The sequence below is a fragment of the Mastigoproctus giganteus genome, chromosome 9 (assembly GCF_048544385.1).
Source record: "Mastigoproctus giganteus isolate SK-2022 chromosome 9, ASM4854438v1, whole genome shotgun sequence".
Lineage (NCBI taxonomy): Eukaryota > Metazoa > Arthropoda > Arachnida > Uropygi > Thelyphonidae > Mastigoproctus > Mastigoproctus giganteus.
Window position 1 is genome coordinate 172,547,918 of NC_143583.1, and position 880,868 is coordinate 173,428,785.

The following is an 880,868-nucleotide window of genomic DNA, read 5'->3' on the forward strand; positions in this document are numbered from 1 at the left end:
TTTATAACTTTTTGGTTGGGAAGAAGGGGCTGTTCCCCCTATGGTCACAGTGTGTTGACATTGACAGACCTGTCATATACCTTGCTTATGCAACACAGTTATATACATTTCACACCTACATTTCAGATCAGACTACTTGGATGAATTTTCAGTATTTGCTGGATTCTGATTCATTTATATATTTCTACATACGGGGCTAAGCACTTTAAATTTTTGAAAATTTTTAATACTGCAATTTAGTTGCAATTACTTTTATCAAGTATACTTTTGAATTACATTATCAGTTCAACCTAAATATATATCTAGTCATTGTTGCATAAGATTTCAGAATTGTCTTTGAAACTTTTTTTTTGTTGGGGAGAAATGACTGTTTTCTTACAGTCAGTGTGTTGATGTGGACAGATCTCTCATACCTTGCTTATGTGTGCTGCACCTTTATGTGCATCTAGTATATCTTCAAACTTTATTCTGCAGAAATGTTAATAACAGATGAAAAAGTGTATAAGTGGTGTTCAACTGAGAGATTGCAAAAATGTTAACATTTGAGCTCATTCAATTATGGACATATCTTGCATAGACTATGAGACAGATCACAGATATATTAAATGTAACTGTAAAATATAAAGTCACAGGCAAAAAAATTTGCACACCAATGCCCTACAAAATTATACAATTTGTTGGGAGGGGTGAGGAGTGATAGATACTAGTTTCTAACTGAAGAGAAAAGTCACACTTCAGTGTCTTCTCTGCTACATGAGCGAAGTAGTAATGTAGTACTTTACTACGAAGTAAAGATGAAACTATTAACTGGCCATAAATAGGATATCACACAGATTATCAAAAAACGTGGTATCACCTAATATTTACATGAATATAATGGCAGTCATTTTATAAAAGCCGTGACATAGCTCTGATGCTCAAAGCTTATCTCTGTGACAAATTTTTGTGCTAAGACAAATTTATACAAGTAGACAGTAGAATCTCAGTATGGCGGGGCTAATTTTCCCTCATGTATTGATAATCTTGTAAAGTAGGTGGTTATATTAAAAAAATATAAATATGATTACATGATCTTATTAAGTAAATAAAAAAAATTTCCTTTTTTTTTTTTTTTTGTTGACATGTGGTATTTCAATTAAAAAAAAAAGTATTGGGATTCATCTTGCTTATTTTTGTTTAGGCTCTTTGTTGTCTGGACCCATTTTATGGCATATTTCAGCCGAAAATTTTGAATTTGATGTTGGACTAGAGCTGTTACCATTTATATTTTATGATTTATGGTATTTATTGTGAGTGGTCTATGTCCAAAAAAACTTTTTGAAATGGTATGCAACTTCTAAAGCATATTCATATTTTGCACATCACTAAATGCCTCTCCATTGTAAGGCTAATGAAATTTCACCTACACTCGCTGGTCAAGACAGGACAGAAAACTTTTATTCAGAAACCTTCATTCAGTAGTTAGTTCCGCCACACTTCTGCTAGCATTACAACCTCAGCATGGATTCCATTAGGTATCTGTGGAAGTCTAGGTCTAGATTTCACTCTTCCATCAGGAGAGTTATCACCTGTGTTATGGGGGAGAACTGCAAGGCCAAACTGTATTTTCCTACATATCCCAGACACACTCAGTTGGATTCAGATCTTGAGAATTATGCAGTGACAGTAGATGTTAAAAAATTTGGGAATGTGCCTGAATCATTTGGACAATTTGTGCATTGTGGATAATTGCTCTATCATCTTGAAAGAATCCATCGCAACACTGGTAAAAAATGAAGCATTTCAGGGTGAAACTCATCAGATATGACAGATATTCTTAGGTTGCACAAGCTTCTAAGAAGTTTGTTTTTCCTCCAATAAATATAATACCAGGTCTGTACAACAGAACATACTCCAATTTCCCATGATACCACCTCCAGCCACTTGAATGGTGGACATGAGACAGTCCAGATACATTGCTTGGTGAGGGTTCTTACCACACTTTCACCCTGTGAAAGTTCAAAAAAAGGCAAATCAATGCTGGTCAGACTAAGTCTTTTCCACAGCCAAATGTTTGGCATGTGTAGACATTGTATCGTGTAGAGAAGCTCCTGAAGGTTAGTTCAATTCCACTTCAGTACACTGTTACAACAGAACTCTGTTAAATGGCCAGAAATGAGAGTAGTGCTGTTTTTGTGCAGTATGTTGTTTAGCTGTTTCTGGCCACTTGGCACCAAGAAGCAGCAAGTACTGGGGTAGCAGCTTTACATTATCCGATCACGCCGCGAGGAGACAGGCCACAACTATATGCATACGATCTTACGGGTAGAACGTGTAGTTGTAGGGAAATAATATACGAGGGGTGATCATTTAATTTGCAGACTGGTGTAATATTTCATGTTTACCATGCGAACTTTCCATAATTGCTACTAGAGGTGCTTTCACTGATCGCTGGTGTTGCGTGGAGTATTTTTTAGCCGTGTATCACTGATGATCCTTTTAAAGCACGTATCATGTCAGACATGTGGAATTGAATCAACATTCGGGAGATTCGCTACACAAAAACACGTCTACACATGCCAACATTTGGCCATGGAATTGTGGACGTGGAATTGAACTAACACTCAGGAACTTTGCTACACAAAACACTGTCTGCACATGCCAACATTTGGCCAAAAAAAAAGGGTCGAATTGATTGATAAAGCCCTCATCGTATACTCACTCTTATCGTGTCTGCAGAATTGCAATCCTTTGAAATTTTGCCACATCTAGTTCTCCCCCCCCCCCCACAATTGCCCTGTTAACAGGGAAGAGAACGAGATTTATAAATTGATATATGTTTGCATTTTCTCTATATGATATTGCCTATATAGTTTGACATCGAGATTATTATTTTTTTTAAGTATTACTGTAATGTGTGCAAGTTTAGATTTTCGATATTAAAATTGTGTTAAACGAACATTAACGTGTGAGAAAATACTTTTGATAGGTCACCTAAATGAGAATGAACTTATTTTTGATAATTATATATTTTTTATTAGTTTTTAATGGTAGCATGTCCCCTGGTGCGAGTGAGAATGATGGATGCATGTTAAAACAATCAAAAAAAGGTATATATGTAACGTATGAAATGCCTAAAGTGAATAAATGTAGTAAAATTACAAAATTCAAGAAAAAAAGCAAAACTTGTAAAAATATAAAGGTATGAGAGATATGTGCGTGAATTACATTGTGTATCACAGAAGTCCTCAGTATAGACTAAAACTGATGGTCATCGGAGTCCTCAAAGGCCCATCATGTTACCATGCTTGTTTCTAGCTGGCTTGGTGTGGGATACTGATTTTAAACTTTGGTTTCAAACCTAGCATGGGAGTCAGAGAGGCCCCCCATAGAGGTGGTCTCTGCTCCATAGGGCACCCTACCACTTAGTCACTATTTCTGCCTCACCTCTAGGGTAGCATCCTCCCATCCCCAAAATAAACTTTATTTTACCCCTCTGCGTGGATGGGTTTTCCTACCAACTGGGTACTTCTGTTTTATCCCCTCCGGATTTTTCCATATGTATAGGTTAACAATTAACTGCTACAGGGCTCAGTTCTCACTTTTGGAATTTAGGATTGTATGAATTCCTTCATATGGAGCTGGCTTATGCAGATGGTATCCTTCTAATCAAAGCTGATTCTAGAGCTCAAGCAAATTGTCTTCCCTGCCTTAACGTCCAAAATTGGCCAGTCAACCACAAGTTAGTCATTTCTGGAGAAAAAAGGAAGGCTATCCTCTTCAGACAATCCTTGCATGCAAGAAGACAACCGCAAATTAAAATCTTTGGGCAGAAATTGCAATTCAAAATGGAACTGAAATATCTAGGAATAACCTTTGACTCCAGGTAAACATTCTTACCTCATCATGATCGTTGAACGGGATTGAAGAGGACCCTCATGCTGCTATACAAAACCATCTTACCAGCTGTGTGCTATGGAGCAGGCATATGGTTCCCTTGTGCCATCATGCCCATAATAAAGCAAAGTTGCATACAGTGCAATGTCCTTGCTGTGACCAGAGCATGCATGGTGTCAGTAATCCATCGTGGCCTTGCATATCACATAAAGAGGAATTCCCACCATCTTTAACATAACGCTTGATTCAACTAACCCAAAAAACGAAGCTCTCCCAACATTGGCAGCGATCTTGGGATCAAACACCCAAAGGTGAAACAACTAAAATATTTCTTCCACAAGTTATAATCACTGCTGTGGTTCTGAGCCAAGCTGCATACCCTGGATCTCATGGATTCCTCTCGCCCTTGTGGCAACAGTGAAGACTGGAGTCACTTCATGCCTGACTGCCCTCTTGACGGTGTACCTAGAAATCTGATCACCAAAACTAGAAATGTACCCTGCCAGCAGGAACATCTCTATGTCATTGAAGAAAGTAACTACAAAGCCTTCACCACTTTTGCTCAGACTATTTGAAATGTGCAAGCCCAACTACAGCAAGCTATACAGAGTATCCCCATCTTATAATGGACCTGTCCCAACAGGATACTGGTGAACCCTGCTACAACAGGAATCTATCTATGTTCATCAAGGAAATACTCTTACAGACCCCCCCCCCCCCACGGAAGGACTTCCCTGTGTGGGAAACAAGAACCCCAAGCAATTCTCGAGTTTCAATAATTTATGTGCCTCCACACATTCTCTAATACATTGAGAACATACTCATATTTTGCTGAGTGAATAGCATTGCTCACTTCCCTCAAATTGCACATAGCTGACGATTTAATTGCTGACACACTTGCCTAGTATGGGAGCCACTCACTGCTGGTGTTTACTTTTGAGGTGTGGGATAATATCTCTTAACCTTATCAGGGTAGGATATGCTTACCTGAATGCTCCAGATATTGTGGCCATTGGGCTTTGACAAATGGGGGATCATGACACTAGGCGACCTGACTTCTCAATCTTTTCTGAGGCTGGGTGGGCTCCACCATCTCAGGAACCCCATATTTCTTTTCCTTAATCAGGGGGTGCCTTCTTTCCTCATCTCCCCCACCCTTATACTTTTCACTCCATCTATCCCTCCCACCTCTTCTGTCAGAGTACTCTCCTGCATGCTTTTTTCACCATTACCGTTACTCATACGGGTTGTCTCCCCTTACTCTTTCAATTTTTTTATTTTACTTTTTTTTTTTTATGGGTGCTTCCTGGGAAGCTCAGGCTACTCGCGGGATCTTCCAGAGTTCTCTTCCTACTGCCCTGGGCCCCTCTCGTGCCAGTAATGGTAACTTAGCAGTCTGGTGCTTCACTGATTCTAGGCTAAGCGGACACACTAAGTAAACACGAACATACACTATCTGCCCTTGACAAAGTACTGGTTTGCTTCACAAGAAATCCAGAGTTCAGGGAAACTACCAATGCCGCTTTTCAAGTAACACCGTGTATATTCCAATCAGTCATCACCCTTTCCAGGACAGTCCAACATTGTATAGGGATTCTAGTTGCTGTAGCTAATCTGCAAGGCCATAATTTTTGCCATTTGTAACCCAGTTTGCGAATTTCTAAGTGCAAAGGGATCTTTAGTTTGAGTATTTTCATTTCCTTTATTAATTTGGCCTTCCTTTTTGCCCGTTGCACTTGCTGTGTGGGGGGGATTCAGAGACAGATATAGTTTCCCTCTTAGGGTCTTCACCTATTCGCAGAACTTTGGTCACACTCTTCATTGTCTATAATTGTGGCCTGGGAATCTGTCCGAACTATTCTTAAAAGCGACGTCACATATGGCTGGAGATCTCGATCCTTTGTTATGAATATTAATTCTTTTCAGAATCCAAACATTTTTAGACGCTATTCATTTCTGGTATACAGAGAGTTATTACTAATATTAGTATCTGTTAGAACTCATTCTAACCTATCCAGAAATGTGTTCAGAAAATCAGAATTATGGTAGTTCAAATTTTGATAGTCGAGGGGATAGGGTGGGAATTTCTAGATCTCCCGAACATGAGACAAAGAAACTAGTTCAAAATTTGAATATTTCTTCTGGAAATCGATAACGATACTAACGTTTCTTTCCTAAATAACGTTAATTTCCATTACTAAACTTATATATTTCAGTACGTGAGAATTTGCATAAATTTTCACGTACTGAGTACATAAATTTGCCAAGAGCTAAAAAAAAAAATGACCATTTTGCCAGCGCTATGTTGGCGACGGCCGTAGCAATAATATAGAGATCTAAAACTCCCATAAATAAACAAATACCGAAGTAGAAGTAACAAAAATATACTCGCCAGGTAGCCTGTAGAAACCTTCATTGTCTTACCTTTTATGGGTAAATTCAGTAAAAAAAAAAAATTTTCCAAAACTTAAAAGGGATCCTCTTCAACGCGATCGCACGCTTGGGAACTCTATCAACATGGACTGTGCGTCGGGCATTAATTCTATCGACACCAAGGCTGTAGCGGTCGACGGCTGTCATGGTTGCTCACTGTCACACAAGAAGCTGCCTTGCATAGGCCAACCAACAGGAGGAAATCTGTCGCTTGGTCTGATGAATTCTGTTTCCCACTTTATCATGCTGATTAGCATATCCTAATTTCGAGTAAGCAACATATGGCCATGGTAACTAGATCCACTATTCTTTTTCGGAAATATAGTCGTTAAGGTTTTGGGACTCTTTTTGTGGCATTTACTTGGTTTTCCGACCACGGTTTCCATCGACGCCAAGCCTTTATGATGACAGTGTATCCAGAAAACTCAGGTGTCTAACAACAATGCACCATGCCGGAAAGCAGGTTGCTAACTGTTTTCAGGACCATAACGACTTCACCATCCCATGGCTGCCCAAGTCATCTGTTCTCAACGAGAATGTATTGGACCTACTGAAAGTGCATTAGATGCTACGACCTGATAGTGTGTTCTCATTACTGAACACCTAAGTATTTTTATTTAAATATACACTACACATCGTTTCATTCCCCCTGGTGTATGAGAAAAAAATGAATGAGTGAGTGAAAAAAAATATATATATACAAAAAAGTAAAAATAGAATGCAAATAGAGTGAGAATGCAGATTAGGAATGAAGTAAATGTCGCTCCCACCCCTTTCGTGGGTTCCCCACTGCCAGCTTACATGTCCCACCTCCAGAGCAGGATGGGCAGTTTGACCTTCCTACCGGATTCGACACTACATGGACATGACAACCATCAACGACGAAGACATACTGCAGCTTTGCTGATCTGAACTGGATACTCTAACCCGGTTCCCTTTAAAACCCCATCCGAGGGGAGGGAGGAGACAGGTGTCTGTCACCTCACCTCCCTGCCTCAGACATTTCACAAGCCTCTTCCCTGGTACCCACCTGGATTGCAAGCAACCTTTTTATTAACAGGATATGGATTATTCCAGCAAAAACGCAACTCTATGGGCATCGAACCCTGCCATTGTGGAGATGAGGAGTCCTGGCCCCACGTTATGTATCTGTGCCCTCCTATGAAAACAACTAAAGTAACTGAGGAACTTCACGCAATCAGGACCAAGATCTAAATGACGGAGATAAATATATTGCGTTCACTCGAATTGTCTAGACTGTCTTCACCACAAGGTGTGCCAACCTCACCACTGCTAGGACAGTCCAGAATTCTCCCCATTCCCCGCTAACCCCTTCTAGGGTAGGATAAATATAAATCTGTGTTACAGAAACTACTGCAAATCCTTTATGGGTAGGATTCGTGCTGGCACCCAATTTAGGGTACGGGTCAACTGCTGGCACTCAACTCTGGTGCTAGACACATGGGCACCTGTTCCTGCAACTTTTAATCCCCTTCCTTACCCCTACTTCGCCTAAATCCATCGTGGACTGCCTTCACTATTAGTCCAACTTTCTTTCACCCCATGGCCTGACCTCTCTTATTCCCTGTAAACTCTTCATTTTTTTTTTTTTTTTTTTTTTTTTTTTTGTGGCCTGGAAGCTCAAGCGACCGTGGCAGAGGTTAGCCAGAGTATGATGGGCAGACAGGCTCACCTCCCAGTGCTGGTGGTGGGCAACGTAGGGGCCCATGGGGTCAGGAAGCCAGAAAAAAAAAAACCCAACACAATACTATACACATACAAAATGTCACACATTTCTGGCTTTTACAGACTCCTGTTTACATCATCACAAGAGTACAGATGTTGCAGTTTGGGAGACCAAACCGCCTTACCCTAAACACTATGCCTCCTCTGTATTTCGGGCCCCATAAGGTGACATGCCTCGTCGCTGGCACAGTTGGAAGAACCACCGTCCTTCCACACATCCGGTGGAAAAGACGTGGATTCGAGTTCAGTCTATGATGAGAGGAATTTTTATTGGCATTTTTCTTGGCTTAAGAACACCATGGCTTTTTCATCCGGAAACTGGGGTTTTCCCTCCAGAAAAGAAAGCACACCAACCGCAGAACATTCGCAATTTAGATATATTATCTGCGGTGCATATGGTCTTAGTCGCTAATGCTCCTAAAATAAACCCCAGGGGCTCACATCTGGTGAGTATGGGCTTGGCACACCCAGGGTCCTGAGCTGGATATCATCATTCTTCTCTTCCTTTGTGATCTTATTTCTCTCTCTGTCTCTTGGGGCAGTTCAGAAATTTTTTTTTTTTTTTTTTTTTGACTGCAGCATAAGCCTTAGGCTTCCTTGCACCATATGGCTAATAATAAATGCAACAACTACAACCTGGTAATAGTAGGGTTATGAATGCAAATCCAACTCTGGGTACTTCTTATATTCTTTGTAAAGAATATAAGAAATATACAATGTTCATAAAACATTGTATATAATAATTTGTAAGGTTTTAATTATAGGTTATAATATATAATAAAAACATTATCATTATATAAAAAAAAAATATACATACGGTGTTTCAAAAGTCCTTTCTCATAGGTAAAAATTTGCCATTTCTTTCGGCAGTATTTAAGGCACTTTTTATGAGCCATTTCAGGTAACTGCAGTTAGAGAATCTCTCCTTGAGTGATTCTATTTCCTGTTTACAGTCACCCTGTACTATACCTTTTTTTTTTCTTTTGTAGTTGTTGGCGCATGGGCTTCTGTGGCCATAATGCACCTCCTAAGGTTTTGGCAGTACTTTAATCCAAGCCCCAGGCGGGAATCGAACCCGTGACCTTTGGGTTGCCAGGCGCTATACCCACCCGGCTATGTACTGTACTGTACTGAATATTTGAACGCATTGCTGAAACTGGGCTATTAAGATTGATTTTTTGTGAGAAAGGGTCTGTGGCTGTCAAAAGGTAAATAATTTCCCTTATTTATCACAAACCTACAAATAAGGGAAATTATTTACATTTTGACAGCTCCGGACCCCTTTCTGACAAAAAAAAAAAAATCAATCTTAATAGTCGAGTTCAGCAATGAGTTCAAATATTCAGTACAGTACAGGATGATTGTAAACAGGAAATAGAATCACTCAAAAACATATTCTCCAACCGCGGTTACCGGAAACGGCTCATAAACTGTGCCTTAAATACTGCCAAAGAAATAGCAAAAACAATAACAAGATAATGAAAAAACACTGGATAGGCCTCCCATACGTTGAAATTTACCAACAACTTTTGAAAAAAAAATTCTCAACTGTTCTCAAAGATATAAGTCTGCTCTGGGTGTGTGTGTCATCCCAGGCGGACTTAGTCTAAATTAGTTACCGGGGAAAACTTGTAGCGGCCTCGTACTAGTGTTTATAGCCATATCATTCCAGAGGCTCACATTTGGTGAGCTTGGCACACACACACACTCTCATGGTAATTCAGAATTTTTTTTTATTATTTTTTATTCTATTATTTCTATTTCTATTTTAATTCTGTTATTTCTATTTCTATTTTATTTCTATTATTTTTTTATAATAATAATAATAATAGCCCAGAAAGGAGGAAGGGGCCTGATAGACCTCATTGAGCAACAGAAGATAGTTAACTTGAAGGATTACTTCCGAAATTTGACTTGGCACATTATAGCCTTAGATGCTAATGCGCCATAAAATTCTTAAACAACCAACTTCCAGAACACACACAGCAGCACTCCAGCAAGCCATAAGGAAGATAGACAAACGGTAAACCCTACTCAACCTAAGCGAGGAGTCTCCCCCTAACCAGGAGGCACAAGCGAAGCTAGAAAGATGAGCAGAGAAGACACTCCATGGCAGACACTACAATGATCTCCATCAATATTAATGTTATTAAATTTCATTGTCAATTGAATTGTACTTTTTTAACTAAATAAATACAGCGACCTAGTTATTACAAACGTAACATCATAAATTAATACATATATGTTGACAGGGGATAAGAAAGTCATATAACGTAACTCGGAGATAATATTCGATACCGAAATACATATAAAGGGTGATTCACTACCAGTGCGACAAACTTGGAGGTGTAGGGGGGTACAAAGACGAATCGGAATCACATAGCATTGCAGGATCCGAAATTCCTTCGTCATGCGGTAGAGGACGTTGAACGGGAGGTCGCGTTAACAGCAATCCCGCTGGAAGTCAGCATTTGCGAACCGTTTCTGTTGAAGAAACCAAGTAGCAAAAGTCCTCCGGAGTGGATAATCCAATGATTGGACACGTTGCAGATGGTATGAACTCATTTGGTTTGTTGACAGTATGCTCCATACAGTGGATTGGGAAATACCCAATCGTTGGCCTATCGTTCGAGTACTCGTACTCGGATTGCCTTCTGCAAGACGTAGGATATTCTCCTCATTGTCTGGCATCCTCGTCGTTGGTTCTCGATTCATGGTACCTCTCGTGAAACAACCAGTCTAACGTAACCTTCTGTGCACACGTGCAAAAATCGTATGATGAGGAGCACGCCTGTGCGAGAAACGTTCCTGGTACAGGCGCAGAGCGGCGAGCCCATTACAGTCCGCAGCTCCATACGCGTGTGCATGTCGGCCAGTTCAACGTTTGAATACTCGTCCATCCTACTGCCTCGGGAACCGGTTCGCAAATGCTGATTTCCAGCGAGATCGCTGTTCACAAGACCTCCCATTCAACGTCCTGTACCGCAAGGCATTTCGGACCCTGCATTCGTACACGGACTAATAGATTAACAGTAGCCACTGACAGAGGTAAAATTGATTATTTCTATACTTCTATTGAAGTGCAATTGAGCAGCAGCCTGGAAAGCAAAGCAATAGGAATTTCCAGGACTGCTGGAACTCATAGTAGAACAAGTAAATACATGGGCTCTTTTAGGGTAACTAAGAGTAGAAACAGGTGCATGTATACTTGCATGAACACCAATGCTAGGAGTATAGTTAATAAATTCGACGAGCTAGAGGTGCTAGTCAAGACATCGAAGGCAGATATTGTTGGGATATCAGAGACATGGTGTCACACAGACATAAGCAGTGCGGAACTGGAATTTGTGGAATACAACAGAAAGGATCGACAGGACAGGAAGGAAGGAAGAGTTATGCTGTTAGTTAAGAAACACAAAATCAAAGGAAGTGCATACAATTGATGTTGGTGGACAATGCAATGTTGAGTCTGTTTGGTGTGACATAAGCATTTGGAAAGGAAAAATGAGAGTAGGTGTGTGTTATAGGCCTAATGAATCTGAAGAGTATAATGAGCAATCGTGCAGAGAAATAGAGTGGGCCAGTAAATTAGAGTGTCTTATAATGGGGGATTTTAATTTCCCGGATGTGGACTAGAATTTGTGGGTTGGACACTCACACACTAGTATGGCTTTTGTGGAATTATTAGATCATTGTTTTCTACAGCAGCATGTTCGAGAGGCAACTAGAGGGAGTACTACTCTTGATCTGATTATCAGTAATGATTTTTCATGCACGAAGAATCTGCAGATAAAGGAACCACAATGTGCCAGAGATCACAGTGTGCTGAAATGGGATTTACTCAAAGAGGTAACTACCATCAAGGGTAAAGGGAAGGGTTTTTGCTTTCGTAAAGGTGACTACGGTGGTTTGTGACAGTATTTAAATTCTATACGGTGGAACCAACTGATGATGTTACCAACAGCAAATTCAAAATGGGAAGCATTCAACGAATTAATCTTGGAAGCTACTAGGTTTTCCATACCAACAAAGAAATATTTTTTAAAATTTAGGCCTAAATGGATGTCAGATGAACTAATTACACATGTGACAGAGAAGAAAAATGCATGGGATACATATAAATTAACATGTGACACAGAAGCCTATGATAGATATAAGCTGGTCTGTAACTAAGTTACAAAGGGGGTTAGGCAGGCGAAGGCAGATTACGAGAAATCTTTTGCAAAGGATGCAAAGAAAAACAGCAAAGAGTTCTTTACTTATGTAAACACTAGAAGGAAGGGGATGAATCAGATTGGTCCACTTAATATCGATGATGACTCTGCTCAGGTAGCTAACAAACTAAATGAATATTTTCCATCCACATTCACACATGAGGAGTTATTCAGGAAGGGGAATGCCCGAGGTGTGTCCAACTGTGGCAGTAAGCTGGATAATCTTGTAATAACTGAGATTAAAGTGGTGGAGAAATTGTTGACGATAAACACAAGAAAGGCACCTGGGGGTGGATGGAGTCTATCCAGTTATATTAAAGGAAGTAAGCAAACCCTTAGCCATAATTATGAGAGCTTCCCTAAACTCAGGAAAGGTACCCATGGACTGGAGATGTCCAAATATAATCCCAACACACAAAGGAGGTTCAAAGGGAGACACAGATAATTGCAGATCTGTTAGTTTAATTTCTATTCCAGGGAAATTAATGGAGGCATTGGTTAAAAAAAACATTGCAGGATCATCTAGACAAGACTGCACTTATAGCTCGGACACAGCATGGGTTTGTTAAGGGGAAATCTTGTCTGATTAATTTGATTGGATACTATGATGTTCACAAAAGAACTGGATGCAAAGTATAACTTTGATATATATTTGGATTTTAGAATAGCCATTGATACTGTTGCACATGGAGGACTGCTGCACAAATTGGAGCAGTGTGGCATTGGAGACAAATTGCTGCTATGGATAAAGGGATGGTTGAGTGGGAGAAGACCGAGAATGGTAATCAATGGACACTGCTCATTGTGGACTAATATTATTAGTGGAGTCCTTCAAGGTTCGGTGTTTGGTCTATTGCTGTTTTCTGCATTTATAAATGATATTGATGATGGTATAGCCCGCTTAATGTCCACGTTTTTCGGACCATACAAAGGTTGGCAGGGTTGTTAATGATACTAATTACAATAATGATGCAGCAACAGGATCTAGAAAAGTTGAGGAGATGGGATGAGCGGTGGCAAATGAAGTTTAACATTGAGAAAAGTAAAATACTCCATATGGGTAGCGGTAATCCCAGAGTAACGTATCACGTCTGTGGTACCACACTCACAGAGGTAGAGAATGAGAAGGACCTGGGGGTAATTGTGCATGCAAGGATGAAGTTTTCTGTGCAGTGCAGACGGTCTGCAAGAGTAGCTCATGGTGTTTTGTCAATTATATACAGGAATTCTTCTAATAGGGATAAAGAGGTGATTGTTCCCTTGTATAAGGCAGTGGTCTGACCCCACTTTGAGTACTGTATACAGGTCGGGAGGCCTCATTTCAAGAAGGATGTAGAGCTGCTGGAACGAGTACAGAGAAAGACAACAAGATTAGTGAATGGAACAAAGGTTTGTTCTTACGAAGAAAGGCTTAAATTTTGCAAATAACAGTGTCTGCAGACTAGGCTCCTGCGAGGTGATCTGATTGAGGTATATAAAGCCTTGAATGGTTTGAGCATGCTCAATTTTATTGGGATTCTTCCTCTTGCTCAGAATAATCGCTTGAGAGGGCATAATTGAAATTGAGGAAAGACAGTTTTAGGATAGATGTGCGGAAGTTTGCTTTTAGCCAGCGGGTGGTTGATTGCTGAAACAAACTTTCTTCTGTCGTTTTAGAAATTGATTGCTTGAATAGATTCTAGGCAGAATTTGACAAACATTTGTAGCGAGTGGATAGATGAAATAAGGGTGGGGTTTTTTTTTGCTGATGGTATGTAGGCTTGCTTTCTTGCATCATCTGCCTTTGGTAATGCTAATGATAATGTTAAAGCTATAATGCTGGGATCACATAGATAAAATTGCTTTCAATGCATGGCTCTCGAGCGGAACACTCTACCCCGAGACTGAAGGTTCATGCTCGCCATCCAAGAACAGGTAATCAACACCAGGGACTATAGAAAATACATTGCCAAGGAGACTGGTCTGTTCGATGACATATGTCGACGATGTCACCTGGCCTCAGAAACAATCCAACATATCACCGCGGGATGCTAGGTGATCACTCAGACTGAGTACACTATAGTCACGACCAGGTAGCCAGGATAATACATCAGAATCTAGCAAGGAAATACCAGTTGATCGAAGAAAGTGTACCGTAATACAAGTACGAACCTAGGCAGTACTAAAGTCCTGAACCCACAAGCTGTACTGGGATCGCGCCATAATAACGGATAGGACAATCCCGCGCAACAGACCGGACCTAACCTTTGAGGAAAAATCTACATATCTGATTGATATAGCCGTATCCAACACTGGCAACCTGCAGAAAACTCATGGGGAAAAAATTAGGAAGTATACCAACCTAAGACAGCAGATCAAAGAGATGTGGTATATGCAACAAGTAGCGACCATCCCGATCATCCTTGCAACCACAGGTATGGTGCTAAAGATCCTTCTTAACAGCCTAGCAGCAATAGGTCTCCCAGCGAACACCTACAAGGAACTCCTGAAAGTCGCAATCCCAAGTACCTGTAGGATAGTCTGAGAATTCCTCCACCAACAGTAACACCAGACATAACAACAACCACCTGCCTTAAAAACAACCACAACTCTAGTACTGCCTGGGATTCGTACTTGGTAGCAATACCTATCACGAGGTGGAACCCTCAACCAGGGAGAAATAATATATAAACGCAATACTTTGCTGATTTATGGAGCTTCTAAATGTACCATTATGTAATCGATTAAATAAGTTATTATAAGAGCAGTAATAATAATAATACCTCTGAAGCTAGCGAGGAAGTACCAGTTGACCTAAGAAAGTGTTCCATACTGCAAGTACGAATCCCAGGCAGTACTAGAGACCCCAACCCACAAGCTGTACTGGGACCGCGCCATAATAACGTATAAGACCATTTCGCATAATAGATCGGACATAACCATTGTGGAAAAGATGGAGAACGCTACCTACCTGGTTGACATAGTGGTGGCTAACACTAGCAATGTTCAGAAAACCCATGAGGATAAAATTAAGGAGTACACGGACCTGAGACATGAGGTCAAGAAGCTGTGGCATATTCTAGAAGTAATGACCATCCTGATCATCGTGTCGACCACCGGTATGGTGCCAAAGACCATAGATAGCAGCCTAGCAGCAATAGATCTCCCAGAGAACACCTATAAGGAACTCCAGAAATCGCAATTCTGAACACCTGTAGGACAGTCAAAGAGTTCCTCGACCAACAATAACACCAGACATTTCAACCACCCTGTGTACTTGGTAGCAGTACCCGTCACGGAGTGGAATCCCCCAATCAGGGAGAAATATTATAAGAACAAAAACAATAATAATAATAATATTGTTTATGGCTAAAATGACACCAACCTCCAGCCCACAGTGATTTCCCCAGTAATTCAAGGCAATGACACCCACTGCCTCTGGGTGTCATTGCCTTGAACAATGGAATAATGATTTCCTTTTCCCTGTTAGCTGAATTCCTGTATATTATCAACAAAATGATGCACAGAAATGAGCTATCCTGATCATGAAACTGCGCTGCTCAGAGAACTTTATATGTGACTACACAATTACTCCACGTATTTTTCACTTTCTACTACTTTGAGTGTGGAACTACACATTTGGTAAGTTAACCTGTGATTACTGCTACCCGACCGAATGCAGCACATTGCATTTGTTAGTGATAAACTTCAATTGTTATTTTTCACCCTCTCTCTTAAACATTTTCTAGATGTTACTGTGCTGTCTTTAGACATTTTCGTGACATCTAGAAACTGTCGTTACAGTACTATTTTATACGTTATTTCTAGATGTTACATTACGTACTCTTGTTGCAGTACTATCGTTAACCCCCTTTGCCGACCTTTGTATCATCTGCAACCTTGGACATTTAATCTGATATAACTTCATCCGTATCATTAATGAATATAGAAAACAACAATAGAACCAGCATTGAACTTTGGGGAATCTGATAACATTAGTACATAAAGGTCAGTGATCATTGATAACCACTCTCTCCAGTCTCTACTCAACCACTTTATCCATTTCAGTGATTTTGCCTCAGGGGCTCACATCTGGTGAGTATGGGCTTGCAAACCCCGGGTCCTGAGCTGGACATCATCATTTTTCTCTTTCTTGCCTTAATTCCCTTTTACTCTCTCTCTCTCTCTCTCTCTCTCTCTCTCTCTCTCTCTCTCTCTCTCTCTCTCTCTCTCTCTCTCTCTCTCTCTCAGGGGTAACATGGGAATTTTTTTTTTTTGGCTAGTGCAGCATAAGCCTCAGGCTTCCTTGCGCCATATGGCTAATAATAATAATAATAATAATAATAATAATAATAATAATAATAATAATAATTTTCCACACTGCTGCAATTTTTACAGCAGTCTTTTGTATGCAATGCTATCAAAAGCTTTTCTGAAATCCAAGTATATGATATCAAAATTATTTTTTTCCAGGAACGTTCCTAGGGTATGTGGCGCCCGGGTGTCAATTGAAATTTTGCGCCCCCTTTAAAATTTTCTTCACATGTGTATGTAAGTTTCAGGTGTCACTTGAATGTTGGCACCCGAATGCAAAGAACCCTCGGGATGACCCACAGTAGGAACTGATTTTTCGCATTCGCTTCCTTTGTTACTGCATCATAGTGTCCAATCAAATCTGTCAGTCAAGATCGCATTTTAAGAAATCCATGTTGACATTAATTTCTTCTGTTTTCTGAAAGAACGTTTCTTCCCATTTGTTATCTGGAAAATACCATAAACAGAAACACAGCTTTAATCAGAGGAGTTCCTAGGGAATGTTGTGCCCGGGTGAAAATAGCAATTTGGCGCTCCCTTTAAAATTTTCTTCATATGTTTATGTAAGTTTCAGGTGCCACTAGAACGTTAATGCCCGGGTACACTACACCTGTTTTCTGAAAGAACTTTTCTTCACATTTGTTATCTGGAAAATACCATAAACAGAAACAGAGCTTTAATCAGAGGAGTTCCTAGGGAATGTTGTGCCCGGGTGAAAATAGCAATTTGGCGCTCCCTTTAAAATTTTCTTCATATGTTTATGTAAGTTTCAGGTGCCACTACAACGTTAATGGCCGGGTGCACTACACCTGGGCATTAACGTTTTGCACTGCACCTCTAGCTCTCTTGGGACGGCTCTCCCATCGGTTTAATGTCAACTAGTATCATCAATTTTCTGTCTTTCATTCACAGCAAGGGCTTATCCAGGGGTAGCAGGAGCGGATTAAGGTCGGTTGAGGCCCCGGGCGCCGAAGAAAATATTGGGCCCCTTAAAAAAAAGAGAGAGACAGGAAAAATAAAAATACATGTTAACCATTTTTTTAAATAAATAAAAAATATTATGTACTATTAATGTTTTATTTCCAATAAAATTTGAATATAATATATGTATAATATAATTAATAATAGCATAATAATAATCACAAAGTTTTGAACTAATAGTTGAACATATTAGTTTAACTATTAGTTGAACTAATATGTTAACTAATTTGTTGGGGTTTTCGTGGGCCCTTCAGAAGTCGGGGCCCAGGGCGCGCGCCCGGTGCGCCCGCCGTTAAATCCGCCTCTGAGGGGTGGGCAAAGAGGGCATATGCCCCCCTAACCAAAATTTTGAAATTAAAGAAACAAAACGCAGGAGCCGTTCTGAAAAAAAAAAAAAAAAAATCGAAACCCTTGTCGCCATGCTCCCCCCCTTCCTTATGATGATACCTGGATACGCCACGGATTCACGGTATAACACAGAGAAGTAAGGTATGTTACTACTCTGTGCGGTATAATGAGTAGTTCGGTTCTGATACTTTTCGTGTTTAGGTTTTCATTAAAAAATAATAAATAAAAGAAATTAAAAGTCAGTGAAAAATAAATCTACGGATTGTTGATTTTTGTGAGATGATGGGAAGTTGCCTTGGAAATGGAACTTTCTGCATGATAGAGAAACTAAACTGGAACTGTTTCTTCAAGCGAATTCTTTTACTTTGAATCGCTTCGGAACTAGGTATAATGTTGAAACACATTGAGATATTAAGGTATACAGTACTGTGGACAGAGTAGTAACAGTATTATGATGTTGTCCTGTGCTATGCGGTGTGTGTGAGGGTTATTAAGAGATTATTGCGTAATTACTTCGAAGTTTTAACATTTCATAATTAACCAAAACAAGAGCTACTTTTTATTGAGAACCACTTTATCGAAGAAGCGTTGCTACCCCTGTTGAGACACATGTGATATGCGAAGAAAAGCAATAAATGTATACAAATTTGTTTCGTAATGGTACAGATGGTTGGGTCAAGTTATTCTTGAAGGTAATAAGATTTTCAATCCCGTTTTGGTATTTTATATTTTTATGGAGGTATATAGTATACTATACTATATCGGCTTATTCATTGAACTGTTTCTTCATGTACCAAAAAGTAATTTTACTGTCAGGGGAGGGAGAGAGAGAGAGAGAGAGAGAGATGGAGTTTTGAATACCCTTCGATGTGGGTCTGGAAGAATATGGGAGAATGTTAGAATTTTAAAAATAAGTTGGAGTTTTAAAGGAAATGGAAAAAAATTCTCATAAGTTAGGAAGGATGCGTGCAGTGGCGCAGTGTAAGACCCGAATAGTTTCATAAATATCGAAGAAAATAAAGCACGTATTACTGGACTGAAATATAAAATATCGTAATATCGTTATTTCTGCCGGTGGTGATACCAGAAGAGGCCACATACGGGCCTGCCCATCCTCGCTTTGTCTAATTCTTCTTTGAATATATTCAAAACTATCCACTTCCGCAATATCATATGGCAGTTTGTTCTAGTGATAGTTATAATCAAATAATCCGTATTCGATTATTTCAATAAGCAAATGATTTCCATAATAAAAAAAAAAAAAAAAAGCCAGTGAATGAAATCAAACTAAAGATGAAGCTCTGCAGTGCCTTATGACACACTTCTCTCCCCCATCCTCACGTGTTTCCTCAGCATTAGGCATATTTCTAATTATCATAAATCTATAATTGATTGTGCTCATCACTAGTTGGTTCTAGTGATCAACTATTTCCCCCTCCCCCAGACTGAAGGCAAACAAGGTTGTTAGTTATTTGGTTTTTAGGAGCATTAGCAACTAAGGCCATATTGCTCCAGGATATGCGGTGGTCATTCCCTGACCTTTCCGCATCCTCCGTATTTGGTGGCAATCAAGGCCTACAGACTTGTATGCAGTACTCGAGAGGTGGCCTAACCATAGCCTTATATGGAATAATCACCTCCCTATCCTTGCTGGTCAAATTCCTCTATATCATTGACAAAACCTCTGAGCTGACCTATCAGCCCATTTGTACTGCTCAGAGAATTGATGCTTGGCTGTGCAATTATCACAGCTCTTTTTCATTCTTCACTACTTTCAGTGTCGGACAGTATAGTTGGTTTGATATTCTGGGATTACTGCTACCCATATGCAGTACCTTGGCGTTTACTAATGTTGCACTTCAATTGCCACCTCTCAGCCCATCTACCTAATCTTTCTAGATCTTTATTATTAGCTATATGGTGCAAGGAAACCTGAGGCTTATGCTGCACCAGCCAAAAAAAATTACCCTGAGAGAAAGAAGTGAATGAGTCAGAAGTAAAAGGGAATCACCAAGAAAGAGAAGAATGATGATATCCAGCTCAGGACCCTGGGTGTGCCAAGCCCATACTCACCAGGTGTGAGCCCATCCCTGATTTTTGACAACCCTGCCAACCTTCATATCATTTGAAAATTTATACCCTAAGCCTTCAATGATATTTTTAATAAATATAGAAAACAGCAATGAGCCCAACACTGAACCCTGGGGAAACTCCACTAATAACAGTGGTCCAAGAATAGCAGTGCCCACTGATAACTACTCTGCCTTCTCCAACTCAACCATCTCTTTATATATAGCAGTAACTTGCCTCTAATGCCACACTGTTCCAATTTTTGTAGCAGTCTTTTATGTGGAACCGTTTCAAAAGCTTTTCTGAAGTTTAAGTATGTGATGTTAAAATTATTTTTTCCCTGTAGTTCGTAGTTGGGGAGTTAGGTGCAATGTGCCCGAAGTTGCCATTGTGTCAAAACACTTCAATCAAACAATGACAGCAACAGCCTAGTTGGGGGTAGAAACTAGACATCTGAGAGGTGATCTAATTGAAGCATTAAATGGGTTAAATAATCTTTACCTTTTCTCAGATGAAACATACAAGTGGACAAATGTCAATTGGATAAATATGACTTTAGACAGAGGCACGATTTTTTGCACCTCTGGCAACATATCAGAAATGCCCTTTGATTTTCATTAATTTTTACTAAATTATTTAGTAACCAAATTCATTTTATTATTATTATCAGATTTGTTTATTACGTGTAAGATGCAGTCCAAAAACATCCATCTGGTTAGTAAGGCTTTACAAATATAGGATGTAATTATACAGAATATCATAATAAGCACAGAATATGAATATAAAGCCTGTAAATATAATTACATATCGTATTGTTACCTAATTGCAAAATTACATATGTTAATATTGTAATATGTTTAATATATATGTATATATAAATATAAAATATATAGTGACTGGATTTGAATTTCACATGGCTATTAAATATGGTATTGTTCTATCTATCTCTGTCTTGTGAGCTCTTGTGGTTAAATGGAAAATTTAAATACACTGAGTTGGCTTTGCATTAGCAACATCCCATTATGTAGGAAAGGACTGGTTTGTGACACTGGTGGAGGCTGAAAGTGGGGAATGGCTGTTATAAGATCGTAATTTTCGCATGACAGTCACTTTTGAGTGACTGTGAGGAAGAGTGGGTTGGTATTGAGATCTTTCAGGTTTTCATTGTGGAATTATTATGGGTGCAAGATGTGTGGATACCAGTATCTCAATAACAGCCTTGGCTAAAGGCTCCTGTTTTGTGGTGTCATAAGTCATTAGTATTAGTAGTGGTAAATGATGAAAGAAAGCAAGCATCAGCAAAAAAAGAAACCCAGCAATTGTCATTTCATATATCCATTCCCTCCAAGCTGGCTAAAGGCAAACTTCCAGACATCTTATTCTGCAACCGTCCTTCAATTTGAATTTATACCTCCTAATGCAGTGGCAAGTTATAACGTGCCACTGCATTATGGAATTTGGGGCCCATCTTCATACTTTCATGAAGCCTAAGGCAAAATGGAATTTGGGGGGGGGGGCTCATCTAAAGAAAAAACTAATAAAGAACATTTTAAACTTCATTTTATTGTGACAACAAAACAAACAAATTATATGACATAAGAACTAAATATAGAATTTCATCAAAATTGGTAAAACCATTTTTGGAAAAAAACTTTAATTTTCAAATTAATCTTCAAATAAAGTTCATTGGCAGGTAGAAAGTTCAGTTTCTGATAGAAATCACTTAAGTATAAGTAAAAAACAGCAATGAGTTTTTGAAACAGTGATTTTGGACCCCCCCCCTCTGATTGGGACTCCTAGGCAGATGTCTTTTTTGCCTGTAGGATAACATGCCAATGCCCTAATGTGTTTAGTCTGAGCAAGAGGAAGAATCCCATCAGCATTCAAAGTCTTGCTCAATCCATTCAAACTCTTAAACACTCAATCAAATCACCTCACAGGTGCCTAGTCCCCAGATGCTGCAATTTGCAGAACTCAAGCCTTTCTTGGTAAGAGCTCCTCTTCGTTACCCTCACCAATCTTGTTGCCATCCTCTGTACTCATTCCAGCAGCTCTACTTCCTTCCTAAAATGAGGCTTCCAGACCTGTATGTAGTATTCAAGGTGTGGCCTGACCATTGCTGTATACAAAGGGATGATCACCTCCTTATCCCTGCTAGCAAAGTTCCTGTATATCATTGACAATACCCCATGAACTGCTTTGGCAGCCTGTCTGCACTGCTCCAAAAATTTCAAATCTGATGGTACAATTACCCCCAGGTCTTTTTCATTCTCTACCACCCTGTGTGTAGTTCTACACAGTTGGTACATTTCTCTTGAGTTATTGCTACCCATATGCAGCACTTTGCATTTGTCAATGCTAAACTTCAGTTGCCACTTCTCAACCCATCTGCTAAACTTTTCTAGATCCTGTTGTAGTAGCACACTGTTATTACTATAATATGTAAAAATCACAATTATGTAAAATGCAAAAACAATAGAATAGGATGAACTGCACCTGAAGACTGACAGTGTTGATGCACAGTGCTAATCACACCCCTTCTATTAACTCCCCCCTCACCTAGATGATGTAATACCCCCCCAGCCCAACACCAGATGCATGATAAGATAATGCTGACTCATTGACCCAACCTTTTAGCGTGCTCTGTTCACAAATAAAAAAAAAAAAAAGGTTCTAAATTTTTCCTTTAGAACAGAAATTTGTTTGTTAAAGCCGAAGTCCATTAAATCAGGGTCCATTAAATCAAGGGCCTACTGTATATGATATCAAAATTATTTTTTGCATCCAGTTCCTTTGTGACCACATCATAGTATCCAATAAAATTGGTCAGATAAGACTTTCCCTTAACAAACCCATGCTGTGTCTGAACTGTAACTGTGGTAGAAGATCCTACAATGCATCTTTAACCAGTGACTCCATTATTTTACCCGGAACAGAAGTTAAACTAACAGGCTTGTAATTACCCGTGTCACCCTTTGAAACCCCTTTGTGAATTGCGGACACATTTGCACATTTCTAGTCTGTGGGGACCTCCCCTGACTCTAAGGATGCTATGATAATTATGGCTAAGGGTTTGTTTACTTCTTTTTCTGCCTCCTTTAATATAACTGGATAGACCCCCCCCCCACACCCCAGGTGGCTTTCTTATGTTTAACTTCAACAATTTCTCTTCCACTTTACTCTCAGTTATTACAAAATCATTTACCTTCCTGTTAGAGTTTAATAAGCTTCTGGCCTCCACTTCTCTACTGAATTCATCATGTGTGAATGTAGATGCAGAATACTTGTTCAGCTATCTGAGCAGGATCATCAACAATCGAACCATTGATATCTTGATATCAATCAGATGAATCAGATTGGTCCACTTGATATCAATGGTTTGGGAACCCCCCCTGGAAAGTGTTCCAGGGGTTTGCACTAAAAATTCTATAATGGCATCTGCTTATTTACATAGGTATATTATTGTAAGCTACAAAATATAACTAATAATAAACAATAAAGTAAAATCAAATTAAATAAGAAGTAAAGAATTGCCAAAGAAAGAAATCACAATTCCTTATAATTAGTTTACTATCTTACAGTATATCATGTTAAATAAATATGTTTTTCATACCAATTTTTTTTTTTTTTTTTTTGATTCTCAAGGACCATTGCTATATACAGGTATTTTTTTAAAATTTTTTAGAATCTATAGTACTTAGTACTGTGCATGGGTTGAAGGTTGAACAGTTGAAAGAAGATACTTGTTGACATTAGACTTGAACTTCTGTTGATTGTAATTTTCAGGAAATACGTATGAAGGAAGGTTGTTTTAGAAAATGGAAATTGAATGAATAAATGAGGAAGATGAAAAGTTGGTTCTGTGAGTTTGAACTTGGACAGTAAAAGGATGTTGACTGGTTGCGGCATGTGTTCGGATTGCTTTGAAAGAGCGAGTGGGAATTATAGAAGCCAATTCGGAAGAACAGTGCCCATGGAAGTATCTATACAAAGGTCTATGAGACAGAGAGTGGAGAGACTCTGTTAGATATGAGACTGTTGTGTGGTAGCACAGTGGTATCATCACCATCCTCCCCACACTGTGTGAAAAATGCCCAGGTTTGAATCCGTCGATGATGCGAGGAATTTTAATGGGCTATTTTCACTCCCTGGATGAGTTAGTCGGTTTCAGACACAATAAATATATGGGTAGAGGTAATCATTTATGGGTGACCCTAATATCATAATTTTTTTTTTTGTTAAAGATGAGACAGGCATTTAATTAACCTGAATGCCCTCTTTTGAATGGAATCTAGAAGCTTGAGAGGTTTGGGGGCACTGCCCTAGATGTGGGAACAGTATTACATGGTAGGCCGGATTTGCGATTTTTACCGCGTCAGCAACCATTTGGAAGAAAAGTAACGCCAAGAGAAAAAAGAGAAAAACAAGTTTTTTTTAGATGTAGAGGAAGCAATATTTGTAATGTACTTTGTGCCAGGAGAGATTAGAAGTCAGGGTAATCCCCAAGATCTTGCCTAGAAATTAGAACATCATTGAAGATAAACATAGGAGCAGAAGAATCCTTTTTGCGAGATATAAGACAGGACTGAGTTGGATTGAAATTAAGTTATCTTTGCCCCACTGGAGATCAGCATTTAAGGAAATGGTAGTGGATATTTTAGAAGTTGAAGCTGTTTGAGCAGGGCAAGGTTCCTCAAACTGGAAAGTGGAATGCAATGTGCTATCATTGGCAAAACTATGGATAGGATTTCCAGTCAATGGAAGAAGGTAATTAATGTACAAGATGAAAAGAGTGGGAGAAAGAACTGAACCTTGGGAGGACACCAGCATTAGTGGAGAAGTTAGAAGACCTAGAGCCATTTACCATTAACCAGTGAGCAGTCAGAGATAAAACTGGATACTCAATTACAAAAAACAGCTGGCAAACCATAGGATGGAAGCTTATTTAGAAGACCTTTATGACAAACACGATCGAAAGCCTTTGAAATGTCAAGAACAACTGCTTGCGTTTCACCGAACGTTTACACTGAATTTGTCAACAAATGGCAACATAGGCCAGAATATCACCAGCGGATCGACACTGACGGAATCCATACTGGCAATCGTTGATCAGATGGAAGGTTTCTGGATAGTTTAAAAGTTGCCAGTTAATTGATTTCTCCATTACTTTAGAAAGAGTAGAAGTAATTGCAAAGGGACGATAATTGGATGAGAGGGATTTGTCACCCTTTTTGGGAACTGGCTGGATATGAGCAAATTTCCAAGCCGAAGGAAAAACACTTTTGGAATAAGAAAGTGAAAAAAGTTGGCAAATAACAGAAGTAAGTTCAGGAGCTCAGGTTTTGAGAACAAGTGGAGAAATACTATCAGGACCTGGAGCTTTCTTAGCATCAGATTCATTAAATTCCTTCTGACATCCTTTTGAATGAAGGCCAAAGAGACATTGGATGTCTGGGAATGGTTTTGAGGTGATTTAAAAAGATCATCAGTACATGAGTTGGAAGAAAAATAGGATGCCAGCAGGTCAGCTTTATCTTTAGCTGATGTGGCAACAGAATCATTTGGTTTTGACAGAAGTGGGAACAGAGATGGGCAAAAATTTCAGCCAGTAGTTTTGCCAAGAGACCAGAATGGTCAGCTACCATTGGACAAGAAGCAAGTTTTCTACTTTTAGCCTGTTCAAAATCTAGTGTGGACTGATTAATAACTGCTTTACAAAGTATAAATGATACTTAAGAATAAAAATTATTATTATGCTATGTTGCTTATAAAAATGTAGTACAATATTTTGTAATAAAAATCCAGAAATATTATACGATTTCATAGAATATAGGCTTAGTGGTTCGCATTAAAAAATATTTTCTTGAAAGGGGTTCACAAGTCAAAAAAGGTTGGGAACCGCTGTTCTAGAGTTTATATAAGTAAAGAAGTCTTTGCATCCTTTGCCAAAGATTTCTCATAATCTGCCTTCACTTGCCTAACCTCCTTTGTGACTTGATTACAGACTAGCTTATATCTACCATAGGCTTCTGTGTCACCTGATAATTTATATGCATCCCATGCATTTTTTTTCTCTGTCACAAGTATCATTAGTTCATATGACAATCATTTGGGCCTAAACTTTGAACAGTGTTTCTTAGTTGGTATGAAAAATCTAGTAGCTTCCAAGGTTAATTATTTACTTGTTCATGCACCTGTGCTTACTCTTAGTTATCCTAACACAGCCCATGTATTTACTTGTTCCATGATGACTCTTACCAGTCCTAGAAGTAATTATGAAGGGGAGGGAGATACACAGGCAGCCAAGGGATGCAACCAGGCTGAATAATATTAACTGGTTGCATGGGGATGCAATGTAGAATGAAAGAAGGCGAGTGAAATGAAAAATGGAATAAATGCTAGTTTTGGTGAAAAAGAGTGGCCTAGTAAGGGAGCAAGAGAGAGTAAATAAGTGTTATGGTAAATGGTAGTGAGTGAAGGAATGAATGTAATTGGCTGAATGAATACACAGTTAAAGTTATTTAGTTTAAACATACTAACTCAAATTGAACTCTGTACTAACAATGCCAACATGCACACACTGTGTGTGTTGGCGTTGTTAGTATTGAGTAACTAACAGCTAACAAATCTTAGCTAATTATTATAAATTCCTAGTTTCGCAGAAGTCCTTTTTTTACATTTCAAAAAAAATCATGGGGGGGGATATGGTGACCGAACATTTACCCAGAGGGGTGTTTGCTGAGAGATCTGTCTGAGAATCATTGTATTCAATTATGTTTTCATTACAATGCTTATGGCAAGTACAATGGGAAAGAAATAATTTTTTTTTTCTCTCAAATTATGTTTTTGTGGTACATTTTTCATGGAAGGTGAATATTTACCCTCTTTTAATTGTTAATATGTCTGGTAATAATGGGTATAATATATCCACTCTGACATCTAGAAGTGGCCTGCATTAAAAAAAAAAAAAAAGTTCTTGTTTATACTTTTCCATGACCACTAGGTCAGTAGAGTTTACAGTTAATTATATTGACAGTGGATAAAGTCATTAGTAATTACAGACCTGTTAGTTTGACTTCTGTTCCAGGGAAAATAATGGAGTCACTAGTTAAAGAAGCATTGCAGGATCATCTAGACAAGACAAAAGTAATAATTCAGACACAGCATGGAATTGGATACTTATGATATGGTCACAAAGGAACTGGATGCAAAAAGTAATTTTGATATCATATACTTGGATTTCAGGAAAGCTTTTGATACTGTTGCACATGGAAGACTATGGCACCTCCGTAGCCAGGTGGGCAGGAGCAGTAGTGTGTGTAGCACACACTTCTTGATTAGACCGGGGTTCGAACCCGTGACCACCAAATACGGAGGATGTGTAAAGGTCAGGGAATGACCACCGCATATCCCAGGAGCAATATGACCTTAGTTGCTAATGCTCCTAAAAACCAACAATGGAAGACTACTGTACGAATTGGAGGAGTATGGCATTAAGGGCAAGTTGTTACAATGGATAAAAGAGTGGTTGAGTGGTGGAAGACAGAGAATGGTATTCAGGTGGTAGATGACTTTCATCAACCGGTGAAATACCACCACTTTGCTTATTGGAGGCTTGAAGTGGTGAAACCCATGTTTAGTCTCTAGAGCAAAGTTTCCGGCATCCCCCTCCTCTCTCCCCATACTTCTCCTTCAACCCATGCACGGTACTAAGTACTATAGGTTTTGATACCTTTCGTGTTTGGGGTTCTCATAAAAAAAAAAAAAAAAAAAAAAATCAATGGATACTGCTCTGTGGACTAATATTATTAGTGGTGTCCCTCAGTGTTTGGTGTTGGGCCCATTGTTGTTTTGTATATTTATCAGTGATATCGATGAAGGTATATCAAGCTTAATGTCAAAGTTTTGAGATGATACAAAGGTTGGCAGGATTGTTAATAACAGTAATGACAATATGCTGCTGCTGCAACAAGATCTGGAAAAGTTGGGCTCATGGCCTGAGAAGTGGCAACTGAAGTGTAACATTGACAAATGCAAAGTACTGTTTATGGATAGCAGTAACCTCAGAGAAATATACCAACAGGGTGGTGTTACACTCAGGGTAGCGGAGAATGAAATAGACCTGGGGTAATTGTGCAGTCAGATATGAAGTTTTCTGAGTGCAGACAGGCTGCCAGAGGAGGCCATGGAGTCTAGTCAATGATATATAAGAATTTTGCGAGCAGTAATAAGAAGGGATTATCCCCTTGTATAAGGCAATGGTCAGGCCACACCTTGAGTACTGCGTACAGGTCTGAAAGCCTCATTTTAGGAAGGATGTAGACTTGCTAGAATGAGTAGAGAGAAGGGCAACAAGACTAGTGAGGGGAACAAATGGGTGCTCTTAGAAAGAAAGGCTTAAGTTCTGCAAATTGCAGCTTCTGGAGACTAGGCACCTGCAAGGCCATCTGAAAGGGGTGTATAAGGCCTGGAATGGATTGGGTAGGCTCAGTGCTGATGGGATTCTTCCTCTTGCTCAGATTACAAACCTGAGGAAAGACAGTTGTAGAATAGATGTGTGGAGATTTGCATTTAGCCAGTGGGTAGTTGATTGCTGGAACAAACTTCCATCTGTTGTGGATGTTGAAAGCGTAAATAAATTCAAAGCAGAACTAGACAAACAATTGGAATGAATGAATGGATGGGTGAAATGGGAAGGGTTTTTTTTTTTTTTGGGTGATGCTGTATAAGCTTGCTTTCTTGCATCATATGTTTCTAATCATATGTTTCATATGTTTGCATCATAATTTAACTTTAAATAAACTATTTTAATATAAAGATTTTCTGGTTTGTATTTGATTCACATCGTTAACAATCTATATAAATGATTGTGTTAACAACACACAAGTTAACACTTGGGTTTGTTTCTAGAGACTGAAAATCTCAGTTGTCACTAATTTTATTAAGTCTGTTGCATAGGTTTTTGCAGGAAAGTGACAGAAATTTTTGAATTATGTATATATTAATATGAATAAGTAGTTCACATCTGAGTTTAGCAAAGCCAGAAGAAATTTTTGGATGCCTTCTATTTATTACTTAAACTTCTTAAAGTGGCCCCTCGCATTTCACCCTCCGGCACATTTCGCACCCAGTAGATAATGAGTAGGTTACAAAAATGTAAATACAGTCAATTCTCGGTTGTATTCATTAGAACTTGCATTGGAAAATTTTAAAATTAAAAACATTTGAGGTGTTATGCTCAAAAGTCCCTGTAAAAACTTTTGTCAACTTTTTATTACTTTATTGGTTTAAGCTTATAATGGAAGCCCATCAAGTGAAACATTTTACTTGCCAGTTCGAGTTTTCAGCCAGGGCTTTAGTCTCTCACTTTTTCTCTTACCCCCCCCCCCCCCCCTTCCAGATGCAATGTTATCAGGACAGATATTCAACAGAGCAGGGCAGATATTCAAAATATTTAAAAACTGATACAGTAATATTTTAAAAAAAATTAGTTGGCTTCATTTTATTAATTTTTATTCACTTCAGTCCATGGAGCTCCAGAAATGTTATTTGGCCAAGTTTCAGGATTCAATAAATTGAAAAAACACATGCTTATTATATTTTTCACTTTTGTTATCAAAGAACAAACGCATTTTTTTTATACTTCATTAGCCAGTCCAGTAGTTTTTCTGTTGGAATACTTTGTTTTGTTTTAAATGGTATTGTTAAAGGATGCAAAGAAAAACAGCATGGATTTCTTTACATATATAAACTCTAGAAGGATGGTGATGAATCAGATTGGTTCACTTGATATCGATGGTTCGGCTGTTGATGATCCTGCTCAGATAGCCTGATAATTGAATGAGTATTTTTCATCTACATTCACACATGAGGAGTTATTAAGGGAGGAAAATGCTAGAAGTTTAGCAAACTGTAACAGGATGCTTAATGATTTTTAATAACTGAGAGCAAAGTAGAGGAGAAATTGCTGAAATTAAACATAAGAAAAGCACCTGGGGGATTTTGCCACCACCTTTAATTTAACTGGATAGATCCCAAGTATGGGATCTATCCAGTTATATTAAAGGAGGTAGCAAAATAAGTAAGTAAACCCTTGGCCATAATTATGAGAGCGTCCTTGGACTCAGGGGAAGTTCCCATGGACTGGAGATGTGAAAATGTATCTCCAATTCACAAAGGGGGGGGGGATCTAAGCGTGACACTAGTAATTATAGACCTGTTAGTTTTAACTTCTGTTCCAGGGAAAATGATTGAGTTAAAGATGGTTAAAGATGCATTGCAGGATCATCTAGACAAGACTGCAGTAATAGTTCAGACACAGCATGGGTTTGTTAAGGGAAAGTCTTGTCTGAAAAATTTGATTGAATACTATGATGTGGTTACTAAGGAACTGTATACAAAAAATAATTTTGATATCATATATACTTGGATTTCAGGAAAGCTTTTGACACTGTTGCACATGGAAGACAACTGTACAAATTGGAGCAATATGGTATTGAGCAATATGGTATTAACTGCTCTTAGGACTAATGTTATTAGTGGAGTCCCCCAGGGTTCGCTGTTGGGCCTACTGTTGTTTTGTATATTTATCAATGATATTGATGAAGGTATATATCAGGCTTAATGTTAAAGTTTCCAGATGATACAAAGGTTGGCAGGGCTATTAATGACAGTGTGCTACTGCAACAGGATCTAAAAAATTTGGGCAGGTAGGCTGAGAAGTGGCAACTGAAGTTTAACATTGACAAATGAAAAGTACTGCATATGGGTAGAAGTAATGGCAGAGAAATGTACCAACTGCAGGGGCTTACATCTGATGAGTGTGGGCTTGGCACACCCAAGGTCCTGAGCTGGATATCATCATTCTTCTCTTCCTTGGTGATTCCCTTCTACTTCTGACTCCTGTTCTCTCTCTCTCAAGGTAACTCAGAATTTTTTTTTTTTGGCTGGTGCAGCAAAAGCCTCAGGCTTCCTTGCACCATATGGCTGATGATGATGATGATGAACTCGAATTTTTATTGAAGTCCCAGTCCCTTTAGTGGAGATTCAGTGTTAAACTCTCTCGATTACTCGAACTGAACTTCCAATAACTCTAACTTTTCCGAACAAATTTTCAAAATTACATTCATGTACAAATTTTCATGTAGCCTTTAAACTAATATCTCCCCTTTTGTATGTCTTCAGGGTTCTCTTTCCGTTGTGAAAGGATTAACTGGAACTGTTAATCCTTTCACAATGGAAAGAATATATACTCGACCAAGGGCGATAGTTACGTGGTTAGTGACGGATATGGGGGGAAGGAACAGTGACTAATCTTATAGGAGTCTTTTCAGTAACAAGTGAATCTTGTTCCGATTTGTCTAAATTCAAACAATAAAAGTTCCTGCATCTGGCTCTCCTCACATTTCCTGGCGCAGTGGACAGCACGCGTTTGCTGTTTTCGCTGCCTCATTATCGGCAGTGCATCGCGTGAACAAGCTGAGCGTCGCAGGCAGTGCAATATCTGCATATTATTTTTGCATCTTGATTGATTAATCCTGTGTGTACAATGGCAAAAAGTGTTTCGTCTATAAGAGGCAAAATAAAATTGGTAGATGATGACAACCACATTTACATGTTTTCAAAGAGAACTCTAGATGAAAAACATGGAATCTGGGTTTGTGAAAAACATTCCGCCTGCAAAGGGTGTGTTTGGACAGAGGATTTGGAAGACCCAGTTGTGAAAGTCGTAACTAAACATAACCATGCAGCTCAAGCTGCAAGGTCGGAAGCATTGCAATTGATTGGTCAAATATGGCAACATGCAACAACCACGAACGAATGGCCACAGCAAATTGTTGCATCAGTAATTGCAGAGGTTCATGCCACTGTCACGGCATTACTTCCTAAAAAGGATTCACTTAAACGAACCATTCGTCATGTTTGATGTAACAATGGTACTCCTGCTTTACCAAGCAATCTCCTGGACCTAGTAATTCCACAAAATTATCAATAAATTATCATCGATGGCAATGTACAACAGTTTTTGATGTATGATTCTCAGGACGAACTGCTCCCGGGTCGCATGCTTATTTTTTCCACTAGTAACAATCTTCAGTTATTGGCATGTAGCCAGGAGTGGTTTTCTGATGGAACTTTTAGCACAGTACCCACGCATTTCTAGCAGCTTTATACCATTCATGTGATTCAATTCAATGCAGTTATTCCAGTGGTCTACGTGTTTCTGCCAAACAAAACTCGTGCCACATACGTCAAGTTGCTTCAAGAAGTTAAAAATCTATAATCGGGTCTCCAATCCCAGCGACTTATTACAGATTTTGAACAAAGTGCAATGCAAGCCTTCCAACAAGAATTTCCTGGTATTGTAAATACCAGTTGTTTTTTTTTATCTTTCCCAAAGCGTTTGGCGAAAGGTACAGAATGAAGGTTTAAAAGCCCGATATGAACAACACCGTGAATTTGCTCGTTGGATCCGAATGATTCAGGCATTGGCATTTATTTCTCCTGCTAACGTTATTCAAGCATTTGAAGATTTAGTTGAAGCTATGGTGATTGCAAACTACTTTGAAGATAGATATATTGGAAGAAGACAGCGGAGATGCCGGCAGTTTCCCATTTTTGCCATCGAATTGTGGAATGTTTACACATGAACACTGAATGATCAGCAACGCGAACACTGAATGTCACGGCATTACTTCCTAAAAAGGATTCACTTAAACGAACCATTCGTCATGTTCGATGTAACAATGGTACTCCTGCTTTACCAAGCAATCTCCTGGACCTAGTAATTCCACAAAATTATCAATAAATTATCATTGATTGTAATGTACAGCAGCTTTTGATGTATGATTCTCAGGACGAACTGCTCCCGGGACGAACCAACAACAGCGTGGAGGGGTGGCACAGGGGATTTCAGGAAACTTGTGCTACTTTATTCCTATATATTTACCGATTCATTGATTGTTTAAAGAAACAACAAGGGCTACACAATTTCGAAATTACACAACTAATTTTCGGTAATTCAGGTAATCAAAGAAACAAGAAGTACACTGCAATTTCTGCTAGAATCAAAAGAATAGTCCAAGATTTTCAAAATCGTTAAGTGATTGATTACCTTAGAGGCATTGCATACAATTTCGAGTTTTAAACAATAATATAATGTTCATTTATTCTATTAAAACAAAATAAATTAGAATTATTAAAAAATTAGGTGTATCATTTACATTTCTGTTGCTTACTCAATATCTACAGGAGGCGAAATGTGCTGGGGGCGAAATGTGGGAAGCGAAATGCGAGGGGCCACTTTTCTGGATCCTGTTCTACCTGTGTAGGAGAAAAAAAAAGTTAATGTAAAATGGATCTAGAAAAATATATATGTTATTGGCAAAGTGTAGAAACCAGGTACTGTATTGTATAGAATGCCTGCCAAAGTATGAAATAAACTTCTTTATTGTCCTGTGATATTATTATTAAAGAGGACCTATTATGGGCAAAGTAGAACCATATTTATGTTAAAAAATTTGAGAAGTAGGGATAATATGGATGTAAAAATTTATTGCAAAATTTTTACAAAAATATTACGATAAATACAATAAATTTCAAAAAATACTGTATAAAAATAATCAATATACAGTATAAATATACAAAAAGATGAAAAGTTCAAAAAAATTCAATATGTTAGGAACATGGTAGTGGAAAATGCATTTAATAAACGTAAATTGGATGGAAAATCTCCCAAGTTTTCATGTTATAAAAATTTTTTTTATATTATGTTTAGTACTTATGACAGGTATATATTCATTTTAACAGTGAGATATGAGGAGCATTATTCACTCCTTCCCTCAGTATAAAAGTTGGAACTGTGATTCACATAATAATGGTATCATAGGATGATAAAGGAAAGCTTATTTTATACATTGCTAGGCATTTTATATAATGCTTGAATTCTACAATTTTCTGGTAAAATATATACCTATATAAAAAATTTCAAACAATGCTTATCTCGGTTAAATAACGATGTTTATTTGTTTGGTATCCTAATTAGGCTTGTGGGGCACTTCTGCGTTAATTCCTTACAGAATCCTCTGCTTTTATTGTTTCCTGCTCATTAATCCAAGAAGTAGTCTTTGCAAAATAGAATAAATAGGTGTTTTGAAAGGTTTCCAGGAAATTTAGACACCCGTTTTCTTGCATCTATGTAAATTGCACAGATTATGTCACTAAGTGGTCAGCAAAGGTCTAATAGTAATCTATGTAAATTGCATAGATCAGATTCAAGAAGATCAAATTTATTCTGTAAATTGTACAGATTATGGCAATGCCAAATAAAAATAAAAGAGAACTTGAATATCAAAAAAGACAAAATTTATTCCATTTAATATTATTCTATGGATATACTACTTATATTTTTATAAGTATATGTAAAATAATAAGAGAAGTTTACCTCACTATAGTACATAGAACACTTCCGTATGGTACTCTCCATAAATTTCTGGAAAGTATCATATGGAAGTGTTCTACGTACTATATTGAGGTAAACGTCTCTTATTATTTTACAAATATTGATATCAACGTAGAACATATTGAGCATTATAGCTCTGGTTCATACTATATAAGTATATGTATATATTCATAGGTATACACATAATAATATTAATAGCACACCCCTCCAACCTGGTGTTGGGGCAGTAGTATAAATAAGAACTTTTTTTTTTAATGCATTGCTTTTCCTTCCAGAAGTAAAGTAGATTAACCATTATTACATTATTATTGGGCATATTAACAATTGAAAGAATATTCAATTTTTGCATCATGAAAAATGGCATCACACAAATATAATTTGATAGAAAAAAATGATTTCCTTCCCTTCAGTTGAACTTGTCATAAGCATTGTAATAACAACATGCTCTAATAAATATAACTTTTATAACACTGCTGATAAATATTCATGTGAAATAATATCACTCTCCTTTAGGTAAAACTGTTTCACACATTAAATGTGTGAAAGGAGAGTTTAGTCTTACTGGCACTTTTGAGAGCTTAGTATTACTGGCATACCCCTCCTTGAGCAAAGATAATTTGGAGGTAGTTGTTCCAAAGTAATTTTCGTTATAATGTAGGACACCTGCTGGACAGTGTTTAATATGAATAACGAGATTCCCTGGCAGGTTTCCAACACTAAAATGAGAAACCAGAAAGATTGGGATTTATATGAGCGTCTAGCAGTTCATTCAAGACAAAATCCTGTGTTCTTAGATTTGCTCTGAGCGATAACGAGCAAACTGCAACATCAAGAGGCATTGTGTTTTTCACCCAGAAGTACCTCTTAGATAAGGGGCCCCCAGGGTGACCGCAATTAATGGTTCTTTTAAATAACTTAAATGAATATAATCAAACGTGTATATTAGAGAATAGTCCTGAAGAAAGAGTGATGAACAAACAAAGTATAGTTTATTGCACGTATATGGACATGTATATCTATTTACAAAAAAAAAACATTAAGTAATGTAAGAAATTAAGATTATGTTATGTTATAGGTAGTAGCTTTACTCAGAATAGTTTTACATTTAACTAGCCAATGGGTAGTGGTAACATGGCATATTTTTGCCATTCTGTCTACATTCTTCATGTGGCTTTCGGTAAACAATTGTTGTTAGTACACAATAGATCGAAGAGCTTCCAGCTATTCGAGTTTATAGGCAAATGTGTAAGGTTGACATATAGTTTCCTTTGTCGCTACTGGAACGCAGTATCCAGTAGTCGGTACAATTGATGACACATTCTGGATTAATACAGAAAATGGACGTATATCTGCGTGTTTATCTGGGAGAAGAGAGAGGTTAGTATGTGATATTAGGTAGGGGATATAGTAGTAGATGTGGTTGTTCAGTAATTCCAGATAACCGGTCGTTAAACTAAAAGGCAAACTTACCCAAAGAGCTCTTTGGCAACTTGCTGGGCACTACCTGCTCTTTAACATCAGCCATAGAGGAAATCTTATGCAAGTTAGCTTTCCAATAAACTCACCAACAACTCCTTGTTTTTCCCCTATTCCCAATATATAAATGTCCCTCTCCCCTTTTGATGGCCCTCTTTTGATTGGTTAGCAGCCTATTTCTGTGGGGAAAAGCAAATCTAGGATCACCTGTCCTTGTAATTAGACATGTTTAATTTGAGAAATCTATCGAGAGAAAGGAGCAAATTATTAATTAATATGCGGTGATATTTCCGGGTTATACCAAGGTATTCTCTTCATTCAAAGTCTGTTCACCTCTATCCATTTTCTGACAAGTGTCAACTCGCAGTAATCAGTTCGAATTTCACTCAAGAGTACCTTCCTGATTCCGATTTACTCACTGGCACCCACAGATTTTTGCCACTGTATACCTGAGTTATACTACTGCGACACTAGTTAGCTGACGTTATTGAGTGTCGGCTTCATGCAGTGGATTGACCGAAACTATGGGAGTGAGATGGAAATTCGATTGCTGCTTTTCTAAGAATAGAATCGGACAAAACAACTTTCAACCCGGCCTTATTACTTCACACATATAGTGACTAGCAAAAGTAATGTATGGCTATTTATGAGAATATTTTACGATGTAAAAATGTTCACATTTTTATATAGTTTTAATAATACTGTTTTATCTGGACTAGAGCAAATACAGTACATATAAGTTATTTATTAATATACAAGGTGTTTGGAAAATCACCTGTATGACATCAATGTATAAAATGATATGAGTCACTGTGCATGATTGTGTGGTGTGATATGAGACCCCCATGTACCCCTAGTGGATGTATCAGGGTCATGCTTAATTTTATAACTTTAATAACCGTTCCCAACAAGTGTAAAATACTGTAACATAAACATAAAAATTCAAATGTTTTTAATTTATTATAATTGTCATTTATTATTTCTTATTATTATTGCTGAGTGTTTATTTGTTTTTTGAGAGTATTTTTTTGGATGGTATTTTATCCAGGGGTATTTCTTCCAACCACCACTTTTAAATAATGGCATCATAAGTACTATTTGACATTTCAAATTACAAAAGTATAATAAAAATGATTTATTTAATAGGTATTATTTAGTTATTATTCAAAATATGGTTATAAAGATTTCCACAGTAAAATCAGTTTATTATATTTCTTATTGCAATTTCTTTCTTTACTCTTTATGGTAGGGCTGTAGATTTATTAAGCATTGTGATTGTCAAACGTCTCAGTAGATCAGTTCATAAAATCAAGCTGTGCATCTAGCTTAACCCCACACACACACACACACACACACACACACACACACACACACACACAGTGTACCAACGTTACGTTCATCTTCAACAATTCCTCTTTAATTTCCTTTCAGTTATCACAAAGTTATTTATGCTCCTCATAGCTTGATAAACTTCTGGCAACCTGTCCCCTAAAGAATTCCTCGTGCATGAATTTTAGATGCAAAATACCTATTCAATTTGTTAGCAACCTGAGCAGGGTCATCAACAGTTAACCCATTGACATCAAGTGGCCCAATGTGATTCAATTCTTTCCTTCTACTGTTAATATAATGTTAAGTGAAGTGAAACAATTATTTTTGTATATTTTTAGTTAATCAATTAGTTATTTAATTTTCACTTCTATTAATCTCAGAAAAAGAAAAAATTCGATTAATTTAAGAAATAAGAATATTCTATACCTGTAGTGTAATTCACTACTTTTATTAACTAACTTGTTTTTCTTTTAGCAGCATGAATTTTTCTACCAACTGTCATCATTTATCCTAAACTTTCTCTGAAATCTTCCATACCAATTATTGACAATCCTTTTGCCATTCACATCAAAAGGACTAAATCGGTTCGTTCCTTTCTTTCTAGTGTTATCATTCTTTTGTTACTTGTTTTTGTACTCTTAGCTAGTCTTTTCTTAATCTGCCTTAGCTCATTTCTTTCTTTTCTTTCACTAAGGTTATCAGTTCATCCGACATCTTGGCCCAAAATACCCCCAGGGGCTCATATCTGGTGAGTAATGGCTTTGCACACCCAGGGTTCTGAGCTGGATATCATCATTCTTCTCTTCTCTTTCTTGGTGGTTCCCTTCTACTTCTCTCTCTCTCAGGGTAACTCGGAAATTTTTTTTGGCTGGTGCAACATAACCTCAGGCTTCCTTGCACTTTGTGACTAGTAATTATTATATTAGTGTTGCACAGGTTGTTGACAGTTTGCTAGATCCTGAAACTATTTGGTTTCCATTAATTCCTTACATTGCTTAATTAAAGTGTATATTGCTCTTTTTTTTTTTTTCATAAATGCTATTATGCATATTTCACTAAAATCAGAGTATAGTGGTATTATGTTATTGAATGGTTGACTAAGCAATGTATCTGCTAATCAGCTTATTATTCCAAAATGTTTCAGTGGTCTGGCACCAAGATTACTGAATTTCATTTTCCTATATAATCCAGCCTTATAATCAATCCTTTAGACATAAGAGTAACTTAAATTTGCATAGAAATTAATTTTTTGTTTTTACAAATAATTTTTTGGTTTACAGATTCACAATGAATAAAGTGATGTCATTGACATATGCTACTTTAGCTACTTTAGTGACTGAAGGAGATGTTGTAACATTACGTAATTGTTTGGAAAACAGAAGTCCTGATGAGAGTGATGAAGTAGGTGTAATTTTTATATATACTTAAATATATATATATATATATATATATATGATTAGGATTAATATTTATATCCTTGTCTAAACAAAAGTGATCAAAGGAAGCTTAAAAAAGCATAACTGTTACTTGTGATTTGAGTAGAGAACATTCTCTATCCATATCACTAATCAGTTTTACAAAACTGGGGTCTCAGCAGATGCAGTGAAAAGATCATTATCAGCATCTTTCTAGCTTTCATGCATTTGGTAAATGGAGAAGATGCACATTCAGTCAGTTTTATATTGGCAGGATGTTTCCTTCTGTGTGCATGGTAAATAGAGAATGTGTGATCAGTCAGCAACTCCAGTATCTACCATAGCAAAATGCAGACATAAATGTATGCTCTTGGTCAGCAGGAACAGCAGCATAACATTCCACATTGATTGGGATGTTGTAATGTTGGTAACAACATTACTGCTTGCTTGTACAGAATTCAAATGTACTTACTAACTGGCCATTTTTCAAAATTCTTTAATCTATTTTAAGTCTTGGTACCCTCAGTTGTAACACGTGGGATGTGTTATAATCGAGGATCTGACAGGATTGCCTATTCCTTTTTAATTTCTAAAATATGTTTAGTATTTTAAAATTCTGTTTGTTGGGGAAGGGTGTAAGAACTGTGCCAAAAGTCAGATTGCTGTTAAACTCAAAAGATATACATATAGTTACTGAAGTTGCTGGAATGTTACGAAAAAATCAGAAGCATAATATTCACGACGAATGGGATATTGTAATATTGGTAGAAACAAAACTGCTTGTTTGTACAGAATCCAAATGTATTTACTGATTGGACATTTTGTAAATTTCTGTAATCCATTTTAACTGAGCAGCATTGGTGCCCTCAGTCATAACATGCACCATGGCAGGCCCATCCACTAAATCTGATGTCTGTTAAACTTGAAAAAAATACATATGGATGAAGTTGCTAGAATGTTATTTTCTGTGTTTTATTATGAATTAAAAAAAAACAATGTTTTTTTTATTGCACTTATTGTGTGGAGTGTAAGAGCTTGAAATTTTGCTGGATTTTATAGTGCCAGTGAAAGCTGACTAAAGCTTATGTCTGAAGTGCTCATGAGTACCTTTGCTGGGGGGGGGGTTCAGATGACTCCCTCCTGATGTCTGCCATGTTGTGCAGGCTTATGGAAGGTGACAGTGAGGAAAATCCTGGCTCTTCTTGGCGCTCTACTTTATTGAGAAAATATTTTAGCCAGTGATAAATACCATTAGACTGGCATGTATGTCACCTGGGCCTTACAGATGAAAAGCCTTTTTCAGTACAAGCCATCCATTATTTTCCAAGTCAATTTAAATTGAGGGATCCATTAGTGTTTGCTATATATGTAATTATTTATTTTTTAAATATATTTTTTTATTTATTATTAATTATTTATTTTTTAAATAAAAAAATTAATTTAAAATGTATTTTTTATATTTATTTACCGAAAATCTAAAGTTTTATTAATTTTGTTGAGAAAAAACAAACACATGTTCATAAAATATGAACATGAAATTTATTATTCACTTCCATTTTTAAGTTCATAAAACTGTTAAAGGATGCGAAAATTAACACTACATGAGCATCTAATGGAAACAGTGTGCTATTAGACTTGCTGATAGTTTTAATTGACTCTTCATTTGCCAGGTTTCTTCTTTTAAAATAAAAAAAATTGTTAGTCAATCTTATTGCTATTCTTTACAGCCTACTTTTCACATTATGCTTGGAATGGAGTGTTTTCTGGTCTGCATACATTATTTTGAGGTGCAGCCTAACCATTTCTTTATATATAAAATAATTGTTTAAATATTGTTTAAATATTGTTTAATTGTTTAAATAAAATAATCTTGCTTAGTTACAGCAAATTTGTTATAACACTCCAATTTACAGCTGTCTTGCTTTTAGCATTCTTTTCTTCTGGTCTTATGATCAATCTTGTGATGTTGGTGGTGGGGGGGGGATCCTACTTATAGCACTCATTGGTGGGACTGGTTCCTTCAAAAGTGCAGTAATGAAAGATATATTAATTTCCAAGTCTTTTCATTATTAAAAAAGCTTAACTATGTTTGCATCTCAAAGATTTTGTAATTCTAGGTCTTTTGGAGGCCGATCTCAGATTATTATCATCCAGATACAAAAGGCAGTCACCAATTGCAAATAATCTTCATTTTCCAGTCTGCTTAAATGATTTATGCATGTTTTCTTGGCGCCTCCGTAGCCAGGTGGGAAGGAGCAGCAGTGCGTAGCACACGCTTCTCGATTAGACCGGGGTTCGAGCCCGTCACCACCAAATACGGAGGATGCGGAAAGGTCAGGGAATGACCACCGCATATTCCCGATCAATATGGCCTTAGTTGCTAATGCTCCTAAAAACCAAAATAACAAAAACAGCATGTTTTCTTTTTAAGCAGCATACTTTGGTTATGTTCTTAACTATTCTCTAAGCCTTTGTACTGCTGATAAAACAACTTCAAACATCATACCTTCATTAATATTATTTGTGAATATCAGAAATAATAGGAGATCCAGTAAGATCTCACTCGTGACTCATAAAATCAGCAATAACCATTTATAACCACATTTTGTCTTCCTTTATTTAGACATTTTTTTTATCCACTTATGTCAGCAGTGGAAGTAGCTACAGTGGATAAAAGAATGGTTAAATAAAGACTGTTCTTATGGGACTGTATCATATGCACACACCTGAGCATGTTATATGAGCATGTTAGACATCAAAGCCAAAGGGAATCTTGGATCTGCTTCAAATCTTCTGTGACTTGGTTGATCAATTCCATGTATGTCACCTGTAAAATATATATTCTTCATCAGTCCTGAAACATAGCAAATGTATAATTGCAGACCAACTGTAATTGCCAACACTCTAGGGCAGTGTTTCCCAAACTTAAAATAATTGCATACCTCTTTTGAGAGTTTAGTCTTACTGGCATACCCCTCCTTGAGCAAAGATAATTTGGAGGTAGTTTTAATAATACTGTTTTATCTGGACTAGAGCAAATACGGTACAATATAAGTTATTTATTGATATACAAGGTGTTTGGAAAATCACCTGTATGACAGCAATGTATAAAATGATATGAGTCACTGTGCATCTTTGTGTGGTGTGATATGAGACCCCATGTATCCCTAGTGGATGTATCAGGGCCAGTTGGTTGTGAGAAAGCTATTGTGGCAGTTGATTGTGAAGTGGGTTAATGATGGTTTTGTCATTGGAGAGGCGTATTTTTTTGGTTGGGTATGTTTTTAGGACAACATTTAGTGGAGTTTTGTAAAGAAGAGAGACTAATGGTTGCAAATATGTGGTTTAAGGCTCCGCTATGCAGAAGATATACATGGAAGAATCCTGGCGACTCACGAAGGTATCAATCAAATAGATTACATTTTAGTAAAGCAGAGATACTGTAACCAGGTGAAGAAAACAATATCCTCTCCAAGAGCGGATGGCAATTCAAACCAATCATTTGTAATAACTGAGAGCAAAGTGGAGGAGAAATTGTTGAAGTTAAACATAAGAAAGGCACCTGGGGTGGATGGGATCTATCCAGTTATATTAAAGGAGGAGGCAAAGCAACTAAGCAAAGGCCATAATTATGAGAGCATCCTTGAACTCACGGGAGGACCCACGGACTGGAGATTTGCAAATGTATCCCCCAATTCACAAAGGGGGATCGAAGGGTGACACGAGTAATTACAGACCGGTTAGTTTAACTTCTGTTCCGGGTAAAATAATGGAGTCACTGGTTAAAGATGTATTGCAGGATCATCTAGATAAGACTGCAGCAATAATTCAGACACAGCATGGGTTTGTTAAGGGAAAGTCTTGTCTGACAAATTTGATAGGATATTATGATGTGGTTACAAAGGAACTGGATGCAAAAAATAATTTTGATATCATATATTTGGATTTCAGGAAAGCTTTTGACACTTGCGCATGGAAGACTATTGTACGAGTTGGAGCAGAATGGTATTAAGTGTAAGTTGCTACAATGGATAAAAGGATGGTTAAATTGGAGAAGACAGAGAGTGGTAATCAATGGGTGCTGCTCTTCGTGGACTAATGTTATTAGTGGAGTCCCACAGGGTTCGGTGTTGGTCCACTGTTGTTTTGTATATTTCTCATTGATGTTGATGAAGGTATATCAGGCTTAGTGTCGAAGTTTGCAGATGATACAAAGGTTGGCAGGGTTGTTAATGACAGTAATGGCAGTGTGCTACTGCAACAGGACCTAGAAAATTTGGGCAGATGGGCTAAGAAGTGGCAATTGAAGTTTAACCTTAACAAATGCAAAGTACTGCATATGGGTAGAAGTAACCCCAGAGAAACGTACCAACTGTGTGGTACTACACTTTAAGGTGGTAGAAAATGAAAAAGACCTGGGAGTAATTGTGCAGTCAGATATGAAGTTTTCTGAGCAATGCAGACAGGCTGCCAGGGCAGGTCATGGGGTTTTGTCAGTGATATATAGGAATTTTTCTAGCAGGGAAAAGGAGGTGATTGTCCCTCTGTATAAGGCAATGGTCAGGCCACGCCTTGAGTACTGCGAACAGGTCTGTAGGCCTCATTTTAGGAAGGATATCGATTTGCTTGAGTGTGTATAGAGAAGGGCAACAAGATTGGTTAGGGGAATGAAGGGAACCTCTTACCAAGAGAGGCATTAAGTTCTGCAAAATGCAGAGACTAGGCACCTGCACGGTGATCTGATTGAGGTGTATAAGGCCTTGAATGGGTTCAGCACGCTGAATTCTGATGGGATCCTTCCACTTGTTCAGATTACGAACCTAAGGGGGCATAAATTCAAATTAAGAAATGACAGATGTAGAATAGATGTGTGGAAATTTGCCTTTAGCCAGCAGGTGGTTAATTGCTGGAACAAACTTCCATTTGTCATTGTAGAAGTTGATAGGTTAAATGCCGACTGGGCTAGCTGGGTGGGTAAAGTGCCTGCCTGGCAACCCAAAGGTCGTGGGTTCGAGTCCCGCCTCGGGCTTGGATCAAAGTATGGCAAAAAACCTTGGGAGGCACATTATGGCCACAAAAGCCTATGCACCAACAAGTACAAAAAAAAAAAAAAAAAAAAAAAAGATAGGTTAAATAAATTTAAGGAGGAACTGGACAGGCATTTGGAGGGAATGGTATGATTTCTTTTTTTGGCTGCATAAGCTCATACACTTGCTTTCTTGCATCACATGCCACCACCACCACCACTACTACTACTATATAACCGGCCAGTCACGCAAATTGGACCTTGAGTGGACCAAAAACCACCAACATCAAGACAACCTCACTGGCTGGCACCTCCGTAGCCAGGTGGGCAGGAGCAGCAGTGTGTTGCACACGCTTCTTGATTAGACCGGGGTTCGAGCCTGTGCCCACCAAATACGGAGAATGCGGAGAGGTCAGGAAATGACCGCCACATATCCCTGGAGCAATATGGTCTTAGTTGCTAATGCTCCTAAAAACCAAATAATAACAATAACAACCTCACTGGACGGAGCTTTCCCCATGAATGACTCCAGCCGACGTCCGACAACTGATATGGACTCTAACACTGATTGTGAAAACTCCCAGCTATGCTGGCGCCATTGGCAATCTGTACCTTATTCTCTTGTGAGGTGCGCCTATCTCTCCCCTTCCTCGGCAGTGGGGAAGTGGCATGCTCTCCCTTCCTCACCACCCACGCTTTGTTTGATGAGGCTTGAGCCTGCGTCACTGATACTCTGGAGCCATCTTTCCTATTGTCCCCATATGTCTGTCTCTCACCCCCCCCCCCAGTTTTCCGTTTTCCCTTCTCTCTCTAGCTATCTCACTACTAGTGTTTGATCCTTGTCAAAACTACACAAGCCCCACACTCAAAATTTTTAACTCTACCCAGCATAACTTACACTGACGAGCCAAAACATCCTACCTAATATTATATTGGTCCTCGTGCAGCCAAAACAGCTCGTACCCAGCAAGGCATGGATGCTACAAGGTTTCTATCTCTTGTGGTATCTGGTACCAACACGTAACCAGTAGATCCTTTAACTCCTGTAAGGTCCGTGGTTGAGACGCCGTAGATCGGAGTTGCTGTTCCAACACAAACCACATATGCTCGATGGAATTGATGACTGGGGAATTTTGGGGCCAGGGCAATACCTGGAAGTCTTCATCGTGTTTTGTGAACCAGTCTTGAACAATCCGGTTGGCGTGGCATGGCGCATTATCCTGCTGAAAGACTGCACCGCCAGAGGAGAAGACCGTTGCCACGAAAGGGTGTACCTGGTCAGCAATGATGTTTAGGTAGGTGATAGACATCAGAGTGCCCGGCACATGGACGACTGGATCCAGGGTATCCCAGCAGAACATCGCCCAAAGCATGACACTGCCTTGTTTTCATTTCACCAGGCGCCGTCACTTCCCCAGGTAAACGACGCAAACGTACCCAGCCGTCTACATGGTGCAACAGGAAACGTGATTCATTGGACCAGATGACCTTCTTCCGATCACTCAAGGTCCAGTTTTGATGCTCTCGTGCCCATTGTAGGCGCTGTCACCGGTGAACTGTGGTTGGCATGTGTACTTGGAGCAACCTGCTGCTCTGCAGCTCCATTTTCAGTAGGGTTCGATGTACTGAGTGTTGTGACACATATTATCCATCACCAGCATTTCAATAATTGGTGAGTTGCGCCCCAGTCGCCCTTCTGTTGCCACGTACCATCCTGGAGAGCCTTTGCTCACCTCGAGCATCGATGAGCTGTGCTCGTCCAACACCTTGCCAGTGGTTCATGGGTTCCCCCTCCTTGGACCACTTTTGTTAGTTACTAACCACGGGGCTGACCGTAGGCATCCCACCAGCCGTGCCGTTTCGGATATGCTCTGACCCAGTCATCTGGCTATTACAATTTGGCCATTGTCAAACTCACTTAAGTCTGCTGCCTGTCCTATTTGAAGAACAAGAGTAGCACTGATTACCTGTAGTTGCTTCGACGATTTGCATAACGATTTGCTGGTCATAATGTTTTGGCTCATCAGTGTATATCTCTTTTGGCCTGACCTAATTTCTAGCATTTCTTTCCCCCCCCATTTTTTTCTTTTTAGGTCCTAGCCACTGAAATCTCAGGAAATTAGGTGGCAGGACCTGCCAGAATAAATATCTAAAATATTGGTGTATGTGGTCTGCCTCCACAGGCTTAGTGTGGGCAACGGTGGGTCTCATTAAGGGCCCAATGGCTAAAAGGCCAAATGAATAACACTACAAAACATTATAAAGCACAATATCCATACACTTTTAAACTTCTACAGTATTCTGTATCACACCACAAAGTATACTATGCAGAGATGGGGGAAACCCCTAGTGCCATTACACCCTAAACACACTAAACAGTTTTAGTATTTAAGTATTTAATCTTTTGCTGGCGGTAGATGACTTTCATCAACCGGTGAAATACCACCACTTTGCTTATTGGAGGCTTGAAGTGGTGAAACCCATGTTTAGTCTCTAGAGCAAAGTTTCCGGCATTCCCCTCCCCCCATACTTCTCCTTCAACCCATGCACGGTACTAAGTACTATAGGTTTTGATACCTTTTGTGTTTGGGGTTTTCATAAAAAAAAAAAAAAAAAAAAAAGCCAGCAAAAGATTATATCAAGACCTCTAGTGTTTTTATTTTGACGAAACTATACCCAGCCCTTCTGTTGCCACGTGCTATTCAGGAGAGCCTTTGCTCACCTCGAGCATCGATGAGCTGTGGTCGTCCAACACCTTGCTGGCGGTTCGTGGGTTCCCCCTCCTCAGACCACTTTCGGTTTTCGGTGTATTGTGAAGTGCCTTTCTAAAGTTCCTTTTTTGGGTATGGCCATGAAAGCATTGCATTAACATTAGTAGAGGCATATGATGCAAGAAAGCAAGCTTATGCAGCATCAACCAAAAAAAAAAAAAACACTTCCATTTCACCCCTCTTCGTTCGAAATACCTGTCCAGCTGAGCCTTAAATTTATTTAGGCTATCAACTTCCACAACAGGGGATGGAAGTCTGTTCCACCAACCAATTACCTGCTGGCTAAAGGCAAATTTACCCACATCTATCCTACATCTGTCTTTCCTCAATCTGATTTGCCCTTTCAGGTGATTATTCTGAGCAAGAGGAAGAATCCCATCAGCATTGAGCATGCTCAAACCATTCAAGGCTTTATACACCTCTATCAGATCACCTCGTCAGTGCCTAGTCTCCAGACACTGTAATTTGCAAAACTTAAGCCTTTCTTCTTAAGAGCAACCCTTTGTTCCATTCACTAATCTTGTTGCCCTTCTCTGTACTCGATCCAGCAGCTCTACATCCTTGAAATAAGGCCTCCCGACCTGTATACAGTACTCAAGGTGTGACCTGACCATTGCCTTATACAAGGGAATAATCACCTTATCCCTGCTAGAAAAATTACTGTATATCATTGCCAAGACACCATGAGCTACTCTTGCAGCCCATCTGCACTGCTCAGAGAAATTCATATCTACCTGCCCAATTACCCCCAGGTCATTTTCATTCTCTACCACTGTCAGTGGTAGAGAATGAAACAACATTTTTCTTTTATTATTACAAAAAAGTATTCTAGTTCCCACCCGTGATGAAAATGATATGTTTTACTCATTTTCGTAGCATTCATTTTAAATCAAAAGGTATTAAATTAATGTATAAATACTGTCCAGTTATTAATCTTCTCTAGTGGCAGAATCAGCAAAACCCAGACGAATAAAAATGAGCAATTGAGCTGTATCACGGACGTCTGTAGATGCATCCAGTTGTAAAGAAAAGGACACACAATTAGCAATATGAGCATGCAATTGTTCGCTCACATATCTACTCATTTTTTCGATGCGTTGCATCACAGTATTTAGAGATAATTTCAGATCTTGAAGAGCACTTTTAATTTCGTTTTTGTTCTAAAAATTTTCAAAAAGAGAATCTGTTATTTCTAAAAATACGTCTTTGATGAATTGATCATCAGAAAATGGTTTGCTTTTTTTTTGCAAGAAGATGACTTACTTTAAATGATGCAACAGTTACTGCTTTGGATTGTGAATTAGGTGTCACTAAGAAATTTTGTTGTGCAAATAATCTGGATTTAAGTTCTTTTAATTTATTTTTTCTAAGGTCATTATTAGGCAGAAAATCTGATTAGTATTTACCATGGAGTACATTGAAGTGCCATTCTAAATTTCCGTTTTTTGGTATGGCCACGGAAGCATTGCAAATCAAACAACATTTTTTATCATTACAAAACAGTATTCTAGTTCCCACCCGTGATGAAAATGATAATCATTTTTGTAGTATTCATTTTAAATCAAAGGTATTAAATTAACAGTATAAGTACTGATCAGTTATTAATATTAAGTAAGCAAAATAAGAATTCGACATGTACACTATGCTCTCCACAACGTAACTGTGTAAATTTTCGCTAGACAAGTGTAGTGTGGCATTGGAGGCAAATTGCTGCTATGGATAAAGGGGTGGTTGAGGGGGAGAAGACAGAGAGTGGTAATCAATGGACACTGCTCATCGTGGACTAATGTCATTAGTGGAGTCCCTCAGGGTTCAATATTGGGTCCATTATTGTTTTCTGTATTTATAAATGATATTGGTGGTATATCAAGCTTAATGTCCAAGTTTGCAGACGATATGAAGGTTGGTAGAGCTGTCAAGGACACTACTGACACCATGCTACTGCAACAGGATCTGGAAACGTTGAGCAGATGGGCTGAGAGCCGGCAAATGAAGTTTAACATTGACAAATGTAAAGTACTATATATGGGAAACAGCAACCCCAGAGCAACGTATTAACTCTGTGGTACTATACTGACAGTGGTACAGTGGTAGAGAATGAAAGGGACCTGGGGTGGTTGTGCAGGCAGATATGAAGTTTTCTGAGCAGTGCAGACGGGCTGCAAGAGTAGCTCATGGTGTATTGTCGATGATTTTTCTAGCAGGGATAAGGAGGTGATTATTCCCTTGTATAAGGCAATGGTCAGGCCACACCTAGAGTACTGTATGCAGGTCTGGAGGCCTCATTTCAAGAAGGATGTAGAGATGCTGGAACGAGTACAGAGAAGGGCAACAAGATAAGAGAATGGAAGAAAGGGTTGCTCTTACGAAGAAAGGCTTAAGTTTTGCAAATTACAGTGTCTTGAGACTAGGCACCTGCGAGCTGATCTGATTGAGGTGTATAAAGCCTTGAATGGTTTGAGCATGCTCAATGCTGATGGGATTCTTCCTCTTGCTCAGAATAATCACCTGAGAGGGCATAAATTCAAATTGAGGAAAGACGGATGTAGGATGGATGTGAGGAAATTTGCCTTTAGCCAGCGGGTGGTTGGTTGGTGGAACAGACTTCCATCCCTTGTCGTGGAAGTTGATAGCTTAAATAAGTTTAAGGCCCAGCTGGACAGTTATTTCGAACGAACAGAGGGGTGAAGTGGAAGTGGTTATTTTTTATTTATTTATTTATTTATTTTTGGCTGATGCTGCATAAGCTTGCTTTCTTGCATCAAATGCCTCTACTAATGCAAATGATACTCATTTTCGTAGTATTCATTTTAAATCAAAGGGTATTAAATTAACAGTATAAGTACTGATCAGTTATTAATATTAAGCAAGCAAAATAAGAATTCGACATGTACACTATGCTCTCCACAACGTAACTGTGTAAATTTTCACTAGACAAGTGTAGCGGCTGTGCGGAGACAAGAGTAGGCAAGGGGTTCATGGAATTGTAATAAGCGTATGCAGTAGAGCACATAATAACATTTAGATTTTGACTAAGCTATTGTAAAGAAAAGGACACACAGCAATATGAGCATGCAATTGTTCGCTCACATTTTTACAAATTTTTTTGATGCGTCGCATCACTGTCGAGGCAGTGTTAGGTGGGTCGGAAAACTGCTAGCTGGGGGGGGATACATGGACTAATAGATTAACAGTAGCTGCTGGCAGAGGTGAAAGTAATTCTTGCACTGCTTCTATTGGAATGAGCAGCAGCCTGGAAAACAAGATGCAGGGGTTTTCAGAGATTGCTGGGAGTCATTGTGGTACAAGTAAACACATGGGCTGTGTTAGGGTAGCTAAGAATAGGAAAAGGTGCATGTATACTTGTGTGTACACCAATGCTAGGAGTTTGGTAAATAAATTTGAGGTGCTGGTCAAAACATCAAAGACAGTTATTGTATGGATATTAGAGACGTGGTGTCACACAGATATAAGGAATGCAGAAATGGAATTTGGGGAGTACAATGTGTACTCCCTTCCTGTCCTGTCTAGGAAGGATAGACAGGAGATGAAGGGAGGAGGGATTATGCTATTAGTTAAGAAACACATAAAATCCAAGGAAGTACAGCCAGCCGACTTGGTTGGACAGTGCAGTGTTGAGTCAGTTTGGTGTGACATAAGCACTGGAAAATCAAAATTGAGAATAGAAGTGTTATACGCCTAATGACTCTGATGAATATAATAAACAACTGTACAGGGAAATAGAGTGGGCCAGTAAATCAGTCTTATAATGAGGGATTTTAATTTCCCAGATATTGACTGGAATTTGTGGGTTGGTCACTCACCCACTAGCAAGGCTTTTGTGCATTTATTGGATGATTGATTTTCTACATCAGCATGTTTGGGAGGCAAGTAGAGGGAGTAATACTCTTGATCTGATTATCAGTACTGATTCTTCATGCATTAAGAATCTGCAGATAAATAAACTACTAGGTGGCTGTGATCACAGTGTGCTGAAGTGGGATTTATTCAAAGAAGTAACTACCATCAGGGGTAAAGGCAGTGGTGAGCTATAGTGGGCTCGCGAGAGCCCATTGTTATTTTTTTTGAAAATTTGTGAGCCCATTGTTGAGACGATCATTTATTTTACAAATGAAATCCTAAATGTGCAATTATTGAGTATCCAGAGCCGAAACTACAGTGGGGCGAAAGGGGACCCATTCCCAGCATTTTAATGGCACAATCGATCGGTTATATATTTTAAAATTGCTTCATTTTTGATTTAATTACAGTCTGATCTCTGTTTAACCAACTTCTTTATACAGAATTTTTTTAAATTCCCCTTGGTAATTACATTTAAAATAAAGTAGTTTCCATAGAACGAAAATTATTTCCATGTAACGAACAGATTAGAAGAGACAACTTTTTATGCATTGTTATCACCTCTGGCCTTTAGGTAATTAGAAAGAGCGAATTAAGGGTGAAAGGGATTACCATTCAACAACGTTAGTGGTGTACGTAAAACTTATGCAGCCACTTTCCGAGAAATCGTGCTAATCAATATGCTTTCCATAGCCAGTCAGAGGATTAAGAAGATACCTGACATGGATAATAGCCTCTGGTCAACCTGTGTTGTGGTTCCCCTTTACTCCGACAAATGGGCGTATGTTTTTTGTTGAAGTGCCTTCCAGTAAATTTCTCCTGTCTATGTTTACGTGGTCACAGTAGCTGAATATCTGAGTGATTCTGATATTTTGTACAGTATTCAAAGAACTAGTGACAGTAGCAACGTGGGGGGGGGGGATTGAGGAAACTAAGATATTATATAAACTTTAAGAAGATGAAATGTTGACAGATTTTGACACTTTGTAGAGTCTTTCACTGCGTAGAAAATGTTCTGAAATATAATGGCATACAGACAATAATTAAAAAAAAAAAAACTATTACCAATCTCCAAGAAACTAGCGCGAATTAAGGATGATTGCTAAAGAACTTGATGTGGAATCTACAAAGATCGGTCATGTGTTCGGGCTACGAAGAGCAGTTGTAGCTTGCAAATGGTAATTGCGGGTTAAGGGAATTATCCTGCATTGTGCAAACATTTTGGATCAGATGCCGCCGTAGCCCAGTGGTCAGGCGCGTGAGTGCATAAGTACACGTGCCTTGAGTGACTTGGGTTCAAGCACCCTGACTGCTGAATACGGGCTGTTTCTTGTATTCTCTCTACCTTGTGAACTCCTCTGATGGTATGGTCACCCTGGAGTATAAACAGAAAATTTTATTTTTATTTGGGATTGTTAAAGTGACTTTTAAATCTGGAATTTCTTAACCATTTAGCACTAATGATCGACATCCTGCAGGAGCTCTCTTACATTTCAGATGCTTTACAGATTCACTATGGCAAAAGGAAATAAATTAATTATTCGAACTATCAATGCTATTGCTAATTTGAAAAATTCTGAAGGAAAATATGAAGCTAAAATTGAGAGCATGTTGAAATGGAAAGAATTTGAAGGAATCAAAATAGAAAGTAAGAACAGTAAAATTACCTCGTGCAAGTTATTAAATGCATTGTTTTATCCGTAAAGGATGAGTTATTAATTCAACAGGGTGATTTTAAATTAAATAAAGAAAATAATCATACCATTGAAAGAATTTTTAAAAATATTCTACCGGGAATCGTGGAATTTAAAAGAACTTTCGTCTTGGTGGCAAGACTGTGAAAACCGAGTAAGAAATTTGTTTTTTGATAAAATATGAAATAAAAATTAGTGATTTTGTCGAAGACAGTTTATCTTTAAAATCAAGTGAAATTCCCTTTACAATTAAAGCCAGAAATATCTTTGAAACCATTGCGATTTGTAGTGCTGAAACTGAGCGAGCTTTCAACGTAATGAATAATATCGTGTGAATGAATGAATAAATGAATGAATAATATTGAAAATTAAACACATTGCAGATTATGATGACCATATATCTAAATGGAAAACCATTGATTCAATTTGATCCGGATCGTTATGTCAATATTAATAAAGAAGCAAATTTCATATGGCAATTTTTAAAAGAAAATTTTCTTTAATATTTGTGCAATATTTTTTTTATGTAATCTGTGATTTTTGTGTACCTTTTCTATAACAGTTTGTTTTTTGTAATATTTGTTTTTATATTCTAGAATGTTTTGTGATAATTCGTTATTTGTAATATGGGAAATATTTTTGATAATTTTTATTTGCAATATTAAAATTTTATCATGAAAAAATGTATCCATTATATTTCCCTAGTTGTAAAAAAAAGAATAAAAAAGTTGCGCATCTGCTGAGCACGAGCGGTAGATGGTTTTAGGTGAAACATCCTTCGCGTCACTATGTGACGTCATACTATTCAAAATTTCCAAACAGTTAGAACTCGAGATATCGTACTGGTCACGAAAAATGCGTCATGTGCTGTAATCTAATCATACTTACTAGTGAGTGCCCCACACAGACTAGTTGTCTGAGCGTGGGAAGCACCTCTCGTAGACGCCGCGGGTGATGTCACTTCTGTGACCGATCAGATTTACTCGGTAGGTACATCCCCCTCCAAAAGGATGTTTCACATCAAAAAGTCGGCAAAAGTGCGAGCTCATTGTTAAAATATTCACAGTTCACCACTGGGTAAAGGGAAGGGTTTTTGCTTTTGTAAAGGTGACTACGGAGGTCTGAGACAATATTTAAATTCTATACAGTGGGACCAACTGATGATGTTGCCAACAGAAAATTCAAAATGGGAAGCATTCAAAGAATTAATCTTGGAAGCTAATAGGCTTTTCATACCAACTAAGAAATATTTTTCAAGGTTTAGGCCTAAATGGATGTCGGATGAACTAACAAGACATGTGGCAGAGAAGAAAAATTCCAGGGATACATATAAACTAATCTGTAACCAAGACACAAAGGAGGTTAGGCAGGCAAAGCAGATTACGAGAAATCTTTGACAAACGATGCAAAGAAAAACAGCAAAGAGTTCTTTACTTATGTAGACTCTAGAGGGAAGGGGATGAATCAGATTGGTCCACTGGATATCGATGGTTCAACTGTTGATGATCCTACCTGAGCAGGATCATCAACTGTTGATGATCCTGCTCAGGTAGCTAACAAACTAAATGAGTATTTTGCATCTACATTCACATATGAAGAGTTATTCAGGGAGGGGAATGCCAGAGGTGAGGAAAACTCTGGCAGTGAGCTAAATGATTTTGTAATAACTAAGAGCAAAGTGGAGCAGAAACTGGTTAAAGAAGCACTGCATGATCATCTAAACAAGACTTCAGTAATAGCTCAGATGCATCACGGTTTTGTTAAGGGGAAGTCTTTTCCGACCAATTCGATTGGATACTATGATGTGGTCACAAAGGAACTGGATGCAGGGAATAACTTTAATATCATATATTTGGATCTTAGAAGGTTTTTGATACTGTTTCACATAGAAGACTGCTGCAAAAATTGGAGCAGTGTAGCATTGGAGGCAAATTGCTGCTTGGATAAAGGAATGGTTGAGTGGAAGAAATCAGAGTGGTAATCAGTGGACACTGCTCTTCATGGACTAATGTTATTAGTGAAGTCCCTCAGGGTTCAGTGTTGGGTCCATTGTTGTTTTCTGTATTTATTAATGATATTGATGATTGTATATCAGGCTTAATGTCCAAGTTTGCAGACAATGCGAAAGTTGGCAGGGTTGTTAATGACAGTATGCTGATGCAACAGGATCTAGAAAAGTTGAGCAGATGGGCTAAGAGGTGGGAACTGAAGTTTAACATTGACAAATGTAAAGTACTGCACATGAGAAGCAGTAACCATAGAGTAACGTATCAACTGTGTGGTACTACACTGACAGTGGTAGAGAGTGAAAAGGACCTGGGTTTAATTGGGAAGGCAGATATGAAGTTTTCTGAGCAGTGCAGATGGTCTGCAAGAGTAGCTCATGGTGTCTTGTCAATGATAAACAGGAATTTTTCTAGCAGGGATAAGGAGGTGATTATCCTCTTGTAAAAGGCAATGTTCAGGCCACACCTTGAGTACTGTATACAGGTCTGGAGGCATCATTTTAGGAAGGATGTAGAGCTGCTGGAGTGAGTGCAGAGAAGGGCAACAAGATTAGTGAATGGAAAAAAGGGTTTCTCTTACAAAGAAAGGATTAAGTTTTACAAATTACAGTGTCTGGAGACTAGGCACCTGCGAGGTGATCTGATTGAGGTGTATAAAGCCTTGAATGGTTTGAGCATGCTCAATGCTGATGGTATTCTTACTCCTTCTCAGAATAATCGCCTGAGAGGTCATAAATTCAAATTGAGGAAAGACAGTTGCAGGATAGATGTGCTGAAGTTTTCCTTTAGCCAGCATGTGGTTGATTGCTGGAACAAACTTCCATCTGTCATTGTAGAAGTTAATAGCTTAAATAGATTCAAAGCAGAACTAGACAAACATTTGAAGCAAGTGTATGTATGGGTGAAATGAAGAGAGTTTTTTTTTTTTTTTTTTTTTTTTAAATTTTATTTTGGCTGATGCTATATAAGCGTGCTTTCTTGCATCATGTGCATTTACTAATGCTAATGCTATTATTTATATAATTTAAAATTCCTCGTGATTGACCGAAATTAATGCTGTGATTGACTGGTAGTTTGCGATTGACTTGTTGGCCACCCGTGCTATAGAACATCACAATGCTGAATATATACGAAAAAACTATTATAAAAAGAATAGGAGATTTATGAATGGATATTACAAACTGCATAGGACAAAGTTATGACAATGCTTCAAATATGCCAGTCCAAGCCAGATTGAAGCAACATAGTTCTACTGCATTTTATTTTACCATGTACCAGCCACTCTCTAAATTTAATTGGAACTAATGCAGCTGAATGTTGTTATTCTACTGCAGACCATAATTTTTTTCTTCTTCACCAAGAAGATGGAATGTCTTAAATCAATATTTAGGAAGAAATTCACTAACACTGAAAAATTTAAGCAATACAAATGGTCTGCTAGGGCTGATGCTGTCTCAGCTATTCGAAATGGTTAGTATTAGTATTAGAAATGGCTGCATGGTGCAAGAAAGCCTATGACTTATGCTGCACTAGCCAAAAAAATAAAAAATAAAAAAAAAACCTAATAATTAATAAAAGAAAAGGAAATTAAACCTATCATCCTATTCATTTCCCTCACCCAAAGGTACTATCCAGATGACCTTTGAATTTCCCTAAACTGTCAGCCGCTACCACCTATGTAGGCAACTTATTCCAGTAATTTATAACTCGCTGGCTAAAATAAAACTTCCTGCAGTCCAGTCTAAACACCTTCCCCCCTGTAACTTGAATTTATGTCCCCTAGTTCTAGCATCATTTATAATCTTGAAAATTTCATCACCATTCATTTTACTGATGCATCTCAGAGCCTTAAACACCTCAATCAAATCTCCTCTGAGGTGTCTAGTTTCCAAACTGCAACCCACATATTCAGTCTTTCTTCATAAGGAAGCCCTTTTTCCGATCTCACCAGGCGAGTTACCCGTCTTTGCACCCTTTCAACAAGATCGATATCTTTCTTTAGGTGCCGTCTTCATACTTGAACACAGTATTCCAAGAATACTGTGTTCAAGTATGAAGTTTTGTTAGAACACAGGTCTAACAAAAGCCTTATATAATGGGAATATCACATCCCTATCTCTACTTGCAAAAGTTCGATAGATCATCGATAGGACACCATGGGCCTTCCTTGCAACCTGTTTACAATGCTCAGAGAATTTCATGTCTGATTGTATCGTAACACCCAAGTCCCTTTCCTCCAGTACTGGGTTTAGTTGAACTCCACCAAGTGAATAAGTTATTTTTGGATTATTGTTTCCCAGGTGTAATACCTTACACTTTATTGGATTAAAGCATAGCTGCCATTTTTCTGATCATTCCTGAAGTCTATCTAGGTATCTCTGAAGAAGCTCAGCTTGACAGTGATCATTAACTACTCTACCAATTTTAACATCATCTGCAAATTTAGACATCATGCCCTCTATCCCTTCATGAATGTCTTCATCATCGATATTCAATTCATGAATATCCTAGACCTCATCATCACGCATGAATCAGATGACATAACAGGGCTGACAGTAGAGGAACCAGTAGCAGGAAGTGATCACGGAGTTCTATGGTGGATGATGATGAGAGAGGTAGCAGAAGTAAAAGGCAAAGGAATGGGTTTTAATTTCAGAAAAGGAAATTACGATGCCTTAAGGTACTATATGGCCTCTATTAACTGGGTAGATATCGTGCAGAAAATGAATACATTTGAACTGTGGTACACTTTTAAAACATTAATTACAGATGCCTTGAATGTGTATATACCATTAAAAAAATACTCCATGAGGAGGGTTCCAAGTTGGGTGAATAGTGAAGTTGCCACATTACTTGAGCAGAAAAAGGGGGCATGGAAAGGATACAGAGCAATAAAAAGTACTGAAGCCTATAACAGCTACAAGGTGATGTGTAATAGAACCACAGAAAAAGTTCGACAGGCAAAGGCAGTTTATGAGAAATCACTAGCAAACAGAGCAAAGAGGGGGGGGGGATAAAGAATTCTTCACATATATAAATGCCAAGAAGAGCAGGACAAACCAGATCGGACCTTTACGTAAGGGAAAGGGGATAGTAATTAATACACCAGCTGCCATTGCAGATGAACTCAACAGTTATTTTGCATCGATATTTACAAATGAAAAACCTTTTGTGGCAATGGGAAATTGTGGGAGCGAAGTTAAAAAATATGTAATTAATGATATTGAAATTTTGCAAGATTATTTAATGAAAAAACTTTCAAGCCTACAGGCCAGTAAGGCTCCTGGAGTTGATGGAATATACCCTATAATCTTAAGGGAGGCGGCAAGCAAGTGCATTGAACCATTGAGGCTAATTATGCGAGCATCACTAGACTCTGGGGAGATTCCTTTGGATTGGAAAAGTGCAAATGTATCTTCCATACATAAGGGTGGCTCTAAAAGTGAAGTTAGAAATTATCGACCTGTCAGTCTGACTTCAGTAGTAGGGAAAATCATGGAGGCAATGATCAAGGGTGAAATTCAGGATCATTTGGATCGAATTGAAATTCTCAAGGATACTCAGCATGGTTTTCCCTTTGTAAAGGGAAAATCATGTTTAACAAATCTGGTTTGCTATTTCGAAAGGGTCACTCACAAGCTGGATTTAGGGAATAATTTCAACATTGTTTATTTAGATTTCAGCAAAGCTTTTGACCCAGTCCCACATGAGCGGTTGCTTTATAAGCTGGAACAGGTTGGAATCACTGGGAAAATCCTTAGATGGATAGAAGGATGGCTTCAGGGCAGGAGGCAGAGAGTTGTGATAAATGGCTATTCCTCAGATTGGATTGATGTAAGAAGTGGGGTTCCCCAAGGATCAGTATTAGGACCACTGTTGTTTTTAATTTTCATAAACGACATTGATGAAGGGATAGAGGGCGTGATGTCTAAATTTGCAGATGATGTTAAAATTGGTAGAGTAGTTAATGATCACTGTCAAGCTGAGCTTCTTCAGAGATACCTAGATAGACTTCAGGAATGGTCAGAAAAATGGCAGCTATGCTTTAATCCAACAAAGTGTAAGGTATTACACCTGGGAAAGAGTAATCCCAAAATAACTTATTCACTTGGTGGAATTCAACTAAACCCAGTACTGGAGTAAAGGGACTTGGGTGTTACGATACGGTCAGACATGAAATTCTCTGAGCATTGTAAACAGGTTGCAAGGAAGGCCCATGGTGTCCTATCGATGATCTATTGAACTTTTGCAAGTAGAGATAGGGACATGATGATCCCATTATATAAGGCTTATGTTAGACCACACTTGGAATACTGTGTTCAAGTATGGAGACCACACCTAAAGAAAGAAAGACATCGAGCTTCTTGAAAGGGTGCAAAGACGGGTGACTCGCCTGGTGAGATCGGCAAAAGGGCGTCCTTATGAAGAAAGACTTCGAATATGTGGGTTGCAGAGTTTGGAAACTAGATACCTTAGAGGAGATTTGATTGAGGTGTTTAAGGCTCTGAGAGGCATCAGTAAAATGAATGAGGACGAAATTTTCAAGATTATAAATGATGCTAGAACCAGGGGACATAAATTAAAGTTACGGGGGGGAAATGTTTAGATTGGACTGCAGGAAGTTTTATTTTAGCCAGCGAGTTATAAATTACTGGAATAAGTTGCCTTCATGGGTGGTAGAGGCCGACAGTTTGGGGAAATTTAAAGGTCATCTGGATAATACTTTCGGGTAAGGGAAGCGCCTAGGCTGATAGGTTTAGTTTCCTTTTTTTTATTGATTATTATTATTTATTTTATTTTTTGTTTTTATCATTGTTTTGTTCGAATTTTTTTTTTTTTTTGGCTGGTGCAGCATAAGCCATAGGCTTTCTTGCACCATGCAGCCATTACTAATACTAATGTTTATGAAAACTAAAAACAACAGTGGTCCTAATACTGATCCTTGGGGATCCCCACTTCTTACATCAACCCAGTCCGAGCAATAGCCATTTATCACAACCCTCTGCCTCCTGCCCTGAAGCACCCTGATATCCATCTGATTTTCCCAGTGATTTCAACCTGTTCCAGCTTATAAAGCAACCGCTCATGTGGGACTGCGTCAAAAGCTTTGTTGAAATCTAAATAAACAATGTCGAAATTATTCCCTGAATCCAGCTCACGAGTGACCCTTTCAAAATCGTGAACCAGATTTGTTAAACATGATTTTCCCTTTACAAAACTATGCTGAGTATCCATGAGAATTTCAATTCTATCCAAATGATCCTGAATTCCACCTTTGATCATTGCCTCCATGATTTTCCCTACCACTGAAGTCGGACTGACAAGTCGATAATTTCCCACTTCACTCTTAGAACCACCCTTATGTCTGGGAGATACATTGGCACTTTTCCAATCCAACGGAATCTCCCCAGAGTCTAGTGATGCTCACATAATTAGCCTCAATGGTTCAATGCACTCACTTGCCACCTCCCTTAAGATTATAGGGTATATTCCATCAACTCCAGGACGCTTACTGGCCTGTAGGCTCGAAAGTTTTTTCTTTAAATAATCTTGCGAAATTTCAATATCATTAATTTCATATTTTTCAACTTCGCTCCCACAGTTTCCCATTTCCCCAAAAGGTTTTTCTTCTGTAAATATCGATGCAAAGTAACTGTTGAATTCATCTGCAACGGCAGCTGGTATATTTCATACTATCTCCTTTCTCTTACGTAAAGGTCCGATCTGGTTTGTCCTGCTCTTCTTAGCATTTATATATGTGAAGAATTTTTTTATTCCGCGCCCCCCCCCCACTTTGCTCTGTTTGCTTGCGATTTCTCATAAACTGCCTTTGCCTGTCGAACCTTTTCTGTGGCTATATTACAGATCATCTTGTAGGTGTTATAGGCTTCAGTACTTTTTATTGCTCTGTAACTTTTCCATGCCACCTTTTTTTAAGTAATGTGGCAACTTCACTATTCGTGCAACTTGGAACCCTCCTTGTGGAGTATTTTTTTTTAATGGTAAATATGCATTCAAGGCATCTGTGATTAATGTTTTAAAAGCATACCACAGTTCAATTGTATTCGTTCTCTGTGCGATATCTACCCAGTTAATAGAGGCCATGTAGCACCTTAAGGCATCGTAATTTCCTTTTCTGAAATTATAACCCATTCCTTTGCCTTTTACTACTGTTACCTCTCTCTCTCTCTCTCTCTTCATCATCCCCCATAGAACTCAGTGATCACTTCCTGCTAATGGTTCTACTTTCAGCCCTGTTATGTCATCTGATTCATGGGTGATGATGAGGTCTAGGATATTCTTTTCTCTAGTACTTCCCTGACATGTTGATACAAATAACAGTCATCTAGTTGATTTAAAAATTTTGTTTCCCATGTCGAGTTTCCTTCCCATTTGCTCCAATCAATTAGAGGTAAATTGAAATCACCCATAATAAGACATTGACGCTTACTTGCCCTATGGAGTGCCTCCATAGCAGAGTGGTCAGGGGTGGGAGTGCAGTAGCACATGCTCTTTGAGTAGACCGGGGTTCAAGCTCCTGACTGCTGAATATACGGTCGATCTGCCAACCTGCACTGGACCAGTGTGGCAGATTATGGTCTATTTCCCTCAGCATGAATTTTTGAGGAGGCTTCCATCCTGCAGTGGGTTGATAATGAATATGGTTCAATAACACATGACATGTAGAGGCTTTCGTCATAATCTTCACAATCGCCTGGTCTGTAGATGACTCCTACTCACATTATACCTTTGTTTCCAACTATCTCACACTATACTAGCACGTGAAGCGTCTGAATTCGGGAAAGCTATCGTCGCACACAGGCTGCTTCTGATAAGAAGCATTATCCCACCACCCCTTCTATCTACCCTATCCTTCCTAAATACATTATACAAGCTGTACTGAAACTCATCATCCCCTATTTCCGGGTGGCACCACATTTCCGTATGCCCTATTATGTCCGTGTTACTTGTTTTAACCAGCAGTTCGAATTCGCTCATTTTATTGATAACACTTCTAACATTACTATATGAACAATTACGACTTACTATTCTTGTATATTTAACAACCCTAACACAACCCTTGAAGTTCTTTAGTCTCTCTTCCCTGACATTAGCTACCCGCTCACTTGAAACGTTTCTGCCCCCAGAACATCTAGATAATATGTCCAGTTGGGGAAACAGATAAGAACTCTTGATATATGTGCAAGAGTTACTTTGACCAATATTATCAGATAAATATTATCAGTGTGTCAGTATTACCCACATTCCCCCTAACTAGCAGTTTCCCTGAACCTTTAAGGTATCCTCAATAAAACTGGCAAAAACCTTTGCACCACCTTTGTTTAAGTGTATCCCGTCTCTACAAAACAAATTCCTTCTACCTATAAGTGTGGGCCAGGCTGATAGAAATTTCCCCCCAAAAGCCTTGCAGAGTTCAAGTCTTGAGTTAATCCACAAGGCTTTTAACATGTAATCCCTCCTATTGTGTCTGGGCAGAATTGCAGACACATAGACATTGTGGCCTAGCTCGTGGCATTTCCTCAGCATGGTCCTGTATTTTTCTAACAGATCGTCAGATTGTGTACGTTTAATGTCATTAGTCCCCACATGAATAATAATATTCTCTTTACCCCCCCCCCCCCTTAACTGACGACAATCTGTTGGTGACATCATTAATAGTTGCTCCCGTTTGACATACCCTGGTTCTATTCCACCTATCCTTATTATAAAAAAATATTCCCCATTTCCTTGACAACAGAGTCTCGGGAGTCCTGAGTCTGTGATGAGCTGCCAGATGCATTATTCTCGAGGGCAAGCACCCATTTTTTCAATGACTCAAATTGTTCCATCAGTGCACCAAATTGTAATTTAAGATCAGTGCACTCGTTACATCGATCACAAAGAAAAGAATCCCCGGGTGAGCTATGATTAGTCATCAGGTCGACCTTGGAAAACATTCCACAGGTTCCACTATGGATTAAATCAAGACTCACACTTAAATTGCCATTGGCTATTTCTGTGTGAGTCACGATACCCTGTGACGTGTTTAAGGCAGATCTCGTAATTACCATTATAAAATTAGCTAAATATCAATGAAAATTAACTTTAAAAAATGATATCTATAATATTATAAAAATCAAACTGTTACAGGGAAGCCTATAATAAAATAATCCAACAATATACTAAATAAATCAAATATTTAAAAAGCAATAAACCTCTACTCTGCCAGATAGTGACTGGACTCCCTCCAGTCACTACTCTGCCAGATAGTGACTGGAGGGAGTCCGAGTAGTGTGTATGCGGGGAGCATTGTCGAGGCCACGTTATGTCAAGGATCTGGGTATATTCTTACCACATGTATGCCATATCCAAAAATTTCATTACTTCATACAGCATGTCCCACCCACTTTTTCTTACTATTGAATACACCATGAATTGTCAAAATAATAGAGCAAGCTTATCTGCGAAAAGATCTAAACCTCCCAAGGACTTCCTAATTCATTTCACAAATATACGTGGTCTCAATTCTAATCTCAACGATGTCCATTTCCACTTGCAGTCTTCCAAACCCCATGTACTTTTTCTGACTGAATCTCAGTTATCAGTTGATTCAACTACTGCTCATCTCAGATGTCCAAATTATTTGCTGTATGATTCCTTTCGCCTCAAAGGTGGTACTTGTGCATATGTCCGTTCTGATATTCCCTGTCAGAGACTTGGCAATTTGGAATCTCCTCTCTTTGATCTTCTCTGGCTTAAAATCTCTCTACCTCATTGTCTAAAATTCATCTGTTGTCTCTACCATTCTCCCAACTCCACTAATCACTTGGAGCTCTTTGACTTCCTCTCTTTGCAACTTGACTTTCTCCAGTCCAACTTTCCTAACAGTGAGGTAATTTTCCTTGGTGATTTTAACGTTCAAAACTCCAGCTGGCTTCCGTTTTCTAGTCACACCGACCCAGCAGGTCGAGATGCTGAGGCTTTTGCAATTACTAATGACCTAGCACAGATTGTACATTTACCTACAAGAATACCGGACAATCTTAATCATACAGCCAATACACTTGATCTTTTTCTCACAAATAACCCTTCTAAGTACAAGGTTGAAGTGAGAGGTCCTTTAGGCACTTCAGATCACAACTTGGTGATTGTCTCTTCTCCAATGGAACCTTTATCTCATGGCTATTCCCAACCTCGTATTGTTTGGCATTACAAGAATGCAAAATGGGATGACCTGCGAGACTTCTTTTCTTCTTTTCCTTGGTCTGATTACTGTTTCAAAACTTCTGATGTCAATGTTTGCTCAGATCGTGTCAGTGAAATTATTCTTGCAGGAATGGAATCCTTTATCCCACACTCCACTTTAAAATCTTGTCCTTTATCTAAACCTTGGTTTTCCAATAAATGTGCTAAGGCTGTCCAAGAGAAGAACGTTGCATATCGTAATTGGCTTGTTTCTAATTCTTCAGTTTCATTTTCTGCCTACACCAAAGCTCGCAACAATTGTAAAGCAGTTATTAATCAGTCCAAACTAGAGTTTGAACAGGCTAAGAGTAGAAAACTTGCTTCTTGCCCTAATGGTAGCCGAGCATTCTGGTCTCTTGCCAAAGCTATTGGCCGCAACTTTTTGCCCATCTCTGCTCCCACCTCTGTCCAAACCAGATGGTTCTGTTGTCACTTCAGCCAAGGATAAAGCTGACCTGCTAGCATCCCATTTTTCTTTGAGCTCATGTATTAATGATCTTGGTAAAACACCTCCCACCATTCCTAACACACTCCATTCAATGCCTCTTGTGGTCTTCCGTCAAAAGGATATCAAAAGGATTTTGATGAATCTTGATGCTAAGAAAGCTCCAGGTCCTGATGGTATTTCTCCACTTGTTCTCAAAACCTGTGCTCCTGAACTTACTCCTATTCTTTGCCGCCTTTTTTTTCACTTTCTTATTCCAAAGGTGTTTTTCCTTCTGCTTGGAAATTTGCTCATATCCAGCCAGTTCCTAAAAAGGGTGACGTATCCCTCCCATCCAATTATCGTCCCATTGCAATTACTTCTACTCTTTCTAAAGTAATGGAGAAATCAATTAACCGCCAACTCTTAAACTACCTAGAAACCTTCTGTCTGATCAACGATCGCCAGTATGGATTCCGTCAGTGTCGATTCACTGGTGATATTCTGGCTTATGTTACCCATTTATGGACTAATTCACTGGAAAGGTTCGGTGAAACACAAGTAGTTGCTCTTGACATCTCAAAGGCTTTTGATCGTGTTTGGCATAAAGGTCTTCTAAACAAGCTTCCATCTTATGGTTTGCCAACTGTTTTTAGTAATTGGTTATCCAGTTTTCTCTCTGATCGCTCACTGAGGGTGATGGTAGATGGCTCTCTGTCTTCTAACTTCTCCACTAATGCCGGTGTCCCCCAAGGTTCAGTTCTTTCCTCCACTCTTTTCCTCTTGTATATCAATGACCTTCTTCCATTGACTGGAAATCCTATCCATAGTTTTGCCGATGATAGCACATTGCATTCAACTTTCCATTTTGAGAAACCTTGTCCAGCTCAATCAGCTTCAAGTTCTCGAAAATCTGCTGCCGATTCCTTAAATGCCGATCTTCAGGTAATTCTCCAGTGGGGCAAAGACAACTTAGTTGATTTCAACCCTTCTAAAACTCAATCTTGTCTTATATCTCGCAAAAAGGATTCTTCTGCTCCTATGCTTATCTTTAGTGACACTCCAATTTCTAGGCAAAATGATATATCTCTTTTGGGGATTACCCTGACTTCTAATCTCTCTTGGCACAAGCACATTACAAATATTGCTTCCTTTGCATCTAAAAAACTTGGCTTTCTCTTTCGCTCTCAACGTTACTTTTCTCCCAAACAGCTGCTCACTCTGTATAAATCGCAAATCCGCCATGGAATATTGTTCCCACATCTGGGGTGGTGCCCCCAAAACCTCTCTCAGGCTTCTTGATTCCATTCAGAAGAGGGCAGTTAGGTTAATTAATGATTCATCTCTAACAGAGTCTCTTCACTCGCTTTCTCGTAGACGCACTGTTTCTGCTGCATGCCTCTTGTACAGATACTTCCATGGGCACTGTTCTTCTGAATTGGCTTCTATAATTCCCGCTCTCTCTTTCAAAACAGTCCGAACACGTGCCGCCACCAGCCAACATCCATTTACTGTCCGACTTCAAACCCACAGAACCAACTTTTCATCTTCCTCATTTATTCATTCAACTGCCGTTTTCTGGAACAACCTTCCTTCATACATATTTCCTGAAAATGACAATCTACAGAAGTTCAAGTCCAATATCAACAAATATCTTCTTTCGTCTTCTCAACCTCCAACCCAAGCACGGTACTAAGTACTATAGGTTATAATACCTCTCGTGTTTGGGGTTCTCATAAAAAAAAAAAAAAAATCAACAGTTATCCAATCCACTAAACCAGGGGTCGGCAAACTTTTTTTGGAAAGGGCCAGATCATAAAATTTTTAGGCTCGGCGGGCCAGGTAGCAAGCTCGAAGATTTAGTTTTGTTGCATTATCCATATACATGGATAATGCAACAAAACTAAAACAGGTTCAAAATCTTTTTATTAGGAAGTGATATTTTACATAATATTTATACACATGCTGACACTTACAAAAAAATGAATAAAATATTTCCATTTATTAATAAATGTATTATAGAACTGGTTAAATTTTGTACTAATGCGATGATTGTAATTGTTTTTTCTGAGATAATATTTCATCATACTGGAGTTCGAAGTTAGTACTTCCTATCATTAAAGTTGTTTGCAAATGGTCATCCGTTAATAATGATCTGTATTGCGATTTTACGTATTTCATTTTCGGAAATGTCTTTTCGCATTGGTAAGTACTCCCAAATACAGATATAAATCCCCATGCATATGATTTTAATTGACCGTATTTATCTTCCGAAAGATATTTATAGAATTGGGTTAGATCCATTTCTTTAAACCTAACCTTTAGCATATCATCATTTTTCAGATCAGTCGCTTCCATTTGAAGGTCTGATGGAAGCTCCTCAATTGTACAGCCAAATGGATTTTGAAATATGGAAATGTCTTTTGCACTTGCATCAAAATTCAAAAAACGCTGATGTAACTGTAATTTAAGTTCAGAAAATATATCTGCCGCAAATATTTTTGGGAATGGGGATTTCGCTAATATTTCAAATTTTTTACAGCATGGAAAATGGTCAAACTTGGTTAATGTGATTTGTGTTTCAAACAATGCAAATTTTTGACGATATGACTTTAAGATAGAATACATTTCACATATCAGCATTATTTTCCCCTGTAATTAAGTTAAATTCGTTAAGATATCCCACGATGTCTGTAGCAAATGCTAATTTCCATAGCCATTCATTGTTAGATAATAGTGGTTGTGTGCAGTTTTTCTCATTTAGAAAAATTTCTATTGCTTCTCTGAGTTCAAAAAATCTCAGTAAAACTTTTGCTGAGCCATCGAACTGCTGTATGGTAGGGCAAATCAGGATATTCGGCTTCAATCTCTAATAAAAAATCACAAAACTGACAATGAGAGCGAATAAAGTTAATCGCTGACACAACTGGTTCAATAACACATGACAAATTGAGGTGTTTCCCACAAAGAGTCTGCTGGTGAATAATACAATGAATTACCAGAGGTTTTGAACATTTAGCTTCTTCACAAGCTTTAAAAATTTGTCCAACTAATCCTTTCCCCGTTCCACACATATTTTTACCACCATCAGTTGTGACACATTTTAACTGATTCCATTGCGAATTGTACTGTATTAGCGTTTTCTCGACTTCCTTGAAGATATCTTCGCCTGTAGTTGTTCCATGCAGACTATCCATTGAAGCTAATTCTTCAGTAACCTCAAACTCAGTATTGACTCCTCGAATAAACAGCAACAATTGGGCAGTATCAGTAATGTCTGTAGACTCATCAAGAGCCAACGAAAACCACTTGAAATTTTTTGCCTTGTCTTTTAATTGACTCTTGACGTGGCTCCCGATGTCCTCAACTCTTCTAACAGTTGTTCCCGCCAGAAGACTGACAGATCGAAACAGATCCATTTTCTCTGGACACATTTCTTTGGCTGCCAGAAGAAAACATGATTTAATTAATTCACCATCGGTAAATAGTTTCCCTTTCTTGGCTAATAAATGAGCTATTCGTAAGCTTACTTTAGTTACTGCTTCATTATCATTTTTTATTTTAACGAATAAATTGCGTTGTGATGATGCATTACGTTTTAGTTCCGTTGATTTTCTGTGAGTTTTGAATATTGTGCCGTGTGCTTAGTTTGGTAATGACGACGTATATATTGTAATCTTTTCGCACAGCTATTGTGTCATTACATAATAAACATGATACTTTGTCATTTATTTCTATGACAAAATAATTCACACTCCAGCTTTAAAAGCATGACATTCGAAGTCCACTTTTCTCTTAATATTTGGTCTTGAGGGAAATGGTGGGTAATAAATAAAAGGGAAAAAAAAGATTGCAGAGCGCCGTGACAGACAATACCACGTGTGCTGCGAAAGCAAAATTGAGAGAAATACTGGCAATACTTGTTCTACGGTAGACAACAGAATGCGAATAGTCGACGCCAGTAGCGCCAATAAAAAAAAAAAAAAAAATTGAGTATGAAACTGCATTACTTACTCTGGGATAAAATATTAAATATCTTAAATAAAACTATCTCTGGAGGCTCACATTTGGTGAATATGGGCTTGGCACACCCAGGGTCCTGAGCTGGATATCATCATTCTTCTCTTTCTTGGTGATTCCCTTCTACTTCTCTCTCTCTCTCTCTCTCTCTCTCTCTCTCTCTCTCTCTCTCTCTCTCTCTCTCTCAGGGTAACTTGGGAATTTTTTTGGCTGGTGCAGCATAAGCCTCAGTCTTCCTTGCACCATATAGCTAATAATAATAATAAGTAAATCATTACAAGATCCTGCATAAATTTACTGCACGGTTCTGATCTTTTGAAATCATTATAGATATTTTTTGCATATTAGAAATGATTTTAATATTATTGAAAGAGAAGGTGAATTATTAACTGACAAATGGCAATACAAAGATGAAAAAAAAGTTGAATTAAAAAAAAATCTATTGTGATGAAACGAGAGATAATGAAGTAATTTTAGAATGGAAAGAGCTGTTTATTATCGATATATTCAATGTTGTTTGTGATAGATTAATTGCTGAAATAAATAGACGAACAGAAGTATACACCATATTTTAGATACTTTTAAAATGTTTATAGATTTAGATGAAACTGAATTCAACACTAATATCGATAAATTAATAAGTATATATAAAAATGACATCAATTCGGAAAAGTTTAAAGATGAAGTTATCCAATTTTACTGTTTATTAAAGGTGAAAATATTGGCAACAATATTTTCTCCTTTAATAAACAGTAAAATTGGAGAAACAATATTAAAAATATTTTTAATAATGCCAGTTAGTAACACAAGCAGGGAACAGTCATTTTCTGTTCTCAAACAAGTAAAACACTATTTTTTTTTGAAATAGTTTAATTCAAGATAAAATGAGAAATTTTTCATTGTTATTTATTGAATCTGAACTGGTAAATATCATTAATTATGATGATTTAATCGATATTTTTGCCAAGAAAAATTCAAGGAAAAAATATTTATGCAAATAAATTGTATGAACTTATAATTTAGCCATTACATTGCTATTTTATAATGTACTTGCTATTATTTACTGCTGATTAACAAGATGTGAATGTTTTTATATTTTTGTAACAGAAATTTTGATATTGTTTTTGTAATAAAATTAGTAATTGCACTTTATTGTTGTTAGGCTCCCCCATAGCTCGGTGCAGGCAGCCCAGGTTCGATTCCAGTGGGGGGCCCAAATTTATGGTGTGTACTCAGCATCGTGATGTGAAAGGTTAGCTTACGCTGGTTACAAAACACCACGATGGTTGTCAATTCAATGACCATGTGATGACCCGCCAAAGCTGTGTGGCTGGTCATCATACCCTCACAGGCTGTTGCGACACAGTTTAGTTCAGTGCTGTTCTTTATATTTTGCAGTATTACAATGTTTATGTTTAAACAGATTGGTAAAAATAATTTTTTTTCTGATTATATTTATATAATTTTTTTTTTTTTAGTGCAATTTTTTTTTTTAAGACTCTGGTATCTTGAAAGTGGATTCCACAAGAGCTTAGTGCCTCAGAACCCGAGAAGTGCAAGTACGGCCCTGGCTGCAGTAGTTCTTCCCAATACCATAACCCCTGTATTGTCCTAAATTGCCTCCACTTGAAACATGCACATGACCCCCTCCCCCCCAGATGTATCAATTAGCTAACAGCTATACTGATTGCACTGAATTGTACTGAGAATACGTCACCTGACTCATCCAATATTTGATAAAATAAAAACCCAGCTGATACGACTTAAAGATAAATACAGTAAGCTGTTGGTTCTCTTATTGAATTGTGCACATGTTTACATACACACATACACTTGCTTGCTATCTGACTACTTACTTTAGCTGGTATGGTACGGACATGCAACCATCTCAGTGTATATTTTTCATTTCAGTAATTATATGTTAAGTGAATAGAATATCCCAGTCTTAGATTGGTGTTTGTGGTTTTTGGTTTTGATTATTCCTGTGTAATATACAGGAGGTGTGACCAAAAGGTTTCTGTACTAGCCTCAGGTTATACAGAGTGTTTCTCATAAAACCGGTCCGAGTCAATGGCAAAATAATTAGAGAAATATAGACAGGAGTAAAATTAGATAAACACAGAAAAACTCAGTCAAAAGTAACTTTATTTATTCTCTCTGAATGTACACACAAACTGAAATTCATTCTTTGAACAACTTTGCATGGGAGTTGTTCAAAAATGACTATCACACCAGTATGAGGTGGGTCTGTTTTATGTGGAACACTCTGTATTACAAAATTCATCTGCTGGTGATTTCTAATTTATTTCAGAACTGTTGCACTCAGAGTAATACATTAAGTATGGTTGTGTATAGTGCTCTCTTTAGGGAAAAAAAAATAAGTGACTTGAAAACACAGTGTGCGTGCGTGCGTGCGCGTTGAAGCTTTTTGAAGAAGAGAAAATGACCAGAACTCTAACATGTGAGTGGTTTTCAAACCTCAAAAAGTGGACTGACTTTTTTTGATGACACTGATCATTCATTTTGATTGAAGACATCCCTCCTCAATCAAACTGGATGAAAAAGTGATATGAATTAGAGGCCTTGTTTACAAAAGTAGGTGCACAAATCATTGTTAGCAAGATTTGGTTAATTAGGTGGGAATTTTATTTGGTTCTTTTAAATGGCTAGTCCTACGGTTAGTCCATCCATAGATGGACTAGCCTTAGAACATTTGCAGTTAAGAAACAAAATATGCACACGTGAAGACTGAAATTATGAAATTAATTTGTAATTGATGAAGTGCACAAATTTTTTTTTTTGTCTTGTAATATAATTAATCTTTGTATTATTTTTAAGAAATATCACAAATGATAGCTTTTTTTTATATCTAGCATAAATAATATTATTTTAAAATGGTCAATATTTCTATCTATCATTAGAATGGACAAACTCTCTTGATGTTGGCTTGTCAAAATGGCAATATTGCAATAATTGAAGAGCTTTTGCAACAAGGAGCAGATGTTAATGCTGAAGATAATGTAAATTTTCGATTTATTAATTAAAAAGATAATTTTGAATTGCTTATTTTACTTCTATGAGATTTCTGTCTATTTAATTAACATCAGATTTTATTATAACTATAATTCAGAACATGAAATGTTTTATCAACAGTATAATTGTTTTGGATACCTGCCGTCATGCTTGCGTGATGTATGGCTTTTTGTCTCTACAAATAATAACTTTTTTTCACTGTATTTTATTTCATCACACTTGATTCAGATTTTATTTCACTATGCATGCACTTTTATTATATTATTATTATTTTTTTTGTTTATACTTTGGGGTGGCCACAGAAGATCAGAGGAGTTAGCACTTGGTGTTTCAAATACTCCTAGCAACTACTCAAGTGTGGATTGTCTTAGCTAAGTTAGCAGTTGCATGGAAGTCGTGTTCTTAATAGTGACAAATGATGTAAGAAAGCGAGCTTATACAGCATCAGCCAAAAAAAAAAAAAAAAAAAATTCCATTTCACCTATCCATCTGCTCCAATAGTTTGTCTAGTTCTTCCTTGAGTTTATTCAAACTATCCACTTCAACAACAATAGATGGAAGCTTTTTCCAGCAATCAACCACCTGTTGGCTGAGGTAAACTTCTGCACATCTATTCTGCAACCATCCTTCCTCAATTTCAATTTGTTTCCTCATGTGCATAGTCTGAGCAAGAGGAAGTATCCCATCAGCATGGAGTTTGCTCAAGACATTCAAAGCTTTAAAACACTACAATCATTTGAATTGGAGAAGTGCCAACTTAATGGCAATACATAAATGCAGTTCTATGACTGAAGTCTGGTTAGTCTGATTTAAGTTGTAGTGAAGAACAATTTCAGCCTAGTTTATGTGATTTTTGGTTAGGAAATTAACTCAGTCCCCTCATGAGAGGTTACTGTACAAGCTGGAACATGTGGGATTACTGTAAAGATATTAAGATGGATTGCAGGGTAGCTGCAGGGCAGAAGGCAGAGGGTTGTGATTAACTTATATTCTTCAGATTGGGGTAATGTCAGAAGTGGGGTCTCTTGAGGGTCAGTTCTTGGACAACTGTTGTTTCTGATTTTCTTAAATGACATTGACAAAAGGATAAAGGGTGTGATGTTAATATTTGCACACGACGTAAAGATTGGTAGAGTCATCAGTGATCATTGCCAAGCAGTGCTCTTTCAAGATGACTTGAACCAGTTTCAAGAATGGTCAGAAAAGTGGCAGCAGTGTCTTAATTCAGCAAAATGCAATATCTGTACTTAGGGAATAGCAAACCCAAAATAACTTATGAACTTCATCTACTTAGAAACAGTAGATGAAGAAAGGGATCTGTGAGTTCTGATATAAGCAGATGTGAAGTTTTCTGAGTAGTGTAAATAGGTGGCCAGGAAAGCCCATGGTATCCTAAAGATAATTTTTTGAACAACATCTTATAGAAAGAGGGTGGTCATAATTTCACTGTATAAGGCAATTGTAAGACTGTATTTGGAATACTGTGTCCAAGCATGGGGACCTCATTAGAAAAGAGACTTTCTTGAAAAGTGTCTGAAGGTGGGCAACATGTTGTGAAATCGGCAAAAGGGCAACTGTATGAAGAAAGACTATGTGGGCTACAGAGCTTGGTAATCTAGCAGCTTAGAAGGGATCTGATTGAGGTTTATAGGGCTCTGAGAGGGGTAAAATGAATGAAGGCAGAAATTTCATGGTTATAAAAAATTACAGAACAAGGGCCATAAATTCAAATTACAGGAGAAGAGGTTTAGACTAGATTGTAGGAAGTTTTCTTTTAGCCAGTGAATTGTTGATTACCAGAATGGGTTGCCTCTGTAGGTAGTTAAAGCTAACAGTTTGAAAAAAAATTTAAAGGTCATTTAGATTGTTACCTACATGAGGAGGGAAGTGCATAATTTTTTTTTTTTTTTTTTCTAATCTACTTTTTTTTTTTCCTTTTTTTGTTTTTGTTTTTTTTTTTTTTTTTGCAGGTGCAGCAAAAGCTTGTGGCTTGCTTGCACTGTATAGCTAATACTAATACTAAAATGTTCACATGTCCTTTTGAAAAAAGCTAACTCTTTTATTGTAGTCTTAATTAAAATAATAATAATATAAGACTGGATCAAATTTTGTAAAAATAAAATACGCTGATTGTACAATAAAATAATAGATAAAAATAAAATATAGAAATTACACTATATGGAATTAAAAGCGATAAAAACAACCATAGCTCTAAGAGTTGACCCCTCCTTTATCAACAGTAAGACTTAACTTGTCACAGTACATCCTTAAATAACTGCAGGATCACAACTCGCAGCACCTGTTATCATAGGAGCATGAGCAACATCCTCCACGTGTGCACAGAAACTGGAAATGGTTTAGGTGCGTGCCAGGTGGAACAGTTCATCCCCATCTAAGAATTATGGTTTCTGAGAGGGGATGAATACAGATTCTCCTGTCTCTATTAATGGTATTATTAGAAGAACAAATCTGCAAGCTCTCAAGCCCATTTGCAGTTCTAATATCCGTGCAAATGATCAACTATGATGGCATCAGCAGGCGAAATTTGGTGGTTCTCCTCCCAGAAATGTTCGGCCACAGTAGATTTTCCATAATCCATGGCCTTTATTGCATTAATATGCTTTATGGGATTATGGGAAATCTGCTGTAGCCGAACATTTTTGGGAGGAGAACCACCAAATTTCGCCTGGCAATGCTGTCATAGTTGAACATTGACACAGATACTGGAACCGCAAATGGCTCGAGAGCTTGCGGGTTTGCTCTTCTAAGCATAATACCATTAATAGAGACAGGGGCATCTGTATTCATCTCCTCTTTGAAACCATAATTCTTGGACAGGATGAATGGTTCTACCTGGCATGCTCCTTAGCCATTTCCAGTTTTTGTGCATGTGTGGAGGATACTGCTCGTGCTCCTACGATAACATATGCTGCGAGCTGTGATCCTGCAGTTGTTTAAGGATGTACCTTGACAAGTTAAGTCTTACTGTTGATAAAGCAGGCGGTCGCCTCTGAAAGCTATTGTTGTTTTTATTGCTTTTAATTCTGTATAGTGTAATTTCTATATTTTATTTTTATCTATTATTTTATCGCTTTTATTGTACAATCAGTGTATTTTATTTTATCATTTTATTTTTACAACATTTTATCTGGTCTATTATTATTTTAATAAAGTTTCAGTTATACCTTTGGTGTGTTGCACTGTAGTTATTATGAGTCAGAACTTTCCCAAACCCAGAGGCCTATTTGAAGAACAAAAAAGACAGTTGTTGAATTAAATGCAGAGTTAGCTGTAATTCCAAGGACCCCTCCAAATGCAATCATTGGACATCTCAGTTAATAAATTCTTTAAAGTATTCATGTGTGAGGTTTTCCACACTTCACACATGAATACTTTAAAGTTTCTGCTAATCAGTGATTATGAGAAACAAATGGATGGGGCATGAAATCAAGATAGTAATAGAATTATGGTTTCAAAGAGGGGATGAATATGGATTCCCCTGTCTCTATTAATGGTATTATGCTTAGAAGAGCAATCACGATAGTAGTAAACAAATGGATGGGGCATGAAATCACGATTTGATGTCAGCAGGATGAGTGAAGCAACCAACCATTTTCCAGGTTGAAAATGGGTGAAAAATTAGTGGGCATTAATGAAACAGAAGGGAAAATGAAAATTGCAAACTAAATACAGGCAGTTCACGTTTTACAAGTTTCCTGATTTATGAGCTCTTTTTTTCAAATATCAAGTAGCAACAGAATCGAAAATATGAACATTAATTGCAATAAATAAATGCTAAACATTCATAAGTACAGGCAACCCTCGTATAACACGGTAGTTTTATAACGTGGTTTTGCTCTAACATGATTGATAAATTGCACAATCCTTGCACAACGCAGTAAAGTCAGTCTTCGTATAACACGTGTTTACACTACACGAATTCGATCATACACGATTTATAAATAGGGGACCGATATCTTATATAACATGAACCGAATTCGCTTATGCACGATTCGCCTTTGTGTTTACAAGAAATGGCAGTCGAATGCAGAATCGCCCCAACCGAACGCAACACGATAGGAATGAAGAGAAGATTCTGAAAATGTATTTACGTTTTTTCTATCAGTGAAGGGGAAACAGATTTCACCATAATAACGTAAAAACAAACACAATTCCAGCTATCGGTATAATCGCAAATGCAATTAGATCGAGTTTACTAACAGTTTATAACAGATTCCACTAGCAGAAACGCAACTGGAAATTATTTTTATGGTAGTAACCCCCTAGAAATGTGCTTTAGTAAAATGTGAGGTGTTAATAGTGTATCTCTGCCTTTACGGTGTTGTTTATTCAGTTGCTACATGTGCCCAGATTTGTTTATGTGTATTAAGCGTGCCTCCTAGTTTTGTAATTGTGCTTTATTCCCTAAAAATGAGTAAAATACTTAAAAGGTGTGAAAAGGAAGCGTCCTGGAGAAGACACTGCAGATTCAGAGAGAAAAAGAAAAGCAATATCGATAAACAGAGGCAGACTGGGTCAAAAATTCTTACCCGGGAAAATTTATAGTGGCCTCATACTATGGTTTATAGCCAAAATCACACCGGCCTCCGGCCCACCGGGGTTTCCCCGGTATGGCTTATGGCCAGTCCGCCTCTGTCGATAGAGAAAAAATACGAAATTGTGAAACGCTTTGAGCAAAATGAAAGACCATGTGATATTGCACGTGCTACAGACCTAAATGAGGCAATGCCGATAATTACAAAGAATATAGAGAAAATAAAAACAACTTTCATAGCAGGAACAACTCAAAGTGTAATTAAAATCCATTAGATTAAGACACAAAGAATTGGAAGAGATGGAACGGCTGTCATCTGTTTGGATAGAAAATCAAACAAAAACAAGTTTGCTTACGATAGAAGCAAAAGCATTAGCAATATTTTATGACGTAATAGTCGTAATAAAATACATAAGTGTTTTATTACGATTATTTATTGTGTTTGGTAATGTTTTGGTTCCAAATGTGTGTTCAATCTTGGGTGGTCGGCACCTAACCCTACTTTTCCCATAGGGCCTGTTGTTTATATTGCACGATTTTGCATTTTGGTTTCTAGGAACAGAACTATCGTGCTATACGAGGACTGACTGTACTTATATAACATGGTTTCGCTCTAACACGGTTTAGAGAATTGCGATAAACTTTCATAACATGGTAATTTTGAGATTTTGTGGAGGGAAACTGTGCTATTATGTTGGATGTTGTTTTTAAACATTTCCATTCTTTTTTGTGAATCCACAATATTGACTTGCTAGTTGTTATGCAAAAAAATTTTTTTGGGAAATCCCTGTATTTTATTTTGTTGGGAAATTCCTGTGTTTGGTTCTGTGCTATTTAACTCATGCTTGTTTGAGACCATAAAAAATTGTGACTTTGAAGTGTGTAGTTCATGACTTTTAAGGTTTTTGTAAGGTTATTTTTGTTTTTATTTGATCGTTTATAAATTTTTCTGGGTATGTATTACTAAACTTTGTTCTTAAGAACCGTATTGGAAGTAAAAAAATCACTGCTCAAAAGAAACTTTATTTCTCTAGAATCAAAGATAAATAAAAAAGTTTAAATTTAAATGAAGCAACAATCCAGACCATAAAGAAAATTGAACAGAAAATTAGAACTGCTGTTGCAGGATCTTTCCACAAATATGACAGCTCGTCCCCAAGCGCCAATAATTGAGAAAATGGAAAAAAGCATTTAAGATTTGGTGGAAATGGCATTGGATGTAAACCAAATCAATTCAGAGGATGATAGCGCAGATGAAAGTTTTAAATTCCAAATTTTAAAATTCTTATTCTTTGAATGCAGATCCTTTGACAGAAAAATGCATAAAGTTAAAAAGAGAGCTTCAAAAATACTTAGCTCCATACCATGAAATTTAAAAGATCTATCAAGCAAAAGCAAACAAACCCAGATTACTGATTTTTTTAAAGAGAGCAGAAGATACACAAAATATAGATACTGCAGAAAAAAGTTCAGAAGGTGAAGATTTTCTGCAATAGAGAAAACGTTCTGACTTACAGCTCAGCAGAAGAAATTTATAGCTTATTTACAGCACTCAGTTGACCGCTTAAGAATGACTGCTCGTATGTTAAATGTTAAAAACAGGGGTTGCATTCTCAATTTCAGTTTCAGTTATTGAAATTTGACCATTGTCAAATTTCAGTTAAATAAAGGTCAACAAAACAATAGTTATGCTCAATTATCTTGATTTTAAAACATAGCTTTTAAAATCAAGAAAATTATAATAATAAAGAAATTATTTGTCATACAAATGTTAAAGAATGTTTATTCTTCATCATCATTGACTAAATGCACACTCATTGATGGTTCTTCACTCATTGTTGGCTCGGCACTCGTTGGTTTGTTGGAAGCACAAGGAGTCGTTTTCTTCTTTTTCAGAAATGCTTCAAGAGTCATGTGTTTCCTAGACAGTCTTCTCTTTTCTTTAGAAATTTCACAATAGCATGCATAAGCATTTTTTTTTTAAATCTATAGCAACTTTTCTAGTATGCTCGAAATTTCAACCTTGTGACTCAAAAATTTCAGTTGCTTTTTCTATGCCTTGAAAAGCTTCATCAAGCCTCTTGAGAGTAAAGGAAAGAACAGGAGTTTAATTTTTTAAATCTTCTTTTTCCTTAGCTTCACATTTTGCCATTTCAAGGATGTCGTGATTTGTGAGCTCTCCATTGTGTGTTTGAAGCAGATCAGTGACATTAGTTGTAGAAACCTCAAGCTGCAATTGGTTAGCAATAAATTAACAATCGCTTCTATTTTATTTTGTATGATCTCTGCTGGTTAGCATTAGCATTAGTAGAGGCATATGATGCAAGAAAGCAAGCTTAAGCAGAATTAGCCCAAAAAAAAAAAAACTTCCATTTCACCCCTCCTTTCGTTCGAAATACCTGTCCAGCTGAGCCTTAAATTTATTTAGGCTATCAATTTCCAAAACATGGGATGGAAGTCTGTTCCACCAACCAACTACCCGCTGGCTAAAGGCAAATTTCCGCACATCTATCCTCCATCTGTCTTTCTTCAATCTGAATTTATGCCCTCTCAGCTGATTATTCTAAGCAAGAGGAAGAATCCCATCAGCATTGAGCATGCTCAAACCATTCAAGGCTTTATACACCTCTATCAGATCACCTTGCCGGTGCCTAGTCTCCAGACACTGTAATTTGCAAAACTTTAGCCTTTCTTCGTAAGAGCAACTCTTTGTTCCATTCACTAATCTGGTTGCCCTTCTCTGTACTTGTTCCAACAGCTCTACATCCCTCTTAAAATGAGGCCTCCAGTGCTGTATACAGTATTGTTACTAACTGTAGTAACAATAGTGCTGTAAACAGTATTGTTACTATGTGTTACTAACTGTATACAGTTAGTAACACATACGACTTACCAGATATCCTTCCTGATGAGGTAGAACATGCGTTGAAGAAAATGAAGAATCAGAAAACCCTGGGGGAAAATGAAGTTACTGTAGAGTTGTTAAAATTTGTAGGGAGACATGACACAGAAACTGGCAAGGCTCTTCGCAAAATGCATTACAAAAGGCGTGATGCCTAAGGAGTGGAATAATGCAATCATAGTATTGCTGCATAAGAAAGGAGATAAATTGGAAATTGTAGACCAGTTAGCTTATTAGTCCACATCTACAAGTTGTAACAGATTAGAAAGAATACTTGATGAAAATCAACCAAAGAGCGAGCTGGCTCTAGGTTCATAGTTGAGAATCACCTTCACGTAATATCACAGCTAACGGAGAAAGCAAATGAATATAAAACACCATTATGCCGACATTTGTGAATTATGAAAAGGCATTTGACTCCAAACAGCATAAGGCAATGTTTTAGGCACTGTAAAGACAAGGCATAGATACCTCATAGCACTGATAGTTGGTACCAAAACTGTTCATTGTTAAGTGAAACTGTGCTTATTGAGGTATAATTATAATGGGTTTTAGTTGAATGCATACCAGCGAAATAGTCTTTAAACAAATTATAATAAATCTATAAACAATTTGCACTTGATAGCCAATTAAAAGGATTTGAAAAAGAATGTATATTGCAAAAATTTTATTAATGAAAAGGTAACATCATGAGAGATGAGAAAAAAGCTTTATTGTTTATTTAGGTATTTCAATTATAAAGTCTGGTGAAGTCATCTCTTCTTTTTCTCTGAGTACAAGTCTTTGTAGCATCGAATCCTATCCTGTAAAATTGCCATATCTTGATGCTGCTTTTAACATCCAGATTTCCATTCATAATTGCCTCGCAGATCACGTCAAAATCCCCGAAAAACTTTCTACAATTCTTCTGTTAAATTCAGGCGCCTCTGTAGCCAGGTGGGAAGGAGCAGCAGGCGTAGCACACGCTTCTTGATTACACCGGGTTTCGAGCCCCTCACCACCAAATACGAAGGATGCGGAAAGGTCAGGGATTGACCACCGCATATTCTCGGAGCAATATGGCCTTAGTTGCTAATGCTCCTAAAAACCAAACAACAACAACAACATCTGTTAAATTCTTTGGTGCCACATCAGTGTTATCCACTTCAGAATTGTTTTCCTCTTCTTCCTATGTGGTTTGCTTTTCAATTTAAAGGAGAGTTGCATTATCTAAGTCACTTGCATGTGAGTCAATGCAGTCACATACATTGGCATTGTCCAAAGTTTCGAATCCCAAGTCTTTTCCGATCTTCGCAATGTGGCGCCTCCGTAGCCAGGTGGGCAGGAGTAGCAACGCATAGCACACGCTTCTTGATTAGACCGGGGTTTGAACCCGTGCCCACCAAATACGGAGGATGTGGAAAGGTCAGGAAATGACCACCGCATATCCCCGGAGCAATATGGCCTTAGTTGCTAATGCTCCTAAAAACCAAATAATAACAATCTTCGCAATGTCTTCAGTAATTGTCTGAATTGCAATTCAAAACTAGTGAAATCATTTGCCAAATGGGGCAAAACATGCTGCCAAACAGAACGCATGTTGTTGGCAGCGATTTCTAGCCAAGATGCAAATATATTTTAAATCATGTTTAAAGGAGTAAAAAAATAAATTGTGAAATGAAAAGTTTGAAAAGCTATCACGTCATCTCACCAGGATTGAATTAAAAATACTGCACACTGTTGCACATTGCTATTGCCTCATGTGCATGTGAGACAGTAGAGTTGGCACCGCAGCATATATGTATGCATGCCCAGGCTACGACAACTCAGCATATATGTATGCGTACCTCATCATCATCATCATCAGCCATTTTCAATCCACTGCAGGATGAAGGCCTCTCCAGCAACTTTCCAGTTCCTTCTGTTTTGAGCACTGGCCATCCATTTACTACTCAAAAACTCATGAATTTCATCTATCCATCTCCGCCTTTGTCTTCCAGGTTTTCTTCTAGCTCCTCTTGGGTACCATTCTGTTATTTTCTTAGTCCATCTGTCATCATGTCTTCGAGCTATGTGTCCTGCCCAAGACGATTTTAGTTCTTTAGTTTTGATAAGAATGTCCTTTACTTGAGTTTGCTGCCTAATCCATGTGTTTCTCTTCTTATCTAACAGTCTGATTCCCAATATAATTCGTTCCATTCTTCGCTGTGTAGTTCTTAGCTTCTCTTCCATTCTTTTGGTGAGTGCCCAAGTTTCACTTCCATAAGTCATGGTGGGGAGTATACATTGGTTCATTATTTTACGTTTCAGACAAACTGGGATATTGCTCTTCAGTATGTGACTATATTTCCTGAATGCTATCCATCCAAAATTTATTCTTCTCTTGACTTCCAGCCATTTATCATTATTACAGCTAATAACTTGTCCCAGATAAGTATATGACTCCACCTTTTCAATTACTGCTCCTTCAATCATTATTTCCCTTTCCGTGGCATACTTGTTCATCATTACTTTTGTTTTAGCCATATTCATCTTTAGTCCAAAATCCTTACTAACTGTGCATAACTGATTAAGATTTTCCTCTAATTCTTTGGGATCGTGGCTTATGACCACAATGTCATCTGCAAATCGTAAATGGTTTAGGTACTCTCCATTCACATTGACTCCTTTCTGCGACCAGTCTAATCTTCTGAAAGCTTCCTCAAGGGCAGCAGTAAACAGCTTCGGAGATATTGTGTCTCCTTGTCGAACTCCTTTCTCGATTTTAAATTTCCTACTGTCTTTGTCTAGTCTAATAAAGGATGTAGCACTCTCATATATTTTCTTCAAAATCATAATATATGGAGTATCTATGCCTTGTCTTTCCAGTGCCCGAAACATTGCCTTATGCTGTATAGAGTCAAATGCCTTTTCATAATCCACAAATGCCAGGCATAATGGTGTTTTATATTCACTTGCTTTCTCCATTAGCTGTGATATTACGTGAAGGTGATCCATAGTTGAGAATCCTGTCCTAAAGCCAGCTTGCTCTTTCGGTTGATTGTCATCAAGTATTCTTTCTAATCTGTTAGTAATGACCCTTGTGAACAACTTGTAGATATGGGATAACAAGCTAATTGGTCTATAATTTCCAATTTCTGATTTATCTCCTTTCTTATGCAGCAAAACTATGATTGCATTATTCCACTGCTTAGGCATCACACCTTTTCTAACGCACTTTGTGAAGAGCCTTGCCAGTTTTTGTGTTATGTCTCTTCCTCCCAATTTTAACAACTCTACAGTAACTTCATCTTCCCCCGGGGCTTTCCGATTCTTCATTTTCTTCAATGCATGTTCTACCTCATCAGGAAGAATATCGGCTATGTCGTATGTGTTGCTACTTTGCAATCCATCTTCCCCACTGCTGGTATCATTCCCTCGTTCCTTGTATAATTCTCTATAGTAGTCTTCTGCTATTTGAATTATGCCTTCTCTGCTGTTTATAAGTACACCTTCGCTATTCTTCAGTTTCAGTATCATTTGTCTTTCTGTATTACTGCTCATGGCTGCTGATTTAAATCCTTTGTTTTCCCTTAATGCTTGTTCTACTTTTCTTGTGTTAAATCTTCTTATGTCCTCTCTGAGTCTCTTTCTAATGGCTTTGCATAACTCAGTATACTCAATTTTCTCTCTGTCAGTGTTTTTCTTGCTCTTCATTTGTCGTCTTTGGTTCATCATGACAAGTGTTTCTTGACTAATTTTTTCTTCTTTGGATTTCTGTTTCCCTATAGGTTTCTTGGGCTTTATCACTTTCAGAAAGTTGTAATATTCCTCGTCGATATCTTGGTCCTGAGCAGTCTGCAGAAGCTCAAACTTGTTCTTCAGTTCCAGTACATACTGCTTTTTCTCCTCCTCTGTTATTTCAAAGACCTTTGTATTATTTACTCGAGTCAGTTTTTTCCTTTCCTACATCTATATCAAGTGTACATCTTACCATTCTGTGATCACTTCCAACATTTACCTTATTCAGGACGGTAACATCATTCACAATATATCTTCTGCTAGTGAGGATGAAGTCGATTTCATTAGTTGTTAATCCATTTGGACTCTTCCATGTCCACTTTCTGTTCACCCTTTTCTTGAAAAAAGTGTTCATTACTGACATTCCTTGAGATTCTGCAAATTCCACAAGTCTTTCACCTCTTTTATTTCTTTCACCAATTCCAAAATTTCCTATAGTTCCTCTTTCTGCGCTGTTTTGCCTTTTTCCAACCTTAGCATTGAAGTCCCCCATAATAATAGTGTAGTGGGTTTTCTGCTCATCTAGAAGACTCTCAATTTCAGTGTACATTTCTTCAACCTCTTCATCATCATGGTTCGATGTTGGTGCATAAATCATTATCTTTAGCTTGTACCTCTTAGAAATCTTGAGTATTAGTCTTGACACCCTTGGTATGCGTACCTAGGCTACAACAACACAGCATATATGTAGAGTATGTGTTTAGGCTATTGAATGAGTTTTAACATATACAGTAAATTTTTGACTTTTTGGAGATAGTGTCTCCTCTTAAAATTGAGAAATTTAAAATTTCTCAATTTTAAGAGGAGACTATATCTCCAAAGTTGTTTACTACTGCCCTTGAGAAAGCTTTCAGAAAATTAGACTGGTCGCAGAAAGGAGTCAATGTGAATGGAGAATACCTAAACCATTTACGATTTTCAGATGACATTGTGATCATAAGCCACCATCCCAAAGAATTAGAGGAAAATCTTAATCAGTTATGCACAGTTAGTAAGGATTTTGGACTAAAGATGAATATGGCTAAAACAAAAGTAATGATGAACAAGTATGCCACAGAAAGGGATATAATCATTGAAGGAGCAGTAATTAAAAAGGTGGATTCATATACTTATCTGGGTCAAGTCATTAGCTGTAATAATGATAAATGGCTGGAAGTCAAGAGAATAATAAATTTTGGATGGATAGCATTCAGGAAATATAGTCGCATACTGAGGAGCAATATCCCAATTTGTCTGAAACGTAAAATAATGAACCAATGTATACTCCCCACCACGACTTATGGAAATTAAACTTAGGCACTCACCAAAAGAATGGAAGAGAAGTTGAGAACTACACAGTGAAGAATGGAACAAATTATATTAGGAATCAGACTATTAGATAAGAAGAGAAACACATGGATTAGGCAGCAAACCCAAGTAAAGGACATTCTTATCAAAGCTAAAGAACTGAAATGGACTTGGGCAGGACACATAGCTCAAAGATGTGATTACAGAAGGACTAAGAAAATAACACAATGGTACCCAACAGGAGCAAGAAGAAAATCTGGAAGACAACATGGAGATGGACAGATGAAATTCATGAGTTTGTGGGTAGTAAATGGATGGCCATTGCACCAAACAGAAGGAACTGGAAAGTTGCTGGAGAGGCCTTCATCCTGCAGTGGATTGAAAATGGCTGATGATGATGATGTATCACTTTTCTTGGTTGTTTCAATTATTTATCAAAATTTAAGAAATTTTTGCTACACATAAAACTTCAGGTTATGACACATTAGTTTAAAAGCTACATAAACATTTTGGTCTAAATTTTTAAATTTTTACGTTCCAACGGTTATGATTTTAGTTTCTGTTTACATAGTAATTTATAGATGACAACCTTGGGAATGGGTGGTGCACTTCTTCTTCTTCCTCTGGGCCTAACCTAAATTAAATTACCAATTTATCTTAATCTTTCTGCTTTTAATTAATTTTTGCTTTTTAATGTCTTCACCTTCAAAAACTTCAATGTAATTAACATGGATGAATGAGGTAAGTACCCGAAAAATAAGATTTTGCTAGAATATTGATTTTAGCAATTGATTTTATTATAATTATCAGTGGGAGGTGTTAATTAATTTCTTTATTAATACTTTTCAATGTTTTAGTAAATATTTGAAATATTTGAGATCTTTTTTCTTGAAGGCATTGAAGAAATGGGACATAGTCTGTTTTAACAGAATTTCTCCTTTCATTTCAGGATAATTGGACAGCTTTATTAAATGCTGCTAAAGAAGGGTTAGTGGAAATTGTAACACTTTTGCTTGATCAAGGTGCTAATATTGAGCATAGAGATATGGTTAGTAAAATTATTTTTTATTAATTAAAGAATATAAATCTAATAAATAGTGAATTTTTTGCCAACAAGGTAGATACACTATTCTGCATTTTGAAAAAAAAAAAATTCACTGATGTTTTTTCAGAAAAGGATGTTTCTGAATCATTTATAATGCTCATTTCAAAAATGACTTCCGTTTGTTTCGAACATGACAGATTTCTTCAAAAATCACATAAGAAAATTTTATTTTTCACAAATTTTTATTAATTTTTCAGAACTTGTGCACTGAAATTATAACAAAATTCTAGCATTACCAGACTTTTGTATTTAAATGCATTTGAAAACACTATTAAAAAGGGCAGTGCAGTACAAAGGCCACTAAACACACCTCTCATTTTAAAAACTGATCTATGATTGATTAGATTTTTGTTTCTTTGATTTTCTTGCAGATCCTTCTTCTTTATAGTCCTTCTTCAGCATCCTGCAATTGTCAGCCATCATGTTGACATTCCACCTCCCCTAGTACCTCATCTCCATGTCTTTAATAGCCTAGTGAAACCTCTTACTCTGTTCTTCACTAACATTTCCTAGATTTTCTGAGAGATGTGCTAGTGTAAAAAATATACCTTGACTTTCATGCTGCAGCGCACCTTCTTGAAGTTTGCCAACATATTTTCAATTGTATTCTTGTAGTCTGGATCCTTATTGTTCCCTTATTGTTCTCTGTTGCAAATTTGAAGCCCAACAAAAATTCCTTGATTTAGCTTCTCCTAGTGATCAGTGGGAATTTATTACAAAGATACTTGAAGCAGGGACCTTCCTGAGGTAAAACTTTCACAAACTGTTTCATTAAACTCATCATGATATGCAAGGGTGGGAGAAGGACAGATTTGGGATCTACTGGTGGTTTATGAACTCTGATCCAGAAAAAAAACTGTCCCTCTTTGGCCAGACCTTGACATCCTAGTGCTTACTCCTTATCCGACTGTCTTGCTCACACAAAAAGCAAGGCATTTTTGTGTAGCCAGATTGCTGTCCAAGTAACGTGCTTATCACTTTTAAGTAAGCATAGACCAACCAGCCATGTCTTTATACTTAATATTTTTCAACAACTTCAAGTTCTCATATGTTTATTTAAAATGCACAGTGCAAGCTACCTGAATGGACCCATATTTATTTCCATTGTAGAGCAATGCACCTTTGAGATCCCTCTTTGAGTCAATAAAACGCCTCCACTGTGTAGGATCGTAACTAATTTCTAAATAGTCATTAAGTAATTTATATTACTGCAAAAAACCATGGAATTTTCCTCAGAAAAGTAAGGAACTAATAGTTCTTGTTCTCTGTGTCTGTGCCATAAGAAAAATGGCATGTGCCAGAAGATTTTTTGACAAAATTTACCAAAGATTCCTGTGGTAAATTTAAATCACTTACCAGATCATTGAGTTCATGCACTGAAAACTGGACTCTGTCTCCAGGCATGTAGACTTCAGTTTCATCTTCAGAATCTTCACTTTTCAAGCACTCTCTACATTCCCTAATATAAGTTGGAGGAGGGGAGCATATGAGACTGGTCAAATGGCAAATGTAATATTAGGATACACAATGCCCTTACTCTTTGCATTGTATACATCTACATTAAGCAGAAGTAACTGTTATCACAGTACTTTGTAGGCGCCCACCAAATTATGGGAATTGCAAATGGCATAACCTTCTTTTTACCATTTTTCCACAATCTCAAAGCTTCAACACAGGTTTGGCAAACTTTATCTGGAGCCCATTTTTTTTTTTTTTTTTTTTTTTTATATATCTTGGTCACTGAGTTTCACTCCAAAATAAGCACATTCTGTAATATCTTGTCTTTGCTTGAGAACTACATAACTTCCACAAATATAACAAAATAAGTTCAGATTGTTCAAATGGTTATGTGAAGACATATTACACACATATGCACAAGTTTTACATGATACTCTCAAAAATAAACTGAACTCACGTGGATAAACACTGCTGCATGAAGCTCTAATGGTCAAGAAACAAATGACTGAAGGCAGTGTTGCCAGTGTGAAAATTTAGTTTACAAATTTCCAGCATTTACCTTAACTTAATACATTCAGTAATACAACTCATGACACCAACTTATTTTTCACAAATCACATATGTGATTTGTGAAAAATTGGCATGTGATTGAAAAAAACAAATAACATTTTCTGAAATCAGCATAAAATACTGAGTTAAAAACAGCTATTAGTTTACAAACCTTAAAAACCATGCAAAGTGGTATTATTAACATCAGGGTTGATTGAATATGTTTATTTACAACAAATTAAAGGTTCATGACTTATGCACAGAGAATTACTGTTTTCTTTCGTCAGAGGATTATTTCAGTTGGAAAGTAATTAGATTTTGCCATTCTGTTATTTGAAACTCGCCTGTGCATTTTCTGCGGCATTGACATAAAAACAATTAACTTTGTACTGTTTTTGCTTTATGTACTTGGCAGTTTTATGCTTTCCTGATGTTAAGGCATCTTTTGAGTAGCACTATAAAAGTAAGACCTTTCTCCCTTCCATGCAGGACTGTGTATAACTGGAGTATGTGTTTAATGCTTTCTTAGGTATAGCTTGTTACACTAAAAATTTTTCACTTAATACTACACATTCCACTTCCATACTTTTACATTATCTGAATTAGTGTATCATAAAAACTAATAGAACCAACTAAATGAAACACAGAACCAAAACCCTCAAAATCTTATTTATTTATTTCAGAAATATGCATGGTCTTTAATTTATTGAAAATTTCAGACATTTTGTTAGTTATCATACAAACAGAAAAAAACACTGAATCTGATAAGTGAAGAGCTATTATGCCTAACTGTTCCGATATTCCCTGTCAGAGATTTGGTAATTTGGAATCTTCTCTGGCTTAAAATCTCTGTACCTCATTGTGTCAAATTCATCTGTTGTCTCTAATGTTCTCCCAACTCTACTAATCACTTGGAGCTCTTTGACTTCCTCTCTTTGCAACTTGACTTTCTCCAGTCCAACTTTCCTAACAGCGTAATTGGCTTGTTTCCAGTTCTTCAGTCTCATTTTCTGCCTACACGAAAGCTCACAACAATTGTAAAGCAGTTATTAATCAGTCCAAACTAGATTTTGAACAGGCTAAGAGTAGAAAACTTGCTTCTTGCCCCAATGGTAGCTGAGCATTCTGGTCTCTTGCCTAAGCTATTGGCTGCAACTTTTGCCCATCTTTGCTCCCACCTCTGTCAAAACCAGACGGTTCTGTTGTCACTTCAGCCAAGGATAAAGCTGACCTGCTAGCATCCCATTTTTCTTCCAACTCATGTATTAATGATCTTGGTAAAACACCTCCCACCATTCCCAACACATTCCATTCAATGCCTCCTATGGTCTTCCGTTAAAAGGATGTCAGAAGGATTTTGACGAATCTTGTTGCTAAGAAAGCTCCAGGTCCTGATGGTATTTCTCCACTTGTTCTCAAAACCTGTGCTCCTGAACTTACTCCTGTTCTTTGCTGCCTTTTTTCACTTTCTTATTCCAAAGGTGTTTTTCCTTCTGCTTGGAAATTTGCTCATATCCAGCCAGTTCCTAAAAAGGATGACAAATCCATCCCATTCAATTATCGTTCCATTGCAATTACTTCTAATCTTTCTAAAGTAATGAAGAAATCAATTAACCGCCAACTCTTAAACTACCTAGAAACCTTCCGTCTGATCAACAATCACCAGTATGGATTCTGTCAGTGTCAATCCACTGGTGATATTCTGGCTTATGTTACCCATTTATGGACAGATTCAATTGAAAAGTTTGGGGAAACACAAGCAGTTGCTGGCGCCTCCGTAGCCAGGTAGGCAGGAGCAGCAGTGCGTAGCACACGCTTCTTGATTAGACCGGGGTTCGAGCCATTGACCACCAAATACGGAGGATGCGGAAAAGTCAGGTAATGACCACTGCATATCCACGGAGCAATATGACCTTAGTTGCTATTGCTCCTAAAAAAAAAAAAATAACAAATAACAAACAAGCAGTTGCTCTTGACATCTCAAAGGCTTTTGATCGTGTTTGGCATAAAGGTCTTCTAAACAAGCTTCCATCTTATGGTTTGCCAACTGTTTTTTGTAATTGGTTATCCAGTTTTCTCTGATCGCTCACTGAGGATGATGGTAGATGGCTTTCTGTCTTCCAACTTCTCCACTAATGCTGGTGTACCCCAAGGTTCAGTTCTTTACTCCTCTCTTTTCCCCTTGTATATTAATGACCTTCTTCCATTGACTGGAAATCCTATCCATAGTTTTTCTGATGATAGCACATTATATTCCACTTTCCTTTTTGAGAAACCTTACCCTGCTCAATCAGCTTCAATCTCTTGGATATCTGCTACCAATTCCTTAAATACCGATCTCCAGGTAATTCTCCAGTGGGGCAAAGACAACTAAGTTGATTTCAATCCTTCTAAAACTCAGTCTTGTGTTATATCTCGCAAAAAAGAATTATTCTGCTCCTATGCTTACCTTTGATGATGCTCCGATTTCTAGGCAAAATGATATATCTCTTTTGGGGATTATCCTGACTTCTAATCTCTCTTGGCACAAGCACATTACAAATATTGCTTCCTCTGCATCTAAAAAACTTGGGTGTCTCTTTCGCTCTCAGCATTGCTTTTCTTCAAAACAGCTGTTCACTCTGTACAAATCGCAAATCTGCCCTACCATGGAATATTGTTCCCACATCTCGGGTTGTGCCCCCAAAACCTCTCTCAGGCTTCTAGATTCCATTCAGAAGAGGGCAGTTAGGTTAATTAATGACTCCTCTCTAACAGAGTCTCTTCACTCTGTCTCATAGATGTACTGTTTCTGCTGCATGCCTTTTCTACAGATATTTCCATGGGCACTGTTCTTCTGAATTGGCTTCTATTATTCCTGCTCTCTCTCTTCAAAACGGTCCGAACATGTGCTGCCACTAGCCAACATCCATTTACTGTCCAACTTCAAACTCACAGAACCAACTTTTTGTCTTCCTCCTTTGTTCATTCAACTACTGTTTTCTGGAACAACCTTCCTTCGTACGTATTTCCTGAAAATTACAGTCTATAGAAGTTCAAGTCTAATGTCAACAAATATCTTCTTCTTTTGTCTTCTCAACCTCCAATCCAATCATGGTACCAAGTACTATAGGTTCTAATACCTCTTGTGTTTGGGGTTTTCATAAAAAAAAAAACTGTTTATTTGCATGCAGAGAAAAACGAGTGTGCTCCCTTCGTGTGGAATTGTTTTTGAAAAAAACCAATATATACATGTTATTTCTTATTTTGTTTTTTGCTACTACAGTGAACTAACCTGTTAATTTTTAAGTTTGTTTTGACTTTCTGAATTATAGCCCCGATGCTAATGTGCCATAAAACCTCTAAAAAAAATCTTTAAACAATCAATCAACCTAATCATATTAGGTTCTGTTTTTAAGTTGCAGTTGCATTTATAACAAGGATGAATGCATTTCAGGCATTAAGGTGCTGAGTAACAATTTAGTGTGTTAGCGGTAACTAGTTTGCCTATGTTTTTATGAGTTAAATGTTAATACAGTTGTGCCCCCATATCAGCTGATTCAGTTACCCGTGGTTAACCACGGAAAAAAAAACCAAAAAAACTTAACACCTGCTACTTTCATGTCCAACGCGATGCTTCCCTTTATTTTTTAAAATGTAGATTTTAAATTGAATAGCTTCCCTTTATTTTTTACAATGTCACGTATGGTTTGGTCACCAACATTGCATCCATGTAATGCATCCATGTAAAACAGTGCATCCATTACATGGATGTACTGTTTTAAAACTTTTGAATAATTTCAAGTATTCAAGCACAACACTTACATTTACCCATAATTTTCACGATTTCTAAACAAAAAAAAAAAAAAAAAAAAAAATCCGACATCCCTGACATAAATAACGAAACAAAATTTGTCCTTTTGTGGTGCAGCGGAACACAACGCACTAAATGAAACTAAACATTTGGTCTCTTTTTTTTTTTTTTTTTTTTTATTGTTTTGAGCAGTAAGTGTGAAGACAGCAGGGGTTGCAAGATAATAGGTACACTAATCTCCCAATTACGACTTATAATGCCGGTTCTTGTCGCTTATTTATGACTTGCAAAATATCTGTTTATACCTATTCTAGTTATTACTTGAATTTTATGATTTCCGGTTGATTTTTTTCTTCTTCTTTTTTTTAATTTGGGGTCTTGAAGTGTCCCTGTTAATCCAATCCGAGTAAGTCGAGAGTCTGCTGTACTTTATTATTACCGTATTTAATGTTGTAATGTCTTACTGTGTGTTTAATTTATCAATTAAACTTTATTATACGTATGTATGTATGTATGTATAAGAAAATCATGTTATGTATGGGATCAGCAGATGTTTGCTTATATCTGTGATTTCAGCCATCCACGGTAGGTCTTGGAACGTATCCCCCACGGATATGGGGGTCTTACTATATATATAATCTTATAGCTAAAAACTATGGTTAAAAGCAATATAAAGAAAATAAAAGAGATAAAAACGTAATAATAGGGCAAAGTGAAAAGGAATAGAAAAGGGGTTAAAAGAGGAAATGGAAAAATAAATTCATCCTTCCACTACTTCATCAGGGGCTTTGAATGGGCAGATAACCATACAAAATGAATGTCTCAGGCATGCCCATTTCTGTAGTCTCAATAACCAGTTTTACTACTTTTACTTATATGTTTTCGCTTTTAGCTAGCCAAAATAATGTTTATTTGTCCTATATAATATAATATATTATTTTTCTGATCTAATGCCCATTGGATAAATAATGTGTATTTATCTGATGTGTATTTGTCCTATTATAAGGCCAAATACACATCCTAGAAAAGTACCGTAGTAATGTTGTTTTCAAAAAACATTTATGTGAGTAACACAAACTTCTATTTTTATCAACTGCACAATGTGGTGTTTTCTATTTGGCACCAGTTTTTTATATTTATAATGTGGCTTCTAACTGATGAAACTCTGTTAGGAAATGCAAAATACACTAAATAAAAATACACTAAAAAAGCTAAAGTCTTGTTATAGGACAAATATACAAATACACAGCAAACTGGGATTGGAATCCAAAGACCAATGGATATGCATCAGATAAAGTACTGTAGTATAATTTAATAAAATACACTACTTGAAATCTTCCAAAAAAAATCCGAAAAACACATTATGGTTGCTTGTCGGTAGGAGAAGAGAAGGGGCACTGCCTGGCCAATTTGCAAGCCTGCTTTAGTCTGGCAGTTAGAATAATTAATTTACCTAAATCTAAGTTTTCACTACTCTAATTTAATGTATTTGTTTGTTGAATGGCAACTTTTTAATAGAATATTTGTTTGATATTAATGGATAATTTTGAAAATATTAATATAATTGTAATTTTTGATAAGATAAAGATTAAAGGCAAATATAGGAAGGAATAAGAAATAGGATGTTACGTGATTAATTCCCTAAACAATGTAATATTAATACTAACTTATAATGTTATTCTTTAGACAAGGACTGGTATAGCCTTTCTACAGTATAACAGTAAACAGTATGCCCAGTGGGATAACTACACACACACACACACACACACACACACACACACACACACACACACACACACACACACACACACACACACAACCTCCCAACAAGATGATTTTTCTAGCCCTATGGTACATTAAAAACTAATTTCTGACCTTTGGGAAAACATACAATTATATATATACACACATGCACACATTCTTTTTTAGTGTATTTTGCATTTTCTAACAGAGTTTCAAGGAAATTCATCTGTTATAACACATTATGAATTTAAAATACTGGGACAAATAGAAAACACCACATTGCACAGTTGATAAAAATAGAAGTTTGTGTTACTCACATAAATGTGTTTTGAAAACAACATTACTACGATACCTTTCTTAGGATGTGTATTTGGCCTGGTAATAGGACAAATACACATTAAATAGGATATTTTAGTATTGCAAACTAGGTAATCTAATTGATCAGAAGGGAGAGAAAAATCAGTGAGAAATTTTCATAAAAGTTGACATTAGTGAGTGTTTTATAACACTAGCCAACAAAAAATATTTTTTGTCTTACCTCCTCAAGGAAAATATGTGATTCTGAAGAAAATAAATGTGCTGATTCCGAAAATCACCATAAAAAGTCTATCACATCTACATCAAAAGATGTAGTTAAAACGTTTAATGTTAAAATAAATGGATATATACAAGTAATTCTCATCTTTACGAGTTAATTCGTTCCTAGCGCGTGCGCTCGTAAAGCGGGGATTTATTTCCCATAGACATAAATGTTAAAAATAGGGGTTACGTTATCAACAATGAAATTAGTTAGCTAATTAGTTTATGTTTAAACAATGATTGATTTATCCAAAGAAATGAAAATGTAGTCTGTAAAATCAAGCAAATTATAATAATAGAGAAATTATTTATGACTTACAAATGTTCAAGAATGTTCATTCTTCATCATCATCATCAACTAAATGCACATTCGTTGATCACTCATTATTGGGTCGACACTTGTTGGTTTGGCACCTCCGTAGCCAGGTGGGCAGGAGCAGCAGTGCGCAGTACATGCTTCTTGATTAGACCAGGGTTCGAGCCCGTGAGCCACCAAATACGGAGAAGGCAGAAGGGTCAGGGAATGACCACTGCATATCTCCGGAGCAATATGGTCTTAGTTGCTAATGCTCCTAAAAACCAAACAACAACAACAACTTGTTGGTTTGTTGCACAAGGAGTCGTCTTTTTCAAAAATGCTTCAAGAGGCATTCGTTTCCAAGATAATCTTCTCTTTTCTTTATAAATTTCAATAGCATGCATAAGCATTTTTTAACGAAATGCACAAATTGCAACTAACACGATTTGCACGGAGTAACGAGTTTGCAAAGCTTTAAAAAAGGAATGAAGAGAAGATTCTGAAAATTTATTTATATTTTTATACGATTGAAGATTTCAGTAAAGGGCAAACACATTTCACCATAATAATGTAAAAAAACATACAATTCCAGCTATCAGTATTTTCACAAATGCAATAACATCGAGGTTACTACCCGTTTATAATTGCTTGCAGTAACAGAAAAGCCCAATAAACCGGTAAGTTCAAATTGTTTTTATTTTTTTATGGTCGGGACTTCCAGAAATGTGCTTTAGAAAAATATCACAAAGCCATTCAAAATTGGTTCTTATAACCTATGATAACGATGAAAGTGTAGTGCGTTTAACGATTTGAATTGGTAACTAATACAATTTACACTATAAAAACAACCTTTTAGTGAGTCATATAGTAAAAATTTTAACATCTGAGGTCGTGGAATGAATTGCCAAAAAACAGTGTTATTGGGTTCACATCATGATATTTTCGCCATTAGCATTAGTAGAGGCATTTGATGCAAGAAAACAAGCTTATGCAGCATCAGCCAAAAAAAAAAAAACCCACTTCCACTTCACCCCTCTGTTCGTTCGAAATACCTGTCCAGCTGAGCCTTAAACTTATTTAGGCTATCAACTTCCACGACAAGGAATGGAAGTCTGTTCCACCAACCTACCAACCACCCGCTGGCTAAAGGCAAATTTTCGCACGTCTACCCTACATCTGTCTTTCCTCAATTTGAATTTATGCCCTCTCAGGTGATTATTCTGAGCAAGAGGAAGAATCCCATCAGCATTGAGCATGCTCAAACCATTCAAGGCTTTATACACCTCTATCAGATCACCTCGCTGGTGCCTAGTTTTCAGACACTGTAATTTGCAAAACTTAAGGCTTTCTTTGTAAGAGCACCCCTTTGTTCCATTCACTAATCTTGTTGCCCTTCTCTGTACTCCTTCCGGCAGCTCTACATCCTTCTTGAAATGAGGCCTCCAGACCTGTATACAGTACTCTAGGTGGGGCCTGACCATTGCCTTATACAAGGGAATAATCACCTCCTTATCCCTGCTAGAAAAATTCCTATATATCATTGACAATAGTAGTAGTAGTAGTAGTGGCATGTGATGCAAGAAAGCATGTGTATGAGCTTATGCATCATCAGCCAAAAAAAAAAAAAAAAAAAAATCACACCATTCCCTCCAAATGCCTGTCCAGTTCCTCCTTAAATTTATTCAACCTATCAACTTCCACAATGACAGATGGAAGCTTGTTCCAGCAATTAACCACCCGCTGGCTAAAGGCAAATTTCCGCACATCTATTCTACACCTGTCTTTTCTTAATTTGAATTTATGCCCCCTTAGGTTTGTAATCTGAACAAGTGGAAGGATCCCATCAGAATTCAGTGTGCTCAACCCATTCAAGGCCTTATATACCTCAATCAGATCACCGTGCAGGTGCCTAGTCTCCAGCCACTGCAGTTTTCAGAACTTAAGCCTCTCTTGGTAAGAGGATCCCTTCATTACCCTCACCAATCTTGTTACCCTTCTCTGTACACGCTCAAGTAAACCTACATCCTTCCTAAGGCCTCCAGACTTGTACGCAGTACTCAAGGCGTGGCCTGACCATTGCCTTATACAGAGGGATAATCACCTCCTTTTCCCTGCTAGCAAAATTCCTATATATCATTGACAAAACGCCATGACCTGCCCTGGCAGCCTGTCTGCATTGCTCAGAAAACTTCATATCTCCCTGCACAATTACTTCCAGGTCTTTTTCATTTTCTACCACTTTAAGTGTAGTACCACACAGTTGGTACGTTTCTTTAGGGGTTACTTCTACCCATATGCAGTACTTTGGATTTGTCAAGGTTAAACTTCAGTTGCCACTTCTTAGCCCATCTGCCCAAATTATCTAGATCCTGTTGCAGTGTAGGCGCCTCCGTAGCCAGGTGGGAAGGAGCAGCAGTGCGTAGCACACGCTTCTTGATTAGACCGGGGTTCGAGCCCGTCACCACCAAATATGGAGAATGCGGAAAGGTCATGGAATGACCACCGTATATCCCGGAGCAATATGGCCTTAGTTGCTAATGCTCCTAAAAACCAAACAACAAACAACAACATCCTGTTGCAGTAGCACACTGCCATTACTGTCATTAACAACCCTGCCAACCTTTGTATCATCTGCAAACTTCGACATTAAGCCTGATATACCTTCATCAATATCATTGATAAATATACAAAACAACAGTGTACCCAACACCGAACCCTGTGGGACTCCACTAATAAGATTAGTCCACAAAGACCAGCACCCATTGATTACCACCCTCTGTCTACTCCCACTTAACCATCCTTTTATCCATTGTAGCAACTTACCCTTAATACCATTCTGCTCCAATTTGTACAATAGTCTTACATGCGCAACAGTGTCAAAAGCTGTCCTGAAATCCAAATAGATGATATCAAAATTATTTTTTGCATCCAGTTCCTTTGTAACCACATCATAATATCCTATCAAATTTGTCAGACAAGACTTTCCCTTAACAAACCAATGCTGTGTCTGAATTATTGCTGCAGTCTTGTCTAGATGATCCTGCAATGCATCTTTAACCAGTGACTCCATTATTTTACCCAGAGCAGAAGTTAAACTAACTGGTCTGTAATTACTCGTGTCACTCTTCGATCCCCCTTTGTGAATTGGGGATACATTTGCACATCTCCAGTCCGTGGGAACCTTCCCTGAGTCTAAGGATGCTCTCATAATTATGGCCAAGGGTTTGCTTAATTGCTTTGCAAACTAAGCAAATAACAACAACAACTGCCTCCTTTAATATAACTGGATAGATCCCATCCACCCCAGGTGCTTTTTTTATGTTTAACTTCAACAATTTCTCCTTCAATTTGCTCTCAGTTATTACAAAATCATTAAGTATCCTGCTACAATTTGATAACCTTCTGCCATTTCCAAACCTTAATAACTCCTCGTGTGTGAATGTAGATGCAAAATACTCATTCAGTTTGTTTGCTATCTGGGCAGGATCATCAACAGTTGATCCATCGATATCAAGTGGACCAATCAGATTCATCCCCTTACTTTTAGAGTTTATATAAGAAAAGAAATCCTTGCTGTTTTTCTTAGCATCTTTTGCCAGGGATTTCTCGTAATCTGCCTTCGCCTGCCTAACCTCCTTTATGACCTGATTACAGACTAGCTTATATCTGCCATAGGCTTCTGAGTCGCTTGATAATTTATATGCATCCCATGCATTTTTCTTCTCTGTTACGAGTCTCATTAGTTCATTTGATAACCATTTAGGCCTAAACCTTGAACAATATTTCTTAATAGGTATGAAACTTTTAGTAGCTTCCACGATTAATTCCTTGAATGCTTCCCACTTAGAATTTACTGTTGGTAACATTGTCAGTTTATCCCACTGTACAGAATTTAAAAACTTTCTGAGACCACTCTACTCACCTTTACGGAAGCAAAAATCCTTTCCTTTACCCCTGATGGTAATTATATCTTTAAGTAAATCCCACATCAGTACACTGTGATCACTGCCACCTAGTGGTTCCTTCTTCAAGAGGAGTTTTTCCATTTACAATGGGTTTCCTCAGCCTACAAGTTATTTCTTGTTAGGAATTTTTTTCCGCCATAAAGTGCGGTTCAAGGTGTCTTGGTCGGTTAAGCCTCGGGCTGTCATGCACTCCCGTACTCCATCCATCCATGTCCTCCTAGGTGTTCCTCTTCTCCTTCTTCCAGGAGCTATCCATTCCAGGATAGCCTTTGGATATCTGTTTTCTTGATCCGTTTTACATGTCCATATCATTTTAGGCGCTTTTCTTTGATGGTGTCAATAATAGTCTTTCTCACTTCCATTTTTTTCCCTTATGTCTTCATTCCGTTTTCTGTCTCTTCTAGAAGTTCCTGCTGAGCATCTCCAAAAATCCACATCTGTGGAGAGCAATTTGTTTTCCGCTCGCCTATTCATTGTCCAGGTTTCCGCTCCATACAATAGAAGACTTTGTACAATCGTTTGAAATATAAGTTTCCCTGCAATATTTAGAACGTGTCCTGGCCCTGAAGACAACATTTCCGTCTTGCTAAAATTGATTTTTAGACCCCATTGTTTATATTCCTCAAACAATTGACTACATGCATACTTTGCATCTTCTAAGTCTTGTGCTATCACCACCTGATCATCTGCAAAAAGTAAATTGTGAATATAGGTGTTCTTATTAATCGGCAATCCCATTTTATTACATTTTTTTGACCAGGATCTTAGGCAGATGTCAATGTAAATTTTGAAAAGTGTTGGCGATATGCAACAACCTTGTAATAAGCCTTTTGAAGTGTGGAATTCAGGTGACAAAGCTGATCCCACTTTAATTCTGCATCTATTATTCCTGTAAATTGCCTTAATAATGTTAATCAGTTGTCTATCAATATTTGCCTCTTTCAGTGCTTCCCATAAGAGTTTTCTTGGAACACTGTCATATGCCTTTTCAAGGTCAATGAAAATCATAAAGTTTTTTTTTTTTTCCTTTTGATTGGCATTTTTCAAGAATCTGTCGTACTGTTGTGATATGATATATACGTGACCTCTCAGCTGAAAAACCACTTTGTTCTTCTGATACCTCGATTCGGGCTTCTAAATGGTTCCTGATCCATTTTCCAAGGATCTTTAACAGCGGGTTCAGGACACATATTCCTCTGTAATTTGAATAGCTTTTCCGATCACCCTTCTTATAAATTGATGTAATATATCCTGTTAGCATTTCTTTCGGTATTTCTTCTCCTCTCAGTATACTATTTAACAGTTTTTGTATCAGAACAGCCACTCCTCTTCCTCCATATTTCAGAAGTTCCATGTAAACTCCTCCAGGTCCAGGTGATTTGCCATTCCTTCCTTCCTTGAGCAGGAGTTCCACTTCCCTAACAGAAACTTTTTAGCCCAAGTCTTCTACACCAAAATCCTCCATCTTCTTGAACTCTTCCCGGTCTTCTTTTAAAAGTCCTTCATAGTACTCCGTCCAGTCTTTCAAAGTTATTAATTGCAGATAAAGTGGTTCCTTTATCTGCAAATTCTTAATACACGAGTGATCACTGCTGATAACCAGATCAAGAGTATTACTCTCTCTGGTTGCCTCTCGAACATGCTGCTGCAGAAAACAATCATCCAATAAATCCACAAAAGTCTGACTAGTATGTGAGTGACCAACCCACAAGTTCCAGTCAATATCTGGGAAGTTAAAATCCCCCATTATAAGACATTCTGATTTACTGGCCCACTCTATTTCTCTGTATAATTGTTCATTGTACTCATTCGAGTCACACCAAACTGACTGAACAGTGGACTGTTCATCTGTATCAACTGGGTGCACTTCTTTTGATTTTATGTTTTTCTTAATTAACAGCATAACACCTCCTCCCTTTCTATCCTGTCTATCCTTTCTGTACACATTGTACTCCCCAAATTCCAGTTCTGCATTCCATATATCTGTGTGTGACACCACGTCGCTGCTATCCCAACAATATCCGCCTTTGATGTCTTGACCAACACTTCAAATTCATCAATTTTATTTACTATACTTCTAGCATTGGTATACATGCAAGCATACATGCTCCTATTCCTAGTTACTAGTTACCATGAGCTACTCTTGCAGCCCGTCTGCACTGCTCAGAGAACTTCATATCTGCCTGCACAACCTCCCCCAGGTCCCTTTCATTCTCTAGCACTGTCAGTGTAGTACCACAGAATTGATACGTTGCTCTGGGGTTGCTGTTTCCCATATGTAGTTCTTTACATTTGTCAATGTTAAACTTCATTTGCCACCTCTCAGCCCATCTGCTCAACCTTTCCAGATCCTGTTGCAGCAGCATAGTGTCAGTAGTGTCCTTGACAACCCAGCCAACCTTTGTATCGTGTGCAAACTTGGACATTAAGCTTGAAATACCATCGTCAATATCATTTATCAATACAGAAAACAATAATGGACCCAACACTGAACCCTGAGGGACTCCACTAATAACATTAGTCCACGATGAGCAGTGTCCATTGATTACCACTCTCTGTCTTCTCCCCCTCAACCACCCCTTTATCCATAGCAGCAATTTGCCTCCAATGCCACACCGCTCCAATTTGTGCAGCAGTCTTCCATGTGCAACAGTATCAAAAGCCTTTCTAAGATCCAAGGATATAATATCAAAGTTATTTCCTGCATCCAGTTCTTTTGTGACTGCATCATAGTATCCAATCAAATTGGTCAGGCAAGACTTCCCCTTAACAAAACCATGCTGCATCCGAGCTATAACTGAAGTCTTGTCTAGGATCCTGCAGTGCTTCTTTAACCAGTGCCTCCATTAATTTTCCTGGAACAGAAATTAAACTCACAGGTCTATAATTACTTGTGTCAACCTTTGATCCTCCTTTGTGAACTGGGGTCACATTTTCACATCTCCAGTCTGTGGGTACCTCCCCTCAGGCCAAGGAAGCTCTCATAATTATGGCTAAGGGTTTGCTTACTTCCTTTGCTGCCTCCTTTAATATAACTGGATAGATCCCATCCACCCCAGATGCCTTTCTTGTGTTTATCTTCAACAATTTCTCCTCCACGTTACTCTCAGTTATTACAAGATTCTCTAGCTTACTGCCCAGAGTTGAATCTGGCATTCCCCTCGCTGAATAACTCCTTATATGTGAATGTTGATGCAAAATATTCATTTAGTTTGTTAGCTACCTGAGCAGGATTATCTACAGTTCACCCATTGATATCAAGTGGACCAATCTGATTCATCCCCTTCCTTCTAGAATTTACATAAATAAAGAACTCTTTGCTGTTTTTCTTTGCATCCCTTGCCAAAGATTTCTCGTAATATGCCTTCGCCTGCCTAACCTCCTTTGTAACTTGGTTACAGATCAACTTGTATCTATCATAGGCTTCTGTGTCACATGTTAATTTGTATGTATCCCATGCATTTTTCTTCTCTGCCATATGTCTCATTAGTTCATCTGACATCCATTTAGGCCTAAATCTTGAACAATATTTCTTAGTTGGTATGTAAAGCCTCGTAGCTTCCAAGATAAGTTCTTTGAATGCTTCCCATTTTCAATTTGCTGTTGGTAACATCATCATTTGGTCCCACTGTATATAATTTAAGTATTATCTCAGACCATCGTAGTTGCCTTTACAAAAGCAATAACCCTTCCCTTTACCCTTAATGGTAGTTACCTCTTTGAGTAAATCCAACTTCAGCACACTGTGATCACTGCCACCTAGTGGTTCGTTTATCTGCAGATTCTTAATGCATGAAGAATCACTACTGATAATCAAATCAAGAGTATTACTCCCTGTGGTTTCTTCCCGAACATGCTGATGTAGAAAACAATCATCCAATAAATCCACAAAAGCCTTGCTAATGTGTGAGTGACCAGCCCACAAATTCCAGTCAATATCTGGGAAATTAAAAACCCCCATTGTAAGACTCTCTGATGTACTGGCTCACTCTATTTCCCCTGTACAGTTTCTTATTATACTCATCAGAGTCATTAGGCCTATAGCACACTACTACTCTCAATTTTGATCTCCCAATGCTTATGTCACACCAAACTGACTCGACACTGCATTGTCCATCGATGTCAACTGGTTTCACTTCCTTGGATTTTATGTGTTTCTTAACTAATAGCATAACCTCTCCTCCCTTCCTATCCTGTCTATCCACATTGTACTCCCCAAATTCCATTTCTGCATTCCTTATATCTGTGTGACACCGCGTCTCTGATACCGCAACAATATCTGCCTTTGATGTTTTGAGCAATACCTCAAATTCATCAAATTTATTTATTAAACTCCTAGCATTGGAGTTTAATAAATACATGCAAGTATACATGCACCTGTTTCTATTCTTAGCTACCCTAACACAACCCACGTGTTTACTTGTACCGCAATTACTCCCAGCAGTCTCTGAAATAGCCTGCATCTTGTTTTTCAGGCTTCTGCGCATTCCAATAGAAGCAGTACAAGAAGCACTTTCACCTCTGCCAGTGGCTACTGTTAATCTATTAGTTTTATACGTTACGATCCGATGGTAACGGATTAATATTGTAAAGCGGGGTACACTGTATTGTATACTACGCGCGTGGGTTGAAATGCGGTATTTATGAATGTTTAACATTCATTTTTTGCAATTAATGTTCATATTTTCGATTTTGTTGATACTTGATGCTTAAAAAAAAAAAAAACTTGTAAATCCGGGAACTCGTAAAGCGAGAACTGCCAGTATGTATGTTTCATGTGTAAAAAAATATTATACATTCTCTATAATTCATTTAACTTCGGAAACATTATCATAAATCATAGTGAAATTGTTATTTTCAATATTATATAATCATCTTACCTGTAATTGTCCTTAAAAATGTTTGCTACTAAGGGATTTTCTCTTGTTTTCCTGCTTACTCTCCCTCACAAGGAACTGGCAGTAATCCCTCATCATTACACGATTCCAGTGATCTTGGTTCTGCTTTTAATGGAAATATCTTGATGAAACCGCTCCTCTTGTTTATCACTCACATCTCCCAGATTTTTCAGGAAAAATTTGAGATGGAAATGAAGAAAATGAATTTTCAGTGATATTCGACAGCACCTGTTTTTGTAGCATTCGAGTAAATTAAACACCAACATTTCATAGTTTTCTTCTTACCTGTTACCCTAAAAATCATGTACTACTGCCCTTAAATGATTGCCGAGCTGCCAATTCAACCTCCTTTAATCGGGTTTCAAACACATCGGCTTTCAGGAGTTTGCTAATTTGCAGTCCTACAACAATTCCTTCCTTAAGTTTGGCTTATATATGTTAAATTAGGAAACACACTTCTCAAGTATGCAAATCTGTTACCTTCTTTATCTAGTCCCTTCATGAAATTTTTCAAAACTACTTTAGTGTAATCAAATTTTTTTTGATTGCACTAAAGGAATATATTTTACATTACATTTTCCTGGTATGAACTTATTCCACTTGTCCCAGTGTTGCACAGCATAATGTTCTTCTGTTGCATGGCTGTCCCACAAACACAAAAAACAACATTTTATGAAACCTGCAAACCAACAAGCAAACCTTTAGATACTGCATACATTCCAACCATAATCCTGGTATTTTATAGCATGTAGAACCTTAGACATGCTTTCACGACTTTCTTTAAGTCACACTTCTCAAGTATGACTTTCTTTAAGTCATGAAACACAGAAACTGAATGAAACACTGGAACTGATGGAAATTTGTTGCCATTATGGAGCAAAACTGCTTTTAAACTTAATTTTGAAGCATATATGAATAGATGCCATTCATCTGACTTATGCACGACACCTAGTTCTTTCAGAAGTCCAATAATGTCTTTGCAAAAGCACATACTGTCCTCCATAGCAAAATGTTTTGAAAACTTTTCATGTCTTTTTCAAAACACTGAAATCTTTGTTCCTGCTGCAAGTATATTCCTCTGCTGTAACCTAACAGTTCAGCTCGTTCTTTCGGAAAATTAAGTCTCGAACCAAATCATCCAACTCATCTTATTTGATTAAATGCACCTCACTACCTGAAAAGTTACTGGCTGATAGTTGACATCTTGTGAAGCGGAGGCTTCTGGCGAATTCTCAACTTCAACTTGATCACTATTATCTTCCCCACCTGTCATCCCAAGTTTTGGGAGGGGCACTGGTACTGTCAAATAATCACTGTTGGAATAGGCTGAATTGCAGAAGGTATATTTGGATATATTATAGCATTCTTGCTTTTTTTAGACATATCAAATATATAGCAGGCCCCCGTTATAATGCGGTTCGCTATACGCTGATTCGCTATAACGCTGTTATTATATTATAACCCGTGTCTGACTATAACGCTGTCACAGATCACTATAACGCTCTTTTACAGATTACATTTTTGACATATTTAACGAAATCGTTTCATTTGATGGAGTCGATAGCTTGAAAATGAATAGCAAAACAGCATTAAAACGTTTCCCACGCCGACTTGAGAAATTTTCCCATGCTCAGTGAAATTTTCTCGCACGCTAATTTAATTTCAGTACAGTGACTTGTTACGTAGTTCCTAGATCAACATTTTAAAAAATGACGAAGTATATTGCTTGTAATATTTGCGTTATATGCATTTATCCGAAGTCTAGTCATCACTCAGTACCGTATTAGACAACGTGCGAAATGGACAGTTTACTTGAACATTGTATCATAATTAATGCAACCAATGCAGTTACATTTTCGAAGAATGAAAAAAGAATGAAAAATCAACAACGTCTGAAAATTAGACTTTTTGAAGCGAATCGATTCCGGTCAACGACAAGCGGATGTGTGCCATAATTTAGGACTTGCAAGTTTAACTGTAAGAACAATTATAAAAAAATAAAGAATTAATTTTTGCAGCGGGAAAGGTAGCTGTTCCACTGCAAGCAATTAGGACTAGGCCGGCTATTAGGATTGAAATGGAAAGACTTTAATTTTATTGAAGATAATGTCCAATGCAGAATTCAGTTAAGTTAAATATTAACAAAAAAAAAAAAAAAAAAAGAGAGAGAGAGAGAGATTAGCCAATATGATGATCTGAAGAAAACTCTCCTAAAAAAAAAAAAAATGTGGAACCATTTAAAACTGGTAAGGGCTGGTAGAATAGATTTAGAATCCAGGGAGTGCAGATCAAGGAGCCGAAACTTTCAAAAAAGAACTTGTTAAAATTATTGAAGAGGGGTATTATGTGTTGTACTTCTCAACAAGTTTTTAACATAGATGAAGCAGGACTTTTGTGGAAACGAATGCCTAAAAGAAGTTTCATATTGAAAGAAGAAAAAACATGCCAAGTTTCAAAGCGGCGAAGGATCAGTTGACGTTATTGTTGGGTGGTAACGCTGCGGGCCATTTAAAATTAATACCCCTTTTAGTTTATTTGTAAGAGGGCCAAAGTTCAACTCAAAATCCACACATTTTTCATGATTAAATTCATCCATTAAATTAAATCAATTAAATTCATTATTTTAATTGGAATTTTAAGTTTACTTTTGATACGCAAGTAGTTACCACATAATTATACGTATGTAATGCAGAATATTTTATATGTGCAAATATTTGAATATTAAATATTTTGACCGACATTTGTGCATCTTTTCATTACCGTTTATTATTGATTAGGAAATATCCTATGGCACCGACCGCAGCTCACAAATACATATGTTACCTTATGGGAAAGCGGCGCTCGCTTAGCGTGTATTCACTTAGCGCTATGTTTTTCCGGAACGAATGATCAGCGTTAAGCGGGGGTCACCTGTACAGGGTGTTTATAAATGGTGGAAACACTTTCAGTGATTTATTGCACAAAGACTAGGACAGATACCAGTGTCATATACATATCTTGTGAAATAGAAAATGTCAAAGTTTTTTTTTACATGACATCACAACGATTCAATGTGGAAACCACATGTAACATGGCAAATGTCCACACAGTAATTGAACTCTTGACATACCTTGTACAGCATATCGTGTGTGACCGTGGTGGTAGCTTCTTCAATTCTCTGTTTTAGTTCCTGGACGTCATGTAGCAAAGATGGTACATAAACACGATCCTTTATGTAGCCCCACAAAAAGAAATCACACGGATTTAAGTCCAGTGATCTCGGCGGCCATTTCAAGAAACATTCGTCATTATATCTACTCCAAATCACCCATTCTAAAAGCTCTGTGAATATTACTGTCATACATTACGGTCTGTGTGACAAATTATTAAAAACACGTAAGTAGAGCTATAATTATAGTTTATAATCCTCTGCTGATACTGATTACATGCTACAAGTTACGTAGAAACTTCTAGTATTTGCTATATCGATACGAAAACAATGGCAACATAATTTGAGTACTGCTACATTGCCGGCAGAATTAGAGCACTACTATCGCTACAATGACTGCACAAGTCAACTGTGATTTTCTATGCAATTACAAGGCTGAGTAAAGAATAAACACACCAGATTAATCAGAAAATCACAAAATAATACTATACTACTAAATTTAAATCAAAAGTTATAGAAAAACAATAATTTCAAATCAATAAAATAAAAAAATAGCTACTTATGGGGAAATAGTCAAGAAAGTTATATAATTGCCTTAATTTTCAAGTTTTATCCCAACTCTCATTAAAAAGGATAAATATTCCCTATATGTCCATTCTTGATTAATTTTAATAGATTATTTTATTGGCTAGTTTGATGTCTCATCTCATTAAGATTGACATTGTTTTATCTTTAGTGGGTGGGGGGGAGAGAGAGAGAGAGAGAGAGAGAGAGAGAGAGAGGGAGAGAGAGAGAGAGAGAGAGAGGGAGGGGGGTGATCGCAGTAAATAATCTAACTAGTATTTTCCCAAACTGTAAATACCTTATATTGAGATGGGAGTAAGAAATACAGAATATAGGAATCCAGAAGGGAAATTACATTAATCATTTATTGCTAAATTATTTATCGCCATCTTGGTCTTTACTTCAGAGGTTGTAAGGATTTTAGTACAGTATAGTGGATTTGTTAGTTGGTACAGGAGGAGACTGGGTATGACTCCTATTTGGAACTGGAGAAATTGTATTTCAGGCTCTTTGGCCTGAACAACGTGCATATTTGGCCCATGAACATACATTTGATCAGCCATAATTTGATCAGCCGTGATATAAAGATCATTTTAAGCCCCCATATGAATTTGTTGTCTAAGCACGTTATGACCAGAGCAGTTTATGTGTCAAGAACGAACTCCCATAAATAACTAACTCTAGTACTGGTTATAAGAAGATTAGTCACTAATGACCTACAGTATCTTCCAAAAAGTATCTGGACACTCCTGTTTTCATGCATAGTCTGTTGGACCTTTTTGGATAAACAGGTGGCTTAGACCAGTATATAAGGAAGGTATATGATCCACACAAGTGTTACTCTCATCATATCACATAGATCCAAGCTGATTGATTTCAAGAGGAGTATTATTGTCGGATTTTACAATGCTGGATTGTCAGTTGCATGCAATTGCTGTCTGCCTACACCATCCAAAGTCAACTGTTGATGATTTTGTCATGAAATGGAAGTGTACCATACTGCCACCATCCAGCAATATACAGGAAGAACACAGGAGCTCACTCCATGTGACCAGAGGGTATTTGGAAGGTAGTACAATTTTGAAGGGCATCTCTGCAAAAACATCAATCGAGAGTTTAAGGACGAGGGGTCAACAGGGGTCGAGGTTTGTATGAACCTTGGTTTTCTGGGAGAATGGTGGTGCATAAGCTAAACATCACCGGTTTCACCTTACATGGTGCACGAATGCTGTAATTGGTCTAGAGGGCAGAGAAAATGGGTTCTGTGCAGTGATAAATCTGACACCATGTTATTCTGATTGGATGGGCAGCTGTGTGAGGGTGCCGGGAAAACATCTGCTGTCAGTGTGCATTGTGTAAATAGTGAAATTTAGAGGTGGAGAAATTATGTGCGGAGCTGTTTATCATGGTATGGCCTAGGATCCTTAGTGATTGTGTAGGAAACCATGAAAGCTGACACCTACTTTTGGACAATTATAGGCTTCTCTGTAATATTGCAGTTCCAAATTATGCTACAAAACAATGTTTGTTTCAACAGGATTGCCTCACATTTGTAGCTCAACTGGTTACTGTCTTCTGCATTCACTGATAGAAAGCCTGCATTGGAGGGTGGAGTGTGTCAAAATGGCCAGGGAAGGGTGGAAGAAACTGTGTATGGTTACTTTTTGGAAGGCAATACAATAGTAGTAATGGCAAAAAATGTAATGATGTAAGAAAGCAAGCTTATAGCACAGCAAAAAAAAAAAAAAAAAAAAAAAGCCTACACAGTTCACCCCCCCCCGTGCCCTTAAAGATTTGTCTAGTTCTTCCTTGAATTTATTCAACCCATCCACATCCACAAAAAAAATGGTAGCCTATTCCGACAATCAACCACCAGATGGCTGAAGGCAAACTTCTGCTCATCTATCCTGCAACTGTCCTACCTCAATTTGAATTTATGTCCCCTAGTGTGTAGTCTCAGCAAATGGAAAATCACCATTAACATTCACCCCCCTGTGCCCTTAAAGATTTGTCTAGTTCTTCCTTGAATTTATTCAACCCATCCACTTCCACAAAAAAAAATGGTAGCCTATTCCGACAATCAACCACCAGATGGCTGAAGGCAAACTTCTGCAACCTTCTCTGCACCCATTACACCAAATCTCTATTCTTCCTAAATTGAGGCCTCCAGACCTTTATACAGTACTCAAGCTGCAGCCTTATGCATTGCCTTATACAAAGAGAAAATCACATCCTTATCCCTGCTAGCAAAGTTTCTGTATATCATTGACAAAACCCTGTGAGTTGTCCTGGCAGCCTTGCACTGTTCAGAGAATTTCATGTCTGACTGCACAATTACTCCTAGGCCTTTTTCATTCTCCACTATTCTGAGTGTAGTATCACACAGTTGATAAATTACTCTGGGGTTACTGCTACTTATATGCAGTACCCTGCATTTGTCAATTTTGAACTTCAACTGCCATTTCCCACCCCATCACCCGAATATTTCTACATCTTGTTGCAGTAGCTCACCCTGATGACTGTTGGTAACCACACTGCCAACCTTCATCAGTATCATTGTTAAATATTGAAAACAACAGTGGGCCCAGCACTGAACCCTGGAGATATCCACTAATATCATTAGTCCATGTAGAGCAGTGCCCACTGATAACTACTGTCTTCTTACACTTATTCATCCCTTTATCCATAGCAGCAACTTGCCACCTTAATGCCACATTGCTCCAGTTTGTACAGCAGTGTTTTATGTGCAAAAGAATCAAAAGCTTTCCTGAAATCCAATTATATGATGTCAAATTATTTTTTGCATTCAGTTTCTTGGTCACTGCATCATAGTAAAATATCAGATTGGTTAGACAAGACCACCCTATAACATGCTGTGACTGCAGTATAATTGCATTCCTGTCCAGATGGTCCTACATTACTTCTTTAACCAGTGATTCCATTATTTTTCCTGGAACAGACTTTAAGCTAACAGGTCTATAATTACCTGTTGTGATCCCCCTTTAGGAATTGGGGATACATTTGCACATCTCCGTCCCATAGGGACCCTCCCTGAATCCAAGGATGCTCTGATAATTATGGCTAAGGGTTTGCTTACCTCCTTTGCTGCCTCCCTTAATATCATTGAAGCCTTTGCTGTTTTTCTTTGCAATAGCTTGCCTAACTTACTTTGTGACTCGATTACAGACTAATTTATATCTACCATAGGTTTCTGTATCACCTGATACTTTATGTGCATCTTATGTACTTTTTTTCTCTACCACATGTCTCAGTAGTTGATCTGATATCCATTTAGGTTTCAGCCTTGAACAGTATTTCTTTGTTAGTATGAAATGCCTAGTAGCTTCTTTTAATTGCTTCCCTAGATAATTCCCATTTAGAATTGGTTCTACTGCACAGAATTTAAAAACTGTCCAAGACCAATGTAGTCACCCTTATGGAAGCAAAAGGCTTTCCCTTTATCCTTGGCATTAGCATTAGTCGAAGCATATTTTGCAAGAAAGCAAGTTTATACAGCATCAACAAAAAAAAAAACCTTCCCATTTCACCCATCCGGTCACTCCAAATGTTTGTCTATTTCAGCCTTAAATTTACTTAAGCTATCAACTTCCACAACAACAGATGGAAGTCTGTTCCAGCAATCAACCACCCGCTGGCTAAAGGAAAACTTCCGCACATCTATTCTACAACTGTCTTTCCTCAATTTGAATCTATGCCCCCTCAGGTTCTTAATCTGAGCAAGCGGAAATATCCCATCAGCATTGAGCCCGATCAAACCATTCAAGGCCTTATGCACCTCGATCAGAGGCGCCTCAGTAGCCAGGTGGGCAGGAGCAGCAGTGCATAGCACAGGGTTCGAGCCCATGACCACCAAATATGGAGGATGCGGAAAGGTCAGGGAATGATCACCGCATATCCCTGCTAATGCTCCTAAAAACCAAATAACAAACCAACACAACCTCGATCAGATCACCTAGCAGGTGCCTAGTCTCCAGATATTGCAACTTGCAGAACTTGAGCCTTCCTTCATAAGTGCACCCCTTTGTTCTTCTCACCAATCTTGTTGCCCTTCTCTGTACTATCTTGTCTATCCTTCCTCTATACATTGTACTCCTAACATTCAAATTCAGCATCAGTTGTGTCTGAGTGACACCATGTTTCCACTATTTTAGAATTGTATGCATTTGATGCCTTAATCAGCACTTCAAATTCATTAAATTTATTTACAGTGCTCCTAGCATTAGTGTACATGTTCTTATTCTTAGTTACCCTAACATAGCCCATGTATTTATTTGTTCCATCGTGGCTCATAGCAGGGCTTGAAGTCCCAGACATCTTGCTCTCCAGGTTGCTGTATATACTAATAGTAGCAGTGCAAGAATCATTTTCACCTCTGCTTGTGGCTCTAGTTAAGCTTTTAGTCTGTGTATCCCTCAAGCTAGCAGTTTTCTGACACACCTGAATTGATTGATAAGGCTCTCAACCTTTACTCCCTCCTATCGTGTCTCGCTGGAATTGCAGACACTTTCAAATTCAATCCTAACTCGCAACTTTTTCCCAACATTTTCTTGTACTTGTTAAGTAAGTCCTCAGATCTCCTTGGTCCTTGAGGCTGTCACAGATATTCTCTCAGATATGCCAGACAAGCTGTGCTTGCTACCTGGGAGTCTAAAATGCTGATGGAACTGATATTCAGGCGGTACTCAAGTTAAATTGACCAAATTTCAGCAAGTCTGGACGGTCTGTGACAACCAAATCCTCTTCTTGCACCTTCACGATGGTGGGACTGTTAGTAATCCTGGGTATAAACCCCCATTTGCAGGCACAGTGTTGGTGACCACCCAGGTGTGAACCAATGTAAGCAGGGGTCGAGGTGTATGCCTACAACACACTGACGAATGCTGCCACTCTGTGTTACCAGGCAATATTAGGTGGTAGATGACTCTCATCAACCAGTTTAATACCACCACTTTGCTCATTGGAGGCTTGAATTGGCAGAACCCATGTTTAGTTACTAGGGCTGAGTTCCAGTCAACCCTTTTCCATCTCTTCCATCATGCACAGCTCTAAAATGGTGTTCGCAGGCTGGCTGCTAGTTACTACACCAGACTGAATCTATTGGTAACTCTCTAGGAGGCTTCCAGATCAGATAGTGTATAATTGCAAATCCGCCCTACCCGGAGCAATATGGCCTTAGTTGCTAATGCTCCTAAAAACCAAATAACAAACAAACAAACATGTGCCACCACCAGCCAACATCCATTTACACTCCAACTTCAAACTCACAGAACCAACTTTTCATCTTCCTCATTTGTTCTTCAACTACCATTTTCTGGAACAACCTTCCTTCATATGTATTTCCTGAAAATTACGGTCTACAGAAGTTCAAGTCTAATATCAACAAATCTTCTTTCATCTTCTCAACCTTCAACCTATGCATGGTACTAAGTGCTGTAGATTCTAATACCTGTCTTGTTTGGGGTTTTCACAAAAGAAAAAAAAAATCTGCTACTCTTAATATCATTAGTGCTGGCCTGTACAACAGTATCATCCTTTGTGCCCTTAAAAGGTGATATCTGCTCTACAGCATTATCTACTTTTGCCTCTGGCAAACATACCCTGGTTCTCTTCTACCTATCTTTCTTATATCCAAATTTCCTATATCCCTGACAATAACGTCACTGACAATAATGACCTCCTATTGGACTTTTACATTCTGTCTTGGAGATTGCTGCTGTGTTGTCTGATGCAAAAGTGTGAGCTTGTGAGAAGTTGGGCAGCTTAGAGCTTGATGGGCTCCCATTTTAATTCTTTAGGGCATCTACCCTACTCTGCAATCTCTCATAAATGCCTGTCAGAACTCTAAATTGTCACCTAATTTCTTCACACACTCTGCACCTAGCATACACAAGGACAACCTCCCCTTGGATGGATCATGTCATGTCCTGTTCCAGAAAGTCTGCAAACACTTCACAAGTTGCACATTTTTTTAGGCTGTGATACATTGGAGAATCATCCTCTTCAGTTCTCCCCCAAACCACAGCACTCCTGCTACTTTTTTGTCTGTTGCTTTGTTGCTCCAGTCTTGGGCATTGTTTCAGTTTAAATTCAATTTAATTGGTTAACAATGAAAATTAATAAATCTAATTGATTAATTGACAATACTACACTAAGCTAATAGCATTCCTAAATGCAGTGATACGTATTTACATTATGCCTTATGCTATGAAATTCAGGATGTATGTTACTCTATACTGTTACGATCACAGTGTTAAATTAGTTGTATCCTTACTAAAAAGTAAAATTCCTCAGCTATACTCAAAAAGATATATGCCCAACAAGTGATTAGAACCTTCGAGATGCTTTTTGTCACAATTAAAATGCTACTATTCCACTGCATTACTTGTTATTATGTGCTATGATATTCGTGCCAAAACACCGATACAATAGCAGTACAAATAGTGAGTTGTAACTTACAAATCACTAGCTTAATTTAAAATTAAGGTAATGAATGTGACTATATTATTCAAAACAGAATTTAATATGTTAATTAATCAAAAAGATGGTAAAAATTTCCAAAAACGTATTATCCATGAGCACGAGATCAAAATTCTACATCCTGGCACTTATTTTTTTTGTATTTAGTCTCACTCGTATGTTTAATTCACTATGGTTGTGTTAAAACTATAATGAATAAAAACATAGATCAACAATTACAAATCAGAAATACAATCAAGGAATGCTGGGAGCAGTAGCTTTTATATTAGCAAAGGTATTATGTGTAAGGTTTGAAAACTTGTAGTACCACTCCTCAAACAATGTTCTATCCCCCCGCCAAAGGTATCAATTCATGGTGATTTTCTTTACAGTATAAAGCCCAGAAGCCTATGATCTGCTAAGTAATTTGCATTATTAATTTTTATCCTGTTTTGTTTATTTGTGTAGGGAAGTTGGACAGCTTTGATGTGGGCATGCTACAAAGGCCATACACAGACAGCTAATTTATTGTTAGAAAGAGGAGCTACGGCAAATGTATATGATAAAAATCATGCATCATGCTTAGTCTGGGCAGCTGGAAGAGGTCATAAAGACATAGTACATAATCTTCTAAGCTGTGGTGCTAAAGTTAATTCTGGAGATAAAGTAAGTATTTATGTGCACAGTCCTATACTGAAAAAACATGTGTTTAAAATTTAGTACATTGAGGGTTACCTTTTATTTGTATACACTATCTAGTCAAAACATTATGCCTCCGCTTTAGCAATCAGTTGTTCCTTCTGCCTAGTGGTATGTGTCATGGTGAGAACTGGTTAATGTGATACTGCAGGTTTATGGCATGTGGTCTGTACACGATCAACATGGGCAAGCAACACAACCCAATGTTTTTCGAAAAAGAGATGATTGTCAGGTAGTACTAGTTTAAGGTTGGCAGTATTACAGAAACTGTAGACTACAAATCTGGCGTCTGTTAAGGTATTCCAAGAGTGGATGGATAATGGATAGAGCAGCAGTTGTTGCTCTATCTATTATCCATCCATTATCACATTTATCCACATTCACTACAACCATCGATGAGGTGTCAACACCTCATCGATGGTTGTAGTGAATTAGATCGTCCCATCCTGTGTGAGCTGATAGATGGAAAATGGTGGAAGGACTGACCATGGACTTTAACTAGGGGGATGATCAACAGTGTTTCCAAGACCATGATCCAATGGCCCTACCTCCCCACAGGAGTAGGTGCTCTTTCTTACGGCTACTCATCATCAATGATGTTTCAAGTTTGTATCTAAACGTCTTTGAAGAAGAAGAACTCTTTATTGTATAAACAAGGCACGTGCTGTATACAAGCTAGGGGTTGGTTTGGACCATTGATGACTGGAAATTTTTTTTTTTTTTTTTTTTTGTGAATAGTGTTTCCTGCTATGCCATGTAGATGATAGATGGAGGGTACAGTAAAAAAATGCAGAGAGGAATCAATCGGATGGCCTGATCCAACAGAAACAGGCAGGTGGTGGTAATGTTTTGATGTGGGATGTTTTCCTGGGAATCTCTTGGAACTCTCATATCCCCCCCCTAACTAAAAACCAACTAAAAACTACCTATCAATTGTGGCTAATCAGATACACCCCCTTCATGCTGACTCTTTGTGGAGATGGCATTGGTGTATTCCAGCAGGATAATGCACCCTGCCATGTTTCTGGTCTTGTTTGAGAATGGTTTGCTAAACATGAAAGTGACTTCCAGGTGCTACTTTGGCTGCTGAATTCACCAGATATGAATTCCTAGAATATCTCTGGGATTACATGGATCAGTAGATATGGCATTTGGATCCTCTACCACAAACTGTCACAGATCTATGGCACATGTATTTCTGAAGCATTCAGAGGCCTTATAGTGCACCATGGCTACCTGTGTAGTGGTGGGTGGCAAGAGAAGGATATAACATACCTCAGGACAAAAATAATAGGTTTCATTGCTCTGCTATATCATCTGCCATGACTGGGGCCACAAGCATGCTCTTCATCTCATCTACAAAGCAGCATTTATTTCTGTTATTGTATATGGAGTGAGTATTTGGTACTGCAGGACAAGTATTCTCACATTTCAAAGCCAAATAGTCTCAAAGGACAAATCATGAAACAGTTTCTTCCCGAGGTAAGATACATATACCTTACAAGGTTAAAATGGTTCCACCCTCAGAAACAACTTATCTATTAACAGGACATGGATTCATAAAAGAAAAAACTCTAGTCTTGACCTTGCTCCAAATGTGTCCTGTCTCTGTGGCTAAGAAGATTGACACCACTTTCTCCATTTCTGTACTGTCTACCTGAACTCAGAAATTGACCCCTTACAGATCTCAGCTTACCTCATCTCCAACCTATTCATACTCTAGTCAGTACACCAGATACCTTCAAAGTCTTTTCCAGTTTCACCACAGTTCTATTTAGGAGGACGTGATTGCTCAACAACTCTCAAGTGCAACTTTTTGTCATTAAAGACCCAACTTAACTACTTGGTTCCTCCTCAAGATCTAAAGATACGTCCTAATTGCTCAGAAACCTCTGTTACCAATTGACGACCCTGCTCTTCATGATTAGGTTGAATCTTATGCTAGTAGCACATCCTTCAGAAAAGTCTGAAGTTTAGAAAAAGGCTTTTTTCTCAGGTTGGGACCCTGAACTTAGCTTTGCAAACCTGGTCTCCCCAGGTACCTAATTTTGCAGATGGTGCAGTCGTCGCATAGTGGGATAATCTTTTAAAGGCCTCTTCTCACTACCCTGTTGTTGGCATATCTTTCAATCCACCTTACCTCTCTAGTGATACTTCTAAAGAGAAACTACAGTTGGTTCAAAACTCCTCCAGATGAACTTATTTACTTACGTTTCTTGCTTACATTTTGCTGAAGACCTTTTAATCCAAGTGACGGTGTCATTACCTTTTGGCGACACACTTCACACATTTGCTCAACTCTGTTTTCCCTCCCCATGCTCTTTTCAAGGCCCCATAGCCTACTAAAAGTTCCATATCTCCCTTTCTACCTTGGATACTCCCAACTTCTGATTTATTTGGGCTTGCTCCATTCCTGTTGTGACTGGAATGAGGCGGTCCATTGAATATTCTTTTAGCCTTCTCTGCCTTTGACTTTGCAAGGCTTCAATGACTTCCTATGCTCTCCTCTGCTGTCCTAGCTGACTCCCCTTTCCCATGGACAAATGCTGAGGTTCTTTCCCTGGTGATCATGCCCCCTAGTAACTAAATGGCCAGGTGAACAACATACACAACTTACAATACCTGACACATTTGGCACACCAATTGGCTTTTGCAAAGTTCTTCAATTGCCACAATGATACAAATAGTGGTTTTGTCGGTGACCACTGAATACAAGAACACAAATAAAAAAAAAATAATTAAATGAAATTCCCACTATTAGGTGAGTGGTCATAATGCTTTGACTGGACAGTGTATGTTTGTCATACACTGTCCAGTCAGATTTTGACTCACATTTAAGCCTTCTCTGTTATATTGAGTTGAAAACTTGTTTCCCATGCCTACACAGGTTCAATCTGAATTTTGTAAATTCCAACAGTGATTTTTTAGTTATTATAGTTATTATTTGCTGAGTCCATAAAAAAATTGATTACAGTTTTAAGATTTTTGTAAATAGCTGTTTATTTGCAAACGGTAGTGTTTACAATTACAGTTTTGATAACAAACATTTAGTCAATATGATAAACACTTCTAAGCAATATAATGGTGCACCTTTACTTTTTATTGTTATTTGTCAGTATGAGTCTTCATTTTTTTCAGCTTATCTTTAAAAATTATATACAAATTGTTACCTTTGTTCCACTGGCCAGTTCAGTACAGCAAAATATGTATATGTGTAGATCGAATTTCATTTTTTTTCTATTCAGAATTTAATTTTTATTTTTTAGAAAAATATATCTTTGATCCACAGTATTTTTTTTTTTTCTTGCATTTACTGATTCCAATTTTGTGCATTTGCTGAATCTAATATAAACATCAAAAATATATACTACCTTACCAACATTTCCATAACAACTGACTTCCACAGTTCCTTTTTTTAAGAGTTCTCTCATCCATGTTAACTTCCTTAGAGACATGATTATATACATATAATGTACCATATGTTGTATGGAATAGAGAAGTCTTATAATTTCCATTATTCATTGAAGCATCCAGTTTAATCACTCACAGGAAATATAGGTATAGTGGGCCCCCAACGTCCGATGGTAATTCGTTCTGCAAAACCCATTGCATATTGAAAATATTGTAAGTTGAAACCAATAATACATTGATTTCCTGTAATTCGTTCTGAACTCTTGACAGGTGACTCCAACAGCACATAAAATAGGTATTTCTTACATGTTATATTTCATTTTTACATTAAAAATGAATGTTTTATAAAGATTATTTAATTAATAGTCATAAAACATCTTAAAATAAAAAAACAAACAAATTAGCATTTACCTTAGACTTGAAGTGCAGAGCTGATGAAATCAATGGTGTTAATGGTGGTGGTACTGTCTTTTGCTGCTGCTACTGGCAAAGAAACTTCCCAAAGTATACCGTTTTTAACAACTTTTTTGTAGTTTCCTGAAGTAAGAAATTATTTGTCTTCCATTTTGCACATTGAGTTCAGTGCTTTCAATGTTGGGGCATTTTTTTTACCACTTCTCTGAAATGCTTCCAACAAGAAATGGCAGCCTTCAGCTCTTCAGTTGACGCTGTTTGGGTGTCGTCTTCTTCCTCTCCAGTGTCACTCTCCATAATTTACTCCAACTCTTGTTGCACTTCTGTTGTTAGCTCACACCCATGAGCGTCAATAAAGTCCTCCACATTCTCTTCGTCAACCTCCAGACCCATTGGTTTACCAAGAGCGACAATATCATTTGTCAAAGCACCATCATCTTCAAATCCGTCAACCTTATGGATAATTAAAGGCCATATGTTTTTCCGGGCTGAATTTAAGCACCTGGTGGAAACATCATTCCAAGATGTTTCCACCAGGCGCTTAAATGCTGAGCTGGACCGGCATTTGGAATGAATGGAGGGATAAAATGGGAGGGGTTTTTTTTTTTTTTTTTTTGCTGATGCAGCATCAGCCATTAGTTCTTAGCATTAATGCTAATGCTAAGAACAGCCTCACACAGTTCAGGATGTTGAACTTCAACCTCCAAAAATCGTTGAGGGTGATAGCATTTTCAACAGAAGTTGCTGCAAAGCAACTTGAGAACATTTTCTTGGTGTTGATTTTCTTGAAGTTTGCTATCACTTGCTGGTCCATTTGTTGCAGAAGAGGAGTGGTGTTGGGTGGCAAAAAATTGACTTGAACAAAGTCAAATTGTGCCTCAATTGGGGTTAAGGTCAAGGTCTGGGGCATTATCCAGCAGGAGCAGTGCCTTCACAGGAAGCTTATTTTTCTCAAGATAATTCTTCACTGAAAGACAGAAAACTTCAAGCACCCATTCGTTGAAGACATATCTTACTGCACCAAAACACTCCCAGTATGCTTTTGTTGTTTAAATACTCTGGGCGTGTTAGAGTGATACACAAGGCTTCAGCTTGAAATCTCCAGAGGCATTGGCATCCAACAGGAGAGTGAGCCTCATTAGCCTGTTAAGCTAGCCTAGTTAAGCTAGCCTCATCCTTAGTGATGTATGCTCTCCTGGCCATTCACTTCCAGAAGAGGTCGGTTTCATCAATGTTAAAAACCTACTATGGAAGATAACCCTCCTGACCAACAAACCCTTGGAATCCAATTTTAAAGGCCTCAGCTGCTTTTTTTTTTTTTTTTTTTTTTTTTATCAGCACTGGCTGCCTCTCCATGCCTTTCAACACTTGATATTCGCCTTTTTTTTTTTTTTTTTTTTGAAGCACTCAAACCAGCCTCTGCTAGCCTTAAAGTCTTCAAAGTGTACAGCACTGCCACTAGTTGATTGAGTTTTAAGTTTCAGATTGTCACAGATCTGTTTAGCCTGTTTGCAGATAAATTGTCTAGGCACTGTGTCACCCTTCATCTTTCTCTAATCCATATCAACAAAAGCCATTCCATTTCCACAATAAAGTCTCTTCTGTTATTTACTGACGTGAAATCATCACTAACTTTAACACTCTTTAGAATATCCTTTTGTTTGAGTATTGTAGAAATGGTCGATCGAGGAAACCATACTCTCATACTAATGCACTAATTTTTGCTCTTTCATGTTTTTTATCATCTCTTGCTTCACTTTAATAGAAATGTTATTCTTAACTTGCACTTTAGGAGTCATGGTTATTTAATTTCAATTTATTTAATTAATAAAATCAAAAATAACCACAATTAAATTACTGTAATTACGTATAATTAACAAAAACACACTGCTTATACACTGAACAAGTGCATCAAACAGAACATAAACTTTCCAAAGTACTTTAACAAGTGGCAATGTTTGTTGAACAATAATGAAGACACTAATTGGTTGAGAACAATCGTACACTGCACGCACCTTTCAGCAAAATCCATGGACCTTCTGCTCTTCCAGTTCAACAGAATCTTTCTTGAAGAGTAATTTCCAGATACCTGGTGGAAAGAAACTATTCTTGCTTTTGCAAAACAAGGAAAGAATCCTAAATCTCCAAAAACTATCGTCCTATTGCTCTGACTAGCTGCCTGTGCAAAACATTTGGAGAGAATGGTCAATTTGGAGAGAATCGTCTCTTATGGTACTTACAGTCGAATGACCTCTCCCGCTTTCAGTGTGGCTTCCGAAGAAACTGTTCGACACTGGACCACTTAATTTGACTGGAAACATCTATCCAAGATGCTTTCCTAAAAAAAAAAAAAAAAAAAAAAAATTGATGTCGATCTTCTTTGACATGGAAAAAGCGTACAACACAACTTGGAGATTTGGTATTTTAAATGACCTTTATAACCTCAGTCTAAGGGGTCACCTTCCTGTTTTTATTAAAAATTTTTTATCCCGCCATTATTTCCAAGTTCAAGTAGGATCCACCCTTCCCAGCCCTTTTGCCAAGAGGTGGGGGTACCATCTGTCTTAAGTGTCACCCTTTTTGCCATTAAAATAAACTCCATTACTGAAAACTTAGCATTAGCATTAATTGAAGCATATGATGTAAGAAAGCAAGCTTATATCAACCAAGGCGCCTCTGTAGCCAGGTGGGAAGGAGCAGTAGTGTGTATCATATGCTTCTTGATTAGACCGGGGTTCAAGCCCGTCACCACCAAATACGGAAGATGCGGAAAGGTCAGGGAATGACCACCGCATATCCCGGAGCAATATGGCCTTAGTTGCTAATGCTCCTAAAAACCAAAAAAAAACAACAAACAACATATATCAACCGGGGGAGGAAAAAAAAAAACCCTTCCCATTTCATCCATCTGGTCACTCCAAGTGTTAGTCTAATTCAGCCTTAAATTTATTTAACCTAACTTCCACAACAACAGATGGAAATCTGTTCCAGCAGTCAACTACCCACTGGCTAAAGGCAAACTTCCACACATCTATTCAAGATGGTTTGAGCAGGCTCAAACCATTCAAGGCCTTATACACCTTGATCAGGTCATCTCGCATGTGCCTAGTCTCAAGATGCTGGAACTTGTAGAACTTCAGCCTTTCTTTGTAAACACACCCCTTTGTTCCTCTCACCAATCTTGTTGCCCTTATTTGTACTCGTTCTAGCAACTCTACATCCTATGTAAAATGAGGCCTCCAGACCTCTATTCAGTACTCGAGGTGCAGCCTGGCCATTGCCTTATACAAAGGAATAATCACCTCCTTGTCTCTGCTAGAAAAATTCCTATATATCATTGACAAAACTCCATGACCTGCTTTGGCAGCTCGTCTGTACTGCTCACTTCATATCTGACTGCACAATTACCCCCCAGGTGTTTTTCATTCTCCCCCTCCCTGAGTGTAGTACCACAGAGTTGATACATTTCTCTTGGGTTACTGCTACCCATATGAAGTACTTTGTATTTGTCAATGTTAAACTTCAGTTGCCACTTCTCAGCCCCATCTGCCTAACTTTTCTAGATCCTGTTGCAGCAGCATAATGTCTTTACTGTCATTAACAACCCTGCCAACCTTTGTATCATCTTCAAACTTGGACATTAAGTCTGATATACCTTCATCGATATCATTGATAAATACACAAAATAACAATGTGCCCAGCACTGAACTCTGGGGGACTCCGCTAATAACATTAGTCACATAGAGCAGTGTCCATTTATTACCACTCTCTGCCGTCTCCCTCTCAACCATCCCTTTATCCATTGCAGTAACTTGCGCTTAATCCCCTAGCATTGTCGCTGTTGTGGGTATTATTGCATTAGGCAATCATGTAACCAATCACTGCCTGCAATAAAGATATATTAATACCACTCCAAATCAGATCAAAGTGACTACACCAATTGAAACCTGGGACATTGTATCTGTCTGTGGAGAGAATGGAATGTCAAAGAAGCAGAATTGATTTTTGGTGTAATGAATTCAAGAAGGGATGCGTGAATATTTCTGATGAACAAAAGAGTGGTAGATCTTCAACAAGCCAAGCAAATATTGGCTTGTGAATATTCAAACAGCTCAGCAGAAGGTTGGCTTGTGCAAGTGACCTGTGTATGAGACAGTAGCTTGGATTCTGTAAAGTGTATTCAGTCGGGATGGCCAAGCAAGTTGTGAGAGAAGAGTATAAGATATCACATGTGGGTTGAGCATGCAGTTCTGTACTAATTACTGTGACTAAAGTAAGAAGTTATCAAACAGGATTCTGACTGGATATGAGATATTTATCCTGGATCCTCTGTAGCCAAAAAATTCAAGACTACATTGACCATAAGGAAAGTCATGGCAAGTGTGCTTTTAGATTCTTTTGATTGTCTCATGAATCTGAGTTCAGAATTAGTGCTGCCAAATACTTATTAAAATGTTGAATTGGAATATTAGTTCAGTTCAACATTTACTAAGTGTTGTATATTTTAAACATGTTTTTGATATCAATGACTTTTAATGATTCTGTAAGACCTATATCATGCTTTCTATTTTTTTTTCCAAAATTGAACTCAAAGTTTAAAATATAGCACATAGCTTGTTGTCTCATTAGACATTCTAGAACTCCTTGATCTATAGGCTGGATAAAGTAGTTCTAAAATTTTTTAGAGATTCAAAGAAGTTCAAAAACTTCGTTGAATAATCAGAGTCCATCCATGCTGATTTTTTATGAACTGGCAGTGATAAACAATTCACATTTTAAAAAATCTCTAGGATTAGTTGATTTACCAACAATAAAAAGTGGCAATTTTTGAGTTCCATTTACATTGCTGTAGGCATGATCTCTCCTTTGGATTTTTTGTATTCTTGCATGGTAGGCTTCAACTTTTTAGGCATTATCTTATAATTTAGTCCATATTGTACAGTTCTTCTTAAGTCAGTTTTACTCTTTTGATAAATTATCTTATCTCCTCTATAAATTTTTGAGCAGCAGGCTGATCAAAAGATAATCTCCCTCAGCTAATACTTAATACATGAATATCATGACATTTTTTCTAACATTCAAGCCATCTGTTGTTTGCTATAAAACTTTCTCCAGCATCAGTATTCTGATGGAAGAAGGCAGACTTCTTGTTTCAGCTCTTATAAATCACTGGAGTTCTGTTGTCCATCTTTCTTGCATAGGCCACAGCCATAATGCATTGTCTATTATCCCTAAGTTTTGTTTGTAGTAGAGAGAGAACTTAATGACCCTATTGAAACAAACTGAGTGAAAAATTCTATTTTTTTTTCATCTTTTGCAGTTGTTTCGCCTACACCTAATTCAACAGCAATTATTTTTAGAGACTAATCTTTATTGAGTCTTTCTAATGCATTCAACTTGTTTTTCACTGAAACCACAATTCTTTATTTTCTCTCACCCATATTTCATTAATTTATGTAATAATTAATTAAATTATATTGTAATTACAATAACATAATTTTACTGGTGCAAACGTGGCTTTAAACAAATACACAATTGTCCTCTCAGGAAGCCTACAACCCACAAGTGTGTAATAGCTGCAAAGCATACTGGACCAGTAACTATGTTACACAGTGTGCAGTGGCATCAGGCATCCTTTTAAAGAAGTGTGTGGGAGGCATCAGATATGCCATATTTTCATATGGTGTGTGTGTGTGTGTGTGTGTGTGTGTGTGTGTGTGTGTGTGTGTGTGTGTGTTTATATATAAAATATATATATAAATAAATAAATAAAGCAGATGCCAGCAGCACAGAAAACACCAGTATAGTAAATTATACCCATACATAATGAAATAAAAAGAGGGATGAAGATAAGGATATTGTAGAAGGAACGCTCCAAAATGATTTAGAAAAGGTCGAAACATACAGTACCAAATAACAAGAATTTTTAGGAAATGCCAATTCAAAGAAATTTAGTGGAGCCCGGACTGCACCTGGTCCGAATTATGTGAAATGTCACTATACTGAAGCAAAAACCAAGCTACAACATGTGACCAACTAGAAAAAAGAAATAGACTGACCATTATGTCCCATCTTTACAAAATACCACAAGGCCAATAATGGGCAGGGAATCACTGCATTTCGAACATTAGGCAAATCCAAGCATTATCTAACCGATGCATCAGTCGAACCAAAAATGCGATGGATTTGAATAATAGTGGCCCTTATGCAGTGAAAAATCATAATAGAACAGATCCTAGCACTCCTTTGGCAACACTACACCACTGAAAAAGGACTGTTAAACTAGAATATATAAACTAAAAACCAGGATATATATATATATATATATATATATATATATAGGGTGTCTCAAAAATATTGGTACAAATGTTTAGGGGAGGTAGGTAGGTAACATCTAAAGGAATATGAATTGCAAAGGAACACATAACCGGAAACGTCACCATAAGTCGGTAGACGGTGCTGTTCATCAGTTCTCGAGAGGGAAAATTTCTGGTTTACTAATTCAAGCAGTAGTTGCCGCACAAAGAGCATGCATCGATATACGAACTGTGAGCTGGCAGACATGCACCTAGCATATGGATTAGCAGAGGGTAATGGACGAGCCGCTCAGTGAATTTATGGAGAACGCTTCCCAGACAGACATGTACCAGACCACAGTTTGTTTGCGCGTGTTCATCAAAATTTGTGCGATTATGGGTCATTTAGAGGTAACAGGAATAGTGCGGGCAGACCACGTTCAACGCGAACTCCCGCCATGGAAGAAAGTGTGTTGAATGCCTTCCAGAATAATCCTACTACCAGCACACGTGCCATTGCCTCTGCCTTATGAGTGTCTCGTTGCAGTGTACAGCATGTCTGCCACAACGATTCCTTACACCCCTTTCATCTTCAAAGGGTTCAGTTACTGCTCCCCCCAAGATCATCCTGCACGTGTGGCTTTTGCGCAGTGGTTTCTCCAAGAAAGTTTTCAAGACTTGAATTTTCCAGCCTTTGTTTTGTTCATGGATGAGGCTTATTTCACTCGGGAAGGCTTATTCAATCAGCACAATGCTCATGTGTGGGCTCATGACAACCCACACGGTGTGTGCCCCCATGCGGCACAACATCGATTTGCAATAAATGTGTGGGCAGGTATGGTCAGTAACTGCTTAGTCGGCCCATACCTGTTACCATCCCGCATGAACTCCACTAAATATCCGATCTTTCTTGAACAAGTTCTACCAGGGTTACTTGACGATCTTCCAGCAAATGTGAAATTCAACATTTGGTTTCAACATGACAGGGCGCCTGCCCATTATGGAAGGTGTGTTCGTGACCATTTGAACAGGCGTTTTGGCCTTCTATGGATTGGCCGTGGTGCACCCGTTGCCTGGCCCCTACGCTCACCTGATTTATCGAGCCTTGATTTCTTTCTGTGGGGGCCCTCAAATCTATCGTGTATGAATCGCCTGTTGAGACGGAAATGGATCTTGTGGCGAGACTTATCTGCACTGCTTATTCTGTCAAAGAAACTCTAGGTGTGTTCGACCTTGTCCGCCAATCCATGCTGTGTCGGTGTCACGCATGCATCGCGTCTCATGGTGAAACCTTTGAGCATCTGTTGTAACATCATGAAATGCATCCATCTCGTACTCCATTGTTAATATTATGTCAAATAAATGTTTGCCACTAATTACTGTCTTGTGTCATTTCTGCTTCTTGTGCCTCTGCTACTACTTTCCCACGACGTTTCCGGTTATGGGTTGCTATGCGATTCACATTCCTTTAGATGTTCCCTATCTCCCCTAAACGTTTGTACCAATATTTTTGAGACACCCTGTATATATGGCAGTATGAGCGCTGCATTAGCATAACATCTCACTACATTAAAATGAATTAAAAACTTAAACCAAATATTATAGTAAGATAAAAGAATAGAAAAATAGAAATAAAATTAGTATAGCAGGCATTAGTGGCTGGAATATATTATCCACTACATGCTGCTTATAATAAAATATAAATAAATAAATAAAGCAGATTCCAGCAGCATGGCATACCAGTAAAAAAAATAGTAAATTAAACCCATACATAATAAAATAAAAAGGGGGATGAAGATAAGGATATTGTAGAAGGAATGCTCCAAAATAATTTAGAAAAGACCGGAACATACAGTACCAAATAACAAGAATGTTTAGGAAATGCCAATTCAGAGAAATTTAGTGGTGCCCAGACTGCATGTCTGAATTATGTGAAATTAGCATTAGTAGAGGCATATGATGCAAGAAAGCAAGCTTATGCAGCATCAGCTAAAAAAAAAAAACCCCACTCCCATTTCACCCTTCCATTCATTCAAAATACCAGTCCAGCTGAGTCTTAAATTTATTTAGGCTATCAGCTTCCACAACAAAGATGGAATAAATAAATAAAGCAGATTCCAGCAGCATGGCAAACCAGTAAAAAAAATATTAAATTAAACCCATACATAATAAAATAAAAAGGGGGATGAGGATAAGGATATTGAAGAAGGAACGCTCCAAAATAATTTAGAAAAGATCAGAACATACAGTACCAAATAACAAGAATGTTTAGGAAATGCGAATTCAAAGAAATTTAGTGGTGCCCAGACTGCACGTCTGAATTACGTGAAATTAGCATTAGTAGAGGCATATGATGCAAGAAAGCAAACTTATGCAGCATCAGCCAAAAAAAAAAAAAAAAAAAAAACCCCCCACTCCCATTTCACCCTTCCGTTCATTTGAAATACCAATTCAGCTGAACCTTAAATTTATTTAGGCTATCAACTTCCACAACAAAGATGGAAGCCTGTTCCACCAACCAACTACCCGCTGGCTAAAGGCAAATTTGCGCACATCTATCCTACATCTGTCTTTTCTCAATTTGAATTTATGCCCTCTCAGGTGATTATTCTGAGCAGGAAGAAGAATTCCATCAGCATTGTGCATGCTCAAACCATTCAAAACTTTCTACACCTCTATCAGATCACCTCACCGGTGCCTAGTCTCCAGGCAGTGTAATTTGCAAAACTTAAGCCTTTCTTCTTAAGAGCAACCCTTTGATCAATTCACTAATCTTGTTGCCCTTCTCTATACTCATTCCAGCAGCTCTACATCCTTCTTGAAATGAGGCCTCCAGACCTGTATACAGTACTCAAGGTGTGGCCTGACCGTTGCCTTATACAAGGGAATAATCACCTCCTTATCCCTGCTAGAAAAATTTCTGTATATCATTGACAAGACACCATGAGCTACTCTTGCAGCTTGTCTGCACTGATCAGAAAACTTCATATCTGCCTGCACAATTACCACCAAGTGCTTTTCGTTCTCTATCACTGTCAGTGTAGTACCACAGAGTTGATACGTTGCTCAGGAGTTACTGTTTCCCATATGTAGTTACTTTACATTTGTCAATGTTAAACTTCATTTGCCACCTCTCAGCCCATCTGTTCAACCTTTCCAGATCCTGCTGCAGCAGCATACTGTCAGTAGTGTCCTTAACAACCCTGCTAACCTTTGTATCGTCTGCAAACTTGGACATTAAGCTTGATATACCATCAATATCATTTATAAATACAGAATACAACAATGAACCCAACACTGAATCCTGAGGGACTCCACTAATAACATTAGTCCACGATGAGCAGTATCCATCGATTACCACTCTCCGTCTTCTCCCCCTCAACCATCCCTTTATCTATAGCAGCAATTTGCCTCCAATGCCACACTGCTCCAATTTGTGCAGCAGTCTTCCATGTGCAACAGTATTAAAAGCCTTTCTAAGATCCAAATATATAATATCAAAGTTATTCCCTGCATCCAGTTCTTTTGTGACTACATCATACTATCCAATCAAATTGGTCAGGCAAGACTTTCCCTTAACAAAACCATGCTGTGTCCGAGCTATAACTGAAGTGTTGTCTAGATGATTCTGCAGTGCCTCTCTAACCAGTGCCTCCATTAATTTTCCTGGAACAGAAGTTAAACTCACAGGTCTGTAATTACTTGTGTCAGCCCTGGCAACCCAAAGGTTGCGGGTTCGAATCCTGTCTCGGGCTTGGATCAAAGTACTGCAAAAACCTTGAGAGGTGCACTATGGCCACAGAAGCCGATGCGCCAACAACGACAAAAAAAAAAAACTTGTCTCAGCCTTTGATTCTCCTTTGTGAATTGGGGTCACATTTGCACATCTCCAGTTTATGGGCACCTCCCCTGAGTCCAAAAAAGCTCTCATAATTATGGCTAAGAGTTCACTTACTTGCTTTGCTGCCTTCTTTAATATAACTGGATAGATCCCATCCACCCCGGGTGCCTATTTTATGTTTATCCTCAACAATTTCTGCTCCACTTTCTCTCAGTTATTACAAAATCATCTAGCTCACTGCCAGAGGCATTCCCCATCTAGCTCACTTCACCTCTGGCATTCCCCTTCCTGAATAACTCCTCATGTGCAAATGTAGATGCAAAATACTTGTTTAGTTTGTTAGCCACCTGAGCAGGATCCTCAACTGTTGAACCATCAATATCCAGTGTACCAATCTGATTCATCCCTTTCCTTCTAGAATTTACATAGGTAAAGAACTCTTTTCTATTTTTCTTTGCATCCTTTGCCAAGGATTTCTCACAATCTGCCTTTGCCTGCCTAATCTCCTTTGTGACTTGGTTACAGACTAGCATATATCTGTCATAGGCTTCCATGTACCCATTAATTTATATGGATTCCATGCATTTTTCTTCTCTGCCATATGTTTCAATAGTTCATCTGACATCCATTTAGGCCTAAACCTTGAACAATATTTCTTAGTTGGTATGTAAAGCCTAGTAGCTTCCAAGATAAGTTCTTTGAATGCTTCCCATTTTGAATTTGCTGTTGGTAACATCATCAGTTGGTCCCACTGTATAGAATTTAAATACTGTCTCAGACTATTGTAGTCGCCTTTACAAAAGCAAAACCCCTTCCCTTTACCCCCCCCCCCCCGATGGTAGTTACCCTTTGAGTAAATCCTACTTCAGCACACTGTGATCATTGCCACCTTGTGGTTCCTTTATCTGCAGATTCTTAATGCATGAAGAATCACTACTGATAATCAGATCAAGGGTATTATTCCTTCTAGTTGACTCCCGAACATGCTGATGTAGAAAACGATCATCCAATAAATCCACAAAAGCCTTGCTTTTGAGACACCCTCCAGTCAATATCTGGGAAATTAAAATCCCCCATTATAAGACTCTCTGATTTACTGGCCCACTATATTTCCCTGTACAGTTTCTTATTATACTCATCAGAGTTTTTAGGCCAGTAAATCAGAGAGTCTTATAATGGGGGATTTTAATTTCCCAGATATTGATTGGAGGGTGTCTCAAAAGCAAGGCTTTTGTGGATTTATTGGATGATTGTTTTCTACATCAGCATGTTCGGGTGACAACTAGAGGGAATAATACCCTTGATCTGATTATCAGTAGTGATTCTTCATGCATTAAGAATCTGCAGATAAAGGAACCACTAAGTGGCAGTGATCACACTGCACTGTACAGCGATGTCGACTGGCTTCACTTCGTTGGATTTTATGTGTTTCTTAACTAATAGCATAACCCCTCCTCCCTGTCTATCCGTTCTGTACACGTTGTACTCCCCAAATTCCAGTTCTTCATTCCTTATATCTGTGTGACACCAGGTCTCTGATATCCCAACAATATCTGCCTTTGATGTTTTGAGCAATACCTCAAATTTATTTACCAAACTCCTAGCATTGGTGTACATGTAAGTATACATGCACCTGTTCCTATTCTTAGCTACCCTAACACAACCCATGTGTTTACTTGTACTGCAATGACTCCCAGCAGTCTCTGAAATATCGTGCATCTTGGTTTCCAGGCTGCTGCTCATTCCAGTAGAAGCAATGCAAGAATCACTTTCACCTCTGCCAGTTGCTACTTTTAATCTATTAGTCCTTGTATTCCCCTAGGCTAGCAGTTTCCGACACACCTAACACTGCCTCGATAGCATCAGCAAATATTCTTGCACCCTTTCTATTTAAGTGTATCCCATCCCTGTAGAAGCAGTCTCTCCTGCTAACAAGTACAGACCAGGCTGAAAAAAATCCTACCACTTGAGCCTTGCACAATCTTACCAGGGCCGAATTAATAGACAAGGCTCTCATCATATACTTCCCTAATTCATATACCCTAATTCATGGCTTTTTTTCAACAGTAACCTGTACTTGTTAAGTATTTCCGCCGGTCTCCTACTCTTATTATCATTAGTGCCAACTAATGATATTAAGAGTAGGAGGCCTAATTAATACCAACGTGTACAATTATATCACCTTTTGTGCCCTTAAAAGATGATATCCGCTCTACGTCATCAACCTTTGCCCCTGGCAGACATACCCTGGTCCTGTTCCACCTATCCTTTTTACAAAGCATGTTCCCCATTTCCCTGACATTAGAGTCACCAACAACTACTAGTTCCTGTGGGACCAGCGCATTCTGCCTTGGGCGTTGCCGCTGTGTTGCATGATGACCAAGTGCAAGCTCTGGCGTTGATGCGGGCAGATGAGTGCTTGATAGGCCCACAATTTAGATCCTTCGAGGGCATCCACCCTGTCCTTCAAGCTTTCATATAGGTCCATAACAATGCTGAGTTGTCGCCTGATTTCCTTACACTCCTTACATTGCACACACACACACAGACCTCCCCCATGGCAATGTCATTTCCCGTACCAGATTGTTCCACAAACATCAAGCAAGCAGTGCATTTTAAAAGGCTGTGATTCAGAGGACAATGCCCCTCCTCAGTTCTCCCCTGAGCCGCAGCACTCCCATTAGTTTGAGCCTTTTGCTTTGCTGCTCTGGTGTGAGTCATGATTTCGATTTAATTTCAATTTCAGTCCAAAATTATAACCCTATTCATGTATCCCAACACAGTTATAACGCTATATATATTTTTCAGTATCGAGTATTATATACGAGTTCCGTTTATATAACTTCCGTATTAAGTTATGTATTAATTAATTATGTTACATTTGTAATCTAAGTCGTTATATGTATTTAGTTAAAAAGTACAATTTAATTGACAATGAAGTTTAACAAGATTAATAGATTTTACTGATTAATTGACAATATTATATTGTATACTATACCAACGCTATCTAGTTCGGAATATAACGTATTGTGTAACAATGGCGGCAAGTTTTGAACGGTAAATCTACGGAAACTTAAGTATTAATTTACTTCCAAATCTCACTGTATCAATTCAGAATAAACTATATTGAAACTATAGTATAGTGATATTTCACTATACTTCAGTATAGTGAAATATTACTATACTGAAGCGAAAACCAAACTACAACATATGACTAACTAAAAAATATATATATATATATATATATATATATATATAAAAATATATTGACCATTATGCCCCATCTCGATGGAAGACCACAAGGCCAGTAATGGTCAGGAAATTTTCTTTTTTCTTACTTTCTTTTATCTTACTATATATTTGGTTGAAGTTTTTAATTTATTTTACATGTCAGTAATGAGATTTTATGCTAATTCAGCACTTGTACTGCCATCTATATCCTGGTTTTTTCTCTATATATTCTAGTTTAACAGTGGTTTTGTTAGTGGTATGGTGTTTGCCAAAGGAGTGTTAGGATCTGTTCTGTTATGATGTTTCACTGCATAAAGGCCAGCATTATTCAAACCCATTGTATTTTCGGTTCAGTAATGCTTGGATTTATCTAATGTTCGAAATGCAGTGATTCCCTGACTGTTACTGGCCTTGTGGTCCTCCATTGAGATGGGAAATAATGATCAATCTATTTCATATTTTATTTTTAGTTGATCATATGTTGTAGTTTGGTTTTTGCTTCAGTATAGTGATATTTCACATAATTCAGATCAGGTGCATTCCGGGCACCACTAAATTTCTTTGAATTGGCATTTCCTAAAAATTCTTCTTATTTTATCTAAATTATTTTGGAACATTCCTTCTTCAATATCCATATTTTCACGCCCCCTTTTTATTTTATTATGTATGTGTTTAATTTACTATTCACTCTACTGGTTTTCCATGCTGCTGGCATCTGCTTTATTTATTTATTTATATTTTATTATAAGCAGCATAGTGGATAATATATTCCAGCCACTAATGCTTGCCATACTAATTTTCTTTCTTTTTTTCTTTCTATTTTTCTATTCTTTTATCTTACTATATGTTTGGTTGAAGTTTTTATTATATTGTATATATATACTTTTAGCAAGAACATAAGATTCTTTTCACAAAATGTGTTATACATTTTTTTTTTTTTTTTTTTTTGCCAAGTACAAGATTACAAGATTCTAATGACTGTCTGGATAATTTTCTGTTAATTGGAATATTTAGTGCTAGTCCATGCTGGCTTCATCAGTCTTCTTCCTTTATTCAGTTCCCAGGGAGGAACTGCTTCCCTCTGATGGTGAAACTATTTACTGCCATTTATTTTAAGTGGTAGTGCATAGTTTCACCATTGTTTTGGTACTGTTGTGGGGCAATATGGAATTATGTAAGATTGATTTCATATAGATTAATAAGATGTATTAGCCCACCACACTGACTATAATGCTTGATGTTTGATCTCTTTATCTCTATAATTTTCAGACCCCAGGAAAGATAATTACTTTTAAAAATGTAAAAGTAAAAATCTTTGTGTGAAATTTTTATTAGGCAGAAGCTTAAGGCTTAGTCATATTTTAGCAGCTGATCTCCTATTTATATATGTGTATAATTATTAGAATTACTTTTCTTTCATATATATTTATTTTTCATGGTAAGCATTTTTTTAAGAACTAATTTATAAGTATGTTTTTATGTTGTTTATTGTGTTATATATTATTTAAGGGTTAGGAATATTTGCTTACTTCAGTTGAAAAAGAGGAATTTTAATAAAAGCAACTTCTGATTATTTTAAATAATATATCTGAATTAAATGTACATTTATTTATACAATGACCATGTAATCTGTTGTTTAGTACGGCACTACTCCTCTTGTATGGGCTTGTCGTAAAGGTTACCTCGAAATTGCTCAGCATCTCCTTCTTGCTGGAAGTAATGTAGATACTGCAGGAATGGTAAGAAACAAGATATAATTTGTCTTGCTTATCCTGATCCTTTTATTTCTTTTGCAGGTTTATTTGGTTAAAAAAATGGTGATATGTGATTTTAGGCATAATCATAGAGAATATCTGAACAAAGGTGTCTGATTTTAAAAAAAGAAAAACCAAGTTAATATTTATTGAAATGTATCCACTTTGTATTCCTACTTATTAAAGTTAATGTATGGCAACTTTATTTTCAAATTAGGAAGGTGTTTTGTAAAATCATTTTAATTTGTTAAATACCTTTTACCTTTAAAAATTAAGATAAAGGCTGAATGTGTCACGGTTCCCAAAAAAAAAAAAAAAAAAAATCCGGCCGTGTCAATTGCCTATACAAAACTTTTTTTATTTTCGAGTTAAATTTGTGTTCCTTTTTACCTCCATAAACAGGTTCTAGCTTTCTCAGTTACTTTTCAATATGCCACACTGTTAAATTCATAAGTGTGCTGATGTTCCATGAAGTATCGAAATCAATTGTTCTGTTGTCAGCTTATCAATAGGTCTCATTCCTCTAATGTACCATTCCTAAAAGTGGAATTATTTTTCTGAAGTATTCTAACTGAAGATTTACTTCAGTTAGGATACAAAGGACAACTTCCCCAATTTATAGAGCAATTCCTTACTGCCAGAACATTCCAGGTTCGTATAAAGGCTGTCTATCTACAATACACATACAAAAGGAAGGAGTTCCCCCTCAAGGCTCAATATTAAGTGCAACCCTGTTTGTCCTTAGGGTGAACAATATCACAAAGGTTATACCATGTTCGCTGGAAATCTATATGTATGCAGATGATCTTTCCATTTCATTTCAATCACAAAGCATGAACACAATTGAACGACAGCTCCAATTATCCATAAATAAAATAGAACCATGGACAAAAAATAACGGATACAGAATAGCTGAAAAAAAATCAGCTGTTATACATTTCTGTAAAATCCGTGGTCTTCACTTGGAACTGGTTTTATATTTAAATAATTTTTCTCTGCCTGTTCAAAATTTCTCCTTTTTAGGCTTAACATTAGATAGAAAACTAAATTTTCACGAACATATATTGAGACTTGGAACTAGCTGCCTCTCAAAACTTAACATTTTGCGCACAGTATCTTCATTGGCCTGGGGAGCCAACAGGTACACATTACTACAATTATATAAAACTTTGATTAGATCTCAATTGGATTATGTATCTCCTGTATATGCTTCAGGAAGACTGAACACTCCGCATAGCACTAGGAGCCTTTAGGAACTTCAATTTACAGCTTATATGCAGATGCATCAGAACCTCTGTTGCATCTTTGACAAGATTACTTACTCTTTACTCTGCATGTATGCGGCAAAAATATACAGTCAGTCATCACATCCAAACTGGTCCATTATTCATGATCCATTATGGACAATTAATTATGATTGCAAACCAAATGAAAATAAGCCAGTAGGACCGCATCTCAGACACTTGCGGTGTCTGGACTATTATATAAAATAACATAATTCTTATTTTATATTGTACTTAATACGTAGTCTTATAGTTTTAATTATGCTGGTTATTTTTATTTTAATTTATATAAACAGTTTTTGTAGATATACGTAATACTTTATAAAACCGTTATTCGTTCGAATATTGCAGGCATTGTTTTTGTATATAGTGATAGGGAATTCAAATTTTTAATTGAGGTAGCTAGGTAGCTATAACGTATAATTATAGAAACAGTAATACGCTTCACTGTTTCTATTAGATAGCGTAGTATTGACATTTAATTAATTTAATTTATTGATTTTATTAATTTAAAGTATCATGCCCCAAACTAGAGCAGCAAAGCAACGGGCACAGAGTGGCAGGAGTGCTGTGACTCGGGAGAACTGAGGGGGGCAATTCTCCAACGCATCACAGCCTAAAAAAATGTGCAACTTGTGAAATGTTTGCCGAACTATCTGGAACGGAACATGATATTGCCATGGGGGATGTTTTTGTGTGTGCGCGATGTAAGGAGTGTAAGAAAATCAGGCTACAACTCAGCGTTGTTATGGGTCTATATGAGAGTTTGAAGGACAGGGTGGATGCCCTCGAAAGATCTAAATTGAGGGGCCCATCGGGCTCTCAGCTGCCCACATCAGCGCCAGAGCTTGCACTTGGTCAGCACGCAACACAGCGGCAACCCCCAAGGCAGAATGCGCTGGTCCCTCAGGAACTAGTAGTTGTTGGCGACTCTATTGTCAGGGAAACGGGGAACATGCTTTGTAAAAAGTATAGGTGGAACAGGACCAGGGTATGTCTGCCAGGGGCAAAGGTTGATGACGTTGTAGAGCAGATATCATCTTTTAAGGGCACAAAAGGTGATATAGTTGTACACGTTGGCACTAACGATATCAAGAGTAGGAGACCGGCAGAATTGCTTAACAAGTACAGGTCACTGTTGAAAAAAAGCCGTGAAATAGGGTTGAATTTGAAAGTGTCTGCAATTCTGCCCAGACACGATAGGAGGGAGTATATGATGAGAGCCTTGTCGATCAATTCGGCACTGGAAAGATTGTGCAAGGCTCAAGGGATAGAATTTTTTTCAGCCTGGACTTTACTTGTTAACAGGAGAGACTGCTTCTACAGGGATGGGATACACTTAAATAGAAAGGGTGCAAGAATATTTGCTGATGCTATCGAGGCAGTGTTAGGTGGGTCGGAAAACTGATAGCTTGAGGGGATACAAGGACTAATAGTTTAACAGTAGCTGTAGGCAGAAGAGAAGGTGATTCTTGCACAACTTCTATTAGAATAAGTAGCGACCTGGAGCGTGGGGTGTTGGGGGTTTCAGGGACGGGTGGTGGTCATCGTGGAACGGGTGGGTATATGGGATGTGTTAGGGTAACAAAGAATAGGAGTAGGAGCATGTATACAAATGCTAGAAGTATAGTAAATAAATTTGATGAATTTGAAGTGTTGGTCAAGACATCAAAGGCGGATATTGTTGGAATATCAGAGACATGGTGTCACACTTATATAAGGAATGCCGAACTGGAATTTGGGGAGTACAAAGTACAATGTGTACAGAAAGGATAGACAGGATAGGAAGGGAGGAGGTGTTATGCTGTTAATTAAGAAAAACATAAAATCAAAAGAGGTGCATCCAGGTGATATAGATGAACAGTGCACTGTTGAGTCAGTTTGGTGTGACATAAGCACTGCGAAAGCAAAAATAAGAGTGGGAGTGTGTTATAGGCCTAATGACTCGAATGAGTACAATGAACAATTGTACAGAGAAATAGAGTGGGCTAGTAAATCGGAATGTCTTATAATGGGGGATTTCAACTTCCCAGATATTGACTGGAACTTGTGGGTTGGTCACTTACACACTAGTCAGACTTTTGTGGATTTATTGGATGATTGTTTTCTGCAGCAGCATGTTTGAGAGGCAACCAGAGAAAGTAATACGCTTGATCTGGTTATCAGCAGTGATCATTCATGTATTAGGAATTTGCAGATAAAAGAACCACTAGGTGGCAGTGATCACAGTGTACTGACGTGGGATTTACTTAAAGATTTAATTACCATCAGGGGTAAAGGAAAGGGTTTTTGCTTTCGTAAAGGCGAGTACAGTGGTCTCCGACAGTTTTTAAATTCTGTACAGTGGGATCAACTGACGATGTTACCAACAGTAAATTCTAAGTGGGAGGCATTCAAGGAATTAATCATGGATGCTACTAAAAGTTTCATACCTATTAAGAAATATTGTTCAAGATTTAGGCCTAAATGGTTGTCAGATGAACTAATGAGACTCGTAACAGAGAAGAAAAATGCATGGGATGCATACAAATTAACACGTGACACAGAAGCCTATGATAGTTACAAAGGAGATTAGGCAGGCGAAGGCAGATTACGAGAAATCCTTGGCAAAAGATGCTAAGAAAAACAGCAAGGATTTCTTTACTTATATAAACTCTAAAAGGAAGGGGATGAATCTGATTGGTCCACTTGACATCAATGGTTCGACTGTTGATGATGCTGCTCAGATAGCAAACAAACTGAATGAGTATTTTGCATCTACATTCACACGTGAGGAATTATTAAGGTTTGAAAATGGCAGAAGGTTATCAAATTGTAGCAGGATACTTAATGATTTTGTAACAACTGAGAGCAAAGTGGAAGAGAAATTGTTGAAGTTAAATGTAAGAAAAGCACCTGGGGTGGATGGGATCTATCCAGTTATATTAAAGGAGGTGGCAAAGCAACTAAGCAAACCGTTAGCCATAATTATGAGAGCATCCTTCGACTCAGGGGAGGTTCCCACGGACTGGAGATGTGCAAATGTATCCCCAATTCACAAAGGGGGATCGAAGGGTGACACGGGTAATTACAGACCAGTTAGTTTAACTTCTATTCCGGGTAAAATAATGGAGTCGCTGGTTAAAGATGCATTGCAGGATCATCTAGACAAGACTGCAGCAATAATTCAGACACAGCATGGGTTTGTTAAGGGAAAGTCTTGTCTGACAAATTTGATAGGATATTATGATGTGGTTACAAAGGAACTGGATGCAAAAAATAATTTTGATATCATATATTTGGATTTCAGGAAAGCTTTTGACACTGTTGCGCATGGAAGACTATTGTACGAGTTGGAGCAGAATGGTATTAAGTGTAAGTTGCTACAATGGATAAAAGGATGGTTAAATTGGAGAAGACAGAGAGTGGTAATCAATGGGTGCTGCTCTTCGTGGACTAATGTTATTAGTGCAGTCCCACAGGGTTCGGTGTTCGGACCACTGTTGTTTTGTATATTTATCAATGATATTGATGAAGGAATATCAGGCTTAGTGTCGAAGTTTGCAGATGATACAAAGTTGGCAGGGTTGTTAATGACAGTAATGGCAGTGTGCTACTGCAACAGGATCTAGATAAATTGGCCAGATGGGCTAAGAAGTGGCAACTGAAGTTTAACCTTGACAAATGCAAAGTACTGCATATGGGTAGAAGTAACCCCAGAGAAATGTACAAACTGTGTGGTACTACACTTAAGGTGGTAGAAAATGAAAAAGACCTGGGGGTAATTGTGCAGGCAGATATGAAGTTTTCTGAGCAATGCAGACAGGCTGCCAGGGCAGGTCATGGGGTTTTGTCAATGATATATAGGAATTTTGCTAGCAGGGAAAAGGAGATGATTATCCCTCTGTATAAGGCAATGGTCAGGCCACGCCTTGAGTACTGCGTACAGGTCTGGAGGCCTCATTTTAGGAAGGCTGTAGATTTACTTGAGCGTGTACAGAGAAGGGCAACAAGATTAGTGAGGGGAATGAAGGGATCCTCTTATCAAGAGAGGCTTAAGTTCTGCAAATTGCAGTGGCTGAAGACTAGGCACCTGCGCGATGATCTGATTGAGGTGTATAAGGCCTTGAATGGGTTGAGCACGCTGAATTCTGATGGGATCCTTCCACTTGTTCAGATTACGAACCTAAGGGGGCATAAATTCAAATTAAGAAAAGACAGATGTAGATTGGATGTGCGGAAATTTGCCTTTAGCCAGCGGGTGGTTAATTGCTGGAACAAACTTCCATCTGTCATTGTGGAAGTTGATAGGTTGAATAAATTTAAGGAGGAACTGGACGGGCATTTGGAGGGAATGGTGTGGTATTTTTTTTTTTTTTTTTTTTTTTTTTGGCTGATGCTGCATAAGCTCATTTGCTTTCTTGCATCACATGCCACTACTACTACTACTTAGTTCAAGTTTGGGAAATACATTTCCATCACATTTCTACAGTAGATACAAATTCAGAACCTACTTGGCTGTCGACTACACCTTTGTCCATATCATATCTTACAAACTGGAAGAAAAAGGACATATCTCCAATCATTCTGCAGAAGCTCCATGGGCTGCACAGTTTTGAAAACAGAAGAAAACATCAGAGTTACATGGATGGATAAAAATCGAGCAACTCAGTAGGTGCGGCAGTAATTTTCCAGCTGTACACTACACCCGTCTCCTTGCCTCATGTTTGCAGTATTTTCACAGCAGAACTCTATGTTATTAAACTATCACTGGATGGTATCATTGAGCACCAACTTCTTCCTGGCCTAATATATACTGACTCCCTTAATGCAATAGTAGCACTACAAAATAGCAAATATTCCTCAAACAACTAGATTAAACATCTCAAAAAACAACTTGGAGATTTCCTAAAAGCAAGAAAACAAGTTTCTATCTGTTGGATCCCCAGCCATGTTGGAATCCCAGGAAATAAACATGCAAACTGAGCTGCAAAAAATCCAGATCTTTATACACATGATAACCTTCAGTTTGTACCTTATACAGATTATAGCAATGTCTTTCGTGCAAAGTATATTTTCATTTGGAGACAACTTTGGAGAGAACAACCATGCAATAAACTTTGCAGAATAAAAAAGATCTATGTTTATGGCATTACAGTTCACATACAAGTAGACGGAAATAAGTTATATTTGACCAGACTGCATATTGGGCTAATCTTCCTCACACACAAATATTTGCTTCTAGGAGAAGATCCAAATGAAAATAGTGACTCTGACAGATGCATCTTGGCCATAGTTGCCCTTGTGTCATGAAACCTACATAGCAACAACATAAATTCACTAGGGATAATTTCAAACTAGGCAAACTATATTATAACTTAGCTTTGATCCTCTTGTTTATTATTTTGTGTTGAAAAATTCATTACTGTTAGATGTGTGTGATGGACAACAATGTATTTTTCAACAATGAGATGGTGGAATTTTGCTTGATGAAATCAAACAGGCAACATAATTATAATTAACAATAAACCAGTATGGTAAGTATTACAACATATTGATATTCAGACGACAGTCAATATAGTTTATACACTCTAATATCAATTCATGCATCATGACAACAAGCATCAAGCAAAATATGATATATAAAAAAGAAATACAGTTTGACTCAAAAAAATTCCAGGAGATAAACTTTCTATGTAAACTTCCTCCCCAAAAATTAAAGTTTTTGCAAAAAAATTTTAAATTAATAATAAATAACAATTCCTATTTTTTATTTTGTAATTCAACTACTATACTAAATAAGTTTATTCGAGTTACATCTAACAGACCAATTTCTACATACACAAAGTTACAAGTCTTTTATGTTTTATTTGTTTGCAGTCTCATATGGCATATGAATTTTTGGTACAGAGAATTTTTGGTACAGTGGACTCGCCTTGAGAGGATTCTCTTTAAGAACAAACCAATAGGAGTATCGTGAACAGAAAAATTCTTCTCAGTCACAGGAACAATAATATAAGATTCTTCTGTTTGTGAAGACTACTGCCTTCACAACATTGTGGGGTGAACTCTTCATAGATACATGAGATAAATGAATCTCTTCACTCCAAAGTTTTTCTGGTGCTGAAATTCAAACAACACAACAGCTGTTGATGCTATCTTAACTGATTTGAAATCAATCACCAAATTAATTTTGATGTTGGGCATAACTCATGAATTTGTTGCACAATTCATCATCTTCACAAAACTTTAATTGTTGTTCTTGAGAATGAAATTCTTATGATGAGAGTTGCAAACTCTTTATTATTCAGCAAGGAGACTTCAGCAAACTCTTTATTCAGCAAGGAGAAATGATCCTTACTTAAGACAGCATTGCTTATATCTGTCATGATGACTTCACCTTTTCCTATGTAGTATTTCCTTAGGTTGTGAATGTGAGCAACTCAGGTTGCATAAGGGTATCTCACATCCCTTTATTTGGAGTGAACCTTCAATACTCTTTCTATAACCCTAAAAGGCCCTCTTGCCATTGTACGTGTCTTATTCCGACAACCTTCACTTCAGTATTGATTTAAGTGTCACCAAGTCACCAGTTTAATTGGTTTGGTCTTGTTTGAGCTATACTTGTCTCACCAGATTTTTTTTATATATTCTCAGGGACTGTTGTTTGAATGCAAACTTGCAATATATTTTCCACGTTGAAATCTATATCACAGATCCTTGTGTCATAATTCAAAGAATAAATATTGATTGGTAAAATAGGATCATATTCATAGAGATTATAAATTGGCTTTTTCTTTAATACTAATATGTACAGCAGTATTATAATCAAAAAGGGCACTTGGCTAAGCCCAGAATTCCTCTGAGATGTTTTCTCTCCATTTTAGCCAAAATCTCTTTAGGCATCTTGTTTACACACTTTGCCATTTCACTAGTTTGCAGGTGAAACGAGGTAGTAAATAGTCTCCTAAATTACTCTAGGACTCCAAAGTTAAATTTGGACATCTATCAGACAATATTGTTTGCAGTGTTCCAAACTGACAATACCATCTATGAGAATTTGAATGATGGTATGAGATTCCTAATCAGATGTGCTTCAGTTCACCTTAAGAATATATAGCCACTACGATAAATCAATTTCCTTTGGATGAAAGAGAGCAAAGGTCCAATGACATCAATGACAGTGTTTTGAAAACTTCTATTAGGAAAGAGCACAGGTTGAAGAGGTGCCTCTCCCTAAACATGCTTCTGACTTGGCACTCATGTCATTCCTTAACAAAGTCAGTGACATCTTGAAAATTTTACCAAAATTATCTCTCCATCACCTAGCTAGAGTTTTATTTATGCTACATATGAAATAAACATTTCATATAAACATAGGGTTATGTAATCTGATTACCTATGTTCATTTGTCTTTATGCTGTCCTCATGTCTTTGTGTGTAGCACAGTGGTTTTAATCACCATCCTCTTCACACTGAGTGGAAAAGACCTGGATTTGAATTCCATCAATGAGGTGAGACATTTTTATGGGCTTTTTTCACACCATGGCTGAGATAGTTGGTCTTAGACAAATTGTTGTTTTATTTATCTCTGTCACAATGTTGTTAAGTAATGCACATTTGCAACAATAGTTTATGAATTGATGATTTCATTTTTCTGAGTGAAGTCAAAACAGAAAATCTGTTTACCAATCCATAATAGCCCCTAGATATCACATATCATACATTATTACTAAATTTGACACCAAATATGCTAATTTATAGATTTAGTTAATTGTGCATTTACTTAAAAAGTAACAGTATAAATATTAAATATGTAATGCTGAGAATATTTTTATTAAAAACAAAACTTATTATTATTGAATATTATTTCACTTTGCCCATTCCTATAACAACCTTCTCTGAATATCAATGTGTGATGATTCCAAATACTGGAGATTCTCATTTGGATTTAACAAGGTCTTTGTAACTAATAACCAAAGGTGTACCTACTTTATATGTTTTTGTATAATGGCTAATTAGGATGATCAAAAAATTTCACGAAAATGTGTTGGCTACAACTTGCCTTTTTATTTTTCAAACTCTTTAGCTTTATCTCCATTTTTTAAATCTCTTTTCTTAATCTTTTAAAATTTTGCTTGCCTCCATCAGTGACTGGAGGTGGCGCTGACCAAGTACTGGTCAGTTGCATGAATTTGGTGCTGTGATATTTTGTGTCTTCAAAGTGGTTCAAAATCTTCTCTTTGGATTAAAATTGTGCCCATGAAGTTCTCTAGGTGTTGGTGAGTCTGTTGATGGTTTATTTGTGCCCAACTTCTAAGGCATTTCGAAAATATGAGTAATTTTAATTTTGGGCTGTGCGTCATTGCTTTCAACAACAGAACATAGCGCTGAAATGCCATATAGGTTTGGCTGTTGTTAACATTGCAATTTTCTGTTGTGGATCACCTTGATATTGCTTATTTTAAAACTTGAGTGGTGCAGTGAACTATTCTTGAATAGCAATAGTGATTCATGTTATTATTTAGATGATTGGCTCACTACAAACTAGTTTTTGCGTAGCTGTAAATTTCGTGTCCTATAATTATGTACCTATGGAGGCAGCCATTGCTTCTCCCCTGTGGTAGTAAACAAAGGCCTTTGTTTGCCATCGTTGATCACGGGACCACCACGACTGTCTCTGATTGGTGACACCAGCCTTGATGCAGTAAGCCACTTTATTACTAACTCTAATCTCAAATAACAATTGGATACAATATTGTTGTGATCTAACTGATGGTGTCATAAATATAATAATTATAGCATAAATGCAATTAAATGTTATATAATTGGAATGAGCTGTATTATGTCTATTGAAGATGTTTTAAGAGTTGTCTAACTTATGTATAATTATTGTACATCTCAATAACTTTAATAACTATGTCTGACGAAAATTGCTCATCTTCCATGCCAGGGGATTTGACCATGCCCCGGAACTGGCGGATTTCCAGGACCCTTCTATCAATATTGTTGATATTTTAGGGCAACATTTTCCTCCACTTGCACTGGTCCAAGAAAGGACAAAAGTAACTGATAATGGTCATAATAATGAGACAGTTCATTTAGATGACTCTGCTGTTCTTGATTACATTTTTGCTCTGAAGAATAGTTTATTTGACTTTCTTAAGAATGGGACTAAGGTTACCTCTTCCATCATTGCCGAGGTTGGCAAGGTATGGAATTCCATGGAACGCATGTTACTTGAACTAACCATTGAGAATGGAAAGCTAAAAACTGAGATTACATGTAAAACATTGCCTGCTCAAATTTCAGCAGCTAGCTATGCTGGTATAGCTGCTTATGGTGTAGGAAAACAGTTTAATGTGAGTGCGATCTCCTCCGGGACACAAACCCAGACATGCAGTATTAGTGCGTGCTGATGACAAAAGTGAACTCAAAACAAGTGACGAGATAAAACAAATGGTGACAAAGGAGTTTAAATCAGAATTGAAGAGAATTAAGATAAAATCATTAAGAAAGGTTAGAGATAGAGGTATTGTAATTGAGGCTGCCTCTAATAATGATCTTGAGAAACTAAAGAAGTGTAGTAAGTTTAAGGATCACAATTTAAATGTGGATCTTCCTAAGAAATTGAATCCGACTCTTATAATATATGATGTTAATAAAGAGATCACTGATAATGATCTTCTTGAGGATTTATACGATAAGAACCTTGCTGATTATAGTATAACTGGTGACGAATTCAAAAAATGTGTCAAGGTTAGATTTAAAATTAAGAATAACTTTCACTGGGTCATTGAAACCCCCTGCCAACATTAAGAAAATTCTATTAAATACTGGTAATCATGTATATATTGGATGGGCATCACATGGAGTAAAGGATTTTATTATAGCATCACGATGCTTTAAATGCCTCAGTTACGGGCACTCTGCACGTAATTGCCATCAACCTGAATATATTTGTGGGCACTGTGGCAATCAGGGGCATCAGATTGAGTCTTGTTCTGACAAGGCTTCTCCTGCAACTTGTCCCAACCGTAAAATGCGCAAGAAGAAAGCAGATCATTCCTACCGTGACAACGGCTGTCCTGACCAAGGCTCGTACTAATTACAGTAAACCCCTACTATTCGCGGTATCTGTATTCGCGGCTTCGCATATTCACAATTGCTAATTTAATATAAAATGAAACCTAAAAAATGTGAATTTTAAAGCGCCGTGAATATTTTCTGCCATAAAAAAACATGGCCGTGGCTAAAATTATCTTTCCTGGTCAAAACAGCGCTCAGTTGGTGGGGGGAGAGGGGTGACAAAATCACGAGCGTGGATGTTTCTCGCTAATCCTTGTTCAGTATGTGTTATGCGCTTGTCATGGAAGGTTTCGTTGTTTGCTTTTAATTTATATGCTTATAAATTGAATAAATTTATCAATTTATAAATTGATATGCTTACAAAAGTGATAAATCTACCGTTTTGCAGTGTAAAACAGACTTTTTCGAGTGTGTTAACGGAAGAAAGTGACTTTCTTCGGAAGAAAGTGAAAACAACCTAATGCTTAAAACAATTTTAGATGACCGGCCAAATATAACCGAAGTTTTCTCCTTCCTTAAGTTAACTGGATACTTTCAAAATATAAAATTAATAGTACACCTTTTATTGAGAAACTACACAAATATATATAGCAAAGTCTTGGTTCTGCCATAAACTACAAGTAAAGTGAAAAAATGCTGATATACAAAACTCTCCTACCGAGGCTAGACGCATTATAGCCTAAGCTGCTCTTGCGCCAATAGCTTTCAAATAACAACAACAACAACTGCCTCCTTTAATATAACTGGATAGATCCCATCCACCCCAGGTGCTTTTCTTACGTTTAACTTCAACAGTTTCTCTTCCACTTTGCTCTCAGTTATTACAAAATCATTAAGTACCCTGCTACAATTTGATAATCTTCTGCCATTTTCAAACCTTAATAATTCCTCACGTGTGAATGTAGATGCAAAATACTCATTCAGTTTGTTTGCTATCTGAGCAGGATCATTAACAGTCGAACCATTGATGTCAAGTGGACCAATCAGATTCATCCCCTTCCTTTTAGAGTTTATATAAGTAAAGAAATCCTTGCTGTTTTTCTTAGCATCTTTTGCCAAGGATTTCTCGTAATCTGCCTTCGCCTGCCTAACCTCCTTTGTAACTTGGTTACAGATCAACTTGTAGCTATCATAGGCTTCTGTGTCATGTGTTAATTTGTATGCATCCCATGCATTTTTCTTCTCTGTTACGAGTCTCATTAGTTCATTTGACAACCATTTAGGCCTAAACCTTGAACAATATTTCTTAATAGGTATGAAACTTTTAGTAGCATCCACGATTAATTCCTTGAATGCTTCCCACTTAGAATTTACTGTTGGTAACATCATCAGTTGATCCCACTGTACAGAATTTAAAAACTGTCGGAGACCACTGTACTTGCCTTTACGGAAGCAAAAACCTTTTCCTTTACCCCTGATGGAAATTAAATCTTTAAGTAAATCCCACGTGAGTACACTGTGATCACTGCCACCTAGTGGCTCTTTTATCTGCAAATTCCTAATACATAAATGATCACTGCTGATAACCAGATCAAGAGTATTACTTTCTCTGGTTGCCTCTCGAACATGCTGCTGCAGAAAACAATCATCCAATAAATCCACAAAAGTCTGACTAGTGTGTGAGTGACCAACCCACAAATTCCAGTCAATATCTGGGAAGTTCAAATCCCCCATTATAAGACATTCCGATTTACTAGCCCACTCTATTTCTCTGTACAATTGTTCATTGTACTCATTCGAGTCATTAGGCCTATAACACACTCCTACTCTTATTTTTGCTTTCGCAGCTTATGTCACACAAAACTGACTCAACAGTGCACTGTTCATCTATCTTAACTGGATGCACTTCTTTTGATTTTATGTTTTTCTTAATTAACAGCATAACACCTCCTCCCTTTCTATCCTGTCTATCCTTTCTGTACACATTGTACTCCTCAAATTCCAGTTCTGCATTCCTTATATCTGTGTGACACCACGTCTCTGCTATCCCAACAATATCCGCCTTTGATGTCTTGACCAACACTTCAAATTCATCAAATTTATTTACTATACTTCTAGCATTGGTATACATGCAAGCATACATGCTCCTTCTATTCTTTGTTACCCTAACACATCCCATATACCTACCCGTTCCACGATGACCGCCACCCGTCCCTGAAACCCCCAACACCCCACGCTCCAGGTCGCTACTTATTCTAATAGAAGTTGTGCAAGAATCACCTTCACCTCTGCCTACGGCTACTGTTAAACTATTAGTCCTTGAATCCCCCAAGCTATCAGTTTTCCGACCCACCCAACACTGCCTCGATAGCATCAGCAAATATTCTTGCACCCTTTCTATTTAAGTGTATCCCATCCCTGTAGAAGCAGTCTCTCCTGTTAACAAGTACAGTCCAGGCTGAAACAAATTCTACCCCTTGAGCCTTGCACAATCTTTTCAGGGCCGAATTGATCGACAAGGCTCTCATCATATACTCCCTTCTATCGTGTCTGGGCAGAATTGCAGACACTTTCAAATTCAACACAATTTCACGGCTTTTTTTTCAACAGTGACCTGTACTTGTTAAGCAATTCTGCCGGTCTCCTACTAATGATATCATTAATGCCAACTATATCACCTTTTGTGCCCTTAAAAGATGATATCTGCTCTACAACGTCATCAACCTTTGCCCCTGGCAGACATACCCTGGTCCTGTTCCACCTATCCTTTTTACACAATATATTCCCTGTCTCCCTGACAATAGAGTCACCAACTACTACTAGTTCCTGTGGGACCAGCACATTATGCCTTGGGGGTTGCCGCTGTGTTGCGTGATGACCAAGTGCAAGCTCTGGCGTTGATGTGGGCAGCTGAGAGCCTGATGGGCCCCTCAATTTAGATATTTCGAGGGCATCCACCCTGTCCTTCAAACTCTCATATAGGCCCATAACAACACTGGGTTGTCGCCTGATTTCCTTACACTCTTTGCATGGCGCGCACACACACACAAAGACTTCCCCCATGGCAATATCATGTTCCGTTCCAGATAGTTCGGCAAACATTTCACAAGCTGCACATTTTTTTTAGGCTGTGATGCGTTGGAGAATTGCCCCCATCAGTTCTCCCCCGAGTCACAGTACTCCTGCCACTTTGTGCCCGTTGCTTTGCTGCTCTAGTTTGGGGCATGATACTTTAAATTAATAAAATCAATAAATTAAATTAATTAAATGTCAATACTATGCTATCTAATAGAAACAGTGAAGCGTATTACTGTTTCTATAATTATACGTTAGATCTACCTAGCTACCTCAATTAAAAATTTGAATTCCCTACCACTATATACAAAAACAATGCCTGCAATATTCGAACGAAATAACGGTTTTATAAAGTATTACGTATATCTACAAAAACTGTTTATATAAATAAAAATAAAAATAACCAGCGTAATTAAAACTATAAGACTACGTATTAAGTACAATATAAAATAACGATTATGTAAATAAAAAGCAAACACTTATCGTTTTCTTCAGAGCCTGTAACTCGCAGCTGTATTTTCTAAAGAGATTCAGCGCCTTCCCTTACGTACTTTATAGATGCTATAAAGTACGTAATGGATTCGGTCTCAAATGCGGATTCCAAGTATGTCCTCAGCCTCTTTGTGGACTTCAAAGGGGCCTTTGACACCTTATAATGGCAAAGTGTCCCGGCGAGGTTCCGGGAGGCCGAGGTGTCTGCTCCCCTTTATCGTCTAGTTTCTGATTATTTCCATGGTCGTGGCCTAGTGGTGTATTCTGGTGGCTGTTCGCTTACTCGTGCTGTTACTCGGGGTTGTCCTCAGGGATCAGTCCTAGGACTGGTCTGCTGGAATTTCGTTCTTGATGGGTGGCTCGGGATACAGTACGACCAAATTTTGAAGGTGGCATATGCAGACGACTTGACCATATTGGTTTTTGGAGAATCTCGTAAGGAACTTGAAGAACGTACTAATCAAATCTTGGGAGACCTTGATGGTTGGTGTAGTGTGCACAAACTACAGATTTCTATTGACAAAACTAAACAAATGCTTTTGAAAGGTTATTTGAGCCTGAATAGACCCCCCATTGTAAAAATTAATAATCAATCCATTAATATTGTAAGAACGTATAAATATCTTGGAATAACGATGGACGATAGATTTAGTTTTGTAGCCCACACAAAAAATGTGCTGAAAAAAATAAGTCTTAACTGGTAAAATCATTAAAATAACTAAAAATGTCTGGGGAATTAAACCCGCAATTTTAAAATTATACTACGAGTGTATTTTTATACCAATAATTTATTATGCTGCAGGTGCATGGGGTTATCGTGTTAATAACTGTTTAGTCTTGAAGTATTTGACTCAAGCACAATGTTTCTTTCTTCTTGCAATCACAAGAAATTGCAGAACAGTGTCGACAATGGCACTCCAAGTATTGAGTGGAAAACTTCCTATTCAATATGAAGTTATGTACCACTACTTACAATATTATCGTCGGAAAGTTCTGCCTGCAAGGGTGAGCAACTATTCAATTAATTTAGACTTGCCAACTAAGGATGATAATTGTAGAATTAGAAAAGAGTTGTTAATAGTTGGCAATTAACTTGGTCCAATGCAGAAGTTGGTAGAGTTACTTTTAGTTATCTTCCTAACATATTAGAATTTACCAAGCAACGGTTGGCCTGGTTTTTCTCAGGTCTGAATGTATCTTTTCTTCTAACAGGGCATGGCAGCTTGAACTCCAAATTGTTCACTCTGGGGTTGGCTGCCTCTCCATTATGTAAGTGTGGTGCTCCTGAGACCATGGAGCATTTAATATTTGACTGCTATCTCTATACAGACTTAAGAAATAATCTACAGCTTCTTACAGAAGTGTACAATGAAGATGACCTACCATGTTTTGTCAATGATAAAGAAAATTTCCTAGCTTTTTTTGTAATTTTGCAGATAAATTGTTTGCATGTAGAAAGAGACTAATTGGAGTTGATCTGTAAAGAGTGATGCCAAGTAATCCAGAGTTTGTGTTCAAGGACAAGAACTATTATGCTTTTTTTGTCCATTAAATAAGTCCTGAGTTTTCTCTTCTTAAATAAATATGTTGGTTCCACGATGGCAATGATAATTGTGTTTTGTAGATTATTTGCTATAAATATAAAATTGGATTTAGTAGAATTAACAGAGTTTGTCTGTTGGTTGTGTTAGTGGTTCTTGAGCAGAGTGTGGTTTCTGTCAAAATGTGACCTGTAAAGACTATCATGACATTAAAAGCGATTTTTTGTACAGAGGAAAAGTTGGCAATGCATGTTGTAAATATGATATTGAATTGTAAAATGCTGACAGGGTGCTTTTTTTTTTTTTTTTTTTTTATGTAAACCCCAAACACGAGCGGTATTAGAACCTATAGTACTTAGTACCATGCTTGGGTTGGAGGTTGAGAAGACGAAAGAAGATATTTGTTGACATTGGACTTGAACTTTTGTAGACCGTAATTTTCAGGAAATACGTATGAAGGAAGGTTGTTCCAGAAAATGGCAGTTGAGTGAATAAACGAGGAAGATGAAAAGTTGGTTCTGTGGGTTTGAAGTTGGACAGTAAATGGATGTTGGCTGGTGGCGGCACGTGTTCGGACTGTTTTGAAAGAGAGAGCGGGAATTATAGAAGCCAATTCAGAAGAACAGTGCCCATGAAAGTATCTGTAGAAAAAGCATGCAGCAGAAACAGAACGTCTATGAGACAGAGAGTGAGAGTGGAGAGACTGTTAGAGAGGAGTCATTAATTAACCTAATTACCCTCTTCTGAATGGAATCTAGAAGCCTGAGAGAGGTTTTGGGGACACTGCTCCAGATGTGGGAACAATATTTCCATGGTAGGGCAGATTTGCGATTTGTACAGAGAGAACAGCTGTTTGGAAGAAAAGTAACGCCGACAGCGAAAGAGAAAATGAAGTTTTTTAGATGCAGAGGAAGCAATATTTTAATGTGCTTGTGCCAAGAGAGATTAGAAGTCAGGGTAATCCCCAAAAGAGATATATCATTTTGCCTAGAAATCGGAGTGTCACTAAACATAAGCATAGCAGCAGAAGAATCCTTTTTGCGAGATATAAGACAAGACTGAGTTTTAGAAGGGTTGAAATCAACTAAGTTGTCTTTGCCCCACTGGAGAATTACCTGAAGATCGGCATTTAAGGAATTGGTAGCAGATTTTCGAGAAGTTTAAGCTGATTGAGCAGGACAAGGTTTCTCAAAATGGAAAAGTGGAATGCAATGTGCTATCAACAGTAAAACTATGGATAAGATTTCCAGTCAATGGAAGAAGGTCATTAATATACAAGAGGAAATGAGTGGGGGAAAGAACTGAACCTTGGGGGACACCAGCATTAGTGGAGAAATTAGAAAACAGAGAACCATCTACCATCACCCTCAGTGAGCGATCAGAGAGAAAACTGGATAACCAATTACTAAAAACAGTTGGCAAACCATAAGATGGAAGCTTGTTTAGAAGACCTTTATGCCAGACACGATCGAAAGCCTTTGAGATGTCAAGAGCAACTACTTGTGTTTCCCCAAACCTTTCCATTGAATTAGTCCATAAATGGGTAACATAAGCCAGAATATCACCAGTGGATCGACACTGACGGAATCCATACTGGCAATCGTTGATCAGATGGAAGGTTTCTAGGTAGTTTAATAGTTGGCGGTTAATTGATTTCTCCATTACTTTAGAAAGAGTAGAAGTAATTGCAATAGGACGATAATTGGATGGGAGGGATTTGTCACCCTTTTTAGGAACTGGCTGGATGTGAGCAAATTTCCAAGTGAAGAAAAAACACCTTTGGAACATGAAAGTGAAAAAAGGCGGCAAAGAATAGGAGTAAGTTCAGGAGCACAGGTTTTGAGAACAAGTGGAGGAATACCATTGGGACCTGGAGCTTTCTTAGTCATCAAAATCCTTCTGACATCCTTTTGATGGAAGACCACAGGAGGCATTGAATGGAGTGTGTTGGGAATGGTGGGAGGTGTTTTACCAAGATCATTAATACATGAGTTGGAAGAAAAATGGGATGCTACTTATGTTTGTACCTGGATAGTGCTTTGCCATTTGCCTTCTGAGTCTAATGCTGAAATCTGGTAGTGTCTGATCAGATAATCATAGCATCAGAAAAAAAAAAAAAGAAAGAGAGAGAGAAGGAGGAAAAAAAAAAAGTTGAGGCAAAGTGGTTGAGTCCTGTACAATGATTGGACAAGTGTGTCTGGTTGCTGTGGGCTAATAGTAATACTTTTGAAATGGTGTTAATTAATGTAATGAATTATTTATAGTTTTGTTTTCTGATTAAGTCCCCCAGGAGTGGTCATCATACTCACTTAGCTAATAGTAAACATTCTATATAGGTACTTTTTTTAAAATTTATTTATTATTATTATTTTTTTATTTATTTATTCTTTTTTTTGTTATATTTTATTTTTTTTGTATATTTTTTATTTTATTTTATTTTTTATTTTATTTATATTTATTTTTATTTATTTTTGTTTTATTTTATTTTATTATTTATTATTATTATTTTTTATTATATAATAAATATCATTTAATTTTAGCTATTTGCAGTTTGCGTGTGGCTACTTTTAAATGCAATCCCCACTCTTCCTCTTCGTTTTTTATATATTTTATGTATATCATTTAATTTTAGCTATCTGCAGCTTTGCGTATGGATAATTTTTAATGTGATCCCCACTCTTCCCCCCTCCTTTCTTCACCCCTTCTATATTTCCTCCTTTCTCAGACCCAGATCTTTTTAACAGATCTTTTTAATCCTTTAGATGGATTCGTTGCTAACATAACTTGCCATATTTAATTTTACCCTCTTTTTCATGCACAGTGTCACTTTGAATAATACAGCAAGTCAGCACTGTGTTTCCCCTAGTTCGGCTAGAAAACGTGTTGCACTACATCCCACTCCTGAGGATGTAATGTTAAATACTAAACAGGAGAATCATTCCCTTAACCCTAACCAACTTGATTCCAATTCCATATACAATATGCATATTTTGAACAAAAATTTATTTTTTCAAAAATGTTTAGATAAACGATGTCTTACTTGTCCCATGATGGATAACTCCAAATCCTATGCTAATTCCGAATCTAACTCTGTTTATCCTCCTTTTTGTAAAACTAAAAACGTCATATATTTGCTCACATATAATATTTGCAATACTAAATACTTTGGCCAAACCACAAATTCTCTTAATATCAGAATTAACGGACACAGATCCAAAAGTAAAAATCTTTTACTTGACACCATTTTGGATACTGAAATAGAACTCTTCCACTTTCACCATCATGGCTTCAATAACGTTAAAATTAAAATACTTTCCATCATCAACGACAACGTTCTTCGTGACTATTATGAGAATTTATTTATGTGTACTTATAAGTCTTTATATCCCTATGGCTTAAACAATAGATTTTTTAACAAAATTCTTTTAAGCAATGGTTGTTTAAACACCAGCCACTGTATTTACAATCTATTCCATCTCAGCCATTTCTTCAATAACAATAAGCGTAGATACAAACGTGAAAATAAATTAAATCGTCATCACAGGCATATTCAGCACAATTTTTGTAATATTATTAGCTCCTGGGACAACACCATTCTTGATGTACATAGCATTTCTCTTTTTCTCTTTAATATCAAAAACTCTATACTAAAAGCCTTAACTCTATTTGCAATTTTAAGTGTAAAAATATTCAACTTAAGCATATTATTTTAGATATCTCTCTCTTTAGATTAGGTCGTATCACTACATACAGTAATGAATATTGTACTATTAAATTCACACATAGCTGGTTTGATAAAATTCCTCATCGTCATTTACTAAATAACCGTAATAATTTTCTCCCACTTTATAACAATTTCAAGTTCAAGATCCATCACTGCTTCAGCTATGAATCTCCTATTGGACTTAAAATTTGTAATTATAAAACTTTAGCTACTAATTTAGGCAAATTGCAAGCTTCAGATCTTCCATGTCATTGTAATAATCTCATATATACTCCTTACGTTGATCAGCATCATAGACATATTATTACTGGCAACCTGGAAATTAACAACATTCCACTAAAGTCTGCCATGGAAAAAGGATTCAAATTCAGACCTGTCCATAAGGCCAACCTCAATAATATATATAAAGATTTATATCTTAATATCTTAAAACTTTTGCAATAAGTTGGCTTATAAGTATACAATACTCCACGAAGCTTTTTATAATTGGATAAACGTTATATATCAAGACATTAAAAAAAATTATTTCTAAGACTTACAACCTTTATAATAATTCACATATCAGGTACTCTAACCTCAAAAAAGCCATCTTAGATTTACAACAAAAATTTATTATCACCCCTGTAGATAAAGCTTCCAATAACTTTGCAATCTTCTGCATGCAGTTTTATTATACAACCCTCAAAAATTAAGTCGAAAGCAGTTCCACTTTTCTACGCTGTAATCTCGGCATTAATACAATCATCAAAAAAATTATAGCCCTGCATAAAAAATTACATACCAAAATTCGCAATTCCACTTTGCCTTTCTTATATATGATAACCAAATTCCATAAACATCCAGTTGGCTTTAGATTCATCACTAGTACCAAAAAAAGTGGCTGTTATCAACCAGGTAAACAATTTTTCAAATTATTAACTGCTATTCTTATTAATATTCGTTCCACTTGGATCATCAACAATAACCATAGTATCATTAAAATTTTCAATTCCAATTCCTATTCCTGCATATTTAGTATTGAAACTTATGACTTCATCAATTTATTTACTTGCTTACCACATCATTTGATTGTCAGTGTACTTAATCAATTGTTTCTTAAATACAAAAACGTTATACCATCAGATGAGGTTACTTGGAATACCTATATCAACCTTTGTATTTTAAATAATTATATTTACGATGGTAAATACACTTATAAACAATCTGTAGGAGTTCCCATGGGTTGACAAATTTCTAGTATGGTATCCAATTTATTTCTTCATTACTACGAAGATCTCTATATTCATAACAACCCGAACCTTAATTTTTTTGCATTCTGCTATGTTGATGACATTCTTATTCTCAATATTCATTTTGAAAATATTGCAAAATCCATATATCCTGTGGAACTCACTCATAATAAAGAAAATATTGGTAACCAACATGCAAATTTTCTTGATTTAAATATTACTTTAAACAGTCCCCCTCTTCGTCATAATTTACAAATATTTGACAAAAGAAGCAAATTTAATTTTAATATTATTTATTTAACGAATTGGAATTCTGACATTTCTATTAAGGTTCATAAAAACATAATCCACTCGCAAATTATCCGTCTTGCAAATATTAGCAGCAATCAATCACTTTTCGTTGGTGCTTTAAATGATCTGTATACCAAACTTTGTATTAATGACATCCCAATTAATTTCATAAATTTTATTATAAAAAATCTCTCTGATTTTATTAAACAAAAATTCGGATTCACCATGTTCCACCTTGATTAGGGTTAATTTGATACTTGTACAGTTGTATAGTTGTAAATTCGAATGGTGGTATTTCCACTACTTGAAAAGTGATTACACCTTTCTAAATACATGACTTCTATTGGAACGATGTTCATGTTATTTTACTCTAAGTTATTCTTTTCATTTTTTAATTTGTTCTATTTTATTTATTAATATTACCAGTAATTACTTATAATCAATCCTACTTTCTCTATTTTACTTTGACTACAGAAGGCTTCTGTTGTTCTTCTCTTCTGAGCAACTCCACCATCGTTGTCATAGTTCTCCCTCTGTTTACATTCCATTCTTTTTAATCATGTTCGCATAATTGTATCTTCATTTCTTAATTTTATTATATTCTACCCATTTTGATGCTGCTAAATACTATAGGTATTTAATTTTTCTTCCTTTTCATTAGTCTTTCTCCCGATATTTTATATCATATATTTTATACATCTAACACTCAAAATATACACTACAAGCTAGCGGTATTAATTTCCTCTTGTACTAACACTCTCACAGCCAAGGCCCTCTCTACAAGGTTGGATACTTACACACCTAGCTCGCCTAGTATCCTTAGCACACGCTCTTTGAGTAGACCGGGGTTCAAGCCCCTGACTGCTGAATACGGTCGATCTGCCAACCCGCACTGGACCAGCGTGGCAGATTATGGTCCATTTCCCTCAACATGAATTGTTGAGGAGGCTTCCATCCTGCAGTGGGTTGATAATGGCTGCACTTTACTTTTTTTACTTTTACTTTCTGCTCCTCTTTCTTCCGTCCGTTGAACTATTAGTACAATACGAGGGTGATTCGGACATTCTCACTATCTTTGCCTCTACATTTTTAATATCTTTTCCCTCCCTTTCCTTGCATTACTTCCTTTTTCTATGCCACTACCTTGTTTTACTTTTAACTTACATGCTTTCCTTTTTTTTTTTTTTACATACTTTTTAACTTACATACTTTCGACTTAATTTATTAATCTAAACACACTGTGTTGGGGCTACCTTACTCATGTTTCTGGAGATCAATTTTTTATCCACCTTACCCAATTTTTATTTATTTTTTATTTTTTTAATAGTTTCTCCATCAACATGGGTTTGCATAGAAACACAGTATTTGGTACCTGATCAGGTGTAGCCCCCTGATGACATACCTGATCTATGTACCAGTTTTTTAATTTTTAAAATTTTCAATTTAATTTTTATTTGTATCTTTATTACCTTCCTCTCACTTTCAGTCGTTTCCTTTTCAGCCTTTGTACATATGATTTGCCTGTTAATTCAGCATTAATTCAGCCTTAATTTTACTTGATGTTTTTTTTTTAGGTTCTTTAACATTCTTTCTCTCTTATTTTCTTCATCTAGGCCTGGCATTTTGTGGTTTTAACTTCTCCATCTATACATGTATTTTCTTCTATTTCATTTTACTTTTATTTGTAATACTTATATATATATTTTTCACTCTATACACTATTGTAAACTTCTCTCTTCTGTTTCATGGGAGGTCTATCTCTTCCCCTTATCTTCTATCCAACCTCCCCATCCCTTCCAATCAGTTCCATACTTCAATTCTTATCCCCACTTCCTTTCCCTTGGGGCTCCCAGGCTTGCCTGATAGCGGCAGAGAAGTCTCAGCTAGAAAGTGGACCCTGGCCCGCCTCCTCGTGGCCAAGGTCGGAAGTCAGGGGACCAAGTGTCCCCTGCCCCCTGGCTGCAAAGTCGACAGTGCCGGCACTCAACATAACAAGACACATACTTACACACCTACATACATACTCTTGCCGGCACTCAACATAACAAGACACATACTTACACACCTACATACATACACTTGCCGGCCTTCACCTTTTCAGATGCTACAGCGGCATATAGGGGAAACCCTGGAGACTGCAATTGAAACAAACACACCTTGACCTTGCCTCCATCAATGCATGGGTAGCACGGTGATTATAATTACCATCCTCTCCATGCTGGGTGGAAAAGGTTTGGGTTCTAATCTTGTAAATGATGCAAGGAACTTTTATGTACTTGTTTCACTGATGGCTGAGTTAGTCAGTCTCAGGCATGGATAGCAAGGTTCCCCCCCCCCTACCCAGAAGCTGAGGTATTTTGTCCAGCAAAACAGGTACCAAATGTTCTACTAGCACATTAGCCTGATAGGATTTTGTGATCCAAGGCCTCATTATTTGTGTAGCTACAATTGGATCAAGGGTTCTTACTTCATCAGTTCTTTATCTCATAAAATTGTTCAAATTTAGATACAAGTGTATATCGATTGTCCCATTCTTAACTGAGGATAAAATTCACTTATTTTGGGATCCTTGTTCTGTTCCTCAGCAACAGCTAAGCTATCCCCAACCACTTTCACAAAGTGTAACCTAAACATAGCATATCATAACCAAAGGAGTTCACTACTCTTAGATAGCTTTCTTGTTTGTTTGGGCAGTTTGTATAGATTGCCAGTCATATTGAGTAAGTCTAGGCACATCAAGAGCGATGATACCTGGGCATGTGCCTGCTAAGAAATCACATTGCTAGCTGTGAATAAATTCAACAATTTTGGAATCCTTACTCTGTTCTTCGGTACTAGCTAAGATATCAAAACAATACAAAACATTAATACATTTTACGGAAGACGAGGAAAAGTAAGAAAATGTAGTAATGAAAATCATCAAATGAAGGGGCGTACTATTGTTTCTTTCTGTGTATTGACCTCCATCTCTCTCTATATATTAATAAAAATAAAATACATGACGACATGATAAGAATAAGCAAAAATACATATAAAAGTCAAATGGGGAAAAAAAAATGCTACATTAACAAAAAGTGAAATCTCACTGAAGTGCTTGGTTTTTTATATTTTCCTACTTAAAAGTATTTTTGGACTATCTCCATTGAAAATTATCATTCGCAAATCTCTTCAAATTACTTAGAAATTTTTGATTTCCTTTCATTGAAACTGTTCTTTCTCCAGCCTAACTTTGTAAACGCTGAAGTAATTTTCCTTGATGATTTTTGCTCACAACTCTACCTGGCTTCAGTATACAGGAACTCGCCGACTTACGTAATACTTGACTTACGTAAATCGGCTTTACGTAAGTTTTTTCCAGCCAGTGCAAACTGAAAAAAATATGGAAATGTATTTTGCATCTGTAGGGATAAATGGAGGTATTGTGAAAATATCATAATGTCAACCCAATAACACATTGCTTTTTTTTCTTTTTTTTTTTGTAATTCGTTCCAAGTTCTTGGAAGTTGAAAATTTCACTATATTACTAAGCTATTTATCTCTCCAAAAGGTCATATTTATAATGGAAATTGCACTACCCTTTCATCCTTTTCCTTGAATGGTCATTAGACTCAGGGGCACTCACTTCTGAATCTGATTTTCCATCCTTATTATTAACAGCAGTTCCATCGTAGAATCCTTAGCACCTGAACACTGTTTTGTGATCACTGTTGATCTTAAGTCCATTGATCCTTTGACACGTTCTTTTATACATGCAATGTCCTTTAAAATAGTATTCACCGTTGAAGAGCGAGACCTAATTCCCTTGCAATAGATGACAAACTTTGTCCTGCTTCGTACTTCTTAATCATATGTTATCATATGTTCCCGTTATAAGAATCAATTTTGGATGCCCTTGTGATATTTTTTTAAAGCATGTTTCTGAAGGTCACAACCATAAAACAATAAAAACAATTTGCACTTTCCAGTTTATTGGGCTTTTCTGTTAGTGCATCTAATTATAAGCAGGTAATAAACTTGATCTTATTGCATTTGCGATAATACCGATAACTGCAGTTGTGTGGGTTTTTACGTTATTATGGTGAAATGTGTTTCCCCTTCACTGAAATCTTCAATTATATAAAAAAACAAATTTTCAGAAACTTCTCTTCATTCCTATTTACGTATTACAATGAAGAAGGGAAAGTGACCAACGGAAAGTGCAATTGGTGGTAGTGCCAGGAAAAAACAAAATTGATTTAGAAATGAAGATGAAAATGATTAAGAAGTACGAAGCAGGACAAAGTTTGTCATCTATTGCAAGGGAATTAGGTCTCGCTCTTCAACGGTGAATACTATTTTAAAGGACAGTGCATGTATAAAAGAACGTGTCAAAGGATCAATGGACTTAAGATCAACAGTGATCACAAAACAGTGTTCAGGTGCTAAGGATTCTACGATGGAACTGCTGTTAATAATAAGGATGGAAAATCAGATTCAGAAGTGAGTGCCCCTGAGTCTAATGACCATTCAAGGAAAAGCAAGAAGTATTTATGAAGACATTAAGGATAAGTACGATGAACCCCAAGCCAAGTTCATGGCAAGCAATGGGTGGTTTAATAGGTTCAAGCATTGCACTGGTTTCCACAATGTTCAAGTATGCGGTGCAGTCGCCAGTGCCGATTCTGCAGCTGCAGAGAAATTTTGTGATGTGTTGGATAAAACTTATTGTTGAAGATGGCTATTCAACGCAGCAAATTTTTAACATTGACGAGACTGCTCTGTATTTGAAAAAAATGCTGGATCGAACATACATTGCCAAAGAGGAAAAGAAAGACAATGCCAGGTTTCAACGCTTCAAAAGATAGGGGCCACGCTCTTGCTTGGGGCTAATGCAGCGGGGGGGGGATTACAGATTAAAACCACTGCTTGTGTATCATTCTGGAAATCCTCGTGCATTTAAGGGCATCAATAAAGCCACCCTACCCATGCATTTCCAATCGAACCAGAGAGCATGGATAACAATATCTCTCTTTGCGGGTTGGTTTAAATGCTGCTTCATTCACGAGGTTGAAAAATATTGTAAAGACAATGACCCTCTTGCAGTTACTAATGACCTTACACAACTTGTCCATTTACCTATTAGAATACCATATAATCCTACCTACATAACACCATCCAATCCTTGAAATTTTCCTTCCCAACGACACTTCAAAGTACACAAGGAATGTTAGTGGTTCTTTAGATATCATGATTCACAACTTGATGGTCTCGGCTCCCCCCTCCCCAAGATAAAGGCAATTCGTGGCCAAATGGACCAAACGCATATAGTGCCTCTGGGCTGCTGAACTCAACCCTAATGACAAGAAGGAAAGTTGATACCAAAGGTATTGAATCAGCCAAGACAGAAAACTGATTTAGATACATATCCAGTTCAACCAACTTAAAACACTTCAGTAGGTAAATTATCACTATTTGAGATACTAAAAGAACTTCAAGTATTGCTGGATCCTCAAAGAATACATGTCTCAAATCAGATGATATACTCATTTAAACTGCTAATCCAAAACACTCAGAGAGGTTGTTAAACACTGTCTAGTTTGGAAGGCTGCAAGTTAACAATAATCCCACACACACACACCACACCACTGAATATGTCAAAAGGAATAGTTTCACATTAGGATCTCCTAGATTTCTCAGAAGAGGAAATGCTTAGTGAACTAAAAGAACAAGGAGTGATTATATTTTATTGTATTAGTTAAGAGAATCTCAGTTAAGTAAGCTGTTAACCTTCTTCCAACTCACCACAGCATCCCACATCCATCAAAGCTGGATATTTAAAATGCAATATGACTATTCCAAAAAAATCGCCCATCATACTCCAAGATTTGTGACTGAAAATTGAAAAATCTATACAGAAACATGAAGTCAATATAATGTCTCCTGCCAAGAGCCTAATTGAAGTATCATTTCAAATAATACCAGCAGACCAACCAATGCACCAAATTATCCTTAAATATCAATCAGCAGAAATCCAAACCTATTTTTAACTCTACTACCACCAAATGAATCCTTTTCCAGCAATCTTTGACACTTGCTCTCTTCACAATCAAAGTGAGAACAAGCAATCAATACACTGATTACATTCCTAACTAAAAATCTTCCTCCCTCTGATCAAGAAGGTAGGGAAAAGAATGGCACTACTCATCTACACAGTTAATGTTGAAATAAATATCGATATCAAAAAATCACCAGCAGAAGAAAAAGAGGCACATCGAGGGAGAGGATATGGAATAGAAGTTTCTCTAAAAAAAAAAAAAAAAATAGAACTAGGACAAGAATAATGTTGCAGTCCTTTGAAAGAAATCTAAAGGCACAGATATAAATAATAGATTTATTTCTCATGGTTTCTGAACCAACATTGATGACATTTATGAACTCATTGCTCAGTATGTACCATTATGTGTCTACCTCCAAGAACTTATTTAAAACCACGAGATGCTCCAAAAATAGCATTAGCATTAGTAGAGACATAAGTTGCAAGAATTGCTTGATGGTAAGCCCTGTTACGTCACTTAGGTGGCAACGAACGTGTAGAGTGATTCTCTTCAAGACGCCTGGTCAGCGTGAAGAGGAAAAGACCAAACCCTCCAGCATATGACAGCACAACAAAGCAAATGGCCCTCAGTCCCCAGCAGCTTTCACTCTCCCTCTTACGGCAGCGAGAGGATCAGAGTGGAAGCAGAGGGTGCTAAGAATCTCTGGGTACGACCAGGCTGCCATGCACGGAAACTGAACTTGGCCTGTTATAACATAAGATCACTCGTCGGTGAAGACAGGATATTAGAGCTGGAAAAGGAATTAGAAAATGTGAATTGGAATATCATCGGTTTGGCTGAAACAAGAAGAAGAAATGAATCACTTAAAAGTTTATCAAGTGGAAATCTGCTGTACACCAATGGAAACAGTGAAAGGAGTGAAGGGTGGAGTTGGGTTTCTGGTCCATAAAGATTTTAAAAACAACATTTTGGAATTCAAAAGCACATCACCAAGGGTGTCAAGACTAATACTCAAGATTTCTAAGAGGTACAAGCTAAAGGTTATAATGATTTATGCACCAACATCGAGCCATGATGATGAAGAGGTTGAAGAAATGTACACCAAAATTGAGAGTCTTCTAGATGAGCAGAAAACCCACTACACTATTATTATGGGGGACTTCAATGCTAAGGTTGGAAAAAGGCAAAACAGCGCAGAAAGAGGAACTATAGGAAATTTTGGAATTGGTGAAAGAAATAAAAGAGGTGAAAGACTTGTGGAATTTGCAGAATCTCAAGGACTGTCAGTAATGAACACTTTTTTCAAGAAAAGGGTGAACAGAAAGTGGACAGAAGAGTCCAAATGGATTAACAACTAATGAAATCGACTTCATCCTCACTAACAGAAGATATATTGTGAATGATGTTACTGTCCTGATAAATGTTGGAAGTGATTACAGAATGGTAAGATGTACACTTCATATAGATGTAGGAAAGGAAAGGAAAAAACTGACTCGAGTAAATAATACAAAGGTCTTTGAGATAACGGAGGAGGAGAAAAAGCAGTATGTACTGGAACTTAAGAACAAGTTTGAGCTTCTGCAGACTGCTCAGGACCAAGATATCGACGAGGAATATTACAACTTTCTGAAAGTGATAAAGCCCAAGAAACCTATAGGGAAAAGGAAATCTAAAGAAGAAAAAATTAGCCAAGAAACACTTGTCATGATGAACCGAAGACGACAAATGAAGAGCAAGAAACACACTGACAGGGAGAAAATTGAGTATACTGAGTTATGCAAAGCCATTAGAAAGAGACTCAGAGAGGACATAAGAAGATTTAACACAAGAAAAGTAGAACAAGCATTAAGAGAAAACAAAGCATTTAAATCAGCAGCCATGAGCAGTAATACAGAAAGACAAATGATACTGAAACTGAAGAATAGCGATGGTGTACTTACAAACAGCAGAGAAGGCATAATTCAAATAGCAGAAGACTACTGTAGAGAATTATACAAGGAGCGAGGGAATGATGCCAGCAGTGGGGAAGATGGATTGCAAAGTAGCAACACATACGACATACCCGATATTCTTCCTGATGAGGTAGAACATGCATTGAAGAAAATGAGGAATCAGAAAGCCCCGGGGGAAGATGAAGTTACTGTAGAGTTGTTAAAATTGGGAGGAAGAGACATAATACAAAAACTGGCAAGGCTCTTCACAAAGTGCATTAGAAAAGGTGTGACGCCTAAGTAGTGGAATAATGCAATCATAGTTTTGCTGCATAAGAAAGGAGATAAATTGGAAATTATAGACCAATTAGCTTGTTATCCCACATCTACAAGTTGTTCACAAGGGTCATTACTAACAGATTAGAAAGAATACTTGATGAGAATCAACCGAAAGAGCAAGCTGGCTTTAGGACACGATTCTCAACTATGGATCACCTACACGTAATATCACAGCTAATGGAGAAAGCAAATGAATATAAAACACCATTATGCCTGGCATTTGTGGATTATGAAAAGACATTTGACTCCATACAGCATAAGACAATGTTTCGGGCACTGGAAAGACAAGGCATAGATACCCCATATATTATGATTTTGAAGAAAATATATGAGAGTGCTACCTCCTTTATTAGACTAGACAAAGACAGTAGGAAATTTAAAATCGAGAAAGGAGTTCGACAAGGAGACACTATCTCCGAAGCTGTTTACTGCTGCCCTTGAGGAAGCTTTCAGAAGATCAGACTGGTCGCAGAAAGGAGTCAATGTGAACGGAGAGTACCTAAACCATTTACGATTTGCAGATGACATTGTGGTCATAAGCCACGATCCCAAAGAATTAGAGTGAAATCTTAATCAGTTATGCACAGTTAGTAAGGATTTTGGACTAAAGATGAATATGGCTAAAACAAAAGTAATGATGAACAAGTATGCCACAGAAAGGGAAATAATGATTGAAGGAGCAGTAATTGAAAAGGTGGAGTCATATACTTATCTGGGACAAGTTATTAGCTGTAATAATGATAAATGGCTGGAAGTCAAGAGAAGAATAAATTTTGGATGGATAGCATTGAGGAAATATAGTCACATACTGAAGAGCAATATCCCAGTTTGTCTGAAATGTAAAATAATGAACCAATGTATACTCCCCACCATGACATATGGAAGTGAAACTTGAGCACTCACCAAAAGAATGGAAGAGAAGCTGAGAACTACACAGCGAAGAATGGAACGAATTATATTGGGAATCAAACTGTTAGATAAGAAGAGAAACACATGGATTAGGCAGCAAACTCAAGTAAAGGACATTCTTATCAAAACTAAAGAACTAAAATGGTCTTGGGCAGGACACTTAGCTCGAAGACATGATGACAGATTGACTAAGAAAATAACAGAATGGTACCCAAGAGGAGCTAGAAGAAAACCGGGAAGACAAAGGCGGAGATGGATAGATGAAATTCATGAGTTTTTGGGTAGTAAATGGATGGCCAGTGCTCAAAACAGAAGGAACTGGAAAGGCCTTCATCCTGCAGTGGATTGAAAATGGCTGATGATGAAGTTGCAAGAAAGCAAGCTTATACAGAATCGGCCAAAAAAAAGAGAGAGAGAGAGAAAAAAAAAAAAAAAACTCTTCCCATTTCACCCATCTATTTACTCCAAATGTTTGTCTAGTTCTGCCTTGAATTTATTTCAGCTGTCCACTTCCACAATGACAGCTGGAGGTTTATTCCGGCAATCAACATCCGGCTGGCTAAAGGCAAACTTCTGTATATCTGTTATACAACTGCCTCTCCTCAATTTGAATTTATGTCCCCTCAAGTGCATTTCGAGGATACAGCTCTAAAACGGTGTTCGCAGGCCGGCCGCTAGTTAGTACACCGGACCGAACCTATTGGTAACTCTCTAGGAGGCTTCCGTTTCAGCTAGCGTATAATCTTGCTACCTCTACTCTACCAGATAGTGACTGGAGGAAGTCAGAGTAGTGTGTATGCGGGGAGCATTGTCGAGGCCATGTTATATCAAGGATCTGGGTATATTCTTACCACATGTACGCCATATCCAAAAATTTCATTACTTCATACAGCATGTCCCACTCACTTTTTCTTACTATTGAATATACCATGAATTGTCAAAATAATAGAGCAAGCTTATCTGCGAAAAGATCTAAACCTCCCAAGGACTTCCTAATTCATTTCACAAATATACGTGGTCTCAATTCTAATCTCAACGATGTCCATTTCCACTTGCAGTCTGCCAAACCCCATGTACTTTTTCTGAGAGAATCTCAGTTATCGGTTGATTCAACTACTGCTCATCTCAGATGCCCAAATTATTCCCTGTATGATTCTTTTCGCCTCAATGGTGGTACTTGTGCATATGTCCGTTCTGATATTCCCTGTCAGAGACTTGGCAATTTGGAATCTCCTCTCTTTGATCTTCTCTGGCTTAATCTCTCTACCTCATTGTGTCAAATTCATCTGTTGGCTCTACCATTCTCCCAACTCCACTAATCACTTGGAGCTCTTTGACTTCCTCTCTTTGCAACTTGACTTTCTCCAGTCCAACTTTCCTAACAGTGAGGTAATTTTCCTTGGCGATTTTAATGTTCACAACTCCAGCTGGCTTCTGTTTTCTAGTCACACCGACCCAGCAGGTCGAGATGCTGAGGCTTTTACAATTACTAATGATCTAGCACAGATTTTTCATTTACCTACAAGAATACTGGACAATCCTAATCATACAGCCAATACGCTTGATCTTTTTCTCACAAACAAGCCTTCTAAGTACACGGTCAAAGTGAGAGGTCCTTTAGGCACTTCAGATCACAACTTGGTGATTGTCTCTTCTCCAATGGAACCTTTATCTCATGGCTATTCCCAACCTCGTGTTGTTTGGCATTAAAGAATGTAAAATGGGATGACCCACGAGACTTCTTTTCTTCTTTTCCTTGGTCGGATTACTGTTTAAAAACTTCTGATGTCAACGTCTGCTCAGATCGTGTCAGTGAAATTATTCTTGCAGGAATGGAATCCTTTATCCCACACTCCACTTTAAAATCTCGTCCTTTATCCAAACCTTGGTTTTCCAATAAATGTGCTAAGGCTGTCCAAGAGAAGAATGTTGCATATCGTAATTGGCTTGGCTTGTTTCTAATTCTTCAGTTTCATTTTCTGCCTACACCAAAGCTCGCAACAATTGTAAAGCAGTTATTAATCAGTCCAAACTAGAGTTTGAACAGGCTAAGAGTAGAAAACTTGCTTCTTGCCCTAATGGTAGCCGAGCATTCTGGTCTCTTGCCAAAGCTATTGGCCGCAACTTTTGCCCATCTCTGCTCCCACCTCTGTCCAAACCAGATAGTTCTGTTGTCACTTCAGCCAAGGATAAAGTTGATCTGCTAGCATCCCATTTTTCTTCCAGCTCATGTATTAATGAACTTGGTAAAACACCTCCCACCATTCCCAACACGCTCCATTCAATGCCTCCTGTGGTCTTCCGTCAAAAGGATATCAGAAGGATTTTGATGAATCTTGATGCTAAGAAAGCTCCAGGTCCTGATGGTATTTCTCCACTTTTCTAAAAACCTGTGCTCCCGGATTTACTCCTATTCTTTGCTGCCTTTTTTCACTTTCTTATTCCAAAGGTGTTTTTCCTTCTGGTTGGAAATTTGCTCATATCCAGCCAGTTGCTAAAAAGGGTGACAAATCCCTCCCATCCAATTATCATCCCATTGCAATTACTTCTACTCTTTCTAAAGTGATGGAGAAATCAATTAACCGCCAACTCTTAAACTACCTAGAAACCTTCCGTCTGATCAACGATCGCCAGTATGGATTCCGTCAGTGTCGATCCACTGGTGATATTCTGGCTTATGTTACCCATTTATGGACTAATTCAATGGAAAGGTTCGGTGAAACACAAGTAGTTGCTCTTGACAGCTCAAAGGCTTTTGATCGTGTTTGGTATAAAGGTCTTCTAAACAAGCTTCCATCTTATGGTTTGCCAACTGTTTTTAGTAATTGGTTATCCAGTTTTCTCTCTGATCGCTCACTGAGGGTAGGGTGATGGTAGATGGCTCTCTGTCTTCTAACTTCTCCACTAATGCCGGTGTCCCCCAAGGTTCAGTTTTTTCCCCCACTCTTTTCCTCTTGTATATCAATGACCTTCTTCCATTGACTGGAAATCCTATCCATAGTTTTTCCGATGATAGCACATTGCATTCCACTTTCCATTTTGAGAAACCTTGTTCTGCTCAATCAGCTTCAACTTCTCGAAATCTGCTACCAATTCCTTAAATGCCAATCTTCAGGTAATTCTCCAGTGGGGCAAAGACAACTTAGTTGATTTCAACCCTTCTAAAACTCAGTCTTGTCTTATATCTCGCAAAAAGGATTCTTCTGCTGCTATGCTTATGTTTAGTGACACTCCGATTTCTAGGCAAAATGATCTCTTTTGGGGATTACCCTGACTTCTAATCTCTCTTGGCACAAGCACATTACAAATATTGCTTCCTCTGCATCTAAAAAACTTGGTTTTCTCTTTCGCTCCCGGCGTTACTTTTCTTCTAAACAGCTGCTCACTCTGTATAAATCGCATATCCGCCCTGCCATGGAATATTGTTCCCACATCTGGGGTGGTGCCCCCAAAAACTCTCTCAGGCTTCTTGATTCCATTCAGAAGAGGGCAGTTAGGTTAATTAATGATTCATCTCTAACAGAGTCTCTCCACTCTCTGTCTCATAGATGCACTGTTTCTGCTGCATTCCTGTTCTACACATACTTCCATGGGCACAGTTCTTCTGAATTGGCTTCTATAATTCCCGCTCTCTCTTTCAAAACAGTCTGAACACGTGCCCCCACCAGCCAACATCCATTTACTGTCCAACTTCAAACCCACAGAACCAACTTTTCATCTTCCTCATTTTTTCATTCAACTGCTGTTTTCTGGAACAACCTTCCTTCATACGTATTTCCTGAAAATTATAATCTACAGAAGTTCAAGTCCAATGTCAACAAATTTTCTTTCGTCTTCTCAACCTCCAACCCAAGCACGGTACTGAGTACTATAGGTTCTAATACCTCTCGTGTTTGGGGTTCACATAAAAAAAAAAAAAAAAATAGATCACCTTGCAGGTGTCTAGTTTTTCCAGACACTGCAATTTGCAGAACTTAAGCCTTTCTTGGTAAGAGCAACCTTTTGTTCCGCCCACTAATCTTGTTTCCCCTCTCTGTACTCATTCCAGGCCACCAGACCTGTGTACAGTACTCAAGGTGTACCCTGACCATTGCCTTATACAATGAGATAATCACCTTCTTGTCCCTCCTATATCAGTAACAAGATACCATGAACTACTCTTGCAGCCTGTCTGCAGTGCTCAGAAAAGTTCTTATCTGACTGCACAATTACCCACAGGTCTTTTCTTACTCTCAATTACCCTGAGTGTAGAACCGAACTGTTCATACATTACTCTGGGATTACTGCTACCCGTATGCAGCACTTTGCATTTGTCAATGTTAAACTTCAGTTGCCACCTCTCAGCCCATCTGCCCAACTTTTCTTGATCCCGTTGCAGTAGTGCACTGTCATTACTCTCATAACCCTACCAACCTTCGTATCGTCTGCAAATTTGGACATTAAGCCTGATATACCTTCGTCAGTATCATTGATAAATATAGATACAACATGGAGCCAACACCGAACCGTGGGGACTCCACTAATAACATTAGTCCACGAAGAGCAGTGTACACTGATTATCATTCTCTGTCTTCTCCCACTCAGTCATTCCTTTATCGATAACAGCAACTTCTCCTTAATGCCATACTACTCCAATTTGTACAGTAGTCTTCCATTTGCAACAATATAAAAAGCTTTACCAAGGTCCAATTGGTATATTATATATAAAATTATTTTTTGTATCCAGTTCCTTTGTGAACACATCTGATAGTATCCAATCAGATTTGTCAGACAAGACTTCCCCTTTAAGAAACCCATGCTGTGACTGAACTATCATTGCAGTCTTATCTATTTTACAAGTGATTTTAACCAGTGACTCCATTATTTTTTGGAACAGAAGTTAAACTAACAGGTGTAACTCTCATCTCCTTCCAATGAGTAATTACTCATATCACTCTTTAATCCCTCTTTGTGAATTGGGGATACATTTGTATGTATCCCCAATTCACAGGTTTATGAGTTTCCCCCCCCCCCTCAAGTATCAAGTATCAACAAAATTGAAAATATGAACATTAATTGCAAAAAACGAATGTTAGACATTCATAAATACTGCATTTCAAACCATGCGTGTAGCTATACAATACAGTGTACCCCGCTTTACAATTTCAATCTATTACCATCGTGTCGTGAAAATATCGTGATGTGAACCCAATAACACATTATTTTTCGGTAATTCATTCCATGACCTCGCAAGTTCAAATTTTCGCTATATAACTCCCTAAAAGGTCATTTTTATAGTGTAAATTATATTAGTTACCAATTCAAATCATTAAACGCACTACACTTTCATCATTATCATTTGGCCTAAATCGATGTCAGATGAACTAATGAGACATGGCAGAGAAGAAAAATGCATGAGATACCTATAAATTAATGGGTGACATGGAAGCCTATGATAGATATAAGCTGGTCTGTAACCAAGTCACAAAGAATATTAGGCAGGCAAAGGCAAATTATGAGAAATCTTTGGCAAAGGATGCAAAGAAACACAGCAAAGAGTTCTTTACCTATGTAAACTCTAGGAGGAAAGGAATGAATCAGATTGGCCCACTGGATATTGGTGGTGCAACTGTTGATGGTCCTGCTCAGGTGGCTAACAAACTAAATGAGTATTTTGCATCTACATTCACACATGAGGAGTTATTCGGGGAGGGGAATGCCAGAGGTGAATTAAACTCTGGCAGTGTGAGCTAGATCATTTTGTAATAACTGAGAGGAAAGTGGAGGAGAAATTGTTGAAGATAAACATAAAAAAGAAGAATGATTGGCTTCTATGATGTGGCTTCTATGATTGTAGAAGCCAATTTGATTGGCTTCTATGATTGTAGAAGCCAATTTGATTGGCTTCTATGATGTGGTCACAAAGGAACTGGATCTTAGAGAGGCTTTTGATAATGTTGCACATGGAAGACTGCTGCACAAGTTGGAGCAGTGTGGCATTGGAGACAAATTGCTGCTATGGATAAAGGGATGGTTGAATGGGAGAAGGCAGAGTGGTAATCAATGGACACTGCTCTTTGCTGACTATTTTATTAGTGGAGCCCCTCAGGGTTCAAGTGTTAGGTCCATTGTTGTTTTCTGTATTTGTAAATGATATTGGTGATGGTATATCAGGCTTAATGTCCAAGTTTTCAGACAATACGAAGGTTGGCAGGGTTGTTAAGGATACTAATGACAGTACGCTGCCACAACAGGATCTAGAAAAGTTGAGCAGATGGGCTGAGAATTGGCAAATGAAGTTTAACATTGACAAATGTAAAGTACTACATATGGGAAGCAGTAACCCCAGAGTAACGTTTCAACTCTGTGGCACTACACTCATAGTGGTAAAGAATGAAAAGGACCTGGGAGTAATTGTGCAGGCAGATATCAAGTTTTCTTAGTAGTGCAGGCGGTTTGCAAGAGTAGCTCATGGTGTCCTGTCAATGATATACAGGATTTTTTCTAGCAGGGATAAGGAAGTGATTATCCCCTTGTATAAGGCAATGGTCAGGCCACACCATGAGTACTGTCTACAGGCCTAGAGGCCTTATTTTAAGAAGGATGTAGAGCTGCTGGAATGAGTACAGAGAAGGGCAACAAGATTAGTGAATGGAACGAAGGGTTGCTCTTACGAAGAAAGGATTAAGTTGTGCAGATTACAATGTCTGCAGACTAGGCACCTGGAAGGTGATCTGATTGAGGTGTATAAAGCCTTGAATGGTTTGAGCATGCTCAATGCTGATGGAAATCTTCCTCTTGCTCAGAATAATCAGTTGAGATGGCATAAATTCAAATTGGGGAAAGGCAGTTGAGGATAGATCTGCAGAAGTTTGCCTTTAGCCAGCAGGTAGTTGATTGATGGAACAGACTTCCATCTTTTGTTGTGGAAGTTGATAGCCTAAATAAATTTAAGGCTGAGCTGGACAGGTATTTGGAACGAATGGAGGGGTGAAATGGGAGCGTTTTTTTTTTTTTTTTTTTTTTTGGGCTGATGCTGCATAAGCTTGCTTTCTTGCATCATATGCCTCTACTAATGCTAAAAAAAAAAAAAGTTCCATTATAAGAACCAATTTTGAACGGCTTTGTGATATTTGTCTAAAGAACATTTCTGGAAGTCATGATCATAAAACAATTTGCACTTCCGGTTTATTGGGCTTTTCTGTTACTGCAAGCAATTATAAATGGGTAGTAAACTCGATGTTATTGCATTTGTGAAAATACTGATAGCTGGAATTGTGTGGGTTTTTACATTATAATGGTGAAATGTGTTTGCCTTTTACTGAAATCTTTAATCGTATAAAAAACATAAATAAATTTTCAAAATCTTCTCTTAATTTTTTATTTATTTATTTTTTTTTGAAGCTTTGTAAACTTGTTACCCTGCCCAAATCGTGTTAGTTGCAATTTGTGCATTCCGTTAAAAAATACTTATGAATGCTATTGAAATTTATAAAGAAAAGAGAAGATTATCTTGGAAATAAATGCCTCTTGAAGCATATTTGAAGAAGATGACTCCTTGTACAACAAACTAACGAGGGCCGAGCCAATAATGAGTGATCAACCAGTGTGCATTTAGTCGATGATGATGAAGAATAAACATTCTTTAACATTTGAAAGTCATAAATAATTTTATATTATTATAATTTGCTTGATTTTACAGGCTATGTTTTCATATCTTTGGATAAATCAATAATTGTTTAAACATAAACTAATTAGCTAACTAATTTCATTGTTGATAATGTAACCCCTATTTTTAACATTATGTCTATGGGAAATAAATTCCTGCTTTACGAGCGTGTGCTAGGAACAAATTAACTCAAAGTCGAGAACTACCTGTAATTGGATTTTAGGAAAGCTTTTGATACTGTTGCACATGGAAGACTATCGTACAAGTTGGAGCAGTATGCCATTAAGGGCAAGTTGCTGATATGGATAAAGGGATGGTTGAGTTGGAGAAGACAAGAGAGTGGTAATCAATGGACACCGCTCTTCGTGCACTAATGTTATTAGTGGTGTCCGCCAGGGTTCTGTATTGAGACCGTTGCTATTTTCTGTATTTATCGATGATAGTGATAAAAGTATATCAGGCTTAATGTCCAAGTTTACAGATGATACAACGTTTGCTAGGGTTGTTAATGACAGTAAGGACAGTATTCTACTGTATCTGGAAAAGTTGAGCAGATGGGCTGATGAGAGGCAGCAACTGAAGTTTAACTTTGACAAATGCAAAGTGCTGCATATGGGTACCAGTAACCCTAGAGTAAAATATCAACCATGTGATACTACGCTCAGGTAGTGAAGAATGAAAAAGACCTGGGGTAATTGTGTTGTCAGATAAGAAGTTTTCTGAGCAGTGCAAAAAAGACCCCCACCCCTTACATTTCTCCTTCCATGATCATTCTTAGCCTTGTTTGCTTTGGCATTACAAGAATGTGAAGTGGGATGAACTGCTTGATTTTCTGATTAATCTTTTCCTTGAATTTCTATTTTTAAGTCTTCTAATCCTAAAGTTTTTGTAGATCATGTCAGTCTTGTAGGGACTGATTCTTTTATCTCTCATCTCCCTGCCCTCATCTAAAACCTTCTGTAAAAATTATTGTTTTTCAGAAAATATGCTGAGATTGTTCAAGGTAAGAACTGATATTGCATTCGGCTTTCATCTAAATTTCCAGTTTGATTCTCTGCATTATACTAAAGAATTACTGCTGAGAATTCTTTGCTAACTGTACTAAAGCTCGAAACAGTTTGAAGAAAAAGTTAATCATTCCAAACTCAATTTTGAACTGACTAAGATTGGAAAACATGAATCTTGTTGAAATGGTAGTTGAGCCTTCTGGTCTCTGGCCAAGCCTATTGACTCCAGCTTCTTTTCATACATACTTAACCTCTGTTGCATACCTAGCTAAGGTAAAGCTGACCTATTTGCATTATACTCTTACCTAGATTTACCTAGATTAATGATCTAGGTCAGGCCTGGGCAAACTTTTTGGCTGAAGGGCCACATTAGGAATTCAAAAAGAAGGCGGGCCTCACTTAAAATACTATTTTTAGATATATATTATTTGTTATCATGAAGAAGAAATATAACATAAAAAAATTATTCTCTAACAACCAAGAATTTAATAAGATGAATGGAACTGTTAAAAGATGAAAAGATGAACTGAAAAAAAATGTTAAAAGATGTAAAAATCTTTTAACATTTTTTTTTTTTTTTTTTTAATTTCGGGTGTTAATTTTGTAGTTGAGATTCTTAAAACTGCTTTTAAATGTTCATCGGTGATGCTTGATCATAAAGAATTTTAATTTAGATTCATGATGGAAAATGTTTGTTCGCATACATAGGTTGATCCAAAAATAACCAACATTTTTCTGGCAAAATCTTTATAAGTTCGTCGAATTTGTCCGAATTAAGAATATTGTAAAATTACAGATTTCCTCACAACGGTGCAATTCTCTTAAATTGGTATCACACTGCAGATCTATAATCTGAAGCTGTAGTTCACTCGGTGCACTATCAATTTCTGTTGAAAATGGGTCGTGTACTATTGCCAAACTTGGCTCAATTTTTCGGAAGTCGCCAAATCTTCGTGAAAAGTCGTCATTCAAAGCGTTGATAATTTCACAATATTTTTCAAATTTATTTTCTGGAATCTTCAGCAACTTCATGGTTGGAAAGTGGTCTGCCTTGTTAATCAATAAATGTCGAAGGAACAACTGGAGTTTTAATTGAAATCCATTCAAACTTTTTACCATATCATGGGCGTATAACTTTTTCCCTTGTAACACAGTGTTGAAAGTATTTAAGTGTATCATGATGTTCAGGGTAAACGCAAAATCACAAATCCAGTTATTAATTCGGGAAAGTCCATAATATTTTTCAGTTTTAAAAATAGAATGATGCCATCTTTAAGATCCCATACTTGCCGAAGAACTTTTCCTAAGCTAAGCCATCGAATTTGGCTATGATAAGGAATATCTGTGTACTCGAATTCAATATCTTGAAGAAAATTAATGAATTGTCTGTGTTCCAGGCCCCTCGATCGTATTAAATTTACTAGTTTAGTAATACAAGATGTGATATGTTCAAATTTTACCACATTTTTACATAATACTTGTCGATATATAATACAATGAATTGTAATTAAATTATAATCAGCATAATTTTCACAAGTTTTATCCTGAATTTTCTTTAACGCTCCAACATTTTTAACTGTCGAACTTGGTGCTCCGTCAGTTGTTACGCTTACCATTTTGTTCCATTGTAAATTATATCTTGTTAAGCATTTTTCAAATATATCAACTACCATTGTTTGGTCTTTAAGAGATTCCATTGAAAGCTCTTCAATAATTTCAAAATTAGAGGTACAACCCCGTATGAAAATTAATAACTGCGCAGTATTCTTTTGGTTGTTACTTTCGTCGAGAGCTATTGAGTACCATGTTATGGATTCTACCGATAATTGCTCATTCAAATTTGTATCGATACATTCAATTCTTACTATGGTTCGCCGAGATAAACTTATATTCTCAAATTTGTGTTTAATTCCACAAGCTTCAGTCATACATTCTTCAGTATAGTCTCCATCAGAAAAAGGCTCGTTGCTTTTTGCAATTATATGAGAAATAACAAAACTTGCCTCTACAGTAGCTTCTTGTTCCTTAGTTAGCCACGTAAACACATTTTGTTGTCTAGATAAATTTTGAATCAATCCATCAGCAGTTTTCTTTCTTGCTTCCGGAGTTAAATTGGCACCATATTCGGAATGTTTAGTAATGAAATGTATTTTAATATTGTACTCTTTCAACACTGAGACACTCTCCCGGCAGATGAGGCAAATAGTCTCGTTATTTATGTTAGCAAAAAAATATTTTGTGTTCCACTCTTCATTGAAGACACGATGCTCTTGTTGAATTTTTCCTTTTTTTATTCATTTTTAAATATTATTTTTATCGCTACTGGCACCAAGATAATAACCGAAGATAACTAACTGCGGGATGACCGTCAGAGAAAACAGATTGGAACTGCGGCCAGTCAGCAGTCCTATCCTATTACTCCACCACCGCAGCAAAGTCGTTGTCGACATCACCAGGTGTCTGTTACCGTAGTTTCGCGCGGTTAGTTTATAATTGCAAATTATACATTTATAAATCGCCCGTTGGCTCGCTCCGGTTCGCGCACAATTTCAAATTCTATCCCAATTTGAACAATACAGAGATGATAAAACAATTTAAAAGTCGACAAATTCTATAATGTATTACATATACAAATTTATTTCTCAAAAAGGCGTCGCAAAAGGCATAAAATTAGTAAACTTTTTTCGAAAATACAATTAAAGCTCGCGGGCCGCACAAAAATGTGCAGTGGGCTGCTTGCGGCCCGTGGGCCATAGTTTGCCCAGGCCTGATCTAGGTAAATCATCTACCAAATCAGACATGTTCTACTCAATACTTCCTGTGGTCATTTGGCAGAAGACATTAGAAGAATTCTGAACAATTTTAATATCAAGAAATTTCCAGCCCCTATAGCATAGCTCCACTTGTTTTTAAAATCTGTGTGAAGCTGGCTGCTTTTCATTAGCATTAGTAGAGGCATTTGATGCAAGAAAGCAAGCTTATGCAGCATCAGCCAGAAAAAAAAAAAAAAAAACACTTCCACTTCACCCCTCTGTTCATTCAAAATACCTGTCCAGCTGAGCCTTAAACTTATTTAGGCTATCAACCTCCACCACAAGGGATGGAAGTCTGTTCCACCAACCAACCACCCGCTGGCTAAAGGCAAATTTCCGCACGTCTGTCCTACATCTGTCTTTCCTCAATTTGAATTTATGCCCTCTCAGGTGATTTTTCTGAGCTAGAGGAAGAATCCCATCAGCATTGAGCATGCTTAAACCATTCAAGGCTTTATACACCTCTATCAGATCACCTCGCTGGTGCCTAGTCTCCAGACACTGTAATTTGCAAAACTTAAGCCTTTCTTCGTAAGAGCACCCCTTTGTTCCATTCACTAATCTTGTTGCCCTTCTCTGTACTCGTTCCAGCAGCTCTACATCCTTCTTGAAATGAGGCCTCCAGCCCTGTATACAGTACTCTAGGTGTGGCCTGACCATTGCCTTATACAATGGAATAATCACCTCCTTATCCCTGCTGGAAAAATTCCTGTATATCATTGACAATACTCCATGAGCTACTCTTGCAGCCTGTCTGCACTGCTCAGAGAACTTCATATCTGCCTGCACAACCACCCCCAAGTCCCTTTCATTCTCTACCACTGTCAGTGTAGTACCACAGAGTTGATACGTTGCTCTGGGGTTGCTGTTTCCCATGTGTAGTACTTTACATTTGTCAATGTTAAACTTCATTTGCCACCTCTCAGCCCATCTGCTCAACCTTTCCAGATCCTGTTGCAGCAGCATAGTGTCAGTAGTGTCCTTGACAACCGTGCCAACCTTTGTATCGTCTGCAAACTTGGACATTAAGCTTGATATACCATCATCAATATCATTTATAAATACAGAAAACAATAATGGATCCAACACTGAGCCCTGAGGGACTCCACTAATAACATTAGTCCACGATGAGCAGTGTCCATTGATTACCACTCTGTCTTCTTCCCCTCAACCACCCCTTTTTCCATAGCAGCAATTTGCCTCCAATGTCACACTGCTCCAATTTGTGTAGCAGTCTTCCATGTGCAACAGTATCAAAAGCCTTTCTAAGATCCAAGTATATAATATCAAAGTTATTCCCTGCATCCAGTTCTTTTGTGACTGCATCATAGTATCCAATCAAGTTGGTCAGGCAAGACTTCCCCTTAACAAAACCATGCTGTGTCTGAGCTATAACTGAAGTCTTGTCTAAATGATCCTGCAGTGCTTCTTTAACCAGTGCCTCCATTAATTTTCCTGGAACAGAAGTTAAGCTCACAGGTCTATAATTACTTGTGTCAGCCTTTGATCCTCCTTTGTGAATTGGGGTCACATTTGCACATTTCCAGTCTATGGGTACCTCCCCTGAGTCCAAGGAAGCTCTCATAATTATGGCTAAGGGTTTGCTTACTTCCTTTGCTGCCTCCTTTAATATAACTGGATAGATCCCATCCACCCCGGGTGCCTTTCTTGTGTTTATCTTCAACAGTTTCTCCTCCACTTTACTCACAGTTATTTCAAAATTCATTCTGTTACCTTTTTACACACTTGTGTTTCACTATCTTCTGCATGGGTTTGTTCATATGCAGCTAATTCCTGTAAATGGTGATAATGTCTTCCTTCTATTTATCATACCATTGCACTTAACCCTTCACAAAATAATGGAGAAATCTATTAACTGCTCACTATTCAGGGACGAATGGCATGAATTGTGTATTACAGGAATCAAGTGTTGCGGCCTGTTACTGGGTGTAATATTTATTAATGAAATTTGACTTACTTATTTCAAGTTTGATGTATAAGTTGCTGTAGATGCAGGCACAGTAGTGCCAATAATCAAAGTATATTCTACATCAAGAAGATCTAGATAAAATAAGCGAATGGGCTGACCAGAGAGTAATAATGATACACGGGAAACATTTGACAGCAGGGATAAAGAGGTGGTTATCCCATTGGAAAAAGTAATGATTAGGTCACACCTGGAATAATGCATCCAGGTGTGGAAACCTTAGTTTAGGAAAGACATAGGTCTGTTGAAAAGAGTGCAGAGAAAGACAATAAGAGTATGGTTTTATGTTTTTCCTCTTTCTGTGAGGTCCTCTACAAAATGTATTGGGGGAGTTGTATGTATTTCTATATCTATGGCAATAAAGCGATTTTATATATATGTATAGTTGGACACAATGATGTTTACTCCAAAAAAGGCTGGAGTACTATAAATTGTCTCTGGAAACTAGGCATGGCATCTCTGTGGTGACCTAACTGAAGTGTTTAAGACTTTGAAAGGATTAAATAAACTAAATGTTGATTGCATCTTTATTATTTTTTAGGTGACACACACACAAATGGATTTAAGTTGAAACATGAGGGGAATGAGGGGTTGCAGAATAGGTGTGCAGAAATTAGTATTCAGCCAAAGATTATTTATTCGATTAAATTTACAATATTGCAGAGGTGAGTAGTTCACACGAATTTAAAGAAAGAAAGAGAGAGGGAATGGGCAAACAAAATTTTTTTTTTTTTTTAAAATAACTCATGTTGTGTAAGCTTTGCTTCCTTCCATTATGTTGATAATATTGATGTTGAAGGTTGGTGCTGCTTTAATTGCCAGGTTGAAGGACAACTTGAAGATCGATTGGCAGAAAAGCCTGATGATGCCACTGCAATCAAATACTTTCCAGTCATTCTTTTCCAAGCATTTTGATTGAAAACTTTCTTTTATTTACTATAGAAAATTGTTTTTTTCATATCACAATGACATTAAAATTGCAGAATTTTCAAGCAAATTGATTTAAAGCTTTACTCAACATAGGAAGTTTTTAAGAGATAAAATGATTACTATTAAATTGCTTTACCATATATTATCATTCGCCTTTCTTACTAGGCATGTTTGAGGAACATTTAATGTAAATAACCAATTGATTTTAATGCCTTCTTTCATTTATAAAATGCCATTAACTAATATTACATGATAGCAAATTAATTTAAAACTTTCTTTCACTTAACTTCTTAAATGAGCAAAGTAACAGTCATGGTGCCTTCTTTTGGTTAACATTTAATTAATAAAAATCATTAATTGTACTAATTAGATGTTAATTAATCAATAATAGTGCTAATTTGAAATGAGAAATTTTAATAACTCATAGAAAGAATTTAATGGGGTTAAAAAAATTAACAAGGTGCACACCCTCTGGGATTCCCTTGTTTGCTTGCAAAGTTTCAGGTTTCTACATTTCACAGGCATTGAGCTATAGTACTGACACATAAGCAAATAAACTTTTATATTATATCATCTGTCATCCCATGCCATATTTTCATTGCCTTCTTGTGCCACTAGTCTGCCCATTAACCCTAGAATAAACAGATTTACTTAGGTGTGTATATATTTTGCTATTGTATTGTATTGAATAGTAACACCTTTTATTTCATTTACAGTATTCATGGACAGCTTTACTGGTTGCTACCAAAGGAAATCATGCTAGTGCTGTGAATTTGCTCTTAGAATACAAACCAAATGTGAATGCTGTAGATATGGTGAGTTGTAAAACACAAAAATATTTATTTAAATAAACCACACTCTCTTCATTCTTGAATGAAAAATTCTGTTTTCACACTGAAAAAAATCATAGTTTCTTAACCCTGCAGCCATGGTGCTACATTTTCGAGGTGTAACTCAAATAACAAACCCACAATAATTGTTGGCTGAAGATAAAAATCTGTGATTTTCTTTACCTTCCTAAATATGGGCAAATTTTTATTTGGTATAGTTTTTGGATTTTTATGATGTTACCAGAGTTAAAGCATGATTGCAACCAGCAGGTATATCTTCACTATTTTTATTCTACTTTTAACTTTTACTAAAATTGCCGTGCAAAACTGACTATTTAACTGAAAAAGCTTAGAATTATGTGTTTGTTTCTAGATGAATTTATAAAACTTGGTCACATGATGTGACAATTATTAAAATTTTTTAATGGTGTTCTAAACGACAATCTTTTTGAAATTCATTCAAAATGTTCATTATTATTTTTGAATAATTAACGTGGATATATGGAAAGCGATAATAACTCACAATAGGGAGTTAGCAATATGCATAATGTTCAAATTTCGAGTAGCATTAGCATTAGTAGAGGAATATGATACAAGAAAGCAAGTTTATATAGCATCAGCCAAAAAAAAAAAAAAAAAAAGAAACCGTCCTATTTCACTCATCCATTCTCTCCAAATGTTTGTCTAGTGCCGCCTTGAATTTATTTAAGCTGTCAACTACTCCAAATTGAAGTTTGTTCTAGGAATTAACCAAGTGCTGGCTAAACACATATTTTTGCACATCTATTCTACAATTGTCTTTCCTCAATTTGAATTTGTCCCCTCAGGCGATTAATCTGGGTAAGAGGAACAATCCCATCAGCATTGAGCTTGCTCAAAACATACGAGGACTTCTACAACTCAATCAGATCAGATTGCAGTTGCCTAGTCTCCAGACACTGCAATTTGCAGAATTTAAGCCTTTCTTTGTAAGAGCAACCGTTTATTATTTCATTCACCAATCTCGTTGCCCTTCTCTGTACTGGTTCCAGCAGCTCTACATCCTTCCTAAAATGAGGCCTCCAGACATGTATAAAGTACTCAAGGTGTGGCCTGACAATAGTCTTATACAAGGGGATAATCACCTCCTTATCCCTGCTAGAAAAATTCCTGTATATCATTGACAAGACACCATGAGCTACTCTTGCAGATTGTCTGCACTGCTCAGTAAACTTCATATCTGACTGCACAATTATCTCCAGGTATTTTTCATTCTCCACTACCCTGAATGTAGGATATTCAGTTGGTATGTTACTCTGGGGTTAGTGCTACCCATATGCAGTACTTTACGTTTGTCAATGTTGAACTTCAGTTGCCACCTCTCAGCCCATCTGCTCAGGTTTTCTAGATCCTGCTGCAGTAGTGCATTGTCATTAGTGTCATTAACAACCATGCCAACCTTTGTAACATCTGCAAACTTGGACATTAAGCCTGATATACCTTCATCAATATCATTAATAAATACAGAAAACAACAATGGGCTCAACACGGAATCCTGGGGGACTCCACTAATAACATTAGTCCACGAAGAGCAGTGTCCATTGATTACCACTCTCTGTTTTCTCCCACTCAATCATCCCTTTATCCATTGCAGCAATTTGCCCTTAATGCCATACTGCTCCAATTTGTACAATAGTCTTCCATGTGCAACACTATCAAAAGCTTTACTAAAATCCAAGTATATGATATCAGTTATATTTTTTCATCCAGTTCCTTTGTGATCACATCATAGTATCACCCTCAAAGATATCCTAGGAAATAGTGGACACATTAAGTGTATTTAGTTTCCTGAAGACAGTCAGTATTTATCACATACTGTAAATAATACAGATGTCTATAGAACTGATATTTAACTATCATAAAAGTGGATCAAGATATGGTTCTTGAGGTTGTCACAGACATTCTATCAGATATGCCAGACAAGCTGTACTTGCTAATTGGGAGTGTAAAATGCTGATGGAATGGATATTCGGGTGACATTCAAATCAAGTGGACCCAATTTTGGCGAAGTCAGGACGGTCTGTGACTGCCAAATCCTCTGCTTGCACTTCATGATGGTGGGACTGTTAGTAACCCTGGGTATAACCTCCATGCACATGCACACTGTGGGTTACCACCCAGGTGTAGCGCCCACACCACATGGAGGAATGCCACCAGTCTGTGTTACCAGGCAATACTAGGTGATAGATGACTCTCATCAACCGGTGAAATACTACCACTTTGCTTATTGGAGGCTTGAAATGGTGGAACCCATGTTTAGTCTCCAGAGCTAAGTTCCAGTCAACCCTTCCCCATCTTTTCCATCATGCACTGTAATTGATGACTTTTGAGGTTATGATGAACATCGTGGCAAGACCCAGTCTTCTTTACATTTCGAGGGTACAACTCTAAAATGGTATTCGCAGGTCGGCCGCTAGTTAGTATACAGGACCGAACCTATTGGTAACTCTTTAGGAGGCTTCCGAATCAGCTAGTGTATAATCTTTCTACCTCTACTCTGCCAAATAGTGACTGGAGGGAGTCCGAGTAGCGTGTATGCGGGGGGCATTGTCGAGGCCACATTATGTCAATGATCTGGGTATATTCTTACCATGTATACGCCATATCCAAAATTTTCATTACTTCATACAGCATGCTCCACCCCCACTTTTTCTTACTATCGAATATGCCATGAATTGTCAAACTAATAGAGTAAGCTTATCTGCGAAAAGATCTAAACCTTCCAAACACTTCCTAGTTCATTTCACAAATATATGTGGTCTCAATTCTAATCTCAATGATGTCCATTTCCAACCGCAGTCTGCCAAACCCCATGTACTTTTTCTGACAAAATCTCAGTTATCGGTTGATTCGACCACTGCTCATCTCAGTTGCCCAAATTATTCGCTGTATGATTCCTTTCACCTCAAAGGTGGTATTTGTGCATATGTCCGTTCCGATATTCCCTGTGAGAGACTTGGTAATTTGGAATCTCCTCATTTCAATCTTCCCTGGCTTAAAATCTCTCTACCTCATTGTGTCAAATTCATCTGTTGTCTCTGCCGTTCTCCCAACTCCACTAATCGCTTGGAGCTCTTTGACTTCCTCTCTTTGCAACTTGACTTTCTCCAGTCCAACTTTTCAACACTCCACTTTGAAATCTCGTCCTTTATCTAAACCTTGATTTTCCAATAAATGTGCTAAGGCTGTTCAAGAGAAGAAGGTTGCATTTCGTAATTGGCTTGTTTCGAAGTCTTCAGATTCATTTTCTGCCTTCACCAAAGCTCGCAACAATTGTAAAGCAGTTATTAATTAGTCCAAACTAGATTTTGAACAGGCTAAGAGTAGAAAAGTTGGTTCTTGCCCTAATGTTAGCCGAGCATTCTGGTCTTTTGCCAAAGCTATTGGCCACAACTTTTGCCCTTCTCTGCTCCCACTTCTGTAAAAAACCAGATGGTTCTGTTCTCACTTCAGCCAAGGATAAAGCTGACTTACTAGCATCCCATTTTTAGCATTTAGCATTAGCAGAGGCATTTGATGCAAGAAAGCAAGCTTATGCAGCATCAGCCAAAAAAAAAAAAAAAAAAAAAAAAAAAAAAGTAACATAAATAAATAAAAATAACCACTTCCACTTCACCCCTCTGTTCGTTCGAAATACCTGTCCAGCTGAGCCTTAAACTTATTTAGGCTATCAACTTCCACGACAAGGGATGGAAGTCTGTTCCACCCACCAACCACCCGCTGGCTAAAGGCAAATTTCCGCACATCTATCCTACATCTGTCTTTCCTCAATTTGAATTTATGCCCTCTCAGGTGATTTTTCTGAGCTAGAGGAAGAATCCCACCAGCATTGAGCATGCTCAAACCATTCAAGGCTTTGTACACCTCTATCAGATCACCCCGCTGGTGCCTAGTTTCCAGACACTGTAATTTGCAAAACTTAAGCCTTTCTTCGTAAGAGAACCCCTTTGTCCCATTCACCAATCTAGTTGCCCTTCTCTGTACTCGTTCCAGCAGCTCTACATCCTTCCTGAAATGAGGCCTCCAGGCCTGTATACAGTACTCTAGGTGTGGCCTGACCATTGCCTTATACAAGGGAATAATCACCTCCTTATCCCTGCTAGAAAAATTCCTATATATCATTGACAATACACCATGAGCTACTCTTGCAGCTCGTCTGCACTGCTCAGAGAACTTCATATCTGCCTGCACCACCACCCCCAGGTCCCTTTCATTCTCTACCACTGTCAGTGTAGTACCACAGAGTTGATACGTTGCTCTGGGGTTGCTGTTTCCCATATGTAGTACTTTACATTTGTCAATGTTAAACTTCATTTGCCACCTCAAAGCCCATCTGCTCAACCTTTCCAAATCCTGTTGCAGCAGCATAGTGTCAGTAGTGTCCTTGACAACCCTGCCAACCTTCGTATCGTCTGCAAACTTGGACATTAAGCCTGATATACCATCATCAATATCATTTATAAATACAGAAAACAATAAAGGCCCCAATACTGAACCCTGAGGGACTCCACTAATAACATTAGTCCACAATGAGCAGTGTCCATTGATTACCACTCTCTGTCTTCTCCCCCTCAACCACCCCTTTATCCATAGCAGCAACTTGCCTCCAATGCCACACTGCTCCAATTTGTGCAGCAGTCTTCCATGTGCAACAGTATCAAAAGCCTTTCTAAGATCCAAGTATATAATATCAAAGTTATTCCCTGCATCCAGTTCTTTTGTGACTGCATCATAGTATCCAATCAAATTGGTCAGGCAAGACTTCCCCTTAACAAAACCATGCTGTGTGCTAGCTATAACTGAAGTCTTGTCTAGATGATCCTGCAGTGCTTCTTTCACCAGTGCCTCCATTAATTTTCCGGGAACAGAAGTTAAACTCACAGGTCTATAATTACTTGTGTCAGCCTTTGATCCCCCTTTGTGAATTGGGGTCACATTTGCACATCTCCAGTCAATGGGTACCTCCCCTGAGTCCAAGGAAGCTCTCATAATTATGGCTAAGGGTTTGCTTACCTCCTTTGCTGCCTCCTTTAATATAACTGGATAGATCCCATCCACCCCAGGTGCCTTTCTTGTGTTTATCTTCAACAGTTTCTCCTCCACTTTGCTCTCAGTTATTACAAGATTCTCTAGCTTACTGCTAGAGTTGAATACACCTCTGGCATTCCCCTCGCTGAATAACTCCTCATGTGTGAATGTCGATGCAAAATATTCATTTAGTTTGTTAGCTACCCGAGCAGGGTCATCAACAGTTGACCCATCGATCTCAAGTGGACCAATCTGATTCATCCCCTTCCTTCTAGAGTTTACATAAGTAAAGAACTCTTTGCTGTTTTTCTTCGCATCCCTTGCCAAGGATCTCTCGTAATCTGCCTTAGCCTGCCTAACCTCCTTTGTAACTTGGTTACAGATCAACTTGTATCTATCATAGGCGTCTGTGTCACGTGTTAATTTGTATGTATCCCATGCATTTTTCTTCTCTGCCATATGCCTCATTAGTTCATCTGACTTTTCTTCTTCTTCCAACTTTTTTCTTCCAACTCCTGTATCAATGATCTTGGTAAAACACCTCCCACCATTTCCAACTCGCTCCATTCAATGCCTCTTGTGGTCTTCCATCAAAAGGATGTCAGAAGGATTTTGACGACTTTTGATGCTAAGAAAGCTCCAGGTTCGGATGGTATTTCTCCAATTCTTCTCAAAATTATCAGGCGCCACAGAAGCCTATGCCAGATATAAGCTAGTCTCTAATCAAATCACGAAGGAGGTTAGGCAGGCGAAGGCAGATTACGAGAAATCTTTGGCAAAGGATTCTAAGAAAAACAGGAAGGATTTCTTTACTTATATAAACTTTGAACGGAAGTGAATGAATCGGATTGGTCCACTTGATATCGATGGTTCGACTGTTGATGATCCTGCTCAGATCGCAAACAAACTGAATGAGTATTTTGCCTCTACATTCACACATGAGGAATTATTAAGGTTTGAAAATGGCAGAAGGTTATCAAATTGTAGCAGGGTGCTTAATGATTTTTTAATAACTGAGAACAAAGTGAAGGAGAAATTGTTGAAGTTAAACGTAAGGAAGGCACCCGGGGTGGATGGGATCTATCCAGTTATATTAAAGGAGGCGGCAAAGCGACTAAGCAAACTCTTAGCCATAATTATGAGAGCATCCTTGGACTCCGGGGAGGTCCCCATGGACTGGAGACATTCAAATGTATCCCCAATTCACAAAGGGTGATACGGGTAATTACAGACCAGTTAGTTTAACTTCTGTTCCGGTAAAATAATGGAGTCACTGGTTAAAGATGCATTGCAGGATCATCTAGACAAGACTGCAGCAATAATTCAGACACAGCATGGGTTTGTTAAGGGAAAGTCTTGTCTAACAAATTTGATTGGTTATTATGATGTGGTTACAAAGGAACTGGATGCAAAAAATAATTTTGATATCATAGACTTGGATGTCAGAAAAGCCTTTAACACTGTTGCACATGGATGGCTACTGTGCAAATTGGAGCAGAATGGTATTAAGGGTAAGTTGCTACAATGGATAAAAGGATGGTTAAGTGGGAGAGGACAGAGGGTGGTAATCAATGGGTGCTGCTCTTCGTGGACTAATGTTATTAGTTGTGTCCCACAGGGTTCGGTGTTAGGTTCACTGTTGTTTTGTATATTTATCAATGATATTGATGAAGGTATATCAGGCTTAATGTCGAAGTTTGCAGATGATATGGCATACATGTGGTAAGAATATACCCAGATCCTTGACATAACGTGGCCTCGACAATGCTCCCCGCATACACACTACTCGGACTCCCTCCAGTCACTATCTGGCAGAGTAGAGGTAGCAAGATTATACACTAGCTGATCCGGAAGCCTCCTAGAGAGTTACCAATAGGTTTGGTCCGGTGTACTATCTAGCGGCTGACCTGCGAACACCGTTTTAGAGCTGTACCCTCGAAATGTAAGGAATATTGGATCTCGCCACGACATTCATCATAACCTCAAAAATCATCAATCATACTGCATGATGGAAGAAATAGGGAAGGGTTGGCCGGAACTTAGCTCTAGAGACTAAACATGGGTTCCACCACTTCAAGCCTCCAATAAGCAAAGTGATGGTATTTCACCGGTTGATGAGAGTCATCTACCACCTAGTACTGCCTGGTAACAGAGGGATGGCGTTCCTCCATGTGGTATGGGCGCCACACCTCGACCCCTGCTTACGTTGGTTCACACCTGGGTGGTCACCCATCATGTACTTGTGCATGACGGTTATACCCAGGATTACTAACAGTCGCACCATCGTGAAGGTGCAAGCAGAGGACTTGGCTGTCATAGACCGTCCTGACTTCGCCGAAATTGGGTCCACTTGACTTGAGTGTCACCCGAATATCAGTTCCATCAGCGTTTTAGACTCCCAGGTAGCAAGAACAGCTTGTCTGGCATATCTGGGAGAATGTCTGTGACAACCTCAAGGACCAAAATTACTGTTGGTGACTATTGTCAAGGAAACGGGAAATATATTGTGCAAAAAGGATAGGTGGAATAGGACCAGTGTATGTCTGCCAGGGGCAAAAGTTGATGATAAAGTTGATGATGGCAAAAAGATATCATCTTTTAAGAGCACAAAGGGTGATATTGTTGTACACTAATTGCACTAATTGGCACTAATGATATTAAGAGTAGGAGATCTGCGGACTTACTTAACAAATACAGCTCAATGTTGAAAAACTTCCGTTAAAGAGTCGCGAGTTAGGGTTAAATTTGAGTGTCTGCAATTCTGCTCAGACACGATATGAAGGAGTATTTGATGAGAGCCTTGTCAATCAATTTGGCCCTGGAGATTTTGTGCAAGGCTCCTGGGGTAGAATTTTTCTCTGCTTGTTAACAGGAGAAATTGTTTCTACAGGGATGGAATATACTTAAATAGAAAGGGAGCAAGGAAATTTGCTGATGCTATTGAGGCAATGTTAAGTGTGTTGGAAAACTGCTAGCTCGGGGAGGGGGGATTCACAGATGAATTGATTAACAGTAGCAACAGGCAGAGGTGAAAGTGATTCTTGCATCTTGCACTGCTTCTATTAGAACAAGCAGCAGCCTGGAAAGCAAGGGCAAGGTACTGGGGATTTCAAGGGCTGCTAGGAGTCATCATGGAACAAGTAAATACATGGGTTGTGTTAGAGTAACCAAGAGTAAGAATAGGCGTATGTATACTGGCATTTACAACAGTGCTAGGAGTATAGTAATTAAATTTGATGAATTTGAAGTGCTGGTCAAGACATCAAAAGCAGATATTGTCGGGATATCAGAGATGTGGTGCCACAAAGATAAGGAATGCAGAATTAGAATTTGGGGTGTACAATGTGTAGAGGAAGGATAGACAGGGGAGGATGGGTGATGCTGTTACTTAAGAAACACATCTGACGAAATGCATCCAGTTCACATGGGTGGAGGGTGCTGTGTTGAGTCGGTTTGGTGTGACATAAGAACTGGGAAAATCAAGTTGAGAGTAGGAGTGTGTTATTGACCTAATGACTCTGATGAGTACAACGAACAGCTTTACAGAGAAATAGTGGGCCTGTAAATCAGATTGTCTTATAATGAGAGATTTTAACTTCCCAGATATAGACTGGAACTTGTGGGTTGGTCACTCACACACTAGCAAGGCTTTTGTGGATTTAATCTATAATTATTTTCTATAGTAGCATGTTCGAGTGGTAACCAGAGGGAGTAATACTCTTGATCTGATTATCAGCAGTGATTCTTCATGCATTAAGAATCTGCAGATAAAGGAACTGCTAGATAGCAGTGATCACAGTGTACTGATATGGGATTTACTTAGATGTAACTACCATCAGGGTTAAAGGGGAGGGTTTTTGCCTTTGTAAAGGTGACTACGGTGGTTTCAGGGAATTTTTAAATTCTATTCAATGGGGCCAACTAATGATGTTACCAACAGCAAATTCAAAATGGGAAGCATTCAAGGAATTTATCTTGGAAGCTACTAGGTTTTTCATACCAATTAAGAAATACTGTTCAAGGTTTAGGCCTAAATGGATATCAGATGACCAGTGGCGACTCATGACTCTGATGTATGGGGGTGTTGCTTCTTAAAGTTACATTAAATTGGCTTGGTTATAAGTCATGTAGACATAGATGGCAATAATAATTAGCAAGTTAAAAATATATACTACAAAACATTAACTGGACACTTACCATTAACAGACTTGGGTAATCTCAAAATTTTATTTAAAAATAAAATCCATTCTTCAGTTTTTATTTATTGAAAATAAATTAATAACTTTTTCATTCAAGTTTGGTGCACTGTTCAGATCGGCACTGCTTGCTCCGTAGTTCCTTTGCCTCATTTTATCACCTCTAAAAAATGTGTATTGGCAACCTGCCAACTAGGCATTGACTGAACCACTGGAGCCAAAATGTGGAACTGTGTAGCACCTAGTTCCACCTATGGTTAAACTTCAATGTTGAAAACAATTTCGTGTTTTTATTTGTTTATTATTGAAATGATTATTGGAAATAGAGGATGACTATACTATATGCAGGACCTGTTAATAAAATTATTTATTGTATTGCACTGTTCTTCACAAAATTTCATATAACTGCGTTGACTGTATATTTAGAAAAAAAAAATTGGGGGTGTTGCAGTTCCGCAGTGCCTACCAATGAGCCGCCCCTGCAGATGACCTAATGAGACACGTGGCAGGGAAGAAAAATGCATGGTTGCATATAAATTATTGGGAGACACAGATGCCTCTGGTAGATATAAGATAGTATGTAATCAAGTCACTAAGGACATTAGGCAAGCAAAGACAGATTACAAGAAATCTTTGGCAAACAATGCAAAGAAAAACAGTAAAGACTGTACTTATGTGAACTCTAGAAGGAGGGAGATGAATCAAATTAGTCCACTTGACATTGAAATTTGGATTGTTGATGAACATGCTCGGTTAGCTGACAAACTGAATGAGGTTTTTGCATCTACATTCACACGTGAGGATGTCAGTAGTGAAGCGGAGGCCAGAAGCTTAACAAACTCTGGCAGGGAGCTAGATGATTTTGTAATAAATGAGAGCAAAATGAATTAGAAATTGTTAAAATTGAACATAAGAATATATGTTCAGTACATAAGAATAACTGGATAGATCCCATCCACCAGGGGTGGATGGGATCTATCCAGTTATATTAAAGGAAGCAGCAAAGGAAGTAATAGCCATAATTATGAAAGCTTCCTTTGTATGCAAATGTGTCCCCAATTCACAAAGAAGGATCAATGGGTGACATGGGTAATTACAGACCTGTTAGTCTAATTTCTGTTTCAAGGAAAATAATGGAGTTACTGGTTAAGGAAGTGATGCAGGATCATCTGGACAAGACTGCAGTTATAGTTCAGACACAGCATGGGTTTGTTAAGGGGAAGTCTTGTCTGAAAAGTTTTATTGGAACTGGATGCAAAGAATAAAATTTGTATCATATACTTGGATTTTAGGAAAACCTTTGATACTGTGGCACATGGATGACTACAATTTGGAGCAGTATATATTAAGGGCAACTTGCTACAATGGATAAAAGTTGAGTGGGAGAAGACTGTGGTTATTAATGGTTACTGCTCTTCATGGATAAATGTTTCTCGTAGATTCCCCTAGGATTCGGCGTTAGGTCCATTTTTGTTTTCGGTATTTATCAATGATATTGATGAAGGTATATCGGGGATGATATACCTTCAGATTGCAGATGATGCGAAGGTTGACAGGATTGTTAATGACAGTAATGATAGTGCGCTACTGCAACAGGATCTGGAGAAGTTGAGCAGATGGGCTCAGAGATAGCAACTGAAGTTCAACATTGAAAAATGTGAAGTATAGCAGGCCCCCGTTATAACTTGGTTTGCTTTACGCTGATACGCTATAACGCTGTTCTTATATTATAACCCGTATCTGACTATAACGCTGTCACAGATCACTATAACGCTCTTTTACAGATTGCATTTTTGGCATATTTAACGAAATCATTTCATTTGATGGAGTCGATAGCTTGAAAATGAATAGCAAAATAGCATTAAAACATTTCCCACGCCAATTTGGGAAATTTTCCCACGCTCAGTGAAATTTTCTTGCACGTTAATTTAATTGCAGTACAGTAACTTGTTACGTAGTTCCGAGATCAACATTAAAAAAAAATGATCAAGTATATTGCTTTGTAATATTTGTGTTATATGCATTTATCCGAAGTCTAGTCATCACTCAGTACAGTATTAGACATCGTGCGTAACGGACAGTTTACTTGAACATTGTATCATAATTAATGCAACCAATGCAGTTACATTTTAGAAGAGTTAATAATGGCCGCTAAGAATGAAAAAGCAATGTCTGAGCGCAGTACGAAGACTATAAATGTAAGAAAAAGACTTTGAAAATTAAATTAGACGTTTTGAAGCGAATCGATTCCTGTCAATGACAAGTGGATGTGTGCCATAATTTAGGACTTGCAAGTTTAACTGTAAGAACAATTATAAAAAAATAAAGAATTAATTTTAACAGTGGGAAAGATAGCTGTTCCACTGCAAGCAACTAGGACTAGGCTGACTATTAGGATTTAAATGGAAAAGACTTTAACTAATTTTATTGAAGATAAAGTTCAATGCAGAATTCAGTTAAGTTAAATATTATAAAAAAAAAAAAAAAAAAAAGAGAGAGAGAGAGAGAGATATTAGCCAATATGATGATTTGAAGAAAACTCACCTAAAAAAAAAAAAAAAATAATGTGGAACCATTTAAAACTGGTAAGGGCAGATCAAGGAGCTGAAACTTTCAAAAAAGAACTTGTTAAAATTATTGAAGAGGGATATTATGTGTTATACTTCTCAACAAGTTTATAACATAGATGAAGCAGGACTTTTGTGGAAACGAATGCCTAAAAGACGTTTCATATTGAAAGAAGCAAAAAACATGCCAGGTTTCAATGCGGCAAAAGATCGGGTGACTTTATTGTTGGGTGGAAACGCTGCGGGGGATTTAAAATTAATAGTTCTGCCTTGAACTTATTTAAGTTGCTGACCTCCACTACAACAGATGGAAGTTTGTTCCAAGTATCAACCACCCACTAAAGGCTAAATACCCCTTTTAGTTTCTTTAGAAGAGGGCCAAAGTTCAACCCAAAATCGACACATTTTTCATGATTAAATTCATCAATTAAATTAAATCAATCAAAATCAATTTAGATCAATTAAATTCATGATTTTAATTGGAATTTTAAGTTTAAAATTTCTCGTTCTCTCATTTCTCTCATTTAAAATTTTAAAATCTCTCATTTTTCGTTCCAGAATTTTAAGTTTAATTTTGATATGTAAATAGTTACCACATAATTATATACATATGTAATGCAGAATATTTTATATGTATAAATATTTGAATATTAAATATTTTGACCGAAATTTGTGCATCTTTTCACTACCATTTATTATTGATTAGGAAATATCCTATGGCATCAACTGCAACTTACAAATACATATGTTACCTTATGGGAATGCGGAGCTCGCTTAGCGCGGATTCACTTAGCACTCTATTTTTCCGGAACGAATTATCAGCATTAAGCGGGGGTCACCAGTACTGCGTATGGGTAGCAGTAACTGCAGAATAACATATCAACTGGGTGGTACTACACTCAGGGTAATAGATAATTAAAAGGACCTGGGGGGTAATTGTGCAGTCAGATAAGAAGTTTTCTGATCAGTGCAATAAGGCTGCAAGAGTAGCTCATGGTGTCTTGTCAATGATATACGGGAATTTTGCTAGCAGGGATAAGGGGGTGATTGTCCCCTTGTATATGGCAATGGTCGGGCTGCACCTTGAGTACTGTATACATGTCTGGAGGCCTCATTTTAGGAAATATGTCGAGCTGCTGGAATGAGTACAGAGTGGAACAAAGGGTTGGTGTTAGCAAGAAAGGCTTAAGTTCTGTAAATTGCAGCTTCTGTAGACTAGGCACCTGCGAGGGAATCTAATTGAGGTGTATAAGGCCGTGAATGGATTGAGAAAGCTCGGTGCTTATGGGACTCTTCCTCTTGCTCAGATTACTCACCTGAGAGGACATAAATTTAAATTGAGGAAAGACAATTGTGGAATAGATGTGTGGAAATTCGCCTTTAGCCTTTAGTGGGTGGTTGATAGTTGGAACAAACTTCCATCTGTTGTAGTGGAGGTCAGCAACTTAAATAAGTTCAAGGCAGAACTAGACAAACATTTGGAGTGAATGGATGGGTGAAATGGGAAGAGTTTTTTTTATTTGGTTGAAGCTTACTTTCTTGCACCTTATGCCTCTACTAATGCTAATTGTTTGGGGGAGAGGGATTTGCTCCTCTAAGTTGATTCAGTGCTTTCCTTTAGCCACTGAGATTCGGGAGTGAGGAATCTTAGCTGTGATGACAAGTTGCTTTTCATTAGTGAGAAAGGAATTCCTAGAGCCTTGGACATCACAGTGGTATGGACCGCAGTGGTATTCCATGTTTGTGGGTTGTCCACTTGTTGTTGTTGTTGTTAAATTTGTTGGTGCATCAGCAACTCAGGCTATAATGCACTGATTACTGTCTAATATCTTCTTAGTTTGTCTTACACGTGATATGGTTCATATATTGTGATATTTATTTATCAGTTTTAGAAAGAGAAAAATGTCATTCATGTCCTCACGATCTCCTAGAACACTCTGTAATGATAACTGACTGGAGTTACGAAAATGAGAGAAGAAAGCAGATTTCCGTTCTTGCAGATATAGCAGGCATTCCAGGATGATATGTTTACTGTTAGTGAACATAAGCAGTTGCTGCATTGTGGAGGATCATCGTTTGTTAGTAGGTAGCTATGTGTGAGGAATGTATGACCAATGCGTAATCTGGCTAGGATGGTTTCTTCCTTTCTGTTTCGTCTCAGACTGGATTGCCATTGCTTGGGTTCTCTCTTGATTTCAAGAAGTTTATTATTTGCTTGACCTTGCCACATGCGTGTCCACTGTTGTTTATACATCTGTTTGATAATGGATTTATGGTCAATATAAGGAGTCCTGAAATTAGATGGTATCACATTTGTAGCACATTTAGCAGCTAAATCTGCCTGCTCGTTTCCTAGTATTCCAGCGTGTCCAGGGATCCAACAAAATATTACTAGCTGTCCATGTCCGTGAAGTTCTAGTAGCTGTGCCCAAATTTTTTGTACCAGCGGATGACTAGGGAAGAATTGACGCTGTAGAGAATTAACAGCACTCAATGAGTCCGTATATATGATGGATTTGGTATACGACTCTTCTTTGATATTCTCTAGAGCTAGAACAATGCCGTATAGTTCTGAGGTATAAGTACTGCATTCAGGCGGAAGCTGTCTGGAGATGGTGATATTTGGTAATACTACAGCGGTACCAACTTTACTACCAATTTTGGATCCATCTGTATATATTTGAATGAAAGTGCTAAACTCAGAGGAGTGGGTCTTATGAATTTGTCTAATGTTGGAATCTGGGAGGTTATTCTTTCCCCATTGCTGAAAGTGTCGGGGGCATTTGCCATGGCTGGGTTTCCATGCTAGTGTCCTGAAGAATGTTAGTAAAATTCAGGTCCCAGCTTGTGATGAGAGCTTGAAGCCTAATGCCAGATGGTTTATTGAGCCGTGGTTTACTTTCATAAAGTTTACTCCATTTGGGTATAAAGAGATATTGCCATATGGGATGATGTGGAAGACTGCTGATTTTGGCTGCGTAATTTAGTAACAGAACTTGTCGTCGAAGATGTAGCGGTGGCTCATAGGCTTCGGTATATAGACTTAAGATTGGTGAAGTACGAAAAGCCCCCAGTGCAACTCGTAGGGCACTATGATGTACAGGATCGAGCCATTTAAGTGCACTCGGTCTGGCCGAGTCATATGCAGGAGACCCATAGTCTAACCTGGATCTAATCAGCGATCGATATAGCTGTAGCAACACGTAGCGATCTGCGCCCCGTGACATGGAGGAAATTACTCTCAGAAGATTTAGTTTTCTAAGGCAATTTGTACGGATATGTTTTATATGCTCCAGAAAGTTTAATTTTTTATCAAAAATTACACCAAGGAATCTAATACTAGGCTGGAAAGTAATACGATGAGAATCTAACTGTAGGTCTGGATCAGGATGTAAAGAACATTTGCGACAGAAGTGTGCGGCTGTTGTTTTTGGTTTAGAAAGTCGATATCTGTTGTTTTTGGCCCAAGAGACTATTTTGTTAATGGTACCTTGTAGTTGTCTTTCAATTAGTCGCATATTTTGAGAGTGACATGAGATGGCAAAATCGTCAGCATATAGGTATGCGTCAACTGTATTAGGTATACACTTGGTTATGGCATCAATCCTAATGGCAAAGAGTGTGGCGCTCAACACTGAACCTTGGGGAACTCCCTCTTCTTGTACATATGCTCGAGACAGTGATGAATGGAATCGGACTTGAAATGATCTATTGCCTAGAAAGTTTTTAATGAATATCGGCAGATGACCCCGAAGTCCACATTTATGTAAGTCCTGAAGAATCTCATATCGCCAAGTTGTATCGAAGGCTTTCTCTATGTCAACGCATATCATGACTAGGTGCTCGTTTCTGAGGAAAGCGTTCCGGATATTTGTTTCTGCTTTGATAATGAGATCAAGTGTAGATCTTCTTCTCCAGAAGCCATGCTGGTTTGGACTTAGAATGTTTTCTGTTTCTAGAAACCATGTCAATCTAGCGTTAACTATTTTTTCTAATGTTTTTCCCAGACAACTGGTTAGAGAAATAGGGCGGTAGTTTCTGGGATCTGTGTGGTCTTTTCCTGGTTTCGGGAAAGCCAGCACATAAGAATGGCACCAGCTAGCAGGGTAATACTCCTCTAGAAAAATTCTGTTATACAGTTGTAATAGAGCAGTTAATGAATCCTCACTTAAATGAAAGATCATGGTGTAAAAAATTCCATCGGGGCCTGGAGCACTATTCTTTAATCGGGAAAGTGCACTGCGCAATTCAATCATGGTCAGAGGTAGGTTATACGAATATGGGACGGCAGTATTAAATTTTAGTTTGTATTTTTCTGTCTGGGATTTTAACAATTGAAATACTGGTTCATATGTGGCAACAGCTGAAAGTGTTTCAAATGAATTACCTAAGATATTGGCAATCTCCAGAGGTTCAGAAATTTCCTTCCCTCTTACAAGTAGAATAGGAGAAATTGTTTGTGAGTATTTGCCATTAATTTGTTTGATTTTTTTTTTTTTTTTTTCCCCATATTTTAGAAGCATCTGTTTATGGTGGAAGCGAAACGTGCCCGTGCTTCTTTTTTACTCTCTCGTCTTATATGACGAGCTTTAGCTCTGGCTCTCTTAAACTGTAGGAGGTTGGCTGTAGTTGGATATTTTCGAAACAGATTCCAGTACTTATTTCTTTCTTTTTTAGCATTGTTACATGCTTCATTCCACCACATTTTTGGATGAAGCCTGATTTTGGATGAAGATTTTGGAATAGCAGCCTCCGATGCTTTCATTATTTTTCATGTAGTATACCTGACTGCAGAATCAATTGTGAGGGTTGTTATGACGGCAGTATCTATTCGAGCTATTTCCTGGTATTTAGTCCAGTTAGCCTTTTCAAATTTCCAGCTTGTCCTAATTTCTCTCTGGGGAGGAGAACTTGAGCTGAAAGTACAGATGATAGGAAAGTGATCGCTACCACAAGGGTTATCAGTAACAGTCCAGTCTATGATAGGAAATATTGTTGGGGAGCATATTGAAAGATCAATAGCTGAACTTGAACCAGATGGAAAGTGTATGTATGTGTGATCACCACTGTTTAGAATAGTTAGATTATGTTTATCTAAAAATTTTTCTATTATCTGTCCTCTAGAGTCAAGATGTTGGGAACCCCATAGGGGTGATGGCCATTCCAGTCTCCCATAATACAAAAGGGAACAGGTATTTGCTTAACTATATCATCTAAATCATCAAGGCTGTATGTATGGTTTGACGATAGATACAACGAAACTAATGTTACTGTTATACCAATGGTGACATGAACTGCAACTGCCTCTAAAGATGTTTGCATGGGGATAGGTCTACAGGGAACTACAGAGTTCACTATGACTGCTACTCCTCCATGAGCTGAATTAGAGGAACTTCTATCTTTTCTATATATAGTATAATGCTTAATTGTCATAGACACTGTATTTGTGAGATTGGTTTCTTGAATGCACACTGCAACAGGCTTATATTTACTTAATAGATCGTAAAAGTCATCTACGTTACCACGGAGCCCACAGCAATTCCACTGAATAACTGTACTCATTATTTGGTTTTAACTGGTGTCTGCTAACATCCGTGAAGTAGTCTGCTTACGCCTGTCTAGTTTTCCCTTTTCCTTCTTTGAGAAGACTGGTCTGCCTGTGTCGATGTCATCTTCTGGATGAATTTCAAGAATTGTATCGTCATCGCCTGCTTTTTCATCGATGTCCATGGTATCAGATCTGAGTTTGTATTTATCACTTCTTTCAGAGCTCTTGATTTGTTCTTTCTGTTGCTGTTTGGGATTCTTATCTGGAGGAACTGTTACTGGTGTATTTACTTCTTTTGTTACATATCTGGAGGGAGAGTGTTCCTTTGATGAAGAAAGTACTGATTTAGCCCAACCAGATATAGAGATATTTGGAGGGACTGAGCAGTCAGTTTGAGTTGATATTGAGCGTAGTCGTTGAGTAATTGATGCATACGTAGATGATTTGACAGGAGTTGTAAATTGTTTTTTTGCCTCTTGATATGACACCTTATGCTCTATTTTATATTTCTGAATATTCTTCTCTCGTTTCCATTGATCGCAGTCCTTAGAGAAGGCAGAATGATTTCCATGGCAATTAGGACAGTTTTGAGTTTCCTTGTTACAATCGGTATTTGTATGTTCTTTAGAACCACAAGCAGCACAAGTGACTACACCTCTGCATACCGTTTGCGAATGACCAAATTTTTGGCACTTGAAGCACCGCACCGGATTGGGAATGTATGGTCTAACATGACATCTGAGGTATCCAGCCTTTATAGTTGTGGGGAGAATTGGTGTTTTAAAAGTCAGTATAACTGTCCGAATAGGGACAAGCTCTCCATCTCTTTTGATCAAAATTCTTTTGGCGTGGATTACATTTTGGTTGTTTAATTCCTGGACAAGTTCATCTTCCGATACATTTAGGAGATCCCATTCTGATATTACCCCTTTAGAGGAGTTCAAGGTGGCATGTGGGGTAACCTTTGTGGAAATTCCACCAAAGGTAGAAATTTTCAGGAGTCTTTCTGCATGTCTATGTTCATTCCTCTCCACTAGTAAATCTCCAGATCTTAATCGACGAACCATTTTTGGAGGGCCAACCACATTTTCGAGACATTTCTGAATCAAAAATGGAGATAACTTACTCAGTGGTTAGTCTGTGGAGGAATGCAATATTAAAAAGAGAGGAGCAGAATAATCTGTCCCTTCTTTTTTTTGTCTTTTGGCATGGGATGGGTTTAAGTCATGATCTAGGTCATGCCTATCTAGATCTGGATCAGTAGATCCGCAGCTGGACTGTTTTGTGTTTTCCATTACTGCACCTTTTAGCCCTGGGAGAGTGGATTTCTTCTCCCAGACTTCCAGCCCCGCCACGTGGAGGCGGGAGCGGTGCCACCAGTGACCAAGCGATAAAGAGATTAGTTGTTAGTGTGTTAATAAGTTATTCCTATATATAAAAAGAAAGGTGTCTTGCCTTTCTGTCAAGTGAGCTAACTTCTTTACTTCAGAAGTGCAAAATTAAATAACTTCAGAAAAATAACACTATTCTATAATCAACCGCTCTTTTAAGTAAATCGCTTTCAAAATCGCTTAGAAATCGCTATAGTCACTTGAGAAGCCAGAACTCTGCTTCAAAAATCTGTTCAGTTATTGCTGTTTATGCCCAGATTCTCTACTGTGTATTGTGGTTGGGGGTGCACACATGATGATCTTAATGTATTTTGCTGTTGTCTTATCTGAGACAATGTAGGAGCAATGCACTCCACTCAGACTTCACTGGGTTAATATTGAGGCCAAATTGTTAGAGGTAAATGGCAATTGAGTGGAGTATATTGCTGATTTTTTCTGTAATCATGGTGGGTCCCCATTTGTAAGGGTGTCAGGATTTTCAAGTTTTCAGCAAATAACATTGTATCTGGTCTTTTGCTGTTAAATGGAGAGTTGATGGCAGCAAAGAGGAGGCTGGGAATACTCATACTTTGTTGGATTAATATCAAAAGCCAAATTGTTTAAGTTATTTGAGAAATGAGAAGAGTACACTGTTGATTTCTTCTGTGATCTTAGCGGGCCTCCATTTGTATGGGTGTCAGGATTTTTAAGTTATTAGCAAATGAAAATGTATCTTGTCTTTGACTTATAAATGGCAATAGGATTACATTGAAGCAGTGGCAAAATGGACACCTTGTGAGACTTCTGTTGATATTAGTAGTGGTAAAAGGTGGAAGAAAGCAAACTTATAAAGCGTTAGCCAAAAATAAAAAAAAAAAACCTTCCTGCATTATCCGTCCATCCCTTTTAATAGTTTGTGTAGTTCTTCCGTGAGTTTATTCAAGCTATCCATTTCTACAACACCAGATGGAAGCTTTTTCCAACAATCAGCCACCTGCTGTCTGAAGGCAAAATCCTGCATGTCCATCCTGCAACCATCCTTCCATAATTTGAATTGATGCCTCATGTGTGTAGTCTAAGCAACAGGAAGAATGCCATCAGCATTGAGCTTGCCCAATCCATTCAAAATCTTAAATACTTCAATCAGATCACCTTGCAGGTGTCTCTTCTCCAGATGTAGCAGTCTTGTTGCCATTCTCTGTACCCATTACACCCGATCTACATCCTTCCTAAGAGGCCTCCAGACCTATATATATACACAGTACTCAAGATGGAATCTAACCTTTGCCTTGTAGAATGAGATAATCACCTCCTTATCCCTGGTTGTGGTGCTTGTTCAGTTTTATGCTAGTAAAGCAGAAATCAAATCAGTCATCCTTATTCCTGCTATCAAAATTCCTGTAGATCATTGACAAAATCCCATGAGCTGTCCTACCAGCCTGTCTGCACTGCCCAGAGAACTTAGCATCTATCTGCACAACTACCTTGGAGTCTTTTTCATTTTCCATTAATCTGGGATTACTGCTACCCATGTATATTAATTACCTTGAATTTGTCAATGTTAAACTCAAACTGCTATTTCTCAGCATCTGCCTAATTTTTCTAGATCTTGTTAGTATTAGTAATGGCCGCATGGTGCAAGAAAGCCTATGGCTTATGCTGCACCAGCCAGAAAAAAAAAAAAAAAAAAAACCCTGAATAAAACAATGATAAAATAAATAAATAAATAATAATTAATAAAAGAAAATGAAATTAAACCTATCATCCTATGCGCTTCCCTTACCCGAAGGTACTATCCAGATGACCTTTGAATTTCCCCAAACTGTCAGCCTCTACCACCCATGTAGGCAACTTATTTCAGTAATTTATAACTCGGTGGCTAAAATAAAACTTCCTGCAGTCCAATCTAAATATTTCCCCCCATAACTTGAATTTATGTCCCATAGTTCTAGCATCATTTATAATCTTGAAAATTTCGTCCTCATTCATTTTACTGATGCCTCTCAGAGCCTTAAACACCTCAATCAAATCTCCTCTAAGGTGCCTAGTTTCCAAACTCTGCAACCTACATATTCGAAGTCTTTCTTCATAAGGACGCCCTTTTGCCGATCTAACCAGGCGAGTTACCCGTCTTTCACCCTTTCAAGAAGCTCAATGTCTTTCTTTAGATGCGGTCTCCATACTTGAACACAGTATTCCAAGTGTGGTCTAACAAAAGCCTTATATAATGGGATTATCAAGTCCCTATCTCTACTTGCAAAAGTTCGATAGATCATCGATAGGACACCATGGGCCTTCCTTGCAACCTGTTTACAATGCTCAGAGAATTTCATGTCTGACCGTATCGTAATACCCGAGTCCCTTTCCTCCAGTACTGGGTTTAGTTACGGTCAGTGTAAGGTATTACGGTGTAATACCTTACACTTTTTTGGATTAAAGCATAGCTGCCATTTTTCTGACCATTCCTGAAGTCTATCTAGGTCTCTCTGAAGAAGCTCAACTTGACAGTGATCATTAACTACTCTACCAATTTTAACATCATCTGCAAATTTAGACATCACGCCCTCTATCCCTTCATCCACGTCTTTTATGAAAATTAAAAACAACAGTGGTCCTAATACTGATCCTTGGGGAACCCCACTTCTTACATCAACCCAATCTGAGGAATAGCCATTTATCACAACCCTCTGCCTCCTGCCCTGAAGCTATCTATCCTACTATCTATCTAAAGATTTTCCCAGTGATTCCAACCTGTTCCAGCTTATAAAGCAACTGCTCATGTAGGACTGAGTCAAAAGCTTTGCTGAAATCTAAATAAACAATGTCAAAATTTTTCCCTAAATCCAGCTCGTGAGTGACCCTTTCAAAATAGCAAACCAGATTTGTTAAACATTATTTTCCCATTACAAAACCATGCTGAGTATTCTTGAGAATTTCATTTCTATCCAGATGATCCTGAATTCCACCCTTGATCATTGCTTAGATGATTTTCCCTACCACTGAAGTCAGACTGACAGGTCGATAATTTCCCATTTCACTCTTGTTGCAGTAGTGTATCTTGATTACTAATAAATATCTTTATTGCAGGCAGTGATTGGTTACATGATTACTTGATGCAATAATACCCACAACAGCAACAATGCTAGGGGTTTAACATTAAATAGCTTATACAAGAAAAATTACTTAAGACATATATTAGGTCATATAACATATAATTACATATTTTACATATAAAATTAATATTAACATGTGAAATGAAGACACATGAAAAGCAATGAAAGGACGATGGTAGTCAATCGGTTGAAGACGAAAGCTGGTCCCTGATGATGCATCTTTTGTACAATTTGTCCTCTATGAACTTTTTGTAGTCCACATCTATCTCCTGGACCTTGTGGAGCCTCTCCATGGCCAGGAATCTATCCCCTATTCTGAGCCTCCACACCACAGACTGCAGAGAGGGGAGGGCTCTTAAGGGTTTTGGTGGGATCCTCCAATTACACATCTGCCAAAAATTTGGTGTATTGACTTCTCCCGCTATCATTTTAATTTACACAAGCAAGCGGAGGGCAAATATCCGTTTAGAGACTTTTCTGTAATTTAGAAGTTCGGTGATATCTGAAGTATGTATGAGTGGTGGCAGTTTATGCTTGAAGAGGACCCACCGAAGAAGCCAGTACTCATAGATGTTAGCATTAGTAGAGGCATTTGATGCAAGAAAGCAAGCTTATGCAGCATCAGCCAAAAAAAATAGAGTAAAATAATTAAATAAAAAATAACCACTTCCACTTCACCCCTCTGTTCGTTCGAAATACCTATCCAGCTGAGCCTTAAACTTATTTAGGCTATCAACTTCCACGACAAGGGATGGAAGTCTGTTCCACCTACCAACCACCTGCTGGCTAAAGGCAAATTTCTGCACATCTATCCTACATCTGTCTTTCCTCAATTTGAATTTATGCCCTCTCAGGTGATTATTCTGAGCAAGAGGAAGAATCCCATCAGCATTGAGCATGCTGAACCCATTCAAGGCTTTGTACACCTCTATCAGATCACCTCGCTGGTGCCTAGTCTCCAGACACTGTAATTCGCAAAACTTAAGCCTTTCTTCGTAAGGGCACCCCTTTGTTCCATTCACTAATCTTGTTGCCCATCTCTGTACTCGTTCCAGCAGCTCTACATCCTTCTTGAAATGAGGCCTCCAGGCCTGTAAACAATACTCTAGGTGTGGCCTGACCATTGCCTTATACAAGGGAATAATCACCTCCTTATCCCTGCTAGAAAAATTCCTATATATCATTGACAATACACCATGAGCTGCTCTTGCAGCCCGTCTGCACTGCTCAGAGAACTTCATATCTGCCTGCACAACCACCCCCAGGTCCCTTTCATTCTCTACCACTGTCAGTGTAGTACCACAGAGTTGATACGTTGCTCTGGGGTTGCTGTTTCCCATAAGTAGTACTTTACGTTTGTCAATGTTAAACTTCATTTGCCACCTCTCAGCCCATCTGCTCAACCTTTCCAGATCCTGTTGCCGCAGCATAGTGTCAGTAGTGTCCTTGACAACCCTGCTAACCTTCGTATCGTCTGCAAACTTGGACATTAAGCTTGATATACCATCATCAATATCATTTATAAATACAGAAAACAATAAAGGACCCAATACTGAACCTGAGGGACTCCACTAATAACATTAGTCCATGATGAGCAGTGTCCATTGATTACCACTCTCTGTCTTCTCCCCCTCAACCACCCCTTTATCCATAGCAGCAATTTGCCTCCAATGCCACACTGCTCCAATTTGTGCAGCAGTCTTCCATGTGCAACAGTATCAAAAGCCTTTCTAAGATCCAAGTATATAATATCAAAGTTATTCCCTGCATCCAGTTCTTTTGTGACTGCATCATAGTATCCAATCAAATTGGTCAGGCAAGACTTCCCCTTAAGAAAACCATGCTGTGTCCGAGCAGTGCTTCTTTAACCAGTGCCTCCATTAATTTGTCGGGAACAGAAGTTAAACTCGCAGGTCTATAATTACTTGTGTCAGCCTTTGATCCTCCTTTGTGAATTGGGGTCACATTGGCACATCTCCAGTCCATGGGTACCTCTCCTGAGTCCAAGGAAGCTCTCATAAGTATGGCTAAGGGTTTGCTTACTTCCTTTGCTGCCTCCTTTAGTATACTTGGATAGATCCCATCCACCCCAGGTGCCTTTCTTGTGTTTATCTTCAACAATTTCTCCTCCACTTTACTCTCAGTTATTACAAGATTCTCTAGCTTACTGCCAGAGTTGAATACACCTCTGGCATTCCCTTCGCTGAATAACTCCTCATGTGTGAATGTCGTTGCAAAATATTCATTTAGTTTGTTAGCTACCTGAGCAGGATCATCAACAGTTGACCCATCGATATCCAGTGGACCAATCTGATTCATTCCCTTCCTTCTAGAGTTTACATAAGTAAAGAACTCTTTGCTGTTTTTCTTCGCATCCCTTGCCAAGGATTTCTCATAATCTGCCTTCGCCTGCCTAACCTCCTTTGTAACTTGGTTACAGATCAACTTGTATGTATCATAGGCTTCTGTGTCACGTGTTAATTTGTATGTATCCCATGCATTTTTCTTCTCTGCCATATGCCTCATTAGTTCATCTGACATCCATTTAGGCCTAAACCTTGAACAATATTTCTTAGTTGGCATGTAAAGCCTAGTAGCTTCCAAGATAAGTTCTTTGAATGCTTCCCATTTTGAATTTGCTGTTGGTAACATCATCCGTTGATCCCACTGTATAGAATTTAAATACTGTCTCAGTCCAACGTAGTCGCCTTTACAAAAGCAATACCCCTTCCCTTTACCCCTAATGGTAGTTACCTCTTTGAGTAAATCCCACTTCAGAACACTGTGATCACTGCCGCCTAGTGGTTCATTTATCTGCAGATTCTTAATGCATGAAGAATCACTACTGATAATCAAATCAAGAGTATTACTCCCTCTAGTTGCCTCCCGAACATGCTGATGTAGAAAACAATCATCCAATAAATCCACAAAAGCCTTGCTAGTGTGTGAGTGGCCAACCCCCAAATTCCAGTCAATATCTGGGAAATTAAAATCCCCCATTATAAGACTCTCTGATTTACTGGCCCACTCTATTTCTCTGTACAGTTTCTTATTATACTCATCAGAGTCATTAGGCCTATAGCACACTCCTACTCTCAATTTTGATCTCCCAATGTTTGTCACACCAAACTGACTCGACACTGCACTGTCCAGCGATGTTGACTGGCTTCACTTCCTTGGATTTTATGTGTTTCTTAACTAATAGCATAACCCCTCCTCCCTTCCTATCCTGTCTATTTTTTCTATAGACATTGTACTCCCCAAATTCCAGTTCTGCTTTCCTTATATCTGTGTGACACCACGTCTGTGAAATCCCAACAATATCTGCCTTTGATGTTTTGAGCAATACCTCAAATTCATCAAATTTATTTACTAAACTCCTAGCATTGGTGTACACGCAAGTATACATGCATCTGCTCTTCCTCTTAGCCACCCTAACACAACCCATGTGTTTACTTGTACCCCCATGATTCCCAGCAGTCTTTGAAATAACCTGCATCTTATTTTCCAGGCTGCTGCTCATTCCAATAGAAGCAGTGCAAGAATAACTTTCTCTTCTGCCAATCTATTAATCTATTAGTCCTTGTATCCCCCCAATCTAGCAGTTTTCCGACCCACCTAACACTGCCTCGATATCATCAGCAAACATTCTTGCACCCTTTCTATTTAAGTGTATCCCATCTCTGTAGAAGCAGTCTCTCCTGTTAACAAGTACAATAATATGATGAAGTACAGTGATAAGGTGTAATGGTTTTTAGCGTGCTTTTCATTGCTGACGCCCAGATTTCTGACCCGTAGGTGATGGCTGGCACTGCAGAAACCGGTATATGTATTGGAGCGTGTACTCAGGCTCTGTGACTTGAAGGAGGTGTTGTTTGGCAAGCGATCTTGCTCTGCAGACCTTGTTGTGAATGTCCGCAACATGGTGTTTGAAACTGAGTTTAGGGTCGAATATAACGCCGAGATCTTTGTGCTTGATGACTGAGGTGATGGGAGTTCCGTGGATTTCCAGGTTTAGTTGCGTGGGGTTTGATTTGAGGAAAAATACCATTTGTGCAGATTTTTTTGGATTTATCTTAAGAGAAAACTGTGCCAAGTATGTAATTAGATTCTTGAGGCTGTTGATAATGGTTTCAGAAACAGAATCAGGTCGGGCGGTCCCATTGATCCGATAGGAGCTTCATGTCGTCTGCATAACTGATAAATTCTGTTTGCTGACACAGGAATGGGTGGGTGGCAGCCGTAAAGAAGAGCCCTGAGAGAACTCCGCCCTTGTGAAAGATGTTTTATTCACAGTCAAGTGAAGGACTCTGGTCGTAAGTAGCGATTTCAAGAATTCCAGTATATTGCCTTTTATCTGGTGTCCATCCTCACAAAGTTGCAGGAGGGGCTGGATGTCTATGCTGTCGAATGCAGACTGGATATCCAGATAAACAATTGCCATCTCAGCCCTATCTTGTAGAGCCCCCAGATTGGTGTTGGTGGTTTTCAATAGGTTGGTAATGGTGGACCTGCGTTTCAAGGCATAGTGAATGTATGGTGATTCACATGGCAGAACCTGGTTGGTTAGGATGGGAAGAAGGCACTACTGTCATTAATCAACCTTTCTATAATCTGCATATCTTTTAGTATCAATTTTCTCAGCAGCAGCATGGATTATGATTGTGCAATTATGGAGTAGGAATGAGAGGAGGAGCAATGTTGGTGGACTCCAAGCAATCAGAGAAGTGGAGGTAAATTAATGCTATAAAATACCACTTAATATATTGAGATGTTGTGAGTTTTTTTCTTTCAAACGCTGCAATGATGCCTTGGGTGGTGGCAAGAAGATTAGTAGTATTTGACCAGTTTGGTAATGAGGAATGAATTTGATGCTTTGCCTCAAATGAATTTGAGTCAGAGCATCCGGAAATATCTGAGTTGTGAGAATAGGAAGGATCCTTTTTAGTAATTTTAGAAGACGAATTGGAAATAGGTTTGAAGTGTTTTTCTAATGTTGCTGTTCTGGTTTTTGGATGAAACATATCTTTCCCCATCATTGTATTGGTGAGGAAAGATGTGTTGAGCGTGAGTACTGTACTGAAAATTTTGACGAGAAGATCAACCCATCTGCTCAATTTTTCTAGATCCTGTTGCAGTAGTGTACTGTCATTATTAACAACCCTTCCAACCTTTGTATCTGCAAACTTAGACATTAAGCCTGATATATCTTCATCAATATCATTAATAAATACAGAAAACAACAATGCACCCAACACTGAACCCTGGGGAATCCACTAATAACATTAGTCCAAGAAGAGCAGTGTCCATTGATTACCACTCTGTCTTCTCCCGCTCAACCATCCTTTTATCCATAGCAATAACTTTCCCTTAATGCCATATGCTCCAATTTGTACAGTAGTCTTTCATGTGCAACAGTATCAAAAGCTTTCCTATAATCCAAGTATATGATATCAAATTATTTTTTGCACCCAGTTCCTTTGTGACCACATCATAGTATCCATTCAAGACTTCCCCCTTAACAAACCCATTCTGTGTCTGAACTATAACTGTCTTGTTAGAGGATCCTACAGTGCTTCTTTACAGCCTGTTAGTTTAACAGAAGTTAAACTAACAGGCCTGTAATTGCCCATGTCACCCTTTGAAATCCCTTTGAGAATTGGGGATACATTTGCACATTTCCAGTCTGTGAGGACCTCCCATGAGTCCAAGGGTGCTCTCATAATCATGGCTAAGTGTTTGCTTACATCCTTTTCTGCCTCCTTTAATATAACTGGATAGATCCCATTTACCCCAGTGCCTTTCTTATGTTTAACTTCAACAATTGCACCAGTAAAAAAAAAAATAAATAAAAATCTCCTTGATTTGCCCATTTGTTCTAATAATTTGACCAGAATTTGTTTAAATTTATCCAAATTTATCACTTTAACAACACAGGTGGAAGTTTATTCCATCATTCACTCTCTGGTTGAATACAAATTTCTGCACATCTATTCTGAAACCATCCTTTTAAAATTTAAATTTATGTCACCTTTGTGTTGTTGGCTAGTTTCCAGAGACTGCAATTGTTTTCTTGTCTTCTGTCTCTTCCTTCTGAAAACTGCCTTCTTCTATTCTCTGTAATTAAAATTATAGAGAATAAGAAAGCAAGATTAAAAATGCAATATGGATAATGGTATGCACTTTAAATAAATATCAATATATATCCCCATTGGAGCAGTATTTCTTATTTGGAGTAGTGCAGTAATAAGCCAACTTGTGGTGAAATGCCTTCATGGTATGAGGTCGATGCACTAAGTATCAAACCTAGTTTGCTCATTGCTGTGTATAAAATGAGGCTATGCTTTGTTTGTGCAATAATGTTAAACTAATACCTAATGTGTGTACTACAATGTGTTCATTTTAAAAGTAAACCAAAAAATGATTGAATTAAAATGCAATTTATAATCAGAATAATTAATAAATAGCATTTTATAAAAAAAATGCTGGAAGTGCCCTTTATTGTTAGTAATTCATAAATTCACTGTTTTCATCATGTTGCAACTAATGCAACAAAGAGTTTGTGCTCATACACTTGTGACAGTGTTTTTAATTATCGCTTTGAGCTGTCGAATGCCTTGTGGGTTTGTAAACTTTCTGCTAAAGTTCTCGTGTTGTTATTTGATCCCAAAAAACTTGCATCATTTAAGTGGTTAAGCTTGTAGTATAGTAGATTGTCCTGTCTTGTTTGATCCAGATGTCTCATTCATTCTAAAAATGCAATAAACAACCTGCATTATGATGCTCTGGAAAACATCAGAGGCTATGGTTTGTTCAAAAAATGTGGGCATAACTATCCTCCTTTTTGATATACTACTTGATATACTTTTTGATATAATTTATGGTCTAAGGGGATTTTGCAAAAAAAAAAAAAAAAAAAGTGTGGATTTTCAGTGCTTTGTGTTCTCCAGTTTTGACTCTTGATGTAGTGAATAAGGTGAAACCATGCTATCGGTGAAATAAAATTTATCTGAAATTTCAATACTTCACAGTGAAGTAAACTTTTAATCTTTACATCATCATTTTACATTATCCTGAAATTGAAGCTCATGCTTGCTTTGAATTCAGTATCAAAAAAGCATTGGATACAGTATTGAAAAGGTTTTGCAGCAAAATGGGCTAAAACAAGTGATATTTCCTTTTGAATGTTGAGTTTCCATAAAATTTGTTTAGGGATTGTAAAATTTTTTTATGTAATAGCATCTAAAATGTTGTGTAAGAACTTCTTTCATGTTCCTTATTTCCATCTGATTCACAGTCTTGATACTTCTCTATTATTGTGAAAATTGTAGTTTTGTATGTTAGTGCTAGAGAATTTTTGAAACAATTTTTGTTGACATTCACTGTAAGACTTAGTTTTCAATAATATTTCACTAAAAAAGCATTTCTTGTTGGTATATGGAATGACATATACCATCAGGAAATAATGATAACCAGCAATAACATGTGCATCTTCAAACATGGATTGTGACAAACCAAAGATTTGAAATGCAAAATTGTTACTTTCTCTAATTACGTAATATCCTTCACTAGCACCCTTACACAATTACACCAACAATCTTTACTTAGTAGCATTGTACTTAATACATATAACATGGATTTCATTTTTAAAAATTAACATGTATATTGGTATTATTTAGTACAAAAGGAATGACTGGTAGGGTTTTAGTTTCAGCTTCACAAGTAGGCACAGTCACCTGTCTATAAAAATCTACTGCACTTATCACTAAGATTAGGACAGCTTATAAAGAGGAAGTTGCCTTTAGGCTTGAAATTGAATAATAGCTGATATACTGTAAAACTATATAAATTATATAGTTTTATTTAGTTGTATAGTTTTTCCATTGTTATAAAACTATAGAAAAACTTGCATTTGTTGAATTGAGTCTGTTATGGCTGTAAATAGGATTCAGAAAAAGAGCCTGGATGGTTAATAGAGGACAGTTAATGAGTCCTGGTGGCTTGCTGTGATTGCATTCTGCAGATAGAATGCAGTCACATCACTGGTACTTCTGGGCATAATAATTCAGCCTCAACTTATTTGGGTGGAATACTAAAAGCATTTGTGTGTACTAAGTATAGGGAGAGTGTAGGAGCTGAAGTTAAAACTGTGTATCAGTAGAAAAGAAATTGGATCAATGAGAATGCTAATGCATACTCTCAGTTTAGTGACCGCTACTTTAACCAAATCATTAAATTAACTGGTGTGGTCCTAGAAAAAAAAAAATGCAAGACAATTTCTGTATAGCAGCAGCCAAAAAAAAAAAAAAAAAAAAAAAAAACGTAAAAAAAAAATTACACTTCCTATTTTACCTATTAATTCCCTCCAATAATTTGTCTAGTTCTTCCTTGAATTTAAGATATCAATTTCCACAACAACAATAGATGTAATTTTGTTCCAACATTCAACCTCCTGCTGGCTAAAAGCAAACTTCTGCACATCTGTTGTGCAACTGTCCTCCTTTAATTTGAATTTGTGCCCCATGAGTAGTGCAAGATGAAGGATCCCATCAGCAAATCCAATCCATTCAGAGCCTTAAACACCTCAACTTTTGCCTAGTCTCCAGATGCTGCAATTTGCAGAACTGAAACCCTTCTTGGTAAGAGTACCCCCCCTTTGTTTCCCGCACCAATCTCATTGCCATTCTCTGCCCTCACCCCCCTTTGTTTCCATGCCAATCTCATTGCCATTCTCTGCACTCAACCCCCCTTTGTTTCCCGCACCAATCTCATTGCCATTCTCTACACTCGTTCATCAGCTCTACTCCTTTCTGAAATGGGGCCTCCAGATCTGTAGGCAGTGCTCAAAATGTGGCCTGACCATTATCTTATACAATGGCATAATCATCTCTTTAGCCCTGCTAGCAAAATTCCTGTATATCACTGACAAAACCCTGTGAGCTGTCCTGGCAGCCTGCTTACATTGCTCATAGAACTTCATATCCAACAGCATAATTACCTCAGGCCTTTTTCATTTTTCACTACGCTGAGTTTAGTACCACACATTTGGCATTTTACTCTGGGATTATTATTACCCATATGCAGTACTTTGCATTTGTTAGTATTAAACTTCAATTGACATTTCTCAGTCCATCTACCTAACTTTTCTAGATCCTGTTGCAGTAGCATACTGTCATTCCTATCATTAACTACCCTGCCAACCTTTGTATCAACTGCAGACTTGGACATTAAACCTAATGCTGCCATAAATATTATTGATAAATATAGAAAACAACAACAACAAATATCTCGAAGGTTAAAATTCCCCATTATAAGCCATATGACAAATGTAAAGTACTACATATGGGAAACAGCAACCCCAGAGCAATGTATCAACTCTGTGGTACTACACTGACAGTGGTAGAGAATGAAAAGGACCTGGGGGTAATTGTGCAGGCAGATATGAAGTTCTCTGAACAGTGCAGACAAGCTGCAAGAGTAGCTCATGGTGTCTTATCAATGATATACAGGAATTTTTCTAGCAGGGACAGGGAGGTGATTATTCCCTTGTATAAGGCAATGGTCAGGCCGCACCTTGAGCTGTATACAGGTTTGGAGGCCTCATTTCAAGAAGGATGTAGAGCTGCTGGAACGAGTACAGAGAAGGGCAGCAAGATTAGTGAACGGAACAAAGGGTTGCTCTTACGAAGAAAGGCTTAAGTTTTGCAAATTACAGTGTCTGGAGACTAGGCACCGGCGAGGCGATCTGATAGAGGTGTACAAAGCCTTGAATGGTTTCAGCCTGCTCAATGCTGATGGGATACTGCCTCTTGCTCAGAATAATCACCTGAGAGGGCATAAATTCAAATTGAGGAAAGACAGATGTAGGATAGATGTGTGAAAATTTGCCTTTAGCCAGCGGGTAGTTGGTTGGTGGAACAGACTTCCATCCCTTGTTGTGGATGTTGATAGCCTAAATAAATTTATGGCTCAGCTGGACAGGTATTTCGAATGAACAGAGGGGTGAAGTGAAAGGTTTTTTTTTTGGCTGATGCTACATAAGCTTGCTTTCTTGCATCATATGCCTCTACTAATGCTAAAGCCATTTTGATTTACTAGCCCCTCTATTTCTCTGTACTGCAGTTAGTTTTTCTACTCATTTGCATCATTAGCTTCTGTCAGAGCCCAACTCTGGGGGTCTCCACTAATAACATTAGTCTACAAAGAAGACAGTCAGTCCTCATATAGCATGATAGTTGTGTTCCTAGAAACTCTCGTGCAATGCAAAATTGTGCAATATAAATAACAGGCTCTATGGGAAAAATAGGGTTATGTGCCGACCACCCAAGATTGAACACACATTTGTAACCAAATCATTACCAAACACAATAAATCTTCGTAAAAAAATACGTATTTTATTACGACTATTATGTAATAAAATATTTCTAATGCTTTTGTTTCTATTGTAAGCAAATTTGTTCTTTGTTTGATTTTCTAACCAACCAGATGACAGCCGTTCCACATCTCTTCTAATTCTTTGTGTCTTGATCTAATGGATTTTATTACACTTTGAGTTGTTCCTGCTATGAAAGTTGTTTTTATTTTCTCTGCATTCTTTCTAATTCTCGGCATTGCCTCATTTAGGCCTGTAGCATGTGCAATATCACATGTTCTTTCATTTTGCTCAAAGTATTTCACAATTTCATATTTTTTCTCTAACAGAGGCGGACTGGCCATAAGCCTTACCGGGGAAACCCCAGTGGGCCCGGACGTCAGAAGTGTGATTTTGGCCATAAACGTTGAGGCTGCTACAAATTTTCTTGGATAAGAATTTTTGACCCAGTCCACCTCTGTCTATCAATATTGGTTTTCTTTTTCTCTCTGAACCTGTAGTGTCCAGGACGCTTCCTTTTCACACCTTTTTAAGTATTTTACTCATTTTTAGGGAATATAGCACAATTACAAAATGAGGAGGCACTTGATACACATAAACAAAGCTGCGCACGTGTAGCAACTGAATAAAGAACACCATAAAGTCAGAGACACAGTATTAATGCCTCACTAGTTCACATTTTACTAAAGCGCATTTCTGTGGGTTACTACCATAAAACAATAAAAACAATTTCCAGTTGCGTTTCTGCTAGTGGAATCTGTTATAAACTCGATCTAATTGCATTTGTGATAATACCGATAGTTGGAATTTTGTGGGTTTTTATGATATTATGGCGAAATGTGTTTGCCCTTCACTGATATAAAAAACATAAATACATTTTCAGAATCTTCTCTTCATTGCTATTGTGTTGCATTCAGTTGGGGTGAGTTCGCATTCGACTGCCATTTCTTGTAAACACAAAGGCGAGTCATGCATAAGTGAATTTGGTTTGTGTTATATACGATATCGTTCCCTTATTTATAAGTCATGTATGATCGAATTCGTGTAGTGTAAACATGTGTTATACGAGGGCCGACTGTACTGCCCTTTGATTACCACTCTGTGTCTCTTCTCACTCAGTTATTCCTTTATTCATAGCAGCAACTTCCCCTTAATGCCATGCTGCTCCAATTTCTACAGCAGTCTTTTATGTGCAACAGTATCTAAAGCTTTCCTGAAATCAGAGTTGTGATATCAAAAAAAAAAATTTTTTTTTTTTGATTCAGTTCCTTTTCGCTGCATCATACTGTCCAATCAGATTGGTTAGTCAAGATCTCCCCTTAACAAATCCATGCTCTGACTTAAGTATAACTTCACTCCTGTTAGATGGCCCTACATTACTTCTTTAACCAGTGACTCCATTATTTTCCCTGGAACAGAGGTTAAGCTAACAGGTGTGTAATTACTCCAGGTTTACCCTTCAATCCCATTTTGGAAAAACTTTTGCACATCTCCAGTTAATAGGGACTTCCCCTGAATCCAAAAATGTTCTCATAATTATGACTACGGGTTTGCTTACCTCCATTTCTGCTTTCCTTAATATAATTGGATAGATCCCATCTGTACCAGGTGTCTTTTTTATGTTTAACTTCAACAGTTTCTCTTCCTCTTTCCTCTCAGTTGTCACAAAATCATTCAGCATCCTGGTAGAGTTCATTAATTTCTGGTATCCACTTCCCTAAAGAATTCTTCTTGCATGAATGTAAATGCCAAATATTCATTCAGTTTGTCAGCAAAATGAGCAGGATCATCAATCGAGCTGAGCCATCGATGTCAAGTGGACCACTTTGATTTCATCCCCTTCCTTCTAGTGTTTTCATAAATAAAGAAGGCTTTGCTGTGTTTCTTTGCATCCTTTGCCTAAGATTGCTCATCTGCCTTTGCTTGCCTAATTAGGTGCCTCCGTAGCCAGGTGGGAAGGAGCAGCAGTGCGTAGCACATTGATTAGACCGGGGTTCGACCTGTCACCACCAAATACGGAGGATGCGGAAAGGTCAGGGAATGACCACCGCATATCCCGGAGCAATATGGCCTTAGTTGCTAATGCTCCTAAAAACTAATAACTAACAAACAAAACAAGCTTGCCTAATCTCCTTTGTGACTAGATTACAGACTAGTTTATATCTACCATAGACTTCTGTGTCGCCATAATTTATATGCATCCCATTCATTTTTCTAATCTGCCATGAGTCTTAACAGTTAATCTGACATCCATTGGCTTAAACCTTGAAGAATATTTCTTAGTTGGTATCAAAAGCTTATAAGTCTCTGACTAATTCCTTGAATGCTTCCCATTTAGAATTTGATGATGGTAACATCATCGGTTGATCACTGGATAGAATTTAAAAACTCTCCGAGACCACTGTAACGACCTTTATGAAAGCAAAAATCCTTCCCTTTACCTTTGATGGTAGTTAAACTACATCTTTAAATAAATCCCAAATCAATATGCTGTTGATCACTGCCACGTAGTGGGTCTTTTATCTGCAGGTTCTTAATGCATAAAGAATTACTGCTGATAATCAGATGAAGAGTATTAGTCCCACTTGTTGCCTCTTTAACATGAAGCTCTGGAAAACAGTCATCCAATAAATCCACAAAAGTTTTGCTTTTCTGTGCGTGACCAACCCCCAAGTACCACTCAATATCTGGAAAGTTAAAATCCCGCATTATAAGACATTTTTATTTACTAGCCCACTCTATTTCTCTGTATAGCAGTTGATTGGTCTTCTCATCGGAGTCATTAGGCTTATAACACATTTATACTCTCATTTTTGCTTGCTCATTGGTTATGTCACACCAAACTGACTCAGTATTGCACTGGCCACTCATGTCAACTGGATGCATTGGCCTTAGATTTTATGTGCTTCTTTACTAAGAACATAACCCCACTCTCTTCTGTCATGTCTGTCCTTTCTGTATACATTGTACTTCTCATTTTCAAAATCTGCATCCCTTATGTCTGAGTGACACCATGTTTCTGATATCCAAGCAGTGTCTGCATTTGATGTCTTGACCAACACTTCAAATTCATAAAATTTATTTACTGTGCTCCTAGTATTAGTGAGTACAGGTGCATGTATACATGATACTTGCACTTGTTCTTATTCTTAGCGACCCTAACGTAGCCCATGTATTTACTTGTTTCACCGTGACTCCCAGCAGTCCATGAAATCCCCAGCATCTTGCTATCAAGGCTGCTGCTCATTCCAGTAGAAACAGTGCAAGAATCACTTTCGCCTGTGCACATGACTATTATTAATGTTAATGCTGCTATTGTTGATTGCCTCACAAAATATTCTTGCTGATGTCGCAACGTGTACAGCAATATCACTTTTGTGCTCTCAGAAGATGTTATCCACTCTACAACGTCATCAACAGGCACCTCCATAGCCAGGTGGGAAGGAGCAGCAGTGTGTAGCACACGCTTTTCGATTAGACCGGGGTTCGAGCCCGTCACCACCAAATATGGAGGATGCGAAAAGGTCAGGGAATGACCACCACATATCCCGGAGCAATATGGCCTTAGTTGCTAATGCTCCTAAAAAAAAAAAAACCAAACCAAATAACGTCATCAACTTTTGCACCTTGTGGACATACCCTGGTCCTGTTCTATCCATCCTTTTTATACAATATATTTCCCTTTTCCTTAATGATATACACACAAAGAAATCCCTCTTGGCAATATCATGTCCTGTTCCTGATAGTTCTGAACATCAAACATACCTTTCGTAAGGCTGTGATTCGGAGAACAATCACCTCCCCTCCCATTCACCCCAGAGCCACAGCACTTCTATTAGCTTGAGCTCTTTGCTTTGGTGCTCTGAGACATGATTTTCATTCAAATTCAATGTAATTAAAAACACTACACTAAACAAATATACCTAATGCAGAAATAACACTATGCACTGGTTATGCTATGATATTTACATTATGAGAACAGTAAACTTTTCTCACATCTAAGTACGAGGGCGGTATCAAAATTTCTTGCCCTTACCTAGTAATAATAGCCCTGGAAAGGTGAAACTTCACAGGAACTTTAATTCTTTTCTGTGTACTCTCCATATATAGCAATACATTTCTTCATCTGTGTATCAGTTGTTTAATGCCTTGATCATAGAAATGTGCAGTTTTTGCCTGAAACCACGATTCCACTTCATTAATGACTTCCTGAAACGAATCAAAGTAGGATCCATGCAATGGCTTCTTCATTTCTCAAAACAAGAAGTCTGACGGTGCTATGTCAGGAGAATAGGGTGGGTGCTGCAGTAGTTCAAAGCCACACTGGGCAACAAAGTTGGTGGTGGCAATGGCTGTGTGAGCCAGTGCATTGTTTGACAGAAGATGGACACCTTTGGTTAACATTCCATGCCTTTCCACCTTCAAAGCATCGTGTAACTTTTTTATAAGATTTCTGTAGTATTCTTCTGTAATTGTGGAACCATGAGATAGGTAATCTGTCAGGTTAACCCCTTTTCTGTCCCAAAACATGGACAACATCACTTTCTTCGCGGATGGAGTGGTGTCTGCCTTTTTTGGGAGGTGAGGAGGAGGAGGTATGCTTCCACTGCTTTGACATGTCTTTAGTGTCTGGATCATACTGGTACACTCAACATTCATCATTTGTCACCAACCAATCAAAAAAGTCTCAACATCCATGTTACACAAATTCAACAGTTGGTGAGAACATCACATTCAACATTGCTTCTGCAAAGGCATCAGCAATCTTGGAACCCATTGTACGGAGACCTTAGACATGTGCAGATGGTCATGTAAAATGCTGTGGGTAGACCCATAACTAATTCCCACTGCATCTGCAATGAAATGAATTGTCACATGTCTGTCATTCAGGACCAGCTGCTCAACCTTTGCAACCGTCTCACTGTCTGTGAATGATAATGACCTTCCATCTCTTGGCTCATCAAAGACACTTGTATGATAGCACTGGAACTCCTATTTCCACTTTTTTACACTGTCAAAGGATGGACTATTCTGCCCATACACCGCTTTCATTTCTTTCTCAATTTCCTGAGCTTTTTTGCTCTGCAAATGCAGGAACTTGAATACTGCTCGATTCTCCACTTTATCAACCATAGCATCTTTCCTCAGATTCCGGGCTCCACCTATGGTGTACAATCACCTATGGGAATGAAATTTCACATCTTGGTTATTGAATATGTAGACAACTTTTATTAAAAATGGCATCTTCCTACTGATGTTTTATCTAGGTCAGGGTACGAATATTTTGATACCCCCTCTTATATGTTAATATGAATTAATATTAATACAAGAAAATGAAATAAATCACTACATTGTTTTGTAAGATATGATGGTGCAAGCTTTAGAAGGTGCATTTGTTGTAAGATTAAGGTTTGTTTTGAATCTACATTGTCCCTTAGAATTATTGGCCCTAATTTATTATTGTGGTTGTTTATTGAGTGTTTCAGGTGGGCTGTTCCTGGGAAATGTCTTTCTGCTTACTTAGAAGTTAATGTAATTTTTTACGGGGACTATTAATAAAAGCAGGTTACATTTTCTTCAAATCTGTCACTATGCATATTTAGTTAGTTTTTCTACACTGTGATAGCATGTAATAAATTTTGTTGCTTTTTATTACACTTCTAATGTAAGATGGCTTACCTTTATAATTTTTATCTTTTTTATTTAGTAATTTAACAATGCTTGTACAATAATTTTGGTCCTTAAATATCCAAAATTAAGGTTTCATGGTGATTTAAAAATTCTTTTAGGATGGTTGTACTGCATTAAGTTTGGCTTGTAAAGAAGGATACACAGAAATTGCCATTTCTTTGCTTAATGTTGGAGCTTATATTAATCTTCAAGATAGAAATGGTGATACCAATCTTATACATGCAACAAAAGCTGGGCATTTTACTATAGTTGATGCTCTTCTGAAGAAATATGCTGATGTGGATGTTCAAGGAATGGTAAGTATGTAGTATTATGTAGAAATGGTGATTACAACTTGAAACTTGATAAATGTAAACACAACATTTCACACTGTCCTTTAAAATCCTTCACTTATTTAAGGAAGCAGATATGTTTCGTATCTATTCTAGTCATGTGACCTCATGAAACAAAGAATTCTGCATCAAACTGTTTATGTCATCCTCATGATCTACCCACACGTCCCATCTGGATTCTATATGAAATTTATAGAGAATCACAGATCAACTGTACTCCCATATTTCTTGCCTTCATATATAACTTATCATCACTGCATATCTTTACAAGTATAATTTAAGTACTTAGAATATGAACTATTTGAATATTCCTCATGAATTCTTTTAATTATATTTTTTTATTTGCCTTGATTGCCCACTATTAAAGTAAATTATTGTCAAAAATGGGGGGGGAAAAAGTTGTGGGACAGTATTCTTTCTGTTGATGGTTTATCCAACTGATGTATTGATTGTGAGGTACTGTATACAGTGCAAATTATCACAAAGCATGCATTTATTTAAGCAGACTGCTTAAATATATACTTTATGATAATTTATTTTGGATTATCCAATAAAGGGAAAGTAATAGAATCTCTGCTGGATGCCCATTGCCCAACAGTTCTAAATTCTGGAGCATAATTGCTTACAGGAACCATAATTGCCATTTTTATCTTTCAGTTTGTTTTTCTTGTTCTGTATTGCCCAACTTTGAAACTTTGAAAGTTTGGTACTTGATAACATCCTTAACAGTACTTTATAATCATCAGCAAGCTTCAAATATAGATATACTTTTCTCACAAACTGTATTACTTGGAAATTGGACAAGGCAATCTGGAATAAATATTCTACCTGCATAAGACTTGATGGAATAATTTTTATTCTACCTGCATCAAGTAACTTAGGTGAACTAGTTCACCTAAGTGAGTTCAGCTAGTTCACCGCACAGCTTGTAGATGATAACAATGAATGTGTTACCTCAGAGATATTAATCTTTTGCCTGGAAAATGTATACACAATAATTAATGGAATCAAGACTGAATGCTTGCTAAACAAGAAAAACATGAAGCTTGACATGTTTTGTAAACTATATACAATACACCTCTGCCTTTTTTTTTTTTTTTTTTTCCCAACAACGTTTCCGCTCATCGGTGTAGACAAGAGTATTTATCATATCACCTAACGGCAGATATAGATGTGCGGATGTTTGCCTTCAGCTAACTGGTGGTTGATTGCTGGAACAAGCTTCCATTCAGGGATGGGATACACTTAAATAGAAAGGGTGCAAGAATATTTGCTGATGCTTTCGAGGCAGTGTTAGGTGGGTTGAAAATTGCTAGCTTATTAACAGTAGCCACTGGCAGAGGTGAAAGTGATTCTTGCACTGCTTCTATTGGAATGAGCAGCAGCCTGGAAAACAAGATACAGGATATTTCAGAGACTGCTGGGAGTAAATTGTGGTACAAGTAAACACGTGGGTTGTGTTAGGGTAGCTAAGAATAGAAATAGGTGCATGTATACTTGCGTGTACACCAATGCTAGGAGTTTAGTAAATAAATTTGATGAATTTGAGGTATTGCTCAAAACATCAAAGGCAGATATTGTTGGAATATCAGAGACATGATACAGGATATTTCAGAGACTGCTGGGAGTAAATTGTGGTACAAGTAAACACGTGGGTTGTGTTAGGGTAGCTAAGAATAGAAATAGGTGCATGTATACTTGCGTGTACACCAATGCTAGGAGTTTAGTAAATAAATTTGATGAATTTGAGGTATTGCTCAAAACATCAAAGGCAGATATTGTTGGAATATCAGAGACATGGTGTCACACAGATATAAGGAATGCAGAACTGGAATTTGGGGAGTACAATGTGTACAGAAAGGATAGATAGGATAGGAAGGGAGGAGGGGTTATGCTATTATTATTCAGAAACACATAAAATCCAAGGAAGTGAAGCCAGTCGACATTGCTGGACAGTGCAGTGTCGAGTCAGTTTGGTGTGACATAAGCATTGGGAGATCAAAATTGAGAGTAGGAGTGTGCTATAGGCCTAATGACTCTGATGAGTGTAATAAGAAACTGTACAGGGAAATAGAGTGAGCCAGTAAATCTTTTTTTTTTTTTTTTTTGCTTTGGTAGTTGTTGGCGCATCGGCTTCTGTGGCCATATTGCACCTCCCAAGGTTTTTTTTTTTTTTTGCAGTACTTTGATCCAAGCCCGAGGCGGGAATCGAACCCGCGACCTTTGGGTTGCCGGGCAGGTACTTTACCCACTCGGCTAGCCCGGTCGGCACCAGTAAATCAGAGAGTCTTATAGTGGGGGATTTTAATTTCCCAGATATTGACTGGAATTTGTGGGTTGGTCACTTACACACTAGCAAGGCTTTTGTGAATTTATTGGATGATTGTTTTCTACATCAGCATGTTCGGGAGGCAACTAGAGGGAGTAATACTCTTGATTTGATTATCAGTAGTGATTCTTCATGCATTAAGAATCTGCAGATAAAGGAACCACTAGGTGGCAGTGATCACAGTGTGCTGAAGTGGGATTTACTCAAAGAGGTAACTACCATCAGGGGTAAAGGGAAGGGTTTTTGCTTTCGTAAAGGCGACTATGATGGTCTGAGACGTATTTAAATTCTATACAGTGGGACCAACAGCAAATTCAAAATGGGAAGCATTCAAAGAACTTATCTTGGAAGCTACTAGGTTTTATATACCAACTAAGAAATATTATTCAAGGTTTAGGCCTAAATAGATGTAAGATGAACTATTGAGACATATTTTTGTTATTTGGTTTTTTTTTTTAGGAGTATTAGCAACTACAGGGATATGCGGTGGTTATTCCCTGACCTTTCCACATCCTCCGTATTTGGTGGTCATGGGCCTCAAACTCCAGTCTAATCAAGAAGCGTGTGCTACACACTGCTGCTCCTGCCCACCTGGCTATGGAGGCGCCCTTGAGACATATGGCAGAGAAGAAAAATGCATGGGATTCTTATAAATTAATGGGTTACATAGAAGCCTATGATAGATATAAGTTGGTCTGTAACCAAGTCACAAAGGAGATTAGGCAGGCAAAGGCAGATTATGAGAAATCCTTGGCAAAGGATGCAAAGAAAAACAGAAAAGAGTTCAATGTAAACTCTAGAAGGAAAGGGATGAATCAGATTAGTCCGCTGGATATTGATGGTTCAACAGTTGAGGATCCTGCTCAGGTGGCTAACAAACTAAACGAGTATTTTGCATCTACATTTACACATGAGGAGTTATTCAGGAAGGGGAATGCCAGAGGTGAAGTAAACTTCGCAGTGAGCTAGATGATTTTGTAATAACTGAGAGGAAAGTGGAGGAGAAATTGTTTAAGATAAACATAAAAAAAGGCACCGGGGTGGATGCAATCTATCCAGTTATATTAAAGGTGTCAGCAAAGGAAGTAAGCAAACCCTTAGCCATAATTATGAGAGCTTCTTTGGACTCTGGGGAGGTACTCATAGACTGGAGATGTGCAAATGTGACCCCAATTCACAAAGGAGGATCAAAGGCTGACACAAGTAATTATAGACCTGTGAGTTTAACTTCTGTTCCAGGAAAATTAATGGAGGCACTGGTTAAAGAAGCACTGCAGGATCATCTAGACAAGACTTCAGTTATAGCTTGGACACAGCATGGTTTTGTTAAGGGAAAGTCTTGCCTGGCCAATTTGTTTGGATACTATGATGCAATCACAAAAGAACTGGATGCAGGGAATAACTTTGATATTATATATTTGGATCTTAGAAAGGCTTTTGATACTGTTACACATGGAAGACTGCTGCACAAATTGGAGCAATGTGGCATTGGAGGCAAATTGCTGCTATGGATAAAGGGATGGTTGAGTGGGAGAAGACAGAGTGGTAATCAATGGACACTGCTCATCGTGGACTAATGTTATTAGTGGAGTCCCTCAGGGTTCAGTGTTGGGTATTTCAGTTTCTGTATTTATAAATGATGTTGATGATGGTATATCAAGCTTAATGTCGAAGTTTGCAGACGATACAAAGGTTGGCAGGGTTGTTAAGGACACTACTGATGCTATGCTGCTGCAACAGGATCTGGAAAGGTTGAGCAGATGGGCTGAGAGGTGGCAAATGAAGTTTAACATTGACAAATGTAAAGTACTACATATGGGAAACAGTAACCCCAGCGCAACGTATCAATCTGTGGTACTACACTGACAGTGGTAGAGAAAGTCGATCCCTAGCAGCGAATTATATAGTTATGTTGTGTTTGTGAAGCTCCTCAAAAGTTCGTTCAAATTCTGGATTACTTTTGGAATTAGCGATTTTAAAGTAGTGTCGTCGACTCCATATTAGTTGGTGAGTTGGTGCATGTATTTTTGTGGCTAAATTTTAAGTGAGTGAGAAGATATTAACGTTTTTCTAATTTGGCATTGTACAGACATGCTACCTCGTTGTTGTATGTAATGGCCGCTCCCACTGTAGTTCTGCCTATGGTATGTCTTGTAATGATTTCTATAGTGTCAGTTATTACTGTTCCTGCTGCTTGTTAGTTTGATTAACTGTACTTTTGGAACGCTGGGGAAATTGTTATTATTTCTATATAATTTATACTCACTACCAAGAAGACTATGGGGTTCTTAGTATTGTTGCCACATTTAGCGATAAATTAATTAGCAAATAGTCGGCCATTGCTTCTTCCGGGAACAAGTCACGTGAACAGTGCTTTCTCCTGTGATTGGTTGCTGGAATTCCTGCATTTGAAAACTGCCATGAACCTATATTTTAATTATGCTGCTGCTTATTTTCTTAAATTTATAATCCACATTATTTCATAATGTGTTATACAGTATAATGAGTGGAATTAATTCAATTGTCTCCACAATCATTATAGTTAATTAGTTCTTTGGAAACTTGATCAAAACCTTCAGATTGTAACAGCGCGCTATTCGCAGTGCCACCTAGCAACTTGCTGCGAACTTGCTCCTCAAGTGCAAATTAAAAATTATCTCCTCAGACAGCCCAACCTCCAGCTCAACAAGCTGCTGGTTTTTGTCAATTCTACACTTCATCGCTACACTTGTGCTTTGCTTTTCATCCTGCACTCCCTTCACCTGACATGAGCGGGAGGGAAAGTTCCAGTTCTGCTAGTGAGGAGGTGCCTGAAACAGTTCCGGAGAATCCCCCTCCAACTAGTACCCCGCCAAAGACCCAGCTCAAAAGTGGATATCTCTCAATGAAAAAAGAAAAGAAAAAGAAGAAGGCCAACAAGAAAACTAAGGAGACCATGGAGACATGGGCTGCTTTCCTCTGCTCGGAATTTGTGACCCAAGATGAGGGACAACCACTGGCATTGGCCCCTGACCAAAGCCCTGTTGCTGAACCCACTGATGCTGCTCCTCCTCCTGGGGCAATGGCCTCCACCCATACAGAAATTAAAAGCATCTCCCAAACTATCACACCGACAGCCCTTGCCAACGCTATCGCAGCTGGGTTAAAACCCTCTCCTAGACTGGGGATACCTCCTCCATCTAGTGTCCCAGAAGGTGAATCCACTCCAGAGCCAGATACCCTTCAGCAAACAATCTCTCGACTTCGTAGGCAGTTGATCGCATTCCTAAACCACGACTCCAGTCGCTTCACCAGAAGTGCAGGTAACCGTGTGCAGGAGTTGTGGTCCACCCTTGAGTCAATTACAACTGAGCTCCTCATTGACAATGAGAGGCTCAAAGCTGTGAATGAAGAACTTCGATCCAAAACTGATGTCCTGGAAAAGGTCATTGATGCTATTGGCAGGCCCCAAAATTGTACTAATGCTGACCCTGACTATATTGAGACTCCGTGCCCCCCCGGGCCTGCTGCAGATGTCACTTCCTATGCTGATGCAGTGAAGTCGGGACAAGAGCCCCTTGCCCATGGCATTATACAAACTCTCCATGTGCACCACCCAGAGAAGAAGCCACAGCATCTACTATTGTTGAGAGCAAGTGATACCTCAGAGCTCAAGACTAGCCACGACGTCAAAGATCTGGTGCAAAGCACTATAAGGGCTGATTGTAAGAATCTAAAAGTGAAATCCCTGAGACCCATTAGGAACAAAGGAGTCCTACTGGAGACCGCAATAAAAGAAGACCTAACAAGTATTGCCACATGTGGTACTCTCACAAATGCAGGAGTGGTCATAGCGCCTCCTAAAAAGTCAAATCCGTCAATCATAGTGTACGATGTTCCAAAGCACAGTTCGAACGACGAATTACTTGAAGATCTGTTCCACAGAAACCTACAGGACCGGGGATTCTCCTGGGAGGAAGTTAAGGCTGAGACCACTTTTAGGTTTGCAACAAAATCAAAATCCAACTCTACAGAACACAAAGTAATCAGCTTCTCTCCACGGATTTATAGAACTGTCCTCTCTACAGATAGATTATTCCTTGATTGCAGTGCACACCGATTTCGCCCGTTTACAATTGTCACAAGGTGTTTCCTATGTCTGGGATATGGGCATACCTCCCAACGCTGCTCCCACAAATCTCCATCCTGCGGGCATTGTGCCAGGAGTGGGCATGTCCAAGCAGAATGTCCCTACATTGACGAAGAGCCCTCTTGTGTGAATTGTAAAAGGAACAGGCGAGCACATAATAATTCCCTCCGGGATATTTTATGCCCAGAATACCAAAGGGCTCTGGAACTTATAAGACTAAGGACCGCTGATGCCTAAACCAACAAGAAATACCAGTTGTGTCCCCGCTCCAGTCCTGCCCACTCTTTCTGGAAGCCTAAGAGGAGTCTCTGTATCTCAAACTAAATACTTGCGAATGATGCAAATAAATGGGCAAAGGTCCCGCACAGTTGCGGATGAAATACGCCAGGCCACTGAGGAGCATTCAATTGATGTTGTTCTGATTCAAGAGCCGTATGCTGCAAGAATATAACCTCATCCAACCTCTAAAATTACTGGCTTTTCCATACACACGCGAGTCATTCAACCTGTCCCAGTGGACCCAAAAACATGTATAGCAGTCATAAATAGGGATCTCGATGTCCTGGTTGTCCAGGGCCTCTGTAATCAGTTCTCCACCTGTATCCAGATTACATGTACAGATCAATTACATGTACATTACAATACCTGATGTCACTCTACAGCCCTCCCTCAAGTAACATCAATGAAGCACTTAACTTTTTGGAATTTGCCCTGAATTTTATTGGCTCCAAACAACTCCTGGTTGCATCTGACTTGAACACAAAATCTCCCGTCTGGCACAGTGCAGTTGCCAATGGCCATGGCCATGGCCAGCTTCTTGAGGACTTCATCCTCAGCCAAAATCTTATTATCCATAACCAGCCTAGCCAGTTCACTACTTACTCTAGCTCCACCGGTGAATCTAATATTGACTTAACCCTCTCTACAAAAGACCTACGCCAGTCAGTTAGTTGCTGGGAGGTAACTCCGGATCTGACTGTTAGCGACCATAGAGCCATACTGTTCCATCTTGACTTGGTTCCACCGAGAAACGACAACAGAGCAAGGCCAACTGACTTCATTAGATTCTCTTCGAGAAACGTCAGTTGGGAAGCATATGACAGCTCCATAGAACTGGACTTTCCAAATCCAGACCCATCACAGATGGACTCGCTAAATGCACAGGACTTGACCACCTTTATCCAGCACTCCATACTCAGAGCCTCATACTGGTCCTCAAGGAAGAAGGTGTTCCGCCCAGCAATCTGCCCATGGTGGACCCGGGAACTTGCCATCCTTCGTAAGGCAGTCCACTCTGCGCTCAGGAACTACCAGCGACACCGTGATTGGCCATCTCCTGATGTCGAACGCCTTCATAGGGATTATATCGCCAAAAAGAATGAGTATACCAAGGCAATTGCAGCCAGAAAGAGAGAAACTTGGGCAAATTTCGTAAAAGAAACCAACCGTACAAATCCATGGGGCCTGGCATATAAGATTTTGAGAGAGAAAACCTTCTCCCCAGAAATATTCAACACTGTTTCAGTAGATGCTAAGGAAACTAAGTGTTGGCAAGATTCTGCCAACCTTATTCTAGACAAACTGTTTCCACCTGATGACATCTCTGAGGATCATCCAGAACATTCAGCAATTAGAGCTGCCAACAGCAATTATATAGCAAAAGAGCAAGCCAGCCCCCATTCACACTAGAAGAACTGGGAGCAGTCCTTAAAAATATTAATGCCAAAAAGTGTCCAGGCCTTGACCTAATAGAATACATCTTCATCATCCGCTTTCACACACTGCGGTCGCACCATCTACTCTTTCTCTTCAATAAATGCTTGGAAGAAGGATGCCTCCCAAAAGAATGGAAGTTTGCCCTCATTTGCCTCATCAAGAAACCTCACAAACCACCAACAGACCCCTCAGCTTCCGGCCTATTGCCCTGCTGGCTAACCTTGGTAAGGTCCTTGGGCGAATCATGGCTCTCAGGGTTGTCTTCATGCTACAAATGCATGATTTGGTCTCACCATGCCAGTATGGCTTCACCCGTGGAAGGTCGTATGAAGAAGCTCTGTTCGATTTGGTGTTACATATTGAAAGTTCTGAAGAAAAATTCGAATTGGCCATCTTCATAGACTTCGAGGGAGCCTTCGACACCGTCTGGTGGGATAGTGCCTTGGCACGCCTTCGAACTGCTGCTTGCCTCCAGCAATTATACAGCCTCTTCCAGAATTATTTTTCCGACCGGGCAGTTATTCTCAAGTCAAAATTCCAGCAAGTCACCAGATCAGTAAATCGAGGTTGTCCCCAAGGGTCAGTCCTGGGACCCCTCATTTGGAACATAGTCCTCCAAGACTGGCTCTCCTGCGCCTTCAGGAATACAAAAATTGTGGCCTTTGCTGATGATCTCACAGTTGTGGTGTCAGGGCATTCGCGGAAGGCCATTGAAGAAAATGCAAACCACGTCCTCGACGATCTCTCAACTTGGGCCGCAATTAATAAGTTGCGTATCAACCCAACAAAAACTAAAATGATGCTATTCAAGAATAGACTGGATCTCAGGCGCCCACCGCAGGTAAAGATATGTAATGCTCAACTGCCAATCGTCACCAAAACCAAGTACTTGGAGTGATTATTGACCACAAACTCAGCTTTCTTCCACATCTTGTTAATTTAAGAAACAAAGTTAAGAGATTCTCAGGAACCATCATACGCATCTCTAAGAATGATTGGGGACTCTTCAAAAGGTCCCTGCGGTTGTATTACAACGTAGTATTTTTACCAGTTGTGACCTATGCAGCTGGAGCCTGGTTCCATCGGGTAACTCTTGTAAAGATGCGAGACAAGCTCGGAACCATCCAGAGATCAATGTTAATGGCAATCTGCCGAGTGTGTAGAATGGTCTCCACTCCTGCCATTCAGGTCATTGCGGGAGCACTTCCGCTCGATCTACATGTCATCTTCCAAGGGTTGTGCTTCCGAATTAAGAAAAATATCCCAACAAGGATCCTCGACATTGAGGTTAATCTGGATTCTTCAACATTTGGCAAACTCGATGGCATAATTCAACACTGGGTATTGTCACAAAAAGATTCCTACCTGATGTAACCTACACTGCTACTAAATCTGTACAGTCTTGGTTCACCCCTTCACTAGAAACATCATACCTAATTACCGGACACGGATCCATGAATGAAAAATTACACCATCCAGGTCTCCACCCAACAGATCTCTGCCATTGTGGAGCCAAAGAGAACTGGTGGCATGTACTGTTCGAGTGCATTGCGTATGCTGATCTGAGACACAACCTTGTCAGCTGTACACAGATCTCTGGCGAGCATCTAGAGCTCTTCCTGCAGAACCATAACAACCTCCCTGCACTGCAAACCTACTCAGCTGAAGTCTTTAGGCACAGAAGAAGGATTAACAGACCACCAGTGGCAAACATCGATGACCCAGCAGTGAACTGAAACCGACCATGTATTTCTCCCCCCCCCATCCTGCTGCATGGGCTGTGGAGCTTGTTTCTGCGGCCTGTGCTCAGGAAGGAAAACATCTCTCTTTTTCTCCCCCCCCCCTTTTTTATAGATATATGTGTGTGTGTGTGTGTGTGTGTGTGTGTGTGTATATATATATATATATATATATAAATTTTTTTTTTTTTTTCTCGCGTTCTACAGTCACATGGTTTTTTTTTTTTTATTTATTTTATTTTATTATTTTATTAATTATTTATTTAATTTATTCTATTTATTTAATTATTATTATTTTTTTTTTTCTCTTCGTGTTCTACAATCAGTCACATGGTTGGTTTTTTTTTTTGCGTTTTACAGTGATATCATTTTTTTTTTTTTTTTTCCTTTCTTTTGCACCACGGGAAAATCTAAATAAATATATATGTTTTTTTTTTTTTTTTTTTTTTTCTTTCTTCTTCTCTCCTCTGGAGTGGGCCCCTAGAGGAATCTGCCCCACCTTTTGGCAACATCAGGTGGATCAGAGTCTTGTATTGAGACAGTACGTGATTAGCTGAGACTGGCCCACCTTCCCGTGGTGTGGACGAGTACCCAGAATCATCTGTCCAGGTGACTGATGCTTCTGGGTAGCCAAGCGGCCAGAACAGAACAACAGAACAAACATAATACACACAAACCTTCGTCACACACACATATCTGGCCCATTTGTAGTGATACTATTCTTCACAGAGATACGAGGCAGAGTTGAACTAACGTTCTAGGAGCCGCCAATTACAAAAACACATGTCCACATGACAGTGGTAGAGAATGAAAAGGACCTGGGGATAATTGTGCAGGTAGATATGAAGTTCTCTGAGCAGTGCAGACAGGCTGCAAGAGTAGCTCATGGTGTCTTGTCAATGATATACAGGAATTTTTCTATCAGGGATAAGGTGATTATTCCCTTGTATAAGGCAATGGTCAGGTCACAACTTGAGTACTGTATACAGACCTGTATACAGGTCTGGAGGCCTCATTTCAAGAAGGATGTAGTAGAGCCGCTGGAACGAGTACAGAGAAGGGTAACAAGATTAGTGCATGTAAAAAAAAATTGCTTTTACGAAGAAAGGCTTAAGTTTTGCAAATTACAGTGTCTGGAGACTAGGCACCGGTGAGGTGATCTGATAGAGGTATATAAAGCCTTGAATGGTTTGAGCATGCTCAATGCCGAAGGCATACTTCCTCTTGCTCATAATCACCTGAGAGGGCATAAATTCTAATTGAGGAAAAGACAGATGTAGGATAGATGTGCGTAAATTTGTCTTTAGCCAGCAGGTAGTTGGTTGGTGGAACAGACTTCCATCCCTTGTTGTGGAAGTTGATAGCCTAAATAAATTTAAGGCTCAGCTGGACAGGTATGTCGAACGAACGGAGGGGTGAAATCGGAGTGGTTTCTTTTCTTTTTTTTTTTTTTTTTGGCCGATGCTGCATAAGCTTGCTTTCTTGCATCATATGCCTCTGCTAATGCTAATTATTGTGGAAGCGGGTGGTTTGAATAAATTCAAGTAAGAACTAGACAAACTACTAGAGTGGATGGATAGGATGAAATGGGATTTTTTTTTTTAATGCAATAATGCAAGAAAGGAAAGCTTTTACAGCATGTATAAACTTGCTTTCTTGCATCATTTGTCACTATTAATACTAATATGTTTTTCAAACATCATATTACGACTAATCTCATCTGTTATAAAATACTCAAAGAAAATTATTAATATCATTAAATTATTAAAGATAAATTAGAAGGAAACTAAAGTGAAATCTTTGAATCACTTTTTCATTGATCATTAATAAAAACACACACAGAGAAGTGTTTAGCGATGGTGATACTAGAAGTATACCTAATTCTAACTAGAATCTAAATGATTTTATGAAAAATGAGAGGATAGTGGAAAAGAAATTGTTAGAGCTAATACATATAAGACACACAAGACTCATACGGAGAAAATTCAATCACCTAATGGCAAATACTTTCAGGCTGTAGTCATGATATGAAATTGCAAAGGATCCAGTGTCCTAGTGAGTCATTTGCAAAGATATCTACTGTGACCTCAAACAACCTATCCTTTCAACAAATCATAGAATGTGCAAAATGTCATAAAATCAACTTTTCTACTCATGAATTTCTCCCATATTATAATCAGACTTTCAAATTAGTAGAATTCCTAGGATACCTAATTAAAATATCTAGTTGTGCTGCTAGATCAGATAGGGACTAGTCTAGATAGAAGCAGGACCACTACTACATTGTGAATAAAACAGCTTTATTAAATATTTAACTGTTTCATCTCTAAACAAAAAATCACATGCTATGATGTTAAAGGTCTATAACCAGATTTTTTTTTTTTTTTAAATACAGTATTTATACAGTACTATTTTGTCTTAGTCTTTCCAAAGCCAGAAATGGATCACTTGCTTCCATATAATTATAAGCCAGTTTAATTTATTTATCAGCTGTTTAGACAAAATCTTAGAGAAAATGGTCCACAGGCCATATGGGGTTTTTGGATATAAAAAATTTAATGAAGAACAATCAGTATGAATTTTAGTGGAATCAATCTACATTAGATGTGATGATTAAAGCAGAGGTAAACATCTGTAATGCTTTCATGACAAGACAACACCTGATTATGTTTAATTTGGGTATAGAAAAAAACTTTTGAAACTACTTGGCAATATGGAGTCCTTTAAGGTCTTCATTCTTTTATGTTTGAGGGGCCAATTACATCACTTTATAGGAAGATTCTTTTACCAAATAACATATCAAGTCCACTGTAAGAATATTTTATCTAAATGTTTTGTTCGCAAAGAGGATGTTCCCTCCAGGTTACTTTCTTCCTGTTGGTGCATCATGGCCTATGTTGGTCATGTGCCATAAAAATGAAAACAAACAGACAAACCAACCTTCTTGAACATAAGGTCCAGTCTCACACTGTGAATACTGTTGAAAGGCAACTCCAAATTTGAAGGACTCTAAAGAATGGTTATCATATAGTAGAACAAAAATCTACAGCTAGTCAATTAGCATTAGTAGAGGCATTTGATGCAAGAAAGCAAGCTTATGCAGCATCAGCCAAAAAAAAATAAAAAATAAATAAATAAAAAAATAATAAATAAATTAAAAATAACCACTTCCACTTCACCCCTCTGTTCGTTCGAAATACCTGTCCAGCTGAGCCTTAAACTTATTTAGGCTATCAACTTCCACGACAAGGGATGGAAGTTTATTCCACCAACCAACCACCCGCTGGCTAAAGGCAAATTTCCTCACGTCTATCCTACATCTGTCTTTTCTCAATTTGAATTTATGCCCTCTCAGGTGATTATTCTGAGCAAGAGGAAGAATCCCATCAGCATTGAGCATGCTCAAACCATTCAAGGCTTTATACACTTCTATCAGATCACCTCGCCGGTCCCTAGTCTCCACACTGTAATTTGCAAAACTTAAGCCTTTCTTCGTAAGAGCATCCCCTTTGTTCCACTCACTAATCTTGTTGCCCTTCTCTGTACTCGTTCCAGCATCTCTACATCCTTCTTGAAATGAGGCCTCCAGACCTGTATACAGTACTCTAGGTGTGGTCTGACCATTGCCTTATACAATGGAATAATCACCTCCTTATCCCTGCTAGAAAAATTCCTATATATCATCGACAATACACCATGAGCTACTTTTGCAGCCCGTCGGCACTGCTCAGAAAACTTCATATCTGCCTGCACAACCACCCCAGGTCGCTTTCATTCTCTACCACTGTCAGTGTAGTACCACAGAGTTTATACGTTGCTCTGGGGTTGCTGTTTCCCATATGTAGTACTTTACATTTGTCAAAGTTAAACTTCATTTGCCATCTCTCAGCCCATCTGCTCAACCTTTCCAGATCCTGTTGCAGTAGCATAGTGTCAGTAGTGTCCTTGACAACCCTGCCAAACTTCGTATCGTCGGCAAACTTGGACATTAAGCTTGATATACCATCATCAATATCATTTATAAATACAGAAAACAATAATGGACCCAATACTGAAGGACTCCTGAGGGACTCCACTAATAACATTAGTCCACGATGAGCAGTGTCCATTGATTACCACTCTCTGTCTTCTCCCCCTCAACCACCCCTTTATCCACAGTAGCAATTTGCCACCAATGCCACACTTCTCCAATTTGTGCAGTAGTCTTTCATGTGCAACAGTATCAAAAGCCTTTCTAAGATCCAAGTATATAATATCCAAGTTATTCCCTGCATCCAGTTCTTTTGTGACTGCATCATAGTATCCAATCAAATTGGTCAGGCAAGACTTCCCCTTAACAAAACCATGCTCTGTCTGAGCTATGACTGAAGTCTTGTCTAGATGATCTTGCAGTGCTTCTTTAACCAGTGCCTCCATTAATTTTCCAGGAACAGAAGTTAAACTAACAGGTCTATAATTATTTGTGTCGCCCTTTGATCCTCCTTTGTGAATTGGGGTTACATTTGCACATCTCCAGTCCATGGGTACCCAAGGAAGCTCTCATAATTATGGCTAAGGGTTTGCTTACTTCCTTTGCTGCTTGCTTTAATATAACTGGATAGATCCCATCCACTCCATGTGCCTTTCTTGTATTTATTTTCAACAATTTCTCCTCCACTTTACTCTCAGTTATTACAAGATTCTCTAGCTTACTGCCAGAGTTGAATGGCAGAATACACCTGTGGCATCCAACTCGCTGAATAACTCCTCATGTGTGAATGTCGATGCAAAATGTTCATTCAGTTTGCTAGCTACCTGAGCAGGATCATCAACAGTTGACCCATCGATATCAAGTGGACCAATCTGATTCATCCCGTTCCTTCTAGTTTACATAAGTAAAGAACTCTTTGCTGTTTTTCTTTGCATCCCTTGCCAAAGATTTCTCGTAATCTGCCTTCGCCTGCCTAACCTCCTTTGTAACTTGGTTACAGATCAACTTGTATCTGTCATAAGCTTCTGTGTCACGTGTTAATTTTTATGTATCCCATGCATTTTTCTTCTCTGCCATATGTCTCATTAGTTCATCTGACATCCACTTAGGCCTAAACCTTGAACAATATTTCTTAGTTGGTATGTAAAGCCTAATAGCTTCCAAGATAAGTTCTTTGAATGCTTCCAATTTTGAATTTGCTGTTGGTAACAACATCAGTTGGTCCCACTGTATAGAATTTAAATACTGTCTCAGTCCATCGTAGTCACCTTTACGAAAGCAATAACCCTTCCCTTTACCCCTAATGGTAGTTATCTCTTTGAGTAAATCCCACTTCAGCACACTGTGATCACTGCCACCTAGTGGTTCATTTACCTGCAGATTCTTAATGCATGAAGAATCGCTACTGATAATCAAATCAAGAGTATTACTCTCTCTAGTTGCCTCCCGAACATGCTGATGTAGAAAACAATCACCCAATAAATCCATAAAAGCCTTGCTAGTGTGTGAGTGACCAGCCCCCAAATTCCAGTCAATATCTGGGAAATTAAAATCCCCCATTATAAGACTCTCTGATTTACTGGCCCACTCTATTTCCCTGTACAGTTTCTTATTATACTCATCAGAGTCATTAGGCCTATAGCACACTCCTACTCTCAATTTTGATCTCCCAATGCTTATGTCACACCAAACTGACTCGACACTGCACTGTCCAGCAATGTTGACTGACTTCACTTCCTTGGATTTTATGCATTTGTTAACTAATAGCATAACCCCTCCTCCCTTCCTATCCTGTCTATCCTTTCTGTAGACATTGTACTCCCCAAATTCCAGTTCTGCATTCCTTATATCTGTGTGACACCACGTCTCTGAAATCCCCACAATATCTGCCTTTGATGTTTTGAACAATATCTCAAATTCATCAAATTTATTTACTAAACTCCTAGCATTGGTGTACACGCAAGTATACATGCATCTGTTCTTTTTCTTAGCTACCCTAACACAACCCATATGTTTACTTGTACCGCAATGATTCTCAGCAGTCTCTGAACTATCCTGCATCTTATTTTCCAGGCTGCGGCTCATTCCAATGGAAGCAGTGCAAGAATCACTTTCACCTCTGTCAGTGGCTACTGTTAATGTATTAGTCCTTGTATCCCCCCAATCTAGCAGTTTTCCGACCCACCTAACACTGCCTCGATAGCATCAGCAAACATTCTTGCACCCTTTCTATTTAAGTGTATCCCATCCCTGTAGAAGCAGTCTCTCCTGTTAACAAGTACAGACCAGGCTGAAAAAAATTCTACCCCTTGAGCCTTGTACAATCCTTCCAGGGCTGAATTGGTCGACAGGGCTCTCATCATATACTCCCTCCTATCGTGTCTGGGCAGAATTGCAGACACTTTCAAATTCAACCCTAATTCTCGGCTTTTGTTCAACAGTGACCTGTACTTGTTAAGAAATTCTGCCAGGCTCCTACTCTTAATATCATTAGTGCCAACGTGTACAACTATATCACCTTTTGTGCCCTTAAAAGATGATATCCACTCTACAACGTCATCAGCCTTTGCCACTGGCAGACATACCCTGGTCCTGTTCCACCTATCCTTTTTACAAAGCATGTTTCCCGTTTCCCTGACAATAGAGTCACCAACAACTACTAGTTCCTTTGGGACCAGCGCATTCTGCCTTGGGGCTGCCGCTGTGTTGCGCGATGACCAAGTGCAAGCTCTGGCATTGGTGTGGGCAGCTGAGTGCTTGATGGGCCCCTCACTTTTAATGCTTAGAGGGCATCCACCCTGTCCTTCAAACTCTGATATAGGCCCATAACAATGCTGAGTTGTCGTCTGATTTCCTTACACTCCTTGAATCGCGCACACACAAAGACATCCCCCATGGCAGTATAATGTCCCGTACCTGACTGCTCCACAAACATCAAGCAATTAGTGCATTTTAATAGGCTGTGATTCAGAGGGCAACTGCCCCCCCTCAGTTCTCCCCTGAGCCACAGCACTCCCATTAGCTTGAGCCTTTTGCTTTGCTGCTCTGGTCAGAGTCAATTCTGTTAACAATGCAGACTACATACAGGGACAGAATTATATTTGAAAAACATCTACTACCACTTACACCCACAATAAATGGAATTCTACAGTACATATTGTGTATATTCAGACTGTTAGCCTGAAGAGCTAAAAGTAATCTCTGCCAAGATCTGGGGTGCTGATAGAAAATCTGTTATATCTATACAGAGCCTTAATTTGATCCTGTTTGGACCATGGATCAGCATCTAAGACTGTGTCAGGAAGAGTTCTTTACTACAACTGTAATATGGGAATATTCTAAATGCTCCTAGAGTATTTAGAACATCCCTATATCACAGCACAGCATATACACTGGTGTTCAAAGAAAGTGCATTACCTAGGAATTTCACATTTCTAACCCTTTTTTGCAATGGTATGCTACATAATGACTAGCATCACAAATAGAAATATAAACAAAAGATATTTATTAATAGTTAAGGCAAAGCTAAGTAATATTTGACAGGTGCTCTCAAAATATTCCAAAACGAGCATTTGCAACCTTTATATAATGCAGTTTTGGTAAACACAACAATTATGGCTGAAATGTTATCAGAAGCCCTCAGTTTGCTTCATTTTATCATTTTAAAAAGAAAACAATATGAAAAGTTCACCAGGTGCAAAGTAATATTTAGTTGAACCATTTCTGGCCCTGATGATGGCAGCACACCGTCAAGGCATTGACAAGATCAATTTCTGAAGATAATCAACTAATAGTTCATGGTTCCAAACACGAATTATCCTTAAGTTCATGAAGGGTCTTTGGTTTCTTTCAGGCAACTGCAGATTCCACATGATGCGAACAGTTTCTATAGGATTTAGGTTGGGGCTGTTTTCTGGCCAGCTAAGAGTTGTAATGGACCATTCTTCCAACCATTTTTTCACCTGTAACAAATATAAACACATTACTGTCAAACCTCTTATGCAGAAATGAAGCTAAAGTAACTACAGAAATGCCTACTTACACTTTTTGCCCGATGACAAGGAGCAGAGTAATCCTGAAAGATGCAGTCCCAGGTTGAAATGGTCTCTAATGGTTGGCAGCAATTTTCCTTCCAATATAGCCAGGTATGCATTGGCATTTACGGAACCTTTTATAAACTACAGGTGACCTACTGTGTGATACGAAATGCACAAAATTGTGACATGGTACATTAATGTTAGTAACGAAACTGGTTGTTACTTGCAACCTGTCAGACTACAGGACAATCTCTTTATCACCATCTGTTGGAGGAAGTTTGAACTGCAACATACTACTTCTGTTTATTTTCATATTTTCAAACTCATTGAACATGATCACAGCAGCATTAGTTCAGGAACTTTATTGCCAAACTTCTTATTTTTTATTTTATTTTTTTTTATGAAAACCCCAAACACGAAAGGTATTAGAACCTATAGTACTTAGTACCATGCTTGGGTTGGAGGTTTAGAAGACGATAGAGGATACTTGTTGACATTAGACCTGAACTTCTTTAGACTGTAATTTTCAGGAAATACGTATGAAGGAAGGCTGTTCCAGGAAACGGCAGTTGAATGAATAAACGAGGAAGATGACAAATTTGGTTCTGTGAGTTTGAAGTTGAACAGTAAATGGATGTTGGCTGGTGGCGGCACGTGTTCGGATTGTTTTGAAAGAGAGAGCAAGAATTGTAGAAGCCAATTCTGAAGAACAGTGCCCATGAAAGTATCGGTAGAAAAGGCATGCAGCAGAAACAGAATGTCTATGAGACAGAGTGGAGAGACTCTGTTAGAGGGGAGTCATTAATTAACCTAACTGCCCTCTTCTGAATGGAATCTAGAAACCTGAGAGAGGTTTTGGGGGCACCGCCCTAGGAACAATGTTCCATGGTAGAGCGGATTTGTGATTTGTACAGAGTGAACAGCTGTTTGGAAGAAATGTAACGTCGAGAGCGAAAGAAAAAACCAAGTTTTTTAGATGCAGAGGAAGCAATATTTGTAATGTGCTTGTGCCAAGAGAGATTAGAAGTCAGGGTAATCCCCAAAAGAGATATTTCATTTTGCCTAGAAATCGGAGTGTCACCAAAGATAAGCATAGGAGCAGAAGAATCCTTTTTGTGAGATAAGACAAGGCTGAGTTTTAGAAGGATTGAAATCAACTAAGTTGTCTTTGCCCCCACTGGAGAATTACCTGAAGATCAGCATTTAAAGAATTGGTAGTATATTCGAGAAGTTGAAGCTGATTGAGCAGGGAAAGGTTTCTCAAAATGGAAAGTGGAATAAATTTAGAAAAGGTTTAGATAAAGTACATGATTTCAAAGTGGAGTGTGGAATAAAGGATTCCATTCCTACAAGAATAATTTCACTGACATGATCTGAACAAACATTGACATCAGAAGTTTTGAAACAGTAATCTGACCAAGGAAATGAGGGCAAGAAATCTCGAAGGTCATTCCGTTTTGTATTCTTGTAATGCCAAACAATATGAGGTGGGGAACAGCCATGAGATAAAGGCTCCATTGGAGAAGAGACAATCACCAAGTTGTGATCTGAGGTGCCTAAAGGACCACTCACTTCGACCGTGTATTTAGAAGGGTTGTTTGTGAGAAAAAGATCAAGCGTGTTGGCTGTGTGGTTAGGATTGTCCCAGTATTCTTGTAGGTAAATGAACAATCTGTGCAAGGTCATTAGTAATTGCAAAAGCCTTAGCATCTCAACCAGTTGGGTCGGTGTGACTAGAAAATGGAAGCCAGCTGGAATTGTGAACATTAAAATCACCTAGGAAAATTACCTCACTGTTAGGAAAGTTGGACAGAAGAAAGTCAAGTTGTAAAGAGAGGAAGTAAAAGAGCTCCAAGCGATGTGGAGTTAGGAGAACGGTAGAGGCAACAGATGAATTTGACACAATGAGGTAGAGAGAATGCCATTGACAAACTATATGAAAACAAAGACAGCTCTTAAAAAAGAAAAGGGTGTATATAGACAGGTTTTAACAGCAAACACAAGACAAGAAAATAATTATCATTTAAAAGATTGCCTTAAAGTTAAGTATTGCTTTAGATTGGTGGTCTCCAAATTCTTAATGTCTAATTTAACAACCAGTTAAATTATTACAATGCATTTTAAAATGCAATATTAAGCAAAAATTAAAAGATTAAAAGAACATTGCACTTTTAATAAAAGTACAATGTTCTTCTTATCTGAAAATTAATGACACTGCTTTGGCTGATCATATCTGTAATGAGTCTGATACTACTTCTAATATTTCCTACGTGAACAACTTGTTCTTTCTAGGGAGGAGTAACAGCAACAGTTTTATACATGGCCTTGAATGGGTTGAGCACGCTAATTCTGATGGGATCCTTCCACTTGTTCAGATTACGAACCTAAGGGGACATAAATTCAAATTAAGAAAGGATAGATGTGCGGAAATTTGCCTTTAGCCAGCGGGTGGTTAATTGCTGGAACAAACCTCCATCAGTCGTTGTGGAAGTTGATAGTTTGAATAAATTTAAGGAGGAACTGGACAGGCATTTGGAGGGAATGGTGTGATTTTTTTTTTTTTTTTTTTTTTTTTTCCCCTTGGCTGATACTGCATAAGCTCATACACTTGCTTTCTTGCATCACATGCCACTACTACTACTACATGTCAAATTCCAGTATAACAAACTCTGAAAAAAAAAAAAAAAAAAAAAGAAATTTTCAGAGTAGCAAACAATTTGGGCTTAATAAAATATATTAAACAAAATATATAAATTAAATAAAAATATATTTTATTTAATTTATATAAAAATATATAAATTAAATAAAATATATTAAACAAAATAAAATATATTATAACAAAATCATAGTTTCAGTATAATGAATACTTATTGCCGATAAAAAATAAAATGAATTCCATACGTGCGCAAAAAACAAACTCGATTACATTAATCTTTGCTGTAGATAGGTACGGTGTACCTATTTTGTCTAGTTTTTTGCTTAATGGCATTGGCAAACAATGTCTGTCGCCCAAAGTTTAGCACAATAGTCCATTATGAAATGAACAAATGGATTGTAGGAAATAAAATTTTAATTATTTGCCATATTTTTGCATTATTCAGAGTTCTTCTGTATTTCAAGTATCATTGATACTTTATTTACATTATCCAGAGTTATTCTATATGTGGAGTTGTTCAGCCTTCTGTTCTTGACAGTAATATATACTGTAACGTGTGTAGTTAGAATTATTGCAGATTACAAAATAGTTTAATTAATTTTTATTTGGGTGACCATTAAAATGTACAAAAAGAGTGAAAAACGATGACAATTCACATTAAAGAAAAATTATCAAGTTTTGAAAAAATAGACTCTGCGAAGAAGAAACGTGAAATTGCAAAAGAATTTTAATTGCTCCTTTGACGTTGTCTACAATTTTAAAAGATTGTAAAAAGATTGAAGACAATGTTTGTTCAAGAAATATCTCAATTAGTGGTCCAATAATACGCTAAAAGGCATTGGATTTTGGGAAACTTGTAGGACCCGATAATTTTCAAGCAAGTATTGGCTTCTGGGACAGTATTGAGTAGCTTCTGGGACAATATGTGGAGAAGAGAATGACGTACCACAGGATTGACTTAGGGAATGGCGTGATAGTGAAATTAAAAGGATAATCACAGAATACGATATCAAGGATATGTTTAATGCAGATGAGATGGGATATTCTATCAGTTACTTCCACATCGTACACCCACTATTAAGAGAGATATATGCAGAGAAGGGAAGAAGTCAAAACATTTCACTGTTTTGTTGCAACACTTCTGGGACAGAAAAGCTGAACCATTGATCATCAGGAGATATGCAAATCTTCTTTGTGCCATTGAAATGACATGTGATTTCTGGTGGCTTGGTTAAAATCTTTATATTTTATAAATGAGTTTTTATAAATGCACCTTGTTTTTTGAAATCATAGTCCGTCCTTGTTAGGAAAATAAGTATTATAAAGGATTTCAAATTTTAAAGTTGGTGTTATAGCAGAAACTCCAACGTAAGAACCAATATCATATTCTCATAAATTATTTGATGAAATTAACTCGACAGAGTCATTTTGAATCGATGTTCCAGGAATCGGATCAACTTGTGTATCCGAAGGCACACATTTTTCCTGCTCAATTTCTATTTTACACAAATAAGAAAGTCTTTTTAGAATAAAACTATAAATACATTATTTTTATTTTACATCGATTTTAATGATCTTGGAATTAAAAGAATATTCTTGGAAAAAAAAATATTTGGAATTAATACAGTTTTTAACACAATTTCATATATAAAAAAATTGACCGGCATATTTAATTAAAAATCAACTAATTAATTAATCACAAAACCCTAAATTAAATTATTTCAGTTTAAAAATTTAAAAAATCATAAAACTAACAAGTAAAATAATATTAAATTACATACACTTACCTTTTAAAAATGTATTTTTCTTTTTAAATTTGTTTCGCTATAAATTTACAATTCACACTTCACTCAGTGACTCACTAGATACAGAGGGCAAATGAACTGGTTGCTGTTCACAACAGTAATGAGCATTTTTTTCACAAATCAGAAAAAGATAAACAAAAAACAGGAACACATGTTTTATTGCTGCAATAAACCAAAAACAGGAAAATGTGTTTTATTGCTGCAATAAATGAAACACGTGTTCTATGGTTACCCAGCCCCAGGCCGAAACCGGCCAACCCGTAATTAAATTTTAAGGCAGACAAAGCGTCCCATGGTCAATGTTGTTGTTATTTAGGAGCATTAGCAACTAAGGCCATATTGCTCTGGGATATGCGGTGGTCACCCCTGACCTTTTCGCATCCTCGGTATTTGGTGGTGACGGGCTCGAACCCCGGTCTAATCAAGAAGCGTGTGCTACGCACTGCTGCTCCTTTCCACCTGGCTACAGAGGCGCCCGCCCATGGTCGACGGTGTAAGGTTACATATCTCAATCACTTTTATGATTATAATTTGTGGAATTTTTTTACTCGATCCCAGGGGGGGAAGTGCCCCATTTGCCCCTCTCTGCGGACGCTCATGCAGAGAAGGGCAACAAGATTGGTGAGAGGAACAAAGGGATGCTCATACGAAGAAAGGCTTAAGTTCTGCAAGTTGCTGCATCTGGAGACTAGGCACCTGCGAGGTGATCTGATCGAGGTGTATAAGGCCTTGAATGGTTTGAGCAGGCTGAATGATGAAGGGATACTTCTATTTGCTCAGATTAAGAACCTGAGGGGGCATAGATTCATATTGAGGAAAGACAGTTGTAGAATAGATGTACTGAAGTTTGCCTTTGCCTTTAGCCAGCGGGTAGTTGATTGCTGCAACAGACTTCCATCTGTTGTTGTGGAAGTTGATAGCTTTAATAAATTTAAGGCTGGAACTAGACAAACCTTTGGAGTGACCAGATGGGTGAAATGTTTTTTTTTTTTTTTTTTTTTTTTGGATGATGCTGTATAAGCTTGCTTTCTTGCATCATATGCCTCAACTAATACTAAAATGTCTCTCCTGTTAACAAGTAGACCACGCTGAGAAAAATTCATTCATTCCCATGAGCTTTGTATAGTCTCTTCAGGGGCTGAATTGATTGATAAAGCTTTTGTAGTGTTCTTCTTATTGTGTCTCAGTCAAATTTCCAACATTTTCAAAATTATTTGTGACTTGTGGCTCTTTCTCAGTGTTGTCCTGTTCTGTTCAGAAAATCCTCAGCTTGCCTATTTTTAATATCATTCATACCACTGTGTTCTACATCTTCTCTCTCTCTCTCTGCCAGAGTTATCCTGGTCCCATCCCACCCATTCTGATTTTCACTATGTATTTGCTATTTCTCTGATCCTGTGTCATCAATTAGCCACTGATCTAATAATGGTAGCTTCGTTAGTACTATCAACATTTTCCCATTTATCAGTCAACAGATTTTGATAAGATTTTAAATAAATAAAATTGCTTATACTCCAGTGGGTACATGAGTTTTAAACTATAGTTAATTACAGTCATTTCATCTTATTGAATTGAACATGTGGCATATATAATTCTTTATACACTCCTCTGTGGCTACAGCTCTGACTTTGTGCAGTTCTGCCTTTACTGTGTTCTGTAAATTAAAGGAAAAATCATTTTTATAAATTGCACGTCGAAATTATTGCTCTAGCCTAAAATTTAATAGGTAATTTGGCTTCCATTTCTAAAAGAAGAATTGATACAATATACCAGAAGGGATTATTTTCAATGTCTGGGAAAAAGTAGAAGTGGGCTATCTCTGTCCCTATTGTTGAGGAACAGAATATAAATCAGTACAAGTGATTACGAAGTGTATCATTCAAATGAAAACCCATTCTTGATGATCTAACTAACAGAACACATAACTGTTTGTTCTTGAAGAAGTGGTCAAGCCAACCGAGAACAACTAATTTTAAAATTAGTTGATCTCAGGTTCTTATAGATGTTTGTTAGAAATGTAGCTTGAATAAAGATGTTAGCATTTTTTTGTTGTACGTATGCATTTTATTAAAGTGTTATTATTCTCATAGATGTTTGTTGGAAACAGCTTGATAACAATGTTAGCATTTATTAATTGTACATATACATTTTATTAAAAGTGTTATTCTTATTTATTATTGGTATTTTTTTAATGTAGGATGGCAAAACAGCTCTCTATTTAGCCGTTGAAAAAGGATTTGTGGACATTGTTCGTATTATATTGAATGCTAATCCAAATTTAGAAATTCCTACCAAGGTGAGCAAGTCTGTCCTCATTTTATTTTATTATCTCCGATAAAATTTGAAATACAGGTGACCCCCCCCTTGATGTCTGTCGAAATTTGTAAAAAAAAGCAATGTATATATAGCATTAGATTCTTATGTTATTACAATAATTGATTTCATGAAAGTCATAAATTTCAGTACTAAATTGATTTTTTGGATAAATAAATATCAGTAAAAACTTACTGTTAATGAAAATATTATTAATTTAAACACACACACACACACACACTGCATATTTGTTTACTCCTTGAAGGAAAAAGCACCCTCTCTGCTTGCAAGAAACTTAAAATATGGAGGTCGAGGGCTGTGGATTCCTGGGGTACGATAACTCCAGGAAACCACAATTGGATACTCTTCTAAATGCCTTGTCATTGCTTTTCAATGCTTGAAGAAATCAATCAGTGTCAGGCTTTAGTTTCTTCTCCATCTCTTCATCATGTTTAATTCACTGTGTTCAGTTTTTCAGTTTGACACCAATACTTCAAAATCACAGGATTATTATTATTAGTGATATTTAATACAAGAAAGCAAGCTTATAAGGCATCAGCAAAAAAAAAAAAAAAACCCACATCGCCAGTGCATCCACTTATTTAGTTCCTCCTAGAATTTATCAAAATACCCAATTCCACAATAATAGATGGAATTTTGTTCCAGCAATTACCCTCTTGCTGGCTGAAGATATTCCTGCAACCATCCTTCCTCAGTTTGAATTTATGCCCCATAATGTATATAGTCTGAGTAAGATGAAGAATGCCATCATCATTGAGTTTGCCCAATCCATTCAAAGATTTAAAACTCCTCAATCAGATCACCTATCAGGTGCCTAGTTTTCTGATGTTGCAAAATCTACATCCTTCCTAAAATGAGAACATGTATGCAGTATTCAATACATGACCTAACCATTGTCTTATACAATGACACAATCACCTCCTTGTCCATGCTAGCAAATTTCCTGTACATCATATGAAACCCCGTTAGCTGTCCTGGCAGTCTGTCTGCACTGCTCAGAGAAATTCATATCAGACTATACAATTACCCCCAGGTTTTTCTCATTTTCCACTACCCTGAGTTTAGTACCACACAGTCGGTACTTTATTCTGGGGTAACTCAAAAATTTCTCTTCCTCTTTCCTCTCAGTTATCACAGAATCATTCAGCACCACCACGTTAGATGTCCATAAACTTCTGGCAGCCCCTTCTCTATAGAATTTCTCATGTGAATATAGATTCAAAATACCTATTCAGCCTGTCAGCAAGCTGAGCAGGATCAACACTTAAACCGTTGACATCAAGTGGACCAATGTGAATCAACACCTTCCTTTTACTGTTAATATAAATAAGGAAATCTTTACTGCTTTTCTTGGTGTTCTTTGCCAGAGACTTCATGTAATCTGCCTTGGACTGCTTAACCTCCTTTTTGATTTGATTGTAGACTAGTTTATATCTACCATATGCTTCTGTATCACCTAATAATTTATATGCATCTCATGCATTTTTATTCTCTGCCACATGTCTCAGTAGTTTATCTGACATCCATTTAGGTCTAAGCCACAAACATTTCTTAATTGGTATGGAAAGCCTGGCAGCTTCTATAATTATTTTCCTGGTTGCTTCCCATTTAGAATTTGTTGTTGGTAATATCATTAGTTGGTCCCATTGTATAGGATTTAAAAACCAAGACCGCTGTAGTCTCGTTAATGAAAGCAAAAACTCTTCCCTTTACCCATGGTGGGTAGTTACAGGTTTAAGTAAATCCCACATCAATACACTGATCATTGCTACCTGAGAGTTATTTTATCTGCTGATTCTTAGTACATGAAGAATCACTGCTGATAATTAGATCAAGAGTGTTGCTCTCTCTTTTGTTGCCTCTCTGATATGCTGCTAGAGAAAAGTCATCCAATAAATCCATAAAATCCTTGCTATTCTGTAAGTGACTAACTGAATAGTTTTAGTCAATATCTGGTCAGTTAAAATCATCCATTATAAGACATTCTGGTTTGCTGGCCCACTCTGTTTCTCTGTAGAGTTGTTCATTTTATTCCTCACAGTTATTTAGCCTATAATGTGCTCCTACTCCAATTTTTGTTTTCCCACTAAACTGATTCACCATTGTGCTAGCCACCCGTGTCAACTTGATACACTGCCTTAGATTTTATGTGCTTCTTAACTAAGAGAATAAACCTTCCTCCCCCCCTCTTGTACTGTCTCTCCTTTCTGTATACATTTTGATTGTACTTCCCATTTTCAAATGCTACATCCTTTATATCTGAATGACTCTACATCTTTGATATTCCCACAATGTCTGCATTTGATGAGTTGAACAGCACATTACATTCATTATATTATTTCCTATGCTCTTGGCATTGATGTGCATCAAGTATATATGCACCTCATAGTTACCCTAACACAGCCCATTTATTTCCTTGTTCTATAATGACCCAAGCATTTGTATAAAAGCATTTGTATTGTTGCTCGCTCGGTAAACAGATGGTGGGTGTTATTAAAAAGGTCATTATTGGTCATTATTGTTATTATTGGTCTGGAGTAGAAGTTGAATCCCATGCGAGATTGAAACTCTCCCGAAGTGGGGGGGGGGGGGTAACCTGACCTTTTTTTTTTCTTTAGAATCACTAATTGAATCACGAACAGAGTCATGTTGGAAGTTCTGGCGTTGTAAAAAAATGTTCGTAATGTAGTTTCACTGGATAAATTTCACTGTAGTAAACTTTTTCGAAAATTGGCGTGCTTCTCTTGTGGATGTCCTTTGCCTTTTTTTTTTTTTCTTTTCTTTTCTTAAAAAACAATTTATCCACTAGTCCACCATTGATTCTAAAGAAAAAGGGTCAGGTTACCCCCTCCACTTTGTTGAGGGTTTCAATCTCCCACGGGATTCAATTTCTACTCCTGACCGATAACACCCACCATCTGTTTACCGAGCGAGGAACAATACAAATGCCGTTACGGCAAAGTACTTTTACCAGTAAATTTGATCGAACTTTTGCGTGCTTCTCGTGCAGGCTTTCTTTAGCTTAGCCAGAAAAAAAAAAAAAAAAAAAAAATATATATATATATATATACATACAGTCTGACCTCTCTTTAACAAACTTCCTTTTTAGCGAATGTTTTTGATTTTCCCTTGGTCATTACATTGAAAACAGTTTCTGTATAGCAAAGAAAATTTCCAAATAACGAAATGATTTCGAGAGAGAGCTGGGTATGCTCTCTCTCTCGAAAGTATGGCAAAGTACTTTTACTGGTAAATTTCATCAAACTTTTACATGCTTCTCATGCAGGCTTTCTTTACCTTCGCCATTTTTTTTTTTTTTTTTTTTTTTTAAATGTGTACCGGGCTTGTATTTGGTTTTTGCATTTTCAAGGTTCTCATGTTGCCCCTAAATAGAAGCCCATGGGCTTCTTAACGGAAACAGGTTTATTTTGAAATAATATTCATTTGATTAATGAAAGGCTATTTTTATTTTAAATATTGCAACAATAGAACAGTATGAAATTAAAAATTATTCTTATTATCTTAAAAAAATATAAATATATAAGACAAATAATAATTGCAAGAAGAGAATTATTTATATTAGTAATTTTCATTCAGAACCTGTTGTATCAGAGCAATCCGAGTTAGTAGTGGAAGAATTGTTGTTTTCGTCTTCATCCAATTCCATTAATTCTTCATCACTTCCATCACTATCAGCCAGATCATCAGATTCAATTTCAAGTCCGTGATTGTTTTCAAGCATAATTTGCAATTTTTGATTTGATATATTGGTCGCTGGTACTTCTTGTCCATTTGCAGCAATGCCGCAACATTCAAATGCTCTTTGAATTGATTTTGATTGGATTGTATTACAAGCAGAAATAACCATTTCAACAATCTTTTGGTAAGATGGTCTTTTTCAAAAACATTTTGGAGTAAATTTAGCAGTTTTTTCTCTTACCCAATTATCCCATTCCTTTCTCATAGCAGCTTTGAAACTGTAATTTATGGCAACATCTAGGGGCTGCGTGTAGTGCGTTGTCTTTCCTGGAATTATTACTGCCTTTGAGCCATAATTTTTAAAAAGATATTTTAAAATTTCTTCTTTCTTATGAGTTCCATAAGAATCCCAAATAATTACTGATGGAGTGTTACTAAAATAAGATCCTCTCTTGCAGAAAACAGTATCCATCCACATCTTCAGTAGATTTGTGTCCATTGATCTGCTTTTGTTTACAGCAACAACTGCTTTACCACTGGGGATTGCTACTTTGGGAATTTTCTTTAAGCCACGAAAAATAATCATAGGTGGAAGTATGCATCTATCCAATGATATTGTCAAACAGACAGTGTACCGATTTTTTTCTGAACCCTGTATTCGTACTATCAACATTTTTGCTCCCAACAAAGTGAAGAGTGAAATCTCTTGCCGTGTCAAAGTAACATGGAGTTTCATCCATATTAAAAACACGATCACTTGTCATTCCTGCTGTAGCGTTATTTACTTGAATTAAGTATCGCTTTACTTGTTCCTGCATTTCCTTTGGATCGCGATTATCTGGTTGTCCATGATGAGTTATTTTACGTGATCTAATCCGATGTCTCCTGGTCCATCCAAATAAGAACTTGTTGCTTACTTTAAAAGCAGGTGGTATTTTAAGGCCAAATTCTGGTGAGAAAATATAGTTTCGCAATGTGTTATAGTTAACTGATCAGTGGTTATTTCGTTCATTTTTGAAAAATTCAAATAGTTTTTTCTCAATTTCGGGATAAAACGCCTTCCTTCCTGCGCCCTCAAGATGTTTGTGTTTACATTTTTTTAACCAGCTTCAATAATTCTGCTTCTTGTTGCAACCAACGGCGAAGATTTTTCCTGTCAATGCCTGTTTGTTGCGATATCGAATTTTGACTTTCCCCCACTTTTAAACGTGTCACAAACTGTAGTTTTTCCTGGATAGTATATGATTTTTGTTTACTAGACTTTTTATTTTCCATTTTTAGGGTTAAATATTCTGACAACGAGTAAAGACGCGCAGTTCACATCTATTGCAATGACATCTCGGGCATGCGCATAGCCCCAATATACGGTACGTTACGAGAAAGCGCGTTATTATTTGTCCCCAATAAAAGCCCATGGGCTTCTATTTGGAAAACAAAATCGTAATATAGGCCCAGATGGGTCTATATTTGGGTGGGCCTCTTAACGGAAAAACCCGGTACCATCATCATCATCGGCCATTCTCAATCCAATGCTGGATGAATGCTTCTCTAGCAATTTTCAATTTCTTTCTCTTTTGTGCAATGGCCATCTATTTTACTGCCCATGAACTCTTAACTTTCATCTGGTCTTACAGGTTTTCTTTTAGCACGTCTTGGGTACCATTCTGTTATTTTCTTAGTACATCTGTCACCATGTTTTCGAGCTACGTATCCTGATCAAGTCCATTTCAGCTCTTTAATTTTGATAATAATGTCTTTTATTTAAGTTCGCTGCCTAATCCACATGTTTCTCTTCTTATCCAGCAGTCTAATTCCTAATGTAATTTGTTCCATTCTTCGTTGTGTAGTTTTCAGCTTCTCTTTGGTCAGTGCCCAAGTTTCACTTGTGTGTCCAGGTCTTGTGTCCAGGTCACTGTGGGGAGTCTACATTGTTTCATTATTTTACGTTTAAGACAAATTGTGATATTCCTCCTCAGTATGTGACTATACTTCCTGGATGCTATCCATCCATAATTTATTCTTCTCTTGACTTCCAGCCATTTATCATTATTACAGCTAATGACTTGTCCAAGATAAGTATGAATCCACGTTTCCAATTTCTGCTCCATCAAAGATTATATCATTTTCTGTGGCATACTTTTTCATCATTACTTTTGTTTTAACCATATTCGTCTTTAGTCCAAAATCCTTACTAACTGTGCATAACTGATTAAGATTTTCCTCTAATTCTTTGGGATCATGGCTTATAATCACAATGTCAACTGCAAATCGTAAATGTTTTCGGTACTCTCCATTCACATTGACTCCTTTCTGCCACCAGTCCAGTATTCTAAAAGTTTCTTCAAGGGGAGCAGTAAACAACTTCAGAGATATTGTTCCTTATTGAACTCCTTTCTCAATTTTAAATTTGCTACTGTCTTTGTCTAGTCCAGTGGTTTTCAACTGGGTTGCCGCAACGACATTCTTGGGGTGCCATGTAATTTGGGTTTAAGTTACTTAAAGTTATTATTATATATTTTTTTAAATTTATGTATTTATTTCATTATAAAAAGGTGTACGGTATTCATTGTACCGTATCTTTTTAATTTTGTTGTGATTTTTATTTAGTACCCCTTTATAAAGACCAAATTATTATATAGGTATACAGGGTGATCCAAAAGTCAGTAAACAATTAAAGAATTGTAATTTCAGTGAAATTTTGACATATGGTAGCGAGATTAGCGCAGAAAACAGAATTACGTGGGTTTTTTTCCGAAAGAATGTCACAATTAGTTGCAGATATGTTCACCAGGTGGTGCTGTACTACGAATGATGTTGTGCAAGTGTCTGCTATAAAGGCACTGCAAGAACAACAGCTAAGCAGTTTAGTGAACATCTACAAAAGAAAAAGAAAAGAAGCTAAGCAGTCATGTTATCATTACCGGATAAAGCACTGTTGGTGAAATGGTATTACCTTAATGATGAATCTTCAACTGCAGCTTTGTGATCTTTCTGTCAGCTGAAGGGTATGCGACGTGGTAAAGGACCAATGACTGTTACAGGATGAAAGATGATGATTAAGAAATTTGAGACAACTGGTTCGTTACAAGATCATCCACGAAGTGGGAGACCATCAACATGTGCTACAACTGCAACTGCAGTTGTGAATACTCTAATGGCATCATCATCATGTGGAGAAGCAAGCTCTTGTGAAGTTTCACGTCGAACTGGCATCCCATATGGGAGTGTGTAGAGAGCACTAAGAGTAGTCCTCCGTAGATATCTGTACAAAATTCAACACCTTCAAGAACTTAGGTGTCCCGATTTTGCAAAGCGGGAAGCATTTGTGTTATGGTTCTTTCAGCCAATTGAAGAACATGACAACTGGCTGTCAAATGTTTTGTGGATGGATGAAGCCCATTTCACTCTCAATGGCACTGTAAACACACACAGTTGCAGAATTTGGGTGACGGAAAACCAACGAGCTTACACGGAAACTCCATTGTATCAGTCAAAAGTAACAGTGTGGTGTGGATTCACCACTTCTTTTGTTATAGGTTAATTTTTCTTTCAGGAAATCAGTGGCTCTGGTTTTGAAATTGTCACAGGTCAGCATAATGGGGGAAAGGCAAGCTTTGGATTTTGTGACATTCATGCAGGGTGGAGCACCACCTGTATTGCTTCTCCTGTGAAACAACTGTTACTCTCAGCGTTAGGAGAGAATCGAGTGATAAGCCATCACTTTCAGCATAAATGGCCACCAATGTCTCCAGACATTGCGATTTTTGGTTATGGGGCTACCTGAAGTCACAGATTACAGAGATCACCCACCGTCATTGGCAATGCTAAAAGACTATACAACGGCAGGTATCAATGATACCTCCAGAAATGCTGTTTCATGCTGTCCATAACGTCTTTACTCGTCGTCAGGCAGTGCTCCACAACGAAGGCCGCCACATTGAACATTTACTATAATGAGGTGCTTTGTGGTGTTACAGATCAAGCGTAGCCGACAGGGCTAGCCGGGTGGGTAAAGTGCCCTCTTGGCAACCCAAAGGTTGCGGGTTTGAATCCTGCCTCAGGGCTTGGATCAAAGTACAGTCGGTCCTCGTATAACACGTGTTTGCATTACACGAATTCGATCATACACGATTTATAAATAGGGGAACGTTATCTTATATAACACGAACCGAATTCGCTTATACACAATTCGCCTTTGTGTTTACAAGAAATTGCAGTCGAACGCGGAATCACCCCAACTGAAAGCAACACGATAGGAATGAAGAAGATTCTGAAAATGTATTTATGTGTTTTATATCAGTGAAGGGGAAACACATTTCACCATAATAACGTAAAAACCAACACAATTCCAGCTATCGATATAATCGCAAATGCAATTAGATGGAGTTTACTACCAGTTTATAACAGATTCCACTAGCAGAAACGCAACTGGAAATTGTTTTTATTGTTTTATGGTAGTAACCCCCAAAAATGTGCTTTAGTAAAATGTGAGGTGTTAATAATGTATCTCGGCCTTTACGGTGTTATTTATTCAGTTGCTACACGCGCGCAGCTTTGTTTATGTGTATCAAGCGTGCCACCTCGTTTTGTAATTGTGCTTTATTCTCTAAAAATTAGTAAAATACTTAAAAGGTGTGAAAAGGAAGCATCCTGGCTAAGACACTGCAGATTCAGAGAGAAAAAAAAATAAGCAATACCGATAAACAGAGGCGGACTGGGTCAAAAATTCTTACCCGGGAAAATTTATAGTGGCCTCGTACTACGGTTTATGGCCAAAATCACACCGGCCTCCGGCCCACCGTGGCTTCCCCCGTAAGGCTTATGGCCAGTCGGCCTCTGTTGATAGAGAAAAAATATGAAATTGTGAAACGCTTTGAGCGAAATGAAAGACCATGTGATATTGCACGTGCTACAGACCTAAATGAGGCAACGCCGAGAATTACAAAGAATGCAGAGAAAATAAAAACAACTTTCATAGCGGGAACAACTCAAAGTGTAATTAAAATTAGATTAAGACAAAAAATTGGAAGAGATGGAACGGCTGTCATCTCTTTGGATAGAAAATCAAACAAAAAGCAAGTTTGCTTACGATAGAAGCAAAAGCATTAGCAATATTTTATTATGACTTACGTATTATAATTTATACTTACGCATTATAAAATACGTAAGTATTTTATTACGACTATTTTATTTAATATAATAAATTTTTTACGAATAAAATGCGTATTTTATTCGTAAAAAATACTTTTTTAGTATTAAAAAATACTAAAAATACTTTATTATAATATAATATTATTTTTATTACGTATTTTAATCGTTATAAAATACGTAAGTATTTTATAACGATTAAAATTACCCGATTATTTATTGTGTTTGGTAATGTTTTGGTTCCAAATGTGTGTTCAATCTTGGGTGGTCGGCACCTAACCCTACTTTTCCCATAGGGCCTGTTGTTTATATTGCACGATTTTGCATTGCACGAGGGTTTCTAGGAATGCAACTATCGTGCTATACGAGGACAGACTGTACTGCAAAAACCTTGGGAGGTCCATTATGGCCACAGAAGGCGATGTGCCAAAAACTACCAAAAAAAAAAACAAAAAAAAAAAGGTCAAGCCCCACCTGGTGGACATATCTGGAAATAATTTTGACATGCTTTCTGAAAAAAAACCACGTAATTCTATGCATTTCAGCACTAATCTTATTCATCATCATCAGCCATTTTAAATCCACTGCAGGATGAAGGCTTCTCCAGCAACTTTCCAATTCCTTCTGTTTTGTGCAATGGCCACAAACAAATCAATTTCATCAAGCCACAAACACACAAACTCATGAATTTCATCTGTCCATCTCTGTTGTTGTCTTCCAGGTTTTCTCTTAGCTCCTCTTGGGAACCAGTCTGTTATTTTCTTAGTCCATCTGTCATCACGTCTTCGAGCTATGTGTCCTACCCAAGACCATTTTAGTTCTTTAGTTTTGATAAGAATGTCCTTTACTTGAGTTTGCTGCCTAATCCATGACAGTCTGATTCCCAATATAATTCATTCCATTCTTTGCTGTGTAGTTCTCCGCTTCTCTTCCACTCTTTTGGTGAGTGCCCAAGTTTCACTTCCATAAGTCACGGTATGGAGTTGGTTCATTATTTTACGTTTCAGACAAATTGGGATATTGCTACTCAGTATGTGACTATATTTCCTGAATGCTATCCATCCAAAATTTATTCTTCTCTTGACTTCCATCCATTTATTATTATTACAGCTAATGACTTGTCCCCAGATAAGTATACGACTCCACCTTTTCAATTACTGCTCCTTCAATCATTATATCCCTTTCTGTGGCATACTTGCTCATCATTACTTTTGTTCTAGCCATATTCATCTTTAGTCCAAAATCCTTACTAACTCTGCATAACTGATTAAGATTTTCCTCCTTGATTAAGATTTCCTCTAATTCTTTGGGATTGTAGCTTATGACTACAATGTCATCTGCAAATCGTAAATGGTTTAGGTACTCTCCATTCACATTGACTCCTTTCTGTGACCAGTCTAATCTTCTGAAAGCTTCCTGAAGGGCAGCAGTAAACAACTTCGGAGATATTGTGTCTCCTTGTCGAACTCCTTTCTCAATTTTAAATTTATTATTGTCTTTGTCTAGTCTAATAAAGGAGGTAGCATTCTCATATTTTCTTCAAAATCATAATATATGGGGTATCTATGCCTTGTCTTTCCAGTGCGCAAAACATTCATTTGCTTTCTCCATTAGCTGTGATATTACGTGAAGGTGATCCATAGTTGAGAATTCTGTCCTAAAGCCAGCTTGCTCTTTCGGTTGATTCTGATCAATCTTTCTAATCTGTTGGAAATGACCCTTTTGAACAACTTGTAGATGTGGGATAACAAGCTAATTGGTCTATAATTTCCAATTTCTGATTTATCTCCTTTCTTATGCAGCAAAACTATTTATTTATTTCGTATGTTGTGATCAATACACGAAGGAACCAGTTTTTTCTTGCTTCCTTCGTGTATCGTGGCCGGGATATCCAACCAACTGGTTGGTTCGGCACCATCGTGATATCCAGCCTGAGGCAGGAATCGAATCCGTGACCTTTGGGTTGCCAGGCAAGCACTTTATCTACCTGGCTAGCACAGTCAGCAGCAAAACTATGATTGAATTATTCCACTCCTTAGGTGCCACACCTTTTCTAATGTATTTTTTGATGAGTCTTGCCAGTTTTTGTGTCATGTCTCTTCCTCCCAATTTTAACAACTCTACAGTAACTTCATCTTCCCCCGGAGCTTTCTGATTCTTTATTTTCTTCAATGCATGTTCTACCTCATCAGGAAGGATATCAGGTATGTTGTATGTGTTACTAATTTGCGATAGATATTGGTCCTGAACAGGCTGCAGAAGCTGAAACTTGTTATGTTCCAGTCTGTTTTTTTTTTTCCTCTTTGGTTATCTCAAAGACCTTTGTATTATTTACTCGAGTCAGTTTTTTCCTTTCTTTTCTTACATCTATATCAAGTGTGCATCTTACCATTCTGTGATCACTTCTAACATTTACCTTGTTCAGGACAGTAACATCATTCACGATATATCTTCTGTTAGTGAGGATGAAGTCGATTTCATTAGTTGTTAATCCATTTGGGCTCTTCCATGTGCACTTTCTGTTCACACTTTTCTTGAAAAAAGTATTCATTACTGACATTCCTCTAGATTCTGCAAATCCCACAAATCTTTCACCAATTCCAAAATTTCCTATAGTTTCCCCTTTCTGCACTGTTTTGTCCTTTTCCAACCTTAAATCCCCCATAATGATAGTGTAGTGAGTTTTCTGTTCATCTAGAAGACTCAATTTTAGCATTAGCATTAGCATTTTAGCATTAGCAGAGGCATATGATGCAAGAAAGCAAGCTTATTCAGCATCAGCCAAAAAAAAAAAAAAAAAAAAACCCACTCCCATTTCACCCCTCCGTTCGTTCGAAATACCTGTCCAGTTGAGCTTTAAATTTGTTTAGGCTATCAACTTCAACAAGTGATGGAAGTCGGTTCCACCAACCAACCACCCGCTGGCCAAAGGCAAATTTCCGCACATCTATCCGACATCCGTCCTTCCTCAATTTGAATTTATGCCCTCTCAGGTGATTATTCTGAGAAAGATGAAGAATCCCATTGGCATTGAGCATGCTCAAACCATTCAAAGCCTTATACACCTCTATCAGATCACCTCGCCGGTGCCTAGTCTCCAAACTCTGTAATTTGCAAAACTTAAGCCTTTCTTCGTAAGAGCAACCCTTTGTTCCATTTACTAATCTTGTTGCCCTTCTCTGTACCCGTTCCAGCAGCTCTACATCCTTCTTGAAATGAGGCCTCCAGACCTGTATACAGTACTCAAGATGTGGCCTAACCATTGCCTTATACAAGGGAATAATCACCTCCTTATCCCTGCTAGAAAAATTCCTGTATATCATTGACAAGACACCATGAGCTACTCTTGCAGCTCGTCTGCACTGCTCAGAGAACTTCATATCTGCCTGCACAATTACCCCCAGGTCCTTTTCATTCTCCACCACTGTCAGTGTAGTACCGCAGAGTTGATACGTTGCTCTGCGGTTACTGTTTCCCATATGCAGCACTTTATCATTTGTCGAGGTTAAACCTCATTTGCCACCTCTCAGCCCATCTGTTCAACCTTTCCAGATCCTGTTGCAGCAGCATAGCGTCAGTATTGTCCTTAACAACCCTGCCAACCTTTGTATCAACCTCTGCAAACTTGGACATTAAACTTGATATCCCATCATCAATATCATTCATAAACACCGAACACAACAACGGACCCAACACTGAACCTTGAGGAACTCCACTAATAACATTAGTCCACGTTGAGCAGTGTCCATTGATTACCACTCTCTGTCTTCTGCCACTCAACCATCCCCTTATCCATAGCAGCAATTTGCCTCCAATGCCACACTGCTCCAATTTGTGCAGCAGTCTTCCATGTGCAACAGTATCAAAAGCCTTTCTAAGATCCAAATATATAATATCAAAGTTATTCCCTGCATCCAGTTCTTTTGTGACTACATCATAGTATCCAATCAAATTGGTCAGGCAAGACCTGCCCTTAACAAAACCATGCTGCGTCTGAGCTATAACTGAATTCTTGTCTAGATGATCCTGCAGTGCTTCTTTAACCAGTGCCTCCATTAATTTACCTGGAACAGAAGTTAAACTAACAGGTCTATAATTACTTGTGTCAGCCTTTGATCCTCCTTTGTGAATTGGGGTTACATTTGCACATCTCCAGTCTATGGGTACCTCCCCTGAGTCCAAAGAAGCTCTCATAATTATGGCTAGGGGTTTGCATACTTCCTTTGCTACCTCCTTTAATATAACTGGATAGATCCCATCCGCCCCAGGTGCCTTTTTTATGTTTATCCTCAACAATCTCTCCTCCACTTTCCTCTCAGTTATTACAAAATCATCCAGCTCACTGCCAGTGTTTACTTTACCTACATCATTCTCCTTCCTGAATAACTCCTCATGCGTGAATGTAGATGCAAAATACTCGTTTAGATTGTTAGCCACCTGAGCAGGATCCTCAACTGTTGAACCATCAATATCCAGTGGACCAATCTGATTCATCCCTTTCCTTTTCGAGTTCAATTATGTAAAGAACTCTTTTCTGTTTTTCTTTGCATCCTTTGCCAAGGATTTTTCATAGTCTGCCTTTGCCTGCCTAATCTCCTTTGTGACTTGGTTACAGACCAACTTATATCTATCATAGGCTTCCATGTCACCCATTAATTTGTATGTATCCCATGCATTTTTCTTCTCTGCCACATGTCTCATTAGTTCATCTGACAACCATTTAAGCCTAAACCTTGAACAATATTTCTTAGTTGGTATGTAAAGCCTGGTAGCCTCCAAGATTAGTTCCTTGAATGCTTCCCATTTTGAGTTTGCTGTTGGTAACATCATCAGTTGGTCCCACCGTATAGAATTTAAATACTGTCTCAGACCATCATAGTCGCCTTTACGAAAACAAAAACCCTTCCCTTTACCTCTGATGGTAGTTACCTCCTTGAGTAAATCCCACTTCAACACACTGTGATCACTGCCACCTAGTGGTTCATTTATCTGCAGGTTCTTAATGCATGAAGAATCACTACTGATAATCAGATCAAGAGTATTGCTCCCTCTTGTTGCCTCACTAACATGCTGATGTAGAAAACAATCATCCAATAAATCCACAAAAGCCTTGCTAGTGTGCGAGTGACCAAACCACAAATTCCAGTCAATATCTGGGAAATTAAAGTCCCCCATTATAAGACTCTCTGATTTACTGGCCCACTCTATTTCCTTGTACAATATCTTATTATACTCATCAGAGTCATTAGGCCTATAGCACACTCCTACTCTCAATTTTGATTTCCCTATGCTTATGTCACACCAAACTGACTCGACACTGCCCTGTCCATCGATGTCGACTGGCTTCACTTCCTTGGACTTTATGTGTTTCTTAATTAATAGCATAACCCCTCCTCCCCTCCTGTCCTGTCTATCCTTTCTATACACATTGTATTCCCCAAATTCCAGTTCCGCATTACTTATATCTGTGTGACACCACGTCTCTGATATCCCAACAATATCTGCCTTTGATGTTTTGAGCAATACCTCAAATTCATCAAATTTATTTACCAAACTCCTAGCATTGGTGTACACGCAGGTATACATGCACCTGTTTCTATTCTTAGCTACCCTAACACAACCCATGTGTTTACTTGTACCGCAATGACTACCAGCAGTCTCTGAAATATCCTGCATCTTGTTTTTCAGACTTCTGCTCATTTCAATAGAAGCAGTGCAAGAATCACTTCCACCTCTGCCACTGGCTACTGTTAATCTATTAGTCCTTGTATCCCCCCCCAACTAGCAGTTTTCCGACCCACCTAACACTGCCTCGACAGCATCAGCAAAAATTCTTGCACCCTTTCTATTTAAGTGTATCCCATCCCTGTAGAAGCAATCTCTCCTGTTAACAAGTACAGTCCAGGCTGAAAAAAATTCTACCCCTTGAGCCTTGCACAATCCCTCCAGGGCCGAATTGATCGACAAGGCTCTCATCATATACTCCCTCCTATCGTGTCTGGGCAGAATTGCAGACACTTTCAAGTTCAACCCTAATTCACGGCTTTTTTTCAACAGTGACCTGTACTTGCTAAGTAATTCCGCCGGTCTCCTACTCTTAATATCATTAGTGCCAACGTGTACAACTATATCACCTTTTGTGCCCTTAAAAGATGATATCCGCTCTACAACCTCAAACGTTGTAGAGACGTCAACGTCAAACGTGATATCCGCTCTACAACGTTTTGGTGTACATTTCTTCAACCTCTTCATCATCATGGCTCGATGTTGGTGTATAAATCATTATAACCTTTAGCTTATACCTCTAAACTTGCTAATCTCGTTAACATACGTCAAAAATTCACCGAAATACTGATTCTTTAATTGTTTACTGACTTTTGGATCACCCTGTATATTAAAAAGTCGAAAACTACTATGTTAGGTATTTCTTTTGGCCTAGGGGTGCCGTGAACCGAGAAAGTTTGGGAACCTCTGGTCTTATGTAATAAAGGAAGTAGTGTTCTCATATATCATCTTTTAAGTCTCATATATCATCTTTTAAGGCCACAAAAGGTGATATAGTTGGTGATATAAAAGTCGTGAATTAGGGTTGAATTTGACGGTGTCTGCAATTCTGCCCAGACACGATAGGAGGGAGTATATGATGAGAGCCTTGTAGATCAATTCGGCCCTGGAAAGATTGTGCAAGGCTCAAGGGGTAGAATTTTTTTTTCAGCCTGGTCTGTACTTGTTAACAGGAGAGACTGCTTCTGTAGGGTGGGATACACTTAAATAGGAAGGGTGCAAGAATATTTGCTGTTGCTATCGAGGCAGTGTTAAGTATGTCGGAAAACTGCTAGCTTGGGGGGGTGGGATACAAGGACTAACAGATTAAAAGTAGCCACTGGCAGAGGTGAAAGTGATTCTTCCACTGCTTCTATTGGAATGAGCAGAAGCCTGGAAAACAAGAGGCAGGATATTTCAGAGACTGCTGGGAGTCATTGCAGTACAAGTAAACACATGGGTTGTGTTAAGGTAGCTAAGAATAGGAACAGGTGCATGTATACGTGCATGTACACCAATGCTAGGAATTTGGTAAATAAATTTGATGAATTTGTGGTATTGCTCAAAGCATCAAAGGCGATTATTGTTGGGATATCAGAGATGTGGTGTCACACAGATATAAGGAATGCAGAACTGGAATTTGGGGAGTACAACGTCTACAGAAAGGATAGACAGGATAGGAATGGAGGAGAGGTTCTCACTGGACAGTGCAGTGTTGAGTCAGTTTGGTGTGACATAAGCATTGGGAGATCAAAATTGAGAGTTGGAGTGTGCTATAGGCCTAATGAATCTGATGAGTATAATAAGAAACTGTACAGGGAAATAGAGTGGGCAGTAAATCAGAGAGTCTTATAATGGGGGATTTTAATTTCCCAGATATCGACTTGAATTTGCGGTTTGGTCATTCACACACTAGCAAGGCTTTTGTGGATTTATTGGATGATTGTTTTCTACATCAGCATGTTTGGGAGTCAACTAGAGGAAGTAATACTCTTGATTTTATTATCAGTAGTGATTCTTCATGCATTAAGAATCTACAGATAAAGGAACCACTAGGTGGCAGTGATCACAGTGTGCTAAAGTGAGATTTACTCAAAGAGGAAACTACCATCAGGGGTAAAGAGAAGGGTTATTGCTTTCGTAAAGGTGACTATGATGGTCTGAGATAGTATTTAAATTCTATACAGCGGGACCAACTGATGATGTTACCAACAGGAAATTCAAAATGGGAAGCATTCAAAGAACTTATCTTGGAAGCTGCTATATTTACATACCAACTAAGAAATATAGTTCAAGGTTTAGGCCTAAATGGATGTCAGATGAACTAATGAGACATATGGCAGAGAAGAAAAATGCATGGGATACATAAAAATTAAAATGTGACACAGAACCCTATGATAGATATAAGTTGATCTGTAACCAAGTTACAAAGGAGGTTAGGCAGGCGAAGGCAGATTATGAGAAATCTTTGACTAGGGATGCAAAGAAAAACAGCAGAGTTCTTTACTTCTGTAAACTCTAGAAGGAAGGGGATGAATCAGATTGGTCCACTTGATATCGATGCTTCAACTGTTGAACATCCTGCTCTGGTAGCTAACAAACTAAATGAATATTTTACATCGACATTCACACATGAGGAGTTATTCAGCAAGGGGAATGCCAGAAGTGTAATCAACTCTGGTAGTAAGCTAGATAATCTTGTAATAACTCAGAGTAAAGTGGAGGAGAAATTGTTGAAGATAAACACAAGAAAGGCACCTGGGGTGGATGAGATCTATCCAGTTATATTAAAGCAAGTAAGCAAACCCTTAGCCATAATTATGAGAGCTTCTTTGGACTCAGGGGAGGTACCCATAGAATGGAGATGTGCAAATGTGACCCCAATTCACAAAGGAGTATCAAAGGCTGACACAAGTAATTATAGACCTGTTAGTTTAACTTCTGTTCCAGGAAAATTAATGGAGGCACTCATTTAAGAAGCACTGCAGGATCATCTAGACAAGGCTTCAGTTATAGCTCGGCCACAGCATGGTTTTATTAAGGGGAAGTCTTGCCTGACCAATTTCATTGGATACTATGACGCAGTCTCAAAAGAACTGGATGCAGAGAATAACTTTGATATTATATACTTGGATTTTAGAAAGGCTTTTGATACTGTTTCACATGGCAGAAGACTTCTGCACAAATTGGTGCAGTGTGGCATTGGAGGCAAATTGCTGCTATGGATAAAGAGGTGGTTGAGGGGGGAAAGACAGAGAATGGTAATCAATGGACACTGCTCATCGTGGATTAATGCTATTAGTTGGGTCCCTCAAGGGTTCAGTTTTGGGTCCATTATTGTTTTCTGTATTTATAAATAATATTGATGATGGTAAATCAAGGTTAATGTCCAAGTTTGCAGACAATACAAAGGTTGACAGGGTTGCTAAGGACACTACTGATGCTATGCTGCTGCAACAGGATCTGGAAAGGTCGAACAGATGGGCTGAGTGGTGGCAAATGAAGTTTAACATTGACAAATGTAAAGGGAAACAGCAACCTCAGAGCAACTCTGTGGTATTAGACTGACAGTGATAGAGAATGAAAAGGACCTGGGGGTAATTGTGCAGGCAGATATGAAGTTCTCTGAGCAGTGCAGATGGGCTGCAAGAGTAGCTCATGGTGTCTTGTCAATGATATACAGGAATTTTTCTAGCAGGGATAAGGAGGTGATTATTCCATTGTATAAGGCATTGGTCAGGCCACACCTTGAGTACTATATACAAGTCTGGAGGCCTCATTTCAAGTATAGCTGCTGGAATGAGTACAGAGAAGGGCAACAAGGTTAGTGAATAAAACAAAGGGTTGCTCTTACGAAGAAAGGCTTAAGTTTTGCAAATTACAGTGTCTGGAGACTAGGCACCGGCGAGGTGATCTGATAGAGGTGTATAAAGCCTTGAATGGTTTGAGCATGCTCAATGCCAATGGGATTCTTTCTCTTGCTCAGAATAATCACCTGAGAGGGCATAAAGACAGATCTAGGATAGATGTGCGGATATTGGCCTTTAGCAGGGTAGTTGGTTGGTGGAACAGACTTCCATCCCTTGTTGTGTAAGTTGATAGCCTAAATCAATTTATGGCTCAGCTGGACAGGTATTTCGAACGAATGGAGGGGTGAAGGGAAGGTTTTTTTTTTTTTTTTTTTTTTGGCTGATGCTGCATAAGCTTGTTTTCTTGCATCATATGCCTCTACTAATGCTAATATTTTCTTCAAAATCATAATGTATGGAATGTCTATGCCTTGGTTTTTTCCAGTGCCCGAAACATTGCCTTATGCTGTATGGAGTCAAATGCATTTTCATGATCCACAAATGCCAGGCATAATAGTATCTTCAATTCATTTGCTTTCTGCATTAGCTATAATATTATGTGAAGGTCATTCATAGTTGAGAGTCCTGTTTCATTCTCTACCACTGTATCAGTCGTAGAGAATGAAAAGGACCTGGGGATAATTGTGCAGGTAGATATAAAGTTTTCTGAGCAGTGCAGACAGTCTGCAAGAGTAGCTCATGGTAGGGCTTACAATACCGAGATTCTGGGATCTCGAATACCAGGATCCCGGTCATTTTTTTTCTGGTATTGATACAAAAATAGCGGTTTTTCAGTACTGATTTAAAAAAAAAATTATCTATTATTTATTCACATAAAAGTTATAAAATCGACCGCAGTAAATCATTAATACTGCTGAATTTGAATGAGGGATTGTTATACACAATACAAATGCAACGGAATCCTGAAAACATCATGAAACTGTAAGTCATAAATCTTACAAATATATTTCTCTTAGTAAGTATGGTGTGTGTGTGTGGAAGTAAAGCACTTAAGGAATAACGAAAACATCATTACGGAAATATTTCCATTAGTGGCAGTAGACCTGGTAGGACAGTTAAGGAATATGGTGAACAATAGTATGTCAAGTGCGGAAGGGTTAAAATTAAAAGTTTAATCTTTCTATTACACCTCTACTAGAGGATGCAACAAGCAACATTTAGTGCATTTTGGGAAAGGGTGTCGGTATGGAGCAGTTCAAAGGTATTGTGAACAGGTGATCTAGAGGTAAAAGATGAAAGGGTTTTGTTGTGTGGGAAAAATTTTCTGTTTTTCCTGTTTTTCCCACAAAAGGAAGAAGAGTGAGTTTAAAGAATAACACTGTGATTGGGTCAGGTTTAAATTAGATAGGGGGAAGATACGTAAATGAATGCAAATCCCTCTGGGTTTGCACGCATTTACGTATCTTCTTTATATGCACTACTTTTATATGTACTACTATTATGTATCTTCTTTTATATGTACTATGTACTACTTTTTTATATGCAAGTTTATGTGCAAACTCCTATGGGGTTTGCACATAAACTTGCATATAAAAAAGTAGTACAAAGGGTGATTGCAACTTGCAATCAATTCAATAAATAAATAAATGAGAAGGAAATAAATAAGGTGCTCACACCAAAAGAGGGGTTTGTGGTTGTTGTTCGGAGGGGTTGCAGACTTCCAGTAGTTCTGGGTCCAGTTCTGGAAGTGTCCAGCTATATTGTGAAGGGTTCCGCCGGGCATGTTCCTGTGCTAGAAGTTAATCTGAAAGTTGAATAACAAGCCAGTCAGATAGTGCCCTGGCTTCTACTACTGCTATGGTAATTTCCTTCAGTATTAACAGAGAACTGTTCTCGGAATCCTGAAATAAGACAGTATACTGGAAGAGCTATACAGCAGAGATCAACTAAGAAAAGAGAGAGACATCACTGCACCCCATGGAAGGAACCCGCACAAAGGAATCCCACCGTGAAAGAGAAGGAAGGTAAGTCCTCTGAACTGTGTTGTTTTGGAAATGGTACTTAAATAAAATGAGAGATTATTTTAGAGTAAGACTTGAAGTCGAAGAACACGAGAAATAAGGAAATGTTTAGTTTTGAGTTGGTTTATTGGTTGAAGTTGTAAAGAAAATTGATAATGTTAAATTAAGAGAGAGAGATTACATGGAATTGTTAGCATTAAGTCAGCGACTTATGGATTTCTGTTGTGAAGGGAATTGATATTGGTGATTAAGAGAAATATGAGGAAGTGATTAAGATTGAATTAGTTTAGTGTTTGAAGCTGTAGAGAGAGGAGTTGAGATTGTTAATTGAGAGAAATTTTATGGAAATGATAGCATGTATTAACAGATTAAATTTAAAAAATGAATAGATTAGATGTAAATGAACACCAGTTATGTATTGTAAGTAGATTTGTATGATAAATGACTTTTGTTTTATAATTGTGTCATTGCTCTTGAGAAACTGACAGCTCACATATAATATATGATATATAATATCGTATATATATAGTATGGCAAATGCGGAAGGGTTAAAATTAAAAGTTTAATCTTTCTATTACACCTCTACTAGAGGATGCTACAAGCAACATTTAGTGCATATTGGGAAAGGGTGTCAGTATGGAGCAGTTCAATGGTGGGGGGGGGGGATATCCCTCAGCTCCTGGAAATTCTCATTTTTTAATGCAGTGTGGGGCTTAGTTCTTGAGGGGAGATGCTGTACGAAAATCATAACAATGGCCACTGACGGCAATACTAAGGTACAGTGAAATAAATATTAATAAACCCCCCCCTCCCACAACTTAAGATTTGGTTTCCTCAGAAAGCTTAAACGTCAGTCCCTTTCTTTCGTTAATACGGATATAGTGCCATAAAAAGTCAAAAAGGAAATATTTTTTATTTTTGATAAAAAGGAAATAAGATTTTTTGAAGATGAGGGAATAAGAGGGGGTTAAACTGTAACTTGTCTACGACTATCTCAGTACAAAGCACCAACCTTAATTCATAAATTAAGGAGGTGATTACCTCTTTTTATAAGGCAATGGTCAGGCCACACCTTGAGTACTATATACAGGTCTGGAGGCCTCATTTCAAGAAGGCTGTAGAGCTGTTGAATCCAAAAGGAGTTTTCTGCTGCTAATTAAATATGTACCAAAATTAGATCCAGTTTAAACCATAACACTATTGACTTTCTTAAGAACTCTCTTTATTCCGACAGGTAGTGTGAATGCTTATTTTTATGTTTTTAGAATAACTGTATGTTAATTCTTTTTGCTAGAATATTTATTATTGTAATAAAAGTTTGATTTAAAATGTGAATTCAAGCTATTACTTGTTTTTTTCCTTATTTTATTGCACCTAATTGTCATCAAAATTTATTGACAAATGTTTTTTTTTGGAATACCGGTATCCCGGTTTCATAAATTAAAAAATACCAGTATTAAGATTTTAACCGGTATTGTGAGCCCTAGCTCATGGTGTATTGTCAATGAATGATATGCAGGAATTTTTCTAGCAGAGATAAGGAGGTGATTACCTCTTTTTATAAGGCAATGGTCAGGCCACACCTTGAGTACTATATACAGGTCTGGAGGCCTCATTTCAAGAAGGCTGTAGAGCTGTTGGAACGAGTACAGAGAAGGGCAACAAGATTAGTGAATTGAACATAGGGTTGCTCTTATGAAGAAAGTCTTAAGTTTTGCAAATTACAGTGTTTGGAGACCAGGCACTTGCAAGGTGACCTGATTGAGGTGCATAAAGCCTTGAATGGTTTGAGTATACTTGATGCTGATGGGATTCTTCCTCTCGCTCAGAATAATCGACTGAGAGTGCATAAATTCAAATTGAGGAAAGACAGTTGTAGGACAGATGTGCGGAAGTTTGTGGTTGATTGTTAACAAACTTCCATCTGTCGTTGTAGACATTGATAACTTAAATAGATTCAAGGCAGAACTAGACAGACATTTGGGAGTGGATGGGTGAAATGAGAAGGGTGTCCTTTTTTTTTTTTTTTTGCTGATGCTGTATAAGCTTGCTTTCTTGCCTCATGTGCCTTTACTAATGCAAATTTATTGTTTCAAATAATTAATATGCAAATTCTCATAAATCAGAATAACTGTCCAAATCATAGGTATTCTGACAATAAGAATTTGAAATTTATAATTTGAAAGTTTTTGATACAGTAAATGCATTTTATTTATTTTATATAATGTAGCTCTCTATTTTAATGTCACCTGGCACTAACTAGCCTATATGCATTAACCATTTTATCTTAGAAAAGAAATAAACATTTCTTTATTAAAAATTTGACTTAATTGAAAATTAATTTTAGAATACTCCATGATGTTAACATAATCTGTCTACTAAATTCATGAAGACATATTTTGATTACAGTTGTAAGGAATATGCATGTATCAGTTTGTTTTTAAGAATTTAAAAAATTGGCTTCAGAAGAATTTCAGTACTTCTGGTCCTTTTGTTTTTTTGCAAACATTTATTGGGTATATGTCAAACATCAGGTATAATTCATACGTGTCTTAGATGTTCCGGGTTATTCACACCTGCTCTCTCTCTCTCTCTCTCTCTCTCTCTCTCTCTCTCTCTCTCTCTCTCTCTCTCTCTCTCTCTCTCTCTCTCTCTCTCTCTCTCTCTGTGTGTGTGTGTGTCAAAAGGCTGATATGAGTTAGTCCATTTGTTGTCTTTGTAATCACTCATGAAGTGGTAAAAATACACCACGAAGCATTAAATTCCAATCTTCATCTAATTTATAAATGGAAATAAACTGTCTAATGTAGACAGTTTTATTCCTCTTTTGACAAGTTTTACTTACAGTAAGCATTCAAGGTCTTTAATTGTTACTTGAGTGTAAACATTTAAAGACCTTTAACAGGATATCTGTGTTATGTGCCAAGCCCCTTTAATGCATAATAATAAAAAAAACAGAACTGCAACAGTTTTTACTACTTAAATATCAACCTTATTATACTTTGAAAAATTTTTTTGAACCAAACTGTAGTATACAGTTAAATGGAATATGTTAAGTTGTAATGAAAGCAAAACTAAAATTTTTCTTTTTGGGTTTTTGCTATTCAGGATGGGGATACACCTCTCATGAAGGCTACTAGAAGCAGAAATATAGAAAATGTCCAGATGTTGGTGGATAAGAAGGCAAAGGTTTCTGCAACAGATAAGGTGTTTTAATTTTATTATTTTGACTATTATGCAGGATAGTTTTCTTACATTCAAGTCTAGCATTTCTGTATTACGTTTAAAAGCAGTACAGAAATTAAAATATACAAAAAGTTAGTGAAAATCTTTCTGAATATAACTTACCTTTTCCTGATTAAATATTTGATATATATTTTTTTATTTTTATTGTATAATAGACCTCTTTATTCTATAATATTGCTGTATCTACAGCATATAGAATGTAGTATTATGTTTATTTGATTCCTGGATCATATGCATCGAACTATTGAGTACAAATCTTTGGTTTGATTTTCTCTTTCTAGAGGATTTCTCATTTTTTTTAATACCTATAACTTAAAGATATATATATATATATATATATATATATATATATATATATATACCACAGACAAATTGCCCTAATACAACAATGTAAAAACATGGGACATTGGCTAATAGTTAGTTACCATAATCATAATTTAAATACAGCAACAATTAAATTCAGTTCCATTGGAATTTTTTACATACTGTTTACACATGTGCTTGAATTGGGTATATTGTCCTTGAAAAAATGTCCTTGAAAAGGTCAAGGACATTTTTGAGGAGTTTTTTTTTTTTTTCTCTCTCAACCTGTAGAACCACCCAGAATCAATGTCATAATCTTATTCGTCCAGATAATAATATAACTGAACTAGCTAAACTTTTAATTATGTTGACTGAATTAGCTAATTGAATTTTTTTTAATTAACAACAATCAGGTAATCAACTATGATTATTTACTAATTTACTATATTTACTATATTTCATGCTTATTGATAATTTTGGTTTTACTAATAACTGCCTGGTATTTAGTAGAGGCCTGGCCTGCCTGCCTGCCTGTAACAGGAATTGAAACTTGCAGTGACTCTGGATGACTTTTCTTATTATGATAGGCTAGTAAGATGACAGTGATGCGGTCTGGAGTGATGGTTACATGCCACTAATGATTAGTTTAGTAAAAACACAGAACTACAAGGCTCAATAACTTTTATGTTGTTACAATATATTTAAAAGAGTAAGAGATTACCTCAGTCTTTTGCGTAGAATGCTTCCAGTCAATACTCTCCAAATGTAATGAATAAAATAAAATAAAATAAAATAAACGGATAAAATTATTTAATGAATTCTGTCACTCATAGAGAGATGGCCGATTTGTCGCGCAACGGATTTGAAAGCTGCGAGCCCCCATCCGATATTAACACTCAAATTAAACGAGGAAGGGAAAAGTTTTGAATTTCATTTAATTTTTGTCTTCATCCAAATTTTTAATCGTGATTTTAAATTTTAATTGTGGTTTTAATTATTTATTATCTTAAGCAGTTTTCCGATTTTAATTATTTATTCTGACACAATGTCTTTGCACACTCATGGTCTTGCTTTTTTTGAGGTTGATCTTGCTTTTTTTTTTTGTTGGTTTGATGTGCTTCAGGGTCGGATAGGGGCTCTCAGTTTTCGATTCCGTTGCATGTTGAATCGGTCATATCTCTATGAGTAATAGAATTCAATAAATTATTTTATATGTTTATTTTATTTTATTTTATTTTATTCATTACATTTGGAGAGCATTGATTGGAAGCATTTTATGCAAAAGATTGAGGTAATCTGTTTTAACTAATGTTTAGTAAACTGATGTGATTGCATGTTGAGTTGACTACTGTGATGTATTAATAATTGGTTGTATGGTGCTTAGTGTTATGATTGCTTTATGAATTTGGGAATTTTCGCCTTAAAAAATGAAAATGCCAAATGCTTCTTTGGTTTCATGATAAATTTATGGGACAAGTCCCCTCCCAGTGCCAAGTGATACTAATGATCACAGTGCCTTATCATAATGATTATCTAGTATGCTTAACTGTAAATAAATTTCTCCTGAGTTTTGTAAGTCTGTTAACTCATAAGTATGAATTAATAAGGCTATACCATTTTAACCTCCATTCGCCAAATCCGCTCCCTAGGCCGTGGCCTATCCACGGTAAAATCAGAGAATGGGATTTTTCCTAACTTTTAGAATTCAATTTTGTTAGTATAAATAAATAAATAATAATAACCAAACAAATAATTCCTATCTGGCCACTTAGCCTCATGCAAGGAGAATCAACTTTGATTTTCTATCATTGATCCTAATTGGATGAGTTGACATCCCTGCCACTTGGAGGCGTGCCTCTACTACCCAGCAATCTAAATCTCCTTTTAAATACTTCCGAAACGTACTTATTAAAATTAGTAAATAGTCTTTTATCAGTGAACATGACATGGAGTCTCTCCTTCTCCAGATAGCCAATTGATAGTTCCAATTCCGTTCTGAAGTCAACATAATAATTGCAGTCAAGCATAACATGCTCAGATGTCTCAAGCTCTCCACATTTACATAACCCATTTTCTTTAAGTCCAAGCTGAAAGAGTCTCAATGCCAATCCATGTCCAGTTAACAGAAACATAGAACAAAGACCAAACTGTTGCCAAGTCTTTCTTTTAGTATCAATTATATTTATTTTCGGCAAAAACATAAAGGTCTGTCGTCCTTTTTCAGATGTTTCCCATTCTATTTGCCATCTTATTTTAACTTCTTCTAAAACTCTATTCTTTTCACTTTTAACATCTGCTCTTGTATAAATTTTATCTGGTTCTGGACAAGTTCTTATTCTTACTATCGTCTTCCTAATATTCCGTTTAGTAAGATATCCTACTCCAGCTATTAACACTACATACTGGACTGGCAACCTACCTGATATTACCTGCAAGGCTTCTGTGGACACCGTCCGACATGCCCGAGTAATCCCTAGTAATGCAAATCTTTGTGCTTGTACTAGGTGTTTTTGAATAATCTTATTCCCAATCCTATGAACCCAAGCCCCGGCAGCATAACACATTATAGGTGAAAACAAACAATCGTATAACAGATTGAGGCCTCTACCTTTTATGCCCCAATCTCTTCTAATCACCCTCCGGAGCTTGGCATATAAGGTTTTAATTTTGACTTTTAAATACTTAACGTGTTCTGTAAAAAACAAACGTTCTTCAATCATTAAACCAAGATATTTCGTTACTCGTGCATATCGAACGGCACTCCCCATCAGCCGTACAGTAGGAGCTCTATTCATGCTTAGTCTTCCCTTAAGCAACATCTGAACCGTCTTTTTCTTTGAAACCTGCAATTTATGTTTCTTTGTCCATATTTCCAATGTAGTCAAAGCTTCTTCTGCTTTACTTTCTATGGAAGATCTGGAATTTCCTTGAACCATCATTACCAAGTCGTCAGCATAAGCTATTTTTGTGACTCCAGCCATTTCTTCATTTAAATATTCATCAAAGACCATGTTCCACGCAAAGGGGCCTATCACCGAGCCTTGTGGACATCCTTTAACAACTTTCCTAATTATCTCTGTATATCTAGTTTTAACTACTACAACCCTATTGGAAAAGTAGTTTCTAAACACTTTATATAATTTTGTCTTACATACTTCTTTAATTCTCGACATGATGCCATCCCAGCATAAGTGGTCGAAAGCACCTTTAAAATCAATAAATATACCTAAACAATACCGTTCCTCACTGTCCTCCACCGCTTGAAGCAATCTATATACCGCATCTTCAGTTGATGAGTCTTTCTTAAAACCATATTGGTTTTGTGATAACATATTTCTTGTTTCATATCTCATCATAAGACTAATAAGGCTAATCACATATTATAACTGAGGAAAGAAAACCACTTTTCATTAACCCGTTTTATTTTTAGTAAACTAACGTCTTTTTCTTCACTTAGGCCACTAGGTAGCACTGCTCTTGACTCTGTGTCTGGACTGATAACTTGGGAGAAAGACAGTCTCCCAGGGCAAAAAAAGAACAAAACATGAATGACTTGCACTAACTTATCTGAGCTGCCAGTTGCAGCCCAGGCATCTGAGAAAAAAGATGTCCAGAAAACTGACACTGAAGCCTACCCAGCTTTCTTGATCAATCTTTTGAATATTGAAAATGTGATTGGCACACTACCCCTTTTAGAGTTCAAAAGGAATTAGAAAGTATAGCTTAATGTATCTTCAGAATCTGTTAAAAAAGAATTAAAAAGTAAAGTATATGTCTCCTAAATCTGTTAAAAGTCTCAGGTTAAGAGAACTTCATTGAGACCGATATTATACATTCCGTGTGCCTCTTGAATATTAATCTCTTTTTCTGGATTACCAATAATGGTAATGCCTCAAAGGTTATTGAATATCCACCTGTAAAGAGTGATTTTGGACTGGGATCTGTTAGATGTGTCTGAAGCAGAGATCTTAGAAGAACTTAAAGAACGGGTAGTAATCCAAGTGAAGGGAATCTCCCCGATCTTATCTTGACCTTCAACCTACCTCAGCATTCAACTTCCATTATTTAAACCGCTCTATGAATTTATTATGTCATGCTACAACATCTTCATGACAAAGCTTTGCGCCGTCTCCTGGTCTTTTACAATCGAATATTTTTAGAAAATGTTTTTCCAGCTTCTTGGCATCACTCAACAATTTTGGCATTCCTGAAGCCTGGAAAAGATCCATCCAACCCCAATAGCTATAGACCCATATCTCTCTCAAGCTGCCTCAGCAAAATTCTTGAGAAAATTATCCACAGAAGACTCGTCTGGATCGTTGAGTCGGAACAGCCAATGAGCCATAGTCAATATGGCTTTTGTCAAAGCAGGTCATGCTTAGATCTTATGGTCAAGGCTGAATTTGCCATCCATAATGCTTTTGTCAAACATGAACATCTAGTAATGGTTTCAATAGACATAGAGAAGGCTTTTGATACCACCTGGCGGTATGGTATACTTAGTGACCTTTACCTTCTTGGACTATGTGGCAACCTTCCTATATTTGTTCAGAACTTCTTACATACTAGATCATTTCAAGTTCGATACCAACATGCCCTTTCCGCAACTTTCATCCAGGAAGAAGGTGTTCCACAGGGATCAGTACTGAGTGCCACTCTTTTCTCTGAGAATAGATTCTATCACTAAGCAGCTTCCAACTACAGTTGAGACATACCTTTATGCAGATGACTTTTCCATCTCCTGTCATTCTCAAAACATGAGGTCTATTGAAAGACAGCTTCAGATATCACTTAATAAAATTCAACAATGGGCGAGCCTCAACGGCTATCGGCTCTCGCAGCAGAAAACAGTTGCTATCCATTTCTGTAGACAACGCAAACTTCATCCAGATCCTGAACTTCTAATGTCTTTGTCCCGGTCACCAACAACATCAGAGTTCTAGGATTAATCCTTGACAAGTTAAATTTCCTAGATCATATTAAAAATGTACGGACTTCATGTCTAAAAAAGTTAAACATACTCAGAGCTTTATCTGCCCAAACGTGGGGTGCAGACCGTACCTCCCTTCTTCGGTTATACAGGGCATTAATCAGATCCCGTCTCGATTATGGTGCTCCAATCTATGATTCTGCCAGAAAGAGTGCATTACACTGGCTTGATCCTATTCAACACAGTGCTTTGAGAATTGCAATTTGTGCGTTCAGAACGTTCAGAAACCATCAGATTATGCACATAGTCTCTACATTGATGCTCACGAGCCCCCACTAACATTACGCAGGAAAACACTGTTTCTGAAATATGGTGTCAAGATACAAAGTTGTGCCTCTCATCCCGTTCAATCATACCTTTTCAACCCACCGTTAGAAATCCTATACAGAAACAAACCTAGTATAGTAAAACGAGCTGGTCTTCGCCTTCTTGAAGAGCCGACCGGGCTAGCCAGGTGGGTAAAGTGCCTGCCTGGCAACCCAAAGGTCGCGGGTTCGATTCCCGCCTCGGGCTTGGATCAAAGTATTGCAAAAACCTTGGGAGGTGCACTATGGCCACAGAAGCCGATGCGCCAACAACTACCAAACCAAAAAAAAAAAAAAAGCCTTCTTGAACTGGTGCAAGTTTGGAATATTTCCATCCATTCCGTAAAGCAGGTAGCAACCTATACTCAACCACCATGGGCTCCTCCTCTTCCAACCTGTGACACTTACCTCTGTCAATGGAGAAAGAATACTTTGTAAGCATCAAATGTCAACCAAATTCATGCAGTTCACACTCAAAGATATACTGATTTCTCCCCAATTTATACAGATGGCTCTAAATCTAATTCAAATGTTGGAGCAGCTCCAGTGTTTCCGAATACAATTGTATCAGTTTCCCTTCCACCAGAATTTAGTATATTTTCTGCTGAATTATATGCAATTAAACTAGCTCTAGAACATCTCTATTCTGACTATTCCTTAAAATCAGTTATTTACACTGATTCCCTCAGCTCAATAATGTCGTTATGTAATTCCTCAGATAACGTTCACCCTGTTCTAAATGAAATCAGAAGCTTATTACTGCAAATTAAAGAGCGCAACCAACTGGTCACTTTTTGCTGGATTCCAGCCCATTCCAGTATTTTAGGCAATGAACTGGCCGATAAAGCTGCAAAAAATCCAACTACCTTAGATTTAACCAATATCCCTGTTCCAGCATCAGATTATGCACTAACCGATCATGCTGCTTGCCTATCACAATGGACAGCACTCTGGCACTCTCAGACTAATAATAAACTCTTTCAGTTTAAACAAGACCCAAAAATTTGGCGCTCCGGTGTCCGTACATCAAGACAAGAAGTCCTTTCAAGGGCAAGAATAGGACATACCCATCTGACCCACCTTCATTTACTCACAGGAAATGATCCACCACAATGTACACATTGTTCTAACAATTTGACTGTAAAACATATTCTTATTGGCTGCCTCTATTATAAACAAGGCAGAACTTCATTCTTGATCTCACTGGTTAATCTTCATAAACCGATAACTCTTGAAAATCTAATTGGTGATAAGGCAAATATTTCTGAATTTTTTTACTTTCTCAGGCAAACTGGACTTTTTAATTATTTTTGATTTTGGATTTTCTTCTGATTTATGGAAAACTCATGTTTTAATATAACAAGTGAATAGGCACATTATAGCCTTAGCAGCTTATGTGCCATTAAGCCTCCATAACAACAACAACTTCCATTAAGACTGGACATCTAATATGCAAGGTCTGGCCATATATACCAAACTTGTTACTGTTTCCAATTTCAGAAATACGGTCATTCCCAGACACCTTGTCAGGAACTCCTGCTTGTGCTAAATGCAGGTCATTTAATCACAGCTGATAAGCCTGCACTATTCCACAACTAATTTGTACAAATTGCAAAAAAACTACCCTGCCTATGACAGAACATGTGACCACCAGAAAAGTGAAAAATTGATCCAAAAATACATTGAAAAAGCCTTTCTTTCACCCCAATCATAATGTTTCTTATAGGAGGCAAAACAAATTATCTCACCACCAATCCATATTATTATAATTATTATTATTAGCAGCCATATGGTTCAAGGAACCCTGAGGCTTATGCTTCACCAGCCAAAAAAAATTTCTGAGTTACCCTGAGAGAGAGAGAGAGAGAGAGAGAGAGAGAGAGAGAGAGAGAGAGAGAGAGAGAGAGAGAGAGAGAGAGAGAGAAGTAGAAGGGAATCACCAAGAAAGAGAAGAATGATGATATCCAGCTCAGGATCCTGGGAGTGCCAAGCCCATACTCACCAGATGTGAGCCCCTGGGGTTAAACAGACTTGTGTATTCCCATATGAACAGACCTATGTATTCCCCAAATGGGAGAACTACTAATTGGCTGAATCAGAGACTGAGCTAAAAATATCTCCAAAAGAGTCTTTCTCGAAGTATGTAACAACCATGGTGAGTGCAACACAACCCATGCCACTTCAACCAAGGATGCAGGGAAAAATAAAAGAAAACTGCAAATCATCAACAGTACACTGAAGATAAAAAAACTTCAGGTGATCCTGTACTACAAATTTTTGTCAAAGTAGATGTGGATATAGGTAAGCCTTTTTTCTTCTTCTCTTCCCAAGATAAAAAAAGAGTGAAAAGTACAAATCATCAGCACCTTAGAAACACTCTAAAAGTTGAACAAGAAATAAATAATGAATATACTGCTTCAGTGGAATTGTCATAGTTTCCAAGCCACAGCAATTCCACTGAAAGTTTCAAGCCAGTATTGATTATCTATATTATCTTATCACTTGAGTACACATCTCTGCCTCTAAAAATATATTTGAAACCAATTTAATACATACAACAGAGGACAGAACCCATCACAACGCCACACATGGTAGTGTAGCAGTTCTAACAAATCCACATGTCCTAGTCAAAAAAATTTCATTGAACTGTTCTCTAGAGGCAGCAGCAGCAGCAATCTGAGCAGCCATTATGATAAGCTCCTTGTATATCCCACCAAATTATCCTCCAACAAAACAAGCTAGATAATCTCATAGCTTAATTGCCCACACCTTTCTGCATCCTGGGGATTAAATGGTCACCAACACTACTAAGTAATTGATCAAAGAGGAACATATATTGCACAATTTCTGGACATTAACAACCTTCTTGATGGGTCACTTATGTATCTCCTTCAGGCACAAATACTGCAATAGATTTGACCATCTGTCAAATGCCCCCGAGTGCCAAGTGAGTGACTAGCGATTTCTGAGTGATTTCCAACCGATTTCCCTAAAGAGTGGCTGATAATTGGTGTTATTCTTCTTTTTTTTTCTAAAGTGAAGAAGCAAGCGTACCTAACAGAAAGGAAATACACCCTTGTACATAGGACTAACTAATGCACTAACAAATAACCTTCCATTATCACTTGGTCACTGGTGGCACCACTCCTGGCACGACATGGTGGGGCTGGAAACCTGGGAGAAGAAAGCCACCCTCCCAGGCCTAAAAAGAGCAAAGATGGGCAAAAGTAAACAGTCCACTTATGGATCTTTTGATTCAGATCATAATGACACAACTTCCCATGCTAAGAGACAAAAAAAAAAAAAGAAGGAACACATAATACCGTACCTCTCTTTTTAATACTACACTCCTCCACAGACCAACCATTGAGTAAGCTTTCCCCACTCTTGAAAATGCGGCTGGATCTCCAAAATTGGTTAGAAAATTAAGATCCGGAGATTTATTAGTTGAAATGACTGAACGTAGACATGCTGAGAGATTATTAAAAGTATCTACCTTTGGTGTGGAATTCCTATAAAGGTTACCCCACATACCACCTTAAATTCCTCTAAAGGGGTAATATCAGAATGGGCTCTGTTAAACATATCGAAGGATGAACTTGTCCACGAACTATGCGATCAAAATATGTTACACGCCAAAAGAATCATCATCAAAAAAGATGGAGAGAGCCTGTCCCTACTCGAACAGTGATACTCACATTTAAAACACCAAATCTACCTACCACCATAAAAGCTGGTTACTTTAGATGTCAGGTAATACCTTACGTTCTGAACTCAGTTCAGTGATTTAAGTGCCAAAAATTTGGAAACTGTCTGCAGAGATGTAGCCACCTATGCTTCTTGCAGTTCTAAAGAACACACACACACATACACACTGTAACACTGAAATGAAAAGTTGTCACAACAAACATTCTGCTTTCTCAAAAGAATGCCTCCAATGGAAATGAGAAAAGAATATTTAAAAATATAAGATAGAGCAGAAAATGTCATACCAAGAAGCAAAGAAACATTTTGTTTCTACTTAGTCATCTATATTTGTTTCTGTTACACAATGGCTACACTCAGTAGCAACTCAGACTGACTGCTCAGTCCCTCCAAATATATTGAAATCCAATTGGGCTAAATCACTCCTTTCCTCATCAAAGGAACAATCTGCCTCCAGATATGCTACTCAAGAAGCTAATACACCTGTAACAATACCTAACGAGCAACCAACAGAATGAACCAAGCGCTCTGAAAGAAGCAACACTTATAAATTAATATCTAATACAATGGACATTGATGGAAAGGTAAATGAAGATGATGCAGTTCTTGAGATTCATGCAGGGGGCAACATTGACATGGGAAGGCCAACCTTCCCAAAGAAAGAAAAGGCAAAAGTAGACAGGTGCAAATAAAAATATCTTCCGGAAGTAACCAACATACCAGTTAAAACCAAACAATGCACACAGTGATTCAGTGGAATTGTCGTGGACTTCATGCTAATTTAGATGATGTATTTTATCTCATAAGTGAATATAAGCCTGCAGTAGCATACAAGAAACAAACCTGACGAAAGCAATTTCTATAACAAAAACATTTCACCATGTATAGAAAAGATAGAAACTGCTCTAATGCAGCTCATGGAGGAGTAGCGCTCTTAGTAAACTCTTTAATTCCTTCTAGACCTGTTCCCCTACAAACACCATTGGAGGCAGTTGCCACCTGCATAACCATTGGCATAATGATAACTTTAGTCTCATTGTATCTGTCGCCAAACCACACTTATGCTCTTGCTGATTTAGATGACGTATTAAGACAAATACCCACTCCTTTCTGTATTCTAGGTTACTGGAATGGCCATCATCCCCTATGGGGCTCTCAACATCTTGACTGCAGAGGAAAAATAATTGAAAAGTTCTTAAATAAACAAAACCTAACTATTTTAAATACCGGTGATCACACATACATGGATTTACCATTTGGCTCAAGCTCTTCTATTGATCTGTTAGTACTTTCTCCAAATATTTCCTCTCATAGACTGGACAGTTACTGACAACCCACGTGGTAGTGACCATTTTCCGATCATCTGTAATTTCTATACAAGTTCTCCTCCGCAGAGTAACATTAGAAAAATTTGACAAGGCCAACTGGATTAAATATGAAGAAATAGCTCATTTAGATTTCTCCATCATTACAACTATCAAGGTTGATTCTGCAGTTAGCTATATTACACAACAAATAATGATAGCAGCTGAATCTGCCATCCCGAAATCGTCATCTAAAATCCAGCTCCATCCTAAAATCCAGTGGAATGAAGCATGTAGCAGTGCTAAAAGAGAAAGGAATAAATTCTGGAATCAGTTTTGAAAAAATCCAACCACAGCCTACCTCCTACAGTTTAAGAGAGCAAGGGCTAAGGCTCATCATGTGAGATGAATGAGTAAAAAAGAAGCATGGACACATTATGCTGCCACCATAAACAGATCCACAGATACTGCTGCTACAGTCTGGGAAAAAAATCAAACGAATGAATAGCAAAAAAGATGGAGAGAGCAAAGATGGAGAGAATCTGAGAAAGATGGAGAGAGAGAGAAAAAAAGATGGAGAGAATCTGAGAAGTTGCAAGCAAATACTCGCTTGCAACTTCTCAGATTCTTTTTCTGAAAGGGAAGGAAATTTCCAACTCTGTGGAAATTGCTAATGCATTTGGCTCATCTTTTTGAAACACACTCAGTTGTTTCCACATATGATCCAGCTTTTCAGTCGCTAAAATCCAGGACAGAAAAATATAAACTAAAATTCAATGCTGCTCTCCAACATTCACATAATCTGCCATTGACCCTGACTGAATTGCACAATGCACTCACATAGTGAAGAACAGTGTTCCAGGTCCTGATGGAATTTATTACACAAGGATTCCCCATTTTAGTGAAAGATCATTAAGTGCTCTCTTATGACTCTATAATAGAATTTTCTTAGAGGAATATTATCCCACTAGCTGGTGCCATTCTTATGTGCTAGCCTTCCCGAAACCAAGAAAAGACCACACAGATTCCGGTAAACTGTCGGCCTATCTCCTTACAGTTGCTTGGGAAAAACATTGGAAAAAATAGTTAGTAGTAACAGTAGTAGTAGTGGCATGTGATGCAAGAAAGCAAGTGTATGAGCTTATGCAACATCAGCCAAAAAAAAAAATCACACCATTCCCTCCAAATGCCTGTCCAGTTCCTCCTTAAATTTATTTAACCTATCAACTTCCACAACGACAGATGGAAGTTTATTCCAGCAATTAACTGCCCGTTGGCTAAAGGCAAATTTCCGCACATCTATTCTACATCTGTCTTTTCTTAATTTGAATTTATGCCCCCTTACATTTGTAATCTGAACAAGTGGAAGGATCCCATCAGAATTCAGCATGCTCAACCCATTCAAGGCCTTATACACCTCAATCAGATCACCGCGCAGGTCCTCCGTAGCCAGGTGGGAAGGAGCAGCAGTGCGTAGCACACGCTTCTTGATTAGCCGGGGTTCGAGCCCGTCACCACCAAATACGGAAGATGCGGAAAGGTCAGGGAATGACCACCGCATATCCCGGAGCAATATGGCCTTAGTTGCTAATGCTCCTAAAAACCAAATAACAAACAACAAACAACCGCGCAGGTGCCTAGTCTCCAGCCACTGCAATTTGCAGAACTTAAGTCTCCCTTGGTAAGAGGATCCCTTCATTCCCCTCACCAATTTTGTTGCCCTTCTCTGTACATGCTTAATGCCTGACTAACATGGTTCCTGGAAATTCAGAACATTCTGAGTCCAAGACAGTATGGCTTTCAAAGAAGTAGATCAATGCTTGATCTCATTATCAAAGCGGAAGGAAATATTTGGAATGCTTTTCTAAGAAATGAACACTTGTCATGATGTGTTGACATCGAAAAAGCCTTTGATACAACTTGGCAATATGGGATTCTTCAGGACTTAGATAAATCTGGTCTTCAGGGGTCATTTGCTGAAATTTATTCAAAACTTCCTAGCTGTATATGTATACCTGTCTCACAGTGGCCCCAGAACTGTTTGTCCGTCTCCACCAATTGTCATGTAGGAAAAAAAAAAAAAAAAAAACTCTTAATCACATCGGCCTGAAGTGTAAATGTGTATTTACCAGGCCTCTCTGCCATCAGGTGGCAGCCACCAACATGGGCAAATACCACTCGATGCTCGCCCTAGCATAAGGAGCCAAACCTGGGTCTACTCCTATGTCAGTGCTAACATAGCACCAGAAAATCCCGCACCCACCAGTGGCTGTGCAAAACTGGCAGGTGCCTGCAAAATCCTGCTCCCAGGTTGCCCACACCCGAGAGCCAGCAAAAAAAAAACTTCCTAGCTAACAGATCCTTCATTCTTCACTTTCGGGAACATACGTACAAGAAGAGGGTTCCCCAGAGCTCATTGCTGAGCACCACACTCTTTACCATCAGGATCGATTCTATAACCAAGTGTATACTTGACACAGTTGATGCATACCTGTATGCTAATGATCTTGCCATTTTGTGTCATATTCAAAATATGTGACTTATTGAGAGACAACTAGAAGGCACCATTAATAGAATAGTCTCTTGGGCCAAAAAAAATGGTTACAGAATTTCTAAATCGAAAACAACTGCAGTACACTTCTGTTGTAAATGTACATTACATCCTGATCCAGACCTTCAGTTAGACTCTCATTGTATACATTTCAGCTCAGTACTCGATTTCTTGGTATGATACTTGATAAAAAACTAAACTTCCTTGAAAATTTTAAATATATTCGTACCAGCTGTCTTAAGAAACTAAATATTCTCAGGGTAATCTCTATATCATGGGGGTGCGGATCATTACATGTTGCTATATTTATACCGCTCATTAATTAGATCATGCTTAGACTATGCATCTCCTGCATGTGCCTCAGCCAGGCCAAGTGTGCTGAAATGGCTTGATCCCATACATCGTGGTGCACTACAAGTTGCGGGGTCTTTCGCACATCTCCCATTTTAAGTCTATATATGGAAGCCCATGAACTGCCGCCACACCTCTGATGACATATTCTTCTCCTAAATTATGCCGTTAAAATCAGCAGCCTTCCACATCACCCCATATGGTAATATCTCTTCAGACCAAAACTAAACCACGTCTCAACAAACCATCTGGCATTAGGCGTCAGACTTGAAACAGAAGCTGGGGCCTCAACATTATTATTATTACTAGCCACATAGTGCAAGGAAACCTGAGACTTATGCTGCACCAGCTAAAAAAAAAAAATTCAGATTACCCTGAGAAAGAGAGAGAGAGAGAGAGAGAGAGAGAGAGAGAGAGAGAGAGAGAGAGAGAGAGAGAGAGAGAGAGAGGAAGGAAGGAAGGAAGGAAGGAAGGAAGGAAGGAATCATCAAGAAAGAGAAGAATGATGATATGCAGTTCAGGACCCTGGGTGTGCCAAGCCCATACTCACCAGATGTGAGCCAATGGGGTTTAACATGAATAGTATACTGCAGCATATTAGCATGGATACCCAGCCATGGCAAATACCCACAATACATATTGACAAATACTATCAGAAATGGGGAAAGAATAATCTTCCAGATATTAACATCAGACAATTACATCTCACTCATTCCACTCAGTTTAGAAGTTACGTATAGCTATATACAGATGGATCTAAGACTGCCAGTAAAGTTGGTACAGCTGTAGTCCTGCTGGATGTTATCATCACCAATCAGCTCCCCTCAGAATGTAGTAATTATACCACTGAGTTGTATGGTATCCTGTTAGCCCTGGAGAAAATAAAAGAAGCCTCATATACTCAATCCATCATTTATACTGATTCATTAAGTGCTGTGAATTGTATACAATGTAAACATTCCAACAGTCGTCCTCTGGTACAGCAAATCTGGACTCAGTTAATGGAAATTCATACACGTGGTCACCACATAATTTTTTGTTGGATTCCTGGACACTGGAATCCCAGGAAACGAACAGGCAGATTTAGCTACCAAAAATGCTTCAAATCCCATCTCACCCAATTTCAGGGTGAGATGGGATATCAAATTCACATGCTATCTTTTAACTCCTCCATCACTTGATGCTATTTTAAATTGTAAGGATTGCAAAATTATGTTGACTATAAATGCATTATACAACGGACCTCTAAAGAACAGTGGAAACGTATATGGGAAAAAGAAACAAATAATAAATTTTTTGAAATAAAGAGAGCACCCAAACAGTGGCGGTCCAGTCTGAGAGAAAATAGAAAAGAAGAAACTGTACTAGCACGACTGCACATTGGTCACACATACCTCACTCACAGTTACCTTTAAGAAAGGAAGATGCCCCACAATGCTGTAACTGTTCATGCTCACTCACTGTAAAGCATGTCGTCATAGAATGCCCACTACAGTAAACCCTCGATTTAACGAACTAATAGGGGAGAAGAGGTGTCCGTTAATGCCGGTGTCCGTTAATGCCGAAAGTCCATTAAGTCGAATGTAACCTGGGGGGGACATTTTTTATTGTTCTTAATGTAAAAAAAAAAGCTTTAATACAGTACTGTATAATATAAAATTATGTTACAAATTTAGTCTTTGATTTACGGATATCAGAAACAGTTTGTTTTTTTACGCTGTAAATTTCACAAACACATGCAACTGAGATACCTTGTTCTAATTTCTCAATTAGCTATAATTTCCGTGCCACATTTAAGTTCACATGCTTTCTTTTAACTCCTCCATCACTTGATGCTATTTTAAATTGTAAGGATTGCAAAATTATTTAATAAATAAAGTCACAATTCAGAAATCACAGAAACACTTTGTACACAACTTGACCGCACAATAGTTTGAGGCCGACTGAGACTGAAACAAAGCAAGTCGGTAGATCTGCAGTTTAGTGTCCCGAGTCACATTCATCTCATAAGTCACTGCCTGCTCTTATCTGTTATCTGTAATCTGGGAAAACAGCTATTTGAACAAGTTTTCAGAAAGAATAAAAAACAATTTCCTGAATTTTATTATAAAAATAAAAGTAGATAATTATCAAAACAATAATGGAAATAGGTTATTATTAATTTTTAATTAATAATAACGCTGAAGTTTTTTATAACCTAAACAAAATAATATGGTCGAGATTAATATGTACGTTACTGTATTATTATTTGCCCGGTCCGTTAAATCAAGGGTAATCAAAATGATAAATATCACTTTGTGATATTTATCATTTGTGATATCAAATATCACCTTGTGATATTTATCAAATATCAGAAGGTTGCGTGTTCGTGTCACATCCGGCTCACACTGCCATGCAGTTTTTTGGTCCTTGAGGTTATCACAGACATTCTCTCAGATATGCCAGACAAGCTGTTCTTGCTACCTGGGAGTCTAAAACGCTGATGGAACTGATATTCGGGTGACACTCAAGTCAAAGTGGACCCAATTTCGGCGAAGTCTGGACGGTTTATGACAGCCAAATCCTCTGCTTGCACCTTCACGATGGTGGGACTGTTAGTAATCCTGGGTATAACCTTCATGCACAAGTGCATGGTGGGTGACCACCCAGGTGTGAACCAACGTAAGCAGGGGTCGAGGTGTGGCGCCCACACCACATGGAGGAACGCCGCCCCTCTATGTTACCAGGCAGTACTAGGTGGTAGATGACTCTCATCAACCGGTGAAATACCACCACTTTGCTTATTGGAGGCTTGAAGTTGTGGAACCCGTGTTTAGTCTCTAGAGCTAAGTTCCGGCCAACCCTTCCCTATCTCTTCCATCATGCAGTATGATTGATGATTTTTGAGGTTATGATGAATGTCGTGGCGAGATCCAATATTCCTTACATTTCGAGGGTACAGCTCTAAAACGGTGTTCGCAGGCCAGCCGCTAGTTAGTACACCGGACTGAACCTATTGGTAACTCTCTAGGAAGCTTCTGGATCAGCTAGTGTATAATCTTGCTACCTCTACTCTGCCAGATAGTGACTGGAGGGAGTCCGAGTAGTGTGTATGCGGGGAGCATTGTCGAGGCCACGTTATGTCAAGGATCTGGGTATATTCTTACCACATGTACGCCATATCCAAAAATTTCATTACTTCATACAGCATGTCCCACCCACTTTTTCTTACTATTGAATACACCATGAATTGTCAAAATAATAGAGCAAGCTTATCTGCGAAAAGATCTAAACCTCCCAAGGACTTCCTAATTCATTTCACAAATATACGTGGTCTCAATTCTAATCTCAACGATGTCCATTTCCACTTGCAGTCTTCCAAACTCCATGTACTTTTTCTGAGTGAATCTCAGCTATCAGTTGATTCAACTACTGCTCATCTCAGATGTCCAAATTATTTGCTGTATGATTCCTTTCGCCTCAAAGGTGGTACTTGTGCATATGTCCATTCTGATATTCCCAGTCAGAGACTTGGCAATTTGGAATCTCCTCTCTTTGATCTTCTCTGGCTTAAAATCTCTCTACCTCATTGTGTAAAATTCATCTGTTGTCTCTACCATTCTCCCAACTCCACTAATCACTTGGAGCTCTTTGACTTCCTCTCTTTGCAACGTGATTTTAACGTTCACAACTCCAGCTGGCTTCCGTTTTCTAGTCACACCGACCCAGCAGGTCGAGATGCTGAGGCTTTTGCAATTACTAATGACCTAGCACAGATTGTTCATTTACCTACAAGAATACCGGACAATCCTAATCATACAGCCAATACGCTTGATCTTTTTCTCACAAACAACCCTTCTAAGTACAAATGTTGAAGTGAGAGGTCCTTTAGGCACTTCAGATCACAACTTGGTGATTGCCTCTTCTCCAATGGAACCTTTATCTCACGGCTATTCCCAACCTCGTATTGTTTGTCATTACAAGAATGCAAAATGGGATGACCTGCGAGACTTCTTTTCTTCTTTTCCTTGGTCTGATTACTGTTTCAAAACTTCTGATGTCAACGTTTGCTCAGATCGTGTCAATGAAATTATTCTTGCAGGAATGGAATCCTTTATCCCACACTCCACTTTAAAATCTCGTCCTTTATCTAAACCTTGGTTTTCCAATAAATGTGCTAAGGCTGTCCAAGAGAAGAATGTTGCATATCGTAATTGGCTTGTTTCTAATTCTTCAGTTTCATTTTCTGCCTACACCAAAGCTCGCAACAATTGTAAAGCAGTTATTAATCAGTCCAAACTAGAGTTTGAACAGGCTAAGAGTAGAAAACTTGCTTCTTGCCCTAATGGTAGCCGAGCATTCTGGTCTCTTACCAAAGCTATTGGCCGCAACATTTGCCCATCTCTGCTCCCGCCTCTGTCCAAACCAGATGGTTCTGTTGTCACTTCAGCCAAGGATAAAGCTGACCTGCTAGCATCCCATTTTTCTTTGAGCTCATGTATTAATGATCTTGGTAAAACACCTCCCACCATTCCTAACACGCTCAATTCAATGCCTCCTGTGGTCTTCCGTCAAAAGGATATCAGAAGGATTTTGATGAATCTTGATGCTAAGAAAGCTCCAGGTCCTGATGGTATTTCTCCACTTGTTCTCAAAACCTGTGCTCCTGAACTTACTCCTATTCTTTGTCGCCTTTTTTTCACTTTCTTATTCCAAAGGTGTTTTTCCTTCTGCTTGGAAATTTGCTCATATCCAGCCAGTTCCTAAAAAGGGTGACAAATCCCTCCCATCCAATTATCGTCCCATTGCAATTACTTCTACTCTTTCTAAAGTAATGGATAAATCAATTAACCGCCAACTCTTAAACTACCTAGAAACCTTCCGTCTGATCAACGATCGCCAGTATGGATTCCGTCAGTATCGATCCACTGGTGATATTCTGGCTTATGTTACCCATTTATGGACTAATTCAATGGAAAGGTTCGGTGAAACACAAGTAGTTGCTCTTGACATCTCAAAGGCTTTTGATCGTGTTTGGCATAAAGGTCTTCTAAACAAGCTTCCATCTTATGGTTTGCCAACTGTTTTTAGTAATTGGTTATCCAGTTTTCTCTCTGATCGCTCACTGAGGGTGATGGTAGATGGCTCTCTGTCTTCTAACTTCTCCACTAATGCCGGTGTCCCCCAAGGTTCAGTTCTTTCCCCCACTCTTTTCCTCTTGTATATCAATGACCTTCTTCCATTGACTGGAAATCCTATCCACAGTTTTGCCGATGATAGCACATTGCATTCAACTTTCCATTTTGAGAAACCTTGTCCAGCTCAATCAGCTTCAAGTTCTCGAAAATCTGCTGCCAATTCCTTAAATGCCGATCTTCAGGTAATTCTCCAGTGGGGCAAAGACAACTTAGTTGATTTCAACCCTTCTAAAACTCAGTCTTGTCTTATATCTCGCAAAAAGGATTCTTCTGCTCCTATGCTTATGTTTAGTGACACTCCGATTTCTAGGCAAAATGATATATCTCTTTTGGGGATTACCCTGACTTCTAATCTCTCTTGGCACAAGCACATTACAAATATTGCTTCCTCTGCATCTAAAAAACTTGGTTTTCTCTTTCGCTCTCGGCGTTACTTTTCGCCCAAACAGCTGCTCACTCTGTATAAATCGCAAATCCGCCCTGCCATGGAATATTGTTCCCACATCTGGGGTGGTGCCCCCAAAACCTCTCTCAGGCTTCTTGATTCCATTCAGAAGAGGGCAGTTAGGTTAATTAATGATTCATCTCTAACAGAGTCTCTCCACTCGCTTTCTCATAGACGCATTGTTTCTGCTGCATGCCTCTTCTACAGATACTTCCATGGGCACTGTTCTTCTGAATTGGCTTCTATAATTCCCGCTCTCTCTTTCAAAACAGTCCGAACACGTGCCGCCACCAGCCAACATCCATTTACTGTCCAACTTCAAACCCACAGAACCAACTTTTCATCTTCCTCATTTATTCGTTCAACTGCCGTTTTCTGGAACAACCTTCCTTCATACGTATTTCCTGAAAATTACAATCTACAGAAGTTCAAGTCCAATATCAACAAATATCTTCTTTCGGCTTCTCAACCTCCAACCCAAGCACGGTACTAAGTACTATAGGTTATAATACCTCTCGTGTTTGGGGTTCTCATAAAAAAAAAAAAAAAAAAAAAATTTTTATATTTGATATAAAAATCAAAACCAACACGAAAGATATACTAGTCAAAAATCAGTGCATTATAGCCACAGTTGCTGATGCACCAACAAACCCAACAACAACAGCATCTGTCAAATCTATTGCAGTATTTATTTCTGTATGACTCATTGTGTATAATAAATGAATTACTCAACAAGCCCTCTATTTGGCATGGTAGAAATCTGCAGTGCTCACTGAGAAAAGAGATTGGCAAACCTATAAAAAATTAGTGACACTTGACCCACAAATAATTCAACAATCTTCAACTGATGAAGCAGTTGAGTATGTCACTCAAAAAATGTTGCATGCAGCTGAAAGTCCCATACCAAAATTATCCTCAAAACTGCCAGTATACCTAAAAATCTGGAAGAGCACTAAAATGTCACACAGTTAAAAAAAAAAACAAAAAACAAAATGAAGCTCGGAATAACTTTAACTTTTGTTACAGTCCAACTGCAACTAATATTATTAAAATAAATATGCTCAAGCAAGATGGAGCCCATACTCATATGGAACTATAGCAAGGAATATTTAGGAGAGTTCCACACCGACATAAACAAATATACACCAGAATATTAGCCTGAACCGCAGACCTCTGTAGCCAGGTGGCCAGGAGCAGCAGTGCAATAGCACATGCTCTTTGAATAGACCAGGGTTCAAGCACCTGACTGCTAAAATACATTTGATCTGCCAACCCACACTGGACCAGCATGGCAGATTATGGCCCATTTCCCTCAACATGAATTGTTGAGGAGGCTTCCGTTCTGCAGTGGATTGATAATAGTTGCTGCTTACCTTTTTTTTTTATTAGCTTGAACCATGAATGGGAAGAAAACAACACCTTACTCTTTGTGGATGTGCTTAGAAGAAAGTTTTAATAATAGAAAGGACTTACCTTGCTTATTTTTTTCAGAGTGCTGATAAATATAAAGCACACAATTAAAATGTCGTTAATGGTATTATGACTTTTAGCCTCGAGGACAAATAGCATATCAGTTTAACCAAAAAATGGCACCCTATTGTCCTGTACATTGAGAATAGAATGTAATACTAATGCCAACAATAAAAGAAAAGCTAAGGGATATGTACTAAAGTTTTTAAATTTTACTTGTTTTTTAGCATCTCATGTTGGTATTAGTATTACCCTGTGTTTTGAAGTTTGTGATAATATGGTGCTAAAATTAATAATTGTAAGAAATTTTAATTAGTTGTTTTATATTTAAAAAAAAAACAAGGAGATGGATCCTTTCTATTATTAAAAGTATTGCACTTCAAGGTACATTAGATCCCGTTGTCTTTTTATTAAATACTTGCAAAGAAAGATAAAATTGGAATCGCCAGACGTGGGAGAGTAATGTATCATTCCATTCCATACTGAAATTCAAAATCACAGCAACAGTTTTAAACTTCCATTCTATCACCCACCAGCATACCCCCCACCACCATCAAGGCTGAAACAGTGAAGGGATCTGACCCTGAGGGCCATGTTATTCTCCTACTCATATGTGCTGTGGCCCAGTTTGTTGGCAACATTTTTCTCAAATGGAATCACAGCAACGAATATTTAGTAGAGTTCCACCTTTATATAAGCAGTGTATTCCTGAACATTAACAAACCTTGAACTGGAAGAAAAGAACACCCTCCTCTTCTTGGATGTGCATGTGAAGAAAGATGAATTTGGAATAACCACCAAATCTGCTGGCACAGAAAGGCTGACATAATGGAGGAGCTGAGGGCCCTACAGAGGTGAGCTGCAGCCCTCAGAAGCCAGGATCAGAGCTGTACTGGTTAAAAATACCTTCCAGAGAACAATTTCAGAAACATTTTTTACATTGAAAAAAATTCCCAACTTCCTCTTCCCCCCCCCCCCTCTGGTGACATGCAAACAGAAGAAACCTGTCCCTTTCTTTTCTTCTTCCCTAGAGGTCTAAAACACCAGGTACTGAATAGTTTGCCATTACCTTAAGCACTATTATGTAGTCTTACCTTTAGCTCAAAGTCAGGCCAAGGAACATTTCAGTGAGGAGAGATCTAGGATTTGATGAATTTGAGGTATTGCTCAAAACATCAAAGGCAGATATTGTGGGGATTTCAGAGACGTGGTGTCACACAGATATAAGGAATGCAGAACTGGAATTTGGGGAGTACAATGTGTACAGAAAGGATAGACAGGGTAGGAAGGGAGGAGGGGTTATACTATTAGTAAAGAAAAGCATAAAATCCAAGGAAGTGAAGCCAATTGACATCGCTGGACAGTGCAGTGTCGAGTCAGTTTGGTGTGACATAAGCATTGGGAGATCAAATTGAGAGTAGGAGTGTACTATAGGCCTAATGACTCTGATGAGTATAATAAGAAACTGTACGGGGAAATAGAGTGGGCCAGTAAATCAGAGAGTCTTATAATGGGGGATTTTAATTTCCCTGATATTGACTGGAATTTGGGGGCTGGTCACTCACACACTAGCAAGGCTTTTGTGGATTTATTGGATGATTGTTTTCTACATCAGCATGTTCGGTAGGCAACTAGAGAGAGTAATACTCTTGATTTGATTATCAGTAGTGATTCTTCATGCATTAAGAATCTGCAGATAAATGAACCACTAGGTGGCAGTGATCACAGTGTTCTGAAGTGGGAGTTACTCAAAGAGGTAACTACCATCAGGGGTAAAGGGAAGGGGTATTGCTTTCGTAAAAGCGACTACGATGGACTGAGACAGTATTTAAATTCTATACAGTGGGATCAACTGATGATGTTACCAACAGCAAATTCAAAATGGGAAGCATTCAAAGAACTTATCTTGAAAGCTACTAGGCTTTACATACCAACTAAGAAATATTGTTCAAGGTTTAGGCCTAAGTGGATGTCAGATGAACTAATGAGACAAATGGCAGAGAAGAAAAATGCATGGGATACATACAAATTAACACGTGACACCGAAGCCTATGATAGATATAAGTTGATCTGTAACCAAGTTACAAAGGAGGTTAGGCAGGCGAAGGCAGATTACGAGAAATCTTTGGCAAGGGATGCAAAGAAAAACAGCAAAGAGTTCTTTACTTATGTAAACTCTAGAAGGAAGGGGACGAATCAGATTGGTCCACTTGATATCGATGCTGCAACTGTTGATGATCCTGCTCAGGTAGTTAACAAACTAAATGAATATTTTGCATCGACAAATGAGGAGTTATTCAGCGAGGGGAATGCCAGAGGTGTATTCAACTCTGGCAGTAAGCTAGATATTCTTGTAATAACTGAGAGTAAAGTGGAGGAGAAATTGTTGAAGATAAACACAAGAAAGGCACCTGGGGTGGATGGTATCTATCCAGTTATATTAAAGGAGGCAGCAATGGAAGTAAGCAAAACCCCTAGCCATAATTATGAGAGCTTCTTTGGACTCAGGGGAGGTACCCATAGAATGGAGATGTGCAAATGTGACCCCAATTCACAAAGGAGGATCAAAGGCTGACACAAGTAATTATAGACCAGTGAGCTTAACTTCTGTTCCAGGAAAATTAATGGAGACACTGGCTAAAGAAGCACTACAGGATCATCTAGACAAGACTTCAGTTATAGCTCGGACACAGCATGGTTTCGTTAAGGGGAAGTCTTCCTGACCAATTTGATTGGATACTATGATGCAGTCACAAAAGAACTGGATGCAGGGAATAACTTTGATATTATATACTTGGATCTTAGAAAGGCTTTTGATACTGTTGCACATGGAAGACTGCTGCACAAATTGGAGCAGTGTGGCATTGGAGGCAAATTGCTGCTGTGGATAAAGGGGTGGTTGAGAGGAAGAAGACAGTGGTAATCAGTGGACACTGCTCATTGTGGACTAATGTTATTAGTGGAGTCCCTCAGGGTTCAGTATTGGGTCCATTATTGTTTTCTGTATTTATAAATAATATTGATGATGGTATATCAAGCGTAATGTCCAAGTTTGCCGACGATACGAAGGTTGGTAGGGTTGTCAAGGACACTACTGACACTATGCTACTGCAACAGGATCTGGAAAGGTTGAACAGATGGGCTGAGAGGTGGCAAATGAAGTTTAACATTGACAAATGTAAAGTAACTACATATGGGAAACAGTAACTCCTGAGCAACATATCAACTCTGTGGTAGTACCCTGACAGTGATAGAGAACGAAAAGCACCTGGTGGTAAGTGTGCAGGCAGATATGAAGTTTTCTGATCAGTGCAGACAAGCGGCAAGAGTAGCTCATGGTGTCTTGTCAATGATATACAGAAATTTTTCTAGCAGGGATAAGGAGGTGACTATTCCTTTGTATAAGGCAATGGTCAGGCCACACCTTGAGTACTGTATACAGGTCTGGAGGCCTCATTTCAAGAAGGATGTAGAGCTGCTGGAATGAGTACAGAGAAAGGCAACAAGATTAGTGAATGGAACAAAGGGTTGCTCTTACGAAGAAAGGCTTAAGTTTTGCAAATTACAGTGTCTGGAGACTAGGCACCGGCCAATTAGCATTAGTAGGGGCATATGATGCAAGAAAGCAAGCTTATGCAGCATCAGCCAAAAAAAAAAAAAACACTCCCATTTCACCCCTCCGTTCGTTCGAAATACTTGTCCAGCTGAGCCTTAAATTTATTTAGGCTATCAACTTCCACAACAAGGGATGGAAGTCTGTTCCACCAACCAACTACCTGCTGGCTAAAGGCAAATTTACGCACATCTATCTTACATCTGTCTTTCCTCAATTTGAATTTAGGTCCTCTCAGGTGATTATTCTGAGCAAGAGGAAGAATCCCATCAGCATTGAGCATGCTCAAACCATTCAAGGCTTTATACACCTCTATCAGATCACCTTGCCGGTGCCTAGTCTCCAGACAATGTAACACTGCCTCGATAGCATCAGCAAATATTCTTGCACCCTTTCTATTTAAGTGTATTCCATCCCTGTAGAAGCAGTCTCTCCTGTTGACAGGTACAGACCAGGCAGAAAAAAATTCTACCCCTTGAGCCTTGCACAATTTTTCTAGGCTCAATTGATTGACAAGGCTCTCAGCATATAGTCAGTTCTCATATAACACGTGTTTACACTACACGAATTCGATCATACACAATTTATAAATAGCGGAACGATATCTATATATAACACAAAATGAATTTACTTATGCATGATTCGCCTTTGTGTTTACAAGAAATGGCAGTCAAACGCAGAATCACCCTAACTGAACGCAACACGATAGGAATGAAGAGAAGATTCTGAAAATGTATTTGTTTTTTATATCAGTGAAGGGGAAACACATTTCACCATAATAACGTAAAAACCAACATAATTTCAGCTATCGGTATAATCGCAAATGCAATTAGTTCGAGTTACTACCAGTTTATAACAGATTCCACTAGCAGAAACGCAACTGGAAATTGTTTTTATTGTTTTATGGTAATAATCCCCAGAAATGTGCTTTAGTAAAATGTGAGGTGTTAATCTCTGTCTTTACAGTGTTGTTTATTCAGTTCCTACACGCGCGCAGCTTTGTTTATGTGTATCAAGAATGCCTCCTCGTTTTGTAATTGTGCTTTATTCCCTAAAAATGAGTAAAATACTTAATTAAAAGGTGTGAAAAGGAAGCGTCCTGGTGAAGACACTGCAGATTCAGAGAGAAAAAGAAAAGCAATATCGATAAACAGAGGCGGACTGGATCAAAAATTCTTACCCGGGAAAATTTACAGTGGCCTCATACTATGGTTTAAGGCCAAAATCACACCAGCCACCGGGGTTTCTCCAGTAAGGCTTATGGCCAGTCCGCCTCTGTCGATAGAGAAAAAATATGAAATTGTGAAGTGCTTTGAGCGAAATGAAAGACCATGTGATATTGCACGTGCTACAGGCCTAAATGAGGCAACGCCGAGAATTACAAAGAATGCAGAGAAAATAAAAAACTTTCATAGCAGGAACAACTCAAAGTGTAATTAAAATCCATTAGGTTAAGACACAAAGAAATGGAAAAGATGGAATGGCTGTCATCTGTTTGGATAGAAAATCGAACAAAAAACAAGTTTAGTTACGATAGAAGCAAAAGCATATGCAATATTTTATTATGTAATAGTCGTAATTAAATACTTATATATTTTATTATGATTATTTATTGTATTTGGTTACAAACGTGTGTTCAACCTTGGGTGGTCGGCACCTAACCCTATTTTTCGCATAAGGCCTGTTGTTTATATTGCACAATTTTGCATTGCACGAGGGTTCTAGGAACACAACTATCGTGCTATATGATGACTGACTGTACTCGCTCCTATCATGACTGGGCAGAATTGCCGACACTTTCGAATCAACCCTAATTCACTGCTTTTTTTCAACAATGACCTGTACTTGTTAAGTAATTCTGCTGGTCTCCTACTCTTAATATCATTAGTGCCAACGTGTACAACTATATCACCTTTTGTACCCTTAAAAGATGATATCCGCTCTACAACGTCATCAACCTTTGCCTCTGGCAGATATACCCTGGTCCTGTTCCACCTATCCTTTTTACAAAGCATGTTCCCTGTTTCCCTGATGAGTCACCAACAACTATTAGTTCCTGTGGGACCAGCACATTCTGCCTTGGGGGTTGCCGCTGTGTTGCTTGATGACCAAGTGCAAGCTCTGGCATTGATGTGGGCAGCTGAGATCTTGATGGGCCCCTCAATTTAGATCCTTCGAGGGATCTCCTCCTTCAAGTTCTCATATAGGCCCATAACAACGCTGAGTTTTCGCCTGATTTTGCTACACTCCTTGCATCGCGCGCGCGCACACACACACACACACAAAGACATCCCCGATGGCAATATCATGTCCCGTACCCGATTGCTCCACAAACATCATGCAAGCAGTGCATTTTAAAAGGCTGTGATTCAGAGGACAACTCTCCCCCCCCCCCCCTCAGTTCTCCTCTGAGCCACAGCACTCCCATTAGTTTGAGCCTGTTGCTCTGGTCTGAGTCATGATTTTGATATAATTTTAATAAAATTTCAATTTCAGTACAAAAGAATAACCCTCAACTTGTATCCCAACACAATTATAGCGCTATATATATTTTTCAGTATCAAATATTTTCTACGAGTTCCGTTTATATGACTTCCGTATCAAGTTATGTATTAATTAATTATGTTACGTTTGTAAACTAAGTCGTTATATGTATTTAGTTAAAAGTACAATTTAATATTGACAACGAAGTTTAACAAAATTAATATATTTTACTGATTAATTGACAATATTATATTATATACTGTACTATACTTACTAACGCTATCTAGTTTGGGATATAACGTATCGTATAACAAAGGTGGCAAGTTACGAACGGTAAATCTACGGACACTTAAAGTATTAATTAACTTCCAAATCTCCCTGTCTCAATTTAGAATAGACTAACGATCCCGACTAGGTCTATAAGCTACTTATAGAAAATAATTTTATGTAACAATTGGTCAATACCCGGGAAATATGGCTTAAAAACTTCTCGTTCAGCAGAGATGCAACTTGTAACACGTGAATTTTGATACCCTTACCGATACTTTTATGCAATTACAAGGCCGAGTAAAGAATAAATACACCAGATTAATCAGAAAATCACAAAATAATGCTATACTACTAAATTTAAATCAAAAGTTTTAGAAAAACAATTTCAAATCAATAAATAAGAAAATCCACTTAGCTGCTTTGAACACATCTGGCTCCCACTATCCTCGTCAACAGACCCCATCTATATGTTTTTATAGATATTCTGTGACAATAACTTAGAGTAATATAAGTGACAAAGTAGAAGATATGTGATTATTTGATCAACAAGTCAGCTGCTGATTAGATTGCTAAAAACGTGTCGTGCTATTTCTTAAAAGCAAAAAGAAAATAATCATACAAGGCAAAGGTGCTTGACAATTCGCTATTGAACTGGCAGTGATACTTCACAATATTTTATTCGTAGTGAACTACAAAGTAGTATAATGAATGGCATCGATTTAATTGTGTCTCATATTGTGACTACCTTCACAATGAGTTACCATGATTTTGCAATACCTCGAATAAGTAACGCTTCACTAATAGAGAAGACTATTATTACTTACTCTCAGCAGATACCGCCACCCAGACGGTACAATTTCAAGGTTTATTGGACTATCATCGGTGGTACATTATTGGTGGTACCTACCTGCTCATTGACATATCCACTGTTCTTGACCTTATAAAATAGCTACTGTTATTTTGATTTTTTTTAAATTATGAAAAGAAGGAGGAGAGGGAGGACTATCATTTCCTTTTGTGAGTTTGAACTAGCAGAATTGAAACTGTACAGTAAATTTTTTGGTCCTTCAGGCTGTCACAGACATTCTCTCAGATATGCCAGACAAGCTGTGCTTGCTATCTGGGAGTCTAAAATGCTGATGGAACTGATATTTGGGTGATACTCAAGCCAAGTGGATCCAATTTTGGCGAAGTCCGGAAGGCTGAGACAGCCAATTCCTCTGCTTGCACCTTTATGATGGTGGGACTGTTAGTAATCCTGGGTATAACCCCTATGCACAAGCACATTGTGGGTGACCACTCAGGTGTGAACCAACGTAAGCAGGGGTCAAGGTGCGTGCCCACACCACACGGAGGAATGCCACCCCTCTGTGTTACCAGGCAGTACTAGGTGGTAGATGACTCTCATCAACTGGTGCAGTACCACCACTTTGCTTATTGGAGGCTTTAAGTGGTGGAAACCACATTTAGTCTCCAGGCTAAGTTCCGGTCAACCCTCCTCCATATATTCCATCATGCAGTATGATATGTCTTTTGAGTTTGTGATGAACACCATGGCAAGATTCAAACTTCCTTACATTTTGAGGGTACAGCTCTAAAACGGTGTTTGCAGGGCGGCTGCTAGTTAGTACACCAGACCGAACCTATTGGTAACGCTCTAGGAAGACATGATGACAGATGGACTAAGAAAATAATAGAATGGTACCCAAGAGGAGCTAGAAGAAAACCTGGAAGACAAAGTCGGAGATGGATAGATGAAATTCATGAGTTTTTGGGTAGTAAATGGATGGCCAGTGCTCAAAACAGAAGGAACTGGAAAGTTGCTGGAGAGGCCTTCATCCTGCAGTGGATTGAAAATGGCTGATGATGATGATGATGACCTCTTTTGTTTGGGGTTTTCTTAAAAAAAAAATGCAGTTAATTTTCATAGCAGAAAGAACTGCCCATTTACTTGGGTTTATTTTGCTATTACACTATTTCTAAAAAGTGGCAAAAGATTAACTCCATTTTTAAACTTTGGATACCTGAAGGATACCTGACTGATTAGGAGGAGATACATCAAACATTGTGTTATTACCTTAGTGTCACATTCTGTTAATTAAGTCTGTCAGACCATCAGGTGGTTTTTATTGTTACTTTTAATATTTGAATGGTTTTACATTTTGAGCATTCTAGTGTGATCTGTTTTTAGAGATATGCTGCTAAGGTGGTTGATAAACTACAACTTGCCAGATCTTTAAAATTATCCAGTATCCACCACACCATTGCTGAATGATTATAGGGAAAGTTGAGGAGAAAGAGGTAGTGCATAGAACCAAGGGACTGTCAGCAGTGGTGTATTCGGGCCGGAATGCACTGGAACAACATTCCGGTATTTTTTTCAAAATGACATAATAGAAAATGTCATAATAGATAATAGAAAATCATGAAATTTATACATCTAATATTATGAAACAATGGAATAACCAAAGGAGAGGGAGAAATATCTATTTATTTAAGCTTTATTTGCTACTAAAAATATATATTAATAGTAATCTTTAAAAATAATAGATTCCTTTAAAAAGTTATTTAAAAACAAAAATATAAATTTCGCAATGAAACTTGAACATTTCTTACTAAAGTACAATGTGTTAGATAAAGCGATCCATCAAATGAGATATACTGTGATTTGTGCGAATGCTGCATTTTGATTCACCATGAATTAAATGCTAGAACTGGTTGTTCTATGAACCATGAGTATGAAGTCTGATTCAGTTAGTGTACAGTCGATGTGGCGTTATCATGTGGTCTTCTGGAGAACGAGCGTTCCGGTACTATTTTTTTTTTAGCAATACACCTCCGTCTGTCAGAATTTCTGGAACATGTTGTTAACAGAGGTAATAATTGTGGTATAACCGTGTTTTAATTTGCAATTATTTCTTAATGAAATAACTTCAAAGGAAATGACTCTTTTAAAGTTAATCAAATATCCTTTTAAGTATCCCCTGAACATGCAAAAGTGAGCTTTATTTTAGCTACGTTTCAAAAATATATCACCTTTTGTTGAAACACTACTTTAAATGCAAATATTAGAGTTGATTACAGCAATAAAATTTATATAGCATTAGCATTAGTAGAGGCATTTGATGCAAGAAAGCAAGCTTATGCAGCATCAGCCAAAAAAAAAAAAAAAAAAACCCACTGCTACTTCACCCCTCTGTTCGTTCAAAATACCTGTCCAGCTGAGCCTTCAACTTATTTAGGCTATCAACCTCCACTACAAGGGATGGAAGTCTGTTCCACCAACCAACCACCCGCTGGCTAAAGGCAAATTTCCGCATGTCTATCCTACATCTGTCTTTCCTCAATTTGAATTTATGCCCTCTCAGGTGATTATTCTGAGCAAGAGGCAAAGTGCCATCAGCATTGAGCATGCTCAAACCATTCAAGGCTTTATACACCTCTATCAGATCACCTCGCCGGTGCCTAGTCTCCAGACACTGTAATTTGCAAAACTTAAGCCTTTCTTCGTAAGAGCACCCCTTTGTTCCATTCACTAATCTTGTTGCCCTTCTCTGTACTCATTCCAGCAGCTCTACATCCTTCTGAAATGAGGCCTCCAGACCTGTATACAGTACTCTAGGTGTGGCCTGACCATTGCCTTATACAATGGAATAATCACCTCCTTATCCCTGCTGGAAAAATTCCTGTATATCATTGACAATACTCCATGAGCTACTCTTGCAGCCCGTCTGCACTGCTCAGAGAACTTCATGTGTGCCTGCACAACCACCCCCAAGTCCCTTTCATTCTCTACCACTGTCAGTGTAGTACCACAGAGCATTATTCATGTGCAGTTACTCATAGGTTTATTGCTCATGTAGTACAGGGGAAAAAAAAAACTTTGTTGATTTTGTAATCTTATCTCACATTTAATGATTCCACAGATTTCTGAATTATTTATTTTTAAAGCAAGTATGATGATTCTTTTTCAGACTATTTTGATATCTTTTTTAAAGTTACCTTGGTTAGTGATTTTAAATACTGCTTATGTTTATGAAAATAACATATCTATATAGTGGTAACACATTTATTTTGTTATTATTAGAAGGGTGATACAGCACTTCATATAGCTATGAGGGCAAGAAGTAAAGCTATTGTGGAAATTCTTTTAAGGAACCCCAAAAATAGTCAGTTGCTATATAGACCAAACAGAGCTGGGGAAACTCCATATAACATTGATACAAGTCATCAAAAGAGCATTTTAGCCCAAATATTTGGAGCCCGTAAGTATCTTAAAGGGTTGTATGCAAATAACTATTTATTATTTTTTACACTTGCATTTTTTTTTTACATCCATCTTGAGTGGACAGATTTTCATGAAATTACTTTTAGAAAGATTTATCATGCTGTCCCAAATTTTGTTAAAATTGGATCAATATTAATTCGGCAGTTGCTATTATTATTTTATTCATGTATTATCACACATAGATTATCCATATAGTAAAGCTGAAATGCTGGACTTATTTTGTTTCAGTGGTGCTGATTGGAGGACTTAATGAATGTGCAATATGGTGGATGCACAGAAAGAAAGAAAAATGCTTTATTTAAACACTACACATATAACGCAATTGCTTTTTGAAGAGTGTGATTTTTTTGTTATTAGTCTGAATTATTATGTGTTAGCTGCCAGTATAACAAATATTGTTATAATGAAATTATTAGTCTAATGAATTTTTTTCTAATATTTTGCAAAATATTTATAATAATTGAATAAAATGAATTTCAATAAAATGAATTTCAACAAACTAAATAAAATTTCAGTATAAGAAACATCTGGATTGCCTTCCATAAACTTTTTTACTTGTAATGAAAAATTGTCTGAGAAATAATATTGTATAGACAAACTCAGTGCAATGGATTGATGCTCAAAAATGATGGCAGAATCATAATTTGTTAATCAAAGTATGTATCAATGTACTTTGATAAACTTTAACTTTGTTCGAATTGCTAATGTGTGATTAGCAGTGAACATACTGCTTTGGTTGTTTTTCTTGAAAGAAATTGTGCGAACTATCATGAAAGTTGGATTCCTTTAATTACTGTTTTTTGCCATTATTTTAACAAACTTCTTTTTGTTTTGAATGTTGTTTAGAAGATTTCTGTGTAAGTACTCTACTGTGTGAATGAGAGAAATGCCAACAATTTTGATTGGAAAGAAAATAATCGAGAAACCTTAGGTCTGGAAAGGAAAAAAACAAAATTGCAAGGAAGTTCAGAATCACTTCTTCAAATTTATTAACAGTCGTAAAAGAACACAACAAAATTAATGACAAAATAAAAGATGATACCTTGGAACCAAAATGAATAAAAAAATTATGATCCCACTATACTGGAAATCTTCAAAACAAGGCTTTTCTTTGTTGGCTTCGAGATTTTTATCCAAGAAATATCCCTGTCGGTGGTCTAATAATCAATCAAAAAGCTCTGAATCCAGCAAAATTGATTGACACAATAAGTGAAGCAAGAAAGCAAACATCGATCATACGAGTTAGTGCCATTGCATCATTTTAATATGCAGCAGCCTACTAAAATAGTACATAATTGGCATCACTTAAGTATATCTCATATTGTGAATACCTTTGCAATGAGTTGCCATGATATTGCACTACCTTGAATAAGTAAATGCTTCTCCAATGGAGAAGACTATTGTTACTTATTCTCAGCAGATACCACCACCCAGACGGCACCATTTTGAAGCTTGTTGGCTTCTACCCAGTGGGTGGGTGGGCAGGTACCCACCCACTGAGGTGATAACCAGTCTGATAACTAGTTGCACACCATCAGGCATTTCTCATATTGTGGAGTTATACTTCACAACTGGGTTGTCATCATTGCAATACCAGGGTACCTGCCCACCCACCGAAGAGAAACCAACAAGCTTTGAAACGGTGCCATCTGTGTGGTGGTGGTATCTGCTGAGAATAAATAACAATAGTCTTCTCCACTGGTGAAGTGTTATTTATTTGAGGTAGTACAATACCATGGCAACTCGTTATGAAGGCAGTCACAATATGAGATGTAACCAAAACAATACCAGTTTAATTAATTAATTTAGGTAGATAGCTATGTTAAAATGATGCAGTTCCACTAACCTACATATTAGTCATTCTACCTCGTAGCATGAGGCCTTTGCCCTTAAATACTTTATAAATTTCATTAATTATTAAATTCTATAAACAAAATCATGACCCAGACTAGAGCAGAAAAGCAATGAGCACAAAGTAACGGTAGTACAGTGGCTCAAGGGGGAATTGAAGGGGTGATTCTTCAATGCATCACAGTCCAAAAAAATGTGCAAATGTGAAATGTTTACATGATCTAGCCAAAGAGGATGTTTTTGTGTGTGCTAGGTGCAGAGACTGAAGAAATTAGGCGGCAACTCAGTGTTCTAATGGATATCTGAGAGTTTTAAGGTGTAGGATAATGCCCTTGAAGAAATTAATATGGCGGGCCCATCAAGCTCTCAGCTGCCCAACTCAATGCCAGAGCTCACTCCTATGTATCAGGCATCACAGCGGTAATCTGGAAGGCAGAATGTGCTGGTCTCACATGAGCTAGTTATTGTCAGTAACTCTATTGACAGGACATATATTATGCAAAAAGGATAGGTGGAACAGGACCAGGGTATATCTGCCAGGGTAAAAGTTGATGACGTTGTAGAGCAGATATCTTTTAAGGACACAAAAGATCATATTGTTGTACATGTTGGCACTAATGACCTTAAGAGTAAGAGATTTGTAGATTTACTTAACAAGTACAGGTCAATGTTGAAAAAAAGTTGCGAGTTAGGGGGGTTAAATTTGAAAGTGTGTGCAATTCTGCCCAGACACGATAGGAGGAGTATATGATGAGAGCCTTGTCAATCAATTTGGCCCTGGAGAGATTCTGCAAGGCTCACAGCATAGAATTTTTTTCCAGCATGGTCTGTGCTTGCTAACAAGAGAGACTGCTTCGACAGAGATGGGGTACACTTAAATAAAAAGGGTGCAAAAATATTTGCTGATGGTATCCAGGCGGGTCAGAAAACTGCTTAGATGGGTCAGAAAACTACTAGCTTGGAGGGTTCACAGACCAAAAGATTAACATTAGCCGCAAGCAGAGGAGAAAGCAATTCTTGCACTGGGGATTTCAAGAGCTGTTGTGAGTCATCATAGAGAATGCTAGAAGTATAGTAAATAAATTTGATGAATTTGAAGTGCTGATCAAGACATCAAAGGCAGATATTGTTGGGATATCAGAGACACGGTGCCACACAAATATAAGCAGTGCAGAATTGGAATTTGGGAAGTACTGTGTGTGTGTGTGTGTGTGTGTGTGTGTGTGTGTGTGTACAGAAAGGATAGACTGGATAGGAATAGAGGAGGGGTTATGCTGTAAGTTAAGAAACATAAAATCTAAAGAAGTGCATCCAGTTGATATGGGTGGACAGAGCTATGTTGAGTCAGTTTGGTTGACATAAGCACTGGTAAAGAGAAAATGAGAGTAGGAGTGTGTTATAGGTCTAATGACTCTGATGAGTATAACAAACAGTTGAGCAGAGAAATAGATTGAGCCAGTAAATTAGTCTTGTAATGGGGGATTTTAACTTTCCAGATATTGACTGGAACTTATGGGTTGATCACTCCCATGCTAGCAAGACCTTTGCGGATTTATTGGAGGATTGTTTTCTACAGCAACATGATCGAGGGGGCAACCAGAGGGAATAACATTCTTGATCTGTATTATTAGAAGTGATTATTCATGCCTTTAGAATTTGCAGATAAAGGAACCAACTAGGTGATAGTGATCACAGCATACTGATGTGGGTTTACTTAAAAATGTTACTACCATCAAGGGTAAAGGGAAGGATTTTTGTTTTCATAAAGATGACTACAGTAGTCTCGTACAGTTTTTAAACTCTGCACTGTGGGATCAACTGATGATGTCTAGAACAGCGAAATCTAAATGGCAAGCCTTCAAGGAATTCATCTCGGAAGCTACTAGGCTTTTCATACAAATTAAGAAATACTGTTGAAGATTTAGACCTAAATGGATGTCAGATGAACTAATGAGGCTTGTGGCAGAGAATAAAAATGTGTGGGATGCATAAAAATTATCCGGTGACACAGAAGCCTATAGCAGATATAAGGTAGTCTGTAATCAAGTCAAAAAGGAGATTAGGCAAGCGAAGGCTGATTACGAGAAATCCTTGGCAAAGCATACAAAGAAAAACGTCTTCTTAACTTATGTAAATTCTAGAAGAAAGGGGATGAATCAGATTGATCCACTTGATGTTGGTGGTTTGACTGTTGATGATCCTACTGAGATAGCTGATATAAACTGAATCAGTATTTTGCAACTACATTCAGACATGAGGAATTCTGTAAGGAAAGAGAGGACAGAAGTTTACTAAACTCTAACAGGCAGCTTAATGATTTTGTAATAACAGATTAGTGGAGGAGAAATTGTTGAAGGTAAACATAAAAAAAAAAAAAAAAAAATGGCACTTAGGTCAAACGGAATCTATCCAGTTATATTGATGGAGGCAGAGAGGGAAGTTAGCAAACCCTTAGCCATAATTATGAGAACATCCTTAGACTCAGGGGAGGTCCCCATGGACTGGATATGTGCAAATATATCCCCAATTCGCAAAGGGCATTTGAAGGGTGACACAAATAATTATAGATCTGTTAGTTTAACTTCTGTTCCGGGGAAAATAAAGGAATCACTGGTTAAAGAAGTGATGCAAGATCACCTTGACAAGACTGCAGTAATAGTTTAGACAGAGCATGGGTTTGTTAAGGGAAAGTCTTGTCTAACTAATTTGATTGGATACTATGATGTAGTCACAAAAGAACTGGATGCAAAAAATAATTTTGATATCATATACTTGGATTTAAGGAAAGCTTTTGATTCTGTTGCTGATGGAAGACTGCTTAACAAATTGGAGCAGTATGGCATTAAGAGCAGATTGCTGCAATGGATAAAGGGATTTAAAATTGAGTGGGAGACAAGAAGAGAGTGGTAATAAATGGACACTGCTCTACATGGACTAATGTTATTAGAGGAGTTTCCCAGGGTTCGTTGATCTGCCTATTGTTGTTTTGTGTGTTTATCAATGATATCGATGAAGGTGTATTAGGCTTAATGTACAAGTTTGCAGATGATACAAAGGTTGGCAGGGTTGTTAATGACAGTAAAGACAGTATGCTATTGTAACAGGATCTAGAAACGTTAGGCAAATGTGCAAAGAAGTGGTAACTAAAATTTAACGACAAATGCAAAGTACTGCATATGGGTAGCAGTAACCCAAGAGAAATGTACCAACTGTGTGGTACTACACTGAGGGAGGTGGAGAATGAAAAAGAACTGGGGGTTATTGTGCAGTAAGATCTCTGAGCAGTGCAGACGGGCTGCCAGAGAAGGTCACGGAGTTTTGTCAATGATATATAGGAATTTTGCTAGCAGAAACAAGGAGATGATTATTCCCTTTTTTAAGGCAACACTTTGAGTGCTGCATACAGGTCTGGAGGCCTTATTTTAGGAAGGATGTGGAGTTGTTAGAACGAGTGCAGAGAAGGGCTACAAGATGTTTTTTTTTTTTTTTTTTTTTTTTTTTATGTGAATCTCAAACACGAGAGGTATTAGAACCTATAGTACTTAGTACCATGCTTGGGTTGGAGGTTGAGAAGATGAAAGAAGATATTTGTTGACATTGCACTTAAACTTCTGTAGATTGTAATTTTCAGGAAATACGTATGAAGGAAGGTTGTTCCAGAAAACGGCAGTTGAATGAATAAATGAGGAAGATGAAAAGTTGGTTCTGTGGGTTTGAAGTTGGACAGTAAATGGATGTTGGCTGGTGGCGGCACGTATTCGGACTGTTTTGAAAGAGAGAGAGGGAATTATAGAAGCCAATCCAGAAGAACAGTGCCCATGGAAGTATCTGTAGAAGCGGCATGCAGCAGAAACAGTACATCTATGAGAAAGCGAGTGGAGAGAGAGACTCTGTTAGAGATGAATCATTAATTAACCTAACTGCCCTCTTCTGAATGGAACCAAGAGGCCTGAGAGAGGTTTTGGGGGCACCACCCCAGATGTGGGAACAATATTCCATGGCAGGTCGGATTTGCGATTTATACAGAGTGAGCAGCTGTTTGGAAGAAAAGTAACGCCGAGAGCAAAAGAGAAAACCAAGTTTTTTAGATGCAGAGGAAGCAATATTTGTAATGTGCTTGTGCCAAGAGAGATTAGAAGTCAGGGTAATCCCCAAAAGAGATATATCATTTTGCCTAGAAATCGGAGTGTCACTAAACATAAGCATAGGAGCAGAAGAATCCTTTTTGCGAGATATAAGACAAGACTGAGTTTTAGAAGGGTTGAAATCAACTAAGTTGTCTTTGCCCCACTGGTGAATTACCTGAAGATCAGCATTTAAGGAATTGGTAGCAGATTTTCGAGAAGTTGAAGCTGATTGAGCAGGACAAGGTTTCTCAAAATGGAAAGTGGAATGCGATGTGCTATCATCACCAAAACTATGGATAGGATTTCCAGTCAATGGAAGAAGGTCATTAATATACAAGAGGAAAAGAGTGGGGGAAGGAACTGAACCTTGGGGGACACCGGCATTAGTGGAGAAGTTAGAAGACAGAGAGCCATCTACCATCACCCTCAGTGAACGATCAGAGAGAAAACTGGATAACCAATTACTAAAAACAGTTGGCAAACCATAAGATGGAAGCTTGTTTAGAAGACCTTTATGCCAAACATGATCAAAAGTCTTTGAGATGTCAAGAGCAACTACTTGTGTTTCACCGAACCTTTCCATTGAATTAGTCCATAAATGGGTAACATAAGCCAGAATATCACTAGTGGATCAACAATGACGGAATCCATACTGGTGATCATTGATCAGATGGAAGGTTTCTAGGTAGTTTGAGTTGGCGGTTAATTGATTTCTCCATTACTTTAGAAAGAGTAGGAGTAATGGCAATGGGACGATAATTGGATGGGAGGGATTTGTCACCCTTTTTAGAAACTGGCTGGATATGAGCAAATTTTCAACAGAAGGAAAAACACCTTTGGAATAAGAAAGTGAAAAAAGGCGACAAAGAATAGGAGTAAGTTCAGGAGCACAGGTTTTGAGAACAAGTGGAGAAATACCATCAGGACCTGGAGCTTCCTTAGCATCGAGATTCATCAAAATCCTTCTGATATCCTTTTGACGGAAGACCACAGGAGGCATTGAATGGAGCATGTTGGGAATGGTGGGAGGTGTTTTACCAAGATCATTAATGCATCGGCTGGAAGAAAAATGGGATGTTAGCAGGTCAGCTTTATCCTTGGCTGAAGTGACAACAGAACCATCTGGTTTGGACAGAGGTGGGAGCAGAGATGGGCAAAAGTTGCAGCCAATAGCTTTGGCAAGAGATCAGAATTCTCGGCTACCATTAGGGCAAGAAGCAAGTTTTCTACTCTTAGCCTGTTCAAACTCTAGTTTGGACTGATTAATAACTGCTTTACAATTGTTGCGAGCTTTGGTGTGTAGGCAGAAAATGAAACTGAAGACTTAGAAACAAGCCAATTACGATATGCAACATTCTTCTCTTGAACAGCCTTAGCACATTTATTGAAAAAACATGGGTTTAGATAAAAGACGAGATTTTAAAGTGGAGTGTGGGATAAAGGATTCCATTCCTGCAAGAATAATTTCACTGACACGATCTGAGAAAACGTTGACATCAGAAGTTTTGAAACAGTAATCCGAAAAAGGAAAAAAAGAAAAGAAGTCTTGCAGGTCATCCCATTTTCATTCTTGTAATGCCAAACAACATGAATTTGGGAATAGCCATGAGATAAAGCTTCCATTGGAGAAGCGCCAATCACCAAGTTGTGATCTGAAGTGCCTAAAGGACCTCTCACTGCGACCGTGTACTTAGAAGGGTTGTTTATGAGAAAGAGATCAAGCGTATTGGCTGTATGATTAGGATTGTCCGGTATTCTTGTAGGTAAATGAACATTCTGTGCTAAGTCATTAGTAATTGCAAAAGCTTTAGCATCTCGACCTGCTGGGTCGGTGTGACTAGAAAACGGAAGCCAGCTGGAGTTCTGAAAATTAAAATCGCCAAGGAAAATTACCTCGCTGTTAGGAAAGTTGGACTGGAGAAAGTCAAGTTGCAAAGAGAGGAAGTCAAAGAGCTCCGAGTGATTAGTGGAGTTGGGAGAACGGTAGAGACAACAGATGAATTTGACACAATGAGGTAGAGAGATTTTGAGCCAGAGAAGCTCAAAGAGAGGAGATTCCAAATTGCCAAGTCTCTGACAGGTAATATCAGAACGAACATATGCACAAGTACCACCTTTGAGGTGAAGGAGTTATACAGCAAATAATTTGGGCATCTCAGATGAGCAGTAGTTGAATCAACCGATAACTGAGATTCTGTCAGAAAAAGTACATGGGGTTTGGCAGACTGCAAGTGGAAATGGACATCATTGAGATTAGAATTGAGACTATGTATATTTGTGAAATGAATTAGGAAGTCCTTGGGAGGTTTAGATCTTTTCACTGATAAGCTTGCTCTATTATTTTGACAATTCATGGTGTATTAAATAGTAAGAAAAAGTGGGTGGGACATGCTGTATGAAGTAATGAAATTTTTGGACATGGCGTACACGTGGTAAGAATATGCTGAGATCCTTGACATAACGTGGCCTCGACAATGCTCACCGCATACACACTACTCGGACGCCTTCCAGTCAGTATCTGGCTGAGTAGAGGTAGCAAGATTATACACTAGCTGATCCGGAAGCCTCCTAGAGAGTTACCAATAGGTTCGGTCCGGTGTACTAACTAGTGGCTGGCCTGCGAACACCGTTTTTGAGCTGTACCCTCGAAATGTAAGGAATATTGGATCTCGCCACAATGTTCATCATAACCTCAAAAGTCATCAATCATACTGCATGATGGAAGAGATAGGAAAGGGTTGACCGGAACTTAGCTCTAGAGACTAAACATGGGTTCAACCACTTCAAGCCTCCAATAAGCAAAGTGGTGGTATTTCACCGGTTGATAATAGTCATCTACCACTTAGTACTGCCTGGTAACATAGAGGGGCAGCATTCCTCCATGTGGTGTGGGCGCCACACCTCGACCCCTGCTTACGTTGGTTCACACCTGGGTAGTCACCCACCATGTATTTGTGTATGGAGGTTATACTCAGGATTACTAACAGTCCCACCATCGTGAAGGTGCAAGCAGAGGGTTTGGCTGTCACAGATTGGCGCTCTTGCCAAGAGCGGCTTAAGTTCTTCAAGTTGCAGCATCTGATAGGCACCTGTGAGGTGATCTGATTGAGGTGTACAAGGCCTTGAATGGTTTGATCAGTCTCAATGCTGATGGGACTTCTGCTTGCTCAGATTAAGAACTTAAGTGGGCATAGATTCAAATTGAGGAAAGCCAGTTGTAGAATAGATGTATGGAAGTTTGCCTTCAGCCAGCGGGTAGTTATTGCTGGAACGTAGTTCCATCCGTGTTGTTGTGGAAGTTGATAGCTTAAATAAATTTAAGGCTGAATTAGAGAAACATTTGGAGTGACCAGGTGGGTGAAATGTGAAGGTGCTTTTTTTTTTTTTTTTTTTGTGTGTTTGGTGCTATATAATTTTTCTCTCTTGCATTATGCTTCAACTAATGCTAATGGTTATATTTTACAGCCACTGCTTCAGTGACTGTTAAGACAGCATAACTGGTAAATTCTAGGGACTTCATTTACATAGTGTTGTTAATGATTACAAATTTCTTACCTTTAATAATTAGCCTTTAGTAGTAGTAGTAGTAGTGGCATGTGATGCAAGAAAGCAAATGTATGAGCTTATGCAGCATCAGCCAAAAAAAAAAAAAAAAAAAAAAAATCATATCAATTATATATGTGTAATAGATCCCGAGTTAGTTAACAGATTGCTATTAATAGATATCAATGAAAACTTACATTCCTGTAATGTTGTCTTTATGACACCACCAGCATCACATACCAAGACGGTGACTTATAAATAATTATATTTATATGTTCCATTCTAGTGAATGGGTTAGTACCAATGCACCATGTTTTGTTCATAGTGAACTGCTGAACTAGACAATTAGCATAATTTTAATTGTATCTCATATTGTGAATATACCTTCACAACGTGTTAGCATTAGTAGAGCATATAATGCAAGCAAGCAAGCTTATATATATATATATATATATATATATATATATATATTTATATATATAAATAAAAAAAAAACCCTTCCCATTTCACCCATCCATTCACTCCAAAAGTTTGCCTAGGTCAGCCTTGAATTTATTTAAGCTGTCAACTTCCACAATGACAGATAGAAGTTTGTTCCAGCGATCTGGCCAAAGGCAAATTTCTGCACATCTATTCTTCAACTGTCTTTCCTCAACTTGAATTTATGACCACTCAGATGCAGAATCTGAGCAAGAAGAAGACTCCCATCAGCGTTGGGCTTGCTAAAACTATTCCAGGCCTTATACACCTCAATCGAATCACCTTGCAGTTGCCTCTTCTCCAGACTCTGCAATTAGCAGAACTTAAGCCTTTCTTGGTAAGAGCAAACTTTTGTTCCAATCACTAATCTCATTGCCCTTCTCTGTACTTGTTCCAGCAGCTCTGCATCTCTCCTAAAATGAGGCCTCCAGACTTGTATGCAGTGCTCAAGGTGTGACCATTGGCTTATACAAGGGGAAAATTACCTCTTTATTCCTGCTACCAAAATTCCTATATATCATTGACAAGACCCCATGAGCTACTCTTGCAGCCTTTTTTGCACTGCTCAGAAAACTTCATATCTGACTGCACAAATCCCCCCCAGGTCTTTTTTATTCTCCACTACCCTGAGTGTCTGGGTAGTTGTATCCACCGAGAATAAGTAACATTAGTCTTCTCCATTGGTGAAGCGTTACTTATTAAAGGTAGTGCAATACAATCGAAACTCGTTGTGAAGGTATTCACAATATGAGATATACTAAAATTATGTGAATTCTTAGCTTCTTAATAGTTTGCTGCCTACTAAAATAATACATTTGCACCAACCTGTATGTAAATTAACATTTAATTACATTTTGATAACTGGTTTTAATTTGGATTAAACTGGCGTGTTTTAGTCCAGTTGTTTAAGTGAGTTGTCTAGTTTGGATTTTTTTCCTCTTCTAAAATGAATCTGTAACTGCTCACCAGATCATCCAATTTTGTTTTTAACCCACAGCTCTTTTCAGTGTCCCTGTCCATGTCGGAAACCATTTTTGCCAAAACTTTAATATTCCGTTTTTTATTTCTATATTTAATGCATTTTCAGCAGTCATTCTGGAGAATACTCAGATGAGCATCCTGGGTATTCTCCAGATGAGCTTTACAGAATCCATATCCTATATGCAGAATATCACTCTACAAAAAAAAATTAACCCCTGGGGCTCACATCTGGTGAGTATGGACTTGGCACACCCAGGGTCCTGAACTGGATATCATCATCATTCTTCTCTTTCTTGGCGATTCCTTTCTACTTCTGACTCTCTCTCTCTCTCTCTCTCTCTCTCTCTCTCTCTCTCTCCTCCCTCCCTCTCCAGGTGAATCAGAGGTTTTTTTTTTTTTTTTTTTTTTTTTGGCTGGTGCAGTACTTGCCTCAGGCTTCCTTGCACTATATGGCTAATGATAATAATAAATGCGGCATGGATTCATCTGTGGGAAATATAGTAACCTACTCTCAAAGTCCATTCCATATATTCGTGGGCTACTTTCTGCCATTTTTTTTAAATGACAAAGTGGGTCCATGAATATGTGGAATAAGTGAGTTACATTAGTATTAGTAGTAGCAAATGATGCAAGAATGCAAGCTTATACAGCATCAGCCGAAAAACATTTCTTGGATCTATTATACATGACACTTATACAAGGATCTATTGTACATCACACTTATACAACTGACTAGTACCAGTCAGTTGTGGTTCATAAACAGCCAGATCCTTGTCTTCTCATCATGGTAGAGTGTCAGTGAATTGTTTCCATAGCCAATGTACAGAGTGGTTATGATAAAAGTGAATTATGATTTTCACCATCTGTAGATGGCCATCCATAAATTGCTCAAAGATTTGAAGTAGTTTTTGGAATAGACTGTATTTAGGCAATGCAGAGATAAAAACACAAAGCAATGGAAAAACAAAAGTTACAGAAACTGAAACCAAGGTACATTTATCTGTTATATATATATCTACATGGTGAGAACAAATATAATTTATCTCATCAGGTTACAATATGGAAGGTTATGAAGGTAAAATTTCTCCACATCCCTTTTTATTACATATGTGCTAAAAGTTCAGTACAGCACCCCATGGCATACTTTAGTGAACTCTGTTAGCAATTGACCTTGTGCTTTCCTTCATTTATTCCCTTGTATAAGGCAATGGTTAGGCCACATCTTGAGTACTGTATACAGGTCTGGAGGCCTCATTTCAAGAAGGATGTAGAGCTGCTGGAACGGGTACAGCGAAGGGCAACAAGATTAGTGAATGGAACAAAGGGTTGCTCTTACGAAGAAAGGCTTAAGTTTTGCAAATTACAGAGTCTGGAGACTAGGCACCGGCGAGGTGATCTGATAGAGGTGTATAAGGCTTTGAATGGTTTGAGCATGCTCAATGCCAATGGGATTCTTCATCTTGCTCAGAATAATCAGCTCAGAGGGCATAAATTCAAATTGAGGAAGGACGGATGTCGGATAGATGTGTGGAAATTTGCCTTTGGCCAGCGGGTGGTTGGTTGGTGGAACCGACTTCCATCACTTGTTGTTGAAGTTGATAGCCTAAACAAATTTAAGGCTCAACTGGACAGGTATTTCGAGCGAACGGAGGGGTGAAATGGGAGTGGTTTTTTTTTTTTTTTTTTTTTTGGCTGATGCTGAATAAGCTTGCTTTCTTGCATCATATGCCTCTACTAATGCTAATGTCAGATGGAGACTGAAAATTGACTCGAAAAATCTTGTCCTTGAGATCCTCATAATGAGGGATCACAAGGAATAAGGTATGAACATTATCCTAGTACAATATTACACACCGTATTCATGCATTGGCAAAATGACAACTGTTAATATAGACAGCGTGATCAGAACATCTGGGGATTGAACTAATATTTGGAAAATTAAGAAACTTACCAGCTATTTAAATTGATCTCCTTTCAAGTAGCCTCCTTGACCCTTTACACCAATTCCAATACTTCTGCAATTTCTGAAATCATACCTGATAAGTTTCTTTTGAAATTTCTAATGGTTTCTGTGTTGCATTCTATATGAATCTGTGTTGACTGTATATGAACTTGTAAGGGGACTTTAAGTTGGAAAAGTCAAGGGGGGTGGTGCTAAACCTACTGAGTACAATTGATTTGGGAAACACAGTGATGGAGTTCTTTGTAAGTATTTCTTGAATGGAAAGTACAGAGTGTGTAGCGATATTGTCACCATACAAGTTGATAGCCTAAACCTCAGAAGCACCAATTCTCAGAAACTCCTTTTTTAACCAATTTTCTCTGAATCATATTCACACAATTACCATAGAACTATTTTCTATTATTTCTAGTTTCACTGTTTTGCTATGTGGGACAAATTCATAATGATCAATATCAAAAATTGGCTTGCTTTTTTTTTTTTTTTTTTGGCCTTAGAGAATGTGGACTCTTTCATTCAGAGGACTGAGCCTTTGTGTTTGGCTCATAGCCATACCCAAAATTCATCATCAGTAATGACGGAAGAACTCTGTGTGGATCAGCAGCATGTTGGCAAAAATCTTGATGTGAGAACTCTTCACTGTCTATGATCATCAGTGAGGATGTGAGGCACAAACTTGGATGAACTAAAATTGATTGACATGCTTTAAGCAACAAAGTTCACTGTTGCCTAATCTGTCAGTTTATGTGCATGATTTTTGATGATAATTATATTCAGTAAAATGGAAATTATATTCATACACACGTGAATTGATTTTAACATACTCTTCATCTTAATAAATTGTGTAAAGGCTCATGGGTGATAATTTTGAATAAAATTGTTGAATTTTGTTCACTAATGTATCAGTTAGAAATATTCCTAATATTTGTAATAATATTAAAAATATTAGGAATTTTTTTTATAATTTAATTTTTATATATGTATTTTTATGATTCACATAAATATCAAAATTCACTACAGATTCTTAGACAATTTAGAGAATAACAATCTTTGTTTCTATCCAAGTAGTAAACCATAATAATAACATTGTACTCATATGTGCATTTCGTTGATGGTAAGCTACCTTAAACAAAGGTTTGCTTTTGAAAAGGCAGTCTTTTATGTTGTATTGAAATTCTAAATTAGGAGGCTCTTTATTCTGATGGCTTTCTAGTTTGAGAAATCATACAGTGCAAATTGTCATTGAATTTTTTATTTACATTTTTTTTCCTTCTCCCCCCCCCCCAATTCTTATGTGAATGTCATCCTTTTAGTGAAATGTTTATAATTCACCAATTCCAGGACGTCTTAACACCAATGAAGATAGTGAAAATTTGCTTGGCTATGATTTATACAGTAGTGCCTTGGCTGATATTCTTAGTGAGCCATCTCTCTCTATGCCCATATCTGTCGGTTTATATGCAAAATGGGGAAGTGGAAAATCCTTTCTTTTAAATAAATTAGAAGGTATGGTATGTAAAAAAAAAAAAAAAAAAAAAAACCTCACGAATTGTTGCTTCTTTTCACATGATATTCAATCCAAAATGAATCCATCTATCAATTTTTAAGTTCTATTAGTATGTGTAATTATTTAAGAACTTAAAAACTCAGCTTGTCTATAGAATTCCTTTAAAATTAGCTTTAATAATTACATTAATATTATACTACATAAATGAGAGCTTACATATGCTCAATTTTTCCTACGTTGTATTAATATTTTGGAAATAAACAAGGAGTTACCTTTTATTCAGTCCGTAGGATTTCTTCTTTCCCAAATCTCCTTATACGAATAAATTACGAAATGAAACTTAAAACAAAATTACATAATAAAAATCATTTAAAACTCGTAATGTATTCCTCACTATTGACACATGGACAGTCCAACACCCCAAGATCACAGCGGTGAACCCCACCCCGACCCCAGAAATATTAAACCCCCCATGCAACTTCTAATGAAGGAAGGCATTTTATCACAAATGCGAAATTGGAATACGAATAAATTACTATTAAAATGCGATAAAACAAAGGAATTAAAGGATTCCACCCTTAAGCGGACTAAAAATTTGACTACTGTCATGTTCACAAGTTGGAATGAAACTGCTGAAACAGGTGTATGTTGGGAATCTTATAAATAGGAGATTAGTCTTTGGTACTCATGCGTTCAAAAGTCCAGGAATCAGATATGAGAAATGGACGACGAATGTTAGAGTTTTTTTGTATTTTCATTTCTAAAGTCTCGGCAATCAATAACTTAGTATAATTGTGTTGTATACTTAAAATTTTGGCTTTGTTAAACAGGAATATGTGGTTTTCATTTATTGCATGGAATGCTAGTTCCGATGCGTTCGCCTGTGATGCCCGAACTGATGCTTCATGTTGCCTAACCCTCGAGTTTAAAATGCATCTGGTAGATCCAATGTAAGATGAATCACAATCCTTACAAGAAATGTGGTAGAAGAGATCATGTTTGTCCAGAAGTAGATAGTACCGTGTGATTTTTGAGTGTAGCATATAATTTGTGGACCGGCTTTGGTACTATTTGCATTTCTGTATCTCTAAAGAGGTTGATCATTTGTCTATACCAGTGTTCAACATACAGCATTGAAATAAAATATTTTTTAATCAATCCTGTCATTATGTTTGTTATTGATTATTTTGTCATCCACTTCTAATTTAATGCTATTGATAGAGGTAATCAAGGTATCCTCTATAATAAGGTATTGTGTGGAAGAATATTTGAATGCATTTAAGAACTGGTTTAGCATGATTGACCTTTTATATGAGTATGGGTGATAGCTACTATAGTGTAAGAACATCCCCGTATTCGTGGGCTTACGATAAATACTGAAATTAATATTTTCACCCTCCCTCTTAAGTGTAAAGTTTAGAAAATTTATGGACTTTGTTTCTTCTTGTTCTATCTCCAGAGTAAATTTTAACCTAATGTGCATATTATTAAAAGTTTGCAAAACTTCATTTGTAGCGTCATTATCCGTTATAATGAGGATGTCGTCGAGGTATCTTCCATAAAATGTGATTTTTGGTAAAAACTGTGTTAAATGTATATTTTCCAATCTATCTAAATACAACTCCGATATTAGGTCGCTCAAGTCTAAACCCATAGGCAAACCGAAAATCTGTCTATAAATCTTACTTTCAAATAAAATATAATTAGCCTCAACCAGTAACTTAATTAGCTCAAATATCTCTTTTTTGGGCAACTTCGTACTGTTAATACTAATAGTGCTATTATTTATTAAATCCCAAATTACATCCAGTGCATATATTACATTAACATTAATGTATAATGAAACTATGTCAAGGAAAAATAATTTAACTCCTCCCCCAATTTTACATTCTTTTAAATTTGAATTTTTTACTAATTCTTATTTGTATATAAGGTATCATAATTCTTTGTACTATATTTTAATACATGCCGAAAATGTTTTATTATCCAATATAAATGTGTTGCCAAAGCGGAAAAAGCATAATTTTTGTATGATACTATAGGCCAAATAGGGTGTACGGGTTTGTGTAGTTTCTCTTGTCCAAAGAGAATAGGTTCATTATTTGTTCTGGCTTTTAGTTGCTTTAGTTGTGCCATTGAAATGTAATCCTTTTTATGAAATGAGGTAAGGAATTTGTTGTATTGATTAACCTCATTATCAAACACAGGAGAGTATGCCTTTTGGTATATAGAACTATCTGATATAATTACCTGTAATTTTTTATTATAATCCGCTTTATTTAAAATGACTTCAGTATCCCCCTTATCAGCTTTGTGAATTACAATATCTCTATTTTCCCTTAATTCCCGTAAAGCAATAACTTTATTTCTATTTAATCTCGTTACACCTGACTTTCTAGGATTTGTTTATGATCTGATTAACCTGTTAGATTGAAACATCTTTTTGGGGGGGATGTTGCTAAGACTAAATTCAAGGTCTACTACTAACTGTTTCTTTCTCACACACTCGCAAAGAAACAGTTAGTAGTAGACCTTGTATTTAGTAATTATATCAGGTATCCACATACCAAGAGGTAGACTCTCCCGTGTTTGATAATGAGGTTAATCGATACAACAAATTACTTACCTTATTTCACAAAAAGGATTACATTTCAATGGCACAACTAAAGCAACTAAAAGCCAGAACAAATAATGTATCCATTCTCTTTGGACAAGTAAAACTACACAAATCCGGACACCCTATTCGGCCTATAGTATCATACAAAAATTCTGCTTTTTCTGCCTTGGCAACACATTTTGGATTATAGAACCTTTTCAGCAGGTATTAAAAAATATAGTATAAAGAATTATGATACCTTATATACAAATTTAAAAGACTAAAATTGAGGGAGGAGTTAAATTATTTTCCCTTGACGTAGTTTCATTATACCTAATGTTAATGTAATGTATGCACTGGATGTAATTTGGGTGTAAATAACGGTATGAAGTTGCCCAAAAAGAGATATTTGAGCTAATTAAGTTATACTGGTTGAGGCTAATTATATTTTATTTGAAAGTAAAATTTATATACAGATTTTTGGTTTGCCTATGGGTTTAAACTTGAGCGGCCTAATATCGGAGTTGTATTTAGATAGATTGGAAAATATACATTTAACACAGTTTTTACCAAAAATCACATTTTATGGAAGATACCTCGACGACATCCTCATTATAACGGATAATGACGCTACAAATGAAGTTTTGCAAACTTTTAATGATATGCACATTAGGTTAAAATTTACTCTGGAGATAGAACAAGAAGAAACAAAGTCCATAAATTTTCTAAACTTTACACTTAAGAGGGAGGGTGAAAATATTAATTTCAGTATTTATCGTAAGCCCACGAATACGGGGATGTTCTTACACTATAGTAGCTATCACCCATACTCATATAAAAGGTCAATCATGCTAAACCAGTTCTTAAATGCATTCAAATATTCTTCCACACAATACCTTATTATAGAGGATACCTTGATTACCTCTATCAATAGCATTAAATTAGAAGTGGATGACAAAATAATCAATAACAAACATAATGACAGGATTGATTAAAAAATATTTTATTTCAATGCTGTATGTTGAACACTGGTATAAACAAATGATCAACCTCTTTAGAGATACAGAAATGCAAATAGTACCAAAGCCGGTCCGCAAATTATATGCTACACTCAAAAATCACACGGTACTATCTACTTCTGGACAAACATGATCTCGTCTACCACATTTCTTGTAAGGATTGTGATTCATCTTACATTGGATCTACCAGATGCATTTTAAACTCGAGGGTTAGGCAACATGAAGCATCAGTTCGGGCATCACAGGCGAATGCATCGGAACTAGCATTCCATGCAATAAATGAAAACCACACATTCCTGTTTAACAAAGCCAAAATTTTAAGTATTCAACACAATTATACTAAGTTATTGATTGCCGAGACTTTAGAAATGAAAATACAAAAAAACTCTTAACATTCGTCGTCCATTTCTCATATCTGATTCCTGGACCTTTGAACGCATGCGTACCAAAGACTAATCTCCTATTTATAAGATTCCCAACATACACCTGTTTCAGCAGTTTCATTCCACCTTGTGAACATGGCAGTAGTCAAAGTTTTAGTCCGCTTAAGGGTGGAATCCTTTAATTCCTTTGTTTTATCGCATTTTTATAGTAATTTATTCGTATTCCAGTGAGGAAATTTTTAATTGCATGGTTTTATCGTACTTTTATCGCATTTTAATAGTACTTTATTTGTATTCCAATTTCGCATTTGTGATAAAATGTCTTCCTTCATTAGAAGTTGCATGGGGGGTTTAATATTTCTGGGGTCGGGGTTCACCGCTGTGATCCTGGGGTGTTGGACTGTCCATGTGTCAGTAGTGAGGAATGCATTATGAGTTTTAAATTATTTTAATTATGTAATTTTGTTTTAAGTTTCATTTCGTAATTTATTCGTATAAGGAGATTTGGGAAAGAAGAAATCCTACGGACTGAATAAAAGGTAACTCCTTGTTTATTTCCAAAATATTAATATTATAAGAAGTTCATTCTTATGAATTTCATAAGGCCTGATATAGCCAAGTGGTCAGAAGTGAGAGCAGTAGTACATGCTCTTTGAGTGGACTGCTGAACATGATTAATGATTGTATTCATGATTTATTGTAAACTCCTCTGACCTAGTGGTCATGCCGCAGTATAAAGATCCTTTGTGAATGGACCAAAAAATTGAAGGAATTGCTTTCTCTGAAAATAAGCATTGTATATAATTCACTCTTAATTTTGTATAAAATATTTTAATTTTAATCATTTGCAGAATGCACTGTAGTTGTTTTTATGTAAAAATGCGTGATTTATGTCAGAAAAAATTCATTTTTATTTATGATGAATTCACTGTCCATTTTTAAGGAATATGCCTGAATATACCACAGAGGTTTACATTTTTTATTTGAAGTAAAGGAAAATAAGTTTTAGTATAGTTATTTACAGAATTAAATTTTCACATGTTTTTCTTTAATATAAATATTTTAATTGTCACATAAATTAGAGTTTGCAATATGTATATATATATATATATATATATATATATATATATATATATATATATATATATATATAATATCCTTTGAAATTCCAGTAGATATCTAGGAATTTGAATATGAAAATTCCTAATAACACAATCAGATCAAAAACACATAGCTCTTCAGTTATTGCATTCTCCTCTGCTCTGTAGTATTTATACTCAAATTTTATGATCAATCATTTTTGAAGTGGTGAAAAAATGACCCACCTACGCTCAACTTCCAACAGCTATATGCAGCTCACCATTCCCAGTTTTCTTATATAGCTGTGTTTACACTGCTTACTCAAAACCTGAAACTTTAGCAGGAGCAGCAGGCAGTCTTTCTGGACATAACTCTGCCAAGTAGACATTGTAGAATACAGCATATATGTGGCTGTATTCTATGCAATACAGCTAGCTTTTGAATATCTGAAGGCTAAACATCAAAAGTACTTTATATATACAAATTTCTTGTGTCTGTGCTGTAAGCTCTACAAAGTGAAAAAAAAAGCATTCTCATTCAAATTTTTGCAAGAAACACAGTTTACTGTTTATCTCTGCTCAAAGAAAATTACGATATCTATTTTTGTTGGATCCCAGTTCATGTCAGGATTGTAGGAAAAGAATTTTGCTGATCAAGCAACAAAATCACCACAAAATCAGGACTCTTTTGTCCACTATACACAGTTCAGTGCTGTTACTATTTATAATGGCAAACTTGTTGCAATGAGTAATTTTAAAATAAACTACAGAGTATCCATGCATACATGAATCTTTTGTGTGAGGAACCAATAGCGTATGAATGTGTATGTACAAAGCTAGTTCAAAAATTTTTTTATTCTAACACACATACAGGAAAGCTATACCATTATGATTCCCTTTTTATTTTTCAACGTAGACCCTGGCCACTGCAATGCATTGCTTCCACCAATGCTCTAGTATAGTGGTTTTCAACTGGAATGCTGCAACAACATTTCAGGGGTGCCATGTAATTTGGGTTTAAGTTACTTAAACTTATTTTTTTTTTAAATTTATATATTTATTTCATTATAAAAAGGTGTATGGTATCTTTTTAATTTTGTGATGATCTATAATTGTTTATTTAGTACTTCTATATAAAGAATAAAATTATTATATGTATATGTATAATGATATAAAGCTGTTGATCTGTGTCTTACGCTCTGAAAAAATTGTACCCATGGTTGTTTTATGGGAAGGAATATTTTTTTTTTTTGTCCAGAGGTTGATTATGTCCACAATGCTTTTAATGGAGAATACCATTTCCGTAATTGCATATGACAGTAGAGGGAGCTTTGAACTTTCTTTCACTTCATGCAGCAGATTGGGTCTATCCACATTTTGTTTGCTCTTCTCTGATGTATTTGTAAAATTTTGCTTTGTTCAGATGTATTGGTTAATTTTGCTTTGTTCTGTAAGTTCAGCTTGCTCTTCTATTATTATGGCCTTTAACTTTAACCTTAATTCTATTTTAGAATACTTTAATCTTAATTGGATTAGTACAAGTTACTTTACACAACGAATTACCAGGAACCCTGCTAAGGGATGGGGATTTACACCCCCTATAATTTTCCGAAGTAGTTTGCTGTCTTTACCTCTACTTTTATCTTTATGCTATCTAACTCTTGTATCTTATGCCTCAAAATCTATTAGAGTAATTCGAGGGAGATTGAGGTATTATTGCTATATTTGTTGCCTATTCCTTTCGCCTATTTTTTGGGCTTATGCTCTCACAATTATTATTTTTTTTTTTTCATCCTGTCCATTTTGCTATGGAAACAGAAATACTTGTGTAAATATTCCATTAATGTTTGAGGTTGGCTATTTTTAGGGCTAGCAGTTATATTTTGCCAGTCTGCCATTCAAATTTTGTATTATGAATTTCATATTTATTTTGGTTACATTAGCTCATTTAGCTACTTAAATTTAAACTTAAATTTAATCTTAATGCTATTATGTATACTTTATTTAGTATGTATGAATATGGAGAGGCTGGCATGTAACTAGCAGAAACAGATAGCTCATGTTGTTATTGATGGCATATATTGAGATGTGCTAGCCCCCTTTGACTTGCTTTCGATGTAGGCCTTATTCAATAATGACTTTATGGTAATATTGATTGTTTATTTTGTTAATATTGGAATTAGTATGACTTATCTATATATTGAAATAGTTAGAGCCCTTTGTAGGTTATGGTTATACCTTTTCTTAAGCTTTATAGTTTGATATAAAAATAAATATCTCATATATACAGGGTGTCTCAAAAATATTGGTACAAACGTTTAGGGGAGGTAGGTAACATCTAAAGGAATATGAATCGCATAGGAACCCATAACTGAAAACGTCACTGTAAGTCGGTAGACGGTGAGGTAGACGCCGCACGAAGAGCATGCATCGATGTACGAACTGTGAGCTGGCAGACATGCACCTAGTGTATGGATTAGCAGAGGGCAATGGACGAGCCGCTCAACGAATTTATGGAGAATGCTTCCCAGACAGAAATGTACTGGACCATCGTTTGTTTGCACATGTGCATCAAAATTTGTGCTATTATGGGTCATTTAGAGGTAACAGGAGTAGTGCGGGCAGGCCACGTTCGACGTGAACTCCAGCCATGGAAGAAAGTGTGTTCAATGCCGTCCAGAATAATCCTACTACCAGCACACGTGCCATTGCCTCTCCTTTAGGAGTGTCTCGTTGCAGTGTTACAGCGTGTCTGGCACGACGATTCCTTACACACCTTTCATCTCCAAAGGGTTCAGTTACTGCTTCCCCCCCCCACAAGATCATCCTGCACGTGTCGCTTTTGTGCAGTGGTTTCTCCAAGAAAGTGTTCAAGACTTGAATTTTCCAGCCTATGTTTTGTTCACGGATGAGGCTTATTTCACTCGGGAGGGCTTATTCAATCAGCACAACGCTCATGTGTGGGCTCACGACAACAACCCACACAGTGTGCACCCCCATGTGGCACAACATTGCTTTGCAGTAGATATGTGGACAGGTATGGTCGGTGACTTCTTAGTCGGTCCATACCTGTTACCATCCCGCACGATCTCCGCTAAATATTGGATCTTTCTTGAACAAGTTCTACCAAGGTTACTTGACGATGTTCCAGCAAATGTTAGACGCAACATTTGGTTTCAACATGACTGGCGCCTGCCCATTATGGAAGGTGTTCGTGACCATTTGAACAGGCATTTTGGGCATCGATGGATTGGCCATGGTGGACCCGTTGCCTGGCCCCCACGCTCACCTGATTTATCGAGTCTTGATTTCTTTCTGTGGGGGGGCCCTTAAATCTATCGTGTATGAATTGCCTGTGGAGATGGAAATGGATCTCGTGGCAAGACTCGTCTGCGCTGCTGCTACTTTCAAAGAAACTCCAGGTGTGTTCGACTGTGTCCGCCAATCCATGCTGCATCGGTGTCAAGCATGTATCGTGTCTCATGGTGGAACCTTCGAGCATCTGTTGTAACATCATGAAATGCATCCTTCTCGTACTCCATTGTTAATATTATCTCAAATAAATGTTTGCCACTAATTACTGTCTTGTGTCATTTCTGCTTCTTGTGCCTCTGCTACTACTTTCCCGTGACGTTTCAAGTTATGGGCTCCTATGCGATTCACATTCCTTTAGATGTTGCCTACCTCCCCTAAATGTTTGTACCAATATTTTTGAGACACCCTGTGTGTGTGTGTGTGTGTGTGTGTGTGTGTGTGTGTGTGTGTGTGTGTGTGTGTGGAGTGAGAGAGAGAGAGAGAGAGAGAGAATCCGATCTAACAGGCAGAAAATTGAGTAGGGGGTGCCACAAAATAAAATAAATTACTCAGGGATGCCGTTATTAAAAAGAGGGCAAAAACCACTGCTCTAGTACTTTGATCCCATTGGGGTGGGGGAAATCTTTATCCTGATTCCCCCCTAACCATGCTCCCACAGCTACAATCACTGGAAAGTCAGAAACATCTCTTCCCACTGATGTTATCCTTCAGCTTGCGGATCCTTCTCTGAACAATCTGATTAACTACTATGATGCAGTAATAAAGGAACTGGATGCAAATAATATTTTGACATCACATATTTAGATTTAAGGAAAGATTTTAACACTGTTCCAAATGAAAGACTGCTGTACAAATTGGAACACTGCAGAATTAGGGGCAAGTTACTTTAGCATTAGTAGAAGCATATGATGCAAGAAAGCAAGTTTATACAGCATCAGTCAAAAAAAAAAAAAAAAAAAAAAAACACTTCCAATTTCAACCATCCATTCGCTCCCAAAGTTTATCCAGTTTTTCCTTGAATTTATTTAAGTATAAACTTCCACAACAACAGTTGCAAGTCTCTTACAGAAATTAACTACCTGCTAGCTAAAGGCAAACTTCTGCATATATCTTTTCTACAACTGTCTTTTCTCGGTTTGAGTTTATGTCCCCTCAGGTTCATAATCTGAGCAAGAGGAAGAAGCCCATCAGCAGTGAGCCTGCTCAAACCATTCAAGACCTTATACATCTCAGTCAGATCACCTTGCAGGTGACTAGTCTCCAGATGCTGCAATTTGCAGAACTTAAGTCTTTCTTGATAAGGGCACCCCTTTGTTCCCCTCACCATCTTGTTGTTCTTCTCTGTACTTGCTCTAGAAACTCTACGTCCTTCCTAAAATGAGCCCTCCAGACCTGTATGCAGTACTCAAACTTTGGCCTGACCATTGCCTTATACAAAAGATTATCACTTCCCTATCCCTGCAATAAAATTCCTGTATATCATTGACAAGACCCCATGAGCTGCTCCGGCAGCCTACCTGCACTTCACAGAAAACTTCATATCTGATTATACAATTATCCCCAGATCTTTTTCATTTTCCACTACCCTGAGCATAGTACCACACAGTTGGTATATTTCTCTGGGGTTACTGCTACCCATATGCAGTACTCTGCATTTGTCCATGTTAAAAGTTCAGTTGCCACTTCTTAGCCCATCTGCCCAACTTTTCTAGACCCTGTTGCAGTAGCATACTGTCAATAACAACCCTTTAACCAGTGACTCCATTATTTTCCTTCCACAGAACAGAAGTTAAACTACAGTTCTGTAATTAATCGTGTCAACCTTTGATCTCCCTTTGTGAATTGGGAATACAATTGCACATCTCCAGTCCATGGGGACTTCCTCTGAGTCGAAGGATGCTCTCATAATTATGGCTAAGGGTTTGTTTATTTCCTTTGCCACCTTCTTTAATATCACTGGATAGATCTCATCCACCCCAGGTGCCTTTCTTAATTTTAACTTCAATTTCTCCTCCACTTTGCTCTCAGTTATTACAAAATCATTTAGCTCCCTTTTTGAGTTTAATAAGCTTCTGTTCTCAACTTCCCTACAGAATTCATCATGTGTGAATGTAGATGCAAAATACTTACTCAATTTGTCAGCTGTCTGAGCAGGATCATCAAGAAACCATCGATATTGCAGGTCATGGGGTTTTGTCAATGATATATAAGAATTTTGCTAGCAGGGAAAAGGTGGTGATTGTCCCTCTGTATAAGGCAATGGTCAGGCCACACCTTGAGTACTGTGTACAGGTCTGGAGGCCTCATTTTAGGAAGGATGTAGATTTACTTGAGCATGTACATAGAAGGGCAACAAGATTGGTGAGGGGAATGAAGGGATCCTCTTACCAAGAGAGGCTTAAGTTCTGCAAATTGCAGTGGCTGGAGACTAGGCACCTGCATGGTGATCTGATTGAGGTGTATAAGGCCTTGAATGGGTTGAGCACGCTGAATTCTGATGGGATCCTTCCACTTGTTCAGATTACGAACCTAAGGGGGCACAAATTCAAATTAAGAAAGGACAGATGTAGAATAGATGTGTGGAAATTTGCCTTTAGCCAGCGGGTGGTTAATTGCTGGAACAAACTTCCATCTGTCGTTGTGGAGGTTGATAGGTTGAATAAATTTAAGGAGGAACACTGGACAGGCATTTGGAGGGAATGGTGTGATTTTTTTTTTTTTTTTTGGCTGATGCTGCATAAGCTCATACACTTGCTTTCTTGCATCACATGCCACTGCTGCTGCTGCTACTACTACTATATCAAGTGGATTCATCTCCTTCCTTCCTTCTAGAGTTTTCATACGTAAAGAAGTCTTTGCTGTTTTTCTTTGCATCGTTTTCCAAAGATTTCTCCCCTAACTTGCCTTTCCTTGCCTAATCTCCTTTGTGATTTTATTATAGACTAGCTTATATCTACCATATGCTTCTGTGTCGCCTGATAATTTGTATGCAGCCCATGCATTTTTCTTCTCTGCCACAAGTCTCATCAGTTCTATGCATAATGGGATGGATGTTATTAGTGGACACTATTAGGGTTCAGTGCTTTGCCCCTTGTGCTTTCATTATTTATTTGACAAAGGTTGTCAAGATGGTTAATGACAGAAATCAAGACATACTTTAGTAAGACTCAAATACATTAGTCAGATGGACTGAGAAGTGGCTTGTCAGTGTTAAATGCAAGATACTGCCATATGTGCAGCAGCAGTCTTAGAATAACATACCAGTTTGGTGGTACCACACTCAAGTAGGTGGAGAATTAATGAGACATAGGGGTAATTGTACAGTCTGACATGAAGTTCTCCAAGCAGTGTGAATAGGTTTCTAGAACAGCTCATGGGGATACTGTTAAGATATACAGGAATTTTGCAAGAAGGGAGAAGGTGATTATTTCATTGCATAAAGCAATAGTTAGGCGACATCTTCAGTATTGCATACAGGTCTGGAAGCCTCATTTTAAGAAAGATATGGATCTCTTTGGAATTGGTGCAAATAAGAGCAATCAATTAGTCAGTAATACAAAGGGCACTCTTACCATAAAAGCAAATCTCGTTTCTGCAAATTGCAGCCCTTGGAAACTCTACACTTGCAAGGAGACCTCATTGAAGTGTTTAATGCTTTAAATTTTAATTGATAAAATTTTATGATATGGCATTTTAACTCTCACTCAGACAACACTAACAAGAGGATATAAACTTAAATTGAAAAAAGGATAACTGCAAAATAGATGTGTTAAAATTTGCTTTCAGCCAGAATGTAATTGATTGTCGGAACACAGTATGTGTTGTGTTGTGAAAGTGGATGTCTATTCAGAGAAAGAATTTATTACAGGGGGTAGACCGATGGGACTGGTGGGTGTTTTTTTTTTTTTTTTGTGCTGATGCTCAGATTCACTTCCTTGCTTCATTTTACAGTACTATTAATATTAATAATTATAAACTATAAAAGGAAACCTCATACCTTTATGTAGGATCAGAATTCTTTCAACAATCATGTTGGAAGGATTATGTGATTATATAATTATATTAATAAATGTCCCATATTTAATATTAAATAAAATCAATTATTAAAATTACATTAAAATTATATAAATAAATACTTGTTAAAAGATTGTCATGCATTCAATTCTCATCTCCAACATAACGCATCAGGAAAAGCCAGAAGAAGTCGACAGTCATCAACACCCCCAAAACAACCAAGACCAATACTGCATGTTGACATGATAACTGAAAACAATTGTCGGATATATCCTTAAAAAAAAAAAAAAAAAAACCCCAGATTAAAATATCTAAAATCATAAAATTGTCCAAACTTCTTATAAGGGACCAAACCTATTTGGGTACACTCCGTCCTCACAAGAAGTAAAGTGTTTTTTGCGAATGAAACTTGCCCTTTTTTAATATTTAAACCTATCGACTACCTGATACAAGATTATTTTTACTAAACCAATGTGTGAATTACCATTCACAAATGTGTGTGAAAGTCCACAAGTCCGAGATAGTATATGGCCTATGAACATTTATGGAATTTGCGTTTAACCTCATTTCAAGAGTTTCAGCGATCAATAATTTAATATATTCATGTTGCCCATTTAAAACTTTTGCTTCATTAAAAAGAAAAACAGCTATCATTGATAGCATGAAAAGCAGGTTCCAAGGCGCATGTCCTTCTTGCCTTGACTGATGCCGCATGTTGTTGTATCCTCATTGAAAGACAATTCTGTGTTGAACCAATATACAAGGAATTACATTCGCCACAAGTAATATTGTAAACTACATTATGTGAATCCTGGTTGAAACGGAGTCCACCGTTCTACATTTCAAAACAATGTGGAGTTTACTAATCGTCAACTATCTTAAATTCTGTGTTTTTAAAGATATTAACAAAATGTATGTACCAGTACTGTACATATGGAACTTTAATAAACTATTTCTGTTCAGGCCTATTGTTCATTTTACCAGTCTCTAGTTTATATTTTGCTTGTTGTCTTATCTTCATAATGGTACCAAATGTGTAACCCCTATTTAGAAATATTTTCACAAGTTCCATAAGTTCATCTAGTAATAACTCCTGAGTAGAGCTATATTTATATGCATTATAAAACTGATTAAAAATAATACTCCGTTTATATGTGAACGGATGATAGCTAGAACTGTGTAAGAATTTGCCAATATTTGTTGGTTTCCTATAAATTTTAAAATATATTCTCATTAACCCTAGATAAAGTAAAATTTAGGAATTTTATAGATTTTTTCTGTGGATTTTCCATTTCTAAAGTAAAATGAAGTCGTATGTATCTTATTAAATAAATCCAAAACCTTATTTACTGTATCATCCTTCATAATGATTAAGATATCATCCGAGTATCTACCATAAAATGTTAGACTTGGAAGAAACGGTCTTAAATATAACTGTTCAATTTTATTAAGATGAACTTTGGCAACAAGTCCGCTCAGGCTAAGACCCATCAGTAATCCAAATATTTGTCTATAAATTTTGGATTTGAAATGAATATAATTGGCTTGAGCAAGAAACTTGATTAGGTGAAATGTTTCAGTTTTTGGTAAATTAGTCTTATTTAAAATTATAGAATCATCATTAATTAGATCCCACATTGTGTCTAAAGCATATTCGACATGTACATTCACGTACAAAGAAACTACATCTAGGGGAAAATAATTTATCATCTGTATTTAACTTTTTCTCTTTTAACTGATTGAACAGCATATTCGAATTCTATATATACTAAATGCTAGTGTCAGACGTAAAGGTTTAATAATCCCATATAAAAATATGTCACAAGTGATGAAAAAGCTGAATTTTTATAGGAGACAATGGGTCTAATTGATTGTTCCATTTTGTGCAACTTTACCTTCCCAAAACGAGTGAGTACATTATTAGTTCTAGATTTAAAATTTTTTAACAGTACCATCGAAATATAATCTTTTTTCCTGTATTCAGTTAACATTCTATTAAACTGTTTAATTAAGTTGTCAAACACTTTTTTTCTGCCAATTGGTAAATGAATCTATTGGATACAGTATTCATGAGTTTGTCATCTTTATTTAAAACAACTAATGTATCTCATTTATCTGCTTTCTGTATGATTATATTGTTATTCTGTCTTAATTTCCATAACCCAATACGCTCTTTAGATAATTTAGGTATATAAGATTGATTGTTTAGGTATATATAGCTATAATTTAGGTATATAAGATTATATACCTAAATTATAAGTATATAATTTAGGTATATATAAGTGCCCTAGATTGATTGATAACCCCATTAATCTGCTGCATTAGGCCCTCCCTATATTTTGCATTTCTTAACCCATATTCAAATTCAATAACCTTTTGTTTTGTGTGAAGTTGCTTAGGAGGTAAATTGTAATTAAGACTTTTACTTAAAAGATTTATCTGAGATATAGACAAATCATATGAAGATAAATTAACAACATTGCGCTCAGTAATGTTATCCTGAGTGTGTGCCTCTTTAAATTTAGTAGTTTTATCTTGTGTTACTATATCCGAAAATATCTGTTGTGTATTACTGTATCAACCCTTCAACTTGCCTCATTCCACTACTTTTAGCAAAACCTGCTTGCAACATAGTCTCCATAATTCATCTGTTTTTCGTAAGGAGTAAGCGGTGTATTTTGTTTGTGTGTTGGTATTTATTTCATTTGAAAGTGCTTGCTTCCTAATTTCAATGGCTGATTTTAAATGACCCCAATCGTTACCCTGTAGGTACCTCTTTACCTTATTGCGTAAGCGTTGTAATTTACTAAAATACCTTTTCTTTTTACCAACCCTAAAATCTAAGGTCATCCTAACTATTTTCGAACAATTTCCATAAATGTTCATAGGCCGTATACTATTTCATTAATTAGCAATGAAAATTAATAAGGTTAATTAATTTAATTGAACAGGTCTGCAAACATTTCACAAGCTACATATTTCTTTAGGCTGTGATGCGTTGGAGAATTGCCTCCTTTTCGGTTTTCCCCCAAACCACAGCACTCTAGCTAATTTGTGTACATTGCTTTGCTGCTCTAGTCTGTGGCATGAATTCCGTTTAAATACAATTTAATTAATTAACAGTAAAAATTAATAAGGTTAATTAATTTACCATACTATACTTGACTATACAATATAATACTTTACTATACAATACTAAGTGGCCCCCGGTGCCAAGCGAATTATGACCAGGCGATTATCTGTGCGATCTTTCAGTAAGTGATCTTCATATAGCGACTAGTAGTTCTTTTTAAGTTCCTGCATTTTCAAAAAATTGTTTATTTCATAGAAGCTCTTCTGCCAAAAAGTTTTTGTAGAGAGTAGGGAAGGAAATCCACCTTTCTTTTATATTTTTCTTTCCTTATCCTTACTAACTTCCGCTTGGTCACACCAGGCACTGCTCTTGCCTCCCTGTGGTGGGGCCGGAAACCTTGGCAGAAAAGTTGAACTGCCAAGGGCTAAAAGGAGCAAATATGGAGCAAAATATGTTTCCACTGTTAGAGCCGACAAGCTCTCGGCCACAAAATGAAACTGATTAGGACATATCACAACCCAAGAGGTTGAAAACAAATTCTCCAACAACAGAGTGTCCTGCATTTCTAATTTTGCATTCACTTACAGAACAACCTCTCAGTAAATTATCTCCTTTCCTCATCCAGAAACACCTGGAAAGTATTGCAGGATCTCCTAAGACTGTGAAATGGCTACAATCTGGAGGCCAACTATAGCAAACCGTAGACATTCTAAGAACCTCTTACTAATTTCAAATTTTGCTGGGATACCAGTTAAAGTAACTCCTCATGCTACCCTAAATACATCTAAGGGTGTTATATGCAGCTGGGATCTGTTGAACGTGACGGAGACAGAAATAACTCAAGAGCTCCTAGATCAAAATGTTATTGCAGCGAAAAGAATAATGATTAGAAAAGACGATAACCTTACCTACAAAGAATATTATCCTTACGTTTAATTCCCCAAACCTACCGTTATCAGTAAAAGCTGGTTATCTACTTTGTAGTGTTCATCCCTATGTACCCAATCCCTTGAGATGTTACAAGTGCCAAAAGTATGGCCACTCTCAGACGACATGCAGAGGAAATCCAGTTTGGCCCAACTGTGGATCTTCTGATCATACTCAATCTGAATGTTTGGTGACAGAGAAAACTTGTCCCAACTGCAAGAGCAACCATCCTGTCTATTCCAAAATGTGTGACAGATGGAAAATTGAGAAAAAAATTGTTAAATATAAGGTTGAGAACAAGGTAAGCTATCAAGAAGCCAGGAAAATAATTGCTCCTACTATGCCCAGATTGCTCCTACTATGCAAGTATTACACAAAAACAACAATGTCCACCCAAACTGATATTACCATCCCCTCAAACATATCAATCTCCGATTGGGCTCGAGCTGGTCTCTCTGAGCAACAGTCCAATATTCCTAAGCACTCAGAACAGGCATTTAACACTCCTCTTACAATACCAGTGACATCTCCTTCCCCACCAGTGATTGCTACTGCATCACATAGTAAAAGTTCCAATTCAAAAAAAAAAATATCCAAAACACCTCCATGGATACTAATTACTCATCCAACCAGGAAGACCCAATTTTAGAAATATATGTGGAGGAAGAAATGGACACTAGTCGGCCTATATTTCCAAAAAAAAAAAAAAGACAAACCGAAGTCTGACCGACATAAAACTGCCATACTGAAAAAGCAGTCAGATACAGCTCATCTCAAATAATGCCTTATATTTTATGGTGGAATTGTAGAGGACTTCCCAGCAATATCGACGATATCCATGACCTTATTCATCGCTACTCTCCAGTCGGTTTCTGCTTGCAAGAAACCTATTTAACTTCCCAAATTTCCACCTCCATAAAGAACTACTCTATATATCGAAAAGATCAAATGCATCAAATGCTGCCCATGGTGATGTGGCCATCCTGATAAACTTGCAGATCCCAGCAAAGCAAATTGTTCTTCAAACAGAAATTGAAGCTGTTGTGGTACGTTTCATTACTCAGATTGCGATAACACTAGTTTCAATCTATCTTCCACCAAATCATAACTTCTCTTACGAAGATCTGGAAAACATTCTACTGCAGTTACCTTCCCCCTGTCTGTCGATTGGGGGATTTCAATGGTCACCACCCTTTATGGGGATCTTCTAAATTAGATACACATGGCCGACTGATTGAAACCTTTCTGGATAGGCAAAATCTTACCATTCTTAATACAGGTGAGCGTACGCACATACAATTGACAACTGGACAAACTTCTGCAATTGACCTAACAATATACTCTCCAGTACTGTTTTCAGTCATGGAATGGTCTGTTATGAATGATTTCATGGGCAGCGATCATTTCCCAATTATTTGTAATATGCTCACTGCACAACCGCCATTAGCTGAACCCTGCCGGAAATGGAAATTCTCTCATGCCAACTGGGTTAAATTTCAGTCAGCTATCACCCTGGATAAGGAAATTATACGGTTATAGCCCATTGATGAAGTAACGGAATATATCACATCCCACTTGTTATCAGCAGCTAAAACCTCTATTCCATTGACGCATCCTATGCCCTGGTGCCATTTTAACTACTAGTGGAATGAAGAATGCACAAAAGCAAAGAGGGAAAAAAAATGAAGCGTGGAATTTATTTTGACGATCACCAACAGTTAATTTCATTAACTATAAGAAACTAAGGGCAAGAGCGCGTCTCATTCAAAAACAGGCCAAGAAGGATTCCTGGACTCTGCTTGTGTCCACTGTAAATAGAAACACTGATTGCAAATTAATATGGAAGAAAATTAGACAGCTTACTGGAAAGTTTCCGACCATCCCTTCTATAATCCTTTCCTGGAATGGGCAAGAACTCTCTGCTCCTCTGACTATAGCAAATGCCTTGGGCAAAACTTTTGCTAAAGTCTCAGTGGAATCAAGCTGTTCCCCGGAATTCCAAAAAATCAAGAACATCACTGTTCTTGATTTTTTGGTATCTATATAGTGACCCATAAACTTTCGCACCTCTCTTACCATATAACCAGCCTCTTCAGTATTTGGAACTTCTACAAGCCATTAGAACAGTATGCAACAGTGCAGCAGGGCCCGATGGAATATATTATATCAGGTTACAGCACCTTGATGACAAACAATTGCAGCTGCTGCTATTATTTTATAATCGAATATTTCTGGAAAACATCTATCCTACGTCTTGGCACCATGCCACAGTTTTGATCTTTTTGAAACCGGTAAAGATCCCTCCAGTCCTTTGAGTTACCGGCCAATTTCCTTTTCCAGTTGCCTCAGTAAAATCCTTGAGAAAATGATCCACAGAAGACTCGTTTGGATAATTGAAGACCAAAATCTAATGAGTAATAGTCAATGTGGCTTTTTCCAAAACAGGTCTGCCTTGGATATCGTGATCAAGGCCGAGTCCGCAATTCGCAATGCCTTTGTGAGAAATGAACACCTTGTTATGGTCTTCATTGACATCGAGAAGGCATTTGATACTACCTGGCATCACAGCATTCTTAGAGACCTGCATGCCCTTGGTCTATGAGGCAACCTGCCTATATTCATTAAGAACTTTTTATTGAGTTGTTCTTATCAAGTATGATATTTTAACTCCCTTTCTACGACCTTCTTGCGGGAAGGAGTTCCGCAAGGGTCTTTTGTCGCAAGCGTAATCTTCATCCTGAACCTGAATTAAGGCTCGGACAAAATGCAATTCCGGTAGCAGCGAACACAAAATTCTTGGGACTCATATTCGATAAAAAACTGACCTTCTTGGATCATATTCGTCAACTCCGCACAAAGTGCACACGCGGGCTTAATATTCTCCGCTCGCTCTCCTCTACATCTTGGGGAGCCGACAGATGCACCCTTCTTCTGCTTTACCGTGCACTTGTGCGATCCAAAATAGACTATGGGTCCCAGGTATACTCCTCAGCCCGAGACAGTGCCCTTCGATGGTTGGACCCTGTCCACCATCAGGCTATTCGTATCGCTACTGGAGCATTTCGAACATCTCCTGTCCAGAGCTTATACGTCGAAGCAAACGAACCATCGTTATCGCTTCGACGTAAGCAGTTGTCTCTAAAGTACGCTTTAAAACTGAAATCCCTGCCAGACCACCCAACGTGGCCCTTCGTTTTTGAGCCACGATGGGAAAACTTGTACAATACCCGTAAGACTGCCAATCGTCCTTTTGGTATTCGTCTCCAAGGGCTACTCAATGAACTTAATATCAAGGTAGACAAGGTTGCCCAAACATCACAGCAACCCTTTCCACCCTGGCATGCTCGTGTTCCGGCATGCGACTTGTCGCTTAGAATCTGGGCAAAGTCGGACACTCCATCATGTGTCTACCTGCAGCTTCATTCAGCACACCGAACTGAATATTCCGACTTCGCGCCAGTCTACACAGACGGTTCGAAGTCAGAATCATATGTGGGATCTGCTGCTGTCTTTACAGACAGGACTATATCAGAGCAGATTCCCTCTGAATGCAGCATATTTACTGCAGAGCTGCACGCTGTAGAGTTAGCCTTGGATCACATTAGTGAATGCCAATATCAACGGTTCATTTTATATACCGACTCTCTTAGCATGTTACAGGCTTTAATATCCTTGAGATATAATCCTCATCCAGTTCTGTCTAGCATTCAGCAGAAGATTCACGTTCTCCATGAACGCGAATATGACATCCGCTTCCGCTGGATTCCGAGCCACATTGGGATTAGGGGAAATGATTTGGCTGACGCCGCAGCCAAATCAGCAATTCCCAATAATAATCGCTGCCTGTTAGTCCCCTATACAGACTACAGGCAAATAATACACGAGAAAATACATTCCCAATGGCAGGATTCGTGGAATAGACAGACTGCGAATAAATTATATCAAATAAAGCCTGTAATTGAACCGTGGCAGTCTAGTCTGCGCAGGAATCGCAAGGAGGAAGTTGTTCTAGCTCGTCTCCGCATAGGACACGGTCATCTTACACATTCTTTTTTGCTGAGGGCAGATGACTGTCCTATGTACGAGAACTGTGGCACAGTTTTATCCATGAGACACATTTTAATTGATTGTCCACATTTTAGAAATATCCGTTTTACCGCTTTTAATTATCTGACTGAGCCATGTACACTCAGTCAGATTTTATCCGACAATGGCAATGTGTCTGCAGTTTTTAGGTTTTTAAAATCAATAAATATTTTTAATCGAATATAAAATTTACATTTTCCCTTTATATATTTGTTATACCTTTGGACATAGTGACCTAGTAATTAGGTCACTGAAAGTTTAAATTTTTTTATAACTGACATGGTCTTGGCGCATTATAGCCATAGAAGCTAATGCGCCAAAAAAAAAAACCAAAACCAAACCAAACCAAACCAAACCGCAAGGGTCTGTACTGAATGCAACCCTTTTTGCCTTTAGAATTGACTCCATTACAAAAGAACTTCCAAATACTGTTGAGGCTTTCCTTTATGCTGACGATCTCTCTCTCTCTTTCTTGCCATTCTCAGAACACTAGATCTATTGAACGTCAATTGCAGATATCACTAAATAAAATACAAAAGTGGGCAGTGCTCAATGGTTATCGTCTTTCACAATAGAAAACTGTTGCTATACATTTTTGCAATCAATGAAAATTACATACAGATCCCAAACTTCACATATCGGACTTTACCATTCTGATTGGCAACAACATCAGATTCTTGGGATTAACCCTTGAGAAGAAGTTAAACTTCCTCGAACCCTTGGGGAGCAGATCGTATTTGGGGAGCAGATCTCATTGGGAAGCAGATCTCATTGCTTCGACTAAATAGAGCATTGATTAGGTCACGTTTGGATTATAGTGCTCCAGTCTACGATTCTGCCCGAAAGTGTACTAAGCTGGCTGGATCCTATACATCATAGTGCATTACGGATTGCACTTGGAGCCTTCAAGATAATCTCCAACTCACAGTCTATATATTGAAGCTCATGAGAACCCCCTTTGCACCTCCACAGAAAAATGTTACTACTGAAGTATGCAGCCAAAATAAAAAGTTGCTGTTTGCATCCTATTCACCTATACCTCTTCAATCCTCAACTAACTAATCTATACAGAAATAAACCTAATAAAATAACGCCAGCAGGCCTACAGATTTTTGAAATAGCACAGAGTTGGAAAGTTCCTCTTCACAGTAGTCAACAAATGATGAATTACTTTCGTTCACCTTGGACTCCCCCACCTCAATTGAACTTTGATACTTATTTTCTTCAATGGGGTAAGAATCTTCTACCGACTCTCAACCTGAAACAACTCCATGCAAGTCATATTCAGAGCTATGTTGGTTTCCTGCCAATATATACCGATGGGTCCAAATCTCAATCAGCCGTTGGATCAGCAGCAGTGTTTCCCTCCGCTATTATTTCAGCTTCCCTTCAACGTGAGTATAGCAAATTTTCTGCAGAACCACATGGAATAAAATTAGCTCTAGAAAATTTGAATCTTTATCCATCTTCAAAATATTTAATTTACACAGACTCTCTCAGCTCAATTAGAGCAATGCAAAATCCCTCCTATACTAATCACTCTGTTTTAAACCAAATCAGGAAGTTTCTCTTGAAAATTGAACAACGTGAACAATTAGTGAACTTTTGTTGGATACCAGCACAGGGATAAAGGGGAATGAACTGGCGGATATATCGGCAAAAAATCCTTCCACATTAGATTTGACCTCTGACCATGATATCATCATAAAAGCAGCTTGCCTTGAACAGTGGAAAGAGCTATGGCACACCCAGACTAATAACGAACTTTTCCAGTTGAAACAAGAACCAAAATTTTGGCACTCGAGCATCCAAACAACTAGAAGGGAAGAAGTGGTACTTTCACGAGCAAGAATAGGACATGCTAATCTGACCCACCTCCATCTACTCACAGGTGATGATCCTCCTCAGTGTCCACACTGCTCAGTACATTTAACAGTCAAGCATATTCTTATTGACTGTCCTCAATATCAAGAGGACAGAACATCAGTTCTGCTTTCTCTGACTAAACTGCAAGAACCAATATCACTAGAGCATATTATTGGTGACCAGGCAAACATTAATGAACTTTTCTGTTTTCTGAAAAAAATTGGAATATATCATCGATTCTGAATAGTTTCTAAAATGAAATTGAAATGCCTTCAATTCTGAACTATTTCTTAACACATCTCTATGGACAGGCGCACTATATCCAGTGTAGCTTATGTGCCATTAAGCACCCATAACACACACAATACTAAGCAAATGAAGTAATACGTATTCCGCTATATAGTTTTACGTTATACATTAGCTATCAAGTTCGAGATATACACCGATGAGCCAAAACATTATGACCAGTGAGTCATTATGCAAATCGAAGCAACGAAGCAACTACAGGTGAACTACAGTGCATGCATGGGTCAGGACATGGTATAAAAAATACCTGATACTGAGCTCTGTTAATCAGTGTTTCTCTTGTTCTTCAGATGGGAAAGGCAGTGGACTTAAGCGAGTTTGACAAAGGCCAAATTGTAATGGCCAGATGACTGGATCAGAGCATATCCGAAACAGCACAGTTGGTGGGGTGCTCACAGTCAACCGTGGTTAGTACCTACTGAAAGTGGTCTGAGGAGGGGAACCGTCAGTGAGGTGTTGGATGACCACGGCTCATCGATGCTCGAGGTGAATGAAGGCCTCCCAGATGGTGTGTGGCAACAGAAGGGCGACTGTGCCACAACTCACCAGTAATTGGAATGCTGGTGATAGGAGTAATGTGTCACAACACACAGTACATCGAACCCTGCTGAAAATGAGGCTGCATATCCGCAGACTGCTCAGAGTGCCCATGCTAACCACAGTTCACCAGCTACAGCACCTACAATGGGCACGCAAGCATTGGAACTGGACCTTGAGTGATTGGAAGAAGGTCACCTGGTCCGATGAATCATGTTTCCTGTTGCACCATGTGGACGGTACGTGTGCATCATTTACCTGGGGAAGTGATGCTACCTGGAAGCACCGTGGGATGAAAACAAGCTGGTGGCAGCAGTGTCATGCTTTGGGAGATGTTCTGCCTGGGATACCCTGTGTCCAGTCATCCATGTGCCAGGCACTCTGAAATCTACCACCTACCTAAACATCATTGCTGACCAGGTTCACCCTTTCATGGCAACGGTCTTCCCCTCTGACAGGTGCCGTCTTTCAGCAGGATAATGCACCATGCCACACTGTCCAAATTGTATGAGACTGGTTCGTGGAACATGAGGAAGACTTCTAGGTATTGCCCTGGCCTCCAAATTCCCCAGACATCAATCCCATCAAGCAGCTGTGGTTTGTATTGGAACAGCAACTGTGATCTGCGGCATCTCAACCATGGACTTTACAGTTAAAGGATCTGCTGGTTACATGTTGGTACCAGATACCACAAGACACATTTAGAAATCTTGTAGCATCCATGCCTCACTGGGTACAAGCTGTTTTTGCTGCACATGGAGGACCAACATCATATTAGGTGGTCATAATGTTTTGGCTCATTTGGGAGCCAAAGTTATTAAGTTACACTATACAGTAACGATCACAAAGTTAAATTAGTTATATCCTTAGCTAAATACAAAAAGTTATATTTAGGATATAATTAGTTATACCCTTAGCTAAATGACCAAAAAGTGATTAAAATGTTTAAAATACTTATTTATTACAATTAAAACCCTATTCTTCTGCACTCCTGGTTATGGTATAATATTCCAACCAAAACACCAGTATGAGTAGTGAGTTGTAACTTACAAATTCACTAACAAAATTTAAAAAATAAGCTAACGAATGCTACCAAGCTTATTTAATCTATTTGTGAAACACAAATTAATATGTTAACTAATCAAAAATAACTGATAAAATACAAAAGATATATGCCCAAAAGGTGATTAAAACCTTCAAGATGCTTATTTATTACAATTTAAGCCCTACTATTCTACTCATACCGCTAACGCAGTATGAGTAGCGAGTTGTAACTTACAAAATCACTAGCTAACTTTAAAAAATAAGTTAACGAACGCTACTAAGCCTATTTAATTAATTTGTAAAACACAAATTAATACGTTAACTAATCAAAAATATGATAAAATTTCAAGGAAAACTTATCTGTTTGAAGCAGCTACAGAAGAAGTCTACCTCTTCACTACTTATGACTGATCTTTGCACCACTTATGACTGATCTTAAGAACTAGTCTCAAATTAGCAAACTCTTTATTTCATCTGACAAAACCACACACCTCTCTGTGAAAGGAAATCTTAATATCTCGTGCATCGTCTAATAACATCTGATTGATGTCTTGCCATGGTTGCTTTAGGCGCCTCCGTAGCCAGGTGGGAAGGAGCAGCAGTGCGTAGCACACGCTTCTTGATTAGACCGGGGTTCGAGCCCGTCACCACCAAATACGAAGGATGCGGAAAGGTCACGAAATGACCACCGCATATCCCGGAGCAATATGGCCTTAGTTGCTAATGCTCCTAAAAATCAAATAACAAATAAATAATAACCATGGTTGCTTTAAATATTTCGGGATTGTATTGGGCCATATGATGAGCTTCCAAAAGCAGGCCATACATATTTTTGACAATACAAAAGTCAAATACACATCAGTGCTTTTATGTCTGTTTAAGTAATCTTGTGGAATCAATCACTTAACCCTTCCTTACTATAGAGAGTTGTCTTTCTTCCTCTTTATATCTGTGGTGCTGGTGCCTGGTTCTGGTACTCTAAAAAAGTTTTCTTAAATGAGTCTATTCAGTGCCATATGCTGCTTGCTATGCACTGTGTTGTTGCATGGTTTCAACTTCTGCTCTTCAGGCTTTCAATGGATGCCTGCCACTTGATCTCCATCTTGCCTACTGGGATTTTTTGTTTCTTTATTCACCATGGAATTTCAATCAGGTTTCTTGGAATTACAGTAGACCTTCACTCTGATTGCAAAACTGAAAAGACACGGTGTCAGAATTTATTAACACTGTTGTGGAAAGCTTGTTAGTCTTCGTCCACTGAAAGCATTATTATTCAAAAATTTATCCCTTCTGTCACTTTTGCTACAAAAAATCCATTTCTATTGGTTTTTTCCAAGTCTTTACACATCTTTTTACTGAACATGGATTTCTTCAAGTTAGACTGATTACATTTAATCTAGCAGATTCTCCTCTCTTTTTACTGGACATGGATTTCTTAAAGTTAAACTTACTACATTTAATCTAGCAGATTCTCCTCTCCTCTCCGTATTTGTAGCCTTTCTAAGGAATCTGAACATGTGCTTTTTTTTTTCTTTTTTTTTTACTGTACATATAATATTATTCTGATCTTAAGTTACACTATACTCTTCACACTGTTTATCATCTGGCCATGAATACTCAATTTTAGACTCCGAAGAAAAGTTTGCACTACTTCAAGATTTTTCTCAGAGGCCTTCCATCCGAAGACTACCACTCCTTTCATTTTCTGCTCCTGCACCTGGGTATACTTCAAATCCTGTTTGTATTTCTGTTCCAGCATGCTTCAGTCCTTGCTCCAGTTCCTGATTCAGAATAGTTTCTCCTTCATCATAGCTTTCTCCTGACCTCAAGTCCGCTTATTGATTTTATATATAGTTCCTGACTTTCCGTACCCTCCTTTGCTTTTTTTGTTGCCATCAGAATTGATGGGTTCTGATATTGGGTTCTTCTCACCGGCATAGTCCTTACCTACACAGAATTTTCTCCCTCTCTTTTTTGCTATTATTTCTCACTTCTTTTATATCTTATCGGATGAGATCGAAAGTGTGCAGGCACCAGATTTCCTGATGTGGGATATGTGTACAGTAGAGGCTCACTTCTTTATGGCAAGAATGGCAGCCTAGGAGGGGCTTCCCTGGTAGTTCTCTTTCTGACTTCTAAATGGCCAGTCAGCAGTGCTACAACAGAACACAAACTTTACATTACAAAATACCACATTAACTACACAGTTGGCGTGCAGCTTTTTCACAGGTTAAACACAGTGTAGCTGAACTTGCATTCTACTGCTGCCCTACCTTAGATACTACATATATAAATATCCAGAAATACTGTTAAATAACCAAATGTAAATCAAACTGTTCTAATATGAACAGAGTGCACAAGTCAGAAATTCAGTTTCCTGTGCATTTATAATTTTTTGTGAGTGAGTGACCTCAAAAAATAAAATGCAAACCCATTCATTGAGAGCTTTGACTTTTTTTTTTTTTTTACCAATTATCAAACATTTTCAGTGTAACAGTTTTTCATCCTGAGCAAACAAGGCAAAGTATTCTCATTTCGTGTAGGAGGGAAATTAATCAAATTAAATCCCACCTAATGTTATGGAACTATTTACAAAAGCAAAAAACATCACTAGTCTAATGTGGTGTTTCATCCCAAAATTATATAATTAATAATCTCACTATCAAAATGATAATAAAGTTCACATAGCCAACAGGCTAAAACTATAAGGTAAATTAAATTCCTCGCAACAATGTTTCTTTTTTAATTTAGATATTGCCATCTTCCTTTCTTCTGAAAATAAAATTCTCAGATTGAAAACTTGTTTTCTTGCAATTAAGAAATTCCATATAATATTATTCCTTTTTCATGCGAATCTTTCCTGAAAAAAAAAAAGTTCCTTTCTTTTTTTCCTTGTAGTTTCAATATTTCCTATTTTTTGTTTACTAGCTTTCCAAAGTTTAGCGAAGTTTTTTTGTATTTTCTTCTAAGCATTAGTAAGGCTGCAGTTCTATAATGTCTAATGTTTTTTTTAATGAACACCCTAAACACAAAAGGTATCAAAACCTATAGTACTTAGTACCTTGCAAGGATTGAAGGAGATGGGGAGGGAGGGAGGGAGGGAGGGAGGGAGGGAGGGGACGCCGGAAACTTTGCTCTGGTGGCTAAACAAGATTTTCACCACTTTAAGCCTCCAAAAAGCGAAGTGGTGGTATTGCACTGGTTGATGAGAGCCATCTACCACTTAGTGTTAGTATTATATTATAGTATTATATTATAAATGCTATTTTATGTTAATATTAATACTAGTAGTACTGAACATGGGTTGAGGGAGGCCTAATGCGAAACTACAAATAGTGATAATAATGACTGCTGATGTGTTATCCGTAGATGTTCTCGGTCTACCCTTTCATATTGGTCTCAAAGGTTTCATCAAGGCGACACCAGTGTGGCCTTGATGAAACCTTTGAGACCAATATGAAATCTTGCCACTATCTACTTCTGACTCATCACACACTTTCTGCAACAATTCATAAATTTGTGTCAGTGCTTCACCATATAAAGTTTTAATTTTGATAACAGATCTTTTATCTGAAACTGTAATCTGACCTGAAGCAATATCACCATCCATTTTTAAAAGCCTCCACACAAAGATGCATCAGAGGAACTGTTTCAAGCATACTGGTGTTAAGGTTAAACTTCAAATTATCCTGATAAATGTATGGAGTTAGGAACAAGAGTAAAAATAAACAATTTAAAAGTTAATGTTTTAACAGGAGTAGGTTGAGGTTTTCCCTAGACAATTGGACGTAGAAAATATTCCAAACGATTATATGTTTGAAACGCAATCATTTTCAAGCTCTATTAGAACTAGATGACGATATTCTGCTTGAGGAAATGTGGGAAAATACAAAAAAGCATTACAGTCAGTCCTCGTATATAGCACAATAGTTGTGTTCCTAGAAACCCTCGTGCAATGCAAAATCGTGCAATATAAACAACAGGCCTTATGGGAAAAATAGGGTTAGGTGCCGACCACCCAAGATTGAACACACATTTGTAACCAAAACATTACCAAACACAATAAATAGTCATAATAAAATACGTAAGTATTTTATTACGACTATTAAGTAATAAAATATTGCTAGTGCTTTTACTTCTATCTTCTATCGTAAGCAAACTTGTTTTTCGTTTGATTTTCTATCGAAACAGATGACAACCATTCCATTTCTTCTAATTCTTTGTGCCTTAATCTAATGGATTTTAATTACACTTTGAGTTGTTCCTGCTATGAAAGTTGTTTTTATTTTCTCTGCATTCTTAGTAATTCTCGGCGTTGCCTCATTTAGCTCTGCAGCACGTGCAATATCACATGGTCTTTCATTTCGCTCAGAACGCTTCACAATTTCATATTTTTTCTCTATCCGCAGAGGCGGACTGGCCATAAGCCTTACTGGGGGAAACCTTGGTGGGCCGGAGGTCAGTGTGATTTTGGCCATAAACCATAGTATGAGGCCACTATAAATTTTCTCGGGTAAGAATTTTTGATCCAGTCCGCCTCTGTTTATCGATATTGCTGCTTATGGAGGAGTCACAATCCTCGTCGGCAACCAGATCCCATTTCAGCCTTTGCAGCTTACAACTAGCAGTGAGGCTGTAACAATTCGTGTTACAGTAGGATTCTTATTAACTGTCTGCTCTGTTTGTTTTCCACCTGGGATTTACATCCCCCCCACAAAGATCTTGATGATCTTATCATGCAATTGCCTTCCCCTTGTTTAATTCTTGGGGATTTCAATGGACATAACACTCTCTGTGGGGTAGTGCTAACATCAATGGAAGGGGACGAGTCATAGAGCATATGCTCACTGACAATGACTCTCTCTTCTAAATGTGGGAACAAACACCTTCTTCCACATGCTTACCTGTACATTCTCTGCCATTGATCTTTCTATCTGCTACCTTTTCTCCTTCCTTCACTTACTTGGGAGATGGAAGAAAACCCATATGGAAGCGATCACTTCCCCGTGATCGCTTCCATATGGCATCATAACCACCCTAACCAGTGGTAGACCGTGTCTACCATTTAGTTTACCACGGTGGAAGATTGATCGGGCTGACTGGAATACCTTTTTAACAAATGGCAAATCTTGACATCGCTACAGTCAGTCAGGAGCTAATCAATGATGCGGTAACGTATGTCACAGAAATAATTATCCAAGCAGCTGCAATTGGAATCCAAAATTCATTTGGATCCAATTGCCGGTTCCAATTATTTCCCAAACTTTGGTGGAATTCAGAATGCATAGCAGCAAAAAAGCACAAAACAAAGCCTGGAGGATATTCTGCTGATATCTAAAATTTAATATCATTTAAATGTTTACATGCAAAAGCATGTTAACAACGTCAGAGCCAAAGGAAATCTTGGATTCATTTTACATCATCCATAACTCAGGCTGCTAGCTCAAAAGTAGTCTGGAATAAGATCCAGAAAATGAAGGGAAAACATCCACCATACACTTTGGTGATCCTCAAGCACAATGGATGTCCAATTGCAGATCGAAATGCAGTTGCAAACACTCTAGGGGAAACTTTTATAAAAACCTGTGCAATAACATTCCCCCACAGTTTTTGGCCTGAAATATTTCTCACATTTCAGAAATATGAGAAATATCCATGAAAATTCTCTTCAAAAGGGCTAGAACCATATAACAAGCCCTTTACGCAGGGAGCACTATTCTATTAAATTCAGCAGTATTGGGCCAGATGACATGATAAAATTCATTGGGCCACTATGAATTGATAAAACACCTCTCGCCACAATCTAAGGATCACCTTTTAATTTTATTTAATAGAATTTTTCTTAATACGCACTTCCCGGATTCCTGGCGAAAGGCAATCGTTCTTGCCTTCCCAAAACCAGGAAAGGATCCTAGAAATCCAAGTAACTATCGTCCTCTTTCTCTGACAAGCTGTTTGTGCAAGGTCCTGGAAAGAATGGTTAATTCTCATCTTATATGGTATTTAGAAACAAATGGTGTGCATTCCAGGACACAGTGCAGCTTCTGAAGAAACAGATCCACTTTGGATCACTTAATCCGACTTGAAACTTACATTCGTGACCCCTTTATTAAATCCGAGCATCTGGTAGCAGTTTTCTTTGATATTGAAAAAGCGTACAACACAGCCTGGTGATTTGGCATATCAAAAGACCTCTATAACTTTGGTCTTAGGGGTAACCTACCTCTTTTTATTAAAAACTTTCTCTCAAATCGCAATTTCAGGTCCGTTTAGGATCACTCTCTCGAGTATTTTGTCAGGAGGAGGGAGTCCAACAAGGATCCGTCCTAAGTGTCACGCTTTCCGCAATCAAACTCTATTACGGAACAACTTCCACCCATGGTAAACAATGCCCTCTATGTTGACGATTTTTCTTTATTTTGTCATTCATGCAATATGAGGGACATTGAAAGGCAACTGCAAAAAACTGTTGATCACCTTACATCTTGGTCATTGGCTAATGGGTTCAGATTTTCATCACAAAAGACCGTTTATGTACACTTCTGTCACAAACGTGATCTTCAACCTGGCCCAGAATGAAGGCTTGAGCAAAACAACATTCTGGTTGTAGCAGAAGTCAAATTCCTTGGACTTATTTTCGACAAGAAGCTGACATTTCAACATGTTCGTCAGCTTAGGACAAGATGTGCTAAGGGGCTTAACATCCTTCTTGCCCTTTCGTCAACTTCTCATGTGGTGCAGATAGTTCTACCCTTCTTCGTCTCTACCGACCCCTTGTCCATTCTATACTTGATTATGGGTCTTAGGTTTATGGTTCTGCTAGAGATAGTGTACTTGGGTGGTTAGATCCAGTCCACCCTCAGCCCATTCGGACAGCCATTGGAGCTTTTCGCACATCTCCCGTCCAAAGTCTTTATGTTTAAGCAAATGAACCATCTCTGTCTGTTCGGCATAAGCAGTTTTCTTTACAATATGCCTTTAAATTAAAATCCCTGTGTGATCATCCCATGTGGGCATTCGTTTTTGAGCCACATTGGGAAAATCTCTACAACACTTGTCGACAACACCCAACGGACCTTTTGGTATTTGCATCCAAGGATTGTTAAATGAACTAAACATAATGGTAGACAATGTTGCCAAGTCACCAAGGCAATTCTTTCCACCCTGGCATGCCTATATTCCAACTTATGACTTCTCCCTTAAGATCTGGGAGAAGACTACTATGCCGTCGTCTGTTTACCAGCAACTCTTTGCATCACATAGACAGCAGTATTCTGATTTTCTGCCAGTCTATACAGATGGCTCGAAGTCAGAATGTTATGTAGGATCTGCTGTTGTGTTTCTTCACAAACATTGTCTAATAAGATCCCACAGGAAACTAGTATTTATACTGCAGCGTTGCATGCGATAGAAACACCCTTGATCACATTAAAAATAGTGATTACCAAAAGTATATGATATATAGTGACTCATCGAGTGTGTTGCAGGCTTTGTTATCCATGAGGCATAACCCTCACCCGTCCCTGTCCTGGATCAAGCAGATGCTTTTTTCTCTCTTTGAATCAGAATTTGACATTCATTTCCCCGGATCCCAATGTTTGGGATCCGGGGAAATGAATTAGCTGATACCGCTGCCAAGTCAGCCATTTCCCTGGATAATCATTGCCTGTCAGTCCCCTATACAGACTTCAGGCAAATAATACATTCTAAATTATATTCACAATGGCAAGATTCCTTGCATGAAAAAGCCACAAATAAACTACATCACATTAAGCCTGTGATCATGCAGTGGCAGGCTACTCAGGGTTTGAAGAGAGGAAGTTGTTCTTGCTCGCCTCCGCATAGGTCATAGTCATCTAACACATTCCTTTTTGCCGAGGGCAGATGACCCACCTACGTGTGAGATGTGGAACACTATTTTAACTATTTGTCACGTTTTTATAGTGTCCTGTTTTTATAGAACCACAACATTTGTTTTTTAGGGATTTTAATAATCTGGCTGAACCATCTACACTCAGTCAGATTTTAGGTGACAGAGACAACATGTCTGATGTTTTTAACTTTTTACACTCAATCAATTTGTATAGAAAGATTTAAGTTTATATTTTTTATTTACATTTATACCGGCGTATATCATGTTTACCTTCTTGATGTGGTAGCCAGTTTATAGGCTACCAAATTTTTTGTATCAGCTTTAATTTTGACGCCATATTATGGCCTTAGTTGCCAATGTGCCATTAAACACTAAATCAACCATTCTGTTTAAGTGTTTTCAATTTATTCGTTATTTATTTTTATTTTTTTTTAAATTTTGTGTCAACATACAGAAAAACTTTATTGATTTCATATATTCACAAATCATATGAATATTTTATCTCTACAGATGAAATGAGAAGCTTTGCATACCAGTGGATAGAACCTACATTTGAGTTTAGTTGGTTGGTGTTTCTTTTGATTCTTTTTGCATCTTTGATATGTGGGCTTGTACTTGCTCTGGCATCACACCTATGGATATTAGGCCTCACTGTAGGAGTTGGAATTGTCATTATATCTTATGTATGTCTTGGTAAGTTTCATTCATTTGAAAGAAGAGCAACATGTAAGTAAAAGTAAAAAATTATATTTGTTAAAATTAATTTTAGAAGTTGATGGACTGAATCATACTTAATTTAATAAAATTAGGAGTAATGAATTGGCTTATTCATTATGGTTGCACATTGGAACTTGTTTAGCTTATGTGGAGATTAAGAAATGATTACATGTTTTATTTTATTTTTCATGTAAATAACTAACAGCTGAAATTAATTAAAAAACAGAGAATAAGTATTAATGATATAAAGAAGTAATCATAAAACATTATTAAATGTAACAGAATGATAACTTATACAAAAAAATGAATAGGATCAGAAGTCTCATTTGTTAGAGTATGCATTGAGTCTATTGTGGCAATGATATGTCTGCAATGGATTTTTATTATTATTTTTTTAAAATTTTTTATTTATTTATTTTTTTTATGAAAACCCTAAACACAAAAGGTACTCTAGAACCAGTAGTACTTTTTACTGTGTGTGTATTGAAGGTTGAGAAGATGAAAGAAGATATTTGTGGACATTAGACTTGAATTTCTGCAGATTGTTTTAGGAAATACATGTGAAGGGAGGTTGTTCAGAAGAAGGAAGATTGAAGAAATAAATGAAAAGTTGGGGCTGTGAGTTTGAAATTGGACAGTAAAAGGATGCTGACTGGAATTATAGAAATCAATTGGAAGAACTATAGAACAATTTAGAATTATTGAAGCCAATTCAGAAGAAAATTTTCCATCGAATTTTGTATCTATACAAAAATCATGCAGCAGAAACAATGTTTATGAGACAGATGGAGATTTTGTAAGAGATGGGTATTAATTAACCTAACTGCCCTCTTATGAATGGAGTCAAGAAGCCTGAGAGAGGTTATGGGGTCACTGCCCCAGATGTAGGAACAATATTTCATGGTAGGGCAGATTAAAGATTTGTACAGAGTGAGTAGCTGTTTAGAAGAACATGGAGAGTGAAAGAGAAAACTCAGTTTTTTATATGCACAGGAAGCAATATCTGTGTTGTGCTTATGCCAAGAGAAGTTACAAATGATGGGTAACATAAGCCAGTGTATCCCAGTGAACTGACACTGATGGAATCCATACTGATGATCATTGGTCAGCTGGAAGGTTTCTAAATAGTATAGGAGTTGGCTGTTAATAGATTTCTCCATTACTTTAGAAAGAGTAGAAGTAAGTGCAATGAGACAATAATTGGATGGGAGGGAATGATACCATTGCAGCCAATCAATTGGTTAGGAAATTTTTTATTGTGGAAATCCATGCACATACAGGCTGCAGTGTGGTGGTGCCCCATCTTGCTGATAGAAAACATGTGGCTGCTGATAGAAAATATTGTGGACATTAGACTTGAATTTCTGTGGATTGTAATTTTTAGGAAATACATGTGAAGGGAGGTTGTTTAGGGAGGTTATCTCCTAGCTGAGATGCAGCATTCAGTTCATGCATATGTAGGTAATTTGTGGAGTTTACAGTGTTTATGCAGAAGAAAAATTGCCCAATCATCTGGCTGCAGGACAGTGCATTACCTCATTGATTTTTCCTTAGGTGGATCGTTTTTGAATTTCCGTTGGAAATGTCTCTTAACAGTCATTGGATATTTTATATCCCATAGTCACAATACACACACTACTTTCTCATGCACTATCACTATTTTAATACTGTACTGCCACAATGATTGCTGGGATCAAGTCTGCCAGCTGCATGGGAAAAACTTGATTTGTTTTGTTAACTGCAGAAAACCATTTTAGGATACCCATTGCAATAAAATTTTAATCGAGCTTTGTGATCAGGTGAATAATTTATAGACACCTTCTATATCTTAATTGCTATATAAAGCCTAGGTAGCTTCCATGATTGATTACATCCCTGCATACTTTCTGTTGGCATCATCATGAGTTAGTTCCACTGCACAGAATTTCAAAACTGTCTGAGTCCACTCCACTATAGTCATCTTTATGAAAGCAAAAGCCTTGCCCTTGACATTAATTACATCTCTAAGTAAATCCCACATTAATACATTATAACAATTTCCACCTAGTGGTTCTTTTATCTACAAATTCTTAATACATGAAGAGTCTGTTAATAATCAGATCAAGGATATTGCTTTTGCCTTTTGCTTCTCTGACATTCTGGTATAGAAACCAATTATTCAGTAAATCCACAAAAGTCTTGTCGCTCTGTGATTGACCAACTCACATGGTCCAGTCATTATCTTGAAAGTTGAAATCCCCATTATAAAACATTCTGACTTACTGGCCCTGTCTATCTGTCTTGACAGTTGTTTGTAATGCTCATCACAGTCATTAGTCCTGTAACATACTCCTACTCTCATTTTTGTTTACCAGTTCATATCCCACCAATTCACTCAACATTGCATTGGCCACCCATGTTCTTAGCTTTTATGTGCTTCCTAACTAAAAGCACAACTCTTCCCCTCCACTGTCTCCCTCTTCCCACCCTTTCTGCACACAGGTGCATATGTTGGTTCTGATCTGTGGTGCTGTAATATATTTTTGCTCTTTTAACACATTCGCTGCCTTTTATATTGTGAGGATCCTTTATGTGCTCCTGGGGTGGTTCTTTGGGGCACTTCTCATGGGGTGCTTCTCTGGAGTGCTGAAACAAGCAGATACTGCTTTTTACTAAATGGAAGGGATTTTATTTGTGAAGAATCATCACTCCAAGTATCTCTTGTAACAAATGCATTTGAATGAGATTCAGAATCCACATCACTTGAATTCTATTTCAGTATCAGATGACTTATTATAAAGAGCTGATTCAGTGTAACCTAATCACTTTACTAACCTAATTACTTCATCTGCCAATCTCTCTCTCTCTCTCTCTCCGTCTCTATTCCTTTTCAGTTCTGATGTCCCAAGCTGTGGATCCAGTATAACAACCCTTTAGAGTGAAATTTTATAGGAAAACACTTTAAACAAAATTTTATCGGTAGACACACACTAAGGATGATGTTTTACTTTTCACAAACTAAAGAATTAAAGTTCAGCAAACCTAATCTTTAAAACATTTTACCCTTTTTTCTTGTGGAAAATATTAAACTAGATAAAATAATTTCAGCGTAAGAAAAGAACACATGAAACTCTGAACCAGGTATATAGCTTTTATAGCACTCTCTAGACAGTGAAATTGATACCAAGCAAAATCTCAGCTGTAATGGAGTAGCCCATGGTTCAATCAGTGTGCCAATATCACTCAGTTCATTTCATGTGCCTTTCCTTTCTTTTTATGGTGCTCATCTCTTGAATGCAATTGAATGAATGCATATGTGCATTAAGGGACAAAAATTAGTTTGTTTTTATGCAAATTTGCATGTGACAGTGAACATGTGTTAATAAGTAAAATTTATATGATTTTTCATGTATTTTATATGTTTGTTTCATATAAAATTTATATGTTAAATTTATATGTTTTGTTTCATGTGAAAATAAGAGAAATATATGTGAAGCCTAATTCAGGAAATTTTCCACTACTAGTGAGTAATACATTTATATACAAGGTATATAAATGTATTCAAAAAGTTCAAAAAATTGTACTATAAAACATTGAGTGAACAGTTGGGCTTACTAACCTAATCACCTTCAAATTACCTTCCTACGTTTCTTCTGTGTGCACGCGCGTGCAAACACACACACACCATCCTCCTAAGCTTTGAAACATTTTTTAAAATCATATTTTTTTTTAGCACCACCTTAGGGCCACCTTCAGCATTTCCTTTGATGTCATTCACTTTAGCAAAACTATGGCCATGAAGCCCCATTTTCGGTTTAGGGAACAGTCAGAAGTCAGATGGTGCAAGGGAGAAAGGGAGGCTACTGTATCATTAATTTTTTTTTTTTTTTTTTTTTTGCAGCCATTGCCATGGTGTAGGATCTATTCATCTTTCCATTTTTGAGATAGATCTGAGGTTTTGATACGTTTGCATGTGAGCTTGAGGTCTTCACCTTGCATTCTCATACAAACGTGTCAAAACATCAATGTAGTAAGCAGCAGTAATGTTTCTCCTCCTAATCACAAATTCATGCACTATACTCTTATTGTTGAAAAAAATGAGCATCTTGAATTTGATGTTAGATTTTGTTACATGAGACTTCTTGGGCTATGGAGACATTTTTGTGTGCCATTCAGATGATTCCGTATTGTTTAGGGATTGTAGTTGAACACCCAACTACAGTGACCACTTTTCTTAGGGAGCTCAAATCCTGTGTTGATTTTGTGAACAAATCACAGTTCATTTGATTGTCCTACAGCAAGCAGGGAAAAACTTTGCACCATGCAACACATCCCTAAATCTTGCATCACAATTGTGTTTACTGAGTCTACAGGAAAATTCATGAGCAACCTCATCAGTAGTCATTCATCTGCCATTTCACAGGAGTTCCTTCACTTTCATAACATTTTTTTTCATTTTTGTCATGGAAGACATTCGAAAGGCATCCATCCACTGCTAGATTCATCTTCCAATGTTTCCTGTCTGTTTTTAAATCAATTAAACCACTCGTAAACTGCTGTTTTCTTTAATGCATCATCTCCATAAACTTTCTGTAATGCTTCCAGTGTCTCTGTAGCACTTTTCCTATGTTTAAAGAACTTGATGTTAGCACACACTGTTCAAACTGGGACATTCTGCAATCAGTCAGCTGTGACACACAAGTGTAGTGATCAAGCCAGTTCCCATGGCATGCATTTGCACCAAGATCACTGTCAATGTCCCACAAAACCTTATGGCCATGGTGAAAACCATTTAAATACTAGCACGCGATTCTGGGAAAAATTTACTATGTATGTTTTTCTTAGATTTCAGTACTTTTACTTGAATTAGTGGTTTGACAGTTACGAGATTCTAAATAATTTCTGCAACTAATAGCTGCCCATAGCTTAGCATTATAAGTTCAAAAAACAAACTGAGGAGCTCAAGATATTTTAAATATCTTTAAAGTCAAAGATAATTTAAATATTGTTAAGGCTTGGATAGGGTATAATTGCAGCAATGTAGGACAAAAGGATGGTTATTTGCTGATTAAAAACTGAGTAAAGAATGTCAACACTAAAGAGTATTGATTTTTAAAGTAATTTCAATTACTGGTTTCTGGTTTGTTTCTGGGGTTATGGCAGTTTTTACCATGATTGGATTGTAGCACCTTCTCAGGGGTTGATACTGTTACAACGAAATAGACATTAATTAGGATGTTTTTATCATAAGCTGTCTCATAGGCTATAATCTCAATATTGCAAGTATTTTTCTTTTCTAGAATCTAAGGCCAGTTCTGATCCAATTTAAATTCATCTTCATTCTGCCTTTAGATGGTTGCAGATCTCTTAAATACAATTGGCTATAGAATAAAGAAAACTGGTATTGTAGCACAAATGTACTATAATTACATTTGTGCTATAATACCCGTTATAATACCCTTAACACTTTTATAAACACAAAAAAAAATTACTCTTCCCTAAAAATACATCTTCCTTAAAATTTCACTTAGCTAAAATAATTTACAAAAATCAAAAAATTTAAGTTATTTGTATTTTTAAGGAAAATAACATAATGTTGGTTTAAGAAAAAAAATGACAAAAAAAGATTCCATTTTAATCAGTTTATTTTTTAATATTTTCTGCTTTGAGATCAATTACATGAACTTTATTCTCCCACTTTTTCCATTACTTTATGAATAAGTTTCATTTTTATGTTATTGTAATTTTCAATATTTGTATGTGTTATTTCTCTGTTTTATTTATCTGGTAAAAATACTTTAAATTCATTTATGTGAACAACTTACAAGTTGGTGCAAATGCATCAGATCTGCTCACATCTAACTACTAAATAGTTATAAGATTGGCATCATTATATATATCTCATATTGTGGATGCCTTCTCAATGAGTTGCCATGCACTACCTTGAATAAGTAACTCTTCACCATAGGAGAAGACTATTGTTACTTATTCTCAGCGGATGCCCTCTTTGGTCGGTGGGCAATGATGGCAAGGCAGTTGCGAAGTATAACTCCACAATATGAGAGATGCCCGATGGTGTATAGTAATTTGAATTACGTCGCATTTTAGGGCAAAAAGCCTCAGGTTGCATAGTGAGTTAACATGCTTACAAGTTAGTACAAATGCATCAGATCTACTCGCAGCTAACTACTAAATAGTTATAAGATTGGCATCATTATGTATATCTCGTATTGTACTTTGCAACTGCCTTGCCATCATTGCAACACCGGGGTGCCTGCCGACCCACCAAAGAGGAGCCAATCAGCTCCAAAACAGTGCCATTTGGATGGTGGCATCTGCTGAAAATAAGTAACAATAATCTTCTTCTATGGTGAAGAGTTACTTATTTGAGATAGTGTAATATCATGGCAACTCATTGCGAAGGTATTCACAACATGATATATACATAATGATGCCAATCTTATAACTATTTAGTAGTTAACTGAGAGCAGATCTAATGCATTTGCACTAACTTGTAAACATATTAACTCACTATGCAACTTGAGGCTTTTGCCCTAAAATGCAACATAATGTGAACAACTACTTAAACTTTCTTGTAAAGTAAGTACTGTAAACTTACTACTGTACTTACTTGTAAAGTAAGTACAGGAACTCCCCAACTTAAGTAATACTCGACCTACACAAATTCGGCTTTACTTAAGTTTTTTCCGGCCGGTGCAAACTTAAAAAAATCGTGGAAACGTATTTTGCATCCTGTAGGAATTAATGGAGGTATCATGAAAATATCATAATGGGAACCTAATAACACATTGGTTTTTTTTTTTGTTTTTTTGTTTTTTTTGGCAATTCATTCCAAGACCTTGGAAGTTGAAATTTTCGCCATATAACTAAGCTATTTATCTCTCTAAAAGGTCATTTTTATAGTGGAAATTGTGCTACACTTTCATCATTATCATATACTCCGTTATAAGAATCAGTTTTGAATGCCTTTGTGATATTTTTCTAAAACACATTTCTGGAGCTCACTACCATAAAACAATAAAAACAATTTGTAAGAAGTCAAGTTTCAAAGAGTTCCAAGTTATAGTAGAATTGGGAGAATGATAGAGGCAACAGATGAATTTGACAGAATGTAGTGGAAAGATTTTAAGCCAGTGAAGGTTGAAAAGAGGAGATTCCAAATTACTAAGTCTCTGAATATTAGAATGGACATATGCACAAGTAACACCTTTGAAGCAAAAGGAATCATACAGTGAATAATTCAGACAACTGAGATGAGCAGTGGTTGAATCAACCAAATAACTGGGATTCTGTCAGAAAAAGTACATGGGGTTTAGCAGACTGTAAGTGGAAAGGGACATTTATTTGTGAAATGATCAAGGACGTGTTTGGAGGTTTAGATCTTTTCTAAACCTAACTGTTTTTGTAATGATCATAATTATGAGAGTTTCATGTACCTGTACTGTTAGTACGTAATTACTGGAAATTTGGATATAATTAAGTTCTGGGAATTAAGGGAAGTAACGTACAGTTTTAAGTTTAGTTCTAATGTTACCATTAAATTAAATCTAAAACAGAGTTATTTGGATTTGTTTTAGTTCTGTGTAAAATTATCATAAAAGTATAAAATTCCTATTGAAGCTATTAGTATGTACATTACTCTTGTCTTATGTTAACATTAGAGCTACTATTGAATGACCTAATATTAGTAATTTAGATTTCAAGACTTTTTAACATGAATATACTAAAAAAAAAAACAAAAAACAAAAAAAAAATTAAAAAAAAAAACCAACAATTAAAGCAATTGCATGAAAATTTCAACCTACAAAGTTCCAACAAACACAGCCATGAAGAACTGTAGTATCATATGCAAAAGCTTTCATTGCAAAAAACTTAATAATGAATTGTATAATAGCAATACATACTAGGTCATTAGTAGCAATCCAAATAGTATCATTAAGCAGTTAATGGAAAAACAAAAAATTTAATATTAAAAGTAATAATGGAAAATTCTTATATGTATGTCTAATACCAAAATTTCATAAGATCCTGGTGGGGCTTAGATACACTTTATGCAAGGACAGTTATGTAAAAATCCCAGTAAATTATTGGATAATTTGCTTCAAATAATCATTGACAGTTTAGAAAAACCAGCTGGATCTGTGTGGCTAGAAAATGGAAGTTTTCTAGTCACATGAATGAGGCTGGAGTTGTGAACATTAAAATCGCTAAGGAAAATTACCTCACTGTTAGGAAAGCTGGACTGGAGAAAGTCAAAGAGTTCCAAGTGATTAGTGGAGTTGGAAGAACAATTTAGGCAACAGATGAATTTGACAGAATGTGGTAGAGAGATTTTAAGCTAGAGAAGATCAAAAAGAGGAGGTTCTAAATTACTAAGTCTTCAGTGGGACTACCTGTTGAAGTTACCAGTAGCAAATTCTAAATGGGAAGTGTTCAGGGAAATACTATATACCAGAGAAGAGATACTACTCAAGTATCATAATTATGAGAGTTTCATGTACCTGTACTGTTAGTACGTAATTACTGGAAATTTGGATATAATTAAGTTATATCCAAATTAAGTATCAAAATTCAAAATTAAGTATCAAATATTGTTGGGATATCAGAGACGTGGTGTCACACAGATATAAGGGATGCAGAACTGCAATTTGGGGAGTACAATGTCTACAGAAAGGATAGACAGGATAGGAAGGGAGGAGGGGTTATGCTATTAGTTAAGAAACACATAAAATCCAAGGAAGTGAAGCCAGTCGACATCGCTGGACAGCGCAGTGTCGAGTCAGTTTGGTGTGACAAAAGCATTGGGAGATCAAAATTGAGAGTAGGAGTGTGCTATAGGCCTAATGACTCTGGTGAGTATAATAAGAAACTGTACAGAGAAATAGTGGGCCAGTAAATCAGAGAGTCTTATAATGGGGGATTTTAATTTCCCAGATATTGACTGGAATTTGGGGGCTGGTCACTCACACACTAGCAAGGCTTTTGTGGATTTATTGGATGATTGTTTTCTACATCAGCATGTTCGGAAGGCAACTAGAGGGGGTAATACTCTTGATTTGATTATCAGTAGTGATTCTTCGTGCATTAAGAATCTGCAGATAAATGAACCACTAGGTGGCAGTGATCACAGTGTTCTGAAGTGGGAGTTACTTAAAGAGGTAACTACCATTAGGGGTAAAGGGAAGGGGTATTGCTTTCGTAAAGGCGACTACGATGGACTGAGACAGTATTTAAATTCTATACAGTGGGATCAACTGATGATGTTACCAACAGCAAATTCAAAATGGGAAGCATTCAAAGAACTTATCTTGCAAGCTACTAGGCTTTGCATACCAACTAAGAAATATTGTTCAAGGTTTAGGCCTAAATGGATGTCAGATAAACTAATGAGGCATATGGCAGAGAAGAAAAATGCATGGGATACATACAAATTAACACGTGACACAGAAGCCTATGACAGATACAAGTTGATCTGTAACCAAGTTACAAAGGAGGTTAGGCAGGCTAAGGCAGATTACGAGAGATCCTTGGCAAGGGATGCGAAGAAAAACAGCAAAGAGTTCTTTACTTATGTAAACTCTAGAAGGAAGGGGATGAATCAGATTGGTCCACTTGATATCGATGGGTAAACTGTTGATGACCCTGCTCAGGTAGCTAACAAACTAAATGAATATTTTGCATCAACTTTCACACATGAGGGGTTATTCAGCGAGGGGAATGCCAGAGATGTATTCAACTCTAGCAGTAAGCTAGAGAATCTTGTAATAACTGAGAGTAAAGTGGAGGACAAATTGTTGAAGATAAACACAAGAAAGGCACCTGGGGTGGGTGGGATCTATCCAGTTATATTAAAGGAGGCAGCAAAGGAAGTAAGCAAACCCTTAGCCATAATTATGAGAGCTTCCTTGGACTCAGGGGAGGTACCCAGGGACTGGAGATGTGCAAATGTGACCCCAATTCACAAAGGAGAATCAAAGGCTGACACAAGTAATTATAGACCTGTGAGTTTAACTTCTGTTCCCGGAAAATTAATGGAGGCACTGGTTAAAGAAGCACTGCAGGATCATCTAGATAAGACTTCAGTTATAGCTCGGACACAGCATGGTTTTGTTAAGGGGAAGTCTTGCCTGACCAATTTGATTGGATACTATGATGCAGTCACAAAAGAACTGGATACAGGGAATAACTTTGATATTATATACTTGGATCTTAGGAAGGCTTTTGATACTGTTGCACATGGAAGACTGCTGCACAAATTGGAGCAGTGTGGCATTGGAGGCAAATTGCTGCTATGGATAAAGGGGTGTTTGAGGGGGAGAAGACAGAGAGTGGTAATCAATGGATACTGCTCATTGTGGACTAATGTTATTAGTGGTGTCCCTCAGGGTTCAGTATTGGGTCCTTTATTGTTCTCTGTATTTATAAATGATATTGATGATGGTATATCAAGCTTAATGTCCAAGTTTGCAGACGATACGAAGGTTGGCAGGGTTGTCAAGGACACTACTGACACTATGCTGCTGCAACAGGATCTGGAAAGGTTGAGCAGATGGGCTTCGAGGTGGCAAATGAAGTTTAACATTGACAAATGTAAAGTACTACATATGGGAAACAGCAACCTCAGAGCAACGTATCAACTCTGTGGTACTACACTTACAGTTGTAGAGAATGAAAGGGACCTGGGGGTGGTTGTGCAGGCAAATAAGAAGTTCTCTAAGTAGTGCAGATGGGCTGCAAGAGTAGCTCATGGTGTATTGTCAATGATAAATAGGAATTTTTCTAGCAGGGATAAGGAGGTGATTATTCCCTTGTATAAGGCAATGGTCAGGCCACACCTGGAGTACTGTATACAGGCCTGGAGGCCTCATTTCAGGAAGGATGTAGAGCTGCTGGAACGAGTACAGAGAAGAGCAACAAGATTAGTGAATGGAACAAAGGGGTGCTCTTATGAAGGAAGGCTTAAGTTTTGCAAATTACAGTGTCTGGAGACTAGGCACCAGTGAGGTGATCTGATAGAGGTGTACAAAGCCTTGAATGGTTTGAGCATGCTCAATGCTGATGGGATTCTTCCTCTTTGCTCAGAATAATCACCTGAGAGGGCATAAGTTCAAATTGAGGAAAGACAGATGTAGGATAGATGTGTGGAAATTTGCCTTTTGCCAGCGGGCGGTTGGTAGGTGGAACAGACTTCCATCCCTTGTCGTGGAAGTTGATAGCCTAAATAAGTTTAAGGCTCAGCTGGACAGGTATTTCGAACGAACAGAGGGGTGAAGTGGAAGTAGTTATTTTTTATTTTTTTTTTTACTTTATTTTTTGGCTGATGCTGCATAAGCTTGCTTTCTTGCATCAAATGCCTCTGCTAATGCTATGTAACCCAAATACCCAAAGTTGAAACCAAGCAGTTGTAACCCCATAAGTAACTTGTATAACTTTCATTATTTAACATAATTAGATTAATAGAATTTTGTAAAACCTTCTAGAAAATTCTAACCCCACAAGCCGGAGAAGGGGAAACAGTGAGTTCCCAAAATGTAGCCATAATTGTTTAATTGTTTGAAATTGAGGTGTTTCAGCCATTCAAATTGTAGCATTTCAATAATAATAAATTACTTAAATCTACCACATGATACAATAGTATAATCTCAATTAATTAATTATCTTACAGTTTTAAAACTATTAATAATTAAAACATAAAATTGCTTGTGTGGCTAAAAATTTGTTGTGATGGTGTTATTGCACATCATTTGGCTTCATTAAATAAATATTAAAATTTTTTATCTTTGTCTAAATAAAAATTAAGGCAGTTAAATAATCTCATATCTTTTTTTAATTTTCAGGTATAATTATTTATGTAAGCCAACGACATGACTGGACTTGGGCTAGTAACATTAATACTCTTCTTGCAACTCAGTTGAATTCCTTAAGAACATTACTTTTAGTTGTATTTTGTAGTCCCCCTTCTGTAAGAAGAGACCTTCACACACATCCAGTGCGGTAAGTATTGTGGAATTCTTTTGTATTACTGTAGTGCATTACATAAATATATACACTCCTCCTTGACAGTATAGTGATTTCTCCAATTGTAGGGAGAAATATGGTTTTAAATCCTTTCAGAGAATGGAGAAGGGTTTTCCATGAGTTATTTCAGTTTTTCAGCCCCACAACATGCATATTAGCCTGTGAATAGAATTATGTACATATAATGCATTCTGACAATTGGCCTAAAAAGTTTTTTTTGCATTTGAATGCCTTGGCTAAACCCTTTTTTTCAGATTGTTATGATTTATCATTCCAGTGAATCAAAGAAGCATAAAAAAAAAATAATACATTTTTTATATATACAGGGTGTTTCAGTTAAACGTTTCAGAACTTCTAAGAGGGGTAGGGTACATCCTGACAACTCGAAATCATATAGCAATGTGGGGTCGGAAATGCTTTCCTGAAGCGGTGTTGTACACAGAAGCACCATAAAGAAAAGAGACCGTAAGTGAGAAATCGTTTTAATAATACATGAAAAGAAGCAAAAGGTACATGGATTAAAGTAAGTGTTCGAAGTTTCTTCCACGGGCTACAATGCACGCCTCACATCTCCGACGCATGGACATCCGAACATTCTGGAATACTCCAGGCGAATTTCGAATTTCTTCGGCAGCTACTGCGATTCTTGCAACCAGCTCCTCAGCATTGTCAACAGGGGTGTCATAAACTAGCGATTTCATATGACCCCAGAAATAAAAATCAAGACATGATAGGTCGGGTGACCGAGCAGGCCAACGCACGGGACCACCACGTCCGATCCACTGTTGACCAAATGTGACATCCAGGTAGTTACGAACATCTCCGCTATAATGGGCAGGGGCTCCATCGTGTTGGAACCACATTGTCTGTTGCGTCGATGCAGAAATCTGTTCATCTCTCAAAAGTTGTGGCAATACTTGCTGCAGAAAGATCAAGTAGATAGGTCCGGTTAGACGACACGGTAACAGGTAAGGTCCGATGAGGTGATCTCCCATAATACCGGCCCATACATTGACCGAAAATCGAATCTGTGCTGCACGACGTCGTATTGCATGCGGGTTCTCGACCGCCCAGATATGGTCGTTATGCGTGTTGAAAATTCCTTCCCTTGTGAAGGATGCCTCATCAGAAAATAACACTTCAGCAGGAAAAAGGGGATTTGTAGCACATTTTCCAAGGTACCACTGTGCGAAAGCAATACGAGGTTGAAGAAACTTCGAACACTTACTTTAATCCATGTTACTTTTGCTTCTTTTCATGTATTATTAAAACGATTTCTCACTTACGGTCTCTTTTCTTTTTATGGTGCTTCTGTGTACAACACCGCTTCAGGAAAGCATTTCCGACCCCACATTGCTATATGATTTCGAGTTGTCAGGATGTACCCTACCCCTCTTAGAGGTTCTGAAACGTTTAACTGAAACACCCTGTATATATGTTATCATTAGTATAGGAATGTGATGCAAGAAAATTAGCTTATACAGCATCAGCGGCGGAAAAAAACTCTTCCCATTTCATGTATTTATTCGCTCTGAAATTTTTTTTTTTTAAGCTAACAACTTTTACAATGACAGATGGAAGTTTGTTCCAGCAAACAGTCACCTGCTGGCTAAAGGCATATTTCTGCACATCTATTCTGCAATGGCCTTTCCTCAGTTTGAATTTATGCCTCCTCAAGTACATAATCTGAGCAAGAGGAAGAATCCCAGGATTGAGCTTGTTCAAACCATTCAAGGATTTCTACACATCAATCAGATCACCTCGTAAGTGCCTAGTCTCAGATGTTGCAGTTTGCCTTTCTTGGTATGAGCAACTCTTTGTTCCCCTCACTGCATACAGGTCTGAAGGCAGTACTCAAGGTGTGGCCTGATGATTGCCTTATACAAAGGGATAATCGCCTTCTTATCCCTGCTAGCAAAGTTCCTATATATCATTGACAAGACCCTCATGAGCTTCTCTGGCAGTCTGGCTGCAACACTCAGAAAACTTAATATCTGACTGCACAATTACCCCCAGGTAATTTTTTCATTTTCCACTACCCTGAGTATAGTAGCACACAATTGGTATGTTACTTCTGGGGTTATTTCTACCCATATGCAGTACTTTGCATTTGTCAATGTTACTTCTAGGGTTATTTCTACCCATATGCAGTACTTTGCATTTGTCAATGTTAAACTTCAGTTGCCACCTCTCAGCCCATCTTCCAGCTTTTCTAGATCCTCTTGCAGTAGTGTACTGTCATTAACAATCCTGCCAACCTTTGTATCATCTGTAAACTTGGACATTAAGCCTGATATACCTTCATCAATATCATTGATAAATACAGAAAACAACAATGGGCCCAACATGGAATCCCTGGGGGACACCACTAATAAAGTTTTTCCATGAAGAGCAGTGTCCATTGATAACCACTCTGTCTTTTCTCACTCAACCATCCCTTTATCCATAGCAGCAACTTTCCCTTAATGCTATACTGCTCGAATTTGTGGCACCTCCGTAGCCAGGTGGGCAGGAGCAGCAGTGCATAGCACTCACTTCTTGATTAGACCGGGGTTCGAGCCCATGCCCACCAAATACGGAGGATGCGGAAAGGTCAGGGAATGACCTCCGCATTTCCCCGGAGCAATATGGCCTTAGTTGCTAATGCTCCTAAAAACCAAATAACAAATAACAAACAAAGCTCCAATTTGTACAGCAGTCTTCCATGTGCAACAGTATCAAAAGCTTTCCTGAACTCCAAGTATATGATATCAAATTTATTTTTTGCATCCAGTTCCTTTGTGACCACATCATAGTATCCAATAAAATGGGTCAGAGAAGAGTTCCCCTTAACAAACCCACGCTATGTCTGAACTATTACTGCAGTCTTGTCTAAGTGATCGAGCCGACCGGGCTAGCCAGGTGGGTAGCCTGGTAGTGCCTGCCTGGCAACCCAAAGGTCGCGGGTTCGAATCCCGCCTCAGGCTTGGATCAAAGTACTGCAAAAACCTTGGGAGGTGCATTATGGCCACAGAAGCCGATGCGCCAACAACTACCAAAAAAAAAAAAAAAAAAGTCTAGTTGATCCTGTATCACCTCTTTAACCAGTGACTCCATTATTTTCCCCAGAACAGAAATTAAACTAACAGGTCTGTAATTACTCATGGTACCCTTTGATCCCCCTTTGTGAATTGGGAATACATTTGTACATCATCAAGTCTGTGGGGGCCCCCCCTGAATCCATGGATGCTGTCATAATAATTCCCGAGGTTTCTTTCTTATGTTTAACTTTAACAATCTCTCCTCCACTTTGCTCTCAGTTATTACAAAAAAAATATTTAGCTGCCTGTTAAAGTTTGATAAATGTCTGGCCTCCAACTACCTACAGAATTCCTCATGTGTGAATGTAGATGCAAAATACTCATTCAGTTTGTCAGCTAATACAAGTTATTCCTTTTTTTTTTTTTATAATCAGTGCTAACACTAGGCAAGTGCAGGGAATAATGTGGCAAGGAACAAATTCAGTAAACATCCAGCAATGCCATTGGTGCGGGCGGGAATGTATTACCTCATGTTAAAACAACTAAACATTCTACAGTCAAATATTTTGTGAGAATTATTATACTACTTCCTGGCAACATGCATTTATCCTAGCTGTTCCAATACGAGGGGATGCCCATTCATCTCTTTATAACTACAAGCCCATTTTTCTCACCAGTTGCTTAGAAAAATTTTGAAAGGAAAAGTACATAAGTGTCCCACCTAATTTCTTGACTCTGACACTATTGAATCAAAACTAGTACTGCTTTTGATAAAATAGATTCTCACTCTAACACATTTGACAAAATGAATATGCATTTCACATGACATGCAATAGCCAATAATGACAAAAAGAGGGATCATGTGCTAATCAATTAGTTCAGTCATGACAAGTTTCTGATTTCCATTTGCTTATTGTGATTTATTAAATAATAACCTTATGTAATTAAATCAGATTAAATATCATTAGCTTTATATAGCATCAGCTTTGGCTGATGCTATATAAGCTTGCTTTCTTGCATCATATGCCTCTACTAATGCTAATATGAAAAATAGTTTAACCTGTTGACATCTACAGACTGGAGTTTGTATATATCATTGAAATAAGTAATTAAAATGATTTTTTAAAAATTATTTTTCTGAAAAAGCATCTTGATTTAGCAAGAGATGTATTTGCCATTACTTCTACCCATGCAGTTATGTGCCATACTGTTGATACAGAAGTGCTTGTTATTTCAGGTTTTCAAATCAGTGAAACTTTCTGAATCTCCTGCTTTTAAATAGTGCAGGTTTCCCTCATATACCAAAATTATTAGGTATACACTCATATATTTCAGCTGTCTGTCACGGTGACATTACTATTTCTTATCCATAATTAGCTTATGCATGTTTGCCCTTATGCATAATTGTAAGTGATCAGCTTTTCCCACATGAGGAATGTTGATCAATTTCAGCTTTTGGCAAACAGTACATAGACGTTAAAGTTGAAAAAACATTCATACAAGTATAATGCATTTGTTAGGAATGAAAATTTAGCCATGGTAAGCCTGTACATAAAAAAGGCCTGTGCACGACATAAAATAGTACTATATTCTCTAAGATCTTCATTACCTATGGCTGTGTGATAATATAACTCTTCTAATCCAAAGTTTCATTTCGTTTAGAACATTAAAGTCACTATCTAAACGTTCTTTCTCATACTAATATTTAGGTTGAAGGTATTCCCCAAGGATGAGTATTGAGATACCACACTCTTTGCAATCAAAATAAATAACATGATACAAAATATTCCAATCATTTATATGCTGATGATCAGGCTATTTCTGTCATTTACATATTATGAATATTGTTGAAAAGCATCTTCAGCTCTCAATAAGCAAAATAGAACTCTGGATATCGAATAAATGGTATTGTCTTTCTGAGTAAAAGACTTCCATTATCTACCTTAAAAAAAAAATGTTTGCTTTATCCAAAAAAAAAAACATTCAAATTTTATTTAAAATTGACATCATTCCTCTTTCTAATGATATATTTTTTCTGGGGCTAAAATAGAAAAAAGTAGTAGTAGTAGTAGTGGAGGCATGTGATGCAGGAAAGCAAGCTTATGTAGCATCAGCCAAAAAAACAAAACAAAACCATCTATTCTACAACTGTCTTTACTCGATTTGAATTTATATCCCCTCAGGTTCGTAATCTGAGTAAGAGGAAGAATCCCATCCGAATTGAGCCTGCTCAACCCATTCAAGGCCTTATACCTCAATCAGATCATCTTGCAGGTGCCTACTCTCCACACACTGCAATTTGCAGAACTTGAGCCTTTCTTCGTAAGAGGACCCCTCGTTCCCCTCACGAATCTTGTTGCCCTCTGTACTCACTCAAGCAACTCTACATCCTTCCTAAAATGAGGCCTCCAGACCTGTGCAGTACTCAAGGCATAGCCTGAATTGCCTTAGCTGACTGGGCTAGCCAGGTGAGTAAAGTGCCTGCCTGCCAATCCAAAGGTCGGGGGTTCGATTTCCGCCTCGGGCTTGGATCAGAGTAAAATGCAAAAACTTTGGGAGGTGCATTATGGCCACAGAAGCTGATGTGCCAATAACTGACAAAAAAAAAGAAGACAATTGCCTTATACCAAGGGATAATCGCCTCCTTTTCCCTACTAGCAAAATTTCTGTATATCATTGACCATACCCCCATGACCTGCTCTAGCCGCCTGTCTGCACTGCCCAGAAAACTTCTTATCTGACTGCACAATTACTACCAGGTCTTTTTCAGTTTCTACCACCCTAAGTGTAGTATCACACAGTTGGTGCATTTTGCTGGGGTTACTTCTACCATATGTAAACTAACCTTCCAGGAACACATAACTTGCAAACTATGTATTTTAAAAAACTGACTCTACTTAGAGCTACATCTTCAACAGTTTTTCAACAGTATATGATATCAAAATTATGTTGAGAATTTTTATAATGTCTCTAATCCAAGCTTATATATAAAATAGATGAACTTGCACCCCATTCCAAAGAAAAATGCTATTGCTCAACTATGCAACAAAATTTCAGTCTTCCTCCTTATTCTATCTGGCCATGCTTCTTTGGAAATGGGTTGAATAACAATTATGTAAGGTAATCAAATGAAAATAAGGCTACTAGACTTGGATTATGAAAATTAACACATTCACTGCTGCTTAAATTTTTGAGGGTCCTTTCTGTGTGCTTTGGAGTGTTTCTGTGTGGGCACTGAAACAAGTAAGCACTACTTTTTAGTAAATGAAAAGGATTTCATCTGTGAAGCATCATCACTACAAACACTGGCATTTGTTGTTTGTAGCAGTCTAACATCAATACATGCATTTGAATGAGATTCAGAATCTGCATTGTGTGAATAGAATTCTGCCTTAGTATCATATGATATATTATAAAGAGCTGATTCGATGTTATTGGCTTCAACAAACTGTCCATCCCTGTTCCTTTTCAGTCCTGATGTCTCAGGCTGTGGGTCCTTTATAACAATCTTTTAGGGTAAAATTTTATAGTAGACACACTCGTTAAGGATGATGTTTTGTTTTTTCACAAACTAAAGAACTAAATTCAGCAAGCATAACTTCCAGAACTTTTACCATTTAGAATTTTTGTGGAAAATACTAAACTAGATAAAATAACTTCAACGTAAGCAGTGAACATATAACTGTGAACCAAAGTATACAGCTTTTATGTTGATCTCTAAACAGTTTAATTAACGGCAAGCAAAATCTCAGCCATAATGAAAATAGCCAATGGGTCCGTTAGCATTCCACTATTGAACAGTTGTTCATTTTGTGTGCTTTTCCTGTTACAGTGCTCAATTATTGATCACAATTGAACAGACACAAAGTTGCATCAAGGCACAAAAAATTGTGATTTATTTTGATGCAAGTTTGCATTTCAGCAGTGAACATGTTAAGGAGTATTTGGGATTTAAAAAAAAAAAGAGATAGCTAAGTAAAAAAAACTTCAGGAGACAATGTACCTGTTCTGTGTGGTTGAGATATAACTTCTCTATGATAACTGTTTTCAGTAGTGATGAAAGAACTTTTTATCAAATAAAACTTTCAGGCAGCCCATTCCTTTATAAATGTTTAGTATTATCAAATATACATAGAGGGTTCAAAGATGGAAGTACCAGTACTATCTCCTGAAATCTCCGCCTTTGTTTCTTTCCCAACTGATTTATTTACCCACCCAAACTATATGCAATCTAGATAGAATTGGAAAACATTATCTCTAACAATTAACCCATAAGTCATGATATTTACAGATTACAGAAGTGCACTATCTGCACTACAAAATAAATCCATATCATATCATCCTATTAAAAAGAACAATAAACTCTGTCAATCCCAAATAAATAATTAAATAATTTCTTCAGTTTAAGCAAGAACCTCAACTGGGGAGCAGAAAAAGCAGGCAAGAAGTCGTACTTACAAGACACACAAACAGTAAGGAACATTCTACTGGAATATAATCATTATCAACTAACTAGGACCTCAACATTTAAATCTCTCTCTCTCTCTCTCTCTCTCTCTCTCTCTCTCTCTCTCTCTCTCTCTCTCTCTCTCTCACTGACATGGCAGTCCTTATTCCATTAAACATCCATAAGAACAAGAGTGATCATTCAACAGTAAACAGTTCATTCACAACAACAGTGAGTACTGTTGTAACAAATGGTTTAAAGTGAAGCTGGATGAGGATGCAAGAGTTTCAGATAGGATTGTTTGGTTGAATAAGGTAGTGTTAAACCTCAGTGGTATACCAAACAGATATAATTGTGAGTATTGGTTTCCTGTTATTTCATGTAAAAAAGGCAGTGAATTTACCAGGAGTTACAGCTGTTATAATGTCTCATCCAGCAAAATTGTGCTACATTTTTAAAGAAGCATTTATCTGCAATATGTAGCAACAGTAGAGGCAAGAAAACAAGCTTATATAATATCAACAAAAAAAAAAAAAAAAAATACATACTTCAACCGTCTGTATTCTCCAAGAATTTGTCTAGTTTTTTCTTGAATTTATTCTTCAAACCATCCATTTCAACAATAACAGATGGAACGCAGTTCCAACAATCAACCAGCAGCTGACTGAAGGCAAACTTCTGCACATCTAGCCTGCAACCATCCTTCCTCAACTTGAATTTATGCCCACTCATGTTTGCACTCTCAGCTAGAGGAAGAATGCCATTTACCCCACTCAATCTTTTCAAGGCTTTAAACACTACATTCAGTTCTCCCCCATAGGTGCTTAGTTTCCAGACACTGCAATTTGCAGACCTGAAGCCTTTCAATAAGAGAACAAAAGAGCACCCTTTTGTTCACCTTCACCAATCTGATATTGACCTTCTCTGCACCCATTGCACCAGTTTGTACATCTTTCTTAAAGTAAAGCCTAATTTTGTACACCTTTCTTAAAGTACTCAAGATGGGCTTAATCATGGCCTTTATACTTCAGAATACTGGCGGAATTACTTAACAAGTACAGGTCACTGTTGAAAAAAAGCCGTGAATTAGGGTTGAATTTGAAAGTGTCTGCAATTCTGCTCAGACATGATAGGAGGGAGTATATGATGAGAGCCTTGTCGATCAATTCAGCCCTGAAAAGATTGTGCAAGGCTCAAGGGGTAAAAACTTCTTCAGCCTGATCTGTACTTGTTAACAGGAGAGATTGCTTCTACAGGGAAGAGATACATTTAAATAGAAAGGGTGCAAAGAATATTTGCTGATGCTATCGAGGCAGTGTTAGATGGGTTGGAAAACTGCTAGCTTGGGGAGATACGAGGACTAATAGATTAACAGTAGCTACTGGCAGAGGTGAAAGTAATTCTTGCACTGCTTCTATTGGAATGAGCAGCAGCCTGGAAACCAAGATGCAGCATATTTCAGAGACTGCTGGAAGTCATTGTGGTACAAGTAAACACATTACACATCCTCTGGGGAATACCAGAGGTGGGTTGTAATATGGCAGATAAGAATAGGAACAGACGCATGCATATTTGCACTTACACCAATGCTAGGAGTTTGGTAAATGAATTTGAGGTATTGCTCAAAACATCAAAGGCAGATATTGTTGGGATATCAGAGACGTGGTGTCACACAGATATAAGGAATGCAGAATTGGAATTTGAAGAGTACAATGTGTACAGAAAGGATAGACAGGATAGGAAGGGAGGAGGGGTTATGCTATTAGTTAAGAAACACATAAAATCCAATGAAGTGAAGCCAGCCGACATCGCTGGACAGTGCAGTGTCGAGTCAGTTTGGTGTGACATAAGCATTTGGAGATCAAAACTGAGAGTAGGAGTGAGCTATAGGCCTAATGACTCTGATGAGTATAATAAGAAACTGTACAGGGAAATAAAGTGGGCCAGTAAATCAGAGAGTTTTATAATGGGGGGATTTTAATTTCCCAGATATTGACTGGAATTTGTGGGTTGGTAACTCACACACTAGCAAGTCTTTTGTGGATTTATTGGATGATTGTTTTCTACATCAGCATGTTCAGGAGGCAACTAGAGGGAGTAATACTTTTTATCTGATTATCAGTAGTGATTCTTCATGCATTAAGAATCTGCAGATAACGGAACCACTAGGTGGCAGTGATCACATTGTGCTGAAGTGGAATTTACTCAAAGGGGTAAAGGGAAGGGTTTTTACGTTCGTAAAGGCGACTACGATGGTCTGAGACAGTATTTAAATTCTATACAGTGGGACCAACTGATGATGTTACCAACAGCAAATTCAAATGGGAAGCATTCAAATAACTTATCTTGGAAGCTACTAGGCTTTACAAACCAACTAAGAAATATTGTTCAAGATTTAGGCCTAAATGGATGTCAGATGAACTAATGAGACATATGGCAGAGAAAAAAATTCAAGGATACATATAAATTAATGGGTGACATGGAAGCCTATGATATAAGCAAAGGAGATTAGGCAGGCAAAGGCATATTATGAGAAATCCTTGGCAAAGGATGCAAAAAAAAAAAAAAAAAAAAAAAAAACAGAAAAGAGTTCTTTACCTATGTAAACTCTAGAAGGAAAGGGATGAATCAGATTGGTCCACTGGATATTGATGATTCAACTGTTGATGATCCTGCTCAGGTGGCTAACAAACTAAATGAGTATTTTGCATCTACATTCACACATGAGGAGTTATTCAGGAAGGAGAATACCAGAGGTGAAGTAAACTCTGGCAGTGAGCTAGATGATTTTGTAATAACTGAGAGGAAAGTGGAGGAGAAATTGTTGAAGATAAACATAAAAAAGGCACCTGCGGCGGATGGGATCTATCCAGTTATATTAAAGGAGGCATCAAAGGAAGTAAGCAAACCCTTAGCCATAATTATGAGAGCTTCTTTGGACTCAGGGGAGGTACCCATATACTGGAGATGTGCAAATGTGACCCCAGATCACAAAGGAGGATCAAAGACTGACACAAGTAATTATAGACCTGTGAGTTTAACTTCTGTTCCAGGAAAATCAATGGAGGCACTTGTTAAAGAAGAACTGCAGGATAATCTGGACAAGACTTCAGTTATAGCTCGGATACAGCATGGTTTTGTTAAGGGAAAGTCTTGCATGACCAATTTGATTGGATACTATGATGCAGTCACAAAAGAACTGGATGCAGGGAATAACTTTGATATTATATATTTGGATCTTAGAAAGGCTTTTGATACTGTTGCACATGGAAGACTGCTGCACAAATTGGAGCAATGTGGCATTGGAGGCAAATTGCTGCTATGGATAATGGGATGGTTGAGTGGCAGAAGACAGAGAGTGGTAATCAATGGACACTGCTCGTCGTGGACCAATGTTATTAGTGGAGTCCCTCAGGGTTCAGTGTTCGGTCCATTGTTGTTTTCTGTATTTATAAATAATATTGATGATGGTATATCAAGCTTAATGTCCAAGTTTGCAGACGATACAAAGATTGGCAGCGTTGCTAAGAACACTACTCACAGTATGCTGATGCAACTGGATCTGGAAAGGTTGAGCATATGAGTTGAGAGGTGGCAACTGAAGTTTACATTGACAAATGTAAAGTAGTACATATGGGAAACAGTAACCCCAGAGCAACGTATCAACTCTGTGGTACTACACTGACAGTGGTAGAGAATGAAAAGGACCTGGGGGTATTTGTGCAGGCAGATATGAAGTTCTCTGAGCAGTACAGACGGGCTGCAAGAGTAGCTCATGGTGTCTTGTCAATGATATACAGGAATTTTTCTAGCAGGGATAAGGAAGTGATTATTCCCTTGTATAAGGCAATGGTTAGGCCACACCTTGAGTACTGTATACAGGTCTGGAGAACTCATTTCAAGAAGGATGTAGAGCTGCTGGAACAAGTACAGAGAAGGGCAACAAGATTAGTGAATGGAACAAAGGGTTGCTCTTACGAAGAAAGGCTTACATTTTGCAAATTACAGTGTCTGGAGACTAGGCACCGACGAGGTGATCTGATAGAGGTGTGTAAAGCCTTGAATGGTTTGAGGATGCTCAATGCTAATGGGATTCTTCCTCTTGCTCAGATGGCACATTAGAGCCTTAGTTGCTAATATGCCAATAAAAATCAAAACTAAACCAAACCTTGCTCAGAATAATCGCCTGAGAGGGCATAAATTCAAATTGAAGAAAGACAGATGTAGGATAGATGTGCGGAAATTTGCCTTTAGCCAGTGGGTAGTTGGTTGGTGGAACAGACTTCCATCCCTTGTTGTGGAAGTTGATAGCCTAAATAAATTTAAGGCTCAGCTGGACAGATATTTCGAACAAATGGAGGAGTGAAATGGGAGTGGTTTTTTTTTTTTTTTTGGTTTGGCTTATGCTGCATAAGCTTGCTTTCTTGCATCATATTCCTCTACTAATGCTAATGCATTCTTTAAAATGTATGAAATGTGTTTGTTTTCAGTGAAATTTAATTTCTAGTGCACTGTGAACTTTACAAAATGATCCTTTTTTTTTAGGAAAATATCTCTTTTTTTTTTAACGAATTCCTGCTTACAATTGCCTCATCTTTAGATTTTTGGAATTCAAAAGGTAGCATTAGTAGTGGCATATGATGCAAAAAAAAAAAAAAAAAACCCTCTCATTTCATCCATCCACTCACTCCAAATGTCTGTCTTTTTCTGCTTTGAATCTATTTAAGCTATCAACTTCTACCACGGCAGGTGGAAATTTCTTCCAGCAATCAATCACACGCTGGTTAAAGGCAAACTTCCACACATCTATCCTACAATTGTCTTTCCTCAATTTGAATTTGTGCCCTCGTAGGCGATTATTCTGAATAAGAGGAAGGATCCCATCAGCATTGAGCATTTAAGGCTTTGTACACCTCAATCAGATCACACTTTAAGGCTTTCTTCACCTCATTCAAATTACCTCATAGGTGCCTAGTTTCCAGACATTGTAATTTTCAAAACTTAAGCGTTTCTTTGTAAGAGCACCCCTTTGTTCCATTCACTAATCTTGTTGCCCTTCTCTGTACCCGTTCCAGCAGCTCTACATCCTTCTTGAAATGAGGCCTCCAGACCTATATACAGTACTCTAGGTGGGGCCTGACCAGTGCCTTATACAAGGGAATAATCACCTCCTTATCCCTGCTAGAAAAATTCCTATATATTATTGACAATACACCATGAGCTACTCTCGCAGCCCGTCTGCACTGCTCAGAGAACTTCATATCTGCCTGCACAACCACCTTCAGGTCCCTTTCATTCTCTACCACTGTCAGTGTAGTACCACAGAGTTGATACGTTGCTCTGGGGTTGCTGTTTCCCATATGTAGTACTTTACATTTGTCAATGTTAAACTTCATTTGCCACCTCTCAGCCCATCTGCTCAACCTTTCCAGATCCTGTTGCAGCAGCATAGTGTCAGTAGTGTCTTTGACAACCCTGCCAACCTTCGTATTGTCTGTAAACTTGGACATTAGCTTGATATACCATCATCAATAACATTTATAAATACAGAAAACAATAATGGACCCAACACTGAACCCTGAGGGACTCCACTAATAACATTAGTCCACAATGAGCAGTGTCCATTGATTACCACTCTCTGTCCTTTCCCCCTCAACCACCCTTTTATCCATAGCAGCAACTTGCCTCCAATGCCACACTGCTCCAATTTGTGCAGCAGTCTTCCATGTGCAACAGTATCAAAAGCCTTTCTAAGATCCAAGTATATAATATCAAAGTTATTCCCTGTATCCAGTTCTTTTGTGACTGCATCATAGTATCCAATCAGATTGGTCAGGCAAGACTTCACTCCCCTTAACAAAACCATGCTGTGTCCGAATTATAACTGAAGTCTTGTCTAGATGATCCTGCAGTGCTTCTTTAACGAGTGCCTCCATTAATTTTCCTGGAACAGAAGTTAAACTCACAGGTCTATAATTACTTGTGTCAGCCTTTGATCCTCCTCTGTGAATTGGGGTCACATTTGCACATCTCCAGTCTGTGGGTACCTGTCTCCAGTCTGTGGATCTCTCATAATTATGGCTAAGGGTTTGCTTACTTCCTTTGCTGCCTCCTTTAATATAACTCGATAGATCCCATCCACCCCAGGTGCCTTTCTTGTGTTTATCTTCAACAATTTCTCCTCCACTTTACTCTCAGTTATTACAAGATTCTCTAGCTTACTGCCAGAGTTGAATACACCTCTGGCATTCCCCTCGCTGAATAACTCCTCATGTGTGAATGTCGATGCAAAATATTCATTTAGTTTGTTAGCTACCTGAGCAGGATCATCAACAGTTGACCCATCAATGTCAAGTGGACCAATCTGATTCATCCCCTTTCTTCTAGATTTTACATAAGTAAAGAACTCTTTGTTGTTTTCTTTGCATCCCTTGCCAAAAATTTCTCGTAATCTGCCTTCGCCTGCCTAACCTCCTTTGTAACTTGGTTACAGATCAACTTGTATCTATCATAGTCGTCTGTGTCACGTTATAATTTGTATGTGTCCTATGCATTTTTCTTCTCTGCCATATGTCTCATTAGTTCATCTGACATCCATTTAGGCCAAACCTTGAACAATATTTCCTAGTTGGTATGTAAAGCCTAGTAGCTTCCAAGATAAGTTCTTTGAATGCTTCCCATTTTGAATTTGCTGTTGGTAACATCATCAGTTGATCCCACTGTATAGAATTTAAATACTGTGTCAGTCCATCGAAGTCGCCTTTACGAAAGCAATACCCATTCCCTTTACCCCTAATGGTAGTTACCTCTTTGAGTAAATCCCACTTCAGCACACTATGATCACTGCCACCTAGTGGTTCATTTATCTGCAGATTCTTAATGCATGAAGAATCACAACTGATAATCAAATCAAGAATATTACTCCCTCTAGTTGCCTCCCGAACATGCTGTTGTAGAAAACAATCATCCAATAAATCCACAAAAGCCTTGCTAGTGTGTGAGTGACCAGCCCCCAAATTCCAGTCAATATGTGGGAAATTAAAATCCCCCATTATAAGACTCTCTGATTTACTGGCCCACTCTATTTCTCTATTTCTAAGAAACTACAGTTTCTTTTTATACTCATCAGAGTCATTAGGCCTATAGCACACTCCTACTCTCAATTTTGATCTCCCAATGCTTATGTCACACCAAACTGAATCGACACTGCACTGTCCAGCGATGTCGACTGGCTTCACATTGTTGGATTTTGTGTTTCTTAACTAATAGCATAACCCCCTCCTCCCTTCCTATCCTGTCTATCCTTTCTGTAGACATTGTACTCCCCAAAATTCCAGTTCTGCATTCCTTATATCTGTTTGACACCACGTCTCTGAAATCCCAACAATATCTGCCTTTGATGTTTTGAGCAATACCTCAAATTCATCAAATTTATTTACCAAACTCCTAGCATTGGTGTATACGCAAGTATACATGCACCTGTTTCTATTCTTAGCTACCCTAACACAACCCATGTGTTTACTTGTACCGCAATGACTCTCAGCAGTCTCTGAAATATCCTGCATCTTGTTTTTCAGGCTTCTGCTCATTCCAATAGAAGCAGTGCAAGAATCTCTTTCACCTCTGCCAGGCCGACCGGGCTAGCCGAGTGGGTAAAGTACCTGCCTGGCAACCCAAAGGTCGCGGGTTCGATTCCCGCCTCGGGCTTGGATCAAAGTACGGCAAAAACCTTGAGAGGTGCAATATGGCCACAGAAGCCGATGTGCCAACAACTACCAAATCAAATCACCTCTGCCAGTGGCTGCTGTTAATCTATTAGTCTTTGTCTCTCCCCAGGCTGGTGCCTCGGTAGCCAGGTGGGAAGGAGCAGCAATGCGTAGCACACGCTTCTTGATTAGACCGGGGTTTGAGCCCGTCACCACCAAATACGGAGAACGCGGAAAGGTCAGGGAATGACCACCGCATATCCCGGAGCAATATGGCCTTAGTTGCTAATGCTCCTAAAAATCCAAATAACAAACAAATAACAAACAATCTCCCCAGGCTAGCAGTTTTCCGACCCACCTAACCTGCCTCGATAGCATCAGCAAATATTCTTCCACCCTTTCTATTTAAATGTATCTCTTCCCTGTTGAAGCAGTCTTTCCTGTTAACAAGTACAGTCCAGGCTGAAAAAAATTCTGCCCCTTGAACCTTGCACAATCTTTCCAGGGCCGAATTGATCGACAAGGCTCTAATCATATACTCCCTCCTATCGTGTCTGGGCAGAATTGCAGACACTTTCAAATTCAACCCTAATTCACGGCTTTTTTTCAACAGTGACCTGTACTTGTTAAGTAATTCTGCCAGTCTCCTACTCTTGATATCATTAGTGCCAACGTGTACAACTATATCACCTTTTGTGCCCTTAAAAGATGATATCCGCTCTACAACGTCATCAACCTTTTCTCCTGGCAGACATACCCTGGTCCTGTTCCATCTATCCTTTTTACAAAGCATGTTCCCCGTTTCCCTGACAATAGAGTCACCAAATACTAGTTCCTGTGGGACCAGCGCATTCTGCCTTGGGGGTTGCTGCCGTGTTGCGTGATGACCAAGTGCAAGCTCTGGCATTGATGTGGGCAGCTGAGAGCTTGATGGGCCCCTCAGTTTATTTCCTTCTAGGGCATCCACCCTGTCCTTCAAGCTCTCATATAGGCCCATAACAACGCTGATTTGTTGCCTGATTTCGATACACTCCTTGCATCGCGCACACACAAAGACATCCCTAATGGCAATATGTCCCCTGAATGCTCCACAAACATCATGCAAGCAGTGCATTTTAAAAGGCTGTGATTCAGAAGGCAACTGCCCCCCCTCAGTTCTCCTCTGAGCCACAGTACTTCCATTAGCTTGAGCCTTTTGCTTTGCTGCTCTGGTCTGAGTCAGGATTTCTATTAATTTCAATAAAATTTCAATTTCAGTTCAAAATTATAACCCTAAACTTGTATTATTTTTCAGTGTGAAGTATTATTATCTACGAGTTCCCTTTATATAACTTCCGTATCAGTTATGTATTAATTAATTATGTTACGTTTGTAATCTAAGTCGTTATATGTATTTAGTTAAAAGTACAATTTAATTGACAACGAAGTTCAACAAGTTTAATAGATTCTACCGATCAACTGACAATGTTATAGCCCAGGCCCGGGGAAACTATGGCCCGTGGGCCGCCGCATATTTTTTGTGCGGCCCGCGAGCTTTAATTGCATTTACGAAAAAAGTCTACTTATTTTATGCCTTTTGAGACCTCTTTTTTAAAAATAAATTTGTATATGTAATATATTATAGAATTTGTCGACTTGTAAATTGTTTTATCATCTCCATTTTGTTCAAATTGAGATAATTTGAAATTGTGCGCGAACCGGAGCGAGCCAACAGGCACTTTTATAATGGTATAATTTACGATTATAAACTAACTGCGCGAAACTACAGTAACAGAGAACCGGTAATGGTGACAACAGCTTTGCTGTGGTGGCGGAGTAATAGGATAGGACTGCTGACCGGCCACAGTTCCAATCTGTTTTCTCTGACGGTCATCCCGCAGTTATTTTTTTTTGCGCTATCTTCGGTTATCATCTTGGTGCCAGTAGCGATATAAATAATATTTACGCTCTTTTAAAAATGAATAAAAAACGAAAAATTGAACAAGAGCATCGTGTCTTCAACGAACAGTGGAACAGAAAATATTATTTTTGCTAACATAAATAACGAGACTGTTTGTCTCCTCTGCCGGGAGAGTGTCTCGGTGTTGAAAGAGTACAATATTAAAAGACATTTCACTACTAAACAATCCGAATATGGTGCCAATTTAACTTCGGAAGCGAGAAAGAAAACTGCTGATGGATTGATTCAACCCCAGGGGCTCCCATCTGGTGAGTATGGGCTTGGCACACCCAGGTTCCTAAGCTGGATATCATCATTCTTCTCTTTCTTGGTGATTCCCTTCTACTTCTCCCTCTCTCTGGGTAAATCGGTTTTTTTTTTTTTGCTTATGCAGCAAAAACTTCAGCTGCCTTGCACCATATAGCTAATAATAATAATAATAAAAATTTATCTAGACAACAAAACCTCTACAGAATGTGTTTACACATTCTGTAGAGGCAAGCCTTTTTCTGATGGAGATAATTAAAAATTGATTATAATTAAAGACTATATTAAAGAATGTATGACTGAAGCTTGTGGAATTATATGTCCTGGCATTAAACAAATTTGAGAATATAAGTTTATCTTGGCGAACCGTAATAAGAAGAATTGAGTGCATCGATACAAATTTGAATGAGCAATTATTATCAGTATTAGAATCCATAACATGGTACTCGATAGCTCTCGACGAAAGTAACAACCAAAAGAATACCGCGCAGTTATTACTTTTCATATGTGGATGTACCTCTAATTTTGAAATTATTGAAGAGCTTCTTTCACTGGAATCTCTTAAAGACCAAACAACGGGAGCGGATATATTTGAAAAAGTTTAAAAATGCTTAACAAGATATAATTTACAATGGAACAAAATGGTAAGCGTAACAACTGACGGAGCACCAAGTTTGACAGGTAAAAATGTTGGAGCATTAAAGAAAATTCGGGATAAAATTTTTGAAAATTATCCTGATTATAATTTAATTACAGTTCATTGTATTATACATCGACAAGTATTATGTAAAAATGTGTTAAAAGTTGAACATGTCACATCTTGTATTATTAAACTAGTAAATTTAATACGATCGAGGGGCCTGAAACACAGACAATTCGTTAATTTTCTTCAAGATATTGAATCTGAGTACACAGATATTCCTTACATAGCCAAATTCAATGGCTTAGCTTAGGAAAAGTTATTCGGCGAGTATGGGATCTTAAAGATGACATCATTCTATTTTTAAAACTGAAAAATATTATGGACTTTCCCAAATTAAATGATAATAACTGGATTTGTGATTTTGCGTTTACCGTGGACATCGTGACACACTTAAATATGTACTTTCAACACCATGTTACAAGGGAAAAATTTATATGCCCATGATATGGTAAAACGTTTGAATGGATTTAAATTAAAACTCCAGTTGTTCCTTCGACATTTATTAATTAACAAGGTAGACTACTTTCCAACCATGAAGTTGCTGAAGATTCCAGAAAATAAATTTGAAAAATATTGTGAAATTATCAACGCTTTGAATGACTACTTTTCATGAAGATTTGTTGACTTCCGAAAAATTGAGACAAGTTTGGCAATAGTGCGCGACCCACATTTTCAATAGAAATTGATAGTGCACCGAGTGAACTACAACTTCAGATTATAGATCTGCAGTGCGATACCGATTTAAGGGAATCGCACCGTCGTGAGGAAATCTGTAAATTTTACAATATTCTTAATTCAGACAAATTCGACAAACTTAAAGATTTTGCCTGAAAAATGTTGGATATTTTTGGATCAACCTACATATGCGAACAAACATTTTCCATCATGAATCTAAATAAAAATTCTTTACGATCAATCATCACCGATGAACATTTACAAGCAGTTTTAAGAATCTCACCTACAAAATTAACACCCGAAAATTAAAAAAAAATGGTAAAAGATGTAAAACAGTTCCATTCATCTCATTAAATTCTTGGTTGTTAGAGAATAATTTTTTTATGTTATATTTCTTCTTCATGATAACAAATAATATATATCTAAAAATAGTATTTTACGTGCGGCCCTAATGTGGCTCTTCAGCCAAAAAGTTTGCCCAGGCCTGTTATAGCCTGTACTATACTAACGCTGTCTGTGACAAAGGCGACAAGTTACGAACAGTAAATCTACAGACACTTAAGTATTAATTAACTTTCAAATCTCGCTGTCTCAATTCAGAATAAACTAACGATCCTTACTAGGTCTATAAGCTACTTACAGAAAATAATTTGATGTAAAAAATATTCAATAAAGTGGCTAAATCTGGCTAAAAAACTTCTCGTTCAGCGGAATTGCAACTTGTAACACGTGGATTTGATATCCTTACCGATACTCTTATGCAGTTACAAGGCCGAGTAAAGAATAAATACACCAGCTTAATCAGAAAATCACAAAATAATGCTATACTACTAAATTTAAATCAGAAGTTTTAGAAAAACAATAATTTCAAATCAATAAATAAGAAAAATCCAATTAGTGGCTTTGAACACGTCTGGTTCCTACTAGCCTCGTCAGCAGCCTTTCTTTATAAGAGTAACCCTTTCAATAATCTTGTTGCCCTTCTCTGTACTCATTCCAGCAGCTTTATATCCTTCTTAAAATGAGGCCCCCAGACCTGTATACAGTACTCAGTTTGGCCTGACCGTTGCCTTATACAAAGGGATAATCACCTCCTTTATTTCTGCTAGAAAAATTTCTGTATATCATTGACAAGACACGATGAGCTACTCTTGCAGATGGTCTGCACTGCTCAGATCTTGAGCCTTTCTTGGTAACAGCAACCCTTTGTTCCACTCACTAATGACAGCTATGGTAACAATAAAATAAATTCATGCAGTAAATAACCTGATCATTTGCATATGTGATATTCTTGCTAATGCCAACCAAACTGGAAGGAAATCAAGCTTGAAAATTTTGAATAATTTTTCTCAGTCTTCCCATCTAGTTTCCTATAAGCATTATCTAAAATGTTCCTAATCTTGAATGGACACAAGCATGTTACAAACTCTGAAAAATTAAAAATGAACCACGACTATGGATTTCTAGTACCTGCTGAATCTGATGAGAAGAACTTGTACTGGGACATTCATGCTTTGCCCACTGATTTCTTAACTGTCTCCAGTTACTGATGGACAAAAGTCCTCCACAAGACTTTTGTCCATAAATACAACATGTGAAATATGACATGTCCGGGCTAGAGATATCGAAAAATACACACATATATCTCAACATCTATAAGGTGTATTAAAATAGTTTTTTTGTTATTATACAAAGTAACTCACCAAGTTTTTATGAAGGTTAGTAAAGTTCAATGTGGGCACTTTTTGTAGCTCGACATATGTCAAAACAATACTCAAGCTCTTGCCAAGTGTTTTCAATCATCTGAGGCATTATTAGAGCAACTGCTTCAACGAACGCTGTTTCAAATCATCCAAATCCCGAACTTTTCTGTGGTACACACAGTCTTTAATAAAGCCCCATGCAAAAAAACGCCAATGGAGTCATATCCGGAGATCTTGGCAGCCAGGCAGTTGGGCCTCATCTTCCAATCCAACGTCCAGGAAAAGTGTTGTTCAAAAACATGATAACTTCTCGATGGAAGTGTGGTGGAGCACCATCTTGCTAAACCTGAAACCTAGGGGAATTTCTGGAACAGCAAAGATCTGCAGCATGTCAAGGTGTGTCCTGTCACTGTGGGCTCTATGAAAAAAATGGATCAATAATGCCATTTTTGTGCACTCTTAACCAGACATTGACTTTTGGTGTGTCCCTTTCATTTTCGATCACTTGGTGAATATTCTCCATTTCCCAAATGCCCCTCGACGTGAGCACATGTACATGGTGAGGGGGACCTCCCAGTGATGCTGCTGGTCCTCCAGACTAGCGTCACTGGGATACAATGCCCACATCCCTTTAACAGGCTAACATCAATGGAATCTGGCGTGTTTACCGTGCACTACAACCTGTGGAAATTCGGAAAGGGGATCCTGGTGGTTGAGGGGCCCAGCTTCAATACACCACTTGGCCCCAGCTTTGACAAGACGGGGTGGTCCTGTAAGGCCCGACTAGGATCAATCGGCTAGTAGGTCTGCCTGCGAGGGTCAGCTGTGCTAATGCTATGCCTCTACCCTCATGGTCCGAGGGACAGGATTCAGCCTGGTGGCAGTGCAGGTATGGTGTCTGAGTAGCCCTGTCGTCCCACTCCTGAGTGCATTTATTGTTTACTGGGTAGTGGGCATCCCTTTGGGCTCCATGGTGGGTGGGGAGCCCGGGCACTGAACCAATACAAAAACTCTCTGAATCCTGATAAAATAATTTCTTCTGGGGGGCCCCAACCCGGTCCTTAACTGAAAATGAAACCGATGAAAGAGACAAAGCCAATGCAGCAAAGAGAGCATGAACTGAAGAACCGTCAGGTCCCACACCAAGATTTTTGATTATCCATTTCCGAACTGAGAAACCCATTGGGAAAATGTTGCCCTTCTTTATACAGAAGGGTTTAGAGTGGTTAACAGGTTCCCCTAAATCAGTTAAGATGCTTCGTTCTGGAGACCTTAATTGAAACAAAAAGCTGCAGGCACTCTGAGCAGCTACTCCGTTCAACATCAATCAGAGGCATACCGATAACAGTGACACCACAGAACACTAAACTCATTGAGAGGCGTCATCTCTGTGTGGGACCACCTTGAGGTCACTGAAGAGGAAATCTGTACTGAACTAAAACCACAGGGAGTGGTAGCTGTGAAAAGAATTTCCATGCGTAAGGATGGAAAGTTGATACCAATTAGAAACATCCTTACGTTTAACTCTCCTTACATTTACGTTTAATCTGTACGCACCCTGCTTACTTTTATCTCCTGACGAGATAAAAGCTGGGTACATCAACTGTAATGTCAAGGTATACATTCCAAACCCACTGCAATGTTTTAAATGCCAAAAGTATGGGCATTCACAGATGGCCTGTCGTGGAGTGATTGCTTGTCCTCGTTGCAGTGCAAAAGACCATGAAAGTACTGCATGTACAGCCACCAAGCCCACTTGCGTCAACTGTCGAGGTGAGCACCCTGCTTACTCCAGGGCATGCCAGCAGTGGAAAGAAGAGGAGATACAAAGGAAAAGTGTTGTTCAAAAACGTGATAACTTCTCGATGGAAGTGTGGTGGAGCACCATCTTGCTGAAACCTGAAACATAGGGGAATCTCTAGAACAGCAAAGATCTGCAGCATGTAAAGGCTCAAGGCACAGCTGAACATATCCTACCAGGAGGCAAGGAATGCAGTCAAGCCAGTACATAGCAAAATGCCTACATATGTGAAGAAAGTTGCAGGGAAACATTCCATTGCAACAAAAACTGATATATCTATCCCACCAAAGCAGTCATTGACTCCTATTGTGCACTATTTATTAAACTCTCAAAAACCTACACAAAAAACCCAGTCAGCTGCCACTCCAATATCAATACCTCCTAGCGCTCCACCACTACCGAAACCAAGTGGGAAAGAAAAGCCACAAAAACCTGAAGCGCCACCAACAACACAAGGAAATGGATATTGAAAACAAGGAGATACCTGATGATTCAGTCCTGGAATTCTTTGCGGAAGAAGAAATGGATGCAGGTCAACGCCCAGTCTTTCCAAAGGGAGAAAAATCCAGGACCGAGAAAATAAAGCCCTCAGCCCTTTAGAAGCCACCAGACGGACCACCAAAATCTAAATAATGGCTATACTAAAATTTTTACAGTGGAATTGCCGTGGATTCCGTCGGAATTGTGATATCAAGGCCCTCCTTTCCCTCTTTCATGAGCCAACATGCTTTTTCCTACAGGAGACTTATTTAAAGGCAAATGAGGACCCTCACTTGCGTAACTGCTCTGTTATTCATAAAGACAAAGCTGGGATTGAACTTGCCCATGGAGGAGTTGCTATCCTTGAGGGCCTCCCTTCCAAACCATACTACTTACGTTCTCCTAAGAAGCCGTGTCAGTTCGTATTATGGTAGGGTTCCTCCCAGGATGCCCTTGATGATCTCATTAAACAACTGCCACCCCCTTTTTTAATATTAGGGGATTTTAATGGACGCAGTACTTTGTGTCCATTAAAATCTCCGGGGTAGCTCTGATATCAGTAAGAGGGGCAGATTATTGAGCATATGCTTGAAGACAATGATTTGATGCTCCTAAATGTGGGTTCTAATACCTTCTTCCATTACTTCGATAGATCTCTCTATATGCTCCCTGTCACTCCTTCCTCTTTTATATGGGAGGTGGATGATAACATTTACAGTAGCAATCACTCTCCCGTGTTATCTACCCTTTCAAATGGGAGACAATGCCACCCGTCTAGGATACCATTGTGGAAGCTCAATCACGCTGATTGGATTGCCTTAGACATCTGGCAACATTTATACCATCACAGTTAGCCAGAAGCCAATTAGTGTCGCAGTTATGTACATCACAGAAAGAATCGTCCAAGCAGTGGCAATTGCAATTCCAAAGCCTTCAACATGGTTCCCACGATTTCCAAAACCATGGTGGAATGGAGATTGCACAGCAGCATGAAAGGCTCAAAACAAAGCATGGGGTATATTTTGCCATTCCCCCCCCCACAAATAGCCTAATAGCCTTCAAACATGCACAAGCTAAAGCACATTATATTAGACGTCAGAGTCAGAAGGAATCTTGGATCTGCTTCACTTCTTCTATCTCCCAGATAACGTCACCAAAAGTTGTCTGGGATTAAGTCCAGAAAATGAAGGGCAGATACGCGCCGTACAATACATCGATCCTAGAACATAATGGATGCACAATTGCAGAACCAACTGCAATTGCAAACACTCTAGGGGAGGCATCTTCCAAAACATCATACCCCCCCCCCGAGTTTCTGGCCCTAAAACAAAAAACTGAAAGTTTGCCATTGAAGTTATCCTCAAAAAACTCTGATTCCTACAACCAACCATTTACAGAACTTGAACTGAAAGTGCCACTATCTCAGTCCAAAGCGAGCTGTTGAACCAGATGATATCCATTATGAGATGGTTAAAACATCTTTTATCTCATTCTGTGGATTGGCTGCTCTTTCTTTACAACAGAATCTATCTTGATGACCAATTTCCAGACTCCTGGCATAAGGCAATCATTCTTGCCTTTCCCAAGCCAGGAAAGGATCCAAAAATTTCGAACAACTACTGTCCTATTGCTCTGACAGCTGCACGTGCAAGATCCTGGAAAGGATGTTCAATGCACGGCTCATGTGGTATTTAGAAGCAAATGATCTCCTTTCCAAAGTACAATGTGGCTTCCGAAGCAGGTCAACTCGACCACCTAATAAGATTGAAAACATCCATTCGAGATGCTTTCCTGAAACGTGAGCACCAGGTGTCAATTTTCTTTAATATGATAAAAGCGTATGACATGGCTTGGAGATTTGGAATTTTAAAGGATATCTATAATCTTGGCCTTTGGGGTTATCTAGCTCTCTTTATTAAGAACTTTTTATTAAACCGCACATTTCAAGTTTATGTTGTGTCCGTTCCCTCACTCGCTCTTTTTGCCAAGAAGAGGGAGTCCCACAAGGGTTAGTTTTGAGTGTTACGCTTTTTGCTATCAAAGTTAATTTTATTACTGAACAACTTCCTCAAACTGTAAACAGTGCCCTCATCGTCGATGACTTTACCATCTTTTCACACTCATGTAATATGAGGGTTATTGAAAGGCAATTGCAACACGCCATTGACCACGTCAACTCTTGGGCAATGGCTAATGGTTTCAGATTCTCTCCTTAGAAGACAAAAAATTGAAAGTTTGCCATTGAAGTTATCTTTCAAAAAACTCAGAGGCCTGCAACCAACCATTTACAGAACTTGAACTGAAAGTGCCACTATCTCAGTCCAAAGCGATATGGAAACGTTCCAGGTAAAGGTCACAAACGGAACCTTTACCCAGAACCTGAAATCAAGCTTGAACAAAATATCATTCCAGTAGCACCATAGACAAAATTCTTGGGGCTCATATTCAATAATAAGTTGACATTTCTACCACATATCCATCAACTGCGGACAAAGTGCGCAAGGGGATTGAACCTCCTATGAGCCATTTCATCCAATAATTGGGGAGCAGACTGCTTCACCTTACTGCACCTCTATCATGCACTTGTCCATTCAAAGTTAGATTACAGGTTCAGTATACACATCAGCAAGAAACAGTGTACTACGATATTAGACCCAGTCAATCATCAAGCCATCCACGTTGCTACTGGAGCTTTTAGAACATCCCCAGTCTAGAGTTTATATGCTGAAGCAGATGCACCATCACTGTCCTTGCGACAAAAGCAATTGTCACTAACATCTTGAATCAGAATCTATCTTTTAAACTGAAATCCCTGCCAGACAACCTTACATGGACATCTGTTTTCAAACCATTATGGGAAAAGCTCTATAACACCTTTCAGACTGCCAACCGTCCCTTTGGTATTTGCATTCAAGAGATGCTTAGAGAACTTCACATTACGGTAGACAGTGTTGCCCAGTCACCGAGTCAACATTTTCCACCATAGCATGCCCACTCTCCACCATGAAAAATTTCCCTTAATATCAGGAAAAAGACAAGCACTTCATCTGTCTACCTACAACTCTATGCTGCCCATAAATCTACCTACTCTGATTTCCTGCCTGTCTTTACTGATGGCTTGAAATCAGAGTCATCTGTAGGATCTGCTGCTGTCTTCCCAGATAGCACGGTTTCTCAAAAAAATCCTCAGGAGTGCAGTATATACACAGCACAGTTGTACACTATAGAGCTAACCTTGGACCACATTAAAAGTAATAATTAGGTATATGGTTTATACTGATTCTTTAAGCACATTACAGGCCTTATCCACAATCAGATATAATTCCAATCCAGTCCTATCCAGGGTCTGGCAGAAGTTGTTTACCCTTTGTGAATCTACATTTGATATCTGCTTCTGCTGGATCACAAGCCACATCAGGATCAAAGGAAATGATCTGGCAGACACTGGAGCCAGATCAGCACAATCTCACAGCAGTCACAGCCTGCTCATCCCCTATACAGACTATGGGCAAGTGATAAGAAATGCATTACGTACCCAGTGGCAACAATTATGGCACGGACAGTCCACAAACAAGTTGTATCAAATCAAGCTTGTTATCCAAAGATAGTAGTCTAGTCTGCACAGGAGTCATAGAGAGGAAGTTGTTCTAGCTCGCCTCTGCATAGGACATAGTTGTCTGATGCACTCTTTTCTGTGGCGCCTCCGTAGTTAGGTGGGAAGGAGCAGCAGTGCCTAGTACACGCTTCTTGATTAGACCGGGGTTCGAACCCGTCACCACCAAATACGGGGGATCCGGAAAGGTCAGGGAATGACCACTGCATATCCCGGAGCAATATGGCCTTAATTGCTAATGCTCCTAAAAACCAAATAACAAACAAACATAACAAACACTCTTTTCTGCTGAGGGCCGACAATTCTCTTATGTGTGAGTATTGATAACATTGACACCATTTTAACCCTTAGACACAATTTAACCGAATGTCCATGTTTTAGACATGAACGACTTGACTGAGCCCTGTATACTCAGTCAGATACCCTGACAATGACCACGTGTCAGCTGTTTTTTAACTATTTAAAACTGATAAACCCCAGGGGCTCACATCTGGTGAGTATGGGCTTGGCACACCCAGGGTCCTGAGCTGGATTTCATCATTCTTCTCTTTCTTGGTGATTCCCTTCTACTTTTGACACTCACTCTCTGAGGTGCCTCTGTAGCCAGGTGGGCAGGAGCAGCAGACGCTTCTTGATTAGACCTTGGTTCGAGCCCATTACCACCAATACGGAGGATGCGGAAAGGTCAGGGAATGACCACCGCATATCCCCGGAGCAGTATGGCCTTAGTTGCTAATGCTCCTAAAATCCAAATAACAAACAAACTCTCTCTCTCTCTCTATAAGCCTTAGGCTTCCTTGAACCATGTAGCTAATAATAATAATAATAAACTTATTTACATCTTTTTAACATATACTCTTTTGTTAACTAGATAGTATGAATCAGAGCTGTAATGCTCAAAACTCTTTTGTTAACATATACTTTTATTACATTTTATATATCGTTTATATCTTGTTGACTGCTCTTATACATATTTTTGCAAATCTTTTTCCGATATAGTGACCAATCACTGATTTTTAATATTAGACCCAATTGCAGAGGAAGGAAAACAACTTTTTCAGTGTATTCTCCTTGATGCTGTTTAGGCAATTTTGATAATGGATATTCTGTGTAGTAGATATTTTCAACACTGATTGTTGCTTCTGTTACTCCCAGTCTTTCATCCTCTTAGGGTTCTTCATTTTTGGGATATCATAAAGATGGTGGGAAGTAGTCTGTGCAATTTTTGACTTTTAGTTATTAATTTCTTTTGGTTAATGTTGAATATTATAATACAATATGAACTGTTGTAAAATTTATCTATCCCAGATTAATAATAATATAGAAAAGAATATTCTTTTAGGTTCTTGTTCACTGATCAAACAAAAATAAGTAGCTCTGGAGGTGACATGTCTGTAGCACAAATAATAATCTCTCTTCATTCTGCAGTTGAAGAAGAATATGGATTTATGACAACTCGTCTCTATAGAGTACTGCGTCCTAAGCCAGGTGGGTTTTCTTCATCTTTATGTAAAAAAGATCAGCTGAAGGCTGCCTAGTAAAAACTTAAAAAAATACTTTAAAGAATATTACACTGGTCGGCAAAAAAACCATTTTTTTTTTCACTCCCTGTTAAAATTCAGGGTGATTCTTGTAGATTATCATATTGCTGTAATACCCACCAATTTTAAGGGAGAAGGGATTAAAGTCAAAAACAAGTTTCTATTAAAAAAATATTTCATATATTTTAAGAAAACGTTACATACAGTACCAAATATTGAACAATGTGTCTATTTGCAAAAATGTTTATCTGATAACAAAGACACTTATTTTGTAATTTTTTTTGCCTTTTATAATCATCCATTGTTGTCTCCCATATGTAGGGGAGACAACAATGGATGATTATAAAATCATCCATTCTTTCCATTTGAGAATTATCTTGGTGAAACTTTTCACCATGTTCATCGGAAACTACTCCTAGTTTTCAGAAAAAAAGTCTAAATGGGAATGTAGGAAATGAAGTTTTAATAACATGTTGCATCCCAGCTCTCCATATGCTAAAATTAGCTCATCCACAATTTCACTTTAATTTTGTGATTTCTCATTGCCTAAAAAGTTGTGGCAGATGTTTTTAAAAGCCTTCCAGGCTCTTATTCCTGTAGCATTTAATTTTTTAGTGAATTCCTCATCTTGGAATAGCAGTTTGATTTGAAGACCCACAGAAATTCCCTCTTTTATCTTGCCCTCACTAATTTGAGGAAACCTTTGCCTCAAACAGGAAAATACTTTTTTTTTTTAATCAATTTCACAGATATTCTTACAAATCTGTCTTGATATGCAGTGGAGATAAATAGATTTTTGACTTGTCCACCAAAGGAGGATATGATACATTTTTCTGGCCTGGTGTAGTTTCTGAATGGTTTGGTCATTTTTTTTTAACCCTGTAGTGGCAATCCTTCGCTCGGTTGTCCTGCTTGCATAAAAAGCAGCAGTATTTAATGTATCCACATTTCAACTCAGTCAGCAAAGCTACCACTTTTAGGTTGGCACTGATATTCCATTAGTATTTTTGATAGCATATTTTTTGCAAAAGAACTGGTAGGTTCTCGTATATTTCCCTCATGTGAACTGCATGGGCCAATGGTATAGATGGATGCTTACTTCCATTATGGAGTAAAACTGCTTTCAAACTGACCTTGGATGAATCAGTGAAAAGCCTCCACTGTTCGGGGATGTGCTCCAGGTGTGACTCTTTCATTAATTTGTGGACACTGTTACAATAAACCAAAGCACCATCCATGGAATAATTGGTCATTATGTTAGATTGCCTCTTCCTATGAAACATACCTTGACTCCATTTTCATGAAGATTCCACTGCTGAAGCTGTGATCCTAGTAATTGAGCCTTGGTTTCGGAGAGGCCCAAATCTCTAACCAAACCGTTCAATTCTGCCTGAGCGATTAACTGCAGCTTTACAGTATCAAGAGTTGAAAAGTCTGGATCTGTACTTGTTTCAGGTTACTTGTTTTTAATCCTGAATCAGAATCAAGTCCATATGTTTCTGGTGGCTTTGGAACTGGCATTGTATTATTGTGAGGAACCGGCTTTAGAGCAGAAGGTATGTTGCGATACTCTACTTTATACTTGGATTTCCCAGAAAAACCAGAAATATTAGTCATGAAAAAGTAACAATCGTTTATGTGATCTCGAGGGTCCATCAGAACAGCAAAAGTCATTGTTTTGTGTCTACCTCTAAGCCAGCCTGTTAATGTCCTTGAACATGAGCTATGGGAAATATTTGGAGCCCATACATTTTCTTGATCTCTCACCTTACATCGAAAATTAAATTCATAGGCTTTTCCCACAAATTGTAACAGTGGAGAAGTGGCATAATTTTATGCCACTTCTCCACAAATGTAGCAAAAGCTTTCAGGCTTATTTTGGCAAGAACACAACATATTTCATGTACGGCTGAAATATATGCATATAAGAACACAATTGAGAAATTATAGATTTTTATTTCTAATTTAAACACAGTTCATGGTTTACACTTATGCACAACACTTGGTTACAAACACTAATTCACTAAAACACTTCGCTTTGTTCGCCACTCGCTCTGAAACACATGCACTTTTTTTTAAAATACGAAACTGCTTGCTTGATGCGGAACACTCGTATATATACCTACAGAGAAGTTTCTAAAACACCCACAATGTTTCTAGAGAACACCATGGAAAGTTCTAGAACCTTCCAGAAATATCGCAACCTTTCTTCTGCACATAAAAATATTCTAAAATGCTCCAGAACATTCTCAAATATTATAGAAAGCTCCTGAACGCTCTAGAAATCTCCCAAATGTTCTTAAAAAAAATAGATAAAACAGGTGGAAAAGATGGTTAAACCAACTATAGGTCTTGGTTTTTGATCATTAATATTTGAAAACTGAGGGTGATGAGAAATTTTGAAGCACACATCCTAGTTTTTGAAGATCTTTCTTACAACAATCTGTCAATTATTTCAGGGAGGTAATTGATGCTGACCAGTGTTATATAGAAAATTATGATCTGAGGCTCCATTTTTTACTAATTGATGCTGACCAGTGTTATATAGAAAATTATGATCTGAGGCTCCATTTTTTACTAAACAGCTGGGAGGCACACAAACTCATAGGTGCATGAAATAACCCTTTTCACAGCTTTGTAGAATTTTAATAGAGAAAGAAAGAAAAAATACTTATCCTGTAAAGTATTATGACTGACTGAACAGAATGAATGTGTTTTAGTGCACAAACAGCTTTAATAAACATGGTAATCAAAATAACCAGTTCAGCTGCCAGTGGACTAATCAAACTTAAGAACACACATTACAGAAACAGAAATCTATTTATGTGCTACTTTTATTTTTTAGAATTTCTAACATAATTGTTAGCATAATATTCTTTTAAACATAATAATAATCTTTACACTATTTAACATCTGTTGCAAACAGTATTCTGTCTTCTTGTACTGACTGTACTTTTCCCTGGTTCTTCATTCTTTTTCCTATTTTGCAAGTCTTTACTATTAGTCTATCCTTTTTCTCTTCATTCTGCATGTTCCGCCCAATATAGTCTTTATGTCATTTTTTTTGTATGTTGTGTATTACATTGTTTTCTGATTTCTGAGGGTCTTATTTTATCCAGTTTAGTTTCCCCCCCTATAATTTTTCTTTTAAGTGTCATATTTGCATCATTTGTTTGTTTGTTTGTTTGTTTAGCCTCTTGTTTCCACTGCATGGGAGGGAATAATATTAATTTATCCATATTCCTAAGTATTTAAAGCTTTTCACTTGTAATTTTATTTCTTAATTGTAATTTACATCTGGCAGAAGAGTGTGCTGTTGTCATAGATTTTGTCTTTGGTAGTGAGACCATATTAAATTTTATTAGTAACATTGCTGATTTATTTTATTTTTTTTTTATGAGAACCCCAAACACGAGAGGTATTAGAACCTATAGTACTTAGTACCGTGCTTGGGTTGGAGGTTGAGAAGACGAAAGAAGATATTTGTGCACATTGGACTTGAACTTCTGTAGATTGTAATTTTCAGGAAATACATATGAAGGAAGGTTGTTCCAGAAAACGGCAGTTGAATGAATAAATGAGGAAGATGAAAAGTTGGTTCTGTGGGTTTGAAGTTGGACAGTAAGTGGATGTTGGCTGGTGGCGGCACATGTTCAGACTGTTTTGAAAGTGAGAGCGGGAATTATAGAAGCCAATTCAGAAGAACAGTGCCCATGGAAGTATCTGTAGAAGAGGCATGCAGCAGAAACAGTACGTCTATGAGAAAGCAAGTGGACAGACTCTGTTAGAGATGAATCATTAATTAACCTAGCTGCCATCTTCTGAATGGAATCAAGAAGCCTGAGAGAGGTTTTGGGGGCACCACCCCAGATGTGGGAACAATATTCCATGGCAGGGCAGATTTGCGATTTATACAGAGTGAGCAGCTGTTTGGAAGAAAAGTAACGCCGAGAGCGAAAGAGAAAACCAAGTTTTTTAGATGCAGAGGAAGCAATATTTGTAATGTGCTTGTGCCAAGAGAGATTAGAAGTCAGGGTAATCCCCAAAAGAGATATATCATTTTGCCTATAAATCGGAGTGTCACTAAAGATAAGCATAGGAGCAGAAGAATCCTTTTTGCGAGAAATAAGACAAGACTGAGTTTTAGAAGGGTTGAAATCAACTAAGTTGTCTTTGCCCCACTGGAGAATTACCTGAAGATCGGCATTTAAGGAATTGGCAGCAGATTTTCGAGAACTTGAAGCTGATTGAGCAGGACAAGGTTTCTCAAAATAGAAAGTTGAATGCAATGTGCTATCATCGGCAAAACTATGGATAGGATTTCCAGTCAATGGAAGAAGGTCATTGATATACAAGAGGAAAAGAGTGGGGGAAAGAACTGAACCTTGGGGGACACCAGCATTAGTGGAGAAGTTAGAAGACAGAGAGCCATCTACCATCACCCTCAGTGAGCGATCAGAGAGAAAACTGGATAACCAATTACTAAAAACAGTTGGCAAACCATAAGATGGAAGCTTGTTTAGAAGACCTTTATGCCAAACACGATCAAAAGCCTTTGAGATGTCAAGAGCAACTACTTGTGTTTCACCGAACCTTTCCATTGAATTAGTCCATAAATGGGTAACATAAGCCAGAATATCACCAGTGGATCGACACTGACGGAATCCATACTGGCAATCGTTGATCAGACGGAAGGTTTCTAGGTAGTTTAAGAGTTGCCGGTTAATTGATTTCTCCATTACTTTAGAAAGAGTAGAAGTAATTGCAATGGGACGATAATTGGATGGGAGGGATTTGTCACCCTTTTTAGGAACTGGCTGGATATGAGCAAATTTCCAAGCAGAAGGAAAAACACCTTTGGAATAAGAAAGTGAAAAAAGGCGGCAAAGAATAGGAGTAAATTCGGGAGCACAGGTTTTTAGAAAAGAGGAGAAATACCATCAGGACCTGGAGCTTTCTTAGCATCAAGATTCATCAAAATCCTTCTGATATCCTTTTGACGGAAGACCACAGGAGGCATTGAATGGAGCGTGTTGGGAATGGTGGGAGGTGTTTTACCAAGTTCATTAATACATGAGCTGGAAGAAAAATGGGATGCTAGCAGATCAACTTTATCCTTGGCTGAAGTGACAACAGAACTATCTGGTTTGGACAGAGGTGGGAGCAGAGATGGGCAAAAGTTGCGGCCAATAGCTTTGGCAAGAGACCAGAATGCTCGGCTACCATTAGGGCAAGAAGCAAGTTTTCTACTCTTAGCCTGTTCAAACTCTAGTTTGGACTGATTAATAACTGCTTTACAATTGTTGCGAGCTTTGGTGTAGGCAGACATTCTTATGCAACATTCAACAACATCGATATGCAACATTCTTCTCTTGGACAGCCTTAGCACATTTGTTGGAGAACCAAGGTTTAGATAAAGGACGAGATTTTAAAGTGGAGTGTGGGATAAAGGATTCCATTCCTGCAAGAATAATTTCATTGACACGATCTGAGCAAACGTTGACATCAGATGTTTTGAAACAGTAATCAGACCAAGGAAAAGAAGAAAAGAAGTCTCGCAGGTTGGGAATAGCCATGAGATAAAGGTTCTTGGAGAAGAGACAATCACCAAGTTGTGATCTGAAGAGCCTAAAGGACCTCTCACTTCGACCTTGTACTTAGAAGGGTTGTTTGTGAGAAAAAGATCAAGCGTATTGGCTGTATGATTAGGATTGTCCGGTATTCTTGTAGGTAAATGAACAATCTGTGCTAGGTCATTGGTAATTGCAAAAGCCTCAGCATCTCGACCTGCTGGGTCGGTGTAACTAGAAAACGGAAGCCAGCTGGAGTTGTGAAAGTTAAAATCACCAAGGAAAATTACCTCACTGTTAGGAAAGTTGGACTGGAGAAAGTCAAGTTGCAAGGAGAGGAAGTCAAAGAGCTCCAAGTGATTAGTGGAGTTGGGAGAACGGTAGAGACAACAGATGAATTTGACACAATGAGGTAGAGAGATTTTAAGCCAGAGAAGATCAAAGAGAGGAGATTCCAAATTGCCAAGTCTCTGACAAGGAATATCAGAACGGACATATGCACAAGTACCACCTTTGAGGCGAAAGGAATCATACAGCAAATAATTTGGACATCTGAGATGAGCAGTAGTTGAATCAACTGATAACTGTGATTCAGTTATCAGTTCCCAAGACAAAATTCGTGGGATGGTTCATATTTAATAATAAGTAGACATTTCTACCACATATTCGTCAGCTGCATACAAAGTGCACAAGGGGATTGAACTTTCTGCGTGCAATCTCCTCCAATAAATGAAGAGCAGATCACTGCACTCTACTCTGCCTTTATCATTCACTTGTCTGATCTAAATTAGATTATGGATCTCAAGTGTATGCAGCAGTTAGAAACAGTGTACTACAATGGCTAGCCCAGTTCATGGGTATAGCCATCATAGCCATCCACATTGCTACTGGAGCATTTAGAACATCCCCTGTCAAGAATTTATGCATCAAAGAATTTATGCATCAAACCACCACTATTGCTTCAATGAAAGCAATTGTCATTAAAATATACTTTTAAACTGAAATCCCTACATGGATATTCATTTTTGAGCCACTGTGGGGAAACTGTAACATGCATCGGACTTCCAACATCACAGTAGACATCAAAACATAGAGCTTAATGTCATGGTAGACAATGTTGCCAAGGCATCGACTTTCACCCAGCATGTTCACATACCATCATACAATTTCTTTATTAAAAATTGAGGTAAGGCCACCATCCCATCTTCTAATGCAGCATGTATACAGCTGAGTTGTATACTATAGAGTTAGCCTTGGACCACATTAAAACTCACAAGTACCAAAGGTGTATGGCGTATACTGACTCATTTAGTATATGACAGGCTTTATTGGGGATGCAATATAATCCTCCTCCACACCTGACCTGGGTCCAGAAGGGACTCCATTCTTTTTCAGAACTTTCCTTCGAAATCTGTTTCCACTGGATCCCAAGCCACATTGGGATCAAGAGTAATGAACTGCAGGATGGAAGTCTCAATGATTCATGTTGAGGGAAATGGAAACCATAATCTGCCACACTGGTCCAGTGCAGGTTGCCAGATCGACCATATTTAGCAGTTAGGGGCTTGACCTGACTGCTAAATATTGACCCTGGCCTACTCAAAGAGCGTGTGCTACTGCACTCCCACTTATGACCACTCGGTTACAGGCGGGTAATACCCTCTAAATTACTTTCCCAATGGCAGCAATCTGGGCATGAGTAGATAAAGACTGTTATCCAACACTGGTATAGTGGCATAGTATTTGGGGTAAGGTGTCATTGCAGATCTGTTGATGTAAATGAAACCACCGGTGGTTTCATTTACTATATTGAACACATCTGCACCATAAATACTCTTGTGAAGAAATACAATGCTCTGTAAAAGCCAGAATTGAGTATAGTGTGTGGTTTATGTTAGAGTTGTGTTATGTAACACTGGCAGTCTAGTCTGCGCAGGAACCGCACAGAGAGGAAGTTGTTCTAGCTCGCCTCTGCATAGGACATAGCCATCTTACACATGCGTAAGATGACTTTGAATAAAAAATTTTATTTATTTTAATAATTTTTAATTTTTTTTATTTTATTCAAATTTTTTGAATAAAATTTGACATTGAAGAAAATAAAAATATTTAAATATTTATAGACCTTATGGATATACAAACTCATATTAAATAGAATTGGATATTGCATAAAACCTTATATTTTATAGCTGGATATATGAAAGTTTACTGTAATTCCCAGGGTAGGCCAAATTACTGAGTATGCTTGCCGTGAGCTGCATATGGCATGCATACTCATTTCACAGCTTTTCTCATTCTTCATGATTATTATTATTATTATTATTATTAGTAGTAGTAGTAGTAATGGTATATGATGCAAGACACCAAACTTATAAAACGTTAGGGGGGAGGAAACACTACACATCAACTGCCCATCCCTGCCAATAACTTGTCTGGTCCTTCCTGGAATTTATTCAAACCCACTTCTATAACACCAGATAGAAGTTTGTTCCAACAACCAACCATCCACTGGCTGAAGAATTGAACTGGCTGAATTGATGAATGGCTGCATTTATCATGCAGCCATTCATCAATTTGAATTTTTGTCCCCTCAATCAGATATCCTCGCAGGTGTCAAGTCTCCAGATGCCTCAATTTGCAGAACTGAAGTCTTTCTTGGTAAAAGCTATCCATTCCCTTCATCTTGTTGCCCTTATCTGCACCCATTCCACAGAGACAGGCAGTGAGGTTAGAGTACATCTTTTCTAAATGGAAGCCTCCAGATTTGTATGCAGTACTCAAGAAGTGGCCTAACCATTGCCTTGTATAGTGGGATAATCACTTACTTATTCCTATTAGTAACGTTCCTGTATATCATAGACAAAGCTGCATGATCTGCCCCAGCAGCTTGTCTGCACTGCTCATAGAACTTCATATCTGACTGCATAATTACCCCATGGTCTTTTTCATTTTCCACTACCCTGAATTCCAGATTAATGTACCCCACAGTTCGTAATTTAATCTGGAATTACTGGTACCCATATGCAGCCCCTTGCATTTGTCAATGTTAAACTTCAACCTGCTATTTCTCAGCCCCTCTGCCTAATTTTTCTAAATCTTGTTGCAATAGTGTATGGTTACTGTCATTAACCACCATGCCAACCTTTGTATCATCTGCAAATTGAGACATTGAGTGATATACATGGTACTCAAATAAAATTGTATCACCTCATTTTTTAGTTTGTTTGTCATACTGGCAACTGATCTTTTAAAAATAGCTGGAAGAACATAAGTAGTAACAATATACATATGAAACTATTAATTGTAGAAAAATTTACTTTTATGAGGTCGGCAACCTGCAGCTCTTTTAACATGTGACTGCAGCTCTTTAACTTTTAGCCCACATTTACAAGCTATGTATTTCCACGAGTAAATATTTTCGAACATGAACTATATTAAAAATAAATCAAGAAACAGTCTAAACAATGCATGTCTCTCAGCATGTTTAAAGACGAAAATTACAGCATACTCGCCTAATGTTGAGAAACTTACTCAAGTTCAAGCCTCTGGGGGTATTTTTGCTGTGTGCAAAAATACCCCCCAGAGGCTCACATTTGGTGAGTATGGGCTTGGCATACCCAGGGTCCTGAGCTAGATATTATCATTCTTCTCTTTCTTGGTGATTTCCTTCCCTTCTCTTTCTCTCTCTCTCTCTCTCTCTCTCTCTCTCTCTCTCTCTCTCTCTCTCTCTCTCTCTCTCTCTCTCTCTCTCTGGGTAATTCAGAAATTTTTTTTTTTTTTTTGGCTGATGCAGCATAAGCTTCAGGCTTTTTTCCACCATGAAATTAGCCAAGTGGTGAGGAGCAAGAGTGCATAGCACGCGTTCCTTGAGTGGACCGGTGACTACTGAATACAATAAGTATTTGTATTGATGATTTATTGTAAACTCTACTGACTTGGTTGTCATGCAGGAGTATAAACAGAAATTTAATAATAATAATAATATAAAAGTCACATTAATTCGTACCTAATTGGTTGTTTGTTACGTTTTTTTCAGTATTAATAAATAATATTTCCAAAAATATATTTTTTTAATAAAACACCTTCCCACCCTTTCCATTTCTTAAAAAATTCCCCCCTCCATCCCCTCATCCCAGCTTGAGCTGAGGTGCAGCTCTTCTGATTTTTTTTAATTAAATCAAAAATGGCTCTTCGCTCAAAAAAGGTTGCCAACCCCTGCTTACGGGGAAATATACAATGAAATAAGTACTCTTCTCCAAAATAACAGCATGTTACTTATGGTTCATATAATAACAAAAATTATATGACGGTGATTTTTTTTTTCCCCCCATTATGCATTTCAACTCGTACTATGATGACAGGCAGCTATATAACCAAAAAAAAAAAAAAAAAAAAAACCACAACAAAATGCACACTGATATCTGGCCCACCCTTTCCTTTGATGATTGTTGCACATTGTCATGGCATCGACTGGATAAGGTTCTGAATGTATTCCTGGGAAATCTTATGGTACCAAACACAGATTAAAGTCTCCTGTAGCTCTCTAAGTATTTTTGGTTTCTTTTGCATTCCTGAAACACCCATAATTTTCAATTGTATTGAGGTCTGTATTGTTCCCAGGCCATATTATTCTGTTAATTGATTTATCATTTTTTTTTTTTTTTTTTAACCATTTTTTTCACCTGTGGACAGTAAAGACAGCAAACTAAATTACAATTATTTAAGCAAGAGGGTGACATTTCATAAATTTAAAACTTGTGCTAATTTTATGAAGAAGTACTTATGGTTTTGGCTCTACAACATGGGGCAGAGTCGTCCTGAAAAATGCAATGGACAACATCCCCATAGTGATCTCTAATTGCAGGAAGTAATTTTGTCTCAAGAATGTCTTTTACACCACAGCATTCACTGTACCCATCACAAATTCTCCTATATATGAAATACAGTACCATATTATTTGAGATGCAGAATGTTTCACTGTGAAGATAGTACAGTCAGAATGAAATTCTTCTCCTCTTCTTTGTCTAACTGGCTGTTTGAACCATGCAAGTTGAATTTTGATTCATCAAAGAAAATAACACTGACCCTCAAGTCAACTAGCATGCTGTTTTGCCCACATCTGAGATGCTGGGCTTTCATCTTATGCATCAAAATTGCCATTTTTCTTTTTTTTCTACTAATCTCAATAAGAAGAAATGTCTATGTAGCAGTACTTGCCTTTACTGCTGTATCCTCCTCCCATGCTTTTTTGAGATCTGTCGATGAGGATCTTCTTTTTTGGAGACTAGAAATCTGTCCTGCACTGCAGAAGATATTCATGCATGTCCACTTCCTTTCTTGCTGTTTAGACTGACAGTTTCTGATAATTTTTGTAATAAACATGCCACTGTTGACTGATTACAGCGAATCCTTTTAGCTATTTCATGCAGAGAAGTCCCTCTGCATTAAACGCAGTAGTACTGTCTTTCCTACGTTGTGTTAATTGTGAAAACTTAGCCATTGCAATAGCACAGAATACCAGGCTTGTGGCATATGTAATGTATTTATACTGCTTCTAGGGTGATGCAATCATGTATGGCATGTGACATCATCTAAGAGAGCTTCTTAGAGATGGATGATGCAATAGGGTAATGCTATTACAAAACATATATGATATCCTGCTAAATTTCATAGAAATTTAGTGAATTTTATAAGTGATGCAATTTATTTTAGCACCGCTGTAACTTTATCGATAATAAATATAGAAAACAACAACAATAATGGGCCCAGTTCTGAAACCTGTGACTCAAATAATAACATTAGTCCATGAAGAGCAGTTTGCATTAATAACCACTATCCACCTTCTCCCACTCAGTCATCCCTTTATCTAGAGCAGTAACCTGCCCTTAATGTCACTACTCAATTTTTTACAGCAATCTTTTATGTGCATCAGTATCAAGAGCTTTTCTGAAATCCAACTATATGATATCAAAATCATTTTTTCCCTCCAGTTCCATTATTACTGCATTATATTATCCAATCAGATTGGTCAGACAAGAAGAGACATCTTAACAAATCCATGCTGTCACTGCAGAATTTAAATGCTTTCCTGTCTAGATGGTCCTGCATTATTTCTTTAACCAGTAATTCCGTTATTTTCCCTGGAAAATAAGTTAGGCTAACAGTGCTATAATTACTCATATTGCCTTTTGATCCTCCTTTGGGGATACAATTGCTCCTGAATCCAAAGATGCTCTCATTATTATGGCTAAAGGTTTGCTTACCTTTGTTGCTGCATCCCTTAATATAATTTGATAGATTCCATCTACCCCAAACACCTTTTTTATGTTAAGCTTTAACAATTTCTCTTCCACTTTCCTGTCAGTTATCACAAAATCATTAACTTTTGATAGATTTTGATGAACTTCTGGGATTCTCCCTACAGAATGCAGAATGCCTCCTGCATGAATGTAGATGCAGAATATGTATTCAGTTTGTCAGCAACCTGAGCAGGATCACAAGCTGCTAAATCACTGGTATCAACTGGACCAATGTGATTCAACACTTCCCTTCTACTATTAATGCAAGTAAAGAAGTCTTTACTTGCATTAATAGTAGAAGGCATTCTTTGCAAGAGATTTCTCATAATCTACCTCAGCTTGCCTAACCTCCTTTGTTACTTGATTATATAGTTTATATCTACAATAGGCTTCTGTATCACCTGATAACTTATATGCAACCCTCACATTTTTGTTCTCTGCCACAATTCTTCTTTGTTCATGTGACATCCATTTAGGTCTAAGCCTTGAACATTATTTCTTAGTTGCTATGAAAAGCTTAGCAGCTTTTATGATTATTTCCCTAAATGCTTTCTATTTAGAATGTTACTTACATAGGTAACATCAGATGGTTCTACTGTATATAATTTAAAAACTGCCTGAGACCACTGTAGTCATCGTTAAAGTCAAAGATAAAATCGCCTTTACCTTTGACAGTAGTTATGTCTTTAAGTAAATCTCACATATCTTTTTATATAGAGAAGGGTACCCCCTCACTCCTTAGAACTCTGATGGAACATTTAATACAAGAATTTTAGGGATTATCTCAGTATGGAGGAATATGCTAAAGAAATATAAGATGCACGACAATGGATCACTATCTTTCCTAAATTGTGCATTTAAAATCTCCTCCCTTGACCTCCCAACATCGAAACAGATAAAATCTCACTGCATAAAGGAATATTATATTGTCATAAAATGTTTCAATTGCCAAAGGTTCAGTCACATCTCACACCTGCTCGCAAAAGGGTAGCTCATGGGGGCACTGTGCTGTCATAGGTCATACTCATATTAGCTGTGAGACAAGAAACTCCCAGCTAAAGTGTTTTACCTGCAATGCTGCATACCTCAGTTTTAACCATTCTATCAGAGACTCTAACTGTCCTGTTCACCAATGTTGTTATTAAACAGTATCAGCCTAGGATAAATAATGGATAATCACTGTAACCACATGGTACTGAAGTTCCTCCAATTAAATGCAAAAAGTGCTTGTGCTGTAATTGACCAAGTGAAACGTAAAATGGAAGAAAAAATTATAGATATACTCACTGTCCAGGTACCATACACTCATGGGGGGGGGGTATGGTCAGAGGTTAACTTCCAATCATTCAGAGTGGTGCAAACCACCTCTGACACAAACTGGGTGGCTGTAATAATTAAATATACTACACTCACTCTGTGACAAAAGTAAATTCACTCTTTATGCATGTGCACTTTTACTCAGCATGTACACAAATTACTAGTCACCTTGGCTCTCTTCATGTTATCTTAGTCTACAGCAGGCCAGGAGAAGACATCACTCCTACTATTCACTATCTGCAAACAGCTCTTGCAACATTACCAGGTCAGAGAATACTGATGGCAGCGGATGCTAATTGCCAATCCAGACTTTGGCACAGCCTGGCCAGCAGAGACCATGACAGAACTCGTAATAACCAGAAATTGGAGGACTTCATTGTTATTATGATTTTTGTGGTTCTGAACAGACCTCACAACCTGCCCACCTTTAGTTCTACCCTATGAAATTGAATATTGACATTATGCTTGCTACACCCTCCATATCCCATAAAATAATAGACTAGTATGGCCAGGAAGCTTGGACAACATGATCACATAGCTGTCAGATTCAGATTTGTATGACAATTGGAGGCACCCTCCTATTTTGACATTACAATATATAACATCAAAAAAGCAAACTGGGACTTATCCCAGGAAACAGTAACACAAGAAATTCAGAGAATCCCATCAGATGCACTCATGCACTGCCCCCCAGGGTCAGTTTGAAAATATTATGGAGGTAATTCTATGTATAAAAAGAGGTAAATCTACAGGACTCTCAGGAACAACTACACAACTCTCATAAGGCACATTAAAACAGCTGGCAACAGCTGGTTGGTACACCTGGGAATGCCAATGCTTGAGGAGGTGTATACTGCATTACTGAAAAGCTTCTACCAGGAAAAGTGGTAAACAATACACAGCAGGCACCCCTACAACAATACAGCCTATAACCCACCCTGGCAATCTTTTAAACTTGTTGCCTTTCCCAAAAGCATTCCCCACTTCATGAAAGCAGGCACTATTGAGGGTTATCCTAAAAAATCTGGAAAAGCCACCTACCGACCCTTGATCCTATGGGCCTATACCACTCCCTGTGCTTGGTAAGCTCTTAGAGAGACTCTTATTAACCTAGCTACTGGACCACTACCAGAGAGAAGCTCTGCAGCCAGACAAACAGTTTGGCTTCAAGCCAGGCAATAGTACTGAAGATGCCACACAACTAATAAATACAGCAAAGAATACTGAAGATAAATATATGTTAGCCATCTCTGTTGATTTTGCTGGTGTCTTTGACACTCCGTGGTGGGCGAGCATCCTCAAAAGGCTACACCAAGACAATGTGTCCCATAACCTTCACAAAATACTGTAGCTATCTGGAAAATAGAAAAGTAAAAGCCAGGACTAGATTTCAGGAAACAAACAGAATAGTAAAGGAAGGATGCCCTCAGTGCTGGGTCCATTCTTTTGGACCATAGTGCTAGATGAACTCCTAAACATGGATCTTGCCCCTGCAGATGCCTTTGCCTTTGTGGATGACCTTGTTATCACTGCAAAGCTGAATGCCCATGCAGGTCTGGAAACCTAGGCTAAAATTTCAACAGTAGATACTCCTTCATAGCTTAAAAATATCTCCAGAAAAAGCAAACCAAAATAACTTTGCTGAAAGGCCAGCTATAGTCACCCCTTATTAAAATTATATATTGAACATATGGCTAAGAAAAGAAGAAATTATGCAGCTATGATCTCCAGAATTACTAGATCTGATTGAGGGACTCAAAAAGAAAAACTCACTAATTTATAAAGCATTATCATTCCAGTCATAACTTATAGGGCTGGAATTTGGTATACTTGAACAACAACAGGCAGGAATAAGTGCAAATTGGAAAGCATATAGAGAAACATCTTACTGGCTATAACCAGAGCATGCTGTACCTGAGTATCCTCCCCCCCCCACAAGTCTTGGCAGGTACTCTCCCCCCCTGGATTTGGAAACGGTACATAAAGGCCTGTATTATAGACTCAGAAAAGCCATGTTCTGAACATCTTGATCTGGTAGTGGATCCCAAAAGGGAAAGAAAAAGAATTGCCACTGAGCTGCAGTGCTGATCCCAAGAAAACTGTGAACAGTCCACAAAGGGTGAGGAGGTTTACACCCGCTGTCGTATCCCACAAATCACCTCCCTGGTTTTACCCTAGGCTGTATATGACCTTCCTATTAAGTGGACATGGGTCTTTCAAGGCCAACTTGACTGATGACCCATACTGCACCTGTAGTGCACCCAAAGATTGGAGACACATTATGAGTGTCCAGTCTATGATGACCAAAGAAGCTTACTTATTTCTATGATTGGCTCCCCTCCCAGTTGACCAAGAACACCTGTTTATTACTAATGAGGGATAGTGGCAAGTAATTTTGGGTTAGGGGCCACCTGTGGTTTCCCACATTATGTACTCTGTAACAGAATGCAGAACTACTGCATAATCCAGAAAAAAGTGTAGTGTCTGGTTTATGCAGTATTGTGTTATGTTCTGTTGTTGTGTCTCTGGTTACTTGGCCGAAGGGCTCCTAGTGGGACCCTACGTTGCACACCACCACCACTGGGAGGTGAGCCAGGCTGCCCTCATACTCTGGCTGATCTCCACCAAGGTTGCCTGAGCTTTCTGGACAGAGACCAAATAAATTAAAATATATATATATAAATATAAAAGGGGGAAGATAGTACAAGTGGTGGAGTCAAAATAGGCAAAAGGAGGAGGATGAGGAAAGAAGGCATCCTCCAGCAGAAAGAAGAAGTAGGAATCACCCCTGGTCTGGGAGCCCACCGAAGGCCAGGGAAAGGAAGACAGCTTGCAGAACAAGGGAGGTTTGCAAAGTTGGGTAGGTACAATGAGAAGTGTGTGAGTTGAATTGCTATCAATTCAGTGCTGTCATTCCCACAAGGAAGATGTCTGATTGGGTGTTCATTTAGTTGTGATAGTGGCTGGTGATTGAGGGAAGAGCAGGTATGAGGAGAGATCATAGCTGTTTCAGGAATGTCTGGATGTCTGTGTTGTGGGATCAGACATGGAGAGATGATACCAATGCCTTTTGAAGACTGCTGAGGCATACCTGCTAAAGCTAAAAACACTCCTTTTGATTTTAACAGGTTGCTCTCCAGACTAAGTGTGGTTAAATTTAGATCCAGTAACAGTTGATTACGTGATGCCAGTCCTCCAGTTCTCCACATTCACAGTGGGCATCGTTTACAAGCCCAAAGTCCTGAAGTCTCTTTTTGAAACACCCATCTCCTGTCAGAAGAAAGGTAGTATGTAACTTAGGGAAGAACTAGCCAAGTCTTTGTTTGTTGAGGTAAGAGACACTAGGCGGAAATAACTTGGTAGTAGTGCCTTTGGTGGAATCATCCCAACAGATTTGCCAGAGGGAAACAAGTTCCTGCCAAGTACACCGGAGTTCTTGTTTCGGATCTGCATCGACAATAGTTTCAATCACCAGGAATCATCAGTTTCTTTGTTCTTTCTGATAGCATGGGAAAGCCCTGTGAAGGCTGCTTGGAAATCAAGAGGGATACAGCCTGTTAATACTTGTAGTGATTCTGTTGATGTCGTTCTACAAGTCAGAGTCATTTTTAATAACATCAACCGTTGTCTGCAGGATAACGTTCCTAGTGCTGATAATGGACAAACGATGGAACCATACATCAGCGCCATGTTACAAATGGTACAAAAACAGCTGAATAAAGAAGGTGGAGTGCAGGTCCCTTAAGACCCCAGTCTTTGCGGGTGAAGTGAACAAGCATATTGATATAATTTTTGGCCTTCTCTTTCATGGACTTTACATGTAGCATGAAAGTTCTGCAATCATCTAGGGTAACACTAAATATTTGAATGAATGTTGATTCTTGAGTGCAAGTCCTTTATAACGAATGGTTGGTGGTCTGTTGATGTCAAGACATCCTTTGAGAAGTAGGGTTCTACTTTTATCTGTAGAAATTTCCAGCTTATTCTCCTCAGCCCAAACTGACAGGGCATTCAAGATAACCAGGTCACCTGCATATGAGAGCTGTGTGGTATGGGGGAATTCCTGCAGGAGCCATTCATCCAGAATCATATTCCAAACAGCTGGCCTCAGAACAGAGCTCTGCGAGCAGCCTCTGGTGAATTGGTGGGTGATTCCATGAAATTTTGTTTTCATGGTAACTTTTCTGTTAGAGAAGTAATTTGTAAGACATTTGAAGTTGTTGAAGGAGCAGCCAGATATTCTGGCTCGCCGCAGAATCCCTGGCCACCAGACAGTGTCAAAAACTCACTTAAAATCTATAAAAAGTGCCAGTATGTAACGGGCATCAGAATTATTTGCTAGCTGAGTGGTTTTTAGTAGTGCATCAATAGTTGAGCACCCCTGTTTGAAGCCAAACTGGAGTGTGGAGGTGAGTTCTTTGGTTTCATAGACATACGGAAGATGGGTGAGAAGTAATCTCAAATACTTTACCTAATATTGGTAGTAGAGCAATTGGATGGTATGTGTTAGCTGTACCAGTGGGATGATTTGGATCTTTGGGTCAAAGTCTGAGGTTGGTATATTTCCAACATGTAGGAAAGGAGCCTTCATTAAGACACATGTTGAATAGTTGTACTAGAACATCGGGTGCAACAGACCAAAGATGTTTGTCGGACTCTCCCCTCGATGAGATCCAGTTCGGAAGCTTTTCTATTTTTGATTTTATTTATTACTAATTTTGTGTCGAAAGTAGCCATGATTCTCAGTGATGACGTTTCTGTGTATTTTGGTGTTACAATCACGATCTACCAAGACAATCTTGATTGTCTTGGTAGATTATTCCATCTAGAATTTATTTATTGTCTTCCTTCCCAGGAAAGCGTTTCCGAGGAACCCTCAGAATTCGATAGAATTTATAATATCTGTGGACCCTACTTTGTTCCTTATGAGCTTGTGTACCAAATCCCAAGGGTTTTTATTGCTTTCCATCTCCACCAGGGCATGCCAGGAACTTTGTTTGGCATGATAAATTTTGTACGTGTATTCTCTCTGGATTGCATTGTAGCTTTCCTTGTATTGTGCTACTGTTTAGGGTGAATGTGCCCTTCGTTTTCTTTGTAACTCTTTCCTTGTACGCTGGAGAGAGATGTCGAGATCTGTTAATTCTTCTGACCACCAAGGAACTGATTTTGGATGTTGGGTACATTTTTTCATTGAGGCACGTGATGCTTTATGGAGTCTTGTAGGAAATTAGTTTTCTGGTGGCTATTCATGGTTCGAAAGTACTCAGCTGAATGGTTGTGAAGAGCATCTCGGATAATGTTGTCAAAGGTGTCCCATTTGGCAGTTGTAGTCCCACCCCCAGAGCCCGATGGGCAGTTTGATCTACCTACCGGATTCAAAACTACATGGACATGACAACCATCACCAACAAAGACATACTGGGTACTCTAACCCGGTTCCCTTTAAAACCCCATTCCCAGGCAGGGGAGGGAGGAGACAGGTCTCTGTCTCCTCCCTTCCCTGCCTCCCCCCCATACTTTGCCTGGTGGGGCTCGTCTCAACTGACCTCTTTGGAGCCTACTCTATCGTCCCTATTCTTATATCTGTTTTCCCCCAGCCTTCAGTCTCCCCCCTCTCTTACTAAACCAACCGAATACACCCGTTAACAATGCCACCAAATTCTAATCAATGTCTAAATTCTACCGCTTTCTTGTAAATCTCTTTCAGCCAAATTCCAGTGTTCACCCGATTTTTTTTTTTTTTTTTTTTTTTTTTAAGGCCTTGCCACTGAAATCCTTGGAAATTAGGTGGTGGAGCCTGCCAGAGTACTGAAATAATCTATTGGGTGCCTTGCCTCCTCATGGCTAAGTGTGAGCAACGGTGGGTCCCAACGGCTAAATGGTCAGAGAAACAACAGGACATAACGTTACACAACAGACCACTTCCCACACACTTTTTAGATCTCTGGCCTCCACAGAGTTCTGTGTCACTCACAAAGAATACAATGCAGAGATGGGGGAAACCCCTGGTGCTGTCAGACAACTGACACACTTTACACTTTACTTTGGCAGTTCTAGTGGAGATTCTAATGGTATCGTGAACATACATGACGAGTAGAGGTACTGCTTTCAATGCTGTATGGTATTAGTTGGTGATCACTGGTGGTGGCAGTGTTGTGTACTTGCCAGTGCGTTAGTCTGTTGATAAGAGAGGGGTTAATAGCATGATATCCAGATTTGATATCATGCTATTAACCCCATTTCCCGAGCTATAAGTAGGTTGGCTGTCCGAGTAAGTTGGCTATTACAAGTCCACGAGAGGTGACGAATTCTGCTAGTAGGTCTCCTCTGGCATTATGCCATTTGGTTGATCGAGCATTTAAGTCAGCAGCTATGATAACATCTGCATTTCCAAGGAGGTCAAGGGTTTGCTCAAGACAAGCAATATGTGGCTGTATATCGGTGCCAAATTGGAAATACGATCTGAGAAATGTGATGCGGCCCAAGTTTCCCTCAACAGTTGCCCCAGCCAGATGTGGGCAGCAAAGGGAATCAATTCTAGTGATGGCTAGATCCGGATTGCAGACAGTGATGGCTGCGAGACAGTGCTGTTGTGTGGTTTGAATTTTTCTGTACGTTAGCAGATAACCAGAAACCCTGCCACATATGCAGTAGGCTCTTGGAGAAGGAGAAAAAACAAGATTTAATTACTCCATGAGGAGATGGAGCTTAGATGCCACTGAAGTTGATTTTTGTGTGTTTATTTGGCCTGTTTGAAGTCTGGATGTTGGTAAGTATGTTCTCCTACTTTCCATAATTGGTGTTATTGCGTATTATTTGCCCATTGTGCATAATCCATCTCTCAGAGTGGCCACTAGATTTGTTGATGGCTTTACAATTGGTGCATTTCCATGGTGAAATTTTATTGGGGCATTCTTTGTAAAGGTGGCTGGCTTCTGCAAAGTGGCCGCATACCTGTTTTTGCTTCAGACATTTGTGGCTTACGTGTGTCTGTATCCTAAACAGTTATAACATTTAAGGACTGGTACAAAATCCCTTATCCTATGTGAGCATCAGCCTAGAAAGACTCTTTCTTGAATAATTAATTGTTTTCTGATTCTGGGAGATACTTCTATGATCCCATTTCGTCGATCATGTGCCCTGGTTTTAGTGGAGTATTTGATCTTAATTTCACTGTAAGCATCCTCCTTCTCTATTGTCTCAAAGATTCCTATTGTAGATTTCATTAATTAAGTCATCCTTCTGAATGGAGCTTTCTACATCAAATACTATCAAGCTGGGCCCCTGAAGCTTGGGGGTCTCAAAGACAAGACTAGTATCCACTTCTGTCCCACAGGATTTTTTCTTTTCTAAATCAGATTTCATGGCTGTTTCAAGAATGATTCCTTTTTCTCTGATCTTGCAGATACTTTTGATCTTGACATTACCTAGCTTTGGTTTCATAGTCTGAAGAATTTTGTTTTTCACTCCATCACTGTCAGCAGTGTCACAGCCCTCTCCAGCTTTAATGATGAGCATGTGTTTATGTTCAGGGGTAGTTATTTTGGGCATTTTTTTCACAGCTACATATGATAATTGTTGGGAGGAGGGATATTACAAAGCCCTTCACACAGTATGCACAATCCATATTTGGCATCAGAAGGAACAATAACAGGCAAAATACATATCACACCTCTCAGCCACCTTAAATTGTTAATAATATTTACACCATATTGTACACGCTTCTCATTACATTAGGCTGATCCATTCTCCCCGACATGACTTCACTGAATTTCTAAGTTTAATCTGCTTGACCTTGGGTCACTGTTTAGTGTGAATGTTGTGTGCTGCCCAAAATGAGATTGCATGGCTGAGCTTGATGAGAAACTGATCATGAATAAATGTGTGTGTGTGTGTGTGTGTGTGTGTGTGTGTGTGTGTGTGTGTGTGTGTGTGTGTGTGTGTGTGTGTGTGTGTGTGTGTGTGTGTGTGTGCATCACTTGTGGAACAGCAAGAGGTGTGAGGCTGATTTATCTCCTCTCTAAGAGGAGCTATCTAAATTATTGTTAATCCTCCTCTCTTTTGCATCCTCTGGCCCATATTAATATATGGCTACCTGTTGGGGAGGTCCTGGTTAAGTATGTCTCCAAAACACACTTAAACCCCAGAAGAGGGGTTAATGTGTGTATTTAGATGCTACATCACCCCCACCCTCTTCCCCACAGATAGTGTTTCTAGTTCCATATTAATATATGGTTATGCTGGACGGCTGTCCTTACCTGTGCTTTGATGGGTTGGTACTGGTGAACTTCCTAAACATACAAGGATAAACCTACCTCTACTCTTGACTAAATCTGAATTCAAAAATAAGGTTAACATCCCTCTCCTACCCACAGTAGCTACAGGTTCCCTCATGCCCCTTTGACTTCCCAGATGCCTTGCCAGGCTGAGGAAGTTAATGACAGTAATGATAGTATGCTACTGCAACAGGATCTGGAAAAGTTGAGCAGATGGGCTGAGAGGTTGCAACTTAAGTTTAACCTTGACAAATGTAAAGTACTGCATATGGGTAGCAGCAACCCCAGAGTAACATATCAACTGGGTGGTACTACACTCAGGGTAGTGGACAATGAAAAGGCACTCGGGGTAATTTTGCAGTCAGATATGGTTTTCTGAGCATTACAGATAGGCGGCAAGAGTAGCTCATGGTGTCTTGTCAGTGATATACAGGAATTTTGCTAGCACGGATATGGCTGTGATTGTCCCCTTGTATAAGGTCAGACCACACCTTCAGTACTGTATACAGTGCTGAAGGCCTCATTTTAGGAAAGATGTGGAGCTGCTGGAACTAGTACAAAGAAGAGCAATGAGATTGGTGAGTGGAACAAAGGGTTGCTGGTATGAAGAAAGGCTTAAGTTCTGCAAATTGCAGCTTCTGGAGATTAGGCACCTGTGGGGTGATCTAAATGAAGTTTATAAGGCCTTGAATGGTTTGAGCAAGCTCAATGCTGATGGGATTCTTCTTCTTCTTGTGCAGATTACTCACCTGAGGAACATAAATTCAAGTTGAGGAAAGACAGTTGTATAATAGATGTGTGAAAATTTGCCTTTAGCGAGCAGGTAGTTGATAGTTAGAACAAATTTCCATCTGTTGTAGTGGAGGTTGACAACTTATTTAAGTTCAAAGCAGAACTGGACAAACTTTTAGAGTGATTGAATGGGTAAAATAGGATGGGTTTTTATTGGCTGATGCTATATAAGCTTTGTTTCCTTGTATCGTATGCTTCTGCTAATGCTAATAATAACTGAGAGCAAAGTGGAGAAGAAATTGTTGAAGTTAAACATAAAGAAGGCACCTTGGGTGGATGGGATCTATCCAGTTATGTTCAACGAGGCAGTAAAGGAAGTAAGTTGGTCCTTAGCCATGATTATGAAGGCATCCTTGGGACTCAGGGGAGGTCCCACAGACTGGAGATGTACAAATGTATCCCCAGTTCACAAAAAAGGGGGATCAAAAGGTGACGGCCCTGGGTGCCAAGAGTTCCGTTGTCAAGCGATTTCAGTACATTCATTAAAGCGAACCCTCTAAAGAGCTTTTGACAGATATAGATTCTTTTTTTGTTTTGAACACTGTTTTCCTCATTTTTCTATTAAAGTAGCTCTTTCGCGCTACAGGAAGTAGGCAAAGACATAGAAAGGAAAGTCACCTTTCTGTTTCTTTTTCTTCTCTCACTAACACAACTAACAGCCACTTGGTCACCTCGTGGCACTGCTCCTGTCTCCCCGTGGCGGGGCTGGAAACCTGGAAGGAAAATTTATCCTTCCAGGGTCAAAAGGAGCAAATATGGAAACCAAAAATTTTCCACCTCTCAGGACTGTAAATCCTGCTTCTATGGATTTGGAACAAAATGATTCTGACAATCAAATCCGGAAGAGGATGAAAACAGATGTACCTCAAATGGAATATCCATCATTCCTCATACTGCATTCGCTAATGAATCAGTAATTGGGTACTTTGTCTCCTTTTTATATACAAAAATGTTTAGTAAGTGTAGCTGGATCACCAAAAATGGTAAGATTGAAATCTGGTGACCTATTATTCAAAACCACTGGCCATAAACATTCTGAATCTCTTCTCAAACTTACATCATTTGGTGGAGTCCCTACTAAGGTATCTCCTCATGCTACCCTTAATAATTCCAAAGGAGTAATTTTCGAATGGATCTCTTGAACGTCAAGGGGGAGGAGATTGTTCAAGAACTCCAAGACCAGAAAGTTACTGAAGCAAGACGAATAATGCTAAAGAAAGATGGAAAAATTGTTCCTACTCGTAGCATCATTCTTACTTTTTCTACACCAAACCTTCCTTCAGCAGTAAAAAGCAGGATACCTAAACTGCTGCATCCATCCTTATATCCCCAATCCTATTTGATGCTACAAGTGTCAAAAGTTTGGGCATTCCCAAACTGTCTGCCGAGGAGATTCAGTTTGCTCAAACTGCGGATCAAAGGAACATGTCCATACCGATTGTAATGCCGAATCATCACAGTGTCCAAACTGCCAAAGCAACCATTCAGCCTTTTCTAGATCCTGTGAGCAATGGAAGCTGGAGAAAAAATCCAGAAATACAAAGTGGAGAACAAGGTCACGTACCCTGAAGCCAGAAAGCACCTACTACAAAACATGCCTAAACGTACATATGCTGAAGCATCCAAAAGAAACAAAACAGTTTCAATGCAAACAGATATATCATTTCCACCAAAAGTGTCAATTTCTGAATGGGCTCGATCATTGCTATCATCTGCATCACAGTCAACAAAACACCAAACAGTAGATAGGACAAACAATATCCCAATCTCAATACCATCTACTGCTAAATCAGATCAAAAGGAAAATTCAGTTCATGTTAGAAAGAAATTATGTGATAACAGAGCTATGGATATTGCAGAAAATAATACTTATAACGACCCCATTCTAGATCTTTATGCAGAAGACGACACATGTCCATTCTTCTCAAAAAAAGGACAAAATAAAAATTGACCATCACAAGCAGAGCAACATTAAAAAACAGACATTCGACTTCTAATTCAAAGCTTGCACAATGAACAACAACATAGTTCAATGGAATTGCAGAGGCTTTCGCAGCAACATAGATGATATATATGAATTAATTGACCGTTATCATCCCGTAGGCATATGCCTTCAAGAAACAAATCTAACACCTCAAGTGTCCATGTCAGTTAACTATTACACTGTATTTCGACAAGACAGGACAAACAGTGCTCATGGTGGAGTGGCCATACATATAGACTTAAGGGTTCCTTGTAAGAAGGAACTCTTAGAATCTGTTGCGGCTCATGTAATGATTGGCATTGCTTTAATGATCATTTCAATATATCTCTCTCTCCCAATCAGCAATGTACGACTCATGAACTAGAAAACCTTGTGCTGCAATTACCGCCACCAGTCTGCTTATTAGGAGACTTTAATGGACACCATCCTTTGTGGGGATCTCCCGTCTCAGACAGATGCGGAGAACTCATTGAAATACTACTAGACAGACAGAATTTAACATTACTGAACACAGGCTTACCCACATTCATTTTCCTACTGGAGCATCATCTGCAATAGCTCTCTCAATCTGCTCTCCGATCCTCTTCCCAAGTGTCAAATGGACAACACTTGATAATCCTCTCACCAGCGATCACTATCCAGTAATATTCAGAATTCAAATCACCAATTCCAAAACAACTGATACACAAATTTTCTAAAGCAGACTGGACAAAATATAAAAGTCATGTCTCTTTTAATGATCACATCATTGAGTCTTCTATCAATACCGTCACCAAGCATATCACAATGCAGATATTATCAGCTGCAAAAGTTGCCATTCCACAGTCTCAATTAAGAAACCATAAACATACCGATCACTGGTGGAACGATGATTGTAACAAGGTGAAAAGAGAAAAGAATGCAGCATGGAACTTGTTCCGAAAATACCCTACCACTGCCAAAAGAAACTTAGAGCCAAGGCACGGTACATCAGGCAAAAGGCTAAAAAGGACTCTTGGATAAAATTTGCTTCATCAATCAATAAAGATACCAAAGCCAGAATAATATGGAAAAAAAATAAGGCAGCTAAATGGTAAATACCTTACATTACCTGCACCTATTCTTAACTGGAATGGGAAGGAGATCTCTAATCCTGAAGATATTGCAAATGCCTTAGGAACTGTGTTCTCTGAATTGTCCACCTCCATTGCATATCATCCATCATTCCAAAAAATTAAAGTCTATGCTGAGAAATTCAAACTAAACTTCATAACTACTCGCCGTTTACCCTATAATCAACTGCTTACACTATCAGAATTGAAAGAATCTATAAATAGCTCCTGCAGCAGCACCCCTGGCCCTGACGGAATTTATTATGTAATGCTTAAACATCTAAATCAGCAATCGTTATCATCACTGCTAAAAATTTTACAATTGGATATTTTATGAACATACATTCTCAGGCTCCTGGCAATATTCATATGTAATTGCTATCCCTAAACCAGGAAAAGACCATTTGACTCCTAACAACTATAGACCGATCTCTCTAACCAGCTGCTTAAGTAAAACTTTAGAAAAACCATTGATTAATGTGGTGCCTTTGCACCACGTGCACCATTGATTAATGTGGTACCTTGAGTATAGAAACGTAATCAGCAACAATCAGTTTTGGCTTTCGGAAGAATAGATCATCCTTAGATCTCATGATAAAGGCTGAATCAAACATAAGAAACACTTTTATCAGGAATATAGAAAAAGAAAAAGTCTCAATATAGAAAAAGCTTTCGATACCACATGGTGTTATGGAATCCTAAAGGATCATTCTATAGATGTGAAAGGACATTTACCATATTTTATTCAAAACTTCCTTTGCCACAGGACCTTCCAAGTTTGATACCAGCAGGCTCTGTCTCAAACATACAGACAAGGAGTCCCACAAGGCTCTGTCCTCAATGCCACTCTTTTTATTTGGTTTTTAGAAGCATTAGCAACTAAAGACATATTGCTCTAGGGATATGCGGTGGTCATTCCCTGACCTTTCTGCATCCTCCGTATTTGGTGGTCATGGGCTCGAACCCTGGTCTAATCAAGAAGTGTGTGCTACGCACTGCTGCTCCTGCCCATGGAGGCACTGGTGCCACTCTATTTGTTATATGAATTAACAGTATCACAAATGGCATTCCAAACACTGTTGACGCGTATATTTATGCTGATGATCTTGCCTTAGCCTGTCATTCTCAGAATATAAATTATATTGAGAAGCAATTACAAATATAAATAAATAACATTGAACTATGGATGACACAAAATGAATACAGACTTGGTCAAACCTACAGCCATGCATGTCTGCAACAAGTGCAAAATGCATCCAGAACTCGAGTTACACTTGGTCAATCATCCTCTTCCAATCGTGAACAGTATTCGTCTCCTAGGGCTAATTTTTGATAAAAATTTTAAATTTTCAGGAGCATGTTAAACACCTACGAACCCACCTGCCTTAAGAAAATGAACATACTCCGGATCGTCTCTAGTACATCCTGGAGTGCAGACCGTTATACGCTGCTCCACTTGTATAGGTCTCTAATAAGATCTCGGCTAGATTATGGAGCACCTGTTTATGACTGCTAGAGAGAGAGAGAGAGAGAGAGAGAGAGAGAGAGAGAGAGAGAGAGAGAGAGAGAGAGAGAGAGAGAGAGAGAGAGTACTTTGGCGTGTCTTGCTGTTATACAACATTCTGCCTTTAGGATTGTCCTGGGTGCATACAGAACATTACCAGTTCAAAGTCTGTATGTTGAGGCTCACAAACCTCTACTCAGTATCAGAAGAAAGATGCTATTTTTGAACTACTCAGCTAAAATTAAAATCTTCCCCACTCATCCTATTTGGCCACTACTGTTTGATTTGCAGTGGAGAACACACTATGGAAACAAACCCAGAACAATCCGACCTACCGGTATCAGATTACAGAACCTATTAGAATGCTGGAATTTTTACTTTCATAATATCTGTACCGTAACATAAAAACCCACAGAATTCCAGTTATGCAGATGCAATAAGATTGAGTTTACTACCCATTTTTGGCCCCGGGTGCCAAGCGTTTTTCGAGGCCAAGCGACATTACTGCGACTTATAGTGCTCTAGAAAAGTGAATAACGTTATTTTTAATTTCCTGTCTTTCTCCCAACAGTTTCATTTTACCAGTTCAAACTACAAGTCAGAACGCAGAAAGGAAATTCACCTTTCTTTTCCTTTATCATATATTTTTAAGCAACACTAAACAACTAACACTAACCGCTTGGCCTCCTACCGGCACTGCTCCTGCCTCCCCGTGGCGGGGCCGGAAATCTTGGCGGAAAAGTCCTCCAGCCAAGGGCCAAAAGGAGCAAACATGGCAAACACAGACCATGTTTCTGCTACACAAACTAGCAGAAAACTAGATCAAATGGATTCATGTACAGCAAAGAGACAAAGGACAGAGGATCTTCCTCTAGTCGCACCACTGTTTCTAGTTATTCATTAAAAGAATGAACAACCGATCGGAAGTTTGTCACCTTTCAGAATTCAAAAAACTCTTGAAAGCATAGCTAGTTCCCCTAAAACAGTCAGAAGACTAAAATTAGGCGATCTACTAGTAGAGATGACAAATCAAAAACAAGCAGAGCATCTAATAAAAGCGAGATATTTCGGAGAAATTCCAATAACAGTTACTCCTCATTCCACCTTGAATACATCGAAAGGAGTAATTACAGAGTGGGATCTTCTCAATGTTCCCGAAGATGAAATGAAAGAAGAGTTGAAAGACCAAGGAGTTATTCAAGTGAAAAGAATAACAATTAAAAGAGAAGGAGAAATTATCCCAACGAGGAATATAATTCTGACTTTCAACACTCCAAAATCACCAAAAACAGTTAAAGCTGGATATCTAAACTGCCCACTGAGACCATATATCCCAAACCCTGTCCGATGTTTTAAATGTTTTAAGACGTCCGTACGTCTGTACGGACACTCTCAAGCAGTATGTAGAGGCTTTTCTGTCTGCACCAAATGTGGATCACGAGAGCATACACAACACGACTGCACAGCACAGAATTCAAGATGCCCAAATTGCAGAGGAGAACATGATGCCTACTCAAAAGAATGTGAAGAATGGAAGAGAGAAAAAAGAATACAGAAATATAAGGTAGAAAACAATGTAACATACCAAGAAGCAAAAAAAACAATACAACCACAACAAACAAATAGACCAACGTATGCACAAGTAACGCAGACTTATAGGACAATAGAAACACAGACAGATGTAACGATCCCACCAAAAAAATCCATGTCAGAATGGGCACGTTCTCTTCTTATTGAACCAAAAGAAAAACCTGATCAGGCAATAAACACGCCCATCACGATACCACCAACTAGAGAAACCGCCAAATCTACAAAACAAGTCAGAACCACTGAAGCAAACAGAAATAAAATGGAAGTAGAAGAAAAGGATCAGACAGATGAAACAATACTAGAAATTTTTGCAGAAGAAGAAGAGATGGATACCGGAAAGCCACACTTCCCTAAAAAAAGGAAGACAAAAAACAGAGAACTCAAAGGCAACAACCTCAAGAAAACAAGCTGAAAGTACTAACAAAACCAAATAATGAATAAATTTTTACACTGGAACTGTAGAGGATTCCGCAGCAATTTCGAAGATATCCACGATCTCATATCGGAGTACAATCCGATTAGTCTATATATCTTAAGCCCCAAAATAAAATAACACTAAAACATTACAATATATATAGAAAAGACAGAATTACAGGCAGTACAGCACATGGTGGAGTAGCAATCCTAGTAAATTCCGGTATACCAACTAAACAGATCCATTTGCAGACTAATCTAGAGGTTATAGCAGTACGGATTGCAGTAAACTTTCATGTGACAGTTGCTTCCATCTACCTACCACCAAATGAAGAAATAACCTATACAGAACTAGAAGACCTGGTAGTTCAATTACCAACTCCTTTATATATCATGGGAGATATGAATGGCCATCATCCTCTATGGGGAAATGAAAATATAGATAAAAGAGGTCAAATTCTAGAGAAACTACTTGATAAGCTAAACCTAATACTCTTGAATGACGGGACACCCACATATATACGTCTAACCACAGGAACTAGCACAGCTATAGACCTTTCCATATGCTCTCCATCAATATACCCTCTACTGTGGGCAGTTCATAACGATCCCCTGAGTAGTGATCATTATCCAATAAGGATTACTTTAAAAGAACCTACCACTTGTCAACCACAAAGAGCTCCAAAGTGGAGATTAGATAAGGCAAACTGGGCAAGATACAAGCAGCTGGCAGTATTAGAACAGCAACAAATCCAACAGGTATCAATTGACTCTGCAGTTAAATATGTGACTGACAAACTCCTCCAGGTTGCAAAATTAACAATACCAAAAACTTCATTAAAATTTCCCATACATCCAAAGCCGTGGTGGAACGATGCATGTTCCCTAGGAAAACGCGAGAAAACCAAAGCATGGAATATTTTCCGAAGACACCCTACCACAACCAACTTGATAATTTTCAAAAAGGCAAGGGCGAATGTGAGACGCATTACTAAGATTAGTAAGAAAAAATGTTGGATCTGTTTTGCATCTACAATTACTAGGAAAACAGACAGCCGGAAAGTTTGGGACAAAATAAATAAAATGAACAACAAATATCAAAGAATTTCTCCTCCTTTTATAAAATGGAATGGACAAGATATAGCTAAACCTAAAGACATAGCAAATGCTCTTGGTAGAACCTTTGAAAAAATATCAGATAGTAACTCCTATAAGGCAGCTTTCCAAAAACATAAAGCCCATGCAGAAACATATAAATTGAATTTCTCTAGTAAAAACAAAGAATGCTATAACCAATCTTTCACCCTCAGAGAACTTTATAAAGCCATTTCACAGACGAAGCAAAGTGCAGCAGGTCCAGATGAAATAGTATACATGATGGTACAAAAATTAGAAGAGAAATCATTGAGATCGTTGCTTCTCTTATATAACAGAATATATCTGGAAAATTCCTTTCCGAATCAATGGCGCCACGCAATAGTCTTAGCCTTCCCAAAACCAGATAAAGATCCCACAAATCCAAATCACTATCGCCCAATAGCCTTAACTAGCTGCCTTGGAAAAATACTTGAAAAAATGGCAAATGCCCGACTAATGTGGTTTTTAGAAACCCATAACTTACTAAATACAGCTCAATGTGGTTTCAGAAAGAACAGGTGCACTCTAGACTTAATGATAAAAGCAGAAAACAACATAAGAAATGCCTTCTTAAGAAAACAGCACTTAGTAATGATATTTTTCGATATTGAAAAGGCGTATGACACAGCATGGCGATATGGAATACTTAGAGACATTTTTAACTTTGGAATGAGAGGACATCTACCAATGTATATCCAAAATTTTTTACAACAACGAACTTTCCAAGTTAAGATATTAGCCACATTATCGGAAGTCTTTGTGCAGCAAGAGGGAGTACCACAGGGATCGGTACTCAGTGCTACCCTGTTCGCCATAAAAATCAACTCAATAGCTAAACAAGTACCAAATACTATAGATGCAGCACTTTATGTTGATGATTTTAGCATTTCTTATCAATCACAAAACATGCGAACAATAGAACGTCAATTACAAACAGCAATTAATAAAATAACTGCATGGACTCAAAACAATGGCTTTAAAATCTCTAAACAAAAGACAGTAGGAATACACTTTTGTCGGAAAAGAAACTTGCACCCAGACCCAGAATTAAAGCTAGAAGAAGAAGTAATCCCAATAACATCCAGCACAAATTTTCTCGGATTAACCCTAGATAAGAAACTGACCTTTTTAGATCACATAAAGCGCCTTAGGATAAACTGTCTAAAGAAATTAAATATTCTTAGAGTCATATCTGCAACAAATTGGGGAGCAGACAGGTACACCTTATTACATCTATATAGAAGCTTGATAAGATCCAAAATCGATTATGGGGCACCTGTTTACAGCTCTGCAAAACCAAGTGCATTAAGATGGTTAGACCCTGTACACCACAGTGCACTCCGCATAGCCTTGGGAGCATTCCGTACTTCTCCAGTTCAAAGTCTCTATGCTGAGGCTTATGAACCACCACTTCACCTCAGAAGACAAGAACTGCTATCTTATGCAGCTAAAATAAAGTGTTTTCCAAACCATCCTGTGTTCAAAACATTATATACACCAATATGGGAAAATATGTACAGAATACACCCAACAGTTAACAAACCAGCAAACATACGCATCAAAGAGCTACTTCCAATTTGGTCTCTTGATTTCAACAAACTAGCTATTATACGAAACGCACCAAAACCCCCTTGGGAAATAACATCACCAAACTATGATACCTACTTTCAATCTTGGGGAAGACATTCCCTACCAGGAAGCAGCTTTCAACAACTACATGCTGCATATCTAGAGAAATATCCACAATATGCACAAATCTATACAGATGGATTGAAAACCGATACAAAAGTAAGCACGGTAGCAGTTTTCTCTGATACTACAATAATCCAAGTCCTCCCAACAGAATGTGGCATCTTCACAGCTGAATTGCAAGCAGTGAAGTTAGCAATAGACCAAATATGGAAGAAAAAGCTACCCCATAGTCTGATCTTCACAGATTCCCTCAGTACGATGCAAGCAATACAATGTGACACAAAGAATTTCCATCCAACTCTAAGACAAATCCAAATTACCCTAAACAAAATTCTTAAAAGAAAACAAGACGTCACTTTTTGTTGGATTCCTGGACATATGGGAATTAAAGGAAATGAACAAGCAGACCATGCAGCAAAAATGGCAACCGGCACCCTTTCTTCAACCACCAAAGTCCCATTTACAGACTACAGACATAGTATCAAAGTGAACAGCAAAAAACAGTGGCAAAGAATATGGAGCGAGCAAACACATAATAAACTTTTTCAAATTAAACCAGTTTTAAATCAGTGGAAATCCAGTGAAAGAGATGTCCGAAGAGAAGAAGTAACCCTTGCCAGGTTACGAGTAGGGCACACATATCTAACCCATTCCTATCTACTTAAATCCGAAGAACCACCTCAATGCAGTCAGTGCCGTGTACAACAAACAGTAAAACATTTACTACTAGATTGTCCAGCCTTTATAAATGAAAGAAAAATAGCCTTTAATTCTGTAACTAAAAATCAAGATGCTCTAGTTTTGGAAAACATTCTAAGTGAAGAAAATAAGGTAAGAGAAGTTTTTCACTACCTAAAATCAATAGGCTTATATAATCAGATTTAAAACACAAAAATCACCACATGTCAATGAATCCATTTGAACTCCATCTCTTCATAAAGTCAGGTATTACTTAAATCCAAAATTTGAAAGAAAGCAGACTAGGAAATCAAAACTGAGATAGGTGCATTATGGCCACAGAAGCCGATGCACCAACAACTAATAAACAACAACAACTACCCATTTTTAATAGATTGCACTAACAGCCTATAAACCAGAAACCTATAAACCTAAAGCCCAATAAACCAGAAAATGCAAATTGTTTTGATTGTTTTATGGTAGTGACCTCGAGAAATGTGTTTTAGAAAAATATCACAAAGGCATTCAAAACTGATTCTTATAATGGAACATATGATAACGATGAAAGTGTAGGTTAATTTCATTATAAAAATGACTTTTTAGAGAGATAAATAGCTTAGTAATATAGCGAAAATTTCAACTTCCAAGGTCTTGGAACGAATTACCAAAAAAAAAAAAAAAAAAAAACGTGTTATTGGTTTCTCATTATGATATTTTCACGATACCTCCATTTATTCCTATGGGATGCAAAATACGTTTCCAGGATTTTTTAAAGTGTGCACGGGCCAGCAAAAACTCCAGTAAAGTCAAATTTTTGTAAGTCGAATATTACGTAAACCAGGGAGTGCCTGTACTTATAAAAACTATTTAAATAAAAAATTCTCATTATTATTAACTACTTGTAAATATTGTCTATAATAACATATTTGGTGAACAAAGGAATTTTTGCCATGTTTTACTATTAAACCATAACTGTTTAACTAACTGCAACTCAAAGCAAATCCTACTTGTTGGCCACGATTGTTAGCATAATTGCAAGTGTGTGTGTGTGTGTGTGTGTATAAAGTTCACAGTAAAGATTGATTTTTAATTTAATTTAGAAATATGTAGTTGGTAGAAATTGGTAGTTGTCTTCGAACGGGGAACAAGACTAGCTGCATGCGGGTGAAGTTTTTACGGCTCCAGCTAATAAAGAAGTTTTTCTTAAATTTTTATTGTTTTATTAACTTAAATTGGCATGTTAATCTATTTCTAGAAGTAGCCTTATATTCCTAGTAACGATACTAAGTTTAATTTGAACTTAGAGATTTTGTAGGTTTTTACTTAGTATCAGTAAGGGTATCCAGTCTGTATGTTGGACAAGATTTTGCACCTCCGGCAAATGCTAAGTTTTGAATTATATTTAGCCATTTTATTGACTTATTGTTATATTAAATTATTTTCTATAAGTAGCTTATAGACCTAGTCAAGCTCCTTGGTTTATTTTGAATTTAGATAGCGATTTCGAAAGTTAATTAAATACTGACAATCAAGGTGTCTGTAGATTTACCATTCATAACTTACCACCATTGTTATACGATACAACATATGTGTTGAACTAGATAGCGTAAGGTTTAACGTAAAACTAGATAATGAAACACATAGCATTGTATTAGAAATCTGTTAGCTTAATATAGTATAGTATTATCAATTATTCAGTAAAATTTATTAATCTTATTAAATTTCATTGTCAATTAAATTGTACTTTTTTAACTAAATACATATAACGACCTAGATTTTACAAATGTAACATTATAAATTAATACATATATATCTTGAAAGGAAATACGAAAGTCATATAATGTAATCGAAGATAATACTCGATACTGATATATATATATGTATAATGTTATAACTGCATTGGGATTTAAGTTTAGGGTTATATTTTTGTATTGAAATTGAAATTTTATTTGAAATTGAATAAAAATCATGATTCAGAAAAGAGCAGCAAAGCAAAAGGCTCAAGCTAATGGTAGTGTTGTCACTCAGATGAGAAGTGAGAGAGTAAGTTGTGCTCTAAATCACAGCCTTTTAAAATGTACTGTTTGTTTGATATTTGCGGACAATCAGGAACGGGACATGATATTGCCAAGGGGAATGTCTTTGTGTGTACACGATGTAAGGAGGGTGAGGAAATCATGTGCCAACTCAGCGTTGTTATGGGCCTATATGAGAGCTTGAAGGAAAGAGTGGATGCTCTCGAAGGATTTAAATTGAGGGGACCCATCAAGCCCTCGGCTGCCCACATCGTCAGAGCTTGCACTTGAACATCAAGCAATGCAATGGCAACCCCCAATCCAGAATGCATTGCTATGAAAGGAACTAATTGTTGATGACTCCATTGTCAGGGAAACGGGGAACATATTGTGCAAAAAAGGATAGATAGAACAGGGCCAGGGGCAAAGTTGATGACGTTGTAGAGAAGATATCATAATATCATTTTAAGGGCACAAAAGGTGATATTGTTGTACACATTGGCACTAATGATATTAAGAGTAGAAAACCAGCAGAATTACTTAACAAGTATAGGTCAATGTTGAAAAAAAAAGTTGAGTTAGGGTTGATTTTGAAAGCGTCATAATTCTGCTCAGACACGATAGGAGGGAGTATGTGATAAGAAGCCTTGTCGATCAATTCGGCCCTGGAGAGATTGTGCAAGGTTCAAGGAGTAGAATTTTTCTCAGCCTGGTCTATGCTTGTTAACAGGAGAGACTGCTTCTACAGAGATGGAATAGACTTAAATAGAAAGGGTGCAAGAATATTTGCTGATGATATTGAGACAGTGTTAGGTGGGTCGGAAAACTGCTAGCCTGGGGGGATACACGGACTAATAGATTAACAGTAGCTGCTGGCAGAGGTGAAGTTGATTCTTGCACTGCTTCTATTTGAATGAGCAGCACCCTGGAAAACAAAGTACTGGGGATTTCAAGGGCTGCTGGGAGTCATGAGGGAACAACTAAATACATGGCAGAATGCGCCATGTATTTAGTTGTGCCCCAAGGCAGAATGCGCTGGTCGAAAAGGAACTAGTAGTTGTTGGTGACTCTATTGTCAGGGAAATGGAGAACATGCTTTGTAAAAAGGATAGGTGGAACAGGACGAGGGTATGTCTGCCAGGGCAAAGGGTGATGACGTTGTAGAGCAGATATCATCTTTTAAGAGCACAAAAGGTGATATAGCTGTACACGTTGGCACTAATGATATCAAGAGTAGGAGACCGGCAGAATTGCTTAACAAGTACAGGTCACTGTTGAAAAAAAGCCGGGAAATAGGGTTGAATTTGAAAGTGTCTGCAATTCTGCCCAGACACGGGATCAATTCGGCACTGGAAAGATTGTGCAAGGCTCAAGGGGTAGAATTTTTTTCGGCCTGGACTATACTTGTTAACAGGAGAGATTGCTTCTACAGCGATGGGATACACTTAAATAGAAAGGGTGCAAGAATATTTGCTGATGCTATTGAGGCAGTGTTAGGTGGGTCGGAAAACTGCTAGCTTGGGGGGAGACAAAGACGAATAGATTAACAGTAGCCACTGGCAGAGGTGAAAGACATTCTTACACTGCTTCTATTGGAATGAGCAGAAGCCTGAAACACAAGATGCAGGATATTTCAGAGACTGCCGGGAATCATTGCCGTACAAGTAAACACATGGGTTGTGTTAGGGTAGCTAAGAATAGAAATAGGTGCATGTATACTTGCGTGTACACCAATGCTAGGAGTTTAGTAAATAAATTTGATGAATTTGAGGTATTGCTCAAAACATCAAAGGCAGATATTGTTGGGATATCAGAGACGTGGTGTCACACAGATATAAGGAATGCAGAACTGGAATTTGGGGAGTACAACGTCTACAGAAAGAATAGACAGGATAGGAAGGGAGGAGGGGTTATGCTATTAGTTAAGAAACACATAAAATCCAACAATGTGAAGCCAGTCAACATCGCTGGACAGTGCAGTGTCGAGTCAGTTTGGTGTGACATAAGCATTGGGAGATCAAAATTGAGAGTAGGAGTGTGCTATAGGCCTAATGACTGTGATGAGTATAATAAGAAAATGTACAGGGAAATAGAGTGGACCAGTAATTCAGAGAGTCTTATAATGGGAGATTTTAATTTCCCACATATTGACTGGAATTTGAGGGCTGGTCACTCACACACTAGCAAGGCTTTTGTGGATTTATTGGATGATTGTTTTCTACATCAGCATGTTAGTGAGGCAACAAGAGGGAGGAATACTCTTGATTTGATTATCAGCAGTGATTCTTCATGCATTAAGAATCTGCAGATAAATGAACCACTAGGTGGCAGTGATCACAGTGTGCTGAAGTGGGATTTACTCAAAGAGGTAACTACCATTAGGGGTAAAGGGAAGGGTTATTGCTTTCGTAAAGGCGATTATGATGGACTGAGACAGTATTTAAATTCTATACAGTGGGACGAACTGATGATGTTACCAACAGCAAATGCAAAATGGGAAGCATTCAAAGAACTTATCTTGGAAGCTACTAGGCTTTACATACCAACTAAGAAATATTGTTCAAGGTTTTGGCCTAAATGGATGTCAGATGAACTAATGAGGCATATGGAGAAGAAACATGCATGGGATACATACAGATTAACACATGAGTACTAAGTTACTAAGGAGGTTAGGCAGGTGAAGGTAGATTACGAGAAATCCTTGGCAAGGGATGCAAAGAAAAACAGCAAAGAGTTCTTTACATATGTAAACTCTAGAAGGAAGGGGATGAATCAGATTGGTCCACTTGATATCGATGGGTCAACTGTTGATGATCCTGCTCAGGTAGCTAACAAATTAAATGAATATTTTGCATCGACATTCACATATGAGGAGTTATTTAGTGAGGGGAAAGTCAGAGGTGTATTCAGCTCTAGCAGTAAGCTAGAGAATCTTGTAATAACTGAGAGTAAAGTGGAGGAGAAATTGTTGAAGATAAGCACAAGAAAGGTAGATGGGATCTATCCGCGGTGGATGGGATCTATCCAGTTATATTAAAGGAGGCAGCAAAGGAAGTAAGCAAACCCTTAGCCATAATTATGAGAACTTCCTTGGACTCAGCGGAGGTACCCACAGACTGGAGATGTGAAAATGTCACCCCAATGCACAAAGGAGGATCAAAGGCTGACACAAGTAATTATAGACCTGTGATTTTAACTTCTGTTCCAGGAAAATTAATGGAGGCACTAGTTAAAGAAGCACTGCAGGATCATTTAGACAAGACTTCAGCTATAGCTCGGACGCAGAATGGTTTTGTTAAGGGGAAGTCATGCCTGACCAATTTGATTGGATACTATGATGCAGTCACAAAGGAACTGGATGCAGGGAATAACTTTGATATTATATACTTGGATCTTAGAAAGGCTTTTGATACTGTTGCACATGGAAGACTGCTGCACAAATTGGAGCAGTGTGGCATTGGAGGCAAATTGCTGCTGTGGATAAAGGGGTGGCTGAGGGGGAGAAGACAGAGAGTGGTAATCAATGGACACTGCTCATCGTGGACTAATGTTATTAGTGGAGTCCCTCAGGGCTCAGTGTTGGGTCCATTATTGTTTTCTGTATTCATAAATGATATTGATGAGGGTATATCAAGCTTAATGTCGAAGTTTGCAGACGATACAAAGGTAGGCAGGGTTGTCAAGGACACTACTGACACTATGCTGCTGCAACAGGATCTGGAAAGGTTGAGCAGATGGGCTGAGAGGTGGCAAATGAAGTTTAACATTGACAAATGTAAAGTACTACACATGGGAAACAGCAATCCCAGAGCAACGTATCAACTCTGTGGTACTACACTGACGTAGAGAATGAAAGCAGTGTGGCATTGGAGGCAGATATGAAGTTCTCTGAGCAGTGCAGACGGGCTGCAAGAGTAGCTCGTGGTGTATTGTCAGTGATATATAGGAATTTTTCTAGCAGGGATAAGGAGGTGATTATTCACTTGTATAAGGCAATGGTCAGGCCACACCTTGAGTTCTGTATACAGGTCTGGAGGCCTCATTTCAAGAAAGATGTAGAGCTCTGTACCCTGATGGTAACTACCATCAGGGTACAGAGAAGGGCAACAAGATTAGTGAATGGAACAAAGGGGTGCTCTTACGAAGAAAGGCTTAAGTTTTGCAAATTACAGTGTCTGGAGGCTAGGCACCAGCCTAGCCTCCAGACACTGTAATTAGAGACACTGCAATATAGAGGTGTATAAGGCCTTGAATGGTTTGAGCATGCTCAGTGCTGATGGGATTCTTCCTCTCGCTCAGAATAATCACCTGAGAGGGCATAAATTCAAATTGAGGAAAGACAGATGTAGGATAGGCGTGCGGAAATTTGCCTTTAGCCGGCGGGTGGTTGGTTGGTGGAACAGACTTCCATCCCGTGTCATGGAAGTTGATAGCCTAAATATGTTTAAGGCTAAGCTGGACAGGTATTTTGAACGAACAGAGGGGTGAAGTGGAAGTGGGGGTTTTTTTTTTTTTTTTTTGGCTGATGCTGCATAAGCTTGCTTTCTTGCATCAAATGCCTCTACTAATGCTAATGGGTTGTTTTAGAGATACTAAGAGTAAGAATAGGTGTATGTATGTATACTTGCATGTACACCAATGCTAAGAGTATAATAAATAAATTTGATGAATTTGAAGTTCTAGTCAAGATATCAAAAGCAGATATTGTTGGGTTATCAGAGAGGTGGTGCCAAACAGAGATAAGGAATGCAGAATTGGAATTTGGGGCATACAATGTTTAGAGGAAGGGTACAAAGGGAGGAGGGGTGATGCTGTTAGTTAAGAAACACACAAAATCCAAGGAAGTACAGCCAATCAACCATGGCTGGACAGTGCAGTGTCGAGTCAGTTTGGTGTGACATAAGCACTGGGAAAGCAAAATTGAGAGTAGGAGTATGATATAGGCCTAATGACTCTGATGAATATAATAAACAGCTGTACAGAGAAATAGAGTGGGACACTAAATCAGTGTCTTATAATGGGGGATTTTAATTTCCCAGATATTAATTGAAATTTGTGGGTTGGTCACTCACACACTAGCAAGGCTTTTGTGAATTTACCGGATGATTGTTTTCTACAGTAGCATATTCGGGAGGCAGCTAGAGGGAGCAATACTCGTGATCTGATTATCAGTAGTGATTCTTCATGCATCAAGAATCTGCAGATAAAGGAACCACTAAGTGGCAGTGATCACAATGTGCTGAAGTGGGATTTTCTCAAAGAGGTAACTACCATCAGGGGTAAAGGGAAGGGTTTTTGCTTTCATAAAGGTGACTATGGTGGTGTGAGATAGTAATTAAATTCTATACGGTGGGAACAACTGATGATGTTACCAGCAGCAAATTAAAAATGGGAAGCATTCAATTAATTAATTAATCTTGGAAGCTACTAGGCTTTTCATACCAACTAAGAAATATTGCGTGGTGCCTCCATAGCCAGGTGGGCAGGAGCAGCAGTGTGTTGCATACGCTTCTTGATTAGACCGGGGTTCGAGCCCGTGACCATCAAATACAGAGGATGCAGAAAGGTCAGGGAGTGACCACAGCATATCTCTGGAGCAATATGGCCTTGGTTGCTAATGCTCCTAAAAACAAAATAACAACAAGAAATATTTTTCAAAGTTTAGACCTAAATAAATGTCAGATGAACTAATGAGTCATGTGGCAGAGAAGAAAAATTCATGGAATACATATAAATTAACAGGTGACACGGAAGCCATGATAGATATAAGCTGATCTGTAACCAAGTTACGAAGGAGATTATGCAGGCAAAGGCAGATTGCGAGAAATCTTTTGCAAAGGATGCAAAGAAAAACAGCAAAGAGTTTTTTACTTATGTAAACTCTAGGAGAAAGGAGATGAATCAAATTGGTCCACTTGATATCGAGAGTTCAACTGTTAATGACGTGATCAGGTAGCTAACAAACTAAACGAGTATTTTGCATCTATATTCACACATGAGGAGTTATTCAGGGAGGGGAATGCCAGAGGTGAATTAAACTCTGGCAGTGAGCTAGATGATTTTGTAATAACTGAGAGCAAAGTGGAGAAGAAATCGTTGAATATAAACATAAGAAAGGCATCTGGGGTGGATGGATCTATCCAGTTATATTAAAGGGGGCTGCAAGTAAACTCTTAATCATAATTATGAGAGCTGCTTTGGATGCAGGGGATGTACCCATGGACTGGAGATGTGAAAATATGACCCCAATTCACAAAGAAGAATCAAAGTGCAACATAAGTAATTACAGACCTTTTAGTTTAACTACTGTTCCAGGAAAATTAATGGAGGCACTGGTTAAAGAAGTACTGCCGGTTCATCTAGAGAAGGCTTCAGTTATAGCTCGGACACAACATGGGTTTGTTAAGGGGAAGACTTGTCTGACCAATTTAATCCCAGGGGCTCACATCTAGTGAGTTATGGGCTTGGCACACCCAGGGTCCTGAGTTGCATATCATCATTCTTCCCTTTCTTCTTCATTCCCTTTTACTTTTCTCTCTCTCACTCAGGGTAACTCGGGAACGTTTTTTTTCCTGGTGCTGGATAAGCCTCCGCCTTCTTTGCACCATGTGGCTATTAATAATAATAATAATAATTTGATTCGATACTGTGATGTGGTCACAAAGGAACTGGTTGCAAAGAATAATTTTGATATCATATATTTGGATCTTAAAAAAGCTTTTGGTACTGTTGCACATGTAAGATAGCTGCAAAAGTGGAGCAGTGTGGCATTGGAGGCAAATTGAATTGCTATCGATAAAGGGATGGTTGAGTGGGAAAAGACAGAGAATGGTAATCAGTAGACACTGCTGTTCGTGGACTAATGTTATTAGTGGCGTCCCCCAGGGTTCAGTTTTGGATCCATTGTTGTTTTCTGTATTTGTTAATAATATTGATGATGGTATATCAGGCTTAATGTCTTAGATTGCAGATGCTATGAAGGTCGGTAGTGTTGTTAATGACTCTGATGACAGTATGCTGCTGCAACAGGATCTAAAAAAAATGGAGTAGATGGGCTGAGAGGTGGTAACTGAAGTTTAACATTGACTAATGTAAAGTATTTCATATGGGAAGCAGTAACCCCAGAGTAATGTATCAACTGTGTGGTACTATACTCATAGTGGTAAAGAATTAAAAAAGGACCTGGTGGTAATTGTGCAGGCAGATATGAAGTTTTCTGAGCAGTGTAGATGGTCTCCAAGAGTTGCTCATGGTATCTTGTCAGTGTTATACAAGAATTTTTCTAGCAGGGATAAGGAAGTGATTATCACCTTGTATAAGGCAATTGTCAGGCCACACCTTGAGTATTGTATACAGGTCTGGAGGCCTCATTTTAAGAAGGATGTAGAGCTGCTGGAATGAGTACAGAGGAGGGCAAAATGAATTGTGAATGGAACAAAGGGTTGCTCTTACAAAAAAAGGCTTAAATTTTGCAAATTACAGTGTCTGGAGACTAGGCACCTGCGAGGTGATCTGATTGAGGTGTATAAAGCCTTGAATGGTTTGAGCATACTCAATACTGATGGGATCCTTCCTCTTGCTCAGAATAATTGCCCGAGAGGGCATAAATTCAAATTGAGGAAAGACAGTTTTAGGATAGATGTGTGAAAGTTTGCCTTTAACCAGCGGGTTGATTGTCGGAACAAATTTCCATCTGTCGTTGTAGAAGTTGATAGTTTATGTAGATTCAAGGCAGAACTAGACAGACATTTGGAGCGAATGGATGGGTAAAATGAGATGTTTTTTTTTTTTTTGGCTGATGCTATAAGCTTGCTTTCTTGCATCACGTGCCTTTACTAATGCTAATATAAGTTGCTATCTTAAAATCACAATAAAACAAATTATTTAGGAGTACAGGTGATGGATCCAAAGAACTGTTCTTCAAAACTGAAGATAGCAGCCCTTATGTTTCCCATTGTTTATTTATTATGGAACAGATTTGTAAATTGATTAAATTTATTTCATGCAATGTTTCTTTTCACAGTACTTAATACTCTTTAATTTATTTGAATTATAGTATCTGCCCAGAAATGGAAATGGAGACGATTATGCTGCATCCCAAACTTTATCATTGCATTGGTAGTAGTAGTCTGTGTTTTAGTTGGGCTCATTCTGCTGATTGTGTCAGAAGTAGATGAAAGATATCCTAGAGAAGTTGAAAAGAGCACTGTTATTCGCCCTGTTCTCATTGCAATGGCATGCATAGTTGGTGTAGTATTCTTATCAAATTTTTACACTTGGGTGCGCATGGTTGTGGCATTAGTGGTTTCACATCATCGACGTGTGCAACATAATTTGGTTCACATTGATGCAACACATACGATGGGATATCTCCAGGCTCTACAATCTGAAGTGGAAACACTTTCATCTATGGTAAGTTGTATAAAATATTTACAAATTTAATATTAGTATTTGTAATGTAATACAATGAAGCAAAACTTACACAGCATCCAGCAAAAATAAATAAATAAATAAATATATAAATAATTTGTTTGTTCCTGCTGATAATTTGGCCAAATATTTCAATTTATACAAATTGCCCTTTCACACATTAGGTAGAAACTTATTCCAACAATCACTCACTCTCTGGGTGATTGCAAGTTTCCATATATCTGTTTTGCAACAATCCTTATATAATTTAAATTGATGCTTCCCTTTATGTTTTTCATCCAAGAAAGAGTACAGTTGATAAAGTTAATTTACTGAATCCTGTTATATACATTTCAGTTAAGTCATCATACAGATGCCTAGTTTTCAGAGCTCACAGTATATAAAATCCCAGTCTGTCTTAGTAAGAATATCCTTTTGTATCATCAAACAATCTTGTTGCTTTTTCTCTGCATCTTTCCACCAGATCTATGTCCACTTAAAACGAGGTTTCCAAACCTGTGAATATTGTGTACAGTATTCTAACTGTGGCCTAACCATTGACTTATACATTAGGATTAATTACCCCTTTATCCCTAATGGCAAAGTTCCTGTATATAATTCCAGAAGTTTGTTTTAACTGCTCAGAGAACTTCATCTTAGACTGCTCATTTACCTCAGTTCTTGTTCTTTATAAGTAGTTGATAAATCAACCACTACCTCATGTTTGTTGTTACTCAAATTGTATGTTCTTCCAAGATTGCTGTTACCTAAATGCAATACCTTGCATTTATCTTTGACCTGCCTTCTATTTGGGCTGTGGTGGTTACTGTTGCTGTGCTTTCTTCTGCAGTTTTCCTGTAAAGATTGAAAGATGCAATAAAGGATTTAACCTTTCACATTCCAGAATTATTTTCATTGTCTTCCCTTTGGATTTGCATTAGCTAATATATAAAACTGCATGATAAGGCATTTTATAAACTCTCTAGACATCTTAAATGTTAATTATATGAATCTAGTGTGTAGTATTTTTTGAAACTTTCAAAATACTATAATCTCTGTTTTCAGGAGTATGTCTCACAATACCGAATTTCTTTTCTCCCACTTCTGTCACTATGTACCGTACAGTCCTTATTTGATTCTCATCTTTCTTACAAGATGAGGACAGATGTTGAATCTGTCTTCTGCATCTGATCTCTGAGTCCTTTTTTTATGAAGAATGTTCTCATTTTGGACATCTCCTACTAGTTGAACAAGCAACTTATTTAGAAACTGCTTGTGATAAAGGTTCTTTTGAGATGAATCTGCCACTTTCCATCAAGGGGAAACATTTCATAGTTGAGTCCTCTAAAGTTAGAAAATCAACCTTCTCTGCCATTTCGTTGATTTCTCTCCCAAATGAATAACTAACGTTTAACAGATCCCTTGAGGTGACGTCAAGCCTGGTCTTATCAAGTCATAGTAGGCTTTCCAAAATATGACATAATAGCCGACACATAACTTGTTTATAGTCAGTTAAAATAAACATACAGAAGTCCACTTTTGTTGGCTATTTAGGGTTATAACATTTGAATGAAATTCTCTCTTTGAAACAACAATGATTTCATCTAATACAATAATTCTTCCCAGAACAAAATATTCACGAAAGTTGGCATTCAGATCATCAAAAATATTTTAAATTTAGATCCCCTGTTTTGAATTCCTTTTTGTTTTCTGTTTTATTAGGGGGGGGGGGGTCAGAGATATAACATCTTTAGAAATCTCTTCCTACCCAGTCCATTCTTAAAAAATATTACCCCTCTTAAGACTAGTATTCCTGTATATATTAGTTTTTTCATTTAGTCCCATCCCATGTTAACACCAGAAAATGCTTTTAGTTCAGTCAAATTCTAAATCATAAAGTTTTAACAGGTTCTCAGTTTCTCCATCTGAAAGGCTTCTATGAGATGATGATATCATGCCTAACTACTTCTTCCAATACAGAGTACAGGCGGGCCTCGATTAACGCGATTAATTCGTCTCGCGAGCGCATCGCGCAAAACGGAAACGCGTTAATCGAATATCATAACCAATAGGAAAAATTATAATTGGTACTTGACCTTCTGGAATGTCCATAAAGAATTTTAAATAACTTTTAAATAATACCTTTTAAATAACTTTTTAACTGCATGCCATGTAAAAGATAATAAAAATTATAGAATTAAATGTTTATTGTTCAAATTATATAATGGAGAAACTAACTATTTGCTACAGAAATATTTGAACACAGTCGTTTGAACAGTTTTGGCTTTTTTTTTCATCATACAATTTCCGATAGCCGACAACAAGCTTCTCTAGGCCCTGGCGAAATAACATGCTTCTTTCGATGTTAGGATCAACATCCATTACCTTTTGTTTAAGGTTCTCTGCGATACGAAAGATTTCGCCTAGTTCTTTTACCATTTTTACCGTTATCTCCTTTGAGGTAACATTTTCATCTGGCTCACACTCTTTTTCTTCAGCTTCTTCGTGCGCACGCTGTTGCTCTATTTGAAGGAGATCATTGTCACTTAGCTGTTCTAAATGCGAATTCAGTGATTCTCGAACGTTAGCCGCATCCAAGCCTTTGAAACCAAGTTCATTACCAATATTAGTTATGTCTTCAATAACTTTTTGAACTGCATCTTTGAAGCAAGTAAAATCGTTTGCGCGGGGTAAAAGATGCTTCCAAACTGCTCTCATATTGCTGGCTGTCACTTCTTCCCATGCTGCATGAATGTTTTCAATGGCCAATCGTATGTTATATTTTTTCCAAAATTCTGGTACAGAAATTGCATTATCTCCTGTTATAGCTTCAAGTGCCTGTGCAAAGGTTCTGCGGAGATAGTAAGTCTTGAAAGTTGCAATCGTCCCCTGGTCCATGGGTTGCAATAACGAAGTCGTATTCGCCGGTAAAAAAACAACTTTCACATTTTCATTTAAGTCACCAAGTGCAGAAGGATGTCTAGGTGCCTTATCTAAAAGCAACAGAGCTTTAAAAGTAAGATTATTTTTCTTGCAATAGGCTTCAACTGTTGGACAGAAATAAGACGTAAACCAGTCTTCAAATAGGGGTTTGGTCATCCATGCTTTTTTATTTGAACGAAAAAGGACTGGAAGAGTGCGATGGCTGTATCCTTTTAAAGCCCTAGGATTTTGTGCACGGTACACAAGCATGGGTTTCAATTTAAAATCACCTTCAGCATTACCACCTAATAAAAGTGTTAGTCGATCTTTTGAGACTTTATACCCAGGTTGTGATGCTTCATTTGCAGCCAAATAAGTTTTAGTTGGCATCCGTTTCCAAAATACGCCCGTTTCGTCTACATTAAATATTTGCCGATCGTCGTATTCAGCATCCTGAATGATTTTTTGCAATTCTGCAGGAAATTTGGCTGCAGCATCTTCATCAGCACTAGCAGCTTCCCCTGTTACTTTAACATTATGCAGTCGTGCTCGATTTTTGAAACGTCCAAACCTCCCTGAACTAGCAACAAACATTTCAGTCTCCCCTTGATATTTTGTTTCTTTGAGCTTAATAAAAAGGTTAATAGCTTTGCTCTGAATATTGTCCTTAGATAATGGAATTCTTTTTTGATTGCAATCTTCTATCCAAATTGATAAAAGACTTTCCATTTCAATCATTATTAGAGTTCTGTTTCTGGTATTTTGTAAGACAAAAGAAGATGATGAAACTTTACCTTTCTCTTTATATTCGTTCTTACAGCTCAAGATAGTTCATACGGTAGACTCACTGTATCCTAGATCTCTTATGATTTTCGCATGGTTTGCACCACGTTCATGTTTTTTAATAACTTCAAGTTTATCAGCTAAAGTAATAACTTTTCGTTTTTTTTTTTATTACAATCACGTTGTTTTTCACTCTTTCTTTTATCCATAATTAACAGGGGTAGAAATTTAGAATTTTTAAATACGTCTGCACGTGACTTTATTAGGTGGAAACAAACGAGTAACACTTCTACTTAGTTGATGGAACACACTGAGGCGGGAAGCGGACAAACGCTTGTTTATTGGCAGTCAGACATTTAGTGCGCGATTCGAATCTTTTTCAACTATCAGAAATAAAAGATTGCGTTAACTGGAAATTTGAATCACGTAAAGTAAAAAGTGGTATCATTTTTTCTAATCGCGGTAACTGAAAACCGTGTTAATCGAACTCGCGTTAAGCGAGGCCTGCCTGTATAAGATACAGTGTGACTTATAAAATGAAGAAAAACAACTTGCACCTGCTGAATTAGTCTAGTTTTCCGTATTGCTGATATGAAGTGTAAATAGATAGTATTATAATAATTATACCAGCACAGTGGGAAAAAAAATTTCATAATTGGCCAGCAACCATCATGGTTGGCGTGACAAGAGATGGGAAGTGGAATTTTATGATGTTGTGGCAACAAAGGGTTACACTTCATGTGCGATTTTTCAGCCCCCCATCAGTCTATTTGATTTTCCATTTAGGAAATCCATACCATTAGCATTAGCTAATGAGGCATATGATGCAAGAAAGCAAGCTTATACAGTATCAGCCAAAAAAAAATAAAACCTTTCCCATTTTACCCATCCGGTCGCTCCAAATGTTTAGCTAGTTCAGCCTTAAATTTATTTAAGCTATCAACTTCCACAACAACAGGTGAAAGTCTGTTTCAGCAATCAACTACCCGCTGGCTAAAGGCAAACTTCCGCACAGCTATTCTACAACTGTCTTTCTTCAATTTGAATCTGTGCTCCCTCAGGTTCTTAATCTGAGCAAGCGGAAGTATCCTGTCAACATTGCGCCTGCTCAAACCATTCGAGGCCTTATACACCTTGATCAGATCACCTCGCCGGTGCCTAGTCTCCAGATGCTGCAACTTGCAGAACTTAAACTTTTCTTCATAAACACACCCCTTTGTTCCTCTCACCAGTCCTGTTGCCCTTCTCTGCACCCGTTCTTGCAACTCTACATTCTTCCTAAAATGAGGCCTCCAGACCTGTATACAGTACTCAAGGTGTGGCCTGACCATTGCCTTATACAAAGGGATAATCATGTCCTTGTCTCTGCTAGCAAAATTCCTATATATATCATCAATAAAACTGCATGACCTGCTCTGGCAACCAGTCTGCACTGCTCAGAGAACTTAATATCTGACTGCACAATTACCCTCAGGTCTTTTCATTCTCCACCTCCCTGAGTGTATTAACACATAGTTGGTATGTTTCTCTTGGGTTACTGCTACCCATATGGAGTAATTTGCATTTTTCAATGTTAAACTTCAGTTGCCACTTCTCAGCCCATCTGCCTAGCTTTTCTAGATCCTATTACCAACCTTTGTATCACGTGCAAACTTAGTCTGATATACCTTCATTGATATCATTGATAAATACACAAAACAACAATGGGCCCAACACCGAACCCTTTGGGACTCTGCTAATAACATTAGTCCACATAGAGCAGTGTCCATTTATTACCATTCTCTGCCATTTCCCACTCAACCATCCCTTTATCCATTGCAGTAACTTACCCTTAATGCCATACTGCTCCAATTTGTACAGCAGTCTTCCATGTGCAACAGTATCAAAAGCTTTCCTGAAATCCAAGTATATATCAAAATTATTTTTTGCATCCAGTTCCTTTGGGACCATATCGTAGTATCTAATCAAATTGGTCAGACAAGACTTCCCCTTAACAAACCCATGCTGTGTCTGAGCTATTACTGCTGTCTTGTCTAGGTGATCCTGTATCACCTCTTTAACCAGTGAATCCATTATTTTCTCTGGAACAGAAGTTAAACTAACAGGTCTATACTTATTTATATCACCCTTTGAATCCCCTTTGTGAATTGGGGATACATTTTCACATCTCCATATCAGGGGAGGTCCCCATGACAACACATTCTGCTTTGGAGGTTGCTGTTGTGTTTCCTGATGCACAGGAGTGTGCTCTGGTGTTGAGTTGATCAGCTTGATGGGCCTCTCATATTAATTTCTTCAAGGACATTTATCCTACACCTGAAACTTGCATCATAGATCCCCATCAGAACACTGAGTTGGCGCCTAATTTCTTCACAGTCTCTGCACCTAGCACACACACACAAAGACATTCTCCTTGACTCGATCATGTCATGTCATGTCATGTTCTAGACAGGTCTGCAAACATTTCATATTTTGCGCATTGTTTTAAATTGTGATGTGTTGGAGAATTCACCCCCTTCGGTTCTCCCGCAAGCCACAGCACTCTGGCTATTCTTGAATGCTGCTTTGCTGCTCTAGTCTAGGTCATGATTCCGTTAAGTATAATTTAATTAACAGTGAACTTTACTAAGATTAATAAATTTTACTGATTAATTGATAATACTATACTAATCTAACATAGATCTCTTCCGTATCGTATAACAATGGTGGCAAGTTATGAATGTAAAATCTACGGACACTAAGTATTAACTTTCAGAATTGCTATCTAAATTCAAAAATAAACCACAGAGCTTGGCTAGAACTATAAAGCTACTTATAGAAAATAATTTAGTATAACAATTAAGTCAATAAAATGACTAAATATAAATGAAAACTTGGCATTCGCCGGAGCTGCAAAAATCTTGGTATATGTGGTGATGACCTCCTTTATTGCTCAATGATTGCCTTGTGGCTCAACTTCAGTCAAGGTGATTAGTATTAGTATTAGTAACAGCCGCATGGTGCAAGAAAGCCTATGGCTTATGCTGCACCAGCCAAAAAAAAAAAAATCCGAACAAAACAATGATAAAAACAAAAAAAAATAAATAAAAAAAAATAAATAAATAAAATAAATAACTAAATAATAATGATTAATAAATTTAAAAAAATAAAATAAAAAATAAATAAAAAGGAAATTAAACCTATCATCCTATGCACTTCCCTTACACGAAAGTACTATCCAGATGACCTTTGAATTTTCCCAAACTGTTGGCCTCTACCACCCATGAAGGCAACTTATTCCAGTAATTTATAACTCGCTGGCTAAAATAAAACTTCCTGCAGTCCAATCTAAACATTCCCCCCCCCCGTAACTTGAATTTATGTCCCCTAGTTCTAGCATCATTTATAATCTTGAAAATTTTGTACTCATTCATTTTACTGATGCCTCTCAGAGCCTTAGCATTAGCATTAGCATTAGTAGAGGCATACGATGCAAGAAAGCAAGCTTATTCAGCATCAGCCCAAAAAAAAAAAAAAAAAAAAAACCCTCTCCCATTTCACCCCTCCATTCGTTCGAAATACCTGTCCAGTTGAGCTTTAAATTTGTTTAGGCTATCAACTTCAACAACAAGTGATGGAAGTCGGTTCCACCAACCAACCACCCGCTGGCCAAAGGCAAATTTCCGCACATCTATCCGACATCCGTCCTTCCTCAATTTGAATTTATGCCCTCTGAGGTGATTATTCTGAGAAAGATGAAGAATCCCATTGGCATTGAGCATGCTCAAACCATTCAAGGCCTTATACACCTCTATCAGATCACCTCGCCGGTGCCTAGTCTCCAGACTCTGTAATTTGCAAAACTTAAGCCTTTCTTCGTAAGAGCAACCCTTTGTTCCATTTACTAATCTTGTTGCCCTTCTCTGTACCCGTTCCAGCAGCTCTACATCCTTCTTGAAATGAGGCCTCCAGACCTGTATACAGTACTCAAGATGTGGCCTAACCATTGCCTTATACAAGGGAATAATCACCTCCTTATCCCTGCTAGAAAAATTCCTGTATATCATTGACAAGACACCATGAGCTACTCTTGCAGCTCGTCTGCACTGCTCAGAGAACTTCATATCTCCCTGCACAATTACCCCCAGGTCCTTTTCATTCTCCACCACTGTCAGTGTGGTACCGCAGAGTTGATACGTTGCTCTGGAGTTACTGTTTCCCATATGCAGTACTTTACATTTGTCAATGTTAAACTTCATTTGCCACCTCTCAGCCCATCTGTTCAACCTTTCCAGATCCTGTTGCAGCAGCATAGCGTCAGTAGTGTCCTTGACGACCCTGCCAACCTTTGTATCATCTGCAAACTTCGACATTAAACTTGATATCCCATCATCAATATCATTCATAAACACCGAAAACAACAACGGACCCAACACTGAACCTTGAGGAACTCCACTAATAACATTAGTCCACGTTGAGCAGTGTCCATTGATTACCACTCTCTGTCTTCTGCCACTCAACCATCCCCTTATCCATAGCAGCAATTTGCCTCCAATGCCACACTGCTCCAATTTGTGCAGCAGTCTTCCATGTGCAACAGTATCAAAAGCCTTTCTAAGATCCAAATATATAATATCAAAGTTATTCCCTGCATCCAGTTCTTTTGTGACTACATCATAGTATCCAATCAAATTGGTCAGGCAAGACCTGCCCTTAACAAAACCATGCTGCGTCTGAGCTATAACTGAATTCTTGTCTAGATGATCCTGCAGTGCTTCTTTAACCAGTGCCTCCATTAATTTACCTGGAACAGAAGTTAAACTAACAGGTCTATAATTACTTGTGTCAGCCTTTGATCCTCCTTTGTGAATTGGGGTTACATTTGCACATCTCCAGTCTATGGGTACCTCCCCTGAGTCCAAAGAAGCTCTCATAATTATGGCTAGGGGTTTGCATACTTCCTTTGCTGCCTCCTTTAATATAACTGGATAGATCCCATCCACCCCAGGTGCCTTTTTTATGTTTATCCTCAACAATCTCTCCTCCACTTTCCTCTCAGTTATTACAAAATCATCCAGCTCACTGCCAATGTTTACTTTACCTACATCATTCTCCTTCCTGAATAACTCCTCATGCGTGAATGTAGATGCAAAATACTCGTTTAGATTGTTAGCCACCTGAGCAGGATCCTCAACTGTTGAACCATCAATATCCAGTGGACCAATCTGATTCATCCCTTTCCTTCTCGAGTTCAAGTATGTAAAGAACTCTTTTCTGTTTTTCTTTGCATCCTTTGCCAAGGATTTTTCGTAGTCTGCCTTTGCCTGCCTAATCTCCTTTGTGACTTGGTTACAGACCAACTTATATCTATCATAGGCTTCCATGTCACCCATTAATTTATATGTATCCCATGCATTTTTCTTCTCTGCCACATGTCTCATTAGTTCATCTGACAACCATTTAGGCCTAAACCTTGAACAATATTTCTTAGTTGGTATGTAAAGCCTGGTAGCCTCCAAGATTAGTTCCTTGAATGCTTCCCATTTTGAGTTTGCTGTTGGTAACATCATCAGTTGGTCCCACTGTATAGAATTTAAATACTGTCTCAGACCATCATAGTCGCCTTTACGAAAACAAAAACCCTTCCCTTTACCTCTGATGGTAGTTACCTCCTTGAGTAAATCCCACTTCAACACACTGTGATCACTGCCACCTAGTGGTTCATTTATCTGCAGGTTCTTAATGCATGAAGAGTCACTACTGATAATCAGATCAAGAGTATTGCTCCCTCTTGTTGCCTCACGAACATGCTGGTGTAGAAAACAATCATCCAATAAATCCACAAAAGCCTTGCTAGTGTGCGAGTGACCAACCCACAAATTCCAGTCAATATCTGGGAAATTAAAATCCCCCATTATAAGACTCTCTGATTTACTGGCCCACTCTATTTCCCTGTACAATATCTTATTATACTCATCAGAGTCATTAGGCCTATAGCACACTCCTACTCTCAATTTTGATTTCCCTATGCTTATGTCACACCAAACTGATTCGGCACTGCCCTGTCCATCGATGTCGACTGGCTTCACTTCCTTGGACTTTATGTGTTTCTTAATTAATAGCATAACCCCTCCTCCCCTCCTGTCCTGTCTATCCTTTCTATACACATTGTATTCCCCAAATTCCAGTTCCGCATTACTTATATCTGTGTGACACCACGTCTCTGATATCCCAACAATATCTGCCTTTGATGTTTTGAGCAATACCTCAAATTCATCAAATTTATTTACCAAACTCCTAGCATTGGTGTACACGCAGGTATACATGCACCTGTTTCTATTCTTAGCTACCCTAACACAACCCATGTGTTTACTTGTAACGCAATGACTACCAGCAGTCTCTGAAATATCCTGCATCTTGTTTTTCAGACTTCTGCTCATTTCAATAGAAGCAGTGCAAGAATCACTTCCACCTCTGCCAGTGGCTACTGTTAATCTATTAGTCCTTGTATCCCCCCCCAACTAGCAGTTTTCCGACCCAACTAACACTGCCTCGACAGCATCAGCAAAAATTCTTGCACCCTTTCTATTTAAGTGTATCCCATCCCTGTAGAAGCAATCTCTCCTGTTAACAAGTACAGTCCAGGCTGAAAAAAATTCTACCCCTTGAGCCTTGCACAATCCCTCCAGGGCCGAATTGATCGACAAGGCTCTCATCATATACTCCCTCCTATCGTGTCTGGGCAGAATTGCAGACACTTTCAAGTTCAACCCTAATTCACGGCTTTTTTTCAGCAGTGACCTGTACTTGCTAAGTAATTCCGCCGGTCTCCTACTCTTAATATCATTCGTGCCAACGTGTACAACTATATCACCTTTTGTGCCCTTAAAAGATGATATCCGCTCTACAATGTCATCAACCTTTGCCCCTGGCAGACATACCCTGGTCCTATTCCACCTATCCTTTTTACAAAGCATGTTCCCCGTTTCCCTGACAATAGAGTCACCAACAACTACTAGTTCCTGTGGGACCAGCGCATTCTGCCTAGGGGGCTGCTTCTGTGTTGCCTGATGACCAAGTGCAAGCTCTGGCGTTGATGTGGGCAGCTGAGAGCTTGATGGGCCCCTCAATTTATTTCCTTCGAGGGCATCCACCCTGTCCTTCAAGCTCTCATAAAGGCCCATAACAACGCTGAGTTGTCGCCTGATTTCCTTGCACTCCTTACATCGTGCACACACAAAGACATCCCCCTTGGCAGTATCATGTCCCGTACCCAACTGCTCCGCAAACATCAAGCAAACAGTGCATTTTAATAGACTGTGATTCAGAGGGCAACTGGCCCCCTCAGTTCTCCCCTGAACCACAGCACTCCCATTAGCTTGAGCCTTTTGCTTTGCTGCTCTGGTTAGAGTCATGATTCCAATGTAATTCAATAAAATTTAAAACAAAAATTAAATCCTTAAGTTATATTATATATATATATATATATATGGATATAGAAAATTATTTTAATGTTATGTGCAAATCTTTAATTTAACTTATGCTAATAATGAAAATACCGTGTACCCTGGGAGCGATGTATGTTGAATAAAGGGGGGGAAGAACGGAAAAGAGTAACGTTATAAACAAAGTGCGAATTTTGAAAAATGTAAAATTTGAAAAGAACGAAAATAGAAATAGCAGATTATTGAAAAGAACGACCAAAGTAGAAATAGCATTGCAGTATCTTTCATAATTTCTGTGTCATCTTCAGAGGTCATCCACCTAAATTATGAAAAAGAACAGCAATACTCTTACTTCTGTTTCTGACATGTTCTGTATGTCAAAAAAAAAAAAAAAAAAAAACACGTGTACGCGGACACGTTGTAAAAAATAATTTAGAATATAAATTTTGAAAAAATAAAATACAAGTTAAGCAAAAATATTATTCCAAAGTATAACATACAGAACATGGATGACCTTACAGAAGTAAGTAACCCGCCAAAAAGAGAAGACAAAGGAAGCGAGTGTCCGATTGACAAGAATGACAAGAATGTCAATAACTTACCGCTACGTGACCGGTCGACAAAAAAGAAAGAGCCGGAGGCTAAACAGTGTATATATGTGAAGAAACGCTAGCGGCACCTAGCGTTAGACGAATTTTGGTGTATGTATATTTTGTAATTTACGTAAGCGGTGGAGCTACGCTAGGTTCAAGTTAAGTACATGATACTCAAACTTTCGGGATAGCAAAGAAATATAATTGCTTACAAAGTAGCAGTAGAGTAGCTAAACTTTGTTAAGGCGAAAAATTATGATTTGGTATAGTGAGAAAAATAGTACTCTGATATTGCTTTCGTTACACTAATCGCTCACAGAGTATAAAATGTAGAATTTAGTAAAGCAAAAAGATGATGAAATTAGGGATATAAAGTTGGGCTAGGGTAGTTCGGGGTTGCAAACCCGTTCCTATAGTTAGGACCCTGAACGACTGTCCGAGAGTAGGTGCACCATGTACTTAAGTCAGTTGTGTTAAAGTGTAAGATATATATAAGTTACAATTAACAAATAAATAGATAAATAAATCAAGATATAATCAAAATTAATTACAAGATAATTACAAGGTAATACACTATGTTAGACCAATCGGTGGGTACAAGTTTTCCAGACCGTAAGACACCAAAGAGGCCTAGTGTATTGTATTTACACTATTTACAAACTTGATGCGTATGGGAGTAATTATTAGTTATAAACTAATAATGCTGTTTATATTGATATCTATTAAGTTTTTGTGCCTTAATATGTTAAGGGCTTTATTGATATGATGACGCAGGTATTTAATAGGAAAAAGATTTCTGGTCAGTTTACTGTACAATGATCTGATGTTATCAATAACTGTTGTTTTGTCGCTGCATATCGTTGCAATTCTGATGCATTGTGCTAAGATAACGTTAGCATGTACCTGTTTGGAAATATTGGAATTCCATTGTGTATAGTTTACTATGCTAAAGTTGAAAGCTTCACGTTTGTTGTACAAATTGATGGAGGCTATACCATTTTTTATATTGATGTCTAGATCCAAAAATTGGGCTGCTGTGTCAGAATTGTTAGTTCTTTCTAGTACAAGTTCGCTAGGGTATAGATGTGCATAATCCTGGATGAAATTCGGGCAGTTAATTACTATGAGGTCATCTATATATCTAAATAGTATTAGTTCCTGTGGAAATGAGGTTTCTGACCAGTATAGATATAGGTTGGCTATTATGCATGAGGCTGGGCTGCCCATAGGTGTTCCATTGGTTTGGTGATATACTGTATCGCCATCATATATGAAATTATTGGAAATACATAAATTAAGTATGTTGTTCCAGTAATAGGTGTTGCAGGAAATAAAATTCTTATGTTTATCATATATATCTTTGAGTACCAATTTGAGATTGGTTTGATTGATACTGGTAAATAGGCTATGGAAATCAAAGGTTTGAATATTATTGACTGTATTACTTTGCAAAAATTTTAATACAGGTTGGTTGTTGCCTATGATTTTGCTGTTATGTATCTTATTCATCAGTGGTTGCAGTAGTCGTTCAAGTGTTTTTCCTGATTTGTGTACATAACTATTTTTGCATGAGGTTATGAATCTGAAGCCTGTTGGTTTTTTATGAAATTTAGGAATGAAGTAGATGTAAGGTAAGCAGTAATTATTTAAGTTGAGCTTTAGTTTTTTGTTGAAGGCCATTAGTTTTTTTGTAATGATATTACATGTACTGGAAATAGGTTTGTAGGTATTGCTTGAGTTAAGTTCATTAGTTAAAGTATATGTATAAAAATATTTGCAAATGAATGCAAAATTATTGGCTGCTTTATCTACCGGTGTGATTACGAAGTTTTTGTGAAAATCTAGCAGTTTTTGTTTTAATGCAGTCAAGTTATAGTATGTGCCCTGATAATATAAATTTGAACTCTGTAATGCATATTTATGTTTGAATAGGGCGAATGTATGGCTAATCCACATATGGTATGCTTCTATAGGCGTGTTATTTTTGTAGGCTAGATGGAAGCAGTAGTTTAACAGGTCTTGATATAGCTGCTTATTGAAGTTGGTTATGTTTATTTTGGTGGGCGGCCTGAATTTGAATCCTTGTGATAGTACATGTCTTAGCATTGGGTCCGTAACTATGTTTAGATTTCCTGTAATGATGTGTCCATAGTCTGGATCAATATATTGCTGCATGTTGGTTTGTTGACAAACGCAGTTATTGGTGTCTGTTATATGTGATGTTAAACTGGTAGCTATAGATTTGTAGTTGCAAGCTAATAATCCAAAGGGTTTATTATACTTATATCTTACTTTAATATGACTGGGACTAGTATTTGGAAGTAGATGATTATGCTGATTTACAATTTTACTGATATTTATGTTATCCATGATATGGTTGTTGAAGTTCAAAATAATAATAGAATCTTTATCATGTGTTGTCGAGCTTATGTTTTTAAGATTAAATTTACAAATATCATTTATTATATGAAAGAGATGTTTGGATTCGAATTTGAAAGTGCGTATGAATTTGTGCAATGCTTTCAGTATACTGTGTTTAGTACTGAAAAGTAAATTATGTATATCATTTACATTTATAATGTTCTTATCCCAGTTTTTAAGTGTGACTTCGAAATCACCTAAAATATTACTGTGTTTGTTGCTAGTATTTTTAGATTTATGAGTACGTTTGCGAGGGTTCCTATGGAACTTTATTATATTAAATTTGTCATATATACAACAATCTGCTAAGTTATTGGTAATAATTTTATGGTTGAATTTATTATTTAGACCATATGGGTATAATGTTTTTAATTTTAACATAAATATTTCCTCTTGTTTAGTTCTAATATTAGCGTTATTAATCTGTGCTAATATGGATATGTATATATTGTTGAAGTTGTGAGATTGAAAATGCATATATTCTATTTCTTGTTCTATATTGTTAATATTTCTTTTTAAGTAGTTATTGATGTCAGATCTATGCTGATTAATTCTTACGTGTAGCTTATTGCTGGTTTGTCCGACGTATTTTATATTACATGTTTTGCAGGTTATGAGGTATATAACATTACTAGTTTTACAAAAAGTAGGTTTTGATGCATCATTTGTAATATGTTGCGGGTGTATGCAGGGACAGGTTAAACAAAGTTTATTCTTGCAGGTGTTAAATTTAAGTATATGGATCCCATATTTATCTAAGTTAGAAGCATTATATGCTGATGTGCTCTGACTTGTGTGTGTTAAATGTGTATGTTCAGAGTTACATTCGTGTTTCGGAGTACAGTACAGAGCATGTGTACCCGGGGTCAAGTTTATCCTACTCTGCCCATGTAGTATTTTGTCAAAGTTACCTGATTCCATTCATATAAATTGCATAAAAATTACATTAAAATTAAAATTTTAAGTTACAATAATAATTAAAAGGACAACAAAATAAATAAAGTGTATGCGCAACCAGAAGTAAACTGTATTTTCAATATCGGGATAAGAAGGTGAATATATTGCAAGTGAAAATCGAATAGAAATATAAAAAATGTAAGTGAAGGTGTATATAAGCTGTTCTAGGCGGCGTGAGCTGTTCTAGGCGGCGTGAGCTCAACATATTAAGGCACAAAAACTTAATAGATATCAATATAAACAGCATTATTAGTTTATAACTAATAATTACTCCCATACGCATCAAGTTTGTAAATAGTGTAAATACAATACACTAGGCCTCTTTGGTGTCTTACGGTCTGGAAAACTTGTACCCACCGATTGGTCTAACATAGTGTATTACCTTGTAATTATCTTGTAATTAATTTTGATTATATCTTGATTTATTTATCTATTTATTTGTTAATTGTAACTTATATATATCTTACACTTTAACACAACTGACTTAAGTACATGGTGCACCTACTCTCGGACAGTCGTTCAGGGTCCTAACTATAGGAACGGGTTTGCAACCCCGAACTACCCTAGCCCAACTTTATATCCCTAATTTCATCATCTTTTTGCTTTACTAAATTCTACATTTTATACTCTGTGAGCGATTAGTGTAACGAAAGCAATATCAGAGTACTATTTTTCTCACTATACCAAATCATAATTTTTCGCCTTAACAAAGTTTAGCTACTCTACTGCTACTTTGTAAGCAATTATATTTCTTTGCTATCCCGAAAGTTTGAGTATCATGTACTTAACTTGAACCTAGCGTAGCTCCACCGCTTACGTAAATTACAAAATATACATACACCAAAATTCGTCTAACGCTAGGTGCCGCTAGCGTTTCTTCACATATATACACTGTTTAGCCTCCGGCTCTTTCTTTTTTGTCGACCGGTCACGTAGCGGTAAGTTATTGACATTCTTGTCATTCTTGTCAATCGGACACTCGCTTCCTTTGTCTTCTCTTTTTGGCGGGTTACTTACTTCTGTAAGGTCATCCATGTTCTGTATGTTATACTTTGGAATAATATTTTTGCTTAACTTGTATTTTATTTTTTCAAAATTTATATTCTAAATTATTTTTTACAACGTGTCCGCGTACACGTGTTTTTTTTTTTTTTTGACATACAGAACATGTCAGAAACAGAAGTAAGAGTATTGCTGTTCTTTTTCATAATTTAGGTGGATGACCTCTGAAGATGACACAGAAATTATGAAAGATACTGCAATGCTATTTCTACTTTGGTCGTTCTTTTCAATAATCTGCTATTTCTATTTTCGTTCTTTTCAAATTTTACATTTTTCAAAATTCGCACTTTGTTTATAACGTTACTCTTTTCCGTTCTTCCCCCCCTTTATTCAACATACATCGCTCCCAGGGTACACGGTATTTTCATTATTAGCATAAGTTAAATTAAAGATTTGCACATAACATTAAAATAATTTTCTATATATACATTATGGTTGTAGGGTACCTTTGCTCTTGCAGTGTCCCTGATCCATAATTCATATTATTGATATTCCATTTTATCTCTATTCAAATTCAAATCCATTTTCTTTCTTTACTTAATTTTAATTTTTATTCATAATTATTATATATATGGATATATATATTGTTTTTTTTTTTTTTTTTTTTTTTTTTCGGTATCTAGTGTTCCCTTTATACAACTTCCGTATCACGTGTACCACTATAGTTATGTATTAATTATTTGTTACGATTAAGTCGTTATATATATTTATAGAGTTAAAAATACAATTTAATTGACAATAAAGTTTATCAAGATTAATAGATTTACTGAATAATTGACAATATTATATTATGCACTATACTACACTAAGCTTATGCTATCGTGTAAAAATGGCGGGAATTCACGAACGAGTATCAAGTATGTATTAATTATTTGTTATATGTATTAATTATATAATCTTGAAAATTTTGTACTCATTCATTTTACTGATGCCTCTCAGAGCCTTAAACACCTCAATCAAATCTCCTCTAAGGTGTCTAGTTTCCAAACTCTGCAACCCACATATTCGAAGTCTTTCTTCATAAGGATGCCCTTTTGCCGATCTCACCAAGCGAGTTACCCTTCTTTGCACCCTTTCAAGAAGCTCGATGTCTTTCTTTAGGTGCGGTCTCCATACTTGAACACAGTATTCCAAGTGTGGTCTAACATAAGCCTTATATAATGGGATTATCACGTCCCTATCTCTACTTGCAAAAGTTCGATAGATCATCCATAGGACACCATGGGCCTTCCTTGCAACCTGTTTACAATGCTCAGAGAATTTCATGTCTGACCGTATCGTAACACCCAAGTCCCTTTCCTCCAGTACTGGGTTTAGTTGAACTCCACCAAGTGAATAAGTTTTTTTGGGATTACTGTTTCCCAGGTGTAATACCTTACACTTTGTTGGATTAAAGCACAGCTGCCATTTTTCTGACCATTCCTGAAGTCTATCTAGGTCTCTCAGAAGAAGCTCAGCTTGACAGTGATCATTAACTACTCTACCAATTTTAACATCATCTGCAAATTTAGACATCACGCCCTCTATCCCTTCATCAATGTCGTTTATGAAAATTAAAAACAACAGTGGTCCTAATACTGATCCATGGGGAACCCCACTTCTTACATCAACCCAATCTGAGGAATAGCCATTTATCACAACCCTCTGCCTCCTGCCCTGAAGCCATCCTTCTATCCATCTAAGGATTTTCCCAGTGATTCCAACCTGTTCCAGCTTATAAAGCAACCGCTCATGTGGGACTGGGTCAAAAGCTTTGCTGAAATCTAAATAAACAATGTCGAAATTATTCCCTAAATCCAGCTCGTGAGTGACCCTTTCAAAATAGTGAACCAGATTTGTTAAACATGATTTTCCCTTTACAAGACCGTGCTGAGTATCCTTGAGAATTTCAATTCGATCCAAATGATCCTGAATTCCACCCTTGATCATTGCCTCCATGATTTTCCCTACTACTGAAGTCAGACTGACAGGTCGATAATTTCCAACTTCACTTTTAGAGCCACCCTTATGTATGGGAGATACATTTGCACTTTTCCCATCCAAGGGAATCTCCCCAGAGTCTAGTTATACCCGCATAATTAGCCTCAATGGTTTAATGCACTCGCTTGCCGCCTCTCTTAAGATTATAGGGTATATTCCATCAACTCCAGGAGCCTTACTGGTCTTGTAGGCTTGAAAGTTTTTTCATTAAATAATCTTGTAAAATTTCAATATCATTAATTACATATTTTTTAACTTCGCTCGCACAATTTCCTATTGCCACAAAAGGCTTTTTATTTGTAAATATCGATGCAAAATAACTGTTGAGTTCATCTGCAACGGCAGCTGGTGTATTTATTACTATCCCCTTTCCCTTACGTAAAGGTGCGATCTGGTTTGTCCTGCTCTTCTTGGCATTTATATATATGAAGAATTCTTTATCGCCCCCCCCCTCTTTGCTCTGTTTGCTAGTGATTTCTCATAAACTGCCTTTGTCTGTCGAACCTTTTCTGTGGCTCTATTACACATCACCTTGTAGCTGTTATAGGCTTCAGTACTTTTTATTGCTCTGTAACCTTTCCATGCCACCTTTTTCTGCTCAAGTAATGCGGCAACTTCACTATTCATCCAACTTGGAACCCTTCTCGTGGAGTATTTTTTTAATGGTATATACGCATTCAAGGCATCTGTGATTAATGTTTTAAAAGCGTACAGTTCTATTGTATTCATTCTCTGTGCGATATCTACCCAGTTAATAGAGGCCATGTAGTACCTTAAGGCATCGTCATTTCCTTTTCTGAAATTAAAACCCATTCCTTTGCCTTTTACTTCTGCTACCTCTCTCGTCATCATCCACCGTAGAACTCCGTGATCACTTCCTGCTACTGGTTCCTCTACTGTCAGCCCTGTTATGTCATCTGATTCATGTGTGATGATGAGGTCTAGGATATTCTTTTCTCTAGTACTTTCCCTGACATGTTGATACAAATAACAGTCATCTAGTTGATTTAAAAATTTTGTTCCCCATGTCGAGTTTCCTTCCCATTTACTCCAATCAATTAGAGGCAAATTGAAATCACCCATAATAAGGCATTGACGCTTACTTGCCCATTCCATTTGCATGTAGAGGCTTTTGTCATAATCTTCACAATCACCTGGTCTGTAGATTACTCCTACTCGCATTGTACCTTTGTTTCCAACTATCTCACACCATACAGACTCTATACTAGCATGTGAAATGTCTGAATCCGGGAAAGCTATCGTCGCACCCAGGCTGCTTCTGATAAGAAGCATTACCCCACCACCCCTTCTATCTACTCTATCCTTCCTAAATACATTATACAAGCCGTACTGAAACTCATCATCTCCAATTTCCGGGTGGCACCACGTCTCTGTAAGCCCTATTATGTCGGCGTTACTTGTTTTAACCAGCAGTTCGAATTCGCTCATTTTATTGACGACACTTCTAACGTTACTGTATAAACAATTAAGATTTACTGTTCTTGTATATTTAACAACCCTAACACAACCCTTGAAGTTTTTTAGGCTCTCTTCCCTGATATTAGCTACCCGCTCACGTGAAACATCTTTGCCCCCAGAACATCTAGATAATATGTCCAGTTGGGGTAACAGATAAGAACTCTTAAGGTATGTGCAAGAGTTACATTGACCAATATTATCAGATAAACGCGTGTCAGTATTACCCACATCCCCTCTAACTAGCAGTTTCCCCGAACCTTTAAGGTATCCTCAATAATACTGGCAAAAACTTTTGCACCACCTTTGTTTCCCGTCTCTGCAAAACAGATTCCTTCTACCTACAAGTGTGGGCCATGCTGATAGAAATTTACCCTCTAAAGCCTTGCAGATTCCTTCAAGTCTTGAGTTAATCCACAAGGCTCTTAACATATAATCCCTCCTATCGTGTCTGGGCAGAATTGCAGACACATAGACATTATGGCCTAGCTCGCGACATTTCCTCAGCATGGTCCTGTATTTTTCCAACAAATCGTCAGATCATGTACGTTTAATATCATTTGTCCCCAAAACTTAGTGATCTTGCATTACTACCTTGATTTCATTATTTTCCTTGGCACAGAGGATAGACTTACAGACCTATAAGTTTGATCTCTTATGGCTAAAGGTTTGATTACTACTTTTGCAGCATCTTTTAATATAATTAGAGATTCCATCAGCATTTGTGTTTTGTTTGCTTTTTGTTGCAGAAATTTCTCTTCCACCTTCTTTTCAGATATAAAATTATTTCCTAATCAGTATTAGATAGAACTCTGCTCACCATCCCTAAAAACTTCATCATGCATGAATATAGATCTAAACTAGGCAAACCATCGCCAGTAGGTATGCCATTCTTATCCAGTGGACCAATGAAAAGTTCATCCTCTTTCCTTCTAGTTTTAACATAATAAAGAATTCCTTACTATGTTTCTTTGCACTCTTAGCCAATCTATTGGCTAAGAGTGCAAAGATTGGCTTTGCACTCTTAGCCAATTGAATTCTACTAACTTGCCTTAACCTGTCTAATACTTGAGTTAATTGATTAGAGTAATTTGTCCTTACTGTAAGAGTCTACCTTCCCTGACAATTTATAATCATTGCATACATTTTTATTCTCTGTCAGAAAGTTCGTTAGTTCATGTGACATTAATTTTGGTTTCATCCTTGAACAGGTACCTGCGAGGTGATCTGATTGAAGTGTATAAGGCCTTGAATGGTTTGAGCAGGCTCAATGCTGATGGAATTTCTTCCTTTTGCTCAGATTAAAAACCTGAGAGGGCATAAATTCGAATTGAGGAAAGGCAGTTGTAGAATAGATGTGCGGAAACTTGCCTTTAGCCAGTGAGTAGTTGATTACTTCAACAAACTTCCATCTGTTATTGTGGAAGTTGACAGCTTAAATAAATTCAAGGAAGAACTGGACAAACTTTTAGAGCGAATGGATGGATGGATGAAATGGGTGGATGAAATTTTTTTTTTTTTAGCTGCTGTTGCTGTATAAGCTTGTTTTCTTGCATCATATGTCTCTGCTAATACTAAAATCTCATAATTGTTATGAAATGTTTATAAAATGCTTATCTCCTTGAACCTTCCATATGGAATTTACATTTTCTTACAGCATCAGATGGTTCCACTGAAAAGAGTTTAAAAAATATTGTGTATGCCCATTATAATTGCTCTTGTGAAAGCAAAATCTCTGTTTTTTTTTTTTTTTTTTTTATCCTAGACCCCCTCATACCAATAGGTATGAGGGGGTTTTGATAAGTTTATGGCCTCAGAAAGAAAACATGGCACTAGTGGCAAATGAATGTCATTTTATTCAACATAGTTCCCTTCCAGGTTGATACAATGTTCCTGCAGAAATTCTATTCCATGGTAATGGAAGTCTTTGTCTGCAAACCATCCCTCTGCTGCTGCTGATATAACGTCTCTTGTGTCCCTAAATGTAGTACCTTTTTTGGTGCATTTTGAGGTTGGGGAACAGATAATAGTCCGAGGGGGCAAGGTCTGGGGAATAAGGAGGATATTCAATGATTTCATACTGAAAGTCATGAATTTTCTCCATTGCAATTCTGGCCTTGTGGCAGGGAGCATTGTCTTGGAGGAAAAGGATGCATTTTGACAACTTTCCCTGCCTCTTTTCCTTCAAAGCAGCATGCAATTTGTCCAATATGATCATGTTCAGCATTCAAGGTGATGCCTTTTTCCAGGTATTTGCTGAGTATTATCCCCTCACAATCCCAAAATATTACACCCATCACTTTCCCTGCAGATTTCTGCCTGCGAAATTTTTTGGGTCATGGTGATCCATCATGGTACCACTGCATGGATTGGTTTTTGGTCTCAGGATCATACACGTACAATGGTGTTTCATCAACTGTCACTATTCGTTGAATAACATTGCTTGCACTACTTGAAAAGCGGTCCAAAAGTGCCTTCGCACTGTTGCTTCTTTTCCTCCTGTCATCAGCTGTCAAGAGTTTGGGAACCCACTTGCAGATAGTTTTCTCATACACAATTCTTCATGTACAATGTAATGCACCTGCTCCAAACTGATGCCTAGGGTGTCTGTTACACATTGCAGACCCGTCCTCCTGTCTGCAAGGATCGGGTCGTGGACACTATCGACAATTTCCAGTTACTACGGTCCTGGGTCTTCCTGGTCTTTCCTCATCTTCTGTGCTTGTTCTCTCCTTCCTGAAATCTGCACCCATGATTTCGCTGTGCTGTATGAAGGGCACTCCTTGGCCATTGTTTGTTTCAATTCATCATTAATTTCTTTGGCTCCCATTTTCTTGGATAAGAGGTACTTGATGATGGCTCTCTTCTCAACTTTGGAAAAACTCACACTTTGCATCGCCATGGTCACTTCATACCTGTAAAAAAAAAATACTACTATCAGGAAATGTATGAAATTTTGCACATGTTATTGAGACATTGGGTAACTAAAAGGATTTTCATCTATTCAAATTTTTTCCTTGTCAGGCCGGAAACTTATCAAAACCCCCTCATATCTTTGGATAAATCCCACATTGACATGTTACTCTCACATTAATATACTTGAAGTTTCTTAATAATGGTAAATCACTGCTGATAACCAGATTGAAAATATTGCTTTTCTAATATGTTGGCTTAGCAAGCTGTTATCTGGTAAATCCAGAAATGTTCTCTGACGTGTGTAAGCTGCCAGGCCACGAGTTCTAGTTGATATAATGGAAGGTTAAAATCCCCACGACAAGACATTCTGATTTGCTGGCTCATTCTGTTTGTCTATGTATGTGTAAATGTTCCTTATACTAATCACAGTCATTTTACCTAACTCCCCTTCCCCTCCTGCCATGTTTGTCCTTTCTAAATGCATTAAAATCACAGTATCCAAATTTTGCATTCCCAGAATCAGTGTACACCATGTTTCTCTGCATACCCCACACTTTCGGAACCTCCCTCTGATTTAGGTATTATATTTAATTTGTTAACAAATGTAATTATAAATAAAATTATGTTTTAATAAAAAAAAAAAAAAAAAAAAAATTTTTTTTGTCTAATAGTTTTGTATACATCATAGAAATCATTCCCAGTCCAAATGACATTTATTTCCTATTTAATGTGAACCTTTGAAGGTAGATGGGCTGCTCTTTCCAGTATCTAGCCTTTCCAGAATTCATCTTGAATTACAGTTTTCTTGGTTTTTTTAAATTCTACATTTTTTTCTTTGCTTTTCTATAATTAGTATCTTTTGTGCATCTTCTATCAGTGAATTTCACTAATGGCAGCATTATTGTTATGTTAATACTATGTTTATCACATTTATTCAGTAATACTGAAGATATGATTAGTGTTATTTCATAAAATCTTTTTAAAGAATTCCCTGCAATGTGCAGTTCTGTAATGTAACCTTTGAGATATATCAAATGTTTATATCTATATAAATTTAAAAATTTTTATTACAAAAGATCAGAAAATCCTGATTGAAAAACAAAAAAAAACATTTTTAGGTTAATATTTTAATTAAAAAATCGCCATTGTTTAAAAGTTGATTGTATTAGATCTATTTACATTGTCAGCTTGCTGTTTACACTGGAGTGAAGAGCAACTCTCAAGACTTTTCCTTCTATCTGCCTATAGCATCTTAACTTTGTTTCCCTTACCTTTGATTAAATGTTAGTTACCCCAAGATTTTTTCTGATTAACTCATTTGTAATATGATCTTGCCATTTACTTTTGTCTATTAGTTCCATTTATTTTCCTTAACTCAGCAGTAGTAGCAACAAACTTAAACAGGTGACCTTGAAAATAACATTCCTTCGTTAACTGTTAATCAGTGATTAAAAATCTGTAATTTTTTATACTTTTCTAATTATAGTCAAACCTTTACTGCAATAGTGAGATGACCCACCACCACCACCTTCACAACTATCTAAGTTTTTGCCTAAAAAGAATAGTATGGTACCAGACAAGTGCAATGCTGTGTTTGTTTTCTTCTCTCACTAATTCAATAAACATCTAGTCTTACACTAGTTTATATTGATAGATTTATTATTTTTTTCACTTAGTAAAGACAGAAACATGAAACTCAGTATTCTCCCAAGATGGCTGCTATACTGCAAGAAGCAAGAAACTTTGTTTCAAATTTACCACACTGTGAAGTCTATCAAATTTTAAATAAATTTTGAAATAAACCTGAAAACAGAAGTTATCCAATATATATATATGATATATATATATATATATATTTTTTTTTTTACTTTTTTAATAATATTTATTTGTAAAATAATAAGAGGAGTTTACCTCAATATAGTACGTAGAACACTTCCGTATGATACCCTCCAGAAATTAAAACAAAAAAATCGACAACTTACCGGTACATTAGAGTAAAATATAAATAATTAAATAATTAAAAAACCAATTTAACGCAATTCGAATCAATTTAAAACAATTAAAAAAACAAATTAACACAATTAAAAGAATCTAATGAAAATCGATTCAAAGCGATTTTCCTTCCTTAAGGAAGGAAAATCGCTTTGAATTGATTTTTGTTTTGGCTTGATTTCTCTTTTACTCATTTTGGCTTGATTTCTCTTTTACTCCAAATTAATTTGTTTAACTGGCTTCCTAGAATTACTGCTTTACTTCTGTTGTTTATTGTCATGTCTGATCTTTCATTTTCATTAACGACTGACTTCTGTCAGCTTTTGGTTATTAAAAATCTACACTGAATTTTCCTTGTCACTCCTAACTTCATAACTTTTGTTTTTGCATAAACTTACGTTTATGCCAACTTGTATACATTCATTATCTAATATATTTCAGAAATTCTTGAAAATCATACAGGCTACTATTTAATAGCACAATATTATCACATTTAATAATGTTTCGATTTTTAAATCTTCCACAATAACTTTGTCGGTAACTTATATTCTTTAAGTGCTCCATAAAAATTATAAAAAGAAGCAGTTGCGATAAGCCACAGCTCTGCATGGCCCTGTTTAACCCTAAACCATTTTTATGTTTCTCTCAGTCCTCACTGCAGAGTTTCCATTTTTATATGACTTATCTTTCCCTTAAAATATGATATTTGATATCATATTTTTCTATAATTTCAATAAGTAGATTTCTAGGCACTATCATATGCTTTTATGGGATCTGAAAATAGGTGAAATACATGTTTTTTCTGTATATCATGTAAGTTTTTCTATAATTTTTCTTACTACAAATGTCCTAGAATACCCTGTTTCAAAATCATGACTTCTTCAGAAGGGTTATATTCAGCAGTACTTCTGATTTTGTTTCTTTCATGTTCTTCCATAGATTTTATCTGGTACTCTAGGGAGTGAAATTCCTCTGTCATTTTCACAATCAACATTATTTCTCTTATTATATATTGGTACAATTGTGTATTCGATGTAACTGCTGTAACAGGCTTTTCATCCAGTTTTCAGAATTTGAGGTTGTATTTTATCCACTCCTGCTGCCTTTTCATTTTTGATATTTTCTATGTCCTTTCCTACCTCAATAATAGAAATAGTGTCCATAATTTCCTCCATTTCATGATATCTTGAGTTTCTTAAAGCAAACCATTGCAGTCTTTTAATGCCAATTTTCTAAAAGATGGCCATGGGACAGAGGCTTGATTGGAGAAGAGGCCATCACCAAGTTGTGATTTTAGGTGGTGGTTATTGTTGCTCTGAATTTTACAGTGCATCAGAATCTTAGGATTCATCAGAATTCACAGGAAAAATTGAATGTTGTGTAGGCTAGAAAACTCTAATAACTTTTGGGGAAAATACTACCCTTGCTCCCAAAATCATCTAATTACAGCCCTTTAAGAATTCCTCTAGTCTCCAATTGGATTCAAACCCAGACTCTTGAAATGAGCAACAGCGATGGTGTCTGCATTCTTACCCAGACATGATAGGAGGGAGTACATGTTGAGAGCCTTGTAAATCAGCCTCAGGAAGAGAGAATGCACAAGGCTCATGGGGTAGAATTTTTCTCAGCGTGTTCTGTACTTGTTAACAGGAAGACTGTTTTTATAGGGATGGGAAACACAAATAGAAGCGGTTCAACAATATTTGCTGATGCTATCGAGACAGTGATATGTGGGTCAGAAAACTGGTAGATTGGGGAGATACACAGATTAATAGATTAACTACAGCTCTTCTTGTGACTGAAAGTGATTTTTGCACTGCTTCTATTGAAACATGCAGATGCCTGGAAAGCAAGGGGTTGGGGATTTCAAACCATGCTTTGGGTCTTCGTGAAACAAGCATATGCATTGGCTGTGTTAGGGAAACTAAATGTATAAGAAGAGGTGCATGTATACTTGCATGTACACTAATGCTAGGAGCATAGTAAATAAATTTGATGAATTTGAACTGCTGATGTCATCAAATGCAGACATTGTAGGGATATCAGGGGCATGGTGTCACTCAGATATGAAATGCAGAATTTGAATATGGGAAGTACAATGTACACAGAAAGGATATAGTGTATAGTTTTGATTCTCAAATGGCACCAGGGATCCCCTCCAACTCCACATTTGTATACTCTGGTCCTTTCTATACACTTTGCAAACTCTGTAATAATGACAGTAGGAGTGTGTTATAGGCCTAATAACTGTGATCAGTATAACAAACAACTATACAGAGAGATTAGGTGAGCCAGTAAATCACGATGTCTTATAATGGGGAATTTTAACTTTCCAGATATTGACTGGAACTTATGGGTCGGTCACTCACACACACACACTAGCAACACTTTTCCTTGAGTTTTCAGTCATTTCTATCTAGAATCTTGCAAATCTACACCTGTAGATTTGCAAGCAGTGTTAAAGGCTAATGTATTATTTGTTTGGATTAAGTTTTAATTTGGCTTAATTTTTACTTTTACTTTTATTTAATATATTTAAATTTAATTTTGATAAAAGCTGTAATATTTCTCTGATATTTTGTAAATTTAATGATGGGGATTACTACATCAACATTGAATACCTCATTGTGACTCAGGCAGAAATGGCTGCAAGCCATTCCCACGTGAGTCATGATTTCATCACTTATATTGCTTGTGGCATGTATTCAAGGGTTGATCTAGTTGCTAACCATAGCTTAAGTGATGATTCTATTCTTTGTGCCTAAGGAACTCCACTAAGTGTATAAATTATTTTGGGGTTGCCAGGTGTAAGACCTTGCATTTTGCTGAATTAAAGCATAGCTGCCACTTTTCTGACCATCCTGGAAGGTCTATCTTGGTCACTCTGAAGAAGCTCTGCTTGGTGGCGATCATTAACTACTCTCTACTGATCTTTACATCATCTGCAAGTTTAAACCTCACGCCCTCCATCCCTTCATAGATGTCATTTAAGATAATCAAAAACAACAGTGGTCCCAATACTGATCCTTGGGGAACCCCACTACTTACAATACATTAACCCAATCTGAGGAATAACCATTTATCACAACCCTCTGTCTGGTGCCCTCAAGCCATTGTGCTATCCATTTAAGGATTTTCCCTATGATTCCAGCCTGCTCCAACTTATAAAGTAACCACTGATGTAAGTCTGAATCAAAGGCTTTGCTGAAATCCAAATAAACAATGTCGAAATTATTCCCTAAATCCAGCTCATGAGTGACCTGTCAAAATGGCTAACCAGATTTTTAAACATGATTTTCCCTTTACAAAAAACCATGCTGTGTATCCTACAGAATTCCATTTCTATCTAAATGATCCTGAATTCCACCCTTGATCATTGCCTCCATGATTTTCGCTGCTACTGAAGTTAGACTGACCATTCAGTGATTGATTGTTTGATTGATTGTTTTGTTGTTTATTGGTGCATTGACAACGGAGATCATAGTGCGCCGCCATTCAGTAATTTCCTGTTACACTCCTAGAACCACCTTTATGTTCCAATTTACACCAATCCAACGGAATCTCTCCTGAGTCCAGTGATGCTTTCATAACTAGCCTTAATGGTTAAATGCACTCACTTGCCGCCTCCTTTAATAATATAGGGTATATGCCATCAACCACAGGAACCTTACTTGCCTGTAGGTGCGAAAGTTCTCATTAAATAATCATTTGAAATTTCAACATCATTAATTACATTTTTTGCAACTTCACTTCCATAATATCTCATTGACACAAAGGTTTTTTTTTTATGTAAATATCGATGCGAAGTAACTGTTGAGTTCATCTGCAATTTCAACTATGTTATCTAATACTATCTCATGTCCATTACATAATGGTCCAATCTGTTTTGTCCTTCTGTTCTTTCCATTTATATATGTAAAGAATTCCTTAACTGCACTCTTTGCTCTCTTCTTTATTCCTTATCCCCACTCTTTGCTCTCTGCCAGACTCAGTAAAGATACTATAGTGAAAATTATACTTCACTTAATAAAACATCTTTCTCCTTCAGAAAATGGTGAATATAATTCAACCATGGAAGACAAACATCAAATAGAACATCAGTGTTCTGCAAATTCTTTCCAAAATAAGAAATTACTTGACTCCAATGAGATTTTAAAAGATGAACTTGAGTCAGAAATTAATGAAATACTTTTAACTATTTTTGCTAAAAAAGTTCAAAGCCTAGAAAATAATGGACTGAGATCGTCTACAATTATCTCAGTACAATAGTAACAGAATAGAATCCGAAAGGGCGGTTTCTGCCGCTAATCAAATATTGGTAGTGTATGTACCAAAATTAGATCCATTTTAAATGATCATACTATTGATTGCTTATGTTTCTTAAGAGCTCACTTTATTCGGACAGGTAGTGTGGATGCTTAAACATAACTAAACTTTGCAGTAACAATATGTATTTTTTGTTTTTAGAATAACTGTATTTTAATGATTTTTTTTCAGAATATTTATTATTGCAATAAAAGTTTATTTAAAACATGAATTCAAGTAATTACAGTACTTGCTTTTTTTCCTTACTTTACTGCACCTAATTGTCATCAAAATTTATTGAGAAAAATATTTGTTTTTGGAATTACCGGTATTGTAAGCCCTATATGTGCCTGTTAGCAGTAGCATTAGTAGAGGCATTTGATGCAAGAAAGCAAGCTTATGCAGCATCAGCCAAAAAAAAAAAAAAAAAAAACCACTTCCACTTCACCCCTCTGTTCGTTTGAAATACCTGTCCAGCTGAGCCTTAAACTTATTTAGTCTATCAACTTGCACAACAAGGGATGGAAGTCTGTTCCACCAACCAACCACCTTCTGGCTAAAGGCAAATTTCCGCACGTCTATCCTACATCTGCCTTTCCTCAATTTGAATTTATGCCCTCTCAGGTGATTATTCTGAGCAAGAGGAAGAATCCCATCAGCATTGAGCATGCTCAAACCATTCAAGACTTTATACACCTCTATCAGATCACCTCGCTGGTGCCTAGTCTCCAGACACTGTAATTTGCAAAACTTAAGCCTTTCTTCGTAACCCCTTTGTTCCCTTCACTAATCTTGTTGCCCTTCTCTGTACTCATTCCAGCAGCTCTACATCTTGAAATGAGGCCTCCAGACCTGTATACAGTACTCTAGGTGTGCCTGACCATTGCCTTATACAAGGGAATAATCACCTCCTTGTCCCTGCTAGAAAAATTCCTATATATCATTGACAATACACCATGAGCTACTCTTGCAGCCCATCTGCACTGCTCAGAGAACTTCATATCTGCCTGCACAATCAACCCAGGTCCCTTTCATTCTCTACCACTGTCAGTGTAGTACCACGGAGTTGATACGTTGCTCTGGGGGTTGCTGTTTCCCATATGTAGTACTTTACATTTATCAATGTTAAACTTCATTTGCCACCTCTCAACTCATATGCTCAACCTTTCCAGATCCTGTTGCAGCAGCATAGTGTCAGTAGTGTCCTTGACAACCCTGCCAACCTTCGTATCGTCTGCAAACTTGGACATTAAGCTTGATATACCATCATCAATATCATTTATAAATACAGAAAACAATAATGGACCCAACGCTGAACCTTGAGGGACTCCACTAATAACATTAGTCCATGATGAGCAGTGTCCATTGATTACCATTCTCTGTCTTCTCCCCCTCAACCACCCCTTTATCCATAGCAGCAATTTGCCTCCAATGCCACACTGCTCCAATTTGTGCAGCAGTCTTCCATGTGTAATAGTATCAAAAGCCTTTCTAAGATCCAAATATATAATATCAAAGTTATTCCCTGCATCCAGTTCTTTTGTGGCTGCATCATAATATCCAATCAGATTGGTCAGGCAAGACTTCCCCTTAACAAAACCATGCTGTGTCCGAGCTATAACTGAAGTCTTGTCTAGATGATCCTGCAGTGCTTCTTTAACCAGTGCCTCCATTAATTTTCCTGGAACAGAAGTTAATCTCACAGGTCTATAATTACGTGTATCAGCCTTTGATCCTCCTTTGTGAATTGGGATCACATTTGCACATCTCCAGTCTATGGGTACCTCCCCTGAGTCCAAGGAAGCTCTCATAATTATGGCTAAGGGTTTGCTGCCTCCTTTAATATAACTGGATAGATCCCATCCACCCCAGGTGCCTTTCTTGTGTTTATCTTCAACAATTTCTCCTCCACTCAGTTATTACAAGCAGTCTCTAGCTTACTGCCAGAGATGAATTTACCACTGGCATTCCCCTCGCTGAATAACTCCTCATGTGTGAATGTCAATGCAAAATATTCATTTAGTTTGTTAGCTACCTGAGCAGGATCATCAACAGTTGACCCATCGATATCAAGTGGACCAATCTGATTCATCTCCTTCCTTCTAGAGTTTACATAAGTAAAGAACTCTTTGCTGTTTTTCTTTGCATCCCTTCCCAAAGATTTCTCATAATCTGCCTTTGCCTGCCTAACCTCCTTTGTAACTTGGTTACAGATCAACTTGTATCTATCATAGGCTTCTGTGTCATGTGTTAATTTATATGTATCCCATTCATTTTTCTTCTCTGTCATATGTCTCATTAGTTCATCTGACATCCATTCGGCCTAAACCTTGAACAATATTTCTTAGTTGGTTTGTAAAGCCTAGTAGCTTCCAAGATAAGTTCTTTGAATGCTTCCCATTTTGAATTTGCTGTTGGTAACATCATCAGTTGGTCCCACTGTATAGAATTTAAATACTGTCTCGTCCATCGTAGTCGCCTTTACGAAAGCAATACCCCTTCCCTTTACCCCTAATGGTAGTTACCTCTTTGAGTAAATCCCACTTCAGCACACTGTGATCACTGCCACCTAGTGGTTCATTTATCTGCAGATTCTTAATGCATGAAGAATCACTACTGATAATTAAATCAAGAATATTACTCCCTCTAGTTGCCTCCCGAACATGCTGATGTATCCAATTTATGCCCTCTCAGGGCATAAATTGGATACATCAGGGCATAAAACAATCATGCAATAAATCCCCAAAAGCCTTGCTAGTGTGTGTGAGTGACCAGCCCCCAAATTCCAGTCAATATCTGGGAAATTAAAATCCCCCATTATAAGACTCTGATTTACTGGCCCACTCTATTTCCCTGTGCATTTTCTTATTATACTCATCACAGTCATTAGGCCTATAGCACACTCCTACTCTCAATTTTGATCTCCCAGTGCTTATGTCACACCAAACTGACTCGACACTGCACTGTCCAGCGATGTTGACTGGCTTCACATTGTGGATTTTATGTGTTTCTTAACTAATAGCATAACCCCTCCTCCCTTCCTATCCTGTCTATTCTTTCTGTAGACGTTGTACTCCCCAAATTCCAGTTTTGCATTCCTTATATCTGTGTGACACCACGTCTCTGATATCCCAACAATATCTGCCTTTGATGTTTTGAGCAATACCTCAAATTCATCAAATTTATTTACTAAACTTCTAGCATTGGTGTACACGCAAGTATACCTGCACCTGTTTCTATTCTTAGCTACCCTAACACAACCCATGTGTTTACTTGTACTGCAATGACTCCTAGCAGTCTCTGAAATATCCTGCATCTTGTTTTTCAGGCTTCTGCCCATTCCAATAGAAGCAGTGCAAGAATCTCTTTTACCTCTGCCAGTGACTACTGTTAATCTAATAGTCTTTGTCTCCCCCCAAGCTAGCAGTTTTCCGACCCACCTAACACTGCCTCGATTGCATCAGCAAATATTCTTGCACCCTTTCTATTTAAGTGTATCCCATCCCTGTAGAAGCAGTCTCTCCTGTTAACAAGTCCAGTCCAGGCTGTAAAAATTCTACCCCTTGAACCTGGCACAATCTTTCCAGTGCCGAATTGGTCGACAAGGCTCTCGTCATATACTCCTTCCTATCGTGTCTGGGCAGAATTGCAGACACTTTCAAATTCAACCCTAATTCACGGCTTTTTTTCAACAGTAACCTGTACTTGTTAAGTAATTCTGCCAGTCTCCTACTCTTGATATCATTAGTACCAACTTGTACAACTATATCACCTTTTGTGCCCTTAAAAGATGATATCCGCTCTACAACTTGAGGCCTCCATAGCCGAGTGGTCAGGAGCGGGAGTTCAATAGTGCACGCTCTTTGAGTAGACCGGGGTTCAAGCCCCTGACTGCTGAATACGGTCGATCTGCCAACCCGCACTTGACCAACGTGGCAGATTATGGTCCATTTCCCTCAGCATGAATTGTTGAGGAGGCTTCCATCCTGCAGTGGGTTGATAATGGCTGCACTTTACTTTTTTTTTTTTTTACTACAACGCCATCAACCTTTGCCCCTGGCAGACATACCCTGGTCCTGTTCAACCTATCCTTTTTACAAAACATGTTCCCCGTTTCCCTGACAATAGAGTCACCAACAACTACTAGTTCCTGTGGGACCAGCGCATTCTGCCTTGGGGGTTGCCACTGTGTTGCGTGATGACCAAGTGCAAGCTCTGGCGTTGATGTGGACAGCTGAGAGCTTGATGGGCCCCTCAATTTAGTTCCTTCGAGGGCATCCACCCTGTCCTTCAAGCTCTCATATAAACCCATAACAACGCTGAGTTGTTACCTGATTTCGACACACTCCTTGCATTGCGCGCACACACAAGACATCCCCCATGGCAATATCATGTCCCTTACCTGAATGCTCCACAAACATAATGCAAGCAGTGCATTTTAAAAGGCTGTTATTCAGAAGTCAACTGCCCCCCTCAGTTCTCCTCTGAGCCACAGTACTTCCATTAGCTTGAGTCTTTTGCTTTGCTGCTCTGGTCTGAGTCATGATTTCTATCAATTTCAGTTCAAAATTATAACCCTAAACTTGTATCCCACAGTTATAACGGTATATATATTTTTCAGTGTCAAGTATTAATTATCTATGAGTTCCCTCTATATAATTCCGTATCAGTTATGTATTAATTAATTATGTTACGTTTGTAATCTAAGTCGTTATATGTATTTAATTAAAAGTACAATTTAATTGACAATGAAGTTCAGAAAAGTTTAATAGATTCTACCGATCAACTGACAATATTATAACCTATACTATACTAACGCTATCTAGTTCCATATATAACATATCATAGGACAAAGGTGGCAAGTTACGAATAGTAAATCTACAGACACTTAAGTATTAATTAACTTTCAAATCTCGCTGTCTCAATTCAGAATAAACTAACGATCCTTACTAGGTCTATAAGCTACTTACAGAAAATAATTTGATGTAAAAAATATTCAATAAAGCGGCTAAATATGGCTAAAAAACTTCTCGTTCAGCGGAGTTGCAACTTGTAACATGTGGATTTGATACCCTTACCAATACTTTTATGCAGTTACAAGGCCGAGTAAAGAATAAATACATCAGATTAATCAGAAAATCACAAAATAATGCTATACTACTAAATTTAAATCAAAAGTTTTAGAAAAACAATAATTTCAAATCAATAAATAAGAAAAATCCACTTAGCGGCTTTGAACACGTCTGGCTCCTACTAGCCTCGTCAGCAGACTCTATTGCAATGACTGTTGCAAGGAGTTTACCAATATAAAACTAAACTTGGTGCATTGCTAGATGAATTTGAGTCACTGAAGAAATAGGTGATTGCCCCGGTGAAAAAATAGGAATTTGGATTTCTTCGGCGACTCGAGGTTCTAGTAATTTGCCAAATGATGCAACCCCCCCCCCCCCCCCCGTTCAAATCTGAGATCATAATAATCGAGTGAAGACAGCTGTGGTTCAAAAGGAATTAGTTCTAGTGGAAGAATCCATTATCAGGGAAATGGGTAACAATTTTTGTAATAACAATAGGTGGTCTATAATCAGAGTGTAATATTTTATTACACTAATTTTTGAAGTTCCCTTTTGAAGTTTGTGTTCCTCTCAGTCAGTCCAAGGCTCTATATTCAGAAAATAAGATTCTAGTTGATCGGCTAAGTTTATGCCTTCCCATATGCTTTTAGTGTAAAATTTGGAACTTCAGAATTTTAATCTGTGCTGTCATCCTCTGAATTGATTTGGTTTACCTCCAGTGCCATTTCCACCAAATCCCCTTCACTAGCCTCTTTTCTACCAGTAATTCTTGAACATCTTCTGTAGTCATATCATCAAACCTTCGTAGCAATATCTACTATCGCACAGATTCCGTTTTCTGCCAGTTCCACCATATATTCTGAATGAACTGACCGTTCTATTTGCCTTACATAACAATTAGAAATCATTCTTTTAATAAATCAGCATTTACCCAAATTATGCCTAAATTCCTTAGGCATAATTTAGGGCTGGAATTTAATTTCCAACAAAGAAATTATTCTAATACAGTTGTTCTTAAGAACAAAGTTTAGTAATGCTTTGAAATTAATTTTTTTTTTTTTTTTTTTTTTTTTTTTTGTGGTCTCAAACAAGCACAGGTTCAATAGCACAAAACCTAACATGGGGATTTCCAAACAAAATAAAATACGGGGATTTCCCAATAATTTCTTTTGCACAACGACTAATAAGTCAACAAGAGGGGGGTTCACAAAAAAGAATGGAAATGTTGAAAAATTGCATCCAACATAATAATAGTAGGGTTTGCTCCCCATAAATGCTCAAAAATACCGTTCTTTCCGAGGTTTGTTCGAAATTCTGTAAGTACCATGTTGTGCAAAGATTGCCACAATTTATCAGTCATGTAGAGCTAAACAGTGTTGTAGAAGTACCGTGTTATACGTGAGTTGCTTGTATATCACATAAAAATCCCTAAGATTGGAGAAAGAACTGAAACTAATTTAAAAACACTTTAAAGTATAAATAAAGGTTTATCTATGTTAGTGAGTATTAAAAAAGTTATAAATAAATATACTTAAAGTATATATATGATGAATAAAATGAAATTGAAAACAATTAAAGTTTGAAGTTGGAAAATAACTACAGTGCATGAGAAAATATATAGTAAATATAAAATAGATAAAGCACAGTGATAGATATTAAATATAAAAAATACATGACAAATCTAAGAAATAATAAGGAAAGTAATTAAAACTCAAATGAGATGTTAAATGGAATAAAGGAAAATCATTTAAAAAAAAACTTTTTTTTATCCTTCTCTCCTTCACTCTCTTATCCTGTTTCTCTATTTTAATGATAAATAAATATCTATTTCATTTTTGCAGTTACTATGTTCTAAGATGATATGAGTATTAGAAACATTTAAAAAATTAAAAGTTCTGTTTGCCGTACAACCTTCCATACATTGATGCATTTTTTCTCTCATCCACAATTTTATTTCATTGCCTAAATTTTTGATTGGAATTGATTTATGCATTTACAAATTATTTATAATGTTGACATTAATTTTCTTGATTTTGGCTAGCAAGAAACATTTTATGGTCCAGATTAGTTCCTTTTTTTTTAAATAATAATGAATTTATTTTGGAGATGGTATAAGATGGTATCACATTAACAGATCATAAAAATTAACAGCATGCATCATAAAAGTTAATAAAGTTTTAGGAAATATACTGGTTTATTGTTGCTCTCGTGATATTTATAGTATTTAGATAAATAATAATTTAATGATGCACATAATTCTTCTGTAATTATTTTACTTACTTTTCATTATTGTGTATTTTAGGTTCAGTGTTTGGATGCTTTTGTGGAACAGCAGACTCGTTTAGTAGTAATTGTAGATGGATTAGATAGTTGTGAACAGGAAAAAGTTTTACGTGTTCTTGATGGTGTGCATTTACTGTTTTCTGATCCTGGGGGTCCTTTCGTGACTATTCTTGCTATTGATCCTCATATAATTATAACAGTAAGTAGTTTTTATCCTTTTATATATTCAGTGGAGTTCATTAAAACACCATCCTAGTGTTATGTAAAAATATGCTTTTCTTCCAGAATGACAACAGTTGCCTTGATACAGACTCTTCGAGATAATTCATCCATTATATTCAGACACTCAGAATTGAAAGTATCTCTCAATTTGGATGGAAGGTGATTCCTCATAGTTTAAATCCTTTTCATTTTATTTCATCCTGTTTTCTATATAATATTGGTGTAGATACACCATAGTTTACCCATAAATTTAACTATACACGTAGTGTGAAGGCATAGTTTAATTTTATCTCATATTGTAGCTGCCTTCACAACGAGATACCAGGTATTGCACTACTTCGAATAAATAATGCTCCTCTGATAGAGGAGACTACTGTTATTTATTCTCGGTGGGCGCCACCACCCAGATGGCCGTTTTGAAGCTAGTTGGCTTCATCATTGGTGGGCGGGCAGGTACCCTGATAATGCAAACATTCCATCACAGTTGCGAAGTTGTTCCACAATATGAGAGATGCCAAATGGGGTACAGAACGATACAGTATTTGAAGATTAGATGCACAAGGCATAATATAATATGGGTCTAAATTAACTATATAATATGGGTGTAGATACACCATAGTTTGCCCATAAATTTAACTATGTACGTAGTGTAAAGGTATTGTTTAATAGGCGCCTCCGTAGCCAGGTGGGAAGGAGCAGCAGTGCGTAGCACACGCTTCTTGATTAGACCGGGGTTCGAGCCCGTCACCACCAAATACGGAAGATGCGGAAAGGTCAGGGAATGACCACCGCACCGGAGCAATATGGCCTTAGTTGCTAATGCTCCTAAAAACCAAATAACAACAACAACAACAGCATTGTTTAATTTTATCTCATATTGTGGCTGCCTTCACAACAAGATATCAGGTATTGCCCACTCACCGACGATGAAACCAACTAGCTTTGAAACGGCCATCTGGGTGGTGGTGCCCGCTGAGAATAAATAACAGTCATCTCCTTTACTAGAGGAGTGTTATTTATTCATCGTAGTGCAATACCTGGTATCTTGTTGTGAAGGCAGCCACAGTATGAGATAAAATTTAAATGATGCCTTTACACTACCTATGTAGTTAAAATTATGGGTAAACTATGGTGTATCTACACCGATATTATATAGCTAATTTAAACCCATATCATATTATGCCTTGTGCATTTAATCTTCAACTCCTGTTCTCTGCACTTAAATTTAACTGAGATTTGAATGTTGTGTTGGCCAATGAATGGGGAATGGTCACTGTCTTATCCCATAACTACTCATATTATACAACTGGAACTTAAATTAATCTTTTCTTGTCCTGCATTTCATAAGGTTCACAGACCCGTTTCATGTGCAGATAGAATGTGCAAATCATTTGGAAAACGTTTTCCAGTACTGTAATCTGACTTTAAGTAGTTCTTGACATAGTTCACACTGTTCAAAGTGGACTAGAATAATTACTAATTAGAAATCATGGGATGTTGATGTGTTGGCTTCTGTTTCAAAAATGGGTTATCCCAAATATAGAAGTTTGAGAAGACAGGTAGTTTGTCTGTGCCATAGCATTGGAAATCTACAAATTTCTGAGTGCTGTTGATTAAATTCCTGTTGCAGTGAGTGAAAGCTTCGCCCACAATTTGCATTCATTCCCTGGTGGTAGAGTTGCTACACAATGGAACTGGTTTCAGTTAAATATGAAAGGTTCTTTGAAAATTCCCATACACTGCCATTGTAGCATTCTGAGAAACATGGAGTTTGTTCTTAAGTTTATAGTTGTGATGGAAGAGGAAAGTGAAAGTAGCTGATTTCAGCACCCTTCATGTCCATATTCTACTGTGTGTATGGAATTTCACTGCTACATTCATTAGACGACAAGCATTCTTTGAGGAGGTTCAAACCTCCTCATCCCATGCTGCATACTGTGAATGATGGACAGTGTCCTTGGCTCCTTCTAGTGATTCTCAAACCTTCAAGCAATGTTTTCTGAAGACTGGATAATATTCTGCATGTGTATGTGTTCCCAATTGCTTAGTTGCCTTGCTCACCCCACCTCATCCGTGCAGTTTTTGGTTGTATGGATATTTGAAAGGAAGCATATGCAGAGACAACATTGAAGTCCTGGCAGACATAAAAGATGGAGAATTCCAAAGGAAATATTACAGATAACAGTTTGATAATATGGTTTTGCATATTTAGTATATTTATGGCATCTGCAGGTATTGCATATGTGTTGTGATGTAAACAGTTTGACAAGTTGTTCATTCCTGTGTAAAATATACAGTACCATATCCCTCCCCCCCACCATGGCTTGTTATGAAATGTTTTTTTTTTTTTTTAGAATGTTTCTTTCTGCTTTGCCTGCTATGTATTATCTATTCTGAATTTCAGCTCAATGGGATATTTTCAGGAAATACGTATAAAGGAAGGTTGTTCCAGAAAATGGCAGTTGAATGAATAAAAAAAGGAAGATGAAAAGTTGGTTCTGTGAGTTTGAAGTTGGACAGTAAATGGATGTTGGCTGGTGGTGGCATATGTTCGGACTATTTTGAAAGAGAGAGCGGGAATTATACAAGTCAATTCAGAAGTGCCCATGGAAGTATCTGTAGAAAATGCATGCAGCAGAAACAGTACGTCTGTGATACAGCGAATGGAGAGACTCTGTTAGAGAGGAGTCATTAATTAACCTAACTGTCCTCTTCTGAATGGAATCTAGAAGCCTGACAGAGGTTTTGGGAGCACCACCCCAGATATGGGAACAATATTCCATGGTAGGAAAGATGTGCGATTTGTACAGAGTGAACAGCTGTTTCAAAGAAAAGTCAAGCTGAGAACGAAAGAGAAAACCAAGTTTTTTTAGATGCAGAGGAAGCAATATTTGTAGTGTGCTTTTGCCAAGAGAGATTAGAAATCAGGGTAATCCCCAAAAGAAATATATCATATTGCCTAGAAATCGGAGTGTCACCAAAGATAAGCATTGAAGCAGAAGAATCCTTTTTGCGAGATATAAGACAAGACTGAGTTTTAGAAGAATTGAAATCAACTAAGTTGTCTTTGCCCCAATGGAGAATTACATGGAGATCAGCATTTAAGGAATTGGTAGTGGATATTTGAGAAGTTGAAGCTGATTGAGCAGGGTAAGGTTTCTCAAAATGGAAAGTGGAATGCAATGTGCTATCATCGACAAAACTATGGATAGGATTTCCAGTCAATGGAAGGTCATTAAGATACAAGAGAAATAGAGTGGGGGAAAGAACTGAACCTTGGGGGGGACACCAGTGTTAGTGGAGAAGTTAGAAGACAGAGCCATCTACCATCACCTTCAGTGGGCAATCAGAGAGAAAACTGGATAACCAATTACAAAAACAGTTGGCAAACCATAAGATGGAAGCTTGTTTAGAAGACATTTATGCCAAACATGATCAAAAGCCTTTGAGGTGTCAAGAGCAACTGCTTGTGTTTCACCTAACTTTTCCATTGAATTTGTTCATAAATGAGTAACATAAGCCAGAATATCACCAGTGGATCGAAACTGACGGAATCCATACTAGCGATTGTTGCTCAGACGGAAGGTTTCTAGGTAGTTTAAGAGTTGGCAGTTAATTGATTTCTCCATTAATTTATAAAGAGTAAAAGTAATTGCAATAGGACGATAATTGGATGGGAGGGATTTGTCACCCTTTTTAGGAACTTGATAGATATGAGCAAATTTCCAAGCAGAAGGAAAAACACCTTTGGAATAAGAAAGTGAAAACAGGAGTAAATTCAGGAACACAGGTTTTGAGAACAAGTGGAGAAATACCATCAGGACCTGGAGTTTTCTTTGCGTCAATATTCGTTAAAATCCTTCTGACAACTTTTGACAGAAGACCACAGAAGGCATTGAATGGAGCGTGTTGGGAATGGTGGGAGGTGTTTTACCAAGGTCATTAACACATGAGTTGGAAGAAAAATGGGATACTAACAGGTCAGCTTTATCCCTGGCTGAAGTGACAACAGAACCATCCGGTCTAGATAGAAGTGGGAGCAGAAATGGGCAAAAGTTGTGGCCAATAGCTTTGGCCACAACTTTTGCAAGTCTGTTCAAAATATAGTTTGGACTGATTAATAACTGCTTTACAATTATTGCGAGCTTTGGTGTAGCCAGAAAATGAAAGTGAAGAATTGGAAACAAGCTAATTATGATATGCAACATTCTTCTCTTGAACAGCCTTAGCTCATTTATTGGAAAACCAAGGTTTAGATAAAGGACAAGATTTTAAAGTGGAGTGTGGAATAAAGGATTCCATTCCTACAAGAATAATTTGATATTAGAAGTTTTGAAACAGTAATCCGACCAAGGAAAAGAAGAAAAGAAATCTCGCAGGTCATCCCATTTTTGCTTTCTTGTAATGCCAAAAAATATGAGGCTGGGAATAGCCATGAGATAAAGGCTCCATTGGAGAAGAGACAATTGTTATGATTTGAGGTGCCCAAAGGACCACTCACTTCGACCGTGTACTTAGAAGGGTTGTTTGTGAGAAAAAGATCAATCGTGTTGGCTGTATGTTTAGGATTGTCCGGTATCCTTGTAGGTAAATGAACAATCTGTGCAAGGTCATTAGTAAATTGCAAAAGTCTCACATCTTGACCAACTGCGTCGGTGTGACTAGAAAACGGAAGCCAGCTGGAGTTGTGAACTTTAAAATCACCAAGGAAAATTACATTCCTGTTAGGAAAGTTGGACTAGAGAAAATCAAGCTGCAAAGAGAGGAAGTCAAAGACCTCCAAGTGATTAGTGGAGTTGGGAGAATGGTAGAGACAACAGATGAATGTGACACAATGAGGTAGAGATTTTAAGCAGGAGAATATAGAAAAGAGGATATTCCAAATTACCAAGTCTCTGACAGGGAATATCAGAATGGACATATGCACAAGTACCACCTTTGAGGCGAAAGGAATCATACAGAGAATAATTTGGGCAAGTGAGATGAGCAGTAGTTGAATCAACCGATAACTGAGATTCTGTCAGAAAAAGTACATGGGGTTTGGCAGACTGCAAGTGGAAATGGACATCGTTGAGATTAGAATTGAGACCACTTATATTTGTGAAATGAATTTAAAGCCTCCAATAAGCAAAGTGGTGGTATGGCACTGGTTGATGAGAGTCATCTACCACCTAGTATTGCCTGGTAGCACAGAGGCGGCATTCCTCCATATGGTGTAGGCACCACACCTCGACCCCTGCTTATGTTGGTTCATACCCTGGGGTGGTCACCCACAGTGGGCTTGTGCATGGAGGTTATACCCAGGATTATTAACAGTCCCACCATCGTGAAGGTGCAAGCAGAGGATTTGGCTGTCACACACCATCCGGAATTGAGTCCACTTGACTTGACTTGAATGTGATCCGAATATCAGTTTCATCGACATTTTTGACTCCAAGGGAACAAGTACAGCTTGTCTGACATATGAGAGAATGTCTGTGACAACCTCAAGGACCATTAGATACCTCCACCTCCTCTAACTTTCCTCTCTTTGCAACTTGACTTTCTCTGTCCAACTTTCCTAACAGTAAGGTAATTTTGCTTGGTGATTGTAATGTTCACAACTCCAGTTACCTTCCGTTTTCTAGTCACACCGACCCAGCTAGTCGAGATGCTGAAGTTTTTGCAATTACTAATGACCTTACACAGATTGTTCATTTACCTACAAGAATGCCGGACAATCCTAACCATACAGCCAACACTTCTTTTTCTCACAAACAACCCTTCTAAGTACACGTTCAAAGTAAGTGGTCCTTTAGTAACCTCAAATCACAACTTGGTGATTGTCTCTTGACATTGGTGATTCTCTTTAACCTTGACAAATGCAGTACTTTGCATTTGTCAAGGTTAAAGTGTGGCATGTCACCCCTTTCTCGGGGTGCGCCTGTGATTTCTGTACTTCTCAAGGTGTTCAAACTGTTAGGATAAAAATCTTTGTCCTTGGCAACCAAGGATTCGTTAATCCCTGATCAATGCAGTTCTGGATCGTGTTGTGTTTTGTAATGAAATGATCACTTGATGTCATTTCATCCCACATAACCCTTTCATCTCTTGTTTCTTCTGGCTTGTTTTAAGATATTGACAGAGAGCGAGACATGGGATAACACCTAACAACATTTGTTGAGTGAAGAAAGTCGTGTACACAATATACATGCATCCTGAATTAGTACAATGATTAAAGTATATATTGCTTCCAAGTTCCAACTTACAATGACTACCACAATTTAATTAAAGTTGTAAGATCATATAGTCGAGTACCTTCATAGTATTCTACTTTCTACTTTCTAGACATATACATTCCTTAACTTCATCACTCACTAAATAACGATAAGTTGGATTAACTATGATGTATGTAAAACACCTTTGTAGTCTACATATCTTTAAAGTAAATGGGAAACATTTTTGTGATCGCACTATGTCACCTTTTATCAGATATTCTCATTATACTTAAAGGAGTAGTATCTCTCCATGTTTGGTTATTTCTACTCCTTTTTTTTGACATTTAGTTTGCTAGGAAAACCTTTCAGGTACTTTCGACAATCATAGTTATTCCACACATTATTGAATTGAAACAGATTTTTAGTACTTACGAAGAAAGCATTTTGTTTAACGTAATTTTGCTGTTTCAGACATTTCCATTCACACATAAGAAACTGTATTCCAGGTTAGTTGTTATTGTCGAAAGCCGATGGTTTGACTTCCCTTCTTCCAGTCAGACGCTAGGGCATTGTCCCAGGCTTGAGGACTCTTTCTCTGCATTGTTCTTCCACTTCTGCTGCTTCATTCAGATCGGATGATGCGGACAATGTCTGAAGAGGCTTCGGCAAGACGCTGATGATCACTCCGACAGCAGCCACAGCATCGACAACTGCAGGAAACAACCACACGATGATGAACTGACAGAGCCTCTGACAACGATGACCACCCTTTCATTTCTGTTTGGGTCCTTTTTATATTTTGTACTCTCCTTTGTCTTCTAAGGCAAAACTCTCTTGTTGGCCACTGGAAGTCACAAGTTTCTTTTGCAGGATGGTCTACGGTGACTCACAACCCCAAAAGGGTTCCCCCGTTTTTGCGTGTTTTATTTGTGCGATGGTGTCAGAGAGAGTAATAAAATGTGCCCACCTACTTTCCCAGGCTGTTTTTCGTTCTTCCAAAACCTCCCACGCCATCCAGTCCATTTCCCTGGCTCTTTCCCCAGTTGTAAAAATCTTTTAAGTATCATGGATTCATTTCTAGAACTGGTAGGGACCAGGGAAACTTTGCCTTACTACTTATCAGATATGGAGAGAAATTCGTATAACCTAGTTAGAGCAAAAGGTTTTTCACGTTCCCTGAGATCCAGACTTTTGCGAGTTACTTTGGGAATATTTTCTCCATCCTTCCATCTGACGCTGGGTTCCCAATTGCAACACGATTCAGGTTCGATGTTGCTCTGTTACAATATCGACAACTGAGTATTAGATGGATCACAGGGAAGGTAAAACTCTCGGTCTAACAGACACTATTTTAACTATCTGGCATAATTTATCCAAATGCCTATTTTTACTAAAGAACGCAGTTTATCTTTTACTTCTTTTAGACACCTGACTTAGCCCTATACACTCAGATTTTATCTGTCAATGATAAGCTCATTCATTTACGTCTAAACCTCGAACACTACTTCTGTCTTTCTTGTAAAAAGCTCAGTAGATTTTATGACTACTTTGCTGAATGCTTTCCATTTAGAATTTTTTATTATTAACATCATCAGTTAATCCCACTGAAAAGAATGTAAAAACTATTAGACCATTACAGTCACCTTTACAAAAGCAAAATATCTTATATCTAAGCAAATCCATCTCTAAGTAAATCCCTACCAACTAGTGGTTCCTTTATCTAGAGATTTGTAATGCAAGAAGAGTCACTGCTGATAATCAAATTAAGAATATTGCTTTCTCATGTTTCCTGTCTAACATGTTGCTATAGAAAGCATTCATCCATTATATTTAGAAAGGTTCTGCTACTGTGTGAGGGACTAACTTGCAACTTCCATTCAGACATTCTGATTTACTGGCCAATTCTGTTTGTCTGTATAGTTCATTATACTTCTCAATATCATTTCGCTTAGAACATACTCCTACTCTTATTTTTGTTTTCCCATTGCTTACGTCATGCCAAACTGGCTCAGCATTATCCAGGCTGCTCACGTCAGCAAGGTGCACTGCATTACCAAGAATATTACCCTCCCATCCTGTCCTTTCTCTATACATTGTATTCCCATATTCAAAATTTACATCCCCCCATATTTGAGTAGCACCATGTTTCTTATATTCCTGTAATGTCTACATTTGATGTCAACCTACTTCAAATTCATCAAATTTATTTACTGTGCTCCTAGCATTACTGCACAAGCAATATGGTGTGCTTTTGCTCTCAGTAACTGTAACTGAGAGTAACTTATCTCGTGAGAATCCATGGCTGATCTTGTAAATCCCCATATCTTTCTTTTCACACTGCTGCTGCATACATAACAATAGATGCAGCACAATGATGTTTCACCTGTGCTTGTGGCTGCCATTAGTCTGTGTGAACCCCCATCCCCTGCAGACTAGCAGATATTTCTGCATCCGATCTAATTAAATGCAGCTCATCCATGTAAAAGAAACAGTTTCTCTTGTTAACAAGCACATGCCATGCTGAATAAAATTCTACCAGTCGAGCCTTGCACATGCTGATTTGATTGACAAGGTTCTCTTCCTGTTCTCCTTCCTATCATGTCCAGGAAAAATTCTTGTTTTCTGGAATATTGCCCAGACATGATAGGAGAATTTAGAAATTTTCTCATCCTTGACCATATACCTGTTAATTGAATCCTCAGATCTCCTGTTCTTAATATCTTTAGTACCAACATATACAACAATATCTTTGATATTTGTTGCCCATAAAAAGGTTACTATTGTATACCATAATTAACTTTTGACCTCGACAGAGATACTCTGGTCCTCTTCCTTTTTGCACAATATATTTCCATGACAATAGAGTCACTAACGATGGCCACTTCCTCTGGGACCAGTGCCTTCCACCCTTGGAAGTCCCAATCTGCTGCCTGATGCATAATTGTATGTTTTAGCATTGAATTGGGCAGCTGAGTGCCTTGATATTTTAATTTCTTCAGGGACAGTACCCCTGTCCTCCAAGCTCTGATATTTGCTCCTCAGAATGCTGGATTTTTGCTTAATATCCTTGCATTCTTTGCATTGAAACACAAAGACATTCCCTTTGGCTGTATTATGTCCCATTGCAGATGGACATGTTACAAATAGGGCATATTATTTGACAGTTCTATCCTGAGTAAAAGCATTTTGACTACTCAGAGTTCTTTGCTTTACTACTTTATTCTGAGGAATGATTTTAGCTCAATTTTAAGTAAACACACACACACACATACACACATGCACGCGCGCGCGCTAGGAGAATATTTGCTGATGCTATCGAGGCAGTGTTAGGTGGGTCGGAAAACTGCTAGCTTGGGGGGAGACAAAGACCAATAGATTGACAGTAGCCACTGGCAGAGGTGAAAGAGATTCTTGCACTGCTTCTATTAGAATGAGCAGAAGCCTGAAAAACAAGGTGCATGGTATTTCAGAGACTGCTGGGAGCCATTGCCGGTCAAGTAAATACATGGGTTGTGTTAGGGTAGCTAAGAATAGAAACAGGTGCAGGTATACTTGTGAGTACACCAATGCTAGGAGTTTAGTAAATAAATTTGATGAATTTGAGGTATTGCTCAAAACATCAAAGGCAGATATTGTTGGGATATCAGAGACGTGGTGTCACACAGATATAAGGGATGCAGAACTGCAATTTGGGGAGTACAACGTCTACAGAAAGGATAGACAGGATAGGAAGGGGGGAGGGGTTATGCTATTAGTTAAGAAACACATAAAAACCAAGGAAGTGAAGCCAGTCGACATCGCTGGACAGTGCAGTGTTGAGTCAGTTTGGTGTGACATAAGCATTGGGAGATCAAAATTGAGAGTAGGAGTGTGCTATAGGCCTAATGACTCTGATGAGTATAATAAGGAACTGTACAGGGAAATAGAGTGGGCCAGTAAATCAGAGAGTCTTATAATGGGAGATTTTAATTTCCCAGATATTGACTGGAATTTGGGGGCTGGTTACTCACGCACTAGCAGGGCTTTTGTGGATTTATTGGATGATTGTTTTCTACATCAGCATGTTCGGGAGGCAACTAGAGGGAGTAACACTCTTGATTTGATTATCAGCAGTGATTCTTCATGCATTAAGAATCTGCAGATAAATGAACCACTAGGTGGCAGTGATCACAGTGTGCTGAAGTGGGATTTACTCAAAGAGGTAACTACCATTAGGGGTAAAGGGAAGGGTTATTGCTTCCGTAAAGGCGACTACGATGGACTGAGACAGTATTTAAATTCTATACAGTGGGACCAACTGATGCTGTTACCAACAGCAAATTCAAAATGGGAAGCATTCAAAGAACTTATCTTGGAAGCTACTAGGCTTTACATACCAACTAAGAAATATTGTTCAAGGTTTAGGCCAAAATGGATGTCAGATGAACTAATGAGGCATATGGCAGAGAAGAAAAATGCATGGGATACTTACAAATTCACACATGACACTGAAGCCTATGATAGATACAAGTTGATATGCAACCAAGTTACAAAGGAGGTTAGGCAGGCGAAGGCAGATTACGAGAAATCCTTGGCAAGGGATGCAAAGAAAAACAGCAAAGAGTTCTTTACTTATGTAAACTCTAGAAGGAAGGGGGTGAATCAGATTGGTCCACTTGATATTGATGGGTCAACTGTTGATGATCCTGCTCAGGTAGCTAACAAACTAAATGAATATTTTGCATCGACATTCACACATGAGGAGTTATTCAGCAAGGGGAATGCCAGAGATGTATTCAACTCTAGCAGTAAGCTACAGAATCTTGAAATAACTGGGAGTAAAGTGGAGGAGAAACTGTTGAAGATAAACACAAGAAAGGCACCTGGGGTGGATGGGATCTATCCAGTTATATTAAAGGAGGCAGCAAAGGAAGTAAGCAAACCCTTAGCCATAATTATGAGAGCTTCCTTGGACTCAGGGAAGGTACCCATAGACTGGAAATGTGCAAATGTGACCCCAATTCACAAAGGAGGATCAAAGGCTGACACAAGTAATTATAGACCTGTGAGCTTAACTTCTGTTCCAGGAAAATTAATGGAGGCACTGGTTAAAGAAGCACTGCAGGATCATTTAGACAAGACTTCAGTTATAGCTCAGACACAGCATGGTTTTGTTAAGGGGAAGTCTTGCCTGACCAACTTGATTGGATACTATGATGCAGTCACCAAAGAACTGGATGCAGGGAATAACTTTGATATTATATACTTGGATCTTAGAAAGGCTTTTGATACTGTTGCACATGGAAGACTGCTACACAAATTGGAGCAGTGTGACATTGGAGGCAAATTGCTGCTATGGATAAAGGGTTGGTTGAGGGGGAGAAGACAGAGAGTGGTAATCAATGGACACTGCTCATCGTGGACTAATGTTATTAGTGGAGTCCCTCAGGGCTCAGTGTTGGGTCCATTATTGTTTTCTGTATTTATAAATGATATTGATGATGGTATATCAAGCTTAATGTCCAAGTTTGCAGATGATACAAAGGTTGGCAGGGTTGTCGAGGACACTACTGACACCATGCTGCTGCAACAGGATCTGGAAAGGTTGAGCAGATGGGCTGAGAGGTGGCAAATGAAGTTTAACATTGACAAATGTAAAGTACTACACATGGGAAACAGCAACCCCAGAGCAACGTATCAACTCTGTGGTACTACACTGACAGTGGTTGAGAATGAAAGGGACTTGGGGGTGGCTGTGCAGGCAGATATGAAGTTCTCTGAGCAGTGCAGATGGGCTGCAAGAGTAGCTCATGGAGTATTGTCAATGATATACAGGAATTTTTCCAGCAGGGATAAGGAGGTGATTATTCCATTGTATAAGGCAATGGTCAGGCCACACCTAGAGTACTGTATACAGGTCTGGAGGCCTCATTTCAAGAAGGATGTAGAGCTGCTGGAACGAGTACAGAGAAGGGCAACAAGATTAGTGAATGGAACAAAGGGGTGCTCTTACGAAGAAAGGCTTAAGTTTTGCAAATTACAGTGTCTGGAGACTAGGCACCAGCGAGGTGATCTGATAGAGGTGTATAAAGCCTTGAATGGTTTAAGCATGCTCAATGATGATGGGATTCTTCCTCTAGCTCAGAAAAATCACCTGAGAGGGCATAAATTCAAATTGAGGAAAGACAGATGTAGGATAGTCGTGCGGAAATTTGCCTTTAGCCAGCGGGTGGTTGGTTGGTGGAACAGACTTCCATCCCTTGTGGTGGAGGTTGATAGCCTAAATAAGTTTAAGGCTCCGCTGGACAGGTATTTTGAACGAACAGAGGGGTGAAGTGGAAGTGGGTTTTTTTTTTTTTTTTTGGCTGATGCTGCATAAGCTTGCTTTCTTGCATCAAATGCCTCTACTAATGCTAATATATGAGCACATACTAGAACATGCATTAGTGCTATACTGTTTCCAAGTTATGTGACAGTAGTCATTTGGCTTAGAACATACTCCTACTCCTTATTTTTGATTTTCCTTTACTTACTTCACACCAAACTGGCTCAGCATTATTATAACTAACAAATAACAATTTCCTTTTTATTTTTAAAAATAAAATGAAGCAGAGTTCCAGCAGAACTTAAATGTTAGTATTAAGTTCTGGTTTTACTTCTTGCAGCTGTCAATACTTATTTATAATCTTTAGTGGGGCCACAGAATCCTAAGGTAGTGTTTTTCATTCTTTTGGAGTCACAAAACTACTCTTGAACCTCAGGTTTTCCACAGAATCCCAACATCCCAAGTACTAATAATTTGTAGAAGTGGGGGGGGGGGGAGGTTGTAAAAAAAAAAATTGGCAACAGGATAATAACAGAATGTAAACTTATTATGATTATTGATTGCATTTCTTTAGTATAATTTCTGTCCTCCTTTTCCTCTATATATGCATTGACAAGTACCATCCAGGTGCAGAAAGGTTTTCAGCAGTATCTACAAGAAACTAAGTCTGTGACATCTCTGTTGTTGTAATTTCAAAATTCTGGCCCAGGGAAAGGGCAGCTTTTTTCATTTTAGAGAAATCAGTAATTTCAATGACTCATAGCAGGAGTATATGTTCAATATACTCCTGCTATGATATACTTTATAGTTTGTTTGTTTGTTTTTTTGTTTTCCAGTTTCTCTAAATAAAGGATTAGTATTATATTTCAAAGCAGACATTGTAATATGATATATATATAATTACTACTGTAAGAGTGTAATTTGTACCATATAGGTGCTCAAAGTGAGTCTACAGGCCCAAAAGAGCAGATGTATGATAAAACTTTAGCATCAAAGTACTGTAGAATGTCGGTTATCCGGAACATCAGTTATCCAGAATAATTTGAAAGGCTGATCTTTCTTCTTTTTTTTTATTAATGCTAGTACAGTAAGCTCTGGTTATAGTGATCATGTTTGCAAATTGAATTGTGGGTTAAGCTGGTAAAGATTCCCCTCCTTACTGCTATTTTAATAGGGGAATTGTTTTCCCCTATTAAAACAGCGGTAAGGTGGGGGATAAACACCCTAACTAAGATTAACGTATTGCGGGCTAGGCATATCACTTACTACTACTTGCAACGATCAGCTGGAAGTGAAGCAGCTTGCAAACTTTAATCAAATTTTGATAATAATAAGGGAAAGATCAAGTTTACCACCTGTTTTTTGTTTATACAATTGAATGAAAACTACAAATTTTTTTTTTATTGTTTTACGGTTGTGAATTCTTGTGAATTCTAAATTAGAAATGTCCTTTAGAAAAATATCACAGAGAACCAGGTTTTATTGGAAACCATGAGTGAATTTCAGATTAGTTTAGCTCCAGATTCGGTAAGAATAATATCAGCCCGAATCTGTGCCATTTATTATTTTTCTCAATTTTTTACGGTAAAAGGTGAATGAAAAGAAAACGTGTAGTTTTAACATGTCAACAAAAAATGGAAATTATTAATAGAATTAGAAAAGGTGAAAATTTAGGAAATCTCTTCAAAGGGTTTAATGTGGGGACTTCAACAATTTACAAGAAAAATTCCAATGCTATTACAAAATTTGTGTCAATTATGGATAGTGAAGGAGGCTCTAGCAGGAAAAAGGCAGTGTCGAAACTTGAAAATGCCGTTTTAGAGAGTGCACTTTATTTGTGGTTTCTTCAGAAGCAAAGTTAAGGTGAACCAGTGTCTGGCTCAATATTGTGTGAAAAAGCATTGGATTTTAATCGTCAAAAATTAAAAGATAATGAAGCTTTTAAGGCAAGCACAGGCTGGTTGAAAAACTTTAAACTGAGACACAGTATATGTGAACTAGATATTCAAGGCGAGGAACTTTCTGAAGACGAATCGGCAGCGGTGTGCTTTAAAAGTAAGTTCGGTTCGGTTATAGCAAATTATGAGAAAGAAAATGTTTTTTTCTTTCTCATAATTTGACGGGCTTATTATGGAATGCATTACTGAGAAAAACCCTAGCCACTAAAAGAAAAATGCCTGCACCAGGTTTTAAGATGAGAAAAGAATGAGTTACGATTGCTTGTGCAAATGCCACTGGGATGCACAAATTGTCTGTACTTGTTATCGGTAAGTTGAAAAAACTGAGAGTACAGTCAGTCCTCGTATAACATGTGTTTACACTACATGAATTCGATCATACACGATTTATAAACAGGGGAACGCAACACGTTCAGTTGGGAACTGAATGAAGAGAAGATTCTGAAAATGTATTTATGTTTTTTATATCATTGAAGGGGAAACACAATTCAACAAAATAACATAAAAACCCACACAATTCCAACTATCGGGGCCACGAGTGCCAAGCGATTTTCTTACTGCGATAATATAGTGCTCTCTCTCAAGTGATTTAGTATTATTTCTTTCTAGTGTGCTTATTCTTTTGTTTACTTGAAGTGGTTCTGCACTTAGAGATCAAAAGTAAGAACCAAGAAAGGAAATCCACCTTTCTTTTCTTAGTCTTTATATTTATTATTAACAAACTCTACTAATTTAAAAAACCGCTTGGTCACTAGTGGCACCGCTCCTGCCTCCACATGGCAGGGCCGGTAACCTGGGGGATAAGACAATCGCCGGGGCTAAAAGGAGCAGAGATGGAAACAAGTGATTTCCCACGCTTACCGCCAAAGAGCTCTCAACCAAATGGCACACATGACACTGACCATGACTTCTCTATCTCAAAGAGAATGAAGAAAGACACTGGCAGACAGGAATTACCAGCATTCCTGATTATACATTCTCTGTTAACACAACCTATCGGCAAGCTCTCTCCCTTCATCATTCAGAGATGCCTCGAACATGCTGCGGGTTCACCAAAAATGGTGAAACATCTTCAATCCGAAGATTTGTTAATAGAGACCACCAATTCTAGACACTCTAAACTACTACTACTACGGCTGACATCCTTGAGTGGAATCCCAGTTCAAATCACACCACATACCATCCTCAATTCTTCAAAGGGAGTGATTACTGAATGGGATTTATTGAACATCCCCAAAGACAAAATAGTTCAAGAACTTAAAGAACAAAATGTCACTCAAGCAAAAAGGATCATGATCCGAAAAGATGGCAATTTAGTCCCTACCTGGAATATAATTTTAACTTTCAGTTCTCCAAGCCTACCAACTTCAATCAAGGCAGGATATTTAAACTGTCGCGTTCGGGCCTAAATCCCGAACCAAAGACAACCATCCGGCATATTCCAAAGACTGCGACTTCTGGAAGTTGAGGAAAAAAATTCGAAAATATAAAATTGAAAATAAGGTTTCCTATCAAGAGGCAAGAAAACAAGTAAAATTAAGTAAGCCAAAACACACCTATGCTTCTGCTACTCACAGTCACCAATCAGTAGCATGTCAGACGGAAGTGACCATTCCTCCAGACACATCGATCTCCAACTGGGCTCGATCAGTCCTCTCAGTCGAACATCCATCTCCACCAAACGTAGTAGACCAATGCAATAATACACCACTAACAGTTCCATCCCAGAGACCACCCCACTGTCAGGCAGTCGATAATTTGCAGAAATCAGATCCTGTTGAGGTGAAGCAATCTCATCTATCAAGTATGGACACAGATGACATAACCAACCAAGATCTGCTTGAAATACATGCAGATGGTGATATGGAAGAAAGCAATGACTCAGAACACCCTAATTTTTCAAGAAAAGAAAAATCAAAACTTGAAAGATGTAAACAAGCCACCCACAAAAAACAGACAGACTCAACTTCCACCCACAAAACTAAATAATGGAACAAATCATACAGTGGAATTGCAGAGGTTTTCACAGCAATATTTACGATATCTATGAATTAATTCACCATTTCAAACCTGCTGCCATGTGCCTACAAGAAACGAATTTAACACAAAAAATCTCCGTTTCAGTCAAAAATTATACCATCTTTAGAAAAGATCGATCTGAAACTAACAGCCCTCATGGAGGAGTAGCTGTACTTGTGGAATCACGAGTCCCTTCCAGGCGCATTCCTTTGAAAACACCATTAGAAGCTGTTGCTACACATAGTTATCGGTATCACATTGATAGTGGTCTCTATATCTTCCGCCAAACCATCCATGCACATTTCAGGATCTGGAAAACCTTATTTCTCAATTACCATCTCTGATCTGTCTATTAGGCGATTTTAATGGATGTAAGTGAGTAAGCCAGTGTTCAACAGTGTCAGATTCTCTCTATCAAGCAGCATTTCGATAAGTTCACCACGTCCATCTGAGACCAGAGAACCCCACAATGGATGATGTTCTCTGGTCTCAGATGGACGTGGTGAACTTATCGAAATGCTGCTTGATAGAGAGAATCTGACACTGTTGAACACTGGCTTACTCACTTACATCCATTTTCATACTGGATTAAGCAATGCTATCGATCTCTCAATCTGCTCTCCGATCCTGTTCCCAACCATAGAGTGGACAGTACACGACAACCTCTAAACAGCGATCATTTTCCGCTGATTTGCAGCATTCAAACCACCCATTCCAAACAAGCAGAAACAAAAATTAAATGGAAATTTTCCAAAGCAAACTGATAAAATTCACCGATCATGTATCTTTTGATGAGGATATCATTATATCTTCTGCTATTGACACTGCCACCGAATATATTACAAAGCAGATACTAACAGCTGCAACAGCCGCCATCCCACAGTCTCAAATAAGAAACAATCGGTATACCAATCACTGGTGGAATGGTGATTGCAATAAAGCAAAAAAGGGAAAAAATACAGCATGGAATACCTTCCGCAAATATCCCACCACTGCCAACCTTATTACCTTCAAGAGAATGAGAGCCAAAGCTCGTTTCATCCGGCGAAAGGCCAAAAAAGATTTATGGGTAAAATTCGCCTCCTCAATCAACAAAGATACCGATACCCGAATTATCTGGGAAAAAATAAAGAAGCTAAGTGGAAAATATCATGTATCACCTTCTCCTATTATTAACTGGAATGGGAAGGAGATCTCCTCTCGTGGAGAGATTGCCAATGCCTTAGGAACTGTATTCTGTGAATTGTCCGCCTCAAGCGCATATCAACAGTCTTTCCAAAAAATTGAAGCCAAAATTGAGAAAAGGAAACTGAACTTCAAAGCTACATGCCATTTACCCTATAACCAACCATTAACAATATCTGAACTGAAAGAATCTATATATACCTCAAGAAACAGTGCTCCTGGCCTTGACGGAATTTACTATATAATGCTTCAACATCTCAATCAGAAATCACTATCTTCATTGCTTAAACTTTACAATCAGATATTCTCAGAACATATATTCACGACTTCCTGGCAACATTCTTATATAATAGCTATACCAAAACCTGGAAAAGATCATTCGATTCCACACAATTATAGACCAATCTCTCTAACCAGCTGCTTGAGTAAGACTTTGTAAAAAATGCTTCACCATCGTCTCACCTGGTATCTTGAACCCAAAACATAATCAGTAATAATCAGTTTGGTTTTCAAACGAATAGATCTTCCCTAGACTTCATGACAAAAGCGGAATCAATCATAAGGAACGCATTCATCAGAAATTAACATCTCATCATGATATGCCTTGATATAGAGAAGGCTTTTGATACCACATGGCGATACGGCATCCTAAGCGATATGAGAGGGCATTTACCATATTTTATTCAAAGCTTTCTTCGACACAGATCTTTCCAAGTTAAGTACCGGCAGGTTTTATCTCAAACATATATACAAGAAGGAGGAGTCCTACAGGGCTCTGTTCTTAGTGCCACTCTGTTCTCACTATGAATAAACAATATCACAAACTGCATTCCAAACACCATTGACTCATATCTCTATGCGGATGACCTTACCATATCCCGCCATTCCCAGAATATGAACTATATCGAGAGGCATCTACAAATATCCATAAACAACATTGAATTATGGATGGCACAGAATGGATACAGACTGTCAAGCCACAAATCTACAGCCATACATTTCTGCACAAAGCACAGAATGCATCCTGAACCTGAGTTGCACTTGGCCAATCACCTTCTACCAATCATGAACAGTATTCATCTCCTAGGGCTAATTTTCAATAAGAAATTAAACTTACAGGAGCACATAATATCTCAGAACCACTTGCGCAAAGAAAATGAATATACTCAGGGTAATCTCTAGTACATCTTGGGGTGCAGATCGTTATACCCTGCTCCACTTATATAAGTCCCTAATTAGATCTCGGCTAGACTACGGAGCACCTGTTTATGACTCAGCTAGGGAAAGCACCTTAGCTCGTCTTGCGCCCATCCAACATTTCTCTCTTAGGATAGCCCTAGGTGCATACAAAACATCACCAATTCAAAGTCTTTACATTGAGGCTCATGAACCTCCACTTAGCATCAGAAGAAAGATGTTGTTGATGAATTACTCAGCAAAAATTAAAAGCCTGCCTACTCATCCTGCTTGGCTACTCCTGCATAATCCACAGTGTAAAACACACTTTGCAAATAAACCCAGAACAATTCGGCCTGCTGGTATCAGATTGCAGATTCTAGCAGAAAGCTGGAACATCCAATTTGATAATATCCTCAGAGAATCAAAATATCCAGATCCCCCGTGGACTACCTTCACACTTTCTTCTAATGAATACTTTGAGCAGTGGGGTAAAGGTTCCATAGCAAAGTTTAACATCCAACAACTACATTATGCTCATACACAAAAGGTTGCGGATTCGAATCCCACCTTGGGCTTGGATCAAAGTACTGAAAAAACCTTGGGAGGTGCACTATGGCCACAGAAGCCGATGCACCAACATCTACCAAAAAAAAAAATTACACAAAAGTACCCCGAATTCACCAAGATCTATACGGATGGTTCAAAGTCTGACAATCAAGTGGGTGCAGCTGCTATCTTCCCTAATTCAACTATCTCGTTTTCACTTCCAGCCAAATGTAGCAGTTATATTGCTGAGCTTCATGCCATTAAGCTTTCTCTGAAAAATATCTCACTGCTGTCAATAAATAAAAGTATAATATATAATGATTCACAAAGCGCTATTTTAGCTTTGAATGGCACTTCCTCACCTAACAATCCTTTATTAAAACTCATAAGACATACGCTGATGCAGCTTCATGAGCATCAGCAAACTGTCATCTTTTCTTGGATCCCTGGCCACAGTGATATTCCAGGAAATGAATGTGCAGATGATGCTGCAAAGCACCCTTCCAATATAGCCTCAAACAAATTATCTAGTCCCATATCGTGATTATAGACACAAAATACTGAGAATATGCATGGAACAATGGACACTTCTGTGGAAAATGAAAAAACAAAGCTATTTTCAAATAAAACAAGCTATTTCAAATAAAACCCGAACCACAATTATGGACTTCTAGCCTTCGTAAAAATAGAAAAGAAGAAGTAATCTTAGCCAGAATTCAAATAGGTCACACTCACCTCACCCATCTATATCTGCTTACAGGGAATGATCCTCCTCAGTGTGCGCACTGCTCGCAACCATTTACAGTAAAACATATACTCCTGGAATGTAGCTTGTTTAACAACACCCGACGAATGGCTTTTAGTTTCATCTCAGATCTGCAACAACCTCTGTCTCTCAATAGCATCATAGGTAAAGAAGCAAATCTCTCTGAATTCTTTCTCTATTTAAAGCAAATTCAAATGTATGACTGTTTATAACTGCTGTACAAGCAGTTCCTGTATGTAAAGTCCATTGATTTGGGAGGTGCAATATGGCCTAAGTTGCCCTTGCACCAGAAAACACCACCACCACAACAACCAACTATCGGTATTATCGCAAATGCAATTCGATAGTTTACTACCCATTATAACAGATTTCACTAGCAGAAACGCAACTGGAAATTGTTTTTATTGTTTTATGGTAATAACCTCCAGAAATGTGTTTTAGTAAAATGTGAGCTGGTGAGGTGTTAATAGTGTCTCTGCCTTTACAGTGTTGTTTATTCAGTTGCTGCATGCACGCAGCTTTGTTTATGTGTATCAAGCGTGCCTCCTCATTTTGTAATTGTGCTTTATTCCCTAAAAATGAGAAAAATACTTAAAAGGTGTGAAAAGAAGCGTCCTGGTGAAGACACTACAGATTCGAGAGAAAAAGAAAAGCAATATTGATAAACAGATGCGGACTGGGTCAAAAATTCTTACCTGGGAAAATTTGTAGTGGCCTCATACTAGCATTTATGGCCAAAATCACACTGGGCTCTGGCGTACTGGGGTTTCCTCAGTAAGGCTTATGGCCAGTCCGCCTCTGTCGACAGAGAAAAAATATGAAATTGTGAAGCGTTCTGAGCGAAATGAAAGACCATGTGATATTGCACGTGCTACAGGCCTAAATGAGGCAATGCTGAGAATTAGAAAGAATACAGAGAAAATAAACACAACTTTCATATCAGGAACAACTCAAAGTGTAATTAAAATCCATTAGATTAAGGCACAAAGAATTGGAAGAGATGGAATAGCTGTCATCTGTTTCTATAGAAAATCAAACAAAGAACAAGTTTGCTTACGATAGAAGCAAAAGAATTAGCAATATTTTATTACATAATAAAATATGTAAGTATTTTATTACGATTATTTATTGTGTTTGGTAATGTTTTGGTTACAAATGTGTGTTCAGTGGTCGGCGCCTAACCCTATTTTTCCCATAGGGCCTGTTGTTTATATTGCACAAAGGTTTCTAGGAACACAACTATCATGCTATAGTTGTGTATGCAGGACTGACTGTATTTAAAAATCATTCTAATTTTCCTGTTTTGTATAAAAATCATAAAAATGCCTAGATGAATGTTTGTTTTCCCGAGATTGATTTATAATTTTTTTTTTGTTTAATTAATCTTATTTAATTTAATCGTAAGGTAAGATATTAAATTTATTTAATCTTACAGGAAAAATTTACTGTTCGACTATCCGGAAAATTTGGGTATCCAGAAGAGGTCTGACATCAGTTATTCTGGTTAACTGACACTCTACTGTATAAGAGTGCAAAGCGAGCCATTAGGCATAAAAAACGTATAAAGACTAATATAGCCTGTGCTGATTTACTTCATTATACCCTTAAATAAACATATAATGGCCCGCTTTGCACTCTTATACAGTAAAGTGTCAGTTAATAAAATATAAAATAGAATAAAGTAAAATAATGATTATGTGGCTAATTATTGATAATAAATCTTTGTTTCAAAGCTATCTATTAGGCTAGCTGTTATCTTACCTGTTTGCTGTTAAATTTAAGTATAAATTGCCTTAATGTTTATTATTTGGACTTAGTTAAACAGATAGCCTTGCTAATTATTGATTGGATATATTGAATGGCACAAGCCCTCGAAAAAGTGCCATTCAAAGGTATCCTATTATCAATAATTAGCCACATAATCATTATTTTATTTTATATTTTATTATTTTATTGCTGATTATATGTTTAATTATAGGGTATAATGAAGTAAACTAGCACAGGCTATCTTAGTCTTTATAGGTTCTTTTTGCCTAATTGCCCACTTTGTACTTTTTATACTTTTATGCTAAAGTTTTATCGTGCATCTGCTCTTTTGGGTCTGCAGACTCATTTTGAGCACCTATATGGTACTAATTATACATTTTACCACTCTTCCTTTTACTACCTTTCCATTATTTCATAATAAATTAAATATATATATTCACACACACATGTGCGTGCGCGCGCACACACTTTTCTGCATTATATTTTTCTATCTTTCTTGTCTTCTAAAAGTTTGTTCCTTAGTTTTTGATTTGTACCATCATTACTTTAGAAATTTTGGACTTTAAAAGTGGACTTATGCTCGATTTTGAAACATCATTTTCAATGAGTTGACTTACTAATATTCTTTTTAATTAAATTACATTGTCAAGGTATGGATTTTTTTGTTCATTAGAAACCTGGGAACACTCTGACCAGTTTCAGAGCCTACTTTCTCCTCATCAGCATCAAGTGGTACTAATTAGCATCTCATTTAGCATCTGTGGAAAAAAATGGACAATATATCAAATCTAAATGAGCAGACAAGACAAGCATTGTGCAGAAGAAAAACTTCTGATTGCAGGTATTTAACTGACAAGCTGAATGAGCATTTTGCATCTACATTCACACATGAGGAATTCTGTAGGAAAGTGGAGGCCAGAAGCTTATCAAACTCTAATAGGAAGTTTAATGATTTTGTAATAACTGAGAGCAAAGTGGAGGAGAAATTGTTGAAGTTAAACATAAGAAAAGCAGCAAAGGAAGTAAGCAGGCCCTTAGCCATGATATGAGGGCATCCTTGGACTCAGGAGAGCTCCCCACAGACTGGATGTGCAAATGTATCCACAATTTAGAAAGGGGGATCAAAAGGGAAAATAACGGAGTTACTGGTTTCTAGATGATCCTGCAAATTAGGATTTGCAGGATCATCTAGACAAGACTGCAGCTATAGTTCAGACACAGCATGGGTTTGTTAAGGGAAAGTCTTGTCTGACCAATTTGATTGGATACTATGATTGGTCACAAAGGAATTGGATGCAAAAAATAATTTGAATATCATATACTTGGATTTTAGGAAAGCTTTTGATATTGTTCCACAGTAGGAGACTACTGTACAAGTTGTAGCAGTATGGCATTTAGGACAAGTTGCTACTATGGATAATGGGATGGTTGAGTGGGAGAAGACAAAGTGGTAATCAATGGACACTGCTCTTCATGGACTATGTAATTAGTAGTGTTCCCCAGGAGTCCATGTTAGGCCCATTCTTGTTTTCTGTATATTATCAATGATATTGATGAAGGTATATCAGGCTTAGTGGCCAAGTTTGCAGATGGTACGAAGGTTAGTAGGGTTATTAATGACAGTAAGGAGGGTGCGCTACTGCAACAGGATCTGTATAAATTGCGCAGATGGGCTCAGAGATGGCAACTGAAATTTAACATTGACAAATGCAAAGTTCTGCATATGGGTAAGAAGAACCCCAGAGTAACATACCAACTGTGCGGTGCTACCACTCAGGGTAGTGGAGAATGAAAAATATGTGGGGGTAATTGTGTAATGAGATAACAAGTTTTCTGAGCAGTGCAAACAAAATGCAAGAGTATCTCGTGGGGTCTTGTCAGTGATATATAGGAATTTTTCTAGCAGAGATAGCATTAGCATTAGTAGAGGCATATGAGGCAAGAGAGCAAGCTTATGCAGCGTCAGCCAAAAAAAAAAAAAAAAACCACTCCCATTTCACCCCTCCGTTCCTTTGAAATACCTGTCCGGCTGAGCCTTAAATTTATTTAGGCAATCAACTTCCACAACAAGGGGTGGAAGTCTGTTCCACCAACTACCCGCTGGCTAAAGGCAAATTTCCGCACATCTATCCTGCATCTGTCTTTCCACAATTTGAATTTATGCCCTCTCAGGTGATTATTCTAGGCAAGAGGAAAAATCCCATCAGCATTGAGCATGCTCAAACCATTCAAGGCTTTATACACCTCTATCAGATCACCTCGCTGGTGCCTAGCCTTCAGACCCCGTAATTTGCGAAACTTAAGCCTTTCTTCGTAAGAGCAACCCTTTGTTCCATTCACTAATCTTGTTGCCCTTCTCTGAACTAGTTCCAGCAGCTCTACATCTTTCTTGAAATGAGGCCTCCAGACCTGTATACAGTACTCAAGGTGTGGCCTGACCATTGCCTTATACAAGGGAATAAACACCTCCTTATCCCTGCTAGAAAAATTCCTGTATATCATTGACAAGACACCATGAGCTACTCTTGCAGCCCATCTGCACTACTTAGAGAACTTCTTATTTGCCTGCACAATTACCCCCAGGTCCTTTTCATTCTTTACCACTGTTAGTGTAGTACCACAAAGTTGATACGTTGCTCTGCGGTTACTATTTCCCATATGTAGTACTTTACATTTGTCAATGTTAAACTTCATTTGCCACCTCTCAGCCCATCTGCTCAACCTTTCCAGAACCTGCTCCCGCAGCATAGCGTCAGTAGTGTCCTTAACAACCTGCCAACCTTTGTATCGTCTGCAAACTTGGACATTAAGCTTGATATACCATCTTCAATATCATTGATAAATATACAAAACAATAGAGTACCCAACACTGAACCCTGAGGGACTCAACTAATAACATTAGTCCACGATGAGCAGTGTCCGTTGATTACCACTCTCTGGTAATCAATGCAATATTAGCAATCCAATATTCCTTACATTTCGAGGGTACAGCTCTAAAACGGTGTTCGCAGGCCGGCCGTTGGTAGGTACACCGGACCGAAACTATTGGTAACTCTCTAGGAGGCTTCTGGATCAGCTAGTGTATAATCTTGCTACCTCTACTCTGCCAGATAGTGACTGGAGGGAATCCGAGTAGTGTGTATGCGGGGAGCATTGTCGAGGCCACGTTATGTCAAGGATCTGGGTTTATTCTTACCCAGATCCTTTGGATACGCTCTATCCAAAAATTTCATTACTTCATACAGCATGTCCCACTCACTTTTTCTTACTATTGAATATACCATGAATTGTCAAACTAAGAGACTAAGCTTATCTGCGAAACGATCTAAACCTCCAAAACACTTCCTAGTTAATTTCAAAAATTTACGTGGTCTCAATTCTAATCTCAACGATGTCCATTTCCACTTGCAGTCTGCCAAACCCCATGTACTTTTTCTGACAGAATCTCAGTTATCGGTTGATTCAACTACTGCTCATCTCAGATGCCCAAATTATTTGTTGTATGATTCCTTTCTCCTCAAAGGTGGTACTTGTGCATATGTCCGTTCTGATATTCCCTCTCAGAGACTTGGCAATTTCGAATCTCCTCTCTTTGATCTTCTCTGGCTTAAAATCTCTCTACCTCATTGTGTCAAATTCATCTGTTGTCTCTACCGTTCTCAAACTCCACTAATCACTTGGAGCTCTTTGAATTCCTCTCTTTGCAACTTGACTTTCTCCAGTCCAACTTTCTTAACAGTGAGGTAATTTTTCTTGGTGACTTTAATGTTCACAACTCCAGCTGGCTTCCGTTTTCTAGTCACACCAAACCAGCAGTTCGAGATAGTATTAGTATTAGTAACGGCCGTATGGTGCAAGAAAGCCTATGGCTTATGCTGCACCAGCCAAAAAAAAAAAAAAAAAATCCGAACAAAACAATGATAAAAACAAAAAATAAATAACTAAATAATAATAATTAATAAATAAAAAAAAATAAAAAAAAATAATAAAATGAAATAAAAAATAAATAAAAAGGAAATTAATCCTATCATCCTATGCGCTTCCCTTACCCAAAAGTACTATCCAGATGACCTTTGAATTTCCCCAAACTGTCGGCCTCTACCACCCATGAAGGCAACTTATTCCAGTAATTTATAACTCGCTGGCTAAAATAAAACTTCCTGCAGTCCAATCTAAACATTTCCCCCCGTAACTTGAATTTATGTCCCCTAGTTCTAGCATCATTTATAATCTTGAAAATTTTGTCCTCATTCATTTTACTGATGCCTCTCAAAGCCTTAAACACCTCAATCAAATCTCCTCTAAGGTGTCTAGTTTCCAAACTCCGCAACCCACATATTCGAAGTCTTTCTTCATAAGGACGCCCTTTTGCCGATCTCACCAGGCGAGTTACCCTTCTTTGCACCCTTTCAAGAAGTTCGATGTCTTTCTTTAGGTGCGGTCTCCATACTTGAACACAGTATTCCAAGTGTGGTCTAACATAAGCCTTATATAATGGGATTATCACGTCCCTATCTCTACTTGCAAAAGTTCGATAGATCATCGATAGGACACCATGGGCCTTCCTTGCAACCTGTTTACAATGCTCAGAGAATTTCATGTCTGACCGTATCGTAACACCCAAGTCCCTTTCCTCCAGTACTGGGTTTAGTTGAACTCCACCAAGTGAATACGTTATTTTAGGATTACTGTTTCCCAGGTGTAATACCTTACACTTTGTTGGATTAAAGCACAGCTGCCATTTTTCTGACCATTCTTGAAGTCTATCTAGGTCTCTCTGAAGAAGCTCAGCTTGACAGTGATCATTAACTACTCTACCAATTTTAACATCATCTGCAAATTTAGACATCACGCCCTCTATCCCTTCATCAATGTCGTTTATGAAAATTAAAAACAACAGTGGTCCTAATACTGATCCTTGGGGAACCCCACTTCTTACTTCAACCCAATCTGAGGAATAGCCATTTATCACAACCCTCTGCCTCCTGCCCTGAAGCCATCCTTCTATCCATCTAAGGATTTTCCCAGTGATTCCAACCTGTTCCAGCTTATAAAGCAACCGCTCATGTGGGACTGAGTCAAAAGCTTTGCTGAAATCTAAATAAACAATGTCGAAATTATTCCCTAAATCCAGCTCGTGAGTGACCCTTTCGAAATAGCGAACCAGATTTGTTAAACATGATTTTCCCTTTACAAAACCATGCTGAGTATCCTTGAGAATTTCAATTCGATCCAAATGATCCTGAATTCCACCCTTGATCATTGCCTCCATGATTTTCCCTACTACTGAAGTCAGACTGACAGGTCGATAATTTCCCACTTCACTTTTAGAGCCACCCTTATGTATGGGAGATACATTTGCACTTTTCCAATCCAAGGGAATCTCCCCAGAGTCTAGTGATGCTCGCATAATTAGCCTCAGTGGTTCAATGCACTCGCTTGCCGCCTCTCTTAAGATTATAGGGTATATTCCATCAACTCCAGGAGCCTTACTGGTCTGTAGGCTCGAAAGTTTTTTCATTAAATAATCTTGCGAAATTTCAATATCATTAATTACATATTTTTTAACTTCGCTCCTACAATTTCCCATTGCTACAAAAGGCTTTTCGTTTGTAAATATCGATGCAAAATAACTGTTGAGTTCATCTGCAACGGCAGCTGGTGTATTTATTACTATCCCCTTTCCCTTACGTAAAGGTCCGATCTGGTTTGTCCTGCTCTTCTTGGCATTTATACAAAGGGTACTAGGAAAATTTTGCAATACAGCTTTGTTTATTTAATTTTTTCAAAGTAATTTCCTCTACATTCAATACACCTCTCCATCCTCCGAAACCAATCTTTAAACCAGTTCTGCCAAGTTTCACTAGGGAGTAAAGCACACTCGTTGTCCCAAGCCCGTAGAAGGTCTTCATCACTGGAAAACCGCCTCCCTTTTAGCTTCATTTTCACATGCGGGAACAGTGCAAAGTCGCAGGGAGCAAGGTCTGGCCTGTAGGGAGGGTGCTCGACAAGTTTCAGTCCTGTCGTGGTCAAATATTCGGTGCAGGCTTTGGCACAGTGAGCTGCAGCATTATCGTGATGGAGGTACCAGGTGTCCATTCTTGACTTTGGCCGCAGGTTCTTCATAGATCCAATGACTTTAGGCAGGCATTGTTCAGTATACCACTTAGCTGTGACTGTCTTCTGCGTGTCCAAAACGACACGTTCCACAATTCCACTCGATTTGAAAAATACAGCTATCATTTTCTTCTTTACAGATCGGGATTTTCTGACAATTACGGGTGTGTCGTCATCATCAAAGACCCAAACTTTGTTTTGAGCCTTGGTCGGCAGATCGTAATAGTACAGCCAAGTCTCGTCACCTGTCACGATGTTGTTCACATACCGAGATTGTCCCTTATCAAACTTTTTTAACATCTCCCGGCACCAAGTCACACGTCGTGTCATCTGCTCTTCAGTCAGTTGATGCGGCACCCAGAGAGAACAAAGTTTCTTCTCGTGCAAATGATCTTGCAGAATCGAACGAATTGCTGGTGCATTTAGGCCCAAAGTATCCTCTATCTGTTGGTAGGTCAATCGCCTGTTTTCGTCAAGCATTTTCCTCACAGCAGTAACGTTTTCCTCCGTAACTGACGTTCGTGGCCTTCCCGGCCCCTCAGAATCCTCCAGAGTGAAATTTCCTCTTTGGAACTCTCTATACCACCTGAATATCGTTGTACGATGTGGGCAATCATCATCTAGTGCAAGAGTCATTTCTTCTAAGCACTGGTCTATGGTTAAACCACGCACGAAATTATACCGCAAAACTGTCCTTATCTCATTTCGTGACCACGATGCCATCGCAAGCACTTTACACTCTCACTACTAATGAATAACTAAGCCCATCGACTTGGCGCGGCGGCTACTATGCACGTATGAACATGTCTCAACATGCAGCAACAAGCAGCTTCCTGTGATTCATCGTTGTGTCATATTGCAAAACTTTCCTAGTACCCTTTGTATATGTGAAGAATTCTTTATCCCCCCTCTTTGCTCTGTTTGCTAGTGATTTCTCATAAACTGCCTTTGCCTGTCGAACCTTTTCTGTGGCTCTATTACACATCACCTTGTAGCTGTTATAGGTTTCAGTTCTTTTTATTGCTCTGTAACGTTTCCATGCCACCTTTTTCTGCTCAAGTAATGTGGCAACTTCACTATTCATCCAACTTGGAACCCTTCTCGTGGAGTATTTTTTTAATGGTATATACGCATTCAAGGCATCTGTGATTAATGTTTTAAAAGCGTACCACAGTTCAGTTGTATTCATTCTCTGCGCGATATCTACCCAGTTAATAGAGGCCATGTAGTACCTTAAGGCATCGTAATTTCCTTTTCTGAAATTAAAACCCATTCCTTTGCCTTTTACTTCTGCTTCCTCTCTCGTCATCATCCACCGTAGAACTCCGTGATCACTTCCTGCTACTGGTTCCTCTACTGTCAGCCCTGTTATGTCATCTGATTCATGTGTGATGATGAGGTCTAGGATATTCTTTTCTCTAGTACTTTCCCTGACATGTTGATACAAATAACAGTCATCTAGTTGATTTAAAAATTTTGTTCCCCATGTCGAGTTTCCTTCCCTTTTACTCCAATCAATTAGAGGCAAATTGAAATCACCCATAATAAGGCATTGACGCTTACTTGCCCATTCCATTTGCATGTAGAGGCTTTTGTCATAATCTTCACAATCACCTGGTCTGTAGATTACTCCTACTCGCATTGTACCTTTGTTTCCAACTATCTCACACCATACAGACTCTATACTAGCATGTGAAATGTCTGAATCCGGGAAAGCTATCGTCGCACCCAGGCTGCTTCTGATAAGAAGCATTACCCCACCACCCCTTCTATCTACTCTATCCTTCCTAAATACATTATACAAGCCGTACTGAAACTCATCATCTCCAATTTCCGGGTGGCACCACATCTCTGTAAGCCCTATTATGTCGGCGTTACTTGTTTTAACCAGCAGTTCGAATTCGCTCATTTTATTGACGACACTTCTAACGTTACTGTATAAACAATTAAGATTTACTGTTCTTGTATATTTAACAACCCTAACACAACCCTTGAAGTTTTTTAGGCTCTCTTCCCTGATATTAGCTACCCGCTCACGTGAAACGTCTTTGGCCCCAGAACATCTAGATAATACGTCCAGTTGGGGTAACAGATAAGAACTCTTAAGGTATGTGCAAGAGTTACATTGACCAATATTATCTGATAAACGCGTGTCAGTATTACCCACATCCCCCCTAACTAGCAGTTTCCCTGAGCCTTTAAGGTATCCTCAATAATACTGGCAAAAACCTTTGCACCACCTTTGTTTAAGTGTATCCCGTCTCTACAAAACAAATTCCTTCTACCTACAAGTGTGGGCCATGCTGATAGAAATTTACCCCCTAAAGCCTTGCAGATTCCTTCAAGTCTTGAGTTAATCCACAAGGCTCTTAACATATAATCCCTCCTATCGTGTCTGGGCAGAATTGCAGACACATAGACATTATGGCCTAGCTCGCGACATTTCCTCAGCATGGTCCTGTATTTTTCCAACAAATCGACAGATCGTGTACGTTTAATATCGTTTGTCCCCACATGAATAATAATATTTTCTTTACCCCCTTTAAAATCTGACAGTCTGTTGGTGACATCATCAATAGTTGCTCCCGGCAGACATACCCTGGTTCTGCTCCACCTATCTTTATTACAAAATATATTCCCCGTTTCCCTGACAATGGAGTCTCCTAATAAAACAATGTCCTTTTTAACCAGGGTAGTTTGCACTTGGTTTTTCTGTTTTGAGGCTCGAATCGGGTGTGCATCACTTGGTAGATTGCTGGAGTTTTGAGTCCCTGACGAGCTCCCAGAAGCATTATTTTCGAGGGCAAGCACTCGTTTTTTCAGGGACTCAAATTGTTCCATCAGTGCACCAAATTGTAATTTAAGATCGGTGCACTCCTTACATCGATCACAAAGAAAAGAATCCCCAGGTGAGGTAGGATTAGTCACCAGGTCGACCTTGGAAAACATACCACAGGTTCCACAACGGATTAAATCATGACTCACCCGTAAATCGCCATCTGCTATTTCCGTGTGAGTCACGATACACTGTGACGTGTTTAAGGCAGATCTCGTAACTACCATTATAAAATTAAATAAATATCAATGAAAGTAACTTTAAAAAATTATATCTACAATATTATTAAAATCAAACAGTTACAGGAAAACCTATAACAAAATAATCCAACAATATCTAAATAAATCAATTATTTAAAAGCACTATCCAAAAGTAAACCACTTAACTGAGGAGCCCTGTCTAAGCGCGTCCGCTCACCTCGAATGCCAACGTACGAATCCAAGATGCTGAGGCTTTTGCAATTACTAATGATCTTGCACAGATTGTTCATTTACCTACAAAAATACCGGACAATTCTAATCATACATCTAACACGCTTGATCTTTTTCTCACAAACAACCCTTCTAAGTACACGGTCGAAGTGAGAGGTCCATTAGGCACTAGAGATCACAACTTGGTGATTGTCTCTTCTCCAATGGAACCTTTATCTCATGGCTATTCCCAACCTCGTGTTGTTTTGCATTACAAGAATGCAAAATGGGATGACCTGTGAGACTTCTTTTCTTGTTTTCCTTGGTCGGATTACTGTTTCAAAACTTCTGATGTCAACGTTTGCTCAGATCGTGTCAGTGAAATTATTCTTGCAGGAATGGAATCCTTTATCCCACACTCCACTTTAAAATCTCGTCCTTTATCTAAACCTTGGTTTTCCAATAAATGTGCTAAGGCTGTTCAAGAGAAGAACGTTGCATATCGTAATTGGCTTGTTTCTAATTCTTCAGTTTAATTTTCTACCTACATCGAAGCCCTCACAACAATTGTAAAGCAGTTATTAATCAGTCCAAACTAGAGTTTGAACAGGCTAAGAGTAGAAAACTTGCTTCTTGCCCTAATCGTAGCCGAGCATTCTGGTCTCTTGCCAAAGCTATTGGCCACAGCCTTCGCCCATCTCTGCTCCGACGTCTGTCCAAACCAGATGGTTCTGTTGTCACTTCAGCCAAGGATAAAGCTGACCTGCTACCATTCCATTTTTCTTCCAGCTCATCTATTAATGATCTTGGTAAAACACCTCCCACTATTCCCAATATGCTCCATTCAATGCCTCCTGTGGTCTTACGTCAAAAGGATATCAGAAGGATTTTGATGAATCTTGATGCTAAGAAAGCTCCAGGTCCTGATGGTATTTCTCCACTTGTTCTCAAAACCTGTGCTCCTGAACTTACTCCTATTCTTTGCCGCATTTTTTCACTTTCTTATTTAAAAAGGTGTTTTTCCTTCTGTTTGGAAATTTGCTCATATCCAGCCAGTTCCTAAAAAGGGTAACAAATCCGTCCCATCCAATTATCTTCCCATTGCAATTACTTCTACTCTTTCTAAAGTAATGGAGAAATCAATTAACCGCCAACTCTTAAACTACCTAGAAACCTTCTGTCTGATCAACGATCACCAGTATGGATTTCGTCAGTGTCAATTCAATGGAAAGGTTCGGTGAAACACAAGTAGTTGCTCTTGACATCTCAAAGGCTTTTGATCGTGTTTGGCATAAAGGTCTTCTAAACAAGCTTCCATCTTATGGTTTGCCAACTGTTTTTAGTAATTGGTTATCCAGTTTTCTCTCTGATTGCTCACTGAGGGTGATGGTAGATGGCTCTCTGTCTTCTAACTTCTCCACTAATGCCGGTGTCTCCCAAGATTCAGTTCTTTCCCCCACTCTTTTCCTCTTGTATATTAATGACCTTCTTCCATTGACTGGAAATCCTATACATAGTTTTGCCGATGATAGCATATTGCATTCCACTTTCCATTTTGAGAAACCTTGTCCTGCTCAATCAGCTTCAACTTCTCGAATATTTGCTACCAATTCCTTAAATGCCAATCTTCAGGTAATTCTCCAGTGGGGCATAGACAACTTAGTTGATTTCAATCCTTCTAAAACTCAGTCTTGTCTTATATCTTGCAAAAAGGATTCTTCTGCTCCTATGCTTATCTTTAATGACACTCCGATTTCTAGGCAAAATGATATATCTCTTTTACGGATTACCCTGACTTCTAATCTCTCTTGGCACAAGCACATTACAAATATTGCTTCCTCTGCATCTAAAAAACTTGGTTTTCTCTTTCGCTCTCGCCGTTACCTTTCTTCCAAACAGCTGCTCACTCTGTATAATTCGCAAATCCGCCCTGCCATGGAATATTGTTCCGACATCTGGGGTGGTCCCCCCAAAACCTCTCTCAGGCTTCTTGATTCCATTCAGAAGAGGAAAGTTAGGTTAATTAATGATTCATCTCTAACAGAGTCTCTCCACTCGCTTTCTCATAGACGTACTGTTTCTGCTGCATGCCTCTTCTACAGATACTTCCATGGGCACTGTTCTTCTGAATTGGCTTCTATAATTCCCACTCTCTCTTTCAAAACAGTCCAAACACGTGCCGCCAACATCCATTTACTGTCCAACTTCAAACCCACAGAACTAACTTTTCATCTTCCTCATTTATTCATTCAACTGCCGTTTTCTGGAACAACCTTCCTTCATACGTAATTTCCTGAAAAGTACAATCTATAGAAGTTCAAGTCCAATGTCAACAAATATCTTCTTTCGTTTTCTCAACCTCCAACCCAAGCACGGTACTAAGTACTATAGGTTCTAATACCTCTCGTGTTTGGGGTTCACATAAAAAAAAAAAAAAAAAAAAAAAAAAATTTGCCTCCAGTGCCACACTGCTCAAATTTATGCAGCAGGCTTCCATGTGCAACAGTATCAAAAGCCTTTCTAAGATCCAAATATATAATATCGAAGTTATTGACTGCATCCAGTTCTTTTGTCACTGCATCAGAATATCCAATCAAATTGGTCAGGCAAGACTTTCCTTAACAAAACCATGATGTGTCCGAGCTATAACTGAAATCTTGTCTAGATGATCCTGCAGTGCTTCTTTAACCAGTGCCTCCATTAATTTTCCTGGAACAGAAGTTTAACTCATAATTACTTCTTTCAGCCTTTGATCCTCCTTTGTGAATTTGTGTCACATTTGCACAATTCCAGTCTATGGGTACCTCTTCTGAGTCGAAAGAAGCTCTCATAATCATGGCTAAGGGTTTGCTTACTTCCTTTGCTGCCTCCTTTAATATAACTGGATAGATTCCATCCACCCCGGGTGCCTTTTTTGTGTTTATCTTCAACAATTTCTCCTCCACTTTCCTCTCAGTTATTACAAAATCATCTAGCTCACTGCCAGAGAGTTTACTTCACCTCTGGCTTTCCCCTTCCTGAATAACTTGTCCCTATATCTGTGTGACACCATGTCTCTGATATCCCAGCAATATCTGCCTTTGATGTTTTGAGCAATACCTCAAATTCATCAAATTTATTTACAAAACTCCTACCTTGTATAAGTGAATGTAGATGCAAAATACCTGCCTAATCTCTTTTGTGACTTGGTTACAAACCATCTTATATCATAGGCTTCCATGTCACCCATTAATTTATATGTATCCCTTGCATTTTTCTTCTCTGCCATATGTCTCATTAGTTCATGTGACGTCAATTTAGGCCTGAATCTTGAACAATATTTCTTGGTTGGTATGTAAAGCCTAGTAGCTTCCAAGATAAGTTCTTTGAATGCTTCCCATTTTGAATTTGCTGTTGGTAACATCATCAGTTCGTCCCACTGTATAGAATTTAAATACTGTCTCAGATCATCGTAGTCGTCTTTACAAAAGCAAAAACCCTTCCCTTTACTCCTGGTGGTAGTTACCTCTTGAGTAAATCTCACTTCAGCACACTGTGATCACTGCCACCTAGAGGTTCCTTTATCTGCAGATTCTTAATGCATGAAGAATCACTACTGATAATCAGATCAAGACTGCAAGAATGTTTGCTGATGCTATCGAGGCAGTGTGAGGTGGGTCGGAAAACTGCTAGATTGGGGGGATACAAAGACTAATAGATTAACAGTAGCCAATGGCAGAGGTGAAAGTGATTCTTGCACTGCTTCTATTGGAATGAGCAGCAGCAGCCTGAAAATAAGATGCAGGATATTTCAGAGACTGCTGGGAGTCATTGGGGTACAAGTAAACACATGGTTGTGTTAGGATAGCTATGAAAAAAAACAGGTGCATGTGTACTTGTTTGTACACCAATGCTACGAGTTTGGTAAATAAATTTGATGAATTTGAGGTATTGCTCAAAGCATCAAAGGCGGATATTGTTGGGATATCAGAGACATGGTGTGACACAGATATAAGTAATGCAGAACTGCAATTTGGGAAGTACAATGTGTGCAGAAAGGATAGACAGGATAGGAAGGGAGGAGGGGTTATGCTATTAGTTAAGAAACACATAAAATCCAAGGAAGTGAAGCCAGTCGACATCGCTGGACAGTACAGTGTCGAGTCAGTTTGGTGTAGCCTAAGCATTGGGAGATCAAAATTGAGAGTAGGAGTTGCTATAGGCCTAATTACTCTGAAGTGTATAATAAGAAACTGTACAGGGAAATAGAGTGGGCCACTAAATCAGAGAGTCTTATAATGGGCGATTTTAATTTCCCAGATATTGACTGGAATTTGTGGGTTGGTCACTCACACACTAGCAAGGCTTTTGTGGTTTTATTAGATGATTGTTTTCTAAATCAGCATGTTCGGTAATTAAACGGAGTAATTAAAGGGAGTAATACTCTTGATTTGATTATCAGTAGTGATTCTTCATGCATTAAGAATCTGCAGATACAGGAACCACTAGGTGGCAGTAATCACAGTGTGCTTAAGTGGGATTTACTCAAGGAGGTAACTATCATCAGGGGTAAAGCGAAGGGTTATTGCTTTCGTAAAGGCGACTACGATGGACTGAGACAGTATTTAAATTCTATACAGTGGGACCAACTGATGATGTTACCAACAGCAAACTCAAAATGGAAAGCATTCAAAGAACTTATCTTGGAAGCTACTAGGCTTTACATACCAACTAAGAAATATTGTTCAAGGTTCAGGCCTAAATGCATGTCAGATGAACTAATGAGACATATGGCAGGGAAGAAAAATGCATGGGATACATATAAATTAACATGTGACACAGAAGCCTATAATAGATATAAGTTGATCTGTAACCAAGTTACAAAGGAGGTTAGGCAGGCAAAGGCAGATTATGAGAAATCTTTGGCAAGGGATGCAAAGAAAAACAGTAAGGAGTTCTTTACTTATGTAAACTCTAGAAGGAAGGGGATGAATCAGAGTGGTCCACTTGATATCGATGGTTCAACTGTTCATGATCCTGCTCAGGTAGCTAACAAACTAAATCAATATTTTGCATCTCCATTCACACATGAGGAGTTATTCAGGAAGGGGAATGCCATAGATGAAGTAAACACTGACAGTAATCTTGATGATCTTGTAATAATTGAGAGTAAAGTGGAGGAGAAATTGTTGAAGATAAATACAAGAAAGGCACCTGGGGTAGATGGGATCTATCCAGTTATATTAAACGAGGCAGCAAAGGAAGTAAGCAATCCGTTATCCGTAATTATGAGAGCTTACTTGGACTCACGGATATAACCCCAATTCACAAAGGAGGATCAAGTAATTAAAGACCTGTGAGTTTAATTTCTGTTCCAGGAAAATTAATGGAAGCACTGGTTAAAGAAGCACTGCAGGATCACCTTGACAAGAATTCAGTTATAGCTCAGACACAGCATGGTTTTGTTAAGGGAAGCTCTTGCCTGACCAATTTGATTTAGATACTATGATGTAGTCACAAAAGAATATAATGCAGGGAATAACTTTGATATTATATATTTGGATCTTAGAAAGGCTTTTGATACTGTTGCACATGGAAGACTGCTGCACAAATTGGAACAGTGTGCCATTGGTGGCAAATTGTTGCTATGGATAAAGGGATGGTTGAGTGGCAGCAGACAGAGAGTGGTAATTAATGGACACTGCTCATCGTGGACTAATGTTATTAGTGGAGTCCCTCAGGATTCAGTGTTGGGTCCATTATTGTTTTCTGTATTTATAAATAATACTGATGATGGTATATGAAGCTTAATGTCGAAGTTTGCAGATGATACAAAGGTTGGCAGGGTTGTTAACGACGCTACTGACACTATGCTGCTGCAACAGGATCTGGAAAAGTTGAGCAGATGGGCTGAGAGGTGGCAAATGAAGTTTAATATTGACAAATGTAAAGTACTACATATGGGAAACAGCAACCCCAGAGCAAAATATCAACTCTGTGGTACTACGCTGACAGTGGTAGAGAATGAAAAGGACCTGGGGGTAATTGTGCAGGCAGATATGAAGTTCTCTGAGCAGTGCAGACGGGCTGCAAGAGTAGCTCATGGTGTCTTGTCAATGATATACAGGAATTTTTCTAGCAGGGATAAGGAGGTGATTATTCCCTTGTATAAGGCACTGGTTAGGCCACACCTTGAGTACTGTATACAGGTCTGGAGGCCATTTCAAGAGGGATGTAGAGCTGCTAGAACATGTACAGAGAAAGGCAACAAGGTTAGTGAATGGAACGAAGGGTTGCTCTTATGAAGAAAGGCTTAAGTTTTGCAAATTACAGTGTCTGGAGACTAGGCACCGGCGAGGTGATCTGATAGAGGTGTACAAAGCCTTGAATGGGTTGAGCGTGCTCAATGCTGATGGGATACTGCCTCTTGCTCAGAATAATCACCTGAGAGGGCATAAATTCAAATTGAGGAAAGACAGATGTAGGATAGATGTGGAAATTTGCCTTTAGCCAGTGGATAGTTGGTTGGTGGAACAGACCTCCATCCCTTGTTGTCGAAGTTGATAGCCTAAATAAATTTAAGGCTCAGTTGGACAGGTATTTCGAATGAACGGAGGGATGAAGTGGAAGGTTTTTTTTTTTTTTTTTGTTTTGGCTGATGCTACATAAGCTTGCTTTCTTGCATCATATGCCTCTACTAATGCTAATGCTAATTATTGCCTCTAGTTGCCTCCCGAACATGCTGATGTAGAAAACATTCATCCAATAAATCCGAAAAAGCCCTGCTAGTGTGTGAGTGACCAACCCACAAATTCCAGTCAATATCTGGGAAATTAAAATCCCCCATTATAAGACTTCCTAGCTCACTCTATTTCCCTATACAGTTTCTTATTATACTCATCAGAGTCATTAGGCGTATAGCACACTCCTACTCTCACTTTTGATCTCCTAATGCTTAGGCCACACCAAAGTGACTCGACATTGCTCTGTCCAGCGATGTGGAATGGCTTCACTTTCTTGGATTTTATGTGTTTCTTAACTAATAGCATAACCCTTCCTCCCTTCTTATCCTGTCTATCCTTTCTGTACACATTGTACTCCCCAAATTCCAGGTCTGCATTCCTTATATCTGTGTGACACCATGTCTCTAATATCCCAACAATATCTGCCTTTGATGTTTTGAGCAATACCTCAAATTCATCAAATTTATTTACCAAACTCCTAGCACTGGTGTACACACAAGTTTACATGCACCTGTTCCAATTCTTAGCTACCCTAACACAACCCATGTGTTTACTTGTACTGCAATGACTCCCAGCAGTCTCTGAAATATCCTGCATCTTGTTTTCCAGACTGCTGCTCATTCCAACAGAAGCAATGCAAGAATCACTTTCACCTTTGATTGGTGAGGGGAATGAAGGGATCCTCTTACCATGAGAGGCTTAAGTGCTGCAAATTGCAGTGGCTGGAGACTAGGCACCTGCGTGGTGATCTGATTGAGGTATATAAGGCCTTGAATGGGTTGAGCACACTGAATTCTGATGGGATCCTTCCACTTGTTCAGATTACGAATCTAAGGGGGCATAAATTCAAATTAAGAAAAGACAGATGTAGAATAGATGTGCGGAAATTTTCCTTTAGCCAGCGGGTGGTTAATTGCTGGAACAAACTTCCATCTGTCGTTGTGGAAGTTGATAGGTTGAATAAATTTAAGGAGCAACTGGACAGGCATTTGGAGGGAATGGTGTGATTTTTTTTTTTTTTTTTTTTTTTTTTTTGGCTGATGCTCCATAAGCTCATACATTTGCATTCTTGCATCACATGCCACTACTACCTCTGCCAGTGGCTACTGTTAATCTATTAGTCCTTGTATCCCCCCCAAGCTTGCAGTTTTCTGACCCACCTAACACTGCGTCGATAGCATCAGCAAATATTCTTGCACCCTTTCTATTTAAGTGTATTCAATCCCTGTAGAAGCAGTCTCTCCTGTTAACAAGTACAGACCAGGCTGAAAAAAATTCTTCCCCTTGAGCCTTGCACAATCTTTCCAGGGCCGAATTGATCGACAAGTGTCTCATCATATACTCTCTCCTATCGTGTCTGGGCAGAATTGCAGACCCTTTCAAATTCAACCCTAATTCAAGGTTTTTTTTCAACAATGACCTGTACTTGTTAAGTAATTCCACCGGTCTTCTACTTTTAATATCATTAGTGCCAACGTGTACAACTATATCACCTTTCGTGCCCTTAAAAGCTGATATGCGCTCCACAACGTCATCAACCTTTACCCCTGGCAGACATACCCTGGTCCTGTTCCACCTATCCTTTTTTTTAAGCATGTTCCCCATTTCCCTGACAATAGACTCACCAACAACTTTCAACAAAGGGATAATCACCTCCTAGTTCCTGTGGGAACTAGGAGGTGATTATCCCTTTGTATAAGGCAATGGTCAGGCCACGCCTTGAGCACTGTACACAGGTCTGGAGTCCTCATCTTAGGAAGGATGTAGAGCTGCTGAAACGAGTACAGAAAAGGGCACCAAGATTAGTGAATTGAACAAAGGGTTGCTCTTACAAAGAAAGGCTTAAACTTTGTAAATTGCAGTATGTGGGGACTGAGCATCTGCAAAATGATCTGATTGAGGTTTATTTGGCCTTGAATGGTTTGAGCAAGCTCAATGCCAATGGAATTCTCCTTCGTTTTGCCCAGATTAATCACCTGAAGTTTATAAATTCAAATTGAGGAAAGACGGTTGTCGAATAGATGTGTAGAAGTTTGCCTTTAGCCAGCAGATGATTGATTGCTCGAACAAACTTCCATCTTTCGTTGTGGAAGTTGACAGCTTAAATAAATTCAAGGCTGAACTAGAAAGTAGACAAACTTTTGGAGTGAATGCATGAGTGAAACGGGAAGATTTGTTTTTTGGCTGATGCATATATTTTTTGCATAATATCCCTCTGCTAATTCTAATGCAAAGAAGCAGTTATTGTATTATTTAAACACTTACAAAATATTTCCAAGTATATGATATGAAAATATGCAATTGGAGACATTGTTTCTTCCTCATGCCACTCGATTGCTCGTTTAGATATGATACATTATTTAGTTTGGCACAAGATTGCTAATTGAGACAACATACTATCTCCGACACTGATAGCAGTTGTCTTTTGAGTCTTTTATGAATAACAGATTTGCTTTCTTGGTAATGTTATTTTATTGAAAATGATACTAATTTTAAATCACCTCATGGATAATGATGTGTTTCTAACGTGAAGATACTCAAGTCTGTTGCTCTTGCTGGAGGGAACAAAGCTTCCCAAAGACAGTAAAACAGAAAAAAAAAAAGTATTCAGAAATGCACTTATCATATTAACATGTACTGCCCCATAGAAATTGTGCATTGGTCATGGATAGTAGACAAAGTGCCTAATAAATACACTACCCAACATTATTTTACCTCCACCAAATCAATGATTGTTTCTGGTAATGTTTTATATAGAATTTAAAATCAATCATAAAAAATTTCTATCACATCTCAGTTTTAAGATAGAGATAGATAAGTGGATTCTGTACAAAGATATCATTACTGTTTGAAATACAATTTTTAAACTTATTAACTTTTGGTTGGTTTTGTTTATTGGGCTAAAAGTTAAGCAAGGGCATCATTACTGTTTTTGCAATATTTTATATTTTGATGCACTTTCCATAAAAGTCAGTATTTTTATTAATTTTATTACACCATCCAACTGTTCAATTTATAGTGTATGATAAACTATGCTAGAAGAGTTCATCATCCGTTCAAATTTACCAATTGCTTTTATTGTTTTTAGGTTAATGCATTGTTAAAATTGTATTCAAGATAGTGAAGATAAAGATACAAAGAGCATTATTTAAATTAAACCAAATAACAGAAGAATATAAAGTTAAAATATCAACAATGAAAACTAGAACAATGGCTTTTAAGGGGAAAAATACAGCAAGAACAAAAATAGTTATAGACAATAAAATATTAGAACAAGTAAAACATTTTAAATATCTAGGATGTGATATAACATATGATGTCAACCAGAAATTGGCGAAATTTCAAAATATATGTGGAACAATAAAAAGAACTCTGGCTAAGAAAACAAGGAAAGAAACACAATTGAAATTTTACAAAGTAATGGCGACGCTAATAGAATACAAGCTGCAGAAATGAAATTTTTAAGATATGTTAAAAGGATGTACAAAATTAGATAAAATACAAAACGTAAATATTAGAAAGGAATTAAAGATTTACTCAATTAATGAAAAAATTATAGAATGTAGACAAAGGTAGAAAGAATGGAAGATAATAGATTCCCTAAATTAGCTTACACATATAGAGCAAAAGGAAAAAGAGACAGAGGTTGACCAAAGAAAAGATTATGATTATTAATTATTATTGGCCATATAGTGCAAGGAAGTCTGTGGCTTATGCTGCATCACCCAAAAAAAAAAAAAAAAAAAAAATTTCCAAGTTACCCTGAGAGAGAGAGAGAGAGAGAGAGAGAGAGAGAGAGAGAGAGAGAGAGTGGGGGGGGGGATCACCAAGAAATAGAAGAATGATAATGTCCAGCTCAGAACCTCTGGGTGTGCCAAGCCCATGGGGGTGGGCAGACCTCTTTGAGATCGGAACAGGCAGATCACCTAATCCGTGAGGAAGATAAGATAAGCATTGTTAAAATGGAGAAGACAAAGCACAGAACTTGCATCAATCACCCAGACAACTTCTGCTATGTTTGTGAACACTTAACCCCAAAAAACTCAGAGATAAAAATACAATGTCACAAAAGTTGCATATTCATTGTACTTCGGCTGCAAGATCGTTGACCAAGAAAAAAATTGGGCTCCACATATCTGTTCTATTACTTGTACAATGAGCTTAAGGCTGTGGTTATATGGCAAACTGAGAGCATTACCTTTTGCCATCCCTATGGTGTGGTGCGAGACCAAGAATCATTTCAACGACTGCTATTTCTACGTGACAAAAATAAAAGATATTTCCAAAAAGGGCAAGCACTACATCAAATATCCAAATATCCCATCAGCAATTAGGCCAGTGCCACATGGTAAAGAACTGCCAGTACCTGTGCCACCAAAATCGTTGGGTATTGGAAGTAGTGATAAAGGTATAGAAGGAATCGTTTTACCAGATGTTGCGGAACCGTGTACTTCGCATGATTTGGACTAAGAGCCAGAAAAAGAAAAGGTCCCACACTACATTGAACAAGAAGAATTAAGTGACTTGATCAGAGACTTGGGTTTAGCCAAAGAGAAGGCTTAATTACTCAGATCCAGACTACAACAGTGGAACTTACTTACCAAAGGTACAAACATTACAATATACTGTAAGCAAAATGAAGAGTTTTCAAGATATTTTGCAATGGAAAACAACGTGTGTCTGCAAAGACATCGTTGGTCTTATGCACGAACTGAACATTGATCACAATACCTCTGAATGATGTTTGTTCATTGATGCGTCAAAGCTAAGTTTGATAGCAGTATTGCTTCATAATGGAAATACTTTACCATCAAATCCTCTTGTTCGTACTGTTGGCCTGAAAGGAACTTACAATAGTATGTTCCACATTCTTGCTGCTATACGTTACAATGACTATGGTTGGAATATTTTTGGTGATCTCAAAGTAATTGGACTGCTTGTTGGGTTGCAAGGTGGTTTCACTAAGTACTGTTGTTTCCTGTGTTTGTGGGATAGTCATGCAACAGCCAAACATTACATCATACAACACTTGGACAAGAGAGATTAATACATTTCAGCAAAAGCAATGTAAAGTAGGTTCCATTGGTTGATCCACAAAAGGTTTTTCTTCTCCCTTTACACATCAATCTTGACTGACTAAGAATTTAACTAAGGCACTGGATAAAGAAAGCAGAGGATTCACATATTTCCTGAAAATGTTTCCAAATTTATCTTGTGCAAAGCTGAAGGAAGGAATTTTCATAGGTCCTCAAATAAGAAAGCATCTAAAAGATGAATAATTTCAAAGAAACCTGAATGATGTTGAACTGGCTGCATGGAGATCTTTCAAGGCTGTGGTACACGGATTCCTCAGAAAGATGAAAGAAGAGAACTATGTGCAACTGGTGACAAACTTGCTGAAATGTTACAAGAACATGAGGTGCTGAATTCCACTGAAAATGCATTTCCTTCATTCCCATCTGGATTTCTTTCCTGAAAACTTAGCAGATGTCAGTGATGAACAAGGAGAGCGCTTCCACCAGGATGTAACTGCAATGGAAAAATGATACCAAGGTTGCTGGGACTCTGCCATGATGGGAGATTACTGTTGGTTCCTTAAACGGGAAAGCAATCTGGACTATAAAAGGAAATCATTGAGTCGGAAACACATCTAAGTAACATATATTGTGTGTAATAATTGCAACCATTTTTGCTGATCTGTAGCCGAGTGGTCAGGAGCGGGAGTGCAGTAGCACACGCTCTTTGAGTAGACCGGGGTTCAAGCCCCTGACTGCTGAATACGGTCGATGTGTCAACCCGCACTGGACCAGTGTGACAGATTATGGTCCATTTCCCTCAGCATGAATTGTTGAGGAGGCTTCCATCGTGCAGTGGGTTGATAATGGGTGCACTTTACCTTTTTTTTTTTATGCTGATATTGTATAAAAACAAAGAATTTAAAAAATGCGTATATCTTTTGATGTAGACGACAGAAGTAAAAGATTGATATTTTTCATAATCAGGACATTAATTTCATTCAGAATAACCTTCCCTTGCAGAGGTATGACGGAAAAAAAAAATTGTTGGAGGTAGTGAGAAAAATATCAGAGGTAGTGATATTTATAATTTCATGTATAGCCCTAAAGGAACGATGGTACTGCGCATGTCATACTGATGATTGGTACCTTCACAGTTGTAAGCATTGATTAACATCACTTTAACTTCGCTTTATACTTTCCAGAGTTATTTCATTCCAAGAAATACAATAGAACTACTCATTGCTTTGACATTTGACCTCTCTCTCTCTTTTGATGCAGTGATGCAACTTAAATATCTGATTTGATAAATTCCTGTTCTAGTTTTAGGTGAATGTGGTTGTGGTTGCTTTCTTTTCAGTACCTAACTTCACACACGCTGCACTGCTAATACTGACAAATTTCATGTCTAATATGACTGTTGCAAACAGTACCAGTTGTGCTGAAATATGGATATCTGACATCACTGCCATTACATTGCCACTATTTTTTTCATAAGGTTATATGAAATGTAGGCTGAAAGCAACCCTAAGAAACCCATGCCAGGTTTCTGAGGTTATGATATCAGAACAGGAAAGGATTCCTTAGAAGAAAATTGCCAGGTCTGGTGTGATAAATTGCATTTGACTATGTTACTAATAGATGAGGCAGGAGGATATGTTTCAATTGTCTGTTTAAGTACCGGTTGGTTATAAAATAAGTTTCCTTGTTCAGGAGAGAGACCCTAGTGTCAAAACAGTTAGAGTTAGCGCTGGGAAAATCAGTGGGTATGTCATTTAGGGTATGGGGAAGCGATTTATAGAATTAGAAAAATTAGTTCAAACTTCTGCCACCAGAGGAAAAGTGGTGCTGCACATATGTAAAAGTCATTTACTTCAAGACACGCTGCTTAAGCAAATGACATCCTGTTAGATAAAAGCAGAAAGGCCAACATCACCATCAATAACCATTATGGCTCTTACAAAAAAGGAACCTGCTCTTTTAGTAAAACTTACCAGAATAATAGTAATACTAATGCAGCACTATGTGAATATCAGAAACTTAAAGGTTTGCGTAAAGGACCTTTGACATCAGTGGGGCTTTGAAAACTAATAAAGAAATTTGAAATGATCAAGGAGTTAGGTGTAATTCCAAGCAGGGGCAACCAAAAATTGGAATGGAGGTAGTGGATGTAATGGCGGTTGCGATGGCCTACAAGTCACAATGCGAAACACTACCAGCCAATTGTGCCAGAGGTGTGTCAAGAGACTCGAACCTTCCTTGGTCTACTGTACGTAAAGTGCTTCAAATAATTTACCCTGGTTCCTGTACAAGATTCACGTAGTGCAAGAACTAAAGTCACGTGATCAGCACCAATGAGTAGACTTTGCTCTACGATTTCTGGCTCATACGGAACTTGATGATACATGGGCTCGAATGATCTTGTTGTCTGATGAGGCACATTTTACTCTTCGTGGGGCTGTAAATGCACAAAACTGCTGAATATGGGGAACTTCTCTTCTGTCTGCTTTGCATGAAAGACCATGACAAAGTCCATATGTTACAGTATGGTGTGGATTCACAGCAGAGTTTATAATCGATACATTTTTCTTTGAATAGTCTACACCTCATGGCCCTGTAAGGTGTACAGTAATTAGTGCACACACTCTTCTAAGAGATTACATTATTCCCCTCTCTGCAAGAAAGGCAATGCTTGGAGACCGTAGAGTTCATGCAAGATGGTGCCCCCTCCCATGTTGGTCGACAAGTGAAGGAACTGCTCTGTTCAACATTCAGAAATGATTTCATAATTTCTAGAGACTTTCCGCAGTTCTGGCCAGTCCAATCAGCAGATCTCAATCCCTGTGATTTCTGGTTATGGGAATATCTGAAAGACGGAGTTTACTGTGCCAGCATACAGACACTTGTCAATTTGAAAGCAAGCATTAAACAGCATGTAGCCAACATCCCCAATGAGATGCTATGCGAAACTGTGTCGCACACAGTCCTCCGTTTTCAGAATGTCATCTCAAGTGAAGGAAAGCATGCAGAATAATATCTGTAGATTTCTAAAGTTCTGATATTAAAATCTAATCCCAAGTTAAGTATTCCACCTCATGTTTACAGTGCCAATTTCTCCAATGGTGGTGGAAATTTGAACTATTTTTTTTTTTCCCTTCTTCTTCTACAAATCTTCTTCAAATCACTTCCCCATACCCTAAATGACATACCCACCGATTTTCACAGCACTATCTCTAACCGTTTTGACACTAGGGTCTCCTGAATGGGGAATCGTATTTTATAACCACCCGGTATGATAGTTTAATTCAAGATGAAAGGCATTTCAATCCATCTGACCTTTATTAATCAGCATTAGTTGAATTTATTAATCAGCAAAAAATTGAATTTTCTCATCTGTTGTTGTAGCTGTTACATTCTACAATTGTGCAAATTTTTTTTTTCTCCCTAGGCAATTGAATCAAATATTCACAGAGTCTTCCATAATTCTAGTATTAGTGGTCATGAATATCTTCGCAATATTGTTCATTTGCCATTTTACTTGCAAAATAGTGGTTTGCGGAGAGTGAAAGCAGCACAGCATGCGGCAGTTCAGGGTACTAAGAGATCTACAAGTTATTGGAATGAAGATAAAGAATGTGACCGAGCAATCAATGCAATGGTTGGTGTTTTTTATTTTTTTTATTTTGCATATTCCCTTAAGGGTAATAATTGGTCAATACTAGTATTAAATGAACTTGCATAGTATAGTGTATTAAAAAAAACACCAAAAACACCACTATGGCTCAAGATATTGTAGATACCTTGATCTATATTAGTTTTGTAGTGTTATTCTTGTCACTTCTGTTAGAATAAAATTTAATTTTGAAAAGGAATCAAAATTAAAGTAAAATCAAAAAACATTGATTTGTAAATCAGTGTTTTTTGATTATACTTTAATTAAAGTAATTTACTTTACTTTAATATAATTTATAATAGTTATTATTGATATAATGTTAATGTTTTAAATATATTTCACCATACATATGAGGAGTGTTTGAAAAGTTCATGGCCATGAATATGTAAGGGTAGGGTATAGTGTTAAAAATTTCTGTTCTTAATGTATAACACTTCAAATAGTAACCCACCAAGTTTTATGCAGTTCAGTAAGGTCTTTTTTAAATTACAGGGCCTGAAGTCAACAAAGTTATGAGAATGAGGAAAGATGGACAAAATCTGCCACTGTGCATTCATCCAATATTTGGGGGAAGAAGGGATGAACACTAAAGGAAATTCATGAGGATATGGTTACAACTTAGGGGAGGATGCCCCTTCGTATTTCATGAACAGCAGTATTTATACAAGGAAGGGAGTGCCTGGAAAATGACCCATTCTCTGGAAGACCTGAAGCATCCATCACTCCAGAAGTTGACAATGTACACTATATGGTGATGAACGATCAGTGAGCAATAGTTCGATACATTGCCAGAATCTTGAGCTAGCATCTTGTAATCTTGAGCTGGCATTTTGTTCAATACATTGCCAGAATCTTGAGCTGGAATCATAATAAGAGAGATTCCCATTATGGTACTCACTATCACATAAACTCAGTAAGTGAGTCTTGTTCCACCGAGACAGTGCACCTGCCCTCAAGTTTGTCATTGCCATGGCTGCACTTCATGAGTATAGCTTTGAAATCTTGGACCATCTCCAATATTCATCAGATCTAGCACCATTGGACTTTCACCTGTTTCCTAATTTAAAAAAATGCCTGGCTGGCATCTATTTTACTACTGACAGTGATGCTATTGCTGCAGTGGATGCATTCCTGCATGCCCCAAGAGAAAACTTTCTTTATAGCTGAAATCAATGCATTGCAGCATGTGTGGCAAAAGTGTGTTGACTCCAATGGGGACTGTGTTGAAAAGGACCATGTTACTAATTCCTCAGGTGAACCTTTCACACTACAGCCATGAACTTTTCAAACGTCCCTCATAGACAGAGTGAATCAAAGTATTGAAAACAGTGACCAAAGTGTTAAAAGTGCATTAATCGAATGCTAATAAACTAAGCTTGCACGTTTTTTAGAGGTTCTTAATTATAAAGAGAACCTTAATACAGTTAGACCCCCGTATCCACAGGGGATACATTCCAAGACCTACCGTGGATGACTGAAACTGCCGATATAAGCGAACACCTGCTGACCCCATATATAACGTGATTATCTTGTACATACAATAAAGTTTAATTGATAAATTAAACACACAGTAAGACATTATCAACATTAAATACGGTAATAATAAAGTACAGCAGACTCTCAATTTACCGGGATTGGATTAACCAGGACACTTCAAGACACCAAATTAAAAAAAATACCAGAAATCATCATAAAATTCAAGTAATAACTAGAAGAGGTATAAACAGATATTTTGCAAGTCGTAAATAAGCGACAAGAACCGGCATTATAAGTTGTCATTGGGAGATTAGTGTACCTATTATCTTGCAATCCCCACTGTCTTCACACCTACTGCTCAAAATAAAAAAAATAAATAATAAAAAAAAAGAGACCAAATGTTTAGTTTGATTTAGTGCATCGCATTGATTGTTGTGTTCCGTCGAACCGCAAAACGACAAATTTCTGTTACATATGGCGACAGTTTACAACAAAATCTGTTGGTGTTTCAAATATGTTGAACCATCCACTTCAACAGATTTGGAATACCAACCAGAAAATTATAATGCACAGCACTTTCAACCAAGAAGAGTTGAATTTTGAATGGCTTAATCCGTGGTTTAAATTTATTTGAAGAGCAAGCAAAACTCTTTGGTTCTATGTTAAGTAGTGGAAATTGCTTGAAGGCAAGAGGTAAACTACAGTACGTCAAAGTGTCTCAAAGTTTTCATCACAAATTGTTTTCAAACTATTTTGTTGTTTATTCTTCTAAAGAACTAGGAATTGACCACAATTCTAATGATTGGTGTATATTTATTGGTGCCCCAAAATTAATTTTAAACAGCAGTTTTACTACACAGTGGAAATGCATTCCTCTAATTCATGAAAGAAACATGAATGTGTCCTATCCTGAGTGCAGTCAAGTACCATGGATTGCTCTAGTTTACAGGGAGGTTTCACAAATTACTGTTATCTTCTGTGGTTGTGGAACAGTTGTATAGCAGTGGGAAATGAAAGAGGAATTTTTACCAGGGAGAAGTAATATAAAGAACTTTCATTGGGCTTCAAATAAAGAAACTGCTCAAAGATATTGAGCAGTTTAGGATAATGAACTAGCTTCTTGGCAATCGATTAAAGCAGTTGTGCATAGAATTCTTGGAAGAAGGGAAAAAGATAATTATGAATCTCTGGTGTCAATTACTGCAATTATATAAAGATATGGGCTGCCAGATGTGTTTGAAAATTCTTTTCATTCATTCCCATTACTGAAAATTTTGAAAGTTTATGGAGGATTAAGGGAAATTTTGATCATCAGGGCTTTCATCAGGAGATATTCATGATACAAAAGTGGTCCCAAGGGCAATGAATTACTGCCATGATGAGAGATTACTGCTGGTTTCTTAACAGGAAAAGCAAAATGAAATATAAGAAGGAAAAAAAACCTCTGGTAAACATTTCTAAGGAAATAGAATATATGTTTGATTAGAGTATTTTAAGACAATAAAACTTATTTTTCAGATAGTATAGGTCACTCATTAAACATTTAGATGCTGACTCTCTTTAAAAATTACAGCTGTGAATTACAGGCTCCGAAAAAGCGATGTGTTTACCATTTTATTTACCCAATTGTTATTTTATATTAAACTTTATAAGTAGCCATATAGTTCTAGATATGTTGGTTATTTTTATTTTTAATTTAGATAAGAGTTTTTGTAGATTACTACTTAATATACGTAAAACCATTGTTTCGCTCGAATCTTGCAGCTATTGTTTTTGTATAGAGTGGTAGGGAATTCAAATTTTTAATTGTTAGGTAGCTCTTAATGTAAAATTATATAGCGCAATTCGCATCCCTGCATTTAGTATTCTATTAGATAGTGTAGTATTCACAATTAATTAATTAAATTTATTGATCTTATTAATTTAAAATATCATGCCCCAGACTAGAGCAGAAAAAGCAACTGGCACAAAGTGATAGGAGTGTTGTGAGTTGGGGGAGAACTGAGGGGGGGGGGCAGTTCTCCAATGCATCACAGCCTAAAAATTAAGCAACTAGTGAAATGTTTGCCGCACTCTCTGGAACGGAACATGATCTAGCCAAGGAGGATGTCTTTGTGTGTGCCAGGTGCAGTGTGTGTCTAGAAATTAGATGTCAGCTCAGCGTTCTGATGGGCATCTATGAGAGCTTGAGGTGTAGGGTAGATGCCCTCGAAGAAATTAATATGAGGGGCCCGTTAAGCTCTCAGCTGCCCAACTCAACACCAGAGCTCACTCCTGGGCATTAGGCAACACAGCGGCAACCTCCAAGGCAGAATGCACTGGTCCCACAGGAGTTAGTTATCGTCAGTGACTCTATTGTCAGGGAGACGGGGAATATATTGTGTAAAAAGGATTGATGGAATAGGACCAGGGTATGTCTGCCAGGGACAAAAGTTGATACGTTGTAAAGCAATATCATCTTTTAAGGGCATAAAGGGTGATACTGTTGTACAAGTTGACACCAATGACATTAAGAATAGGAGATCTGCAGATTTACTTAACAAGTACAGGTCAATGTTGCAAAAAAGTTGTGAATTGGGGTTAAATTTGAAAGTGTCCGCAATTCTGCCCAGAAACGATAGGAGGGAGTACATGATGAGAGCCCTGTCAACCAATTCGGCCCTGGAGGAAATGTGCAAAGCTCAAGGGGAAAATTTTTTTCAGCCTGGTCTGTGCTTGTTAACAAGAGAGACTACTTTTACAGGGATGGGATACACTTAAATAGAAAGGGTGCAAGAATATTTGCTGATGCTGAGGCAGTGTTAGGCGGGTCGGAAAACTGCTAGCTTGGGGGGGATTCACAGACGAAAAGGTTTAAAGTAGCTGCAGGCAGAGGTGAAGGTGGTTCTAGCACTACTTCTATTAGAATAAGCAGTGGCCTGGAGCGAGGGGTGTTGGGAGTTTTCAGGGACTGATGGCAGTCATCGTGATTTCAGAAAAGCTTTTGACAGTGTTGCGCATGGAAGTCTACTGTTCAAATTGGAGCAGAATGGTATTAATGGTAAGTTGCTACAAGGGATAAAAGAATGGTTGAGTGGGAGAAAACAGAGGGTGGTAATCAATGGGTGCTGCTCTTCTTGGACTAATGTTATTAGTGGAGTCCCACAGGGTTCGGTGTTGGGTCCACTGTTGTTTTATATATATAGCAATGATATTAATGAAGGTATATCAGGCTTAGTATCGAAGTTTGCAGATGATACAACGGTTTGCAGGCTTGTTAATGACAGTAATGACAGTGTGTTACTGCAACAGGATCTAGAAAATTTGGGCAGATGGGCTGAGAAGTGGCAACTGAAGTTTAACATTGAAAAATGCAAAGTACTGCATATGGATAGAAGTAACCCCAGAGAAACATACCAACTATGTGGTACTACACTTAAGGAGGTAGAAAATGAAAAAGACCTGGGAGTAATTGTGCAGTCAGATATGAAGTTTTCTTAGCAATGCAGACAGGCTGCCAGGGCAGGTCATGGGGTGTTGTCAATGATATACAGGAATTTTGTTAGCAGGGAAAAGGTGATTGTCCCTCTGTATAAGGCAATGGTCAAGCCACGCTGTGAGTACTGTGTGCAGGTCTGGAGGCCTCGTTTTAGGAAGGATGTAGATTTGCTTGAACGTGTACAGAGAAAGGCAACAAGATTGGTGAGGGGAATGAAGGGATCCTCTTACCAGGATAGGCTTAAGTTCTGCAAATTGCAGCAGCTGGAGACTAGGCACCTGCGAGATGATCTGATGGAGGTCTATAAGGCATTGAATGGGTTGAGCACGCTGAATTCTGATGGGATTCTTCCACTTGTTCACATTACACTCCTAAGGGGGCATAAATTGAAATTGAAGAAAGACAAATGTAGAATAGATGTGCAGAACTTTGCCTTTAGCCAGCAGGTGGTTAATTGCTGGAACAAACTTCTATCTGTCGTTGTGGAAGTTGATAGGTTAAATAAATTTAAGGAGGAACTGGACAAATATTTAGAGGACTTGTTTTGTAATTTTATTTTATTTATTTATTTTTTTTTGGCTGATGCTGCATAAGCTCATATGCTTGCTTTCTTGCATCACATGCCACTTCTACTACTACTTTTATGCCAAACACTATCAAAAGCCTTAGAAATATCAAGAGCAACTGCCTGAGTTTCACCACCAATTTTTCCAAAGATGAGATTTAACCCCAGGGGGCTCGCATCTGGTGAGTATGGGCTTGGCACATTCAGGGTCCTGAGCTGGATATCATCATCCTTCTCTTTCTTTCATGGTGATTCCTTTCTGCTTCTGTCTCTCTCTCTCTCTCTCTCTCTCTCTCTCTCTCTCTCTCTCTCTCTCTCTCTCTCTCGGTAATTCAGAATTTTTTTTTTTTTTTGGCTGATGCAGCATAAGCCTCAGGCTTCCTTGCACCATATAGCTAATAATAATAATTTCAGGTCGCAAATGGAATAATTTTAGAGCTCATCAAAATGGACCAGTTTTTTTGAAAAATTTTGCCACATTTTATTTAATTAACATACTGAATTGTGTTCAATAACAAATTGTTTTAATAGTCCTAATCATGTTTGCTAATATATTTTTAAATTCATATAAGGATTTAGTATGTTAAAACTTAATATTCATAGAGCCTGTGTTATTAAGTAATTTCAGCATGAATATTTTATCTTGTAATTAGTAACTGTAGGGCAGTGCATCATAGTAGTAATTACAGTTTTTTAATTGTGGTAAATAAATAGATTGAATCTGATCACATAGGTATTTTTTTTATTTTTAGCAAAGAAATTAGAAAGGCAGTAGCATTAAGGGCACAAAAGGTGATGGGGCGCCTCCGTAGCCAGGTGGACAGGAGCAGCAGTGCGAAGCACATGCTTCTTGATTAGACTCGGGTTCGAGCCCGTGCCCACCAAATACGGAGGATGCAGAAAGGTCAGGGAATGACCACTGCATATCCCCGGAGCAATATGGCCTTAGTTGCTAATGCGCCTAAAAACCAAATAACAAACAAACAAAAGGTGATATTGTTGTACCCGTTGGCACTAATGACATTAAGAGTAGGAGATCTGCAGACTAACTGAACAAGTACAGGGCAATGAAAAAAAAGTCACGAGTTAGGGTTAAATTTTAAAGTGTTTGCAATTCTGACCAGATACAATAAGAGGGGGTATATGATGAGAGCTTTGTCAATCATTTCATCCCTGCAGAGTTTGTGCAAGGCTCATGGGATAGAATTTTTCTCACCTTAATCTTGCTTGTTAACAAGAGAGAGACAGCTTCTACAGGGATAGGATACACTTAAATAGAAAGGGTGCAAGAATATTTCTGATGCTATCGAAACAGTGTTAGGTGGATCAGAAAACTGCTAGCTTGGGGACGGAGGGATACACAGGCTAACAGATTAAAAATACCTGCAGGCAGAGATGAAAGTGATTCTTGTATTGCTGTTATTAGTATATTCAGCCTGTACCAATAATAGCAAGTGATGCCTGGAAAGCAAGGTGTCTGGGATTTCGGGCACTGCTGTGAGTCATCATGGAACAAATGAATACGTGGGCTGCGTTAGGGTAACTAAGAGCAAGAACACATGCATGAATACTTGCATATTCACTAATGCTAGGAGCCTTGTGAATAAATTTGATGAATTTGAAGTACTGATTGAGTCATCAAATGCAGACACTAAGGATAGCAGAGACGTGGTGTCACTTAGACATAAGTGATGCTGAATTTAAAAATGTGGATACAATGTATGCAGAAAGGACAGGAGGGGAATGGTTTATGCTCTCTCAGTTAAGAAGCACATAAAATCTATGCATCCAGTTGATATGGGTGGGCAGTGAAATGTTGAGTCTGTTTGGCATGACACTGGGAGAACAAAAATGATAGTAGGAGTGTGTTATAGGTATAATGACTGATGAATACAGTGAACAGCTGTACAGAGAATAGAGTGGGCCAATAAATCAAAAACCAATCTTATAATGGGGGATTTTAACTTCCAAATGTTGACCGGAATTTGTGGGTTGGTCACTCACGGGCTTGCAAGACTTTAGTGGATTTATTGGATGACTTTTCTGCAGCAGCATGTTAGGGAGGCAACAAAAGGGAGTAATACTCTTGATTGGATTATCAACAGTGAATTCAGAACCTGCAGTTAAAAGAACCACTAGGTTGCAGTATTCACAGTGCATTGATTTGGGATTTACTTAAAGATGGAACGACCATCAAGGGTAAAGGGTAGGGTTTTTGCTTTCATAAAGATGACTACAGTGGTCTCAGACAGTTTAAGGCCACAAGGTGCCAAGCGTTTCTGTGACCAAGCGATCTGCGACTTCCTAGAGTGATTTTTCTAGAGTGACTGAGTTTTACTTCATTTTATAAGTCCTTTTGTTAATTAGATCTACTTTTTAAAAGTATAAAATGAGAGCCAGGAAAAGGAAAGTACCTTTTCTTTACTATTTATTAGTTTACTAACTCCTACGCTTGGTCACAAGCGGCACTGCTCCTGCTTCCCCATGGCAGGGCTGATAACCTGGGTGGAAAAGCTAATCCCCCCAGGGCAAAAAGGAACCAACATGGATAAAGAAAATTATCCAGCACTAGAGCCGCCAAGCTCAAATACCACAGATTGGTTTAACTCGGATCAAGGAAATGTGCAAAATAAGTGCCTAAAAAAATACAACCAACAATCGGAGTATCCATCGTTCCTAATAATTCATTCCTTAAGTAGTCAACCAGTGAGCAAACTCTCCCCATTTATGATACAGATATTTCTAGAAAATGCCGCTGGATCTCCTAAATTGGTCAAAAGATTACAATCAGATTTACTTGTTAAAACAACACAGTCCACTCAGAATTGTTTGGTTACAACATTTGGGGGAATCCCGTTAAAATCTTTCCCCACACAACCCTAAATAGTTCCCAAGGTGTTATTACTGAGTGGGATCCGTTGAAAGTAATGGAAGAGGAGCTTGTGAAAGAACTTCAAGATCAAAAGGTCATTCAAACTAAGAGAATTCTGACCCGTAGGGATGGCAATCTCATTCCAACACGCAGCATAATACCCACTTTTAATACTCCAAACTTGCCAAATACTGTTAAAGCTGGTTATTTAAATTGTCATATCCGACCCTATATTCCAAATCCAATAAGCTGTTATAAGTGCCAGAAATTCTGCCACTCTCAGACATGTCGAGGAAACCAAGTATGCCCAAAATGTGGTTCCCAAGAACACGTTCGAACAGATTGTACTGCAGCATCTCCAGTTTGCCCACGTTGCAAGGGGGATCATCCTGCATTTTCGAAAAACTGTGATTTATGGAAGCTTGGGAAAAAAATACAAAAATATAAAGTCGAACATAAAGTGACTTATCAAGAAGCCAGAAAACAAATAGTGAAAGATAATCCAGCATGTACATATGCTAATGTTATAAATAAATATCACACAGTTGCAACTCAAACCAATGACTCAATTCTACCTGACAAATTGTTTTCTGAATGGGCTAGATCTCTGCTTTCAGTTCCTCAGTTGTCTGTGAAGCAAAGTAATAAAGATCAGGCATGTAATGCCCTCATTTCCATCCTCTCCACTGGCGACATCAAGTCCCAAAGTGAGACCAGGGTTTCAAAAGCTGAATCCTCTGCTAAGAACCAAACTAATGCTACAGTAATGGACAGAGATGAAACATCACAAGAAGAACCTAATTGGAAATTTATGCTGAAGAAGATATGGACACTGGGCATCCTACCTTTCCAAAAAAAGATCGCCACAAGACTACTGCCTCTAAAAAGCAACCAGAGCATCCTACCACTAAGACTAAATAATGCAGTGCATTTTACAGTGGAATTGTCGAGGACTACCTACAGACGCGTTTACCTTTCCCGTAGGCAAATACCGCAGGCATTTGCCTATGGGAAACTTTTTTAACTCCACAAGTGACACCATCAATAAAAAAATATACTTTGTACAGACGGGATAGGAATGGATCAACTGCAGCGCCTGGAGGTGTAGCGGTTTTAGTATCTGTTAGTACTCCATCTAGGCAAATTCCCTTGCAAACTAATTTAGAAGTTGTTGCTGTATGCGTAGAACTTGGAATAATTTTATCACTTGTTTCTATTTACCTTCCACTGAATCAAACATTTATACTCAGATTTTGATGACCTCCTTGCCAAGATACCACCTCCTATTCGTTTGATGGGCGACTTTAATGGACACCACCCTTTGTGGAGAAGTCTACATATGGATAAAACAGGGCAGCTAATAGAAACATTACTGGATACACACAATATAACTCTGCTGAACACAGGTGCACATACTCGTGTGCATTTTCCCACAGGAAATACTTCTGCCATAGATTTATCTATCTGCTCCCCTCGCTCTGTACCCAAATGTACGTTGGGCAGTATTGGAAAATCCACATAATAGTGATCATCTCCCAATTACTTGCAAATTTCAAACTATCTCAAACTGTCCGGAATTCGTAGAAGATGGAAATTCTCAAAGGCAAACTGGATAACATTATCCTTAAGCACCACTTTAGATAAACACTTCATTCAGAATCAATCAATAGATGAATCTACTGATCATATCACAAAACAGATACTAGCAGCAGCTGGTATAGCTATTCCACAGTCGTCTATGCAGGCACAAAAATTGTTGGTGCAATGAAGAATGCAATAAAGCAAAAAAGGAAAAGAATAAAACTTGGAATATTTTCCGCAAGCATCCCGCTACTATTAACCTTATAAACTATAAGAAACTCTATATGTTAAAGCAAGGCAAATAAAAAGAAAGGCCAAACAAGATTTGTGGATGCAGTTCGCTTTGACTATCACAAAAAACACCAATACTAGATTAATCTAAAAGAAAATCCAACTTCTGAATGGTAAATATCCATTGTCAACATCTCATTTACAATGTATTAGATCATCATCATCATCAGCCATTTTCAATCCACTGCAGGATGAAGGCCTCTCCAGCAACTTTCCAGTTCCTTCTGTTTTGAGCACTGGCCATCAATTTACTACCCAAAAACTCACGAATTTCATCTATCCATCTCCGCCTTTGTCTTCCAGGTTTTCTTCTAGCTCCTCTTGGGTACCATTCTGTTATTTTCTTAGTCCATCTGTCATCATGTCTTCGAGCTATGTGTCCTGCCCAAGACCATTTTAGTTCTTTAGTTTTGATAAGAATGTCCTTTACTTGAGTTTGCTGCCTAATCCATGTGTTTCTCTTCTTATCTAACAGTCTGATTCCCAGTATAATTCGTTCCATTCTTCGCTGTGTAGTTCTCAGCTTCTCTTCCATTCTTTTGGTGAGTGCCCAAGTTTCACTTCCATAAGTCATGGTGGGGAGTATACATTGATTCATTATTTTACGTTTCAGACAAACTGGGATATTGCTCTTCAGTATGTGACTATATTTCCTGAATGCTATCCATCCAAAATTTATTCTTCTCTTGACTTCCAGCCATTTATCATTATTACAGCTAATAACTTGTCCCAGATAAGTATATGACTCCACCTTTTCAATTACTGCTCCTTCAATCATTATTTCCCTTTCAGTGGCATACTTGTTCATCATTACTTTTGTTTTAGCCATATTCATCTTTAGTCCAAAATCCTTACTAACTGTGCATAACTGATTAAGATTTACCTCCAATTCTTTGGGATCGTGGCTTATGACCACAATGTCATCTGCAAATCGTAAATGGTTTAGGTACTCTCCGTTCACATTGACTCCTTTCTGCGACCAGTCTAATCTTCTGAAAGCTTCCTCAAGGGCAGCAGTAAACAGCTTCGGAGATATTGTGTCTCCTTGTCGAACTCCTTTCTTGATTTTAAATTTCCTACTGTCTTTGTCTAGTCTAATAAAGGAGGTAGCATTCTCATATATTTTCTTCAAAATCATAATATATGGGGTATCTATGCCTTGTCTTTCCAGTGCCCGAAACATTGCCTTATGCTGTATGGAGTCAAATGCCTTTTCATAATCCACAAATGCTAGGCATAATGGTGTTTTATATTCATTTGCTTTCTCCATTAGCTGTGATATTATGTGAAGGTGATCCATAGTTGAGAATCCTGTTCTAAAGCCAGCTTGCTCTTTCGGTTGATTCTCATCAAGTATTCTTTCAAACTCTACTAATATTCTTTAACAGAATTTTTCAGGAAAATGTTTATCCTCATTCTTGGAGACATTCACTTGTATTAGTCATCCCTAAACCAGGAAAAGATCTCTCTAATCCGGTTAACTATTGTCCAATTTCCTTAACTAGTTGTTTATGGAAAACACTGGAAAATTGGTTCTCAAACGGATCACCTGGTTTTTAGAGTCATGTAACATCCTGCATAAAAATCAGCGTGACTTTCGACAAAACAGATCTGCTTTTGATATGATGACTAAAGCAGAATCAAACATCAGAAATGGTTTTGTCAGAAATGACCACCTAGTTATGGTAAGTCTGGATTTAGAAAAGGCTTTTGATACAACGTGGTGTTTCGGTATTCTACGGAATCTTCACACCTTTGGACTACGAGGCAGGCTTCCCTTGTTTATTCAAAGCTTTCTCCAGGGCAGATCCTTTCAGGTTCGTTATCTAAATGTTCTTTCTAAAATCCGTATACAGGAGAAAGGCATTCCTCAGGGATCTATTTTGAGTCCTACTCTATTTTTAATTAAAATAAATGACCTCATGATTTCGTGCCAAGGGAAAAATATGAATTCTATCGAGAGACAGCTTCAGATGTCAATTAACAAAATAGAGCTGTGGATGTCTCGCAATGGCTACCGCTTATCAGCACAAAAATCAAACTGTATTCATTTCTGTTAAAAGTGTAAGATCCATCCCGAGCCTGAATTACAACTTAAAAATCTCACCATACCTCTTTCCCATAGTATCAGTTTTCTTGGTCTAATCTTGGACAATAAATTAAACTTCATACAGCACTTCACATATCTGAGAACCATTTGCTTAAAAAAATTAAATATCCTCAGAGTACTATCTTCATCAACGTGGGGTGCTGACCAATACACTCTGCTTCGATTATATCAGGTTTTAATTAGATCTCGCTTGGATTACGTAGCTGCAATCTATGACTCAGCCAGGAAAAGTTCACTACTTCGGCTAGACACTATCCATCACAGTGCTCTAAGGATTGCTTTAGGAGCATTCAGAATGTCCCCTGTACATAGTCTGTATATAGTGGCACACGAACCTCCACTCCATCTTTGGAGGGAAATGTTGCTACTCAACTATTCAGCAAAAATTCGGAGTCTTCCCTTTCATACTTATTCGAGCCCCAGCGGACTACCTTTAATGCCAATAAACCTAATGAAAACAAGCCATTTGGAATAAGGCTACTATAGTTAATAGAATGCTGGAATTTACATATGGATAATCTTTCAGGACACAAGCACTTATGAACCTCCATGGTCTAGTTATATACCGGTCTGTGATCTCTCTTTCCAACAATGGGGGAAAAAATAAGCAGCAGATCTCACCATCAGGAAACTCCATGCTGCACATGTAGCAAAAAATTCTCAGTGTTTTCATATATATATATATATATATATATATATATATATATATACTGATGGCTCAAAAACAAGTACAACAGTAGGTGCAGTGCCAGTGGATACAAACTTCTGTGACATGCTGACATGCTGCCAGTACAGCTCATGAAGTTTTGTCAATGATAATCAGGAATTTTACTAGCAATGATAAGGAGATAATTATTCCATTGTATAAGGCAATGGTCAGGCCACATCTTGAGGCCTCATTTTAGAAAGAATCTGGAACTGCTGGAATGAGAACAGAGAAGCACAAAAAGATTGGTGGGCATCACAAAGGGGTGCTGTTACCAAGAAAGGCTTCAGTTCTGTAAATTGCAGTGTCTGGAAACTAGGCACCTGCGAGGTCAGTATGATCGAGGTGTTCAAGTCTTTGAACGGTTTGAGCAAGCTCAATGCTGATGGAATTTTTCCTCTTCTTTCTCAGACCACACACATGAGACTGCTCAGATTCAAATTGAGGAAGGACAGTTGCAGAATAGATGTGCGGAAGTTTGCATTTAGCCAGCAAGTGGTTGATTGCTGGAACAGATTTCCATGTGTTGTTGTGGAAGTTGATAGGTTAAATAAATTCAAGAAAGAACTAGACACAGTGTTAGAGCTAATGGATAAGTGAAATGGGAGGTGTCATTGGGTTTTTTTTTTTTTTTTTGTTTTCTGCTGATGCTGTATAAGCTTGCTTTCTTGCATCATTTGCCACTGCTAATGCCAATTATTTAGAAACATAATAGCATAACATGTAATAAATAACATAATCTAGTAATGTAATCACCCGTGTTGTTACTCTTTCCCCTTAGTTCTTGCAGTAATTTTCATTTTTAAACTCGTGACTCAAACAAGAATAGCATAGCAAAAAAGCTCAAAGTTGTGGAAATGCTTTGGATCAGGAGAAAGAACCATCAGTGGTGGATCTATTGAAAATCATAGCAATATTCATTGCACTATTTGTGGCATTTTTGCAGAATTATCCTTAATGGTACATGATATGGATGGGGCTGGGATGTCTTTGTGGGCTTTCATTCTAGAGAGTGTAACGATCTTAAGTGCCAAGCATTTTGGGCTTGAGAAACAGGGTGGATGCCCTCGAAAAAATTAAAAAAACAAACCCTTGAAGCACTGACACACCCAGCACAACACTGGAGACTACACTCAGGCAACATAAGATAAAACAAGATCCTCCATGGCAGAGTGTGCTGATCCCACAGGGGGTTGCTGTTGTTGGTGATTGTATTAGCAGGCAAATGGGAAATATACTTTGTAAAAAGAATAGGTGGAATAGGACTAGCATATGTCTGTCTGCAGCAAAAGTTAATGAAGTAGAGCTATCATCTTTTAAGGTCTCTCCTAAGATATATATGGCATGTTTAGAAAAATGGCCCTGGAAAAAAAGTGCAAGGCTTATGGTGTAGAATTTTCACAGCATGATATGTGCTTGTTAACAGGAGAGCTTGTTACTAGGATGGCATACACTTAAATAGAAGGGATGCAAGAATATTTGCTGATGTTATCGAGGAAGTGTTAATGGGTCAGAAAACTGCTATCTTTTGTGTGGGGGGAGAAATACATAGACTAATGGCAGGTTTAACAGCAGGTAGAGGTGCAGGAGGTGATTCTTGCACTGCTTTTATTGGAACATGCAGAAGGAAAGCAAGGTGTTAGGGATTTCTAGGTGTGCTGAGGATCCTCATGGAAAAAAAACAGTGTTAAGGTTACTAAGAGTAAAAACAGTTGTATATATACTTTGTGTACACTAATGCTAGGAGCATAGTAAATACAAGTAAATATTTGGATTTGTAGTACTGTTTAAGGCATCATATTTTGACATTGTAGGGATATTGGAGACATGGTCTCACTCAGACATAAGGGATGCAGAATTTGAATATGGAAAGTATAATGTGTACAGAAAAGGAAGACAGGACAGGAGGGGCGGAAGAGGAGTTATGCCATTGGTTTTCAACCGGGGTGCTGCAACAACATTCCAGGGGTACCAAGTAATTTGGGTTTAATTTACTTAAACTTTTTTTTTTTAATTTATATATTTATTTTGTTATAAAAAGGGACATCCTTATTATTATGTTCCATAAACCACAATGACAGTATTTACATATGTCAACTGATCATTCTATTTACAATACCAAAATAAAAAAAATTACAAAATCCTCACATTATAAAAGATAGCAGCTTCATTACACACAAAATTACGTTACGGTTAACCTTTTATGCTCCCTTGTTGAGTGGCACTCGACATAACACAAACACATGCCTCAGGAATTATGTATCGAAATAAGCTTGATGGTATCATATAACATATTTTTTTAATATTACACACACACACACACACACACAGAATCAGATCTAACAGGCAGAAAACTGAGTAGGGGTGCCACAAAATAAAATAAATTACTTAAGGGTGCCATTATTAAAAAGAGGGTTGAAAACCACTGAACTAGTAGAATAAATAAAATCTTGATTTCTCGCTTCATGTTATAATGAAAAACCACAATTACTACTGGTTGGAGAAGAGGAGGGGGGAGGGACCAAAATCTGAAAAGTTGCTAAAGGGTGCCGCAAATATAAAAAAGTTGGGAAATGCTCAGTTATGCTCTTAATTGAGAAGCACATAAATTTAAGGCAGTGCATCTAGTTGACAAGGGTATTCAGTGCAATATAGAATCAGTTCGATATGACTTAAGCACTGGGAAAATAAAATGAGAGGAGTGTATTATAGGCCTAATGATGAGTATAATGAAGTGGAGCAGTAAATCAGAATTTTGTATAATTGACATTTTAAACTTTCCAGGTATTGACTGGAACTTGTGGATTAGTCACTCACACAGTAGCAAGACTTTTCTACACCAGTATGTTAAAGAGGCAACAGGAGAAAACAGTACTCGTGATCTGATTGACTCTTAAATATATTAAAAATGTAATGATAAAAGAACTTCTAGGTGGCCATGATCATGGTGTATGGTTGTGGGATTTACTTAACCCCTCTAGCTGGTACATACCTGAAAGTCCCACCATCTATTACGTGTCCTCAATTGATGCCATGAAAACGTTTGGAATAAAGGCAATAAATCCTTTAATATTGGGCACTTTTTAATGTTTTCATTATTTTGAGAGTATAATGGATATAAAAAAATATAATTGTTAATTATTATTTTAATTTATTTATATTTTTATAAATTAACGTTAAACCAGGTTTAAAAATCACCACAATAGCTAATGGATATTTTCATAAGCATATAAATGCACCTAGTATTTAGGGCCAAGTGGCACTGGTGGTTTCACACAACTCCACAATTAGTTCTCTTGTGTTGAATACAGTACCCTAAAAATGCCAGATAATGTGAGTGATGTGTGGGTTATGTAGTGTTATGTTGTTCATCTGGCCTTTTAGTCTAGGAACCTGTGGAGAACCACCGACCCTAGTTACCAGACCACATGAGAGGAACTGGACCAGGTAGTAGGGATTAGAGAGTAGGCATGGTGGGAGATCCTGTGGAATATTTTTTAAGCCTATCTGGCAGTAGTCCATTAGAAATTGCTGTATTTGGCATGCTGTGCTATGTTAGCTGAACACTAGCACTAAAACCAATGGCAAGAAGACTTATTCTTATTCTGATTTTTAAATTAAAATATATGAAACCACTCTAGCACCCATACCTCCTGATAATACTATGGCATCAACCGTTGTTGTTGTTGTTATTTGGTTTTTAGGAGCATTAGCAACTAAGGCCATATTGCTGCGGAGATATGCGGCGGTCATTCCCTGACCTTTCCGCATCCTCCGTATTTGGTGGTAATGGGCTCGAACCCTGGGCTAATCAAGAAGCGTGTGCTATACACTGCTGCTACTCCTGGCTACGGAGGCGCCACATCAACCATTAAGAGACTGCTGATAACCTGCATTCAGCAGTTAAATTTTGCATACTTGTATTGTGTTAAGCAGTGCTTAGTGTTTAATTATCAACATCAATTTAAGCACATTATTGACATTGAATTTTTTTTTTTATGAAAACTCCAAGCATGGTAATTTGACATACATTGATATATGCTTCAACATTCAAACGTTTCATTTGACTGTATACATAACCAAATTTACATCAGATTAATGAAATAATGATTTAAAAAATTGAACACAGTTTGTACCATATAAAAGAATTGTTGAAGAACAGTTTTTACATCAGAACTGGAGTATAGCATTAAAAGGACTTAAAACCATTTATTGTACTCAATAATTAACTGGCTTGAAATAAAATAAATAGCCAATACTGAAAACACCTTTGATATAAAAACAAATGTTCTTCTGTATTTAGAAGTGTTCATAGGTGAACCTTGCAGATCACAGTTTTGCCATTTATTTGTTCTCAGAAAAATTTTCGAGACCCTATTTTCCATTTCATGGACAGCTACTTTTCCTGTTCATGGCTCACACTTTAATTACTTTACTCATCAGGTCATGCACTCAGCCATTCACTGAGTCTAACCTTATTTACCAGTTACCTATTAGCACTGGCTTAGTCTTTTTTTTTTTTTTAGTCCGTTCTGATATTCCCTGTCAGAGACTTGGCAATTTGGAATCTCCTCTCGTTGATCTTCTCTGGCTTAAAATCTCTCTACCTCATTGTGTCAAATTCATCTGTTGTCTCTACCGTTCTCCCAATTCGACTAATCACTTGGAGCTCGTTGACTTCCTCTCGTTGCAACTTGACTTTCTCCAGTCCAACTCTCCTAACAGTGAGGTAATTTTCCTTGGTGATTTTAATGTTCACAACCCCAGCTGGCTTCCGTTTTCTAGTCACACCGACCCAGCAGGTCGAGATGCTGAGGCTTTTGCAATTACTAATGACCTAGCACAGATTGTTCATTTACCTACAAGAATACCGGACAATCCTAATCATACAGCCAATACGCTTGATCTTTTTCTCACAAACAACCCTTCTAAGTACACGGTCGAAGTGAGAGGTCCTTTAGGCACTTCAGATCACAACTTGGTGATTGTCTCTTCTCCAATGAAACCTTTATCTCATGGTTATTCCCAACCTCGTGTTGTTTGGCATTACAAGAATGCAAAATGGGATGACCTGCGAAACTTCTTTTCTTCTTTTCCTTGGTCAGATTACTGTTTCAAAAGTTCTGATGTCAACGTTTGCTCAGATCGTGTCAGTGAAATTATTCTTGCAGGAATGGAATCCTTTATCCCAAACTCCACTTTAAAATCTCGTCCTTTATCTAAACCTTGGTTTTCCAATAAATGTGCTAAGGCTGTCCAAGAGAAGAATGTTGCATATCGTAATTGGCTTGTTTCTAATTCTTCAGTTTCATTTTCTGCCTACACCAAAGCTCGCAACAATTGTAAAGCAGTTATTAATCAGTCCAAACTAGAGTTTGAACAGGCTAAGAGTAGAAAACTTGCTTCTTGCCCTAATGGTAGCCGAGCATTCTGGTCTCTTGCCAAAGCTATTGGCCGCAGCTTTTGCCCATCTCTGCTCCCACCTCTGTCCAAACCAGATGGTTCTGTTGTCACTTCAGCCAAGGATAAAGCTGACCTGCTAGCATCCCATTTTTCTTTCAGCTCATGTATTAATGATCTTGGTAAAACACCTCCCACCATTCCCAACACACTCCATTCAATGCCTCCTGTGGTCTTCCGTCAAAAGGATATCAGAAGGATTTTGATGAATCTCGATGCTAAGAAAGCTCCAGGTCCTGATGGTATTTCTCCACTTGTTCTCAAAACCTGTGCTCCTGAACTTACTCCTATTCTTTGCCGCCTTTTTTCACTTTCTTATTCTAAAGGTGTTTTTCCTTCTGCTTGGAAATTTGCTCATATCCAGCCAGTTCCTAAAAAGGGTGACAAATCCCTCCCATCCAATTATCGTCCCATTGCAATTACTTCTACTCTTTCTAAAGTAATGGAGAAATCAATTAACCGCCAACTCTTAAACTACCTAGAAACCTTCCGTCTGATCAACGATCACCAGTATGGATTCCGTCAGTGTCGATCCACTGGTGATATTCTGGCTTATGTTACCCATTTATGGACTAATTCAATGGAAAGGTTCGGTGAAACACAAGTAGTTGCTCTTGACATCTCAAAGGCTTTTGATCGTGTTTGGCATAAAGGTCTTCTAAACAAGCTTCCATCTTATGGTTTGCCAACTGTTTTTAGTAATTGGTTATCCAGTTTTCTCTCTGATCGCTCACTGAGGGTGATGGTTCTCTGTCTTCTAACTTCTCCACTAATGCCGGTGTCCCCCAAGGTTCAGTTCTTTCCCCCACTCTTTTCCTCTTGTATATCAATGACCTTCTTCCATTGACTGGAAATCCTATCCATAGTTTTGCCGATGATAGTACATTGCATTCAACTTTCCATTTTGAGAAACCTTGTCCTGCTCAATCAGCTTCAACCTCTCGAAAATCTGCTACCAATTCCTTAAATGCCGATCTTCAGGTAATTCTCCAGTGGGGCAAAGACAACTTAGTTGATTTCAACCCTTCTAAAACTCAGTCTTGTCTTATATCTCGCAAAAAGGATTCTTCTGCTCCTATGCTTATCTTTAGTGACACTCCAATTTCTAGGCAAAAGGATATATCTCTTTTGGGGATTACCCTGACTTCTAATCTCTCTTGGCACAAGCACATTACAAATATTGCTTCCTCTGCATCTAAAAAACTTGATTTTCTCTTTCGCTCTCGGCGTTACTTTTCTTCCAAACAGCTGCTCACTCTGTATAAATCGCAAATCTGCCCAGCCATGGAATATTGTTCCCACATCTGGGGTGGTGCCCCCAAAACCTCTCTCAGGCTTCTTGATTCCATTCAGAAGAGGGCAGTTAGGTTTATTAATGATTCATCTCTAACAGAGTCTCTCCACTCGCTTTCTCATAGACGTACTGTTTCTGCTGCATGCCTCTTCTACAGATACTTCCATGGGCACTGTTCTTCTGAATTAGCTTCTATAATTCCCGCTCTCTCTTTCAAAACAGTCCGAACACGTGCCGCCACCAGCCAACATCCATTTACTGTCCAACTTCAAACCCACAGAACCAACTTTTCATCTTCCTCATTTATTCATTCAACTGCCGTTTTCTGGAACAACTTTCCTTCATATGTATTTCCTGAAAATTACAATCTACAGAAGTTCAAGTCCAATGTCAATAAATATCTTCTTTCGTCTTCTCAATCTCCAACCCAAGCACGGTACTAAGTACTATAGGTTCTAATACCTCTCGTGTTTGGGGTTCACATAAAAAAAAAAAAATAAAAAAAAAATAATAATAATAAAAATAAAAAATCTACACACTTCACCAGTATATACTCACCAAGAATTTGTCCAGTTCTTCATGGAATTTATTAAAACCACCTGCTAGCTGAAAGCAAATTTCCGCACTTCTGTTCTGCGACCTTTCTTCCTCAACTTGAATATGTGCTCCCTCATGTGTATAGTCTTAGCAAGGAAAAATGTCATCAACATTTAGCATACCTATTCAAACACCTCAATCATAGCTCCCTACAGGTGCCTAGTTTCCAGATGCTGCAATTTGCAGAACTGAAGCCTTTCCTGGTAAGAGCCCCCTTTTGTTCCCTTCACCATGGTTGCACTTCATATACAGTACTCTAGATGCAGACTAACCATGGCCTTGTACAAAGAGAGAATCACCTCCTTATCCCCACTAGCAATGTTTCTGTATATCATTGACCAAGGTGTGTGTGTGTGTGTGTGTGTGTGTGTGTGTGTGTGTGTGTGTGTGTGTGTGTGTGTGTGTGTGTGTTCCACCCACAAATAGCAGTCAACATCTGGAAAGTTAAAATCTCCCTTTCTAAAACATTCTGATATACTTGGTCCACTCTGTATAGTTGTATGGTATACTGATCACAGTCATTAGCCCTATAATCATCATCATCAGCAATTTACAATCCACTGCAGGATGAAGGCCTCTCAAGACACTTTCCAGTTCCTTCTGTTTTGTGCAATGGCCATCCATTTACTGCCCACAAATTTGTGAATTTCATTTGTCCATATCCATCGTAGTCTTCCAAGTTTTCTTCTAGCTCTTCTTGGGTACCATTCAGTTATTTTCTTAATCCATCTGTCATCATGTATTCGAGCTATGTGTCCTGCCCAAGGCCATTTTAGTTCTTTAGTTTTGATAAGAATGTCCTTTACTTGAGTTTGCTACCTAATCCATATATTTATTTTTATTAGTATTAGTATTAGTAACGGCCGCATGGTGCAAGAAAGCCTATGGCTTATGCTGCACCAGCCAAAAAAAAAAAAAAAAAAAAAAATCCGAACAAAACAATGATAAAAACAAAAAAAAATAAATAAATAAATAACAAAATAATAATAATTAATAAATAAAAAAAATAATAATAAAATAAAAAATAAATAAAAAGGAAATTAAACCTATCATCCTATGCGCTTTGCTTCCCCCGAAAGTACTATCCAGATGACCTTTGAATTTCCCCAAACTGTCGGCCTCTACCACCCATGAAGGCAACTTATTCCAGTAATTTATAATTCGCTGGCTAAAATAGAACTTCCTGCAGTCCAATCTAAACATTTCCCCCCGTAACTTGAATTTATGTCCCCTAGTTCTAGCATCATTTATAATCTTGAAAATTTCGTCCTCATTCATTTTACTGATGCCTCTCAGAGCCTTAAACACCTCAATCAAATCTCCTCTAAGGTGTCTAGTTTCCAAACTCTGCAACCCACATATTCGAAGTCTTTCTTCATAAGGACGCCCTTTTGCCGATCTCACCAGGCGAGTTACCCTTCTTTGCACCCTTTCAAGAAGCTCGATGTCTTTCTTCAGGTGCGGTCTCCATACTTGAACACAGTATTCCAAGTGTGGTCTAACATAAGCCTTATATAATGGGATTATCACGTCCCTATCTCTACTTGCAAAAGTTCGATAGATCATCGATAGGACACCATGGGCCTTCCTTGCAACCTGTTTACAATGCTCAGAGAATTTCATGTCTGACCGTATCGTAACACCCAAGTCCCTTTCCTCCAGTACTGGGTTTAGTTGAACTCCACCAAGTGAATACGTTTTTTTGGGATTACTGTTTCCCAGGTGTAATACCTTACACTTTGTTGGATTAAAGCACAGCTGCCATTTTTCTGACCATTCCTGAAGTCTATCTAGGTCTCTCTGAAGAAGCTCAGCTTGACAGTGATCATTAACTACTCTTCCAATTTTAACATCATCTGCAAATTTAGACATCACTCCCTCTATCCCTTCATCAATGTCGTTTATGAAAATTAAAAACAACAGTGGTCCTAATACTGATCCTTGGGGAACCCCACTTCTTACCTCAACCCAATCTGAGGAATTGCCATTTATCACAACCCTCTGCCTCCTGCCCTGAAGCCATCCTTCTATCCATCTAAGGATTTTCCCAGTGATTCCAACCTGTTCCAGCTTATAAAGCAACCGCTCATGTGGGACTGAGTCAAAAGCTTTGCTGAAATCTAAATAAACAATGTCGAAATTATTCCCTAAATCCAGCTCGTGAGTGACCCTTTCGAAATAGCGAACCAGATTTGTTAAACATGATTTTCCCTTTACGAAACCATGCTGAGTATCCTTGAGAATTTCAGTTCGATCCAAATGATCCTGAATTCCACCCTTGATCATTGCCTCCATGATTTTCCCTACTACTGAAGTCAGACTGACAGGTCGATAATTTCCAACTTCACTTTTAGAGCCACCCTTATGTATGGGAGATACATTTGCACTTTTCCAATCCAAGGGAATCTCCCCAGAGTCTAATGATGCTCCCATAATTAGCCTCAATGGTTCAATGCACTCGCTTGCCGCCTCTCTTAAGATTATAGGGTATATTCCATCAACTCCAGGAGCTTTACTGGTCTGTAGGCTCGAAAGTTTTTTCATTAAATAATCTTGCGAAATTTCAATATCATTAATTACATATTTTTTAACTTCGCTCCCACAATTTCCCTTTGCCACAAAAGGCTTTTCATTTGTAAATATCGATGCAAAATAACTGTTGAGTTCATCTGCAACGGCAGCTGGTGTATTTATTACTATCCCCTTTCCCTTACGTAAAGGTCCGATCTGGTTTGTCCTGCTCTTCTTGGCATTTATATATGTGAAGAATTCTTTATCCCCCCTCTTTGCTCTGTTTGCTAGTGATTTCTCATAAACTGCCTTTGCCTGTCGAACCTTTTCTGTGGCTCTATTACACATCACCTTGTAGCTGTTATAGGCTTCAGTACTTTTTATTGTTCTGTAACCTTTCCATGCCACCTTTTTCTGCTCAAGTAATGCGGCAACTTCACTAGTCATCCAACTTGGAACCCTCCTCGTGGAGTATTTTTTTAGATATATACGCATTCAAGGCATCTGTGATTAATGTTTTAAAAGCGTACCACAGTTCAATTGTATTCATTCTCTGCGCGATATCTACCCAGTTAATAGAGGCCATGTAGTACCTGAAGGCATCGTAATTTCCTTTTCTGAAATTAAAACCCATTCCTTTGCCTTTTACTTCTGCTACCTCTCTCATCATCATCCACCGTAGAACTCCGTGATCACTTCCTGCTACTGGTTCCTCTACTGTCAGCCCTGTTATGTCATCTGATTCATGTGTGATGATGAGGTCTAGGATATTCTTTTCTCTAGTACTTTCCCTGACATGTTGATACAAATAACAGTCATCTAGTTGATTTAAAAATTTCTCATCTTATCTAAAAATTCTGATTCCTAATATAAATTGTTCCATTCTTTGCTGTGTAGTTCTCAGCTTCTCTTCCATTCTTTTTGTGTGCCCAAGTTTCACTTCCATAAGTCATGGTGGGGAGTATACATTGGTTCATTATTTTACATTTCAGACAAATTGGGATATTGCACCTCAGTATGTGACCATACACCGATAAGCCAAAACATTATGACCACCTACCTAATATGATGTTGGTCCTCCATGTGCGTGCAGCCAAAATAGCTCATACCCAGCGAGGCATGGATGCCACAAGATTTCTAAATGTGTCTTGTGGTATATAGTACCAACACATAACCAGAAGATCCTTTAACTTCTGTAAAGTGTTAAAGGATCTCTGATCTGCGGCGTGGTTGAGACGCCGCACCTCAGAGTTGCTGTTCCAACACAAACCACAGATGCTTGATGGGATTAATGACTGGAGAATTTGGGCACCAGGGCAATACCTGGAAGTCTTCCTCGTGTTCTGCGAACCAGTCTCGAACAATCTGGGTGGTGTGGCATGGTGCAATATCCTCCTGAAAGACGGCACCACCAGAGGGGAAGACGGTTACCATGAAAGGGTGTATTTGGTCAGCAATGATGTTTAGGTAGGTGGTAGACATCAGAGTGCCCGGCATGGATGACTGGACCCAGGGTATCCCAGCAGAACATCGCCCAAAACATGACACTGCCACCACTGCCTTGTTTTCATTTGACGGTGCGTCCAGGTGCCATCATTTCCCCAGGTAAATGTACATGGCACAACAGGAAACATGATTCATTGGACCAGATGACCTTCTTCCAATCACTCAAGGTCCAGTTTCGATGCTTGCGTGCCCATTGTAGGTGCTGTCGCTGGTGAACCGTGGTTGGCATGGGCACTTGGAGTGACCTGCAGCTATGCAGCCCCGTTTTCAGCAGCGTTCGATGTACTGTGGGTTGTGACTTACTCCGTCACCAGAATTCCAATTACCGGTGAGTTGCACCACAGTCAATTTTCTGTTGCCACGTACCATCCGGGAAAGCCTTTGCTCATCTCGAGCATCGATGAGCTGTGGTCGTCCAACACCTCACCGGTGGTTCGTGGATTTCCTCTCCTCAGACCACTTTCGGTAGGTACTAACCAGCTGACCATGAGCACCCCACCAGCCGTGCCATTTCGGATATGCTCTGACCCTTTGGCTTTTGTCAAATTGTAATGTCCCAACCCGTGCACTACGGTGTGTCGCGGGTCGGGACACTGATTAACGAAGCTTAGTATCAGGTATTTTTTATACCATGTCCCAACCCATGTACACACCGTAGTTCACCTGCAGTTGCTTTGATTTGCATAACGACTCGCTGGTCATAATGTTTTGGCTCATCGGTGTATTTTCTGAATGCTGTCCATCCAAAATTTGTTCTTCTCTTACTTCCAGCCATTTATCATTAATACAACTAATGACTTGTACATGAATCCACCTTTTCAATTACTACTTGTTCATCATTACTTTTGTTTTAACCATGTTCATCTTTAGTCTAAAATCCTTACTAACTGCATAACTGATTAAGATTTTCCTTTAATTCTTTGGGGGCTTATGATCACAATGTCATCTGCAAATCATAAAAGCCCTAAAATACACTTCTCATTTTTGTTTACCCAATGGTTATGAAAGGACAGTTGAGGTGGGAGTTTTATGCTCTTAGCAAAATTCCCCACCTCATACAGCACGCTCATACAGTTTGATGTAAGTGTGCTACTAACCCACATCCAGATCCAGTTTGTGACTCAAAAGTTTTGAAAGGAAACAAATTAATGAGCTTCCCATGAAAAACAATTTTTGAATTGCAATACTGGTGAAAACAATCCATAGGGCCCTGGGTGCCAAGAGTTATAGCGATCAAGCGATTTCCGAGTGATTCATTAAGTGTTTACTCAAAGCCACAGTTCTTCTGCAGTTTGAAAAGTCTTTTTACATTCTTGTTAATCAATAACAAACTTAGTCTTATGAATTGTAAACAAGTTTAAGAAAGGAAAACCACCTTTCTTTCTTTTGACATGAATAATGACATGGATGTGGGTTGCAGAGTTTGGAAACTAGACACCTTAGAGGAGATTTGATTGAGGTGTTTAAGGCTCTGAGAGGCATCAGTAAAATGAATGAGGACAAAATTTTCAAGATTATAAATGATGCTAGAACTAGGGGACATAAATTCAAGTTACGGGGGGAAATGTTTAGATTGGACTGCAGGAAGTTTTATTTTAGCCAGCGAGTTATAAATTACTGGAATAAGTTGCCTTCATGGGTGGTAGAGGCCGACAGTTTGGGGAAATTCAAAGGTCATCTGGATAGTACTTTCGGGTAAGGGAAGCGCATAGGATGATAGGTTTAATTTCCTTTTTATTTATTTTTTATTTTATTTTTTTTTATTTATTAATTATTATTATTTAGTTATTTATTTATTTTTTGTTTTTATCATTGTTTTGTTCGGATTTTTTTTTTTTTTTTTTTTTGGCTGGTGCAGCATAAGCCATAGGCTTTCTTGCACCATGCGGCCGTTACTAATACTAATACTAATGTCTATGCTTGGGGTACCCTACGGTGCTCAGGCTGTCATGTAAAGTGAAACGTCTAACTGCTGTTATGTCTCTGAAAGTAATAGACAGTAGTATAAACAATTTATACTTATTTTGTCGCATATATAATGCTGTCGACGAATATACAAGAAAAAATTAGAAATTTTGATATTTAATGTCATTTTTTTCGAAAAAACTAAAAAGTTCACATTTTGGTCATTTCCCATTGCGCCTTGGTTACTTTAACTCTCAATAACTTCTAAACTATGATAGATAGACATAAACAGTAAGTGACAAAATTATTCAGTAAGAAACATAGTTTTTACATCTATAAATAGTTTTGATGTAGTAGCTCTTATGGTTCCCGAATAATAGCTATGCAAAGTTGAGAGAGTTGAAAAATTTGAGCATTTTCAAGTTTGTTTTCGCAATATCTTGAAAACTATAAATGTTAGACAAAATAGTAAGCAACAAAATTGTTGCCCTTTGAGAGCTCTACAAGGATATATAACTAGATTTCAGAATGGGTTTTTAGTTTTCAAGAGTTGAACAACTCATTAAAGTAACTACTTTGTTCAGTTACTTCACATTTATCGAACAGTGCGGTTGTGTTTAATTTAGTTAAGTTGTGATGATGCCGAAAGTTACATAAACTAAATATGTTCAAAGATTTCGACAAAATCACAAATCTAACGTTGGAAAGCAAGCACCAAAGTCGGCGGCAGCGGAACGCGAGAGAGAGAGAGAGAGAGAGAGAGAGTTGTAAACACAAACAAGATCAATTAGAGGCAGATGTCCGGTCATCAACATCAAAAAGAACGGTGCAATCAGCGAATGAAAATCGTCAAGAGTGTTATACATTAGCTTCAAAAGAATTTAAGAGAACGTGTTTGAACAACTCGTTCGGATATGTCTACAGTGTTTGCAACAGACTGTGGTTTCAGAATGATTTGAGATTACCAAAGCCAAACCATATACAAACTCTTGAAGATGAAATTCCAGAAGCAGAGAATGTGGCATCATTTATGTTTGCAATAAATGCTTCACAAGCTTAGAATTGGGAAATGTACCGTTGTTATCCAAGTCCAATAGCTTCATATATCATCCGTCTCCATTGAATTTACCACCGCTCGATTGTATAAGCAAACAGTTGGTTTTGGCTAGATTGCCGTTCATGCAGATTCAACGTTTGCGATATGAAGCTGGCAATTATGGTATCGTTGGACAAGTCATAAATGTTCTATTGAACGTGAGTAATATGGTTAGAGTTGCCTTGTGCTTTAGACGATGATTATGCATTCAACGTTCACATCAAGAAGCATTTATTTCTTAAATCGAATTACTTGCAAGGATATGTGAGAAAGAAATGGTCCAATTGTGGCTAAGGTATTTAATCAATACTCCTCTGTACAAACGTTATAACATCAGTCAATCGTCAGTTGCTTGCTACAGTTTTATTGAGAGTTACCAATAGTGAACAAGTGGACAATGTAGAGAAGATCGCGTCGTCTGAAAGTGACATTGAATTACTTATGGCACAGCAACACACTTTACTTTGGAACGAAGACAGATATCTTGCAATTGCTCCTGTACAACACAATCAACCAATGTTGATGATTTACAATAAACATGCTGAGGAACTGTCGTTTCCAGTGATGTACTTAGGCCATGCACATAAATTTAAAGATGGAGTACATGTTACTCCGTTTATGATGGCAACTAGCGAAATAAATAAGACAAAAAGATCGCTGAGGAGTAACAACACATCATATTCTATACATGGCGATGAAAATTTTATGTTTGAGAATAACCAGTTTATATTCCACTTTCAAATATGTCGGAGAAACTTCCAACATAACAAAACGTATGATAAAAGACCAAAGATTTGTTGAAGAATGTATCGAACGTAACTTGTCGTTTCTCAGATCCATTCCAAATCCTGTACACTACTAGTCTCAATGCAAAAAAGGTGTCTTTGTTATGATCAGACAACTTGGTAAACCGACCATGTTTCTGACATTGAGTGCGACGGAAATATGCTGGTCACATCTCTTGAAAATACTTCACAGACTAAACAGTAGCGAAGATACAGAAGTTGACGATCTAATGAAAGAATTGACAGTATTGCAACATACGAAGCTAGTCAACGAGGATCCAGTCACATGTGTAATATACTTCAATAAGCTAGTTCACATTATAATGCATATACTGCAATCGAAAAGCTACAATCCTTTTGGGAAATTCAAAGTAATCAATTTCTTCAAGCGTATAGAGTTCCAGCATTGTGGCAGTCTGCATGCTCACATTTTGCTGTGGCTACAAAACGATCCTAAATAATTGGTTTCCGAAGGTATGCCAAAGACTAGAAATAATTGATGAATTGTGCAGTGTCAATGCTTCGGATCTTCCGACTCGTCTTACTCAAATCGAGTGCACAAGCATACATTTACTACATTTACTTGTTTCAAGAAGAATGAAGATCGATGCAGATTCAATATTCCATATTGGCCTATGGATCAAACTCAAGTTTTAATACCGATTAACACATAAAACGATTCACGTTCAAGTTTCAAATGGCACTTTCAACAATATAAGAAAGATCTTGAAGAGAAACATTACGATAAACTCGAGCAGTTTCTAGAAGAGCACAAGTTGGATATAAAAACTTACTTGGATGTTATTCAATCAGGATTTGACAAGACCTACCATTCTAATGAAAAGAAATATGACACAACTTTGGACGAATACCTTCAATCCTTGGATAGCTGGTATATTAAATTTGAACATGGATTTACAGTTCATACTCGAGGAACATTCATGTGCATCATACATTATAAAATGTTAGCAAAATCAACAGGCATAAGCCATTTGCATCAAGAGTTGATCAAATTGCAAGAAGAGTATCCAGATCAAGACTACACCAACTTGTTAAAACGCGTTAGCATTAAAATGTTGAACAGCGTTGAAATGAGCTCGCAAGAGGCAGCTTGGTATTTGCTTTGCCAGCCAATGTCTGAGGCTACTAGAGAAGTTGTGTACATTCCAACTACTTGACCTCACAAGCATCAGAAAAGTAAGAAGAGCAAGAAGCGAATGGCTGAAGAAAATCTCGGTGGTGATTCTACCGACATATGGAATGAAAATATTATACAGAAATATGAGAAAAGACCAAAAGATGGAGAGCTCGATCAGCTTTGCTTGGCTGATTTTGCAGAGAAATACAGTGTTGTGAAGGTAGTAGTAGTAGTAGTAGTAGTGGCACTTGATGCAAGAAAGCAAGTGTAGGAGCTTATGCAGCATCAGCCAAAAAAAAAAAAAAAAAAAAAAAAATCACACCATACCCTCCAATTGCCTGTCCAGTTCCTCCTTAAATTTATTTAACCTATCAACTTCCACAACGACAGATGGAAGTTTGTTCCAGCAATTAACCACCCGCTGGCTAAAGGCAAATTTCCGCACATCTATTCTACATCTGTCCTTTCTTAATTTGAACTTATGTCCCCGTAGGTTCGTATTCTGAACAAGTGGGAGGATCCCATCAGAATTCAGCGTGCTCAACCCATTCAAGGCCTTATAGACCTCAATCAGATCACCGCGCAGGTGCCTAGTCTCCAGCCACTGCAATTTGCAGAACTTAAGCCTCTCTTGGTAAGAGGATCCCTTCATTCCCCTCACCAATCTTGTTGCCCTTCTCTGTACACGCTCAAGCAAATCTACATCCTTCCTAAAATGAGGCCTCCAGACCTGTACACAGTACTCAAGGCGTGGCCTGACCATTGCCTTATACAGAGGGACAATCACCTCCTTTTCCCTGCTAGCAAAATTCCTATATATCATTGACAAAACCCCATGACCTGCCCTGGCAGCCTGTCTGCATTGCTCAGAAAACTTCATATCTGACTGCACAATTACTCCCAGGTCTTTTTCATTTTCTACCACCTTAAGTGTAGTACCACACAGTTGGTACGTTTCTCTGGGGTTACTTCTACCCATATGCAGTACTTTGCATTTGTCAAGGTTAAACTTCAGTTGCCACTTCTTAGCCCATCTGCCCAAATTATCTAGATCCTGTTGCAGTAGCACACTGCCATTACTGTCATTAACAACCCTGCCAACCTTCGTGTCATCTGCAAACTTCGACATTAAGCCTGATATACCTTCATCAATATCATTGATAAATATACAAAACAACAGTGGACCCAACACCGAACCCTGTGGGACTCCACTAATAACATTAGTCCACGAAGAGCAGCACCCATTGATTACCACCCTCTGTCTTCTCCCACTTAACCATCCTTTTATCCATTGTAGCAACTTACCCTTAATACCATTCTGCTCCAATTTGTACAGTAGTCTTCCATGCGCAACAGTGTCAAAAGCTTTCCTGAAATCCAAGTATATGATATCAAAATTATTTTTTGCATCCAGTTCCTTTGTGACCACATCATAATAACCAATCAAATTTGTCAGACAAGACTTTCCCTTAACAAACCCATGCTGTGTCTGAATTATTGCTGCAGTCTTGTCTAGATGATCCTGCAATGCATCTTTAACCAGTGACTCCATTATTTTACCCGGAACAGAAGTTAAACTAACTGGTCTGTAATTATTCGTGTCACCCTTCGATCCCCCTTTGTGAATTGGGGATACATTTGCACATCTCCAGTCCGTGGGAACCTCCCCTGAATCCAAGGATGCTCTCATAATTATGGCTAAGGGTTTGCTTAGTTGCTTTGCCGCCTCCTTTAATATAACTGGATAGATCCCATCCGCCCCAGGTGCCTTTCTTATGTTTAACTTCAACAATTTCTCCTCCACTTTGCTCTCAGTTATTACAAAATCATTAAGCACACTGCTACAATTTGATAACCTTCTTCCATTTTCAAACTGTAATGATTCCTCACGTGTGAATGTAGATGCAAAATACTCATTCAGTTTGTTTGCTATCTGAGCAGGATCATCAACAGTCGAACCATCGATGTCAAGTGGACCAATCATATTCAGCCCCTTCCTTTTAGAGTTTATATAAGTAAAGAAATCCTTGCTGTTTTTCTTAGCATCTTTTGCCAAGGATTTCTCGTAATCTGCCTTCGCCTGCCTAACCTCCTTTGTCACTTGATTACAGACTAGCTTATATCTGCCATAAGCTTCTGAGTCGCTTGATAATTTATATGTATCCCATGTATTTTTCTTCTCTATTACAAGTCTCATTAGTTCATTAGATAACCATTTAGGCCTAAACCTTGAACAATATTTCTTCATCGGTATGAAAAGTCTAGTAGCTTCCACGATTAATTCCTTGAATGCTTCCCACTTTGAATTTACTGTTTGTAACATCGTCAGTCGATCCCACTGTACAGAATTTAAAAACTGTCTGAGACCACTGTACTCCCCTTTACGGAAGCAAAAACCCTTTCCTTTACCCCTGACGGTAGTTACCTCTTTGAGTAAATCCCACTTCAGCACACTGTGATCACTGCCACCTAGTGGTTCCTTTATCTGCAAATTCTTAATACACGAATGATCACTGCTGATAACCAGATCAAGAGTGTTACTTTCTCTGGTTGCCTCTCGAACATGCTGCTGCAGAAAACAATCATCCAATAAATCCACAAAAGTCTGACTAGTGTGTGAGTGACCAACCCACAAGTTCCAGTCAATATCTGGGAAGTTAAAAATCCCCCATTATAAGACATTCTGATTTACTGGCCCACTCTATTTCTCTGTACAATTGTTCATTGTACTCATTCGAGTCATTAGGCCTATAACACACTCCTACTCTTATCTTTGCTTTTGCAGTGCTTATGTCACACCAAACTGACTCAACAGTGCACTGTCCATCTATATCAACTGGATGCACTTCTTTTGATTTTATGTTTTTCTTAATTAACAGCATAACACCTCCTCCCTTTCTGTCCTGTCTATCCTTTCTGTACACATTGTACTCCCCAAATTCCAGTTCTGCATTCCTTATATCTTTGTGACACCACGTCTCTGCTATCCCAACAATATCCGCCTTTGATGTCTTGACCAACACTTCAAATTCATCAAATTTATTTACTATACTTCTAGCATTGGTATACATGCAAGCATACATGCTCCTATGCCTATTCCTTGTTACCCTAACACATCCCATATACCCAACTATTCCAGGATGACTGCCATCCGTCCCTGAAACCCCCAACACCCCTCGCTCCAGGTCGCTTCTTATTCTAATAGAAGTTGTGCAAGAATCACCTTCACCTCTGCCTGCGGTTACTGTTAAACTATTAGTCTTTGTATCCCCCCAAGCTAGCAGTTTTCCGACCCACCTAACACTGCCTCGATAGCATCAGCAAATATTCTTGCACCCTTTCTATTTAAGTGTATCCCATCCCTGTAGAAGCAATCTCTCCTGTTAACAAGTACAGTCCAGGCTGAAAAAAATTCTACCCCTTGAGCCTTGCACAATCTTTCCAGGGCCGAATTGATCGACAAGGCTCTCATCATATACTCCCTCCTATCGTGTCTGGGCAGAATTGCAGACACTTTCAAATGCAACCCTAATTCTCGGCTTTTTTTCAACAGTGACCTGTACTTGTTGAGTAATTCTGCCGGTCTCCTACTCTTAATATCATTAGTGCCAACGTGTACAACTATATCACCTTTTGTGCCCTTGAAAGATGATATCCGCTCTACAACGTCATCAACCTTTGCCCCTGGCAGACATACCCTGGTTCTGTTCCACCTATCCTTTTTACATAGCATGTTCCCCGTTTCCCTGACAATAGAGTCACCAACAACTAATATTTCCTGTGGGACCAGCGCATTCTGCCTTGGGGGTTGCCGCTGTGTTGCGTGATGACCAAGTGCAAGCTCTGGCGTTGATGTGGCCAGCTGAGAGCTTGATGGGCCCTCAATTTATTTCCTTCGAGGTCATCCACCCTGTCCTTCAAACTCTCATATAGGCCCATAACAACGCTGAGTTGTCGCCTGATTTCCTTACACTCCTTACATCGCGCACACACAAAGACATCCCCCATGGCAATATCATGTTCCGTTCCAGAGAGTTCGGCAAACATTTCACAAGTTGCACATTTTTTTAGGCTGTGACGCGTTGGAGAATCGCCCCCCTCAGTTCTCCCCCGAGTCACAACACTCCTGCCACTTTGTGCCCGTTGCTTTGCTGCTCTAGTTCGGGGCATGGTAGTTTAAATTAATAAAATCAATAAATTAAATGTCAGTAGTATTTGAATAGAAACTATGAAAGGGACAAAATAAACCTAGTAAACAGATGTTTCATAAGGTCTCGCCACTGCTAAATGTCTGATTTGCTTTAGTATAAACATGAGAAGGTTTTACTTTACTGGCCTTTCGAAAATGATATAGTTGATATCTTAGTTTCAAACAAATTTCTTTAGATATATGATGAAAATGAAGAGTACTTTATGAATTTCCGCAAATGGTATGTCGGACATTGATATAAAAAACAAAGTATTGTAGAAAACTTTGCATCGAAATGGACGATAAAGAGGATGCTCAAGCGAAATGCAAGGAATATGTTCAGAGTCGAATCGCAGAGGATGCTAGTAACAGACTTCAAGAGAACAATGATGATATTGAAATGATTTCGGCAAACTCACCGTGGTTCATCGACAAGATAACGTCATGACCAGCGACAATTACTGCAAGTTTGTTTGAATGAGGAATAGAGAACAACACGAGTTAATTCTTGAAGTTATAGATCGAATAACAGATCGAGCTAACACAACACCACTTCAAACATCCTTTACTGGACCAGCCGGCTGTGGCAAGACGTTTACCTTGAAAATTATGATGGACTTACAATCGCCTAAGTCAGGCTCTCAATTCGCTTAACAGCACATTTGTCGCCTGCGCAATGATGGGGAAGGCAGCCGTAGCGATCATTGGTACTACAGTTCATTCGCCGTTCAAAGTTGGTATGACATGAATACATGGTGGTCTTGCTCGAGTAACTTTGCACCTCTATCATAACTCATTTCAAAATGATCAAGCAGTATTCATTGATGAAGTTAGCATGTTTGTTTGTATTTGGTTTTTAGGAGCATTAGCAACTAAGGCCATATTGTTCTGGGGGATATGTGGTGGTCATTCCCTGACCACATCCTCCGTATTTGGTGGTCACGGGCTCGAACCCCGGTCTAATTAAGAAGTGTGTGCTACGCACTACTGCTCCTGCCCACATGGCTACGGAGGCGCCCGAAGTTAGCATGATTGGAGCCGACATTTTGCATATGATCAATGCCATACTGCAACAGAATTCCATCAAGAGTTTGGTGGTTTAGATATCAATATTTGCAGAGATTTGAGTCAGTTGCCACCAGTGAATGCACAGCAAATATTCAAGCCTCATAAGAATTCCGTGGGTGGTGCAATTTTGTGGCAGTCTCTCAGTTTCTTTCCACTGGTTCAAGTGATGAGACAGAGTGATGTTGTATTCTCTAGCATATTAACTAAAATCGGAAACGGTGAAATGTTAGACACTGAAGAAAAGAAGTTAATCGAAAGTCAATTTAGAACACAAGGCTTTTCATGGAACAAGTACCAAATGCTGTTTTTGGTTTCATCGTAACAATGATGTTGTTGAATATAACGTTCAAGCATTGGAAGGAAACACCACCATCGATTGTACAACCAACGATCACTTCACGGATTACACGGGTCACGAACAGTTGACTAGAATGCGAACAAAACTGCATCAAATGAGAGTAGCAGAGACCAGAGGTTTGCCATACATATTGCATCTATCGACTGGAAAACCTTACACGATCACTACAAACATCGATGTTGAAGATGGTTTGGTCAGTGGAGCGATCAGAACTTTACAGCACATTGAGATGGAAGAAGCAGAAATCAAACGATTGTGGTTACATTTCAAAGTAAGAATGTTGCAACTAAAAGTCGCTTCAAGTCTTGCCTGCACATATTGTTGCATCGTGGCATATTAAAATATGGCTGGACTCCAATTACGAGACGTTCTGCCACAGTATCTTTCAAAATAAAAATGCTTAAATGCATAAGAATCTAATTTCCTTTGGTTGAAGCTTGTGCCATGATGGTTCATAAATTGCAGGTTGGAACTGTCAAAGAAATCGTATTCGATTACGATAAGAGTCTTGAACAGCAATTGGTATATGTTGTATTGTCGAGAGTAAGAAGCATCGATGTCCTATACATCAGAAATCAGAAAGATGACTTTACATTCTACCATGCTCGCAGTTGTAAAGCGTTTAAGATGCAAGATCTTTGAACTGAATTGAAATGTTTGAATAACCATCATTTAGAAACACTCTACAACCTCATTACATTTTTGGGATCCAGTTGATTCATCGAGTTTCGGAATAGTATTGTTGAATTCACCGAGTTTGAAACTTCATAGCGAAGACATTGCGACCGATCCAATTCTCAAGGAGTCTAATATCTTGGCATTAAATGAAACACGGCTTGAAAACAATGAAAATGTTGATGTTTGAGGATAAAAACGTATCACACAATTCAAAAGACCTTCTGTGCGTCTGGTGGTGTTATGATATCCAATAAAGTTGAATCGACAATATGTACGCCACATATTCTCATTACCGTGAATGCAGACTCGCTACGGCAAATGAATGATACAGATAATTGTGACGACATTTGTGCAGCTGAAGTTGAAATAAATGGACAGAAGACTTTGCTTGTAACATCCTAAATCAACATTGACCTAATTCAACATTGGAGCAGATTAAAGTTTTCTTAATATCCAATCTAGCGATTTATATGCCAGTTTGGAGACATACCTAAAGTTGTAGGGAAATTCAACTTTCAAGAGATCCCAATAATTTTAGTGGGCGAGTTCAACATTGACGTTAAGAAACCTGAAAATGCTCCATTCCTCGACTTCGTGGAATCAACATTCGACCTTAAACTCGCATCAGATCTTATAAAATTTACTATGCGTGGTCAATCATGTATTGACTTGGTCTTCAATCGCAATGTTAAAAGTTTGAATTGTTTCAACTATGTATCCTACTTTAGTTACCACAAACCTTTATTGTTGATTGTAAATGAAAATACTAAATAAAATAAAACTGATTTTATTAATCTTAAATTGTATTTTTTCATTTCACATGACGTTATTCACGGATCCACCTTTGGCTCCATCGAGCCAACGTCGATTTTTTCCTTTAGACAACACAACTTTTATACCACTTAGTCACTCTAGTGCACTGCTCCTGCCTCCCGATGACGGAGCCATTAACCTGGAAGAAGAAATCCACTCTCTCAGGGCTGAAAGGTAAAGATGAATAACAATATGGTTTCACCTTTAGAGCTGTTGAGCTCAAGAGTAGAGACAGATCACACAGATAATGACTTTTCACAACCGAAGAGGTTGAAAACAACACCTAAAGAGGAGATATCAGCCTCTGAGCAAATTATCGCCCTTACTAGTGCAGAAATGCATCAAGTCTGTTGTTGATTCACCTAAATCAGTAAGGCGACTTCAGTCGGGTGATCTTCTATGAAGGAGTACATCCAATAAAAGTTACTCCTCATGCCACCTTAAACTCCTCTGAGGGATTAGAAACAGAATGGGACTTACTACTTGTATCAAAGGAGGAAATTGTCCAAGAATTACACAATCAAAATGTCGTCCAAGCAAAAGAATCATGACCTGAAAAGATGGTACTCTGGTTCCAATAAGGAGCATAAGTCTTACTTTTAACACTCCTAACTTACCAACATCTGTAAAAGCAGGCTACCTACATTGCAGTGTCCGACCATACATTCCGAATCCCATCAGGTGCTACAAATGCCAAATATATGGACACTCCCAGACTGCATGTCCAGGTGAGGCAATATGTCCTAACTGCGGGCCAAAAGATCACAACCAATCTGATTTTGCCGCTACCACTCCACATTGCCCAAATTGTAAGTGTAACCACCCGGCTTTCTCAAAAACATGTGAATTATGAAAGCAAGGGAAAAAAATTCAGAAATATAAAGTAGAGAACAAAGTGACATACTCAAAGGCAAGAAGACAGATAATCAAAATAGAGACAAAGCGAACGTATGACACAGCAGCTCAACATTTGCAGTCCGTAGGGATCCAGACTGAAGTATCCATTCCTCCGAATATCAATTGCAAACTGGGCATGTTCATTGCTCTCTATTTCAAAACAGTGAGCAGTGTAGTAATACTAATTCTAAAAACAAGTGAGCAGTGTAGTAATACCCCAATTACCATACCAACGGATGTTTCCTCAACAATAAAATCAAAAGTGACAGAAACCATGAAACTGCAATCATCACCCACCACCGGAATGAACATCGAACGTCATGATTCAGATGATGGCATCTTAGAATTACATGCAACTGATGAGATGAACGTGACTCGCCCCATCTTTCCTAAGAAAGAAAAAACAAAAATAGATTGATACAAGCAAGCTACAACTAAAAAACTGTCAGAGCCGAAAGCAACACACAAAATCACACAATAGAAAAATCCTTCAATGGAATTTCAGAAGCTTTCCGAACACAAAAGACGATTTGTAGGAACTAATCAATCAGTATAACCAGCTGGCATAGCCTTACAGGAAACTCTTTTAAATTTACGAGTGTGCCCTTCTGTCAAAAATTATACCATCTTTAGACGAAATAGGAGTGTTGACATGCCAGCTCATGGAAGTGTAGCTATTATTGTCAGAAATAACATTCCATCCAATCATGTTTCTCTTCTGACTCCTTTTGAAGTAGTGGCAGTGAAAATTGTAATTGGTATCACCCTTACAATAGCTTCTATATATCTTCCTCCTAATTTCTCTTTCTCCTCAGATGACTTAGAAAACCTAGTAGATCAGCTGCCATCTCCATTCTGCTTACTGGTTGACTTCAATGCTCATCATCCATTATGGGATCTCCAAAAATTGACTAAAGGGGTAAAATAATAAAATCGCTGCTTGTTGCTCATAACCTTACCCTGTTAAACTCTGGTGAACCCAACTATGTCCATTTTTCTATAGGATCCATGATGCAGTAGACCTTTCAATGTACTTTCCCTCCATATATGCCAATATGGAGTGGTCAATTCTTGATACCCCCCACTAAACAGTGATCATCTACCGATTCTTTGCAATATTCAAATACAAGTAAACTTGTCCCCATTTCAGCAATCTACTTGGAAATTCCGTTAGGCAAACTGGCATCAATATGCCTCCCTAATCCAGTTTGATGATAAGATAGTCCAATCCCAGCCCATAGATATTGTCACTCATCATATAACAAATCAGATATTACAAGCTGCAAATTCTGCAATACCTAAATCTTTGCCTGGGAAATGCAAACACAGTAGTTACTGGTATATCTGGGTATATCAGGAATGCACACATGCTAAACAGACAAAAAATCGAGTTTAGAATTTGTTTCGCAAATTTCCTACAACTGCTAATCTTATTAACTTTAAAAGACTCAAGGCCAAATTCCACCAAATAAGAAGAAAAGCAAAGAAAGATGCCTAGATAAGTTTTGCTTCCACCATAAATAAGGACACGAACAACAGACTCATCTGGAAGAAAATCCAAGCACTTAATGGTAAATATGTGCAGTCTCCAGCCTCAATTCTAAACTGGAAAGGACAGGAATTGTCCAGTCCAACAGAAATAGCAAACAAATTAGTTGAGTCATTCGCCGCTATATCAGCAGTATTCACATACAGCCAAATCTTCCAAAAAATTAAGGCATCTGCAGAACAACATAAAATAAACTTTTCTGCTAAGTTATTTCACCCATACAATCAGCCATTCACTTTATAGGAACTTTTGGAGTCTCTCAATAAAACATCTTGTACTGTTGCCGGTCCAGTTGGAGTTTGCTATATAATGTTAAAAAAGTTAAATAACAAAGCAATAAGTTCCCTGTTGAAATTCTACAACCGAATATATTTAGAAAATACTTATCCACATTCCTGCCATTACTCAATTGTACTGGCTTTTCCAAAGCCAGGTAAGGATTTTACCATACCACATAATTACAGGCCGATATCACTGACTAGCTATTTAGGCAAAGTCTTATAAAAAATGGTCCATAGGTGGTTAACTTGGCTTCTGGAAACAATCTGCTAAACAGAAACCAATATGGATTTCAGAAAAACGCTCAACGTTGGATGTGATGATTAAAGCAGAAGAAAACATCCGCAATGCTTTCAAGGCGCCTCCGTAGCCAGATGGGCAGGAGTAGCAGTGCGTAGCACATGCTTCTTGGTTAGATCAAGGTTCGAGCCTGTGACCACCAAATATGGAGGATACGGAAAGGTCAGGGAATGACTACTGCATATCCCCAGAGCAATATGGCCTTAGTTGCTAATGCTCCTAAAAACCAAATAACAAACAACCGACAGCAATGCTTTTGTAAGAAGACAACATGGTTAACCTCGATATCGAGAAAGCCTTCGATACCACTTGTCAATATGGTATCCTCCAGGACCTTCGTTCTTTTGGTTTGAGGGGGCAGTTACCCTAATTTATACAAAACTTCCTACACCACAGAACATTTCAGGTCAGATATAGGAACAGTGTATCCAAATCGTTGAAACAAGAGGAGGGTGTACCGCAGAGTTCCATCCTGAGTGCAATGTTATTCACAACAAGAATTACAAATATGACACGAGACATGCCAAAAACAGTTGAATCATACATGTTTATTGACGACCTCATTATTCTTGTCAGTCATAAACTATGAATGCCATTGAAAGACAACTTCAACTATCCATAGCCAGAATAGAATCGTGGGTACAACTGAATGGCTATTCCTTAGTAGAAAATATATTGACTGCAGCTCATTTCTGTAAAATACGAAAATTACATCCAGATCCGGAAATATATTTAAAAAACAACCTGATTCCTCTTACCAATAATTTTCATTTATTGGTCTATATCTAGACAATGAACTTAGTTTTTCCAATCATATAGCATACCTTAGAACAGCTTGTCTAAAGAAAATAAACATCTTGAGAACTGTCTCCTCTTACTCCTGGAGTGCTGATAGATACTCCCTCTCACATATTTATAAAACTTTAATCCAGTCCCACTTAGATTATGGATCACCTGTCTATCAAGAAACAGCCGTAAGGATAGCCACTGGAGCCTTCAAAATGTCTCCAGTCCACAGCCTGTATATTGAGGCAAATGAATCCCCATTGCACCTCAAACGAAAATCCTTACTATGTAGCTATGCTGCAAAAATTAAGTGTTCCATCTCATCCTAGCTGGGAATACCTATTTGACCCTCAGTATATAATGCTATACCATAATAAACCTAATGAAAGCTGCCCTGCAGGTATTAGATTGCAAGAACTGATGCTTGGTTGGAATATTAACTTACAGCATATCCTCGAAGACATTGCTCCTCCTGAGCATCCCTGAATTCAATACTCACCTCCTTGTGATAATTTGTTTCTGAGATGGAGAAAAGGCAAACAACAACTTCCAGTAGCTACATGAAGCCCACACCTTATAAAACTTAGAGAAACTTCATATTTATACAGATAGCTCCAAAACAGATGAAGCAGTAGGTGCCAGCAATTTGTTCTGCCTTTTCAATAGCCATGTATCTTCCTACAAATGCAGTATCTATACCCCAGAATTGTATGGAATTAAACTAGCCCTAGATAATATAACCAAGCAGCAATTCAAGCGAGCTCTTATATACATAGACTCCTTAAGTGCAGTCACTGCTATTCAATATACTACTTCTTCCCAACATTCCATTCTGAAACAGATACCTCAGTTATACCAATAACTAACATCCAACCAGCTGGTCACCTTCTGCTAGAACCCTGGTCATGTCAGCATCCCAGGTAATGAAAGTGTGGATTGTGCTTCTAAACATCCTAACAGTGGATCATTCTGCCATCTGAAAGTCGCATACACTGATTATAAATCAACTGTTAAAGCAGCATGTAGGATTCAATGGTCTGAACTGTGGCAAACATAAGTCAATAATAAACTATTTCAGATTAAAAAAGAACCTCAGCTGTGGACTTCCAGTTTCAGGAAAAGCAGGCGAGAAGTCATTTTGGCAAGACTCTGTATTGCCAAAATGAATTATACAACTCATTTGTTCTTGCTTATGGGAGAAAATCCACCTCATTGTCCCTTCTGTCAGACTCAGCTAACAATCAAACACATCCTAATAGAATGCCCTAAATACTTAAGTAACCAGAAATCCAGTTTTTATTCTCTATCTAATTTGCAGGAGCCTTTAACTTTACTACACATAATTGGCAATAATGCAAATTTTGAAGCACTGTTTAAATACTTGATAAGCCTAAATATATATATAATCATCTCTGATCACCATATTATTAAAGACTCAGACATAAGTTAATAATGAAAAGGCACAATATGACCCAGGAGGCTCTTATGCCAAAAAAACCACAACAACAATCCATAGGCCAAGCAAGTTGATAATTCAAGGTATATTATGAGGGTGGTTCAATAAAGAATTGTCCTGACCTAGCTGCAGAGGCGCTAGCCTGTTGATCCTTGGCACAGGTTTTAGTCCTTCTCTACATAGCCACCATGCAGATTTACACATTTTTCCCATCGATGAATGAGGCTACGGATTCAGTTTTTGTAGAAGTGGTGAAATTGGTCTTTGACTCTGTTGCAGAAATGAGTGTCTCATCGTCAGGGAAGTGGGTCCCCTGAAAAAATGATTTGAGGGAAGGAAACGAAGTTTGATGGTGCAAGATCGGGTGAGTAAGCTGGATGGGGAAGTATTTCATATCCACAAGTGGCCGCTTGTGTTGTTGTTTCAGAAGTGTGAACTGAGCATTGTCTTGAAGCATTCTCACACCTTTGGACAGCATGCCACGCTTACATGTTTTGATTTTCTCCTGTAATTTTGTAACTTGGCATAATAGGCACCTGTAATTGTTCTACCTTTCGGCAGGTAATCAGTCATTATTACGCCTTTCTCATCCCAAAATACTGTCGGCAAGACCTTTCCTGCTGAAGCTTGGACCCTTGCATTCTTGGGGGGGGGGGAACATTATGTCGCCATTCCATGGACGAAATGGAATGGCGACATGATGGTCATTTACTTTCAGGGTCGAAATGGTGTATCCAACTTTCATCCTGAGTGATTAGACGAGATAAAAAGTCTTCCTCATTTTTTTGGCACAGGGCTAACAACTCTTGTGATTTCTGTTGTCGATCAGCCTTCTGGAAACCAGTTAATAATCGAGGAATCCATCTTGCACTCAATTTCCGTAAATGGCGTTGGTCATGAATGACTGTTTCAACAGAGTCCACTAATCTTCACCTCCTGGGACAATTCATGCACAGATATCTGGCAATCTTCCATAATTAACGACTCTACTTTTCTGATCGTGCTTTCATCAATGGTTGAATGGGGACGACCTGGAATGGGCTCAGATTCTACCGCTGTCCAACCACACCTAAACTGTCTATGCCAGTGCTTCACAATGCCATAGGATGGGGCTTCATCCTTATATACAGCAGTCATCTCCTCGTCGATTTCTTTAGGAGATTTCCCCTTCAAGAACAGATACCAGATTACCGCTCTGGCTTCAACTTTGTCCATGATGCTACTTCGTCACATGTTCAGCTCTGTAAGAGAAAAACAAATTAAGACAGGGTTGAAATTTTACACCTTTAGTACAGAGATATGTATGATGCTACACACAAAATATCATGACTCTTCGATATGTGGAAGTAGGTGAGGGCGAATCTTTATTGAACCACCCTCATATCTTCACTCATGCAGAAGGTCTGTTTATATTCTTCTCTGTTGGCTTGATTAAAGCAGTTTTCTGGTTTTTAAATGCTATGCCAACATTTGTAAAGACAAGTGTAGTTCTTCAATCCAGTATACCTCACATCTATATACTGAAGTCATAATCCTTTGCTGTGCTGAAGAATGTTTATTTTTTGCAATATAGCTGTATAGTTTTCAAATTTTCCATTCTTATTTTTTTGAAGTTGATTACCATAGCAGACTAAACATGGTGACACTCATTTGGGACCACGTTTGGGTGAACAGGTGACCCAAATGACAGACACATATTTAATATTTTTTCAGTTATCCCATCACTTATTCAGCTAATGGAGGACTACCTATATTGCAAGTACTTCTACTGAATCGTCTAATGCCTAAGATGGCCTATTATAAAACTTTTAGTTTAGCAGTTAGGAAAACTGCAGGATTTCTAATATAGTTTCAGTTGTATAGTAGCATTTCTAACTGATAGAGCAGCATTGGATTCGACAACAACAAAAAAAAAAAAAAACTCTGCAGATGCAGCCCAGAAGGCACAATTTTGTAATATTTTAATTAAAAAGGAATTGCCATCCTTTGATACTGATCATCACATGATATAAGAGCTGAATAAAAGCCATTTTGTTTCATCTAAAATGCATAGAAAATTTTTCCAATTTTTTTTTTAATGTAATCATCATGTAAAACTCAGTTGGATTGTTTAAATTTGAAGGTCTGAAAATAATTCATTGTACAGTTTTGCACAAAATAATTCATTGCATAGAAATTTAGAATCAGCAAAGTATTCTCTGAAAATAGTGGAATTGTTAGTGAGATATAAAACTTTTGAACTGAAAGCACACAGAGTTGTTGAACTTTTTTATTTAAAAAAATTGTGCCTTCACATGATAACTGTTCAGAAAAGTTGTATGAGAAAACTAACATATTACAAAACAGTAATATGCATCATCTTGCCACTGACCTTTTCCACATACACTTTTTTCTATTTATATTTTTCTTGTTTTTTTTTTTTTTTTTTTTTTTTTTTGACCCAGTGCAAGCTATTAGTCTGCACATTCCTATGGATTTTGCATTTGAGAACATTCCTTTATATGAAAATGACACCTTCAAAATTTGAAATTCATGTCTATTGTTACTATCCCTGAGAATGCTACCCTTCACTTCCCATAGGGTGTTAGATGATGCTTTCCAAATTATTGAATATAGCATTGTGCTGCTTCTCACTGGCACTAAGCAGTACTGATGTAGACTATTGATGTAAGCAGCCTACAATAATATGATAATAATTGTGATTCCATTACACATGACTTTTTTTCTCTATTTACGACTATTGTCTTTATATCTCTCTATTTATTTTTTATTACTATTATATATATTTTTCTTCATTGCATGCACCTTTCTTCTCACCTTAATTTTTAGTTTTTCATTTCCCTCCCTCCCTCCCTCTCTCTCTCTGTCCTCATCATTACAGTTTTTGAGGTAAGTACCATAAATGCATAAAGAATTTGTTAAATATACAAGGCTTGACCACAAAAAGTTCAGCGGATGATCTTATTTGCTGAATGCAATAGCTAAAAAAAATTGAGTGGGCTGACAATCACATTGTTTGAGTATGCATACCCCAAGGTTTAACAAGCCAGTCTAGCAGAAAGCTGCTTTGAGTGAATATAACTTGTTTTGAATATAACTTGGGAAACACTTGAATCACAAAATAAATACAGCAAATTAATTAATGCCGACAGTAAGGCAAGATGTTATTCTGCTACTATGAACCTAACCACCCTTATATCAAAGTGAAAATAAACATAAAACTAAAATTAAGAATAGAAAAGAGAAAGACCAAAGCAACATTCACCTCCATAGAGCGAATGAACAGCTCCTCACTCAAAGAGTAACATGCCCACACCCCCCCGAGGATGAGCACTACCTATTTGGAAATGAGGAAAAACTTATTTTTTTCCTTATTTGTCACTTGTACAAAAAAGTATTAATTTGAATAGGCATGCAAAAATTAAATTATTGACTAGCAAAAATCCACTGATTCAGCACCATATGACTTTGGCCATTTCTAAAATTACAACAGAACATGAAAGGGAAAAAAAATACAGTAAATTCCTCCGGGTGAATGACAAACCTCCTAAAAACATTCACAGATTTCCAAAAATGTTTTCATCAGTGGCAGGCATGATGGAATGGTTATCTGGTTACAGATAGAGATTATATTGAAGAATATTACCAATGTAGAATATTATTCAATGATATGTTTTATCATTGAATAAAATTAATTTTTTGCACCATTCACACAACCCTTTGATCAAACCTTGTATTGTTGTACTAATTTTGCTTCAACATTAACAGCAGTCACTGTATAAATTACTTTCACTGTGTAAATATGATTCTCCTGTAACAATAAACAAATATGCTATTATCGTTATTTTTAACTTTTTTAAATTATTTTTTTATCAGCCTTCTAATAGAAAAGCATCGAATTCCAGCATATCTATTCCAGAAGTATTCCGTAAAGGCCGCAAAGGTAATCAGAAGTTGAAAACAAGTGAAAGTATGGCTAGTAGCATTAGTAATTTGCATCGAATTGTTACTGGTGCACAAGATCTCACAAAGGTTCTGTTAACTGATGACTATTTTAGTGATGTAAATCCACGATCAATGAGAAGATTAATGAACATTGTGTATATTACAGGTAATTAATGAGCAATTCCAATTATATAAGTCAAAAAATATTGTAACTATTCTTTTACTATAAAACTTAAAATGTAATATACAGGGTGCTTCACTACCAGTGCGACAAACTTGCAGGAGGTGTAGGGGGCACAAAGACAAATCGGAATCACATAGCATTGCAGGGTCCGAAATGCCTTCGTCATGCGGTACAGGACGTTGAATGGGAGGTCGCATGAACAGCGATCCCGCTGGAAGTCGGCATTTGCGAACTGGTTCCCGAGGCAGTAGGATGGACGAGTATTCAAACGTTGAACTGGCCGACATGCACCTCGCGTATGGAACTGTGGACTGTAACGGGCGCGCCGCTCTGCGCTTGTACCAGGAACGTTTCCCGCGCAGGCGTGCTCCTCATCATATGATTTTCGCATGTATGCACAGAAGGTTACATGAGACTGGTTGTTTCACGAGAGGTACCATGAATCGAGAGCGAACGACGAGGATGCCAGACAATGAGGAGAATGTCCTACGTCTTGCAGAAGGCAATCCGAGAACGAGTACCCGAGCGATAGGCCAACGATTGGGTATTTCCCAATCCACTGTATGGAGGATACTGTCAACAAACCAAATGAATTCATACCATCTGCAACGCGTCCAATCATTGGAGCCTGCAGATTATCCACTCTGGAGGACTTTTGCTACTTGGTTTCTTCAACAGAAACGGTTCACAAATGCTGACTTCCAGCAGGATCGCTGTCCACGCGACCTCCCATTCAACGTCCTCTACCACATGATGAAGGCATTTCGGACCCTGCAATGCTATGTGATTCCGATTCATCTTTGTGCCCCCTACACCTCCTGCAAGTTTGTCGCACTGGTAGTGAATTACCCTATATATGACCTATTCAAATATTGGAATCCAGTGAGAAAGTGGTATAATATTTAAAATCATTCAAGTAATGTTTCTAATATTAACATGGACTTATACCATTTTTTAATAAAGTTTTTAACTGAAATAAGTTTGATCTGCCATCTATCATGTTTTTATATATTTTATATTAACAGCATCAGTTATTAAAATTCATTTTTTTTTTTTATACAGAAATGGCATCCCCATAAACACAGTAAAGCACATAAATTTTATTTGATTTCGCCTATTGCATTGAGATATCCTCCCTTCAGGTCCTATAATATTAGGCAAATGCATCCCAGTTTTTGGCTGCATTTAAACACAATAGTTCCATTTAACATTAAGTCTGTTTAAATATATAACAGTTATAATAAACTTCTTTATTGCTACTAAGTACGGTACAAGTACTAGAAACAATAGTTCTCATCACGGCAACATGGCCAGGAGTTTTACTTTAAGGAATGATACATGTGATTAAATTAGTAAAATTAATAGTTACATGGGATATTATAAGTTACCCAAAATTAAAACATGTAAATTGAAATTATAATAAATAGGAAAATATAACAGAAACAGAACTGAATTTCGTAACACAATTTGGAAGAATTTATCCCAGTTCAACAGATTCAATCCACTCAAGGAGAATGAGGCAGTATTTGTAGCCGGTAACCATTTTCTGCAGGCTAATTCCAAGACAGAGCAGTGCCTGAACTTTGGGGAATGTCTGGACAGGTAGAAAACAATTACACAGTTTCAGCCGGTTGTATTTGAGGATTAGTGTGGTCTCTGACCTCACGGATGGCAAAGGATTGTGCCACTGACAGAAATCCCAGATGTTTGGGGCGTTTATCGCTCCTATGTACATTTTTACTGTAGTCATTAAACGCCTGCTGTCAATTAACTTAGGGAGCCAGGGTACATTTAGCTGCTCAGCCATGTCAGTTGTTCTCAATTGAGGGGGTCAGCGATGCTTATTTGTGGCCCATTTCAGGGTCCAGTATTCACACGCAAACACCAGTTTTTGAAGTGAGGCCGACGCAGATGCCCAAATTTCAGCAGCATATAAAATAACCAGATAAACAGTGGTTTGAAGCTATCTAGTAGTGGTTGCAGCATCGATAGAATGAATTAAGTGTTGCTTCGCTCTCCAGCATAGCGTGTTAAATCACTTCCAGAGGTATTCTATGTGTGCATCGAATCTCAACTTTGGATCAAAATTGACACAGAGTTCCTTATAGCAGGTAACCACTGGGATGAGAGTGCCAGAAACTGATGGTTGAATTACTGTTGGTTGCTGTTTCAATGAGTAAATCATTATTGAAGATTTTGAAGGGTTAGGGTTTAACCCAAACATCCTCAAATAAGTTGAAAGAGTTTTTTTTTTTTTTTATTTGGTAGTTTTTGGCGCATCGGCTTCTGTGGCCATAATGCACTTCCCAAGGTTTTTGCAGTACTTTGATCCAAGCCCGAGGCGGGATTCGAACCCGCGACCTTTGGGTTGCTAGGCAGGCACTTTACTCACCTGGCTAGCCCGGTCGGCAAAAGAGTGGTCAAGTTCTCAGTGATTGAAGACATAATTGCCTATGGGTTTGCAGATGGTGCGATTAAGGTAAGGGGACACATAAATCGAATTAGAATGGCTGAGAAAAGAAGGCCAGACAGAATGCCACATTGTGGGACTCCTGCATTGATTTTCCTTGTAAAGTGGGTCTTCTTCATTGTGAGGTAGACACTTCTATTCCTTAATAAAGCGGTGAAGAAAGCTAGTAGATCTTCCTTTATCCTGAAGAATTGCAGAAGGCTAAGAAGGGCTGTGATGTCTAAGCTGTCAAAAGCAGCTTCAATATCAGCGTGAACAATAGCTAATTCGGATTTAGTTTCAAAGGCCTGAAGAATTGATGTTTGTGCTGTCATGAGGTTTGTTATCGTGGATCTATTTGCGACTGTGAAGTGGAACTGTTTCGGTTTCTGTGGCATCAGCTGTTTGTTCAATGCTGGAAGGAGTACCTTTTCAAGGAGTTTGAGGAGGGTGCAAGACGTTGAGATTGGTCTGAAATCGTTTGGGCTTGTTGGCACTTGAACATTAGAGGCAGTGGACTCACAGAGTATTCATTCCATTGAGCAGGGAAAACTCGTGTGGAAAGAACCAAGTTGTAGATCAAGAGCAATGCATCTAGGATGTAGGGGCTAAGGCACTTAATTATGAAATGAGGTATTTTATCTTGGCCTGCTATACTGGATGGCCTGCTATACTAGGGAGTTTATAGCATTTATCAGTTGCTGTCTTGTGATGGAGATGATGGAGAGGTCATCAGTAGGAGCAAATTGAGAGTTTTGGAGAGGAATTTCTGCAGAAGTGGAATTGGCTTTGAATCTTGAAATGTAGTCCATCCAGTTATCTAGATCAAGATTGGGATTAATGACACTATGTCTGGATGAGTATGGCGCTTTTCCTTTAGACAAGGTAGCATCGGTGTATCTCTTTATGGCTGATGCCTTGAGTCGGTTGAAAATTGCTCTTGCTCTGGAAAACAGGATCCAATCTTGGGTTGTGCCAGAGATTTTCTATTGTCTGTGAAGGTACTGCTTATTGTGGAAACTGTGTGCAAAATCTTTGGTCTACCAAGCTCAAATCCTCAGAGAAATGCATACCGTTTTGGCTGACGCATAGAGGGTGACTGTATCTTGTTAGGTCAACTGTGAGGTCAACTTGCTGTCTCGAGGCACTTTTTGGAATTAAGAAAATTCTGAGAAAGTATGATTTTCTTTTCCACAGTATTATGGCAATTAAAGCTTGGCATAGGTAGTACAAGAAGTAATGCAATTGGGTCATGATCTGATTTGAAAGACATTTCTGGTGGAATATCGACTCTGCAAGTTCCACAACATAGAATCAGGTCGAGACGATTAGTGCCTTTCGTTGGCTCCTCATTGATAATTGTAAACTTTAATGGACAGAGATTGTTCATTAGTTGTTGAAGGAGAGGGCTCAGATGCAGCGGAAGTTTAAAATCGCCACAGAGAATGTGAGTAGCAAAGGGTGTAACTTATTATCCGGCAGGTAGCATCGTCAATTGTTGAAATATCTGGAACTGGGGGGGGGGGGTATATTGCCGCTAAATTGATTAAACAGGCATTAAACTTCACAGTCACGACTATTGCTTCATAAAACTAGGAGTTGCTATTGTCTAAGCTATTAAAAAAAAACTATGTATATGATGCTCTTGTTTTATTTCCGTATGAATTCATCTGTAAACAGTTAATTTTTTTAAAGCACTGCAGCTTTAAGCATTGTATTGGTCTAGTAAGAGAGTTTTGCTGCCAAAAGAAATTTTTCTAGGGAAGAAAAGCACCTCTTCATGAAAGGTGAAGCAACAGACACTTCATCAATGCATCTAAAGTTAACCCAGTCTTTTTTAGTTGTTATAAGCTTTTATCCCATAAATAGCTGTATTAATATAGGAAAAAAAAAAAAAAAAAATAGATAGATTCAAAAATCACACTGAACTTCTAACAGAATTAGTCACCTAATATTGGTGGAAAAGTTGGAAGATTATTATGATGGGACACTAATTTAAGTGAAATTAAATATTTTTAAGAAACCTAATTTTAAAAATCTCTCTCTCTGCAGGGGTTGTACGCGCGCGCGCACACACACACACACACAATAGTGGGCAATTTTTTGTCCACTATTATATATTTAACAACATATTTTTATGAAATATATTTGTGAAAAATAATTTTAAATTAAAAGGTAAGTAGTTTGTTCTAAAATTAAAACAAACATTTCCAGATATTTTATTCATTTTCAATATATATATTTTTAATTTCTTTTATTAACTTCTTTTCTGAATGTTTTATCCCTCACTGTACTTGTAAATAGTTCTTAACATCATTAATATATTTTGTTTTCTTCCCTCGTGTAGGTAGGTTGTTAAAGGCATTCAACATTGATTTTAACTGGTATCACTTAGCCTCTTGGGTGAACATTACAGAGCAGTGGCCTTACCGAACATCCTGGGTTATTTTATATTACGAATTTCATGAAAATGATTTAGATGATTCAACTTCTCTGAAAACTGTTTATGAAAAGTAAGGAAAGTATATATATGTATACCTTGTTTTTTTTTCCCCTAAAACATATATACAATAAAGATTGAATTCGGTGGGACAACTTATGATGTTACCAGCAGCAAATTCAAAATGGGAAGCATTCAAAGAATTAATCTTGGAAGCTACTAGGCTTTTCATACCAACTAAGAAATATTGTTCAAGATTTAAGCCTAAATAGATGTCAGATGAACTAATTAGACATGTGGCAGAGAAGAAAAATGCATGGGATACATATAAATGAACAGGTGACACAGGAAGCTATGAATAGCATTAGTAGAGGCATTTGATGCAAGAAAGCAAGCTTATGCAGCATCAGCAAAAAAATAAAAATAAATAAATAAAAAATAACCCCTTCCACTTCACCCCTCTGTTCGTTCGAAATACCTGTCCAGCTGAGCCTTAAACTTATTTAGACTATTAACTTCCACGACAAGGGATGGAAGTCTGTTCCACCAACCAACCACCCTCGGCTAATGGCATATTTCCGTACGTCTATCCTACATCTGTCTTTCCTCAATTTGAATTTATGCCCTCTCAGGCGATTATTCTGAGCAAGAGGAAGAATCCCATCAGCATTGAGCATGCTCAAACCATTCAAGGCTTTATACACCTCTATCAGATTACCTCGCTGGTGCCTAGTCTCCAGACACTGCAATTTGCAAAACTTAAGCCTTTCTTCGTAAGAGCACCCCTTTGTTCCATTCACTAATCTTGTTGCCCTTCTCTGTACTCGTTCCAGCAGCTCTACATCCTTCTTGAAATGAGGCCTCCAGGCCTGTATATAGTACACTAGGTGTGGCCTGACCATTGCCTTATACAAGGGAATAATCACCTCCTTATCCCTGCTAGAAAAATTCCTCTATATCATTGACAATACACCATGAGCTACTCTTGCAGCCCGTCTGCACTGCTCAGAGAACTTCATATCTGCCTGCACAACCACCCCCAGGTACCTTTCATTCTCTACCACTGTCAGTGTAGTACCACAGAGTTGATACGTTGCTCTGGGGTTGCTGTTTCCTATATGTAGTACTTTATATTTGTCAATGTTAAACTTCATTTGCCACCTCTCAGCCCATCTGCTCAACCTTTCCAGATCCTGTTGCAGCAGCATAGTGTCAATAGTGTCCTTGACAACCCTGCCAACCTTCATATCGTCTGCAAACTTGGACATTAAGCTTGATATACCATCATCAATATCATTTATAAATACAGAAAACAATAATGGACCCAATACTGACCCCTGAGGGACTCCACTAATAACATTAGTCCACGATGAGCAGTGTCCATTGATTACCACTCTCTGTCTTCTCCTCCTCAACCACCCCTTTATCCATAGGAGCAATTTGCCTCCAATGCTACACTGCTCCAATTTGTGCAGCAGTCTTCCATGTGCAACAGTATCAAAAGCATTTCTAAGATCCAAGTATATAATATCAAAGTTATTCCCTGCATCCAATTCTTTTCTGACTGCATCATAGTATCCAATAAAATTGGTCAGGCAAGACTTCCCCTTAACAAAACCATGCTGTGTCCGAGCTATAACTGAAGTCTTGTCTAGATGATCCTGCAGTCCTTCTTTAACCAGTGCCTCCATTAATTTTCCGGGAACAGAAGTTAAATTCACAGGTCTATATTTATTTGTGTCAGTCTTTGATCCTCCTTTGTGAATTGGGGTCACATTTGCACATCTCCAGTCCATGGGTACTTCCCCTGAGTTCAAGGAAGCTCTCATAATTATGGCTAAGGGTTTGCTTACTTCCTTTGCTGCCTCCTTTAATATAACTGGATAGATCCCATCCACCCCAGGTGCCTTTCTTGTGTTTATCTTCAACAATTTCTCTTCCACTTTACTCTCAGTTATTACAAGATTCTCTAGCTTACTGCCAGAGTTGAATACGCCTCTGGCATTCCCCTTCCTGAATAACTCCTCATGTGTGAATGTCGATGCAAAATATTCATTTAGTTTGTTAGCTACCTGAGCAGGATCATCATGAACAGTTGACTCATCAATATCAAGTGGACCAATCTGATTCATCCCCTTCCTTCTAGAGTTTACATAAGTAAAGAACTCTTTGCTGTTTTTCTTTGCATCCCTTGCCAAAGATTTCTCGTAATCTGCCTTCGCCTGCCTAACCTCCTTTCTAACTTGGTTACAGGTCAACTTTCGTCTATCATAGGTTTCTGTGTCACGTGTTAATTTGTATGTATCCCATGCATTTTTCTTCTCTGCCATATGTCTCATTAGTCCATTTGACATCCATTTAGGCTTAAACCTTGAAAAATATTTCTTAGTTCGTATGTAAAGCCTAGTAGCTTCCAAGATAAGTTCTTTGAATGCTTCCCACTTTGAATTTGCTGTTGGTAACATCATCATTTGGTCCCACTGTATAGAATTTAAATACTGTCTCAGTCCATTGTAGTCGCCTTTACGAAAGCAATAACCCTTCCCTTTACCCCTAATGGTAGTTACCTCTTCAAGTAAATCCCACTTCAGCACACTGTGATCACTGCCACCTAGTGGTTCATTTATCTGCAGATTCTTAATGCATGAAGAATCACTACTGATAATCAAATCAAGAGTATTACTCCCTTAGTTGCCTTCCGAACGTGCTGATGTAGAAAACAATCATCCAATAAATCCACAAAAGCCTTGCTAGTGTGTGAGTGACCAGCTCCCAAATTCCAGTCAATATCTGGGAAATTAAAATCCCCCATTAAAAGACTCTCTGATTTACTGGCCCACTCTATTTCCCTGTACAGTTTCTTATTATACTCATCAGAGTAATTAGGCCTATAGCACACTCCTACTCTCAATTTTGATCTCCCAATGCTTATGTCACACTAAACCAAACTAACTCGACACTGTACTGTCCAGCGATGTTGACTAGCTTCACTTCCTTGGATTTTATGTATTTCTTAACTAATAGCATAACTCCTCCTCCCTTCCTATCCTGTCTATCCTTTCTGTAGACATTGTACTCCCCAAATTCCAGTTCTGCATTCCTTATATCTGTGTGACACCATGTCTCTGAAATCCCAACAATATCTGCCTTTGATGTTTTAAGCAATACCTCAAATTCATCAAATTTATTATATGATAGATATAAACTGGTCTGTAACCAAGAGTCAAAGAAGGTTAGGCAGGCAAAGGCAGATTATGAGAAATCTTGGGCAGAGGATGCAAAGAAAAACAGCAAAGAGTTCTTTACTTATGTAAACTCTAGAAGTAAGGGGATGAATCAGATTGGTCACATGATATCGATGGTTCCACTGTTGATGATCCTGCTCATGTAGCTAACAAACTAAATGAATATTTTGCATCTACGTTCACACGTGAAGAGTTATTCGGGAAGGGGAATGCCAGACGTGTATTAAACTCTGGCAGTAAGCTAGATAATCTTTTAATAACTGAGAGTAAAGTGGAGTCATAATTGTTGAAGGTAAACATAAGAAAGGCACCTGGGATGGATGGAATCTATCCAGTTAAATTAAAGGAGGCAGCAAAGGAAGTAAGCAAACCCTTAGCCATAATTATGAGAGCTTCCTTAGACTCAGGGGCGGTACCCATGGACTGGAGATGTGTAAATGTGACCCCAATCCATAAAGGAAGATCAAAGTGAGACACAAGTAATTACAGACCTGTAAGTTTCACTTCTGTTCCAGGGAAATTAATGGAAGCACTGGTTAAAGATGCATTGCAGGATCATCTAGACAAGACTTCGGTTATAGCTCGGACACAGCATGGGTTTGTTAAGAGAAAGTCTTGTCTGACTAATTTGATTGGATACTATGATGTAGTCACAAAGGAACTGGATGCAAAGAATAATTTTGATATCATATATTTGGATCTTAGAAAGGCTTTTGATACTGTTGCAGATGGAAGATAAATTGGAGCAGTGTGGCATTGGAGGCAAATTGCTGCTATGGATAATGGGATGGTTGAGTGGGAGAAGACAGAGTGGTAATCAATGGACTCTTCGTGGACTAATGTTATAAATGGAGTCCCCCAGGGTTCAGTGTTAGTTCCATTGTTATTTTCTGTATTCATTAATGATATTGATGATGATATATCAGGCTTAATGTCCAAGTTTGCAGACGATATGAAGGTCGGCAGGTTTGTTAATGACTCTAATGACAGTATGCTGCTGAAATAGGATCTAGAAAAGTTGAGCAGATGGGCTGAGAGATGGCAACTGAAGTTTAGCATTGGCAAATGTAAAGTACTGCATATGGGAAGCAGTAACCCCACATAACGTATCAACTGTGTGGTACTACACTGACAGTGGTAGAGAATGAAAAGGACCTGGGGGTAGTTGTGCAGGCAGATATGAAGTTTTCTGAGCAGTGCAGCAGTCTGCAAGAGTAGCTCATGGTGTCTTGTCAATGATATACAGGAATTTTTCTAGCAGGGATAAGGAGGTGATTATCCCCTTGTTATAAGGCAATGGTCAGGCCACAACTTGAGTACTGTATGCAGGTCTGGAGGCCTCATTTTAAGAAGGGTATAGAGGTGTTGGAATGAGTACAGAGGGGGGAAACAAGATTAGTGAATGGAACAAAGGGTTGCTATTACGAAGAAAGGCTTAAGTTTTGCAAATTACAGTGTCTGGAGACTAGGCACCTGCGAGGTGATCTGATTGAGGTGTATAAAGCCTTGAATAGTTTGAGCAAACTCAATGCTGATGGGATTCTTCCTCTTGCTCAGAATAACCGCCTGAGAGGGTAAATTCAAATTGAGGAAAGACAGTTGTAGGATAGATGTACGGAAGTTTGTCTTTAGCCAGTGGGTGGTTGATTGCTGGAAGATACTTCCATCTGTCTTTGTAGAAGTTGATAGGTTAAATAGATTCAAGGCAAACCTAGAGAAACATTTGGAGCGAGTGGATGTGTGAAATTAGAAGTTTTTTTTTTTTTTTTTTTGGGTGATGCTAAATAAGCTTGCTATCTTGTAACATAAGGTGCCGAAGCTAATAGAAGAAGGAAAGTAAATTAAAGGAAAGAATTTTAAGAACCTAAAAGATTTATTAAATTATATGAAATTAAAGGCTGAATCAAAGAGTCAATTAGGAGTAGAGAAGCTGAAAGGGAAAGTAAAATATATGATAAGTAAAGAAAAATAGGGAGCATCAAATTGAGGGTGGGAAGATAATAAAATAACTAAGGGAAAGAAAAAGTTTAATGCAAACTAAAGAAGGCTGGTGCATAAGGCTATTTTATTATCATCCAACCTCAGTTTGATGCTCACTATTTTTCTTTACTTATTAATCATATATTTTACTTTCCCTTTCAGCTTCTCTACTTCTCTTATGAGGAAAATTATCATTTGGATGGGGTGGGAGGACTGTAGCTAAAATTGCATTCAGAGAATTCACTCTTGAAAGATTGAGTTATTTTGCTCCAGAGACATGACCTAAATACCACTGTAAGCCCCCTTGACGTGGGCACCTGTATGTGGTGAGGGGACCTCCCAGTGATGCTGCTGGCCTTCCAGATTAGCATCACTGGGATCTAATGGCCAGATGTCTGTTCCAGGGTTACATCATTGGAATCTGGCGTGTGCAGCCGTGTGCCACGACCCGTGGAAACTTGGAAAGGGGAATCCTGGTGGTTGAGGGGCTCAGCCTTAATACACCACTTCAGCCCCTGCTTCGACAAGATGGGTGATCATGGACCGGCCCGACTGGGATCAATCGGCGGGTGGTTCTTACTGCTAGGGTCAACTGTGTTCCAATAAGTCTCCCTCCCTTTGGTCCTGGGATGGGATCAAGGCTTACTGGAAACGAAGGTATGGTGCTCCTAAGCGAACATGGTGTCCCATTCGTGTACACAGTACCTGCTAGTTCACGAGTGGGTGTCCCCTTGTAGGGCTCTGTAGTTGGTGAGGTACTTAGGGCATTTAAAATTTTTATCTTACTCCTATGAGTAATATAAATCCTACTTTGTCTTGTGCCCCAACAAGGCCCCTACCTAATCGATCACCAAATGATAATGACACCAATTCTGTTAAAAGAGCCAGAACTGAGGAGAAAACACCATCTGTGACACCTCTTTTCCTCATTCTCCATTCCACTGTAGAGCAGCCAATTGGAAAAATGTCACCCTTTTTTATCCAGAAAGGATGGCAGGATCACCTAAATCCATAAAACAACTGTGTTCTGGAGATATTTTAGTCGAAGCATCAAATACAATGCATGCGGAAAAAGTTTTGAAAGCCACATCTATCGGAGGAATACCCATCATCGTAACCCCCCTCACAAAGCCGACCGGGCTAGCCGGGTGGGTAAAGTGCCTGCCTGGCAACCCAAAGGTCGAGGGTTCGAATCCTGATTCGGCCTTGGATCAGAGTACTACAAAAACCTTGGGAGGTGCATTATGGCCACAGAAGCTGATGCACCAAAAAAAAAACACCCCTCACAAAACTCTGAACTCATCATGAGGTGTCATATCAGAGTGGAATCTTCACATTTCTGAAGAAGAGATCTGCTCTGAATTAAAAGAACAAGGAGTGACAGCTGTAAAGCAAATATCCATGCGAAAGGCTAGGAATCTTGTCCCTACCTGAGTTCTCATCCTAACATTTAACACCCCCACTGCCTCCAAGTTCCATCAAGGCAGGGTACTTAAACTGCCCAGTGAGGATTTACGTTCCAAACTCCCTGAGGTGTTTTAAATGTCAAAGGTACGGCCACTCACAGTTTGTCCTGGTAACCCTGCCTGCGCTCCATGTGGTGCTAAAGATCACGAGAGCAAGGAATGTCTAGCTCCTAAGCCTAATTGTACTAACTGCCAAGGAGAGCACCCTGCATACTCTTGAGCATGCCAGCGGTGGAAGGATGAAAAGGAGATTCAAAAATTAAAAACGGAGCTGAATACCTCCTACCCAGAGGCCAGAAAACGCATCCAACCAATAAATAGCAGGAATCCTTCATATGCCTAGAAAGTTTCTGGTAAGAGTACCATCAGGACCCAAACTAATATGACTGTTCCCCCAAGGGACTCTTTCACTCTCATTGCTCGCTGTTTATTGAATTCACTAAAGCCCACCCAAAAATCACAGTCAGCTGCCACTCCAATATCGGTACCTCCAATACTCCAGCATTATCAACAGCGAGCACTAAATTAACATCACAGAAAACTGAAAATCACAGAAAACATCACAGAAAACTTCAGGGCAAGAAATGGATGTCGAAACCAAGGAGGTACATGATGAGTTAGTCTTGGAACTCTTTGCGGAGGAAGAAATGGACACGGGACAGCATCTATACTTCCCCAGGAAAGAAGTCCAAGACTGACAAAATTAAGCCCTCAGCACCTCGGAAGCCGCCTGATGGACCCACCAAGCCCAAATGAGGGCTAAATTCCTACAGTGGAATTGCCGTGGATTCCAGCAAAATATTGATGACATCAAGGCACTCCTGCAAAAGCACAAACCAGCTTGCTTTTGCATACAGGAGACTTATTTAAAGGCAAATGATGACCACGCCATGCATAATATTACCATCATTCTTAAGGATAGAATTGTGGATGGCCCTGCTCATGGAGGAGTCACAATCCACGTCGGCAACCAGATCCCATTTCAGCCTTTGCAGCTTACAACTACCATTGAGGCTATAGCAATTCGTGTTATGGTGGGGTTCTTATTAACTGTCTGCTCTGTTTGTTTGCCACCTGGGATTAACATCCCCCCAGAAAGACCTTGATGATCTTATCATGCGATTGCCTTCCCCTTGTTTAATTCTTGGGGATTCAATGGACATAACACTCTGTGGGGTAGTGCTAACATCAATGGAAGGGGACGAGTCATAGAGCATATGCTCACTGACAATGACCTCTCTCTCTTCTAAATGTGGGAACAAACACCTTCTTCCACATGCCTACCCGTACATTCTTTGCCATTGATCTTTCTATCTGCTCCCCCTTCTCTCCTTTCTTCACTTACTTGGGAGGGGGAAGAAAACCCATATGGAAGTGATCACTTCCCCGTGATAACCACCCTAACTAGTGGTAGACCGTGTCTGCCATTTAGTTTACTGCGGTGGAAGATTGATCAGGCTGACTGGAATGCCTTTTAACAAATGGCAAATCTTGACATCGCTACAGTCAGTCAGGAGCTAATCAATGATGCAGTAATGTATGTCACAGAAATGATTTTCCAAGCAGCTGCAATTGCAATCCCAAAATCATCCAGCCGGTTCCCACTATTTCCCAAACCTTGGTGGAATTCAGAATGCACAGCAGCAAAAAAAAAAAAAAAAATACAAAGCCTGGAGGATATTCTGCCGATATCCCACAACTGGAAATTTAATATCATTTAAACATTCACGTGTGAAAGCACGTTATGTACGACATCAGAGCCAATGGAAATCTTGGATCCATTTTACATCATCCATAACTCAGGCTGCTAGCTCAAAAGTAGTCTGGGATAAGATCCAGAAAATGAAGGGAAAATATCCACCATGCCCTTCTGTGATCCCCGAGCACAATGGATGTCTAATTGCAGATTGAACTGCAGTTGCAAATACTCTAGGGGAAAGATTTGCAAAAATCTCTGCAATAACATCTTTTCCTGCAGAGTTTTTGGCCCTGAAAAAACTTCTATTCAAAACGGCTTGAACCATATAACAAGCCCTTTTCACAGGAAGAGTTAAATGCAGCACTCTTTCTCACACATGAAAGTGTTGTGGGGCCCGATGACGTCCACTATAAAATGTTAAAACACCTCTCACCACAATCTAAGGATCACCTTTTAATTTTGGTGACTCTGTAGCCAGGTGGGAAGGAGCAGCAGTGCATAGCACACGCTTCTTGATTAGACCGGAGTTTGAGCCCGTCACCACCAAATATGGAGGATGCGGTAAAGTCAGGGAATGACCACCGCATATCCCGTAGCAATATGGCCTTAGTTGCTAATGCTCCTAAAAACCAAACAACAAACAATCTTTTAATTTTGTTTAACAGAATTTTTCTTAACAAACAATTTCCGGATTCCTGGCGAAAGGCTATTGTTCTTTCTTTCCCAAAACCAGGAAAGGATCCTAGAAATCCAAGTAACTCTCGTCCTATCACTCTGACAAGCTGTTTGTTCAAAGGCTTGGAAAGAATGGTTAATGCACGCCTTGTATGGTATTTGGAAATAAATGGTTAGCTTTCCAGGACTCAGTGCAGCTTCCAAAGAAATAGACCCACTCTTGGATCATTTAATCCAATTGGAAACGTGCATTTGTGATGCTTTTTTTAAATCCAAGCATCTGGTAGCAGTTTTGTTTGATCTTGAAAAAGCATACGACACAGCCTGGTGATTTTGAATATTACAAGATCTCCTCTATAACTGTGGTTTCAGGGGTAACCTCCCTCACTTTATTAAAAACTTTCTTTCGAATCACCGATTTCAAGTCCATTTAGGATCCACCCCTCTGACGAGTGTTCTCTCAGGAAGAGGGAGTCCTGCAAGGATCAATTCTAAGTGTCACGCTTTTCGCAATCAAAATAAACTATCACAGAACGACTTCCACACACAGGGAAAAATGCACTCTACGTTGATGATTTTACTGTATTTTGTCATTCATGCAAGACGAGGGTCATTGAAAGGCAACTGCAGAAAACCATTGATCAGCTTACAGCTTGGTCTTTGGCTAATGGGTTCAGATTTTCATCTCAGAAGACTGTTTGTGTACACTTCTGTTGCAAACGCAATCTCCATCCTGACCCCAGAATTAAGGCTCGGGCAAAACAACATCCCAGTTATAGCAGAATTCAAATTCCTTGGACTTATTTTCGACAAGAAGCTGACATTTCTACAACATATTTGTCAGCTTAGGACAAGGTGCGTTAAAGGGCTTAATATCCTTCGTGCCCTTTCCTCAACTTCGTGGGGCGCAGATCCTACTACCCTTCTTCATCTCTACCTAGCAGTTGTCCATTCCAAACTTGATGATGGGTCTCAGGTTTATGGTTCTGCTAGAGATAGTGTACTTCAGTGGTTAGATCCAGTGCACCCTCGGGTCATCCAGATAGCCACTGGAGTATTTCACACATCTCCTGTCCAAAGCCTTTTCGTCGAAGCAAATGAACCATCTCTGTCTTTTCAACATAAGCAGTTATCCTTGCAGTACACCTTTAAATTGAAATCCCTGCCCAATCATCCCACGTGGACATCCGTTTTTGCCCCACGTTGGGAAAACCTCTACAACAAACCTTTTGGTATTCGGATCCAAGGGCTCTTGAATGAACTAGACATGAGAGTCGACAATGTTGCCCAGTCACCGATGCAATTTCTTCCACCCTGGCATGCCTATTTTCCAATTTGTGACTTCTCCCTTAAGAACTGGGAGAAGGCTACTACACTGTCATCTGTCTACCAACAACTCTTTGCATCACATAGACAGCAGTATTTTGACTTCTGCCAGTCTATACAGACGGCTCAAAATCAGAATGTCATGTGGGATCTGCTGTTGTGTTTCCTCACAAAATATTATCCAATAAGATCCCACAAGAAACTAGTATTTATACTGCAGAGTTGCGTGCAATAGAAACAGCCCTAAATCACATTAAAATTAGCGATTACCAAAGATATATGATTTATAATGATTCATTGAGACTTTTACAGGCTCTAGTATGGATGAGGTATAACCCTCATCCGATCCTGTCCCGGATCTGGTAGACCCTTTTTTCTCTCATGGAATTAGAATTTGACATTCGCTTTTGCTGGATCCCAAGCCACATTGAGATCCAGGGAAACTAATTAGCTGATACCGCTGTCAAATCAGCCATTTCCCTGGATAATCATTGCCTGTCAGTCCCCTTTACAGACTACAGGTAAATAATATGCTCTAAAAGAATCTTGCCATTGGGAATGGCAAGATTCTTTTAGAATCTTCTTATATAATGTCCTGTTTTTATAGAAGCACGACGCTTATGCCACTTTTAATAATCTGACTGAACCATTTACATTCAGTTAGATTATAGGTGACAACAACATGTCTGACATTTTTAACTTTTACATTCTATTAATTTATATACAAAGATTTAAGTTTTATATTTTGTATGGGTTTACTTAACTTTATACCTTTTTTACATAATAGCTTGTCATGGTAGCCTAGGTATAGGCTTTCAAAATGTTTAGCATTCCGTTTAAATTTGACTTGGCGCATTATGACCTTAGCTGCCAGTGCACCATATCAAAAAACCAAATCAAACTACTGTAAGCACAGTACTCTTGCCATTATGACCCACTTCTAAGTATGTAGTCACTTATATATTTAACCTTACCTTAAAAGTAGTATGCATGGTCAAACCTACTTATGCGGATAATCACTTCCATGTATAAGAAGAGAAACTGTTTCAATACATTGCCTCTGTAGTTCCACTTCTTGCATGAAAATGCTTTCAGTATGGCACATATTAAATATAAACTAAAGTAGGAGTTTTTCTAGTGAACACGCTGACTTTTAAATATACCCATACGAAAATCATAACCCCAAGTACCAACCACTTAGCAAGATTAAGAATCAGACATACAAACATTACACACCATTATTTTCTTAGGTCAGAAGACCCTGCACTCTGCACAATGCTACACTAACAATCAAGCATATTCTAATAAAATGACCAATTGTACAAGGGAACAAAAGGTCACCTTCTAACTGCCACCTACATTATATGAACCGCTCACACTTATCACAATATTAGGACACAAATATAATGTCACAGACGTTTTACACTTTTTAAAACACATAAATGTATGCCATCTTATATAGCCTAAAGAAAATGCAAAAGTGAATAAACTAAAGCAAGAAACTAAATAAAAACAAACTAATGCCAAAAGAAAAGAGAAGAAAAAAACAGAGGTCACTTAACACATGAAAAGCAAAATGAATTTGTATATTAAAAATAAAAAATTATAACAATTTTTTGGTCCTTGAGGTTGTCACAGACATTCTCTCAGATAGGCCAGACAAGCTGTACTTGCTACCTGGGAATCTAAAACGTTGATGGAACTGATATTCGAGTGACATTCAAGTCAAGTAGACACAATTTCGGGGAAGTCCAGATGGTCTGTGACAGTCAAAAATCCTCTACTTGTACCTTCACGATGGTGGGACTGTTAGTAATCCTGGGTATAACCTCAATGCACAAGCATACTGTGGGTGACCACCCAAGTGTGAACCAACATATGCAGAGGTTGAGGTGTGGCACCCACACCACATGGAGGAATGCCGCCCCTCTGTGTTACCAGGCAATACTAGGTGGTAGATGACTCTCATCAACTGGTGCAATACCACCGCTTTGCTTATTGAAGGCTTGAAGTGGTGGAACCCATGTTTAGTCTCCAGAGCTAGGTTCCGGTCAACTCTTCCCCATTTCTTCCACCATGCAGTATTACTGATGGCGAGGTTATGACGAACATCATGGCGAGATCCAATCTTCCTTACATTTCGAGGGTACAGCTCTAAAACGGTATTTGTAGGCTGCTAGTTAGTATACACCAGACTGAACCTATAGGTAACTCTTTAGGAGGCTTCCGGATCAGCTATTGTATATAATCTTGCTAACTTTTCCTCTACTCTGGCAGATAGTGACTGGAGGGAGTCCGAATAGTGTGTGTATGCAGGGGGCATTGTCGAGGCCATGTTCTGTCAAGGATCTGGGTATATTCTTACCATGTGTATACGCCGTATTCAAAAATTTCATTACTTCATACAGCATTAACCCCCCCCACCCACTTTTTCTTACTATTTAATACACCATGAATTGTCAAACTAATAGAGTAAGCTTATCTGCGAAAAGATCTAAACCTCCAAAACACTTCCTAGTTAATTTCAAAAATTTATGTGGTCTCAATTCTAATCTCAACGATGTCCATTTCCACTTGCAGTCTGCCAAACCCCATGTACTTTTTCTGACAGAATCTCAGTTATCGGTTGATTCAACTACTGCTCATCTCAGAAGCCCAAATTATTCACTGTATGATTCCTTTCGCCTCAAAGGTGGTACTTGTGCATATGTCCGTTCTGATATTCCCTGTCAGAGACTTGGCAATTTCGAATCTCCTCTCTTTGATCTTCTCTGGCTTAAAATCTCTCTACCTCATTGTGTAAAATTCATCTGTTGTCTCTACCGTTCTCCCAACTTCACTAATCACTTGGAGCTCTTTGACTTTCTCCAGTCCAACTTTCTTAACAGTGAGGTAATTTTTCTTGGTGACTTTAATGTTCACAACTCCAGCTGGCTTCCATTTTCTAGTCACACCAACCCAACTGGTCGGGATGCTGAGGCTTTTGCAATTACTAATGATTTTGCACAGATTATTCATTTACCTACAAGAATACCGGACAATTCTAATCATACAGCCAACAAGCTTGATCTTTTTCTCACAAACTACCCTTCTAAGTACACGGTTGAAGTTAGTAGTCCTTTAGGCACCTCAGATCACAACTTGGTGATTGTCTCTTCTCCAATGGAGCTTTGATCTTTTTCTCACAAACAACCCTTCTAAGTACACGGTCGAAGTGAGTGGTCTTTTAGGCACCTCAGATCACAACTTGGTGATTGTCTCTTCTCCAGTGGAGCCTTTTCCCAACTTCGTATTGTTTGCCATTACAAGAATGCAAAATGGGATGACCTGCGAGATTTCTTTTCGCTAACCAGATTACTGTTTCAGAACTTCTGATGTCAACGTTTGCTCAGATCGTGTCAGTGAAATTATTCTGGTAGGAATGGAATCCTTTATTCCACACTCCACTTTAAAATCTCGTCCTTTATCTAAACCTTGGTTTTCCAATAAATGTGCTAAGGCTGTTCAAGAGAAGAATGTTGCATATTGTAATTGGCTTGTTTCCTATTCTTCAGTTTCATTTTCTGCCTACACCAAAGCTTGCAACAATTGTAAAGCAGTTATTAATCAGTCCAATCTAGATTTTGAACAGGCTAAGAGTAGAAAACTTGCTTCTTGCCCTAATGGTAGCCGAGCATTCTGGTCTCTTGCCAAAGCTATTGGCCGCAACTTTTACCCATCTCTGTCAAAATCAGATGGTTCTATTGTCACTGCAGTACTTTAGGATGCTAGCAGGTGAGAATAAAGCTCACCTGATAGCATCCTATTTTTCTTCCAACTCCTGTATTAATGATCTTGGTAAAACACCTCCCACCATTCCCAACACGCTCCATTCAATGCAGCCCGTCACCCCCAAATACAGAGGATGCGGAAAGGTCAGGGAATGACCACCGCATATACCCGGAGCAATATGGCCTTAGTTGCTAATGCTCCTAAAAAGCAAATAACAAACAAACCATTCAATGCCTCCTGTGGTCTTCCATCAAAAGGATGTCAGAAGGATTTTGATGAATCGATGCTAAGGAAGCTCCAGGTCCTGATGGTATTTCTCCACTTGTTCTCAAAACCTGTGCTCCTGAACTTACTCCTGTTATTTGCTTCCTTTTTTCACTTTCTTATTCCAAAGCTGTTTTTCCTTCTGCTTGGAAATTTGCTGATATCCAGCCAGTTCCTAAAAAGGGTGACAAATCCCTCCCATCCAATTATTGTCCCATTGCAATTACTTCTACTCTTTCTAAAGTAATGGAGAAATCAATAAACCGCCAACTCTTAAACTACCTAGAAACCTTCCATCTGATCATTTGGGTATGTAGCCAAATGTAAAAATTATGTTTTCTGTGGCCATCCCTACAAAGAGTGTTTTTTATTGGATGAGACTCCTTGATATAGTAGTAGTAGAAGAAGAAGCATGTGATGCAAGAAAGCAAGCTTATGTAGCATCAGTCAAAAAAAAAACAATTTCTCACATCCATTCCCTCTAAAAGTTTGTCCAGCTCCTCCTTGAATTTTCTTAAGCTATCAACTTCCACAACTACAGATGGAAGTTTATTTCAGCAGTCAACTACCTGCTGGCTAAAGCCAAATTTCTACACATTTGTTCTACAGCTGTCTTTCCTCAAGGTGAATTTATGCCCCCTCAGATTCGTAATCTGAGCAAGAGGAAGAATCCCATCAGAATTGAGCCTGCTTAAACTGTTCAAGACCTTATACACGTCAATCAGATCACCTCGCAGGTGCCAAGTTTCCAGATGCTGCAATTTACAGAATTTAAGCCTTTCTTGGTAAGAGGACCTCTTTGTCAACCTCACCAATCTTTTAGCCCTTCTCTGTACTTGCTCAAGTAACTCTACATCCTTCTTAAAATGAGGCTTACAGACCTGTACATAGTACTCAAGGTATGGCCTGATCATTGCCTTATACAAAGGGATAATCACCTTCTTTTCCCTACTAGCAAAATTCCTGTACATTATTGATAAGACCCCCATGAGCTACTTTTGCAGTCTGTTTGCAGTGCTCAGAAAACTTCCCATCTCATTGCACAATTACCACTAAGACTTTTTCATTCTCCACTACCCTGAGTATAGTATTGCACAGTTGGTATGTTACTCTGTGGTTACTGCTACCCTTATGCAGCACTTTGCATTTGTCAATGTTAAACATCAGTTGCCACTTCTCTGCCCAACTTTTATAGATCCTTTTGCAGTAGCACACTGCCATTATTGTCATTAACAACCCTGCCAACCTTAGTATCATCTGCAAACTTCGATATTAAGCCTGATATACCTTCATCAGTATTATTGATAAATATACAAAACAACAGTGAACTGCTGGTAGAGAAAACTTCCTCTGACAACACTGCAATTAATGAAGATTATTCTGAATATTAGAAAGCTATAGAATTTTCTAAATGCAAAATAAATTGACAAATTTAAACATCTGAACAAACATAAGATACTCTCTACAGAAACAAAAAGAAAATAAGAGCCTTCAAAGTCTTATGCAAATGTGGCCTTCGAAATAGGTTGAAGACTTAAAAAAGTCAACCAAGTAAGCTTAAATTTTGCAAATTAATATTCAGACAGAAGTCTACCACAACAGTTGACAAAAATAATAGAGGAAATGGATTTGGATCTCTTTCTGGTCCAGAAGCCCTATGCTGTTGGCATAAAATTTGTGGATATCCTTGAATTCTAGTGAAATACAGGCTGCAATGATAATTAGAAACTCAGAACTATATCTGTATGTTGTCAGTTTAACATTCTTATTTAGCTAGTATTTTGTGTGGGTGGACAAACAAATGAGGTATAATAAGGTGATGCATCTTATAATGGATTCAAATGCTCACTCTGTGCTCTGGGGTGGAGGGTGATGATAGAGGAATGGACCTTCTGGAGTTTCTTTCTGCTTTAAATTTGTGTGAATCCAACATTGATGTAACTGTTGTTGCAGATTTGTTGTAAGAAATATCAGGAACTGGCAAGTCCATGAAGGATGGGCTACAAGTAACCATATTTAATCCCAGGGGCTCACATCTGGTGAGTATGGGCTTGGCACACCCAGGGTCCTGAGCTGGATATCATCATTCTTCTCTTTCTTGGTGATTCCCTTCTATTTCTCTCTCTCACAGGGTAATTCAGAATTTTTTTTTTTTTTTTTGTTTTTTGGCTGGTGCAGCAAAAGCCTCATTTGGTGCAGGGAAGCCTCAGGCTTCCTTGCACCATATGGCTAATAATAATAATAATAAATGCATAAAACATTTGAAGTTTGTGTCACTGTGATAAATAGATTATGGCTTGAGATAATAAGGCTTTAGCTTAAATCTCTGAACTAGCTATATTTGTGACTCATAATAGCATTTGTTGGTAATATGCTAATAAAAATGTAAACTGCTAGTCTATATTTGATGCTTATATTAGTGATTAGGCTGGATAGTTGGGACTCTTGTATAGCAGAAGAGAAAGTGAAGTATATTAGTGATATATACAGGGTGATTCACTACCAGTGCGACAAACTTGCAGGAGGTGTAGGGGCCACAAAGACGAAACAGAATCACATAGCATTGCAGGGTCCGAAATGCCTTCTTCATGCGGTAGAGGACATTGAACGTAGAGGACATTGAGGTCGCGTGAACAGCGATCCCGCTGGAAGTCGGCATTTGCGAACCAGTTCCCAAGGCAGTAGGATGGACGAGTATTCAAACGTTGAACTGGCCGACGTGCACCTCGCGTATGGAGCTGCGGACTGTAACGGGCACGCCACTCTGCACTTGAATTGAACATTCAAATTGAACATTATGTTGGTTCAAATATGAACCAACATAATGTGTACAATAATACAATGGAATTTTCAAGGTTTCCGCAGTAACATTGATGATATTCGTGACTTGATTGACAAATATCATCCAATAGGTATCTGCCTTCAAGAAACAAACCTAACTCCACAAGTAAACATAGCAGTGAATCATTACAGTATGTACAGACAAGACCGATTCCCTTTCAGTGGACCACATGGCAGAGTGGCTATTTTAATTTATGCCAGAAAATGCCTCCACGTAAACGGCTCCAACTGCAAACATCTTTGGAAGCAGTTGCAGTACGAGTCTTGACCTTGGACTGAGTACAAAATGCACTGGGAAAAGACAAGTGACAATATATTGTCTAACCACAAGAGTCATGATTACTGCCAATGGAAGCGAAAAAACACCTTTAAATAGTTGTGACATCAGAACAAAGGGACACTGCCCCAAGACCTTGCAGCATAGACCCACTACATAGTGGGTCTGTGCAAACATCACGGAAGTGATAAAACCCCATAATGACAGCCAGTAGACTTGATTGTGACCCCCAAAATAATGACCAGAAAATAGGACCCAGACCACATGCAGTCTGGAAGGATGACATCTCAGATTTAACCCCTTATTAGTGTCCCACCTAGATGAGACTCAATGGCCAGCTTTTTAGGGCCTGCAAACTGATGGAGACGACATACGGTGGCACTCTCCCGCCGGAACAGCCTATTGGCGACCCAAATCAGCCTATTGGCGCCTCGCACTCTCTTGAGCGGATCTTTCTTTCCAAACTCCTGGGGAGGAGAGGCTTGCCTCCCCAATTTTCTCACTCTGTTGGGGCATGGGCATGTCTCACTACCTGCAGGGGCCATCTACTCTGTCGGCCCCTTATTTCCAATTTCTTCCCCCCCCCAGTCTTCATCCCCCCAAACGTTTGTCTTGCATAGCGTTTAGCCCTACATTTCAAAATCAAAATTCTTGCCTGAACCTATTTGGTTTTTAAAACTCACTTTCACCGCACAGCCCCACGTTGCATACTATTAATACTAACTTGTTAAGTATCACTAATATCAACCTCGATTTATTTATTTATTTTTATTTATTTATTTTTTTTTGGTCTTAGCCACTGAAATCCCAGGAAAGTAAGTGGCAAGACCAGCCAGAGTACAAATATTGGTAACACCCAGCCGGCCTCCTTGTGGCGGGTATTGGTAACGTCGGGTCTCACTAGGGGCCCAGCGGCCAACAGGCCGGATGAACAATGGGCACAACAAACTACATAGTACATATTCCACACACTTTTAAATCTCTGGCTTGTCCGATACGCGGAGATGGGAGAAATCCCAGGTGCCGGCAGACCCCAAACATACCTAATACCTAATACAGTTTACATTCTCACTGGTCTCACTTTACCTTCCACCAAATCAAGAGTATGCATTTGCAGATCTTGAAGCATTAGTAACTCAGCTACCACCTCTGGTCGTTATCGTGGGAAACATAAATGGGCACCATCCTCTATGGGGGTCTCAACTCCAAGACAAAAGTGGAAGATTGATCGAGAAAATATTGGAAGAGCAGAATCTCTCACTCCTTAACACTGGAGTAGCGACATACATCCATTTATCCACAAGAACAACCTCAGCTAGTAAACATTTCCATATGTTCACCAGTCCTATACCCACTTTTTGAGTGGTTGATCTTGAACAATCCACTTAACAGCTACCATCTCCCTGTGGTCTGCAAAATATTAACAAATGACATTACACATTATGATGGCCAAAAAAGATTTCACAAAGCTGACTGGACAAAAAAATACAACTCTTGCGACAATAGATGAATAAATAATCACTACTCAGCCAATAGACAATGCTATAACTCATGTCACAAACCAGATATTAATGGCAGCTGAAGCTACAATCCCTCGGTCTTCTGGCAAGTATCATAAACATGCCACAACGTGGTGGACTGATGAATGCAGTTTGGCCAAGAGAGAGAAGAACAAGGCTTGGAATCTTTTCCAAAAGTATCCCACTTCCTTCAATCTCATAAATTTTAAAAAAGCTAGAGCTAGAGCCAGATATATCCACTGTAGGGGTAGAAAGGATTCATGGATACATTTTTCCTCCACATTTAATGGAAATACAGATACCCATGTTATATGGAACAAAATCAGAAAACTTAATGGGAAATTTCTTTCAGTACCAACTCCACTTATAAACTTGAATGGACAGGAGATCACTAACTCCAAGGAAATCTCAAACATACTTGCAGCTACTTTTGCAAATATGTCAGCATATATACCATCCTTTCAGAAAATGAAAGCTGTAGCAGAAAAATACAAACTAAACTTCAATACTAGTGAACATCTCCCATACAACCAGCCTTCAATATAGAAGAAATGCAGATAGCTCTGGCTAAGTCAAGGAGGAGTGCAGCAGGACCCGATGGTGTTCACTATCAAATGATACAGCAATTTGGTCAAAAATCTCTAAATACGTTACTTAAATTATACAATAGAATTTATATTGAAAACTATTATCCAAACTCCTGGCATCACTCCCTTGTAATTGCTTTCCCTAAACCTGGCAGAGATCATACAATCCCCACAAACTATCGATCAATAGCTCTAACAAGTTGCCTCGGGAAAACCCTGGAGAAAATGGTGAATAACCAACTTACCTGGTTCTTGGAAAAATATAAAACTGACTGAACACAAATCAGTATGGCTTCCGCAAAAAAAAGAGCATCTCTGGACCCCATGATAAAAGCAGAGGCAAATATTTGCCATGCTTTTCTAAGGAATGAGCATCTGATCATGATCAATCTGGACATAGAAAAGGCCTTCGATGCTACCTGGCAATAGATAATTCTGAATGACCTCCACAACATTGGTTTGCGGGAACACCTACCAATTTTAATACAAAATTTTCTGAAGCTCAGAACCTTCCAAGTGAAATACCAAAACAAGCTGTCACAAACATATTTCAGGAAGGAGTTCCTCAGGGTTCAGTGCTGAATGCAACTTTGTTTACAATAAAAATAAATTCTATGACAAAAGTCATACCGAAAACAGCTGAAACATTCCTTTATGCAGATGGCATTACCATTTCATGCCATTCACAAAACATGAACATGATTGAAAGGCAGTTACAAAGCGCAGTTAAAAAAAATAGAATTGTGGACTAAAAACAATGACTGCAGAATATCACAACAAAAAACAATGGCCATATATTTCTGTAGAAAGCAAAAAATGCAACCAGATCCAGAAATAAGACTAGAAAACCATCTGATACCTCTAGCAAATGGTATACATTTCCTTGGCTTGCTTCTCGATAAAAAACTTAAATTTTTGGAACATATCAAATGCCTCCAAACAACCTGTCTAAAAAAAAACAATATTCTCAGAGTTCTTTCTGCAATGAAGTGGGGGCTGTTCGGTTCACGCTACTTCACCTATACTGTGCGATAATCAGATCAAGACTAGACTATGGAGCCCCTGTGTATAGCTCATGTAGACCAAGTGTCATTAAATGGCTTGATTCCATACATCATAGTACCTTACGAATTTCCTTAGGGGCATACAGAACATCGCCTGTACAAAGCTTATATGCGGAGACCCATGAGCCTTCACTATATCTCTGGAGGCAACTGCTGCTATTAAACTATGCTATTAAAATCCGAAGTCTTCCTCATCATCCTACTTGGCAGTATCTCTTCAGTCCACAGTGGGAGAACCTCTACAGCAATAAACCCACAATAAATAAACCAGATGGAATACGACTAAAAGTTTCAAAATGAGGCCTAAGCTTTGACAACGTACATGAGGATAATAGCATAAGTATTCCACCCTGGCACACTTTCGTGCCTAACTGTTACACTTATTTCAACAGTGGGGAAAAAGCACTCTGGCAATTGTCAACATAAAACAGATGCATGCAGCTCACTCATCACAGTTCTCTGAATATCTTCAAATATACACAGACAGCTCTAAAACAGATACCCAAGTTGATGCTGCAGTGGTCCTTCCACACTGTTATCTCACAGCAACTCCCAAACCAATGCAGTAGCCATTCTGCTGAGCTATTTGCCCTACTCATGGCCTTAAAATACATTGCATCCTCTCCTCTTCTGAAACATCTCATATACACAGATTCATTGAGTACAATGCATGCTCTCCAACAAAAGCAGACTCCATCACATCCTATCCTTCACCAGATAAAAGCTCATCTTGTGAAGCTCAAAAGCAAAAGAAGGCAAGTAAATTTCTGTTGGATCCCAGGACATGCAAGCATTGAATGTAATGAAAGTGCTGTTTGAGCAGCAAAGAATCCTACAAATACAAACTTAAGACTTTACAAAGTTCCACTTTCCAATTACAGACCTATCATAAAACAGATTCTTCACACTCAGTGGTCACAAATGTGGCAAAATTAACCAAAAAATAAACTGTTTCAAATAAAACATGAACTTCAGCCATGAAATTCGAGTCTCCGTAAGAATCAGCACGAACAAGTCATTTTAACCAGACTGCGCATTAGACACACACTTGTACTTACTCACGAAAGCAAATTCTCCAGAATGTCTTCACTGTTCTTGTCACCTCACTGTAAAGCATTTCCTTATAGAATGTTCACAATACCACATGGCACAACATCAGCCTTCCACCTCCCTATAAATATTCAGGATTCCCTGACTTTATCACAAATCCTAGGCAATAATTCCAACGTTGAAAATATATTTAATTATTTAAAACTAATAGGATATTTTAGCCAAATATAAACCATAATTAAGAAACGTCGTCATTGTCACATAATACTAATAGATAGGCGCAATATGGCCAAAGTTGCTTTTACGCCAAAAAAAAAATCCAACAACCGATTACATAGACTTCTAAATAGAGCTTTGCTGCTTTCTCTCTGGGTTGAAATGATGAAGCAATCTCATCCTCCATGCAAACTTGTTGCTCAGGTGAGTAGTCTTGGAACCTAGCATGCACAGACACAGATATTCTCAACTGATATTCTCAACATAACCCCAGGGGCTCATATCTAGTGAGTATGGCTTGGCACACCCAGGATCCTAAGCTGGATATCATCATTCTTCCCTTTCTTGATGATTCCCTTTTACTTCTGACTTTCTCTCTCTCTCTCTCTCTCTCTCTCTCTCTCTCTCTCTCTCTCTCTCTCTCTCTCTCTCTCTCTCTCTCTCTCAGGATAACTCAGGAATGTTTGTTTTTTTTTTTTTTTTTTTTGGCTGGTGCAGCAAAAGCCTCATGCTTCCTTGCACCATACGGCTAATAATAATCTCTGCCAGTTGCTTTTCTTTTATATGATTATTTTCTTTCATGATTACAGAAGCAGTGTTTATGGTTTCTGCAGCAGTGGTTGGAGCTCCAGGACCACTGATTTTTGTGATTGAATCACATCCATCTTTAAACATTCTAAACCACCTGCGAACTGTGCTATATGGAAGCATAGATTCACCATAAGCTTCTTTTAACATTTTATATGCTTCAGCTGATGTTTTCTTGAGACAGAAACAAAATTTGAGAGCAGTATACTGTCCTTACATGTCACATTCATTATTATGTGAGCAAAACTGAACAGGCATAAAATGACCAATTGCCAAGGTCTCACCATGCATATAAGTCATCTGCACAGTTGCTATGTGATGTAGCTTGATTCCATCTTCAATTCCATAGCTCAGCTAGAAATAGCAAGCAGTACAGTTGTCCATGAAAAATTATGATCATTCTTTATTGAACATCCCTGGTATTTTTATTTTGCAATATCAATTAATTAATATAACTTTATGGAAAAAAACGTATTTAATGTTACAACTAATGTAGTTTTAGTTCTCAAAGACCAAGTTGGGTAAATGTAATCTCATTTTACTGTACAGCTTTCTAATATTCTGAAAAATTTCCTTCATAATCAATGATGGAAATTTTTTCATCATTGATGTAACAACTTTTAATCAATTGCTCTGATTTCTTGTGGAATCTTTTCTTTTAATTCAACAATATTCAAAGGACAATCATGAAAAACTCTTTCCTTCAGATGTTCCCATCATGCCAGTCCCACTCTCAGAAAAGTCATACCAAGTGAACTGCACAAAAAAATTATTGCACAATATGAATGTCTTTGAATGTGGTGCAGTGCAGAGTTGCAAATCTCTTACTATAGGACCATATCTTTTCAAGGAAGACTTGGGTTTGTTTTTTTAGGAGCATTAGCAACTAAGGCCATATTGCTCTGGGATATGCAGTGGTCATTCCCTGACCTTTCTGCATCCTCCGCATTTGGTGGTGACAGGCTCGAACCCCAGTCTAATCAAGAAGCGTGTGCTAGGCACTGCTGCTCCTCCTTCCCACCTGGCAAGGAAGAAAACAAAATGGTAAAAGTGAATACAGAATGGCACATTCATTTGTTGCAGAAGTTTTTACAAAATGAGCTTTACCACTGGAAATAGACTATAACAGCATTTATTTCTAACAAGCTGGCATAATGCTTCTGTTCCGTCATGCGTATTTACCTGAAATGTATCCCAGTTGTTGTTTCAAAATTTATGACATAGCGTGACCTCACTGACCTCAGTGAAAATTAAGTTTTCTTGTGAGAATATTTGAAGAAATGCATTTTTCATGATTTTCCTTAAAATTTTATTGAATTTAAAGAATGTTTAAATTCAATAAAATTGGCAAAAATGTGTTATACTGGATCATGGAAAATTTTCAGCATAGATTACAAAGCTACATAGCAAAATGAGAAGGAATATTTCCATAGCTTAGCCTTTGAAAACTAAAACTACATTATTTATGCCATTAAGTAAAGCTTATTTTTGCAACATTATGTCAATTTCTTCAACTGATATTTCAAAACAAAAACCTCTAGTTTGCAGTGCAACATCCAGTAAGTGATGCAAGATGTGATGCTTATGATGTGATAGTTCATCATAATATTGCTATCAATCCACAGCAGATTGATACAGGCACAGTTATAATAATATGACACTTCTCTGTAGGCTGTAGAGTACCTGCAGGTGCAACAGTCTTGAGAAATTCTTCTAGTAGCTCTTAATTAATCTGTCATCCGAATACTTAAAATCAGACAACAACCCAGATTATAAGGCACAGCATAAACACACATTAGAGACAGAAACCAAAACTCACATAATTCAGCAGAATCATAGCTATTAATAACCAAAATTAAAAGATGGAAACATTAAATGAGCAAGAAATGGTTTTTTTTCATGATAGTGCACTTCCTCCATAGGCCAAAACTGCAAAACTTCTGTGCAGCTTGAAATAACACAGGAATAGCATTGATTATGCGTCTCCAAAAAAAAAAAATTAACATTGAAATAAAAGTATTGCTTAGTATATGGAAACCTTTGAGTCATGTTTCACCCCTCACATAACAGTAACTCACATATAACTGTGAGTTACTGTTATGTGAGTTACAGTAACTCACATATAACTGTATTCCACAAAATTATAAGACATGGACTTTACAAAAGTGGGGAGTGAAATAACTTCTCTCCAACAAGATGGCAATTAACTGACAACAGCCAAAGGACACTAATTGTGCTATGACAGTGATCTGTCTTCAAGGCATAGAGCCATTTCACAAAACATTAAGCTGCAAAATCATGAAAAACATAATAACTTGCATTCACCTTTTCAAATTGAGATACCAAAAAAAGAAACCTCATGAGACTTGTTTAAAAAGTACCAATACTTTTTAATAACTCTTCTCTAAATATTAAGCTAACTTAAATTGCAGCACCCTTAAAGAAAGCCCATAACCAGCACAAAACAACTATCTTCCAGTTCCACAAAAAAATAATAATAAATAAAATAATAATAAAAAACTGAGTGCAGTCTCTCTCTCTCTCTCTCTCTCTCTCTCTCTCTCTCTCTCTCTCTCTCTCTCTCTCTCTCTCTCTCTCTCAGTGCTCTTACTTCAATTTTCTGTCCAAAAAACCCATTGCACAGTGATGGAGTTACATAGTATTATGTATGGTGAATGCAAAAGATAAAAGATATAGTGGTCTTTGAATGACATTGACTGAGGAGGAAAAAAATGTCGACACCAAACCATGATAAGCTAAAATTAATACATATATCAGCCACTTATATTTTTATAGAAATAACAAGGTGAATAAACAGCATGCAAATAATCCATGACAGCATACAGAAAGAGGAGGAAAAAAATGTCGACACCAAACCATGATAAGCTAAAATTAATACATATATCAGCCACTTATATTTTTATAGAAATAACAAGGTGAATAAACAGCATGCAAATAATCCATGACAGCATACAGAAAGAAACCATATTGGATGAATGTTCCTAGTTGTTCTGATCTCCTGCCTCCCAAGTGTCTTGGTAGCCTATGGCTTGAAACAGATCCCCCTCACACTATGTGCTTAGACTTTAGCCCCCACACCCATGCAAGGGTTTTGTATCAGATAAACAAACAAAAAACATTTTTTTTGTTTGTTTTGCTTGCGTTTACCAATATTTCTTCTTTTCTTAATAGATTTCAGTACTTAATGTATGTAATTTTTAATAAAATATTTGAATATTTTAAAATGCTATTTATATTTTTAAATTAATTCTGCTGAAAATGAAAAACAAAGATACAGTCATAAAATACAAACATAAAACTAATAATCACTTTCATTTTCCAGTTCGGAGAACTGTTAACAGTGCAAAATATCAAATTTACATTTGCATACATATATGTGTCTTGTCAAACAAATAAACAGGTAATAATCATAGCAATTGAAGCAAAAAACATTTTACATCAACAATAATAATCAATACAAAAACAAAGAGGAACTACTTTCTGCCACAAGCCAGCAATGCACCAGTTTCAAACAACGTATAAGCAGTATGCTGTTTATGAGATGTTGAAAGTAAAACTGGAATGTTGAAGCAAAAGGTAGAAACAGTAAATAGTCATGTGGGATCTGATGTGCTCTTTGCATTTTTAATTCCAAATAAATAATTTTTTATTTCTGGAACATTTTAAATAAAAGTTTAGGATTTTAGGTTAAATTTGGGATAAATAAATAAAAAAAAAAAAAAAAAGTAAATCATTAAATAAATTTAGGGAGGCAGAAAAAAAATTGAGATATTTAATCATTAATTAACAATTAATGCATAACAGCTATTTTTGGAGGTCATCTGTCATGACTGCTACCTGATTAAATCCGCCATCCACAAAAACAGAAGAGAGGACAAGAAAATCCTACTTTTCATAATTTGAAAAAAAAGGTAGAATAGCATTGGCAATTTTCTAATCTGAAAGTTTTAAAGTGTATCTTTTTTCTTATTATTTCAATGAAGAATGCCACATTAGTTTACAGACATGAAATTTTCATGTTAAAATACCTTGTTTCTGATAAATTCTATTTGCTCATAATCGTGTTAAATCTGTGCTCATTATGATCAAGAAGCATTAAATTATAACACTTTTTTCCTTAACAATTTAATTAATACTCTTCGTTTGCACATGGGTTAATACTCTTCATTAACACAGTGGGGTTTCAAAGTGTGAAAGGGTTAGCTTCCTGGTACACCCACACAGGTGAGAATTTACATAAGCTTGGGGTTTTCCCATGCTGAAAGCTTCTGTACTAAGGTAAAACTCTAGTTTTACTAGTTTTACCTTAGTACAGAAGTATACCTGACTGTTTTTAAAGGGATGGTATACACTTAAATAGAAATGGTGCAAGAATATGTGCTGATGGTATCAAGGCAGTGTTAAGTGAGTCAGAAAACAGATTAATAGATAAGATCAATTAAAGTAAAACTCTAGTTTAATCTTAGGATACCTTAGTCTCCCTACAAACCATGTATATCTATGTCTACATTAGTACATCTACAAACCATATATACATCACTTTTTATAAATTAATGTACATAAATTTTAAATAAAGTACAGTCGGGTGAGTCTATCCCCATAACAGGTGCACCTTTAGGGGAGCCTGTGTTTAGGCTATGGGACATATTATTGTCCTTATTAATCCATAAGGTATCAACTAGTTCAAGTATGGAATTCTGATTTGTCTGAATGAAAAGCTAATATTACTATGATGTTGACCTTCCTCTTTCCATTCCTTCCTTTCCCAGCTTATGTATCACCACTTGCCATTGTAAAATGAGCAAGCTATAACTATCAATGCCGACCAGGCTAGCCGGGTGGGTAAAGTGCCTGCCTGGCAACCCAAAGGTCGAGGGTTCGAATCCCACCTCGGGCTTGGATCAGAGTAGAAAATGCAAACACCTTGAGAGGTGCAATATGGCCACAGAAACCGATGCGCCAACAACTAACAAAAAAAAAAAATAATAATAAAATAACTGTCATTCTCAAATATAACTTTGAATCAGTCTCATACAAGTGGAGTGGCTTGTTCTGAGTCTGCCTACTTTGAGACCTTACTTTATCTCCTTTCTCTGAGTCTAGAGTTACTAGAAGAGCATATTGGATGTGATAGTCCTAGATATTCATCTTGTAATGTCAGTTTAAATTTATTATTAAGCCTATATTTAATAATTGTCCATTTTTGTTCTTCAAATAGAGGTTATATTTCTTATAGGGCTTAACTAAATCCTTTTATAGGACTTGATACATCGGTTATATAAGCCTTTATGTGTTGGTTCAAATCAAACCATCCAAAACTTGTATGGTTTGAGAGCTTAACCATTAACTCCACCATTGCATAAAGGTGCATTGCAAAAATTGCATTCTAAAAACCCATTTTTTTTTTTTTTTTTTTTTTAATTCATTGTAAATTGGCTACTAAATGGGTTTTCAGATAGCTTTATTGTGTTTCATGTTTCTGAAACATTTTTGTATTTCCTTAAATTTTTTTTAGTATAATGAAAAAATCATACAATTTCAATATAAAAATTTAAAAAAAAAAAAAAAGAAACAAAAATATCTTAAAAGCAGTTTAATAGTACATATAAGGCTTTTAAATTTTTAGGGTCAAAAGTTACGTTCCTGTTTGCAAGGAGGAGGAACCTATGCTCGATTTGGATCGAGATGAAAGAAAGTTTGAAGTATTTTTGTCATTTCATTCTACCACTCTGCTAGTAAATGATCTCAAAGTGTTTTTGCCTTTTACAATCAATTTGGATCCTTATATACGAAAAGCTATACAAGGTAACTTCATTTCTTGCTTCAAAAATAAGAAAAAATTTTACAACCTTTTCAGTTATTAATTTTTAAATTTCTGATAATTACATAATTTCCTGTAATTTTTGTTAAATTATTTGCATGGTATCTGGTCAGAAAAAAATGAGCATCTATATGCATCCATTATATCTTTGGTTTTATAGATCTCAATTTACAAAATATTGGATTTTCTGGGTAGTGAACTTAATTTTTGTAGGGAGGAGGGTTTAGATAATTATTGCAACTAATATTAAGTAACTTCCATTAGAGAACATTAGCATTAGCATACGATGCATGAAACCAAGCTTATGCAGCATCAGCCAAATTAAAAAAAAAAGTAACCCTCCCATTTCAACCCCTCCATTCATTCCAAATGCCTCTTCAGTTCAGCCTTAAATTTATTTAGGCTATTAGCTTCCACAACAAAAGATGGAAGCCTGTTCCACCAATCAATTACCTGCTGGCTAAAGGCAAATTTCCACACATCTATTCTGCAACTATCTTTCCTCAGTTTGAAACTGCACCCTCTCAGGTGATTATTCTGAGCAAGAGGAAGAATCCCATCAGCATTGAGCATGCTCAAACCATTCAAGGCTTTATACACCTCTATCAAATCACCTCGCAGGTGCCAAATCTCCAGGCACTGCAATTTGCAAAACTTAAGCCTTTCTTCGTTAGAGCAACCCTTTGTTCCATTCACTAATCTTGTTGCCCTTCTCTGTACTCGTTCCAGCAGCTCTACATGCTTCTTGAAATGAGGCCTCCAGACCTGTACTCAAGGTGTGGCCTGACCATTGCCTTATACAAGGGAATAATCACCTCCTTATCCCCGCTAGAAAAATTCCAGTATATCATTGACAAGACACCATGAGCTACTCTTGAAGCCCGTCTGCTCAGAGAACTTCATATCTGCCTGCACAATTACTGCCAGGTTCTTTTCATTCTCTACCACTGTCAGTGTAGTACCACAGAGTTGATACGTTGCTCTGGGGTTACTGTTTCCCATATGTAGTACTTTACATTTGTCAATGTTAAACTTCATTTGCCACCTCTCAGCCCATCTGCTCAATCTTTCCAGATCCTGTTGCAGCAGCATAGTGTTAGTAGTATCCTTAACAGCCCTGCCAACCTCTGTATCGTCTGCAAACTTGGACATTACGCTTGATATACCATCATCAATATCATTTATAAATACAGAAAACAATAATGGACCCAACACTGAACCCTGAGGGACTCCATTAATAACATTAGTCCACGATGAGAAGTGTCCATCGATTACCACTCTCTGTCTTCTCCCCCTCAACCATCCCTTTATCCCTAGCAGCAATTTGCCTGCAATGCCACATTGCTCCAATTTGTGAAGCAGTCTTCCATGTGCAACAGTATCAAAAGCCTTTCTAAGATCCAAATATATAATATCAAAATTATTCCCTGCATCCAGTTCTTTTGTGACTGCATCATATTATCCAATCAAATTAGTCAGACAAGACTCTCCCTTAACAAAACCATGCTGTGTCCAAGCTATAACTGAAGTCTTGTCTAGATGATCCTGCAGTGCTTCTTTAACCAGTGCCTCCATTAATTTTCCTGGAACAGAAGTTAAGCTCACAGGTCTATAATTACTTGTGTCAGCCTTTGATCCTCCTTTGTGAATTGGGGTCACATTTGCACATTTCCAGTCTATGGGTACCTCCCCTGAGTTCAAGGAAGCTCTCATAATTATGGCTAAGGGTTTGCTTACTTCCTTTGCTGCCTCCTTTAATATAACTGGATAGATCCCATCCACCCCGGGTGCCTTTCTTGTGTTTATCTTCAACAGTTTCTCCTCCACTTTACTCCCAGTTATTTCAAGATTCTGTAGCTTACTGCTAGAGTTGAATACACCTCTGGCATTCCCCTCGCTGAATAACTCCTCATGTGTGAATGTCGATGCAAAATTTTCATTTAGTTTGTTAGCTACCTGAGCAGGATCATCAACAGTTGACCCATCGATATCAAGTGGACCAATCTGATTCATCCCCTTCCTTCTAGAGTTTACATAAGTAAAGAACTCTTTGCTGTTTTTCTTTGCATCCCTTGCCAAGGATTTCTCGTAATCTGCCTTCGCCTGCCTAACCTCCTTTGTAACTTGGTTGCATATCAACTTGTATCTACCATAGGCTTCTGTGTCATGTGTTAATTTGTAAGTATCCCATGCATTTTTCTTCTCTGCCATATGCCTCATTAGTTCATCTGACATCCATTTTGGCCTAAACCTTGAACAATATTTCTTAGTTGGTATGAAAAGCCTAGTAGCTTCCAAGATAAGTTCTTTGAATGCTTCCCATTTTGAATTTGCTGTTGGTAACATCATCAGTTGGTCCCACTGTATAGAATTTAAATACTGTCTCAATCCATCGTAGTCGCCTTTACAAAAGCAATAACCCTTCCCTTTACCCCTGATGGTAGTTACCTCTTTGAGTAAATCCCACTTCAGCACACTGTGATCACTGCCACCTAGTGGTTCATTTATCTGCAGATTCTTAATGCATGAAGGATCACTGCTGATAATCAAATCAAGAGTATTACTCCCTCTAGTTGCCTCCCGAACATGCTGATGTAGAAAACAATCATCCAATAAATCCACAAAAGCCCTGCTAGTGTGTGAGTGACCAGCCCAAAAATTCCAGTCAATATCTGGGAAATTAAAATCTCCCATTATAAGACTCTCTGATTTACTGGCCCACTCTATTTCCCTGTACAGTTTCTTATTATACTCATTAGAGTCATTAGGCCTATAGCACACTCCTACTCTCAATTTTGATCTCCCAATGCTTATGTCACACCAAACTGACTCAACACTGCACTGTCCAGCGATGTCGACTGGCTTCACTTCCTTGGATTTTATGTGTTTCTTAACTAATAGCATAACCCTTCCTATCCTGTCTATCCTTTCTGTAGACGTTGTACTCCACAAATTCCAGTTCTGCATCCCTTATATCTGTGTGACACCACGTCTCTGATATCCCAACAATATCTGCCTTTGATGTTTTGAGCAATACCTCAAATTCATCAAATTTATTTACTAAACTCCTAGCATTGGTGTACACGCAAGTATACCTGCACCTGTTTCTATTCTTAGCTACCCTAACACAACCCATGTGTTTACTTGTACCGCAATGGCTCCCAGCAGTCTCTGAAATATCATGAATCTTGTTTTTCAGGCCTCTGCTCATTCTAATAGAAGCAGTGCAAGAATCTCTTTCACCTCTGCCAGTGGCTACTGTCAATCTATTGGTCTTTGTCTCCCCCCAAGCTAGCAGTTTTCCGACCCACCTAACACTGCCTCGATAGCATCAGCAAATATTCTTGCACCCTTTCTATTTAAGTGTATCCCATCCCTGTATAAGCAATCTCTCCTTTTAACAAGTACAGTCCAGGCTAAAAAAAATTCTACCCCTTGAGCCTTGCACAATCTTTCCAGGGCCGAATTGATCGACAAGGCTCTCATCATATACTCCCTCCTATCGTGTCTGGGCAGAATTGCAGACACTTTCAAATTCAACCCTAATTCTCGACTTTTTCTGTTTTCTTTTGAGTTTCTATAAGCGCTGATTCCACTTATGACACTCCTAAGCAGAAATCCACTACATCCTCGTGGAGTTCTGTTATTTATTTGGTTTTTAGGAGCATTAGCAACTAAGGCCATATTGCGCCGGGGATATGTGGTGGTCATTCCCTGACCTTTCCGCATCCTCCGTATTTGGCGGTCATGCGCTCGAACTCCGGTCTAATAAAGAAGCATGTGCACCGCACTGCTCCTGCCCACCTGGCTACGGAGGCGCCCATGGAGTTCTGATCCCACCATTTCTTCTGAAAGTAGAGTTTCCAAAAAGGTCCCACCTATACCTCTTGTTCATTTTCCACCTAAGCAAGCTGCAGAACTATTATGTAAGGAACTTGAGGATTATTTGTTTAAAGAATCCAACAAAGTGACTAAACAAGTGTCCAAAAATGTTCTTTGGTACTTGGCTGGCCTTGAACATGCTTTAAATAAACTTCTCTTAGAGAATGCAAAGATTCTGACTAAACTGGAAGAAAATGATAAACATGTCTCTCTTCCTACACCTGCTGATTCCTCCACCTTGACTTATGCTCAAGTAATACATGGTTCACCTTGTTCCCCAGCACCTAAACTAAAGATAATCTCTTCCTCAGCGACCACTGTTGCAACTAAGCCAGCTTCGGCTGCTCCTCAACAGAATATTATTATTCTAAAGGCAGAAGAAAACTCTAATCTGGGTAAAAGCCAAGCTGTCAAATCAGAAGTGACAAAGGCATTGAACGAAAATGCAAAGGACATTAAAATAAAAACTATGGGGTTTACTCGTTATAAGGGGGTTGTTATAAAAACTGACTCTAAGGCTAATGCAACAAAGATTGCATCCTTATCAGCCTTGTCTAAAGTGGGGATCTCCTCATCACCCCCTAAAAAATCTGACCCATCCATGCATATTTTTGACGTGGAGAAGGACTTATCCAAAGAAGATTTTCTTGAAGACCTTTACTTCAAAAATCTGCAAGACTTCGATATTACACTTGAGGATCTTACCAAGAACCATGATGTGTCGACAGGAGTCAACCACTTGTATTCATTGAAGCAAAGCGAGGCCATGTGTTTAGCAAATGCTCAAGTAAACCTGAACCTCCAGTATGTGCAAATTGCAAATCTAGAAAGGACTCCAGAAACTCTGTTCGAGATTCACCCTGCCCATAGTTTATAAGAGCTAAAGAACTGATAAGATTAAAAACCAACTGAGTAATGCATCTTATAACCAGTCTGCTACTGCAGACAGCGCTATCACTTCTGACTTGTGTATCCTTCAACTTAATGCACACAAGTCTCATCTAGTTGCAGATGAAGTTCAGCAATATCTGGATGTTCACCAATTTGAACCCACTGGTGGCTCTTCAAGATAATATGGTTCTTGAATGGCCATACTGGCCCTTCAGGAACCATATTATCATCAAGGCAAAGTTTCTGGCTACCCTCTGTCCATCCGTGTTGTTCATCCCAATCATGTGAGCCACGCTCTGTGTTTGTTATCACAAACACTAATCTGAATGTTGTCAAAATCAATACCCTTACCACACAACATGCTGTTTGCATTTGTGTTTTGACCTTTAGCACTTCTTATTTGATAGTTTCTTTATTCTGATATTCGGGTGACATACAAGTCAAGTAGACCCAATTTTGGCAAAGTCTGGACAGTCTATGACAGCCAAATCCTCTGCTTGCACCTTCATGATGGTGGGACTGTTAGTAATCCTGGGTATAACCTCCATGCACACTGTGGGTTACCACCCAGGTATGAACCAACATAAGCAGGGATCGAGGTGTGGCGCCAAAACCACACTGAGGATTACCACCCCTCTGTGTTACCAGGCAATACTAGGGGGGTAGATGACTCATCAACCAGTGCAATACCACCACTTTGCTTATTGGAGGCTTGAAGTGGCAGAACCCATGTTTATTCTCCAGAGCTAAGTTCCGGTCAACACTTCCCCATCTCTTCCATCATGCAGTATGACTGATGATTTTTGAGGTTATGATGAACATCACGGCGAGATCAAATCTTCCTTACATTTCAAGGGTATAGCTCTAAAACGGTGTTCGTAGGCAGGCTGCTAGTTAGTACACCGAAAGAACCTATTGGCAACTCTTTAGAAGGCTTCCAGATCAGATAATGACTGGAGGGAATCCGAGTAGTGTGTATGCAGGGGGCATTGTCGAGGCCACGTTATGTCAATGATCTGGGTATATTCTTACCATGTGTACACCATATCCAAACATTTCATTACTTCATACAGCATATCCCCCCCAACTTTTTCTTACTATTGAATACACCATGAATTGTCAAACTAATACAGTAAGCTTATCTGCGAAAAGATCTAAACCTCCCAAACACTTCCTAGTTCATTTCACAAATATATGTGGTCTCAATTCTAATCTCAACAATGTCCATTTCCACTTGCAGTCTGCCAATCCCCATGTACTTTTTCTGACACAATCCCAGTTATCGGTTAATTCAACTACTGCTCATCTCAGCTGCATAAATTATTCACTGTATGATTCCTTTCGCTTCAAAGGTGGTACTTGAGCATATGTCCGTCCGATATTCCCTGTCAAAGAACTGGTAATTTGGAATCTTCTCTGGCTTAAAATCTCTATCTCGTTGTGTCAAATTCATCTGTTGTCTCTACCATTCTCCCAACTCCACTAATCACTTGCAGCTGTTTGACTTCCTTTAGTCCAACTTCCCTAACAGTGAGGTAATTTTCCTTGGTGATTTTAATGTTCACAACTCAAGCTGACCTCCGTTTTCTAGTCACACCGACCCAGCTGGTCAAGATGCTGAGGCTTTTGCAATTTCTAATGACCTTGCACAGATTGTTCATTTACCTACAAGAATACCAGACAATCCTAACCATACAGCAAACATGCTTGATCTTTTTCTCTCAAACAACCCTTCTAAGTACTCGGTCAAAGTGAGCAGTCCTTTGGGAACCTCAGATCACAAGTTGGTGATTGTCTCTTCTCCAATGGAGCCTTTATCTCATGGCTGTTCTAAACCTCGTATTGTTTGGCATTACAAGAATACAAAATGGGATGACCCGCAAGATTTCTTTTCTTCTTTTCCTTGGTCGGACAGCTGTTTCAAAACTTCTGATGTCAACGTTTGCTCAGATCGTGTCAGTGAAATTATTCTTGCAGGAATGGAATCCTTTATCCCACACTCCACTTTAAAATCTTGTCCTTTATCTAAACCTTGGTTTTCCAATAAATGTGCTAAGGCTGTCCAAGAGAAGAATGTTGCATATCGTAATTGGCTTGTTTCTAATTCTTCAGTTTCATTTTCTGCCTACACCAAAGCTCGCAACAATTGTAAAGCAGTTATTAATCAGTCCAAACTAGAGTTTGAACAGGCTAAGAGTAGAAAACTTGCTTCTTGCCCTAATGGTAGCCGAGCATTCTGGTCTCTTGCCAAAGCTATTGGCCGCAACTTTTGCCCATCTCTGCTCCCACCTCTGTCCAAACCAGATGGTTCTGTTGTCACTTCAGCCAAGGATAAAGCTGACCTGCTAGCATCCCATTTTTCTTCCAGCTCATGTATTAATGATCTTGGTAAAACACCTCCCACCATTCCTAACACGCTCCATTCAATGCCTCCTGTGATTTTCCCTCAAAAGGATCTTAGAAGGATTTTGACGAATCTAGATTCTAAGAAAGCTCCAGGTCCTGATGGTATGTCTCCACTTGTTCTCAAAACCTGTGCTCCTGAACTTACTCCTGTTTTTTGCTGCCTTTTTTTTCACTTACTTATTCCGAAGGTGTTTTTCCTTCTGCTTGTAACTACCTAGTAACCTTCTGTCCGATCAACTATCGCCAGTATGGATTCTGTCAGTGTCGATCCACTGGTGATATTTTGTCTTATGTTACCCATTTATGGACAAATTCAGTGGAAAAGTTTGATGAAACACAAGCAGTTGCTCTTGACACTTCAAAGGCTTTCAATCGTGTTTGGTATAAAGGTCTTCTAAACAAGCTTCCATCTTATGGTTTGCCAACTGTTTTTTGTAATTGGTTATCCAGTTTTCTTTCTGATCGCTCACTGAGGGTGATGGTAGATAGCTCTGTCTTCTAACTTCTCCACCAATGCTGGTGTCCCTCAAGGTTCAGTTCTTTCCCCCACTCTTTTCCTCTTGTATATTAATGACCTTCTTCCATTGACTGAAAATTCTATTCATAGTTTTTGCTGATGATAGCACATCACATTCCACTTTTCCATTTTGAAAAACCTTGCCCTGCTCAATCGGCTTCAAATTCTTGAATATCCACTACCAATTTCTTAAATGCCGATCTCCAGGTAATTCTCCAGTGGGGCAAAGACAACTTATTTGATTTCAATCCTTCTAAAACTCAGTCTTGTCTTATATCTTGCAAAATGAATTCTTCCGCTCCTATGCTTATCTTTGGTGACACTCCAATTTTTAGGCAAAATGATATATCTCTTTTCGTGATTACCCTGACTTCTAATCTCTCTTGGCACAAGCACATTACAAATATTGCTTCCTCTACATCTGAAAAACTTGGTTTTCGCTTTCACTCTCGGCGTTACTTTTCTTCCAAACAGCTGTTCTTTCTGTGCAAATCGCAAATCTTCCCTACCATGAAATATTGTTCCCACATCTGGGGCAGTGCCCCCAAAACCTCTCTCAGGCTTCTTGATTCCATTCAGAAGAGGGCAGTTAGGGTAATTAATGATTCATCTCTAACAGAGTCTCTCCAGTCGCTTTCTCATAGACGCACTGTTTCTGCTGCATGCCTCTTCTAAAGATACTTCCATGGGCACTGTTCTTCTGAATTGGCTTCTATAATTCCCGCTCTCACTTTCAAAACAGTCCGAACACGTGCCGCCACCAGCCAACATCCATTTACTGTCCAACTTCAAACCCACAGAACCAACTTTTCATCTTCCTCATTTATTCATTCAACTGCCGTTTTCTGGAACAACCTTCCTTCATACGTATTTCCTGAAAATTACAGTCTACAGAAGTTAAAGCCCAATATCAACAAATATCTTCTTTCGTCTTGTCAACCTCCAACCCAAGCACGGTACTAAGTACTATAGGTTCTAATACCTCTCGTGTTTGGGATTTTCATAAAAAAAAAAAAAAAAAAAAAATATATATTGTCCACCTACTTCTGATATCACTGTTTATCTTCAATACCTTGATAATGTTATTGCTACTGTTGGTTCCATACACCTTTTCATCATGTTAGATGCCAATGAAGAGTGTCTACTCTGGTTCTCACCTTCCTCTGACACTAAAGGCAGAATTATCGAAGAATTACTCTCTCATCACCTTGTTACTCTCAACCAGCCTGACAGACTTCCATCCCTTGTCGTGGACGTTGATAGCCTAAATAAGTTTAAGGCTCAGCTGGACAGGTATTTCGAACAAACAGAGGGGCGAAGGTGAAGTGGTTATTTTTTTATTTATTTATTATTTTTTTTTTTTTTTTGGCTGATGCTGCATAAGCTTGCTTTCTTGCATCAAATGCCTCTGCTAATGCTAATTTCTGATTGGTCTGTTAACTGTGGCATTTGCTCTAGTGATCACAGCTATTACCTTTGTGATTAAATCTTCCTATTCGGGCACTTCTTTTTCTTTGCAGGACCTTCACTGCTTTTCCCTTAAACATATATTATGGTCTCGTTTTTTTGTTGCTCTTCAGTTCTCATTCATGGACTCTGTGATGAAACTATTGCTAATTATTCTGCATATGACTATGCAATGTATGTCCAGGATGCTTTGTTGAAGGCTTGCTCTCGTGTTGGCAAGGGAAAAGTGCTGCTTGCTCTCGTGTTGGCAAGAGAAAAGTGCTGCTTTCCTCTTAGCAACACAAGAACGAATGTTTAGGAAAGTTCCTAAACATCCAACACCATGGTGGAGTCACAACTTTAACCTCTTATGCCATCATGTGTTTTGTGCTCTCCAGTCCTTCCAATGACATCATACGAGCTGGCGAACCGCAGATGTTGAGTAGCTTAAAAATTAATATTGCAACCTCAAAAGGCAACATGCCAAGCCCTTAAAGGACAGTAAAAGATCCACTTGGAGAACATTTGTTTTAACTTCAGGTAATTCTGACCCTTGGCGTCTGGTTCATTGTCTCTCTAGAAACAAGGTTCACCCTCCAGGAATTTACCGGTCTGTTGACTCTCACAATGCTAAAACTGTCTTGGACTAACACTGTCAATGCCATACTTGATGCACTTCTTCCCACAGATGATCCCTGCTGTGATCTTCCTATTCACCAACAAATTAGATCTCTCAACAGTGCCTATCTTATTTCTGAATCCACTCCTTGCTTCAGCTAGGCAGAGGTTAATTTGGCAATCTCCAAAATCAATAATAATTGTTGTCCTAGACTTGATAACCTCGAGGCCATTTTTTTTTTAAGTGACTACACAAACTCTATCCAATCTGTCGTTATTGCACTGTTTAATAAATGTTTGAATGATGCAACTTTTCCTGTCCTTTGGCAGATGGCATTGTTAAAATTAATTCCCAAACCTGGTACTCCTATTTCTGCTAAGGCCTATCATCCTATTGCATTATTGTTCAACTTGTGTAAAATTCTTGAGCGACTTATTGCTGCCCATCTAGATGGTCTATTTATTGAATGCTCATTAAAGTCCTCTGACCAGTTTCGTTTTTGTCCAGGCCATGGAACTGAGGAGGCCTTGGTTGAACTTCTCTCCAGAGTAAACAACTGCTTGTTTAAATATTCTATGGCTATTTTCGTAGATTTCTCTGGAGCCTTTGACTCCCTTTGGTGGGACAGCTTCTTTGCTCGCCTAAGGGCTGCTCAATGCTCCTCACAACTCTACAGCTTACCCTGCAACTACTTTCTCCACCGTTCTGTACAAGTCATTTCTGGAACTCACCAACTCAGTCGCTCTGTCTCTCAAAGATGCCCACAAGGTTCAGTGCTTGGTCCGCTCATCGGGGATTTGGTTCTAGATGTGTGGCTTCTCTGTTTATCTCCCAATGCTTCTAAAATAGCATATGCCGATGATCTAATCATTCTCGTCCTTTGTAATTCTTGTGCTTCTTTGCAAAGTACTGCCAGTAACATTATGATCTGTGTTCTTGGTCCATTATTAATAAATTTACCAATTCTCCTAACAAGACTAAACTTCTTTATCTTAAGGGCAACCTTAACATTTTCAGGTCTCCAACTGTTAAACTTTTTGGCGTTCTCTCTCCATGGTTGACTCACATAAATTTTTGGCTATTATTCTAGATCGTAAGTTAAACTTCCAGAAACATATCTTGCACCTTCATGATAAAATAGCCAAGTATACATATATACTTATTCATCTTTCGCATCAATCCTGGGGTATTAACCATCGCACCCTTCGTCTTTTGTACAAAGTGGTATTTGTTCTGATTTGTACCTATGGTGCTGGCGCCTGGTTTTGGTATACTAAGAAGATTGCCATCCAAGAGAAACTCTCCTCTATCCAAGGACCGTATGCTCTTAATGATGAGTCGTCTCAACAGCTGCGCTCTAGGTTTTAAGCAGTTGCCTACCTCTGGACCTCCAAATTGCTTATTGAGGTTTTTGCTATTACCTTAGCCATGCCATTCCAGTTGACTTTTTAGACTTGACTGTTAATATCCACTGCAATCCTAAAACCGAAAAAAAAACTCATCTGGAACTATCTGATTCAACTCTGGCTAGATCGATGGTCTTCTTCTTCCAAAGGTATGGTCACAAGAAAGTTTATTCCATCTGTGTCCTTTGCCTTACAAAAGTCTATTCTAAAATGGTTCAGTACGAGTCTCCACACTCTTTCTTCTAACTGACCATGGTTCCCTTTGTGCTAAACTTGCTAGGTTTAACCTCTCTGATTCTCCCCTCTGTAACTGTGGCAACCCAGAAGACTGGCAGCATGTTCTTTTCACCTGTCCATGTTACTTGGCTCTACATCAGCCTCTGTCTGCTATGTGTCAACCATTTTTTCCAGGCAATGAGTTGTCTCTCTTAGACTCCAAAGAAAAATTTCATCTTCTACAAGATTTTGCACATAAAGCCTTTGCCAAATGTAGACAACTCATCAGTAGTGCCCCAATTTCAGCAACTACTCCTATTCCATTTTTACCTCTAGTCCAGACCAGCATCTTGTGATACCTCCACCATCGTCACTACCACAATTTTTTAGCTCAAGTACCATCTTCACCACCACCTTCGACTTGGACAGTTGGTAATCATACTTGTACAAAGTCAAATGATATCGCTGTCTTCTTGACTTCTATCTCCTGCTGGCCTCAGGCTGGACCCAAGACGGGATCATCTTCTGGCACCACCTTGCACTGGTGCAGGATTTTTATTCATTTTATTAACCTTTTTTCATCTTTATTTATTTTTTTTTTTAATTTTATTTTTATTTTATTTACTTATTTTTATCTTTTAATTTTTCTGATTATTTAAAAAATAATAATAATTTCTTTAACTTTTAATTCCTTTTATTTTTATAATTTTTATTAATTTACTGTTTTATTTTATTTGCTCATATTTTGAATGGTTTGGACATTTAGTACATGACACTTGAGGTTTTCTGCGGTTCGCGTTCAGTTGTGGCCCACCTCTTCGCGGCATCAACGGTCATGAGGATGCACCTCCCTGGTGCTTGTCACTTGCTGATAGCAAAGTGGCCAGAATTTCAATAAGGGGAGGAGATATGGTTCGAGTGGATTGCAGGAATTTTAGCCAACAAGTTATAAATTACTGGAATAAGTTTCCTACATGGGTGGTAGAGGCTGACAGTTTGGGAAAATTCAAAGATCAGCTGAGAGGAGGGAAACACATAGGTTGTCTATTTCTTTTTCTCTTATTAATTATTTATTATTTTTTTATTTTATTTTATTTATTTATTTTTGGCTAGTGCAGCATAAGTCAAAGGCTTCTTTGCACCACGTGACCATTGCTAATACTAATACTAACCACCCCTTAAAGAAGAAAAAGTTTATAATAATAATAATAATAATAAACTACAGTTAGCATTTTAATATTTGTGCCATCAGTCTAAGTCATTTTGGAGAAAAATGACCTGGTTCTGGTCATTTAACCACCCTTCTTTCCTTTAAATCATCAGGAAACTTTGACAACTGATATAAATAATTTGACTGTTGATGATGCTGCTTAGGTTGCTATCAAACAGAATGACTATTTTACATCTACATTCACACATGAGGAATTCTTTAGATAGGGGATGCCAGAAGTTTATCAAACTCCAACAGAGAGCTAAATGATTTTGTAATAACTGAGAGGAAAGTGGAAGAGAAATGTTGATGTTAAACATAAGAAAGGTGCCTGGGGTGGATGAGATCTATCCATTTCTATTAAGGGAGGCAGCGAAGGAGGTAAGCAAACCCTCAGCCATAATTACGAGAGAATCCTTGGATTCTCTCATAATTATGAGACACAAATTCAAATTGAGGAAGATTGGTTGCAGAATATATATGTGGAAGTTTTCCTTTAGCCAGTGGGTGGTTGATTGCTGGAACAGACTTCCATCTGTTTTTTTTGGAAGTTAATAGCTTAAATAAATTCAAGGAAGAACTAGACAAATTATTGGAGCAAAAGCATGTTGTGTTATTTTTTCATTATTTCTATACTGATCTCTGAGGAACTCTACTTACTACACTGGCCCTCATTGAGGAATGTCCATTTATGACTAGTCTCTGTTTACTGTCTTTTAGCCAGCCTTTATCCAATGAAAGATCTTTCCTGTAATCTTAGTTTGCTCCAGTTGATATAACAGCCTTTTGTGTGGAACCTTATGAAAGGCTTTACTGAAGTCAAGGTAAATAACGTGAACTGTATAAGTTATATTAATTATATATAAAATTCATTATATAATTAAATATATAACTAAGGTAAATTATAAAAATAAATAATGACAAATAGATGCCGTTATAGAAGATAACATATTTTGTGGATTGTTCAAGAAACAAACTATTTCAATACTTTATAAGCAATAAATATTTTATTGAATGAGCAACACATGCCAGACCCTTCACCAGGTTCTTGTTCACACATAGAACTCCTAAGACCTTGTAAATACTTTGTAATGATGCTTATTTATTCAAATCTTTATCATGGTGTTTAAAATTTTGGAATAATTTATTTGTTGTTGGCTAACAATCATCTAGAAAATGTCTTTATTTAAATAGATGATTATCGTTTATTTCAAAATGTCAGAGAAAGTTCAAGAAGCTCTAATATCCTTGACCTACTTCTTTCTAAACATCCAAACTGCATCCTGAATTTGACAGTCCAGGAACCAATAGCAGGCAGTGACTATAATGTCATAAAATACGTAGCATCCATAGAAATTGGACACTACCCATTTTATGACACTATCCATGTAGTCACAGGAAAAGGTGTAGGATTCAATTTTAAGAGAGGGAGACTATGCACAAGAAATTAATGGTTTAATTTACACAGTTACAGACTATCATGAACACACCAATTTATAGTATGTGTAATAAAACAGCTTTCTGCAGGATGAAAGCTTTGAAAAATGCCTCAATATATTAGAACTAAACTAAAAGCATTGACAGGCTTTCAAATGGCTTTGTGAGAACTTTTTGGGTAAGAGTTGGTCTCCTGTATACAAAGATGGAGTTCAGCAACTGCTGAGAGCATATAAAGAAATGGATGTTGTGTCCCTGAAAACCTTGACATAGTGAGTGATGAGCAAGGGGACAAATTGCATCAAGACGTTGTCAAAGGACAATTGCTACCAAGATTTATAGAATGAATGTATATTTGGCAGACTACTGACATTGTGGACAAAGATTACCAAAACAGTTTTAAATTGTACAAATCATTTTTATAATAGTGTACTGTATTATTTTAACTATGTGTATAATGGTGTATTGGTTTTAACTGTAAAAGTGATAAAAATGTAATTGTAACAAGTTTCATGTTTTGTAATGAAATTGCCTTAATTAACTTGTGCTGATGTTATCAACAGTTGTATTATTAAAGCCTACTAGGGAAAAAAATGAGAACATTTTTGAAATCAGTGCACAAAACATCAGAAAGGTATGTTTACAGCTTGGAGAGAAAAACAGTTTCATTTTGTTGACCAGTGTTATTATTGCATTTTATTCACTGAATGCTCTTGTAAAGTATGGCAATTGTAAATGATATACTACATGGTCATGGGAAACCTGATGAAGTAGCATACAAATTGAACATCTTTTCTTCAGGCTTGCATATATTCTTTGAAGAAATGTTAATTAAAGGTCAGAAATCCATATTGAAAATTACCATTTCTAATTATAAGTCCCAACTGAAACTAAAAGTTTTCTGAATAATGAGTTTGAGATAATTAGTGTACAAAATGATGCATACCACTCGATTTATAGCAGAAAGTATATTGCTTTGGAATGCTGCTTCATGTTTCTGGGGGTGTATGTAATTATTTGCAACTGTAATTTGAACCACAAGCATGAATTGTGATTGAATCACACCTCATAATCATGATTTAAATTGCAATTGCAAATAATTACATATATGCCCCAGAAAATGCCTCCAAATCATGGAGTATAGAAAGGCCCCCCCCACCTTAAGCAAGATTGATTTTTTAATTTAGTATCATAGCGATGAAGTTTTACAGGTGGTTCCTAGATTTATAACAAATTTATTAACTCCTAATATTAATTTTCCTACATTCATGTATGATGGCCTTCCAACTATTAGTTGTGGTAACCTCATTATAAGCTATTGCTAATTTTCAAACCTAAAGATAGTCTTTTAGTGATTGTTGACTTATCTTGAAGATTCTGAATGGGTAATACATTTACATCCTCAAAAAGAATTTGTCCGTAAGTTTACTTCATCATAATCCACATTTATGAAAAACTGTTCCCTAGCAAAAACTTACTTCTTTCCATTCAAAAAAACTTACTATTTGCTTATTTCTTAAAATTCAATATATTTTAAGTGGGAACAGTTTCAGATGAAATGCAATTGTATCTAATTAACTGATTCTGCCTTTGCTAAATAAAAATACACTTATGTTTGTGCCTTTTGATTCTTGTGAAACTCCATGAGTGGCATTCAACTTGTGGACAGTGGCACAAGATGGATTTTGCATAAGTTAGAAACTTTTTGAACCTGACTTGTTAACTTTCACTTCAGATCTTGTTTGTTTTGAACCCGGTTATATTTTCATTCTCTTTACAGAAGACCATCAGCAGTTGTCAGAAATAATGAAATTGGATAGTAAACTTGGCCATCCATCACCTCTGCATTCACATTTCCCGAACCACAGTATAATTAATAAAAAAGGAAGCAATGGTTATTCTAAGCACTTTTTTGATTATTGGCAAAATCATCCTAATTGGAAACCTAGAGATCAAGAAGAATATCAAACCTCAAGATCATTAGCAACTCCAGTTGTGCCTTTCTTTTCTCCACAGGCAGCCTGGTGGAGTTACAGACCAGAAAATGTGCCACTAATTTTTTCAGGAATAACAGCTGTTAAGCCTCCTGTAAGTATGTTAAAAAGATGTACAGTAGAATGTTAGTTATCCGGAAGTCAATTATCTGGAACGTCAGTTATCCAGAATAATTTGAAAGGCCGATATTTCTTCTTTTTTTTTATTATTATTAACAGTAGTACAGTAAGTGACAGTTATAATGATCACATTTGCAAATTGAATTTTGATTATAATAAGCGGAAGATCGAGTTTACTACCTGTTTATAACAGATTGTACAAACAAAAAGCCCAATAAACCAAAAACTGCAAATTGTTTTTATTGTTTTATGATTGTGACCTCTAGAATTCTATGTGGCCTTCAGAAATGTGTTTTAGAAAAATATCACAGAGACTACTGTGTTTTCTCGGAAAGCACGAGTGAATTTCAGATTAGTTCAGCTCCAGATTCGTTAAGAATAATATCAGCCCGAAACTGTGCAATTTATTATTTTTCTCAATTTTTTACAGTAAAATGTGAACGAAAAGAAAATGAATGCGTAGTTTTAACATTGCAACAAATAACGGAAATTGTTCATAGAATTAGAAAAGATTAAAATTTAGGAAATCTCTCCAAAGAGTTTAATGTGGGAACTTCAAAAAATTTACGACAACAAGAAAAATTCCAGTGCTATAACAGAATTTGGGTCAATTATGGTGAAGGGAGGATCGAGCAGGAAAAAGACGGTGTTGAAACCTGAAAATGCCACTTTGGAGAGTACTTTATTTGTGGTTTCTTCAGAAGCGAAATTTAGGCGAACCAGTGTCTGGCCCAACATTGCATGAAAAAGCATTTGATTTTAATCGAAAATTAAGAGTTAATGAAGATTTTAAGGCAAGCACACGTTGGCTGAAAAACTTTAAACTGAGACACGGTATACGTGACTCAGTTTAAAGGCACTTTTGCAGACTAATCTGTAGCGGTGTCCTTTGAAAGTAAATTTGCTTCAGTTATAGCAAATTAAGAGACAGAAAAGGTTTATAATGTTGATGAGATGGGCTTATTATGGAAAGCATTACCAAGAAAAACCCTAGCCACTAAAAGAGAAATACCTGCACCAGGTTTTAAGATGAGAAAAGAGCGAGTTACAATTGCTATGTGTGCAAATGCTACTGGGATGCACAGTTTGTCTGTGTTCGTTATCAGTAAGTCAAAAAAAAGGGGGAGCATTTAAAAATCTTTCTAATTTTCCTGTTTTGTATAAAAATAATAAAAATACCTGGATGGATATTTTCTGAGATTGTTTTTTTAATTAATTAATCTTTAATTATTTAATTTAATCATAAGGTAAGATTAAATTTATTTAGATTTATTTATTTATTTATTATTAATTAATTATTATTTATTAATTTACAAGTTAGTGCAACTGCATCATATTAGTACACAGCCAATTCTAGATTAGCAAATTATTTGCAAAAGCGGCATTGTTTAAGTCATATCTCATATTGTGAACACCTTCACGACGAGTTGCCATGACATTGCACTACTTCGAATAAGTAACGCTTCACCTAAAGGAGAAGACTATTGTTACTTATTCTCAGTGGATACCACCACCCATCTCTCATATTGTGGAATTATACTTCATAACTGTTTTGCCATCATTACATCACTTGGGTACCTACCCACCCACCGGAGAAGGGCCAAATAGCCCTGAAACGATGCCATCTGGGTGGTGGTATCCACTGAGAATAAATAACAACAGTCTTCTCCTAAAGGAGAAGACTGTTGCTTATTCAAAGTTGCGTTACTTATTCGAAGTAGTGCAATGTCATGGCAACTCGTCGTTAAGGTGTTCACAATATGAGATATGATTTAAATGATGGCTTTTGCAAATAATTTGCTAATCTAGAATTGGCTGTGTACTAATATGATGCACCAACTTGTACATGGTCTAACTCCCTCACAGCCTGAGACATAAGCCCTTAATGCATTATAGTATTTATTAATTATTAATGTTAATTAAGTATTTTATTTTATTTTTTAATTAATTATTTAGATTTATTTATTTATTTATTTAACCTTACCTTATGATTCCACATTTATGCGTTAAATTTATTTAGTCTTACTTCTTACTCTACTTTTGACTATTCGGAAGAGTTTTTAAAAGATAAACTGTAATTCATAACTTCTGATACTTTTTTCCATTATAATTTTGTTTATTATTATTATTATTATTATTACTAGCTATATGGCACAAGGAAGCCTGAGGCTTATGCTGCACCAGCCAAAAAAATTCCCAAGTTACCCTGAGAGAGAGAGAGAGAGAGAGAGAGAGAGAATCACCAAGAAAGAGAAGAATGATGATATCCAGCTCAGGACCCTGGGTGTGCCAAGCCCATACTCACCAGATGTGAGCCCACTGGGGTTAAACCTTACTGTTTTTTTTTTAAATTCTATCGCTTCAGTATTATTGTATTTTACATGATAGAGTTTAAATGTTTGATTGAAATATCATATTAGGTCCTGTACGAAATTAATGCCTCCTAATTTTTTGCTTTCAAATGTGGTGCCATGAGTGCAGCACACAAATAGTTCAAAATGGTGGATGTTACAGATATACGTATCAAGAAAAGAGTGATTGTATTTCTTACCAAGGAAGAAGTGACGCCTATCAAAATTCGTACTCATCCCAAAAATGTTTATGGTGACAATACTGTAGATGTGAGTACAGTTAGACATTGGGTGGGTAAAGTAGCATTATAGTTTTTTTTTAATATATATATATATATATATAGTGTTTTGTGGAAAGTGCTACCGGTGGTTTCCCACATCTATGCTATGGGGGAAGTGACATAGTGTTATTGTTATGCAGTTCCCCACAAATCTACGTTAAGTACTCTGTGGTGCTGCAAAACTTTGCAAAGCCAGTCGATGTGGGTTGTGTGAGTAATGTGTTGTTTGAGTGGCCTCTTTGTTACTGGGAAGTGCGATCACTGGAAAAGAACCTCCCAGCATCCATCCACTGGCAAGAGGAGCCAGGCTAGGGAGTAGAAAAACAACTGACGGGCCATCCACACTCTTGCAGGAGCAAGAGTGAGGAGAGGCCAAGGAAAAAGCAGATAAGAGACAGGGAAGACAGCAGGGGATGGCAGAGTGTAGGCATCCTCCCAGGCAAAAAGGAGCAAGAAGAGTGCTAGGTGCAGTTGGGAGAGTCCTGGAGGACTGTGGGTAGGGAGAAGAGAACAAGTAAAGTTCTCTTAATTAAACAGTTAGAATTAAACAGTTAGAGATTGCCACAATGGTGAACCATGGAGCAGTGTCGACAGGGCACCTAGTTGGTGGCCCTAAGGATCATCCTGCTCAGGAGTGCACCCTGGGCCAGCAGGGTGGGTTAGGAGTCTAATTTGCAATTTCATGACTGTGAGTTTCCGGTGCTGGGTATCAGTTGCTGTGAGGAGGTGGTGGTGGTCCAAGAGTAGTGTTAGGAAGTTGCAGATGATGCCAGCAATGACGAAATTGCTGGCATCATTTGATCAGTTATGCCAATGACTTCATTGGCATAACTGATCAGGGTGCAAAAGGCATCATTAGACTTCGGTAACTTGGTTTCTAGCTGAAGTGATGTAGTATGAAGGTCTAGGAGTAGTACGGTTCTTAGATCTAAGTATATGTTGCATGAGTGCATCACATGCTCCCAGTCTTCAGATTCTCTGCAGGTACAGAGGTCATCTTCGACTAGGCTGAACTCTAGAAGGCATCTCTTGAAGTACCATGGCCAGTTAATCGAAAGGAAGATAGATCTTAGGGAAGAACTAAGTGGGATGTTGTTTGTTGATGTAGGTTACTTCAGGGAGGAAAAGTTTAGTAGTTGCACCAGTTGTGGAATTATTCCAGTGAGTTTGCCACCAGTTAATCAGTTCTAGCCACACACATACATTTGTGTTCCTGTTGGTTATTGGTACGGATTTGAATAGTGAGAAATTCTGCTTCCTTATTCTTCTTAATGGCATATGAGAGTCCAATAAAAGCAACCTGGAGGTCCAAGGGGAGGTAACCTGTTAGTACCTATAGGGCGGTAGTTGCATGTCATTATACATGCATGGGTCATTTGTAGTAGCATAAGTTGTTGAATTTGCTAAATTTGACGTTGTGCATGTACTATAGTCACTTGGAAGTACCATACTACAGCTCCATATGTGACAAGAGTCAGTCCTTTTAAACCCTAGTCCTTGCAGTAATGTAATTTTTTATATTTTCTTTGATAGCTTGGAGATGGGAGTGAAAGTTCTCCGGTCATCCAAACTTACTCCTAGGTACTTCACCGATTGGTAATTTTTCAGTGGGCAGCCATTAAAACATATGGTAGGAGGTCTGGAGAAGTCCAGTTTGCCTTTCAATAGGAGGGTTCTGTTCTTCTCAGTGGAGACTGTATTTTTTTTTTTCCTGATGATAACCATATCATTGGCATATAAGAAAGCTGAGTAGTGTGTGGGCTCCAACCTGTCCCCAGGATGGAGCCCTGGGAACAGCCTGTGGTTAGATGTCGCGTGATCAGTGATATTTTGTTTTGGTGCTGACCTTGTGGTTAGAAAAGTAGCTTTTGAGGCAGTGGTAGAAATTCCAGGTACAGTCAGACACTCTGGCCCACTGGAGAATGCCTGGCCACCACACTTTGTCAAAAGTTCCTTTGAAGTCAATGAAGATTGCCAGTACATAAGTTGCATCCGACTGTTCTGCCACTTTGAGGGTTTAGATAGGAAATTGATTGTGAGCACCCTGATTTGAATCTAAATTGAAAAGGAGATGCCAAATCATTGGCTTCCTATTGTGGTTGGAAGCAGAAGAGCAGCAGTCTCTCAAAAACCTTGCTGAGAATGTGCTGACCATGTGGTTAGAAAAGTAGCTTTTGAGGCAGTAGTAGAAATTTCAGGTACAGTCAGAGACTCTGGCCCACTGGAGAATGCCCGGCCACCACACTTTGTCAAAAGTTTCTTTGAAGTCAATGAAGATTGCCAGTACATAAGTTGCATCTGACTGTTCTGCCACTTTGAGGGTTTTAGATAGGAAATCGATTGTGAGCATCCTGATTTGAATCTAAATTGAAAAGGAGATGCCAAATCATTGGCTTCATATTGTGGATGGAAGCAGAAGAGCAGCAGTCTCTCAAAAACCTTGCTGAGAATGGGAAGCAGTGCAATGGGGTGGTATGCCTTGGAGGTACCTGTGGGATCCTTGGGTAAGAGCCTCAGGTTAGCATGCTTCCATAGTGATGAAAAGTTGCCCTCGCTCAGACAGGTGTTGAAGAGCTGAAGAAGGAGCTATGGCACAGAGATGCTACACAGTCTCGCCCTCTGTAAAATCTAGACTAGGAGCTTTGCTTTTTTTGATTTTATTGATTGCCACATCCATTTTCTCCTATGTGAATGGTTCCTCCATAGCATCTGGTTGGAAGCTTCTGCTGCAATCTTTGTGTAGATGTCAGAGTTGATGTTGTCCTGATATATTAGTTCATTCAAAATCCAGTTGATTGTGTCTTCCCAGTATGTAGTCTCTTATGAGGGTTTTAGATAGGAAATCGATTGTGAACACCCTGATTTGATTTGAGTCATCAGTGCGAACAGAGTTTATGACCTCCGTGGATCCCAGCTTATTCCTCATGAGTTTGTAGACTAAACACACATGGAATCCAATTCCCCCAAAGTCTTGAAAAGGCAATGCCAGGAACTCTGTTTGGCTTGATAAATTTTGTTAGTATATTCAGGGCAGACTGCTTTAAATTGGTCTCTGTACTGTTCTACAATGTGAGCAGATTCAGTCCTTTGCTTGCATTGGTATTCATTGCGAGCATGCATCAGAGAATTGTGCAGGTTAGTGAGCTCCTGCGACTCCCATGGTACAGATCTCAGGTTGCTGGAACATTTTTTTCATGGAAGCCTCTGAAGCTTTGAGAAGCAGACTCTGCACAAAGTCTGTTTTCTGCACACTTTTCATTGATTAGTAGGAGTTGCTAGCTGGGTCTTGAAGAACTCCTTGAATTACATTGTTAAACTGGTCCCAATTCGCTGTTTTTGTGGAGAATCTTTTAATATCCTGGGTAGATACTTGATGAGAGATGGCAGAATCAGTGATGCTGTAGACGATGAGGCAGTAATGGCAGTGTGATGTCCAGGTTAGGTGGTTGGTTATCCTAGTCTATTGATGATTTAAAAGCTGCGTGAGGCAACGAATTCATCTAACCTGTCTCCTCTTGTGGAAGTAGAGGTGTTGAACCATTGTGTTGACCAGGCATTCGAATCTGCTGCTATAATGACATCAGTCTTCTCCAGGAGGTCAAGAGTTTGTCCCAGTCGAGCTATGTGCAGGAGGATGTCAGTACCAAATTGGAAGTAGGCTGTTAAGACTACAATACAGCCAAGCTGCCTTCTATTGTATCCCCAGCTAGGTGGGGAGTGCAAAGTGATTCTGTCTGTGTTACTACTAGGCCTGGATTGCGGATGCTGATTGCAGCAAGACCCAGTTAGTTTGTGGTCTGGATTTTCCTGAAAGCAAGAGGGTAATCACCAGAGACCCTTCCACGAACACAGTACGGTACCTGAAAGAGAAGAATATCTAGATTTAACCAGTCCATTAGATGGATTTTTTGACATTGATCTGGGCTATACAAAGTCTGGACATGGGGGTTTGAACATCCTATTTTCCATAGTCATATTGCATACTACATCTGCTGCTCTTCTATATACAAGACAAACTCCATCCTGCACGGAGTGATTGTATGATTTGTTAATTGCTTTGCAATTTGAGCATTTATGAGGTGAGGCCTTGTTGGACCAATCCTTGTAGAGATGCCCTGCCTCAGCACAATGCCCACATATTGGCTGTTTTTTTAGGACACTTCAGCTATGCCACAAGACTTGATCTGTTCTAGATATGACTTAGTGGCTGCTTCCAATATTATTCCTTAGTCGCAAATTTTGCGAATGCTTTTGATTTCAAGGTTGTCTAGTTTTGGTGTTATCATCTTTAGGAAGGTGTCCTTTGCTCCATTGTTGTCTGGAATGTCGCGCCCTTCTCTAACCTTTATAATCAGCGTGTGCTTGTTCTGTGTGGTGGGGATCAGAGATAATTTCAGCATGGCAACATAAGCCAACTGGTGCTGGGTCCTTTCATCAGAAGCTTGGGAGGAGGGGGGTATTCAGAGCTCCTATAGTTGGATTCTTGGTTACTTCAGATAGGGTTTTATTAGTTTGTTGGAGTTGGGCATTGGCGGCCTTCAGTGCTTTTTTTTTTTTTTTTTTAAGAAAACCCAAACACAATAGGTATTAGAACCTATAGTACTTAGTACTGTGCTTGGGATGGAGGTTGTGAAGATGAAACAAGATATTTGTTGACATTAGACTTGAACTTCTGTAGACTGTAATTTTCAGGAAATACGTATGAAGGAAAGCTGTTCCAGAAAATAGCAGTTGAATGAATAAACAAGGAAGATGAAAAGTTGGTTCTGTGAGTTTGAAGTTGGACAGTAAATGGATGTTGGCTGGTGGCAGCATGTGTTCAGATTGTTTTGAAAGAGAGACCGGGAATTATAGAAGCCAATTCAGATCAGAGAGAAAACTAGATAACCAATTACAAAAAACAGTTGGCAAACCATAAGATGGAAGCTTGTTTAGAAGACCTTTATGCCAAACACAATCAAAAGCCTTCAAGATGTCAAAAGCAACTTTTCCATTGAATTTGTCCATAAATGGGTAACATAAGCCTGAATATCACCGTGGATCGACAATGACAGAATCCATACTGGCGATCGTTCATCAGATGGCAGGTTTCTAGCTAGTTTAAGAGTTGGCGGTTAATTGATTTCTCCATTACTTTAGAAGGAGTAGAAGTAATTGTAATGGGACGATAATTGGATGGGATTGATTTGTCACCCTTGTCCTAACAAGGGTGACACTGGCTGGATATGAGCAAATTTCCAAGCAGAAGGAAAAACACCTTCAGAATAAGAAAGTGAAAAAAAAGGCAGCAAAAAACAGGAGTAAGTTCAGGAGCACAGGCTTTGAGAACAAGTGGAGAAATACCATCAGAACCTGCAGTTTTCTTAGCGTCAAGATTTGTCAAAATCCTTCTGACATCCTTTGGGCAGAAGACCACAGGAGACATTGAATGGAGCATGTTGGGAATGGTGGGAGATGTTTTACCAAGATCATTAATACATGAGTTGGAAGGGAAATGGGATGCTAGCAGGTCAGCTTTATCCTTGGCTAAAGTGACAACAGAACCATCTGGTTTTGACAAAGGTGGGAGTAGAGATGGGCAAAAGTTGCAGCCAATATCTTTCGCAAGAGATCAGAATGCTCAGCTACCATTAGGACAAAAAGAAAGTTTTCTAATCTTAGCCTGTTCAAAATCTAGATTGGACTGATTAATAACTGCTTTACAATTGTTGCGAGCTTTGGTGTAGGCAAAAAATGAAACTGAAGAATTGGAAACAAGCCAATTACGATATGCAATGTTCTTCTCTTGAGCAGCCTTAGCACATATATTAGAAAACCAAGGTTTAGTTAAAGGATGAGATTTTAAAGTGGAGTGTGGGGTAAATGATTCCATTCCTACAAGAATAACTTCACTGACATATTCTGAGCAAACATTGACATCAGAAGTTTTGAAACAGTAACCCAATCAGGGAAAAGAAATCTCGCAGGTCATCCCATTTTGCATTCTTGTAATGCAAAATGGGATGAAAACAACACAAGGTTGGGAATAGCCATGAGATAAAGGCTCCATTGGAGAAGAGACACTCACCAAGTTGTGATCTGGGGTTTCTAAAGGACAACTAACTTCCACCGTGTATTTAGAAGAGTTGTTTGTGAGAAAAAGGTGAAGAGTGTTGGCTGTATGGTTAGGATTTTCTGGTATTATTGTAGGTAAATTAATGATTTGTGCAAGGTCATTAGTAATTGCAAAAGCTTCAGCATCTTGACCAGCTGGGTCTGTGTGACCAGAAAACAAGCCAGCTGGAGTTATGAACATTAAAATCACCAAGGAAAATTACCTCACTGTTAGGAAAGTTGAACTGGAGAAAGTCAAGTCGCAAAGAGAGGAAGTCAAAGAGCTCCAAGTGAGTAGTGGAGTTGGGAGAACGGTAGAGACGACAAATGAATTTGACACAATGAGGTAGAGAGATTTTAAGCCAGAGAAGATCGAAAAGAGGAGATTCCAAATTACCAAGTCTCTGACAGGGAATATCAGAACAGACATAAGCACAAGTACCACCTTTGAGGCGAAAGGAATCATTCAGCGAATAATTTGGGCAACTGAGATGAGGAATAGTTGAATAAACCGATACCTGAGATTCTGTCAGAAAAAGTACATGGGGTTTGGCAGACTGCAAGTAGAAATGGACATCGTTGAGATTAGAATTGAGACCATGTATATTTGTGAAATGAACTAGGAAGTGTTTGGGAGGTTTAGATCTTTTCGCAGATAAGCTTACTCTATTAGTTTGACTATTCATGGCGTATTCAATAGTAAGAAAAAGTGTGGGGGGAAATGCTGTATGTAGTAATGAAATTTTTGGATATGGCATACACATGGTAAGAATATACCTTGACATAACGTGGCCTCGACAATTCCTCCCGCATAACCACTACTCTGACTCCCTCCAGTCACTATCTGGCAGAGTAGAGGTAGCAAGATTATACACTAGCTGATCCGGAGGCCTCCTAGAGAGTTACCAATAGGTTCTGTCCAGTGTACTAACTAGTGGCCAGTCTGTGAACACCGTTTTAGAGATGAACCCTCGAAATGTAAGGAATATTGGATCTCGCCGTGATGTTCATCATAACCTCAAAAGTCATCAGTCATACTGCATGATGGAAGAGATGGGTAAGGGTTGACCGGAACTTAGCTCTTGGAGACTAAACAACGGGTTCTGCCACTTCAAGCCTCCGATAAGCAAAGTGGTGGTATTGCACCGGTTGATGAGAGTCATCTATCCCCTAGTATTGCCTGGTAACACATAGGGGCGGCATTCCTCATTGTGGTTTTGGCGCCACACCTCAACCCCTGCTTACGTTGGTTCATACCTGGGTAGTCACCCACAGTGTGCTTGTGCATGGAGGTTATACCCATGATTGCTAACAGTCCCACCATCATCAAAGTGCAAGCAGAGGATTTGGCTGTCAAAGACTGTCCGGACTTTGCCAAAATTGGGTCTACTTGACTTGAATGTCACCCGAATGTCAATTCCAGCAGCGTTTTAGACTCCCAGATAGCAAGTACAGCTTTTCTGGCATATCTGTGACAACCTCAAGGACCAGATCTTTTCACAAATACGCTTATTCTACTAGTTTGGCTATTCATGGTGTATTCAATAGTAAGAAAAAGTGGGGGGGGGGGGGACATGCTGTATGAAGTAATGAAATTTTTGGATATGGCATACACATTGTAACAATACACCCAGATCCTTGAGATAACATGGCCTAACAGTGTGCATTTCCTTCTTCAGCCATTATGCAGAGCTATAGCAGCAGCTGTTCATTTTCTATAATGACCTCATATAACTTCTTAAAAGAGCCTGAGTAGTATGAAATTCATAACGATGCGGGCCCTGGTGACTTTGTTTTTGCTATGAAGGCAGCATTCCATTTTCCACCTCAGTTTCGGTATAATTTTAAGTTGGAGAATATCTTTGCTGAATAAATTTGGCATTTTGTCCCATTCCTCTTCATCGCTCCCATTGTTTAGGGGGAGTGAGCCAGACACTTTGAGTGTTTTGAGAACCTTTTTCTTGAGGGGAGGAAGTTTCTTTGTGGATTCTGGGGAGCACAATCATTGACAGCATTAGTATTAGTAGAGGCATACGATGCAAGAAAGCAAGCTTATGCAGCATCAGCCAAAAAAAAAAAAAAAACCCACTTCCATTTCACCCCTCCATTCGTTCTAAATATCTGTCCAGCTGAGCCTTAAATTTATTTAGGCTATCAACTTCCACAACAAGGGATGGAAGTCTCTTCCACCAACCAACTACCTGCTGGCTAAAGGCAAACTTCCGCACATCTATCCTACATCTGTCTTTCCTCAATTTGAATTTATGTCCTCTCAGGTGATTATTCTGAACAAGAGGAAGAATCCCATCAGCATTGAGCATGCTCAAACCATTCAAGGCTTTATACACCTCTATCAGATCACCTCGCCGCTGCCTGGTCTCCAGGCACTGTAATTTGCAAAACTTAAGCCTTTCTTCGTAAGAGCAGCCCTTTGTTCCATTCACTAATCTTGTTGCCCTTCTCTGTACTCGTTCCAGCAGCTCTACATCCTTCTTGAAATGAGGCCTCCAGACCTGTATACAGTACTCAAGGTGTGGCCTGACCATTGCCTTATACAAGGGAATAATCTCCTCCTTATCCCTGCTAGAAAAATTCCTGTATATCATTGACAAGACACCATAAGCTACTCTTGCAGCCCGTCTGCACTGCTCAGAGAACTTCATATTTGACTGCAATTACCCTCAGGTCCTTTTCCCCCATTACAATTGGGAGAGTTATCCACAAAAGGTATGTGTCATGTTCATTTTTTATGGATGATGTTTTTTTTTTGTGGTCTGAATTCTGTTTTTAGTCATCAGGATTGAGGAGGGAACCCCCTTCTGAATTTTCTTCCCCCGAAAACTGGTGCTGTTGCCTGCAGGAGCACAGCAAAACCCTATAGTGTGCATTTTCTTCATCAACCATTATGCAGAGCTATAGCAGCAGATGCCAATTTAAACATACATTGGGAAGGGGCAGTTAGTTTACTGTTCTGCGGTAGAGTCTGAGGGAGAACAGTAGAGTTTAAGTCTAATGAGATAAATACAGGTGGTTGCGAACTGGCAACCACTGCCGAAGGCAGTGTAGTGTGACTAAAAAGCGCTCTTCTCAACAGTGACCTTCAGCTGGTCAGACAATAGCAGCAGTTTGCTTTGGCTTTAACAAGATCATTCATAAACAAATTAAAAATTAAAGTTACTTATCTAGTATAGGTTTGGTGCCTCCAGAACCCCATATGATTGGAAAGCTTTTGCTGTCCATTACACGATGATGTTCATCAGATTGGGTAACAAACTAGATGTATCACTAAATTTAAATCACTTTAGGGAGCACAATTGATCATCAACTCGTACTACTGCCACATGGCGGTGATCTGGAAAAAGTGACATTGTTAACAATCACCCCCCTCGACGTGGGCACCTGTACATGGTGAGGGGACCTCCCAGTGATGCTGTGGACTTCCAGACTAGCATCACTGGGATCCAACGCCCACAGCTCAGGTTCCAAGCTTACATCAATGGAATCCGGCGTGTTTGCCGTGCGCTGCGACCTGTGGAAATTCGGAAAGGGGGATCCTAGTGGTTGAGGGGCCCAGCTTCAATACACCACTTTGGCCCCTGCTTCGACAAGACGGGTGGTCTGGAAGGCCCGGCTAGGATCAATCGGTTAGTAGGCTCGCCTGCGAGGGTCAACTGTGTCAGTGCCACGCCCCTGCCCTCATGGTCCGAGGGACAGGATTCAGGCTGGCGGCAGTGCGGGTATAGTGTCTGGGTAGCCCTGGCGTTCCACTCCCGAGCGCATTTATTGCATGCCGGGTAGTGGGCGTCCCTTTGGGCTCCGTGGTGGGTGGGGAGCCCGGGCACTGAACAATTTAAAAAACTCCATGAATCCTGATAAACTTATTTCTTCAGGGACCCCAACCCGGTCTCTATCTGAAAATATAGTCACTGACAGCACTATTGCTTCAAAGAGGCAGCGGACTGAACTACCATCAGGGCCTATCCCACGGTTCTTAATCATGCACTCCACCAATGAAAAACTGATTGGTAAAATGTCACCTTTCTTTATACAGAAAGGGTTAGATGGGTTAGCTGGTTCACCCAAATCAGTTAAGAGGCTCCGTTCTGGGGATCTCTTGATTGAAACTAAAAATGACAGGCAATCTGAACATCTACTCCGAGTAACATCAATCGGAGGAATCCCTGTAACCGTGACACCGGTTTTAACCAATGTTAAGGTAGTATCAGTTCGCCCTATTAGAAATAAAAGGGTTATGATCGAAACTGCTTCTGAACTTGATGTTAAGAAAATTGAAGAGTGCACGGAGGTGCAAAAGCTTGGGATGGAGGTAGAAAGGCCCCTTCGTCGGCTGCCAAGGCTAGTCATTTTCGACGTTAGTTCAGATGTAGATCGTGAGTCCTTTAATAATGAATTGTGGGAAAGGAACTTGGTGGACGGATTTGTCAATAAAGACCAAGTTCTTTCCGAAATAAAAATACTAGCAAAGAATAAAGCAAGGAATTCCTCGGGATATGATGTAGTAGTGGAGGTTTCCCCACGCATACGAAGAAACTTGTTGAAATATTCTAGAGTATTTTTAAATTGGAGTTCGCACCGTGTTCGGGAGTTGTGGACCCCGACACAATGTTATAAATGTATGGCGTATGGCCATGTGACGCGGGCGAGTTCTGCAGTCACTGTGCTGGGAGTGGACATACATTCAAGTCTTGTACACAAAGAGCAGAGGCTCCAAAATGTGTAAATTGCTGGAGGAGGAGGATGCCTTCTGATCATGATGCTAATAATCGAATATGTCCAGAATATCTAAGGGCGGTTGATACCTTAAAGAGACACACAGAACAGGATTAGTTGGTATCATGTGAGGGTATCCCCTCTTCCAGTAATTGTAAAAGACCTCCTGGTGGTGACTGGGGGTCGTCGGTCACAGTAACGTCTGTGTTGGGGTTCGCAGGGACCAGACTGGTGTGAGTATGTACTAAATGTATGATCAATTTTGTGTATGATCAAATTGTATGATCAATTTTGTGTATGATCAAATTGTATGATCAATGTATGATCAATTTTGTATTTTGAAAGATCAATTCTATTATTATTAGTCTGAGAGGTGTCAGACAATGTTTTACTAGATAGGGCAACCTACCTCCTCGTGGTGGGGACAGAAACTCGTGGTGGGGCGGAGACGCCGTCTCTGCCGCGAGGCTAAAGGTTGTGCTTTCTTTTAATTTATAGTCATAAGTCAAGTTAGACTTTGTAATTGTTGTTTTGTTAAGGTTGTTTGACCAAGGAATTGTAACAAATAAAACAGTTATGAAATATTGGCAGATGGGCAAAATTGCCCAGGTGGCCAGTTAGGAATAGCTTGACATATGACAAATGTAACAGTGACACCACACAGAACACTAAATTCATCGAGAGGTATAATTTCAGAGTGGGACCTTCTCGACGTTACCGAGGAGGAAATCTGCTCGGAATTGAAGTCCCAGGGAGTTATTGCCATCAAATGAATTAATGCGCGTAGGGATGGGAAATTGGTTAAAACCAGAAACATTATCCTGACATTCAATTCACCTAAATCTCCTGATGAGATTAAAGCTGGATACATAAACTGCCCCGTGCGTCCATATGTTCCGAACCCTTTACGGTGTTTCAAATGCCAGAAATATGTACACTCGCAAATGGCCTGCCGTGGTTCCCTTGCATGCGCTCGATGTGGTGCAAAGGACCACGAAATAACTGGATGTTCAGCTACAAAAGCCGCATGTATTAACTGCAATGGAAAACACCCTGCATATTCAAGAGCTTGCCAGCGGTGGAAGGAAGAAAAGGAAATACAACGACTAAAGGTAGAACTTAACATCTCATACCAAGAGGCCAGGAAAGCAGTTAAACCAGTAAGTAGCGGCAAAGCAACATACGCTGAAAAGGTATCCAGTAAATGCTCGATTGGCACCCAAACGGATATGACTGTGCCACCAAAAGAGTCACGCCCATCACCCGCTATCTATTAAGTTCAGTAAAACCAGCACAGAAATCTCAGTCAGCTGCCACTCCAATATCGGTACCTCCCAGTGCTCAAGCACTACCAAAAGCGAGCACTAAAGTAACAGTACAAAAAAATCAAGAGCCCATGCCAGGACAAGAAAAAATGGATGTCGAAACCAAGGAGGTACATGACGATTCAGTCTTGGAACTCTTTACGGAGGAAGAGATGGACACAGGACAGCGCCCTTTCTTCCCCAAAAAAGACAAATCCAAGACTGATAAAAGTAAGCCCTCAGCACCTCGGAAGCTGCCTGATGGACCCACCAAGCCAAAATAATGGCTAAAATCCTACAGTGGAACTGTCGTGGATTCCGACGAAACATTAATGACATCAAGGCACTTCTGCAAAAGTACAAGCCATTGTGCTTTTGTGTACAGGAAACCTATTTAAAGGCGAATGATGACCCACCATACGTAATATTATGATCATTCATAAAGACAGAATTGGGGACAGTCCTGCTCATGGAGGAGTTGCAATCCTCGTGAGCAACCAGATTCCCTTTCAGCCTTTGCAACTTACAACCAACGTAGAGGCTGTAGAAATTCGCCTTAAAGTGGGGTTCTTATTGACTTGTTTGCTCTCTTTATTTACCACCTGGTATTGACATCCTCCAGGAAGACCTTGATGATCTCGTCATGCAATTGCCTCCCCCTTTATTATTTCTTGGGGACTTTAATGGACATACTACTCTGTGGGGTAGTACTAACATTAATGGAAGGGGACGAGTCATAGAGTGTATGCTCACTGATAATGATCTCTCCCTTCTCAATGTGGGAACACACACTTTCTTCCACATGCCTACCCGTACTTTTTCTGCCATTGATCTTTCTATCTGCTCCCCTTCTCTCCTTCCTTCAGCTATATGGGAGGTGGAAGAAAACCCATATGGAAGTGATCACTTCCCCGTGATAACCACCTTAACTAGTGGTAGACCGTGTCAGCCATTTAGTTTACCACGGTGGAAGATTGATCAGGCTGACTGGATTGCCTTTCGACATCTGGCAAATCTTGACATTGCTACAGTCAGTCGGGAACATATCAATGATGCAGTCGCATATGTTACAGAAAGTTTTGTCCAATCAACTACAATTGCAATCCCAAAAACATCCAGCCGGTTTCCTCAATTTCCTAAACCTTGGTGGAATTCAGAGTGTACAACAGCAAAAAAGGCAAAAACAAAGCCTGGGGGATATTTCGTCGATATCCCACGACCGATAATCTAATATCATTTAAACGTGCACGTGCAAAAGCACGTTATATCCAACGTCAGAGCCAACGGAAATCTTGGATCCGTTTTACATCATCCATAACCCAGACTGCCAGCTCAAAAGTAGTCTGGGGCAAGATCCGGAAAATGAAGGGAAAATACCCACCGTTCGGTGATTCTCGAGCACAATGGATGTCTAATTGCAGACCGAACTGCAGTTGTAAACACTCTAGGGGAAACTTTTGCCAAAATATCTGCGATAACATCATTCCCTCCAGAGTTTTTGGTCTTGAAAGAGAAATGTGAGAAACAGCCATTAAACTTCTCTTCAAAAGGGCTTGAACCATATAACAAGCCCTTTACACAGGAAGAGTTAAATGCAGCACTCTTTCTTACGCATGCAAGTGCTGTCGGGCCCGATGACATCCACTACGAAATGATAAAACATCTCTCACCACATTCTAAAAATCACCTATTAATTTTGTTTAACAGAATTTTTCTTAATAAACAATTTCCGGATTCCTGGCGGAAAGCAATCATTCTTGCTTTCCCAAAACCAGGAAAGGATCCTAGATATCCAAATAACTATTGCCCTATTGCTCTGACAAGCTGTTTGTGCAAGGTCCTGGAAAGAATGGTTAATGCCCACCTTGTGTGGTATTTGGAATCAAATGATCTGCTTTCCAGGACACAGTGCGGCTTCCGGAGAGACAGAACCACTTTGGATCATTTAATCCGACTTGAAACATACATTCGTGACTCTTTTATTAAATCCAAGCATCTGGTAGCAGTTTTCTTTGATATTGAAAAAGCGTACGACACAGCCTGGCGATTTGGAATATTAAAAGACCTCTACAACTTTGGTCTTAGGGGTAACCTTCCTCTTTTTATCAAAAACTTCCTTTCGAATCGTCATTTTCAAGTGCGCTTAGGATCCACTCTCTCGAGAGAGTTCTGTCAGGGAGAGGGAGTCCCACAAGGGTCCGTTCTAAGTGTCACGCTTTTTGCAATCAAAATAAACTCTATCATGGAACAACTTCCGCCCACGATAAACAATGCCCTCTATGTTGACGACTTTACTATATTTTGTCATTCATGCAATATTAGGGTCATTGAAAGGCAACTGCAGAAAACCATTGATCACCTTACATCTTGGTCATTGGCTAATGGGTTCAGATTTTCATCACAGAAGACCGTTTGTGTACACTTCTGTCGCAAACGTAATCTTCATCCTGAACCAGATTTAAGGCTTGGACAAAATAACATCCCAGTCGTAGCAGAAGTCAAATTCCTTGGACTTATTTTCGACAAAAAGTTGACATTTCTTCAACATATTCGTCAGCTCAGGACAAGGTGTGTTAAAGGGCTTAACATCCTTCGTGCCCTCTCGTCAACTTCATGGGGCACAGTTCGCTCTACCCTTCTTCGTCTCTACCGAGCCCTTGTCCGTTCTAAACTCGATTATGGATCCCAGGTATATGGATCTGCTAGAGAGAATGTACTTCGGTGGTTAGATCCAGTTCACCATCAGGCCATTCGGACAGCCACAGGAGCATTTCTCACATCTCCAGTCCAAAGCCTCTACGTTGAAGCAAATGAACCATCCCTATCTTTTCGACGTAAGCAGTTGTCTTTACATTACGCCTTTAAATTGAAAGCCCTGCCTGATCATCCCACGTGGGCATCAGTTTTTGAGCCACGTTGGGAAAATCTCTATAACGCCCGTCGGACTGCCAACAGACCTTTTGGTATTCCGATTCAAGGGCTATTAAATGAACTAAACATGACGGTAGACAACGTTGCCCAGTCACCAAGGCAACTCCTTCCACCCTGGTATGCACATTTGCCAAAGTGTGACTTCTCCCTCAAGATCATGGAGAAGGCTAATACACCGGCGGCCGTCTATCAACAACTCTTCGCATCACATAGAGAGCAGTACTCTGACTTTCTGCCAGTCTATACAGATGGCTCAAAGTCAGAATCTTATGTGGGATCTGCTGTCGTATTTCCTCAAAAGACGCTATCTTTCAAGATCCCGCAAGAAGCTAGCATTTATGCTGCAGAGTTGCATGTTGAGTTCATTATAAATAGTGATTACCAAAGGTATATGATTTACTGTGATTCATTGAGCGTGTTACAGGCTCTTGTATCGATGAGGTACAACTCTCATCCGGTCCCATCCCGGATCCGGCAGATGCTTTGTTCTGCCTTTGAAACAGAATTTGACATTCGCTTCTGCTGGATCCCAAGCCACATTGGGATCCGGGGAAATGAATTAGCTGATACTGCTGCCAAATCAGCCATTTCCCTGGATAGTCATTGTCTGTCAGTCCCCTATACAGACTACAGGCAAATAATACGGTCTAAATTATATTCCCAATGGCAAGACTCTTGGCACGGACAGACCGCGAATAAACTACATCACATTAAGCCTGTAATCATGCAATGGAAGTCCAGTCTACGCAGGGTCCGAAGAGAGGAAGTTGGTCTTGCTCAGCTCCGCATAGGTCATAGCCATCTAACACACTCCTTTTTGCTGAGGCCGGATGGCCCACCTATGTGTGAGACTTGTAACGTTATTTTAACTGTTTCTCATGTTTTTATTGAATGTCCTGTTTTTAGACAATCTTTTTCTAGAACTTTTAATAATCTGGCTGAACCCTTTACACTCGGTCAGATTTTAGGTGACAGAGACAACATGTCTGACGTTTCTAATTTTTTACACTCGATTAATTTATACACAAAGATTTAAGTTTATATTTTTTACATTTTTGACACGGTAGCCTGTTCTAAGGCTGACCAATATTTTTGTGTTAGTTTTATTTTTGATTTGGCGCATTATGGCCACAGCTGCAAATGCGCCATTAAAAACCAAACCAAGCCAAAGTTAACAATCACCAAAGTGGTCAGCCAGTAATGTCAGTGAAAACAGACAAGAGCTGGATCAACACACTGATCAAAGAGGACCGCTGATCACAATATGCAAATTGTGCGATACAGTAGGTATAGGGAAACCTGCTGTGAGAACCATCATAAAGCAACTGGACTACAGCAAGGTTTGCACCCTGTGGGTCCTGAAAATGCTAACACATGAGCACAAAAAAGCCCAGACAGTCAACTGTACAGAACTTCTCTAGTTACCACAAAAGTGAAGGAGAGGTTTTTCTTTCACGCATAGTCACAGGTGACAAAACGCGGGTCCATTATGATTGTGAAATGAAGAGACGGTTGATGGAGTGGCACCATCAAAATTCACCATGCAAGAAGTTGAAAAGATAGCCTTCTGTCGGTAAAGTCATGGCAATAGTGTTTTGGGACAAAGATGGGGGCCTTGCTTGTGGACTTCTTGGAGCATGGCACCAATCAAATCAGATCAATATGTGAAAAAGTTGAAAGCCCACATCCGTAGAGTTTGACCAGACCAAAATCTTAATGAGGTTCTTTTCCATGATAACACACGACCCCACACCAGTCTGTGCACGATAGAGGCCATTGAAAAAAGGGGGAGGTGCCCTGTTCTTCCTTTCCCCTCTCATGGCCTGGATCTTGCACCCTCTGTGACTATCACCTCTTCGTCCTGCTGAAGGATGCACTCTGTGAAACCCCATTTTGCAGACAACAACCAGCTCAAGCACAGTGTTTACAAAGCCCTCTGGAGCAAGAGTAAGGACTTTCAGAGGATCAGAATACTGACTCAGAGATGGTGGAAGTGCATAGAAAATGATGGTGACTTTGTGGAAAAATAACAGTGTTTATTAATGATTGAGAATTAATTAATGTAAAAGGCATAGTTGTAGGAATTAATTTTTTTGAGGAAAAAAATAGGAGGCATTGCTTTTGCATCGCTCCACGTACTTAGCTCTTTTTGTTAGTATAGTATTAATGAAGTTTGTGATGTTGGCTGTTATATGGCATGGATATTTATTTGGCAAAATAAATGAAATGAAAAATTATTTCTTTATTTCAATTTCTGGATTTGAATTTCTCTATATAGTAATTTTGATGGGATGAGGAAGAGGCCTGTGAGGGTTCTGTTAGTTTCCTGAGTTCAGAATTGAACAGTGAATGGATGTTGACTGGTTTAGCAGGGTGGTGGGGATTGCAGATGCCAGTTCAGAAGAACAAAGCCATTGGAAATATATTTAGAAAAAGCATGCAACAGAAACTGAACATCTGTGTGATAGAGCCCTTCAGCATGGGCACCTGTATGTGATGAGGGGAACTACCAAGTGATGCCACTGGTCCTACAGATTAGCATAACTGGGATCCACTGCCCATAGCCTAGGTTCCAGGTTAACACCGTAGAAATCTAGTATGTTTGCCATGTGCTGTGGGCTGTGGAAACTTGAAAAGGAGGATTCTTGTGGTTCAGGGCCCAACTTCAATACACTACTTCAGCCCCTGTTTGGCAACACAGGTGGTCCTGGGATGAACTGCCCAGAATTAATCTACTAGTGGTTTTGCCCGAAAGGGTCAACCATGGCGGTGCCATTCCTTTTACCCTCATAATCCATGGACAGGATTCAGGCTGGCAATAGTGCAATATTGGTGTCCAGACAGCCCTGGCATCCCACTCCCAAGTGTATTTATTGCTTTTCAGGTGGAGGCCATCCCCCTTTGTTAGTGTTCAGTGGGTGAAGAGCCTGAGCACTAACAAAATAGTCTTCTTAAATCCTAATAAACTGAATTATTCTAGGACACCCAACACAGTTCCTATCAGACCACATGGACTGATAGGGACTGTGTTGGGTGTTCTTGAATGTCCAACTGGATGGAATCTATCCAGTTATTATAGAATTATTAATGGAGGCACTGGTTAAAGAAGCATTGCAGGATCATATTGACAAGATTTCAGTTATAGCTCGGACACAGCATGGGTTTGTTAAGGGGAAGTCTTGTCTGACTAATTTGATTGGATACTATGATGTAGTCACAAAGGATGTAGTCACAGTGATTTATGCACCAACATCGAGCCATGATGATGAAGAGGTTAAAGAAATGTACACCGAAATTGAGAGTGTTCTAGATAAGCAGAAAACCCACTACACTATTATTATGGGGAACTTCAATGCTAAAGTTGGAAAAAGGCAAAACAGTCCAGAAAGAGGAACTATAGGAAATTTTGGAATTGGTGAAAGAAATAAAAGAGATGAAAGACTTGTGGAATTTGTAGAATCTCAAGGACTGTCAGTAATGAACACTTTTTTCAAGAAAAGGGTGAACAGAAAGTGGACATGGAAGAGTCCAAATGGATTAACAACTAATGAAATTGACTTCATCCTCACTAACAGAAGATATATTGTGAATGATGTTACCATCCTGAATAAGGTAAATGTTGGAAGTGATCACAGAATGGTAAGATGTACACTTGATATAGATGTAGGAAAGGAAAAAACTGACTCAAGTAAATAATACAAAGGTCTTTGAGATAACAGAGGAGGAGAAAAAGCAGTATGTACTGGAACTTAAGAACAAGTTTGAGCTTCTGCAGACTGCTCAGGACCAAGATATCGACGAGGAATATTACAACTTTCTGAAAGTGATAAAGCCCAAGAAACCTATAGGGAAAAAGAAATCCAAAGAAGGAAAAATTAGTCAAGAAACACTTGTCATGATGAACCGAAGATGACAAATGAAGAGCAAGAAAAACACTGACAGGGAGAAAATTGAGTATACTGAGTTATGCAAAGCCATTAGAAAGAGACTCAGAGAGGACATAAGAAGATTTAACACAAGAAAAGTAGAACAAGCATTAAAGGAAAACAAAGGATTTAAATCAGCAGCCATGAGCAGTAATACAGAAAGACAAATGATACTGAAACTGAAGAATAGCGATGGTGTACTTATAAACAGCAGAGAAAGCATAGTTCAAATAGCAGAATACTACTATAGAGAATTATACAAGGAGCGAGGGAATGATGCCAGCAGTGGGGAAGATGGATTGCAAAGTAGCAACACATACAACATACCCGATATTCTTCCTGATGAGGTAGAACATGCATTGAAGAAAATGAAGAATCAGAAAGCCCCGAGGGAAGACGAAGTTACTGTAGAGTTGTTAAAATTGGGAGGAAGAGACATAACACAAAAACTGGCAAGGCTCTTCACAAAGTGCATTATCAAAGGTGTGATGCCTAAGAAGTGGAATAATGCAATCATAGTTTTGCTGCATAAGAAAGAAGATAAATCAGAAATTGGAAATTATAGACCAATTAGCTTATTCTCCCACATCTACAAGTTGTTCACAAGGGTCATTACTAACAGATTAGAAAGAATACTTGATGAGAATCAACCGAAAGAGCAAGCTGGCTTTAGGACAGGATTCTCAACTATGGATCACCTTCACGTAATATCACAGCTAATGGAGAAAGCAAATGAATATAAAACGCCGTTATGCCTGGCATTTGTGGATTATGAAAAGGCATTTGACTCCATACAGCATAAGGTAATGTTTCGGGCACTGCAAAGACAAGGCATAGATACCCCATATATTATGTTTTTGAAGAAAATATATGAGAATGCTACATCCTTTATTAGACTAGACAAAGACAGTAGGAAATTTAAAATCGAGAAAAGAGTTCGACAAGGAGACACAATATCTCTGAAGCTGTTTACTGCTGCCCTTGAGGAAGCTTTCAGAAGATTAGACTGGTTGCAGAAAGGAGTCCATGTGAACGGAGAGTACCTAAACCATTTATGATTTGCAGATGATATTGTGGTCATAAGCCACGATCCCAAAGAATTAGAGGAAAATCTTAATCAGTTATGCAGAGTTAGTAAGGATTTTGTACTAAAGATGAATATGGCTAAAACAAAAGTAATGATGAACAAGTATGCCACAGAAAGGGAAATAATGATTGAAGGAGCAGTAATTGAAAAGGTGGAGTCATATACTTATCTGGGACAAGTTATTAGCTGTAATAATGATAAATGGCTGGAAGTCAAGAGAAGAATAAATTTTGGATGGATAGCATTCAGTAAATATAGTCACATACTGAAGAGCAATATCCCAATTTGTCTGACACGTAAAATAATGAACCAATGTATACTTCCCACCATGACATATGGAAGTGAAACTTGGGCACTCACCAAAAGAATGGAAGAGAAGTTGAGAACTACATAGCGAAGAATGGAATGAATTATATTGGGAATCAGACTGTTAGATAAGAAGAGAAATACATGGATTAGGCAGCAAACTGAAGTAAAGGACATTCTTATCAAAACTAAAGAACTAAAATGGTCTTGGGCAGGACACATAGCTCGAAGACATGATGACCGATGGACTAAGAAAATAACAGAATGGTACCCAAGAGGAGCTAGAAGAAAACCTGGAAGACAAGGGCAGAGATGGATAGATGAAATTCATGAGTTTTTGGGTAGGAAATGGATGGCTAGTGCTCAAAACAGAAGGAACTGGAAAGTTGCTGGAGAGGCCTTCATCCTGCAGTGGATTGAAAATGGCTGATGATGATGATGATGAGTCACAAAGGAACTGGATGCAAAGAATAACTTTGATATTATATATTTGGATCTTAGCAAGGCCTTTTATACTATTGCACATGAAAGACTGCTGCACAAATTGGAGCAGTGTGGCATTGGAGGCAAATTGTTGCTATGGATAATGGGATGGTTGAGTGGGAAAAGACAGAGAGTGGTAATCGATGCCACTGCTCTTCGTGGACTAATGTTATTAGTGGAGTCCCTCAGGGTTCAGTGTTGGGTCCATTGTTGTTTTCTGTATTTATAAATGATATTGATTGTGGTATATCAAGCTTAATGTCCAAGTTTGTAGATGATACGAAGGTTGGCAGGATTGTTAATGACACTAATGACAGTACACTGCTACAGCAGAATCTAGAAAAGTTGAGCAGATGGGCTGAGAGGTGCCAAATGAAGTTTAACATTGACGAATGTTATGTAAAGTACTACGTATGGGAAGCAGTAATCCCAGAGTAACGTATCAACTCTGTGGTACCACACTGACAGTGGTAGAGAATGAAAAGGACCTGGGGGTAATTGTGCAGGCAGATATGAAGTTTTCTGAGCAGTGCAGATGATCTGCAAGAGTAGCTCATGGTGTCTTGTCAATGATATACAGGAATTTTTCTAGCATGGATAAGGAGGTGATTATCCACTTGTATAAGGCCACACCTTGTGTATTGTATACAGGTCTGGAGGCCTCACTTTAAGAAGGATGTAGAGCTGTTGGAAAGAGTACAGAGAAGGGCAACAAGATTAGTGAACAGAACAAAGAGTTGCTCTTATGAAGAAAGGTTTAAGTTTTGCAAATTACAGTGTCTGGAGACTAGGCACCTGCGGGGTGATCTGATTGAGGTGTATAAAGCCTTGAATGGTTTGAGCATGCTCAACGGTGATGGGATTTTTCCTCTTGCTCAGAATAATCATCTGAGAGGGCATAGATTCAAATTGAGGAAAGACGGTTGTAGGATAGATGTGCGGAAGTTTGCCTTTAGCCAGCGGGTGGTTGATTGCTGGAACAAACTTCCATCTGTCGTTGATAGCTTAAATGGATTCAAGGCATAACTTGACAAACATTTGGAGCAAGGGGATGGGTGGAATAAGGAGGTTTTTTTTTTTTTTTTTTTCTTTTTGGCTGATGCTATATAAGCTTGCTTGCTTGCTTTCTTGCATCATGTGCTCTGGCTAATATTAATTCCAACATAAACAAAAAGAGATAATCACCATCAGGAAGATGGTCCAGAATGGAGGAAATATTAGGAGTTACACCACACTTCCAGATAATGTATTCCACCAGCAAAAAGTCCATAAGAAAATATCACTGTTATTTATTCAGAATATTTTGGTAGGGTTGGCATGGTCTCCTAAATAGGCGCCTCCGTAGCCAGGTGGGAAGGAGCAGCAGTGTGTAACGCACACTTCTTGATTAGACCGGGGTTCAAGCCCGTCACCACCAAATACGGAGGATGCAGAAAGGTCAGGGAATGACCACTGCATATTCCCGGAGCAATATGGCCTTAGTTGCTAATGCTCCTAAAAACCAAATAACAAACAAACATCTCCTAAATACCTGCAACATCCGTCATTCCAGAAGTTGATGATGAGTGATCAATAAGCAATAGTTCATTGTACATTGCTAGCATCTTGGACATCTCATCTGAATGTGTTCACCACATAACAGAGGTTCTCACTATGAAAAAGGTATCAGCACGACAAGTCCCAAAGTTGTTGACACCAGATCAAAAATGTACAAGAGTGTCAAGTGAAGATTTGCATTGTTTTCAGGCAGATCCTGCAAATTTCCTTGTAAAGTTTGTAACCATGGGTGACATGTGAGTTTATTACTTTCAGCCAGAAAAAATAGAACAGTCCCCAACAGTGCAAACATAGCTTCCCCTTCCCCAAAGAAGACAAGACCAAGTTGATTTTTTCTTCTGCTGGCAAAGTGATGGCATCAGTTTTTTTGGGATGCTGATAGGGTTTTGCTAATGAATTACCTTTAGAAAGGCCTGACAGTCACAGGGGCATATTATGCAGATCTTGTAAGGCATTTGTGTGAATGCCTTACAAGACAAATGTCAAGGAAAACTCAGCAAAGGATTCTTGTTCCACTAGAACATTGCACTTGCTCACAAGTTTGTCATTGCCATGGCTGCACTGCATGAGTGTAGCTTTGAAATCTTGGACCATCCCCCATATTCATCAGATCTAGCACCATCTGACTTTCATCTGTTTCCTGATTTGAAAAAATATCTGGCTGGCACACATTTTTTCCACCAACAGTGATGTCATTGCTGCATCCTGGAGGCCAAAGAGAACTTTCTTCGCAGCTGGAATCAACGCATTGCAGCATCAGTGGCAAAAATGTATTGTCTCCAAAGGGGGCTGTGTTGGAAAGTAACATGTTACCAGACTCCTCAAATAAACCCTTCATACTCAGGCTATGAACTTTTCGAATACGTCTTATAGTTAGCATTTCTGCTGCTAAAGTTTAGAGTCTAAAACAAGAGGATAAGTTCCTGTTCTTTTGCTCAACAAGGAAATGCTTTATGGTTGCATATGACTTCATGGTGCACACAATTTTCATTGAAAAATTATAAAGGTCTAAAAATTCCATTAAAATAATCTTGAAAGAAAGCTCTGAATAGTTTGCAAATTATCAGCAAACAATTACAGTACATTACATTAAAGTCAAATCACACTCTTCTGTCCAAGACTCTGAATGAGTAATGATCTTATGTAATACTCATTAGACAATAAATTTACCAAAGCTGGAATCTTATTCTTTAAACTTCATACATTCTGATAGAACATAGGCAGGTTAACCTCTTGACAGTGATGAATTACATACACAGCCCTCCACCTCTACAGTTAAAGCTGCACAAGTATTTTTTTTTTTATATAATTAAAAATCATGTTCATTTGCACATTTATCTTATCTCCTCCTTCACAAAATATGTCAAAGTTTCAGCCTAAGAATAAGAACTGGTTCCAGTGGACAAGGAAGCCAAAACCATGATGTCATTGCAGCCTTTGAATAAACAAACATGATAAAATACCTCATAACACAGTGAAGAGCCAAACACTAGTGTGACAGATAGACAAAGCACATGCCTGCTGCATATGCATTGTGCTACCAGTCAAAATTCACACTCTTTACAACGAAAATACATAAAAGTCTGTATGCCCCTTTGTTTGTATCATGTCCAGCTACAGATACCTTTGCAAATATGCAACAAGTATTAAGTTTCCTGTGCACCATGGCTGTATACTACATTGAATAAAGCTATGGCTCAGCAGTACCTCCCATCCCCCACAAGCCAAAGCATTCTCACTATTGCTTTAGTCTGAGGCATGATTTTAGCTGAAATTTAAATTAAAATAATCACAGTAAACTAAGAGACATGCAGTACAGTAACAACACTACTGTATTTCCAAGTTATGTAAGTAGTAAATACTATGCTACAAAATATATGTTAAAAGTTATCACATAAAGTAACATTGGTTATGAATAGTCAGTTATATTATAAATCATGTTCATGCTGTTATGTAGTTTATGGACTTAATAAAGACACTTCTAATATTAATTATACTCCTATGGAATTTCATAAAAGAATATAAAGAATATTAAATATTCTCTCTCTCTCTCTCTCTCTCTCTCTCTCTCTCTCTCTCTCCCCCCCCCCTCCCCCGGGTAACTCGGAAATTTTTTTTTTTTGGCCAGTGCAGCATAAGCCTCGGACTTCCTTGCAGCATATGGCTAATAAGAATAAGAAAGAATTAATCTACTTTATCAGATAAATGCAAATAATATCTGCACTACTAATTTAAAACAAAAAGGTTACAAAAACCAGTAATTTTTAAATAATTAAAAAAAAAGTCTACTTAGCAGCTTTTGAGTTCAGGTTCATGCTCAGTTCAATCCTTAAAAGCATTTGACATTTAAGTGTTAATTTTTAACACCTTCATACGTGCTTGTTTCTCTGCAACCATTGAAGTAAAAGTAATTACATGAAAGGTAAAGTACCAATTAGAAACTAATTCTTTCTATAAGTTTTGCCTTTTTTCAATAATTTTGACTGAGGGGGAAAATATAACTTGTCATTACTTTTTATCAGCCCTCAAAAATTAACTGGTTTCATTGCTATAAAAATATTATTTTGAATTAAAGGTAAAATAATAGCAGTTTTTTAACTTGAGTTGATAATTTTATTAAAATGTAGTATTATATTTTGATATCTCTTTTCACCATAGTAGTATTTTTTGTTGCTGTTTTGTTTACTTTTAGTCAACTTATACTCAGAAGCTCAGTTCCTTATCAGTGGAAGGGGTTATGTGTCTTCTGTCTTCCTTAGAAGGAATAAATAAAGTAAAAGTAGGAGAATACCATACAGTTCTAGGACAAAATAATATAACAGGACAAGTACTACTTACATGTGACCTCAGTGAACTGAAAACTGTTCTGAATATGTCTTTTGGAGACTGGGAGCTCTTTAGAACTGTTATAATGTCTTTAAGAGAAAAGGAGATCCATGAGATAATGACAAATGGCTATTCAAGTTTCGATGCCTCGGGAAAACATGGTGCACCAGCCTCTTCAGAAAACATTAAATCTCAATCACATGGAACAACATCAGCAGGGGCTGACCTTACTGACCAGAAATTTAAGGATTTATCTTCAAGTAGTTTATCTCGAAGTTCAACAAGTGAAGAAAGTCGCGGCCATTCTAGAAGCAGAAGTAGCACAGTTCTTGAAAAGCAGGTATGGATTTAATTGATATTGATAAATGCAATTTGACTTTTTCATACAAATGAAAATAGAGCATATTACATAACAGCTAACTCTTCAGATTTATGAAGGCTAATCCACCTTAGCATTAGCATTAGTAGAGGCATATGATGCAAGAAAGAAAGCTTTATTCAGCATCAGCCAAAAAAAAAAAAAAAAAAAAAAAATACACACACACCACTCCCATTTCACCCCTCCGTTCGTTCGAAATACCTGTCCAGTTGATCTTTAAAATTGTTTAGGCTATCAACTTCAACAACAAGTGATGGAAGTCGGTTCCACCAACCAACCACCCGCCGGCCAAAGGCAAATTTCCGCACATCTATCCGACATCCGTCCTTCCTCAATTTGAATTTATGCCCTCTGAGGTGATTATTCTGAGCAAGATGAAGAATCCCATTGGCATTGAGCATGCTCAAACCATTCAAAGCCTTATACACCTCTATCAGATCACCTCGCCGGTGCCTAGTCTCCAGACTCTGTAATTTGCAAAACTTAAGCCTTTCTTCGTAAGAGCAACCCTTTGTTCCATACACTAATCTTGTTACCCTTCTCTGTACCCATTCCAACAGCTCTACATCCTTCTTGAAATGAGGCCTCCAGACCTGTATACAGTACTCAAGATGTGGCCTAACCATTGCCTTATACAAGGGAATAATCACCTCCTTATCCCTGCTGGAAAAATTCCTGTATATCATTGACAATACTCCATGGGCTACTCTTGCAGCCCGTCTGCACTGCTCAGAGAACTTCATATCTGCCTGCACAACCACCCCCAAGTCCTTTTCATTCTCCACCACTGTCAGTGTAGTACCGCAGAGTTGATACGTTGCTCTGGGGTTACTGTTTCCCATATGTAGTACTTTACATTTGTCAGTGTTAAACTTCATTTGCCACCCCTCAGCCCATCTGTTCAACCTTTCCAGATCCTGTTGCAGCAGCATAGTGTCAGTAGTGTCCTTAACAACCCTACCAACCTTTGTATCATCTGCAAACTTGGACATTAAACTTGATATCCCATCATCTATATCATTCATAAACACCGAAAACAACAACGGACCCAACACTGAACCCTGAGGAACTCCACTAATAACATTAGTCCACGTTGAGCAGTGTCCATTGATTACCACTCTCTGTCTTCTACCACTCAACCATCCCCTTATCCATAGCAGCAATTTGCCTCCAGTGCCACACTGCTCCAATTTGTGCAGCAGTCTTCCATGTGCAACAGTATCAAAAGCCTTTCTAAGATCCAAATATATAATATCAAAGTTATTCCCTGCTTCCAGTTCTTTTGTGACGACATCATAGTATCCAATCAGATTGGTCAGGCAAGACCTGCCCTTAACAAAACCATGCTGCATCTGAGCTATAACTGAATTCTTGTCTTTTTTTTTACATTTTCTTTATTAATGTTTGACATCTCCCTCTCACCATTGTAATAAAGTTGGTTACAATGAATTTCTCAAGTTTTTGCAAAAACAGCTTTTATATCCTTTTCTTTCTCAGAAAAATAGTAATTGTGTAAAATTTTGATTGTTTAAAAATTCTGCAAACTTCTACTTTCTTCTCTGTAAATTAGCACATTACAAAATAGAAGCATCAGATAATGGCCTTGCTGTCTTTAATGTGTAGTAGTAGTAACGGCAAATGATGCAAGAAAGCAAGTTTATATATCATCAGCCAAAAAAAAAAAAAAAAAACCCACACTTCACCCATCCATAACCTCCAAGAATTTGTAGAGTTCTCCGTTTAATTTATTCAACCCATTCACTTCCACAACAACAGATAGAAGCCTGTTCCAATAATCTATCCTTGAGGTTGTCACAGACATTCTCTCAGATATTCCAGACAAACTGTACTTGCTACATGGGAGTCTAAAATGCTGATGGACTTTATATATTTGGGTGACACTCAAATCAAGTGAACCCAATTTCAGCAAAGTCCGGACGGTCTGTGACAGCCTAATCCTCTGCTTGTATCTTCATGATAGTGGCACTGTTAGTAATCCTGGGTATAACCCCCATGCACAAGCACACTGGGTGACCACACAGGTGTGAACCTATGTAAGCAGGGGTCGACGTGTGCGCCCACACTACATGGAGGAATGCCACTCCTCTGTGTTAGCGGGAAATATTGGTAACACAGAGGAGTGGCAATAGGTGGTAGATGACTCTCATCAACCGGTGCAATACCACCATTTTGCTTATTGGAGGCTTGAAGTGGTGGAACCCATGTTTAGTCTCCAGAGCTAAGTTCAGGTCAACCCTTCCCCATCTCTTCCATCATGCAATATGTCTGATGACTTTTGAGGTTATGATGGACATCATGGCGAGATCCAATATTCCTTACATTTCGAGGTTACATCTCTAAAACGGTGTTCACAGACTGGCCACTAGTTAGTACACTGGACAGAACCTATTGGTAACTCTCTAGGAGGCCTCCGGATCAGCTAGTGTATAATCTTGCTACCTCTACTCTGCCAGATAGTGACTGGAGGGAGTCCGAGTATTGTGTATATGGGGGGAGGCATTGTCGAGGCCACTTTATACCAAAGGACCTGAGTATATTCTTACCATGTGTACACATATCCAAAAATTTCATTACTTCATACAGCATGACCCCCCCCCCCCCACTTTTTCTTACTATTGAATACACCACGAATTGCCAAACTAATAGAGCAAGCTTATCTGCGAAAAGATCTAAACCTCCCAAACACTTCCTACTTTGTTTCACAAATATACGTGGTCTCAGTTCTAGTCTCAACGATGTCCATTTCCACTTGCAGTCTGCCAAACCCCATGTACTTTTTCTGACAGAATTTCAGTTATCAGTTGATTCAACTACTGCTCATCTTAGTTGCCCAAATTATTCGCTGTGTGATTCCTTTCACCTCAGAGGTGTTACTTGTGCATATGTCTGTTCTGATATTCTCTGTCAGAGACTTGGTAATTTGGAATCTCCTCTTTTTGATCTTCTCTGGCTTAAAATCTCTCTACCTCATTCTGTCAAATTCATATGTTGTCTCTACCATTCTTCCAACTCCACTACTCACTTGAAACTTTTTGTGATTTGACTTTCTCCAGTCCAACTTTCCTAACAGTGAGGTAATTTTCCTTGGTGATTTTCATGTTCATAACTCCAGCTGGCTTCTGTTTTCTGGTCACACAGATCCAGATGGTCGAGATGCTGAGGCTTCTGCAAATACTAATGACCTTGCACAGACTGTTCATTTAGATACAAGCAGTGCTATTTTTTGAAAAAACATAAGTGCTCGTACTGATTCTTTGCTATCAGGAAAAACTGAAAATTAAAAGGATATGAAAAGTACTCTAAAATTTTTTTTTTTCCTGATATTGTTACTTTAGTAGAAATGTTTTTAGAATAAGCACAACAAATTAAGTATATTAGTTTATTAAGCATAAATTTATTATTCAAGTATATAAAAAAATGAGTAAAATGTGAATAAAATAAGTAAAAATCCTTGAGGTTGTCACAGAGATGGTCCTTGACGTTGTCACAGACATTCTCTCAGATATGCCAGACAAGCTGTACTTGCTACCTGGGAGTCTAAAACGCTAATGGAACTGATATTCGGGTGACGCTCAAGTCAAGTGGATCCAATTTTGGCAAAGTCTGGACGGTCTGTGACAGCCAAATCCTCTGCTTGCACCTTCACGATAGTGGGACTATTAGTAATCCTGGGTATAACCTCCATGCACAAGTACATCTTGGGTGGTCACCCACCACAGGGTCGAGGTGTGGTGCCCACACAACATGGAGTAATGCCGCCCCTCTATGTTACCAGGCAGTACTAGGTGGTAGATGACTCTCATCAACTGGTACAATACCACCACTTTGCTTATTGGAGGCCTGAAGTGGTGGAACTCATGTTTAGTCTCTAGAGCTAAGTTCCGGACAACCCTTCCCCATCTCTTCCATCATGCAGTATGATTGATGACTTTTGAGGTTATGATGAACATCATGGCGAGATCCATTATTCCTTACATTTCGAGGGTACAGCTCTAAAACGGTGTTCGCAGGCCGGCCGCTAGTTAGTACACAAGACTGAACCTATTGTTAACTCTCTAGGAGGCTTCCGGATCAGCTAGTGTATAATCTTGCTACCTCTACTCTGCCAGATAGTGACTGGAGGGAGTCCAAGTAGTGTGTGCGCGGGGGGGGGGGGCATTGTCAAGGCCATGTTATGTCAAGGATCTGGGTATATTCTTACCATGTGTACGCCATATCCAAAAATTTCATTACTTCATACAGCATGACCCCCCCCCCACTTTTCTTACTATTGAATACACCACGAATTGCCAAACAAATAGAGGGGGGGGCATTGTCAAGGCCATGTTATGTCAAGGATCTGGGTATATTCTTACCATGTGTACGCCATATCCAAAAATTTCATTACTTCATACAGCATGACCCCCCCCCCACTTTTCTTACTATTGAATACACCACGAATTGCCAAACAAATAGAGTGAGCTTATCTGCGAAAAGATCTAAACCTCCCAAACACTTCCTAATTCATTTCACAAATATACATGGTCTCAATTCTAATCTCAACAATGTCCATTTCCACTTGCCGTCTGCCAAACCCCATGTACTTTTTCTGACAGAATCTCAGTTATCGGTTGATTCAACTACTGCTCATCTCAGAAGCCCAATGTGGAGAGGTCGGGGGGGGGGGGGGCATTGTCAAGGCCATGTTATGTCAAGGATCTGGGTATATTCTTACCATGTGTACGCCATATCCAAAAATTTCATTACTTCATACAGCATGACCCCCCCCCCACTTTTCTTACTATTGAATACACCACGAATTGCCAAACGAATAGAGTGAGCTTATCTGCGAAAAGATCTAAACCTCCCAAACACTTCCTAATTCATTTCACAAATATACGTGGTCTCAATTCTAATCTCAACAATGTCCATTTCCACTTGCCGTCTGCCAAACCCCATGTACTTTTTCTGACAGAATCTCAGTTATCGGTTGATTCAACTACTGCTCATCTCAGAAGCCCAAATTATTCACTGTATGATTCCTTTCGCCTCAAAGGTGGTACTTGTGCATATGTCCACTCTGATATTCCCTGTCAGAGACTTGGCAATTTGGAATCTCCTCTCTTTGATCTTCTCTGGCTTGAAATCTCTCTACATCATTGTGTCAAATTCATCTGTTGTCTCTACTGTTCTCCCAACTCCACCAATCACTTGAAGCTCTTTGACTTCCTCTCTTTGCAACCTGACTCTCTCCAGTCCAACTTTTCTAACAGTGAGGTAATTTTCCTTGGTGATTTTAATGTTCACAACTCCAGCTGGCTTCTGTTTTCTAGTCACACCGACCCAGCTGATCGAGATGCTGAGGCTTTTGCAATTACTAATGACCTTGCATAGATTGTTCATTTACCTACAAGAGTACCAGACAATCCTAATCATACAGCCAACATGCTTGATCTTTTTCTCACAAACAACCTTTCTAAGTACCCGATCGAAGTGAGAGGTCCTAAAGGCACTTAAGATCACAACTTGGTGATTGTCTCTTCTCCAATGGAGCCTTTATCTCATGACTATTCCCAACCTCGTGTTGTTTGGCATTACAAGAATGCAAAATGGGATGACCTGCAATTTCTTTTCCTTGGTCAGATTACTGTTTCAAAACTTCTGATGTCAACGTTTGCTCAGATTGTGTCACTGAAATTATTCTTGCAGGAATGGAATCCTTTATCCCACATGCCACTTTAAAATCTCGTCCTTTATCTAAACCTTGGGTTTCCAATAAATGTGCTAAGGCCGTTCAAGACAAGAATGTTGCATATCGTAATTGGCTTGTTTCTAATTCTTCAGTTTCATTTTCTGCCTACACCAAAGCTCGCAACAATTGTAAAGCAGTTATTAATCAGTCCGAACTTGAACAGGCTAAGAGTAGAAAACTTGCTTCTTGCCCTAATGGTAGCCGAGAATTCAATTCTCTTACCAAAGCTATTGGCCGCAACTTTTGCTGATCTCTGCTCCCATCTCTGTCCAAACCAGATGGTTCAGTTGTCACTTCAGCCGAGGATAAAGCTGACCTGCTAGCATCCCATTTTTCTTTCAGCTCATGTATTAATGATCTTGGTAAAACACCTCCCTCCATTCCCAACACTCTCCATTCAATGCCTCCTGTGTCTTCCGTCAAAAGGATGTCAGAAGGATTTTTACGAATCTTGATGCTAAAAAAAGCTCCAGGTCCCGTTGGTATTTCTCCACTTGTTCTCAAAACCTGTGCTCCTGAACTTACTCCTATTCTTTGCTGCTTTTTTTCACTTTCTTATTCCAAAGGTTTTTTTTCCTTCTGCTTGGAAATTTGCTCATATCCAGCCAGTTCCTAAAAATGATACAAATCCCTCTCATCCAATTAATGTCCCATTGCAATTACTTCTACTCTTTCTAAAGTAATAGAGAAATCCATTAACTCTTAAACTACCTAGAAACCTTCCGTCTGATCTACAATCGCCAGTGTGAATTCCATCAGTGTCGATCCACTAGTGATATTCTGGCTGATGTGGGTGCCTCCGTAGCCAGGTGGGAAGGAGCAGCAGTGCGTAGCACATGCTTCTTGATTAGACCGGGGTTCAAGCCCGTCACCACCAAATACAGAGGATGTGGAGAGGTCAGGGAATGACCACTGCATATCCCGGAGCAAAATAGCCTTAGTTGCTAATGCTCCTAAAAACCAAATAACTAACAAACAATCTGGCCCATTTATGGACTAATTCAGTAGAAAGGTTCGGTGAAACACAAGTAGTTGCTCTTGATATCTCAAAGGCTTTCAATCGTGTTTGGCATAAAGGTCTTCTAAACAAACTTTCATCTTATGGTTTGCCATCTGTTTTTTGTGATTGGTTATCCAGTTTTTTCTCTGATCGCTCACTGAGGGTGATGGAAGATGGCTCTCTGTCTTCTAACTTCTCCACTAATGTTGGTATCCCTTCAAGGTTCGGGTCTTTTCCCCACACTTTTCCTCCTGTTCTTCCATTGATTTGAAATCCTATTCATAGTTTTGCCGATGATAGCACATTGCATTCCACTTTCCATTTTGAGAAATCTTGCCCTGCTCAATAAGCTTCAACTTCTGGAAAATCTGCTACCAGTTCCTTAAATGCAGATCTTCAGGTAATTCTCCAGTGGGGCAAAGACAATGTAGTTGATTTCAATCCTTCTAAAACTTAGTCTTATCTTATATCTCCAAAAAGGATTCTTCTGCTCCTATGCTTATCTTTGGTGACACTCTGATTTCTAGGCAATATGATATAACTCTTTTGGGGATTACCCTGACTTCTAATCTCTCTTGGCACAAGCACATTACAAATATTGCTTCCTCTGCATCTAAAAAACTTGGTTTTCTCTTTTGCTCTCGGCGTTACTTTTCTTCCAAACAGCTGTTCACTCTGTACAAATCGCAAATCCGCCCTACCATGGAATATTGTTCCCACATCTGGGGTGGTGCCCCCCCAAACCTCTCTCAGGCTTCTTGATTCCATTCAGAATAGGGCAGTTAGGTTAATTAATGATTCATCTCTAACAGAGTCTCTCCACCCGCTGTCTCATAGACATATTGTTTCTGCTGCATGCCTCTTCTACTGATATTTCCATGGGCACTGTTCTTCTGAATTGGCTTCTATAATTCCTGCTCTCTCTTTCAAAACAGTCCAAACACGTGCAGCCACAAGCCAACATCCATTTACTGTCCAACTTCAAATTCACAGAACCAACTTTTCATCTTCCTCATTTATTCATTCAACTGCTGTTTTTTGGAACAACCGTCCTTCATACGTATTACCTGAAAATTAGTCTACAGAAGTTAAAGCCCAGTATCAACAAATATCTTCTTTCATCTTCTCAACCTCCAACCCAAGCATGGTACTAAGTATTATTGGTTCTAATACCTCTCGTGTTTGGGGTTTACATAAAAAAATAATAATTTGTATTGTAATTGTGTATTGTACTTAATAAAAGTTTTGAATATTTTCAATTTTAATTTTACATGCAACAAGATATGGACAATGTAACACACTAAAGAAATCTATCTTTGTATTTTTTTGAATATGGCCACTGTACGGGAAAAGGTTGGACACTACTGCATTAGAAGGTGCGGAAGAGCCCATTGGGAATACATCTTGAACTGCTCATTCTTGACCAGCACGACCTCTCCGTATATGTGGGACAGGTAGTTGGATAGGTATTACCAGGTACCACCAAGTTGTAGAATGGTAATCCCTTTAGCTCTCTTAATTCGTGCAGCAGCACTAACAGCCTAAATGCCAGAAATGCGAACATTGCATACCGAGTTAATTCTCTCCTAATCCGTTTGCTATATGAAAATTTTCTTCACTCAATGGAAACTATTTTAAATGTAACTTTCAAGGGGAATTCAAAATAATTCACAATAAAAGGACTTCGCTATAAAAAGAGGTCCGACTGAGTAATTTAGAATTATAAAAATGGTTATACAGTTTTATATAGCCGACCAGGCTAGCTGGGTGGGTAAAGTGCCTGCCTGGCAACCCAACGGTTGCGGGTTCGATTCCTGCCTTGGGCTTGGATCAAAGGACTGCAAAAATCTTGGGAGGTGCATTATGGCCACAGAAGCCTATGCGCCAACAACTACCAAAAAAAAAAAAAAAGTTTTATATAGTAAATATCTTAACAATAGACAGTAAAAAATGCAAATTTAGTTTAAAAAATTTATGGAATACAGTATTCCAAATGTCACACGTCACTGTTAATAAAGGTGCCGGTACGCCGTACTGTTGCGTACCGTCCCAAAAAAAGCACTGGTAGGAACACCTGACAATCCTAACCATACAGCCAACATACTTGATCGTTTTCTCACAAACAACCCTTCTAAGTACACATTCGAAATGAGTGGTCCTGTAGGCACCTCAGATCACAACTTGGTGATTGCGTCTTCTTCAATGGAGCCTTTATCTCATGGCTATTCCCAACCTTGTGTTGTTTGGCATTACAAGAATGCAAAATGTGATTACCTGCGATATCTCTTTTCTCTGATCTGATTACTGTTTCAAAACTTCTGATGTCAACGTTTGCTCAGATCATGTCAGTGAAATTATTCTTGTAGGAATGGAATCCATTATACCACACTCCACTTTAAAATCTTGTCCTTTATCTAAACCTTGGTTTTTCAATAAATGTGTGCTAAGGCTGTGCAAGAGAAGAATGTTGCATATCGTGATTGGCTTGTTTCTAATTCTTCAGTTTCATTGTCTGCCTACACCAAAGCTCGTAGCAATTGTTAAGCATTATTAATCAGTCCAAACTATATTTTGAACAATCTAAGAGAATAAACTTGCTTCTTGCCCTAATTGTAGCCAAGCATTCTGGTCTCTTGCCAAAGCTATTGGCCACAACTTTTGCCCATCTCTGCTCCCACCTCTGTTAAAACCAGATGGTTCTGTTGTCACTTCAGTCAAGGATAAAGCTGACATGCTAGCATCCCATTTTTCTTCAAACTCGTGTATTAATGATCTTGGAAAAACACCTAACGCCATTCCCAAAGCGTTCCATTCAATGCCTGATGTGGTCTTCCGTCAAAAGGATGTCCGAAGGATTTTGACAAAACTTGATGATAAGAAAGCTCCAGGTCCTGATGGTATTTCTCCACATGTTCTCAAAACCTGTGCTCCTGAACTTACTCCTGTTCTTTGCTGCCTGTTTTCACTTTCTTATTCTAAAGGTGTTTTTCCTTCTTTCAAATTTGCTCATATCCAGCCAGTTCCTAAAAAGGGTGACAAATCCCTCCCATCCATTTATTGTCCCATTGCAATTACTTCTACTCTTTCTAAAGTAATGGAAAAATCAACTAACTGCCAACTCTTAAACTACATAGAAATCTGCAGTCTGATCAACGATTGCCAGTATGGATTCCATGGTGTTGATCCACTGGTGATATTCCAGCTTATGTTACCCATTTATAGACAAATTTGAGGGAAAAGTTTGGTGTAACACAAGCAGTTGCTTTTAACATCTTTCATTTGATCATGTTTGGTATAAAATTCTTCTAAACAAGCTTCATTCTTATAGTTTGCCAACTGTTTTTTTGTAATTGGTTATCCAGTTTTCTCTCTGATCACTCACTGATGGTAGATGGCTCTCTTTCTAACTTCTCCACTAATGCTAGTGTCCCCAAGGTTCAGTTTCCCCCCCACTCTTTTCCTCTTTGTGTATTAGTGACCTTCTTCCATTGACTGTAAATCCTATCCATAGTTTTACTGTTGATAGCACATTGCAGTCCACTTTTCCATTTTGAGAAACCTTGCCCTGCTCAATCAGCTTAAACTTCTCAAATATCCACTACCAATTCCTTAAGGCGCCTCCGTAGCCAGGTAGGCAGGAGCAGCAGTGCGTAGCACACGATTCTTGATTAGACCGGGGTTTGAGCCCATGACCACCAAATACAGAGGATGCGGAAAGGTCAGGGAATGACCACTGCATATCCCCGGAGCAATATGGCCTTAGTTGCTAATGCTCCTAAAAATCAAAAAAAAAAATAATAAAAATAATAAAAAAATAACCAATTCCTTAAATGCCGATCTCCAGGTAATTTTCCACTGGGGCAAAGACAATTTAGTCGATTTCAATCCTTCTAAAACTCAGTCTTGTGTTATATCTTGCAAAAAGGATTTTTCTGCTTTCCCATGAGCTGTCCTGGCAGCATGTCTGCACAATTACCCCCAGGTCTTTTTCATTCTCCACTTCTCTGAGTATAGTACCAGACATTTGATAAGTTACTCTGGAATTACTGCTGCCCATATGCAGTACCTTGCATTTGTCAATGTTAAACTTCAACACTATCATTTCTGAGCCCATGAATCCAATTTTCTTAGATTTTGTTGTAGTTGCTTGCCCTGCCAACTTTTGTATCATCTGCAAACTTAGACCCATGAGTTCTCAATGGGGGCGATATTGCCCCCAAGGAGACAAAAATTGGTGTTTGGGGGGGGCTAAAAAACCATGGGTATTACAATGGTCTGTGGCCCACCGAAGTTCAACCCTACCCAATGACATCTTATTCATTAATATTTAATTTCTCTCATTGGGTTTTCTTTCCTCTGAGGCAACTGATTTTTAATATATAAGTATATTATATTTGGAGTGAGTGAGAAATTTTGATTAAAGGGAGATAGTTGGTGATAGTTGGTGTCATTTAATTCAACCACCTTTGCTTTTTATAGGCATTAAATGCCTAAGTGCTTTTTCAGAGGTAATATCTGCAACCTTTGGCATTTGCACCTTTCCGACAGCTGCAACCTTGGCGGCAGCGTGATGGGCATGGTTTATTTATGTATTCTTTTGTTTCATGTGAGGCATGGATGGGATGAGAAAATGTTTCAGTGTATTGTTTCTACTTTTTAAGCCACAATTAGTATTGATTGATTGTTCTCTTGTGAAAGTTGTTTATTTTTGATCCACAATGCTTTTGTGAGTGACATGGGCTATGAAAGTTAAATAAAAATGGTTTTTATTTTATTATTTAATTCTTTGCATTTATTCAACCCAATAGCAATCATGTCATGCTGAAAAGAAAAAGTGTCGACAGTATCTGGATGAATATCTAGCTTATGGTTTTATTGAAAGCCCATTCGACTCAAGACCCACGTGTTTTATGTGTAATAGTTCTTTCTCAGATGAGGCTATGAAACCATCAAGCCTTTTAGATCACTTAAAAAGGAAACATCCTGATAAAGTTGGTAAACATCTCGAATATTTTAAAAATTTAAAACAGAATTTTGAACAACATAACATTGTTACTTCCTTATTTATTTATCACATACAAACAAATTACGATGGAATGATTGCGTCTTTTAAAATTTCTGAAATCATTGCAAAAACTGGTAGTGTTCATACAGTTGCTGAGACTGTTATACGACTCCTATTAGAGACTGTAATTTTAACAGTGATGCATCAAAATCCTTCCAGTATTTTAAAAGCATTGCCATTGAGCAATGATTCAATTCAAAGACAAATCAATGAGATGTCAATTAACATTGAAGAGCAGCTAATTGACAAACTAAAAACGAGAAAATTTTCTATTCAGATTGATTAATCAATAGTTACTGACAATAACACCCTTCTAATGACATACGTTCGTCATTTCGATGATTTAAATTGCAAGAAGAGATGTTTGGAAAATCTATAGAAACTGACTGTACTGGAGCATCCATTTTTGCTGCTGTAAAAAACATGGTTTGATGAAAACCAAGTACCATCGGAAAATTTGGTATCCTGTGCCATTGATGGTGCTAACTCCATCGTTGGAAGACAAAGGTTTTATTGCCCACATAAAGGAAATATGTCCCAAAGTTCTTGCAGTACACTGCATTGTGCCCCGACATCATCTGGTTGCAAAAAATATTAGTCCAGTTCTTTATCAATCTTTCAGTATATTTTTTAAAACCATCAATAAAATAAAGTCACAGCAAATATGATCGTCTTTTCAGAAAATTTTGTGTTGATAATGAAGAATAGTATGTGAGGCTTCATTTATATACAGAAGTCAGATGGCTTTGTAAAGGAAACTGTCTAACAAGATTTGTAAAACCTTTTTTGATACGATAATTAGGTTTTTTTAGAAAGCAAAGGGGACACAAATTTAGCAAAGGAGATCAGCAAACACAAAAACATCATATACTATATGGCTTGGATTTTTCAAAAATTTAATGAAGTATCATTTCAACTTCAGGGGAATTAATTATGGTGATAGACTGCAAATGTATATTAAAATCCTTCACTGAAATACTGGAACTATTTGAAAGCAATTTAATGAGAAAACAATTTCATGGTATCCAAAGAGTTGGCTGAAATCAGTGAATTTCTCACCGAGAATGATCTTAAGAATTAAATGCGATGCCAGGTCTGCTAGTGAAGAAATTCAAGAAGAACTCATTGAATTAAAATGTAATGAATAATGCAAATATAAATTCGAAAAAGTGGAATGGCTGAGTTGTGGGGATCAACTCTGTTTTCTAACGTCTTTGTTTTCCAACATCTTATATGGTATGGTTGTAAGTGGTTTTAGTTCAGTAAATAAAATTTTAAAAAAAGTAAAGAAACAATTTATATATGTTCAAGAGGAGACATTAAAATTAAATTTACTTATATCATACCAAACGTTGAACTTTTAGCTAAGAAGCATCAGGCTCAGAGATTCCATTGAATAAAAAGAGTTAATATATAGTATTTTCTTGTTTAAAATTTCATGGTGGGGCAATTAGAAAAAAAATTGTCCAAAAAAGCCCTTTAGGAGGCAATAATTAAAAAAGGTTGAGAAACACTGCCTTAACCTGATATATATATACCTTCATCAGTATCATTGATAAATATTGAAAACAACAATGGACCCAGCACTTGAGCCCAGTGGAACTCCACTAATAACATTAGTCCATGAAGAGGAGTGCCCATTGGTTACCATTCTCTCTCTCTCTCTCTCCTTCTCCATCTCTTTATCCATAGCAGTAACTTTTCCTTAATGCCACATTGCTCCAGTTTGTACAGCAGTCTTTTACGTGTAACAGTATCAAAAGCTTTCCTGAAATCTATATGATGTCAAAATTTTTTTGCATGCAGTTCCTTGGCCACTGCATCACAGTAACCTATCAGATTGGTTAGACAGAACCATCCCTTGTCAAATCCATTCTGTGATTGTAGTATAATTGTATGCCTGCCCAAATGGTTCTGCATTACTTCTATTTCATTACCACTGATTCCATTATTTTCCCTGGAATGAACATTAAGCTGATAGGTCTGTAACACCTCGTGTCTGTGACAACTCGTGTTGCCTTTCAATCCTCTTTTATGAATTGAGGATATATTCACACTTCCCCAGTCCATAAGGACCTCCCCTGAATCCAAGAATGCTCTCATAATTATGGCTAAGGGTTTGCTTAATTCCTTTGCTACCTTAATATAATTGAATAGTTCTACCCACCCCAGGTGCCTTTTTTTTTTTATGTCCATCCTCTACAATTTCTCCTTCACTTTCCTTTCAGTTATCACAAAATCATTTAGCTTCTCATTAGAGTTTGATAAACTTATGGAATACCCTACCCTAAGGAATTCCTCATATGTGAATATGGATACAAAATACCTATTCAAATTTGTCTGCAACCTGAACAGGACCATCAACAGTTAGCCCATAAATATCAAGTAGCCTAATGTGATTAAACAACTTCCTTCTACTGGTAGTATAAGCATAGAAGTCTTTGCTGTTTTTCTTTGCCAGATCTGCCTTAGCTTGCCTAATCTCCTTTGTGATTTGATTACAGACTAATTTATATCTGGCATAGGCATCTGTATCACCTGATAATTTATGCATCCGATGCACTTTTCTTCTCTGCCACACGTCTCAGTAGTTCATCTGACAGGGGCGCCTCCCTAGCCAGGTGGGAAGGAGCAGCAGAGCGTAGCACACGCTTCTTGATTAGACCGGGGTTCGAGCCCATCACCACTAAATACGGAGAATGCGGAAAGGTCAGGGAATGACCACCGCATATCCCGGAGCAATATGGCCTTAGTTGCTAATGCTCCTAAAAACCAAACAAACAAACAAACAAGTTCATCTGACATCCATTTAGGTCTAAGCATTGAACAGTATTTCTTTGTTGGTATGAAAAGCCTAATAGCTTCTTTGATTACTTCCCATTTAGAATTAGCTGTTGGTAACATTATCAGTTGGTCCCACTGCACACAATTTAATAAAAACTGTGTGAGACCTCTGTAGTCACCCTTACTAAATTAGCATTAATAGGGCATGTGATACAAGAAAGCAAGCTCATATAGCATCAGCCAAAAAAGAAAGAAAACACCCTTCCCATTTCAACCATCCATTCACTCCAAATTTTTTGTCTAGTTCTGCCTTGAACTTATTTAAGTTGCTGACCTCTGCTACAACAGATGGAAGTTTGTTCCAACTATCATCCACCCGCTGGCTAAAGGCGAATTTCTGCACATCTGTTCTACAATCGTCTTTCCTCAATTTGAATTTATGCCCCCCCTCAGGTGAGTAATTTGAGCAATTGTTCAAGCAATTTAAGCAAGAGGAAGAATCCATTAGCATTGAGCTTGCTCAATCCAATCAAGGCCTTATACACTTGAATTAGATCACCTCACAGGTGACTAGTCTCCAGAAGCTATAATTCGTAGAATTTAAGCCTTTCTTGGTAACACCAACCCTTTGTTCCACTTGCCAATCTCATTGGTCTTCTGTTCCAGTCTGTTCCAGCAGCTCTACATCTTTCCTAAAATGAGGCCTCCAGACCAGTACTCAAATCAAAAGCCTTTCTCTTTACCCTTGACAGTATCATTATTAAATTCCACATTAGTACATTGTGAAATGTGCAACCATTACTTCACATCACATCATACATGTGTGATGTGAAGCTAATTAAGGATGTCTTTCAGTAAAATTCCAAAGAAGTATGATGTAAAATTACAGGAGACAGTGCTAGGTTTTTCATATATTGTAAAATTTGAAATTGGTAACCCATTTGCCTTACATAATGCATTTCATAGTGTTGATGTTATTTGTGCTGAATGTTTATTTCCATCTTTTGCTGCAGAACATAATTCCACTGAGTTGTACTGATCATGTAGATGCATTAGTCAGAATGTTTCCCAATAGTGAAATAGAGAGGAAAAAAAAAAAAAAAAAAAACCAGTTGTGGAAGAACAAAAAGAATAGGCTTGAATAGGAAAAGGAGAGGTAGTGAAGGCTGTGAAAAATGGGTATTTTTCAGTTGCTACGTTTTTTGTGTATGCGAGCAGTTCCAGCCATACTAATGACAATGCCATCGTGTAGTACCTTTATTTTTCTGATAAAGGCCAATCAATGTAGTGGTATATATCTTGTAGTGTAATGTTAGGGCTGGGGTCCCCAAACTTTTAGAGGAGTGGGCCACATATGAATTTTTGGAATATTTGGCGGGCTGGAGAAAATTCCTAATTACTGAATACTACATGCTCTGCATAACTAATGTTATGCAGAGAATGTAGCATTTTTGCAACATGGAAAACGTGAAAAATTATTCTGAAGTAGTTGACTTTTAAATAACTCCAGTTTTGTTTCAAATGCTTTGACATTATAATACAATTCATTGACAAGTTTGTCTCGCTCTTGTAGTTTCATATTAAGAAAATTCAGGTGTTCACATATTATTATTATTATTATTATTATTAATATCCATATGATGCAAGGAAGCCTGAGGCTTATGCTGCACCAGGAAAAAAAAAAAAAAGTTCCCGAGTAACCCTGAGAGAGAGAGAGAGAGAGAGAGAGAGAGAGAGAGAGAGAGAGAGAGAGAGAGAGAGAGTCAAAAGTAGAAGGGAATCACCAAGAAAGAGAAGAATGATGATATCCAGCTCAGGACCCTGGGTGTGCCAAGCCCATACTCACCAGATGTGAGCCCCCGGGGTTAAATATATATCTGTTAAAAAGGTAAGGTTCCACAACCATTTGGGATGTGACAGTTCTGGAACAGGTTTCAATTTTTCATTCATAAATAGATCTATTTCGATCCTAAGTTTAAAAAATCACTTTCAACCACTTTACCACGACTCAACCATTGTATTTGAGCGTAGTACAACAAATCACCATATTCAGCCTCAATAGTTTCAAGAAAATGTTTGAATTGCCAATGTGAATCATTGTTGTGAATTAAATTTACTGTTGATATTAACAGTTGACATGACTGAATCTACGCCAAAAAAAAAAAATTTTCTGCACAAAGATAGATGCTGGCAAATTATACAGTGAAATTGAATTGATGTTTTAATTTGTTTACTCTCAAGATATTTATGAAGCTGACCTATGAACCCAATTTTAGTACTGACCATATTTTTAGTGTCATCCGTTGTAACCGCTGATAGCAAATCCCAATTCAATTTGAGGCCATCGATTGCTTCTGACACACTCAAAAATATATTTTCACCTGTTGTTGTATCTTTCAAGCTTTTTAATGCAACTACTAGCTCTTCAGTTACTTCAAAATTTTGATTTACACCTCGGATATAAATTAGTAATTGAACTGTATGGCTTGTATCTTCACCCTCATCAATTGCTATTGAAAAATGTGTGATTCACAAACTTTTTCTATTAATTGATTTTGAACATCGACTCATAAATCTTCAATTCTTCTCACTACAGTTGATGAAGATAAACTTCTTCGGCAATGATTTGGGAAGCTCGGAAACTAGACTAACTGCAGATAAATTTTGATCAGTAAAAGTTCTAACCTTCTGTTGTTAACTTTGAAAAGTTTGGGTTAGTTCTTGTAGTTTTTCCTGCCGCAAAGTTCCTCAAAATTTATCGTAATTTGAGGCATGTTTTGTGGTGTAGTGAAGTTTCAAATTATTATATTCCTTGAACACTGACAAGGCTTCATTGCAAAAATTAATGAGCAGTGGCCAATTTTTAATTGGCCACTGCTCATTAAAAATGCGACACTCGGCATCAACTTTTCTTTTTTTTTGACATCAAATTTGGCATGATTTTTATGGGGTCACTGGAATAAAAAAAAAATACTCCTGAATATTGACGTAAGCAAGCACTAACGTGTCTTAAACTTTTATGAAAAATTTTAACGTAAAGGTTATTATTATTCCTATCACTCTCATATCACGTGAAATTAATAATATAGTTTATTAGGTTGTTTGCTTATACTATTAATTATAATATAGTTTAATAAGGTTACGTTTTGGTTATCTTACCAATACCCATCATCAGAACATGCTGTGGGGAGAACAGAAAGGGCTACAAACTTGAATATTTTAGGATATTACAGTTACAATTACCAATAATACAATTTGAAAATTACAATTCTAAAGTATTAAGTTTTGAATTGCTGTTACTATTCATACCTGCTGACAGCCTCCTCTTGCCAATGCTACCAGAAACCTTACGTGCATGCAGGCTGCCAGCAGTTAATTTATAGCAGAGGGATTAATTCCATTAACCAATAGGATGTTGTCATGTTATTCTGGATCTGGGGTTCTTGTATAGCAAGCCAGGGGTGACCTTTGTTCTCATACTCTAAACATCAGGGTTCACGTGCAGGCTGGTTCAGGATCTTACCGATACCAGTCATCAGACCATGCTGCTGGTGCCAGGTTTTATCTTGGATCTGGGATTCTTGTGTAGTGGAAGCCTAGGGTGGGTGATCTTTGCTTCCATACTCTGGACATCTGGGTTGGTGTGCAGGCCATCAAGGGATTAGGAAATTCTTAATTACTATCTCTAATGCTTGTTGCTATTTAATGACAGGGTCAAGATTAATGGATTATTTTAATGATGTTTCAAAGAATAGCACTGAGTGGAAATAACAGAATTAATATCAAACAAGACTAAGCTGACGACACAGAGACGTCAACACTATTAATCAACTGACGAATGTTAAAATAATTAATAAAATATGTTTTTCATAAATTTTATTGTGATCTAATATAAACATAATTTTTATGATCTAATTGAAATATCCACAGGCCAGATCTGGATCCGGCCTGTGGGCCATAGTTTGGGGACCCCTGTGTTAGAGTATATTGTTAATGTAGTGTGACTGGCCACTTCACTCAGCTGACCGACAGGGGCACCTGTACCTGGGCTTCCAAATTAGCATCACCCAGATCCAATACCATTTTACCTTTGTTCCAAGGTGACATTGCTGGAATCTGTCATTTGCAGTCATGTGACACAACCTGTGGAAATTATGAAAATGGGATATTGGTGGGTGAGGGGGTGCAGCCCAACTTGGGATCTTTCAGTGGGTGGTTCTTACTACTAGGATCAACTGCATTCCAGTAGGTCTCCTTCTCTTTGGTCCTAGGATAAAGTCAAGACATTTCTGGAAATGTGGATATACTCTAAAATGTGGGTAATACTCTAAACGAACTTGGCATCCTATTCATGTATGCAGTACTTGCTAGTTTGCATACAAGTGAGCATCCCTTTGCAGGGCTCTGTGGATGAGGTACTTAAGCACCAGAAATTTTTTTACTCCTATGAGTAATCTAAATCTCTCATCTTCTGGGGACCTACCTAACTGATCAGACAACACTGATAATACCTCTGCAGAAAGTCTCAAAGCAGATGATTCAACATCATTGTTACCACTTTTCCTCATTTTTCATTCCATCAAAGTGCAGGCAATTTGGAAAATGTCACCCTTCATCCAGATAGGATTAGAAGGGTTGGCAGGATCCACAAAAGCTGTGAAAGGTCTAGTCAATCAGGAGCCTATCAATGATGCAGTGATGTACATCACAGAAAATATTGTTCATGCAGCTGAAACTGCCATTCCAAATACATATGCTGGTTTCTGCCTTTTCCCAAACCATGTTGGAATGCAAAATGCACAGCAGCAAAAAAGGCTCAAAACAAAGTTTGGAAGGGTATTTATTCTGATGATATCCTATCATGGCCAATCTAATAGCCTTTAAAAATGCCTGAGCCAAAACATGCTACATTTGCCATTAGAGGCAAAAGGAATTTTGGTTCTGTTTCACATCATCTGTTCCCCTCAACCAGCACTAAAGTGGTCTGGGATAAAATTTCGAAAATGAAGGAAAAATCATCTCACCCTTCATCAATCCTATAGTATAATTGATGCACTATTGCAAAGCCAACTGCAATAACCAGTGCTTTTGGGAAAACAGTTTGTAATACCTCTGCAATGCCATCTTATTCTCCAGAGTTCCTGACCTTGAAATAAAAGAATGAAAAACAGGCTATTAGTTTCAGAATGGGCTGTTAACTATACAAGAGCTAAAAAAAGCTTTAACTTACATGGCAAGTGCTGTTGGACCAGATGATATCCGTTATGAAATGATTAAGCACATTTCACTAAAATCTGTGGATCAGCTGCTTTTTCTGTATAATAGAAAATTTCTTGAAGAGCAGTTTCCAAATGCCTGGTGTAAGGCAACTGTTCTTGCTTTTGCTAAGTCAGGAAAGGATCCTAAAATTTCTACCAACTATCAGTCTATCACTCTGACTAGTTGTTTTTGTGCAAAGTCCTGCAGAGAATGGTCAATTCTTGTTGCTTATGCAGTAGCGGATTAAGGTTGGTTGAGGCCCCGGGCGTAGAATAAAATATTGGGCCCTTAAAAAAAGAGAGAGAGACAGGGAAAATAAAAATACATGTTAACCATTTTTTTAAATAAATAAAAAATATGTTCTATTAATGTTTTATTTCCAATAAAATTTGAATATAATATATGTATAATATAATTAATAATAGCATAATAATAATCACCAAGTTTTGAACTAATAGTTGAACATATTAGTTCAACTAATTTGTTGGGGTTTTGCATGGGCCCTTCAGAAGTCGGGGCCCAGGGCGCGCGTCTGGTGTGCCCACCGTTAAATCCGCCTCTGTGCTTATGGTATTTAAAATCAAATGACTGCTCTCCAGCAGGCAATGCTGCTTCCAAAGAAACAGGTCCTCTCTGAACTAACTGGACTGGAAACATCCATCCTGGATGCTTTCCTTAAACAAGACCATTTAGTGTCTATGTTTTTGATATGGAAAAAGTCTATAATGCAACTTGGAAATTTGTCATTTTAAAAGATCTGTATAGCCCCATCTTAGAGGTCACCTCAAAGTTTTTATTAAAAACTTTTTATCCAATCAATCTTTCCAAGTTCGTTTAGGATCTCCCTTCTCTCATACATTTTGCCAAGTGGAGCCACATGGATCAGTTTTGAGTGTTACTCTTTTTGCCATCAAAGTAAATACCATCACAGAACAACTTCCTCCAACTGTAAATAGTGCCATCTGTGTTGATGACTTTAGCATATTTTCTTGGTCATATAACATGTGGGTTATTGAAAGACAAGTGCAACAGGCTCAAGTGCCAAGCGATTTTCTTGAGTGACATATAGAATGATATTTCTGAGTTGATTTAGTTCTGTTTTATTTTTAGCACCTTTCTTATCCTTATTTCATTGTAAATGGTTCTGTACTTGGCAGATCCTGAATATGAACCCAGGAAGGAAATCCACCTTTCTTTTCTTAGTATTTTTTTCACTAACAAACTAACTTCTCCAGCCACTTGGTCATTAGATAGCACTGCTTCTGCTTTCCCATTGGGTCAGAAATATCTGCAGCAAATATTGCAATACCAAAGACAACTAATTGGTACCATAAACATTATAAACAGTGGTAGAATGAAGAATGTTTGGAAGCAAAGAAAGAGAAAAATAAAGCTTGGAATCAATTCAGAAAATTCCCCACCACCATAAAATAAAATATAAGAAAGCTAGAAAAAAAGCACATTATATAAATCACAAATCTCAGGAGGAGTCCTGGATATATTTTACTAGCAAAATTAATAGAAATAAAAACACTAGAATCATCTGGAATAAAATTAGGCAAATCTCAGGCAAATATTCAACAGCCCCTAAAACAATAATGAGCTGGAAAGGTCATGGCATAACTGATCCAGAAAAAATTATAAACTTACTAGGAGAAACCTTTGAGGAATTTTTTTATTATTATTATTATTATTATTATTATTATTAGCCAATATGGTGCACGGAAGCCTGAGGCTTATGCTGCATCAGCCAAAAAAAAAAATTTCTGAATCACCAAGATGATATCCAGTTCAAGACCCTGGGTATGCCAAGCCCATACTCACCAGTGGTTAAAATTGTCAGCAACATCATCATATAGACCAAACTTTTGAAAATATGAAGCTCAAATCGAAAAATACAAAATTAATTTTCACACAACTCATGAAATTCCATACAACCAGCTCCTTACTATAAAGAATTGTATAAAGCCTTAGCCGGATCAAAACAAAGTGCAGTGGATCTGGATGGAATCCATTACCAAATGATTAAATATCTCACCAAAAATTCCTTATGCATGCTCCTGCTGCTTTATAATAGGATATACCCTGAGGACACATATCCACTCTTGGCAGCATTCTTTTTTGCTGGCTTTTCCAAAACCAGGGAAGGACCACTGAAATCCAAATAATTATCTCCCTATTGCTCTCAATAGAAAAAATTTCAGAATTTAAAAAAAATTCTGAATGAGCAGTTAACATGGTTTCTTGACACACAATCTCCTTAATCTGAGCCAGTATGGCTTTTGTAGAAACAGATCAACAATAGACATAGTGATAAAAGCCAAAATATATATACAGTCCATTCCGGTTAATTGGGACACATCGGGACTAGTGCATTTTGGCCCGATTAAGCGGCTGCCCTTTACAATTGGTTCACTGTTCAATCAAATCACGTTACGATGGAGTCACCATTGTAAAGTACCGTTCACTATACGATGTATAATAAGCGCCAGTCATTGTGATCACGTTTGTGAATTGAATTTTAATTCTATTAAACAGCGATTCTAATTAGTAAAAATTGGAGCAATATTATCCAGAGGCTATAAAAGTAAAGATATATTAAGTACAAATTTACCCTTTATTACCTTACCAATTAAATGATATGTGAAATTCAGAAGAATATACGATATAATCGGAAGAATTAATACGTACTGTAATATGTACATACTAACTAAACTAGTTGACATTTCTGTTCACTGTCATTTGTGGGTGAGGGTTAAAATTTAAAACAGTAAAAAGATAAGCAATCAATAACAAAGAACACCGCACACACACACACAAATTGCAAGTAACACGATACGCGCAAGTGAGAACGGAGTAACAAATTACGAAGCTTTAAAAATAGGAATGAAGAGAAGATTATGAAAATTATTTTTTTATATGATTGAAGATTTCATGGAAGTGTAAACACATTTTACCATAATAACCCACAGAATTCCAGCTGTCGGTATTATCGCAAATTCAATAAGATCGAGTTTACTATCAGTTTATGACAGATTTCACTAACACAAAAGCCCAATAAACAGGTGACTGCTAATTGTTTTTATTGTTTTATGGTTGTGACCTCCAGAAATCCGACCGAACCACGTGGTACGGTCGGAGACAATCGTAGGGTAATCTCCAGTGCTGAGGTCTCCTGCCCCGATTAAACGGCATTTTGTCCCAATTAAGCGAAGTAAACCCTGGCTATTTTCGCGATTAGTTTCTGTTTTTTAAGATTTGCCCCAAATAAACGGCTGCCCCGATTAACCGGTGGCCCAAATAACCGGAATCCACTGTATATACATAGTGCTTTTCTCCAAACGAACACCTTGTTATGATATGTCTTAACATTTGAAAAGGCTTTCGATACTACCTAGAGATATGGTATCCTACACTAATTGCACAAATTAGGACTGCAAGGCCATCTACCAAGGTTCATCATATTCTGTCTGAAATCTATAATCAGGAACAGGGAGTAGTACCCCGAGGCTCAGTCCTTAGTGCAACTCTGTTTGCAATCAGAATCAGTCCTTCATAGAAGTTATGCCAGAAACAGTATAAACATATCTATATGCCGATGACATTACCATTTAATGTCACTTGCAGAATATACAGGCATTTGAGAGACAGATCCAGTGTGCTATAAATAAAATAGCTGTGGTCCATCTATAATGGATATCGCCTCTCAGTACAAAAGACAGCTGCAATACATTTCTGCAGAAAACAAAGGATGCATCCTGATCCAGAAATAAGAAATCAACAATTCCCACTCAAACATAGACTTCTAGGACTAATCATGGATGAAAAATTAAATTTTCTAGAACACAAAATATCTACATACGGTGTGTGTGTGTGTGTAAACAAATTAAAAATTCTCTGAGCAGTATCTACCATGGCATGGGGAGCTGATTGTTATTCACTTTTACACATCTATTGCGCAATGATATGATCTAGATTAGACCAGTTCTCCCATCTACTACTCAGCTAAGAAAAGTGGCTTAAATTGGTTAGATCCTATTCATCATATTGCATTACATGTTGTTTCCAGAGCATTTTATACCTCACCTGTGTACAGTTTATACATAGAGATCCATGAACTCCCACTTGGTCTTTATAGACAAGTTCTTCTGCTGAACTATGCTGCAAAAATTCAAAGCCTTCCCAGACATCCATCATGGCAATATCTCTGTAATCTGAAATGGGAAACCTGGCACATGCGAACCAGCGGGTATCTAACTAAAAAAAATTACTTTCTCAATGAAACTAAAGTATAGATAAAATATATGAAGATACCCCCCCACATCCCTTCCACCATGAGAAATTAGTTCAGTCAACTGTGATCTTGGACAAAATGGAAACAAAATTACATCCCGAATCAATATACGAAACAGCTAAGTTTTTATGAAAATGTTTTCATTTCTAGCCCTTTCGCTTGCCCATAAGAAGTATTCTGTGCCTCATGACGTCCTATACTTTTGTCACAGCCTTTATATTTGGGATTTCATCACTCCCTCAGAGATAGCTGCGTTTCGCTTTAGTTTTCGCCCATGCAATCAACATCGCCCCAGGGAATGCAGCTGTTGAAACACTATACCACCGTTAAGTGTCCAGTCAATTAGTGACGTCAGGTCATTCTCCCGATTGTAACAGGCAAGCATCGAACGCATAATATCTCCAAGAATGGTGAAGGCAGAAGGCGACTATTGTCAGAAGTAGGAAAATTAGCAGAACAAGAGACATGATTTCTTGCCTAATCAGAATCCTATAAACACATTAACTGTCATTTCGACATTCCGTGCGTGGTAGTGAATCAATTTATGTCTGACAACCCCCTTAAAACGACAGAAACTGCCCTATACAAATATCGGATCTTCTTTCTCCACATAACATATTATTTTTAGTAGTGTCTAGTTGCAATAGGCGACAGGTCTTAAGGTTTGTTCTTTGCCCCACGTGGTTAATCTGTGAAACCAGAACAGGTCAATGGAAACACAGGAAGGGGGCACAGAGGTATATATATGAAAAGGGGATAGCAAGAAGGGAGATAACTTTTTGGGTGAGACTTGATAGAAAGGAGAGATCAGTGAGAGATTTGGGAGATTTTTTGAGGGTTTGAGAGCTAAGAAGAGAAGAAGGGAAAAATCAAAAGGGTGAAGATAGAAGAGAATTCACAATGAACCTCTGGTCTAGAACTACGGCCCCCAAGGCAGTGCGGAGTTATTCGGGTAAGTCAACCTCTGTTGCTTAATAACAAACTGTACTAAATTGCCCAAAGTCGAACCTACCCTCCTCTTGTTTTATTCGCATTTAAAGACATCTCTCCTCATGGACACACCCAGACAATTGTTGTATCAATTCTTAGTACTCAGGTTTTAACAGATAATGTGACTTATCAGCCTAGTTGACAAAATACTAATTATGACTGTGAAGTTGACATATTTTCCTATTCTAGCATTAGAACAGTTGTATGTTATCACAGACACCAATCGTTTTGGATACTTGTGAGAGCAATGAGGAAAGAGCTCACATGAAGAACACTGTTCATTTATTACACTAACAGCAGTAATATTTTAACCTGCTATCTAGTTTGTACCCAAGCAGTCTTATACAAGTGTTACCCAAATCATGACCAATTCTTTAATGATTAATTGTACAATTTAGTATGTTTAATAAACCTTGTTTTGTTATTGACTTTGCCTTGTGACAATTCTCTGCTACACATAACTCACTGAACAAAGTGTTGAAGAAAAACCATAGTTATGCGGTGTTTTGGAGCCCAATCACATAGAAAGGAGCCCAAAGTATAGACACAATGCAAATCTTCGATGCTGCAAGCTTGCTCTCAGTGTCAATCTGAGTGAGTCTTGAGGGCACAGGATTTATTGTCCTAATATAAATTGCTAGACGATCATATGAAACCCAGGTTTTCTGGATGCAAATATTAGTGTCTGATCTTGACGGAAGCCGAATGGTTCACAGAGAACGTTGATTGGCAAGCACACACTATAACAGAAACAACTGTGGAACATTTTTCTTATGTAATGCAATTCTCTGATTATTGTCATCTGTACTCTGATAGCTTCAAAATAGACACCCATGTTGGTGCAGCAGTTGTCCTGCCAAGCAGCATAATATCTCAGTCTCTTCCAATAGAATGCAATATATATTTATAATGCTAAATTGTTTTCAATAAGTCTCGCATTAGATCACGTTGACAAAACTTCCATCATAAAAGTGTATCGTTTTTTACAGACTCAAATGCAATACATGCCTTACAGCTAGATCATCTGCCCCTTCCAATAAAATGCAGTGTATATATATAGTGCTAAATTGTTTGCAATAAAAAAAAAAGTTTTGCATTAGATGACGTTGACAAAACTTTCATTATAGAGAGTATCATTTTTACAGACTCATTAAGTGCAATATATGCCTTACAGCTAGAAGATTGTCTGCCCCATCGATATCGAAAAAAAAATTTTCCTGCTTATCACAAAAAAACAAAGAGTTAGATTCACTTGGATTCCTGGACTTTCTAGAATACTGGGCAATGAACGTGAAGATCAAGCCACAAAACATCCATCAAATGAAAATTCTCACGTGCATAAAGTTTCACACGACTTTACCCCTGTCATTCGAAAAGCCTCTGAAAATATATGGACCCAAACCTGGCAATCTTAAAAGCAACAAATTATGCCAGATCAAACTTTTTATCAAATTATACCAGAGCAACCAAAATCTTGGAAATCAAGTTTTCAGTCAAACAGACATGAAGAGGTTATCCTCACCTGGCTTTGCATTGGACACACACACACACACACACACACACACACATACACACACACACACACACATTTAATGCACTCTTATCTTCTAATGAAAGATGATTCTCCACAATGCCCTCAGTGTCTGACTGTACTCACAGTAAAGCACATTATCATAGAATGTCCACATTACCAAATTGCCTGCCAGTCAGCTTTCATATCACATGCAAATGAACCATTAACCTTTCAACTTATTATAGGAGATCAATCAGAACATAAATGAACTCTTTACCCTCCTCAGTCTAATTAATCTTACCAACCGCAACTAATATGCCAACATCAGTAACAGCATAATCAGTAATAACAAAACTTGAACAGGCACAATAGCTGAAGCAGCCTTTGCGCCATAAAACAACAACAATAACAACTGCAGCAAGTCATTGGTCACCTTAACTTCTGGACACCGGCTAATAGATTCAGGTTCTTGCTGCAAAATGCAATTTGCATTCTTTTTTTTTTTTTTGTAAGTGTAATCTTCATCCTAAACTTGAATTGAGGCAAGACAAAATACTATTCCAGTAGTGCTATACGCAAAATTCTTGGGGCTCGTGCAGTCTTCATGCTCTATCCTCTACATCTTGGGATGTGAACTGATGGATCTTCACATCTGCCATGTACTTGTGCAATCTAAACTAGACTATGGTCCCAAGTATATGCAGCAGCCAAAAACAGTGTACTTTTCAGAGCATTTTGAACATCTCCTGTCCAGAGCCTATGTATGGAAGCAAATTAAACCGTTCTTGCTTCGACATAAACAGTTGTCTCTAAAATATGCTTTAAAACTGAAATCCCTGATAGACCATGGACATCCATTTTTGAGCCACAATGAGAAAACTTGAAAATGCCTGTCAGACTGCCAGTCCTCCTTTTGGTGTTCATGTCCAAGCACTACTCTAAGATATACATATCGTGATAGACAAGGTTGCCCAAACACCAAAGCAGACTGAAAGAGAATGGGCCTGTGGCACTGGTTTCCATGGTTTAGAAGAAGAGAATACAGCAGAGCCAGTGGAAGCAGTAACTAAAATAAATTTAATTAGTTTTAATACGACAAGTAGCTTTCAGGGTAATGAACCCCCTTCCTCAGCAAGAAAGGTACATGCATGCAGAAATGCAAACATAACATAAAACATTAGGAATGGAACAAATTATACTAATATGTTGCATGATCAGATGACTGGGAGAGCGTGTACACGAGCATGAGAGTGTTCAGTCATTCACTAGGCCAGATCAGGCGATTGTTGTTGGTGAACCAGCATTTATTGTGTTTCAAAACTACTGACTCCAAAATTGGGTGTAGTCTTGTAACTCTACTGCGATTTAAAACTTTGTGACAGCTGGATATATTTAGGAACTCTAACCATAGGCGGTGATAGTAGTGTTGAGATTGATCAATCACCTCACTATCGTGCCTGGGGTTGAGGTCATGATGAGTTGACCAAAAATGTTCTGCAATTGCAGAACATTTTTGTCATCCAGAGTCACCCAGGTCCATCTGCCTGGATGACTCTGAACCTAGGGGAAAGCTCCAGATGTCTTCGGGACTGCCTCACAGTCCCGAAGACATCTGGAGCTTTCCCCTACATAGCAGCTGCCACAATCATGGCGAATAATCCGGTATACAATACCGCTGTGTAAGAGAGGGGCGATGGGCATTTTTAATCTTGAGACCAGAGATTGTAGACTCCTACCAGGAAGTTGTATGCATTTCATGTGGTACTCACACAGGATCTTAGAAATCTGGTCTGAGATGCCCGGGTAATACGGAATACAAGCAGTAGGTACACTATCATTGTCGCAAGGGGACGAGGGCCTCGGATGAGTTGCAAGCTCTTGTGCTTGTAGTAAGCACCGTTCTAATACATGGGCTGGGTATCCACAATTGGTAAAGTCAGCTTTTACTCTAGAAACCTTGGTGTGCCTGGCTTCTTCTGAGCTGGAATGGCTCCAATCTCAAGAGAGTAGAGCGCGTGCAGTGCTGTTTAGATGACAAGGGGCATGGGCTGACCTGTAGTTTGCGAACTGCCCGCAGCACATTGGTTTCCGGTATACCAAGGTTTCCAGGCAAGAGCCCCCACTCACCTCACCAAAACATCTAGGAAAGGAAGTATCCCGTTTGCTTCCAATTCCAAAGTGAACTGGACAAAGGGCGATAGGGAGTTAAGGTACTCTAACAGTGGCACATCTGAACCTTTGGGGATGATGGTGAAAATATCATCCATATACCTGCACGTGGTGATTGGTACTGGCAGGTTCAGGAATATGCATTCCTCTAATTCCTCCATTGCAATGTTGGCAATGACAGAGTTGACAGGGTTGACAGAGTTGACAAGGGCATACCATGTATCTGTTTGTAGAGAGAATCACCAAATGTGATGACACTGCCTGACAAACACAGGTTAAGGGAAAAACAGATATCTTCCATAGATAGTGACGTTCTATCCGATAAGCTGGGGACATTCCCTAAAAGCTGTCTGGCACATACAACGGTCTGTTGGACTGGAATGGAGGTAAATAGGGAGACAACATCAAAGGACGCCATGATCTCGTCGTCGGGAACTGTAAGGTGTTTGATAAGGTGAAGGAACTCCTCGCTGTTGAAGACAGTGTTTACTTGTTTGTTTGTTTGTTGTTGTTATTGTTATTTGGATTTTAGAAGCATTAGCAACTAAGGCCATATTGCTCCGGGGATATGCTGTGGTCATTCCCTGACCTTTCCACATCCTCCGTATTTGGTGATCACAGGCTTGAATCCCGGTCTAATCAAGAAGCGTGTGCTATGCACTACTTCTCCTTCGCACCTGGCTACGGAGGCACTTAACAGTGTTTGATTCTGTATGTATGTATGTATGTATTTTTCTTGCTGAGGAAGGGGTTCTACCTGCAGCTCTATTTGGCATACTGAGCTGAACCGTCTGACTTCTTGCCAGTTTACACAGACAGTTCAAAGTTGGAATCATGTGTAGGACCTGCTGAGATCTTTTCAGTCACTGCTTTATCCAAGCAGATTCTCTCAGAATGCAGCATATACGCTGTAGATCTGCTATAAAGATAACCTTGGATCACATCATAACTTACCAGTACTAATTATATATTCAAATTCTTTGAACATATTACAGACTTTATTAGCATTAGTAGAGGCATATGATGCAAGAAAGCGAGCTAATTTATCATCAGTCCAAAAAAAAAAAAAAAAAAAAAAAAAAACCTTCCCGTTTCCCCATCCATTCACTCCAAAAGTTTGTGTCTAGTTCAACCTTGAATTTATTTAAGCTATCAACCACTTGCTGACTAAAAACAAATTTCCTCACTTCGAATTTATACCCCTCAGGTGCAGAATCTGAGCAAGAGGAAGAATCCCATCAGCATTGAGCTTGCTCAAACCATTCAAGGCCTTTTACACCTCAGTCAGATCACCTTGCAGGTGCCTAGTATCAAGATGCTGCAATTTGCAGAACGTACGCCTATCTTCGTAACAGCAACCCTTTGTTCCTCTCACTAATCTCATTTCCCTTCTCTGTACTCGTTGTAGTAGCTTAACATCTTTCCTAAAATGAGGCCTCCAAACCTGTATGCAGTACTCAAGGTGTGGCCTGACCATTACCTTATACAAGAGGATAATCACCTCCTTATCCCTGCTAGCAAAATTCCTACATATCATTGACAAGACCCCATGAGCTACTCTTGCAGCCTCTGCACTACGCATATCTGACTTTACAGTTACCCCCAGATCTTTTCATTCTCCACAAATCTGGGGTTACTGCTACCCATGTGGAGTACTTTGCATTCGTCAATGTTAAACTTCAGTTGCCACTTCTCAGCCCATCTTCTTAACTTTTCTAGATCCTGTTGTAGTAGAATACTGTCTTTACTGTCATTAACAACCCTGCCAACCTTTGTAAATATCTGCTAACTTGGACAATAAGCCTGATATACCTTCACTGATATCATTGATAAATACACAAAACAACAATGGACCCAGAACCGAACCCTGGGGGGGGGATCTTCACTAATAATATTAGTCCACATAGAGCACCATCCATTGATTAGCACTCTGTCTTCTCCCACTCAACCATCCTTTTATCCATTGTAGCAACTTGCCCTTAATGCCTTACTGCTCCAACTTGTACAATAGTCTTCCATGTGCAACAGAATGAAAAGCTTTCCTAAAATCCAAATATATAGTATCAAAATTATTTTTTGCATCCAGTTCCTTTGCGACCATATCATAGTATCCAATCAAATAGGTCAGACAGGACTTCCCCTTAACAAACCCATGCTGTGTCTGAACTATAATTGCAGTCTTCTCTAGATGATCCTGCAACGCTTCTGTAACCAGCGACTCCATTATTTTATCCCATAACAGAAGTTAAACTAACAGGTCTATAACTATTTTTGTCACCTTTTGAACTCTCTTTTTGAACTGGGGATACATTTGCACACCTCCAGTCCATGTGGACCTCCCATGAATCTAAGGGTGCCTCCGTAGCCAGGTGGGCAGGAGCAGCAGTGCGTAGCACACGCTTCTTGATTAGACCAAGGTTCAAGCCTGTGAACACCAAATACGGAGGATGCGAAAAGTTCAGGGAATGACCACCGCATATCCCCAGAGCAATATGGCCTTAGTTGATAATGCTCCTAGATAGCCACATTAAATTAAAAAATGAAATGAAAAAATGGGAGGGGAACAACAACAATGAATCTAAGGATGCTCTCGTAATTATGGCTAAGGTTTGCTTACTTCCTTTGCTGCCTCCTTCAGTATAACTTGATAGATCCCAGGTGCCTTCCTTATGTTTAACTTCAGCAACTTCACCTCCACTTTGCTCTCAGTTATTACAAAATCATTTAACTCCCTGCCAGAGTTTGATAAACTTCTGGCATTCCTCTCCCTGAATGAATTCCCCTCCCATTTTTTCATTTCATTTTTTAGTCAATGTATACTGCCTTTTACTCTATATTATATTTTTTGACGTGGTATCTCTTATTAGCATTAAGATACAGTTCTCATCCAGTCCTGTCCCTGGTTCATCAGATTATATAGTCTCTCGCTGAATGTGAATTCTGTGTCCCCTTCTGCTGGATCCCTTGCCACATTGGAATTAAGGGAAATGGTTTGGCTGATTTGGCCGATATCACAGCCCAAATCAGCAATTCCCATGAATAATCATGGTCTGTCAGTCTTCTACACAGATTATGCAAGTATTACACTGTGCAAGTTATACACAACATATGGGCTTGAATGGGTTGAGCATGCTGAATTCTGATGGGATCCTTCCACTTGTTCAGATTTCAAACCTAAGAGGGCATAAATTCAAATTAAGAAAAGACAGATGTAGAATAAATGTGCGGATATTTGCCTTTAGCCAGCGGGTGGTTAATTGCTGGAACAAACTTCCATCTGTCGTAGAAGTTGATAGGTTAAATAAATTTAAGGAGGAACTGGACAGGCATTTGGAGGGAATGGTGTGATTTTTTTTTTTTTTTTTTCTTTGGCTGATGCTGCATAAGCTCATACACTTGCTTTCTTGCATCACATGCCACTACTACTATATATACTCTGAATGGCAAGATTCATTGAAAGAACAGACAACAAATAAATTATATCAGGCACCTGAGGAGGATGGGATCTATCCAGCTATATTAAAGGAGGTGGCAAAGGAACTAAGCAAACCCTTAGCCATAATTATGAGAGCATCCTTGGACTCAGGGGAAGTTCCCATGGACTGGAGATGTGCAAATGTATCCCCAATTCAAAAAGGGGAGATCGAAGGGTGACACGAGTAATTACAGACAAGTTAGTTTAACCTCTGTTCCAGATAAAATGATGGAGTCACTAGTTAAAGATGCATTGCAGGATCATCTAGACAAGACTGCAGCAATAATTCAGACACAGCATGGGTTTGTTAAGGGAAAGTCTTGTCTTGTCTGACAAATTTGATTGGATACTATGATGTGGTTACAAAGGAACTGGATGCAAAAAATAATTTTGATGTCATATACTTAGATTTCAGGAAAGCTTTTGACACTGTTGCACATAGAAGACTACTGTACAAATTGGAGCAGATGGTATTAAGGGTAAGTTGCTACAATGGATAAAAGGGTGGTTGAGAGGGAGAAGACAGAGGGTGGTAATCAATGGGTACTGCTCTTCTGGAACTAATGTTATTAGTGAATTTCCACTGGGTTCGGTGTTGGGCCTACTGTTGTTTTGTATATTTATCAACGATATTGATGAAGGTATATCAGGCTTAGTGTTGAAGTTTGCAGATGATACAAAGGTTGGCAGGGTTGTTAATGACAGTAATGGCAGTGTGCTACTGCAACAGGATCTAGAAAATTTGACAGATGGGCCGAGAAGTGGCAACTGAAGTTTAACATTGACAAATGCAAAGTACTGCATATGGGTAGAAGTAACCCCAGAGGAATGTACAAACTGTGTGGTACTACACTTAGGGTGGTAGAAAATGAAAAAGACCTGGGAATAATTGTGCAGTCAGATATGAAGTTTTCGGAGCAATGCAAACAGACTGCAAGAGCAGGTCATGGGGTTTTGTCAATGATATACAGGAATTTTTCTAGCAGGGAAAAGGAGGTGATTATCCCTTTGTATAAGGCAATGGTAAGGCCTCGCCTTGAGTACTGCGTACAGGTCTGGAGTTCTCATTTTAGAAAGAATGTAGATTTGCTTGAGCTTGTACAGAGAAGGGCAACAAGATTGGTGAGGGGAATGAAGGGATCCTCTTACCAAGAGAGGCTTAAGTTCTGCAAATTTCAGTGGCTGGAGACTAGGCACCTCTGAGATCAGGGCCAGATTTCCCATTAGGCACTATAGGCACTGTGCCTATGGCCTACAAAGGAAGGGAAAAAAATAGGGAGGAAATTTTTTCAGATTTAAAAATAATGCAACTATAAAACTTCAACATTATACTTGAAACTAAAAGGAAATAAAATCTACAATATCGTCAATATCTAGATTACTTAACATTTCTTAAGATTACAAAAGTTTCTTGCATTGGCTTCTCATTGTAGCAAAATCTTTAATAACATCCTCGAAGTCCATATGATGAGTAATATCGTTCTCGATACATAGAAGTGCCAAAGACGATAAGCAGTCTTGGCTCATAGTTGAGCGTACACAGTTCTTGATCTGCTTAAGTTTCGAAAATGAGCTCTCTCCTTCAGCATTCGATGCATTTATGGATAGATAAATTCTTAAAGCTATGTGCATGTTTGGGAAACTGGTAATCAGTTTATTTTTCATTTGCACCTTTATTAATTCTACCACAGACGTTTTGTCCTAAGTCGTACAAGTAGGTGTTGACTAAAGCTGTGGTTTTGGATCGAATTTCTTCTTTTGACATAGATTTATCTATAAGAAAACTGAAGGTATCACACGATGTATTGTATGCAGCACGTTGTTTTGTCATTTCTGTGACTAGTACATCTACAATATGATAAAAAACTTGAATTCAAAATGTATCTTTTGCACTCAGTTCTGCTGGTTTCAATTCCTCTGGTGTTTCATCAAATGGTTTCGTCCTTTTCCACTTTCATTCTTCATATTGTCTGTAATCAGAATTTGGAACGGATTCTTTTGTCATTTTTTCAGAATCATCAAATTTGTCTTCGTCTCAAACATCAATCAAATAATCCAGAAGAGCATCATATAATTTCACAATTACGCATAACTCCAGGTTTTTGAATTGCTTTATTCACTTTATGTTTTTTAGATCTTCCCAAATGACAAGCATTAATGCAATTTCTAACCTATTCAGTTTATTTATCAAAGCTTTTGCATTCTGAGACATCAACGAGTGCTGCATGAATTTTACTGCAATTTTTTTTTCAATGATCTCGCAGCATCGTAACGTGATGACCATCTTGTGTGTGATAGATTTTTGACCGAGATTGTATTGTCCATCGTACTTGATTTAGATCATCTTTGTGGTGAGGCTGCAAAGAATGTGTAGAGCGACTGTAAAATGCTGAAAAAATTAACGGCAGCCAAATGGCACCACATCTGCTTTCTGCAGATGTGGTGCCTATTAAATTAAGACTGTGTGAAGCACATGGAACTCATACTGCTAGTTTGTTGACTTCCTTGAATCTGACTTGGACTCCAGAATACATCCCACTCATATTAGCAGCATTGTCATATGACTGAGATCTGCAATTTGCATCTATTCCATGTTTATCAAGAAAAGATGCTACCGTGTCAAAAAGATATTTTGTATCATGCTTTTCAATGAGAACAAACATCAAGAAATGCTTATGTACTTCTCCATCTTTTGATACATAACAAATAATGACTGAAAACCTATTCTGTGTGACTTATATCAGTAGTTGAATCTTTATTTTACCCAAAGCTTTTTCTTTTTTCATAACCAGATTCGTGTTTTTGCATATATTCATCAGACATTTTAAATCACATCAAACACAGTTAACACAATAAATTATTCTAGGATCAGAATATCAAAAACTGAATACAGCTCACCAGTCTTCTTTTAAAATTCACACTATTTTCTTAAAATGTCACACCACAAACTTATTCCACTATTTACTCCAGCTCTCTTTACATATAACTCACATGTACATATTTATAGAGAACATGCACTTCTTTTGTACAGAACTCTATAAAAGAAGTCAGTTTTAACAAGATAAGCATGAGACAACAATCCTAGATGTTTATACATGTGCTGATCAACTGCTCGTACTTGAATTACGTCAAAAGATGTAATTCACAGTCAGCGTGTTAATATAGTATAAATTATTATAAGAAATATTTTACTCCTCTTATCCCACTTTTCAGAATAAAAGTGCCTAGAGCCTACAAATATTAAAATCCGGCCCTGTGCAAGGTGATCTGATTGAGGTGTATAAGGCCTTGAATGCTGAATTCTGATGGGATTCTTCCACTTGCTCAGATTACGAACCTAAGGGGGCATAAATTCAAATTGAGGAAAGACAGTTGTAGAATATATGTGCAGAAGTTTGCCTTTAGCCAGTGGGTTGTTAATTGCTGGAACAAACTTCCATCTGTCGTTGTGGAGGTTGATAGCTTAAATAAATTCAAGGAGGAACTGGACAAACATTTAGCGGCAATGGTTGTGCGAATTTTTTTTTTTTTGGCTGTTGTTACGTAAGCTCATACACTTGCTTTCTTGCATGATATGCCTCTATTACTATTACTAAAGCCTATAATTGAAACATGGCAGTATAGTATTTGTGAAAAACAGAGCAAGGAAGTTGTTCTTGCTCAACTCCACATAGGACACAGTTATCTTATATGCTCTTTCCTGTTGAGGGTTGATAACCCTCCTATGTTTAAATCTCGTGACACTGTTTTAACTGTTAAACATATTTTAATTGACTGTGATAATTCTACTGGTGCACAAAATGTTTTATCACTTTTACCAGTCTGACTGGGCTTTATGCACTCAGTTAGATTTTATTAGACAATGACCACGTCAGATGTTTTTAAATTTTTACAAATATATATTATATCGAGCATTTTTAGTCCATGTGTACTGCCTTTTACTTTATATTATGCAAAGGGTACTAGGAAAGTTTTGCAATATGACGCAACAATGAATCACAGGAAGCTGCTTGTTGCTGCATGTTGAGACATGTTCATACATGCATAGTAGCCGCCGCGCCAAGTCGATGGGCTCAGTTATTCATTAGTAGTGAGAGTGTAAAGTGCTTGCGATGGCATCGTGGTCACAAAATGAGATAAGGACAGTTTTGCGGTATAATTTCGTGCGTGGTTTAACCATAGACCAGTGCTTAGAAGAAATGACTCTTGCACTAGATGATGATTGTCCACATCGTACAACGATATTCAGGTGGTATAGAGAATTCCAAAGGGGAAATTTCACTCTGGAGGATTCTGAGAGGCTGGGAAGGCCACGAACGTCAGTTACAGAGGAAAACGTTACTGCTGTGAGGAAAATGCTTGACGAAAACAGGCGAGTGACCTACCAACAGATAGAGGATACTTTGGGCCTAAATGCACCAGCAATTCGTTCGATTCTGCAAGATCATTTGCACGTGAAGAAACTTTGTTCTCTCTGGGTACCGCATCAACTGACTGAAGAGCAGATGACACGACGTGTGACTTGGTGCCGGGAGATGTTAAAAAAGTTTGATAAGGGACAATCTCGGTATGTGAACAACATTGTGACAGGTGACGAGACTTGGCTGTACTATTACGATCTGCTGACCAAGGCTCAAAACAAAGTTTGGGTCTTTGATGATGACGACACGCCCGTAATTGTCAGAAAATCCCGATCTGTAAAGAAGAAAATGATAGCTGTATTTTTCAAATCGAGTGGAATTGTGGAACGTGTCGTTTTGGACATGCAGAAGACAGTCACAGCTAAGTGGTATACTGAACAATGCCTGCCTAAAGTCATTGGATCTATGAAGAACCTGCGGCCAAAGTCAAGAATGGACACCTGGTACCTCCATCATGATAATGCTCCAGCTCACCGCGCCAAAGCCTGCACCGAATATTTGACCATGACAGGACTGAAACTTCTCGAGCACCCTCCCTACAGTTCAGACCTTGCTCCCTGCGACTTTGCACTGTTTCCGCATGTGAAAATGAAGCTAAAAGGGAGGCGGTTTTCCAGTTATGAGGACCTTCTACGGGCTTGGGACAACGAGTGTGCTTTACTCCCTGGTGAAACTTGGCAGAACTGGTTTAAAGATTGGTTTCGGAGGATGGAGAGGTGTATTGAATGTAGAGGAAATTACTTTGAAAAAATTAAATAAACAAAGCTGTATTGCAAAACTTTCCTAGTACCCTTTGTATTTGTATCTATTTTTTAACATGGTAACCCTTCTAAAAGGTTACTGAAAACTTGTTTTCTTTTATATATTTTATGGCGTGGTTGTGGTGCACTATAGCCACAGTTGCTTTTTCACCAGTAAAACAGAAATCAAATCAACTAGTTGTCTTGTAGGGACAACCAGTTACCATACCTGGCATATGGAGCTAGGCTAGGGACTGCTGTCTAGCTTGTAAACTTCATTATTTTAACACTCTTTCTGTTACCCTCCCACATATAACTGCCCAAATACTAGTGGTGGGTGAAAAAAGTCACTAAGACCAGGTTGTTAGAAATGTTGCAAGTCCAGGTTTTAAAAAATGCCATAAAACTTCAGTAGTAAATGGCAGTAATCAAAGTAAGATATATCCCATTTTGATTATCTTTCTGAGTAAAAAAAATCGTAAAATTGAAAGCAGCTGCTTGCTCAGTTTCAGTGCCACCAATGGAAGGTGATGAAGGCTACAACATTTTGCATCTATTTCTGAAAGTATGTGGAGTTCCTTAAACTGTCCGACACTTACTGTTGATGATTTGCCTGTTATAGCAGGTCTGGAGTAGCAAGGTGATTAAAAGAGGAGATTGAGCACTTAGTGGTAATACTGTCCTTGTCGCCTTATTAAACAATGTGCTGAAAAGGGAACTGATGCTTCCTGTGAAAGTAAATGAATATTTGGTGGACATTTACTACTATCTAGAGGGAAGTGCTAATAGAAAGTTTAAACAGTTTCAAACATTTAAACTTAAACAGTTTCAGGATTTTTAGCATATTGTGTAGAACATTTTTCTAATAACCCTACCAAATATAATTTCATTATGACTTAGTTTAGTGTTATTTTTCCTTAATTCCCAGGACTTATATAACAATTACATATAACACTGAATATAAAACTTCTTTTATGGTTGTAGAATTTTCTTAGAGATTTCATGGTGCTGATTACAAAAGAAATATGAAATTCCTATATCACATGGTTATGAAAAAAACAAAGTGCTGTTTTCCTTTTTTTTAATAAAATGGCTTAGTTTGTAAAAAAGAAAACATAATTTCTGGGCATCATACTTATGTAATTACTAAAAGACTGCTGTATAAATGGTACGGCATCATTTATAAAGCACATCTGATGCTTCTCTATTCTAATGTTCAATACTAATTACTCAGAATATTAGGACTTCTCTCATCTTGATAATCAGTTTGGATTAAGTATGGAGAATAAGATGATTCCCATACTTAAATCTCCCATGTTTGCTGGGAAAAACTACAAATATAAGGGGCCAAAAAATGTGTTTGTTATACTCAGGAAATGTTTATTGCAACATAATCTTTATGTGATATGTAGCTGTGAAGTGGGATTGATGTAAAATTTCTTTGGATATGGGAGGCAGGAAGTATATGGGAAATGGGTTAATTTCTGTGCTGATATGTTGGTGGATCATACAACCAATTTCAAATATTTAATATAATCATAGCAGGAGCTGTATAACTTTATGAATAAATTTTGGACTTAATTTGGTAGCCAGCCAGCTGATTTTCTGTTGCAAGTTCCGAAGCACAAAGCATGTTTCCTTATAGAAGTCGAAAGTCTGCTGGCTCCAAACAGAATTCGTAGATAGAAACTTGCCAACTAAATTTTCAGAAGTATTATATTAAATATTGTTTATGACCATTATGTCAAACATGACCAGTGATCTTAAAAATGATGAGAACAAGTGCTTGAATTTCTACAACTTTTCTCTGGAATTTTTCCAAAGATGAGCAACATAAACCAAGGTATTTCAAATAGATCCATATTGGAATATTTCAACCATTAATCAGATGGAAGGTGTTAAGATAGTGTTAGAGTTTCTGGTAGATAGATTTCTGCATTGCTTTAGAAAAGGCTGAAGGAAATTGCAGTGGAACAGTAACTGGAAGGAGAGAGAGAGAAAGAGAGAGAGAGAGATTGTCACTATTTTTAGGAATTGTGTAGATATGAACAAACTTAGGGACCTGGTTTCAGAGGAGTTCCCTATGGACTGGAGATGTGGAAAGTATCCCCATTTCACAAAAGGGAATCAAAAGATGACGTGAGTAATTACAGACCTGTTAGTTTAATATCTGTTCCCAGGAAAATAATGGCATCATATAATGGAAAATACAGGATCAGCTAGACAGGAATGCGGTATACTGCAGTCACAGCATGGATTTGTTAAGAGGTCTTGTCTGACTAATCTGATTGGATACTCTGATGCATTGACCAAGGAACTGGGTGAAAAAAATAATTTTGATATCATATACAGTAAGTCCCTGACTTACGTAACTTCGGACTTACATAAAATTTTTTTCACTTAATTTTTTTTTTTTTTATGGATTGTAAAATTAGAAACAGTAAAAAAAATAAATAAATAAATAAGCAATCAATAGCAACGAACACAGCATGCACAAATGAAATACATACGGAGTAACCATCTAAAAAAATTGGAATGAAGAGAAGACCCTGTGTATTTAATTTGTCAGTTGACAAAGAGACACGCTTCTCAAAAGCTACTGATTTTTGTTTGTATATACAGTAAATCCCCGCTATTCGCGGGGGTTACGTTCCTGAGAAATGTCGAGAATACCGAAAACGCGAATACTGAGTTATGGCTCCCATAGTAATAAAGGGGTTCCGTTCCAAAGTATGAAATATATAAGAAAAACTAGTCTAAAATTTTGCCTATGTATGTATTATATGTACCTTCATAATATGACTTGTACATAGACAGTACATAGTGAAATGCAAGCATATGGCATCAGAATGAAAATAAGAAACAATTTAATATTAAATGTAATATTTATTAGAAATTTCAAACAAATCTTTCAAACCAGCGCCTTTGCTAGCAAAAAAACTTATCCCGCCAGTGCTATCACCAGTTTCGCTAAAGTGTTGATAAAGGAGTTTTGCCTTTTCACGAATGATGAGTGAACTTAAGGGAATTTTATTTTGAGTTCGGTCTTCTATCCACAGATTTAAAGCTTTTTCCATTTTTTCTAATTTAACATCACGGGTTACAGAGCAAATTTTTGAAGCAATTAGCGCGTTTTCACGGACACTACGGCAGATTTTTTTTTCCGATTTCTTGATTGATCGTACTGTTGACTCATTGATTTTATAATGTTTTGCCACTGAGGAGACACTTTCACCATTAGAAATTTTGTCTAATAACTCAATTTTATTCGCTAATGTCATCACCTTCTTTGATCTTTTCACATTTCTATTTTTATTCGTAGCCATATTTTTGTAGGGGTTAGAAAGAACTTGTCCACAATAAAGTCACTTTCTTCCGTTAACACACTCGAAAAAGTCTGTTTTACACTGCAAAACGGTAGATTCATCATTTTTGTAAGCATATCAATTTATAAATTGATAAATTTATTCAATTTATAAACATATAAATTAAAAGCAAACGACGAAACCTTCCATGACAAATGCATAACACATACTGAACAAGGATTAGCGAGAAACATCCACGCTCGCGATTTTGTCACCCCTCTCCCCCCACCCACTGAGCGCTGTTTTGACCGGGAAAGATAATTTTAGCCACGCCCATGTTTTTTATGGCGGAAAATATTTACGGCACTTTAAAATTCACATTTTTTTAGGTTTCATTTTATATTAAATCGGCGATCGCGAATACGCGAAACCGCGAATACAGATACCGCGAATAGCGGGGGTTTACTGTTTGTTTTGTTTGTTATTTGGTTTTTAGGAGCATTAGCAACTAAGGCCATATTGCTCCGGGATATGCGGTGGCCATTCCCTGACCTTTCCGCATCCTCCGTATTTGGTGGTGACGGGCTCGAACTCCGGTCTAATCAAGAAGCGTGTGCTACGCACTGCTGCTCCTTCCCACCTGGCTAGGGGGTTTACTGTATTTGTATTAAACTGGATTATAACTAACTTACATGTATATTATAAACTATGGACCCCAGTACTCCAGGCCCATTCGTTACTATTAATTTACTTACCAATGAAACTGATAATGTGATACTCAAATACTCTGCAATCTTAAAAAATTATGGATTTGAACATTTGTTGCCTAGTTATTCCTCATTTGGAATAACTAGGCAACAAAGGATGGAGAGTGATAGAACAGTAAGCTCTTGTTTAGATCACCTTATAACAAATATAAAGTTGAAGTATGCTAATTCTTACATACTATTAAATCAATTTTCAGATCACAGAACATGTATACTAATAGTGGATATGTACTCAAAACAACGTCCATGTGAAGATATAAAATTAACAAATGTTATCAAAAAGGTAGTCTTCCTCAAATAGTGAACTCTTGTGTAGTCTTAACTCCACAATATACTGAGATTCTTAAGATTATAGAACAGTTGAAGAACAAGAAATCTTATGGACTGGACTGTATTACAGTGACTGAAGTGAAGAGAAATAAAGAACAGTTTTCTGTTCTTGTGGTGGAGCTTATAGCACGGACGTTTGAGTCAGGAAGCTATCCTACTAGTTTACTTTCATTTAAGGTAATTCCAATATATAAAAAGGGATCACCAGATGACTTTTGCAATTATAGACCAATAACAATACAGTCAGTTATAAATAAGATAATAGAAAATTATATTTTTTCCCATATTAGCAAATACTTAAATCAATATGCACTGCTAAACAACTCTCTATTCTCATATCAGAAGGGTAAGAGCACACAGACATTATTAGAGAATTTAGTAGATTCTTTTAAGTTTGGGCTTGGCACACCCAGGATCCTGAGCTGGATATCATCATCCTTCCCTTTCTTGGTGATTCTCTCTCTCTCTCTCTCTCTCTCTCTCTCAGGGTAACTTGGGGTTTTTTTTTTTTTTTTTTTGGCTGGTGCAGCATAAGCCTCAGACCTCCTTGCACCATATAGCTAATAATAATAATAATAACTTACATTTAAATAACAATAACTTCGTAATGATTTTATTTATAGATTTGACTGAAGCATATGACTTAATTGATATCCCAATATTGCAACAAAATACTGAAATATGGTATTAGGGGAAGAATCAATCAACTCTTAGCATGTTCTTTAACCAAAAGAAAAATAACAGTTGAAGTAGAAAATACAAAGGGAAAATCATATAATGTAAAGAGAGGAGTACGTCAGGGCACTCATGCAGGGCCAATCATGTTCAATAGCTATATAAATGACATATTCAAAGTAATTAAGAACTCCTTTATAAAAATTTATGCAGATGATATAATCTTATATACAATTGGAAAGAACTTAACAAAAATGACTAAAGATTTACAGCAGGATGTAATACATTTACAAACTTGGTTGCATGATAATAAATTAGCACTCAGCTTTGAAAAAAAAACAAAATTTTTGGTAATTCGACCTCCTCATCAAATCTTGGATAGTCATCCTTCTATTAAATTACATAAACATGAATGCCTGCATGATCAGAATTTCCAGAATTGCAAATGTCAAACTGTGGTAGAAGTTTCAAATCATTGTTACATTGGGTTATGGATTGACTACAGTCTAAGTTGGGCAATTCATATAACAAATTTGTACAAAAAAATAAGATTTTGTGTGTATATTTTTTTACTACATTAAGAATCAGTTAAATCTTAGAACAAAAGTTACCTTATTATGCATTAGTGGACTCCCAACTCAATTATTTAGTAAATGTATGGGAACTAGCAAATATAACTGAAATAAGGGTGATAAACAACTTAACAGGATTTTTGAGACTTTTAATGGGGATGAACTTTTGGAAGACCTGAATAAGAGAAGGCGATTTTTGTTGAAATATAAAATACTTTATCCAGTTCAAAAACTGAAATTAAATTTAATCTTGAAAAATCTTAACACTATTTTTGAAGAGTTGAATCTGCAAAGGAATTTCTCAGGAACCCAAAGCAATTGTTTTGCCTCACCTTAGGGTACTCAATAGATTTGGAGATAGGCATACAATGAATATAATAAACAACTTGTATGGCTAGTGTTGATTTCAGGCTCAGGAGAAGTTATCCTATCTCCAAATTAAAATTCCTAATAAGAAAATTTTTGATACTCAATGATACAGTAGATTAGAATTGCTATGCAGATAAATTACTATCTGTTTGCAGTGTGGAATGTACTATGTGTTGTGATTTCATTATCTTTTCTGTTAGATAACAAATTTGTATGGAAAAACTGTTGTATATGAAGAATTACAACTTTGTTGTTAAATTTACTTTTCTTAACAAGTTCATTTATTGTAAACAAATTCTTTTGATGAAAATAAATTGTATTGTATTATTATTATTATCTGTATGGTGCAAGGAAGCCTGAGACTTTTGCTGCACCAGCCAAAAAAATTTCTGAATTACCCTGAGAGAGAAAGGGAGGGAGAGAGAACAAGAGTCAGTAGTAGAATGGAATCACCAAGAAAGAGAAGAATGATGATATCCAGCTCAAGTCCCTGGGTGAACCCCTGGGGTTGATGGCATTCTTCCTCTTTCTGAGACTACGTACATGAGAGGGCATAAATTTAATCAGAGGAAAGATGGTTGTTAGGATAGATGTGCAGAAGTTCCCTCAATCAGCAGGCGGTTGATTGTTGGAACAAATTTTCATCTGTTGTTGTGGAAGTGGGCAGTTTGAATAAATTCAAGGAAGAACAAGACAAATTCTTAGAGATATGGATGGGTGAAGTGTGTAGGGTTTTTTTTTTTTTTTACTGAAGCTTTATGAGCTTGCTTTATTTTCTTGCATCATTTGCCACCACTAATAGTAAAATATGATAAGCTTTTAACTTGTTTTGTCATTTTCAATCTTATATGATTCCATGGAAGGTATGTTTAAATGCTGCAGTCCTTGTAGTGCTTTGATATATTTATGTTTGTGTTTGTATTGTTGCTATGCAACTTACCTTGAAGACAAATTTGTTCATTCATTAATCAATTTTATAGGTATTTGTAATGTTGCTAGGTGAGTAGACTAATTGTTTAAAGAGTAGTTGGATTTTGTATTCTGATGGAAAGGTTTTATCTACTATATTTTAAATAATGTGCAATATAACAGATAGGATATATGAATAAGTAGGGTGTAATTTAATCATTTTAATCAAAACTTAAAATTTCCAGAGAATGGTTTACTTTGAGGGGAAAAAAATATATATTTTATGGACAAATATCGTACTTCCCAGATATATTTCCAATATGGAGAGGCTTCAGTATGAAACTGTAAACATTTTATTTATTTTAATTCTGAAATTTATTCAGGTAACAATGGAAGAGTCCATGATTGTTGGTGCACTGGAAACTTTAAATGAAGAAGCTCAAGAAGATGCACTAGAAGAACGATTGTCTCTAGGAAGAGGAGGTGGAGAGTTGGTAACTTGCAGTATTGTTTCCAATCCTCTCAGTCCTATCTTGTCTGATCCTGAGGAACATGTTTTGGAAGATCATACAGATGTTACTCATATTGCAAACACAATAATTGGGAGTTTTGCTAGTCCTCCTGAAGTAGATGTCCTGTATCTAAGGAGTCCTAGGGATTCTCCATTACTTCATATAAGGTATGTAATAATAATCATTCAGAATAGAGTTTTCAATATTGTAGAGTTGAGAAAATATTCAAGTTTTTGTGATTCCTTGAAAATCAGGGGTGGGGAGAATTGATTGCTGTTATAACCTGATCCAGGGTTATACATTTATTTTATGAAAAAAAATGAATGATTTGGGAATTTGTTTCACATAAAGAATCAATGATTTGTAAAAATATTTAAAAATATAAATTTTAATGAAATATAGGTTTAAATAAAAATAGCATTTTCTGTAAATCACTGAAGACTTGCAATAATAATAAATCGTTTAACCTGCTGATGCAGGCATGGGGATAAGTTTTCATAAGTTTTGATCAAAAAATGCCCCTATCCAGTCCATCTTGGCATGCTCACATTCCACCATGCAACTTTTCCCAGGCGCCTCCGTAGCCAGGTGGGAAGGAGCAGCAGTGCGTAGCACACGCTTCTTGATTAGACCGGGGTTCGAGCCTGTCACCACCAAATACGGAGGATGCGGAAAGGTCATTCAGGGAATGACCACCGCATATCCCGGAGCAATATGGCCTTAGTTGCTAATGCTCTTAAAAAACCAACAAGCAACTTTTCCATTCGTAATGGCGGGGGGGATATAGGATGCAAATTCTCGAACGTCCATTTATCCATAAATGATTGAAAAAAATTTGGATTATCGATAAATTTTCTAATTAAATTAGCTGTCTCATTAATAAAAGAAAAACGCAAAATTATAAGAACAGATTTTAATGAGCTCATTCCACATTGTGTTACAGCCATAGCTATTTAAACATTATTTAAACAGATTTTAGTTTTTTATCCTTATTAAGGAAGTAACATTTCAAAAAAGCATAAGGCATTAATAGTGGCTGGAGAGAGACTGCATCGAATCTTCGTTATGAAAATTCCCGCTGAAGAAAATGTACGCTCTGTTCACAGCTTGTAGGCTTGATGGTCCTTAATGCATTGTACATTGATCTAGATTTTCGCTTCTCTTTTTCTTTACTTCATACTTTGCAAATTCACTGCCTGAATTGAACATAGAGGACTTACTTAAGGACTCGAAGTTTTTGATTCCAATTTGCTCATCTCGTGATAGAGGCATTTTTTGAAATCCTCCTCTTCGTCGTCTTCATTTACGTTGCCCTCATCTGGCGTTTCTTCTGCACTGCTTATATCCATAAGAGGGTTCAGGAAGCAGTCATAAATATATAGAAGTGGCATATTTCTTTAAAGAAACTGGAGAAGACATCTTGAAAGTGTCAGAAATTTGTTCATTTATAGCTTTAGAATCATGAAGATATCGCAAAAGGGAAACAGTATTTTGAACTCTTCTTGATTCATACCGTTGCTTCAGAGAAAGATTCATTTGACGAGCTATTCCGCTATTTTTCTTTGCCAACTTTTTTAGAAGAAGCATCATAGATTTGTCTGCTTTCAATAAGTTTGCATCTTTTCGAGCACAAAGAAGTTAATACTATTTCAACTGGCCTTAAAGTGTGACATATAGACTCTTGACTGCAGTCCAATTTTTTCATAAAATTCTTCAAAGCAGCAGATTTCTAAAGCTTGTGTGATGCAGGATTTCAGTTTATAAAACCTTTCGCACATTTCAAGTAAACTGTTCCAGTGAGTTCTGACATCAAGGATTAATTGTAGCTCATTTCCATGTTCTGATTTCACAAATCCTTGGAGAATTTCATTCCTTAAAGGGGAATTTTTGAACATTTTGCAAACTTTCCACAGTTTCCTGATCAAACCAAAATAATCGTCTTTAAGTGCCAATCACTGAATATTGTCTTCTTTGCTGTCTTCATGAACATCACATTCATAAGTCTCTTGATCTACTTCATCTTCCTCTTCTTCATCAATGACATTTTCCCAGGGGCTCACATCTGGTGAATATGGGCTTGGCACACCCAGGGTCCTGAGCTGGATATCATCATTCTTCTCTTTCTTGGTGATTCCTTTCTGCTTCTCTCTCTCTCTCTCTCTCTCTCTCTCTCAGGGTAACATGGGAATTTTTTTTGGCTGGTGCAGCATAAGCCTCAAGCTTCCTTGCACCATATGGCTAATAATAATAATAATAATAATAATAATAAAGGATATCCAATACAGCAAGATGAATGCCATGCGCCAAACATTCTTGGTGGTTCTGGGAGTATTTCGTGGCCAGATTTGACCATGATAGATGCACTGTCGGTTGTAAAAGCCGTGATGTGCTCATTCATGTCAAATCCAAATTCTTTTAATTTGATATTGACCAGCTCCTTACATTTAGTGCTATTTAGTGATCCTCTGATTAATATCATTCTCAAAGACCAATGCTCATTTGCATCATGAACATTTATGTTCATAAATATTTTATTTTGAAGAGATGTATATTCATGTAGAGTGAGGGAAAATCGTTGATCATTTTTAACTTTCTCTTTGAATAAGTCAGTTAATTCCTTTTTCTTTTCCTCATAAAATGAAATTACCATATTATATTTTTGACTGTATTAAGACAAGTTGGTGGAGGATTATCATATTCATCCCTTTGTGTTTTTAAACTATTTTGTATAAAGTCACTTTTTGCAATATGTTTAAAACTGAAACCATCAACACTAGCCATTTTGGAGACTACTTCTTTCATTGAAATTAGGATTTCAATGAAAGAAGTTGCCACTTCTGCATCATCACTCAAATCAATATGGTGAACATTCTTTATGTGAAAGGCTAATCCTGTTGTTGTACTTCCAGCACATTTTAATGTTTTATTGCATTACACTTAGCTTCAACACTACTAGATTTGGTAAAATAGTTCCAAACATTTGACTTCCTTGGAATTATTAGGCCTATATATAAAAAAAAAAGTAATTTAATTATATACTGTGTGAAGAAAATGTTTTGAGTGAAAAATAACACGCACCCAAACTACACTGCATATGTTTCCACATTATGAATAATTAAATTTTATGCTTTTTACAGAATCAGTAAACTGAGAACATGCCTCTACGTAATATTGAAGGGCTGCAGCATTCCTGGTGCACTTATAGTGCAGAACTGAAATCAAATAGATAAATGACAGAAATTGAAACAAAATTGCAGAATTGAAATCAATTAGATAAATGATAATAAACAAATCACTTCATGGGACGTAAGTAACATGAGTAACTGATAGTTAGAGGCCCTGTAGAGGGCAAAACAAAACATTTTCTATTACTAATAAATCTCATTTGCAAGAGAAAAGTTGTTTATTTAGCGTAAACTTAAAAGAATCAGTAAGTGATCTGAAATTATTGATAAATTTGCTCAATAATTATACGATATTTGACTTTCATTTATCGATAATATTTTATCAATTGTATACACTAGGGGGATAGGAAAGCCAGCACTTCACCATCTGTCTACTTCCAACTCTGTGCTTCCCATCGATCTGTTTACTCTGATTTCCTGCCTATCTTCGCTGATGGCTTGAAATCAGAATCATCCGTGGGATCCACTGAAGTCTTTCCAGACAGTAATTATCTGAGAAGAATCTCCACAAGTGCAGTATATACATCGCAGAGTTGTATGCTATAGAGCTAGACTTGGACCACATAATAAAAGTAATAAATATCAAATGTAACAAATCTGTAGTATACACAGATTTGTTCGGTGCCTCCGTAGCCAGGTGAGAAGGAGCAGCAGTGCGTAGCACACGCTTCTTGATTAGACAGGGGTTCGAGCCCATCACCACCAAATATGGAGGATGCGGAAAGGTCAGGGAATGACCACCGCATATCCCGGAGCAATATGGCCTTAGTTGCTAATGCTCCTAAAAACCAAATAACAAACAAACACAGATTTGTTAACTACATTACAGGCTCTGTCAGTGATAAGATATAATCCTCATCCAGTCCATCCCAGGGTTCAGCAGAAGTTATACTTTTTTTATGAGTTTAGTTTCAACATCCAGTTCTGCTGGATTCCAAGATTTGGCAGATGTCACAGCCAGATCATTAGCATTAGTAGAGGCATATGATGCAAAAAAGCAAGCTTATACAGTATCAAAAAAAAAAAAAAAAAAACCTTCCTATTTCACCTATCCATTCGCTTTTATTCACCTGATTGAGCCTTATACATTGTTGTCAGATTTTCACAGTCATTAGAATCTTAGAACAGTTATAGCCTGTTAGTACCCTATACAGACTACAGGCATATGATACACTCCAAATTATTCTCCTAGTGGTAACAAACTTGGCATGGGCAGGTCACAAACAAATTCCATCAGATAAAGAGCGCAATCCAACACTGGCAGTCAAGTCTGTGCAGGAACCGTAGGGAGAAAGTTGTTCTTGCTCACCTATAAATGAGAATTTTGAAAATGTTTTAACCATTCAGCATAATTTAACTGAGTGTCCACATTACAGACATAAATGTGCTTTATATTTTACCACTTTTAGTCATCTGATTGAACCTTGCACATTCAGTCAGATTTTATCTGACAATGACCACAATGTCAGCCATTTTTAATTAATTGAAGTCTTTCACATTTTTAGTCTTATTTAAAAATATATCTTTTACACTGATGATATACCTTTATTGTTATACCATTTGACATAGTGGCCTAATTTTTTAGGTAACTGAAATATTTTAAATAATCTTTTCCATGACTTGGTTTTGGCACATTATATCACAATCAGGTGAAAACCTATATCCATTTCCTTTAACTACCTCGTATTAGCTAATCAAATTGGTTAGAAAGTATCTCCCACCTGAACAAAGAAAATTCTCTGATTTTTATATACAGTAAACCCTCGATATAACAAATTTAATGGATTGGACAAATAATAATACAGTAATGTACATATTAATCTCCAGCATATTATTTTTTTTAGGTTATACAAAACTTCAGTGTTATTATTAATTAAAAATTAATAATAATTACCTATTTCCATTATTGTTTTGATAATTACTTACTTTTATTTTTATAATTAAATTCAGGAAATTGTTATTTTTTTTTCTGAAAACGTGTTCAAATAACTGTTTTCCCAGATTACAGATAATAGGTAGGAGCAGGCGGTGACTTGCGAGCTGAACGCGACTCGTGACACTAAACTGCAGGTCTACCGACTCACTTTGTTTCGGTCTCAGTCTGCCTCAGACTATCGTGCGGTCAGGTTGTATACAGAGTGTTTCTGTGATTCCTGAATTGTGACTTTATTTATTAAATAATTTTGCAATCCTTACAATTTAAAATGGCATCGTGTTAGAGGAGTTAAAAGAAAGCATGTGAACTTAAATTGGCACAGAAATTAGAGCTAATTGAGAAATTAGAACAAAGCGTCTCAGCACGTGTTTTTGAAATTTATGGCATAAAAAAAAAAACCTGTTTCTGATATCCGTAAATCAAAGTCCAAATTGCAACCTGATTCTTTAAAATACAGTGTTGATAGCTCTAAATGTGGTCCTACAGAGGGGAGTAGAAAATACATGAAAGTTGCGCAAGATAAAAACTTAGAAGCTGTGTATAAGTGGTATGTTCAAGAGAGAGAGAGAGATCTAGTGGTGTTAATGTTCAAAGTTTTGAGTTGAAATCTGCATGTGAAACTGTTGGAAAACACATGGGACTTAATGTTAAGGCAAGCGATGGGTAGCTATGGTGTTTTAGAAAAAGGCATGGCACTGTGAACAAGAAAACCTGTGGTGAATCTTTAAGTGCAGACACTTCACAAGTTGAGCCATTTAGAAAATTTATAAATGAACTTATTAAATCTGAGGGCCTTATTTTATCACAGGTTGACAATGCCGACGAAACTGGCCTGTTCTATTGTGCTGTTCCTGAAAATACACTGGCTTACAAACATGAAACAGCACTCCTTCCTGGTCGCAAGTTAAGTAAGGAGGGAATTTCTTCCTTACTTTGTGCAAATGCTGATGGCTTGCATCGCCTGAAGCCCATGGTGGTAGGGAAATCAAAGGAACCTCGCTCTCTTGAAGACATTATCAGTTGCCTGTTATTTACACCAGCTCAAAGAATGCGTGGTTTACTTCAGAGATTTTTTTTTGACTGGTTCTTCAACCACTTTGTCCCTGATGTGAGGTGCTTCTAGACAGATGTTCTGAAAATTTCCCCCAATAATGCAAAGGCATTGCTGCTTCTTGACAATGCCCCTGCTCATTCTAGTGCTGAGAAGTTAGTAAGGATGGCAGAATTGAATGTCTTTTTTTGCCTCCTAACACAACTTCAGTTATTCAGCCAATGGACCAGGGAATAATTTCAGCCTGCAAGAGGCTGTATATGAAGAACTTTTTGGAAGAAGTAATGGTTGTGTTGGAGGATGAAGAAGACACAAGAGGAGCCAGGACACTTCAGAATCTACGAGCTTACAACATTGTCTGCACTCTTTAACTTTGCAGCTGCTTGGAAGGAGATGAAGACTACGACTTTGGCAAATGGTTGGAAGAAGTTGTATAATATTAAACTGGATTTGGATTTTGAAGGATTTGAGGCAAATGACTTTTGGTGCACCCTTGTAAATGCTGGCAAACAGGAAACAACTGAAGATGATGTTTCTGAAATGGCTTGAAAATGATGAAGGTGATCATGGCTACCAAGTCCTCACTGAAGAAGAAATTGTGGACAAGGTTCAATATGGCAAGGCAGGAGAAGAAGACAACATCGAGAAAGAGCAAATTACACCAGCATGGCCTACACTGTCTGAAATGAGAAATCTCGTGGACATCGCCATCCACTACATAGGGACATCTTCTGACCCTGAAATTGTCCCTTACTATGAACATTTTCAGCAGTTCAGGGCAATCATTATTAAGAAACAACATCAGAGTGGCAAACAACTGAAGCTGGATGCTTTCTTTAAATGAACTTCACTGACTACTACTTCACCTCCAACTGCTTGTACATCTCAACCGTCTACAAGCAAACAGATGACACCAGTGCCTCCATTTGTGAACATTTCAGAAGAATCTGAAGCTGAGGATTCCCCTTCACCTTTACCTTCAGATACTGAATAACGCCTACTATACTACTACCACTATGGTCACGGCAAAATACTCTTCAACTACGCTGTCAAAAAGGTGGGTAAATATTACATATTCTTTATTATAATTTAATAATTTTATATTTTACAGTACTGTATATTGTATTAAAGTTTTTTTTGTTTTTTTTTTTACATTAAGAACAATAAAAAATGCACCCCCTTAGGTTTCATTCGATTGAACGGACTTTCGGCATTAATGGACACCCCTTCTCCCCTATTAGTCCGTTAAATCGAGGGTTTACTGCACTGCATTCCAGATGAAGTAATGTTTAAAGGTGACTTCTTTAACCATTACTCCATTACTTCCCCAGCACAAGAGTCAAATTTACAGGTTAATTACTCACTTTGTCCATCTTTGAATGTGCTGTTATTGAGGTTCTGAGTGTATAAACAATAAACAATCTTGTTAGTAGTGATCATTGGATCAATTGATTAGATATTGCTGTAACTTTTTGGATTTCTGAAGAATGTTCAACACATTCTGCATGATACAGAAAGATATGTCGCAGATGGATCCTGAGATGGTTTCTAGAAGAAATGAAAAAAAAAATGCAGAAGTTTGTTAGCACAGTCATTTTGTTATACAGCAATATTTCTTCAATACAAAATGCAAGACCTTATTGCAGCCATATATAACGTTGGTATAAATTTCAATACTGGAATTTAAAGTTGTTCCACATCCTTTCTATAGTTCCCAAATCTTAAAGAGCATATCCAAAGCAACAGATATCATGCTGTTGAAGAATTAACTAAAAGAATTTTATTGAGTGGCAAGCAAAATCTTTTTAAATGCTGGGTGAAGTGTATTGAGTTAGATGCCCTAACAAAACCCCTCTCCAAAACATGCCAATACCAAATACTCCCTGCCTCAAAAATTCCATTGGGGGGGGGGCATTTGGTGTTGGCATGTTTTAGAAGAAAATAAGCACAAAATAAAGAGAATGTGTCAAAAAACAACAACAACAAAAAAAAGTCTTTTTTTTCTGCTGTTGTTTTTTTGATCCATTATCTATCTTTCTATCAGAAAATGCCTTATCCTTTTTTTTTTTTTTTTTTTGTAATAATAGTGAAACTACAACTTTGCCATCAAATTCAAATTTTTTTTTTTTTTTTTTTTCAAATTTGTGAAATTCTGATTATTAGTAGTGGCAGATGATGCAAGAAAGCAATCTTATACAATGCCATCAAAAAAAAAAAAAAAACACACACATTTCCCTATCCCTCATCTAATAGTTTGTCTAGTTCTTCCAGGAATTTATTTCAACTATCCACCTCTACTCCTGATGGGAGTTTGTTCCACCAATCAATCATCCACTGCTGAAAGTAAATTGCTATGTATATATCCTGCAACCACCCTTCCTCAATTTGAATTTATGCCACCTCATATATGTAGTCCTGTGTTTACCAGGAGAAGGGATTCCATCAGCATTGAGTTTACTCAATCATCCATTCAAAGTCAAACACCCTCAATCAGATATCCTAGCAGGTGCCTATACTTCACATGCAGCAATTTGCAGAAGTGAAACCCTTCCTCGTAAGAGCACCCTTTTGATCCCCCTCACTGATCTTGTTACTATTCTCTGCACTTGTTCCAAGAGATCCTTGTTCTTCCTAAAATGAAGCTTCCAGACCTGTGTGCACTCGTGATGCAGCCATTACCTTATAAAATGTTATAACCATTATAACCATTACCTTACAAAACCTTATTAACCTTATAACCATTACCTTACAAAATGTTATAATCACCTCCTTATCACTGCTGGAAAAATGCTTGTATATCATTGGAAAAGCCTATGAGCTATTCTGGTAGCCTGTCTGTACTGCTCAGAGAACTTCACATCTGATGGCACAATTATCTCTGGCTCCTCATCCTTCTCCACTACCCTGAATGTGGTACCACACAGTGGTACATTAATCTGGGTTTACTGCTGGCTATATGAAGTCAATATTAAACTTCAGTTGCCATTTCTCTGAATATCTTAATTTGTATATATCTTGTTGCAGTAGCATATCCTGATTACTGTGATTAACCACTCCGCCAACCTTTGTAGCATCTGCAAACTTAGACATTAAACTGATATGCCTTCATCAGGATCATTAATAAATACAGAAAACAACAATGGCCTAGCACTGAACCCTGGAAAACTCTACATATAACATTAACATAAGAGCAATGATGATCGATAACCAATCTATCTTCTCCCACTCAGCCATCTATTTATCCATAGCAGTAATTTGTCCTGAATACCACAGTGCTATAGCAGTCTTTTATGTGCAACAGTATCAAATGTTTTCCTGAAATCTAAAAATTTGATATCAAATTAATTTTTGCATCCAGTTCTTTTGTTACTATGTCATAGTATCCAATAAGATTGGTCAGACAAGATCACCCCTTAACCCCATGCTGTTACTGCAGTATAACTACATTCCTGTAGATACTTTCACGCAACTCCAGTCCATAGAGACTTCCCCCTGAATCCAAAGAAGCTCTCCTAATTATGCTAAGAGTTTGCTTATTTCCTTTGCTACCCCCTTAATGTAATTGGATAGATCCCATTCACCAAAGGTGCTTTTTTATGTTTAGATTCAACAATGTCTCTTCCACTTACCTCTCAGTTATTACAAAATAATTTGGCTCACTGTTAAAGTTTGATAAACATCTTGTATCCCTTCCCTAAAAAATTCCTCATGTGTAAATGTAGATGCAAAATACCTATTTGGTTTTTCAGCAAACTGAGCAGGATCACTGACATTTACAGCATTCTTGTCTGTACCAGTGTGTTTCATCCCCTTCCTTCTAATGTTTACATAAGTAAAGATGTCTGTGCTGTTTTTCTTTGCATTCTTTGCCAGAGACTTCTTATAATCTGCCTTAGCTTGCCTAATCTCCCTTGTGACCTGAATTGCAATCTAGTTTATATCTACTATAGGCATCTGTATCATGTGATAATTTATATACATCTCATGCATGTTTTTTCTTCCACGACTCATCAGTTCATCCAACATCCATTTAGGTCTAAGCTTTGAACAGTATCTCTTATTTGGTACAAACAACCTAGCCTCTTCTACGATTACATCCCTGAATGCTTCCGATTAGAATTTGCTGTTGGTAACTTTATCAGTTAGTCCCACTATAGAATTTAAAAACTGCCTGAGATGATTGTAGTTGCATGTTTATGTAAAGCCACTGTGATCACTGTCCTCTGTTGGCCTTTTATCTGCAAATTCTTAATGCATGAAGGCTCGTTTCTGACCAAGAGTATTGCTTTTGCTCATTGCCTCTCTGATATGCTTGTGTAGAAACAAAAGATCTTGCTGCTACTATGTGAGTGATCAATCCAAATGGTCCAGTCAGTATCTGGAAAGTTAAATCCCCCCCATTGTAAGTAAGACATTGTGATTTACTGACCCAATATATATATATATATATCTGTGTAGTTGTTCATTATAAACATCATAGTCATTAGGCTTATAACATACTCCTACCCTCATTTTTGTTTTCCCAGTGCTTATGTCACACAAACTAGCTTAACATTGCACTGGTCAGTTTTTATTTGCTTCTTTATTTAGAGCATAATGTCTGGTGTTGGAACAAACTTCCATTTGTGGGAGTAGGTAATTTGAATAAATTCAAGGAAGAACTATACAAATTGTGGAGGAGATGGATAGGTGAAATACATTTTTTTTATTTTTTTGGTTGATGCTCTATAAGCTTGCTTTCTTGCATCATTTGCTAGTACTAATACTAACCTCTCCTCTCGTACCCACCCCTCTTCCTGTGTCTATACACATTGTACTCCTCATATTCAAATTCTGAATACCTTATGTCTGATGATACCCATGTCTACCCACAATATCTGCATTTTATGACTTTACTAATACTTCAAACTCATGAAATATATTTAATACACTCTCTGCATAAATGTACAGGCAAATATATATGCTCATGTTTTTACTCTTATTAATCTCTATTTTCAATAACAGATTGGCTAACTTGGGGTAGTTAATGAATTAGTGTTCAGGTGGGTCAGTGTGTATTGCATAAAATATGTGGAATATGCAAAACTGTTAATGAAGAACATTAATAATTAGCTTCACACCACATACATTTCTTTTCTGTGCTGCGAAGTTTATTAACAATGCCCTTTTGTAAGATTCAAAAACAAAAAAGTACAGGGTAATATTTAAGTAGACACATATGCTAGATTTTCCATTTTTTATAAAACGTGGAAACATTGACACATTTGCTTTGTGCTATACCGTATGTAGATGTAGAAACATGATGTAATCAGGTATTTGTTAAAAAACATAAGAACAACGTGCAGAACAATTTGTTTGGAAATAAATGCAAAAATAGATGCATCATTCCAAACTGAAGATAAATACGTGTTGAACATTTATTTGTGCATCATTTATGAAAGAATATAATCTTCCCTTGAGATCCACTAATCATGTGAGAACATTTTTCAAAAATATGCTTCCCAATTGTGAAATATCAAAAAAGCACATGTAAATGAACAAAACCAGTAGTCATTGTTAGTAAAAAAAAAAAAAAAAAATTGCTCAGAAAGGGAAAGAAAAGGTAGCTCTGAAAAATGTCATTTTTGACTGGTACAAATGACAGTAATCAAGTGATTCCAAGCTGCATTCCATTAAATGAAATCCAAATCAAAAGCAGCTTGCTCTCAATTCCCATATTGGAAGGTGACTAAATATAGTGCAATGTTAGGAATCTTCTGAGCAACCCAAAACATATGGGATTCCTTTAAAAAAAAAAAAAAAAAAAAAGTATCCAACACTTAGTTTTGATAATGCCCTTTTATGGTAGGTCTAAAAACTGAAGTAGCAGGGGTGAGTATTGGTGATAATAGGCTGTCCTTATCATGTTATTAATTTGTGTGCTGAAAGAAGTGCTAAAAGGAAACAGTTTATCTAATGCATGTCACTGAAGTAAAAGATTTTGAAGTATGTTTGTACATATTGGTTGCCTTTGGTTAAATGTGTAACCAGCTTGATAGAACAATGGCAACCCTTTTACAAGTCTGTTTAAAGAATAAAAGAGAAAAGTAGTGGTTAGATAAGCCATATGAAAATTTTTCAAAGCAAAAAAAAAAAAAAAAAGTAATGTCCAAATCTGATTCATGATCCAAAATAAGTTTTGAAAAAAGGCAAATTAATTAAAGAAAAAATTTGACATTTCAGCCAAACAAAAAAAAAAAAAAAAAAAAATGTGCAATGTTACATACTCTTAAGGCATGCATCCTGGGAATGCATCAAACGGTCCTCTTGCACAACATGCTCACAGTTTAGATTATTTTGAATAGTAAAATTAGTAATGTACTTAATAGAATTTGTTTTTACCTTTAGAAAATTGATTCTTATTGCAGTTGATTCTAATAACTATTGATCAACATCTGATGAATACAGGCAACCCCCGTTTAACATGGTACTTCTACAACATGGTTTTGCTCTAACACGATTGATAAATCAGCAATCCTCGCACAACACAGTACTTCTACAACAAGATTTCGCTCTAGCACGGTCTGAGAATTGCAGGAAATCTCGCATAACACAGTATTTTTGAAATTTTATGCTGGGAAACCCTACTATTATGTTAGATGAAATTTTCAACTTTTCCATTTCTTTTTATGAATCCCTGCTGTCGACTCGCTAGTTGTTATCGCCTTCGTGGTATTTTTCTAAAGCACATTTCTGGAGATCACTACCATAAAACAATAAAAACAATTTACAGTTTTCGGTTTATTGGTCTTTTCTGTTACTGTAATCAATTATAAACGGGTAGTAAACTCAATCTTCTTGCATTTGCTATAGTACCGATAGCTGGAATTCTGTGGATTTTCATGTTATTATGGTGAACTGTGTTTCCCCTTCCATGAAATATTCAGTCATATAAAAAACCATAAATAAATGCTCAGAAACTCGTTACTCCATATCTCACTTGTGCATAACGTGTTTGTTGCAATTTGTGCGTGTTGTGTTCTTTAATTAAATGAACGTACATTATCTGACATAAGTATCACAGTTTGTAAGGTAAGACGTTTGTTCAGTTATTACTAATTAAGTTACTACTATTATAAAAATGAAGTTAAAATATTAAGTTATTACTACTATAAAAATTAAGTTTCCGATAGTTATTAAAAAAATTGTGTATTTTTATTAGTTTTTGGAACGTACCCCCCCCCCCTTTTTGTACTGGTTCTTAGTCCCTTATAACACGGTTTAGCATTACACGAGATTTTGTAGGAATCAAAGTACCGTGTTATATGAGGGTTACCTGTATTATAATCTGAAAAGCAGCAGTGTTATTACAGAGTTCATTTAAAAGATTATAAAATTTAAGAGATAATTCACACCAGGGGCATTATGAACTAATGAACTTGTAGATACTTGAATAAGAAATTTTTAGTAATAGATGGAAACTGCTAATTTCCAAGTATGAAAGAAATTGAATTTGCTCATAAGGAAGTTACAAATGTGATCACATATTCTGATACTGTATAAGAGTTTTTGTCTAACTCTGCTGAAATGAACAATAACACAAAGACAAGAAATATTAATAAGAAACATGGATGATGATGAATTACAAAGTTGAAGGCTAAGTTAGGTTATTATTTTTGGTGACTTTTAAGTTAACTTGTTTTTCTCCTTAAGAAAAAGAAATGTAAATTATAAAATTTATATAAAAAAAAAAAAAGAAAAAGCATTATTAGCTGATTATCTCAGAATTCCTGAATAGTAAATATAAATATTTTAAGTGGGGCATACATATAAAATTTTCAAAAACTACTGAATTTGAGAGAAATTAGGAATTTGGAATGTTAGATTTTATGAGGTTTAACCCCAGGGGCTCACATCTGTTGAGTATGGGCATGGAACACCCAGGGTCCTGAACTGAATATCATAATTATTCTTCTCTTTCTTGGTGATTTCCTTCTATTCTTCTCTCTCTCTCTCTCAGGATAACTCAGAAATTTTTTTTTGACTGGTGCAGCATAAGCCTCAGGCTTCCTTGCACCATATGGCTAATAATAATAACTGTTTGAAAGATGTACTGGTATCTAGTGGGAACCACACATCAGAACTCTTCCCTTGTGGGTCTTCAACCATGAAATGCAGGAGGAGAAATTAAACAGTAATAGTTAAGAAATTTATTTCAGTTTATAGTACTTCCTAAAATTTTAAACAGACAACAAAATTAACACTCTGAAAATACAGAAATGTCTATTTTATATATACAAGTGGAACTGCATGTGATTTTCCCCCCAAGCACCTCTACAACTTCAGACAATTAAACCTTTCCAACATTGTAAAATGTTCATTTATTTGGAGTTAAAAGTATATATAGGAATTTATTTACTCTCCCTGCATTCTCAAAGAAAATGTAGTACAGTATTTGTGCAAGTAAGGGGGCTTCCCTAGACTTCCAGCAGCTATTACCCTAGTGATTCAATCCATGCAGTCAGCATTCTACTTCCCAAACTATGGCCTGGGTTCCAAGTGATTTAGTGACCAGGTGATCTTTTTTCAAAGCAATTGATATAGCATTTCCTCCTGTCATAAACTGATTATAGTTTTCATTTTTAAATGTCCTCCCAATTTCGTGCCATTAAAACAGAGCATTGCAAATTAAGCAAACTCTCAGAAAGGAAATCCATCTTTCTTTTTCCTCTGCTAACCAACCAACCTTTATACCACTTGGTTACTCTTACAACACTGCTACTCCCTCCCCATGGTGGGATCAGAAACCTGAGTGGTAAAGCTAACACCACCCCCCATTCCGCCAGACAAAAAGGAGCATAGTATGGACTTTGGCAACATGAAAGCACGCTGATCTTTAGTTCCTGATCAGATAGATAGGCAATTCCAGATTGCCTATTCCAGTAACGATTTAATAATTTTATTAACACATCATCACTAACCAAATGTCAAAGTGACACTATTTTCATAGTTGTCTGTGACTGCATGCAATAAATTATATTATTATTATTCCGTTTATTCATGTGAAAGGTTTGCCCCTATACAGTAGTTATATAGTGGGAGCATACATTCTGCATTCATCTTATTATAAATGATCAAGAAGATCATCTTATTATATATGATCAAGAAGAAAATTTTTACAATTGTGACAATATTTCACTAATACATAATTGTACGCAATTATGAATAATTATGCAGAAATTGTATACATTTAGTATTTAACTAAAAGATTAATCTGAAGTAGAATTTTATATATATTCTTATTTATTATTTAAATTTTAATACACCAAATTTTGTAGCCAAATAATACACCAATTTAATACACCAAATTTTGGTGTATTAAATTTTAATACACCAAATATTTAGTCTCTAGAGCTAAGTACCGGCCAACCCTTCCCTATCTCTTCCATCATGCAGTATGATTGATGATTTTTGAGGTTATGATGAATGTCATGGCGAGATCCAATATTCCTTATATTTCGAGGGTACAGCTCTAAAACGGTGTTCGCAGGGGCCGGCCGCTAGTTAGTACACCGGACTGAACCTATTGGTAACTCTCTAGGAAGCTTCCGGATCAGATAGTGTATAATCTTGCTACCTCTACTCTGCCAGATAGTGACTGGAGGGAGTCCGAGTAGTGTGTATGCGGGGAGCATTGTCGAGGCCACATTATGTCAAGGATCTGGGTATATTCTTACCACATGTACGCCATATCCAAAAATTTCATTACTTCATACAGCATGTCCCACCCACTTTTTCTTACTATTCAATACACCATGAATTGTCAAAATAATAGAGCAAGCTTATCTGCAAAAAGATCTAAACCTCCCAAGAACTTCCTAATTCATTTCACAAATATACGTAGTCTCAATTCTAATCTCAACGATGTCCATTTCCACTTGCAGTCTTCCAAACCCCATGTACTTTTTCTGACTGAATCTCAGTTATCAGTTGATTCAACTACTGCTCATCTCAGATGTCCAAATTATTTGCTGTATGATTCCTTTCGCCTCAAAGGTGGTACTTGTGCATATGTCCGTTCTGATATTCCCTGTCAGAGACTTGGCAATTTGGAATCTCCTCTCTTTGATCTTCTCTGGCTTAAAATCTCTCTACCTCATTGTGTAAAATTCATCTGTTGTCTCTACCGTTCTCCCAACTCCACTAATCACTTGGAGCGCTTTGACTTCCTCTCTTTGCAACTTGACTTTCTCCAGTCCAACTTTCCTAACAGTGAGGTAATTTTCCTTGGTGATTTTAACGTTCACAACTCCAGCTGGCTTCCCTTTTCTAGTCACACCGACCCAGCAGGTCGAGATGCTGAGGCTTTTGCAATTACTAATGACCTAGCACAGATTGTTCATTTACCTACAAGAATACCGGACAATCCTAATCATACAGCCAATACGCTTGATCTTTTTCTCACAAACAACCCTTCTAAGTACAAGGTTGAAGTGAGAGGTCCTTTAGGCACTTCAGATCACAACTTGGTGATTGCCTCTTCTCCAATGGAACCTTTATCTCATGGCTATTCCCAACCTCGTATTGTTTGGCATTACAAGAATGCAAAATGGGATGACCTGCGAGACTTCTTTTCTTCTTTTCCTTGGTCTGATTACTGTTTCAAAACTTCTGATGTCAACGTTTGCTCAGATCGTGTCAGTGAAATTATTCTTGCAGGAATGGAATCCTTTATCCCACACTCCACTTTAAAATCTCGTCCTTTATCTAAACCTTGGTTTTCCAATAAATGTGCTAAGGCTGTCCAAGAGAACGTTGCATATCGTAATTGGCTTGTTTCTAATTCTTCAGTTTCATTTTCTGCCTACACCAAAGCTCGCAACAATTGTAAAGCAGTTATTAATCAGTCCAAACTAGAGTTTGAACAGGCTGAGTAGAAAACTTGCTTCTTGCCCTAATGGTAGCCGAGCATTCTGGTCTCTTGCCAAAGCTATTGGCCGCAACTTTTGCCCACCTCTGTCCAAACCAGATGGTTCTGTTGTCACTTCAGCCAAGGATAAAGCTGACCTGCTAGCATCCCATTTTTCTTCCAGCTCATGTATTAATGATCTTGGTAAAACACCTCCCACCATTCCTAACACGCTCCATTCAATGCCTCCTGTGGTCTTCCGTCAAAAGGATATCAGAAGGATTTTGATGAATCTTGATGCTAAGAAAGCTCCAGGTCCTGATGGTATTTCTCCACTTGTTCTTTGTTCATATCCAGCCAGTTCCTAAAAAGGGTGACAAATCCCTCCCATCCAATTATCATCCCATTGCAATTACTTCTACTCTTTCTAAAGTAATGGAGAAATCAATTAACCGCCAACTCTTAAACTACTTAGAAACCTTCCGTCTGATTAACGATCGCCAGTATGGATTCCGTCAGTGTCGATCCACTGGTGATATTCTGGCTTATGTTACCCATTTATGGACTAATTCAATGGAAAGGTTCGGTGAAACACAAGTAGTTGCTCTTGACATCTCAAAGGCTTTTGATCATGTTTGGCATAAAGGTCTTCTAAACAAGCTTCCATCTTATGGTTTGCCAACTGTTTTTAGTAATTGGTTATCCAGTTTTCTCTCTGATTGCTCACTGAGGGTGATGGTAGATGGCTCTCTGTCTTCTAACTTCTCCACTAATGCCGGTGTCCCCCAAGGTTCAGTTCTTTCCCCCACTCTTTTCCTCTTGTATATCAATGACCTTCTTCCATTGACTGGAAATCCTATCCATAGTTTTGCCGATGATAGCACATTGCATTCAACTTTCCATTTTGAGAAACCTTGTCCAGCTCAATCAGCTTCAAGTTCTCGAAAATCTGCTGCCAATTCCTTAAATGCCGATCTTCAGGTAATTCTCCAGTGGGGCAAAGACAACTTAGTTGATTTCAACCCTTCTAAAACTCAATCTTGTCTTATATCTCGCAAAAAGGATTCTTCTGCTCCTATGCTTATCTTTAGTGACACTCCGATTTCTAGGCAAAATGATATCTCTCTTTTGGGGATTACCCTGACTTCTAATCTCTCTTGGCACAAGCACATTACAAACATTGCTTCCTCTGCATCTAAAAAACTTGGTTTTCTCTTTCGCTCTCGGCGTTACTTTTCTCCCAAACAGCTGCTCACTCTGTATAAATCGCAAATCCGCCCTGCCATGGAATATTGTTCTCACATCTGGGGTGGTGCCCCCAAAACCTCTCTCAGGCTTCTTGATTCCATTCAGAAGAGGGCAGTTAGGTTAATTAATGATTCATCTCTAACAGAGTCTCTCCACTCGCTTTCTCATAGACGCACTGTTTCTGCTGCATGCCTCTTCTACAGATACTTCCATGGGCACTGTTCTTCTGAATTGGCTTCTATAATTCCCTCTCTCTCTTTCAAAACAGTCCGAACATGTGCCGCCACCAGCCAACATCCATTTACTGTCCAACTTCAAACCCACAGAACCAACTTTTCATCTTCCTCATTTATTCATTCAACTGCCGTTTTCTGGAACAACCTTCCTTCATACATATTTCCTGAAAATTACAATCTACAGAAGTTCAAGTCCAATATCAACAAATATCTTCTTTCGTGTTCTCAAACTCCAACCCAAGCACGGTACTAAGTACTATAGGTTATAATACCTCTCGTGTTTGGGGTTCTCATAAAAAAAAAATAAATATATATATATATATATATATATATATATATATAGAAAAATAGTTATATATTTTTAATTAGTTCAATTAAAAACTTTATCTGGGACAGTGGTGAAGTAGCCGGAGTTGCATATAAGAAAAGAAAACACAAAAGGAAGAAAAAATGCATGTTATTGTACTGTAAAAACTGATATGTATTTCATAGCCTTGACTTTTATTAATGTTGACTTCATTGGTACTGCTTCTTGTATATTGTCTTTGTCCTTTATTATTGTGTTCACTATTGACACACAAATCTAAATTCCGTGCAATACTCGTTAATGTTTGACCATGGTTCATACATCCTTATTATTTTAATTTTTTCTGATCCAAATCGGTTGCATCCCTTTTCTTGGCAGATTTACTAGTACTGCTGTCACTTATTCTGTTAGTCTGCACCATGATAACAGTCAAAATGAAATTTTCTGTAAAGAACTTCACAGGGTTAAGGCAGAAACACACTATTATCACCTCACGCAAGGTCACATGCTCACATTTTACTAAAGCACATTTCTTGGAGGTCACTACCATAAAACAATAAAAACAATTTGCAGTTTCCAGTTTATTGGGTTTTTCTGTTAGTGCAATCTATCATAAACGGGTAGTAAACTCAATCTTTTGCATTTGCGATAATACCGATAGCTGGAATTCTGTGGGTTTTTATGTTATGGTGAAATGTGTATCCCCTTCACTGAAATTTTCAGTCATATAAAAAAAAAAATTTTCAGAATCTCTCTTCATTCCTATTTTTGTAAACTTGTTGCTCCATATCTCAGTTGTGCATTTGTGCATGCCTTGTTTGTCGTTATTAATTGCTTATTTTATTTTTTTTTTACTGTTTTAAATTTTACAATCTTAAAAAAAAAAAATGAGTGTAAAAAAAAGTTTATGTAAGTCCGAAGTTATGTAACTCTGGCTTACGTAAGTCGGGGAACTTGCTGTATATTTTTGTTTCAATTTTGAGAACTTTTAGCTGTCACTTCAGTCACAGGCACAATTAAAACAGTTTTAAAGAGATAGACACCTTAAATTATTTTTGTAGATAAAAATAATTTAAGATGTTTTTAAGATTTAAGAATTTAGAATTTACAAATGTAAAATCATTTGTAAATTCTAAACATATCTTTAAGATCATAAGTTCAGAGAGTTCAATTACAGCTGAACCAAAAACAGCATCCATGACTGGCTTTAATTTATAATTCACTTGAAGTTCATTTGAAGTATCAATTTAAAAAAAACTCTTCCTGGATATTCCTGCATATAGTACACAATATTCTTGAAGAGAGTGTCTGAATACTTTATTATATTATATGCAGGAGCATTCCTAGGGTATGTGGCACCCGGGTACCAATTGAAATCTGGTGCCCCCCCCCTTTAAAATTTTCTTCATATATATATATGCAGGTTTTCAGGTGCCCCTTGAACGTTTGCACCCCTTACACCCTCGGGATGCCCAGCCCCTGATTATATGTATACACTCTCTTGTGAAGATGCCTTACTAATTTCTTATCTCTGTTCTCCACCCCACCCCACCCCACCCCACCCCACCTAGGCCATTCTAACACTAGAACTCCATTTTTCATTATTTCATACTGAAAGGTACTTATACAACTATTGTGATCCATATTCTGATATAAGGATTGCAGTACCAGGAATAATATTGCTCTACAAAATAGTCATAATTTGTGATACTCTTTTAATAAAATAGTCAGTTGTATATTGGTTGCCTCTCTTCAACTAGCAAAAATTCTGTCATTAAATATATATTTTACATTATACCTTAATTTTTTTACACCTAGTCATATATACAGTATTATATAAATTGTATAATTGTACTTTGTGATTTTTATGACATTTTCAGAGCTCTTTCTTTGACTGATTCAGTCACTGACGTTGAAAGTGTAGCCTCTAGTAAATACCAAATACATGCAACTAATGATAGTGTAGTGTCACCAACAGTTGCAGCAAGAGAAGGATATATGACACCACCTTCAGCAACATCTAGTCCATCATCCAGAGTGATTTTTAATCCTGCAGACATAAGTTATCATGTTGGTTCTCCTAGGACTTCAAATGCTAGTCATGAAAGTAATGAAACTGATTACAGAAGATTTTCTAAAGCAAATGTATTTCCAACATCAGCCAGTCTTGAAAAGCTCTTTAGACCAAAAATAAAGTTTTCAAGTGTTTCATCACTGAATGATATTGCTTCTGGAAATATAACTGATCCTAAAACTCGCCAGAGTAAAAATACCATCGTAAATGATGAAAGTGACACTTCAGAAAGCTGTAATACTGATTCTACTAAGTCCACAGACAACTTGCTGTCTCAGCAGAACCAGTCTTCTAAAAATGCCGCTACCCCTCTAGATGAGAATGATGGGTTTTTTTCTGATGATGAGCATACTCCTCTTGTGTCACCACTGCATATTGGAAAGTCAAATCATTATCTGAATAATTCCAAAGTAGAAAAAAGCACAGTTGAGCATACCCAAATTAAAACTACTCCCAAACAAAGCTGTTCAGAAGGCTCTGCATTTTTTATGAAGCGACGACCACTACAGCGCCAGTACTCTATGGAGTGTTCTTATAATAACTTAAGCCCAACTCATACTTCATCATCAATGACAGAGATTTCATCACCCGCTACTTCATCATCATCACCACTACACCGGCATCTCTCCTATAGCTTAGCTCAAAATCAGCTTATTGAAGTGTTTGAACAATCTGTTAGTGATACTGCTTCTGACACTCAAATCACTATAGAATCTGCAGATTTATCTCACCTGCATAATGAAACAGTTTTGTAGTATTTGTTTTATTTATTCCTTAACTTCAAAAAATTTATCCAAGAATAAGTGTACTACTTACCAAATTTTACTAAATATATTAAGAGAGAGTGTAAATAGAATTTAGAAACCTAAATTATCTAATCTTTTTTTTATGAAGTAATCAAGTAAAACAAGTAATCGGAATTATTATTGGAAAATCAAAAACAAAGTCTATTGATTTTACATACATTTAAATTTCATGCACAGAATAAATCTAAATATGCACATTTGTTTTTGTTTGTGTTTCCTAACACAATTTCATTATAAATCCTTACTGTTAAATATACTCTACTGTTATTTATGTAACCTGTGCTATTTATTTTATATGTTTGGAATAATAAATTTTTTAAATTTGTTTTTTGTGCTTTAATTATATGGGATTGAGCCCTGGCAAGCCTAGACATTGCCAGGGCTCATCCCAAAACAGACTTACATGATCCTACTGCTTGGCCTAGCTCCACATGGTGAAGTACGACAGTGGCCTTCTAAAGGTCCAACGGCAAAGAAGACTAACACACCCCAAAACTACACTATGCAGACAACTACACTCTAATCTAAAGCATAGATTAGAGTGTAGTCGTCTGGCCTTTACAGATCTGTATTGTGCCACAAAAGATCGTCATCACGCAGTTGTGGAAAACCCCAGGACCACAAGACCTGTAACACTTTGATAATGTTGCACTTCAGTAAACAGTATGCATTCTCATACCTCAGTGATGCTTTCAAATAATAGTGTTATAAGCACTAATTTGACATTTCAAATTACAAAAGTATAGTAAATTGGACAAAATTAATTTAATAGATATTATTATTCATTATTCAAAATGTTTTTATAAAGATTTCCACAGTAGAAGCATGTTACCATATTTCTTGTGATTTTTTTCTTTTTTTCACCATTAATGTCTATGGTTGTATGATAGCCCTGAATAAGCTACAGTTTTATTAAGCGTTTTAATTATTAATTAAGCATTGTGATTGGCAAACGCTTCAATAGATGAGTCAAAGTTAAGCTGTGCATCTGTCTAACTCTCTGTCAACGCACAACACACCTACGACATTAGCAATAAATAATTTTTATTTTAAAATAAGTTTCTTTTTTTGTTTTAACTATATGATTTTATATTTTTATTTCTTTTTAACTTACGGAATTCCATTCAGTGCGTCCAGTAGAAGAAAAACCCTGTTGATTACCAATGGCAGGGTTGTTAACAACAGTAAAGACAGTATACTACTCCAACTGGATCTAAATAAGTTGGGCAAATGGACTGAGAAGTGCCAACTGAAGTTTAATATTGACAAATGCAAAGTACTGCATAGGGGAAGCAATAACCCAAGAGAAACGTACCAACTATGTGGTACTACACTCAGGGAAGTGGAAAGTGAAAAAGACCTGGGGGGGGGGTAATTGTACAGTCAAATATGAAGTTTGCTGAGCAGTGTAGACGGGGTGCCAGATCAGGTCATAGAGTCTTGTTAATGATATATAGGAATTTTGCTAGCAGGGACAGAGAGGTGATTATCTCGTTGTACAAGGCCACACCTAGAGTACTGTGTACAGGTCTGGAGGCCTCATTTTAGGAAGGATGTAGAGTAGAGATCACTCATCGTTGAAGATAGGATATCAGAGCTGGAAAAGGAATTAGAAAACATGAATTGGAATATCATCGGTTTGGCTGAAACAAGAAGAAGAAATGGATCACGTATAAGTTTATCAAGTGGAAATCTGCTGTACACCAATGGAAATAGTGAAAGGAGTGAAGGTGGAGTTGGGTTTCTGGTCCATTAAGATTTTAAAAACAACATTTTGGAATTCAAAAGTACATCACCAAGAGTGTCAAGACTAATACTCAAGATTTCTAAGAGGTACAAGCCAAAGATTATAATGATTTATGCACCAACATCGAGCCATGATGATGAAGAGGTTGAAGAAATGTACACCGAAATTGAGAGTCTTCTAGATGAGCAGAAAACCCACTACACTATTATTATGGGGGACTTCAATGCTAAGGTTCGAAAAAGACAAAACAGCGCAGAAAGGGGAACTATAGGAAATATTGGAATTGGTGAAAGACTTGTGGAATTTGCAGAATCTCAAGGACTGTCAGTAATTTATAAGGCAATGGTCAGGCCACACCTAGAGTACTGTATACAGGCCTGGAGGCCTCATTTCAGGAAGGATGTAGAGCTGCTGGAACGAGTACAGAGAAGGGCAACTAGATTGGTGAATGGGACAAAGGGGTTCTCTTACGAAGAAAGGCTTAAGTTTTGCAAATTACAGTGTCTGGAAACTAGGCACCAGCGGGGTGATCTGATAGAGGTGTACAAAGCCTTGAATGGTTTGAGCATGCTCAATGCTGATGGGATTCTTCCTCTAGCTCAGAAAAATCACCTGAGAGGGCATAAATTCAAATTGAGGAAAGACAGATGTAGGATAGATGTGCGGAAATTTGCCTTTAGCCAGCGGGTGGTTGGTGGGTGGAACAGACTTCCATCCCTTGTCGTGGAAGTTGATAGCCTAAATAAGTTTAAGGCTCAGCTGGACAGGTATTTCGAACGAACAGAGGGGTGAAGTGGAAGTGGTTATTTTTATTTATTTATGTTACTTTTTTTTTTTTTTTTGGCTGATGCTGCATAAGCTTGCTTTCTTGCATCAAATGCCTCTACTAATGCTAATGCTAATGCTAATGAACACTTTTTTCAAGAAAAGTGTGAACAGAAAGTGGACTTGGATCGAGTCCAAATAGTAGTAGTAGTAGTAGTGGCACATGATGCAAGAAAGCAAGTGTAGGAGCTTATGCAGCATCAGCCAAAAAAAAAAAAAAAAAAAATCACACCATTCCCTCCAAATGCCTGTCCAGTTCCTCCTTAAATTTATTTAACCTATCAACTTTAACCTATCAAATGGATTAACTACTAATGAAATCGACTTCATCCTCACTAACAGAAGATATATTGTGAATGATGCTACTGTCCTGAATACGATAAATGTTGTAAGTGATCACAGAATGGTAAGATGTACACTTGATATAGATGTAGGAAAGGAAAAAACTGACTCGAGTAAATAATACAAAGGTCTTTGAGATAACAGAAGAGGAGAAAAAGCAGTATGTACTGGAACTTAAGAACAGGTTTGAGCTTCTGCAGACTGCTCAGGACTAAGATATCGACGAGGAATATTACAACTTCCTGAAAGTGATAAAGCCCAAGAAACCTATAGGGAAAAAGAAATCCAAAGAAGAAAAAATTAGTCAAGAAACACTTGTCATGATGAACCGAAGACAACAAATGGAAAGTAAGAAAAACACTGACAGGGAGAAAATTGAGTATACTGAGTTATGCAAAGCCATTAGAAACAGACTCAGAGAGGACATAAGAAGATTTAACACAAGAAAAGTAGAACAAGCATTAAGGGAAAACAAAGGATTTAAATCAGCAGCCATGAGGTAATACAGAAAGACAAATGATACTGAAACTGAAGAATAGCGATGGTGTACTTATAAACAGCAGAGAAGGCATAATTCAAATAGCAGAAGACTACTATAGAGAATTATACAAGGAGCAGGGGAATGATGCCAGCAGTGGGGAAGATGGATTGCAAAGTAGCAACACATACAACATACCCGATATTCTTCCTGATGAGGTAGAACATGCATTTAAGAAAATGAAGAATCAGAAAGCCCCAGGGAAAGATGAAGTTACTGTAGAGTTGTTAAATTGGGAGGAAGAGACATAACACAAAAACTGGCAAGGCTCTTCACAAAGTGCATTATCAAAGGTATGATGCCTAAGCAGTGGATTAATGCAATCATAGTTTTGCTGCATAAGAAAGGAGATAAATCAGAAATTGGAAATTATAGACCAATTAGCTTGTTATCCCACATCTACAAGTTGTTCACAAGGGTCATTACTAACAGATTAGAAAGAATACTTGATGAGAATCAACCGAAAGAGCAAGCTGGCTTTAGGACAGGATTCTCAACTATGGATTACCTTCACGTAATATCACAGCTAATGGAGAAAGCAAATGAATATAAAACACCATTATGCCTGGCATTTGTGGATTATGAAAAGGCATTTAACTCCATACAGCATAAGGCAATGTTTCGGGCACTGCAAAGACAAGGCATAGATACCCCATATATTATGATTTGGAAGAAAATATATGAGAGTGCTACCTCCTTTATTAGACTAGACAAAGACAGTAGGAAATTTAAAATTGAGAAAGGAGTTCGACAAGGAGACACAATATCTCCGAAGCTGTTTACTGCTGCCCTTGAGGAAGCTTTCAGAAGATTAGATTGGTCACAGAAAGGAGTCAATGTGAACGGAGAGTACCTAAACCATTTACGATTTGCAGATGACATTGTGGTCATAAGCCACGATCTGAAAGAATTGTAGGAAAATCTTAATCAGTTATGCACAGTTAGTAAGGATTTTGGACTAAAGATGAATATGGCTAAAACAAAAGTAATCATGAACCGGTATGCCACAGAAAGAAAAATAATGATTGAAGGAGCAGTAATTGAAAAGGTGGAGTCATATACTTATCTGGGGCAAGTTATTAGTTGTAATAATGATAAGTGGCTGGAAGTCAAGAGAAGAATAAATTTTGGATGGATAACATTCAGGAAATATAGTCACATACTGAAGGGCAATATCCCAGTTTGTCTGAAATGTAAAATAATGAACCAATGTATACTCCCCACCATGACTTATGGAAGTGAAACTTGGGCACTCACCAAAAGAATGGAAGAGAAGCTGAGAACTACACAGCGTAGAATGGAACGAATTATATTGGGAATCAGACTGTTAGATAAGAAGAGAAACACATGGATTAGGCAGCAAACTCAAGTAAAGGACATTCTTATCAAAACTAAAGAACTAAAATGGTCTTGGGTAGGACACACAGCTTGAAGACATGATGACAGATGGACTAAGAAAATAACAGAATGGTATCCAAGAGGAGCTAGAAGAAAACCTGAGCGGAGGTGGATAGATGAAATTCATGAGTTTGTGAGTAGTAAATGGATGGCCAGTGCTCAAAACAGAAAGAACTGGAAAGCTGCTGGAGAGGCCTTCATCCTGCAGTGGATTGAAAATGGCTGATGATGATGATGATGTAGAGTTGCTAGAACGAGTACAAAGAAGAGAAACAAAATTGGTGAGGGAGAACAAAGAGGTGCTTAAGTTCTGCAAATTGCAGTGCCTGGAGAGTAGGCACCTGCGAGGTGATCTTATTGAGGTGTATAAGGCTTTGAATGGGTTGAGCAAGCTGAATGCTGATGGGATTCTTCCTCTTGCTCAGATTAAGAACTTGAGGGGGCATAGATTCAAATTGAGGAAAGACAATTGTAAAATGGATGTGCGGAAGTTTGCCTTTAGCCAACAGGTGGTTGATTGGTGGAACAGACTTCCATCTTTTGTTGTAGGAGTTGATAGCTGAAATAAATTTAAGGCTGAGCTGGACAGGCATTTGGAATGAATGGAGGGGTAAAATGGGAGGGGGTGGGGTTTGGCTGATGCTGCATAAGCTTGCATTCTTGCATTTGTATGCCTCTACTAATGCTAATACAATTTGGAATGTTGTGGTGCATGAAAAGTATGATTCTTTGTCAACCCAGAATGAACATTCTTGACAACATGAGATTCATTCAAATATCTGGATCACATGACTTACAGAAATGAAATAATGGGTATAGTGTCCAGTCATCTCACTTTTGACAAAAACAGTGTCACTTTTCAATTATTGATTCTACTGCTCACTTCAATTTGCAGATCCTGCTGTCACACTACAAACCCACCTATTATGAAGTTACAAAGTAGAACTAATTTGAATTTGTACTGAAGTTCACATAAATCCTTGTGAGCACTTTTTCATGTGCAGTGATGGATTTAGCTAGATTAGGGCCCTGGTGTACATTTTATTTCCTTAATATATAGATGCCTTAAAAATAGTTGTGGGTTTTGGGCCAACAGTAATTGCATTGGGCCAGTGCCCCACCCCACTGCTTTGGGGACCTAGAGGAACTACACCACTAGACCACATTCAGCCTTACCTGTATGGTAAAGCTGTGCCCTATCTTATAAGTGATTTATATGTGGTTTTGCTACCTCCCATTTGTATTGTTGCATAGCGCAGCCTCGCATAGTGTTTGGTAACATTAGACATTTCAATGTATTTAAATATTGTGGATTTCAGAATAAAATAAAATCACAAAATCACATTGATTGCTAAAAGATAGGTGAGCATATTTTTTTTTGCATTTAAAAAAAAAATGAAAGGACATATTTCAATCAGTGGAGCACATACAATATGTAGCAATAAAGGTCCTAGATTGGTGCAGTAAAAAGACACAGTGAAGGAGTTCAAATAAGGTTTTATTTTTATTCAAAGTAATCACCAGCTGATCGAATGCACTTATACCATGCTAAAAGCTTCTGAAAAGAGCAAAGGCATCCAAAGGGAAATTGTTCAGTTCTATGGTTACACTTTTCTCTATTAGATAGTATGAATCAGAGCTGTAATACTCAATATGTTCTACGTTGATAATGATATTAGTAAATTAATAAGAGGAGTTTACCTCAATATAGTACGTGGAACACTTCCGTATGATACCCTCCAGAAATTAAAACGGAAAAAACGAAAAAATCGACAACTTACCGGTACATTAAAGTAAATTATAAATAATTAAATAATCAATTTAACACAATTCAAAATCAGTTCAAAACAATTAAAATTCAAATTAACGCAATTAAAAGAATCTAACGAAAATATTCAAAACGATTTTCCTTCCTGAAGCTGACAATGCTTTTCGACCGACTGTCGTGATCACAGGAATGAAAATTATCGAATCAGGCTAAACCTGCAACTTAAATAGTGATTGTGTCTTCGCGCATGCGCGTAAAGGTCCACGCATCGGAGATCAAATATGGCCGCCGAACATTAACAGAATTCTCGTGTAATTTAATTTCAACGGTTTCTGCAATTAATAGTCGCGTATAATTACGTTGAACGTTAAGTATTTTGGCCTCGTTAAATAAAAAAGTATGTTTTTCGTTAATGGCATGAAAGGCTAATTCTGACGCTGCTGAACGAGAAGCACGAACAGAGGCTTCGTGTTGATTTACACGGATATTAAGAGAAAACCGCGTGGAACCCTGATAAGACGAGTCGCAATCACCGCAAGAAATGTTGTATACTAGATCATTAATTTGTGTTGCGAACGCCGAAAGAACCGAGCGATTGTTCAGTATAGTGTGTAACTTCCGTATAGGCCTAGCTATAATTTTAAATTCGGTATCTTTAAAGAATCTGTTAAGCTGTTTGTGCCACTGTTCAACATATGGGACAGAAATAAAGTATTTTTTGATATTACTATTGTTGATTGGTGCAGTATTTTGTATCCTATCCTTAGCTTGTACCCTAATTCGATTTATAGTGTTAATGGGATAACCCCTGTTCAAGAATCTGCTAGTTAATATTTGTATTTCTGAGTCTAAAGCAGAATCCGTCGTTGAATATTTATAGGCATTTAGAAATTGATTAAAGATAATCGATCTTTTGTAGGTGAACGGGTGGTAGCTATTATAATGTAGAAGCATACCGGTGTTTGTGGGTTTTCGATAGATGCTAAATTGTATTTTGTTCGAGTCCCGGGTAAGCGTGAAATTTAGAAAGTTTAATGACTTAGTATCCGTATCTTCCCTTTCCAATGTAAATTTGAGTCTAGAATGAAAATTGTTAAACGAATGTAAAATATCTTGGATAGTATTACTATCGGTAATAACTAGAACATCGTCTAAATACCTCCCATAGTATGTGATACGGGGACGAAAAGGTGTCAAATGTATCTGCTCAATCGTTGAGAGATAGATCTCTGACATTAACATCCTTTGTAAAAAGGATAGGTGGAACAGGACCAGGGTATGTCTGCCAGGGGCAAAGGTTGATGACGTTGTAGAGCGGATATCATCTTTCAAGGGCACAAAAGGTGATATAGTTGTACACGTTGGCACTAATGATATTAAGAGTAGGAGACCGGCAGAATTACTCAACAAGTACAGGTCACTGTTGAAAAAAAGCCGTGAAATAGGGTTGAATTTGAAAGTGTCTGCAATTCTGCCCAGACACGATAGGAGGGAGTATATGATGAGAGCCTTGTCGATCAATTCGGCCCTGGAAAGATTGTGCAAGGCTCAAGGGGTAGAATTTTTTTCAGCCTGGACTGTACTTGTTAATAGGAGAGATTGCTTCTACAGGGATGGGATACACTTAAATAGAAAGGGTGCAAGAATATTTGCTGATGCTATCGAGGCAGTGTTAGGTGGGTCGGAAAACTGCTAGTTTGGGGGGATACAAAGACTAATAGTTTAACAGTAACCGCAGGCAGAGGTGAAGGCGATTCTTGCACAACTTCTATTAGAATAAGAAGCGACCTGGAGCGAGGGGTGTTGGGGGTTTCAGGGACGGATGGCAGTCATCATGGAATAGTTGGGTATATGGGATGTGTTAGGGTAACCAGGAATAGGCATAGGAGCATGTATGCTTGCATGTATACCAATGCTAGAAGTATAGTAAATAAATTTGATGAATTTGAAGTGTTGGTCAAGACATCAAAGGCGGATATTGTTGGGATAGCAGAGACGTGGTGTCACAAAGATATAAGGAATGCAGAACTGGAATTTGGGGAGTACAATGTGTACAGAAAGGATAGACAGGACAGAAAGGGAGGGGGTGTTATGCTGTTAATTAAGAAAAACATAAAATCAAAGGAAGTGCACCCAGTTAATATAGATGAACAGTGCTCTGTTGAGTCAGTTTGGTGCGAGATAAGCACTGCGAAAGGAAAAATAAGGGTAGGAGTGTGTTATAGGCCTAATGACTTGAATGAGTACAATGAACAATTGTACAGAGAAATAGAGTGGGCCAGTAAATCTGAATGTCTTATAATGGGGGATTTTAATTTCCCAGATATTGACTGGAACTTGTGGGTTGGTCACTCACACACCAGTGAGACTTTTGTGGATTTATTGGATGATTGTTTTCTGCAGCAGCATGTTCGAGAGGCAACCAGAGAAAGTAACACTCTTGATCTGGTTATCAGCAGTGATCATTCGTGTATTAAGAATTTGCAGATAAAGGAACCACTAGGTGGCAGTGATCACAGTGTGCTGAAGTGGGATTTACTCAAAGAGGTAACTACCGTCAGGGGTAAAGGAAAGGGTTTTTGCTTCCGTAAAGGGGAGTACAGTGGTCTCAGACAGTTTTTAAATTCTGTACAGTGGGATCAACTGACGATGTTACCAACAGTAAATTCTAAGTGGGAAGCATTCAAGGAATTAATCGTGGAAGCTACTAGACTTTATATACCGATTAAGAAATATCGTTCAAGGTTTAGGCCTAAATGGTTATCAAATGAACTAATGAGACTCGTGACAGAGAAGAAAAATGCATGGGATGCATATAAATTATCAGGTGACGCAGAAGCCTGTGGCAGATATAAGCTAGTCTGTAATCAGGTCACAAAGGAGGTTCGGCAGGCGAAGGCGGATTACGAGAAGTCTTTGGCAAAGGATGCTAAGAAAAACAGCAAGGATTTCTTTACTTATATAAACTCTAAAAGGAAGGGGATGAATATGATTGGTCCACTTGACATCGATGGTTCGACTGTTGATGATCCTGCTCAGATAGCAAACAAACTGAATGAGTATTTTGCATCTACATTCACACGTGAGGAATTATTACAGTTTGAAAATGGAAGAAGGTTATCAAATTGTAGCAGTGTGCTTAATGATTTTGTAATAACTGAGAGCAAAGTGGAGGAGAAATTGTTGAAGTTAAACATAAGAAAGGCACCTGGGGTGGATGGGATCTATCCAGTTATTTTAAAGGAGGCGGCAAAGCAACTAAGCAAACCCTTAGCCATAATTATGAGAGCATCCTTGGACTCAGGGGAGGTTCCCACGGACTGGAGATGTGCAAATGTGTCCCCAATTCACAAAGGTGGATCGAAGGGTGACACGAGTAATTACAGACCAGTTAGTTTAACTTCTGTTCCGGGTAAAATAATGGAGTCACTGGTTAAAGATGCATTGCAGGATCATCTAGACAAGACTGCAGCAATAATTCAAACACAGCATGGGTTTGTTAAGGGAAAGTCTTGTCTGACAAATTTGATTGGTTATTATGATGTGGTCACAAAGGAACTGGATGCGAAAAATAATTTTGATATCATATACTTGGATTTCAGGAAAGCTTTTGACACTGTTGCGCATGGAAGACTACTGTACAAATTGGAGCAGAATGGTATTAAGGGTAAGTTGCTACAATGGATAAAAGGATGGTTAAGTGGGAGAAGACAGAGGGTGGTAATCAATGGGTGCTGCTCTTCATGGACTAATGTTATTAGTGGAGTCCCACAGGGTTCGGTGTTGGGTCCACTGTTGTTTTGTGTATTTATCAATGATATTGATGAAGGTATATCAGGCTTAATGTCGAAGTTTGCAGATGACACAAAGGTTGGCAGGGTTGTTAATGACAGTAATGGCAGTGTGCTACTGCAACAGGATCTAGATAATTTGGGCAGATGGGCTAAGAAGTGGCAACTGAAGTTCAACCTTGACAAATGCAAAGTACTGCATATGGGTAGAAGTAACCCCAGAGAAACGTACCAACTGTGTGGTACTACACTTAAGGTGGTAGAAAATGAAAAAGACCTGGGAGTAATTGTGCAGTCAGATATGAAGTTTTCTGAGCAATGCAGACAGGCTGCTAGGGCAGGTCATGGGGTTTTGTCAATGATATATAGGAATTTTGCTAGCAGGGAAAAGGAGGTGATTGTCCCTCTGTATAAGGCAATGGTCAGGCCACGCCTTGAGTACTGCGTACAGGTCTGGAGGCCTCATTTTAGGAAGGATGTAGATTTGCTTGAGCGTGTACAGAGAAGAGCAACACGATTGGTGAGGGGAATGAAGGGATTCTCTTACCAAGAGAGGCTTAAGTTCTGCAAATTGCAGTGGCTGGAGACTAGGCACCTGCGCGGTGATCTGATTGAGGTCTATAAGGCCTTGAATGGGTTGAGCACGCTGAATTCTGATGGGATCCTTCCACTTGTTCAGATTACGAACCTACGGGGACATAAGTTCAAATTAAGAAAGGACAGATGTAGAATAGATGTGCGGAAATTTGCCTTTAGCCAGCGGGTGGTTAATTGCTGGAACAAACTTCCATCTGTCGTTGTGGAAGTTGATAGGTTAAATAAATTTAAGGAGGAACTGGACAGGCATTTGGAGGGAATGGCGTGATGATTTTTTTTTTTTTTTTTTTGGCTGATGCTGCATAAGCTCCTACCCTTGCTTTCTTGCATCATGTGCCACTACTACTACTACTACTACTATTAAGCCACTCAGGCTCAAACCCATTGGTAATCCAAAAATTTGTTTGTACACCTTGTCTCGAAAGGTGATGTAGTTAGCCTCAACTAATAGTTTAATTAAGTGAAAAATCTCCTTTATAGGCAGCTTCGTATAATTAATCGGTGTCGAGTTTTTATTTAACATATCCCAAATAATATCTAATGTGTATTCAACGTTTACATTCGTATATAATGATGTAACATCTAATGAGAATAAATTGTCATTGTCGCCGAGTCTACAGTCTTTAAGATTATTAAATAATGTATCGTAATTCTTAATCCCAAATTGTATAACCTGTCTAAAAGGTTTTATAATGTTATATACATGTGTGGCTAAGGCTGAAAATGCCGAGTTCCTGTAGGAAACAATAGGTCGAATCGGAAATCCAGGCTTGTGTAATTTTACCTGACCAAAAAGTGCAGGAATATTGTATGTTCTGGACTTCAATTCCTTCAACTGAACCATAGTAATGTAGTCGTTTTTACGATATGTGGTTAACGTTTTATTGTATTGATTTACCAAATTGGTAAACAGTGTCGGGTCCACTTCACAATAAGTGGAGCTATCAGATACAACTGAATCTAACTTATTAATATAATCATGTTTATCTAGTATTACCACTGTATCTCCTTTATCTGCCCTCTGTATAATAATGTCCTTATTTTCTCGAAGTTCTCGTAAAGCTGAACTGTCATGTGTATTCAATTTAGGAAGTCGTGTTTCTTTTATGTTATTCACTACTTGGTTAACTTGTTGAATAAATACATCTTTTTGTGGAACACTACGAAGTCCAAATTCAAAATCAATTACGCATTGTTTTTTTGGCAGCTTTCGAGGTGGTAAATTATAATTTAATCCTTTGGATAAAAGTGAAATCTGGTCCTGCGATAGTGTACACGAGGAAAGATTTGTAACCTGTTGATGTGTCGGTTCGTTGGATACTGGGTGAGGGGGTGTTCGTGAACTAGCCGACATATTCTGTGGTAGTGCGTTATGTGTCTGTGGGGGGGATGTCACCCAACTCGTGTGAACTTGGTCGCAAGCTCGCGACAATGTGTTAGAATTCGTATGAACGTGTCTTGAACTATTCGATAATGTTTGCAACTTATTAACGTGTCTGTTTTTTATTTCTGATGCTTGTGCTTCCCGTCGCAAATCTATGGAGGTCTTTAATACAGACCAATCGTTCGGATGTAGATAATTTTTTAATTTATCGCGAAGCTTCCTAACCTGGGAAAGGTATTTTTGTTTATCCGAATATCGAGATTTTAAGGCAAGCTTAACAATATTACGTGATGTCGCCAGTGATAGTTGTTTTATGCCTGAAATAGGCATAAAACAACCATAATGGATTGGCCTGATTGTAGGCCAATCCATTATGGATTCAAGGCCATTCCGACTGTTGTCGAAACTCCCATTATATATATACGGACTCTGCTAGCATTCATACATTAGTAAACACTCTAGATTCCGAGCGGTGAGGTCGTTGATTGTGCGTAAGCTGTACAAATATTTTTCGCTGTGTATTTTTATTAAAGATTATTTTTTAAAAATGTTACACCTTTAAACGCAAATATGAGTGGAAAGAAGAAATGTAATGGCACTGAGTGTTCTTCTAGATCCAAACATCGAATGAGGTATGAAAGTAAGGCAGGTGTTGCAAAATGACATTCGATGTTATAAAGAGATGTATGCAGATAAAAAGAAGAAAAAACTGCAAACTAAGCTGATCAGTTATTTTTCAAAATAAAAATACAGTACATACTTCACTTATATTCTTTTGGTATGTACATACCATGTAGGTAAAGTAAACATTGGCAGTGAACTGGATGATTTTGTAATAACCGAGAGGAAAGTGGAGGAGAGATTGTTGAGGATAAACATAAAAAAGGCACCTGGGGTGGATGGGATCTATCCAGTTATATTAAAGGAGGCAGCAAAGGAAGTATGCAAACCCCTAGCCATAATTATGAGAACTTCTTTGGACTCAGGGGAGGTACCCATAGACTGGAGATGTGCAAATGTAACCCCAATTCACAAAGGAGGATCAAAGGCTGACACAAGTAATTATAGACCTGTTAGTTTAACTTCTGTTCCAGGTAAATTAATGGAGGCACTGGTTAAAGAAGCACTGCAGGATCATCTAGACAAGAATTCAGTTATAGCTCAGACGCAGCATGGTTTTGTTAAGGGCAGGTCTTGCCTGACCAATTTGATTGGATACTATGATGTAGTCACAAAAGAACTGGATGCAGGGAATAACTTTGATATTATATATTTGGATCTTAGAAAGGCTTTTGATACTGTTGCACATGGAAGACTGCTGCACAAATTGGAGCAGTGTGGCATTGGAGGCAAATTGCTGCTATGGATAAGGGGATGGTTGAGTGGCAGAAGACAGAGAGTGGTAATCAATGGACACTGCTCAACGTGGACTAATGTTATTAGTGGAGTTCCTCAAGGTTCAGTGTTGGGTCCATTGTTGTTTTCGGTGTTTATGAATGATATTGATGATGGGATATCAAGTTTAATGTCTAAGTTTGCAGATGATACAAAGGTTGGCAGGGTCGTTAAGGACACTACTGACGCTATGCTGCTGCAACAGGATCTGGAAAGGTTGAACAGATGGGCTGAGAGGTGGCAAATGAAGTTTAACATTGACAAATGTAAAGTACTACATATGGGTAACAGTAACCCCAGAGCAATGTATCAACTCTGCGGTACTACACTGACAGTGGTGGAGAATGAAAAGGACCTGGGGGTAATTGTGCAGGCAGATATGAAGTTCTCTGAGCAGTGCAGACGAGCTGCAAGAGTAGCTCATGGTGTCTTGTCAATGATATACAGGAATTTTTCTAGCAGGGATAAGGAGGTGATTATTCCCTTGTATAAGGCAATGGTTAGGCCACATCTTGAGTACTGTATACAGGTCTGGAGGCCTCATTTCAAGAAGGATGTAGAGCTGCTGGAACGGGTACAGAGAAGGGCAACAAGATTAGTAAATGGAACAAAGGGTTGCTCTTACGAAGAAAGGCTTAAGTTTTGCAAATTACAGAGTCTGGAGACTAGGCACCGGCGAGGTGATCTGATAGAGGTGTATAAGGCTTTGAATGGTTTGAGCATGCTCAATGCCAATGGGATTCTTCATCTTTCTCAGAATAATCACCTCAGAGGGCATAAATTCAAATTGAGGAAGGACGGATGTCGGATAGATGTGCGGAAATTTGCATTTGGCCAGCGGGTGGTTGGTTGGTGGAACCGACTTCCATCACTTGTTGTTGAAGTTGATAGCCTAAACAAATTTAAAGCTCAACTGGACAGGTATTTCGAACGAACGGAGGGGTGAAATGGGAGAGGGTTTTTTTTTTTTTTTTTTTTGGCTGATGCTGAATAAGCTTGCTTTCTTGCATCATATGCCTCTACTAATAGCTAATACTGCAATGAAAATCATTTCTACTTTTCCTACTAGTATTTTTTATTTTTATCATTTTAGTTTCTTTTTTTTGCAAGAACTTCATGTGCATCAATTTATAGTAAACAAACACCTATATATTTTTGCAACTCGACCCATATAATCAAATTGTTCGAATGCATTACATTAAAATAAATACTAATAATACATCGATCAGCGCGGATTTGCATAGCGCGGTATTTTTTTGGCATGAATTAACTGCGCTGTGCGAGGTATTCCTGTATATACTATACAGCACTACGAGCCTATCAAATTCATGTTTTTCAATTAACATTTGAAACCACACAAAAACTATGTATACTTTTATGATTTTGTAAGAAAAATGACAACTAATTTTAATTAAATGGGAAAAATAAAACCTTTTTAGTTTTTATGTTAATGGGTTAATACAGGAGTGGCTAACAAGTCGATCGGGGATTTAATTTTGGTCGATCGCAAAGAATTTTAAATATACCATCGAACTTGGTTTATAATTGAGCATCAAGGGACTGACAAAATTTCCTCGTTATAACCATTACTGTACCTGTGATGAGTTAAACTACGTCCTATATATATAATTTTTTTTTAATTCTCAATAATTTGATAAAAAGATAGATTCAAAAGAAATATTAGAGAGAAAAAATAATACAGAACTCCCCAACATACGTAATACTCAACTTACGGAATTCAACTTTACGTAAGTTTTTGCTGGCCGGTGAAAACTTTAAAAAATTATGGAAACTTATTTTGCATCCCGTAGGAATAAATGGAAATATCGTAATGTGAACCCAATAACACATTGGGTGTTTTTTTTTTTTTTTTTGTAATTCGTTCCAAGTCCTTGGAAGTTGAAAATTTCCCTATATTGCTAAGCTATTTATCTCGCTAAAAGGTCATATTTATAATGGAAATTGCACTACCATTTCATCGTTATCATATGTTCCCGTTATACGAATCAATTTTGAACACATTTGTGATATTTTTCTAAAGCACATTTCTGAAGGTCACGACCATAAAACAAAAACAATTTGCGCTTTCCAGTTTATTGGGCTTTTCTGTTAGTGCATCTGATTATAAACAGGTAGTAAACTTAATCTTATTGCCTTTGCGATAATTGCAATTGTGCGAGTTTTTTTTTTTATGTTATTAGGGTGAAATGATGTAAAAGTGATGAAAGGAAAGCGACCAACGGAAAGTGCGAGTGGTGGTAGTGCCAGGAAACGAAACAAAACTGATTTAGAAGTACGAAATAGGACAAAATTTGTCATCTATTGCAAGGGAATTAGGTCTTTCTGCTTCAACAGTGAATACTATTTTAAAGGACACTGCACGTATAAAAACTTGTCAAAGGATCGACGCACTTAAGATCAACAGTGATCAAAAAACAGCATTCAGGTGCTACATCGAATATGAAACAGCTGTTAATAATATGGATGGAAAATCAGATTCAGAAGCGAGTGCCCCTGAGTCTAATGACCAAGCAGAAGCAACAAGTATTTATAAAGATATTAAGGATAAGTACGGCGAATCCCAACCCAAGTTCGTGGCAAGCAACAGGTGGTTTAATAGGTTCAAGGATCGCACTGGTTTCCACAAAGTTAAGGTATGTTGAGAAGTCACCAGTGCGGATTCTGCAGCTGCAGAGAAATTTTGTGATGTGTTGGAAAAAATTATTGATGAAGGTGGCTATTTAACGCAGCAAATTTTTAACGTTGATCAGACTGCTCTGTATTGGGAAAAAAAAAATGCCTGATCGAACATACATTGCCAAAGAGGAAAATACAATGCCAGGTTTCAAAGCATCAAGAGATAGGGCCACACTCTTGCTTGGGGCTAATCCAGCGGGAGATTACAGATTAAAACCACTGCTTGTGTACTATGCATTTAAGGGCATCAATAAAGCCACCCTACCCACCCATTTCCAATCAAATCAGAGAGTCTGGATAACAATCTCTCTTTGAGGAATGGTTTAAATGGTGCTTCATTCCTGAGGAATAATTGAAATTGAAAAATATTGTAAAGACAACAACGTTCCTTTCAAGATTTTGCTTCTATTAGATAATGCTTCTAGACATTCTACTCATCCAGATGATTTAAATTCAAACGTGAGAGTCATATTTCTGCCTCCAAATACGACCACTCATCCAACCTATGGATCAGGGTGTTATTTCAAATTTAAAAGCATACTATTTATGCACAACATTTGCTCAGGCATTGTCTGCAGTAGACTATGAGAAAAATTTTAGTTTAAGAGACTTACAATATTTACCATACCATCTTAAACATGAAATATGGCCTGGGCGGAAATTATTAAACATTGTTTAAATGGCGCATGGAAGGAAATATGCCGATGGCATGTTAAAGGCTTTGAAGGATTTGAAAAAGACGAATCATGAAGAGGTTACAGATAAGATTGTAAAAGTTGCAGAGCTACTTCAGTTGGAGGTTGATGCCAAAGATGTGAAGTTAATAGAGGAATAAGAGAAGGAATTATCTAACAAAGAACTTATTGACTTGCAGGCAGTGATACTGAAAGAAGAAAATGTTGATGAAGCTCAAGATGAACCAAATGAGGATCCGAGATGCGTCATCACCAGAGAGATGGTAATGGCATTTCATGAAATTGTATCGGCAATGGTGAGGTTTGAGTAGATGGATTCTGACAATGAACGATTCTTAGAAGTTGACAGAGGGGTGAATGATGTGCTTGCTTGCTTGCTACAAAGAAATCTACGATGAAAAAAAAAAAAAGCCACCATCCAGTCATCCATTAATATGTTCTTTCATAAGGTTGAGCAGCCGACCGCTTCTAAATCTCCACAACGACGTACTTATCAGCTGAAGACGATTCTGGCAATGATGCTCGAGAGGTGAAACTTATTTCAAAATTTTTTTAAATAGCATGCTTTTGTAATTTTTCCTGCACATCAGATAAAAAATTGAATAAATACAATAAATAATTCTATTTACATGTTCTTTGAACATTTCTTTTTTGATTCAATCAATTCAGCAAGCACAGTTGCTAATGCTGCACAAGCATGGGAGAAATTCTGACTATGTAGCATTCCACAACACAACCCTTTGTATTATTTGTATTTATATGCTAGTATTCGGTTTTTAAATCAATCCAGCCAATCATTGTTACATACAAAATTTTCTTCTCCATATTTAGCGTTCAAGATCAAACTGTCTATTGAAAATCCAGCCCTTCTTTGTGTAAAGTTGTTTAGGGTCTCATGGAACCTGGGGTTCCCATATCTCCATGTAATTTTCATTGTGAGTGCGAGACAGTACTGTCAAGGCCAGAGGTTTAAAAGTGTGGGCTGTGTATACAGTAAACCGGGCGTTACGTTCCTGAGAAATGCCGCGAATACTGAGTTATGGCTCCCATAGTAATAAAGGGGTTCCGTTCCAAAGTATGAAATATATAAGAAAAACTAGCCTAAAATTTTGTCTATGTATGTATTATATGTACCTTCATAATATGACTATGTACATAGTGAAATGCAAACATACGAAACAATTCAATATTAAATGTAATATTTATTAGAAATTTCAAACAAATCTTTCAAACCAGCGCCTTTGCTAGCTAAAAAACTTATCCCGCCGGTGCTATCGCCCGTTTCCCTAAAGTGTTGATAAAGAAGTTTTGCCTTTTCACGAATGATGAGTGAACTTAACGGAATTTTATTTTGAGTTTGGTCTTCTATCCAGAGATTTAAAACCTTTTCCATTTTTTCTAATTTAACATCACGGGTTACAGAGCAAATTTTTGAAGCAATTAGCGAGTTTTCACGGACATGCGGCGGATTTTTTCTTCCGATTACGATTGATCGGAAGAAATCCGTTGACTAATGATTCGCCACTGAGGAGACACTTTCACCCTTAGAAATTTTATCTAATAACTCAATTTTATTCGCTAATGTCATCACCCTTGATCTTTTCACATTTCCCTTGTTATTCGTAACCGTATTTTTGTACTGGTTAGAAAGAACTTGTCCACAATAAAGTCACTTTCTTCCGTTAACACACTCGAAAAAGTCTGTTTTACACTGCAAAACGGTAGATTTATCACTTTTGTAAGCATATCAATTAATAAATTGATAAATTTATTCAATTTTTAAGCATATAAATTAAAAGCAAACGACGAAACCTTCCATGGCAAGCGCATAACACATGCTGAACAAGGATTAGCGAGAAACATCCACGCTCGCGATTTTGTCACCCCTCTCCCCCCACCCACAGCGCTGTTTTGACCGGGGAAGATAATTTTAGCCACGCCCATGTTTTTTATGGCGGAAAATGTTCACGGCGCTTTAAAATTCACATTTTTTTAGGTTTCATTTTATATTAAATCAGCGACCGCGAATAGCGCGGGTTTGCTGTATATGTAATGTCATTTAGCTATTGGGCCTGTATTAGCACCCACTGTTTTCACACTTTGCCCCATGGAGGCAGGAGAAGTACCCAGCAGATTTATATTTACTCTGGCAGGCCCTGCCACCTAGTTTCTTGAGATTTCAGTGGCTAGGGCCTTAAAAAAAAGGGGTAGGGCTAAGCGCTGGGCATAGAAAAGGCCAAAAGAGGTTTATGCAGGTGTGATTTAGATTTGAATGTTATTAGATTTTGATAGTTTGTGTGGGCATACACTGCCGTGTTAGGCAGAATAGGGGTGAGGCTGGGGGAAAAAGACAGAAATATGGGGACAATAGAGAAGACCCCAGATGGTCAATGAGGCAGGCCCATGCCCGCCAGGCAAAAAGAGGGGGGTGACAGGGAGGGAAGGGACAGAAAACTGTCTCCCGCCAGGGAAAGGGATGATAGGGATGATGTGGTTTGGAGGGCCAATATGGCCAACAACAGGGCTGTGCTGGGTCTTTGTCGTTGTGGTCTTCCTAGGTTCAGGTGTATTAGGTATATTCGGGGTCTGACGGCACCTGGGATTTCTCCCATTTCCGCGTATGTTCTCTGTATCGGACAAGCCAGAGATTTAAAAGTGTGTGGGATATGCACTATGTAGTTTGTTGTGCCCATTGTTTGTCCGGCCTGTTAGTCGCCAGGCCCCTAGTGAGACCCGACGTTACCAATACCCGCCACAGGGAGGCTGGCCGGGTGTTACCAATATTTGTATTCTGGCTGGTCTTGCCACTTACTTTCCTGGGATTTCAGTGGCTAGGACCTAAAAAAAAAAAAAAAAATCGAGGTTGATATTAGTCATACTTAACAAGTTAATATTAATAGTATACGACGTGGGTCTGTGCGGTGAAAATGAGTTTTAATAACCAAATAGGTTCGGGCAAGAATTTTGATGTTCTCTTTTGATTTTGAAATGTAAGGCTAAACGCTGTGCGAGACAAAAGTTTGGGTGGAGGATGAAGACTGGGGGGAAGAAATCGGAAATAAGGGGCCGACAGAGTAGATGGCCCCTGTAGGTAGTGAGGCATACCCGTGCCCCACTAGAGTGAGAAAATTGGGGAGACAAGGAGAGGCAAGCCTCTCCTCCCCAGGAGTTTGGAAAGAAAGATCTGCTCAAGAGAGTGCGGATTTCGGTTGCCAATACGCTGTTCCGGCGGGAGAGTGCTACCCTATGTCGACTCCATCAGTTTGCAGGCCCTAAAAAGCTGGCCGTTGAGTCTCATCTAGGTGGGACACTAATAGGGGGGTTAAATCTGGGATTTCATCCTTCCAGACTGCATGTGGTCTGGGTCCAATTTTCTGGTCATTATCTTCGGGTCATAATCAAGTCTACTGGCTGTCATTATGGGGTTTTATCCCATCCGTGATGTTTGCTAGTCCTCACACTACCTTTTGTCATTATGTAGTGGGTCTGTGCTGCAAGGTCTTTGTTCTGCAAGTGTCCCTTTGTTCTGATGCCATGACTATTTAAAGGTGTTTTTTCGCTTCCATTGGCGGTAATCATGACTCTTGTGGTTAGACAATATATTGTCACTTGTCTTTTCCCAGTGCATTGTGTAGTCAGTCCAAGGACTGCATAGTCGGCTCCTCTGTGTCGTCTGGCTGCTATTTACAGGTTTGTTTTGTCTCATTCCGTTAAGGTCTTCTGTATATGGCGGTTAGTGTTTGGCGCCTGAATTGGGAAGGGCTCCGGCCATGACCTATTGGGCAACAGTGCTAGTAGTGCTGCAGGCTCTGTAATGGTTAACAGGTGCAGCTAGGTTGGAAGAATGGGGTATACTCTGTATGTTCTATGGATTGAGTCGATTATGCGTCTATTTACGGCGGTTGATGCCTTGTGATACCAAACCGCAGAGGCGTATGTTATAGCTGGTAGAAATGTCGTTTTATAATATAAGGAGAGTACGCGACGTTTAAGTCCCCAGTCACGACGGACCACACGTGCTAACAGTGCAGAGTACTTCCTTATCTTTGTTCTTAGATGTGTGAGATGCTGCTTGAAGGAAAGATTACAATCTAATATCACCCCCAGGTACTTAAGCTGGCTTTGGAGTTTCATTGTGGTGTTGTTCACCTTTATTTGAGGCGGCCTGTGCAAGTCAAGGGAGCCTTTCAGTAAGATTGAGGATATCTTAGTTGGTGAGAATTTTAGGCAGTGTAAGATGATCCAGTCCTGTAGTATCTTGATGGCATGGTTTGCTTTTACCTCCAACTGGGTTCTACTGTCGGCAGCAATTTTCAAGATTAAGTCGTCGGCAGAAGCTTGGGTTTGGACGTCACCAAGGTCCATGGCTAGGAACTCATCCAAGACAATGTTCCACAACAGCGGCCCCAGGACAGAACCCTGGGGGAAACCCCTGCAGACACGGCGGTTTACTCTACTATAGGGTGCCACGACACTAATACTCCGGTCGGTAAGGTAAGACTTGATAGTGAGATACAAATTGCATTTAAGATTGGCCCGCCTTAGCCTTGCCAGGACGATTGGCCACCAAGTGTCCTGACAAGGCTAGGACACTTGGCCACCAAATGGTGTCGAAAGCCCCGGCAAAATCTATAGAGATGATTAGGTAGTATTTACTGTTGGAACTGGCCACACCGTGCAGCAGACGTCTAAGTGCCTCTACTGTCGAAGGCTCGGGCTTAAAGCCAAACTGGGTAGACATGTGCAGTTCAGAACTCTTGTAATGTGTGTCAATTCGGGCATATATCATTCTCTCAATTCAGGTGTAGAGTGTGTTTAGTGTCAAACGGCACCAGGGGTTTCCCCCATCTCCGCGTGCAATACATTGTGGGTGTGAAACAGCACTGTCAATGGCAGAGGTTTAAAAATGTATGGATTTTGTACAAATGTAGAGTCGTGTACCGTTGTTCCTCTCGTCATTTAGCCGCTGGGCCCCTAATGGGACTCAACGTCCACACTCTGCCTCGTGGAGGCAGACCAGGTACACCACTATTATAGTTATTTACTCTGGCAGGTCCTGCCACCTAATTTCCTGAGATTTCAGTGGCTAGGACCTTAAAAAATAATAATAATAATAAAAAAAAAAGTAATAATAATAATAAATAAAGTTTTTTTTTTTTTTAATTATAATAAAAAAAAACCGTTATTAGTTACGGGTCAGCCAAAAAGAAGTACTATTTATGCAAATAAATGTTAAGTTTTTGGGTGTAGGGCTCAAGCAATTTAACAATGGTTCAGACACCAGTAATTATAATTAAAAGAGAGAGAGAGAGGGGTGGGGAGACTGAAGGCTGGGGGAAAAGACAGAAATAAGGGGTCCATAGAGAAGATGACCCCCAAATCAGTGGAGCAGGCCCATGCCCCACCAGAGGGAAGAGAGGGGCAGCGAGGGGAGGAGCCCAGAAGTCACCTCGCCCTCCCGCCCAGGGAGTGGAGGCAAAGGGCCACACAAGGGAGCGTGGCTTTAAAAAAAAAAAAAAAAAATTCTATAGAGTCCCAAAGGAAGGGTGAGAGCCAGTTTCGTTGAGTCCAAGTATGGTTAGTTTAGTCGTGGTGCCTGTTCTTGATCCCTGTAGATAGCAATAAGTGTCCTTCTTCGGGTGAACAGTCCCTGGGCGAATTTTGTCAGCTCCTATTACTCCTCTTGCCAGTCCAACAGGTTTGATTCCCTATCGCAAGGGAATTAAGTCAGCTTTGTCATCAGGAGGCAGCGGAGATCCTCATAGTTTTCACAGTTGTACATTATGTGAGACCATGTCTCCACTTCCCCACAGACACAGCGGGGATCGTTTACTAATTTAAAACTGTTTAGTTTGGCGTTCAGGGCCCCATGACCTGTTCAGGTGTAGTGAACCATTGAAACAATGCTTCTTCGACATTTGTAACCTTGCACTTTCTAATCTTTTTTTTTTTTTTTTTGGTTGTGTTCTTTTCCAGTGCCGATATGTAAACATATTGTAAAACTGCAGATCTTGGGTACTAGTCCATATTTTGAAAAATAGACAGGTACAAAGCGGTGGTTGGCAGGTGGCACTTACTGTTTTCCGCACCTACTGCCCTCCTAGGTTGATATGCCTAGGGTGTTTATCCCCCACTTGCCATTGTTTTTAAATCGCGAACTCGTTTTCCGATTTTAAAACAGCTGGATAGGAGGGGATAAGGACCCTACCTAAGCTAAGCATTCCTCCTCCTCCTCCTAAGAATTTTGAATTGCATTTAATTTTAAAATTTATAAAAAAATTTCAATGTGTGTTGATTATCATTTTTAACCATGTGCAATGAAATTCTTGAGATGGTAGATTGCAGCACATTTTGAAGAAAAAAAGTAGATCACATCACAAATTCAGTTGGTCACCCCTCGGATTAATAGATCATATAGACCTCCCTCTTCCGGTAATTAGACTTTTCAGTTTTCTTTAACTGAGTTTGAGTGTTGGCACAATGCCGAAAATCAGCGATTACAATATAATTTTCAAACAATTTATGTGTACACAGAGAAGAGATCGTTGGCAGCATACGTCTCTGATAATAATTAGCATTAGCAGTGACGTATGATGCAAGAAAGTAAGCTTATACCAGAACAGTAAAAAAAAAAAAAACTTCCCATTTCACCTATCCATTCCCTTCAATAGTTTTAGTTCTTCCTTGAATTTATTTAAGCTACCAACTTCCACAACAACAGATAGAAGTTTGTTCCAGCAAGTTTTATCATTTACAACCCACTTAAAATACATCCAGAAGAAAATGAAAAACTACACTGCCATGCTTGCCAGGATTACCTGCCGCCACTGTGGGATGAAAAGAAGAACCCTAGCAATACTTTACAAAGCAGCCATTATCCCTACGATTGCATATGCTTCTGGTGTCTGGCACCATAAGGCCTCTATGGCGGTAAATCGTTGGCTACTCAACATCATTCACCGACCGATTTTATTAACCCTCACCAGAGCGTGCCGCACTGTATCTACTCATGCGCTGCAAGTACTCACTGGGACCCGCTTGGCGCCTCCGTAGCCAGGTGGGAAGGAGCAGCAGTGCGTAGCACACGCTTCTTGATTAGACCGGGGTTCGAGCCCGTCACCACCAAATACGGAGGATGCGGAAAGGTCAGGGAATGACCACCGCATATTCCCGGAGCAATATGGCCTTAGTTGCTAATGCTCCTAAAAACCAAAATAACAATAACAAACTGGGACCCTCCATCTTGATCTTGAAGCGATTCGCCTAGGCATGTTACAGCAGCTTAGACGCGGAAATCCAACTACCTTCCAGGATCACACCACAGACCCAACTGCAAATCGGACAGTGGAGAAGAAAAGACTCCAGATCTATTTGCGATCAATATGGCAGCAGCGCTGGACGATCTCCACAAAAGGGGAAGTCACGCGGAGGTTCCTCCCCGATCTACAACAAATATACCCACAGTATCGGTTATGGTTTTGCCCTGGATTGTACAGCACGTATCTCCTAACAGAACATGGAGCGATCCGCCAGAAATTACACTTTCTCGGACTCGAAAACAACCCAATGCCAATGTGTGCATGTGGCTCTTTGGAGACCTGTGGACACCAGATGTATGACTGAGAATTTTATGAAGATCTTCGTGTTGAATTAATCATCCAAGTGCGCCTTAATCCCAAAAACCGGGAACAATACTTACTGGAAGTTGAAGCCTCATATATAGCATTCACCAAGTTTGCCCAGAACCTGTATGCTAGACGCTTGACTATTCCTCTGCCTGCAAACGTCGAATAGATGTGTCAAACAAAGCTTCTCAGAGACCCCCAACCAGATGTCAGGTTTCACTGCTTGATCCTTAATGCAAGACAAAACTGGAACTCTTATGAGAAGTGACAAAACTCCACTTCCCAGAACATTGACTACCGGACGGGACAACAGTCCCATGAATGACTCCCAACTGTGACATTTTGCACAACCTATTCAGCCAAACCAACATTGGATCGCCTCTGCTGGGCCTCAAGTTTTTCTGGATGGTGTGGGCCTGACCCTACGGTCTGGTTTGCTCCCACTCATGCACACAGGCCACATTGGCAACCTGAGCCAGCTCCCTTGTTTGGCTCACTGTCTTACCTATTCCTGGCAGAGCGGGGAGGGGACAGTTTGCTGTCTCCTTCCCCCCTGCCACCCTATTTCTTCCCTCTGGTGGGGCATGGGCATGCCCCACTGTAAACTGAAGTTGCTTTCCTTTCGGCTCCATATTTCTGTCTATCTGCCCCCAGTCTTCAGCCTTCACCCCACTCTACTGACAGCAACGTGAACATGCCCCAGACAATCTAAAATTACCAATCTAAATTAATTTTGGACTTCTAGCGCTCTCCGCGACGCGTACGCGATATATATTTTTTAAGGTCCTAGTCACTGAAATCTCAGGTATTTAGGTGGCAGGACCTGCCAGGGTGAACTATATACTAGTGAGTACCTGGTCTGCCTCCACGGGGCGAAAGTGGGACAACGTCGGGCCTCAGTAGGGGTCTGGCGGCTAAATGACCAGATGGACAACGGTACAAGGCATCACACATATACAAAGTCCATACACTTTTGAATCTGGCTTTTCCAGTCAACTGGTTCACCCACAATGTAAACTACGCGGAGATGGGGGAAACCCCTGGTGTCGCTTGACCCTAAACACACTTTACACTTAAGTATAGTACCACACAGTTGGTACTTTTCTCTGGGGTTACTTCTACCCATATGCAGTACTTTGCATTTGTCAAGGTTAAACTTCAGTTGCCACTTCTCGGCCCATCTGTCAAATTTTCTAGATCCAGTTGCAGTAGCACACTGCCATTACTGTCATTAACAACCCTGCCAACCTTTGTATCATCTGCAAATTTCGACACTAAGCCTGATATACCTTCATCAATATCATTGATAAATATACAAAACAGCAGTGGACCCAACACCAAACCTCGTGGGACTCCACTAATAACATTAGTCCACGAAGAGCAATGCCCATTGATTGCCACCCTATGTCTTCTTCCACTTAACGATCCCTTTATCCATTGTAGCAACTTACCCTTAATACCATTCTGCTCCAATTTGTACAATAGTCTCCCATGCGCAACAGTTTCAAAAGCTTTCCTGAAATCCAAATATATGATATCAAAATTATTTTTTGCATCCAGTTCCTTTGTAACCATATCATAATAACCAATCAAATTTGTCAGACAAGACTTTCCCTTAACAAACCCATGCTGTGTCTGAATTATTGCTGCAGTCTTGTCTAGATGATCCTGCAATGCATCTTTATCCAGTGATTCCATTATTTTACCCAGAACAGAAGTTAAACTAACTGGTCTGTAATTACTCGTGTCACCCTTCGATCCCCCTTTGTGAATTGGGGAGACGTTTGCATATCTCCAGTCCGTGGGAACCTCCCCTGCGTCCAAGGATTCTCTCATAATTATGGCTAAGGGTTTGCTTAGTTGCTTTGCCACCTCATTTAATATAACTGGATAGATCCCATCCACCACAGGTGCTTTTCTTATGTTTAACTTCAATTTCTCCTCCACTTTGCTCTCAGTTATTACAAAATCATTAAGTACCCTGCTACAATTTGATAACCTTCTGCCATTTTCAAACCTTAATAACTTGTGTGAATGTAGATGCAAAATACTCATTCAGTTTGTTTGCTATCTGAGCAAGATCATCAACAGTCGAACCATCGATGTCAAGTGGACCAATCAGATTCATCCCCTTCCTTTTAGAGTTTATATAAGAGTAATCCTTGCTGTTTTTCTTAGCACCTTTTCCCAATGATTTCTCGACCTTACGCGCTTCGTTGGTATACTTTTCCCACATCCAGGCCACTCCTATGAGAAGCTTCAGGTGAAAACCTGACTTAAATTTTGCATTCCAGTGTACAATGGCAGTGGGGGGGGGCGGTATACTGCTCCCATATCTGGCTGTTAAAATCTTATGGGGAGGGGTTCAGATTTCTCTCCATATGCTGTTCTATTAAGTCGGGAACGTCTTCATTTGCCTATATGATACTTTTATTATGTAAGTGAAGTACATACTGAACCCAGGGTTTTGAACTGGATCATCATTCTTCTCCTGATGATTCCCTTTTACTTTTGACTCTCCCTCTCTCTCTCAGGGTAACTCGGGAATTTTTTTTTTTCCCTGGTGCAGCATAAGCCTCAGGCTTCCTTGCACCATATAGCTAATTAAAAAAATTAATAATAATATAATTTCGAGTCTCCGATACTGGACATTATTCGTCCAGCCACAGTTTCTTTTACAACTCGAAGTGGGAATGATTGATTGATTCGCATCGTAGTTATTCCAGCGTAGAGCACGTGTTTACTATACAGTGCTGTTGGACGTGGAAGTGTATTGCTTCCTTAATACAAGTTTTCTTTATCAGGCAAGTACAACAAATTACCTTCAGAGTTTAATTTTAATAGGAAGTTTGTGCGGCTATAGACAATAAACCACGTTGAAATCAAAAACTTGTTTCAAACGTAAACTACAGTTTGTTCAATCTTATGATTACAAGGGTCAGTCAATTATCTTTGGCCGTAAAAGTATAATGATTACAGATAACAAAGTTGAAGTTTTGTATATGTTGTTCTGAGTTTTTGCATTCCTGACTTAAAGTTACCAACAATTTGGCATTTATAAGAAATCAGCGGAAATTTGCCGTTAGCTAGCCGGTAGTTGATTGCTGGAACAAACTTCCATCTGTCGTGGAAGTTGATAGCTTAAATAAATTCAAGGAGGAACTGGACAAACTTTTAGAGGAAATAGATATGTGAAAGTTTTTTTTTTTTTAGGCTGATGCTACATAAGCTTGCTTTCTTGCATCATATGCCTCTACTCCTGTCATTCTCAGTGTAGGCATTTTTAGTTGTATAAAAAACAGCATAATTTAAATGCAATTTTGAAAGAATTATTTTTCCTAATTGAAACAAATGGAAAATTACATGTATTTATGTGCATATCTTGTATTACATAGGATTTTTTTTATAAAAGCTTGCTAAGGTTTGTTGATTTTTTTTTTTTTTTTTCATTTAAACAATTGTCTGCACACTGGGTCATTATTAAGATGGGAAACAAGGAATATTAGTAAGGCACCTTTCAGGATTCAGCACTGTGTACAGTGTTTTATTGAAAAACAGCTGAGCTTTAACATATTAACCCCAGGGGCTCACATCTGGTGAGTATGGGCTTGGCACACCCAGGGTCCTCAGCTGGATATCATCATTCTGCTCCTTCTTGGTGATTCCCTTCTACTTTTCTCTCTCCCTCGCTTAGGGTAACTCGGGAATTTTTTTTGGTGGTGCAGCATAAGCCTCAGGCTTTCTTGCACCATATAGCTAATAAAAATAATAATAATATTGAAATACTTTGAATTTGTCTTTATTAAGTGACAACAAAGCTAAATCTAATTTTTTGTAGCTTTCTGCTCTCCAAATCTTTTTTCCACACTCCAGCAGCAAAACATTCATTCACAAGAGAGAAGTTGTATTTTGTGTTTACTTTAATCAAGACTTTGTAACTGTTAAGATATACAAGAAAAATAAAATGTAAATAGTGATATATTTTTTCTGAATATTCATGTTTGAGTATTATTTAGAGAACTATCCTTATAATATTGGCCTTCCAGGCACCCTCTCATCATTCGTAGTGCCTTGGTGCTTTAGGCAGCTGCCTAGCTCACCTGTACCTCAAGCTGGCCCGTTCATGAAAACCCCCAAAGAGAGAAATCCGTTGGTGTCAAGTCTGGGTATCGGGACCCGACCAACCCATCATACTTCTTTGGAAGAGCTGATCCTGGCATACTGTCACTTCTTGATTATAATGAGATGGAGTGCTCTCTTGTCCATTTTAAATTTTGCCGACCGGGCTAGCTGGGTGGGTAAAGTGCCTGCCTAGCAACCCAAAGGTCGCGGGTTCGAATCCCACCTTGGGCTTGGATCAAAGTACCGCAAAACCTTGGGAGGTGCATTATGGCCACAGAAGCTGATGCGCCAACAACTACCAAAAAAAAAAAAAAAATTAAATTTTATGGTATCACAAAATTTTCAAGTGTATCATATAAATAGCCTTGGTGATTTTTTTTCTTTTTTTAATGAAAAAACAATGGCCCGTAAACTTTCTCTGAACTCAAAATATATAGCACTAACTTTTGGGCTATCACGAACATGTTCAAGTAAGTACTCACCTGATTTTCCTCTGCTCCAAACACAACCATTGTATGTGTGTGTTGATGTAGCCACTGACACAAAATGTGGAGTTATCAGTGATTTTCTCAGGCATTCTGAGGAATGTACATTTCACTTGCTCCACTGTTTCATCACTCATGCTTGGTCTGTCTGTTTTCTTTTGCTTTAGTTACATGTTGTGCTGCATTCAAAAAATTTTTGTGATGCTAATATACAAAATTTATGCTTGGAAGATTCCTTGTGAAATGAAAGCACACAGCACTTTTATGGAACTGGTGAGATCTGCCATTTTGTTGATGCTACTGCTGTGCCTGTGGTAGGGACATGAGTAACTACAAATTGTTTTATAAAAAAACAAAAAATCTTTACTATTATGGCTGTCTTTCCATACTGCCATATACCCATTCATTTTTCATATAACACTGCTATCAGCATCAGCATGCATAGTTGCTGAGTTTCTTTGTAATAACCCCTACATGTAATATGATGCCAACGATTGAGGGTTTCACACTGAGTAGCACAGAAAATATACACTGGTGTTCAAAGAAAGTGCATCACCCATTAAAATTGTAATTGTCGTCCAAATAGAGTAAGTATATGGCAATATTTCTTACTTGCATCAGATAAGATTGGCATGTGTAGGTGATGATGTAATATTGCATCAGCTGTTACTTTCAGCTATATAAGCACACACTGCAGGAGTTTCAGTCATTCCTTGCTTGTGTCAGGATGACAAGTTATGTTCAGTTGATGCCACGAAGAAAGAGTGCTATTGTTGCGTTACTCGAGGAAGGATGTCCTTCCCGTCATATTGCTTATAGAGTGTCTTGTAATCAGTCGACAGTGAGTAGATTTCTTTCCAAACTCAAGAATACTGTTTCTGCTGATAGGAAAAAAGGGACTGGATGCAAACGAGTCTCTACACCAAAACAGGACCATGTTTTGAAGCGCTTATGCCTTAAAAACCGTAAAGCTTCTTCTGAACGGAAAAGAGAATGGGAAGAACATACAGGAGTGATAGCAAGTGCAGTAACAGTCAGAAGATGCCTCTTCAAAAATGGCTTGTAGCCCGTCGTCCTAAGAAGAAGCCCCTCCTCACAACAAAAATGAAAAAGACCTGATTAATTTGGTGTAAGGAGCATGTCAGATGGACCCCGAGCAGTGGAAGTCAGTTATTTTCTCGGATGAGAAGAAATTCAACCTGCATGGCTCTGATGGGAGACAAATGATTCACCGTAGATGTGGTGAAGAATACCATCCAGACTGTATGGGGTCTACAGTGAAATTCCCTACTAGCCAAATGATATAGGAGTGCATTTCATATCGCGGAGTAGGTCACCTGCAGTTTATAAAAGGTTCCATAAATGCCAATGGATACCTGGCTATATTGGAAGGCAAATTGCTGCCAACCATTAGAGACCATTTCGACCTGCCAAGTAACTGCATCTTCCAGGATGACTCTGCTCCTTGTCATCGGGCAAAAAGTGTAAGTAGGCATTTCTGTAGTTACTTTAGCTTCATTTCTGCATTAGAGGTTCAACAGTGATGTGTTTACATTTGTTACAGGTGAAAAAATGGTTGGAAGAATGGTCCATTACAACTCTTAGCTGGCCAGGAAACAGTCCGGACCTGAATCCTATAGAGAACTGTTGGCATCGTGTGGAATCTGCAGTTGCCAGAAAGAAATCAAAGACCCTTTGTGAATTTCAGGAAGCCATAATTGGTGTTTGGAACCACAAACTATCAGTTGATTATCTTCAGAAATTAATCTTTTCAACCCCTCGACTGTGTGCTGCTGTCATCAGGGCCAGAGGTGGTTCAACTAAATACAGTCCATTCCAGTTATTTGGGACACATCGGGACTAGTGCATTTTGGCCCGATTAAGCGGCTGCCCCAATTATCCGAAGTTTCATGTAAATAGTTAAAAATACAATTTACCCCCCCCCCCCTTTACAATTGGTTCACTGTACAATCGAATCACGTTACGACGAACTCAACATAGTAAAGTACCGTTCACTATACGATGTGCAGTAAGCGCTGGTCATTGTGATCACGTTTGTGAATTGAATTTTAATTCTATTAAACAGCGATTCTAATTAGTGAAAATAGGAGGAATATTATCCACAGGCTATAAAAGCAAAGATATATTAAGCACAAATTTACCCTTTATTACCTTACCAATTAGAAAATTAAATGATATGTGAAAATCGGTAGAATATACATGATAATCGGAATAATTAATACGTACTGTAATATGTACATACGAACTAGTTGACATTTCTGTTCACTGACATTTGTGGGTGGGGGTTAAAATTTAAAACAGTAAAAAGATAAGCAATCAATAACAAAGAACACCGCACACACAAATTGCAAGTAACACGATACGCGCAAGTGAGAACGGAGTAACGATTTACAAAGCTTTAAAAATAGGAATGAAGAGTAGATCTGAAAATGAATTTTTTTATATGATTGAAGATTTCATGGAAGTGTAAGCACGTTTCACCATAATAACCCACAGAATTCCAGCTGTCGTTATTATCGCAAATTCAGAAAGATCGAGTTTATTGTCTGTTTATGATAGATTTCACTAACAGAAAAGCCCAATAAACAGGTTACTGCTAATTGTTTGATGGTTGTGACCTCCAGAATTTCGACCGAACCACGTGGTACCGTCGGAAACAATCATAGGGTAATTTCCAGTGCTGCGGTCTCCTGCCCCTATTAGATGGTATGCTGTCCCAATTAAGCGAAGTAAACCCTGGCTATTTTCTCGATTGGTTTCTGTTTTTTAAGATTTGCCCCAAAAATAACCAGAATACGCTGTATTAGTTTGTACCTGGTGAATTTTCATTTTGTTTTCCATTTAAAATGATAAACCAAAGCAAATTGAGGGCTTCTGATAACATTTCAGCCATAATTGTTGTGTTTACCAAAACTCAACAAATGCTCAACAAGAGCTATTACAAATGCTCATTTTGGAATATTTTGAGAGCACCTTTCAAATAGTATTTAGCTTTGCCTTAACTATTAATAAATATCTTTTGTTCATATTTCTATTTGTGATGCTTGTCATTAATGTAACATACCATCACAAAAAAGGGTTAGAAATGTGAAATTCCTAAGTGATGCACTTTCTTTGAACACCAGTGTATACTGTAAAATACGTTGTATTTATTTGTGTGTATATCTATAGTTTTGTGATGTTCGACTACTAAGTCATGGCATTGGATGGTTTATATGCAAAATTTTCATTTTAAATTTATATACAGTGTTTCAAACTGCAAAGAACAAATATAAGTGAATATGCATATAAACATGTGTCCCAAAAGCAGTTCTTTATTTTTGAGATATTAAGCATTAATCATAAATTACAAAACATAAAAACAAACTGAAATAAATCTCTAAAGACAAAACATAGAAAGCTGTTGAGTAAAGTGACCTCCATTTTATTCATTGGATCATTCAGCACAACAAATCTACGATTCTCTGGCATGTCTTGTAGATTCGATTCAGGAATATTCTTAAGGGTGCCAATTTAACTTTAAGAATGCAATTTCTCACTTTGTCTTGCATGGTAATACACATGGAAACCATGGATTTCATGTGACCCCACACAAAGCAATCCAAGAATGTGAGGTATAGTGATTATGCTGGCCATTGTACAGGTCTGTTCCATTGGTTATTGTACTTCATATTTAAAAAAGGAATGTCGTGGGGAAAAGCTGGGCTGGTGCACTGCTGTGCATTAATTGCACCCTGTATTGATTTTCAGGGGGTTCTCTTCCAATAATTCTTACAAAATGTTCCATAGAAAATGCAGTTATACTATTCCTGAAAGTTGTGCTGGTAAAAAATGACCAATAAGATTTTCCTCAGGCTTCCTTGCACCATATAGCTAATAATAACAATAATAACCATTAAAGAACTTTTACGCTGATGAATACTGACAATTGTACGGTGGATTTTCTTTGGTCTAAGTATGAGCATTTCCAGGCGAGAATTTCTTGTTAAACATGATTTATCTGTAACCAAAAAAATGGCTGAGAAATTGAAGATCACATGTACATTTCAAAATGAGCTACTCGCAGAAGTTTTTGCATTTATTCATGTCTTATGGCAACATTCCTTGAAGAGGCATACAGTAGAACTCCTTTTAACTTCCCTCTGCTTACTGAACAGGTTACTCAGATTAGCCAATGCTCCCTCCACTTTAAAACATTGTGGTGCCCATGGCACACTGCAGCGTGCCGTGGGCAGTAGTCCAGTATGCTTGCAGCCGTGAGCTGTATGCTTCTCAAAAGGTCAATTGTGTATTTGTTTCAAACTTTTTATACTATTAAAATTATTTGTTATTGTAATTATATTAAATTACAATAACATATAGAATTAATTATTAATTTAATTATATTAAATAAAATTAAATTAATTAAATATTACATAAATTAATGAAATAATGGTGAGAAAAGAAAGTGAGTTGTTTTTATGAAAACTAAGGTTGCTTGCTCTGAAAGGACTTGATAAAAAGTGTGTCTAAACAAATTGCTGTTGAATTAGGTGTGGGTGAAATAATAGTAAACAATTGGAAAAAATCGTGGGAGAATATTTCACTCAGTTTGTTTCACAAGGGTCCTTTAGCTCTTGCTCTATTAAAGAAACAAAATTAGGAGTAGATTGCATTATGGCTGTGGTTTATGCAAGAAAGACAACATGGATAATTCATTTTTTTTAATGCCACTAAACACTGACTCAAGACTGCATATATAACTTTATTTACAAGAAAATATACTATAAAAATATATAAAAGTATATTCCAAAACTGCAATTAAAATAAAAATGTATGTTACAATAATAAAATCACTTAAAAGATTAAAATCATTTAAAATCACTATACAAGAGCTTTCAGCAGCAACAGCTGCCTTCATCAGCTGAAGGTTACGGGCTATCCAACAATATATATATATATAATTATTACGAATAATAAAATTAAAAATAAATAGAGAAGTCGGATTTGAAGTACGATAATATGGAAGCCGGATATGAAGTACGAAAATATGGATCAGGGACACTGCAAGAGCAAAGGCACCCTACAGTATTTTTTAATCTGATATACCAATTGGCTGATCAATATCCTGAAATTGGCTTTTTTCTACCCGATATTTATATATTCACCATCCTATCCTATTTATTTTTAATTATTATATATATATATATGCTACGCCACTAGGCACATGAGTACTACTGCCATTGGTTATTGTATCGTGGACCTGCTGGGATAGAATTAGGTATATATATTGTTGGATAGCCTGTAACCATTTCAGCTGATGAAGGCAAAAGCTCTTGTATAGTGGTTTAAAGTGATTTTAATCTTTTTAGTGATTTTATTATTGTAACATACATTTTTATTTTACTTTATTTTAATTGCAGTTTTTGAATTTACTTTTATATATTTTTATAGTTTATTTTATTGTAAATAAAGTTATATATGCAGTCTTGAGTCAGTGTTTAGTGGCATTAAAAATGAATTATCTAGTTCCTGACTCCAGAGGTCTTTTTAATGAAGACAACATGGAACTTTAATTAGCAGCCCCATAAAAGAAACATTAAAGGCTTTGGGCTTCCATCAAAGGATTGATTGTGCGGAAAGTTTTATAACAAGTTCTGTGTCACATTATTCATTGTATGGATATTAGTTGGGAGATATTATTCACTGATCAACCTGCTGCCCAAAAACTTATAGAAGATTATATAGAGAAAAATTGGAGAATAACTCTACCAATATGGATGAAACAGGTCTAAATTATAAGGTATTACTAGGGTGAGCAACTGTCCTGAATTTTGTGGGACATCCTGAAAGAACCCTAGGCGGGATGCCATTTGTCCCAATTTATCACATAACTTAAAATAAATAATATAAAATATAATAATAAACTAAATGTATATAGAAAGTTTAAATAAAATAAATCTCCGTTTCTATCTTCGATGTTTATTTGTCTTAGATTCCCGGACACAAAAAAAATCCAAGCTTCTAATTGGTATGCATGCATGCATGCATGTGTGTGTGTGTTGCCACATCGCAATATATGTGAAACATGTTCATTGGCATAGTTAATGGGGGTTACTTGCGAGGGAAGTGGTTGAATTGAAACAAAAGCAGTCAGCCAGTCAGTTTAGGGACAAGGGACATGTACATACGTCATTATTACAAGGTATTTTTTAATCTGATATACCAATTAAAAAAATCCTGTTTTTTTTTTTTTTTTACTTGTGTCCCGATTTTTTAAGGTCAATATCCTGAAATTGGCTGATCAAGAGTTGGTCACCCTAGGTATTACCAACAAAAACAATAGTAAAAATTTGAATCAGCTGCACTGGAATGCAAAAATTCGAGAGGGAGAAAATCATGGTAGCCATCTGATTTTTCTCTCTCCGGAATTGGAACTCATCAATTGCTGCTTTTTTTGTTGTTGGTAAATCAACTAATCATTTTTTTTTTTTTTTTTTATGTGAACCCCAAACACGAGAGGTATTAGAACCTATAGTACTTAGTACCGTGCTTGGGTTGGAGGTTGAGAAGACGAAAGAAGATATTTGTTGACATTGGACTCGAACTTCTGTAGATTGTAATTTTCAGGAAATACGTCTGAAGGAAGGTTGTTCCAGAAAACGGCAGTTGAATGAATAAATGAGGAAGATGAAAAGTTGGTTCTGTGGGTTTGAAGTTGGACAGTAAATGGATGTTGGCTGGTGGCGGCACGTGTTCGGACTGTTTTGAAAGTGAGAGCGGGAATTATAGAAGCCAATTCAGAAGAACAGTGCCCATTGAAGTATCTGTAGAAGAGGCATGCAGCAGAAACAGTACGTCTATGAGAAAGTGAGTGGAGAGACTCTGTTAGAGATGAATCATTAATTAACCTAACTGCCCTCTTCTGAATGGAATCAAGAAGCCTGAGAGAGGTTTTGGGGGCACCACCCCAAATGTCGGAACAATATTCCATGGCAGGGCGGATTTGCGATTTATACAGAGTGAGCAGCTGTTTGGAAGAAAAGTAACGCCGAGAGCGAAAGAGAAAACCAAGTTTTTTAGATGCAGAGGAAGCAATATTTGTAATGTGCTTGTGCCAAGAGAGATTAGAAGTCAGGGTAATCCCCAAAAGAGATATATCCTTTTGCCTAGAAATTGGAGTGTCACTAAAGATAAGCATAGGAGCAGAAGAATCCTTTTTGCGAGATATAAGACAAGACTGAGTTTTAGAAGGTAGAAATCAACTAAGTTGTCTTTGCTCCACTGGAGAATTACCTGAAGATCGGCATTTAAGGAATTGGTAGCAGATTTTCGAGAAGTTGAAGCTGATTGAGCAGAACAAGATTTCTCAAAACGGAAAGTTGAATGCAATGTGCTATCATCGGCAAAACTATGGATAGGATTTCCAGTCAATGGAAGAAGGTCATTGATATACAAGAGGAAAAGAGTGGGGGAAAGAACTGAACCTTGGGGGACACCGGCATTAGTGGAGAAGTTAGAAGACAGAGAGCCATCTACCATCACCCTCAGTGAGCGATCAGAGAGAAAACTGGATAACCAATTACTAAAAACAGTTGGCAAACCATAAGATGGAAGCTTGTTTAGAAGACCTTTATGCCAAACACGATCAAAAGCCTTTGAGATGTCAAGAACAACTACTTGTGTTTCACCGAACCTTTCCATTGAAGTAGTCCATAAATGGGTAACATAAGCCAGAATATCACCAGTGGATTGACACTGACGGAATCCATACTGGTGATCGTTGATCAGACGGAAGGTTTCTAGGTAGTTTAAGAGTTGGCGGTTAATTGATTTCTCCATTACTTTAGAAAGAGTAGAAGTAATTGCAATGGGACGATAATTGGATGGGAGGGATTTGTCACCCTTTTTAGGAACTGGCTGGATATGAGCAAATTTCCAAGCAGAAGGAAAAACACCTTTGGAAGAAGAAAGTGAAAAAAGGCGGCAAAGAATAGGAGTAAGTTCAGGAGCACAGATTTTGAGAACAAGTGGAGAAATACCATCAGGACCTGGAGCTTTCTTAGCATCAAGATTCATCAAAATCCTTCTGATATCCTTTTGACGGAAGACCACAGGAGGCATTGAATGGACCGTGTTGGGAATGGTGGGAGGTGTTTTACCAAGTTCATTAATACATGAGCTGGAAGAAAAATGGGATGCTAGCAGGTCAGCTTTATCCTTGGCTGAAGTGACAACAGAACCATCTGGTTTGGACAGAGGTGGGAGCAGAGATGGGCAAAAGTTGCGGCCAATAGCTTTGGCAAGAGACCAGAATGCTCGGCTACCATTAGGGCAAGAAGCAAGTTTTCTACTCTTAGCCTGTTCAAACTCTAGTTTGGACTGATTAATAACTGCTTTACAATTGTTGCGAGCTTTGGTGTAGGCAGAAAATGAAACTGAAGAATTAGAAACAAGCCAATTACAATATGCAACATTCTTCGCTTGAACAGCCTTAGCACATTTATTGGAAAACCAAGGTTTAGATAAAGGACGAGATTTTAAAGTGGAGTGTGGGATAAAGAATTCCATTCCTGCAAGAATAATTTCACTGACACGATCTGAGCCAACGTTGACATCAGGAGTTTTGAAACAGTAATCCGACCAAGGAAAAGAAGAAAAGAAGTCTCACAGGTCATCCCATTTTGCATTCTTGTAGTGCCAAACAACACGAGGTTGGGAATAGCCATGAGATAAAGGCTCCATTGGAGAAGAGACAATCACCAAGTTGTGATCTGAAGTGCCTAAAGGACCTCTCACTTCGACCGTGTACTTAGAAGGGTTGTTTGTGAGAAAAAGATCAAGCGTATTGGCTGTATGATTCGGATTGTCCGGTATTCTTGTAGGTAGATGAACAATCTGTGCTAGGTCATTAGTAATTGCAAAAGCCTCAGCATCTCGACCTGCTGGGTCGGTGTGACTAGAAAACGGAAGCCAGCTGGAGTTGTGAACATTAAAATCACCAAGGAAAATTACCTCACTGTTAGGAAAGTTGGACTGGAGAAAGTCAAGTTGCAACGAGAGGAAGTCAAAGAGCTCCAAGTGATTAGTGGAGTTGGGAGAACGGTAGAGACAACAGATGAATTTGACACAATGAGGTAGAGAGATTTTAAGCCAGAGAAGATCAGAGAGAGGAGATTCCAAATTGCAAAGTCTCTGACAGGGAATATCAGAACGGACATATGCACAAGTACCACCTTTGAGGCGAAAGGAATCAGACAGCGAATAATTTGGGCATCTGAGATGAGCAGTAGTTGAATCAACCGATAACTGAGATTCTGTCAGAAAAAGTACATGTGGTTTGGCAGACTGCAAGTGGAAATGGACATCGTTGAGATTAGAATTGAGACCACGTATATTTGTGAAATGAATTAGGAAGTCCTTGGGAGGTTTAGATCTTTTCGCAGATAAGCTTGTTCTATTAGTTTGACAATTCATGGTGTATTCAATAGTAAGAAAAAGTGGGTGGGACATGCTGTATGAAGTAATGAAATTTTTGGATATGGCATACATGTGGTAAGAATATACCCAGATCCTTGACATAACGTGGCCTCGACAATGCTCTCCGCATACACACTACTCGGACTCCCTCCAGTCACTATCTGGCAGAGTAGAGGTAGCAAGATTATACACTATCTGATCCGGAAGCCTCCTAGAGAGTTACCAATAGGTTCGGTCCGGTGTACTAACTAGCGGACGGCCTGCGAAAACCGTTTTAGAGCTGTACCCTCGAAATGTAATTAATATTGGATCCCGCCACGACGTTCATCATAACCTCAAAAGTCATCAATCATACTGCATGATGGAAGAGATAGGGAAGGGTTGACCGGAACTTAGCTCTAGAGACTAAACATGGGTTCCACCACTTCAAGCCTCCAATAAGCAAAGTGGTGGTATTTCACCGGTTGATGAGAGTCATCTACCACCTAGTACTGCCTGGTAACATAGAGGGGTGGCATTCCTCCATGTGGTGTGGGCGCTACACCTCGACCCCTGCTTACGTTGGTTCACACCTGGGTGGTCACCCACCATGTGCTTGTGCATGGAGGTTATACCCAGGATTACTAACAGTCCCACCAACGTGAAGGTGCAAGCAGAGGATTTGGCTGTCACAGACCGTCCGGACTTCGCCGAAATTGGGTCCACTTGACTTGAGTGTCACCCGAATATCAATTCCATCAGCGTTTTAGATTCCCAGGTAGCAAGTACAGCTTGTCTGGTATATCGGAGAGAATCTCTGTGACAACCTCAAGGACCATTTTTCATAGAGCTTTTGAAAAATATAAATTGTTTGCATTTGCCAGTTTATTACCACTCACAAAAGTCAGCATGGATGTGCTCTTCATTATGCAAGGAGTGTATTTTTCACTCAAACACAGGCTTTTCTCTTTCTGGATAATGCTGAGTTCTCCGGTTAGTTCAGTCCTGGCAAACATTGTAATGGAGGAGCTGGAAGGTTGTGCATTTGTGGGTTTGCCAGATCCCATAGCCTTTTGGTGCTGGTATGTGGATGATGTGCTTGTGGTCATCCCCTGGGAGTTAGGAGACCGGCTCCTGCACCACCTCAACTCTCTGTCACCTTTCATTCAACTCTCCATCGAAGTGGAGTTGGGGAATACCCTTCCTTTCTTAGACACCCTTGTCCGACACGAGGTTGGTTCTCGTTTAAAGACTTCAGTCTTTCGCAAGCTGATGTATGCTGGCCAGTTTACCAACTACTTGTCAGTACATGCCGCAACCATCTTCTTGGCATGGTGCAAGCCTTACTAACCTGTGCCTTGATACACTCCAGTTCTGAGGATGGTAGGCACACTAAGGTTACTAAGGTTAAGGCAGATCTGGCAAAGTGCGAATACCCTACAAGTGCCCTGGATAGGTGCGACCTGCAGGCCTGTGACCATGTTGCCAACTGCAGGGCCCCATGCAGTGATAACCCCACCACTACCGCATTTATCCCATACTAGCTGAACCAGTCATAACAAATTTCTAGGGTCCTACAAGTTCATGGGATAAAGTGTTTACAACTTCCAGGGAGAAAGTTGCGATCCCTCATCTCGAGAGTTAAAACACCAGTCCCTCCCCCCTCACAACAGAGTGAATTGGTGTACCATATTTCCTGCCGTGATTGCACTGGCTGCTATGTTGGGGAAATCAGCAGAAGACTTGGTAATTGAGTCTCTGAGCACGAGAAAGCCATCCGCTCTGCGGATGTGGATCACTCAGCGGTTGCTGAGCACTTCTGGTCAACCGAGCACAAAATTGATCCTCGCTGCAATGTTGATCATTGACCATCCCGCAACTATTGTTGCTGTGTCTTATTGGAATTGCTCCACATCTCATATTGTAGCAGTTCCTTCAAGAGGAACAGAGGTTGTCACATCAACCCTCATTACTGAGGCAACCATCCTCTTAGCTGACAAATGTTGCTGCTCATAACATTCCTGAGTATTACAACTACAACCCTCCACTTAAACCAGCTAATTGTTGCAAGCACCTTTAGCATGCAATTTTCACAACGCATGATCACCATGGCAGGCACATGATGTTCTGTATTTTACAATAACGGTTAACTATCACAACTGAAGAAGGATTACATCTGTCTGAAAGCTTTTGTGTGTATATTTACTTTTATTTTTGTTCTAATTAGTCATTAAACAATTTTAACCCAACATTTTTATTTTACTTTATTTCCTGGTTTCCCAGTGACACATTATTATCGTTTTAGAATACACGAATATAGATCTTATAGAATTGTTAAAAGTCGTCAATATCAGAGATGTGTCTGTAATATGGATCTAGCATGAAATAAAATTCTAAGTTCAACATATACTAAATCTTTGGAGAAAACTTTGGCCCGAGATTGAAAGCCCTGAACTATAAGAAGATAATGAATAACATAGTTTATTAACTGATTTCAGTTAAATTGAAGGTTCCAAAGATTTTCAGGAAGAAGGCATTATAACAAGGGATTCAGCAGTATTTTCTAATTCTTCATGACTTGTTAGAAAATGAAATTATGGATGATGCTTAAATCATACCTACTGTGATGAAAACAGTTGGATCCAAATATAAAGAAGATGTTGAATCAAATCCAAGGCTAAAGGTTGCTCATTCAGTTGCCAAAACAACCTAGATACAGCTTTTCAAATTTATTGAAGGGCAGCCTTATTCAATGGTAAAAGAAGTGATGTTTATAAAAAAGTGAAGTAACTATGCTGCACAACATATTTTATCACATACGCAATTAAAAATTACTGATTTTATGTAAATGTGTATGTTTTAAGTGAAAATAAAATTATAGTATGTTCCAGCTTTAACCAATTTTATTAATTAACCAACCAACTACTGGTCCTGACCATGTTAGAGGGCTTTTAATACTGTTAAATAGATGGATGCTCTTTGTGTAATGGCCTCCCTATGCTTGCAAATTAAACATTTACCCCACATGATAGCGTTCTGATAATCTTGGTAGTAAATACTTGTACAGCATCAAATATTTGCTTCATTATTTGCAGTTTGTCAAAATTTTGCTCTTTCCCTCTGCAGCAGAAAAAGTTTTACTGTTTGTGTACTCATAGAGTTGGAAATTTTTCAGCATCTATGTTCATAGAGTTGTGGATTTCTTATGAACCTCACCATTAATTAAAATATTATCAGTTAACTTGACGAAAGGAAACAGGTTTGAAGTGCCTTCCATAATATAAATTTAAAAAATGCCATACTGTAAATAGTCAGGCAGTAGTCATTCATTGGACCTGGGACTCAAGTAACAGACAGTTGACATTGCTGATATGTACTTTGCCACACCAGTTACCTACAAATGATTAATTGATATGGTTCATGTGGTAGAAGAACACTTCATGTTGATATTGGCACATATGCAATGTAACAAACATGCCAAAATTAATGTTGTAAATAATTTTGGCATATGTTTATAGGAACTTTTTTTCTTATTTTTAGCTGTTTGAATATGTTCTTATATTTGTTTCATGCAATTATGAAACTAATGCTCCCTCTCTCAATCTATTTTTTTTTTATGTTTCAGTGCCCTGAGTTAATTATATGGCAGTCGTACAAATAAGAGAAGATAATTTGTCATTGCAGGTAAGTAGCTATAACTAAACTCACTGGTGATTAATGTCATGGGTAAATACATTCAAGGATTTACCAGAGTTTCTTTTGGCACAAATAAATATGCTGATTTCAGAAGATAATATCGTAGTTTTGAAGTCTGAATCATCACGAACAGATGTACACCTGTGCTCAGGCATACTTTTTTGTAGTGGTGTACCCATATTTTCAAAGCCTAAAGTTATGATGGCTATCTTGAGTGTTCTCTTTGATGTTAATGTAGCAGTTACTATGTATAAACGGAGTTTATAACCAATAACACTCAACTGAGACATTGTGAGAGGTAAGATGAAAAACTTAGTTTTCTGGAAGAGGAAAAACAATGCATTCTTATAAAATATAAGGGGCTTGATTCTATAGGGTTATTCTTTTGAAATGACATCCTATGTAAAGGAGTTAATATGATATAAATTTTAAAAATTTGAAATGATTTATATTTATTAATAATGCTTTTATACAGGGTTATACTAATCTTAAGCATTAGAAATGTTCACCTTGTGTAGATAAACATGTAGCTTCCCTTAGACACTTGGCTGTAAGTAATGTAAATTTATTAAAAGGTAGAATGAAGTACTTTTAACTTATATGAAAGCTAAACATCTGATGTTCCTACTGATGAAGTGGTAGGAACATTTGACGAAATATCTGGTTTTGAGCTGTATATAATTTCCAAATGGAAATACATATTTTGATCTTATGTAGGTTAAAAGTACCTCATTCTTTCTTTTATTGTATGCCTTAGTCCTTTCTTTATCATATTACAGGCTAGAGGTCTACATGTGCCAAAATTTTAGAATTTTATTATTAGCATTAGCAGAGGCATATTATGCAAGAAAGCAAGCTTATATAGCATCAGCCAAAAAAAAAAAAAAAAAATTCCTATTTCACTCCACTCTCTCTCCAAAGGTTTGTCCAGTTCTTTTAAATTATTTAAGCAATCAACTTCCACAACGACAAATGGAAGTTAGTTCCAGCAATCAACAATCTGCTGGATAAATGCATATTTCTGCACATCTACTCTGCAACTATCTCTCCTCAATTTGAATTTATGACCCCTCAGGTTCATAATCTGAGCAAGAGGAAGAATCCCATCAGCATTGAGCCCACTCAAACCATTCAAGACCTTATACACCTTTGCTCCTCTCACCAATTTTGTTGTCTGCTGTACTAGTTCTAGAAACTCTACATCCTTCCTAAAATAAGGCCTCCAGACCTGTACACAGTACTCAAAGTGTTGCCTGACCATTGCCTTATACAAAGGGATAATCACCTCTTTATACCAAAATTTTTGCATATATCATTGACAAGACCCGATTATCTACTGTGGAAGTCTGTTTGCACTGTTCAGAAAACTTCATATCTGACTGCACAATTACCCTCAGTCCTTTTTCATTCTCCACTATCCTGAGTGTAGTACCACACAGTTGTATGTTTCTCTGGGGATAATATGCACTACTTTGCCTTTGTCAATGTTAAACTTCAGTTGCTACTTCTCAGCCCACCTGCCCAACTTTTCTAGATATTGTTGCAGTAGCATACTGTCATTAACAATCCTGCATCAAACCTTTGCATCATCTGCAAACTTGGACATTAAGCCTGATATATGTTTGTCAATATCATCGATGAATATAAAAAAAGAACAATGGGCCCAACAACAAACCACGGTGGACTCCACTAATAACATTAGTCCACTAAGAGCAGTGTCCATTGATTACCACCCTCTATCTTCTCCCACTGAATGGCACCTCCGTAGCCAGGTGGGCAGGAGCAGTAGTGCGTAGCACACGATTCTTGATTAGACCGGGATTCAAGCCTGTGACCACCAAATACGGAGGATGCGGAAAGGTCAGAGAATGACCATCGCATATTCCCGGAGCAATATGGCCTTAGTTGGTAATGCTCCTAAAAACCAAATAACAATAACAACAACATCTCCGACTGAACCATCCTTTTATCATTGTAGAAATTTGCCCCTAATGCCATACTGCTCCAATTTGTACAGTAGTCTTCCATGTGCAACAGTATCAAAAGCTTTCCTGAAATCCAAGTATATAATAACAAAATTAATTTTTGCATCCAGTTCCTTTGTGACCACATCATAGTATCCAATCAAAGTGGTCAGACAAGACTTCCCCTTAACAAGCCCATGCTGTGTCTTTAGTATAAATGCAGTCTTGTCTAAATGATTCTGCAGTACTTTAACCTGTGCCTCCATTAATTTCCCCAGAACAGAAGTTAAAATAACAGGTCTGTAATTACTTGTGTAACCCTTTGTAAATTGGAGATACATTTGCCCATCTCCAGTCTGTGCAGACCTCCACTGAGTCCAAGAACTCTCATAATTATGGCTAAGGGTTTGGTTACTTCCTTTAATATAACTGGATAGATCCCATCCATCCCAGGTGCATTTCTTATGTTTAACTTCAACAATTACCGCTCCACATTGCTGTCAGTTATTAAAAAAGTGATTTAGTGCCTTGTTAGAGACTAATAAGCTTCTGTCCTCTACTTCCCTACAGAATTCCTCATGTATAAATGTAGATGCGAAATACTCATTCAGTTTGTTAGCTATCTGAGCAGGATCGTCAACAGTCGAATCGTCGATTTCAAGTGGTGCAATCTGATCCATCCTTTTCCTTCTAGAGTTTATATAAGTAAAAAAGTCTTTTTTTTTTTTTTTTGCATCCTTTGCCCAAGATTTCTTGTAATCTGCCTTCACTTGTCTAACCTCCTAGTTTGATTATAAACTAGCTTATATCTAGTCTGTAATTCAAGGTATTTCCATGCCTGAAAGGAAAGATTTTTTTGCACCCCTTTACTAAGGATATACAGTCAATCCTCATATAGTTCGATAGTTGTGTTCCTAGAAACCCTTGTGCAATGAAAATTTGTGCAATATAAACAACAGGCCCTATAGGAAAAATAGCGTTAGGTGCCAACCACCCAAGATTTAACACACATTTGTAACCAAAACATTACCAAACACAATAAATAATCGTAATAAAATATGTAAGTATTTTATTACGACTATTATGTAATAAAATATTGCTAATGCTTTTGCTTCTATCGTAAGCAGACTTGTTCTTTGTTTGATTTTCTATCCAAACAGATGACAGCTGTTCCATCTCTTCCAATTATTTGTGTATTGATCTGATGGATTTTAATTACACTTTGAGTTGTTCTTGCAATGAAAGTTGTTTGTATTTTCTCTGCATTCTTTCTAATTCTCGGCATTGCCTCATTTAGGCCAATAGCATGTATAATATCACATGGTCTTTCATTTTGCTCAAAGCGTTTCACAATTTCATATTTTTTCTCTATCAACAGAGGCGGACTGGCCATAAGCCTTACCGGGGAAATCCCGGTGGGCCAGAGGCGGTGTGATTTTGGCCATAAACCATAGTATGAGGCCGCTACAAATTTTCCCGGGTAAGAATTTTTGATCCAGTCTGCCTCTGTTTATGGATATTGCTTTTTTTTTTCTCTCTGAATCTGTAGTGTCTTCACCAGGACGTTTCCTTTTCACATAAAGGCAGAGACACACTAACACCTCACTAGCTCACATTTTACTAAAGCACATTTCTGGGGATTACTACCATAAAACAATTTCCAGTTGCGTTCCTGCTAGTGGAATCTGTTATAAACTGGTAGTAAATTCGATCTAATTGCATTTGCGATAATATCAATAGCTGAAATAGTGTAAGTTTTTACTTTATTATGGTGAAATGTGTTTCCCCTTCACTGATATAAAAAACATAAATACTTTTTCAGAATCTTCTCTTCATTACTATTGTGTTGCGTTCAGTTGGGGTGATTCCACGTTTGACTGCCATTTCTTGTCAACACAAAGGCGAATCGTGTATAAGCGAATTTGATTCATGTTATATACAATATCGTTCCCCTATTTATAAATCATGTATGATCGAATTTGTGTAGTGTAAACGTGTTATACAAGGGCTGACTGTATATATATATATATATATATATATTTTTTTTTTTTTTTTTTTTTTCGTGATTTGTAAAATTTGGCACCCCTTAAAGAATAGTTCCCCGAGCAAGGGCTCTGCTAGCTTTTCCCTTAATCGAGTACTGTATCTACAATAGGCTTCTGTGTCCCTTTTAATTTATATGCATCTTATGCATTTTTCTTCTCTGCCATGAGTCTCATTAGTTCATATGACATCCATTTAGTCCTAAATCTTGAACAATATTGCTCAGTTGGTATGAAAAGCCTAGTAGTTTCCAACAGCAAATTCAAAATTCCCATTTTTGAATTTGCTGTTGTTGGTAACATTATCAGTTAAAATCTGTTTTGCAGCAAAACGTGCTTTTTGGTAGGTGGTCATAATCAGATCACCTTGCAGGAGACTAAGCACCTGCGAGATGATCTGATTGAGGTGTATAGAGCTTTGAATGGTTTGAGCATGCTCAATGCTGATGGGATTCTTCCTCTTGCTCAGAATAATCACCTGAGAGGGCACAAATTCAAATTGAGACAGATATAGGATAGATGTGCGGAAGTTTGCCTTTAGCCAGTGGGTAGTCGGTTGGTGGAACAGATTTCCATCCTTTGTTGCGGAAGTTGATAGCTGAAATAAATTTAAGGCTGAGCTGGACAGGTATTTGGAACGAACAGAGGGGTGAAATGGGAGCAGTTTTTTTATTATTATTTTTTTTTTTATTTGACTGATGCTGCATAAGCTTGCTTTCTTGCATCATATGCCTCTACTAATGCTAATGCTAATAATGTTTAGATTCATGAGTATACTCTTTTTGTACCTGAAAATCTATCCAGTTATACTAAAGGATTACTTACTATTAATATATAGCATTAGTAGAGACTAATGCTATATATTAATACTAATACTAATGCAAGAAAGCAAGCTTATGCAGTATCTGCAAAAAAAAAACTCTCCTATTTCACCCCTCCTTTCGTTCCAAATGCCTGTCCAGCTCAGCCTTAAATTTATTTAGGCTATTAGCTTCCATAACAAAAGATGGAAGCCTTTTCCACCAATCAACTACCTGCTGGCTAAAGGCAAATTTTCGCACATCTATTCTACAACTATGTTTCCTCAATTTGAAACTGTGCCCCCTCAGGTTCTTAGTCTGAGCAAGAGGAAGAATCCCATTAGCGTTTAGCTTTCCCAACCCATTCAAGGCCTTATACACCTCAATCAGATCACCTTGCAGGTGCCTACTCTCCAGGTGCTGCAATTTGCAGAACTTAAGCCTTGGTAAGAGCACCCCCATTTGTTCCTCCTCACTAAACTTGTTGCCTTTCTTTGTATTCTTTCTAGCAACTCTACATCCTTCCTAAAATGAGGTCTCCAAACCTGTACACAGTACTCTTGGTGTGGCTTGACCATTACCTTGTATAATGGGATAATCACCTCCCTGTCCCTGCTAGAAAAATTTCTATGTATCATCGACAAGACTACATGACCTGCCCTGGCAACCCGTCTGCACTGCTCAACGAACTTCATATTTGACTGCACAATTACCCCCAGGTCTTTTTTACTTTCCACTTCCCCGAGTGTAGTACCACATAGTTGGTACATTTCTCTTCAGTTATTGCTACCCATATGCAGTACTTTTCATTTGTCAATGTTAAACTTCAGTTGCCACTTCTCAGCCCATTTTCCCAACTTATCTAGATCCAGTTGGAGTAGCATTCTGTCTTTACTGTTGTTAACAACCCTGCCAACCTTTGTATCATCTGCATACTTGGACATTAAACCTGATATATACCTTCATCAATGTCATTGATAAATATACAAAACAACAATGGGCCCAACACCGAACCCTGGGGAATTCCACTAACAACCTTTGTCCACGAAGAGCAGTGTTCATTGATTACCACTCTCTGTCATCTCCCACTCAACCATCCCTTTATCCATTGTAGCAACTTACCTTTAATGCCATACCTCTCCAATTTGTACAGCAGTCTTCCATGTGCAACAGTATCAAAAGCTTTCCTGAAATCCAAGTATATGATATCAAAATTATTTTTGGCATTCAGTTCCTTTGTGACCACATCATAGTATCCAATCAAATTGGTCAGACAAGACCTCTCTTTAACAAACCCGAGCTGTGTCTTACCTATTACTGCAGTCTTGTCTAGATGATCCTGCAATGCTTCTTTAACCAGTGATTCCATTATTTTCCCCGGAACACAAATTAAACTAACAGGTCTCTAGTTATTTGTGTCACCTTTTGAACTCCCTTTGTGAATTGGTGATATATTTGCACACCTCCGGTCCATGGGAACCTCCCCTGAGTCCAAGGAAGCTCTCATAATTATGGCTCAGGGTTTGGCTTACTTCCTTTGCTGCCTCCTTTAATATAACTGGATAGATCCTGTCCACCCCAGGTGCCTTCCTTATGTTTAACTTCAACAATTTCTTCTCCACTTTGCTCTCGGTTATTACAAAATCACTTGGCTCCCTGTTAGTATTTATTAAACTTCTGACATTTCCCTCATTGAATGACTTCTCATGTGAATGTAAATGCAAAATACCCATTCAGTTTATCAGCTACCTGAGTATGATCATCAATAGTCAACTCATCTATGCTAAGTGGTCCAATCTGATTCATCCCTTTCCTTCTAGAATTTACATAAGTAAAGAACTCTTTGCTGTTTTTATTTGCATCCTTTGCCAAAGATTTCTCGTAGTCTGCCTTCGCCTGCCTAACCTCCTTTGTGACTTGATTACAGACTAGTTTATACCTACCATAGGCTTCTGTGTGCATCCCATACATTCTTTTTCTCTGCCACGAGCCTCATTAATTCCTCTCACATCCAGTTAGGTCTAAAACTTGTTAGGCCTAAATGGATGTCCTAGTTGGAATGAAAAGCCTAGTAGCCTCCAAAATTAAGTCCCTGAAGGCTTCCCATTTAGAATTCAACGTTGGTAACATCATTGGTTGATCCCAGTGTACAGAATTTAAAAACTTTCTGAGACCACTGTTAGTAGTAGTAGTAGTAGTAGTAGTGGCACTTGATGCAAGAAAGCAAGTGTAGGAGCTTATGCAGCATCAGCCAAAAAAAAAAAAAAAAAAAAAAAAAAAATCACACCATACCCTCCAATTGCCTGTCCAGTTCCTCCTTAAATTTATTTAACCTATCAACTTCCACAACGACAGATGGAAGTTTGTTCCAGCAATTAACCACCCGCTGGCTAAAGGCAAATTTCCGCACATCTATTCTACATCTATCCTTTCTTAATTTGAACTTATGTCCCCGTAGGTTCGTATTCTGAACAAGTGGGAGGATCCCATCAGAATTCAGTGTGCTCAACCCATTCAAGGCCTTATAGACCTCAATCAGATCACCGCGCAGGTGCCTAGTCTCCAGCCACTGCAATTTGCAGAACTTAAGCCTCTCTTGGTAAGAGGATCCCTTCATTCCCCTCACCAATCGTGTTGCTCTTCTCTGTACACGCTCAAGCAAATCTACATCCTTCCTAAAATGAGGCCTCCAGACCTGTACGCAGTACTCAAGGCGTGGCCTGACCATTGCCTTATACAGAGGGACAATCACCTCCTTTTCCCTGCTAGCAAAATTCCTATATATCATTGACAAAACCCCATGACCTGCCCTAGCAGCCTGTCTACATTGCTCAGAAAACTTCATATCTGACTGCACAATTACTCCCAGGTCTTTTTCATTTTCTACCACCTTAAGTGTAGTACCACACAGTTGGTACGTTTCTCTGGGGTTACTTCTACCCATATGCAGTACTTTGCATTTGTCAAGGTTAAACTTCAGTTGCCACTTCTTAGCCCATCTGCCCAAATTATCTAGATCCTGTTGCAGTAGCACACTGCCATTACTGTCATTAACAACCCTGCCAACCTTCGTGTCATCTGCAAACTTCGACATTAAGCCTGATATACCTTCATCGATATCATTGATAAATATACAAAACAACAGTGGCCCCAACACCGAACCCTGTGGGACTCCACTAATAACATTAGTCCACGAAGAGCAGCACCCATTGATTACCACCCTCTGTCTTCTCCCACTTAACCATCCTTTTATCCATTGTAGCAACTTACCCTTAATACCATTCTGCTCCAATTTGTACAGTAGTCTTCCATGCGCAACAGTGTCAAAAGCTTTCCTGAAATCCAAGTATATGATATCAAAATTATTTTTTGCATCCAGTTCCTTTGTGACCACATCATAATAACCAATCAAATTTGTCAGACAAGACTTTCCCTTAACAAACCCATGCTGTGTCTGAATTATTGCTGCAGTCTTGTCTAGATGATCCTGCAATGCATCTTTAACCAGTGACTCCATTATTTTACCCGGAACAGAAGTTAAACTAACTGGTCTGTAATTATTCGTGTCACCCTTCGAACCTCCTTTGTGAATTGGGGATACATTTGCACATCTCCAGTCCGTGGGAACCTCCCCTGAATCCAAGGATGCTCTCATAATGATGGCTAAGGGTTTGCTTAGTTGCTTTGCCGCCTCCTTTAATATAACTGGATAGATCCCATCCGCCCCAGGTGCCTTTCTTATGTTTAACTTCAACAATTTCTCCTCCACTTTGCTCTCAGTTATTACAAAATCATTAAGCACACTGCTACAATTTGATAACCTTCTTCCATTTTCAAACTGTAATGATTCCTCACGTGTGAATGTAGATGCAAAATACTCATTCAGTTTGTTTGCTATCTGAGCAGGATCATCAACAGTCGAACCATCGATGTCAAGTGGACCAATCATATTCAGCCCCTTCCTTTTAGAGTTTATATAAGTAAAGAAATCCTTGCTGTTTTTCTTAGCATCTTTTGCCAAAGATTTCTCGTAATCCGCCTTTGCCTGCCGAACCTCCTTTGTGACCTGATTACAGACTAGCTTATATCTGCTACAGGCTTCTGCGTCGCCTGATAATTTATATGCATCCCATGCATTTTTCTTCTCTGTCACGAGTCTCATTAGTTCATTTGATAACCATTTAGGCCTAAACCTTGAACAATATTTCTTCATCGGTATGAAAAGTCTAGTAGCTTCCATGATTAATTCCTTGAATGCTTCCCACTTAGAATTTACTGTTTGTAACATCGTCAGTCGATCCCACTGTACAGAATTTAAAAACTGTCTGAGACCACTGTACTCCCCTTTACGGAAACAAAAACCCTTTCCTTTACCCCTGACGGTAGTTACCTCTTTGAGTAAATCCCACTTCAGCACACTGTGATCACTGCCACCTAGTGGTTCCTTTATCTGCAAATTCTTAATACACGAATGATCACTGCTGATAACCAGATCAAGAGTATTACTTTCTCTGGTTGCCTCTCGAACATGCTGCTGCAGAAAACAATCATCCAATAAATCCACAAAAGTCTGACTAGTGTGTGAGTGACCAACCCACAAGTTCCAGTCAATATCTGGGAAGTTAAAATCCCCCATTATAAGACATTCTGATTTACTGGCCCACTCTATTTCTCTGTACAATTGTTCATTGTACTCATTCGAGTCATTTGAATGAGTTGTTCACCTTTATGAAAGCAAAAGCCCTTCCCTTTACCCTTGATGGTAGTTACTTCTTTAAGTAATTCTATTTAAGTAATATATAGTACACATCTGAATGATATCTCTTCATTGACTCCTCCTCAACAGTTTCCATTCGGGCCATTAATTGTGTTGTTCATTTTGCTCCCACTTTTCCTGTTTAATTTGATGGATATAGAGAGATAAAATTGTGAAGTTCAGTCATACCTGAATCTCTGTATCCTTGAGGATTCCATTGACTTAGCATGGGAATCCATGAACTTGTTAACTATGCATCAGTCAATAAACCTGACTTCACCATTGTGTTTGGGACCATGAAAAACCTCCGGGAGAAAGTTGTCCCATCCTTCTAGAACTATTTTTTGTAAACTCGTTCCCCCCCCCCCCCATACACACACTTGGGAGTAGCCCAGAACTGTGCTAATGCATATCTTGGCCTCTAATTTTCAGAATAAGACAATCTTACCATCATTTTACTTCTTAGACACTGCTGCACATTACCACAAGACTATCCAGATATCTGCAAATCTGAAAGTTTGATATATGATGATGTGTGAGATGGTGAAGTTGAACTTGTTGAGCAGCAGCTGTCCATAGTCCCCCACACGGGCTTGAAGGGACCTTCACCTACAGGGCTTGTAGGAAGGCTACGATGACATATCCAGTGTTTTCCAGCAAGAGGCACCTCCAAAATCAGGCAACAAATATGAACCTTGCTCCATCCAACCTGACTCTGATGAATCCATCCCACTAAACACCGACAAAGACACTACTCAAGTGGCAGATTAAATTCTGCCACTGTGCCTTGATCTGGAGGCTCTGATGTCACAACAAAGTAATTGTTGTGACATCGGAGTATCACCTCTCTCTCTGCTGTCAGAGCAGAGATAATTCAAGTCTGGTCAAGGATGGAACTTGTCCTCAACCTCCATGTAGAACATGAATGAACAAAGGCCAGATTTTATGCCTGCCTTGAAGGAAGGGGAAATGAAATGCACAGCACCCCCTCTCCTACACTGATGTGCTGAGGACCACAGCTAATGTAGTTCCAGATACCTGCAAATCTCCAGCCGACAAGGGAAAAACTCTTTTATGTGAACTTTAGAGAATTTGACATTTGACTTCAGTGAGGGCGTTAAAATTACTGTTGCACAGAAGTTATCCCAAGACTTGAAAAATATGAGAATAAAGTCCCTTGGGAAGACTCGTAATGTTGGAGTAATTATTGAGACAGCCATAAAGCAAGACAATCAATCATCTCCGACTCGACAGTTACCTTTCTTGGCTTGACCGCAGAGTTTCCCATGAAGGGACCCTCTACACTCACATTTGACCTGGACAAAGACCTCGACCTGGCATCATGGATGGTTAGTTCACTGCAACTTTGACATGGCTGCCAGTTCAGGCCTAAGTATCAGACTAACTCTTAAGTCTCCACAGTACTGTAACTGGGTTAGAGAGCTCTCTGCACAAGCCTAGAACACCCTCAAACAAAAAGATCAAATTTTCATAGGGTGGTGCAGCCATTGCTTCAGGGAGCATGTGGCAGCCCCCAAATGTTGGAAGTTTTGCAAGTTCGGGCACACCATACACCTGCACTCATTCAGAGCCCACATGCAGTCATTGTGCCCAGAAAGGGCATGGCTTCAACAGTTGTCCTGACAAGTCTTCTGCTGCAGTATGTGTGAATTGTGAGGTGGCTAAAATTGATGCGACTCATTCAGTTTAAGATAATGAGTGTTCCATTTACATAAAAGTTATGCGAAACCAACAACTGAAGACCGACTATGGCAGCATAGCTTCAACAGTATAACTACGGTGACTTCACAAAGGGACACTCTTACCAAGAAAGGCTTACTTCTGCAAATTGCAGTGTCTAGAGCAGTGGTTTTCAACCGGGGTGCCACAACATTCCAGGGGTGCCATGTAATTTGGGTTTAAGTTATTTAAACTTTTTTTTTTTTTTTTTTGAAATTTATATATTTATTTCATTATAAAAAGGTGTACAGTATCCATCGTACCGTATCCTTTTAATTTTGTGGTGATCTGTAATTGATGTTTATTTAGTACCTCTACATAAAGAATAAAATTATTATATAAGTATATACAATTTGTATTGTGAATTGCAATTTTGTTTATAATTATATTATTAGTTAATAATATAATTATAATTAATAATTATATTATTAATATAATTATATATATATATATATATATATATATATATATATATATATATATATATACACACAGATAGAATTGGATTATTAAAAGGTCGAAACCACTGTGTTAGGTATTTCTTTTGGCCTAGGGGTGTTGTGAAAAAATTACTGGGACACTAAGAGCACCATGAACTGAGAAAGGTTGGGAACCTCTGGTCTAGAGACTAGGCACCTGCGAGGTGATCTGATTAAAGTGTATAAGGCCTTGAATGGGTTGAGTAGGTTCAGTGTTGATGGGATTCTTCCTCTTGCTCAGATTATGAACCTGAGGGGATATAAATTCAAATTGAGGAAAGACAGTTATAGAATCATCATCAGCCATTTTCAATCCACTGCAGGATGAAGGCCATTTCAGTTCCTTCTGTTTTGTGCAATGGCCATCCATTTACTACCCACAAACTCATGAATTTCATTTGTCCATTTCCATTGTTGTCTTCCAGGTTTTCTTATAGCTCCTCTTGGGTATCATTCCGTTATTTTCTTAGTCCATCTGTCATCATGTCTTCGAGCTATGTGTCCTACCCACGACCATTTTAGTTTTTTAGTTTTGATAAGAATGTCCTTTACTTGAGTTTGCTGCCTAATCCACGTTTCTATTCTTATCTAACAGTCGGATTCCCAATATAATTTGTTCCATTCTTTGCTGTGTAGTTCTCAGCTTCTCTTCCATTCTTTTAGTGAGTGCCGAAGTTTCACTTCCGTAAGTCATGGTGGGGGAGTATACATTGGTTCATTATTTTACATTTCAGACAAACTGGGATATTGCTCTTCAGTATGTGACTATATTTCCTGAATGCTATCCATCCAAAATTTATTCTTCTCTTGACTTCCAGCCATTTATCATTATTATAGGTAATAACTTGTCCCAGATAAGTATATGACTCCACCTTTTCAATTACTACTGCTGCTTCAATCATTATTTCTTTTTCTGTGGCATACTTGTTCATCATTACTTTAGTTTTAGCCATATTCATCTTTAGTCCAAAATCCTTACTAACTATGCATAACCGATTAAGATTTTCCTCTAATTCTTTGGGATCGTGGCTTATGACCACAGTGTCATCTGCAAATTGTAAATGGTTTAGGTACTCTCCGTTCACATTGACTCCTTTCTGTGACCAGTCTAATCTTCTGAAAGCTTCTTCAAGGGCAGCGGTAAACAACTTAGGAGATATTGTGTCTCCTTGTCGAACTCCTTTCTCAATTTTAAATTTACTACTGTCTTTGTCTAGTCTAATAATGGAAGAAGCATTCTCATATATTTTCTTCAAAATCATAATATATGGGGTACCTATGCCTTGTCTTTCCAGTGCCCAAAACATTGCCTTATGCTGTATAGAGTAAAATGCCTTTTCATAATCCACAAATGCCAGGCATAATGGTGTTTTATGTTCATTTGCTTTCTCCATTAGCTGTGATATTACATGAAGGTGATCCATAGTTGAGAATCCTGCCCTAAAGCCAGCTTGCTCTTTCGGTTGATTCTCATAGAGTATTCTTTCTAATCTGTTAGTAATGACCCTTGTGAACAACTTGTAGATGTGGGACAACAAGCTAATTTGTCTATAATTTCCAATTTCTGATTTATCTCGTTATGCAGGAAAACTATGATTGCATTATTCCATTCCTTAGGCCTCACACCTTTTCTAATGCATTTTTTGAAGAGTCTTGCCAGTTTTTGTCATGTCTCTTCCTCTCAATTTTAACAACTCTACAGTAACTTCATTTTCCCCTAGGGCTTTCTGATTCTTCATTTTCTTCAACGCATGTTCTACCTCATCAGGAAGGATATCAGGTATGTTGTACGTGTTACTGATTTGCGATCTATCTTCCCCACTGCTGGCATCATTCCCTTGCTCCTTGTATAATTCTCTATAGTAGTCTTCTGCTATTTGAATTATGCCTTCTCTGCTATTTATAAGTACACCATTGCTATTCTTCAGTTTTAGTATCATTTATCTTTCTGTGTTACTGCTCATGGCTGCTGATTTAAATCCCTTGTATTCCCTTAATGCTTGTTCTACTTTTCTTGTGTTAAATTTTCTTATGTCCTCTCTGAGTCTCTTTCCAATGGCTTTGCATAACTCAGTGTACTGAATTTTCTCCTTGTCAGTATTTTCTTGCTCTTCATTTGTCGTCTTCAATTCATCATGACAAGTGTTTCTTGACTAATTTTTTATTCTTTGGATTTCTTTTTTGCCTATAGGTTTCTTGGACTTTATCACTTTCAGATAATTGTAATGTTCCTCGTCGATATCTTGGTCCTGAGCATTCTGCAGAAGCTCAGACTTGTTCTTTAGTTCCAGTACATACTGCTTTTTCTCCTCTTCGGTTATCTCAAAGACCTTTATTATTTACTCAAATCAGTTTTTTCCTTTCTTTTCTTACATCTATGTTGTTGTTATTTGGTTTTTAGGAGCATTAGCAACTAAGGTCATATTGCTCCGGGATATGTGGTGGTCATTCCCTGACCTTTCCGCATCCTCTGTATTTGGTGGTGACAGGCTCGAACCCCGGTCTAATCAAGAAGCGCGTGCTACGCACTGCTGTTCCTTCCCACCTGGCTACAGAGGCACCTCTTACATCTATATGGTGTGCATCTTACCATTCTGTGATCACTTCCAACGTTTACCTTGTTCAGGATGGTAACATCATTCACAATATATCTTCTCTTAGTGAGGATGAATTCAATTTCATTAGTTGTTAATTCATTTGGGCTCTTCCATGTCCACTTTCTGTCCACTGTTTTCTTGAAAAAAGTGTTCATTACTGACAATGCTCGAGAATTTTAATTGCTTGAGCATGTACAGAGAAGGACAACAAGACTGGCGAGGGGAATGAAGGGATCCTCTTACCAAGAGAGGCTTAAGTTATGCAAATTGCAATGGCTGGAGACTAGGCACCTGCACGGTGATTTGATTGAGGTGTATAAGGCCTTGAATGGGTTGAGCATGCTGAATTCTGATGGGATTCTTCCTCTTGTTCAGATTACGAACCTAAGGGGGCATAAATTTAAATTAAGAAAAGACAGTTGTGGAATAGATGTGCGGAAATTTGCCTTTAGCCAGTGGGTGGTTAATTGCTGGAACAAACTTCCATCTGTCATTGTGGAAGTTGATAGCTTAAATAAATTCAAGGAGGAACTCGACAAACATTTAGAGGGAATGGTTGTGTGAATTTTTTTTTTTTGGCTGATGCTGCATAAGCCCATACACATGTTTTCTTGCATCACATGCCACTACTACTACTATTATGCAAATTCCACAAGTCTTTCACCTCTTTCATTTCTTTCACCAATTCCAAAATTTCCTATAGTTCCCCTTTCTTCGCTGTTTTATCTCTTTCCGACCTTAGCACCGAAGTCCCCATAATGATAGTGTAGTGAGTTTTCTGTTCATCTAGAAGACTCAATTTCGGTGTACATTTCTTCAACCTCTTCATCATTATGGCTCCACGTTTGTGCATAAATCATTATAACCTTTAGCTTATACTTCTTAGAAATCCTGAGTAGTAGTCTTGACACCCTTGGTGATGTATTTTTGAATTCCAAAATGTTGTTTTTTATATCTTTATGGACCAGAAAGCCAACTCCACCTTTGCTCCTTTCACTGTTTCCATTGGTATACAGCAAATTTCCACTTGATAAACTTATAAGTGATTCATTTCTTCTTCTTTCAGCCAAACCGATGATATTCCAATTCACATTTTCTAGTTCCTTTTCCAGCTCTAATATCCTGTCTTCATCGATGAGCAATCTTACGTTGTAACAGGCCAAGTTCAGTTTTCGTGCATGGCAGCCTGGTTGTACCTGGAGATTCTTAGCACCCTCCACTTCCACTCTGATCCTCTTGCTGCCGTAAGAAGGGGAGTGAAAGCCGCTGGGGACTGAGGGCCATTTGTTTTGTCTTACTGTCATGTGCTGGAGGGTTTGGGCTTTTCCTCTTCATGCTGACCAGACGTCTTGAAGAGAACCACTCTACAGGTTCGTTGCCAACTAAGTGACGTAACAGGGCTTACCATTGAGAAGGTGTGCACGAGTGGATTTTAGCGAGGCAGGACAACCAGATTTCTCCTAAATCTTCTGAAATAGAAAGATATTGGATCCCTCAGTGTTTTAAACTGAGTGTCTGATAACACACAGAATGCTTGTTCCCCTCTAAGCCCCCCCCATACATATATTCTAAGTTATAGAATAGATGTGTGGAAATTTGCCTTTAGCCAGCAGGTAATTGATTGCTGGAACGAACTTCCATCTGTCATTGTGGAAGTTAACAGTTTAAATAAATTCAAGGAAGAACTGGACAAACTTTTAGAGTGAATGGATGTGTGAAATGGGATTTTTTTATTTTTTTTTATTTGGCTGATGTTGTATAAGCCAAATAAAATCATATGCCTCTACTAATGCTAAATGTTATATGAAGCAACTGTTTAAACATACAGGGGGATACTTAAAAGTTTGCTACTTCATTATGAAGCTCTGTACACCAGTGATTGTATATTATGTTTCAATAATATAAGAGGGAAATATGTGTGTGTATCTCTTTGGAGCTTGTCCCAGTGATGCTGCTATGCAGTTATCACTCTTGTAGAATGATTTGTAAAGAACTGAAAAAATGCTTCCACAGCTGATATAAAATTCTTCATTTACCTTAAGATGTTTGTTCAGCCAAGTGAAATTTAAGTATGGAAAACAAAAAGAAGTCTGAAAGGGACAGATCTGATGAATAAACTGACACTGATATATTTCACCATGGTACATGTAAGTGGGAATATTGTCTTTGTGCAACAAGATACCTTTTGTGAGCATTCTTTTTCTTTAGACAGAGAGACAGATCTTTTTAGACAGAGAGATCTAATTTGAAATAGGAGGTGTAGATTGTTATTTTGAATAAACTTTCAGTTTTATTTTAGATTAGTATTTCTTACTGTTTATCCCCTTCAAATGAGTGCAATTTTTTTTTAATATCAAACATTCCTTGTGTTTAGTATTTTTATGCAAACCATCCAGCAAGCCTATTTATTTTGAATAAATTGGCATAAAACAAGAAGTTTTGGGTATGTGAAACCAGTAGTTGACTGGTTTTTCTGAGGTCACCTGACAATTTCCCAAATTTATTTTCTAAAATGAATATCTTCTAAAATTTTCCCCTGAGTCTGCTATCAAAATTTCCATCCTTTGGACAGTCACTGGACTAACTAGTTCACTTAAATGTAAACTGTATTATGTCTTTTTTTGCCTTTCCCTACTCCCAACAATCAGGAGCCTCTGAAATATGCTGGATAAAAATTTTTTGTTTACATCCCAACAATTGCCTTTATGCTATGCATAAAGGTAATTGTTGGGATGTAAACAAGCATAGTAGTGTTTTTGAGCAGTTGGTATTTATTGCATATTTTATTTTAATTATCATGATTTGTTTATTTTACATAATATTTTTTTTTTGTGGGTTAATACTTTTTCCTAGGATGTTGTACAAACTAGCCCATTATATGGTGTAATACAAGGCCACTGCTTTTCTTGTTCATAAGTGATCTTAAATTCATAAGTGATCACGTCGTAGATAGAAACAGTTATTACAATAGTATATATTTAAAATGGGCCTTTTTTGCTGTACTATATTGGACAATTCTCTAATTCTTGGCTTATGAATGCTTGGTTTGAAATTAATGCACCACTTTTTTCTTGCATGCAGTATTTAATTTTGATTTAGCAGGATTCAGTTGGTGTTTTCTATTATTTTAAAAGTATATTCCTTACCAGAAATGAAAATTTTAATTTCAAAAATGATACCATATACTGACTGTAATCTCAGCTAGTACTATTGGTTTTCCACCACTAACCTACTCACTGTTATTGTTTATACTGAGAGCAAAAAATAGTACTATTAATAATCCTATTAATACTACTTCATAAGTATTAATAATAGTTTTGAGTCACTGTATTTACCAGTAAATACAGTGACTCATAAACTATTATTAATAGTAGTATAAACTCATAAACTATTATATCTTTTTTTTCTCTTTTGAAAATAAATTCAAATATCTTTATATATATGAACATATTAAATAACTTCAAAGTGAATCTGATTGTTTCAATAATTGCAGGCAGATGAAATTGAGGCCTTGGTAGCTATATATATGGATGATTGGAAAGTTGTAGATTTAGGAAGAAGGATTTATAGTATAGCTCTTTCTAACACTTCTGAAAATGAAATAGTTCTACAGGTATTAAAGAAATATCCTTTTTGATTGAAACTGTACAAAGAAAAAATGTAAACAAGTCTATATAGATCCTGTTCATATAGACTTGCTTATATTGCACAATCCATTTGCTCTTCAAAAAAGCAGCCACTGCTTTTTTAAGAGTAAATGGGCAGTTCATGAATCAAGAATTTTTATTTACTTTTCTGCATATCTGTTATATTGCTCATTCATTACTCCATAAACAAATTAAATAGCAAATTCACTCCAGAAAGTTATTTGTGGATTTAATGAAATTTGTAATGGCTTGACAAATCTTTAGAAAACCAGATATAAAATTTAGTGTAAATCTATTTATTAAGTATTAAGCCACTAAATGTGGATGGATGAATGGACATACTGATGCTAATGAGCATTTTTGTGCACATGTGAATGCACCCAGAAAACTGAGCAAGGTCAACTAATGACAATATTGAAGTTTTTTTCTTTCTAAAAAAAAAAAAAATGATATATTCACAGTTACAAATGCAGTTAAAATTTTATAGGTGTTTTAAAGATTCTGGCAAGTCAGTTTTTACCTTACTTGTTTTCAACATTTTGACTATCTGTGATGTAAAGAAATAGTGATAAATATTTCCATATTTTTAATCTTATAATGTGAGAAGTAGTTATGATAATTTAAAAATAGTTTAAAGGACACTAATTCATAAATGGATGAATTGATGCTTGATACTGTACTGCTAAGCAATCCTGTGTCTGTATTTATTATAAAATGTGTATTTTGTCAAATTTAAATTCTAGTGTAGTGTAGTGTGGTCTTTAAAAAAAACCTCCTGTTTTCCACTTGCCAGCAAATATTTTATCTCCAACATTTTGAAGGTCAAAAGTTTGCAGCTATGCCTATCACGTAAATGGTAATTTATTTTATGCATCTTTTTAAGCTTTAAAATGAAAAGCAGCAATTGGCATTAAGGATGTGGTGTTTTATTTTTATAGGACTTCTAGTATTTTGACTAGAAAAAAATAAAACATTCATATAGAACTGCATTAGAAACTTCTAAAAGTCGTGCACTGTGTAAATTGCTCAACTCAGGTTATGAATTTTTAACTTAGGTTATAAATTTTTTCAAACAGTTTCTTTTGTGAATATTCTTGATATTGTGAAATATCATAAATATGAAATTTTATTGTCATATACTATACTACATATATTCAGTATATGAATGTATGTAGCCCAGTATAATATTCAGTGTATGAATATATTCATATTCACTTACTACAAAATTATTGAAAGAAAAAATCTGATGAAAAATTTCATCAGATTTTTTAGCTCAAGTTTGAGAACAAACTTGAGCTAATGTCCAGTTTATTAATAACCATTCCCTAAAATTTAAATATGGGACTCTTGGAGCTCTTTTGAATATTTGCTTTATAGAACAGAATATTATTGCTGATGAATCAGCATAAAAACTAACAGAATACAGTGACACCTAGGAAAAACTGGAGTAGTGGGTTTTGACTGGCTTTTGTCCCCCCCTTCCCCCACCTGCTACATCCATTTTTTGTGAACTTTTATGATTTATTGCTTGAGTATTATTTTATTTATTGTCAGTAAAAATGCAAAATAAAAACTCAAGAAGCCTTTCATGCTTTGTTAATTATATTGATAAAATTAGAAAACAGTGTAATAGTCTTCAGAAATACACTGTGCTGCCACTTTATTAGGTACACCCCTGCTGTGCACACAAATGGTTTGTCCCACAATGTTGCAAGTCACACATGACCACAGTTGTGGATATAAATGCAGCAGAACATATGTATCAGTTAAGCGTACAAACCATAGCAAGGATGGAGAAAAGGAGTGATCTAACGGACTTCGAACGTGGCATGGTAGTAGGTGCAAGATGTGCTGGACAAAGCATCTCTGAAGCGGCAGTTCTCCTGAACTTTTCACAATGGTGCAACGAACAGAAAACATCCTCTCAATGGCACCCTGTGGAAGCAAATCGCTTGTTGATGAGAGAGGTCAGAGGAGGATGTCTAGAATTGTGCAAGCAAGCAGACGGGTCATAATGTCACACATCACATCAGAATACAACCTTGGTGCGCAGAACAAATTATCACAATGGACCACTAGTCGCACTTTGTCGCGAATGGGCTACAACAGCCGACAGCCACATTGCGTACTTTTGTTATCAGTGAAGAACAAGAGAGCATGTCTCCTGTGGGCACAGCAAAACCATCACTAGACTATTGAGGATTGGAAAGCAGTTGCTTGGTCTGACTAGTCAAAGTTCCTGGTGCATTATGTTGATGGAAGGCTCAGAATTTGGCGAAAATAACAGGAATCCATAGACTCGTCATGTCTGACGATTACTGTGCAAGGTGGTGGAGGCAGTGTTATGATGTGGGGAATGTTTTCTTGGCACACGTTGGGTCCATTGATACCCATAGATTCACGTCTGAATGCCACATCGTACCTAAATCGTTGCCGACCAAGTGCATCAGTTCATGTTGACAGTTTATCCTCAGTCAGACAGTTACTTCCAATGTGCTAGTGCACAAAGCCCACATCACTATAGAATGGTTCCAGGAACATGACAGTGACTTTTCTTTGCTGCAGTGGCCTGCTCAGTCCATGGTTCTCAATCCTATTGAACATCTTTGAGATGAGCTGGAAAGGGCTGTTCACTGCAGGCCAACACCTCTGTCGAATCTCAATGAACTGTGTAACATACTCATGTCTGCATGGTACTCCATTCCTGCACAGCGTTTTCAGCATCTTGTTCAATCCATGCCTAGACCAATTCAGGCTGTTTTGAAGGCTAAAGGAGGCTCGACACGCTGCTAGTCCTATTAGGTGTACCTAATCAAGTGGCAGCACACTGTATGTTGCAACCAAAATTAAATGTGTGCACACTTGATCCTAATGGCATAACTGCAGTTAGGAAGGCTCACAGTAAAAATTAACATAAATTCTATACATTTAGTTTTCACCCACAACATTGAATCAACATGTTTACCTATGTGCATACTAATGTTTCATAGGTAAACATATTTAATTTTAGTAATAACGTTATTACTAAAACTAAAAAACCATGCCATAGTAAAGGGATAACATTACAAGTTTAGAATTATTTTGATAGCGTAATAAAATAATTTTTATGACTTAACATGATCTAAGTAAAAAAAAAAAATAAAGCAACTGGATAGAAATAAAAATTGTTAATAAAATTTGAGAGAATGGTATTGGCAAAAACTTGTTCAATGGTTTGTTATCTATTTCATGCTTTACTATCACAAGCAATTTCTGAGATACTCTGTGTTTTAAGCAACTGATCAGTAACATCAGATATCACTTGCTTGTTAAGCTTGTATTTGGTATATTTGTGTGTGCTTATAGCCCATGGCGCACTATGGCCATTGTTGCCGATGTGCCTAATAAATCCCGAAGCAAACAAAACAAACAGCTTATAGCCTGTTTAACAGTTCATTGCTATTCTACAATTAAAGAAACATGTAGATGGTAGGAGTTTCACTTGATTGTGCATCTGTATCTACAGGATCCACCACATCATTCACATGTCCTAAAACTGAGTATTTTGGCAACTATAGTAGTGAGAATAATCCACTCTTCATCTCTGCTTGTGTTTGAGAAGATTCAGTGATCATGGTTTGTTGGAATGTGGAACCTTGCTCTGCTCCTTTGGTGTTGAGCCATATTTCAAAAATAATGAATCTATAATTTTATTTTTGTTTATTTAGATACCATTTTAATATTCACTGTTAATAGATCTGTACTACGATTTCTCAGCATCATAAGAAGTGGGTTAGGAACTGCTTCCACAATGGCTAAATAAAAACTTACAGGAAAATCATATATGATATGTACTTCAGGAAACATTAAGAGATAGTGAAAATAGCTCAGAGCAAAGTTTGTAGCATGCAGTGGCATTACGTATATCACATACAAATGTACATTGCATGTGAATTTAAATTTTCATCTGTACTAGATCTTGACTATTCATAAACTGAGTGACATTTGATGAAAACTGTGAGCTAACAGCAATTGAGAAATGGAAAAATTTCTCTTAGTGAATCAGGTTTTGAGGTCAACGGCTGTTTCCAATTTATGGATATTACTAGTTCAGAAGATAAAGATGATTTTATTACAACTAGATAATTTTGTATTGTAAATTTTGTTTCGATAAGACCATCTTGTTTCAAGACGGTGGATTGAAATGGAAGTACCCTTCCCTCAAAGTACTGTAAATTTTCTCTCAATCAAAGATCTCTTTTTTAAATAATTCTTTAAGAAAAAACAAAAAATAAAATGCTGAGTGTTCTATTGTAAAACAGTGAGTATAATGCTTTCTATCATGGAGTAACACTGAAACAATGCAAACTGTATGAAATGACAACAGTATGATATCAGACGTGCAATGTGTTGGAATTCAAGAACAAATTGGCATGTTATGTATTCATTTCCACTGCATATGTGAAACCGCAATAAGGTAAAAAAGCAATAACAAAAACCAGCATGCTGATTTAAAATGTTTTTTCTATGTATTTGTATATGTCTGATTGGAACTTCATAAAACTGATAACATTATTACTCTCAATATCACAATAAGCAGTTTGCATTGTATATAGAACTAAAAGAAATGGGATATGAAAATCTGTCAATAAAAGAAAAATGGAAAAGAATATAAAAAATTTGTATAAATGAATCAGTACGTGTGAAACGTTAGGAGAATGGAATATAAAAAAAACCAAACAATAAAAAATGGATATAATGGTAGACAGAAGTAGAAGCCTTAGAAATGAAGGAAAAAGCATTTCAGAAACATTTATCAAATAAAGAAGATGCACAGATATGCTAAGAATATAAGGATTCAAAATAAAATCAATGTAGAGATAAGAAAAATAAAAAAAGAGTAGTGGGTTAGGTTTTCAAAAAAATTACATGATTTTTATGGAGTACAAAAAAAAAAACACTAATAATACGGAATCAAAGAAAACAATTAAATGAATATGTTAAAATAATAAATTAGATTCATATTAAACTAGAGAAGGATATTATCTGCATATACCTCTAATTAAAGAAACTGTAATAAACAACATTTTAGCACATGAAATATTTAAGTAGTTTATTGGTATGAAAATAACAAATTTACAGTTTAAACCTAAATAGTCCCAATAACTAAATAACACCTTTAATTTCGATTTTAGTGAACCCGATACAGAAAGTACGCAGTTCAATTGCATTTTTCTTGTGTTTTTCTGCACCCCCCCCACACATTTTTATTTGATATGAAATCCCCCTGTTGTAATATAGTTTGTAAATTAATATCATTTTCTATTGTTTGAGTTTATTTATGTTTGTTTTTTAAATTTTTGTATAATTTGTTACTTAATATGTTGTCTTGCTTTGTAATTTGGCTGAAACAAGAAGAAGAAATGAATCACTTATAAGTTTATCAAGTAGAAATCTGCTGTACCCCAATGGAAACAGTGAAAGGAGTGAAGGTGGAGTTGGGTTTCTGGTCCATAAAGATTTAAAAAACAACATTTTGGAATTCAAAAGTACATCACCAAGGGTGTCAAGACTAATACTCAAGATTTCTAAGAGGTACAAGCTAAAGGTTATAATGATTTATGCACCAACATTGAGCCATGATGATGAAGAGGTTGAAAAAATGTACACCGAAATTGAGTCTTCTAGATGAGCAGAAAACCCACTACACTATTATTATGGGGGACTTCAATGCTAAGGTTGGAAAAAGACAAAACAGCGCAGAAAGGGGTACTATAGGAAATTTTGGAATTGGTGAAAGAAATGAAAGAGGCGAAAGACTTGTGGAATTTGCAGAATCTCAAGGATTGTCAGTAATGAACACTTTTTTCAAGAAAAGGGGTGAATAGAAAGTGCACATGGAAGAGTCCAAATACATTAACAACTAATGAAATCAACTTCATCCTCACTAACAGAAGATATGTTGTGAATGATGTTACTGTCCTGAATACGGTAAATGTTGTAAGTGATCACAGAATGGTAAGATGTACACTTGATATAGATGTAGGAAAGGAAAAAACTGACTCGAGTAAATAATACAAAGGTCTTTGAGATAACAGAAGAGGAGAAAAAGCAGTATGTGCTGGAACTTAAGAACAAGTTTGAGCTTCTGCAGACTGCTCAGGACCAAGATATCGACGAGGAATATTACCACTTTCTGAAAGTGATAAAGCCCAAGAAACCTATAGGGAAAAAGAAATCCAAAGAAGAAAAAAATTAGTCAAGAAACACTTGTTATGATGAACCAAAGGCGAAAAATGAAAAGCAAGATAAACACTGAAAAGGAGAAAATTGAGTGTACTGAGTTATGCAAAGCCATTAGAAAGAGACTCAGAGAGGACATAAGAAGATTTAACGCAAGAAAAGTAGAACAAGCATTAAGGGAAAACAAAGGATTTAAATTAGCAGCCATGAGCAGTAATACAGAAAGACAAATGATACTGAAACTGAAGAATAGCGATGGTGTACTTATAAACAGCAGAGAAGGCATAATTCAAATAGCAGAAGACTACTATAGAGAATTATACAAGGAGCGAGGAAATGATGCCAGCAGTGGGGAAGATGGATTGCAAATTAGCAACACATACGACATACCCGATATCCTTCCTGATGAGGTAGAACATGCGTTGAAGAAAATGAAGAATCAGAAAGCCCCGGGGAAAGATGAAGTTACTGTAGAGTTGTTAAAATTGGGAGGAAGAGACAACACAAAAACTAGCAAGGCTCTTCACAAAGTGCATTATCAAAGGTGTGACGCCTAAGCAGTGGAATAATGCAATCATAGTTTTGGTGCATAAGAAAGAAGATAAATCAGAAATTGGAAATTATAGACCAATTAGCTTGTTCTCCCACATCTACAAGTTGTTCACAAGGGGCATTACTAACAGATTAGAAAGAATGCTTGATGAGAATCAACCGAAAGAGCAAGCTGGCTTTAGGACAGGATTCTCAACTATGGATCACCTTCACGTAATATCACAGCTAATGGAGAAAGCAAATGAATATAAAACACCATTATGCCTGGCATTTGTGGATTATGAAAAGGCATTTTACTCTATACAGCATAAGGCAATGTTTTGGGCACTGGAAAGACAAGGCATAGATACCCCACATATTATGATTTTGAAGAAAATATATGAGAATGCTACCTCCTTTATTAGACTAGACAAAGACAGTAGGAAATTTAAAATCGAGAAAGGAGTTTGACAAGCAGACACAATATCTCCGAAGCTGTTTACTGCTGCCCTTGAAGAAGCTTTCAGAAGATTAAACTGGTCGCAGAAAGGAGTCAGTGTGAACGGAGAGTATACCTAAACCATTTATGATTTGCAGATGACATTGTGGTCATAAGCCACGATCCCAAAGAATTAGAGGAAAATCTTAATCAGTTATGCATAGTTAGTAAAGATTTTGGACTAAAGATAAAGATGAAAGAAAACTAAAGTAATGATGAACAAGTATGCCACAGAAAAAGAAATAATGATTGAAGCAGCAGTAGTAATTGAAAAGGTGGAGTCATATACTTATCTGGGACAAGTTATTACCTATAATAATGATAAATGGCTGGAAGTCAAGAGAAGAATAAATTTTGGATGGATAGCATTCAGGAAATATAGTCACATACTGAAGAGCAATCCTAGTTTGTCTGAAATGTAAAATAATGAACCAATGTATACTCCCCACCATGACTTATGGAAGTGAAACTTGGGCACTCACAAAAAGAATGGAAGAGAAGCTGAGAACTACACAGCAAAGAATGGAACGAATTATATTGGAAATCAGACTGTTAGATAAGAAGAGAAACACATGGATTAGGCAGCAATCCATGTGTTTGGATTGCTGCCTAATCCATGTAAGAAAAACTCAAGTAAAGGACATTTTTATCAAAACTAAAGTACTAAAACGGTCTTGGGCAGGACACAGCTCGAAGACATGATGACAGATGGACTAAGAAAATAACAGAATGGTACCCAAGAGGAGCTAGAAGAAAACCTGGAAGACAAAGGCAGAGATGGATAGATGAAATTCATGAGTTTATGGGTAGTAAATGGATGGCCAGTGCTGAAAACAGAAGGAACTGGAGTGGATTGAAAATGGCTGATGATGATGATTTGGCATATTTACATTTTGGCTGTATGATTGGTTTGATCATCATGGAAATTTACATATTGTCTATTCAGGGTGTTTGAGTTTCTTCCTAGTTATTGGGTTAACCATATTTAAAATATTTTCCATTTTGTGAGTATGTTTCTGTCATTTTGTTAGGGACATTCATGATGCTTTTAGCGGGGCATGAAAAAAAAATGCATAGTGTGGTTCCCCCAAACTTTTCTGTTTTCTTCTTAAGTAGGTATATCTGTATTTGCCCATTGGGTTGGGTGCAAAGAGGGATTTCTTTGATTGTATGCCCCCCCTTTTTTTTTTTTTTTTTTTTTTTAATGTAGGAGACCTTTCCTCCATGCTGCCTGGTTGAGTATTGGACCCTGCTTACCTATTCTGTATTTTTGATTAATTAATTAATTTTATTTGGTGGTTTGTTTAATTTTAGACATTTTCTTGAAACAAAAAAAAAAATAAAAAATAAATAAAAGATACTATATTTAACTATTTCTTCTAATATCTTTCCCAATATACATAACATTATGCCTGCATAAACTTAGAAGTACAGTAAAAAAAAGAGCCAAATCTATGAATCTCTTTTATATCATCAACTGTAAGGAATGGTGCACCGTGAAGCAGTTGATGCACCAATAAACCTGTAAACAATCAACCAACAAACTAGTCAAAGATATTGGCTGCAACTTCTGTCCATTGTTCCATGGTTATTAATGATTGTTCTATTGCATTTTCATCAAAAAATAAAGCTGACTTATTAGCAACGTAATTTCCCTGTAATTTCTGCATTAATGATCTTTTAATAGTCAATCTCTTCCTACTGTAACAGATATATCACTTAATTCCACCCTTGGTTTTCTAACAGAAAAAGTTTAGAATACTGAAGAATATCAATGCCAAGAAGTCTTCACATAGTAATAACATTTCTGTACTTGTTTTTTAACTGCTGTACCAGAGCTCCTGTTTTGTGTTGCAATTTTCTCTCTCATTCTGCTGGTGATTTCCCTCCTGTATGGAAATTTGTTCAAATGCAGCTAATTCCTTAAATGGAGGGAAAATCCCTCTCTCCCATTTATCATTCTATTGCATTTATCGCAAATTTTTCCTAAGTAATGTGGGAAATCAGTCAACTGAAAACTCGTACACTGTAATGTTAATGGCATATGTTTTATCTCCTAGTTGTTGTCATGGCTAATGTTGCTTGTCTTTGGTTAATTCCTTGGAATAGTTCAGTGGAATTGAAGCAGTTTCTCTTGATATTTTAAAGGCTTTCAGTCATGTTTTGCTTTCATATTATTTATGGTTTGTCCCTGTTTTCTGCTATTAGGTAAGCAGTTTTGTCTCTTAGACAAAACTGGCTACCTCATAACTTTGTCAGTTAGAAAACAGAAAAAGATTCACAAGTGGATCTTTTTCTCTTTTCTAACATCTCAACTAATACTACAACCCCTTCCCCAAGTTTCTCTCCTTTCAGCCACTATTTTCCACATATATATTAATGACTTTCTTTCACTGATTAGAAATCCTGTCCATTTTCATAGTTTTGCTGATGACAGTACATAACAAGTTTAGGTTAAATTTGAGAAACTGAGCTCTGCACAAACAGCTACAACTTTTTATATGCACACTATTAATTTCCTAAATGCTTATTTCTCAGGTAATTAAAACTTATTTGAATTCAGTCCTGTCTTATTTCTCACAAATAAAAAAAAATAAATTATTTCCATGTTCCCTCAAAAATATTCAGATATGTAGACAATATCAGATGTCTTTACTGGAGGAACCCTGACTTTTAATCTTTATTGACATAACCATATCTCATATGTAATAATTTATGCATAACATTTATGTGTTTAAATATATGTTTTAAAACATAATGTATTGTGTTCGCTTATAACCTAGACAGAAACATTATTCACAGTTTGGAATTTGCTAATGAGAAGCCAGTAAGCTTGAAATCGGCTGTCCTCTCCTGTCAGGTGTTTCAGATTTTTAAATATATATTGGATTTACCATCTGTAGTGATACTATTTGCTTCAAAAAGAGAGAAACTTACACAAACCAAATATTCAATCTATTTTTTAACTTATACAAGATGCTGAGTTCTATAGGTTCTAATATAGGTCCTTTTGTGGTTGGATCCCCATTTAAAAAAAAAACAAACCTTATATCTATACAGGTGACCCCCGCTTAACGCTGATAATTCGTACCGTAAAAACAGAGCGCCAAGTGAATCCGCGCTAAGTGAGCGCCACATTCCCATAAGGTAACATATGTATTTGTGAGTTGCGGTCGGTGCCATAGGATATTTCCTAATCAATAATAAACGGTAGTAAAAAGATGCACAAATGTCGGCCAAAATATTTAATATTCAAATATTTGTATATATAAAATATTCTGCATTACATACGTATATAATTATGTGGTAACTACTTACGTATCAAAATTAAACTTAAAATTCCAATTAAAATCATGAATTTAATTGATCTAAATTGATTTAATTTAATTGATGAATTTAATCAAGAAAAATGTGTCGATTTTGGGTTGAACTTTGGCCCTCTTCCAAATAAACTAAAAGGGGTATTAATTTTAAATCTCCTGCAGCGTTACCACCCAACAATAAAGTCAACTGATCCTTCGCCGCTTTGAAACCTGGCATGTTTTTTTTCTTCTTTACCTGGCATGTTTTTTTTCTTCTTTACCTGGCATGTTTTTTCTTCTTTCAATATGAAACTTCTTTTAGGCATTTGTTTCCACAAAAGTCCTGCTTTATCTATGTTAAAAACTTGTTGAGAAGTATAACACACAATACCCCTCTTCAATAATTTTAACAAGTTCTTTTTTGAAAGTTTCGGCTCCTTAATCTGCACTTGCGGCTTCTCCCTGGATTTTAAATCTATTCAACCAGCCCTTACTAGTTTTAAATGGTTCCACTTTTTTTTTTTTTTTTTAAGGTGAGTTTTCTTCAGATCATCATATTGGCTAATCTCTCTCTCTCTCTCTCTCTTTTTAATAATATTTAATTTAACTGAATTCCGCATTGGATATTATCTTCAATAAAATTAATTAGTCTTTCCATTTCAATCCTAATAGCTGGCCTAGCCCTAGTTGCTTGAAGTGGAACAGCTATCTTTCCCGCTGTTAAAATTAATTCTTTATTTTTTTTTATAATTGTTCTTACAGTTAAATTTGCAAGTCCTAAATTATGGCACACATCCACTTGTCTTTGACCGGAATCGATTCGCTTCAAAACGTCTAATTTAATTTTCAAATTCAGTCTTTTTCTTACATTTATAGTCTTCGTACTGCACTCAGACGTTGTTGCTTTTTCATTCTTATCGGCCATTATTAACTCTTCGAAAATGTAACTGCATTGGTTGCATTAATTATGATACAATGTTCAAGTAAACTGCCCATTTCGCATGATGTCTAATATGGTATTGATTGATGACTAGACTTCGGATAAATGCATATAACGCAAATATTACAAGCAATGTATTTGGTCATTTTTTAAAATGTTGATCTCGGAACTACATAACAAGTCACTGTACTGCAATTAAATTAGTGTGCAAGAAAATTTCTCAAGTCGGCATGGGAAACATTTTAATTCTATTTTGGTAGTAATTTTCAAGCTATCGACTCCATCAAATGAAACGATTTTGTTAAATATGCCAAAAAATGCAATCTGTAAAAGAGCGTCATAGTCAGATACGGGTTATAATATAAGAACAGCGTTATAGTGAATCAGTGTAAAGCGAACAGTGTTATAATGGGGGCCTGCTGTATTTCTATTAATGTGAAGCCCATTTTTCATAAAGTATTTTCATAAAATTGTCTGATCAGTATAGCAGGCTCTGCACTTCTACAGTTTTTCTGTAAGAACTGTTCTGTCTTCTGTGACAAATATAGTCTGTTTGCCATTTTTGTCCCCTGAATGTAGTGGTCATGTTCAAATTCATTAGAGACTAGAAATTCTTACAGGTGCCTTCAAGCGGAGACTGTTAGCTGATTTAAAGTGGTAGGAGCAAGCTTTTTCCTGTGAGTTATTCTAGGTTTTTCAGCATACAAGTGTACCTACCAATTTCCTGTGATTAAGATCAAATCTAGTATCATATTAACTTGCACACTATGATTAAAGTGTTGTGCCAAGGAGGAACAGTGTTTCTCCTTGCCACAACTGGCAAACAAGGTTGTTACTAAAAAAGTTATTGTAACATCTCAATTAAATGGCATTCTCATTGTATAAATGAATATTGTTACATTCATTATCTTATAACTTTGTGATTGTGCATATCCTTCTGATGTAACACTGTATTGAAACCCAAACCTTAGTATTTATGTTTTTGTAACTCTAGAAATTTTGTTAAAGAGTAATAAACTTACAAGATATTTTTACACACAGTACTTCTTTTCTTTGACTATTTAATGGCCAAGATAATGGCTTGGTAGCTGGAGGTAAGTGGAAAATGTTTTTTATATTTTATTTTTTGAGAATATGGTATATTCACTCATTTATGAAAGCCCATTTAGCCATATATTATTTCAGTAAAATATAAAAGAAACACATGTGAAAGAAATTTAAACGAATTGCACTTATTTCATGCAAAATGGAAATAACTTTCCATTCAAAGTAATGCAGATGGTTTGCACAAGTTATATTATCTTATTTGATACAAATGTGAAAGCTAATGGAAACTTGTTAATGTGAATTAACAGAATTTGTGATGGATTATTATCACCTATTGCCACAAAACAAATCCAATGAAAATAACTTTGTTTCACAAAACTTAATTTGTATTAATGAGTTCCTGTTGTTTCTCATTCACACCTAAAGAATAGTATAAATCATTCAGAAATACCTACCTTATTCAGTACTAAACCAGTTCACACTAAAAGTTGTTCTTGTTCCATGTAAAAGAATTTTTCCAAACGTTACCATTAATCTTTCCATTCTCATGTTGTGTCAATCATTAAATCTGCTGCAACATTGAAACTTGTAAAATTTAAAATTAAAAACAATCAGAATGATCAGTATGATAGTTTTGTTGTTAAACTTAGAAAGTTGTTATTATGAATTCAGTTAATAGGATTATATTTAGATAAGTGGGATTTCTTAAAATTATTCTTAGGGTTTGGAAGTACTAAAATTGTGTGAAAAAAAAAAAAAAAACTCAAAATACTTTCACATGCAAGCATAGCAAATAGACATCATTTCATGCTACTGATGAAAAAATATTTTAGAAATTGTGTTATGATTCAACATGAAATTTTATGGAGCCAAATATCTAAGTATGAAAAATGGCTCAAAAAAAAAAAAAAAAAAGAAAGAAAGAAGAATGGTGAGATTTTATTTGGCATATTTATAGACACTAAAAAAAAAAAAGTGTATTTAAATAATTTTTGTTTTATCTTAACTTTTTTTCATTAATTTAGGTAACTCTTCCACCTGAATATCCATCTGATTGTCCTCCATTGTATCAGTTAAGGTAAAAAAAAAATACACACACTAATCAACTATTTTGATGATAATATTTGGTTTGATATAGAGAACCTGTTTATATTTTATTATTTTTCTTTGTTTAAACAGTGCCCCATGGTTGAAAAGGTCAGACAAAATTTTATTATTGAATGAATTAGAAGATATTTATAGGTGAGTATTTTAAAGTTTTTAGTTTCTTTTGAAATACAGTATCCCCAACATGCATTAGGATTTAATGAAAAACACTGTTTAGAAAAAAGAAATTTGTAATGCTGAGTGTATGCTATGGAGTTTAATGACATCAGTAAACATCTGTGGGGGGGGGATTTTCTAAGAGTTTTTGGTATGTAGATATTGGAATCTTGCTTTTCCCCTCTACTAAAAGAGGAGCAGATGAGCATTCCGTCCTCTACTTAGCAAAAATTAACAAGTTCACTTCTTTGCCTTTAAGTATAATGTCTTTTTCTGGCTTACAATTGTTATAAAACATTTTATGTTCAAAAGATACACATCTGGACTCTGGCTAGAAATGGCAAGTTCTTCACATTATCCTCATCAAACTACTGTTGGACTAACCATGCTTCATGACATAGGCTGTTGTCCTACTGATTCAAATATACTCCCTTCCCCAATCTCTTTCTCTGTCCTCTGTTGGGATCTAGTGCCCTTAGCCTAGGTCCAGGCCAACATCATAGGAATCTGATATGTTTGCTGTATGCTGTGATCTGAGGAAATTTAGAAAGGAAGATCTTGGTGGTTGAGGGGCCTAGCTTCAACACCCTGCTTTGGCTGCCTGGTTCGACAAGATGGGATAACAATACAGTTAACTCTTCCAGACTAGCAAGTCTGCAAGGATTAACTGTAACATTGCCATGCTCTTGTGATCCAAAGGACAGGAATTCGAGCTGGCAGTAGTGCAGGTATGGTGACTAGTAAGCCCTGGCTTTCCACTCTTGAATTCATTTATTGCTTTGCCAGTTAGTGGGTGTCTGTTTGAGTTTGTCGTGGATGGGGACCCTGGCAAGATACCATCACCTGAACAAAGATACAGAACTGAAGATATAAGATACAACCTGTTGATATCCATTATTCATTTTACTAATGAGGTGCCCATAGGTTACATGTCATCCTTCTTTATCCAGGAATGTTTGGAAGTGCTGACATACTCCACTAAATCTGTCACATTGCTGCATTCTGGAGATATCCTCATTGAAATAAAAACTGATCAGTTCCGCTGAGAATTGTTCACTTCTTTGATGAACCCAGAACAGTTCTCTGAGCCACTTCTGTTAGGGAATGCCAATCACTATAACACCCCATAAGACATTAAAACCCAGCTCGTGGCGTGATCTCTGAATGGAATCTTCTTGAACAGAAGAGATCTGTTTTGGGTTAAAATTGCAAGGAGTGACAACTGCAAAATAAATATTTGTGTAAATATTCATTTTGTAATGTGCTTTTAAGTGTTGATTTATGGACACTGGCAAATGGTCTGTCATTGTCCCCTTGTATGTGCTTGATGTGGTGCAAAGGACCATGAAATTAGTAGGTGCAGCACCAAAACTGATATTAAATGCCAAGGAGATCCTTGCATACTCACCAGCACTTTCAGAATACTGGGATGAAAACTGATGCAAATCTGGAAATTCCAGCACTGGAAGGAATTAAAAGAAACACAGACTTAAGGCAGAGCTGAATATACCTTATCAGGAGTCAAGGAAGCCAATAAATATCAGTAAGCTGTCATATGCTCAGATGGTTGTAGTGAGATGTTCCATTGAACAAAAACTAAAATGACTATTCTACCTAATTTAATCCCATCACATGTTATTTGTTAAGCTCATAAAAATCCTCACTGAAAGACCAGTCAGCTGTCACTTCTGTATCAGTATCCCCTACTGTACTCCCCTCCAACCCCCAAACCAAAACTGAGTGGTAAAAGGAAACCACAAAAAAAAAAAAAAAAAAATGAAGACCTGTAACACAAGAAAAAATGGATGTCAAGTTGGAGGCACTGAATGATTCAGTCTTCAAAAAATTTTAATACTCAGTCACTTGGTATAAACTTAACTAGTGAGTTCTTCAATATATCAATAACTTCATATATATTATATTTTGTAAAGAACAAAATTCTCAAAATTACAAAGTTTAACTTATAACAAAAATGACATCACACCCTTCAGCAAGGTCAATGGAGATTGCAAGGCAGGCTGCCCCACTGCACAGTGCAAATAGCCTGTCAATGTAAAATTTCACCTTGAGGCTCACAGGAGGGTGCACTCAAAATTTGCACCACTAAGATTGTTTGTAAATAGAATAGAATAGAAAGAAAGGAATATACCTATTCCTTTCTTTCTGACATACTTATTTTCTTAGAAGCAGCTCTTGGTAAACATAACCATGTAAGTGGTTATTCCAGCACAAGAAATCTGAATTACTTTTATAAATTCATAATTAGTAGATGTAGTTTGAGAATGAATATGAATTCTGCAAATAGAGATGATAAAACAGAAAATGGGAAATATATATATACAAACTTACAGAACACAGGGACAAAAATATTAAACTGTTACAAATCTGGTAAAAATTTAAAATTTAGTATTAGTAGTGGCAAATGAAAACAAGCTTATAGCATTAGCCAAAAATAAACAAACTTCCCACATCAGCTGTCCTGTCCATCTTCTCTAAGATTTTCTCTAGTTCTTCCTTAAAACAATTCAAACTATTCACTTCTAAAACACCAAATGGAAGTTGGATCCAACAATCAACTACCTGCTTGCTTGGCCGAAGGCTAGTGGATTTCAACATGTCTATTCTGCAACCATCCTTCTTCAGTTTACATTTATGCCTTCTTGTGGGTTATTTGAGAAGAGGAGGGATACTATAGTAAAATCTTTACTGTAGTATCTGCAGTATTATCTATTTTTTGTGCCATTTCATCTGAGCTAATGTCTTTTTAGAACTTGTCTTTAAATTAATTTAACATTTGTTTATATTAAATCTTATCTAGCAGTGTTACATCAACAAAATGTAAACTGATAGAATTAAGCCTGGAAATTAAACTGAAAATTATACAAGAGGCTGATAGGATGGATTGAAGTAAAATGGACATTGCAAAGGAATGCAACATCCCTTTGCCTACTTTATCTACAATACTGAAAACTGAAAAAAACTCAAAGTGCATGACACTGGAGCAGTGATTAAAAAAAAAAACTAGAAACAAATTCTTGGTGCAAAACCTGAGGAACTTAAAACAACTTTTTGAATGGTACCAACAAATGTGTGCATCTAATTTGCTAATATCGCATATGATTTTGCAAGAAAAGGCAAATTATCTAGCTCACCAACATGGAATTAGCGACTTCAAATGCAGCAGTGGCTGGCTCCAAAGATTTAAAAACAGGAATAACTTGGCTTTGCGAAATGTTGCGGCAAGTCAGTATTAGTATTAGCAATGGTGACATGGTGCAAGGAAGCCTATGGCTTATGCTGCACCAGCCGAAAAAAAATAAAATAATGCTGAGTATTCTTCATGAAACCATGCTGAGTATCCTTCAGTCTGTCTAATTGATCCTGAATTCCATCCACCCTTGATCATTGTCTCCATGATTTCCCCCTGCTATTGAAATTAGACTGACTGGCTGATAATTTCACTCTTAGAACTGCCCTTATATATTGGAGATACATTTGCACTTTTCCAATCCAACTGAATCACTCCCAAGTCCAGTGATGCTCTCATAATTAGCCTCAATGGTTCAGTGCCCTCACTTGCCTCCCTTAATATTATAGGGTACCGTTTTCTTGATCAGTCAGAGATTGTCACTGTTCTATCAGCCTACTTAAACATTTACCCAGTGGCAACCAATGAATACAGACAATGAATACAGACATACTGAAGTAAAAAAGATCAGTGGCATGCATTAGTTAAAACTGTTTAAATCTATCTTTCCTTTTAGCACTTCTTTGTAGGTTGTAGTAAATGTCAACCCTATATTCATCCACTTAAACAGGAAGGTATGCCTCATCCTTTTCAGCACACAAATTTTTGTGATAACAAGGATAGCCTATTACCACTAAGTGCTCAATCTCCTCTCTCAACACACTTGCTACTCCAATTTTGAGGCCTACTGTTACAGGGCATTATCAGCATTAAGTGCAGTTTAGCATTTGTATGGTCTTGTATTTGGGTGGAAAGCACTCTTTTAAAGGAATCCCACATATTTTGACATTGTTCAGAGCATTTCTTCAATTTTGGCATATGTAAGCTGACATCTTAAAATTTATTAAAAGGCCTACTTTTCTACGATGATTTTCAAAACATTTATAAATAGAAAAACAGCTACTGTTATTTGTAAATAGTTGATAGATGGTAGTATATATCTCTGTAGCATTTAGAGAATTTGTACATATACAGATGTAACTTGTTCATACTGCATTACATAGTATACTTTATCCTTCCAGATAAGCAAGTGATTGCCTACACTCACTTGCTTATTTAGAATTGCCTGTTCTAGTCATGTCCAGAGTTGACTGCCATTGATGTTCTCACAAAATGGAAGCATGGCCATACCACCACTCTCTAGCAGTGCACATGGAAGCTCACTCTATAGGAGTCCTCTGGTCACATGGAAGCTCACTCTATAGAAGGAGTCCTCTGGTCACATGGAAGCTTACTCCATGTGACCAGAGGGTACTTGGAAGGGTAGTATGAGTCAATGCCCACCTTAACATCAGGAATCCCTTTAAAACATCAACCATAGGGCATTAACAGTAGTTGGGGTTTGTACAAATGCATTATGTACAGAGCTCCACAGTCTCAGTTTTCATGAGAAAGTGGCAGTGCATAAGCCAAACATCACCAACCTCACTTGGCTGTCTCACCTAATGTGATTGGTGCATTGAGAGTAGTGCCCTCAATAGAGGAGTGGGGGACTCTGCAGAGTGAATTTTTGCTATACCCTGTTCTAGTCAGATGGATAGAGCTGGTGTGGAGGATACCTGAGAGTCATCTACTGCCATAGTGCATTGTGCCAACAATGGAGTTTGGAGAAGGTGGGGTTATAGTGTTATGATATTTCTCATGATATGGCATGACAAATAGCACAGCACTGCTATTTCTCATGCCATACTATTTCTGCTGGTTGTGTGGGGAAACATGAATGTCAATGGCCACCTTAACATTTTGGACAATTCCATGTGCACTCTTTGGCAGTGATCCATGTTTCAACACACTAATATCCCCATACTGTATAACCAATGTTCTTGAAGAATAGTTCATGGAGATGAATGTGCAAAAGTTGGAATGGCTAGCACTGTCCTGATTTGAACCTTTTTGAACACCCATGGGGTGAACTGGAATGTTGGGTAAGAGCCATAGCAACACACCCCACATTGGCAGCTCAGTTTGTTGCTGTTCTGCAGGAGTGGAGGATTATACCTGTTATATAATAACCATTAGTGTGCCCCCCTTATTTTGAAATTTTTAACTCTTTTTTTTTTTTTTTTTCCTTCTTGCTGCATATTGATTAGCATTTCTTCTGATTTTACATTTAAAGTTCCATTAAATTACTTTATTTTTTAATATATTTTTAAAAAATAATAAGGATAAAGCAATTTGAAGTAGAAGAGATTTTAATATTATTTTAATTTTTCCAATAAAAATTTTTGGCAAAGTGAGCTGTGCTGAAAAAAAAAAAAAAAAAAAGGTTATGTGAGTGGGTGCAGCATTGCATGCCAAGAGAGAGATATATATATATATATATATATATATATATATTTATTATTTTTTATTAACTGCAGTTACGTTTCTAAGATTTTAGTACATTTTAACATGAGTAATGATACAGATCAAACTATAATAAAAGCATTTTAAAATTGACTTCATCACTACTTTAATAGATTTTTTTTTTTTTTTTTTTGTTGTTGTTAAAGTACATTACCACACCTGCTTAAGGGTTAATAGCAGTTTTTAAATCTTTTGGTTGTTAATACATGGTATTTGGAATATTTGAAATGGACATTCTTCCATCATATTAGACATATTGTCATTGTGCTGTATTGCATTTGTGATAGATTAATAATTATCCAAAGTTACTATGGCATTCCAAGTGTTGTACAAATTTTTGTCAAGGATTGGGAGAGGCTCACCAGTATACATAACAGGCTTGTAATTGTATGGCTGAAATGAATTCTTTCTGATTTTTCTGCAAAATTTATATCTGTAAACTCATTTAATTGATATCATTTTAAAATCAGTGCTTTTTGGGACAGTATGCAACTGTACGGCATACCAGCACCTTTATTAACAGTGACGTGTGACATTTGGATGCAAGGATGCAATACACTTCGAAATTTGTAATACTGTATTCCGTAAATTTTTTTTTCACATGTTTACCTACTATTCAAATAAGCTTAAAATTATTTAACTAAATTTGCATTTTTTACTGTCTATTGTTAAGATATTTACTATATAAAAGTATATAACCATTTTTATAATTCTAAATTAGTCAATCAGACCTCTGTTTACTTGTATAGTGAATTATTTTGAATTCCCCCTTGGAAGTTACATTTAAAATAGTTTCCGTTGAGCGAAGAAAATTTTCATATAGCAAACGGATTAGGAGAGAATTAACTCGGTATGCAATGTTCGCATTTCTGGCATTTAGGCAATTAGTGCTGCTGCACGAATTAAGAGAGCTAAAGGGATCACCATTCTACAACTTGGTGGTACCTGGTAAAACCTATCCGACTACCTGTCCCACATACGGAGAAGTCGCGCTGGTCAAGAGTGAACAGTTCAAGTTGTATTCCCAATGGGCTCTGGCCCACCTTCTACTACAGTGGTGTCCAATCTTTTCCCATACAGTGGCCATATTCAAAAAAATTCAAAGTTAGATTTCTTTAGTGTGTTACATTTTCCATATCTTGTTGCATGTAAAATTAAAATTGAAAATATTCGAAACTTTTATTAAGTACAATACAAATTAATTTTACTCATGTTATTATTTTTTACTTATTTTACTCACATTTTACTTATTTTTTTTATATACTTGAATAATAAATTTATGCTTAATAAACTGTGTTAATATACTTAATTTGTTGTTCTTTTTCTAAAAACATTACTACTAAAGTAACAATATCAAAAAAATTTTAGAGTACTTTTCATATCCTTTTAATTTTTAGTTTTTCCTAATAGCAAAGAATCAGTACCAGTACCTATTTTTTTTTTTTTTCAAACAAAGCACTGTTTAAAATTATTTACGAACTTTAAAATTATTTTTTAATAAGAATGTTTTAAATTTTTATGCAAAATTTTAGGATTTTTTTATTTTAAAAATTAAAAGAAATGCTGAGATTTTGTCGTGCATTTTTATCTTTTCAAAAAGTACTCTGTTATATTAGTTATTACAGTAGACTTTCAGAATAACGGCACCTTCGGGGATTTTTAATATATTTAATACAGAAATAATAAGTCTAAATAAAAATTGAGGAGTTAAGAATGCAATTTTATTAATTGCACATAAAAAAAACATAAACATGTTGATGATCCAATGTTATTTTCTGCCATTAATATGCTCCCATTCTTATGCCCTGTTCTATTTTCTTTATTATATTAAGTTTAGTTTGTGCTAGTAGCACAGTGGTATCGTCACCATCCTTCCCGCACTGGGTGGAAAAGGCTTGGATTCAAATTCCGTTGATGACGCGAGAACTTTTATGGGCTTTTTTCACTTCATGGCTGAGTTGGCCAGTCTCAGGCATAAATAGCAAGGTTTCCCCCAGAAACTGGGGGGGTTTTCATTCAGCAAAATAAACAAATCAACCAGAGAACACATGCAATTTACAGACACAGTATACATGGGTATAAGAATTAACTTTCTGGCTGACTCTAATGTAATAGTTTGGATTATATCAAGTTTGTACTAAGCTTTAATGTTTTTCTTCTGTGTATGAGGTTTATTAACTTTAGGATCCATAATTAGTGGTTTTTTAATTTAAAATAAATGTAAAACAGCGGTATAATCCGTGATATCAGTACAGAATTCACTTTCAAAATGGTGAAGTAAACAAATACAGTAATCATGTGACTTGCCGTTTTATTTTTTTGTCACTGCAAGACATCTGCGCCGTATATAAACATCTATTCTTAATGTGCTGTTAGCTCAAATGTTCCATTATTTGGGGTGCTGTTATTTTGACAGTCTACTGTAATTTCTATTGATTTATATTAATTTATTTTAGCCAACATGCGGGTGAAAGTATTCTGTATCTCTGGGTGGAAAAAATTCGTGACTTTTTGCAAAATTGTACTTCTAAGGTTGTGAATGAAAGTGTTGATGATGAGAAAGGGCTAACCAGTATTAGTACGTCAAAGGTACAAGAACCAGAATTAGTTGGGGGTAAGTTCAAGCAAAACTTTTTTTTTTTTTGGTATAAAACCTGCATGCAGGCTTCTTTTATTGTTTTAATTGCTTGTTGTGTTTTTTTTTTTCATGCTTTTTTTTTTTTTCATTCTTTGTTTCTTTAGTCTCTTCTATAGCTACATTTTTACTAACACTGTTTATAAGCCTAAGTTAGTTAGTTTTTTTTTTTTTTTTTTTAATTTGATCTCTTAATTACTGTTGTAGAATATGAGTGCTTGGAAAAGTCCTTTGGCTTTCAAAATTGATTAAAAATCTCCTTTTATTTTTATAGATACTAATTGATTTAGTTTGAAATGCATGTTAAATAGTCGATTCTATAAAGCCATATTTAAAAATACAGAAATACAGAAAAGAAATTTTGTAAAATCATCTTTAATTTATTTCTTTTGGGAGAGGGAAGGAAAGTTGTGAGACAACAAGTTTTATCAGATATGTATATATAACTAACTACCAAAATTTGTTAGTTTATGAAATGTTCACACTGCATTCTGTTTTTCTGTCTATACTGAGAAGGAATCATGTTACAGAGCTCTTCAGAAATGACTACATTATCCCTTAGTCAACCTAAAGTAACTGATATAATTTTTAATCGAATAACATCACCCAATAGGCAAATCTATTATTCATTAAAAATGCAAAGGCAGTGTTGTGATCAGTTTCGGAACTGTCTGACAACACGTAGTCTCAATTACTGACCATGTTGAATGGTGAATAAATATGTCAGATCTAAACAAGCAGCCAAGTAGTGTGTGGATGAAAACTTCTGACTGAAAATGTCACTTTTTTTTTTTTTTTTTTAACATGTATAATATAATCCCTATTACTGGACCACATTGGGTCTCCACTTTACAATGTACTAAAGTGGGGACCCAATGAAGATTGGTGAAGATACTATTTCAGTGGAGATATTTAAATAGTTTGAGTAAATAGTGCTACTCTGCATTATGTTTTTCTCTCTTTACTTTTATTATCAGATAATAAAAGCTAATGTTTTTAATTGGGAATTTTTCTTCTGAATGCTGCTTGTTTAGATTTGATACATTTAATCACCTCTTAATACAAAGTCACTAATTAAGGCTGTGTTGTCTGATGATGGATCCAAATAGTTTGGAAATTGGTCACAACAATGCCTTTGAGTTTTTAATGAAGAATGGGCTCATCTATTGGGTGATGTTATTCAATAAAAAATGATATTAGTTACTTTAGGTTGGCTCATGAGTAATGTAGCCATTTCTAAAGAGCCTAAGCACAAGCTCTGCCACTGTCATGGGGGGGGGGGGCAACAGGGATCCCAAACATATAGACAGGAAAATGGTAAGCAGTGTGAGCACCATTCCAATACCTGCTTTGAAATAGTACACTGCTCCTTTGATTAAAATTTGTTAAATGAGCTGCACACAAAATGTACAGTTCATGGATAATGTCAGTCCTGATATTGTCAATCATAATGTTGGGCCATAGGCAATTTCCTTATGTCCTTTTGGCTCAATATTTTCCTATATAAAGGATATATTAACTGTTATCAGTGTACTGAAGCTACACAAAGCAAAGAAGCACAAGTGAGGATGAATTACTGTGGCACTCCCCAAGTTATGAACATTTGATTTAACCCTTATGCATGCAAATAAAATTCCATAAGATGAACAGTGTAATGCTTTCCTGAATGAATGGCTTTCAAATATTTATTTATTATTCCACTGTACAATTATAAAAAAACTAATAAAGTATGCATCATCAATGTTCAATAAGAAACTAATTATAAAATGCTCTCTGGGTAACTTAAATTTTGTTAAAATTAAATTTGTTAGGTTATTATTCATCATCACGTTCCATCAACTGATTAGATTAGATTATGTCAACAGTAGTTTAGCATCTGTCTGAGAGCCCACTGTGCCTTTTGTTGAAAGTTGTGTTATTCCTTGAAAGACCACAGCTGTAGAGAAACAAAGAACTGGCAGTCCAACCACACAGCAACTAGACTGACTTATGTGTTTGACTGTGTGGTTGTCTGAAAGGCTATAACAAATAACATGCACTGTATTTACCTCACAGCTTGATATTTGGAAATGTTAGGGTTATGTGGTAATAGTAAGTTAAAAATAATCATGTGTGATATCTTTGCTAATGACTTCTCAGTTATTCAGAATCAAGTGGACACTCAGTGATTATCAAAATATATGCTGTTCCATGATTTATGCTAAGTTTTTACCATGCACATGGTAAGACACTTGCTTAGCAGTGTCGGCAACATTTGTTTTCCTCGTGGCATATTTTTGCAATATTGATCTCTTAGATCACTATTGGAAAAATGTGCTAGTTAGAGCTGGGTAAGTCTACTCACTATTTCGCACCAGTAAAATAAAGCTGAATTTTTTTTTTGCTTTGCTTTACTTTTTATCTTCAAATCCTGTGTAATGGTATGGATGTGTGATCATATCACATCTATACTGTTTGAGAAGGCTGCCTGCTGCCACAATATTCATTATAGTCATAATATTTACTAGACCTTTGCTGTCTTTCTGGTTTCCTTAATAATTCTCAGATTTTGTTTGTTTTGAATGGCCACACAGAAAGTTATGAGTTCATATCTAGATTATTTTCTTATAAATGTTTATAGGTGATTATACAAAATAGGATCAAAAGTTCCAGGAGTGAAATTTTATTTAAACACATATATTTACAAATTAGTTTGAAGTTTCCAAATAGTAACTTCGGTTATTTAAACATTTTTTACATCAGTTTTATGATTGCAAAAAAGCTTCTCTGATGTCCTTTTTGAAAGTTCCTGATTGCATTTTCCATAGCTATCAAAACTTCTGCTTTACCAGAAAAATTTCTATGTGGATATGTGCATGATGGGGGGAGGGGGTCTTCCCAGTAATGTTTGTTTGTTTGTTATTTAGTTTTTAGGAGCATTAGCAACTAAGGCCATATTGCTCCGGGATATGCGGTGGTCATTCCCTGACCTTTCCGCATCCTCCGTATTTGGTCTTCCCAGTAATGCTGCTAGCATTCCAATTAGAATCACACAAAGCTTATGTTCCAGGTTAACATAATAGAAATCCAATGTGTTTTTGCTGTGTCCTATGACCCATGGTAACATGGAGTGAGGGATTCTGATAGTTGAGGGGCATTTCTTCGACAAAACAGGTGGTCCTAGGATGGCTCACCTAGGATCAATCAGCTAGTTGGGTTGCCTGCAAGGGTCAACCATGTCAATGCCTGTACCCTACCCTCATGGTCTGAGGGATAGGATTCAGGCTGGTTAATGTTCAGATGTTGGTGCTTATAGTTTTAGAAGAGATCTGCAGAAATTGCCAGTGGGTAGTTGATTGCTGGAACAAACTTCCATCTGTTATTGTGGAAGTTGATAGCTTCAGTTAATTCAAGGAAGAACTGGACAAACTTTTGGAGAAAATAGATGGGTGAAATGGGAAGGGGTTTTTTTTTTTTTTTTTTGGCTGATGCTGTATGAGCTTCTTTCTTGCATCATTTGCTTATGCTAATATATGAGATCAGAACAAAGTGTAATCACAGCCTCCATTTTACTTTCTCTATTACTTAGATAACTGTCCTCTCTGGCAATATAGTGGTTTCACCACTTGTCACTCATTTGTAGATGTCTATGTTTGAGTCCTGTCACAGAGTGGAGGAATTTCTAAATTATGCTTTAGCACTTTTAACTGTCTGACTGAGCCTTATACTCTTGTCATATTTTATCTGACAATGAAAATATATAATATACTAGAAATTTTTAAAAAGTGTTTAAAAATTATTTAGGATTCTTAAGATATTTTTATAAGATATAAGTACTTAAGATTCTTAAGATAAAAGTACATTTTTACTTATATAATATAATGTGTATATATTTATACACATTTTTACTTTTATTGATATTTACCACTTTTATTTATATATATTGATGTTTAGGTCATCTATGACTTTGACTTTTTACTCTCTTAAACTTGGACTAGGTGCATCATGGCTTAGGTTGTCAATTAAACATCATCATTACCACCAGCATCCCTTTAATGATGTCCTTAGTTTGCAGGAAAAATATATTGATATGTGCAAAAGCAGTTGAATGAGGAGGATATTATATAAGATATTATAAGGTGTCTTTCCTTTGATTGTATTTTTAACTTAATGACTTCCAAGTATGTTTGGATATTATTAACAGGATGATCTGGTATACAATTGTAATGAAATATGCCTTTATAGACAAAAAAAATAATTCTGACATAAATTTACCTTTTTAGAATTGTTGATCCAATTTTTTTTTATTTCAAAGAGATTTCATTCAGTGGATTGGCATTTTATCTGCAAGTTGTTAAGGTTAACACCATTCATCTCCTGTCTCTCTATTGGCTTTAGAAAACCTGATTTATAAATACAAATTTCAGCCACCTCTTTTGAAAGTTCAACTTTTGCCTCCATCTGATTTGCTCTTAAAACTTTGGAACAAACATGTTGCATAGTCATCTTTTCATGTTTAAAATAACATTTCAGCAATATATAAACAGCCATTACATCACATTTTAGGACAAAAGCTTCAAGTTGCGTAGTGAGTTAACATGCTTATAAGTTAGTGCAAATGCATCAGATCTGCTCGCAGCTAACTACTAAACAGTTAGTAACGAATAGTTATAACAATCTTATAACTAAACAGTTATAAGATTGGCATCATTATGTATATCTCATATTGTGAGAATACCTTCACAACGAGTTGTCACGATATTGCACTACCTCAAAGAAGTAACTCTTCACCAAAGACTATTGTTACTTATTCTCAGCAGATGCCACCACCCAGGCGGCACCATTTCAGAGCTGATTGGCTCCTCTTCGGTGGGTGGGTAGGCACCCTAGTATTGCAATGACTACTAACTATTTAGTAGTTAGCTGCGAGCAGATTTGATGCATTTGCACTAACTTGTAAGCATGTTAACTCGCTATACAACTTGAGGTATTTTGCCCTAAAATGCAACTTAATTCAAATTACCACACACCATCTGGCATCTCTCATATTGTGGAGTTATACTTTGCAACTCCTTGCCATCATCGCAAAACCAGGGTGCCTGCCCACCCACTGAAGAGGAGCCAGTCAGCTCCGAAACGGTGCCCTCTGGGTGCTGGCATCCATTGAGAATAAGTAACAATAGTCTTCTCCTGTGGTGAAGAGTTACTTATTTGAGGCAGTGCAATATAATGGCAACTCATTGTGAAGGTATTCACATTACGAGATATACATAACGATGCCAATCTTATAACTATTTAGTAGTTAGCTGTGAGCATATCTGATGCATTTGCACTAACTTGTAAACATAAACAGCTATTTCAAACATGAAACTAAATATGAAAACTGTAACTATCATATGATATTCCAACTTGAGAGATTGTCTTAATTGATGAACAGCCTGAATAATGCTTATAATGCAAGAAACAAGTTTGTCATTTGAAGATATTCAAGATCTTCTTCACCTTGCATTATCCTTGGTGATGTTGGGTTCATCTTTTAAGGGCTTGTACTATTCAGCTTGCCTATCTTTTGATAAAGCTTTTTCGCAGTACACTTCAGTAATAATTTCTGCCATCCCATATGGAGAAGCAGATATAAATATTTCTAAAATACAAACATAAACTACGTAATGCAATTTGTTACATATAATAATATATTATTTAGCATTCTGCGATGAATTACCCCCAATATTTCATGGAGAGCCAATTGTTGATCGTCGTAGTACTTTCCAAGCCCATCTTTCTCCTGCAGTTACACTTGAACAGGTATGTTGCAGTTTCTTGAATTGTAAACTAAAAGAATTAAATTATGAAACTCATTAAAATCAAGATAAGGATATCTAACAAATGTGAAAATTAAAAAATATTTATAAAACGTTTGAAAACTGTTTATAAAAATATATATTTTTAATATAATATTTTGTTTTATGAAGCTTAGATAAGTCTTCGTTGCAAGTTTTATAAATAGTGAGCTGTTTTACACGAATAAAATAACAGATCATCATAAGGTTTCAGTGTTGATAATATCAACAATAGTGGTAACATTTAAATTCTTTACAGTGGGACCAACTGATGGTGTTACCAACAGCAAATTCTAAATGGGAAGTATTCAAGGGAAGTAATCAAAAAATACTAGGCTTGTCAAAGGAGGTTAGACCTACAGTGGTGGACAAAAAAATTGCATCACTTGTGAATTTTGTAAATAATGTGTTTTGCACTGCATTGTGGGTTGCAGAAATGTTCGAAATGCATTTGTTAGCTGGGATATATATCTCTGTGAATGAAATCCAATAAAAAGACTCCACCTGATATACCTAATTGCTATAAATATCTTCCCAAAGGTTAAAATGTGTAATTAATGGAAATTTGAGAAATCATGCAAATGGCAATCATGACAACCAAACTTACATTTTATTGCATTTACGTGTAAAAACTGAAATGACAAATTAACATAATACTATTATGTACTGTAAATCAGCAAAATAAGTCCTCAATATTTTGTTGTTCCTCCTCGAGCTGCAATTACAGCCTTGCAACAATCTGGCATAGAGTTAATCAACTTCTCGATATACGGTTGCCCAATTTTGTGGTACCACACCCTTACAATGCACTCCTGCAGCTGAATCTTACTTGTCAGCTTCTTCTGAACAATTTTAGACGACATCATGTACTAGAAATTTTCAATAGGGTTCAATTCTGACTGTTGCCAGGCCAGTCCAACACTGTAATGCCAGCATTTCTGAGGTATGACTGTACCTTAAGGGAGAAAAAACGAGGGAATACATTGGCGTAAGTATGTTTGAGACAAGAATACAAACTCATCATTAAATCTAAATAGCATAAAACTTACCAATTTTGTTGTGTGGCAAGGTGTTGAGTCCTGTTGAAAAATGCAGTTTTGGACATCTGTGTGGTGATCCCCAATAACGGGTTTCAGGCCCTCCTCCAAGATAGCAGTGTGGGTTTCTGCATTCACTGTTCCGTTAATAACATAATTTGCCCTACCCCTTTTCTTGTTATGCATCCCCAGATCATCTCACTGGCAAGAAACTTTACAGTCAGGATGGTATGCCTCCGATTTTCGTCTTCTGACCTATCACTTCCCATCCGAGCCATGCGTTGAATTTCGAATTGTCAGAAAAGATGATGATGTCCCATTGCTTTTTTAGTCCATGAAACATGCATTTTAGCCCAAACAAGTTGCTATTTCCCCCTTTGTTGGGTCAACAAAGGCTTCTTCTTGGGCCAATATGCATGCAGACCACATTCCGAAAGCAGTCTTTGGATAGTTCGTGCATTTGTTTCAACACCAGAGGCCATATCAAAGTCCAGTTTTAGATTAGGAGTACTAGCATGGCGATTATGACGGCATAGGCATTTCAAATATCGATCTTGGGAAGGAGTAGTCACTCTCTTACAGCCTGATCCAGGTCTTCTCTTCACATCACTGGTTTCATGCTTTAATTTCAACACCTGGGATACTGTTGACTGGTGGCAGCCTATTTTATCAGCGATAGCACATGTAGAAATCTCTTCCTGGGACAGAGCAACAGCTACACTTTTTTTTCTTGGTGTCAACTGAACATATGGAGACACCTCTGCTTACACCTCTGCAAAACAGGATACTAATGAACGTGTATACCCTTCCAATGCCATATTTACAGAAATGGCTGATGCAATGTCTTGCAATTACTGTCTGATGCAATAGAAGCGTTATCTGACGCAATACCTTTGCTTTTGTGACAAACAAAATGACTGTAATCAAACAGTATCTCATGTTTCACTACAAATGTTACTTTTTTTTTTAAGGTGAGCAGTTTTTTTTGTCTGCCACTATAAATGGATGTCAGATGAACTACTGAGACATGTGGCAGAGAAGAAAAGTGCATGGGGTGCATATAAATTATCAAGTGATTCAGAAGCCTGTGGTAGATATAAATTAGTCTGTAATCAAGTCACAAAGGAGGTTAGGAAAGCTAAGGCAGATTGTGAGAAGTCTCTGGAAAAGAATGCAAAGAAAAACAGCAAAGACCTCTATGCTTGTATTAACAGTAAAAGGAGAGAGAGAGAGAGAGAGAGTTGGATCACATTGGGCCATGATGTCTATGGGTTAACTGTTGATGATCCTTTCAGGTTGCAGACAAATTGAAGGTATTTTGCATCTACATTCACACATGAGGAATTTTTTAGAGAGTCAGATGTCAGAAGTTTATCAATCTCTAACAAGGAGCTAAATGATTCTGTGATAACTGACAGGAAAGTGGAGAAGAAATTTTGTAGAAGATGGACATAAAAGGCACCTGTGGTATGTAGAAGCTATCCAATTATATTAAGGCAGCAAACCCTTAGCCATAATTATGAGAGCAGTCTTGGATTCAGGGGAGGTCCTTATGGTACTGGAGATGTGCAAATGCATTCCCAATTCATAAAGGGGGATCAAAAGGTGACGTGAGTAATTACAGACCTGTTAGCTTAATGTCCGTTCCAGGGGAAAATAGGAATGGGTAAAGAAGTAATGCAAGACCATCTGGACAGGCATGCAACTATACTGCAATCACAGCATTGCACATATAAGACTGCTGTAGAAACTGGAGCAATGTGGCATTAAGGGCAAGTTACTGCTATGACTAAAGAGATGGTTAAATGGAAGGAGACAGAGTATTTATCAACGTGCACCGTTCTTCATGGATTAATGTTATTAGCGGAATTCCTCAGGGTTCAGTTCTGGGCCCATTTTTGTTTTCAATCTTTATCAATGATATTGATGAATGTATATCAGGCTTAATGTCTAAGTTTGTAGATGATACAAAGGTTTGCAGAGTGGTAACCAGTCATCAGGATGAGTTACTGCAACAAGATCTAGGAAAAATTTGGTCGTGAGCTGAGAAATGGCAGTTGAAGTTTAATATTTGCAAATGTAAGGTACTGCATATGGGTATCAGTAATTTACTAACTGTGTGGTACTACACTCTGTGGAGACTAGGCACCTATGGGGGCAATCAGATTGAGGTGTTTTAAAGCCTTGAACGGATTGAGTAAGCTGAATATTAATAGCATTCTTCCACTTGTTGAAATTTTGTTGGTATAATTTTGCACATGATTACATTTATAGTTTTCATTGCTAGACTTGGCTGATAGATGAAAAAACTTATTTTCAAACAGAATGAACCTATTATTTGAGGACAAATTTATTTATGAGTGACCACATGTGAGCATATTTTCTTAAGTTTGCTACTAGTTTGCCACTTCTGTAATAGGATGATGAAATAACCACAATTTACATGCTATCCAATATATGTAAATTATTGTAAACCTTTCAATACTTAACCCATTTCCAGCTGGGCAGATAATTTCATCTCAAATAGATTCTGTTCTGCCTTCCTTCATTACACAATAAAAGAAATCAAGGGAGATGTTGACTTGTTGCAGCTTTTAAAAACATACAAGAGGCATTTCTTTATAATTTTGTGTACCATTAGAATATTTTAATGCATTGAATCAGTGATGTATGTCAGTTGAATTCCAGAACATTTTTTAGCAGTTATCATCGGGTGATATCTTCACATCTTCGGTGAGGCATATTTTCATCTGTTTTTCAGCCTCAGAGTTTTATGAGCTCTGTTCACATTCTTCTTTGTTATAATTTTTTTTTGGCATTTTCTTGATTTAGGTTACCAGTAGAATTGTTGATTCTGCTTGTTATTGCCTTCTGGCTGAGACAAGATAAAGGATGAAATGTATCCTTTGGTAGTGTTGCTTGCTTTAAAAAATTAGTAATAGTTTGACATTCTGTGCCTTCATTATTCAGTCTTGCTCTCTGCTCTTTATTCCTCTGTTATCTGATTTATGTTTGAACGTTTGCATTTCCAGACATTTTCTACACTCACTGAACTAAAAGCTGAGCAATAAAAATTAAAATTTTATTACATCACTAAATTATAAGCCAACTAGGGAAAAAGATACGAATAACAGTTACCTCATAGAATATTTTCTTTCAACAACTGACAGAGTTAAATAAATAAACTTTAATAGAATAAATAAGTAAAACAATATTTTTTTTTTGTTGTAAACCCACCCAGTTATTCATACCCATTTCAGTCATGTGCCATATGAATTTAAGTCCAGTATTCTGTGCATTCTTTCAAGCTTAGGATGAGGTACCTTGCTTCAAAAGCCACTGGATTTTCAGGGCATTTTTAGTGTATTGATTTTATTAGTTTCATAAAATTTGTGTTTTACTTATTTATTCCACATGTTTATCTCGTTAAAGTTTATTTTATTTTAATTTTGGTGTGTTGGCTGTTGCAAGACAATTTATGTTATGTTTCCTGCTACCTGAGGCCTGTTTTCTAACAGTTGATTGAGGTGTTTAAGGCTCTGAGAGGCATAAGCAAAATGAATGAGGATGAAATTTTCATGGTTATAAATGATTCTAGAACTAGGGGCCATAATTTCAAGTTACGGGGGTGGGGGAGATGTTTAGACTGGATTGCAGGAAATTTTATTTTAGCCAGAGTTATAAATTACTGGAATAAGTTGCCTACATGGGTGGTATAGGCTGACAGTTTGGGGAAATTCAAAGGTCAGCTGGATAATCCTATGGGAGGAGGGGAAATGCTTAGGTTGTCCATTATCTTTTCTCTTATTTATTAATTATTGTTATTATTATTTATTTTCTTTTTATTATTTTATTCTTATCATTTTATTTTATTTTATTTATTTTTTTGTTATTTTATTGTTATTTATTTTTTTATTATTATTATTACTATTATTATTATTATTTTTTTTTTTGGCTGATGCAGCATAAGCCATAGGCTTCCTTGTGGCCATTGCTAATACTAATACTAGTTACCTCCTCATTTCAGTATATCAACAGTAAGTTTAATCACGAAATGATAGGTATCCATTAAGTAAGATAATCATGAACTTGGTAGTAATAGTGCTTATTAGACTGTATGCCTTATACTATATATAAATACAGTTTATCCTGCTAAAACAGGCAAAATACTTGTCTACCCAGAAGTCACTTGGAGAGAAGATTCTGGATACTTGTCCACACCATGGGAAGGTGGGCCAGTCCCAATGGATAACTCTATCTGCTCTATTACAAACTCTTCACTCACAGGAGAGAGTGCTAAACCAGTGAGTGAAGCAATTCTCTGGGGGCTTAATTGAGAGAGAGAGAGAGAGAGAGAGAGAGAGAGAGAGAGAGAGAGAGAGAGAGAGAGAGAGAGAGAGAGAGAGATTGAATTCCAGGGTATAGATAAAAATAATAAATAAATAAAATGTGATAAAAATAAACAAATAAAAAGATAAATATATAAAATTAAAAAAATATATATAAATAAAATGATCTATGCAGGGAAATTTCTGAAATGATCATAAAGTAGAGAGCTTGGTTGCACCTCCTCAATTACTGAGTTCTAGCAGTCATTAATATCCATTGTAGCAAAGTCTTGTGGCAATCATCAATATTTTTGTAGCAAAACCTTGTAACATCTGAAAAGAAACACAACAGTGTTTCTTTTCAGATGTTAAAAGTTTTCAATGTTATTTTGTAATTCCAGTTGAAAGTCATCATAAAATGCATAGTCATATTAACTTACATTGCCAATCTTCTACCATACCACATTGACATAAACTAGTTTCATGTAATCCAGATTGCAACAGTTTGTTGTTTAGTGAACTGTGACCTGTTATTATAAACAATGTATACATTCTGTAGAAAACCATTTCCTGATTTCTTTATTCATTAAATACTGCACATCAAGTATAACCAATCTTGTAACTGTTCCTGTTGTTGAAGAAACCCATCTTTCTGTCCATTTATTAACAAGATAGTCCCAACACATTTTCCTTTCCATTTTTGGATCAGTTTTCAGGTCAATTTGAATACCAAAATAATTTGTAAGTATTGATTTTTAATTCTATAGCTTAAACACAGTATATAACATGTTAATCCAATGGAATTGTATCCACTGTTACCTGTAAAGCTGCAGTGAAGACTGTTCTACAAGTTCTATTAATAGCTTGTAACATTGCTCTTTATATGGTAAATAATTTAGCAGTGTGTCATACAGTTTCCACCCTGTGCCCCAGATGCATGGGTGACATCGGTAGGAATACTGCTTTGTAATTGAGCAACAATGTCATCCTAGGCAGCCCCAATCTGATCTTGACACTCTTATTATAGAACCTGTAAACTTTTTTATTTTCTCAGCTAAATGTGAGTAGAAACTTAATTTACAATCAGTTACAATTTCCAAGTACTTATATTCCATCACCATAGGAAGTTGAAGTGAATTAATTTTTATCTGTGTGGGAGATTAACATCTAGCTGTGACTTAAATGCCATCATTTTAGTTTTGCCAGGATTGATTTTAAGTTTATTTACTAGTGTCCACTGGTATGAATCTTGTAAAGTCAGGTTAGCTTTAAACTCCAATGATGCCCTTGATCTTCCAAATGTGATTATTGTAAGATCATTGGCAAATGCAATGACCTTACAATCGAACAGAAGAGACCTCGGGTGTCAGGTATATTGATAAAAAAACCATATTGATAAAAAATATTGCAGCCACTGACGTGAATGTTAAATGATTTAATTAAAAATAAAAATACAGTCAAACTTGGTTATAACGAGCATTACGGGCCCAATAAAATTTCCTTATTATAACCGTTATAATAAGGAAATTTTATTTTCCCCATCTCTGCTATCACTGATAGCAGAGATGGGGAAAGGCCTGGGGCTGCTAAACAATGAACACTTTATGTCAGTGATGAGTTAAATCTACCTCCTATTTTTTGAAATTCTCAATAACTTGATAAAAAGATAGATTCAAAAGAATTATTAGAGAGAAAACAATAATATAAGTATATACCTACATATTACTTGTATTAATATGCTTGTATAAACTATAATACATGTAATATTAAACACAATTTATTTGTTTGTAATTTTAACACTATACACTTAATACTAAACACAATTTATTTCTCTGTAATTAAAAACAATACTATTTAATAATAAACATAATTTCAATTAGTCTTTATTTATGAATCTTAAAATTGCTGTTTGTTTTAAAGCTTTCACTTTGATATTTCTTAAATTTCTCCTTAAAACACTCAACACAATAAAAGTCTCATTACTTGCCTCAGTTCCTTCAAAAAAAATTGACTGTGTCTATTGCACTTTGAGCTTGTGAGATTGTTGACACTGATTTCGTTTCGCTTTCAATTGTCATCATATCACCATCACAATCATCGTCTTTACCATCATCGTTATTCTCTCTGTTGAGCACAGCATCTACATGTCACTCTCTGTAGGAATACCACTAGTTAATAAGTTGTTATTGACTCGTAGGAATACCACTAGTTAATAAGTTGTTATTGACTCGTACAAATTATTATTATTATTATTATTATTATTATTAGAGCCATTTTGCTGCACCAGCCAAAAAAAAAAAAAAAAAGCCAATTTCACACAACTATTCCCTCTAAACGTTTGTCCAGTTACTCCTTGAATTTATTTAAGCTATCAACTTCCACAACGACAGATGGAAGTTTGTTCCAGCAATTAACCACCTGCAGGCTAAAGGCAAATTTCTGCACATCTATTCTACAACTGTCTTTCCTCATTTTGAATTTATGTCCCCTCAGGTTTGTAATCTGAGCCAGCAGAAGAATCCCATCAAAAGTCAGCATGCTCAACCCATTCAAAGCCTTATACACCTCAATCAGATCACCTCACAGGTGCCTAGTCTCCAGCTGCTGCAGTTTGCAGAAGTTAAGCCTTTCTTGGTAAGAGAACCCCTTCATTCCCTTCACCAATCTTGTTGCCTTTCTCTGTACATGCTCGTGACTCTACATCCTTTCTAAAATGAGGCCTCCAGACCTGTATCTGTACTCAAGGCATGGCTTGACCATTGTTTTATACAAATGGATAATCACCTCCTTTTCCCTGCTAGAAAAATTCCTGTATATCATTGACAATACCCGGTGACCTGCTCTGGCAGCCTGCCTACATTGCTCAGAAAACTTCATATCTGACTGCACAATTACTCCCAGGTCTTTTTCATTTTCTACCACCCTAAGTGTAGTACCACACAGTTGGTACGTTCCTCTGGGGTTACTTCGACTCATATGCAGTACTTTGCATTTGTCAATGTTAAACTTCAGTTGCCACTTCTCAGCCCATCTGCCCAAATTTTCTAGATCATGTTGCAGTAATACAACTGTTGTAGATGTCTTTATCATTGAAATCTTTCCTGATATTTGCCCAAACATGGTCAATCCATTCATTTGTTGTTATTGGATCTGCAGCTTGAGATTCTCCATTAATTTTTGCATAAACAATGTTATGTCGGTTTTTAAATCGATCCAGCCAACGGTTGTTACACACAAAATCGTTGCACCCAAATTGTTTAGCAAATTTTTCTGCTTGAGCCTTCAAGATAGGACTGCCTCTTGAAAATCCAGCACTTCTTTGTGTGGTGAAGCATTGCTTCAATGGTTCACCACACAAATTTAGAAAGTGTGTTTGTAACCTCGCACTTTCTAAATTTTTTTCGGTTATGTTCTTTTCCAGTGCCAATATGTAAACATCTTTATTCTTCCACAACGGCAATACACTTGAAGATGACAAAGAAAACTTTTTTCACACTTCAAAATTTTTTTCACCACGTTCTAACTCACAAATAAATTCGACTTTTTCGCGAATTGAGAGACATTTCCTTTCATTAGTGGACATGTTTCTGAAGGAAGGGTTTGTTTCTAACTGATTTTACTTTAAAATAAAGTGATCTGCATAAAAAGGTCTTAGAAGCCCGAAATGCAAAGTTCTTAGAAGTCCTGAAATGCATACAAAGTTCTTAGAGGTCCTAAAATAAATTTATGGTTCAGTGAATACAAGACAATCTGTAAATAGGGTAATGTGACAGGCAGAACGCCAATGCACTATTGTATAGCCCCATCCCCAGAAGGACAAGGTCATAATGGGAAGCATTCAAAGAACTTATCTTGGAAGCTACTAGGCTTTACATACCAACTAAGAAATATTGTTCAAGGATCAGGCCTAAATAGATGTCAGATGAACTAATGAGACATATGGCAGAGAAAAAAAAATGCATGGGATACATATAAATTAACATGTGACACAGAAGCCTATGATAGATATAAGTTGATCTGTAACCAAGTTACAAAGGAGGTTAGGCAGGCGAAGGCAGATTACGAGAACTCTTTGGCAAGGGATGCAAAGAAAAACAGCAAGGAATTCTTTACTTATGCAAACTCTAGAAGGAAAGGGATGAATTAGATTGGTCCACTGGATATTGATGGTTCAACTGTTGATGATCCTACTCAAGTGACTAAAAAACAAAATCAATATTTTGCATCTACATTCACACATGAGGAGTTATTCAGGAAAGGGAATGCCATAGATGAAGTAAACACTGACAGTAAGCTTGATGATCTTGTAATAATTGAGAGTAAAGTGGAGGAGAAATTGTTGAAGATAAATACAAGAAAGGCACGTGGGGTGGATGGGATCTATCCAGTTATATTAAAGGAGGCAGCAAAGGAAGTAAGCAATCCGTTAGCCATAATTATGAGAGCTTCCTTGGACTCAGGGGAGGTACCCACAGATTGGAGATGTGCAAATGTAACCCCAATTCACAAAGGAGGATCAAAGGCTGATCTTTTTCGGTAAGGCTGATCTTTTTCGGTAAGGCTGACACAAGTAATTATAGACCTGTTAGTTTAACTTCTGTTCCAGCAAAATTAATGGAAGCACTGGTTAAAGAAGCACTGCAGGATCATCTTGACAAGAATTCAGTTATAGCTCAGACACAGCATGGTTTTGTTAAGGGAAGGTCTTGCCTGACCAATTTGATTGGATACTATGATGTAGTCACAAAAGAATTGGATGCAGGGAATAACTTTGATATTATATATTTGGATCTTAGAAAGGCTTTTGATACTGTTGCACATGGAAGACTGCTGCACAAATTGGAGCACAAATTGGTGGCAAATTGTTGTTATGGATAAAGGGATGGTTGAGTGGCAGAAGACAGAGAGTGGTAATTAATATACACTGCTCATCGTGGACTAATGTTATTAGTGGAGTCCCTCAGGGTTCAGTGTTGGGTCCATTGTTGTTTTCTGTATTTATAAATAATATTGATGATGGTATATCAAGCTTAATGTCCAAGTTTGCAGATGATACAAAGGTTGGCTGGGTTGTTAAGGACACTACTGATGCTATGCTGCTGCAACAGGATCGGGAAAGGTTGAGCAGATGGGCTGAGAGGTGGCAAATGAAGTTTAACATTGACAAATGTAAAGTACTACATATGGGAAACAGCAACCCCAGAGCAACGTATCAACTCTGTGGTACTACACTGACAGTGGTAGAGAATGAGAAGGACCTGGGGGTAATTGTGCAGGCAGATATGAAGTTCTCTGAGCAGTGCAGATGGGCTGCAAGAGTAGCTCATGGTGTATTGTCAATGATATATAGGAATTTTTCTAGCAGGGATAGGGAGGTGATTATTCTCTTGTATAAGGCAATGGTCAGGCCGCACCTTGAGTACTGTATACAGGTCTGGAGGCCTCATTTCAAGAAGGATGTAGAGCTGCTGGAACGAGTACAGAGAAGGGCAACAAGGTTAGTGAAGGGAACGAAGGGTTGCTCTTACAAAGAAAGGCTTAAGTTTTGCAAATTACAGTGTCTGGAGACTAGGCACCTGCGAGGTGATCTGATAGAGGTGTACAAAGCCTTGAATGGTTTGAGCATGCTCAATGCTGATGGGATACTGCCTCTTGGTCAGAATAATCACCTGAGAGGGCATAAATTCAAATCGAGGAAAGACAGATGTAGGATAGATGTCCGGAAATTTGCCTTTAGCCAGCAGGCAGTTGGTTGGTGGAACAGACTTCCATCCCTCGTTGTGGAAGTTGATAGCCTTTTTTTTTTTTTTTTTGGCTGATGCTGCATAAGCTTGCTTTCTTGCATCATATGCCTCTACTAATGCTAGTACTAATGCTAATAAACCAGTTGCTAATCCGATGCAGGCGGTAATAAAGCTAAGTCATCCTTTTCATTATCGTCTATTCCAAGTATTGGGTATTTTTGACTACCCGAGCAATTAAGAATGCATAGTTACCAAAATTTGTTCAGTATATCCATGTAGTACGCTTGTTATAATAGTGAGTGATTGTATGGGAATATGCATAAATTAAAATCATCATGGCTTTTTGCTCATTACAGCCATGACTCGTTATTTCCGTGCTCATTATTTCCGTGCACATCAAAGGCAGATATTGTGGGGATTTCAGAGACGTGGTGTCACACAGATATAAGAAATGCAGAACTGGAATTTGGGGAGTACAATGTGTACAGAAAGGATAGACAGGATAGGAAGGGAGGAGGGGTTATGCTATTAATTAAGAAACACATAAAATCCAAGGAAGTGAAGCCAGTCGACATCGCTGGACAGTGCAGTGTCGAGTCAGTTTGGTGTGACATAAGCATTGGGAGATCAAAATTGAGAGTAGGAGTGTGCTATAGGCCTAATGACTCTGATGAGTATAATAAGAAACTGTTCGGAGAAATAGAGTGGGCCAGTAAATCAGAGAGTCTTATAATGGGGGATTTTAATTTCCCAGATATTGACTGGAATTTGGGGGCTGGTCACTCACACAGTAGCAAGGCTTTTGTGGATTTATTGGATGATTGTTTTCTACATCAGCATGTTCGGGAGGCAACTAGAGGGAGTAATACTCTTGATTTGATTATCAGTAGTGATTCTTCATGCATTCAGAATCTGCAGATAAATGAACCACTTGGTGGCAGTGATCACAGTGTGCTGAAGTGGGAGTTACTCAAAGAGGTAACTACCATTAGGGGTAAAGGGAAGGGGTATTGCTTTCGTAAAGGCGACTACAATGGACTGAGACAGTATTTAAATTCTATACAGTGGGATCAACTGATGATATTGCCAACAGCAAATTCAAAATGGGAAGCATTCAAAGAACTTATCGTGGAAGCTACTAGGTTTTACATACCAACTAAGAAATATTGTTCAAGGTTTAGGCCTAAATGGTTGTCAGATGAACTAATGAGGCATATGGCAGAGAAGAAAAATGCATGGGATACATACAAATTAACACGTGACACGGATGCCTATGATAGATACAAGTTGATCTGTAACCAAGTTACAAAGGAGGTTAGGCAGGCGAAGGCAGATTACGAGAGATCCTTGGCAAGGGATGCGAAGAAAAACAGCAAAGAGTTCTTTACTTATGTAAACTCTAGAAGGAAGGGGATGAATCAGATTGGTCCACTTGAGATCGATGGGTCAACTGTTGATGACCCTGCTCGGGTAGCTAACAAACTAAATGAATATTTTGCATCGACATTCACACATGAGGAGTTATTCAGCGAGGGGAATGCCAGAGGTGTATTCAACTCTAGCAGTAAGCTAGAGAATCTTGTAATAACTGAGAGCAAAGTGGAGGAGAAATTGTTGAAGATAAACACAAGAAAGGCACCTGGGGTGGATGGGATCTATCCAGTTATATTAAAGGAGGCAGCAAAGGAGGTAAGCAAACCCTTAGCCATAATTATGAGAGCTTCCTTGGACTCAGGGGAGGTACCCATTGACTGGAGATGTGCAAATGTGACCCCAATTCACAAAGGGGGATCAAAGGCTGACACAAGTAATTATAGACCTGTGAGTTTAACTTCTGTTCCCGGAAAATTAATGGAGGCACTGGTGAAAGAAGCACTGCAGGATCATCTAGACAAGACTTCAGTTATAGCTAGGACACAGCATGGTTTTGTTAAGGGGAAGTCTTGCCTGACCAATTTGATTGGATACTATGATGCAGTCACAAAAGAACTGGATGCAGGGAATAACTTTGATATTATATACTTGGATCTTAGAAAGGCTTTTGATACTGTTGCACATGGAAGACTGCTGCACAAATTGGAGCAGTGTGGCATTGGAGGCAAGTTGCTGCTATGGATAAAGGGGTGGTTGAGGGGGAGAAGACAGAGAGTGGTAATCAATGGACACTGCTCATCGTGGACTAATGTTATTAGTGGAGTCCCTCAGGGTTCAGTATTGGGGCCTTTATTGTTTTCTGTATTTATAAATGATATTGATGATGGTATATCAGGCTTAATGTCCAAGTTTGCAGACGATACAAAGGTTGGCAGGGTTGTCAAGGACACTACTGACACTATGCTGCTGCAACAGGATTTGGAAAGGTTGAGCAGATGGGCTTCGAGGTGGCAAATGAAGTTTAACATTGACAAATGTAAAGTACTACATATGGGAAACAGCAACCCCAGAGCAACGTATCAACTCTGTGGTACTACACTGACAGTGGTAGAGAATGAAAGGGACCTGGGGGTGGTGGTGCAGGCAGATATGAAGTTCTCTGAGCAGTGCAGACGAGCTGCAAGAGTAGCTCATGGTGTATTGTCAATGATATATAGAAATTTTTCTAGCAGGGATAAGGAGGTGATTATTCCCTTGTATAAGGCAATGGTCAGGCCACACCTAGAGTACTGTATACAGGCCTGGAGGCCTCATTTCAGGAAGGATGTAGAGCTGCTGGAACGAGTACAGAGAAGGGCAACTAGATTGGTGAATGGGACAAAGGGGTTCTCTTACGAAGAAAGGCTTAAGTTTTGCAAATTACAGTGTCTGGAAACTAGGCACCAGCGGGGTGATCTGATAGAGGTGTACAAAGCCTTGAATGGTTTGAGCATGCTCAATGCTGATGGGATTCTTCCTCTAGTTCAGAAAAATCACCTGAGAGGGCATAAATTCAAATTGAGGAAAGACAGATGTAGGATAGATGTGCGGAAATTTGCCTTTAGCCAGCGGGTGGTTGGTGGGTGGAACAGACTTCCATCCCTTGTCGTGGAAGTTGATAGCCTAAATAAGTTTAAGGCTCAGCTGGACAGGTATTTCGAACGAACAGAGGGGTGAAGTGGAAGTGGTTATTTTTATTTATTTATGTTACTTTTTTTTTTTTTTTTGGCTGATGCTGCATAAGCTTGCTTTCTTGCATCAAATGCCTCTACTAATGCTAATGCTAATGCTAATTATAACCAAGTTCACCTGTACATAGTCATTAAAATAAAAGAAACTATACTATTATGAGCATAAAAGATATTAAAAGTAAATAAAGAAAAGAAATAAAATGCTTGGTACAGCAATTACAAGTGATAAGAATAAATATACATAAAACAGCAAATAGAATAAAAACAATAAAATAAATGACATATACAGGAGCTTTTGAGGTGTGTGGGCCTCTTTTTCAATCGAGACTGAAGCAACGAGAACAGCCATTCTTATAGACCAGAAGTTACAACTGGATATACAACATATGCACATCAAGCCTGGCGAATAAAGGAAAGACAAAGAAAAAAAAAAAATGGGAAGAAAGGGAAGAGGTGGGCTAACGTAGGTCAGCATTCCTCAGCCATTCAATCGTCAGTCTCTGAATGCAGTATGCACCGACTATTCATTCAGTTATCTACCTGCCATCTTTCATTACTATGCAGAATAATATCCTGTAATAGGATGTATGCAGGGTCTCACAATTACGATTAATAATGGGACACATGACAGCTATATGGAGGGCCTCTAACTGTTGTTGATATGCACATCTGTGGCAGACGAGCCACATCTGCCTAGGATTTGTGCATACATATAAAATTCTGCAACTGTATATTTGTGTATGATATAAATTATAATTCACAAAGTATTTAAGCAGTGCCTCAACTGAAATTTATAACCAAATGAACGTCTATATATTAGACATATTCATTTCCAGTTTCATTATTAATTTTAAATTTGAGCTGATTTTAATATTAGAGGCATATTGATGCAAGAAAGCAAGCTTATGCAACATCAGCCAAAAAAAAAAAAAAAAAAAAAACACATGCTCCTAATTCACCCCTCCGTTTGTTCCAAATACCTATCCATCTCAGCTTTAAATTTATTTAGGCTATCAACTTCCATAACAAAGGAATGGAAGTCTGTTCGATCAACCAACTACCCGCTGGCTAAAGGCAAACTTTTGCACATCTGTCCTACATCTGTCTTTCCTCAATTTGAATTTATGCCCTCTCAGGTGATTATTCTGAGCAAGAGGAAGAATCCCATTAGTATTGAGCATGCTCAAACCGTTCAAGGCTTTATATATCTCAATCAGATTACCTCGCAGGTGCCTAGTCTCCAGACACTGTAATTTTCAAAACTTAAGCCTTTCTTCGAAAGAGCAACCCTTTGTTCCGTTCACTAATCTTGTTGCCCTTCTCTGTACTCGTTCCAACAGCTCTAAATCCTTCTTAAAATGAGGCCTCCGGACCTGTATACAGTACTCAAGGTGTGGCCTGACCATTGCCTTATACAAGGGTATAATCACCTCCTTATCCCTGCTAGAAAAATTCCTGTATATCATTGACAAGACACAATGAGCTACTCTTGCAGACCATCTACACTGCTCCGAAAACTTCATATCTGCCTGCACAATTACCCCCAGGTCCTTTTCGTTCTCTACTACTGTCAGTGTAGTATCACAGAGTTGATACGACACGCTGGGGTTGCTGTTTCCCATATGTTGTACTTTACATTTGTCAATGTTAAACTTCATTTGCCACCTCTCAGCCCATCTGCTCAACTTTTCTAGATCCTCTTGCAGCAGCGTACTGTCATTAGTGTCCTTAACAACCCTGTCAACCTTCGTATCTTCTGCAAACTTGGACATTAAGCTTGATATACCATCATCAATATCATTTATAAATACAGAAAACAATAATGGACCCAACACTGAATCCTGAGGGACTCCACTAATAAAATTAGTCCACGATGAGCAGTGTCCATTGATTACCACTCTCTGTCTTCTCCCACTCAACCATCCCTTTATCCATAGCAGCAATTTGCCTCCAATGCCACACTGCTCCAATTTGTTCAGCAGTCTTCCATGTGCAACAGTATCAAAAGCTTTTCTAAGATCCAAATATATGATATCAAAGTTATCATACATTCCCTGCATCCAGTTCCTTTGTGATCACATCATAGTATCCAATCAAATTGGTCTGGCAAGACTTCCCTTAACAAAACCGTGCCGTGTCCGAGCTATAACTGAAGTCTTGTATAGATGATTCTGCAGTGCTTCTTTAACCAGTGCCTCCATTAATTTTCCTGGAACAGAAGTTAAACTAACAGGTCTATAATTACTTGTGTCGCCCTTTGATCCTCTTTTATGAATTGGGGTCACATTTGTACATCTCCAGTCCATGGGTACCTCCCCTGAGTCCTAAGAAGCTCTCATAATTATGGCTAAGGGTTTGCTTACTTCCTTTGTTGCCTCCTTTAATATAACCCGATAGATCCCATCCACCCCTTGTGCCTTTTTTATGTTTATCTTCAACAATTTCTCCTCCACTTTCCTCTCAGTTATTACAAAATTATCTAGCTCACTGCCAGAGTTTAATTCACCTCTGCCATTCCCCTCCCTGAATAATTCCTAATGGGTGAATGTAGATGCAAAATACTCATTTAGTTTGTTATCCACTTGAGCAGGATCATCAACAGTTGAACCATCAATATCCAGTGGACCAATCTAATTCATCCCCTTCCTTCTAGAGTTTACATAGGTAAAGAACTGTTTGTTGTTTTTCTTTGCATCCTTTGCCAAAGATTTCTGATAATCTGCCTTTGCCTGGCTAATCTCCTTTGTGGCTTGGTTACAGACCAGCTTATATCTGTCATAGGCTTCCATGTCACCCATTAATTTATATGTATCCCATGCATTTTTCTTCTGTGCCATATGTCTTGTTAGTTCATCTGACATCCATTTAGGCCTAAACTTTGAACAATATTTCTTTGTTGGTATGTAAAGCCTAGTAGCTTCCAAGATAAATTTTTTGAATTTGCTGTTGGTAACATCATCAGTTGGTCCCACCGTATTGAATTTAAATACTGTAATTGCCATTACGAAAGCAAAAACCCTTCCTTTTATCCCTGATGGTAGTTACTTCTTTGAGTAAATCCTACTTCAGCACCTAGTGGTTCCTTTATCTGCAGGTTCTTAATGCATGAAGAATCACTACTGAGAATCAGATCAAGAGTATTACTCCCTCTAGTTGCCTCCCGAACATGCTGATGTAGAAAACAATCATCCAGTAAATTCACAAAAACCTTGCTAGCATGTGAGTGATCAACCCACAAATTCCAGTCAATATCTGGGAAATTAAAATCCCCCATTATAAGACTCTCTGATTTACTGGCCCACTCTTATTTCCCTGTACATTTTCTTATTATACTCATCAGAGTCATTAGGCCTATAACACACTCCTACTCTCAATTTTGATTTCCCAATGTTTATGTTACACCAAACTGACTCGACACTGCACTGTCCAGTGATGTCGACTGGCTTCACTTCCTTGGATTTTGTGTTTCTTAACTAATAGCATAACTCTTCCTCCTCCCTTCCTGGGCGCCTCCGTAGCCAGGTGGGAAGGAGCAGCAGTGCATAGCACATGCTTCTTGATTAGACCGGGGTTCGAGCCCGTCACCACCAAATACAGAGGATGCGGAAAGGTCAGGGAATGACCACCGCATATCCCGGAGCAATATGGCCTTAGTTGCTAATGCTCCTAAAAAAAAAAAAAAAAAAACCAACCAACATCCCTTCCTATCTTGTCTATCCTTCCTGTACACATTATACTCCCCAAATTCCAGTTCTGCATTCCTTATATCTGTGTGACACGACATCTCTGATATTCCAACAATATCTGCCTTTGATATTTTGAGCAATACCTGAAATTCATCAAATTTATTTACCAAACTCCTAGCATTGGTGTACATGCAAGTATACATGCACCTGTTCCTATTCTTAGCTACCCTAACACAACCCATGTGTTTACTTGTACCGCAATGACTTCCAGCAGTCTCTGATATACTCTGCATCTTGTTTTCCAGGCTGCTGCTCATTCCAGTAGAAGCAGTGCAAGAATCACTTTCACCTCTGCCATGGCTACTGTTAATCTTTTAGTCCTTGTATCATCCCCCCCTTCAAGCTAGCAGTTTTCCTACCCACCTAACACTTCCTCAATAGCATCAGCAAATATTCTTGCACTCTTTCCATTTAATTGTATCCCATCCCTGTAGATCAGTCTCTCCTGTTAACAAGTACAGACCAGGCTGAAAAAAAATTCTACCCCTTGAGTCTTCCACAGTCTTTCCAGGGCCGAATTTGATCATCAAGGCTCTCATCATATACTCCCTCTTATTGTGTCTGGGTTTCAAATTCAACCCTAATTCACTGCTTTTTTTCAACAGTGACCTGTACTTGTTAAGTAATTCCGCCAGTCTCCTAATCTTAATATTATTTGTGCCAACGTGTACAACAGTATCACGTTTTGTGCCCTTAAAAGATGATATCCACTCTACAACGTCATCAACCTTTGCCCCTGGATGACATACCTTGGTCCTGTTCCACCCATCCTTTTTATATAGCATGTTCCCCGTTTCCCTGACAATAGAGTCACCATCAACTACTAGTTCCTGTGGGACCAGCGCATTCTGCCTTGGGGATTGCCGATGTGTTGCGTGATGATCAAGTGCAAGCTCTGGCATTGATGTATGCAGCTGAGAGCTTGATGGGCCCTTTAATTTAGATCCTTCGAGGGCATCCACCCTGTCCTTCAAGCTCTCATATAGGCCCATAACAATGCTGAGTTGTCACCCGATTTCCTCACACTCCTTACATCGCGAACACACAAAGACATCCCCCCTTGGCAATATCATGTCCCGTACCTGATTGCTCTACAAACAATCAAGCAAGCAGTGCATTTTAAAAGGTTGTGATTCAGAGGTCAACTGTCCCCCTCACTTCTCCCCTGAGCCATAGCACTCCATTTAGCTTGAGCCTTTTGCTCTGCTGCTTTGGTCTGAGTCATGATTTCGATTCAATTTCAATAAAATTTCAATTTCAGTACGAAATTTTATTCCTAAACTTGTATCGCAGTTATAACTATACAGTGAAACTTCCCTTTAACGGACAGCCATGGGGAACGAAAATGTGTCCGTTAGAGAGAAGTGTCCGCTAACAAGAAGTCTGAGGGAAAAAAAAAAAAAAAAAAAAAGAAAGAAAAATCATTAAACGTTTAATGTAAAATTAAATTAAAATATATACAGATTTTGAACAATATTTTTGTAAATAATATACAATTACATACACAAGAGATAAAGAAAAATCGTTAAACGTTTAATGTAAAATTAAATTAAATTATATACAGATTTTGCACAATATTTTTGTAAATAATATACATACAATTGTGCTATGCATATTATGACTTTATCTTATGAAAAATACATACAGTAATCACTTATTTTCTTCTGCACCTTCTTCCGGCTGATAATTTTGTTTTCAACATTTGTTTGGAGTGAAGAAACCATCGAAAGTCCTTCAGTAAGATACTTCAGCGGCGAAAAACATTTTTAAACGATTGATTTGTATGAGCGCTTCTTCTATTTTCATTGGTGGTTCGTCGTTAGTGTTCTTCGACATAATGACCTCCTTCCATTTCTTCATCCTCATGAGGAACTTCTTGAAAAATATCGATGATAATGTCGTTGATATCTATAGCACCATCTTCTGTAGTGAGGTTCGAGTCTATATCTTTGTAGCCAGGGTCACTTGTAGCTGAAGTATCGTATATTATCAATAGATGAAGTTCTTGTTCTTCTTGGTGCTCCACATTGCTGTTCACAACTTCAATTTTTGCGTTTGAGAAGCCAGACTTTACAAAACAGTTCACGACAGTTTGTTTTCTAATTGCGTTTACTGAAGAGGAAATCCATTGAATCGCATCTAGGATGCTGAGTTTCTTTGCAAGGTCACTCGCACATGTTACATCGTTCATGTTTGCAATGAGATGTCTTAAAACACGTTTTCTGTAGTGAAGTTTAAAATTTTTTATTATCCCTTGATCCAAGGGCTGACACTCTGCAGATGTGTTTGGTGGCAGAAAAACGATTTGAATGTTGGACAATTCAATGTGCGGGTGAGATGCAGCATTATCCATGAAAAGAATAATTTTTCTGTTTTGACGAATCGTGTTTTGGTTAAAGTGACTTATCCATTCGCTCATGATATCTCATGTCATCCACGCTTTTTTATTAGACTTCCAATCAACATTCAAGATTCAACTTTATGCCCTTGAAACAACGAGGATTTTGTGGTTTTCCTATAACAAGAGGTTGTTCAAAGTCTCCCAGCATATTTGTACACAATAGTACAGTCAAGCGTTCCTTAGAAATATTTCCGCCCTGGCACTTTTCGTTTTTTAGACTCATTGTTTTTTCAGGAAAAACTTTAAAAAACAACCCTGTTTCGTCACAGTTGTAAATATCCTTAGCTTCAAAATCACAACATAAATCTTCCAGTTTGACAGTCCACTCTGTTACAACCCCAGTATCAACAGATCCACCTTCACCACTTACGGTTTTCAAAGAAATTTTATGCCGAGTTTTGAACTTGTGTAGCCATCCCACAGAAGCTTTGAACTCATTTACTCCCATAGATTTCGCAACCTCCAAAGCCTTTTCCCTAATAATAGGCCCATTAATGGGAATTTTTTTAGCCCGTTCGCGACAAAACCACTCATACGTAACATTGTCAATTTGAAGTCCAACAGTTTTCGGGAATGATTTTTGAACCTGATCATTTCCGTGTTGCCAAAATTATTTGAGCAGTTCATTTTTTTTCTTTAGGATGTCGCTTACCTGCATCTTCCCGATTTTGAAATTTGCAGCGAGATTGCGAACACTATTTTTTTGCCGATCATACGCATTAATGAGTTGGACTTTATCTTTTAAAGTTAAACGTTTACGAGAAGACATTGTGCACTTCACACGACACTGAACAAAACTGAAACTGAAAAGAAGAAAGGCCGACCATATCCCCCCCTTGCACACACCGAATTCATCAGAAGTTTTACACGTGCCTTAAAATTCTTGAAAAAGGGTTTAGAATTGCGACGTAAACCTTGATAAAATTCAGAGAATCGGCAATAGAAAATAAACACACTAGTGAGGCAATACGTGGAAGAAAAGTTCCTAGAAAAAGGGCCGTAAGCTCGCCCACTGGCCGTTATGGGGAGATCAAATTAAGTGCTAATCTAAACGAAACAGTGCAGATTGTCTGTCCGCGTCTGTCACAGAGAATGTCCGCTAGACAGAAGCTGCAAACATGTTAAAACCAATAGAGGTGAGTTGGGGAATTTGAAAATGTCCGTTGTAGAGAGATGTCCGTTAACGAGAGGTGTCCGTTAGGAGAAGTTTCACTGTATATATTTTTTTCAGTATCGAGTATTATCTTCGAGTTTCGTTATATAACTTCCGTATCAAGTTATGTTATGCATTAATTATGTTACATTTGTAAAATATAAATTGTTATATGTATTTAGTTAAAAAGCACAATTTAATTGACAATGAAGTTTAACAAGATTAATAAATTTTACTGGTTAATTGATAATATTATATACTATACCATACTAAGCTAACGCTATCTTGTTCAGGATATAACGTATCGTATAACAATGGCGGCAAGTTACGAATGGTAAATCTACAGACACTTAAGTATTAATTAACTTCCAAAATCTCGCTGTCTCAATTCAGAATAAACCAAAGATCTTGACTAGGTCTATAAGCTATTTATAGAAAATAATTTAATATAACAATTAGTCAATAAAGTGGCTAAATATAGCTAAAAAACTTCCCATTCGCCGGCTCTGCAAAATTTGTGAAACATGTGGATTGGATACTCTTACTGATACTAAGTAATAACCCACAAAATCTCTATCTAAGTTAAAATTTAAACTAAATATCGTAATTAGGAATATAAAGCTACTCTAGAAAATAAGTTAATATGCCAATTTAAGTCAATTTAAGTTAATAAAACAGAAAAAATTTCTCTATTTTCCGGAGCCATAAAAACTTCGCCTGAACAAGGCTACCCTCGTTCCCAATCTCCTAACATGTATTAGATAGAGTTCACAATGAATTCATGTTAGCAAACTCAGCCAAATTCAGGATTATTAATGTATGTCAAAAAAAAATACTGCATTATAACAAAATTAATTAGTAAAATTTCTAATCCCTCCCTCAACCCACTCATGGTACTACTAGTACTAATACTAACTAATACCACTACTAGTACTAATATAAAATACACTAATAATACAATACTATAATATAATACTAATATGTATTAATACTAACATGTGACATGAGTGGTACATGACTCTCATCAACCGGTGCAATACTACCACTTTGCTTATTGGAGACTTAAAGTGGTGAAACCCATGTTTCACCACTTTAAGAAGCAAAGGTATCAAAACCTATAGTACTAAGTACTGTAGGTTTTGATACCTTTTGTGTTTGGGGTTTTCATAGGGGAAAAAAGAAAAAAAAATCAGTGCACTATCCATCCAGTATCTGAGCTATCCACATGATTGCCAAATATGGTAAAGTTTTTGTAAACTCCTCTAATCCTATATATACCCAGAATATAAACAGAAATTTATTTAGTGTTTTACACCATGCTTGTAAAACTGTTGTCTCAAGCTTTGTCAACTTTTACAGGTTAAAAAGGATTAAGCCTGAATGAAAATAATAATAAATGGTGACCCGCACTTATATAAAATTGTAAATTTGTACAAACCTTTAAATGTCATAAGGTTGTGAATTTTTGCACAAGTGGAAATACCTGAAAATATTTAATAAGATTTCTCGGTAATTTCACTGGTGTGCTGTTCACAAGAACTTCTGAATTTGACACTCCTGTTTTTGACTAGTGGATTTATAACTTTATTATTAAATTTGGACTTGCCAATTATTGATTATATTACAGATATACAAGAAATAATAAATTTATTCCCACAGAAAACGATAATTATTATATTGTACATTTTATGGATCAAAATTATACAGGTGATCAGTTCTATTCTTGAAATTTGTGCGAGTGTTTATAATTTGTTGTTGAAGTGTGTAACATATGTTTCATTTTCTCTGGCAGGTGATATAGTAACTAATGTGACATTGCCATCATTATAAGTTGGTGAAAATTAAAAATATAAATAAATTTTGTGTGTGTATTTCCCTTCCCCCAAATAGCAAATTTCCTTTTCATTATCGTCTATTCCAAGAATTGGGTATTTTTGACTAACTGAGCAATTAAGAATGTTTGCATAGTTACCAAAATTTGATTAAAAAATAGCTCACCACTGGATTTAAATCTGAAGATATGCTAATTTTACATATAAACAGTTTGAGCCATTCAAATAGGCAGGTAGTGCCTGATCAACATACATGGCAAGCATGAAAGGCAGCAATAAACTTTTGGCAATAAAAGGGCACATTTTAACATTTGCATTTATTCAAGGACATTGTTTTGCTTTTGCTTGTAGAACAAAAACATGAATTTGCACTTGCAAATTTACAAAAGTTGTTTGGTATTTTTGAGGATTTTCACATGCATGTCACTATTGCAGTTCCCTGCTTATTTGATGATATTAACCAATCATGAATGGCTCTTTCTGTATGGATATAAACCGTCTATATATATTTAACCATGAACAAACCCCTCAACATGTTCTAGGTGTAACTGCACCTGTATGTAAACTACAACTTGTTTGTAAGGAGAGTGTGATGAAACTACTCTTTCTTCAGGCACCAATAAAGCAAAAAAAAAAAAAAAAAATCTTAGCATTTGGTGATCCAGGTGGATGTTCGTTAACTGACCCAATGATAAAAACAGCGTATTCATGTTTGGTGACTAATCAGCAGATCACCCCAGTGTTGAATGTTGTACATCACTGATCTTGGTATTTCTGCACCTCTTAATGTTGCCTATAATGAAAGAAAAGAAGAATGCAAAAAAAACAAAAACAAAAACAAAAAAAAAAAAAACCCTATTGTACAATAAAATGTATATAATATCGGTGTTTAAATACACCATAGATAACTCTTAATAAACTACAAAGTAGTTGTTGTAGGCATCATTTGCTCTTTCTCATATTGTGCTCTGCCTTCACGACGAGTTGCCATGATATTGCACTACTTCGAATAAGTAACTCTTCACTAATAGAGAAGGCTATTGTTACTTATTCTCAGTTGAGTACCACCACCCAGACAGCACTGTTTCACGGCTATTGGCCGATCATCAGTGGGTGGGCAGGTACCCTGGTAATGCAGACATGACGACCCAGTTGTGAAGTTAATCACACAATATGAGAGATGCCAAGAGGTGTAGATGTCAATATTTAAAATAAATAAATGCACAAGGCATAATACTTTAAGAGTTTGGTATCTATATAATATCGGTGTTTAAATACACCATAGATAACTCTTAATAAACTACAAAGTAGTTGTTGTAGGCATCATTTGCTCTTTCTCATATTGTGCTCTGCCTTCACGACGAGTTGCCATGATATTGCACTACTTCGAATAAGTAACTCTTCACTAATAGAGAAGGCTATTGTTACTTATTCTCAGTTGAGTACCACCACCCAGACAGCACTGTTTCACGGCTATTGGCCGATCATCAGTGGGTGGGCAGGTACCCTGGTAATGCAGACATGACGACCCAGTTGTGAAGTTAATCACACAATATGAGAGATGCCAAGAGGTGTAGATGTCAATATTTAAAATAAATAAATGCACAAGGCATAATACTTTAAGAGTTTGGTATCTATATAATATCGGTGTTTAAATACACCATAGATAACTCTTAATAAACTACAAAGTAGTTGTTGTAGGCATCATTTGCTCTTTCTCATATTGTGCTCTGCCTTCACGACGAGTTGCCATGATATTGCACTACTTCGAATAAGTAACTCTTCACTAATAGAGAAGGCTATTGTTACTTATTCTCAGTTGAGTACCACCACCCAGACAGCACTGTTTCACGGCTATTGGCCGATCATCAGTGGGTGGGCAGGAACCCTGGTAATGCAGACATGACGACCCAGTTGTGAAGTTAATCACACAATATGAGAGATGCCAAGAGGTGTAGATGTCAATATTTAAAATAAATAAATGCACAAGGCATAATACTTTAAGAGTTTGGTATCTATATAATATCGGTGTTTAAATACACCATAGATAACTCTTAATAAACTACAAAGTAGTTGTTGTAGGCATCATTTGCTCTTTCTCATATTGTGCTCTGCCTTCACGACGAGTTGCCATGATATTGCACTACTTCGAATAAGTAACTCTTCACTAATAGAGAAGGCTATTGTTACTTATTCTCAGTTGAGTACCACCACCCAGACAGCACTGTTTCACGGCTATTGGCCGATCATCAGTGGGTGGGCAGGTACCCTGGTAATGCAGACATGACGACCCAGTTGTGAAGTTAATCACACAATATGAGAGATGCCAAGAGGTGTAGATGTCAATATTTAAAATAAATAAATGCACAAGGCATAATACTTTAAGAGTTTGGTATCTATATAATATCGGTGTTTAAATACACCATAGATAACTCTTAATAAACTACAAAGTAGTTGTTGTAGGCATCATTTGCTCTTTCTCATATTGTGCTCTGCCTTCACGACGAGTTGCCATGATATTGCACTAGAGCACAATATGAGAAAGAGCAAATGATGCCTACAACAACTACTTTGTAGTTTATTAAGAGTTATCTATGGTGTATTTAAACACCGATATTATATAGATACCAAACTCTTAAAGTATTATGCCTTGTGCATTTATTTATTTTAAATATTGACATCTACACCTCTTGGCATCTCTCATATTGTGTGATTAACTTCACAACTGGGTCGTCAAGTCTGCATTACCAGGGTACCTGCCCACCCACTGATGATCGGCCAATAGCCGTGAAACAGTGCTGTCTGGGTGGTGGTACTCAACTGAGAATAAGTAACAATAGCCTTCTCTATTAGTGAAGAGTTACTTATTCGAAGTAGTGCAATATCATGGCAACTCGTCGTGAAGGCAGAGCACAATATGAGAAAGAGCAAATGATGCCTACAACAACTACTTTGTAGTTTATTAAGAGTTATCTATGGTGTATTTAAACACCGATATTATATAGATACCAAACTCTTAAAGTATTATGCCTTGTGCATTTATTTATTTTAAATATTGACATCTACACCTCTTGGCATCTCTCATATTGTGTGATTAACTTCACAACTGGGTCGTCATGTCTGCATTACCAGGGTACCTGCCCACCCACTGATGATCGGCCAATAGCCGTGAAACAGTGCTGTCTGGGTGGTGGTACTCAACTGAGAATAAGTAACAATAGCCTTCTCTATTAGTGAAGAGTTACTTATTCGAAGTAGTGCAATATCATGGCAACTCGTCGTGAAGGCAGAGCACAATATGAGAAAGAGCAAATGATGCCTACAACAACTACTTTGTAGTTTATTAAGAGTTATCTATGGTGTATTTAACACCGATATTATATAGATACCAAACTCTTAAAGTATTATGCCTTGTGCATTTATTTATTTTAAATATTGACATCTACACCTCTTGGCATCTCTCATATTGTGTGATTAACTTCACAACTGGGTCGTCATGTCTGCATTACCAGGGTACCTGCCCACCCACTGATGATCGGCCAATAGCCGTGAAACAGTGCTGTCTGGGTGGTGGTACTCAACTGAGAATAAGTAACAATAGCCTTCTCTATTAGTGAAGAGTTACTTATTCGAAGTAGTGCAATATCATGGCAACTCGTCGTGAAGGCAGAGCACAATATGAGAAAGAGCAAATGATGCCTACAACAACTACTTTGTAGTTTATTAAGAGTTATCTATGGTGTATTTAAACACCGATATTATATAGATACCAAACTCTTAAAGTATTATGCCTTGTGCATTTATTTATTTTAAATATTGACATCTACACCTCTTGGCATCTCTCATATTGTGTGATTAACTTCACAACTGGGTCGTCATGTCTGCATTACCAGGGTACCTGCCCACCCACTGATGATCGGCCAATAGCCGTGAAACAGTGCTGTCTGGGTGGTGGTACTCAACTGAGAATAAGTAACAATAGCCTTCTCTATTAGTGAAGAGTTACTTATTCGAAGTAGTGCAATATCATGGCAACTCGTCGTGAAGGCAGAGCACAATATGAGAAAGAGCAAATGATGCCTACAACAACTACTTTGTAGTTTATTAAGAGTTATCTATGGTGTATTTAAACACCGATATTATATAGATACCAAACTCTTAAAGTATTATGCCTTGTGCATTTATTTATTTTAAATAAAATGTATGGAGTAGAAGAGGAATTAAAGCTGCATTCCTCAATTTTTAAAGAATATTAGGTAGGTACCAATAAAAAATGAACCAATTTATTTAGATACCAATGAAAAATGTCACTTTTGCTTGCTGAGACTACCTTAGTGCATTTGAAGAGTGCAAAATTAATAAAATAAAATGAATTCCAAAAATATTTATGGAAGCAGAATTTCAAAAACTATTTCACTAACTCTCTAAACCCTACATAGGCTAGATTTGAGAGGCTTTGGCTTATGCTATGACAATTTAACCACAAGGTACTTAAGAGGATGAGGATCAGAAGGTGAAAACGTTTGAAATAAAGTCACTGCATACTCAAAGATAATATCTGTATTAGTAGTGGCAAATGATGTAAGGAAGCAAGCTTATACAGCATTGGCAAAAAAAGAAAAAACCCTACCTATTTCATATGTCCCTCAAGTCTAATATTTTTTTCCGTTCATCCTTAAATTTATTCAACCTATCAACTTCCACAAAACTAGATGGAAATATGTTCTAACAATCAATTACCTGCTGGCTGAAAGCACATTTCTCCAATAACCATTCTCAATTTAAATTTATGCCCCTACATGTGTTGCCTGAGCAAGAGTAAGGATGCTATCAACATTTAGCATACTCAATCCAATCCATCCATTTGAGGTGTTTAAGGATTGAGTCCTTAAACACCTGTTTGAGGTGTTTAAGGACTCAATCCTTAAACACCTCAAATAGGTCTCCTCACAGGTGCCTAGTTTCCTAGCACTGCAATTTTCAGAACTGAAGTCTTTGCGAGAATACCCTGTTGTTTTCCCCTTATTCTTCTTGTTGCTCCTCTCTGTACCCCTTTCCAATGGATTCACATCGTTCCTAAAATGGGGCCTTCAGACCTGTATGCAGCAATTAGGATGTGGCCTATCACTTTATACAACAGTGACAGTTAAGTCAAAGTTTTCATTCTCCAACTTATAAAAAGTCAAACAGGTATGTATATTGCTGGTCAGTTCCCTGGAAAATTTGACATTAGTAGCAGAAGTATGAAATTATGAATTGATGTTGCATCCAATGTTATGTAAATGTCACAGTTTATTAGGAGATTTTTTTAACTGATTTAATTGTGAAGCCATAGCTGAGTTTTTGTCATTTCCAAGGTCCCCATAACCAGTTTGTAATTTATTCATAATTCATTTTCTAATATCCATAGTAGAAGCAAAACAATGACACTGGTGCTTTCTAAGTTGCAAATTAAATCTTTTGTGAAACCTTCTTGCAAATCTAAATCTTGCATGAAACCTTAATATCTCTAAAAACAGAAAAACAAATAAAAAAAAAACAAACTAACAGAACATTTTCAGAACTTCTGTGATCTGTTTCCAGAATCTGTGTGATTTTCATGCAGCAATCTGATATACACTAAAACCACTGCTCTGGTCTGTTCCAAATCTTGAATACTTATTAATTATTATTAGTACATCTCAAAAACCTAATGCCAGACATTTTTCTTTGTGTGATTAACTAGAAATATGAATTAATATACTTATTTAGTTTATTCAGCATTCTGTTGTAAGGCACCAGTAGCATTTGAGATCCCTGTTTCCATATGTTGGATTTTTCTGTTTAAAGATTATTTCTAGTTATGCTGGTATAGTAAATATATGAATTTAACTTTTCTTGCAGGTTTATTTATTTATTTGCTATTTTTTTTTTATCCCGAAAAAGGCCTCTGAGGTTAGGAAAACTCATGTCAACGAAATAGATAACTCATACACCAACCAGTTATAAGAGTCAAGACACCATTTCAGGATGACCGATTACTGAGGGCTACTCTATGTTACCAAAAGAAGTTAGTGAACGTCTGGATCCGCAAATTACATGAGGATTTAAGGTATACTAGGAGACAAATAAGTCTGTACTATCTGCAAGACACTTGGTACTTATAAGAAGATTAGTTTCGGATAAAGTTACTAGAATAGCAGATTCTTACAGATGCAGATTATGAAGTTCAATAGGTTGTTGGGAGAAAATGTAATGCAACGTAATGATAGAAGTACGCACTTTGTACATAATTTGAATAGTAGGCATCTTACTAAGGAGCAAATAGGAGTTCTAAATTTTAGAGAATTTCAAATTTAGTTTTAAATTTGGGTTCTAAATTTGCGCTCATGCCTCTCAAACCATCCGTTGCTGAAATAGCCATAGGAATTGAACGGGCTATTAGCAAATTACCAGAGGCCTTAGCTAATGAGATTCGTGTCAAGTCTGGTGCCATCCTGAGTCAAGCGAAGACGGCGCCTGCTAACCTTAACTTTAGTCAGAGGAGAGCCTTAAAAGAGTTGAAATAGGCCGATGGAATCGTGGTATTACCTGCGGATAACGGGAGATCGACGGTAGTCTCAAATAAAGAAGATTATCATAGAAAAGCTTTGGCCCTTTTGCAGAACAGTAATACCTATAAGGTTAGAGAAACCCGTTGGTTGGTCTGGAAAGACGTGTTAATAAAATGGGACAGCTTTGGTTAAAGGCGGAGAAAATTTCTAAAGAGACATTTTGGTCCCTACACGCTACGGGATGTCGACTCACCAGATTTTATGGGCTTCCGAAGACACATAAGGAGGGGGGGGGTCCCTCTTAGACCCATTGTATCATTTATAGGAAGCCCTACATACGCTTTATCTGGGCTTTTGGCTAAGTTGATCTCCCCTATAGTAGGTCTTTCCAGCTATATCATCAAGGATAGTAAAGAATTTGTGAACTTTGTGAAAGACCAAACTATAGATGAAAATGAGATCATGATTTCCTTTGACGTTGTGTCCCTCATTACATGTATTCCTATTATGCATGGAGTACATTGTGTAAGAAAGACATTGAATAATGATGTCTCTCTGGGTAGCAGGTCGCTTTTAAATGAAGAAGATATATGTTCCGGTGTGGAACTTTGTCTGGTTAGCACCGCTCTGGTGTTCCAAGGAACTATGTATAAGCAGGTTCATGGTGTAACCATAGGTTCACCCATTAGTGTTATCGTGGCCAATTTGGCCATGGGAGAATTAGAAAATAAAGTTTGTGAGGGGTGTCAGTTTCCCATGAGGAAATGGAAGAGATATGTAGATGATACTTTAGCCGTTATTCCAAAGGGTAGAGAGGAGGATGCACTTAATTGGCTTAATAGCTTCTCCCAATTCATTCAGTTTACCTCAGAGGTGGAAGCAGGTGGTACCCTCCCATTTTTGGATGTATTGGTCTCTAGGATAGGCCTTAGGCTTAAAACTTCAGTGTTCAAAAAACCTATGTGTAGAGGCCAATACACCCATTATAGCTCAGCACAAGCTAGACATGAATAGTGTGGTTAAGGTACTAATGGATAGAGCAGGGTCCCACTGTGCCACCTCTGTGGATAGAGAATGTGAAATAAGACGAGTCACAGCAGACCTTAAGAAATGCGGCTACCCCCAGAGGATCTTGGACAGATATAGTAGAGGGGTTATGTCCAATCATAGGGAACCATTTGTACCTGTGGCCCACTGTATACATTCCTTACTATCCGGGCCTTACCGAACGTTTAACTAGAATATTACGCAGCTATAAGACACACTGCAACTTCCAGGACAGAGGTTGCACACAGTCGTGTCCCAGGTAAAAGATCCAATAACAAAGGATCTTAGTAGCGGAGTCGTATATATGATAAAATGCCTGGATTGTGAGGAATGTTATGTAGGTGAAAGAAGGTGGCAGTTCAAGGATCGTCACCTAAATGCTACAAAAGTCGTGGATTATGGTAAGTCTGCTGTGGCCAAGCATGTTTGGGAGAAGCAGCATCGGATCTCCCCAGAGGATGCAGTTATTGTTGACCGGGCGCATGGGTTCTGGGACCGTAAATGGCTCAAGAGCTTGTGAATCTGCTCATCCAATAACAATACTATCAATAGAGACAGAGGCATGCATATGCATCCCCTCTTTGAAACTGTGGCGTCTCCGTAGCCAGGTGGGAAGGAGCAGCAGTGCGTACCACACGCTTCTTGATTAGACCGGGGTTCGAGCCCGTCACCACCAAATATGGAAGATGCGGAAAGGTCAGGGAATGACCACCGCATATTCCGGAGCAATATGGCCTTAGTTGCTAATGCTCCTAAAAACCAAACAACATTTGAAACTGTTGTCCTGAGTACGGATGAGCGGTTCCGTTTGACACACTCCCGAGCCATTTCTGCTTCCAGTTCAGACCATGCGCTGGTTGAACCACATGTGGAAGCACCGTGAGCCTGCTATTTAAGGAGATGTTGCAAGAAGGTTTGATACTGTTGAGGAAGAAAGCTGACGAGCTACAGGTTTTATCGCTTTTAATTACACGTATGTTTTATAATATTTTAATTCATATTATTTTATTTTATTGTAAATACAGTTATCACATTTTATTATTTATGGTAGATCAGTTTTATTTATTTCATTATAAATATAATTGCCACATTTTATTTTTGTATGAACATTTGATTTACAGTAATAATTGAACTTAATGGTTGGTGTATGAATTATCTATTTCGTTGACATATATATTTTTTTGTCACAATACTTTTGTACTTGCATTCTGTTTGAACTTTCCTTCAGATGGATACTACATGTATTTGTGAATATTTAAAGGTTTCTTTCAAGAATTTTTCTTTCTTTCTTTTTTTTTTTTTTTTTTTTTTTGCTTTTCAGTTCTTAACTTAGTAAGTACTTTGAAATGAGGCTGCCAGACTATAGCCTCTCAACCATAACCATCCCTATGTCAAGGGTTGACAAGTTGGAAACTCCGGTGGATATTCTAATTTTCATATTACTTTATGTGCAAATTTTTCACCCTTCCCTTTGAAATCTGCAGAGTAGACAGGATTTGCTTCTTGGCTTACATTGTTCATTTGCTTATATGTTGAATTTTAAGGAATAATTTGGAAAATTATTCCTTGAAATTCAACAGGTGCCTCCATAGCCAGGTGGGCAGGAGCAGTAGTGCATAGCACACGCTTCTTGATTAGACCGGGGTTCGAGCTTGTGACTACCAAATATGGAGGATGCAGAAGGTCAGGGAATGACCGCCACATATCCCCAGCCCAAATAAAGGGTGAGGGTTGGCGTCAGGAAGGGCATCCGGCCGTAAAAATTGCATGCCAAAACAATGAAAACGCTGAACCCATATAATAATGGGAAAAAGGCGAGAACAAAAAATTCCTTGAAATTCAACACATTATATATAAAATATATCCAATCTTCAGTTATATTTTTAAGTTGTATGTTAAGCAGAAGGAATTGTAAACAGTAGTTCAGACTTGTATTTTTTAAAGTACCTTTTACAAAACCCTTATTTGTTTTCTGCAGCTGTTTCCAGACTAACTGGAGATATTTAGCTTTTACAGATATACATGAGGTTTTCTAATGTTATGTTGGTGAACCATTCTTAAAATGCAAAAATTGTTATATGTGTACATTTATAATACAGGTTAAACAAGTGATGTCCAAGCTGATGGAAAATCATAAGATAGCTGCAGCATCACACAATGTGTCTGCATACAGGTGAGAAATACAGCTTCAACTTTTGCAGTGTACCTTTCTTACAATCCATATTGTTATAAAGCTAAAAAAATTCCATAAAAAATTATTGAAACATAGATCAGTCTATAAAAACAGATAAAAATTTATTGCTACAAATAAACTATCTGTGCAATAAAATACAGTAGAACATCAGTTATCTGGAATAATTTGAAAGGCTGATCTTTCTTCCTTTTTTTTTATTAAGTTAACGGTAGTACAGTAAGCACCGGTTATAGTGATCACATTTGCAAATTGAATTTTGATTATAATAAGCGAAAGATCGAGTTTACTACCTGTTTATAACAATGTACAAACAAAAAGCCCAATAAACTGAAAATTGCAAATTGTTTTTATTGTTTTATGGTTGTGACCTCTAGAATTCTATGTGACCTTCAAAAATGTGCTTTAGTAAAATATCAGAGACTACTACGTTTTCTCGGAAACCACGAGTGAATTTCAGATTACTTTAGCTCCAGATTCGGTAAGAATAATATCGGCCTGAAACTGTGCGATTTATTATTTTTCTCAATTTTTTATGGTAAATTGTGAACGAAAAGAAAACACATAATTTTAGCATTTCAACAAAAAATGGAAATTATTAATAGAATTAGAGAAGGTGAAAATTTAGGAAATCTCTCCAAAGAATTTAATGTGGGGAATTCAACAATTTATGACATCAAGAAAAATTCCAGTGCTATAACAGAATTTGTGCCAATTATGGATAATGAAGAAGGATCTAGCAGGAAAAAGACTGTTGAAACCTGAAAATGCCACTTTAGAGCAGTGCGTACCTAGACTTCTGTCAGCCTCTGGTGAAATATTCATCTGGGGCCCCCCCTCACAAAAATTAAAGATGGAATTTGTAAAAATAAAAAGGAAACACCCAAAAATTATTCAAATCATAATTATTTATTTAAACTTTTAATGACTAGTACATTATTTATACATACTCATCTGAAAAGTTTTCACATGATTACCTTACGATATTTACTTGATATCTGTAATGTCTGATGTTTTTATATCAGACATCTTGTACATCTTGTTTTTTAGTACATCTTGTTCTATGGAGATAATGGCCAATCCATTAATTCTTCCTTGGCCAACTGTTGCTCTTGAATATATGTTTTAATCATTTTGAGTCTTGAAAACTCCTCTCTCCAGATGCAACCATAATTGGCAATGTTAATAATATCCAAAGGGAAATGGTGATATTGGGATATAATTCAACTAATAAAATAATAAATAAATAAATAATAATTCAACTAATAAATAAATGTCAATAATTCTAAGGAACCAGATATTTTTTCCTTTTAAAACATGTTGCAAAGATTGAATTTCTTGACGAAACTCTTTGGCATCAACGCCGTTGCTCCTGTCTTTGCCAGTGAGAATTCCTTCAAGGTATTAACATTTCATTTCTATTGCACTTTCAAATAAATTCATGAAGTTTTCTGATTTTAGAATAAGATGAAAAGCCGTATTTATTTCATTCATCTCATCAAATCTTTCTTGTAAGCTAACGGTTATATCGATCATTATATTAAAAAATTCCATTTCAAACCTTTTGGTTGGATCAATAAAGCATTCATCTGATGAAGTTTCAAGGTAAACTCACGCTTTTTTCTATAAACTCTCACTTCTGGTAACACTGACACTACTTCCAACTCAGTTGCAATGTCTATGCCTTTATCCATGTCCTGATGTTCTAAATTCATTTAGTTGACTAAGAGCACCTTCTATCAATATAATTGCAGTGTTCATATCAATTGTACTACTTTGCATGGCTTTACTTTATTTATAATACCCAATGTTTCACACCAAACAACTACACTTATAATAAATTTAAAAGAAGTAATTTAAATAAAAAAAAATAATAAATTTTCTGTTTATGATCCGGGATGACCACATGGTAAGAGGAGTTCACAAGATAGAGAGAGAATACAAGAAACTTTCTGTTAACAAACTTGTATTTAAGACTGCAGTTTTGCATCTTTTCCTTTGGCTTGTTCCTTGATTTCATTTAATGCACGTGTAATATTTTGTAACTGATATTGTTACATTCAGAGCAAAGCAAACAGTTTTAAATGTGAATCTCCATTATTATGGGTTTTTGTTTATAAAATAAATAAATTTACTTCAATATAAATAAGGCAATATTGAATTTTTTTTATAATTCGTTAAAAGGATGTCAGAAGGGATTTTGACAAAACTTGATGCTCAGAAAGCTCCAGGTCCTGATGGTATTTCTCCACTTGTTCTCAAAACCTGTGCCCCTGAGCTTACTCCTGTTCTTTGCTACCTTTTTTTCACTTTCTTATTCCAAAGCTGTTTTTCCTTCTGCTTGGAAATTTGCTCATATCCAGCCAGTTCCTAAAAATGGTGACAAATCCCTCCCATCCAATTATCATCCCATTGCAATTACTTCTACTCTTTCTAAAGTAATGGAGAAATCAATTAACCGCCAACTGTCTTCTAACTTCTCCACTAATGCTGGTGTCCCCCAAGGTTCAGTTCTTTCCCCCATTCTTTTCTTCTTGTATGTTAATGACTTTCTTCCATTGACTGGAAATCCTATCCATAGTTTTGCTGATGATAGCACATTGCATTCCACTTTCCATTTTGAGAAACTTGCCCTGCTCGCTCAACTTCAACTTCTTGAATATCCACTACCAATTTTTTAATGCTGATCTCCAGGTAATTCTCCAGTGATGCAAAGGCAACTTAGTTGATTTCAATCCTTCTAAAACTCAGTCTTGTCTTATATCTCGCAAAAAGGATTCTTCTGCGCCTCCGTAGCCAGGTGGGTAGGAGCAGCAGTGTGTAGCACACGCTTCTTGATTAGACCTGGGTTCGAGCCTGTCACCACCAAATACGGAGGATGCGGAAAGGTCAGGGAATGACCACTGCATATCCCGGAGCAATATGGCCTTAGTTGCTAATGCTCCTAAAAACAGATAACAAACAACCAATCCTATGCTTATCTTTGATGACACTCCAATTTCTAGGCAAAATGATATATCTCTTTTGGGGATTACCCTGTCTTCTAATCTCTCTTGGCACAAGCACATTACAAATATTGCTTCCTCTGCATATAAAAAATTTGGTTTTCTCTTTTGCTCTTGGCTTTACTTTTCTTCTAAATATCTGTTCACTCTGTACAAATCGCAAATCCACCCCTATCATGAAATATTGTTTTCACATGTGGGGCAGTGCCCCCAAAACCTCTCTCAGGCTTCTAGATTTCATTCAGAAGAGGGCAGTTAAGTTAATTAATGACTCATCTCTAACCGAGTCTCTCCACTCGCTGTCTCAGAGACGTACTGTTTATGCTGCAAGCCTTTTCTACAGATACTTCCATGGGCACTTGGTATGTTGAGGGTCTAGCGGCTCTTGGGATTTCTCCTATCTCCGCGATGTTCTCCTGTATCTAGTGACAGTACCCTGTCAAGCCCGAGATTTAAAGTATGTGGATTGTGTATAGTGTAGTCTGTTGTGCCCACTGTTCATCTGGCTTATTGGCCATCGGGCCCCTGATGGAACCTGACATTGCCCATACCGTGCCACGTGGAGGCTAGCCAGGTGTTACCAGTAAGGAATCAGTACTCTGGCAGATTCTGCCACCTACTTTCCTCAGATTTCAGTGGCTTAGGACCTACAAAAAAAAAAAAAAAAAAAAAAACGACATTGCTTTAATTGCTGTTGATGTTTTTGTTTGGTCATAGAGATTTGCTTTAAGAGCGAGAAGGCATTGTACACTGGATGAGTTTTATTTTTGGCCGAAAAGGGTCGGTCAAGCAATTTTGGTGTAGTTACAATTTTGGCATGTGGGGCTGTGCGCTGTGAAGGTAGACAGATTTGGGTGGGGAGAAGGAAAGCTGGAGGGTAGAAAAAGAAGAAAGGGACCGATAGAGAAGGTGGCCCCCAAATATTCAGTGGGCATGCCCATGCCACACTGAATATTTTATCTCCTTTTCTCCCACCAGGAAAAGGAGATAAAGCAGGCCCGGCAAGGTGTTGGACCTGGATCGCCATTTGGCTAGTTGGCAGCAAGGCTGCAATCTAAGTCATTCACTTTGACTCTCCAGGTGGTAGAGTCAAAGTGACTCTCCTTGATTGTTTTGTCTGCCCTGTCCAAAACTCTCACAATTTCCATGAAGGTTTGGTGTGGGTGATATGCTTTAAAAGTTATTACCCCATGGCCAATTGGTTGCAAAACTGAAGTGGTGTTTGGTGGCACGTAAAAACATTGTCATTGTTGTAGGGTTTTAAGAGCATCAGCGACTAAGGCCATCTTGCTTCATGTGTATTGTCTGTCAATCGCTAATGTTCTGAGGTTGATTTTTTTTTTTTTTTTTTTTTTGTTTGTTGGACGAAAAACCCGAGTTTCCTTGAAAAAAAACCATGCCACCTGAGACTGACTAACTCAGCCATGTTGTGAAACAGGAACAAAAAAAAATCTTCCCGATGAGACTTGAACTCAGGTCTTTTCAACCCAGTGTGGGGAGGACGCTGATCTACCCACCACAAGGGCAACATTGGCATTCAGAGATGTTCTGACTTCAGCAAAGTTTGCAGGATGTCCAGGGGCATTGTCCAAGAGAAAAAGAGCCCTGGCTGGTAACTCATTCTCTTGACAAAAACGGAGCACAGTAGGGCAAGAACAGTTTGTGTACAATCCAAAAAGATTTCTTGTGTCACCCAAGCACTCCTGTTCCATTTCCAGTAGACTGGCAACCTGGTTTTGGTTATGCTCTTGAGAGAACTTGGTGTCTGGGAATGGTTCACCAACATTGGTTTTAATTTTAAAGTGCCAGGCACATTTGCACCAGCAGAAGCCTTAGCCTGTCTTTTGCAGCCTTGAAATTTGGTGCAGACTGCTCTTCATGGGCAATGGAGGTTCGTGATGGCAGTTTCTTTCAATAAAGCCTGGTCTTGTCAACGTTAAAAATGAAATCAGGAGGATAATTACCTTTCTGTATAATGGCTTGAAACTCTGAAGGAAATGCTGCAACTGCCTCAGCATCTGCACTTACCTTGTTGGCAGCATTTCCTGCAGAGTTTCAAGCCATTGTGCAGAAGGGTAATTTTTAGTTTTCTGGCTAACTGAAGGATTATTTTTGTTTTTTATGTCAAATGTTTTATTGTGTGTGTGTGGGGGGGGGGGGGGTATCTAATCTATTTTTTACTTCCATTATCATTTTAATGATTAATTTCTAAGCATCTGCCTAGAAGAAGCATTAGTTAAATATTAATCCTATTGTTAGACTGTTTTGTAACAATATTTCTTAGCATTATAAATCTGTGAATAAAACTGATTTCTTAACACTGTATGGATTAAAAATGTTTTTGTATTTGAAGATGTTGAGGCATAAAAAATTGATACTGTCATTATGAATTCCTGTGTATTGTGTATTTAATTAAACTGTGAAAAGAGGTTATCATTAGTTTTTGTCAGTCTGATACAATGTATTTATCATCTGTGTAACAAATAAATAGCTTAATGGTTGATGGAAAAGGATTCAGAATTTTATCTTTTATTGATGCAAAGTGCATTGCTAAAAGGGAGCAGAGATTCCTGACCCCACAGAAAGCATGTATACTTATTTGTATATGTTCAAGCCAAACCTAAAACATCCAGCCTGATAAGGAACAATGTTAAATCAAGAATGCTGTCCCTAGGAAGGGTTGTGTACTTTAAATTGGTGGCTCCAGTAATATAATCAAGGTGTAGTCCATATCAACATTAGTGTATAAAGAGATGACATCGAATGATGCCAAGATATCTGATAATCTAATATTACTGATTAATGTGTGTGTGTATGTTTGGACAGTCGTAACAATAAAGGAAGATAAATTTTCAAAGGCAAAATGTCCATATGACGCTATTGGACAAAAGCTGCTGTTATGCAATTTTATTGTACCAAAAATATATGTCATAATGTTATTTTTAAGTCTGATGTTTTGTAATACAGTAAACCCCCGCTATTCGCGGGGGTTACATTCCTGAGAAATGCCGCGAATACCGAAAACGCGAATACTGAGCTATGGCTCCCATAGTAATAAAGCGGTTCCGTTCCAAAGTATGAAATATATAAGAAAAACTAGTCTAAAATTTTGTCTATGTATGTATTATATGTATCTTCATAATATGACTATGTACATAGTGAAATGCAAGCACATGGCATCGAAATGAAAATAAGAAACAATTTAATATTAAATGTAATATTTATTAGAAATTTCAAACAAATCTTTCAAACCAGCGCAGTTGCTAGCTAAAAAACTTATCCCGCCAGTGCTATCACCAGTTTCTCTAAAGTGTTGATAAAGGAGTTTTGCCTTTTCACGAATGATGAGTGAACTTAACAGAATTTTATTTTGAGTTCGGTCTTCTATCTACAGATTTAAAGCTTTTTCCGTTTTTTCTAATTTAACATCACGAGTTACAGAGCAAATTTTTGAAGCAATTAGTGCATTTTCATGGACACTACGGCGGATTTTTTCTTCCGATTTCTAGATTGATCGTACCGTTGACTCATTGATTTTATAATGTTTTGCCACTGAGGAGACACTTTCACCATTAGAAATTTTGTCTAATAACTCAATTTTATTCGTTAATGTCATCACCTTTGATCTTTTCACATTTCCCTTGTTATTCGTAGCCATATTTTTCTATGGGTTAGAAAGAACTTGTCCACAATAAAGTCACTTTCTTCCGTTAACACACTCGAAAAAGTCTGTTTTACACTGCAAAACGGTAGATTTATCACTTTTGTAAGCATATCAATTAATAAATTGATAAATTTATTCAATTTATAAGCATATAAATTAAAAGAAAACGACGAAACCTTCCATGACAAGCGCATAACACATACTGAACAAGGAGTAGCGAGAAACATCCACGCCGGGATTTTGTCACCCTCCCCCCACTGAGCGCTGTTTTAACCGGGAAAGATAATTTTAGCCACGCCTATGTTTTTTTATGGCGGAAAATGTTCACGGCACTTTAAAATTCACATTTTTTCAGGTTTCATTTTATATTAAATCAGCGACTGCAAATACGCAAAACCGGGAATACAGATACCGCGAATAGCGGGGATTTACTGTATATGCAAATTTATTTCTTTGTTGCTTCATAGTAGTATTCTAAGAAAATTTTCAACTTGATTTTATATGACTTAATGAATATTATTATGACATATATGTCTAGAATCTTTTGCTATTTTTTTTATTATATTCTGTTTTGTTTGAAATAACTATATTGTCTTTTTTTTTGTCTGCTTTTCTGTAGAGTTTGGATACGGTACTTTACTGACATTTTAAAATAGCTCTACACGGTAAATTGTTACTGCTTTCTTCTTAAACAGATATGTCCAGTTTCTATTTAATAACTTTATCTGTTGGTAGAATTTACTTAGAATCAAGGCAAACTTTTCTCCAGGATTCAGACGATGATGGTGAAACACATGCAGGATCTCGGTTACTTCATTTGCTTCAGGTTGGACTACATTTTTATTTATTTATTTATTTATTTATTTTTTGATTTGAGAGGATCCAGTAGCAATATTTTATATACATACATACAGTATGTAAATAAAATATTGCTACTCGCATATAGTTCAAGTTTTGAATAAGAGTATATAAAAATATTAATAAAATGAAACATTATTAAGAAACTCCTCAAAGTGATTGGAGTAGTTTACATTTTCAGTGTAACATTTATTGAGGCTGAATTACCAGTTAATAATAGGCCATTCTTTTCTTGTGGCAGTATATGGATTGGACTTGCAATATGAATACCAATCAGATATGCTGCCCCAGAACTATGGCTGCTATTAAAAAAGAAGTTCATAAGGCGGTGTAGCATTAAAATCTAAAATTTTTTTCAGGCTGTCTAAAAAAGAGATCATTCTGAGATATATGAAAAGTTATAGTTTAATTCTGATAAAATAGAAGAGAAGTAACTTAAAGAACAGAACACACTGACTTGTGAGGTTTAGCTGCTTAGTATCAGTTACATGCAGATGTTTCTGGCATCTTATAAGTAGCACGGTGGGGGGAGGGGGATTGAGTAGGAAGGCATAAAACTTTGGGTAGAACTTCATGGCATAAAACTTCATGGAGTGCTATGGTTTGAAAGTTTTTTTTTTTAAGTACTGAAAGAATTAAGAAATAAAACATTAAAATTTTTATACTTAAAAGAAGGACATTAATTGTATTCTAGGATGAATACTAGATTTAAATTAATTCTAAACAATGACTAATCAGAGTGAAGTTCATCAAGATCCAAATCAGAAAAAAAAAAAAAAAACACAAAACACACAAGGCAAATTTTGGGAGCTGCCGTATACTATAGTAATAGCATTCAACATTTAGTGCAAAGAAGCCATAGGCTTTTGCCGGAAAAAAAAAAAAAAAAAAACACCAAGTAGATAAGAAAATACATATCATGTGCTCCCCCCCCCACTTAAAAAGACTTAAAATACCGGATACTGAAGCTTTCAGAGGCAGATGCCTCTGAAAGCTTCAGTATCCGGTATTTTAAATCTTTTAAAGTATTTTAATGTATTTTATTTTAACATATTTTAATGTTTTATAAAACTTTTATCGCTCTTATTTTATTTTATTGTAAATAGTTTTAATTGTTTTAATTAATTATAAATATCTATGTTATGTACATTTACTTTGCAGTATTAAATTATTATTTTAATACAACACGGTTGGTGTATCAATTTAATTGCTTGTGAATATGAATTCTCCCAACCTCATAGGCCTATTTGAAGTAGCAGGAGAGACTGCTCTACAGGGATGGGATACACTTAAATAGAAAGGGTGCAAGAATATTTGCTGACGCTATCGAGGCAGTGTTAGGTGGGTCAGAAAACTGCTAGCTTGATAGAGTGGGCCAGTAAATCAGAGAGTCTTATAATGGGGGATTTTAATTTCCCAGATATTGACTGGAATTTGTGGTTGGTCACTCACACCCTAGCAAGGATTTTGTGGATTTGTTGGATGATTGTTTTCTACATCAGCATGTTCGGAAGGCAACTAGAGGGAGTAATACTCTTGATCTCATTATCTGTAGTGATTCTTCATGCATTAAGAATCTGCAGATAAAGGAACCACTAGGTAACTACCATCAGGGGTAAAGGGAAGGGCTTTTGCTTTCGTAAAGGTGACTATGATGGTCTGAGACAGTATTTAAATTCTATACAGTGAGACCAACTGATGATGTTACCAACAGCAAATTCAAAATGGGAAGCATTCAAAGAACTTATCTTGGAAGCTACTAGGCTTTACATACCAACTAAGAAATATTGTTCAATGTTTAGGCCTAAATGGATGTCAGATGAACTAATGAGACATATTTTTTTTTTTGGTAGTTGTTGGCACATTGGCTTCTGTGGCCATAATGCACCTACCAAGGTTTTTGCAGCACTTTGATCCAAGCCCGAGGCGGGATTTGAACTCGCGACCTTTGGGTTGATAGGTGGGCACTTTATCCACCCGGCTAGCCCGGTCGGCTAATGAGACATATGGCAGAGAAGAAAAATGCATGGGATACATATAAATTAATGGGTGACATGGAAGCCTATGATAGATATAAGGTGGTCTGTAACCAAGTCACAAAGGAGATTAGGCAGGCAAAGGCAGATTATGAGAAATCCTTGGAAAAGGATGCAAAGAAAAACAGAAAAGAGTTCTTTATCTATGTAAACTCTAGAAGGAAAGGAATGAATCAGATTGGTCCACTGGATATTGATGGTTCAACAGTTGAAGATCCTGCTCAGGTGGCTAACAAACTAAACGAGTATTTTGCATCTACATTTACACATGAGGAGTTATTCAGGAAGGGGAATGCCAGAGGTGAAGTAAACTCTGGCAGTAAGCTAGATGATTTTGTAATAACTGAGAGGAAAGTGGAGGAGAAATTGTTGAGGATAAAGATAAAAAAGGCACCCGGGGTTGATGGGATCTATCCAGTTATATTAAAGAAGGCAGCAAAGGAAGTAAGCAAACCCTTAGCCATAATAATGAGAGCTTCTTTGGACTCAGGAAAGGTACCCATAGACTGGAGATGTGCAAATGTGACCCCAATTCATAAAGGAGGAACAAAGGGCAACCCAAGTAATTATAGACCTGTTAGTTTAATTTCTATTCCAGGAAAATTAATGGAGGCACTGGTTAAAGAAGCACTGCAGGATCATCTATACAAGACTTCAGTTATAGCTCGGACACAGCATGGTTTTGTTAAGGGAAAGTCTTGCCTGACCAATTTGATTGGATACTATGATGCAGTCACAAAAGAACTGGATGCAGGAAATAACTTTGATATTATATATTTGGATCTTAGAAAGGCTTTTGATACTGTTGTGCATGGAAGACTGCTGCACAAATTGGAGCAGTGTGTCATTTGAGGCAAATTGCTGCTATGGATAAAGGGATGGTTGAAGGGGAGAAGACAGAGTGGTAATCAATGGACACTGCTCATCGTGGACTAATGTTATTAGTGGGGTTCATTGTTGGGTCCATTGTTTTCTGTATTTATAAATGATATTGGTGATGGTATATCAAGCTTAATGTCCAAGTTTGCAGACTATACAAAGGTTCGCAGGGTTAAGGACACTACTGACGTTATGCTGCTGCAACAGGATCTGGAAAAGTTGAGCAGGTGGGCTGGGAGGTGACAAATGTAAAGTACTACAAATATTGGAAACAATAATCCCAGAGGAACGTATCAACTCTGTGGTACTACACTGACAGTGGTGGAGAATGAAAAGGACCTGGGGGTAATTGTGCAAGCAGATATGAAGTTTTCGGATCAGTGCAGACGGGCTGCAACGGTAGCTCATGTTGTCTTGTCAGTGATATACAGGAATTTTTCTAGCAGGGATAAGAAAGTGATTATTCCCTTGTACAAGGCAATGGTCAGGCCACACTTTGAGTACTGTATACAGGTCTGGAGGCCTCATTTCAAGAAGGATGTAGAGCTGCTGGAACAAGTACAGAGAAGGGCAACAAGATTAGTGAATGGAACAAAGGGTTGCTCTTATGAAGAAAGGCTTAAGTTTTGCAAATTACAGGGTCTGGAGACTAGACACTGGCAAGGTGATCTGATAGAGGTGTATAAAGCCTTGAATGGTTTGAGCATGCTGAATATCGATGGGATTCTTCCTCCTGCTCAGAATAATCATCTCAGAGGGCATAAATTCAAATCGAGGAAAGACAGATGTAGGATAGATGTGTGGAAATTTGTGTTTAGCCAGCAGGTAGTTGGTTGATGGAACAGACTTCCATCCCTTGTTGTGGAAGTTGATAGCCTAAATAAATTTAAGGCTCAGCTGGACAGGTATTTTGAACGAACAGAGGGGTGAAATGGGAGTGGTTTTTTTTTTTTTTTGGCTGTTGCTGCATAAGCTTGCTTTCTTGCACCATATGCCTGTACTAATGCTAATGATAAAAGTCCTATATTTGCTTATTTCCTATGAAGTGAGATAAATTATGTGAGATGTTCAACATGGAAAGTGATTGAAAAGTGTTTGATTGGATAATTGAGTGTAAGGGTCAATCAGGAAATGATGAACTGTAAGTTGTTTGTGACATGATGAGCACTGATGAGAGTTTTCTTCCAATAATAGAAAGAGATGAGTGTATCCAATTCTAAGCTGTTCCAGTACCACTTCCTCCTGTCTGTTTTTGTTGGAAGCCAGAGAGCCACAGCTTTGGTTCTTGCTTTATATGGTAATGTTTATTATTGATGTTACTTTTCCAGATCTGTGACCATTTATCATAGCACGCTTTGCATATGACATACTTATGGTCAGTGTAAGGAACCTGAGGATGTTGTGAGAGAGCAGGTTGAGGATGTTTAGCAGCAAATTCAGCACTTTCATTTCCCAGAATGGCCAGGGACCAGCAAAAACTGGTTGCTTGATTGAGCAAACTGCAGGAGAATAGCTGGGAATGCATCTGTTTCAAGATAGGATGAGAATATGAGAAATTCTTCCTTATGGCAGAGACAGCACTGAGGGAGTCGGTGCCAAGCTAGTTTAAGAAAAAAAATTCCCCAGGCCAAAAAAATATTTAGAAAATCATTTGATTAGCGATAAAATATCTGAAGCTTTTGAAGGCTCCGCCTTCTTTCTCAACAGTACTTTTTATACTGTTGAGAAAGAAGTACTAAACAACAGTACTAAAAGTACTGTTGAGAAAGAAGGCGGAGCCTTCGAAAGCTTCATATATTTTATCGCTTTTAACCTGGTATATTTTATTGTATTTTATGATATTTTATTTGTTTTACAGATATTTTATTTGTTTTATACTGTAAATAGTAATTTATTGTAAGCTTAATTATAAAGTTATCAAAATTTGGGCTTTCATTTTATTTTGTCATTTCAACATACTGTTGGTGAAAAATACTTAAAATTATATTATGAATTTACCCAACCCCAGAGGCCTATTTGGAGGAATGTAATATCAGTATTATGCCGTTTTTTTGCTTAAAATATCAAAAAAAAGTCTTTTTTTTTTTTTTTTTTGTGTCGCATTTACGTGGCCCAGTAGGTTACTTTATTTCTTGAGAAGCCATGTTGGCTACATACGTCGCTATTACAGCATACATATGAAAGTCGTTTGTGATTAGTCTATTGCGCACACTGCAGTAAAACTAATCATGATAAAATAAACTCTCAAACGTCGCAATAAGTTTGTCAGTATTGTTAGAGATTTTATGAAAACAAGTTCGTTAGTGCACTGTATTATCCCCATTATTATTGTGTTGTGTTGTGTTTCTCTGCAAGTTTGTACAAGTGTGTTGTGAAAAAAAAAAAAATCTAAAAAGCTAAAAGAAAATTACCAAATGAAGAGGAACTGAGAGAAATTGCTGAAAATCTTAGTGGTAGTTCTGAAGATGAAAAAGAAGACTTCGACTCTGATGATTCGGTAAAAGATCCTGACTGGGATATTTCTTCAAATGAAGGAGGAGATACTGAAATACTGGAAAATATTGAAGAAGTGCTTCAAGACTGGATGAGCAATTTGAAAAGATTGAAGAACCTGAGATTGAAGTGACTGAAAAAATGAAGCTATTGAATGGACTTAATACGAAGGACACCAAAAAAAGATTTGATTTTACAGGCAAATTGGGACTGCAAATAGATGTATCAAGAAACATTTACTCATCTTGAGGCGTTTTCATTATTTTTTGATGAAGTAATAAATCTTAAGGCAGAAACACACTATTATCACGTCATGGGACTCTCATCATGCTGCTGTTTAGTGTAAACTGTGAAGTCAGTCGGAGAAGAAGCGTCACTGTAACATAGGATGACCAGATTAAAAATTTGATCTTGGGGTACTCATCTTATGTTTGGGGTATTCATTCCTCGTTTAGGGGTACATGCATCGTATTAAAACCGAACAATTTTAATAACAACCATTTTATTTCTATATTTTGTTGATTTTTACAAGTTCGTGGAATGCAAAATTAGTCAAATTTTAATAAAATTAACTGAATTATAGCCCGTGCTGTAATTTGTTTAATTTGGAAAATTTTATTGCAAGAGTTATAAACACTAAAGGAAACTTTTTATAAATATTAACATCAAATGTTTCACATAATTGTTTACAATACACATTCAATAAACCTGATTTATTTTATCAAAAAGAAAATATTTACCTTGCAGTACTTTTCATTTGAGCGAATTTTCTTTTAACAGTTTTTCATTTTTTAGTGCATTTGCGTAAAATTCTTTGCGCAGCAGTTCTCCTTCAACATTCTTATTTCTATCCTTTTTCCACATATTAAGCATTGAGCTAAATACTCCCTCACTCATATGATTACGATTAAAGAGGCCTGTGTGCTCTGGATTCATTATTATCAAAACTAAAAAACAGAGCGAAAACGGAAAGAAAAATAGATTGTGACAAGTTTAATAATAGGAAATATACATATTAGATTAGATACATACAAACAAAAAATAATACTCCCTCACTCATTGCATTTGAGTGAGGCAAAGCAAAAACAAAATTAATATTTTTTTTCTGTATTACATATTTTGTATGCATTTAAAATTTTTATCCAAACATCTGTGGTATTTTTGAGGTCTTTTGTTGCAATATTTTTATGGAATGCTTTCAACAGAACATATTCTTCATACAGCAAATAGATATTGGTAATTTTAAATAATAAAAAAAGTTTGTTGCCTGAGCCTTAAACCATTACAACGAAATAAAAAAGAAGTCAAGTAGAATGTAAAAGGTTACAAAGTAAGCATAATATAAATATTGTATAACCCTCTTTGTAAATAGGATAGAATGTCGTTTTTTGAATCTTTTAGTTTTTTGGGTGCATTTCAACAACTTTCTCATCAGTTAATTCTTTCTTCCTAAATAATCATCTCAACAGGTTGTTTTATGATTTCTGCTTTTTTCAAATTCCCCATTTCAAATGTTTAAAAAGGGTATCATGAAAATTTTATTATAATTCCAAAAGGGGTTACGTTTGGCAGCCTGTAACGTTGTATATGCGTGTCATCCTCTTTGAGGAAAGCTGACGCGAAATGAATTGCCACACACTTCAGATTTTGAAGAAGATTTAGAAAATGCATGTGCTTCTCTTATAGCCGAGAAAACAAAAGAGAATATGCAATGGATACGTGACCTCAACTGGAAGAGAACAGAAAAAGGCGAATTCCATCATTTATTGCAGGACTTAAAAGAAGATGAAAATCGTTTCAAGATGTGCTTACGGATGAATAAAGAAGAATTTAATTTCCTATATAATCCAATTAAGGATGACATTCAAGGGCAAAATACGTAATTTTGAAATTCAGTTAGCGCTAAGGAAAAATTAGTTGTATGTTTAAGGAAAGTTGAAATACAGCAAGTTTAATTTTGAATAAGGATTTATTCTGTCAAAATACAAAACAAAAATTTTTAATGAAATTTAATTACAACAAAAAACTACTTCTCAACTCTAAAAATTTAACTTGTATGAAATTGTTATGAATTGTACAAATTGAAGTAGTAGTAGTAGTAGTAGTGGCATGTGATGCAAGAAAGCAAGTGTATGAGCTTATGCAGCATCAGCCAAAAAAAAAAAAAAAAAAATCACACCATTCCCTCCAAATGCCTGTCCAGTTCCTCCTTAAATTTATTTAACCTGTCAACTTCCACAATGACAGATGGAAGTTTGTTCCAGCAATTAACCACCTGCTGGCGAAAGGCAAATTTCCACACATCTATTCTATATCTGTCTTTTCTTAATTTGAATTTATGCCCCCTTAGGTTCATAATCTGAACAAGTGGAAGGATCACATCAGAATTCAGCGTGCTCAATCCATTCAAGGCCTTATATACCTCAATCAGATCACCGCGCAGGTGCCTAGTCTCCAGCTACTGCAATTTGCAGAACTTAAGCCTCTCTTTGTAAGAGCATCCCTTCATTCCCCTCACCAATCTTGTTGCCCTTCTCTGTACACGTTCAAGTAAATCTACATCCATCCTAAAATGAGGCCTCCAGACTTGTACGCAGTACTCAAGGCATGGCCTGACCATTGCCTTATACAGAGGGACAATCACCTCCTTCTCCCTGCTAGCAAAATTCCTATATATCATTGACAAAACCCCATGACCTACCCTGGCAGCCTGTCTGCATTGCTCAGAAAACTTCATATCTGACTACACAATTACTCCCAGGTCTTTTTCATTTTCTACCACCTTAAGTGTAGTACCACACAGTTGGTACATTTCTCTGGGGTTACTTCTACCCATATGCAGTACTTTGCATTTGTCAAGGTAAAACTTCAGTTGCCACTTCTTAGCCCATCTGCCCAAATTATCTAGATCCTGTTGCAGTAGCACACTGCCATTACTGTCATTAACAACCCTGCCAACCTTTGTATCATCTGCAAACTTCGACATTAAGCCTGATATATCTTCATCAATATCATTGATAAATATACAAAACCACAGTGGACCTAACACCGAACCCTGTGGGACTCCACTAATAACATTAGTCCACGAAGAGCGGCACCCATTGATTACCACCCTCTGTCTTCTCCCACTTAACCATCCTTTTATCCATTGTAGCAACTTACCCTTAATACCATTCTGCTCCAATTTGTACAATAGTCTTCCATGCGCAACAGTGTCAAAAGCTTTCCTGAAATCCAAATATATGATATCAAAATTATTTTTTGCATCCAGTTCCTTTGTGACCACATCATAGTATCCAATCAAATTGGTCAGACAAGACTTTCCCTTAACAAACCTATGCTGTCTCTGAATTATTGCTGCATGTCTAGATGATCCTGCAATGCATCTTTAACCAGTGACTCCATTATTTTACTCGGAACAGAAGTTAAACTAACTGGTCTGTAATTACTCGTGTCACCCTTCGCTCCCCCTTTGTGAATTGGGGATACATTTGCACATCTGCAGTCCATGTGGACCTCCCCTGAATCCAAGGATGCTCTCATAATTATGGTTAAGGGTTTGCTTAGTTGCTTTGCCACCTCCTTTAATATAACTAGATAGATCCCATCCACCCCAGGTGCTTTTCTTATGTTTAACTTCAACAATTTCTCCTACACTTTGCTCTCAGTTATTACAAAATCATGAAGTATCCTGCTGCAATTTGATAACCTTCTGCCATTTTCAAACCTTAATAATTCCTCATGTGTGAGTGTAGATGCAAATACTCATTCAGTTTGTTTGCTATCTGAGCAGGATCATCAAGAGTCGAACTATCGATGTCAAGTGGACCAATCACATTCATCCCCTTCCTTTTAGAGTTTATATAAGTAAAGAAATCCTTGCTGTTTTTCTTAGCATCTTTTGCCAAGGATTTCTCATAATCTGCCTTCGCCTGCCTAACCTCCTTTGTCACCTGATTACAGACTAGCTTATATCTGCCATAGGCTTCTGAGTCGCTTGATAATTTATATGCATCCCATGCATTTTTCTTCTCTGTTACGAGTCTCATTAGTTCATTAGATAACCATTTAGGCCTAAACCTTGAACAATATTTCTTAATAGGTATGAAACTTTTAGTAGCATCCACGATTAATTCCTTGAATTCTCCCCACTTAGAATTTACTGTTGGTAACATCATCAGTTGATCCCACTATACAGAATTTAAAAACTGTCGGAGACCACTGTACTCACCTTTACAGAAGCAAAAACCCTTTCCTTTACCCCTGATGGTAATTAAATCTTTAAGTAAATCCCACATCAGTACACTATGATCACTGCCCTAGTGGTTCCTTTATCTGCAAATTCTTATTACACAAATGATCACTGCTGATAACCAGATCAAGAGTATTACTTTCTCTGGTTGCCTCAAACATGCTGCTGCAGAAAACAATCATCCAATAAATCCAGAAAAGTCTGACTAGTGTGTGAGTGACCAATCTACAAGTTCCAGTCAATATCTGGGAAGTTAAAATCCCCCATTATAAGACATTCTGATTTACTAGCCCACTGTATTTCTCTGCACAATTGTTCATTGTACTCATTCGAGTCATTAGGCCTATAACACACTCCTACTCTTATTTTTGCTTTCGAAGTGCTTATGTCACACCAAACTGACTGAACAGTGCACCGTTCATCTATATCAACTGGATGCACTTCTTTTGATTTTATGTTTTTCTTAATTAACAGCATAACACCTCCTCCCTTTCTATCCTGTCTATCCTTTCTGTACACATTGTACTCCCCAAATTCCAGTTCAGCATTCCTTGTATCTGTGTGACACCATGTCTCTGCTATCCCAACAATATCTGCCTTTGATGTCTTGACCAACACTTCAAATTCATCAAGTAATTGACTTGTTTGGCCTCTAAATTTGTTAATTGTAATACTGTTTGTCTATTTTTCTCCTTTGGTCATTTTTGAGCGTCCCTGTGACTGGACATTTGCGGTGAGTATGCCGAGTAGCTGGTTGAAGTGGAGGGTGCTTTGGAATAGGCACAGAAGCAATGTCCTTGATGTTGTTATTTTCTTATGTATGCGCTCAAAACAGATTATTTACTTCTAATTTAATTTTCTATTAGCATTTCCTTCCTTTTCTGTTCGAACAGAAAAATCTGAGCTCCTGACAATGTCATTCAGCCTTGAAGCTTGACGTGTTATCTTGTGAATACAGCCAACGACAACAGTGCGTCTCTGAGCAATAAACTAATTGAGCGAAGGTAAAGAAAGCCTGCACGAGAAGCATGCAAAAGTTCGATGAAATTTACCGGTAAAAGTACTTTGCCATAATTTGTATTGCTGTTCGCTCGGTAAACAGATGGTGGGTGTTATCGGCCAGGAGTAGAAATTGAATCCTATGGGAGATTGAAACCCTCCTGAAGTGGTGGGGGTAAAACCTGACCTTTTTTCTTTAGAATCACTGGTGGACTAGTGGATAAATTGTTTATTAAGAAAAAAAAAAGCCAAAGGAAGCCCACACGAGAAGCACAGCAGTTTTCGAAAAAGTTTACTGGTGAAACTACGTTACGAACATTTTTTACGACGCCAGAACTTTCAATATGACTCTGTTCGTCATTCAATTAGTGATTCTAAAGAAAAAAGGTCAGGTTACCACCCCACCATTTTTGGAAGGTTTCAAGCTCCCGTGGGATTCAACTTCTACTCCAGACTGATAACACCCACCGTCTGTTTACCAAGCGAGCAACAATACAAATGCCGTTATGGCAAAGTACTTTTACCGATAAATTCCATTGAACTGTTGCGTGCTTCTCGTGCAGGCTTTCTTTACCTTAGCCACTAATTGCTAAATATAGCTCCCCCATATTTGACGTTAAACGTGTATACAAGTGAAGTCTTGTGAAGTGATAGTAGTGTTTTCTCCCTTATTGTAACAGAAACAAACAGATGTGCAGAACAGAAAATTCAGAGTACCCTAACTTTGTGACAGAGTCGTCTAAAAAAGTGGGTTCCAACAACTGCTGATGAGATGAGAAAGTTTTTTGCGCTTCTTATGTGGATGGGACTGGTAAGATTGGAGAGTATTGCATTTTACTGATTAACCAAACCTATTTATAAGAATAACTTAGTAACAAAAATTATGTCTCGCAACAGATTTGAATTGTTGTTGTGCCTCATTCACTTTTCAGACAATGAAACTGCTATTCCAGGGGACAGGCTCAGTAAGATACAACACCTGATAGATGTTTTGCAGCTGAAATATCAGAAAATATTTTTCCCCAGCCAAGGTTTCGACATTGACAAAACTTATTCCTTGGAGGGGCAGGCTGGTATTCCGACAATATATACCAAATTGAAAGATATGGAATCAAGCTGTTCAAGTTATGTTCAACCAAAGGATATACCTGGGCGAGCAAGATCTATTCAGGTAAATCTGAAAATTATATAAAATCTGTAGGTTTAGCTGCGAAGAGTTATCACAAGGACTTCTAAATGAAGGTCGCACCTTGTACATAGACAAATTTTATACCAGCTATCATCTGGCATTATCGTTTCTTCATAAAAAAACTCGCATTGTTGGAACATTACAAGCAAGTAAAAAATTTATGCCCAAAAAAGTCATGTACTCAAAGCTAAATAAAGGGGAGATCAAAACCACACCTCCCATTTCACCTATTCATTCCCGTATAGTTCTTACTCAAATTTATTTAAGCTGTCAACTTCCATGATCGCCAAGGAAGAAAAAAATGGAATTATTGTTCTAAAGTGGCGAGATGCTCGAGATGTGAGACTACTAACAACAAAGTTGATGGACCCTCCACCAGTAAAGGAAGACGGAAAGAACCCAAAAAAAAAAACCACTTCCTATTCAACTTTCATGATCGCCAAGGAAGAAAAAAATGGAATTATTGTTCTAAAGTGGCGAGATGCTCGAGATGTGAGACTATTAACAACAAAGTTGATGGACCCTCCACCAGTAAAGGAAGACGGAAAGAACCCAAAAAAAAAAACCACTTCCTACTCTAGCGTGTAATAAGGGAAAGGCAGGCATTGATCTGTCGGATCAAATGAGTTTGACAATGCTATGAAAGAGGGTAAAGTGGTATCAGAAATTAGTGATAGAATATATACTTGGAATATCAGTTGTCGATGTGTACGTAGTATACAAGAGTTCCACGCGAAAACAAATAAAAATAAGAAGCTTTCGGGAAGAGGTAGTTACAGATTTGCTAAATGTAGAATGAAAAAAGAAATGTAAAAAGCCAAAATGTGGCTTGTCGATGCAAACAACAAGAAAGAAGGATGTATGTTTTTTTTTTGTTATGCAAAATTGAAAGAGTTGGAAGGAAGATCAGTTGCTGGCAGAAAGGGGAAAAGAGTTTCGACATATTGCCCAGACTGTATTCATCAACTTTTCATGTGTTTGGAGTGTTTTGGATAACACCATAAATCTTCATAATTTTGTAATTATAAAATTCGTGATAATAAAGAATTTTTAAATAATGACCAGTTTCCCCCTTATTTTTTTTCATAGCCCATGCAAATTTCATCATATGTATCACCGGAGGCCAAGATTTTCAAAATTAATATAAATTCCCAGCAATCGCCAGTGCTATATTTCCGACGTGGCACCTGAAAAAGGTAATGATGTTGGACATATACAGCTGACGCGGCAGTCAACGTGTTAGTCCTGAGTGAAGCAGGTCTATTTTCATTTGGCTTGCTCTCATAGAACAAATCCCACCAAGTATTATAAAGATACTTCCAACTGGGGTGCGATGGTAGACTTAACAGCATAGTGGAGCAGTAGTGTTTTTCTACACAGGTGTAATGGGGAATCATGTGCTTCAATATAAAGATTGGAGAAGTACTGAAAGCTCCCATCGCAGGCCTCAAAGCATGGATCACATTTAGCTGTTTTAAAGTCTTGGCAGTCATACACTGGACAACTATAATCTAGCCGTGAATGGATTAAAGTTCTATAAAGATGCAGTAAAATGTACCGATCAACTCCCAATGACATAGACAAGACTGATCGAAGTATATTCAAATGATTTAGACACATAGTTCTTATATGAGTGATGTGAACTTGGAAATTTAGTTTCCTGTCTAATGTTAGTCCAAGAAATTTAATGGAATTAACAAGCGGGATTGGAGTATTTGCAGGTCAGGTTTGGGGTGGAGAGCTCGTTTCTTGCAAAAGTGAGTGACAGTGCATTTCTTTTCTGATAGCCTCTAACCGCTCTGTGAAGTCCAGGGTTCTATTTTGGTTATAGCAAGTTGGAGCTGCCATTCCATGGTATTCATACTTTGAGACTGACAGGAAATGGTAAGGTCATCTGCATACATGTAAGTTTCAACAGTTTTTGGAATATCTTGTGTCATGCTGCTTTGAAAATAGTGTTGGACTAAGTATTGATCCCTGCGGGACTCTTCTCTTCCTGAATGTGAGATGCAGAGAGTACTTTTTATATCGGACCTGAAAAGAACACAATTGCAAGAAATTTTGAATTATTTCCAGCAAATGGCCTCTAAGCCCTAGATGGTGAAGGCCCATAAGAATACCATGATGCCATGTAGTGTCAAATGCCTTTTCAAGATTTAATTGACCATGACTAGATGTTATTTCATGACAAAGGCATTGTGGATATGAGATTCGGGTTTAATAAGCACGTCCAGCGTTGATCTGTTCTTCCGAAAGCCGTATTGAGGATGTAAGTGAGCCTTGTATGACCCATCCTTTTGAAAATTTTTCCTACATGGCTCATGAAAGATATTGGCCTATAATTTTGAACCAGGGAAGGACCTTTGCCTGGTTTTGGTATGGCGCTAACGAAAGAATGGTGCCAGGAAGAAGGATAGGCATTTTCAGAGAAGATCCGATGTAGGAAATCAACAGGGTACCCAAGTCCTCTTCAAATAAATCCTTCAGCATAATGTAATGAACACCATCTGGGCCTGCAGCACTGTCGGAAGATCTATTTAACGATTCTTTCAGTTCTATTACTGTAAAGGGTTGGTTGTACGGGAAGGAATGCTGCGTGAAGAAGTTGATTTTATGCCGTTCTGTGCCTGCTTTGATGTTCTGAAAGGAGGATGCATAGGAGGTAGAGGCAGAGATTCTAGCTGAACAAATTTGCCATTTAGCACCTGTATCTTTCTCCACATGATCCGTGTGTCAGCATCTTTTGTGATGGTTGATGCAGAAACAATCCACGAAGCGCGTTTCCCTTTTTGTGTCTGATTTGTCTTGCTTCAGCTTTAAGCCTTTTATATGCAATTAAGTTACTGGTGGTAGGAGATTGCGGAAATTATTCCAAGCTCGGTTTTTCTCCTGTTTAGCACTGAAGCACTCCGTATTCCACCAGTGATTTTGGTGGGAGCGATATGTCTTGGATTTTGAATTGGAAATATTAGCCGCACTCAGAATCTGATTGGTTATTAATTAGTTACATCATCAATAGGTTTCTGTTGAACATAAATTTTGTCTCTCAGTATTTTGGAAGAATAGCCATCCCAGTTTGCCTTATTAAACTTCCCTTATTAAATTGGATCGTTGATTGGGATTTTGAGATACCACTGTTTGTATTGAACAGACGATTGGAAAAAGTGATCGCTGTTAAAGGGATCGGATAATACCAACCACATCATGATTGGAAAGATGGATGGCGAACAAATTGACAAGTCAACTGCAGAAGTGGATCCTGTAGGTAGTTGGATGTATGTAGGAGATCCAGAGTTTAGTAAATTAAGATCATTATTATTCATAAATTCTTCAATCAATTTGCCTCTTCTGTCCATTGCAGCAGACCCCACAATGGACGGTACCCGTTAAAGTCACCAAAAAGACAAATTGGAGTTGAGAGAATTGCACAATGAGGTTTGGTTATCAAGTCTGAATAGGGAAGAGGTAGAGTTGGTAGTATATAAACGGAAACAAGGGTAACTGATGTACCAACTGCAATACGAGCAGCCACAGCTTCTAGATTGGTTCATAACTGGATCGGCTTGGATGGCACATTAGAATTAACTAGAATGGCTACTCCTCCACGTGCAGGAGACTGAGTTCCTCTGTTGTGTACATCATATAATTGGAGAATTTTGGGGAAACTTGGGGTGACAAGAATGTTTTCTGTAGGCATACACCTATAGGATTGAATTGAGCTAGTAAATCTGTTAAGTCATCAGAATGTCTGCTTAGGCCTCTGCAGTTCCATTGTATGATGTTATGCATTATTTAGGTTTGGGAGAGGATGATTCATCTGATTGTTTTTTGTTTGGGCCTTTTTTCCGTTCTTTTTTTGGGAAGATGAGGCAGTGTCCAGTATCCATAGAGAGTTATCCACATGAAGTTCTAGTGTGGGTTCCTCGTAATCTGAGTGTATGTCTGCTTCCATACTATTGGTTGATTTGGTTTTCTTGCCATCTTTAGTTGTTTCTAATTTTTCACTGTCCTGTGACACTGTTCGAGTATCAGTTGGGATACTAATTGGAGTGTTAGTTGCTTAACTGGTTTTAGTTTTAGGAGTATCTTTTCTGGAAACTGATAAAGTTGCTTTACCTCAATTTGCCAGAGAGGTGTTTGGTGGTATTGACATATCTGTTTGAGCTGCAGATGAAAGATAACTTTGGGTGAGTTTTTGAAAATAAAGGCAATTGCTAATATTATTAAAATTTTAATAACTATGCACAAAACTGAAAATCTTTTAGGGTTAAAGCCTCATGTTGCGAGCAAGTTTACTGACGTATGAGTTAGTGCCATCGTGTCATTTTAATATGCAGCAACCTACTAAAATAGTACATAATTGGCATCACTTAAGTATATCTCATATTGTGAATACCTTCACAATGAGTTGCCATGATATTGCACTACCTTGAATAAGTAAATGCTTTTCAATGGAGAAGACTATTATTACTTATTCTCAGCAGATACCACCACCCAGACGGCACCATTTCGAAGCTTGTTGGCTTCACTCCAGTGGGTGGGCAGGTACCCACCCACTGAGGAAATAACCAGTTTGATAACCAGTTGCACACCATCAGGCATCTCTCATATTGTGGAGTTATACTTCACAACTGGGTTGTCATTATTGCAATACCAGGGCACCTGCCCACTCACCAAGGAGAAGCCAACAAGCTTCGAAACGGTGCCGTCTGGGTGGTGGTATCTGCTGAGAATAAGTAACAATAGTCTTCTCCATTGGAGAAGCGTTTACTTATTCAAGGTAGTGCAATATCATGGAGACGCCTCCGCCAGGTGGGCAGGAGCTGCAGTGCGTAGCACACGCTTCTTGATTAGACTGGGGTTCGAACCTGTGACCACCAAATATGGAGGATGAGGAAAGGTTAGGGAATGACCACTGCATATCCCCGTACAATATGGCCTTAGTTGCTAATGCTCCTAAAAACCAAATAACAACAGTAATATCATGGCAGCTTGTTGCAAAGGTATTCACAATATGAGATATACTTAAATAATTAGTAGGTTGCTGCATATTAAAGTGATGCAATGGCACTAACTCATATATCTATGCACAAAACTTGAGACTTTGCCAAATATTGTATTAATTCAGTTATGCTTTAAAGTTAAAAATAAAATGTTATGTAATCAGATAATGGTTTTTATGAAATTAAAACACTTATGTCACATTGAAAAGATAGTTGCAACCAGTAATGCTAACAAGGTTCCAACTGTGTACAAGCAAAAATTAAAACAAAAATTAGAGAATTTGGAAATAAATAACGAATAGAAGCCTGTTCTCACCCAGAGAAGCACAGTGCTGAGGGTCCTGCTGAAAATATGGCAAGAAACCTTGCACTAGAAAGAAGCTAGGAAACCCTAGTTGTTTTGTATATTTATCAATGATATTGATAGGTATATCAGGCTTAGTGTCAAAGTTTCCAGATGATACAAAGGTGGGCAGGGTTGTTAATGACAATAATGGCAGTGTTTGTTATTGTTTGTTATTTGGTTTTTAGGAGCATTAGCAACTAAGGCCATATTGCTCCGGGATATGCGGTGGTCATTCCCTGACCTTTCCGCATCCTCCGTATTTGGTGGTGACGGGCTCGAACCCTGGTCTAATCAAGAAGCTCTGCTACGCACTGCTGTCCTTCCCACCTGGCTACGGAGGCGCCCGTAATGGCAGTGTGATACTGCAACAGGATCTAGATAATTTGGTTGGGTAGATGGGCTAAGAAGTGGCAACTGAAGTTTAACCTTGACAAATGCAAAGTACTGCATTTGGGTAGAAGTAACCCCAGAGAAACATACCAACTGTGTGGTACTACACTTAAGGTGGTAGAAAATGAAAAATGTCATTGTGCAGTCAGATATGAAGTTTTCTGAGCAATGCAGACAGACTGCAAGAGCAGGTCGTGGTGTTTTGTCAATGATATACAGGAATTTTGCTAGCAGGGAAAAGGAGGTGATTGTCCCTCTGTATAAGGCAATGGTCAGGCCACGCCTTGAGTACTACGTACAGGTCTGGAGGCCTCATTTTAGAAAGGATGTAGAGTTGATAGAACAAGTACAGAGAAGGGCAACAAGATTGGTGAGGGGAATGAAGGGATCCTCTTACCAAGAGAGACTTAAATTCTGCAAATTGCAGTGGCTGGAGACTAGGCGCCTGTGCGGTGATCTGATTGAGGTGTATAAGGCCTTGAATGGGTTGAGCACGCTGAATTCTGAAGGGATCCTTCCACGTTCAGATTACGAACCTAAGGGGGCATAAATTCAAATTAAGAAAAGACAGATGTAGAATAGATGTGCGGAAATTTTTGCCTTTAGCCAGCGGGTGGTTAATTGCTGGAGCAAACTTCCATTTGTCATTGTGGAAGTTGATAGGTAGGTTAAATAAATTTAAGGAGGAACTGGACAGGCATTTGGAGGGAATGGTGTGATTTTTTTTTTTTTTTTTTTTTGGCTGATGCTGCATAAGCTCATACACTTGCTTTCTTGCATCACATGCCACTACTACTACTACCACCACCCCACTGCACTCAACCTACAGGTGAATACAGACATCCACTAGAGAGGGAAATTTAAAAAGAAAGAAAGGTTAGGAGAACTACAGAGGCATCAGCTTTCCGAATATTCACAAAAACACTCTTGTTTCTGTTATGGCTTGCTTATATGCAGGTAGCAGTCAGCATCTCTTTAGTATTATTGATTGCAGTTTGCAACCACCTTTCCGACATGGTGTAATAGTGTTTTCATTTCACAAAAATCAGTATGAGTTATACTTATAATAAATACTATTTTTCAGATTCTTGACATTCATAATGTTCTCATAGTGGTATCTCGTTGGTTTGGAGGAATTTTGCTTGGATCTGATCGTTTTAAGCATATAAATAATACAGCGCGAAATATTTTGGAACAGTGTGGATATATAAAGGTATGTTACTTTGTCCATCTGAAAACTGCTTTTTAAAAATGATATGTTCCAATTATTAAAAGTATGACTTAAATTTTCAATAGCAGTAGCATGTTCTTTGATGGCTGTTGTTGGATATATTAATGTTTTAATTTTGATATATTAACATGTTTTATATATTTTTTTAAAATCAAATTTCCATTAATTGAATATTGGTGAAATTTTTATTTTTGCTAAAAACTTCAGTAAAAACTTCAGAATACTGAATCTTCAATATTCAGTTAAAAAATTCATAAAACTGTATTTATTTTTATAGTGGTGTTTAAACATCAGTATAGGACTGTTAATGGATTCACCATGCCTCCCAAGTATTCATTTCATTTTGTTTAAAATAACTTAACTATTCTTTTAGAGGGCTGGCATTATAAAATAAATTATATGTTTCAAAATGTTTGACAATATATATTAGTTACCCTGTTTACATCACATTAGCATTAGTAAAGGCATATGATGCAAGAAAGAAAGCTTATATAGCATCAGCCAAAAAATAAAAACCTTTCTCATTTCATCCATCCACTCGATCCAAATGTTTGTCTAGTTCTGCCTTGAATCTGTTTAAGCTATCAACTTCTACAATGACAGATGGAAGTTTGTTCCAGCAATCAACCACCTGCTGGTTAAAGGCAAACTTCCGCACATCTATCCTACAACTGTCTTTCCTCAATTTGAATTTATACCCTCTCAGGCGATTTTTCTGAGCAAGAGGAAGAATCCCATCAGCATTGAACATGCCCAAACCATTCAAGGCTTTATACACCTCAATCAGATCACCTCGCAGTTGCTTAGTCTCCAGACACTGTTATTTGCAAAACTTAAACCTTTCTTCGTAAGAGCAACCCTTTGTTCCATTCACTAATCTTGTTACTCTTCTCTGTACTCGTTCTAGCCAGCTCTACATCCTTCTTAAAATGAGGCCTCCAGACCTGTATACAGTACTCAAGGTGTGGCCTGAACATTGCCTTTTACAAGGGGATAATCACCTCCTTATCCCTGCTAGAAAAATTCCTGTATATCATTGACAAGACACCATGAGCTACTCTTGCAGACCATTTGCACTGCTCAGAAAACTTCATATCTGCCTTCCCAATTACCCCCAGGTCCTTTTCACTCTCTACCACTGTCAGTGTAGTACCACACAGTTGATACGTTACTTTAGGGTTACTGCTTCCCATATGCAGTACTTTACATTTGTCAATGTTAAACTTCAGTTGCCACCTCTTAGCCCATCTGCTCAACTTTTCTAGATCCTGTTGCATTAGCATACCGTCATTAGTGTCATTAACAACCCTGCTGACCTTTGTATCATCTGCAAACTTGGACATTAAGCTTGATATACCATCATCAATATCATTAATAAATACAGAAAACAACAATGGACCCAACACTGAACCCTGGGGGACTCCACTAATAACATTAGTCCACAAAGAGCAGTGCCACACTGCTCCGATTTGTTCAGCAGTCTTCTATGTGCAACAGTATCAAAATCCTTTCTAAGATCCAAATATATATATCAAAATTATTCTTTGCATCCAGTTCCTTTGTGACTATATCATAGTATCCAATCAAATTGGTCAGACAGGACTTCCTCTTAACAAACCCATGCTGTGTTGGTTGGTTGATATGTTGTTTAATGGCACAAGGGCTGCTAAGGCCATATTGTGCCTGATTCTATTCGGTAGTGCAATTACCAGTTAAAATCTGTAAAATAATCCCGTCTGCTTTAAGAAATAAAAGAACTCAGCTAGATTTGCATTGTCTCCATGCTGTGTGTCCGAACTATAACTGAAGTCTTGTCTAGATGATCCTGCAGTGCTTCTTTAACCATTGCCTCCATTAATTTCCCTGGAACAGAAGTTAAACTAACAGGTCTGTAATTACTTGTGTCGCCCTTTGATCCTACTTTGTGAATTGGGGTCACATTTGCACATCTCCAGTCCATGGGTACCTCCCCTGAGTCCAAGGAAGCTCTCAGCATGTTTAATAACACAATAGGCTGATATTTCAGTATCAATTCAAAACCAGAAAGCAATGAAAAAGCTTCATATAAACATGCATCTGATTGTAGATGGCTATAGAGCTATAGCTGTTTGAATTTAAAAAAAAAATGGTTATGGAGTTTTTAATGGTAAAAAATAATTTATAAAATATAAATACAAATAAGCACACATGTACCTGGTATATTGTTTATTCATAAGTGTATTATTATGAATAAACATTACTAGGCACATGTCTGTTTATTTGTATTTATTAATTTATAATTTCTATTATTTTTACCATTGAAAATGCCATAGCTGCTTTTTTAAAATTAAAATGGCTATACCTCCTTAATCGCCTTCAGAACTGGACACATAAAAGTTTTGCATTGTTTTTCAAGTATTAAATCGATTATGAAAGTAAGGGCCACATGTTATGAAACATCCTGTACAGTATATTATTTTTAAGCTACTCGCAATTTGTAATACTAGCTTAATAGTGTTGCTCTGAGCATTGCCGCATACATATATACTGGTTGATAAGTAACAGCTCTTATTCACTCCATTTACTGTTATTCCATCTGCACGTGCTTCTGGGTTTGGTTATGTTAATTCGGGATATATTATCTGATTTAAAACCAAAACATGTATTTAAAGCCAGATGTTGACATTGTGTATATTTATAAGATGTGGGATGAGATAAATGATAATACAAGACAAGAAAAGGATTACTTGTTACTTTGTCTGGTATAAGAAAGAAGATATAGAAATTATCTGTTTTATACAGTATATAAATATAGAAGTCACAAATGAAAATAAATGCTAAATAAATAGATGTTTGTTTCCTGATATAGCATTAGTAGTGGTATAAATGATGCAAAGAAGCAAAAGCATCAGCAAAAAAAAAAAAACATCTACCCATGTCCACAACATTCAATGGAAGTTTGCTCCAATAATTAATTAGTTTTGGAATTATTTTTTTAAGAGATTAAATGACACTGCACTCTACATACATTTTAAAAGCAAAAAAAAAAAAAAAAAAAAAAGATTGAGTTTATTGAAACAAGCTGGAAAGAACTTTACAGAAAACATTCCCATAACCCAACCACTTAAGGGCCAATTTTAATGATGTTTTGAAGAAAGAATGCTAGTTACAAGAAAAAAAATACATTAGCAGTAGTAGAGGCATATGATGCAAGAAAGCAAGCTTATACAGTATCAGCCAAAAAAAAAAAAAACCCCATTTCGCACATCCATTCACTCTAAAAGTTTGTCCAGTTCTTCCTTGAATTTATTTAAGTTGTCAACTTCCACAATGGCAGATGGAAGTTTGTTCCAGCAATCAACTACCTGCTGGCTAAAGGCAAAATCCCAACATCTATTCTACAACTGCCTTTCCTTAATTTGAATTTATGTCCCCTCAGGTGATTAATCTGGGCAAGAGGAAGAATCCCATCAACATTGAGCCTGCTCAACCCATTCAAGACCTTATATACCTCAATCAGATCACCTTGCAGGTGCCTAGTCTCCAGATGCTGCAGTTTGCAGAACTTAAGCTTTTCTTGGTAAGAGGACCCCTTCATTCCCCTCACCAATCTTGTTGCCCTTCTCTGTACTTGTTCTATCAACTCTACATCCTTTCTAAAATGAGGCCTCCAGACCTGTATGCAGTACTCAAGGCATGGCTTGATGCAGAGGGATAATCACCTTCTTATCCCTACTAAGAAAATTCCTGTATATCATTGACAACCCCCATGACCTGCTCTGGCAGCCTGTCAGCACTGCTCAGAAAACTTCATATCTGACTGCACACATAATAAATATAGTGTATATATATTTATTTAGAAATAAATTATGTGGATTGGGTGCTAATGTAATTAATAAAATGATTCTGATGACTGTCAGTATTATGGAGACAACCATTAGTAACTGCTCACATGATTTAAAGGTCTAGAGTTATGAATGATGTGTATTTTATTTGAATTGCCAGAGAAATGGAAATTAGAACTTTTGTAACCAGCTACTACCTATTATTTTCAATTAAGATGTAAACAGAGAAGTATTGAGGGGAAAAAATTAAAGATTGGATACATTAACCTTAAACGTTGCCTTTATTTAATTTAAAATAATTGAAAATTATGGGGGAATCCTTATCTAAAGTAAGGAGCTGAATACGTGTTATCAGCATCCATATGGTATTGTGCAACCAGCAAAAAATAAACTCGAAACAAAAAAATATCAAATGGTTGTGTTTTACAAAAGAATTAAGAAAAATTGAACAATACAAACAAGCATCAGCAGAATATAAAATACTAAACTGTGCTCAGACACTTAAGGAAAAACTTAGCAATATTCTATTGGAAATATTGCAAACTTGCCACAACCATTAGCAATATTCTCTCTGGTCAACATTTCAACTTTGAGTAGTTGCTCAATAACATAATTGATAACATAAGAGAAAAAAAGAACTAACATACAGTAGACTTTCAAAATAACGGCACCTTCGGGGGTTCAAGGTGCCGTTATTTAAATTTTTCTATTATCTAGAAAGTTTTATTTTTAATGTATTTAACGCAGAAATAATGAGGCCAAACAAGAAATAGAGATTAAGAATGCAATTTTATTAACTGCTTATGCCCTGTTCTATTTTCTTTATTATACCAAGTTTAGTCTGTGCACAAGGACATATGCACAAGTTCCGCCTTTGAAGCGAAAGGAATCATAGAGTGAATAATTTGGGCAACTGAGATGAGCAGTAGTTGAATCAACTGATAACTGAGATTCTGTCAGAAAAAGTATATGGGGTTTGGCAGACTGCAAGTGGAAATAGACATCGTTGAGATTAGAATTGAGACCACGTATATTTGTGAAATGAATTAGGAAGTGTTTGGGAGGTTTAGATCCTTTCGCAGATAAGCTTACTCTATTAGTTTGACAATTCAAGGTGGATTCAATGGTAAGAAAAAGTGGGTGGGACATGCTGTATGAAGTAATGAAATTTTTGGATATGGCATACACATGGTAAGAATATACCCAGATCCTTGACATAACGTGGCCTGGACAATGCCCTCCCGCATACACACTACTCGGACTCCCTCCAGTCACTATCTGGCAGAGTAGAGGTAGCAAGATTATACACTAGCTGATCTGGAAGCCTCCTAGAGAGTTATCAATAGGTTCGGTCCGGTGTACTAACTAGTGGCCGGCCTGCGAACAACATTTTAGAGCTGTACCCGCGAAATGTAAGGAAGATTGGATCTCGCCACGAAGTTCATCATAACCTCAAAAGTCATCAATCATACTGCATGATGGAAGAGATGGGGAAGGGTTGACCGGAACGTAGCTCTGGAGACTAAACATGGGTTTCACCACTTCAAGCCTCCAATAAGCAAAGTGGTGGTATTGCACCGGTTGATGAGAGTCATCTACCACCTAGTACTGCCTGGTAACACAGAGGGGGCGGCATTCCTCCATGTGGTGTGGGTGCCACACCTTGACCCCTGCTTACGTTGGTTCACACCTGGGTGGTCACCCACCATGTGTTTGTGCATGGAGGTTATACCCAGGATTACTAACAGTCCCACCATCGTGAAGGTGCAAGCAGAGGATTTGGCTGTCACAGATCATCCGGACTTCACCGAAACTGGGTCCACTTGACTCGAGTGTCACCTGAATATAAGTTCCATCAGCGTTTTAGACTCCCAGGTAGCAAGTACAGCTTGTCTGGCATATCTGAATGTCTGTGACAACCTCAAAGACCTAGTTTGCATTTCCTCCAACAGATGTTGGTACCAAGTTGTCCAGTATATTGACAGATTGCAAGTAACAGCCAGTTTTGTTAGCAGCATTAATGTTCTGTGTCAAGATTTTGCAATGGAGCAATATCAAATTTTCCTTTAAATAGGGAAAATCTGTAACAGAAATGTATGAAATATTAAAAATTGTTTATGGTAATGAAATGTTAAGCTTTGTGACTGAATGGTATAAGCAGTTCAAAGACAGGCAATGAGGACGTTCACAATGACCCAAGAAATGGATGTCCATCAATCTCTGGAATTAAGGACAGAGTTGCAAAAGCTTGGGAAATTGTGGCAAGAGAACATTGTTTGACCATCAGAATGATGGCTGATAAGTTGGATATGAATAAGGAGATGATTTGTCAAATTCTGTGCAAAGATTTAGGGAAAGGGAAGGTTAGTGCAAAATTTGTCCCACACAGCCTCATGGATGAACAGAAGCCACAAAGAGTGTCATCACTTGAAGACTTCATCCAGAAGTGTCAAGATAATCATAATTTCCTTGACTCTATTATTACTGTCAGTGGACTACTGAATCATCACCAAGGCCCAAAACGTTTTGTTTACAGAAGTTCAGGATCAAGTCAATGGTGATCATGTTTTTCAACAAACAAGGTGCGATTCGGAGCAATATGGCCTTAGTTTGTTAGTGCTCCTAAAAACCAAATAATAACGAGGAGTGATTTACAAGGAATTTGTACCTGAAGGGGAGAGAGTTGATACAGTGTTCTACATAGGTGCTTCAAAGATTATTGAAGTACATTTTCCATGTGAGGTCACAATTTTGAGAGAAAGATAGGCAGCTTTTCTTAGTCACACCTCATACAAGTTAACTGAGAGAAGGGGAGCAGGGCCAGTTTAAGGAAAAGGCTACCTAAGCTGCAGCCTAAGAGCACATTTCTTGAAGGTGGGGAAAAGATACATTTTTGTTTACAAAATTTACATTTTTCAAAGAATGTATATATTTTGCTTCTTACAAAAATGTAAACAAAATTATGAAACCTCAGTATATATAATTTCATCAGAAAAATCAAAGCAAATGAACTTTTATTTTAATAGATATGCAAACCAGTTTCATTATTAAAGAAAGAATATTGTTGAGTTTGACATAAAGAATATGCATAATCCATTTAAATCTGACAACAAAATTATTTTCTGGTCAGTATTTAGGAATGCAAGTTATTAATATTGGCAGAGCCATATAATGCAAGAAAACAAGCTTATATAGCATCAGCCAAAAAAAAAAAATAATAAAAATAAACCCCCAACCCTTCCCATTTTACCATCTCTTCACTCCAGATGTTTATCTCGTTCTTTCTTCTTCTCCCTTCCTATCCTGTCTTTCTTTTCTGTACACATTGTACTTCACAAATTCCAATTCTGCACTGCTTATATCTGTGTGACACCACTTCTCTGATATCCCAACATTAAGTGACCAATCTGATTCATCACCTTCCTTCTAGAGGTTACATAAGTAAAGAGGTCCTTGTCAGTTTTTATTTGCATCCTTTGCCAAAGATTTCTTGTGATCTGCCTTCTCTTATATAACCTCCTTTGTTACTTGATTACAGTCTTATATTTAACATAGGCTTCTGTGTCGTCTGATAATTTATATGCATCCTATGCATTTTTCTTCTCTGCCATGAGTCTCATTAGTTCATCTGACATCCATTTAGGTTGAAGAGTATTTCTTAGTTAGTATATGAAAAGCCTAGTAGCTTCTGAGATTAATTCCTTGAATGCTCACCATTTAGAATTTGCTGGTAATGTCATCAGTTGGTCCCACTGTATAGAATTTAAACTGTCTGAGGCAACTGTAGTCATCTTTACAAAAGCAAAAACCCTTCCCTTTGCCCCTGATGGTAGTTACATCTTTAAGTAAATCCCACATCAGTACACTGTGATCACTGCCACCTAGTGGTTCCTTTATCTGCAGATTCTTAATGCATGAATAATTACTGCTGATAATCAGATCCAGAGTATTACCCCCTCTGGTTGCCACTTGAACATGCTGCTGTAGAAAACAATCATCCAATAAATCCGCAAAAGTCTTGTTAGTATGCGAGTGACCAACCCACAAGTACTAGTCAATATCTGGGAAGTTCAAATTCCCCATTACAATACACTCTGATTTACTGGCCCACTATTTCTTTGTATACAGTTTTTCATTGTACTCCTCAGAGTCATTAGGCCTATAATAAACTCCTATTCCCATTTTTGCTTTTCCAGAGTTTGTCACACCAAACTGACTAATTGTTGCACTGTCCATCCATGTCAACTGGATTCACTGCCTTAGATTTTGTGTTAACTAACTGCATAACCCCCTCCTCTGTTCCTATCCTGTCTGTCCTTTCTGTACATCCCCCCTTACATCTGTGTGACACCATGTCTCTGATATTCCAATAATATCCATCTTTGATGTGTTCACCAGCAGTTCAAATTCATCAAATTTATTTACTATACTCCTAGCATTGGTGTACATGCAAGTATACATGCACCTGTTCTTACTCTTAGTTACCCTAACACAGCATGTATTTACTATTCCATGATGACTCACAGCAGTTCTTGAAATCTGCAGCAACTTGCTTTCCAGGCTGCTGCTGCTCATTCCAATAGAAGTAAGAATTATTTCACCACTGCCGGTGACTTGTGTTAGTCTGTGAATCCCCCCCCCCACCAAGCTAGCAGTTTTTTGACTCACCAACATTGCCTCAATGGCATTAGCAAATATTCTTGCACCCTTCCAATTATTCTTTCTATTTCTGCACCAAATATTCTTTCTATTTAAGTGTATCCCTGTAGAAGCAGTCTTTCCTGTTAACAAGCTGACCACGCTGAGAAAAATTCTACTCCATGGGCCTTGCAAAAACCTCTCCAGGGCCGAATTGATTGACTTCAAATTTAATCCTAACCCATGACTTTTTTTTTTCAACAGTGATCCATACTTATTAAGTAAGTCTGCAGATCTCCTAACCTTAATGTCCTTAGTGCCAATATGTATAACAGTATCACCTATAGTGCAAGGAAGCCACAGGCTTTCGCTGCACTGGCAAAAAAAAAGGGGGGGGAAGCCAAAACAAGTAGATAAGAATACACAAATTATGTGCTTCCCTCCTCACACAGGTAAGTATCCAATAGACCGTTGAATTTATTCTAACTGTTAGCCTCAACCCACGAGGGCAACTTGTTCCAGTAATCAACGACTTGCTGGTTAAAAGAAAACTTCCTACAATCTAATCTAAACCTCAAGTCCTGTAGTTTTAATTTATGACCCCTAGTTCTGGAATTGTTTAGAACAGCGAGAATTCCACCTTCATTCATACTAATCCCTCTCAGAGACTTATAAACCTCAGTCTAGTCACCTCTGAGGTGCCTGGTTGCCAAGCTCTGTAGCCGACATAATCTGAGTCTTTCTTCATATGGTCATCATGCTTCTGCTGATACCCACTATTCGAGTTGCCTGTCAGTTGACCCTTTCAAGAATCTCTGTCTTTTTTCAGATGAGGTCTCCATACTTGAACCCAGTATTCTGTGTCTTACAATTGCTTTATGCAGTTTAGTATGTTTCACCACTAAATTATACAGTGCTATATACACTGTATTTATACAATAAATTATACAATGCTCTCATTTGAATCCTGGTTAATCTTCCCCTGGATAATCATGAGTCCACCATATTAGAAATATTAATTTTTAATATTATAGTTCATTTTGTATTTTTAAAATAATAAATATAAAATTTGCACATATTGCAGAAGGAAAGAGAAGATGGAAAACTGAAGAAAAAGAAAAAAAGGTGAAACTTGCCTAAAATTGTATTACTTGTGCATTTTTTTTAAAGATATCAAAAATATTTGTAAAAAGGGACTGCTTTTTTAATACAGATCTGTTTCTTTTGTATGGAGAATATGGACTGTTCAGATTGTGGATTCATTTAACTAATGTTATATTGATGAATTTCTTTTGATAGTGTGATGTGTATGAATTTGCTGTTAGCTAAGAATTGTTACAGTTATAAATTAAAAACCAAAATTTTTTTTGGTTTTAAAAGTATGATATAAAATTTTAATGTAAAATACTTAATTGCAAAACTAAACTTATAATATTTATAGATTAGAATTAAAAGTCAGTACATACATTTTTATTATAATACTTTTTTGGCAAGGGGACAAAATAATGAAGAAATTTCATTCAGAAGAATGAAATCCAAACAGCCTCTTTGTAAGCAAAGCATCAGTTGTAAGCATGGTTAAGCAATTAGTTTTTTCTTAGAACATTAAACTTTTATTAGTTTTTTTTCTGTGCAAAGAAATGTTTTTGATTCATAGTTATAATAACTGCATTTTTAATGTTCTTTTCAACATATACATTAGAAGTTGCTGAAGTTAGTTATTACTGCATGATATAAATTAAAATTTGTTTATCAACTGGATATGCAGGATTTGAATTGTGGTTATTATTTATTCTTTAATATTTCAAAATATCTGTAAGTGACCATTTCTAAGACAGCTAAAATGTCTTAAAATATTAAAATATATCTGGAATTAATATCAGGAATCAAAAGTGAAAAATTTAAGTGTTTCGGAATATGCTGCAGTTTTTCTGCCATGGAAGTTTTCTCAGCACTGTACCTGCATTAGTAAGGAACTGAATGATTCATAATTGATTAATTCAATAATCAAATGATTGCCATAATTGATAGTTTTAATTATTAAAATAGTCAATTAGAAAATTAAAGAAAAATTCCAGTGACCAGAATTAAACTGATATTGTCAAAACTAAAGCATAAATTTTTCATTGGTTCATGCCACCTCTCCCCTCCCCAACTAGCCAGATTTTCAATTATACTTTTCCATTTAATTATCAAAAATCAATAATTGATTATTTCAATTATGGCCATCAGTAATATTCATAACTGCTTTATTTTAAAATTGAAGGTGGTAGATGACTTTCATCAACAGGTGAAATACCACCACTTTGCTTATTGGAGGCTTGAAGTGGTGAAACCCATGTTTAATCTCTAGAGCAAAGTTTCCGGCATCCTTCCCCTCCATACTTCTCCTTCAACCTATGCACGGTACTAAGTACTATAGGTTTTGATACCTTTCGTGTTTGGGGTTTTCCTAAAAAAAAAAAAAAAAAAATGACAATTCTCAAATTGTACTATGTTGTCACCCATGATCATCATGTAAGAAATTCCACAAGAAGATTAATTAAAACAAACTTCTTATTTCTTTAAAATCATATTGGCCAAGGTTTATGGTAACCACATGTCTTCCCAGTCTTCCTCTGATTTTGATCATAATCTACTGATGTTCTCAAAAAAGTTTTGGGATGGTTTTTTTCCTGAACTAAATATTAAATGTTTAAAATTAATAATATAGTTTTGTTAAATTGGCATGGCAGCTAACATTATCATAATAAACAGCAACACTCATACATTTTATATCTAACATTGTTAAGTGTTTCGGAATATGCTGCAGTTTTTCTGCCATGGAAGTTTTCTCAGCACTGTACCTGCATTAGTAAGGAACTGAATGATTCATAGTTGATTAATTCAATAATCAAATGATTGCCATAATTGATAGTTTTAATTATTAAAATAGTCAATTAGAAAATTAAAGAAAGAAATTCCAGTGACCAGAATTAAACTGATATTGTCAAAACTAAAGCATAAATTTTTCATTGGTGCATTGACTTGTCTTGTTTTAAAGAGTTAAATAATCAAGAAAGCATTTCATTATTTAAAAATAAAGAAAACAAGCAAAATTGCAGAGATCAAACTGCAAGTTCTTTTTCACATTGCACAATACTCCGACATATCCACTCTAGGTTACTTCACAACCATTCTGAACCAACTGTTTGGGTCATTTGAATTTTTGAGCACCTTCACAGTGGCAAACATGGTGGTATCATAGTTTCACCACTGCAAGCAGACTGTGTCAATCCATCCTGGATGGAACAACAAATGCCACTGCTTGTTACATGAAAAGGGCACAGTAAAACTATTTTTCATTCCCTGAGAGCTGATGCTTGGGCCTAGTGTCCTCCGTGTTAGCATGGACCATGGGTTTTTGCAGCCTTTACTTTCAGATTATTCACAACTAATTTTTTTTTTTCCCTTGCCAAACAGTGTTCCAGTGAAGAATCAAAATGAATTCTTGCCAAACATTTCTCACCCATTTTCTTAGGGTTGATTCAAAGAAGAATGGGTAACATTCTTTAAAAAAGTGCAATTGAATAACACAATATTCAAAAGGTGGTGGTATGTATTAAGCACCAAAATAACTGAACCTAAGAAGTATATCGTGTCTGTAATAGTTTGTTCTTTGATCCTGGTGAGTATGGGCTTGGCACACCCAGGGTCCTGAGCTGGATATCATTCTTCTCTTACTTGGTGATTTCCTTCTACTTCTGACTCTTATTCTCTCTCTCTCTCTCACATGCACAACTCAGAATTTTTTTTTTTTTTTTTTGGCTGGTGCAGCAAAAGCCTCAGGCTTCCTTGCACCATATGGCCAATTATAATAATAATAATATTTGCTTCTGCTGGATGAGAAGCTTGAATTTCTTAAGACAGCCATGCAACCCTCACCTAAAAACCACAACAAATATGGCCAACAATGTGTCCAATTAATTCGACCATGTTCTGAAAAAAGTTGAAAAGTTCTTTCTGTAAACTTGCATTACCTAGGTCTTTCAATACTTAAAATACTTGAAGCCATGCCTTTTTTTCCCTCCAATTCCTTAATGTCATCTGAATGTGGAAATAATATTTTCTTTACGCATACACTAGATAGAAGATGGAATTTTTAACCTCATTATAAAAACAGAAACTTTTAAACAAGATTGAATGTAGTGAAGAACATGACTAACGGTTTTCTGGCATTCTAATTTTTGTGTTCCCACAGTTAATGTTTTCTTATATAAAACATGATAATTGTATCTGGATTAAGATTTTTGTGTTCCTTCATTCAACTGATTCATAATTTTACTTAAAAATAAAAAAATTATGGATTTTTTGTGCACTGTTTTATGAAATAATATTAGTGTTTCTAATATTAGGGTATCTTTGAAAAGTCAGGATATTTTTCTTCTTTGGAGTGCATTTTGTCATCTTTAGAATCCATTTTGTTGCGAGTTTGTTTCCTAGAAACCTGTTTACCCAAGCAAGGGGTAATATTAAGCTGTGGATTACATTCATTAAGTAAATTTTGAAATGGTTCTCAGGATTGAAAAGAAATACTTCACGTTATTCTTATATACGATATCTGTACAGTTAAATTTCAGAGTATTTGCACTGAACATAGTTGTCAAATTATTCTGGAGGCAAGAGGGACAAAATTTACCTACTTTTTAGTGTTGAAAAAAAAAAACAATTGGAAATGCTCAATTAAAACTTAGTTCCTTATGTAAAGTTTTATTTTTCTATAAATTTGCAGTTAGTTTATAATAACATAGCAAGGTGGAAATTTATTGTCCATTATGGAAGTCTATTTAGAGAATCTGATTGTGCTACCAAATAAGAGGAGAGCCACACTAATAAAATATAACAACGGATGCAGGTATATACAAAAATATGAATACAGATTTCAATTATCATAATTAATAGTATTAATATAACATATCAGCAAGTGTTTCTGAAGATGGTCATCCATGGTGTTATAAAAATTTTTTAAAATCATAGTTAATCATAGTATGTTTAAACAGGTTTACATAGCAAAATCCCATAGTTCAGTATCTTAAATTATTTCATTTAGCAAACTACCATAGTCCAATATTTTTAAGTATCAGAATCTATTTTATCTATCTGCCAGTGTAGTTATTTGTATATATTAATTTAAACTAGTGCTGCACCAATATGCTTGTCAAAAGTTTTTTTTTTTTTCTTTTTCAGATGTTGTATTAACAACACTAATTCTTTGTCACACACCTATGGAAAATTTATGCCAAGAAATCAGAAATAAAGTATCACTGACTGATACGAGAAAGCATTGATAGTGGTAAATGATGCAAGGAAGCAAACTTATAAATCAGCAAAAGGGGGAGGGGGGGAGAGTTTTTACCACTCCGTTTTTTTTTTTTTTTTGTATGTGAGCTTGGTATGCGAGGCTGATGATATCATAAGGACAGCATTACAAATTACTGATACGAGAAAGCATTAATAGTGGTAAATGATTCAAGGAAGCAAACTTATAAATCAGCAAAAGGGGGGGGGGGGACCCTTACCACCTCATTTATCTTCACTAATAATTTGTCTAATTCTCTCTTAAATTTATTTAAACTATACACTTCCACACACTATGCAGAAGTTCATCCTAGAAAAATCACTCTTCGATTGAAAGCAAATTTTTGCATATCTCTCCTGTAATCATTCGCTTTAAATTTATGTCCCCTTGTCTGGGTGTGCACACTTTATCAATCCATTTAAAGCATTAAACACTTCAGTCAGATCTCTTCAGGGATGCAGGGACTTAGTTTGCAAGTGCTACAATTTTCAGAATTGAAGTTTTTCTTAGTAAATGAACCCTTTTGTGTCCTCGACTAATCTCGTTGCTCCTTTTTGCAGCCATTCCTATCCACATCCTCAAAACAAAATCTGGTATGCAAATTCATGATACAGCCTGACCATTGTTTTATACAAAAGGATAATCACCTCCTTGTGCTTCCTGACAAAATTTAAGACAAGAATCAAATGTGCCTGAATTGCAATGAAATGCAGTTATTATCTAAATTGTTTTCTTTTAGTTTGTTTTCCTTAGTATTAGTAGCAGTAAACTATGAAGGGAAGCATGTTTATACATCAGCAAAAAAAAAAAAAAAAAAAAAAAACTTCTCCCATATCACATCACCTTTCCATCCATTCCACCAATAAACTACTGCTTCAACCATCCTTCCTCAATTTAAGTTTATGCTCCCTCATGTTCTGTCTGAGTAAAAGTAAGGAAGCTATCAGTTTTAGCTTTCTCAATCCATTCACATTCATAAACACTTAATTCAGATCTCCTTGCAGGTGTCTAGTTTTCAGGCACCTGCAATTTGCAGAACTAAAGTTTTTCTTGGTAAGAGTAGCCCTGAGTGCCAAGCAAGTGACTATAGCAATTTCAAGGTGATTTCCATGTGTCTTCTATAAATTAGATGTTTATAGAGAGTATTCAAAGGATTCAATTGTATTAACTTCAAAAGGTATTTCAATTTTGCTCTTCTAAAGAACTAACAACATACAACTAACTCTACTAACCTGCTGACTAATAACCTTTTCACTTGGTCACTGCTCTTGCCTCTTATGGCAGGGCCAGAAAGTTGTAACAAAAAGGCCTCTGCCCCAGGGCTAAAAAGAGCAAAGACGAGTAGGCAGAATAGAGGCACTACTCCCCTGGACTTCAAAGAAGGCCATACCTAATTGCACAGAATAGGGTTCAGTGCTTGGCCCATTATTGTTTTCTATATTTATTGATGAGGGTGCTCTAGGCTTGATGTCTGAGTTTGCAGATGATACAAAGGTTCAGGATGGTTAATGACAGTAATCAAGGTATGTGCTACAAAAAGTTCTAGAAAAATTAGGTCGATAGGCTGAGAAGTGGCAATGGAACTTTAACATTGATAAGTGCTGTTGTTGTGTTTGGATTTTTCTGGTGCAAAGGCTACTTAGGCCATATTGCACCTATCATAATATTTAATACTAGTTTTGTTGGCTTCTAGGGAAGCAGTTAGAAACAGTAATATAAACCTATTCGTTTCAGAAAGAAGAAAAATTCTGTAAGGTTTGAATTTTTGCCTACGATATGGCTAAGTGACAATTCCTGTAAGTTTGAGAGAGAAGTGAATGAAATTAGATGAGAGTTGTTATACAAGGTGCATTCCAGGAGTATGTGTTTTATTGTGGCAGTACGAACACTGTGGAGGGTCATTACCTGATAACAGGAACAGATGGGTCAACCTCTTCTGATAACAGGTGGGTCTTGCCAGGACTACCTCTTCTTGTCTGTTTGTGCAGAAATCGGAGGCCCATAATTGCAGTGCAGGTTTAATTGCAAGGAGTTTGTTATGTATATGCGTTTGCCACTGAAGTGTCCATCGTTCCTTACATATATTTCGTATATGCATTTTGTAATCACTGAACAGGACCAGAAAATTCATTGGGACTGTGCTGGATGGATGCTTGGCAGCAGCATCTGCAATTTTGTTTCCTGGTATTTCAGAATGGCCTGGGATCCAGCAGAAGACAACCTTTTGCCAATGATCTCTGAGACGAATCAACTCTGATCTGATGAGCTGTAGTAATGGAGGAGTAGGTGGGGAAATCTTTTGCATTGCTAATAGGGCACTTTGCGAGTCTGTGTAGATTACGCTGTTTTGGATTGAGAGATGGAAAACGTTTTCCAGAGCAAGCTTTATGGCATATAATTCAGTGGTGTAACTACTGCATTCTGTTGGAAGTGATACTGAAATGGTAGCGTCGTGGAATACCGCTGCTGCACCTGTTACACTCTCAGGCTTTGATCCATCAGGATAACATTGTATATGTGCAGTGTGCAGCTGTTGGATGTTATTATCCATTAAGGAGTGTTTTCCCCATTGGTGGAAATAATTGTCACAAGACAGCATGATGACAGACCATGGAGGAATGTGATCTATAGGTTCTTGGACTTTATTGAGTTGTATATTCCAGTTTTCTGCTAGTCCCATTAAGCTAATACCTGCAGGCCTAGTTGCTTGTGGTTTGTTTCTATAAAAGGTCGTGAGTTGCAGATCATTAAATATTGACCAATTAGGATGGGTCGACTGGCTTTGGATCTTTGTTGCGTAGTTCAGTAATAACATCTTTCTTCTGATCTTTAGAGGAGCTTCATAGGCTTCTACATACAGACTTTGCACTGGAGATGTTCTGAATGCACCTAGGGCTATTCTAAGAGCTGAATGTTGAATAGGTTTGAGGCGAGATAAAGCACTTTCCCTAGCAGAATCGAAGACAAGCGCCATAGTCCAACCGAGATCTGATTATGGATCTATATAAGCGAAGCAAGGTGTAACAGTCTGCTCCCCAGGTTGTTGCTGATAATGCCGTGAGTATGTTCATTTTTTTTTTGACAAGCTGTCTGGAGATGTTCAATGTGTTTTTGATAGTTTAACTTGCTGTCAAAAATTAAGCCAAGCATACAAATACTATTTGCTATTGGAATAAGATGGTTATCTAATTGAAGTTCAGGATGTATTTTACGTATGGTACAGAAGTGAATGGCAGTCAATTTCTGGCTGGATAATCTGTAACCATTTTGTGTCATCCAGATCTGGATCCGATTTATTGATATCTGCAATTGTCTTTCAGTATAGTTCATGTTTTGAGAATGGCAGGAGATTGTGAAATCATCGGCATAAGGATATGAGTCCACTGTTTTTGGAATGAGTTCAGTTAAGTGATTAATTCTAATTGTGAATAGAGTGCCGCTGATGACAGACCCTTGAGAGATTCCTTCTTCTGGAAAAAGTTTTTAGACCGAGTTCCCCGATAACAAACTTGAAAGGACCTTTGTTGTAACAAATACAGGTGACCTCTGCTTAAAGCTGATAATTCGTTCCAGAAAAACAGAGCGCTAAATGAATCCGCACTAAGCGAGCGCCGCATTCCCCGTAAGGTAACATATGTATTTGTGAGTTGCGGTCAGTGCCACAGGATATTTTCTAATCAATAATAAACTGTAGTGAAAAGATGCACAAATGTCAGTCAAAATATTTATTATTCAAATATTTGTACATATAAAATATTCTGTATTACATACGTATATAATTATGTGGTAACTACTTACATATCAAAATTAAACTTAAAATTACAATTAAAATCATGAAAAATGTGTCGATTTTGGGTTGAACTTTGGCCCTCTTCCAAATAAAGTAAAAGGGGTATTAATTTTAAATCTCCGATCCTTCGCTGCTTTGAAACCAGGCATGCTTTTTCTTCTTTCGATATGACTTCTTTTAGGCATTAGTTTTTCCATAAAAGTCTTGCTTCATCTATGTTAAAAACTTGTTGAGAAGTATAACACATAATACCATTCTTCAATAATTTTAAGTTCTTTTTTAAAAGTTTCGGCTTCTTTTTCTTTTTTTAGGTAAGTTTTCTTCAGATCATCATATTGGCTAATCTCTTTCTCTCTCTTTTTTTTTTTTTTTAAATATTTAACTTAACTGAATTGGATATTATCTTCAATAAAATTAGTTAGTCTTTCATTTCATTTCATTTCAAGATAGTGGAACAGCTATCTTTCCCACTGCTACAATTAATTCTTTATTTTTTTATAATTGTTCTTACAGTTAAACTTGCAAGTCCTAAATTATGGCACGCATCCGCTTGTCGTTGACAGGAATTGATCCGGTTTAAAACATCTAATTTAATTTTCAAGTTCAGTCTTTTTTTTATATTTATAGTCTTTGTACTGCGCCCAGACGTTGTTGCTTAACTCTTCGAAAATGTAACTGCGTTGGTTGCATTAATTATGATACAATGTTCGAGTAAACTGTACGTTACGCACAATGTCTAATACTGTACTGAGTGATGACTAGACTTTGGATAAATGCATATAACGCGAATATTACAAGCAATATACTTGATATATTTTTTAAAATGTTGATCTCGGAACTACGTAACAAGTCACTGTACTGCAATTAAATTAGCGTGCGAGAAAATTTCACTGAGCGTGGGAAAATTTCTCAAATCGGTGTGGGAAACGTTTTAATGCTGTTTTGCTATTCATTTTCAAGCTATCGACTCCATCAAATGAAACGATTTCTTTAAATATGCCAAAAATGCAATCTGTAAAAGAGCATTATAGTGATCACTATAACGCTATATGCAAATTGCGTATAACGGGGGCCTGCTATATGGCAAATTTCCTCTCAGGCTGAGAGAATGTAGATCCTTTAAGATGCTGAAATGCCATGTGGTGTAAAAGGCTTTCTCAATATCTAGACAGCCCATAACGAGATGCTCCTTTTTGATGAATGCATTTCTGATGTTTGCTTCAGCTTTAATCATAAGGTCCAATGATGATCGATTTTTTTTTTTTTAATCCAAATTGATTGTTATTGATCAAATTTTGGGACTCAAGATACTAAGTCAGATGGCGACGAATCATTTTTTCGAGGGTTTTGCTCAGACAGCTGGTAAGTGAAATTGGTCTGTAGTTATGAGGAACAGAATAGTCTTTACCAGGTTTTGGGATAGCCAGTACATAGGAATAATTAAAATTGGTAGAGTAGTTAATGATCACTGTCAAGCTGAGCTTCTTCAGAGAGACCTAGATAGACTTCAAGAATGGTCAGAAAAATGGCAGCTGTGCTTTAATCCAACAAAGTGTAAGGTATTACACCTGGGAAACAGTAATCCCAAAATAACTTATTCACTTGGTGGAGCTCAACTAAACCCAGTACTGGAGGAAAGGGACTTGGGTGTTACGATACGGTCAGACATGAAATTCTCTGAGCATTGTAAACAGGTTGCAAGGAAGGCCCATGGTGTCCTATCGATGATCTATCGAACTTTTGCAAGTAGAGATAGGGACGTGATAATCCCATTATATAAGGCCTATGTTAGACCACACTTGGAATACTGTGTTCAAGTATGGAGACCGCACCTAAAGAAAGACATCGAGCTTCTTGAAAGGGTGCAAAGAAGGGTAACTCGCCTGGTGAGATCGGCAAAAGGGCGTCCTTATGAAGAAAGACTTCGAATATGTGGGTTGCAGAGTTTGGAAACTAGACACCTTAGAGGAGATTTGATTGAGGTGTTTAAGGCTCTGAGAGGCATCAGTAAAATGAATGAGGACAAAATTTTCAAGATTATAAATGATGCTAGAACTAGGGGACATAAATTCAAGTTACGCGGGGAAATGTTTAGATTGGACTGCAGGAAGTTTTATTTTAGCCAGCGAGTTATAAATTACTGGAATAAGTTGCCTTCATGGGTGGTAGAGGCCGACAGTTTGGGGAAATTCAAAGGTCATCTGGATAGTACTTTCGGGTAAGGGAAGCGCATAGGATGATAGGATTAATTTCCTTTTTATTTAATTTTTAATTTCATTTTATTATTTTTATTTATTTATTAATTATTATTATTTATTTATTTAATTTTTGTTTTTATCATTGTTTTGTTCGGATTTTTTTTTTTTGGCTGGTGCAGCATAAGCCATAGGCTTTCTTGCACCATACGGCCGTTACTAATACTAATACTAATACTAATTCCAGGAGCTTGGGAACGTATGTTCAGTGAAGATTCAGTTGATGAAGATGAACAGTGACGAGTGTGATTTTGGATCTAAATTTTTGAGCATTACATAAAATATCCCATCAGGGCCAGCAGCACTGTTCCTTGTGTTGGTAAGAGCATGCTGCAGTTCAACCATGGTGAATGGTTGATTATATGTTAATGCACATCTGTCAGTGAAATTCAGTTTGGATTTTTAAGTTACATCTTTAATTTTTTGAAATGATTGGTCATAAGCAGTTGAGGACAACTGAGAAAATACAGATCCTAGTGTATTTGCGATTTCTGGAGGGGTAGAGAGTTCCTGTCCATTCCAGTTAATTAGTGGAGTAGATGTTGGAGGAAATTTGCCATTTAACAGTTTCATCTTATTCCAAATCAGTCTGATGTCTGTATTTTTATTAACTGGGGAAGCGAATTTAATCCAAGATTCTTTTTTTGCTTTTCGTCTGATATAATGGGCTCTTGCTCTAAGTCGCTTATAATTAATAAGATTGGTGGAAGTGGTTGGATTTTGTAGAATTGATTCCATGCTTTGTTTTTTCTTTTTTTGCATTGTTGCACTTTTTGTTCCACCAATAATTTAATTTTCGCCTTTTTCTGACTTGGTATTGTGGAATGGCAGTGGTTATAGCTGTTAGAATTTGGTTTGTATTGTGTTCAGTAACATGGTTGATAGAAGAGCACTGTATGATATAGTTGTCAAACGAGACAAATCTGCTGTATTTTATCCAGTCAGCCTTTGGAAATTTCCATTTTACTGGATTATCTCTTGGTGATGAACAGGAAGTTTGAACTTTTCATATTATTGGGAAATGATCGCTGTTGTGAGGATCGTTAAGAGTTACCCAATCGATACTTGGATAAAGCACTGGAGAGCAAATGGAAAGGTCTATTGTGGAGGTTGATCCGGTAGGAGAGCCAGTATTCAACAATGTTAAATCCTGTCTGTCTATCAACATTTCAATAAGCTTACCACAACCGTCTAAGATAGGGGAACCCCATAATTGGTGGTGAGCATTAGTCACCTAGTAGACAGAGGGAAGTGGTAGTTGCAACACAAGATCTTCAATTTCCTGAATAGAATATGGATGATTAGGTGGAAGATAAATAGAAACTAATGTAACAGTGATTCCAATTACAATCAGTCCTCGTATAGCACGATAGTTGTGTTCCTAGAAACCCTCGTGCAATATAAACAACAACCCTTATGGGAAAAATAGGGTTAGGTGCTGACCACCCAAGATTGAACACACATTTATAACCAAAACATTACCAAACACAATAAATAAAAAGACTATTACATAATAAAATATTGCTAATGCTTTTGCTTCTATCGTAAGCAAACTTGTTTTTTGTTTGATTTTCTATCCAAACAGTTGACAGCCGTTGCATCTCTTCCAATTCTTTGTGTATTAATCTAATGGATTTTAATTACACTTTGAGTTGTTACTGCTATGAAAGTTGTTTTTATTTTCTCTGAATTCTTTGTAATTCTCAACGTTGCCTCATTTAGGTCTGTAGCACGTGCAATATCATATGGTCTTTCATTTCGCTCAAAGCGTTTAACAATTTCATATTTTTTCTCTATCGACAGAGGTGGACTGGCCATAAGCCTTACAGGGGAAACCCCAGTGGGTCGGAGGCCAGTGTGATTTTGGCCATGTGTATGAGGCCACTGTAAATTTTGCCGGGTAAGAATTTTTGACTCAGTCCGCCTCTGTTTATCGTTATTGCTTTTCTTTTTCTCTCTGAATCTGCAGTGTCTTCACCAGGACGCTTTCTTTTCACACCTTTTAAGTATTTTACTCATTTTTAGGGAATAAAGCACAATTACAAAACTAGGAGGCACGCTTGATACACATAAACAAAGCTGCGCGCGTGTAGCAACTGAATAAACACTGTAAAGGCAGAGATACACTATTAACACCTCACATTTTACTAAAGCACATTTCTAGGGGTTACTACCATAAAACAATAAAAACAATTTCCAGTTGCATTTCTGCTAGTGGAATCTGTTATAAACTGGTAGTAAACTCGATCTAATTGCATTTGCGATTATACCGATAGCTGGAATTGTGTTGGTTTTTACGTTATTATGGTGAAATGTGTTTCCCCTTTACTGATATAAAACACATAAATACATTTTCGGAATCTTCTCTTCATTCCTATCGTGTTGCGTTCAGTTGGGGGTGATTCCGCGTTCGACTGCCATTTCTTGTAAACACAAAGGCGAATCGTGCATAAGCGAATTCGGTTCGTGTTATATAAGATATTGTTCCCCTATTTATAAATCGTGTATGATCGAATTCGTGTAATGTAAACACGTGTTATACTGATTGTACTATGCGTGGGGCAACAAAGCTTCTAAGGAGGTTTGCAATGGAATGCATCTGGAGGGAACTCTTGAGTCCAATAGGATGGCTACTCCTCCATGAGCACTATTAGTGTCAGATCCATCCTGCTTGAAGATAGTGTAATTTTTGACTGTAGGGGAAACTTGGGGCATCAAGTTGGTTTCTTGGACGAACATGGCAACAGGATGGAAGCAGTGAATTAGTTCATTGATATCATCGATATTGCTGCAACCTCTACAATTCCACTGAATGATGTGTTCCATTATTTGGTTTTGTTTGTGGAAGATGTATCTGGCTGATTTTTATAAGCGGATTGTTTACGGCGATCTGGTTTTGATTTTTCTTTTTGGGGAAAAGTGGGACGTCCTGATTCATCACTATCGTCCATATCATCTGCATGTATTTCAAGCAGTTCTTGGCCGACAGTATCATCTGTATCCATGCTTGTTAGGCATGATTCTTTCACCTCAGCAGGATACGATCTTTGCAAATTTTCGGCTACCTGACAACGCGGAGGTCTCTGGGATGGAATTGTGATTGGCATATTATTGCTTTGGTGTACTGAATTTGGTTTATATGGATGCTGGACTGAGAGTACTGATCGAGCCCAGTCTGTTATTGATATCTTTGGAGAGATGAATACTTCTGTCTGACATTCCACTGATTCGTGTCTGTGAATGGTAGAAGCATAAGTGCATTTTGGTATACGTAAGTTGACCTGTTTTTTCCCTTCTTGGTAAGAGACTATTTTCAATTTTATATTTTTTTTTCCTATCGTCCATAGTTCACAATCTTTGGAGTAAGCTGGATGCTTGCCACTACAATTAGGACACTGTGGTGTTGGGTTTCTTGCATTCTGCTTGTGTATGATTTTTGCAGCCGCAGTTTGGACATACAGCGTCTCCACGGCATGCTGTATGAGAATGGCCAAACTTTTGACATTTATAACATCTAAGCGGATTTGGGTTATATGGCCTAACGTGGCAGTTCAAGTAACCTGCTTTGACAGAACCTGTTAGATTTGGAGTACTGAAGGTTAAGATTATGTTTCACGTAGGAGTTAAGTTGCCGTCTTTTCTGATCATGATTTGTTTTGCATGAGACACATTTTGTTCTTTTAGCTCCTGGACTATTTCTTCCTCAGAGACGTTTAAAAGATCCTATTTGGAGATCACTCACTTGGAAGAATTCAGTGTGTTGTGACCTGAATTGGTATTCCACTTAAAGAATTAGTTGTAATAGTAACTCAGAATGTCTTGAATGAGATGCCTCTATCAGTAAATCTCCTGATTGGAGATGTTTGACCATTTTTGGTGAACCTGCAGCATGATGCAGGTTCACCAAAAACTTCAGTGAAGTATCGAGCTGTGATCAAAGGGGAGAGCTTGCTCACAGGTTGGGATGACAAAGAATGTACTATAAGGAAAGCTGAAGATTCCTGCTTCCTTGTGTCCTTTTTAAGTCTCTTTGAAAGAGAGAAGTCATGGTTGGTGTCATTGTCATGTTGAGAGCTCTTGGACTCTAAACATGGAAATACATCAGTTTCCATTTCTGCTCCTTTTAGCCCCGAGGAATGGATTTCCCCCACGTTACCGGCCTCACCACGTGGAGGCAGGAGCTATGCCACCAGTGACCAAGCGGATATTGAAGTTAGTGACTAAGAAAAGAAAGGTGGATTCCCTTTCTGGGTTTTTACTTCTGACTTTGCAAGCAAAGAACCACTTGATGTGAACAAAAGAGGAGAAAATCACAGGATAAAAGAAATAAAACTATATTGTTTTCAAAGAGCACTCTATAAATCGCACAGAGAAAAATGCTTGGCACTCAGGGCCATTGATAAGTGCAAGGTAGCAGTAATTCCAGATTAACGTACCAACTGGGCACTAAACTCTGGGTACTGGAAAATGCAAAAGATCTGAAGGTAATTGTGCAGTCAGATATGAGGTTCTTTGAACAGTGCATAAAGGCTGACAGGACAGCTCATGCGGTTTTGTCAATGATATTTAAGAATTTTGTCAATAGGAATAAGGAGGTGATTATCATTATATAAGGCAACGATTAAGCTGCATCTAGAGTACCGAATAGAGGTCTGAAAGCCTCATTTTAGGAAGGATGTGGATCTGCTGACCTCTTGCTCACTTACCAAGCCTTACCAAGAAAGGCTTCAGTTCTGCAAATTGCAGTGTTTGGAGACTGGCAGCTGCAAGGTGATCCGATTGAAAATGTTTAAGGTTTTGAATGGATTGAACAAGCTCAGCGCTGATGGTACTCTTCCTCAGACTACACACATGAGGGGGACATAAATTCAAATTGAGGAAGGATAGTTGCAGGATAGATGTGCTAAAGTTTGCCTTCATTGCCATGAAATTTATTTTATTTTCATAGTTGATTGTTGGAATAAATTTCTATCTGTTGTTATAGTTTGAATAAATTCCAGAAAGAACTAGACAAACCACTGGAGGTGGTTTGTCTAGAAGGCCATCAAAATGGAATTGTAATAGGTACAAGGGGTATCAAAAAGTTGTACCCTGACCTAGATAAAACATCAGTAGGAAGATGCCATTTTTAATATAAGCTGTCTACATATTCAATAACATGTGAAATTTTATTCCCGTAGGTGATTGTACACCAGGGATGGAGCTCAGAATCTGAGGAAGGACGCTATGGTTGACAGTGAAGTATCGAGCAGTGATCAAGTTCCTGCATTTGCAGAGCAAGAAAGCTCAGAAAATTGACCAAGAAATGAAAGCTGTGTATGGGCAGAATTGTTCATCCTATGACACTGTAAAAAAGTGGAAATGGGAGTTCCAGTGCAGTCGTACAAGTGTCTTTGACGAGCCAAGAGAAGGAAGGCCATCAACATCCATAGACAGTTGCAAAGGTTGAGCAGCTGGTGCTGAGTGACAGACATGTGACAATTCAATTCATTGCAAATGCATTGTAATTAGTTATGGATCTTTCCACAGTATTTTTCATGACCATCTGCACATGTCTAAGGTCTCCGAACGATGGGTTCCAAGATTGCCAACACCTTTGCAGAAGCAATGTCAAATGCAATGTTCTCGCTAACCATTGGATTTGTGTAATGTGGATGTTGAGAACTTTTTTGATTGGTTGGTGACGAATACCGGGTGTACCAGTATGATCCAGAGACTAAAGACATGTCAAAGCAGTGGAAGCGCACCTCCTCCCCACCTCCCAAGAATGCAAAAACCACTCCATCTAAACAGAAGGTAACATTGTCCGTGTTTTGGGATAGAAAAGGGGTTATCCTGACAGAATACCTACCCCTTAGTTCCACACTTACTGGAGAATACTACAGAAATATTTTGAAAAAGTTATGCGATGCTTTGAAGATGAAAAGGCGTGGAATGTTAACCAAAGGTGTCTGTCTTCTGTCACTGGCTCACACGACCTTGCCACCACCAACTTTGTTGCCCAGTGTGGCTTCGAACTACTACAGCACTCACCCTATTCTCTTGACCTTGCACCTTCTTGTTTCGAGAAATGAAGAAACCATTGCGTGGATGCCACTTTTATTCGTCTCACGAAGTCGTCATTGAAGTGAAATCGTGGTTTCAGGCAAAAAGTGTGGACGTCTATGATCAAGGCATTAAACAACTGATCGATAGATGGGAGAAATGTGTTACTATACATGGAGAGTACATAAAAAAATGATTAAAGTTCCTGTGAAGTTTCACCTTTTTAGGGCTATTATTTCTAGGTAAGAGTATGAACTTTTTGATCCCCCCCCCCTTATGCATTTTTACTGATGGTTTGCCACTTTAAGATCAAAACCGGCTTCAAATACCATTCAGTTTACTGTTATGTATGTCTTAACATCAACAAAATTTTATTTGCCAACGATTTACACGAGAGAAACCAAATACATTTTCAGATTTGAAACTTTTATAATCATTTACTTTTGCTAAATTATTTGCAAAAGGATAAATGTCCTTTATTATTTCCACACATACCATTTCTCCTGTTATGCTCATGTCTTTTAAAAATCCACAAAATAAGATTCTATAGGGTTTAAGTGAAGTGAACAGAAAATTGGCAGTCCACACCATTGTTGAAGATAAGCATTCAAGTCTTGAGCTTCCTGGAGACTTGCAAATTGGATCAAAGACTGTAGCTTGATTATCGTAATGTGAACCAAATAAATATATTTTTCTGTTAATAAATGCATTGATGCACATATACTCTAAGTTGGGCACCAGATGGTGGGTATAGTTGAATACTCCCCATCCAGTATTTGCTATATAGAGAAGAATGATGATATCCATCTTGGCACACCCAGGTTCCTGAGCTGGATATCTTTCTTGGTGATTTCTTTCTAATCCCGACTCAGGGTAATTCAGAAATTTTTTTTGGCTGGTGCAGCATAAGCCTCAGGCTTCCTTGCACCATATGGCTAATAATAATACCTGTAGAATCATTCTTGAACACTTTTCCTATAAAACCTTTCTCAAATTTGATCTTTTCCCAAATGCTTCCGTTAAAAGTGATAACCATAATGATCGCTTACATAATGAAACAACGTTCCTTTTTTGTATGGATATAATGCAGGTAGTAATCACCCAATTTAAAGCTTTGCTGCACATTTATTCTATAATATTTTAAGTCCAATAAATCTTTCTTGATATCCTTCAGGTGTAATATTTGAAACTGCTTCAAAGAAAAACTGATATTCCTATTGGTGAAAAGAATCAAAGGTAGTCAGTACATCTGAACATATACTTTGTTGTTAATCTGGATGGTTTCCGTATATAATCCTATCATCTAGTCAGTGTTGCAGTTAATTATCGACAATCCAGCCCAACTGGGGAATCCACCCATGTCATTTAATCTCTTCAAAATAATGGATTCTACTGTCACGTCAATGAGATGCAGATACATTGCATGATGCAATCTGGGATTACGACACACATATCAGCACATGAATCAGTGGATTGGGGAATTTGGGTTCGTCCGTGACGATTATGTTCAACTTTTTGTTAATAGTAATGTTGGACATCAATTTAGAACTTATAATCAAATCTGTATAGAGATGATATGGGATTATAGTACCGTGGGTTGTTGAAATAAAGAAACCATTTTTCTTTAAAGTATAAAAATAATTGGTCATGTAGTTATTCACCAAATAGGGAATAATTTTAACACTGGGAGGAGATTTGATTTATTCTTCTTGCCCAGATTACACACATGAGGGGGGGGGGGGGCATAAATTCAAATTGAGCAAAGACAGTTGTAGAATAGATGTGCGGAAATTTGCCTTTAGCCAGCTAGTGAGTGATTGATTACTGGAGCAAACTTCCATCTGTCGTGGAAGTAAATAGCTTAAATAAATTCAACACAGAACTAGACAAACTTTTGGAGTGAATGGATGGGCAAAATGTGAAAGTTTTTTTTTTTTGGTTGATGCTGTATAAGCTTGCATCATATGTCTCTACTAATGTTATCGATAAACACTCCACTTTAACTAAATTTCTCAACATTGGGGTTTATAACTCAGAGCAGCCAGATCTTGAACAGATAATGTAAAATTACTCTTTACCCATCTACTTTTCATATACTCTAATATTTGTTTTGAGTAGAGGGCTTTCATTTTTGAGTCGTTGAAGTAGCATGTCCATTCAGGGAGAATTTTGGAAAATGAAAATTTTGAAACTTATCTAACAATAATTTATTTTCAGTGAAAAATAATAATTTGTAAATGTCATCCTTTTTATATCCAGAATAATATAAATCGATGGCATTTTTGCTGCTTTCTTTTAAAATGAATCAAATTTTTACTCCCGATTAGAAATCTTGCACCAGACATGTAAATTATCTAAATTTTGTTTGCAAGGTAATAAATGATAAATGTTGTTGGTTTAAAATTATATTGGATATCGTGCAGTCTTAAAAACTTGGAAATATTTAAACACTTTGACAGTCCTAAATGTGTAGGTAATCCTAACTCAATCGTTTTAATTATGGAATTTTTATATCGACATATATTCAATTCATTCCATATTTTTTTGCCAGGAACACCATCTAGTTTATGCATTGTTTTTTTAGAATTACCATTAAATTAAATATGATTTGTTGTGATTGGTTACACCCAAATATCCCCAGGGGCTCATATCTGGTGAGTATGGGCTTGGCACACCCAGGGTCCTGAGGTGGATATCATCATTCCTCTCTCTCTCTCAGGGTAACCCAAAGTTTTTTGTCTGGTAAGCAAAAAACTTTCCTTGTACCACATGGCTAATAATAATAATAATAATGACCACAAAAACGAAAATATCTTGATATTCTCAAGCAATCCTCCTCGATGTGATCATGATCATAAGGATTTCCAACAAAAATTACTTTTTTCTTCAATTAAATGTTATTTCCTGTTAAAATAATCTTAAATGGTTCTGTCTTCATCAAGATAGAGTATTGTTGGTAAAATCTCTTCCTTTTGCTTTGGTTATCCAATTGGTAGTATTAGTGTTTTTCGTTGTTATCTTTAAGTGTCAATATATCGAAATTTGTTGTCATGTCGACATAAACAGAAAGAGTTCCTTTACGTATTTTAAAATAAAGATTTCATTTCTTCAACAGTCACTATTGTTGCAAAATCAATGTCTTTGGGCTCATATCCTAGAAGTATATCTCTAACTGCTCCACCTATGATATAATTTTGTAACCTTGAAATAAATTAAACATTTTTATAGGAGGATGGGGATTATATCCGAGAAGAGCAAAGTGTGATGATTTAAAATCGTAAATTTTTCTTTTGATTTATAATTTAGGAAATTTCTGAGGTTTGCATTTAATTTGTAATTTTAAAGCATCAATATGATTTTCATAATATGAGCTATATAGGTTTGCTTTCTTTTTTTTTTTTTTATGAGAACCCCAAACACGAGAGGTATTAGAACCTATAGTACTTAGTACCGTGCTTGGGTTGGAGGTTGAGAAGAGGAAAGAAGATATTTGTTGATATTGGACTTGAACATCTGTAGATTGTAATTTTCAGGAAATACGTATGAAGGAAGGTTGTTCCAGAAAACGGCAGTTGAATGAATAAATGAGGAAGACGAAAAGTTGGTTCTGTGGGTTTGAAGTTGGACAGTAAATGGATGTTGGCTGGTGGCAGCACGTGTTCGGACTGTTTTGAAAGAGAGAGCAGGAATTATAGAAGCCAATTCAGAAGAACAGTGCCCATGGAAGTATCTGTAGAAGAGGCATGCAGCAGAAACAGTGCGTCTATGAGAAAGCGAGTGGAGAGACTCTGTTAGAGATGAATCATTAATTAACCTAACTGCCCTCTTCTGAATGGAATCAAGAAGCCTGAGAGAGGTTTTGGGGGCACCACCCCAGATGTGGGAACAATATTCCATGGCAGGGCGGATTTGCGATTTATACAGAGTGAGCAGCTGTTTGGAAGAAAAGTAACGCCGAGAGCGAAAGAGAAAACCAAGTTTTTTAGATGCAGAGGAAGCAATGTTTGTAATGTGCTTGTGCCAAGAGAGATTAGAAGTCAGGGTAATTCCCAAAAGAGAGATATCATTTTGCCTAGAAATCGGAGTGTCACTAAAGACAATGCATAGGAGCAGAAGAATCCTTTTTGCGAGATATAAGACAAGATTGAGTTTTAGAAGGGTTGAAATCAACTAAGTTGTCTTTGCCCCACTGGAGAATTACCTGAAGATCGGCATTTAAGGAATTGGCAGCAGATTTTCGAGAACTTGAAGCTGATTGAGCTGGACAAGGTTTCTCAAAATGGAAAGTTGAATGCAATGTGCTATCATCGGCAAAACTATGGATAGGATTTCCAGTCAATGGAAGAAGGTCATTGATATACAAGAGGAAAAGAGTGGGGGACAGAACTGAACCTTGGGGGACACCGGAATTAGTGGAGAAGTTAGAAGACAGAGAGCCATCTACCATCACCCTCAGTGAGCGATCAGAGAGAAAACTGGATAACCAATTACTAAAAACAGTTGGCAAACCATAAGATGGAAGCTTGTTTAGAAGACCTTTATGCCAAACACGATCAAAAGCCTTTGAGATGTCAAGAGCAACTACTTGTGTTTCACCGAACCTTTCCATTGAATTAGTCCATAAATGGGTAACATAAGCCGGAATATCACCAGTGGATCGACATTGACGGAATCCATACTGGCGATCGTTGATCAGATGGAAGGTTTCTAGGTAGTTTAAGAGTTGTCGGTTAATTGATTTCTCCATTACTTTAGAAAGAGTAGAAGTAATTGCAATGGGACGATAATTGGATGGGAGGGATTTGTCACCCTTTTTAGGAACTGGCTGGATATGAGCAAATTTACAAGCAGAAAGAAAAACACCTTTGGAATAAGAAAGTGAAAAAAGGCGGCAAAGAATAGGAGTAAGTTCAGGAGCACAGGTTTTGAGAACAAGTGGAGAAATACCATGGGGACCTGGAGCTTTCTTAGCATCAAGAGTCATCAAAATCCTTCTGATATCCTTTTGACGAAAGACCACAGGAGGCACTGAATGGAACGTGTTGGGAATGGTGGGAGGGGTTTTACCAAGATCATTAATACACAAGTTGGAAGAAAAATGGGATGCTAGCTGGTTAGCTTTATCCTTGGCTGAAGTGACAACAGAACCATCTGGTTTGGACAGAGGTGGGAGCAGAGATGGGCTAAAGTTGCGGCCAATAGCTTTGGCAAGAGACCAGAATTCTCGGTTACCATTAGGGCAAGAAGCAAGTTTTCTACTCTTAGCCTGTTCAGACTCTAGTTTGGACTGATTAATAACTGCTTTCCAATTGTTGCGAGCTTTGGTGTAGGCAGAAAATGAAACTGTAGAATTAGCAAGAAGCCAATTACGATATGCAACATTCTTCTCTTGGACAGCCTTAGCACATTTATTGGAAAACCAAGGTTTAGATAAAGGACGAGATTTTAAAGTGGAGTGTGGGATAAAGGATTCCATTCCTGCAAGAATAATTTCACTGACACGATCTGAGCAAACGTTGACATCAGAAGTTTTGAAACAGTAATCAGACCAAGGAAAAGAAGAAAAGAAGTCTCGCAGGTCATCCCATTTTGCATTCTTGTAGTGCCAAACAATACGAGGTTGGGAATAGCCATGAGATAAAGGTTCCATTGGAGAAGAGACGATCACCAAGTTGTGATCTGAAGTGCTTAAAGGACCTCTCACTTCAACCTTGTACTTAGAAGGGTTGTTTGTGAGAAAAAGATCAAGCGTATTGGCTGTATGATTAGGATTGTCCGGTATTCTTGTAGGTAAATGAACAAGCTGTGCTAGGTCATTAGTAATTGCAAAAGCCTCAGCATCTCGACGTGCTGGGTCAGTGTGACTAGAAAACGGAAGCCAGCTGGAGTTGTGAACGTTAAAATCACCAAGGAAAATTACCTCACTGTTAGGAAAGTTGGACTGGAGAAAGTCAAGTTGCAAAGAGAGGAAGTCAAAGAGCTCCAAGTGATTAGTGGAGTTGGGAGAATGGTAGAGACAACAGATGAATTTTATACAATGAGTTAGAAAGATTTTAAGCCAGAGAAGATCAAAGAGAGGAGATTCCAAATTGCTAAGTCTCTGACAGGGAATATCAGAACGGACATATGCACAAGTACCACCTTTGAGGCGAAAGGAATCATACAGCATATAATTTGGACATCTGAGATGAGCAGTAGTTGAATCAACTGATAACTGAGATTCAGTCAGAAAAAGCACATGGGGTTTGGAAGACTGTAAGTGGAAATGGACATTGTTGAGATTGGAATTGAGACCACGTATATTTGTGAAATGAATTAGGAAGTCCTTGGGAGGTTTAAATCTTTTCGCAGATAAGCTTGCTCAATTATTTTGACAATTCATGGTGTATTCAATAGTAAGAAAAAGTGGATGGGACATGCTGTATGAAGTAATGAAATTTTTGGATATGGCGTACATGTGGTAAGAATATACCCAGATCCTTGACATAACGTGGCCTCGACAATGCTCCCCGCATACACACTACTCGGACTCCCTCCAGTCACTATCTGGCAGAGTAGAGGTAGCAAGATTATACACTAGCTGATCTGGAAGCCTCCTAGAGAGTTACCAATAGGTTCGGTCCGGTGTACTATCTAGTGGCCGGCCTGCGAACACCGTTTTAGAGCTGTACCCTCGAAATGTAAGGAATATTGGATCTCGCCACGACATTCATCATAACCTCAAAAATCATCAATCATACTGCATGATGGAAGAGATAGGGAAGGGTTGGCCAGAACTTAGCTCTAGAGACTAAACATGGGTTTCACCACTTCAAGCCTCCAATAAGCAAAGTGGTGGTATTTCACCGGTTGATGAGAGTCATCTACCACCTAGTACTGCCTGGTAACATAGAGGGGCGGCGTTCCCCCATGTGGTGTGGGCGCCACACCTCGACCCCTGCTTATGTTGGTTCACACCTGGGTGGTCACCCACCATGTACTTGTGCATGAAGGTTATACCCAGGATTACTAACAGTCCCACCATCGTGAAGGTGCAAGCAGAGGATTTGGCTGTCACAGACCGTCCGGACTTCTCCGGAATTGGGTCCACTTGACTTGAGTGTCACCCGAATATCAGTTCCATCAGCGTTTTAGACTCCCAGGTAGCAAGAACAGCTTGTCTGGCATATCTGAGAGAATGTCTGAGACAACCTCAAGGACCAATTTCTTGCATTGTTTGCCACTATTAATACTAATATTAACACCTACAAATGCTTTTTTACCATGAAATGTATTTTATTATCATAGTCTCTCTCTCCCACATATATTAAGAATTTAAAGGCTCTCCACAGCATGAATTAGTTCAATAGATAATTGTATAATAGAAAAAAAAAAAAAGTTAGCTATTATTATAACTTATTTTTTTAAAGTTTTTAAAACATTTAAAAATGCTTATTCAAATTTGAACAATTAATTTGAATTAAAAATAAATTCCAAACATTTGGAATATTACTGCTTTAACTTGTTCCCCGCAGATATGCTTCCAAGTGGCAACGTAATTTAAACCCTCATATTATCTTTTGCTAGCAACCGTTATTAAAAGGTTCCACGTAGGTAAAGTGAAAATTCGGTAAGAAAACAATAGAATTCGAAGTAAAAACGTTTAAGAACTACATCAAAATTATGTTCATTTTAACATTAAACTTTACTGTTACATGAGATACAATCATATTTCCATATGCATTTGTCACAAATGCATATGGAAATATACTCATAAATTAAATAACAACATAAAAATAAACAAATACACAAGCATTTCAGCACTTAGTGAACATCTCAACTAAATCAGAACATTCCTTTCCTTGTCTACAAAGTTGTAAACCACTTCATCGAAATCAATGCCTTTCACGAATTCTTTCAATTGATAATATCACAAGATTGGAAAGCCTTGACTGTCCTGTGGTAGATTGCAAATAGTTTAAGTTTCAGCTTTGATAAGCTCCTCTCACATGAAGCCACAGACCGTCAGAAATAATTTTAGGCTTAGTGAAAGGGCTGGAAGAGATTCTATGAAGTTTCATTCAGCTATGAATATCAAAACATCTAATATTGCCCAATCTTTGGATTCTTCCAGATCAATCTCTGCTGCTTTCAGGTGCCTTCTCACCCCCTCTGATGGTCACCCGGCGCAGTCTGCACCCCCCCCCCCCCTCACGCAGCCTTAGGTTTTTATTTTATTATTTGAGAGAGAGTTTTACAAATAGTAAGAATGCCACCATTTCTGATTACTGCTTTTCCTTAGTAAGTCCTTATATTAAGGAATTCATATTATCAATTAATAATCAAAGTTTATTAGAATAAAATCCAAACATGCTTCCTTTAAGTGAGCCCCAGGACAAAAGGTGACCTAGACTTGAAAGAGGTACTCCAACACCTCCAATCTGACAGTAACAATGCATACTAATGTTCATTTATCATTCAATTCAGATCTACTGTGTTGACTACAAGTGCTTATAAAACTTAAAAGCTGAAGTGACAAAGGAGATGCAACAGTAGTGTTGCACCTACTTATATCTTTCTAAGGACACATCATGAACAAAGTGATG

The 880,868-nt window shown here is 37.8% G+C and overlaps 2 protein-coding genes across 4 annotated transcripts; both read left to right on the plus strand.

Moving 5' to 3' along the window:
- The first annotated feature begins 18,309 nt into the window (after positions 1-18,309).
- Positions 18,310-698,441, plus strand: Arms (Ankyrin repeat-rich membrane spanning). Its single transcript, XM_090381558.1, has 25 exons — positions 18,310-18,583; positions 38,511-38,631; positions 70,615-70,713; positions 84,179-84,277; positions 112,275-112,472; positions 131,339-131,437; positions 177,411-177,509; positions 215,547-215,744; positions 240,359-240,457; positions 263,825-263,923; positions 295,018-295,195; positions 309,502-309,666; positions 342,296-342,478; positions 354,340-354,496; positions 382,217-382,362; positions 424,834-425,189; positions 461,392-461,571; positions 508,064-508,273; positions 553,909-554,143; positions 558,958-559,123; positions 587,267-587,445; positions 603,272-603,579; positions 631,348-631,821; positions 676,633-676,928; positions 697,493-698,441. The coding sequence occupies exons 2-25, from the start codon at positions 38,518-38,520 to the stop codon at positions 698,439-698,441; spliced, it is 5,286 nt and encodes a 1,761-aa protein (XP_090237684.1). The 5' UTR covers positions 18,310-18,583; positions 38,511-38,517.
- Positions 698,442-725,969: 27,528 nt separating this feature from the next.
- LOC150080891 (protein IMPACT-like) lies at positions 725,970-856,403 on the plus strand. Of its 3 annotated transcripts, none has more exons than XR_016547388.1 (11): positions 725,970-726,098; positions 740,986-741,044; positions 758,928-759,047; positions 772,648-772,700; positions 772,802-772,864; positions 780,935-781,092; positions 786,797-786,897; positions 819,957-820,030; positions 827,487-827,543; positions 846,247-846,375; positions 855,940-856,403. XR_016547388.1 is itself a non-coding variant. In XM_090381310.1 (11 exons), exons 2-11 carry the CDS (start codon positions 741,003-741,005, stop codon positions 855,982-855,984), a joined length of 876 nt encoding a protein of 291 aa, XP_090237436.1. In that variant the 5' UTR covers positions 725,970-726,098; positions 740,986-741,002; the 3' UTR covers positions 855,985-856,403. The 3 variants fall into 3 exon arrangements, 2 of the variants coding, with proteins under 2 accessions (XP_090237436.1, XP_090237437.1); XM_090381310.1 differs by having other exon boundaries at positions 827,453-827,543; XM_090381311.1 differs by lacking the exon at positions 758,928-759,047 and having other exon boundaries at positions 827,453-827,543.
- The last annotated feature ends 24,465 nt before the right edge of the window (positions 856,404-880,868 follow it).

Coding starts and splice junctions, on each gene's coding strand:
- Arms (XM_090381558.1), top strand. CDS start 38,518: ATGAATAAAGTGATGTCATTGACATATGCTACTTTAGCTACTTTAGTG. Junction 177,510..215,546: donor ATGTGAATGCTGTAGATATG/GTGAGTTGTAAA, acceptor AAATTCTTTTAG/GATGGTTGTACTGCATTAAG. Junction 603,580..631,347: donor TAACAGCTGTTAAGCCTCCT/GTAAGTATGTTA, acceptor GTTTACTTTTAG/TCAACTTATACTCAGAAGCT.
- LOC150080891 (XM_090381310.1), top strand. CDS start 741,003: ATGGCAGTCGTACAAATAAGAGAAGATAATTTGTCATTGCAG. Junction 741,045..758,927: donor AAGATAATTTGTCATTGCAG/GTAAGTAGCTAT, acceptor CAATAATTGCAG/GCAGATGAAATTGAGGCCTT. Junction 786,898..819,956: donor CTGCAGTTACACTTGAACAG/GTATGTTGCAGT, acceptor TTTATAATACAG/GTTAAACAAGTGATGTCCAA.